The 1153433-nt window shown below is 35.3% G+C and overlaps 1 protein-coding gene across 2 annotated transcripts; it reads left to right on the forward strand.

The window, feature by feature from the left end:
• The first annotated feature begins 733320 nt into the window (after positions 1-733320).
• On the forward strand, positions 733321-735979 carry IZUMO3 (IZUMO family member 3). Of its 2 annotated transcripts, XM_019033209.4 has the most exons (7): positions 733321-733788; positions 733926-734000; positions 734151-734240; positions 734452-734469; positions 734931-735011; positions 735449-735539; positions 735820-735979. In XM_019033209.4, exons 1-7 carry the CDS (start codon positions 733563-733565, stop codon positions 735956-735958), a joined length of 720 nt encoding a protein of 239 aa, XP_018888754.1. In that variant the 5' UTR covers positions 733321-733562; the 3' UTR covers positions 735959-735979. The 2 variants fall into 2 exon arrangements, with proteins under 2 accessions (XP_018888754.1, XP_004047936.1); XM_004047888.4 differs by lacking the exon at positions 734452-734469 and having other exon boundaries at positions 733324-733788.
• The last annotated feature ends 417454 nt before the right edge of the window (positions 735980-1153433 follow it).

Here is a 1153433-nt window from a genome sequence, read left to right on the forward strand (position 1 = left end):
GTGGGGCCGTTTTATAGGATTTGGGTAGGTAAAGGAAAATTACAGTCAAAGGGGGGTTGTTTTCTGGCAGGCAGGAGTCGGTGGGGGAGGGTCACGAGGTGCTCAGTAGGGGAGCGTTTGAGCCAGGATGAGCCAGGAGAAGGAATTTCACAAGATAATGTCATCAGTTAAGGGAGGAACAGGCCATTTTCATTTCTTTTGTGGTGGAATGTCATCAGTTAAGGCAGGAACCGGCCATCTGGATGTGTACATGCAGGTCACAGGGGATATGATGGCTTAGCTTGGGCTCAGACGCCTGAAACCATCCACAAGAGAATAAATAGTGATGTGCCACAATACACTAGTACACAAGCGTGCAAACAACTGAACTACAGTTACAGACAAGACAAACATGGAAAATATAACAGTGAGGGCAAAATGCAAGTGCCAACAACTGTATAAAATTTGATACCATGTTTATAAAGCCCTCAAACAGGAACTATTCCACAATAGATTGTTTATACTTACATGTATGAGTGCTAAAACTAAAGCAAAAGCAAGAACAGAAACACAGAAAGCAAAATATAAAATACAATATAGTTGTTCCCTCTAAAGGGCAAACATGGAGGTAGTACAAGCAAAGAGAACAGGAGTAGGCCCAAGTTATAGGTAATTTTCTCATTCTTAAACTGAGTTAATATGCATTCATTCAATTATTAATTATTATATCTATATCCTGACACAAGGGAGCTAAACTAAGACATGTGATTCTTAGGGATCTACTTCAAACTCCCTCCCTTAATGTACAGCAGGTACATTTTAGAATGATGTTTATATCTAGTAAATAGATTAGTATTCATAAATACTATTTCATAATGAGCTAGGATGTAGCAAGAGCAACTAAAAGTTTGAATGATCACAGTTGGCAATATAAGTTGAAATTATTTTCTGTTCTTGTCTTAAAACTGAGATTGGATCCAGGCCTGCGATGCTATCTAATTATTTCTGTCTTGAACTCCAGCTGGGTCTGAGAAACCTTCCAGAAATGAACACATTTGCTATGTTGAATATACAGACACTCCCTTTTAATATTCTGAGGATAAAGGGAACAGGAATGAATTAGCAACAAGATTTATAATTTATCCATTGATATAATTAAAGTCAAATACTCTTGGTTCTGTAAAAAGTCTCTAAGTTTTATTTTTCTGTGGTAACTCCTTTCTGTGTGTCCTTTACATTTTCTCTGTGTTAGAAGGTGAATACAGATAAATGCAGAACATGATGTATCTCTATAATTGAGTGTAGGTCAATTCACTAATAGCTTAGGTGACACTTGAAGCTTGGTAGAGAAGGGATAAAACTTCCATAAGTCCTTATATGTATAAGTGTGGGCATAAAGCTACTCTAGTGACAACAGATCTGGGGTGTGAGAAATGTCAACAGTGGGTCAAAAATGGGGTGTAAAGAACACAGGGAGACTACATGAAGTATTTGGAACCTATTCATTCAATGACAAAACAGCATACCAATTCACTTTGAGTTTTAAAATGGTTTTTATGGTTGTTGTATTGTAGATACAGGTATCTGAATCTACACAGAATAAAAGGAAAACAATAGCTAACCCATCTTCTCAGTGAGAAGTAGCATTCCTGTCTTGGCCCTTTTACCAAATATACATTTATTAAAATCCACATAATGATAAGAGTTCCCAGCCCTAACTTTACCTTAATTAGACAACATTGGAGCATCAGAACAATTTTTTTTCTCATTTATAAAATGGTAATAAAATATCTTCCCTGTCAATGTAATTGGAATGTGATGAGGTTTTAAGTGAGCGCCTCAATAAAATATAAAGCTTTGTATGGCATAATTTATGACCAGTAGTGAGTCTTTATCAGTTTGGGCTGGAAGGACTCACATTTTTGACAACCTGATAGCATATATATTTTTATGTGCTTCTTCATATCTGAACTCAGAACATGCTAAACATGCTCATTATTTGAGATCATTATTTGAGAATTGGGATGGAAATATAACAAGGTCAAAATTATAAGACTACTTCAGGAAACTAGGTTCAAATTTATAAATAAATAGTCTTCCAGATCTCTTTGATTTCTTTAAGTAAAAAAGAAACTTTGTGGCTGCGGTCTCAACCAGGTATCTATCATTGATTCTCTTAGATGAAAAATGATTTTATGGTTGAGAAAGCTTTAGCCAATGACTATTGGACTGACTTATGCCAAACTATAGAATATCTGTCTATCTATTCTGTCTAAATAGATTAAATAGATTAAATAGATAAAATTAGATAGATAGATAGGGTATCTATCATCTATCTATCTAGATAGATAGATAGGGTATCTATCTATCTATCTAGATAGATAGATAGGGTATCTATCTATCTATCTAGATAGATAGATAGGGTATCTATCTATCTATCTAGATAGATAGATAGGGTATCTATCATCTATCTAGATAGATAGATAGGGTATCTATCAATCTATCTAGATAGATAGATAGGGTATCTATCAATCTATCTAGATAGATAGATAGGGTATCTATCAATCTATCTAGATAGATAGATAGGGTATCTATCAATCTATCTAGATAGATAGATAGGGTATCTATCAATCTATCTAGATAGATAGATAGGGTATCTATCAATCTATCTAGATAGATAGATAGGGTATCTATCAATCTATCTAGATAGATAGATAGGGTATCTATCAATCTATCTAGATAGATAGATAGGGTATCTATCAATCTATCTAGATAGATAGATAGGGTATCTATCAATCTATCTAGATAGATAGATAGGGTATCTATCAATCTATCTAGATAGATAGATAGGGTATCTATCAATCTATCTAGATAGATAGATAGGGTATCTATCAATCTATCTAGATAGATAGATAGGGTATCTATCAATCTATCTAGATAGATAGATAGGGTATCTATCAATCTATCTAGATAGATAGATAGGGTATCTATCATCTATCTAGATAGATAGATAGGGTATCTATCATCTATCTAGATAGATAGATAGGGTATCTATCAATCTATCTAGATAGATAGATAGGGTATCTATCAATCTATCTAGATAGATAGATAGGGTATCTATCAATCTATCTAGATAGATAGATAGGGTATCTATCAATCTATCTAGATAGATAGATAGGGTATCTATCAATCTATCTAGATAGATAGATAGGGTGTCTATCATCTATCTAGATAGATAGATAGGGTGTCTATCAATCTATCTAGATAGATAGATAGGGTGTCTATCAATCTATCTAGATAGATAGATAGGGTGTCTATCATCTATCTAGATAGATAGGGTGTCTATCATCTATCTAGATAGATAGATAGGGTGTCTATCATCTGTCTAGATAGATAGATAGGGTGTCTATCATCTGTCTAGATAGATAGATAGGGTGTCTATCATCTGTCTAGATAGATAGATAGGGTGTCTATCATCTATCTAGATAGATAGGGTGTCTATCATCTGTCTAGATAGATAGATAGGGTGTCTATCATCTGTCTAGATAGATAGATAGGGTGTCTATCATCTGTCTAGATAGATAGGGTGTCTATTATCTAGATAGATAGGGTGTCTATTATCTAGATAGATAGGGTGTCTATTATCTAGATAGATAGGGTGTCTATTATCTATCTAGATAGATAGGGTGTCTATTATCTAGATAGATAGGGTGTCTATTATCTATCTAGATAGATAGGGTGTCTATTATCTAGATAGATAGGATATCTATTATCTATCTAGATAGATAGGATATCTATTATCTATCTAGATAGATAGGATATCTATTATCTATCTAGATAGATAGGATATCTATTATCTATCTAGATAGATAGGATATCTATTATCTATCTAGATAGATAGGATATCTATTATCTATCTAGATAGATAGGATATCTATTATCTATCTAGATAGATAGGATATCTATTATCTAGATAGATATCTAGAATATATATCTAATCTAATCTATTTACATAGAATAGATAGATAGATAGATAGATAGATAGATAGACAGATAGACAGATAAAATAATAAACTATCGAAAAAGGCCAGGGCAGGGATTATTCTCAAATGTTAGATATTCCCATGAAACTCAAGAAAGCAATAGGTGTACAGTATAAGGGTTTCAGAAGAAGAAATTACCTGGGTTCAAATTTGAGGTTCATTTTTTACAATTTTGAGAATTTGGGCCAGGTGTTAAAACTCTGCTTTTTTATGGTCTTCATCTGTTAAAGCATGGATAAGAACCATGCCACCTTTTAGGGTTGCTGTGAGGGTAAATAAGAAACTGTAAGTAATATTATTAATTCAGTGCTTGCAATGTCATAGTTTAATGGAACAGACACAGAGTTTGAAGCCAGATGGTCTTTGTTGGAATCCTGGCATTGGCACTTACCAGATGTGTGGCCCTTGGCAGTTTGCTTAACATCTCTTTGGTCCAATTACTTAAACTGTAAAAATGGCAAGGGTAATAATTGTACCTACTTCATGAGGATTAAACTAGTTAATATTTTAAACTGCTTAAAACAGGACCTAGTACTATAGCACATAGTAAGTACTAGAATAAGCTATTTTTAAATAAAATAAAAATTTCTCACTATTAGCAAAACTATGCAAATGCGTTTTGTATATTTTCACTGGTTCTTGGGACCAGTAGTTGAGAATGATTTGCTGATGGAATAGTTGTTACCAAGAAAATCAAATTGTTCAGTTAATATTCTGTGAGAAATCAAGGGAAGAAGTACAAAGCTGAAACCAAAGGCTATGGTCTATCTCTGAATAATCCCAGCTGGCTCGCCTTAAAAGGTTAGAGGATTAAAATGTTAATAATTTTGTATTTCTTAAGCAAATATGTTCAAACATGTAATGAGCAGCTGTTTCCATGGACAAATGAGCCAGTGACAAGTTTTATCTTCTAAAAGAAAAGCTATTTTTGGTCAAATGATGGTGCAAAAAAGTATTTTTAAAATGCTTTTTAATGACAGGAAACATAAATATCTTTTGCAGCTCTTTAATTCAGAAAACAGCTTGCATAATTTTTTTGAACTTGAGAAGAATAGATAGAAAGCTGTTCTCAAATCCTGATTATCAATTCTTAGGGACTTTTTTTTGTAAAGAAAAAACAGTTTGTAGCATGATGGAAGCCGAAGTCAATACATGTAGGAGTAATCTTGGTTTGTTTACAGCAGAATTTTTCAATTTTTTTTTTTCCTTTTCTTTATCACCATCCCCTCATAGCCTTTTAAGACTTTTTTTCTAGTTGATACTCTCATGAAATTTTGATACCATAGATAAACTGTACATATATTTATGTACTGTGTGGATATTCATGTTTTATATAGACAAAGGTAGGACTTTTTTCATCCCCAGGAACCAATTGTCTTCTCAGTGGCAGCAGTATCACCCACCTTCTTTGAGAATGCTTGGTTTAAAGTGGGAATTTGCAAAGGACGTGTCTTGGTTTCTGGATTTGTTATAGGCCAAAGTGCCATTAGCTTCAGATAATTATATTCACTAGGTTTCTTCATTAAGAATGGTTCTATTTCCTTTGCTTGTTTTATTTTTTAGTTTCAAGAAACCGACTTCAGGCTTTCTAGCCATAAGTATAGAAAGTCTGTGTTTAATTGAGCATGGAGAAAAGTTTTTAATGTTTTCAAACACTTTATTATACTTGAGATAATTTTTGTTCATTTGCCATATATGAAAGAGGCATAAGGTATTAGTAAGTTATATAACCTCTTTAGGCCTCAGTCTTCTCATCTATGAAATGGGGATAATAATAAATAATACTTCATAGGGGTTGCAAAGTTTAAATGAGTTAATACATATGAAGCTCTTCGAAAAATACCTGGTAACTAGTAAGCAGTACATCTTTTATTCATTTTTATTTTTTATTAAAACTAGCTTTGGAGCATATAATATCTTATAAAGCTACATGTTTAGCTCATAATAACAATTAGGAGCAGAGTCAAGACACACAGGAGTGGAGCCAAAAAAAAAAAAATTAGAAACTAAGGCAGGTCCTCTTTTGGGTGCCCACAGGGTCTCTCTCACATCTGATTCTTTTTTTAATGGACAGATTATCTTAGTTTCTCTATTCACAAAACTGGCTTCTTAACCTTAACATGTACGAGTCTTTATATCTACTGTTTCCAATTTAATTTCAAATTTCTTTCAGAGTGTCTGATTGACCCAGCTCATTGGACTATCCTTTCTTCATCTAAACTTCTGTTGGTTAATGGAGTTGAGAAATGTAGAGAAAACTTGGTAGAGATCCAGATTTTGAGGACAAGTGACAATGAGATAGAGTTTCCTGGCATGAACAAATACCCAAAGTTATCTGCTACAGTTGAGTAAGAGATAACAGCCATCAAATTAACATTGATGAGGTGTTAATGTCAAAAATTTTTCTCAATAAATATTCTCAAGTGTAGGGTAAATTAATAATGACAAAGGAAATTGAAATATACTAGCAAACAGTTGGAATATTTGTTAGGAAACCTTTCACACAGGTCAACACTGATAGTTTAACTACACAATGATCCTGATATCACAAAAGAATATTGCCTCTTTTGTACAAAGCAACTGAACAATAAAAATATCAAATCCATAATAAACTGATACTTTAAACACATTTAAAAAACTTTTTCCATGCTTAGTTAAACATAAAGTGAGCCCCTAGAAATATCATGGCTCTCTTTAAATATCAGGATCTTATTTTATTTTAGTGGCTGGCAAGTTGTGAGCTAGCTGTATGTGTCTTCTTTAATTTTTAAAATATCCTGCATAAAATATCTACTGTGGAAATAATTTTAGGAAAAATGTGACTGAATGCTACTTGATATTTTGCATCAATTAAACATGTTTACTCTTGTTGTGGTGAAAGGATTTTACACTTGTGTTAGAATAACAACATACTGTGAAAGTTCAAAATGGTAATATCTCAGAAACATATTGCCAGATAATGTTTTAAAATAGTCTCAAGAAATAGAAGAGCTTGAAAATAAAATCTTGTTTGGGAAGACAGTGCTTCTCTTATTCACATATACTGGGCATTAAGCATCATGATATAGAAAATGTAGTTAACATCTGAACAAAATCAAGGATTGTATTGCTATTTTGTGAACTTGAGTGCTCAAACACTGTTGGTATCAGGGTAGATTGTATGACTTCATGGGAAAAGTACTTAACTTTTAACCACCCCAGTTTACTATCACAATAGCTTAATGAAAAACAAATAGGTTTTTATCATCCTGTACACCCAGTCAAGTTTATTTTTTTCCAGTTGGGATTATGTCTAGTGTAGAATTCCGTTAAAGACAGAAGGTCTTTCTGTTTATAAGTAAGATTGCCAGGCTAGTGGGTTTCAAGGTTACTCGATTGCCAATATAAAATATTTATGCAAAATTTTACTGATATTCTTAGACAAATGGATTGCAATAAATACAAATAATATAAACTCCATCAATTGTCAAAACATATGCCTAAAATGTTCATGAAAATATTCATCATGAAAATCGGATCACTACAGTCGGTATAATTACAGAGATAATTCATATAACAGAACTAATCAGTTTGACGATTATTTTATTCATTTAAGAAACAGCATTTTGTCAAAGTGGTGATATTGATATGTGATCTTTTTTTGCAATTAACCTGTTAAAATTCTTTCAGACTAACACTTCATGTTCTTACACGTTTTGTTTAAAAAAAAAAAAAGGTGGTTTGCTGACAATTTATATCCTGATGTTCATTGATCCAAAACTAGCCCTTAAATGTGTAATGCACTGCTTGTACAAACTCTGGTAAAATAATTTAATAATTGAAAAATCTCTGATCATCTAAAAAAGGTTTATTCACACAGATGATAGGGCTACAATATTCATATTCCACATACTTTCAAGAAACAGTATTTTAGAAGTAGATGATATTTTTAGTCATTATCTTATAAAATTCATTTTTGTGGAAAAAGAAGCAACTTGGAGATGTTAAGGGTTCTTTCCCAAGAATAGACAGTTATTAGCAGAGCTCCAAGGATACCACTGACTTCTAATTACTAGAACAATGTTGACCACCACACATTTTATCTTTCTTTCATTCCATATCAAGTTTCAAACTACATGAAAATCACCTTCTTAAACTTTCTCAATTCAAATAAACATATTTCCACATTATCTCCTCATCTCTCATTTAATAGCAGGTCTTCTTTCAACTTTCATTTTCCAAAATGTGAAAAATTGGCAAGAAAGTAAAGCCAATTTTGCTTCTACTTACTGCTGTGAAAACTTTTTTATATTTTCTAGAAAAGTTGAAGTAGGCTTTGAAGTAAGATATTTCTCAATTTTATCTGAGAAAGTTAATCTTAATGAGCATGTCTGTGCCTAAGTAAAAGAAACCCCTTAAGCATAAGTGTTCAGCAGCTAAAAAATGATTCATGACTAAAATCCACATCGTATCTTACTTTTTTGAAGTTGTTCCTCGTACTGTGTGAAACTCTAGATGGACATTTTAGCAGTTTTACTGAGGGCATAATTGACATATGGTAAACTGCACATATTTAAGTTGTACTAATTAAGTTTTGACGTATATCTATGACTATGATGCTATCACAACAATTGAGATAATAAATATATCATCTCCCAAAGTTTCTCTGTGGCCCCTGTAATCCCTCCTCCTTTCCCCATCCCCAGCTCTCCCCTCTGGTCCTCATGCAACCAGTGAGTTGCATGTTTTTTGTCAATATAAATTGGTTTGAATTTTCTAGAATTTTATACAGATGGAGACATACCGTATGCTCTCTTTTGTTGACGGGCTTTTTTCACTCAGCATAATTATTTTGAAATGCATCCATATTCTTACCTGTATCAGTAATTCCTTTTTGTGACTAGTAGTATTACATTGTATGGATACACCATGATTTATTTGTACATTCACATACTGATGCAAACCCGGATTGTTTGCAATTCTAGGCTATGAAGAAGAAAGCTCCTATCCACGAGTTTACATGGTTCACATGTTAACAAATATAAAGCTGTACACTTTTGTATGAACATAGGCTTATATTGTCTTGGGTAAATAGCTAGCAGTGAAATGGCTGTATTCATATGATATGCACATATTTCAATTTTTTTTTTTTTTTTTGAGTCGGAGTCTCGCTCTGTAGCCCAGGCTACAGTGCAGTGGCGCAGTCTCGGCTCACTGCAAGCTCCGCTTCCCGGGTTCACGCTATTCTCCTGCCTCAGCCTTCCGAGTAGCTGGGACTACAGGCACCCGCCACCACGCCTGGCTAATTTTTTTTTTTTTTTTTTTTTTTGTATTTTTAGTAGAGAAGGGGTTTCACCGTGTTAGCCAGGATGGTCTCTATCTCCTGACCTCGTGATCCGCCCGCCTCGGCCTCCCAAGCACATGTTTAAGTTTTTGAGAAAGTGCCAAACTATTTTCCAAAGTAGTTGTAGCTTTTTATATTCCCACTAGCAATGCATGAAGTTTTCAATTTCTCCATGTTCTTTATTTAGTACTATCTGTCTTTTGAGTATAGCCCTTCTAGCAAATATTAAGTAATCTTATTGGGGTTTTAATTTGCATTTTCTTAATGACTAATAATATTCAGTATCATTGTATGTGCTTATTACTCGTTTTTATACGTTCTTTGGTGCAATAACGGTTCAAATTATTTCCCCATATTTCAGTTGGGTTGTTTCCTTATTATTGTATTGTGAAAGTTCTTTATATGTTCTGCCTACAAATTATTTATCAAAAGAATGATTTGCAGTTACTTTGTCACAGATTATGTCATTTTTCTTTATGGCTTTGTGAAGCACAGAAGTGTGTGTGTGTGCATTTATATATTATATATGTTGATATCCAATTGCCTCAGAAAGATTTGTTAAAAAGACTTTTTTTTGCATTAAATGGTTTTGCACTTTTACAAAAATCAATTGATCAAAAATGTAAATACGCTTCTATACTCTCAATTTTGTTCCATTGATCTATATGCCTATTTTTCACCAATACCACACTGTATTGATTACTGTGGCTTCACTGTAAGTTTTGAAATAATATAGTATAAATTCTCCAACTTTATTTTTCTTTCTCAAATTTGTTTTAATGATTCTTGGTCTGTTGCATTTCCATATGCATTTCAAAATCAGCTCGTCAAATTCTGCAAAAGTCCTGCTGGAGTTTGGCAGAGATTGTAATGCATTTGTAATGAATTGCCTTTTAACAATATTGTTTCTTCCGATTCATGAAAATGAAAAGTTTCTTCATTCATTTAGATATTCTTTAATTTCTCTTGGGAATGCTTTGCATTTTTTAATGTTCAAATCTTACTGGCACTTTTTTGTCAAACTTATTCTTAAGTACTTTATTGTTTTTAGTGTTCTTATGAATAGAATTGTTTTTCTAATTTGTTTTTTAGATTCTTTATTGCTAGCACGCAGAAAATCAAAGGATTTTTGTGTCTTGATGTTGTAGCCTGTGAACTTGCTAAAGCTGTATGTTAACTCTAGTGGTTTGGTTTTGTTAAGGTTTCTTAGAATTTTCTGTATATAAGAGTATGTCATCTTAAAATAAAAAGAATTTTATTTTTCCCTTACTAATCTGGTTGTCTTTAATTTTCTCTAAACTTTTAATTAAATTATCTAGAATTTTCAGCACAATTTTGAATAAAAATAGTAGAAGCAGACATCGTTGCCTTGCTCTTGATATTAGAGAGAAGGAATTCAGTCCTTTACTCTTAAGTGTGATTTCAGATTTGGATTTTTCCTAGACTATATTTATGAGATATATAAAATTTCCTTTTTACTTTTGTTGATAGGTTTTATTACAATGGGTGTCGGGCTTGTTAGATAAATTTGCTGCATCCGTTGAAATTATCATGTGGTTTTTGCTCTTCATTCTACTCATGGTGTGTATTACCTTGGTTATAATGTTATAATGTTAATCTTACCTCAGCTTCTGGCAAAAATCTCCCTTGGATATGTCATATGACCCTTTTTATGCATTGCTAGATTTGGGTTGCTTATATTTGGTTGAGTATTTTTGTATTTATCTTCACATATGGGTCTGTAATGTTCTTTTTGTGAAGTCTTTGGCTTTTATATCAGTCTAATACTGCTCTCCGTAACCTGAGCTTGCTAAGGATTAGTATTAGTATTATTTCTTTATCATCATTAGTATAATTTATTTTTTTAAACATTTGACAGAATTCATCAGTAAATGATGGACTCCTATATATGAGAAGAGTTTTAATTAGTAATTTATTATTTTTACTTATTTTAGGTCTACTCATTTTTATCACCTGGAACAAGTTTTGGTAATTGGTATCAATCAATGGATTTGCTTGTTTTATCAAATTGTCCAATATGATCTCCAAAATTATGCATCATAATTCCATATATCTTTTCCATTTGTAGGGTTTGTAGTAATGCAGACTCTTTCATTCTTGATTTTGATAATTCATGTCTTTCTGTTTTATTGTTGCTTAGTTTAGCTAAATACTTGTCAATTTTGTTGCTCTGTTCAAATAATCAGCTTTTGGTTTAATTGATTTTCTCTAGTGTTTGGTTTTATATTTCACTGATGTCTGCTATAATTTTTGTTATTTTTTTCTGCTTGCTTTGGGTTTAATTTAATCTTATTTTTCTACTTTTTAAAGTGAAAGTATAGGTTATATATTAGAAATCTTCTTTTATCTTTTCTGGTATAGACAGTCAATGTTGCACATATTTTTTTCTAATCACTGCTTTAGCTGCATCTCATGAGTTTTGGTCTGTTATTTTTTTTTATTTCAAAAAGTTAAAATTTTTTTTATTGTTTCTTATTTGACCTATAGATTATTTAGAAGTGTGTTTAATTTCTAAATATGTAAAGATTTTCAAAAAGTTTTCTATTATTTCTTCCTAATTGAATTCCATTATAGGCTGAGGACATACTTTGCATGATTTATGTCTTCTAAATTTATTTAAACTTGTTTTATGGCCTAGTATGTGTTTCATGCAAGCTTGAAAATATTTTTGTTTTGTGGTTGAGTGGAGTGTGCTACATATCATTCACATGGAATTGGTTAATAATGTCTTTCGAGTTTTCTATATATCTTCCAATTTTCTTCCAACTACAGTTGTTGAATTGTCTTTTTCTCCTTTCATTATTTTCAGTTTTTCATCATATATTTTGGGGCTCTGATTTTAGGTATATATGAATTTATAATTGATTTAACTTTCCAATAAGTTGACTCTTATCATTACAAAATACTTATTTTGGTCTCTAATAAAATTATCATCTTAAAGTTAATTTGTGGAATACTAATTAAATTAACTTGTTGATTTTATTTTTAGTACATTTTTGAGTTATTTTCTTAGGCATGATATATTAAGGTGCATCTGATCACAAACTAATGTTGACAACAATTATTTATATTTGGTAAAATGTAGAAAATTTGCCTAAGTGTACCTCAATTTCTTGTCACATTCTTTGTGCTATCATCATCATACATATTAAATTTATATATGTTAGAATTTCAAAAACACAGTATTCAAATTATTGTTTGGTATAATCTTGTGTCTATTAAATAAAGAGAATACATTTTTTAAATTTATATAACTATTGAATCTATTGTGTCTTCTATATTAAATCATATTTTATACATATGATTTAATTAATTAAAGATTTACAATGCCCTTTATTTTTTGATTGAATAATCACCTGTTCTCATTTCTTTGAGTCTGAGAGATTTAGATTTCCTTTATTAATTATTGTAGGTAGGCCTGGCAACAATGAATTATCTCATTCTTTAATGTTTTGGGAATCTTTTTTATTTCACTTTCACTTGAGAAGGATAATTGAATATAGAACTATTGGTTGACTTTTCTTTTCCCGTACAATATTTTGAATATGTCATCTCTCTCTTGTTTCTGGCCTCCTTGATTATGATGAGAGCCAGATGTTAATCTTATTGTGACTTCTTTGAACATAACTTGTCTTTTTTCTTTTGAGAATTTCAAATGTTTTATTTGTCTTTCAACTCTTTGCTTCAGATATATGTATCAGTAGATATCATTTTATTGATTATACCTTTTTTACACCTTCTTGGATGTGTACATGAATATTTTGTATCAGATTTAAGAAGAGTTCATCCCTTATTTCTTCAATTTTTTTTTTCTGCTCCTTTTCCTCTCTCCTCTATATCTTGGCTCCAGTTGCATACATGTTGGTATACATAATGGTATCAAACAAATTTCTGAGTCTCTGCTCATTTTAAATAATTTTCCAAATCTATTATACATATCAGATTACATAATTTCTAATGATCCATTGACAATGCCACCATTTGTATCACCCACTGCCTGAAATCTAGTGAATATGCTTCAGACTTGACAGAGAATGTGCTATTCTTTATGGCCTATCCCAGCATAGTAAACTTCCTTCCCTACCTTACTGGGGAAAACATGGGTGCAGCTTCAGAAAATGATACAGAGTCTCACTGTTCTTACCTCAAGTTCAGAAACCTTACAAATAATTCTTCTTATATTGTTGTCCACCTCGCCTGATGTTCAGAATGTCGAATGGTAATTTTTGTCAATTTTGTAGAGTTTTAATATTTGTATTGAGGGAGAGGATTTGTTCTCTAAAAGTCCTGCCTCTAGTTAACTTTTTGAACATAACTATGGTCATTTATAATAGTTTTAATGTTCTCATCTGCTCATTTTAATGGCTATGCCAGTTTCAATTGATTAAAATTTCTCATTATTTTACTGCTTCTTTTGATTTCTGCTAATTTTTGTTTATATATCAGACTTAATGTATTTTACCTATTTGAGAGATGGGTATCTTTTCATTTTATTAATATAGTTGAGCCTTGTATTTGAAGTACATATAGTACTTATTTGAAGTACTTATTTGAAAAGAGTTTGATCCTTCCGGGTCTTCGTTTCAGTATTTGTTATAATATGCTTCTGAGTAATATACCTGATCCATATGAATCCAGTTAGTTTCCAGTCTGACAGGTGAGAATATGTAGGCATTATTTCTAGCCCAATGCAAGTGTCTGGCACTATTACTTCATCATTTCAAATTTTGGGTTTTGTTTTTTGTTTTGTTTTTTCCAGGTCTCAGGTAGTTTCCTCATATAGGTTTGCTGATGATCACCACTCTGCTGAATACTTGAGGCTATCCTCTGCAGATATCTAGATGTATTTCTGTGTACTCTCGCTTTTCCAGGACTCCTTCCTGTGATCTCTACCCTCTTTGTTTTCTCAGGCTCTCAGGTTTGTCTCCTTAACTTAGAAAGTCTGCTGAACTCCCTCTAAGCTTCTCCTCCTTGTACCTTGGCCTGGAAACTCTATCTAGGCAGTAAGTTGGGGGCAACTGTAGATTTCATATCATTTACTTTTCATTAGGGAGCTGCCTTTGTTGCCTAATGCCCAGTTTATGGAAAAGTGTTGCTTATGTATTTGGTATAGTATTTTGTTTGTTTCAGACATAAGGATAAATTTGGTTCCTCTTACCCCATCATGAGTGGAAGTGTGGAAATCCCTAACTAGTTTTTTTTTTTCCAAAGGAAAATCAAAATCCCTTATTCGCTTGAACAAGTTTACATTGAAGAAGAAGACAACCCCCACCATTGTGGCCAGGGTGTGAAATTAGAATTTAAAGCGTGATCCCCATTACATTTGATACCAATGAGCAAAAAAGAAATCAGCAGAGTAGCAGATGGTATTGTTTGCAGCTCTGGGAGAGACTTGAGGCTCATAGTTACCATCTGCCTGCACGGCATTTTCTCAAACTTAGTATTTAGCAAAGTTTATTGCTGCTAAGCTTATAAGCATTATGAGACAGATTACCAAAGTCCTTCATTCTACCATGTTTTAATTAAAAGAAATGTATATCATGTGTTAGATAGTTATATAAGCTATGTGAAATATAACTACCATTGCCTATTACTCTTCTTAACAGTCTCTGGGTTTTTTTTTTTAAGTTGAATACTCTCTTTCTTTTTCAAAAAGAGACATAAGTTATACAACACACTTTTAAGAGGTCTCTGGGATCCATTGTCAGGCTTCGTGCAAATTCTTACATAAATTCTGCCCTGAACACCTTTATTGAACCTAACTCTTCATGGTTAGTGAAGTTCTCATGAATGCAGTTGATGTTTTCTTTTACAGGTCGTAAAATGCTGATGGTTATATATTTTATATTCCCAGAAACACGTTTAGTTAATTTCAGAGCGTTCATTGGCTAAAAGCATCGTAACTACACATACTGAAGTTGAATCAATTGTTAGACAAGTGTCGTGAAATATAGTAAGGGATAATTAATCTCTGCTTTAGATAGAGTTGCAAATAGCACATCTAAATCTATCGATCTGTTTCACAACTTGCATAATTCCTATTCAGCGTATCAGGTTGAAACATAAGAAGGTGCCATTCTGTGGGTTAAAACTTGTCAAATTGCAACGTTATACAGTTCAAACTTAGACTCAAGATGACTCTGATTACCACCTTGGCCAACACTGAGATGATGCTCTGCTGCTGATCTCCAGAAAAAGAAGACATAGGTATTTCTTTACCATTATTGCTTTTAATATAAAAATGCACAGTGACTACCTTAGTAACTAATACTTTGTTTCCATAATATTTCTGATTATAAAAATCTTAATGTGAACTGAATAAAATATCTCATGAATTCCAACTAAATTTGTAGGCTCAAAAATGTATTTCAAGTGATTTGTAAATTCATACATAGGAATAAAAATATTAGAATAACTAAGATAATTTGGAAAATATTAAGGACAGGGTCTTTGCCCTAGTTCAAAGCTATAATTAAAGTTGTTCATGTAACGTAATGAGGAGGAGATTGCCAATGTTTTTTAATAGGTTTGCTATGAAATATTGATGTGTTGTGCTAGGCATAATTCTTCACATTTTTGTGTTTTGGAAATTTTTTAAATCAATAAATTGAAGATAACATTAGTGTTTATTTCTAAAAGATGTCGTAAGGATTAAATGAGTCTCAATGCATGTAAAATATTTCAAAATCTGTTAGACATATTGAAAGCTTAATAAATGTTGGTTGTTGTTGTCACTATTGTTATTTTAGGTGAATATTTAGTATTTAGGAGTCCTACTGCATGGATGTATATCCTGGCTTGGTAATCTTTTCTCTGTGTCTCAGTTGTCTCATTAGAAAAATGCAGATAAAAGTATTACTTATTTCACAGAGCTGCTGTATCAGTCTGTTTGCAATGCTATAAAGGAATACCTTAAGGCAGGTAATTTACAAAGAAAAAAGGTTTCACTGGTTCACGGTTCTGCAGGCTGTATAAGGATGGCTGTAGCATCTGCTCTTGGTGAGGGCCTCAGGAAGCTTCCAATCATGGCAGAGGTAAAGGGGGGGGGGCAAGCATGTCACATGGCAATGCAGAAGCAAGATAGATAGAAGGGTGTGGGGGTATCCCAGAATTTTAAACAACCAGATCACACAATAACTAACTGAGCAATAACTCACTTATCACCAAGGGCATGGTGGTAAACAACCCATGAGGGATCCACCCCCATAATCCAATCACCTCCCACCAGACCCAGCTTCCAACATTGAGAATCACATTTCAACATGAGATTTGGAGGGGACAAACATCCAAACCATATCAGTTGCTATGGGGATTAAAAGAGTTACTAATATAAATTACTGAAAGAAGTGACTTAGTAAAAACCTCACTAATTCTTAGCTCTAATTGTTACTATTTTCTTTATCATTGTTGTCTCTTAACATGGTGTAGGTAAATATTAATGAAACAATAGAAAGAGATGAAGCAAACACATTTATATATGATATTATTATAGGATGACATAATTTGAAGTCAATGGAAAAAAGATAATGGCCAGAAAAGTGAACAACAATCACAGGAAAATAATCAGCATCATTATTAATCAAAGAAATGTTTAAAAGCCAGTGCCATATGTTTTATAATAAAATTGGCAAAAAAGAAAATATATATTATACCCAGTGTATTAGTTTGCTTGGGCTTTCATAACAATCTGCCACAGACTGTATGAGCTAAACAACAGAAACATTTTTCTCACTATTCTGGAGGCTAAAAGTTTGAGATTGAGATGTTGGAAGGGCTGGTTCCTTCTGTGGGCCATGAGGGAAGGCTGTGTTCCAGGTGTTTCTCCTTGGCTTATACATTGGTATCTTCTTCCTGTGTCTTTGTATTATTTTCCCTCTATACATGTGTGTATCCAAATTTTCTGATCTTATAAAGACATCTATCATATTGAATTAGAGTCCATCCTAATGGCCTCATTTTAACTTAAATACCTCTTTAAAGATTCTATCTCCAAATATGGTCACATTGGGAGTACTGGGAGGTTAATGCTTTAACATATTAATTTTGTGGGTGGACATGATCCAACTAATAACACCCAGCTTTTGACATGGTGAGAAGTGGATATTTTCATATCCTGGAAGTCTAAATTATTACAACCTTTAAAAATAATAATTTGGAAATTTGCATCAAGAATATTATAATGTACTCACTTTGGCCATACAATTTTATTGCTAATAATTTGTACTAGAAAAATTTAGTAACAAGATGTCATTGCTGTATGACTCACATTGGCAAAAATGGAAATAAGATCAGTGTCTAAAATATGGATTTTTTTTTCAAAATTATGACCTGTCCACACAATAGGATAATTTATGAGCATTAAATTGAAAATGAGTATTCAGTGATACAGACTGATGTGGGCAGTATCTAGGTAAAGGGGAAATATGTTAAGAGTGGTATTTACTTTTGATAGTATAAATATAATTCGAGTGAGGTGTACATAAATGCAAACTCATGAAATGTCATAGAAAGATTTACAGAAAATATAACATGAGAAGACATACTTTTAAGGAATTGTCTTGATTATATAGGATAAGTGGAAGTTATGAATGCCTTTGAATTTGAAGACTGCAACAATAAGAATCTCTGACAACTGGGTGGGGGGCATCATACTTGTTCTGCAAATGAGACTAGCCACATAGGTATCTCTGAGAATTTGGAAGTAAGGACTGTAGCCGTTGAGACTTCTTCACAAAGATGTGCAAAAAAGATATCCTATTGTTGCTTTATTTGTGACTTTTCTGATAACCAGTGAGAGAAGTACCTCTTCATATAACTACTGGCATTTTGTTGCCCATCTGTCTTAATTGCTTCTTTATATCCACATCCAAATTCTTTTTGATTCCCCGTTGTTTCTTATAACCTAAATAGTAATCTCTTGTATTTATTAATTCTTTGAGGTTCTCAACAGTTAGTTATTACTATTTTTCATCTGGGGTCTTTGAGCAGAATTTCCTAATTCTTAATTAATCAAATCTTCATTTGATATATTTCTAAATCTTTACTTATGTAGCAATACAGAAAAAACTTTTTTTTGAGGAGCTCAACATTGTATTGTTTATTTGAAAACTGTATTTGAAATGTAGTTTTTGTCATTGCATGCAACAACCTGAGCCAGAAAGAAGGCATGGTAGCCATACCATTCTACTCTACGTAAAATGGACCCTTATAAAATGAATAAAATGACTTGAACATGCTGTGAGAGTGTGGAAAAACTCAGACTTGGGCAACGCAGCCTGTTACATCTAATGTCATAGAAGACTTCTCAATCATTCTAATATCCTGATTTGTTCTTCCTTATTTTCATCTTTTGAGTTCTTTGCTCTTTTGGACATGTTATAGAACTCCTCAGGGAAGGATATAACAAGATTATAAGCTTTGTTTTAATTGATAACTACAGAGATAATAATATATATAATTCATGTTCTTTCATATTACTGTAGGTGTTCCTTACTCTAAAGAGACAGACTTGCTATCCTCAGATTACCTCTTCCTTTGTCAGATCCATTTGTCCTAGAGTCTCACCCAAGTCTATTAATAGAAAAATTCAAAATTATACTTTTTCTGTGTATCTCCTAATCAACTCTTGAATTCCCAGAACTCTTTATTGAAAAAGTAATGTAATAAAATAATTTTATGATGTTATTTTAGATTAACAGAAGATTAATATTTTAGTACTCTTAAGGTAATTTATATTTATGTTGAACTTATAATTTACAGATTAATTTGAGTAAACATCTTTTAAAAGAAAAAAAGCATTTTGTGAAATCATGAAACCTAAACTGTTTTTATTTAAATACCACCTAAATATGTACAGACATGACCTGGACATAAAGTTTTACTGCTGAGCTTCAAATTTCACTTATACATTAAATATAAGCCAAACTGCAAACCAATGGAAATTTAAATTTAAAATATTATTAAATTACTTAATAAATAATTTAGTTTTCTAGAAATTAAGTTAATACCCAAAATATGGGCAACTGTGCTTCTGCATCATAGGCTCTTGGGTTTGGTTATAACAATAGTGTTCAATAGTATTATTTGTGATTGTGGACTCATATCTCCCATCACTTTTCTGAATGTGAACTTCTATAATATCTGTTTGTACTATTTGCTATGTGCTCATTAATTCATTCTCTCTTCTTTTGATTAGCCCATGGCAAGTATAATTGTATAACTTGGCATCAATGTAATTGTAGATAAAGACACAGAGTTATTAAAATTTCTTACCAGTACTTGATGATTATTGAGATAATCTAGGTGGCATGTATATTACTTTTTAAATTGTTAATATAAAAACATAAAAAATTCTCTCAAAGAGCTGGAAGACCTCCATAAATACATTTGCTGGTTTGTAGAATCAGCGACTGACTAAATCACAAAGCATATTTTCCTTACTCTGGAGGTATAGATTAATGGTGGGTCAGACTTTAGACAAAGGTCCCCCCTTCTCCAATTTGCTTGGGATTCATAGAAGATGAATAAAAATATTGAGATACTGATATAAAATGTCAATTTCTTATTCAGCTGAGAAACAAACACTCAAATTGGCCTTTTTTGCCAAATACAATTTATGAACAAGAGACATTTCTACATTAGAAGATTTGCATTTTTAAAAATTGCATAATCTTTCTAGAAAAGACATCTGGCATTCTCACACTCTGTCTCTGTCTCTGTGTGTGTGTGTGTGTGTCTTTCTCTGTTTTCATATGTCTATATGGATTTATATATTTTTCACTGTTTATATTTTCTTATTTCACCAAAGCACAGTGAAAAATTTGTCACAGATTAGCATTAGTCTTTGAGACCTATTAACAGACATATTATTCTTCTACCTGTATTTAACTTACACATATTTTAAGGAAACTATTGTAATTCAGGACCATGGAAGACTGTATAACTTAATCACCCCATCGTCAGTCTAAGAAGGTTTGGACACAAGTATCCCAGAAATCAATACATTCTTCATTTCTCAAATCTCTAGGACAAATATGAACCAAAACTACCATATTTACTCATTGAACATAGCAGTTGTTTTGGAGGTTGTGGGGCTAAATGTGTAGAAACACACAGTAGCAAAAAAAAGATTGTTTAAGAAAAATTTAAGTATTTCTTATTCCCATATTGTATCTGCTGCTTTTCAGAGACCATCCAGGTCTAATGACTAGTGAGTCTGGCCCCTCTTTGGACTCAGACGCAAATCCTTGACAATCTCATTCTTTATGTTCTCTGTATAATCTTCCTGATTCCACTAGAAATATTCGGCAGGCTGTACCCTGTTTTTATATCATGGTAACATTCCCCAAGGGAAGAATGGGGCAACAATTGGAGTAAAAAAGAGAGATAGTAAATGTCAGTGAGGCCAGAAAGGGGCAGCATCACCATTTTTTGGATGATCAAAAGTACAATTCACCTCAATTTTTAGTACAAGTCATGATTTTTATGAAAACAAGTGATGATCATTTTTAATATTTTATTGGTCGCATTTTCTACACCGAAGATAGTTAGATAACCAAGCTGATGTTTTATTTTCAGTAAATAAATATTATACACATTTTCCCCTTTGTTTATTTAATTTTTGAATAAATATTAATCTGAACTTTTATATAATACCTGTAAGTATATGAGCTAAGGCAGCCTGGTTAAGAAAAAATTACTTGTTTTAGACAGTAGGCAATTTTATTATCTATTTTACAGAATATATAACTGCATCTATTTTCTAGATAAAGCAATCAGGGTCTTAGCTGCTACACTAAATATATAATACAATACCTTATTTTAAAATGAAGTTAAGAAATTTTATTTGCTTCCTGTGCAAAATCAGCACCATTCTTGCCTTAAAGATGTACTTAAAATATTTTAGAACTAACGCTATAAATCTGAGAACAAATACTTTAAAGGAAACATAAGGCCATTTCAGTTAAATCAAGCTAAAAATATTCATTCTTTGTAAAGTAATATTTATGATTTATTTTGTTTCCTCTTCCACATAATAACCTTTAGGAAGCCATGATAATCCATTTCTCTGGTAATTTTAATTCCTACAGTAGATCTGCTCCCATTATTTTAGACATAATGTAAGTATTTGCATATTGCTATTACTCTTCTCACGTACACAAAGAAATAAATGTGAAATAACAATATACACTCCAGATTTCTATGCCACTAAAGTTCTATATGTTTGAATAAATACTTTTTAGGCCCAGTACAGATATGCAAAGATTTTCAAGCATATTTTGGTATGAACTCTGATCTATGGATTTCTGAGTTAGGAATGAGAGTGAGAAGTTTGCCCAGTCTTTCTGGTGTCCTAAATATTGCTCTTTTGACATGTTTTCAATATTCAAAGGTTATATTCAAAGAGAAAAAAGAAGAGTGGTGGTGATTACAGAAGCTGCAAGTAAGAAAATAAATAAATATACCTTAACCTAGTATTTTTACTCTAGGAATTTATCCTACCAAGGCAGTCAGAGATATAAACAAAGGAGTCTTTGGGAGATATTCCAGCTTTACTTAGACTTGCAAATAATTAGAACAATGTATAATGTGTGTAAATAGCCATGAGGAATTTAAAAAATTATAACATCTATGTTAGAATACTAAGAATAATCGTGTGTAAGTGTATAGTTAGGCATTTATAACTGAAAAAAAAAGCAGAGACAAAGTGGTTTGGGTAATGGATGCTAAGAGAGATGGAGAGAAACCCAGAGACACAGAGAATATCAAACTTGTTCAGAAAGAAATGTTAACAATAGTCATTCGTCTGTGTGGTGGAATTATGTATGACTTTTCTTTTTCCTTTTTGCACTCTGTATTATGTTTAGGAATGTATATAATCCTTTAAAAATTCTCTTATAGAAAAAGATAGGTAACTGCTATCAATTAGCCACATAGATCAACTACAATAAACTTGATGTATTGCCACCATCAAACATTTGCTGAGAGCTCTTAATATATAAGACATTTAACTAGATGGTCACAATTGCTCAATCTTTGTGTTTCTGTACTTGAATACCTAATGAAAGAGAAATCAGGACATAACGTGGAATGGCATATTACTTTTATTTTTGTCTCTGCCTCCCTCCCTCTCTCTCTCTACCCCTCCCTCTCTCTCTCACACACACACATGCACACACACACACACACACACACACACACACACGGCTGAAAGATCATTCCCCTCAATAAAAATATCTTACAGTAAACTACCATTTTAAATGTAAACTTATGACAAATGTGAAAACTCTACCAAGAAGCTACTGTTAGTGTCCAGTTAATTGATCTCTGACAAACATATGGCTAAGGTAACTTATAGAGAAGATACAGCAATTCAACCCAGTTTGATCATGCTGACTGAAATCATTAGGTTACCACCCTATGGTTTTAGCAGCCTGAATGCTGAAATCCTTTAAATTGAATAAAGCAAGTTTATTCTGAATAATCCAAATAGAAATCATCTATTTTTACAAACACTAAAAGTAGAGTTGATCTCAGAAGTTTTGTTAAAAGACGCTGAATTCATCTTGAGTGTATAGCATTTATATTCCAAATCATACCCTCATTTAAAATTGTCTTCTTCTATAAAGTAAAGCCATTCTTAATTATAGTATGGCTTTGTTTTCCCAAATTGTGTAAATTCCTGAATTGCAGTGGCTCATCAAGCATTTTCTGTAAAAGGATAGATAGTAAATGTTTTAGGCTTTGTAGGCCATATGGTCTCTACTGCAGTTATTCAACTTGCCACAGCAGCACAGAAGCACCATAGATAATATATGCGTATCTGTCTATACAGTCATGCTCAGTATTACATACATGAGTGTGGACTGTATTCCAATAAAATTTTATTGATAAAGTGGACAGCAAGCTAAATTTGACCTGTGGGCTAAAGATTGCAAACCCAAGCCAGATACTTGATTTAATTATCTACCTTATGACATTTACTTTTATTTAGTTTTGTAATAATAGTACAGGTGCCTAAATAAACAACTGGTGGGAGGTTATGAACATTAAAGAGAAAATCAAGAGTTACACAGTTTTATATAAATATAGATGTTCATTCAAAATCCTTCTTAATTTGACAGAGATTAGAATAATGAATTAGCCATAATTTGCTGAAGACTTTGATCCGTCCTCAAGCCAATCTTAACACAGTTACTGTGTAGACTGAAAGAAGGTTGTTTAATTTTTATCATGTGTCAGAGGTATTATCTCATTTGTAATCTTTACACCAGTGCTGGCATACATATTTTTATTGTTCTCATCTAAATTGAGATTCATCAAAGTTAAGTAATTCATAAAATGGAAAAGAAAATACTGGATCTACTCTATAAATAAATGCTTTTTATTGTGGTTGTATGGGAGAGTCAGTTCTTGAATTAAATCTGTGGGCCCTCTGACTTTGATACATGTAATTTACAGTTTTATACAGTTGGACAAATAATAGTAAGTTTGAATACATCACACATTAATTAATGGAGTGTTAAAAACCTTTTGCTCTTCAGACCATTGTATTAGGGTTCTCTTAGAGGGACAGAACTAATAGGATATATATACATATATATATATGTGTGTATATATATACACACATATGTGTGTATATATATACATATATATGTGTATATATACACACATATATGTGTATGTATATCTTATTATGATATATATATCCTATATATATATATCCTATTATCCTATATCCTCTCTCTATATATCCTATTAGTTCTATATCCTATATGTATATATATCCTATTAGTTCTGTCCTTCTAAGAGAACCCTGACTAATACAACGGTCTAAAGAGCAAAAGGTTTTTAACACTTCATTAATTAATATAATATATACATACATATATATCCACACACATATATATAATATATATATCAAACGAGTTTATTAAGTATTAACTTACATGATCGCAAGGTCTCACAATAGGCTGTCTACAAGCCAAGGGGCAAGGAGAGCCAGTCCAAGTCCCAAAACTGAAGAAGCTGGAGTCTGATGTTCGAGGGCAGGAAGCATCCAGCATGCGTGAAAGATGTAGACTGAGAGGCTGGGCCTGTCTCTCTCTCCTTTTCACCTTTTTCTGCCTGCTTTATATTCACTGGAAGCTGATTAAATCGTGCCCACCAAATTAAGGTTGGATCTGCCTTTCCCAGCCCACTGACTCAAATGTTAATCTCTTTTGGCAACACCCACACACAAACACCCGGGATTAATACTTTGTATCCCTCAATCCAATCAAGTTGACACTCAGTATTAAGCATCAAAACCCTGTCTATTATTAAATAATAAAAACTGGAACTTGTCTGGCTAACTCATTCATTAGCTGATGTCTGCAAATTACTTTGTGAACAACTTGCACTGCAAGTTTATTCTTCTAAAATATGCATATATTTCACATATATGTAAGAATGTTATTTGAGCTAAGAATAACAGGTTTCTCTCACTTCTTAGAAAAACTATTAAGCTGAATTTCATAAAATAAATTAGTAATATCTATGTTGTGTTTCTAAACTTTTTGGATTGGGGATGTTTGCCATTCTAAAGCCTTTACTCAACTCTCTTCCCAAGTAAACTAGCTAGAAAATGCAAATGGCATGAAACCTAAATGTTACAATGAGTGTGCGCTTATTCTGCTTCATTAACAGCATAGCAGAACTGTATTTCTGTGAAATTCTGTTTTAATTAAGTTTTAGTAAACATCTCCTGGAAAAGCTAAATGCCATTGATAACATTTCTGTTTTTAGTAAATGCAATATACTGAGCTCCTATATCAGCCTTGACTCTTATTTATTTATTCAACATGATTACCAAGTCCCTTATCTCAGCTAGGCACTATGTATTAATCTATTTTCACATAATAACATGGTAAGTTCAATAACAGAAATTTTGAAAGGATGAAACAGAAGGCAGAAAGAAGACTTTAATTTAGACTGGGGTATCAGGGACAGATTTCTAGATGAAGTGCTGCCAGAGTTCTCTGAATCAATGAGTATATTGGCTGGGTGTGATAAGAAGTGATAAATTAAGAAAGGCAATAGCAAAGGGAGCAGAATGAGCCAGAGTTTAGCAAGAGTTTCCACTCATTCCCTGAGAAAAGAAATGTGGCCCCTGAGGAAGGGTCTCTGGGAAATGGTACATTTAGGGATAGAACTGTTGGGTGGGATAGCAAGGTGGGGTGACGATTCTGTAATAGCCACAAAGATAGACTGAGGTTCTGGTGGCAAAATGGACAGGATGTTGAAAGGAACGTCTTTTCTTTTGTCAGGAGTGTAGGAAATTCTAGAAAAATATGAACTCCATGGTTGAGGCCATTGCTTTCTATGTAGATTACGAATGCCAGAGTTCAAGTCAGCTTCCATTGAAGAGACAGGTAATTTTGTCCTGAAAGCAGGAAAAGCTGCGTAATGTAGCCTTCTCAATTTTTCTTTGTTATAAATATTTATAATTTACCTATTTTATTTAAAGATACACTTTATCACTAAGACTATCTTCATGAAGAATTTCTGTTTAGTTTTCAGAGGTAATACAAATTTACTGACACTAAATCTTCCTGTAATGACTAAATTGGCAGGGGAGGTAAAGCAGCAAAAGATATTTAAGGTATGAATGTAATCCCATCTACAATATTTGGGTATGAATTTTGTATATGGCATTCTACATTACATTACATTACATCTACATCACACTACATCTACATTACATTACATTAATTAATGTAATCCTAATAGGAACCAAATGAGGCAGAAAAAATTATACCCACTTTACATATAAGGAAACTGAGACTTAGGTTAACTCAATTCTCTAGCCTTATATAGCTAATAGATGATTAAGCAACATTTAAACTCTTTTACCTTTTGTTGTACTTTAATATCTTAGTAGAGATAAATTCCAGAGCAATAATATGAGTCACAAAAGATTACAGGTACCTCTCTTAAAGCCACGATATAATTTATCTATGTTAATATTTGAAGGTAGAATCCCTAGAAACACTGTTTCAAGAGTCCCTAAGCTGTTCCATATATATTAATTAGAAAAATCCTACCACGTGACAGATTGGATAATTCAGAAATGAAAAAAAATCAGTGTGCCCATTGACTATTTTAGAGTAAGTTTAAAAATTCCAAACAAAGTAGCAGGAAAAAAGACACAACGATGCAAACAAATCAAAACGGAAAAGGGGGATATGGTTATATTTCAGTAAAGTAGTCATTATGGAAAAGGGGGATATGGTTATATTTCAGTAAAGTAGTCATTATGCAAATTGTTCATGAAATGACTTGGTTAATGTGAATTTAGTTTGTTTTGGCTAAACTGGAATCCAGCCAGGACGCAGGATAGGACTCCAGTCGATGAGCAGCTAGAGAAGAAAACAAGATTAGAAAAGGGAAGGAAGGGAATGTAGAGGACAAACAAGGATTAAGGGACTCCTACCGACCGTATGTAGTTTGTGTTCAATGGGACTGTGTTAATTTTCTGTGGCTGCTGTAGCAAGTAACCACCAATGTGGTGGCTTAAACAATGGAAATGTATTCTCTCACAGTTCTGGAGACCAGAACTTCAAAATCAGTATCACTGGGCTGAAATCAAAGTGTCAGCAGGGCCTCACTCCTTCCAGACACTCTAGGGGATTATTTGTTCTTGTATCTTCCTGTTTCTTCTCACTGCTGAAATTCCTCAGCTTGTGACCACATCACTTCAGCAACTGTGATTGTGGTCTTCTCCTTTTCTATGTGGTCCAGTCACCTTACACCTTCCTCTTAAAAGGATAAGTTTGATTTTGTTTAGGATCCATCCAAATAATAGAGGATATATTTTGTCATGTGGGCAACAGATTCCAGGTATTAGGTTGTGGATATCTTTTGCGGGCTGTTATTCAGCATATCACAAGGACATAGTTTAGAATACTACTTATATCTACATTTGGGTTCTCTGAGATCTAAATATCAAACACTAATTTCTCAATTAGGAAAAAGAATAGGTAGTGAAAGAATACTAATATGATTTATTGACTGGGAAAAAAGAAAAAACTGACTATGTTTGGAAATAACCAAGGATTCTTGGGCAAGTCAGGTACCACTAAGCTTCTCAGCTTTCAATGCTACTGCTACTTCCTTTGAGTGATGGTTTTATTCTCCAAAACATTTTCTAGATATCATAGACTGGGTTCCCTTAGAAGCCGACCTACTTACATAGTAGTTTATTTGTACTGCATGTGGATTTTTGGGAATACTTTTCCAGGAGGCTCTTGTAGGAGACCGAAGGGGGGAAATAACAAAACAAAACACTTAAAAAAAAAACAGGGAAGAAAGTAAATTTTAAAAAGGGTATGTAACTAAGTTTCACTAGAGATCTAGGAGGCGATATAGAATCGATATCATTATGTTATCTCAAACAAAGAATGAAGAAGTTAGGGCCAGCTCCCGTTAGTTCCTAGTGAGGACTGCTTTCATAGAGGGTTCACTATTCATCATTTTTAACCTGCTATGCATGGGCACAGAGAGGGCTCTAGTGGACAAAAAAATATACAGGCGAAGAAGCCCAGTGTTATCAAATGGAGGATGGGCCAGTGTGCAGGGAAATAGTAATTGCTAAGCAGAGGTTGGTGCAACATTGACATTATCTACAATACTATATCTACAGCTATTGCCAGCTTTGGGTGTCACATTACTTGTACTTTCACCATCTAAGTGAAAATGGCTTTTACTCCAATTCAAATTTTAAAAATCTAAGAAAAGAGTCTATTAGAGCTGACATTTGTCAATACTTGAATAAATTCCCATGAGTTAGGGAAATGGGTTCTTGAAGAGACAACTCCATCAGGCTACATGTTCTGGACTTGGGAGAAGCAGTTTATAACTAAAGGTATATGATGTTATCAGAAGAGAACCATTTTGCTTTTGTCTGTTTTGTTTACAGGCAATAAAAAGGTCAATGTAGTGAATGGGGCCCAAAATTCAGGTAAGTTAGTCTTCATGGGTAAACCTCACAACTCACTGTGATTTATCTAGCTTAATACTAGTTTGCAGGTAGCACTTGAGCACATATAAAATGGGCTATAAGAGAAGAGTAAGATGAGAACTAGTCATGGTGTGAGGATTCTAGGAAAATAGCTGGTGTCAACTGAGTTTCAGTGAAACTGAAGTACAATCATAATTTTAGCCACATGTCTAGTTACAATGAGTAGGCAAACATGGCACTCCTGTAAACCCTTACTCCAACTGAGTGAATGTGATACTGACTTAGACTCACCACATACATACCATATAGTGGAGTAAGAACAGATTTGATAGTTTCAAGTACTACCACTTCTGATGAGAAAGCTTATGTTGTTCTAGTTAGGTGAAAATTATTTTAAGTCCTTGCCCATAATTTGGAGGCCTCAGTTTCTCCATCTGTAAAAACTTAGAAGAAACAAGAATTAATATTCCCTATAACAATGAGGCTAAAATATCATCTTTCTACTATATTTTTATTTGAGAATTATTTATAATAAGTTCAATTTCAAAACTATTGTGACCTTAACATTCATTTTAAATAGGCTGCTATGCATTCCAAAATCTGAGAAGATAGTTGTAGGTACTACAACACTCCTAATCTAGTTTTAATTATTTTGGACAGAAGGAAAAAATGAGGACCGAATGAGTTTTCATTTATCCTTTTGTAACTGCACATATGCAGTCTGTATAAGGGCAATTTTATAAAGTTTTGCTTTTCTGTAGAAATATTAAGATCTGCTACTTTTATATTTTATTTTCATGCTTCTAGGGTTTGCTATAGAACTTTAATGTTCATGCCTTGGTTTCACAGGATTAAATATTAAACAATATCACTAACTAGATATGGTACATTTACTTTCCAAGTAATTGGATTGTGGATGAACCTGCTGCTCCTGTTCATTAGTCTGTAACTTCATAAGACTTTAACTGTATTCTCCTTTTACAACACTGCAATTTGGAAAGTTTCCATAGAGCTGAGAGCAGCTGAAAATAGTTGGATATGGCATTACCTTGCTTTTGGAATGCTGGTATCAAGTTCATCAACAAAGGTGTCGTACTATCAGTGTGGAACTGTTACATATAGCATGCAAAATCATTCAAAATTTCCCACCAAAACATTCATGTTACCATTAGTAATTTATACTAGTTTTACTTTATTTTAAAAATTAGTTTCCACCTTATTGTTAAAGTGATATGTTTATTGCAGAAGATGTGAAAAAATGAAGAAAATAAAATTATCTTTATTTAGAGATTATCATTGCTAATAGTCTCTTGTTTATATGTATATTTTAATGAAGTTCTTATAATTTTATAAATATAAAATACATTCTGTATCCCTTTTAACAGTATATTATGATCATTTTCTATACTTTAAAATTCTTCATAAGTGTATTTTATAATAGTGCTTACTCTTTATGTTTATAGATGCACCATGATGTAATCATTCATTGCAGGACATTTGGCTTGCTTCCAGCTGTTTGCTGCCACAAATAATGGCATGATAAAATCTCTGTACATTAATCTTTGTCCTCATTTCTGATCATTTCTTTAGGAGAGATTCCCAGAAATGGAATTGCTGGGTCAAAGAGAATGAATATGTTTAAGATCTTTGATATATTTCCAAATTTGCTTCCATAAGCCTTTGTGAATTTGTATACCCACCATGAGTTTATAACCAGGCCTGTCTTACTCACTAAGTTCTGTCACATTTGTATGTTAAAAAGTGTTTTAATTAACTTCCCAATACTACTGTAATATTTGATTAAGTTACGATACCATCACTAGATGGAATAATATGCATTTCATTACAATTAAAATTATTGCAACATTAAACTTACTGATGATAAACTATTAAGTAAAACACATGAGATGAAATGGACTATACTCTAGCATTGCAAATATTCAAGTAGGTAGGCATATAGAAATTATTGGACAAAGATGATGACCAATAAAAATAAAACTTAGTAATAATAGATTACCTTAATAACTGATAGCTTACTGTGTAGTTAATGTACAACAGTATAATGTTAAATGCTTAAAATTCATGATTATATTCTATTTTATAATAGCTATATGAAGGGAGTCCTGATGCTCGAAGGTCTCATAATCATACAGGATTTCAGTATGGTTCTGGAATTTATACCCAGGTTGCTGGCTTCAACCTCAATTAGGGTAGTAAACTTTCATTTAAATCTCTTAAACATTTTTCTGTTTTCTAAACCTTGTAAAATGCTGCTGAATTTTCTTTATAGCAGAGTAATGTAAAATGGTACATTTAAGAGAAACCACAATGAATAAGCTTCTTATAATATCTTAGAAAAGAAAGAAGTCACTAAAAACCAAATAAAGGAAATACACATACATTAAACTACATAGAAAATATAATATTTGGAAAAATGTGAAATAATAATATTTGACCTAACCATTACTCAGCGAAATTCAAGCGAAGCAATAAAATAGCATTCGTTTAAGCTAATCTGAGGATGAAGAATCATTAAACTTTGCCCAGGATTCACTCTACATATTTTATTATTAAGACTGTAGCATAAATAATTATTTTAATATAACAAATTCTCTATCCTTATTGCTATAAGTAAAGATGCATTATAGTAAAGAACTAGGACAACTCTTAATATAATTTAGGAATTTGTTTTCTTAGATATTCAGTACATTTAACATTTTCTATTGAAATGATAAAAATTATTCTTTAATTCATTCAAAAGTTGTTTATTGGCTGTTTACCAGGTGCTAGGCATTATTGCTGAAGCTATGGATATATGACCACTTTTAACGAACAAAATTACCTGCCCTCAGCTATCTTATATTCTAATATGAAATACAGAAAATAAGCACAATAAATTATGCAAATGTGAAATATATGTACATATGTGTATATATAGCATGCGAAGTTTCAATTGAGGGCAATAGAGGGCATAGCTTATGTTCTCTTCTTTACTTGGAAATTCAAAGAGCTGATCTTCCTGCAACTCACCAATCCAAATCACAAAAGCCAATCTTGCCACCCAGGTCTGCTAAAAGCCAATCCAGCACTATCCTGCTCCCCTTTGTTTTTCCAGCCTATTGTATTCTATTTTGCTATATGCTAACAATAAGGCATAGAAGAGCAATATAATAAATACGGGAGGAAATATTGAACTTTGAGATAAAATAGCTAAAGAAAGCATAATTGAGAAAGTGATCTGAAAGTATATAGCTCAAAGAAGTAAGTAAGTGCTCTATAAGAAAATATGTGGGTAGAGCATTTAGGACAGGGGCGAGTAATCCCTGAAAAGACCCTATGATGGAGGATTATTGGATTGCTCAAAGAAGGGCACAAAGACTGGTGTAAGTGCAACAGCATAATTAGGGGAGGGGAACAGGAAATCAGAGAAGTAATGAGGTCCACAAGTGATTTTGTAATCAATGACCATATACCCCATGCTTAAGCCTAATTTTTTGGTGTGATTGTCAATAACACCATTTTCACTCTCAAGTATTCCAGTTTGGATGATATGTCTGCATGACTGTATTAATGGAGTTTGACATTTATCTTTTATTTATTTATTTATTTATTTTTTATTATTATACTTTAAGTTTTAGGGTACATGTGCACAGTGTGCAGGTTAGTTACATGTGTATACATGTGCCATGCTGGTGCGCTGCACCCACTAACTCGTCATCTAGCATTAGTTATATCTCCCAATGTTATCCCTCCCCCCTCCTCCTACCCCACAACAGTCCCCAGAGTGTGATGTTCCCCTTCCTGTGTTCATGTGTTCTCATTGTTCAATTCCCACCTATGAGTGAGAATATGTGGTGTTTAGTTTTTTGTTCTTGCGATAGTTTACTGAGAATGATGATTTCCAATTTCATCCATGTCCCTACAAAGGACATGAGCTCATCAGTTTTTATGGCTGCATAGTATTCCACATTTTCTTAATCCAGTCTATCATTGTTGGACATTTGGGTTGGTTCCAAGTCTTTGCTATTGTGAATAATGCCACAATTAACATACGTGTGCATGTGTCTTTATAGCAGCATGATTTATAGTCCTTTGGGTATATATCCAGTAATGGGATGGCTGGGTCAAATGGTATTTCTAGTTCTAGATCCCTGAGGAATGGCCACACTGACTTCCACAATGGTTGAACTAGTTTACAGTCCCACCAACAGTGTAAAAGTGTTCCTATTTCTCCACATCCTCTCCAGCACCTGTTGTTTCCTGACTTTTTAATGATCACCATTCTAACTGGTGTGAGATGGTATCTCATTGTGGTTTTGATTTGCATTTCTCTGATGGCCAGTGATGATGAGCATTTTTTCATGTGTTTTTTGGCTGCATAAATGTCTTCTTTTGAGAAGTGTCTGTTCATGTCTTTCGCTCACTTTTTGATAGGGTTGTTTGTTTTTTTCTTGTAAATTTGTTTGAGTTCATTGTAGATTCTGGATATTAGCTCTTTGTCAGATGAGTGGGTTGTGAAAATTTTCTCCCATTTATCTTAATAGGGTTTGCCATTGGATGATTTGAGCAGATGGATAACATGGTCTGTCATATGCTTTACCTGAGTAAGTCTGGTGTCTTTGTTCAGAGTAGACTGAAGAAGGGCAAGAGATGAAATAGAAAGACTGTTTAGGAAGCTACTGAAATAATCCAAGGAAGATGGCCTGAACCAAAGGGATAGAGGTGGGGGTGGTGGCAAGAGGTTAAATTCTAGATTTACTTAGAAAGAGGAGTAGAACATGTATGCTGGCAAATTAGTCGTGAAAGGAGAATCCAGGATTATACTAAGGTATGTTTTAGTAAACTTTTTTTGAAATAATTTTAGATTTACTGAAAGCTTTACAGATTTACAGAAAGCTTTCAAAAATAATAAAAAGAATTCCAATATACTCTTTATTTGGACTCACCAAATACTAAACTTTTATCATATTTGTTTTATCAATCTCTTTATATTTAGGGGTGTGTGTGTGTGTGTAATTAATATCACTATTTGTATTAATAACTATCTGAGAGGAAGCTGCAGTTATTCCTATACATATTGAATTTGAACAATATGTATTTTCTGAAAGAAAAAAGAAATCATGTTACCAAACCACAACATAATTATATAATCAAAACAGGACATTCAACTTGATATGATGGTATTATCTTACCTACAGAAATTATCATTTAAATTTATCCAAAGGTGACACTATGTTTTGAAGCATTTTCTAAGAGGCTGCCCAGATTATATCACATTTAGCTGTCATGCATTTTTCATCATTTAAAATTTGGAATAATTCCTGTCTCATCCTTTGTCTTTCATGAACTTGCTGTTTTAAGAGTACAGGTTAGTTATTTTGTGGAATGTACCCCAAGTTGGATTTTTATAATATTTTATCTTGTTTACATTGTAAGTGATATTACTAGCAGTAACAAATCTGTACGGGCCTTCTGCAACCTCAGTTCTTCCTCCTCAGAGAAACAATTCGACTGAGGGGCATAAGGCCCAAGGAGAGACCAAGGCACCATTTAGAGCAGGAGTGAAAGCTTATTCAGAAAGTTTTAGAGCAGGATTCTGAAGTACACTTGGAAGAGGGCCAAGTGGGTGACTTGAGAGGTTCAAGTAAACATTTTGACCTTTGACTTAGGGTTTTATATTTTGGCTTACTTCTGGGGCTTTGTGTTCCTTCTGCTGACTCTTCCCTTGGGGTGGGCTGTCCGCATGCACAGTGGCCTGCTAGCCTTTGGCACGGGCGCATGCGCAGTGTGTTTACTGGCATTGTACACATGTCCACTTGAGGTATTTTTCCCTTATCAGTGCAGTGTTCCTAGAGGAAGGTCATCAGCCATTCTGCCTCTTAGTGCACATGCCTGAGTCCACTTGCTCAACTCCTGAGATCTTACCGGGAAGCTGCTGATCACCAGTTTCAGGTGCTTTTGTCTCTTGAAAGACTTCCTTTCCCTGGTGCTGGCTGTGGCCAATTACTATTATTCCTTTAGAGAGACAGTGTAACAACTGCCTAACCATCACCTGATGGTTGCCTGACATTCCTGGTGGTGGTGGTGGGGGGGGGGGGCGTTGGGGGGGGCACTTCCTGCCCTGCTCATGTCTGCCTAGCAACCTACTGTAACAACATTGTGTTATTCTCAGTACTTCCTGTCAGGATGTCATGATGTCAAGTTGTCCCATTGCTGATTATGTTAACCTTGGTCACTGGGTTAAGATGGTATCTGCCAAATTTTCAATTGTAAAGTTAAAACTTAAATTTTGTCCTTAAGTATCTTCTTTCCCAATTATTTTGGCATCCATTGATTAGCTTTGTCTTAATTGATTATTACTAATATGGCTTTCAAATGATTTTATAATTCTGTCAATCTTTTTACATCCATTAGGGTGCATTGCATTGTAAGGAAAAGCTTTTTAGTCTTTTCCACGTTTTTATTCATCTACAGCACTATGAATGCATAGACTTACATTCTAATAAAAAAGGTATAAAGATCTACGTTCTTTTTTTTGTTCAAATAATTTCTGATTTGGCCAGTGAAAACTCCTTCAAAATGTGTCCTTTTGACTAATCCCCAACATTCTTTAACACTTCTTTACACTTTGAGAATACAAGATGTTACAAGTTTCACAATGTAATTTCCCAGGCAGTGACCATGGGTAGACGCACACACATACACACACGCACACACACACAGTCACACTGTCAACAAATATTGGAAGCCATTGAATTTTAGAATCAAAATAGAGAGGGGTATGGTTACCTTGGAGATTGAACATGATGCACATGAATAGGCTGCTTTATATACATAGAGACTGAAATGGCATCCCTCAGTATATGTGAAAAGAGAAAAAATGCAGTCATTGATTTGGATGTTTGGGGTCTCATTCTGCCAAACGTCTGGCTCTTTGGAGGCACACTTTGAGGCTTGTGCCAAACAAAAAGTGCTGCTTGCTTCATTCATCTCTGGTTCCAGGCCAAGAAAGACAGATTTGAGTCTCAAAATCATAATCAGGAGCTGTGTTTTATGTGTTTTTTTCTTTCTTTGGCATGAAGATTTTCTCATCACTCTCTGCTCTTCTTTAAGTCCTTTCTCTGTTCCCCCAAACGCTTCCCTTTAAAAGATTCTCAGAACTCTTGAGGCCCAACTCTGATACGTGGCTTCCTATTTTACATAAGCGACTTTTGAACAGATGCTATTTCTAAGTGGGGAAGGAAACATACTGGCATATTATTTTTGAGGGAAAAGTTAAAGATTATTAATATTGCTAACTATATTTAGCAAAAAGTATTACTTTCTTCTATAGGTTTGCTAACTTGTTTTTGCTATTCTAGGACCAGCAACTATGAACACATTATCTTACTTTCTATGAACAACAGAAAAAAAAGCAAACACAGTTTGACTTGTAAATCATTGCAAAGAAACAGACCATATGTTTCACATTGTGCCAAAGCTTCACGATGAAAAATTTTAAGACAGAATGAAAATGTAGATGAAAAAGAAAGGAAGGAAGAAGTGGAAGGAGAGAGGGAGGGAGGGAGGTAAGAGGAAAGGAGGAAAGGGAGAGTTCATTCATTTTCTCTTCCTGAATGATAACTAATAACAAATAGTCTTTTCAAGTCATGTCTCCATCTTTACTTTTCTTCCTTTTAATATGATATATTTCTACCCCCTTCTTATTTCTTGCAGTAAATCCATGAATAAAAAAGCCATGTTGATCTGTATTAGCTCTCAATATGACATTATAATGTGACAGAAATTGGGATGATGATAGTAAAATGATATCAATGCAGATGACCCAAACTAAAGTTATTTTTTCTATCTCCAGTTTGATAAATGAATAAAAAGCACTGCATGTTTATCTCCAAATTTTCCTTAAAATTAAAATACATAATTCTTGCCTGTGTTTAAGCAATAAACTTATGATTTATTTACACTACTTTATGTTAAAATGATTTTTACTCTCCTTAACAAATTTAAGAAGTATTTTGTCTCAACAAGTCACTTTAAGATTTTGTCAGAAGGTTACAATCCAAGTTATAACTTAAAACCTGTAATTTTCAGGCATTCAGTTAGGTTCAAACCATTTAGAAAGTTGTTATTTTTTTTCCCTACATCACACAGGTGATTACAACATTTGCCATGAGGGGTAATTACCAGTGGTTTCAAACAGGTTGAAATAACAAAAAAATTAAAAAATTAAGATCAAAATAAATTGGAGCAGAAAATAATTTATACTTTTGTAACCAAAATGTTTCTTTCTTAGCAATAGTAAAAATTGCTTTTTCCCTTGTTGGTTTCCTCAAAATTTTAAACTGTGATTTTTCTGTCCATCAAATCTAAATTTCAATAACTAATCACATTGTTTTTAGATTTGTGGAAGCATACTTAATTTGTAAATTCCCAAGGCATAAGAAGTTAGCTTATAGGTCACATTACTTCTGATTTTTTTAAAAGTATGTTTGCCCGGAAAATAAATATTTACATTTGGACAGAAAACACTTCATATTGAAACCAAGAATGAAGGATTGGAAAGGTGCATTTAGGAGCACAGACTAAAAAATAACTAGGAGTTGAATAAAGCTCCTTGTAACTTTAATGAAAAATTAATTTAAAAGGGAGCCATGTTCAAGAAATATCAAGAGTGATTCCTTCAATGTTCATACACCAAAACCATCACCAGAGCAATAAATTATGCATTATAAATGATAATGCAAGTTTTTGTTGATACTTAAAAGAGATTTTTGTATTGTGATGAAACCCTGGCTAGATACAAAGTGTATATATCTAAATATATACAGATGTGTGTGTGTATATACAGATGTATATGTATATGTATTTTTGTATGTTTGTATATTAATATATTCATGTGCATTTTAATATATGTACTTATTTGATTATAAATACCCATATGTATACATAAGTGTGCTTATATGTGTATATGTATTTATATATACATGGAAGCATGTGAATATATGCCTACATATACACATAGATATGAATTTATATGAAATATTATTAATGCATATGAAAATAACCTAACAATCCTCCTGTTTCTAAAAAATGAAATCATGTCTGCTTTACACCTTAAAGTCATGTCAGCATCCTCATATCACATTGTGTAATGCACAGTGATTACAATGAATAACTGTATTAATTTTTCAATCTAAAAAATATGTTTTGGCACAACCGGGAAATTAAGCAAGAATGTGCAGGACAGGTGAAAAATAAAAATGATCTATTTTCTCCACTATTTGCTGATCTATTAATCAATCTGTCATGACACTGCCTATGATATTTATGTCTGCCTGGAAACAATAAAAGCTCACTTTTTGTTTTTCCAAAAAGTTGTTATGTTATGTTGACATTTTCACTCTGGAGGAAAGCCACACTGCACTGAACGTATGTTGCAAATTGCTTCATCCACGTTAAATCTGCTTAAATAAGCTACCTGCAGTGTTCAAAAATAGAATCACAGGAATATATTTTGAGCATATATGTGACCGCCCAAAAGAGTTCAAATACAAATTTAATTTAAATAAAATCCATTTAATTTGTCGATATAATTAAAAACATGTATCTAAATTTCATTCTCGACATTTTAAGTTTAGAAAAAGTTATAGGAAGAAACTGAGCTAAGTTTTCTTTTTAGCCTTGTATATTTGTAAACCTGTGAGCCTGTACCATGTTGGACCTTCAACAAATATCTGTTGCACTGAAATGTTGAAATTTTTAAAGCCTCAAATATAAAACCATCTTAAATACTATTTAAGGTATGTACTCTTTTAAGCAACATATAGATAATTTTCTTTCTGTATAATTGAGTCTGATTATTGTTGCTTAATTGGGGTAATTACTAATAAATATCAATTTAAATGTGCCATTTACTGTAAGTTTTCTCTTTATACAACCTGTTCTATATTTCTTTCCTTGTTCTTTTCTTCTTTTTATTGCTTTTAAATTAATTGATTTAATTATCCACTTACCCCTCTTGTAGCTTATTATGCACTCATTCTTTTCCATCCATGTAAGGTTTACCCTGTATATTACAATGTGGAATTTTAACCTATTACAATTTAATATAAATAAGTAATTGTAATCACTCAATAGTTAACGGGAAGATCTTACAAATACTGAACACGTTTAACCTCCTCTAAACTGATGTAATAATATTGGCTTATTTTTAGTTGTGTTTTTCTGTCTGTAGTGTAATATGATAAAATGTAAAGATCTAAAATTACAAATGTATCATAGCTTCTGTTTGAGACAGATAATCTTCTTTAAATTTCATCACATAATTGCCATTTTCACAGCTCTTTATTTCTCCTTCATTTTTGACCTGGAATCTAGAGTCAGTTTTCCCCTACCTGAGGCACTCCTTTTGATAATTCTGTAAGTACGAGTTTGCCAGTAAAAATTTTTGCTCAGATTTTGACTTTTTGAAAATGTTTTCATTTGCCTCCGTTTTTTGAATAACACATTTTTATTGTGGTAAAACGCACATCACATAAAATTTACCCTAGTAACTATTTTTAAGTATACACTTCAGTTGTATTAATACATTCATGTTGTTGTGTGACCATCACCATCAACCATCTCCAGAACTCTTTTCATTTTACAAAAAGATTGGAAAGTTTAATCCATTTACATTTAAGCAATTACTGATAAAAGGGGTCTTGTGTCATTTTTCTGTTTATTTTGTATATGCCTTACAGTATTTTCGTACCTAATTTTCTACATTATTCTTTTGTGTCTAGATATTTTTTGGCAGTGAACTATTTTAATTCCCTTTTGTCTAAATTTAATATTATTTTCTTGTGTAGGTACAATGATAATTACATATAATGTCTCAATGTTTGACTCCAACGTGAATTTACTCTAGTTTAACTTCAAGAATATACAAAAACTCTGCTTCTATACAGCTCTGTCCCCACCAACTTTCAGTTATCGATGTTACAAAATTACATCTTTATACATTGTGTATCTAAATACATACAGTAATGATTGTCCTTCAATACGCTAATCTCTTAAATTACATAGAAAAAAAGTGCAGCTACCAACTGAAGTTACAATAATTCTAATTTTTAAACTAAAAGTAGTTTTTTAAAAAGCTATTGGCCTGTTACATCATGTAGAAAACAAAGGTGCAATTATAAACCAATATTAAATTAATACTTGATATTATAACTGTCAATGTATTTATCTTTACTCACATCTATTTTTATTCATATGGCTTTAAGTTACTGTCTAAAGTCAGGGATTTAGTCTAGGTTCTGTTGGTCACTGAACAGAAAGCCAATCACTGAGAGAATGAGTGTTGCCAGGGAAGAAGGCTTTAATCAACTACTTCAATCAAGGAGATGGAAAATCAATCTAAAATCAATCTCCCTGACCAACTAAAATTGAGGATTTATACAGCAGGAAATAAATTTAACCACGTGTGGGGAAAGCAGGAATCAGGGAGGGGTAAGAAAGAGAAATTGGTCAACCAGAGCAGGTAGTTGGTTAGGTAGTCATGATGAGGTGTCTAGTGCCTCATTGTTCAGATGTGGTGATCTGCTAAGTTTCTGTTCCTTCACACTGGCTGGGAGGTCTGATGGTTGGTTTCCTGAGAAAGGAACTCAGATAAGACAAATGTAACTTTATAAAGTTTTTAAGATGAGGGGAGTCCATTTCTATGTTTATTTAAAAAAACCCATAAAAATAAGTTTTATAGGACAATTGAGCTAGGTTCTCTAAGTTCCTTTCATGACAGTCTTTTAGATTTCTTGCAGGGGAGGTATAATGCTAAAAAAAATCCCTCAGCTTTTGTTTATCTGGAAATATTTTCATTTCTCCCTCACCTTTGAAAAACAGTTTTGCCAGATGTAGGATTCTTGGCGGATCCTTTTATTTTTTTTTTCTTTCAGCATTTTGAATTATCAGCCCACTGACTTCTGGCCTGCAAAAATTCTGATGAGAAATCTGCTGACAATCTTGTTGATGGTCCCTTGTTATGTGATGAGCCACTACTGACTTGCTGCTTCAAATATTCTCTCTTTGTCTTTGGCTTTTGATAATTTGATTACAATGCCTTGGTATTGGTTTCTTTGAATTCATCATCTTAGAGTTCACTGAGTCTCTTGGATGATTATATTCATCTTTCATCAACTTTGGGAAGTTTTTGTCTGTTATTTCTTTATCTAGTTCTTCTGTTCCTTTTTCTGTATTTTTTTCTTCTGGGAATCCCAGAATGTGTATGTTGGTCTGCTTGATGGTGTCCTACAGGCACCTTAGATTCTGTTCACTTTTCCTCAATCATTTTTGTTTTTTATACTCCTTAATTTCAATTGTCTTATATTCAGGTTCACTAATTCTTCTGTCTGCCTAAATATGCCTTTGAATTCCTTTAGGGAGTATTTCATTTCAGTTACTGCACTTTTCAGCTCCAGAAATTTTTGGTTGCTTTTTAAGTTTCTTATTTCTTTATTTATATTTACATTTTGTAAATGTACATTTACAAATGTATGAACAAATTCATATTTGTTCATACATTGTTTTCTTGACTTTCTCCACAGGGTCTTTCAGTTCTTAAGGATGTCTTAAATTACATCTTTAAGACAGTAGTTCTGTATAATAGTATTTGTCTAGAAGACCACCACATGGCCTTTCTTAGAGAAAGTTTTGTGTCCGGAATTGATGGGTACTTGGTCTTGCTGACTTCGAGAATAAACCCACGGACTCTCCCAGTGAGTGTTACAGTTCTTAAAGATGCTACGTCCGGAGTTTGTTCCTTCTGATGTTCAGGCATGTCCAGAGTTTCTTCCTTCTGGTGGGATCGTGGTCTCATTGACTTTAGGAGTGAAGCTGTAGACCTTCTCAGTGAATGTTACAGTTCATAAAGGTTAGCACGTCTGGAGTTGTACATTTCTCCCAGTGGGTTCATGGTCTCGCTGACTTCAGGAGTGAAGCTGCAGACCTTCACAGTGCATGTTACAGCTCTTAAAGGCAGTGCATCTGGAGTTGTTCATTCCTCCAAGTGGATTTGTGGTCTTGCTGACTTCAGGAGTGAAGCTGCAGACCTTTGTGGTGAGTGTTACAGCTCATAAAGGTGGCTCAGACCCAAACAGTGAGCAGCAACAACATTTATTGCAAAGGGCAAAAGAACAAAGCTTCCACAGCATGGAATTGGACCCAAGCAGATTGCTGCTGCTGGCTTGGGTGGCTTGCTTTTATTCCCTTATTTGGCCCCACCCATATCCTGCTGATTGGTCCATTTTACAGAGTGCTGATTGGTCCATTCTACAGAGTGCTGATTGGTCCGTTTTACAGAGTACTGATTGGTCTGTTTTACAGAGTGCTGATTGGTGCATTTACAGTCCTTTAGCTAGACAGAAAAGTTCTCCAGGTCCCCACCAGATTAGCTAGACACAGAGCGCTGATTGGTGTGTTTACAAACCTTTAGCTAGACACAGAGTGCTGATTGGTGCTTTTACAATCCTTTAGCTAGACAGAAAATTTCTCCAATTCCCCACCTGATTAGCTAGACACAGAGCACTGATTGGTGCATTGACAGTCCTTTAGCTAGACAGAAAAGTCCTCCAAGTCCCCACCCAATTAGCTAGACACACAGTGCTGATTGGTGCGTTTACAACCCTTTGTCTTAGCTAGACAGAAAAGTTCTCCAAGTCCCCACGTGACCCAGAAGCCCAGCCAGCTTCACCTCTCAATTCCCCCTCTAAACAGGACACCCCAACTGCTGTTGGGAATTTGGCCAATGACTGCTTTAGCTACTTCCTGCTGGATAGGGGCAAAGAAGGGGCCCTGCAATTGTAATGTCCTCCAGAGGGGAACTCTTTAGACCAGTGGAAGGGCCAGTGGGTCAGTCCAGGGGCTGTCAGTAGAAGTTGTTAGTTGAACTCATTTGGGGTTCCATTTGTAAGACCACCTGTAGCTTGATGGCCTCGATTCTAGAGGAAACAAATTTGACAAGAAGGTTAAAAATACAGGGCCCAAATGTGAGTAACAGCAAGATGGCTGCCATGGTACCTAGAAAGGGGAAAAGCCATGTTGCCCAACTCTAGAGGTTGGTATAAGAGTTTGAAAGGCGTTGTCTGATTTCAGAAGCCTTTTCCTGTAAATGCTGGGCGGCTTCTCCTACTATCCCTGACTGGTTAGTGTAAAAACAACACTCTTCCCCTAAGAAGGTCCAAAGTCCTCCTTTCTCAGCAGTGAGGAGGTCTAGGCCTCGGCAGTTTTGGAGAGTCACTGCTGCCAGAGTCTATTTGGGATTGTAAAGTAAGGATAGATTTCGTCATTTCTTACAAATTGTCTGAGAAATCCTTTGAGAGTGTGTGGTAGTAGGATAATGAAGTAGATAAACCGGCAATCTTATTACCAGATGTATACCCAAAGGAATATAAACGGTTCTACCATAAAGATACATGAGTGCATATGTTCATCAAAGCACTATTCACAATAGCAAAGCCATAGAATCAAGCTACTTGCTCATCAGTGGTGGAGTGGGTAAAGAAAATGTGGTACATATATACTATGGAATACTGTGCAGCCATAAAAAAACAAAATCATATTCTTTGCAGCAACATGGATGTAGCTGGAGGCCATTATCTTAAATGAATTAACACAGAAACAGAAAATCAAATACAGCATGTTTTCACTTATAAGTGGGAGCTTATCATTGGGCAATGTGGACGTAAAGCTGGCAATGATAGAAGCTGGGGACTTCTAGGCGGGGGAGAGAGAAAGGAGGGCAAGGGTTGAAAAACTAACTCTTGGGTACTATGCTCACTAACTGGGTGATGAAACCATTTGTACACCAAACTCCAGTGACACACAATTTACCCAAGTAACAAACTTTTTTTTTTTTCTTTCTAGCCCTGGGAGACTGGTGAAAGCTGTAATTAATCTCTTAGCCTTCACCTACAAATTGAGGAGAAATGTGGTATTGAATATGGGGCTCTTAGCTTGGATCATCCAAGAATCAGACAAAAAGACAAGATTAGGCACTGAACAAATACATTGGCTAGAATGTTTGTGAAGCAAGGGAGTGGGTACTGAAGAAGGTGGAGGGATCCTTTGGATCTAACTCCTGTGAAAAAGAAAGGGAAGGGTGGAGAGCTGTGTAGGAAAGAGCTCAGGCTATATATACCACAGTTATAAAAATATTTCGTGTAGGCTGATGTGGAGTCCTCAAGACTTACACTAATTGGCCTGAATTAATATCTCTGCCATGCTCAGTAATTGGCTGAAATTGGCCTATTATAAGAGTGTCTTCAGCATAAATGCCATGATAAATTGATAAAAGCAGAAGTTAGAATGATCAGTGATCCTCCCTTTAGCAAAAAAATCTCAGAGGGGCATTTTTATAATCACCAACAGGCTCCTATGCTAGCTATGTTTCTTTTCTCTCTACATGGTCATCTTGTCCTTTAAATCCTCTTTGCTTTTATATAGATTTGTGTGTATATACGTATATGTGTGTATATATGTGAACACACATCTGTATACACAATCACACACAAAGAGAGAGATGGAGAGATACATTCTGAATTTTTACTTTTTCTTAGAATAAGATTGATTTAATAAAACTGGTTCATAATAGCTGAAGAGTATAATACCATTTTGAATTTGTTTTTATAATTTCATCTTCAGTTTATACAAATGACGCATGTAATTTAAAATGTGATGTTCTTTGTGTATGGCAATTCAATATGTTATCTGAGCTGAATTCACAAATAATCCACTGAAAAACTATAGAAAATAATGAAAGATATTAAGTTTGGAAAGGACACATTTCCAAATATTTCAAGGATGTCATCTGAGGGTAATTAGATTTTTTAGCTCAAAATAAAACAAGGATGAAAAGTCACATTAAGATATAGTTTTAGTCAAAATAAGGCTTAACTCGCTAAAATGTCAGTAACTAAAATTTTCCAGTCTTGTCATATATAGCTGAATGACTAGTTTAAACAGAAACTAAACGGTAATTTATAAAGATCATGGCAAGGATTCCTGCTTTGCTGAGAAGCTGAATGTGAAATCAGAGGTCATTTAGGAACCAAGAGACCTTCCAATTGTGTTTCTTAGATCTACTCCCTTCTAAGAATTTATTATAAGATATTTTGTGGGCTGGGCATGGTGTTTCAAGCCTGTAATCCCAGTGCTTTGAGTGCATGAGACAGGAAGATTGTTTAAGGTCAGGAGTTCCGGACAGCCTGGGCAACTTTTGTGAAGACCCGGTTGCTACAAAAAATTAAAAGAAAAAAAAAAAAAAGCCAGATGTGGTGGCACATTTGTAACACTATCTACATTGGAGGCCAAGGCAAGGAGAATCACTTAAACCCAGGAATTCAAGACTGCAGTGAGTGATAATCATGCTACTGTACTCCAGCCTGGGTGACAGAGCAAGACCCTATCTCAAAAAACAAAACAAAAACCAAACAAACAATAGATATTTTGTGGTCCTCCTTCAATAAGCAACCGAACAGCCCCTGACATTGTGATGGTTACTCTATAGTTTACTAAAAATATGTAGTTATAGTTTACTTAAAATCTCAGCAAATGTTCCTGGCTATGGAGAGTTTAAAATCCCCAATCTTGGTTAAATTTCTCCTGTGTTTCCTTTGTCTTATTTTTTGTACTCCTTCATTTGCTCCATTTTCTACCTGTGATGTATAATATGAATGTAACTACAGTTGTGTTCATATTATAGTAGGTTCTGTTTGTGGAAACAGCATTTTGTATTCTGTCTGTACCATTAAGAAGTCCTTGAGAAAACGCATATATGAAAAAACAAACCAAGGGCAAAACTTCTGAACTGTTCTGATACTATAGAATAATCTATCAGAATCATCAAAGTGTATGTATTCTAAGCCCCCTCTCTGATATATGGTTTTCAAATGAATATATTCAATGTTTTGTTAATGATAGAGGTCTAGAAAGATTTCAGTCTCCTTGCCATCCTCCACATTTAAATAATTGACATGTTGTGATTTGTGCTTGAATTCTTAACTTTTTTGTTTTATATTCTTTCTTAATTATAATAAAATTTAGCTGGCAGTTTCTATAGTTTTTATTGCCTGCTTGAAGTAATTTTCAGACTTTTAATTTTTAAATGAGTGGCTTTTTGTTGATAATCTTTTTGTGTTGAAGCAAACTAATTTAGCTCTTCTCTTAGTATAGCTTTCAATTTTACAATAAAATACTTCCTGGTACATTGTTTTATCACTTTTTTGAGAATCCTCAATTTCAATTTTAATAATATTTCCCTTGGCAGTAATAAATTATTTATTGGTAGAATCTTTATCAGTTTTATTTTTAGTACTTAACTGCAGACTAATAATTCAGTTAGTAAAAAACTACAATTTCTATTTTTCAATTATCTTCTTAGAGCAAAATATTTCTAATCTTAATAATTTAATATTTAATGCATTTCGGTATTAAAAAAATAATTCTCATAGAAGTAACTCTTCCTACACCTGGCATGTAGTTGACACACAGCAGTCACTTGATATTACCAAATAATGGTTACCTGGTCTGTTGAATGCTCGAATATTCCTCAAATATTAATATTAACTTTTGATTAAGAGCTCTGACCATTTACTTTTTAAACAATGACTTGTGGGCCGGATATGGTGGCTCACACCTGTAATGCCAGCACTTTGGGAGCCCAAGGCAGGAGGATCGCTTGAGGTAGGTGTTTGAGAACAGCCTAGGCAACATAGCAAGAACTAGTCTCCACTACTACTACTACTAATAATAATTAGCTGGAAATGGTGGGGCATACCTGTGGTCCTAACTACTCAGGAGGCTGAAGTGAAAGGATCACTTGAGCTGGAAGGCCAATGTTGCAGTGAGCTGTGTTGGCGCCACTGTATGCCAGCATGAGCAACAGAGAGAGAACCTGTCTCAAAAAAAAAAAAAAGAAAAAAAATGAAAGAAAAGAAAAAAAAGGCTTGTTAAGCATTTATTTTTAGCCATGATACATCTTTTTGTTTTAACTTTTTATGAGTTCCTCGAGAGTACTAAAAATATCTTTATGTGTTTTTAACTAACAACCTTAACTTCTGTGGAAACATTTCTATTCAAAAGAAAGAAGAACCTTACTAATCTACGTGTTGGTGAAATGAAAATCATATATATCTGTTCACAATCCTCCAATTATATGCTAGGGAAGACACTTCAAAAGCTTTCAGAGAGGAATTTCTATTAGATTTACCAAGACTAAGGAATTACATTCATGCAAGATTAATTAGGTGAGAGGTTAATTTTGAGGTTACACCTCCCTTCTTTACCCTTGCTACACCTCCCAGCTTTTGTGTGGTACAATATGTGTCATTAGTTTTCATGTCTGCATTTATTAGGTTGGTGCAAAAATAATTGCAGTTTTTGCCATGAAAAGTAATGCCAGGCTGGGCGTGGTGGCTCACGCCTGTAATCCCAGCACTTTGGGAGGCTGAGGCAGGTGGATCATGAGGTCAGGAGATCAAGACCATCCTGGCCAACATGGTGAAACCCTGTCTCTACTAAAAATACAAAAATTAGTTGGGCATGGTGCCGTGCACCTGTATTCCCAGCTACTCAGGAGGCTGAGGCAGGAGAATTGCTTGAACCTGGGAGGCAGAGGTTGCAGTGAGCCAAGATTGTGCCACTGCACTCCAGGCTGGTGACAGAGTGAGACTGCCAAAAAAAGAAAAAGAAGAAAGAAAAGAAAAGTAATGGCAATACTTTCTATTCTTCAACTAGTCAAGGTGCCATCTACAGTATGCAACTGTTCTTGTGTATTTGCAGGCTGTGTTGTAGAGGAATAAGATTTCTTCTCTGTAGTGACCCAAGGGCTTTCTGATGACTTATCTTTCTTCTTTGAGCCTTTTCTTGCATAGCGTTGTGCCAGCCTTCACCGAAGCTATGTCCAACTTTCCTAGTAATGCCATCACAAGGATATCAGAATTCTCCTTCTGTTTCACTGTTTTTATCATATAACAGTTCTCTGGATCACAAAAATGCACTTTCACAGTTTGCTTGGGAGAGTTAATAAATCCAGCTCTAGAATTATGAACAATTGTTTCTCCATGTATATTTGCATCTTTTTTTTCTTTGTCACTTTTACTGTGGAAGAATAGACTCTTAGGGAAAAGGCAAAAACCACAACTTTCAACCGTGTGACTGATTTTCAGTGTCCATTCAGTACTACGCTATAACTTATAGAAACATTCTGGACTAGTCTGTTTTTTCTTAGTATTACATTTATGATGTTTTGATATCAACAGTAGAGACCTGGTGTCATCACAAAGAATGATTACGTGGCCTTTCACACGCAGTCACTTTAAATCTTCATGACGAATAGAATACAAAAAAGACAACCTTTGTGAATGTGGAAGAAAGGCCACTTACAATGTGACAGGTAGGTAGCTCGTGGAAACAGACTGACAGAGTCAGATGCACTCACCAAGTGTAAACTGCCAACAAACTGTCAACTGCCAAAATGAATCAGGCTCTCACACTAAGGAGGCCACAATCTTAAATGTTTAAACATTCAGAAACTTCACTAAGACATCTAGTTGCGCTATGTTTCCATGAATGTCCTTGCCACAAATTTAGTGCTGTCTAAGAGTAAGAAAAATAAAGACATATTCTTTATGTTACATGAATATTTTGTCAATATGCTTCTGATATCAAGAGAGATTCATTGGAAGATTGTCATGTGCTATATAACTATATCCACATTCATTTTATTCATAATTTTCTGTATTTTCCAACATTTTTATTTTTTAAGTTGTATGCATCTTTTGTTTCCAATACTATTAGCATAATACATGTACTACATACACCTAAATGCAGTTATCAGTTTGGGTTATTTATGAACCTGATAATTAAAGATATGGATTTGACTCTTAGAATATTTTTCCTTCTTTTCCTCCCTCTTGGCCACAGTCATACCTCTGTTACTTAGTAGTAATAATAATGCCTTAGGTTCTCCAAATACTTGAAATTTCTTTCCTACTATATCTTCCTATTCATCTTCTTATATTTTCTTTCTCTCTTTTATTCCTGTACATGTATTGAGGGCATCTATGTGTCAGTTGTGGAATGAGAAAGTTTAGGAAACACTTATTTGTGGCCTGACCAAATGGTCTACATCTTCTTCCTCTATTGAAAATCAGCTAATTTGACTAATTAGTAAAAATAGCCTCATAGTTTTATTTTTAAAAATAAGAAACATCAGTTGTGGTCTCTTGTCAAACGTCTGGTGAAAAAAAATGATGCTCATAAGCTTAACACGGTTCTTTTGTGATGGCGGAAATTAATATAAATAATATATACTCTTGTACCTGTCACTTAAATGTTGTGGCACTCACTGATTCCCATTTCCACTGGTGCTACAGGGATATTCTATTACGTAAAGCACTGGAAAAGGTTAGGTCTTTTTCTCTGCCACACATTTGGGCCGCACATTTGGGTTATTCATGGAGCAATTTTATTTCTCGTTAGTGCTTTCTTTTGTCATAAAGAATATGTTGCACTATTGTTTAGTACTTGAACTTGCTATAATACTTTGAATTCCACCAGCCTTATAACTACTTAGAGGAATTATATTAAAGAAGTTATGAAATAACAAAATGTTAAAATTCTAAGTACAGACTTATTTTAACCAAGCACATCCCAAAATTTTAACATATTGTTGTGCTTCTTTTCATTATTTTTGGTGGTGGACTTCTTAATTTATAGATAATTTTCATAATTGAATCCTTCCCTTTGGTTCTCACCAGAGGTCTGTGAATCTTGTCTTTATTCCCTTTAATCAGCATGACTATAGTGATGTACCTCCAACTAGAATAATGTCTTTCTTTCAGTATTATTCAAAACAACTAGACACTCACACTTTATTTCTCCAGAGTTATGTAACTTGTAATTATAACCTTGTAAGCTTATGTTTCATTGTCCCTCCCTAGACTATAGGCTTTTTGAAGATAGAAACAATATCTATTTATTCTCTAATATAGGTAAATTCTGTGAGTGCTACTTAGAGGTGCTCAATAAATATTCGATTATTGCATGAATAGATGGTTGGATGAATATTTTTTAGCTTATACTTGGCTTAACTGCATTGTCTATTGGCATCTACAGAACTTTAGGCTATTGAGAAAGGCTTGGGTCAATCAATCCTGCATCTTCAATCAGCCTGCTAACAAACTGTAAAATGAGGCCAGTTGCTGTGGCTCACATGTGTAATTCTAGCACTTTGGGAGGCCGAGGCAGGCAGATCACTTGAAGTCGGTAGCTCAAGAACAGCCAGGTCAACATGGTGAAACCCCGTCTATATTAAAATTACAAAAAATTAACTGGGTATGGTGGCACACACCTATAATTCCAGTTAATTGTGAAGATGATTCAGGAGAATTGCTTGAACCCAGGAGGCAGAGGTTGCAGTGTGCCGAGACTGTGCCACTGCACTCTAGCCTGAGTGACAGAGCAAGACTCCGTCACTCCAAAAAAAAAAAAAAAAAAGAAGAAAATTGAAAATTGTAAAATAAGTGCAAAATGAGTGATTGGTGTTATTCCTGGCACAAAATAAGGGCTCAATAAGTATTTTTCCTATTAAATACACAGCTGAGAAGTGCTCTGTAATGTAAAGAAAAAAATCAGAAAAAATTAAGAGATAGCTAGTGATATAAGCAAAAGAGTAAAAATGCCATTACCCTTTAAGAAAAATAGTAAAAAAATTTTTACCACTTAAGATTTGCATTAGATGAGTTTTGTTGTTTTTAGGAAAGAAAATATCATATTACTCTAGAGAGAACCGGCCATCTCTGTGAGGTCTGTAGATTCTAGGACAGAGGGAAATGGTGATGAACACACAGTCCCACTTAATTAAATTAGATAATCACTATCAGTGATCCTATATAGTATCAGGTTTACTAAATAATTTCCAGGATATACAGAAGTCCAGTTGACAAGCACCTCAGTAGATTAAGTTAGGTCATCTACCTTCTTTTCTTACCCCAGCGGTGGCACATTCATCTTCTTGATTCCTTTTGTGTTTGTTTTCCGGAGCAACCAGCTGTCCAAATCAGTGCTTGTCAAAGCAGATAGGAGAGAGGTACAAATACACATTTAACTCAATTTTTCAGAGATAACTAGCAGAGTTAGATACACAACAACCAACCAAACAAAAGATCTCTCTGCAATATGTGTTCACTTCTACCCTCAACATTAGGTTTCCAACTAAGAAGAAACTATCAGATGCTGAGAGGAGACATGGGCAAAGGATTTGTCATATTTTACAGCAAAGTGTCCCAAGAGATGACATACATCAATGACATTGGGTGCTCCAGCTTATTTCCTCACACTCCTTGCCGTCCAAGCAAAAGACATATTGAACAGATGCTAAACAGTCAAAACCCAGCTTTTCAACTAATTTTGATAGAAACATCCATAGCTAGACAGAGAACAGAGCAAAAATGAATATACACAGAATTCTAAAGTAAAGAGAAAAAAAATTGCCTTCTGAAAAAATGAGAATGAGAGCTCTAAATGCAAACTACTGATGATTACTACACTGTAGTATTTCTCAAAAACTTGAGAGAATACTTTAGATATGAACCTCTCTGCACATGCAAAATAAGAGATCATCACTACAGAAGTAAGAAATGAAAGAATAGATGTGTCAATATGTAGCAATGAAAGGAAAAGCAGGTGTCACTTCAAAGACTGTAAAACAATGTCAATATTGGAGAATCTATTAATGGAGTATATCAAACTTAAAGGCCAAAGAGAATAACACATGATTGTAGGTTTGATGTTGACATGGCATTTGATTAATTCAAACATCTATGCCTTACTACTCACTTAATAGCATGCAATTAAATATATTTTACTATCTAACAAAGGAATAAATAGAAGGTAGAATATAATATTATAACAAGTAGACTAATTGTATATTTCGAAACTTTAAGAATTTTAGTGAGAAAACTGTAAGAAAATGTAAAAAATATTTTGGGGACTCATTGAAAATAATATAAAATTCAATATTTTTTCTAGAGACAGATGATAGTAAGTTTATTGCTATGATTTTAAAAGACCAGATAAATTTTACAGAAAACAAAATAGTAAAATACCTAGGAGAAATGTAGAAGAAATATTTATGACATATATAAAGAGAATATTAAATACTGCTGAGTTACATACATGAAAAATTCATAAAAAGTGAAAGACATAAGTTTTTCTCAGATCAGACAACTCAATAGTATAAATATATTTGTTCTTCTAAATCCATCAGCTTAATGCAACTTAAAGGAAAAAATTCAAATTTTTTTGGACCTTAAGAAAATAATTTTAAACTTTATTTAGAAAAACCCACAAGTGGACATAGCCAATAAAATTATAAAATAAACGATAAATGGGGAAGTAGTTGCATAAATACTAGTGTATGTTATACATTCAGAGTAATTATATATATAATTATATAATATATGTAATTACATATATATGTTAATGTATATATATAAATTACATATTAATTGCATATAAATATATATAATTATATATAATATATGTAATTACATATATATGTATATATACATATATAAATAACATATATATAACATATATATGTTATTTACTGGTATAAGAAAAGCAAACCATATATATAAGTTAAAAGTAATGAAAATCCAGACTTTGAGCAACTAGTTGAACTGAAGTAAAAAAATTAGTCAGATAGTTAACTTTGTCCTTACACACATACATGTAATGTAAAAAGTGAGATACATGTATATCAACTAGTTAAATGTAAAACATGAATGATGAATTAGAATAAAATATGGCTAAATATATTTTTGAGTTTAGAATTGAAATCTTTCAAAATAATAGCATAAAATCAGTAATCCTTAAGGAAATATGAATAAAGTTGTATATAAACAAATTAAAACTTATTTAAGGCTTACAAGTGGAGGAATAAAAAGCCAAAAAAGAAAATTTTTGCTGTATATGTTAACAACAAATCGTTAACATTCATAGCATACCAAGAGTCTATCTTAAAAAGTTTAAGAATGGGTAACATTTGCTAAGTGTTTGCTATCTAATTTAGTTATAATATTAATGTGTTAAAAATCATTTTTTCATTTTATACATGAAGATACTTAAGTTTTGGTTAATTAAAAAACATTACTAAAGTTATACAGTAAGTAATAAATTGAGAATATACTAACAGAGAAAATACAATAACTCAGCAGAAAAATATTATAAAACACACTAACAAAGAAATCCATGTAGATATTAAACATTTAAAAACTTAGTCAAAACTAGAAATAAAGCAATATGAAATAAAATGATAGTCTTTTTTTCCTTCTTTAAAAGAGTGGACAGATGAGAAACATAAAATGCCAATTTGCTTTTAGCCCATAGAAGCAGTCAGTCTAATTTATTGCTAGATAATTGAATTGAACACTCTAATTTATTATTAGATAATAATATCTTATTTTTGAGATAACTATAATAGTGAAAATATGGATGCAGTCTTAATATCCATCAAAAAGGAATTAGATAAAATTTTATTGTGTATTTATACAACAGAGTTTTATGAAGCTTTTCAAAGGAACATTATGAATCCACATAAACTGACATATAAAGGTTCTAACACCTGTTAACTGAGGAAGGGGCCAAACTGAAGAATTCATAGTACAATCCCTTTCTGGGAAACATAATTATTACATCATTCTGTATTCCACAAAGCATTTATTCTATATCCCCCTGCTCCAATTTAATGAATTGGGATATATTTAAAACTTATTTTTGAAGGGATTTGCTATGGTTCAGCAGATCAGTGGTGAATTATTTCTAATTACTTTAACACACACAGATTTAGCTATCTTATATTTTATAGCATATATGGTTATATTTTAACTTAGATTTGAAAACTTTTTTCCACTTAAAAGTGCTTGAAAAAGTTCCACTATGTTCATTGCGAACATTGCCATGAAACTGTTTCCCTAAAATACACCAGACAATGAAATTTAAGTCAATATACATTACCATACATGTATCTTTATAAAGGTTATAGAATTTCCAACAATGAGAAACGTTGGGATGAGTGTCATTGATACTATTTGTCAAAAGTTTCTGTCTGACTTCTAGCTATGATGAAATGATGGATAATGGACTAGCCTTCTACTTATAAGTGACCATAATCCTGGGCAAAATATATGAGGCAAAAAAGTTTCCTGACATTGGGCAAGAGACATTAGAATACTACTGTTTCTCAGAGGAAGGAAACTTTGAGTGATCTCCATAATTGCCCTTATTATCTGGTTGGGCACAATTTTTCAATGATGGCACCGAAAGTTGAAATCTGAGGAGAGCAGAGCATTTGTGCTGAGCTGAGGAGGAAGAATTCAGAATTTGAAGCACCAGAAGGGGTTGGACACAGCAGCAAAGATGTGAGGTGCATGGAGAGGTGCCAGAGGTGGAGAGGTGCCAGAGGTGTGAAGGTGCCGGAGGTGTGAAGGTGCTAGAGGTGTCAGAGGTGCCAGAGGTGTGACGCTCCCCTAAAATTCCCTGGATTATGGATGGGCTGCAAGCATGCAGAATGAGTTTACACAAAGCGTTCCAAAAACCAACTGCTACAGAGTTGAAAATGGAACACAGACATAAGATGCCAAGCAGTAGTGGGGGCATTGGAGGATTAGCACAGTTAACATGAAGAGACTTACTTGGCTTCTCATTAATGCCTCAGGCATTTATCTGAGACAGAAAAACTGAGCTTTAGGAATGAAGATTATATTGTAGAATAAAGTTTATTCTGGGCCAGGCGCGGTGGCTCACGCCTGTAATCCCAGCACTTTGGGACGCCGAGGCAGGCGGATCGCGAGGTCAGGAGACGGAGACCATCCTGGCTAACGTGGTAAAACCCCGTCTCTACTAAAAATACAAAAAATTAGCCGAGTGTGGTGGCGGGCGCCTGTAGTCCCAGCTACTCAGGAGGCTGAGGCAGGAGAATGGCGTGAACCCGGGAGGCGGAGCTTGCAGTGAGCCAAGATCGTGCGGCTGCACTCCAGCCTGGGGGACAGAGTGCCAGACTCTGTCAAAAAAAACAAAACAAACAAACAAAAAAACTAAGTTTATTCTGGACTAGCCTTCAGAAGCCTAAAAATCAAACCCTGTTAAGTACCAAAGAGGAACCAGGGATTGGATATTTTGTACTTACAGGTTAGAAGGTCTTGAAAATTCTTTGAGTTTTCCAGAGATCCTTAACAAAGCAAAAGTGGAAAGTAAACAATCAGTAAAACAGTAACTGGTTAAAACAAAAGTCTTCACAGGAAGGTAAGAAAACCAATGGTCTCTATAATACATTAATTATAGAGTTAGGGCACAATCAACAAACAGAAAAATAAATGTGACCTATAATATTTTCAAAAGTCAATTGTCATTTATTCAAAATGGCAAATTATTGCATTTAAAGGGTAAATATGTTAAAGTAATTATTATAAATATTTTCTAGTAACTAAAAAAATAGGTTCAAGAAATTCAAGGGAATATAGTAGTAAATTTTTCGTGAATTTGAGTTAGGCAATGGTTTCTTAGATACCACACAAATAGCACAAGTAACAAAAAGAAAGCAGATAAATTGGATTTCCTAAAAATTAATGATACTTGTGCTGGAAACAACACCATTAAGTAAGTGAAAATAACCACATAATGGGATAAATATTTGCAAATCATGTATCTGACAAGGTACTTATATTCACAAAATATAAATCATTCTTACAATTCAATAAAAAGATAGGCCGGGCGCGGTGGCTCACGACTGTAATCCCAGCACTTTGGAAGGCCGAAGTGGGCGGATCACGAGGTCAGGAGATCGAGACCATCCTGGCTAACACGGTGAAACCCCGTCTCTAATAAAAATACAAAAAATTAGCCAGGCATGGTGGCTGTAGTCCCAGCTACTCGGGAGGCTGAGGCAGGAGAATGGCGTGAATCTGGGACGCGGAGCTTGTAGTGAGCCGAGATCGCGCCACTGCACTCCAGCCTGAGCGACACAGGGAGACTCCGTCTCAAAATAAATAAATAAACAAACAAACTGATTAAAACATAAACAAAAGATATGAATATATATTCCTTTATAGAAGATATACAGAAGACCAATAAGCTCATTAATGGGCGTCAACAACCTTAGCCATTAGAAAAATGCAAATCAGGCCTGGCTGGGTGGCTCACGCCTGTAATCCCAGCACTTTGGAAGGCTGAGGCGGGTGGAATATGAGGTCAGGAGATGGAGACAATCCTGACTAACATGGTGAAACACGTCTCTACTAAAAATACAAAAAATTAGCTGGGCTTGGTGGCACGCACCAGTGGTTCCAGCTACTCAGGAGGCTGAGGTAGGAGAATTACTTGAACCCAGGTGGCGGAGGTTGCAGTGAGCCAAGATCATGCCACTGTACTCCAGCCTGGGCAACAGAGCGAGACTCCGTCTCAAAATAAAGAAATAAATAAATAAATTAATTAATTAAAAAAAGTAAAAATGCCAATCAAATTTACAAATTTACAATACTATACCACTTCACACCGACTAGACTTGATCTTGGCCAAAAGGTCGAGAAGTGATACAAACCCACTAGGATGAGTATTATCAGAGACAGACAATAAATGAGTGTTTGCAAGAATGTGGAGAAATTAGAAACCTCATAATTTACAGGTGGGAGTGTGAAATGAAGCAGCCACTTTAAAAAACAGGCAGTTCCTAAAAAGTTAAATACAGAGTTACCATATGACCCAGTGAGGTAGGGAGAATAATGTGTCCTCCTCCAAACATACACATGTTCTAATCTCCATAATCTGTAAGTGTTATCTTGCATGGCAAACGGGACTCTGCAGTTATGATTTAGTTAAGGAATTTAAGATGAGGTGATTATCTGAGTGGGCACAATGTAGTCATAAGGGTTCTTACAAATGAATTAAGGAAGCAAAAGTGTCAGAGAGGGATTTAAGCATGTTACTCAACTGGTTTTGAAGATGGAAAAAGAGAAAGAACACAAGCTTAGAAATACAGGTGGTCTCCAAAACCTAGAAAAAGCAAGGATAATGGATTCTTTGCTAGAACATCCAGAGCACCCAGTACAGCTCTGCTAACATCTTACATTTGTTCTAGTGATACCCATTTTGAATTTATGACCAAACTGTAATAAAGTAAATTTGCATTGATTTAAGCAAGTAAATTTGTCATGGTTACAGCAGCAATAGGGAAACATTACACCCAGCAATTCCACTCCTAAGTGTATATGCAAGAGAAAAGAACAAAAATATATCTATGCAAAAACTTGTACAAAAATGTTTATAGTAGTATTATTTGCAAACAGTGGAAACAATCCAAATGTCCCTTAACTGATGAATAGCTAAATAAAATATGAAATGTGAGTATAATAGAATAGTATTTGTCAATAAAAAAAGTGTTAATATTAGCTATAGTGAATGAGGGTTGAAAATGTTATGCAAAGTGAAAGAAGGCAGTCATGTAAGACCAAATATTACATAATCACATTTATGTTAAATGTACAGAATAGGCAAATTCATAGACAAGAAAATAGATTAGTGGTTGCCTGTGAAGTAGTGTTAAAAAATGGAGAGTAATTGACAATAAATACTGGGTTTCTTTTATGGAGATGTAAATGCTCTAAACTTAGATTGTGACAATGATTTCTCAATGCTGTGAATGTAAAATGGTTAAACTTAAAAATATTAAAAAATTAAAGTAAGTACAGTCTTAATGAAGTAATCACTTGGTGAAGTTTAGCAGATAAAATAACAAAATAAAAATTCTAAAAGAAAATGAAATTAAAAATTCACTGTATGGCTTTAACGGTATATTTGAGTAGGCGGAAGATTCGGTGAACTTGAAAATGTATTACAAAAGTATTTCCTGGAATACTATTCAGCAATAAAAAAAGAGTGAAATCATGTATTTTATATATGTATACTTTTTTTATTATATTTTAAGTTCTAGGGTACATGTGCACAACGTGCAGGTTTGTTACATATGTATACATGTGCCATGTTGGTGTGCTGCACCTAATAACTCGTCATTTATGTTAGGTATGTCTCCTAATGCTATCCCTCCCCACTCCCCCCACCCCACGACAGGCCCCAGTGTGTGATGTTCCCCTTCCTGCGTCCAAATGTTCTCATTGTTCAATTCCCACCTATGAGTCAGAACATGCGGTGTTTGGTTTTCTGTCCTTGTGATAGTTTGCTGAGAATGATGGTTTCCAGCTTCATCCATGTCCCTACAAAGGACATGAACTCATCCTTTTTTATGGCTGCATAGTATTCCATGGTGTATATGTGCCACATTTTCTTAATACAGTCTATCATTGTCGGAAAGGATGTGGAGAAATAGGAACAATTTTACACTGTTGGTGGGACTGTAAACTAGTTCAACCATTGTGGAAGACAGTGTGGTGATTCCTCACAGATCTAGAACTAGAAATACCATTTGACCCAGCCACCCCATTACTGGGTATATACCCAAAGGAATATAAATCATGCTGCCATAAAGACACATGCACACGTATGTTTATTGTGGCACTACTCAGAATAGAAATCATGTATTTTGGAGTGACATAAATGAAGCTCGAGGCCAATATCTTTAGTGAGACAAGTCTGTTACAGAAAGACAAATGCTGCAAGTTCTCACCTATAAGTGGGAGCTAAATAATGTCTACACATGGACACAGAGTGTGGAATGATAGACATTGAAGACTCAGAAGGTTGAGAAGGTAGAAGTAGGGTAGATGATAAGAAATTACTTAACATGTACAATGCACATTATTTAGGTGATGGATATACTAACAGCCCTGACTTCACTACTAAGCAATCTATGCATATAAAAATTACTCTCTTACCCTATACATTTATACATTTATACACATAAAAAAGATTTTAAAAATCAATGAAAATCAACAAGCATTCCTGTGACTGACCTCAAAAAAGTATTCATTTTTAAAAACCGATGAAAGAGAAAAAGGTATGAAGACACTCAGATACATATAAGAGAATTTTAAGTAATTTGACATATATCTAACAGGAATCCCAGAAGGAGATGAGATTAAGGATGCAGCAGGAAAGTATTTGTTAAAATAGAGATTGAAATGTGCTTAAATTTTCTGAAATCCATCGAGTTTCATATGCATAATGCTCAGCAAACATCAAGAAGGATCAACAAAAAAAAACTAGAAATATGATGGCAAAATTATTGAATACCAAACATACAGAAAAATACTTGAAAGCAGCTAGATAAAAGACAAGATATATACCTGAAACATAGAAAGAATAACTATTATTCTTTTTTACCAAAAAAATTGGAAGAGCAGCTTTTAAGAACTGTTTATTTAAATAAAACAAAACAAAAAACCCTTGTCATTCCTAGCATTCTACATCATTATTCCATCATTAAATACATCCTTACATACAAACATAAAATAAAAATATGCATATTAGTTTTCTAGGGCTGCCATAACAAATTGCCACAAACTCGGTGGCTTAAACATTAGAAATTTATTGTTTTACAGTTCTGGACAAAAGAAGTCTGAGATTAACATGCCTGAAGGATGGCTTCTTACTGAAAGTTATGGCAGAAAATTTGCTCCATACCTCTTGCTTATGTCTGGTGGTTTGCTGGAAATCTCTAGCATTACTTTGTTTGTAGAAGAATCACTCCAATTTCTGCTTTCATCTTTACATGGTGTTTTCCTTGTGTGAGTATCTATATGTCTTCTCATGGTTTATTGTGACAACACCAGTCATATATTGAATTAGAAGCCCACCCTATACCAGTATGACCTCATCTTAACTAATTACATCGGAAAATATCCTCTTTCCAAATAAGTTCACATTCTGAGGTACCGGGAATTACGACTTCAACATATGAATTTTTGGGGACACCATTCCATAACAACACATGAAGAGAAACAAAAGCTGAGTGAATTTGCCACCAGCAGAACTGAACTACAATTCCCTTTGAAAACCGGCACAAGACAATGATGCCCTCTCTGATCACTCTTATTCAACATAGTATTGGAAGTTCTGGCCAGGGAAATCAGGCAAGAGAAAGACATAAAGTGTATTCAAAGAGGAAAAGAGGAAGTCATTTTGTCTGTGTTTGCAGATGACATAACTGTGTGTTTAGAAAACCCTATCATCTCAGCCCCAAATATCCTTAAGCTGATAAGCAACTTCAGCAAAGTCTCAGGACACAAAATCAATGTGCATAAATCACAAGCATTCCTATACACCAATAACAGACAAACAGAGAGCCAAATCATGAGTGATCTGCCATTCACAGTTGCTACTAAGAGAATAAAATAACTAGGAATACAACTTACAAGGGATGTGAAGGAACTCTTCAAGGAGAACTACAAACCACTGCTCAAGGAAATAAAAGAGGACACAAACAAATGAAAAAACATTCCATACTCATGGATAAGAAGAATCAATATCATGAAAATGGCCATACTGCCCAAAGTAATTTATAGATTCAATGCTATCCCCACCAAGCTACCATTGACTTTTTTCACAGAATTAGAAAAAACTACTTTAAATTTCATATGGAGCCAAAAAAGAGTCCACATAGCCAAAACAACCCTAAGCAAAAAGATCAAAGCTGGAGGCATCAAGCTACCTGACTTTAAACTATACTTCAAGGCTACAGTAACCAAAACAGCATGGTGCTGGTAACAAAACAGATATATAGATCAATGGAACAGAACAGAGGCCTCAGAAATAACACCACACATCTACAACTATCTGATCTTTAACAAACTTGACACAAACAAGCAATGGGGAAACGATTCTCTATTTAATAAACAGTATTGAAAAACTGGCTATCCATATGCAGAAAACTGAAACTGGACCCCTTCCTTATACCTTATACAAAAGTTAACTCAGGATGGATTAAAGACTTAAGCATAAGACCTGAAACCATAAAAACCCTAGAAGAAAACCTAGGCAATACCATTCAGGACATAGGCATAGGGAAAGACTTCATGACTAAAACACCAAAAGCAATGGCAACAAAAGCCAAAATTGACAAATGGGATCTAATTACACTAAAGAGCTTCTACACAGCAAAAGAAACTACCATCAGAGTGAACAGGCATCCTACAGAATGGGAAAAAATTTTTGGAATCTATCCATCTGACAAAGGGCTAATATCCAGAATCTACAAAAAAAAATTCAACAAATGTACAAGAAGAAAACAAAAAACTGCATGAAAAAGTGGGCGAAAGATATGAACAGACACTTCTCAACAGAAGACATTTAGTGGCCAACAAACACGTGAAAAAGGCTCATTATCATCGTTCATTAGAGAAATGCAAATCAAAACCACAATGAGATACCATCTCACGCCAGTTAGATTGGCGATCATTAAAAAGTCAGGAAACAGCAGATGCTGGAGAGGATGCGGAGAAATAGGAACACTTTTACACTGTGGTGGGAGTGTAAATTAGTTCAACCATTGTGGAAGACAGTGTGGCGATTCCTCAAAGATCTTGAACCAGAAATACTATTTGACCCACCAATCCCATTACTGGGTATATACCAAAGGATTATAAATCATTCTACTATAAAGACACGTGCTCACGTATGTTTATTGCAGCACTATTCACAATAGCAAAGACTTGGAACCAACCCAAATGCCCATCAATGATAGACTGGATAAAGAAAATGTGGCACATATACAACATGGAAGAATATGTGGCCATAAAAAAGGATGAGTTCATGTCCTTTGCAGGGACATGGAAGAAGCTGGAAATCGTCATTCTCAGCAAATTAACACAGGAACAGAAAACCAAACACCACATGTTCTCATAAGTGGGAGTTGAACAATGATAACAGTTGGACACACGGAGGGGAATATCACATACTGGGGCCTGTCAGAGGGTGGGGAGCTAGGGGAGGGATAGCATTAGGAGAAATATTTAATGTAGATGACTGGTTGATGGGTGCAGCAAACCACCATGGCACTTTTATACCTATGTAACAAGCCTGCACGTTCTGCACATGTGTCCCAGAACATAAATATTATTTAAAAAAAATAATTTAAAACTAAAAAAAAGAAATGTTAAAGGGTGTTCTTTTGACTAAAGTAAAACAGTAGCATATGGAAATGAAAGGAAAGAAAGAAAAACATCAGAAAAGTTTTTTAAAAATGTAGATACATCTATAATAATATTTTTCTTATAATTTTTAGAAACACAAATGACTGTTTAAAGAAAAATAAAGTGACATAAAAATGCACATGTGAAATATGTGACAATAAAGGAATGGTGTGGTAAATGGAAGTTTATGATTGTCAAGTTATTCTATTTGTGAAATGTGAAGTGGACTATATGAAGGGGTAACTTTTAAATGTGAGATGTTGTATCCATCTCAGTTCTTTTAACTGTTAGGCTCTTAAAACCTTTCTCTTTTTTTTTTTTTTTTTTTTTTAGAACTTTATTATTATACCTCTAAATGATCTGTATAGGCTTTAGGATTAGATTGTTACAATCAAATCCTTTGTCTACCACTGATAAATTGTCTGGTTTCAGACAAGTTTATTAAGTCTTTTTCATTATTCTTTTCTGTGAAGTGGGGAAAAAAGTAGCTCGTTCATATAAGGTGATGATGAGGTTGAAATGAGAAATTTCCATTATATAATTTTCTCTTTGTAATAAATGTTTCATAAATAATTGTCCAGTCTTGTTACCTAATATTAGCACAGGCATTCATGTTTATGTTTGAGATTATGTAAGTATTGTCTTCCTATTTGTGAGGAAAATAAAAACAGACATTTTTGATCAGTTACTATATTTTAGAGAATTTAAGTGCTTTAAATAGATTATTTTATTTACCATCAAAAACTTTAGAATCAGAATTGTATTTAAATATAGTATGTATTAGATATAGTGTTTTGTTTAGATCAGGATATTGAAATATTAAAATGTTTCCTTACCCATTTAGTAAATAGAATAGGATTAAAATCTGAATCTCCTTGACTATAAAAAATCATTATACATTTTACTCACAAGAACAAATCATTGTATTTTCTATTCAAAAACAAACTGTAGAAATATACAATTATTATATATTGAACCACAGAAAAATGAGTCAACTTGAACCCAACATCTGCCTAAATAATTTTGCATCTCCTGAGCAATACCTGTTTAATATTTTTTCTAAACATCTCAGATTCTGAAATTTTTATGACAGTTTGATATAAAAATTTTCTTTCTATTGGCCTCACAAATCATAACCCTGAAAAACCCAATATTTAAACTTATAAACATGATCTAATATAAACTCTCTTTTACTAAAATATAGCCAAAATCCAAATCATAACAACAGTCATATCAAGTTTGATATTCATGTTTTGAGTTACAACATCTATCTACTGTGTTCATGGCTCCTCTTCAGAAGAAAGATACATAACTTGGAGCCAAATACTGAAGTCAAATATTTTTGGAATGTTCAGAAGATACAAAGCAAAAAGACTACATGAATTCCAAGTGCGGTATCATATCCCTTAAGCCAAAACTCCTGTGGAACAGACCTGGCAGGACAGTGGAGGGAAGGCAGCTCAGGCCTTTGTTGTATGCGCATAAACTCTCCTTTCTTTCTTCAAGGAACAATGCCATCAAACTCCATAGTGTTCGCATTTCCTGAGGACTTGTAGGAAGCAATAAACTTTCAATAAAATTTGAGTTTAATAAAGTCATATGAGATTTGCCCATAACCTGGTCATTCCAGAAATCCACTTTCCCCAAACATTGGACACATCAAGTTGGTTTTAGTCAATAATCCTCTGAAAGCGAATGAAAACATCTAAGACCAGATTTAAGGATTTATTCAGCATAAAAATGACACTAATTGATAGCTGCAGGAGGCAGACAAATTCCTAAGCAGATAGGGGTGTCCCCAGTGATATGCGACCTTCAAGCCAAAGACAGCTTGAAGCCTGAAAACCCGGCTGCCAGTTCCAGGTAGAATCCACCACCCAGAGTGAGAACTTCCTTGATGTCTTTCAGCCGATCAAATGGTGCTTTTTCCAGGCCTGCCCATGAACCAACCAGCAGACAATTCTCCCACCCATGGACCAATCAACACACACTTTCCACATTCTTAGCCCATGAAAGCCCCATCTCAGCCACATGTCGGGACTACCCAGTTGCAGGTAGGAAATACTGACTTTTGGTCTCCTCTCTGCTGAGAGCTGTTCTGTCACTAAATGAAACTCTTCCCTTCCAGTTGTCCACCGTAAGCTCATTCTTCCTGGATGTGGGACAAGAACTTGGGACTTGATGAACAGTGGATGTGAAAAGGGCTGTAACACATTACTGGCTAGCTGGCCGAATTACGGGTGGTGACAAACTCCCCTTTGTCCGACTGCAGAAGTGAAGAGCTGCTACCCATCTGGGGGCCCAGACTTTAGATTCTCCTAGCAAGAACAGTAACACTGTAGCCTTCCTGCCCTCTGCCAGTGTCGAGCGACCATCCTATATGACAGAAAGCGGTGCTGGCGCCAGCCCGGCCCAGGACCTGCAGGCTGGAGAGAGGTGGCAGGACTGATCAAGCTGAAACACATCCCCTACCCTGTTCCCCGAGCTGCAGGCAGCAGTAGTGAGAGAGCTGTAGCATACTCCCTCCACCCTTTGGGACTCTACATTTACTGGCCTTTCCGAGTTTTTGGGCGCCACTGCATTCCCCTCATCCAGATGCCAGAGCCTGCAGCAGAAGCCACCTGTGGTACAACTGGTCCAGCCGCAGCCTTGCATGAAGTAGGCGCCTATGCCAATGCCAGGAGCTGCCCACCCCTCCACAGCAGTCAGTGCACCTGGCTGTGTGCAGTGGCCAGACCCTGCGCTTGCTCGCTCACAGACCCCTCGCCACTCTGCACCTGGCTCACCCTCAGTGGGCATGGGATCTGGGCCAGTAGCATGAGATGAGCACAGCTGGTGGGCCTAGTTGTTGTAATGAGCCCAGAGGGTGCAAGCGAAACTCAAGCAGAGGAGCCACTAGCCACAGAGGTTTCCAGCTGGCGAAGCAACACCTGAAGGATACTGTGACATAATGAAATCCTAAAACCTGTTATTTTAATAACTTAAAAGTTTGTATTTCTTGTCAGATAAATGAAGGATGAAGTTCACTTTCAGTACAGTAGCATTACTCCTTCCAGCCTACCTCTTTACCTAGTAATCTAAATGCAATTTCAGGTTTCCTCACAGTTTTGAAAAAATAGAAATTAGGAAGCATCACGTAAAGATAACTTTAAACAAGATATAGAATGTATTTTTAAAGGTAACTTATTTTTAATAAGGTGGCCATTATTTGTAATAAAATCATTATCACTCTTCTTAGGAATGATAATGATGCATCAATGTGTTTTGGATCTTGCAGTTTACAAAGAAGGCTTATACCGTTTCGTCATCTTATCTTCCTAAGCCTTAAACATATCTATATTTTTCCCTTTCAATATGCAACAAAAACAAAAAGGCTGATTAGAACGGGGTCAGAGAAAATGATTTATGGCCATATAAGAGTATATACCTATTGAACCTTGTTGTCACTGGCTTTCCATATCTATCACCTTTAAATTCTAAGAAACAATGTGGTTAAAGTGAAAGATTGTAGATGGAATAGAAATCAAGTAAATATCAATGGTTTATCAGTTTTAATCAATTACTTTCCAATCACTTTTGGAAATTAAAATTGAGACTGTGTGTCTTGCACCATTTTTGGCACCCTGTGCTCATGGTCAGTCCAGCACAGCCAATTGTGTGCCATTTACATGGTATTACTTATTTCAGAGCTTTTATCATCACATTTTCATATTTTATGGACATATCTTTCTAACTGTGGATCAGAGATAAACATGCAGCTGCTGTGCACAGCTAGTTGGCTGCATTGCCTCAGCAAATCATAAGCCTTCAAATTAGGCATTCTGGAACATAAGCAGAAATAACAGAGGGAATTTGTTTTTCAAATATAAATTTTCAAACAGCCTTTTTTTTTTTTACAGAGTCTCATTCTGTCACCCAGGCTGGAGTTCAGTGGCATGATCTTGGTTCACTGCAACCTCTGCCTCCCAGATTCAAGCAATCCTCCTGCCTCAGCCTCCTGAGTATCTGGGATTACAGGCATGTGCCACCATACCTGGCAAATTTTTGTGTTTTTAGTAGAGACAAGGTTTTGCTCTGTTACTTAGGCTGGTCTCAAACTCCTGGCCTCAAGTGATCTGCCCGTCTTGGCCTCTCAAAGCACTGTAATTACAGGCCTGAGCCAGTGTGCCTAGCTCCAGACAGCCTCTTTTAATGGCCACATTTTGTTCTTTGATTCCAGGAAGGTGAAAAGGAAGTTGGTCACTCTTTGGATAGCAAAGGAACTTTTAAAATTTATTTCTAAATTGACATTTTTGAAATTATGGGAATAAACCGGTTCTTGGGAGAAGAAAAACATCAAATGTCTCCACCTCATTCTTGTTAAGGGTTTACCTCAATTCATCACCCTATTCCCAAGACCTTGTCCTATATTCTTTCCCTGTAATACCCATTGTCACCATCAGGACTTATAAAGAACTCTCATGCTGTCCAGAGTCTGTCAGACAGACTCTCTGCATGTCAGGATCATTCATTTACCAAGTCAACATTTATTGGAGACTTTCTTTATGTCAGTTAGTACTAAATGCTGGGGTTAAAAGATCCAGTGGAATAGTTCCTTGCTTTCAAGAAGCCCGCCATCTGATAAACAAAATTTTATTCTGTGGTTAATGTGAGAAAGGCAAGAAATTATGGTGCTACTTTTTTTAAATTCAGAAGAAAAACTTAAACAAAATATAAATTTTTAAAATATATTTGTATATATAGATCAAATTTCCAAACATATGATTGAAACATATATTTTATGTATATATATGTATATACATAAAATATATATATATATAGAGAGAGAGAGAGAGTAAAGATATGGGGTTTGCTTGGTTTTGCAAGTAACATAGGCATGGAGAAGCTGCGTTAAATGTCAGTGATGAATCTATTGGTAATAAAAGTGTAGTGTGGCCTCACATGGACCTATGAGAAAAAGTAAGTTACAAAGGAAGGTACTTTTTTGTAGCTCTCAAGGTAACATGGTCTTTTATCTTTGTTTCTGTCTGTGATATTCTTAATTATGTATGCTTACTACTAGTTTTTCTGCTTCACTATATACTTGGTAGAAATTATTTGTCTTAGATCAGGAAATATATTATTTTCCATTTTCAGCAAAAACAAACAAACATTTCTATTCTTAAACCCCATTCAGAAGTTTCTAACACAGATAAGATGGTTAGCTTTAGGGGCCACATTTTCCCTATTCTTGATGATGATAGAAATGGGGTATGGTTTGAAGGCAGAGTTGTGGGGTACAGACTTGCCTACAGGTGTGGACTGAGTACAAACTACTCAGTACCATGAGGATAGATCTTGGTAGAGAAAATCTAGCATGAATCACAGGAAAGATTGGCCTTGTTTCTATGCTAATCCTTTCTAAGAGCACAGCAGAGAACTCTAACAATATTATATATCTGTAATACTTTCTTCCTTTCGTGAGAGAAATTCTTAGGCTAAGAAGTGGTGACAAAGATACGAACAGATCAGTACAGTGCCATGGAATAAGTGCTATAAAAGAGGTAGATAACAAGGACAACCATTAGAGTGAGAAACCACATCACACAGCAAGGGTGCACACACTTCTGAGGCTGTGTTCTTTTTGTTTTATTTTTGCTTTATTAATATCTTATTGTGAGTGATTTAACATAGAAAGTATCCTTATTTTCCAGTGTTTTTAGAACCCTTACTGGATTACAGAAAAAAATCACAAAGAATATCTGTACAGCTTGATGAGGTTTGGGAATGAGTAAGTATAAACTAAACAAACCAGCACCTTGGAATCCTTTCTCATGTCTCCTCCTTGTCATTACTCCCCAGTCACTGCCTAAAGGGAACCACTTTCTGTCTTTTATCTTCAGCGATTAGTGATGCCTCTTTTTAAACTTCATATAAATGAATTCATGCAGTACACCCTTTTTTATGTTTGACTTTGTTTTGCTTAACATTATAATTGTGAGAATCACCCATGTTGTTTTGTGTAGCAGTAGTTTGTGAATTTTTATTACCATATGGAATTTTATTGAACGAATATGCCACAATACATTTATCCATTACACTGTTGAGGGCTATTTGGATTGTTTTTAGTTTGGAGCTAGTATGATAAGTGCAGCTATTAGTATTCTTGTACAAGTTTCTTTTAATAAATGCATGCAGGATTTTTAGCTAATTTTTGTCATTCTGATGGGCATTTAGTTGTAAGCGGTGGTTGTTTTAATTTGTGTTTCCTGATGACTAAGGATGTTGAGCACATGTTGACAGGTTTATGGATTATTTGGTTGTCCGTTTTGATGAGGTAAAAACTTAGGTTTTCTTTTTTTCCTAACTGAATTGTTTTTTTCTCCTTCTGCCTTTAAATGGACTTCATTAAATTGATAAAAATTCTGTTTGCCAAACAACACAATTGAGACATTGTAAAGAAAAACACTTTACTTATAAAAATACAGAATTTATTTTGCCAAAATTTGATTCTTACTGAAATCTTTAGAAATGTGTCTGTTACATGAATTAAAAATGGCTGTATTAATAAACATGAAACTTCACAATGTGCTAATAATGTTCTATAAAGGAAGATTTGACTCAAAGACTTTTGACTTCCTTTTAATTTGCATAAAAGACCCATATTAGCAAAAGCAACCCACACATTAGTAGTTATATATTTTACGTTGGATCTCAGTGGTCAAAATCTATAAAAAAAATTCTCTGTCTTCCCCTTATCGCTTATCTTCTTGGTAACTCACAGGAGAAGCTTTTCTCTTATCTCAGAATCAGAAGAATCTATGCTGGGCAACCGACTTGGTTTTCTCCTATGGCCACTGTGGCTTTGTGGGAGACTGTTGACATTTCCCTACCTTTCTCTCCCAACAAGTGGTTATTCCATATTCATAAATTAGAAAGGACTCTATGTGTACATTTCTCCACTCTAATCTTATCGGTGCTTTTGTTTTGCCATTTCTCTGAGATACTTATTTTTATATAAAATATATAATCAATATATAAGTACAAAATAAATATAACAAATAACATATTTGTGTCTAAATATATATGGTATACATATCCTAAATAAAATATATATAATAAACTTAATATATAAATAGGTGTGTGTGTGTGCATGTATAATATACACATACACATACAGGACAAATAAGTTTATGTTTCTGCTCTGCCTTAAATGCATTTATATTGTAAGGATAAAATACATATTAATCTTATAGTTAATGGCCTTATGTAATGTTTTTACTCGTATGTCTTGTGGCATAATATTATTTTTCTCCCATCTTTGGTCATATGCTTTCTTAACTTTAGTTTCATGCTACACAGTACAGATTAGCACTGGGATTGAAGCTGCCTAAAGTATTCTGTGCAGCATCTTATTTGTTTGCAAAGTTCTTGAACTATGAATAAGGATAAAATTTCAAAGCCAAAGTATGGAAAAAAAGACTGGAGAAAAGCATTTTTATGCTAATGGCCATAGCAATGATTATAAAGCAGAGTGCATACAGAATGCACCATGGAGATGCTAAATAATATTTATGGAGCATATGGGCCTTGCAAAGCAGAAGTAAAAATGTTCTTTTCTTCAAATTCTGTTTTCCAAATTACTTTGGACATTAAGGAAAGTGTTGAAGTTTCATTTTAACTGTGGACCAAAAACCCTGACCAAAAAGAGTGCTGGGATTTGTGTGCTGTCATTTTATTCACCACAATGTTAAATAGAACTGTGACATGCTAGACTGATTCTGGATAAATTGTCTTTTACTGCCTTGATATAAGGATGCTCTGAAGGAAAAATTGTGAGACAAGGAATAACTTTCAGAAAAGTCTGAATAAAGAAGTTTCTCTAATTCTTAATAGAGTCAGTATAATTCCAAGGGCTAAACAAATGCTGCTTTTATGCAAATTTATTGCTTCAAATGTTATTGTAATAATGTGGAACATCAATTGATATTTTGAGGATCTGGAAACTTTTTTTAATTTGAAAAATGTATGCTATATCCTTGGTCATCCCTTATGCCTCAAAATTGTAAACATTCATGGGTTCCCTGGTAAGTCTCTAGTAGTCTGCATTTTATTTTCTCCAATAATCATAACCAAGGACTTGGTAAGTGTCAGGTGCTATGCAAAGCTTTTTACCTCTATTATTGAAAGACACTTTTTATTTTCTTAGTTGTATGTTGAGAAATTTGAGATTCAGGAAGACTGAGGAGCTTGTCAAAAGTCACAATTAGCAGTAAAGCTGGGATTCAGTTATGCCTGACCAAAAGTGTTCTGTCCTTTTTAATATACTACTACCTTATAAAAAAAAAAAAACACAGATCAGTCTCACCAAAACTACCAAATGCTATAGCAGAGATGTTCTCAAATTCGAATTCTGTTCATAGGAGAAACTTATCAAGGTAATTTTAAAATGATTAAAATCATTACATAAATATTTTGAGGATTTCTGAAGACGCCCTTCATGTTTCAAACTGAATATATTGTGGAACTGGAAGGTTACTTCCCTTGGTTGAAAGTTTAAAATCCTGATGAGTTTGAATGACTTTTGTGGAGAAAGATAGATCCTCTGGCCTAAACAAATCAGCCTATCTATAAACTGGCTTTTATATTAATATGGGAGTTTGAATACTTGGAAAATAAAACATTGACACTAGGCAGAATTTATATGTTTCCACAATGTAACTTCCAAACTTGCAGGAGAAAACTCCCATCCTCTCATTCCACCTGAAGCTGAGGCAGAATTATATTTCCCGCAGGAAAAAATAATAATAATAACATGTAGCGGTAAATGAAATATATCCTGGGTCTATAAGCTGCACCCTCTGGCTGATTGAGTAAATAAAAGTGTGAAAATGTCATGTAGAAAAGAACATTTTTGCCAAGCTATTCTTTTTATCCATGACGATGTTTTATTTAGTTTCATTGAATTAATTATTTTAGAATTCACTCCTACTCTCTGCAAAATTTAAGTCCATTATTTCTGCCAGCATAAAATATTGGGGTAAAATCTGTTTGAAGTCAATATTTTCTTGATAATATATGTAAAAATAACTAAGGAGTCAATATTTCTTTTACTAACAATTTAATATGCTCATATGAAACATATTTTCTCACAGCTTATTTTTTGCCCTACATATTGAAAATTTCATAAGATAAATATGTTTTCCCTAACATAGTTCCTCTCTGTGTTGATATCAGGTGAATGCAAACATAATTTACTTGGGAAAAGATATCTGGATTGGTTTTTTCCAAAGATGTTCTCATTTTTTAATTTGTTTTTTTAAAATGGATGTGGGGGTACAAGTGTTATTGTGTCATATGGATATATTGCATAGTAGAGAAGTGCGAGCTTTTAGTGTACCCATCACCCAAATAGTGTACACTGTACCCGATAAGTAGTATTTTATGCCTTACCCCCTCCACTCTCCTACCTCTGGAGCTTCCAGTGTTTGTTATGTATACCCATTGTTTAGCTTTCAGGTATAAATATTATACCTAGTAACATTTTATACCAAACTCGTATCCTTTCTATAAATGTGTTTCTAGTAAAGTAAAATACAAACCCAAGAAGTTCATCATTGTAGTAAAAGTTTCATATTGAACCAAAATAATGCATACATGTAGTTGAAGCAGATATTTTTGTAGAAATAAAACAAAAGAACACATCTTTACCAAGTTTAAATAAGAAGATAAATGAGTCATTTTTTTTTTGATACTGAAATATTCACCCTTTGTACGCAATGGCAACAGAGAACTTAATCCCAGGTAGGACAAACGAGGGGAGAAGAAAGACTTCATTTAGCCCCAGGAGCTACCTCTTTTACTTTTTAAGACTGGAACTATGCAGGAGGACAAGAACAAATCTAAACAGGATGCAGGCAGCAATTACTATAGCAATATTTTTCAACATTTTCTATTTTTTCATCTCCCTTACACCTATGTGCATATCTAACTTTATGAACTTTTCTTCTTTTGGTACTATTTCTATAGTGCATTCAACAGAGTAGACTCATGTTTTAAAATTTATTTCTGGAAACTTAAAATACAAGAGCAACTCAACAGTGATAGAGTAAACAACTAAACTAAAATGGTGATATCTAATAGTGATAACTGTTTATAGGAAATTACAGTTATAGCATCTGAACATTTATATGTTCATTTTATATTCACAATTACACCATAGATGAAGTCAAGGGTGTAATAGAGTTAAGGGAAAAGAAGGGCAATTAAGACCTACTTAATATTTGTTGTAAACGAGGACTTGTACCTGGTAATTTAGACACATTTTAAATTTAATCCTGATTAAATCCATTGAATTTGATATAATTTTCTTCACTTTGGAGAGGAGTAAACCAAGGTTCTAAGAATAAGCTACTAAACTCCACAAAGTCATTCAGGAAGATACCATTTTTTCCCATCCTAAAAGGCAAGACATTTTAATTTCTTATAATTTATATTTGGAGGACATCATTTCTGGGAATTGCCATTAGATTACACAATTCCCAGACTATCTACCTTACAAAAACATATAAAGAGATAAATCTTAAGCATGTTTAAGCACTGTGCCAAACTAATTAGTGGGGGAGGGTTTAGTACAGATCTAATAGTGGAAACACAGAAAGATCCAGACAAAAAAAGTATTCTGTTGTCATATTTTGGCAATATCATTTAGAAGAATATAAAATATTTTTAATTGCAACTTCTGAAATAAAGTTTTGGGAGTCCTCAACTAGTCTTTCAATTATTCAATAGATAGAGATCAAGTACATGTCTTTAACACCTTAAACCAACAAGACAAATGTTTATCCTTTGCTGCCATAATTATATGGTCTCAAACCTCAATTTTTTTTAACATAAATCAATAACATATTGGTTACGATCATTATCAAATAAACTATTATGTACTACTCATAATTGTAAGTGCTATATTTTTATGTGTCTGGCAGCATAGTAGGTTTTGCTTACATCAGTCTCACCACAAAAGTGAGTAAAATATTGTGCTAAGATGTTTACAATGGGTAGGAGTCAATTTGTTTTTAAGAAAATAATTTATTTAATATTTTCTTCTCAACTGGTTTCATTCCTGTATCTGAAAGTAGGCAGATTAAACCTATATGTGTCTATAAAAGTAACAGTAATATCCAATTGTATGGTAAACACCAACACTGTGTGTGGATAATTGTAATCAAATGACGTAGAATTCAGGCTTTAACATCAGCCTACTTGAGTTTGAATTCCTGTTTCAATAATTTCTGATTAGGTTTACTAACCTCTCTCTGTCCACGTGTCCTCCTCTTTAAACTTGAGCTATTAATTACACCAGCCTCACCAAATGTTATGAAACGTTATCAGAAGTAATACTGTGATATAAATTAAATTAGAATGTTTATTGGCTTACAATAAACATTCAATAAATATTGACTACTATTAATTTTAGTATTATTATTACTTAATCACTTTTTTTTTTTTTTTTGAGACACAGTCTCGCTCTGTGGCCCAGGCTGGAGTGCAGTGGCGCAATCTCAGCTCACTGCAAATTCTGCCTGCTGGGTTCAAGTGATTCTCCTGTCTCAGCCTCCTGAGTAGCTGGGACTACAGGCGGGCACCACTACCCCAGCTAATTTCATAATTTTAGTAGAGACAGGGGTTTCACAATGTTGGCCAGGCTGGTCTTGAACTCTTGACCTCAGGTGATCCACCTGCCTGGGCCTCCCAAAGTGCTTGGATTACAGGCATGAGCCACTGCTCCTGGCCCATATTTTTAAATAAAATGTACTGATATTCTGAGACACACAGAAGCCCAGAAACCCATGTAGCTGTATTCTAACATCCTAATTCAACATTTGGACCTTACCAGCCCACCCCTGAGCTTTCCTTAAATACTTCCACTAACATGATCCTCAGCATCTCCAAAATTGGTCCAATATATTTTCAGTGTTTAAGTTTTGTATTTTTTTTTTTTTTTCCTAGACAGAGTCTTGCTCTGTCACCTAGGCTGGAGTGTAGTGGCACCATCTCGGCTCACTGCAAACTTTATCTCCCGGGTTTAAGGGATTCTCCTGCTTCAGCCTCCTGAGTAACTGGGATTGCAGGCACATGCCACCATGCCTGGCTAATTTTTGTGTTTTTAGTAGAGACAGGGTTTTGCCATGTTGGCCAGGTGGCCTTTAACTCCTGACCTCAGGTGATCCACCCACCTCAGCCTTCCAAAGTGCTGGGATTACAGGTGTGAGCCACCACACCCAGTGAACGTTTAGGTTCTAAGAGGCTTGTCACTCATCTTCAGCCCCAAACTGCTTCTTGTAATATGGCTGAGTTTTGCCCCTTGAGAGTACATGGAATATATGTAATTCCACTTATGAAAGAAAATATTTCAGCTAGTTGAAAGCAGACGGCAAGTTAATCGCTAGATTTCATTACTTTAAGCTGAACATCTTTTGTTCTTTTGTTTTCCTACCAATTGACAAGTTTATTTTGACTCCCTTAATTGCTCTTCTTCATTATACTGGAAGATTTTGTATCATTATATTAAAAGAGTGAGCAAAGTATAGAGTGGCTCTCAACCCTCTCTGCACATTAGAATATTTGAAGAGCTTTAACAATACCAATGGAAGGGTTCCATATCCAGAGATTCCGATTTAATTAATTGGTTTGGGATGCAGCCAGGTTGAAAAAACACCTTGATGTAGAAGAAAAAACATGGAATTTATAGTTAGAAACATCTCTTGCTTATGTGATTTTGAGCAATTACTCTAAGTTTCATATTCCTTTGTTCATTTAATCAGGAAGTATTATTAAATGTTTACCAGGGGTCAGACCTTTTGCTTAGCAGAGGCAATACACAGAAATAAGACATACTTGCTTCTTTCTAGTGTCAAGATAGTAATGATCAAATAATGACAAGAATGGAAGTGTATTATACATTTAGATGAGTGCTAGAAAAAGGATCATGGTTCTTTGAAATTCAACAAAAACAAATCTGGCATAGTTTATATTATAGAGGGGAAAGCATTTGTCTTAAGCCCAGAAACCAAATGGAATTTTGACAACAACAACAAAAAAGCTTTTACGATTGATTGAATCACAGATTTTTACAAGAGGTAAAAGACCCTTTCTTATCCTCTTCATAGAAAATAACTACTTTTTACTACTTTAAAGATTTGAAATGTGTGGCAGTGAAAGGTCTTAGGGACAAAGATTTGAAATAAAAGCACTTGAGGTGAAGAGTGATGGAGTTGGCAGCTTTCTTCCTCTCCCCAAGGAAACTTCCAAATGCAGACCCCAGAGCAGGAAACATGCCAGGCATGGAGGTAGAGCAGCACCTGGGACATCACCTTATTTGCTGGCCCAGGGGACAATGAGATGGAGGAAATACTTCTTGTGGGAAAAAAAAAGTTCTCCAGGCTAAGGATATTTTTCATGAAATCCAATAGTATGGGACGTTGATTAGTGGCTACTTTGGCCTAACTTTGGGAGAATAAGATTTTTAAAGTCATAAAGAGTCCAAACAAATGTCTCACCAACTTCAAAGTGTATAAATATCTGTATCCATCTTGTTAAGAAGATTGTAATTTAGTAGTTCAAGGGTGGGGCTGGAGATTGTGCACTTCTAACACATTATCAGGTGATGCCAGTGTTGCTCCTCAGCGGACCATAGTTGGAATAGCAAGGATCTAGTCACTGAATACTCAATCTCATTTTGGCCATCACAAAGTATGTGTTTGATACAATTATTCTAAGTGTCAACTACAAGAATAAGCTAGTTTCTGCCTGAATTTAATTTGAATGCCTTTCTTGCAAATCTTTGAAGTATTAACATGTGAATCTGAATTCCCTCAGCTAGAAATGCCTGCACATTCCTCCTATATGCTCTTTTCACCTTAATCATTTCATTTATTGGTTCAACGGCAATACAATATTCTAGGGATACCAACTGCTTTCAGATTTCTTGACACTTTTTCTGCCCACCATCTTGCTGCATGTCTTGATCATTGACTGAATATACTTACCATACCAGTGATCACCAGTTATTCAATGCACTCTGAAAACTGCATTGATTAAAGTGTCTAAACAATCAAATTACTTAGCCAAAAATCAATATGACATTTTTAATATTCCACAGAAGGCTGCTTACTCCTCACCTCTGGAGGGAAAGGCAATTAAAGGAACTATATTTCTGTCTCTGAAATTTGTGCCATATGCAGAGCAATGCATACATTAGAATAATATTTTTAATCTGAGTGCTCATATAGTCGCTATTCTTTCTTAGAAGTACAGTAGCTTACTCTAATTGCAGAAGTAGTCCTTTTCGGCTAGAAGTGCTCTTTACTTTAATTGGCGTGGATGCAATTACATAATATTAGGACCAGAACTACTACAGAAAGTTTGTAGCTGGATCCATAGTTTGTAATTCTGATATGAAGGCAATAGAAAAAAAGAATTTCTATGACCCCACCAGTGTATTAATAACAGAACACGTGTAACCATCAATTCCTAGACATATTCTTCTGGTGACTAGAAATCCTGGTACCAGGGTTCTGGTTATAGGTTTGTACAAAACCGTAGGACTTTGGGGGTCTTGTTTTCTTCTCACCTGCGATTTAAACTACAATTTCTCTAGCACATAATTTAGGTTAATATACCCTGAATCCAAGAAAAATCAATATTAAAATACGCATATAGCATTTTTTGCTAACTCAATTTTACTTTTGAACACAAATCATACATCCCAAATAAATAATATTCATGAGTAACAAAATGCTAACATGGGTTACTAGGATGAATAAATTGTTATTTGCATGTCACTGAATTAGTTTTCAATTTCATAATCAGTGGTTCAATTGAAAATGACACTCAATTTTAATATTAACATAAATAATATCAGTGCTTACCAGAGACAATGAGTAGTAAATTTCACATGATAAGCTAAAAATAGAATGAAGTATTTCAATTCAGATTAATAAGGTGCAGAAGCTCTATTTCTATATACCTTAAATAATTAAAACATATTCTATAAAAATTGTGAGCTATACGATAGCTATAATAATCCTTATGATACAACAGCTCTAGGTTTCTCTTGCCTTTATAGTGCACTGTTGTTAGCTCTACATTTATACAGAATTGTATATGTGTGTGTGTTTGTGTGTGTGTGTGTGTATGTGTTTGAAGCATAGTTTAAGAAGGCACCTACTTTTGTTGGTTGCAAATTCTATTTTGTATTAAATAAAAACAATGAAAAATTTTCCAAGATATCAATAATGTATTTTACCCCAAATAAAACATTTAGGCAACACAGACACAGAGAATATATTTTTCCCTGGATTTTTGTGTGTGTGTGTGTGTGTGTGTGTGAGGTGTAGAAGCTTAAGAAAATGAGTACCATCGAGTATAAGTCCCCAGGCCTGTAAACTGCACAAACGAGAAGAATAGATATTTCTTTTCTTCCCTTGGATTGCTTCTTCAGCCTACACTAGGGAAGAATTGGTCTTCTTGGAGCCATAAAACAGTATGGTGCCTAGTTATCATCCCAGAAGGGAGTCAGGGACTGTTAACCAAGGAGCATGTCTGAACAATTTTTAACATCCCCAAGTTTGTAATTCCTTATATATCTGTCTGTTTCCCCATAAAAAAAATCCTGAGTGTTTGGTTCCATGGCCATCAAGGGAGGGACGAGAAACACTGTCTCTATATACAGCTAAACATGAAGAATAACTCACAAGGGATATGAGGGCGGTGAGAACAGCGAAGTGAAGAGGAAAGGCAGCTGGAATTTTAGGGCTTGCAGGAAAAGAGCTGACTGTGTGGCTTCATAAAATTTACACACCATATTTTATTCAAAACTGAGTAACTGAAATTAATTCAGAGTTGTTTCAGGAAGAAGAGGCTTTGAGTCTGGGATTACTGCTTACCTGTCCAGATTCACTAGAGAATTTCCACACACCACTTAACCTTGCATCAACAGAGCATTCTTAAAAAGCAGCTATGTCCTATCTAATCAATCTGGCATTAACAGTTCAACTTGATCAGTTGTAGAATGGTGATAAAAGTGTTCTACTAGGAAAGGGGTGAAGGAAATCCCACCACTGTCTGATGGCATCATCTGTTAGATAAAAGCCCCAGTTTGAAAACAAACCTAGTAGTCTGCCTTTGCACATCTACAAAGTAGAGACAATTTACAAAACCTTACAACTTGCAGAGATGAAAGGTATGTCAATGCTCAGAATACTTTGTTGTTATCATTGCTTTATTGTTGTTTCTGTGTTGTTGTGACACTAAGAATTATGATCATCAAGGGAGCTGACCTAATCAGGAGGAGAGACCTCAGCTTGCTAGAGTGAAGTAGATACCAGCTGTCAAAGCCTGAGTGGTGGAGAAACGCACATCGTTTATATGGAGGCTGCCTGCTGTTTGATAATTGTACCGTTCTTTCCAGTTTAGTCACCATTCTGCTCTCATTCCCTAGTTAGCCCCCATTTTCAAAACACAATCAAAGGACGTTATTTATCAAAACACTTGAAGATTCTGGATGAAGGCTGTGTGGTGTGTTTTGCATACTGATTCAAAAGAGATTGCCATGTTAATCAACAAAGGATTTTCAATAAGTATGATCCCCATGGGATTCCAAGTGAAAAAGAAGTCATACTCCATAGACTGTATTTTCTTCCCAGTTTTTTCCGTTTTGACAATTAGATTGCTGTCTTTAGTCTTTTTGTGTGTGCAGGTCTGTTTGTGCCTGTAAATTGGCTCAGTTTCTTACCTTCTTATTCTTACTTATACCACAGTTGGCAAAGTGGTTATAAAATAATAGAATTATTATTAAGAGCAAGTAACAAAGGATGAAAAAATTGCCTAAAACACTGTCACACAGTAGAAACCACAGCTAATCTTTATAACTTTGTACTTTTTGTTTAGATTTTTTACTATAATTTTTCATGCATATTTTGAAGGTAAGTAACATGACATATGCATGATTTTGTTTTTGTATTATTTCAGTTTAGCATAAGCTAAACATTTATTAGACAAAATAACATAAATCTAAGTTATAAAGAAACTGATAATTATGATTATATTAAAATATAAATGCTATATATATCACACCAATAAAAATGAACACACATTATTGTCTAAGATATTTAAAACACATGTAAACAACAAATGATTACTATATAGAAGAGTCTACAAAATCGAGAGCAAGACAACACAATGGAAAAACAAGCAAATGACATTCAGATAAGAGTAAATTTGAATAGTCAGTAAAGATAATTCAAAATGCTAAAATTAGACTAGAATAAAAATATTTAAAAGCACACAATGAAAATCATTCCACACAATAATATTTACAAAAATATTAAACTCTGAAAATGCCATGTATTGGGTTTTGGTGAAGATGTGGTCTGAAGTCTTAAATATAGCTGTTAGAAGTGCAAATTATACTACCACATTAAAAAATAATTTGTTAATATATAGGAAAGTAAAATAAGTATATATTCTAAGACTCAGCATTTCATTCCTATTGTATATACACTATAGGAAATTTGAGGCATGAGAAGAGACAAAATATCACATGTACCCCATAAATATTTATTATGTATCAACAAATACAAATTTAAAAAATTATATAGAATATTTATAATAGCAGTGTCTTCATAGCAACAAATTAAAATTAACGTAAATGTTTGTTAACATGAAAAACAATAATTAAATTATAACATTGAGAGAAAAAGTGAATTACCAAAGAATACATGCAGTATGGTGAGATTTAAAGATTTAAAATATGCCCATTGATATATGAACTGCTTAAATCTATCTTTCTACCTATAGCTATACATCTGTATATATAGATACATATCTACACACATATATGTCATTAATATGTGTTTATATATAGACATACATATCAACTATCATTCTTATGAATATATATGTTAATATCTATAGTATATATAGATACATAAATCTATATCTGTAGTATATATAGATATATAATTATATATGGTATATATAGATATATGGATGTATAAATATATAGTATATATACATATATAAATCTATATATAGATATATAAACCTATATATATAGATTTATAAATCTATATATAGATATATAAATATAGAATTCTATAGAATGCCTGAAGCTCCTCCACACCAGCCCCTCCCATTCATTGCTCACTGAAATCTATAGATATCTGAGACGTGTTCTGTGAGGAGGTGTCAGAAGCAGAAGCATTGAGAGAGATGGAAATTTTATTCTCTTCCTTTGGGCATACATTGAAAAAGAGCAGATGAGGGAAACATTCCTTTCTATTTTGTGAAGACTAGGGGACAGTGAGAAAAATAAACTCAGGGTCAGAGGTTGCAAGAATATTTCTCCTTGTCTTTTGTTTCAACTGCATATACTAAAAATCATCCAATTATACCACCACTGTTGTGACACACAATTTACTTAAATGTTTACTAAGTTGCTTATTATAATTTCTTTATTTGGCTTTCATGTGTGTATTGCCAGTCAGATATCTTTACTTTCATATAAATGTGATGCTGTATGAGTCTTTTGCTGCAATGTATAATGTCAATTGAGTGTTCAGGAAAATTAAAGCATTTTTGAGATTTGCATAAGAAGGGAATGCATGTGCTTGCATACAAATGCTCTTTTTTTTTCTTTTAGGAAACATTTTCTAAATAGCAAAAATGTGTTTTGCTGATTTATTCTAGAAATTAGAATTAATTCTTTACAACCACTGGCATGATCTTTCATTTATACCATTATTAAAGATTTTTAATGCTGAAAATGATTTCATTTTTTTCCAATTAAAGAAGGGAGTTAAATAAAAAAGCTACATCTCATATTTAACATTTATGACTATTCAAGCAAATGAATTATTAGCAATATTTTAATTGCATGCATAGTATATACAAAAAAAGTTTCTAGACATTACTTAAATGCTTTCCATCTTTTTTGTGGTTCTGCCAAAATGACCATTGTCTGGTTGAAGATCTTAATGTTGAATATGGAACTACAGTATTTAAGCGAGCATATATGCTAGATTTAGGGACAGGCTTGAAATTTGTATCATCAGACTCTGATAGTACCAAAAATCACTGAAAGAAGCTAGTAGTTTTCAAGGAGGTCCTTTCCTAAGAGATTGTTTGGCTGCTTTCCTAATAAGACCAAAGTGATTTCTAGAACTCACGACATAGGGCAGGACCAAAACTTTTTTACGCTTGCATGCATCCTGTTAGTTTGCTATTGGCCCCTGATACACTCCAATGAAGGATTTTGCATGCCTGGGTCACAATGCTGTGATGGATATGAAACATTTGTCATGACCACTGCAATAAGAGTTGAGACATTTATGATACATATTTGTTATGTCTCAATAAAGCATCCACTGACTCATCAAAGAGATTTTTTTAGGTGATAATCCTTTTCACAACATGAAGGCACAGGCTTACCCACTAGAATCTAGTCAGAGGATAAAAAGTCCGAATCTATCAGTGCCTGGAGGAATTAGCAGCTTACTCAAATATTCATTCTGCTTATCAGCTGTAACCCTAAGTAGTGAATATGGATAATAAGCACTGTCATAATTGTGATACTTCTGTTAGGGTTTTTCTTTGCTATTTTTTAAAGAATCTATCAAGCAAAGTATGACTTCCCTTTGGGAAGTGCAGGTCCTTAAATGCCAGTTCAACTATTCTGCTTTGTAAGAGTAGGCATACATCCTGATTAATGATTGACATTGATTTAGGAATTTGTGATTTTGGTTAGTAAGTGTCAGCTTACCAACGTGGACCACCTCAGAAGTTTCAATGGATACTGGGCATAAATCTATTTCTGTGATACTTTCATTAGGGTCATATATTAAATCTTAGTGTTCTTTTTCCTCCTTTTACCTTCTCCTAACTACAGCAGATTAATTATTTTTTCAAGACAACAGATTACTTCATCAAGGTAATCAACATAATCACACACAAAATAAGCAGGGCTGAATGCTTCCTATTGATCAAATTCAGTTAATAAGCTGTAAGTGATTATACAAATTTAAATGGATCAGAAAACTTTCGATGTGTTATGATACCAAATAAACAAAATGAATAGACTGTGATATATCAAAATAAATTATTTCTGTAAAAGTATCTGTCACCATTTTATATAACAGAGGACTCCTACCTGTCTTTAACTCATTATATATTTCTCATGAGTGTTTGGTCATGCATGTGTTTATCTGAACTTTTGTTCTTTTGTTTGGAATATTGATATTCACAAGTATCAATTTTTACCCTTAGAGACTTATAATAATTCTGTTAAGGACTCTTCTTTGTCTGCCCTAACCCCCTGGAGGCATTTGAGAAGCAAAATTCTGTGACTAGAAGCTGCTATGCTTTAATTTGCACCAACACATTGTATCAAAGATCATGAAAGCAATGTTTTCATTCAATTAAACTTGCTAGAAGCTAATGAAAACTGCCCGGAGAATTTCTCTCTGTAAATTAAAGATACACAACAAAGATTGTCACCCGACATGTTTTCAATTGACTTTGTATGGCATTAATAATTTTGGTTAGCAATAGCTGTGAGGAGTTTGCGTCTGTGAAGGTCAAACCACAGAGGACATAGAGATTAGGCAGAATTTGGCTAAGTTGCTACCAAAGTTTTAGTGTTTAATCCAATAATCTTCAAACTCATTAGGTCTGCAATTGAGTTGCAGATCTCTGGAGCTCATGCTTTATTAAGAGATGGCTGAAACTTCCCTTTTCCAGTTGGGTGGAAGCCCTGAGAAGACTCCATATTCTTCCCCAGGAGGATGTTAGCACATCTGCCAGTAGCATAAGCCAAGAAGTACATCTGAGTGTGAAAGAATGTATTATTAAAAATATTAGTTTTGGACTGATGATCTTGGACATTTTAATCTGCCTGTATGCTAACTTCAACCGTCTCTCATTTACAAGAACTATTTAGGAAAAATATTGAATCCACCTGGCTGAGGCTCCTTTTGTACACAAATGCCAAAGGTTTTCCAGTATCTGACATTTTCCATTTATCCCATTGTTCCCCATCAATGAGCACATCTTTCAGCACTGGTACATATATTGGGACAGACAGCCACTAGAAAGAGGTGGGTTTTTTTTTTTTGTTTTTTTTTTTTTTTTTTTTTTTTGCTTCACATATTTTGGCCTTCAGAGGATTAAGACTAACAAAGAGGTTCAAAGAAATACATGCTTCTTATATCTTGGCTTCAGAGGGTTAAGACAGGCAGAGAGGTCCAGCAAATACTAAATTGGGAGGACAGAGTCCCTGAAGCAGCCAGGCTTAGAGCCATGGAGCCCAAGCCCGAGGCAGGTCAGATGCCAGGATTTCAAAGGTCATGTAAAGATCAGCCAAGAACAAATTCCAATTGAAGCCAGTTCAGGTGTCAGCAGATTTTTCACGGAGAGAACTGGGAATGCTTTGTTCCAGTACTTGTCTGTGTCAGACTTATTCACACGAAAGGCCAAAAAATACACTATCGCTCATGTACTAGAAGAAATATAAAAGCATTTTTTAAAGCCTTATTTTATAATAGTGGGGAAAAAGATAAGACTCTATATAATTTCCCAAAAAGAAAAAAACTGAAAGATTTACCTTGAAGATAAAAATAACCTATAATAAAATAGTTATACACTGTTCCATCTACATAGTATCTTATCTATGAACATGTGTTCTGGCTGATGATGTTAATATAATTTCAGAATTTTTTCTAATTTGGGAATTTGGATTATTTAAATCAATATTCATTTTAAAGAAATTCTACTTCAATGAAGAAAACTTTATAGCCTATAGAATTTTCTGTAATTGTTTTAATCTACATTTCCCAAACCTCCATATCCTAGATACATGGATATCTTAAACTGTAAAAGCTACCAGTGGGCCTAAATAATGGCATACACAAAGTGTAGAGAGAAAAATACACTAAAATAAGAAAGAATAAAAAGACAAACAACAAAACAAAACAGTGAAGTAAACTGGGATGAGAATAGTATAGAGAAAACCCAATTAGTGTGTGACCTTGTGCAAAGATAGCATAAACTATCTCAGTTTCTCCAGTTATTTCAAGGAAAACTTCCATAGTTTTAAATGGTTTAGATTTGTTTGTCAATATTGCTGTTTTCATAGGAAGGAACTGGGGGGGAAAAAAAAGGTCTGCTTGTTTACCCCTAATTTTATTTTCCTAAAATTTCCTATTTCAAACATTGGCCACTGGCATAATGTCATTACAATGAATAGTACAGGGCTAATATTGTCTGTGTTTCAATGGATGTTAACATACATGGGAATTTCTTAGACGTGATTAAGCTTGCCCTTTAGTGAAACAGGTTACATATCATGTATCTTGGAATCTTTAAATTTTCTTTATATTCAGTGATCTCAGACCTTATTTAGTACAGCTCTGTTGCAACACTTCGATAATATTTTTTATTAGTGAAGACCAATAGCAACTTAATTATATAATTAAAAATATGACAAGTACAAATAATAAATAATGGCAAAAAAATGAACTCATTTGCCAAAGGCGTAAACAGACAGAGACGTGTGCCTTAGGACAAGAAAACAAAAGGCATTAATGAATATTCCATACAAAACAAATTATAATTTGCACAAGGTATGCAGAGAACTCTCATTCTTTATCTCCTGACAGCAGAATGGAGCAGAAAGAGTTCTGCTAGGCTGGAGTTCTGCCACTGCCTGGCTTAACCCTGGTCTTGTTGCATCCGTTCCCAATAAACAGTTTCTTTATCACGATCATGGGGATTGTGAATCTAATTCATATTTTTGGGCTGTCCTCTGTGGAAAGAGGTAAATGCCAGGAGGCTCTTATCAAACGTTGAAAATATATATATATTTTTAAAAATTTAGTCTCTACAAGACATTCATGATTAACCTGATATTTTATGTAAAATCTTGAATTTAACGTATATGAGCCTTTTTTTAATAGGCAGATTGCTTTCATTTGATTTCAAAGTAGTTAATACCCTCAAAATATCAAGAGCCATCACCCTACAGAAGATAAAAAGAAGTGTGTGAGAGGAAAGTGGAATTTGCATTTAGAATAATTCTGTTGTAGGCATTTTATGTGTATCACTCCTACTAACCACGACAATAATTATATAAAGTAGATATTTATTATCGTGCTACAAGTGATAAAATGGAAGCTTCTGGGACAGTTTAATACATAGCAAAATGTCCCACGCCTAGGAAGCTGCGGATACAGTTTCAGTCCAAGTCAAAGCCAAATTACATTGTTTTTCTAGGAGCATGATATACTGAAAAGCCAAAAACAATTCCCAAACATTTGTAGTAATGACAACAGGGAACATCCTTTTCGGCAACCTTAGTTAAAGATCTTTAAACAAACGTTAAATTTCCAACAGCAGGTCTTTGGGATCTGGCCTTTATTATTCAAACACAATTAACTCTTAAGTCCTAATTACCAGAACAAAGCCAGCTGGAGGAGAGAAGAGATTTAACTTATTCAAAATCAATAAATATGTAGGAGTAAGCAATTCACTCCTGGTTCATCTCTTTCTCTTTCTCCCTCTCTCTCTCTCTCTCTCTGTCTCTCTCTCTCTTTCTCTTTCTTCTTTCTCCTTCTCTCTCATGTTTTTTTGCAAAGTTACATAAATGAATATGTAAGAGGTTTACCATAGAAGCATTTGTGCAAACAGCAACAATAGTAAGATAAGTGGTCATATTTTCAATATTGAAAGCAGTTAAACAAACTAGATAGAAACACAACAACACGGAGAGATTTTAAAAGCATAACACTGAGTAACTTATGTAAAACAAAAGTGTGTATGTAAATTAAGCTATACATCCTCAAAGCCTCACTATATACTTACAAGAATGCATCCTAATTCAAGGACTCATATCCACATACCTCAGCCATTGTCTGTAAGGATATAGAAAGGAGTGAAAGATGTGGATAAAGGAAAATAAATGAATAAAACATGAAAGAGGCCTCACACAGACCCATACTGTTGGGATCCTATATGTTAAAAGAAAAAACATCAGCCAAATTAAATTTAAAGGAGTTTAGTTAAACAATGAATGATTCACAAATTGGGCAGCCCCCAGAATCACAGTCTCTGTGAATCTGCTGAATCAGACAACCACGTGGTAGAAGAAAATTTATGGACAGTAAAAGGAAAATGATGTACAGAAAAAGGAAGTGAGGTACAAAAACAACTGGATTGGTGCCGACTCAGCATTTGCGGTATATGAACAGGCTTCAAACAGTTGGCTACATTTGATTGTCCAAAACTCAGTGATTGACACAGGTGTGGGCTATGGTCGGTTTACCCCTCCACTTGTTATAGTTCACGATGTACAGAAAAATCCTTTAGGCCAAACTTAAATATGAAGGAGGCAGCTTTAGGCTAAACTTGATTTAATAATTCCCAGCTTTTGGTCATTTTCTCAATTTTGAGAGATTGACCAAAACTTTAGTTATTGATGTCAGTATCACTATTGGTCTTGAAGCCCACTGGGAAACAGTCGACCAGTGGGTTTTGCAAAGGTAGGAATGAGGACTGAGTAGGGGGTACCTCCTTATGCGGGAACGTCCTACTTGCAGGAGAAAAACGAAACCTGGTTTGTTCTAGGATTTATGTGTTTCCTGAAAATCTTAGTCTGATGACATCATATTTAGCAAAAGTGACTCCATTTTTGTTTGGTTTGGTCTGTTGGGGCCTAATGCATGAGCTCAGTCCAAAATGATGGCCTCCATAATTTTGTTTAAAAATTCTGCCTTTTAAATTTAAGTGAAAGTGTGTGAACAAAACTTTGGGCCTTAGCTCCACTCTCAGTTACCATCATTTTGGGTTTCCATCTTAGCATATCATTCATAGTTTATGGAGTCCCCATGGTTGCACATTTTTCTCAGCTCTCGTCATTCCAGTAGAAGAGAGACCATTTGACATTCTTGAGAAGGCTGCATTCAAACATTTAAAACATTTGAGAGAAGACAGCACACCAGGGAAATGATTATTATGTCTATTGGGAGCATAATACCAAGAGTTTGGAGTATGCTCCTTACCCAGGGTCCCTGATATGGTTTGGCTGTGTCCCGAAGAAATCTCATCTTGAATTGTACCTCCATAATTCCCATGTGTTGTGGGAGGGACCTGGTGGGAGATAATTGTATCATGGGGGCAGTTTCCTCTATACTATTCTCATAGTGGTGAATAAATCTCACTGGATCTGATGGTTTTATAAGGGGTTTCCCTTTTCTCTTGGCTCTCATTCTGTCTTTCCTGTTGTCATGTAAGATGTGCCTTTCACCTTCCACCATGATTGTGAGACCTCCTTAGCTATGAAGAACTGTGAGTCGTTAAACCTCTTTTTCTTTATAAATGGCCCAGTCTTGGGCATGTCATTATCAGCAGTGTGAAAATGGACTAATGCAGTAAATTGGTACAGAGAATAGGGTGCTGCTGAAAAGATACCAAAAATGTAGAAGGGACTTTGGTACTGGGTAACAGACAGAGGTTGAAACAGTTTGGGCGCCTAAGAAGAAGACAGAAAAATATGGGAACATTTGGAACTTTCTAGAGATTTGGACCAAAATGCTGATAATGATATGGACAATGAAATCCAGGTTGGGATGGTCTCAGATGGAGATGAGGAACTTGTTTGGGAACTGGAATAAAGGTGACTCTTGCTATGTTTTAGCAAAGAGACTGGCAGCACTTTGCCCCTGCCCTAGGGATTTGTGGAACTTTGAACTTGAGGGAGATGATTTAGGGTATCTGGTGGAAAAAATTTCTAAGCAGCAAAGCATTCAAGCAGCGACTTGGGTGCTGTTAAAGACATTCAGTTTTAAAAGGAAAACAGAGCATTAGAAGTTTACAAAATTTGCAACCTGACAATGCAATAGAAAAGAAAAACCCATTTTCTGAAGAAAAATTGAAGCTGGCTACAGAAATTTACATAAGTAATGAGGAGCTAAATGTTAATCACCAAGACAATGGGGAAAATGTCTTCAGGACATGTCAGAGACCTCCGCAGCAGCCCCTCCAGTCACAGGCCTGGAGGCCTAAGAGGAAAATATAGTTTTGTGTGCCAGGCCCAGGCTCCATCTGCTGTATGCAGCCTGGGGACTTGGTGCCCTGTGTCCCAGCTGCTCTAGCCATGGCTAAGAGGGGCCAAGGTACAGTTCAGGCCATGGCTTCAGAGGATGCAAGCCCAAAGCCTTGACAGCTTCCATGTGATACTGAGCACACAGGTGCACAGAAGTCAAGAATTGAGGTTTGGGGACCTTTGCCTAGATTTCAGAGGATATATGGAAATGCCTAGATGTCCAGAAAGAAGTTTGTTGCAGGAGTAGGTCTCTGAGGCAGATACTCTTTTAGCGCAGTGCAGAAGGGAAATATGGGGTTGAAGCCCCCACATGGAGTCCCCACTTGGGCACTGCCTAGCAGAGCTATGAGAAGTGGGCCACCATCTTCCAGGCCCCAGAAAGGCAGATCGACTGAAAGCTTGTACCAGGTGCCTGGAAAAGCCACAGACACTCAATACCAGCCTGTGAAAGCAGTGGTGGGAGAGGCTGTGCCCTGCAAAGCCATAGAGGCAGAGCTGCCCAAGGCAATGGGAACCTACCCCTTGCATTAGTGAGACCTGGATGTGACACATGGAGTCAAAGGAGATAATTTTGGAGCTTTAAGATTTGACTGCCCTGCTGGATTTTAAACTTGTATGGGGCCTTTAGCCTCTTTGTTGTGGCCAGTTTCTCCCATTTGGAATGAGTGTATTTACCCAGTGCCTGTACCCCATTGTATCTAGGAAGTAACTAACTTGCTTTTGATTTTACAGGCTTATAGGCAAAAGGGACTTGCCTTGTCTTAGATGGGACTTTGGACTGTGGACTTCCAAGTTAATGCTGAAATGAGTTAAGACTTTGGGGGATTGTTGGAAGGCATAACTGGATTTAAATGTGAGGACATGAGATTTTAGAGGGGTCAGGGGTGGTGTGATATGGTTTGGCTGTGTCCCCACCCAAATCTCAATTTTAATTGTAGCTCCCATAATTCCCACATGTTGTGGGAGGAACCCAGTGGGAGATAACTGAATCATGGGGGCAGTTCCCCCCCCCCATACAGTAATCGTAGTAGTCAATAAGTTTCATGAGATATGATGGTTTGATAAGGGGTTTTCCCTTTTGCTTGGCTCTCATTCTGTCTTGTCTGCTACCATGTAAGATGTGTCTTTCGCTGTATGCCACCTTAACTTGAGATCCTAAAACTATTCTCCAATGTTTCCTATAAGTTGTAAAATCACCATTTCTGTATTTAAGTTCTTGATTCATCTGGCCATGATTTCTGTTCATGGTGGGTTATAGAGATCTATTGTATTATTTTTTTCTCTAAGTGAAAAAATTATTCTTCCTATTGTTTTTCTTTGATTCCTTTTTAATTCATGTTTCTTTGTTTCTTTTCATATTTAGTGTTTCTATTTTTCTGTCTTGTGTTGTGCTAATTGAATGTTTCTTTCATTTTTTTCCTCCTTTGGAATTTATGATTTGTTTTTCTACTCTTTCCTGTTGTGACTCTAAAATATGTAAAATATTCATTTACCCAACAGTCTAAAATTGATCATTAGCTTTATTCTCCTATATTTTGAATGCCTTAGTGCCAGGTATCCATTTCAGTGATTCACAATCTTATTTTATCATCAATGATTTTAGTTATATTTAGTTTATACCAAAAATTATACATTATTTCCACTACCTTTCAGATGGTCTTTTGTCTTCATAACTCTTGCATTTCTGATCATTCTTCTGTAAATATTTTTCTTCTTGATGAAGTAAATCCCTGTAATCTTCATCTATCGATTGATGTCTTCGCACTAGATTCTTTCTTCTTTAATGTTTCTTATTTTGTCTCACTCTTGAATATGATGTTGCTAAATATAGAATTCTGGTTGACCATTCTTTGCTGTTAGGTCTTTCAAGATGAAATTTAACTGTCTTGTGGCTTGTTATAATTACAAATAAGTTTTTAGTTTAATTGACATTTCTTTGTACACAATGGGCACTTGGCTGGCTGCTTTTAATGTATTATTTTTAACATTTTCTAGTTTCAATCTCATGAATACATATTCTACAAATATTTATGGGATTTCTGACCTTGTAGAATGATTTCCTAATACATATTGGAATTTTTCAGCCATTATCTTCTCAATATTTTCTTTATTCTTCCTCTCATCACCTCTGGAATTCCTGGCTTCTTCATTTTACCCTCATGTTTTTGGATGTTGCAGTATCTCCAACTTTTTATCTCTCTAAAGCATCTTCTACGTATTTTTTTCAGATATATCTTCCATATTAGTTTGCTCTTGAATTACATATGCTTTGTTATCTAATACATGTTGTGTTTCAAAGTTTAATGTATATATATATTATTTTTCAGAATTTCTGTCTTATATTTTTAAATATTTCTGCTTTTTAAATAAATTGTTCATGCTCTATTATGTTTTAAAATGCTGCTTTAATTTGTTTAAATATCTTAAATATAACTTTTCATAAACTGTTTCTGTTCCTTATATTCCAACACTTGTGAATTCAGAAGTTCTAATTTTTAAGTTTTATTTTCCTTTTGACTCATGGTGGCTCATTTTTCTTATGATTTTAGTAAGTTTTGAATGTCAACAATATTTTTTAAACTTCCTCTGTGGAGATCATTTGAGAACTGAGTTTAAAGTAAACTCCTTCTTAGTGGGTTTGTGGTTCCTTTGCCGTACTCCTGGAAATACTAGCAATCTGAGACCAGCTTTTTACTCACCTTTACTCTCCTTTGTGCAACATTCTAATTAGAATTCTCATGACAAGCCTTGACTAAGAGGACTATGTATCTACACAGTCTCCCTTCATAGATTTCACAAGGTCTAGGTGTATGTGAGTGTGCTAAATTTAAAAAAATTGAAAATAAAATTTAAAAACTGATTTCATAAGGGTGTGTGTGTGTGTGTCTGTGTATTCTTTGACAGATAGTGCTGTCTCTTGGGGGTCCTCGGTCCTGGCCTCATGAGTCTAGTGTTTTCACATAGATCATTATGATGCAGTTAAAGATTCTGTTTTGTCCCTGTTTTCTAGAAGCAGCTTTAATTACACCCAAGTTCTAATCTACTAAAGCTACCAAAAACCTTTAGGGCAAACACAAGATACAATACTTATTTTCTTTCTTGCCACCTAAAACTTCCTTAGTAGTCAACATATCAGCCATATATTACAAGAATGTTTTTACTATTTTTTATCCAGCATTTTAGGTAGTCCTCTCAAATGGATGAAAATGGAATTATAGCTTCAGTGAATATCATTCTATAACTATTTATTGTAAAAATGGCTACCTAGCACTACTTATTAATATGGTTTATACTTTAAGATTCATTAAGGAAGCATCTTTTTTTCAGATTGAATTGATATGGGAAACTGTATTTTTTCTAAATAGATTCAATATTTATAACATATTTTACCAAGGGATTGTAAAATAGTCAGTACTCTGGGGTTATCTGCTAAATGAAGGGTTTGCCTCTGATAAAGGCAATTTATGTTTAATGTGAGCATTTACATTGCATCAGCATTTTAGAATATAACATTAAATGACCAACTGCCTATTACTAATGAACACAAATTGGGTCATTTATTTTAGTCCTGAAAATAAATTATGACATTTTATATTCTTAAATATTTTTTGAGGTGGGAAAAATCTTTTGTAAACTCTTGTTAAAAGATTACTGCTTTTAATTTTTCTTGTATTATTGATGTACTTTATATATAAAACAGTCACAAAATATAATTATTTTGATTGGCATATTAGGCAAAATATGTGATCAAACCCACTCAAATCTTAATACTAGAATCTGAGCACATTCAAGATGACATTGTCATTAACCAACAATTAATAGTAGTAACTACCATGTATTAAGTGTTAAAATATGCGATTGTGCTAGACTCTTTATAGACACTTAATAATCACAACATCTTTTGCAATAGAAACATTTCTATTTTACATATGGGAAAACTTATGGTCAGCAAATTAAGCAGCTTAGCCCGTCATGCAATACTTACAAATTATATAATTACAAGGCAAAAACAATTTGCTGAAAGAATTGATTGATAAGTACACTAAAATATATTAAAAGATAAATCTTTGTTTATATGTTAATTTGTTCCTTTCATAATTGGTAGTTAAATATTTCTTATTTATTTCATCTCAATTTTTAGGCTAAAATTATTTCTTTTTTATTGACAGAAATGTAGTGTAACGTCATGGTTTCACATATTAGTTTTATACTAAGATTGCCTGAGATTAAACCGTGGCAACATCACTTACCGCTTTGTGACTTGAGGTAAATTATAACACCTTTCTGTGCCTCAGGTTTATAATATATAAAATGGAAATAAATAATTATGTCGTGCTGAAGATGTAAAAAGTTAATGCATGTAAAACACTGCTGACAATACACACCAAATAGTGCTCACTAAGTGTTTATATATGGGTGTTATAATATCATCTGTCTCCAGCAGTAATTTCTATACTATAACTTTTAATGTTGTCTAAACTGGAAATCCTTATTTTGTCTGTTAGCCTGGATATTAATGTATAGCTTTTATGACACTGCTTTATGTGACTAGAGGGATATTTTCCTATTTCTGTTATTTTTGTTCTTTTTCTCATAGTGTCTGAATAACTGAAAATGACAGATGTGTGGGTTCTAGGTGAGTAAAGTAATTGTATATTGTAATTTTTGTCTTTAAAAAATACCATTTTATGGCCAGGCGCGGTGGCTCACACCTGTAATCCCAGCACTTTGGGAGGCCGAGGCAGGTGGATCACGAGGTCAGGAGATTGAGACCATCCTGGCTTACATGGTGAAACCCCGTCTCTACTAAAAATACAAAAAATTAGCCAGGAGTGGTGGCGGGCACCTGTAGTCCCAGCTACTCAGGAGGCTGAGGCAGGAGAATGGCGTGAACCCGGGAGGCGGAGCTTGCAGTGAGAGGAGATCGCGCTACTGTACTCCAGCCTGGGCGACAGAGCGAGACTCAAAAAAAAAATAAAAAACAAAAAAAAAAAACATTTTATTTCCGTAAAGTGAAGAATTTACAAAACTGTAATGAAGGCTGGTTTGCCAACATTTTTTTGCTGCATAACTCCATGCCTTTAGGAGCCGTAGAAAGTAGAACTTTCCCACTTAGACCGTGAAAAGAGAGGACGACAACTCGATCAGTCTGTTTTCACACTCTGATAATTGAAGTCAGTGACTCAACGTATTGGTTGTGTAATTCAAAAGATGTCAACATTCACAGATTTAGTGACTTTATTTGTTTCATACAGAAGGACAAACTTTCTCACTCTTGCAAAAAACTCCAGTGAGCTTCCTTTCTAGAGCTATTACAGTAACACACTTGAATGACAGCAACTGAGAATCCATATATAGTCATATACGTTATAACATTTCAGTCAATGACAGACTGAATATATAATGACTGTGTTTCTATAAGATTGAAATACCATATTTTTTACCGTATCTTTTCTATGTTTAGACAAATACCATTATTTACAATTGCCTATAGTATTCAGTATAGTAACATGCTGTACAGTTTTGTAGCCTAGAAGCAATGGGTTATATCACACAGCCTACATGTGTAGTAGCTTATACCATCTAGGTTTGTGTAAGTATGCTCTATGATGTTTGCACAATGATGAAATCACCTAAGGACACATTGCTTAGGACATATTCTCATCATTAAGTGACACATGACTGTAAGTCTATGTACCTTTAAATAACTTGCTCTTTCAATATATATAAATTTGTATTTTCAAAGAACTCTTAAGACAAAGTGTACTAACCTCTCTTTGATTATAGTGTAAAATATCAGTGTTATTCTGGGAAAAAATACCCAAAAAATAAATTGCATTTCCCTATTTCAAAAATATTCATGAGAAATTAACACTGACTTGTTCAATTTTGATTAAGACTTAGGAAAAATGAGTTTATTTTTCTTTTTCTTGTCTGATGCCATGCACTACTTTAAATTAAATGGATATTAGAAGAAATGGAATCCAATCCCCTTTATTTTACAGATGGAGAAGTTGAAGCTCAGAGATACCCACATTTATGCGGCTCAATACAACAGCTACATGAACGGTTCCACTCACTTCATTGCACTCCCAATATGTCCTTTATGAAGTCATTTTCAATTGTTTTATCCTTTTTCCTCTTATGCTTTTTTAAATCTTATTACATGAAGGGCTAATGATTTAGTTAATCCTGTGGACAATATAACTAAAGATTGTCTAGTATGGATTTGGTGATATTGAATAAATTAGAAAAAGCAAAAACCACTTTTATGTAATAATTCTACTTACTTTTCAAGTCCTTATGGTGGAATATTATGAGTTCAAGTCCTCATGGTGGAATATTATCAGGTAGGCACACTGAGTAAAACATAATGTGAAATTTATGGTGAGATTTTTTTTTTGTCCTCAGTTTTACAATTACAAAATGATTTGTAGAGAAGGATAGAGATTAGGGAATCACAGGAGGCAAAGTGAGTGGTCCTATGTATGTCTCTCTTCTTTGTTTTCAAGAACTAAATGTAGGGGTACATAGCTTATTTCCCATGGCTGTGTCTATGATCTTCAGTGAGATAATGCATAACAAGTGCTTAGAATGATGCCTGAGACATAGTAAGCACTTGATAAATGTTATTAATTCACAGATTTATTTTGGTTATTGATGGTGTTAGAAAACTTAATTGAATAATTTGAACATTCCTAAAACTTGTTTCCTTTTGGATTCCATTGGCCTTGGATTTTTGCTTATTCATAAGAAGGGGTGAAATTGTATATCTCAAAGCACATAAAGTATAACCCCTTTAGGATAAACCTATTTAGAGAGGGAAGTCCTACTAGCAGGCTCTTCCCCTCTAAATTAGGAGACTGCGAATCCTCAGTGTGTAGAAAAAAATTAAACCAAGTACTACTAGTAATAGAAAAGCAACCAGTGCATACTGAATTATAGAATATTTGTATACAGCAAACTTAATTCCAGCAAATACTTACTGAAAAGTGGTGGTATTTTGTATTCTAATCCTTGCAATGTCTGTGCTTATTTTTAGGAAATTAAATTACTTCATAATATTTCTGAATTACATTTAAAATCATCCATGGAGCTGTGAACAATTCTTATGTGAGATTCTAGCATGTTAATCTTGCAAACTCATCCAGAGCACCTAAAGATCCATGCTGGGAGAAGAGATAAGAATGTTAATTTCATTTATTTTTCTATCTGTTACCACTTAGAGGGAAAGTGAATTGTTGTCTAAAAAAGTTAATGTTTGTACCTTATTTTTATGGCTGATACTATTTTCAGGACTGAATTGTTCTAACAAGCAAAAGCTAAACATTAATTCTATCCAAAGGGGTAACTACTCTCAGAGGCACCCGCAATATAAATTTTTTCAGGTAAGGAGCTGAGGAAATACAGTGCCTTAGAGAAATTTGTCTATTTTAAAATCAGTCTTCTAATACCATTTATTCAACAAATACTTATCAGACACCTACCATGTACCAGGAATGGTGGATATAACAATGCATGAAAATCTTCCCCTCTTCAAGGATTTCACTGTACATATGATGCAATATTTGACCTGAAATAATGTTAACTCTGAAAGAGTGAAATTTAAAGCAAAATATAAGAATTGGCATAAGAAAAGTACAGAAAGAGATGTTCTCAAACATCAGGGAAAGGAAAAGCAGTTTTATTGGGCGAGGTAAGGAAATTCTTATTATAGAGAGGACATTTGATATGAACACTGAACAAAAGTAATATTTTCACAGGTAGAGGTGACAGGTCTGAGGTAGAGAATTTCAGATGTTTGAGGAAGGCATGAGCAAAGCATAAGGCATACACTTAGAAATAATCCTGGAAACAAAGTAGTAGTCGGAGAACTTGAAAGAGGTAAAATATTGAGAGTTAGGGGGGTTGAGGTAAACAGAGCCCTACTGAAGTACAAAATGGCAAATGTAACTAGTTTTCTCCCTTAATATTGAATTAAGCTGAAATTGATAGACTCATATTGTCATACTACTTTCAATTTTTTATGAATTAAGAAATACAAATATGAGGACAGTAATATGTTAGCCCTAGGTTCACCTTTAAGAATTAGTATACTTTAGATTTTAAATAGCTTTAAGTTACTGAATTTAAAGTGGATTATGGAATATAGACACAGTATCTTACTTAGCATGCCCAGTGATCACTTTTTCCAAGGCAAGTTACTTCAGTAACTCAATTGAACTTTCAAGAGTGTTAGTTTTTTTTGTTATTGTTCAAATTACCATTCCGGCATCTCTACCATGTTGGTTTTTCTCCACCTATGGGACTCCTGACTATAAGTTGTACTGTTATCTCCAGAAATCTAACTTTATAACAAAATTACTCAAAGTAAACAAGATGGTAAGAATAGCATCTTGTCTTCATATACCTTTTAAAAAGAGAGAAACTTACCTTAAAGCCACAAAGAAGGTTTTCCACTACATCTCCTTTGAATTTTTCTGTGATGCCATGAATTTTGAGGCATGAAAGATAGAGGGGAAAGCTAGTCCATTATCTTACACACAATTATTGACTAGAAGTGATTTTTTTTTTACTTTCTAGTGAAAATGGATATTATACAGTCTTCTACTTCAACAAAAACTTTCCCACATATTCTTGTAAAAATATTTTTAAAATATCTATACACAGAAGAAAGTAGACTGTAAAGATGAACAGATTAAGAATGAGGGGAAGTACCTGGATCCAGAAATTGTACCAGGGGCCAACTGGACTGATGAGATAAAACAGTTTCAGGAGTATAGTAAAAGGGGATATTACAGTAAGTTATAAATGCTGAGCCCAGGCTAAAAAGTGGGAAGGCAGGTATAGCCTTTCATGAAGTCTTAAATTTGACATTGAACAAAATATGAGAATTCTTTTTGGTTGAGGGAGAAGTCTTAGGAATATTTCATATTGCCACATAAGTTTCCCATACCTAAAACTATTATTGAAAGCACAAAAAATCCCTACATCAAATTTTAATCAAAATCTATTTTCCATTTTAAATACCAATGAAATGAGATAATACTGTTGATGGGTCATCTGGGAAAGAAACCTTCATTGTACAGCTTGATTGAAACTGAGGTGTGTCAGCTCTAAAGCTGCTATGAATGGCTTGAAAAGAAGAAAGAGAAGAAAAATAAATTGGGAAAAAGGTGAGGCGGAGCTATAGAGTGATGAAAATAAATACTGTGGCCATAAACATTCAATTTAACTGCTTCTTAAACTAACTTTGCACTTAATATTACAGTCACATCAACCAATAATTGCCTCTTTAAGCTACTTTTGGTCTGAATTTTATGCCATTTTCCAGTTAGGACCAAATTCCTAACTGATATATCAACCAATCTTATTGATGCCAAAAGTTCAACATTAACATTTAATTCTTATGGAGAATTACTGAACTCTTTCTGCTCTTCTTTTTCTGAAGTAGTAACTTTTATGTAAAGTCACCAACATAGCAACTTCAATGGGATTATAGATCACTATTCATGAGAACTGGAGGATCTGCTGCATCATAAAAACAGTGGGGGCCTGAGGTGAATGATACTGCTGTATCATTTGTTGTACTGTTATAGGAAGAAAAGTTAGAGAAATAAAATTACTTTTATTTTTTTGGTGGGTTAGGGATAAGGAAGACTTTTAGTTTTCTGAAGAAATATTTTAGGTTTTATTTATTTCCCTTCAAAGTGTGCTCAAACTTATTTAAACAAATGATATTTAAGTTATATAAGTTGATGGAAACATTCGAATTAACAAATATGATTTGTTCTCTGAAAAATTATTATCTAAATATTCACTTTAGAAAATATCGTCACCATCTGAACACCTTATCTTGACATTTAATTCACTCATTGCAGCAGTAAATGCAGAAATCTGCTAATTCATCTTCTTTATGATTTTCCTTCTAATGTACTCTACTTCAGCCAGACTTACAGCCCATGGTTTCCTGGACAGACAATAGATATTTCCACCATTATAACTTTAATCTAATGGAGTATGCCTAGTTCTTCATTTTACAATCCCCATATTTTCCAAATATTGCCAATTTTTTAAGAACAAGGTAAAATTTTATTTCTATTGCAAACTTTTCCTTCATTATTTAGAAATAATTTCCTAGTTTTCTGAACATCTAAATATTTTCACTTATACATTTTTTTGCATTAGTCCCAATATATTTGTACTTTTTAATGGTTTTATTTGCATATACTTTACCCTTTGGATTGACAAGTTAAGTTTCTATGCACTTTTAATCTTTAAATATGATTCAGCATCCAGAAGAGTGGCATTTATATAATGAAAGAAAAAATATGTGTATAATGTGACTAACATATTTATTGAGATAATCAATAAATTTTCTTACTTTGTTAGATAGTTGACATTACTATGGCTGAGGTAAGGTATTTAGTGTCCAAATCTTCATTATTTATACAAGCACAGACAATACTAGGAGAGCCTCCTGGGTTAATTTTACATTAAAAACTCTTGGAAGATTATTATTACTATGCAATTTACCCTTGGACAACATGGAAGTTAGGGGAGTGATACTTGTGCAGTCAAAAATCCATATATAACTTTTGACTCCCCCAAAACTTAAGAACTAAAAGCAACTGTTGACAGGAAGCCTTACTAATAAAATAAAGTCAACTTAAATATCTTTTTTTGTGTATATATATATATATTACATTCTGCATTCTTCTAACAAAATAAGCTTAAAAAGTTATTAAAAATAAGAAACAGAAAATGTATTTACTGTTCATCAAGTAGAAGTGGATCATCACAAAGGTCTTCATCTTTCTTGTCTTCATGTTGAGTTGGCTGAGGATGACGAGGAGGAAGAGTTGGTTTTGCTGTCTCAGGTGTGGCAGAGGCAGAAGAGGTGAAGGACATATTAATAGAAGGGAAAGCAGGAGTTACATACTCAGTGTAACTTTGGTTGAAAAAAACCTGTGTTTAAGTGTACCCGCACAGTTAAAACCAGTATTGTTCAAGGGTCGACCATATAATAATATTTTATAAAACCTGTGATAAAGACTATAAAATTTTATACTCTATGAAAATTGATTTTATGTAAATATAATTTAGTGTTTCTAATTCAGGTTTAGCCATTTTTATTAAGAATTTACTATGCATAACCTCTATACATTCTGTTAATTCAATTAGTCCATGTTCAACCGTGAAGTACAGAAATGAACAAATGGTTTCTACCTTGAGGATCTTCTATTATAGTTTTAACAAAATTTAAATTTCACTCTTTGAAAAAAGAATAACGTAAGAGTTATATAGATGTATCTAAAATATACAATTAAAGTAGACATCTGGCCTAGCTAATTTAGACTTTAAAATTTACTTTTGGCTAAAATTATTCAGATAACATTTTGATTCTTTAATTCATTTAATCTGTATGGTCATAGCCTAAATGATTTGCCCTAAGCATACTTAACTAGGCATTAAATTGAAGTTTAATAGGATCATTATGGAGGTTAGATACTTTAATGATTTATTAAAAGACATTTATGAGTGTATACAGCAATATATCCATTATATACTTGCAAATACTCAAAAATACTTTATATTAATAATATACTATTTAATCAATATAATTAAATTTCATAAATATCTAGTTATAGTGACACGGTCTAACATTAAATGATCATTGCTAAAACACATGTTGGGGGACTGAGCTGGGTAGCAGCTAAATACCAACATACTTATTGATTACTTGCTCATCATGAATGTTATTGGAACTTCAATTAAAAATTATATGAACTTTAATTCTATTAAAAATATTATGTAAATTTGATTAAACTATTTTTTGTGTTATCTTCTTACATTTATATCATCTATTATATATGGTTTACACGGATTTCTTACTGGATTTTGAATTATTCTGCTATATCATCGTATATAAGTTAGGACATATCTTCAGGGATAAACTGTTTTGAAAATGATACCACAAATAAATGAAGAACACTGATAAATGTGTGAATAGATATATGAGATATAAGATACCAATACCAGAAAGATCTCTGGAAAATTTCCAAATATTCAGAAACTAAATTAAACACATGAAATAATGAGTGTCTCAAGGAAGGAATCAAAAAGGAAATTGGGGAGCATATTGAACTAAATGAAAATACAAATGCAACATATAATTTATGAGATGTAGCTTCAGTTTTAAATAAGAAGTTTATTAATATTTGAGAAACATTTTTAAAATATATCAGTAAGTGGATATTTTAAAAAAGAAAATCTCATATTTCATCTTACAACACTATAGAAAGAACAAATTAAATTTAAACAGATAAATTATAATAATAAAAATGAGATCAGGAATCAATGAAACAGAAAACACAAAATAGAGAAAACAGATTAAATTGAAACCTAGTTGGGGGGCTGTTCCAAGATGGCTGAATAGGAACAGCTCCAGTCTACAGCTCCCAGCATGAGCAACACAGAAGATGGATGATTTCTGCATTTCCAACTGAGGTACTGGGTTCATCTCACTGGGGCTTGTTGGACAGTGGGTGCAGGACAGTGGGTGCAGTGCAACAAGCGTGAGCTGAAGCAGGGCGAGGCATTGCCTCACCTGCTCACCTGGGAAGCACAACGGGTTAGAGAATTCCCTTTCCTAGCCAAGGGAAGCCGTGACAGACGGCACCTGGAAAATCGGGTCACTCCCACCCTAATACTGCGCTTTTCCAACAGTCTTAGCAAATGACACACCAGGAGATTATATCCTGCGCATGGCTTGGAGGGTCCTATGCCCACAGAGCCTTGCACATTGCTAGCACAGCAGTCTGAGATCAAACTGTAAGGCGGTAGCGAGGCTGGGGGAGGGGTGCCAGCCATTGAGAAGATCAATAAAATTGATAAATCTGTAGTCAAACTGATCAAAAAATAGAAAGTTCATAAATTACCAAAATTAGAAATAAGAGAGATGATTTAATTACACAATCTAGAAGTACTAAAGAGGTAATAAGGGGATCTTATGGTGACTGAAAGCTGATCTGTGGTTCCCTGAAAATCAGTGTATGGAGTGGGAAGGTTAATCAGAGAGCCCAATGAAGCCTGTGAAACTTTGGAGTTGATGATTGTGTTTATTATCTTGTGTGTCATGATTTTTCAGTTTTATTCATATGTTAAAATGTATTTGATGGTATATTTTAAATATGCATGGTTATCTTGTGTCAATTCTACTTTAATAAATCTGTTTAAAACATTAAGAGATGACAATGTGAGATCATAAAGAAATTTGAATGGTATTTGGGATGAAGTTGCATTCAGAAAGGAAAAGTTGTATAAAATAAGGATATAGAGACAAAAAATAAGGAGTGAAAGAACAATGTGGGGCTATAGGTAACAAATGTAGTGATCATGGTAGATTTTTTTGTGTTGGTGAAAATAAATGGGTAATTTTTCTAAAAAAATAACTTTTAAAGGGTCATAATTATGTCTGGAAAATCCAGGAATAGTTTATATTTCTTTATTGATCATAGCTTGTGAAAATAGAACTATTATAGCACACACTTGAATACTCTTCATTTGACTTATGTAACCTGCAGGATAAAGGACTTGAAACAGTATGCCAGTTATCAATTCAAATTTTTCCTTCAATTAATGCCCTGCCATAATGGACAGAATCCCTTTAAAGCGTCCTCGTTTATGGTGAGCACCATGTGATACTTCTCAGTAGAGAGGGCTAGAGGGAACTTGGGGGAGAAAGAGGCTCTCTTGCTGTTTCCTGCTGCTGCCCAGTGGGTTACCAGTGGTGCGGAACTGAGAACATCAATGTTGCAGACAAGGTCCTGCCTGGCAATAAGCTTCCAGCGGCCCGGTTCATGGAAGTAAGGCTAAAAGACTTCCCACCTTCACCTGCATCGCGATTCCTTCTGCAGGCCCTGTGCAGCAGTTTTATAGAGTTCTCAGCAAGCTGCCTCTCCCTCTGCACACTGACACTGCTTATTTGCCCACTGACTGCAGACCAGTTCTGAATTAGGCAGACCAGTTCTGGATTAGGCAAACCAGTAAACTCCTCTGCTATCAGTCGGCTGAACTAAATCTCCAACAAAATGTGGACTCTTTCCAAGTTTGTCCTTCCTTCAGTACTCTCTCTCATTCTTCGAGCACCATACAGAGTTTCCTTATACTTATAGTCACTCCTTTAGCAGAGTTGCATAATCTTCATATCTCACTTTCCCTGTTTAATCTGCTGCGTGATATTTACATATTGATTGGATTCAGATGGATTTAAATGTATACATACTAAAACCCCTGCAAAGAGTACCACGAAAGATACTTAACTAAATTCCAATAAATAAATGTTTTGCTTTTTTTTCTATCGAGAGATTAAATAACCCTCCTCTTTCTATCAGGTACTCCAGAAAAATCTTAGCCAATAGAAAAATACAGAGGTTATGCCAGAGAGAATTCAGACAATGTGATAATTCCATTGATTAAGGGACCTATTATGAATATTTTTAAAAACTGCTTATTTCCAATTGTTCATTCCTAGTACACATAAATATTCTTTTGTGTGTATGTGTGTATTTACTTTGTATTCGGTGCTCTTGATAAACTCACTAGTTCTATAATTTTTTTTGTAGATTTCCTGGGATTGTGTAATATGCTACATAATCATTTCATCTGATTTCAGGGAGTATTGTTTTTTTTTCTTTCCAGTCTGCATGACTTTCTTTTTTCTCCCCTTGTTGCACTAGCTAAAATTTCTAGTACAATGATGAATAGAGTAGTGAAAGCAGATATTTTTACTTTGATACCAAACTTAGAAAACATTCATTCTTTTACCATTAAGTATGGCACAAGCTGCAGGTTTTTGTGTATGTCCTGTATCAAGTTGAAGACTTCTTTTCTATTCTTTCATGAGAGATTTTCATCATGATAAATGTTGAGTTTTGCCAAATGCTTCCTCTATGCCTTAGTCACATGTCACAGTTTTACTTAAAAGAAAAAAAAATTGTGGCCAGGAGCAGTGGCTCACGCCTGTGATCCCAGCACTTTGGGAGGCTGAGACGGGCAGATCACCTGAGGTCAGGAGTTAGAGACTAGCCTGGCCAACATGGTGAAACACCGTCTCTACTAAAAATATAACAAATTAGCTGGGCCTAGTGGTGCACGCCTGTAGTCCCAGCTACTCGGGAGGCTGAGGCAGGAGAACCGCTTGAACCGGGGAGGTGGAGGTTGCAGTGAGCCGAGATAGCGCCACTGCACTCCAGCCTGGGTGACAGAGTAAGACTCAGTCTCAAAAAAAAAAAAGTGGTAAATTTCGTGAATTACCTGGATTAATACTTGGATGTAAAGGCAAATTTTATTCCCACGATAAATTTCACATTCAAAGTGTATTATATAGTTTTAGTATAGTGTTAGATTTCTTTGCTAGATTTTTATTCAGTTTTTTTTTTTTTAATCTATGTTAGTGAAAAATGTTGGTCCATAGTTGTCTTCTTCCTTTATAGTATTTTTCTGGTTGTAATATCAGGATAATACTGCCTTCACAGAATAAATTAGGATTTTCCTTCTCTTCAAGTTTCTAGTCAAATTTTGTAGAATTGCCATTTTGTGTTTTTTAAATGTTTAGTAGAATTAACCAGTGAAGTCATTAGCATCTGGAGGTTTGCTTTTGTTGAAAGAGTTTGACTTACAAATTCAATTTCATATATATATATATATGTATATATATGTTATCTTTTTTTATTGTGCTATGAGTTTGTCTCTCAAAAACTTGTACATTTTAACTAAGTCTTCAGAAATATTGGCATAAAGTTGTATATAACATTTATTACATTACACTTTTATTTCCAGTAGAATATGTAGTGATGTAATCTCTTTTATTCATGATTTTGGAAATTTGTTTTTTTCCCATCTCCTATTTCACTGATTTCATGTTTTCATTCAGAACTTTTTAAATTTATTTGCATTTAATTCTCACTTTTCTTTACAGTGTGTTAAGATGAAAATTGTGGCCATTGACTTTAGATCTTTTTTTCCCTCTGGTATAGCCTTTTTGTCATAAATTTCCTTTGTAAATGTTACAAATGTGCTATTTTAACAGCTCCACACGAATTCCAATATGTTGCAGTTTCATTTTGCTTCAGCTCAAAATTACAACTAATTTTCACTTTTATTCCTTCATATGTCTTGGGATTTTCCAGAGGTTTTTTTTTTATTGATTTCTCTTTTAGTTTAATTGATTGAAAAGTCCAGAGAATGTATCTTGTATGCCTTGAATCCTTTAAAACAATTTAGATTTGTCTTCTGTTCCAGAATATCATCTATCTTGGCAAATGTCTCATGTTTCCTTAAAAAGAATGGTGTTCTGCTGTTGATGGTGTGTAATCTATAAATATCAAATTGGTAAATTTTGTTTGTAAAATTGGTCAGATCATCTGTATTACTAATGATCTTCTATCTACCTGTTCTTTCTATTATTGAGAAAAGGGTGTTAAGATCTTTGCTTGTAATTGTAGATTTGCTTTTTCTCCTTTCAGTTCAATCAGTTTTCACTTTGGGTATTTCGAAGCTCTGTGATTATTTGTATAAATCTTTAGGACTATTGAAATTTGAAGAGTGATTGATCTCTTACTCTTCAAAATAACCTGTTTATCTCTGGTAATATTTTTTTCTTTGTAATCTATTTTGTCTGATGTTAATATGTTACACCAGCCCTTTTATGCTTGGTGTTAGCATGTCATATCTTTTTTCAAACATATTATTTTATTTCTGTGTTCATAATTAAAGTGCATCTTTATAGGCAGCATATAAGTAGACCTTGGTGTTTTAATCAATATCATGGTCTCTCACATTTAAATGAAGCATTTAGAGTACTTACATTTAATGTGATTATTGGCATCTTTATCTTCAAAATTATTACTCTAATTATCCCTTATACATAATGCAATTTTATGAAATTAAATCATGTATTGTGGACTTTTCTCAAACATGTAGTCTACCATAATTAATCCATGTGCCCATCACCCAGTTTAAATAGTGATCAATATTCAGCCTGTTTCACTTACACTCCCACATACTTGTTGCAGGGTAACTTAATGCAAATCCTGGACATAATTTCACCTATAAATGCCTCAGACATTCTTATTTATTCTTGTGACTTACGGTTGCTGCCATGTCATTATTTCCCAAATCTGTTTCAATAAATCTGGTTTTCGTGATCATCCGATAACTTATAAAAATTATTTTATAAATTGTCTCAACCACTCAGAATTGGACATAGTTAATTCTTAATTTTTCTTTTATTTTTGTAGCACCAAATATGACTTTTGATATTTAAAAAGCTTACACAAATTGACTAAAAAACATTAGAATGTTAGGCAAGAAATGAATAAAGCACAAGAATACACAGTTAATACAAGAAATAAAAAAGACTATCAAGCACACATATAAAACCGTATGATTCAAATTTAGTAACATATTACATGTTATAAACTCAAATTTGCACTTAATGAACAAAAATATTACACTTTACTGCTGTTCATACTCTTTCACTGCTTTACCTTTTTTATTGTGGTAAAAAACATATAACATAAAATGTACCATCTTATTTCTAAATGTACAATTGAGTAGTGTTAAGCACGTTCACATGGTTGTGCAACCAATCTTCAGAACTTCTCATCTTGCAAAACTGAAACTCTACATATTAAGTGATAGCTCCCTTTTTCTCCTTCCTCCCAGCCCCTGGCAACTACCATTATGCTTTCTATTTCTATGAGTTTGATTACACAAGATACCTCATATCAATTGAATCCTACAGTAAATGTCCTTTAGTTGTGACTTATTTCATTTAGCATAATGTCCACAAAGTTTATTCATATTGTAGTATGAGTCCAAATTTTCTCCCTTTATAAAGTCAATTAATACTTTATTTTATGTATATACCACGTTTTGTTTATCCATTCATCCATTGACAGATAAATAAATAAACAAAAACTTGGGTTGCTTCTATCAAATCTTTAAATTGTAAACACAAATAAAAAATTCAAATAGTCACATAAAATAACAATATTGAACCATTTTATAGATTCTCTTTTCATTTGTTTTCTTTGTTGGGCAGAAGCTTTTTGGTTTGATGTAGTCACACTTTTTTTTTTTTTTTTTCCTGGCTCTTGCTGTCACATTCATGAAATCATTGCCAGGACCAATATCTTGAGGCTTTCCCCTATGTTTTATTTTATTTACCATTTCATGTGTTATATTTAAGTATTTAATCCATTTTATGTTGATTTCTGTATGGTGTAAGATAAGGTTTTAGTTTCATTCTTTTGCATGTGGATAGCCAGTTTTCCAAATACACTTATTGGAAAGACTACTCAATCCCCATTCTTGGCACTTTTGTCAAAGATCAGATGACAGTATGTGCATAGATTTATTTCTGTGATTTACATTCTGTTCAATTAGTCTATATGTCTATCTTTACGCTAATACTTCACTATTTTAACTAATATAATTTTATAATATATTTAAGGTCAAAAAGTGTGATGCTATAGTTCTTTGTTCTTTTTTCAAGATTATTTTGGCTATTTGGTAAGCTTTGTTGTCCATAACAATTTTAGAGATTCTCTCTGTTTCTGTAAAAAATAATGCTATTGGAATTTAAGGATTGCATTGAATCTGTAGTTCACTTCAGGTAGTGTGGACACTTTAAGAATATTGTCTTTTTTTTTCTTTTTTTTTTTCAAGACATAGTTTTGATCTGTCATGCAGGCAAGAGTGCAGTGCACAATCTTGGCTTGGCTCACTGCAACATCCCCTTCCCAGGCTCCAGTGATTCTCTGGCCTCAGCCTCCCCAGCAGCTGGCACTATAGGCACACGCCACCATACCAGACTAATTTTTGCATTTCTTGTAGAGACGGGTTTTCACCATGTTGCCCAGGCTAGTCTCAAACTCCAGGGCTCAAGTGATCTGCCTGCCTTACCCTTCGCAAAATACTCACATCACAGGCATAAGCCACTGCACCAGTCCAAAAATATTGCCTTTTAATCCAAGATCATGGACTGTCTTTCCATTTGTTTGTATCTTCTCTATTTTCATTAATTTTTTTAGTTTTCAATGTATAAGATTTTCCCTTCCTTACTTAAGTTTATGCCTAAGTATTTAATTTTTTATGCTGTTATAAATGGAATAATTTTTCTAATTTCCTTTTCAAATGGTTTGTTATTATTGTGTAGTAAACCAACTGATTTTTGTTAATTTTATGCAAATTTACTTAATTTCTTTATTAGTTCTAGCAAGGTTTTTTTTTTTTGTTGCTTGTTTGTGGCATCATTACGGTTTTCTTTATATAAAATCATGTCATCTGCAAACAGAAACAACTTAATTTCTTCTTCTTTCAAACTTGGATAACTTTTATTATTTTTTTTCTGGTGTGATTTCTCTGGCTAGGACTTCCAATACTATGTTGAATAGAAGTTTCAAGAATAGACATCTTTTCTTTGTTCTTGACCTCACTGGAAAAGCTTTCAGTTTTTCACTGTTGAGTATAATATCAGCTGTAGGCTTTTCATATATGGCCTTTATTATATTATGGTAATTTTTCAATATTCCTATTTTGTTGAAATTTTTCATTATGAAAGGCATAAAAGGGTGTTAGAGTTTATTAAGTGCTTTTCTTATTTTCTTTTCCTTGTGGAAGGATTTTTATTTATTTAACAGTTACAGGACTGTTCACACTTTCTATTTCTTCTTTGTTATACAAGCAAACTGAATATATTTTATTTGCTTTTTTTCAACTTTTATTACTGGTTCATGGGGTACATGTTCAGGTTTGTTACAAAGGTATATTGCATGATGCTGAGGTTTGAAGTGTGAATGAATCCATCTTCCAGGAATGTTCAGTATTTGGTTTTCTGTTTCTGTGTCTGTTCACATAGGGTAAGCACCTCCAGCTGCATCCATGTTGCTGCAAATGACGTTATTTCATTCATTTTTATGGCGGTGTTGTATTCCACACATTCTTTATCCAATCCAGTGTTGATGGGCACTAGTGACTATTGTGACTAGTGCTGTGTTGAGCATGTAGATATACGTGTCTTTTTGATGGAATGACATATTTTCCTTTGGGTATATATCCAGTAATGGAATTGCTGGATCAAGTGGTAGTTCAACTCTTAGTTCCTTGAGAAATCTTCAAACTGCTCTCCACAGTGGCTGGACTCATATATATTCTCACCAGTAATATATAAGCATCCCCTTTTCTCCACAGCCTCACCAGCATCTGTTGTTTTTAGACTTTTTAACAAAGGCCATTCTGACTGGTGTGAAATTGTATCTCATTATAGTTTTGGCTTGCATTTTTCTGATAATGAATTATATTGAACATTTTTTCATATGTTTGTTGGCTGTTTTTATACCTTCTTTTGAGAAGTATCTATGCTCTTCACTCACTTTTTAATGGAATTATTTGTGTTTGGCTTGTTGATTTAAGTTCCTTATGGATTTTAGAGATTAGGACTATTTACATGCTTTCTCTGCATCTACTTGAGATGATTATGTGATTTTTTATCCTTTATTATGTTAACATAGTAAATTATATGAATTGATTTTTGTATATTGAACTAGTGCTGAGGCCCCCAGATAAATCTTACTTGCTCATGGTATATGATCCTTTTAAGGGCTGTTGAATTCAGTTTGCTAGTACTTTGTTGAGGAGTTTTGCATCTGTATTTATCAGGGATGTTCACCTGTATTTTTATTTTCTTGTGGTATCTTTCTCTTGCTCTGGTATCAGGGTAATGCTGGCTTCATAAAATGAGTTTGGTCGTGTTTCCTCCCCTTCAGTGATGTCGTAAGAGTTTGAGAAGAACTGGTTTCTACCATTGTTAAATGGTAGAATTCACCTGTAAAGCCATCTAGTCCTGAACTTTTCTTTGTCAGAAGTTTTTTGATTATTGATCCAATCTTCTTACTCAATATTAATTTGTTTATACTTTGTACTTTTTAGTGATTCAGTCACCATAGGTGTATACTTTTGGCTATGTCTTGTGAGTTATCCAATTTGTTGGCATATAATTATTTATACCAGTATCTTTTGATCCTTTTTATATCTGTGGCATTCAGTTGTAATGTCTCCTTCTTCATTTTTAATTTTTAAAGTTTTATGTTGTCTCTTTTCCTTCTTAGTCTAGCTAAGGGTTGATCTATTTTGTCTTTTCAATAAGCCAACTCTTATTCTGTTGTTTTTCTAGTTTCTCTTTCATTTATTACTTTATCCTTTTGAAACTTTTACTTAGTTTTTCTTTTTCTTGAGTTCTTTGAGGTCTAAAGTTAGGTTGTTTATTTGAGATCTTTCTTCTTTTTTAATTTAGGTGTTTATCACTATACACATCTGTGTACTTCTTTTGGTGTAATCCATGAGTTTTTCTGTGTTGTGTTTTAATTTTTAGTTTTCATAAGATATTTTCTTATTTCTTTTTTGACCCATTAGTTGTTCAGAAGTGTTTTATTAAATATCTACATTTTTTTTTGGTTTTCTAATTTTCCTTATGTTATTAATTTCTAGTTTCTTACATTTGTAGTCAGGAAAGATACTTGATATGCTTTTATTCTTCTTAATTTTGTTAGAACTCATTTTAAGCCCAAAATATGCTCTATCATGGAGAATGTTCCATGTGCACTTGAGAAGAATGTTAATCCTGAAGCCATAAGATGGGATGTTCTGGATATGTCTGTTAGGTTTATTTTATCTACAGTGTTTTTCAAAACTGTTGTTGCCTTATTAATGTTCTGTTTGGGGGTCCTATTTGTTGTTGAAAGTGGGTCATTGAAGTTTCCTACTATTATTGAATTGCTGTCCCTTTGTCCCTTTATTTATATGTTAATATTTGCTGTATTAGTTACATCTTCCTGAAAATTTCTCCTTTTATCTTAATATAGTATCCTTTTTTGTCTCTGGGAATCAATTGTAACTGAAATACCATTCTAAGTATAGTTACCTCTGCTCTCTTTGTTATACTATTTTCAATAAATATCTTTTTCCATCCCTACAATTCCACTCTATGTGTCCTTAAACCTTAAATATAAAGTGAGTCTCTTTTGGTAGTATCTAGTTGGGTGTTTTTTATTTTTTTCTTAATCAACTTAGTGACTATGTATTTTAAGTGAGGATTTTAATCCACTTAATTATTGGGAGATAAGGACTTCTTATTGACATTTTGTTGATTGTTTACTGTCTTTCTTATAGTTCTTTCTTTTCTTTTTTCTCCTCTTATTGTCTTTTGTGTTTTCTTGATTTTTTTAGTGATTTTTTTCACTCCTTTCTCTTTTGTGTTTCTTCCATATATATTAATTTTTATGGTTGCCATGAGGCTTACATAAAATATCTTATACATATAATAGGCCAATTTAAATTGGTAATATATTTCCTTCATTCACATCTATACTTTTACTCCCCAACCTGTGCTTTATGTTATAGATAACACAGTTTATATTGTTTAAGATTATGGATTCAATAACATATTTATACTTATATTTATTCTTAATACTTTTGACTTTTAATTTTATATGAAAATTATGAATGACTTCCATATTATCATTATAGCAAAACAGTATACTATATTGTCTTTATACTTAGCTTTATAAAGTGAGTCATATTTTCATATGCTTTTGTGTTGTTGTCTATATTTCTTTTATTTCATCTTCAAGAACTTCCTTTGCATTTTTGTGAGGAGTGTGTGCTGGTAACAAGTTCCTTCAGCTTTTGTCTGGAAATGACTTTATTTCTCCTTCCTTTTTAATAGACATTTCTGTTGGGTATACAATCACTGGTTAGCCATTATTTTTTATTTCCCTCTCCCTTCTGCTGTGAAAGATTTCTACTGAGAAATCTGCTGACAGTTTGAGAGGGGATTTATTTTACACGATGGTTTAGCTTTTCTTTGCTGCTTTCAAAATTATTTGTTTGTCTCCAAATTTTGCCAATTTGATAATAATATGTCTTGGTGTAGACTTCTTTGAGTTTTTCCCATTTGGAGTCTTCTGGGCTTCAAAAATCTGGATGTCCAAATTTTCTTTCCAGATATAGGAAATACATGATTTTTACCTATTTTAAAATATGCTTTCTTTCTCTCTCTGTTTTCTCTTCAGAGTCCCCCATAATATTTGTGTTGGTTAACTTTATGATATCCCTTATGTTCCTTATTTTTCCTTCATTTTTTATTATTCTTTTTCATTTCTCTGACTGGATAATCCCTGTGACCTGTCTTTAAATTCACTGATTCATTTTACTAGTTGGTTAAGTCTCCTGCTGAAGCTTTCTATTGCATTGTTCTATTCAATTATTATATTCTTCAGCTTCAGAATTCTTTTTGGTTCCTTTCTGTGGTTGCTATTTTTTGGTTAATATTCTGATTTTGCTCATGTATCATTTTTCTCATTTTGTTTATACATCTATCCTCTTGTATATCATTAAACTTCTTTGAGATTATTATTTTGAATTCTGTGAAGGCAATTCACTGTTCTCCAGTTATTTGTAGTCTGTTACTGAAGGTTTGTTTTGTTCCTTTTACAGTGTCATGTTTTCCTGATTCTTCATGTTCCTTGTAGCTTTGCATTGTTTTGTAAATCTGTGTATTTACAGGAACAATGACCTCTTCTGGTCTTTATGACTGGCTTCAGCAGTTATGCACATCCATAAAACAGATTTCAGACTTCAAGAATTTCTAGCTGAGTTTTTCCCTTCACTCAACACAGCTAGAGATTCTTGAAGTCTCTCAAATCTGTTTTATGAATGTGCATGTTTCTGTACTCTCCCTCTCTTTTGGGAGAAATCTCAGAATCATGAGCCTTCTTCCAGGTCTGCAAAACTGAGCTGGGTGCTAAAAGTTGTCCGCTCCTTTTCCCTAGGATAGTATACTAAAATGCTGAGATGCTGGCACAAGTTTCACTTTTTTCCCTCCTTCCTGAAAACTAAAAAATCAGAATAGTGCATCTTTTCCCAATCCCGTTGATCCACACCAGGTACTGAGAGTCACTCTCTCTTTTCTCCTAGGATTGTGAACTGAGAGGCCAGAACATCAGGTGAAACTCTTCTTCTCTCCTTCCTTTTCTCCTGAGGGAGAAGTGCCAGAATTGTGTGCCTTCTCTGAATTCCACAGAGCCTAGCCAGTTACTGAGAGTCACAACCACTGTTGAGATCCTGGATGACTGCTGAGATCCATAGTCTGCTAAATATCATGCCATCTGCAGTGATCCTCATTATCTACTGAGATTCTCACCGGCTGCCATAATCCAGGTGAGTGGCAGCTATCTGCACCAACTCTTGAGCTCTGACAGCTGTTAGGTCTGTACCAGCTACTGAGAGCTATGGTGCTAACTGGGAGCTGCACAATGTGCTGGAGGCCTCACAGCTGCAGCACTCTGCACTGGCTGCTATGATCTATGCTGACAGCTTCAATCTGAGCTGTGTGCTTGGAATCCATGGCTACTTGGGGCTACATTGACTGCTGAGAGCTATCTGCTCCTCCTCTCTGTTCTTAGTTGTCTCTAAGTGTTCCAACTATGCTGTATCCCTCAGTACTTTGGGTGAGGTGAGACAGGAGCAGGTATCTCAGGAAGTGCTCTGAAAGGTGGTGGACGTTGGGAACATCCATCTCCTTTTTTTTCCCTTGTGGTAGAAATAATAGGCTAAGAGGATCTCTCTCTTGGTTCTGAGGTGTGCCAACTTCAGGGAGGGGAAGATGAAAAAAAATATCATAGTGAAGCCATTCTTCATACCCAATTAAATGAGGCCATTATTAGTCCTGTGCTCTTCTAGGGTGCTGCAGGTTCTTTGCTAGATTCTGGGGTCCTTGCAAAGACCATATATGATGCTTAAATTGGTGTTTTTCTAGGGGGATGAAATATAGAACCTCCTATTCCACCACCCTGCTAATATAACTCCTACACTTACCTATCATTGTCTGTGTGTGTGTGTGTGTGTGTGATTTTACTTCATCTCCTTTGTTGGTTTATTATTTATAACTCTTTATTTTGTTATTTAGTGGTTTCTGTAGGATTTATATCATTGAATTCATCATAATCTACCAATAAGTGATTTTATTCTGCTCCGTGTATATTATAAGAAATTTGCAATACTATGCCTTTATTTCTGCCCCTTCAACCTTTGTGCTATAGTTGTCATACATTTTACCCTAACATATATTATAGCACTCATGCTGAATTTTTATTGTTTTATTTTTCCCTTGTTCCTATAATAAATTGCCACAAATTGGTGACATAAAATAACATAAATTTATTATTTTTTTTTAAGTCAGCCGTCTGACACAGGTCTCAGTGGGCTAAGCAATTTACATCATGTTTGAATTACAGAATAAACAGATTACTCTGGACAAGAAAATAGGTGATTTAGTTGTGCTTAAGCCTCTTACATCTATTTATCGATTAAAATTTGTTTTCATTTAGTTGTATATTAGTTTTAAATGTAAAAAAATTTATATGCTACAAATGAATGTATGCATGTACATTTAATATATAGAAGTAAGAATTATTTAAGGTAGATATTTCATTATTTGTCATCTGAAATCTGCTTTGGATTAAGTCAAGATATTAATATATTTCAAAATTGATTAGAAATATTTTCTGTTAAAAGAGTTATTCAAAATGAAAATGCATTGTTTTGTGGTAACATATAGGTTTAAATGTAATAACATACTAATCTAAAAATGGAAACTAAATTTTGATTTTTCTTAGGATAATCTTTTGTCTTTCTATGTACCTGTAGGTAAGAAATTTTGAATTTGTTGCAATTGAATTAAATTGCAAAAAATGTATTAGTTATTTTATCTTAATTGAATATATAGTAAATATTATCTATCAATTCATATGTGGAAGCACTCTATGTAATATGGTTCACTTGAAAGTTTCTATTACTTATCTCAATGTTGATAGCTGCTTTTAAACTAAAGAAGTTCTCATTCACTCTAGTCCCTGAAATGGTGTGATATAGCAATTAAACTTTGCAAAGAACATATATTTTTAGTAATATATAATTCAGCTATGCACTCTCCATTACATAGTATTCAAAAGTGGCACTGAAATATATTAAATATAAACCATGAACTATATATTCTGGACTAGGAATTTGTATGTCCAATATTTGCTGCCTCTACACCATCCTCTATTTGTTAGAACTCACTGAAAATAATGAGAACCTTTAGAATAATAAGAAGAGGAGGTAAAGGAGGCAGAGAATGAGGAAGAGAAGGAAAAAGACATAAGGCTTGTGAATCATGCCATTTCTCGTCTTTGAACATATCACTAGCCATTGCTGTTGGACACTGGCTGATCACTTTAGACATGAATGCATTTACTTCCTCCCCATAAGTATAGTCTATGTGGTGTCATTTGTATTCACCTCGGGCAGACAAAGAGCCTCTGGTCATTTCATCAAAGGACTATTTATGAGGCTGTAAAAAAGATGAGTTTCTCCGAATAGTCTCCAAATTAAACTTTTTAAAGTTTAATGTTGGCACACAAGAATAATTACAGTTATAAACCATTAAACATTTAGAAGAAATTTATAGAATTGGAGGGAGAAAATTTACAGCTGTGGCCTAATACAATAAATTTCCTCTGTAAAAGCAGAACCACAGAAACATTTCTATTCAGGACTCCAGAAAAAGAAAATGCTTTATTAACATTACCCAAACATGCAGGGACTATATTCGGACATTATTTATATAGAAAGATGAATATGTTTGTAAGACACAGTTAATTAACCTTAGAAGCACAAGTCAATATTTTTTTGTTTTTAACATGAGTAAATAGAGTGCACTAAATGTATTTTTTAAATTAGGCAAAATATACTCTCTTATCCTAGAGCACAGTCCAGTGCCTTGGAATACTTTTATTTCTTCTAGGATTATGATACATCACTTATTATACTCCTGTGTGGATTGACGGTAGTAGGGCGATATCTCTATGAATTTCTATTATGATGTTTAAGACAAACAAACAAATACCCAGCCCTCCAATTACAGTTCAGTTTCTGAGTAAACTTCTTCATCTGAAATGTAAATACTCCTTCATAGTACAGCATATACGCTAGGTTTTGATTGTTTACTATAAAAGGAACTGTATTTTCATCACCCATTATTGTGATGAAATATCTGTTTGGTGACAGATTGCTCTCAGGCAACTGCTCAGTCTTTGCAAGAGAGTATCTGGTCACCAAACAGATTGACTATACAGTTAACTAATCACCTACTGCTTAGAACCTAGTTCTACCTCATGCAACTTTAGCCAACAACAACCATGGCTTTATGCTTTATGTTTGTTCAAGTCTTCCTTTGTCACCTTAAGTAGCATACGAAATTGTTTTTCCTATAGATCTTGCACATTTCCTCTGGATTCTTAAGTCTTTCAATTTTTTGCTTATATAAATAGATCTGTTTCATTAATTTTATTTATTCACTGGTTGTTGTTGCCCAGCTCCTTATTGAATTATCATACTACTTGTAATTTTAATTATCTTGGATTCTCAAGGTAAATACTAAAATCATCTACAAATAAGGATAATTTTACTTCCTCCATTTAAGTTTTACTCTCATTTATTTTCATAGCCTTAGAATATTTGTAAATGTTTTTGGTGATAAAGGAGGTCTTTATCTTGTTCTTTGCCTTTTCTAGAGAAAGTTTCATTGTTTTCTCATGAAATATGATGCTAACTTTTATGTGAGTTAAAAAAATAGGTAAATAAATCAATGAAGTAAATTATTTTTATAAAATAATTTTTGAGGTAGTGTTTTAATGAGACTTTTAGAATGTGTCTTACCACTGAGTTTTTACAATCCAAGGAGATAATCATATACCTTTTTTGCTCTATTTCTGTGACAAATTATATTTACTGAGAGAGTAATAATAAGGAATCTTTATATCTTTAGAATAAACCCCACTTGATTATGTTATATTATTGGTCATCAAGCAAAAAGATAAAGGCAAGAAAAAATCTTAACAGGGACATCAGAGACATCAAACTACAGTGAAAATGAATTTCACAGAAATAGTTCAATTGAGTCACTAAACAAACAAATGACCAACCAAAGAACTACAACATTAATTCTCTGTATGTGTATGTGTGGATGTTATTCAGTCTTTATAGTTTCATCATTATATTATCTTTTCTTTTAAATGGTAAAATGGCTTTTCTTTTATCTTTGCTTTTTCAGCTTTTTTGAAGTATAATTAAAAAATAAAATTTGTATCTATTTAAAGTGTACATCTTGATGCTTTGATATATACGTACAGTGTGAAATGATTAGCACAATGAAGCTTATTAACATGTCCATCACCTCACAGCAACATATTATTTTAAAATACAGTTTTGAAGATAGACTTTAGAGTTTATCAATCTAAAAAAGATAGAAAAAAGTAAATTAAACGATATGAACAGAGCCTTAGAAAAATGTGAGGCATCATTAAGAACCCCAACATATGCATAATAGGAGTACAAAAAGTAAAGAATATAGAAAAGGAGGCAGAACAAATATTTGAAAATGTAATAGCTAAACACATTTCAAAGATGATGAACAATATGAATCTATCTTTCCAAGACACACATTAAACTCCAAGTAGGACAAACACAAAGAAATCCACACTCAGACAAGTCTTCATCACATATTGAAAGCCAAAGACAAGAAGAAGATCATGAAGGCAGTTAAACAAAATAAAACAAAAAAATTCATCACATATGAGGGAAACCTAATACTATTAATTGACTTTTCAACAGAAACAATGGAGGAAGAAAGCAGTGGGTGACATAATCAAAGTTCTAAATTTTTAAAAAATTAATATTTCAAATCCTTCGCCCACTTTTTGATAGGGTTGTTTGTTTTTTTCTTGTAAATTTGTTTGAGTTCTTTATAGATTCTGGATATTAGCCCTTTGTCAGATGAGTAGCTTGCAATAATTTTCTCCCATTCTGTAGGTTGCCTGTTCACTCTGATGGTAGTTTCTTTTGCTGTGCAGAAGCTCTTTAGTTTAATTAGATCCCATTTGTCAATTTTGGCTTTTGTTGCCATTGCTTTTTTAGGCGAAGGATATAAACAGACACTTCTCAAAAGAAGACATTTATGCAGCCAACAGACACACGAAAAAATGCTCATCATCACTGGCCATCAGAGAAATACAAATCAAAACCACAATGCGATACCATCTCACACCAGTTAGATTGGTGATCACTAAAAAGTCAGGAAACAACAGGTGCTGGAGAGGATGTGGAGAAATAGGAACACTTTTACACTGTTGGTGGGACTGTAAACTAGTTCAACGATTGTGGAAGACAGTGTGGCGATTCCTCGAGGATCTAGAACTAGAAATACCATTTGACCCAGCAATCCCATTACTGGGTATATACCCAAAGGATTATAAATCATGCTGCTATAAAGACCCATGCACACGTATGTTTGTTGCGGCACTATTCACAATGGCAAAGACTTGGAACCAACCCAAATGTCCAAGAGTGATAGACTGGATTAAGAAAATGTGGCACATATACACCATGGAACACTATGCAGCCATAAAACATAATGAGTTCATGTCCTTTTTAGGGATATGGATGAAGCTGGAAACCATCATTTTCAGCAAACTATCGCAAGAACGAAAAACCAAACACCGCATGTTCTCACTTACTGGTGAGAATTGAACAATGAGAACACTTGGACACAGGAAGGGGAACACCACACACCGGGGCCTGTTGTAGGGTGGGGAGAGGGGGGAGGGAAAGCATTAGGAGATATGCCCAATGTAAATGACAAGTTAATGGGTGCAGCACACCAACATGGCACATGTATACATATGTAACAAACCTGCATATTGTGCACATGTAACCTAGAACTTAAAGTATAATAAAAAAATAAAAAAGAAATATCACTTTGTATACTACAAATATATACAATTATGTGTCACTAAAAATAAAAGGAAAAATGGCAAAAAAATTAATATTTCAAAAATAAAGATGAAATAAAATTTGTTGCTATCAGATCTGTTACACACAAAAAATAAGTTCTTCAAATTTCAAAGCAACTGAAAGCAGACATTAATTTAAAGCCAAATTTAAAAAACCAGAGTGGTGCTAAAGGGAATTATGTAGAAAATTGTAAACAACAATATATTTATATATTTTGTCTTTCTTTTACTAAATTAATTTAAAAATTTGAATAAAGTAGTATGTATGCAACTATACAACTGGGCTTGTAGCATGTATGTGTGTGTATCAGAGAGAGAGAGACAGAGGAGAGACAGAGAGAGGAGAAACAGAGATTATATAATGGCAACCTAAAGGAGTCAGGTGGGAATAAAACTATGTTCATGTAAAAGAGTGGAAGCCAATGGCAGCACCAATGTACAGGAAGAATTTAAAAGAATAAAAACTAGTGTGATGAAAATATTGTTGATGAGATTTTGGTCATGGTTAGTTGCCCAGATCTGTAAATCTGCTAAAAAATAGTTGAAATATACACTTTTAATGGGTTCCTTGAGGAAATGTTATTTGAAATATCTTATTAGGAGATAAAATTCTGGTGGAGAGAACACCATGCATAAGATATGAAATATTACACTTAAAATCTAGGGATATTCAGACATAATATGTGGAGTTCGTGATCAGAAAAATAGATAAGCAAGAATAATCCAATAGAAGATTCTGTATTGCATGCTAAACACTGGGATTTTTTGTCTAATTAAATCTTGACTTGAAAAACAGTATCATATAATAGTTGATTGGGCATAAATATGCATTCACTAGTGTATTCTACAAATATTTTCAATATTGGCTAAAAGCACTTGCTTAATGTTGGACTTTGTAAGTTTGCTTAGCTTGTCCGAAAGGATAAAAAGAATACTAACACTAAGGTTAAACCTGTGACATAATAAAATGTTTGAGGCTGAATTGTCTACTGCAAATGTCTAGAAATTAATTATCAGAGTAGCCCTCAATATAAAATTGGTGAGCCATAATATATAGCTTAAGAGATAAGACATGAAACAGTAGCATTGAAAAAGAAATCGTATCTATTTACCCTATACTCTGAAAATACTTAGTCTTCCAGTAAGGGGAAAATATAGCTTGGTCAAAGTAAAATAGAAAACAAAGGGGAGGATGAAAACAGAAAGTATGTTTCTATTTGAAATCATATTCAGAATAATATTTAGTAACAACATCACTTTACATGGAACTAGGATTTTTAGGAAGATCCTTGTTGATTTAGTTCTTAAGAAGTAGCGTATTAGTGGACACTTTAAAAAATCATTTATTTTTATGATTCTGTTTGTATATTAGACAGTTTTCAAAAATAGAAGAAAGATGGTAAAGTATTAGGATGGTGAGAAGCAAAGAAAAAAAACCCAAACGTCTTTAGCATACGAGGTTGGTGTTGTTCCTTATTTCACTGTCTTCCTGCCCAGGATTTGTTGACTGGTGTAATCAAGTGAAGGAGCTGTGGTGATGGATGTCAGATGATTATAATTTCTGTGTTGTTGTTCCAGCCATCACAAGTCTGAAATATTTTCAGAATTGCTGCAGCTGCAACTGATGCCATTTCTGAGCAATGATCATAACAATTTGCAAATATACATGGATTAACGTGGTGCTGATGTGAGCCTTGGAAACCAGTATACCGTGCAGCTGTTCATTTATGTTGTATAAATGTCCAGTCTTATGGGAACAGTGCCTTTATATCAGAATGAAGCTATCCAGTGGCTTTCAGAATTGCACAGGTATAAATTACAAATTAACCTCATACCTGGAAAGTATATCCTTATTTAATTTTTCCCTCAATTATATTTTATATAAATTTCTTCCTCTCTTAATATAAAAATTGATGCTTAGGAGAACAAAATGATACACACTGAATTTAAGTATATCAAAAAATGATATACATTTTTTGAAAACAGGTCTATTTTTAATTATTTAAAATTAATTTGTTCTTTAACAATTAAAGTATTTCACCATAAAAAGGAGACTTCAAAGCACAGCACTATGAGGTAATTAGGAGGGTTGTTATTAGTGTTTCCTATTTTATGTGTGTGTGATATTTTAAATGTTATCAATTGAGAAAACGTGAAAATCGAAGTACATATACTTTTGCTAATAATGTCTTGTTATTTAGTCTGAAGACTCTAAAAATGTTTAATAAATATTGCAAAATGCTTTTCTCTTTGAAGCTCATCAACATCAAAATAACATGAGAAGTAAGCTTTGCGTGTTAGCAATCTAGAAACTCAGTTGCCCCATCTGTGGTGTGCATAAAAATCAGTGAGGCTCTTATTGAAGACCTTTTCTGCATCTGATAATCATGTGTTTTTTTTCATTGGTTCTGTTTATGTGATGGATTATGTTTATTGATTTGCGTATGTTGAACCAGTCTTGTATCCCAGGGATGAAGCCAACTTGATCGTGGTGGATAAGCTTTTTGATGTGCTGCTGGATTCAGTTTGCGAGTATTTTATTGAGGATTTTCACATCGATGTTCATCAGGGATATTGGCCTGAAATTCTCTTTTTTTGTTGTGTCTCTGCCAGGTTTTGGTATCAGGATGATGTTAGCCTCATAAAATAAGTTAGGGAGGAGCCCCTCTTTTTCTATTGTTTGGAATAGTTTCAGAAGGAATGAACCTCTTTGTACCTCTGGTAGAATTTGGCTGTGAATCCATCTGGTCCTGGGCTTTTTTATTGGTTGGTAGGCTATTAATTACTGCCTCAATCTCAGAACATGTTATTGGTCTATTCAGGGATTTGACTTCTTCCTGGTTTAGACTTATGAGGGTGTATGTGTCCAGGAATGTATCCATTTTTTCTAGATTTTCTAGTTTATTTGCATAAAGGTGTTTATAGTATTCTCTGATGGTAGTTTGTATTTCTGTGGGATCAGTGATGATATCCCCTTTATCATTTTTATTGCACCTATTTGATTTTTCCCTCTTTTCTTCTTTATTAGTCTGGCTAGTGGTCTATCTATTTTGTTAATCTTTTCAAAAACCAGCTCCTGGATTTGTTGATTTCTTGAAGGGTTTTTTTGTGTCTCTGTCTCCTTCAGTTCTGTTCTGATCTTAGTTATTTCTTGTCTTCTGCTAGCTTTTGAATTTGTTTGCTCTTGCTTCTCTAGTACTTTTAATTGTGATGTTAGGGTGTCGATTTTATATCTTTCCTGCTTTCTCCCATGTGCATTTAATGCTATAAATTTCCCTCTAAACACTGCTTTAGCTGTGTACCAGAGATTCTGGTACATTGTGTCTTTTTCTCATTGGTTTCAAAAAAGTTATTTATTTCTGCCTTAATTTCGTTATTTACGCAGTAGTTATTCAGGAACAGATTGTTCAGTTTCCATGTAGTTGTGTGGTTTTGAGTGAGTTTATTAATCCTGAGTTCTAGTTTGATTATAATGTGGTCTGAGAGACTGTTTGCTATGATTTCCATTCTTTTACATTTGCCGAGGAGTCTTTTACTTCCAATTATGTGGTCATTTTTAGAATAAGTGCAATGTGTTACTGAGAAGAATGTATATTCTATTGATTTGGGGTGGAGAGTTCTGTAGAGGCCTGTTAGGTCTGCTTGGTCTAGAGCTGAGTTCAAGTTCTGAAGATCCTTGTTAATTTTCTGTCTCACTGATCTAATATTGACAGTGGGTTGTTAAAGTCTCCCACTATTATTGTGTGGGAGTCTAAGTCCTTTTCTAGGTCTCTAAGAACTTGCTTTATTAATCTGGGTGCGCCTGTATTTGGTGCATGTATATTTAGGATAGTTCACTCTTCTTGTTGCATTGATCCCTTTACCATTATGTGATGTCCTTCTTTGTCTTTTTTGATCTTTGTTGGTTTAAAGTCTATTTTGTCTGAAATTAAGACATAGAGACACAAAAAACCCTTAAAATCAGTGAATCCAGGAGCTTTTAAAAAAAATTAACAAAATAGAAAGACTACTAGCTAGACTAATAAGAAAAGAGAGAAGACTCAAATAGACACGAAAGAAAAATGATAAAGGGGATATCACCACTGATCCCACAGAACTACAAACTACCATCAGAGAATACTGTAAACACCTCTGTGAAATAACTAGAAAATCTAGAAAAATGGATGAACTCCTGGACACATATACCCTCCCAAGAATAAACCATGAAGAAGTCGAATCCCTGAATAGATCAATAATAAGTACTGAAATTGAGGCAGTAATTAAGCCTAACAACCAAAAAAAGCCCAGGACTAGAAAAATTCACAGCCAAATTCTACCAGAGGTACAAAGAGGAGCTGGTACCATTCCTTCTGAAACAATTCCAAACAGTTGAAAAGGAGGGACTCTTCCCTAAGTCATTTATGAGGCCAGAATCATCCTGATACCAAAACCTGGCAGAGACACGAAAACAACAAAAAAACCTGAGGCCAAAATCCCTGATGAACATTGATGTGAAAATCCTAATTAAATACTGGCAAACCGAATCCAGCAGCACATCAAAAAGCTTATCCACCACATCAAGTTGGCTTCATCCCTGGGAGGCAAGGCTGGTTCAACATATGCAAGTCAAAAAACATAATTCATCACATAAGCAGAACTAATGACAAAAAGCACATGATTATATCAATAGATGACGAATAGACCTTCGATAAAATTCAACGCCCCTCATGCTAAAAACTCCCAATTAAAGAGGTATTGACGGAATGTAATTCAAACTAGTACAAGATATTTATGACAAACCCACAGCCAATATAATACTGAATGGGCAAAAGCCAGAAGCATTTCCTTTGAAAACTGCCATAAGACAAGGATGCCCTCTCTCACCACTCCTATTCAACATAGTATTGGAAGTTGTGACCAGGGCAATCAGGCAAGAGAAAGAAATACAGCATATTCAAAAGGGAAGAGAGGAAGTCAAGTTGTCTCTGTTTGCATTTGAAATGATTGTATATTTAGAAAACCCAATCGTCTCAGCCCAAAAATTCCATAAGCTGATAAGCAACTTTAGAAAAGTCTCAGGATACAAAATCAATGTGCAAAAATCACAAGTATTCTTATAAACCAATAACAGACAGACAGCCAAATCATGAGTGAACTCCTATTCACAAATGCTAAAAAGAGAATAAAATACCTAGGAATACAACTTACAAGGGATGTGAACGAACTTTTCAAGGAGAACTACAAACCACTGCTCAAGGAAATAAGAGAGGACACAAACAAATGGAAAAACATTCCATGCTCATGGATAGGAAGAATCAACATTGTGAAATAGGCCATACTGCCTAAACTAATTTATAGATTCAATGCTATTCCATCAAGCTACCATTGACTTTCTTCACATAATTAGAAAAAGCTACTTTAAATTTCATATGGAACCAAAAAAGGGCCTGCATAGCCAAGACAATCCTAAGCAAAAAGAACAAAGTTGGAGGCATCATGCTACTTGACTTCAAGCTATACTACAAGTGTACAATAACCAAAACATCATGGTACTGGTACCAAAACGGATACACAGACCAATGGAACAGAACAGAGGCCTCAGAAACAACACCACACATCTACAACCATCTGATCTTTGACAAACCTGAGAAAAACAAGAAATGGGAAAAGGATTCCCTTTTTAATAAAATGTGTTAGGAAAACTGACTAGCTATATGCAGAAAACTGAAACTGGACCTCTTCCTTACACCTTATACAAAAATTAACTTAAGATGGATTAAAGACTTTTAAACATAAGACATAAAACCATAAAAACCCTAGAAGAAAAGCTAGGCATTACTATTCAGGACATAGGTATGGGCAAGGACTTCATGACTAAAACACCAAAAACAATGGCGACAAAAGCCAAAATTGACAGATGGGATCTAATTAAACTAAAGAGCTTCTGCACAGCGAAATCTCATCAGAGTGAACAGGGATCCTACAGAATGGGAGGAAATTTTTGCAATCTATCCATCTGACAAAAGGTTAATACCCAGAATCTATAAGGAACTTAAACAAATTTACAAGAAAAAAACAAACAACCCCATCAAAAAGTGGGTGAAGGATATAACAAGCACTTCTTAAAAGAAGACATTTATGTGGCAAACAAATATATGAAAAAAAAGCTAATCATCACTGGTCATTAGAGAAATGCAAATCAAAACCTCAATAAGATATCATCTCACCAGCCAGTTAGAATGGCGATCATTAAAAAGGAAACAACAGATGGTGGAGAGGATGTGGGGAAATAGGAACACTTTTATACTGTTGGTGGGAGTGTACATTAGTTCAACCATTATGGAAGACAGTGTGGTGATTCCTCAAGGATCTAGAACCAGAAATACCATTTGACCCAGCAATCCCATTACTGGGTATATACCCAAGGGATTATAAGTCATTCTACTATAAAGAAACATGCACACTTATGTTTATTGCAGCACTATTCACAATTGCAAAGACTTGGAACCAACCCAAATGCCCCTCAATTATAGAATGAATAAAGAAAATGTGGCACATATACACCAGGGAATACTATGCAGCCATAAAAAAGGATGAGTTCATATCTTTACTGGGACGTGGGTGAAGCTGGAAACCATCATTCTCAGCAAACTAACACAGGAACAGAAAACCAAACACCATGTGTTCTCATTCATAAGTGGCAGTTGAACAATGAGAACACACGGACACAGGGAGGGGAACATCACACACAGGGGCCAATCGGGGAATGGGGGCTAGTGAAGGGATAGCGTCAGGAGAAATACCTAATGTAGGTGACAGGTTGATTGGTGCAGCAAACCACCATGGCACATGTATACCTATGTAACAAACCTGCACATTCTGCACATGTAGCCCAGAATTTAAAGTATATTAAAAAAAAATAAGTGAGGCTCTTTTTAAAAAGTCCTGGGGCTCATTTCATTGTTCACAGATCTGGGGTAGGCAAGAGAAATCTATTTCAACAAGTTTCTTGGGAATTATCTGTCTTTCACCAATAAGTCACAGAACAAAAGCCACTGCACTAGTAGAGGATTCAAATATTAATTAAATTAAATGATATTTAGCACTTACTGTATGTACAATGTAATTCTTGGAGCTGTTAAAGATAAAGTGGGCCAGAAGCTACGGGGTTAATATGAAGAGGGTATTGATGTACTCTGGAAAAACTTAAAAATATACAAACAAGTAAATAATGCAACAGAGGTAATCAACTAAATAATATTTACTGAAGTACGTTAATATTGAGGGAAATCAGTGAGAGCCACAGTTGCCTGATAATGTGTCATAAAGAAGATAAAATGTAAGACTATTTTTTTTTAAATGAGAACAATTTGAATACTCAGAATAAGTAGGGAAAGTCATCTTTTTCAATGCTGTGGATTTGTAATTTATGAAGGTATTATGAAATTAGAATACTACATGTATATTGACAAGAATTGAGAAAGTGAATCAAATAAGTAGTGTGGCATCAAATTATGAAGGAATTTGAAACCCATGCCGAGTAGCAGATTCTACTATGTTATGCTGAAATGTTGTTTCTTAAATGGTCATAATAGTCAGATTATTTCTGTGACCCAACAGTTTCTCTGATAAAATTTGAGTTAATATATAAATAAAACATTTTCTTATAAAATCAAGAATGGAAATATGGAAGAAGTGATTGCTACTGATTTAACAATATGTTCTAATCTTAATACACTATGTAGAAGAGAATAATCAATATTTTAATTTATTAAAATAACCTAGTATTAGAAAAGGCACAAAAGCTTTTTAATCCAGTTACCTTAATTTCCAGCATACAAGTTTGAGGACAGTTATCATAATCCCCATTCCTAGTCTCTTTTTTCTTACATTATGATGCAATATGTTGAAAAGACTAATATTATGTATTATTATCTCTAGGGTGTTGAGTTATGATTACTGTATTTACTTCTGGGCTCTTTATTCTGTTTCATTGAAATATTTGTTTAATCTTCCATTATTATACCACTGTCTTTATTATTGTAGTTTTATATTAGTCTTGTAGTATTAGTCATATTAGTCTTCTGACTTTGTTCTTCTCCTTAAATATTATCTTGGCTGTCTGTGTTTTTTGCCTTTCTCTATAATCTTGAGAATAAGTTTGTTGATATGCACAAAATAACAACTTGTAGAAATCTTGATTGGGGCTATGTTGATTCTATAGGTCAAGTTGAGACAAATTTTCACCTTTACAATATTGAGATTTCAAATTCATTTACGTGAAATATCTCTTCATCTGTTTATGTATTTTTTAATGTGTTCTTGATCTTAGCAGGAAAGCATGCATTCCTCACTATTAAACATTATATTAGCTGTAAATATTTTCATAGCTATTCTTTATTAATCTGAGGAAGTTAAATTCTAATCCTAGTTTGCTGAAAGTGTTTATGATTAATGGATGATGAATTTTGCCAACTTTTTTTTGTGTCTGTTAATATGATCATATGACTTTTTTTCCTTAGCCTGTTAACATAATGGATTTCATGGTTTTCAAATGCTAGACCAGCCTTGCATAAGTGTAATAAACTCCACATGATATAGATTTCTTCTAATACATTATTGGCAATTTGCTAATGTTTGGTTGAGGATTTTTGAATCTATATTCATAAGAGTTATTGGTCTGTAGTAGTGTTTTCTTTTATTTTTCTGATTTGATATTAAGGTAATGCTGGCCTTACAGAAAGATTTAGCAAGTATTTGCTCTGATTCTATTTTCTAGGACAGATTGTAGAAAAGTAATTGGTTAATTTAATCTTTAAATGTTTGCTAGAACTCACCAGTGAACTAATCTGGGTTCTTTTTTCCTTTTTTTTGTCTAATTGTATTAGCTATGCTTTCCAGTATGATGTTGAATAGGAGTAGTGAGAGTGGACATCCTTGCTGTGTTCCTAATCTTAGATATTCTTTATTAACCTGAGGAAGTTAAATTCTACACTTATAAATACTAAATGTAATTATATATGTGTTTTTATAAACCTAAGTAAATTTTCTTGAATTGAAAAATGTTCAAATATTTAAAAACTCTGTTATACATCTGGTCTATACACTTAATGAAATTATGAAATCCTATAAAATTTGTACATTTGTGTAAATTCACAACCTCATTCTAAAGTGTACATGCCAATCAAAAGTCCGGAATGGTCAAGGAAAACTTGTGGAAGAAACACAAAGCTGGAGAAATTACAGAATTAAGTATCAAAGTCCATGTCATGATTTAGAGGTAGTGTTATTTGTTGTGAGAACAGACAATAACCAATGGAACATATATAAGCAGTCTTTTGATTAATGTCTTCAGCCCAACAAGATGAAAATTACATTTTCAATAAATGGTTTTAGTTAAATTGGATACCCTCACTTTTATAAGGGAATAATGTCCCTTGATTAGTATCACATACAAAAATCAATTATAGATGTATCATGGATTTAAAAAAGAACAGAAAAACAATGACGCTTTTACATGAAAACTTACCTATTCACAATCAGTGAACTTTTCTTAAACAGAATACTATGTGGATTGGTGTTTGATATGTTAACCTCTATTTAGACCTGGTATTAATTAAAATGTACCATTAAGTTGGTGAAATTCAACCCAAACAGTGTGAGAAGACGTCTGCAATGCCTGTATCAAGCAATACTTGTATCCAGATCACATAAAATGAATCCCCACAAATAAAAAGACAGAAAGGCCAATGAAAAAGGGATAAAGGCTTGTACAGGATCTTCTCAAATGAGGATTTTTTAATATCTATATGCATGTTAATAGACATTCAAATGCTTATTTATCAGATTAAAAAATTAAATATAAATTAAATGCCACTACACAGCCAAAAGAATGGGGTTAGTAAAAATGACACAATAGCAAGATTTATTGAGAATGTAGATCAATGAAAATCCTCATGCACATCTGTTGGGAGTTGAAATTGGTAAAAAAAGAACTTTAGGAAATGGTGCTGCAATATCTGCTAACATGAAACACACATCCATTGACCCAGTCCTACCTCTTTACTCCAGAAATGCTTGCATATGAACATGGATAAGAATATTTTTAGATGCCTTATTTATTATAACAAAACACTGGAAACAATAAAAACATCTTCAAACCATAGAAAGAATAAACTAATATATTTATCAAGCCTTGAAAAACTACATAACATACAAAAATGATAAAACTTCAAGTATAATTTGAATGAAGCTAGAGATGAGTACATATGAATCTACATAAAGATTTTTAAAAAAGGGAATACAAAATTTTAATGTTGCAAAATGCATAACTGGTAAAACTATACTAAAAAAAAACAAAACTAGAAAGCACTTATTTACTATGGCTACTAAAACAGTGGTTGTATCCAGTGAGGAGGAAAGTAATTTTAATTGCAAAAAGTGATGCAAGACCTCCCAAAATGCTAGCAGTGTTATTTCTTGACCTAGAGGGTATTATGCAGGCATTCTTTCAGAAAAATTTGTAGAATGGTGTACACCTTTTGAGTTATATATATATATATATATTAAACTATTTTATGAGATGTTATATATATTTTTATGAGATGTTATATATTATATATATAACACATAATGTATAATATATAATATATATTATATATAAAATATATATAATGTATAATATATAATATAATATATAATATATATTATATATAACATCTCATAAAAAAGTTTAAAATTAAAAATATACGTGTGATTCATTAAGATATGTTTTGGATTAAAAGAGCATTCTTATTATTACAGGAAGATTCACAGATGATGAGAGAATAACACATTGTGTCATAATATGTAAATTATGTCAATTTTAGTTCAGAAAATTTTATTTCTAAGTTAAATCATTTAAAGAGATATTAGCTAGGAAAACAGTTGAGTTTATAAGAACCACAAAATCTAAATGTCAGTTATAATAAATAAAATATTTATATAGTAGTTAAAATTGAATTCAAAGACAGATTTCCAAAAGTGGATACCTCAGATACAGGGATAGTACTCTCTGTTTTATTATTATTTGCTTATTATTTTGTCATTGATTTAGAATTTAAAATATATTTCTATACATTGGCTATATCACAGTTTCTCTGAATATTATTTATTTAAACATAGCTTAACTTTAAAAACTATTTTCTTGTTGAAAAGAAGTTTGTATTTTAATGTGATATCAGCCTGTTCAAATGTTTATAATATCTGAGAGCCTTCTGACAGCCAAATATTGAAGAATCCTTTTTTTTTTTTTTTTGGCGAGGATGTGTTATTATTTAAGTAAACAAGAATGAGGACTTTTTTTAATAACACTTGATGTTTAATTTCTTATAATCTCACAGATTTACCTAAAAGGAACACACTCAACTTAGTTTCATAAATTAATCAGAAAAACAATGACATTTTTAGTACTAATTTTCATACATTTAGTATCTTATAACTAAAACTCTCAGAACTAAGGTGGTCCAAGGAACACTGCCTCAAGTACTTTTTTTAGTTTCAAAGTAATTCTAACAGAGCATTTCTGTGTTCTAGTTTGTTGATAACTTAGTATGATATGATTTGAAAGTTCCAGGCTTAAATTCTGTTTGACAAACTTGTATAGATTTCTTTTCTGCAGGTTTTCTCAGAGTCTTTCATAAATGAATGCATACCTATGCATTCAAAGAAAAGATTTTCAAATATATATAACTAGTATCCTTTCAAGTAAGTTCTTATGGACCAAGATGTGCACACTATGCATTGGTAAAATCGAACTTATTTCAGGAGAAATCAATCATTTCTCTTATTATAAGACAATGTCATAAATTAAGGGTATTTTACCTATCACTTTTGGTGGTTTTCCTGATCTACTTTCTTTAATTTTTTTCTAATGTAATTTATTTTTTACAAAGGTTTTGGCTTTTTTGTTAGTATACTTCTTAAACATTTTATATCATTTTGGTAACTGGGAATTATGAATGAAAAAACTGAATGGTGAGTATTTAGAATTAATATGGATGGACTGTGTATTTTACACTAGTTAAGACATCTATCACCTTCAATGTACTTGCTAGGACCAGATGATTAAGACTAAAACAGATAAGCTAGAATTTACATAGATATATCTTAGACAGTCAGCTATATGTTTCAAAGCAGGTATTCTAAGTCATAGATCCACGTCAGAGACATAGAACAACTATAGAAGAGCCATATTTCGTGTTTTGCTGTAGACATAAATTGTCTCATAGGTTTAATTATTTTTTTTAATTTTAAGATTATAACATTGGGTACTACAAAGAGAGAGAGGGTTTGTAAGATTGTTTAGCTCTTGAGAACATGTTTATTTGGCTTTATAAACTAGTGTATGTCCATTATGCATCAATTTACAGGATAATATTGAAATTTATTGTGAGATATTCTGTGTAATCAATTTAAAATTATAGGACACTAATATAATTAGATTTTTAACACATAAAAATCATAGAGATTTTTACACACTTAATCAGAATTTTAAAAGCCAGTGATAACAAGTTAATAATTGTGACAACTAATAGAGTATCTAAATAAATGTCACTATTTTTATTAATTGATATTTAATTTGCTGTAGTCTGCCTCAGTAAATGTTAATTAAATGCCAGAAAATTCCTTATAATCTTAACATATTAATAATCTTATAATTATGCCTTTATTGCTTACATAATTATAAGTTAATTACAGAGCTACTAGATTTACTGTACCTTTTATAGAGAGCTCAAGAATATCCATTTTTCTCCACAGTTCAATAAATTTGATTGCCTGGTAATCATTGTCGGTCATAGAACAGCAAAAGCTGTTTTAACAAATATACATTTCCACACAAAAGAGTAAACATTACATATCAAAATAGAAAAATAAAATAATTGAAATATGCCATTATTCTTTTATTAATTTATTATCACTTACCTTAGAAAATATGTGACAATTTAGGAGAACATAGACAAATTGTTTCTCTTTCACAGACATTTGTAAAATGATGTGTATTAAGAGTGTTTTGCTTTTTTCAAAGTGCTTTTATATGTAAAGTCTAATTTTATATTTACGATGACCTTAGAAAATGCAATTATCCTCATTTTACTAATGAGGAAATTGGTTTAGAGATGATGTAACTTTCCCAGTAGGATCCAATTTTGCTTTTCCTTACACACATACTGATCTTTTGTCTTAATGTCTTGTATTTTCACCCCACATCCTCCCAATTTACCTACCAAGGCTATGTAAATTGTCACTAACCTTTGTCTATATTTCTGGTAGATAATATTATACAATGAAAAAATGTAGATATGTTAATTTATTCTTCAACAAACACATTTTTTATTCAATTTTTCACCCATTGTGGTCCAGCATGTTGATGAATAAGCTGTGCCTTATTCACCTTTGTATTCACCTTTGTATGCCTTATTCATCATGTAATTTGTCACAAAACATGTAGTATTATACAAAAAAAAATAGAATTCAGTAAGTTTTCTGGTTAAAAAATGTACATACATTTTTAATAGATATCCAAAATTCTATCTATTGATCAATGATCAATAGATAGCCTATATATCTATTAAAAAATAAAATAAGAAAAATTACCAGTCTCACTTATCAAATTATAAACTACATATGCTAGAGTGGTATTTAACATTAAAAGCTTATTTAATAAAATAAAAAATATTACAAAGGAAGATAAAATATAATTAATGGAGGAGAAACACCATGTGTCTGTTTAGGTACTTAAATATCAAATTTTATGCAATTTCAAGGAAAGCTCGTTGGATGTTAATTGTGAAAATTATAAGGATGCTAAATTGTATTTGGAAGAATAAATTTGAGACTAGGTAATAAAAATTATGATTCGATTCATGCCGGTATGGCATGTAAAATAGCCAAATAATACCATTTCTTTGGATTGATTCATAAATCCTTAGTGTTTGATAAATGTTAAAAGGAGTTATGTGAATGAAAATTTATGTTTTCTGAGAAATGTAGATCTTAAATGCAGTCTTTTTTTAAATTCAAAGCACTGTGGATGGGGATGGGTATGGAGGTGGAGGGCAAGACCTATTTACTATGTTCTATCTAGAATTTTCCACAGCTAATAAGGGTTGTGTTACTGTTTTTATGAAAAACGTTATACTATCCTGAAGAATCTTGCCTAATAGTTTGGACAGGATGAAAAAAATACGTAACAAAATAGTGTTAAAAAGTGGTCTGAGTAGATGGATAGTCAATGAAGTTAATATTTCTTTAAAAATACAATGACCTTAAGAATGCCATAATTCTAATGACCTTCTTTCATTTCATATATTTATTTTCATTTAGATTCTATTTCAGTTTTGTTAATGAACTTCCAAAATTATTCACTGACACTTTTTATTATTTTATTGTTTATTTAAATGACTGGTTTCTGGAACTCTTTTTCTATATTATCTCCCTACTCTCTGGAATTATTCTGCCCCCAAACTCCGAGGCATCTCAACCTCCCCACATTACTATCTACATCTCAGTTCACCATGCCAGCTCTGCTGTATAAGTTCCCTCCCTGGGTCTACTGCCCAGAAGTAATCGGCTCCAGCCTGAAAGCCTGGGCTTCTGAAGTATTCATTTTGTTTGTTTCCCTTCCACAAATATCATAGTCTTGTTTTGCTTGTCTAATGTCCGAAAACAGTTGTTTTACGTATTTTATCTGATTTTTCAAATGTTCACAATAGGTAATTAAGTTAAGGTCTTGTTACACCATTGTAGCCTGAGGAGCACTTTCTTTATAATTATTTATATTAAATCTTGCCAGAAAGATGGCACTTTAAAATTTTATATAGCTGGTGTATGTAGACTTACTTAATCCACATGACTTGCAGCAATGTCAGCAGTTCCTAAGAATAAATATATTTTGAAGACAGCAATGCAAAACATTTAATTTATTAAAGCATATGTGTATTTTACATTTATTATGACTTTAAGTAATTTGATGTATTTTGATTCATAAAACATAGTATGGAGTATGGAGGTTTGAATAAGTAAAAACAAAAATAAAAACAAATGTTAAAATTAACATAATAAATTATAGGAAAAAGGCATCAAACTAAAGCTTTCTGAGAATAAGAATGTATTGTATAAAATAAAATATAATACTTTCAAGATGAAATTTATTAACCCAAACAAATGATCATGTCCAAGAATTCACCCCAAATGGAAATATCCTATGAGCTTTAACTTCTATATGATTTGGTATTTATTTACTATTAAGTGGTTTTAAAAATAAGAATATTTGTTGGTAGCCTAATATTGAGTTGCATTTTTTTCTTACCCATGCATCTGCCATAGATATTACAGTTTAGTTTTTCTTGACTGGTATTTTCAATGAGACGTTTTTTTCTTGAAGGGCCAAGATATTTAAGTCATTTAAGATAAGAAGTTCAATTTCTTCTTTTTATAAGAATTGTCTCATATTTAAAATATAAGTACTTATTTATTTTTAGAAGTCAATTAGAACAATAATGCCTTCAAATTTAAGAGTTTTTGTAATCTGAGTTATCAGTTTTTCCTGGATGTAAACAAAGACATAGCAATCTTTTCAGAAACATTTCACTCTCATGACAAAATAATTGTAGCAAATTCACAGGAAAGTAATGAGCTTTGGACTTGCCTTTTTCTGAAGAGCATAGCCAATATTTCTGAACTTGACTATCAAAGAGTGTTCTTAGTCTTGGAAATTCTTCCTATTTGATTTGTGCCATTTTCTGTAGTGCCTGAATTTGTCATATCTGAGTAAAGCTAGAAGCTCAGGTTCAATATTTAACTGAGTGTAATTGGTCCACTAAGCTTTTTCTCATTTCTGGACATGACATCTTTTTGCATTTCTGTAGGGAGTCTCAACTTCTTGAGATAGAAATATTCAAATTGATGCACTCATCCTTTCAGATTTCTTTTGTAGTCATTCAGAAGTTATGGAGTACAAACTCAAGTCACCTAATATTTCCATACAAGTATTATTACACAAGCCAAACAACCTTTGTACTCTATAATTTAATCAATACTTGATTAACTTTTTACCTCTGTCTATACATTTCCTTTCCCTTGATGGTAGATCTGTCTGTTTTAATTAAACACAAGCATGATGTATATTGGCAAATACCTACAATCCATGCATATCCAAAGGGCCTATGTGAAGGGCTACACTTAAAAACACATCATTACAAAATCTAATTATGTTTTGTCTGGTACAATAATGAGACTTCCTTCACTTACAGATATAGAGAAAACTAACGTCAGGTAACGTCAGGTAACATCAACCACAAGTTAAAAGGAAATACCGACACAGGTACATATGAGAAAAACTACTGCAATAACAGACACAGATAAGACAATTGGATTATTCCTTTTACAGCCAAATGAAAATAGTATTAGTCATTAGAACTGTTGGCTTGATGACCTGGTTATGAGGAGGAAGTACTCAGTTGCTGAAAATTTTGCAGAATATGGTAAACATGCCAAGTTTTTTTTGTTGTTTTCATTTTTTTTTTTTAGTCAAAGACAGTTACCATCACTCAACTCTTTTTTTTTTTTTTTTTTTTTGAGATGGAATTTTGCTCTTGTCACCCAGGCTGGAGTGCAATGAATGACGCAATCTCGGATCACCGCAACTTCCGCCTCCCGGGTTCAAGCAATTCTCCTGCCTCAGCCTCCCGAGTAGCTAGGATTACAGGCGCCCACCACCACTCCTGGCTAATTTTTGTATTTTTAGTAGAGATGGGATTTCACCATATTGGTCAGGCTGGTCTTAAACTCCCGACCTCAGGTGATATGCCCACCTTGGCCTCCCAAAGTGCTGGGATTACAGGCATGAGCCACCACGCCCGGCCTCAGCTCTTTTACTACTTAAGATGACCAGGAGGCTGTTAAAACACAATTAATACAGATTGGTCATGAAATACAGATAAATGAGAAACACAATCTGCAAAAGCAGTGATCCTTAATACTGAAGCCAAAGAAAATAGGCCTAAGTGTAGGGAGTCTTTGTGGCACAGTTCTCAGGCAACTAAGCATATTCAACCGAAATGTGTGATCCCTGTAGACCACATGGAGTTACCTCCATAATAATAATAATAATTAAAAAGAAATTTGTGATTGCTGATTTTTTTTTTCTTTTTCTTTGAATGAAGCATATTGATTGAATAGTAGTCAAGCTTTTAGAATAACCAATTGGCTGAAATTTTATGGTAAAGTTTTATTATGACAGTCAATCATTTTCATTGAATTATGTTTTGTGCATTTTGATTAAAATTTTAATTATGATAAAACAATTAACCAAAGCAAATAATAACCCAAAACACACATACATACATAAATACACAAAAATAAAGAAAAACAGAAAAACCCAAGCTCCTGGCTTGTCGTCTGATGTCAACACAAAACTTAAATCTTCTGGTCATGTGTATAATCTGCTCCACGGAAGACTAGCAACTAGGTTAAAGTCAATTAAAGACTAAGTGTTAGTTTTACCTTTGTATTTCATAATGGCTTTGGGTAACCCATTTTGTTTTTGGATGTCTGAGTAAAACAGGCCTTTGATTAAGTTTTATTATAGTTTTCTATTTGTTGGTTTTAACACTGCAGATCTTATATATTTGACATACATGGCCATGGAAGCTCAGGCTTAAAATATGATTTTTTTTCAGGAGAAATACCACTCACATCCTTGGTCCATGTACAGACAAGTATTAGTGTGTTCTAATTGTATTAGTAGGATGCCTTTTTAACTCTGTTTCAAATTACTGCTGGGAGTGTATTACTCTAGGAACTCTAGTTTTATAAATCTGTCATGTTCCATCTTCTTAAGTCCAAGTCTGGTCTACATTCCCCAGATGGACATGAGTGTGAACAAATTTAGCTTACTAGGATTGAAACAACATCTGGTACAAGGGATTTCCTTTTATTTATCTTATGTCAATGCAGAAAATGGAGGATTTATATTAGGTTAATGACATTTCATTTGTCAAATTTAAGTATATGATTCAGAAGATGCTAGATTTAGGTAGGAATGGTTTGGGATCGTGTGTTATAAATCTTTGTATTTACATTTGAATAGACATGAGAAATTTCTAGGCTTCAACATAAGTAATAAAGTACTTCTTAGATGCTTTAAAATAGATAATGAACTGTTAATTGGAAGCTATCAGCAAGTTGACCACTTTTCTAACTGCGAACTTTTATAGTAATTTCACAGGTTCTGCTCTAGCAACGTTTAATCCCTTTAGTATTGTAAAATAGGAGAATGATTAAATGTTCAGGTTTCAAGGGACTTCTGTGTATACAAAGTAAACCATGCAAGTTTAGTTATAAATAAGTAAGTGTTGATCTAGCTATCAATAAGGATGTTAAAGGAGGCATCAAATCCATAAAGCAGTGAAATTGCCAATAGATAGGAAAGTGATTTTTCTAGATTAAGCAGGGATTGATCATTAGATCAATAATGAACTAGGCTTCTGTTACTTTCCAGCTATTTCTAATATTTAGAAATTAATATTTATACCTTAGTCAACTGAGGTATTCACAATTTCTGAACTCCTTTTGATTAAAATCTCAACCTACTAATGCTACAAAGATGTTCTTTTTTTTATTTTTTTGTTTTTCCAAGGGCCTGTTAGTGTGATTCTCGTTCTAGGTAAACACATAATTATTTTAAAAAACATTGTGACTATTTGCAAAACTAGAATCATAAAAATATCCATGTTTCCTGCAATTGGATTGAGCTGGTGGGTGGGCCTTAGAAGTGGTAGTTATTCATTCACTGTGACCATTTAAAATTACACATTGTATTAAATACTTGTCATAACAATAGGTTTATTCATGTCTAATAATTTATTATGAATATATAACAGATGAATGTTTTCTACTATGATAAAAATCCTTTATATTATCTATATCAATTATTCATTCAGATTTGGATATGATAGGTAATCACTAGGGAGAGCATTATTTGTTTAGCTTAATCTCATAAACCACAAACAACTTTCTGTTATTCTAGACGTGCCTCATTAGAGAAATTTTTAAAAAAATCTCTCTTACAATATATCCAAATCCTGTGACCTGTACCAGATAAACAACTGCTTTGATGCATAATGCAAATTGAAAACTAACACAAAAACTGACCTTTTCAAAATGGTTTGATAACCAACTAACTTGAAGTTGGTCTAAAAATCAATTGGTGTTCATTGTGTGCAAGCAATGACTTCATCTCCTAAATATTTAAGCATTCTTTTTAGGAGTTCGTCCAGGACACACAACTTTTTTCATATTTTGAGAATTTAGCCTGCATTTTGTCACAGAAGTGTATTCTTAAAAATGTGTCACATATACACCATGGGATACTATGAAGCCATAAAAAAGAATGAGTTCATGTCCTTTGCAGGGACATGAATGAAGCTGGAAGCTGTCATTCTCAGCAAACTAACAGAGGAAAGGAAAACCAAACACTGTATGTTCTCACTCATAAGCAGGAGTTGAACAATGGTAAAGTATGGACACAGGGAGGGGAACATCACACACCGGGGTTGGTCAGGGGTTTGGGAGGAAGGGGAGGGAAAGTATTAGGACAAATACCTAATGCAGGTGGGGATTAAAACCTAGATGACAGGTTGATAGGTACAGCAAACCACCATGACACATATATACCTATTTAACAAGCCTGCACGTTCTACACATGTATCCCAGAATTTGAAGTACAATTAAAAAAAATAAATTACTAACAAGGACATATTAATTATTGTCAATATCTTGTCTGAAATTAAATTCTTACTTTAGGTACTATGTGTTTTAACCTAATGCAAGAATACACCTAATGCAAGAATAAGTTTATCCTAATGCAAGAATAAGTTGCTGTTATTTTCATTCAGTAATGGTTTTATATTGGGGAGAGGTCCAGAGTCCTTTTATATCTTGGAGATCTTTCTTAAATAACTGTATGTCAAGATGTCTCAGGATTATTGTATATTTTCTGCCCCACAATGAGAATCAATTGTTGTTCCATGAAGCTCTGTTTTCTTCTAATAGGAAATGACATATCAGGTCCATTATTGGTGTTATGGAAGCCAAATGCTTCTGCACTGGTCATTGTTTCTAGGACATTTTTAATGAATGAAACTAGGCATATATACTAGCTAGGAAATCTCTCTCTCTCTCTCTGTATATATATATATTTAATGGTAAAATACCTCATGTTTTCATGCTGCTATTTCTATTCCATATGTGGCAGCATCACGAGGATTTTACTTAATCTCTCCCATATTACAACTGAATCGTCTTAATTCCACACTGAGAATTCTGGTTTTCATTAAAAATAGGTGATGATAGGATTAATATAACTGATAATTACATATTTTCAGTACCTTCTTTACATAAAACAGTTATAGATTAACAATATTAATACTTCTATTTATCACCAATTATTATTATTGAACATGCTTTAAAATGCTGATATATGCTAACCTTGTTATCTTCTCATTTGGTAATAGTTGCAATATATCTGAATTATCAGATCAGATAGCCATTACATACTATTTTCTCCCCTTTTTAATTCTCACTGAATTTTGGTCCTATAGAAACAATTAGTGCTCACACCACCTCTTATGCCTAAATCTCTCTGGTTGTCTTGCTTTCCTGAAGCCTGCTCTGATTAAAATCTTTAGGAAGAACTCCTGGGAACTACATTCCCTGAGTTTTTGCCACTTGATAACAGTTTGACTCTATCCTTCACATTTGAAGCGCAAATTTCCTAAATCTAAAATCCATGGTTCACATGTTCTTTCCTTGAATATCTTAGTTATATTACTCTATCTTCACATGAAAATTGCTGTTGAAAGTCTGATAAGATTCTAGTTTCATTTTCCTTCCAAGTCATATGTTTAATTTTTTATCTTCCTTGAAGTGCAATAGTGTCACTAGGATAGATTTTTACCATTATAGTCAATATTCTCAGATGCACAGCGCATCCATTAATGTGAAATTTAAACTTTTGAAAAGAAAATTTACCTTGAAAGGAACATATTAATAATTATTTTCTCTGATACTTTCCTTAGGTTCTTCAGGAACTGTAGTGTGTATATGTTCAATCCTCTTTATCAATCCTCAATACTGATTACTTTCTCTCTAATATGTTTCATCCCATCCTTTGTTATTGTATATTTTTAAAATGTTCTTTTGTTCATCTGTTTCTCTTAAGAAATTTTTGTTGTGCGTATTAAACCATGTGTTTCTCCTAGTTTAGTCTTCATTAAAATAAATATTCCTTTCATATTAATTCCTCTATTTGAATTGTCGTCTATTTCTGAGTTTTTATAATTCTGTTTATGTTGTTCTTTCAAATTTTTGTGTATAATAATGTCTTCCAATTTGTTTTGAAATAATATATTATGAATTGCTTCCTTTAGTATTATTATTATTTTCTTTTTAGTATGCTTAAAATGTTCATCAGGATGTTATAAGGCTCCTTATTCTTAATTGTTTTTAAAATAATTATCTATGGAATTTAACTTCAATACTTGCCCCTTGTTTATTCTTATTTTAATTTGTTTTTACAAACATAAAGAAAAAACTTTGACTCATAGCATTTATAGCTTTCCAGAACTTCAACTTCTGTCATTTTAGGGTAGCGTTAAAAACTACGGTAGGTTGCTCTGTCAGATTTCCTGCTTCTGTTTCCCTCCTCCAATTTTAGACTTTTTTATGTTTTTTTTTTCTACTTTAAGTTCTGGTGTACCTGTGCAGAAAGCGCAGGTTTGTTACATAGGTATACACGTGCCGTGGTGGTTTGCTGCACCCATCAACCCGTCACCTACATTAGGTATTTCTCCTAATGCTATCCCTCTCCTAGCCGCCCACCCCACGACAGGCCCCAGTGTGTGATGTTCCTCTCCCTGTGTCCATGTGTTCTTATTGTTCAGCTCCCACTTACGAGGGAGAACATGTGGTGTTTGGTTTTCTGTTCTTGTGATAGTTTGCTGAGAATGACTTTTATGTGGAACTTGACTTGCCTGCCTCTCTAAGGTCTCTCTCTTGCTTAAATTTGGCACCAACCCCTAAAGTTGATCTTCAGTGAGAAGGGAGTCCTCAGAAGTTCAGTGGGGCTAGATTGCTTCAGATCTTTTAGGCCTTATTGCTGGCCAAGATAGTTAAATTCTTTGCAGCATAAAATAATTGTGTTGTTTGGGTAAGACTGAATCAGAACGATGTTGGCCATGCTGGTAGTTTATTATTATTCTTTGACCAATTTTGTAGGTTAAGAATAAAACATTTCTATATAAAAATGTACTTACAGGAAAAAGTTTGAGGTGTTTTGTTTTTTTGTTTTTTTTCCTCTTGAATTAAAAGTAGAATGTGAAAGCCCAGATTTGTTTTATTTCACTATACATTGTTCTTTACTTCAGCTTTCACTTTTTTAGGGAAATTTTCTCGAAAGTAAACAAGAAATAAAACAAATGTTACAGAAGATTACAAGCAAAGATCACAATGTTGATTTAGACATTTGATCCTATTCAAGGAGGTCAGAAGTAGATGAATTGGTACTGTTGCCTAATACTGGAATAGAAAGAAAAAAACAATATTCAGAGATCATCAGATCATCTTTCATAATTATACACTAAGAAGTCTAAATTCCTAGAGAGCATGAAGTTAATTTCTTATCAGTGGTTAGAATGTTTTTGAAATATATTCTTGTAGTTGTGACATTTGGAGTAAAAATAAACAATTCAGCAGTGGTGAATGAAAGGACAGTACATCCATATAGCATTTCTGCTGGAAAAAAACATAATTTATATAAATATTATTATTGTAAATAAGCTTGTCAATTATAAAACTGATACTGTATTTCTCATATAGACATATAGCATATACATGTTATATTTCTCATATATATACACAAGATTCCTAATGTATATATTATCCCCTAATGAACACTTTTTTGTAACTTTATTTTTCAAGTTACAAATAAAGACACTATTTTTGAAACCACTGTATTGATGTGTTATGTTTTATCTGAATATTTCATGCCATTTGATTATGCAGCATGTACATATTGCAAAATGTCAAAATGTGTATCAAAATGCAAATGCTTGGAGCAAAGTCTGAATAACATGGAAGTGAGATTATAACTGCAATGCTTTAGGACAAATTTTCAATTAAGTAACCATTTGTTTACAAACCAGGGGAGCAAATTTTCATGTTTTATTCAAAATTGTTATCTCCTTAAGGAAATTCTTAAAGATTATGGAATTTTGCTCTTACTTCATACTGTCCTTTCCTATGGATTTGTCAGTCTTAGTGATAAAAATTCAGTGGTTGAAGTTTTTATTAGTAACCATAACCATCAGAAATATTCTGGAAGATTGTTCACTTAGCGGGCACTAATTCTACAATAAATTAGAAAGAATAAATGTTATTCAGGAAATAGAATGTTCACTTATATAAAGATAAACAATTATTTCAGGATTCCAAATGTCATTCAAAGACATACATGCTGTACTTTTTACTTTCTCTCACAAATAAATATATGCATTTAAGTACTTTTACTCACACACATGAATATATAAATGTATTACTAATTATACATAAAATGTAAGTAATATGAAATAGATACTAATTTAATAACTGTGTTATATAATTCAAATACATACAATTCACCTATTTGAAGTGTATAACTCTATGGGTTTTAGTATATTCACAGGGCTCTGCATTATCACCATCATCAATTTTAGAATATTTTCATCACTCCAGAAGGAAACCCCAAACACAATAGCAGTAACCCTCCATTTCTCCTTAACTCCTCCCTCTCTCACCTCCCCACTTCCCCCCAAGTGCTAGGCAACCAGTAATATTCTTTCTATTTGCCTGTTCTGTAGATTTAATATAAATAAAATAATGTGATGGGGATATTTGTGACTGGATTATCACACATAGAAAATGTTTTCAAATATTATTATTATTATTATTTTTTCTGAGACAGAGTCTCACTCTGTCGCCCAGGCTGGAGTGCAGTGGTGCGATTTCAGCTCACTGCAAGCTACGCCTCCCGGGTTCACGCCATTCTCCTGCCTCAGCCTCCCGAGTAGCTGGGACTACAGGCGCCCGCCACCATGCACGGCTAATTTTTTTTTTTTTTTTTTTTTGTATTTTTAGTGGAGACGGGGTTTCACCATGTTAGCCGCGATGGTCTCGATCTCCTGACCTCGTGATCCGCCTGTCTCCGCCTCCCAAAGTGCTAGGATTTACAGGCGTGAGCCACCGCGCCCGGCCTATTATTCATTTTATAGCATCTATCAGTATTTCATGTGATTCCATTATTTTATTTTAAATAGTAGTCTATTTAATGAATATACCTTGCTTTGTTTATCCATTTAACAATTTACGGACATTTTGGTTGTTTCTACTTTCTAGTTGTAAAGAATATTCGTGTATATATTGTTGTGTGGACATATATTTTCACTTATTTTGGATATATATCTATGAGTAGAATTGCTGGGTCTTATGACAACCCTATGTTTTACCTTTTGAGGGTCTTCCAGAATATTTCCCAAAGGGAGAAACCACTTAACAGTGTCAACAGCCATGCTTGAGGGTTCTGATTTCTCCACATTCTTATCAACAGTCATGTCTTTTTTATTATATTCATCTGCATAAGTGTAAATCAATGTCTTGTGTCTGCCAAAAATGTTGAAGATAAAAATTTGTTTATCTTTTTTGAATACTGCTTGTACATTTTTTTGTTGGGTTATTTGCCTTTTTATTACTACGTTGTAAGAGTTCTTTACATATTCCAGATACAAGCCTTTTATCACATATGTAACATGGATACTTTCTCCCTCTTCCTGGGTTGTCTTTGTTCTTTATGGTATTATTGGAAGTAAAAAAGTTTTTACTTTGATCAAGTTTAATTTATACAGTTTTTCTTTCTGGTGCTTGTGGTTTTGGTGTCAAGAAACCATTTTCTTTCACAAGTTTAGAAACTTTAACTCATATTTAGAGACATTACATTTTGAGTTAATTTTTGATATGGTATAGAGATTATATTTAATTTTTTTGCAAACAGCTATCCACTTGCTCCAGCATCATTTGTTAAAAAACAACAACTATCTTTTATCATTGAATTATTTTAACATCCTTGTTGAAAATCTATTGGCCATAATTATCAGGATTTATTTCTGGACTCTCAATTACATTCCATAGATTTTTATGTCTCTCCTTATGATAGTACCACACTTTCTTAATTGCAGTATCAAGACAAAGATATTGCAATAAATTTTGAAATTGGGAAGCCTGAGTCTTCCAACTTTGTTATTTTTCAAGATTGCTTTGTCTATTCTGAGCACTTGAATTTCCCTATGACTTTTAGTATCAGCTTGGAAATTCTTCAAATAAACCATATAGAATTTAGATAAGAATTGGATATGGCATTTAATTTGTATATCAATTTACAGAATAGTGCCATCTGAGTGATACTAAGTCTTCCAATTCATGAATATGGGATATATTTCCATTTCCTTAGCTCTTCTTTTACTGTTTACAATGTTTTGTAATTTTGCAATGTAAGTTTTATGCTTCTTTAAGTTTCTATTTTAAAATTTATTATTTTACTTTTACAACTGGTATTGTTTTTCTTACTGTTTTTCTGGGTTATTGATTGCTAGCATACAGAGAAAATCATTTGGTTTAAAAATATATTTATTTGTATCCTGCAACTTATTGGAACTTGCTCATTAGTCCTCATAGTATAATTTAGTGGATTCTTAAAGGTTTTCTTATATAGATAATGCATCTACAAATACGATAGTTTTATTTCTTTTTTTATCATCTAAATGCCTTTTAATTTATTGCTAAATTGCCCTGACTAGAACTTCCAGTAAAATGTTAAAAAGAAATTGTGAAAAGCAACATATTTGTCATGTTCCTGATCTAAGGGACAAACAATTCACACTTCCCCCATGTATTTTGATGTTAGCTGAATTTTTTTGTAGATGCCTTTTTTCAAATTGAGGAAGTTCTTTTCTAAGTTTGTTGAATATTTTTGTAATGAAGGATCAGTATATTTTGTTAAATGGCACTTCTATATCTATTGAGATGATCAGATGGCTTTTATTCTTTATTGTATAATATATAGTGTATTATGTTAATTGATCTTCAGATGTAAAACAAACTTGCATTCCTATGCACCATGAAGAAATCTCAATTGTTCAAATCTCAATTCTTCATGGTGCATAATTCTTTTTTATATGTTGCTTAATTTAGTTTTTTTATACTTCATTGAGGATTTTTGTATCTATACTCATTTGAATAATTGGGCAGTAGTTTCCTTCTTATGACTTTGTTGGCTTTAAAATTGAATTATACGAGCCTCATAAAATGAATTGAGTAATATTTCCTCGTCTTCTACGTTTTGAATAATTTGTGAAAAAATGGTATTAAATATCCTTTAAATATTTGGTAGAGCTCACCAGTGAAGTCATTTATTCCTGAACTTTTCTTTTGAGAAATTTTTGACTACTAAATCCACCTTTTTACTTGTTATAATTTTATTCTAATTTTCTAATTCTTCTTGAGTCAGTTTTATTACTCTGTGATTTTCTAGGGTTTGTCAGTTTCATCAAAGTTAACTAATTTATTTTGCAACTTTAATTGCATTCCATAAGTTTAATGTGAATTTTCTGTTTAATTACAAAAACATATTTTCTAATTTATTTTGGAATCTCTTGTTTAACCTATTGGCTATTTAGGAATATGTTGTTTCTTTTTTGCATATTAATTACTCAAATTTCCTATTGGTGTATATTTTTAATTTAATTCCATTGTTGTCAGAGAACATTGTTTATATAATTTTAATACTTTTAAATGTATTGATTCTTGGCTTATGGGCTAGCATATTATCTTTCACAGGGAATATTCTATGTGCACTTGCGAAAAATGTTTATTCTACTGTTGCTGAGTGGAGTGTGCTATAGATGTCTGTTAGTTCTATTTATTTTATAATGTTGTCCAAACCATCTATTTCTTTTTTCATCTTCTGCTTAGTAATTTTATACATTATTAAAAGTAGCATATTGAAGTGTGCAACTATTATTGTTGAGTTATTTATTTCTCTTCAATTTTTAAAGTTTGTGTTGTATGTAATTTAAGGCTCTGTTGTTAGGTGCACATGTGTTTAAAATTGTAATATCTTCCAGATGGGTTAACTCTTTTATCCTTACAAAATATTCAATTTTAACTGTAGTGATTATTTTGTTGTTTTAAAATCTGTGTGTCTGATGTTAAATTTGAGATATGGACCCTCTCCCAAGAAATTTCTGTTGCCTTATTTTTTCCTATACTGTCCTGTGTGTTTATGTCTCTTGCAATTCTCTGTGGAAAAGTAGACATTTAGACAATATAGTGTAATAACTCTAAATACTGATTCCCACCCCACCTCAGGGCTTTTCTTATTTTCCCACTTATTTACATAGTGATTTGGCAGGTTTATTTTTGTAAAATCTATTTGTTCCCTCAGTGTGAAGCTTGATATTTTGCTTTATAGAGGCACAGCCCTAGGCATACGCCATTACCTTTGGATGACAATGGTTTTATCAAAGTTCTCTTCGTCTTTTCCCTTAATCTCTCTATTAAGCTGTCTTCCTATGCTGATGTCATATACAGCTGTTAGACTCGCTAATGACAGCTGACTAATCTCTAATTTTCAATGATGCTTTGGAGCACACATTACTTCACCATTTGATCTAGTAAAATTTAGACCTACTATAATTTAAACGTTTGCCCTCTCCAAAACTCAAGTTGAAATTTGATTGCCATTGTAACAGTATTAAGGGGTGGAGCCTTTAAGAGGTTATAAGGCCATGAGAATTATCTCATATATGAGACGAATACTGTTATAAAAGGGTGAGTTTGGCTTCCTTTTGCCTTTTGGCCTTTTTGCTTTCTGCCATGTGAGAATCCAAATTTTCCTGTCTAAAGTACACAGAATGCAAGATGCCATCTTGCACTATTTTGAGTAGTTTTAGATTAATCAGTCTTTTACTTGTTATAGTTTTATTCTGATTTTCTATTTCTTCTTTAGTCAGTTTTGTCAGAGAAAGAAGAAAATCACCCATTGGCACCTTGACTTTAAACTTAAAGCCTTTAGAACTGTGAGCCAAAAAATTTCTGTTTATAAACTACCTAGTCTCAGGTATTGTATTATGGCATTGCTAAATAGATTCAGACAGGCCCCTTTGCAGGGATAGTTTTTGAGGCAATTCTGTAAGATTTGTTTTGACATCAGGAGGGCCTTTCTTATCTATGGATTTTGCTGAATAAATGTGACTTTTTTTTTTTACTTAAACCCTTAAGACAATTTCAACAGGTATTATGTGATTTTTTAAAGTAATTTTCACCAGTTTCATTTGTTTTGCTGGGAAGTTACTCTATGAAGTTTGTCACACTGAAAATTTGAAAGTGGAGATTGGATATTAATTTTTATGAGTGCCTTCTCAATTTTTGGCTCTTTGGAAGGTATAAACAAGTTCAGCATCAAGTCTATTTGCTTTGTGGGTTCTTTTTGTACGTTGTTATGAACTCATATAGAAATATTCACACACATTAATGCCTAAAGTTTCCAGATATCTAAGTATCTAACAAAGTTTTCGACTCCATGGTGTTAACTTTCCCCAGAATGCCCCATTGTCAAACTCTATTTACTTCATCTCTCTTGTCTTCACTTATGATCTTCCCCCAACCAACAACACATACTATTTTAAGTCCATACACGGGATAAAAATTGTAAGGATTGAGGTAGAAAAACATTAACAAAGAGGTAATGAGGCACTATGCCCTCTGATTTTTTTCCCAGGCCATTGATTTGCTCTTCAAAAGTATGATATTGTAATGAAAATACTACATATAAACACCCAGCAACAGATTATACGACTGTTAGAACAATGTCAAATAGAGATAACCAATGAGAAATTTCAACAAGTTTGACACTGTGAGAATCAACTTAAGGAGTGTTAAGTATAGGTACAAAAGGAGAAAGCCACAGTTTAAGTTAGATACAGGTAATGAGATATTCAAAATGCCTTGGAGGATACCAGAAAGTCTACATAATATATATATGAAACAGCAGAAAGAGATATATTGGTCCCAAGATCAGAGAATATTGGTCCAAAAAATGGGGTTGATTAAAATCCTGGATATGCAAAAATTACTTGCCAACCTCGCCTCTTATTTTTCTAGGCTACTAAATGTTCTAGGTCTCCCAAACAATTCATTCCATCTTTAGAGAAAAACAATTGGATTGTTTTCTGGGATAGAAACACCTAGTTTTACAATAAAAAACTATAATATCTTTATTTTTCACTTACTCAATATTGTTTTATATTATTTTAAGTAGAAATGTTCCTTTCACCCTAGTAGGTAAACTTAGGCATTTGAGTCAAATTCTAGCCACAACCTGCCGATGATCCTCTCAAATTGTTTAGAGCTTGTCTGTCTTGGTATCTGTGTGCTTTAAGTGGAGATAACAGTAGCATATGATTATGGATAAATCTTATAATAAACATAAAGCATAACCATTATTAATTTTATTATTCTCACTATAATTAATTTTTAAAATTGGGTTGCTATTTATTTACATATTTTGATGTGTTTTCATAATAGAGTGTTACAAATCAGGAGACCCTTTTTTATACATGTGTCTTTAAATTTATTATATACATTTTAGTTGTATAACATGATGTTTTTATATAGATATACATATTAAAATAATTACTTCGGTCTAATATCTCCTCACATATTTACCTTTTCTCTGTCTCTCTTTCTCTCTCTCTCTATCTCCCCTCCACTCTGTGTGTATGTGTGTTTGTGTGTGTGTGTGTGTGTGTGTGTTTGGTAATAGCACCTGAAATATATTTCTCTTGACAAATTTTCAGTATACAATACAATATTATAAACTATAGTCATCACACTTTACATTAGGTTTTTAGACTTACTCATCCGACATAACTCCAAACTTGTACCCTTTGACCATCATCCCTTATCTGCTCCTCTGAACCTCTCATCCACAGTAACCACCTTTTGACTTTTTCTGAGTTAGACTTTTAAAAATTCCACACATAAGTGAGATCATGCAATACGTTTCTTTCTGTGTCTGGCATGTTCACTTAGCATAACATCCTGCAGGCTCATCTATGTTGTCACAGGTGGCTGAATAGTGTGAGTATATATCTCACAATTTATTTAGCCATTCATCCATTGATGGATACTTAGGTTGTTTTCGTATCTTGGCCTTTGTAAATAATGCTGCACCAAAGAAGACAGAAATAACATGTCTAAGTGTTACTGATTTTGTTCCCATTTGGTATATACCCAGAAGTGAGATTGCTGGATTGTATGATAGTGCTATGTATTTTTATTTTTTTGTGAAACCTCCATACTGTTTTCCATAATGGGTACATCAATTTAAATTCCCACTGAAAGTGTATCAGGGTTCCCTTTTCACCACACCTTTGCCAACACTTATCTTTTGTCTCTTTGAGAATAGCAATGCTGATAGGCATGAGAAGATAGCTCATTGCATTATGATTTGTATTCCCCTGATGACTAATAATGTTGAATAGCTTTTCATATACGTGTTGGCCATTTGTCTGTCTTCTTTGGAAAATGTCTATTCGGTTCATTTGCTCACTTCATAATCTAATCATTTATTTTTAATTTTTATTTTTTTGGCATTGAGTTGTGTAAGATCCTTGTAAGTTTTGGAGATTAACTCGTTATCAGATGTGTGGTTTGCAAATATTTTATCCCAATCCATACATAACTTTTTCACTTTGTGGATTGTCTCTTCTGTTGTATAGAAGCTTTTACAAAATGTTTATTTTCGCTTTTGTTGCCTGAGCTTTTGGTGTTGTAATCAAAACAACGACAATAACAAAAACTGCTGTTGTCAATGTCAAGGGGCTTTTTCCCTGTGCTTTCTTTTAGAAATGTTACGGTTTTAGGACTTAGTTTAAGTCTTTAATAAATTTTTAGTTGACTCTTATGAATGGTGTACAATGATGTTCTAATTTCATTTTTATGTATGAGAATATTCAGTTTTCCAACATCAGTCATTGAAGAGATATCCTTTCTTAATTATGTATTCTTGATGTCCTTGTCAGAAATTAGTTGACCCTATTTGCTTGAGTTTTGTTTTCTGGTCTCTCTAGTCTGTTCCATTGTCCTACTTGTCTATTTTTATGCCAGTACTATAGTATTTTGATTACTATATTTTGTAATATAATTTGAAGCCAGGAAGTATGGTCCTTCCAACTTCATTCTTCTTTCTCAAGGTTGCTTTGGCTATTCAGGGTCTTTTGTGGTTCCATGTGAATTTGAGAATTGTTTTTTGAAAAATGCTATTGGAATTTTGTTAGACATTTTGTTGAATTTGTATATCTGCATATCAGTTTGGATAGTACAGATATTTTTCTTCCTTTTATTTTTAGTTGACATTTAATAATTGTACATATTTATCAGATACAAAGTGATATTTTGGCACATGTATAGAATATGTAACGATCAAATCAGGGTAACAGGCATACACATCATCTCAAACATTTATTTTTTGTGTGTATTGGGAACATTCAAAATCCTCTCTTCTGTTGAAAAATATGTAGTTTATTATTATTAACTGTAGTCACTCTGTAGTGTGATAGAACACTGGAACTTATTCATCCTATCTTGCTGTAAATTTGTATTTATTAACCACCATTTCTATCCTTCCCTCTTCCCTCCCCTTCTCAGTCTCTAATAACTACAATTCTATTTTTAACTTCTATGAGCTCATCTTTTTTTTACCTTTCATACATTAGCGAAAACATGCAGTATTTATCTTTCTGTGCCTGGCTTACTTCACTTAATATAATGTCCTCCAGGCTCATCCATATTACCACAGATGACAGGATTTCATAGTTTTTATGGCTGAATAGTATTCCGTTGTGTCTATATACCACATTTTCTTTATCCATTCATAGGTTGGTGAACATTTAGGTTGGTTCTACATCTTGGGTATTTTGAAAGGTGCTCTAATAAATATGAAGGTGGCTGGGTGTGTTGGCTCATGCCTGTAATCCCAGCATTTTGGGAGGCTGAGATGGGTGGATCACCTGAGGTCAGGAGTTCGAGACCAGCCTGGTCAATATGGTGAAACCCCATCTGCACTAAAAATTAAAAAAATTAGCCAGGGGTGGTGGCACGCACCTGTAATCCCAGCTGCTCAGAAGGCTGAGGCAGGAGAATTGTTTGAACCTGGGAGGCAGAGGTTGAAGTGAGCCGAGATCGCATCATTGCACTCCAGCCTGGGCAACAAGAGTGACTCTCTATCTCAAAAATAAGTAAATAAATAAATAAACATGAAGGTGTAGCTATTTCTTTGATATAGTACTTCCTTTCCTCTGGATAAATACCAAGTAGTGGGATAGCTACTTGCTGGGATCATATGAAAGTTTTATTTTTAGTTTTTTTGAGAAATGTCCATACTGTTTGCAGTAATGCCTTTAATAATTTGCATTTCCACCAACAGTGTATAAGAGTTCTTTTTGTCTGCATCCTCACCAAATTTTGTTATTTCCTGTCTTTTTGATAACAGCCATTTTAAGTGGGGTGATAAAATATCTCATTGTAGTTTTGATTGCATTTCCTTGATGATTAGCAATGTTTAGCATTTTTTCATATACTTGTTGACCATTTGTATGCCTTCAGTAGAGAAATGTTTGTTTAATTTTTTGCCTCGTTTTAAATGGATTATTATTATTACTGTTTAGTTGTTTGAGTTGCTTGTAAATACTGGGTAATAGTTCCTGTTAGATGAATAGATTGTGAATATTTTCTTTCATTCTACCAGGTAATCTGTTTACCCTGTGGATTGTTTCCTTTGTTTTACAGAAGCTTTTTAGTTTGATATAGTTTGTTTTCCTATTTTTGCTTTTGTTGCTATTGTTCAAAGTCTTATCCATAAAATCTTTTCCTAGACCAATATCCTGAAGCATTTTACCTATGTTTTCTTCTGAAGCATTTTACCTTGTTTTCTTCTAATAGTTTTATAGTTTTGGGCCTGACTTCCAAGTCTTTAATCCATTTTAAGTTGATTTTTGTATATGGTGAGAGTTGGGGATCTAGATATTTTTTTCTGCATGTAAGTATCCAGTTTTCCTTGCTTCATTTATGGAAGGAGGGTGTCTTTTCCAGATGTATGATTTTAGTGCTCTTGTCAGAAATCAGTTGGCTGTAAATATATGGATTTATTTATTACATTCCATTGACATAACTTTCGTTTTTATACGAATACCATGCTGTTTGGGTTACATAGCTTTGCCATATATTTTGAAGCCAGGTAGTGTGATGCATCCAACTTTGTTCTTTTGGTCATTATTGCTCTGGCTATTCAAGATATTTTGTGGTTTCACATGAAATTTAGGATTAGTTTTTTTTTAAATTTCTGTGAAGAATATCATTGGTATTTTGTTAGGGATTGTGTTAAATCTACAGATTTCTCTAGATACCTTGGTCATTTTAAAAATATTAATTTTTCCAATGCATGAGCATAAAATGCCTTTCCATTTTTTTGTCCTCTTTTATTTATTTGATCAATGTTTTATAGTTTGCATTGTAAACTGTAAAATATATTTTTTACCTTTTTGGTTAAATTTATTACTAGACTTTTAAATTTTTTGTAGCTATTTTAAATAGGATGACTTTCTTAATTTATTTTTCATTAGTTTTCTATTGATGTACAGAAATGTTACCTATTTGTGTATATTCATTTTGTATTCTATAACTTTACTGAATTTTTAAAACAGACCTAAGAGTGTTTTGGTGGTAACTTTAAGTTTTCTTATATAAAAATTATGTCACCTAGAGAGAAGTACAATTAAACTTCCTCTTTTCCAACTTTGATGCCCTTTATTTCTTTCTCTTGCTTAATTGTTGTGCTATATTTACAGTACTATGTTGAATAAAAGTGAAAGTTGGAATCTTTTCTGTGTTCAATGTGATGTTAGTTGTGGGTTTGTCTTACTGCCTTTATTTTGTTGAGGTATGTTTCTTCCACATAAATTTGTTGAGATTTTTCATCATGAAGGTATGTTCAATTTTATCAAGTGCTTTATCTGTGTCAACACAATGATTATGGTTTTGTATTCTTCAATCTGTCGACATGATTCATTACATTTATTAATTTGCATATGCCAAGCCATTCTTACATCCCTGGGATAAATCTCATTTGATCATAGGGTACGATTTTATTTTTTTGATGTGCATTTGGATTTGGTTTGGTACTATTTTCTTAAAAATGTATCTGTCTTTGTACATCAGTTATATTTACCTGTAGTTTCTTTTTTGTTCTCATGTTCTTGATTGGTTTTGGTATTAGAATTATGCTGGATTTATAGAATGAGTTAGAAAAAATTTCTTCCTCTCCAAATTTTTGGAATAATTTGGGAAAATGATGTTAGTACTTAAGTGTTTTGTAGAATTTAGCAGTGAAGACATTGATCCTGGAATTTACTTTGTTGGAAGACTTTTTATTACTGATTTAATTTTGTTAAATGTTATTGTTCTGTTTACATTTTCTGTTTCCTCCTGGTTCAAACTTGGTAGGTTATATGTGTCTAGGACTTAACCATTTTCTAAGTTTTCCAATTTGTTAGTGTATATTTGTTGATGATAATCTCAAATGATCCTTTGTATTTCTATGGTATTGTTTGTAAATATCTTCTTTTTTGTTTGTGATTTTATTTACTTGAGTTTTCTCTCTTTTTTTGGTTAGTGTAGCTAATGGTTTGTCAATTTTTTTATCTTTTCAGAAAAGTCAACTTTTCATTTTATTGATCTTTTGTATTTCTTGGTGGAGGGAGTCTTACCTGTGTTTTCTTGTACCTCACTGAATTTCTTTAAGGCCATTATTTTAATTTTCTTTTTAGGTATTCCATAGATTTTCTTTTCTTTGGAGTCAGTTGCTGGAAAATTGTGTTTCTTTGCAAGTGTTATATTTCTTTGCTTTTTCATGTTTTTTTGTGTCCTTACATTGATATATGTGCATCTGGTATAACAGTCACTCCTTCCAATTTTACGGAGTAGTTTTCATGGAAAAAGATTTTTCCTTAGACGCGTCTATCATGTTGGTAGGGTGACAGTCTTTGCCTTTGGTTGTGGGTGTGTACAGTAGTTTATTTACAGAAAGGGAAGTAATGAGATAGCACTAAAATGAATAAGTAGGCATAAATAGAAACTTTTAGACGTATAGACAAGTCCTCCTCAATATATGATGGGGTGATATCCCAACAAACCCAATGTAAATGGAAAATATTTTAAGTTGATAATGCCCTTAATACATCTACTTCCAAACATTATAGCTTAGCCCAGTCTACCTTAAACAGTCTCAGAACACATTCATTAGCCTATAGTTGAGCAAAATCAACTAACATAAAACTTATTTTATATTAAATTGTTGAATATGTCATTACTGACTACTGTACTGAAAGTGGAAAATATAATAGTTGTATGAGTAATTTAAGTACAGTTTCTACTGAATGTATATTGTTCTCACAACATCATAAAGTCAAAAAATCATAAGTCATGCCATCTTAAGTTTGCGACTGTCTATTAAATTTGCAAACAGTAATCAGAAAAAAATTTATATTATTTATTAATAATTTGTGTTTCTGTTTACACAAATAGAATGTTTTTAAGCCAAAAAATTATGTGTTTCTATATTAAATGACAGTAACAGGCATATTTTCCCATGTTATAAAACACTGAGGAAAATCAAAAATAACTGAACGAATTGCTGTAGAAAATACTTGTTCCTGGAAGGCAGGATCATGAGCCAATTAAAATAGTGTACATATCAAGGCTAGCAGCTTGTTTATTGAGAATTCTTCATAATTGTTGACTCTCTACACACACCTATCCTAAGCCATTATGTCAAATATTCTAACCACACTCAACCAGTACTCTATCTTGCAATATCCATCTTAAAACAATTAAGACCAGTCTTAAAGCTCTGTAAATATTTCCCTCTAATGCTCCCATTGTAAAAAACTGCTGAGACTCTTTTATGGTGGGCTGTCCTTGAGTGACTAGGTCTAATAAATTTAACTTTTGGTCAATGGATTTTTTGGGTGGTCTCATGAAGAGTAAAAACTTCATATCTTTTCCAAATACAACTGTGCACATTTGTGAAACTCAAGCTGATTAAAAAATACAGAAGAAAACTAATTCATTTGATAATTTGGCTTTAAAAATGTTATTTAATTTTCAAACACTTTTAAGATTTTTAAAACTATCCATTTTCAAAATTGTTATTCACTTATGTAATTTAAAGTTAGGTATTATAACTCTTTAATAATGAAAAAGAAAATTTTACTTTAGCAAAAGTAGAGTTTTATTAGCCATACAACCATATAAATTTATAACTGCAACATGGAATTTGCAATAAAATTTTAGCTACCTTTTAAAGATTTTTCTCATGACTACATGGGGAATCTGCTGAAGTTTAACACCCTACCTTCAACGTATCTATGCCTACATATTTCTACCTGATAATTAGGGTTGTAAAAATATTTTTAATATACATTTCAAAGTGACAGTTGATAAATGTTTTCAAATATCACATAGACATTTAAATTACCATCTTCTGCTTTCATAAAATTCTTAATTTTCTATTTCAACATTCATAAATGTTATGCTACGATTTTTTCTCCTTCCAAGTTCTGTAGTTCTCCTCCCAAATAGTGTAACAATATTATATGATCTGAAATTTTGGTGCAGATTAATAATATATAACTGAAGAATTTAGTTTTTAAAAAACAGAACATTCAAGAATGCATTGTTAATGACTGATTAGAAGCAGACATCACAATAAAGATACGGAAGAGAGACATTTTTACGTGTGGTTTCAATAATACTAAGTTTATAAAAACATTGAAATTAAACTAATTATTGGCAGATAGAGATTCTTCATTAATTTTCTATTCTCTATAAAGCATGATTTGATCATTATATGTCATTGTGTGTATTATAATATAAATCTTATACAAATTTCTTAGCAGAATCTTTATTTAGTACTATGTATTTTATTAAAAATTCTAAACTATATGAGGTCCACACTAAAGAGATTTCTCTAAGTTTTACATAAATTGGAGCAAACAAGTTACTAGAACACAAAAAATAAACACTGTGATTTTCAAAGGTATTTTTCAAAATCAAAAGGTCTGCAACTTTGTTGTTATTTTCCTGCTATTAAAAAAATCATTAAACCAACAAGTGAATAAGAGTTATTCTTTATTCTCTTTCTGGGATAACAATAAACTCCAACCTATACAAAGGGGTAATTTTTTAATTGTTACTTTATTCTTATTCTTCTTGGAAAGTGAGGTTAGTTTCTTTACATATCAGTGTTGTCCCTGGTTTCATAAGCTTCTACCAAAAAGAGCATATCATAAGTTCTGAGGTGTCATATTAAGTGATTATTATAGCCGCATATATGTGGAAATGCTATTTCAAGGTTATTTTATTTCCTATTTGCCACACTTCATACCACAGAGTAGTACCTAAAAGTTAAATGCATTTTCTTGAAATGAGCCACATGATAAAACAGTGCATAAGAAAATGGCAATAGGGTGCAGTGCAAGTTTGCTGTGAAAATGAGCAAACCAGATGTCAGCAATGCTTGAGCTCAGTTGTGGATGTGTTAATTTTCCCCCAGATCTGCTCAGGAAGCTGGCAGGCAGAATCCCTTGCCTCACAGATTAGGGAAATAGCTCAGAGAAGGCTCAGAGGCAGAAAATGCAATTGACAGGGGAAATTCACTGAAGCTTATTTTTTAAAAGAAAGTGAGATTGGGATTGTTTTTAGTAGGTTTTTTGTTTGTTTGTTAAAAAGCAGACTTTACTAATAATAACTTTGAGATATAAAATGTAGTGAAACAGAATAGAATAGGGTTTATTGAACTCCAGGATATCTGAGTGAGCTGATCAATCTTTACTCTCTATTAGATAGATCAAAAAGAAGAATGAGACGTTAAGTGACTGTGAGTCTATGGCAAAACAAATATTTTACTGTATATGTTCAGTTTTTATATACAGTGTATTTTCTTCTAAATTAAAAGTGAAGTATTTCAATGAATATTCAACATTCATTATTAAAATAGTTTGTTAAGAATGAAAAACAGCTATGGCTAGACCATCATCATTATATCTCCATATAATGAATATTTTGCTCTTGCATGAATTTGCTTTGCAATTCATGGAATGAAAACTGAAGTAAAAATTAGTTTTTTTTTTAAATGTAGTTTTACTGCAAATATTTATTGAGAAATATACCAAGTCTACTAATTGTTCACCAATATTTATTTTTCTTATTTTCTGTAATAATATAACTGTAAAATTTTAGCCATATCTGCTCAGAATACTCTATTTTGCAAACTCCTTGACAGTTCAGTTTGGTTGTATGACTAATTAATATTCAATATGATATACTGGAAGTAATGTGTGCAAATTTTGCAAAGTGTCCTTACATGGGGATGTGGGGGTGGCCTTCTTTTCTTTTCGTCTTTATGCGGGCTAGAATACAGATAGGGTGTCTGGAGGTCTGGAATTGAAGCTGACACATGAAAGTTAAGGCTTGAAATGAAGAAACCCACAATCCTGATAGTGGGAGCACGATGCCAGTCCTGGAAAACCTATAGGGAACTTTTACAAGAGAATGTAACAAACTTCTGTTTTGTTTAAGCCATTGTCACTTTGGATTTTATAATTGTTAGCCAAACCTCATTCTAACTCATTCAAGTCCCTGCCACGTGACTGTGACTGTTGTAGGCAGTTAAAAAAAAATCCTTCCTCTCATGGAATTTATATTCTGGTTTAGGCTAACTAAAAAGGGTTAAAGGATGGAAGACGAAGGATGGAGGATTTCTTTTTCTTTTATATAATGGGGCCATCAATGTTCTCTAATAAGGAGATATTTGACTAGAAACCTGAAGGACATGTAGAAATAAATCATTCAGAAACCTGGGGAACAAAAATTAAAAATCCTGAGCAGGAGCTTACTTCCTTTGGAAGGTTGGAGGGTCAGAGAGCAGACCAGTGTGCCAGGAGCAGAATGAGTGTTGGAGAGAATGGTGGAGAATGCAAGGCCTAGGAGGGCATTAAAAGATGGGCTTTGTCTTTGACTGTAATGAAAAAGCTATTGGAAAGGATCTTGTAAAGAGAAGTAACATGATGAGGTGCATTTACAAGGGTGGGTCTGATAACTCTGTTAACCTGATCAAAAGGAAGTTACAGGCTTGCCAAATGTTGAAAGGCATTTTAAAAATACATGATCTTGTAAAACTTGCTCAAGACCAGAAAATGTGATGAAATTTTCTGAATATAATCCATGATTTATAGATATGAATTGTTACAATCCATATGCAGAGATTTTACACTCAACAATATGTGTGCCATTTACATCTAATCTTCACAGCAACCCTAAGAGATATTTTGAATCCTCATTTTACATATGAGAACCAAATGAATCAAAGTTTTTCCAATCACATATGTAGTAATTAGTAGAGCTAGTTTTAAGACAGAAAATCTGTGTCCAGTCCCACCTGTCTTTTTGGGTACTCTCCTAACAATTATGCAATAATGCCTTCCAATTAGATTATACTGAAGCAAATTTATATTATACTGCAGCAAGATTGCAACAATCACCCGTGGAGTGACTTTTCAATCAAGGAAAGAAATTGTATCATGCAATAAATAGAACATATAAGAAAATCCCATGTTAATCACAAGTCTACACTAATATATTTTGTGTGACCAGAATAGATACAGGTATAAATTGCTATTTAATTTTATTTAAACTGGTGATAAGTAAATGGGGTAGTCCAAAAAGGGTTAAATTTTCTAAATAAAAGGTAATTAATAAAAGCTCTTTTGAGTTTTATTTATTTCTAACTGGTAGAGAATTAATTTGTCATGCTCCAGAGGATGCCAAGCTCCAATTAACACCCTATGGGTGGTTAACACATTTGTAATGGATTGGCTGTACAGTATGCTAGAACCAAGAGGCTCAGGCCCCTGTACAAGCAAATAATGGGTCCACAGTTTCTGGGCCTTAAGTTAAGCTAGGAGTAGATATAGAGAACCTAGCTAGCTCATTAGTTATTTACTGAAAGCTGAAACACCACTTTGACCATTCTTTTATTTGTTAGATGCTCCAAAAAGTACATTGGTTTTTAGATGACCTCTAGGATGCTGCCCTGGTGATAGGTGGTAGGTAATACTTTTTTTTTTTTTCTGAAAACTTAAGGGACCTCAATTTCATAAGGAGCAGAGTTAATGATATCAATGCTTACACAAAATAGTATTGCTAATTTCATCCAACTACTCATCAATTTACTAAATAAACAACCCAATTACAACCAGCTATTTTTCATGAGGCAGTCATAGTTTTTTTTTTTTTTATTATACTCTAAGTTTTAGGGTACATGTGCACAACATGCAGGTTTGTTACGTATGTATACATGTGCCATGCTGGTGTGCTGCACCCATTAACTCGTCATTTACATTAGGTATATCTCCTAATGCTATCCCTCCCCACTCTCCTCACCCCACAACAGGCCCCGGTGTGTGGTGTTCCCCTTCCTGTGTCCATGTGTTCTCATTGTTCGATTCCCACCTATGAGTGAGAACATGTGGTGTTTGGTTTTTTGTCCTTGTGATAGTTTGCTGAGAATGATGGTTTCCAGTTTCATCCATGTCCCTACAAAGGACATGAACTCATCCTTTTTTATGGCTGCATAGTATTCCATGGTGCATATGTGCCACATTTTCTTAATCCAGCCTATCATGTTGGACATTTGGGTTGGTTCCAAGTCTTTGCTATTGTGAATAGTGCCGCAGTAAACATACGTGTGCATGTGTCTTTATAGCAGCATGATTTATAATCCTTTGGGTATATACCCAGTAATGGGATGGCTGGGTCAAATGGTATTTCTAGTTCTAGATCCCTGAGGAATCGCCACACCAACTTCCACAATGGTTGAACTAGTTTACAGTCCCACCAACAGTGTAAAGAGGCAGTCGTAGTTTTTAAATCATGTTTTGATTTAGCCTCTTTTTTAACCAGTATATATTCATATACTGATCAAAGAAACATTTTAACTGTTTCTCAAAAATAATTTAAAAATACATTCCAGTGTTGATTATTTTAATAATAATTTTGACTTATTCTGTGGAAAGATAGTTTTTCAGCTGTCAACCAGTGCCTTATTCATGCAGTAGAAATCTTTTATTATTGCACAGGTATTTCAGTAAATTTTAAGGTCCCGTATCCTCCACATTTAATATCACAATGCTTGTAACCTAGAGTAAATTTTCTTAAAATGATGGAGAAATAACTGTAAGTGTAGTAAAGTGAGGAATTAATAAGATAAAGTAAAATGGTGAAAAAGAAAGGGGAAATGCAGTGATGTAATTGAAACATTAATAAAATGAAGTAGAACTCTGCCAAGTCTAAGAGTTACCAGTCATTTCATGACACAGTTCCCCTTTAATGTTAATTTCATTCCAGTTGATTTTCTTCAGGAATATGGGGATAGGAGTGGCAAACTAGTACAGCGCATTCATTTATAGAGGTCGTATTTCATTTAATATATGAACATAAATGCGAACATATTTTAGAGAATTTGGAATTTTAGTGAATGTGCCAAAAGGTACCATTAAAAATTGAGAATAAATTCATATCTTAAAATATTGAGTTTTATTTTATTCATTACCTGATTCCACCAGTGTCTTAGATAGTCATACCTACTGACCAGCAGTTTTTTATTTTCTGTATCTCATGCTTCTTCCCATAAGTGCCTATTCTGGCCCTATATTTACAATATAGCCTTTGAGTTATTGCCTTTCTCCTTGGATCCATTTTTTGAAAGGAATACCTGAAGGGAAACAATAAGAATAGAATCCCCTCTTCCTTGTCTGCTGAAGTACACAGTTCTATTTTAGGAGCTTAGAAAAGACATTTATTGTTCCAGCTACCATGGTTCATTGTTTATGAAGAATATTGGTAAGTGGCACGGCAGAAAGAGAAAAGACTAAGAAAGAAAGCAGATGGAGAAACTAAAAGTAGGCAAGGGTTTTTCTCCATTCAGACCATTAAATGATGCTGCCTTACTTGTGATGTCAATGAAGCAAGTGGTCACCTTTGTTGTTCTTTTATCTTTGTGTCTTTTAAAAAGGTAAGGATACATATGGAAGTTTTTCTTCTTAAAAGCACATATTACAGAAAGCAGTATCATGCTAACAGCAAGGCCTTAAACCTTTTATTGAATAATGAAAGAAGGATAATATCAATATGTTTTTTATTTGGCCAAGAAATTTCTCCATAACAGTCTTTGGGTGCCCAGAGTTATAATGGGTTTATGACTACTAATGGCTTTTTAATCTCATCGTCTGTAATGCTAGAGTTTTAAATCTATTTACTTCAATTTCCTGACATGCATCAGAGACAAAGAGGTTATTTACTGGCTTTGTGGGCTTTGTCTTACATTTTTTATTACATTAGATGCTGACTTTTGCATCAGCAACTTGACTAGATCATGTTGGAGAAAGGGAAAAGAAAAAGAATAAAGTCATCAATTATACAGTTTCAGAACCACCACCTCAAATGATATAAAGGTTTATGTTAGACTCACAGTGTATACGTGGTTTTGTATTCCAAGCAAATCAAATTTTGCTGAAAGTTTTTTTTTGTTTTTTGTTTTTTTTTTTTTTTTGAGACAGAGTCTCACTCTGTGACCCAGGCCGGAGTGCAGTAGTGCAATCTTGGCTCACTACAAACTCCACCTCCCAGGTTCAAGAGATTCTCCTGCCTCAGCCTCCCGAGTAGCTGGGACTACAGGTGCCCAAAAACACGGCTGCTAATTTTTTTATTTTTAGTAGAGATTGGGTTTCACCATGTTGGCCAAGCTGACCTCAGACAATCCGCCCACCTCTGCCTCCCAAAGTGCTGGGATTACAGGCGTCAGCCACCACGCCTGGCCAGCCTGTTAATTTTGAATAGGCCAGACAGAAACATGGTTCTTGTCTATGATACTTACATTAGACTATATTTACATTATCATCTGCTTTTCATAGTCCTTCATGGGGGATCTGGTTTTTTGTTTGTTTGTTTGTTGGATTAGTTGATGTCCTATATCTATAGCTAATATATTTTTATTTTCTCCTAGTAGAGTAATGATAAGGCGAATCACTTGGGTCAACTTGAACAATTCACCTAGTTTCTCTTGTTCTGACTTTCCTCGGATGTTGAAAGGTAAAAATAAGTGTTTTTCTGGCCAGGCAGTGGCTCACACCTGTAATCCCAGCACTTTGGGAGGCAGAGGCAGGCGGATCACGAGGTCAGGAGATTGAGACTATCTTGGCTAACGCAGTGGAACACCATCTCTACTAAAAAATACAAAAAATTAGCCGGGCATGGTGGCACGCGCTTGTAGTCCCAGCTACTCAGGAGGCTGAGGCAGGAGAATCGCTTAAACCCTGGAGGCGGAGGTTGCAGTGAGCTGAGATCGCCACTGCACTCCAGCCTGGGCGACAGAGCGAGACTCCACTTAAAAAAAAAAAAAAAGTGTTTTTCTTCTCTGAAAACTTTTTACAAGTAAAATATGTACCTCTTTATTAATTTCCACATTTTAGGTAGAACCAAAGCGTGGTCTACACTGGGGAAAAGACAAAGAAGGGAAATTAAAGCAAATAAAATAATTATAAATGCCAAATAATAGAATATTAATTTTCTATTCACTTAACTTTATTCACCACTATCTTCTCTTTCAAAATACCATAAAAAAAATTCTTGAACATGTATAATTTATCTATAAAACATATTTTAAAAAGTCTACTTTTCATAGAGATGAACAAAACTAATGTAAACTCAACTGAGAGTTTTTTAAAAATTTTTAAATATTCAAATATTACTAAATTATTGTGACACAGCTAACAAATTTATCCTTCTCTTTCACTACACTGTGTTTATGCTTCTCTTATGGTGCTTAATATGTTGTTGCCTTTTTTTTTTTTTTTTTTTTAAGATGGAGTTTCACTGTTGTTGCTCAGGCAGGAGTGCAATGGTGTGATCTCAGCTCACTGCAAACTTCTGGGTTCAAGAGATTCTCCTGCCCCAGCCTCCCAATTAGCTGGGATTACAGGCATGTGCCACTACGCCCGGCTAATTTCTTGTATTTATTAGAGATGGGGTTTCACCATGTTAGTTAGGCCAGTCTCGAACTCCTGACCTCAGGTGATCCACCGGCCTTGGTCTCCCAATGTGCTGGAATTACAGGCGTGTGTCACCATGCCAGGCCGTTATTGCTTTTTTAAAAAAATTATTATATAATATAATCAAATCCTGTGACTTATTTTTTCAAGTCCAGCACTAAACAATAGTGCTTGGTATAAATTCGTGTCTCAGTTATTTTAATTAAACTGAGTCACTAAGCCATGAACTCAGTGCTATTTCAGATCATAAATGATCAAATATAAAATGATATATTTTGTATTTAAATGAGACAGTAAATGTATTTGCACAAGCTTTCTTACATCAAGTACTGAAAACAAGTGACATTTCTTATTATTCTTTCATTAAACAAAAATGTATTTTTTTAACTTTTATTTTAAGTTCAGGGGTACAGTTGCAGGTTTGTTACATAGGTAGACTTGTGTCATGTGGGTTTGTTGTTTTATCACTCAGGTATTAAGCCTAGTATCCATTACTTATTTTTCCAGATCCTCTCCCTCCTCCCATCCTCCCCGCTCTGAAAGACCCCAGTGTATGTTCTTTCCTTCTATGTGTCCCGGTGTTCTCATCATTTAGCTCCCACTTATAAGTGAGAATATGCAGTATTTGGTTTTCTAAACAGAAATTTAATTATAATATCTAGCTCTATCAGTACCTTTGATAACTGAGATTCTTACTCCATTTTATTTAGAAGAAAAAAATATTGTGATGGTTAATACTGAGTTTCAACTTTATTGGATTGTAGGATACAAAATATTGATCTTGTGAGTTGTGTCTGTGAGGGTGTTGCCAAAGGAGATTAACATTTGAGTCAGTGGGCATGGAAAGGCAAATCCACCCTTAATCTGGATGGGCGCAATCTAATCAGCTGACAGCATGCCTAAAATATAAGCAGGCAGAAAAATGTGAAAAGAGAGACGGGCCTAGACTCCCAGCCTATATCGTTTTCCTGTGCTGGATACTTCTTGCCCTTGAACGTTGGACTCCAAGTTCTTCAGTTTTGGAACTCAGACTTGCTCTCCTTGCTCCTCAGCCTGCAGATGGTCTATTGTGGGACCTTGTGATTGTGTGAATTTATGGTTAATAAACTATTAGTTCTGTCCCTCTAGAGAACCCTGACTAATACATATTTTGGTACCAGGAGTGGTTCTAGAGGAACAGAATATTAAGGATGGAGTTCTTTCATTGGTTTTGGGGTTTCTGCGGTTGGCTGCTTAATATGATTAGACCCCAAAATGCTAAGACTCTACTTCTAATAGTATGGAGGACACTGATAGTCTTTGGTGTGAACTGTGTAGAGAGTTATGCAAAATAAATGCATTTGACACTCCTGATTCATTGCTCATGAGAGACAAGGAGTTTAGTAACTCTATACGTAATACCTTTGACCATATGTAGAGAACCAAGGAACATAATGAAGCTGGTTGGTTGCTCCTAAGTTCAGTAGATGTAGTGATGAAAGAAAATGATTAACTCAGGGAGTCTGTCTCCCAGCTTCAGAAGCAGATACTGAGCCTCAAATCTGCTAAGTATGCCTGAGTGAGAGTCTTATCTCCTGTTGAGAAAGAGCTGAAATTGTGGAAAAACAGACACAAGCTCTTATCACGCAAATGGCTGATGTGCAGTGGAAAGGTGCCTGCCTCACAAGATGTCTGTTGTTAAAGTGAGGGCATTGATTGGAAAAGAGTGGGACCCTGAACCTTGGAATGGGGACGTGTGGGAGTACCCTGATGAAGATGGGGACATCGAGTTTGTAAACTCTGATGAACCTTTTTTGCCAGAAGAAATAGATTCCCCATTCCCAGTAGTGGCAACAACCCCTACCTGACCCATGCTGCCATCAGCCTTTTCACATTTGTCTGAGGAGATAAACCCTACACTACCTGAGGCAACACTGATGGCCTCCCCTGAGGCAGTTGCCAGGCAAGATAATGTTGATTCTTCTCAGGAGCCACTCCCAACACCCCTGTTTGCTTCTAGACCCGTGACTAGACTAAAGTCCCAGCAGGCCCCTAGAGGTGAGGTTGAGAGTGTGACCTATGAGGAGGTCCACTACACTCAAAAATAATTGCTTGAGTTTTCTAATTTATATAAACAGAAATCTGGAGAACGGGCATGGGAATGGATATTAAGGGTGTGGGATAATGGTGGAAGTAATGTAGAGTTGGAGCAGGCCGAATTTAGGAAAATGGCTTGAGCCCAGGAAGTCGAGGCTGCAGTTAGCCACGATCATACCATTGCACTCTAGCCTGGTCAACAAAGTGAGACTCTGTCAAAAAAGAAAAAAAAAAAAAAAGAAAAAGAAATGAAAAACAAAAACAAAAATTGAAATTTGAAATTTATAGATTTATAGTTATTAGTGCCTGACATACAAAAAAAGTGTTTACAAAACAACTAAATTTTTTAAATGTTATTTGTATTAATTCTTGGCATATTCTAAATGGTTTTGATGAGAAATTTAAAAAATTAAGGGAATACGGGGCTATTATAAAAACAAACCAACAGATAAAATAACAAAGTATCAAAAAAAATTTTAATTGAAGGGCTGGCTGTCCTATCTGTTGAAGATCACGACAGTTTCAGTGGTGTTGGCTCAGGGTGTCCAAGACTCTCTTTTACCAGCTCACCCTCACCGAATCCTGTTTTTAGAGGCCTTACATTTTTGTGCAAGTTGTAGACTCAGATTCAACTGAACGTATTCAAAGTTGAGTCATAAGTCGAAAGGAACTATGTGTAGATACCAAAAATTTTTAAAAGAAAAAAGAAAAGAAAAAATACTAAACTAGCAAGCGGATAATAAATATGCAACAGATTAAGAATTTCAAAGCAATCATAACAGACTTAAGACAGATGTCTTGCTATTTCCTCAAAGAAAGTAAAGCAAAAAAAAAAAAAAAATGCCTGGAAAAAAACAAAAAGGGAGATACAGTGATTTAAAAAAAGAAAGGATAAGACCACAGAACAAGTTGTAAAATTGGAAGAATTCGTGAAATAAATAGGAGTTACACAGTAAGTGTATTATAGAAGTGCAATAAAAGCAATAGAAAAAATGCAGAAAATAGAGTTGGTAATAGGAAGGAAAATCTTTAGAAAAATCACCCTAAACAGAAAAAGGTAAAAGTGGTGGAAGAGAATATGATAGTTAGATAATACACAGGATATTGGATGCATAGTTAATACTCCTTAAAAAGAGAAAAAAACTCAAAGATGTTAATAGAAGACACCTAAATTGAAGGAAAGGCCTGAATCTTTTAAAATATGTATTGTTATGACACACTGTCTAAATATTTTATTGTATTTGAAGACTTATCCATTTTTAATCTTTCTTTATATCTTTTGTTTTGGCATAAATTGGATGACTGTGTGCAAGTATATTTATCTCAATTTTTAAGGTCCTTTCTGGGTTTAGTTGTTCAAATGCTTATTTGGATAAGCATAAATTATAAATAAGAATCTATTTCTAGCTTTTCCAAATTTTAGACGCTATGTAAGCAACTAATTGGGAATGAGAAAGAAATTAGGACAAAATATACACTAAAACTGCCTCTGTAATGCAGAGATTCATAAAGATTAAAAATAAAATGATGAACAAAAGAACAAAAGTACATAAGCAAAGTGAACAAAAATGGGATTGAGGAGTTAGTTTGTTATGAACCAGTCCCCCTGCAAATGATAGTTAGGAACTCTGGAAAAAAAAATCAAAAATATTTTAAAATTAAAAAAAAGCAGGACATTTGAAGAAAAGAATCAAAATTTATGGAAAGTTGGAAGTTATCTATCCTAGTGGCTTCTCCATTATTCAAACTTTCACCCTGAAGAGCACAATAGTTTCAATAGTGGTGGCTCAGTGTGTTTAAAACTCCTATAATACACCATGCTGTCTTTCTAAAACAAGTGCAAAAAGCTCTGGATCACCAGAGATGCCAAAAGGTAAGTGGAGAACTCCAGAAAATACTGTGAAAATGGCCATACTGACCAAAGTAATTTATAGATTCAATGCTATATCCATCAAGCTACCATGGACTTTCTTCACAGAATTAGAAAAAACTACTTCAAATTTCATATGGAACCAAAAAGAGCTGGTATAGCCAAGACAACCCTAAGAAAAAAGAGCAAAGTGGGAGGCATCAAGCTACCTGACTTCAAACAATACTACAAGGCAACAGTAACCAAAACAACATGGTACTGGTACCAAGACAGACACATAGACCAAAGGAATAGATCAGAGGCCTCATAAATAACGCCAAACATCTACAACCATCTGATCTTTGAAAAACCTGACAAAAACAAGAAATGAGGAAAGGATTCCATAGTTAATACCTAGTGTTTGGAAAACTGGCTAGCCATATGCAGAAAACAGAAACTGGACCCCTTCTTTACACCTCGTACAAAAATTTACTCAAGATGAATTAAAGATTTAAACATAAGGCATAAAAACCATAAAAACCCTAGAAGAAAACCTAGGCAATACCATTCAGGCATAATCATGGGCAAAGACTTCATGACTGAAACACCAAAAGCAAGGGCAACAAAAGCCATAATTGACAAACAGGATCTAATTAAACTAAAGAGCTTCTGCACAGCAAAAGAAGCTATCAGCAAAGTGAACAGGCAACCGACAAAACTGAATCGATTAAACTGAATCGACCAGAGACGATTAAAGAGTGAATGAACTTGAAGATAATTTAACAGAACTTACCCAATAGAAAGGTGACGCATAAAAATTCACAAAATGAATGGAGCCTAGGGAAGCTATGGCATGCTATTAAAATGTCTGACATATGGATTATTAAAGTTCTATCAGATAAGAGAACAACAATTAAAAAACAAATAAGCAAACAATTGCCCCAAACTTTTCAAATTTGATGAAATATGTAAATGTACAGTTTTCAGAAGCAAAAGAACTACAAACATGATACATTGAAATAGAACAATGCCTAGGAACATCATATTAAAATTAGTTAAAATTAAAGACAAATAATAAATTTGAAGTAGCCAATGAAACATGTCATACTGCATACAGGGCAACATAATGTGAATAGCAATGGGCTTCTCTTCTGAAACCATAAAGGCTAGAAGAAAGGGGAGCAATACTATTTAAATGCAGACAGAAACAATATTTCAGAATTTAAAATAACTCTTACAATTCAATTAACAGAAAAAACCCCACTGATTTAAAATTGTTCAGAAATTTTGGATAACCAAAGTGGTATGCTTATGGCAATAAACAGAAAAATCGGCTCAACATTATTACTTTTTGGGAAAATACGTGGAAAACACAATGGGATACCAGTGCTCACCCATTAAAGTAGCTCAAATTAAAGAGTGACCTTTAACAAGTTCCAGCCTGAAAGTGGAGAAACTGATACTTTGATTTACTACTTCTTAACCCCTTTATTAAAAGACTGTAAGATTTGATAAGTAGGTCAGAAATCCGTCTGTGGAAAATAACCTAAAATGGCATCAAAATACATAGACAAACCAGTAGAAAACATGATGGAAAAATTAATATGAATATGATAATATTGGGAAATTTTAACTTATCTCTTAGTGGATGAAAGAAGGAAGAAAATAGAATATTTGAGCATTTTATTTATAAAAGTGATCATATGTATCTATATCTATATCTATATATCTATATATCTATATCTCTCTATATATATATCCTGGACAGTATACTCTGGAGCAGAAAATACTTTTCTCTTTTCAATTAGCCATGAACCTCTTTTAAAAATATATTAAGCTATAAAATAAACTAACATTAATTTCAAACAAGCAGAACACGTTTTCAGGAAACAATGCAAAATTACTGTAAATGTGTGTGTGTGGGTGTATTCATTTATTTATCTTTAAAAATGTACATTTTAAAGTGTTATTTTGTGTAGGCCCTAGCCCAATGAAGTGTGGACTACTTATTAAAATTGCTTTAAATTACAAGGCTTAGTTCTAAATAATACTGTCTAAAATAAGAGAAAAATAAGTATATTCTACAAGCACTCATTCTGTTAATCCAGCCCTTCCATTTTCATATATTTCCCACATGTGATTCTTCACTGTGATTAACATAAATTCTCATGCCTCTCTTCCTCATTGCATTCCACTTCTGCCTAGGCCCTGGAGATTCAGTAAATAGCTCCTCTGGTCTTTGTAAGGCAGCAACTTATTAGAAGAGGGATAGTTAGTAATTAACATAGAAACATGATTATTAAGAAATTATAAGTAAGTACTACATTTGCTGGTTGTGTATTAATAATAAGTTACTTACATCCTCATTGCTATAACTTTGGAATATTCTTATAGATCTCATTTACATTAGAGAGAAATGGAATTTGGGGGAAGGTGACAATAATTTGTGTTTTATTCATTTTTTTCAACTTTTATTTTGGATTCTGAGGGTACATGTGCAGATTTGTTAAATGGGTATAATGTGTCATGCTAACATTTGGGGTAATAATGATCCCATCACCCAGGTAGTGAGCATAGCAGCCAATAGATAAATTTTCAGCCCATGCCGCCCTTTCTTCCTCCTCCCTCTAGTAGTCCCCAGTTGATAATTTTTCTTTCATAATTTTTGACTTATTTTTTCATGATGACTGATTTTCCAGTGGAGATAAAAATAGTTTTCATTTTTAGCACTCTTATGTTAGTCTTCCATACTTATTTTGAGCACACTGTCAGAAATACTCAGTTTAGATTTGAGAGAGTTCAGCTTAGATTTGAGATTCATTCACATTGTAGCTTTGGGAGCTTGATAAAATAGCAGTTACCTTGAGTTTTATGTTTCTCATCTGTGGAATTAAAATCTTAGTACATACATTGGGGTACATAGTAGAAGCTAAGTAAATAGTAGTCATTACTATGATTAACCACCATATGTCTAATATTCATAGGCAAAAATAATCACTTCCAGTCCCAGTCCATTTGACCAATTTAAAATCAATAATTTTAATGCATGCAATAGCAATGGAAATGGTCTGTATTCTATCATTTGCATGCCTGCTGTTTTCCACCCTGCTAATAATAACCCTCATGGCTCAAAATGTTTGAACTTTAATGACTATTAAAATATAAGTTATTTAGTCTTCTTGATTTTTGTCACAGTGTGTATGATTTTATTTCCAACATCTTAGTACAATAATATATTGGGGCAAATTACCTAAACAAAAGAGATAGCAATTTTAAAGTGTCACAATAGAACTAATCCGAAAACTTTATATGAACCCTGGAACCTTGGTTTAGAGGCAAAGCCTTGGATTAGAGCCAGCCCTTAACGAAGCTGTCCCTAAAGAACAGTTGACATTGTTTTAAATGAATTTCATCAGTTTCTTCTTAAAATTCAGTTAAAATTATAACAACAAAAGAAGTGTGCTCTTTTCACGAAGATAAGAAGCAGAAAAGTTTCTGATGAAAACGATCACCTGTTCATTTGTACATTGTTTTTACTGATTCTCATTTAACATGAAATATTTTTGTCTCTATTAAATATTCAGTAATAACAATCTGTTAATAATCAGCAGGATAGGGAAACTTAGAAACTCTGGGTGAATTGTTACAAAGGTGCATTGCTGTGGCTCTCTGCTTTGAAATACCTCGGAGGTAGTATATTTTTAAGCATTGCTATTTTTTTAACCAACCCTATAGTTAGATATTAAGTACAATTCTCTAGATGGATATTACACATTTTCAGGGATTCCTGCACAATGCTTTTGATATAAATTCTTTAACTTCACACAACCATTTTTTGGAGGCCGATTCGGCATATCACTAGATAGAAATGCCAAGGCTTAACTGATATGGCCTTGTAGTTCTCTGGCTGAGTGACAAGCTAACTTTCAGGCACTTTTGTGAGTTGTTCAATAAATTCTCCATCGAATGTTGAGGACAAATATGTTAAAATCCTCTCGAAAATGATTTACCATATCCAGTTCACTTTGCCATAATTTGGAGTATCTGAATCAAAGACACTTGTATGGTTTGTAAAATAACACAGGGCTTAAAAATAAAATTTAAAACAGTAAAATAAAGCATTTTCTTAGAAAAGAGTGAACAGAATAGTGACAAAATTAACAACGGAGTAGTGCAGTGAAGTATCTATATTCTTGAAATCTATTTGGATATTTTTGAGCATTTACCATGCATTAGACACTCTTCTATGTTCTTGCAGATACAATGGAAAACAAGAAATGAAAACTCTGCTGTCAAGAAATTTTCACTCAAATTAATTAGTATGGGACTGGAATTAACATTTCATTTTGTACATAATTTTACAACAGTCCATTTTTAGTTCAGTGTTGTATTTAAAGAAATGGGAGTCAAATATTTACACTAATGGAGCTATCAACTGAAACAGTTATTTCTAAGGCTTTTCTACCATTAAGTCTTGAAAAATCCATATAATCCTTTTATCTCCTTACAGAAAAAAAAATGCATATTGTTGGTTCTGCCTTTATACACTGTATTGAAGTATTGTGGGGAACTTAAGAGTGGGATTATTTTTCAGCTTATTGAGGACAAATAACAAGCCACCATTTAGCATTTGGAAGCCAAAAAAAGAAAGATGATTGAGGTCAGAACAGATTAACACAAACACTGAACAGTTTCCAGCTGAAGGGGCGTATAGTGAAACACAGGCTAGTTTTATCAATAACATTTTTCTACTTCATTAGCTTTATTTAGCCAGGAGGCTGCAAAGAGGGACCACAGACCTCTTCACCATTACTTTGCTTCTGTCAAGCTGTGAGGAAAATGGCAGTAAAACCTCATTGAGCCCTAAAGGGCAACCATGAATAGATCTACTTCCTTTCCCTGCCTTTACTTCCAGAACTCTCTGATGATGTTTAATGCACATTAATTAAAGCATGCACTTTAATTAATAGAAATATTCACTTGCTCTCCTATTACATCTCTGGGAATCACGCAAATTGCCTCTCGGAATCAAGTAGAAGAAAATTAGGGTTTGTGTCTAATCAGAGGCAACTAGATCAGGTTATTTTTAATATAAAGAATATCTAGTTTATATCACCTGGACCCTCAATGAATCCATAGATTCAGAGAATTTTTGATGCCTTAGACACAAAAATACTAACACAAACTTTACTTCATCTTCTTAGAACGATGTAGTAGAGGGAGGAATCATACGTGTCCAGCATAATTCTTTAACACTTTTTCACTACATAGGAATAGCCTGAGTTTCCCATGGTAACTTCAAAAACAAAAAGAGTAGACACTTAATCCTTAGTTGCATCAACTTCTTTTTTATACTTCCTGGTTGAGTCTGTCTTAATAGGTAGACTTATTTCTCGGTCTCTGGTGTACTTGCTTTACTTTTGTTAATTTCTGCCAAATCTGCATTGTTAAAAAAAAAAGTCATCATCATTGTCATCACTTTCATATTTAATTTTTCTTCTATCCTTACTACCCATTTCAAATAAGACATTACTTCCAAGGTTAACTCTAAAAATTAAAGAAATCTTCATGGGGTTGTCTGAGATTAGATCTTTACATAGAATCTGAAATGGGTTCCTTAAGATATCATAGCATTGACCCACCTGCTCTAAAAACACTTCAGTGAAGGTAAGTGAGAATAAGAAATCCCAATTGTCCAACTGCAATGCTGAGCACTGATATTAATAATTCATTGATAGTTGCCTAGTACTTCATCAGCCATTACACTTTTAAAAGAGTAATCACATCATTTTTCTTTTGCAGCCCTTCAGAAATGCTAAAATTCTCTGCTCAGTTCTTTTCCTAGAATGGTAATAGGCTAGAAAGTTCCCATGGTTGAAAGCTTCCTTTTATTTTATGTAGTAGTGACAGCACTTTGGGAGAAGAAGGACATGTTTATGGTTTCAGTATCTTTTCAAACAATCTTGCCTGGCTTCCCCTGCTCCATAACTACGTAAAATCCTGAAAGGGCACTCAGTGAAATCAACTTGCAGTTTCAAATATTTGGGCTGTTTTCAAGTCGATTTTGTTTTACAAAGAACTTAAATATGGAATTTGTCATTTGAAAAATTTAAGTTCTTCCATGACAAATAGCCCAAGAGTAGTCCCAGAATTTCTTGAGTGCTGAGAGAATGAGGCAGCCAGGTGTGCAGAGAACCTCAATGCAATGCAACTTTATTTTTTTAATTTGTATTCAACAAACTTTTATTAAGCATCTATTAAACACCAGGCATAATGAAACAATAAGTTAAATGAAATACTGAAGCCCATAATCCAGTGAAAATTATTACAAATATGCAAATAGCTGTAATACATTATAATTGCCACTGTACGGTTGGATTAAATGGGTATTAGTAAAAAAAACTTTAATTTGCATGAAGGTTGGGGAAGCCTCCACAATGTGAGTTTTTTTGTGTATGTGTTTTAGTTTTTTAATGAATTATTAATTTTTTAAACTTCTATTTTAGTTTCAGGGGTATGTGTGCATTTTTTGTTTGTTGGTTTTTTTTTTTCTTTTTCTTTTTCTTTTTTTTTTTTGGAGCCGGAGTCTTGCTCTGTCGCGCAGGCTGGAGTGCAGTGGCGTGATCTTGGCTCACTGCAAGCTCAGCTCTGCCTCCCAGGTTCACGCCATTCTCCTGCCTCAGCCTCCTGAGTAGGTGGGACTACAGGTGCCCGCCACCACGCCCAGCTAATTTTTTTGTATTTTTAGTAGAGACGGGGTTTCACCATGTTGGCCAGGATGGTCTCAATCTCTTGACCTCGTGATCCACCCGCCGTGGCCTCCCAAAGTGCTGGGATTACAGGCGTGAGCCACCACACCTGGCGCATGTGCACTTTTTTATATAGGTAAATTGTGTGTCACAGGGGTTTAGCACACGGATTATTTTGTCACTCAGTAATAAGCATAGTACCTAATAGATAGTTTTTCTATCCTCTTCCTCCTCCCATCCTTCACCCTCAAGTAGGCTCCAGTGTCCTTTGTGTCCATGTGTAGTCAACATTTAGCTCCCACTTATAAGTGAGAACATGTGGTATTTGGTTTTCTGCATTAGTTCACCTAGAATTACAGCATCCAGTTTCACTCATGTTGCTGAAAAGGACATGATCTTGTTTTTTTCTATGGCAATGTATTCTTGAGGGTTAGGACACTGTTATTCTAAAGCATTCTGTAAGTAACCAAGCATCAAAAGCTACTAGACCAGCTATCTGCTTAATACAAAACAATGTGCATTACAGCATTTCACAAACAGCAGATCAGGCTTCAAATTTACCTTCCCACTTAAACAAGTTATTTTAAGAACCTTGTCAAAGGATCTAGTTTAATAATGTTCAGACAACATCAAGGTATTAGCAATGGCTGGCAGACTGAGAAAAAATTAGGAGGAGGTGGAAGATAGAGGTTAGGAGGCCAAGAGGGCAAGAGTAAAGTGGCAAGGTGGGAGGACCAACCCAATGTGGAAATATTTCAAAGAAAGTGCATCCAAATAAAGTGAGTATATAAAAACTATAAGTAAACATTTCAGGTGATTCTTGAAATGTTTATTTTTGCCCACCCATTCAGTTATGATTTTAAGAAGCATTTACATATCACTTGCATCTGTAGATGTTGTACTGAATACTTACGGAAAAGCACAACAAAGAAATGTAATCACCCTCCCTCCAAGGCTCCTATAATAATGTGGAAGAGACAAATTCTCTCTCTCTCTTTATCTCTCTCTCTCTGTCATCAGTCTATTTAGAAAAGGCTCGAAACTGAAATTTGCACAGACTGAGGAAGAATTGGTAGATTGCGAGGGAGGGTGCACTTAATTGAGGAGATGAGGTATTTATAGAGATTTTGAAGTAGTGTCTTAATACAGAGGATGTGTGGTGAGAAGGACAATCCAATCAGAGAAAATAACCATAGTCACAAAATATAGCCATGTGGCAGGCAAAATGTATTCTGCAAATGGTATAAGGTAATAGTAATACAGTATGCATAGGAACTTGGTAGAAAAGAAAGGTTAAAAGGCAACATGAGATCAGATTGTGGCTATGTTTGTTACATTAAATACTTTTTTTTACTATCTTAGTAATAACATGATATCAAAGATTTTTGATATAATGAGTGTATACAAAAAATTGACTATGTTGTGTATAATATCTTAGAAGAGGAGAGATTACAGTAAAAATTTAAAAAGTTAATTGGCAACTACAATAACAGAAGAGAGAACCAATACAAAAGAAATGGAAAGGAAGTAACAGATCAGAGCACTGTCCCCTCAGATTTGCCAAATGTAAAACACTTGCTTGAAATGCTTTATTATATATACATTATTTTGTGAACCTATCATGAGATCTAGAGATTTTATGTAGTGGAACTGACATGGAGCTTGGGAATTTGTTTTCAGAAATACCTCAGGTAATTTTTATCCCCAGGAACACTTGGAAAAAAAGCTAAGGTAGAGTATGTGTAATCAGGGTTGCTTATGAGGAAACTCATAGATAAAGGGACTGTGCTAAGGAGTTGCCAGGGCATGCTAAGTAGGCTTAATTATTTGGATGCAGATAAAAAGAGATGCTTGTATTAATAGCATATTGCACAATCAAAGTATAAAGAAGTCAAATCCAATAGTTGGATGCTGAGTGGATTGATTTCGTTGCCTGTAAACTTGGACAAATAAAGTAGTAAAGAGAGCAAAGGAGCAAGTAGACAATGGGTCTGGAGATAGAACTTAAAAATTGTAAAATCGCATAATATGGTTTTTCTAATGGCATTATTTCTTCTAATACAAAGATTATGTACAGTACTACCTTAATTTTTTAACCATGTATAGCCTAGACAAAGGAGTATGTTTCTGTCAAACAAAGACATTGAAGAATAATCACTTTTAATAATAATTTTAAACAAATCACTGTCAGATATGCTAATAGCTTCCGCTTCTGCATATACAATGCCTTTCTCATGTTAGGGTTCCAAATACAGAAGACAAGGTAAATATTTCAAAAATTTCCTATGAAAAAAGTTAATGAAAGCCCCAGATTGAATATTTATATGTCAAGATACCTCTCTTTTCTTGACAGAAAACTTTAACATTAAAAATAAATAAATTTTAGTTTGATGCAGATATTTGCTTTCCTTCCTTGTCTAAATGGCCCCTTTCCTCTGAATTAGCAAGATGCACAGGAAATAGGATCTTATCCAATTTTTTAACTATCTTCTGGTGGTAGGAGGGAGGCAGTTATTTTATCTCATGCTATTCCTTTACCCTTGTATTTGAAGATTCAGTCTGGCCACTTACTTGATAAAATACCAACATTTTTTGATTAAAGCTAAAAATTACTTTAAAATTTAACATTACTACGTATTGTAGCTATCCTTGACCAGGGAAGAGATGATTGCACATGCATATGAAGTCTTCTTTTTAAACCATATCCACTTTAAAATTTTTATTCTTCTTTATCCTTGGGTTTAAACCATAATTTTGACTTGCTATGTGGGGGTTTTTTTTGTTTGTTTGTTTGTTTGTTTTTTTTTTGAGACAGAGTCTGTCTCTGTTGCCCAGGCTGGAGTGCAGTGGCGTGATCTCGGCTCACTGCAAGCTCCGCCTCCTGGGTTCACGCCATTCTCCTGCCTCAGCATCCCAAGTAGCTGGGACTACAGGCACCCGCCACCATGCCCTGCTAATTTTTTTTTTTTTTTGTATTTTTAGTAGAGACGGGGTTTCACCGTGTTAACCAGGATGGCATCGATCTCCTGACCTTGTGATCTGCCCGCCTCGCCTCCCAAAGTGCTGGGATTACAGGCGTGAGCCACCGCGCCTGGACTTTTTTTGTATTTTTACATTTATTTATAAATGTATTAATTGGAAATAAATAGAAGTGGGTTTATTAATTTTTTACTGAGGTGGTGGTAGCTTTGTAACAAAAAGCTCAATGTCCAAATGTTTTGTCATCTTTAGAGGAGTCCCGTGGACCTATACGTCACAGCAATGTACCGGTGAAGGAAAGGCAAGTGATTCAGCCACTGGATACTTTCACCCTCCCAACACTCAATGGCCAAATGCCCTGCACTTCCAAAATATGTCACATGGGTACCTCAGGCAGCTGCTGAGGCAGGCACAGTCTTTCTTTGCAAGTCAAGTTCATCCAGTGTTCAGGCATCCAAATAAGGGCTTATAGACATTGTCTCCACAAATGAAGTAACACCCTTGTTCTTTAATAATCTGGTATTTAGTAATGCGTGATTAAATGATATAAAATTCATTCTCAAATATGACACAAGTTCGACCTTTGTCTCACCATCAGTTGGTCTAATCCTATCACTATGCTTATGGAACTTACATAAATAAACCATATTATGAAAATATTGTTACCTCAGCAAAAGTATTTGTTTCTGATTTTTGAGGAGTTAGTAAGAATTGAGTATCATTAACATGTTTTATTTAATTTTGGAAGAGTATAATTTATTAAATCAGGAGTTAGAGATAAATAAAAGTAATGGTTTACTCATATGTCTATCAGAAAAGAGAACATTAAACAATGCCAACAATTTCAACAAAGAAAACACACTAGAATTTCCTTCATGAGTTTATTCAGTCCTGAATGACCAATGTTGTTCCTCTAGATCTCAGGTTGGCAGTTTACTTTCATTAATTATGTTTGTTTCTGATCTAAAAAGAGTTCTGATAATCCTCAGTCTCCTGGTATTGTCTGAAAGTTTTCTAAGCAGTGCAATGCCAGTACAGATCCCAATACTCTAGTCTTTGAAGCATCACCTTTTAGGAGTACCATGTACAGAACTTGCCCTGAGAATCTGTGACGGATTTTTACTGGAGGTCAGTTTTCACTTCATAACTTATAAAGAACTTTCAGACAAACATGAGAGGAAAGCATAAACTATTTTAATGGTAAAATTGAAAGGCTGTGATTATTATGGTAACTGATAACATCAGAATGGAAGACAGTAAAATTATTTACTGGGATACAATAAAAAGGCTTTTATAAAGACTTGATCAATTTTTCCCTTGAGGATATAAAATGTGTTAAAGAGTAAAACATTGATAAATCTCTAGTGCTGTTCTCTAAAGTGTACAACCTTTAAAATATATCTACATTAATAACAGTTTGCCTGAAATATAAATAGATGTCACTTACTGTATCTATTGTTTTATTTCCAGATTGCCTGTAAGTTTGAATGTGAGAAATACTGGAAGAAAATCTTTCCCAATGACTGAAAGTAATCACATCTTCACTGCTTCTCATAATGCTCTATAGGCTATGATAGGATTCATTACAAGGAATCACATCCATCCTTAGCCTTTACTATAGAATGTAATTCTTCTAGTTCTTCAGGAGTGCATACAAACAATATCTAAATAAGCTCAAATGAATTTAGTTTATTGTGTATTAATTGGAACTCTTTTTTCTCACAATATTTCATTAGGATGAGCAAGAGAGGTTAAATCATGCTTATATTTCTCTACTATACCTTGTATTCTTTATAGTAGACATATCTTTGGATTGTCTACCTGGGACCTCAATCCCTTAGGACCTCCCTCTTTCCATCCCATTCACATAACCATCACGAAGAATGACATATTTTTGCATGTACCTACCCTTGGTTGTGTTTTATTAGGCTAGACATTGGCACTTGGCTTCAGCCAGGCCAGTAATTCTCTTCCCTAGAATTTTTGAACGTGTATCAGTGTTGGGAACAGACTTTTCTAGTGGCAGATTATGTAGTGTGTAAAATTTGCTATTATGATCATCTATCCTGCCATGTGAATAAAGCCTATAAGCAATAAGATAAAACGCAATCTAGGTGGACAGAGAGACTAAAATGAAGCACTTACAGAAGCATAGGGTTCAAAATTTTTATATCAGTGTTTGCTGAGGTAATGCAGGTGTTCTAGACCTGGGCACACAGCTAGTAAGTAGAAGAAGCAGTTCTAAAACACAGACGTTCTCAGTCCTTTTTCCACTATTCCACTCACAAAAATTCCAGGAGAGCAGAGATGTTCATCTTGTCTGATTATTACTCTATCTTCAGTGAGTGGAATATTATAAGCATCCAATAAATATTTTTAAAATAAATATCTATGGAACACCCTACTTGGATTATTAACCACACTTAAGTTTTCTCATCCAGACAAAGGGTTGGGAGTAGCAATAAAAGCTGGCATAGCCACATGTGGGTTTTCTTTGCATAAAAATACAAAATCTTCATGCTTAATATACTGTACTTTTTATTAGTGAGTATATGGTGGCATTACTGGAAGCAAAATACATGTATAATTATTCCTTATGTAAAACGATTCATATATACTTTTTAAAACGCATTTTCATGTAATGGCAATATCTAAGAATAATGACACTTAAACACTTGCTCTGACATTTAATGGGCAATGGAGAGATACGGTCTTCTTACTACAGGTACACATGCACATTCGAAGATGTACTTTGCAAGAACTTACATTTTTATTCATTTATTGGTCTTTCTTATTATTACCACTTTCTATTTTAATATGTATTAATTGTATGAAAGGTGGTGACTCAATTGATGGTCTTTTCAGGAAATATAATAAAAGGGGTAACTTAAAAACCTGCATCATTTGTGCATTCTATTGATATAAAAACATAATTGCTATATCTTAATACAATTTCTGCAAAATGTATAATATGCATCATGCCCTAACAACATATTTTGAAAATGTAGATTTAAAAATGTCACAAAAAATAGCCAACACATTTAAAATTTTTTTTTTAAAAAGATAGCCAACACATTTTAGAACCTGAAAAAAAGGCAGCTTTTCCTGTTTTGTTGCACTTATTGAAAGAAAAACTGATGTGAATGGCCTTATTAATTCCAGGAGAAGAAAACAGAGGAAGATGAGTCAAGTAAGAAACTGGATCTGTCCACTGAAGGAAGAGGATGTGAATAACATGAAAAACTTATGGGAGCTGAAAGGAACCTTGCCCAGCCAGTAGATGACAATCTAAAATGTGTGGCAGCATTATGGGAAGGTCCCCCAAAGGAATGGATAGTCCAAGAGAAAGTAAAATAAAACAGAAAGAAAGGCATTCACCAAGTTCATTAGCAAGAAAACTTGGTTCTATCCTAGTGATCACAACTCAGAGCAGGACTTAAGTTCCTCAGTTCCAACAAACAAGAAAGAGGTCACTCCTCAGAACCGGGGATGCGATACCAAAATTACAATCCAATAAGCAAAACTGGGGCATACAGTGATTATTAGAAATAAGGCAGAATCCCACTTAGGAGATCTAGGATACAAGGTTGGAGCAAGAACACAAGAAAGGGAATTTGATGCTGACATGCAAAGAGGTAGTCTAGAGCTCTTCAAACATTTCTACTTCTGGCCTGGATGGTCCTACACAGGTATCAAATGGTGACAGATATGAGGGATAGGAAGAATGCAGGCCAGGGATTCAGAATCGGTATATTATAAATTTTTCTTAAATAGAACAAGCAGGGACAGGTTGGGAGGACAATCGAGGCAAAAATGAGGCAATTTAATGTACTTTTTTATCATTGAGCAGATTAATTTTAATTTCGACCTTGCTTCTCATTAACTGTATTTGGCCTTCCCTAAAATAGGAATACTTCTGGAGTGTAGGAAGAATAGTAATCAAGGCAGTGTTTGTGGATCGGATTGAGTGAACCGTTAAGCGGCAAGCTCATAGAAGTAGAAGATGGAAGAAACATCACGCCACTCTAAACAGCCTGGTTTGTATTTTCCTGAAATATTGGAATCTTTGGAAAATTTGAAACAGAGCAATTATACCCAACTGACTTGCACTTCTAGAGGATAATGTGGGCTACTGTGTTGAAAATAAGATAGGAGATAATGATAGGAGATGGGTGAGCAGTTAGTGGTCATTGTACTTTATGGTGACTGGAATTGAGATGCTTACAGTAGAACTGGGAGAAGAAATTGTATTCTAGATTCTAGACTCAGATATACAAATACTTTGGCCTTTGAAAATAAGGAAACTAAAGCTCATTTCAAGGACATAGCTATGAAAAGAATTCTTGATTCCACATCAATTATTATTCTTACTGATTCTTCTGATAAAAAGTGGTATAGTTGCATACTACAGCAGATTAAATTGGCTATTAACATATGATTTATTAGAAGTATGAAATTCTAAATTTTTTAGTAGAGAAGTTTCACTGTATGATTTGTTAATTTTGCAAAATGTGTGCAATAGTTTGACTAATATGTACATTATCCTGCCAGTACACTGTCATAGTTAAGTATTAAAGCAATCAACAATGTAAAAATAAATCTAATTTATTTGGGGTCATATTATTTGTTCATTTATATAATATAATACACTGCACTGAATAGAAAGTCACTGTGATACAGCAGATGAAAACTATGTCGAGAACTTTTTTTTTATTATTATACTCTAAGTTCTAGGGTACATGTGCACAACGTGCAGGTTACATATATATATATACATGTGCCATTTTGGTGTGCTGCACCCATTAACTCGTCATTTACATTGTGTATATCTCCTAATGCTATCCCTCCCCCCCTCCCCCCACCCCACAACAGGTGTGGTGTGTGATGTTCCCCTTCCTGTGTCCAAGTGTTCTCATTGTTCAATTCCCACCTATGAGTGAGAAAATGCGGTGTTTGGTTTTTTGTCCTTGTGATAGTTTGCTGAGAATGATGGTTTCCAGCTTCATCCATGTCCCTACAAAGGACATGAACTCGTAATGTTTTATGGCTGCATAGTATTCAATGGTGTATATGTGCCACATTTTCTTAATCCAGTCTATCGTTGTTGGACAGACATTTTGCTTGGTTCCAAGTCTTTGCTATTGTGAATAGTGCTGCAATGAACATACATGTGCATGTGTCTTTATAGCAGGATGATTTATAGTCCTTTGGGTATATACCCAGTAATGGGATGGCTAGGTCAAATGGTATTTCTAGTTCTAGATCCTTGAGAAATCGCCACACTGTCTTCCACAATGGTTGAACTAGTTTATAGTCCCACCAACAGTGTAAAAGTTTTCCTATTTCTCCACATCCTCTCCAGCACCTGTTGTTTCCTGACTTTTTAATGATCGCCATTCTAACTGGTGTGAGATGGTATCTCACTGTGGTTATGATTTGCATTTCTCTGACGGCCAGTGATGATGAGCATTTTTTCATGTGTCTGTTGGCCGCATAAATGTCTTCTTTTGAGAAGTGTCTATTCATATCCTTCGCCCACTTGTTGATGGGGTTGTTTGTTTTTTTCTTGTATATTTGTTTGAGTTCTTTGCAGATTCTGGATATTAGCCCTTTGTCAGATGAGTAGATTGCAAAAATTTTCTCCCATTCTGTAGGTTGCCTGTTCACTCTGATGGTAGTTTCTTTTGCTGTGCAGAAGCTCTTTAGTTTAATTAGATCCCATTTGTCAATTTTGGCTTTTGTTGCCATTGTTTTTGGTGTTTCAGACTTGAAGTCCTTGCCCATGCCTATGTCCTGAATGGTAATGCCTAGGTTTTCTTCTAGGGTTTTTATGGTTTTAGGTCTAACATTTAAGTCTTTAATCCATCTTGAATTAATTTTTGTATAAGGTAAACGGAAGGGATCCAGTTTCAACCTTCTACATATGGCTAGCCAGTTTTCCCAGCACCATTTGTTAAATAGGGAATCCTTTCCCCATTTCTTGTTTTTGTCAGGTTTGTCAAAGATCAGATAGTTGTAGATGTGTGGCATTATTTCTGAGGGCTCTGTTCTGTTCCATTGGTCTATATCTCTGTTTTGGTACCAGTACCATGCTGTTTTGGTTACTGTAGCCTTGTAGTATAGTTTGAAGTCAGGTAGCGTGATGCCTCCAGCTTTGTTCTTTTGGATTAGGATTGACTTGGCAATGCAGGCTCTTTTTTGCTTCCATATGAACTTTAAAGTAGTTTTTTCCAATTCTGTGAAGAAAGTCATTGGTAGTTTGATGGGGATGGCATTGAATCTATAAATTACCTTGGGCAGTATGGCCATTTTCATGATATTCATTCTTCCTATCCATGAGCATGGAATGTTCTTCCATTTGTTTGTATCCTCTTTTATTTTGTTGAGCAGTGGTTTGTAGTTCTACTTGAAGAGGTCCTTCAAATCCCTGGCAAGTTGGATTCCTAGGTATTTTATTCTCTTTGAAGCAATTGTGAATGGGAGTTCACTCATGATATGGCCCTCTGTTTGTCTGTTATTGGTGTATAAGAATGCTTGTGATTTTTGCACATTAATTTTGTATGCTGAGACTTTGCTGAAGTTGCTTATCAGCTTGAGGAGATTTTGGGCTGAGACAATGGGGTTCTCTAGATATACAATCATGTCATCTGCAAACAGGGACAATTTGACTTCCTCTTTTCCTATTTGAATACCCTTTATTTCCTTCTCCTGCCTGATTGCCCTGGCCAGAACTTCCAACACTATGTTGAATAGGAGTGGTGAATAAAACTGTCTTGTGCCAGTTTTCAAAGGGAATGCTTCCAGTTTTTGCCCATTCAATATGATATTGGCTGTGGGTTTGTAATAAATGGCTCTTATTATTTTGAGATATGTCCCATCAATACCTAATTTATTGAGGGTTTTTAGCATGAAGTGTTATTGAATTTTGTCAAAGGCCTTTTCTGCATCTATTGAGATAATCATGAGGTTTTTGTCGTTGGTTCTGTTTATATGCTGGATTATGTTTATTGATTTGTATATGTTGACCCAGCCTTGCATCCCAGGGATGAAGCCCAGTTGATCATGATGTATAAGCTTTTTGATGTGTTGCTGGATTTGGTTTGCCATTATTTTTTTTGAGGATTTTTGCATTGATGTTCATCAGGGATATTGGTCTAAAATTCTCTTTTTGTGTGTGTGTCTCTGCCAGGCTTTGGTATCAGGATGATGCTGGCCTCATAAAATGAGTTAGAGAGGATTCCCTCTTGTTCTATTGATTGGAATAGTTTCAGAAGGAATGGTACCAGCTCCTCCTTGTACCTCTGGTAGAATTCGGCTGAGAATCCATCTGGTCCTGGACTTTTTTTTTGTTGGTAAGCTATTAATTATTGCCTAAATTTCAGAGCCTGTTATTGGTCTGTTCGGAGATTCAACTTCTTCCTGGTTTACTCTTGGGAGGGTGTATGTGTCGAGGAATTTATCAGTTTCTTCTAGATTTTCTAGTTTATTTGTGTAGAGGTATTTATCATATTCTCTGATGGTAGTTTGTATTTCTGTGGGATTGGTGGTGATATCCCCTTTATCATTTTTTATTGCGTCTATTTGATTCTTCTCTCTTTTCTTCTTTATCAGTCTTGCTAGCAGTCTATCAATTTTGTTGATCTTTTCAAAAAACCAGCTCCTGGATTCATTGATTTTTTGAAGGGTTTTTTGTGTCTCCATCTCCTTCAGTTCTGCTCTGATCTTAGTTATTTCTTGCCTTCTGCTAGCTTTTGAATGTGTTTACTCTTGCTTCTCTAGTTCTTTTAATTGTGATGTTAGGGTGTCAGTAAATTTTAGATCTTTCCTGCTTTCTCTTGTGGGCATTTAGTGCTATAAATTTCCCTCTACACGCTGCTTTGAATGTGTCCCAGAGATTCTGGTATGTTGTGTCTTTGTTCTCGTTGGTTTCAAAGAACATCTTTATTTCTGCCTTCATTTCATTATGTACCCAGTAGTCATTCAGGAGCAGGTTGTTCAGTTTCTATGTAGTTGTGTGGTTTTGAGTGAGTTTCTTAATCCTGAGTTCTAGTTTGATTGCACTGTGGTCTGAGAGAGTTCGTTATAATTTCTGTTCTTTTACATTTGCTGAGGAGTGCTTTACTTCCAACTATGTGGTCAGTTTTGGAATAAGTGTGGTGTGGTGCTGAGAAGAATGTCTATTCTGTTGATTTGGGGTGGAAAGTTCTGTAGATGTCTATTAGGTCCACTTGGTGCAGAGCTGAGTTCAAGTCCTGGATTTCCTTGTTAACTTCCTGTCTCATTGATCTAATGTTGACAGTGGGGTGTTAAAGTCTCCCATTATTATTGTGTGGGAGTCTAATTCTCTTCGTAGGTCTCTAAGGACTTGCTTTATGAATCTGGGTGCTCCTGTATTGGGTGCATATATATTTAGGATAGTTAGCTCTTCTTGTTGAATTGATCCTTTTACCATTATGTAATGGTCTTCTTTGTCTCTTTTGATCTTTGTTGGTTTAAAGTCTGTTTTATCTGAGACTAGGATTGCAACCCCTGCCTTTTTTTGTTTTCCATTTGCTTGGTAGATCTTCCTCCATCCCTTTATTTTGAGCTTGTGTGTGTCTCTGCACGTGAAATGGGTTTCCTGAATATAGTCCGCTGATGGGTCTTGACTCTTTATCCAATTTGCCAGTCTGTGTCTTTTAATTGGAGCATTTAGCCCATTTACATTTAAGGTTAATATTGTTATGTGTGAATTTGATCCTGTCATTATGATGTTAGCTCGTTATTTTGCCCGTTAGTTGATGTAGTTTCTTCCTAGCCTTGATGGTCTTTACAATTTGTCATGTTTTTGCAGTGGCTGGTACTGGTTGTTCCTTTCCATGTTTAGTGCTTCCTTCAGGAGCTCTTGTAGGGCAGGTCTGGTGGTGACAAAATCTCTCAGCATTTGCTTGTCTGTAAAGAAGTTTATTTCTCCTTCACTTATGAAGGTTAGTTTGGCTGGATATGAAATTCTGGGTTGAAAATTCTTTTCTTTAAGAATGTTGAATATTGGCCCCCACTCTCTTCTGGCTTGTAGAGTTTCTGCTGAGAGATCCGCTGTTAGTCTGATGGGCTTCCCTTTGTGGGTAACCCGACCTTTCTCTCTGGCTGCCCTTAACATTTTTTCCTTCATTTCAACTTTGGTGAATCTGACAATTATGTGTCTTGGAGTTGCTCTTCTCGAGGAGTATCTTTGTGGCATTCTCTGTATTTCCTGAATTTGAATGTTGGCCTGCCTTGCTAGATTGGGGAAGTTCTCCTGGATAATAACCTGCAGAGTGTTTTCCAACTTGGTTCCATTCTCCCCGTCACTTTCAGGTACACCGATCAGATGTAGATTTGTTCTTTTCACAGAGTCCCATATTTCTTGGAAGCTTTGTTTGTTTCTTTCTATTCTTTTTTCTCTGAACTTCTCTTCTTGCTTCATTTCATTCATTTGACCTTCCATCACTGATACCCTTTCTTCCAGTTGATCGAATCAGCTACTGAGGCTTGTGCATTTGTCACGTAGTTCTTGTGCCATGGTTTTCAGCTCCATCAGGTCCTTTAAGGACTTCTCTGCATGGGTTATTCTAGTTAGCCATTCATCTAATCTTTTTTCAAGGTTTTTAACTTCTTTGCCATGGGTTTGAACTTCCTCCTTTAGCTCGGAGTAGTTTGATCATCTGAAGCCTTCTTCTCTCAACTAGTCAAATTCATTCTCCGTCACGCTTTGTTCCATTGCTGGTGAGAAGCTGTGTTCCTTTGGAGGAGGTGAGGCACTCTGATTTTTAGAATTTTCAGTTTTTCTGCTCTGTTTATTCCCCATCTTTGTGGTTTTATCTACCTTTGGTCTTTGATGATGGTGACGTTCAGATGGGGCTTTGGTTTCAATGTCCTTTCTGTTTGTTAGTTTTCCTTCTAACAGTCAGGACCCTCAGCTGCAGGTCTGTTGGAGTTTGCTGGAGGTCCACTCCAGGCCCTGTTTGCCTGGGTATCAGCAGCAGAGGCTGCAGAACAGCGAATATTGGTGAACAGCAAATGTTGCTGCCTGATCGTTCCTCTGGAAGTTTTGTCTCAGAGGGGTACCTGGCCGTGTGAGGTGTCAGTCTGCCCCTACTGGGGTGGTGCCTCCCAGTTAGGCCACTCGGGGGTCAGGGACCCACTTGAGGAAGCAGTCTCCCACTTGAGGAAGCAGTCTGTCTGTTCTCAGATCTCCAGTTCTGCGCTGGGAGAACCACTACTGTCTTCGAAGCTGTCAGACAGGGACATTTAAGTCTGCAGCGGTTTCTGCAGTCTTTTGTTTGGCTATGCCCTGCCCCCAGAGGTGGAGTGTACAGAGACAGGCAGGCCTCCTTGAGCTGTCGTGGCCACCACCCAGTTCGAGCTTCCTGGCTAGCCACTTTGTTTACCAACTCAAGCCTTAGCAATGGCAGGCACCCCTCCCCCAGCCTCGCCGCCTCCTTGAAGTTCAATCTCAGACTGCTGTGCTAGCAATGAGTGAGGCTCTGTGGGCATAGGACCCTCCAAGCCATGTGCGGGATATAATCTCCTGGTGTGCCTTTTGCTAAGACAGTTGGAAAAGCACAGTATTAGGGTGGGAGTGACCCGATTTTCCAGATGCCATCTGTCACCACTTTCCTTGGCTAGGAAAAGGGAATTCCCTGATCCCTTGCACTTCCCAGGTGAGGCGATGCCTCGCCCTGCTTTGGCTCATGCTTGGTGCGCTGCACCCACTGTCGTGCACCCACTGTTCGACAATCCCCAGTGAGATGAATCTGGTACCTCAGATGGAAATGCAGAAATCATCCGTCTTCTGCGTTGCTCACGCTGGGAGCTGTAGACTGGAACTGTTCGTATTTGGCCATCTTTTATGTCCAGAATTTTTAACATTAAAAAACGCTAATTCTTCAGACAGAATAGTTACAAGTTAGTCATGTACAATTTTGCAAGAAAATTATTTTTAGTTGTTTTCATTATAAATACTGTGTTATGCATAATAATGTCCCCACCCCCCCGTATGTTCATGTCCTAATCCCCAAACCTGTGAATATGTAAGGTCACTTGATTAAAAAGAATAAAGTGGGTAGATGGAATAAAGCTTACCTTAAAGGAATTAGCTGAACTTGGTACAAGATAGTATTCTGTAATATCCAGATGGGTCCAATCTAATCACAATAGTCCTTATAGGAAGAAGGCAGGTGAGTCAACATCAGAGAGGTTGTGATGGCAGAGCAAGACAGTGGTGATGTGAAGACTCAGCTTGCCATTCCTGGCTTTCAAGAGGGGAGAGCCAAAAGTTTGAAGGGCCCTAGGAGCTAGAAAGTATAGAAACAATTATCCCCTAGAGCCTCCATACATGAATGCTTTCTTCCAGCACCTTGCTTTGAGACAAATGAAACCAGTTTCAGACTTCTGAATTCTAGAACTGTATGATAATAAATTCATGTTGTCTTAAGCCACTAGGTTTATGGTAATTTGTTATAGCAGCCATAAAAACTACTTAAAATATAAATTTAGTGTTTATCAGATTGATCTATACTTACTTACAGTTCTAACTATTTTAGCTAATACTTCTGCAAGATTTTATTCTTGGAAACTGGCTTGAGTAAAAGAAACCTGACATACCTTCTAGCAATGGGAGATTACAAAATATCCTATTAGACATTGTCTCAGCTCTGATTATTAAAAATACCCCCTCCTCCTAACACAAAAATATACCAATCTGAAAATGTGTAGTTATATTCTGTCTTTATATAATAAATTTCAGGTTTAAATTTTATAATCTATGTGGTCACTGAAACCACCATGTAAAAATTTAATCTAAAATTGTCTTTATTTGAAAATGTCATGAGGCACCTCACAGAAACAAATGCAAATTCTTTCCCTAAAAGTATTTTTACCTGATACCCCTCAGAATGTCCATGGATTTAGACAAGATTACTAATGTAAGCACAAAAATTAATAAATAGATGTGGAAAGACACCATCATGAAAAGTTAGCGGAAATAGCAAATAGAATTAAATTCCAACAACTTCAAATATGGAATTTACAACTACAGAATATAAAATGAGTATATATAAATGTAGATATAATTTAAGGACTAAAAATTCAAAGATCAAAAGATTATAAAAGTGCTCTACGACATTTTTAAAAAACAAAATAGAAGTTCAGAAAATGAACTCACAGTTATATAAAAATTCAATACACAGGTCTAATAGCATATTGAACAAAACTGAAGAGATGAAAAACAGCAAAATCAAGAAAAAAAACTTTAGAAAGATCAAAGAGAAAAAGCAGATTATCTGTCATTGAACCACAGTTATTTTGACAGTAAATTGCTCATGAACATTAAGAGAAACCTGAATATGGTAAGGTTCTTTCTTTAAAGTTCTGAGAAATAATAACTATAAGTTTTGGACTATGTATTAAAGTAAATGATCATTTGGGAATGAAGTAAAATTAAAGATATTTTCACCAACAGATGTGTAATTTATAAGAAAACAAAATGATCAATGATAAATAAATTTAATATATTAGATAATCTAGGATTGAGAAGTAAATAGAGTATATGCAAAATACCTTAAATTTGTATTTGTAATATTTTCCTAAACTAGTTATTGTATATCAGTCATTACTTTGTAATACTCTACAGCTTTTTTAACTGACTTTATTATAATTAAAACATTATATAGAAATACTGTAATAGCAAATGCACAGTGTTATAAAGGACAATTTGGGAATACTCTCTTAGAATTCAAAGAAAAAATGAAGAAAATGTAACAAGTTCAATTAAATGGTACAGTTTCAGTTGATAATCAGCATTTGGAATTTTGAAAATAAATAAATAGAAAACAAGCAAAGGCACAAGAGAATAATAAACTGAGCTGAAAACCATAGTCCCATTAAGAAATTCACATGCAGAGTTAATCTTCCATTGCTCAAGATCAAATGAATGCAAAGAAGACAGCAGATGGACGTAATGTGTGTATATATGTATATGTATGTGTATATATACACACATATATACACATATATAGTATATATACACATATATACACACATGTATATGTGTGTATATACGTATATACACACACAAATATACACACATATACACACATATATACACACACATATATATACATGTATATATATACATATATATATGTATATATGTTCCGGTTACTATCCAACAAGAAAAGTCTGTTGCCTATTTAACAACAGTAACAACAACAACAAAATCAAAGAATCCTTTTTTCTTTTATTATTAATTTTTAATATAATGAACACTTGTGATACAATAGTACCATACATATCCGAATACCTGTATTAAAAAATTATAGGTTGTTTTGGGAGATATTTAAATACTCATCTCTTAAACATTAATAAAACTAGTAAACAGAAATATAAAAAAAGATTGGTGAATATAATTGGTGTGGTTGAAGTAACTGACATATTAGTATCAATTACATCAAGAGTATAAACTACACCTTATATTCAAGGTTTTGTAAAACATGAACGTAACTCTTTATTAGCCATCCATCTCTCTCTTCCTATCATCATTTTATATTCACAATTACATAAAGTATAGATAAATCAGTATATCTTTATATATTATACAAATACATATAATATATATTTACTTATTTATTTATGACCATTGTATTGCCCACAAACTAAGGGAAATACTCAAGGACAAAAATCAAGCTAAAACAAAAATTCAAGGAGGTGGAGTTGAAGTTTATGACTAGCTGAAAATATATTTTATTCTCTGGTCTTTAGCTTTTTTTTCTTGGTCTTGCAGGACCCATTGAAACAGACACAAAATTAGGACCCACTCTGATAGAGTTACCCTACACAAAGCTAACTCCCTAATTTTGTTCAGCATGAACTAGGAATAAAACAATCCTCTATAATATAATAAGCAGCATGGAAACTTGTAGGTTTTAACATTGGGTAGAAGAAAGGAAAAAAACACTATCAAGACAAAATTTTCACTACAAGTAGGCTCTCATGCAGAACTGTGTTCCACAGTAAATCTAAAGCTGAAAATTACTCCTCAGTGCCCAGTAGAAGTAAATGCTCGTCTATTGTAGAACATACTCAACAAAGCTCTAAAAATTTTTAACAGAAAAAAATCCCAAGAAAAAATGAACTAACCATCAAAAATTACAAGACAGCTCAGAAGACAAAGTACCACGTGTATGAGCCAGTAGAAATAATAATAGTCTTCCAAAGACTTCAGGGAAAGACGCCAGGATAATAAAAGTAGGAGCACTTTTTAATCTATGGTAGAGTTTGCTTTCAGTATGGGAATAGTGGAAAATTAGTGAGGGTCCCATTTATAAGTCTAAATGCTGTCTATATTTTAACTTTTGATTACATAAGAATACATTAAATTAAATGTTTTGATCCTTCTTAAATGTGTTTTATGCAGTGCATTGAAAGGTCCTAAAGATGACACAGCAGAATTTGAGAATGATCTCCCATGTGTAGTTCTCATTCCTTTGGCAGTTCAGTAGGTCTAGCCCCTGAACGACTTAATGTTGCCACTTTAGGACTTTCTATCTCCATTTCAAGGTTAAGGATTTGAGCTGTTACTGTCTTGTTAGAAAAGGAGATTTAAGGAATCCAGGAATATAACTCCGGAGTTATTACATTTAATTACAAGATAAAGTATTACATGGGTTTATCCTAGTTCCCATTTCCTTGTTAGTGAACTTGCTATTAATAGATTATTTTACAACATGACAAACAATAAAAGGATACAATTTTGATTAGTATGGCACCTTCCTAGGTAGCATTTGCATTTCCCCTTCCAAGGGCTGCTACCTGTACACACACACTGAAAAGGAAGAATGCGTGGGTGTAGTAGACACTGCTGGTGCTCTACACAGATACCCTCTAATGGAGCAGTGTACCCTCAAGTTCTGAGAGTGTTAGCTGCTAATGGCTCACAGTTTTCCCCTTCTGAGAACGACCCAGGACCCAGAGGAGCTTCTTTGCCAAGAAATGCCTAGGAATTTATGTTCTCTCACAAGAAGCAGCAACAGCTAATGGCTGATTGAGTTGGAAGTACAAACGGCTGACCTTTGTCTTAAGGGGTGACAACTTTGTGGTGGTATTTATTTCCCAGAGTTCTCTACAGCCTTCAGTTGAACTCAAACTTCTGCTTGGCTTCATTCCTTTTCCCACTTCCTTCACCCTCTTACAGGTTTCATCTGGCATCACTCAACCACTAAATCCTTTGCATAAGAACCAATATCTATGGTTCTTTATGTAGGAAAGTCATGCTAAGAAAAAAATATGTGGAATGTTATAGATTTTTTGTTATGGTAAGTCATACACAGTCAAACATTTGGGAACTCCTCCTGTAGAACCCAGAAAATAAGGTATTGTTTGCTCCTCCTTCTTATGACAGTCCATTGTGATAAGTGAATGTAGTTTATGGCACGAATGTATGTATGTGCATTTATAAAATCTGCATGTACATATTTTTACATGTATGTATTAATGTACCAAATGTATTCATTTTGTGTGAAACTTGAAATATTTTGAGATCTCTAGGTAATGTTACTTACTTTCAGCCAAAATACAATTTGAAATGTTTATAGGGCAAAATGTAGTAAAAGTTGTGTGTGTGCATGTGCACATGTGTGCATGTGTGTGTGTTGTCTTCAGGTAAAGGTGAGTTATTTAGAGAAAAGGGTATCCAGGGTTGTTTCAGGATGTTGGTATTGGTTAGCCCATTATGTGATGAACTCACCTATTAGAAAAGACATTATTGTGATAAAAACAAAAAACACAGATTTATTTTATAAGGTTGCAGTTATACCAGAGTGAACATTTTTTAAAAGGAAAGATTTTTAAGTAGAAAAATCCCTCAGTTATAATTAACCACAGCATAAAAGACTTTAAAAAGACTTTTTTAAAAAAAAAACAAACCCTATTTTGTTCCCTCGTTCTTCTTTCTGAAGTGCTTGCACATTGTTTATACTGCTTTTATAACTTTGCAAATGATACCACTAGTTTCTTTTAACCATTACATCTGATTTTAATGCTCAAGAAGAAACTTTCTTGAATGAATTCCCCCAGAGCTTCTATCAAAGAGTCACATGGTTTCAGGCCTCATCCTTAGCACTGGCTTGGGCTCTAGGAAGAGAGACAGTAGAGTGGAGAAATAAAGATGTCTTGGGCCAAATAATTGCATTTACTAAGCTAATGGGACTTATATTCTAGCTAGTTAGCCTTTTATGCATACATTCATATACCTCCAATAAGCATTCCTTGAACATTTAATATGTGTAGAGAATGATATGAGAATCTCAGTATATTAGAACAGGTGAGGCACTTTTTATGTGCTAAAACAATTTCAAGTATAGAATTGGAAGCCATGAATGCAATAATATATCACTAAGCGTCATTTGCTAAGAGTCACAGAAGCAGTGTAAGCAAGGCCCAAGCACGCAAGAAGGAGGAACAAGGCAAAAAAAAAAAAAAAAAAAAAGATTTTTTTTTTAAAAGGGAGATTCTTAATTGTCCATGCCCCAGTTCATCATAAATGAGAAAATCTCTTAAAAAATAGAGATGACACCATAAAATCATACACCGAGATAGACACACACACACACATCAAAATATTAATTCACATATTTTCATAACCACAAATGTGGAAAGGTAAATCCCGAGGGGAGGAAAAGCCAACTTCGTTCAGTTAAAAAGAAATAAAAAGAAAGATGTAGCTTAGCGATTTTTACAGGCCATCAAATTTCTATATCTTGTAATACTTTGAAGCAGCCATGTCAAATGTAGAACAAATGCTATCAGAATTCTCTTCAATTCCATTTCAAAGCTTTCAAAATGAATTTTTGACTAGATTTGAAAGCATTTAATAATGTTCATCTAACGTGCTACTCTTCTGCCCTGGGACTAAGGGTCTAGGATTCAGAAACAAAAGATTCTCAGTTGGCAAAAGCCTAATTTTTCCCTTCTAGCACATGCCCAATATATTCTTTGGATACCTGGTTTAGTATTTTTTTCCTTGAAAGTCTTAGGAATTTTTTCAATTGTAGGAAACACAGACTATATATATAGAAAGAGTATTTGCAAATGAGATGTTAATCTCAAAATATTTATATAAATAAAATAGAGCATAGAATTCTCCAAGTGACTATTATTGGGGTTTCTATATTTCATAAGTGATTTTTGCCTACCTGATCTATCAGTTATTAAAATATGTATGTAACATCTCTAAATAGGACGTTAGATTAGTCTCTTTTTTCTCTGCAGCCCTATCAAGTTTTAATTTATTTTGTGGCAATATTGTTAGATTTCTACAAATTTAAAACTTATATCTTCCTAGTGGATTGAAATGTTTATAATCACAAATTGACCCTCTTTTCCTCAACAAAGTTTTATGTCTTCAAATATATTTTATGTTAAAATTAGCATAGCAATGCCAGCTCCCCTTTGCCTAATATCTCTCTGGTCTGTACTTTTAATTTTTTATTAATTTTATTTATTCTAATAATTTCAATTTTTTTTTTTTTTTACTTTAAACCTTTCTGCAGCCTCATGTTTACATGTTGTGTCTCTTGTGTACAGCCCCTTTTAATTGTTTTATTCAACCCTTTGCCTTTTCCTTCTGGAAGGGTTCTGTTTGCTTCTGCCATGAAACTGGGGGCTTTACTCATGGCTTGTTTAAATTCTGAGTTTGAGGTGTTTGTTTGGAACTACACAGGTAATATGAATTTTCTCTGCTAATCATTCTGAAGGCCAGATTAGGGTAACAGATTCTTAGGGATAACTTAACCTTTATATTGAGCATCAAGATTTCGGACTGAACATTTTTCTTGCATTTCCTGGAAAATTTAGGTATCTTTTAACTTTACTCTCTCTCTGAGATCTCATTTTTATGTGGAGTCTCATTTTTATGTAGATGTTTGGGAGACGTTAAAAATAAAGAGATATATATCTCATTGGTTTTTTTCAAAATCACGAGTCCATATTGTGCTGTTAGAATTAAAATTTTTTGTTTTCAAACACTTATTAAGTACTTAATAGATTACTATGCAATGCAAGATAAATGTGCCAAACCCTCAACAGGCTTTCTATCTAGCTTATTGACTCAGTCATTTCACTACAAATGCAAGTGATGTAAGTGATTCACAGCCTTGTCATTCATTCATGGCGTCCTCCTGCTACTTGCCTGTTTGTTTATAGAGCACAGTGAAGGGAATGAAATAATGGAAAGGACAATGCTGTCTTCTTGATGACCGATAAAATCAAGACCTTCCATCAATTCTTGGCACATGTATTCTAATCATATATCTGAAGGATCCAGCTATTCTGCTCACTTCCCTCATGTTCTGCACTCTTCTTACTGAGTTCAGTATTGGTTTTCTGCTTTTACCGACTCCATAGCATCTCTCATCAAAATTTATTTCCATAATAGCATATCTCAGGTTTCAAATTGTGTTCAGATTAGTCATCCTTGAATATACAAACATCCTTGAATATACAAAATTTAAAGTGAGTTCACTTTAAATTCAACATTTCTGAATCTTTATTTGTGATTTTCCCTCTAAATTCATCTGACTCATGATCACATGGTGCTCTGAAGATAGAAAGATTTCCTGCTGGAGTATGTTAAGTGTACGTTTTTACAAGGCACTGTATGCAGTAGACATTCACAAAATGGGGGAGACGAGGAAAACTGTCAATACTAAACCTCTTCAATGCTCTCAATTCTGTTTTCTTTATAATTTTCCACTATCCTTTTAATCTTGGAGTATAAAATGATATTAATTTAATCTTGAATTTTAACAGAGTTAATGTTATAAAATCCCCCTGCCCCCTCCTCACCAAATGTCAGAAAATACTCTGACATAATCCAATTACCTGGTTATTCATGTAGTCTATTCCTAAAACTTCCCTTAATAAGGAAGTCATCTAATTAGGAGACAATCACTCTCATTGCTACCTACCTCTGTTACCATTTTAAAATTAAACAAAATTTAGGCTATATCTTCTTTCTCTCTCTCAATCTTAATTCTAGCCTGATACCCTGAAATTTCACTATGACTAGTGACATTTTATTCAAATTCTTCACAACTACCAATTAAGGTTAGAATATAATTTTCATGAAACCACCCACTTACTCTACAAACAAGATGATGGGGTCTTCATGCATATTTGGTTACATTTCAGCTCTCATCCATTCAGGATTATTATGTCAATTCATCCCAATTTATGATGATAGAATGTTCTCATCAGCCATTCTCAAACCAGTCTGCATTCTTTTGATTACTTAGGAGTCATTTCGCAATATCCAACCTTGGACACAACCACATAGAAGTTAAATTAGGATCTCAGCAAGGAGACTGGGATGGGCACTTTAGAAATTCCTTAGGTGATTCTGCAATGCAGTCATGTTTGAAAACTCACAATTAAGTTCTTATAAAGCCTTTAAGTTCTATCGTAATTTCTCAAGTTTTTACTACTTTATAAGGCTACTTCTTATATTCCAGTCGACACAAATTTCCCCCTAAGGATAAAACTTAATATGTAATAATTTTATCAGAAAGAATCTTCCTTATTGGAAAATAATAAAGTAAAGTACTTCAACAGCCTGCTGTGCCTTTACAAGACACAATTTTCTTTGTGCTCCCATTTTCCTCTCTCATCTTTTATCAAGTAGTGAAAGCTCTATTTTCTGATCTCTAGTTCCAATATAATAAAAATTATTAATTATCAATTGTTTCCCTCTTAATTAGCATTTTATTAAATCAATGTGTTTATGCCCTGAAATCTTTCATTATCCATTATGGATTGACTCTCTCTCTCTCCCTTCTCTCGTTGTCTCTCTTTCAATACATATTATTTTTTGGTTCAACCCATGAGTAGCTATACATAAGGTGGATAATACTAGGAGGTAGAAAGAATTTTTTTAAACCATTGGGATTCTTTTCATATGGAAATAGCTTTTAGTTGTCCTGTTAATGTTTTTCACTGTCTCTACTTTTATAGAGTTAATATCACACTTCATGTATTTTGCAACCTGCTTTGTTCACCTAGCAATGTTATATGAACAGTTTTCCATGCAAAGTATTGTAAATATACATTTTATTCTTCTATGGCATTCCATTTTATATTTTATTCATTCCCTCAGAGTTGTTTTTAAACTGTTTATTATGAATAACCTCATAATAAACATTTATATATAAAGATTTTACTATAATTCTGAATATTTTTTCATTAGGTTTTTTTTTCTTTTCTGCCTTCCAAATGAATTTCAAGCAGGAGCATATTATCAGACTTGCAATATCAGTGCCTAATGCTACCTAGGTAGAAATAATTCTGGGAATTTCTGCCTATATACTATTTAAATTGACTCTAGTGTATGCTGCCTTGTATTTATCTTTTTGGATGCCTACTCCCATTTAAATTTAATTTTTTGTATATATACAAATTTATTTCTGAAAAAAATTATGCAGCTTCTTTGAGAACAGCATATTTTCTTACTTTATTTTACAGACCTGAAAGTATAAAACAGATGTTTAATGAATTAAAATAAAGGGAAAACAAATATTTTCTTGATTTATCACTTTTCTTATGTTTTTAAAATTGTGACCATGTTTAACAGACAAAAAATTAGTACACATAGCATGTCCCTTGTGAATATGCTTGTGGGCATATGGGATATGATTATTGAAACTAGAGATTTAGACTGTCACACAAAATTAGGGATGCTTATTTTATGTCAGCAACATCTCTCTCATCATTATATCTTCACTTACAAACGAGCATAGTAAAATAGCTAAATATAATATATTCACTCTTATCTTCACATTTGAACATCCCACATAAAAAGAAGAGCTTCTGCTTTACTGACCAAAATACTATTTCTCATAGTAATATAACTCAAGCCTATACCCGAGTCAAAGATGCAATGCAGGATATTAAAGCCATGTTTTTCCAAAGTTTGTATAAAATTAATTTACCTGGAAATGTGAAACCTCAGAGAAAATAGCATAAACTGAAACTTAAATCATAAACAAACAAAAAATGTGCAAAAGGAGAATATATTTTCATTTCTGATTTGTAAATAACTCACATGTTAATAATGCCTGTATTGCTGCCTTCCCCTGGATTATTTCCAGTGAAGATTGTCTGGTTTAAATTACATAGCCTAATGATAGTATAACTACACTTTTTTTATTTGTTTGGAAAGTATAAGAGAATGTAACTACTTTGGAAATGTATGCTGGCAATTCTAACAGTAATAGATTCCTATAGCTCAGATGAGTTTTTTCCTCATAATTTGAGATTTTTTACATTTTTTATGTGTCGACATAACCTCAATCCTAGTAAATATTTCATTTTAATATTTATCTCAAATATTGATCCTAAGCACCAACGGAACTGCCCCTAATTATCTCACCAATTATTAAGATAATCCAATCAGTTGATTTATGTGAATCTGTTTTCAGTTGTTACATCAGGCCAGATATATGTTCAGTATAATATTTTTTTCTTAAAAACAGGCTATAACTTAGAATAAGCAATCCAAAACAAGTGTTTAAAAATATTTACAATATACCCTATTTACTAGTCTATTTATTAGATAATCTGGTCCTAAATTCTAGCCTGTCCATAAATATGATAATTTTAACATTTGCCATCTATTTCCTTCCCAGAAGTAATACTCTCAGCAGGCTCACCACTTCTGACATTTTCTTTCGTTTTACAGAGATAAGTGGCATCCTGGAAGCACCTTGTCTACTCCCCATTGCATTAGCATTCATAATATTAATTGCCAAAAATTACCAGCTGCAAGAAGTTTTATCTAACAAAGCTGCTCTATGGCTTTCTCAAGACAATTTAGTAGCATTTATGTCCCAAGCAAACACTTAGGTATGTAAATAGGAAGAAGCCCACCGTATAATTAATATTTAAAAGGTAAAATGTCAGACTCAGCTAAGCAATTTTAAACATTCCTCATCCCCTCCCCCTTTGCTTTAACCACATGTTCTTCCTAGAGATGAGCTCTGGGATTTTACTGAGAAAGCTACAATTGATCTCAGCTAAGTGTTTTGCTATAAAGTGCCAACAATTACCCAGGCATGCAGTGCTGAATTCAGGTTTGGGAGTGAATATATTTAACTCTGAAACTTCTCTTGCTCATTTGAATACTGAAATAATGTATTTAACCAAAGAAAGTAAATTACTTGAATTAAGTTAGTACAACATGATATAAATCAGGGTCATGCAACTCAGAAGCTTTTGACAGGAAGAAACTCTTCACAATGTTATATATATTGATTAATCACCTGCCAATAAAAAGCCATATATTGCATTCATCTCAAAAGTACAACGAATTCAAATTACTTCTATTAACCAAGAGGTCTTCTTTATTCAGTTGCGTTCGTGATTTGTGAGAGACATATCAATTTCTGTCACTCTTAAGGGAACTCACTGGAGTTAAAGAATCTCTTCCTTTAAATTAAGAAGATAATTTATAACAAGAAATAAAACATGTAGATATCTGAAATATTTGCTAATTATAAAAGTGGGGGCATTGTGATTTATTTGGAATTCTAATTCTAAATCAAAGTCCCAAGTTCCTTTTTGAAATACTATCTAGCTCTCTTACCAAGTTAGGAAATTAAACAAAAGGGGACAGTGTTATTATGTAAATGGAAACAGCAACTTGGAACCAGAAAAAAATACAGAAAGAATAATTTGCTAAAATCAACTCCTTCAAAAAAAAATACAACAAAAGTGTCTGTATTTTGGCAAATGGCAAAGAACTACACAGTGTGAGCAGGACTGAGCTATGACTAACAATAAAGCATTAATCCCATATCCTAGGACTAGAATGTGAGATAACAGAGCATTCGAATGGGAGCACATCATAATTCCAAGACATACAAATAAATAATTGCAAATGATTTGCAAAAGTGAAGATGTGTGAGATATCTTGGCCATTTCCAAAATATATTTCTTTAAATCTCTGCTTACACATAAACCTGTGCTATTTTATTCCATAATAAGATATTTTTGCTGTGTTGTTGTTTTAACACATTTCTTTACTTCAAAGTTAGTTTCTCAGTTTTCTTAAACATCATTCTCTTATTGTAGCAGGAAAATTATTCCAATGCAGCAGAAAGGCTTTCTCGTATGTTACAATATAGTCACAGGCTTATCTGACATTGTCAGAAAAGTAGCTGTAGCATATAAGGAATTTTTCCAGAAATGTGAACTATGACTTAGTTTCTTCTCACCACCACATATTAACTATAAAACAATGTCTTGATTATGTGTAAATGTCTCCAAGATAATTTATACACACTATTAAACAGAATATTAAACCTAACGGCACTTTCAATTTTTAACTTTGATAATTTGCAAAATGTATTATTGGTCCACAGTATATTACTACTGAATATATTACATATTGATTTCTAAATGGACTCGATGCTTGCTTTAAAAAAAAAAAACAACAGAATTCTTGTATCTTCTACCTTATTTTCCTCTGAAGAATTATCAGTAATTTTTTCTTGTAACAAGCATTGAATGTCTTTAGCAGTCTCTAACTCAATTCAAATTTCTTGATTGTAAATTAAGAGTTAAAAACACAAATTGTTAGACGTATTTGTCAATTAAAGAGGATGTGAGGGCGATCTGGCTGTGACATCTGTCACCCCATTGATCGCCAGGGTTGATTCGGCTTATCTGGCTGGCTAGGCAGCTGTCTGCTTCCTCCTTCACCATTCCAGGTGTGTCCCTCCGGAAGCTGTGTTCTGGGTAAGGGGATGACCATCCCCCATAGAGAAGGACCAGTATTTCGTCAAGGGTATATCAATAGCTGTACTCCCCTGCTAGAACCTCCAAACAAGTTCTCAAGAGTAAATAACCCCTAACTGCTGGTCTGAGGGGATTATGGATTTAAATGTGCACATGTGTGTATGTATAATATATATACATAAAATGTGTGTGTGTGTACTTGTGTTGCCTTCTCAAGCACCTTTAAAATTAGTTAGTTGAAGCAAATTTCTGAAGTTCTAGTTAGCTGAGTTTGCTTCTTTATTAAATAAGGTGTGATTGGATTTACTATTTCTTTTAGATGTAGCCTTTTAAGAATTCTTAGATAGGCCGGGAGCAGTGGCTCACGCCTGTAATCCCAGCACTTTGGGAGGCTGAGGTGGGCAGATCACAATGTCAAGAGATCGAGACCATCCTGGCCAACATGGTGAAACCCCGTCTCTACTAAAAATACAAAAATTAGCTGGGCCTGGTGGCGCGTGTCTGTAGTCCCAGCTACTCAGGAGGCTAAGGCAGGAGAATCGCTTGAACCCGGGAGGCGGAGGTTGCAGTGAGCCAAGATGGTGCCACTGCCCTCCAGCCTGGGCGACAGAGCAAGACTCCATTTCAAAAAAAAAAAAAAAAAAAAAAAAGGATTCTTAGATAATCAATAATAAATGAATGAAATGAATGGTGGTGGTTTCATTACAATCTTCAGTCATGGCTAAGTCATCTATTTGGTCACCAATAGCCCAAATGAGGCATAAATAACCATATAGAACCACCTTAAGTATAGTAAATCCAGAGAAATTAAGATTATGCTTAAAAAAGTAAATGATCAAGAATAAGAAAACAAGCAACCTAATTAAGAATTTGGGGGAAAAGACTTGAACAGACAATTAACTAAAGAAAGTAATGGATGACAAAAAGTCATCAACATGATTAGATACAATGAAAGGCTATTTAAAACCACACAGAATATTATTTGACCAAAGTATGTCATCGTCATCAAGTGATGCATCGAGATACAAATCAAGGTCATGCAAATTAGCTGCAGTTGGCAGGAAGGAAACTCTTCCTAATTTGATAATTATTCATTCATTACCTGCCACCCCCAGATAATATATGTTTTACTCATTTCAAATTTAAATTTTTACTATTGCTATTAACTAAAATATTTTATTCATAAAAATTAAAATGACAATATCAAGTGCTGTGGACCATGTGGAGCAATTGTAACACACACATATTACACTGGGAATGAAAAAAGCTATAGCCTCTTTGGAAAATAGTATAGCAGTTTCTTATAAAGTTAATTCTTCACTTATCATATTACCAAACGACCCTACTCCTTTGTCCAAGAGAAATAAAAACCTTTATGCCACTGTTTATAGTATTACTCATAATTGCCAAAAATTGGAAACAATCCAAATGTCCTTCAGCTAGTGAATAGATAAACTGTGAAACATGCATATAATGGAATACTACTCAACACTCAAAACGTAAGAAATAAAGATCTATAGATATATATCACCCAGATGACAAACAAAAGTTATCAACATGATTAGATATTAGGAAAGGCTATTTAAAACCACATAGCATATCATATATATATATTATATATATAAGATATATATATATTACATATATATATCAACACAGATAAATTGCTAATGCATTCTTCTGAATGAAAAAAGTCAGAGCCATAAGCTATACATTTCTATAATTCATTTTTATAATCTATAAAATGCAAACCCTAGGAATGGGGCTAAATCAGTAGTTCTCGGGATTTAGAGAGGTGAGAGGAGTTGACCATGAACAGACAACAGAAAGGAATTTGATGAGGGTGATGATGGAACTGTTCTGAATCTTGATTTTCATAGTGAATGTATGACTGTATGTATTTTTCAACATGAAGAAAACTGTATACAACAAAGCGTAAATTTTATAGCTTGTAAATTTTTAAAAATTAAAAATGAGGAGATGAGAAACACCTATGTATCCAAAATAACAGCTATATAAAATGGTATCAGAATATTTTAATAGATATTAGGCCTATTAAAATAAAATTTGTTCTTCGAGTTTTATTAAAAAAATAGAAAAGAAGTGATACAAGGAGGGAGGCAAGGTTGTGAGGGAAGTTAAGAAAACAATAATTTTTCAAGGTCAAATATGTAATATTGAAACACACACATATTTTTGTGTATACACATGTTTTCACGTGTAAACAGGAAAACAGAGAACCAAGTGTAGATACAGATAACATACAGGTTTTCTTCCATTTGCCAACCTCAATAGTATGCCAGTGTCCAGGCTAAGGCAGCATGTTGAGTAGAATTACTACAATGATTGATTGCTGGTGCAAAGGAGAAGAACAGCATACATATTTGCTATTTCTGTCTAAGGAGATTAGAGGGGTAGGTGAAATAAATTAATCTGTCAGGGCAGCACAAGATAATAGAATTAGAAGATTTGATCCAATAGCAGAATCTTCCTTCTCCTAATATAAATTTGGAGACATAACTTCTCTCTAGTGAACCTGAATTCCACTCTAGTGGAATTAACAATTAAAAGAGAGGAATGTTTGTAAAAATCTATTAAATACTACAGAAATAATATTCCAGAGAACGCAATTTGGAAACTCTGCTGTCAAGTCATAAGTGTTCAAGATGATACTCTCACCGACACTACTAGAGCAGAAACCAACAAAGAATAAATATCAAGAAAACTGCTCTACATAGGTAACAGGAAGGAACAACATTTGTTGAAATATTAACTTTTAACATTTCATGTGTTTCCAAATATATCTATAAATAAAAAGCATCACTATTTACAATGACAGTGAATTATTTTTATAATACTAGTAAATGATTTTAAATTTTGCTCATAAGAATAAGAAGTTAGAATAGATGAGACCTTTTTGAAAAAAGCAATGTTCAGTAGGCAAACTGGAAAAGTTAAGGAATCGAGAAAACATAATGAAAATACAGGGAAAAGACTTGTGTATGTAAGTCTATAAATAGCTGTCTATAAAACTGTCTATTCCCTGTCTATAAATAACTGCTGTCCCCCAATCATGCCATTTCTGCCTATTTCCTAACAGTGCATTTTGCACATACCATTTCCTGTGCACCATGCTCTCTTCTCATTTATAGCATTTTAGGCATCACGTATAAATAGTACATCACCACATTTGTCAGAGTTTTAATGGTGTTTGCTCATCATTCCACCCACAAAGCTACTGCAGAAACTATTATGTAATAGGTCTCTATTAAATATTTAATAAACTAATCAGTAAGCAAATTATATTTAAATCATTGATTCTATCATATTCCTACCAGAAAGTATTGCAAGAGATGAGGTTTCATCGTTTATAAATGTTCTGGAGATCATGATAGTTTTGGAGCAGATCAGAAGGATTAGAAAGCAGATTTGGCAATAGGCCAAACATACTAAAGCAAGTACACGCCTTTTAGGATAGCCTCATCTTGAGCTTAAACATTTTCTTCTTCATAGGAATCATACATAATCCTCTGTTACACAAGGTATTGAAATGTATTTACTCTCTACTTGTGAAACATGACTTTGCATTATGCATCACATTCGGATAGTTTCTCATTTAAATAATAAATAGCAGGCTTTGGATCGTCCCTATGAATGGCTGCTGTATCTAAAAGGAAAGCACTTGTCAAGGGTTTGGTGTTATCCTCTTTGTGTTTTTCAGGATTTGACATTCCATGCACCAAATCTATGTGCACTCTGCATTAGTCTACTCACCAACATTTTCACAAACTCCTGTGGGCGGACCTTTTTCTTTATCTCTGCATGCCATTTCCAAAATAATTAGTTTATCAATGGATTCAATGTTGGTATCAAACCTTTACTTCCCTAAAATTTTATTTATTGTATATGTGTCCCTCAGGATGAATTCAAATCAACTAATAATCAGGATCTACCCCACCAATCCTTTATAAAAAGCTTTCCTAAAAATCTTCCTGGAAGAGATCCTCTTACCCTCTCCCAAAGAGAGAGTTCAGTAGTTCTCTATGTGCTGTCCTAGAGCTTTTAGAAAAAAACTAAAGGCTGCACATGTGTCCCAGAACTTAAAGTATAATAATAGTTATAATAATAGAAAAAAACTAAAGGCAAATCTATTATTCCTTCTACTTTTTAATGTTTCCTATATTTTTACATTTAGTGTAACTGTATCACAATATAAAAATTAAATAAAAATTAGTGAAAACAAACCTACCACTTCATCACTCTTACAAATCAGCTATTTCAGTCGACTTATAATACTTGTTCGCATTTGAACATATTTTATGGTATTCAGTGAAAAATTAAAGTGTTGTATTTCTTGATTTATTAAATCCTAAGAATATTTCTGTGTTAAGATTTGTCTCATAGTGTTATATTTTACCCCATATTTATCAGTTTTCCTTAGAGAGAATCCCATTTCAACAAAGGCAGTTTTGATGTGATGTTTGTGCTTTAATTACTTTAGAACCTGTTTCCAGAGGTGATGATCTTAGGAAACTAATAGAATGTATTCTTAATCAATATTGACTTTTAAAACTTTGCATTTGTGTATTGAAATGAAGATTTTTAAGCACTAATATCGTAGGTCATTGATTATAATATGAAAATTTTATCACGTTATTATTTCTGGAATTGTCGTGCACCTTCGAATTGGTGACATCTATAATTGCTGTTTTCTGCTGTTTATTATGATGTAGTTGCCATTGTCTGTACAAGAACAAATGAAACAGCAATACCATTGGCATTACAGAGTTCATTTCTGTGGCTAGGAAGAACATCTTGGATACAATAATGAAGTATATGTTTAACCTTTAGAAACTAAAGAGGTAAATGTTGGAGCAAATGGGAGTTTTGAATTACATGTGGTTACCTTTTCTCTTCAAGAAAAATAAAAGATTATACCAATAGATGCAGAAGAAAATTAACACAATCCATCACTAATTTATAATAAAAACTATCAGAAAACTAAATAGAGATGGGAAATTTTTCAATCTAATAAGAGACAAATATGAAAATCCTACTGCTAAAACCACGCCTAATGGTGAGAAATGAGATGCTTTCCATCTAGTAAGATTAGGAACAAGGCAATGATAGTCTCTCTCATTACTCCCATTTAACATTGTAGGGGAATTCGTTTTTTAGTCAACAAGACGAGAAAAGGAAATAAACAGGTGTACAGACTGGATACAAAGAAATAAAATTGTCTTTGTTCACAAATTATGTGATTTTTCTATGTAAAAAACCCCAAAGAATAAATGACCAAAAATACCTCTTAGAAGTCTTAAGTAATTCTGCCAAGGTTGCAGGGTAGAGTTAATATACAAAATTCCCTTGATTTTTTCAAATATAAAAGCAACAAACAATTGGAATTTGAAGTTAGAAATCTAAAACTATTTACATTAGCACAACAAATGAAATACTTAGTATAAATTGAACAAAATATGTACAAGGTCATATAAGAAGATCTCTGATGAGAGATACATTTTCATGGATAGAAAACTCAATATTGTCAAGATATCAATTCAGTTTTCTTTCATCTTGATCTATAGATTCAATCGTAACAAAAATCCCAGCAAGTTATTTTGTGGATATCAACAAACTAATACTAAAATGCATATGAAAAGGTAAAAGACCAAGAATAACCAACACAATATTGAAGGAAAATAATAAAGTTTGAAGACTGACATCACCTAAGTTTAAGACTTACTGTAAAATTGCAATTAAAACAGTGTGGCATTGCCAAAAGAACAAACAGATCAATGGAATAGGATAGAGAGCCCAGAAATAGTCCCAGAAATGACATAAATATAGCCAACTAATCTTTGACAAAGGAGCAAAGACAATAAATGAGGCAAAGTGGACTTTTTGACAAATGGCATTGTAACAACTGCACATCCACATGTAAAAAATGAACCTAGACACAGACATTACATCCTTCCTCAAGTTAACTCAAAATAAGTTATAGTCCTAAATGTAAAACATAAAACTATTAAACCATTAAAAGCTAATATAGGAGAAAACCTAGATGACCTAGAGTATAGCAATGGCATTTTACATGCAACACCAGAAGCATAATCCATAAAATTATTGATAAACTGACTTCATTATATTAAATAATTCTGCTCTGTGAAAGATATAATCAGGGTAATAAGACAAGTCACAGACTGGTAGAAAATATTTCCAGAAGATACATCTGATAAAGAACAGTTACTCAACATACAAAGAGCTCTTTAAACTCAACAATAAGAAAACAACCCAAGTTAAAAATAAGCAAAAGGACTGAACAGACATGTTGCCAAATGGCAATTTAGCACATGGCAAATAAAAAATTTAAAATATTCAACACCATATGTTACCAGGGGAGTGCAATTAATATCTTTCATTAATTAAAACAAGATACTACTACACACCTATTGGAATGGCTAAAATATAAAACACTGACAACACCAAATGCTGGCAAGAATATGGAGCAATAAAAACTCTCATTCATTTCTGATGGAAATGCAAAGCAGTATAGCCACTTTGAAAGGCAGTTTGACAGTTTCTTAGAAAGTTAAACATATACTTATCATAGGATTCTGCAATCATTTTCCTTGGTATTTACCCACTTTAGTTGAAAGTTTTGTATACAACAATACCTGCACCTGGATGTTGAGAGCAGATTTATTCATTATTGCCAAGAGTTGCATGTAACCAAGATGTGCTTCAATAAGTTAATGGATAAACACACTGTGATATATTCATAACATGGAATCTCATATATTGACTAAAAAGAAATGTGATATTAATGTATGAAAAGACACAGAGAAACCTTAAATGCATATTGCTATGTGAAAAAAAGCCTATCTGAAAATGCTACATTCTTTATAATTCCAAATATTTGACATTCTGGAAAAGTCACAACTATAGTGACTGTAACAAAGATCACTGGTTGACAAGGGTTTGGGTGAGGAGAGGAAGGGATGAGTTGGTACAGCATAGGGAATTTTTAAGGCAGTGGAACTATTCTGTATGGCACTGTAAGGTTGAATTCTTGTCAATATATATATGTCAAAACCCATAGAAAGTACATTATGAAGAGTGAACTCTGATGTAAATTTGGACTTTAGATAATAATAATTGAGTAATATCAATAATATCAATGTTGATCTATCAAATGTACATATTTGTATTAATAAAAGGAGAAAATATGAGTAGAGGAGTGAGAGTTTATGGCAACTTTCTATACTTTCTGCTTAATTTAGCTGTAAATCTAAACTGCTTTAAAACTGTAGTCTAATTTTTTTTAAAGACAGTGTTGCAAAATGGACAGAAAAACAGAGAAACAAACAAACAAACAAAAAACAAGTATAGTTGTGGTGTAGCAAGCCCAGGGGAGGTATGGTGCAAGACGATGTTTAGTAGTTGGGATTACAGTCGTGTATGTTTAACAACGGGGCTACATTCTAAGAAACGCATCCTTGGGCAATTTTCTTGTTGTGTGATCATCATACAGTGTACATACAGAAACCTAGATGTTACAGCCTACTATACATCTAGGCTATATGGTATACCTTATTGCTCCTAGGCAACAAACTTGTACAACACGCTGCCCCACTGAATATTGTAGACAATTGTAACACAATGGTATTTGTGTATTTAAACATAGAAAAGTACAGTAAAATATGGTATAATTTTTTAAAGGTACACCTGTATAGGTCCCTTAAAAATTAAAGGATCTTGCAGGATTAGATGCTTTTCTGGGTGAGTCAATGACTGAGTGATGAGGGAATGTAAAGGCATAGGACATTACCGTACATGGCTAGTATAATTTACAAACACTGTGTGCAATTAGGCTGCACTTAATTTATTTAAAAAGCTCTTCTTAGATAACAAATTAACTTTAGCTTACCGTAACTTCTTTTAACTTTATAAACTTTTTGTTTTATAAACATTTTTAAAGTTTTAGAAGTTTTTGAATTTTTATATATTTTTTTTTACTTTTTAAACTTTTTTATTAAAAACTAAGACACAAACACAAACATTAGCCTAGACCTACACAGGATCAGCATAATCAATATCACTTTCTTTCACCTCCACATCTTATTCCACTGGAAGGTCTTCAGTGGCAATAACATGCATGGAGCTGTAACCTCCTATAATAATGGAAGGAATACTTTCTCAAGGATGTGGCTGAAACTGTTTTACATTTAACTTATATGTAACATTAAGCTGTTTTACATTAACTTAAATGTAAACATGAGGTGTTTTACACAAAAACTTCCTTTTATATAAGTAGAAGAAGTACACTCTGCAATAATAATAAAAAGTATAGTGTAGTAAATACATTAAGCAGTAACATAGTTTAATATCATTTCAAGTATTCTGTATTGTACATAATTGTATGTGCTATACTTTCATATGACTGGTAGCAGAATAAGATTGTTTACACCAGCATCATCGCAAACACGTGAGTAATGCATTGCACTATGACATTGTGCCATCTAGGTCATCATTATGCAATATAAATTTTTCAGCTTCATTATTATAATCTTATAGGACTACCATCATATATGTGGCCACCATTGACCAAAACATTGTTATGCAGCCCATAAGTATATATCTAATAAGCCTATGTACATGTCCAAAGAGTTTGTATTTTATCAAAATGTCAAGGGAAGTCATTAAAATACAAGTGATGACATGATGGAATCACCCTAAGACAGACAGTGCTTTGGAGGATAAATTAGGTGGGAAGAGATTGATGGCAAGGGTGACGATGGGCAAATACAGCATTAATGTAGCATAAAAAAGTTAAAACTAAGGCAAGGTAGAAAAGGTAGAGGAATTTTTATAGAAATTCAATGAAATGTAAGCTCTCTAAGCCATCTCATCTCTATCAATAAAATGAGAGTTCTATGTATTTCTTAAGGAGTAAGGAAGAACACCATGAACTGCTTTTAAGAACAAACGTATAATCTCTGAAAAAAAAAAAAGAAATTGCAAGTTTGATCCCAGCCTACAGGGACAAAGACTTGACAATGCACCCTGGATTCTAGATAGAGATGCCTTAGTCTTTGGGCCTGTTCAGGGGCATAGAGAATAATAATAACGCAGAACATCAAAAAGAGAAAAAATAAAATCCTGTTACAATTACAGCAATAAATCAATAAAGCTACCACAAATGTGCAAGTGGGTAGTATTTAAGGGAGTACTTTTGCATAACTATCATTTGAAGGTTGACTTCAGCAGAAAAAGTTTTTGAAAAACCAAATCATGGCAAACTGAGAAGACATGAGTTCTTGGCCTAAGGACTTCATGTTTTAGAGCCCTCAAATTGAGCCTTTATGTTAAAATCTGTTAACAGAGGGAGAAATCACTGTCAATTTTCATTTAAGATAAGTGGTCAAATTTATGTTATTTTTATCCATAGCAATAATTTTTATTTTTAAGCCATCTTGCACTCAATGTTTATATTAGGTTGACTGTCCTTGACAATTTAAATAATACTGTAGAGAAGTTTCCAGTTTTAGATTGATCATTTTTGAATTCTTTACACATTTTGCAGGAGACTGCAGCAACCCTAATAGTCAGTGTTTTTCAATAAACTAGGAAGGCATCCAGGGAATTGGATTTTAGAATAATTGGAGCCCAAAGACCTCCAGTAAGGAACAGAAGGGTGCATCTCAATGAACCTCATTTCCAGACAGAGACCTTGTAAGTCATATGAAGACATGTCATCTCAAACAATAAAGAAACTGGGAGAAATGGAGAGAAGCTGGTGGGTGTAAGGGGAGATGAAGGCGGACATCGTATATGTCAAGGGTGAAAGAGTTAAAGTTTGGCAGAGGGCAGTCACTCACACCTGTAATCCCAGTGCTTTGGGAGGCTGAGGTGGGAGGATTGGGAGCCCAGGAGTTAAAAAGCAACCTGGGCAATACAGCAAGACCTTGTCTTTACCAAATATATATATATTATATATTTATAAAATATATATATATATGGGTGTTGTGTTTTATGCCTGTAATTTTAGCTACTTGGGAGGGTGAGGCAGGAGGATTGCTTGAGCCTAGGAGTTTAAGGCTTCAGTGAGCTATGATCTTGCCAATGCACTCCAGCCCCAACAACAAAGGGAGACACTGTCTCTTAACGAACAAACAAACAACAAAACAAAAATAGTTAAGGTTTACTTAGATAATCCTCATAAGAACTTGATGAAGGCATTATTTTGTTATTCCTGTTATATTTTGCTGAAGGGATAATTAAGGCATAGAGTTAAGGATTCTATCCAAAGACAAACAGATAGTAAAAGATAAAGCTGAGATAAAAACAATTTAAAAAACCAGTTAATTTATTAATTCCTCAGATATTAGCCCAAACTGAATAAACAGTACACCTTTTTACTTTCAGAATATCAAAGGAAATGCCCATCGTTGCTGCATGTATGATGACAGCTATCGAAAGTTATTTCTCTGGTTGTGTCACTGAACAGTCGCTGCCTAGAGGAAATGGAGTAACCTCTACTGGAGGTCATTCTGATGAAGGGTTTTGGAAATCAGAACTTTAGCCAAACTACTGAAGTGAGGATTGCAGATAGAAATGAACGTGTTCTGGTAGTTTGGTTTCACTCTTTGAAGTAAGTTGATAACACATTTCTTTGACAGGAAACCTACATGTTCATAAAGTATGAAAGCAGGATTTCTTTTCAATTCAACTGCTTTCAGAGGCAATGGAGATTTTGCAATTGAACTAAAATATGCTGTGAAAGTCAGTCTAATGATTCAATTTGTACAGCTTTTGATAATAGATTTTCAGGTCAAATGAAGACAGAATGAAGGAAGCAGTACACAGAAAAACTGTCTCAATTTAAGTTTAATATGACAGTGAACAGATGGAAAAACTGAATTATCATTAAAAACATAGAAAATATGGGGAACAAAATATATGGATGCAATACATCTGTATATGTGCGTGTATAATATAGGCAGAAAGAACTTATGGCCTTTGTTCAGACTATGATTTTCAAATTACAACCACATTGGTTTAGGAAAAATTAAAATTAACTCTTGAGTATCCATGAATTCAAATAAAATTATATAATAAAAGCTATAACACCAATTAATACAAATATGTATTTAAAATTAAAAATTGTCTGACATTAATCTACATATTTTACATACGTTATCACACTGAAGCAACAGCAAAATCCTATGAGGTCAATGCTTACCAAGTTACTTTTCTTACTAGAGAAAATGTGTGACATAATGAATAAGAGTGAACTCCTGAAATTCAAATCCCCATTCCTCTGCTAATTAGTTATATAAACTTGGGCAAGTCACCATTTCTTTATTTACAAATGGACTCCCATTGTAGTCATACTTAGCACATCAGCTTGCTGAAATGTTTAAATGAAAAGTCATAGGAGCTCTTTAGGCTCTAGGGTCTGGTCCAAGTAAATGCCTGATGAAAATGAGCTTTTTACTCAATGTCATCATTAATAGAGGCAGAAGTGACAAAAAAGAAACTTGTGTAATATCACAGCATTGGAAAGTAACAAAGCTGAGATACTGATGTCTAGAGAAACACCATATGATCTCTGAAGTGTCACATACAAACATTAAAATGTGTTTTTATCCCGTTCTGATTATCATTCAAAAATCTTCTCAACATCAGTAACTACTTTAATAAATGAACAGTCAATCTAGTAGATTAATATTAAGCAGTTTTTAAAATAAACATTAAGGATCAAATCAAGCCAATTTACCCCTTCCTCAAAATACTTTTCTCTTTTACGTAGTCTGTAAAACACACATAAAAAAACAAACCTGTTTTGACGTCTGAAAACAATGATGAAATCATGTGGTTTATACAAAATTGATCTCCAAATTACTGTCCAAACTCCTTCCTTTTCTTTAAAACTGAACTTCAGGGAGGAGCCAAGATGGCCAAATAGGAACAGCTCTGGTCTACAGCTCCCAGCATGAGCGACGCAGAAGAGGGGTGATTTCTGCATTTCCATCTGAGGTACCAGGTTCATCTCACTAGGGAGTGCCAGACAGTGGGCGCAGGTCAGTGGGTGTGTGCACTGTGCAAGAGCCAAAGCAGGGCAAGGCATTGCCTCACTTGGGAAGCGCAAGGGGTCAGGGAGTTCCCTTTCCTAGTCAAAGAAAGGGGTGACGGATGGCACCTGGAAACTCAGGTCACTCCCACCTGAATACTGCACTTTTCAGACGGGCTTAAAAAACGGCGCACCAGGAGATTATATCCCGCACATGGCTCAGGGGGTCCTACGCCCACGGAGTCTCGCTGACTGCTAGCACAGCAGTCTGAGATCAAACTGCAAGGCAGCAGCGAGGCTGGGGGAGGGGTGCCCGCCATTGCCGAGGCTTGATTAGGTAAACAAAGCAGTAATGGAACAAAGCATAATGGAATGCATAGGGAAAGGCACAAGCCCAAGAATAACTGACAATCCCTTTTTTTTTTAAAAAAAAGGAGAGAGAACAAAGTGAGAAGAATCACTATACTTAACAATAAAGCTTTTTATCTAACTATAGTAATCAAAACTATCTGCCATTGGCAAGGAAAAGACACAAAAATAAACAGAACTGAATAGAGAACCCAAAAATAACTGCACACAAGTACAGTTAACTGATTCTTGACAGAGTGCAAAGCAATTTAATGAAAGAAGGATAGTCTTTTCAGAAAATGGTGCTGGAACAACTGGATAGCCATAGGCAAAAAAAAAAAAAAAAAAAAAAATTGAACCTCAGTGTAAACCTCATACCTTCTATATTAATTAACTCAAAATGGATCATAAATTTCTATATAAATCATAAGACACTAAGATATAGAAGTAAGCTTAAGGACCTAGGGCTCAGTCAAGAGTTCTTACACATTGCACCAAATCATGGACTATAAAATAATTTTTAAAAATAATGAATTCAGCTTTATCAAAATTAATAACTTTGCTCTGTTAAATGACCTGTAAATAAAGGGTTAAAAAACAACCTACAGAATAGGAAGAAATACTTGCAAATCACATATCTGACAAAGGACTTGCATTTAGAGAATATAAAGAACTCTCAAAACTCAACAGTAAATATATAATATATATTTTTTATATAATATACACATTTTATTTATCTATCTATATGGCAAAATACATATAGAGACATTTTATTGAGTAGATATAAAGACGAGAAGCATATAAAAAATGTTCAAATCGCTAGCCACCAGAAAAATGCAAATTAAGATTATGATGTAATATCTCCACATAACTAGCAGAACATCTAAAAAGGAAATAGAAAAAAATATTAAAGTCTGTCAAAGATGTGGAGAAATGGAGTCTGGTACACTGCCAGTAGGAATGTAAAGTGGTGCAGTCACTCTGGAAATACAAAGAATGTAGGCATTCTTTGTAGGCATTCTACCTAACAAAGTAGATGAAATACCTAGGAATACAAGTAACTATGGAGGTGAAAGATCTCTACAATGAGAACTACAAAACACTACTCAAGAAAATCAGAGATGACACAAACAAATGGAAAACATTCCATAATCATGGATAGGAAAAATCAGCATTGTTAAAATGGCCATACTGCCCAAAGCAATTTACAGATTCAATGCTATGCCTATAAAACTACCATTGACATTCTTAACAGAACTACAAAAAACTATTTTAAAATTCATATAGAACAGAAAGGGAGCCCAAATAGCCAAGGCAATCTTAAGCAAAAAGAACAAAGCTAGAGTTATCAAGCTACCCAACTTCAAACTATGCTACAGGGCTACAGTAACCAAACAGCATGGTTCTGGTAATAAATAAATAAATAAATAAATAAATAAATAAATAAATAAAAAAAATTAAAAATAATAATCAGGGACATGGACCAATGAAACACAATAGAGAACCCGGAAATAAGATCACACAACTACAACTATCTGAACTTTGACAAACCTGAAAAAAAAAAAAAAACAAGCAATGGGGAAAGGATCTTCTATTCAATAAATGGTGCTGGGGTAGCTGGCTAGCCATATGCAGGAGATTAAAAATGGACCCGTTCCTTACACCATGTAGAAAAATTAACTCAAGATAGAGTGAGACTTAAATGTAAAACCAAAAACTATTAAAACCCTGAAAGACAACATAGGCTAGGCAATACCATTCTGGACATAGGTGTGGGCAAAGATTTCATGATGAAGATGCCAAAAGCAACTGCAACAAAAGCAAAAATTGACAAATGGGATCTGATCAAACTAAAGAGATTCTGCACAGCAAAATAAATGATCAACAGAGTACACAGACAACTTACACAATGGGAGAAAATTTCTGCATTATACAAGTTCTAATATCCAGAATCTATAAGGAACTTAAACAAATTTGCAAGAAAAATTAACCCCATTAAAAAAAAGTGGGCCAAGGACATGAACAGACACTTTTCAAAAGAAGACATACATGCAGCCAACAATCACATATATAAAAAACAAACCTCAACATCACTGATTATTAGAGAAATTCAAATCTTAACCACAATGAGATACCATCTCACACTGGTCAGAATGGCTATTATTAAAAGTCAAAAAATTACAGATGCCCGTTAAGTTGCAGAGGAAAAGGGATGCTAATACACTGTTGGTGGGAGTATAAATTAGTTCAATATCCGTTGTGGAAGACAGTGTAGCAATTCCTCAAAGAACTAAAGACAGAAATATCATTCAACAGCAATCCCATTACTGGGTATATACCCAAAGGAATATAAAGCAATCATTCTATTATAAAGATACATGCACATGTATGTTCATTGTAGCACTAGTCACAATAGCAAAGACATCGAATCAACCTAAATGCCCATCAATGACAGACTGGATAAAGAAAATATGGTCTATATACACCACGGAGTACTATGCAGCTATACAAAAGAATGATACTATGTCCTTTGCGGGGACATGGATGGAGCTGGAGGTCATTATCCTTAGCAAACTAATGCAGGAGCATGAAACCAAATATCGCAGGTTCTCACTTATAAGTGGGAGCTAACCGATGAGATCCCATGGACACGTAGAAGAGATGGACACATAGAGGAGAACAACACAAACTGGGGCCTATCAGAGGGTGAGAGGAGGGAGAAGATCAGGAAAAATAATTAATTGGTGCTAGGCTTAATACCTGGGTGATGAAAGAACCTGGACAACAAACCCACATGACACAAATTTACCTATGTAACAAATCTGCTTATGCACCCCTGAAGTTAAAATGAAAGGTTTTGTAAAAGAAAAATTACTAGACATATACCTGCTATAGGACCCAGTAATCAGTCACACTCCCTAGCACTTACAGAAATAAAAACATATTTTCAAAATAAACTTCTACATGATGGTTCACAGTTTTATTTCTAATGATCAAAAATACTGGAAACAGTCAAATTGCCCTAGAATTGGTGATGGTTAAACAAATTGCGACATTCATAGCCAGATACATATCTCAGCAATAAAAAGGAACAAATTATTGATAGATGCAACAAAGTCGATGGATTTATGTTGAGTGAGGAAAAACACAATCGGAGTCATCTCACATACCATAAGATTCTGTCTATATGGCATTCTCAATATGGCACAACTATACACATAGAGAACAAATTAGTGGTTTCCTGGAGTTAAGATGGTAGGGGAAAGGAAGTGTGTGTGACTATGAAGGTGCAGCATGAGGGAGATTTGGTGTAAAAAAAGTTCTTGTATCTTGATTTTATTGGTGGTTCCATGAATTTACACATGTGATAAAATAACAGAATATTCACACGCAGTGTACCATTGCCGATTTCCAGCTGTTGTTTTGTATTATTGTTGTGTAATAAGTGACCCATGGAGGAAACTGGGTGAAGTAGGGGAAAGGTACTGGGGACTTCTCTGTACTGTCTTTGCAACTTTCTATGAATTTATAATTATTTCAAAATAAATAGTTTAAAAATTAAATGAAAATCAGGAAGAATGTGATTTCAGGGCAGAAAAGCCTTTTTAAAGAGAAACAAATAGCACAAACTATAAAGGGAAAGATTGTGCAATAATTCTAAACTAAAACAATTTCGGTTAATGAAAATATAAGAAAGTAAAAAGCCAATCTATAGATTGAGAAGATACGGTTTTAAAAATAATCCTATATATGGCTCCCAGGCAAAATGGCTGAATAGTAACAGCTCCATTCTGTGGCTCCCAGTGAGACCAACACAGAAGGCTTGTTATTTCTGCATTTCCAACTGAGGTACCTGGTTGATCTCACTGGGACTGGTTAGACAGTGGGTGCAGCCCAGGAGGGCGAGCTGAAGCAGGGTGGGCTGTCGCCTCCCCTGGGAAGCACAAGGGGTGGGGGAACTTCCTCTCCTAGCCAAGGGAACCTTGAGGGACTCTGCCGCGAGAGACGGTGCTATCCGGCCCAGCTACTGTGCTTTTCCCATGGTCTTCGCAACCCACAGACCAGGAGATTTCCCCTCGTCCCTACACCACAAGGGCCCTAGGTTTCAAGCACAAAATTGGGCAGGTGTTTGGGCAGACAACAAGCAAGCTGCAGGAGTTTTTTGCTTGTTTGTTTGTTTTTTTGGCACCCCAGTGATGCCTGGAATGTCAGTGAGATGGAACCGTTCACTCCCCTGGAAAGGGGGCTGAAGCCAGGGAGCCAAGTGGTCTTATTCAGCGGATCCCACCCCCAAGGAGCCCAGCAAGCTAAGATCCACTGGCTTGAAATTCTTGCTGCCAGCACAGCAGTCTGAAGTTGACCTGGGACACTCAAGCTTGGTGGAGGGAGGGGTGTCCACCATTACGAGGCTTGAGTAGGCGGTTTTCCCCTCACAGCGTATGCAAAGCCACCTGGAAGTTCTGACTGGGTAGAGCCCACCTCAGTGCCACAGAGCCACTGTAGCCAGACTGCCTCTCTAGATTCCTCCTCTCTGGGCAAGCAATCTCTGAAAGAAAGGCAGCAGCCCCAGTCAGAGGCTTATAGATAAAACTCTCATCTCCCTGTGACAGAGCACCTGGGGGAAAGGGTGGCTGTGGGTGCAGCTTCAACAGATTTAAAGGTTTCTGCCTGCTGGCTCTGAACAGAGCAGCAGATCTCTGAGCACAGCGCTCAAGCTCTGATAAGGGACAGACTGCTTTCTTAAGTGGGTCGCTGACCCCCATGCCTCCTGATGGGAAGACACCTCCCAACAGGGGTTGACAGACACCTCATACTGGAGATCTCCGGCTGGCTTCTGGCAGGTGCCCCTCTGTGATGAGTTTCCAAAGCAAGGAGCAGGCAGCAATCTTTGCTGTTCTGCAGCCTCTGCTGGTGATACCCAGGCCAACAGGGTCTAGAGTAAAGAAAATTTCAGGCCAATATCCCTGATGAACATCAATGCAAAAATCCTCAATGAAATACTGGCAAACTGAATCCAGCAGCACATTAAAAAGCTTACCCACCACAATCAAGTCGGCTTCATCCCTGGGATGCAAGGCTGTTTCAACATACATAAATCAATAAACATAATCCATCACATAAACAGAACCAATGACAAAAACCACATGATTTTCTCAACAGATGCAGAAAAGGCCTTCGATAAAATTCAACACCCCTTCATGCTAAAAACACTCAATAAACTAGGTATTGATGGAACATATAATAAAAGTTATTTATGACAAACCCACAGCTAATATCATACTGAATGGGCAAAAGCTGGAAGCATTCCCTTTGAAAACCGGCATAAGAAAAGGATGCCAACTCTCACCACTCCTATTTAACATAGTATTGGAAGTCCTGGCCAAGGCAATCAGGCAAGAGAAAAAAATACAGTGTATTTAGGAAGCGAGGAAGTCAAATTATCTCTGTTTGCAGATGACATGATTGTATATATAGAAAACCCCATTGTTTCAGCCCCAAAACTCTTTAAGGTGATAAGCAACTTCAGCAAAGTCTCAGGATACAAAATTAATGTGCAAAAATCACAAGCATTCCTATACACCAATAATAGACAAACAGAGAGCCAAATCATGAGTGAACTTCCATTCACAATTGCTACAAAGGGAATAAAATACCCAGGAATACAACTTAAAGGGATGTGAAGAACTTCTTCAAGGAGAAATACAAACCACTGCTCAAGGAAATAAGAGAGGACACAAACAAATGGAAAAACATCCCATGCTCATGAATGGGAAGAATAATTATCATGAAAATGGCAATACTGTCCAAAGTAATTTATAAGTTCAATGCAATCCCCGTCAAGCTACCATTGGCTTTTTTCACAGAATTAGAAAAAAAACTACTGTAAATTTCATATGGAACCAAAAAAGAGCCCATATAGCCAAGACAATCCTAAGCAAAAGGAACAAAGCTGGAGGCATCATGCTACATGACTTCAAACTATACTACAAGGCTACAGTAACCAAAACAGCATGATAGTGGTACCAAAACAGGTATATAGGCCAATGGATCAGAACAGAGGCCTCAGAAATAACACCACACGTCTACAACCATCTGATCTTTGACAAACCTGACAAAAACAATTAATGGGGAAAGGATTCCCTAGTTAATAAATGGTGCTGGGAAAACTGGCTAGACATACGCAGAAAACTGAAACTGGACCCATTCCTTATACCTTATACAAAAATTAACTCTAGGTGGATTAAAAATTTAAGCATAAGACCTAAAACCATAAAAACTCTAGAAGAAAACCTAGGCAATACCATTCAGGACATAGGCATGGGCAAAGACTTCATGACTAAAACACCAAAAGCAATGGCAACAAAAGCCAGAAGTGACAAATGGGATCTAATTAAACTAAAGAGCTTCTGCATGGCAGAAGAAATCATCATCAGAGTGAACAGGCAACCTACAGAATGGGAGAAAATTTCTGCAGTCTATCCATCTGACAAAGGGCTAATATCCAGAATCTATAAGGTACTTCAACAAATTTACAAGAAAAAAACCAAACAACCCCATCAAAAAGTGGGTGAAGGATATGAACAGACACTTTTTAAAAGAAGACATTTATGTGGCTAAGAAACATATGAAAAAAAGTTCGTCATCACTGGTCATTAGAGAACTGCAAATTAAAGCCACAATGAGATACCATCTCATGCTAGATAGAATGGTAATCATTAAAAAGTGAGGAAACAACAGATGGTGGAGAGGATGTGGAGAAATAGGAATGCTTTTACACTGTTGTTGTTGGGAGTTTAAATTAGTTCAGCCATTGTGCAAGACAGTGTGGTGATTCCTCAAGGATATAGAACTAGAGGTACCATTTGACCCATCAATCCCATTACTGGGTATATACCCAAAAGATTATAAGTCATTCTACTATAAAGACACATGCACATGTATGTTTATTGCAGCACTATTTACAATAGCAAAGACTTGGAACCAACCCAAATGCCCATCAATGATAGACCAGGTAAAGAAAATGTGGCACATATACACCATGGAATACCATGCAGCCATAAAAAAGAATGAGTGCATGTCCTTTGCAGGGACATGGATGAAGCTGGAAACATCATTCTCAGCAAACAAACACAGGAAGAGAAAACCAAACCCTGCATGTTCTCACTCATAAGTGGGAGTTGAACAATGAGAACATATGGGCACGGCGAGGTGAACATCACACACCGGGTCCTGTCGGGGGATGGGGGGCAAGCGGAGGGATAGATAGCATTGGGAGAAATACTTAATGTAGATGACAGATTGATGGATGCAGCAAACCAACATGTCACGTGTATACCTATGTAACAAACCTGCACGTTCTGCACATGTATCCCAGAACTTAAAGTATAATAACAAAAACTTAGGCATATATATATATACATACATACATATATATATATATATATACATACATACATACATATATATATATGGCTAAAAGAAAAAATGGGTAAACAAAAGGAAAAATAGATCTAATGTATTAAGAACTTAACAAAAAGGGGAAACAGAATGGTTGATAAATAAATAAAAAGTTTTTTCATCTTATTAGTAATCAAAGAAATGACAATGAAAATATCAGATAAAATTCTATTTTTTTTTTGTCTCTGATCAGCAGTTTCTTTCTAGCAGTGAGGCTAGTTTGGTTTTCTCTTTTCTCTTCATGGGTGCTTTAATTACATTTGCTTGAATGCTCATGGAATTCTCTGCCTTCAACATCTAGCCTCTTGTCAGTCTCTGTCTCAATGTTTCTCTTTGACTTTTATGAAATATGGTAGCCCCTTCCATGATATAAATTCTTGTAATTTATAAGATATGTTTTGCAAGACTTCCTTTGTGATAATATTTTATATTTTTACATTTTTATCTGATACTTTTATTTAGTTCTCATTTGGGGGGATATAAATACAAATATTTTTTATAAACTTTACATATGTTATGTTGTGATAATTTTCTTTCTCTCTTCTGCTTTTGTTTATCTTCTTTCACTTATTCCTATCTTTCATGTAGCTTATTGTCTATTCAACTGTGTCTGTTCTCCTCTGTACTGTTTCCAACGTTTTCTAAAATTCTTAGACAGTATTACCTTCAACTCCTTTCTATGGGCCCTTCCAGAGATGTTTTATCTCTTTCTGTATTTTCCCAGAGTTGTGGCATTTCAACTTGGAGTCAATTTATTTTGGCTGATTTTTTAAATTCTTTGAGTTTTTGTAATGTTTGGAAATGAATTTTATTTGCTCAATAGTGTCTCTTTTTTCTATCACATGTCCATTTATAGCTTTTAAAAACTAATTCATTTCTTTTTTGTATATGTGTATCTTTTTATAGATTTCATACTCCTTTCTACTTTGAAAATGCTTATGTTGGGAAAGGTCATGCTAATGTTCTTTTCAGAAGACATTCTTTCTGACTCAGAAAATGTATGAAAATATGTTTTTGTTTGGGTTTTTTTCTATGAATGTCCTTGTACTAGGGTATGTGCTTGTTTTCATTTTTGTGTCAGAGTTATTTTAGCTTTTATCTTTCCACAGCCAATAGAGATTCCCAGCTTTAGGGATGCTAGCTGTGTAGAGTGAATCTCCACCCCACTGTTTGATTTCTCGTTCAGTTGAAGCACAACCACTACTCTATGGTATCACAGTGCATCCCAGAATCTCTTATTATAAGACTAATGCAACTTTCTCTGCATGCTCAAACAAGAAAATTACAGTTTCCTTTACAGAATGAGTGTCTCTTTTATAGAATAAAATCTCCTATATTTGCTACAAATCAAGTTCAAGCATCTTTAAGTATCTCAATTTAACATTTTGGGCATTTACTAAATGCAGGCATTTAGGGTATTCCTTCATATACTGTTGTTCCAATATTTTACCTCAAAATAGCATGTGCTTTCCTTTTAATATAATTATTCATGATTTCTGAAATAAGAATAAAAACACTGTCTTTTTCTGCTATTTTAAAGCTTTGTGTATCATCTATCATTATAATAATAGGAATATTTTTTCCTGTGTATTCAGATGATTTTCAATAGGCAAAAGGTTTTAAAATTTTAAATCAAAAATTGCTCATTTGTTTTACTGTAGTTTATACAAAGTTTCCGTAGAACAGTATAATTTGTAGTATCACATTTCCTGTGTATTTTAAACAACGACAAAATATGTTTTTATTTTTTAAAAATTAACAAAATGGTGCTTGCTGTTGTTTCTCTGTGTCCCTACCCAAATCTCATCTTGAATTGTAACTCCCACAATTCCCATGTGTCATGGGAGAAACCTGGTGGAGGGTGATTGAATTATGGGGGTGGGTCTTTCTTGTGCTTTTCTTGTGATAGTGGATGAGTCCCACAAGATCTGATGGTTTTAAACATGAAAGTATCCCTGCATGAAAGTACCTGTGTTCTTTATTAAACCTCTCTCTTTGCATGCTGCCATCCATGTAAGACATGACTTGCTCCTCTTTGCCTTCCACCATGATTGTGAGGCATCCCCAGACATGTGAAACTGTAAGTTCCTTAATCCTCTTTCTTTTGTAAATTGTCCAGTTTCAGGTATGTCTTTGTTAGCAGCATGAAAACGAACTAATACAATGCTCTACAGGACAAACGGCAAAGGTGGTAAAATGGCTGTGATAGGACCTGTTAATCTCTGTCTTATAAAACTACCATACAACAAAGATTGAAAACAAAATATAACTTAATGTCTTCTTACATTATCTGGGAAGGGTAATAAATTATATAAAAGTAGAAATCTCAGCAGTTTTGCAATTTTTCCTGATCAGGGAGAGTGTGTCAATAGAGTTTTGTCACCAGCAGGGACTACACTGTTTGGGAAGATGGATGTAATCAGTATCATGCACTGTAATCAATCCAACAGTCAATACAGATTAAATATTGACAGAAAGTCCTCTACTACTGCTAAACTGAACAATCCCTAGGAGGTCCAGGAAAAATTATCATTATACAGTAAAATTTGTGTCATAATTCTGATACACTGGTGTTACTTATTATACCTTATGAGGCTCTGAAGATAGGTTTTCAAGTGGAACATTTTGGTTTTAAAAAAGCCTAAGGTGAATGGGTGAAAACTTATATTGGATTTAGTAGCAGCATTAAACAGAGCTCCTTAATAAGCTGATTCATAGACTATTAACATATCTTACATCAAGAAACATTACAGTAGATTGTGTATATCTAGAAAACAGAATCTTTCTTGGCTTTTGACTTAGGATTCTTGTGAATAGTTTGGATCATCCACATTTTAATTTATTTTTAAAAAGAGAGGGAAAGGAAGAATGAGAGAGAGAGAGATCTAGCTCTTGAGGACTTAGGACAGTGTTTGAGATTTTGTAATAGTCATTGGATTTTCATGATTATAAAAACGTTTAGATTGAGTTTTACTTCATCAGAACAAATGGACATGTGATTGTGGCTCTTTCAGTAAATATATATATATACATATATATTCAGTAAATATATGTAACTTTTCAGAATACACATACACACACATATATATACATATATATATGGTTATATATATGTATATATATATATAAAACCATAGCCAAAAAATATATTTGGGGAATAGATAAATACCCTAATTCAATCCCCTTCACACTATCTTTAATCAGAATTTCACTTTACCTCTGTAGACATACAAATTAAATTAAATTTTAAAACCCTGTACAAATTAAAACCAGATTTAATATTAAGTCCCTTGTTCTCTGAAATTTAGACAAAATGGAGAAACTAATAGTAGCATTTAATCAGTTAGTAAATATGCATTATCCATTACTGCAAGCTAATTAATTCCATGACAGAGTCAGATCCTTGATGATTTTGTTCATTACTATTTTCTTGGAATTTCAGAATCATACCTGAGACTTAAAAGATGATAAATATTATTGGCTCAATGAATAATAGTAACAGACTTTAAAAATAATATGAAAGCATTAATTTAATTAATAAATATAGAAATCATTTAAAAAACAAAAAAGCGAGTCATTATTCTTAGTGTTATGGTAAATCTAGAACTTCTTTGTTCTGAGTATATGTTGGAAATTATAATATGAGTAAATATATAAGACCTGTAACACACAGTTTTAGCGTCTACAGGAATGTGTACCCATAATGGACATGCTTGATAATTTTTACATGTTAAACCAGCAAATGCTTATCCCACACAATCATATGTCTTTTGTATGTTGCCTTATTCTAAAGAGCTTAAAATTCAGGATGTGTGGTTTCCAGGTTGGTGCTCTATAAGCGTACCACTTATATTCTCTGTGGAAGTTTCTGGCACCTGAAGAAGAATGTCAGTGGCTTCCCACATGGAATTGGAGCCACAGAAATTTCTCAGGCAGATTTATGGTGAAGGTGTGCCCTCTAGGTTCTTCCTTTTTTCTTCATATGGAGGAAAACAAATGCTTCTCTTCTTTGGATAAGTTCAAGCTGAGGGTGCAGAGGCTGCTACATCAGCAGTTCATATACAGCTAGGGAATGCCATTTTGTGTAAATCTAGTCTGCTTTCCTGTGCTCCTTATCAGGAAAGGCTGTGCCTACCTATATACAGTGGAGAGAGGACTTCAACTGCATGTACAGTTTTGTTAAACAATACAGAAAAAAAAATGCAAATACAATGAGTCTATAGCACAAAACATCCAACAAATTTACATATCCATAAAGTGTACCGGTGCCTATATTACTGAGCTGATTAATTGCTTACTAAAACTGAGGAAAGAAGGGTTACACATTTATATGAGTTTTATTATTATTTTTTTTTTCTGAAGGGAGAAAGGGGAGAAAGCCCATCTCTCTCCTCACCTAATTTGTCTACAGTTATTCCTAATTTCTCTAGAGGAATTTTCAGAGAATCTTTAAATTCCCAGACCCCTTTATCAAGCTCAATCTATTATTTGTTATTGAAGGAAATATGCATTTTATTTCCTGCTCAAAAAAGACATTTTCATACTTTTTTTTTCTCCAAAAGGAGATATCACTAGTCTGTTCCCTAGAGAATAAGATGTTTTACCCTCATAGTATGCAGTGAATGGATTTTATCTAATAATAACATCAGCTGGGTTTTATTGCTCGCAAAAACGACAGGTCCCCCTGGAATTAAGTTGACCTGAGAATTCAGAAATGGCAGAGCTTTAGGGTCCTTTATTTCACTGGATTGAGTTTTAGATGTCACCCTTTCTACCAGGCATAATATATTTGAATTTTTATTTGTGACTCCTTTCCAAACAGACAATATATTCAGTGTCTCATCAGTTATCACATACATCTGCTGCTCATGTTCCATTTCTCCCTGTGGTGACTAGTAAACATGATTTCAGCATAGAGAGATTTCTGTAAATAGAGTTATTCCTATTTTGTGTCTCAACTTATTCTTACCAATCTCTCCCACTCCAGACTTCCTTATTATTTTTTCATTGTTAATACTAGATGCCATAAAATATTAAGTTAGAACTTTTTAAATGATACTTATTGGAAAATGTTCTCATATATAAAAGCTCTATGAATCTAAAATTTGAATATTTAAATAGGATATTTTATCAAATTCAACATCAAACCGACAACATGCTCTGTAACAACAATTTGCCAAATGGAGAAATGTCAAACTCTGAATGAGCATTATCCTTCATGCTGAGAGGTGAAATTAATGAATTAATTAAAAACCCATAAAAAGAAAATGAAGAGTGTCAGAAGGCACCAACAAGATGGAAAACAAAATATTTTTGGCACGGTAATGTGATTGCCCCCCCAAAAAAATACCTTTCGCCATTCTCAAGAAGGAGAATGAAGCTTCATTCACAGAGCTGAAAAATTTTACATGTAGTTAGCTTATTTTCTTTAATATTCAACAGCCAATCATGTCACAATGGAATATTGTCCCCATGCTTTGTCAAGATAAAAAAGCTAACCAGGCACCACATATAATACATTTCTTAAAAAATGGATAATTTGGGCATATTTTCTACGATGCATCCAATGACTTTGTTACATAACAGTTTAGTGACACCAGCAGATGAGGAAGCACAAGATACCTAGGATAGCAAATGTCATTGTAAGAAGTATTTCATTTTTTTGAACTAGAAAATTCTCATAAAAAGCACATTTGTTGGTTTATAGGATTTCCCCATTTGTTATGCTTAGATATTGTTTTCTCATCTTTTTCAATGTTAGTGCCTATTAGAAAAATAAGAAATGGGGCCGGGCGCCATGGCTTATGCCTGTAATCCCAGCGCTTTGGGAGGCCGAGGTGGGCGGATCACAAGGTCAGGAGATCGAGACCATCCTGACTAACACGGTGAAACCCCGTCTCTACTAAAAATACAAAAAAATTAGCCAGGCGTGGTGGTGGGTGCCTGTAGGCCCAGCTACTCAGGAGGCTGAGGCAGGAGAATGGCATGAAACCGGGAGGCAGAGCTTACAGTGAGCAGAGATCGCACCACTGCACTCCAGCCTGGGCAACAGAGTGAGACTCTATCTCAACAAAAAAAAAAAAAAAAAAAAAAAAAAAAAAAAAAAAAGGAGAGAAAAATAAGAAATGAATATAAGGAATAACTAAATTTATGTGTTGCGATTCTTTAGAGACAGAAGATAGCACTATTAAGAAAACTTTCAACTGAACAATCCCCCCCAAAATGTAATACTTTTGAATATTTGATTTGTTCAAAATTCAGACTTACTCTGTCATGAACATGATATATAATGAGAAGAAACCTCTTTTATAATAAAGGACTCTTGTTTGTCTATGGCGTCTGATACGGTTTGGCTGTATCCCCATCCAGACCTCATCTTGAATTGCAGCTCCCATAATTCCCACATGTTGTGGGAGGGACTCGGTGGGAGATAATTAAATCATGGGGGCGGTTTCCCCAATACTATTCTCATGGTAGTGAATAAGCCTCACGACATCTGATGGTTTTATAAGGGGAAACCCCTTTCACTTGGCTCTCATTTTCTTCTGTCTGCTGCCATGTAAGATGTGCCTTTTGCCTTCCACCTTGATTGTGAGGCCTCCCCAGCCACGTGGAACTGTGAGTCCATTAAACCTCTTTTTCTTTATAAATTACCCAGTCTTGGGTATGTCTTTATCAGCAGCATAAAAATGGACAAATACTGTGTCCTCATGTAAATCTGAAAGAAGAATAGTAGTTCCCTGGCCTTTCAAACTGAAAACAAAGGAGAAAAAGTAATAGAAATCCTTTTATCGCAATTACACTCTTACATGCATTTGCCTTTTGCCAATCTTCTCTAGTTTACACCCTATTGAGACCAGTTACTGCTTTCCACTGATAGGTCACACAAACCACATCTATACCATGGAACACTTTTGTTTCCCTTATTTTAGGTTTAAATATTATTTTTGAGTCCATACTTGCAGCTTAATAAGTACAAAAAAAGAGGGAATTATTAGATGCTGCAGGTGGCCAACATTTTAGGAGGGAATGTTGAAACACTAATGCCCACTAATTGCAATTATGACTATTAGACAAAGAAGTAGCAGTTGTTACCAAGGATATAAATCTCCATTCTATTCCACTGTGGAATAGGAAATTATTGTTCTTTTCTATAGCAGTGATGTGACTCAATCTGGGAAATAATACACAGTATACTAGATTTGAACTTTCTGTTATGATAAATGAAACAACCTCTTCTGCATCTACTGCCTTGGCAGATTTACTCATCTTTAAAAAAAACCTAATGAAAAATTATTCTTATTTATTTTTACACATAAATGCACACATACAGACACACACACATGCTTAGTTGACAGGTATGAGGATAGAGCACCAAAATGTTCTTTGTTGTTTTGTTGAAGCATGGGTGTACTGAGGTATTTGAGCAAGGCCTAACTCAGCATCTGTTGCAAAATGAAGAACTCCAGCCATGTCTTGAGAAACAAGGCATATTGAAGCTCTGAGCAGACAGTAAATAAGAATGCTGAGGACTCCAGTACTTCTGAACTAATGAACCAGCAAAAAATCAGCAGAATAAATGTGTGAAAGTCACTGTATACATATCTTGAGGGACTGAGAATGTTTAAAGCATCATACAGGGAAAAACATTCCAGAAAATCGACATGGTTGGTGATTGATGTACCCATACAGATCCCCTTTCAGTAATGAAGGACTTATTCTTCCCTGGTAGCTGACAAGACTGTTCTCCTTGTCAAGGATTCTGCATCCAATGACTGACCATTGCAGGCATGTAAATAACTAATCATGTGACCCCCAACATAAGACAGGTAGATCTTTTTTTATAGGGTCAACTGATGCTTCCCATGAAAGAAGTTGCTGCTCAACCCACTGCCTGGTCTAGTCTCCTTCTCATCCTATTTATTCACCCACCTCTTCCCCTCCCCTTCATTCTCCTCTCTTTCCTTCATCTGCAATTGATTTTAAGAGACCTCATAATAAATTTCCTGCATGCTGATCTGCTTATTGGGAAGCCCAGCCTCATACTTCCAGGTAACTGGGGCCTCTATTGATTGATAGTCAAAAAGATGATGCTTCCAGGGCAAGGATTGCTTGCCCTTTTCATATTTTCCTACTACTTGGGGTGACCCTAATTCTGTGACTGTATGTTAAAGACCAAAGGAAGGTGAAGAAAAGGACAGACATAAATTCTCATAATTGATCCAGGACAGAGATGCTTGGACTCCCCAAATTTTCTCACATATTTTCAGCTGAGAATTATAACGGTTCTTTTTTTTCATAGTTAAAAGGATAAGAATTATTCCAGCAATATGTGTCAGTAACTCCTGCTTTCTCAGCCAACTGACAAAAAAATGTACTCTGTAATAAGTTACAACACTTACACAGCAGTCTTACGTGAACAGATCTGTAAACCTGGGTAATATATGAGGTAAAGGGAGTAAATGTCATTTATTGGGTACCTACTGTAAGCATGAAACAGTCCTAGGCACCTTACAAATGCCAGCACTGTTCTAACGAGAATACTGTGCAGTTGACATTCTATAATCTTTCTCCAAGTAAAGAAACTATTTACATGTTTGCTCAAGGTCAGGAAATTGGAAAATGCATTTAAATAACCATCCAATACCTACATCCATGTTCTTCACCTATGTTATACTTCCAAAGACTAAAAGAAAATGGGAAGGTTTTTAAATCATATTACATTTTGAGAATGTATATTTTATAAATTAAAGAGTTTTGTTGAAACAAATCATAGTGTCTATCCCGGGCTAGACTGTGGAAAAAATAAATTACTCTTACCCATGTAATACATTCATGGATTTGCTAAGGAATATTCTGACTTTATTCACTTGCACTCTCCCCACTGATATTAAGGCTTATTTAGTAAAAGATTTATTGTAGTCAAATCAACCCTGAAAATACATAAAATTTTATGTGCAAAAGTTATTTCTTGCAAAAAGTACTTATGCATAACAAAGGTCATGTCTTGAAATGCAGTCTGGACATCTGTATTATTATGAGCCAGAAAGTCCTTTGCCCTGATATTCCAAAATGTGAATTGCTTGCTCTTCAAATTACATTTTTACTCATCTCATAGTGCAGTGTTGTAATCTACTGACATTACCAAGTTTCTTGATTACAATTTTTCACTGAAGTTGTGTTTTGTGTAATCAACTTATTTTAATAACTGCCATACATGGAAAAGCATTAAACATTTGATAACTATATTTTTTATTTCAATTTTGTTTAAGATTATATCAAAAAACTAACATTATAATGAAAAGGAACTAAGAGCAGCTTTTCAGTTCACCTTATAATTTATCTAAAATCTCTAAATAACAAGTGTAATAATTAAGCCAAATTAAAGGAATGGAGTAATATTGTTTGCATACTTTTAACTAATCACATCAGCTGATTAGGTCAGCTTGTAATTCCTTGGACAGTGAATCAAGGTGCCAACTTGACCGCTGCCATGTGTCAAAGAGATCGTCTATAGAACCTAACTGGTCACTCAGACACAGCGAAAGCAAGACATCATGCTTATTATTAGTAATGTGTAATTGATTATGGAGTGGGAAGAAGGGGACAATCTTAGAACTATGATGAGCTTTTGCTTTTCTTAGGGTCTGGAGCTCAGCCAAAGAAGAAACAAATAGGATGACTCATGAGCATTAGATTTTGTCCTTTGCTCCCACCATCCTTCTAGAGTCAAAAGTTATGAGTGATTAAAGTGGAAACTTACTTCTTTCTGGCTAATGGACAATGGACAATAATTGTCTCAGGAAGATGTATTAGAATTATCTCTATGAACCTCTACTTGTATCATTATAATAAGACAATTAAACTTACACTGGACTGTATAATAGACCTAGAAGTCTATGAATAACTGTAATTGAATACAGTTCATTTTAATCTCAAGTAATTTAAAGCAGGGTTTGTTATTCTGCAGTAAAATTTAGGAGCTTGTTGTTTTCATCTAGCCTATTTATTATTTGAAACAAATCATAGATCAGTATTCTAAAAAGTATGATTTATTACACAGACATATAAATTTGAATCAACCAACCTATGCACATCTATCAAGCAAGTATTAAGTACAAGACAATACCTAGCTGGGAATATATAAATATATATATATATATATACATACATATGTGTATATGCATACACATATGTATGTATATTTTATGACACTGTTTTTATAGATCTTAGAGTTGAGAAAAATATAACATAAAAAGTTAATGTTACAGAATTTTATGAGTGCAAAAACAATACCAACTCTACTAACAACAACAAAAAGAAAAACCCACACTTAGCAATGAAAAAGTTTCCAATATACATTTATTTTTGTTTATTCACAATAGCATTCCTTTTTTGATAAAAGCCTAAGCAAAACAAAGTCTATGTTGCTCTATAATGTGCTGACAAGAACAAAAATGTTTTAATCATATATATCATTTATTGGTATATTCTACCAATGAACTCTTTGAACATGGAAACTTTGAGCCAGTTTATATTTTATTAATCTTATTATTAAATTTTCTAATTAGGTGTCCAGTTATGATATGTTTTCAATGAGAGATAAGTAACACAATATCTAAAATGGTACACTTGGCATGTATGAATTACAGAATATGCTTCGAAGTTCATATAAAGTAAATAATTTTTCCGAATTTGAAGCTAAATTTAGAACATCTCACTTTACAATAAAAGTCCAGAGAGACTGTAAGTCTTGTCCATGGTAGTTTAGCTGGTTGACAACAAAAGTTGTGCTACTGGTCAAGGTCTCTTTACTCAGAAGCCAGCATCCTTTTTGTCTTGCCATCTTTAAATAGAGCTTTACACAGCAAGAGAGTATTTATACACTTCACATTATTACATTTTTACTCAATCTATTATTACATTTGACCATCATAACACTCCCCTGAAGTACTCTGTGGTGTTGTGTTAGGGAAAGAGTTTGATATTAATGAGAGAATGCTGCAGGTATTTTTCTAGGCACTTAATTGTTCAGAAAATTTGCTTGACAAATATACAGCATACAGGTATTTGAGTGTGGTTTCTTTCCCTTAGCATTATGCATTTGTATTGATCCATGTTTTTGTATGTATCAGTAGTTTGTTCTGTTTTATTGTCAAGTGATTTTTCCAGTGTTTGTTAAGAATCTAATAAATACATGCATTACACTTATGTAAAAATGATTAATAACAAGAATGGCTCAATGCGGCTTTATCAAAAGCACAAAGTAATTAATTAAAATCTCTTTTAAATCAAAAAAAAGAAAAAGAATCTACCACACTTTGTTTATTCATTCACCAGTTTGCAGTTTGGGCCAATTATACATATAACAACTACACATATCCACATATTTGTGTTTGTGAACATAAATTTTTATTTCTTCTAGTTAAAGATCTAGTTGTGCAAATGCTGGATTATGTAGTAAATGCATGTTTGTTTTAGAAGAAATTTACAAACTATTTTTTTCCACTATTTTATATCCTGGTGAGCAGTGTTTAAGAATTCTGATTGTTTTACATACTCGTTAGCACATAGTATTCTCATTTTTTTCTTCACTTGTACCATTCTAATTTTTGTTGTAATATCTCATTGTGCTTTTTGTGTTGTTATAAGGAATAATAATATTGAGGATTTTTTATGTGTTTTCTTGCCATCCGTATTTTTTTTTAGTGAACTGCCCCTTCACATCTTTTGCCCATTTTAAATTATTTTTATTCTTATTTTTGAGGATTCTTTATATTTCCTGGATACAAATCTGTTATCATATCCATGTTCAGCAATTACGTTCTCTGAGTGGATGAGTTTTTCATTTTCTTAATAATGTCTTTAAAAGAACAGAAATTATATCTTTTAAAATATGTCTGTCTTGATAAGGAATTGGATTTGTTGTTCTTCCATTGAATTAAGGAGGGAGGGAATGTAACAGGCCTGGTTTGTCTCTTAAGAACCAACAATAGGAAGAGGTGGAGCCAAGATGGCCGAATAGGAACAGCTCCAGTCTACAGCTCCCAGCATAAGTGATGCAGAAGATGAATGATTTCTGCATTTCCAACTGAGGTACCAGGTGCATCTCACTGGGGACTGTCAGACAGTGGGTGCAGAACAGTGGGTGCAGTGCACCCAGCCTGAGCTGAAGCACGGTGAGGCATTGCCTCACCCGGGAAGCACAAGGGGTCGGAGAATTCCCTTTCCTAGCCAAGGAAAGGGGTGATGGACGGCACCTGGATAATTGGGTCACTCCAACCCTAATATTGCGCTTTTCCAACAGTCTTAGCAAACGGCTAAGACACCAGGAGATTATATCCCGTGTCTGGCTCGGAGGATCCTACGCCCACAGAGCCTCACTCATTGCTAGCACAGCAGTCTGAGATCAAACTGCAAGGCAGCAGCCAGGCTGGGAGACAGGCGCCCGCCATTGCCGGGATGTGAGTAGGTAAACAAAGTGGCTGGGAAGCTTGAACTGGGTGGAGCCCACCACAGCTGAAGGAGGCCTGCCTGCCTCTGCAGACTCCACCTCTAGGGGAAGGGCATAGCCAAACAAAAGGCAGCAGAAACCTCTGCAGACTTAAATGTCCCTGTCTGACAGCTTTGAAGAGAGTAGTGGTTCTCCCAGCATGCAGCTTGAGATACGAGAATGGACAGACTGCCTCCTCAAGTAGCCTAACTGGGAGGCACCCCTCAGTAGGTGCAGACTGACACCTCACATGGCCGGGTACTCCTCTGAGACAAAGCTTCCAGAGGAAGGATCAGGCAGCAACATTTGCTGTTCACCAATATCTGCTGTTCTGCAGCCTCCACTGCTGATATCCAGGCAAACAGGGTAGGAGAGGACCTCCGGAAAACTCCAACAGACCTGCAGCTGAGGGTCCTGACTGTTAGAAGGAAAACTAACAAACAGAAGGGACATTGACACCAAAACCCCGTCTGTACGTCACCATCATCAAAGACCAAATGTAGATAAAAACCACAAAGATGGGGAAAAAACAGAGCAGAAACACTGAAAAATCTCAAAATCAGAGTGCCTCTCCTCCTCCAAAGGAACACAGCTCCTCACCAGCAACTGAACAAAGCTGGAGGGAGACTGACTTCGACGAGGTGAGAGAAGAAGGCTTCAGATGATCGAAATACTCTGAGCTAAAGGAGGAAGTTCCAACCCATGGCAAAGAAGTTAAAAACCTTGAAAAAAGATTAGACAAATGGCTAGCTAGAATAACCAATGCAGAGAAGTCCTTAAAGGCCTGATGGAGCTAAAAGCCATGGCATGAGAACTACGTGATGAATGCACAAACCTCAGTAGCTGATTCGATCAACGGGAAGAAAGGGTATCAGTGATGGAAGATCAAATAAATGAAATGAAGCGAGAAGAGAAGATTAGAGAAGGAAGAATAACAAGAAACAAACAAAGCCTCCAAGAAATGGGGGACTATGTGAAAGGACCAAATCTACATCTGATTGGTGTACCTGAAAGTGACGGGGAGAATGGGACCAAGTTGAAAAACACTCTGCAGGATATTATCAAGGAGAACTTCCCCAATCTAGCAAGGCAGGCCAACATTCAAATTCAGGAAATACAGAGAACGCAACAAGGATACTCCTCAAGAAGAGCAACTCCTTGTTGCTCAGACTCACCAAAATTGAAATGATGGAAAAAATGTTAAGGACAGCCAGAGAGAAAGGTCGGGTTACCCACAAAGGGAAGCCCATCAGACTAACAGCTGATCTCTCGGCAGAAACCACACAAGCCAGAAGAGAGTGGGGGCCAATATTCAACATTCTTAAAGAAAAGAATTTTCAACCCAGAATTTCATATCCAGCCAAACTAAGCTTCATAAGTGAAGGAGAAATAAAATCCTTTACAGACAAGCAAATGCTGAGAGATTTTGTCACCACCAGGCCTGCCCTAAAAGAGCTCCTGAAGGAAGCACTAAACATGGAAAGGAACCAGTACCAGCCACTGCAAAAACATGCCGGATTGTAAAGACCATCAAGGCTAGGAAGAAACTGCATCAACTAACAAGCAAAATAACTAGGTAACATCATAATGACAGGATCAAATTCACACATAACAATATTATCCTTCAATGTAGATGGGCTAAATGCTCCAATTAAAAGACACAGACTGGCAAATTGGATAAAGAGTCAAGACCCATCAGTGTGCTGTATTCAGGAAACCCATCTCATGCACACAGACACACATAGGCTCAAAATAAAGGGATGGAGGAAGATCTACCAAGCAAATGGAAAACAAAAAAAGGCAGGGGTTGCAATCCTAGTCTCTGATAAAACAGACTTTAAACCAACAAAGTTCAAAAGAGACAAGGCCATTACATAATGGTAAAGGGGTCAATTCAACAAGAAGAGCTGACTATCATAAATATATATGCACCCAATGCAGGAGCACCCAGATTCATAAAGCAAGTCCTTAGAGACCTACAAAGAGAATTAGACTCCCACAAAATAATAATGGGAGACTTTAACACCCCACTGTCAACATTAGACAGATCAATGAGACAGAAAGTTAATAAGGATATCCAGGAATTGAACTCAGCTCTGCACCAAGCGGACCTAACAGACATCTACAGAACTCTCCACCCCAAATCAACAGAATATACATTCTTTTCAGAACCACACCACACCTATTCCAAAATTGACCACATAGTTGGAAGTAAAGCCCTCCTCAGCAAATGTAAAAGAACAGATATTATAACAAACTATCTCTCAGACCACTGTGCAATCAAACTAGAACTCAGGATTAAGAAACTCATTCAAAACTGATCAACTACATGGAAACTGAACAACCTGCTCCTGAATGACTACTGGGTACATAATGAAATGAAGGCAGAAATAAAGATGTTCTTTGAAACCAACGAGACCAAAGACACAACATACCAGAATCTCTGGGTCACATTCAAAGCAGTGTGTAGAGGGAAATTTATAGCACGAAATGCCCACAAGAGAAAGCAGAAAAGATCTAAAACTGACACCCTAACATCACAGTGAAAAGAACTAGAGAAGCAAGAGCAAACACATTCAAAAGCTAGCAGAAGGCAAGAAATAACTAAGATTAGAGCAGAACTGAAGGACGTAGAGACACAAAAAACCCTTCAAAAATCAATGAATCCAGGAGCTGGTTTTTTGAAAAGATCAACAAAATTGATAGACTGCTAGCAAGACTAATAAAGAAGAAAAGAGAGAAGAATCAAGTAGATGCAATAAAAAATGATAAAGGGTATATCACCACCGATCCCACAGAAATACAAACTACCATCAGAGAATACTATAAACCCCTCTATGCGAATAAACTAGAAAATCTGGAAGAAATGGATAAATTCCTTGACACATACACTCTCCCAAGACTAAACCAGGAAGAAGTTGAATCTCTGAATAGACCAATAACAGGCTCTGAAATTAAGGCAATAATTAATAGCTTACCAACCAAAAAAAGTCCAGGACCCGACGGATTCACAGCCGAATTCTACCAGAGGTACAAGGAGGAGCTGGTACCATTCCATCTGAAACTATTTCAATCAATGGAAAAAGAAGGAATCCTCCCTAACTCATTTTATGAGGCCAGCATCATCCTGATACCAAAGTCTGGCAGAGACACAATAAAAAAAAGAGTATTTTAGACCAATAACCCTGATGAACATTGATGCAAAAATCCTCAATAAAATACTGGCAAAGCAAATCCAGTGGCACATCTAAAAGCTTATCCTCCATGATCAAGTGGGTTTCATCCCTCGGATGCAAGGCTGCTTCAACATATGCAAATCAATAAATGTAATCCAGCATATAAACAGAACAAATGACAAAAACCACACGATTATCTCAATTGATGCAGAAAAGGCCTTTGATAAAATTCAACAGCGCTTCATGCTAAAAACTCTCATTAAATTAGGTATTGATGGGATGTATCTCAAAATAATAAGAGCTATTTATGACAAACCCACAGCCAATATCATACTGAATAGGCAAAAAACTGGAAGCATTCCCTTTGAAAACTGGCACAAGACAGTGATGCCCTCTCTCACCACTCCTATTCAACATAGTGTTGGAAGTTCTGGCCAGGGCAATCAGGCAGCAGAAAGAAATAAAGGGTATTCAATAGGAAAAGAGGAAGTCAAATTGTCCCTGTTTGCAGATGATGTGATTGTATATCTAGAAAACCCCATCGTCTCAGCCCAAAATCTCCTTAAGCTGATAAGCAACTTCAGCAAAGTCTCAGGATACAAAATCAATGTGCAAAAATCACAAGCATTCTTTTACACCAAAAACAGACAAACAGAGAGCCAAATCATGAGTGAACTCCCATTCACAATTGCTTCAAAGAGAATAAAATTCCTAGGAATCCAACTTACAAGGGATGTGAAGGATGTCTTCAAGGAGAAATAAAACCACTGCTCAATGAAATAAAAGAGGATACAAACAAACGGAAGAACATTCCATGCTCATGGGTAGGAAGAATCAATATCCTCAAAATGGCCATACCGCCCAAGGTAATTTATAGATTCAATGCCATCCCCATCAAGCTACCAATGACGTTTTTCACAGAATAAGAAAAAACTACTTTAAAGTTCATGTGGAACCAAAATAGAGCCCACATCGCCAAGTCAATCCTAAGCCAAAAGAACAAAGCTGGAGGCATCACGCTACCTGACTTCAAACTATACTACAAGGCTACAGTAACCAAAACAGCATGGTACTGGTACCAAAACAGAGATATAGACCAATGGAAGAGAACAGAGCCCTCAAAAATAAGGCCACATATCTACAACTATCTGATCTTTGACAAACCTGAGAAAAACAAGCAATGGGGAAAGGATTCCCTATTTAATAAATGGTGCTGGGAAAACTGGCTAGCCATATGTAGAAAGCTGAAACTGGAACCTTTCCTTACACCTTATACAAAAATTAATTCAAGATGGATTAAAGACTTAAACGTTAGACCTAAAACCATAAAAACCCTAGAAGAAAACCTAGGCAATACCATTCAGGACATAGGCATGGGCAAGGACTTCATGTCTAAAACACCAAAAGCAATGGCAACAAAAGCCAAAATTGACAAATGGGATCTAATTAAACTAAAGAGCTTCTGCACAGCCAAAGAAACTACCATCAGAGTGAACAGGCAACCTACAGAATGGGAGAAAATTTCTGCAATCTACTCATCTGACAAAGGGCTAATATCCAGAATCTACAATGAACTCAAACAAATTTACAAGAAAAAAAACAACCCCATCAACAAGTGGGCAAAGGATATGAACAGACACTTCTCAAAAGAAGACATTTATGCAGCCAAAAGACACATGAAAAAATGCTCATCATCACTGGCCATCAGAGAAATGCAAGTCAAAACCACAATGAGATACCCTCTCACACCAGTTAGAATGGTGATCATTAAAAAGTCAGGGAACAACAGGCGCTGGAGAGGATGTGGAGAAATAGGAACACTTTTACACTGTTGGTGGGACTGTAAACTAGTTCAACCATTGTGGAATTCAGTGTGGTGATTCCTCAGGGATCTAGAACTAGAAATACCATTTGACCCAGCCATCCCATTACTGGGTATATACACAAAGGATTATAAATCATACTGCTATAATGACACATGCACATGTATGTTTATTGCGACACTATTCACAATAGCAAAGACTTGGAACCAACCCAAATGTCCAACAACGATAGACTGGATTAAGAAAATGTGGCACATATACACCATGGAATACTATGCAGCCACAAAAAATGATGAGTTCATGTCGTTTGTAGGGACATGGATGAAGCTGGAAACCATCATTCTCAGCAAACTATAGCAAGGACAAAAAACCAAACACTGCATGTTCTCACTCATAGGTGGGAATCGAACAATAAGAACACGTGGACACAGGAAGGGGACCATCCCACACTGGGGCCTTTTGTGGGGTGTGGGGAGCAGAGAGGGATAGCATTAGGAGATATACCTAATGTTAAATGACGAGTTAATGGGTGCAGCACACCAACATGGCACATGTATACATATGTAACAAACCTGCACGTTGTGCACATGTTCCCTTGAACTTAAAGTATAGTAAAAAACAAAAAATAAATAAATAAATAAAATCAGAAATGAAAAAAAAAAAGAACCAGTAATATTTTCCACCCAGAATGGAAAAAAGTTTTAACTTGTGCTATTTATGATACATGTGTTGTGGTTTAGGATATTGGGAAGTTTGAGGCTGGGTCCTGTCTCGGGAGAAAATAATTCTGTTTGATTACCACATTCAGTTAAAAAATTGGAAGGGAACAATACCACCAAGTTGATGGCATTGTCTTAATGCTTAAGTTTATTTCTTCATCACCAAAAGATCTATTGGATTATCATTAATTTATCTGATTTGTACATTCTATTTAGCATAGTGATTCAGTGTTCCAATTATAATTGTTTTGTGCATATAAAATTAAGCCAAATATATAATGATTACATTATATCTTTAAAAGTATTCACTTTTCCTCCAAAGCTACTCTGATTTGACCAATAATGTTCTATTTATAAATGTATTTTATTATATGTGTGTATATAGACATACATATATATACACATAGATATATATACAGATATATGTGTGTATATAGACATAGATATATACACATAGATATATACACAGATATATAAGCAGTTCATTTTTATAACTCTTTGAAGTGCATATTAGTCAGCTGCTTTCACAATAATTCCAGGTAACAAATCATCCCCAAATGTAATGAGTTATTACAATAAGCCTGGCTTTTCATGCATGTGAGTTTTCAGGTCATTAAGCGAGGCCAACTCAGCTGGTCTGGTCTGCTTTAGGTCGGTGAGGCTAGACTCCTGACTGGAGTTTGGGATCAGGTTTGCTGTACGTGCCCCTCATGATTCTAGGATTGATACTTTTCGTAGCATATTCTTCCAGTAATTACAGAGTACAATAGAGCAAACAGAAGCATGCAATGATATTTTAGGTTGTGGCCTGGAACTGGCACCTTATCTTTCATGCCCGAATTACACTGGCCAAAGAAAGTGATGCAGTCTAGTTCAATATTAACTTGAAGGGAATATGCTGCTTTCACTATTATGAAGGAAGATAATAATTCACATAGCTCAGGCACAGAGTTTAATTCTAACATGTGGGGAGACTAAAGAATTGAGAAAAATGGTTGAGGAAATTGAGATATAAAAAGGCTAAATAACTCACATGCAAAGTCTTACTCATGGCTGTGTCTGCCCATACCAACTCCTTCTTAACCAAAGGAAAGGATCATTAAGGTGATAGTTTATGCATTTTTAAAGTTCTGGGTGCATAGTATGTATATAATTAATATATAATACAATGTAATATATATATAAAATTACACACACAAATTTAAATATATATATATAATGTGTGTGTGTGTGTGTGCAGTCAGCTGTTTGGGGAAATAGTGGTGGCAGTGCTAGTAAATGATAGTAATGAAGAAATGAAAGATGTAGCTGGTGAACTGTATGGTCTTGAATAAGATGTCTGGACCTTCTCTTTCTTAACTCAGCAACATCTTACATATTGGAAGGAAATGAAACCAATACTTACAGAAATGTTCTCAAGACTTTGGAGAGTAAATTTTAGAATAAAATCTTAGGGATAAATATGTTCCAGAATTTCAAAACAGGAAAAATTTAGTTAGATTTTTTAAAATAAATATATTTGTTGTCCTGAATAGATGTAGCCTAAATTAAACCTCAGGATAGCACATTTTGTATATAGTGAGCATTTGGCAAATTATTTTCTCCCATTCTATAAACTTTTGGAAAAAATAAATGCTGAGTGTGTAATTAATGAGTTTTATACAGGCTTGTAAAATCTGCTGCACTGCCCTGCTCAGGGACTGGTTTATGGAACAAGGCTCTTTTGAGGCCTACCTATTATTCTGTTTCTCCATTTCACATTTCTCCTTCATCTTTCTACACTTTGGGGTTTTTATCTTACTCTATGCTCTCACTTTTCATTTCTTGTCCCCTGTTTTTTGTTTATGTATACTATTTATGGGTTTCTTTCTCTGACCTACTACATTATTAGCTATTCAAGGACACAACATATATTTTAGTGTCTTATTCATTTCTATTTCCTCAGACCTGGTAAGTTTAAAGGAACTCCTGGAAGTAAGCAAGTTATCTGAAAACCACAGTGTAATAATAGTGCTCCTTTACCTAATTTTTAATAATGTTCAGATGCATATTCCCCTACTTTAAAGATGTTTTCTTATAGTATAGTGAGGGGGAACCCCACAAATTAGTGACACTGTCAGTGGCCCAAAGCATCTTGAAGAAACCAAGAATCTGTCGAAACACCTGGGTTGTTTCACCCAACTCTAAACTGTTTCTAAACAGTTTAGATTCTTAATTTTCAAAAAACTAACTCTTAGCCAAAGTGTTTTTATAATTTATAATTCTTTGCAAATTAAAACTGAGGAAAACATATTCCAGTTAAAAAAAACAAACACAAACTTCCAGCCCAGACAAGACGGCATAAGCTTATCTCTACCTGTTCCTTTCCACTAACGATGATGATATAGTTTGGATCTGTGTTCCCACTCAAATCACATGTTGAAATGTAATCTGCAATGTTGGAGGAGCAGCCTGCGGGTAGGTGATTGGATCATGAGGGCTGTTTCTGATGGTTTAGCACCATCACCCTAGTGCTGTCTTGTGATAGAGTTCTCACGTGATCTGGTTGTTTAAAAGTGTGTGGCACCTCCGTACTCTCTCTCAGTCCTGCTCCTGCTTTGCCTGCCATCATGAGTAAAAGTTCCCTGAGGTCTCCCCAGAAGCAGATGCTGCCATGCTTCCTGTACAGCCTGTGGAAGTGTGAACAAATTAAACCTCTTTTCCTGTAAATTACCCTGTCTCAGGTATTTGTTTATAGCAATGCAAGAATGGACTAACATAGATGACCATAAATTCTGTAAATGTTCAAGTGGCCCACAGAGGCGAGTTCTGAAGATGGAATAAAGGAAGCTGAGGATTGAGGTTAGGGATGAAGAACTGAAGGCACAGCATAATAACAGGGCACCTTACTATCCTCTTCCTTAACAGAAGGTGTTAATCCAGACCGTAAACCTCCTGACCCCCAAATTAACAACAGAAGTGGGAGCAGGTAGACACACTCTTCAATCTAACAGTGGCCCTGCCCATAAAATGCCAGCCTGCAAAACAGGCAAGAGGGCATCATGGGAACTCCTGCTGAAGATAAGCACCCAGGGAAAATCTAAACCTCTGCCATGGAGCCTGAGGCTTCACACCTACCCTAAGACACTACGTGACAGGGAGCACAGGTGACAGGGATCTCCCCACATCAAGCGAGCATCAGGGAAAGAGCTCTCCATTCCCCACAGGAAGGAGAATCTGCCACAAGTTATCAAAACAGGAGGACCTCTTCCTCCCAACGGGACACCCCTTCCCAACAAAACGCAGCTTTCAGCCAGTGACTAGTGGAAGTTGGTGAAGCTCTCTGTATTAATTTGTCCTCACACTGCAATAAAGAACTAGCTGAGACTGGTTTATTTATGGAGAAAATTGGTTTAATTGACTCACAGTTCCACAGGCTCTAAAGAGACAAGGTTGGGGAGGCCTCAGGAAACATACAATCATAGTGGAAAGCTAAAGGGAAACAGGCACAATCTTCACAGGGAAGAGCAGGAGAGAGAGAGAGAGAGAGCAAAAGGGGAAGTGCTAAACACTTAACCAGATCTCGTGAGAACTCACTCACTATCATGAGAACAACAAAAGGAAAATCCACCCCCATGATCCAATCACTTTCCACCAGGTCCTTCCCCCAACATTGGGGATTGTAATACAACATAAAATTTGGGTGGGGACACAGAGCCAAACCATATCACTGTCTCACTCCTTGGAAGAAAAATTTGGAGGCACGTGTTTTCCACTGGCTCACAGAATTCCTCAGAAGGCATAAGCATCAGTTTCCCACAGGTAACATGCTTGATCATACACTCCTTATTAGCTGTCTTCCTTCTCCTTTCTTACCTCCCCACAACCTTACTGATATTTCCTAAAAAAGCTTTCTACCTCTTAATCAGATCATTATTTTAGAAATTTATTGAATAACTTTGTCTACACATTACCAATTTCTTCAAGGGGCCCTTCTTATAGCTTAGATGTTTCCTTTAAAATATTCCCTCTTTTCCCAATGTACATCCTATAGTAGTTTTTGTTGTCGTTGTTGTTGTTGTTGTTGTTGTCTTTAATGAGAGTCTGGTGATGGTAAACAATGCCATTGTTTGGGCAGGATTTTTGGGTTGCATTAAATTTTAAAGTTTGTATTGTTAACATCATTTTTACATGACCAATCATAATTATACACATTTTGAAGGGTACATGTGGTGCTTTGATATATGTATACAATGCAGAATGACTAAATCAAACTAATTAACATATCTGTCACCTCACTTATCACTTTTTACAGTGAGACATTTGAAATTTAGTCTTTATTTTGAAATATAGAATATATTCTTATTGACTACAGTCACCCTTCTGTGCAATAGGTCTCAAAGTTTATTTATTCCTCCTATCTATCTGAAACCTTGTACCCTTTGACTTTCTATTCCATCTCTACATACCTGCCCACCTCACCCCTCAAGCCTCTGGCAACCATCTTTCTAATCTATATTTCTATGAGTTCAACTTTTTTAGAAACCAGTTCCAACAGATGTGAGGTGATATCTAACTGTGGTTTTAATTTGCATTTCCCTAATGATTAGTGATGTTAAGCATTTTTTAACATCACTAACAAGGGATCTGTTAGTCCTTTTTATGCATTCTTTTGAGAAGTGTGTTTAAGTCCTTTGCCCATTTTAAATTGGGTTATTTGTTTTCTTCCTGTTGAGCTCTTTGAGTTCCTTATATATCTTGGATATTAACCACTATCAAATCTACAGTTTGCAAATATATTTCACATTTTATAAGTCACGTCTTCACTTTGTTAAGGATTTCTTTTGCTGTGTAGAAACTTTATAGTTTGATGCAGTTCCATTTGTCTATTTTTGCTTTTGTTGCCCATGCTTTTGGTATCATATCCAAAACATCATTACTCAGAACAATGTTGCGGAGATTTATCCTCTGTTATATTCTAGTAGTTTTACAATTTTAGGTCTTATGCTTAAGTCTTTGTTCCATTTTGAGTGGATTTTTATGTTGTAAGATAATCTAATTTCATCCTTCTGTATGTGGATAGCCAGTACCCTAACACCATCATTGATAAGACCACCCTTTCCCCATTGTGTGTCCTTGACAAAAATACAAATGTCACTTATATCACTGTCAAAAACATAAGTGTATTGGTTTATTTCTGAAATTTCTATTATGTTCAATTGGTTGATGTATCTGCTTTTATGTCAATACCATGCTGTTTTTATTCAAATACTTTATATTTCGAAACCAAAAAGTGTGATACCTCCAGCTTTTTATTTCTCAAATTTGTTCAGGCTAGTTGGGGTTATTTGTGGTTTCATACACATTTAAGAATTCTTTTATTCTGCTCCTGTGAAAAATATCATTGGCATTTCAATAGGTATTGCATTGAATCTACAGATTGCTTTTGGTAGTATGGACATTTTAACAATTTATTTTTTCTGTGTTTTATACATTTTAGTATACAGGTCTTTTACCACCTGGGTGAAATTTACACTTAAATATTTTACTCTTTTTGATATTATTGTAAATAGGATTGTTTTCTTAATTTCCATTGTTGATAATTTGTTATTAGCGTATTGAAACTGCTGATTTTTGCACTTTGATTTTGTGAACCACAACTTTTCTGAATTTGTTTATCAGTTCTAACAGTTTTAAGGTGGATCGTTCAGGGTTTTCTATATATAAGATTATGTTATCAAGAAACAGATAATTTTATTTTTTCCCTGTTAGGATTCCTTTTTTTATTGCCCTTACCTAACAGCACTGGCTTTGTACTGTCCCGGATCTTAGAAGAAAAACTTTTCTATTTTTATGTTTGAGTATGATGTTAGCTCTGGGATTGTGATTTATGCCCTTTATCGTTTTGAAGTACATTCCCTCTATATCTAATCTGTTGAGAGTTTTTATCCTAAAACAGTGTTGAATTTTGTCAAATATTTCTTCTGCTTCTATTGAGATAATTGTGTTTTGTTTATTCTTTATTTCTTTATTTTGTCAATGTGGTATATTACATTTCTTGCATATATTGAATCGTCCTTTCATCTGGGGGTAAATCTTCGTTTATCACGGTGAATGATTCCTTTATGTGTTTTTCAATTTGGTTTGCTGGTATATTGTTGAGGATTTCTGAATCTATGATCATCAGGGATATTGACCAGTAATTTTCTTTTCTTGAAGTGCTCATGTCTGGTTTTGGCATCAGAGTAATACTGGCCTTGGCACAATGAGTTTACAAGTATTTCCTTTTGGAAGAGTTTGAGAAGGATTGTTATTAGTTCTTTAAATGTTGGTAGACTTCAGCTTTGAAGCCACCAGGTCCTGCGCTTTTGATAGGGGACATGTTATTATTGATTCAGTATTCTTATTTATTATTGATCTGTTCACATTTTCTATTTCTTCATCATTGTTTTGGTAGGTTGTATGTGTCTAAAAATCAATCCATTTTTTCTGGAATATCCAAAGTGCATTGCAGTTTCTTCAGATTCTTTGTATTTTTTGCTTTAAAAAAGTTCTTAAATTTTACCTCTTTCTCATTTCCCTGGATGTATATTCCTAGTTTTATAAATACCCTTTGCCCCTTGTTATTATAATTATTTAGAAGTCTGTTTCTTGCCAATTAATATTCCTGTGTTTAACAATCATTCTTTTCTGTCTGAGATCTTTCCTCTAACATCTTTTCATTGCTTTTGAGTCCTGCCTTTCATGATGATGTAACCAAGTTTTACATTTTTATCCTGTTTGGGACTCACTGTATTTCTGTGGTCTGAGGACCACAGAATTCACAAATTCTGGAAAATGCTCAGTTATTATTCTTTGTCTATTGCTGTACTCTTTTCTTCTAGAATTGTTATTAGACAACTTATAGGTCTTCCTAATTTATCCTCAGCATTTCTTAACCTCCTCTTCAGTTCTGTGTAATCTTCAGTTTGGCCCACACACTAAGTTTTTAAATTAAATGTTTTGGTTTGATCTTAAAAAGTTATTTTACCAATAGAGGACTGCTATTAAACAGTTACACTTGAAGAATTAATACATTTACACTATTCTTAAAATATCACAATTTTAAAAAATTATTTACAAAATATGCTTCCATGCCTGCAGAATGTCAGACACAACACAATGGCCAATAGAATCAATAGCTTATCATTTTGCTATACAATTAACTAGATTTTGTTAATTTAGGACATATTGGAAAAGAGAAGAAACAGTCAAATGTAATCCCAAATATGATTTTGTGTTTTTATAATTTCGTTGAGCTATAGTTACAGCACATTGAATTTCATTTTTTGAAAGTACAAGTTGGTACTGCTTTGACATATATGTGCTTTTGTGAAACTGATACCACAGTCAAAATACAAGTATTTCCATCAGCCTCCAAAAGTTTCCTTTATGCCACATCCTAAACCATCCCTTTTCAACTCCTGACTCCAAGAAACAGGAGTTTCTTGGTGTTAGTTTCTTGATTTAAACAGTTATGTTGAGTTGTAGTTCGCAAACCCATAAATTTAATATATCCACTAGTTATAAAGCGTATATTTCAAGGATTATTTGGAAAAATTTTGTTAAGTTTATGGAGCTGTGCAATAATTACCATAACCTGTATTTAAGAACATATCTGCTACTCTAAAAACATATTCTCATACCTAATTGTTGTCACTCTCAGCCTCAGAAAATTGCCGATTTGCATTATTCCTATATAGATCTCCCTTTTCTAAAAAAGGGACATTATTTCATTTCAATATAAATGAAATAATACTCTACATTGTACGTACTCTACATTGTACATATTCTACATTATATATATACATATATAAGCATAGAGAGAGTGTGTGTTCAATATTTTTTCTTTTTATTGCTTATTAGTATTTAACTATATAATTATATCATGTTTAGCTTATACTTTCACCAGCTGATGACTATTTCAACACTTCCCTTTTAGGGGCTATTATAATAACACTGATATGAACATTTTGCACAGTCTTTGTGTATACATATGTTTTCATATATCCTAGGTTGTTACCTATCCCGTTGAATTTCTCAGTTGTACAGTAAATGTATGTTTAACATTTTAATAAAGTACTAAACTATTCTCCCAAGTACTTGATTTATTTTGTATTTTCCTCAACAATATATGAGAGTGCCAGTTTCTCCAAATACTCAATGATACTTACTAAATTTATTTAATGGTTATGATAGCTTTTTTGTAAATTCCTTGGAATCATCTATATGAATGGTCAGGTTATATGCAAATAAAAACAATTTGTTCATTATTTTTCTCTATATTATTTATTTAGTCTTATCAAAATGGCTAGAATGTCCAGAGTATGATTAAGTAGGAATGGTGAAAGCAGCCATCCTTAATTTCCTGATTTCAAGGGTGAAGTATTGAAGTATTCAGTATTTTATCATTAAATACAACATTAGATGTAAGTTTTTTATAAATGACTTTTATTAGGTTTAGGACTTTATTTTTTCTATTTGCTTCACACTGTGAATAATACACTGCTAACTGCCTAGATTTTGTTGTCTTTCTTTTAAAAAAATTAGTTGTTTTGAAGACTGTTAATTGTAGAGCAGCTTGAACTCTTTGAAGTTTGTTTTTAAGCATTGTTAGGGTCTGTCTTGAGTTTATAGGGTTAGTTTAGTTCTACTAAAAGTCATAACCTTCTCAGATCCTATACTGAATGTTCAGCATACAACAAAGTCTACTGTAGCTAATTAGGATTGAATATTTTCTAACATTTTATATTTTTGAGCCATTTTATTTCATAACATTCTCAATTCTTTGCTTTGCCTTGCTGTTTTATATGTGTGCTATTTCGCAACAGACTCAAATGGACACCTATGCAGATTTCTAAAGTTTTTATTTTGCAGGACTTCCTCCTCTACATAATCTTCCCTACAAATTCCAGTGTCTCATACTTGATGAACCGTGAAGTCAGTATTCTCAACTCAGCACAACTACTATGTTCTGCTTGTTTTTTCCCCTCTGTGTGGCAGGCTTCTGAAAGTACTTCCAGGCAAAAAGCTAGGATAATAATAGGAATAATCTCTTTCACTTCCATTCCTCACCTGTTGTCCAATATCTGCATATAGCTGTTTCACATAATTTTTAAAAATATTGTAGTTGTTTTCACTGGGAGGACAAAGCCTTCACTAATTAAGTCATGATGAATGACAGCAAAAGTCCCTTTTGTCTTTTTTATAAAATGTAAAATTTTGCTAAATGATTCCTCTCCCACTTTCTTTAATTAAGTAGTTTTATTTTTCTACTACAATTTTTAAAAGCTCATGACAGAAGTTGGCCATTATCATTGTATAGACTGCCATCTTGAACGAAAAATCTTAATGTAATATTGTGCTAGAGTAATTATAAAAATATCTTTTGAGAAAAAGGCTACTATTTATGTTAATTGCAAAAGAAGTTGGTTAACAAGAAGTATCTGGGAAATTTCTGGATAGTATCTGGAATTATGAAGTGCATTCTCCCCCATAGCTCCTGGTGTAGTCATTTTCAATAGCAGATAACAATATAGACCTAGATACTAACATCCTAGGCATATGATAAACATGACCCCATCCCATATGTGTGTAAAATAAACATTTGTATTTCAAATATTAGTCATATCATTGACCAATATTTTACAAATTCATTAGATTCATAGGATGCAAAGAAAATTCAAAGAAGTGGTTGGCCTTCTTAAGCTCAACTTTTGCCTATAAATCCCAGACAAAAAATAGACCTGACTTGGTTTGCTCTGTTTCTATCATTAAGCCACAGAAAGATTTTATCAATCCATTTGTCAGTTTCTGAATATCACTGCTTATAAGTCACAGGAGAGTTCTATAAATGGAAGTATTCTAACATATTTAAGAGATTAATCCTTCAGAATAGAATGTTTTGACAGGACTCTGATCTCCCGCAGGCAAAGCTCCAGAGACATTTTCTTTCAAAGTGGCAAACCATTATCTTGTCTCAGTATTCTAGTACTAATGCCAATTTTTTTGTCATTTCAAATCATTGAAAAGTAAATATGGCAAAGAAAGGAGCACTCTGGGCTGGCCAACTAGATGACTGTAATCACTAAGGGCAAGGTCAGGGAAAAGGAAGAGATTCTGTGCTTTTGTTTCAAAGACTCTTAATTCCTGCAAAAAATTATGGGATTTCCTAAAAACAGACTACTCTACTCCCTCACAAAAGTGAAATTACTTTTTTTCCAGACAGGAGGTTATCAGGTTCTGGATTCCATCACAATGTGTCTAATGTTATTGAGATATATTATAGATATTTATGAAACATGGGGGCTTATGAGTCTGATCCATGTAACATTATTTCACCCACTGTTTAGGTGAGTATTCACATGGATAGAAATGTGCAAATCGCATTGAAGAAACATATTCAATTTTCTCGTTCAGAGGCATGGTTTGTTTCTGGGTTTTTCTGTACTGGAAATCTTCCAAAATGACAAATTGTATTAAATTCCACTGAGAAAAGTGAATATGTGAATATCTGGGAAACTTTCTTGAGGGTTCCCTTCCTACACTCCCTGCACCAATTCTCTATTGGTTTAGGTATGATGTTCTGATACTTACAGTGCCAAAGATTAGCGATAGTACTTGCATACACAAATACATTCTTGTACTTGATTTTAAGTTCTTTGGATACGGGGCCTACACCTTCACCGTTGTTTTATTCTAAATGCTTAGCAGACTGTTTTGCACATAGCTAAAAATACAAATATTAGTTAGATTATTTCATCCCTAAAAAAGGTCATAACTTCTATCTGGTGAACAAGTTCTCAGTGAATATTTCTAGCGTATATTACACTAGGTACCATATGAAGATTTAAAAGGCAACTAACAAGGTATTTTAAAGAGCCTCTAGAAAAGTGTGATGACACCATTAAGACTTGTTCAACAAAAATTGTCGGAAAGTCTTGGTAGAGACAGAGAAAAAGTTACTATTGCCATGAGCTAATCAAGAATAGCAAATCTCCTCTTTCTTGGATAGTACATTTTTATTAGTATTATTATATATCATTTTGCTATTCATATATTTAGGTAATAAGATTAAATACACAAGACATAATAAAACAATCACTATGCTATAAAATAGAACTTCATCATCCTCATTTTAATATCTGCTAAGATTAGTTTTCTTAACCTTTGTTGATTCTTTTTGCAAAAACCAAACGTCAGACTTTGTTATTACTGAAAGATGATGAATATAATACAAAAGTGAAAAAAATAATTTTTTAAAAGGTGAATAACATCTAATTTACATCTAATTTGCTTGAAATTATTATTTTATTGATTTTGTGAACAATACTGAAGTCCTAGAAGACTTGAAAGTCTCCAATAAATTATTTATATAACAAAAAGTGACAAATCAAACCATCCAAGTGAAATTTGACGTTGGGGGTTGAGAATCAAATGAAAAAACTGAGTCAAGTATTTTCAGGAAAATAGCTTCTTAATATACAATTCTTTTCTATATTAATATTGATAATGATAACCAATAGTCCTCAAGTTCTAATCATGTACCAGGAATTATGATAAGTTCTTCACATGCTTTAATGCATTGGAGAGTGACAGCCTTATGAAATAAATTTCATTATTCTTCCTGTTACATAAATGAACAAACTTATGCTCAGAAAGATTTACGTTTTTGCCTATCTTCACACACTTAATAAATGACAGAGCTTACACATTAACTCAGTCTGTTTGAGTTTAATACCCACGACCTTAACCCTGATACAATCTTGCCTCATCTAAATTTCTTTTTGGAAAAAAAAGAGATCACTTTGAACTTGAAATCAAAACAAAAATACATTAGTAAACTACACATTGTATAATACATGCATTCAACTTTCATGGTGCGTTTATGCACAGATAAAATGATTCTTAAAGTTAGAAATCCCTAGGCTTGCAACAGATCAGTGCTTTCAACTAATATAAGCTTTTCATTTTATAAACTGGGGAAGTAAAAATTAATTATTATAAGTAATTCAAGGAAGTCAACTAGAAACTAGGTGTTTGATTGTCAAGTTAACCAAGTCTAGTTTTCGTAAGTGAGCCCTACCGTTTTCCTGCAAATGTCCAGATAGAGGCTGCCTCACATTGCAAAACTACTTGGGTCTTGCAGAAAAACTAACAATTAATAATTTAATAGGTAAGGCATGGTGGCTCATACCTGTAATCCCAGCACTTTGGGAGGCCAAGGCAGGCAGGTCAAGAGGTCAGGAGTTTGAGACCAGTCTGGCCAACACAGTGAAACCCCGTCTCCACTAAAAATACAAAAATTAACTAGGTGTGGTGGTGTGCACTTGTAATCTCAGCTACTGGGGAGGCTGAGGCAGGAGAATCACATGAGCCAGGGAGGCAGAGGTTGCAGTGAGCCGGGATCGCGCCATTACACTCCAGCACAGGTGGCAGTGTGAGACTCCATCTCAATAATAATAATAATAATAATAAATTTATTGAGCATGGCCAATATCAGTAAATATGAGTGTGCTGAATAAAAGTTTTTCATTCATTCATCCACCTATTCATTGCAACACATCTATTACTAATGGTTCATTATTTGCTAAATCTTCCAGTATGCTTTAGGGAAAAGGATGATGCCTGGCATCATAAAAAATTCTCAGTGAATATTAAATGATTGTAAAATGAATCAAAGAAAGGATTTCTGCCTTTAAGAATATCCAAGCAAATCTGTAAACTTATAACAGGAACACAATAAATTATATGTGAATAAATGAAAATAAAAATGTTATTGAATTAGAGAAAAATAAAACTTGAATGTGAACACGTTAGAATCAACAAAAGAGGGGAGGTTAGTAAAAAGAGTATTAACACCAAAGTAGATATTGCTAGTAAAGGATTGTCATGCATTCAATAAAAATAGTATAGCATGCACATTTTTTTTTTTTTTTGCAAAAGCTACAAGGCATAAAACACTCGAGAAAAATAATCCCAATCTCTTTAGATGGCAGGATAACAATATAGACACAAAATGAAATAATGTGAAGTGATTTGTAATAAATGTTACATTCAAAGGAATGATAAATGTTTGGACTCACATGACTTAGAAAGGCTTCACTAAACAAAATTAAGCAGTAGCTTCATAGAAAGAGTTATCTTATGAATGAGTTTAGGAGATGGCTAAATCATAAGAAAGAGAAATGCATGACAAAGGCAAAGAGGGATGACATATCAAGACTTATTGAATAAAAAGTTGAGGATCTGGCAAGATGGCTGAATAGGAACAGCTCAGGTCAGCAGCTCCCAGCGAGACCAATGTAGAAGGCAAGTGATTTCTGAATTTCCAACTGAGATACCCAGTTCATCTCACTGGGACTGCTTAGGCAGTGGGTGCAGCCCACGGAGGGTGAGCAGAAGCAGGGTGGGGCATCACATCACCCAAGAAGGAGCCTGGGGACCTCCCTTCCCTAGCCAAAGGAAGCCATGAGGGACTGTGCTACCCAGCCTGGATACTACACTTTTCCCACGGGTTTTGCAATCCACAGATCAGAAGATTTCCTCATGTGCCTACACCAGCAGGGTCCTGGATTTCAAAGCACGAAACTGGGAGGCTGTTTTGGGCAGACACCAAGCTAGCTGCGTGAGTTTTTTTCATACCCCAGTGGCGCCAGGAACCCTAGCAAGACAGATCCATTCACTCCCCTGGAAAGTGGACTAAAGTAAGAGAGCCAAGTGGTCTCACTCTGCGGGTCCCATGCCCACGGAGCCCAACAAGCTAAGAACCACTGGCTTGAAATTTTCACTGCCAGCACAGCAGTCTGAAGTCAACACGAGACTATCAGGCTTGATGAGGGGAGGGGCATCCACTATTACTGAGGCTTTAGTAAGTGGTTTTCCCCTGACAGTGCTACGGAGGCCGGGAGGTTTGGACTAGGTGCAATTTACCACAGCGTGGCAAAGTAGCTGTGGCCAGACTGCCTCTCTAGATTCCTCCTCACTGAGCAGGGCATCTCTGAAAGAAAGGCATCAGCCCCAGACAGAGGCTTATAGATAAAATTCCCACCTCCCTGGGACAGAGCACCTGGGGGAAGGGGCATCTGTGGGCACCGTTTCAGTGGGCATAAAGTTTCCTGCCTGCAGGCTCTGAAGAGAGCAGTTGATTCTGACAAGGAGGATTCTCCTGGCACAGCATTCGAGCTCTACTAAGAAACAGACTGTCTCCTCAAGTGAGTCCCCGACGCCCATGCCTTCTGACTGGGAGAGACCTCCCAACAAGGGTCAACAGACACCTCATACAGGAGAGCTCTGGCTGGCATCAGGCAGGTGCCCCTCTGCGACGAAGCTTCCAGAGGAAAGAAGAAGAAGCAATCTTTGCTATTCTGTAGCCTGTGCTACAACCAATGGCTGTGGGGTGGTCATAAATAGCTTTTAATATTTTGAGATATATTCCATCAATACCTAGTTTATTGAGAGCTTTTAGCATGAAGGGGTGTTGAATTTTATCGAAGGCCTTTTCTGCATCTATTGAGATAATCAGGTGTTTTTTTTTTTCATTGGTTCTGTTTATGTGATGGATTACATTTAGTGATTTTTGTATGTTGAACCAGGCTTGCATCCCAGGGATGAAGCCAACTTGATCGTGGCTTCTTGAGGAAAGAGCAGGCGGCAGTCTTTGCTATTCTGCAGTCTCCACTGGTGATACACAGTCAGACAAGTTCTGGAGTGGATTCCCAGTGAACTGCAGCAGACCTGCAGAAGAGAGCCCTGACTGTTTGAAGAAAAACTAGCAAACAGAAAGCAACAACAGCAACATCAACAGAAAGGACCCCCACACAAAAACCCCATCCAAAGGTCATCAGACTCAAAGATCAAAGATAGGTAAATCCACAAAGATGAGGAAACACCAATGAAAAAGACTAAAAATTCCAAAAACCAGAATGCTTCTTCTCCACCAAATGATCACAACTCCTCTCCAGCAAGGGTACAAAACTGGACAGAGAATGAGATTGATGAAATGACAGAAGTAGGCTTCAAAGGTGGGTAATAACAAACTCCTCTGTGCTAAAGGAGCATGTTCTAATGCAATGCATGGAAGCTAAGAACCTTGATAAAAGGTTACAGGAAGTGCTAACTAGAATAACCAGTTTACAGAGGAAAATAAATGACTTGATGGAGCTGAAAAACACAGCACAAGAACTTCTGAAGCATACACAAGTATCAATAGCTGAATTGATCAAGTGGAAGAAGGGATATCAGAGATTGAAGATCAACTTATGGAAATAAGGTGTAAAGACAAGATTAGAAAAAAAAAGAATGAAAATGAATGAATGAGGCCTCCAAGAAATATGGCACTATGTGAAAAGACCAAACCTATGATTGCCTGGTGTATCTGAAATTGATGAGGAGAATGCAACCAAGTTGGAATACACATTTCAGGATATTATCCAGGAGAACTTCCCCAACCTAGCAAGACAGGCCAACATAGAAATTCAGGAAATACAGAGAACACCACTAAGATAATCTTTGAGAAGAGCAACCCTAAGACACATAATCATCTGATTCTCCAAAGTTGAAATGAGGGAAGCAATGTTAAGGGCAGCCAGAGAGAAAGCTCAGGTTACCCACAAGGGGAAGCCCATCAAACTAACAGCGGATCTCTCTGCAGAAACCCTATAAGTCAAAGAGAGTTGGGACCAATATTCAACATTCTTAAAAGAATTTTCAACCCAAATTTCATACCAGTCAAACTAAGCTTCATAAGCGAAGGAGAAATAAAATCCTTTCAAGACAAGCAAATGCTGAGGGATTTTTGTCACCACGAGGCTCCTGAAGGAAGAGCTCCTGAAGGAAGCACTAAATATGGAAAGGAACCACCAGTACCAGCCACTACAAAAACACACCAAAATATATAAGACCAATGACACTATGAAGAAACTGCTTCAGCTAACGTGGAAAATAAGCAGCTAGCATAATGAGGACAAGATCAAATTCAAATTCACACATAACAATATTAACCTTAAATATAAATGGCCTAAATACCCCAATTAATAGACACAGACTGGCAAACTGGATAGAATCAAGACACATCAGTGTGCTGTATTCAGGAGACACATCTCATATGCAAAGACACACATAGGCTAAAAATAAAGGGATGGAGGAATATTTACCAAACAAATTGAAAGCAAAAAAAAAAAAAAATAAGAAAAAGCAGGCATTGCGAAACTAGTCTGATGAAACAAACTTTAAACCAACAAAGATCAAAAAAGATAACGAAGGGCATTACATAATGGTAAAGGGATTAATGCAACCAGAAGACTTAACAATCCTAAATAAATATATATGCACCCAATACAGGAGAACCCAGATTCATAAAACTAGTTCTTAGAGACCTACAAAGAGACTTAGACTCCCACACAATATTAGTGGGAGACTTTAGCACCCCCCTGTCAATATTAGACAGATCAAGACAGAAAATTAACAAGGATATTCAGAACTTGAACTCAGCTCTGAACCAAGCAGACCTAATAGACATCTATAGAACTCTCCACCCCAAATCAACAGAATATACATTCTTCTCAGCACCATATAACACTTATTATAAAATCGACCACAAAATTGGAAGTAAAACACTCCTCAGCAAATGCAAAAGAACAGAAGTCATAAGAAACAGTCTCTGAGACCACAGTGCAATCAAATTAGAACTCAGGATTAAGAAACTAACTTAAAACTGCACAATTACATAGAAACTGAACAACCTGGGGGAGGAGCCAAGATGGCCGAATAGGAACAGCTCCAGTCTACAGCTCCCAGCATGAGTGACGAAGAAGACGGGTGATTTCTGCATTTCCATCTGAGGTACCGGGTTCATCTCACTAGGGAGTGCCAGACAGTGGGTGCAGGTCAGTGGGTGCAGGCACCTTGCGTGAGCCGAAGCAGGGTGAGGCATTGCCTCACCTGGGAAGCACAAGGGGTCAGGGAGTTCCCTTTCTGAGTCAAACAAAGGGGTGACGGACAGCACCTGGAAAATCGGGTCACTCCCACCTGAATACTGCGCTTTTCCAATGGGCTTAAAAAACAGTGCACCAGGAGATTATATCCCGCACCTGGCTCGGAGGGTCCTATGCCCACGGAGTCTGGCTGAATGCTAGCACATAGCACAGCAGTCTGAGATCAAACTGCAAGGCGGCAGTGAGGCTGGGGGAGGGGCGCCCGCCATTGCCCAGGCTTGATTAGGTAAACAAAGCAGCCAGGAAGCTCGAACTGGGTGGAGCCCACCACAGCTCAAGGAGGCCTGCCTGCCTCTGTAGGTTCCACCACTGGGGGCAGGGCACAGACAAACAAAAAGATAGCAGTAACCTCTGCAGACTTAAATGTCCCTGTCTGACAGCTTTGAAGAGAGCAGTGGTTCTCCCAGCACGCAGCTGGAGATCTGAGAATGGGCAGACTGCCTCCTCAAGTGGGTCCCTGACCCCTGACCCCCGCGCAGCCTAACTGGGAGGCACCCCCCAGCAGGGGCACACTGACACCTCACACGGCAGGGTACTCCAACAGACCTGCAGCTGAGGGTCCTCTCTGTTAGAAGGAAAGCTAACAAACAGAAAGGACATCCACACAAAAAACCCATCTGTACATCACCATCATCAAAGAACAAAAGTAGATAAAACCACAAAGATGGGGAAAAAACAGAACAGAAAAACTGGAAACTCTAAAAAGCAGAGCGCCTCTCCTCCTCCAAAGGAACGCAGTTCCTCACCAGCAACGGAACAAAGCTGGATGGAGAATGACTTTGACGAGCTGAGAGAAGAAGGCTTCAGACGATTAAATTACTCTGAGCTACGGGAGGACATTCAAACAAAAGGCAAAGAAGTTGAAAACTTTGAAAAAAATTTAGAAGAATGTATAACTAGAATAACCAATACAGAGAAGTGCTTAAAGGAGCTGATGGAGCTGAAAACCAAGGCTCAAGAACTACGTGAAGAATGCAGAAGCCTCAGGAGCCGATGCAATCAACTGAAAGAAAGGGTATCAGCGATGGAAGATGAAATGAATGAAATGAAGCAAGAAGGGAAGTCTAGAGAAAAAAGAATAAAAAGAAATGAGCAAAGCCTCCAAGAAATATGGGACTATGTGAAAAGACCAAATCTACGTCTGATTGGTGTACCTGAAAGTGATGGGGAGAATGGAACCAAGTTGGAAAACACTCTGCAGGATATTATCCAGGAGAATTTCCCCAATCTAGCAAGGCAGGCCAACGTTCAGATTCAGGAAATACAGAGAACGCCACAAAGATACTCCTCGAGAAGAGCAACTCCAAGACACATAATTGTCAGATTCACCAAAGTTGAAATGAAGGAAAAAATGTTAAGGGCAGCCAGAGAGAAAGGTCGGGTTACCCTCAAAGGGAAGCCCATCAGACTAACAGCGGATCTCTCGGCAGAAACCACACAAGCCAGAAGAGAGTGGGGGCCAATATTCAACATTCTTAAAGAAAAGAATTTTCAACCCAGAATTTCATATCCAGCCAAACTAAGCTTCATAAGTGAAGGAGAAATAAAATACTTTACAGACAAGCAAATGCTGAGAGATTTTGTCACCACCAGGCCTGCCCTAAAAGAGCTCCTGAAGGAAGCACTAAACATGGAAAGGAACAACCGGTACCAGCTGCTGCAAAATCATGCCAAAATGTAAAGACCATCGAGACTAGGAAGAAACTGCATCAACTAACAAGCAAAATAACCAGCTGACATCATAATGACAGGAACAAATTCACACATAACAATATTAACTTTAAATGTAAATGGACTAAATGCTCCAATTAAGAGACACAGACTGGCAAATTGGATAAAGAGTCAAGACCCATCAGTGTGCTGTATTCACGAAACCCATCTCACGTGCAGAGACACACATAGGCTCAAAATAAAAGGATGGAGGAAGATCTGCCAAGCAAATGGAAAACAAAAAAAGGCAGGGGTTGCAATCCTAGTCTCTGATAAAACAGACTTTAAACCAACAAAGATCAAAAGAGACAAAGAAGGCCATTACATAATGGTAAAGGGATCAACTCAACAAGAAGAGCTAACTATCCTAAATATATATGCACCCAATACAGGAGCACCAAGATTCATAAAGCAAGTCCTGAGTGACCTACAAAGAGACTTAGACTCCCACACATTAATAATGGGAGACTTTAACACCCCACTGTCAACATTAGACAGATCAACGAGACAGAAAGTCAACAAGGATACCCAGGAATTGAACTCAGCTCTGCACCAAGCGGACCTAATAGACATCTACAGAACTCTCCACCCCAAATCAACAGAATATACATTTTTTTCAGCACCACACCACACCTATTCCAAAATTGACCACATACTGGGAAGTAAAGCTCTCCTCAGCAAATGTAAAAGAACAGAAATTATAACAAACTATCTCTCAGACCACAGTGCAATCAAACTAGAACTCAGGATTAAGAATCTCACTCAAAACCGCTCAACTACATGGAAAGTGAACAACCTGCTCCTGAATGACTACTGGGTACATAACGAAATGAAGGCAGAAATAAAGATGTTCTTTGAAACCAACGAGAACAAAGACACAACATACCAGAATCTCTGGGACGCATTCAAAGCAGTGTGTAGAGGGAAATTTATAGCACGAAATGCCCACAAGAGAAAGCAGGAAAGATCCAAAATTGACACCCTAACATCACAATTAAAAGAACTAGAAAAGCAAGAGCAAAGACATTCAAAAGCTAGCAGAAGGCAAGAAATAACTAAAATCAGAGCAGAACTGAAGGAAATAGAGACACAAAAAACCCTTCAAAAAATTAATGAATCCAGGAGCTGGTTTTTTGAAAGGATCAACAAAATCGATAGACCACTAGCAAGAGTAATAAAGAAAAAAAGAGAGAAGAATCAGACGCAATAAAAAATGATAAAGGGGATATCACCACCGATCCCACAGAAATACAAACTACCATCAGGGAATACTACAAACACCTCTTCACGAATAAACTAGAAAATCTAGAAGAAATGGATAAATTCCTGGACACATACACTCTCCCAAGACTAAACCAGGAAGAAGCTGAATCTCTCAATAGACCAATAACAGGAGCTGAAATTGTGGCAATAATCAATAGCTTACCAATCAAAAAGAGTCAAGGACCAGATGGATTCACAGCCGAATTCTACCAGAGGTACAAGGAGGAACTGGTACCATTCCTTCTGAAACTATTCCAATCAATAAAAAAAGAGGGAATCCTCCCTAACTCATTTGATGAGGCCAGCATCATTCTGATACCAAAGCCAGGCAGAGACACAACCAAAAAAGAGAATTTTAGACCAATATCCTTGATGAACATTGATGCAAAAATCCTCAATAAAATACTGGCAAAACGAATCCAGCAGCACATCAAAAAGCTTATCCAGCATGATCAAGTGGGCTTCATCCCTGGGGTGCAAGGCTGGTTCAATATATGCAAATCAATAAATGTAATCCAGCATATAAACAGAGCCAAAGACAAAAACCACATGATTATCTCAATAGATGCAGAAAAAGCCTTTGACAAAATTCAACAACCCTTCATACTAAAAACTCTCAATAAATTAGGTATTGATGGGATGCATCTCAAAATAATAAGAGCTATTTATGACAAACCCACAGCCAATATCATACTGAATGGGCAAAAACTGGAAGCATTCCCTTTGAAAACTGGCACAAGACAGGGATGCCCTCTCTCACCACTCCTATTCAACATAGTGTTGGAAGTTCTGGCCAGGGCAATTAGGCAGGAGAAGGAAATAAAGGGTATTCAATTAGGAAAAGAGGAAGTCAAATTATCCCTGTTTGCAGACGACATGATTGTATATCTAGAAAACCCCATTGTCTCAGCCCAAAATCTCCTTAAGCTGATAAGCAACTTCAGCAAAGTCTCAGGATACAAAATCAATGTACAAAAATCACAAGCATTCTTATACACCAACCACAGACAAACAGAGAGCCAAATCATGAGTGAACTCCCATTCACAATTGCTTCAAAGAGAATAAAATACCTAGGAATCCAACTTACAAGGGATGTGAAGGACCTCTTCAAGGAGAACTACAAACCACTGCTCAAGGAACTAAAAGAGGATACAAACAAATGGAAGAACATTCCATGCTCATGGGTAGGAAGAATCAATATTGTGAAAATGGCCATACTGCCCAAGGTAATTTACAGATTCAATGCCATCCCCATCAAGCTACCAATGACTTTCTTCACAGAATTGGAAAAAACTACTTTGAAGTTCATATGGAACCAAAAAAGAGCCTGCATCGCCAAGTCAATCCTAAGCCAAAAGAACAAAGCTGGAGGAATCACACTACCTGACTTCAAACTATACTACAAGGCTACAGTAACCAAAACAGCATGGTACTGGTACCAAAACAGAGAAATAGACCAATGGAACAGAACAGAGCCCTCAGAAATAACGCCGCATATCTACAACTATCTGATCTTTGACAAACCTGAGAAAAACAAGCAATGGGGAAAGGATTCCCTATTTAATAAATGGTGCTGGGAAAACTGGCTAGCCATATGTAGAAAGCTGAAACTGGATCCCTTCCTTACACCTTATACAAAAATCAATTCAAGATGGATTAAAGACTTAAACGTCAGACCTAAAACCATAAAAACCCTAGAAGAAAACCTAGGCATTACCATTCAGGACATAGGCATGGGCAAGGACTTCATGTCTAAAACACCGAAAGCAATGGCAACCAAAGCCAAAATTGACAAATGGGATCTAATTAAACTAAAGAGCTTCTGCACAGCAAAAGAAACTACCATCAGAGTGAACAGGCAACCTACAACATGGGAGAAAATTTTCGCAACCTACTCATCTGACAAAGGGCTAATATCCAGAATCTACAATGAACTCAAACAAATTTACAAGAAAAAAACAAACAACCCCATCAAAAAGTGGGCGAAGGACATGAACAGACACTTCTCAAAAGAAGACATTTATGCAGCCAAAAAACACATGAAAAAATGCTCACCATCACTGGCCATCAGAGAAATGCAAATCAAAACCACAATGAGATACCATCTCACACCAGTTAGAATGGCAATCATTAAAAAGTCAGGAAACAACAGGTGCTGGAGAGGATGTGGAGAAATAGGAACAGTTTTACACTGTTGGTGGGACTGTAAACTAGTTCAACCATTGTGGAAGTCAGTGTGGCGACTCCTCAGGGATCTAGAACTGGAAATACCATTTGACCCAGCCATCCCATTACTGGGTATATACCCAAATGACTATAAATCATGCTGCTATAAAGACACATGCACACGTATGTTTCTTGTGGCATTATTCACAATAGCAAAGACTTGGAACCAACCCAAATGTCCAACAATGATAGACTGGAATAAGAAAATGTGGCACATATACACCATGGAATACTATGCAGCCATAAAAAATGATGAGTTCATGTCCTTTGTAGGGACATGGATGAAATTGGAAATCATCATTCTCAATAAACTATCTCAAGAACAAAAAACCAAACACCGCATATTCTCACTCATAGGTGGGAACTGAACAATGAGATCACATGGACATAGGAAGGGGAATATCACACTCTGAGGACTGTTGTGGGGTGGTGGGAGGGGGGAGGGATAGCATCGGGAGATATATCTAATGCTAGATGACGAGTTAGTGGGTGCAGCGCACCAGCATGGCACATGTATACATATGTAACTAACCTGCACATTGTGCACATGTACCCTAAAACTTAAAGTATAATAAAAAAAAAAAAGAAAGAAACTGAACAACCTGCTGCTGAATGACGACTGGGTAAATAACGAAATTAAGGCAGAAATAAAGAAGCTCTTTGAAACCAACGAGAACGAAGACACAATGTACTAGAATCTCTGGGGCACAGCTAAAACAGTGTTAAGAGGGAAATTTACAGCACTAATTACCCACATCAAAAAGCTGGAAAGATCTACAATCAACACCTGAACATCACAATTAAAAGAACTAGAGAAGCAAGAGCAAACAAATTCAAAATCTAGCAGAAGTAATGACTAAGATGAGAGCAGAAATGAAGGAGAAAGACACGAAAATCCCTTCAAAAAATCAATGAATCCAGGAGCTGGTTTTTCAAAAAGATTAACAAAATAGATAGACCGCTAGCCAGACTAGTAAAGAAGAAAAGAGAGAAGAATCAATTTGACACAATAAAAAATGATAAAGGGGAGAGCACCACTGATGCCACAAAAATACAAACTCCATCAGAGAATACTGTAAACACCTTTACGAAAATAACTAGAAAATCTAGAAGAAATGGATAAATTCCTGGACACATGTACCCTCCCAAGTCTAAACCAGGAAGAAGTCAAATCCCTGAGTCACAGCCAAATTCTACCAGAGGTACAAAGAACTGGTACCATACCTTCTGAAACTATTGCAAACAATACAAAAAGAAAGCCTCCTCCCTAACTCAGTTCATGAGGCCAGTATCAACCTGATATCAAAACCTGGCAGAGACACAACAAAAAAAGAAAACTTCAGGCCAAAATCTCTGATGAACATCGATATGAAAATCCTAATTAAATACTGGCAAACCAAATCCAGCAGCACATCAAGAAGCTTATCCACCACGATCAAGTTGGCTTCATCCCTGGGATGCAAGCCTGGTTCAACATACAAAAAGCACTAAATGTAATCTATCACATAAACAGAACCAATGAAAAAAAAAAACACCTGATTATCTCAATAGATTCAGAATAGGCCTTCGATAAAATTCAACACCGCTTCATGCTAAAAGCACTCAATAAACTAGGTATTGATGGAACATATCTCAAAATATTAAAAGCTATTTATGACCACCCCGCAGCCAATATCATACTGAAAGGGCAAAAGCTGGAAGCATTCCCTTTGAAAACTGGCACAAGATAAGGATGCACTGTCTCACTACTCCTATTCAACATAGTATGGGAAGTTCTGGCCAGGGCAATCAGGCAAGAGAAAGAAATAAAGGGTATTCAAATAGGAAGAAAGGAAGCCAAATTGTCTCTGTTTGCATATGACATGATTGTATATTTAGAAAACCCCATTGTCTCAGACCAAAACTCCTTAAGCTGATGAGCAAAGTCAGCCAAGTCTCAGGATACAAAATCAATGTGCAGAAGTCACAAGCATTCCTATATACCAACAATAGACAAGACTAGAATCATCACGAGTTAACTCACATTCACAATTGCTACAGAGAGAATAAAATACCTAGGAACACAACTTACAAGGGATGTGAAAGACCTCTTCAAGGGGAACTACAAAGCACTGCTCAAGGAAATAGGAGAGGACACAAACAAATGGAAAAACATTCCATGCTCATGGATAGGAAGAAAAAACATTCCATGCTCATGGATAGGAAGGAAAAATATTCCATGCTCATGGATTGTGAAAATGGTCATAATACCCAAAGTAAGGTATTGATTCAATGCTATTCCCATCAACCTACCATTGATTTTCTTCACAGAATTAGAAAAAAAAAACTACTTTAAATTTCATATGGAACCAAAAAAGAGCCCCTACAGCCAAGATAATCCTAAGCAAAAAGATCAAAGCTGGAGGTATCATGCTACCTGATTTCAAAATATACTACAAGTCTACAGTAACCAAAACAGCATGGTACTGGTATCAAAACAGATATATAGACGAATGGAGCAGAGCAAAGGCCTCAGAAAAAATACCATACATCTACAATCATCTGATCTTTGACAGACCTGACAAAAACAATCAATGGGGAAAGGATTCCCTGTTTAATAAATGGTGTTGTGAAAACTGGCTAGACATATGCAGAAAACTGAAACTGGACCCTTCCTTATACCTTATATGAAAATTAAATGAAGACGGATTGAAGACTTAAATGTAAAACCTAAAACCATAAAAACCCTAGAAGAAAACCTAGTCAATACCATTCAGGACATAGGCATGGGCAAAGACTTCATGACTAAAACACCGAAAGCAATGGCAACAAAAGCCAAAATTGACAAATGAGATCTAATTAAATTAAAGAGTTTCTACAGAGCAAAAGAAGTTATCATCAGAATAAATGGGCAACCTACAAAATGGAAGAAAATTTTTGCCATCTATCCGTCTGACAAAGGGCTCATATGCAGAATCTACGAGGAACTTAAAGAAACTTACAAGGAAAAAACAACCCCATCAAAAAGTGGGTAAAGTATATCAACAGAAACTTCTCAAAAGAAGACATTTATGCAGCTAACAAACAAAAGATAAAAAAAACTCATCATCACCGGTCATTAGAGAAATGCAAATCAAAACCACAATGAAATACCATTTCATGCCAGTCAGAATGGTGATCATTAAAAAGTCAGGAAACAACAGACGCTGGAGAGAATGTGGAGAAATAGGAATGTTTTTACACTAGTGGTGAAAATGTAAATTAATTCAACCATTGTGGAAGACAGTGTGGCGATTCCTCAAGGATCTAGAACCAGAAATACCATTTAGCCCAGCAATCCCAGTACTAGGTATATACCCAAAGGATTGTGAATCATTCTACTATAAAGACACATGCACACATATGTTTATTGCAGCACTATTTACAAGAGCAAAGACTTGGAACCAACTCAAATGCCCATCAATGATAGACTGGATACAGAAAATGTGGCACATACACACAATGGAATACTATGCAGCCATAAAAAATAATGAACTCATGTCCTTTTCAGGGACATGGATGCAGCTGGAAACCAACATTCTCAGCAAACACAGGAACGGAAAACCAAACATCGCATGTTCTCGCTCATAAATAGGAGTTGAACAGTGAGATCACATGGACACAGGGAGGGGAACATCACACACTGGGGCCTGTCAGGGAGTGGGGGGCAAGGGGAGGGAGAACATTAGGAGAAATACTAATGCATGTGGGGCGTAAAACCTAGATGATGGGTTGATAGGTTCAGCAAACCACCATGGCACATGTATAACTATGTGACAAACCTGCACGTTCTGCACGTTTCCCAGAACTTAGAGTAAAATTTTAAAAATTTAAAAAATTAAAATTAAATACATAAATACATAAATAAATGAAAAGTCAATATTATATCCATACAATTATATTGTTTAATTGGGATTTGGACCTGTTAATAACCTTGCCACACAATCATGTACCTCTATGTAAATATAGGTTCTTTTAGTAAAAGCAAATGTAAATTGGTACAAATATACTTTTCTCAAAGGGGTAGATCAAAAGATGATCAATCTATGTAACATATAGGAACTATTTGCAATTTGCAAATGAATATATTTGAATTTTCTTAGTTTTCATCTGTCCAAACTGACCATTTTTTATGTAAATGTTCTTCTTTCATTAATACAAATAAAGTTCATTAATAATTAATATGTTTGAGTTTTAACTGCCTTCCATTCCATATAAGACCCTTAGGCTTAGTCAACACTTTCTCTTAATTAGCACGCTTATTCTTTAATAACAGTATAAACAAAATTTAGATTTGAAAATTTGATAAATTAATAGTGATGATGTTTGATGATTTCATCAGTGTATACTTATTTCCAAACACATAAAATTGTGTACATTAAATATCTGTAGTTTTTTGTATGTTAATCACACTTTGATATAGTGGTTAAAAATAATTTGTTAACTTTTCTTCTCTGCTACATATATCAAATTCTATTTAGCTAGTAGCCATAAATACATAATAGAAATTAAAAACATACATAAACAGCATGTTTATAAAAGAGCATGTTAACTCACACATATATATACATGTATATATGTATACATGTATGTATATGAATATATGCATATATATTTTGTATGTATATATGTATACTTACTTATGTATACATATATATTTTATATGTATATATGTATACATATATATTTTATATGTATATATGTATACATATATATTTTATATGTATATATGTATACATATATAAGTATATAAATATATGCATGAATTTATGTATATATATTTTATGTATATATGTGTATACATATATATTTTATATATATATGTGTATACATATATATTTTCCAAAACCCTCCTTAATAGTTATTTAAGCATTAAAATGTCAATCATGGAATCATTTCAAGGGGATCTTCTTGATGCTAATATGATGTTGATATAAGAATAGGTGCTTAATAAAGTCTCACTATTAACTTACAGTTACAATTGAAAACTGGGTAATGTTTATGTCAATTGATAAATTTCTGAAATTGAAAGTCCAAACTCCTGAAGACGAAATGACACTATAAGGTGGAATTGCTGTTCCTAATAAAGCACACATGAAGCAGGTTGCCATAAACCCCACTGGGGAAGGCAAATCTCATTTCTACTCATTGATGAAGTATGAATGTTGTATAAAAGATTGAAACACTACCACTATTAGGGATAAAATAGCAGTTGTTAACAAAAAATACGTTCAGATCAGGGTATTCAACACTGGCTTGCAAGCACAATAGAAATATATATTTATTTTCCGTGGAATTATTTTCCAGAATGTTGAATGGTTTTGTAAATGAGAAGAAAAGATATGGAGTTAATGCCACATATGCTAGAGTAGACAAATTTGAATAAGTTGAATGTGTTCAGCTGTATTCTGTAAAAGTTGGATATGAATTTTCTTAAGTTGAATATATTCTTGTTTCTTATTACATTAATACTTATCACTGCGTCTCTTAAAGCAAAAACAAACAAACAAACAAACATAAATAAATAAATAAATAAATAAATAAATAAAAAGACCTGTCTCTAAGAGGTTGAATTTAATTTTCTCCATAGATGTTTAAGCTCCTTGGCTTCCAGAATAGTTCTTTTAGTTTTATCTGCTAGTTTTATTTTTTATATGTTAGAGTTAACTATACTTTTTATTTGCTGATGTTAATGGGTAAGAATTATTGCTTGGCTTCAGTTAATTGCATATCTTATGCACTTTATCCAGTGGTCTACAACTAAGTAAAAAGCAGAAGTTTTAATTTCTAATAAGTTCCCAGGTGCTGCTGCTGCTATTGGTCTGTGGACCACAGAATAGTAAGTAGTAGTAAGAGCGAGCTTGTTGGATGTTTAAATTGTTATATCTTCCAGTTTCCTGTGTGAAACCAGAAGCAAAAATTCATTCTTTTATTAAGACATCTTAATGGATTTTAAATGTTGACATTCCATAGAAAGAACCAGAGAGAGAAGGAAGGAAGGAAGGGAGGGAGGGAGGGAGGGAAAAGAAAGGAAAGAAAACATTTGGAGGAAAAACAAAAGCTTAACTGATTTGGCCTATAGGCTGTTAAGTTACTGACTTCTGAGTTATGAGCTCCAGACAAATGATTATATGCCATTCAGGTATGAGAAGGGGGAGGTGAAGGGCATTACAGTATTACATGTTATTTTATTATGATTTATTGTTCATAATAAACAATTACTATTAATAGTGATAAAATATTCATTGTTGCTGTGACTAAATAAGTAAAATTGTGTCTTGTCACCCACATATCTTACTAGTCTTGATTTCTTGTTACAATGCCTCAGGTACCAATTTGACTCCAAAATCTTTTACTAAATCATAAAGAAAAATAAGTTTAATCTCATCATATTTCTTCAGATATTATCTTCTACCACCCATCACTGGGCATTCCTCACTCCTTGGCATTCTTCACCTAAACTTAATTGAAAAGAAAAAACAAAATATTCTCTTTCCTTATTAATATGGCTCAAGCCTGAATTATATATAAATATACACAAACACATACACACACACACACATCCCAATTATTTGTGTATTTAATCAGTTACTTATGTTATGAATTTGTGAATATTTATTTTAGACTTTGAGTTAAAATCCAAAACTACTTTATTTTGTCTCAGATTGTTTCAGTTTTGGCCATTGGGAGTGCTTTTGATTGTATCTTGTGTTCCTTTGACACTGGGGAGAGCGGTTTGTTCGAAGTTTTATTGTGCAATTCCTTTTGATTAGGTAACGTTTCTTCGTGTCTCTCTCTCTCTCTCTCTCTCTGTGTGTGTGTGGGCGTGTGTGTGTGTGTGTGTGGGTGTGTGTCTTAGCTCATTCGAGATGCTATAACAAATATATTAATCTGGGAAATTTATGGACAGCAGAAATATACTCATTACAGTTCTGGAGGCTGGGAAATCCAAGATCAAGATGCTGACATATTCAGCATCTGGTATGAGCTTGCTCTCTGCCTCAAAGAGACACCTTGTAGCTGTGTCCTTACCCTGTGGAAGGAGAGAACAGCTCATTGCACCTCTTTTACAAGGCCACTAATCCCATGAAGGCTCTGCCTTCATGACTTAATCACCCACTAAAGGCCCACCTCTTAATAGCAGCCCATCAGCAATTAACTTTCAACATGAATTTGGAGAGGATACATACAGGTCATAACAGTGTGTGTTTTATTAGCACTTTATTACTTTCTATTGTACAAGATGATTCAAGATTATCTTTTATATTTTCTCCCTCATTCCTAGAATAGTCTAGACAAGGAGCTCTAGTTCCTATTACTGGAGAATTACATTAGAAACTAAGATCTAGGTGCTAGGTTTGCTCATTGCTGTGAGATGTCATTGAATCTAGAACTTCTGAGCTGACAGTACAAGGAAATGCATGTGCATATCCTAACCTATATACTTACACCAATCTATAATACACGCCTATAACACATATATAAATATCTGTAAGACTATATTTACATCAAGCTAAACATGAATTCTTACTGATGTCGCTGTATCGAAAATATCACTACTTCCCTTGATTAGATATATGACCTTAACACTTCAACAGTGAGAAACTTGGTTCCTATCATCAAACATATATTTATTTAATTATTCAATTCTAGTACATGAATAAAAAGTATTGGAATTGTTGAAGTCTAACCATGTGCAAAACAACATTATAAATTAGAGTGCAGCGTCTATGTTTGTTTTGCTTTGCCTTTAGTCTTATAGACTCCTCTCATTTTCAAATTTAGTTGTTAGAAACTTGCTCCCCCAACCCCCTTAAGAGAGTTTGGTCATACATTTATAACGCAGTTAGATTCTCTTGTCATAGTCTGCATTCCATCATCACATCCCACACCCTCCCGTTTCCTTTTTATGAATAAATAATATACCGTTATATGGATATACCACAATACATTTATCAGTTCTTCTACCGAAGGAAATTTTGTGTGCTTCCAGTTTTGGATGATTATGAATAAAGTTGCTGTAAACCTTCACACGCAGATTTGTATGTGGAAATAACTTTACAAATTAGTTGAGTAAATACCCAGAAGTGCAGTTGCTAGGTCATATGGTAAAACTATGTATACCATTGTAAAAATCTGCCAAATAGTCTTCCAAGTGGCAGTATTATTTTGCATCCCTACCAGCAATGAATGAGTGTTATTACTGCTTGATGTATCTCCCAGAAAATGACATTAACATTTCTTGCCATTCTCAAAGTAATGTTATCTCATTTTTTGCGTCAACTAATTTATAATAACAAATGACTGAACATCTTTTTTATATGCTTATTTTCCCTCTTTCTGTCTTTTTTGGTGAGGTGTCTGTTTTAAAATATGTCCATATTTAATTGGTTGGGTGGTTTGTTTTCTTAAGAAGTGTTTAAAAGTTGTGGGTTTTTTTTTCACTTTTTCAAAAATTTTAGATACAAGTCTTTTACTAAATATGTGTTTCACATATATTGTCTTCCAGTGTGTGGCTTATTATATCATTCTCTTTGTATTCTTTATTAACAGAGAAGTTTTAAATTTAATAAGCTCCTACGTATCCATTTTTTTATGGATTGTGTTTTGATGTTGTATATAAAACTCATTATCAAAGGCAAATATGTTTTTCCTATGTTATCCTTAGAGAAGTTTTATGTCTTTGTTTTTTACTTTTAGATCTGTGATCCATCTTGAGGATCTAAGGTTTGTGTGCAGGTTTATTTTTTTACATGTGGTCAGTCTGATTGTTCCAACAGCATATGTGGAAAACTTTATTCCTTCTTCACTGAATTGCTCTTGCTCCTTTGTTAGATTACCTGATGATATTTGTGCAAATCTATTTCTGGGCTCTCCTTTCTATTCCATTAATGTATATAAAATAATAACATATTTATTACTGTGATTTTATATTAAGTTTTGAAATTGGGTAGTGTGAGTTCTCCAGCTTTATTCTTCAGTGTCATGTTGGGTATTCTAGGGCTTTTGATTTTTCCTATAAACATTAGAATCAAGTTGTCAGTATCTACAAAACAGCTTGCTAGAAGTTAATTGGGATTGTATTAAAACTATAAATCACATTGAGAGAATTTAACAGCTTAAAATATTGAGTTCTAAATTCTATGAACATGGAATATCTTTCTATTTATTTGAATTTCATTGATTTTCTTAATCAGCTTTGTAGTTTTACACGCTTAGATTCTTTATGTATTTTGTTAAATTTATACCTATTTATTTTTTAGGTGCTGTTGTAAATGGCATTTTTTAAATTCCAAGTTTCAGTACTTCATAGGAAAGCAAATGACTTTTGTCAAGTTTATTGATTGTCTTTATTGTTTACTTATTTTCAATTTAATTGATTTTTGCTTTATTGTTTTATTTTTTTCCCCTCCTTGTTTGGGAGTAAGCTACTCTTTTTCTCAAGTGTCCTATGGTGGAAATTTAGGTTATTGATATTAGATCATTCTTATTATCATGTTTTTTATTTTGCATGGCAGAGGAAGGGAGATATACAGTGAGAAAAGGGGAGAAAGATGGAGGGCTGTAGAGAGATAGAGAGAGCTCCTTTTATAATATACCCATCTAATGCTATAAGTTTCCCTTTAAATTTAGCGTTGCTTTTGGTGCATCCCACAAATATTAATTTTCATTTTGTCTTAGTTTTTGTTTTTTCTTGAGATGTTTTCCTTCACCCACATATTATTTAGAAGTATGTTGTTCATTTTCAATGTTTGGGAGATTTCTAGCTTTCTTTCCTGTATGTGTTTCTAATTTATGCCAATTTTGGTCTTAGAGCATACTTTCTATCATTTTTTGTTTGAATTTGTTCATGTGTGCTTTTTGGTACATAACGTGCTCTGTCTTGGTGAATATTTCATGTGAGCTGGAGAATAATATGTGTTCTGCTGTTTTATGATGTTTATTCAATAAATGTAAATTAAATTGATTAGATTGATTTCACTATTCAGCTCATTCACATCCTTCTTGAGTTTCTGGCTGCTTGATCTTTCAATTACTAAAAAAGGGTTATTGCATTCTGCAATTGTAATAATGAATTTATGTATTGCTCCTTAAAGTTTTCTCAAGTTCTGTATCATTTTTAAGGTGATGTTGTTAGGCACATGCATGTTAAGGACTGTTATGCCTTCTTGAAGAATTAACCCCTTCTTCATTATAAAAGTCTCTGTTTATTCCTGATAATTTTCTTTGTCCTGAAGTTAGTTTTGTCTGAAATTAACACAGTTATTCTAGCTTTCTTTTCACTGAAGTTATCAGTCTATATTTCTCCATCTCTTTATTTTAACCTATCCAAGTCTTCATATTTAGAGTGGGCTTTTGTGTACACAGCATATTTCTAGGTGGTGTTATTTATCCACTCAATCTTTGTCTTTAATTCATGTATTTAACACATTTATACTCATTATAAATACAGTTGGATTCATATGTACTGTGTTTTAACATTTTTATGTTTGTTGAATTTATTCTTTTATATCCCTGCTTTTCTGACTTCTCTTTTTTTTAAATGAGTACTTTATGATTTTGTTTTATAAATCTCTCTTAGAATATCAATAGCATTTTTTAAAACAGTGTTTTCCCTAGGGTTTACATAACACAATTTAACTTCACTTACAAATTGCACAATATTTTATAATGCACATTATGCACACATTATTAAAGAGTATTTCCAGTTCTACCTATTTAATTTATTCCTAACCCAATACTCTGCCTTTTTTTTATGTAGATACAAGTTTCTGACCTATATAATTCTACTTTGCCTGCATAACATCTAACATTTCTTTTGAAGCAGTTCTGCTGGTGATGAACTCTCTCAGTTTTTGTTTGTATAAGAATATTTTTCATTTCTCCTTTACTTTTGAAGGATAACTTCTCTGCATATGGAATTTTGTGTTTTTTAAAAAGGTTTTTCTTTCAACATTTCACGTATTTTATTTCACTCTTATTTTTGCTTGGTTTTGATAAAAAGTCCACAGTAATTCTTATTATTTTTGTTCTATAATATGGTGTTTTTTTTCCTCTGGCTTCTTTTAAAATTTTATCTTTGCTTTTGGTTTTCTTCAGTTTGGATATGATATACATAGGTTTAGATATTTTGTTATTTATCCTGCTTTGTGTTCTGTGAGCTTCCTGAATTTGTAGTTAGATGTCTATCATTAATTTTGGAAAATTCTTGTCCATTATTATTTTTACCTCAAGTATTTTTTCTTTTTGCTGTTTCTTCTCTTGCTATTTTTCTAGTTATACATGTATTGTGCCTTTTGAAATTACTGCAAAGTTCTTAAACATTTTCTTTATAAAATTCTTTTTTCTAAATTTGCACTTAAGTTTATAAGTTTCTGTTCATCTCTTTCAAGCTGATTTTTTGTTTGCCATGGCTAGTCTGCTGATGAGCCAATCAGAAGGATTTTTTAATTTTCTTTACATTATTTTTAGCATTTCCTTTTGAGTATTTATTAGGGGTTTCTCTCTCTGCTTATATTACTCATCTCTTCTACCATATTATCTACTTTTTTTTTTCTTTGGAGCCTTTAACATACTAATCATAATTGCTTTAAATCTCTCCTGGTAATTCCAACATATTTGATTTGGTTTATGATTCTTTCTTTGCCTCTTCAGATTTTATCTTTCTATTTTTATGTTTATAAAAAAAGTTTTTGTCTTTTAACATGCCTCATAAATTTTTGTTGAAAGCCTGGTATTTTGTACTAAGTAAATAGGTGTTGGTGTGAAGGTTTATGTTAACCTGGCTAAGAGGTCAGTTTATTTTTTTCTGTTACTGTAGGTATAAAAGGTTTCAAATTTCTTAATTTCATTTTGGTCTCCACTCTTGACTTTGTGTTTCCGAAAGTACTACACTTCAGAGAGAATCTCTGTCTGACAGCTCTTTCTTTTATAATCTTTTGTTACTATACTGAATCCCCATTGATATCATGGTAAATTGTGACTGAGAAACAGTTTTCTATAATCTTATGATTAAATGTCACTCTTTTAGTGGGTCTGAAGTTGTGCCCTAAACCAACATTCTCCAGTGGTTTAATTTTTGTTTGCCTTAGGTGAGACAAAATATTTTAATTAGTCTAATGTGAGAGGAATCCATCCTTCCCACATTCTATGACATAACTCTCTGTTCAAATATTTTACCATAGGGAATGGGAGCTATCTGTTCTCAGCTTCTCTCTATTTCTACCTCTGGGGAAAATCTCTGAACTACTGGTCGGGTTCTAGGAGCAAAACCTTGGTGCACTTCTTTGGAAGTGGCATTCCCACTTTATAAACTGAGCTCTTGGTGAATTTAAAGTATAACCAACTCAGATCTCCCTGGTTTGCCTTTCTGTTATAGAAACCCCATTCTTTGAGCCCAAGCAAAGCAATCAGACTCCAATATATTTGGCATGCTATGCTCTAGGTAGAGCCTCTATCTCACAAATGAGAATAGGGTAGAAGAAGAGAGCTCTCACCTCTTGGCTTTATGAACCTAGAACTTAGCCTCAGCAGCAGAAAGTTGGGGGAAAGATGAAAAACGCTGACATGTTGCCTATATCACGAAAATGTTCCTCTTACTTGGACTGGGGGAAAAATAGTCTTGTGCCTTGGCTCTACTACCCTTGAATGAACTTTCTGTGTTGCTGAAGTGAGAAGGCAAAGGGAGAGCATGGATGTTGGTTCAGACACCACTGGGTCTCTCTCATCTTAAAAATGTTTAGATTTTTTTCCATAAACTTCAATAAACCTTAAATGACTTATATTTTTAGTAATTTTTAGCAGTTTCACTGGGGAGGGGTTCCACAGAGGTCCTCATACACTCATACCAGAAGTAGGACTTCCTACAGAAGCTTTTCTAATTTAGTAATTCAACTTCTGAATTATCAGAAATAAAACAAGTCAGTACTCCACAGCACAATGCATCAGTTTTGCTTTCAAACAATGTGTAGCATACCAGGATTCATAATCTAGAATCAATGATGTCATTGTTGAGACATTTACTATATGTGCTTAGTTTTGAGGAATTTCACAAACATTATTAACTTCATTGTATCTAATAAATTCAATGGTAGTTGTAAATGCTAGTAAAAAATAGACATAGAATGATTATAAAAATGAAACAATATAATTAAAAAAGTAAAAGAAGTGAGAGGGCAGTGCATAAGGCATATTGGCATGTATAATGTATTCACTATTAGCAACCTCTTTGAAGAACAACCTATTAATCATACAATATGTAAAATGCTGTGGTGTTGCATGTCTACATAACTGTAATTCATCAAAGAAAAAGTAAAGTCAATGTTGCACTTTCAGTAACATGTAATGATGTCAGCCCATTTCAATTTTATTACTTGAAAGGCTTAAGATTATTACTAGAAAATCAACATCAATGTTGTTTTTTCTGAAGTTAATTCATGAGAAGGCCATCAATTTGTTGAAAAATATTAAAGTCCAAATATGGTAAGGGGGCCTCTGATAAAATGTTAGTAGCCAGGCACAGACAGGAAAGAATTATATTTTCATAATTTGAAAGTGTGTTTAATTGTACACAGCAGTTTGCTCACAGAATGTGAATGTTGATAGAAAAGTTTTATGGGATTATCAAGAAAAAATATAAACTGATTTACCAAGGGATTTTTAATTAAAGTCATGTTTTATGTAGAAGATTAAAAACATTCCATATAAACTATAGTTGCTAGGAGGAAGAGGATGCCTAGTTTTAAAGGTCTAAGAAATGACACAAAATCTTATTTGTTGCATATGAATCCATAGCCTGGAATGGCTGAAACCATGCTCTACCAATTATATATAGGAATAACTCTTTGGAAATTAGTGTTTTAGAAGAGCCTTACCTCAGATTTATTAAGAGTAATGGGGAAAATGAAGTGGGTAAATCACTTATCACAATAAGTCTAGATAAACAATAGACCTCTTTCTCATTCTGTCAGCTGTCTAAGATCATTGGATGCTTTGGTTTTAAAGGAAGCTATCTAGGATTAGGCTCCTCAGAAAACAGACTCTGAAACTATGAGCTTTTCATGCAGAAACTTTATTGGGGAGTGCTTTACTAATTAATTCTTATACTGGAATGAGTGGAGCAGGACTGGTCAGAGAGAGATTTTTTAATTATAATGCAGGTGCAACTGAGACTTCATCTGATTCCAGGGGAAATTCTTGTGGGCACCTGAGGAATGAATGCTTCCATTCTCAAGGAAAAAAAACCGAGGAACGACCACACATGGTAAGGACAGTTTACATGATACCCACCCTCTTAACAAATCTTAAGGTGTACAATACATTATTGTAGACTATATGTACAACATTGTATAGCAGATTTGTAGGGCATATTTATCTTGCTTAGCAGAACTTTACACCCATTGATTGGTGACTATTTACTTTCTCCCAAATCTCAGTCTCCCCATCACTGACCCTATAGCCAACAATCCACTCTTGATACCACAAATTTGACTATTTTAGATACCTTATATAAGCAGAATCATGCAATATTTGTCTTTCTGATAAATGGCCCATTTCACTTAGTATAATGTCCTCAAGATTCATGTATTCTGTCACATATTGCAAAAATCCCTTCTTTTTTAAAAACTGAACAGTATTTGCTTGTATGTGTATCCCACATTTTATTCATTCATCTTTTGATGGACATTTAGGTTGTTTCCACATCATGGCTAGTGTGCATAATCCTGCAGTGACATCGGAGTAATGTATCTCTTCAAGATCTGATTTCAATTCTTTTAAATTTTATTTTATTTATTTATTTATTTTTGAGATAGAGTTTCACTCTTGTTGCCCAGGCTGGAGTGCAATGGTGCGATCTTGGCTCACCACAACCTGTGCCTCCTGGGTTCAAGTGATTCTTCTGCTTCAGCCTCACGAGTAGCTGGGACAACAGCCATGGGCCACCATGCCCAGCTAATTTTGTATTTTGAGTAGAGATGAGGTTTCTCTATGTTGGTCAGGCTGGTCTCGAACTACTGACCTCAGGTGATTCGCTCGCTTCGGCCTCACAAAGTGCTGGGATTACAGGCGTAAGCCACCACGCCCGACCCAATTCTTTTGGATATATACCTAACAGCAGGATTGCCACATCATAGAGTAGTTCTATTTTTAACTTTTTGAGGAAGCACATTCTGTTTTCCATAGCAGCTACAGCATTTTGCATTCTCACCCAATACTATGCAAGAGTTTCAGTTTTTTCACATTCTCACTCATGCTTGTCTTTTATTTTTAAAAATAGGTATCCTGACAGGTGTGAAGTGATACCTCATTTAGATTTTGACTTGCATTTCCCTGATGATTACTGTTAAGCAGTTTGTCACATACAGGTTGGTCATTTGTATATATCTTCTTTGGAGGAATATCAATTGAAGTCTGTAGCCCATTTTTAATTATATTAGTGTTCTTTTAAAAATACTGAGTTGTAGAAGTTATATACTTTGGAAATTAACCTCTTATTTATCAGATGTTTGGTTATCAAGTAATTTTGCAATTATTCACATTATCTATTCACTTTGTTATATTCTTCGCTGTACAGATACTTTTAGTATGATATAGTCCCTTGTTTGTTTTTATTGTCTGTGCTTTTGTTATCATGTGCATAAAATCACGACCAAGACCTATGTCATGAAGCATTTCCCCTATATTCTCTTGTAAATATTTTACAGTTTGGGGTTTTAACATCTAAGTGTTTTCAGTCCATTTTGAGTGGATTTGTATATGAAGTAAGATGAGGCTCCAAGTTCATCCTTTTGCATATTGATATCTAATTTGCCTACATCATTTGTTGAACTCTTTCCCTATTGTATAATATTGATAACCTTATTGAAAATAACTTTACCATATGTATGTGGGTTTCCTTCTAGGCTTACTAATTTGTTTCACTGGTCCATATATCTGTCCGTATGTATTTGGATTATTGTAGGTTTGTAAGATATTTTAAAATAAAAATGTAATAGAGTCAGCTTTGTTATTCTTTATCAAGATTGATTTGGCTATTTGTGGTTTTTTGCAGTTCAATGTGAATTTTAGAATTGTTTTTTCTATTTCTGTAAAATTTTCCAGGAATGAGGTAAAAATGCTCACTCTCATCACTTCTAGTCCATATAGTACTGGAACACCTAGTCAGAGCAATAGGGCAAGAGAAAGAAATAAATAGCATCTAAATCAGAAAGTAAGAAATAAAATTATCCATTTTTGCGGATGACATGCTCATATATATAGAAACCACCCAAATACTGTTAGAACTAATAGATGAATTCAGTGAAGTTGCAGGATACAAAATTATCATAGAGAAATCAGTTGCATTTCTTAATCAACAATGAACTATCTGAAAAGGAAATTTGAAAAACAACATCATTTCCAATAATACCAAAAAGAGTAAAATACCTAGGAATAAAATTAACTAAGGAGGTAAAAACTTGTGTACTGAAAGCTACAAAGTATTGATGGATTAAAGTGGAAACAAATAAATTGAAATGCATCCTGTGTTCATGGATTAAAAATTTTAATATTGTTGAAAAGACCATACTACTCAATGCAATCTATAGATTTAATGAAATCCCTATCAAAATCCCAAGGATTGTACACACCATTAATGGAAGATATTTGCAGACGAATCATAATGAAACCACAATGAAATGGTTATTAACTTTAACAGGCCTATTGTGTAAGGGAAGGTTTATGAAGAGGTGAATCTTCAGTTAGTTTTGAAGATAGGTGGTGTTAGTATAACAAAAACAGAAGTAGAAGGGCATTTAAGAAATCAGAGTATCTTTTCAAAGCTCTCCAAAGATATGCCATCACCAATTCCATTCCAAAGACTTAAAAATTCTAAACAAAGAGAATTCTGTCTCACTGTAATGGGCTTATACATGGACAATGGATTGGAGAAAATTTATAGCTGTATCTTGATAAATTAACCAAAAAAGGTTATTTCTACCTTACCTGAAAATCCCACATGATATTTTTGTTTAATATTCAATTTGTAATTGTTCAATACTCTAATTTTATATGGGTAAATTCATATAATAACGTGTCTGAAAATTTAGAATGTCAATGTATCTCTTCTTGAAAGAGAATGATGCTTTTGAATTTCACTTGGAACTTTATGTTAAGAATGCCATAAATTAATTCAGATTAAAATAGATATGCTAACATCACTTTTTAATATCCATGATTAGAATAATAGACATATAATATTGTAAAAAGAAAACATTTTAAAAATATATGTTCTAACATTTGAATCCTATGACAAACCATTTAAATTTACGTAGGCACTGTGCAAGTGTCATTTCATCTAATATTTCTTCAAACACTTCAATATTTTTCTCTGCTAGTCTTAAATTTATGCATTTTTGATGGTCTTCACTTTATGATAATGGCCTTACATTTCTTAACAAGTATATTATAGAAAACTTTACTTTGAGAAGTTCATTTATTTTTCCCACTCTAGGGAGCAGAAAGTTAGATCTTGGGCTCAGTGAATAGAGGCATAAGCAATAGTGCCTCACTAAAACAGTGAAGAACTTGTCCATTTACCCATCTATTGTCATTTATTTATTTTCTCACTTAAACGATGTGAACACTCACTATATGCATGTCACCAAGAAACTGAATAACTTAAGGACCTGCACAGGAGGGTGAAAACTTTGAAGCTGATTTTGTCCAGGTGACACTGTCTTTCTCCTTGAGAGTATGGAGTCCTTCTAGCCCATCTTACACTCTTACTTTTCTTTCATTTCTGTTGACTTTATGCATAATCTTTAAACAATAAATCCCTGCATACAAAACAACCAGTCTTCATTTTTTTTGTTTTCTTCCCAATTTATCTTCCCACCTATTCATTATTCTATTTTTACCCTTCTGTTTGCTCTGCTGAGATTGTTGTAATGGTGGAGCAACTACTGTGTACCGTGAACATTCAATACAAAGAGTCCCTAGAGATCTTCATCTTAGATAATATATTTTCTTCATTGACAGTCCAAGGCTCTGGAAGCCCTTATATAAAATATTTGTATTGTTTTCTTTTATTTGTTCACCGACTCCCTGTGAAACTTTGAGACACTCCCTTTACGATCACCCTCTAAGGTTCTGTATGAGTGTGTGTGTTTGTGTATCTGTGTGTGTATTTATTTATGGCTGATAATATTCACTTATTTTCTAGTTAATATAGACAAACAACTTATTAGACAATTTTACTTTTGAATCAGTTACCTTAACCCCCTCCCCAATCCCTTTTCCTTACTCCCTTATTTGCCATTTTAATCCACATCAAACTCACATTCATTGAACACCTTCTTGTCTTTAAATAATTTTGATCTTTATACATCACATGATCTTCTATTTCATTATAGGCAGACCTTAAATTTTAAGGACACTAATCTAAAATTGATGTACTAGAAATGGGTAAACAGCAAGACCAGCTAGTTAAGAAGCAATTACACTTGAAGTAAGTAAGAGGTAATGTAATGCTGGACTATTGCATTCGTATAGCTTTTAGTGAAGGGATTTTGTAGCGGATAGATTTGAGAGAGAAAGGCACTGAGAATGAACAGAGGGAAGATACAGAAGCTGGGCTGAAGGGGGAAGAAGCTGAAAATTCTGCACAGGGTTACCATGCCCAGGGATTCCTTTCTGGCTCCCAACAGCTTCAGGGAAATGGGTTAGTTGAACTAGCAAGGAGCAACCTGCTCCAGCCACAGGTCTCTGGAACCCTGGCAGGAGGAGACCCCTCAACCACCACAGACAGAAAGAGCTGAGTAAAGAAGTGGTAGGGGCAGTACTCCTGTAAGTGTGGAGCCCAGAGGGTTCATTTAAGGACCGTCTGTAGTGAAGCATGGCCAAGGACACCCATCCCCCTAGGCTCAACTTGCTCCCATAGGAGACTTTAGTTTTAGGGGAACAGTGTGACCTGAACTCTGCAGGTGGTCTTGTCCATTGCACTGGGCCATTCGACCTAAACTCCCCTTGGCCTAATGAACTCTCCTGGGACTCCCTTGCAGTGCAGCCTCGGGTGCTCTGGGGGTCCACATCATAGTTCCTACACTCTAGCTCACCATGCCTGACTGGCAGAGAGCTCCAGCTTAACAGACCCCAGGGACAGGCACCAGTCTGCTTGCTTCGTTCCCCCACTGCAGCTTCCTTCCAGACCCACAGCCACTGCTCACGTCACTTTTGGGGTGGGTGTACCTGCAGATGGATATTGTTTTCCCTGCCTCACCAACGCCATGTAGGTGTGTACCCTGTCCTGCCACTGCTGCTGGAGTGAGTGCATTCCATCCCACTCCCAGCACACATCATAAAGCCATTGTAGTAGGAGCCTTGGCTGGCAAAGAGCCCACCAACCCCATCCCACCAGCGTCCAGCCCCTGAGCCAGCACTGCTTATGGATTGAAACTAGACATGGAAAACAGTGGACCTTCCCCTACACAGAGCAGAGGGCACACACAGACCTGTGCCCGCCAGCGCCCCACCCCCGTGCTAACACAACCACCAGAGTGACCACACACATAGTCACCAGCAGGAGGCTCTAGTCGCCTCCCCCGCCACCCTCTGCCCCCGCTGTAGCTGAGGCGCGTGCATATCCCTGTGCTGCTGCTGCCTTTGGTCTGGGAACCTCGGCACAGTGGATTCCTAACCCCAAAGAGCCAGAGAACAAGATCCCTCCGGTTACTGGTTACTAGTTCCACAGTGTTAGAGCACATAGTCCAGGAGTTGGGAGCTGAGCCTTGGCCCTCTAAAATCTTCCAGAAATAAAGCCAGTTAACTGAACCAACCTTATACCACAATCACAATCAAACCCTCGAGTTCATCAAGCAGAAAAGAAAAAAAAGAATCCTAAGGACACCAACTTCAACGATTGAAGAAACATCAGCCCACAAAGATGAAAAAGAACCAATGCAGGAACACTGACAACTCTAATAGCCAGCATGGCTTATTTCCTCCAAATTACTGTACTAGCTCTCCAGCAAGGGCTCTGAACCAGGCTGAGATGGCTGAAATGACAGAAATGGAATTCAAATATGGATAGAAATGAAGATCATTAAAATGCAAGAGTATGTTGAAACTGAATCCAAGGAAGCTAAGAATCACAGTAAAATCATACAGGAGCTCACAGAAAAATTAGCCAGTATAGAAAATAACGTAACAGACCTGATTCGAGCTGAAAGGCACACAAGAATTTCATAATGCAATCACAAGTATTACAGACCAAGCTGAGTAAAGAATCTCAGAGCTTGAAGGCTGGTTTTTTAATATGAGACAGTCAGAAAAGAATCAAGAAAAAAAGAATAAAATGGAAGAAACAAAACCTCTCAGGCATATTGTATTACATAAAGAAACGAAATTTACAACTCAGTGGTGTCCCTGAAGAAGATGGGAAGAATGGAAGTAACTTGGAATATATATTTCACGATATCATCCATGAAAACTTCCCCAACCTAGCTAGAGAGGCCATCATTCAAATTTAGGAAATGCAGAGAACCACAGTAATATACTTCACAAGATCATCTCAAAGACATATAATTATCAGATTCTCCAAGGACAAAATGAAAGAAAGAAATGTTAAAGGCAGCTAGAGAGAAAGGTTAGGTCACTTACAAAGGGAAGCCTATCAGACTAACAACAGACCTCTCAGCAGAAACCTTACAAGCCAGAATAAATTGGGGGCCAATATTCAACATTCGACATTATTAAAGAAAAAAATTCCAACCAAGAATTTCATATCTGGTTAGACTAAGCTTCATAAGTGAAGGATAAATAAGATCCTTTTCAGACAAGTAAATGCTGAGGGAATTCATTACAAACAGACCCACCATAAAAGAGCTCCTGAAGAAAACCCTAAACATGGAAAGAAAGACCATTACCAGCCACTACAAAAACACACCTAAGGACACAGATCAGTGACACTATAAAGAAACCATACAAAAAAGCTAACATCATGGTGACAGGATCAAATCCACACATATCATACTAACCTTGAATGGAAATGGGCTAAATGCCCCAATTAAAAAGTATAGAGTGGCAATCTGGATAAAGAACCAAGACGCATTGGTATGCTGTCTTCAAAGACACATCTAGCATACAATGACACACATAGGTTCAAAATATAGGGATGGAGAACACTCTACCAAGCAAGTGGAGAGCAGAAAAAAGCAGCAGATGTAATCCTACTTTCAGACAAAATAGACTTTAACCCAAAAAAAAGATCAGAAAAGAGAAAGAAGGGCATGACATATTGGAAAAAGCTTCAATTCAACAAGAAGATGTAACTATCCTAAATACATATGCACCCCACACAGGAGCACCCAGATTCATAAATCAAATTATTAGAGACCTTCAAAGAGACCTAGACTCCCATGCATTAATAGTGGGAGACCTCCACATTTCACTCATAGTATTGGGCAGATCACTGAGGCAGAAAATTAACAAAGGTATTCAGGAAGTTCATTTCATGTCATTCCCTTGAATCTGAAAACAAACTCATTATTAGTTGTGAATCTTGAAAAGTAGCATGTATATCCTTATGCATTAGTGTAGAAGTTCTTCTACTTAACAAGAATTTATCAAAATAATGTTGAAACTTTTTTCTGAAATAAATGTAAATATTGTTAAATAAAATATAAATAATGAGAACACTTTTCATAAGATATTTCCTACATATGTGCAGATACAAGCAGAAATCGTTCATTATAATCAAAAGAAGTATAAATTGCTGTAATCTGAGTAATATTGGTTACTTGTAGACCATCACTATCTGAAATATTTAATATTGTGTACCTGGTCAAAACAGAGTATATTCTACTATAATAATAGAAATCAGTGTTTTCCATAAATCCAGTCAAGGAAACATGCTTTCTGTACAAGTCTAATCAAGGCATATTATTAGAAAACATAACTTAAATTCATTCACATTCAATTTCCTAAATTAAGTGCAGATTAGTATCTTTAAGATTTTGGTTTCATACATGTGCGTTCAAGCAAACCTAGATGAACAAAACCAAACAAAACACAGAATTAAACCTTAAAACTGTTCCTGGATCTTGCCTCCTGGAAAGGAACTATAAATCCTATTTTCCAATATATTTTCTTCCTTTCTGGACTCTAGAATTCTTAATTGATTTAGTGTCTCCTACTAATCTTGCTCTACCCTGTTCCTGGGGTCTGTTACCATGGGCTAAATTGTTATTAATCACCATGTTTAATCTCTACCCAGCTTCACACTGTAAAGGCTACTTGAGAGCATTGTCCTTTTTTTCTAAAGAAATGGTTTGCCACATAAAAGATGAGTGATAGAAACTATGATAAAGGAAAAATGTTAAATGTGTTAATGTTCTGCCGGAACAGTTGACCCTCAAGCAACATGGATTTGAACTGTGCAGGTCCACTAATATGGGTATTTTCTTCTGCCTCTGACACTGCTGAGACCACAAGGCTACCCCTCCTGTTCCTCCTCATTCTCAGCCTAGTCAAGGTGAATATAACAAGGATGAAGACCTTTATGATGATCCACTCTGCTTAATGAATAGTAAATATATGATTTTTTTCTCACAATTTTTTAAAGAACATTTTCTTTTTGCTATTTCTTTTCTCTCTTACTTTATTGTAAGAATACATTATATAATACATGCAAGATATAAAATATGTGTTATTTATGTTATCAGTAAGCCTTCCGATCAAGTAGGCTATTAGCAGTTAAATTTTTGGGGAGTCAAAAGATGTACACAGATTTTCTACTGTGCAAGGGTCAGTGTCCCTAACCCCAGTATTGTACAAGGATTGACTGTATTATTCCAAAGAGATCTATTTAATTTCTAGCTGAATCAATTTGTAGTCAGTACAAAACATTTTACTACACCCCAGGTGACCCCTCCCTTGAGATCATTCACCCTCTTTTCTATTTGCAAAGTTACTATGTATTTACTCAACACACGTTTTCTACCTGTGTCTGATTTATACTCAGCACTAGAACAAAATTGGAAGAACAGAAATAAAAAATAAGAAGCAATTCGAGCCCTCATAATGAATATAATGTATATTCATTATATATATCTTATACACACAATAATGAATGTTTGCAAAAGTCACAAAATTAACTACCACAACAAATAGAAATTACAGCCTTCATGGTCCATCTTTAATTTTTCAACATTTAGTAATGCATGGGTACAAAATATACTTTATTTTCTTCTAAGTTCTCCAATGGAGCACAACAGTGCAAATATGATAAGTAGGAACTGACCAAAGTGCTTTGATATCGAGAGCACAGTAAGAAATCAGAAAGATTTGGATATAATACCATGTAGCAATAAAAGCTAAGTCTTGATAATCTGTCTAATGTTTTAAGGGAAGTCAGATATCACTATTTTTTTAAATAAATGCCACTGACTTTTAGATGTTGGTAACTAATTATTTTTAGTTCTTTTTTAAATTCTATGTTTTTAAAGCACAGATTGTGCCATCCTTTGCCAAATCTACAAATAAGGTCTCCTTGGTGGACAGGAGGCCTCTTTGTTAATAACAAAAGTAAATTTTGACAGCCAGATGAAATTTTCTATCCTTCTGGTGTCTATGTGACATGTGAGTCCCATTTCTCATACCAAAATTGAAAAACATTGCCAAACCTTCTTTGATTTATGCAGAGAATATTTTCTTATATGGAGAATGAGGGCTGATGGGTAAAATCATCTCAATCTCTTTCATAAACTTCAAAAAAACATATCCAGAGTTTTGGAGCTAAGTCTACCCTAATTGAAACGGCAAATTTTCTTTAAGAACCAGAACACTTACAATATTTATTCTCATCCATGTCCCCTCAACTATTTCTTTAATTGCTATTTGCAGACACATTCTGCTACTCTTTCACAACTTCTAGATTGTCTGTCTTTCCTGCCCAGAAGGCCTTCTAATCTATCTGAAATACCTAAGATGACAACTTTTGATACGTTAGTACCTGCTCTTGTCCACCCAAATACAGCAGGCATCAATGGGGTTAAAAAGTAAAGCTCTTTCACTATAATTTGTATACAATTAAAAGTATTTAAAATTAACATTGGGAATAACAGTTTTACTACATTTAGAAATACTTCCTAAAAATATTCAGGCAAAAAAATGTCCCTCACTTCCCTAAAGGCCTGAAACGAAGCAAAAGGCATTTTCACAAGGTGTTCACATGCAGAAGGCACATGGTTTTCGGCATCAGCTGGAGTGTGCACATTCCTCAAGAGTCACACTTCCAACAGCACCTGCTATGCTCAGATTTCTACAACAGCAGTTAATGGCAGAAATGGTAGAATGGTAAGGACAAGCTTATTGTTACCCTAAAATTATTATATATTGTCATATGTTATTTGTATTTGTTAGCTATTTAATCAACATCTTATAGTTGGCCCTTTTAAAGTATAGGTTAAGTTGTTTGTTGAAGTAAAGCACTGATTTTCAGTCTATACTGTGTTAATGATCAATTTTTATATTAATGCATGCTAATAAATGTGCAATGTTGTGAAACTTAAAAAAATACATACGTAAGTGCCAGCACCTAGCACAGCATTGTGTACATAATATGTGCTCAGTTAAGTTTTCTAAATTCAATTTTAAGTCTCGGTGATAATCCCTATAAATTTTTCTTTTTCTTGGAAAGATTTGAGAAGGTTTGCCACCTGCTTCCTGTCTTTCCAAGCTGTGATTTTCTGTAGTAGCTATTCAATAAATAATTAGTCTTAGAAAGTTGAGAATTTTTTTTTATGGCTGTTTGTAGTGAAGTAGCATTTAACTCAAATTTGATTTTAAGCTAGCTATTTCGAAAACCACTCCATGAGCTATCATTGTATTACACAGGTAGCAGTCATGTCTTAACTCACCTATTATCTTTTTCTTACATTGTCTAGATAAACATCAGTAACTTGTAGTAAAGTAAATCTTGGAATGAAGGTTTTTTTTTAAACCTAATTTTCTCTGAGGGACACACTATATGTCTTCTCAGAAGTTAAATAGAGAACTGTCTCATGGGGTATTATTTTGTTTATCACAGAGTTTAATATTTCTAAGCCCTTCACAGAGAAGCATGTTCATGTTGAGAGACTGATATTCCTTTGGGATTTGCTTAAGTCACTCAATCCCCATATTTTAATATCCCCTTAAGAAAATCACTGTAAGATTCCATCTGTGTTGTGACATTTTTCTCAGTTGCCATCTCACTGGTTCCTGACAGTTCTTCAATACCACTGGGTCACAGAGTTCATTTCATCAAAGAGTCAAGAGTTTTTGCATATCTGTATGTTACCAGTGTTTCACAAATAGTGTTTCATGTTTTAAAAAGTGTTGCTGTTATAGTACGTAGCACCTTTTACTCATAGTTTTTCAGTTCTGAGAAAGTATTTTCTACCTTTCCACCATTAAAATCCTTGATTACTATATAATTTCTTGTGAAAAAATCGATAAATTCACTATGAGGATAGATTAGATTCTTCCTGGATGGTGAAAACTTTATTTCCTCTGTCTTCACAATAGGGTAGATTCATGGATAACAAATATAAGAATATCTTTACCCCATTTCTCCTCAGTTTTAGTAAGATATTTATCATAGACACCAAGTGTTTTTGTATGAGATATTATTAATATTCATTAAAGTTTAAGCAATCAGTTCATCAATATTATGCAAGGAGAAACTAAAAATAATTTTCACTTAGACCTTCATTTTACTTTACTGAAAATAGGCCAGAGCAATTGTTTAAAATTTGATTAGGAATTACTTGTGCATGCTTGAATTAAGGATAGTTGATTTTGGCGTGCAAAATTGCAGTTCACTTTATCTCCTTTCTACTGACTAAATAAAACCAATCACCAACATTAGAATGATGCAATATTATTAGGAAAAAGCAAAATAATTTTCTAATTAAGTACAGAGTAATAACTTCCTAATACAAATAAACACATACTTCTGAGCTTAGCTGTGAAAGAAGAATCATCTTGGTGGAAGATGAAGATGACACAGAAGCCTGACACTCGCCAGTGAATAATTCGACAAGAGTTCAGGTGCTGAAAAATCAACCTTTGGTTCAAAAACTGGCTATTTCACTTACACCTGCTTGGTTTTAGGTATATTATTTATATCTAATTATAAATTTTATCACCTATAAAACAAAGATAGCAGTACCTTCTTTATAGGGTTGACTAAGGATTAAGTGAGATTAATTCATATAATTCATTTAACATAGTACTTCACAAATAGTAGCAATTCAATAAATATTAATTGTTACAGTTAGTCACTCTGGCATCTGTTAATTTTAATTCTCATTGCTCCCACTACAAAGGCTGGCAGGAGTAAACCTTAATAGATAGCATGTGTATAAATTACTTTCCTTGGGTCTTCTTTAGAACAAATGTAGTAGAATAAAACCTTTTAAAACATCTACTGAAGACTAATGTTAGCACCACAGGCATGGACCTAGAGAATTCTGAAATATCTACTTGCTAGTCACAATTACCTGGCACAAGTTTGCAGGATTTGTCTGGAACATTTCCTCCTATATTTGGCATAGCTGTATGTGGAGGGTATGAATTTAATAGAAACTATCCAAGATCCTCTTAGTCTTTCTTGGCTGTTATTTTCAAACAACAAAGCTATTCTTCTGCTAACAATTCAAGACATTGATTGAAAATTTTGGGAGGCTTGCCACATTTCAAGAACAGTTCTTTAATAAAACTTGGGACATAGGCAGGAATTTAAGGAAAACTAAGTAGTCACATCTGTAGTAACCTCAACTTCTGCTGAAGAACATTAAATGCCATTGTTTTCACAGTCATAGATGCTGCAAAACTAGGTGCTACTGCCACTGCTGCTGCCACCTGCTATGAGAACGGATTTTGCACAGCATTCACCACACTTAATCTGAAGTTTGGGATAGTGTGTTTGATGGTCAGAGTCTAGGAAAGACTAGAAATCTGATTTTTTTCTTTTAAATTATCATTATAAGATTTGGGGGACTTGTCTCCAAGATTACTCCAGATGATTGGCAAGCTTGCATAGGTTACTTACTAAGGTCCATCAGGATAATATGTCTTAGTTCAATTTAATAACATGTAACTTAAGGAATTATACATAAGCTCTACTGTAGAGCTGATAACCTATTTGTTGGCATGAGTGATCATAGGTAATGAGAGAGCATAGGTAATGAGAAAGAAACAACTGGATTTGGCAATACTGAAAAAATTTAAAACAGATCATTCTAAGACAGAGTAGTTTCCTTTCCCCCAGACTAAATCCTTTTTACTCTTAAGATACAGGATCTCCAAACAATCATCTCTACAAATTTCCCCCTTCCCATCCTACACAGACATGTAAGCTGAGATAGATGCTGTTATTCTTTGCTATTCAAACATATTGTATATATTTCTTATAGTTGCTATCATATTTAAAATTTCTCTTTAAGCTTCTAATCTCATCTTCCCTGTCTAATATACCAGTTTCCACTGGTGGGATCTTAGAAGACAGAGTCACGCCTTAATCATGCTGCCTTCCCAGTAACCAACATGGCGACTGACTCAAAATAGGTCATTGTTAAATATCTTTTGATTGTTATAGTTTGCAGATGCATGCAAATATTCAAAATACAAGTGGGTACACAGAAAATAAACACATTGAATTAAAAATGAAAGCATCTTGCAAAGTTCTTGATTTAGCTAATTTTGAAGTATAAACAGCTTCTAGTTGCTTAAGCTCCACGGTAGGAAAAAATATAGAATCCATAGACCACAAAATATTCTAGACAGGTGGAATCAGTACTGATAATATAAATGGGCAATTTTTTTGTTCTTTCCTAGGGAATATCAAAGAGAGAAAGGAGTCAGAATAACCTCTTTTTAATAATGGCTTCTGTTTATTGTGTATTTACTTTGTAAGCATACTATGCTTGGTATTTACTTACTTCATTTATTTCTTGCAAAAGGCTTCGGAAGAAGGCTTTTATTCTAGAGTTAACAAAACTAAAGGAAATTAATAATAATATCAATGTTGAATTATTAATGATAAACAAGATATAACAGATCAGTCCTCTCTGCAAGTCCCAGCTGACCATGGAATTTTTTATCTGAAGAATTGCTATTACATCATTTTTAAAAAGAATAATTTAAAATAAAATATCAGATGTCCTGTGAACTACTGATCTGATTGTAAGATTTAGAATCTGTCACTTTTCCACAGAAGAAGTTCATCTACTCCCAGGAGTCTCCATCTTTCAGAAATTATTTTAAAGTTTCCAAGTATTTCATCAACATATTGAATGTAAAATATATATAATGGAAAAAAATTAACTACCCAAATAATAAAGAAAAATATAACTTTTAGAACTACAATGTAAGTCTATACAATGTCCATTCCCATCTGAGTAGCTCTGTGTAAGTACTTATACACAAAATTATATGGACTTTGAGCATCTTCCCACTTTTTTTATTTTTAGTAAATTTTGGTAATATTTAAGAAAAACAAGTCTTAGTAGACAATTACTTTTGATGCTTTACTCATTGGTATTATTTGAGTAATTGTCAGTTCCATTTAACATTATTCAATCATCATTTTTCAATCAGTAGTCATTAATTATTAATTTACAAGTCCTATATAATTTTTTGTTAGATTCATCCAAGCAATGCACAGGTACTAGGCAACCATACTCTGCATTGTCACGCCAATTTATCCAGAAGTCCCCCAGTGTTCCTTCTTTCTAAAAGCTATTTATGTTTTGAGCAACTTCATGCTGAAGGTTGTCAGTGATACTCCTGTTTTTAAGTATTTGGGTTCTGTACTGAAAAGAAAGCCTATTCCCCTTGGAAAAGTGATTTGGGGGACTGAGCTTATTGTCTTTTTGAAAGTTCCCCTGATTCATCATAGAGGGCCTCCAAATCTCAGAGAGATAGTCCAATCTCAACTCTTTTTATAACCCATTTATCAACCCTTCTTTGGTGAACATAGCAATTCTAGCATAATGGAAGACAGTGGAGGATTGGGTTGACTAATACTAAAGTGGCTCGTTGGCACTCACTGTTCCATTCTGCTAGTCTTGGATGCAGACTTATTTTTCACAATGAATCTCTTGATTAGAAGGCCATCAGCTAATTCCAGCGTTCTTAAAATTTTCTGCCAAATGTCCTTCTACAACAGAGAATAAACACACGACCTATAGTCTAAAACGTCTAAGAATATAACTTTAAGCAGCTTGTCATAATAATTAAATGTCTTCACAGTCACCACCTTTATGTTTAAAACTCATATGAATTTTGTAATGTAATTGGTAACAATGTTTGCTTTTAACATAAAAGTTTATAAAATAGCTGTCTAGTAAAATGCTCCAAGAAGTTGTGTCAGATGTGCTCCCTATTCTCATAGTGTCCAATGCCAGCAACATAACCTCTAATATTCCTGAGGATACCCTTGTTTAAGATAAGCACAGTGCTACAAAAAGAAATCTTCTATGATCTTAGTGTTCCATTTGAGGTCCCTCAAAAACTCATGTTTTTTGTTCCTCATCTTTGTCACACATCACTTACATTGACTCACTGAATAGTTCAGGTCGTAAGGTGGTCAGATGGGCAATGGTAAGTAAGGGTAAACCTTCTGAACATATTAATTTAAGTATTTCTAGCTGTCGTGTCCTCTATAATCTCAGTAGATTTTAAACTTTTATAGAATAAGAAGTTAAACTTTTATAGAATAAGAAGTTACAACCTTTGTGCATCTCCCCACATCCTTCTCTACCTCCAAAGTTCAAATACAATAAATTTCACAGTATAGATGTTCAATAAACGTTGATTTCCATTTTAAGATCCTGTGAAATTCTTTGAATTGGAATACTTTTAAAATTTTAGCAGGGTGAAATTCTTCATTTTACAAGACAGTTACCTGTAGTACAGGAAATGTATTATCCCCAGATCCTGGAATTGAAATACTAGTAATATTCCCAGATAGTCTGACAATTAGAAATTCTTCTGCACATTCTTAAACATTATTTTAAGGTATTAGTACCACTCCTTGTAGAGGAACAATAAAAGTTCACTTGTACATAAATTTATACATAAACTCAAAAAATTCAACACTGAGAGGAAAGGAGAAAAAAGAAAGAAAAAAAGCAATTGAGTCAATTCCAATTAAAAAAGGACAACAGAGAAAAATAAATAAATACAATTCCAAGTAATAGAAACTATCATTATTCCAAGTCCCTGAAAAGTTGAAGATCCACTTGGGTAATTGGGTAAATTAAAGAAAATTCAGCTAAAATTAAAATGTTGGCATCTTCCTACCTGTGATACATAGATGTCAGAATTACTAGTAAATTTTTTAATATTCTCAAGAAAAATATGTAAATGACAAAATAAAAACTTAACTTAGTCAAAATTGTTTGACTCTCATCTTATGATGGTATTTTTGCCCTCCTATTTTATTCTTTTAAGTAAAGATTATTGAACGGCTACTCTTTGTCATACATTGAAATAGGTGATGAGGATGAACTAGGCAAGGACATATTTGTATTCAGATAAACATTATGATAGTGGTTTGTCCAGGTGAAGTTGACACACAAATAAAGGAGAGGTCCTTTCTATGTGAAGTGTGGAGTGAGTAGCAGGTGTAAAAAAGTAAAGAAAAACAAATAGCCTTACCTGTCATTAAAAAATTCTTCACTAAAGTTGACCATCACTAACTTCATAAATATAGTTCAAAAATCTTTAAGTAATGTTTTTCTCAAAAATTTTGCACCATTTTCTCTTAATGAGGATGTGGCTATAATATAAGAACCATTAGGCTCAATAAGTATTGGCTCCATTTACTGTTGGATGGTGAGCCATGTTTGAGCAAGTCCAATATTCCAAACTAGATGATAAGAGCTTTACAAACAGGAGTGGAGACAACATTTGGTATAGATAGGATCTAAATGATAATTGCATTAATGACTGGAGAGTTACCCAAATGAGACTCCTTGAATAGCCAGGGAAAGAAACATTTGGAGACAGCTGCCTATATTAGGGCAGAGGTGGAAGGTATCCAAAAGGAGCTTGAGAACCCAATTGTACTTCTTTTCATTACAGTCTTTCAGAATAGCTGTTCCTGCTAAAATACTAATACAAACTCTGCAATGCTTTCTAGGTTTGCTGACCTCCATTTATTTTAACCCTTGCTGAGAAATAAAGGTGAAAGAGAAACAGGGCATTTGGGTCCAAATAAATTTAGAAAGAAAACCAAACTGAAAGGCTCTGAGGGCATGCAATGTAACCACAGACCAAGGAGTAAAAAATGTACAGAGAAAGCCTGTGTAACTCTGGAATTCAATATAACTGGGCTTCCCATTCAATTCAGTTTCTTTTTTAAAAAAGATTTTATATTCATAGGTTTTTAAGGAACAGGTGGTATTTGGTTACATGAGTAAGTTCTTTGGTGGTGATTTGTGAGATTTTGGTCCACCCATCTCCTGAAGAGTAGGCTCTGAACCCAACGTGTGTGTTTTTTAGTTTGTTGCATTTTTGTTTTTTGTTTTATTTGTTGTTGTTTTTTTGAGTCAGAGTCTCGCTCTGTCACCCAGGCTGGAGTACAGTGGCGCAATCTTGGTTCACTGCAACCTCTGCCTCCTGGGTTCGATCGATTCTCCTGCCTCAGCCTCCCGAGTAGCTGGGACTACAGGTGTGTGCCACTACCCCTGGCTAATTTTTGTATTTTTAGTAGAAATGGGGTTTCACCATGTTAGCCAAGATGGTCTCGATCTCAAGGCCTCGTGATCCGCCTGCCTCAGCCTCCCAAAGTGCTGGGATTACAGGCCAATGTGTGGTCTTTTATCCCTCACCCCCTTCCCACCATTTCCCCCTAATTTCCCAAAGTCTGTTGTGTCATTCTTATGCCTTTGCATCCTCAGATTTTAGCTCCCACCTATGAGTGAGAACATACGATGTTTGGTTTTCCATTCCTGAGTTACTTCACTTAGAATAATAGTCTCCAATCCCAGCAAGGTTGCTGTGAATGGCATTAGTTCATTCCTTTTTATGGCTGAGTAGTATTCCATCATATATATATACATATACATATATATACACACACATATACATATATATACACATATACATATATATGTGTGTGTATATGTATGTGTGTGTGTATATATATGTGTGTGTGTATATATATATGCTTTAAAAACAGTAGAGACAACATTTAGTATAGATAGGATCAAAATGATAATTGCAATAATGATTGGATATATATATATATATATATATATATATATATATATATATATATCTCACAGTTTATAGACTCACTGATTGATGGGCATTTGGGTTGGTTCCACATCTTTGCAATTGTGAATTGTGCTGCCATAAACATGTGTGAGCCAGTATTTTACTTTTCGTATAAAAACTTTTCCTCTGGGTAGGTACCCAGTAGTGGGATTGCTGGATCAAATGGTAGGTCTACTTTTAGTTCTTTAAGAAATCTCCACACTGTTTTCCATAGTGGTTGCACTAGTTTACATTCCCACCAGCAGTGTAGAAGTGTTCCGTTTTCACTGCTTCCATGCCAACATCTATTATTATTATTATTTTTATTATAGCCATTCTTGCAGGAATAAGGTGGTATCACATTGTGGTTTTGATTTGCATTTCCCTGATCCTTAGTGATGTTGAGCATTGTTTCATATATTTTTTGGCCATTTGTATGTCTTCTTTTGATAATTGTCTATGCATATCCGTAGCCCACTTTTTGATGGGATTGTTTTTTTCTTGCTAATTTGTTTGAGTTCCTTGTAGATTCTGGATATTAGTCCTGTGTCAGATGCATAGATTGTGAAGATTTTTCTCCCACTCTGTGGGTTTTCTGTTTAATCTGCTGACTGTTCCTTTTGCCATACAAAAGCTCTTTAGTTTAATTAAGTCTCAGGTATTTATTTTATTTTTATTGCATTTGCTTTTGGGTTCTTGGTCATGAAATCTTATCCTAAGGCACTGTCTAGAAGGGTTTTTCCGATGTTATCTTCTAGAAATTTTACCTTTATTTCTTTCTCTTGTCTGATTGCTCTGACTAGGACTTCCAGTACTATGCTGAATAGAAGTGGTGAGAGTGGGTATCCTTACCTTGTTCTGCTTCTCAGAAGGAAGGCTTTTAACTTTCCCCCATTTAGTATTATGTTGGCCATGGGTTCGTCATAGATGGCTTTTGTTACATTGAGATATGTCCCTTGTATGCCAATTTTGTTGAGAGTTTTAATTATAAAGAGATGTTGGGTTTTATCAAATGATTTTTCTGAATCTATTGAGATGATCATGTGATTTTTGTTTTTAATTCTGTTTATGTGGTATATCACACTTATTGACTTGCATATGTTAAACCATTTCTGCATCCCTGGCATGAAACCCACTTGATCATGGTGGATTATCTTTTTGATATGTTGTTGGATTTGGTTAGCTAGTATTTTGTTGAAAATTTTTGCATATATGTTCATCAGCGATATTGGTCTGTAGTTTTCTTTTATTGTTATATCCTTTTCTGGTTTTGGTGTTAGGGTTATACACATACTGGCTTCATAGAATGATTTAGGGAGGTTTCCCTCTTTATCTTGTGGAATAGTGTCAATAGGACTGGTACCAAGTCTTCTTTGAATATCTGGTAGAATTCAGCTGTGAATCTGTCTGGTCTAAAATTTTTTTTTGTTAGTTATTTTTTTATTAGCATTTCAATCTTACTACTTGTTATTGGTCTGTTCAGGGTATCTAATTCTTCCTCATTTAAGCTGGCAGGTTTGTATCTTTCCAGAAATTTATCCATCTCCTCCAGGTTTTTTAGTTTATGCATGTAAAGTTGTTCAGAACCTCTTTAAAGCATAAATTTCACATGACCTATAAAACAAAATACAATAAAAAACAAGGTATACAGGCAACAAATAGCATAGGAAATGGTCTAAATGTTCCACTTAAAAGACACAGAAATTCAGAATAAATAAGAATTTACCAACCATCTGCTGCCTTCAAGGGACCCACATAACACATAAGAACTCACATAAATTTAAGATAAAGGGATGGAAAAAGGCATTCCATGCAAATGGACAGACAAAACAACTTATAAAGCAACAGCAGTTAAAAAAGACAAAGAGGGACATTATATAATAAAATGCCTTGTCCAAAAAGAAAATACCACAATCCTAAGTATATATGAACCTAACACTGAAGCTCCCAAATTTATAAAACAATTACTAGTAGACCTAAAAAATGAGATAGACAGCAACACAGTAATAGTGGGGGACTTCAATACTCCACTGACAGCACAAGACAGGTCATCAAGACAGAAAGTCAACAAAGAAACAATGGATTTAAATTATGCCCTGGAACAAGTGGACTTAACAGATACTTACAGAACATTCTACCCAACAATCATAGAATATACATTCTATTCATCAGCACATGGACCCATGGACCTTTCTCCAAGATAGACCATATGATAGGCCACAAAACAAAACTCAATAAATTTATGAAAATTGAAATTATATCAAGTACTGTCTCAGACCACAGTGGAATAAAACTCAAAATCAACTCTCAAAGGAATCCTCAAAACCTTCCAAACCATACAAATACATAGAAATTAAATAAGCTGCTATTGAATGATCATTGGGTCAACAATGAAATCAAGATGGAAATTAGAAAAATTATTCAAACTGAACACTAATAGTGACACAATCTATCAAAACCTGTGGGTTACAGCAAAGGTAGTGCTAAGAGGAAAGTTCATAGCCCTAAATGCTTACATCAAAGTCTGAAAGATCACAAATAGACAATTTCAGGTCACATTTCAAGGAACTAGTGAAATAACAGAAATCAACCCCAAACCCAATACTTTCTATTATTTATTATATTCTAATAACTGGATAAGGAGAAAGCTTAGTGTCATCTCATTTATTATTCTAAGGCTACTTCTTTGAAATTGTTTCAACTATTAAAGGTTTCAGGGAGAGATTTCAGATGGCATTAAAATACTTCAGGAAACCTAATTTCAGATTCATTCTTAGCTTAGTGATTTATCTGATAACCCGATTCTTAAATAACACTGAAGGAAACAACAATCAACAACAACGAAACTCAGACACAGATCGTTCTGAGGATTGGATAAAAGATTATCATCTCCCAAACTCTTGCTTTTGAAATTGTACATGTTTCTGAAGGAAATAATATTGTTCTAGGTGGTGGAACTGCTTCTCCAAACATCATGCTTCAACGCTGTTATTTAAGAATAACACTATACATTTGGCATGTCTTCTAACAACTGCACTCTTCTTGAAAGATAACAAGTAATTTTATCTTATTTTCTCACAGTGCAAGTCTACGGTGCAGGAATGACCATGATTCCCTCTTACAAAATTTATTTTGAGAAAATACTGTTATGCACAGAACTGCCAAGCTTAGGCATTGTTTTTGAAAACTCACTGAAATCCAGACACAAGATTGTGTTTAAGAGAACCTTTTAATTTAGATTATGGTGATTTAATATTAATATTTTCATCTCTAAAGACTCACTTGAAAACATTTCAAAAATTAAACAAGCTTAATGTCATAGTTAAAAATAAGTTTATCATTTGTATACAACCTTGGAGAAGGCTTCTTATATTAGGAGCTACCTAAAATAAAGAGTTATCACCTCATATTTGTTATAAACAATAGTTGTTTTATTATTATTATTATTATACTTTAAGTTTTAGGGTACATGGGCGCAACGTATATCTCCTAATGCTATCTCTCCCCCTCCCCCCACCCCACAACAGTCCCCAGTGTGTGGTGTTCCCCTTCATGTGTCCATGTGTTCTCATTGTTCAATTCCCACCTGTGAGTGAGAACATGCGGTGTTTGGTTTTTTGTCCTTGTGATAGTTTGCTGAGAATGATGGTTTCCAGCTTCATCCATGCCCCTACAAAGGACATGAACTCATCATTTTTTATGGCTGCATCTTTGTTTAAAAAATGGCATTTTTGTATTTGAAAGTTTTTATGAAAATAAATCCATTAAAATCTAATATAAGAGTATTTTGTAATCACAAAGGATGTTTTATAGTCTATAATATTGTGAAGTCTTATCATTGATTACCTACCAAGTATATTACATTTAGACAATCCAGAAAGATACTAAGGTAGTAATGAAAAACCAATAGTGTTATAAGGATTATTTCAGCAACAACATTGAAATGCTGAGCTAATTTAGAAGAATAGTGTGCTGTCCTTTACACTAGAATTTCAGCATGTATTTGTTAGTAGTTTGTTGTTATTGGACTTTATCTGTAGATTAACGTAATTTAATATAACAAGTGCTTTTTAATGTGTACCAAAAATTGTGCTAGTCATAAAGAATACAAATAGAAAGCAGAAAATATTACGTGTTTTGTGCCTTTGAAAATCTAAGCATGAGTGTCATGATTTATTTTTTGTAGAAGACACTTTCTGTCCCATGTTCCATAACCACTAAGCCTGCCTGTGATTTCAGCACGGCAGCCGTGGACAGTTCCACGTTTACTGACAGCCTCTCCCAGAGGCTGCTCTATGTATTTCTGCCCATGACTTTCTTCAAATCCATAGGAATTTTATTGTTCTATAAATTCAAGTAAGTTAAATTCCACGGAGAAGGGAACATGTGCAATTACTTCCCTTTCTCCAGCTCTGCTTTTGGGGAAACCCAAACTAAGACATTCAATGAATAAAATTTATTTCAAAAAGGATAAATAGAGTGCCTACTAGGAGCCCAGCACTGTGAATATCTAATGTATGTACCAGATATTAAACACAATATCAAACATATGTACAAGATATTATTACAAATGGAGAAATGTACTACTCATTTTACTTACATCACCTCTAAAACCCACAATAATCTTGCAAGATAAATTTTACAAATGAAGAATAGAATGTTCAGGACATCAACCAACTTGCCTATGCTTATACAACTAACACATTACATTTCTGAAATTTGAAACCCATTTTTTAACTGAAATGTTTTTATTTATTTTAATAAACTATCTCAACTCACTTATAAATGAATAAGATGCCTAATGGACATTATCGTCACGGAGTTTATAGACTAATAATAGAGATCAACAAGTAGCATATAACTGAAATTCAACATAAAACTGTATACTTATGTAAAGATAAGAAGAGACTGACTCTAGTCAATTTACCAATATTTTCTCCAATATGTGTGTGTGATTATTTTTGCTCTTTGGTCATAACCTTTCATATTAGCCTCTGTCCCTGAAAAATTTGACTAGAAATCCCTGCTCTGAGATCATAGAAACTTATAAAAACTATTAACATCCACAATATAAGCAATTACTCTCATGTTGTATGCTCTTAAGATTGTCTTCCAGACCTCAACTTCAGGATCTCTTCTCCAGTTTGATACCTTTGTCACTTTAAATTTGCTTACTTCTGGACTTCACTTTTGATGTCTAGGCTTCAAGATTCTGCTTAATTTTTGACTTTGCTAAACCAGTAAGTTTTCTCTTACATACAGAAGGACACAAACAAACACACTTTTGATTCCTTCATCATGAAACGTCTCTGCGATATTCTAACAAACACGTTTTTCCCATATGCCAAAAATCTCTAACATGTGTGTGTAAAACTTATGACAATAAATTACAAGTAATTTATATCACTGATTGCCAGCAGTTAATTTCTATCACTGTATTCTACGTAGATGTGCCTTCTGTTAAAGAAAAACTTCTATTGAGCAAGAGAAGTAAAGGGGGTATCATTATTTTCACTACATATTCTCACCCATGCATTCTCAATAAAATAGAACAATTTCATCAGTAGCGTAGAGGAAATTCTCTCTTTCGTCTTCTCTATTAGTTGTGTAAGGGAAGTATTAATATATTCCACAGTCAAATGAACCTTGAAGATAGTTAATTTACAAAGCAAAATACGCCATCATCAATGTGGTTTAAGGTTATAAATTCATCCTTATTTCATTCATTAACCATGAAATTACTTTGCTTACATATGGCTAATCATAAAAATGCAAAGTGAATATCGTCAAATTTACTTTTGTTCTATTTTCCTTTCTTCCTTTCTCCTTTCCCTTCTCCATGTCTCTCTCTTGTTTTCTCTCTCAGAGATAATGCAATAGATTTGCAGCCTGTTATCAGGAAAGAAGAAAGCAGTGTCTATTTATGTCACAAAGTTATTTTGTCTGCTGTCTCCAATGCAGTCATTACTCGTTATTCTGGAACACTTTATTTAAAGCACAAGGAGAAAATGACTGCCAAATAATCTTGTATTAAAATGTCATTGTCTGACACACCCTAAAACACAAGTCTTAGTCTATATCAAATTTTATTAATGTTATAACAATTACATGAACTTTTAGCAGGACTCCTCATGAATACTTTTTCATATTATGCAGGACAAAAATTTGCAAGGTGACAAAAGGGATTATAATATTAAACATAAGGGTGAACGTGAATACAAAGTAACTCAGAAGCAAGTTAAATTAGAGTGTATCATCCCTCTCTCTGAAACATCTGCTTGGGATCTCACAGTTGAAAGCTTCTCTGAAATAGTAATTCATCATGGAAAAAGTAGACTCCTGTCACAAAAGCTTAGCACTGTTTAGAATGTACCGGAGATTAGATATTTCTAATAGAAATCCCAAGGTTTACTTTCTTCTCTGAAGAACAACATTCAAGTGGATAGCCAAGATAATATTAACTCTATCTTTGTTGACCTGATAAAGTTAACAAGGCCATTATTGGGCATGTTGGACTTATGATGTGAACAATGAAAAAACATGAAATATGGTTAATGATCTTCTAAACAGGTCTTGATTAAACTCTAAATAAGGCATGTTTGGACAATGAATCAAAATCCTCTGTAGAATCTTAAATTACCTGCCATGTTTACTGTAATATAGTAGCACACCATTTAATAAGATTCACTTGCAGTTACATGGGAGTGGTAATTTTGTCCTTAATTGATAAATTTATTTAATAGTTCTTGATGACTACATTTAGAAGAAAATTACCCAATAGATTAGAAGGTCCATATCTCATGAACACATCACTCCAGCAAAGCAGAGGACCTCTCTTTCTCTAAGCTGTGTAACAGCTCACTTACTCAAATCATTTAATTTACATTAAAAAAGGGAATTGCTATGGCATGTATCTAAAAGAAATCATGGCAGAAATTCTTTTAGAGTGAGTCTTTTCTCTGGAGAAATTCAATGAGTTGCCACAATATAACTGTGTGATTTCTTGATTAAAAAAATAATCTGTCATTATGAAACAAAAAAATATAGATTTTATTTCAAAATGATTGAAGCCTCTGAAAACACTTTATTTACAGAAATTTTGATGCCAAAATCTACACAAACTGAATAAATTAGGAATTGGGGAATAAATAAGGTTGGTTACATTTAAAACAAAAACCTGAATCAAGTATGAACAATGGTTAACCAGCCTTTCAACAAAATGGAGAAGGATGAGAGAAAAATTTGGATACAAACTTAAAACATCTTCATGTCCAAGTCAAACGTGTGAGAATCTCTCTAGAAAACATTAGAAAGGATAGCTATCTTGGGACTAACAAGAGGCACTTTAACTATAACCAGTTCAGTATCAGTAGATAAAATTTTCAGTCAAACGTTCATGAAGTGGCAGACCACCTAACTTAAATGGAACTTCTGAAAACACAAAACTTGTGCTGTCTTTGTCAGCTGAAGCAAGTAGTGTGCATTTTTTTTATTGTTCTATTCGAAGCCTATTCAACTATAACCATGAAATTTACTGTGGATTTCAATATGCTATTTTAAATCATCTTGTTTATGTCGTTTCAAACTTGTCCTTCTTTTAAAATTGTCCCAGGTGGGAAACGATTTGTACCACTGAAGCCAAGATATACTCTTGATATCTGTGCTGAGAGATTTTTGTCATCGTTTCCTGAAAATCACGCAATGGGCAAAAGTTGTTCTTAAGGGAAGGTCATGCAAAACTTCTTCAAGGATTGAGTTTCTTCTTGTGAATATGAAATAAGTGCCTCTTTCCCCATTTTATTTAGGTATGCAGAGGCTATTTCTCCCTGATGACCTGACACAGACCCAGCCAACACCATCTATAATGAAAATCAATGGCACCAAGTCACTAAACAATTATTCCGTCTTCTTTAAAAATGCACAAGTCTTCAAAAAACAAGGATTTAGAGACTGATTAATTTGCCATTTGTCTAGAAGATTGCTCTAGCTGCATTATTTAAGAAGTGCCTTGTCTCTGCGCCCTCAAAAGCTGAACCAAGATCAGAGACATGAGAATCACCAGTTTCCATGAAGGAAATTTGGAGAAAGTATGAAAGGCAGCTAGAAGTTGTGCTATGGGTTTGCAGCACTTAGAATCTTTCAAACATGTAAGACCATGAATGTTTGCAGCCTTTCCACATATGTAAAACAGAAAAGAAATCATGGCTCAAAAATGACTGTACATTTGTTTACTCATAGAAATATTCATGGGAATATATATTTTTCATGCATATTTTCTAAGAGAAGGAAAACCAATCCAACACATCCAACTGAACCTACCATACTCTAATCTTCATTCTATTTTCTTCTTCTTCCCTTCCTTTGCAATTTATCTGTAAGTGTTGATTCTATCATAAGAAAATGATTATCTATTTCCTCTTTATTTTATCCTCTTTATAACATTTCTCAACATAAGCTCCCACTCTCAGCATTTCTACTCCAGAACACACAGTAGAAAAATTCACCAAGACATTATATTGTATGTATATTCTTTCCCCTCCTCCCACTGACCCCATTCAGAGAGTGTAGCCAAGTATTTTTCAACTGTAAACTCATTAATTTAAATGTTTAACTCTTATGTGTTTTGTGATTAAGTTATTTTTTCAAAGCACAGAGAAGAAACTGCTAGAAGCTATGTTTTCTTTTCTTTATAAAATCTTCCAATTACTAAAATTAGTTTATTAGAAGTGCCTTTATTGACAACAGAAAACTGTAGAAAGAAATTTCTCTGAGACTAAAGAAATGATATAGGAATTGAGAGACAGCAGAGCCCACATATTTCCCTGGGCAGTTCCCCAGGAAGTGGGAAAAGGTGGCCTCAAGCAGAAAATGAACGTACCCCAGTAAGTGTCAGTGTGGCTGCATCTATGAAAGGCAGACCTCAGGGAGATGACTGTGCACATCACTTCATAGATGACTTCAGTGGAGAGGTCAATCACTTCAATATGCTTTCTTTGGTTTTCTGAATATTACCCTGCGTTATATAGCATTATATAGTTTGTTTATATTTGTTAATATGCCATTTAACTGTTCTTGCATGCTGCTTCTCACTCAGCAGGTGAAACTAATTTCTCAATATATATCTGCTCAGTGAATGATAAAGTTAGGAATAAGTAATGGTTGATGCCTAGCCTGAGATGAAGTAGTATCCTCAATTTTATTTAGGATAAGCTTATGTGAAGAGAGAATAAAGATGATATCCCAACAGCCTTCTTCTTCCACACCCATGACTCAGATAAGTAGTTTTGAAGATAATCAACAGATAGTCTTTAAGAGGATGGGCAGTGAAAACTTTTGAATGCTAGAAACTGTTTGGGGCAAATTGATTGTTGATGGCCTGAGAGTTTTCTAAATGTGTGCATTGTTGTACCATACAATGTTGAAAAGGGAATCGTTCACTTCTCTGACACTTGTGTACACAGTATACTTTAAACACACATTACTTGTGTTATTCTTAAGTCAACACATTGTAACAGATGATGCCAAACAGATCTGATTGTCTTTAATTAGCAGACGAGCACACCAAAGTTCAGAGAAGTGAGGTGACTAACTTAAGCTACATGGCCCCTAAGTGGCAGAGCCTGACTTAAACTCATCTTTCGTATCTTCAATGCCACTTGTATTACCTTATGCCACCTCTTAATTCTAAAAAATACATAATGAAAAAAGACAATCCACATGTCTGGTTTATTTTTTGTCACTTATTTATTCAATAAGCTATCAGAAGGAGTGTAAGTTCAATACGATAAACGGAAGGGGAGGGGAAAACAAGTCTCCTCTACCTAAGGTCTGTGAGTGTGTATTGTAAACTCAACATTACTATCACTACCTCCTAGAAGAAAAAACAAGAATTGCATATTCAGACTGTACTTCCACATATGGTCCCAGGTTAGAATTTGCCAATAAAGTACCCTCATGTGAGATTTAGAAGGCCATAAAATAGGGGAGTCCATTATTCCCTGATGGAGTAAGGCAGAGGTATGGGCATATGGCCGACTTTAAGTTCACAGCAGCTTCCTGGAACATTACCATCAATCACTCACTTCAGCTGCCCAGGCAATAGCTCCTGGAGAATCACATGTTTAGTCATTGCATACTAAAATAGTCTTTGGTGGTTTATAATATTCAAAGTAGCTTCTGTGTGAGTTGCCTGAATATTTCCTATGACGTTCTTGAATTTCCAGCTACATAGGAGCACATTCTGGAGAGACACACATTGCTTCTGGAGGTTGAGATTTTTGGCACAGACTTGCCTGTTCTATGTTCCCACAGAACTTCCTGTAGTTGTTTAACTTTAATTTCTTGTGTTAGAATCTTTCATTAGTGAGAAATATACAAGGGCTTATCTATTTCGCAAGTCATTCTTAGGAACTAACTCTGCCTGTTACAGAGGACATCATTAGAAATGCTAACATAATACGGATTGTGTCTGTGTGCCCTTGTAATGATGATTTTACGTGGTTTAATAAATGTACTCATGCAATCAAAAGAATCATCTGGCCAAAAAAAAGTGCTTTCAGAAGTCACAATTGCTGCTAGGACTATCAAATTTTTTTCCCCAAAGGACAAGGTAGACATGCTATTTAATATAAAGTAAAATGGTAATAGGTAAATCTTTCTCTGAATCAAATGACTCAAAGTTATCATACCTTAAATTACCATCAAAATAATTCATGAAATTCTAGTATATTTATGATTATGTGTTGGATTCTATACACATACTTCTAAAAGACAGTCCTTGACTTTATTAAATCTTGTGTTCTATAAACTAGTTTTTGGCTCTATCATTAGTATTTTATATACTTCTAGAGCTAAAAAAAAGCTTATTTTCTCTTAAATGAGTATAAAGTAATCTTTTGGGCATGCAGTATGAATCAGTGTGATTGTAGTATAGAGGCCAACATTACTTTGAATGCCATTTGTTTATTTTAAACTAGAAAAAAAACACAAGAACTGTTAATAGTTAGTTCTGATAATATCTTTTGACTATGTAAGAGAATACTCATTTTAAAGATGCAAACTGAAGTAGTTACAGGCATGGCACAGGATATTCTCTTTTCAATGCTTCATCAAAGAAAAAATAATAAATGGAAAAAAGTTACTATTAATTAAATATGGCAAATTCTTAATTTTAAAATCTGGCTTGTAGGTTATAGGAGCGAGGATTCTTTGTCTTACTCTTTACTTTTTGGTATGTTTCAAATCTTCATAATAAAATGCAAATAAACACAGAAATATAAAGCCATAAATATGTTTTTTTTACTTTTATACCAACACAAAATTAGTTTATTATAAGATATGAAAAAATAACAGATCAGCAAAAATACTTATGAGAATAAAATAATTGGGCTTTAATTGAGTAAAAACCAATAGTAAAATAAACAAAAAAATTAAATGAAATGTCAATTCCCTTCCTCTCTTGCTACATATATAAAATAATGTATTTGTGTATATATAATATACATGTATATATGTATATATTTGTACATATATAATAATATATGTGTGTATATACAACACACACACATATATAGGTAGAGAGTGTGTGTAAATATATGTATATATACACACATATGCACACAAATACATACATACATTTATACATATATGTATGTATTGAGTGAAAGAAATACCAGTGAACTATGTTTACATGGTCTGACCATTGCATACTGAATTTCTGAATGAATGAATACAGTGCATTTCTTTTTTGTTTGTGTTTTTTTTGTTTGTTTGTTTTGAGACAGAGTTTCGCTCTTGTTGCCCAAGCCGGAGTGCAATGGCGCGATCTCGGCGCACTCAAACTCCGCCTCCCAGATACAAGTGATTCTCCTGTCTCAGCCTCCCTCCCAAGTAGCTTGGATTACCGGCATGCGCTGCCATGCCTGGCTAATTTTTTTTTTTTTTTTTTTTTTTTTTTTAATTTAGTAGAGACGGAGTTTCACCATGTTAGGCCGGATGCAAACTCCAGACCTCAGGTGACCCACTCGCCTCGGCCTCCCAAAGTGCTGGGATTACAGGAGTGCGCCACTGCACCTGGCCAAAACATTGCGTTTCTGAATCAATTTTCAATATATGTAAAATAAACCTTTCAATATATGTACAATATATGTAAATAAAGCTTTTGATACATGCAAAATATATGTTCAATATATGTAAAATAAACCTTTCAATACATATAAAATACACTTTTTTCACTATAGTAGTATTTCCAAAACTATGTTTCTTAGATATGTAGAATTCTGAATTGCTTCAGGATTCTCTGTACATTTAATGAGGGGAAGCTAACCGAGTGGGCATACTGGCCCCTTGGTTCTCTTCAACCAAAGGACTACTCTGATGGTTCTTTTATATATTGTAAATTCTGTTGCCTAAAGTTTTAACACTACTGAACAACATAATCTCAAATGTTTTTCTCAAATATCAAGTTCTGTGGAGTGTTTAATATTCCTAAGGTCAAGAAGAGAAAGAAAGCTATTCATATCTTTAATGAAAATGTACTTGCAATCATAATATTAATAATGATAGATGCACTGCCAACAACTCCTGTTACCATTCACTGATAATCTGCTGTATGCCATGCATTTTAAACCTGTTTAATCCTGCGCATAGTCTCAAAAGCAAGGATCCTTATCTCCGTTTCCACGATGAGAAAGTGGAGGCTCACAGAAGTTAAACCGTTTGCCCAAGGCCAAGAAGTTATAAAATGGTACAGGTATAGCAGGGCTAGCTACAAAGCTCACACATTTGCTAACACACTACACTGTCTTCCGAATTTTATGTATAATAAGGAGAACTAATGAACTAAAGAATTTCTGAAGCCTTTGAAAGAAGTAAAAGGACTTGCCTAAAATGCAACATAGTATCAAGTGAAGTCAGAGATTCAAGCCCACATGCTCTGACTAAACCGATCCCACTTGTAACTTGCACCATTTTGCCACAGTTGAGAGTGAGGGGTCCTTCAAGACCACGATGATAGATATGGGGTGCCTTGGAGTTTGTAGGGGCCATCAATAAACCTGGCTCATTTCCATATTTAATGAGCCATTAAATATGTTATTTAAAGTTAATTATGCCATTTTTAATAGAACGTATTTCTTGAACAAACAAAATCCATGGAAGAATATATTTCCAAAGGCCTTATCTTTTACTAATTATCTAATAATTTTAAAAAAGTTTTGTTGATAATTCAATAATCTTTGACAGAGCATGTTTAAGAGATGTTTAACAAGAGAATTACGATCAATTAAAAATAATGAAATAATCGTGTTTGTAGATCCTCTAAAAATCCAGGTTTCTACTTTGTAATTGTATTATACATTATTACCCTGGCACCGAAAAGAATACATGTTTTTACTTGCCACTTTCCAACATTTCTCAGTTAATGGTGCTGTACCTTTCATAACTCACCCAGCTTCTCTCTAGCTTTGACTGTGAAAAAATACACTATCCTAGTTTGTGGCCCAATATAGGCTAGAATTTGAATTTTCACCTCCCAACTTTGCCATCAGCTACAATATGTTTTCCATTTTTAAAAAATCTTCTATCATTTAATTGCCCTATTCTTTATATTTTTATCCTGTTATACTTTTCTTCTGAAAGCAGATACAGTTCTTTGACCTTAAATAAGATCAGGTCTAAATAAGGAACAATGATGAACCAAATAAGCTACAGAAATGGTAAATTTCTGTTGATGTACTTATACTTCTTTTTCAATTCCTTTTTAAAATGAAGCCAGAGTATGCAAGGCATATACCACCAAACATTTAATGAAAGAAACCAAACAAACTTAACTGGAATGTAGAAACTTTAACGGAGAAACCTGACCCTAGTGACCATGAGCTAACCTTGATTTTCTAGAGAAATGGTTACCCAGAACAGAAGATATACAAGATTTTCATGTAAACAGTAGCATTTAGATACCAGAAAAGTGGTTTCTTACAATTTGTCATGTCTATATTAACATCCTAGGTGTCAAAAATAAACTTATAACTATTTTTGGAAGCTAATAGGATTAATGTAAGTTTATTTTAATTCCACTGATATGTTGGTAAAGCCAAAAATAATCTACTTATCCAACAGGATGAGAGTCAGACTGCTGCTTTCAGCACTTGGTATCTGTGTCCTCTGCTTGATCATATGCACTAGCAGATGCTCCATTGCCACCCAGATGGAAGTCACCTAATGTCTTGTAAATCTTACATCACTGCAACTGACATCTCATAAATGCAGAACTGTCATTCTGTGCCAATAACAGGATTGCTACTAAAATTAATAAATATATTGGTAGTGATAAGTGTAACAACAAATATTTTTCACTTTTAGAGAAAATGCTACCTCTATATCATAACAATTTTACCGACTATACAGAATGCTCACATGGCACAAAAACTACACATAAAGTCTCCACAAATATTAGTATTTTAAAATGAAAATATTGGAACATCTAGAACACTTCTGCTAATCTCTAGCCCAAAAATTAAACAATAGTAAAATTTCTGATGGTTTTAGGTAAATAATCGGTTTCCTTAAAAATAAAATTATGGTCATATTACTGATAAGATTTTTCTGACATATTTCCATATAAATGTATTGTATGCTTCTGTGTCAATGAAAAATACAATTCAATCCCTAAAATAGATAAATCATATAAAATGAAGTGAAATATAGCATTTATTGATTGATACATGATTTATAAGTCTATTAGTTATACTTACATGTTATCACTACATAATTTCATACTATTAAATTTCTTTATGGACAAATTTAACTCATTCACACTTAGTTGCTTAGTTTTTAGATAATATTCCTTCCTGATTGTGTTAATCATGTTTTTATTTTCTATACTTTATGATGCTTTGATATCTTGGGGCCTTGTGGGCCCAGGAAGGGACTGCTCCTCTCAAGGTTAGCTAATTCTCAGAGACAGCAAAACCCTTGCCTGTGAGCCTACTTTTAATAGGCAGACCAACAAATCCCTATTCCATACTGCCATCCACCTGCTTTTATCAGGCTCTTGCAGTCTGAATTACCCTGCAGTGCCAGGTTCCAGAAAAATAGGGACCACCTTTATGGCCCAGTCCCTACTGAAATTATTTACACGAATTGTAAACTGTTCATCTTGCCTACCCATTCCTTCCCACCAAACTGCTCATCTGGCCTGACCCATTCCTTCCCACCAAAACCTCAATAAAGGAACTGGCCTTGCTTTCCCCTCATTCCTTGTGCCTGTGGACTGTTCCTGGTGCTTCCACATATGTCCCTGAGTGGTGTAGTGTGCCCCTTCTTCTTGGGAACTGTGCTTAAAAAGCTATCTTTTAACTGGCAATAATCCCTTTATTAGTGACCTCACCGTGCATACCTGAATAAAAAGCAGAATCTCAGTACATTTTAAAATCATAATCAAATCCACTTTCTTTCAATAGACCCTAAGTCCATTTCAGTTCCATGAATTAAAAAGTTTGATATAACTGGTATGAAGTTTATGTCTTTGCAGAACAGAGTTGATAGAAACAATGCAGAAGACAAAAATTTCTTGAACGGAAAATAGTTATGTTGTGATCTTGGTTCTGAAGCACATTTGGTAATTAAATATTCAGCAATAGGTTTAACCATATAAATCTTCTCTTCTGAAAAATGATGACTTATACTAGAAAGAATAGTTTTTACTTTATAAATTGTCCAGCAGACATTAAGTGCTCAAAAATGTGCATTTTTGTTCACAAAGTAATTGAGTAAAAATTTCAAATTGGGAAGAAAGAGTTAATTTAAATGTTCCTCCATTTTTAATTACAATATTTATGTATGTTTAATTTATCATAAAACAATACAGACTTTTATAAAGAAAAAGTAAATGAACACCCAGTCCACATACACAAACCTCAGTTCATCTTGCACTAATGTTTCTACCTGTTAACAAATTTTTCAACACCTTTTTTAAAGGAAGAGTTTAAAAGCTTAAATTTAAAAACCACAAAGTGTTGATCAGGGAAGGCTTCTCTTGATGGAGGAATTTCAGTTGATTAATATTAAAAATGATAGAATTATTTTATCAATTTGCAATTCCCATCATTACTTCAGGCTCAGTTGGTGAGTATATTAAAAACCACTAGATTAAAATGTATTTTTTTCAGGGGGAAATTACTCCCGCAATGCCAAGGTATCACCCAAGAGATGATTTGTACTATTTGTAAGAAACAATCAGATATCTGCAATGAGGAGTTCTACAGATTATCACTTTAAACAAGTGGTCCAAATTAACATTACTAATATTATGACAAGCTCATATATGCTCCCGTCGTATGATCCAATTAAGAAGTACCTCTTATGAAGTACTTTAAAAAAATTAATTTAAATATAAGGAAGCCTTTAGAGTTAACTTTCTCTTCATAGAAAATAAGGCTGATAGGGTTACTTATTACATAACTAGCAATCAGACAATTCAGAACATGGAACATTCTATGACACTTTGGTTTCTTCAACAAGTCGTATCCTGAAGAAGATTTTTTTATAAAAAGGAATGGTATATTTCTGATGAAAGGAGATTAAGAGAAACTTTTTAAAAAATGTAACATGTCGGGAACTGCTATGGTCCAAATTCATCCCCCCAGATTCATGTATTGGAAGCTTAATCTCCAGTGCATCCTTATTGGGAGGTGGAACCTTTTGGGAAGTGTTTAGAGCATGAGTGGCCCACCCTCATGAATAGATCAATGCCATTATAAAAAGGGCTTGCAGGAGTGAATTCTCTCCCTTCTACTATTCTACCATGGGAGGAAACAGCATTAGTCTTCACTGCCTCTCCCCGCTTTTTTCACTTCTGAGTATTACCTGATTGGACACCAGATGTCTGTACCTTGATCTTTGACTTCCCACCCTTCAGAATATGAGAAATTAATTTTCGCCTTTATAAGTTACCCAGTCTCAGGTATTTTGTTATAGCAGCACAACAGACTAAGACAGAAACTTTGCGTACTTTCTGCTCAATTTCACTGTGAACTTGAAACTGCTCTAAAAAGTTGGTGAAATATGTATATATTATATACATATTTCATATATATGAGATTTTACTGAAATCCGGTTTGGAAAGCAAATCTAAAGCAATTGAAAAAAGTTTAATATTGAATAAATATTCAGTTATATAATTGTTAATTTTCTTGGTTGTGATAAGTATATAATTGTTAATGTTCTTAGTTGTGATAAGTATATATCCTATATAGGATTAATTATATAGGAAGAAGTCTTTTTCCTTAGAAGATGCATGCTAAAGTACATAGGAGTGAAGTGTAGTAATTCCTATGATTTCTTTTTAAATAGTTTAACACCAAAAACACCTATAGCCCTGTGTGTGTGTGTGTGTTTGTGTGTGTGTGTTGATACACACATAAGGATAGAAAAAATATGTAAACATTCTAACTACTTTGGGATGTATAGGGATGTCTATTACTATTCCTTAGACTTTTTTAAATGTTTGAAAACTTTTTTAATGAAAAGAAAAAACACTGCCCTGTAGGTTTTCCTACATCAGTCTTTGATTGTGAGGACCATGTCCCTACACATTCAGATTTTCATCATGGATGTGTACTGCAAAATATAAGGAAATAGCTATTCTGACTTTTCTATATTTGGGGTCTGAATGCTACAAATTTTTTATTTATATTTTATTGGCCTACTAATTCTCTTTTTTTGTATTTATTGTTCTAAAGAAAATGGAGTTACACAACTGTGAGGATGATTGGATATTCTTACTAGTATCTGGATGTGGAACAGAAGCCGCTCTCTTGCTTTGTGATGCATTGATATGTAGTTAAACTATAATAAAAGAAATGTCACCAAGATGAAACTGTAAGTACCTAAATCTGGAGACCACGCGTGTTTCCATTTTAATACGCTCAAGCACTGCTCCACTAAGTTTCTCACCTGCTTTAATTGCATGCCCAGTCTCCTATAAGGGCCTGAAACATTACTTTCTTTGAGTAGCATTTTATAAGATGAAAGTCTGTATGTTTACAGCCCTCAATTGTTGAAAAAATCTTTTTTTAATTTTTTATTTCTTCTATAGAGTAGAACACTAATTGGTAGCTCTAACAATTACTAAAATTTTCCCACTCTTATCAGAACATAGCTCAGTTGTAGGACAAGTTTGCATTCTTTGCTTCCTTTTATTTTGTTCCCCTTGGCTCTGGATTCTTCAGGCTTTAGGCCATTTGTCATTTTTGCCAATTAAAACAATGAACTTGGCCAAATTAAAAGGGCTGCTACCCCTTTAAGTACATATTTAATAATTCATGCACGAAATAGGACTTTTTGTTCTCTGCTGGAATGAACAAAATTTCCTAAGAGATTGCTTTAGTATTATATCTAGATAATGCTTTCAGATTAGAATCTAAATCATACTAGAATAACTGCATTAGAATTACTATGATACATCATTCTAATGTACAGACTTACAGTGTAATGTTACAGTTGGAGTAATCCAATAAAATCAGTGGGTCCCAGAACTAGAAGTGTGTGAGAAAAGCCTTGACGACTGCTGAAATATATATCTTTACAGAAAGGAAAAGAACCTGTACATTTGCGTTCATACAGCTACATAGCCTTTCCAAAGGATATATGGAAATAATGTTAGAACTAAAGCAAAAAGTAGACTGTAATTTTAAGTCCATGTCCAGAAAACGGCAAATGGTTCAAAAATCCTTGCATGCTAAAAGTCATTTTGGCATAATGCAACTGACACACATTCACTTGAATTTTATATGATTAATGTGAAAGAGAAGTTTAGATATTATGTGATAAGTTTTGAGTATCTAACTTTTTTTGAAAATTTATGAGTTTTTTTTCACAGCTGATTTTGGTATATGATATCCACTATATTGTCTTATTTAAAACATAAAATTTGATATCCCATTTTACTAGTTTCTGTCGAAAAGACTGAATGGCTTTGAGAAAATGAAGTTCAAACTTCTTATTTGATATACTTTTGGGGGGAATTTGTACATTGTTATGTGGGCAGAATATGTAAGGTATCTTGCAACCCCAGGAAATGGCTTAGGTCATGGGAATGATTGAATTGAGAGACAGAGAAAAGTATGGCAAGAAAAATGTCTGTAGAGTGTAGGAATTAGTCAAGATGTCTCCTAACATTGACTTGTTATTTCAAAGTCCTTATATTGAAAAAAACAAACATCCATACAAAACCTAGGAAACTGAAGATTAAACTACCAATTCAATTTCTTTGTAGAATACTTGTAGAGATCTTCATTTATTTTAGATGAACTTAATATATTAAATTTATAATTATAGAATTTACAGGTAAGCAAATTGTTTCAGTACATAGTTTATTACCTACACTTTCTAATGTATTTTCATGGGCAAAACCTTAGCAAATAATCCATTTCCCCTTGTCCCTCATAATAGGCATCATAAGTGCTGCTTTTGTTTTGTGTGTGTGTGTGTTTAAACAATTTATCCATGTTGCAAGGAGTGTAGACTAATCTGCTCATTTCCAAACATGAGAGACATCTATCAGCCTTCAAGACTTAACTTCTTTATAAACTGGGTTTCACTCATTTTAATTAATATGCTATATCCTTATAATTGTATAATAAAAATAAACATTTTGGTGTTTAAAATTTCTAGTAATTAAAAATTTAATACTATTTTATATGTTGGTATTTGTTTTAGGGTGGAGAATTTTTTCCAGGAGCACCAAAGACCTTGTACTGAAAGCTTTTGAGAAATAAAGTTCCATATAATTTTCATCAGAATTTTTAACGATATTCTTTGTAGTAGAAACCTACTGTTTTGGCTATCAGTACAGCTGCCATTGGGAGCAACTGTCTCCCATTTTCTGGAAACAGCCTCTGCCTTTGCTTCCATGGTCATAGGCACACTCAGAATACTTGGCTTCACTTTTTTGGCCATAATTAGTCGGTCCAAAGTTGGGCGTGTGAAGTAGTTTATACCATCCAAAGTCTGGTTTGTGGATTTAAAATTATTAGATATAATAATTCTTTCCATCTGACTAATCAATTAGAGGAAACAGATTTTTTAAACTAAAATATTAATAGTACCCATCTGATTTCTATGAAGAAATAAGTATCTAGTCTGTATGAAGAGGATTGAAGGGTTTATATTAAGGAAAAATGCAGATGAGAGAGAGAAAGAGATTGATTCCTGAGTCCCAGGCTAAAATTTGTCTCTATGCCTAAGTTGTATTCTGTTCCTTGAATACTAAGAAATGTTCCTTCTATCATTATTTTAATAGTTATTATTGTCATTATTATTTTTGCTTAAACTCACTACACAATGTTCACTTTGTACCCAAAAGAACAAACAAAAACATTTCTAAGTGATATATACCCATGTTGGAAGGGAGGTTCAAAGGTCCTTAATAGGCTTGGCGTTAACATGTGTTTGTTCTAAGTCTCAAACTTTTATTCCTGTTGCTTTGCATCAAGTATATCATATTGCCGAAAATGACAAATTCTAACTTGTTGATTCTGGAAAAATAGTAGAAAATGTGTATAACTTCCATGACAATGTATAGATTTTTATGTAGGTCTCTCTTTATTTAAAAATTTGAGGCCAGGCGTGGTGGTTCACACCTGTAATCCCGGCACTTTGGAAGGCCGAGGTGGGCGGATCACCCGAGGTTAGAAGTTCGAGACCAGCCTGGCCAACATGATGAAACCCCATCTCTACTAAAAATACAAAAATTAGCTGGGAATGGTGGCGGGTGCCTGTAATCCCATTACTTGGGAGGCTGAGACAGGGAGAGTTGCTTGAACCTGGGAGGCGAAGGTTGCAGTGAGCCGAGATCGCGTCATTGCACTACCATCTGGGCAACAGAGCGAGACTGTGTCTCAAAAAAAAAAAAAAATGAGTTGACAAAATTAGGTGAGACGACACATATATTTCCTAATAATTTCCAGGCACAGCCTCTGTGAATTGTGCCCCAAGACAAACATTTTATAATTCAAGGTACTCTTCATTACTTGAAAAAAATAATAGTTAATCATTAATATGGTTTCCCAATCTTCAAACATCTACAATTCAAGCTGTTTTATTAATACCTTTCATCTCCCTACTCAACATATTCTTTTCATTCTCAGGAAACACTCAGTTTTACATTCACAGCTTGTTCAATACCTTTCTTCTCATCATTTTTAAGTGTGGTTTTATTGTTGAAGGTATCTGTTGAGTATTTGATCCTCATCACTCAAACATGAACACTACTGCATGTATAATAAGTACACACAGACTGCTAACATGTTTGATTTACAAACATCTTCAGTAGGCCTCCAGCTAATCACAGAAAGCACCCCCTGCCCCATGCTTCTGCCCTTTCATTCCTCATTACTTAACGGAGAAAACAGATTGATCTGTTGTCTGACAATTTGTCATCCTCCACAGCCTGCTGGTGTCAATCAGGGCTAGGGGACAGACATTCATCAAAATAACCTGGACCCTGTCATTAAACGTGGACGTGCATTTCCTGTAAAGTTGATCTGAAATCTGAGCACCCACAAAAAGGGCAACAAATAGGATACCCTGAAGGCGACTTGAAGGTAACTATTAGCTACTCAAAGATGGCAACAGCATTTTCTTCAAATTCATGGTCATGTTTCTTTTAGGGGACAGAAGAGGAGAGAAAGAAAACAGAGGCAAAGAAAAACAAGTGATGTGTGAGAATGCTAAGGGTTTCATGAGGGTTTAAATATGATTGTTAGAGTGAGATGCAGGGATATTTCTAAATTTAAAAAATCATTCTGGAGGCCGGGCGTGGTGGCTCACGCCTGTAATCCCAGCACTTTGGGAGGCTGAGGCAGGCACATCACAAGGTCAGGAGTTCAAGACCAGCCTGGCTAACATGATGAAACCCTGTCTCTACTAAAAATACAAACATTAGCTGGGTGTAGTGGTGCATGCCTGTAAATCCCAGCTACTCAGGAGGCTGAGGCAGAAGAATTGCTTGAACCGAGGAGGTGGAGGTTGCAGTGTACTGAGATCACACCATTGCACTCCAGCCTGGGTGACAGAGCAAGACTCTGTCCTGAGGGGGAAAAAAAAGTCATTCTGAATACTCTAATAAATGCTGTCTTTTATACGTTGCTATTGCTAAATTATACCATTTCATAACATTATTTAATAATGTTAAAGCCCCAGCAAAACTTCAGAGAAAATTTATTTCATGGTAAAAATAAATTACAACATTTAAAATTAAATTTGTTTAAGAGTTGATAGCAGTTATCATTAAAGACTTCTGACTAAAATATATAAAATATATATAATTGTGCATTACTTAGATTTCAGAACAGCATTCATTAGCAATCATTTTTTATTGCAGTTACAATTACTTAGAAATTCTAATATTCCTGTAAAAATAATCGTTTCTCTTACACTGTGTTTGAAAATGGTTATTAAATTGATTAAACATTTTTATTTTGTGGTAGGTTTTCTAATACTGAAACATTATCCTGATTTAGTTATCTGGCTTATGATGATAAGTCAATGATCAGAAAAATTTAAAAAGAATACTACCTTATCATTGAGTTGGAGGTTACTTGCTTAAATTGTGTTTCATCTGGGGGCTTATTAATTACATAATTTATTGACTATTCTAAACACAAATCCACACCTCTAACTACAATGGATCTTGAAGTATCATATAATTAGTCAAATGAATTTAAAGTTTCATTTAGTAATTTATTTAAAAAGTAATACAATACTCTACTTCCTCTAGTTATTGATTTGCCCATTGATTTAGTAAATATTCACCTAGCTCTACTAATTTTTATGCACTGTACTTGGATATAAATGAACAGTGATGAATGAAAATGAAAAGATCTCTCTTCCTTAATAGAGTAGCAAACCTAGGTGTCAAAACAGAGTATAAAAAAGTCATCACAGATATATTATCAAGTTATATGAAGTGTGATGAATGAAGTGGAAATTCTCCATGAGAAAGAAAAGTAATTTGGAGAAAGGAACTACTTTAGATAACAAATGAAGTTCACCCTCTTTGAGATTTAGTTTAAGTACAGAAATAAAGAATAAAAAAGGTCCATGATACGAGGAACAAGGGAGGGTATTCCAGGCAGAGAAAACGCCAGGTATGAAGGTCCTGCAGCATGCTCAGCATTTAGTAAATGAGGAAAAGAGTTGTGCAGGATGTTGTTGTTTTGAAAATTAGCAGGGTGAATAATTTGAATTATCATTTATCCGTAACAGAAATCAATGATGGTTGTTAAAGAGACAAAACCAAAATCTCTTTCATACATACATATACATATGTTCATATATATACACACACATACATACATACACACACATGCATACATTTCTAGTGGGTATATTAATTAGCACAATACTTAATCTGTTTTAAAATCTAATAAAAATGTACATTCATGCTAAGACAAAAATCCCGTATCTGTTGGAAAACAATAACCATGAAACAAATACGTAAAAATGATGTCTAAAATGTCTGTTGCAGCATTATGAAACCAACAATTGAAGAAAATCAAAATTGCCAACTATCATTAGAGTAAAAGGATGCACTTGAACAAACAATAAAATCCAAACTATGTTGTTTATATAATTTATTTTTTGTATTTATAATCATATACATTATAAAGTCTATATGAATACCTCATATTAATGCTTATAAGACAGGGCTAATGTACATGCTTAGTCAAATATATAGACTTAAATTGTTGCATTCTTTATAACTAGAAAAAAATGGGAAAGCCTAAATGTTATTCAGTAAGAGATTGACAAAATACTCTATATATCCACTCGAAAAATATTGTGTGTGTATATATGCACAATCCTTTATCTGTTTTAAAATTCAATAAAAATTACCCATATATACACAAACACAAAGGGGGAGTTAATATGATTTTCTGATAATTGCTGCTGCTTTAATCCTGTTGAATCTAAATACAATATGAACCTCAATGAATGAGGAAGAATGACATCTGAATAGCATGAAAACAGGGACTCAGTAGCCTACATGCAAACTAAAAATACAGTTGACTGGCCGGGCGCGGCGGCTCACGCCTGTAATCCCAACACTTTGGGAAGCCAAGGCGGGTGGATCACTTGAAGTCAGGAGTTAGAGACCAACCTTTCCAACATGGTGAAACCCCATCTCTACTAAAAATACAAAAATTCCCCGGGCACGGTAGCACATGTCTGTAATCCCAGCTACTCAGGAGGTTGAGGCAAGAGAATGGCTTGAACCCAGGAGTCGGAGGTTGCAGTGAGCCGAGATCGTTCCACTGCACTCCAGCCTGGGTGACAGAGCAAGACCCTGCCTCAAAATAAATAAATAAATAAACAATAAATAAAAATACACACACACACACACACACACACACACACACACACACACACAGACACACAGTTGTCCCTTGAACAGTGCAAAGATTAGAGATGCTAACCTCATGCAGTCAAAAATCCATGTATAACTTTTGATTCCCCCAAAAATTAACTACTAATAGCCTACTGTTGACCTGAAGTCTAACCAATAAATAGTAGATTAACACACATTTTCTTTATTATATGTTTTATATATTGCATTCTTAAAGTAAGCTAGAAAAAAATAAAATGTCATTTAAAAAATCAAAAGGAAAAGAAAATATATTTACTATTCATTAAGTGGATTGGATCATCATAAAAGTCATCATCCTTGTCATTTTCCGGTTGTGTAGGCTGAAGAAGAGGGGGAAGAGAAGAGGCTGTTGGTCTTGCTCTCTCAAGGCTGGCAGAGGCAGAAGAAAATCGTATATAAGTGGACCCATGTAGTTAAAATTCATATTGTTCAAAGATCAACTATATCACCTCAAAGTGGCTGTCCCTTTTCCTCCCACAACTCTTGCTTTTGTTGCAGATCCTGGGTACTGTGATTCTATGGGTGTAATAGGGACCAAAAATGTTTCCTAAATGACAACGTGTCTTGCCATTGTGTGTGGAGTTCCAATTCATGTAAAGTGTCTAATTAAAAGTTTCTGAATTATAATTGGCAATCCGTCCATTGTGTGTAAAGCAGGAAACCTAGTCCTATATTACGTGTTCAGAAATGTGTAAGAATCAAAAAAAAAAAAAAGAAGAAAAAATACATGCCAAGACACTCAGTTTAATTCAATTAAATCTCCTTAAATTTAACCAATAATACATATGCAGAGATTAGGTAAATAGTATGTCATATTATTTGAATATGGCAAATAGACCTAACTTCAAGTAACCTCAAATAATCAGAATTGTTTATGTGGCCTACTGTATGTTAATAGCAATGCCAGGAAACTACAATCCATCATCTTTTGTCACAGTCTTGATGAGCGCATCGTAGAGAATACTGAGTTGCTTACTCTGTTTAAAAATATTTTTAAAGTATGACTATGTTGTAGTTATCTTAATTTATAAGAAATGACCCCAAGCAAAATCACAAATTCGTACATGTAATATGAAATGATTGTGAAACAATAACTTTGGGAGACACAGAGACAGTCATTTTATATGCAATGTATACGCAGGTTATTCTTAAATCTACATCTCCGTCATTGAGCTTTTCCCTGGGTTAGTGCAAAAATATCTGGGTTTTTAGCATTATTCGGTTTTTCCCATCTGATATTGGAATACTTAAATAAATGTAAATTATTCTTTAATAAATGTGGTTTTGTTATACATCATTTTAATGGGCATTTCTTGCTTTTTTTTTTTGCTAATGACTTATTACTTACGGTTTATGCTTATTTTAGACTATGGAAATTATGTCAGACAAAAAGCAAATTCGAGCGATTTTCTTATTCAAGTTCAAAATGGGTCGTAAAGCAGCGGATACATCAACGCATTTGGCACAGGAACTGCTAACCAAGGGACAGCGCAGTGATGGTTCAAGAAGTTTTACAAAGAAGAGGAGAGCCTTGAAGATGAGGAGCTTAGTGGCCGGCCATCGAAAGTTGGAAACAACCCATTAAGAGCAATCATCGAAGCTGATTGTCTTACGACTACACAAGAAGTTGCGGAAGAACTCAAAGTTGACCCTCCTATGTTAGACATTTGAAGGAAATTGGAAAGATGAGAAAGCTCGATACGTGGGTGCCTCACCAGCTGACTGAAAAGCTAAAAAATCGTCCTTTTGAAGTGTTGTCTTTTCTTATTCTACCTAACAATGAACCATTTCTTGATCAGATTGTAGCGTGCTATGAAAAGTGGTTTTTATACGACAACTGGCAATGACTAGCCCAGTGGTTGGACCGAGAAAAAACTCCAAAGCCCTTCCCAAAGCCAAACTTACACCAAAAAAAGTCATGGTCACTGTTTGGTGGCCTGCTACCAGTGTGATCCACGACAGCTTTCTGAATCTGGGCGAACCATTACATCTGAGAAGCATGCTCAGCAAATCGATGAGATGCACCCAAAACTGCAATGCCTGCAGCCCGCCATTGGTCAACAGAAAGGGCCCAATTCTTCTCCATAGCAATGCCCGATCACACATCGCACAACTAGCACTTCAAAAGTTGAACAAATTGGGCTACAAAGTTTTGCCTCATCCACCATATTCATCTGACCTCTCGCCAACAGACTACCACTTCTTCAAGCATCTCAGCAACTTTTTACAGGGAAAACACTTTCACAACCAGCAGGATGCAGAAAACGCTTTCCAAAAGTTCTTCAAATCCCGAAACACGAATTTTTATACTACAGGAATAAACAAACTTATTTCTCATTGGGAACAATGTGTTGATTATAATCGTTCCTATTTTTATTAATAACAACGTGTTAAAATTCACAGTCCAAAGCAGCAATTAATTTTACACCAACTTAATATTCAATATTTCCAATTTCGGTCATAGATTCCTAATACTTGCCTTCAATTCATCCTGAACTGCCTCATACTATATATTCTAATTGTAAATTGTAAATTTTATTTCTGTAATTGTCTTTCACACTAGACTCTCACATTAGACTAGGAACTTCTTGAAGGTTTGTATCCTGGACATCAAGATCTGTCTTCTGAGTTTCTCTCTGTGACCACCCACTGCCATAATGTCTTAGGGTTTATTTTCTTTAATCTCACCTTACATAATTTCACTGCAGTATTTTTATCTCTACCGAGGAAAGCAAATTGGGTATGTGTAATTTGGTGGATAATGCCAAGCTGTAGCATAGTACCTGGACTGATTGCTTGTTCTACACACACCTTTACCCCAATACACTTACCATGTTTATATGCAGATTTATTGTGCAAATATTTCAACTAAGATTTTACAGTTCTCTAAAAATAGGTACAAACTAAAGTAACAGTAATATGTTTTAAGATATGTAATATAATTATAATAACCTATTCATTTGCTTCACTTGTTTGATTAGTGTCCCAAGAAAAATGCATCCATTTGTCATTCATCAGTATGCCTAGACATTTTAACATACAAAATATCTCAGCATATTGATGCTTCAAAATAAAATATTATTTTTTAAAATTTTTATAGTTTTGGGGGTACAGGTGGTTTTCGGTTACATGGATAAGCTCTTTAGTGGTGACTTCTGAGATTTAATGCACCTGTCACCTGAGCAGTGTACACTCTATCCAGTATCTTGTACTTTATCCCTCATCTCCTCCCACCCTTCCCACTCCAAGTCCTCAAAGTCCATTATATGTCTTTCTGTCCTCACAGCTTAGTTCCCACTTATAAGTAAGAACATACATAATTTTTTTTCCATTTCTGAGTTACTTCACTTACAATAATGGCCTCCAGTTCCATTCAAATTGCTTCAAAAGACATTATTTTGATACTTTTTATGGGTGAGTAGTATTACATGGTGTATATATACTATATTTTCCTTATCCATTGATTGGTTTATGGGCACTTAAGTTGGTTCCATTTCTTTGCAATTGCAAATTGTACTGCTATAAACATGCGTGTACCTGTGTCTTCTTCATGTAATGATGTCTTTTTCTTTGGGTAGATACCCAGTAGTTAGATTGCTGAATCAAATGGTAGTTCTACCTTTATTAAGTTCTTTAAGGAAACTCCATACTGTTTTCCATGTGGTTGTATTAATTTGAATTCCCACCAGCAATACAAAAATGTTCCCTTTTCTTTACATTGACACCAATATTTATTGGTTTTACTCTTTGTAATTACGGTCATTCTTAAAGAATTAAGGTACTATCTCATTGTGGTTTTAATTTGAATTTCCATGATGGTTAGTGATATGAGCATTTTTTTCATGTTTGTTGGCTGTTTGAATATCTTTTTTTGAGAAATTTCTATTTATGTATTTTGGCCACTTTTTGATGGGATTATTTGTTTTTGTTTTTGTTTTTGTTTTTTTCTTGCTGACTTGTTTGAGTTCCTTGTAGATTCTGGATGCTAGTCCTTTGTCAGATGCATAGTTTGTGAATATTTTCTCGAACCCTGTGTGTTGCCTGTTTACTCTACTGATGATTTATTTTGCTGTGCAGAACCTTTTAAGTTAAATTAGGTCCCATTTATTTGTTTTTATTGCATTTGCTTTTGGGGTCTTAGTCATGAATTATTTGCCTAGGCCAATACCCAGAAAAGTTTTTCTGATGTTATCCTCCAGAATTTTTATGGTTTCAGGTCTTAGATTTAAGTCTTTAATCCATCTTGAGTTGATTTTTGTATAAGGTGAGAGCTGGGGATCCAGTTTTATTTTCTACATGTGGCTTGCCCATTTTTCCTAGCACTTTTTATTGAATAGGGTGTCCTTTCCCCAATTTATATTTTTGTATACTTTGTTGAAGATCAGTTGATTGTAAGTATTTGGCTTTAGTTTTGAGTTCTCTATCCTAATCCATTGGTCTAGCGTCTACAAAAGAAAATTTTAAAAATTCAGGACTTAAATGGTGGGAAATAAGTCATCTACCTGTATAATGTTACTGGTGTCAGGTAGGTTCTTAAAACAAACAGTTTTCAGGACAGTTGATTATTGCTTGTCTTCCTTTAACCAACCATGCATTGTTTAGGATTAAGTCATTGTTATTTCACTTAATCATTTATTTCACCATTTAATAAACACTCATCAGCATCCCGCATAGAAGAGTTCACTTGATGATGAATTTACACAGATTTATTTATGCTTAGATTTATTCACTGTCATTAGGTATGTTGCTCCTTCTTCCTGACTTCTTACACTGACCTGCATGGCATATTCTGACACAGTCTCCAGCCCTCAATTTCAGAATTGCCTAGCTCCTTAACTCATGCAGACAGAATTGAGAATTTCTTTTCTGTGCCTTCATTGCACTCTATACAATTCCATTAATATTTAACACACTATATTGTAATTTTCATAGACATGTTTGTTTCAAAACTATTAACTCAGGAAATGTATTTTAACCACTTTTTTGTACCCAGGGTCTAACAATGCTTAAAAATGTGTTCTGAGTAAATGAATAAATCCATGTTTTGAAATGACAAATGATTATCTAATCTACTAGCATACCTTTCCCATTAGATCATAGGCCGCAAGGAATGAATGAACATGCATAATCTATCACTTTCATTAATCTGCTGATAAGTCAAAATGAATCCAAGCATTCAAGACTTGAAAAAAATCTTCAAATCAAATAAAATGTACACTGTGTAAGATAGTGCTTAAGTGAATAAAAAACAACCAAACTGTTGAGCAGCATCAAATGTAAATCATGCCAATTGATGAAGAATTGTTAACTATAAAACAAACATACTTTAGTAAAATAATAGGGAAAATTCATAATTCAAAAGATAGGATCTCAACTTGTTAAAAAATGCATGGCTGCCATTGTATTAGGCATATACGATGAAAAAATATATTAGATCAAATTTTAGATAAATGTAAAGATGATATGCCTAAATATTTATAATTTTAAAGTGCATATAAAAGCTAAGATAACATTATAATCAAAGTGGTTTATAGCAGCAATAGTATACTCATGATTTATTCTTTCAAGCACCTGTGCCCATAAATGAAAATTATCAAGGGGAAATGAAAAAACTAGGTAGTATTAAAAACATATTTCTATTTGCTTAACAAGAACTTCTTTAAAATGTTTTATTTCCAATTTGTCCTAGGTACATTTTAGCTTAGAAAACAAAATGCATATATGCATGTGTAGATATAAACAATTGACTTTAGCTGCTAAATAGGACTGCTATTTTTTTCAACAGTCTAACTCCTTTTTACCACATAAAGGGACAGTTTTAAAACATATTTATATCTCATGGTTTAAACTATAGCATAATTTATTAGAAAATAGTTAATTCAATACCCTTGATTGAACTTGCAATTTGACAATAAATCAGGAAACTTTTGTGTTTCCTTAAAAAAAAGAAAATAGTTTAACACAGCACATTGGAATGTTAAAATGCTTCAAGGAAGATTAATAACATCCAGATAATAGTTATTTTCTTGCTTTGCAAGAAAACACATTATCTATTCCATAACAATTGATTGCTTTCCTGTGCAATGTCCTTGATTTCAATAGTATTGTTCAGGCTTTTGATACTAATCTGTAAGATGTTGTTAGGAAAGAATCTCACCTCATCAGCTATTCTGAAGGAAATAAAAAATTCTGCACCTGATAAATCATCTATATTCTTAAAGTGACAATTTTCACTTGAAGAAATGGTCTCCTCTGAATGCTTTCAAAATCAAAAATCAGAGGTATGTTGTAGAATAAAAAAATAAATAAAATGAGTCTTCTTAAAAGAAGGGCTATAAAAATAGAAAATCAACCTGCCCTTTTCAAACTTACTTTGCTACTTTGACTATGACTTTTTGAAATGTACTTTCTGTTTTTTACCGGCTTCAGAAACATCTGCTGATTTTTGTAAATGGACAATTCATTGCCCATCACAAAATCATTCAATTTTCTTAGCAAGCAATTTTGAAACTTTTGGGTAAGTTTCTCCACTTAAAAATAGTTATTCAAAATTTGGCAGATACCTTTTGTTTTTCACATTTGTACAGTATCTTCCTGCTAGGCCATGCATCCTTAAAGAACCATAATGTAGACAGAAAGAAGTATAAACCTGTACTCAGAGATGGCTGGGGGCAATGGTGTCTGCCATTCCCTTAGTGGAGTGACCCATCACAGTCAGTTACTTTTCTGCCTTTGTTAACTTTTCTGCCTCTCATTTTACTGATAAATAGGAACAGAGTCAATAAATCTTATTACAATATTTATTATTGTGGTGTATAAATGCGATGTATGTAAACATTGGGATATATAATTTATTGATAAATATTGGTTTCTTCTATGGCTTGAATGTGCCTCTCAAATTTTATGAATTGGAAATATCCTCAAATTCATATGTTGATGGTTTATGGAGGTGGGGCTTTCAGGAGGTAATTAGAATTAGATACATTCATCAAAATGGAACCCCCATGATAAGACTTGTAACTTTATAAGAAGAGGAAGGGAGACTGAGTTGGCATGGTCTTGCCTCTTGCCATGTGATGCCCTTTGCCATGTTATGAAACAGTAAGAAGGCCCTCACAAGATGCCAGCACCATGCTCCTGGACTTTCTAGCCTCTGAAAATGTGAGCTAAACGAACTTCTCTTCTCTATACATTACCCAGTCTGTGGTATTCTTTTATAGCAAGAGAAAACAAACTAAGACAGTTTCCATATTTTATGGCAGTTATTTTGGCTGTTTGAAAATTATATTTTACACAGTGATTAGCAAACTTTCCCTATAGAATTATCAATAAACTAATGAAAAAGGAAATTACTAACGTGGTTGATTAAAATAGAGGGGGAATATAATTTGAAGGCACTCCAGGCCCTCTGGACAATTACAGAGAAGTCTGAAATATTAATTTTCAGGAGTGTCAGACTAGCAACACAGCTCAGAAAATTGCAGTGAGGCAACTGCCATTTGTATTAACTACCTATTTATCCTGCAGTTTTAGGGTTACATATAAAACCAGAAGCTCTTTATCATCTCTGCAATAGCACAAAAATGCTATCGTCTCCTAAATTATTCTGTCCTAAATAATTGTTTCCTATGTAAGCTATTTTGTCCTAAGTAATTAAGCATTCAATATTTTAAAGATTTTAAAGTGTGCATAACATGCAATTATATATATATATATTTAAGTGATATGTATGCATGCATATATGCATACAAAATGCAATATAAAATATTCTTTTTATCTATAAATCTATGGAAAACTGGGACAGAATAGAACTACAGAGTACCGATAAAACATCTGATGGAAAATTGGTTGCATTTCAAATCTCTCAACAATTAGTCCCTTCCTTCGACTTCAGGTCTTCTTTTAATCTATATTTCTATCCTTCTTTCTTTAATATTTTATGCGGGTATGGACAGGAACCAAGTTGGAAAGAAGCTTCCCACAAGAGTAGAGCACTGAAGAGATCACAGACATTGATCATATTTGTAGTATTTCCAGAAAAGCATGTACAAAATTACTAAGCTTAAAATGGTTAGGGTCCATTTTTTAAGGGAGACAAATGAGGAACTTGAAAAAAAAAGGAGTGAGATTCAAGAACTTGAAGTATAGAAATTCTGAATAAAAACTGGACCTTTGAGAATTTTACAAGTTCATGTGTTTGTGTATGTGTCTGTGTGTGCTAAACATTACAGTCTTTCATAAGTCAGAATGAATATCCTTAAGAGCTACTATCTTCTCATCTTTATTTTTTTTTACTTTCCTCAACAACTTTTTCTCTAGTCCTACATTTGCTTTCCTTCTCTTTGCCCAACTATTATATCTTTTTTCCCATCCCATTCTTCTAACAAGACTGATCTGAAATACCATTTTTCTGATAATGAGTTTTAGATTTGAGACATTAAAGAATATAAACAGAATTGCTGCTATTCACTTCTGCAAAACCCAAGTTTGCTGACCTTAATTTTATAGCATGAATCACAGCCATTCTGCTGATATTGGCAGTGATTGATAATAAGGGGGATGGGAGTAATTAAAGAGCATATGATGTGTTTGTTTGCATTTTGAGTGACTGCTATGGAGTATATGCAATCAAAGGCATGGTACATTAAATAAATCGAATAGCCCCATAAATCAGCACAACCTGCCAAAAATGAGCAGAGGGAGCTTGCAAGGCAGCAGGCCTGCATGTCAGGCCTTAGGCAAGCTGTTACCTCCAGTGTGAAGTCATCAAAAACAGAGCTCAAAGAACCAGAGAAGACTTGCTATTTGCAGGATTCAGAATCTCAGCAAGAGAGCCTAAATGTAGTGACTTTTTTTTTTTTAACATTTGTGCAGGAATGTGAAGTTTATGAGCTTTATTAAAATCTACTGTGTGCTCTATAAACATCTTCACTAGTTTGTACCAACACAGCTATGGGATAATTTCAGAATTGTTACCCAGTTTACATTCAATAGTTTCACCTTTTATTTACTAAAAGAAAATTCCTGAAATTTCTGCCAAAAGATAACATCAGTAAGAAAATATTTTACACATTGATTCAGTCACCAGTGACATTGTTACCAAGGTTCTGGAATTAAGAGAATAAAATAATTTTAATAGACATTATTTTTAGAGCAGTTTCAGGTTCACAGTAACATTGAGAGACAGCTAGCAAGATTTTTGAGATACCCATCCCCACATATGCATAACCTCCCCCGTTATCAACATCCTCCGCTAGAACAGTACCTTTGATTCCACTGAGGAAACTACATTGACACATTATTATCACCCAAAGTCCATCGTTTACATTACAGTTCACTCTTGGTTTTGGACATTCTACAGGTTTGGAAAAATGTATAATGATATGTATCTACCATTATATAGATTCTCTTTGACTTATGATAAACTCATCATAATGTTGAAAAAGTGTAATTGAAATATGGTAAGATGAGGACTATCTTTGCTGTTATTCAGCTACTTCTCTTCTCCTACTCATCCCTCCTTGCCTACGAACTCCTGGCAACCACTGATCCTTTTCCCATCACCTTAGTTTTATCTTTTTCAAAACGTTATATAGCTGTAATCATACAGCATGCAGCCTTTTTACACTTATTTCACTTAGTAATATGTATTTCTGCTTTCTTCATGTCTTTTCATGGCTTGGTAGCTCATCTCTTTTTAATACCGAATAATATTCCATTATCTGTATTTATCACGGTTTATTTATCCTTTCTCCCACTAAAGGACATGATGGTTGCTTTGAAGTTTTGGCAATTATGAAACAAGCCTCTATAAACATCCATGTGCAGGTATTTTTGCGTGGACAGAAATTTTCAACCCCTTAGGGTAAAATAATTTTTAAAACATGCAACTTTTGCTGTGGTTCATATTGATTTTGGGGTAATAAATACATGAAAATATGGAGAAATGTTTCTCTATCAGAGAAAACACACATACTCATTCACAATTTCACTTTTTGCAGTTTCAGTAACCCTCAGTTAACTGCAGTTTGAAAATATCTGAGCACTGTAGTGCCATAAGCTAATTCTGAAAGAGAAAGACTTCAGTCCCATCATTTTTATTATAGCATACTGTTACTGTTGTTCTAGTTTATCAGTTATTGTTGTTAATCTCTTACTGTGCCTAGGTTTTAAATTACAGTTTATCATAGGTATGTATGTATAAGAAAAAAACACATACATGGTTTAGTACAATCCAAGTTCAGGCAACCAATGGGAGTCTTGGAATATATGCCCCAAGAATAAGTGATGACTAAAGTATTGCATAAAACTTTAGAACCTTGCTTGTTGACTCCTTAAGTTTGCAAGGACACCTGTTTTAAAACCTTGAACCTTGAAACAATAGTTTTGTTCCTTCTTACATATGTGAGTTTACTTTTGTCCCTACATCAACGTTAGGTTTCAACCTTATTAATCATACATTATATATTTTAGCAAGGAAATTAGGTTTAAAATAGTAGCATATTGTGAAAATGAAGCATATTTCTTTTTTTTTCTTTTTCTTTCTTTTTTTTTTTTTTTGAGACGGAGTCTCACTGTGTCACCCAGACTGGAGTGCAGTGGTGTGATCTCATCTCACTGCAACCTCTGCCTCCTGAATCCAAGCGATTCTCCTGCTTCAGCCTCCGAAGTAGCTGGGATTACAGGTGTGAGCCACCACGCCTGGCTAATTTTTTTGTATTTTTAGTACAGATGAAGTTTCACCATGTTGGCCAGGCTGGTCTCAAACTCCTGACCTCGGGTGATCTGCCCACCTTGGCCTCCCAAAGTGCTGGGATTACAGGCATCAGCCACTATTCCCAGGCTGAAGCATATTTCTTACTACTAACACTTTGAAAATTTTAATGAGACATATACTTGGAACAAACAAAAAATTAGTAAGATCTTTGTTTAATGCCAAGGAACACTGACTTTGTGCAAATATACCCATATATAGATATATACCTATATATACGTATATATACACAGCTATATATAACACATGTGGGTTAGGACACTATATTACAATAAATTATAGTATGCATCTCAGGAACTTACATATTTATTTAAAATGTATTCCAATCAAAGCACTCACTTATCATTTAGATTAAATAGTTGAAGCAGTTGGTTCCCAGTTTGACTAATCATCTGTCAGCAGACTTCCCCAAAACATTTGAAAAGCTAGTAAGGAGTGTGAGAATAGAAATTGTATTTTGTTCTAATATATTGCTCTGAAGCTGGCAAACTGTTGTTGTTAAAAGTCAACAATGGTTTGAAAAAGTCACAAAGCTTCTTTTTTTATTTTTAGCTGACACTGAATTTATAGTGTAAACAAAATCACTTTTTGGAAATACAAAGAATTCACAGTGAATTCAAAGTAAAGTATTTGCAATGCTAATTACAATTGTGTGCTCAGTTGGAAACGTGTGTTTAGAAACCTGGATATTGGACATCTTTAATATATATGCTTACACATGAGAAAACATGTCCATCCTGTGTTTGGGTCATTTCTGTGAGGACAGCTTGCAGGATTCTGTATTGGTGAGTCTTGTGACTCCACTAGAGTCACTAGTAGCAGATATTACAACTGAGAGAAAACAAGCAACAATGGAGAAGTAGATAGTGTCTCACTAAGCTAAACTTGGAATAAACAACCTCCTAAAACCTGAAATCACAGAATATTATTCTTTGCATCTAAGAGGAAGGTTGGAGGAGGAAGTGAACGAAAGGGGAAGGGGAAGGCCAACATTTACTTGCATGTAAATATAAAATGGTATATATTTTTTTTCCTTCTGTCCAACTAAAACTTTATATTCTTTTCCCACAACATCAAATAGTATATTTTAATTGCATGTTAGTGAAATTTCATGGGGAAAAGCAACCTTCTACCTGCATCAAAGCATTACGGTCACTGAGTTTAATCATTTATTTACTCATTCGAAAAATATTCATTGGGTGTTTCCAGTCCACCAGTTACAATATTGGCCCTAAGAATAAAATGAAGACTAAGATTTATTGCCTGCTCTACAATATCTCAAAGTTTATTAGGAGGCCAAAACATGTAATATGTGTTGATGTGTGTGTATGTGCATATGTGTGTATGTGTGTATACATACATACATACATAAAGGGCATGAAGAGCATTGCATACAATAGTAGCAAAAGAAGAAAGTAATTACCTGAACCTAGGGGACCATCTCAAGGACATCCTTCTTACCCAGATGACCATTGAAACAAGTCATAATAAATAAACAGGAGATTGGCAGACATGAATAGAAAGTCTGAATACCCAGAAGAAAAAGTAAGAGCTTTAAGGGAGAGAGAGGAAGAAAATGACCTGATTTTGAAAACATTATACATTTCATTAGCTTGGAGAAATATGTATTAGGTATGCAGTATATCCACTGTAAATCTTCCTAGTGACATTACTGCTGTATCCAAAGAAGCATTGAACATTCTGAAGGGGAAGTGAGTTTTGTTCTACATTTCAGCACAATGCCATTAAAAGTAAAAAGCAACCCTAATATTTGTTCATTTGAAGAAGGAATCAGGATATTTAAAAAGCTGCTCAATCTTTCTATGCCTTAGTTTCCCCAAATTCATAATAGATGAAAATTAATAATACCACCTAACACTATTGTTGAGAATTAAATGAAATAATATTTAAAAAGAGGATAAGGGACATAGAAATTAGCAAAAAATCTAGTTTTTACTATAGCCAATACAGTTACTATATTTTTGAATAATATGTTTCACTTTAAACAAGGTGATACTAAACACCCAGAGTATTATATGAACTAGAGCTAATTTTATTATTGAGGCCTTCAATGAAATATGAGACATATGCGTTTCTAAGATCTACCTAATTAGAGTAGTTATATGCTTGATTTTCTAAATTAGTCATACTCACACTTGTTTTCATTTTTCTGAAAATAACTGTTTCTGTGTCAGGGCATTTTAAGCATTAAATTCCTTCATCACTTGACATGAGTGAAACCAAACTTTGTATCAACTTCTTTTTCTTAATTGTCTTGTAATTTCAAGGGGGTGTGGAGAAAAATAAGAGATCCTCAATCACTGGATATTTTTCATATCAGATGAAAAAATAATTTTGCAGTAATACAATGATATCATGCCACATTTTATCAAAGCTCTGTATAATGTGTAAGTGTGAAACACATTCTAGAAACAAGCAACACTGCAGTTACTATTTTTAATAATATGAAATTCATAATTCTTTATAGCCTTATTCAGGAAATAGATCTGTTAATATCATTTAATATATTGGATTTCATTCTGGTGAGATGTATTGGTGATGGGAATGCAGAAAAAACAAAAGCAAATTCCATTAAGTCTACAACTTTCAAGCTGAGTAATTACAAGGGTCTACTAATTGAATATTTTCTGTTCCCTGAAGAGTTTTGAAATGTCATTATACGTAGAGGTTAAATGTGCTACAAATATTAAGAAACATATTTTCCATATATCAATTAGGCTGTATCCTCCAGCATTATAACAAGTAAATGTGTTTGCACATGTGTGTGCATGTGCAGGCACACATGTTATGCATTTAGGGAAGAGAAGGAAGGAAGTATTACTGGTACTATTTTCCAAACATAAAACATTTGGTCACATGGGCGTTGCATATGCCAAAATCAAATCTCATAGTTTTTCCTATTTTCACCATTAGTATCTGATAAACTTGCAAGTGCCAGTAAGCTAGTTGATAAGCATCAGGAAAAGAGACCATTTTTATCAGCATGGTAAAACCACACAAAAAAATCATGCTTAAACATTAGGTATCTCAAAACTGTTATAATGTTTTTCTGCATTTTCTCCATATATTTCTATTTTTCAAAATTATGTAACAGCTTGAAATTACAAACACACTCTTGAAAATAAATGCCATTCAATTCCAGTGGATAGCTATAGTTATAATTTCATATATTAGCTTTGACCTAAAGTGAGAGATATTGCTATTTTCTCTGACAGCAGCTCACCCAGAATGAAGCTTGGCAGGTCTAATTGTTGGTTACTTCAAGGCATAACACTGTATAACAGCAGTAATAATATAATATTCTGATCCACCTATGTTTCGTTTTACGCACTAGGATTAAACTATGTACAGGGCTTGATGCTGCCTGTTAATAAAACATGATGTTATCTGTAAATTATATTTGAACTTCAAAGTCCAGAAATATTGAGGGTGGGGTAGGGAATAGAAATTCAGACCTCAGCAGTTCTCTACCTGGACAACAATAAAGAAAATAGAAGACAGGAAAAGGCAAATGACAGCTCATGTATTGATATTGGGAAAACCATGTTCTAGATTAAGCATAACACATTCTAAATTCAATTAGATGCAATCTTAGGGTTTCACTAACATTTTAATCATTTGATCCCATAAGTGAAATGTGTTGATGTTTCCTTTCTGGAGCTATGATTCATACAGAGCATGAGGAGGTAAGTAAAGTGATATTTCGGGAATACTCTGGTGATTAATTGTCAACAGGGAAAATGCGGCTTCAAAGTCTGGGTTGACTTACCATTTGAACCACACAAAGTAAAAGCTGTAGAGAAAACTCACAGCAACTCATACCCTGTGAAAGCTATACAAATTCTGAATTACTCTATTTTATGAAATTTAAAAATCATTCTTCTTTCAAGGTTTGTTATTTTAAGAAAAACATGGTAATATTTTAGTCATGGGGCATTGCTATTGGTGAGGAGTCAAAATGAAAAGAAAAAAATTTATAAGTTAATTTTATACATGAGTCTATTATGGTAATATGCCTAAGGACCAATGAATTCTACATTATAAAATATAGAAAAATGAATTATATAAGCTTACAGAAAAAAATAAAATTATAAAACATAAATCTTTAGAAAAAAATTTCTACAAGAGAGATTTTCCATAGACAATATTTTCCATAAATTTTGGTAGAAACTTCATAAATTTTACAATTAAAAAACTCACAATATTTTTCATTGTTATTTATTTATTGAGACAGGGTCTCACTCTGTTGCTCAGGCTGGAGTGCAGTGGTGCGATCTTGGCTCACTGCAGCCTCCGCCCCCTGAGCTCAAGTGATTCTCTCACCTCAGCCCTCCAAGTAGCTGGGACTACTTGTGCATGCCACCATACCCAGCTAATTTTTGTTTTTGTGGGTTATTTATTTATTTTTGTAGAAATGGGTTTTGTCATATTGCCCAGGCTAGTCTCGAACTCCTGGGCACAAGTGATCCTCCCACCTCAGCCTCCCAAAGCGCTAAGATTGGCAGGTGAGCCACTGCTCACAGTCACGAATCCTTTCTCAGTAGAAAACTTTTGTACAGTGAAGAGTACCCAATAAGCTAACGATCAGCAGTATAATTAGCTTAGTTAGTTGGCTGAGGAGTTCAGATCCAGCTCAACTTACTTATGTTCTATGAAAATAACATAAACTCCCACCCTTACCCATCATTTTAAATAAATTTGAAAATTGTGTTTAACTGTTCAGCCTACGCCAACTATATTTGTGCAAGTCATCCTTCTCCTACCTACTGAAACAGTGGTTTTAATATTTAAAACTCGGCCGGGCGTGGTGGCTCACGCCTGTAATCCCAGCACTTTGGGAGGCTGAGGTGGGCAGATCACTAGGTCAGGAGATCGAGACCATCCTGGCTAACGCGGTGAAACCCCGTCTCTACTAAAAATACAAAAATTAGCCTGGCGTGGTGGCGGGTGTCTGTAGTCCCAGCTACTCGGGAGGCTGAGGCAGGACAATGGTGTTAACCCAAGAGGCGGAGCTTGCAGTGAGCCGAGATTGCGCCACTGCACTCCAGCCTGAGGGCAGACTGGAGCAAGACTCCGTCAAAAAAAAAAAAAAAATTTAAAACTAATAGTAATCTTATCATTACCTTGCTTAGAAGAGCCCAAAGATTCCTCATTGTCCTAGACATCAAGCCAAACTCCTTCACAAGTTAACAATACTTTAGTATACTCCTTGAAAAAAACTATCCAAAACATAGAAATAAAAAAAAGTTATTTCCTGCCCTTTCAATGATATAATAAACCATTGTCTAACAAACCCACCCAAAGAGTTATCTATGAAACAGAATATGGAATTTGTTTGAATTACCATTCCCTGTTAATACTATGAATAAAGATCCAGATTCTGGAAAGAGATGGAAACTATTAGAAAATTTCTAACTTGTCAGTGTTTTTTATCCATAAAGACACAAATTATGTCTGGAAAAATATTATGCCTCTATTACCAACATATGGCATTAAACAGTTTTATATTTAACTTTCCAATCTTATACTATTCTGCTACTTAGACAATAAATAGATTAAATAGATGATGGATAGATAGATAGATAGAGATATGTATTTAATTATTTGAAGATTTGATTTGGCACCCTCTGTCTTCTTAAACATTTTACACATAGAAATACTCATAGTTTCCTATATGCGAACTTTTCTTCAAGGGTTTCCCATGAGTCTCTGTGCATCTTGTACCAGTTGCTTAGAATATTTATCTCCCATTCAGTTCATTTTCATTCTTAAATATATAACTCACTTCTACAAAACAGAGGTAAATGTATTAAGAAGCTTATTAAGATAAGTATTTATGCCTTGTCACATTCACAAAGCCTCTTCCAAGACCTTGGGAGACACCCTAGAAACACATTCTCATAGTCATATATATATATACATATATATATATGCATACACACACACACGTGTGTGTGTGCATGTGTGTATACATAAATTTATATTTCAGATTTATAAATCTGAAAAGGTAAGATATTTTATCCAGCACAGATTAATACTATTTTAATTTAATCAGATATGCCTTCACTTTTATTTTTTCTTTTCTTGAGACAGCCTCTCACTCTGTTGCCCAGGCTGGGAGCGCATTGGTGTAATCACAGCTCACTGCAGCCTCAAATTCCTGGGCTTAAGCAACCCTCCCATCTCAGCCTCCTGAGTAGCTGGGACTGCAGGTGCACATCACCACATCTGGCTAATTTCTTCAAAAAATGTTTGTAGAGACGGGATCTCCCTATGTTGCCAGGCTGGTCTCCTGGACTCCAGTTATTCTCTCACCTTGGCCTCCCAAAGTGCTTGGATTACAGGTGTGAGCCACTAGACCCAGCCTACATTTCCTTGTTTGTTTGGTGATTCTGAAAATGGCACTTTTAGGACTTAAATAAGAAAAATATAAATTTTATAAATATTTAATTTGATTTATAGGGATATTTTTATCTGATGTGCAGTTCCATCCATGAATAGTAATGTTATTGCTAGCCACCCTGATGATAGATTGATGTCCAAGAATATTTCTACCCACCCACTGGTCTGACTCATCCAACAATACAAAAAATGTAGCAGGGCCAGTGCTGATAAGAACGTATTTCAGTGTCCAGCAACTGGGTGGGTTGTTGAGGAAAGATAGGGTTTGAAAATGTGAAGCTAGGTAGTATCCTTGGAAAAATTTTCAAGGATCCAATGTGTAAAACTGTGAAAGAAACATTTGGATTTCATTTGCTAGTTCAAAAATAGAGGTTCTCAATCTGTTGATAATGCAGATTATATAATCATAAGTATACCATATTTCCATTGCTTCAGAAATAGGAATTGTACAAAATAAAATTATCCAGATTTATATGATTTAAGTATGTCAACTTGTAACAGTACAAGAAATAACAAGCGTATCTATGTTTAAAATTGTACGTTTATGTCTGTCTACAACATGTGCCTCCTCATTAAGCATCAACACTGATAAAAATAAAGAAAACTCATAATACTTCAGTACAATTAAGATATAAAAACCCCATATTGGTTAAAAATTAAGAATTGTAAGAGTATGTAAGTTAGTTACTAACCAAAAAAAAATGAGACTCCCCGAAATGTTACTACTGTTAAACAAAAGAAACCTGATATAGTTTTCTCCAGTTGACAGCAATACCAAAAATTTAGGTGGCATTAACAATGAGTTTTGAAATTAAAAGATAATTTTCTACACTGTCAGTAAAAATAATGATATTGAGAAAACTCGTAAGAAGACAGACAAAAATTTCTTTCTTTTTTCTGTATCGAAAATAATGCAATAATATTGTCAAAAAGATTTGTGCTCAAAACATGTGGTCAGACATGTAGATCTAGATAAAGAATAAAGCAATGGAGAAGCAATAAATCAAGTTAAATAAAATATTTTATTTTTTTATTTTAATAAATCTAAAAAATAACTCTTTAATATAATTTTAGTACCAATGTATTTGATGATTGTATATGGATTAGTGGAAAGAATGGCAACAATTTCGTGAGGGATGAGATGAAGAATTGGGTGTACTGTATTATAAGGTAACTTCACTACATGTGAAGTGGTAGTGATAGTACTTTTTGAAGGATGTATTTACATTAATAAATGTATATTGTAAACTCCAAAGCAACAATTAAAAATAATTTTTAAGGAAATATTAATGATACACTAAGAAAGGAGATAAAGTAAGAGCAAATAAAATGTTTGATTAAAATCAGAGAAGGATAAAAATGACACGAAATAACCCAGTAATTGAAATGAATAAAGAAAAGTAACAAAGATAGTATATATTAATTCAACTGTGTGGATAATCATTTTATATAAATGCCTTTAACACATCATTTAAAAGAAAAAAATTCAGAGTGATTTCAAAAGAAAAAAGACGCAACAACATGTTGTCTACAAGAAATTCACTTTAAATATGAGGATTTGGTTATGTCAGAAGATAATTGATAGAGAAATATATACCACACTAACATGAAATGAAAGATTAAGTAGCTACCTAAATTTCAGATGAAGTAGACTTTATAACAACGAATATTATCATGCATAAAGAGTGAAATAACATAAAGATGAAACGGTCAATTCTCCAAGCAAAGTGATAATTCTTTCTATTCCAAGAAAAAATAACATAAAAATTTCAAACATATATTTATGTAATAACAGAAGACCAAAATAATGAGGCAAAAACTTACAGAACTGCAAGGAGAAATAGAAAAAAATCATTATTATATCTGGATACTTCAACACTCTCTATCAGTAATTGATAGATCAAAGGGAAGCACCTGAACAATGTCAGTCAACATGATCTAATTGCCACTTATAAAATACTCAATTCAGTAACAAAGGAATACTTATTCTTCTCAAGTTTGCATGGAACTTTCTCAAAAATAGACCATGTTATGACCATAAACCATAACTTCAAAAAAATTAAAAAAATCATACAATGCATATTCTCAGTCCACAGTAAAATTAAACAGAAATCAGTAAAAAGAACATAATTAGAAAATCTCCAAATATTTAGAAACCATATGTCTAAATAACACAAAGAAGAAATATTAAGAGTAATTATAGCCATATTCTGAATTAAGTGAAAATGTATACACACAGTATGGAAATTTGCATACAGCAAATGTAGTGCTCAGAAGAAAATTGATGACCTTACATTTTATCAAATAAAAAATTTAAGCTTCTCCCTTAACAAACTAGAAAAAGAAGAGAAAATTAAACCTGACAAATGAAAAAGAACAGTAATAACAAATATTGGACTAGAAATCAATGAAATTAGAAACAGGAAAATAATAGAGAATAACCAATGAACTTAAAAGCTGTCTCTAGCATAATCAATAAAATTGATTAACATCTAGCCAGACTAAGCAAAAATCAGAAATGAAAGATGGTCTATAACTACTGATCTCATGAACATTAAAATTATAGTAAGACAAGAATATAAATAGTTCTTTGCCCATAATCATAACTTAGGTGAAATGGACCAATTTGTTAAAAACACAAAATATCAAAATCCATACGTGTATTGTAAGCTGATTTTACTAATGGTGCAGAGACAAGTTAATGGAAAAGGATAGTCCTTGCTACAAATGACACCAAATAACTGGAAATCAACATACAAAAACTTGAACTAGATGCTGACCTTATGTGTTACAGAAAAATTGACTCAAAATAGATCACAAGCCTAAATATGAAATACCAACCACTAAAAACTTCTTGATAATGTAGGAATCTACAAGACTGTACATTTGGTAAGAGTTTGTATATGTAATACCAAAACATAACTCTTGAAAGAAAAAAAATTGATAAAATTGACTTCTTTAAAATTAAAAACCTGCTCTACAAAGAACACTGTTATGAGAATGAATAGGCAAGCCATAGACTGGGAGGAAATATTTGCAAAATGCGTATCTGGTAAAGAACTTGCATCCAAAAATATACAAATAATTCATAAAATTAACAATGAGAAAAACAACCCGATTAAAAATAGGCAAAATGCCTGAACAGAACTTTACCAAAGAAGATATAGATGGAAAATAAGTACATAAAAGAAACCCCAAATCATTTGTCATAAGAGAAATGCAAATCAAAACAAGGAGACACCACCACACATCTATTAGAATGCATGAAATCCAAAAAACTAACAATACCAATTGATGGTGAGTATATGGAGCGAAAAGAATGCTCGTTCATTGTCAGTGGATATACATTATGGTACAGCCACTTTGGAAGAGAGTTGTGCAATCTTTTACAGGCTAAACATACTCTTCCCTTAGAAACCTGTAATAGTGCTACTCATCTTCTGTGGTTAGTCTTCTTTGCAGGTCTGAAATTAAAGTGGCAGCTACTGCCACTGAACTGGAATTTCTAAATGCAATGGGGGTAATTAGATGCCAGGATGGCAACAGCTAAAGACAAGGTAGTTGTGGTTACTATGATAAATAGGAGAGTTAACGCAGTAATCAGAGTAGTCTGACTGACAGAGACATATAGCATTGCCTAGTTGATATAGAATTTCAAGGAGGGGGAAAAGAAACAGATGAGCAGTCTACTAAATTCTTACTGTATCTGTATAAGTGAGAGAATTCCAGGTCTCATGAAAATAAATCTAATTTGAATCACCAAAACAGAGAGTCATGGCCTGGTTTGTACTGAATTATGTTATAATTCTAATTCCCAAATGTGACTATATTTGCCAATAAGGCCTATAAAGAGGTATAAAGGTTAGATGAGGTTATGAAGGCGGGCCTTAATCCAATAGGACTGGTTTCCTTATAAGAAAAGGAAGAGACACAAGATCTCTCTCTCTGCACCTCCCACTTTCTGCATGTACTGTGTTTGTGCATGCACACACATAGAGGAAAGACCATGTGAGGACACAGCAAGAAGGCAGCCATCTACAAGCCAGGAAGAGAGGTCTTACAGCAAACCAACCTGGGCATCACCTTGATCTTGGGCATCTAGCCTCCAAAGCTGTGAGAAAACAAATTTCTGCTATTTAAGCCACCTGTCTGTGGAACTTCACTGTGGCAGCCTTATCAAATTAATACATGTATATTTATAGGTTAATATCCATGCCTATATTTCCTTGATTTGTCAGCCAAGAGGACCTAGAAACTGTGATGCCCCATATCACTAAGCACATCTAGCACACAGGGATTAATTTCTAATACATTCTGCAACAACAGCAAAAAAAAAAAAAAAATCAGAACTTTCTAAATGACGGATCCTAGAGCTATGGCAGGAAATAATTGAGATGAGCCTGAAACATTGTGTAGTTCCATAAAGTAAGGATTATGCAAAAATATCACAGTGATGCTGCTATGTCAAAGAGATACTGGAGCCAATGGAAATTATACCTTATGGACAAATTTGGTCCACAAAAAAGTAACGAAGCATTGAACTATAAGATGGAGTAGAAAATAAATATTCACAAATTCATGTTGATGTAAATAAAAAAGTAAATTTTAAAAATTAATTTTTTAAATAAAAGAGACAAATATTCCATGCAGAAAAATTCGGATAATCTATGTAGATATGCAGCCATCCACAGGTGAAGTACAAGTCTCACTCCTTACATGTGGGGTGTGCCTAGTGACTTTCTTCTAAAGAGTGCAATATGAGAAAAGGAGATAAAAAGAGTAAATATTCAGTAGAGCAATCAAGGTCAGCATAAACAGTGCTAAGTCATCTTAATAAAATGTACCCTTGGTAGGATGTGATTAAGAAAGGATTTTATCTCTGTGGTCTTCCTAAAACCCATAGTCCCAATCTAATAATGAGAAAAACATAAGATAAAACCCAACTGAAGAACCTTTTAAAAAATACGTGACCATGGATCTTCAAAAGTATCAGGGCCATTAGAAATGGAAAAATGGGTGAGGAATAGAAGATTCAAAGACTTTAAAGAGACTTAATGACTAAATTGTATTGTGGCATCTTGGATGAGATCCTGAAACAGAAACAGTGATCATTAGGTTAAAAACTAAGGAAATATGAATAAAGAGTGGATATTAGTTAATAATGATGAATCGATATTGGTTTGTTAATTGTGACAAAAGTACTATACTAATGTAAGATGTTAACAATAAAGGAAACTGGGTGTATGGTGTATGAAAATTCTCTGTGATATCTTTGAAACTTTTCTATAATTCTAAACGTATTCTAAAATTAACATTTTATCAAAAATTATTTCTCAAATAATCTACAGCCAAAATGCATTGAAAAAATATATGGTCATGTCAGCCATGAATTAATAAATATAAATTTTTATTTACACAAGTAGACCAAATTTTACCTGGAAAATTCCATCTTTATTCCTAATTTCTACTGATATGGTTGAGTGGATCAATAAGTTACATGCTTATTCCCTTAAAAAATTTTTTTCTCTCTGTGAGACAATACTTTAAACATTTTATACTTTAGAAGCCTTAGACAATGGTAGTCCAGCCACAATACTGACTTTATTGGCAGAACAGGCTTTCCTAACAGTGGATCTCCTGATTTTAGGATCTTTTACAAACTGGAAAGGCTGAGAATTTTCCAAATCATCAAGTCTTGGTGTCATTTGTTTAAAAGTCTTCCCTCAATTTATCTCTTTCTTCTCATATTTTACTATACGCATCAAGGTAAAACCAATATGCACCTTCTAAACTTTGCCTAGAAATTTCCTTAGCTAAAGATATATAAATTCATTGCTCACAAATTCTGACTTCTGCACAACTGTGGGATACAATTTTGCTAAGTTTTCTGCCACTACACCACAAGGACTACCTTTCTTCCAGTTTTCAATAACACGCTTCTCATTTCCTTCTGGGCCCCCACCAAATAACCAAATATTCATATTTCTACTAATATGGTAGAAATATATGTACATATACACAGTCTTAGACAAAACAGGCTTTCTCTACCATATTCCACCCTTCATTATGAGCCCTCACTAGTGCAGTCTTTAGCATCCATATTTCTACCAACAGTCTGTTAAAGTCAACAGACTTTTTCTGTCATGTAATTCAAAATTCCTTCAACCTCTACTCACTACTGTTATTAAAGGCACTTCCACCTTTTTAGGTATTTTTTACAGCAGTATCTCACTTCTTGGTATCAAAATTAGTTTAATTTTGCCACTGTAACAAATTACTACAAACTTAGTAGCTTAAAGCAACATAAATATATATTTCACAGTTTCAATGAGACAAAATCAATGCGTGAACAAGGTCATACATCCTCTGGAATTTATAGGAGAATCTGTTTCTTGCCACTTCCAAATTTTGGTGGCTACCACCAGCCCTTTGCTTGTAGATGTATCACTTTAATCTTTGCTTCCGTTTTCACATCTTCGTTTACTCCCAAATTAACAATTTAATTGCCCCTTTTTAGTGTAGTGGACATTTATACACTTTCTAACTCTTATATGAGTGGCTGTAAACTTTCTTGTTAGTTACATAGTCTCTCAGGTGTAATCTTTTTTCCCATACCCCTAAAACACAAGTAGTGTAAAGGGGTATCTTGGAGTTATGTAAAGAACACTTAGCCAGAATCCACAGGCTTAAGCTATGTCTATTATCTGTTATTTACTGAGTGTATATGTGTGTTCTTAGGGAAGTGGCAGTGTCCTTTAGAAAAAAATTTACCATCTGTAAAATGAAGATTATAATAGCTCTCTATATACCTCACAGGACATTTTGAGAAAAAAAAAATAAGACTCATGTTTACAAAAATGATTTCTTAATGTAAAAGTGATAGGCAGAGTTAGCATTAAAAATATTAGTAATGTAAATTAAGCATTCATATATTAAAAGCTTCTGAGAATGTAGTAAAATTTGGATATTTTTAATCTCAGAAAGCAAAAAATATGGGTCATGCAGCCTGCGAAAAGTTCCACGATGAAGCAATCTGGCAAACCACCTTAAATTCTTCTTGAGCTTCAGGGAAGTTTCTTTTAATGTGTGTTATTAGAAAGCTGGATAATTGAGTTCATAACATCCAAGAGCATGACGATCAAGGAGAACAAATAATCCAACACATAAGAGTATACAAGATGACAGTCCATATAGGGAAATTCATCTCCCATTCAAACTTCTGCATCTCTTAAGTCTTATATGGGACAACATCTATATTTGTGGTCAGACTAGGTCATACTACGTCATATCTCAGATTCAAAAATTATTTATCATGTTGTTAACATTCTCTGTGTTGTTTGCAAGACTTTCAAGTAAGCCCAAGTACTAAGTCCCACCTGTAACAATGTGAAGGGTGTTTTGAAAAATTTATCTATACCAAGATAGTCTTACAATACCCCCAAATCTACATTTTTCCCACTTTGGGCATGGCTTTCAATTCTTTACTCTTCCAAGGATGTGTGAAAAGTTTAAATGTATGTTTATAAAATTTGTATTTGTGCAATACATATTCAGAGATTGGCCTGAACAAATTTATCTATTCTGAATGATATGTATATTTCAAATCTCATGACGGATTGTTGCTGAGATATTCAGATTAACACTCTAAATTGGAGGTGGTTTAAAAAAATTACAAGTCTTCACTATATAAATAAAATGCAAGAAAGAGCAAATATTTTGGACTAAAATGATACCCCCCTCATACCCAGATTTTGTCACGTTATGCTCTGTAAATTATATGTCTAGCTATATCTTTTCTGAGGAAGTATTTCATTCAATGGATGACATTCATTGCTTCAATGAAAATGAGCCTTGATGAACACATATATAGATATCTTGGAAGAAGCCAAAGAAATATAATGAAAATAAGTTGACGTTGATAGATTTGTGCAAAGGCATGGCTAATTGTGAGAACAAAGTTGATATTTTTCAAAAGAAACACTTTCTCAGGATACTATAAACCTTTCTAGTTTCTAAAGATATGGCAAGATACATGCAAGATACTTTCATGAGCTGAGAATGATAATATATTTCATCCTTAGTTTTTACTTATTGTTTACAACTGATCTTAAGTTTCCTGTAGAGCTCATCTCCTTTAGAAAGACTATTTACAAAGAAGGTTGTAACAACCCTGGTTTAAATATGTGCTTCTAGGTGAGTGTGAGATGCGAGTAGGAGCTTCTCAAAGACCTTGTTGGGATTGGGTTCCTTGAATCCTAGTTAAAAATGGGAGGGGGTGGGATTGCCTGGTCAGTGGCTGAGAGCAGCTAGGGTAAAAAGTGAAATAAGCCTAAAAAGTTGGTATTTGGTTTCTTCATTGACTGACATTATTCAGACTTGATCTTTGCCTCCCTAAATTAGGACATTCAAGATATTTGGCTCAGAAGGCAGAACCTGGGAACAGAGTCTCTGAGGCAGAAATATACTAAAAAGGACTCATAGATTAATGGAAAAAGTAGGAAGGATACGCAAAATGAAAGGGACTCCCTGTTGTTTTTGCTGTCTACCAGTCTTTTGAACATACCACAGCATGGAATCTGAAACATCTGCAAACAAATTAGAAAACTGTATCAATCATATGAATATTCATTCAAAAAATTTTAGTACTTTTCTCTGTAATTGGATGAATTCATTGAGCCTGCCTTCAGACATTTGACCTTGTTTGTGTTCAAATAATATTTAATGAATCAAGTTTAGTCAGAAAGAAATGGGAAATCCCCTTAATAATCTGACATCAGGTATCATTTGAATGAGGCCATCTATTCCAATTCACACTGAAAATTATGAATGCTCAGTCCTATTGTACTTTCATTAGCTGATCATTATTTTATGTAGTCTCACTGACAAATAAAAATCTTTACCTGTTTTATTTCACAGCCTCCAAATTTTCACTCTGCCCGATGGGTGCTTACCTAATTGCAAAGCAGATTGTGTCTGTGTGTACAAAAGCAAACTGAATTGGAGACTTGCACATTCATCTAGAGGCCATATGTGTGTGTTGTCCTAAGTAAATATGACCATAGCACCTAACCATCATTAAGTTCTACTCAACTAACTATAGTGCTCTACTTGCACTGATTCATCTATACATCAGTATTTTTCTAAGTGTAAAGTTAGAGTAGCTATATCGTAGTCATCTGTTGTCTATATTAAGCACATTTTCCTGGGCTTTACTCAAGACCTACACTACTAGAATCTCTGAAATCCAACCATAGAAAATGTGTATTTCAACAAATACCCCCAGAGATCATCTTGAATGAGAAACCTGAAAATGAAGTAGTCTCTAAAACAGCGGTTCAAAGAAAGGCTAAACATTGATGATTGTTGAAGCTGAGCAATGGATACATGAGGATTTGCTATACTATCCTCCCTATTTTTGTATGTGTGAAATATTCCATTATATAGAAAAAGGAAATTTTAAAATACAGGGATTCAGTGATTTCTCCACCAACAGGATATTTGGCAATGTCTCTAGACATGTTTGGTTGTCAAGACTTTGGCAGATGAGAAGGGTTGGGTGCTGCTTGATTGAGGACAGATACAATGCTAAATATCCTACCATGAACAGTACAGCCTTCCACAACAATGAATTATCCAGTCCAAATGCCAATACTGGTTGAGAAATCCTGTTTGCCAGTGACCAGTATATGTAATTGAAAAACGCACTGACATTTCTGACTCATGGCTATGGAACACAGACCATTTATCTGAACACAACAGGGAAACAAATTTTGGTTTCCATTTTACATGATTTTTCAAAATAACCACCTTCATATAAAGTCTTTTAACTTCTCCATTTTAATCATTATTCTATAGGTGATTGCATTGCCAGCTTCATGCTATGCAAACTGTGGAGCTTAGAAGGGCCCATGCTTTGCTTAATGGTGCACTACACTTCTATCTGCTGTCTTGATAGTTATTTAACAGGGGATCTTGCATGTCCATTTTGCAATGGGCCCTGTAGATTCTGTAGCTCGTTCTGTGTGATGGTATACTTTTGCACAATTTTTTAAATTTGATTTTAAATCAACTGTTCCAAATAAAATTCCAAGGAAGTTCTACTAGGGAATTATTTTGCTAAGGTAAACTTAAAAAATCTCTGAAATGAAATACAGGCTAAAATTCAGGGGATACCCCCCAAAATAAGATTTATCAGTTGTTAAGGAATTTTAATTCATTTTATAGAAAACACAACAAAGACAGCTCAAAAATAAAACTAAATCAAAGCTAGATGGGAAGAGATGAGAATAGTTAAGGAGGGAAGAGTCTTTCTCACTCTTGCTGAAAAAGTAATATAAAGTAGAAAGGAAATTTTGGACTAAAATGTTTAAAAGACTGTCATCTTTAGCTGTGTGTATATCTATTATCTAGCTATCTATCTGACTTTCCATGCATAAAGAAACGGCAAAAAAATGAGAATTTTGGCAGAAATTGTATCCAAGGAAAAAACGTATTGGCTTTTGTTTGGATGTGTCGCAGGCCCTTCTCTATCAGGTGATTGAGGGAGGCTATGAGTTACAATTTATAGCCCTCTCTTTGTAGGAAAATGTGAGCACTTGGACCAACAACTTGGTACTTTAAGATTCAAAGAGTTTTGATGCAGATTACAGTGTATGACTCAAACATCATGGAATAAGCAGGAAGAAGAGATGAAGATTAGAGACAAATTTATCAAAATATAACTTAGCTTGCATATATTAAATTAAAATTTACTCCATTATTTCATTACTTTTACACATATTTTATGGTAGCAATATTCAAGTGATGTCAGACATTTTGTTTAAAAATATTTAAAATAAGTGACAATAATTTTACAACTCAGAAATTTACTGGTTTTGTAGTTCCACGTGCAATCACTATTTCCGATTCTATATTCACCTTCCTCAAGGCTCAACGTGTGTATCCCTCATTACTGAATTCCAATCTAATTAATATTACTCTTTGTTCTTTTTGTTATTTTTTTTCTTGGAGGAATTCTGGCATATTTGTGAAACTGTCTTTGAGATACATTTAAAGGGCCTCTTCTATTCCCATCTTGGCTTACAGCTGCTCTCCATTCTATTTTAACTTTAAACCTTTTGACTCACCACAACAGGCATAGACTATTTTCAGGGCATTGATACGTTACAAACCCCCAGGCAATGAACCACAGCCACAGGAAAAAATCTTGATGGTTTTCTTTTTTTTTTAGGGTCCCAGATTATTGCTCAAGGTCTTACACTCCTACTCAAAGGGATAACAGGTTGAACATTTTACTTAACATCCATAGGTAGCACTTACACCAGGTTTATATGTTATCACCTAAAGGGAGATTGCATGCCATTAAAGCCTTCTTGGCTACAGCTGCATCTGGTGCTCCACACTGTATTCTCCTTGTAAGGCCCCCCAGAACCAGTCTGCTCTTCTTGAAACTCTTGCCAAATGCCTTGATAATTAGAATCATTAGTAATACGCTAGTGAAATGCAATATTCAACGGGAAATTCCAACTCTTTAACTGAGGAAAATATTTTTGTTGGCTTTTTGAAACTCCTGGGTGCAAACTGAACGTTATATCGGTTTTAAAATACATTCTTTCCTCAGCAAACGCTCTGCCGAGATTCTTAGTATTTTGTCATCAGATACCTATGAAACATCTACTTTGTGCAAAACACAAGGGTTGGCTGGCTATGTTTGTCGAACTACATATCAGTATAGATGGTCTGAAAAGTTCCACGTTACTTCATATTAATGGTGCAATAGAATAATAAAAGCAGTCAAACACTGCTAATTAAAATTTAATCTATATGGTCTCTCTGAGCAAAAAAAAAAAAATGATAGACATCAAATGCCTTAAAGCATGATTCTAATTTGACACAGTAAATTTATTTATAACTATATATTAATAAAATAATCACAAGTGTACACAAAATTTGTTAGATTTTGTGAATTTCAGCATTTTTAATAGAATTCAAAATAGAATATTCTTAAGTGCCCAATATGGAGAATGGTTAAACACCCCCAAATTATTAAATACAATTGTATATAATCATTAAAACATTTAATGATAGTATATAATTTAATATTAATAAATAAAACCAGAGTATTAAAAATACACACACACACACACACACATAAATATACACACACACACAAACACACACCAAATAACAGAAAAATGTATGCTCAGAATTTAATCAAGGAAACAGAAGGCACTCTATGAACTACAGATGTGAGAGATTTCACTTTAGGGTTTACATTCTCCACAAGGAGCTGTTGCATTTCTCAGTCTTGGAGAAACTCTAACCAATTATCTCAGTCAACAGCAGCCAAGTGGGTAGTTCTTCAGTGCCCACTGGGAAAGCCATTTTCAACCTTCCTTGTGCTCCAGAGTCTCTTTGCCACTTTCTCCAAGGAATAATGGCCTCTCATTTTCTTCTGCTGTTAAAAGCTCCTGTCAGTCCCTCTCACTTGTAAAACTCTAACCTGAATTCACAAAGAGGAAGGAATCTGGGGAAATGGATTCTTGGCTTCTCTGAGAAGAGTTAAGAAGGGGACAGAGGAACTTCTGAATTCATAGCCAACAATCATGCACAGAAATAGAACATGAGGTTTACAGAGTTTTTTCTAGATGGTGAAATTGCCGCGGAGGTAGCTGGCTTGGTGGCTCATTGCCCGAGCTCAAGAGGTTGAGACCAGTCTGGGCAACATGGCAAAACCCCATCTCTATCAAAAATACAAAAAATTAGCCGGGCATAGTGGTGTCTGTAGTCCCAGCTACTTGGAAGGCCGAAGTAGGAGGATTGCTTGAGCCCGAAAGGTCGAGGTTGCAGTGAGCTGAAATTGTGCCACTGTACTCCAGCCTGGGTAACAGAAGGACACCGTTTCAAAACAAAAACAAAAACAAAAACAAACAAACAAAAAACAGTAGTAGAAAAGGCTGAAGCTGTTATAGTTTTCTTAATATTACATTTCTCTTTCTACAGCTTCCACAGGTAGAGATTGTTAATTTAGAATCAGAAAAAAAAAAGGGTTAAGTTTTAAACTAAATATGGACAATGGAAATGAATATTTGAAATTAGGGCTTTTGAAGAAAACCCTGAATTTTTTTTCTGGTTAGAGTAAAGCATGTCAGCATCTTAAAAGTTTACTGAGTACTTCTTGAGAAATCTCATCTATTCCTGCCTCAAAACTCAAGCCATACTATTTCTTCAGTTATGAATGTCCTGCTTCTGTTCAAATATTAGTAGAAAATATTTTCTTTTGACCTGCAGAAATAAAGTCTCACCTACAAAATACAGCTCTGAGAGGTAAGCTTAGGCATCAGGTTTTCATTTCATGTCTCCACGTTGAAAATTTACAGTCACAACTGCCACAGTCAGAATCCGAGAGGAAGTTAATTTTCCAGACAGAACACAAGACTATGTCTCCATGTCAGGACTTGGGTTTGGGATTATGATCCCTGGGGAAATTTTTCTAAAGGCTTTAACACCCAGTCATCTGGGCAGGGTTGCCTAGGAGCTTAGCATCTCTGAATTCTTAACTAAACTTTACTTCTGCTGTGAGATTGACTTTGGGCAGCAGTGGCTGGAGCAGGGACGATTGCCACTCTAGCTGCTTCCATGGAAAGAAACAAGAAAATTTAAGGAATTTCAATGTAGTGGTTGAGAGTAAAATTCAGTAAGTATATACATGAAATTACATATGAGTAATTATGCAGCTTTACACATTGTGAAGTGCTAAGGCATTAGGTAAGTGCTGGTCCTCTGGGCTTCAAGAACTAATGATAAGAATCTAGCTGGGGGCACTTAGCGGAGCCATTTAGCTATTTGCAGGCTCAGGTTATTCATCTGTAAGGTAAAGGTGTTTGATTACATGTTTTCAAAATTCTCTTCCAGCTCTGGCAGTCTGTGTTTCTGTGAATCCATCACAGCCAGGGCCTGGATGAGATGCCAAACTTGGAAATGCAGTTCCCTCACCATGCATCTTACTCTCCTCTTTCTGCTCTATTGCCCTTAGGCAATATCCCAAAGCACCCTCTCTACTTGGGATTTTTCCAACCATCTTCTCTTAGTCAGAGTTCATCAGCTCAGTGTCTCTTCCATATCTAATATGATACATAATATGTCCTGCTGTGATGGTGAGAGCTAATGAGGTAAAAGCCTGCCAGATGGCATATTTGCATTTTAACAGGGGCCTTCTGGAAACAATGCCTTCGTACAAAGGAGTGCTATAATTGGTGAAAATGTTATCAGACAAGGTAGCCCTTTTATGGAGAAAGACCATGTACAATGAAAGATAAGTCAATCAGAGCTTACCAAACTGAAACTATTCCTATTTTGAGCACACAATACAATGACAGAGGTAAGATTTTTTAAATTGTTAAGGCATTTCAATTATACCTGAAATGAAAATGTTTTCTTTCTTTTGGTGGCAAATTTTCAGTTTTTAATGACACCAGTAGACACAGAGAACTAAGCGAATGTCACACTCTAATTAAATGGTAGGTAACCAGGATGCTAAACCACTGCTAACATAAAGGACAGCCAGTGGACATTTCACCTTGTATAAAAAGGCTTTCAATACACATGATGTTTCATTTTGATTCACAGGTTGGGGTTTGAATATAATCTGAAATGTCACTTAAAGCTTCATGTAAAATTAACACAAGCACAACGGAAATTTGTTTGGAATTCTGAGAGCATACAGTTAATCATATACTAAAATTAATTTTGCATGTACATAAAGACAATTTATTTAGTGGCGGATATCCTAAAGTTTATCCTAAAGCTTACTTCTCAGTTATTTTAAGCAAAAATCCTTAAGATATGATTCTTAAGGGTACAGGAGTATTATGAGTCATTGTAAAAAAGATAAGCAGAATAAATTTGAGACAGAACATGAAGGTTCTAAATAGCATCCTAAGCCTCCATCACTGTTGTAATTTGCTTTCTGCAGGTCTTTATTTTCTCCCAGAAAGAATTCTTCTTACCCAAGTCAGGGAACTTTTTATTTATTACATATATGAACTAGTTATCCCTCATGATACAGAATAACACTATTTTTATGGATTATTACAGTACTGGAAAGTCCATTCTTCTTACAGAGACCATCTCAATGAAATATAAGGACTGAGACGGTCATGAGAGAGCATGTCTGACTCAGTCTCAACTGCCCGAGCAGAAAATAGTACTGACTAAAGGATAATGATACTTCACTTCTAAGCCCTAATAAAGATGGTAGAGAATAGGTCATATCGACCTCCCCTGGCTTAAAATGTATATCTTCAACCTTGCAAATTGCTTATTCCTTGTTGCAATTTTTATGTCAGTTATTGACTATGCTTCTAAAAACACTGAATAGTTTTTAGCAAGACTTAAAAAAATGGGTATGAGGCTCCCATCAAACTCATAGACAGGGAATCTTTTCAGATAATATTTGTACACCTTTCTTAATATGTAAATTCTGTTTATTCATATATTTATTCACTGAATCAAATCATATTAATTTTCTAATTCATTTTATAATGTGTTGCAAATGTCCTAACCAGAGCCAGACAAGTGAGTCTTAACCTTTCTAGCAATTTGTTTCAAAATTTTTCATTTCTTTTTAAAAAATCATTTAAGAAAATTATAAAAGGATAAAAATTATATTTAATTTAAAAATAATAGTAACAACAATAATAGGATATAAAAAGTGTGTGTCTTAAACATTTTTAAAGTTAACTGGCTCAGTGGCTTTTCTACTTTTGCATTGCTAAATATCATTAAAGAAGTGAAGGACTAGTTTCAGAATTGCCATATGTATTTTATCACTTTTCTTTAGGTAGTTGCTAGTCTTTGTTTTGACATATAATGGTGATGATTCTCCTATTTCAAAGACAAACACTATATTGTCCAATAAGGCAGAATATATTATTTTCCCTTCCTTCCCTCCTTCCTTCCTTCCTCCCTCCCTCCCTTTCTTTCCATCTTTCTTTTCTTTCCTTTTTTTTTTTTTTTTTTTTTTAATGAGACAATGTCTTACTCTGTATCCCCAGGTTGCAATGCAGTGGTGCCATCATAGTTCATTGAAGCCTCGACCTCCCGGGCTCAAGCGATCCTCTCACCTTAGCCTCTCAAGTAGTTGGGACTACAGGCACACAACACCAAGCCCAGCTAATTTTTGTATCTTTTGTAAAGACAGGGTTTTGCTATGTTTCCCAGGCTGGTATCAAACCCCTAAGCTCAAGCAATCCTCCCACCTCGGCCTCACAAGGCTCTGGAATTACAGGCATGAGTGACCATTCCAAGCCATATTATTTTGTTTCTTAAGAAAATTATCAACTAGCAGATTTTAAATTTCCCTGAAAAGGGGAGGGTTGGCATGACTAAGGAGCCCAGAGATCTTTTGATATGAAGGAATGTTCATCCCAATTGCTCATCCCAAATATTCTAAATTATTAATATCCATCATAATGAACCAGGTGATCGAAACAAAGGGACAAACAAAAAGGAAGCATGAAAAATGATCATAGAGTTAAAAAAGGACATAACAATTAGTTGATCCTGCATCCAGACTGGTAATGAAGAGAGGACATTTTTGTGTTCATGAAATTGCAAACTATGAATCATGCCCATTCCTAGCCTACCTGAGAACATGCTTGCTCTCTCTCTCTCTCTCTCTCTCTCCCCTTCTTTCTTTCTCTCACACTCTAATAAATCTAATGTACTGTTAGGCAGGGAATCCAGGACAATTTTGTGGTATAAGGCAGTTGACAAATAATGGGTTTAGAACAAATGTTCCTTCCCAGAACCTGAAGGGTCCACAGAAGCCTGAGAAGGAAATCGTTAATCCTTAACGTATGTACAATTGAAGCAAGTGGCTCAGCCCTACTAGCAATCCTGGGACATGAGCCTATGTCAGTGTGGTGAGATGAGCTCTTGGAAATTTTGGTATTTGGGCTGCTTCTCAATCAGGTAGATCTGTGTTACAACTCATATAGCAAACGTTTCACAATCAGTACTACTCTTTGACAAAATCAACAGTGCTGTGTTTCAGTAATAGCAAGATGAAAGTGGTGGCAGACACAACAAAGGCTTGGGTGAGCTGAAGGTTTGTATGCACAGTGTGGGTTTCAGTAACAAATGGTACTTGCCCTTTGAATGTAAGAAGAGGGCTCCTGGGCTTGACATCTTAGGAAACAGAAATACTGAACTGCTTGGACAGATGGGTGAAGAATGCTTTATTTTGAGGACAGTAATTTGTACGTACATGCGCTAAAATAGAGCATGCCGGCTTCCCATGTACATAGTTATTTTGCTAGTTATGAAAATAGAGCTAATAAACCAAACACTGAGCTTTATTAATTCAAAATTTATTCAGATTCCAGGATAGACTGGTATATCAATCACCGTCACTGAGCAATTAAAATGAAATGGATCCAACAAATACTGTCACATCAAATACAATGAACGGTGCTTCCTTTCCTAGAAGAAATGCTTTTTCAAGAAAAATAAAATGGAGCTAAAATATACTTTTGAAGTGTTTTATCAAAACAGATAGTTCTTTTTAAAATATAGTTTCCAATTTCTTTTTGTTTCCTAGTCTGTTCTTCCCACTAATTTGTATATATTTGTTAACCTCACTTATGAAAAAAATTCATTTACCATATTTTCTAGCAGAATAATCAGCTTTCTTTTTTGATAGGTCATAAACTAAAATATAATTTTTACTTGTTTCAAAAAAAATGTTAGTGATAATCTCACCACAGGAGAGCCACTTCACATTTGTTTTTCAAAGGATCATTTGTTTGGGTAACTGTTTCTTTGATAAAACCTGCAGTGAGACAGTAGTTCACAGTATACTTTAATATATATTGTTCCATGCACTATACAGTAGAAAATTCGTATTTTGAATTCCTTAGCAAGTCAAAATAGCATGTGCATGATGGTACAACACACATTTGTATGATCATGATACTTTCTTTCCCTAGACACAAAATATCCCAATTGCTTTTTGTAGTCAATTAAAAAGCAGCCTTGATTATCTAGGCTTCCTAGAGACATCCCTGACATAATTGAACACATTGACTCCTTTCAAATTAATCACATTTTTTCAAAGCAAAATAACTGCTCTGTGATCACTTTCTTCTTTACCTACTTCACACATATTAGTAACTAGAGTCATCAACATCAGTTGACTCATCAAGCACATTTTATGAGGATAAACTTTGATAACATAGCATCTTGTTTCACCTTATATAAGGAACAGGGAAACAAAAGAACAAATAATCCCACTAATAAAAACAAGGAATTTCATTGAAGTGTCAGTTGTGCAACTGATGTCATTGAAATTTCTAATTGCATCAAGTTTCACTGATTTTGTTGTATAAGATTCTGTCATGTTAGCAAAATATATTCATTTTGTCATCTCTATGTTAAGAATTATTCAAGCAACACAAACACAAATGTCCATAAGATTCTACTACTACAAAAACGCTTCCCTTATACTGCAGTAGCAAAGCCATGCCCAGGTGCACTAAGGAGTTGTTTCTGGCCATTTTCTGGCATGTTTGATGGCTGGAGATGTATAATAACAGTCTGGTCATAGAGTGGTATCAATATTTGATAAAGAAGTTCACAAGTAATGAACACAGCTATAATTTAATTTTAATTCTTTGATATGGTTTACAAAATATTCTGATGCTTTCCAGAAAGATTTCTGAATTTTGATGTGGAAGTACAATATAAGCAATGCTCTCATAGAAGTTAACTCATTAACTATGTATAATTCAGAAAATATCCCAAAACATGCTGGTACCGATAGGTACTGTGACAGAACAACTCAACTCCAGCAATTCCCCACTGTGTACAATTTGATGATGTGTTTAACTCATTGACTTACATTTTTAATCAGAAGGTTATACATGAGGGAAATGAGGCATGGGAAGATTAAGCTGTTTAAAAAGAGTATGATTGGGATTCAGATACAGAAAGTTTAACCTCAGAACCACGACATTACACTGCCTCATAATGCACTGGCAACTTACGTACTGTCAGGCTGAGAATTAGGAATTTATTTTCTTTGAGTCATTTTAACATGGTTTTACCTTTATGTTTGAAGACTTGCCTTTTTGTACAAGTCTAGAATAACTCACATCCCAGGTGAAAATTTTGAGAATTGCTTTCAGTACACTAAGACTGATTCAAGGATGAGCAGATAAAGTCACTGTCTTTGCTGGATTAACATTTTAGCACAGATATAGACATATAAAGAAATAATAAACATACAATAAGAATCAGGAGGCACATGTTTCTGAGGGCTTTTTGATAACAAACAATAAATCTAGGCTGGAATACATTCCTGACATCTTTCAAACACTCCCTCCCAATAACTATTACTTTATTGTCCATATTGGCTTGTTTTTGTTTTTAATGAGCATAGAACCCTCCATATTGAGCACAGTTGTCCAATGTTCATCTGGAAAATCTCCCAATTTCTCCAGTCTACATTGTATTACCAGGGCTGTCCCAGGATTTGGTAAAGTAGAGCAATTCCTCCATCTTTAATGCTTTGAAGTGTCTAAAATTACCACTAACAACAGAAGAAGCTACGAAGAGTTTCAGTCATTGGAAGATGTTTAGTCAAGTCAGGAATACATTGGGATAGAAGTATAATTTGTCATTTTTCATTATAATAAAGGTTCTTGAAATTCTTCACACTATATTATATGAGGATTAGCCTTGATTAATAGTTGTATCTTTTCTTTTGCTCCTTAGGATTCAGTTTTTTTATACATATTTGCTTCATATTCTTATGACTCTAAGGAGATAATAAATTAATTAAAATTCATAAAATTTAACCCATAAAATAAAATTATAACAGAATATTTGAAAAATTATTCTTGAATTGAAATAGCATGTGTACACTCTCACATTCCACATAAAATAGATGCTTTATTCAGTTTTTGCTGATTTAGTAAAGAATTGCTATCTTTCCACCTCCTCCCTTTTTCGTATCCTCACAAAGTAAACAATTTTGACTGAATCGACAACCAAGAAGTGATGATTTAATGTATATTTTCTGAATTTAGTATGAATTTTATAGCCACATATCTACCTTCCAAATTAAATAAATAAAAACACATTTTCTCTTTCTCATCAACTTTGCATATGTTGAATTTATTGAGCCATACATTGTATCATAAACACTACAGAATAATCAAATGCCTTTGGTTTTACACTCCCTGACTCATATAAATAAAATATGCTTAAAAGGTAAAAATAAATTATAAAAATAAAACTTTTCATAGCAGTTGTTCAGTAACAGATTATAAATATAACCACAAATAGTCCGTAGATAGTCCACTTATTAATTTTTCTTCAAAGTTCAACTGAGTACAGAACCCTGGTTGCACCCAAGTGAAACCACTATAATCAAATGTGACCTCAAGAAGGAACTTTGAAACTATTTTAGTTCCAGGTAAAAATAGCATACCACCTGCACTAAATTTTTATTGATTACCTCCATGTTGTTTTTAAGGCAAAACAATTGTTATTTCAATAGAATAGTTGTCTTTGTGCAAGAGCATTTGAGGTATCAGGATAAAAATATGTTTGGAAAAATTTTAAGAAGGTTTTTTCTTTTCTTCTTTTCCTTCCTTCTTTTTTTTTTCCTTTCTTGCATCATTCCTTCAATTTCCTTTCACGAGGTTAAATTACAATTAGAAATCAGTATGAATTCAAAGACACCAGAAATTGATGTCAACAAACTTATATTCATACTTGAAATCTTAATACTGGAAGTCATTCTTCTTTAAAATGGAGACAAATATACTTTCTAATCTTAAATATACTTTATAATATTAATGTAACTTTTAATCTATAACATAAATGATATAAATACTCAAATTTCTTTTACATGCATACATTTTTGTGTGACATTTCTATCTCATCATTTCAACCTGTAATTTGATTGTCCTCCAGTTCTTTGAGGAGAACAGTACTGTTTAGATTAACTACTGTTTATAGACAGATCATTGATTAGACAGGAATTAAATTTGTTATTTAACTAACATATGCTGCCTCTATCTCCCTTTGATTTATCTGTAAGTCTTAGATCAAGTTATTGCTGTTTTCTTCTGAAAGTCTTTTTCAGAACTTCCTTCATTATGGCAGAGGGTAATGAAGGTTATTAGCCTGCTGTTGTGAAGAGTCAAGTCCTTGATGTACAGCAGGTTGGCGTACACGTGCAGAATTGTTGGATGTATATTGCATGAGCTCTTGAAGCTTCTCTGAATCCATCCTATTTGACATTTTCAGTGCAGTTAACTCTGAAATGCTTGACACATCATAAGGGATGAAATAAGTTGTATGAGAACTAGCAGTGGAATGAGCAACAATAATGGAAAAGAAATGTAAGCATGTGACTAGCACATATTCTATTAATATACATTTTAGAGGCAAACATTTCTTGATGTTACCTTTATCCATTAAATTCTCTGTTTATTTATGTAAGAGATTTTGCAAAGCATCTTGAGACGTTCTATGTTTTGGCTCTTGGTATGTGTATTCATTTTGCACTGCTGCTTAGAACATTATTAGAAACTTTATGGCTTAAATCATATCCCACTTATTATCTCACAGTTTTCAGGGGTCAGGGATGTGAGCACTGTTTATCTATGTTGTCTCGTCAGGGTCTCTGAGACTAAAATAATAATGATAATGATAATAATGAGGGCTGCAGACTCATCTGAGGCTCAAGATTCACTTTGAAGCTCACATTGTTGTTGCAAAAATAAATGTCCTTGCAACTGTAGAACTCATAGTAGCTTGCTTCTTCCAAGTCAGCAGGAGAGGGAGTTTCTGACCTCTAGGTCCTCTTTAAAAGGTTTGCCTGATTAGGCCAGGCCTACCAGTGATAACATCACTTTTGATTAACACAAAGCCACCTGACTTAGAACCATAATTGAATCCGTAAGATCCCTTAACATTTGTTATATAACATACCAATCACATAGTCATACGTCATAGTCATACATCCTACCACATTTAAAGGGAGAGGGCTATACAAGATAGGGTGTCTTTTAGGGGTTATCATAGAATTCTGCCTACCACACTGTTATTTTCAAATTCTACATTTTTTTATTCCAAGAAAAAGAAGTATATATATATATATATAATTTCTAATATATGGACTAGTTATCCTCAAGATCACTACATTTTATGCTTTCATTGAAGTTTTCTGGAAATTTTAAATTTCTTAAAACTTATTATGTAGCTCAGCATTTTAAAATAATAAAAAATAGTAGCCTTCTGTGTGCCATCACTGCTTCAAGAACTTTATATACATTAATTTTATTCTTTCAAGAACCACATGACATATATATTATTATCCCATGTCAGACATGAAGAGACTGACATACAAAGAGTCTAATTAATTTGTAAAAGAAAATACTTTAAAATTAGAATACCAGAAATGTCAAAAAAATTTAATATATTTAACTTCATGAAAGTCCAAATATTTCACTTTGAAAGATGCCTTATCAGAAAAATAAGAAGTTACCTCTCAAATTGATATATATAAATGTGTATATCCATATATATCCAACTCATAAAACATGCTAATATTATTGATATGAGTCCTTAAATAAAAAGCAAAAATTTCAACAGAAAAAGGGAAAATATATAAACAAATAGTTCTTAGAAAATAAATATAAATGCCTATGTGAAAATGTGTTCAACCTTACTCATACCAAGAGAAATGCAAATTAAAGTTATATATTGTATTTTACACTTTAGATAATTATAACAAATTAAACAATATTTGTTATTATTGAAAATGTAGAAAAACAGGCACCTTGATATATTGCTGGTGACATTTTAAATAAGTCTAATGGAGGACAGTTTCATAAAATTTTAAAATAAAAATTATGAACCAATGTTAAGGCTTAGAATAACCAAGCATGTCTTGTCTTGGCAGGACAGACCACAAATAAGTGGAAGAAAATGTATAATCCAGAAAATAGTCACAAGCAAATATAAAACTGAAACTAATTTTTGACAAACAGGTCAAGCAATCCAGTAGAAGAAAGATGGACTTTTGCACAAATGGTGCTGGAGCAACTGGATATCCATAGGCAAAATAATGAACCTTAATTTCAAAAACAAATGCTGGCAGGATGTGGAATCTGTAAAATGGTACAACCACTATGGAAAGCAGTGTGGCTGTTTCTTAGAAAACTAACATGCAATTAGTATTCAAGCCAGTAATTGCACTCATGGGCATTTATTCTTGAAAAAAAAAAAAAAAGGAAATGTATGTTGACACGAAATCCTGTACATGAATTTTCTTAAAGCATTTATTGTAGTAACCAAAAACTAAAAATAACCCAGAAGCCTGTGTATAGTTGAATCGTTGAACAAACTTGTACATGTATACCATCCAATACTACTCAGCAATAAAAAAGAAACAACTATTCATGTGTGCAACAACTCACATGAATCTCAAGATAATTTTGCTGATGAAAAATGTCAATTCCAATAGGTTATGTACTCCATGATTCCATTTATATACTATTCTTGAAATGACAAAAGTATATAGATGGAGAACAAGTGTAGTAGTTGCAATGTGTTAAGATGGAGTAAGGCAGAGAAGTGAGTATAGATACGAAAGGACAACTCAAGAGATCTTTGGGGTGAAGGAGCTATTTAGTATCTTGAGACTAATGTGTTGAATACATGAATCTATAATCATAATAAAATTGCATAGAACTATGTGTAACACCCCCACCACATACATACATACCCATATGCCTACATAGACACAAACACGTAAATAGTACAAGCAAAACTAGAGGAATATGAATAAGGTAGATGGACTTTATCAATGTCAATATCCCAATTGCTTTATTTTACCTCAGTTTGGCAAATTGTTACTATTAGTGGAAATGGGGAAAATTTCTCTGTATTATTTCTTATAACCACATGGGAATCTACTATTATATACAAATAAAATGTTTGATTTTAAAATAAATGACCTGTGACCAGGTGATTCCACATCTAGGGACTTATCTTACAGATATATTCAAATAGGTACAAAAACCGTGAACAGATTAAAATTTATTTAACATTGTTCATAATAACAAAAGTTTGAAAAATAACTCAAAATTCATCAAAAGAAAAATGCCTTTTACACTTTATACAATGAAGTTATTCACAGCAAGTAAAAATAATGAAGCATATGTAATAAATTGATACAAAAATATCTGTAAGATATGTTAAGGAACAAAAATCTTGGAACACAAGCACAAGAAAAAATTATGAATACACCATCAGATACAGCAAGCTTTTTGTTTTTGCTTTTGGGGAAAAGATGACAAGTAAGATAATTAAGTGAATGTGGAACTGGGGAGAATTACATTCTTAGTTTTTCTTACTGTATAATGGGGGCAATCATGGAAATGTTTTGCTCAGATCTGCTCATACAGGGAGCAAAGTCAAATAACAGCCACCAGTACTGCCCTGCAGATCCACAACTACACTCATATAAAAACCATTTCTGAATTGCTCAGAGTCCATGTTGGAGCACCACAGTGGTGCTGGTGCCATCCTCTCTAGCAGGTAATTATTTAGTAACTCTTTAATAATTTTGGCTGGAAGATTCCCCATCAGCCTAGCTAAAACTTTCTTGAAATTCCTCTGCAGCCAGAATCTTTCAATTATCCTTCTACTTTCATAGGTATGAGACCTGCATGGTGAACCAAAGGCTCTCAGTGTTCACTCCTGCTCTTATCTCCTCTATCCTTCAGGGATATTTCCCCTCATTCACCTTTTCAATTATAGTCATCTTCTTTTTGAAGGAGTCCAACTAACAGATTTGTTTTGTACCATGGTCATGTATTAGATATAATGCAACATGAAATATGGCGAGCTTTTTTATTTTACTTTTTGGGAAGAGATGATATTAGATATAAGAATATTAAAGTTGCATATTTTAATTTAAAGTAAATGTATAGTTATTACAGTAACTTGGCTCATGTACTTTTTCTAACATACATGTAAAAATACCTGGAAAATTCTCTAATATTCTTTGAGTAACTGCATGTTCTGTACCTCATATAAACTTAGTGGGATTGTTAGTTAAAGTGCCCAAATCATATCTGGAACTGAATGATTCAAAGATGGTACTTCAAAGAGGTTGACTTTTAGTTGCTGCTACTCAGATCTCTAAAGCTCTCCTGGTTCCTGAGCTTCTGAGGGCTCAGCTTTAAAATTACTTTTTAAGTTTATTAAGCTGCACTCAGAACATTCCAAGGACTTTATTTTTTACTATTAAAAAAAAACCAGTTTGGAGAGTAAAGATTCCTGAATACTAAAATAACACTTTTCTAAAAGAGTAAGATATTTGCTATAGTTTGAATGTATCCCCTCCACATTTCAGGTGTTTCCAGTATAATAGTATCAAGCAGTGGGACCTGTAATAGGCGATTAGACAGTGAGATTTCCTTCTGCCTGAATTAGATTAACGCCCTTACAAAAGAAGCCTTCACACGTTAGTCTAGCTTGACTTCTGCCTGACTTGGGAGCAGAGAGCAGCCCTGACCAGACAACCAAAGCTGCAGGCACCTTGATATTGAACTTCCCTGCCTCCAGGACTGTGAGAAAATAAATTTCTCTTTTTTATAAATTACCCAGTTTGTGGTATTCTGTTACAGCAGCACAAATAAACTTAGACATTACTGATAATTTTCTAACCTACTTATCTCACCCTTTATGCCTGTGTGCATATTTATGGCCACTAGGAATGTTCTCATAACAAAGAATATAGAGCATAATTTGTAGGGAATCCTGCTTTAAAACTAAATATACCCTTCCTCCTGTTTATCCTCTAATGGGGGAATATTTTGCTGAACTTTATTTCTTCTGCTTTAAGAAGTCAAAAACACATAAAATGAGTTTTATTAAAATAAAATGCTTTATACCTCAAGATTCTCGTATACTCCACCTCGATCCCACACCATTCGCATAGTCAGTGGGGCGAATGTCAGTGCTGTTCTTCCCATATTGAGAAACACCTGGCTTAATCAATATTTCTCATAAGTTTTGTAACTGAATAAAATGTTTCTGTTAGAGATTTATTCCTTTAACCATTTTTTCTAACAAGTGCCTACTATATGCAATGCTTAAGGCTATTTGCCTACATTATTGTAATGCTAACACTATATTACTTGTAACATTGGAAGTGAGATAGTCTTAGTCCCATTTCAAATATTCAAACACTTTGGCCGATAGAAGTTAAAGAACTTAACAAAGGTCACTAGAAGGTAAGTAGAAATACTGAGATTCAAATTAATCTTTGATTCCAAATACCATTCTATTTCCACCCTGGCAGACTACCTTTCACAAAATGTAGATGTTCATGGGAAGGTTAACATTTTAATCCATTGAACTGACATTTATTGAGCACCAACACTATGGTCAGTTCTATACTGAGCACAGTGTAGGGACTCTATGAATCACTCCTCTTTTGATAGCACAGTCTCCAAAACCTACTAGGCACTCCAGAAAAGTGAACTGTAATGAACTGTAATTTAGTTAAGTAGATTGGAAGTCATAAATATTTTAAAAATAAATCAATTTTTATCTCATACTTTCTCCCCAATAATAGCTGTGAGAATTGGAGTATAACTGGGGAGGGGAAATGGAACACTGCAGTTACCAGGCAGGACTGTGGTGGATAACACAAAGTCTCTAGGAGCTCCAGTGGGTAAGGCACAGGGGAGAAGTTGCCTACAAAGTTCCTGATGGATGAGGAGAGAAATAGTAACATGAGGAAGGAGGTGCATGAAAATGGTATTTTGTTAAAATTCTAAAAACTAAAATCCCTTAAGCTAACATATGTAAGACATCAAGCACTCTCAGTTGGCTTTCTAGCTATAAATATAGGAATTTGGTTGCAGGTAAATCTCTCAAATCCTTTATCTAGTTCTAAAACCTCAAAATTTGCAGACCAGATAACAAACTCCATGAGGCCAGAAACCATGCTGCTTCACAGTTGTATCCCTAGCATTTACCACAATGTTTAGCACACAGAAGTCACTCAATGAATACTTACAATAAATAATGAATTTGACTCTCCTTCACAATTTGATAACATATTTCAAAAGCATTCTAATAACTTACTCTGGACATCTTAATCATATCTATGTAAATATTTATGAATTGTTGCCACTTTAAATTTTAAATATTTCTATGTTTTTGATTGCTATTGCTAAATAATGTTAAGCATGAACATTATTGTATATATATGTATGCATATATATGCACCTGTATTTATACTCATGTGTATACATATATGTATGTGTATTATATGTATATATGTATTATATGTATATGTATTTTAACTTACATGAATTATGTTTGTCTATTAAGTATTAGTAATGTACAACTTTCTTATTTTTAGTTAATAGTTTTAAATTTGTCTTCCTGATCACCTATATACCCTACGATTAGCACAAAACTCCTGTTTTGGAACCACTTATATAAATTCTGGACACTAAGGTATCCAGAACAGTTAATTTACATTTAGGATTAAACAAGTACACAACATGACTATAATGGTCCACTCAACAGGACTATTTTGGTGCACTGTTTCGAGGGCACTGCTGCCAACATAAAAAAAAAAAACTCCTGTGTTCCAACTCTGCAATGTTATTCCATTTAGTGATTGCTCCATTCCTGACAAACTGCACAGGGCAATTGAAAATATACTAGCCTGAGAATCAGGGGACTTGGACTTTAGTTATGACTGACTAGTTGAGAAAACTTCGGCAAGGTCCTTATAATCCTGAGCTCTGGTCTGTAATTATATAAGTGAAAGGAGCAACTCTCAATCCTTATGCACCTTAAGGAAATAAAAAGTATAGCACCCCGCGACATGCCTGCTGACAAAAGAACATAACAACTATTTCAAGAGAGAACTTGGTGCTGGAATATGTAATTCAGTCATTGTTAAGATAGCCAAATAAATATAACTCGTCTCCTGGTACAACCACTTGGGTCATCTCTGTCTAAAAGACAATGATAAATAAATGACTGATAATTATCGATCCACATACAGTAGTCCTCTAGAAAGAAAACTGATGGTTTGGACATATAATAATTAACCTTAAACATTGAAGCTTTTCTCCCATAATTCAAGACTTGATAAAATTATAAGAATCTAGTCAATAGATTTCATACTTTCAATATATAGATTCATTCCAAATGAAGTTTTTGTATATTAAAATCTATTAGGCAAAAAGATTTATAGTACAATATATTCTAGAAACTTAATTGAACTACCTTTACTACTCTTCACGTCTTACTATGACCTTAACTAAAATATACTTGCATTTATCATCATACAAAATTAATGCCTACTGTAACAACTGCTTATATTTTTTCAAAGTAATTTCACACATTATGTTAGAGTTCTCCAGAGAGACAAACTAATATGATAGATGATAGATAGATAGATAGATTAGATAGATAGATAGATACATACATACATACACAGATACACAGATAAATATAGTTACATAGATGTATGAGAAGGGATTTATTCATGGATTTGGCTCACACAATTATGGAGGCTGAAAAGTACCATGATAGACCACCTGCAAGCTAGAGAAACATGAGGCCAACAGCATGACTTCCAAGACCAAAGGCCTCATAACCAGGGAAGTTGAACTCTCACTCTGAAGCCCAAAAGTCTGAGAACCTAAGGGCATATTGGTGCAAGTTTGAGAGTCCAAAAGCCAGAGAATCTGAAGTTCTAATGTGCAAAGGCAGAAGATGGAGTGTGGCTCAGCTACAGAACAGGTAAAAAACTTGTTTTCCTTCTTTTTGTTCTCTCCAGGCACTCAGCCAACTGGCTAGTGCACACCCCCACTGAGTGAGGGCAAATCTTCTTTACTCAACGTATTGATTCAAATGCCAGTCTCTTCCAGAAACATCCTCACAGATATACCTGGAAAGAATGCTTTACCAGCTATCTGGGTATCTCTTAATCCAGTTAAGTTGACACCTAAGGTTTAATCATCACACATATATTATACCAGTTTTAGTAATTTAAATAGAATCAAATAGCTAGTGTATGGTAGAATAGCAACCAGAAACTGGGTTTTTACCCTCTGTAAAAACTCAGCTTTCTCCTTTGAGCCAATTTTCATCTTGAAATGGTATACCATATTTCATAAAACTGCTGGGGGTTGAGAAACATTTCCTTCATCTCATTGTTTAATTTGAACTAATGAATGGCCAAAACATAACTAAAAACACAATTTTGGAGATTTTCTTTTTATGAATTCATATTTCCTATTTTGATTGCAGTGTTTTTCATACTAAAATCTTGTTGTTGAATCAATACCTTCTGCTTTATAAATTTTTTCACCTAAAAATTTCTTATCTCTAATTCTTTCCTTTCCATATGTACTTTATTTTTTCAAATCTTGGGTGACATATACACTGTTATTCTTCTTCGCTTTGTACCTTAATATCTGTTTCTGTTATTAGTTTTTGTAACCAGCCATTTTCACTTTTTTCAGCCACACCTCAATACTGGTGGTAATAACTTAAACAGTAGTCCAGGCTGCATTATTTTATCATGGGGAGGCCTTTTATATGGGTGTAATAAAGTAGAATACAATCATATTATATCTGCCACAAAAAGGTGATAATTTTAACTCTATAGAGAAAATGTTAAAAGTATAAATGAAATAAGACTCTCTAATTCAGAATTTTCACACTACATACTCAATTATATATTTAGTGAGTTCGTACTGATTTTTCTCTGAGCTTCCTTTTTTATTACAATATTAGAATTTGTTTTCAAAAATTTAACTTCCTGATTGGTGGAGGTAAGGTTTGTACAGCTTTCAACCTACTAGATCTGGACCAAGATCAATGAGAGAGAGGCTAGGACAATAAAACAATTACTAGCAAACTGAGAAAACTTCAGATCATCTGAATTCTTTTCCTACACAGTAAATTTTAACTTATTGCAGTCCATAGATTTTAAACAGGTTCATAAAATCAGGAAATTCTCACTGTCAGTTTTTATATAACTAGTATGAATTTTGTGTGTTATAAAATACTACATATTGTTGAAATATACAGAAAACATGGTAAAGCTCAAACAAGAGAAGTCTCTAGTACAATCACCACTCAAAGAAAATATAAGCTGTCATATAACTCTACTTCCTAATTCCACTGAATATAGGCCATTAATAGGTGTATTCTCTGCTTTCTCAGATACTTCCTCCATATTCAGCTCTTACCCTTCTAGAATTTTTCTGAAATTTAAGATTTCTTTTTAAACCTGTTTTCCTTGAGCACCTATTGCTTTCTTAGAGCCCCTGGCATGTATTAACATCCTCCACTCGTTCCTTATCCTGCTGATGTAGGTTTGCCTTACTTTTTACCTCCTTTTAATCATTTCAATGAATTTAGAAAGAAAGAGCCAGAAATATGCTCATGTGACCACCATCCTCAGGAATATCTAAGGATTCTATGTTTAATAAAATAATAATTAAATCAATAACTTCAGCATTAAAAAAACTGTGAACAAAATATGGACAAAAATATTCTAGTGAAAATAAGGACTGACATACTCAATAATTTTATCAAAGAAATAAACATATTTAGTCAAAAAATTTAAAAGGTGGTATCGTATTGTGGTTTGGATTTGCATTTCCCTGATTATTAGTGATATTGAGCGTTTTCTTCATATGTTTGTTGGCCATTTGTATATCTTCTTTTGAGAATTGTCTATTTATGTCCTTAGCCCACTTTTTGATGGGATCGTTTGTTTTTTGTTTACTGATTTGAGGTCGTTTAGACTCTGAATATGAATCCTTTGTTAGATGAATAGATTGTGAAGATTTTCTCACACTCTGTGGGTTGTCTGTTTACTCTGCTGACTGTTCCTTTTGCCATGCAAAAGCTCTTCAGTTTAATTAGGTCCCAGCTATTTATCTTTGTTTTTATTGCATTTGCTTTTGGGTTCTTGATCATGAAATCCTTGCCTAAGCCAGTGTCTAGAAGAGTTTTTCCAATGTTATTTTTGAGAATTTTTTATAGTTTCAGGTCTTAGGTTTAAGTCCTTAATCCATCTTCAGGTGATTTTTGTACGAGTGAGAGATGAGGATCCAGTTTCATTCTCCTACATGTGGCTAGCCAATTATCCCAGCACCATTTGTTGAAAAGGGTGTCCTTTCCCCACCTTATGTTTTTGTTTGCTTTCTCAAAGATCAGTTGGCTGTAAATATTTGTAAATATTTGGGTTTATTTCTGGGTTCTCCATTCTGTTCCGTTGGTCTATGCACCCATTTTTATAGTATTACCATGCTGTTTTGGTGACTATGGCCTTATAGTATAGTTTGAAATCAGGTAGTGTGATGTCTGCAAATTTGTTCTTTTTTGTTAGCTTTGCCTTGGCTATGCAGGATCATTTTTGCTTCCATATAATTTTTAGAATTGTTTTCTACAATTTTGTGAAGAATGATGATGGTATTTTGATGGGGATTGTGTTGAATTTGTAGATTGCTTTTGGCAGTATGGCCATTTTTACAATATTGTTTCTACCCATTGATGAGCATGGGATGCGTTTCCATTTGTTTGTATCATCTATGATTTCTTTCAGCAGTGTTTTGTAGTTGTAGTTTTAGTTGTAGAGGTCTTTCTGGAGCTATACACCTATTACTAATATTTTAAAATATAAAATATAACTAAAATTAATATCTGGAGCAATTTAAAATAATTTGAATTTTCCCTTCATCATTCCTACCTCTCCTTAGACTGTTACACAACTAGGTACTACATTATGCCTTAGCAAGTACATATTTGTTATTTGCTTATGTAAAATCATATTTCTGCTTTCCTAGTAAATAAAAAGATTTACACATGAGGAAGGGAAAGGTACTGCCATTTATGTAAATAGTTGTTCAGAGGGACTGAAAGGGAGCTTAGAGAAAGTGGGGGGAAGAGGGGAGGAGGAAAATGGAAGAGAGAGGTAATAACAAAAGAGAGGAGAGAAGAATACTTAGGGCAGAAAAGAGAAAGAATAAAAGGTAGGGGAGAAAAAAATCAGGAGAAAATGGAGAAAGGAGAGCAAAGAAAGAAGGATGAGTGGGAAAAAAAGAGGAATGATATAACCACTCAAATAGACAATATTTGTCACTATAAAAATTTTCAAAGAGGCGGATGGAGGAATGATTAAGCCCAAGATCAGCAAGTTAGGATCTTCATTATATATAATTTGGAGCAGACACCAGAAGCCAAGGAAATTGTAGTGCAGAGCTAAAGCTCTATAACCAATGAATATTAGATTCATTATTCAACATTGAGTTCACTTTTTTTTTTTTTGGACACACCTCTACTCACAGTAAAAGAATGAACCTGAAAAACATTAAAACCAACTGTTTTTCTTTATTTTATTTTATTTTATTTTATTATTATTATACTTTAAGTTTTAGGGTACATGTGCACAATGTGCAGGTTAGTTACATATGTATACATGTGCCATGCTGGTGTGCTGCACCCATTAACTCGTCGTTTAGCATTAGGTATATCTCCCAATGCTATCCCTCCCGCCTCCCCCCACCCCATAACAGTCCCCAGAGTGTGATGTTCCCCTTCCTGTGTCCATGTGTTCTCATTGTTCAATTCCCACCTATGAGTGAGAATATGCGGGGTTTGGTTTTTTGTTCTTGCGATAATTTACTGAGAATGATGATTTCCAATTTCATCCATGTCCCTACAAAGGACATGAACTCATCATTTTTTATGGCAGCATAGTATTCCATGGTGTACATGTGCCACATTTTCTTAATCCAGTCTATCATTGATGGACATTTGGGTTGGTTCCAAGTCTTTGCTACTGTGAATAGTGCCGCAATAAACATACATGTGCATGTGTCTTTATAGCAGCATGATTTATAGTCCTTTGGGTATATAGCCAGTAATGGGATGGCTGGGTCAAATGGTATTTCTAGTTCTAGATCCCTGAGGAATCGCCACACTGACCTCCACAAGGCTTGTACTAGTTTACAGTCCCACCAGCAGTGTAAAAGTGTTCCTATTTCTCCACATCCTCTCCAGCACCTGTTGTTTCCTGACTTTTTAATGACTGCCATTCTAACTGGTGTGAGATGGTATCTCATTGTGGTTTTGATTTGCATTTCTCTGATGGCCAGTGATGGTGAGCATTTTTTCATGTGTTTTTTGGCCGCATAAATGTCTTCTTTTTAGAAGTGTCCATTCATGTCGTTCGCCCACTTTTTGATTATAAATGTAATCCAGCATACAAAGAGAACCAAAGACAAAAACCATATGATTATCTCAATAGATGCAGAAAAGGCCTTTGACAAAATTCAACAATGCTCCACGCTAAAAACTCTCAATAAATTAGGTATCGATGGGACGTATCTCAAAATAATAAGAGCTATCTATGACAAACCCACAGCCAATATCATACTGAATGGGCAAAAACTGGAAGCATTCCCTTTGAAAATGGGCACAAGACAGGGATGCCCTCTCTCACCACTCCTATTCAACATAGTGTTGGAAGTTCTGGCCAGGGCAATTAGGCAGGAGAAGGAAATAAAGGGTATTCAATTAGGAAAAGAGGAAGTCAAATTGTCCCTGTTTGTAGATGACATGATTGTATATCTAGAAAACCCCATTGTCTCAGCCCAAAATCTCCTTAAGCTGATAAGCAACTTCAGCAAAGTCTCAGGATACAAAATCAATGTGCAAAAATCACAAGCATTCTTACACACCAATGACAGAGAGAGAGCCAAATCATGAGTGAACTCCCATTCACAATTGCTTCAAAGAGAATAAAATACCTAGGAATCCAACTTACAAGGGATGTGAAGGACCTCTTCAAGGAGAACTACAAACCACTGCTCAATGAAATAAAAGAGGATACAAACAAATGGAAGAACATTCCATGCTCATGGGTAGGAAGAATCAATATCATGAAAATGGCCACACTGCCCAAGGTAATTTATAGATTCAATGCCATCCCCATCAAGCTACCAATGACTTTCTTCACAGAATTGGGAAAAACTACTTTAAAGTTCATATGGAACCAAAAAAGAGCCCGCATCGCCAAGTCAATCCTAAGCCAAAAGAACAAAGCTGCAGGCATCACACTACCTGACTTCAAACTATACTACAAGGCTACAGTAATCAAAACAGCATGGTACTGGTACCAAAACAGAGATATAGATCAATGGAACAGAACAGAGCCCTGAGAAATAATGCCACATATCTACAACTATCTGATCTTTGACAAACCTGAGAAAAACAAACAATGGGGAAAGGATTCCCTATTTAATAAATGGTGCTGGGAAAACTGGCTAGCCATATGGAGAAAGCTGAAACTGGATCCCTTCCTTGCACCTTATACAAAAATTAATTCAAGATGGATTAAAGACTTAAACGTTAGACCTAAAACCATAAAAACCCTAGAAGAAAACCTAGGCATTACCATTCAGGACGCAGGCATGGGCAAGGACTTCATGTCGAAGACACCAAAAGCAATGGCAACAAAAGCCAAAATTGACAAATGGGATCTAATTAAACTAAAGAGCTTCTGCACAGCAAAAGAAACTACCATCAGAGTGAACAGGCAACCTACAAAATGGGAGAAAATTTTCGCAACCTACTTATCTGACAAAGGGCTAATATCCAGAATCTACAATGAACTCAAACAAATTTACAAGAAAAAAAACGAACTGTTTTTCAAAGTGTGGTTCCTAGCATCTGAAGTATCAGCATCACCAGAGAACTCATAAAAATTTCAAATGCTAAGTCTCACAGGATACTCTGGGAGTTAAGTCAAGGAATGTATATTTTGCCAAGTCCTCTAGGTGATTTTGACATGTGCTACAGTTTAGGAACCTCTGATTTAAACCTAGATAGAGTCAACTTGGGTTTCCTCAACATGAGATTTAAAAGGAGCTTTTGAGCTACTATTGAAACACTGTGCTGATGTCTCTTTTGATCACAAATAAATACTAGTAGTTTGCTAAAACAGGGCCAACATTTTCCTGCAGAGCTGATTGGGAAATATTAAATTTCATAAGCCAGTTGTTAAACACACAACCACTTATTAAAAATTAAATTTATAAACACATTATTAAAAACAAAAGTAACAAATACTGAAATATCTTTACTTCTTAAGTATTTTACCTTATGTTCCTATTATCTAAGATTTAATGTTATATTATCTACAATTGTATATATATATTGTAACACTATGTAATGGTGTGTTACTGCATATTTCTAATCAACTCTATTCAGTGATGTCACATTTCTAGCCTTAAATCAGTCATGTAGGAGTATTTATACAATGATAATTGACAAACATGAAAGTCAGTTGTTAAATATATTCCTGCTCATCACTGGATATGACTGAAGATTTCTAGAAGTCCTGTTAAAAATTACAGTTAACTAACTGAAGAAATCACAATGAAGAATAATAAACTCTATTCAGAAAGTCCTATGAAGCTGAGGAAATGTCTTGCGGTTTATAAAAGTCAGTTATTCAATTAACAAATGTCTTATTTTACTGATTGTAAAACATAAAAAATTAGTATTGTTTCACTTAATAAAAAACATTGTTATAAAGAAAGGGTGAATGCCTAGAAGGCAACTTTTAAAAAACTCTAGCATTTTTTCATATGTTTAATAAATCTCTACACAGAATTATATTTGCTTCTCTTCACAGATTTTCACCTACTAGTTTTCCCCTTGCTATGATGACACTTTCATTCACTTTAATGTCTACCTTTGCTCCCTTTTTCTGAAAATATGAAATGTCCTTTTGAAAATCAACCTTTATTAGTGAGTATGAAGTAACTGGTTTCTTTTGTCAACCTTTTAAATAGGAAAAATAAGAGGATAGAGCATAGTGAATTTATTGAGGCAATTGAACCTGCATGTTTCATACTTCAAATTAGTATTGTTAGGTGACTCTGTGAAGATAAAATCTCTAGTTTTGAGAAATTTGTATTGTGAAATGGTTTCCTTATCAGTGAGGTTAATGAAGATGTCAGCAAATGGGATGAGGCTTTGCTAAATGGAATTACTTTCACCTCCAATCCAACTTAGAAAAGGTGTTAATCAGTATATTAATCTTATCAGCAGCTGAGAAGGAGGATTTAGATGTGGCCATTTTCTGCTCTTCATTAGAAAACCCTGAAAAGATAATTATTCTCAAAATCCATATTATCCATACTATAAAAAACTCTCTTTTGCTAAAGTAAAGACTTTTGTAAAGCAAAGACAAAGATGGATAGATGGGCCAAAAAAGAGTTTTGAAAGAAGAAATGAGAGTGGAAGATATTTATAAAAGATTTAAAATTTTTTGGAGTATTCAAGATGTAACAAAGGAAAGTATATCAACCAAACATAATCACAGAAGCAGATCTACCGCAACAAAAAAGTCATTAATTAAATACAACTAACACCACAACTGAAAATGATATGCATGTTTGAAAATGTCAAGATGTAAAATAGAAGCAAAGTTTGTTGCTACAAAGTTTATTACCCTGGTCATACAGTGTGAACACAAAAAGTAGATGAGAACCCCTACCTCACACTATTTACAAAAACAAATTTCATTAAGACTGCAGACCTCAGTGTTAAAGGTGAAATGATGAAGTTTATAGAAAATAAAGAAATAGAACATTTTTCTCATATAAGGTAGTAAAAGATTTTAAATAACACACAGAATCATCCAAGAATAATGAAAACAATTGATAATAGGAATTTTATCAAATTAAGAATCTTTGTTAAGAAACTTGACATGAAGAGACTAAAAAAGCAAGTCACAGAGTGGAGAAGATTAGGAAATGCATGTAATAAATTAAGAACTAATACCAGAATATACAGTTTCTATAAATCAATAATAAATGACAAAAAAACTCAATTTTAAAAAATTGATCAAAGTCTTCAACAAAGTCTTTAGAATAAAAATTATTCTGGCGGGGGACAGTGGCTCACATCTGTAATTCCAGCACTTTGGGAAGCTGAGGCCAGGAGTTTGAAACCAGCTTGGGCAACATTGTGAGATCCCGTCTCTTAAAAAAATTAAAAAAATAGATATTATGGCATGCACCTGCAGTCCTATCCACCTGGGAGGCTGAGGTGGAACAATCTTTTGAACTCAGGTATTTGAGGTTACAGAGAACTATGAATGTGTCACTGCACTTCAGCCTGGGTGACAGAGTGAGACCCTGTCCTTACTATTAAAAACATATATGTACTTGATCTGCAATAAGTATGTGAAAAGACAGTCAACATGATTAGTTATTAAGGAAATGTAAATTAACACCATAATCAGATACTATCACATATCAGAATAAATATTAAATGACTGGCAGTACCAACTGTAGATGAGGATGTGCAGTAACTGGAATTCACACACTTTCATATACTGTTTGTAATAATGATGAGAGTTTGAATTGGTACAACTATTTAGAAAAATGACAGTATTTATTGAAGCTGGACATACAAATACCCCATAATGCTGCAATTCTACTCATAAATATATACTAATAGAAATGTGTACAAATATCCTGAAAAGGCATATACAAGGATGCCATTGGCATCATTAATTACATCAGCCCTCAAATGGAAACAATTCAAATGCCGATAAACATTAGAATGATTTTTCTTGTCGGTGGTATATCCACACAATTGAATATATAAAACAGAATAAAAGAATATACTGATAAATACAATACGTATATTTCATAAAAGCCAGACAATAAAGAGAGTTTTAAAGTCTTTTTAAATTTTACATATATCCAGTCAAGGAGAGGAAAAACTAATCTATGCTAAGTAGAGTCAAAATAGTGCTTATGTCTAGGGTGGAAGTTTGAAGCAGTAACTGGAAGGTAGATTAGAGGATTGCTGGTAATGTTCTATATTTTTACCTGGGAGCTGATTAAATAGGTATAGTCACAGAAAATTTCATTGAGTTATATAGTTAAGATTTTTGCACTATATGTATGCTGTAACTCAACATGAAATTGTCAGTTAAATAGAAAAAGAGTAGCTAAATTGCAGATAAGTTGCAGGATAGGTATAATGGACAAATCTGAAGACAAAGTTAAGAAAAATTATAAGAACATTGATATTTTCCATCTGAAATATTAAAAACAGGAATGAAATGTCAAAAAAATCATAGAACTAAGTTAGAGTGTTTTAGTTTTCTTTAATATATATTGAAGTATAAAAACTTCAATATTTCTTTCTTTCAGAGGCTAAATCTAGAATGAATGTAAATAATATAAGCAACCAAGAGGAATTATTATCATCTCAGATAACAGGAAATCTTGAGGTAGGGATTTTTTAGTTACTTAATCTATTGATCCAATAACATTATCAAGAGCTCAGTTTTATTTCTTCTTTTCACATTCATATGTTGCATTATAACTGGAATAATTAAAACACCCTGATGAGCTAAAAACAATCAACATTCACATTTGGATTCTGGAGACATCCTTTCTCCTTTGGGGTTCATATTTCTAAGGGAAAGAGTGAACAAAATCAGAGTTCTCTTAACAGAAGAAACATTTCCAGAAACACATTGGACCCACTTCTACACATAGAATGACCTGCAATATACTACAAATCTCCCCTGTTGACAGGGCAGGAGCCTTCTGAGCATCATTTTAGGCCTTGATAAGCCTCTGGGGATTTTTGTTTCTTTTAGTAAGGTGGTTTTCCTCTTTAGGGAGTTTGTCACTTTGCTAGAGCTTAATTTATCCTTATAAGATAAATTAGACAATATTAGAAGCTGCTAGATGCATTTACACATTTATTTTCACAAAACCTTATGAGGTAAGGTAGGTAAAAGTGAAAACTTGCTCAGAAGGGTTAAATGCCTTACCGAATGTCACTTAGCTGATTATGGATAATCCAAAGCTTATTGTGTCAAAGATGAAATCCTCAAACCAGAGACCAGAAAACTTATCTATAAAGTCACAAATAGTAAATGTTTTATGTTTTGTGGGCCATACAATCTCTGTTGTACCATGATAGAATCTCACTTAATTATATCATGGTAGCATGAAAATAGCAACAGACAATATATAAATGAATAAGTGTAGCTGTGCCCAGTATAACTCTATTTATAAAACAAGTGGCGGGTTTTATCCAAATGTATTAATGAGAAAACAATAAGACAAATGTAGTCTGCAGAACGTTCTACAATAACACTGGCCTGGACTCTGAAAAAAAAAGGTGTGTTGGGCAGAAAGACTGTTCTAAACTAAAGGACACTAAAGAGACATGATAACTAAAGGCAATGTGTAATCTCTGAATAATTTTTTTAACTTTTAAAATTTTGATTGAAGATGTAATATTTTAACGTGTTTAAAAATGTCAAAGAATACAAAATAAAACATAGCTAAAAATAAGTCTCCCTTCCACTATCAGACTCAAATTTCTCAGCTCTCCTGCTTCAGAGGTAGCCATCATGAACTAGTTTATTATGTTTGACCAAACTCTTCATGTAAGAATCTTTCTAAAAAATGCACCCACAAGGAACAGTACGTATAACTGGGGGATACCTAAATAGAAGCTGTATAAGAAATTATATGATCTTCCTGATGTTAAAATTCTTAGGTGGGCTCACAGTATTATGACTATGTAGAATAATGCCCTTTTTCTTTTGAGATAGTATTTAGGACATAAAAGAAAAAAAAAGGTAGCAGGTCATGTTTGTCTTGTACCTGTAATTTGCTGATCCTCACTTTAAATTTCAATAATATTCTTGGTTCCCACCACATATCTTAAAGGCAATACTGCTTACAAAAGTTTTATGTATTTATTATCTAGCACTCATATGTGATGATCAGAAAGAGTCTAATCATGACCAACATTGCCTTAAAATTCCCCTCAGCTTCAATAAACTTCGGACAGATTTCTGACAGTAAGCCCCTGATCTCTCTTAGAGGATATGCTTTAGAAAACTTGCAACTATAAATTCTTCCTCTGCCCCTTTGCAATGTACATCTTCTACAATCCAGGAATGTTTTTCTCAAGGATCTGTGAGTCATCCACTTGAAATGTAATTAACAGGAAAAATAGGGCTCCTATCTCCCAGTGGCTATGGGAGGGCAGCAGTCTAATTTCAGTAAACGCTAATTCACAAAAGGGAATGGCCTAATAACATTAAACAGCCTTCTCACTTTTAGACCTTTCCACTAGCTCATCTTAGCCCTTAAAAACTCTGTGGCCTTTTGTTTCTCTGAATTGTGTTCAACCTTGCTCCCCTATTGCAACAGTTTTGAATGAAATATTTCTTGTCATTTTTAACAAGTTCTGAGTACAATTTATCATTTACTTTATATCCCAACTATCTATGCAGTTCTTAGTACAATTTATCATTTACTTTATATCCCAAACTATCTATGCCTACTGGGTCTCAAACTACAAACTAATCAAACTAGATTGATTAGTAACTGTAATTCAAAATCAATCTAATCCAATTTACAGCATGCATATATCTATAGTTGATTTTTTTTCCATAAAACTAAGGTCTTAACACTGACATCAACAAAAGAAAAATAGATTCCAGTGAAGTCTATATATGCCCTGGATTTATGTCTATGCACCACAAAAGCTGAATTTTCTGAATAATTGTTTATTTATCAGAAATCATGTCGGTCACCTGCTTCCCAGATAAGGCATCTTCATTTTAAATAAGACCAACTTGAAAGTGACATCGCAGAAAATTCTGGTAAAACATGTTGAGATAGTCAGGTTTTCCTTTGTCCGCCATGTCACATGACATGTAGTCTTTCCTGTTAGTGAGTCCAACCTTTCAAAATAAACCAGAAACAAGCCCTACTCTACTAGTAGGCCTTATGATCACCAAACATGATCTAAATTCAGAAAAAAATAGATTCTTTAAATCATTAACTTACCGAAATGCTTCAGTTTCAGCAAAAGTCAGACAACTGACTTTTCTGTCTTCACTTAACTCTTACACTAGCCCTGGAGTTGTTTTCCTTTCTCTGACATCTGAGAGATTTTTTTTTTTTTTTTTTAAAAATAAGATGTCAAGGACAGGAAATGCATGGTAGAAGAGAACAAGCCCATCTGCTGACTGTACATTGCAAAAAATGTCAGCAAAAGGGTCATCGGCAGCTGAAACCCACTACCCAAGCTTTGATCTTGGCCTATAGACCACATCTACCTGGTGGAAAATATGACTTCTTCTTCACACAAAGGCATCCTTCATTTTCCTAGCCATGTTCCCTGGAACTACAATTATCTAAAAGTTTGTTTCTACTTTGTCCTTTTTCTAGAGAAATCTCTCTTCTTCTCACTCTCCATTTTAAACAACAACACATGTTCAGTATAGCCCTGGATTTGGATGAATAGCTGCCATCTCTAGACCCAGCTATAGCCCAATTTATGCTACGGAGTGCTTACGTACTATAAATGGGGGGAAAAATCTGAGCTCAGAAACCTGCATCCTTGTGCTTAGTTTTCCAGTAACCCTCCAAAGAACTTTTTACTTGACTCTTAAACTTCTTCATGATAATGATGATGCCAGAGGTCTAACACAGTTTAAATTAGATAGAATGACAGATTTAAAAAAGTACTTTGAAAATGTTGCAAAAAAAATCATTATTGCTAGGTGAAGGAGATTTTGGTTTTGGTTTGGTTTGGTTGGTTGGTTTTTTTTGACATATTTTTTGATTCTCAACTATTTCTATGTGATTTATATCCTATCACCCCCCTCTCAACTCAGCATCAAAGTCAGTAACTGCAGTCACTTTTCCCATTAATAGTCACAGTATATTTAAGTTTGTTGTTGATTTTAATTTCATTAGAATTTTAACAAAATAATTACAACTTTATATAGTTTGCATGGTGATTGAGAGGATTATGTTTACTTTGAGGATATGTTTTAGTCTGGGGATAACAGACAATAAACAAGAATAAATAAAACTATCACAGCAACTTATTGAGAACAGTGAGAAGAAAAATGATTGGGAAATTTCAGTGAACCCCAATGTGTTGAGTTTCCTAAATATCCATATCAACGCTATGCAGCCATTTATTCTCACAGTATAAGACAGGTAGGAAATCTCATGGTCCTGGCCATTTTGCTTTATCCACTCCATATTCCTCAAAACCACTGAGAAACGTTGAGTGCAATCTCTCAGATACTGTTTTTCTTCCCTTCGTGTCCTCTAATTCCCTTCTTTGGTTAGGGATTAATTAATTTTATGGTTGGTACATTTATTTGAATATTCTTTTGGGCTAGGAAGCATAAGTTAATTTAATATATATAATGATGATGAAGGTCAACACAGGTTTTTTTTTATTTTTGTGGATTTTTAAAAAATAATAGATGCATGTACTGATCTCTCAATATCTGCCATGCACTGGGATGAGCCCTCTACCTACATGGTATCATTTAATTCTCACAACTATCCTCTAGGAAAAGAAGCATATTCTTTACTATTTTGTGTCAAAATGAGGCCAAGTGATGATAAGGAAGAGATCACTGGATGAAAATGTCTGTACTCTTTTGTACCACTCCATAGGGCAATTTGCACTGTCGCCTACCACAGAATACAGTACTGGAGGATAATCATTAGTCCCTAAGGTAGAAATGCATGGGAGCACTGAGTTTTAGCCCAAATCTCTTACTTTAATCCTAGTTCCTCAAGCTTACTTTGCCTTGCAGGGCCCCAGTCCTCACATGTCAACTAAAGAAAAGGATTTTCATCTTTAATGTTTCATTCAGCTAGAACAGTCCATGAATCAATGGGAAGTATGACTTTAACTTTATTAACAATCATTTTAAAACGTTTTATTTTCCTTTTTTAAGTATTCTACAAACTATACACAGAAGGTTAATAAAAAAAAAAAAAACCTGTGTATACATTTTGAGAAATCTCCACAGACTTTATTTCCAAAACAACAACAACAAAAATCTGTATATGCATTTTGAGAAATCTCCACAGACTTTTCTTAGTTTTCATGGAAATTACAGTAGAAAGCAACTCTTATTTGCAAGCTAGACTTCCAGTTACAGATTTTGTCATGGAAATTTAAAGTTCAGTTCTGGAAAAGAAAAGTAAAAAAAGGAAAACCAAGTCCTTTAAATAAAGGATTCCATTTGAATTCATGAATGTAATGGATTCTAGAAAGTAAAATGAGTAACAGCATCTTGATTTATCTTCACCTCCACTTATCTGAACCCCCTTTTTCTTTTTCTAACACGTTAAAGTTGGATGTAGAAAATTCATTTCTTTTGCATGTTTGGTTTCTAAGTAACACCAGAAAAAAAAAAAAGAGTAATGAAACTTTAGCTACTTGTTTTAAAAAGTTTATCTATGGCCGGGCACGGTGTCTCAAGCCTGTAATCCCAGCACTTTGGGAGGCCAAGGCTGGCGGATCACCTAAGGTCAGGAGTTTGAGACCAGCCTGGCCAACATGGTGAAACCCCGTCTCTACTTAAAAAAAAAAAAAAAAAAATAGGCATGGTGGCACACGCCTGTAATCCCAGCTACTCAAGAAGCTGAAGCAGGAGAATTGCTTGAGGCCAGGAGACGGAGGTTGCAGTGAGCCGAGATTATGCCACTGCACTCCAGCCTGGCCAACAGAGGGAGACTCCATCTGAAAAAATAAAATAATAAAATAAAATAAAAACTTTATCTATATTGTTTTTATGGAGTAGCTATCTAAAGTGATTAACAGAGGATTAATAAAAATTGTTATGTATTAACCACTATGCTTTCCAAAGACAAACTTACAGCAAATTTAGTTTACAGATCCTAAATGGCTTTTGTTTGCAATTCTAGAATCAGGCAACACTTCATTTTATAAAATACAATGAGTGTTCTGATGAGCTGTGCAGGGCAGACTGGCTTTATAGACAGAAAGGGCTGAGGAAAGCAGAAACAGAAAAAAAAAGTAGGTTAATCATTTCAAAGTTATTTTTCTTATAAAGGTTAGAGCAGAAGGGACTTTCTCATCATATTGGCTAAAACTGGCTGCAAGGGGTTTCAGCTGTTCTCTGTCTCATCCTCTCTCTCTCTCTCTCTCTTTCCTCATTTCTCAGAAGGTCAGACAGACAACATAGTTTTGGCTTGGTGGCATGGAACTTAAGCATGAGTAATTTCATTTTGGTTTGGCCCGTTGGGCATAATGGAGGAGCTCAGTCCAAACGAATGGCCTCATATAAAATTTATTTAACAAAGTATAACAGTATTTAGAATGAGTGAAATCAATGCCCCTGGCTGTAAGACAGCAGGACACATTTCGGCCCTCTGCCTGTTTATTATTATTTCAGGTAGGACTTATGATTGACAGTTGGGAGGCAGTCTGTTCAGGCAAAAACACCTAACCCTTTCAACCCCATTGCCCTCCATATCCAAGGGTACTTTCCAAAGGATCAGCTCTGGGAAAATTCTGAAATTAGGAAAAATAAGGCTCTGACATGTGGGCCTCCTTTCACTTCTTCCTTGCTGTTCTTAACTCCTTTTTGTCTGGTGTCAAGAATGCAGGTGAGGTGTCAGAGCCCCGGCATCACAAAGTGGTCAGGTAGTATGGTAATAATAATTTACCGATAACAGTATAGGTTTGAAAAGGAAAGTTTTAGTAGATAGAACACTGCAGAAGAGTGCAGTGTGGTGCCTCAGCAAGAGAGGACGGAGTGTGGTACAGTGGATTTGTTCTTAGGAATACTCATGGACCTTAAAGCGGGAACTTAAAGTAAATTTAAACATATTAGTCACATAGGTTATAATAAATGGCTATATTTCTAGATATTTTGGTGCTTTAACAAGGGTTGCACAATAAGTTGTCACATGCATGCATTCCAGAGATGTATAGCAATTCTGGATATATATATATATATATATATATATATTTATTTATTTATACAAACACACACATATATTTTTAAAGCCTGATACCAGATGCCAGCATTAGATAATAGGGAGTCTAATTCATTCTAAATTCCTCAGATAAAAATTTTTGCCTCTGGGAGGCCGAGGCGGGTGGATCACGAGGTCAGGAGATCGAGACCATCCTGGCTAACATGGTGAAACCCCGTCTCTACTAAAAATACTAAAAAAAAAAAAATTAGCCGGGCGTGGTGGCGGGCGCCTGTAGTCCCAGCTACTCGGGAGGCTGAGGCAGGAGAATGGCGTGAACATGGGAGGCGGAGCTTGCAGTGAGCCGAGACTGCGCCACTGCACTGTAGCCTGGGCTACAGAGCGAGACTCCGACTCAAAAAAAAAAAAAAAAAAAAAATTTTTGCCTCTGGATGGTCTGCTTGATGGCAACCAGGTGATTTGTGCTGTCCTCAAAGAGCCTTCTCTAATTCCTAATATCAGAAAGAAAAGGTGAATTCTTCCTGTTCACACTTCTTTACTTTGACAACTCCCATTTATCATCCAAAATGTTGCTTATTTATCACCTTTTCTTGGAAAAATTCCTGGAACCACCAACACAAAGCATTTTCTCTGCCTCCATGGCTTGCTTGTTCATGTTTCTATTATAGCAATAATGATCCTGTATTGTCATTTATCTGGTAAATATTTATTAAATGTACTAGGCACTGGGAATATAACTGAAGAAAAGAGAGAGTTCTTATCCTTGTGCTGCTTGAAACAAGCTCACAAAATATATATACGTACACATACACACACACACACACAAACACAAACACACATATACATACACATAACACAATGACTTAAGAGACCAAAATAGACACCACTTAATCAACTAAGGTGAAACCAAAGGTTAAGGAAACAAAATTACCTACCAGACTGGTGGAGGTTTCAGGCCTGGCTGGCATGGCAACTTTCTAAATTCCTACAACTAAACTCTAGGAGCTATCAGCTCCAGTCTATAACCCAGACAACTACAACTCTGTTTGGACAGAGAAGCTGCCTTATAAACCTTCTTTTCTGATAAACTGTTGCAAACCTTGTCAGTTTTAGTCAGCTTATGGAGTCTACACACAAATTGTCTCTGTGTCCTATAGTTCACCTTTTGACCTAAAAAGTCAAATTGCATCCATTTAATACTGAGAATACCCCTAAGTGAACATGGTATGTATGTTACATACATGTTTACCATTGAACATGTGCTGTGCTCCCCTCACAAGTATGTACACCTTTTTTTTCCACCAAATCTGCAGACTATGTATGATATTGGCCCTGTGAGGCATAAAACCCAACCTGTCTTTCCCGTCTTTGAAGATAAAACACCTTTAATTCCCACTGGAAACTTTCTTTTCTTGGCTGCCTTACAATCTGGGCTAGCCTTTCTGCCAACTACCAAGCCTGGTAGCTATTATTTAACATCATGTTTCTGGAAACTGTGATACAAAGAACAATCTATAGCCGATCAACAGCTTATGTTATTTAAGTGTAAATTCCTGGTAGACAACTTAGGAATTGCTTTTCCTTTTCCTTTAGAAGTTCACTTGTAATGGCTGCTAATCAAAGTGTATATTCAAGGAAATTTGAATCTGTGCTCTCAGGTTTCAGTCTTCAACTTGGCCCAAATAAATCCTCTACTTAAGTGTGTCTCAGCATCTTCCTTTTAAGTAGACTATATATATGAAAAATAACACAAAGTGGGTGAATGATCTGACACCAAGAAACAAGGCTCATGGGCAATGAATCTTCTTTTGAAAGGAGAGTTCCTCTGAAGAGGTCAAGTGAGGAGGCAGGACTAGACTCTGAAGACGGGGCTCATACACCTGGACAAAATTGAGGACTTGCTAAAACAGGGACAGGGCAGAAGCAACTTTCCATAAGACAGGCCCACTAATGTGCCAGCTCAGTTTACCATTGCCACGGCAACACCTAGAAGTTACCACTGCTTTCTATGGCGATGACCTGAAGCTACCACTGTTTTCTAGAAATTTCTGCATAATCCACCCCTTAATTTGCATGTAATTAAGAGTAGGTATAAATATGACTGCAGAAGTGACTCTGAGCTGCAACTATGGGCACACTGACCATGTGGTAGTCCTTCTCTGGAAGTAGCAATACCTCTGCTGCTGTTGTACACTGCCACTTCAGTAAAAGTTGCTGTCTAACACTACTAGCTTGTCCTTGAATTCTTTTCCGGGTGAAGCCAAGAAACCTCTTGGTCTAAGCCCCAATTTGGGAGTTCACCTGCCCTTCATCAAAAATAATTCAGATATTTTTTCATTCTCTCATTAGTCTCAGAAGATGGAGAAATATTTGTATTGCTCTATTTCTACTTTTCATATTGCCCTAAATAAATATTGAATGATGAAATGACAGAATGATCTATTCAAACTTAATTATAAAACCTATGATGAATTATCTCTCCAACTAAATTATTTTTATTGGTATATGTGGAAGCTCAATTCAGTTATGTACCAGACAAAGAAACTTGCGGTAAGTTCTTTTCCCATCTGAGGCTCTTTCCCTTATTGTTCAAAAAGGAATTATAATACATATATTGAAAAAATTATTTTGGAAATGGCACAGCATGTTGATAGTACTTGACAGCTATTATATAATTTATTTTATTATGATGATGATGATTAATTTTAAGCAGCCACACTGAGAACAAGCCCTGTGTGGTTGGTGCATGTGGGAAGGTGCACTGCCTGTGTAACTAGAAGAGCTGAAGGGGACGCCCCTTCACCATGCTGCTCCTGCTATGCCTATTAGCTTCCTGTAGACTTTATATGGAAAATGGGAATGTCAATTTGTGTAGCCCTATGATACTCTCTGACGTAGGTCTGGGGACTTTCCCCTAGACAGAAGAGTAAGGAACAAGTCACCAGTGTGTAGCTTAGAAAACAGGCCCTCAGCACAAGCTTCTTATGTATTTCAAAAGTTATTGTTTCTCTGTACTGGAGTTTCTAGCACACAGTTCCTAGCAGCACAGACACTTTGTGAGGTGGCAGCGCTGGTGTGGTGTCTTGCCTTTCCCCTGACTACATTGCTCCTGGTGTCATTGTTCCTTTCTGTATAGCATCCAAGACTGATTCTTTAGCATTTCTGCAGATTCCATGAGATATGTAATATTTGCATGCAATTAAAAACCCTATTCATTTCTCTTTAATCATTTCAACACTCTATGAATAAGTACTTTAATAGGTCTTCATTTTACAAATGAGGAAACAGGCTTAAAGATGTGAAGTAATATGCCCAGGGCCCACAATTATAATATTGCAAAAACTGTATATTAATATCAGTCTCTTGACCTCAGACCTTAGAGCCAGAACTTCCCACCACATAAACATACCATTCTTTTCCTCTAGCTATGAATTATCATGAAAAGTGGAAGCATAACATATTAACCTATCACTAATAAAATTTTTGGTAGGTATGAATCCACTCTTGCTGAAGCATTTCCAGTGACATGTTGCTCTTTTGCTCTTGGAGTGCCTTATCTATTTATAGATAGACAGATAGATAGATATTTACACACACAAACATAATATAAATTATATATACATACATATGCTCATAGTTGTTAAATTCTATCTATTGAGTATTATATAGTAATCCATTTAATATTATACTATACAATGTTAAAGTTAATATTTATTATATAATAGTTTCTTATTTTAAAGCTAATAAAATTTATATTAAATATGAAGTTGACATTTTGAAAGTACCAAAGTTGATTCTCCCAACTGCATTCTGGGACAAAATGATGAAGAAATTCAGGTTAGAAGAACTCAGAAAACTTGAGAAATGCCTTTTAGCTAAGTATAAATAAATAAATAACATTTTTAGACCCAAAGTCCAGTGTTATTTTCATGTTGCATTAAACATTTCTTTTTTATATTGAGTGAAGGTATTTCTCTTCATAATTCCTAACCTTTAATCCTAGTCCTCAACTTAAAAGCAATCTTCCATGTTTTTCTGCAATACAATAGGCCCTAGAAATATAAATATTGAATGAATATTGGCTACAAAGAAGCTGTTGGACAGACTAAAAATTATCTGCTTCTTTATTTTTATATTCAGTTGAGCATGGTATTTAGAACGTCATCATTCAATGGTGTCTGAGCTGCTTCATAAGAGTGAAACTTGCAAAATATATAGGAGACAGAATTGACTTCAGGATATGAATGGAACTTATTTTTTAACGTATCTAATATCAATATATTTTCTAGCATATCCTCATCTTACAAAATTGGTGAAGGTGGCAAGGAAAAAAATCCTAGTTACAAAATACAATCTGCTTATATACCTAAGGGAAAAAAAAACTGCTTCTAAAAGAGTTCTCATTTGTGTCATCCTGGTTAAATCAAGTCTTCTTATGAATACAGAATAGAAGGGCAGGCAACCCAAAGGAAAGGAACGGAGAGTCTTGTTCCGTTTCAGAAAACTCTATGTTAAAGGCTATGTGTCTGCTCAAAAAATTAAAATAAAGTTCCCCAGTCCTGTGCAGCACATAAACAGCTCTGGCCATTTGTTTCATGGATGGGAATTCTAGTGGGTAAGGACAACAAAATATCTGTGAATCTAGAAATTTCTCCTTGAATTTTCTGGGCTCAAGGAGTAAGTACTACGTGAAGGTATATAAATGTACTCAGGTCTTGCCAATAGATAAAAGCCTTCCTTTCAAATTGCAGTTGCTTGTACAGCACTTTCCCTTACAATATAGTAAATCAACCAGTCAATGAAAGAAATGGTGGTACCCCAAACAGCACAGCCCTCATGTTCAAATAAGTCTATTTCTCAGTTTTGTATCCTGGAGTTCCAATAGAGATTGTGACAACAGGATGATTTTGCTGACCTCACAGAAAACAAAATAACAAAAGGAAAATGATCAGACTCCTTGTGCAAGATGCTAGCAGATGCTGTGAATAGAGGCAGAATAGCAGCAGCCAGCCATGTTCTGCTACTGGCAAAATTTAGCTAATCAATATGGGTTTGTATCAGGGAGTTCCTGAGTACAGGTGCGAATTTAGAAACCACATTAGGAAATGTTTTTCTTCATTATATTTGCCCTATTGCTGAAGCCAAAAAATAAAATATGGTCAAGAAGTAATACAATTAGGGTATTTTAAACATTTTCAACTTTATTTACTGCCTCATATAAAGTAAAACAGAAATAACCCTGATTTTCTCCCAAGTTTTTATTACAGAATGAGTAGTAAAATTTTATATTCAACACTTACATTATAAAACATGCAAAGAATATGTTTCAGCAAACAGTCTACATACTTCACTCCTCTAGTAAGAATGGAAATAATTTGATTTTCTCTAAATGTAATGTTAAATGCTTCTTAAAATACTTGAAAAACACTTAGAAGTTTAAACCTATATATATGTTGTTTTTTACCCATTGGCAGGAAGAAGAAGGCATTATAATTTAAGGCTAAGAATTGTGATTTTAGAATTTATCTACATAAATTGGCAATCGGTATTCCTTGGAAGCTTTTAAAAGTTATTTATATTACCCGCTTTTTGGAGACTCCAGTTGAGTGCATCCAATATGCTCCCCTGCCAAATGATGTCAAGTTCCCCAACTCTACTATTAGCGAGTACATGAAGCAATAAGAATTCTCAAGCATTCCTGCAGTGAGTGTAAATTGGTAAAGCACCTTGAAAAACAGTTTGGCACTAGCTAGTTAATTTGAAGATGCTCATTTTCTATGACCCAACAATTCAACTCCAGATATGTACCCTCAAGACATTCGTGATTATTGCACAAGGAGATGTGAGCAAAAATGCTCAGAGCAGCATTCTTCATATAGCTTCAACTTGGAAGCTATTCAAATGGTCATCATTAAAATGAATAAATAAATTGGGATATAGTCATTAATGGAATACTACACAACAATGAACAGGAACAAACTACAACTACTATGTAACAAATGAATCCCAAAAACATGTTAAGCAAAAGATATAGGCACAAAACAATACACACAGTGTAATTCCATTCACATAAGTTTCAACCTTAGAAAAAATCCATTATCTATCTATCTATGTATCTATGTTTTACACATTTATATATGTATAAATGGCCATTTGTTTTTTAGATGGGAATTCTAGGGGCTAGACAATAAAATCTTTGTGAATCTGGAAATGTCTACTTATATCATCTTTACATATATATTTATATATGTAAAACATGTATATATTTAAAATGCATATGTTTATAAAGAAAATAAGTAAATTATTATCACAAACATAGAATATGGTTAAACCAAAGAAAGACAATCTATTGTTCACTGTTTGGTTTTACCTTCTTTTATTTTAAGGACTTTGTTTTCCTTCATTTAGCTACTTGCAGCCCCCTCTTTGGTTCCTATTTCCCACCATAAACTATATTCAACTGGTCAAAATACTATGTGGTACCTACATACTGTTCAATAGTAATGCCTTCTTTTATCTGTATTATTACACACAGTCCAGTGCTTATTCACCTGCCGGGGAATGAAAAGTAATGTTGAATCCCACTATGTGAAATCACACCAAATAGCACTTTCAGATCAAATAAACAAAACACCCACAACTTCAGCTGGAATTTGTGCCAGCCTCCAAATAGCCTCTCTGAGTTTAGGTAGCTTCTGTCTGAGAAATGTTGCATCAATATAAAACATATCACATGTTTTGTCACCTTTCTGTTTTTAAGATCTCTAAAAGGCAGTAGGAAGAAGCCAGAGTAGTTTCCTTTATAAAGTGAGCAGGCATGGGGTATTTGATGTTATCTTCTTGCTGTGGCTGATTAACACACTAGGGAAGAAATGTGCAAAATGAGCAGTCAGGACTGTTTCCATGGTTGCCAAGCTCTTTGCATAGAACAAAAGTAAGGCAGCCTCAGAAGGTCCCTCAGTCCTGGAGTTCAGCATGATTGAGTGCTGGAAATGTACAAGGGGGCATTCCTTGCAAAAGACAGTTCACATATAATCTTATAACCTCATTAAAGCAAATTGGTTACAAAAATATTTTAAATGAAATATAACAATGTTAATGCAATGCTTTTGTGTAGCAAAATTTTATAGAGGACTTTATAGGGGGAGGAAACTAACCTTTACCATATGCATTCTACTTCCTTGGAACAAGCTAGACCATCTTTATACCAGGAGACATAATTATCCTTCCCCTTGTTTTAACAGATATGAAACCGAGACTCAAAAAGATCAAAGCACCTTTCCCAAACAAACACCTGAGGCTTTTTCTCTCCAAACTCAAAGCCAGGGCTGCATCTGCCACAGACTCAGATATGCAATTGGCCTCTGTGAGATAGGCCACGTGATATTCTGACAAAATGTGTTTCTGTACAGTATTATGATAAAGATGCTGTCCATAACATTTCTTATGTCCCCTCAATATTGATTCAACCTTGAAAGAAATTTTTGCACCAGTATCAGAAATAGTTGTGTATATTTAGAAAAATTAGTTGGTTTTCATGTTATAAATTCTGTAGATTTTATAAATGTCCTACACTTGTTTTTCAATGGTCCCAAGAAAGCTTAGAGCAAAATTTAGGACCTAGTTCAAGCTCTGAAGTTTATGGTTTACTCCCCAGCTCCCAACTAAAAACAACCCACCCTTACTTTCCTTTTATCTGGTTTTTCTCATCCACATACTTTACATTTCTTTTTGCTGAATTGTATATATTTATGTCAGCAGAGACAAGACAGTATGAATAATATTTTCTTTAAAGACAAACTTCATGTTTCCTCTCTTTATAAATTTTACAATCAGGTGGTTATTCTTAGAGAATAACTTTTCTCCTCACATGTCTTATTTTTTCTTCCACACTTCTTTAAAAAGGGTCTAATATGTTGCACTATAGAGATATCTGCTAGGGACAACTAAAAATCCATTCTGTCTTGTTATATCTTTGTCAGAAGAGTGAATTCTGTTCTGTCTCAATCTGACCTCTCAAATGTTATGCTTTGACAGACTCTCTCCTTCACCTGTCAGACAGTCCTGGAAATAAGAGGAGAAAAACACTCAGTAAATCACTCAGGATTCATCTATATTACAGAAGAAAAATCAAATGCAAGATTGAAATATAATGATTCTGTTTCCTTCCCTGGGAAATCTACAGAGCAGGGATTCACAAAATCTTGTTCTTTATGTTTTGGGGGACACATGAAGCTATCACATTGGTTATGTTTAAATTCTAATCCTCAGCAAAAGAAGCTCTGTCATCCTCTGGTTGCTCTCTTCTGTCACCCTCCTCATCATACACAATGGGTCATGCCGACAACAGGTCATATATATTACTGTGCCAACACATTTTTTTATGTGAGCAACCATAACCCTATGGGATCCAGAACATTTAGGACCAGTTTCACTATAAAATGTTAGGAAATTGTATTTATATCTTTCATATCAGTTTGCCTGAACCATCATATGGGTCAGACATAGATGTCTTCTATGAAAAACAACGAAATACAGTCTATATAAGATTTATGTGTCATCAAAATTCCTCCTTTTTAACATTTCAGTTTTTTTTCCACTTGTAGCACCCGCTACTCCTGTTCCCTTTTTTGGAGCAGCATATAACCAAGGACAAAATCAGAGAGCTGTACCGAGAGAGACAAGAGGAGTCATATTTAGGCTCTGCTTCGGTCTTTGAGAGCTTATACTTTTTTCCACTTCTAAGTTCTCAGCACCCACTCAGTGCACTAAAAATATTTCTACAGACTGGGTGCAGTGGCTCACGTCTGTAATCTCAGCACTTCGGGAGACTGAAGCAGGCAGATCACTTAAGGTCAGAAGTTCAAGAGCAGCCTACTATTTTTAGTAGAAACCCAGTCTCTACTAAAAATATAAAACTTAGCAGGGCATGGTGGCACATGCCTGTAATCCCAGCTACTTGGGAGGCTGAGGCAGGAGAATTAGTTGAACCCAGGAGGTGGAGGCTGCAGTGAGCGGAGACCACACCACTGTACTCCAGACTGGGCAACAAAGCAAGACTCCATCTCGAAAAAAATAAAAAAGTTTCTGCATAGAACTGAGTTTTGCTCAATACCTTAACATCAGTGATAGCACTTGGAGTAATCCCTGTTTCAGCCCCAATATATGAGCTGATTTCCCAAATCATGTAATTAGCGCATGTCAGCTCAGAGAGGACAAAACGAAGCATTTGAGGTCAAAGACAGAATGCAGGATGGTAGAAGCCTGCAAACATCTTGAATGCAGAAGATCAAGAAAGAACAAGTTTGCACATGTAACTTCTCCCATGTACTGCTCTTGGGAATGCAAAACTCTTCAGACCCATATGGAGAATACTCCTAGCTTATACCATTAGGATTTCTCAGGCTGTATCTAGAAAATGTCAGATTCAAAACATTGGGAATTCTGGAATTAGAAAAAAAATGTATTAGTGCAAAAGCACATGAGGACAGATTTTTCAATTTAATTGAGCACCAACTATTTATTTCTCTCTCTCTGTCTTTCTCAATCTTTCTCCCTCCTTCCTCCCGCCCCTACCACATAGAAAGACACAGATTCTTAATTTGTAGATGAGGGAAAACTGAGGGATTAAGGTTTTAATTAACTTATTCAAGGTCCCGTGACCTGAAAATTGTGGAACTGAGATTCAAATCACTCCAAAATAAGCTGTGTTTTTATAAATTTAACTATTGGGATTTTGGTCAAATCAAATTTAAGTGATCAGACCATTAAAACTCATTCACTGAATTGGATGCTTGAATCACCAGTGAAACCATCTTTACCCTAGATTACAATGAACCCACTCTTTTCTCCCTTCCTCTATTATTTTCAGAACACTTCCTCTCTTTCTTTCCTGGTGAAACCATATTTTTCTTATACTCCTAAAGTGTTCCCCCTACACTTTTGAAGCAGGAAAGTTTCCCTTGTTCCCCTCACAGGGCATGGGATAGGGGTATGGCTCACTTCTTCAGTGCCCCGCTGCTCAAACATCTAGGAGAGCATACAGGCAGGCAGGCTGTGGGGTTTGGCAATGTCTAGAGGTGAATGTTGACAGCTCGTGAAGCCCCAGTGGGCATGTGTTACAGGGTGCTCTTTTAGTTTGCCTATAGGCAGCTTGTGTTATCCAGCTCAATTAGACCCTCTACCTTGTCGCAAGGACAGAGGGCTTTCTGTATCCCTCTGTTCTTGCCTTGGTGTACCGGAAGAATCGGATCACACGTTGGCTTGGAGAATGAGGGCAAATTTTCATTGAGTGGAAGTATCTCTCAGCCAATGGGGGAGCCAGAAGGGAGATGATTTTCCCCTGGAGTTGGGCTGCCTGGTGGCACGGCTCTCCTATGACTACCGGGTCAAACTCCGCCTCGTCCTGCCAGTCGATGGCCTGCCGCTGTGCCTGTGCCTGTTGGTGTGCTCTTCTGCAGGTGTGCTCCCTCAGTGTCCTCTCGATGTCCGACGGCTTGTGTCTTTCTTCTTCCGCTGATGTGCTTCTCTTGACATCTGGCCGCCTGTGTACCTGCCTGCTAGGGTCTCAGTGTTTTGTTGTTGTTGTTGTTGTCTGTTTGTTTGTTTTTTTCAGTTGGAGTCTCGCTCTGTCACCAGGCTGGAGTGCAGTGGCACAATCTTGGCTCACTGCAACCTCTGCCTCCCGGGTTCAAGCAATTCTCCTGCCTCAGCCTCCCAAGTAGCTGGGATTACAGGCACACGCTACCATGCCCGGCTAATTTTTGTATTTTTAGTAGAGACGGGGTTTCACTATATTGGCCAGGATGGTCTGATCTCTTGACCTCATGATCCGCCCACCTTGGCCTCCCAAAGTGCTGGGATTACAGGCGTGTGCCACTGCGCCCGGCCGGGTCTCAGGTTTTTATAGGCCCAGGATGGAGGCGTGGTGGGCCAAGGTGGTCTTGGAAAATGCAACATTTGGGCTTAAAAGCTCGAGTGCTTGTCCTCATCTAGGTCTGTGGGGGTGGAGCCCTAGTCATGGAGCACGCCTTTCTCTACTCAGCACTTCCATGTCTCCACTTCTGTATCATTTAAAGGGACCACGTTCTTCCCTTCCCAGCATTCCCATATCACTTTTATGGTGTTTCTTTTTTTTTTTCCTTTTGATTTTCCTGAGCTTTCTCACTGCTAAGCATCCCTCCAAAATGTTAATAAAACCCAGATCTTCATCATTTAGCCTAACCCCCTCCAAGCTCTAGAGTGATATTCTTCTCTGCATGTTCAACCTGGATATCTCAGAGGCATTTGCTATGTGTTAATATTATTAGAGTGAAACATCAGTGTTACATGTTGCAATATTTGTCCTACCCTCTGGATGGTTAATTTTCTGAACTGAGGAAATGAACCTTACAGATCCAGTGCTTATTCATAATTGGTAGCCAGTATATGTCTGTTGAATGTGTTAGTTAGGTAATGCATTAATAACGAACCTGATGCTGCCTGATACTGAAAACGTATGCCGTCTCCTCTTTTCAATACTAGTCCCCCAAATCCTATTATCTGCTAAACAGAAGAGGTATTAATAAAGTATCTAATAGTTATTTTTATTGCTAATTACCCATTCTCTATATAGTAAATATATATAAAATATGTAGCTATAGCTACTATATGTATATATTATACCTTAATACAAAATAAGTATATATACTTTTTTTTTTTTTAGATGGAGTATCACTCTGTCATCCAGGCTGGAGTGTAGTGGTGCAGTCTCGGCTCACTGCAACCTCCACCTCCCAGGTTCAAGCAATTCTCCTGCCTCAGCCACCTGAGTAGCTGGAACTACAGGTGCATGCCACCACATCCAGCTAATTTTTGTATTTTTAGTAGAGATGGGGTGTCACCATGTTGGCCATGCTGGGCTGGAACTCCTGACATCAAGTGATCCGCCCGCCTTGGCTACCCAAAGTGCAGGGATTACAGGCATGAGCCACTGAACCCAGCCTAAATAAGTGTATATGCTGTATGTAATATATACAACCGTTATGTTTAATATAAAATATTATATTTAATGTATATGTTCTTATGTATATCTAAATATAAATGCATATTAAATATAAACATAAAAATATTTTAATATATAATCATATAATATAGATACCATAGTGCAAATAGATATAGTATAGAATGACAGATATATATTAAAACTATAATCATCTCTTGTTATCCATGAGGATTGGTTCCAGGACTCCCTGTGAATATACTTAATTCCCTTATATAAAATGGCATAGTATCTGCATATAACCTATGTACATCTTCTCATATACTTTAAATCCTCTATAGGTTACTTTAATACCTAATGCAATGTAAATTCTATACAAATAATTGTTATACAGTGTGCTTTTTTAAAAAATGTGTTTTTTGTTGTTGTATTGATATATATTTTTTCTAAATATTTTCGTTGTAGGCTAAATCTCAGGGATATGGAGAGTCACCTGTGTTTATAAAGGGTTAGAGAAGTATAATATTTTGCCTGAGTCATTTAACTAGTTACACACAAAGTTAGACATAAACACCCAAATTTATATTTTTGAGTTCAATGTTCTTATGTAAATTTATGCTAATCAGGTATGTGAGCAGGATTTACATTTTAAACATGTTTTGTAATTTTCTAAATAATTACTGCAGTATTATCACGCATAAAATAAGTGCTCAATAAGTATGTGATGAATGAATTATAAAGCTAACCTTTATCCTGATACTTTAACATACCTGAATGAATGAGATGTCTCATACTTGGGACATTTCAAGTAAATGACATCTTGAGTCAGCTTTAGCAACCCTATATGCTAAACCAATGGAAACAAGAAGAGAAGGAAGTATTTTTTAAAACAGGAGAAAATGGAGATAGATATTCCAGCAGAGTAAACATTTCATGTTTGAATTTCTCACTGATTGCTCTTGTGTAGAGCATTTATCTTTTTGAGTTTCAATATAGTCACCTGCATAACAGGTACAATACAGAGTTATTTTGAGAATTAAGTGAGAATCTCTATATAATAAATATCAAGTGTATTGCTAACTGAAAGTCACTATATAAATGTAAAATTTACTTTTGTAATATATTTATTTATGTAAGTACTAGTATGAAGATTTATATATTGAAATAACTATGCAGTTAGGATAATTTTCAAAGTATGTTACCAACAACAGAATCTTATGGCTAGTTGAATTTACATGCTTTGCTCTTAGGCCTCAGGTTATTTAGGCCACTATCATTGTTATTATTATTATGATTATAGATTATACTTTAAGTTCTGGGGTACATAGGCAAAACGTGCAATTTGTTACATAGGTATTACACATGTCACTGTGGTTTGCTGCATCCATCAACCCATCACATATATTAGGTATTTCTCCTAATGCTCTCCAACCCCTAGCCCCCCACCCCATGACAGGCCCTGACATGTGATGTTCCCCTACTTGTGTCCAAGTATTTTCATTGTTCAACTCCCACTTATGAGTGAGAACATGCGTTGCTTGGTTTTCTGTTCTTGTGGTAGTTTGCTGAGAATGATGGTTTCTAGCTCCATCCATGTCCCTGCAAAGAACATGAACTCATTCTTTTTATGGCTGCATAGTATTCCATGGTGTATATGTGCCACATTTTCTTTATCCAGTCTATCACTGATGGACATTTGGGTTGGCTCCAAGTCTTTGCTATTGTGAATAGTGCCACAATAAACATACATGTGCATGTGTCTTTATAGTAGAATGATTTATAATCCTTTGGGTATATACCCAGTAATGAGATTGCTGGGTCAAATGGTATTTCTGGTTCTAGATCCCTGAGGAATCGCCACACTGTCTTCCACAATGGTTGAACTAATATATGCTCCCACCAACAGTGTAAAAGCATTCCTATTTCTCCACATCCTCTCCAGCATCTGTTGCTTCCTGACCTTTTTTTTTTGTGAGATGGAGTCTAGCTCTGTTGCCCAGGCTGGAGTGCAGTGGCACGATCTCGGCACACTGCAAGCTCTGCCTCCCAGGTTCACGCCATTCTCCTGCTTCATTCTCCTGAGTAGCTGGGACTACAGATGCCCACCACCATGCCTGGCTATTTTTTTTTTTTTGTATTTTTAGTAGAGACAGGGTTTCACTGTGTTAGCCAGGATGGTCTCGATTTCCTGACCTCCTGATCTGCCCGCCTCGGCCTCCCAAAGTGCTGGGATTACAGGCATGAGCCACTGTGCCCGGCCTGTTTCCTGACTTTTAATGATCACCATTCTAACTGGCGTGAGAAGGTATCTCACTGTGATTTTGATTTGCATTTTTCTAATGACCAGTAATGATGAGCTTTTTTTCATATGTTTGTTGACTGCATAAATGTCATTTTGAGAAGTGTCTGTTCATATCTTTTGCCCACTTTTTGATGGGGTTGTTTTTTCCTTGTACATTTAAGTCCGTTGTAGATTATGGATAGTAGCCCTTTGTCAGATAGAATGCAAAAATTTTCTCCCATTCTGTACGTTGCCTGTTCACTCTGATGCTAGTTTCTTTCGCTGTGCAGAAGCTCTTTAGTTTAGTTAGATCCCATTTGTCAATTTTGGCTTTTGTTGCCATTGCTTTTGGTGTCTTAGACATGAGGTCCTTGCCCATGCCTATGTCCTGAATGGTATTGCCTAGGTTTTCTTCTAGGGTTCTTATGGTTTTAGGTCTTACATTTAAGTCTTTAATCCATCTTGAGTTAATTGTTGTATAAGGTGTAAGGAAGATGTCCAGTTTCAATTTTCTGCATAAGTCTAGCCAGTTTTCCCAACACCATTTATTAAATAGGAAATCCTTTCCCCATTGCTTGTTTGTGTCAGGTTTGTCAAAGATCAGATGGTTGTAGATGTGTGTTGTTATTTCTCAGGCCTCTGTTCTGTTCCATTGGTCTATACAGCTGTTTTGGTACCAGACCATGCTGTTTTGGTTACTGTTGCCTTGTAGTATAGTTTGAAGTCAGGTAGCATGATGCCTCCAACTTTGTTCTTTTTGCTTAGGATTGACCTGGCTATGCAGGCTCTTTTCTGGTTCCATATAAAGTTTAAAGTATTTTATTCTAATTCTGTGAAGAAAGTCATTGGTAGTATGATGGGCATAGCATTGAATCTATAAATTACCTTGGGCAGTATGGTCATTTTCATGATATTCATTCTTCCTATCCATGAGCATGGAATGATTTTCCATTTGTTTTTGTCCTCTCTTATTTCCTTGAGTACTGGTTTGTAGTTCTCCTTGAAGAGGTCTTTAAATTCCCTTGTAAGTTCTATTCTAGGTATTTTGATCTCTTAGTAGCAATTGTGAATGGGAGTTCGTTCATGATTTGGCTCTCTGTGTATTATTGGTGTATAGGAAAGCTTGTAATTTTTGCACATTGATTTTGTATCCTGAAACTTTGCTGAAGTTGATTATGAGCTTAAGGAGATTTGGGGCTGAGACAGTGGGGTTTTCTAAATGTACAATCATGTCATCTGCAGAGACAATTTGACTACTTCTTTTCCTATTTGAATACGCTTTATTTCTTTCTCTTGCCCTGGCCTGAACTTCCAATACTATGTTGAATAAGAGTGGTGAGAGGGGGCATCCATGACTTGTGCCAGTTTTCAAAGGGAATGCTTCCAGTTTTGTCCATTTAGTATGATATTGGCTGTGGGCTTGTCAAAAATAGCTGTTATTATTTTGAGATACCTTCCATCAATACCTAGTTTGAGAGTTTACAGCATGAAGCGCTGTTGAATTTGGTCAAAGTCCTTTTCTGCATCTATTGAGATAATCATGTGTTTTTTTGTCATTGGTTCTGCTTATGTGATGGATTACGTTTATTGATTTGTGTATGTTGAACCAGCCTTCCATCCCCGGGATGAAGCCAACTTGATCATGGTGGATGAGCTTTTTGATGTGCTGCTGGATTCTATTTGCCAGTATTTTATTGAGGATTTTTGCACCAATCTTCATTAGAGATATTGGACTGAAATTTTCTTTTTTGTTGTGTCTCTGCCAGGTTTTGGTATCAGGATGATGCTGGCCTCAGGAAATGAGTTATGGAGGATTCCCTCTTTCTCTATTGTTTGGAATAGTTTCAGAAGGAATAGTACCAGCTCCTCTTTGTACCTCTGGTAAAATTCAGCTGTTTATCCGTCTGGTTCTGGACTTTTTTTTTTGGTTGGTAGGCTATTAATTACTGCCTCAATTTCAGAACTTGTTATTAGTCTATTCAGTGATTCAACTTCTTCCTGGAATGTGTCCAGGAATTTATCCATTTCTTCTAGACATTCTGGTTTATTTGCATAGAGGTGTTTATAGTATTATCTGATGGTAGTTTGTATTCCTGTGTGATCAGTGGTGATACCCTCTTTATCATTTTGGATTGTGTCTATTTCATTCTTCTTTTCTTATTAGTCTCACCTGCGGTCTATTTAGTTGTTCTTTTCATAAACCCAGCTCCTGGATTCATTGATTTTTTTAAGTGGTTTTCCTGTCTCTATCTCCTTCAGTTCTGCTCCAATCTTAGTTATTTCTTGTCTTCTGCTAGTTTTTCAAGTTATTTGTTATTGCTTCTCTGGTTCCTTTAATTTTGATGTTAGGGTGTGTATTTTAAATCTTTCCTGCTTTCTCTTGTGGGCATTTAGTGCTATAAATTTCCCTCTACACACTGCTTTAAATGTGTCCCAGAGATTCTGGTACATTGTGTCTTTGCTCTCATTGGTTTCCAAGAATATCTTTATTTCTGCCTTCATTTTGATATTTACCCAGTAGTCATTCAGGAGCAGGTCGTTCAGTTTCCATGCAGTTGTGCAGTTTTGAGTGAGTTTCTTAACCCTGAGTTATAATCTGATCGCACTGTGGTCTGATAGACTGTTTGTTATGATTTCCATTTTTTTGCATTTGCTGAGAAGCGTTTTACTTCCAATTATGCGGTCAATTTTACAACAAGTGTGATGTGGTGTTGAGAAGAACGTATACTCTGTTGACTTGGGGTGGAGAGTTCTGTAGATGTCTGTTAGGTCCACTTGGTCCAGAGCTGAGTTCAAGTTCTGAATATCCTTGTTAATTTTCTGTCTTGTTGATCTAATATTGACAGTGGGGTGTTAAAGTCTCCCACGATTATTGTGTGGGAGTGTAAGTCTCTTTGTAGCTCTCTAAGAACTCGCTTTATGAACCTGGGTGCTCCTGTATTTGGTGCATATATATTTAGGATAGTTGGCTCTTTTTGTTGCATTGATCCCTTTACCATTATGTAATGGCCTTCTTTGTCTCTTTTGATCTTAGTTGGTTTAAAGTCTGTTTTATCGAGACTAGGATTGCAACTGTTACCTTTTTTTGCTTTCCATTTGCTTGATAAATATTCCTCCATCCCTTTGTTTTGAACTTTCGTGTCTTTGCATGTGAGATGGGTCTTCTGAATATGGCACACAATGGGTCTTGATGCTTTATCCATTTTGCCAGTCTGTGTCTTTTCATTGGGGCATTTAGCCCGTTTACATTTAAAGTTAATATTGTTAAGTGTGAATTTGATCCTGGCATTATGATGCTAGCTGGTTATTTTGTCTGTTGGCTAATGCGGTTTCTTCATAGTGTCAAGGGTCTTTACAATTTGGTACGCTTTTGCAGTGGCTGGTACTGGTTGTTCCTTTCCATATTTAGTCCTTCCTTCAGGAGCTCTTGTAAGGCAGGCCTGGTGGTGACAAAATCAGCATTTGCTTGTCTGTGAAGGATTTTATTTCTCCTTCGCTCATGAAGCTTAGTTTGGCTGGATATGAGATTATGGATTGAAAATTCTTTTCTTTGAGAATGTGGAATATTGGCCCCCACTCTCTTCTGGCTTGTATGGTTTCTGCAGAGATCCACTGTTAGTCTGATGGGCTTCCCTTTGTGGGTAACCGAACCTTTCTCTCTGACTGCCCTTAACATTTTTTCCTTCATTTCAACCTTGGTGAATCTGATGATTATGTGTCTTGGGGTTGCTCTTCTCAAAGAGTATCTTCATGGTGTTCTCTGTATATCCTGAATTTGAATGTTGGCCTGTCTTGCTAGGTTGCTGAAGTGCTCCTGGATAATATCCTGCAGAGTGTTTTCCACCTTGGTTCCATTCTTCCTGTCACTTTCAGGTACACCAATCAAATGTAGATTTGGTCTTTCACATAGTCCCATATTTCCTGGAGGCTTTGTTCACTCCTTTTCATTCTTTTTTCTCTAATCTTGTCTTCTTACTTTATTTCATTGAGTTGTTCTTCAATTTCTGATATCCTTTCCTCTGCTTGATCGATTTGCCTATTGATACTTGTGCATGCTTTACGAAATTATTGTGCTGTGTTTTTCAGCTCCATCAGGTCATTCATGTTCTTCTCTGAACTGGTTATTTTAGTTAGCAATTCCTCTAACCTTTTTTCGAGGTTCTTAGCTTCCTTGCATTGAGTTAGAAAATCCTCCTTTAGCTCGGAGGAGTTTGTTATTACCCACCTTCTGAAGCCTACTTCTGTCAATTCGTCAAACTAATTGTCCATCCAGTTTTGTTCCCTTGCTGGCGAGGAGTTGTGATCCTTTGGAGAAGAAAAGTCATTCTGGTTTTTGAAATTTTCAGCCTTTTTGTGCTGGTTTCTCCCCATCTTCGTGGATTTATCTACCTTTGGTCTTTGATGTTGGTGACGTCTGTACGGGGTCTCTGAGTGAACGTGCTACTCCTTTCTGTTTGTTAGTTTTCCTTCTAACAGTCAGGCCCATCTGCTGCAGGTCTGCTGGAGTTTGCTTGAGGTTCACTTGAGACCCTGTTTGCCTGGATATCTCCAGCAGAGGCTACAGAACAGCAAAGATTGCTTCCTCTTCTTTCCTCTGGAATCTTCATCCCAGAGGGGCACCTGCCAGATGCCAGCCAGAGCTCTCCTGTATGAGGTGTCTGTTGGCCCCTACGTGAAGGTGTCTCCCAGTCAGGATACATGGGGGTCAGGGACCCACTTGAGGAGGCAGTCTGATCCTTAGCAGAGCTCGAATGCTGTTCTGTGTGGTCCGTTGCTCTCTTCAGAGCCATCAGGCAGGGACATTAAAGTTTGCTGAAGCTGCACCCACAGCTGCCCCTTCCCCCAGGTGCTCTGTCCCAGGTTGATGGGTGTTTTATCTATAAGTCCCTGAGTGGGGCTTCTGCCTTTCTTTCAGAGATGCCCTGCCAGAGAGGAGGAATCTAGAAAGGTAGTCTGGCCACAGCAGCCTTGCTGAGCTGTGGTCTGCTTGGCCCAGTTCAAACTTCCAGGTGGCTTTGTTTACACTGTGAGGGTAAAGCCACCTAATCAAGCCTCAGCAATGGTGGACACCCCTCCCTCAACTAAACTCAAGCATTCCAGGTGGATCTGAGACTGCTGCTGTGCTGGCAGTGAGAATTTCAAGCCAATGGATCTCAGTTTGCTGGCCTCATAGGGGTGGGACCCACCAAGCTAGACCACTTGGCTCCCTGGCTTCAGCCCCCTTTCCAGGGGTGTGAATGGTTCTGTCTCACTTTTGTTCCAGGTGCCACTGGGGTGTGGGGAAAAATTAAAAATAAATAAATAAGTAAATAAAAACACTCCTGCAGCTAGTTCAGTGTCTGCCCAAACACCCGCTCAGTTTTGTGCTTGAATCCCAGGATCCTGGTGGCTTAGGCACTGGAGGGAATTTCCTGGTCTGCGGGTTGCAAAAACCATGGGAAAAGCGCAGTTTCTGGGCTGGAGTGCGCTGTTCCTCAGGCTCAGTCCTTAATGGCTTCCCTTGGGTAGGGGAGAGATTTCCCCAACCCCTGGAACTTCCCGGGTGAGGCGACACCCCACTCTGCTTCAGCTTGCCTTCTTTGGTCTGCACCTACTGTCCAACCAGTCCCAATGAGATGAACCAAGTACCTCAGTTGGAAATGCAGAAATCACCCGCCTGCTGCGTCCATCTCTCTGGGAGCCGCAGACTGGAGCTGTTACTATTTAGCTATCTTGCCAGCAATCTCGACCACTATTGCTATTATTATCATTAGTGATTGATTGATTGATTGTGAGATGGAGTCTCCCTCTGTTGCCCAGGCTGGAGTGGCACAATCTTGGCTCACTGCAACCTCCACCTCCTGGTTTCAAGTGATTCTCCTGCTTCAGCCACCCCAAGTATCTGGGACTACAGGCGCATGCCACCACACCCAGCTACTTTTTGTATTTTTAGCAGAGATCGGATTTCACCATGTTGGTCAAGCTGGTCTCAAACTCTCTACCTCAGGTGATCCGCCCACCTTGGCCTCCCAAAGGCCACTATTATTTGTTTGTTTTCTGCCATGAATACAAAATCTTTCTTTCTTCCAATTATATCCATCATTCCAACACTGTATGCATATTTAAACTTTTCTGTTAATTTTAAGCAATCTACATTACAGCAGTTTTTCCATCCTTCATCATTTCCATTTTGTTCTAAGATGTTAACCCATGTAAGCTTTTTTTACTATAAACAGTCTAGATACAATTTACAAATATATTGGCTTATAAACATTGGTTCATGAATCAAATGAGAATTCAGAGCATCCTTTATTTAGTTACAATGGCCTGGAAATGCATAGGCCTAAATTTCAATTTTGTTTTGTCTCTGTCTAGTTTTGTAACAGGTGGTAATCTATATAACCTCTTTGAATTTCTTGTTTTGTATCTGCTAAAATTAGTGCAGTGAACGTGGCTATCACTGCTATTTTTCTAATTTTATAAAATTTATAAATCACAGGGTAATTTTTAAGGAAAATTATGATTTGGAATATTAAGTAATTGTTACTTTTTAATACAAGTAAAAGATCAGTGTGGCTAGTTGTCAGTGGCAAAGTTCCTCTCACCTACTCTTAATGTGATACTAAATTGTTATATTATTTGTGGAGCAATTTATCAATATATAAATCAAGAGCCCTAAAAATATTTATAGCCGTGATCTGCTAATTATTAATCTCAGAGACTATTAAAAAATTATAATTTTCACAATGGATAAATGTTTGTATAAATAATATATTTCTAGTGAGATTATAGTAACAAAAATAAATAATTTGTTTATACAGCAATAGAAGCAATGGATTCATACAATGAACAATTATGTTGTCATTAAAATAATATAATTTTTTCACAAGATAAAATCTTTAATATCATTAATATTAATAAAAACAATGATTTTAAGGTTATATGATATCTAAATGACAACAATGTGCATAGAAAAAATAATGGATAGAAACATGCCAAAATGTTAACAATGATATTCTTTAGAAGATGGGATTATAAATAAATGTTTCAAAAGTGGGTGTTATTTTGATATTCAGAAAAAGATTTTTAAAATAAAAATAAACATAGGATGCCGCCTGCTAATAATTAGGACTCATGCTATTTCTGTTTTAATATATGGAAGTGTGTTTTAATAGTATTCAAATCTGTCAAGAGTTTTAGGTATAAAGATATTATAGATAGCAGTTTTCTTTATTTTGGAAGCCTTCATACACAGGATAGTTTTACTACTTTTTTGGAATATTTGAGGGGCTACTACAATTGCAAATGGCAGTTGTACTAGAACATTTTAGGGTACCTTCTAATTCTTAGAATCCAGGAAACTAGATAATTCTAAGAGCTCTTTTCATCTCAAAATTCCCTGTTTCCCACTGAAGTTAAGTTACCTGCCCAGTCCATTAAATTTTATTTTAAAAAGTCACCTCATTTATCTTGTCTACAATTGTAATAATACAGAACTAAAACATTTATAAATTTTGTCCAATAATAATGGTTCAAATTTATTTGTCTGTGTGTAACATTTAATTCACTTTGCCAAGTACTTAGCATATCCTGACAACAACCTTGTCAGATAGGTTATATTATTCCATTATATAGGTGGAAAACTGAGGCTTAGGGTGGCTACATGATTTTTGCCCCCACTCACAGAAGGAGTACACAGAACGGCTCAGCTTTCAATCTCATTCTTAGACATAATCCAATGTAGCCTTCTGCCTGGAACTACTAGGAACACATCTGCTCATGCCAGGGATGGGGTAAAGGACTATTTTCAATATACTTTTTCAAGTGAAAAAAAAAATGAGTTCAGGAACTTGTGAAATAGCTTCAGCAATTTTCTAACAGTGAGAGGTAGTGCAATGTTTCTAGTGGGTAACTCTAGTAGGAGGGGTGACTACAACTCCTGCAGTTGTTTTCTTTGATGGAGCAGGGATTGTAACTCTCTGTATGAGGAAAAGGAAGGTATTTATGTTGGTGTCATCAGGTGTGTGTGTTACTCAGTTTTCTATTTTTAAACAACAAAATCTTTAAAAAATATAATGTACAATCTAATTCAATTTCTTTTTGTACAACTAAAAAAAATTCATCAGGTCTGAAAGCAACATTTTGGGTACGGTTACCCTAGAAACAATGTCCATATGACACCAATCTATCAAAGGAGGAGGATTTCTGGAGTAATAAACAAGAAGATAAAACTAACAAGTTGATTTCTTGATTCTGCCACTAACTAGTTATGTGAAATCAGAGACAGCACTGAATTTTTTTTAATTTCACAGTTTGAGAGATTCGTGACTTATAGTTCATACATAATTTCAGAGATCATATATATTTTTTCAGCTCTATTATAAGGCATAGAAATTTGAATGATTGTCTTGATACTTTAGAATAATCCAAATGTTTTATACTGCCTTGACAATATTTCTGAGTAGTATGCTCACTATCGTTCTAATATTTGCAATTCAATATGGATGAGCACAGAATTAAAATGTCTTTGCTTATGTTGTTACATTTATAAACATCATACATCCTACAATCAGCAAACACATTCAGGACAAAGATACTTTACAAATCTATAAAAAGTATTTTATAAATATTTAAATGTGTAAGTGTCTTACATTACAACCATCTCCCAGTGACAATTATTAACCTGTTTTCTGAAAATCTACGTTTTACATGCTTATCAAGTAATTTGACACTCAAAATAAACATTACAGAATTGTTCATTTTCTTTATTTTGCTAGTATTCAGTTCTTCTGAGATATCATTTTAGCACATTAGTAATTTAGATGTATATTGTATAACTGATTGTTTTATAGATGAAGGTCATTATTGTCTCTGTTCTATGATAGCATGGACCACGGAGCAAAAATGTATTTTATTCACACTAAAATATTACAGTGGGCTCTATTTTAATTTTTTGCTATATGACAATGTGTAGAAACTAATACATAGGAGAGTTTCAGAAGAATTATAAGTGTTGCATGGATTCTTTTCTTTACTGGGGGATATTTTCAGTTATACCCTAAGCCAGGTGATCTCTCATTTGACTCTCTTCTCATACAAGAATGGAGAAAGATGCTTAAGTCATCCATAAAAATGTAATAATGATCAGCCTGTTACCCTTTAAAGTCATGCCCTTGGATTTTATTGAGGACTGATGCAAAGAACAGCCATATGCAGATGGCTTCTGCATCAGCTATAAAATCATTTTTGAAGGCATTACCCATTTACATTATTCAATGTTCCCTGTAAAGAAGACCGTGAGTTATATCCTTTGGAATATTACATCAAGGGAAAAATGTTTTCTGTGTAAAAATATTTTCATCCTCTTCCAATTAATAAAATCAAGTTTGTTTATTAATTTTTGCCCTGGGTGCCAGGGAGCTCAAAGTTGTATGTAATACTAAGTCACATAATTTAATACATTTTTATAACTAGCATATTTGCCTCATAAATTTTATTTTAATTTATTCTTGTCTACTTTATTGTAGGTAGATTTATATCATAAAATGTCTTAAAACATTCTTGGAAATGAAAAGAATTTGCTAGAGTAGAAGATAACACTGACATATTTTAGTCACCCACTCTGTGAAGCATTGTGCTAAATGAGTTGCAAATATTACTGAATCAGTATAATATTATTAGTGAGCTCATAACCCATATTTTATGGACTTTTAAAGAATATAAGATATCTAAATATTAAGCTAATTACTCATAGTGACTTAAACTTGTAAACCAAGTTTGTCTCTAGCTTTAAAACTGAACAATGAGAACACATGGACACAGGAAGGGGAACATCACACACTGGGGCCTGTTGTAGGGTCAGGGGTGTGGGGAGGGATAGCATTTGGAGATATACCTAATGTTAAATGACGAGTTAGTGGGTGCAGCACACCAACATGGCACATGTATACATACGTAACTAACCTGCGCGTTGTGCCCATGTACCCTAAAACTTCAAGTATAATAAAAAAATATATATATATAATTTTAAAACAAATATTTATGCTTTTTCCTCTAAAATGTATATACCAATAATTCTAAAGATGAAGAAAAGATACAAACTACTCCCACACAGGACCATGATGGAGATTATGTGGGCAAATCACTCAGGACATATCCATATAGGCATATGATCATTTTGGTTTGAGATTGCTTTAGTTTTTTCATTAACTGTATATGAAAACATAGACTTTATCACTCATCAGAACAACTTAACTGTTTCCTTCCATAATCTTTATGGCCCACCTATGCTCTACCAAGTGGAAAGGAAAGATGTGTGATATGTCAAGTAAAAAAAAATCAGTTTATAGAAATATTTATTTATAATAGCAGCATGTAGTTTCCTTTATTCATGATTCATCTGGATACGCACAGCAACCCTTCCCTTCCCTAGGCTCATGGCAATATATAACTAAAGGCAAGAAAATAAGGAGGCAGGATGTTCATTTTAAGTCCTGTGCAATTTAGGGTCTACCCCAGTACTGGTTCTTTCTCCAAACATCTCTAATTGCATATCACCATCACTCATAACGCATGATTTCTCTATTTTTGCCTCAAATTAAAAATACCTGCTTTTTCAAAAATACCTCTACCTGCACTCCTGCTCAGAGATATTGATAAATTTGGTCTCGCATTAACAATTTTATAACTTCCCCAAGTGATTATCATATGCAACCAAGTTAGGAAAACAGTACTATAAAACTGGTTTTAAGGTGATTAATGAGGAATTACCTCTATGACCACTCAAGACTCAGCTCCCGCACACTTACAGAAACACATATACACTCACTTCTCCTTAACATTACTTGGTAGCATTTTTCAAACTCTTGATTCTTGTCTCTCAGACCACTCTGATCCTGACTTTGGTCTCTAAATGTAGTATTCATTTAAAATCCCTTCCTGGGATTAGATCTCAGTTCTCATTAGTGGATTCTGTTATAGCTTACTTCTCTGGCAACTATTTTCTCCTGTTGACCCAGATAGAAATATCAGGTGAAGGCTACATTATAATTTAGTCATCTCCATTGGTCACCTTCAGAACCCATTGTGGAGATGACGTAAGAAGGATGTTTAAGGCACTCAGTGTCTCAATAAATATGACCATTTTTTTACAAAATATATCTAACATATTGAGGAAGACAACAGACATCCAACTCCCTAGAAGTATTTTCTTATTTTAATGTTATGCAAATTCTGTCATAAAAATGGATTGAAGGATTGACTCAACCATATACAAAAGATCTCTAGCAGGAAATACAAAGAATTTTACCTCATGCATTTATGCCACCATGTTATCATTAAAATTTAGTGCAAATAAATGTTTGGTTACTTTATTACAAACTATACCTAATGTATAAAAGGATTTTTGAAATCTAGTTTAATGTTTTTGGCAAATTATTGTAAAGCAAATAATTCCAAAAGCATAATATTGTATTTTGGAACAGTTCACTGATCAAAAATCATACAATGATTCCACATAACATCTCTGACTGTTTATGACAATTGCACTCAAAATAAATAGCTTCATATGAAAACTTGAACCACAGCTGGGAGCCAAATTAGTCTGAGAGACAGCTTGCAAGAATCTTTAAGGTATGTATTTTTCCCAATTTCCAACTAAAACTGCCTTTATCTTTTAATCCACGTAATAGTTTCCACCATTATAAATTTACCAACCAGATTATTATTCATATGCATAGCATGCATAATTATAATTAATTAGCTGAAGGCTCATTTTGCTGCTTCTATTAATTACAATCTTATGGCTTTAAATATATCAGTGAGAAAGGGGGAGAACCTAATCTACTGATATATAGTAAACTAGTCCAATAAAGTGCATCACTCAAATGACACTCCCTGATAGTATCAGGGAGATAACTTACTGTTTGAACATCAGCGCTGAATTTTAAATTGTAACTAGTGAATCTAATGCTGCATAATTTTGCCCTCCTCTCTCTTTCTTCCAAATCTATTTTCAGCAATAAATCACTAGATCACAAAAAGGAATACAGGGCTAAAATATGGCAATAAAAGCCGCAATCTGCAGTGTAAATTATGATTCCTAGGAAACTTAATTAGGTTTTTTAATTAAAACAAAATGCATTTTTATTTCCAATTAAACAATCCCGTCTCTTCTCTTCCCCCAAAACCCTGCCTTACAAAACAACAACAACAAAACATATCCCACATTATTAAAATCCCATTCTGCTCATATGAAATGCAAAGATGTACAAGAAGAAAACTGAATAACTCACACATTTTTGCTATTGCTTCTGCATGCTCTCTTTGAAACGTAAAGCTCTCAACTAAAATAATCATGGTGGGAAAAACCCAATATATCCTACAGAAACTGCAGGAGAGATCTTTGATAATTTATTAAAGACAGTTTTAAGAGGGGGTAGTCTTTGATCATAAAAACCAATTTTCAAAAAATTTCTACCATTTTTCAAGGGAAAAGAAAGTGAGGGCTGTTTGGGGATATTAAACAACACAGTGTTTTTGAACAACAATAGACACTTTTGTTTCTCGGCAGGAACCTCAGGAGAGAACATTGCATTATAGCCCTGAGCCATGCCTAAGTAGTATTTTTAGTGGTTGTTTGAATTGAAGAGTCACCTATAAAAAATGTTTCCGGCATTGAAAATCAAATATAAATGGTGCACGCTCCAAGTTCCTTGGAAAGGTCTAGGAATCCTCAGATAAGCATTTTTTTTGGTATGTATATTGTCAAAACTGGTTCAGAATCTTGAACACTCTTCTTTGCAATACTATGAACAAATATTCTTTATAGTGGAGATACTATCAATCCCTGTGTTTTCCCATTGCCTCAGAGTAAATAATAATATTCCCTTTCACTATCAGAAGTGGCCTGGTTTAGAGAATAAATTGTATGGTGACCCTATTTACAGGGATGTCTAATTTTTAAAACAAACAAAAATAAACAAAACCACTTTTATCATTCATCTCTATGAGGCCAACATTTTCTTATTGCACAAAGTGGATTTTCACTTTTGCATCAGAAATTTCACTTTTGTTATGACACAAAACACATCAGTATTTCATTACTGATCAAAGTAGATTTTCACTTTGGGGCCAGGATATTCTGACAAATTTTCAAGTAATTATAAGCCACTCCGTGATATCCCATGCACATTAGGGAAAGCTGACCTTAAAGTAATAGGTAAAATAAAAAGCGAAAATTTGACCAGCATTTTGAAGAGACATGTTTGTATACATTTTACATTTCATAAAATAGATCCAACAATAGGTATAAAATATTTCCAACAAAATTAATACAGTACAAATAAATTGCACATTAGCACATATTTATATCATAAAAATTGGCCAATTTTGCACATTTCCAGGTTCCTAAAAGTTGTTGCATGGTGAATTTCAACTCACTACTCCAATAAGTTCCAAGTAGAACTTTTCTGCATGATAGAGTAACAACAGGAACTGAGAGTTAATACAATCTCTACAGGCTATCTACCATAAAGATCATATATATGTAAATCCTTGGGAAAACATTACTATGAGTTCTGGAGAAAGACTTAGCTCTTGTCTACAAATTAATGTTTTAAAAATTCAATATAGTATATATCAGGTGAATTAAAATAAAAATTGAAGCTGGCATATAGAAAAACAATTTTTAAAAATATTATTCTATGTAATATGAAAAAGCTGTGCTCAGCCATGTCCATCAGTATGACACACCAGATACACTGCTGACCCTCCTCCTATTGGATTATATATGTAAAACATGTATATGTTTACACACATACAAGCACACACAGACATGCACATACTGAAATATAGCAGAAACAAACACATACGTATTTTCTTAAACGAAATTCTGAGTCGGCAAGAATAAAAAGATGACTAACACACACACACACACACACACACACATACACACGCATACACACACACATACACACACACACACACACCACTAAGCCAAGACAGGAATCCAGAAAGAAAAACTCTGTCATAAAGTTGGCCCATTTCTTAAGATTATAGTTAAGCTTATCTTCAATTTTCAGCTTCTTATAGGACTTGGGAGATAAACAACAAGGTCTAGTTTCATTCAAGTGAGGCAGTTTAACAGAAGGACTTTTATTAAATAAGGGATATCTGCAGTCTAACCCCTTATTGTTTAGGTGCAGTAAGTTCCCTTTCTAATAACCATGGGGAAAAAGGTCATAGGGTAGGTTCTCAATTCTGATGGCTAATTTTATGTTTCAACTTGCCTGAGCCACAGTGTCAAATATTTGTTTAAACATCATTTTTGGTGTGTCTGTAAGGTTGTTCCTAAATGACATTAACATTTGAATCAGTAGACTGAGTAAAATAGGTGTATCAACCAATGTGGATGGTGTAGGGCTCACCCAATCTGTTGGAGGCCTAAATAGAACAAAAGGCTTAGTAAGAAGGAATTTGTTCTCTCTGCCTATTTCCCAGCTAGGACATCACTATTTTTCTGCACTCAGACTGGAATTTCTCATATCTCATGGTTCTCAGAGCCTAGTACTCAGGTTAGAACTGCATCATTGGCTCTCCTGGGTCACTATATATAGATATGACATATATATATATATAGCAACTGTTCTGTGTTTTAGGAGAACACTGATTAATATACCAATAAATACAGAAATTAAGACTAAGAATTAAAAAAGTAGGTGCAAGTAGTTTAATTGGGAGATAATCTTGGAAGGACAAGTGATGAAATGAGTAAAATGAAGCAGGGAAGAGAGAAAGCCAAAAAAAAATAAGGGGTCATTAACAAGCAATTGTGTGCAACTGCTGCTCAATTACAGTAGTAACCCAAGAAACTCTTTGGAACATGCTTCATTATTATCTTTTTTTTTTTTTTTTTTGAGACGAAGTCTCGCTCTGTGGCCCAGGCGGGAGTGCAGTGGCGCGATCTCGGCTCACTGCAAGCTCTGCCTCCTGGGTTCACGCCATTCTCCTGCCTCAGCCTCCCGAGTAGCTGGGACTACAGGCTCCCGCCATCACGCCCGGCTAATTTTTTTGTGTTTTTAGTAGAGACGGGGTTTCACCGTGTTAGCCAGGATGGTCTCGATCTTCTGACCTCGTGATCCGCCCGCCTCGGCCTCCCAAAGTGCTGGGATTACAAGCGTGAGCCACCGCGCCCGGCCTCATTATTATCTCAACTGAAGAAAAGAATGGTGTGTAAACTCATGCATTGACTCCCACCCCCACTGAGGATTGCTCTGGAATATTAACTTTCTCGCATTACTGGGTTTGCCTGCCTGAGGGCCAGCCAGCTCCTGTGGTGTTGAAGAAAGGCTTCAACCAGAGAAGAAGAGGTACTCAGGTACATTAGTTGGGAAACATCCAGCTTCTAGAAACTGTGTTTATGTGTAACTGTAGATGAACTTGGTTGGGACAAGGGGATATGTGGTGAATGAGGAATACAAAATTTGTAAAGCACTTCCTACAAAATGAAACGGTTGCTATAAAAATTCTTTCTAGAGAAACTGAAACTCTTCCCAAATATCAAATATCCAAATATGCAGATTAAGTTAAAAGAAATTTGGTTTCCAATAAAAATGTCACAACAGAAGAACAGAGATAGAATAAACAAGTGTCAGGAAAATAAAATATTTTTATAGCCAGAATATAAAAGCAATTGTGTTTGATGTATTTTAAAAATACTGGAGGATGTCAAGCAGAACAAAATAATAATAGAGGCAATAAATTTCCAGGAAAATTTGAAAATTGACCAAATATTTCCAAGTATGAAAATAATAAAAATCACAATTTGAAGAACCTCACTTAGCTTCTGACCAGAATGGAGTAACAGAAACTAACTTTACCCTCTCACTCAAATCAACCAAAAAACAAAATATGTATGAAACAGTTCTTAACAAGGGATTGGACATGAGACAATAAAGTACACTGATCCCTGAGTTAAGAGAAACAAACAAGGTATGCCTTGTAATTGCCCTAGATTGCTGCCTTAGGCTTCCAGTCATGGTGCATAGAGCAGTACATCAGGATAATTTTGGCATACTCGGAGGCAAAAATTACAGTTTGAAGAGACAGAGTAAATATCAGAACCAGACGCAGATAGGAAAGAAATGTTGGGATTATCAGTCTGGAACTTTAAAATTACTATAATTAATATGCTGATAACTCTTATGAATAAAGTTTACAGCATGGGAGAACATATGGGCAATACATACAGAGAGATGGAAATTCTAAAGAAAGAACCAAAAAGTAATGCTAGAAACCCAAAAGACTGTAACAGAAATGAAGAATGCATTTGATGGGTTTATTGGGATACTTGTTATGGCTAAGAAAAAAAAAAATCTTTCTTTGAGATAAAAAATATTTCAATAGAAATTTCCAAATCCAGAAGGTAAGAGAAAAAAGACTGGAAAAAAAAACCCAGAACAGATTATTCAAGATGTGTGAACATCTACAAAGGTTTAACTTAATGCCAATGGGAATACCAGAAGAAAAAGAAAAGCAAAAGGAACAGAAGAAATATTTGAAACAATAACGACTAAAAATGTCCCCAAATTAATGTTAGATATCAAACCACAGATCCAGAAAACTGAGAAAACTCCAAGCAGGGTAAATGTCAAGAAGCAAACCAAGACAAAACTATTCCTAGGCACATTATTTTCAAACTCTAGAAAAGTATAGATAAAAAATTCTGAAAGAAGCCAGGTAAGAAATATACCTTACCCAGCACTAAAGCAACAGTAAGAACTAAATCTGACTTCTGCTCAGAAGCCATGCAAACAAGAAGATAATGGAGTAAAAATAAATGTATTAAGAGTAACAACTACCAACTTGGAATTCTGTACCCTGTGAAATTGTCCTTCAAAAGTGAAACAGAAATGAAGACTTGCAGACAAACAAAGTGAGGAAGTTTATTGCCAGTTGAACCGCCTTGCAAGAAAGTTTAAATGAGTTCTTTAAAGAGAAGGAAATGATATTGATTAGAAACTCAGATCTACAGAAAGAAATGAAGAGCATCAGAGATAAGAGAAGGTAAAATAAAAAATATTAATTTTTAATTTTTAATGATCTAAGACATAAAAGTTTGTTGATAACAATAATAGTGACAATGTATTTTATTATATATACTTATCATACACACATATATGCTTATTTATAAGTAAAATGAATAACAGCAATAATGCAAAGAGGAAGAAATTAATATTATTTGGTTATTATAAAGATCCTGCAGTACCCATAATGTGAGGTACAGTGTTACTTGAAAGTAGACTTAGATTAATTTTAATGGTATACTGCAAACTGTACGGAAAATGCTAAAATTTTTTTAAAAAACTGTATATGCTAATATACAAAATAACTGATATGCTAATATACAAAATAACTGATATGCTAAGAAAGCAGAGAAAACTGAATCATATAAAATGTTCAATTAAAATAACAAAAGCCAGAACACAGAATGGAAAAAAAAAATGGGAATAAAGAACAGAAGAGCAAGCAGAAAACAGAAACAAATATGTAAATATTAATCCAACTGTATCAATAATTATTTTGAATATCAAGGGTCTAAATGCACCAGTTAAAAGTCAGACATTGTCAGAGTGGATCCAGAACAAGATTCAACTGTATGTTGTCTATAAGAAAAACACTTTAAATATACAGAAACATATAGATTAAAAGTAAAGTGATGGAGAAAGATACACTATGCTGACACTAATCTAAAGATATTAAATTAAAATAGACTTCAGAACAAGAAAGTTATTATAGATAAAGGGTTCCATCCTTCAAAAATATTTAACAATCCTTAACAGGTATGCACCTAATAACAGAGCATCAAAATACATGAGATAAAAAGTGGTAGGATTGCAAGCAGAAATACATGAATCTACTATTATAGGTGAGGACTTCAACACTTCTCTACTGGAAATGGACAGATTCAACAACAGAAGCTAAGCAAGGATGCAGTGTAGCTCAAAAATATTATTGAATCAACTGGATATAAAGGACATCTATATATTACCTTATCTAAGGATAGCAGAATACACATTCTTCTCAAGCTTGAATGGAACATTCTCCATGAGAAAACACATTCTGGACAATAAAACACAATTTAAATTTAAAAGATATCCAGAATATTCAACACAATATTGAAGGAGAAAAACAGAGTGAGAGGACTGACACTAGTGGCCTCAGGATTTATGACAAAGCAACAGTAATCAAAACAGTGTAGTAACGGTGATAAAAGTAGTCAAACAGATCAATGGAACAGAATGGAGATCTCAGAATTAGTCACACAAAAATATAGTTAACTGAACTTTAACAGATACTCTAATTCATTGCTGGTGGGAATACAAAATGGTACAGTCACTTTGGAAGACCATTTGGCAATGGCAATAGAGAAAAAAAAATACAATGGAGAAAACAGTCTTTTCAACAAATGGTGTTTGGACAACTCAACATCCACCTACAAAAAAAAAAAAAAAGGAATCTAGACTTTACACATTTCACGAAAATTAACTTGAAATGGATCACAGGCCTAAATGTAAAATGCAAAACTATAAAACTTCTGGAGGATAACATAGAAGAAAATCTAGATAACCTTAGGTTTGGTGATTACCTTTTAGATATAACAGTAAAGCCACAAGCCATGAAGGAAAAGATTGAAAAATTGAACTTCGTTAAAATTAAAAATTTCTGTTTTGTAAAAGACTTGATTGAGAAAATGAAAAGACAAGGTACAGATGGGAGAAGATATTCACAAAATACATGTCTGACAAAGAAATGTTATCCAAAATATAAAAATAACTCCGAAAAGTCAGTAATAAGAAAAAGAACAACCCAATTAAAAAATATATAAAAGTCATGAACAGACACTTCACCAAACGAGTTATACAGATGGCAAATAAGCATAGGCAAATATGTTCTACATCAAATATCATCAGGAAAAACAAATTAAAACAGTAAGGTACTACCACTGTGTGCCATTAGTCAGGCTAAAGTCCAGAACACTTACAACACTAAATGCTGGCAAGGTTGTGAAGCAACAGGAGCTCTCATTCATTGCTGGTGGGAATGCAAAATAGAACAGCCACTTTGGAAGACAGTTTAGCAGTTTCTTACCTATATATATATATATATATATATATATATATATATACACACATACAAACACACATATATACATATATACAAATATATACATATATATCTTATATGATATAGTAATCACATTCCTTAATATTTATCAAAATGAACTAAAAATGAATGTCCATATAAAAACTCGCACAAGTATGTTTATAGCAGCTTTATGCATAATTATAAAACTTGGAAGCAATAAAAGTGTCCTTCAGTAGGTGAATAGGTAATAAAACTGTGGTATATCCACACAACAGAATATTATTGACCACTAATTAAATAGAAATGAGCTGTCAAGCCATGAAAAGATATGGAAGAAATGCAAATGCATATTATAAGTGAAATAAGCCAATCCAAAAAGGCTACATATTGTATGATTCCACCTATAGGACGTTATAGAAAAGGCAAACCTATAGACACAATAAGAAAAAAATGAATTATTTTCCAGGCATTAGAGAGGAGGGATGGGGTGGATGAATATGAGGAGCACAGAGAATATTTTAGGGCAGTGAGATTATTCTGTATGATACTATAATGGTGTATATATATATATCCCTGTAAGATTTTCCAAACCCATAGAATGTGCATAAACAAGAGTGAACCCTAAGGAAAATTATGGACTTTGGGTGGTAATGATGTGTAAATGCAGATGTATCAATTATAACAAATGTATCATTCTGGTGGGGGATTTTAAAAATGTAGATGGCTATTCAAGTGAGGAGGCAGAATACACACATAGGAAAACTCTGTACCTTCTGCTTAATTTTGCTGTGGACTGAAACTTCTCTAAAAATATAATCTATTTTTGAAAACTGAAAAGACCACAGCTAACATTCCACTCAATAAAGAAAATCTGAAATGGTTTCCCTTAAGATCAGAAACAACGTAAGAATGCTGACTCTCACCACTTCTACTCAACGTAGTACTGGAAGCCCTAACTAGAGCAATTAAGCAAGAAAAAGAAATAAAAGTCATCTAAGTTAGAAAAAAGAAACAAAAATGTCCCTATTCACAGATGACATGATCTTATACATAGAAAAATATAACAATTCCATAAAATAACTGTTAGAACTAATAAATTAATTCAGTAAAATTAGAAGATAAAAATCAACATACCAAATCTTTGTTTTCTTATATGGTATCTGAAAAGAAAATTTGGAAACAATCCAAAAAACAATAGCAAAGAATAAAGTACTTGGAAATAAAATTAACCAAAGAGGGTAAAGATGTATGTGGAAAGCTATAAAACATCGATGAAAGAAATCAAGACACAAACAAATAAAAAGACATCTTATGTTCATGAACTTGAGGACTTAATATTGTTAACATGTCCGTAATACCCAATGTGATCTATAGATTCAATGGAATACCTAATCAAGTGCAATGGCATTTCTTACAAAATTAGAAAAACAATTTTACAAGTAATAAAGAGCCACAAAAGACCACGAATAGTGAAATAAATCTTGAGAAAGATGAACAATGCTCCAGACATTACACTTCTAGGTTTCAAAATATATTTTAAAATAACAATAATAAATATAGTGGTACTAGCATAATGACAGACAGTCCTATAGAGTAATGGAACAGATAACAGAGCCCAGAAATAAACCCACATACATAGGTCAACTAATCTTTAACAAGCATGCCAAGAATACACAATGGGTATAGAACAGTCTCTTCAACAAATGGTTGGGAAAACTGAATATCCACACGCAAAGGAATGAAATTGGACCCTTACCTTATATCATACAAAAAACTCAACTCAATGAATTAAAGGCTTAAATGTAAGATCTGAAACTGTAAAACTCCTTAAGAAAACACAGGGGAAAATCTTCAGGACATTGGTTTGGCAATGATTTCATGGATATGACAACAAAAGACCAAGTAAAGAAAACAAAAATAAACAAATCAGACTGCATTAAAGTAAAAAGCTTCTATACAGCAAAGGAAACAATTAACAAAGTGATAAGGTAACCCAAAGAATGGGAGAAAATATTTGCAAACCATATACCTGGTAAGGTGTTAATATCCAAAATATATAATGAACTTTTCTACAACTCAATAACAACAAAGTAAATCACCTGATTAGAAAATTAGCCAATAACTTGAATAGACATTTCTGTCAAGAAGATACAGAAACGGCCAACAGGTATATAAAAATTGTTTAAAGTAACTAGTTATGAGGGAAGTGAAAATAAAAAAATAAAATATTATCTCACACCTATCAGGATGGCTACTATAAAAAAAAAAGTATTGGTGAGACTACTGAAAATTGGAACCCTTGTACATTCTGGGTGAAAATGCCAAATACAGCTGCTATGTAAAACAATGTGGAAGTGCCTCAGAAAAATTAAAAAGAGAACTATCATGTTATCCAGCAATCCCACTTCTGAGTATTTATCCTAAAGAACAAAAATCAGGATATTTATGAGATATTAGGAATCCCATGTTCATTGAAGCATGATCATGATTGAGAATAGCGAAAGTATGGAAGCAACCTAAATGTACAACAGATAAGTGAATAAAGAAAAAGTGGTGTGTGTATGTGTGTGTGTATGTTTGTGTATATATATACACACACTCACAATGGAATACTAGGTAGCCTTTAAAAAGAAGGAAATTCTGCAATATGAGACAACATGGATGAACCTTGAGGACATTATGCTAAGTGAAATAAGACAGTCACATAAAGACAAAACTGTATGATCCCACATATATGAGGTATTTAACATACTCAAATGCATAGAATGAAAGAGTAGAATGATGGTTTCCAGGAGTTAGAGGTAGGGAAAAATAGAGATTTACTCATCAAAAAGCATAACATTTAAGAAAGATAAATAAGCTCTAGAGATCTGCTGGACAACATTGTACCTATAGTCTACAAAAATGTATTGTACACTTAAAATTTTGCGCACAGTAGACCTTGTGTTAAGTGTTTTACTGTAACAAAATACAAAACTTAAAAAAAGATATACAATTTTAGAATATTGAAGAAAAAACATTTACCTAAGCAATGATTTTTTAAAGAGAGTAAAGATAATTCTTAATTTCCTCTTGCTGAGATAATACAGCAAGAAAGACTTCAGGTAGACATTTCAATGTAAGAATTATATAAATTATGGAAAGTTTGATCAGATATACCTAGGAGGCAACAGGTAAAGAATAAACTTACTGAGCAGAAATACATGCCAGCATTTCTGGCTCCAGGGCACTGCTCAGAGCTCACCATCATCAGTGTTCATTCATTCACCAAACCTCAGGAGAATAAAAGAGTCTATCAGCTTTATGATGGTCTGATTGGTGTTTGTGTGAATCACTGACTAAGCCTCCTGTAGAGAGAAAAGAAGCAGGACTTTTTGGCTATATGTCATCATTCATTTGTCTTCACCTCTGGGTTTTCCTCCATCCAAGCCTTGGAAATGACTTAGCACAAAACATATCCAAATGTCATGGCTGGGCCACAAGTCTTGGCATCATTATCTCAGTACTTGTGTCTCTCATTGATTTTTCTGTCTCCCTTGCTTCGACCTGACTCAAAGTTAGTGTGAATATAAAGAAGTTTCATCTTTCTGTAAGTTTTTTTTTAACATTAAGCAAAGGAAAAGGCAAAATGTTAATGTAATCAAAGTTTTTCTTAACAATCCCATAGTCTGCCCCTTTTAACATAGTATACCTGCTCTCAAAAAATGTAGCAAAATATTATTGCTCCAATGCTGGAATATACCATTTTTGTTTTTGAGTACCAGATATAATTGTTGACTTGTGTTTTGCTGCAATGTTGTACCAAAACAAACAGAAAACAAACTTCTCTGTCACCTGTAGACTCACTAAACCCTCATAGACTCACTAAACTCTCAACCAAAAACGTATTTTTTAATACAAGTTTCATAGGGGAAAAAGGCTGATCCTGAAAACAGTAGATTTATGCACCATCTCTCAAATACTCCGAAACACAGACTCATTGTATGAACATGAATAGTTACAGAATGGTCTTGATTGTCAAGCTGTTATTTTTTTTTTCTTTATTTTTGTTTCCAATAGAGCTGGTAAGGTTTAATTTTCAAAAGTTAATATGCACGAGACACTGTTCCATTGTACCTGGTTCATATGAGCCTGCTTGGACTTTTGCTACATAGCTTCTGTCTGCAACCTGCCCCCTACTTCTGTTTTCCTTTTTTTACTATGCCATTCACAGCTCATCACCAGGCCCTGACATACCATATTCATTTTGGCGTTACTTCATATTTGCTGGTCTCACTTCTCAGCCTCTATTTCACTCTGACATTCCATATGTCAAATGTGGCAGATTCCTAATAGCCAATATCAAACACACAGCTGATCTAAATCAGTAGTTTCTGACCCCACTCATCACATAATTATCCTCCATCAAGTGAATCACACCTAACATTGTGGACTATGTTTTGGGTTTGTGTGTGTGTGTGTGCGTGTGTGTGTTGGCTATTGTATTTTGTTGTTGTTGTTGTTGTTGTTGTTGTTCTAATTGTGCTTCTGGTCCTATGCCTGAATTCCACTGTGGGGATAAAATAGTGTCCTTACATTGTCAGTAACCACACTGAGATTTATAATTACAGGATGGGGTGGGATCAGCAGAAGGCGGCATGACTAAGCTGAAAATGCACCTGATTTACCAGTGAAGGTGTGAATAGTAGTGATTAGACAAAAGGATGAAGATCACCAGTTAAATGTGCAATCCCAAAGCCAAAGTCATCTTTATGAATATGACTCCAGAAAATACATCTGACTATAAAAAGGAACAGTCAAAATTAAAAAAAACAACAACATGCAATTCAGGCCTCTGGTTCCTCTAGTCCAATGTTCCCCTTGCCTCCCCTGGCCTCTTTGTTTTCCGATAGACTTTCTCTCATCCTTTAAAACTCCACTTAGTTGTCCGCCTAATAATACCTTTCAGAGTCTCAAAGAGTAATCTTTACTTTCTGTTTTCTACTGCCTTATGGAAATTTCTTCACTGTTCAGTTGAGGCACTTATTGCATGAGGTAACATGGACTTTTCCTTTTCTCCATATTGAGAACTTTATATGCTTAGAAAAATACTCTCGATTGTAATGGGTTATTTCTTTCATATATTTTAAAAATCACTATTCTTGTTTGCCCATTAGGATTTTCGCACACATACACATAACAATCCAATTTATAATCATACATGCAAAAATCTGAAAGAAACTCTAGTAAACAGAATGGTGAACACAAGTTTATGTTTTAACTTTAAAAAATTTAATTTCCTCATTAATAAATTTAAAACGAAAAATAATGTATTTCAAATTATATACAAAACTGAAAAAAATAATAGCCATCCATTAAATAAGCTCTTAGCAAACAAAGAATTTTTAAAAAATACTCATAACTGAAAAAAGCAAACATCATACTTCTTTGTGAAATAATGATCACAGCCATCAAAGTTAGCTTGGATTGAAAAAACAAAAGCCACATTATAATTTTGACAGGTAATATGTTTTTCTATTAATAAAATAAAAAATAAACTACGTATTATTTTCATTAACAGTTCATTTTTACAGATTTTCTCAATAGTAATTTTGCTTGCAAAATAATTTGAATGTCTATATACTAGCAGGATAAAACTAAAATATGTTTTTAAATTATAATATTTAAATAACATCAAATGTTAAATACTTTGGAATGCATCTAATAAATATGTAAATTATGCACAATATTAATGTTTAATTAAAAAAATTAAAGAAGATGTAAATAAGGAGATATACCACTTTAAGAAATTACAAGATTCAGGATTATGATGTCAAGTATTGCCAAATTAATCAATAGAGTCAATGTAATATTAATAAAACTCTAATTTTGGTTTGTTAGTTTTGCTTTTTAGAACTAGACAAGATTGAAGTACAAACTATTCCAAGATACTCTTGAAGAAGATCAAGGTGGATGAACTTGCCCTACAGTTTGGAAATTAAGATCTAAAGGTGTTAAAATAGAGATGAACAAAGAGACTAATAATGGAATAAAACAGAGAACACAGAAATAGATTTATGGAAACATGATTCACAACACAATTGGAATTACCCCAAATGGAGAAGAGATGGTCATTTCTATTATATGGTGTTGAGAGAATTGCATATCCTTATGAAAGAAAAGATAAAATTGTATCCTTACCTCACATTAAGCATGTAATGCCATTCCAGGTGAATTAAAGACTTAAATAGTGATATAGTTTGAATATATGTATCTGCCAAATCTCATATTGAACTGTAATCCCCAATGCTGGAGGTAGGGTCTAGTAGGAGGTGTCTGGGTCTTGGGGGCAGATCCCTCATGGCTTGGTGCTGATCTTGTGATAGTGACTGAGTTCTCCTTAGATCTTGTCTTTTAAAAGTGTGTGGCGCTCCCCAAAACACCCTTGCTTCTACATTTACCATGTGAGATACCTGCTCCTCCTCATTTTTCCATCATTATTATAGACTTCTTGAGGCCTCACTGGAAGGCGATGCCAGCACTGTGCTTCCTGCACATCCTGCAGAACCATGAGGAAGTTAAACCTCCATTTAAATAAAGTATCCAGTCTCAGGTATTTCTTTATAGCAATGCAAGAATGGCTCAACACAAATATGGAAAAAATAAAATTAAAGATGAAATCCAATCTTCTTTTCTGCCTGTCAAGAACTCCAGAAATTGTCCATATCCTCTGGAAACAAACATATTGCCCACTTTTTTCCTAATATGAAAACTTTGTCTCATGTTTTGATGAGCCTATCAATCTCATCATGCTTTCTGAATCATTTCCTATAATGCTCTATTCTCTCCTGTTTTAAATCCAATCCAGAATTTAACTACTAATTCTTCAAAAAAATGTTGCTCACTTCCTTACCAAGATTCACTTATCCCTTCTCTAAATTTAATTTATATTTAATGCCTACATCAACATTTACCAATACATGTTTCATAAAAATTTTTGAGAGAAAACAGGGTTCTGTAGTCAAACAAGTTTGGGAACCACTGCAAACTTACGCTTCCTATTAGACATTCTATGTGTAAAGTTCTGAAAAGCTCTACAATATTAAAATTTTTTTAAAGACTGATTAACTTTGCTGAAGCAAATACTTGCCTAACTTATTCAGCCACAGAACCCTTTATTTGAAGACCACCTAGACATCCTTCCTGGAATAAATTTAACAACATATATCTGTACATCTAGGGGACAAGTTCTGACAAAATTGCCCAGTATTTTTAATTTTATCAGGTAATTATCACGCTTTGTGTATATTTTGAAATTATATATAAATGTTTTATGATATCCTCATCTTCGTTACAAATTTTCTTCACAGGGGCAAATATCACATAAAAAATTAAAATTTGAGAGTTAAATTACATTTTCTAATTGAATCTTCACATCATGATTTATGCTATATTAAAAATCCATTTTACTGAAAAGGACATGAGGTTTATAAATTTTTAGGAGTATGATCACCATGGCAATGCTGGGTTCTAAAAATTATTATTGAATTGAATAGCCTATTTGGTCGTTACTCATCAGGCCTGTGTAAGTTAATTTCTGTAGTTACCTTATAATGAATAACATATATATAAACATGGAATCATAAATTGGTAGAATTCTATTGCACTAATCATTACATAACTTTCTATATTATTTGGCTGCTCTGGAATCTTCTGTCAAATATTTCTTAAGATAGGCAATTGGTGTGCTGAATACAGTAACCACATATCAAAAAATCTTTGCCTTTGTGTTTACATGCAGAACTTTTTGAGAAGCAATATTTCCAGAAATGGAACTCAATATAGAAAGATATTGAGATACATACAAATATCAAAGATAAACATGATAACATTAATATAATGTAGAAGTTAAAATTAAATCATAATAGCACAAATAAGTTTTGAATTGCATCTCTGAAGGTTGAGGTAATATCTATAATTGTCAGAAAACAAAGTTCTCTTTCATATTTCTCATTTCTATTCTAGGCAATACCTAAATATTGTAAATGTGGTTATATTCAGTGTGAATACCTGATGTCATTTTTCAGAGTTTGCAACTAGCAGATATTATATGGTATACTACCGAAACAAAAAGACTATCTCAATAGAAATAAAAAAAGATAAAAGTACTCTGAGTATCTGGCCTTTTCTTCTGATTACTATATAATTCATAAACGCATAGGGTTGTAGTTAAGCAAAGCTTTCATTGCGGTGTAGAAATATTAAACTCATATCTATATATATATCTATGTAGCAATATATAGAGATACATAAATGTGTAGTTACATACATTTATGTAGAATTAAGAAATATTCACTTGCATATAATTTATTGGGAGGACACAAGCAAATGCGTGATGACACTGTATATAGTACCATGTAAACAGTACATTCATTCATTCATTCATTCATTCATTCATTCGTTTATTTGAGACAGAGTCTTGCTGTGTCTCCCGGGCTGGAGGGAAGTGGCACGATCTCGGCTCATGGCGACTTCTGCCTCCCAGGTTCAAGCGATTCTCCTGCTTCAGCCTCCTGAGTAGCTGGGATTACAGGCCTACACTACCACGCTGGGCTAATTTTTGTATTTTTAGTAGAGACGGTGTTTCACCATGTTGGCCAGACTGGTCTCAAACTCCTGATCTCAAGTCATCCACCCGCCTTGGCCTCCCAAAGTTCTGGGATTACAGGTGTGAGCCACTGTGCCCAGCCAAAACAGTGTTTTTAATTATCAGAGTTGCAAATTACAAAGGTCTGAGTATCCCTTACTTTTATACAAGTCTTAACAATCTTAAGAATTTTATATACATTAACTAATTTGTTAGTTACAAATTTTTTGTAAGAATGTCAAATGCATTAACTAATTAACTAGAAGAATTTAGTCAACCAGGTAGAAAAGAGTTTCTCCTTTTAGTTTTAGTTTTGTGAAGGAGAGGCACAGGAAGGTGAAATGGCTTGCACAAATGCACAGAGATACTTTGTAGTACAGTTCACCCAAGAGTAGATTTAGTTCATAACAACTGAACTGCAATTCCTCTACATTCTGAAAGACACATCTTAAAGAATGGAAATAAATTAATAGTAGCTAATATTCTAAAGCACAATGATAAGTATCTTAGCTCTCTGACTCACAGATCAAACATATTTAGTAAATTTTAAAAATTCCATTCACAGGTAAGAAAATTAAAGCCCAGATATAGAAACAATTGGTTATCAACAGAAAATAAAATGGATCTTCCAAGAAGCAAACAAAAAGATTTGTTATGCAAGATATTTTCTGGGGGGAAATATTTGTGAGTGGGGAAAAGAGGGAACAAAGCTGAGGAAGTGGGGACACATATAAGACTGTGAGGCAGATCTGAACCTGGGAAGAAAGTAGAAAGAAGACAGAGGTTGGTAGAAAGAGTCTTAAACTGCAGTTCACGTTTTTGTTTGTTTGTTTAATTTTAGCTAAATCAATGGTGTGTCCTTGAGCCATAATCTCAAGTAATTAAACTTTTTATGCCAGGATATTTGAGTAGGACATATTCATGGTCACCATATACCTCGGCCTCACACCATGCACTGAAACCACTTTGCAGAAGAGTGAAAAATTAGGAAAAACTACAAAAATTTTAAAAGGTGATATAGAAATATATCTTTTTTGGAGTAGGTAAGATTTTTTTAACAAGACACATTAAATACTAACACGGTAGGAAACACTTTAAATCTCACTACATTAAAATTAAGAGTTTCTGACAGTAATAGATACTATAAATAAGTGAAATAACATGCCACAGGCTAAGCATGTTATTGGCGCTACATAACCAATAAAGATCTGGGATCCAGAACTAATTACATTGACAACAGCTAGGAGTATTGAATAGGAATTTCACAAAGGGGAGGCTTATATGGCCAATAGGCGCATATGATCAATAACCACTTTAATAATAAGGAAAACCCAACTCAAAAGATGATATGATGAATTAGAAACCCTACAGTTTGGCAAAAAAATAATAACTGACAACAAAAAAATGTGACATGGGAGAAATGAGAAGTCCTGCTGTGAGAGGGTATATTGGTACAATGGAAAAAGGTAGGCATTAATTCACTAATGAAATTATAGATGCACACACTACATTGTCCAACATATTTACACCTAGTTATATATCTTCATGCCAAGAGACACATGTAGGAATGTTCAGAGTAGTTTGTTTTTGTTTTTTTTTTTTTTTTTTTTTTTTTTTTTTTGTGAGACAGAGTCTCACTCTGTCTCCCAGGCTGGAGTGCAGTGGTGTGATCTCAGCTCACTGCAACTTCTGCCTCCTGGGTTCAAGCAATACTCATGCCTCAGCCTCCTGAATAGCTGGGATTACAAACATGCGCCACCAGGCCCGGCTAATTTTTGATTTTTAGTAGAGACCATGTTGGTCAGGCTGGTCTCGAATGCCTGACCTCAAGGAATCCGCCCGCCTCGGCCTCCCAAAGTTCTGGGATTACAAGCATGAGCCACTGCACCTGGCCAGAGTAGATATTTCTTGAGAGAGGCTCATAATGGGGGATAAGGTAAAGGGAATTGCTCATGGACAGTAGATTAAATAATAAATAGTATAATCATGCCATTGAATGCTGCACAACATTAAAAGTAAAAGATCTAAAGCTGTAAATTCAGCACCGACCAATCCACGAACTAATATTGAGCAAAAGAAACAAGTTGCAGAACAAGAAATCAACCTGATTTTTATAGAAGCAAGCAAATCTACACTGTATTATTAAGGGAATTCATACATATTGGGTAAAATTATAAGGTAAGGCAAGGAAATTATCACAGAAACAGCATTACCTCTGGGGAAAGGGGCTGGAAAGAGGGAGATGCGAAGTGGAAGGAAGACATGCGGTTTTGTTTTAAAAGGTTAATGGACATATTTCAGTGCTTGGTTAATTTTTTTCTTCTACATGTGTATGTTTTATATTCCTATTTGTTTGTATATTTGACACAATTAACAGACCATAAAAGAAAGTAAAACTCAAAGAAGATGAGTAACTTATTCAAGGTCACAGTTGATAAGGAGTAATAAAATTAAAATTCTATGTGATCTGATTCTAAAACTTACACTCTTTCTTCACAAATTGTCAATGAATTAATTTTCTCATATATCTACATAACTGTTGTCCTCTTCAAAAGTACAGCCTCCATTTGGAATGTATATTTTAGTCATGTTTAGAGGAACAAACTTGTTTTAAAATCATATTTATTTTTTCCCCATAGTCAGGAGGTATTCTGAACAGTCCTTCAGAGGACAGCCATTACTTTTAATATCTCCATCTCTACTTTCTTGTCTTCAATTTATAAACACAGGTCCCTTCATCTCAAATTATCAACTATTAATTTTTGGCTTAAGCCTCCTTTTTATAGACAAGCTTATGAAAAATTAAGGTACAGAGAAAGAGAGCATGCCAGACCTTCTGCCTGTAACATTCTCTCCCTACAAACTCCTCTCTTTCCACCTTTCAAGTAGCCAACTCATAATTAACCTTCAATCATTTTTCTAACATTTATTGAACCTGGAATTCTGTTCCAAATACTTTAGGTTAACTTTTTCATTATACTCTCATGGAAACAGTATGAGGCAGGTACCTTTGTACCTACTGTATTGATAGGACATTGAGAATTGAAGGCACTGAGAAGCAGAAACATGCAGATGATGGTATGGTCAGTAAATGGTGAAGTGTAGGCAGAAGAGAGAAGACATACAGCCTGCCTCTGAAATCTTAAAAACTTTTCCCAATCACTTGATCCAGGCTCCATCTCTCTAGGTTAGAATTTCTACTCATGGGGTACCATATAACCCAGTGAATATATCTGTCATAATGTCAAAGCATAAATGCTGACAGTGTGGATGTAGGATGTAGGAGTCAAACTACTGTAATAAAATACTTTCTTTACTATCTTCTTGATATAGTTACAAAGTTTTCAACTAAATTTATGAAATATCTGGAAAATGGTGGCAAAACTCTCTACCTCAGGGTTGTGTTGAGTTTTAAATGAAATATGAGAGAAGTACTTATGCTAGTGTTTAAAACATAGTGAATGTTCAATAAAAGTTATTTCTCCATTACATTTGCAAATAGGAAAGACAAACATCTTTCTGCTTGTCATTTGTTACCTTTACAAGGTATGAACAAACAAATATGGGTTACTTTAATAAGCGGGGGTATGTTTCTTTCATCAATAATCTATTTATTATTTATTATTTCATCAGGTACTGAACTAGAGGGGAAATGGGGGCACTCAAGCTATCTCTGTTTTCTGGAGAATACAGGAGCTTGCAGGTCTACCATCTGCTTAAATTTCCAGAAGGATCGAGAGAGTAAAGTATGCAAAAGGCAAGATAATCAAGATTGCCATTTATGTGCCTAACCAACACCCATTTATTTATTTTTATTTATTTATTTATTATTACTTTTTATTATACTTTAATAACTCATCATTTACATTAGGTATTTCTCCTAATGCTATCCCTCCCACCTCCCCCCACCCCATGACAGGCCCCGAGCAACACCCATTTATAAATATCTCTTTAACCTTGCAAATCCCACTGTTGAGACAGATGAAATTCTGACCAGTGGAGAAGTAATTCCCAGAAGTTTATTTAATGATCTGCTGTTCTTCAAGATTCTAGAAAGTATATTTAAACTCTTCTTAGACTGAGTTAAAAATACAGTGGTTTATGCATGGTACAGCAGAGATTAATAATATAGAGAAACCCTAAAAGGACTGTGAAACGATAAAATTATAAATACAGTTAAATATAAACCATCTTAACACAGCTCTGCAACTTAAGACAGAAGCAGTTAAGGTATTTCAGAATATTAATTCTGGATTACAATAGAAAAATATCTTTCTGGAAAGCCTTTGCTAACAGAATTATTTAAATACTATTTGGTAAACTTTCCACTGTCTTAAAAACCAAACATTTTCCAAATTATTATTATGTAATGTTCTCCTACATTCAATCTTTCTTTCGTCAGTATTATCATTTCATGCTTTTAAGCCCTGAACTTTGCTTAGAAGAGGAACAGCTTGTTTCCAACATATTTTACCACTTCTTAAGAATAATCCATGGTACCAGCTCCTCCTTGTACCTCTGGTAGAATTCCGCTGTGAATCTGTCTGGTCCTGGATTTTTTTTGGTTGGTAGGCTATTAACTATTGTCTCAATTTCAGAGCCTGTTATTGGTCTATTCAGGGATTCAAATTCTTCCTGGTTTAGTCTTGGGAGGGTGTATGTGTCCAGGAATTTTTCCGTTTCTTCTAGATTTTCTAGTTTATTTGCGTAGGTGTGTTTATAGTATTCTCTGATGGTAGTTTGTATTTCTGTGGGATCGGTGGTGATATCCCCTTTATCATTTTTTATTGCATCTATTTGATTCTTCTCTCTTTTCCTCTTTATTAGTCTTGCTAGCAGTCTATCAATTTGTTGATCTTTTCAAAAAACCAGCTCCTGGATTCATTGATTTTTTTGAAGGGTTTTTTGTGTCTCTATCTCCTTCAGTACTGCTCTGTTCTTAACTAAGAACAGAGCTAGCTTTTGAATGTGTTTGCTCTTGTTTATCTAGTTCTTTTAATTGTGATGTTAGGATGTCAATTTTAGATCTTTCCTGCTTTCTCTTTTGGGCATTTAGTGCTATAAATTCCACTCTACACACTGCTTTAAATGTGTCCCAGAGATTCTGGTATGTTGTGTCTTTGTTCTCGTTGGTTTCAAAGAACATCTTTATTTTTGCCTTCATTTTGTTATACACCCAATAGTCATTCAGGAGCAGGTTGTTCAGTTTCCATGTAGTTGAGTGGTTTTGAGTGAGTTTCTTAATCCTGACTTCTAGTTTGATTGCACTGTGGTCTGAGAGACAGTTTGTGATAATTTCTGTTCTTTTACATTTGCTGAGGAGTGCTTTACTTCCAACTGTGTGGTCAATTTTGCAATAAGTACGATGTGGTGCTGAGAAGAATGTATACTCTTTTGATTTGGGGTGGAGAGTTCTGCAGATGTCTATTAGGTCTGCTTGGTGCAGAGCTGAGTTCAATTCCTGTATATCCTTATTAACTTTCTGTCTCATTGATCTGTCTAATGTTGACAGTGGGGTGTTAAAGTATCCCATTATTATTGTGTGGGAGTCTAAGTCTCTTTGTAGGTCTCTAAGGACTTGCTTTATGAATCTGGGTGCTCCTGTATTGGTGCATATATATTTAGGATAGTTAGCTCTTCTTGTTGAATTGATCCCTTTACCATTATGTAATGGCCTTCTTTGTCTCTTTTGATCTTTGTTGGTTTAAAGTCTGTTTTATCAGAGACTAGGATTGCAACCCCTGCCTTTTTTTGTTTTCTATTTACTTGGCAGATCTTCCTCCATCCCTTTATTTTCAGCCTATGTGTGTCTCTGCACATGAGATGGGTTTCCTGAATACAGCACACTGATGGGTCTTGACTCTTTATCCAATTTGCCAGTCTGTGTCTTTTAATTGGATCACTTAGCCCATTTACATTTAAGGTTAACATTGTTATGTGTGAATTTGTTCTTGTCATGATGATGTTAGCTGGTTATTTTGCTCATTAGTTGATGCAGTTTCTTCCTAGCATTGATGGTCTTTACAATTTGTCATGTTTTTGCAGCAGCTGGTACCGGTGGTTCCTTTCCCGGTTTAGTGCTTCCTTCAGGAGCTCTTTTAGGGCAGGCCTGGTGTTGACAAAATCTCTCAGCGTTTGCTTGTCTGTAAAGGATTTTATTTCTCCTTCACTTATGAAGCTTGGTTTGGCTGGATATGAAATTCTGGATTGAAAATTCTTTTCTTTAAGAATATGAATATTGGCCCCCACTCTCTTCTGGCTTGTAGGGTTTCTGCCGAGAGATCAGCTGTTAGTCCGACGGGCTTCCCTTTGTGGATACCCCGACCTTTCTCTCTGGCTGCCCTTAACATTTTTTCCTTCATTTCAACTTTGGTGAATCTGACAATTATGTGTCTTGGAGCTGTTCTTCTCGAGGAGTATCTTTGTGGCATTCTCTGTATTTCCTGAATTTGAATGTTGTCCTGCCTTGCTAGGTTGGGGAAGTTCTCCTGGATAATATCCTGCAGAGTGTTTTCCAACTTGGTTCCATTCTTCCCGTCACTTTCAGGTACACCAATCAGATGTAGATTTGGTCTTTTCACATAGTCCCATATTTCTTGGAGGCTTTGTTTGTTTCTTTTTACTCTTTTTTCTCTAAACTTCTCTTCTCGCTTCATTTCATTCATTTGATCTTCAATCATTGATACTGTTTCTTTCAGTTGATCGAATCAGCTACTGAAGCTTGTGCATTCGTCACGTAGTTCTAGTGCCATGGTTTTCAGCTCCATCAGGTCATTTAAGGACTTCTCTACACTGGTTATTCACTTAGCCATTCGTCTAATCTTCTTTCAAGGTTTTTAGTTTCTTTGCCATGGGTTCGAACTTCCTCGTTTAGCTCGGAGAAGTTTGATCATTTGAAGCCTTCTCTCAACTCGTCAAAGTCATTCCCCATCCAGCTTTGTTCTGTTGCTGGCGAGGAGCTGAATTCCTTTGGAGGGGGAGAGGTGCTCTGATTTTTAGAATTTTCAGCTTTTCTGCTCTGTTTTTTCCCCATCTTTGTAGTTTTATCTACTTTTGGTCTTTGATGATGGTGACGTACAGATGGGGTTTTGGTGTGGATGTCCTTTCTGTTTGTTAGTTTTCCTTCTAACAGTCAGGACCCTCAGCTGCAGGTCTGTTGGAGTTTGCTGGAGGTCCACTCCAGACCCTGTTTTCCTGGGTATTAGTAGGGGAGGCTGCAGAACAGCGAATATTGCTGAACAGCAAATATTGCTGCCTGATTATTCCTCTGAAAGCTTTGTCTCAGAGGGTTACCTGGCCCTCTGAGGTGTCAGTCCGCCCCTACTTGGGGTGCCTCCCAGTTAGGCTACTCAGGGGTCAGGTACCGACTTGATTTCAAAGAGAATAAAATACCTAGGAATCCAACTTACAAGGGATGTGAAGGACCTCTTCAAGTAGAACTACAAACCAGTGCTCAACAAAATAAAAGAGGGCACAAACAAATGGAAGAACAGTCCATGCTCATGGACAGGAAGAATCAATATCATGAAAATGGCCATACTTCCCAAGGTAATTTATAGACTCAATGCCATCCCCATCAAGCTACCAATGACTTTCTTCACAGAATTGGAAAAAACTACTTTAAATTTCGTATGGAACTAAAAAAGAGCCCGCATTGCCAAGTCAATCCTAAGCCAAAAGAACAAAGCTGGAGGTATCATGCTACCTGACTTCAAACTATACTACAAGGCTACAGTAACCAAAACAGCATGGTACTGGTACCAAAACAGAGATATAGACCAATGGAACAGAACAGAGCCCTCAGAAATACTGCATATCTACAACAATCTGACCTTTGACAAACCTGACAAAAACAAGTAATGGGGAAAGGATTCCCTATTTAATAAATGGTGCTGGGAAAACTGGCTAGCCATATGTAGAAAGCTGAAAGTTGATCCCTTCCTTACACCTTCATGTCAAGGACTTCATGTCTAAAACACCAAAAGCAATGGCAACAAAAGCCAAAATTGACAAATGGGATCTAATTAAACTAAAGAGCTTCTGCACAACAAGAGAAACTACCATCAGCTTGAGCAGGCAACCTACAGAATGGGAGAAAATTTTTGCAACCTACTCATCTGACAAAGGGCTAATATCCAGAATCTACAAAGAACTCAAACAAATTTACAAGGAAAAAAACAAACAACCCCATCAAAAAGTGGGTGAAGGATATGAACAGACACTTCTCAAAAGAAGACATTTATGCAGCCAAAAGACACATGAAAAAATGCTCATCATCACTGGCCATCAGCGAAATGCAAATCAAAACCACAATGTGATACCATCTCACACCAGTTAGGATGGCAATCATTAAAAAGTCAGGAAACAACAGGTGCTGGAGAGGATCTGGAGAAATAGGAACACTTTTACACTGTTGGAGGGGCTGTAAACTAGTTCAACCATTGTAGAAGACAGTGTGGCGATTCTTTGAGGATCTAGAACTAGAAATACCATTTGACCCAGCCATCCCATTACTGGGTATATACCCAAAGGATTATAAATCATGCTGCTATTAAGGTACATGCACACGTATGTTTATCGTGGCACTAGTCACAATAGCAAAGACTTGGAACCAACCCAAATGTCCACCAATGATAGACTGGATTAAGAAAATGTGGCACATATACACCATGGAATACTATGCAGCCATAAAAAAGGATGAGTTCATGTCCTTTGTAGGGACATGGATGAAGCTGGAAACCATCATTCTCAGCAAACTATCACAAGGACACAAAACCAAACACTGCATGTTCTCACTTATAGGTGGGAATTGAACAATGAGAACACTTGGACACAGGAAGGGGAACATCACACACCGGGGCATGTCGTGGTGTGGGGGGAGGTGGGAGGGAAAGCATTAGGAGATATACCTAATGTAAATGACGAGTTAATGGGTGCAGCACACCAACATGGCACATGTACACATATGTAACAAACCTGCACACTGTGCACATGTACCCTAGAACTTAAAGTATAATTTAAAAATAAAAAATAAAATAATAAAATAAAATAAGAATAATCCCTTTATATTAATTTTGAAAGAAGATATTTAAAATTTATTAAATGCTAAATATTTAAATAAAATAAACTCAAATTCACTTATGTAAGAAGACATTTCAAAGGAAATTTGGATATAAATTACTACAGGATATAGCCATGTATTTAAAACAGCTTAATGTGTAGGATCATTGTATTTATTGGTGGTGTAGCTTAATTAGTATAAAATTAGCTTCCTCAGCCTAAGATTTATCATTTATAAAACAGAATTTATACTATATACCTTATGGATAGAGAGTGGTGAATGAAACAACTGAGTGCATAAATCCACTAGCATATTTCTTAGGTTACAAAGGCACTCGATTCATATGGCATAAGAGCACGTTTTAACATTCTTCACATCCCCCTGCATCCACACCCTTTAACATTTAACTCTGTAGATCTGCCCCTTGACTTTGAGCTTGTCCATATAAAGACTTACTTCAGGCTATGGGATGTTACAACATATGAAACAATCAGAGGCTTAAAATGTGTCTGTGCCATTGGGCTTGATATCGCCATGGGAAAAGCTACCATGTCCTGTCAGTCTGGGATCAACACATGAAGCACATGTGAGCCTAATTCTAAGTGAGGAGCCACAGCTTGGAGCAGGCCCATTTAGCCAAATGACACAGGTATATGATGGAGAATAAGTAAATAACTGTTGTTGGCCGCTGTGTTAATCTACCATATGCTGGAATTCTGTGTTATGCAGCATCAATATGGCAATAGCTAATTGATTCAATAGCTCCAAAATGTTTCCTATGTAGTTTTAAAAATAAACTTTTATTCTTTGAGAAATTTGTAGTACTTTTATATAGAGTTTTTATGAGAATTAATGAGTTGATATTTGTGAAGCACTTAGGATGGCTTACATATACGTGCGCATAGGAGCGTCGTAAGTGCTACCTGTTGTTCTTTCATTGTTGTTAATAAGCCTTAACTCCTATATTTTAAGGTGTTAGTGATGCAGGGGAGGTTCCTGGCTTTGTTCAGGAAATAACTGAAGAGTGAGCCAGAGGTTGAATAAAGCAGCTTTATTGGAGCCAGAGTGTTTCAGCTTCATGACTGCTCCTTGCAGAGCAGGGCTAGCCTAGCTCATAGGCAATGCACTCAGAGTACCAGCATATGGGCTATTGGTTAGCTTTATTAATACCCACTTTAAATTATGTGCAAATTAAGGGGTGCGTTAATCATAAATCACAAGAAAATGAGTGGTAACTTCCAGGTGTTGCCATGCCATTTGTAAGCTATCATGGTGGCTGGTGGAAGCGTCTTATGCCAATGGGTAGTGCAAGCAACTAGGGTTGCTTTTGCTGCCAGGCGCTGGTTTTAACTTGTTTCCTATCTGGTCTGGGAAAACAGGACCTGCTGGTTTCCTACCTTATTAGGTGCTTCCATCATTTAGTCCCTGTGCCTCCCATCTCTGAAAAATCATTTAGATTAGGAAGTGTCCCTATCTAATTGGATATTTTCCAGTTACAAAATACGCCTCTGACTGGATCCAGCTGGGCACGGCCCCTAACTTAACAAATACATTATTAACATTGTTTTAGGTATAACTACAGTCACATTGACTTTTAAATATGTAACCATCATCAGGAATAATGATTGAAAGGAAGGCACAGAGAATAGCTTAGGATCAGAGACCTCTGTGCAAGAGAGAGTTCTTTCTCTGTTGTATGCAGTATGACAGCTATTCCTGTCCCTTGAATTTCAAAGGCTGACCATTAAATGTCTTTATTGCATGAATCAGTAAAAATCATACAGCTGGAAGAATAGAGCAACTTGTGATGATTAATTATATGTGTCAACTTTGCTAGACTATGGTGCCTAATTGTTTGGCCAGAATCAGTCTAGATGCTGCTGTGAAGATACACATTTAGATGTAACTCATATTTACATCAGTAGACATTAAATATATTGCCTCCCATAATGTCGGTGGGCCTCATCCAATCATTTGAAGACCTTAAGAGTAGAGACAGAAGTTTCCCGAAGAATTAATTCTGCTTTAATTCTGTACCATTAAAATTCTGCCTGAGTTTCCAGACTGCAGATTTTGGACTCTAGACTGCAATATTAATTCTTCCCTGAATTTGCAGCTTGCCAGCCTGCTGTACAGATTTCAGCCTACCCAGCCCCCACAATAATGTAAGTCAATTCCTTAAAATAAATATTTATGGTTTAGATATAGATATAGGTATAGATATATAAATACAGAAATATGTATAGATAGATGGAGATTTACTATTGCTTCTGTTTTGCTGGAGAACTCTAATACAGAAGCATATGTAGAAATAATAGGGTAAATAGGCAATGGATGCTGTGCAGCAAATGGAAATGAATCTAAATTTTCAGGGGTGTATCTCCATTTATTAATTCAGTAGTTCAGTGAACACTACAGTGATCCCTACCAAATAATAGAGATTAATGAGATTAATGAGATTTAATCACACCCTCCTGGAATTTATAATTTAGGGGCAGAGTCAAACTGCTAATTACACAAAGGAGGGAAATCAGATGACAGGAATCACTGTAGCATAGAGAAGTCATGATCTAGAACCAGACAAATGTGTTTCAAAAAGAAGTCAAATTGGAAATATACCAAAAGTAATAACGATCAGACACAGTAATGGAAATAGGACAATTGACAGGGAAGAAACTAATATAACAAAACCTTGGAGATGAGAAGCTACATGTTATAGTCTGAAACTTCAGGTACTGCAGATTTGCTTTTGTAACAATAGCTGTGTTGTAGCAATCAATAGCTATAGAAAAAGAAGGCAGATGAAGTCTGTTAAGCAGAACACCATGTACAGGTACCGATCTCCAGAAAGCAGAGCACCAAGCACCAACCCCAGGGGAGGACACTAACCAACCCCCGGGGAGGACACTAACCAACCCCAGGGAAGGACTCTAGCCAGCCACAGGAGAGGACTCTAAACACTCTGCCTATTGAATCTTGGTATTAGAATCACCAAAGAAAATACAAAAAAAAAAAAATTGTCAAGCACAGGACGGACAAAATAATGCTTTATTTACACAGAGAAGAGACAGAGCAAGATCAGCTAGAGTTTGAAATATTGAGACTTGTGGCAAGACCTGGGGGCAGGCCTCCATTGACATACAGTTTTAAGCACAGCAAAAGAACACTCACCGCATCTCAAACACAGAAAGGTAATTCAACACAAGATGGTAAGCCTGGTACAGGCTGTGTGGTTCCCTGTCTCTTGGTAAGGAAATGTTCCAGGCTCAAGGCCCATCCTTTTGTGGCCAAGCAGCAGAGTCAAAAGACTGCACATGAAACTGTTTTTCCCAATAAAGTCTGTAGTTAAAGAGTTATTGTTGATCAATTACAGAACCAAAAGATTCTGCAGTTAAGACAAAGTCCATTCTACTTGATTTTATTTGTCTTTCATCTTTGTTTCCTTGAAACCTAGCATAGGTCCTAATGTAAATTCTCAATAAACCTTTATTTCAATGTGAATAAGTGAAATATGCAAAGGAACAAAACAGATTTTAGTGGAAGGATATCATAAAAATTGCCAAAATGTCACACCAAGAAAAATACATGTATTGATTCAACAAGTATTTGCTAAGCCCTCGAAATGGTCCAGATACCTGGTAAAGCACTCTGTAAGAGGCTGGTAAGAAGGGCAACATTACCTCTGTTCTAAATGAGTTTAATTTATAATAACAAAGAGAAGGAGAAATGAAAACTCTTAGGAAAGCATACACTTAATACAGTTTTCTACAGCCTCATCTGGGTAAGCATTTCCCAGTTCTTTTTCCTTAGAGAAAAGAGATTAGAGACATACATTATTTGTACAATGTGTTTAGCTACAGTTTGTTGTGCTTTTTACCTGCATGTTAAATTTTATACAGTTCATTCTCTATTGTGGTATAGCCAGGGCCAGATTGTCATTGTGTATAGTTAGAGCTATCTGAAATGGATCACTTTCATATATTATCTGGATAAATCAGGCCAGGTTAACCTTAGTTGGCAATTTCAGTCAAAAATCTGGTGCTCAAGTAGAGAGGCTTGACCAAACATACTCCTTGTGTAATAAAGACTGGATAAAACAGCGTTCTATGTGAGCATGGCCCATATTTCGCGCTATAGATTTGTCTTCTATCATGTCTTATGTCATTATTAGCTGAACACCTAGTGTAGACTCATGTTTCCATACCCACACTTGAAATTGTATACTCTCTATGGTCAGCCTAGCTCAAAAGATATGTAAAAAACATAGCTATATTTGTATTCTCACAGTAGTTACTTAACACTTTTTTAAAAATATTAAATGTATTTCTGAACAAGCCAAAAAATGTTTCTGTATTGTTTTACCCCACAAACCTATTTTCATATTGCAACTTGTATACAGAGAATGCTATAAGATATGATAAATAAACAAAATTATCCTCTTTCCCCACTAATTTAGTGAACAGATTCTCATTTTTATTTTTTTTCTATCATGGTTAAACAAACACCTCCCATTTGATCATCTCATTTTATCCCATAAACAGATGAAGAAACCGAGGTATACAGTAGCCAAATTACTTCTCAAGGTCAAACAAAGTAGTGTACCCAACGAGAAGGAAGGGAATATCAGTCAAGAAAAGGATACAAAAACAAACACAGTTTTGCCTCACACAGGGCTAGCAACTAGAATCAATGATACTACTAATCTAACTGGTGAATTGCATCCTGAGCCTTAAAAAAATGAAATGTAAGATTGGACAAGTTCTATGAACGATTAACGATTGCTTCAGAGCGCAAATGGGAAATTCTAGAAACAAGATTTCAGACATTATGCGTTAGTGTAAGAAGCCCCATGAAAGGCGATTTAAATAATCCATACACACATTTTCAATAATTAGAAAAAATTGAGGAACCCACAAGAAGAAAAGAGAATAACCAACACTTATTTAACCATCTCCTATTAAAAATAGAACACAAATTTATATATAAAATTCAATTGCTCACAGCTTGTGAGAATTAAAAAAAACCAAAATTTAATAAGCGCATAGATATCCTGATTAAAAAATGAAAAATAAAATGTAAAAGTGCTTTATATAATATATATGAAATTTTAGAATAAATTTAATTAAAAATTTACATTTATACACTGAAAACTATAAAACAGTTTTAAGAAAAATGAAAGATGACCTAAATAAAGAGATGTACCATGTACTTGATTTGGAAGATTCAATATTTTTAAGATGCTTTTTCATCCAAAATTTCTGGTAGATTTAGGAAAATTCCAATCAAATCTACAAATCCAATTCATGTAATTTGACAAGGTGATGGTAAAATTAATGTGGAAATGCCAGGAACCTAAAAGAGCCAAATGATTTTGGGCGGGTGGGGGTGGAACAGAAGAAGATTAAGGGACCTTAACTACCAGATTTCAGGTTTAACACAGAACCACTGTGATTGAGACATTGTGGAATTTAAGTAAGGTTTGATACATAAATAAATGGGCTAGAAAAGACAGCATAGAAATAAATTCATTCATATATTGTCGATTGATTTTTGACAACGTTTCAGAATATTTCAGGGGAGAAACAGGGCTGAAAAACTTGATATGTATTTGGAAAAAAAAAACTCACCACTGTTGCATGCAAAAATTTAACTCAAATTGCATCATAGACAAAAAAGTTGTTCATGACCTTGAAGTGGCCAAGATTTTCTAAATAAGACCAAAAAAAAAACAAAACACAAGTCATGAAGAAAAATTACATACTGGATTTCATCAAAATGAAAAGTTTCTGTTTCTCAAAATATTTCCTGAAGAAACTGAATGAAGCCACAGACTACAAGAAAATTACGTATCTATAGTATGTATACTACATATAACTTATCCAGAATATTTACATAAATAGAATATATTTCAAAACTTCTGCAACCCCAAAATAAGACAATTTTAAAATGAATAAATAATTTGAACAAAAATATAAAATATACAAATTGCTGGGAAACACATGAAAAGTACTCATCATCATTAGTTACATGTGAATGTAAATTAAAACCAAAGTAACATATTATATACCCATTAGAATGACTAAAATTAAAAATAATGTCAGTCCCAAGTGTCAGTGAAGAGCAGCTGGAATTTCATATATCACGACGAGGATATAAAATGTGTCTAACAACTTCGGAAAACATATTGGCAGCTTGTTACAGAGTTAAACATGAACTTATTGTAAGATGAGTCATTTTTATTCCTAGGTATTTACACAAGAGGAATTAAAATATGTGTCCACAAAAAGACTTGTACATAAGTGTTTATAAAATCTTTATTTATAATAGCTCTAAACTAGAAACAATCCAAATCTCCTTAAAATTTAAAAATAAACCAATTGTGGCATATACAGATAATGGAATACTATGTGGGAATAAAAAGGAATGTACTGCAGAATTTCACAGCAACATTGATGAATCTCAAAATAATTATGCTTGTGGAAATGTGCCAGACACATGAGCATATCCTGAATATCTCTTTACGTGCAATTCCAGAACAGGCAACATTAAAGTGACGTGAAGAGGATTTGTTGTTGCTAAGGTCCTGGTAAGGATGGAAGAATTCATCAGAAAAACTTTACAGGTGATTAAAATTAGTATGCCTAGTGCATTTTATGATATATAAATTATTCTTTGATAAAGATTATTTACAAAAGAAATACCAGTTGGTTAATTTTTACTCTCTTTGCTTTGTGCAAAATGGTTTCCTCTCCACAGGAAAGACAGCATGAGGGAAGATAAAGTAATGGAATACATTGATGTAGATAATTTCTAAAGAGATGGTGCTTAAAATTTTCCTCAGTGGTATTAGAGACTAAAATGACAGCATTCTACAGTATTTAAAAATGGAAATATATGACCAGCGGTTAATCACAGTTATGAGTTTTAGGAGAATGGTGATGATGCATTGATATCTCTGGCCATGGTTGTATTCTCAGCACAAGAAAGAAGTAGTTTTCCTTCTGTTGGAATATCGCAAAGTGACTATGTTTAATGAAGCCAGAGCAAGTTTATTACATCTCCTTGCATTAATATAAATGGGCTATTTAAGAATTATAATGGTATTTCCCATCATTATGAATCACCAAATATTTGACTTTTTCAAGGGAAAATTTCCACTTTGCAATGCTATGGGTAAGCTTTGCAAAACTGAAAACATGAATGCCTTGATAAAAACTCATGAATGGACATTTTTCATTATTCCTAGGAAAACATCCAGAGAGGAGATTGTTGGGTATACAAAGAGTTACCACTAAGAATAGGGAACAATCTTTCTTGATATCATGAGCAATTAATAAAGAGAAATCATTTAAACTTCAACAGAAGAGTCACCCAAATTTAAAAAGAAAATCTACAATAGAGGTTTTTTTTTAATTAGGAAATACCTTACATACATGCCATTCTCATATCTTCAAGATTAAGTAAATTCTCAAGAAATTAAAATATTATGAATAATGTACTTAAACAGATCAACCTAGTAAATCCATCGTTAAAAGAGCTTGTTAAAAAATTACAAAAAATGGAATTTGTGTAAAGTATTTCTGATCGCTTCAAAAAGACATATATCTACAAGAAAAAGAATAGTTTGAGCCTTCACTTCAACTTTGAGAGTCAGCTCTGACTAAAATCCTTTAATATGTTTGAAGAAAACTCAGTGTCCTGGACTGCTTCTCTAAATAGAACCCTGAAAGAAAATATGGTCATGAAAAAGATGTTGAATTCAACAGCATCATGGAAATAGCCTTCTCAATTCCCCTATTTTGGAGAGGAATAAGATGAATAAAATAAGATGAATTTCCGTGGTATAGAACCATAAATGAATCTAATGCCATAGAATTTGATAAGTTACTGCATCACAGCATTGCCCAAAGTTGCAGTCATGCCAGGGTGTACACAGTATGTAAGGGACATAGATTTTTCAAGTTTTCAGTAGAGAGGGGACAGTCATTTATATTTTTTAAGGGGACTGGGCATCACAGATTTCATTTCTTTGCAGGTAAAAATCATAGGTGTAGTTGCTAATTAATCTGTCAGTAGGTGTAACTAATGCTCATCATGGCTGTTAGATGCTGATTACCTTCTGAGCCTCCCCTCAATGTCATGTCTAGTAAAATTACAGTGGCAATGTAGCAAAACTAATTAGACCACACTGACCTTAGCAGTGGGCAGTTCTCATCGATCTCAGCCCAAGCTTGTTAGAATTTTGAAAAATGAAAACAAAGTAGAAAAATATTTTTATTTACTACTAGACCTTTCTAACCACCTATTTACTCCAAGTGACAAGAAATTAATGAATCATCTATCAGAGGGGGCAACAATCAGAAAAGAAAGGGAAATCCTTTGAGACGCACTTCCAATTACATGTCGATCCTCCATTTAAATGTGCATGCTGCATTATTTTTGTTAATGTTTTATTCATTTAAGTGAAATAATTTTAATGTAAATACTCATTTTAAAGGAGCAACAGGAAATATATCACAATAAAATGACTTAGAACCTCAATTTAAAATAGTGTGAAATTACATGCTTTTTTCAAGATTCATTATTTCCTGAGGTCCGCCTGTTAAGAGAGTAAGAAATTCAAGATTTTGCTTCAGAACAAGCATTGTCCTATGGATATACTGATGACAAAGAGTGTCATTCACCACCTTATGATTTCTGAGAGACATTCAAGTGACAGTTCTCTCAGTAACATTTGGGCAAGTAAATTAGCACTGTCATTTCTTTGCTTTTTGAAATATGCTTTTCTTTACTTATGTCATCACTAAAGCCAGATTCTGGAGCTCCTATGGTATTTGTTGACTTTCTTAAGTAAAGTGAACTCTCTAATTAATTCACATTTCACCCAATAGTGATTGTACATATATGGGAATTCTAATAGAAATATAAGAAATAAGATACTAAAAATGTCAATCAACCTATTATTTATAATATGAATGTGTATATGCAAGTATATGTGTGTGAATATATATATAAATCTATATATAGATATATAGATACATATATCTATATATAGATATATAGATACATATATCTATATATAGATATATAGATACATATATCTATATATATCTACAGAAAGATAGATAGATAGATAGATAGATAGATAGATATAATGACTGCTTCAAATGTAATCACCCAAATAATATCCTACAGTAGTGGAGCTTATCAGATTATATACTACGAGTTTTTTGAACTATATAATATCAAAATAAAAACAAGATGCCATCAATAATACCGTAAGACAGATCATTAAAATTCTATTATACTGAGGGCAGAAACAGTATTTGTTTTTGGTTGTTGATTAACAGTATTAGATTCTGAGAGAAACTCACTGAGTTATGTACTGCTGAAGTCTAATCTCATATACTAAGAGAGTAAATTCCCTCCCTGGAATGCCTAATGGTGCTTAACCAAAGAATGTATTCCTACCAAATGAATGTAATTCATTAGGAGCGGCCACACACTGCATATCAACAATTTTAAGAAGCAATCAACATGGGAGCAGTTAGGGAGAAAACCTGTTGCATGAACGTGTATTTCATAAGTATCCCACATATAAAGAGTCACAACTTTTGCTACATAACGTTGATCATAAAAGAACAGAAGAATGATAAGGCTATTAGGGAGTATTTGAAGCTTCATGCAGCCATTAAGAGAGTTAATTATGGGCCAGGCACGGTGGCTCACGTCTGTAATCCCAGCACTTTGGGAGGCTGAGGCGGGCGGATCTCGAGGTCAAGAGATTGAGAACATCCTGGCCAACAAAGTGAAAACCCGCCTCTACTAAAAATACAAAAATTAGCTGGGTGTGGTGGCACGTGCCTGTAGTCCCACCTACTCGGGAGGCTGAGGCAGGAGAATAGCTTGAACCCGGGAAGTGGAGGTTGCAGTGAGCTGAGATTGTGCCACTGCACTCCAGCCTGGAGACAGAGCACAGGTTCATCTAAAACCTGAACAAAATTATGTCAAGTGAAATGTAGAATTCAAAATTATAGCTCTACTACTACAAATTATTAAACCTTATGTAGCTTTGTGTTTCCCACAGCTCTAATCATTGGTCACAAAGCCCTGAAGGTTGAGTTCTTAAATTATCTTTTCCCTCTGAATCCTGTTCTCATTTTTACTAACAGTATCACTTCCTTAATTTGTGAGCTCTTTTTCTTTTTTCTTAGTTACCAAAAGATCTTTCTAAACTTTCCACTGGACAACACCCCACATCTCACTGCACTGTCATTTTGCAGCAACTCCCACCAAAAGGTGGAGTCTGTTTCCCCAACATTTATTTTGGCCTTACCTTACGATTTATTTCATCATAAAGAATAAAACTGATGTTTTCTAGCAGTTTCTAGCCTCAGGTACCCTTGCAGTTTTCTGCCCACTTGGAGCCCTGCCCAGCCACCATAAGAAGACGTACATGCAAGCCTGATTGATGAAGAGAGCCATGGAGACCAATTGCCACCCTCAACCTGTTATCCCTAGCAAAATTCCACCAGCTCCCAAAAACAGATTCCATGCTGAACCTGCAACTGATCACACAGACAGATATGATGTCCCACAAATCCAGAACATGGGCCAACCCACAGATATGTAAACTAAGTAACTAGATTTAAAACTAGGTGTTTGTTTATTTTGAGACAGTCTCACTCTGTTGTCCAGACTAGAGTGCAGTGACGCGATCTTGACTTACTGCAGCCTCGGCCTCTGGGGTTCAAGCGATTCTCCTTCCTCAGCCTCCTGAGTAACTGGGATTACGGGCGCATGCCACCACGCCCGATTAACTTTTGTACTTTCAGTAGAGACGGGTTTCACCATGTTGGTCAGGCTGGTCTCGAACTCCTGACCTCGTGATCCACCCGTCTTGGCCTCCTACAGTGCTGGGATTACAGGTGTGAGCCACCACGCCCAGCCTTAATACTACTTTTATGCTATTCAGTTGCGTTATCAACAGCTAACTGGTACAGTTACATTTTTCAACTTCAAAATTCTGTAATAAATGCCAATCACTTAATACAATTAAATGCAAACTTCTGTTCACTGGACAAAATTATTCCTTCCCTCTTGAGCCTATTCAGCCTCACAGCCCTCTCTTTTACCCCATATTTAAGTGACAAAGAGAATAATACTTTAACACGCAGAAGCCCAAAACTGAAAGACTTACCCTTAAAACATCCCAAAACGCTTATGCAACTTATGAGATTCCAACATTTATTACACAATAGGAATAATAGAGACTGAAGTCAAAAATGTTTTCCTCCAGAAAAAGAACACTATATTCAAGTTGCTGAGTCAATACATAGTGGAGCTGGGTCTGGGGTTGGTGGAAAGATTTCTTTGGATACAGATTACTACCAGGTTTGGGGCATTTGAGGGGAGCATGAAACTTTTTCTTGAGCAGAAATTGGAGTCCGCAGCTTAAGACTGTTGAGTTTCAAGTAATCTCTTTTGCTTTATGAGCAACTCTCTAGCTTTTCAAACTGCTTTGATGCCTAACTGTCAGCTTTTTGGGGGTTCCTGGGGATTACTCTTTTCTCTCCAGACCTACCCCAGGTTTCTAAGCTTTTGGGAGATAGCTACCCTACTTGCTGCAAAGTCCTGGAATACCTCAGAGAACTTCTTTCAGCTCTCCTGCCCTGCCTCTGCAATTGGAGGGTCCTGCTTTCCTCTTGAAGAAAGACTTGAATATGCAGAAAAAAACATCACAAATTTTCCTGTATCCTCCAAGTCTTCAGCATAACAAATACTACATTACACTAGATGGAAGCCTATGAGAAAGAATAAGCTAGTGGATATTGACCCATGCTATGACTGGTCTCTTCAGATACAATATTTTATAAAGGTTCTGCTAGTTCCTTATTTCTACAGACCATGATAAATTTCTCCTCTTCCTACTTCTTCGTCAGGTATGAGAAGTTGTCGTGGGTCTCTGCACTCCAGTTAAGGGTTCACGACTTTGTGTAATTCAGTTCATTACTGGTTTTTTTTTTCTTTCATTCTCATCTCTCGTATAGATTACAAGCAACTGTAATTTCTGTAGTCATCCAGATTTTTATTTTAAGGCAAATGTGATACATCTTGCAACTTTCCAAATCCAGAGATAAACTGGAGTCAGCCTTTACAGATCTTTGCATCACCATTGATGTTCACTTAGCAGCTATATACTTGAAAATATACATATGAATATCACCCTCTGACAATTTTTTCCTTAGCCTGGTATGTAAACACATCACGCAAGCTCCTAAATTCAGTGTTTTATACAGGTCAAGTTAAAAGCTATCCATCTATACATTCAGGCACATAGGAGCTAGAAGTACTAGGCTCAAATATTTAGTCAACACATTTTATCCCAATTATTTAATACCCTGACAAACATGTTAATATGTTAATGCACTCATAGTCAAACTGCATAAGCTGAGGTTTCAGTATAAGCAAGCAGAGTCAAGCTGAGCCTAGCAATGTGAGAAGATTTCTCACAGTTATATTAAGAGAATCAGTGTGTGGTTTTAAAATACTTAGTGGGAGAACAGAAACACTATGGAATATTGCTGAAATTGGGACTAAGTCTCATAAGAAGCTTTGAAAATTCCCAGTAGATGAAGATGATCCATTAAAAATCGTCTCATGAATCCAGGCCTAAAAAATGTTGTACAACGTCTATATCCTTATTATTCCTGTGATTGATTTCATTCCTACTATTCTCATCTTCATTCATTCTGTTGCAGTCATACAAGCATTTTTTTTCTGTGTCTTAATCCAATTGTCCTACTACCTTAGGGAATTCTCATTGCTCTTTGTTTTACCTAGAGTGCTTTCCCTTCAGTTATAAGAACGACTCAACTACTTGCCTTTTTAGGTGTTCGCTGAAATGACATCTAGTTTGTGGAGGCATTCTCTAATGACCATATTTAAAACTGGAATTGCCATAGCTGTATTTTTTATTATCTTGCTTTGTTTTTCTCCAGAGGACTTATCTAATATATTAGATAGATACTATATTAGATATTAGATAGATGTTATATTAGAGGACACTATCTATTATTTAATTTTCTGATTTATTTCCTTTGTGTATTATCCTCCCCCACCCCGACCCTCCCACACAAACCACAGTTGCCTACACGCTGCAAAAGGGCTGTCTAAAAAATTATTATTTTTTTTCACTGCTGCCCCCTAGGGCTTAAAGCAACGTCTGACCAATAGGTAATTGAAAAGGATGTCAGGCACAGTGGCTCACGCCTGTAATCCCAGCACTTTGGGAGGCCAAGGTGGGCAGATCACCGAAGGTCAGGAGTTAGAGACCAGCCTGGCCAACATGGAGAAACCCCATCTCTACTACAAATACAAAATTTACCAGGGCATGGTGGCAGGCACCTGTAATCTCAGCTACTCGGGAGTCTGAGGCAGGAGAATAGCTTGAACCTGGGATGCAGAGGTTGCAGTGACCTGAGATCGTGCCACTGCAGTCCAACCTGGGTGACAAGAGTGAGACTCCATTTCAAAAAAAATTAAAAAAAAAGGAAAGAAAGAGGGAAGACATAAAGGAATGAAGAAGAGAATGAAGGAAGGGAGAAAAGGTAAAATAAAAGAAGAGAGAAATGTAAGAGTATGGGTTCAGATTAAATCAGATGAAAATCTCAGCTCTTCTGCTTCCTCTAAATTTCCTTGACCCCTATGAATTATGAGTATTAATTCCAGAGTCTTTAATTTAAAAGGTTTTAACATCTACCTCATATTTTAAAATAATATTCAAGTGAGATAAAGCATATATTAGAGTTGCTGGAAAATGTTTTTATTACATACATAATATTAATTGTGGTTTTTGCCATTACTTTTATTGCAAAAACTGCAATTACTTTTGCACCAACCTAAAAAGTTAGGCCAACATAATATTGAAGGACACGAACAAAGTTGAAGGACTGATACTACCCAACTTCAAGACTTACTTTAAAGCTACAGTAATCTAGACAGTGGTATTGGTGGAAGAATAGATGAATAGATCAATGGAAAAGAATAGAAAGCTCAGAAATAGTTCAGTGCAAAATAGTTAACTGATCTTTGACAAAAGAGTAAACGCAATACAATGAAGAAAAGAAAAGACTTTTCAACAAATGGCGCTAGAACTAAAGGCCATCCACATGCAAAAAAAAGAAGAAAAAGAAAAATGAATCTAGACACGGAACTTATACCATCACAGTAATAAACTTAAAATGGATCATATACCTAAATGTAAAATGCCAAACTATATAACTCCTAGACAATAACATAGAACACCCAGAAGACATTGGATATAAAGATGACATTTTAAATACAACAACAAAGCCCTTATCCCTGAAATAAATGACTTATAACCTAGACTTCATTAAATTAAAAACTTCTGCTCTGCGAAAGACACAATCAAGAGAATGAGAAGACAAGCCACAGATTTGGAGGAAATATTTTCAAACAACATATATCATAAGGAACTGTTGTCTAATATACACAATCAACAAACAACCTTATTAAAAACCAAGCAAAAGATATGAACAAACAACTCAACAAAGCAGATATACACATGGCAAGTAAGCATCTAAAAAGAGGTTCAACATCACATGTCACTAAGGAATTGAAAATTAAAACCACAAAAGGATACCACTTCACACCTGTTAGAATGGCCAAAATTCAGAACACTGACAACACTAAATGCTGACTAAATGCCGACAAACTTGTAGAACAACAAGAGCTCTCATTCATTGCTAGAGGGAATGCATAATGGTACAGCCACTTTGGAAAACAGTTTGGGTTTCTTACAGAATTATACATATTCTTATCATATGATACAGCAATCACACTCCTTGGTATTTATCCAAATGATCTAAAAACTTGTGTTCACACAAAACCCTGCTCATTCATGTTTACAGCAGCTTTATGCGTAATTACCAAAACTTGGAAGCAACCGAGATACCCTTCAGTAGGTAAATGAATAAATAAACAGTTAAACATTCAGACAATGGAATATTATTCCGCACTAAAAATAAATTATTAAAACATGAAAAAACATGGAAGAAACTTAAATACATATTGCTAACTGAAAGACGCCAACCTGAAAAGGTTACCTACTTGCACGATTCTAACTGTACCATGTTCTGGGAGAAGCAGAATTATCAGCTATAGAGATAACCAAAAGATCAGTGGTTGCCAGAAGTTAAGGGGAGAAAAGGATGAATAGGCAGAACACATAATATTTTTATAACAGTGAAAGTATTCTTTATGATACTAAATTGGTAGACACATATCATTATACTTTGTTCATATCCATAGAATGTACAGCAACAAGAGTGAATTCAAATGTAAACTACTATGGAATTTGGGTGAAAATGATGTGTCAAGTAGGTTCTCTGTTTGTAACAAATGTGTCACTTTGGCCTAGGACGTGGATAATGGGAGAGGCTGTGTAATATGGGGGCAGGAGATATATGGGAAATCTCTGTACCTTCTGATTAATTTCTCTGTAATCTTCAAACTGCCCTAAAATATAACATCTGTTAAAAATGGACATTATTTTTTTTAAAGAAACGGAAGACTTCTGCTACTGATAATGACAGACAAGATAATTTGAATTAACCTACACACCGAGGACAACTGAAAAAGCTAAAAAATATATATATTTTTCTGTGTGAAGGAAGTGGAGATCAAATCCTAGAGTCAGGAATTATGGGGCCAAGTGTCTAGGGTAAAAGGGCACCCAATGTGAAAAGCAACACAGATAGGGTCATTTTCTTCCCAAGGGCAATTTTAGAAGAGAAACTGAGAAGGTGTGCATCATTATTGACAGCCCAATGTCTTGGAGCAACACATTTTAGGTTAAGTGTGAAAAATTACAAGTAGACCTTATAGGGATGAAAAAGCCCAATTTTGAAACTTAATCCTTGAAACTGAACTAAGTGAGCTTATATTGCTAATGCCCCTAGAATCCTACCAGAACCAGATTGTCTTTATTGAAAAATAATATGATCCTAGCTCACAAGTTCATGTTTAATATTTTCCCATTAATTATATTTGTCCAATGCCCCCCAAATTTTCAAGCATATAAATGAACCAGACCACATAATTAAAAACTAGGAACAAATATAGATAGCAGAAATAGACTCATGGAGGCTCCTGATAATAGAGTTACAGCCACTACTTTTCCAGTAACTATGCTTGCTTAATATTCACTAGGAGATTAAAACTGAATATTATTTTTGGAAAAAGAGACAAAAATTCTAGAAATTAAAACATATAGAAGTTTTAAAATGTGAAAATTAATAGATGGCATCCGTGAAGATTTGCCATAGCTGAAAATAAACAGAGTGGAAGCAATATGTAAATAAAATATATACAATGAAATAGACAGAATGGAAATTAGCCATTTAGAATAATGAACAACAGCATAGAGCAGGGGTCAGTAGGCAAACAGCCCACATGCCAAAACTGACCCATGGTCTGTTTTTGACAGACACCTATGTGACCCACAAACCTAAAATTCTCTGGTCATTTATAGAAAATATTTTCCAACCCATAGAATAAAAAAAGTTAAGCCCGCCAAATTTGTAATTGGAATCCAAGAGAAGAACAATTAAGATAATAGGGAAGACATGATTTTTAGGAGATAATGGGTGAGAATTTTTGGAATATTGGTCAAATCACTACCAAGATACTGAAAAAGCAAGTCACCCTGTTGGAAAAGAGACTTGTAATACCTGTGTTCATATTCAGAGAAATATAAATAACTTTTGCATTAATAAGAAAAATACTGAAAATTGGATAAAAAATGTGCAATAGATTTAATTTTTTAAAACAAGATGTCCAAATTAACTCATAAAAATTTGAAAAAGTAATCAAACTATTTAGTAACCAGGATATGTACAATCCCCTTACTGATCTGTCTAAAATGAAAATGACTAAAAATACTCTGTGGTCGAGAGGGTGTAGAGAAATTGGATTTCACAAACACTGCTGTTGGAGTGTAGGTTGGTTAAAATCTTTTGCAAAACTCTTTGTTATTATCTAGTAAGTAGAAAATATGCCGATCCAACAAGTATGTTAATAGGTATACACACATTCAAATACATACTTTCAACAGACAGGTCTAAGAAGGTTCACTGAAGTTTTAATCATAACAGTAGCAACTTGAGTGTTCATCAGCAGAACAGATAAAGGCAAAATTAAATCAATTAAAATCAGTGAATTACAGGTACACATAATCATTGGTTTTGATTCTGTTATGTTTATCTCAATGCTTTTGTTGAATAAGATAAGTTAAATACATTGCAATCAAAGATTAGTCAAAGCTAAATCATAGGGTTAGAAGTTGGGATAGTATTTACTCTTAGGGAAGAAGAAAGGGCACGATGGTACAGGTGAAGCAAGAGGGAGCTTCTATACTACCGTTTACATGAGTTTCACATATGACAATCGAGTTGTACAATTATGGTTTTGCACTGTGGTGTGTTATACTACAGTTTTTGTTGCTGTTGTTGTTGTTGTTGTTGAGACAGAGTCTCACTCTGTCACCCAGGCTGGAGTGCAGTGGCGCAATCTTGGCTCACTGGAAGCTCCAACCTCCCGGGTTCCCACCATTCTCCTGCCTCAACCTCCCAAGTAGCTGGGACTACAGGTGCCCACCACCACGCCCGGCTAATTTTGTTCTGTATTTTTAGTAGAGACAGGGTTTCACCATGTTAGCCAGGATGGTCTCGATCCCCTGACTTTATGATCCACCTGCCTTGGCCTCCCAAAGTGCTGGGATTACAGGCATGAGCCACCACACCCAGCCTTCAGTTTTTTTAATGTTAAAAGGAATGAGAAACTTAAAAAGATTAATGAGTAAAAATAACAGAGACCTCCTTTCCCTATTTTGTTTGGTAAAATGTATTGAACTTGATCAAGAAGGGAAAAAATTTTGCTAGCATCCATAACAGATACCAGAAATAACACAGTTTAAAGTATTGATAAGAAGGTAGGACAATTGAAACTCATATATTAAAGCAAGAAATGTAAAATCATACAACCACTTAGGCAAAATTAAACATATACCTACCTTTTGATCTAGTCATTTCACTTTAATATATAAAAATATATGCCTGCCCAAAAAAATTGTTTTAAAATGTCCATAGCAGCTTTATTCAAAATAATCCCAAATGAGAAACAACCCTAGTACATCAAAAGAAACAATGGATAAACAATGGAATGCAACTAAGCAATAAATATAAAGCAAACCATCGATATATACAACATGGATAAATCTCACAGCATTGAACAAAAAAAGGCCAGCACAGAGGAATACACACAGTGTGAATCTAATAATATAAAGTTCTGGAATAGGCGAATTTAGCCATATTGATAGGAATGAGAACAGTGTTTAGCTTCTTCAGGGTGGCAAGAAAATGGAAAGTGAAAGAAGGAACATTTGATAGAAAGTGGGAAAGTTCTATATCTTTGTTAAGGTGCTAGTTACACATAGATATTGTCAGAACTCACTGAACTTTGTGTTTTCACTATATAAGTTGTACATAAATTTAGAATGAGATATTAAAAAATATAATGGCTGACCACTCTCCTAGTTCCATATTTAAAACCTGACAACTGAGATGTTAAATAAGAGAATGCAGGGTCCAAAGAGAACTATAACCAAAGTCTACATCATAATCCTAACTTTTTATTTTGTAAAAGATAGCAGAAATAGAATATAGAGTAAGGAATTTCAAACCATAAATAATTCAGTACCAAAAAGTATGACCAAAGTCCACAGCATGATCCTAACTTTTTTATTTTGTAAAAGATAGCAGAAATAGAAAATAGAGTAAGAGATTTCAAGCCATAAATAATTCAGTACCAAAAACATGAAGAAATATAAGTGGGGTATATCATGGTTCAATAAATGATTCTTGGTGATAGCAGAATGAAAAAATGTGTTAAATAGTATATTAATCACAAATAATGTTAAAATAATGGTCTCACTAAAAATCTTATAAAAGTTGAAAGACATAACATACAATTTGCATTATTCAAAAGCATATTTGAAAAGGGAAACTCATTAATTTTATTTGACAACAAATAAGATGACAGTCCAACAGTAGTTTGTATAATAATTATGGCCTAAATTTACTAAAGAACAAGAACATTAGCAAATACAACAATTGAAAACTGACAAAAAATGTTAAAAAAATCTTAATAACATGTAATTAATAATGCAGCCACCAAATATCATAAAAATACAAAAAGACTAAATGAGAAATGATGAGCAGACTAATGTACAAAATTAACCTAAAATTAAATAGATTTAGCACTAATTTATGCTAAACGAAGTAAAATACCTATAATATTACTTATGAAAAGCAGGTTTTTTTTAAAAAAAGCTTAGATAATAAGCCTAAATGTGCCAGTTAACTCCATAAAAATCATGAAGCCAAAACTAACAGCCACAGAAGAGGAAATTTTCAGAAAAAAAAAACTTAAAGGAAGATTTTATCCAAGTATTAATTTGTAAAACTCATAATGAATAGAAATTGAACAAGGATATAGATGAAAATACAACTTACGATGAAATTAGATGTTTACTAAACTCTTCCCCCTAAACAATGTACCACTGCTTAAAGGGTGTATGGCCTTCTCCTGAACATACCTTGTAATAGATCTCAATTTAAAAAAATGATAAGAAACAACCAATTTATCAGCTTTGGTTCTTTACCTTTTACCTGATGAAGATACCTCCAAATACTCAATTTCCAAGATAAGTTTTGGTTAACACATAATGAGAATTCCAAAACCAGAAGTTCAAAAGCATTACTTACATAGCTATTATCTGAGACGATTTCTCAATAATAAGAGAGAAATTGTCAAGGTAAATTCTATGCCATAACACCATGCACCATGATGAACTACGTATAAAACCAAACATTTGTTAGATATGCTTAAAAATACTCTTAAAATATAAGAAATATTAGCTATGTGGAGAAATAATAAATATTTTAGCTTTGAAATAACAGAATAAATCACAAAACACATACCTTACAAATTGAAACATGGAAACTTTTCAACTTTTGTTTTATGAAATTAAAATTGAATGACGCTAAGTATTATAATTAATGCAATAGTTCAAACATTTATCCAAAAAATGCAGATTCCAATAGAAGTATATCCAAGATTATGAAGGAATTTATATGAAAAGAAATAAAATTGAGAGTAAATTGTATGACAATATTCTTTCTTGCATTTTATCAAATAATCATTAATAAAAGCACCCTGAAATAAATAGCACAAAAAGTTTTAACAAAATATAAATGGTCATAATGAATAAAAATGGTTCTTACGAAATGGTCATCTTTTTTCAGAGCTAGTGACATTATAATTTTGTACAGACCTTTGGAAATTATTATGAAAACTTATAGAAAATGTCTTATAATCAAACATTCTTATTCTAAGTCATTCTGATTCTACGCTTTTACCTCAAGAAAATAATTCAATAGAATTTCAAACTGTATGCATAAAAATATGGTTTCATTATTATAAGCAATAGTAAAAAAAGTCTAATCTTTGAAGACACATTGTAGCCTGATGTATCAAATTAGTAACATTACCCGTAGCCATTAAAATAGTAATTATGACCACTGTTCATAATTATTAAGGGTGAAATTTTAATAGCAAAAAGAAATATATAACATGGTATCTATACTATGATTGTGATTATAATAAAAATACTATACATGTGTAAGAGAATATACAAAAATAAAAATAGTGATAGAATTACGGCTGATGTTTTAAAGTTGTTACCCTTTAAGAATTTGTCTTTAATACAATGTCTTTACATAAGAAAAAACCTAATGAGCCACTTTTTATTATTCTATATTACTGCAAGCTTACAAAGTGCATAATAATGAATAGGAAGGAAATCATTAGAATAGAGAACATCATTGACCTCCTGCTTATAGAAGAAACTGACCTTCAAGATAAAGAGGAATACAAAGAAAACTATCAGGTATTAACCAAGTAACTTTGCTCACATCTGCTAGAGAAATGAAATAGGAAACAGACACAGTCCTCACTGACCTTCCAGGCGCCTATGACATAGTATAACTTTGAGACCTCAAATAAAAAATGCAGCCTATTGTACCTGACAGGAAGCTTTGCACTTTCATTATGCATATAGTAACTAATAGATCTTTTGAAATCATTACCTGTCAAGAGGGAAAAAAAAAAGACAGAGGAAAATCCTTGAAGAATAGAGTTTGTCAAGGGTCAAAGTAAACGGTAATATACTTTAATAAGCAGTAAGCTCTACGTTATCTCTGGGTGGCCTATACACTCAGTGGACTGTGGTACCACATATTAAATTGCAGAATAACTTCTTAGTGGCCCAGAATACCCTTCCAGGATGTCTCTGTATTCATCAGTTTATATGTAGCTTAAATAATATGAAGTTAATGTTATTAGTACATAACGCATAACAGGGAAGGTACATTTTTTGAGCTATCCAAACCTTAAAATGTATTACATGTTTATTATTGTTGTTGTTTTATGTTATCTACCTGTTCCCCCATATTAGTAACATTGAAAAAACTTAGTGTTTTTCAGTTTTACAGCATTTAATATCTAAATAATGCATGCATGTCAATAATATATGTAGACATGATAATATATAAATTTTATTTGTTGACAATGGGAGGAAAACCCTTATTTTTCAGGTAAATTGCTCTTTTCCACTGCATGCCAGTGAAACAACAGAAACCACCTTTTCACAAATAATCTTGGATCTAAGAACATGAAAGAGAGGCATTCCATACACTACCCAAATATCCCATGCATCACAACCTACTGCCAGAGTGATTGACACAGAAACAAATGAGTGGGAGTTAAATTATTCAGTTGCTAGTTTGTGCTCTATTGTAAAATAGCTTGTCATCCTCTCTGAATCTTTGGTTCTCAATTTTCTCATTTTACAATAAGTAGCTAATTCTCAATGCATACATGAGATGTTCTCTACAGTTTCTGCCAGCTGTAGGTCCCTATTTCTATTGGGAATATAGAGTAATTTTTCTCCTTGTTTTCAACGAGGCATTTAAAAAAGAAGCAAAATCAAGCCCTTGGTATCTATTCCAATATGCTTAAACAGTTTGGCAGATTGCTGAAGTCATATATTTACCAAAGTCTCAATGTTATTTACTACAGGAAAACAGTGTCCTTCTTCCCCTCACTATACCTCGCAAAGTCTAATGTGCAAAGTGCCCTTGCTGTGAGCTTGCAATAGGCTTAAGGAAAAAAAGTATGGAGTTCACTACTACAAATATTCTTTAGCCTTAAAGAAGGTTAAAGTGACTTCCAGGATTTCACTGGGATTGCATAGTTTTGCAAAACACTTCAAATTTCAGAGCATAGGGTGTGGCTATAGCAAGTTAGTTGTTTTCCTTTTGCTGAACTTTGTATAACTAAAGGTACTAATTTTGCTGGATGAATTCAGCTGTATTTCTCAAGATCCTGAGCAAAACATACTAGCCTCAGAAACAAAGAATCCTAATGTTCATTAGAATTCAAAAGAATTTTACAGGAAAAAGGAGTTTCTGAGATACTTTAAAGATCTAAGCTTCATATATAACATTTTTATTTTCAGGTTTCAAAGATAAACTTTAAAAACACAGGTTTTACGTAAGAAGGGAAAACATTATAGTCTATTGAATTCAGGTGACAATTTTAGGTGGTGATACAAATGTCCTGTAATTCACCTTGGCATGATATGCACCAACTCAAATGCATATCAACACTCTAAGTACTCCTACAATTGTGTGTCTGTATCTTTAACTTTATTTTATCATAAAAATGAATAAATATGCAACTGCCAATTCTAAATTTAAGTACTCTTAGACCTACATTTTAGATAAGGGTACCTGTTCAATACGGTATGAAGCTGATAGTTCTTTGACATTCAGTTACAAAGATATTCAATGGGATTTGGTAAATATTTTCTTATCTTTGTGTTTCTTTCTATCACAGACGTTCTAGCTTTCTACCGTCTCTTCCAGGGAGACTCTGAAACATTGCCATTTTCACTTATTAGTTTACTTATTATTTCAATATTAATGTAATTCATTTAACTGTATTAAATCAATATAATCAAACTAATATTTACTCTCAAACTAACTTAATAGCTAAGTAGCGCTTAAAGGATATAGAAAGAATTCTACTCATTAGGAATATATAGGCTGACAGATTCCGTCTGTTATCTTTGTGTAAATGAAACACAGAATGGCAAGATAAATAAAAAACATATTTTCATCATTCTGCATTATGCAATTTTGGAAACACTACAGAAATTGCCTATAATTATTTGGAACTGCCATCTTACCAACATCCCTTACATTCAAATGTCTCCAGTTGTTTTCCAAAGATACTACACTTTGTTCTAGATTGTATGTTAGAGTACCACTGTCTATCATTAGGCAGTGACTCATATGTAATGTTATGTTCCGAGCTGACTCCCTATCTATTCATCTCAGCAAATTCCAAATAATAGCAAATAATTTAATCAGGAAAATCAACATTAATTGTAAACACAATACACTAAGAACTGGAACATTCCTGGAAATGGATTTATCTTAATGGTTATCTAAACCTAGAAAAAAATATGTTATCTGCATATTATAGAAAGATATAGATGATAGATAGGTGATTGATAGATAGATGTGTGTAGGTATAGATGTGTGTGTGTAAGTTTATGTGTGTAAGGTTTTGCAAAAAAGAATATTATTGCCTTTTTTAAAATTTACACATGGAAAAAATTAATTCATTTGTGATGATGATTAAGCACTAACTTGTTTAAAGGTTAATTTTATGTGTCACAAAATGTTACGTGGTGTGGGTATTTTCCTCATTGATTTCACATAGTTCAAATAAAACATTTTATGGGAATACTTTTCTAAGAAAAAAATCCAGTGTTAATTTGCACCTGAGAACTACTTACAATTGGTCTTTATTCCTAAAACAAATAAGCAGACAATTCTCTCAAAGTAGTACCTTTCAAAATCATAAATATCTAAAATATTCAATACAATCTTTATAAAATATTATTTAGATGATAGATGTGTTGCTGAATATTAATGTTGTGACATTCAGCTTCTGTTGGCTTTACCTTGGGAATATTTTATTTTGTTTTAGTAAGCACAGCTTCTTCTTATGGTCTACCATTCAAAGATCAGGGTGCACCCCCAGTTGCAGAAACATGTGGAAAGCACAAAGCCATGATCAGCCACCAGGTGGAGTTTTGAATATTGACAAAACTTTTTTATTTTACTGGCCACCAGCTGACAAACTCCATCTTCATTCATATATTATTAGAGCAGAGCAGAAAATATAAGACAGTCCTGAAAACTAAGGCAGTGGACTATCTACCAGGAAATTATAAATTCTAAGGAGGTGATAGTTTATTCAATGGGTGTTCATTTTTTTCCCCTTAATTAACCATATCTTAGAGTTGTTGCAGTTGCTGTGTTTCCTGTTATTTGGCACAAGGTTGAGAACAGTTAAACTCGGGTTGGGTAAACTAGGGTTTTTCCATCTTAAAAGATTTGATTATTAATCTTCTGAGGAAATTACTAAAATGACTTTGGCGCAGTTATTTATTACTATAACCTTTTATTCACTCATATGTAAAACTATGATTTAAAATATTTTACTTGCACAAGCGTTGTAAGGACTTGAAATCATATATAAAAAGTACCACAGTGCTTAAGCACATAGTGGGTTTACAATTTAATGGAAGCTACTCATATTATTGCCATATTAATAAATTGTAGATCATTCCTTAACACGAAAAACTAAGAGAGAAATTGAAAAACTTTTTGTAAAATGCAACATAGTAAGGAATTTAAGCTTCGTGAGTTAAGAGGCAAAAATAAAAATAAATAAATAAATAAATAAATAAAATTATATAGGTACTTGTATAACCACTGCAAATATAATCTTTTTAAAAAGTAAAAATCATTCTTAGCTCATTGACTATAAGTAAAGAAATAAGTAAGGCAGAACAAATCAGGGTCACAGACTATGAGTAATTCACCCCTGAGTTAGAAGATTAAAGGTAAGGAATGAAGTGAAACAACTAGCACATTCCCTACTATTTTGGTAGAAGAGTAGTTAGACTTAACTAAAATGAGAAATGATCTGAGAATTAACCTTTACTATTATTATTCCTGTGAAAATAATTTTGTTTTATGGAGCTAACATCAATTGTCTAAACCTTCTGTCATTCAACAAACCCAAAGAGATAAAGTGTGCAGACATCCATGGTAAAACTTCATAACAAGGACATGAATGAAAACATTTTATAGAGAAAAACATGCCAAGAAAATTTTCCTCAGCATTCAAAATCAAACTATGACCTGGTAAATGGCAAAATCCCTAAGACTAAAATATTCATTTCTAGATATACAAAAGCTAATATTGACTTGGTTATTTGTTTATTAAAGTGCCATCTAATGTGAATGTTCTACACGCCATACACTGTTCTAGGGCCAGTGGATATACAAACAAAACAAATATTCTCATCATTTTGAAAAAGACATTTGGGGCCAGGCACGGTGGCTCACGCCCGTAATCTCAACACTTTGGGAGGTCGAGACGGGCGGATCATCTGAGGTCGGGAGTTCGAGACTAGTCTGACCAAGATGGAGAAACCCCGTCTGTACTAAAAATACAAAAATTAGCTGGGAGTGGTGGTGCCTGCCTGTAATCCCAGGCACTTGGGAGGCTGAGGCAGGAGAATCGCTTGAACCCGGGAGGCGGAGGCTGTGGTGAGCCGAGATTGCGCCACTGCACTCCAGCCTGGGCAACAAGAGTGAAACTCTGCCAAAAAAAAAAAAAAAAGAAAGAAAAAAAAGAAAAATACATTTGGATAGAAGAATACAGAGAATAAATAATAAATATGGTACTTTAGAGGGTAATGAGCATTATGAAGTATTATGTTTCAGGTACTATGAAAAATACGCATGTTTGTGGTATATAGGATAGGGCACTTGCAATTTTACATAGGTTAGTTAAGGAAGATCTCACTGATAAGGAAAGAAGCTGCAAGGAGTAAAGAAGCTAGCCCTGCAATTTTCTGGGGAAAGAATATTTTAGGAAGAGGTAAAAGAAAAGGCCCTGAGGCTAGAAGATGCCTGACATCAAGGAGAAAGTATAGTGAAAACTGTGACTGAAGCAGACTAAGAGATATGGAGGAAAGGGAGAATGTTGTATAAGGTGATGCTTTGGTAGCCATTGTAAAGAAAGGAAACACTTTTATCCCTGTGAGGGAATTGGGAAACTATTGGAGAGGTTATAAAAGTAGATCAACGTAATCTAATTTTCATTTTAACAAAATTCCTTAATAATGATTTGTTTCTGTGATTATTTTTCATATTTAATTTGGCAACGATTGTAAGTAAAACATCACTACGGTGGGAGATTTTCTTCAGCCTATTATCATTTATTTATATCAATTTATTTTGTTTTATGGTCTTTTTTTCTTTCAAAACAAGAGTTCTCAACAGCCAAATTAAACATTTATTCATTTATTACAAAGATCAGCAAAGAAATATTTAATATATGTTAGGTGTCAGATTCTGTATGAGACACCTACAATATAAAGATGGTCCACATGTACTGCAAAAGCTTGTAGTCTATCGAGGAAGTATAATACAATATTGGAGAATATAGTAATACAACAGTAGCAATGCAGAGTAATCCAATACATTTTCAATCTATAGTACCTGTTGTATTTTATTATCACTAATTCTACTACTAAGAATGCTAATCATAAACATAATAAACTCTCAACCAAAGAGAAAATGGGTGGTTTCTTGGAACAGTTATTGCTACCAACTATACATGTAATGCAATAGATTTCATCTTTCTATTTCTGTAAAATCAGAAAGCTATCTTCTACCTGCACTTTGCACATGGCTTTAGGTATTTGTAACTGTTACTGTTGGTTCCATTTCACAAGTGTCTACCTTCCTACAGGTTTGACAGTCTTTATCCTGAAACTATAAAAAATTCAAGGTCTTTATGTAATTTAATTATTTTTCTATGTTTACCTTTTTTTTCAACTTGTATTTTAGATTCAGGGTTTACATGTTCAGGATTGTTACCTGGATATATTCCGTGATGCTGAGGTTTTGGGGATGTATGATCCCATCCTCCAGGTACTAAGTATTAGTTAACAATTGTTAACATGGTTAATATAGTTAACATATAACATAGTTATATACATATATAATTATATATAATATAGATAGTTAACAATTGTTATTCAATCCTTGAGCCTGCTCCCATTCTCCCTGCTTTAATAGTCCTCAGTTTCTACTGAAGCTATATTTATGATCCTGAGTGCCCAATGTTTAGCTCCCACTTATAAATGAGAACATGTAGTATTTGGTTTTCTGTTTCTGCATTAATTCAGTTAGGATAACAACCTCCAGCTGCCTCCAAAGTGCTGCAAATGACACTGTATCATTCTTTTTATGTCTACATACTATTCCATGGTGTGTATGTACCATGTTTTCTTTATCTAGTAAACTGTTGATAAGCAACTAGGTTGACTCCATGTCTTTGCTACTGTGAATAATGGGGATGCTGTGATGAACACGTGACTACAAGTGTCTCTCTGGTAGAACAATGTGTTTTCTTTTGGATATATACCCAGTAATGGGATTGCTGGGTTAAAAGGCAGTTCTGTTTTAAGTTATTTGTTAAATCTCCAATCTGCCTTCCACAGTGGCTGAACCAATTTACATTCCCACCAACAGTGTATAAACATTCCTTCTTCTCTGCAGCCTTTCCAGCATCTGCTGTTTTTTGACTTTTTGATAATAGCCATTCTCACTGGTGTGAGATGGTATCTCAATGTGTTTTTAATTTGTATTTATCTGATGATTAGTGATGTGGAACATTTTTTCATGTTTCTTGGCCACATGTATGTGTTATTTTAAAGAAATGTCTATTCATGTATTCTGTCCACTTTTAAATAGGGCTATTTGGTTTTTTGCTTCTTCAACTGTTTAAGTTCCTCCTAGAGTTTAGATATTAGATCTTTTTTGGATGTGTAGCTTGTGAATATTTTCCACCACTCTGTAAGTTGTCTGTTTATTCTGTTGATAGTTTCTTTTGCTGTGAAGAAGGTCTTTAATTGAGTTACATTTCACTTGTCAATTTTTTTTTTTTGGTTGCAATTGCTTTTGAGGGCTTAGTCATGAATTATTTCCCAAGGTGTCCTGAATTGTGTTTCCTAGGTTGTCTTATCATTTGAGGTCTTACATTTAAATCTTTAATCCAGCCAGGTGAGGTGTGTCACGCCTGTAATGTCAGCACTTTGAGCCAGTGAGGCGGGCAGATCATCTGAGGTCGGGAGGTCGAGACCAGCCTAACCAATATGGTGAAAAACCCGTCTCTACTAAAAATACAAAAATTAGCCGGGCTGTGATGGTGCACATCTGTAATACCAGATAGTCAGGAGGCTGAGGTGGGAGAATCACTGGAAACTGGGAGGTGGAGGTTGCAGTAAGCTGAGATCGCGCCACTGCACTCCAACCTGGGCGACAGAAGACTGTGCCGAAAGAAAAGAAAAGAAGAAAGAGCAGAGTGGAGCAGAGCGGAGTGGAGGGGAGGGGAAGGGAAAGGAGAGAAACCTTTGATTCTAAGCAAATCTTAGTCCTAATCGATCTTGAGTTAATTTTGTATATCAGGAAAGGTAGGAGTTCAGTTTCATTCTGCATACAGGAAGCCCCGATCCCAGCATCTACTGAAGAGGAAGTCTTTTCCCCTTTGCTTGTTTTAGTTGGCTTTGTCGAAGATCAGATGGCTGTAGATCAGTGGCTTTATTTCTGGGTTTGCTATTCTGTTCTATTGGTCTATGTGTCTGTTTTTATCCCCCTGCCATGTTTTGGTTACTGTGGCCTTATATGATAGTTTGAAGTCAAATAATGTGATGCCTCCAGCTTTATTCTTTTTGCTTAAGATTGCTTTGGCTCTTTGGGCTTTTTTTTGGTTCCACATGAATTTTAGAATAGTTTTTTTTTTTCTAGTTCTGTGAAAAACGACATTGGTAATTTGATACCAATAGTATTGAATCTGTAGACTACTTTGGGCAGTGTAACCAGTTTAAAGACATTGATTCTTCCTATTCATGTGCATGGAATGTTTTTCCATTTGTTTGTGTTATTTATTATTTATTTCAGTAATGTTTTGCAAGTCTCCTCGTAGAGATCTTCCACCTCCTTTTTTCCAGACAACAAAATCTTTATCTGTTGTGATAAAAACTTTAGGGTAATATATATGAAAGCATGAAGTAAAAAATTGAAGAGCAAACTATCTAAGAATATAAATATAGTCTCTCTTTATATGAATATTCAATACATTATTTGACACATTGGTTTGAGTGAAGCTCCACAAGTACAATTTTAAGCATCTTGACTTGGGCTGAGGTCCAGTAAATTATACATTCCCAGCAATTATAAGAGCTCTCTCACTAAAAATACATGTTCATGATGTACTTAGATGTATTCCTAGGTATTTTATATTTTGTGTTCCTATTGTAAATGGATTGCACTTTGATTTGGCTCTTAGCTTTAATGTTATCAGTGTAGAAATGCTACTGCTGTTTGCACAATGATTTTGTATCCTGAAGCTTTAATGAAGCGTATCAGTTCCAAGAGCCTTTTGGTGGAGTCTTCAAAGTTTTCCAGATATAGAATCAGATCATCTACAAGCAGATAGTTTGTCTCTTCCTTTTCTATTTGGATGCCTTTTTAGTTTTTCTGTTACCTGATTGCTCTGGCTAGCACTGCCAGTCCTGTGTTGAGTAACAGTGGTGAGAATAAGCATTCTTGTCGTGTTCCAGTTCTCAAGGAGAATGCTTCTGGTTTTTCCCCATTCAGTATGATGTTGGCTGTGGATTTGTCATAGATGGCTCTCATTACATTGAGGTATATTCCTTAACTGTCTAGTTTCTTGAAGGTTTTTATCATGAAGGGATGTTGCATTTTAACAAAAGCTTATTCTGCATCTATTGAGATGACCACATGGTTTTTGTTTTTAATTCTGTTTATGTTGTTAATCACATTTATTAATTTGTGCGTTGAACCAACCTTGCATCCTACACATGAAGCCTACTTGATCACTGTGAATTAATTTTTTGATGTGCTGTTGGATTCAGTTTGCTAGTATTTTGTTGAAGATATTTTTGTGTATGTTCATCAAGGAGATTTGGCTATAGTTTTCTTTTTTTTCATTGTCTCTCTCCCAGACTTGGTATCAAGGTGATGATAGCTCAGTAGAATCTACTGGGGAGGAGTTCCCCCACTTGATTTTTTTGGAATAGTTTCAGTAGAATTGTTACTAGGTCTTCTTTGAATGTCTCAGAGAATTTGGCTTTAAATCCATCTGGTCTGGGGCTTTTTTACTTGGCAGTTTTTTATTACTGACAATTTTGTAACTTCATATTTTTCTGTTCAGCATTTCCCTTTCTTCCTGATTTAATCTTGGGATATTATGTGTTTCCAGGAATTCACCCATTTCCTCTGGATTTTCTAGTGTGGATAGTGTTGTTCATAATAGCCTCTGAAGATCTTCGGTATTTCTGTGGAATAAGTTGTAATGTCACCTTTGTCATTACTGATTGTACTTATTAGGCTTTCCTCTCTTTTCTTCTTTCTTAATCTAGCTAGTGGTCTACTGATCTTATTTTGATCTGAGTTATCTTTTCAAAGAGCAACTTTTCTTTGTGTTTATTCTTTGTATGGATTTTTACATCTCAACTTTCTTTAGTTCTGCTCTGATTTTAATTATTTCTATTCTTCTAGTTTGGGGATTAGCTTGTTTATGTTTTTCTACTTTGTCTAGGTGTGATGTTAGATCCTTAATTTGAGATATTTCCAACTTTTTGAGGTAGGTATTTGGCACTATAAACATTCCTCTTCAAACTGCTTTTGTTGCATTCCAGCAACTCTATGTTTTCATTTATTTCAAATAATTTTGTGATTTCTGCCTTAATTTCATTGTTTACACAAAAGGCATACAAGAATAAGTTGTTTAATTTTCATGTAATTGTGTGCTTTTGAGAGATCTTCTTGGTATTTATTTCAATTTTTATTCCACTGTGGTCTGAAAGTATGTTTGGTAAGATTTTAATTTTTCTGAATTTAGTGAGGCCTGTTTTATGGCCTTATTGGTTGGTCTTGGAGGATGTCCCATGTGCCATTCTAGAAATTTTTTTTTTTCCTGTCTACAGTTGCAGCCCACCTTCTCCACCTCTCATTCTGCTATTGGCACTGCTTTCCTTCCCTGGATGCTGTATTCTTCACCATTGCAATTACCACCATATAATATATAATTTCTTTTTTAATTTATTTTTTATTATACTTTAAGTTCTAGAGTACATGTGCACAATGTGCAGGTTTGTGACATAGATATACATGTGCTATGTTTTTTTTTAATTATGATGGCCACAAATGACTGCTAGAAACTAGAAATAATCGGGGTGCCACGAAATTAGAACTGATAATCAATAACATACCTCTCGTGAGGTATATAGGAAAGGACACAGGATAATAGAAGTAAGGAAGGGCTTATTTCTAATTGAACTGACCATAAAGGAAGTCAGACCAACTGGGGCTTTGAATAATCATGGAAATACTTGTAGCATTGGGTGATGTTTAACAATTTCAGCTCAGAAACACATACCATGAGTATTGGTAGATAAAAAATCAGAAAAGTGGTATAAGTAAGTGGTGAAGACAACCTGGGAACTGACAGGACCTAGAAATCATAATTAGACAGAGTGACAAGTTCAAACTTCATACAGGAGTTTGCACATGCACATAAAAATTATTTGAAGGAAAGATGTGGTTTCAAGTAACAGCAAGAGAAAGGACATTCCAAACCAAAGGAATGCAATGACTAGTGATCCTCATTGATAAGGCATGGGCATGCATGCACACAGCAGGCCAAGGTGTTTGCTTCTAGCTACAGTAGAGGATTTTTTGTGTATAAAATAAAATAGGCATAGAGAATGTATATATTCTATGTATATATTCTATTTTTATTTTGAAGCACTGTCCTTGAATATTTACTAACTTTGTGATTTACATTTTTTGGCAGAACCCAAAGATGAGGCTGGTAGACAATATTTTTCTGTTGTAGTTGGCTTAACTTCAACTATTTGGATTGATTGTGAGGATTTTCTTTAAATTTATCATATCAGTGAATTACATGTCACAGAAATACAGTATTTTTGATCTGTAAAATCAATCTATTCCTCTCATTTGACACATTAGGAAACAGTCATAAAAATTAAATGACTTAGGATTAAATAGTTGGAACATTTCTAAGTGAATCTACCTTGGGAGAGTATATAGAGTCCGTGTATATAGTCATTGCGTTGTAACTCAAAAATTTTGCTCAAATCAGTCTTAATGGTTGATTGCAAGTTAATAATAAGAAAAAAATACAACATATTTAGAAATTTGAACTCTCTTCCAAATGGATTCGTCGAGCTCAAAGGTCATAGGTATTGTATTATATAAAATACTGGTGATTTAGTAGAAAGTTTGTAAACATAAAAAATTAAGCATGTCAGGAGAATCTCTTGAGCCTGGGAGGCAGAGGTTGCAGAGGGCCAAGATTGCACCACTGCACTCCAGTCTGAGCGACAGACTTCATCTCAAAAAATAAAAATAGACTATATAGTATATAGTCTATGTCTATCACACAATCCAGACTTACTGCAAGATGAAAGTTTCAGCTTCATTCTCACAAGATAGTCAAACTTGCCTGACCATCTCTAAACATAGTTAGCACCTATTAGAAAGCAAGATCATTTTTCTCTGCACATTCCCTAGACTCAGTGAGCAACAAAATAAAAAGTCCTTTAGCCAACTTCATATCAAAAAGGGAAACGGTGAAATCAATGGAACAATAAAAACTGCAATCTCTTTTTGTCACATTTTATGACCTCATCACCAACAGGCTCCACAAGGTCATCATTCCTTGTATTAGTCTGTTAACGGTCTGGGCACAATCACTGCTACCTTTTGAACTTTTTTTTTTTTTTTTTAACAATATTGCTTTTTGTTTGTTTGTTTTTTATTGTACGTTTCTATTGGTCCCCCCACTCCCCAGCTTTTGGTTAAAATGCTCCTCCAAGAAGAATGCTACCTTAGAATTCAATAAACCCATGCAAGAAATATTCATGTGGTCCTATGATATGATCATTTCCCATAGCTTCTGTTTCTGTCACATTGATTCTTTAGTTAGCAGTTTATTTAGATATCAAACCAAACCCTAGAAAAATAAATGTGCTCTCTATATAGCTGACTGCAATTTCTACTATGACTTCTTGAGATACAAATAAAAAAAGAATGCTTCTCTATGTATAGAAAATACATGGTATAAAATATGAATAACATAGCATGGAAATAGACAACCTTACTTTCAATAAGTAATATAATTTTGAATGAATACTCGAAATATTCAGCATTTTGGCTAGCATTGTTGGTTGATCACAATCCCTGGTTCCTTTTTAATGTATCACAGGCAAGAAGATTTTATATTAATCCAGGATTAACAAATTGCCTGTAATTTTTTTTTAATACTTAGAAGATTTTATTTACTGTGGGACTGAGTTTGACAGAGTCTTTAGGAATTTGTTTTCACGAAATATTTGAAAGTTAGGCAAGGACTCTTAGCTATTCAGAACTATGAAGCTTTTTTACCCATAATTGCCTCTTTAGATTTGGGGTCAAGATATCTTCAGTACTTTCAATATTTTCCATGGGACTTTGCACTCCTTGTCCCTTAGTCTCTCTTCTACTTCTGATCAGAATAATGACTCCTACCATCATGTTTCCCCCCCCCTTAGCTATTAGCTTTCAAGTCCAAAATGGATTCCATCAAAATTTGTAAACTGTACCCTTTGTGCAAAGTTTACCTCCTCCCTTCTGCGATACTGCCTTTGAGAAACAATCAGAAATTTTAAAAAACAATGCAATCTTAATACTGCAGTGAGAGGAATGAAGGAGAACACCACAGTATCACACAGGACTAGTTAAGGGGTGGGTTTTGTTAGAGAAGCCTGAAAGTCAAAGCCCAGCAAGAGAATACCCATGATTCACTATTTTACCATTATCACAGGAAGACATTTGCAGTGGGATAATGTCCTCAAGGAGAAACACAGTCCCCGCACACTTTACCATTTTATGGTATAAATAAGGGAACATACTTTGGCAAGGATAGGCAGGGAGGAATTAGGCAGCAGGAAATCACCATGTCCATTTTGGGGGCAAAAAGAGTTCTCTGAATATTCTGAAGTTAACACTCTAGTTCCTTATGAAAATTCAGATTCAAGATTTTAGGGAGGAGCCACACTCTGGCTCTGTAGGAAACTGGGTTTCAGGCATTCCTATTGTGGAAGAGGAAGCCTTCTCTCCTATCGCCCACTGCAGCATGGCAACTTGATATTCTGGAGCACGTCAGACTACAATACTTCTTACCACTTTACAAAAGGATGTTTGTTGTATATTGTTTATAAGCAAAAGAAATTGGAATTAGTCTTCATTTGAGTAATAGTTTAAATTACATTTGCTTAATAGAAAATTACAGAGCCACTAAAAAAAACAAGTTTTCTACAGAAAATCTAAATTTTAAAAAATAAATTTAACAATTCAGATTACTATCTTCACAAATAGTTTATAAAATATGACAAAGATGAGAATCTGGTAGACAATGAAAATTTTGTAGAAATCAATGATTTTGCTTCTAAAGAAAGAGGAATAAAATACATAATTTTAAATTGATAGAAAAATAATAAACTGTAAGAATCATATAATGTTATGTAATTAATTTCATTTTATATTTATGTTGGTTAATATTATATAATCAATTAAGCGTATACAAAGTCTTCCTAAAGAGAATGTAAGTATCCGTGATTAGTATCAGTTCTAATTCAAAAAAGTTTTAGTAAGTTTATGCCTATTAAAATTTAGAGAAAAACTAGAAATATAATAATAAGGAGTCAAATTCCACTGTTAATCTTATAGACAATATAAGTCTTTGTGGCATTTTATTGAGTCATATGTGCATTATTCTATAATATTTCAATTCTTAAAGCCAATCTCAAAAACCAGCACTACTAAGAGAGCCACACATACCAAAACCAAGCATCAGTAGGCGTGGTAGCAGCAACAACAATAAAAGTAGGGAAGAAAAAGCCATAAACATTAATTTAGTTCACTAGAAGCCCCATTATCATCACTGTAATATTCAAAGTTGGATCACTCTGTGGTAACTTCAGATTTATTGCCAGAATATTTTGCAACTAAGTTGAAAAAATCAGTTGTTGTCATCTTCTGAGCAGGTAAATTTATTCTGTGTAATTTAATGTAAAAGAGCTTTTTATACTTGTGACCATTATGCCCTCCCACATTAGAGCAATAACAAGACACGTTGAAAAATGAAGGCAAGTTTTACTAGATTGCCTTACTGATGCTACAAAGAAATAGAGAAACTTGCGACCCAGAACACTATATGCTGATAATATTTGCAAAGACTTTCTTTCCCTGGTTTGTATATTGCTTTAAAGTTAGATTTTTATACATTGAACTCAAACTAATGATTATGCTGATAAGGGTCAACTTTAATGATAGATTAAAGTGTCTCCTTACTGTTTGTACTTTGAGTCTGACCTTGAGTGATTTTGACTGAAATCATCTACCATTCTTAAAGAAGTTTCAGAATACTTGTAATCCCTGCATTGAAGTTTAAAGGGTAGAATCCAGTATCCCTTTAAGCCTTATCTGCCATTCATCATGTTGAATGAGTCCTAATGTCTCCACATATGTTCAGTTTTATTCGTATTAGGATAAAATCAACATATGTAAAACACGGCCTATAAAATCTTGTAAAATCAGGTCCCTGTTCACATTAACCTGGGAGAAAAAGATGAATATTATCTACCTGCTATTATCCTGTCATTTTGTATGTGTTCTCTCAATCCAAACACTTTTACAGAAGAGGCTCTCCTTAATAATCCCTGCCTCTTAAACAAACAGTGTTCATACTCCACCATGGTTCTTCCCAGGGCAATATAAACTAAAAGTCTTTCATCTTCCTAAAAGTACTCAAATTTAGGCATACACAGACCCACCAACAGTTGATATGCTTTATTTTATGACCACTCTGGGGCCCTGTATTAGTTTGCACAGTTCTCACACTGCTATAAAGATACTACATGAGACTGGGTAATTTATAAAGAAAGGAGGCTTAATTGACTCACAGTTCTGCATGGCTGGGGAGGCCTCAGGAAACTTACAATCATGTCAGAAGGCAAAGACGAAGCAAAGCACGTCTTACATGGCAGCAAAAGAGACAGAGAGAGACAGCAAGCAAAGGAAGACATGCCACTTTTAAACCATCAGATCACAGGAGAACTCACTTACTACCACAAGAACAGCATGGGGGAAACCGTTCCCATGATCCAATCACCTCCTACCAGGTCCTTCCCTTGATATATGGGAATTGGACTTCAAGATGAGATTTGGGTGAGGTCACAGAGCCAAACCATATCAGGCTCCATGTCACTTATATATTAATAAATCAAGACTGCCCAAGGAACAGCTCTGCATCTTAGGTTCCTAAAGAGTCAAAACCAACTATTTCTACTAATATGCTTGGTATCTTCAGAATGGGATGAAGCAGTGGCCTTATCAATATTCTTTCATTTTAGGCTTGAAAAAAAAAACTATTTTTCTCTACTCATATTCAAGAGACATAAGCAACTAAACTACATTATAGGTATACTACAATAAAAAATAAATTGCAACAGTTTTTATAATATGCTGTGTTCTATAGTGACTCAATAGTACATTAATGACATTTAAAATGATCCATTATTTCAGACAAACATTTAGCTAATATACTTGCTACACTAGGCACTTATGCCTTTCAATTAAAAAGGGCATATATTTTATAATTTAAAAGACAAAATAGCTGAATTCAAGGCTGATAATATAAGGAGAGCTCAAGAATTTTAAATTTCAAAAGTACAATTTGGTCATTTCATGTACCATAAATCAATGTCCTGTGCAATCAAAAAAGGAAAAATGAAAGTCTGTCTAAATTAATAATAGTGGAGGAGCCCATGTATATTAATCTAATCTAACAAGTTTTATTACTCTGCAGAAATTTTCTCAAGGCTTAATATTTCTCATATAAAAAAGAAAGGATGATTGGGAGTGATTAAAAATACAATTGATGAAAATATTCATTTCAAATCTAAATGAAAACTTGTAATTAATGAGCAATGAATGTCCATGGGTTATGTCATTGCTCAGTAATCGTATTTAACAGATAAATATAGTTTAGATTAAAATATGCTGAAATAGAGCTGGAGAAAAGATATTTTAAAAAAAAAGCACCTACGTATTTTAATTTCTAATTAGGTACCCTGAAGCAGTGAGCAATTTCACTAAGACTAAATTGCCCTGGCAACATAAAGCCTTATACCCAGTTGACGTGTTCTGAAATCCCTAATACTTTCACAATTGAAATGCATACATTTTCATATGCTTTAAAAGATTAGAAAAAAACCTTAAGTACATAATAATCGGTCATTATAAAAAGAGATGATGTATGTTAAGAAAGATATCAAAATATTGTCATATTTATATAAATGTAGACATGTATTTGGTATATATGTAAAGTATAAAAATAATACAACAAAACAAGAAAAACGTTGAATAAGAAAAATTAGGCAAAGAGAAAAATGTCTGTAATAAAGGAACAGGAATTTTAAGTTTAAACCATATATTATACCAATTGTTAAAAAAAGGATCTCAAAATAAATTGAATTTCTGTCTCTTAGTCAATAAGAAAAAGAAAAACATATTGTGTGATTAAAAGTGTGTCAAAATTAGTACTACATGTTTGGAAGAATAGGAAAGATTTGTATTACTCATTCGAGAAAATTTCCTCCAATTAGTTTTCATAGATAAGCACTGTCAAACAATGAACGATAACTATAATGAATATGACACAGTTGAATTGATCAGATATGTATTAAATACTCTGGGCTTGGCAACCTACTGGATGATAGGTATTTTAAAAGGTGAGCAAAATAAAAAAATCCTGCACTCACTAGATTTTTCATTCCAACTGTGAATGGCATAAAACAAATTTTAACTCATTTTAGGAAAGTGTTACATTGGGGAAGTCCCTGTTTGCTATTGAAATATGGTTAATGTAATGCATTTCATGGAGTCTTCGCTCATAAAGGTATAAATGTACTTGGTCTAAGTCAATGGCGTCATAACAGAATACATTTCAGTAGAAGCAAGTCTTGCCTGATTTAAAATAAAAGCATACTGTATCTGTGCATAGTTTTCTAACACGCTAATATAACCAAGGCATGCCAATCACGAAAATGACAGTTGGCATAACCTTCAGCCTATCATTCATGTTTTAGTCAGGATAGGTCAGCCTATAATGTGGCAATAAGATGTCTCCACGTTTTAATATCTTAAACAGAAATCATTGTTTTATCCACAATATACTGAGACCTTGGTGTTGTGGTGTACTCTACTATCTGGATGATTGCCATGGAAGGTAGAAGGGAACGTGGTAGTTCATGTGTTAGCTCCTAAGTGCTGCTGACTTGAAATAACATATGCTGCACATTTCTTTGACCAAAACAAGTAACAATCACCACTGACTTCAAGGAAATGGAAGACATCAATCCTATCCTGGAAGGAAAACCAAAAATATTGATGAATGATGCTAGCGATGACCATACCCCATAAATGATGTCTCCAAGGTCTGGACCATGCTGAGAGAAGCTGTGAATGAGATTGTGATTCCCAATAAAGACTTGGAATATAACTAGGAACAGAACTGACATCTTTATTTATAATTTAAGGAGAAAACAAGGTCATCTGAAAGAAGAAAGTATCTGTCAAGTCAGACATTTTCTTTATAAATTTTGGAATGATGATGATGATAGTAATAATGATAGGCCCCAAAAATCTGAGCCATATTATGTAGCTGCACTCCTTTCAGCCAATAATTTTTGTATAGTAGGTGATAAAAAAAACACTTGATCAATAGAAAACTCTCAATAAAGCATATCTATGGAACTTTTGGGATGCTTGTGAAGATGAACTAGTTACAAAATCTATGCTGATAAAACTAAATGAAGAATCTCATTATATGGGTTTATTAGACACAGTTCATTTAAAAGTTTGGGAATATGTACTCCAAGTAATTTTAATTTGAGAATAGATTAAAAGTATTCTATAAAGTGCTTCTTTCTGGCAATAGATAGCATGGCCAGAATCACCTCAAAAATCAACACAGACAAATGACGTTTAGCCGATAAGTTAATAAGTAGCATTTCTTTGACATGTTTTTCACAAATCCAAGTGTACATGTATTACGCATACACATTGAAAACATGAACACACCAATTAAAATTAAAGAGATATACCTGCCATGCATAAATAAGTTGGTTAAAATATTTGTAGCAAAAATGACTGATTAATTAAAAACTAGGGAGATTTTAGGGAGTAATCTCAATTTTCCAGACTTACCTCTCAAGAAGAGGCATATTTTCATGGAGCACAAGCTAGCTATCAGATACTAGTCAACCACATGCTATGTGGGGCTATGATTCTCACTTTACAGTATGTTACCTGATGATTTACTCAAGGGCATGAAGATCATGAAGTTCACACTGTGGTTTCAACCTGAGCCTAACTTTAAATCCTCCATTTATTCTATTGTACCTAGGTTAGAACTTGGCATATTATCCCATTCTGGGAACAACCATTAGCAAATTCATTAATTAAGGTCATGTTGACACTTCTATTTTCAACTAAAACATCTGTTAATTTATACAGAGGTCTCCTTCGTTTAAACCAACTTGTCATTACTGCCTCTCCATGAGGGATAATGTGCTTGGGTTTTACAAGTAGTCTAAGTGTGAATTGAAAAGATTAACAGTTCTTGCCAATGGGCTGTCTCTGTCCATATTTTTACATAATAATAGTTCTTAAGAAGACACTGGGTCTTAGGATAATAAATGATCATTCCTCACAACAGATCTATAAACAGGATCAGGATTAATGAATTTGCTGGCAGCTATTGGTGTTAATTAGCTCAAATTCAACTGCAACAGAATCATATCTGTCCATAAGATTTGGATTGTGCTAATACAGCTTCAAAACAACTATTTCTATAATTTTTAAGTAAATCAGTTGGTCAGATTCTTATTTGAAAACCAGCTGCACAAGTAATTTGACAAAAAAAAATTCTTTAAATTCTTCACCTTTTCTTCCTTACTTTACCCAGCTGCTGTTTACATCTTTAATTAAATCTCTTACATACCTGCCTAACTCTTTAACTACTTTCCATACTATCTCATTTATCTTGTACCTTTAATTTTATACATGGTTTTATCTTGTGTGTTTACTTCTAGATGTGACTAGAACTTATTTACCCTCTTTCTGATCCTGGTCAATTATAATCAATTCTGAGTTTTCTTTTTCATCATGAATGTCACCTCCAAGAAGCCCTCTCTCAACGCCACACCAGATTCTAACCTCGAATTATGTTTCTGGAATAGTGTTTTAGAAACCTCCTCACACTGCGCTGGAGTTGTCTAACTGCTCACAATGTTTTTTCTAAATGGACTGTGACCCTCATGAGAGATTAATGGAACTTGCAGGAAAAGTACATTTCATAGCCTACTCGATGAAGCAGTCATAGCTTGGCTATCAAGTTAAAAATCCTTTTATCTTTTGGCAATTACATGCTCCTCAATTGAGGCACAGAATATCTGAATGAATGAAAAAGTGTCCTCTGCTACTTGTGTACTGTTTTAAAATAGCTAGTGTGTGCTAACTTGATTTACTTACAATAACTTTACCCAATCTCAAATTCTCCTCCTTAATCTGAATAATAAAATATATAGAAAAATATTTGACAGACATTTCAGAAAATGATCCTGAAGAAACACATTGCACCCTTGGAGGTGGAGACCCAAAAATTTTTTAAATGAGGTGAGGGAATAAAAATGCATTCTGAGGACTAGAGTTTTCATATGCTAGATCAGATATGAGTACCAGATAATCCAAAGTGCTGGGTCAGGGTTGAGTACAATACAGACTAGCAGAACTGCACCAGATGGAAAACCTCTCGACAGTAGGCAATTAGAAGTATGCCAAAATAATCTTTCGTTTAGTTGTAGACTTGAGAAAAGGTTATAAATGGAAACTTTTTGGGGATTAGAATGGGAAGTTTCAGAGGGTAACAGAATAAGGGTGGGGAAAGTGTTGGTTTATATTTGGGCAATAATTGAGACCAGTTACTTGGAAAAGATGATTGGAAGTAGACAATGAGGCCTATCACACCACTTCAGAGATACTGAGATCTAACTCTTTACTGGCTCCTCAAACCCCATCCCCAGCCACTGCAATAAAAGGCCAGCACTACCTAAAATGGGATTCCAATACATTCTTTCCTGGATTGCTGGGCCTTATTAATATTATGCTCATCATACCGATGAGCTTTAATCCTCTAAGCAATTTATCACATTACTAACGTTCTTATCCATGTTGCCAAAGACTTGATGCTTATTCCTGTCATTCCAGCTATAACATTAACTCCCCTTGACCACTATTTGTATGTCCCATCTCACTATATTGCCTAAACAATATTGCTCAGAGGAATCCCTGTGGGAAGTAGCTTTGCTTGAGAGACCTTGGTAATGAAAGTCTAGCTATGTTCCTTTGTTGTCATTTTCTGGATTTTTTTTTTTTGTCTTTAAGAGATTAAGACTTCTAGCAAATGTTAAGCAAATTGGCATACATCCTCATTAGAATCTATTGACTCCAGGCCGAATTTGGAATTCATAATAGGCATAAAAATAGAGAACAGGTAAATTAATTTGTGAAAGATCTTAACCTGATTTGTATATTTCTGATACCAACTCTTCTATCCTTTCACCAGGCTGTTTTCTCCCCCTCCTTACCATGCAAGGTCATTAGAATTCAAATTTCCTTGACCCTTCACTTAAAATGTAATTGTCAACCCATGTGTTAGTCCCAGTTAATTGTTACACCCCTCAAATTAATTTTTATTATGGTTATTTGATTAATTTAATCAAATATTGTCTGCGTTATCAATGAGTCCATCAATTATTTTGTGCATACCCCTATTTTCTTCTCGGTTTTTCTCCTTCCTTTAAAGGTGAGTCCATGGAAAGTAATATTTTGATTATAGATTTCTAAAATGACAATTATTTTTCATCATCACTTTGATGCTATCATTTCAAATTCTTCCAGCCTCCATTACTGCCAATGAGAAATAAGTTGTCTTTGTGGGTAATCACTCATTGCATATGGTTTCTTGTTTTCCTGAGACCTTCTCTGTTCAGTTGGACTCACTCGTGTGTAGGTGTGACTCTACTGTTATCAAGCCAATGCACATCTCCTTTTGCTTTATCAATGTGCATATGTATGCATTTCTTTTATTCTGAAAAATTCTCAGTCACAAACTCTTAAACATTTCTTCTTTCCATCTCTAAATATTCTCCGGTGACAATCCTATTCAACATATGTTGGAGGGTCTCATTTAATTGTCTTAAATAAGAGAATTCTCAAATTTTAAAGTTTTAAAAATGTTTTTATATATTAATAAACATATATAGTTACACATCTATAAATACGTATACACATTTTAATATTTATTCTATTGCTTTCTGGGGACTTTTTCTCAAATTAATTTTTTTAGTTAGTGGTCCTTGCTTCAGAGTTATAATGTACAGTTTAGCACACGTATTGAGTTTTTAACTATTCTCATTTTATATTCTTTTTCCTTAAACTGGATTTTTCTTTTATCATATCTTTTTCTTCCACAAATGTTTTATATGTAATTATGCAGATACAATTTCATACCATAAAACTTATCTTTTTAAGTGTACAATTCAGTGATTCTTAGTGTATTCAGAGTTGTGCAACATAACCATTATCTAAGTTTAGTATATTTCATTACTTAAAACGAAACAAAACAACTCTGTACCCACTAGCAGTATCTTTCTATTTTTTCTGACCCTTGACCCCTGGCAGCCACTGATCTACTTTCCATCCCTGTGGTTTTTCCTATTCTATACATTTTATATCACTGGAATCATGCAAAATATAGTATTTTGTGACTGACTTCTTTCACTTAGCATGTTTGCAAGGATCATCCATATTGTAGCACATGTCATTACTGTAACCTTTATTGTCAAATAATATACCATCAAATTAATATACCACATTTTGTTTATTCTTTCATGTCGATGGACATTTGGGTTGTTTCTACTTTTTGGCTACTATGAATAATGCTGTTAGGAATATTCATAGATTCATTTTATGTGGACAGATGTTCCCACTTCTTATGGATATAGATTTAAGAGTAGATTGCTGCTTCATATGGTATCTCTATGTTTAACAGTTAGAGGAACTACCAAACTGTGTGCCAAAGCACTTGCACAGTTTCTCATATGTATCAGCAATGAATGAGGGTTACAAGTCTTCCACATGCTTGTCAACATTTGTTATTTTCTGTCATTTTTATCAATATCCATTCTAGTTGTGCCTCATGGTTTAATTGTATTTCTCTAATGACTAATTAATTGCATTTCCCTAATAACTAATGATGTGGATCACCTTTCATATGCTTATTGGTTATTTGTATAGCTTCTTCAGGGAAATATCTATTCAAATCCTTTGCTCAGTTTTTAATTGTTTGTCTTTTCATTGTCAAGCTGCAGTTCTCTATATATCTGGATGCTAGTTCCTTATCAGATATATGATTTGTGGGTACCTTCCATCACTTTTTTCAGAGTGTTCTTTGATATACAATGGTTTTAACTTGGAACAAGTCCAATCTATCTATATGTTTTATTCTGTTTATCCGTTTTGGTGTCATAGCTGATAATCCATTGCCAAATCTAGGTCAAGGAGAACGCATCTCATGTTTTTTTCCAAATTTTTTATAGTTTTAGCTTAAATTTAATTTGTTAATCCATTTGACTTAATTTATATATATATGGTATGAGGTAAAAGTCTAAATTTATTCTATTGCATGTGAATATCCATTTGTTGAAGAGTTTGTATTTCCTCCATTGAATTGTCTTGAAACTGTCATCAAATACCAATGTATCTTAAATGTAAGTATTTATTCAAGAGCACTATATTTCATTACATTGATCTATACCTAGGCCAGTACCACACTGTCTTGATTACTGGTTATTTCTGGTAAGCTTTGAAGTTGGGAAGTGTAAGTCTTCCAACATTTTTGTTTAAGATTGTTTTAGCTATACTTGGCCCATTGTGTTTTTATATAATTTTTAAAAACACCTTGCAAAATGCTTGTACTGAATCTCTACATAAATTTTGAGAGTACTGACCTCTAAATAATATTACATCTTTGAATCCATGAATATGAAAGGTGGCTCCATTTATTTAGGTCTTGTTAAATTGTATTCAAGAAAGTTTATAGTTTTCAGTATACAAGTGTTTAACTTCTTTGTTAAATTATTCCTAAATATTTTATTCTTTTTGATGCTATTATAAATGGAATTGTTTTTCTAATTTCATTATTGAATTTTCTCTTGCTAGTGCATAGAAATACATTTGATATTTAATAGTGATCTTCTATCCTGCCACTTTGCTTATTCATTAGTTCTAATAATTTTATGCATCCCTTAGGCTTTTCTAAATACCATATTATGTCATATGTAAATGTAAAATACTTTGACATCTTATTAAATCTGAATGCCTTTTATTTCATCTTCTTGCTCAATCATTCTGATTAGAACTTCCTATATAATGTAGAATAGACATGGCAAGAGTAGACAGCCAAGTCTTGTTCCTGATGTTAGAAGAAAGTCATTATAGTTTTACTTTCTTCTTTTATGTAATTATCCAATTTAATCTTACTTATACAACAGTATTTGTAAAATTATTCTATCATCTGGACATCTTGGTGTGATAACATTTCTGTGTATTGCCTGCTGACTCACTAATGTTTGATGATTTGCTGTATGTTTTTTAGGTTCAAAATGTGAGTTCACATTCAGTAGGCTTTTCTCTGTGATAGTTTTATGTGTTTTAGGCTAAGGTTTTGCATTTCCAGATTCTTTTTTCCTTTGTGTCCACTAAGTTCCTCTAGAATGTCATCAACTTGCCATCAGTTTACACTTTATTTCTCTGTTTGAAGTTCACAAACTATGAAAATAATGTAAATTCAAACATGCAAAACATTCATGATGAAGAACCATGGTTATAAATTCTCAGAGGAGACATTTTCCCTAGAACCCAGTCAGGAAAAGACAAATCAGCATATTGTTTTCTAATAGGTGTAACTTCTAAAATCTATTCTCTATTAAGATTTAGCCCTTTTAATGTCCTAGCTGTAATTAAACGTTTTGATTCCAACACTCATTTTTATGAGGGAGTAAAACTTTGTTAGACCTGCATTTGATCTAAAAAACATCTAGACCAGGTAGAAGGAGTTGTCCTTGGGGTTAAAATCAAACCAGAAATTACTCAGGTTAGGAATCTCCACACCCATTGTGTCTTCAAATAACTCATTTATGTATTTATCATTCTCAATATTTTAAAGATATTCTTTGAGCTCAGTGGCTCTGACACTTATCCTGTATTTCTAGGTGCATACAGTGACAGTGTTTTCATATTATTTAGTCCATTTCTGTCTGATAGAAACTCTGTGATAGTAGAAATTTCCTTCGGTACTCTCAATGGGGTTAGCCAGTACTTGCATGGAACTTTGGAGCACCTGAAATACGGATAGTGTGAATAAATAACTGATTTAAAATATTAAGTGTAATGAATTTAAACGTAAACAGCAAAATGGCTGATGGTGACTGTGTTGGATAGCTCAGAATCCAATTCATCCTACTGAAGGAAATGAGAGCTTTACATTCAAAAGTTTTGAACCAAAACAATTAAAAATAAGTTATTAAGATATATAATATAATTAGATTAAGAATCCAAAATCGGTATGTTTGACTTTCGGAGAATTTAATTGAACATTGCAGTATTTACCTGCTTAACTAAATCCTCACACTTAATCTCACTGAAAATAAAAAACATTTCTGTGTATTGGCCAAATCTGAACCTATGTAAATGGGTTATAATTCCAGGGGCTGAGACTTCCATATTGCCCATACAATAAAAGGAAGTAGGTCTTTTATATGTAGGGGTCTCTGTCTCTCTCTCTCTCTCTCTTCCTCTGCCCCATCTCTGTCCTCTTATTTCTATATTACTGTTGATATAAAACCAGTTGGAGGCTGTTCCCACTGCCCTACTGTCCTAGTTTTAGAATACATGCAATTATTTGCCTCCAATAATGGAGAAAATTATTCTGGTTTTGTGATCTCTTACTTCTTCTGGGCTGGCATGCGCTGGGGTCTAGACACATCTTTTCACACCTCTGAGTGCAAGTTGAGTGAGTAAAAATCAGAGTGGGGTATGTTAGGTGAGAAATATTCAGCCCTACTAGGAGTTCTCCTTGGGTTGAAGTTCTGTTCACTTAATTTAATATCATTATTTGGTGCCAAAGTTCAGTTGTCATCATGAAAGTTCATTTATCATTCTTTGTTTTCTTTTGAAAAAATATTCCTTCTGAGAAAAAGTGGTTATGATAGGTGTGGATTCCTAATTTCTGTCATGTGTTTATATATTTAGCTCTATCTCTAAATCTATTTCTACCTATTTTTTAATGGCAATACTCAATATTTGTCCTTTGATATAAATATTAATCTGTCCACCCTTGACTGTCTTTTGAACACAGTCCTTCCCCTACTTTTAGTTCATGTTATTCCAGTAGAGCTGTTCAACCTGCTCCAGGAGAGGGCATAGCACACAGACCAGAGGCAAACTCAATCATATCAAGACTCAATTTTGAAATTTTAGTTAGAAACCCATTTTCTCTTAGATTTCTGGTTGTAAATACTATGTAAGTTGGGATTTTTGAGGGACATAGGCAAAAGAGAATAAAGCTGAGCCAAGAGATAAGAGAAATATTGAATTTCTGATGTCCCTGGATCCAGTCATTCCTAAAACCACTATAGCCATAGACTTTACACTTATATAAAGTGACAAATTTCCTTTTACACTTTAAGAAAGTTAGGTTTTTGACACCTAGGGAAAAATTTGAAACTAACAGAACTGCAGATACTTTAAAGCCAAGAAATAAGCACCATAGTAGGAAATTTGTCCGATATTACTACTCTTTCTTCAGAGTCACATTTCATTCTCAACAAACTTATTCATTTTGACTAGTTCCTCCCAAAGTTACTGGATTGTTTTCCTTTTTAAATTAATATTTGTCAATTATGAAACTGAACTAGAGCATAAATATGAATCTCATAATTTCTTTTTTACTTCATTCTATAGAAAGATCAATTTTCACATATTATTTATGGAAAAGTCATTCTTTTAGTCTGGAGCCTAAACATAGAAGAAAACATTTATTCTACAGAGTATTTCAACAATCCTCTTGATATTCCTTTCTTGTTGGTCTAATATACTCTTTAAGGTTTCCCTATGGATGCATCTTACAAATTCTCATGACACAGAGACTCTTTAAAGTGCCTATTCACCAAGCATCTTTTAAGAAAATTACAGGAAGCATCATTTCATTTCATTTTACTACTCAAACTCTTTCCTTCCACTTCTGTTTTTAGTATGAGCTGTTAGGAATTGAACAAAATAATTAATACTCTCAAAGAGACAACTCATTCCTTTAGTAGACACATGGTGTTATCTGTATTAATAGGCCTTTAATATATAACAAACCATTTCAAAATATTAAACCAAAAAATTAGAATTTCTGATAATTCTTTAGATTTTCTGGTTTGGGACAGCTTTGAGGGCACTAGATGGTCTAGGATGGCCTCACTCATTTTATGGAAGTTGTCACGCTGGTTGGTCTAGGCTCACCTAGGTTGGCTTGTCTCTGCTCTTCATGGCTTCTCACCCTTCAGAAGGCTACTCTAGGCTTCTTTGCCAAGCAGTCTCAGCATTTAATCAGTGCGTAAGAAAGCAAACACCTATGTGCTAATATCCATTATCAAAACAAGTAACAAGACCAAACCCATATTTAAGACTTAGAGAAATACATTCCGTTATCTTTTTAAAAAATCGTGCAAATGTATGGCACATGAAAAAATAATTGTATGTGTATAATATCTAGTGACCAATCCAGCTTTTGAGCGGGTCCATAACTTGAATATGCTACATTTTTTAAATGTAGTCATCCTACTCTATCAAACTTTGACCCACCCCCCACCCCTTGTTTTATTTTTTTTATTTGTTTTTATTTTTTAAGATGGAGTCTTGCTCTGTCACCCAGGCTGGAATGCTGTGGTACAATCTCGGCTCGCTGCAACCTCCGGCTCCCAGGTTCAAGCAATCCTCCTTGCCTCAACCTACTGAGTAGCTGGGATTACAGGCACTCACCACATGTCTAGCTTATTTTTGTATTTTCAGTAGAGATGGGGTTTCATTATGTTGACCAGGCTGTCCTTGAACTCCTGACCTCACGTGATCCACCTGCCTCTTCCTCCCAAAACACTGGCATTACAGGTGTTAGCTACCACGCCTGACCTGAACTTATTCCTTCCATCTTACCATATGTTTGTTACCCTTTTACCCATTTCTTTTTGTCCTCTCCCCATCCCAGTCTCTGTTATCTATTTTCACTACTTCCAAGTGTTTAATTTTTTTAGCTCCCTCATTTAAGTAGGAACATATGATACTTGCCTTTTTGTGCCTTGCTTATTTTACCTAAAATAATTACTTCCAGTTTCATCTATATTGCTACAAATGACATGATTTTCTTTTTTATGGTGGAATAGTATTCTTTTATATATACATACCACCTTTTCTTTATTCATCTGTCGATGGATACTTAGCTTGATTCCATATCTTTGCTATGATGAATAGCGCTCCAATAAACATGCAAGTGCAAGTACCTCTTTGATATATTGATTTATTTTCTTTTGGGTAGATACCCAGTAGGTAGTGTAGCAAAATCTCAGTTAAATGGGATGTGATTGCAGGGATTGCAGAAATTTGTGACCTTTAAAAATTTTTAATCATACCATTTCAACATGCCATAGCCTGACATATAATAACCCATAATAACTTACTAACTTTTCTTCCTTTTTTTTCCTGAGCTTTTCATTTTGGGTCCCCTGGTAGCAATAGAAAGCATTATGGAAGGCAAAAGAAAAGTTTTTAATAGGCATAATGGAATAAATATAATTTGGAAAACTGAATTGGTGAGTAGTGAAATCCCAGTCTACCAAATTGCTATGATATATTTAAAATCAAATATACACATAAAAATTCACTACTTGCATTTTAGTAGAAAACAAGAGGAACTCTTTGAATTTGTATAAAGTCTTTTATAGTTTGCAGCATGTTTTCAACAGCCATCATTTCATGTTAGATAGAAACATCTTATAAAAATATGGGAAAATCAATAGAAAAATCAATGACTGATTAGAAAAGCCTATGCATATACCATTTTATGGCAATATTTTGATTCACTATAAGTCATTTAAATATAAGAATATTTTGAAAATAATAAGCAAATCAATCATTGAGTATGAAATATACACCCATTATCCTGTTAGAAGGGAGGTACTCTCAGATGTTATCAATAATTAATGCAAGGCTCAGATTAACCAGTTGATAACTAATTAACCTTGTGATCAGAAACAATGTAAGCTACATTTTTCACTATTATTTCAAACTGAGAATACATTTATATCACGTGGTTCTAATGGCTCTGTCTACGTTTTAAAATCAGAATCACAGCATTACCAAAATAAAAGCTGAAAATTACATGTTATGTTCTTCAATATGCAATACTGTCCCAAATTATAAAGGCTGAACTGTAAAATTTTTCTTAAGTTATAGGTTATGTAAATAGTTAGTAGTTTCACCATTGGTCATAGGTTGAAACACAAAACTAACATGCATACAGAAATATGAGATATCAGAGACACCTACCTATGCTGTGTTCTAGGCAATGGTACAACAGACTCCTCTCCAAAACCCTTTTAACTTCTAGGGAGAAAAATTAGGGAAGATCTATGTTTCTAGACACCAATGGGACTGTTGTAGCCTGAATTAAGTAGTCTACAAAGCAGACAGTAGAATTTCCATGTTGTCTTGCTCTTGTCCAGGTTTTAAAAGCTATGAGGACTGCAGATATGGACAAGTCCCTCTTAATCACTTTGTTTTTTTTTTCAAAGTGTTCTTTTAGATTCCACTTGCACTCATAATAACATAAAGAACAGTCACTTTATCTTTTAAAAGCAGTCCTGCCTGTAATGAGACTCTTTATCATACTTGCATCAGAATGCACCCATTTCCATCACTTCCTGTTATCTTGCTACTAACCTCTCTCTTGGCTTCATTTACAAAATTTACAAATTATCTTGTATTCTTCACTTTGTTCCTTCTATAAACTATCCTAACACCTGATATTTGATTGTGCCTTTATTCTTTCTTATGTTAACTGACAGTTTTCCAAGATTAATGGTTGCCACTTCAGCTATCAGAGCCCATCTAACCTTGTCTTACTTGGGGTTTACAACACCTGGTCTATGTGAAATTCTGTTTCTCCTGCTCACTGACTTTTCCGTAGTCACCCTTTTTGTATCCAACAAAGATTTCTATTTTTCCTTGATACATTGTTGAACAGTTTCAAACATATTTGGCTCCAAAATAACACCTTTGGAAAATATCCTAAAGGGTTTTTTGTTGTTGTTTTGTTTATTACAAGCTACAAAGCACAAAAACCAAAACAAAACCAAACAGAAAACCACAGAGGCAAACACCTGTGCCTTGTTTCATGTAGTCTTTGTGGGAAGAACAAGAAAACTTTTGGAAAAAAGAAGGAACTGAACTTCATAGACTGCTTGGGCAAGGTACTATATTTAGCCCTTTGCTTACATTATTTTAGTTGATGCCACAATAGACCAGTGAGTTAGATATTATTATTATTCCTATCTTAAAGATAAGAAAACAGATTTTAAAAGGTTAAATCTTTTTACTACGACTGTATAATTTGTGAGCCTATATCTCATCCCAGATTTTTCTGACTTCAAGACAATACTTCTTGCATTGCACTATGTTTCACCATGCATTAACTTCACCCAGACATTTTACAGCTTCTTAGACAATACATTATAGGAAACAAAACAAAAAAAGGATTGTATCAACAGAAATGTGGAAAAAGCAAGTAAGATTTTTTTTAAAAAAATAGATAGGCTTCAAAGTGTATTAGACCATCTAACATAGAAATCATGACGGTGAAATGTCAAAATGTATTATGTAATATAACATCTTTTCCAAGGATGATTGACTTGAGTTTCTGAAAAGCCCTAGAGGTTCATATTATAATAACAACCTATTATTTTAAAAAACAATAACTTTCTCAAATCACATGTATAAATCAGAGAAATCTGAATGAAATAGGATTTTTGGCAAATTACAAGTATACTACAAATATTATGGGTAGGCACTCTCACTGATTTTAATTTATCTAAAATTGTATGGTGGAATACTCCAGACCTTTAAAAATCAAAGTCAACAATTTAAAGTTTTCTCAAAATAAGAGAGTTTGTACTACAGACAAATGAAGTTTAGTGATAGATATTCTCTGTTTTTCTCTCTCTCTCTTTATGTATATATATATTCAAATATATACATATATTTGAATGTTTTATATATACATTCAAATATATACATATATTTGAATGTATATATAAAACATTCAAAAAACTGAGACTTACTTAACTAGTATATTTGTCCCTGAGGAAAAAAAAAGACTTGAATTTACACCTATAATGGGGACATAGATATCAAATATTAATTATGATCTGTTTTATTGTCAAATACAAACATTTGTTTAAATAAGTTATTCATTATTACAGCCTGTTATTATTTCTCTCAGTAAGAGGGCTTGTGCTTATATTTTTAAAGTATGAAATGTTAGATATTAGATAATAACATTTTATGAATAAGGATCCAAAGCAGGCAATATTTTCATAAAAGTGAATTTTGACAGAGGTCTTACCTAAGTTTACACATGATTATTATTTGCTATAAACTTATAAATTTGATTCAAATGAATAATTGTACAAATACATATTAGCAAAGGGTTGGTACTTGAAAGACTGACATGGAGTTGATAATGCCTCAGTAGGCTTTATGTACACCACCACAGATATGAGAGAGAAAACATACTGAAAAATTAATAAAGAAGTACAAAGGCAAAGACATAAGACATATCCATATTTCAATAAATTACCCTTTTTAAAGTTACCTTGGAATACATTCACTGCCTTAATCAGAACCCAATTTAACATAAATGGTGTTTGTAATAGACAGAGACTGGAAGAAATCAGCTACCATGTCTGGTAAGTTTATATCGGTGTCCTTTGTATGACCTAACGAGAATTTGTCATTATCAGATATCATTTTAAATCAAGATATTTGGAAAGGACTTATGTCTCCTTGGATGAAGCATATGTCCAAATCTACAAGTTAAATATAAAATACATTTTGCAAGTGAGTACGAAATGTTTGTGACCTTTCTCTTGATGTCCTTAATGCATGTGAATGCAGTGAGATCCCAAGGTGAAAAAAGACCCTGCCTAATTTGAATAAGAACCTTTCTGCAGTGAAGGCAGAAATGTATTCTCTAATCCTGTTTAGGGTAGAAAATTACATTCATCTCTGACTTTAATAGATTGTGGACCTCTCAGAGGGAAATCTACCCAACACAGTATCATTTTAGGGAAGGTATGCATTAATTTAAGAAAGTGCAAAATGAATTACAGTGTTTTCAGAAGGAAAAAAAAATAGAACTTGGTTTAACAACTGCCCTTGAATAACTAAAAATACATTCACAACAAAATCCCTTTGATAATGCCCATGAAAATAGCAGTGTAAACTCTGATTTTCATCAAATTCATGCAGATAAATTCTAGATTGGACAAACTCTTGGTCCACTGACAATTCAAGTAGAAAAATATTCTTAACTTGATGTCGAGTTGGAGAATTACAAATGTTATTGCAAAAGCATACATTCCTTATTTATTACAAATGTTGTCAAATTCTGATTCTCTTCTCAAACATATCAAAGTAAATGCATAGATAACTCAAGCCAATGGATAATTCCACCAATAAATTATATTTGGCTGTGAAATGCATTCTATGTTTTTATCTGTACCATATATTTTTTAGTATACTTCACTTAGACAACTGCCTGTAGAATTCAGGTTCCACTCATAACTGTGTCACTAAGAAGCTTTATTATATTTAATTCATATAGCTTTGGTTACAAATAATAAGACTTCCTCACACTAGATCAAGTACGGTATTATTATAAAAATTGAGTCAGGTATCTTGTGGGATTTTAATAAGGTCTACTGTATAAAATCACCCCAAGGACACTAAGACTGGTTCCAAGGACCCTACAGAGTTCTCAGAATTTTCTTTCATTTTATTAGCATGACTCACAAAACTCTGAGATTTTATTTATTCACATTTTTCTTTCACAATATTTTACTAAGTTCCTATCATGCCACATATACTGGGTAGAGGTACAGTAGTGTGCATGTATGCATGTGTGTGTGCATACATGTAGTAATAAGTACTATAAAGAAAATAAATATAAGTAAGGGGGATAGAAAGTGGGGCATTGGTGGTAAGGGTGGTAGTGGTGGGCTCTTATTTAACTTAAAGTATTCAAATATGGGCTATAGAAAAAATATGGCATTTGAGCAGATAGTGCTGAAGGAAATAAGGGGAGAGACTATGATGATATCTGGAGAAAGAGCATTCTTAGCAGAGGGAATAGCAAGAGTAAATTCTTTCATGTGTGAACATGCTTGTTGTCTCCTTCTATACCTACTGACAACCAGATTTCTCACTTTCTGTGTGTTCCCCCTTCTACGTGATCTACTCATTTTAGTTGTTTTTCTCTCATTACTTTTGCCTGTTCGTAATGGGATACGACCTCTTCTTTACTCCATAATCTCATTTCTTATTTCATCCTTTTAGCTTCAACTTCATTGCTTCAACTAAGTGATCTTTTTTTTGTCTATACTTCCTGATTCAAATTATAAGAAGTAAATATATCTCATTAGCATAGCTTATTTTGCATTTTTTTATACTTCACCAGTGTTCAGAGTAGATGGGAGAGTTGATGGTTGAGTCATTGTATTAGTCCATTTTCACACTGTGATAAAGAACTACCTGAGACTGGGTAATTTATAAAGAAAAGAGGTTTAATTGACTCACAGTTCTGCATGGCTAGGGAGGCCTCAGGAAACTTACAGTCGTGGCAGAAGGTGAAGGGGAAGCAAGGCACATCTTACATGGCTGTAAAGAGAGAGACAGTGAGGGGGAAAATGTCAAACACGTTTAAGCCATCAAATGTCATGAGAACTCTCTATCACAAGAACAGCAAGGGGAACCACACTCATGTTTCAATCACCTCTAACAGGTTCCTCCCTCAATACGTGAGGATTACAATTCGAGATGAGATTTGGGTGGAAGCCAAACAATATGAGTCACGTAATACCAAATATGATTGTCAAGGATATAATTCACCAGCAAGAAGTTTGGGTGAGCACTTATCCTTAAAAGAGGTTAAGTACATAGCCGAACTCAATCAGTAAAGTTGTCTGTCTTTTTTCTTTTCTTGCCTCATATTCAACACCAATCAAATCACTGAACTGAGATTTCAGGTTTTAAAATATGTAATTATTTCATGTTCCCTACATATCTACATGTTATTAAAAGACAGATGCATTTAGATTTTTGTCCAGTTGTCTCACATGATGGAAATTCTAATGTAATGTGTTGAAGAGTACTCCTCAAAAGATATGCCCACCCAGATCCTCAGAAAGTGACCTATTTTGGAAAAACGGTCTTTGCAGATATAATTTAAAGATACTGATCATGCTGTATTCAGAGCGGACCCTGAATCCAAAGACTGGTGCTGTTATAAGAGAAAGCAGGGAGAGAACTGAAACAGAGAGACACAGAGAGAAAATAAGAAAAAGACAGAAGCAGGGATTGAAGCGATGCATTTATAAATCAAGAAATGTCAACGACTGCCAAGCATCACCAGAGCCACCAGAAGCTAGGAGACAGGCATGGAACAGCTTCTCCCTCAGAGCCTCAAGAAGGAATCAAACTTGACAACATCTTGATTTTGGACTTGTAGCCTTCTGAGCTATGAGAAAATAAATTTGTGTTGTATTAAGCATCTAGCTGTGTGGTAATTTGTTAAAGCAGGCCTAGGAAACTAATACATGTATCCATATCCTTGGATACCTGAATCAATGTAGATACAAAAAACTAACATCTTCAGAAAATAATAGAAGAAATCTACACACAGCAAGAATATGTTTTTAAACTTTCACTGCATACCTTGATTACTGCTTACAAGTAACAATTCTTCATCTTTTTGTTCGCTTGCTTTTTTATTTTTTGTTAAGCATACGAGGCTCTATGCTTTCATAGTTGTATATATAAGCACGCATGCCTTATTTTAAAACTTTCTTTTTTCTAAATAATTTAAGCTAGCTGAGATAACTATATAACTATACTATAAAATTAAAAGTGGAGTTAAATTATAAGAAAAAAGGCAAGGGAGTAGGAAAAGTGAAGACAAAAATGTAGCTAATGATGAATATAATAAGGATTTACATATTTTTATACCTGTAATTATGATCTATCTACTCTAATGCTCATTTTGTCCACTTGCATAAATAAATTATTTGTATCAGAAAAGAATTTTTCTGTGGATACACATAAAGACAATAGTACATAAAATGGGCTAAATGATTTTCAATATTGTTTCAGTGGATATAGTGTTTCATATTTTTAAATAAAACCTCAAAAAAAAGGAAAGCAGAGTAAAGACAACTGTCTGAAGGGATATGTCAGAGAAATAGAAGGTGGTCTAAGAATTCAGTTCTCCAGTGATCTGAATTAATATGATAAATCTAGATTAAAAAAATGGACTACATGCCTTTCTAGCAAACATCCTTAAGTGACATTATCTCAACTAAGCTTTTCATAAATATTGGGTAACAGTGCATTCAAAATTATGTCCCTGAATTATAACTGTATTTCTGATTTTTAATCCCAGTTGGAACAAAGGCCACACATCCTAGTAAATAAGTGTGCTGTGGGTTAATACTTTTTTGTGAAAAGTATGTTAATCAAACATAATGCCATTCTACCTCTGCTCTGAGTTGTACTTGATGGAAACAGGGTTCTTTCCTGACAACTCGTTTGGATCTGCTTTAAACACAAATGAGTACACAATCAACATACTAAAATTGAATGCTATATTTAATGGTTGATATAAAGTTTGGTGAAAGAAAAAAAGAGGCAAATACAATCAAATATGTACTTTGAACCAATTTAATAACATACTATTAAAATTGCATAGCTTTGAAGTGTGATATTTCCAGCGTCGTATAGGATATACATTCTTTCTTTTTTTTTTTTTTTGAGACAGGGTCTCACTCTGTTGCCCAGGTTGTAGTATAGAGGTGTAATCACTACAGCCTGGATATGCTGGGTGCAGGTAATCCTCTTACCTCACCTCCCTGAATAGCTGGACCAGAGTTGCACACCACCACACGTGGCTAATTTTGTATTTTTGGTAGAGATAGGATTTTGCCATGTTTCCCAGGCTGATCTCAAACTCCTGGGCTAAAGCTATCCTCCTGCCCCAGCCTCCCAAAGTGTTGGGATTACAGGGGCGACCCACTGTGCCAGGCCTAAGATATATATTCTTTATTAAGAGAAAAACAATGTAATTGAGATATCTTGTTTTACGAAATTATTACTTTAATAGTAATTTTAAAATGGATGGTGGTGATAAGTCTACTAAAATTAATAACATCAGTTTTAGAAAAGTTTATTTTTAGTGCTTCGTGACATTAGTTACCTTGTATGGTCAGTTGACTACTCAAATTATAAAAACATGCTATTCATATAAATAATATTTATTTTTCTGAACTTTAATGAGGAGAAGGTACACATCTACTTTAAAAAAATGTAAAATCATGTTATACAGAAAAAATAGAATTTAAAAGAAGGATTCCTGTAGCAGTCATTGCCCATGGTTCACCTACATCTCTCTTGCATTCACTTCTACCCACCAAAGGCCACTTCTTGTAAACACTTGTAACACTGCTTGAGAAATTTTTTTCCAAGATCATAATAAGCCTGTGAGCAAGGAAAGCCATAAATGCCACTGATTTCAATGCCTCTAGAAATGATTCTCAATAATAAAATTATTGAGTAAGAGATACACACACAAGAAAGTGCAAAAAAAAGGCAAAGTAACAATTAGTTATCGGCCCATGTACTGTGTTGAACAGTGTCCCCCCAAAATTCATGACCAGTTGGAACTTCAGACTGTGACTTTATATGAAAATAAGGTCTTTGCAGATGTTATTAGTTAAGATGAGGTCATACTTGATTAGATTGAACAATAAATCCAAAGACTGATGTCTTTATAAAAAGGCTATGTGAAGACATACAAGGAATAAAGTCATGTAACAACACAGACAGAAATTGGAGAAACAAAGCTATAATCAATGAATGCCCTAGAGTCACCAGAAGTTAGGAAGAGGCAAGGAAGAATTCTTCCCTAGAGCCTTTGGAGGGAGCATAGGTCTGCTGATATCTTAATTTCAGACTTCTAGCATCCACAATGAATCAAAGAAAAAATTTCTGTTGTTTTAAATAATCCAGTTTATGATATACTTTGTTACAGCAGCCCTAGGAAACTAAGACACTGGGCTAATCCAGAGAAATGTGACTGTAGCCTGCAGCTTCAGATGTAACCTAAAAAGTCTCCTCACCTGTCAGCCCCATGAAATACCCCTACCCTTAATCCCTTCCTTGCTCAAATTTGAATCTAAGCACCTTCATCTGCATGGAAGGAGGTATTAAGGACAAGGGCAGGCTCTGGAAAAAGATGTCCTAAACTGGCCTGAGTAGCAGATCCTGGGTCTGCTTATTTTAATTAAAAAAAAAGGAGAGAAACTACATCCTCTTTAGACTTTGAATGCACATTGTTATTTATTAGTGCATTCTTCTACTCAGTGTTTTTGGAATTTAACTGGTTAAATTAATAACTTCTTCAAAGAAAGGGGGAAGAAGAAAAGAGAAAAGTAAAAGATAGGTATTTCCTGGGAAAGTCCTGTTCTCTGAGAGGACTATTGTTCCCTATTTTCCTCTCTTTAATGGAAACTTTCCTATTCAAGACTTTGTTTAATCCGAGCATAACCAGACTATACAACCCAAGGGGAAAAATTAGAGATACCAAAGCCCTACCAATCCTACTTTCATTTGACCATGTTCACTATTTTCTACAATGCGTACTTCCCAATAAGGGACTATTGGAGGAGAGTCAGTATAATATTGTTCCCAAACTCTTTAAAAATGGGTTATGATAACGCATTCTTTACACTAACTAAGAAATCCCACCTATTTAGTTTCTGGAACAAATTATACCAAACTGCTGTTAATGGGTTACAAACTCATTGCAGGTTCTTAATCGATCTGTGAAAAATAAATTGGCCCAGTCACTAAGGAGATAATTTTATTCAGACGACAGGAATAGAGAGAATGTTTGCTAAAGAAGAATCTGTCAAAGAAATGGGAGAAAACCTGAGATTTTATAGATGCAAGTATACAAGACAGTCATGAGGACAGGGAGACAACTAGTCCCAAATAAAATATATCCCGTGGAAAAAAAATATTCAAATTTTCAAATTTAAAATAATAGTAACTATGATCCCCTGTTATTATCAAAACAATTTCCTTTCCTTCTGTTCTCAAGTAATATGGAAAAATAGAGCCAATTTAAAAGTCTTAAAACATAAAAATTAAGACTAAATATTCTCCTCTCTAGACTAAATTCCTTCTTTTCTGGCCTAATTTGAGAGCAAGTGACAATGTTGCACTTTATCTAAGCTGTGTGTTCCCCAAAAGCAGCAAAGATTGTTGTGAAATCTACCATCATTCTGTAAATACTTTTTTTTATTCCAAGTAATAGCTAACCAAAAAATACTTCTTTGATCTTGTACATCCCAAAATAATCCCTTCACCCTTCTGAGTGGAGACTTGCTGTCCACCCTTTCAAGCGACCTCCTTATTTATCTGTCTCTATAAAGCCCCACATCTTCTCCCTCTTCTTTGACATGTTCCCTATGAATGTCATCCCTATTTCAGTGACCTGAATAAAAGTATCTCCTTATTGAGGGCATTTTGTCCTTTACAAAATTAATTAAGAGTCTACACTGAATTTGGATCCCACTAACAGCAGCTGTAGCTTGAGTCATCTCCACAGTCTGCTGTGCCTGATTCAACACTTTGAAAGCTGGATTCATCATGAGGTTATTAATGGGTTCTTTCATGGGTTTCTCTTTCCTCTTTCTAAATTTCCAATTGGTCACTGGGATACATAAAAAGAGAATCAATTTCATAGACACAAAGTACAAGAAACAGAGGCAAGTCTAGAAGCAATGAAATAGTTTATACCCTAAGCACCAACTCCCTTAAGAAATTCACAAAAAGTATGTTTTCTGAACATAATATGTGTCTCAATCTGTACCCATATAGTTCCAAAGCAACTCGGAAAATGACTAGAAAATTTCATGGAGTCAAAAAAATTCTGTAAACTGTGTACTTTTTTTCTTTTTAAATAAAATTAACACCTCTGGGTAAAACTGATAAACAAATAAAATACTGATATTTAACATACACAGTTTGATGAGTTTGAACATATGCATGTGCCTGTGAAATCATCACCACAATCAAGGTAAGCGTATCCATCACCTCCAAAAGTTTCCTTATATCTCTTTGGAGTTTTTAGTGTGTGAGTGTGGTTTTGTGGTTAAAAAAATAATAATAAAATTAAAAATTAAAAAAAAACCTTAATATCCAGTATACCCTATCAACAAGTGTTTTAAGTACACAAACAGTATTGTTAGTCTTAGGTATGTTGTGCATCAGATCTCTAGAACTTATTTATCTTTCACACTGAAACTTTATACCCATTGAACACAACTCCCCACTTCCCCCTTCACCCAGCCCCTGGCAACCAGCATTCTATTTTCTGCTTGCATGAATTTGACTATTTTAGATACTTCATGTAAGTGGAATCATGCAGTATTTGTCCTTTTATGACTGGTTTATTTCACTTAGCATAATATCCTCCAAGTTCATCCATTTCCTTGCATATGCCAGGATTCTCTTATTTTCTAAGGCTGAGTAGTATTTTGTGGTATGTGTATGTCATTTTCCTTTATCGATTTATCATCTGATGGGCATTTGTGTTGTTTTCATGTCTTAGCTATTATGAATAATGTTTCAATGAACATGGGCATGCAGGTATCTCAAGATTCGGATTCTTTTGGATATAAACTCAGATGTAAGACTTCTGGATAAGATGGTAGTTCTATTTTAAATTTTTCAGGGACCTCCACAATGACTACATCAATTTATATTCTCAGAAACAGTGTAAAAAGTTTCCAATTTCTTTACATCCTTGCCAATACTTGTGCTGTTTTGATAATAGCTATCCTGTCAGGTAAGAAGTAATATCTCATTGTGGTTTTGATTTGCATTTCCCTGATCATTGGTGGTGTTGAACAACTTTTCAAATGTCTTCTGGTCATTTGTATGTCTGCTTTGGGAAAAAGTCGATGTAAGTCCTTTGTCATTTTTTAATCTGATTATTTGGGGGATTTTTTTTGCTACAAAGTTGTAGGAATTCCTTATATATTTTTTATGTTAACCTCTTATTCAATATATGGTGTGTAAATATATTTTCTCCCATTTCACAGGTTGTCTTTGTATTATTGATTGCTTCCTTTGCAGTGCAAAAGCTTTTTAGTTTGATGTGGTTCCACTAGTCTATTTTTGCTTTTGTTCCTGTGCTTTTGGTGTCATAAACAAGATCAATGCCAAGACCAATATCATGAAACTTTTCCCCCATGTTTTCTTATAGGAGTTTTACAGTTCGAGGTCTCACATTAAAGTCTATAATTCGTTTTTAGTTAATGTTGTGTATGGTGTAAGATAACGGCCCAATATTATTATTTTGCATGTGCTCTTCAAGATTTTAGGAGCTGAAATGTGTCAACTGCTATCCAAGTCTTCAAAATCTTTCTTAGCAGGTTCAAGCCTCCAATGACTCTTTCTTAGAATCTATTGTCATTGCTATTTTTAATGATCAGGAGGAGTTTGTCTTATAAGACTTTTATTTTGATCAACTCTTTTTCAAGGCAATAAAAGTTATGATTACCTTTGTATTTTATTTGATCTTGAGAAGCCACTTCCTCTTTTTATATGGAAAAACTATAACTTTAGTAAAGTTTTATTATTTACCTGTTCATTTATTGGCTATGTGGTCATACTCATCAAATTTAACATTAAAGATGGATTTAGTATGTTTTGTGCTTCTGCAGCAGAATAACTGAGACTGGGTAATTGATAAACAATAGATTTTTTTTCCTGCAGTTCTAGAAGCTGAGAAGTCCAAGGTCTTTGAACTTGCATCAGGTGAGGGCATTCTTGCTGTGTCATCCCAAGGCAGAAGGGCAAGAGAGGGTAAGAGCAAGAGCAAGATAGAAAGATTCAAACTCATTCTTTTATCAGGAACCCACTCCTGTGATAACTAGCCCACCTCCATGATAACACCATTAGTCCCCCTTTTAAAGGTACCACCTATCAACACTGTTGCATTCGGTATTGAATTACTAACACATAAACTTTAGGGGACACAGTGAACCCAAAACAGGAATACAGTACCATATTTCTTTGGACATTTAAAGTTAAAGCTGATTTTAAGTTAAGCAAACTGTGTGTATGAAAAGATAAAAAAGGTTGAGTCACTACTCAAATAATAAAAAGCAGATGAAATCAATCCAATTCATCTTATTTTCTTTGCCCTTTGACTTACTACATAAATAATGTATATAAAAAGTCCCTTGAGTAATTTGGTACTTGGCTAAAACAAGAGGGAAATGATACTTTCTAATACAAGTATTCCTAGAAAGAGGGTTGACAAGTATAAATACATTTTTTAAAAATGCAGTGTATAGTACTGACTCCAAAGAACAATGAGTCAAATTTCCCCAAGGATTACTCCACATTACGAGTAAATACCGACTAGTTTAGTTCATAAATGAATGTTTACAAGACTTAATATGGCTACCTCTAAAATATGTTCTCTAGAAAAGACATCATAATATTTTTCCATTGATTGTGTCACCAAGCCTGGCATTCAAGTTGAGAAATTTGCCAAAGTATACTATAAATTATATCTCAAGGTAAATTGAAGGTTTATTTCACTTTACAGATTAATACATTTAAGTTAAGAAGCAAATAATGAAGAGTAAAATAAGTATTTATGTGCATATTAATTTCCTCTGATATATTTTGAATTGAACATTAATCAGTTCCAGCCAGAAAAATGTATCTTTAGTACTTACTACTCCCTAGAAATTTGATTACTTAATTTTTCAATATTAATATTGATATTTAATTTTCAATATTATTATTAATATCACTGACATATTAATTACGGGAACATACAGAGAAATATGGTGGATTCCTTGTTCCAATATTATGTCTTGTCCTCGTGATTACAGGATTGTGAAATAAGTCATTCATCAATATTCTTGTGTCTTTGTGAAAATTATCTAACATGTTCTCAAAAATAAACTGCAATAAAGTGAAAAAAACATCACTAAGAGATGGAACAGAGATACAGAATGTAAACATTAGTTATTCCATAAGCAATTTAATTTTTTTATTATAACGTAAGTTCTGGGGTACATGTGTATAGCGTGGAAGTTTGTTACATAGGTATATACATGACCCATCAACCCGTCATCTACATTAGGTATTTCTCCTAATGCTATCCCTCCCTTAGCCCCCCAACCCCTGAAAGGCCAGGGTGTGTGATGTTCCCCTCCCTGTGTCCATGTGTTCTCATTGTTCAGCTCCCACTTATGGGTCAGAACATGTCGTGTTTGGTTTTCTGTTCTTGTGTTAGTTTGCTGAGAATGATGGTTTCTAGCTTCATCTACGTCCCTGCGAAGGACATGGTATCATTCCTTTTTATGGTTGCATAGTATTCCATGGTGTATATGTGCCACATCTTCTTTATCCAGTCTATCATTGATGGGCATTTGGGTTGGTTGCAAGTCTTTGCTATTGTGAACAGTGCCACAATAAGCATACGTGTGCATGTGTCTTTGTAGTAGAATGATTTATAATCCTTTGGGTACATACCCAGTAATGAGATTGCTGGGTCAAATGGTATTTCTGGTTCTAGATCCTTGAGAAAGAGCCACACTCTCTTCCACAATGGTTGAACTAATTTACACTCCCACCAACAGTGTACAAGAATTCCTATTTCTCCACATCCTCTCCAGTATCTGTTGTTTCCTGACTTTTTAATGATCAACTTTCTAACTAGTGTGAGATGGTATCTCATTGTGGTTTTGATTTGCATTTCTCTAAAGACCAGTGATGATAAGCTTTTATTCATATGTTTTTTGGCCACATAAATGTCTTCTTTTGAAAAGTGTCTGTTCATATTATTCACCCACTTTTTGATGGGGTTGTTTTCTCATAAATTTGTTGAAGATCTTTGTAGATTCTGGATATTAGCCTTTGTCAGATAGATAGATTGCAAAAATTTTCTCCCATTCTGTAGGTTGCCTGTTCACTCTGATGATAGTTTCTTTTGCTGTGCAGAAGCTCTTTAGTTTAATTAGATCCCACTTGTCAATTTTGGCTTTTGTTGCCTTTGCTTTTGGTGTTTTAGTCATGAAGACTTTGACCATGCCTATGTCCTGAATGGTATTACCTAGGTTTCCTTCTAGGGTTTTTATGGTTTTAGGTCTTACACTGAAGTCTTTAATCCATCTTGAGTTAATTTTTGTATAAGGTGTAAGGAAGGGGTCCAATTTCAGTTTTCTGCATATGGCTAGCCAGTTTTCCCAACACCATTTATTAAATAGGGAATCCTTTCCCCATTGCTTGTTTTTGTCAGGTTTGTCAAAGATCAGATGGTTGTAGATGTGTGGTGTTATTTCAGAGGCCTCTGCTCTGTTCCATTGGTCTATATATCTGTTTTGGTACCAGTATCATGCTGTTTTGGTTACTGTAGTCCTGTAGTATAGTTTGAAACCAGGTAGCGTAATACCTCCAGCTTTGTTCTTTTTGCTTAAGATTGTCTTGCCTATATGGGTTCATCTTTTTTTCCACATGAAATTTAAAGTAGTTTTTTTTTTTTTAGTTCTGTGAAGAAAGGCAATGATAACTTGTTGGGGATAGCATTGAATCTCTAAATTACTTTGGGCAGCATGGCCATTTTCACAATATTGATTCCTCCTATACATGAGCATGGAATATTTTTTTCATTTGTGTCCTCTTTTAGTTCCTTGAGCAGTGGTTTGTAGTTCCCCTTAAAGAGGTCTTTCACATCCCTTGTTAGCTGTATTCTTAGATATTTTATTCTCTTTGTAGCCATTGTGAATTGGAGTTCATTCATGATTTGGCTCTGTGTTTGTCTATTATTGGTATAGGAATGCTTGTGATTTTTGCACCTTGATTTTGTATCCTGAGACTTTGCTGAAGTTGCTTACCAGCTTAAGGAGATTTTGGACTGAGACAATGGGGTTGTCTAAATATACAGTCATGTCATCTGCATGAAGACAATTTGACTTCATTTCTTCCTGTTTGAATACCCTTTATTTCTTTCTCTTCCCTGATTGCCCTGGCCAGAACTTCCAATACTATGTTGAATAGGAATGGTGAGAGGGCATCCTTGTGTTGTGGCGGATTTCAAAGGGAAGGCTTCTAGTTTTTGCCCAGTCAGTATGATATTGGCTGAGGGTTTGTCATAAATATCTCTTATTGTATTGAGATATGTTCCATCAATACATAGTTTATTGAGAGTTTTTAGTATGAAGGGCTGTTGGACTGTGTCAAAGGCCTTTTTCTGCATCTATTGAGATAATCAGTAGGTTTTTGTCATTGGTTCTGTTTATGTGATGGATTACATTTATTGATTTGTGTATGTTGAACCAGACTTGCATCTCAGGGATGAAGCCAACTTGATCGTGGTGGTTAAGCTTTTTGATATGCTGCTGGATTCGGTTTGCCAGCATTTTATTGAGGATTTTTGCATCAATGTTCATCAGGGATATTGGACTGATTTTTTTGGTTGTTGTTGTGTCTCTGCCAGATTTTGATATCAGGATGACGCTGGCATCATAAAATGAATTAGAGAGGATTACCTCTTTCTCTATTGTTTGGAATAGTTTCAGAAGGAATGATACCAGCTCTGTTTCGTACTTCTGGTAGAATTTGGCTGTGAATCTGTCTGCTTCTGGGCTTTTTTTAGTTGGTAGGCTATTAATTACCGCCTCAATTTCAGAACTTATTATTGGTCTATTCAGGGATTCGATTTCTTCCTGGTTTAGACTTGGAAGGGTATATGTGTCCAGGAATTTATCCATTTCTTCTAGATTTTCTAGTTTTTTTGCATAGAGGTGTTTATAGCATTCTCTGATGGTAGTTTGTATTTCTGTGGGATCAGTGGTGATATCCCCTTTATCATTTTTTATTGCATCTATTTGATTCGTCTCTCTTCTTTATTAGTCTGGCTAGTGGTCTATTTTGTTGATCTTTTCATAAAACCAGTTCCTGGATTCATTGAATTTTGAGGAGTTTTTTGTGTCTCTACCTCTTTCAGTTCTGCTCTGATCTTAGGCATTACTTGTCTTCTTCTAGCTTTTCAATTTATTTGCTCTTGCTTCTTTAGTTATTTTAATTGTGATGTTAGGGTGTCGATTTTTAGATCTTTCCTGATTTCTCTTGTGGGCATTTAGTGCTATAAATTTTGCTCTAAACACTGCTTTAGCTGTGTCCCAGAGATTCTGGTACATTGTAACTTTGTTCTCATTGGTTTCAAAGAACATCTTTATTTCTGCCTTCATTTCATTATTTACCCAGTAGTCATTCAGGAGCAGGTTGTTCAGTTTCCATGTAGTTGTGCGGTTTTGAGTGAATTTCTTAACTGCGAGTCCTAATTTGATTGCACTGTGGTCTGAGAGAGTGTTTGTTATGATTCCTGTTCTTTTGCATTTGCTGCGGATTGCTTTACTTCCAATTAATTATGTGGTCAATTTTAAAATGAGTGTGATGTGTTGCTGAGAAGACTGTATATTCTGTTGATTTGCAGTGAAGAGTTCTGTAGATATGTATTAGGTCTCCTTGGTCCAGAGCTGAGTTCAAGTTCTGAATATCCTTGCTAATTTTCTGTCTCATTGATCTGTCTAATATTGACAGTGGGGTGTTAAAGTCTCCCGCTGTTATTGTGTGGGAGTCTAACTCTCTTTGTAGGTCTCTGAGAACTTGCTCTGTGATTCTGGGTGCTCCTGTATTGGGTGCATATCTATTTAGGATAGTTAGCTCTTCTTGTTGCATTGATCCCTTTACCATTATGCAATGCCCTTTTTTGTCTCTTTTGGTCTTTGTTGGTTTAAAGTCTTTTTTATCAGAGACTCAGATTGCAACCCCTGCTTTTTTTTTTTTTTTTTTTTTTTGCTTTCCATTTGCTTGGTTAATATTCCTCCATCCCTTTATTTTGAGCCTATATGTGTCTTTAACGAAGATTAAAATAAGTAATTATGCCTGTATTAATTTCCTCTGATATATTTTGAATTGAATATCAGTCAATTCCAGCCAGAAAATGTATCTTTAGTACTTACTACTCCCTAGGAATTTGATTATTTAACATCATCACTGATATATTAATTATGGGAACATACAGAAAAATATGGTGGCTTCCTTGTTCCAATATTATGTCTTATCCTCGTGGTTATAGGTTTGTGAAATAAGTCATTCTTTTCACAAATATTCTATTCAAATATCAATATTCTTGTGTCTTTCTGAAAATTGTTTAATGTGTTTTCAAGAATAAACTGCAATAAAGTGGAAAAAAAAACCCTAAGAGATGGAACAAAGATACAGACTGCAAACATTAGTTATTCCATAAAGGATTTATTTTTTTAGGATGACTCTGTGATCATATGTAATTGCTTCCATTTTTAAAAAATTTCTATTTTTTCTGATCTGTGTGCAACACAAATTAGAGAATGAGTAAAAAACACAAGTGGACAAAAATAATTCCCTTTCAAACATCAGAAATGAGAATATTGGAATCTTTGCTTTCTTATTGATTTTCTTTCAATTACAGATTTAAGCAGGGATGGATATGGGAGCATAGATCAAAATTAGAAGTCTAGCGAAGTCAAATGATATTACTGCACAATAGACAAGAGATTAAGGGTCAGCATTTAGTGAATACAGGGAGAATCAAATAGAGCTCGGGGGAAGCAAAGCATGCATTAAATGATCAGTCAATTAAATGATCAGTCAAGTCTGGAAGGTGCATGTTACCAGTAGAAACGCAGTAGCACAACATGCGAGAATGCATTTCTTTTTCCGAGTGTAGATACACTCTTTACACTCTTTATATTCTACTTTTTTTTTTTATGTCCCCTGATGGTGGTAGAGAGATCGTTTAGGTCCACAGCTATTGATTATAGCAGAAAAAATAGCATAAAGACATAAGAAGTCAACATGGAAATCCTGATGATATCATAACCTCAGCATCATTACCATCATCATCATGGTTATCATATCATCATCACTATCATTATTTATAAATTTTTACCATGGATATTGTGCTGAATACTTCGTATCCAATTCTTTTAATTTTTTACTTATGATAATTATTCAATCATTCCATAGTATTATCTTCATTTGATAGCTAAGAAAACTTCAATAACACCATAGTTTTTATATACCTAAAAAATGGCAGAACCAGGATGAGTTAAGTTTGAATTCAAGAGCTCAGCTCTTAAACTTTGCTGTCCTATCCTCTCTTACTTGACTTTCACACAAGTATAGTCAAGCAACATCTGTAGGCACATGATAAAGCTGACTGCTCCACCAGGTCAAAATATTAAGGTAAAGACGCTATACTCAGGACCCATGAAAGAGAGGTTCACCCTAAGGTCTTATACCTGTAAAGGCCCACCAAATTGCACTGCAGTTTGGAAGTGATTTTCTACATTTTGCAAAGCCTCAAAGTACACCTTCATTCAAATTAACATGGCACAGATTAAAATGCCAAATTTGGCTTTCATTTGAAGTTTGATCAACTACATATAATAATACTATTTTGCTCATAGTGATCAGAAATAATAATGGACATTTCTAAGACTTTACTATCTCCTTACTTTTATATGTTTTGATTAATAAAATTTGGAAGCAATCTTGCCTCAACCATTTTTATATTTTTTAGATGTTAAGTATCTATCCTCCAACCTAAGCTTATAGAAAAAGTATAAAATTTGAAATATTATTATTCAAATAATATTATTTCCAGGGAAATAATCAAAAGACACCCTGCTTTTTACTGACTCATTCATTCATTTATTCATTCAACAAAAATATACTGAGCGTTATCTATGTGTCATGCACTGGTGTATTCTCTGACAGCAAAGCAGTGAATGCAACAAAGTCTTCATGAAGCTTGTAAAAAACTAAATACAGTTATATACATTATATAATGTCAGGTTTGTGTGTTACTGAAAAAATCAGGGAAAGTGATAGGGAGAGGCAGAACTTATTATTTCATTAGATGGCCAGTGAAGGATTCTTTGAAGAGGAGACATGTGAACAGGGACCCAAAGAAAGTGCTGAGAAAGCCCTATAGGTATCTGAATGAGAGTATTTTAGGCAGAGAGAAAGCAAATACTAAGCCACTGAAGCAAGAGTGTCCTTGGAAGTCTGGAAGAAAATTAAGGACACCATGTGAGTTTGAGCTCAGTAAAGGAGGGGACTAATAAAAGAGATGAAAGAAGAGAAATAGCAGAAACATTCACACCAGGCTTTATGTCATGAAAGAAACTCAGTGGATAATCTTGAGCAGAAAAATATGACATGATTAGGCTTACATTTTAAAGAATCACTGTCTTCTGTGTTGAGCACCAGGTGTGGAAGTGGGAAGGCCACTACAAATCTATTGCAGTAGTTCAATAAACATATTAACATACGTGTATAAGTTTTGAAGATGATAACTGTCACAGTGGTAATAAGAGTATAGATTTGTCATGTATTTTAAAGATACAATCTGCAGGACTTGCTGTTACTTGGGGTATGGTGTATGAGAGAAGGACAAGTAAAGAATAATGCCAAGCTTTCTGCCAGGAGCAACTGAAGGAATAGAGGTAATTTTTCCTGGAATACTAGAGACAGAGGAAGAACTAGTATTGAAAAGTTTGGAGAAGACAACAAAGCTACTATGCTGATTTTTTTTGACATGTCTCAAGGATAGTGACCTCCTCAGAAAGATGATGGTTTTTAAAAATGTTATCAAACCATAACACAAGAAAAGAGCAAAAAAAAGATGATAATAATAATAGCATTATTGGCTGACTACTTAAAATGAGCAAGTTATGCTAACTTATTTATATGCATTGTATCATAATTAATTGTATGTGCGCAAGTCTTCACTTTTGATTTGGAGCTTGCATATATATTAGTATACTATTTGACCTTCATCACAGTTTGCTGAAATAGACACATATTGTTGTTATCCCTATTTTTCAAATGAGTAAACCAAGACAATGATATTTGTTCACTTTGTAAATATAGCAAAAAGTGCATCCTCTAATTTCTGAACCAAGCTTCTTTCACCATATCACATTGGCTCATATATTTGGGCAGGTGAATCTCCTTGTACTCAGGGCATTCCTTATTTTTTTTAATACAGTGGGGGCAGGTTCCCTTTATTCCCATAAGCTTCCATTGCTTGGGTGACCGAAGACTCTTCACTATGGGCTAGTGAAGTTGTTAGCTGTTGAAAGTTAAGGGGCTAAACTTCTACATTTCAAACATTCCTCCAAGTAGCCTATGTTATACTGGTATCATAAAGATGTAGAGGAAGCACTTAAAGAAAAGATTAAAGGCGGAAGAAAGGAGGAAAAATAGAATTATGGGGAATATTATAATAATGTATAATGACCACATAAAGTAATAAGAGGATGATGCATTGATCTATTTGTATCCTTCAAGTTTCATATCTGTACATGAATCAATAAAATTAAATTCACATTTTTCATAGATCTTTTACATCCTCAGTTATGCTGAATGTACTACTCTCATTTGTTTTCATCACAACAAAATGTTTATGGCATAGGATACTCATTTGAGGACAAGCTATGGTATGTGAAACTGTTGCTTCTTTTCGAATCAATATAAAAATGACCTGATAGTGATGATGACAACAATGGAGTACCAAAGAGGAGTAAATCAAACTCTTCCTAGTAGATTAAAAAAAGTCACCGAACAGGGAAATGTACAGCTATTTTCAGAGAAACGTTAAAGAGCCATTAATATGCTTAATTGCAAATAAAAGGAAAAGAAATCTGGTTACCAAAGCAGAAAGATTATTTTGTAAGGATATTGGGGAGTTCAGTAAATCAAAGGTAAGCTGGAAGACTAAGCTCAGCATTCAGGCAGGAACCAATATAGTCTAGGAAGCTATGAACATAATTATGAGTAGAGTTTGGTTGTGAGAAAGACATTTCAGGTCCTGCCACCATGAGACATTATTGCCTAATGGATGCTGCTGTAGTTATAAGTCCAATACCAATTCCACCATTCCCAGTAGGCACTGGACTCTGGATACTAAGATTAAAGTATATTTTAAAGGCCCCCATAAGTTGCATCCAATTGACCAGGCCTTAATTATCTGGTTTCATTTAACCAAGGCAACCTTAATATTCTCAAGTTGACTAAACTTCACACATGTTTCTTCCTGACGTGGCTTCTGAAGTTCCTTTTCTTCAAATATTTACTTTAGAAAATGTGATTGTAAATTATTTCTTTGCCCCTTTGAGATATTCTCCTAGCCACCTGTCAGTTTTACAATGCAGAAATATTTTTTTTCAGTGACTTGGGAATTGTTCTTTTGAAATATAATCATCAAAAAAAGATTATACCAGCCTCTGTGGGAAGGTAGGATTTTAACTTAACTTTGATAAAGTAAGTGACAATTAGTAAACACATATTGTGTAATTTCATTTGTTAGTTGGTTCACCTCTCTCCAAACGTTCTCTAGTACTTTCTCACAAGTTCACCCTAGCACTTAACAATTTTTCCATTTTTCATTTCAAGGAAGTTGAGTTAAATCTCTCTCTCCTATTGCGAGAGGCCTGAATGAAGTCTTTCTTGCCTGTTTAACTTGTCAACTGGAATTTTTCTTTGACACACTCCAATTTCTATGGGTCGCAAAGTACAAATACTTGAACCTTTTACAATTTTCCTAAGTGGAGGCAGAATCACCTCTCACCAAGACTCAGGCTGCAAAAAAAAAAAAAAAAAAATCCCAAACACTGGGAGAAAGTTTTCAGGCTGAATGGCTAAAACCAGACTAATGCCCACTATTTACCTGCAATATAATGTCTAAGAGACTATTATTCTTTCTTGCTCACGCTGAAGACCAATACTCTTATAATAATGGTACTTTTCTGTTACAATGAATTTCATTGAAGATCCTTAGGCTAGGTTATTGGACAGTAAGCAGCTTCAAAACTATCATGACTAGCTTCATCAGATCTGTATGGTTGGAAATGGTGACTCCCATCATGATGATAGCTAGTATATGCTGAATAGCTTGCCAGGAACTTTTTTTTGCCAATTCATTTAAAAAAATGAACCATTTTAAAGGTTAGAAACTTTTTAAATGTTATTTATTGGAGCTCCAAAAATAACCATGAAAGAAAAGATCCATCACTTACCACTACTTCTCAAGTTGCAAATTGACTCTAGGTCTACACACATAGCCAGCAATCTATAGAAATAATTTAAAAATCTAATCTTGAATTAGAATATACATCAAAGTAAAGTAAACATTTGAACCTTCGTACTCCCAACTCCAAAACTTTTACTTTTGCTGCAATAATTATAACCCTATTGAAAATATTAACAGTAAAACAGTGAACTATAATAATTACAATGTGTTCATTTCTTAGGAAAAGGGTCTTGTGGCCATGCTTTTGTATTCAAAAGAAAATAGCACCAGTGTACTCCTGTATGAGCACTTTCACTAGTTTTAATACAGTTTAATATATAGAACTTATTAAAAAATGCTTTGGATGACAAACATACTGAAAGCTATCTTTTTTCCAAAAAATAAATATAGTTTTCCCTTAGTCCTACAACTTGACTCCATTTCTCTCTTGCTTTTTATTTGTATTTTATTTTTACAGCTAAACTTTTCATAATAGTTGCATATACTTCATGTATCTTCCATTCTTCCAGTACACTTTTGAACTCACACCAGCTGTTAGGATTTGTTTTCACCACTTCAACCAAAATTGCTCTTTAACCTGATGACTCTTAGCCCTCATTTATTTGGTCTTTTGGCAACATTTGGTAAACCTTTATTTTCATTAGCGTTTGTGACAACTTTTCTCTTGGTTCTTATTTGAATTCATTGGTTCCTCCTCGGGTTTCTTTGCTGGTTACTCTTCACCTTTCTTTATTATAAATTAATTTTACTGTCTCAGGGTTTAGTCCTTTGATGTCTTTTAACCTCTGCTTATGTTAAATTGACTTCATAGGAGTTCTCATCTCACCCTTGTCTTTAAATATTTTCTAAATACTGATAATCCTTAAATGTTTATTTATAGCTCAGATTTCTCCTCTGAACTCTAAATATGTGTATCCTCTTCCTTATTCAACATGTCCACTTCAAAAGGGAGTTACGGTTGGATATAATTTATTATAGACACTATTTTCAAAAAGACATAAAATTGTATACCATGTTGGCTTCGAAATGTATGAATGAATTATCTCTTGCCTGCTGTACCAATAATCATGGCTACTCACAATTAGGGTCGGTCTTCAGTCCATCCTGTCACACTGTGCTAAACACAGTTATGTTCACTGGCTGAGAAGAGGTTACAAGTTGAAACAGGATGCTTTCACAGTGATCCACTTCTTTTGAGCCTCCAAGTGACAAATTTATAATTTTTTTCATTATTTTCTAAAGAAGGACATCTGAGCAGTATTTTTTAGGGTTAAAATAATGACCTGTGAAACACACTAGCGGTATATAATTGTAGTCAATATGTTTCACTACAAAAATTAACTTATCAATTTAAGGAGTTGATGTTAAAACAACTTGCGACTAGACCTAAAGTAAATTTGATTTATCTACTTCATTTATTTTTCCTTCAGACTGCACAGGCCAGGAATTATTTTAAGTACTCCTAATACCATGGTTGTCTTCCATTTCTGGTCCCTTAAGAAATATCAATAGTCAATTCACATGTAGGTTTAACTAGAGTTTTATCTTTATTGAAAATCACATATGAGGAGACCTGAATTAGTATCCTGTTTTAACAATTTTAGTGCACCCTATTTTCACTCTTGTAATAATTTTTAAAATGTCATTAATATTTGGAGCGCTAACTCTGCTTTTGAAGGTCACAAAAAAGCTGAAATGTGGATTATTATATGCATAAATATTAAAAGACAAGAATATCCAAACATAAGTATTTTATGTTAATTATTCAGTTTTGGCATAAGTTAGTGGAGTTTACTAGGTATCAAAACACTATGGAAAAGAATTATATAACCTTTACTTTATGACTTAAAGGATTCTTACTCAGTGGGGCATTTGGCTCTCAGCTCTCAAAATCTGACATATTCATGTTCCCAGTTTCTGTTTTCCAGAGCTGAGACCCTGGACTCAGAGCTTTGGACTAAGCATTCCCCAAGAATGTAGAACCCACTTGTTGTTAGTCAGGAGGGTTACAAGAACCTTCAACATCTACAGATGTTGATTCCCAAACTCCTGTGTACTGAGTTGAAATGAGGAATGCTGGGGAATGATTAGTCTAAAGCTCAGAGTCCTGGGTCTCAGCTCTGGGAAATATATATATATTTATTTTTATATTTATATATAATTATATATTTATATATTATATATTATCATATATGTTTGATTATATAATTATATATAATTATATATAATGTAGTTTATATATATGTGTGTGTGTGTGTGTGTATATAAATATATAAAACACCACAGGAAATAGGCATTCCAGATCTGAGGGCAGAAGAATTTTCTTCCAAGCTTCTGTGACCAAGTCTAAGTCTCCACATATTACTTCATTTCTGGTAACTAAATTTCTGCTTTGTTCCCTTATGTTTGAGATCAGTTTTAATAACCTGTTTGCTAGTTTGGGCTTTCTCTTATTGGAGCTCTTTAATGTTCTTTCCATTCCCTCTATTCTCACCAAGAAATTAAGCCCTAATCCCTTATACAGGCAAAAACCTACTTACCTGTGGTAGATTTCCCATATCCCAACTGCCTTTTTGCCTTCCTGACCTAGTCTTGATCAATTAATCTGATTAAAAATAGTGGCTTTATTTTTACAATGACTGTGTCTGGGGTTTTTGTGACTGAGCTGGGCTGATCCTGTGCTCCAAGAATCTTTATGAAAGTGATTCAATATTGGATCAGAATTCTTAAAGAGGTTAACTACACTCACCTTGTACAATAATAAGCGATTATCAGAAAGCTTCATAGAATAATGAATATGCCAGGAATATAGCATAGGAATTCAAATCTAGCTGTCATATTAGAATTTGTCTTGGTATTTGATTGCTCTTGTGAGAGATGCTTTTAAAAGAGATTTTTTAAATTTAAAATTAAAATTTATTTGACATGCTTCCTTATTAAAGAGTGTTAAGCCACTATATAGCTGAATATTTTTAAATGTCTTCATAGGGATTCCCAACTAAGGTTTTTAGACAACCATCCTATGTCCATAACATTTTTTTTTTGTTTTTGAGATGGAGTCTCACTCTGTTGCCCAGCCTGGTGCGCAATGGCACTATCTTGGCTCACCTCAACCTCCGCCTCCTCTGTTCAGGCGATTCTCCTGCTTCAGCCTCCCGAGTAGCTGTGATTACAGGTATGTACCACCATGCCTGGCTAATTTTGTATTTTTAGTAGGGACAGGGTTTCTCCATATTGGTCAGGCTGGTCTCGAGCTCCCAACGTCAGGTGATCTGCCCACCTCTGCCTGCCAAAGTGCTGGGATTAGAGGCGTGAGCCACCATGCCCGGCCAGTCCATAATATTTTTACACACACACACACACACGCACACACACAATCATTTTAAAACAATTTTTGTTAGGTCCACAGCAGAAAGTATTAATTGAATTTCAGTAGAAGCCATATATCTTAATAACATATCTCAAGAATTCATGGTAAAAAGTCACTGTTAAAACCAAACTTTGGAGAAGTGTATGGCAATAAGTGTTATACTCTCAAAAATTGGCAGGAAGTGAGTACTTCCTCCTTCGAACATTTTTCTCATAACTTTTACCTACAAATGAAAAAGGTAGGAACTTTTTTATGAGAGGCTCTTTGTCATCGAGGCTGCCTTCATGGCATGGTTCTATTACCTAAGAGATGTCAACTAGCTGTAATTGGTACTCACCAACCAGCCGATTTTAAAATAATCATGTGTGTGTGTGTGTATATATATATATATATATATATATATAATTTCTTGCCCACAATATCTCTCTCCTTCAGTCTTTCTTCATTTTCAAATTTTCCCATAATTTATTAAGTCATTCTGTCCACTCTCATCTTTCACTCCTCCCTTTCCCTCATTTCCACACCTTTAATCAAGTTTTTTCCCCATTATATCATTAAATGGATTGCATAGAGAATTTAACTCTGAAGAAAGAGTAAAATCCTCTCCAAATAGTTCCAGAAATTCACCAACATCTAACTTTTCAAGGTGCCAAGAAGTTTCCAGGGATATCTAACCACACCCAGTGGATATCATTCATGAGAAACAATCTAAGGGTCAAATAAGAAAATCTGAATCAATGGGTTGTTGTTACAGAGTTAAACATATAGAAGAGGGAGCAACATTCTGGAGATGAATCGAATTATAGAGTCTGAAGAAACAAGTAGAGAAGGCACACTGGAGAGCAAGTATGTGGGAAGCCAGTAAGCTTATACTGGGGTTGAAATCAATCACAAAGAAGAGATGGAAAGAGCCACAGATGCAAAGCTGAGTTTTGGTCATCTCTCATCTCTACGTGTCACTTTATATGTTTCTTTTATACCTGGAGTAAAGTCATGAGTAAAAACTCAAAACAGAATTTGCTAACATCAAAAGCCATAATAACCTTGCGATCAAATAACTTACTTGCTAATCCAAATTAATAACAATATTTCTTATCCATCATTTTGCCTGTCATTCTATATCCTCTACCTTATACTCCTCTAAATATTCCTAGTTCTATTTTAAGTAGTTAAAATAGTATGAAGAGGCAAAACTATATATTAGCTGTGCCTGTGTTAGGCAGGAGTAGGGGAAAATAAACAGCTATTAAACCTTCACAGAAATTATCCTCTAAGGTAATGACTATTTATTAGTGAATTTGACCTCAGTATATCTTTCTCTGATCACGCTGTTGTTGACTTCCAAATGTTAGCATGAGATTTTTATCTTACCTGACCCAAACTAAGAGGTTTTGGTCTTCTTGATCTCCCCCATTTAAGCCTGATATTAGTCTAGTAATTGAACTCAGGAACTCTTATATTTTGCATATTAGTGTTGATTTTTTTCTCAAACTATGATTAATCCTATGATAGTTCAATATTGAATTATAGAGATGCCTAGTGAGAACACTGAGCAGAATGTTTTTAGTGACCTCAGACCAAGGTAATAGTTGTACATATCTTAATAGAAAAAACTGTTTTACTTCTGACCAATGTGCCAGAGCTAATACAGAAAGTCTAGGACATGGACATTACTTTAACAGATATGGATATAGATTAGATAAAATGACATATGTTTTCTATATTTTAACTTCCTTCTAGCCAATTATTTTTTCATCCATGTGAAGTGAAACAGAGATTATAACTCAGACTTTATTTTTCATATGTGAGATTTCTATTGAGTAAATATTGGAAGAGGCAGTTCATGACTTAAGGAAAAAAGCTGTATTTTGCTCAAAAACTTTATTCTCTCATTAAACAAAATTTTCATGGAAAGAGAGCTATGATGTTGAGAATTGGCCAGTTAATTTACATTCAGAATTTCAGGGTTTGAATCTCTGCTATGTCCCTTCATCTCCCTGAACTTGAATTTGCCTAAAATAAAAAAAAAAAAAGCTACTTCAAAGAGTTCATGTCAGGGTAAAATGAGGTAATATTTCCAAAACTTGAGCAAATATTAGGTTCATATAAATATTTTGACTGTAGACAGAATGGTTTAGGTAGTGATGCTAATATTACATGTTCTTTAAAATTATTTTACCCCATTTATTTCATTTATTTACACACAGACATTTTATATATCCAAGTAGGATACAGGCTTTACCTATATCATGAGTAAATATCCTACACTCTCATTTTTTTCGAAGTTAAAAATATAATTACATCTCAGTCTTTATCATAGTGTATTTTTAATTAGAGAGTGGCATTTACTAACATTGAGATAGTTCATTTTCCCACAATATTATATGCACTTATAGAAGTATGAGAATCACTGTTAAACTGCATCAACTTATTTGGGATATTTTGAAGCTGAAGCTAATGGACACATGTTGTTTTAGTGTCATTGCCTTGATAAAATTTATTGCTAAATGTTTCTGTACTGCTTCTTTATTTGATCAAATTATTGGGACTTTTCCTTTTAGCCACCTGGAAGAATTTCCCATTGTAGGATTTTTCTATCAATATCCATTGAAAGTGCCACATCTATCTGGCTTTATATTTGCTATTCCACAGGGGTGTCAAAAGCAATCTGAGGGCCGGCTAGCAATGAAGTCCACTGTGTGTAGTTATGAGTTCTTCATTTTCCATCCTGCCAAGTCTCTGTTTAGTTGTTTTTGCATTCTCTTATTGTTCTCCTGATATTTCCAGCTTTGTTTCAGTTTATCCCTCCATGAATCGTTTTAAAAGAGTTAGACATCAAATTAAGTGTTTTATATTTCATTGCATATAAAGTTTATCTCATTCTTTTAGCTATCTTTTCATATTTTAATTTTTATTGATATATATATTCCCGGAACTAGTTCAGCAATTTAAAACATTATTTTTGATTTTTTAAAATTTTATTACCTTTGTATTGTTAAGAAAAAATTTTTTCAAACACTCTTTCTATAACATATAAAGAATGAGTTTGTAATGTGTATGTCTTTTGTATTATGTAACCTGTATTTTCCATATCTCACCACTATGGAGACAAAATTAAATTTATATTAACACTAGCAAAGATTTTTATTCAGTTCATTCTCATTCCTACTTACTCTTTAAATCATCCTCTTTTTAATAAATCTTCCATAATGTTTCCGTCTTCTTGGGTTGATTTGAGAAGAGGTCCTTTTGGCTGTCACCTGACAGCCAACATTTTTTTTTCTCTCCTACTTCTCCTTCTACATTTAAGAGAATTATGCCTGGGGTGGTTACAAATGCTTATCTGGTCCAAGATAGAGAAGGCTCATATTGTTTCTGACCCTTTATTCCGTGAGTAGTTAAGAATACTACTGAACCACAGTGATATTCCAGAAATAATATGATACCAATTGAAGACTTTACTGAAGTTTTCAACTTGAGGCCACTTGGGAATAACAAAGAAATGGAAAAATCTGTGCACTTTCCCAAAGAGACCCATTCCCAGCATTATGTTTAACACTGCCTCCATTAGAATGGTGGTAAACTATCTTCCCAAAGAAGCAATACACTTATGACCCTGTCTCTAAAAGATAAATATTTTATAAAATAACTTCTACTAATTTAACTGGGAATATTTCTATTAGTGCAAACATCAAGTGAGGTTGCAAATGATAGTTTGAACCTTCATTTAATGGAGATAAGTACATATATATATTATATCCACTAACCACTGAGCCAAAGTGCAGGCCAGTCAAATCACCAAGGCGTTCAAAATAAGATCATACAAGAAGATTCATCCTAAATTGTCCATAAAATTATTCAATTTTAGGAATATTAGATACTGCTAAAGTCTCCTTTGGGAGTGAAAGTAGGCACCAAGAACCAAAACACATATGTTGGTGGTTATTTTGCTTTTATTTTTAGAATCCTGATGTTCAGCTCAATTTATTTCTTCACATTATGTAAGACCTGATTTCCCAAGGGAACAGATAGTTACTAGCATGCCAAAAAATAATATTCCATAATGAGTACTTGGTATTGTGTTTCTAAATATGAAATATATAAACAAATGTTCAGCATTTAAAGAAAAACCTGTAATTCTTTTAAAAAGTTCAGACTCTCATTTTTAAATGTAGAACAGTCTTTGTTTCCTATGTACAATAAAAGGAGGACCTTAACCTAATTGTGTAGTGGACTTCACGTCCTTGAAATCATCTGATATTGTAACTGACAGTGCAGAAATGGGTATTCTCTCTTCTTCAAATCTTCCTAAAAAAGATGATCATAAAATTTTCCTCTATACTGGGGCTATAGTTGAAACTAAATGGCCTATATATATTGTTGTCCTAGTTTTATGGAAGTTTAGGCTACACAGAAAGAATGGCCAAATTACAGATTCTTAAATTGGAAGGGACAACTTAAATTTCCTTTGACACAAGAGGAACCTGAGATTCTAAACTGCCAATGTACCTCTGTTGGGACTTTGCCAGGGCAACTTAAAGAAGTGAGTTTAAGTCTTGTCTTCATTAAATTTTATTAGATTTTGGAAGACTATATATTAATATTTGTTAGCCTCAGGTTTTATTCACATATGAAATTATGATGGTTATTAGAAATGCTTCCCAGTTATTTCTGGCCCATCTCCTCCTAGTCACATGGTAGGAATATGCTCCTCAGCCCAATTTGAAGTTACCTGAGGCCACATGACTTCCTTTAGTCAATACAGTGGGAACATAAGTGGCAAGAGCTACTTCCAAGAATAAAGTTTGAAATCTAGTGAGTGCCTTGTCAGCTTTCTTTTACCCTTACTCAACAACTGTCAACATTTGGATGATGGCTATTCCATAGGCCTACCATGACTAAAAGTTTGAGAGTGAAACATTTATTGTTTTAAGATATGGAGACTAGAAGGTTCTTTCTGCAAAATAAGCTAGCTAATACTGAGTAATCCACTGCCTAACAGGATCAACATAAAGAAAAACTATATTACATCTGGTAAATTCTGGATCATCTTCTGTGCTGAAGAAATGTTAGATTAAATCTTATCATCAAAAATTAATTTTGTCAGCTGGACTCGGTGGCTCATGCCTATAATCCTAGCACTTTGAGAGGCCGAGGAAGGTGGATAACCTGAGGTCAGGAGTTCTAGACCAGCCTGGCCAACATGGTGAAACCCCATCTCTACTAAAAATACAAAATTAGCTGGGCATGGTGACACGCTCCTGTAATCCCAGCTACTCCGGAGGGTGAGGTATGAGAATCGCTCGAACCTGGGAGGCAGAGGTTGTAATGAGCCGAGATCACACCACTGCACTCCAGCCTTGGTGACAAAAGCAAAACTCCTTCTCCAATAAAAAAAGAAAAAAGAAATTTGAAATTTGTATTTCCAGATGACCAACATGCCTATATAGCAATATTTGCCAATATTTCCCTGTTGTGGGAAGTCAGGGACCCCGAACAGAGGGATTGGCTGAAGCCATGGCAGAAGAACATAAATTGTGAAGATTTCATGGACATTTATCAGTTCCCCAAATTAATACTTTTATAATTTCTTATGCCTGTCTTTAGTCTCTTAATTCCGTAATCTCCGTAAGCTGAGGATGTATGTTGCCTCAGAACCCTGTGATGATTGCGTTATATGCACAAATTGTTTGTAAAGCATGTGTGTTTGAACAATTTGAAATCTGGGCACCTTGAAAAGAACAGGATAACAGTGATTTTCAGGGAACAAGGGAGATAACCATAAGGTCTGACTGCCTGTGGGGCCAGGCAGAACAGAATCATATATCTCTTACAGAAACCGAATAGGAGAAATAACGCTGAATTATTTTCTCAGCAAGGAATAGCACTGGGAAAGGAATGCATTCCCAGTGGGGAGGTCTCTAAAATGGCCGCTCTGGGAGTGTCTGTCTCATGCAGTCAAAGATAAGGGATGAAACACGCCCTGGTCTCCTGCAGCACCCTCAGGCTTGCTAGGACTAGGAAATTCCAGCCTGGCGAATTGTAGTCAGACCGGTTTTCTGCTCTCGAACCCTGTTTCCTGTTAAGATGTTTATCAAGACAATATGTGCCCAGTGGGACATAGAAACTCATCAGTAATTCTAATTTTGCCCTGGCCTTGTGATCTCGCTCTGCCCTTCTGCCCTTGTAATCTTTTATTGCCCCTTGAAACGTGATCTCTGTGATTTACTCCCTGTTCGTACCCCCCTCCCCTTTTGAAATCCCTAATACAAACTTGCTGGTTTTGTGGTTCGGGGGCATCATAGAACCTGCCAACATGTGATGTCACCCCCGGAGGACCAGCTGTAAAATTTCTCTCAATTTACTCTTTCTTTTTTTTTCTCAGATGGGCCAACACTTAGGGAAAATAGAAAAGAACCTATGTTGAAATATTGGGGGCTGGTTCCCCCAATAATTCCCAGTATAAGTATACTGCCTCTTCTTTAGGGACATTTTGATGTAATTTAAGTTAGGGCTCAAATAAGCAATTCAATATGCAACAAATTTTAAAACCCTATTGCTTGTTTCTGTGTTTCAAGCATAGGCACTATGAAAATTGAGTGACAAAATTATTTTCTCTCTAGATTTTCAGATCTAAATATGCAACTACACACTCATCATCTAAATGCAGATGCCCTGTAAGAACTTCAACCACAATGTCAAGAAAAACACATAGATTTTCCTTTAGTGGGACAACATAGCTCCCACTCATGTAACATAAATTTTAATTAAAAAACAACTCTCAATTTCTTCAGCTAGAAACTATAGCAAAGTGATGTTGAGTTGACCTCCCTAATATCTCCAAAATTGGTACAATTTTTCTCTCTTCATAACCATTATCCAATATACATACCCTGCATTTCTCAATTTAATTATCTCAAAATTAAAAGGTCTATCTCTAATCACGCCCATTATTAACCATATCTATAAAATATAACCTGTGTGAGGTTTTAAAAATGCAAATATAATTATCTCACTGTATTTTCCTTGGGTAGCATCTGAACTCCCTAATAGAATTTACATACTGTTATAAACTGAATGTTTGTGTCCATCCCCCAATTCATATGTTGAATCCTGAGTCCCCATTTTTATGGTATTAGGTGGTAGAGCTTTTAGGAGGCAATTAGGTTTAGATAAGGTGGTAAGATTGGAGTCCTCATAATAAAATTAGAGGAAAAGACAGCAGAACTGTGTCTCTCTTTTATGTGAGGACACAGCAACAAATTAGCTATGTGAAAGCCAAGAGGAGTTCCCTTACCAGGAATCAAATCTGTCAAAACCTTCATCTTGACTTCCCAGCCTCCAAAACTTGGAGAAATAAATGTCTCTTAAGTGGCACAGTCTATGGTATGATGTTATAGCAGACTGAGCTAAGATAGGTATTTTATCATTTATGATTTGAGTCCAAGTTATCTTTCCAGTCTACTATCTCATCACTATCCATGGTACTATATCAACTTGGCTAAGATGGAACTACATTCCCAGTATCCACTTCCCACCCAAATACAGGTCAATAACTTTCATAGACTTCTCCGCTAGCTCTACTTTGTGGACACACTGGCAGCTTGACACACCCTGCTTCATAAAGGTTGGTTAGTAACATTTTTTTCTAATTTTCCAACTCATCTTTTCTTACTCCTTCAATTTTTTCACAATTGTATAATGTCTCGTTTAATAAATCCCTCATTCCTTTATATTCATAATGGTTCTTTCCCTAATTGCACAGGGACTTATATGGTCATTGGAAGTCATTCCAAGGCAATAAAACTCTGAGTATAGAAATGGGAGATTTATTCCTTGTTCTGATTAGATTTAAAGACATTAATGACTCCACTGCCTGTAGAAATAGGAACATTGGTAGCCCATGGCATGCGATGGCAAAACAATTACTTAAGATGGCAAAACAATTACTTAAGTGTTACCTGTAGTCAATTTCAATCAAATATATATCAAGGGCAACATTGTAGTGACCATGTAGTTGCCACTATCAAACTTTATATCGGAAACAATGAGTATTAAGGGGTTGGTTGTTTCTGATAGCACTGAAGGACTTGGAGAAAGAAAATGATGACTTCGGCTACTGGAATTCTGAGCTCAAGTTTTTAGTAGGAAAACAATTAGCTTTATGACTTATCTAAAAAATTGTCTATTTTCTGTATTATCAGGGAAGATATATCTAGAAACCAAGGTCAAAGACAAATCGTGACAAGGTTGAATTATAATACAAATTGAATTTGCAACTCCACAGTGTCTATTATATTAAAGTATCCAGTGAAAACAAATGAGAAACTGAAATTCAGGAAGGATATATATGGGCAGATTTCAAGTGAACAACGTATTGAACCCCTAAATTCGGCCAAATTTCTTTGCCAGTAGGAACAGTCCATTCTCCTTTCATGAAAGAATCTGGGCTCCTTTTGACTAATGAAATTGTAATGGCCTTCACAAGATAATACTTTTCACGAAAATGATGATACATCTTAGGACCTAACCCCAACACTACTCATGACTTAAACACCTACAGATAGACTCAAGTCCTGGCAGATTACACAGGTTGAGTTCCAAAGAGGAAGTAATCTAGGAGGAAGTATCAAGTACATGAAAAGTCTAATGAAATTTTTCCAATTTGTATTAGAAAACTGGCTCCTAACAATATTGGATCAAGGTGAAAGAAACAGTTTTTAGATCATATTGAATTTACTTATTTCAATGCTGTAAACAAAGTTTTCTAAATTCAGTATTCCAACAAATTTAAGTTAGCCTGTGTGTCTGGAAATGGTTCTGATCATTTTGTCAGTTGCTGGCAGAAAGCTGGGCCCAAAGGTGGCCTACAATAAATAAGACTGAGGTATATGACTTTGGGATATGGATATTTAAAGAGGTAATGAGGTCTGAATGCTAGATTTGATATGTAAGACTTGCTCACTTACTTTCTAACTCATATCACTCAAAGCTTGAGAGACATATTGATGAGAGGAGTGTGGCATCTTTGCCAAGGTTGCAGTGGCTTTCTCTGTAGGCAGGATTAACAGTAAGAGTGCTATATTCAGAATGGGCTCCCTGAGTTCAATGGGGATGATGGGATCCCAGAGTGGCATGGCCAAATGGTGGCACTTATCTTACAGAGAAATTTCTAGGGATAAAGTGGTTGGGTATGTTGAAATATTCTTTTCAGCATGAAGGGCAAGTTGATGCATTTGTACCTTCCTACTATTGTGAAAAAGTGCAGAATATATATTGGCTTCATTAAATCATGGAGACACATAGTATCTCATTTGGTTATGCTCTTTTGACACACCCAGTAACTTGAAAGGCTTCCAGCTTTGAATGGAGCCCAAAACAAGAGACAGCTCTGAAGCAAGTCCATGCTGCCATACAACTTGTTCTACCACATGGCCAGAAGATTTCATAGTTCTTCAAATGTTTATGGTAGGTTGAAATACTATGTGGAGTCTTTTGCAATCCTCTGTAGGTAAGCCACATAAATTTAGGAATTGAAGAAAAACTGTGTCATTCTCTGTAGAAAATACTGTTCTTTTGAGAAACTGCTTCTGGCTTACTACTGCACACTAGTAGAACTGGAATGTTTGACTGCAAGCCACAAACTATAATGTGACCTGAACTCTTCACTAAGGCTTGGGTGTTATCTGAACATCCCCCCAACTCCCAACCAGCCAACAACAAGGCAGAAATTTGGGCATGCAGATGAGTATTCTAATATGTTAGAATATTAGACATCAGGCTCAAACTAGCCCTGAAGGCACAAATAAATTACAGGAGTCAATGGATCAGATTTCCATGGCACCTACCCCCTCTATATGGCCTCTTTTCTCTCAACTTCTACCTATGGCCTCATGGAGAGCTTCTTACATCTAGTTGATTAAAAAAGATGTATTTTTGGCTCAGGTTTATAGATAAAACTGCTTAATATGTCAGAACCCTGGGCAGGTGCAGCACAACAGCCTCAGTCTGGGGTAGCCCAGGAGTATAATAGAGAAAGAAAATGCTCCCAAAAGGCAGAACTTTGAAGAGAGTACCTAGCTGTTCAGTTTTATCTAAAAGAAGAAATTACCAAAGGCACAGATCTACAATGATTAATGGCTGGTGGTTAAGGTTAGGCTGGATATTCAGGAATTTGGAATGAACATTATTGGAAAATTGGTGACAAAAAGGTCTTGCATTGCCCACACAGATTACTAACACAGCCTTCTAAGTGGTCTTCCTATTTCTAGTTTTGCTCTTTTCTAATCCATTCCCTAAAATGTAGCCTGAGGGAGCTTTTTAAATGTCTATCTGATTATTTCACTTCCCTGCTTGGGATCCTAAAAAGGCTATTTCTCTTTGATAAAATGCAAACTCTTAACATAGCTTACATATTGTAGACATTTATTACCTGACTCTAGTTTCTCTCTCTAGTCTATGTCCCATTATTCCCGAAGAAGAAAACTATATTTTAATCTCTATGTATTCATGTTATCCTTCTTCCTTGAATTCTCTTCACATACACCATCTGTAAATCACTTAAACAAAAGTTTAGACATTATTGTCTCTGGAAATATTTTTTGACCCATCCTCTCCCCATCTTCAGATAGAAGATCCTATTACATATAGTTGTACTTGGCCATATTTCTAGGTAAAACTTTCAGGAACGGCTCATTCCTAAACCCAGAACCATTTAAAGTTTATTCATTTTACAGATTCCAGGCTTAATTCTTCAGGCAATAGAGAAGAAGGAAAATATGTGTTCCTACAGTTACTTCTTTTTGTTTTTTCCTGCCTGGGATTAACTTCTTTCAAGGATAATTCAGAATAGTATTGATAATTTCTTTCAGTGGAAACTTCATTTTAAAGTAAGACTCCATCATTTATTTCTAACAAGGAAATAAGTAGGGTCCATCACTGAACATGTCACAAAATTAGATAAACCTTGGTTATCCATAGTCACCTCATTACACATGTATACTACCTTTATAAGTATATCGTGCATGTAAATTTGTATTATAGATGTCATAAAATTTCAAAGCTGAAATGAATATCAAAAGGCACCCAGGTCTACTCTAGTCTCATTGAAATGCTTTCCAAGTGGTTATGCATTTATTCTTTAACATCTGCAACCACTTAAAATGCACAATCTCACTAAGAGAATTTAATCCAACATAAGATATTTTTAACATACAGGTATCAGCGATTTATGAATTCAGAATTTTTCTCCCTGTAGTTTTAACCTAGTACTGTTCATTAAAGGCCATATGACAAAGTTTAATTCCTCTTAAAATTAATAGTCCTTTCAGTATTTAAAGTCTGTGATTCAGATTCCCAAAAAATGATTGAGATAATTTGGATGTTCATTCTCTTCAAATCTCATGTTGACATGTGAACCTGAGTGTTGGAGGTGGGCATAGTGGGAGGTGTTTGGGTCCTGACATTGGATCTTTCATGAACGATTTCGTTCTGTACTGGCAGTAATCAGGGAGTTCTCATTCTAATAGTTCCCAGGAAACCTGATTGTTAAAAAGAGCCCAGCACCTTTGTTTTCCCTCTTGCTTCTCTCTCACCATGTGATCTGCACACACCAGCTCCTTTCTCCTTCTGTCATGAGTGGAAGCTTCCTGAGGCTTTCACCTGAAGTGGATCCCAGCATCATGCTTTGTATACAGTCTACAAGACTGTGAGCCAAAGAAATTACCCAACTGAAGGTATTCTTTTACAGCAACATAGACTAAGACAATCATCACTTAAATTCTATATGTCTTCATATTACATACAAAAAAAAAATTCTAGGTGTGTGTGAGAGACAGAAAAAGAGAGAATACAGGAGAGTTGGGATATTTATTTGAAAGAGAAGATTAAAATGTTTATTTCTGAAAAGAACAGTTTAAGGACTATTTGTTTTAATCATCACAAAGACACTATGGCCTATATAAAGATGCAAAAAATTTCCTTAAGAAGTTAAATAAATAGCTACATGTAAACCTTGTATCAGAAACCACTGCCTTATGTAGAAACAGGAAAAAAAATCATTATCAACTGAACAAATTTATTTACATAATTAATTTTTTGTCACTGTTTTTGGTTTTCTTTTATAATTTCCCTCACAAGCAATTACTATTAAACATCCTTAACATGCAACACTAGTAAATTTTAGAAAAGCAAAATCCAGCAGCCTTCGGATTATTTCACCTATCATTTTTGGATTTTGTTTGGGCAACTAAGGCAAACAGATGCTTCTCTGCATCATGTGAAGACTCAAGCAGATTCATAGCTCAGTGCAAATGGACCTGCATATTCATCATACTCTCCAGTTATAAATGGCAAAGGCAACAGTGGCCATGTTGATCAGCACTAGGCATCTGGTACTCATGATTATTGTGAGGTTCTGAAAATGTTCTGGTTGTCCTTGAGTCTAGAAAAATAAAAGATGGTGAAAACAGACACAAATAGCCCACAAACAAAAAAAAATGGTAAATTTTAATACCAGCATCCATATTTATAGTAATTTTATTCCACATACATCCATTACAGGTGACATAAAATAATACATTTACTAAGCTAATGTGTAACTGTTAATGTATTTTGGCACTATTATTATAAAACAATGTTCTTCTATTACAGGATCAACCAACAGAGCCTCGTTATGATATATAAGAATTGCTGTGCTATTGATTGCAATATCAAATGGTGATGTCTACAGAACAATCAATGAAGTTAACCATTACCAAAACATACTTTTGTCATCAGAATCAGACAGTGAGACTGTAAAGATTGTACAACTTTTGTACATTATAACTAGGCAAGGAAGAAAGAATTGATACCATTGTTGTTTTTAGTAGGAGACCCATACAACACCAAGAAGTCTCTGTTTTTCCACTGATTGGTGTATATAGCAAAGATATCAGATCGATTATGTATCTGAACAAGAAACTGAATATTCCTCACACCCCCACTATTCTAGACACTGAAATGACAATAAGCATTTGCAATTCAGTCTTTCAGAGAGAAGAAAATATAAGCCCTCATTGTATTAGAATGTTATACATTATCAATTTCTCTGCGTTTGATAGTGAAATAGAAAGAAGTAAGATCCTTTCTTTGTGATTAATTCAACTAAAGACAGCGTAGAAACATAGAATGGGTGAGCAGCCCTCTAAGCTGAGGTCAGCCCTTTACAGAGATACTGAGGCCTGATCATGATGCCAATAGGCCAGCCGCTCTGTTTTGTCTCCATCCACACTCATTTTTGGTAACTAACTTAACCACCTAATTCTGAGCTCATCCCCAAGCTCTATTCATCCTCATGTTATCAGTACCCTAAAGATATTCATTGTCATTAAATTGCATAATACTGTAGAAAACTATAAGTTATTGCATATGCTAAACACTGTGTTGACATGATTTATATAATCCTCACAAAATCTTTGTGACGTAAGTTTCATTAGCCCATTTTCCACAGGAGGAAATAGAAGATCATAGATGTCAAATAACTTAATAACGATCTCACAAATTGTAAACAGCAGGTCCTGGATCTAAATATGGAACTATATGACTCCCAGTTTCCATGATTTATCCACTAGAGATCAAAGCCAGAAATGCAACTTAAGAGTTTTACTGGGCCCAAAATATACGTTTTATATCATGAGTTAGCAAGTTTTTCTATGAAAGGAAAGATACTAAATATTTTTAAGTTTTGGGGGCCAGATGGTCTTTGTTACAACCACTGAAACTTCCATTATAGAATGAAAGCAGCTATAAGAAAATGAGCATAGATGTGTTCCAATAAAACTTTATCTTTAAAAAAAACAAGGCTAGATTTCACCCTTGGGATGTAGTTTGCTACATCTCATCTCACACCATTTCATGTAATGATCAGCTTTATAAACAACCAATGGACTAAAAATTATTTCGTTCATTAGGATATTAATTCAGAATATTGTATAACATGGTTCAGCATCATGGCTCTACATGAAGTTCACAATGAATTCAATGCCATTTGAAAAACTAGTTCTAAAACTGAGGTCAGAAACCCACACTCTCAGCTTGGATAGGAGCGTAGGGCAGAGGGCATTCTCAGTATATCTGAGGGTAGCCTGGGAACCACAGTCAGGCTTTCTATTAGTATAGTCATGGTTTCTTATACATTTTGCATGGTATATTGAAATCAAACTTCTTTGTTTTCAAATTTCAATATTTTAGTAACATGCCAGAATTGACTTTGTGCTAAGAAAAAAATAGAGAGATACATATATAATACATATATGGATTGATAGCAGACATATCACATGTGACTACTGAACTATAAACTGGATAAAAAATTGATTTGAAAATTTTTAACAATGGTTATTTTTGTCAAACAAAAGAGACATTTTCATTTGATGACATTGTTCAGAAGGTTTGCCTTCAGAGCTGAAGTATTTTGTGGAAGAAACAAGTTAACAGGCAAAGCAAGTGTTCAATTGAAAGGGAACTGACAGAATAGAGGGCTGGCAAGATGGCTGAATAGGAACATCTCTGGTCTGCATCTCACAGAGAGACTGACACAGAAGGCAGGTGATTTCTGGATTTCCAACTGAGGTACCTGGTTCATCTCATTGGGACTAGTTGGACAGTGGGTGCAGCCAACAGAGGGTGAGCCAAAGCAGGGTGGGGTGTCACCTCACCCAGGAAGCACAGGGGGTTGGGGGATCTCCCTCCCCCAGCCAAGGGAAGCCATGAGAGACTGTACCGGGAGGAATGGTGCACTCTGGCTCAGATACTGTGCATCTCCCACAGGCTTCACAACCGGCAGACCAGGACATTCCCTCCGGTGCCTATGCCACCAGGGCCCTGGGTTTCAAGCACAAAACAGGGCAGCCATTTGGGCAGACACAAAGCTAGCTGCCGGAGTTTTGTTTTGTTTTCATACCCCAATGGCACCTGGAACACCAGCGAGAAAGGACTGTTCACTCCCCTGGACAGGGGGCTGAAGCCAGGAAGTCAAGTGGTCTGGCTCAGCAGTTTCCTTCCTCACAGAGCCCAGCAAGCTAAGATCCACTGGCTTGAAATTCTCACTGCTAGCACAGCAGTCTGAGGTCGACCTGGGATGCTAGAGCTTGGTGGGGGGAGAGGCATCTGCCACTGCTGAGGATTGAGTAGGCAGTTTTACCCTCACAGTGTAAACAAAGCCACCAGGAAGTTCAGACTGGGCAGGGCCCACCGCAACTCAGCAAGGCCTCTGTGGCCAGTCTGCCTCTCCAGATTACTCCTCTTTGGGAAGAGCATCTCTGAAAAAAAAGGTAGCAGCTCCAGCCAGAGGCTTATATATAAAAGCCTCATCTCCCTGGGACAGAGCACCTGGGGGAAGGGGTGGTTGTAGGCACGTCTTCAGCAGACTTAAATGTCCCTGCCTGGCATCTCTGAAGAGAGCAGCAGTTCTCCTAGCACAGTGTTTGAGCTTGATAAGGGACACACTGCCTCCTCAAGTGTGTACCTGACCCCTGTGTATCTTGACTTGGAGACACCACCCAGTAGGGGTCGACAGACACCTCACAGGGGAGTGCTCTGGATGGCATCTGGTGAGTGACCCTCTGGGACAAAGATTCCAGAAGAAGGAATAGGCAGCAATCTTTGCTGTTCTGCAGCCTCTGCTGGTGATACCCAGGCAAACAGAGTGTGGAGTGGACCTCCAGCAAACTCCAGCAGACCTGCAGCAGAGGGGCCTGACTGTTGGAAGGAAAACTAACAAACAGAAAGGAATAGTATCAACATCAACCAAAAGGACGTCCACTCAGCGACCCCATTTGAAGGTCACCAACATCAAAGACCAAAGGTAGATAAATCCACGAAGATGGGGTGAAACCAGCATAAAAAGGCTGAAAATTACAAAAACCAGAATGCTTCTTTTCCTCCAAAGGATCACCACTCCTTGCCATCAAGGGAACAAAACTGGACAGATAATGAGTTTGATGAATTGACAGAAATAGGCTTCAGAAAGCGGGTAATAACAAACTTCTCCGAGCTAAAAGAGCATGTTCTAACACAATGCAAGGAAGCTAAGAACGTTGAAAAAAGGTTAGAGGAATTGCTAACTAGAATAACCAGTTTAGAGAACAATACAAATGACCTGATGGAGCTGAAAAACACAGCATGAGAATTTTGTGAAGCATACACAAGTGTCAATAGCCAAATAGATCAAGTGAAAGAAAGGATACCAAAGATTGAAGATCAACTCAATTAAATAAAGCAAGAAGACAAGATAAGAGAAAAAAGAGTGAAAATACATGAACAAAGCCTCCAAGAAACATGCAACTATGTGAAAAGACCAAATCTACGTCTGATTGGTGAACCTGAAAGTGATGGGGAGAATGGAACCAAGTTGGAAAACACTCTTCAGGATATTATCCAGGAAAACTTCACCAACCTAGCAAAACAGGCCAACATTCAAATTCAAGAAATTCAGAGAACACCACAAAGATACTCCTCGAGAACAGCAACCCCAAGACACATAATTGTCAGATTCACCAAGGTTGAAATGAAGAAAAAAAATGTTAAGGGCAGCCAGAGAGAAAGATCGTGTTACCCACAAAGGGAAGCCCATCAGACTAACAGTGGATATCTCAGCAGAAACCCTAGAAGCCAGAAGAGAGTGGGGGCCAATAGTCAACATTCTGAAGAAAAGAATATGTGGGCCAGGGTTGTGGCTCATGCCTGTAATCCCAGCACTCTGGGAGGCCAAGGCGGTGGATCACCTGAGGTCAGGAGTTCGAAACAAGCCTGGCCAGCATGGTGAAACCACATCTCTATTAAAAATACAAAAATTAGTCAGGTTTGGCAGTGAGCACTTGTAATCCCAGCTACTTGGGAGGCTGAGGCGAGAAAACTGTTTGAACCCAGGGGGTGGAAGTTGCAGTGAGCCAAGATCATGCCACTGTGCTTCAGCCTGGGTGACAAGAGTGAAACTCCATCTCAAAAGAAAAAAAAAAGAAAAAAATTTCAACCCAGAATTTCATATCTAGCCAAACTAAGCTTCATAAGGGAAGGAGAAATAAAATCCTTTACAGACAAGCAAACGCTGAGAGATTTTGTAACCACCAGGCCTGCATTATAAGAGCTCCTGAAGGAAGCACTAAACATGGAAAGAACAGCTGGTACCAGCCAGTGCAAAAACATAACAAATTGTAAAGACCATCTACACTATGAAAAAACTATATCAACTAACAGGGAAAATAACCAGCTAGCATCATAATAACAGGATTGAATTCACACATAACAACACTAACATTAAATGTAAATGGGCTAAATGCCCCAAATAAAAGACACAGACTGGCAAATTGGATAGTCAAGACCCATTGGTGTGCAGCATTCAAGAGACCCATCTCATGTGCAAAGACACACACAGACTCAAAATAAAGGAATGGGGAATATTTATCAAGTAAATGGACAACAAAAAAAGCAGGGGTTGCAAACCTAGTCTCTAATAAAGAGACATTAAACCAACAAAGAACAAAGGAGACAAAGAAGGGCATTATATAATGGTAAACTGATGAATGCAACAAGAACAGCTAACTATCTTAAATATATATGCACCCAAGACAGAAGCACCCAGATTCATATAGCAAGTTCTTAGGGACCTACAAGGAGACATAGACTCTCACACAATAATAGTGGGAGACTTTGACACCCCAATGTCAATATTAGACAGATCAACGAGATAGAAAATTAACATGGATATCCGGACTTGAACTCAACTCTGGACCAAGTGGACCTAAGAGAAATCTACAGAACTCTCCACCCCAAATCAACAGAATATACATTCTTCTCAGCACCACAATGTACTTATTTTAAAACTGACCACATAATTGGAAGTAAAACACCCCTCAGCAAATGCAAAAAAAACAAAAACAAAAACAAAAAAAACTCAGAAATAATAACAGTCTCTCAGACCACAGTGCAATAAAATTAGAACTCAGGATTAAGAAACTCACTCAAAACCACACAACTATATGGAAAATGAACAACCTGCTCCTCAATGACTACTGGGTAAATAACGAAATGAAGGCAGAAATAAAGATGTTCTTTGAAATCAATGAGAACAAAGGCACAATATACCAGAATCTCTGGGATACATTTATAACAGTGTGTAGACACAAATTTGTAGCACTAAATGCCCACAAGAGAAAGCAGGGAAGATATAAAATTGACACCCTAACATCACAATTAAAAGAACTAGAGAAGCAAGAGCAAACAAATTCAAAAGGTAGCAGAATACAATTAATACCTAAGATCAGAGCAGAACGGAAGGAGACAGAGACACAAAAAATGCTACAAAAAAAACGATGAATCCAGAAACTGGTTTTTTTAAAAAGATAAACAAAATAGACAGCTAGCAGACTAAGAATGAAGAAAAGAGAGAAAAATCAAATAGATGCAATAAAAAATGTTAAAGGCGATATCGCCATTGATCCCACAGGAATACAAACTACCATCAGAGAATACCATAAACAACTCAATGCAAATAAACTAGGAAATCTAGAAGAAATGGATAAACTCCTGGGCAAATACACCCTCCCAAGGCTAAATGAGGAAGAAGGCAAATCCCAGAATAGACCAATAACAAGTTCTGAAATTAAGGAAGCAATTAATAGCCTACCAACCAAAAAAAGTCCAGGACAAGACAGATTCACAGCCAAATGCTACCAGAGGTAGAAAAAGGAGCTGATACCATTCCTTCTGAAACTCTTCCAAACAAAAGAAAAAGAGGGACTCCTCCCTAATTCATTTTAGGAGGACGGCATTATCCTGATACCAAAAACTGGCACTGGCAAACAAAACAAATAAAATTTCAGGCCAATATCCATGATGAACGTTGATGTGAAAATCTTCAATAACATAATGGCAAAGCAAATAGAGCAGCACATCAAAAACCTTATGCATCACGATCCAATCAGCTTCATCCCTGGGACGCAAGGCTGGTTTAACATATGCAAATCAATAAACGTAATCCATCACATAAATAGAATCAATGACAAAAACCACATGATTTTCTCAATAGATGCAGAAAAGGCCTTCGACAAAATTCAACACCCCTTCATGTTAAAAACTCTGAATAAATTAGATATTGATGTAACATATCTCAATACAGTAAGAGCTATTTATGACAAACCCATAGCCAATATCATACTGAATGGGCAGAAACTGGAAACGTTCCTTTTGAAAACCGCCACAAGACAAGGATGCCCTCTCTCACCACTCCTATTCAACATAGTATTGGAAGTTCTGGCCAGGGCAATCAGGGAAGAGAAAGAAATAAAGGGTATTCAAATAGGAAAAGAGGAAGTTAAATTTCTCTGTTTGCAGATGGCATGATTGTGTATTTAGAAAACCCCATCGTCTCAGCCCAAAATCTCCTTAAGCTGATAAGCAAATTCAGCAAAATCTCAGGATACAAAATCAATTCACAAAAATCACAAGCATTCTCATACACCAATAACAGACAAAGAGCCAAACCATGAATGAAATTCACAAGTGTTACTAAGAGAAGAAAATACCTAGGAATACAACTTACAAGGGATGTGAAGGACCTCTTCAAGGAGAACTACAAACCACTGCTCAAGGAAATAAGAGAGGACACAAACAAATGGAAAAACATTCTATGCTCATGGATAGGAAGAATCAATATCATGAAAATGGTCATAATGTCCAAAGTAAATTATAGATTCAATGCTATCCCCATGAAGCTACTTATTGACTTTCTTCACAGAATTGGAAAAAAACTACTTTAAATTTCATATGGAACCAAAAATGAGCATGCAGAGCCAAGACAATCCTAAGCAAAAAGAACAAAGCTGGAGGCATCACTCCACTTTACTTCAAACTATACTACAAGGCTGCAGTAACCAAAACAGCAAGGCACTGGTACCAAAACAGATATATAGACCAATGCAACAGAATAGACATCTCAAAAATCACACCATACATCTACAACCATCTGATCTTTGACAAATAAGACAAAAACAAGCAATAGGGAAAGGATTCCCTACTTAATAAATGCTGATGGGAAAACTGGCTAGCCATATGCAGAAAGCTGAAACTGGATCCCTTCCTTATATCTTATATAAAAATTAACTCAAGATGGATTAAAGACTTGAAGGTAAGACCTAAAACCATAACAACACTAGAAGAAAACCTAGGCAATACCATCCTAGGACACAGGAATGGGCAAAGTCTTCATGACTAAAACACAAAAAGCAATAGCAACAAAAGCCAAAATTGACAAATGGGATCTAACTAAACAGCTCCTGCACAGAAAAAGAAACTATCATCAGAGTGTACCGGCAACTTAGAGAACAGGAGAAAATTTTTGCAATCTATCCACCTGACAAAGGGCTAATATGCAGAATCTAGAAAGAACTCAAATTTCCAAGAAAAAAAAAACAACCCCATCAAAAAGTGGACAAAGGATATGAACAGGCACTTATCAAAAGAAGACATTTATGTGGCCAACAAACATATGAAAAAAAGCTCATCATCACTGTTCATTACAGAAATCCAAATCAAAACCATAATGAGACATCATCTCACAATAGTCAGAATGGCAATCATTAAAAAGTCAGGAAACAGATGCTGGAGAGGATGTGGAGAAATAGAAACGCTTTTACACTGTTGGGAGTGTAAATTAGTTCAACTATTGTGGAAGACACTGTGGCAATTCCTCAAGGAGCTAGAACTAGAAATACCATTTGACCCAGCAATCCCATTACTGGGTATATACCTAAAGGATTATAACTCATTCTACTATAGAGACACACGTACACGTATGTTTATTGTGGCGCTGTTCACAATAGCAAAGACTTTGAGCCAACCCAATTGCTCATCAATGACAGACTGGATAAGGAAAACGTGGCACATATACACCATGGAATATCATGCAGCCATAAAAATGGATGAGTTCATGTCTTTTGCAAGGACAGGCATGAAGCTGGAAACCAACAGAAGAACAGAAAACCAAACACCGCCATGTTCTCACTCATAGGTGGAAGTCGAACAATGAGAAAACATGGACAAGGGGGTAGGGGGGCAACACACACCGGGGCCTGTCGGCGGATGGTGGTCTGGGAGAGGGATAGCTTTAGGAGAAATACCTAATGTAGGTGGGGGGTTGATGGGTGCAGCAAACCGCCATGGCACATGTATACCTATGTAACAAACCTACATATTCTGCATATGTACCCCAGAACTTAAAGTAAAATTTTTTTTAAAAAAATGAAACTGGCCACAAGAAGGCAAGAAGACCCCTTTTTCTCTCTAATGCTGTGACTTTATTTTCAACTCTGTCCATATATCACCTGAGATTGAGATATATATAGATGATGCAAAAGTAATTGCAGTTTTTGCCATTACTTTTAATGGCAAAAACTGCAATTACTTTTGCACCAACTATATATATATATATATATATGATATATATACAAATATACTACATATATATTTGTATATATATGTGTGAATTATATATATGAGATATATATATGAGCAATATATATGAAATATATATATACACACACATACACACACACAGATGCCCCTCAGCTTCCCATGTAGTCATATATGATAAACCCATCTAAATTAAAAATATTCTAAGGCAAACATGCACTTTCGATGAGTTTATTAGGATGTAACCCCATGTGAATTTGAAGAGCCTACTGAATGTGTATTGTGTTCCCACCAATGTAAAGTTAATAAATTGTATGTGGAACCATATGTGTAACTTAGGGACCAGGCCCCTTGCAAGTTGCCAACTATCCATGTACTCATTCCTCCTCATGTCTTTAGATGTGCAGATTCTACTAAAGTCATGGTTTATATTAACAAGTAAAGATATACATAACATAGAAATTATCGTATTTTATTTCAATAGCTTTTTTTTTAATTTATACAGTATTGTTTTTACAAAATCATTAAAGTTCCAAAGTGGTAGGTTAAAATTTTTCTCCCATACTTTTCTGAATTTGGGGTAAAATTACATATATTTAAGTTGATTTCATGGATTTATAAACAATAATTTTAGACCATATTGCTCATGATTGTGAAAAGTCATGTGCTTGTGTATGCACTGCTTATAGAAAGTTTCCATTGTGCTTCTATTTATCCTGCCTCCTTACAACATTTTTTACTGATTTGTGACATACTCAGTTACCTAATGAAACATGATGTGTTTAATTAACTTTTTAATTTTTTTCGATGATAGACCAGAAAATCCATGAAGGTAAGAAACATATTTCTTGTTCCTTGGTGCATTCCCAGACACTGCCACAATGTGTAAGACATAGGAACCACTAAATAGATAAGTAATTGTTAACCTAATAAATGATCTTTTTTTTTTCTTTTTGGTGAAAGGTGAAGAAAAAAAAAATGCCAGAAACAGTATTTACACAAATAATCATCAATTAGTAAGGTCTGTGGACAGTTATTACCTCATATCATGTTTTAGACTGATTTTACATTTATTTCTGAAAAGTGCTGATAACCCATCCTCACGGGCATGCACCAGAGAGGACAGAATGTATTCATCTAGATTCTGCATTTTGTCAAAGAGGAGAATCAGTCTTCAGCTGCTGTCAGCTTAGATGCTTGCACTGAAACTGCTCAATTAAGCGTCTGATAGAGTATCAAGCAGACTGCCACACTGGGCTACAAGATCAATAATAATAATTCCTCATATTTGTATAGCAGGCACTTGTACTTCCAAATAATATTTTCCCATCTTTCCTTACAAAACAGGGTCAGATAGAAGGGTCAGACTACCTTTTCTGCTTCACCAGTTATGACAGTTCAGGACCAGAGAAGCTAACTGGCAGAGATGGATAAAGTTTAAGATCCCAGGTTTCCTACATTTGAGCTTATTGCTCTTGGCTCAAATAACCATGTCCCATGAAATAATCACCTTTGATAGTTACACAAAGCTATATTTAACTTCAGCAGCAGAACTACAGGGAAACATTTATCTACCATTTCTAAGAAGATAGAAATGATAAGGATTAACTGCAGCTATTTAATGATCTACTATCAGATCTGAGACAGCATTTCAAGGAAGACAATGTACGGCAGTGGAAAGGTCATAGGCCTTGGAGCAGACAAATGTTTACTCTACTTTCAGTGATGGGAATGTACAAAATATCATGCCCACATCAAAAATAGCCTTATAATTTATGACTTCTAGAGGTTTGTTTTATTTTGAGGATTAAACATGATAATATGTGTGCAGTAGGCAGTTTAATACCAAACTTGTTTTTCTTTGTCCGATAATACTAAATATCTGTATGAATTCATTCTCACACTGCTAATAAAGACATACCCAAGACTGGGTAATTTATAAGGAAAGGAATTTTAATTGACTCACAGTTCCGCATGGCTGGGGAGGCCTCAGGAAACTTACAATCATGGTGGAAGGGGAAACAAGTTCTTCACATGATGGCAGCAAGGAGAAGTGCAGATCAAAGGGGAAGGAAATCTCATAAAACCATCAGATCTTCTGAGAACTCACTCACTATCATGAGAACAGCATGTCCATGATTCAATTCCTCCTACTGGGTCCCTCTCATGACTTGTGGAGATTATGGGAACTACAGTTCAAGATGAGATTTGGGAAGGAACACAGTCAAACCATATCATTCTGCCCCTGGCCTGATCCAAATCTCATGTCCATACAACTCAAAACACAATCATGCCCTTCCAAGAGTCCCCCGAAGTCTTAACTCATTCACCATGAACTCAAAAGTCTAAGTCTAAAGTCTTATCTGGGACAAGGCAAGTCCCTTCCACCTATGAGCCTATAAAATCAAAAGCAAGTTAGTCACTCCCTAGATACAATGGGAGTACAGGCATTGGGTAAATACACTTATTAAAAATGGGAGAAATTGGCCAAAACATAGGGGCTACAGACCCCATGCAAGTCTGAAATCCAATAGGGAAATCATTAAACTTTAAGGTTCTAAAATGATCACCTTTGACTTTGTGTCTCACATTGAGGTCACACTGATGCAAGAGATTGGCTCCCACAGCCTGAGGCTGCTTTGCCCCTGTGGCTTTGCAGGGTATAGCCCCACTCCTGGCTGCTTCCATGGCTGGCATTGAGTGTCTGTGGCTTTTTCAGGTGCACAGTGCAAGCTGGCAGTGGATCTACCATTCTGGGGTCTGGAGAACAGTGGCCCCCTTCTCACAGCTCGACTATGCAGTTCCCCAGAGAGGAGGGGACTCTGTTTGGAGGCTCCAACCCCCACAATTTCCTTCTGCACTGCAGTAGCAGAGATTCTCCATGAGGACCCTTCATTTGCAGCACACCTCAGTCGGGATATCCAGGTGTTTCCATATATCCTCTGAAATCTAGGTGGAGGTGCCCAAAACCCAGTTCTTGACTTCTGCACACCTACAGGACCAACAACACATGAAAGCTGCCAAGGCTTGGGACTTGTACCCTCTGAAGCCATGGTCTGAGCTCTACCTTGGCCCCTTTTAGCCATGGACGGAGTGGCTGGGACACAGAACACCAAGTTCCTAGGCTACACAAAGCAGGGGGACATGGGTCGTGGCCCACAAAACTATTTTTTCCTCCTAGGCCTCTCGGCCTGTGATGGGAGGAGCTGCCATGAAGGTCTCTGACATGCTCTGGAGTCGTTTTCTGCATTGTCTTGGCTATTAATATTTGGCTCCTAGTTACTTATGCCAATTTCTACAGCCAGTTTTAATTTCTCCCCAGGAAATTGGTTTTTCTTTTCTACCACATTGTCAGGCTGCAAATTTTCCAAACTTCTGTGCCTGTCACCTCCTGAATTCCTTGCTGCTTAGAAATTTCTTCCACCAGATACCCTAAAGAATCTCTCTTAAGTTGGAAGTTCCACAGGTCTCTAGGGCAGGGAAAAAATACCACCAGTCTCTTTGCATAGCACGTGTGACCTTTACTCCACTTCCCAACAAGTTCTCCATCTCCATCTGAGACCACCTCAGCCTGGACTTTATTGTCCATATCACTATCAGCATTTTGGTGAAAGCCATTCCTTAAGTCTCTAGGGAATTTCAAACTCCCACATATTCCTGTCTTCTTCTGAGCTCTCTAAATGGTTCCAACCTCTGCCTATTGCCCAGTTCCAAAATTGCTTCCACATTTTCAGCTATCTTTACATCAGCACCCCAATCCAGTACCCACTACCAGTATATGGTATTAGTCCGTTCTCATGCTGCTAATAAAGATATACCTGAGACTGGGTAATTTATAAAGGAAAGAGGTTTAACTGAATCACAATTCAGCATCCTGGGAAGGCCTCAGAAAACTTATAATCAAGGCAAAAGGAGAAGCAAACATGTCCTTCTTGACATGGCAACAGGAAGGATAAACACAGAGCTAAGGGGGAGAAATGTTCCTTATAATTAGATCTCATGAGAACTCACTCTCAGGAGACCAGCATGGAGGTAACAACTTCCATGATTCAATAATCTCCCACCAGGTCCCTCCCGTGACATGTGGAGATTATGGGAACTACATACAGTTCAGGATGAGATTTGGGTGGGGACACAGCCAAACCATATCAATATCTAATATGCATTTATTTCTTCTTTCATATCATTCATATCAACAACAATATCTGAATTTGTTGGGGTAGCATTGTATATTAAACACTAAATTTTTTTCCCCACCTCCTGTTAGATAGCAGGTGACTGATTTGATTCTGGCCAATGAGAGGTGAAGGAAAACTGTTGTTTAGGATTTAAATGCATGCCAGATGCAGCATGTGCCATTTTCCTTTGTCATTCCATTTCGTCCTGCCTGGCATCTGATCATAATGTGGAACAGACAGCTGTGACCATTGTTGGGGCGGGGGGCATAACTTCATTCTAAGAATGGCTAAAAGATGTCACAACGATCCTAGTCTCCTGATTGCATCATGCAGCCACTGTCCTACCCTCAAGTACATACATTAAAGTCTTCACTTTGTGACAAAATGTAAAAATCTTAATAAGTAGCTGGGGAAATTTCCCTTATAGCCAAGCTTGAAATTCTCGTCTCATAATTTATTTTATTCACATTTCTGTAAAGGATTTCCTAACCTATCCTGAATAGCACTGCTAGATTAACATTTCTTTACTAAAAATAAATAAATAACATATTGAAGTGTTCTGGGTCAGTGACAATGCTAAGGAAATGCCTTAGTCACAGAGCTAGTTACTGATGGAGCTAGGGTTCCAAGTAAGGCGTTTGTGTCATTCCCAGAGAATGAGCCACTCTCTGTCATTTAGAGTCCATACTGTGTGAATTTTAATTTTGGGATTTTTCGGTTATGTGACCTAGACAGACTTGGATAAGAGAGCTTGATTTAAGAAGATATAATTAAATCCTTACAACACCTGTATCAGGTAGGCTCTAGTATGATCACATTTTACAGATCAGGAAAGCAAGGTTTAGAGGGATTAAGATAATGCCCACAAGAGAAAGCAGGAAAGATCTAAAATTGACACTCTAACATCACAATTAAAAGAACTAGAAAAGCAAGAGCAAACACATTCAAAAGCTGGCAGAAGGCAAGAAATAACTAAGATCACAGAAGAACTGAAGGAAATAGAGACACAAAAAACCCTTCAAAAAATTAATGAATCCAGGAGCTGGTTTTTTGAAAAGATCAACAAAACTGATAGACTGCTAGCAAGACTAATAAAGAAGAAAAGAGAGAAGAATCAAATAGATGCAATAAAAAATGATAAAGGGGATATCACCACCGATCCCACAGAAATACAAACTACCATCAGAGAATACTATAAACACCTCTATGCAAATAGACTAGAAAATCTAAAAGAAATGAATAAATTCCTGGACACATACATCCTCCCAAGACTAAACCAGGAAGAAGTTGAATCTCTGAGTAGACCAACAACAGGCTCCGAAATTCAGGCAATAATCAATAGCTTGCCAACCAAAAAAAGTTCAGGACCAGATGGATTCACAGCGGAATTCTACCAGAGGTACAAAGAGGAGCTGGTACCATTCCTTCTGAAACCATTCCAATCAATAAAAAAAGAGGGAATCCTCCCTAACTCATTTGATGAGGCCAGCATCAACCTGATACCAAAGCCTGGCAGAGACACAACCAAAAAGGAGAATTTTAGACCAATATCCTTGATGAACATTGATGCAAAAATCCTCAAAAAAATACTGGCAAACCGAATCTAGCAGCACATCAAAAAGCTTATCCACCATGATCAAGTGGGCTTCATCCCTGGGATGCAAGGCTGGTTCAACATATGCAAATCAATAAATGTAATCCAGCATATAAAGAGAACCAAAGACAAAAACCACATGATTATCTCAATAGATGCAGAAAAGGCCTTTGACAAAATTCAACAACCCTTCATGCAAAAACTCTCAATAAATTAGGTATCGATGGGACGTATCTCAAAATAATAAGAGCTATCTATGACAAACCCACAGCCAATATCATACTGAATGCGCAAAAACTGGAAGCATGCCCTCTGAAAATGGGCACAAGACAGGGATGACCTCTCTCACCACTCCTATTCAACATAGTGTTGGAAGTTCTGGCCAGGGCAATTAGGCAGGAGAAGAAAATAAAGGGTATTCAATTAGGAAAAGAGGAAGTCAAATTGTCCCTGTTTGTAGATGACATGATTGTATATCTAGAAAACCCAATCGTCTCAGCCCAAAATCTCCTTAAGCTGATAAGCAACTTCAGCAAACTCTCAGGATACAAAATCAATGTGCAAAAATCACAAGTATTCTTATACACCAATAAAAGACAAACAGAGAGCCAAATCATGAGTGAAATCCCATTCACAATTGCTTCAAAGAGAATAAAATACCTAGGAATCTAACTTACACAGGATGTGAAGGACCTCTTCATGGAGAACTACAAACCACTGCTCAATGAAATAAAAGAAGTCAGAAACAAATGGAAGAACATTCCATGCTCATGGGTAGGAAGAATCAATATCATGAAAATGGCCATACTGCCCAAGGTAATTTATAGATTCAATGCCATCCCCATCAAGCTACCAATGACTTTCTTCACAGAATTGGAAAAAACTACTTTAAAGTTCATATGGAACCAAAAAAGAGCCCGCATCGCCAAGTCAATCCTAAGCCAAAAGAACAAAGCTGGAGGCATCACACTACCTGACTTCAAACTATACTACAAGGCCACAGTAACCAAAACAGCATGGCACTGGTACCAAAACAGAGATATAGACCAATGGAACAGAACAGAGCCCTCAGAAATAATGCCACATATCTACAACTATCTGATCTTTGACAAACCTGAGAAAAACAAGAAATGGGGGAAGGATTCCCTATTTAATAAATGGTGCTGGGAAAACTGGCTAGCCATATGTAGAAAGCTGAAACTGGATCCCTTCCTTACACCTTATACAAAAATTAATTCAAGATGGATTAAAGACTTACATGTTAGACCTAAAACCATAAAAACCCTAGAAGAAAACCTAGGCAATACCATTCAGGACACAGGCATGGCCAAGGGCTTCATGTCTAAAACACCAAAAGCAATGGCAACAAAAGCCAAAATTGACAAATGGGATCTAATTAAACTAAAGAGCTTCTGCACAGCAAAAGAAACTACTATCAGAGTGAACAGGCAACCTACAGAATGGGAGAAAATTTTTGCAACCTACTCATCTGACAAAGGGCTAATATCCAGAATCTACAATGAACTCAAACAAATTTATAAGAAAAAAACAAACAACCCCATCAAAAAGTGGGCGAAGGATATGAACAGACACTTCTCAAAAGAAAACATGTATGCAGCCAAAAAAAAATTAAAAAATGTTCATCATCACTGGCCATCAGAGAAATGCAAATCAATACCACAATGAGATACCATCTCACACCAGTTAGAATGGCGATCATTAAAAAGTCAGGAAACAACAGGTGCTGGAGAGGATGTGGAGAAATAGGAACACTTTTACACTGTTGGTGGGACTGTAAACTACTTCAACCATTGTGGAAGTCAGTGTGGCGATTCCTCAGGGATCTAGAACTAGAAATACCATTTGACCCAGCCATCCCATTACTGGGTATATACCCAAAGGATTACAAATCATGCTGCTATAATGACACATGCACATGTATGTTTATGTGGCACTATTCACAATAGCAAAGACTTGGAACCAACCCAAATGTCCAACAACGATAGACTGGATTAAGAAAATGTGGCACATATACACCATGGAATACTATGCAGCCATAAAAAATAAAGAGTTCATGTCCTTTGTAGGGACATGGATGAAGCTGGAAACCATCATTCTCAGCAAACTATAACAAGGACAAAAAACCAAACACCGCATGTTCTCACTCATAGGTGGGAATTGAACAATGAGAACACATGGACACAGGAAGGGGAACATCACACACTGGGGACTATTGTCGGGTGGGGGGAGGGTGGAGGGATAGCATTAGGAGATATACCTAATGCTAAATGACGAGTTAATGGGTGCAGCACACCAACATGGCACATATATACATATGTAACAAACCTGCACGTTGTGCACATGTACCCTAAAACTTAAAGTATAATAATAATAAAATTAAATTAAAAAAAGATACTTCCCAGGAATACACATCAAGCGAGGATCACAGCTACGTGTTTTCAAATGCAGCTCCGTATTTCTAACGACCATATTATGCTGCCTGATTGCACATATAGAATGTCAACGTCCAATTTCTGCTAAAGAAAATTTGAGTACCAAGAGCAGAACTAATCTTCAAGAAAGTCTAGACATTTATTTACATGTACAATGGAACCTTTTCTGGTTCAGCCTAAGGACACAATACACTAGGTTTGCACTCCACTGAGCTATATGGCAGAGGACTCACAATTACTAATTCCATGAGATATTCTGCTGTTATGTCGCTAACAATGTGACAGGTTTCACACAGCTTAAAGCCTCAAATATATTCCTCAGCATATTCTGAGCAGTATTTTCAGTGGCAGATATCTATGTTTGTAGGAACGTCGTCGTATTAACCATTTAACTTTTAGTGATAGGGATGAATCAATCCCTACTATCCAGTCCAAAATGATCAGACTTCTCATTTCATTAAAAAAAATTCTCTCATATTAAGCCAGACAGTAGCATTTCTATTTTCTTCCCCCTAGCATCTGGAATATCCATGATCTAGGATAGATTTCTGTGGATTTAGAGTCTAAAATGTCACCACATGCTGCTGCTAATAATAACACATAATAATAACTGCTGTGAAAGTGCTTTAGCTGTCAACTCCATTTTTATTTCATTTAAAAATAATAATTTTGGTACCCATTGCTGTGCCTCTGAATGCATTTACAAATCAAAACCATATTTTGCATTAAAAAAGCAAAAGAGTAATGTCTAGTTTATTCAGATCTTAAGCCGCAGGCAAGATAATTGCCCTGAATGCTATAAAAAAAAAAGACTGATTTTTTAGTGGTCAAAAATTGAAGTAGGATGTCAACAGAGGATAGATCCATAGATTCAAAGAAGTCAATAACCTTTGAACTTATGTGGCTCAACTTTCATCTGTTGTATTAACATTTCCTCTTTCACAATTACAAAAAACATAAAATACCTTCCATGAAAAGATTGTATACCCTGGTATTTTTGTCTGTCGATGAAATTAGATGATTACTCTAAGTCAGATTCACTTTAAGAGTCTTTAAGTCAATGGCAAGGTATTTTTATTTGCTTATTTTCTGCATTATTGTCATTTGTTTTTATGTTAGAAGTAAATCCTACTCCTGGAAGCTTTAATTCAGCAGCACTGTTTCTGAGCTCTGTAACCAATAGACTCTATGACAGATAATCTTTTGCTTATTTAAAAATGACAAGGATCTCTTTAAGTCCATGTTCATAAATAGGTAGAATTCTACATGACGTTTGAGGACAGACATCACTGAAATGAAAGGGGCAGTTGTAGGTCCCTGACTTTTCAATGAAGCCCTTCCATGCAGAAGGATTTGATGATAGTCTGAGTACCTTCATTACCACTCATCATATAAACGCTGTATCCTCTCTAAATTGTGTTCCACTTTTGACCCTACCTTTCCTCCTCCCTTTGCACCGCCTTTGTGGGGCTGCCAGCAGTAGATTACTGCTTCAAATAACAAATCATTCACTACTTCTTTGACCCCTTAAGTCAAATTTTAATTTATATAATCTTAAAATACCATTGATTGCCTCATCCACGACTTGTAAAACACATCAGCCATTTTAATTTTGCCCTTATGCAGTAACATTTGTCTACTTATTTATGATAAATTCAATAAGAAAAATAGATTGGTTTTATTTTGCTTATGTATCCATAAAAATGAGCTCAAATCTTGATTAATAGTGAATGATCAGTAAATGTTTGTTGAATTTAAGATTGAGTGGACGGTATGGTTTTGCTCTGTCCCCACCCAAATCTCATCATGAATTCCCATGTGTTGTGGGAGGGACCTGGTGGGAGGTAATTGAATCACAGGGGCAGGTCTTTCTCCTGCTGTTCTCTTGATAATGAATAAGTCTCAAGAGATCTGATGGTTTTATAAGGAGGAGTTTCCCTACACAAGCTCCCTTATCTGCTGCCATGTGAGACATGTCTTTCACCTTCCACCATAATTGTGAGGCCTCCATAGCCATGTGGAACTTTAAGTCCATTAAAACCTCTTTCTTTTGTAAATAGCCCGGTCTCGGGTATGTCTTCATTAGCAGTGTGAAAATGTACTAATACAGTAAATTAATACAGTGAATGACTAAAAACATAAATGAAATAAATATAATTTTCAGGGAGAGAAAGTGGGTGAATTGGTGGCAATAGATTTAGTAGAATGAATACAGCCAATAGAATGAGCTGAAACCTAACCTCCTCTGTGTATGTGTCCATGTCCATTTGCACATGCACACATGTGCACACATATTTAGGTATGTTTATAAATTAAGAGGAGGTGGTTGAATGGGGATAGAGAAGAGCATTAGATATAAGCTGAATCTGAGTACATAAGGCAGTGTATGGGACAGATAAATTGATACAATCTCTAAATTACATACTTTTAGATTCTTGGTCCTCTCTTGGCTCACATGGTGAAGCTACTTTCTTTTTTTCATTATTGTAGACAACTGGAAATTTCACTTTTTGAATAGCTGAACCAGGGAGATACACACTTAAGAGACACAAGACAGTGCGAGTGTGAAGGCAAGGGTGGCTGAAAGATGAAATGAGGCACCTTTCCTAGAGTATAGGCTGTCAGACTTTTGCTATTCGGGTTGGGAACTAGAAGATGTCCAAGTTCAAGTTCTCAGAGATGCAGATGTCAAGACAGGATTAGATTGGTATGATGAGATTCAAATTTGATTTTTTGTTTCTGTTTTTTTTTTTTTTTTGAGCTAAAGAGAAAATGGATCTTGAGCTACATAATTATTGTACCACTAAAATGTAAGACTAAAAGTCTTGCCACTACACAGGAAGAAGCAACCAGAAAATGAAGTTACCACAAAGGAGAGTTAAGCCTAGAAAAAAAGAAAATCTGGTGCCTGATGGTACTGCCTACATCTATTATACATCTAGGAGTGCCTGGACTTAAAGACTTGAAGCTATAAGCCAGGAAAAGTCGACCTCTCTCTTTCTGAAATTAAACTAGCTTCAGAAAATAATTTACCAATGTTTTCAGTTACTAACTAGAAAGGAAATATTTTGAATCCTGTGTTGAAAAGACAGGATTAATTAATGTTAGTAGGAGAAGAAAAGTGTATTTATATTAATTTACTTATATTTTAATACAAAGGATGGAGTTAAAATGTAAAATAGGTTAATCAAGTAATAGAAGTATATTTAAAGACATAAACATGAATGTAAGACAATATAATATAATATGGTAGAAGTGGAAGAAGAAGGAAGTAGAAATAGAACAAGTTAATATTATTTTAAAAATACAGATGCAAAAGTAAATATAGTAGATTCATTTATTATAGATGGGACTGGTTATAGCATTTATGGGGGCAATTTAGAATTTTTTTATCTATTGAAATTAAAAATGTGTATATTCTTAGGTTCAGAAATTCTATTTCTTAAAGTTCACTCTGAATACAATGGAAGAAGTACATATTGAACTTTAAAAAATATATCTAATGAAGCACTCATGTAGGTAAAAAGAAAAGCAATCTAAATATAAATCTATATGAAATTTAATAAATAAATTATACTGCGAGGTAATTACAAAGGATGAACTAGTTATAATGGAACTGGTAGGCAATAATATCCCAAATATATATTCTAAGTAAAAAAAAATCAAGGAACAAAATGGGACACACAATATACTACAATTAGTAGAAAAAATTAAATATAGATAATTTTAAATTTATAAAGCCTCTCTGCAATGAATAGCAAAAAAGTGTTAATCATGGTTGCTCTGTCAACACAGATTAGATTACTACAAGACAGAGAATGAAGGGATATTTATTTTACCAATTTATTCTTTCACCCTTTAAATTTTGTTTTATATATGTGTGTGTATATATATGTATGTATATGTGTATATATGTATATATATGTATGTGTATATATATGTATGTGTATATATATGCGTGTGTATATATACGTATGTATTACCTATTCCAAAAATAAATAATTTTACAAAACGAGTAAAGTAGAAGTAGAGTCAAAGGACTCCATAAGTGTGACTGAAAAGCAGCAATCAACTGGATGAGGTAGAATCAGTAGAAAACGCTGCTGCAGAAGCCAGGAGAATTTTGAGGAAGAAGGCATGATAAACAATTGCAAAGAGGTCAAGTAAGACTTGAAATGGTTTTTTTAGTATTTCTTTTTTTACATTTGCCATTGTAAACAATGTCTAATAACACAAAATGGTTTTAGAATAAATTACAGTACACGAACAGGTAACAGAAAAGAGGCTGCATTACCAAAGCTTACACTGTGGATCTATGTCCATAAGGCAGGACTATAACATATAACCAGATTCTCAGGCGTACGATGAGAAGGGAGGATTTTCGAATGTTTGCACTGAGTAGAGTTCAGCTTAGATCTAAGCCTGGCAAGCAATTAAATTTGATCTATACCAAAAAAAAATAATAATTTGGCCTTAGAACTAAATTGAATACTGTTTACATAATTTTACTGATATAAATACTGCCATGTAAAAGGCTTACAGTGAACTCAGAAAATGTCGTTTGTTTCATCTCTTCATTCTGAAATTTGGGAAATCCATAGATTTTCATATTAAATCTATTATTTTTCATTTCCATCCTCTGAAATCACGTTCTGTTTCACGTCTCACTCACTCGTTACTAGGTTTTCTACACAAGCATTTATCAAATCCCTGACACCCAGATAACTCAGTAACAGTTTGTTCAAAAAAAAAAAAAGGTCTAGAAAAGACCTATTTTAGATCATGGCTAAAAGAGCTGTGCCGCAAATGTACAAGTGCCTGTGGAGTACAGAAAGGTGAGTAAGCTCTCTGTCAGTCCGTTCCTAAGCACGAGAGGAATCTTCCAGTTATGTAGAGGATGTAAATTTTTTTAATCTAAATTTATTCCTAATGCATTCTCTCAGGGTAACAGTAGTTATTAAATCTCTAGTTACATTTTGCAATTGAGCAAGATTTGAAGTGAATGAGCACAAGAATTGGGAATTAAAATTCCTTTCATTCTGAAAATGTAATTGCCTCCAGTGTGCTATGCTCTTCACACTTGAGCCGTGAGTGAAGAATTACGGGATGTGCGTCAAACTTTCAGCTTAATATTGTTTTATTGGTTTTTACTATTAATGCAAGTTCCTGGTTCTTAGTCACTTGCCAAAGTTTAAATTATAGATATAATAAATCTTTCACATCAAACATTCCATGAAAGTTTATTTTTCAAGACATCATGAAAGACACAAAGTGGCAGAGGGTGGGAGGACCAGGGGTTTATGTGTATGTGAGAAAATTATTTCTTCTTTGCTTTCTGTTCATAAACTTCTATTACAAGTACTTTTCTTCTTTTTTAAGTTCTGAGATACATGTGCAGAATGTGCAGGTTTTTACATAGGTATACCTGCGCCATGGTGGTTTGCTGCACCTATTCACCCATCATCGAGGTTTTAAGCCCCACATGCATTAGGTATTTGTCCTAATGCTCTCCTTCTCCTTGCTCCCCAGCCCCCAAAGCAGGCTCCAGTGTGTGATGTTTCCCTCCCTGTGTCTACGTGTTCTCACTGATCAACTCCCACTTATGAGTGAGAACATGCAGTGTTTGGTTGTCTTTTCCCATCTTAGTTTGCTGAGAATGATGGCTTCCAGCTTCATCCATGTCCCTGCAAAAGACATGAACTCATTCTTTTTTTAGGGCTACATATTACTAGTATTTTAAAGGTATCAAAATATTTAAAAGACAGCTTTTATATTCTTCCCTATTATCTTTTTGTTTGACTAACTCTAGAACACAAGACACATACATCAAAATCCATGTCCCACATGTAAGGAAAGAAATGCTGCTGAGAAAATATGATAGATTATTTCAAAAAAGAATATCTCTTCAAATATTTATGGATTATAGGCAATGATTTTTAGGCAATGATTTTTACAAAGATGTTGAGCTTATTAAATTGGAATAACTGATAGCGAAATGTACTGCTACCCAAACCAAACATGCGGTGTTTGGTTTTCTGTTCCTGTGTTAGTTTACTGAGAATGATGGCTTCCAGCTTCTTCCATGTCCCTGCAAAGGATATGAACTCATTCTTTTTTAGGGCTGCATATTACAAGTATTTTAAAGGTATCCAAATATTTAAAAGACTGGTTTTAAATTCTTCCCTATTCCCTTTTTGTTTGACTAACTCCAGAACGCAAGGCACATACATCAAAATCCATGTCCCACATGTAAGGAAAAAAAAATGCTGTTGAGAAAATATGATAAATTATTTCAAAAAAGAATATATCTTAAAATATTTACGGAGTATAGGCAATGATTTTTAGGCAATGATTTTTACAAAGATTTTGAGCTTATTGAATGGGAATATCTGACAGCGAAAGACACTGGCCCATAATCTGTCCTCTTGTTTTCTCCTCCATGGTCCAGTCCAGAGCTGCATTACCTATTTGAATTCTTCATCATTTTTCCACCTGCCAGTTCCTGTTATCCACTCAGCTATTGAGTGAAAAGGAAGAGCTGTTGTATCTTATTCTCTTTCTCAGCCACCTGGAAATACCAAAATCCTGTCATACACACCCTTTCTTTGTTGATAAAAATGTACAGCAGACTCTTTTAGGGTGGCAGGATCCTTCAGGAGATTTGAGAGAAAAAAAAATTATGTGTCATTGCCTAAATAGAATGACCCCACAGTGTGTATGCTACTGGAGAGAAAATAAATTGGATGGGTTACTTAAAATGCATAATAGCTAAGTTTCCCGTTCCTCCCTCCATGACTCAAAAGACGATTTGAAGAAAAGATACTTAATACATATATCAGACTAAAACCATGATAGTTTGTTTGAGTAGAGACTCATCCAAACACTGGTATCTAGATAGCAGACATCAATAAAGGAGACTGAAAAAATTTTAACTTTGTAATATTCACACGTGTTAAATATTCTGAATTTCTACATATTTATGTGAGTCCATAATGCTTAAGGTTATTTGTTTTTATTATTGTTAAGAGCTTAGAATTTTTGACAAAATTAAATAAAATCCCAAAGTTATTATATTATAATGTGGTGCCAACCAATGAAAAAGGAAGGCAATTAAGAACAGAAAAGCCAATGTAATTCTAGGCAATGAATTGACATGATATTTAAACATACTTCTGCCCAAAACAAGATGTAGTTGAGACAATTTTCATTTAAAATAAGAAATGGTTTTCCCTCACAATTCTTTGGTTCTAAGTAACATTTAATCCATTCAACAAGTATTTTCAAGCCCCTATATGTTACCAAGAAACAAGAGTCAAATATTTCTACTGATAAAAATGTGCATGCACGTCCTGGCTAGCCAGTTTGAATTAAATTTAAAAAATGACCTGTTCTTTGGTTCAGCATATACTCTAGTCAAAAGAGTTATTTACCTTCAAGATCTCAATGTGCTGTACTTTATTCTGAATGTTTTTCTTCACTTGTTGTGATGTGGAGGGTCATTAAAAGTTTCACTTTCCCCAAAACTGGCTTCTTTTAGCTCTTGAGAGACTGTTTAAAAATAAAAATAAAAAGTATACCAACAAAGGACTCAAAATTTAATCTTGATATTTCCCATCTTAGTCATCTGCTTACAAAGCTTGATCAGAGAGAGAAAGGTACCCTGCTACCCTGAATAGTGGGAAAATATTATCTAAGTTAACTCTTGGTTTACACAATAATGGATCCATTTTCAGCCATATTCCACTCGAGCAATTAAATTTGTTAGGAAAATTTATCTAAAACTTGGAAATATGCAAAGAGATAACTGGGAGTATTTTTAAGATAGTGTTGGGAATGGCCCATTCTTTGAAGGCATTATCTGATTTTCTAGGGTATGTTCTTTTGACTGCAAATTTACTATTTATTAGGATATTTTATAATTAATATTAGAAATTAATACATAGAAAACTGACAGAAATACATACAATTCTAAGCACATTACAAATAATCTGTCTATGAACATTGCAAATGATTCTTTATAGTAATGCAAATGATTTCTGGTCAGGAGGAAAAGTAAACCAAAGATTACCATTTCCTATCTAGATTAATCACTAATCAGTTACACATCTGTTAGCAAATTTATTTTTGCACTTTTATGGCTGGGAAACTATAAAAATCCAAATTCCTCAAATTCTTTTTTGAACCAGGTTTAACATCTTATTCCTACATTACAGTTAAATTAAAACATTGGCCTGTTAATTTTATAGTTATGAGTGTCATGTTTTTAACTTTTTGAAAATTATATTTTATTATAGTATTCCTTCTAACAAAAGTCTTCAATTAGTAAAACAGCCCTCCAGTGATGAGAGCAGAAACAAAAGGCAGATCACAGAAACACAGTATATGTTGGCAGGCGATACTCAAATTATCACAGAAAGCAAGAAGAAAGTTACAGAATTAAACAAAGACGGGAGAGTTTAGTTGTAAGTTATAAATGGTAAGAACTTTGCAGCTTTAAAAGAGACAGTAACACCTCTGGGAGATAATTGTTGATAAGCACCTAAAGTCAAAGTTGAGTTTGAGCAAGTAAATAAGCAGAAAGGAAGAACTTTCTTCTGTTCGGTTCACTTAAATAAACATCAGCTGAATACTCAATATATTTCAAGTATGGTACTCTGTCCAGGGAATTTTATAATGTAAGATCTCTAATTTCAAGAGGTTAAAAATGGACTAAATCGGTAGAAGTGTAATTTCAATACAATTAATGTAGCAAGCGTTCCCGCTGAATCTAAACTGAATTTTAGAGTTATCTGAACATGTGAGTTTGACAAAAATAAGCATTTATTTACAAAGCTATAAGGCAACAAAGTTTATAAGAGGGAATTCTAATTCACTAACACCTGAAGCCAGAAATAGAAATAATGGTGAGTAGTTTGCGGTATCTTTTGCACAAATTGCACCCATAAGTGTAGTAAAACTATTTCTGTGAGAATCAAGGCATTATTTTTTTAAAGTGAGGTTTCCAAAATATAATGATTAGTTTTTTTAAACGCTAATCATTAAACACATGCCAAAATTTTATTTAACTTGTTACTGAGGAGAAAAACAGATGAGAAAGCTAGTTGAGAGATGATGGTAGAAACCGATATATACGTCCTCAAGAAAAGAGAAAAAAATGTCAAACAATAAACTGACTGAATGTCTGAAGATACATGTTTTAATTTCTTTTCTTAACAGAAGAACAAAGGGGATCTAGTATCTTTGGGCAACACAAGAGTCTTGGAGCTCTGGCAACAAGATGGTGAGCAAGGCAGGCTTCTCAGTAAGGGCCCCGATACAATGTAGCAAGGTGGCTTACCATCTAACCTCAAGTGATTCTTCAAAAACAGACATAACAAAGAAGAACACCAAAGAGAAACAAGAAAGGGCTATTTGTAAGTAAATATTAAACATTTCCCAGAAATACTATATTAAGAATTTAAGAGCATAAGCTTTAGTTTATAAAGAACTAGATTCAAATTCTAACATCTCATATATTAGAATTTTTATAAACAATGTATTGCTTAAATTTTCTTTGCTCTTGCTTTATTTCTAAACAGAGGATAATTACACTGCCTACTTTTTAAACTTGTGAAAAACATTAAATTTGAAAATGTACATAACATGACAGGCATATGTTAATAAATGCTAGTCATTATTCTTAATGACACGAAAAAAATTCTCTCAAGATTTTGAAAAATGACAGAGAATCTACAGTGAATTGTGAAGGCAAGAAACTATCAAAGTATGAATATTAATATTCTGATATTATTTGCAGGTAAAGGCTGTTAGATCCTGGGATTTCTGAGTTGTACTGATGCTAAAATGGATATGGACACTGGATGCCAAGTCTTCCCTGAATAACGGCATTTAACAAAGGGTAATTATGGTCCAGATATAAAGATGCAGCACTCCAATGTACTCCAGATTGGATAAAAATAGTGTGAGACATATTGGAACAGATCCAGAAAAAAAATCTAAGAAGTAAAATTGAGCAAGACGAGAGTGAGACATTCAAGTTGACTAAGGATATTACTTCTACCCCTAATGGAAGTTTATATCTATTTTTTTCTAAATGTTATTTAACATTTTTACTATAATTGTGCTTATGTTCTCTGCATAGAAAGAATATGTCATAATGAAGTGGGAAAAGTTCCCTTGTCCCACTTCAATGGGGAAGTGGCTTGCTTCTTCAGTGCCCACTGCTCAAATCTCTAGGGGAGCAGACAGATGGACAGGTTATGGGGCTCAGACCCCATGGCAGTGTCTAGTGGTGAATGTTTATAGCTCCGGAAGCCCCAGTAAGCGTGTATGACAGGTTGCTCTTTTAGTTTATCTGTATGTAGACGGCTTGTGTTAACCAGCTCAATTAGACCCTTTGCCTCGTCACAAGCGTGTCCGGAATTGGTGGGTTCTTGGTCTCACCGACTTCAAGAATAAAGCTGCCGACCCTCACTGTGAGTGTTACAGTTCTTAAAGATGATGTGTCCGGAATTTGCTCCTTCCGATGTTTGGATGTGTCTGGAGTTTCTTCCTTCTGGTGGGTTTGTGGTCTCGCTGGCTTCAGGAGTGAAGCTGCAGACCTTCGCAGTGAGTGTTATACCTCACAAAGGTGGCAAGTCTGGAGTTGTTCGTTCCTTTCATCCACAGTTATTCATACCTCCCAGTGGGTTCGTGGTCTCGCTGGCTTCAGGAGTGAAGCTTCAGACCTTCACGGTGAGTGTTACTGCTCTTAAATGTGGTGTGGACCCAAACAGTGAGCAGCAGCAAGATTTATTGCAAAGAGCGAAAGAACAAAACTTCCACAGCATGGAAGGGGACCCTAGCAGGTTGCCTCCGCTAGCTCGGGCAGCCCGCTTTTATTCCCTTATCTCACCCCACCCACATACTGCTGATTGACCCATTTTACAGAGAGCTGATTGGTCCATTTTACAGAGAGCTGATTGGTCCATTTTGACAGGGTGCTGATTGGTGCATTTAGAATCCCTGAGCTAGACACAGAGTGCTGATTGGTGTATTTACAATCCTCTAGATAGACGTAAAAGTTCTCCAAGTCCCCACTAGATTAGCTAGACACAGAGCACTGATTGGTGCATTTACAAACCTTGAGCTAGACACAGAGTGCTGATTGGTGCATTTACAATCCTTTAGCTAGACATAAAAGTTCTCCAAGTCCCCACCAGATTAGCTAGATACAGAGTGCTGATTGGTGCATCCACAAACCATGAGCTAGACACAGAATGCTGATTGGTGCATATACAATCCTCCGGCTAGACATAAAAGTTCTCCAAGTCCCCACCCGACTCAGGAGCCCAGCTGGCTTCACCGAGTGGATCCCGTGCCAGGACCACAGGTGGAGCTGCCCACCAGTCCCACGCCACGCGCCTGCATTCCTCAGCCCTTGGGCGGTTGATGGGACTGGGCACCGCGAAGCAGGGGGCAGCACCCGTTGGGCAGGCTCAGGCCATGTGGGAGCCCATGGTGGGTGGGGGGAGCTCGGGCATGGTGGGCTGCTGGTCCGGACCCCTGCCTTGTGGGGAGGTGGCTGAGGCCTGGTGAGAATTCAAGCCTGGTGCAGGCGGGTCGGCAGCACTGGGGGACCTGGAGCACCGTCCGCAGCTGCTGGCCCGGGTGCTAAGCCCCTCACTACCTGGGGCCGGCAGGGCTGGCGGCACCGGCCAGCAGCTCCAACTGTGGTACCCACGGAGCCTGCGCCCACCCAGAACTCGCGCTGGCCTGCGAGCACCACGTGGAGCCCTGGTTCCTGCCCCCATCTCTCTCTCCACACCTCCCTGCAAGCAGAGGGAGCTGGCTCTGGCCTTGACCAGCCCAGAGAGGGGCTCCCACAGTTCAGTGGCAGGCTGAAGGGCTCCTCAAGCATGGCCAGAGCAGACGCTGAGGTCGAGGAGGCACTGAGAGTGAGCGAGGGCTGCTAACACATTGTCACCTCTCACAGGGACAGAGGATTTTCTGTATCCTGAGGATCTTGCCTTAGTGTACTGGAAGAATCAGATCACACATGGGCTTGGAAAATTAGTGCAAGGTTTTATTGAGTGATTTAGCACTCTCAGCAGATGGGAGAGCCAGAAGGAAATGGTTTTCCCCTGGAGACAGGCCTTTCAGTGGCCTGGGCTCTCCTCCAACTGCACCAGCCAGACTCCATGTCATTCTGTTGGTCGTTGGCCTGCTGACATGCGGGTACCTGTTGGTGCGTTCCTCTCCACATCCAGCCGCCTATGTGTTCCTCCACTGATATGCTCAATGTCCAGCCACCTGTGTGTCTGCCTGCTGGGGTCTCGGGTTTTTACAGGCACAGGATGAGGGTGTGGCAGGCCAGGGTGGTGTTGGGTAATGCAACATTTGGGCAGGAAAAGCCTTTCCTTGCCAAGGTCTGTGAGGGTGGAGCCCTAACCAGGGGACCACGCCCTCCTCTTCCTTTCCATATAATTTAAAGGGACCACACTCTTCCCTTCCCAGCACTCCTGCATCAATATCAAGTCGCTATAAATTCAGTCACTTATTTCTAATACTTGTTATTGTGTTCAAAAATACCCATTCTGAACATTATCTGCTATCTCAGTAGTCAGACCAGTAGAACAAACTCATTACAGAAAAGCAAGAGAATATTTGGGCATTATGGAACTTGGGAACTAGCAAGATTACAGAATATAAATTCCTATTTTCACCATGCATTCCATCTTTTTATAAATCACCAAATGAGAATTTTGGAAGCACCCCAATTTATTCTGTATTCTCAGTTGAAATCTGATCTCAAGAAAAAGAGATGAAGATCAGCTGTTTATTTCACGTGAATGAGAGTTAGGATGAAGGAAATAGTAAAATCCTCTGAAGATTCGCCCTGTTGGCCTGGCATAACCAGGATTTTCACAGACTCTATTGTGCCAAAAATATCCACACAATATGCATATTTGAGCACAATGCTCCAAAGAGGTAAAACATATAACTTCCAGTCATTCTTAAGTATTCTGTTGATAACCAGTGGAAGCACCAAAAATATTAGATCAGATTCTCCTCCCAATCTCTTATCTTGCTTCAGATAAAGAAGAACACTTGTTAATACTGGAGATACTTAGTACATTAAAAAACAAAAAGATGTGTTACACATTATGGACAATGGGCTGAAGCTATAATAATCTATTTTCCTGCAAGCTAAGTGGCATAATTGTATTGCCATGGAATATGAGGAGATTCCTAGGAAACATTTTAAGAGATTTCTTTCTAAAGCCTTTCAGCATAAAACAGAAAGAAAATAGTGTCCCTAATTTTTTATTTATTATCTTTAAATATTTGGGTGTTTGACATTTTTATATTTTCTTTAATATATAGTTTTACAGTGTTCTATTCTTCTGATATTTTAAATATTTTAATGATAAAATAAGAATTAAAAATGGTCTCTAAGGTAGAGTTAATGAAAAGATATGGTAAGATAGTAAAACAGACATTTCTTTCTTAATATTAGAAACGCTCATAAGAAATAATAAAAGTCATATTATATAATCCAAGCTAGGTAGCACATTTACAAAATCAACAATTCTGATCTCAGTAAAATTGAAAGAAAACATGTAAAAATAAAGACATTTAAAGGGAAGCAAATTAATAACCATAAAATTACACTGGTATGATACATTATATTAAATTTGCTATTTTAAAAATATTTCTTCACTTTATTGAAATATGAGCTTTCCCTTTCACCATGACAATTCTTGTAGAAGAAGGACTAAAACAACTCAATTAATAATGTTTTTATTCTGCAAGAGTTGACTTTGGAGTAGCTTTGAGAGTAAATTTTTAAAAAGACAAATAGAAAAACACACTATTTACAACAGGCCAGGAAAAGAAACACATGATACGCTTTCTTGCCATTTTACTACATTTTAAACTATCAGGTCATTTTAAACTATCTGCTGATAGTTTCTGCAGATTTTAAACTATCTGGTGAAACTATCAGCAGTAACACAGTTGAGTAAAAATATTTAAGTATATTGTTCATGCACAGCCACTTTTACCCATTATTTATGCATCAGCACCCTGTGATGTTAGTAGATGAGGTTTCCTTTTGCTCTCTTAATGTATCTATTGAGCTCTTTACAGGATAAAAAGAAAAAAAAATCAAGTATTTAAGAGGGAGAAAAAAACAAATACTAATATCCAGACAGCAGCTGCAGAAGATAATGGATGGACTAACTTTGTTCATTTTTAATCACATGGACTAGATAAATAATTTAAAAAGTTTAAATATATAATGCTTTCAAAGAAGGGAAATGGACCAGGTTTCCAAAGACATTGACTTCCAAAGTGCTATATGGAGTGGCAAAGTATTAAATTTTTAAATATTCTGATTCTAATCTTTACATTATGGACTATCTGTGTATTGATTGGAGCAGTGTGTTTTCTTTCTTCTACTGAAGGCCATTTAGAGATATCACTAGCTGTCATTCTGGGAAATGCATTATTGCACTATCATTATCACCCCACATAATCAGAATCTTCCAGAGTTTGTTTTATAAGCTATTTTTAATACATAAAGTTTGAAATGTGGTTCTAATTTCATAAAGGAAAGTTCTTTGTGTATTTATTTTTCACTGGGTTAAGTATTATGATGACTATTCAATTCTAAATTAGAATATTAAAATTGGAAATCTGCTATTGCCAAAACTTCCTTAAAAGTACAATGTAATATGTGTTAACTTTTATAAGCACAGAACAGTGACACTAAATCATTAGGTTAGCCTCCAAATGAAAAAGAGATTAGCAAATTCATAACAAGCTCTCTTTCTCTATGGTGTTATCAGAAAATGATGATATACTAAGAAAGGTTTTATTCATAAAATAAACATTACATACACATATACCTTCAATTACTCAGCAACTTCATTCTTTAGGAAGGGTTCCAATTAATGTATCTCCCAACTATTTATAGTGTTGATGACCATATCAGGTGTAAGCCTGCTTGACCAGAAAGTATGCCTACAAGAACAGTCAATGGTTCAATTTTTTCCTTTGACTGAAACACAAGCAACACAGAAAGTATCACTATAAGGCTGACATATTGCACAATAATCAATTAAAAATAGTACCACTACTTTGTCCTGGACTAGTACTGAGAAAAGTGGTGTTTCAATGAGCATCAACCCTTCAACATGCTAAAAAAAAGTATCTATAATAAATAGATAAAACACAAAGGAGAAGGGCAATTTTTTGACTTATAGGAACATTGAAATATTTTCATAAACCTTATTTGGGACAAGTAATATCACAAGGAGTCTATAGTTGAGATTATACATGTGTTAATTTAGTCTTTTTAGAAATTGTATCATTGTTAACCCATATTTTGCTTTTCCCTATTCCAGTCCTGACTCTGGCCTTCTCAAGTTATTAACTCTGCCTCTGTTCTCAGGTCTTAAATCACAGTTCTGTCATGAGAACCTTCAGGGGAGCTTTCCTTGTTCTTAACCAGATCAGATGCACTCATCTAATCCTTCATTTTTATATTTCTCACAGTTGCAAGATCATATTAAATTGTCATTCTTTTATAATTGTCTGCCAAAAGCAAACAAGACTCTAAGCTAAATTAGAGCCTGAAAATATCTCCTCCATCTTTTCCTGCCCTATCTCCCTTGACATTGAATCTTCAGAGCTAAGGAACAGTGCTTGACATCAATCAAGCAAACTTTACGGGATAAATGAACAAATGAATACACAAAGCAATGAAATTAGGAGTCTCAAAGACAGATAATGAAAAATTAAGTCTTTCTACGGGCTTTATAAAAGTAGATTAACATAACAGGTAAGATGAAAGCGGTACCTCTTGGCCAACCTTTGATATTACTGATAGGGAAATTGAAACCTAGAAAGTTTAACAAAATGGCTAGTGCCAAAGATTTTTGCACACTGACCTATGCACTGATTACACTTTTTTCTTCAAAGATTTGAGATATCATACAAGGATTTATTAATTCCAGTGACAAACACTACATAAATGTATGCCCTCAATTATTCAAAAAGACTTCATGCGTTCAGAAGTACTCCAATGAACCTATCTCCCAAATGTTTATTTAATGTTGATGACAGCACATGTAAGCACATTCTGCCATTAAGTGTGCAGACAAAGTAGTGGCAAAGATACTTTTAATACTGCCCTACCTATTGATGCTAATTTGTATAAAATGCAAATGAGAATGTATATACATCAAAGCCCTAAATGTTTGAAAGTTGTATTATCTTTGCAACCTTCTTTCCTTTATGCTGCTGTGACACTTCAGAAGAGCAGAGTACTAGCCTGAACAGGTCTACAATTCCATGTAGTTAAATATGTGCTGCTACCTGACGCTGTGCCATCTAATACATTTTAAATAAATGTTTCATCTGCTCTCTGTGCTAGGAGGTGATTTTACTCTGAAGGGCATTATTTTATGAATTCAATAGCAAATACTACAGTAGGCCTAGAAGGGGCCTCTTGGGCTTTTCTTGATCTATTCTTGAATCTTCAAACAGTTAGAATATTTTAACCGTTACGTAAACAAGTATTGTCCCACGTGCTGACACCTTAATGAATTCAGGACAGGATGATGAGAATTAAGCACTAAGACGTTAAAGTTTAATCATCTCTAACTCTTTACTTTGGTTTTTTCCCACCTAAGTTTTCTGTGGATGCTGAGTGTGGCAGAATGCTAAAGCAATCTTTGGAGACACTAGAGAATATAAAGAAACAGGAAAAGTTGTCATAGGAGCTTGGCAGTTCAGCAACCTCCCTTTGCCTTGGGAAGAGGAGAAAGTTTGCAGGCCTACAGAAGCCATTGCCACCTAGAGTGTTCTAGTTTCCAAACTTAAAAAAAATAAAAAGGGAGGAAATATTAAATCCTTTCCAAAATACCAATGATGCACAGACATAAGCCGCATGCCTAATTAAGAATCTTATATTGCACTTTAAGATTATTTTCCTCTGTCTGGTCTTTATCTGCATTTCCTGACTAACTTCTGCATTGATTTTTCTAATTTATATGATTTTGTGTCAAACTATGACAATGCATTTTAGATTGTATCTTCACTTTGCTTAGCTTTTAAATATATTACAATTCTTATTTATAAGTATACAAATTCTATCTCGGTTAAAGTACTCTTAATTACAGTTCAGTATTATATATATATATGTTATATATATGTTTTATATATATATAAATTATTTAAAGAAATAGTTTTCTTTTTAAAAAAAGTCTTTTGTGACTGAATCTTTGTCCAAAGGTCAATCCAGTTGACTCTCTACACATTTAAATATAAACACTGGAATATGAAAGAATGACCTTATCATCCACACAAACAGAAAAATCTTCACACCCCTGTACCTGGGGTAAGTTAGCTGCATGAGCTAGTGCATGCTATTATAGCTACTTGGAAGATAAATTAGAGTGGAAATAAAATCATACATGCATCATAAAATATAACCAGGACTGGCTAAATAATCTATGAGGTCCAGTGCAAAATGAAAACATAAGGCCCCTTTTCAAAAATTTAGTATTTCAATATGGGAACAGCCAAATATTAAATCATGTGTGGGGCTTATTTAAGCTTGGGTCGTGTGACTGAACAGGTCCCATACTCATGTAACTGGCCCTGATTTCCATTATTTTATCTTAATTTCTATAGATAATTTTCTTAATACTTTTTTTGAAGTGGTACAGTAATAACTCTAAATGATGTTTTCTTCCTTGGTTAAACTTGGCCTTTGACATTTAAACTGTTTGAATGATACTAATTTAAGATAAAATCACTAGACTGGTTGATTGAAATATAAACTAGTGATATAAAAAAAAACCTTCATAAATAACAAGTTGAAGACTGTTCTCAGAGAAAGTAATAGAAATGCCAGAGAAGTTTTGTGCTTTACTGTGTTTAGAAATGTTTTACACTGAGAGATTAAAAACACCTGAAGAATGAATGAACAAAAATGGTGTAAATAAAATTTTTATCTGAACCTAAGTAATTAATTTGGTGAGAGCTGAGATGTTGATTTGAAAAAGATTTGTGGTTAGCTGACAGTGGAAATAAGGGGGTGAGGCAAGGTGAGCTTAAGAAAGTTTTTTAAGTACAAATAAAAGTTAAAAGCATTGTGTCAATTTGTACTTGCAAGTGGCTTTTCTGTTGTTCTTGCTGGAGTATTTTGTGCTTTCCACTTAAATATGAAGCTTTATAGCTAATAGACTTGCTGCTTAAACAAACATAATAGTGATGTGAGGATATTGAATGATACAGCCCAGCTTAATCTCCTGTTTGATGGTGATGCTAATGGATCTACGTTAATATGCTCCTCCAGTGAGTCACCACAAATCATACTGTGGCTGACTTCAGAAGAGAACACATATTATTTCCAAAGTTAAAACTGTGCCAGGGTCCTTTCCTGAAAGCAGTATTTTAGGCAGAGTCACAGCAATATCTCAAAGATAAAGCTTATTGTGGGATTTAGAATAACAATTCATTTAGGAATGAAGCCTCTTAGAACTCTAGAAAGTCTGGCCTTAAAGCCTGTTGCCATTCATTTAGGATTTAAAAAATAATTTTACGTAATAGATTTGGCTTTTAATCAGCAGCATTTCAGAATTTATTAAAAAGGAAGTTACCTAATTTGCTTTAACATAGTCTCTATAGGTGGAACAAGTACAGAACATGTTCAGAAGGAGTTGATAGAGGCAGGAGGCAGAGAAATTCTAGGCAGATGGGGGTGGGTCCCCAGTGAAACCCCATCTTCCAGCAAAAAGCCAGAAATCTGCAGCCCAAAGTGAGAACTTTTTTTTTTTTTTTCTTTCAGACAGAGTCTCGCTCTGTGGCCCAGGCTGGACTACAGAGGCACCATCTCGGCTCACTGCAACCTCTGCCTCCCGGTTTCAAGCAATTCTCTGCCTCAGCCTCCCAAGTAGCTGGGATTACAGGTGCCTGTCACCACGCCTGGCTGATTTTTTGTATTTGTAGTAGAGATGGGGTCTCACCATCTTGGCCAGTCTGGTCTTGAACTCCTGACCTCGTGATCCACCCGCTTCAGCTTCCCAAAGTGCTGGGATTAAAGGCATGAACCATCATGCCTGGCCCAAAATGAGAACTTCTATCCCTGTGTGCGTGCTGCCTTCTGATTTGTTCTTTCTGAATAATGTATTTTTACCAATCAAATGTTGCCTTTTGCAAAACTACCCATGGTCTGCCCTGCCCCCCATCCTGTGCCTAAAAAGACCACAGACTCAGTTAATAGAGAGAGAAGTGGCTTGATTTGAAAGGTGACTTGACTTCAGATGGATGGCAGGACTTCAGAGAAGAGACGGCTTAACTTGGGAGAGACGGCTTGACTTCAGAGAAGAGCTGGCCAGAGGCGGCCAGACTTCAGGGGAAGATTACCTGCCCTCCCGTCCCCTCAGCAGCCACCCCTGCTCCACTGAGAGCCATTTCCATCGCTTAATAAAATTCTCTGCCTTCACCATCATTCAAGTGTTGTGTGACCTCATTTTTCTTGGATGCCTGACAAGAGCTCAGGACCCACTGAGTGCAAGTAATCAAAAAAGGGTGTCACATTGGCCCTTTGCTCTCGCTGGTGGAAGGCAGCCGCCTCTTGTGAGGAGGCAAGGAGCCCACTGAGCTGACAACACACCGCTATCCATGGATGGCAGAGGTAAGAGAGCATTGTAACACACCCAGTGGGGCTTCAGGGGTCACAGGCACCCCAACCTGGGTGCTGACATGGGGCCCACCAGAGGCTTGCTCCTGCTGAGGCCCAAAACGACTGTCTAGTTCCTGCCCTCTCTCACTCACTGGCTCCCTCCCACAAGGGATAAATCACAACAGGCCAAGTAAATGGGACAACTCCATCACAAGTCCAACGAAGGGGTGGAGAAAAATCCTGCATCAGAATGAATCAATATATTTCATCAATTTCTGGGAAGACTATCCTTGAAGGTATGGGAGGAAGAAAGAAAGAAGTCTTACAAATTGTAACTGACTCCTTGAAATCATTGAAAGTAACCAGTAATAACTATATAATGGAGGTAAGGAAAAAATATGTCAGGACTCCAGATGACCATCCTCATCAACTTAGTTATCTGACCTTAAAATTTATCAATAATATGTACCTAATAAATCCAAACTTACTGTACTTGGAAAGAAACATTTTAATTTAGAGAACTAGTCAATATAAAAAATAATTTGACTTAAATTATAATAAACATCAGATATTCAAGATGAAAATTGTTGATTATCTTTCATCAAATAATTACTAGATTCTTCAATGAAGGTTCTCTTTGAATACAGCTTTGAATAAAAGTTTCCTGAAACACTGAGTTTTGTTTGTTTTTTACAAGAGCAACTACGTGTTAAGAGTAATTCTCCAATGGATTCTCACATTTTTATACACTTGCAAGTAGAGACCTTGATTGTCCCTGTTCCAGACTCTCTTTTGAAGAACGTGTGTATAGTGGTAAATGGCCTTGGAAGATATAGTCTTTCCCTCTAAAAAAACAGAACTGGTTTAATTACAGCATCCAGGGCAAAGGTAAGGCATCCTTATTCCATTATAAGATTCTGTTTCTCTCAGCTCAAGGTTCCCCTGCTATAATGCAACTCATGTATGTAACAGATATTTCTTGGCCCTCTTTGTCTCATTCTTTGGAAAATGGGTTCAGAGAACCAGGGTAAAAAAATATATACTAATAGTCTTTCTACTGTTATTTTTGTTAATGATAAAGGCCTTTCTCTGATCCAAGGATCTTTTGGCTTCTACCATTATCCATAGAACAATGTGTATTTGGTAACTTGTGCTGGCAAAAAGAGCCAAACTCCGTACAAATATTTTTAGAGATTTATTCTGAGCCATATATGAGTGATCATGGCCCGTGACACAGCCCTCAGGAGATCCTGAGAACGTGTGCCCAAGGTGGTCGGGGTACAGCTTGGTTTTACATATTTTAGGGAGGCATGAGATATCAATCAAATACATTTAAAAAATACATTAGTTTGGTTCAGAAAGGCAGGACAACTCAAAGCAGGGGCTTCCAGCCTATGGGTAAATTTAAACATTTTTCTGGTTGACAATTGGTTGAGTTTATCTGAAGACCTGGGATCAACAGAAATGAAATGTTCAGGTTAAGATAAAGGATTGCGGAGACCAGGTTTTATTGTGCAGAGGAAGCTCTCAGATAGCCAACCTAAAAGGGTGCCTGGCTCTTAGTTGATTATCTCCTTCAACTGGAAAGGAAGGAAGAAAAACAAAGGGAAAAAGTGATTATGGAATGTGGATTTTTCCCACAAGAGACTTAGCAGGGCAATTTCAAGGTATGGCAAAGAAATATATTTTGGGATTAAATGTTTTGATTTTTTTCCTTGTCTCATAATGTTATGCCAGAGTCAGATTGAAAAGTAAGTCATGATACATAGGGTCAAATAAAACCCATCTGATGAAAATTTATAGTTTGTAGGGCATGATTCCCTAGACCCCTTAGATACGAATTTGGGCAAGATACAAAAATCAGAGCTTAGTCCTCACTTGTTAGCCTGAAAATAGGGTGTATTATTCCACTAGGGTTGCCAAAATAAAATAGCAACAACAGAATGTTCAATAATGGAAATGTGTCTTCTTACAGTTCTGGAGGATAGAGGTACAAGATTAAGGTGTTGGCAGGGTTGGTTTCTGGTGAGGCCTTTCTCCTTGGCTTAGAGATAGCTGTCTTTTCCATGTGTCCTCATTTGGCCTTTTATCTGTATGTGGGCAATTCTGAGGTCTCATCTTATTTTTATAAGAACAACACTTCTAACAGATTGGGGCTGTACCCTGATGACCTCATTTAACCTTAATTACTGCCTTAAAGACCTTATATCAATACCCAGGCACATTGGGAGTTAGGGATTTGACATACAAATTGGGAGAACACAATTCAGTCTGTAGCACAGGGTTAAATCTCAGATCCTTCAATAGTCCTTGACACTATGTGAATATCTCAAAGCATTCTAATAATTGTGTGATACCTCTCTGTTTTCATTAGGAGTTTTTTTGTGTTATTATAGATACTTTACATGTTAATATTGACTCTACCACACCAGGAATTGTAGCACTTTGGAAAGTGGCAAATATAAATTACAAATTAAACAAATAAACTGTTACGGTATTCTTAACTTTCAGAACAAATGAAATTAACTACAAACTAGCAAATATTTACACTGATGGTTCACAACTCACAACATATCCTTATTATCTGATATGATATGCATTGCATCTATCTATACAGGGTTAATTAGTTATAAAGTCTCCAACATAATCAGAATAGCCTTACGAAAATCGTCAGGTGTAAATGTAAGGAATCACCGATATTGAGGCTGAGATTATATAATTTTCACAAGTTCATATAGGAAGTCAGCTGTAAGTTTGTGAATTAAAACTCAATATACTGCAGCTAGTCAAGCAATTTATTCATTAAACTACTACTAAATTCAATAATATCCTGCCAAGATTAGATCAATTCTCCAATACAATTGTAATAGAAGTAGTTTTAGAGCTTCAACGAATAGCCTAACATTTCAATAGGTACTGCTATTGTATGCTGATCAAAAGCTTCATCTGAGACCACATTCTACCTTTCACAAAATGCTCTAGCCATTTTTATTCTCCACACTCAGCTTACTTGCATTCTAGTGCCTTTGCATTTGCTGTTAATTTTGCCTAAAATACTTTTCTCCAGGCTTTTCAATAGCTGGCTTCTCACTAGCCACGTTTAAACCAAAATGTCAACTGAGAAAAGGCTCATTTGGAATTCACCTAAGACACATTCCTTCTCTAAAGCAGCGCGCCTTTATCATATCACCTTGGATCTATCACTCATCATATTTTTATCAATACAATCTGTAATTATGTTATGTGTTTGTTAACTTATTATCTGTCTTCTTCTTAAGTGTAGGGAACTTCTATTTTGTACACTGCTATGCAACTAGGACATACAACAATTTTAGATAGGTAGTAGTTGAATAAATAAATACATATTTTCATTAAATCCTAACAACAGCAATCTTTATTTTTACATGAGGAAATTGAGGTTCAAAGAAGTTGAGTAAGCTGCTCAAGTTCACACAAACAGTAAACGCTAGAGCTACAGTTAAAGGCCGTATATGGTTAAACCCCTACGCTTTCAAAATCTTTCCTCCTTCTGTAAATCAGATATCAGCTTCCCATATGCAGTTGCTTTACTTCCTTGTTTACTCTGAGACTCAGAATCAGAACTCAGCTCCTTTACTCATTCATTCTCCAGCTTGGATCCATTCTCATTTCATACTAGTATTGAGAAATGTATGGGAATGGAAACAGAAGAGACTTTCTCTTACACATCCTGCAGCAAACTGGTGAAAAATCCTCACAAGCTATGGTCCTCATCTTCTGCACTTGATGCAATTTTATACCTTATTATTATTAGTGATATTCACATTAACTCAAGTCTTTCCAGCTTCTCCCTCCAAATCAATATAAATACCCACTGTGGCAATCAGCTAAGATCCCTCATGGAATCAGTATTTATTCCACCAATGCAAGTCCATGTGAGGATTATCAGGTCTGTCTTGCTTTGGCACCTGAATAAGTAAATCAACTAAACCTTTTCAGATTACCATTTCCATTCCAGAAAATGTCACTAAAAGAAGAAAAGAGAAAATTATAAAGGAGCCCTATCTATAAAAATAGTCCCATAATATAGAAGTTTGGTGGGATAATATTTATCCAATATACAAATTCTAGATATATTGAGAGGTTTTATGCTGAATATGTCCTAAAGTATGCATCTTTTGGCTTTTAATTACTTTTCATGAAATATTTCAGTATAAGCCCCTGGAGAAGTCATGGTAGTTGGTAAGTACAATATAGGTGACTTCAAAAAGTTTTCTCTTGAATTGTATCATATTTCACATGTTTTTTCCTTGTTCTCCAAAAGCCCAAAAAGAGAGTTCCAATTACGTGGCTGAAGGTATTAGAATTAATAGTCATAGTTCTGAATCTTGCCTCCACATATAAACACTACAGAATAAGATCCCTTTTAGAGAAAATGAAACTCAATAAGAAAAAAAAAAGATCAACAAAATGGTACATATATTTATAACTGCACAACCAGTCCTATGGTATAATGCGTTGCAGTTTCACAAACAATCAATACAAATTATTGGATATAAAATTACTTTTTGATGACCACTGTGAAAATACAAGCTGTTGAAGTCATTCTTTACACTATTATTGATTTTACTCTATTTTGTTCTATTGCATTTTTAAAGCACTTGATGTCAATTCCTAAGTCTCTAGTCTATAGTAAAATACTAAGCAAATTCATGTAGACTGGAATCATCTAAGGGAAATCAAGGAAGAAGGGGTTGTTCAGAAAACTCTTCCTTTAAATTTTTTATTCCAATGAACATTTCTTTATTAAAGATACAAAAATGTCTTTAAAGGAACATTTCAACAACCATTTGATGTCATATCAGCATTTTAAGTCTTATAGTGATTTTATTTCTGGAGTTCTTTTGTTTTACCATAGTATAACATTACTGGACAGTTGGTTCTCAAAATAACGGTCACACATGAAATCATACACAATTGTCATGTTAAATGCAGAAATTTCATTAAACTATTTTTGATTACTTATTTAAGATTCATTTGGTCTCATTAGAATTAGATGTAGTGACTCACCCTGATAATAATAGTTTTTTTCCCCAACATGTTTTAGGTAGGGTTTCCCAGGAAACACTAGAGAATGGAGATTTGCATGCACAAATTTTATCAGGGAGGGCCGTTGTCTAAAACATCTGGAAAGGATCAAAAGAAACAGGATTGGACAAATTCAAAATTTGGACTGTTATGAAGTTGAAACCAAGGCCTCAATTGATCTCAGTGGGGGTTCTGACCCTTCAGACATGGCTCAAAGGAAGGAAAGAGCTTGCATTAATCTGTTTTCATGCTGCTGATAAAGACATGCCTGAAAGTGGGTAATTTATGCAGGAAAAGGGTTTAATGGACTTACGGGTCCATGTGGCTGGGAAGGCCTCTCAATCATGGTGGAAGTCAAGGAGGAGCAAGCCACATCTTACATGGATGATAGAAGGCAAAGAGAAGAGAGAACTCATGCAGGAAAACTCCTCTTTATAAAATGATCCGATCTGGTGAGACTTACTGTCACAAGAACAGCAGGGGAAAGACTTGCCCCCATGATTCAATTATCTCCCACCAGGTCCCTCTCACATCACATGGGAATCAAGATGAGATTTGGGTGGGGACGCAGCCAAACCATATCAGAAAGGGGCATGCCTTTGTATCATTTCATCAATCAATCTTTCCCTACCCAGGGAACAAGGGGGTATGACCTAGGCAATGCAGTTTCCCTTCAGTCAAAGGCAATTTCCTAGAATGAGAGATGGTGGAATGGGTGCCTCTATCCTGAAAGGGTGACCTGCATGCTGTACCACAGCCTCCTGAGCTTCTGTTTCGGTATGAACTTCTGTCTGCTTTTCTACATATTTCACACCTATCTCAGCATTATAATTTGATTCTCACAGACTCAGTAAAACTAAAGAAAATGGTAGGCAAAAGAGTGGTCTTCATACTTTTTGTGTGGTTAAACGCAAAGAGAATTTTCAAAATAACCATGTGCCCTTCACACATTTTTAAGGTGGCTTTTATAATTTTTATCACCAATTTAAATTGTGTGAAGAATATAATGTCTGATGAGTTTTAAATATTTACAATTTAAAAAATTCCTTTCCTAAAAGAATTAAAGGTATTACATAGCAAATAATACAGACCTGGATACCTACCTCTTAATAATCGAAATTATACATTGTTCTTTTTGAACAATGGGCTCTGTGAATTCACTTATTTAACTTACTCTATAGAATATTATCTTGATGTAAGATACTGTTATGTTTTAAATTTTTCTTACACTATAATGCTTACCTGCCCCTAAAATATGTATATCAATTTAAGATAAATTTTTCTTTGTTTCCTGTTCTAAAATTTTTTGTTAAAAAAATCCTCTGATGTGAATTATTATTGCTATTAGTAGTGCACAGTTGATCAAAATGACATGAAATTGTATTTAGTTTTTTTTTTTTTTTCTGAGACAGAGTCTCACTCTGTTGCCCAGGCTGGAGTGCAGTGGCGCGATCTCGGCTCACTACAAGCTCCGCCTCCCGGGTTCACGGCATTCTCCTGCCTCAGCCTCCCAAGTAGCTGGGACTACAGGCGCCCACCACCTCGCCCGGCTAATTTTTTGCATTTTTAGTAGAGACGGGGTTTCACCGTGTTAGCCAGGATGGTCTCCATCTCCTGACCTCGTGATCCGCCCGCCTCAGCCTCCCAAAGTGCTGGGATTACAGGCATGAGCCACCGCGCCCGGCCTATATTTAGTTTTATACTTGTGAAACAAATGTAAAATTCTATTGAAAATGCATTGTAATGGAATGGTGTTGGGTATTTTTTCAATTTTTTTCAACTACAAATGGAAATGGATTAAAATTACTAATTGCTACAAGAAAACATGGTTCATTACCAACTATATCAATAATAGAGATATGTCCTAAGAAATAGTGCTCACAAAATTACGTGTTCAAAATGGAAATGGAATGTGCTCTGTTATAAGAGCAAAGAAATATTTAGAATATCAGACCACATAATTTTTAACCAATTCAAGGAAAACAGTGCTGTGAAGAAATGTGAATATGCAGTATCAAAGATATAAAACATATGATTTATGTATTCAACTTTTCTTCCAGTAACTTATACAATATTTATACTCATCTGATATGGTTACATTAAACTTACAAAATTTTGTGGTTCAGATCATGCCATTTCATCACTTGATCACCTGACTAGAGATTGGAAAATAAAAAATCGGCGGTTCTCCCCAAAGGACCAAGTCTATAGCGTGAGAGTGTGTGTGTGTCTGTGTGTGTGTATCTGCAAGTGACAGTGTAATAGTTATTTTACATTTATGCCTTCTGTATAGCTGCTGATACAGGTAAGCATCTTGTATACTAATTTTTAATATGGTTCTGGCATGTAGTAAATGCTCTAAAATATTTTTAAAAGTTTTCTCTTTTTACATATTATTTTCATACTTCTTGATGCTTTTTAACAATCAAAAAACATTCCAGGAATGAAAAAAAATAGGTTTTTTTTTCACATTTGGCATTAAGTTTTTATGAATAATAAAACGACTCCCTATTCTTATATTTTCTTTAATACACAGGAATAATTATTCTCCCTGTATCATTTTCACTTTGGCCCTTTTCCATGTTGAAAGCTAAATTTTCTATAATCTGGTAAGTCTTGTTAAGGTTTCTCCATTCGTTAGTCATTTTTGGAAAATAATCTCCATAACTATATGGTTTCACTGATAAGTCACTTCAGATATAAAGTGACTTCGCATTTAAGGTCGGCAGATATAAAACTTTTATATCTACAGTGGCTATAAGACTACCAGAATTGTTTTTTATTTTTGTCTATTCAAGGTGTTTTGGAGTGAAAAGAAATACGAGGCATAGTTTTCATCTATGGAACTCTAAATATTCTCGGATAATTGACATAAATACTTGAAAAATAACTTACAATGTAAGAAAGAATATGATGCTGAAAAAATGGATTAGTGTGATTGTTCCCTCTACTGTAGGATGAGAAAGCCATTCTACTGCCTAAAGCCTGTCAGCTGCTTTCCCAGTGTCCTTAAGACAATTTTGTAACTTTTCAGCCACACCTACTGTACTGACTCACTAACTTTTGCTCTTTTCTCCAGTATATTTCCTTACTATTCTAATAATAATATCTTTAGCTTCATTTGGCTTCTCAACATTAAGTTTGGGTTTTCAAAGTCATTTTCAGCCCCCGCTGCCATTTTTTTTTTCTTGAGTCTTTTTTTGACATGACTTTATCCAAGACACTCGAAGCTGTTAGATGCTTCTCCTCTCATTCATCAGTACCCCATATGTGTTCCTCTTTTGTGGTTCTTATCACACACTGTGAAATTATCTCTCTGTATTACATGTCTAATGCTAAGATTTATGAAGCCAAAGCCATCTAACCTACTTACTGTTTTACATCCAACAACCAGCACACTGCCTTATAAGAAGTTCAAGTATAATACATAACTACTTAGTGAATTGAAGAATAAAGTTAAGAAAGGTGGCCTATTAGAGGGGCCATTGTTACCCTTTAAAGAGTGGATGGGAATTGAAACAGAAAAGGAAAAAAGGATTCCTCACTTCATTGTTTAAAAGGTGACTGTATGGCTATTTCTCTAGAAACACATCCTAAAGTCAACCACAATATTATCAGAAAAATAACAAGTTATGCCTCTGACAAATTTAAATAATTTACTGACAAAATATAAATATTACATCTTTATTCCCCATTTTCTTTTATTCCTCCCAGCCAAGAACTTCAAAATGAGAAAGATATGTTTGGCATCTGAAAGTACAAATTCAAAACAAATGTATAATAGGTTCAAAGTAGCACTAAGCAAATACCATATTAACTGAATACCCTCTACATCGAAACACAGCTTGTTTCAGACATTTATAGCATTAATTCTGTGAGGTTAAAAGTATATATATAAGGTTATAAATTTGCTACACTGTTTGGACTTTCTCCATAAAAAGTTAATATATCTGGTTGATTGAAGTATCCAGATGTTTTGGTGGGACATAATAACATCCTTAGACTACCAAGTACTTCACAGTAATAACTGTACTTTAAATAGCTGATAGAATCATTTTATTATTGACAGCTCTTAAGCCTAATTTGGGTGGAATATCGTTCTCCTGAAATAAAACTACCTACAGATTTTTTTTTGGCAGAATATAATAAAAATGCACTCATGCCTCCAGCTGCTTCTTGTTGAAACTCTGTAATGTCTGCAGATATAAACGTTTTATATCTACACTGGCCATAAGACTACCTGAATTCTTTTTTATCTTTGCCACAGACCAGTTGAGTGACCCTAAGCAAACCATACCATGACTCTTGCCTCAGTTATTTCATCTGTGAAATTCCGACATTTTCTAGGTGATTATCAAGGATCTTTATAATTCCCCTATTTCATGACCTTATAATTTGAAACCGCACCTAAAAACAATATCATTGCCATAAACACTGCAGTATATAATGGTGTTCTTAGCTGAGCAAAACACTGATTTGTACATGGATTTTGATTCTCTTGACATGAAAGGAGGAATGACTGGCCTAATTGAAATCTTTTCCGGGCCTTTGAAGTACAAAATAATCTGTACTAGTGCACCCAGACATTGCCTATCATCTTCAGTAGCTTCTTAAATTTCATTAAGTTAAAAGTAAAGAGAGAGTGGGTCACTCACATTGTTTACTTCTTTTCTGTACACCTTTCCTTACCCATTTTCATTCCAGGATATACCGTTTTCTTACAAACATGTTTGGTAAGCAAGAATGTAGTCACTAGACGCATCTCTAGGCCATAATGTTGTAATAATAATAATAATACGGTAATTGCTAGCATTGGTGAAGCAATGGTTATGTGTCACACACTTTGTCATATAGAAATAATCCTGGAATATGAATATGAGTTGTTCATTTCTGCTGATAAACAATCTACATTCCAGAGGGATTTGTAAACACTGGAAAATAACAAGGTCATTAGTAGCAATTATTTGGAGCTCTATAATGTCTCTGGAATACTGCTCCTCAAGGGAGCAAAGAACCTAAGATTGACGAGCAAGGACATTTCTGTGCAAACTTCTTTAATCCAGCTCCACAGAAGTCAGGAGAGCAGAATTTAACAAGAGACAAAATCCTCCTTCAAGTGAACAATTTCTTTGTTATTGTCTGCAGAACCTTTTACAACCTTTTACCATAGCTCTGCCTCTGGTACTGAAAACACATCTGGTATTTATGTTATAACACTTTTTTTTTTCCAGTTGGAATGGTAAGAAAAAAAAATAGAGAGTAGGGTCAGAGAATTGGGAATTCCATCAACAAAATCATTACAATAGCAATAAAATTTCACCTCAAATCTCTACCAATCTACCTAATGTATTTTAATTTTCTAAAGCAAAATGTACAAAGATATCAAAAAAAGTGCTACCAGTTCTACTTCCTCACAGTAGTTTTACTTTAGAATGATGCTCAACTATAAGAAATGATTGTATAGGATCATTTGATAGGAATCACAAAGGAGGAATCTGCATTTGATAGGAATCACAAAGAAGAAAGAACGGGAGTAGACAGGTTCTAGACTAGGGCAGACTTTTAAAACTACCACTAAACCAAATAATAGCAAAACACCAGACATAAGTTAAACCAAGCAACCACCTTATACTCGAGTAATATTTGTCAGAAACCCAGAAAACAAGGTGAAACATATCAATGGGTGGAAGAACAGCTGTCTTCGTGAGACTATGCTATTCAAAAAGAATCATAGCAGGACACAGGTTGACATATTGATAGCCCATTACATGAGTGGATATAGTGAAAAAGATTTGTCATAACATTAGAGGGAGGCTTGAGGGATATTATTTTTTTCCAGACTCTTTCATCAGATGTTACTTTCCTTCAAAGTATCCTTTTCCCTTGGCATAGTTCTCAAGATTTCCTATATTTTAAAAATCTGGCTTGAAAGTAAGTTCTGAATAGAATCTTTGATATCTTCATTGATGGTTGTTTTGACTAAAAAACACAGCTTAGTGAAGACAGTCAAAAGTCGCACAAATTACTTGACCACGGATTGAGTCTGTTGATAAAACAACTTGTCCTTAATATACAAGATTCTGGTGGCATAGTATACAAAACATAATTTTCTAAGATAATCTTGAAGTCATGGATAAAACAGTTGGGAAAAGCAGGTATTACATAGTAGTTGATGTATACAGTACACTTTGGCCTGAATGCTTTTATACCACATTTTAAGACCAACATTGGTTTTATTACCACAAATAAGCTGATGTGACATAGACACCAAGACAGCATGGTACATTTATAAAATAGGAATATAGGCCAAATGGAACAAAATACAGAGCCCAGAAATAAAGCCAAATACTTACAGCCAACTGATCTTCAAAAAAGCAAACAAAAACATAAAGTGGGGATAGGACACCTTATTCAACAAATGGTGCTGGGATAATTGGCAAGCCACAAGTAGGGGAATGAAACTAGATCTTCATCTCTCAACTTACACAAAAATCAGCTTAAGATGGATCAAGACTTAAATCTAAGACCTGAAACCATAAAAAAACTAGAAGATAAAGTTGAAAAAAAACCCTTCTACACATTGCTTTAGGCAAAGATTTCATGACCAAGAACCCCAAAGGAAATGCAATAAAAACAAACATAAGTAGGTGAGACTTAATTAAACTAAAGAGCTTTTGCATGGTGAAAGGAACAGTTAGCAGAGTAAACAGATAACACACAGAGTGGGAGAAAAATGTCATAATCTATATATCTGACAAAGGACTAATATCCAGAATCTACAAGGAACTCAAATCAGAAAGCAAAAAACAAACAATCCCATCAAATAGTGGGCAAAGGAGAGGAATAGACAATTCTCAAAAGAAGATATACAAATGGCCAGCAAACACATGAAAAAAATGCTTGACATTACTCATTATCAGGGAAATGCAAATCAAAACCACAATGCAACACCTTACTAATGCATGAATAGTCATAATCAAAAAATAAAAAAAATCGATGTTGGCATGGATGTGTTGAAAAGGGAAACTTTTACACTGTTGCTGGAAATGTAAACTAGTAAAACCGCTATGGAAAACAGTGTGCAGATTCCTTAAAGAACTGAAGGGAGATCTACCATTTGATCCAGCAATCTCTCTGGGTATCTATCCAGAGGAAAAGAAGTCATTATACAAAAAAGATACTTGTACATGCATGTTTACAGCAGTACAATTTGCAGTTGCAAAAATATGGAACCATGCCAAATACCCATCAACCAACAAGTAGATAACGAAAATATGGTGTATGTGTGTGTGTGTATACATATATATGTATATATTATATATACATATATACATGTATATATTCATACACACATATTTACATATATATGTACACACACACACATATATATACACACACACACACACACACACCATGGAATACTACTCAGCCACAAAAAGGAAAGAAGTAATGGCATTTGCAGCAACCTGGATGAAATTAGAGATATTATTCTAAGTGAAGTAACTCAGGAATGGAAAACCAAACATCATATATTCTCACTCACAGGTGGCAGCGAAGCTATGAGGATGCAAAGGCGTAAGAATTATATAATGAACTTTGGGGACTTGGGGAAAAGGGTGGGAGGGGGTGAGGGATAAAAGAGTACACACTGGGTACAGTGTACACTGCTTGGGTGACAGATGCACCAAAATATCAGAAATCACCACTAAAGATCTTATTCCTGTAACCAAACACCACCTGTTTCTCAAAATCTATTGAAACAGATTGTTCTATTCAATCTACTTCTGAACAATCTATAATAGATAGTTCCCCAATCTACTGAAACAGATTGTTCCCCACCACTAAAGATCTTATTCCTGTAAGCAAACACCACCTGTTCCCCAAAATCTATTGAAATAGATTGTTCTATTCAATCTATTTCTGAACAATCTATTGAAATAGATTGTTCCCCAATCTATTGAAATAGATTGTTCCCCAATCTATTGAAATAGATTGTTCCCCAATCTATTGAAATAGATTGTTCCCCAATCTATTGAAATAGATTGTTCCCCAATCTATTGAAATAGATTGTTCCCCAATCTATTGAAATAGATTGTTGCCCAATCTATTGAAGTAGATTTCTCCCCAAAATCTATTGAAATTATTCCTGTAACCAAACATCACCTGTTCCCAAAAAATCTATCGAAATAAAATTTTAAAAATTAAAAAAGTTGAAATCCAAAAAACCATTGAATTTTTATCTTGTTTTATTACTCAATAATGTGCAAAATAGACAAAAGGTAAGGAATAGTGTAGGTGTCAGAAGTTTGTCAAGTTAAGGGATGCGAGAAGGTTAATAATTGAGAGTGAAAGTTCAGCCGAGGGCTAAATGAGATGGCCTTGGATGGACAACAGGTGTCTGTTAAGCACATTACTTGGTCATGAAAAATAATAACATGAGGGATTAAGCACTTAATTATTTATAATTAACCACATGAACTGTGTCAAACAAGTTCCAACAAAATACACTAATTCAGGATAAAGAATGATCACTGGAATCAGAAAAAAAATATTTAAATCCTAGCTTTACTGGTTTCAATGTGTGTGACTTTTCACAAACCACTTAATCATTCTGAGCCTCAGGTTCCTGTCTGCAAAATAGAGATAATCATATCTGAAATGGAAGGGAAGCTTATTCTAAGGATTAAACATGATATTTGTAAATAACATAGTGTAATGTCTGACACCAAGTAAATCCCAAATTTGTGGTATATACTTAGTGGATGATGTTTAATAGCTTCTGTGATGTGATTATCTTGAATAACTGGGCAAAGAAATGTGAAGCTAAGAAGAAGTTTCCTTCTAAGATTACTGTACAACTGATGAGAATCAAGACAGACAAACATTCGGTCAGCTTGACTGTTACAAAATGATATCACATTAATTAATATGTCTGCTTAGCTTACACTGAAAATTTTTGTCCTCATGGAATCTGGAAAATTCATTTGGGGCCAAGCAAAATCTACAATTTAAGCCATAGAATAATTTATACAATGACGGTGGTGCTGGTGGTGGTAGTGGGGGTGGTGAAGGTAAAGATTATGTGCAAGATAAAATTATCCAGTTTATTAATTTCTCATTATTTCCCAATTTCTAAGTGTTATATATACTATATCATTAATTTTCATAAGAACCATAAGTGTTAGGTATTAAAATTGTTCCTTATCTACATATGAATAAAGCAAAGCATCAGGTAGTAACTTGTACAGTCTCATAGCTAGTATGTCTCATAGCTAGTACGGTCTCATAGCTAGTATGTGTTAAAAGTTGTGATTAAAACCCATTAGTTTAGCACCAGAATCTTCATTCTTAACAATTATATAGGGACTCCTAGAATTCTACCAAAGTTACCTGTTATTTGTCCTTTTCCCTCATCTACGTATTTAACCATAAGCAAGTCCTGATAATTTTAAATGTCGTTTTTTATCTAAATCCAAATTTATTGTCTCCTACAGACTCCTGAAACTGCCTTCTATTGATATTCTTACCTCTTCTCTTGCTACCTATAAGAAGGACTATAACAAGGATAATAAATAGAAATGAAATTCAGCTAGGGGAAGAGGAATCTCGTTTCCAGGAAACCTGGTAAGAGAAATTTCACTATAAATTTAGACATGAAGTCCATTAAAATTATATTGGGACATGATGGGGTTGCTAAAGTTGAATTACATGAAGTGAATTATTTTTTTGAAAGCATTGTTTGTTCAAGCATCATCACCATCATTTTCACTCTGCTACTTTATTTACTTCTTCTTCACTGACTCTTCCAGGGTTAAACCCAGGGAAGAAAGGCATTAGGAATTAAGAAGTAAAGTGCCTCATGGTTGGTACGGTTCTAATCTGTTATTGGATTCTTCTGGATATCACTAGTACTATTGTCAGCACTTACTTTAGTCAAGTGTTTTTTTTTTTTTTTGCCTTCACTAAAAACTTACTACTGAATTCCCCTCAATGTACACCAGTGTCTCCTCTGAATGGCCACAAATGACTATTTCTTAGGCTCTGGATCTTATGTCCCACCAGTCTTTGGAGGATTCTTTATCCTTTCAGGCAGTCATCTTTAGCAAAATTCATTTTAGGATAACCTAAAGCCAGATCCCTTTTGTGTGGTATAAATTCACTGTAAGTGGAACTTTCCCTTGATAAAGTCACTACAGTATGTCTTTAGCCCACCAGACAGGAGTAGCCCTTTCTATTTAAATCATGAAGTCCTAAAAACCAATGACTATGTCTTTCAAGGTTAGAGACATTTGAAAAGTTCTCTAAATTATCACCTTGAATCCCCACTAGCATAGCTTGGCATTAAAGGGGAAGAAACCTCTTTTACCTACATTACTGTGAGAGGTGGGAGGAGAAGAAGTATACAAAAAAAAAAAAAATCTCCTAAAGACTATCCTCAATTGTCTTCTTCAGCTTCCTCCTTATATAAACTTTAGTTATCCACACGTGTAATGAACTAATGGTAAACAGCTAAAGAGCAGAAATTATGTATTTGTACATTGTGGACAAGGTGTAGAAGAAACCAGCTCTAAATACAAAGAAGATGTATTATTTCAGAGGGTGCACGCCTCAAGCCTTGGCATCTTCCATGTGATGTTGAACTTGTGGGCACACAGAAGTCAAGAATTGAGGTTTGGCAACCTCTTCTGCCTAGATTTCAAAGGATGCATAGGAATGTCTGGATGTCCAGGCAGACGTTTGCTGCAGGGGTGGAAGCCTCACAGAGAACCTCTGCTAGGGCAGTGCAGAAGGGAAATGTGGGGTTGAATTCCCCACACAGAGTCCCCACTGGGGCACTGCCTAGTGGAGCTTGGAAAAGTGGGCCATTGTTCTCCAGACCCCAGAATGGTAGATCCACTGACAGCTTGCACCATGCTCCTGGAAAAGCCACAGACACTTAATGCCTGCCCATGAAAGCATGTGGGAGGGGGGCTGTACCCTGCAAAGCCACAGGGGCAGAGCTGCCCCAAACCATGGGAGTCTACCTCTTCCATCAGCAAGACCTGGATGTGAGATGTGGAGTCAAAGGAGATCTTTTGGAACTTAAAATTTTAATTACGGCACTATTGGATTCCGGACTTGCATGGGGCCTGTAGCCGCTTTGTTTTGGCCCATTTCTCCCATTTGTAACAGGTGTATTTACCCATGTCTGTACCCCCCGTGTATCTAGGAAGTAGCTAACTTGCTTTTGATTTTTACAGGCTCATAGGTAGAAGGGACTTGCTTTGTCTCAGATGGGACTTTGGACTTGGACTTTTGGGTTAATGCTGGGATGAGTTAAGACTTTAGGGGACTCTTGGAAAGGGATGATTGTATTTTGAAATGTGAAGATATTAGGTTTGGGAGGGTCAGTAGTGGAATGATATGGTTTGCCCGTGTCCCAATCCAAAATCTCATCTTGAATTATTATCTCCATAATCCTTACATGTCAAAGGTGGGACCAGGTGGAGGTAATTGGAATGCAGGGGTGGTTTGCCCCATGCTGTTCTCCTGATAGGGAGTGAATTCTTATGAGATCTGATGGTTGTATGAGCATCTGACATTTGCCCTGCTTGCACTCACTCCATCCTGCTGCTCTGTGAAGAAATTGCCTGCTAGTTCTTTGCTTTCTGCCATGCTTGTAAGAAAGGTGTAAAGGTGCAACTGTGATCATATTGCTATTTTACATAGATCTAGCTCTGCCTATAAACTTTTATCTCAACAACTACCCCAAATGCATCCTTTTTCAAGTCCTTATCACATGGTTTATGTTTTTGACCTCTTTTATTCCTTACTAAATTTTCACTAAGATAACTTCTGTTTTTCCTCCTGCTTTTATGATTCAGAAAAAAAAATTATGAAAATAAAATGGATTCCAATTAAAAAATTTTCTTATATTATACTTTCTTTGAAAAAGTCATTTTAGTTCTCTTACTTCAGGTTCTCCACGAATCAACACCTACGATGTTAATGGCCTCTTTCCAGAGTCCAGTTGTCCTGTATCTTACTCCATTTCAGTCATTTTTCCAAGTCAAAATCAATAGAATATTACGGGCTACTAACACAATATTTTTAAATGCCTAAATCTGTGGCAGGAATTGCAATGTTAACAAACTGAGAAAGGGGCAGACAGTGAAAGCTTTTTGAGATGATAGGATATATGTCATTTCTCCAAAAATATGAAAAAATTGCTCATGGCCAGAAACAATAACAGAGAGTAGACTTGGGGAACAAGCAAAACGATGAAAAACAAAATGATTTTAGCTAACTACATCATATTTATTTAACTTCTTGACTGAAACTCTCTTTTCGAAATGTCAACAGATAATTTCTATGTGACTGTTTTATTAGCATTACATTGAAATGTACAATACCATTTTATTCCAAGTTGAATTTTTTAATGGTTTAGATAAATGGTTTGCATAGAAGCATTGGGGACGTTAAATTTTACTTCAAAGTATATACTCCAAAAATTTTAAATTTGACTTTTTGTAAATAAAGCAATATGTAATAGGAGTTGGGACTCCATTCTGTATTACCAACAATCATATATCTCTCTGAAATTTAATTAGTGTTACTTACCTTATAGTCACAGATTACTGAAGCAAGCAAATAACTAGAAAGCACATTTTTTATTTAGCTCGCTAAAGTATTTACTTTAAAATAAGCCCACCTCTCCTATTTGTGTAAAGTGCACAGAGGTATCTTTCTTGTTTTTGCTACCTATTCCATTTCATAAAGAGGTCTGATGTTTGCATCCTAATTTTCTAACCTTGAATGCTGGTGTCTTCCATATATTTAATGAAGTCTGGTAACAAATCTTCAGTTCTCCTCGAGTAAGCAATCCTACTGCAGACTTAGCTCTCTCTCCCTTGACATTCCTGAAGCCCAAATAAGATTTGTGCTCTGACAGGGTGAGCATTTACTTTATCAGAAAACACATTAGGGTGGGCATGTCTCAGGATAATGTGCACCAGAATCAGAGGGGATGACTAATTTGTTCTGCTATTAAGCGAATAATGAAATGATTTAGGCATGTAGATATGAAACAGCCAGCACTTTACAAATTATATGTAGCATATTTCATTTTAAATCTGGCCAAGTCCAAGAACCTTTTATGTATTAAGTGACATTTACAAGAAAGACAAGACTTTATCCAGAACTGAGAAATATTTACCTAAGATGAGGAAAGATGATAGCAACTAAGAATTATTTGAAGGTACTGTAAGTTATGTACATTTTGTAAATTGTGTTTTATAATAGTCAAGCTTTGCCAATTTCTTTCATACTTACAGGTTTTTTTAAATAGTAAAATGTCATGGAACACACATAAGACAAAGCAATATAGGAATGTTTATTAGAATTTTATTCTAAATAACTTGATCACCAAGATTATTTTTCATGTGTATGCATGCATGTGGGTGTATGTCTATTCCAGAAAACACTAATTATCTTTAAAACTGGCTAATGCTTATGAGACAGATGCTCTTTGCTAGGATTGTACATTGGTGCACTATTTCTTGAAATAATTAGAAAATATATATCAAGCATCTTAAAAAATGCCAACATTCTTTGAAGGGACAAATCCACTTTGGATGTCCAAGCAAATATCTTGAAAAGTCATCAATGATCTATAAACTAAAATGTTTATCACAATATGGCATTAATATTTAGAATAATTCTGGAAATATCCAAAATTTTAAACAAAGAAGTGAGTAAATCTTAATACTATCATGCAATAAAACATTACGCTATCATTAAAAATCATATTTTCAAAGTTTTAGTTGCATGGAGAGAAATACATATACTAAAATTTTAAATGAAAAAGCCAGATAAAAAGTTTTATATGTCTTATAGGAGTAGCATAGAAGTCAATCACTTTAAATAATTACTTCATTTTCCCTGCTTGAGAAATTATTTTCTTCTTAAAGACTTTAGATTTTTTACATTTTACAATGCAAATGTCTCTCTCTTGCAATCAGAATAGCATACTAAAGATAATCATGACATAAGTTGATTTAAGCGGACAATAACACTTTACTCATCATATATCCTTAAATCAAAATATATATTAAAATGTCTAAAGGTCTTTTGAAAACTGATAAATCACGCAGACTATGGGAGCCATAACTCTAAAATTTTTTTGAAAATTGCAGGTAATTTTGCAGACCTACTTAAAATCTCCTTCACTTTAGATCTTTCTCTACCTATGCTGTTTATAAAAATGTTTTATAAGGAATTACCATTTAATGTTTCAAGGATGAAATATTTATACTCTTAAATTTTTCCAGCAAATTTTTTTATCTTTAGTTTTCATATGGTTATTCATCACTGCAAAGGTAATAGTTGTATTTTTTTTTTTTTTTTTTTTTTAGATGGAGTCTCGCTCTGTTGCCCAGGCTGGAGTTGCAGTGGCGCGATCTCAGCTCACTGCAACCTCCACCTTCCGGCTTCAGGTGATTCTCCTGCTTCAGCCTCCTGAGTAGCTGGGACTACAGGCACCCGCCACCATGCCTGGCTAATTTTTTTGTATTTTTTTTAGTAGAGACGGGGTTTCACCGTGCTAGTTGCCTTTTTGTATGATAAACAAAGTACTTTCAAGGCAGTCTAAAGGGCTAAAATGCATAAGAATCAAACTTCATTGTAGGCCTTCTGAATTATGATTTTGGAAAAGGTAAAATCATGACTCTCATACAAACATAAAATGAACTATGTTAAACACTTCCGTCAATTTATTAATTAATGAGATGAATAAGCTGGCAACACTGGTTAAAATGAGAATTTGACTTGCAGAGGTTAATATTCTTCACTAGACAAAATTTATTTTTATTGCTAGAGGCAAGAAACATTTGCGTTGCCCTCGGTTTTCCACAGCTTACCTTGTACTCCAAAATCGTTTCAAAAAACTAGGCAATAAAAAGTCATTCAAAGAGGCACACCACTGGAATCAGACAACCCCATGTACTATCCTTTGCCTATTTCCAAGATCCAATTTTTTTGACAGCTTCGCGTATCATTTCTCATGGATTGAGGTGGGACATTAAAAATTATCAGACAAGAAAAAATGTTCTTTATACCAGAACAAAAACTTTTCTCTCTTACAAAAGTATTTGAGTTTCATCTTTCACAGATCATATACCTATTGGTTACCCAGCCTTTGTCTCTTGGTTGCTGTCTTCAACTTTCTTTCCCTTCTTTCTATAATTAAAGAGTACATAGGGCCTGATTTAAATAAGTGCCTACCTAATATGGAGAAATCTTGCATAGGAAAGTAGAATAAGAGTTCAGGTTGTTGTTTTGAGGGTGTATGCTTTGTTTCCTGATGTTACTGTCTGCTCCAATAAGTGGCATGTAGTACACACCAAATAAACATTTGTGGAATGAAAATGGAAGACCCAAAAATCCTCCTTTTGTTAGGATACTTTGATCCTTAAGGAGATATAACGGCGATTATACTACACTTCCTGGAAACTGAGAATAAATCTTTTAATCTAAATTGATGATTAAAATATTTTTTCTGAAAGATTATTCAATTAGAGGGAAAGGCGCCACTAAGAAAACAGAAATTCTACTCCAAGGTAAAGAAAAATGAAAGAATGACTGGGATTTTTGTTAAAGAATAATTCCTGTTACAGGGAACATTTACACCAAATTCTCCTTCCTTCCTACCCACATTTTAGGCTGTGAGAAATTCGGAGCAATTTTCTCAAACTGGGGACCCTTAAATAACATTATTCGGAAGACTGAGGAGAGAAGTGCTTAAAAGTATATAATCACTTGAAGGCAACAATAGAATGACAGAAAGTGACAGAGGGAATAGCTTCCTTTCCACTGGGAGCAAAAGGAGCTGTGGTACTCAGGGAATAAATGGTGCACAATGCATGATCTTGTGGCCACTGTGGAACAAAAACAGGATTCATTAATGTAACATCAAACATGTGGCACTAGTCTAACAACAATAGTAAGTAGCAGGAACATTAGTAGTATTAGCATGGGATAAGAGATAGTAACAGCAAACCCAGCAATATTGGTATCCAGAAACCATGGGTGAGTAACATCTTTCTCCCTTTAAACGTTCTAAACAGAAAGGTAAGTACAAAACTAGACATAGGGTGGATACTGGTTCAAAGAAAAGTGGATACTCCAATTTTAAAAATAATGGTTGGATTAAACACATATGTCTCTATGATGAGGCCAAAATTTTTTATTTTCCCTATGCATAGAGATATAAGAGCTACATGCATCTTCTTAGATGCTCTCCTTGGCCTCCTCAGTTGAAATGACTGAGCTTGAGGATTTATACTGACAAGAGCAAAAATGCACAGCACATCAGTGTAGCTGGGTCACAGATGTTACATGAAGGCTCTAAGTGCTTGTGGTTATTTCTATTACAAAACCTAAAACTAGAGAGCCATGACCGCAGGGTCACTAAGCCTCCTATGCAGTGATAGAAAACAATCAGAAACTGAGAATCTGAGAAACTGCTAATAACAGTCATGTGGAAAGTGCATTAAAAACTGCATATGTTGATTGTTAAGTGCATTATATGTCAATTCACATTCTTTGTGTTCTGTCAGTTTCATGAATTATTTTGAATTTCCATTGAATTTGGGTTACATACTTTCTCCACATTAAGTCCTTCATATTGGCTTGTTTTTTCTTACATTTAAAAAACATGCTCTGGTAAAGAACTGTAAACCAGGATCATTTGTATTATCCACAAGCACACTAATATCTGGCTAAAACACTTGCTAATATGACAAGCTTTGTTCTCCATCAAGCGTACATAAGCTGCTTCTCTATAGAATAAAATTGCTGCTAAAGCAAAGACTTCTTAACGTTTAAGATTTTCACAAATTCCTAATAAATTAAGAATTACAAAGTTGTCTTTCACTGGAATTGTGAAGCAATTTCGCAAACATGTATGCACAAAGTCTATCAAATAAATCCTGGAGTGTTTGGGCCAATATTTAAAAAATCTTCTCAACTGGCCTTTTGTTTTTCATTATTAATCTGCAGTTGAGCAGTTTTATTCTAATAATGCTACCTGCCTTGGGATCTCCCCAGAAAACTCCTGACAAAGTATCCATTTCTCCACTTGCCTCATGCTTCTAACCCTATTTATTATTTTATCTCAGTGTGGCTTTATATTACTTCTTTCATATCTTTAAAAAGTTGGATTTGTATATCACATAGGAAACCTGCAATGACTAACCCCATTCCATTCTGATACATGATCTGTTTACTCATTATTGCTCCATAAAGGTAAATTATATAATACCATACTTTTGCTTGTAGATTGCCTTACAATTATTCCCTAGACACTTCACTTAATCATAATTCTAGGTTTTTAATAACTATATATTTGGGGTTTTGAATAAGTTCTAAGGATAAAAGAGTGGAAGCAACAGAGGGAGAAATGGAAAAGAGAAAATAATGAAAACCTCATTTGCTCTTTTCATGTCTGCAAAAGTCAAAGCACTGGTGATAATTTTTTTCCCCCAAAATTCACAAAAGATAGCACAGAATGCGATGACAAGGGCACACCCTCACATCAGTGTTATTTCTGTCAATAAAAGGCATAATCTAAGCCTAACTGTGAAGAATCATCAGAAAAAAACAAATTGAGAGGCATTCTCCAACATATTTGGCTTGTCTTTTTCATAAACTTCAAGGTTGAGAAATACAAAGTAAGGATGAGGAACTGATTTTGATTTAAAGAAACTAAAGGAATACAACAAGTAAATGTAATGTGTTACAACCATTACACAGTGTTACGATGTAATGTAATGTTACAATACATTCATCTGGACTAGGTCCTGGACTAGGAAAAATAAATCATAAAAATATTAGAATAACAAAATTTGAGTATTAACTATGAGTAAGATAATATTATTATATACATTCTAATTGTTCTGATTTTGTTAACTGTACTGTGATTACATAGGCTAATATCTGTGTTTCTATGAAATAGCAATATTCAGGGATAAAAATGCATGGTATCTTGAGCATAACCTCAAATGGTTCAAAAAAAAATAATAGAAAATGATAAGCAGGACCACATATAAATTCTAAATCTGGATATTGGGAGTTGCTTTCACCATGTTTCATGTTCTGTGAATTTAAAATTATGAAAAAATTGAAAGTTTTAAAAAGTTGTCCTTCACAAATATGGTAAGAATTTTGGTTTAGTATAAACTGGAGGGAAAAACTTTTCTAATCTGCAAGTGCATCATCATGAAGAAATAATTTTGACAAGGCAAAGAAAAAAAAGTAAAACCTTTCTTATTGGAAAGAACTGGTAATTTACCAAAATGAATACAGTAAGAATAAATGAATATGAAGCTAATTTAAATATATATAAATTGGATAATTCAAAATAAGTAGGCCTTTAAAAAAATAGAAAAGGGCCAAACCCACAGTAGAGTTTTCAGTTAATTTAATGTCAAAGGAGGTTAGCATAATCCTCATTGAATCTCATTCTTTGTTCTTTGTTTTATTCCATGTGAACATTTTCATAATATCAAGAACATTTTCATATCAAGAAAATTTTCATAATTTCTTTCAAATACAATAAAATTATACTTTCTGCTAAGAAAAAGTGTCAAAAAATTCTTACTGCATCAAAAAATAATTACATCCATATAATGAAATGCAGTAATTTAAAATGATGCTTTCAAAAAGATATTATTTCTTAAGAATATGCTCATGAAATAGTATTTTTTCTAAAGCAGTTATACAACTGTATAAAAGTACATATAAACTATGACTAGTCAGTACCTTACATGTGAGTAAACGCATGGGATTTGTGATGTGATGACTAAACATGAGTTTAAGCACTGGTTTTGTCACACGTATATCCTTTTAACTTCGAATAAGCAGCATAATTTCTTAGGACTTTAGGTTTCTCATCTATAAAATGGAAATATTAATAGTATCTAGCCCAAAGAGCATTGTAATGATCAAATAAAACAATTCATTTGAATCCCTTAGCATGGATCCTGGCAAATAGGTAGACTAAATGAAAGAAAGAAAGCAATAATTATCTGAGTTGTATGTACATGTGAGACGTGAGATTATAGGATTTGTATCAGTTCACGTTTGTCATGTAAGAAGCCACTTAAAGAGTGACAAAAATATTTATCTCAGGATTTTGTAGATAAGTATTTTGGACTGGAATCTGCTGGAAGGTTCATCTGGTCTTTTTTTTTGAAACAGAGTTCACTCTGTCGACCAGGCTGGAGTGCAGTGGCGAGACCTCGGCTCACTGGAACCTCCACCTCCCATGTTCAAGGGTTCAAGGGATTCTCCTGCGTCAGCCTCTGGATTAGCTGGGACTACAGGCGCCTGCCGCCACACCCGGCTGATTTTTTGTATTTTAAGTAGAGATGGGGTTTCACCATGTTAGCCAGATGGGCTCCATCTCCTGACCTCATGACCCACCCGCCTTGGCCTCCCTAAGTGTTGGGATTACAGATGTGAGCCACTGTGCCTGGCCTCATCTGGTCTTTGATAGCCTCACTCAAGAACCTGTGGTCAGCTACGTGGTCTCTGATATAATGAAAAATATAATACAAGCTTATGTTCATTTTATGTGAATTTTTATAACACCTTTATTGAAATACAATTCATATAACATTCGCTTTATCCATTTAAAGTAACATTTAATGGACTGTAGCATAATTGATTGTAGTGCAATCATCACCATAATTTTTAAAAATTTTTGTAATTTCAAAAAGAAGCCTAATATAAATTTAGTAGTATCTTCCCATTTCCCCCCAGTTCTCCAGCCAAAGCAACTATTTATCTATTCTTTATTTCAATAGATTTTTCTCTTTTGGATAATCTTTGTAAATGGGAATTATACAAGAAAATGCTGAGAGATTTTGTCACCACCAGGCCTGCCCTAAAAGAGCTCCTAAAGGAAGCACTAAACATGGAAAGGAACAACCAGTACCAGCCACTACAAAAACATGCCAAATTGTAAAGACCATCAAGGCTAGGAAGAAACTGCATCAACTAATGAGCAAAATAACCAGATAACATAATAATAACAGGATCAAATTCACACATAACAATATTAACCTTAAATGTAAATGGGCTAAATGCTCCAATTAAAAGACACAGACTGGCAAATCCGATAAAGAGTCAAGACCTATCAATGTGCTGTATTCAGGAAACCCATCTCACGTGCAGAGACACACATAGGCTCAAAATAAAGGGATGGAGGAAGATCCACCAAGCAAATGGAAAACAAAAGAATGCAGGGGTTGCAATCCTAGTCTCTGATAAAACAAACTTTAAACCAACAAACATCAAAAGAGACAAAGAAGGCCATTACATAATGGTAAAGGGATCAATTCAACAAGAAGAGCTAACTATCCTAAATATATATGCACCCAATATGGGAATTATACAATATATGTTTTATGTGTGATCAGCTTATTTCATTTAGCATAATGTTTTCAAGGTTCATCCACGTTGAAGAATGAATTACTACTTTATATTTTTATTGCTGAATAAAATTTTACTATAATTATGTACCATATTTTATTCACCCATTCATCTGTTGATAGATATTTGGGTTTAATGTTACAATTAACATTCATGTACATGTTTTTGTATAAATATATGTTTGCATTTCTTTGGGGTATATATCTAGAAATGAATTTACTGGGTGATATAACAAGTTTAAGTTTAAATTTTTGATGAACAGCTGGACTAATTTTAAAAATGGCTGCATAATTTTACATGCTGATCAGAAAAGTCTGAGGCTTACAATTTCTTCAAATTCTTGCCAACACTTTTTTTATTATTATTATAGCTACTTTAGTGGGTGTGAAGTTGTATCTTATGGTGGTTTTGATTTGCATTTTCCTGATGGATAAGGTTATTGATCCTCTTTTCATGGGGCTTATTGGACACTTGTATGTCTTATTTGGAGAAACAGCTATTAAAACATTTTTCCATTATATAAACGAGTAATGTGTCTTTTTATTATTTAGAAATATTATCGATGTGTTCCAGATACAATTTTTGTATTAGATATGTGACTTGCAAATATTTTTTTTTCTATTCTGTGGATTTTTTTACTTTCTTGTGCTCTTTGAAGCACAGTTTTCTAAATTTTGTGAGGTTCAATTTATGTTTTTTTTTTCTTTGCTTGTGCTTTAGGAGTCATAGCCAAGAAGTCTTTGCCTAAACCCAGATTAAGATTTATCCTTTCTCTTCTATGAGTTTTATAATTTTAGCTATTGAGCTATATGATCCATTTTGAATTAATTTTTGTATACAGTGTAAGGAAATGATCCAACTTCATTTTTTGCATGTGAATATGCAGTTATCTCAGCATTATTTGTTGAAGATACTATTTTTCCTCATTGAATCACCTTGGCACCCATGTCAATAATTGATTGACTTTGACAGAAAAATAGTAGAGTGGAAAATTCCAAAATTCATTTATCTGCAAAAGCAATAAGCTCACAAAAACTATAAGAATCGTTGTTTTTTGTTGTTGTTGTTTTTGTTGTTGGAAGTCTGAAACTATGTCCAAATCCTTGGACATGTATACAGTGACCTTGTGATGACAGTGATTTTAGCAGGTCAGGTCTCAATTTGACTATCTCTTTCCCTGATTTCTCTGTTAAATTGTTTGCTTCTTGGTATTACAGGAAGCTGTTCGCCTTCACTAACTGCTTGCTAATCACTGTATTGTTTTTTGACAATTCCCCAATAAATTGCTCCACAGTCTGATCCAATTAAATTTTAGTCCCTTTACAGACATAGTATTTGAAGCCAGTCTTAGAGATATGTTCTGCTGTCAGGAGGACTCTTCTTAGCCTCTTTTATCCCTGGTTCTCTGTGGTAAGCTTCTAGCTCAGCCTGGGTTTAGTTTGCTGTACTCATTGAGAAACTTTCCTCTAACTGTTCACATATTTCCTCTCAGTTGCTTATCTTGAAATCTCCAGTTTTTTCTTTCCAGGAAGCCCTTAAGCTTGCACTTTCTCATACTCTGTTCCAAATAAAGTGAGTTGCCTTGGGAGAGGCTTCATAAATCTCTGTTGTTAATCTCTGTTAATCTCTGCCTCTCCCCCTGGGCAAAATCTCTGCCACTGCCCGAGGTTGGGGTAGGAAGAGTGGGCTACTTCTTTTGGAGTGGCATATATGCTTTACAAGCATAGCACTGGTTGGAGCAGAAGCCTTGAGTCTTCTCAGCTTGATTCTCCAGATGTGAAACATCCTCCCTACAAATAAGCTGGAGATCGGGTGATTGGGCCACTGGTCATTGTGGCCTATTGCACCTGTGGTAGAACTTTCACCCTACAAAACGGAGCTGAGTGGATCAAGGAAGAGAACCCCAGACCTCTCGGTAGCTCTTGTCTAGAATAGAGATTCTGCTACATGGAGCTGGGATGAAATGAGAAATGCTAGTTACCTACTCTTCACGAGGAGATACCATAGCCCTCAACTTGAAATTTGGAAGAGAGGAGCACTATGTTCTTGGCTGCACCCACCCAGGATGGTGCTTCAGTCATGCTGAGCTGGGCAGGAGTGGGGTGAAGGTTGATGAGGAGAGTAGGTCCTGGCTCAAAAGCTCAGACTGTCACTGCTATTATCAATATCTATTACATTTTCTTGAATAAATGTTTCTTATTTACTGTATGCCCTTTAGAAAATTTCCAGAAACCTGAATTTTTTTAAAAAAAATAATGTTCACCTGTATGGTAGTTTCACTGAGGAGAGCGTCCATGAAGCTACTCAGGCTTCCACTCAAGAAGTTATGTCTATACAAACATAAAATAATTGGCTTATAATAAGTTGGGTAGTGATTAATGAATCATGTTAATTAAGCCATAATGTGAGGAATCAAAGTCAATGTGAAAAACTATGCTTTCCCCACCGAATAGTGAGACCTTTTTGGAGTTAGATCTATGATCCCTGTTTTTAACAAACCCATTCATCTTACCGTTTATTTAGAAATATCATGTATACCAAAGAGAAATGGAATTTGCACTCTAAAAGAGCTAAAGATGAATAAAATCTTGCTGAAAAAGCAGCTTTGGCAGTCTGATCTTCTTTTCTTCCTGTAATTGTGTCATTTATGTTTGAAATTTACTGTTTTTCTTCATCCATTTATTTTCTATTATCTTACATTATAGCCATTGCTTCTTTTACCTTTACATATGCATTATTTCACATTAATAATAATTTTGTCCCAAAGACTCCACTGAACTTCCTCCATTCTCCAAATCTTCCTATTTCATATATTTTTTACAAACCCATTTTGGTGGCAATGGTCAATTGTATTTCTAGGTTATTTATTATTTAAGAAAACAATACAAAATAAAAATATTTTTCCAAAATATACTTTCTCTTCAGAAATAAGCTTCATTTCTCACAATAGTCAAATTAATTTCATATGTGACCAGCTTTTTAAGGCTAATGAAAAATAGATATTACAATAATAATACCAAACCATAAACAAAGTCAACAACAAATTGCATTATTCCAAAAAGTTTCCTTCCAGGAAGTTGAGCTCTCTGTGAAGTTAATAGTTCTACATTTGTAAATATACACAATTATATAGAATGAGCTATCATATTTTCACTAGCATCAATAGTCAACTGAATGAGTTTGTTTTGGATCTACCTTGTTAACTTCCAAGATTGCTGATAAGTCACAGAAACTGGCAAAAGATGCAGGTATTTAGGCTCTATCATTTATGCATTTAGGCTCTAGGAAATAGCTCAGCCATGTGACTTTTCACGTTTGCAAATCTAGCCATTATTACCATCAAACAATTAAAAAAATTAGTAGACATTCACATCCCCCAAGCAAATAAATTATGTATACATATAAAAACATGCATGCACACATATATCCTCTAACAAGAAACAGTCATTCTTCCAAAGAGCAAGTACCACTCTGACTAAAGTAAATAAAATCGTTTTAAACTGAGCATCTAAATATCTAATGAACCAATGCTTGTGGCCAGCGGCTAGATTTTTATGTATGTAGGCATATTATCAGCTAAAAACTTAATTTGCTTCTAAACTGCTCAAAGAAAATAAGCTAAAATTTAAACTATTTTCTGTACAATAGTAGACAAATAATTTTTAATTTTTGTATTATGCTTTGCTTTGTTTTTCAAGTTGTCTATAATCATATAATACATTTTTACCATAAAACTATTAATGTAATAATTTAAATAAAAAAATTTTATTTTTCTATCATATAAATTATATTAATGGGAACACAGGCAATAAAAAAGATCTTGTACCTAATCACAAACAAGCTATCATATATGTTAATATATGTTATACATAATTTTCATTTAGAATTTCTTTTTCATTTAGAACTTCTTTTCCTTGGTTTATCTTTTTAGGAATACAAACACAAATGTGCCCCCATATAAAGCTGAAATATTTAAATTAATTCTAGGTTAAATTTTAGTAATATTCACAAGGTCACTTCATTTATTTCAAATATAATTTTAGTCAACAGTCAATGATTAATGAGAATCAGTTATGAAGATGAGTCTGAAGAATAGATTAGTGAAATAATTCTTAGTCATTTTTATAACTACAAAATCTTTTTAAAAATTCCATTTTGTAACTTATTTACAAATGAGAAGCAAAATCCTTAGCTAACCAAGAGAGCTGAGCCAAAACAAAAATATATTAAATTTTTTTAAATCCTAGAATATGTGATTTTATCATCTGTTTTTAAGTAATCAAAATTTTCATAATATTATGCTAACTCTTTAGGGTATATATATTATTTTTTCCTGCATAATATCTGACTTCTGAGTGATTATAGTTTACTCTGTGAAGACATTGAGGAAAGCATGCAGTTTGTAATGACAAATAACTGTGGGGACAAATTACTTACACAAATTTAATTTCATACATATTACAACAATCTGATCGTGTAATTTCATTTCAGCTTCAAAGAAATATATGGTTCTGGACACTATGGTCTCTAGTCTTGATTTCATAATCGTGATACTCTTCCGACCAGTGGCTATTTGTTAGTGATTAGACTATTGATCAGAATGCTTTGGTGAATAATATAATGGTATTTCAGTGAGTAAAGATACTCAGTCTAATAATTTACATTTGCTTTCTATTTTCTGTCTGCTTTATATTGTATTGCTCTAATTTATTTCAAATATAGATAAAACTAAAATTACTATTGATGTGTTCAAAAGTGTAGTTTTTCTGTCCAATAATGAATACAGTGATCTAATTTATAATACATATATCAACTTATCTTAAGCAATTATTTGGTTATAAAAATACAATTGTATTTTCACATATAGTTTTTAAATTACTAAGTGTTTTATTGTGCATTCTCATACTTATTTATATTGATTCTTAGGCATAAGATCATAAAGAAAAAATTTAAATGAGAAAAAATTTAGACATGATATAAATTGTTTAAAGATTCACATTAGACCTCCCATATGGTGGAATATCAAAAGCCTTAATGATTTATTTTCTTATGACATACAATATACATAGTCATAAATCATCTGGAAATTGAATCCATGTATATGTAGATCAACATTTGCATGAATATTTTCAGCAAGGGCTAGCCAATTTTCAAAATATCATAAATGTAAAAAATGATCTTACATGGGTTTACAGCATATGCTTGCTACACTGAATAAAGAAAGCAGAAATAATTGTGTGTATTAATGGAATATAAAGAATATTCACTTTAGTTAGAATATATAACCATCTTTCCTTGAGCAATTATGATACTATGGATACTAAAAATTATGATTATTTTGTGATTGATTTCTTTTTAATTGTAAGGAATAGAGAAAATAAAAATAATATGAAAATTAAATCGTTTGATCCTTCAAAATGCATTGTATTCCACATAAAAGAAAATCTATTCTGGACTTTTAAACACAAGAAAAAATAGTTTGGCTCAAGGAACTGAAGAGTCAAGGAGCAGCTTTGCTTCAGTAGTTTTTAAATTCTGTGGGAAACACTGTCAATAGGATCTTTTCATGACTTGTTTATTCTAGGTGTCACCTTGAGCCACAAGCTGATTAACTCTATGATAGCTAGATGGCAGTAGAAATGTTGAGGCTCACATTATCACAGCACTAAACACATTTAGAGTAACAAGTATCGAGTTTATTTGGTTTTGAGTAGTTTAACAAGCTTGAATAAGTAATCACTTCTAACGACTATTTTTGGTTAGGGTTAGGTCCTCTTTCCAGGATCAATCACAGAGTCAAGAAACACACAGGCTATGCCTCTAAACAATACAGTTAGCCATGAGGACCAATGAAAATGATGAGATATGTTTTCTTGCCACATAGCAAAAACTGAAAGTGAAAGGTAAAATCACGGGTTTATTTTTATTCATATAAGGCTGTCTACCCCTCACCCCAGCCAAGTGCTGTAGAATTTATTATCCTTGAAATTCTAAAATGCCACCAGTATAAGTCTAGATGTGTATCTTTTTTTCATTATTTTTCCTTGTCATTTTGATCTGAGAAGTCTAATCTTGTCAGTTTAGGAAATTGCAGTTTATTATTTCACCTTCTCCATCTGCTCTGTTGTCAGGATTCATACAGCTATCGCTGTCCATTTATCTTTTTTATTATACTTATCTCTTTATCATTTCTTATGAGTTCTGAGTAATATTTGGGGCCACTTTTCTGTTTTAATCAATTACTATATTTGGTAATCCATGGGTACTAGAACAACTATTTGGTAACTACTTCATTTAACAAATTTAGCAAATTAATTTTGTAACTGAAGGTAATCTTTAAAGGTTTCATTATGTCTCCTTTATTTGTACTCAACATCCTTATACATCTTATGCAGACTATAAAATAATTACGCATGCACATGTATGTGTAATTTTTAAAAAATATATAACCAAATTCACTTTTTAAAATTTTGTGTATAGAATTATATAATTTTGAACTTTTAAGTTCAGGGGTACATATGCAGGTTCATTACATAGGTTTACTTGTGTCATGGGGGTTTGTTGTAGAGATTATTTCATCACCCAGGTATTAAGCCTAGTATCTATTAGTTATTTTTCCTATCCCCTCCCTCTTCCCACCCTTCACTCTCTGATAGGCTGCAGTGTGTATTGTTCCCTTCGATGTGTCCGTGTGTTCTCATCATTTAGCTCCTGCTTATGAGTGAGAACATGTGGTACTTTTAGTTCCTGCATTAGTTTGCTAAGACCAATGGTCTCCAGCAACAACCATGTTGCTGCAAAGGACATGATCTCTTTTTTATGGCTGCATAATATTCCATTATGTATATGTACCATGTTTTTGTTATCCAGTCTATCACTGATGAGCATTTAGGTTGATTCCAAGTCTTTGCTATTGTGAATAGTGCTGCGATGAACATATGCGTTCACGTTTCTTTATTATCTAACAATTTATATTTCTTTGGGTATATCTCAGTAATGAAATTGCAAGGTCAAATTGTATTTGTCTTTAGGTCTTTGAGGAATCGCCACACTGCCTTCTACAATGGTTGAACTAATTTACACTCCCACCTACAGTGTATAAGCATTCCTTTTCCTCCACAAACTAGCCAGCATCTGTTATTTTTTGACTTTTTCATAATAGCCATTCTGACTGCTGTGAGAGATGGTATCTCATTGTGGTTTTGATTTACATTTCTCTAATGATCAGTGATACTGAGCTTCTTTTCATATGATTGTTGGCCGCATGTATGTCTTCCTTTGAAAAGTGTCCTCTGCCCATTTTTAAATGGGGTCCTTTGTTTCTTGTAAATTTGCTTAAGTTCCTTATAGATTCTGGATATTAGACCTTTGTCAGATGCATAGTTTCCAAAAGTTTTCTCCTACTCTGTAGGTTGTCTGTTTACTCTGCTGGTGGTTTCTTTTGCTGTGCAAAAGCTCTTTCATTTAATTACATCCCATTTGTCCATTATTTGCTTTTGTTGCAATTGCTTTTGGTATCTTTGTCATGAAATCTTTGCCCATTCCTATGTCCTAAGTGATATTGCCTAGGTTGTCTTCAAGGGTTTTTATAGTTTTGGGTTTTACATTTCAATCTTTAACCCATCTTGACTTAATTTTTGTACATGGTATAAGGGTCCAGTTTTAATCTTCTGCGTGTCACTAGTCAGTTATCCCAGCACCATTTATTGAATAGGGAATCCTTTCCCCATTGCTTGTGTTTGTCAGGTTTGTTAATGACCAGATAGTTAGTTGGAGTTAGAGAGATTCATGCTGCCACCATAAGTCAAGATACAAAACTATTTCATTAACCGAAAACACTCCCTTCTGCAATCCTTTAATAGTCACATCCTCCCCAGAATCCCTATGTTGGGTGCCATTCATCTGTTCGTCATCACTACAATTTTTTATTTTCTAGAATGAATGTATTAAACATGTAAACATTTGGTGTTTTTCACTCTGAAGAAAGATCTTAATGTCATAAAAATTGTTGTGTGTATCATTGGTTTCTTCCTTTGTGTTGTACGGATGTACCACAGTTTATCCATTCACCTGTTGAAGAACATCTGGGTGAGTTCTATTTGGCATAATTTTGCATACAGTTGCTAGTAATATAAACATTCATGTGTAGCTTTTGTGTGATCAAAAGTTTCATTTCTCTTGGAAGAATACCAAGGTTTTAATTTGCATTTTTCTAATGGCTAGTTATATTTTACCTTTTTTATGTAATTCTTTTCCATTCTTATATCTACTTTTTTGTGAAGTGTAGGTTCAAGTCCTTTAACCCATTTTTAAGTGTTATGTATGTTTTTATTGTTGAGATTGGATCATTTCTTATTTAGTCTGGACTTAAGTCCTTTGTTGAATCTGTAAAATGCAAATATTGTATCCAAGTTCATAGATTGTCTCTTAATTCCCTCAATAGTGTTTTTCAGAGAGCAAAAGTTTTAATTCTGATGCTATTCAGTTATGACTTTTTTTCCTTTCTTATGAATTGCACTTTCAATGTCACACCTAAAAGCTCTACCTAACACAAGATTTCTTGTATATTCTCTTTGAAAAGTTTTACAGTTCTGTATTTTTAATTTATATTTGTGATCCATTTTAAGTAAATTTTTGTATGAGAAGAAATGTTTGAGTTTTTTTCTTTTCCTTTTTATTTTAAATATAATCATCTTGACCCCATCTTCCAATTTTCCATTAAATCTATTCAGCAACTTTGTCAAAGATCAAAGGCCATGTTTGTGTGGGTCTATTTCTAGATTCCATTTTGTTCTGTTATCTATGCATCTAACCCTTTGTTAAAACCCACTTTTAATTATTGTAGCTTTATAGTAATACTTAAGTAGTTATTCCTCCAAATTTATTCTTTTTAAAAGTTTTTTGTATTTATTTTCATTCCTTTGACCTTCTATATGCATTTTAGAATCAGTTCGTCTATATCTACCAAAGTTCCCTTGGGGTTTTTATGGGCTTTACATTAAATCTGTAGATCAATTTCAGGAGAATTAACATCTTTTTCATGTTGAGTCTCCAATTCATGAGAATGATAGGACGTTCCTTTTAATTAGATCTCTTTTGATGTCCATGATCTGAACTGTGTACCTTTTACCACGTTTTATTAGACACATTTTATTAGATATATAAGTATTTCATTTTGGTTGCAGTAAATAGTATTCTACTTTTTTTTTCAGTTGTACATTGCTAACATATAGAAATATGACTGTGTGTTGACCTGTATCCTATAACTTTGCTAAACTCACTTATCAGTTCATACAGGATTTTTTTTAATTTCTTAAGATTTTCTTCATAGACATTTTGTTGTCTGTAAATGGGTACAGTTTTATTTCTTCCTTTTCAATATGTCTGACTCTAAAAATATTTTCTTCCTTCCTTCATTGCACTGACTAAAACTTTCAGTGTAGGAGTAGTGAGAGTTGATATTCTTGCCTTTTTTCTAATCTTAGGAGGAAATATCATCTATATTTTTAACAATTTTAGTATCCTGTTTTTGTTATAGGTCCACTTACCTTGAAGGTGTTTTTGGATAGTGATTGCTATGACTTTTCATGTGTGCTTTCTTCCTTTAAACAATCCAATGAACGTATCTATTTGTTATAATTAGAGAACCAGTTCACTAGCAGAATTCTAATGGACGTACGTTAAAAGGTTTTAGCGTCACACAAATGGTAGAAGGGAAAATGTGTGATTTCCTGTGGAATTTGTACTGCTGCTTAATGCTATGGCAGGCAAAAATTACCAAAAGTCAGCCCCAATTATCTAAGTCCATTGACGTACATAAACAATAACTACTTGATCCCAGTAAGAGAAAACAAGACAGCCACTTGGAAGATAGAAGGAACTATGCCAAACTTGACTTATATCTATTTATCACAAGACTATTTTAGAATATGTATGAAAGCTATTATCTGAAAGTTTTTTTGATATTTGATTAGATATAGAGATTGAAGGAAAGTGAGAATAATGCCATTTTTGTATGAACATAGATTGGATATACACCATTTATCTGCCTGTAGAAATAACACAGATTTTCCCCACCAAAGGCTCTTCATATTGAAAAAGAAAAAAGTAAGTATATCTTCCAGACACAGATGGAGAGACTTATTTTTCCTCCTCATTTGGTTGCACATGAACTTTTTTTTACCAGCTCAAGGAAGTAAGTGGGTTGAAAATTAGACACTAACTAGAGACACCTACAAATCATATGTTCAATACGTGTAGAAGATTAACTACATAATTCATAGGTACTCAAGGCCATAGAGCAGTTATTAGTTTGTGTTACTTTTCATCAGTGGTCAGCTCATCACTGTTAAATTAATTTTTACAGAGCTCCTAAAAGAAATAAAAAAGATACACTAATTAATTTTAAATACTTCTGGGCCATAGAGACTCTTTCTCTCTCTTTCTCTATCTCTCTCTCTCTCTGTCACTTTCACTTTTTCCCCCTTTTGATAGATCGATAGATGAATGGATGGATCGATGGACAGACAGAAAATATACTTTTTATTACACATATTTATTAAAATATTCATGTCTTGGAAGAATGGCCAAGTGCCAATTAATTGTCATGCCTGTGTGTTATGTACAGAAAGCTTAATATTCTGTTCTCTTTACTTTTATGCATATTTGATAATTTTCAGAATGAATTTAAAATATACTAATCTCCATGAAATCCCACTGTTCTTATAAAATTTTTCTAGAGTTGCATATGAGTAGATTTTTTGAGAATTCTAATATGTTTGTATTAGTGAACTAATAAAATTTTACCTAAGAAATAACTAAGATTTGATAGAAACCAGAATTGAAATTAAGAAACGGACCCACAGCCTGAGAGACTTGGCTCAAAAATGGGGCAGATGGAAAATTAACCACCAGCAGAATAGGATAAATTAAAAATAAGATTGATGTAAAAGACAAAAAGGCAGTATTAAAATGGTGAAGGAAAAATGTTTTAATAATATAAGGAATATTTGAGTTATTGCAATATTTTCAAGTCAGGTGTTTTATTGTTCTATTGCATTCACTTCCCTTATAAAATTGCTTTGTATATGAGTAGTAGGGCCTAAATGAATTCACTCAAAATGGTTAGATTTTATTTTTAAGTCATAAAAGAACTAATTACTGAGTAATCTATCAATGATTTATTTGTTAAATTTCAATTTTAACCAACTGCTTTATTGGCATAATTCAATGTAATGACCAAATCAATTTGTTTATAAGGGGATCTGACATGCCAATTGATGATCAACCTTCAAATAGCCAATCTAATAGACCTTACATATTATTGTCTATTATTACAGTCACTGTCTAGCAGTAATAGTAATAAAAACAAAAATGCATTGAATACTTGCCCTGAACCAGGAATTCTATGTGACAGGGACTAGAATTTCATTTAATCCTCACCACAAAAGTATAATTTTAGTACTATAATTATGTTTATTACATAAATGAGGAAACCAAGGTATACATATTTTGCCTTGCATATTAGTTTCAAAAGCTTACCTGTGTTTAAATATGGAAATCAAAGTACAGAAGACTGACAAAAGAATGTAATAACAGTTTTACACTCACTGGCAAAAATTTTAACATTTTCTCCTTCCTAAATTATACTGTAATCTTTGAAACCATCATAGTAAAAATGAAAACCCTAAGGAAGTTATTAAAAAATTTAGCACTCTCTGCTCATGTGGGAGTATAGATTCCACTTTCTGAAGAGATTATTATAGATACACCCAGAATAAAATGCAAATATCACACAGAGTGGGTTGGATATCTCAGTTGGGTTTCCCTAAAACTTATTACCTCAACATTTTAAATATAAGAGTAGGTGTATATTCAGTCAAATGCACCAGTCTAAAGGAATATCTTAACGCAAGTTAGCAGAATTATGAAACAAAATAGCTGTATATGGAAAACCAAACTAAGATGAGTGTGAGGTAGTGTGAAAGATAAATATGAAAGAATGGAAGAAGACTAACTCATAAAGTTGGGAAAAGTCAATGTTGAGTACAAGATTAATCTGAAAAATGCTAACGTCTTTCATTCTGCAGGAAACATATTCATTCCGTTTAAATTTATATTTTAAATGCAAGAGTAGATCATTTCTAATTTCTTTCAACCCCAAACCCTACCTTCATTCAAGACCTACATTAATCTCTTAAATTCCATTGAGTGTCATACCTGGTATTTTTTTAAACATTTTTAAATTAATTTCTAATTCAGAAAATAATTTCAAAGATAAAAGTTAATGACACACATAAATGACCTAAGAACAGCAATAACAACAATAATTTATACTTATAATACTATCATTTTTATTAAAATGTTTTCATTTTCATGATTGTACTTCCAATAGTTAACCTATAGTTCAGAAAATATTAAATCATGTAAACCTTCCAGTATTAATCACACTAAAATGTAAGTTCCTCTGACATCTTGAAATGTGCATTTTAGCTCTGTATCTCCTTTTCTAGTACAGTTCCTGGCAGCAGAACTGCCCTGAGACCTAGCAAAAGGGAACCTGGCCCTGGGTCTGGAGCTTCTGAGGAATGAACTTAGCTTCCTCCTTCCTCACCTCCCCAGCTGCGCTTCTTTCTCTCCACAGGATGAAGATTACTGAGAACCAAGGAAACTTGCTCACTCAGAGCCCACATCCTCCAGCTGTTGGTTGGGGTTTCATGAATCCTAGATTTCTTTGGCGAAAGGGCCTAAAATCCCCAGACAATGCTCAACCTTTCCTGGAGTTTTTTGTTGTTGTTGTTTTTCCAGAGAGAACTACACAGGTGATGCCAGCCACTCTATGTCTCAGGGGTGTACAAAATGCCCCACCATGTGTGTAAGAACCAGGGTGGAGCAGAAAAAGCCTAATGAGCTGCAGATAGGGGCTGGCAGCTGCCAAATACTAGTGTGGAATTTAAAGATATCCCAAAGTTCTAAATTTGTACTGGGCTTTCTGGGAAGTTCAGAGAATATACAGTGTGGTCATTCATAAAGATATCAATACATCAATTAAAATAGCAACCATGGTCATCATTTTAATCAGAATGGGCTATATAAAGAGTCCCCATACCCCAGAGGCTTCATACAATAAATGTTTCTTTTGCTGCTACTATTGTTGTTGATGATTTCTTATGCATGGTACAAGTCCAACATGGGTCATCAGGGGCACCCCATGCCTATCATTTGCAGGACCCTAGACAAGAGTATAAATGGAGACTTACATACCCTGTGTAGCTAGGGGATGAGGGGAGGAGACAATAGGGAGATGTTGGCCAAAGTGCAAATTTAGTTATATGAGATGAAGAGGCTTTGGAGACGTGAGGTACAGCAAGGTGAATATAGTTAACAATACTGTATTGTATACTCGAAATTTGCAAACAGAATAGATCTTAAGTGTTTTCACCACAAAAATAAGGAAAATAATAACTATTTGAGGTGATGGGCTTCTTCATTAGCATGAATTGTGGTGATTATTTCACAATATATGTGTATATCAAAAGCTGTGCACCTTATATACAATTTTATCAAACATACTTCAATAAACATAAACAATACATAACAATAAAATTGAAAACCATGCTCACAATGTACTACAACTAAAATATTATTAATTTAAAAAGAAAAGTACAGGTAGAGATATGGTTTTATTTGATATGATTGATAAATATCTAAGAATAAATTTATTTACTATGACTCCCATCTGGAGGATCTGCTGATAAGTCTGTGATGTTTACATGAATACAATTAAAATGTAAATAATATTTTGGGTTTTTTAAAAATAAAAGTACTTGCATTATAGCAAAATCGTTAAATTAACATATAACCAAGATTTTCACAAAATTTGACACATTTTTACCTAGACAATACTTTTGAATATTATGTGATATTACAAATAAACTTATTTTCATAAACTATTTTAAAATATTTTAATGTTATCTATAATAATCACTATAACCTATTTCAATATATTTACTGTCTCCTGGAGAAACATCTAGTATATGCTGACAATATTAATTAATATCTCTCTCTAAGTTTTCTAAGTGAAAATTATAAAGAAAATTAAAGATAGTGCTATACTGCAAGAATTATTTAGATGTCTTCTCAATTGAAAGTATACCTATGATCTTCAATGGACAAAAAATATGTTATCATAGATTTATTTTTAACATTTATACCTGAATATCCTTCTTAATTATACAAACATTTTTGCTTTTGTTATAATTTCCTATATAAATCGAAATTTATATTTTATATTTCATATAAAATTTGTTTCGATTCAACAGGTCTTGCTAAAATTTGTGCATGTAATCCTTTTTAGAAAGTGAAATTTAAAAAAAACTATTTTTGTTACCGTTATTGTAAGGGTTTTTTCTAACAGCATTAATTGTAACAACAGCTCATACCAAAGACTAGGGATATTGCAAATTCAAAATAATTCAATTTTTCTGTCAAAGAACATAATTTGCTTCATTTTTGAGGATTTTCTTTTAATTCTTTTGGTACAGTATTTTATAAAGTGATTAATATAAAACTAAATTATTTGATAGTATTCATTTGAATTTCCATAGTGTGCCCAAGAGTAGTTGTAAGGTCAAATTTGATGTTTCATCAATATGTTTCATCTTAGGGAAGATACAGCAGTTACTGAATATTATCTTTAAGTTGTTCCAAAGGATATAAATGCTATTGGCACAGTTGAGACCAGGATATCTCTTAGTAAAACTTCAATTTATTTTCTATGGAGGGCATAAAATTCTTATGGATTTTTTTGACAAAATTGTGTCTTGTACACTTTTTCTTTCTCGGCCTTCCACTATATTTAAAAGTTTGAAAAATTTTGCTGTTACTGCCATCAATGCAAAAATATGTTTGGTGAAATATTGAGCACATAATATGATTTTTTAAAGAATGTATTACCGAAGTCCCATATCAGTACTTAAGTCTTCATCGTATTGTATATTGCTTGCCATTTATTCAACCTTTTTTCCAGACCCTATAATTAATGGTATGAATCCTATTTCCTGTGCAAGTAAAAACTAGTATTACACTTTGCACGTTGCCTTTATGCCAATAAGTGTACAAATTCGTAATGTAAAGTTTTTCAGATTGCAAAAGGTTCTTTCGTTCTCAATAAACACTATTACAAATATTATGCTAATTCGCAAGTAGCTTTAGAACCAAGAGCAAATAGAAATATGGAAAGAAGCAGGAATATGGCAATACTGGAAAATGATACTTCATATTATAATCTTAGAAGAAAGTGCACTTTGAAATGTTCTTCCACAACGTAAACTACAGCAGCACAAGCTGATATTTTAGTGAAGTTGTCTTCGTGATACTTTAGTGAAGTTGTCTTTTGTTTTGAGGGCATTGAGCAAATGAGGTTGTGGAACCGTTTTACTAGTACCTGGACAACTGCTATCTTTAACAGAAAATTTGAGGTCATGAGAGGAGTTCTGACAGTGCTGACTGCAAGATGTTGAGTGATGGAGGTGCCTAGGTATAATTTACTAAACAAATAAAAAATTAAATTTGTTTTGTATTTTCGATATACAGGGCACTCTAGTGCTTCTTCAGTGATGCATGTATTGTTAAGAATTGTGCTATTTTGTTTACAAATATTTGGAAGATTTTCTTTCAAATAATGACTTCTATTTTGAGTCCACTGTGGTCAAAGAACATACTTGGGAACTGAATCACTTCTAATTCATTGATACTTGTTGTATAACCCAAAATGTACCTTCTCTTGGCAAATGTGCTCTTCAAAATAATGTATATTCTGCTATATTTGGTTCCAGTGTTCTATAAATGTCAATTAGTTGATAGCATTCTTCAAATATTCTATATTCTCATTTTCTTTCTAATTGTTTTCTCAATTATTGAGAGCAAAGAATTAAAATTTTGAACTAAAATTGTAGCTTTGTCTACTTCTTCCTGAAATTTTATTAGATTTTGTTTCATGCACTTGAAGTTCATAAATGTTTATGATAATGTCTTATTGATAAACTTTCTGTCATACTAAAATAGACTTCTCTATCCTTAGTAATATATTTGTTCCAAACTTTACTTTGTATGGTGTGTCAACTTTTTTATTAGTATTAGCATTGTGTTTGGCCTTTATTATCATTTTAGTTTTAACTCAGTTCTCATTTACAGACTGTTTCTTGTGGGAAGCATATAATTCAGTCTTGCTTTTTATCTATTTACAACATTTGACTTTTTATTTACTTCTATATTTAATATGAAAATTGACATATTTTGGTTTATCTCACTACGTTTTATATTTTCCATTTGTTTTTTGTTTCCCTTTTTTGTTTTATTCTTTTTTCGTTATTTTTACAATTCCATTATATCCTCTTGTTAGCAAATTGGCTATAATTTTTTATTGCTTGCTGTTTTATTGTTTGTTTTTGATGTACACTTTTTATTTATCACTATGTTTAAGTGATATTATACCGCTACGCATAACGTATGAGAAACTTACAATAGTACACTTAAACATCTCTCCTCACCCAATCTTTATGCTTATTATTGTTCAGCATACTATTGCATGTTATAAAATAATATATTGTTACTAAGTTTAAGTAGTTACCTCTTAAGGAAATTTAAATTAGAAAAAGTCACATATTAACCAGTGTAACTACTACGTATTTCTTTCCTTTGTGTAGATCCTTATTTCTATTGGGTATTTCCATTTTTATCTTCCCTGAAAGATTTAACACTTCTTTCAGTGTATATAGGCAGAAGAAAAATGTTTTAGACTGAAAATTAAATCCAGTTCAATTACTTCATCTTGGCTGAAAATGAAAGTAACTGATTTTAATTTTAATAACTATATAATTTTCCACACTATTACCTGTTTTTAAAAATTATTTTACCATCATAAGGCATATAGATTATATAAAAGCTACTATAAATGCTACAAAAGCAATTACCTCCCTTTATATATAGTACAAAAATACATTTGGATATATATTAAGAATCTATTAAAATCTGTTACTAGCATACCTTTTTTTTTTTTTTTTTTTTTTTGAGACGGAGTCTCGCTCTGTCGCCCAGGCTGAAGTGCAGTGGCGCGCTCTTGGCTCATTGCAAGCTCCGCCTTCCGGGTTCCCGCCATTCTCCTGCCTCAGCCTCCGGAGTAGCTGGGATTACAGGCGCCCGCCACCACGCCCAGCTAATTTTTGTATTTTTAGTAGAGACGGGGTTTCACCATCTCGGCCAGGCCGGTGTTGAACTCCTGACCTCATGATCTACCCACCTTGGCCTCCCAAAGTGCTGGAATTACAGGCGTGAACCACCGCGCTGGGCCACTAGAATACATTTTTATTATCAGAACGAGTAGATATAAGCTGTTTACTACATTGCATGATTAAAACTTAATATTGCCATATTGCTTTCTGGTGGTTTTTTACCAATTTTTAATACCACCAACTCTGAGTGAGACACATTTATTATTGAATCTATTTTATTTTTCACTTGATCATTCAGTTCCTTTTTACTTTTCACTTTGACTGAGGTTTTATATATTTTCCATAACATTTAGGTGCAAATATGTTTCTTGCTTACTCTTCTTTTGATTGTTTTCTTACCTTTCATTTTAAAAATCATTTTAAGTATATATTCACAATAATATTCTTTTTCATTATAGAACATATGAGGATATTGTCATGGCTCCACGGATCTGATAAGTCTTCAATATTTTTCGTTAGAAAACAAATATGTATAATTACAAACTGTACATAAATTATTTAAAAGTCTATTTGTATTTCTTTGTCTATTTTTCTAATTGTTATCCAGTTATTCCAACAAAATATTGATTAAATATATTTTCTCTGTACGTGTTTTTTGTTTTTGGCTTGGTGAAATTTTTGTCCCTCCAATCTATCAACCACCTAGCATTCTACCTAGGTTTTTTAAACCTTTCTTCCTATTTGTTCATGGCCTTCTGACATACTTTTTGCAAATTTTAATAAAGTTCACTACCACACTTATTAGTTACCGCACATAAAACGTGGAATGATTGATATAGTTTGGAGAGTAATTCAAACCTTAAAACCGATTCGTAGATAATTCAAAATTTGGCTTTGTTGTGGTTTTGCAACACAAAAAGTGGAAAAGTGAACCTAGCCATCTATAGGTATGGCAGCTTTGACTGCTCACAGAGTAAGTCTATTAAGGAAACCCAGGAAAATTTTAATTATTAAAATGTGGCTCTTAGTCTTGCTTCTTGAAATTGGAATCCCTGCATAATAGTATGTTAATAACAATTTGTATTTTTATTTCTGATTTTCAATAGCTTATCCCAAATTTTATGCTTTTATTTTCAAGTTGTCAAATGGTTCACACTTCCAAATTTAATATGCAATTTTATTCAATAGCTTTTCTAAAGTTGACAAGTATGCAAACCGAAAAAGAGGAATACATCCATATGCTCTAATTACAATTGCCATAACAGATTCCTTTTCATTCATTTATTTTGTTGGTCCTTGCCAAACTCTCAATAATTCTGAATAAATCGTTAACCCATCCAATCAAGAATATAATACAGGATAATCCACTCATTTTCAAAAATCTATGACAAAAATTTGTTGTCAGCTTACCAGGTATTAATTTCATTTTTTAAAAGGCTACAATACTGTAAGAATTTTAACTTGAGAAAAGTGTCAATTATAGTTATAACTTTGAAAAGATCATAAAAGCTTCAGATTTCAAGAGAAAACGCCTCTTAGGCAAGATAAAAATTTATCTGGTTTACTAAATAGATTATGGTCAAATTATTCTATATAGTTTGAAGCCAAGCCTCTATAAGAAAATGCAAAAATTTTAAACTACATAAATGGTATATTAATATGACATTTCATAAAATAAAAATGAAATAACAACAAAAATATATAAAGTATGAAAGCAAAGGCCAGATGTGGTGGCTTACACCTGTACTCCCAGCACTTTGGGATGCCAAGGCGGGCGGATCACTTGAGGTCAGGAGTTCAAGACCAGCCTGGCCAACATGGCGAAAACGTGTCTCCACTAAAAATACAAGAATTAGGCAGGAGTGGTGGCAGGCGCCTGTAGTTCCAGCTACTCAGGAGGCTGAGGCACGAGAATCACTAGAACCCAGGAGGTGGAGGCTGCAGTGAGCCGAGATTGCGCCACTGCACTCCAGCCTGGGTGACAGAGTGAGACTCCATCTTAAAAAAAAAAAAAAAAAAAGAGAGAGAGAAAGCAAATGTGGCAAAATATTAATATCTATTAAATGTTGGTGATATATACCTCTCTCCATTATACTGTTTCTAATATTTTGTGTAGATAAGTATTTAAAATATAAAAACAAAGAAACCTGTATTATGAAAATAAAACTACTATTCAGAATCCCGAAAACACAAATTACTATAAAGCTCTTTGCCTTTTTAAAGACTTTTCACAGTGAGACTGGAGATGTTTGTTTTGGAAATTAACTTTACACCCATGAAACTATTTTGTTGTGGTAGATGTGATATTAATTTTTCTGGTATTATAATAAAACTACAATTAAAAATGATCAAATGATCAACAGCAGCAAAATAATTGACAAATTAGGAGCTACCTGATAGGGGAAGGTATATAATAATAATTGGGGCAAAAGAAGAGAAGTGATGATTCTTCCATTAGGCCTCTGGGTCCTAGAATGTAAAATTACACTCTGCCCTAGACACATGTGTGGAATGTGCTCATCTCTCAATGTGTTTCCATAGACAGTGAACATGGTCATCTGTCAGTTCTCAGAAATGCTCTTTCAGTCAAATTATTCTTTACACTGAAATTCTGGGGTCCTGTCTTGTTCCTTCATTCCATGTCATATTTTAAGTATCTTGATCTACAGTGTTTTAAGTATTATATTCTATAACGGCTAGAAGGAAAATCATTTTTGTTCTGGATGCAAATTTGTAACAGTGAATTCTTGCAAACAGGCAGTTATGGTAAAGGAAAATGTGATTTTTCCAACATTTTAAGACAGGATATTTTGAGGTACTAGCAGTATAATGTGAAGATTGAATGGTTTTGTAAAAAGGAATAAAAAGACAATGCTATATTTGTTTAAAACTGCAATATTATGAAATACATCACACATTTTAATTCATTCATTTTGTCCTGGAATCAAGATTATGAGATTGAAAGAAAACATTTTACTTTTATTTTACCAAAGAGAAGCCTATAGCATAGAAAGGTTAAAGGACTTAATCTTAGGTTAGCAACATTCGTACATGAGAAAAAAACTTGAATATGAAAATTCTGGCTCACTGATAGGGATGGAAATGATAGAATTGAGAAAATACAGAGGCGAGGTGGTGTTGCTTAGCTCTGATAAGCAAAGTGGACCCAAATGTAATGAGCAGCAAGTTTTGAATGATATTCAGGAAAGCCTAACCCGCAAACACCTATGGAGATGTTAAGAGAACGTAGTGTTCTTAGGGGCAAGATTGATGGTCAGGCAATAGGGTGCTGCTCAAACTGTACAGTTAAAAGAAATCAAGGACAGACAATCAGAAGAATACAGTAGTAATCCCAAAAGAAATACAATCCTTGCCAAGTTTCTATAATGGAGCCAGAACTCATTGACTGAAGGAAAAAATAATCTCACAGGAGCAACACCGCAATTCAGCAGGTGTTGTTGATAATGACTCCCCATTTCTTTTCCAAAAGAACCTGTGGCCATTTACTTGGCTAAATATGAACTGAGTAAAGGGGAATATACAAACACTTTGAGTATCTGCATGCCTTAATTCAAGAAAACTCAGAAAGACCACGCTAGCTCCTAAGTACTCTGCAGAACTATCTTATAACTGCATTTGTCAACCGCATCGAGTTTCTACAATCTCTACCCAGACCAACCCAATCTCCTACAGTTGTTGCTGCAGGCACTTCCCAATTAACTTCCTACTCTCAAATCTGCATTTCAGGGTCTGTTTCGCAAGGAACCCAACCCAAGATAGATGTTAATTTTGGGTATTATTTGAATAATTTCAGTAAAATACAAAGTGGCTAACATTTGTATTTACCCTATTTGCGAGGTTACAAGAATAAGTTCTAGTATTGTTAAGGATGAGAAAACACAGCCATTCAGAAACTGTTCAGTGTAATTTTAACTGGTAAGAATATTTTAGGTGAGGCATTTAGAAAAAATATATCTAAATATATTGGATATATAATAGATATATATCCACTGATTCCAGCAATTCTTCTTTTAGGAATATGTATAGAAAATTATGAATAATAGTGCAGATATATGCATAAGTTTTTATTTCAGCATTGTTCATAATCATAACCGATTATAACTCTATAGGAAAAGGAAGTTTGTTATATCTATATAGTTAATTATGCAGCAAGCATTGCACAGCTACATGATGTGTGTGCATACACAATATTTAAATAGCATAAACATCTTAAGTGACTGATTATATATGTTTGGATAAATTATATACCCAATGTAATACATAAAACAATCATTTTATGCATATCATTTGTAGTATGATTTCAGGAGATTTACATGTTTTTTACAGTTTATGCATTTCCTGTTTCCTTAGTAAAAATTAAGATTAAAATTATTTTATTTAAAAAAGCAAATGACAAATTTTGTTTTAAAAAGTGAATGACAGCATTTGATTTTAGGCTTCTTGATATAAGGGGCCAATTTAGAAGTTCATTCCCCAAAGTTTTTACGTGATATCTCTTAGCCTTGATGGAGCATATGAGAAAACTGAGGCACATAAAAGTGGATTACGCTGACAGAGAACAAGAAACTAAAAGTTTTTTATTATGTTCTTATTCAGAATTTTATCTCCCGATTAAGTTTTATAAACTACAAGTAACACATCAGTACCCAAAGGGAATTATTTCTCTCTTTCATAATTTTTCTCTGGTCCAATCCTCTCTTCTCCTCCTAATTTCTTTTCTTCAATTGGGCCTTTTGCCTATTACTATCAGATCAAAGTTTTTACATTGTTAAAATGAAAAATCAGCATAGCACAGTAGTTGCTGCATCGTAAAGTTGTAATGTGTAGTATTTATGTGAATTATCAGTAATCATTGGCATTGTTTAACTTGCCTGTTAGAAAATAGGGTGGGTTTTTTTTCTGTAACATTTCCATGCACTGTCCAATAATTGCCCCTGAAATAGAAGTGCAATACAGGGCTTGGTGTTCTCAGGATAATGCTGTCTCAAATCTTCCTGGCACTAACAGCATAAATACTTACTATAAAAGTCCCAGTCACTGCCCACAGCAGTCCAGCAAGAAAATTGCTTATTGCAAAGATCCTTTGTGTATGTTGCTTGCCATGACAGACGGGAACAAGAAAGAAAGGGAATTTCAAGTACATCAAATTATGGCAGATATCGATACAGTAGAATACACACACATAGTTGGGGTGATGGAGGAAAAAAAATGCCTCAGCAGTTTCGAAGGAAATCTACCCTAAGTCAGAGAAGTAATCAGAGAACGGGAGCTCCCAGAGGTTACAAGGCATGAGAAGAGATGGATAGCCTGAAGAGAAAAGTAAAATGACATAAGAAATCAAAGAATATTTTACTCACAGAAAGGAAATCAATGAAAATGATGAACAGCTATTCAAAGGAAATAAATGGATTATTCCAGTTTCCGCAAGAAGAGAGGTGCTGCGTATAACTCATCGGATGAATAGGATGTTCAAAGGTGAGGGAGGAAGCCCAGATGTGATCATCTAAGTATCATTCTTATTCTAGTCCAAAAAATTTTTAAAGTATTATTTTGATGTTTGTAACATAATTTAAAATTAATTTATTTCCTGCAGTAAAACTCACTGGCATATTTATATATTCCAGTGCATTCATTTGTACTGTACAAATGATATATTCCAAAAATATTAAGAACACAATAATGTATTTGCATATTTTAAAGAATAACAAAACATACAACCTATAAACCTACCAAACATCTTCAGAATTAGAATTCTATCCATATCTTCAAAGCCCCTGGGTTCCCTGTCCTGATGTTAGTCCCCTTTTATCCCAATAGGAACTTACAAATCTTCTGATTTCTGATTTAATAATGTAATTTATTTAAATCTCTGTCAGCTTAGAATATGTAAATAACCTGCAGGTCATTCCATTTGTTTTATTTTTAATGTTTTTATACATGTATCACACTGGGATCATGGATACACGCCAATTCACCTGTTGTGCATAGATTTGGGATGTGGTAGGAAACCAAACTTTCACCTCAGACACGTCTTACTCCAAAGACTGTGCTGTTTCCATTTTCCACACTGATATTTTGGAAAGATCTGTAAAAGTAAGACAGTAATTGGCATTTTTGAAAGTACTATTGAATATTCACAACCACTCTTGCAAGAAGCTTCTGTTAGTTAAAGCGATGAGAAAACAGATTCTGTAAGTTTTCCAAGTGTATGTCAACGCCAAGCTTTTAATCACTCATTGTCTGGCTTTATATTCTGTACATGCACTCCCCATATACCTGCAAAAAATTGGGCAAGGTAATGTATTGACATATGCACCTTCTTTTTTTCCTTTTCATAGAACATTTACCTCACCACACACCCTATAAAGAGTTCTCAAAGTATAGCTTCTCGAAGTAAGGACATCAGACCAGTTGCATTAGCTACACATGACCACTTGTTAGAAAGGTAAATTCTCCATCCCTGCCAATACCCTACATTTACAGAATCAGAAACTCTAGTGGTTGAGCCCAGCAATGTGTGCTTTATACAGCTCTCAGGTGATTCTGATACACACTAAAGATTATGAGCCACTAATTTAGAAAGGGGCTCATTATGTACTGGAGCAAAGAGAAGTAGCCTACGGACAAATTGCATTCCTGGTTTTTCAGTTCCAGAAGTCTGGACTCTGTTAGAATAGAAATATAATAGTTTAACTTTGCTTCCAAGGCTGTACAAAGATTACCAAATGTGGAAGAAAATTAGAAGAGCTACTAGGCTTTATAGACATACAGGCTTGGCCAATGATAGCTGTTATCCTGAAGTATCTCTCCAAATGTAGAGATCACAATATTGCAAGTAGGGGAATGGGGAAGATTTTTAAAGACTGAAATTCAATGAAATTGAATGTGAAGGTGGGATTCAATTGGAATTAAATAAAGTATTATTATGTGGGAAAAGTTTGCATCTATTGTAAAATGAATTCTAAAAAGTACCCTGAAAGAAATAAAAGCTCAACTCATAATAATGAGAGCATTTTGAAATACCCTCTGCATCTTTCCTCTCACACTCAAATGCACTTTTGCAGTAATAAGAAGGAACACAATGCTTCCTCCTTTCTTTGCTAAAAATACAAAAATTAGCAAGTTACTTCTATTTGAGTTATGAATATAGACAATAACATCTACAGAGAGCAAAGCAGAGTTTTAATCTTTTAGCTGCAAACGTAATTAAGGAGGCATACAAATTTTTAAAAGATATTTCCAATTAAAAAGCTATATATTAGTTGCTGCTTTTTTAAAGAAGGCACAAAGATTTAGATTATGTCTAACATATATTTTAGATTGGAAGGTACCTTGCATTTGCAGAATTAAAGAACCTAATTCATCCATAGTATTTACCACCTATAAGATACACTTTGGACACATATTTTCAAGGGCAGGTATCTTGGGTAAAGTGTGTCTCTGAGGTTTGCCAACTATAACTCTGGTAAAAATAAGGCTTGCTGTTCATTCCATTTAATCCCTCAAGTAATAATGATGACAGTAACAGCAGCAATAATTATAATAGCTAACAATCTTTGAGTAATTTCTATGTTTTTATATGTGTTGCTTTAAGTGCTTTACATTTATTAATTTGCTTAATCTTTACAACTAAAGGCTATTATATAGCAGAGTATGTTCTTATTGAAATCAAACACGAATGTTTCTGAGTTAAAAAATACCTAAATGATACTTAAGAATAATTGTTTCCATGTTACTGAGTCAATTATTTACTTATTTCCCCAGCCTATAACCCATATAAATGGAAACTAAAAATTCAAAAATAGGAAAATAAATCTCTATCTCTGTGTATGCATATATATGTAAGTTGTGTGTGTAAATGTATATATATATACAACTCTAGAAATTAGTATTAACCTACTTTCAGCAAAGTCTAAAATATCTATAAAAATATTCACATTTTAAGCCAAGATTAGAGTCAGGAGAGAGCTGGCCAACAGTTAAACATTTCAGGGCTGGGCGTGGTGGCTCACACCTGTAATACCAGCACTTTGGGAGGCCGAGGCCGACAGATGACGACGTCAGGAGATGGAGACCATCCTGGCCAACATAGTGAAACCCCGTCTCTACTAAAAATACAAAAATTAGCTGGGAGTGGTGGCATGTGCTTGTAATCCCAGCTACTTGGGAGGCTGAGGCAGGAACATCACTTGAAACCGGGAGGCTGAGGTTGAAGTGAGCCAAGATCACGCCACTGCACACCAGCCTGGTGACAAAGTGAGACTCAGTCTCAAAAAAAAAGAAAAATTCAGCCCCACAAGTTTGTTATCAAACATGACCTATCCGTAGCAAAGATCCTAATCCACACATTCTATCTATTTATAGACATAGTAACTGTTTTCTAAAAGCAAGTTTGAGGAAACCAGTAAAATAATTTCCATATTCTTTTAAAGAATGAACTTTACTTGAAAAGAGTAGATTTATCTTTTAAAATAGAATTTTTTTTGGAAAATGAGTTGTATAGTAAATGTGATTATACCTCATGTTAATGAAGCACAATGATTTGGAATAAATCTTTAATATTTACTAAGTTTGCTGTGATCATAAAAATATTTATAAAACAACAACTCTGTGGGAGAAAGGGTGCCTAGTGAGTTGCTATTTTATGGCCATAGAATCATAGTTTGCTGGATGAAAAGCATTCTGGTGATTGGTGGAAAACACTGTGGATGAATTTGACTCTACTCAACTGTACACTGAAAAATGCTTAACATGGTAAGCTATATGTTATGTGTATTTATCACAATTTAAAAAACATTAGTAAAAGTCTGCCTTTTCCCTGCATACCTCCTAGTAGTTACTTTTCCTAATCTGCAATATAAGAAAAGTGAAAAAGAAGACTAGAGGCTGGGCGCCGTGGATCATGCCTGTAATCCCAGCACTTTGGGAGGCCAAGGCAGACGGATCACAAGGTCAGGCGATCGAGACCATCCTGGCTAACACGGTGAAACCCCGTCTCTACTAAAAATACAAAAAGTTAGCCGGGTGTGGCGGCACATGCCTGTAATGCCAGCTACTCACAGGCTGAGGCAGGAGAATCGCTTGAACCGGGGAGGCGGAGGTTGCAGTGAGCCGAGATCATGCCACTGCACTCCAGCCTGGGCAACAAGAGCAAAACTCCATCTCAAAAAAAAAAAAAAAAAAAAAGAGTGTAAGTGGGAAAATTTACAATATATTTGTTGATTAGCTATTCACAACCAGCTGTGGCAGGTATTATTAGCCTCTCATGTTCGATACAAATTTTAAATCAATACAATACAGTATTAAATTTGGCCAACCTAATGTAACTAATAAGTATGAGAATCTATATGCAAACGTAAGTTTAGGGGAATCCAAGCACTTTTTCTTATGCTAGAGTACTTACCGAAATATCACACTGAATGCAATTTTTGTCAGACCAACAAAGGCTTATATTGAGTGGGTGCTCCAAAAGAAAATAATGAGCATCACCTAGTTGAAAATTCAATGAACTTCAAATATCATTGATCTTACTGACACTAATTATAAATCTCATAAAGTTAAAATCTATCAAGAGCTGAAATAATAAGCATCTTCCCTTCATTCTTAAGGTTAGCAATTTAATTCAGGTAATCCTAGTAAGAATATATTCCACACCAAGAGATAGGAGATACATTATCACAAATTCAAACCATCACTTTAGTGTTTGACGGTAACTGAGATGATAGGTTCAAAAGCAAAAATGAGTCTTCTCAGGGAAGACTGGTTTCATCTCAATATAAGTATATACAATGTCGTAAATAGCGCAGAAAACTGTGATAAATTTTACAATGAAATATAAATAGATGAAAAATATCTGGCAGAAATTATATACATATCCTAATACCAAGTTCCCTTTATAGCTGAGTCAAAGCCCAGAAAGAGCAATGATTAGAACTGCCATTGTTTAATGTTTTCTTAAAAGTAAAAAAAATAGAAACAAAACAAACAAACAAAAAAACCAAACCTCAAACCACAAGGAACAGAATGGCAACTTTGGGTTGAGGTAAATTGCATTCAACAAGAAGCCAGTTTTTATCCTGTCTCAGAATGGAACTAAAGAGGTAGACATGTGAATAATGAATGGAGAGTTAACTTACTCCTGGAACACTAGGGAGCTGTGAAGAATGTTCCTAAAACAGAGACTCCCACTTGTGCTGTGCTTGAAGGACTATGGGCTGAGCTTTGAGAGCAGTAGTATTCAGCTGGGTAACATCGTTTCTGGAATGAATGCCGCTAGTCACTGGTTACAAATAACATTGTTTGCAAATTGCCTTATTATTAAAAAGTGTTTAGAGCAGATGGAAAGTTATTTGAATAATAATACATAAGCATCTTAAAGAGTAAAGGTGGATTTTCAGCTGGTGAGCTGAGTGTGGGATGTAGGCATGGTACATCCATGAGAGAGGAGAATGCATATGAACCTCAAAGATGAATATCCTCAAACTCTTATAGCCAAGGTTTTCTAGGAGAATAATCTAGAAATTGCCACACCCCAGATTTTCTCACATTTGAGTGCAAAAATAACTTGATAACAATAAAGTATCACTCTGTCAAAAAGCTTTTTGGATTAGGAATAAAGCTACTCTAGCCATGGAGTTATGAGTGATTTCTATTTGAGATGCAGTGTGTGTGTGTGTGTGTGTGTGTGTGTGTAAACACACGTTTTTTTCTACTGGTTTAGAGTATTAATTTTAAGTACTATTATAGTAGCTTCAACCTTATCGATTAATACGTAAGTATCTGCATCAACAGTTTTTTTTTTAATACTTTAAATTCTGGGATACATGTGGAGAGTGTGCAGGTTTGTTACACAGGTATATACGTCCCATAGTGGTTTGCTGCACCCATCAACCCCTCATCTACATTAGGTATTTCTCCTAATGCTATCCCTCCCCTAGCTCCCCACCCCTGACAGGCCCCAGTGTGTGATGCTCCCCTCCCTGTGTCCATGTGTTCTCATTGTTCAACTCCCCCTTATAAGTGATAACATGCAGTGTTTGGTTTTCTGCTCCTGTGTTAGTTTGCAGAGAATGATGGTTTCCAGCTTCATCCATGTCCCTGCAAAGGACATTAACTCATCCTTTTTCATGGCTGCATACAGGGTCTGTCTTTGTCAACCAGGCTGGAGTGCAGTGGTACGATCATAGCTCATTGCTCACTGCAACCTTGACCTCCTGGGCTCAAGCAATCCTCCCACTTAAGTCCCCAAGTAGCTAGGACTACAAGTGTGAGCCACCATACCTGGCTAATTTATTTGTTTGTTGAGGTGGAGTCTTGCTATGCTGTCCAGGCCAGTCTCAAACTACTGGCTTCAAGCAATCCTTCTGCCTTGGCCTCCAAAAGCTCTGAAATTACAGATATGATCCACCATGACCAGCCTGCATCAATAGTATTTTGATGTACAGTTTTAAGAATTAGTTTTGATATATCTATATAGATGTAGATAATTAATCTATTAATGAGAAACTTTATATCAATATATGGAGATTTATATTTTTCTAAATTTTCTACATACACACATACATGCAGACACACTATCCCATTCCTAAATGTATGGTTTTCTTTAGAACAGATAAATACATATATGTATATATCTCAAAAATAATTCTTAAAACTGTGTATCAAAATAATGTTGGTGCAGGCTGGGCATGGTGGATCACACCTGTAATCTCAGAGCTTTGGGAGGCCAAGTCTTGGACCTGAAGGAGCTAGGAAGGAGCAGTTACCAGGAACCATCTGGAACTGTAGGTATGGGACAGTGAACACCCAAAAACAGTTGTAGATATTGGTAGAGAAAAATATTAATAGCAGAGACCGTCAATGGCAAACTGCAACCTAGCAAAGAGGAAGCCAGTAGAAAACATGCCTTGAGTTCTCCATCCTCCCTCCTTCCCGCTTTCCATTAGTGCTTCTCCCTGTCCAACTGAGAGCTAGAGGACAGGGAAGTCTTCTTTAAGCATACGCTCAGTTCCTGGGGCACAGAGTAGGTTGGAGAAAGGCAGATTTTGAATCTAGAGCAGCAAAAGAATGTCCAGCACATTTGTATGGTGCTTTTAGATCCTCAGCCAATACACAAATCCATTTAACTCAAATAGGCTTGAAAGAAAAGTAGCAATAAAGAAATTTGAAGTTCAAGATTTTTAGAGTTTCTCAACATGGCCCATTTAATATTGTGATGGTTAATACTGAGTGTCAACTTGATTGGATTGAAGGATACAAAGTATTAATCTCCGGTATATCTGTGAGGGTGTTGCCAAAGGGATTAACATTTGAGTCAGTGGGTTGGGGAAGGCAGACCCACCCTTAATCTGGTGGGCACCATCTAATCATCTTCCAGTGAACTTAAAGCAGGCAGAAAAATGTGAAAAGGCGAGACTGGCCTAGTCTCCCAGCCTACATCTTTCTCCTGTGCTGGATGCTTCCAGCCCTTGAATATTGGACTCCAAGTTCTTCAGTTTTGAAACTTGGACCAGCTCTCCTTGCTCCTCAGCTTGCAGTCAGCTTATTGTGGGACCTTGTGATTGTATATGTTAATACTTAATAAACTCCCCATCTTATATATATTCTATTAGTTGTGTCCCTCTAGAGAACCCTAATACAAACATGTAAGAGAGTGAGGAATTAAATTGTTCTCTAATTCCAAACACAGTACTTTTTAGGCTATTTGAAGAAATCTGGGTACAATAAAGTCTACGTAAATGGTATAGTAAGATGCTACTTCAGTACTCTCTTTTCTTCCAAGCTGAGTCTTGAAACTATTAACGTAGAACTGGAGTGTGTAAATGAGACATGGAGTTCAAATAAAACTCATCTGGTTGTGGGTCCATCTTTCAAAGGCCTTGCAGAATCAAACAGATTCTAGGACTTTCTGTGTCAACCTTTTAAGGGATAATTTAGTATAGAGCATGTTGGAGCACATGATAAAGAATATAGCAAGAAATCTAATACAAGATGCTCCGACAAGGAAATAAGCAAAGCTGCACTGGAAAAGTAAAACTCACATGTTGTGTTAATGACAGGCAATTGAAGAAACCTATAAAAGATTTCAAAACCAGAAGGCCTCTTTTTATGTACAGTGAGAATTCTGGTTAGCCCCTTGTACAACCATGTGCCCTTACATGGTTTGAAAAGCTCTTTGATTCAAAAGAAGTCCCACTGGCTAAGAAAGAAGAGAAAATTTTCCAGATAAATGTGAATCAAAATCATAGGTACCATCAAATTAGGCTACATTGTGTATGTTTTTAGCATAGCATTAAGAGGAAGAAAGGATAATCCCAGAAAGACAACAGAGTTAAAATTTCAAAAGCTCTTCAAAAAGTTGTGATTTGTTGTGATAGAGCATGTTGTGTGTGACGAACAATGTTTCGAGGTATGCATTTGAAGCACAAAGTGTGAGGAATTTGAGGCACGCTGAGTTAGAGAGCTTGAATGATAAGTCAAGGATAGTTCACAAATAATAGGAAATGAGAATTACCCCTTCCTCATTTATTCTAGAACTGAATCCTAATAGTAAATCTCTTTGGGGACAGCTCTGCAGGCATTTTGCAACCCTAGAAACACTGAGTAGCATATACATTGCATTAGCTGAGGTAGAGACTTGCTGTTTTTTAACTGTACAAACTATATGCCATAAAGGTGCTGTATCATTCACACGATTTGTAACAAATCTTTTGTATTTTTTTCTCACAATAATTTATCTGAAATAGAAGCCAACACCTTCCAGGTTACTATGCCTAGCTATTGAATTAATTCATGAGCTGGACTAAAATAATGGGCCATTTTTCACCACCAGGATTGAGAATATTTCAGTGTCTGAATAAAGATAAGAATAAAGTTAAAGCAACTCAACTTTGTGGAGATGTCACCAGGAGGAAAACAGAATTAGATGCTCATATTAGCACTTTAATTCATTTTATTATAACATAATTGAAATTATGGCTAAAAAAATAGAGATTGTTACAGGTAAAAACAAATACTAATATTAACACCCACTATGGTTATTTCATGGAAAAATTGGAGAATTACCATCCTTTCATGATATTGGCCATCCTAAAGAGAAATGAAGTTTATGTAGTAAGATCTGCATGACTACACTATTGAAGCATGCCATCTGTACTGATAAACCAAGAATTCTGTCAATGCAAGAACAAAAATACATTCAGAGCAATTCCCCAGAATGGAGTTGACTTCCTTAGTGTACAAAACCAGGACTGGATACTTGAAGGAAAATGTAAATAATCCCAGATAAAACAGTGACTTTTTGTAGGTTCTGAGCATCTGCCAACCACAACAATTTGACAACTCAAAAAGGAAATTGGATAGTAGTTGACATAAATTTTCTCTATTCTCCAATAACTTTTTCAATTTATTTTTACCAAAATCAGAAAACGTATTTTTCCCCTTGAAAAAAAAAAACACAGAAGACCGATGAGAAAGATGTATGTGTGAAAATGTGTGCCAGATTTTAAGAAATTAATGCTTACCTCATTATTTTCCTCTATCAATGAAATTAACGGGAAATGGTATCCAACTCAGTTTAAACACATTAGTAGACACTCCTCATTTCTGACAAACAGTATCAACAAATCTCTACGATCACTACCACTGGAAACTCAGTGATTAAGCTAATCTTGGAATTCTGTGGTTCGCAATGGTAGTTGCATATTAGAATTACCTGGGGGACATTAAATCAGTATTTCTGTGGGTGAGAACTAGTCTTCAGCATTTTTTAAAGCTTCCAAATAATTCTAATATCTAGTTAAGATTCAGGACCGGTATTATCCTTGGAAAAGTTGTAGAAATGTGAATGTGAAATGTTTATTTGGTATACTTTCATGAGTTGAAAATCATTGCAGGTAATCAAATTTCTCCTACCTCCTTTTATCATTAGAACAAATAATACTGTTCTTACACTTAAAGGTCTATAGGGAGAATTATTTAGCTAAAACCAAACATTAAATGAAAACTTTACCATGTTCAGATATCTTAGTTTTATTCCTGTGGGTTCTTAAGCAAACTAATTCTTAGAGCTTATTCATTTGCAAAATGGGATGACTGTATCTACTTTACAGGGCTATCATGAAACAAAATGAGTCAGCCCATGAGAAAGTACCTAGTAAAATGCTTGCATGTAATAGACATTCATATGGTAGCCAAATACTTATAAACTGTAATTACAAATATGCTATTGTGGTCATAATTGCAATAAGTTAAGAGGCTTGTTAATAATTTTTTACTTAAGATGTATGCAAACAAATATTTATTAAACACTTATCACGGTGAGGAACTGTTCTATATGCTGAAAATACAGCAGCACAAAGCAAATGAAAATTCCTGCTCTTCATTAAATTTTAATTTTCCGGGAGACCCTGACAACATATGTGAGATGATCATAAGGAACAAGGAGAAAAAAAAACCATGCAGGTGGGGAGGCACTCACTATTTTTCAGTGTCCATAAAGTTTTATTGGGATACAGTCATGTTAATTTGTTTACACATCTACAGAGACATTCATTTTAGATAAAACAACAAGAGGAGTTCCCCTTGAAACAGTCACTTTTGAGTAAAGACCAGAGAGCAGGGAGGGAGTTAACCATGGAGATACCTAAAATAAGACATTTTAGGCAACAGTAAGAACATGCATGGGGTGTTCACGTAGCAGCAATGAAGCTATTGTGGCAGAACTGAAATCAAGTAAGGGCGAGAGTAATAGGAGATGAGATCTCAGAGGTAACATGGGCGGAGGCTGATGTGATCACATAAGGCCCCATGGGTACCTTTTCAAGTACCATTTCAAGTATATTTCTATTTCCTGCCCCCATGTTTCAGTGCAGTTATGTAAAAGGGCTCTGGACAAAGATTTGTGAGCAAAACATGACATGTAATTCTTGTAGGCCAGAGTCCAGAGTATATACTTGCCTCAGCATGGTGTCAAGCATACTTGAGATATTGCCTGCTCTATCAGTCTTTATCCCTGGATGCCTATAAAGGAAAGAACTCACAACCTCCGCAATGAAAACATAGCAGAAGGCAGAAGTAAACTTGGGTTGTATTTGAAACCACTAAGACTCTGGGGGCTGCTTGTTACTGCTTATAAAGTATCCTGACTCATACATGGTTCATAATAAGTAATTTTGTTTTCATTCTGAGCCAAAAGGGAAACCAGTGGAGATTTTTAAGACAGGTTTGAGATAATTTGACTTAACTTTAGACAATGTCACTCTGTCTATGTTGTTGAGAATAGGCTGCACGGATTGAGGCGAGGCTCTTGATAAAAAGAGATACTATTAAGAATGTGCATGCTTGGGCAGGGTCAGTTAGCTCAGACATCTCTTTAATCAAAATGGTGGTGAAGGGAACAAACGTGTCCAGCCTCTGTACCTGCGTTGTTTCCACCAGCATACTGTCTATTTTCTCTTTTGTCCATCATCCTTAATTAAGACATTTTCTCTTTTTTTTTTTTTGTTCAGCTGCTTATGGTTTAATTCTTATGCAAAAACATTAATTATAATAACCATATATAAGTAACAGATTTAAAATGAAATCACACATATTCAGGTTCTACTATGTAACAGGTAATAGATACTGAACAAATTCAAATACTTTTCTTTTACACTTGAAGTCTTTCAGTCTAGCTGGAGTCTCAGGACAAATACAAGAGTGCATACAATAGCAACAGTGCCCACGGTAAGTTTGTTAGAGCAGCTTAGGAAAGAGGTAAGTCAGATAATTAGTATCAAATTCATGGAGCAGGTGACATGTGAGCTTTGGGGGTAATATGGAACTTTTATGGGTGAAGATGTGGCAAGGCATTTCAATAAAAATAAATGTATAGGCTGGGCATGGCGGCTCACGCCTGTAATCCCAGCACTTTGGGAGGCCGAGGCGGGCAGATCACCTGAGGTCAGGAGTTCAAGACCAGCCTGGTCAACATGGTGAAACTCTGTCTCTACTAAACCTACAAAAATTAGCTGGGCATGGTGGTGCATGCCTCTAATCCCAGCTACTTGGGAGGCTGAGGCAGAAGAATCACTTAACCCGGGAGGCAGAGGTTGCAGTGAGCTGAGATTGTACCACTGCACTCTAGCCTGGGTGACAGAGTGAGACTCCTTCTCAAAAAAATAAAAATTAAATTAATAAATAAACAAATGCATAATATCAGTGAGGAAGTAATATTACGTGGTAATCATCTTCAGACAAAGTAGTAAGACTTATTATGAAAGAACATAATATTTACTAAAAAGGAAGTAAAGAAAAAAGAAAGTAATTTGGAAAAGTATTGAAGCAAAAAATTATAAAGGTCCTTGAATAACAGACTGGAAAATAAAGAACAGCCAAAGAGAACATTGTAGTATTATTGTAATTTCAACATAATCTAAGGTTGTTTACAATTTCTTATGCAAAGATGAAACAGGCGATTTAAAACATGGTTTTGAAAACATACCTGATGTAACCATATACACAATTTTGTCCCGACTTCAATAAACAACACTAGTTTGACTTTTTTTATTATACACTATTTTATCCCAAATCTAAATTCAGGAATTATAGTGAATGCCTAAGGTAATAAAAGAAGATAAAAATAAGTTATTATATATTTGCTAGCTGGTGAGATAAAATTAAAGTAAAAACAAACAATTGCATCAAGGGTTAATAAAAATACTTTTTAAAAATCTCAGAAACAATGCTTAATAATATTGCATTATTCATTTTGTTAAAAATATTTCTGTGTAAGAAAACAGCTTTTGAATATTTACTAACACTACTATCTTCAAGCAAATTTCTGAAGCATTAGAACAAATCTTATCATTTCTATTGGCATAATGTTCAGTTATAAGTCCAGTCTTCTGTAAAGGTCAAAGGGATTTCTAGAGAAAAAAATACATTTTATCCTTTAAACAATTATTCAAAGGAAAACTAAATAAGGGGATATTCTAGAAAGGAACTTATATGACCTAGCAATGCACAAAAGGATGTTGATAAAAAGGTTTCATGTGTCCTTTGGAATAAGTTACATTGCCATTCTGAAATACAAAATATTATAATTGTGTTAACATAATCAGCAATGATAAACTGTATGGAACACTGTGATTCTTAGGCATATTTCAGCCTAATGAAAGATATTGTCTGAATTTTTAAATTGTTTATGTTTGAGGGTACTTCATTCTGATGAAAAAAGAATGGATTTAATTTCTTTTAAGCATAAAAAATCAAGTTACTAATGATAAAATTGCTAGCTGAAATACAAATAGTTTAGCACTAACTAAAGCCTTTTTTAAAGATAGGTGGTGACTGGCCAGGTGCAGTGGCTCACGCCTATAATCCTACCACTTTGGGAGACTGAGGTGGGCAGCTTGCCTGAGCTCAGGAGTTCAAAACCAGCCTGGGCAACACAGTGAAACCCCGTCTCTACTAAAATACAAAAATATTAGCAGGGTGTGGCGGCATGCACCTTTTGTCCCAGCTACTCAGGAAGCTAAGACTGGAGAATCGCTTGAACCCAGGAGGCAGAGGTTGCAGTGAGCTGAGATCGTGCCACTGCACTCCTGCCTGGGTGACAGAGCAAGACTCTTTCCAAAAAAAAAAAAAAAAAAAGTGGAGGGTGGAGCAAAGATGGCCGAACAGGAACAGCTCCAGTCTACAGCTCCCAGTGTGAGCGGCGCAGAAGACCGATGATTTCTGCATTTCCAACAGAGGTACCAGGTGCATCTCACTGGGGAGTGTTGGACAGGGGACAGGACAGTGGATGCAGTACACCGAGCCTGAGCCAATGCAGGGCGAGGCATCGCCTCACTCAGGAAGCACAAGGGGTCAGAGAATTCCCTTTCCTAGCCAAGGAAAGGGGTGACAGATGGCACCTGGAAAATCGGGTCCCTCCCACCCTAATACTGCGCTTTTCCAATGGTCTTAGCAAATGGCACGCCAGAAGATTATATCCTGTGCCTGGCTCGGAGGGTCCTACGCCCACGGAGCCTCGCTCATTACTAGCACAGGAGTCTGAGATCAAACTGCAAGGTGGCAGCGAGGCTGGGGGATGGGTGCCCGCCATTGGCAAGGCTTGAGTAGGTAAACAAAGTGGCCAGGAAGCTCAAACTGGGTGGAGCCCACCACAGCTCAAGGACACCTGCCTGCCTCTGTAGACTCCACCTCTGGGGGCAGGGCATAGCCAAACAAAAGGCAGCAGAAACCTCCGTAAAGTTAAATGTCCCTGTCTGACAGCTTGGAAGAGAGCAGTGGTTCTCCCAGCATGCAGCTTGAGATCTGAGAAAGGACAGACTGCCACCTCAAGTTGGACCCTGACCCCTGAGTAGCCTTACTGGGAGGCACCCCCCAGTAGGGGCAGACTGACACCTCACATGGCTGGGTACTCCTCTGACACAAAACTTCCAGAGGAATGATCAGGCAGCAACATTTGCTGTTCACCAATATCTGCTGTTCTGCAGACTCCACTGCTGATACCCAGGCAAACAGGGTCTGGGGTGGACCTCTGACAAACTCCAACAGACCTGCAGCTGAGGGCCTGACTGTTAGAAGGAAAACTAACAAACAGAAAGGACATCCACAACAAAACCCCATCTGTACGTCACCATCATCAGAGACCAAAGGTAGATAAAACCACAAACATGAGTAAAAAACAGAGCAGAAAATGTGTTATTCTAAACACATGTAAAAAACAGAGCAGAAAATGTGAAAATTCTAAAAATCAGAGCGCTTCTTCTCCTACAAAGGAACGCAGCTCCTCACCAGCAACAGAACAAAGCTGGAAGGAGAATGACCTTGACGAGTTGAGAGAAGAAGGCTTCAGACAATCAAAATACTCCAAGCTAAAGGAGGAAGTTCGAACCCATGGCAAACAAGTTAAAAACCTTGAAAAAAGACTGGATGAATGGCTAACTAGAATAACCAATGCAGAAAAGTCCTTAAAGGACCTGATGGAGCTGAAAACCATGGCACGGGAACTACGTGATGAATGTACAAGCCTCAGTAGTCGATTCAATCAACTGGAAGAGAGGGTATCAGGGATGGAAGATCAAATGAATGAAATGAAGTGAGAACAGAAGTTTAGAGAAAAAAGAATAAAAAGAAAACAAACAAAGTCTCCAAGAAATGTGGGACTATGTGAAAAGACCAAATCTACGACTCACTGGTGTACCTGAAAGTGATGGGGAGAATGGAACCAAGTTGGAAAACACTCTGCAGGAAATCATCCAGGAGAACTTCCCCAATCTAGCAAGGCAGGCCAACATTCAAATTCAGGAAATACAGAGAACGCCACGAAGATACTCCTCGAGAAGAGCAACTCCAAGAAACATAATTGTCAGATGCACCAAAGTTGAAATGAAGGAAAAAATGTTAAGGGCAGCCAGAGAGAAAGGTCAGGTTACCCACAAAGGGAAGCCCATCAGACTAACAGCTGATCTCTCAGCAGAAACTCTACAAGCCAGAAGAGAGTGGGGCAATATTCAACATTCCTAAAGAAAAGAATTTTCAACCCAGAATTTCATATCCAGCCAAACTAAGCTTCATAAGTGAAGAAGAAATAAAATCCTTTACAGACAAGCAAATGCTGAGAGATTTTGTCACCACCAGGCCTGCCCTAAAAGAGCTCCTGAAGGAAGCGCTAAACATGGAAAGGAACAACTGGTACCAGCCACTGCAAAAACATGCCAAATTGTAAAGATCATTGATGCTAGGAAGAAACTGCATCAACTAATGAGCAAAATAACCAGCTAACATCATAATGACAGGATCAAATTCACACATAACAATATTAACCTTAAATGTAAATGGGCTAAATGCTCCAATTAAAAGACACAGACTGGCCAACTGGATAAAGAGTCAAGACCCATCAGTGTGCTGTATTCAGGAAACCCATCTCACATGCAAAGACACATATAGGCTCAAAATAAAGGGATGGGGGAACATCTACCAAGCAAATGGAAAACAAAAAAAGGCAGGGGTTGCAATCCTAGTCTCTGATAAAACAGACTTTAAACCAACAAAGATCAAAAGAGACAAAGAAGGCCATTACGTAATGGTAAAGGGATCAATGCAACAAGAGCAGCTAACTATCCTAAATATATGCGCCCCCAATACAGGAGCACCCAGATTCATAAAGCAAGTCCTTAGAGACCTACAAAGAGACTTAAACTCCCACACAATAATAATGGGACACTTTAACACCCCACTATCAACATTAGACAGATCAACGAGACAGAAAGTTAACAAGGGTATCCAGGAATTGAACCCAGCCCTGCACCAAGTGGACCTAATAGACATGTACAGAACTCTCCACCGCAAATCAACAGAATATACATTCTTTTCAGCACCACACCAAACCTACTGCAAAACTGACCACACAGGTGGAAGTAAAGCACTCTGCAGCAAATGTAAAATAACAGAAATTACGACAACCTGTCTCTCAGACAACAGTGCAATCAAACTAGAAGTCAGGATTAAGAAACTCATTCAAAACCGCTCAACTACATGAAAACTGAACAACCTGCTCCTGAATGACTACTGGGTACATAACGAAATGAAGGCAGAAATAAAGATGTTCTTTGAAACCAACAAGAACAAAGACACAACATACCAGAATCTCTGGGACACATTCAAAGCAGTGTGTAGAGGGAAGTTTATAGCACTAAATGCCCACAAGAGAAAGCAGGAAGATCTAAAATTGATACTCTAACATCACAATTAAAAGAACTAGAAAAGCAAGAGCAAACACATTCAAAAGCTGGCAGAAGGCAAGAAATAACTAAGATCAGAGCAGAACTGAAGGAGATAGAGACACAAAAAACCCTTCAAAAAAATCAATGAATCCAGGAGCTGGTTTTTTGAAAAGATCAACAAAATTGATAGACCGCTAGCAAGACTAATAAAGAAGAGAGAAGAATCAAATAGATGCAATAAAAAATGATAAAGGGGATATCATCACAGATCCCACAGAAATACAAACTACCATCAGAGAATACTATAAACACCTCTACACAAATAAACTAGAAAATCTGGAAAAAATGGATAAATTCCTCAACACATACACACTCCCAAGACTAAACCAGGAAGAAGTTGAATCTCTGAATAGACCAATAACAGGCTCTGAACTTTAGGCAATAATTAATAGCTTACCAACCAAAAACAGTCCAGGACCAGACTGATTCACAGCCGAATTCTACCAGAGGTACAAGGAGGAGCTGGTACCATTCCTTCTGAAACTATTTCAATCAATAGAAAAAGAGGGAATCTTCCCTAACTAAATTTATAAGGCCAACATCATCCTGCTATGAAAGCCTGGTAGAGGCACAACAAAAAAAGAGAATTTTAGACCAATATCCCTGATAAACACTGATGCATAAATCCTCAATAAAATACTGGCAAACCGAATCCAGCAGCACATCAAAAACCTTATGCACCATGACCAAGTGGGCTTCATTCCTGGGATGCAAGGCAGGTTCAATATATGCAAATCAATAAATGTAATCCAGCATATAAAAAGAACCAATGACAAAAACCACAGGATTATCTCAATAGATGCAGAAAAGGCCTTTGACAAAATTCAACAACCCCTCATGCTAAAAATTCTCAATAAATTAGGTATTGATGGGATGTATCTCAAAATAATAAGAGCTCTTTATGATAAACCCACAGCCAACATCATACTGAATGGGCAAAAACTGGAAGCATTCCCTTTGAAAACGGGCACAAGACAGGGATGACCTCTCTCATCACTCCTATTCAACATAGTGTTGGAAGTTCTGGCCAGGGCAATCAGGCAGGAGAAAGAAATAAAGGGTATTCAATTAGGAAAAGAGGAAGTCAAATTGTCCCTGTTTGCAGATGACATGATTGTATATCTAGAAAACCCCATCATCTCAGCCCAAAATCTCCTTAAGCTGATAGGCACCTTCAGCAAAGTCTCAGGATACGAAATCAATGTGCAAAAATCACAAGCATTCTTATACAGCAATAACAGACAAACAGAGAGCCAAATCATGAGTAAACTCTTATTCACAATTGCTTCAAAGAGAATAAAATACCTAGGAATCCAACTTACAAGGGATGTGAAGGACCTCTTCAAGGAGAACTACAAACCACTGCTCAGTGAAATAAAAGAGGATACAAACAAATGGAAGAACAATCCATGCTCATGGGTAGGAAGAATCAATATCATGAAAATGGCCATACTGCCCAAGGTAATTTATAGATTTAATCATCCCCATCAAGCTACCAATGACTTTCTTCACAGAATTGGAAAAAACTACTTTAAAGTTCATATGGAAGCAAAAAAGAGCCTGCATGGCCAAGACAATCCTAAGACAAAAGAACAAAGCTGGAGGCATCACGCTACCTGACTTTAAACTATACTACAAGGCTACAGTAACCCAAACAGCATGGTATGGGTACCAAAACAGAGATATAGACGAATGGAACAGAACAGATCCCTCGAAGTAACTCCACATATCTACAACTATCTAATCTTTGACAAATCTGACAAAAACAAGAAATGGGGAAAGGATTCCTTATTTAATAAATGGTGCTGGGAAAACTGACTAGCCATATGTAGAAAGCTGAAACTGGATCCCTTCCTTACACCTTATACTAAAATTAATTCAAGATGGATTAAAGATTTAAATGTTAGACCTAAAACTATAAAAACCCTAGAAGAAAACCTAGGCAATACCATTCAGGACATAGGCATGGCTAAGGACTTCATGTCTAAAACAACAGAAGCAACGGCAACAAAAGCCAAAATTGAAAAATGGGATCTAATTAAACTAAAGAGCTTCTGCACAGCAAAAGAAGCTCCCATCAGAGTGAACAAGCAACCTACAGAATGGGAGAAAATTTTTGCAATTTACTCATCTGACAAAGGACTAATATCCAGAATCTACAATGAACTCAAACAAATTTACAAGAAAAAAATCAAACAACCCATCAACAAGTGGGCAAAGGATATGAACAGATACTTCTCAAAAGAAGACATCTATGCAGCCAAAAGACACATGAAAAACTGCTCATCATCACTGGCCATCAGAGAAATGCAAATCAAAACCACAATGAGATACCATCTCACACCAGTTAGAATGGCAATCATTAAAAAGTCAGGAAACAACAGGTGCTGGAGAGGATGTGGAGAAATAGGAACACTTTTACACTGTTGGTGGGACTGTAAACTAGTTCAACCATTGTGGAAGTCAGTGTGGCGATTCCTCAGGGATCTAGAACTAGAATTACCATTTGACCCAGCCATCCCATTACTGGGTATATACCCAAAGGATTATAAATCATGCTACTATAAGGACACATGCATACGTATGTTTATTGCAGCACTATTCACAATAGCAAAGACTTGGAACCAACACAAATGTCCATCAATGATAGACCGGATTAAGAAAATGTGGCACATATACACCACGGAATACTATGCAGCCATAAAAAAGGATGAGTTCATGTCCCTTGTAGGGACATGGATGAAGCTGGAAACCATCATTCTCAGCAAACTATCACAAGGAGAAAAAATCACGCACCACGTGTTCTCATTCATAGGTGGGAATTGAACAATGAGAACACATAGACACAGGAAGGGGAACATCACTGTGGGCCTGTTGTGGGGTGGGGGGAGGGGGGAGGGATAGCATTAGAAGATATACCAAATGGTAAATGATGAGTTAATGGGTGCAGCACACCAACATGGCACATGTATACATATGTAACAAACCTGCACGTTGTGTACATGTACCCTAAAACTTAAAGTATAATAATAAAAAAGTGGTGATTTTAGTTTCACATGCAAATTATTTATAATAAGATTGTTTTACAATATAAAGTAAATAATGTCGCTCTGAGAATGCAAAATTTATAGTTTTGAATGTGAGTTTTAATTGGCAGTTATTTAGAAAAATGCTGACATTTAATAACAGGAGAGAGAAATTGTAAAAATACCATATGTACAAGCCCATGTTTATTACTGAGTGATTGATAAGGGAACTGTGTAGGTGGTTTTTGGTTTCTTTAACGATGGATGTTGGAGATAGGCAGGAAGGGTAGGTAAGGTGGAGAGTATAAAACATGACCAATGTCAGAAGTTTAGGACTCCATGACAATTCATTTGGATCTCCGGATGGTATACAAGTGACATGAAATAGGCCAAACCAAAGCTAATTGAGTACCTAGATTTGTGAATGTTACTGTGTCAATACTGAGAATTAGCATTTGGTCTACAATGTCAGAGTGTGTGTTACCATTGTATAGTTCATCCAACTCTCATATTCCACTCATATAATTTATTCCTCCAGATTGGTGAGTTTACTTTCTAATATAAATTCTTAAACTAAATTAGCCTGTCTTCCAACATCATGTGCAATCAAGAGACTTTGTTATCCTTCTGAGTTAGTGTATCCAATCCACAACAATTAAGCCCCCTTAGATACTATGAAAGAGTAAGGGCATGCACAAATCCCCAACTTTCCATGGCACTCATTTTATTTAGGTTTTGTCCAGCTATAGTCAATTTTCTCTTTACTCATGTATGTTGAAGGGATAATTGCTCAAATTTCTTCCAATCTCCCATGGCAAACCACAGGTTTTATATTATGCACAGAATACTCAACATGTTTTGTCTTTTTTAAAATATATATATGTGCTTGTTTTACTTTGTTTTCTCCTGCTGTTTTACTAGGTCAGATAAACTGAAGGACATATATGTCTACTACAATATTGTCAGTTGTAAAACTCACATTCCCAAATTGGATGAAGCTGGTTTTTAACCACATGTGCAACGTAAGTTGGAGGTCAGCAAAGATTTTCTATAAAGGGCCATATGTAGCCCTTTAAATAAAGCTTAAATATTTTAAGCTTTCCAGGCTACACAGGTCTCTTTAACACATTGGTTTTTTTAGTAACACTGTAATATGTAAAAAATATTCTTAGCATGCAGGCATTGTGAACATAGAACACGAGATGGATTTCACCTCTGGGTAGTAGTTTGACAACTCCTATTACAAGTTACTGAAACTCATTTACCATAATTTTCTTCATCTATGAGAGTATGTGAGGATTGAATACAGTACGTAAAAAGACTAGATCTCATCAAGTGCTTAAAAAGTTAGCTGTTATTGATGACAATTTATTTATTAGGTTTCCCAGAAGTAATAAGAGCAGTCAGCAAACAATAATTGATTTACTGCTATTTGATGCATTTAAATGCTGATAGACACGTAAAAACAGATATTACGAGAAGGGATTACTGACACTATAAAAGCATCATTTTCCATAAGTGAAATGCAAATTAAAACCACAATGAGATACCACTTTACACCCACTAGGGTTGCTTTAATCAAAAAGAGTAATGATTACAAGTGTTGACAAAGATGTGGATCAACTGCAATCCTCATAACTGCTTATGTGATGCAAAATTGAAAAAACTCTGTGCACTTCCTCAAAAGGTTAAACATTTAGTTACCATTTTATCCAGCACTTTCAATTCTAGCTATATACTCAAGAAAACTGAAAACATATTTTCACACAGTAACATGTACACAGATGTTAATAGGAGCATTATTCATAATAACCAAAATGTAGAAACAACCCAAATGTCCATTAAATAATTGAAAGGTAAATAAAATGGGGGCATAACTAAAGAGTTGAATATTATTGAGGAATAAAGTGCTGATACATACTGCAACACAGAAGAACCTTGAATACAAGATTGGCAAAGTGCAATAAGCCAATCACAAAAACCACATATTTTAGGACGCTATTTATACTAAAGGTCCAGAAAAGGCATATCTATAGAGACACAAAGTAGGCTAATCATTACTTAGGGCTAAAGAGATTGGGAAAGAAATAGCACAGTGACGGCTAAAAAGGCATAGGGTTTGTTTTTTGGTTGATGAAAAATTTCTAAAATTGGTCATGGTGATTGTCGCGTAACTTCGTAAATGTATTCAAACCATTGATTTCTATACTTTAAATGGATACATTGCACGGTATGTGAATTGTATTTCTCAATATAATTGTTACAAAAATAATGAAACAATAAAATTTATTATTAACAAATCTATCTTCTTAATTCACTAATTTTTTTATAATCTCAACCGAATGTCATTGAAATATTTTCCAAATGGACTTTTTAGTATTCAACTAACACTTATATTTAGAAAAGAAATTTAAATAGCTTAGGAAACTTCTGCATCTGACCAAGATAAAGTAACAAAGACCCAAAATACTATTTTACAACTAAACTAACTAAACAACTAAAAACTGAACAAAATATGAGTCAATACTTTTCAACCCACTGAGCATTAGGAAACACAACACAATGATCTAGTAATTCCTATGAGATGAGATACAAACCAGGGACCCCTAAGATTACCTCGGCTTACTGCCTGGTGAGAGTTTCCAGGCTATGGCACTGGGAAAGTGTAGGAGATGGGTCAGGATGATGAGAAAAGTTATAAGAAAAGTTACAGGGAAAGACACAAAACTTCTTGGAAGGCCGGGAGGTTTTTCAAAGCTTCAGGAGAGAATAAAAACTGAAGGCAGCTAATTCTCTTACCCTGAGGCAGAGGGTGAGAAGTAGGTGCAAAAGAACGTGCAGAAGTTTATCTAGATAAGTTTATTTACTTATCTTGCCCAGAAACTGACCTTTGATCATCGGCGCACAAGACTGCTCCTTGCAAGGGGCGGAGGGGGCGGGGGCGGGAGGCGACAATGTTAATTATCCACAGGTTGTGTTGGCTCCAGGCATTTGTCATTAAATCTCTACTGAATAAATACACGTGGCTCTGGCTTATCAGACTGCTAACTCTATTTGGCCCCTAGTGCCATCAGTCCCCAAGCCCACTTTTTCACTGCATGCCTGTGTATGAGTACTCCTTTCATCTGTCGCTTGGCCAGGGTCTGTGGGACAGACCTGCCAGGAAAGAAGCCAATTGCCCCCACACAGCCTCCCTGAGTTGAATTTTTAGAGTTGGAAGCTTGGAAAGACCAAAGTAAGAGTTCATAGGACAGACTGTCAGAGAGGAGAAAGTTGTACAATGAGAGAGCTCCAAATACATGTAGAGGATACTCTTGTGTCCTAAACTGGAATACTGTCCAGAATACGTATGTGAGAAAACCACTGAAAGACAGAGGGTGAAAAGAAACCACCCAAATGAATTAGAGGGAATACCGTCTGGAGTGCACAAGCCAAAGTATGAAGTTTTAAAATATACTCATCATTTTATAGAGTACTTATATGCTTTTCTTTCAGTGGTGGGGGACTAAAAAAAAGCCTTAGAGAAACAATGTTCTGTTCAAGCCAAAGAAACATAAAAAGATCACACTGTTTCCAAGGAAGTGAACCACATTCCACAAGGAAGCTCAGGAATATATGCAGCAACATAAAAATAACGACCTAAATAAACTAAAATCACAGTATCTGGCAACCAGTCAAAAATTATGAGACATGCACAGGAGGAGGATAAGGTGCAGAATGAAGATGAAAAGAAATCAATTTAACCCAATATAGAATCAATACAGATGATAACGTTAATAAACAGAATACTAAAAGCATTTTTACAACAATTTAACATGTTAAAGAAACTAGAGAAAAAGATGAGGAACAACAGGAAACAAATAAACTATGGAAGTTAAAAATATCCAATTTGCCAAGATGAAAAAAATACAATGCCTGAAATGAAAATTATACTAAATGGAATTAAAAGCGGATTAGATATTGCTAAAAAAAAAAGTAATGGACTTCAAGACTTAACAATAGAAACCATTCAAAATGAAATCGAGAGAGAGAGAAAAAAATGCAGAAACTGTGGGGCAAATTCAAGTGGTCTAGGACGTATGCAAGTGCCATCTAAAAGGAGAAGAGAGAGAGTAGAAAACAGAAAACAAGTTGAAGAAATAATGGCTGAATATTTTCAAAATCTGATAAAAACAGTAACCCACAGATACAAAAAGCTCAATGAAGACCAACATAAAATGAATTTAAAAAATGAAAAAAGCACATTATGAGTAATACTGAGCGTTAAAAAGAAAATAATCCTAAAAACAGCCAGATTAAGAAGACACATTACATATATAGAAACAAAGATAACATATTTCTCATTGGAGACAATGTAAGCTAGAAGAGAGTGGAGGAAGTTTTTAAAGTACTCAAATAAAAACTCTCTGAACTAGAGTTCTATATCTCAAAAAAAGTATTTCAAATATAAAGCTGACATAAAGACATTTGGGAGCACACAAAGCTGAAAGAATTTTTCACTAGGTGAACTAATACAGGAAATACTAACATTATTTCAGGTAGAAGTTAATGCTGTCAGAAGAAAATCCAGTTCTAAACGAAATACTGAAGAGCTCTGAAAATGGTAACTACGTGGTTAAATACAGAGTATTTCTTTTATTGTTAAATATCTTTGTTAAGACAATTGACATTGAAAACAAAACAAATAAGAATATTAATAAAAATGTATTATGAGATTCATAACAAATATAAATTATTTTTTTTTTTGGAGGGGGGACAGAGTCACATTCTGTCACCAGGCGGGAGTGCAGTGGCACAATCTCAGCTCACTGCAACCTCCGCCTCCTGGATTCAAGTGATTCTCCTGCCTCAGCCTCCTGAGTAGCTGGGATTACAGGTGCACACCACCACGCCTGGCTAATTTTTGTATTTTTAGTAGAGACGGGGTTTCACCATGTTAGTCAGCTGGTCTCGAACTCCTGACCTCATGATCTGCCTGCCTCGGCCTCCCAAAGTTCTGGGAATACAGGTATGAGCCACCACGCCCAGCCATAAAAGTAAAATTTTAAAAAGCAGAACAGAGCCTCACAGGGAATAAGTGCAGCATATTATTATAAAGTTATTTTAACATATAAAAAGTGGCATAATATCATTTCAAGATAGATTGATAAGTTAAATGTGTATACTATAAATCCAAACCAACAACTAAATTAACAAAAAAAAGAAATATAAATGTTAAGCCGAAAGGAAAATAAAATGCAACGAGGGGAAAAAAAGAAAATACCCGACTCATCAAAATAGGGCAGAAAAAGAGAAAAAAGAAGAAATAGAAAAAGCATAAAATAAAAAAGAAGTACTAGATATAACCCAATCATATTAACAAATAAATAACAAGTGTAGATTGTTGGACTGGATAAATAAAACAAGACTCAACTATATACTTTCTATTATAAACTCACTTTAAAAATAAAGGTATAAACAGTTAAGGGAAAAAGAATGGGAACAATAAACTATGTTAACAGTGATTTCTTTTTAAAAATTTGGAGAAGCTCCATTAATATCAAAGAAGATTTTAAAGCAAAAATACTTATTGTACATATGAAGGTCATTTAATCATTGCTATGGTTTGAATGTTTGTCTCTTCTAAAACTCATGTTGAAATTTAGTTGCCATTGTAACAGTGTTGGGAGGTGGGACCTTTAGGAGATGACTTGGCCGTGCGGGGTCTACCCTCATAGGCAGGATTACTGTCATTATAAAAAAGGTGAATTCAGCTCCCTTTTGTTTCTTGGTCCTTCTCTCTTTTACCATAGGATGACAGAGCAATAAGGCCTTCACCAGTTGTCAGCATCTTAATATTGGGCTTTCTAATATCTATAATTCTGAGATCAAATAAATTTCTGATCATTATAAATTACTTACTTTTAGGTATTAAGTTATAGCAGCACAAACGAACTAGGACAATCATGAAAGACAATTCCTCTGAAGAGCATAACCATCATAATGTTTATGCACATGGTAACAGTTTAAAGATACATGAAACGAATGTTATAGAGCAACAAGAAAAAACAGATAAAGTCTTACTTATGTTTGGAAATTTCTTCACCTGCCATGATCTGAATGTGTAGTGTCCTCCAAATTCATATATGGAAATCTTGCCCAACAAAATGATAGGAGGTGGGGAATTCGGGAGCTGATTAGGTCACAGGGATAGAGCCCTCACAAATTACTGTCCTTGCTTTGATAAAAGAGACCTGAGAGAAACCCTTTATCCCTTCCACTGTGTGAGGACACAGCAAAAAATGTCATCTGTGAATTAGAAAATGCTCCCTTACCAGAGATGAAATATTCCATGATCTTGGACTTTCTAGCCACCAGAATTGTAAAAAATAAATTTCTGCTATATATAAACTACTCAGGTAAGGGTTTTTTGGTATAGCAGCCCAAACAGACTAAGACAGCATCCCTCTCTTTGTAACCAAGAGAATAAATAAACAAAATATTTGTAAGTAGAAAGAAATCTCAAACATTATTATCAACTAAATTTGCCTAGTTCTTATTCATGTGACACTCTACTCAGCGAAGTTGAGAACAATGTTTTTTTTTTTTTAAATTATACTTTAAGTTTTAGGGTACATGTGCGCAACGTGCAGGTTAGTTACATATGTATACATGTGCCATGTTGGTATGCTGCACCCATTAACTTGTCATTCAACATTAGGTATATCTCCTAATGCTATCCCTCCCCCTTCCCCCCACCCCACAATAGACCCCGGTGTGTGATGTTCCCCTTCCTGTGTCCATGTGTTCTCATTGTTCAGTTCCCACCTATGAGTGAGAACATGTGGTGTTTGGTTTTTTGTCCTTGTGATAGTTCGCTGAGAATGACAGTTTCCAGCTTCATCCATGTCCCTACAAAGGACATGAACTCATCGTTTTTTACGGCTGCATAGTATTCCATGGTGTATATGTGCCACATTTTCTTAATCCAGTCTATCATTGTTGGACATTTGGGTTGGTTCGAAGTCTTTGCTATTGTGAATAGTGTCGCAATAAACATACATGTGCGTGTGTCTTTATAGCAGCATGATTTATAATCCTTTGGGTATATACCCAGTAATGGGATGGCTGGGTCAAATGGTAATTCTAGTTCTAGATCCCTGAGGAATCAACGCACTGAATTCCACAATGGTTGAACTGGTTTACAGTCCCACCAACAGTGTAAAAGTGTTCCTATTTCTCCACATCCTCTCCAGCACCTGTTGTTTCCTGACTTTTTAATGATCCAAACTCATTCTATGAAACAAAACTTATCCTAATACCAAAAGCAGAAAAAAGCCATTACAAGTTAAGAAAATTACACACTAATATTCTTCATGAACAAAGATGTAAATATTCTAAATAAAATTTTAGCAAATAGAAACCAAGAATATATAACTTACAAATTGTCATATTAAAATTAAAAAATTTGTATTACATTCTCAGTAGATGGAGCAAAATAAAATGACATTCAACATCCATTTCTGAATAAATTTAAAAGCACTCAGAAAATAATAACTAAAAAAGAACTGCATCAATCTAACTTTTAAAAAACAAGTATGAAAAACACTGATCTAATGTTGTACTGAACATAGAAAACTGAATTCTCTTTAATGTCAAGAATAATACAAAAATGCCCGCTCTCATCAATACTATGCAACATCATACTGAACATCATAACCAGTGCAATAAGGCAAGAAAGAGAAATTTTAAAACATTCAGTTTGTAAAGGAATAATTAAAATTATATTTATTCACAAAAAACAAGATTGTCTATGTAGACAATCCTGTAGAATCTATTTAAAAAGCCCCAGAACTAATCGGCAAATTTTATAAAGTCAATTGTATTCCTGTACAATGATAACGAACAAATAAAATTGATATTTTAAGGAATGCAAATATTGAGAATACACAAATATGTAATATTTATAAATAAATCTACCAGATCTGAAAATTACAGAATACTTGTTAGAGAAATTCTAAAAGATCTAAATAAAAATAGAATATTAAGCATTCATGGGTTGGAAGATTTAATGTTATGTAGATGTCAATTCTTCCCACACTGACCTATATATCTTTCATATAATTTCAACTCATATACTGACAGTTTTGGTAGAAATAAACTAGTTTATTATTAAGTTTATATGAAAATGCAATGGATCTAAAATAGCCAATAAAACTTTTAAAACAGAATTAAAGTACAGAGCTAAACAACCTGATTTCAAGATTTATTTTAAAGCTATAGGGGTCAAGATAATGTGGTCAGCATTAATACAGACAAATAGATCAATGGAACATAATAGACTCTAGAAATAAACCTATATGTATATGGCCAATTTATTTTTGCCAAAGCTGGATATCAATATACAAAATAATAACTTTGATCTATTATTCATAAAATATGGAAAAATTACCTCAAAATGAGTAAGTCTAAAATGCAAAATCTCAATTTTAAACAATTCTAGAAGAAAACAGAAGAAAATCTTTGTGATCTTGAGTCAGTCAAAGATTTCTTAAATATAACAATACCTAAAGAATAATCCATAAAAATGACAAACTGTACCTCAGAAAATGCAGTAAGTTTGGCTCTTGCAAATACACAATTCAAAGAATAAAAAGACAAAACACAAACAGGGTGAGATATTTGTAAATTATGTACCTGATAAATGGCTTATATCCAGAATATATAACTCTGTACCAGGATATAAAAACACATTTCAAAAAATTAATAAGAAAACAAACTACTCAGTCTTTAAAATTATCCACAGATATTTTAGTCTGGGAATCTCAGATTAATTTTGGAGCTAAATTTGGATATAAAACTCTTGTGAGTGGTAAAGTTATTTTTTACACTTGCCTTAAAACATGTTACTAGTTGTTCTTTCTCCCTGCCCACTCCACTACAAACCTTGTGCCAGAATAAAATGCAAATTAAAGCCAAATAGTAAAATATTATGACATATTTCTTAATTTTATTATATATGTACATGCACTTACTCATATTTTCCATTCTTACTGTATTACACTTGGATTTGCCACAATGAAAGAAAATAAAACATTTTTGTGCCTGGTATTTGGCATATGAAAATGAGAGGTTTCTAATTCTTAAAGAATTTAAGAGAGAAGTAAATTTCGAGTGGAAAATTGATAGATTTTTAAACAACATACAAGGAATAATAACAGATAGAAGATTATTACCTTGGATAAGGTTTAATTTTTTTCCAGATTTTACTGCGTATATACTGAAGAGCATAGGCTATTCATTGAAAAAATTATGTGCGTGTATGGGTATGTATATATTCACTTAATGCGTTACTTCTTTCTGATTTCTTGGATTTTTTTTCGTAGCAAAGGAAGTAGCAGAAAGAACATATTTAGAACAATCATATCTAGGGTTGTAACTGAGATTTAAACGTTTTTAATCATGGGTAAGTTTGGTTTTTGTTTTTTGTTTTTTTTTTTTTGAGACAGACTGTCTCAAAAAGTCTCGGCTTACTTCAACCTCTCCCAGGTGCAAGAGATTCTCCTGCCCCAGCCTCCCAAGTAGCTGGAATTTCAGGTGCCCAGCACCATGCCCAGCTAACTTTTATATTTTTAGTAGAGGCAGGGTTTCACCATGTTGGCCAGGCTGGTCTTGAACTCCTGACCTCAGGTGATCTGCCCACCTTGGCCTCCCAAAGTGCTGGGATTATAGACGTGAACCACTGTACCCAGCCAGTTTCTTCATCTGTAAAAGTCTTCTCCGATTGTAGCATGGGAATATTAATTCCTAAGGTGTTTATAAAAATTAAATTAGGACATAGAAAGCATCTAACACATGCTTGATGCTCAGTAAATGTCAATCATAACCCTTTTTTGACTCCTTACTTTAAGTGGTTGAGTTCAATGTTACATGTGTTAGAAACAACATAAAAGTGAATGCACAGTAATATTTATGAAATAAAGTACTTTATGAAAATGTTCTTTTTGTGCCTTGACAATTAATCTAAAATTATTAGTTGATATAACGACACGTAATATTCTTTCCACAGTATTTATCTCTTAAGATCATATATTAAAAAATAGACAAAGGACCATTCTAAAAGTTTTTCTGGTAGAGGTGAAAAAGAGAACAGTTGCTTTTACATCAAATATTTGGAAAAAATAGAAAATCAAATGTTCAAGGTAATTAATAAAGATCCAATTTGTTTTTAAGACAATGAATGGGAGCACTATTAATTAAAACTTACTTTCTAGTCTGCCAAGTGACTTTTATCCATGCCATTTTACTCATCCCACTGATCTCTTACCTCTATGCCGATTCAAGCAAAGTTAAATAAATATAAAATAAAGTAACCAGGTTTTAGAGCAAGAAGATAGAATAGGAGATTCTCTGTTCATATCCTCTCACAGAAACAATAGTTTGGCAGCCATCCATGGGAAAAAAAGTGCCTTTGTGGGAGCTTTGAAATTTAGGTCAGAGGTTGTGAAACCTTAGTACGGCCCAAGACTAAGGAGGACTGTTTTGAAAGAACACGTCCACACCCAGTTGGCAGGTTCACCACCTGTGGTCATGATTACAAACCTGGAAACAGCCTCATCTCCCTGCAGATTAGCTCCAGTTCCAATTGTCCTTGGTTCTGCCACCAGAACCATCAGCCAAGGGATGAGGGAAGAGTCATGCCCACCCATGCCTTCAGTGACAGGTCCACCAACCTCAGTCCCAGATATGAGCCTGCAAAGGCTCCAGCCCCTCTCAGCTACAGACTGATGGCAGTCCTACATGCTCAAGAACCCACAGGAAAACACTCAGATTCATGTCCCTGAGACAAGGCTGCTGAGCTTTGGTCCCACAGCAGATTCTGAAACAGCTTGGTAACTAAGTTCCAGCCCCTTTTAGCTCTAGTCATAGATTAGTGCTGCTCTCACATGGACCTTCCAGAAGACACACCATTCCATGCTTCTCTTAGAGGAAGGCCCACCAGCCTGAATCTCACAGCAGATCCTGAAGCATCCTGTGGCCTGACTCTATTCAGCCACAGTCTAGGGGCAATTCTGTCCCCCAGGACCTATATAAGCACATATGCCTGTGCCCCTAGAGAGAGGCTTGCAGACCTCAGTCTAAACTGTGAAGCCTGAAACACCCCTATGACTAGTTTTAGCCCCTCTCAGCTATGTTTCAAGGCCAGTCCTTCCTGTCCAGGAACTCATTCAGTGACCCAGTAGGAGCTCACTCAGGGACCCAGAAGGAAGGATGTCTGCCTATGCACCTATTGTAGACACAACTGCGGATCCTGAAAAGTACCCATTTCCTAGTGCCAGCCTATTGACCAAAGACTTACAGTCAGTCCAGTTTTCTGAGGAAACAGACAAGATTCATGTCCGTTTGAGACTCTGGTAATAGGTTCATCATCCACAGCCCCCACTGTAGATTCTGCAGCACCCATGTGACCTAGCACCAATCCTACTCAACTATGATTCTTGGGGCAATCTCATTAGGCCAGAGACCCAAAGGAAGAGGTCTTTACTTGCCTAAATCAGTCTGTAAAAACAGGAAGAAGTATTTGCTTCTTCAAATGCACAAAGACCAAAGCAGAGCTGCACTGATAATTAACAAGTAGGCAAATATAACATCAAAAGAGACTAATAACGTTCCAATAACCAACCCCAGAGAAATGGAGATCTATGAATTGTATGACAAATAATTCACAATTATCTTAAAGAAGCTCAGCGAGATGCAAGAGAACCCAAATAAACAACAGTATCTGAGGGATGAAAGTGTATAAACAATATAAAAAGTTTAATAAAGAAATAGAAACCATAAAAATAGAACCAAACACTAATATTGGAGATGAAGAATACAATGATAGAATGGAAAATCTAATAGAGTGTTTCAACAGTAGACTCAAAAATGCAGAAAAAAGAATCAAGGAACTTGAAGAAAGGTTAGTCGAAATTAGGCTATTAGAAGAGCCAAACAAAAGGAACGTAAAATGCTGAAGAACGCAAAAGGACTTATGGGCCATGATCAAGAAAATGAATATAAAAATTAAGAGAGTCTAAAAAGTAAAGAGAAAGGAGCAGAAAAATGTATTTAAATAATTGATGACTGAAAATTTGCCTAATCTTGGGGGAAAAATGGCATTCAAATTAAAATATAAGAGAGGATGTGGAAAGTAGCAAAAGAGACTAATCGCATACAAGCAAAAACTCCTAAGGCTATCAGTGGATTTCTCTACAGAAACTGTGAAGGTCATAAGTGAGTTGGATGTTATGTTCAAAGTGTTGTTAAGAAAAAAATGTCAACTAATAATATTATACATGGCAAAGCTGTCCTTCAGAAATAAAAGAGAGATGCAAACATTCTCAGAAAAGTAAAAGTTGAAGGACTATTATAAATATAGGATGTCCTAAAAAACATGCTAAAAAGAGTTTTCAAATTTAAATAAAGGGTATTATATAATACTATGAAAACATATGAAAGTATAAAACTCACTGGTAAGGTTAAATACATAGCAAATTTCAGAATTCTGTAATAAAGTAATTGTGGTGTGTACAGTAATCCCTTCTTATCTTCAGTTTTGCTATCCATAGTTTCAATTACCCATGGTATAGTACAATAATATATTTTAAGAGAAATAGAGGGAAGCCATATTTATAGAGTTTCTTAGAGTAAACTGTTATAAATGTTCTCTTTTATTATTATTTTTGTTAATCTTTTATTGTGCCTTATTTATAAATTAAACTTTATCATAGGTATGTATGCTTAATTTTAAAAGGTATTGTCACAGTGTCCTTAGGGCTTCACTTGGCCAGCCAGAAGCCTCTGTCTCCGGTGGCATCTTTGCTTGGGTTTTGCTCACATCTACTGGGCTTCTTCTACTGACAAGGCTTGGCAGGCTGCACTCACCTCTTGCTACTGGCCTGAATCCCACATTTGCCAAGGGTGAACTAGGCACAGAGCAGTGACTGCTGTGTGAGCAATCAAGCATGGGGTTCTACCACTGCACACAGCCAGGCACACAGCTGTGGCAGGGCAGGCAGCTCCAGGCACCAACACTGGTGCTGGCTTCATGTGAGGCTGTGGCTGGACCAGGTGTACTGCAAGTGGCTTCTGCTGTGGGCACTAGGGAATGTGGTGGTGCCCAAAAGCTTGGAGATACCAGGATCCACAGAGCCCCAAAGAGGGTGTCACAGTCCTGACTCAGGGATCACATAGGTCTGAACTCCTTGAAGGGCCACAGCTCTTTTCTCCTTCTTGTCACCCACAACGTGGTGAGCAGGGGAGCATGTTTCAGCACTGTTTGTATTATAGCTCTTTTAGTCCTAACATTTGGCAAGTCCCAAGTTCTTGTCCCATGTCCAGGAAGAATGAGGTACGTGGACAACTGAAGGATGAGCAAGGTAGACAGGAGCTTCATTGAGCAGCAGAACAGTTCTCAGGAGACCCAAAGTGAGTAGCTCCTTTCCTCAGGCAGGTCATCCGTCTTAGTGTCCACCTCTCAGGAAAGGGGAGACCAATAGTGGGTAGCACGTTTCTACACACAGGTCATCTCAATGAGTTGAGGAGATACAAAATGGGTAGCTCCTTCCTGTAGCTGGTAGTCCTGATGTCTGTGTGAGTCTGGCTGAGACAAGGGTTTTTATGGGCTCAAAAGAGAGGAGGTGTGTGCTGATTTGTCAATGGGCAGCCATGGGCAGGCCTGGGAGAAGACCATAAGTTCTCACTCCTGGTCAGCAACTCTACTCGAAATTGGCAGCCTGGCCTCCAGGCTTCAGGCCATCCCTGGCTTGAAGGTGGGGTTTTACTGGAGACCTGCCTCTTTCCATGCAGGAACCTGTCGGCCTCGCACCATCAACATGCTATCAATGATGCCCAGGTCATTTGTGCTGAGAGGAACCTACAGGCCTCCCTCCGGTGCTCCCAGGCACCCAAAGTCCAGAGGAAGCTGAGGTGGCAGGGAGTTGGCATGTCAGTGCCATCTCGAGCACTCACACACCCAGTTGGGTCACAAGAGTGCCAAGGCTCAACCACAACTTTGCTCCACACCGGCGTAGGTGTCAAGAGTTGGGAGAGGTGAGACAGTGGAAGCAGGCACTTCCAAGCCTTCAGGGGCAGGGGCTTCCTGCACCCCTGAGAGCAGAGGGATACCCAGATCCAGAGTCATGGCTAGGTCACTGCAGCTGCACCTGGAGAGGGCATGGGGCTCCTGCCCCTCCAACTCCATAGTGGGTGGGGCTTTCCCCATTCCTGGTTCTTGCTGGCCCTTTCGAGCACGCAACCCCAGCCACACCTACACTGCTGCAGTCAGTGTCTTCACAGCAGCTGCTACAGATGAGCCGCATACTAAACGTGTCAAATAATCCTGTTTACCTCTCGTTTGGATGCTCCAGGGGCTCTCTGTAGCATCCCAAAGTTAGGGGTCATAAAAGACATTTTTGAAGCTGAAGTTTGATTTTGGGAAGCCTATCAAATATGTTAATGGTTTAAAACAACTGATACTATCAAATACAATTCCAGGTTACCATAAGTCATTTATTTAGGCAAAATGACTTAAAAAATTTTTAAAAAGCAAAAGCCTTTACTTATTAAGAGGGAAGACTTAGCCTTCCAAACAATCTTTCTCTGTATATATAGAGTTTGGCACTCTCTACTGCTTTAGACATCCACTGGAGATATTGAAATACGTCTCCCACAGGTAGGAAAAACTACTGGATGTTACTTTTTAACTGTGGTACAAAAACTAAAAGCAGAAATTTGAAATTAACTATAATAACATGAATTTTTAATGGACACACAATATAAAAAGATGTAAAGAGGGACGTTAATAGTATATAATTTGTAAGGGGGAGAAGTAAAATTATAGAGTTTAAATGGATAACTTGTTATCAGTTTAAAATAGAATGTTATAACTATAACATGTTTCACTTAAGCCTCATGGTAACTACACACACACACACAAAACCTTCAGTGGATAGAAAAAACTGTAGAGAAAAAGGAGTCAAAGCATAACACTAGAAAAAAAACAACAAATTTCAAAGGAATACAACAAAAGATAAAGAATCAAAGGAAATACAAAACAATGAGAAAAAAATTAACAAAATGATAAAAAGTCTCTACCTGCCAACAATTACTTTAAATGCAAATAAATTAAATTCTATAATCAAAAGACACAGAGTAGCTGAATAGATTAAAAAACAAGATCCAAAATGGTGCTGCTATGAGCAACTCAGATTCACCTTTAAGGGCACACATATACTGAAAGTGAAGGGATGAGAAATACCTGCCATGTAAATGGTAACCAAAAGAGAGAGAGTGGTGATATTTATATCAGCCAAAACAGATTTTCAGGAAAAATCTGTTAAAAAAAGAAAAATAAGGCCAATCTACACTAAAAATGTGTTAAGAGATTATAATAATTATGTGTGTGTGTATGTATATATATATGTATATATGCACACAATATCAGAGAACATAAATATATAAGGCAAATATTAACTAAGCTGAAGGGAGACATGGCAATAAAATATAGTACAGGACCTTAATAGTCTACTTTCAACCATGGGTAGATCATGCAGATAGAAAATAAATGCAAAAAAAAAGCAGACTTAAATACCACTATGAACCTAACAGGCATATAGAGAACATTTCATTCAATAGCAGCAGAGGACATATTCTTCTCAAGCACACACTACCTTTCTCCAGGAGAAGTCATGTGTTGGGCCAGGAAAATTTTTACAAATTTAAGAAAATTAAAATCATATCAAGTATCTTTTCTGAGCACACTGGTATGAAACTAGAAATCAATAACAAGGAGTGGGGTGGGGCCAAGATGGACAACTAGAAGCAGTGGTAATCAGAGGCTCCCATTGAAAAGATCCAAAACAGCATGCAAATCCTGCACTGGAAGCCAAGGTATCCAGGTTCTGTCATTAGGACAGACTAGGCAGCTGGCATGACTTACGGAAAGGAAGGAAGGGCACTGTGGTGTGGCAGCCCACCTGAGAGCCACACAGGGCACCCAAGTGAGGAGGTGAGTGAGTGTGCTACTCAGCCTGGGAAACTGTGCTTTTACTAAGGGACTGTGCAACCCATGGATTGGAAGATCCCACTCATGATCCTATGCCACCAGAGCCTTGGGTTGTAACCATGGAGCTGCACAGATTCTCAACAGCCACTCAGCTAGAATCAGCCTAAGCCTGCAAATTACTTGTGGGGAGGGGCAGCCATCACCACTGCTGCAGCTGCCTGCTGTCTAAGCCATCTGAGCTCCTTGAAGGCAGGCAGTAGCCAACAGTGTGGATGCAGGGCCTCTCTGCAGGAACTCCATCTCTAGCCAGGGGCTCAGGGAATGAACTCTGATCTCCATGGGCCTGAGTCCCTAGGAGGAGGGGTGTGCATAGTCTCCACAGACCAGCAGATTTAGTCTTTCCTCCTGCTAGCTCTGAGGAATCCCAGCAGCCCAGACAAGTGGGTTTCCCACGTCTTCCACCAAGGAACAGCCAAAGTGCCTCATTAAACGGGTCTTGCTTCCCATGCCACCCAACTGGGCAAGGCACCCCATACAGGGGTTGTCACACACCCTATACTGGAGTGTTCCTACTGAAACAGGTTGGTGCTTCTCAAGGTCAGAGATCCAAGAGGAAGGAGCAGGAACCCATCTTTCCTGTTATCCAGCCTCCCCAAGTGATATCTCCAGGAGCAGCGGTGAACCAGATGAATAGTGCCTGAAGTGAACCCCAGCAAACCACAGCAGCCCTACAGAAGAGGGAACTGACTATTGAAAGAATGACAAACAAACAGAAAGCAACAACAGCAGCATCAAACAAACAAAAATAAAGCTCCCACAAAAACCTCATCCAAGGATCAGCAGCCTCAAAGATACAAACTAGACAAACTCATGAAGATGAGAAGGAATCAAGAAAAAAAACACTGAAAGCCGGAAAGGCCAGAGTGCCTCTTCTCCTTCAAATGATTGCAATATCTCTCCAGCAAGGGCACAGAACAGGACGGAGGATGAGATGGATGAATTGACAGAAGTAGGCTTCAGAAGGTGGGTAATATCGAACTTCACAGAGGTAATGGACCATGCTCTAATGCAATGCAAAGAAGCTAAGAACCTTGATAAAAGGTTAGAGGAGCTGCTAACTAGAACAACCAGTTTAGAGAGGAACATAAATGACCTGATGGAGCTGAAAAATGCAGCATGAGAACTTTGTGAAGCATATACAAGTATCAATAGCTGAATTAATCAAGCAGAAAAAAGAGTATCAGAGGTGGAAGACTATCTTGATGAAATAAGGCAGGCAGTCAACATGACAGAAAAAAGAATGAAAAGGAATGTACAAAAACTCTGAGAAACATGGGACTATGTAAAAAGGCTAAACTAAAACTGACTGGAGTACCTGAAAAAGACAGGGAGAATGGAACCAAGGTGGAAAACACACTTCAGGGTAATATCCAGGAGAACGTCCCCAACCAAGCAAGACAGCCCAACATGAAAATTCAGGAAACACAGAGAATCCAGCAAAGATACTCCATGATAAGATCAACACCAAGACACATAATCATCAAATTCTACAAGGTTGACATGAAGGAAAAAATGTTAAGGGAACCCAGAAAGAAAGGCCAGGTCTCCTACAAAGGGAAGCCCATCAGACTAACAGTGGATCTATCTGCAAAACCCTACAGTCCAGAAGAGAATGGGGGCCAGTTTTTAACAATCTTAAAGAAAAGCATTTTCAACCAACAATTCATATCTGGCCAAACCAAGCTTCGTAATTGAAGGAGAAATTAAATCAATTTCAGACATGCAAATGCTAAGGGAATCTGTCAACACCAGGCATGTCTTGCAAGAGCTCCTGAAGGAAGCACTAAGTATAGACAGGAAAAACTGGTACCAGCTATTGCAAAACACATGACACTATAAAGACCAATGACACTATGAAGAAACAGCATCGGGGGTGGAGCCAAGATGGCCGAATAGGAATAGCTCCAGTCAACAGCTTCCAGCATGAGCGACGCAGAAGACGGGTGATTTCTGCATTTCCAACTGAGGTACCAGGTTCATCTCAGTGAGGAGTATTGGACAATGGGTGCAGGACAGTGGGTGCAGCGCACAGAGAGTGAGCCGAAGCAGGGTGAGGCATTGCCTCACCCAGGAAGTGCAAGGGGTCAGGGAATTCCCTTTCCTAGTCAAAGAAAGGGGTGACAGACGGCACCTGGGAAATCTGGTCACTCCCACCCTAATACTGCGCTTCTCCAATGGTCTTAGCAAACGGCACACGAGGAGATTATATCCCGCGCCTGGCTCGGAGGGTCCTACACCCACAGATCCTCACTCATTGCTAGCATAGGAGTCTGAGATCAAACTGCAAGGTGGCAGAGAGGCTGGGGGAGGGGCGCCCACCATTAATGAGGCTTGAGTAGGTAAACAAAGCGGCCAGGAAGCTCAAACTGGGTGGAGCCCACCGCAGCTCAAGGAGGCCTGCTTGCCTCTGTAGACTCCACCTCTGGGAGCAGGGCATAGCCAAACAAAAGGCAGCAGAAACCTCTGTAGACTTAAATGTCCCTGTCTGACAGCTTTGAAGAGAGTAGTGGTTCTCCCAGCATGCAGCTTGAGATCTGAGAATGGACAGACTGCCTCCTCAAGTGGGTCCCTGACCCCCAAGTAGACTAACTGGGAGGCACACCCCAGTAGGGGCAGACTGACACCTCACACTGCTGGGTACTCCTCTGAGACAAAACTTCCAGAGGAATGATCAGGCAGCAACATTTGGTGTTCACCAATATCCGCTGTTCTACAGCCTCTGCTGCTGATACCCGGGCAAACAGGGTTTGCAGTGGACCTCCAGCAAACTCCAACAGACCTGCAGCTGAGGGTTCTGACTGTTAGAAGGAAAACTAACAAACAGAAAGGACATCCACAACAAAACCCCATCTGTACATCACCATCATCAAAGACCAAAGCTAGATAAAACCACAAAGATGGGGAAAAAACAGAGCAGAAAAACTGGAAACTCTAAAAATCAGAGTGCCTCTCCTCCTCCAAAGGAACGCAGCTCCCCAACAGCAACAGAACAAAGCTGGATAGAGAATGACTTTGACGAGTTGAGAGAGGAAGGCTTCAGATGATCAAACTACTCTGAGCTAAAGGAGGAAGTTCGAACCCATGGCAAAGACGTTAAAAACCTTGAAAAAAGATTAGATGAATGGCTAACTAGAATAACCAATGCAGAGAAGTCCTTAAAGGACCTGATGGAGCTCAAAACCACAGCATAAGAAATACATGACAAATGCACAAGCTTCAGGAGCCGATTAGATCAACTGGAAGAAAGGGTATCAGGGATGGAAGATCAAATGAAAGAAATGAAGTGAGAACAGAAGTTCAGAGAAAAAGAATAAAAAGAAATGAACAAAGCCTCCAAGAAATATGGGACTAGGTGAAAAAACCAAATCTACGTATGACTGGTGTACCTGAAAGTGACGGGGAGAATGGAACCAAGTTGGAAAACACTCTGCAGGATATTATCCAGGAGAACTTACCCAATCTAGAAAGGCAGGCCAACATTCAAATTAAGGAAATACAGAGAATACCACAAAAATACTCCTCGAGAAGAGCAACTCCAAGAAACATAATTGTCAGATGCACCAAAGTTGAAATGAAGGAAAAAATGTGAAGGGCAGCCAGAAAGGTCGGGTTACCCACAAAGGGAAGCCCATCAGACTAACAACTGATCTCACCGCAGAAACTCTACAAGCCAGAAGAGAGTGGGGGCCAATATTCAACATTCTTAAAGAAAAGAATTTTTAACCCAGAATTTCATATCCAGCCAAACTAAGCTTCATAAGTGAAGGAGAAATAAAATCCTTTACAGACAAGCAAATCCTGAGAGATTTTGTCACCACCAGGCCTGCCCTAAAAGAGCTCCTGAAGGAAGCACTAAACATGGAAAGGAACAACTGGTACCAGCCACTGCAAAAACATGCCAAATTGTAAAGACCCTCAAGGCTAGGAAGAAACTGCATCAACTAACGAGCAAAATTACCAGCTGACATCATAATGACAGGATCAAATTCACACATAACAATATTAACCTTAAATGTAAATGGGCTAAATGCTCCAAGTAAAAGACAGAGACTGGCAAATTGGATAAAGAGTCAAGACCCATCAGCGTGCTATATTAAGGAAACCCATCTCACATGCAGAGACACATATAGGCTCAAAATAAAGGGATGGAGGAAAATCTGTCAAGCAAATCAACAAATAAAGCAAATAAATAAAGCAAATAAATAAAACAAAAAAAGGCAAGGGATGCAATCCTAGCCACTGATAAAACAGACTTTAAACCAACAAAGATCAAAAGAGACAAAGAAGGCCATTACATAATGGTAAAGGGATCAATTCAACAAGAAGAGCTAACTATCCTAAATATATGTGCACCCAATACAGGAGCACCCAGATTCATAAAGCAAGTCCTTAGAGACCTACAAAGAGACTTAGACTCCCACACAATAATAATGGGAGACTTTAACACCCCACTGTCCACATTAGACAGATCAACGAGATAGAAAGTTAACAAGGATATCCAGGAATTGAACTCAGCTCTGCACCAAGTGGACCTAACAGACATCTGCAGAACTCTCCACCCCAAATCAACAGAATATACATTCTTCTCAGCAGAAGTGACCACATAGTTGGAAGTAAAGCACTCCTCAGCAAATGTAAGAGAAGAGAAATTATAACAAACTGTCTCTCAGAACACAGTGCAATCAAACTAGAACTCAGGATTAAGAAACTCACTCAAAACCACTCAGCTACATGGAAACTGAACAACCTGCTCCTGAATGACTATTGGGTACCTAACGAAATGAGGGCAGAAATAAAGACGTTCTTTGAAACCGATGAGAAAAAAGACACAACATACCAGAATCTCTGGGACACATTCAAAGCATTGTGTAGAGGGAAATTTATAGCACTAAATGCCCACAAGAGAAAGCAGGAAAGATCTAAAATTGACACCCTAACATCACAATTAAAAGAACTAGAGAAGCAAGAGCAAACACATTAAAAAGCTAGCAGAAGGCAAGAAATAACTAAGATCAGAGCAGAACTGAAGGAAATAGAGACACAAAAAACCCTTCAAAAAAATCAATGAATCCAGGAGCTGGTGTTTTGAAAAGATCAACAAAACTGATAGACTGCTAGCAAGATTAATAAAGAAGAAAAGAGAGAAGAATCAAATAGATGCAATAAAAAATGATAAAGGGGATATCACCACCAATCCCACAGAAATACAAACTACCATAAGAGAATACTATAAGCACCTCTATGCAAATAAGCTAGAAAATCTAGAAGTAATGGATAAATTCCTCGACACATATACCCTCCCAAGACTAAACCAGGAAGAAGTAGAATCTCTGAATAGACCAATAACAGGAGCTGAAATTTAGACAATAATTAACAGCTTACCAACCAAAAAAAGTCCAGGAGCAGATGGATTCAGAGCCAAATTCTACCAGAGGTACAAGGAGGAGCTGGTACCATTCCTTCTGAAAGTATTCCAATCAATAGAAAAAGAGGGAATCCTCCTTAACTCATTTTATGAGGCCAGCATCATCCTGATACCAAAGCCTGGCAGAGACACAACAAAAAAAGAGAATTTTAGACCAGTATCTCTGATGAACATCGATGCAAAAATCCTCAATAAAATACTGGCAAACCGAATCCAGCAGCACTTCAAAAAGCTTATCCACCATGATCAAGTGGGCTTCATCCCTGGGATGCAAGGCTGGTTCAACATATGCAAATCAATAAATATAATCCAACATATAAACGGAACCAAAGACAAAAACCACATGATTATCTCAATAGATGCAGAAAAGGCCTTTGACAAAATTCAACAACCCTTCATACTAAAATCTCTCAATAAATTAGGTATTGATGGGACGTATCTCAAAATAATAAGAGCTATCTATGACAAACCCACAGCCAATATCATACTGAATGGGCAAAAACTGGAAGCATTCCCTTTGAAAACTGACACAAGACAAGGATACCCTCTCTCATCACTCCTATTCAACATAGTGTTGGAAGTTGTGGCCAGGGCAATCAGGCAGAAGAAAGAAATAAAGGGTACTCAATTAGGAAAAGAGGAAGTCAAATTGTCCCTGTTTGCAGATGACACGATTGTATATCTAGAAAACCCCATCATCTCAGCCCACAATCTCCTTAAGCTGATAGGCACCTTCAGCAAAGTCTCAGGATACAAAATCTATTCGCAAAAATCACAGGCGTTCTTATACACCAATAACAGATAAACAGAGAGCTGAATCGTGAGTGAACTCTCATTCACAATTGCTTCAAAGAGAATAAAATACCTAGGAATCCAACTTACAAGGGATGTGAAGGACCTCTTCAAGCAGAACTACAAACCACTGCTCAATGAAATAAAAAAGGATACAAACAAATGGAAGAATATTTCCTGCTCATGGGTAGGAATAATCAATATCATGAAAATGGCCATACTGCCCAAGGTAATTTATAGATTCAATGCCATCCCCATCAAGCTACCAATGACTTTCTTCACAGAATTGGAAAAAACTACTTTAAAGTTCATATGGAACCAAAAAAGAGCCCGCATTGCCAAGACAATCATATGACAAAAGAACAAAGCTGGAGGCATCACGCTACCTGATTTCAAACTATACTACAAGGCCACAGTAACCAAAACAGCATGGTACTGGTACCAAAACAGAGATATAGACCAATGAAACAGAACAGAGCCCTCAGAAATAATGCCACATATCTGCAACTATCTGATCTCTGACAAATCTGACAAAAACAAGAAATGGAGAAAGGATTCCCTATTTAATAAATGGTGCTGGGAAAACTGGCTAGCCATATGTAGAAAGCTGAAACTGGATCCCTTCCTTACACCGTATACAAAAATTAATTCAAGATGGATTAAAGACTTAAATATTAGACCAAAAACCATAAAAACCCTAGACAAAAACCTAGGCAATACCATTCAGGACATAGGCATGGGCAAGGTCTTCATGTCGAAAACACCAAAAGCAATGGCAACAAAAGCCAAAATTGACAAATGGGATCTAATTAAACTAAAAAGCTTCTACACAGCAAAAGAAACTACCATCATGGTGAACAGGCAACCTACAGAAATGGAGAAAATTTTTGCAATCTACTCATCTGACAAAGGGCTAATATCCAGAATCTACAAAGAACTTAAACAAATTTACAAGAAAAAAATCAAACAACCCCATCAAAAAGTGAGCGAAGGATATGAACAGACACTTCTCAAAAGAAGACATTTATGCAGCCAAAAGACACATGAAAAAATGCTCATCATCACTGGCCATCAGAGAAATGCAAATCAAAACCACAATGAGATACCATCTCACACCAGTTAGAATGGCGATCATTACAAAGTCAGGAAACAACAGGTGCTGGAGAGGATGTGGAGAAATAGGAACACTTTTACACTGTTGGTGGGACTATAAACTAATTCAACCATTGTGGAAGTCAGTGTGGCGATTCCTCCTGGATCTAGAACTAGAAATACCATTTGACCCAGCAATCCCATTACTGGGTATATACCCAAAGGATTATAAGTCATGCTGCTATAATGACACATGCATATGTATGTTTATTGCAGCACTATTCACAATAGCAAAGACTTGGAACCAACACAAATGTCCATCAATGATAGACTGGATTAAGAAAATGTGGCACGTATACACCGTGGAATACTATGCAGCCATAAAAGAGGATGAGTTCATGTCCTTTGTAGGAACATGGATGAGGCTGAAAACCATCATTCTCAGCAAACTATCACAAGGACAAAAAACCAAACACCACATGTTCTCACTCATAGGTGGGAACTGAGCAATGAGAACACATGGACACAGGAAGGGGAACATCACACACCGGGGCCTGTTGTTGGGTAGGCAGAGTGGGGAGGGATAGCATTAGGAGATATACCTAATGTTAAATGACGAGTTAATGGGTACGGCACACCAACATGGCACATGTATACATATGTAACAAACCTGCACGTTGTGCACATGTACCCTAAAACTTAAAAAGTATAATTAAAAAAAAGAAGAAACAGCATCAACTATTGTGCAAAATAACCAGCCAGCATCATGATGAGAGATCATATTCACCCACTAAAAATACTAACCTTAAATATAAATGGTCTAAATGCCTCAATTAAAAGACACAGACTGGCAAGTTCAATGAAGAGTCAGGTTTCAAGATGTGCTCTATTCAAGAGACCTATCGCATGTGCAAAGACAAACACAGGCTCAAAATAACGTGATGGAGGAAAATTTACTAAGCAAGTGGAAAGCAGAAGACTCCCACAGAATAGTAGGGAGAGACTTTAACGCCCCACTGTCAGCATTGGACACATCAACAAGACAGAAAATTAACAATGTTATTCAGGATGTGGACTCACCTCTGGATCATGTGGACCTAACAGATATCTACAGAACGCTTTACACCAAAATAACAGAATATACTTTCTTCTGAGTGCTACATGGCATTTACTCTACAATTGACCACATAATTGGAAGTAAAACACTCCTCAGCAAATGCAAAATTACTGAAATTATAAGTCTTTCAGACCACACTGCAATCAAATTAGAACTCAAGATTAAGAAACTCAAAACTACCCAACCACATGGAAATTGAACAACCTGCTCCTGAATGAACTCCTGAGTAAATAATAAAATTATGGCAGAAATCTGGAAGTTCTCTGAAACCAGTGAGAACAAAGAGACAATGTACCAGAATCTCTGGGACGTAGCTAAAGCAGTGTTAAGAGGGAAATGTCCACATTAAATGTCCACATCAGAAATCTAGAAAGACCTTAAATCACAATGAAAAGAACTACAGAAGCAAAAGCAAATAAATCCAAAAGCTGGCAGAAGACAAGAAATAACTAAGATCAGCATGCAAATGAAGGAGACAGAGATGTGAAAATCCCTTCAAAAAATTAATGAATCCAGGAGCTGTCTTTTTGAAAGTAAAATAAATAAAATAGATCACTAACTAGACTAATAAAGAAGAAAAGAGAGAAGAATTGACTGGGTGCGGTGGCTCACACCTGTCATACCAGCACTTTGGGAGGCAGAGGTGGGTGGATCATGAGGTCAGGAGTTTAAGATGGTGAAACTCCGTCTCTACTAAAAATACAAAACCTAGCTGGGCATGGTGGTAGGTGCCAGTAATCCTAACTACTCGGGAGGCTGAGGCAAAGAGAATTGCTTGAACTCGGTGGGTGGAGGTCCCAGTGAGCTGAGATCACACCACTGCACTCCAGCCTGTGTGACAGAGTGAGACTCCAACTCAAAAAAAATACCTAAAAATAAAAAAGAAGAATTAAATAGACACTATAAAAAATGATAAAGGGGATATTAACACTGACCCCACGGAAATACAAACTAGCATCAGAGGATACTATGAACACCTCTATGCAAATAAACTAGAAAATCTAGAAAAATGAATAAATTCCTGGGCACATTCACCATCCCAAGACTAAACCAGAAAGAAATGGAATCCCTGAATAGACCAATAACAAGTTCTGAAAGTAAGGCAGCACTAAATAGCCTACCAATCAAAACAAACAAACAAAAAAGGCCAAGACCAGATGGATTCATAGCGAAATTTTACTAGAGGTACAAAGAGGAGCTGGTACCATTCCTGCTGAAACTATTCCAAACAGTTGAAAAGTAGGGACTTCTCTCAAACTCATTTTATGAGGCTAGCATCATCGTGATACCAAAACCTGGCAGACACAACAAAAAATAAAGCTTAAGGCCAATAGCCCTGATGAACTTCGATGCAAAAACCCTTAATAAAATACTGGCGTATCAAATCCAGCAGCATATCAAAAAGCTTATCCATTATAATCAAGTCAGCTCCATCCCTGGGATGCAAGGCTGGTTCCACATGGGCAAATCAATAAATGTAATCTATTACATAGTCAGAACAGTGACAAAAACCACATGATTATCTCAACAGATGCAGAAAAAAGTCTTCAGTAAAATTCAACATCCTTTCATGTTAAAAAGTCTCAAACTAGGTATTGATGGAACATAGCTCAAAAAAATAAGATTTATTTATGACAAACCCACAGCCAATATTATACTGAATGATCAAAAGCTGGAATCATTCCACTTGAAAAGTGGCACAAGACAAAGATGTCCTCTCTCACCACTCCTATTCAATATTGTATTGGAAGTTCTGGCCATGGCAATCAGGCAAGAGAGAGAAATAAAAGATATTCAAATAAGTAGAGAGGAAGTCAAATTTTCTCTGTTTGCAGACAACATGATCCTACATGTAGAAAACCCCATCGTCTTAGCCCCAAAACTCCTTAATCTGATAAGCAACTTCAGCAGTCTCAAGATACAAAATCAATGTGCAAAAATCTCAAGCATTCCTTTACAACCACAATAGACAAGCAGAGAGCTAAATCATGAATGAACTCCCATTCACAATTTCTACAGAGAATAAAATACGTAGGAATACAGCTAACAAGAGATGAAGAGATGTGAAGCACCCCTTCAAAAAGAACTACAAACCACTGCTTGAGGAAATAAGAGAGGACACAAACAAATGGAAAAACATTCCATGCTCATGGAGAGGAAGAATCAATATTATGAAAATGGCCATACTGTCCAAAGTAATTTACAGATTCAATGCTATTCCCATCAAACTACCATTTACATTCTTCACAGAATTAGAAAAAACTACTTTAAAATTCATATGGTACCAAAAAAGAGCCCACATAGCCAAGACAATCATAAGAAAAAAGAACAAAGCTGGAGGCATCACACTACCAGACTTCAAACTATACTACAAGGCTACAGTAACCAAAACAGCATGGTACTGGTACCAAAACAGACATATAAACCAATGGAACATAATAGAGACCTCAAAAATAAGACCACACATCTACAACCATCTGATCTTCAATGAATCTGACAAAAACAAGCAATGGGGAAAGAATTCCCTATTTAATAAATGGTGCTGGGAAAACTGGCTAGTGATATGCAGAAAACTGAAACTGGACCCCTTCCTTACACCTTATATAAAAATTATCTCCTGATGGATTAAAGACTTAAAAGTAAAACCCAAAACCATAAAAACCCTAGAAGAAAACCTAGGCAGTGCCATTCAGAACATAGGTATGGACAAAGATTTTATGATGAAATCACCAAAAGCAACTGCAACAAAAGTTGAAATTGACAAATGGTATCTAATTAAACTAAAGAGCTTCTGCACAGCAAAATAAACTATCATCAGAGTGAACTGGCAATCTACAGAATTGGAGAAAATTTTTGTAATCTATCCATCTGACAAAGGGCTAATATCCAGAATTTGCATCAGAAAGTGGGCAAAGGATATAAACAGGAACTTCTCAAAAGAAGACATTTATGCAGCCAAAAACATGAAAAAAACTCAACATCGCTGGTCATTAGAGAAATGCCAATCAAAACCACAGTGAGATACCATCTCACACCAGTCAGAATGGCATTTATTAAAAAGTCAAGAAACAACAGATGCTGGCGAGGCTGTGGAGAAATAGGAACACTTTTATATTGTTGGTGGAAATGTAAATTAGTTCAACCATTGTGGAAGACAGTGTGGCAATTCCTCAAGGATCTAGAACCAGAAATACCAATTGACCCAGCAATCCCATTTTGGGTATATACCTAAAGGAATATAAATAATTCTATTACAAAGATACATGCACACATACGTTTATGTAGCACTACTCACAATAGCAAAGACATGGAACTAACCCAAATGCCCATCAGTGATAGACTGGATAAAGAAAATATGGTTCATATACACCATGGAATATTATGCAGCCACAAAAAGGAATGAGAACATGTCCTTTGCAGGCACATGGATGAAGCTGGAAGCCATCATCCTCAGCAAACTAACACAGGAACAGAAAACCAAACACCATATATTCTCACTCATAGGTGGGAGTCGAACAATGAGAACACATAGACACAGGGAGGGTAACAACACACACCAGGGCCTGTTGGGGTGTGGAGCCGGGGAGGGAGAGCACGAGGACAAATAGCTAAAGCATTCAGGGCTTAAAACCTAGGTGATGGGTTGATAGGTGCAGCAAACCACTCTGCGCTTGTGTCCCGGAACTTAAAGCTAAAAAAAAAAAAAAAAGAAAGAAAAGAAATAACAAGAAGAAAATTAAAGAATTCAAAAAGAAAACATTAATGCTCCTGAACAACCAATGGGTTAAAGAAAAAATCAATAGAGAAATAAAAAAGCATCTTAAGAGAAACGAAAATGGAAAAGGAACATATCAAAATGTATGGGATGCATTAAAAGCCATGTAAAGAGGGAAGCTTATAATAATAAACGCATACGTTAAAAAAAGAAAGATCTCAAGCCAAATTGACACCTCAAGGAACTAGAAAAAGAAGAACTAAGACTGAAGTCAGCACAAGGAAGAAAATAACAATCAGAGCAGAAACAAGTGAAATAGAGATGAGAAGTACAATAGAAAAGAGCAAGAAAACTAAGAATTGGTTTTTAGACAAGATGAACAAAATTGGCAAACATTAGCTAGACTAATGGAATGAAATAAAATAATAAGTAAAAGGGGAAACATTACAACTGATACTATAGAAATACAAAGAATCATAAGAGACTACCATTAACAATTATAAGCTAATAGGATAACTTAGAAAAAATGTATAACTTCATAGAAATTTACAATTTACCAAGATTGAATCATGAAAAAATAGAAAATCTAAACAGACTAAAAACAAATAAGGAGATTGACTCAGTAATTTACAACTTTCCAACAACGAAAAGTTCAGGATCTGATGGCTTCACAGGTAAACTCTACCAAGCATTTAAAAAAGAATTAACACCAATCCTTCCAAAGCTCTTCCAAAAAAAATTTAAGATGAGGGAAAACTTCCAAACTACAAGGCCAGCATTACCCTGATATCTAAGCCATATAAAAATGATATAGAAAAGAAAATTAGAGGCTATATTCCTGATGAACATATTTACAAACATTTTTAACAAAACACTGTCAAACAAAATTCAACAGCATGTTAAAAGGATCATACACCATGACCAGGTGAGATTATTTTTTTTACTGGAAGGCAGGAATTGTTCCTCTAAGATCAGGAACAAGACAACGGTAACTACCCTTGCCACTTCTACTAAACATGGAGCTAGAAGTCCTATTCAGAAATTGGGTAAGAAAAGGAATAAAGGACACGCAAATCAGAATATTTGTTAAATTGTGTCTGTTGACAGATGACATGATCTCATATACAGAAAATCCTAGTCTCTCCCAGAAAACTGTTAGAATATATTCAGTAAATTTGCAGGATGCAAAATTTATATACAAAAATCAGTAGCATTTCTAACACTAATAACTATTTGAAAAAATAAGAGAAAAATCTCATTTGCAATAGCATGAAAAAATATTTAGGAATACATTTAACCAATGAGGTGAAAAATCTATATACTGAAAAATAGGAAACATTGATAAAAAAATTAAAGAAGATACAAGTAAATGGAAAGATACTCCATGCTTATGGACAGGGAGAACTGATATTATAAAATGACCACACTCTCTAAAGTAATCTGTAAGTCCAACAAAATTCCTATCACACTTCCAATGGCAATTTTCACAGAAATAGGAAGATCCTAAAATGTACATGGAACCATAAAAGATACTGAATAGCCAAAGCAATTTTGGAAAACATAAGAAGAAAGCTGAAGGCATCACTCTTCCTGATTTCAAACTATAGTATAAAGTTATTGTAATCATAACAGTATGGTACTGACATAATAACTGACAAATAGACCAGTGACACAAAGTAGAGAGCCAAGAAGTAAACCCAACTATATTCAGTCAACTAATCTTTGATGACAGCACCAAGAATAAACAAAGGGCAGAGGACAATCTCTTCCATAAATGGTATTGGGACAAGTGAATATTCACAGGCAAAACAATAAAATTTGACCTTTATTTTACACCACGTATTTTAAAAATAAGCTCAAAATGGATTAAAGGCTTAAATGTAAGATCTGAAACTATAAAACTCCTAGAAGAAAACTTAGGGAAAAAAATCTAATTGACATGGGTCTTGGCCGTATTTATTTGGATATGACATAAAAAACACAGGCAGCAAATGCAAAAATAGACAAGTGGCATTACCTCAAACTGAAAATCTTCTACACGGCTAATGGAACAATCAACAGAGTGAAGAGACAAGCTATGTAATGCGATAATATATTTGTACATCATATCGAATAAACCAATTTTTCAAAAATGAGCAAGACTTGAATAGACATTTTTCCAGAGAAGACATAAAAATGCCCAACAACTTTATGAAAATGTGCTCAACATCACTAATCATTAGAGAAAAACACATCAAACCCATAATGAGATATCAACTCACACTTGTTGGCATGGCTATTATCAAAAAGATGAGATATGTGTTGGTGGGTATGTGGAGAAGAGGGAATCCTTGCACACTCTTGGTGGGTATGAAGGGTATGAAGTATGAAGGGCATGAAGTGTGAAGGTTCCTCAAAAAATTAAAAATAGAACTACCATATGATCCAGCATTTCCACTTCTATATGCATATACAAAAGAAATAAAATCAGTATTTTGAAGAGATGTAAGCATTCCCATATTCACTGCAGGATTATGTATAATAATAAAGATATAGAAATAATCTAAGTCCATCAATAGCTGAATAAAGAAAATGTGATGTGTGTATACATGTGTATACACAATAGAATATTATTAAGCCATTAAAAAGAAGAAAGTCCATTTAAGACAACATGGATGAACCTAGAGGACATTATTTTTAGTGAAGTAAGCCAGATACAGAAAGATGAACACTGTAAAATCTCACTTATACGTGGACTCTAAAAAAGTAAAACTCATAGAAGCAGAAAGTAGAACAGTGGCTGCCAGTGGCCTGGAGTAGGGGAAATGAAGAGATATTGGTTAAAGGGTACATAAAAACTTTCACTTATAAGATGAATACTTCTGAGGATCTAATATACAGCATGGTGACTATAATAATACTGTCATATTTCTAGGAAGATCATTCCTTATTACACTTGCATGCACACACAAAAAAAATGGCATCTATGTGAGGTGATGAATATACCAATTAATCTGTGATAATTTACAATGTATACATATACCAAATCATCACATTGCACATGTTGAATATATCTATTTTGTCAATTAAACCTCGATAAAGCTGGGGATTAAAAAAATTAACAGGTTTTGATTAGAAAAGTTTTGAGAGCAAAGGTCAAGGTTAATAAAGAAGTCTAATGAGAATAAATCAGTGTTTCTAAATTCTCAGTGCCATATCTGAGATGTATAACAAATCCCTAAATATTATTTATATAAGATAACCCTATACCTCATATTGTGAGACTTAAGCATTTGTATTTTTAGTAGTTACAAAAATTATTCAAAACTGGGTAAAACCAGATAACACTTCAGATGTGCATCCAGGGTAAAGATGCTTTTTAAAAACACCTCTGGAAGGTGGTAATAGCCCCCTTTCTCCTCTGTTTAGTAATAAGTATGGATTAGTAGGCTACAGAGTACAACCTAATTCCAGCTAACACTGAAGCATTGTAAGCAAGTAACACTTACCGACAGGATAGCAATTACAGCCCACACAATTCATTACTACTGTTAACAGAGTTCTTTTGTTTTGTTGCATATAAGGAAAAAGAAACCATGAATTGATATCCAGTCTTGTATCACTGAAGCTGTAAATTCAGTAGAGTTTTATACCCAACTACCATTTGGTGCTACTACTGTTTATTTGTTTGCTGCTCTGTTTTGACTAAGGGAATAAGGAGTCTTCCAGAGAAACAGCTTGCCTGCTTCATTCTAAAGCGTACATTATTCTTTGAAACTACAAACTTATTTTTGTTTGGTCATGTTTTTAAAACTATGTCAATTCCGACTTTAAATTTGGAACTAACCATGAATTTCAGGCTTTTTTTCTTTTTTATTCTTGGTGAAATAAAATGTTCCCTAAGAAAAATATAAATACAAGAGGCTTTCCCAATATCTATTTTTTGAAACATTTAAATAAATCAATACCATACGGATTTTCTTTCCCTTACAATATATGTTTTAAGAAATCTCTAAAAGAAAATGCCTCACATTTTTACCTAAAACAAAATCTGTCAAGAAATGTTCTCAGCTGCTCAATACATTGCACTTAACTTCAGCCTCCAGGTGTCCAACAGTACTTTTTGCCTTGCTATAAATCACCTGTGAAGGATGGTTGACTATCTACTCCAGATTAGAGAAATTTGGCAGCTGTGAGAATAAAGAGGCTGGAACTACCAATTACTTTTTTTGAATAAAGTTTCTGAAATACTAAAGAGAGGATACTTGGATAAAAATCAATGGTACAAACACTGTGTTTTGATGTTTTAAAGAATGGAGAAAGTGCTTTAATATATCATACTTCTCTTAGGTGTTCATCATAAAATCAAGCACGATGCAAAGTCAGGGAGATAGCGCTATAACTGACGTTTTAGACAGTGTTTTTAGATAGACTAGCAACAGGGGATCTTGATAAAGTTAATCTACCTTCTATTTCTTTATTTGATGTATAGAAAAAGATAAAGTGGATTGTGTTGATGGCATCTTTCTGGTTGTGCAAGAAGAAAAGCCATCTTACCTTACTGCTTCAATTTATGAATATGCATTTAAAAATCACAGACTGTAATCATGTATTGCAATTACATTTCTTCCTTATTTCTGTTTTATTCATTGCATTTTCCATTATAAGACAGGTAGGAAAGCATCTCTCTATGGCAGAAAAAGGCAGTGTTTGCAATCAGGCAGGGGAATGATAAAAATTTCAAAAGGATTCGGGAGCTCTGAGTTCTAATTCTAACCCTCCCAGCCATGATCTTTAAGACCATGTTCTCTACAATTTATTAAGAGAACTGAATGAACCCTAACAATATTTAAGATTTAAATCAAACAATTCATAAACTTTTTTTAACTTTTATTTTAGGTTTGGGGGTAAATGTGAAGGTTTATTTCATAGGTAAATATGTGGCACAGGTGTTTGTTGTACAGATTATTATCCAGGTATTAAGCCCAGTACCCAATAGTTATCTTTTCTGTTCCACTCCCTCCGCCATCCCTCCTGCTTCAAGTAGACCCCAGTGTCTGTTGTTTCCTTTTTTGTTTTCATAAGTTCTTATCATTTAGCTCCCACTTGTAAGTGAGAACATGTGGTATTTGGTTTTCTATTCCTGCATTAGTTTGCAAAGGATAGTGGCCTCTAGCTCCATCCATGTTCCCACAAAATACAGGATCTCATTCTTTTTTATGGCTGCCTAGTTTTCCATGGTGTATATGTACCACATTTTCTTTATCTAATCTGTCATTGATGGGCATTTAGGTTAATTCCATGTCTTCACTTTTGTGAATAATACTGCAATGAACATTCACATTAATGTGTCTTTATAGTAAAATGATTTCTATTCCTCTGGATATATATCCAGTAATGGGATTCCTGGGTTGAAAGCAGTTCTGTTTTTAGCTCTTTGAGGAATCACCATACTGCTTTCCACAATGGTTGAACTAATTTATGCTCCCATCAACAGTGAATAAGAATTCTGTTTTTTCTACAACCTCGCCAACATGTTATTTTTGGACTTCTTAAAAATAGCCATTCTGACTGGTGTGAGATGGCATCTCATTGTGGTTTTGATTTGCATTTCTCTAATGATGAGTGACATCGAGCTTTTTTTATTTGCTTGTTGGCCGCATACATGTCTTCTTTTGAGAAGTGTGTCTGTTCATGTCCTTTGCCCACTTTTTAGTGGAGTTGTTTTTCTCTTGTAAATTTAAGTTTCATATAGATGCGGGATATAAAACCTTTGTCAGATGCATAGTTTGCAAAAGTTTTCTACCATTCTTTATGTTGCCTGTGTACTCTGTTGATAGTTTCTTTTGCTGTGCAGAAGCTCTTAAGTTTAATTTGATCTCACTTGTCAATTTTTGCTTTTGCTGTGATTGCTTTTGGTGTCTTTGCCATGAAATTTTTGCTCATTTCCATTAATATGTCCAGGATGGTATTGCCTTGGTTGTCTTCCAGGGTTTTTGTAGTTTGGAGTTTTACATTTAACTCTTTAATCCATCTTGAATTGCTTTTTGTGTAGGGTATAAGGAAAGGGTTCAGCTTCAATATTCTGCATATGACTAGTTGTCCCAGCACCATTTATTGAATAGGGAGTCTTTTCTTCATTTCCTTTTTTTGTCAGCTTTGTTGAAGATCAGATGATCATAGATGCGTAGCCTTATTTCTGGGCCATGTGCCTGTTTGTGTACCATTACTATGCTGGTTTGGTTATTGTAGTCTTGTAGTATAGTTTGAAGTCAGGTAATGTGGTGCCTCCAGCTTTGTTCTTTATGCTTAGGACTGCTTTGGCTTTTCAGGCTCTTTTTTTGGTTCCATGTGAATTTTAAAATAGTTTTTTCTAGTTTTGTGAAGAATATCATTGGTAGTTTGATAAGAACAGCATTGAATCTGTAAATTGCTTTGGACACTGTAGCCATTTTAATGATACTGATTCTTTCTATTCATGACCATGGGATGTTTTTCCATTTGTTTGTGTCTTCTCTGATTTCTTTAAACACTGCTCAAAGAAATCTCAGAAGATACATGATAATCCTTAGCATGACTACTGGCACATAGTAACCACTCATTATTAAATAGTCACTATTTGTTATTGTTATTAGTAATTTGTAGCTGAAGTTTTTATGATTTCACTTATAAAACTACTCTCTGCTGAATCAAAATATGTAGAGGACATATAATATTCCAGTAGAGGACATGTAATATTCCACTAAAAGTATCAGTATATAGTGCAAAGAATATTATGGTTGGAAAAAAACACAATTCACAGCATCTGGTGCAATTCTGCCATTTTACAGGTTAGGTAGCTGAGAATCAGAGTGATATATTGTGTTGCCTGATGTCCCTCACATGTGGTACAAAACAGGGACACTCTAAATGGAATGCTGGTGTGCACATTTGCATGCATTTCTCCTGTGCATCATTCCATCTAAGGCTGCAGAATGCTAGGAGTCAGAAAGCTTTACTGGTTCACCTGATAGAGAACACAAGGTTCTATAAGCACGCTAGTCAAAAAGAGCTCCAACAGTGTATTTTCCTAAATGCTCCCATATATGTACACAATAACATCAACACTAACAATATTATGTTTCCACCTTAATTCTGAACTTTCTACAGTTCAGAATTAAGCAGTATTTTGCTTGAGAATATTACCTGCTGCCATAGATACATTTTACAGGAGACCAGGCAGGAGAAGCAGGGCAATTACAGTTTTAAACCAAATCACAGAATTTCTGAAGTCCTTCAGGCCCTATATCTGCCTTGCTTTTGTTCCTATGTATAACTATATTTTCAACCTTATAACAGCCTGGGGCAAAATATAAACATGAAAATAAGAATTATAAATAGTATTATAAATAGACCCCAAATATCATCAATACTAAAACTTACCCGAAATACTTAAGGAATCCTTAAACACTTAATACTTAAATGCTTTAAGCAATCCTTAAGTCTTTTAATCTATAAGTTAGTCTTCTAAGACACTTTTTTTTCTTTTTATTTTAAGAGATAGTGTCTCACTTTGTCACCCAGGCTGGAGTACAGTGGCAACATCATAACTCACTGCAGTCTTGAAATCCCGGGCTCAAGTGATCCTCCTGCCTCAGTCTCCCCAGTAGCTATGATTACAGGAATGAGCCACTACACACAACCTTAGGGCACTTCTTGAAATTTATTTTCCTTCTGTCTTCTTCCAGCTGCTAACTCTTACTAGAAGTTTCCATGCTTAGCAGAAATGAGCAATGCATTTGCTGCTCACCAGCAGTTCCTGATGTCTGAACGGAAGCTGGGAGGGTCTCTTGTGAGTAGAAATGAGTACCTGGAGAAGCAGGATAGCTATTACCTTGCAACTTCAAAGTTCTTATACCAAACAGCACATTAGTTCAGCCACAAGAAATTACCAATATCTGACCATTTATGGCCGATTATGTAAGATTTGACCTAACAGATTTAATGAACACTGTGAAAAATTTACACTGGGATTCAGAAATAAATCCATGGAGGCTGGGGCAGAATATAACTTGAAAGCTGTCTTGAGGTCAGAACCAACTCTCCTTCTAACTTTGACCCATTGTGTGAATGCTGCCCTCAAAATCCCTTCCCATAGGAAGAATTTACTTCACTTGCTTCCTCATGTGAACCATCGCTATCTAATACCACTGGACATATGTAAATGTAGATTTAATTATAGTTTGGAAATCAGATTTGTCCCTTACTACACATAGTGTCCAACATGATGGTTTCTTGCATAAAATGACAGCAGTTGAGCCACTCTTGACACAGATTAGTCAGAAATCAAAGTAAAATATCTTCATCAACATTATCAATGCTAACATCATCATCAAATGAATATTAACAGCATAAAGAACTGTTTAAATATGTCTTAAATACTTCAATCTGAATTCTTTTTTTAATAGATGGAACCCTAATTAATTTATCTCCACTTTGACACCTCTATGTCCTTCTGTATTTTTTTTCTTCCTTGGTATCATTGATACTTCTTAATTTAGTAAACCAGTGAATTTAATTAATGAGATTCTCCCCGTTTCTTCCAGATCATTAGCAAAGGCATTAAATAAAAACAGTCCCAACACTTATCCCAGTGTTTTTCCACTGGCTACCCCTTTCCAACTGTATACACTGTTGGACCTTATCACCATTAATTTAAAATTCTTTAGCCAAAAACAGTCACAGCTGAGATCATTTGTGGTTATTTATTTTAAGGAGATAATACATTAGCAAATTTTCATCATTTTGGTCTATCATCCTAGGATAGAATATAAAACTGCAGGAAATATATCTTATACATAACATCTACATTTCTTCTCCTCAATACTTTCATACTGGCATACCCTTATGTCTTCCCATTAAAAATCCAACCTTGAGAAAAGATTTTCAAAACTCATTCGTATTTATAAATTCAACAAATATTTGACTACTATTACATGCTAGCAATGTTCTAGGCATTGGACACACAAAAGTGAACAAAAGAGTCAAACAAAAGGGAAAAAAATGTTGAAATAACTCTGCCAAAAGAAATTGTCTTCTAGAAACAAAATAAGCTAGTAAACAAATATGTAGTATTTCAGAGGATAATATATTACACACTGAAAATTAAAGCAGGTTAAGAAGTACACGGAGTGTCAGGTTGGGAAGGGGGACTGTTATCAAATATTTTAGGGAAAAAAGCTCTTCATTGCTGAGATGACTCCTGAACAGAGCCAAAGGAAGTGAGAGCATAAACCCTATGGCTTTTGGGGAAAGAGCATTTTAGACTGAGGAAAAAAGGAAGTGACAAAGCCCTGAGTCAGAACATGGTTGAGTTCAAGGAAGAGCAAGTTGACCAACGGGGTAGGACAACAGAATCAGCAGATGAATGGTAGGAGGGGAAATCAGAGGGTTTTGCAGGAAGTCTAGGCCATGCAAGACATTCTAAGCCATGGTAAGGATTTAGGGTTTTACCCAGATTGAGAAGGAAATCTATTTTGAGTAAAGGAAGAACATAATGTGACTTGAAATGTAAAAGAAGAATATTTCTCTTCACTATAAAGAAGAATACACTTTTTTAAATCTGTGTTTCTGAGACTGTCATGTTTAGAAGGATCACCTGGAAATCATGTTAATATTCAGATTCTGATTCAGTGGGTCTGAAGTGGAGCCTAAAATTCTATGTTTCCGAAAAGCTCAAGTCATGCTGATATGTTTGGTCAGTGGGCCATACCATGAGTAGTGAAGCCCTACATGACTGATTCTCAATGGGCGGTCTCCAGAGCACTGACATTCAAATCACTCAGTAACTTTTTTGAAGTGCCAATTCTGTAGCCCAATTACTGAACCACAGACTCTGAGGATAGAGCCCAACAATCTGTTTTAACAAACTTCTGGGTAATTCTGATTGATGCTGACGTTTGAGAACCACAGATCTATATCATATATTGAGAATAATCTCTGTAATAGCAAGGGTGGAAGTAAGAATAACAGTCTGGAACTGCTGGGATGGGATGAACACATAGTAGTTTTAGCCAGGATGTGCTTGGTTGATGTGATGAGAGGTGGCTGAATTGTGGATATATTTTGAAAACAGAGCCAATAGGAGATGTGGAGCATATGTGACTGAGAGAAATCAAGAGGAATTCTGGGGCCTTTGTTTCAGTAACTGGAAGAGTAGAGTTGCCATTTACTGACTGCAAAGAGGAAAATTGTAGGAGGAATGGAGTGAACACAGGAGAGAGTCAGGAATATTACTTAAACCTCTTAAGTTTGAGATGCATATGAGATGTACCCAAGCTGAAATGATGAATAGTATTAGAAACATGATTCTGGAGATCATGGGAGAAGTGTATGCAAGAGATATAAAATTGATTATTGTATTTGATTGTTTACAGCATTGCAGTCACAGCAATGACTACGAGCACCAAGGTAGTCAATGTAGACAGAAAAAGGGCCTGAGTACTATGAGTTCTGGAGCTTCTCAATTTTAGATGTCTAACAGATAAGGAATAACCAATATAGGCACCTCAGAAGGAGTAATTCACAAGGGAAGAGGAAAAACCAAAAGATAAATGAAGATGGAAATGCCTAAGCTAGAAGCCATTCTACTCTAAAGAGGACAAAATATTTTTAACTAAGGCAACACCTCTCAAAATGTACATTTCAAGTGAAAATGGAAGGGGCTCATGCCAGTGGACACAGGTACTGAAGTGATACTACATATATCACTGCACAACACTATACTCTGAAATCTTTATTTTGATGAATTTTAACTTGTTACAGTTAAACATGATGAAAATGATGAGACCCATATATTTCTCCCCATTAATAAATAAGATCATCCATTCAGAGGGAGTATCAGTCCCATGCTTTCTTCTCTGAATGAAAAAATTAAGAAAAATTCTGGGATATGCCAGCCACAACGGACTCATAATGAATATCTACATCTTATCAAGCTTCACCATATACAACTCATTCACTCCATGCATGCTCTTCATATGTCAACTGTGTGTGCTCTCTGTAATACTAGACACTCAATAAATACATTTGTAAAATGCTGAATCAATAAACTAAAATGCAATCTCCTACAATCTTTATTTCTGCCCATAGGAATATATTTCATGTTAGTTGTCTTTCAATTTATAAAAATATATCAATTATATTGAAAAATGCTTTAAGGTAATAAAATGTTTTCACATACATTGTTGCATGAACCATCAAACATCCCCATGATAAATGCCATGCAGGTAACATTATCGCTACCTTGTAGCTGAGAAAAATAAGTTTCAAGGTCAGACAGGTAGTTAATAAAAAAACTAAGGCTAGAATCTAGGGTCCCTCAGGTCCTGGACCCATCATGCTCCACAACTTCAAATATGCTCCCCTCCACAAAAGGGAAAATCCAAAGCTAAAGTCTGTATGGAATTTCTCCTAAAGGATTACCAAACATGATTTGGAATCTGTTTTCATTTTACAACATTATTTTTTTAACTAAATGAATGTGAGATGATTTATATTATTTGAAGCTACAAACAAATTTACTTTAAGAAGTAAAATACTGTGATTTTAATATACATGCACATAATAATATCAGTATGGGAAAAACAGATCTAGCCAATTTGCCACCTCTCAGGGGCGTTGTAAAGATTAGAATTAATTAATTGAATTATTTGAAGACAAAAAGCGTTATAAAAGTGCTAAGCATTGTTATTTTTTCCCTTCAAAATGAGCTTTGAGTTAAAATAGCAATCATTGATCAGTAATATATTCCTGAAAATAATTTACTCTATAGATGCTTACATTTCTGATTTTTACTCAAAGAAGATTGTAAACAGTTATCTCTTTGGTTATAACCATCTACAGTGAATGGAAACAAACTTGGTAAGACATTAATAAAAGTATTAAAGATGACAATTTTATTTAATTGAAGGATGTATTTGCATACTATGTGTTTCATTATTCTCCTCCACCTCTAAAATGCATACATTTAATTCATACTATAATTCTTAATATTAATTTTTTCATAACATACTAAAAATGTCATTTGATAAAAATCTCTATCTGTAAGAGAAACAATATATTCACCACATTAGGCATCATTTAAAAGGTTTAAGCAGCTTTCTTGAATGTGGTTTTTGTTAAAATAACTTTCATTTCAAAATGTCAAAACTTATCAAAAAACATTTAGAATGACTGCGGATATTCCATCTAGAGATAAGGAAAGTTTCTTTTATATAACACATTTTTTAATGCGTGTCGGTACCATTTCAGGCAACTTCATGTAAATATTTTCACATATTTTCTTTCCTTTGGCTAAATTTGCTTTCAATTCTACTTACCTTACTTATCTGTGAGAATTCATTTTAAACATGTATTTGAAGAAAAGTAGATCAATGTTAGTGACTGTAAGATACTGACAACAACAAATTTTTAGGTAAATGTTTACGAATATCGGGGGTCTAAGATAATATTCAATTACTTTAAATATAAATTTAAAAAGTTAACCCCATACCATACTGACATGGAAGGCATAATAAATTTCATGGGGTAAAGCAAATTAAAAGAACTAGAATAAAGAACTTTTCATGGGCAAAGAGCTGTGCATTTCTCTGATATCCAGATCCTCTCTTTAGTTCAACAACTCATCATATATGAGAAAGTAATCGATGCTCACTTAATTTGTTTAAAATATTTTGAATAAATGATCTAATAACTGATGCTTTCCTCCTCTGATTATTTCTAAAATCAAAGCAGTGCAGTTTTATGGAATATTAAATGTATTCTCAACTTTCCTTATTTAAAAAAAATACTATAATCAGATTTTTCTGGAAAAGGCAGCACCAGTGTTTCCCTATTGAGATCAACATCACTTCCTAAGTTGGAACAATTGTCTGGCATTCCTTATACATTTTTTGTTATCAATTCCTTCCTTAACTTCCATAGTATAAGCCCACCATTACTGAAGTGTTTTTTCTGGAAGAACATGAAGCTCAAAAACAACAATCTTACTCAAGTGTATTAGTTTCTGTTAATTGCTATTACAAAAATAGAGGAAAAATAGACTATGAAGGTTTACATGTAAACCCCTCTATGTGACTTAATTAGTTGATGTGTAAAGGGATAATTCCTCTTTCAATGTTTGGTTTTCTAATCTTCCATATGTAGGAAGGATGAGGCAATGGAAAAATTACAGCCTGTAGAATCGTTCAACCCCATAATCAAAACTGAGCTCCGACTCTTACTGATTTTGTAACTTTAAACATTAACTCCCACAGTTTCAGTTTCTAGGTATTTAAAGGACAGTAAAAAAAAAACTTATGTTACAAGGATGATTTGACAGATTCTACATGCTAAGTTTCTACTAAAGTATGGCACAGAGTAGGTGCTTAGCCCACATTACCCCAGTACTGTTATTATCCTCTTGAAATGAGAAAGGATACCAACTCAAGGTTCAGTTAGCTTGACAGCACACAAACCTTTTCAAGCATGCCATTAATCAGTGGGCATCACTGAGTATTAAATTCCATATAAACACACAAGTGTGAGACAAAAGTGAATTGTTAAGAAGGAATACAGAATTACTGTAAATGAACTGAGCAAATGTTTAACAGGAAACACATTTACCACTTCCTATAATGGTGTCAGCCTGCTTCAAATAGATCACAGGATTATTTAAGTTCTGAGTGAATCATTAGTCAACACCTCTTTTCTTGATTAATGTATTCATAAGCTTAATGTAGTATTTGTTGGCATGAACTCACAGAGAAGATTAAAAACATCTTCGTCAGCTAACTTTCTTAAATTCTGCCTATTTCTCTTTGGGAGACTGTAGTTTCAGCATCATGGGCCCCTTGCCACAGGTAATATGGAAAACATTTAATATGTTGGTAATTTTATTTTTATTTACGTATCTTTTAGCTTTTTCTAAAACAGGATCTATACTAGCAAAATATAGCGTACATTTTCAACATCTTGCTCTGCTTAGTACACTTAACAAAGTAGTTGGATCCCTACCAGTTGAAGAGTAAGTCATCTGCAGTCTCATCCATATCCTGGGAGCTTTTTATCACACAGTGACTTTGACATTTATATCTTTGCTGAGCCTTTTATTCTTTATTTCTTATGCTCTAAATCTCTATTTCTAGCTCCTATTGGAAAAAATGACCTAGAAGAACCCCAAATATTTCGAAGTCAACAGTTCAAAAGTGAACTCACATTCTTACTCTAACAATTTTTCTTCCAGACCTCCATTTGGCAAGTTATAATACCACCGTTTAACCAATCACTCAAGCCAGACCTGATATATGTGACTCCTTCTTTTTCATTGAATAGTCACTAAATCAGATCAATTCTAAGCCCTATCATGGGCATTTCTTGAATCTATCCCATTTTGTGGCCTTAATTCCAACCCTCATCATTGCTTGCCTACACTATTTCAAGTTCCTCTAACCTAATCGTCGTTATTCTCATTGTCCTTCCAAATTGGGTACAGTAAATCTTTCTTTTGGCTTTGAATATATATTTAGAATAGTTTCCCAATGTGAATTTTGAGTTCTATTTCTAGATATTATTAGTAGGTATAAAATGAAAGATGGGATTTTTTGGGCAAATAAATTTGGGGAGACCCTTGGTAATAAAAAAGATTATTTACTCTTAGGCTTGACACGGCATTTAACAGGTTAATGTGAAATTTTAGAATTCAGATACAGCAGGAGTTTACAAGATAATTTTTAAGCAAAAAGGTTTGTGTGTGTGTGTGTGTGTGTGTGTGTGTGTGTGTGTAATTTGAAGATTTCAGGACAGCTCAAAGAATATTCCATAAAACATAGCTTTAAAGTTTAGAAAAATATAGCCTTAGACCACACTAATTACATATTATAATAGCACTAGCATGATGTTTTTATTTTTTACTTTCATCACTTCACCATCACATTATTCCTAAATTGGCTTCTCTATCCTTAGGTTAAAAGTAAGTAAATACATAAGAGTTTTTCTTTATAGGTTCAAAGAAAGGTATCTTCCATAGAAGAATATAACTGTGTCCACAGAAATCTTAGAAACACATAAATGGCTGGGGAAAGAGAAGTCAAGTAAGAATATCGGCATTAAAAAAGAATTTACGATATTTTTTACAAAAAGTTATTTGTAACATAAAAAAAAATTGTTTACACTGATACAGACAGGAGGCAGGAAAAAATACTGGGCAGAAGAGAGCAGTTCTCCAGCAAAGGCCCTACCCTAAAGCCTGGAAACCCATGGCCCTAAATGGGAACAGGCATTCCTGTTTTCAAGCCCAAATGTTCCCTTTTGGCCCACCAAACCCCCATCCTGTACCCATATAAACCCCAAACCCCAGGCTCCATGAGCAGAAGAGCAGAGGAGCAGAAGAGCAGCATGGCAGAGGAGGAGAGAAGAGGAGCATCTGAACATCAAGAGGAGTTTGGCTGTGATTGGATGGAAAGAAGATTGGCTGCAGGATGGGTGAACTCCAGGCGAAGGTCATCTTCCCACTCCATCCCCTTTGCAGCTCCCCGTCCATTCCGCTGAGAATCACCTCCATCTGGCAATAAAATCCCTCGCATTTACCATCCTTCACTTTGTCCAGGTGACCTGATTCTTCCTAGATGCCAGACAAGAATCCAGGTACCAAGAGGGCACTGATCTGGTTAAGTCTTAAGCTGTCTGCAGTTGGGAGAGCTAAAGGAGCACTGTAACATGCCCACTGGGGCTGCAGGAGTCAACAGACATCCACCCCTAGACGCTACTGCGGGGCCAGAGCCCAAAAGCTCTAGTCCTGGCTCCTGCACCTGTCCATCTGCATGCTCCCTCTTCCATAAGGGGTTTGTAGTTCTCAAAATGAGCCACACTCTTGTTGCATGTCCTGCGACCGGGGTCAGGGAACTCTCCCGTTTCAACACTACTGTTATCAAAATTGACTCAAGGTAAAAAAGAGAATTAAATTAAACTTACAAATATGCAATCTTTTTAGAGCATGTTAGCTATTGAATTTGCATATTAACTAATAAAGTCTAAAGTGTACATAATTACTATTTCTCCAACTTTTAAATTTCTCTTTTGTATGATTGAAACATATGCTTTGTGAGCCCCAGAAAAGGAAAACTGATGAAGTCCGGGATCCATTTTGCATCTCCACAAACACCCTGGATTAATGAGAAAATGAAACTTCTAAAGCCAGGGTTCTAGGTTTAAATATCTGTTCTACCATTTCCCAAATGTATGTTTTAGGTATGTCAGTGGATCTCTTTAGGCTCAGTTTCCTTAGTGCTAGGGAGAAAATAATGCTGATTTTGTCTGAGCTTAAATAAAGCAATAGATGAAAAACACCTGGCACATTCACTAGCACATAGTAAGTACTCAACAATGTTACTTCCCTTGTAAATGTTCTCATATTTTCACTTTTTAGAAAAAGAAAAATAAATGAAGAAAAGCAGAGAGCACAGGATAGCAGGAATCTTAACACGTCTCTCAGAACCCTTCCTAAATTCCATTCCACCAAGAATCAAGTTAGCCTCTTTCTTGGTGTTGGACGTTTAAAAAAAAAAATGCTCATTTTTAAATAAATGTAATAACCAAAAACTCTTCTTTAATTATTAGGCTGTTTACAGGCGATGTGTTTATACTTATATCTTATAAATATTATTATTCCAGCAAGTCTAATCTTGAAGAAAAATCTTATATTTGCACTTATTAGCCTCATGACATAATATTTATTCCAACAGAAACATTACATTTGTCTGATTTTGCAAAAAATAATTTTTTTTCATTCTTGAAACCAATTGATCAGAGAGTGAATTGGATTGAAGTCTCTTGGTTGTTTTGCTGATCAAAGAAAAAAAATCTAATTTTACACAATTAACTTTCAACCTATTAACATTAGTGAAAAATTAAAGATTCAAACATATTAAACAAGTGCAAAACAAAACAGAGCAGTGGCTTAAAATATGTAAAATGATGAAGCTCATATTAGTTTGGTAGAAAAAGTGTGGACTTCAGTAGCAGAGAGAACTGTTTTAATTTCTGGCTATACCATATACTAGCTATGACAGCTAAAAATTTCATCAGCCTTTGTGAGCCTCAGCTTTCTCCATTATAAATTGTAGATGAGATTTACCTCATTTTTTTTGTGAGAATTAAGTGTGACGAGGTACCTGAAGTTCCAATCACATTGCCACTTAATCACAAAGCCATTTAGTTACTATTCCACAAAAAATAAGGGAGGATCAAATATGAAATATACTTCTCAGTATTTTAGGTAAAATAAATTAAAGTGATATTCTTTATCATGCATTGAAATTGTTTTACACTTACTTTCCAAGTCCACCTTACTGTTAAATACTTTAGTTTTGAAACATAGTATTTCAGTTCTGCTCTTCCAATGTCCCAAATCCAAGATATGGCTGCCATTGACATACAAGACTCTGGCTTCATGTCCCTAGGACAGATTTGACAAGTGGCTTGTTTTAACTCAGCTGTTTAAGTTCCACACTTGACCTTTCTGGCCAGAAATATAATTGATTCATGTTTTGACATTCCTTGTGCATGTGGACTCTAACTGTGTCTCCAGGCCTGTGGGAGGCACCGCCATATCACTTTACAGATTGAATACGGGTAGGAGAGTACCCCTTTCCAGTGAGCACAATGGCTGATAGTTCAGTTACATATTAGTGCCCTTTGCAAGCACAGCTGATGCATCCTATACCAATTAACATGACTGAATACAGCATTTTGTTTTGTATATATATGGTGAAAAGTTTTCCTTTTTTCTCCTGGCTTTTATCTTTCTCCTCTTACATATTTCTCTTTCAAAGAGAGAAACAACCTTTTAATATATGATTTAATATTTGTTTTGTAACATAGTATATGGCAGCTGCCTTATATAAACGATTTTTGAATTTTTATTATATTGTTTTTTGTTTTAAATTTAAAAGGTTGGTAAGTGTTTTGGTATGCAAGTTACATTTGTATTGTATGTGTGTTAACTAACTTTTGTAGGCAAATATTTACCCCAGAAATCCTGAGAACATGTGAACTTCAGAATAAGTGGTTCCTCCCTGAAAACACTGCATACTCTGAGTACTTGAATTTGTGATAAATCTTCTGTGGGTGAAGTAATACAAGTCTTAACCTCCTGACATGGGACCAAAAAAAAAAAAAAAGACAATTACATTTCTTTCTGAAAAAGTCAGAGCCTTGGTCAATTGAGGCAACAACCTCTCTTAAAATACAAAGTTATGGATTTTTTTGGCTAAAATCTTGCTTTTCTATATTATTAGGAAGTGTTTAAAATTATGTTTCTTGTTTTCTTGTTTGTTTTGTTTTCTGTGTTTTGTTGCCAAATGCCAGATAGAAAGTATTTGATTGGAAAAATCAGGGTGAACTTCATAGCATTTGTTTTGAAACAATGAGAAGGAACATTTATGTAAAAAATTATGTATGTGTAATGTTTGGTTCTGTGGAACTTAATACAAAATATCTAATCTACTGAAATGTTTTCATCAACCAACTTTCCAAATCAACTTTTTTTCTGTTTTTTATTTAGCTTGACCATCTGTCTCCCTTGCCTCGGAAGGCATCGGAGGCCATTTCTCATCCTGGTTTACCCAAGTTAGCCCATTCTCAGGGAGGCATAAATCTTCTAGGAATCCCAATGCTTTTCATTCCCTCTGCCAAGGCCCTAATATGCCTCTTTTTCTCATGAAGGAAGGAGGGAAACTGGATGCCAAAAGGAGCAGTAAATAGCCCCACAAACTGATTTTCATTGTAAGTCAATGCGGCTTGCATCATTTACTAAAAGCACCAGGTCTCCCTCAGGGTTTCCTCAAGTTTTCATTATAAACTGTAGGATGACATTTACACAAGAGAAAGTGGGTCCTTTTAAATGAAGATAGACAACTTGGATTTTCCACTTCCTTAGGCAACGACTCTCCTGTTCTGCATCATGGCAAGTTTTGTTCATTCATTCCAAGAAGTCAGCTTTGTTTTGTAGAACCATCGGGTCTAAGTTAGCCATGCTTAGAAAAGTATTCAATATGCTTCCAACTGTATTAACACTTTTTTGTCATGTCAACTTGGTTCATATAACTTGAAGGCTCTTAAATTTATATTGTCTATTGTATACAATATGAGTGAATAGTTTACCCATATATTTCAAATGGGAGATAAAATGTTCAGAAAATAGGAAAAATATTAAATAGCTGTTTAAATGTTTTCTTTCATATATAATGATCTCTGTTAATAATAGATTTTGAAACTCTAATATGTCTCTTCTAAATACGGAATTTCCATTGTTTAATAATCCCCTTTCTAATTATTTTTCCTTTTACATGTTATCATAAAACCTCATTTCCCCTGAAGCATTCCTTAAGAGTAATACAATTTCTTTGGTAAGTTCTTTATATCCCCTAAATTTCAATAAAATATTCTTTATTTTCACATATTTTACATTGAAATTAATGCATTTATAATAGGTTTACTTCTACAAGTCAATTCAGGGTCTACAATATGTTTAGATTTTAGATTTATAATGCATTCGATTTATTTAACCCATTAGAAGTTGTTCAAAACTTGGTTCCTAGCTCTGATCACAAACACAACACTTTACAGCCATCCCTTATTAAATAGAAACACAGAGAAGAGCAGATATGGGTTTTCAGTTCCTGGTATTTTAAGAAAGAGGTCTTTTGTTGATTTCCACAGTGCAGTTTTAAACAAACAGATGAATTAGGTATCTAGCAGGTGATAGTTCATCTCTCCTCCTCGTTGCTAGTTCAGTAGACTGATGACAGATAAATAACCAAGTGCTACAATTTCCACTGGGATGTCATCTTGCTATCCACTTGAATTCATATTTGTTATAATAAGACATATGGTTACCAGAACATGACAGTACTTGGCTCAAAGACACTGCCAACACATCGAGTCCCCAGCTCTAAATCTCATCAGATGAAGAGGGAGACATCCAACTGACTGACTGCAGAAATGAAAGGTCAAGAAATTGTCTAGCTTGTTTTTTTTTTTTTTGCAAAATTATTACCCTATTGAAGCTACATAATATTTTCCTTGTGTATTTGTTCTCACAAAAATAAATTTTGTTTTTCCTTTTTAAAAAAATAAAAAAGGTTTCTTCATGCAAACCAATGAATTATCTTCAGGAAGAGATATGAAAATATTTTTTACTGACTTTGTGGAGTCATTTTCTTCCTAAATAAATTCTGGATATCTGAAAGCAACTTTTAAATAGATTCTACTAACTTCCCAAGGGTGATTGTTCAAGTTTACCTTCTCTGTTTTCTGTTGAACTGTAGCTGAAGCTAGAATTCTTCTCTCTCTTGCCCTCTAGTGCAGCTTGTCAATATGACATTGCTAATCCCTCTTGCCTCCTTCAGAGAATTTGCCTGTTTGATCCAACTATTTTGTCTTTTGTTGAGGCTTGTTATTTATACTCCACCCGTAGCAGACAAGGGCCCTAAGGTAGTAAAGTGAAGTAGGGAAAGAAAGGAGATTGTACAGATTGTACTGAGGGCTCAGGGGGAAAGTGCTGATTGAAATGTGTGTGCCATCCCCTTTGTTTCTAAAAATACTGCTAGGTATTTTGGAAAAAAAAAAAAGTTGTAAATCAAGAACATTCTGTTTGGGTCCACATGTAGGTCTGTAGGCAACCAGAACCTTGTCTATCCTTGTTGGTATATATCCCATCATATCTACAACACACAAGTTTCAATTATAAAACGTTATGTTTTTTCTCTATGGGAAAAAATAGTTTTGTTTATATAATACATGAATATTTTGAAGAGTGTTGAGTTTTGAATAAAGTTGAATAAGTAAATTATTTTCACAGATTCTTCTGTTTTTTTTCATGTCTGCTATCTCTGCTTTCTTGTATTTAAAGTCTGCAATCTTTGTGGCATTGACAAGGTATAGAAACTCAATGGCAACATAAAGACAGTTTTTATCGGTCTATTAAAGAACAAAACCATCTTGCCAATTAAGATGATATTCGATCTTTGTATCATCTGTATACCAACCTAAATTAATCATTTATATTACCCTTGACTGCATTCCAAGTTGCACTGGTATGAATAAAATCTTTGAGTTTATATAGTAAATAGCATAAACTTAAAACTAATGTTAGTAAAGAAAGTTGTGCTAAGCTAAAGTAATTATGCTTTTAGTCATCCACTACAGCGTTGATTCTCCATAATCCCTCTCATTTCCTGAAAATAGCAAAGTCAAAAGGTAGCACAAAACACAGATCACAGAATAACTAATTCAGGTCAATGAGAGCTTCAGTTCTTAACTACTTAGCCAATTTGATCAGGAGGTAATTAAAATTCAGATACAATATGTCTTAAATAACTGAAAAATTTCAGATATTTCTAAGTTATATGAAGGGCAGAACCCATTTCCTGTAGCCTAAGACCAAGTTAAACATAATGGATAGGATATTGCAGCCATTCAGTATAGATGCTTCCTAGCTTCAATTCTTGGAATCTGAAGCAGATAATTTGAATTACAACTTAAAATACATTTTTTTTTTGTTTCAAGAGAGTGGTTTGATTCAAAATAATTTATATCAGTGTTTCTCAATCTGAGCACTATTGAAACTTTAAGCCAGATGTTTCCTTGTTGTGGGACACTGTGCTGTGTGTTACAGGTTGTTTAGCAGCATCCCTGGACTCTACATACTATATTCCTTTAGTAACCTCCCCCCAGTTCATGACAACCAAAAATATCTCTAAACATCAACAAATGTCTCTGGGAACTAGGGACCAGCAAAATCCCTCTCCTCTGCTAGAGAACGCTGATCTAAACCAATATTTTCACTTTGTTAATAAGAAGTGGTAATAATAATAGTAACAAAAGGAAGTTTTGAATGAATACAGTCAGGTACTGTACTACGCACTCTGTTTTTATTATGTCTAATGTTCTAAATGATCCAATGAATTCATTGTGGTATTTTACAGATAAGCAAACTAGAGTATGAGAAACAGTTTCAAAATCATGTAGTAACTGGAAAATCCAAGAATTGAATCCAGTTCAGATAAATTTCAAAGCTAGTGTATTTCCACTTACCAATTCCCTGCTGCCAAACATTATGATGATTTCCCACTCTAAATGATAGGTCAGTACTATTGTCACTGTTATTTTAAAAGAGAACAAGGATCTAAGGAATTTCAGATAAGTTACCTGAAATCATATGTAAATACAAAAGGTAATACTCAATCCTGAATATATTCTAATATATCAGCAATTCCCGAAGGTTTGAAGCATAACATTAAACAGGAAAGATGGAATGCTTGCTATATAATGATCCCATTCATTGCACTAATATCCAAATTCAGAAGCTAATATAAGACATACACTGAGAATAAAATGATCACTATAGGAGGCATAAAATAAAACATGATCCCAATATCCCAATTTTTTTTTAAAAATATTCCATCACCTCTGCTTCATGACCTAGAATTTGTGGTGTAAATAACTTACAATAATATAAGTGAGATATCACCTGGTGTGTGTGGACTTGAGATAAATTTGGGTTCAAAATGAGTGGCAAAACTCACAATGAGTTGCAGAGAAGAAAAGTTAATATAACCATAGTAGAGCACATTTGATTTCTGAATCCTTTTCTCTCACTTTGTTTTCTGCCCATCCCTTTAAATGATGGTATCTGATTAATATTCGTACACAGGAAAGCAATCAGCCATGTTTGTAAGCATCAGCTTTTTTTTTTCAGTTGTTACAATCACATAAGGTAATATATAGATAAGCACTATATGCTGGTTTATTGATTTTTATTATGTTATAAACAATTCAGAGAATATAAACTCATCATTACATAGCATTTACCTTATCTTATGAACTGGCCCAAATATAGAATTATGTATATTATTGTTTGTTCATCAATTTACTTATGTATTCATCAAATATTGACAAAGCATAGACTATAAATTAGAAAACATGTTAAGTGATGACGCTTCAAAGATGAATAAGAGATGGTTCCCACCCATGAGGATACTACTGCATTTATTCAACGCTTTATATTTTTCAAGTGCATTCACTTGTTCTAATCCTCACAGCAACCAAAAGTGAGAAAGTCAGAAACTGGATAAATTATTGGGCAGCAATATATAAGAATGAGTATATTTTCTATCACATTAGCCTTTTTTTCTCTGTATACAGGATAAACATCTTTATTTGACTACTGAACCAGAAAGAAGAATCTACTCCTAGAAAATATCTGATTCTGGTAGGAACACAAATGAGATAAACATCAAATATCACTCTAATTGATACTTTTATTTTATTTGTTGTTCTAAAAGTGGTAAACCTATCTTCATGTTTCTACCAAGCAACCTTCTATCTGCACTGACCTCAAGATAGTAAACTGTAAATATATGGGGATGAAGGGACAGCCATGGAATAAAACAAACATAAGATCCATATTTACTTGAGCTTTAGAGATTCTGCCTGTTGTAAAAATAACTGTTATTCTTTAAAATCTAGAAACATAAAGTAATGTATATTTTAAATATTTAATCACAAATATACATTTAATGCAAAGGAGTTTACTTATGTTTATCCATGTATCATACAGTATTTAAATCAACGGCAAAACAAGTAGAAAGAGCAGAGTAATTGGTTCTAAATGCCAGGTTTCACTCATTAAGAACATTAGAATTAGATCATATTAATTAGGAGGCATGCTGGTACATATATCACAGAATTTCTAGCTGAAAGGAACCCTAGCAATTATGCAATCTAATTATTTTTGAATGATTTTACCCAAGAAGACATACATTCACAAGATTGCTCCAAGTAAATCATATATGAAACATATAAACACAACAAATGATACCAAAATTCCTCTGAGAATAGTGGCTGGTAGCACTATACTCTCATCCTTCGATCTCTCCCCAGTCTACAGTGGGAGTCTGCAGAAATCCTACTCTTCAAGGCAGTACTATTAGAATATTACTCATTCTAGTTCTGATTCCTCACTTTGTAAAGGAAGATAATGATGCTCAGAAAAGTAGTAGGACTTACTAAGGTCATTCATCAGCTAAATGAAGATTGTGAGTTAAGCACTTTTGAAATTCATAATACTACTACTAATGTTAACTTCCTTTCATCTGTCACAAACCTACTATTGGGGTCTATATAGTTAACACGTAACTCCTAACAATGCTTCTTGTGTCACCGGAGCCCAAATAAGCATGTTCAGAATCATGAGAATTTTCCACTTTCCATTATACCCAATTACAGGTATGTCCCAGGTCCTGAACTGCCCTAGGAGTTTTTGCCCAAATTATTAATCAGTAGGAGATTTAGGAATATAATACCATGAAGATCTGAAAATATGGCTGCTTTCTTTTAAATTATATCATTTCTTGAATGAGCTATTCTTTGTCTTATTTTAGCATTGGTTCATCCAACTGACATAAACACTGAGGTTACTCTCACCAATGGAGATAGATCACTGGAAAGAAACAGACATCTATATAGCTAAGGAAAGAATGTGTCAGTGTGCACACGTGCACACACACAAACATCCACGTGTGCACATGTACACACACACACACACAGAGCTAGCCAGCCAAGGCACAATTTCTACACATACTTCATGATTTTGATGTATTTGTTATTAACTCCAAATGTAATTTAAATTACTTTTTGTTTGCTCATTTATAGGCAAACCACCAAAAATGAAAATAGATGTGCAGGAACTTACTGTGAAATTCATGCTACTCACTATAGCATTTTCTTAAAGGAAAGAAAAAGATAATTGCTGGGTGGTTACATTTCTGGCATATCATAATACTTTTACTTTAGAAATTGTTAATAATACCAAGTTATGAAATGGAAGAAAATGTAACCCTTTTCAATGCTACAGAATATGGTGAATTATTGCCATTGCGCAAAAAAAGAAAAAAGTCCTGTGCATGTGCGTGAATGGATATGTCTGTTTACATACGTACGTGTGTTATTGTGTATGTCCATCAGAAGCTCACATGAGTTTACACTTAATGAGAGTCCTTTTTTTTTTTTACAGATTTATTAAATTACATCAGAATCAGATAGACATTTTCTTTCTCAACACAAATGTTAAGAAAAGTGTTTTAAAGCCCTTTAAAAGAGGCCAGGCACGGTGACTCACGCCTGTAATCCCAGCAATTTAGGAGGCCGAGGCGGGTGGATTAGGAGGTCAAGAGATCGAGACCATCCTGGCCAACATGGTGAAATCCCGTCTCTACTAAATATACAAAAATTAGCTGGGCGTGTATATTTTGTAAATATACAAAAATTAGCACGTGCCTGTCACCCCAGCTACTTGGGAGGCTGAGGCAGGAGAATCACTTGAACCCGGGAGGCGGAAGTTGCAGTGAGCTGAGATCACGCCACTTCACTCCAGCCTGACGACAGAGTGAGATTCCGTCAAAAAAAAAAAAAAAATACTATACAAGCTAGGAAATACAGCTGTATTAGACGCAGCACTAAACTAGGTAGAAAAACAAATGTCAAATTGTTTCCTCATACCTAGAGGGAAAAAATATGAGACAACAAGAAAGAGACAGTGAGAGGGTGAGAAAAAGGAGAGAAGGAGAGAAGGAGAGAAGGAGAGAAAGAGAAAGGGAGGGTAGAAGGGGGAGGGAGATGGAAAAAAGGCAATTAAGCTAATGCAAGTTGAGTGTCACAAGGTTATAGATATTTCAAGAGCTGAGCAATTTACCGTCTGGAAAAGGAGAAGAGCTCTTGCATAAAATGTCCCCCAGTTCAGATTTATTATGCTTTTAGTTGTGTTATATGTGATACAATTAGCAGGAGGTGCCAATAAGGCGTTCTCTCAAGGACGTGGTCATCCCGTGCCATCTGTTATTAATTGCACTGTCCTTTCCACATCCAGCTAGAGGGGAAAAAGTCCTCTGAGAAACACCTGCAAATTCTCACTACACAATGACTAGAATTTAAAAATACACACGCAAAGACAGAAGAATGGGTCAGCTCTCTAAACCGTCCACCATAAGCTCAAAAAGAAAAACATATATAAATAATAGATCCTGATGCAATAGAATTCTGTTACTGGGATTGTCTTTTCTAACATATTCTGCTAGATTAGAAAGGAGCTTTTCAAGCCACAAGAAATACTCTATAAATGAAAAATATATAATTAGAACACTTGCCTAGAAATACAGCCATTCTCTATAGGGTTTAGTGAAGATTCAGATGTTTCAATAGTTTTTTAAATATATAAAATCAGACAACAAAGAATAAATATTGGGAAACTTGTTTTTTTCTTTTAGATTTTTGCATTTATGATGATTTTTATCAGTCTTAAAGATTGAGTTCTGAAAATTAATATTCCTATATATATACACACAAATGCTTTCTCACTTTGGGACTTATTTTCATAGACATAATCTCAAAATATAAATTGTTAAATTATGCTGTTAAAATACAAACAGCTATTAAAACAATTTGAACTAATTTCAGAAATTACTTTTAACCATCTGTTCTGCCTGTTCTTTTCTCTGATTTCCTCTGCACTTGAATCCTTGAAGCTGGCAACTGCTATAGCCAGTCCTGTTTTCCGTTCTCTTGTTCAAGTAAGAATGAATACTCCTGACACTACTGGGTGAAGCTCTAAAGCACTTCACAGGAATGTTTTAGAACTCCTTTATGACCAGTAATTCAAAATATTTTCAAAAATAGCATTGAAATTCTTTTGAGGGGCTGAGGTGAGGGAGTATTTTGAAGGAAATGATTGCTATTTAACTGACACTTGCTTGGAAGAAGAAGAAAAACAAAAACCATTGCGTACCTTAACTAACTATAGTTCATCTGACAGTTAAATTACCTACCTCATCTTATGCATCTGGTTGTATTAAATTCAACTAAATTATATTTACTGAAACTTCGCAAGGGAAAATAAAATCTTCCTCAAAAGAATGTTTTCATGGCCAATATAAAAAAAAAACAAAAACAGAGAAACATTTTTTACACAAGCTTTCAATTACTAAATTAGGAAAAGTGCTCTGTGACTGTAACATATTGTTATATTAAAATCTGCAGTAAAAATAATTTCATGTATCAAAAAATCAAACAGTAAGAGATTACTTCATAATTTGGTTATAATTGATTCATTTTATTGAAAGAGGTAATTCCCTTGCACCAGAAACCTCAGAAACTGCTCACTGCTGTGTACTAAGCATACTTTTCCGTCTGAGTATGTTGATTATCTTTATCTTCTCTCATTCGTTGGTTCTTTTGATATACGCTTCATTTTGCCCTCAGTTTTAAATATATCCATTTCCTGCCATAATTCCAGTAATTTCTTTTTTTAAATTTAAAATATTACTAAATTACTATCTTTGCTAGATAATTATATTACTAGATTAAATAAAATATCTAGAATAACCTTTTGACAATGAACATAGCAGATGTGAAAGCTCCCATTCTCATTACATATTTTAGATATATTTACTCAAACTGCATGTCGAAACTCCTTTATCTTGTTATTTTCTTTCAGAGAAAGAGTATGTCCATTGTTTATCATTATTTTTAAAATGGTAAAGAATACCAAAATAAAATATTGCATGCATGAACATATTGCTTGAGTCAATAACTACATTAATGCTATCTAAATAATAATTTTTATTGGCATAGACCCTGCAACTATCAATCAAAATATCAAACTGCTAAATTTCCTTCTTTCCCTTTATTTTGCTTTCTTGCTTGTATCATATTATTATTTGATACTACTTTTATCTCACAGCAGAGCCAAGCAACTAACTTTAGGGTCCCAGAAGTGAATTACTATAGACTGAGTATGAATCTCTCTTAAGGGAAGATTTACACAAGAGCAATGATCTAATAAATTATTCTCTTAAGAATCTAGCCTTTAGGTCCTTAATCACATAGGTACCAGACGTTAGACTGTTCACTGAATAGCGCATCTGGAACCGATGTGTTTTTATCAGCAACAGCTGAATTAGAGGTAATACTATGCCGTGACTACCAAAAATCCTAACCCAATCTTAAATAGCATTCATAGAGTTGGAGTAGAATTTTTGACATATGCAAATTCAATTTCTATGAATTAACAAGTCAATTCATGTGTGACTAGGAAGGTATATGATATGTATTAATTTAAATGGCAATAATAACTCCTACCTCGTAATTGAGGATTAAATAAAATGTTATATTTAATGCCCCTAATCTGAATTGGAATTCTATTTAGTATACAGGAGCCTAATTAACCACAATAATTTTACTTCTTGAGGAGTGTTTTTTTAAACTTTTGGTGAATTTCTAAGGTCTCATACATAGCTTTAAAGAATACAAGTGTTTACACTATGGTGTCCAGAATAAGGCAGAAGATAATAGCAACTAAATGGAAATGTGAAAGGTCATTTTTTCAGAAATATCAGAAAAAACAAAGGTTTGAGAGCTGACTGTCTTTGTGACTAGATCTAAATAAAGTGATATAACCAAGGTAGATCTCAGTTTCTTTGATGAAGAAATGACAATAATGAAATCTGCCCTATAAGGGTTCTCAACAAAAGGAGAACTAAACAATCTACAACTTACATAGTGCCTGTAGTGGTTATTAATGTTCCCATCAAGAGTAAGTCAGACCTTCCTGGAGTCTCTATTATGTCTTGGCCATGAGATATACAAGAAAACATTTACAAATCAGAATGACTGAATCATTACTTCCCAAGAAAACCAAGTAAATTGAGAACAAATGTTTTACTCAGACAGTAGTCTATGTAAGAGGGTGATAATTCTTACAATCCAATGTTTAGTGTTATTATATGAGGAAAGCATTGACAACTCTGTGGGAAAATGTGAACCCACTCTTGACATTCCTGGGGTTGAAGTGAGCACCAATGAGTAAATGCTAAATTCATTCAATTTCATTTTAATTAAGAAAAATATTGTGCAAGACAAAAACGTTAATCTCTTCTAAGAAATCCAGAAAAAAGGTGTGAATCCATCTAATCCCTTGTCATAAATTATGGTACTCTCATATTTGGTAAAAGTGTGAACTAAATAACTTCTAAGTTTAAGTTTCTATAATGTCCCTGAATCTTTTTATTGTGAAGAAAATATATATTTTTTTCTTTATTCATTCATTAATTTGAGCACAAAAAAGGTCCAGAGCTAGCTGGCTATCATGCTAGATAATATTAGTACCCCTACTAATATTAAATAATATGTATTGTGTACTTACTATGTATCAGGTATGTCTAAACGTGTCACATACAATATTTCATTGATTATCCCTATTTTGCTAAACCCATTTTAAAGATATGGAGTCTTAGGCACAAAAAATTTAAGCAGCACTTTTCTCAATCTACAAGTTGGCAAACTGGGATATCATTTTGAAATGAAAAAAACTCTGTCTAAAAATTAATAGTAATAAAAGAATATACCATCCTAGCCCCCACTTACATTTAATAAGGAATATACATAGATAATTTCAATTTTCTTCTCATTTAGTTTTGCTTCCCCCCAACAGACAGGAAATGTGTACTAAATAAAAGATTTTTGGTGTTGACAGAAACTTTTACATAAAAAACTATTTTTTTAAAGTGTTTAATGAAAATCTTACAAGAGTTTGTAAAGGTTTCATTTTTCATTTACTGAACAAAATGTCTTGAAGCCATTGACGTAATGGCTTAAAGAACTTCATTAAAAATATCAAGCTATGTACATCAATATAGTAAGGTCCTCGAATGTTCTTTAAAAGTTTTCTTGAATTTTCAAGGTTTTCATGATTTTCCACTTGATGTTTCAGTTAAAGGGAAATGGAAATAAAAGGAAAACAGACTTTAATTGTGCATTCATTCAATATACTGAGAGGTCCTAGTGTTCTTTCCTTTTTAGGTTGATTGATTTTCTGAGTCTCTGTGGTTACCTCACTTCAGTAGTCTTTTGTTATAATAAATGTTCATTTCTTCCCTTTGCATAAGTTATAGGAAAACTATTTTTACCTCCCCGATACACTGATTAATACTAAAGCCCACTAGAGAAAAAATAAAACAAATAGCTGTGTTAGAAAAAAATTCAAGGACTACGACTTTTTTGGCTTACAATTTTTCATTTATTAAAATTTTAATTTTGGGAGACAAATTCATATATCAATAGCTTTCCCTCCCAAAACCAAAACACAGTTCCCTTTGATATGGTTTCAGTATTAAGATTAAGGTTAAGGTGGCACTGGAAAAGGATGAGGTAAAAATTAATTTCCCACTTTAAATCAGTTAAAGTGTCCACCTGTGACTCAAATAAACAATTGGAACAAAAAGAATGTTTCTATCCCAAAAGAAGAGATTCTTTAAGGACAAAGTAAGGACTAACACAGATAAGAAAATGAGATCAATCAGTCCATTAACACAGAATGGAGCACGTGAAATTATGTGCCACAGTGAATGTGCCACAAGGGAACAGAGGGGAAGACCTCTCTGTTAACACAGAATAGAGCAAGCAACTTGACACCAGAAATACATTGAGATGAACAGAAATGAGATAGAACATGTCCCTATTCCTAACCTTAGCCATACACAAAACCCTAATCATAATTCCTTACACACTAACCCCTCATTCTAACCTCTACAGAAATGCCAGCTTCCTGAATGGGAACAATGATTTCCCAAACAGATGTCAGACATTAGCCACTGGCCTTAGCTGCCATCAATATTAATCAGCTAATCTTAACATTAGCAAAACATATGCATCTTAAGGATGAACTCTTACTACAATTGTGTAGAGGACAATTATTATCAAATTCAAATATTTAGGATGATGTCAGCACATCTATTGTCAACTACAATCTTTTTTTTTTTAAATAACAGATATCTCTCACTGGTTTAACGGGGATATTATTGTCACTTAGAGTTTATATGCTTGAATTTCCTAAATACATGGTAATGACACATGAAGCATGAACAAAGACTTTCTTAAGCTATTAACTATCTTTTATTATCAAGAGGATCTCAGTTAGAAATTTACTAATGGTTATTACTTAGGTATAGGCATTTCTAAAAACTGTATGTATGTATGCATGAATAAGAGTATGTTTTTATGCATGAAATGTGTTGATCACCTGTATGTTATTTGGATTTTTCTATTGTTTTGTTAATGAAAAATTAACTACACATAAAAACTTCTGATTTTTTTTCATAAAATTAGCTTACTTAAAAAAATCATTTGAGACACAAAAATAGGAAATCTTATTTTTCTTAATTTTACATAAAATGGCCTGAATTCTGCCTTTCTTATGTTCTATCATGTATGAGTCTACAACTGAGGTGCCTGTCAAACTCTGAAAATTTGGGGCTTTTCCTTTTATCATACATTACCACATATATCTCCATGGACAATTAGGCATTTATAAGCACTTTTGTGGTTATTGCTGTTAAGGGCAACAATAATCATAGTAAATTATTTCCTCTCATGATGGAACATGACTCAGATCCTGATGCAATTCTCAGACAAATGCCTTAGTATCTGGACTAAAGGAATAGACCTTGGCATGTGGAAGTTCAAAATGTAATAGAATCACAAACAATTGCATTTATTCACACAACAAATACGTAATGAATGCCTACTATGTACTACACACTACATTAGGTTCTGAGGATACATCATTTAGAGGATACACAAAGCTCCTGCAATTATAGGACTTAGAGTCTACAGACAGAGTACAAGGAAAACAAAGTGTGCCCCTGATATTTATCATATTGAATGGCAGGTCTACATACTTGAGCATCTATATCCATTAGGAATAATATCTTGAAAAGGCTGCTGCAGGAGGAGTGTGAATAAAGGTCGTATCACGGAAAACTAGAAAGGAGAAAGGAGCTAACAGTCCAGAATGGAAGGATAGATACACAGAAGATGATGTTAAATTAATGTACATTAATGGCAACTTTTCCAGGAACAGAGAAATTTGCTCAAATCAGAACAAGTTTTTGGAATCAAATGAAGGTCAAGTTATAAGAGAAAGGGCAGAGTGAGAAGGCTTGGGGGTTCTGTGCCACAGTGAAGTTCTGGGCCTCCCATGGTGTTCGCTTATGCTAAAAATGCAGCCCCAATTACCAGAGTGATAATTGAGAACCAGTTTTATCCATAAGCATTACAAGAGTCATTAAGAATGGCCATAGTCACAGGGTGTTAGCCATACTAATTTCAGTTCTATGCATACAGCAAAAGCTAATGCGCAAACTATAGTGTGTCTTCTATGTCCTTGCATCTAAGTAGAATTTTTAGAAGTGAAATAGACACATCATGGCTTCGGCATTGCTTTCTCATAAAAATAGGACTTCTGTTCTCTTTCTTTTATACATGCGATTTGATTTCAAGCTGAATTGTATAGATGGAAATAGAAAGGGAATATTTGGATTTCCCAGGTAATAAGAAAGCATGGGTGTTTGTAATACTGTAGCAATTTATTATATACATGTAAATATATTTTCTATAGCCAAGGAATTTTCATTTTAAACCTATATGTTATACACACACACACACACACGTATATATGTACTTTTACTCTCAAACTAGTGACCTTCTCTGGAGGAAAATACTTAGGAAGGGTATGATTTATCTGAAGAATATTTGCCTGCTCATATAAATGTTTTGATATACAAACACATACTAATAAACACATGCCTATAATCACAGATTTTATAAGTCATGCTGGGTTATATGGACATTAGTTTAAAGGTCTAAACCAAATTAGGATTTAGAATTTCCTTAAAAACAATAGAGAGTTAAGTAATGTAACTTACCTTTTCTGATACATGTGCATTCATCATAGCAATATTCTCATATAAGTGCCAGATTAAAAATGCTGAGAAATTCTAATCTTACTAAAAGAATATTTAGATCTGGCTCTGCTTTATGTATTCTTTACCAAAGTATTTCACAATCACACGTGTGTTTTTCAAGAACACAAGGTACAAGGCTACTGGACAGTATATTTGTTCAAATAGAAGCTAACTATCTTCTAAGAATTAAGCGGATCATATTTTACATACCAGGTGATATGGAGCATAACCTCTCAGTTTACCATGACAAAACACCACAAATATTCGAAAAAGAAAAATTATTTGTTTGACCTTCTATTTTTTTCAAAATAAAGAGAAGAATCACTTCATAATACTTCACAATGGCCCAGGAATGTGATCCATATATCTTTGAACTAGAGAAGGATGTTTTCCCTGGAAAAAAATTAAGTGTAAAGAGTGCCTGCAAAATATGTTAACTAAGAGCAAGGCTAATTGGACTGAATTTTTAAATAGTAATTATCTGTCTGTCCATGTCACTGTGCTGGGTAAAAATAATGGTCTTGCCTGCTTTCCACAACATCTCTGCATTTTCTCCTTTGAATTGGAAATCCATGGACTCTGTCAAACAGATATCTAAATATTAGGTATTTCTTTTTGAAGCATTCATTCGACATGTATTAAATGAGTGCTAACTATGTGCCTGGCACTGTGCTAGATCATGGGTATAGAACTGTGAATAAGGTAGCTACACATCCACTCTTCATGAAGATTACAGTTCAGCTAACACAGTTAACAAATTATACCTCTACTTGAACATGGGTGCTCATTTACCCCTTCCTATTCCTCTCAACTCCCACCCTTGAATTCACTAAAGTGATGATAAATTATTATAAACCCAAGGATAGAAAACAAGAGAACACAAAATAGCGAGCAAGTTATTTCTGGTTGTTAGAAGGCAGAAAGCATGTGGGGAGACATGATTACAGGCTTAACAATCAAGGAAATAATAATATAAATGCTTTGGAGGGCAAAGGACAGCTAAGGCACTCTCCTCCTCCCCTTTGAGAAAATTGAGCTGGGGACACCCCAGACTCATACTCAGTTGATGGCAGAATTGAGGAATAGAGCTGAAAATAGAGAAAAACTGAACAACTACATGTTGAACTGAAACATGTTAATGGATCTTTCTCTAACCTATTCCCAGAATCCTGGCAGCCAGGCATAAATTCCCATCAATAATACCTGATCTGACCAACACATACCCAGGAGTTGGCCTGGAAGATTCCTTGACAAGAAACTAAGTGACACTAGGGAATTAAAAAAAAAAAAAGAAGAAGAAGAAAAAAATAGACTCCTATTAATTTTGAGTGTTCTCAAACAAAACCCTAAGTTAACAACCTGCTCTCCTCTAGCAAAGCTTCACTGCTACCAAGATGATATCGTCCAAGTAAGCCCTCCAGTAAGAAAAATAACCAACTTATGAAAAAGGGGATCCCACAATAAATAAGCAAAAAGTGGTGTAAAGAAACCCTCAAAACAAAAAGTAGAAAAAAAGTAGATATATAGATACTGTAGATAGATCCTCATTATTCTCAGAAAGAAGAGATAAAATGCCAGTTGTGAGATGAAAATGCAGTTGTAAAATGAAAATATGACTTTATAAGAAACGTTCAAAGAAGAACCAGGAATGCTGAGAAGTTAGGGATAAAACTGTCTTATTATTTTTAATTAATTGGCAATTTTAGAAGATAAAGTCAAGGGAATATTCCAGAAATAAATACAAAAATATGAAAGAAAAGATAACTCAATCCAGAATGCTTAACATCTAGATTATAGGAGTTCTAGGAAGAGCAAATAAAACATAATTGGGTGATTATGAAGAAAATATAATAGCAATATATGAAAATTCTGGGAGATTAAGAATTTGTATCTCTAGAATAAAAGGGCCAATCATGAAGTCAGCACAATAAATGAGAAAAGGTCCTTCACAGTGTTCATCACTGCAAAATTCAGAGAAATCATTTGAAGGGAATTCTCTAAAATGTTCCATAAGGGGAAAAAATGTAAGCTCTTAAACAAATGAACATTCTGAGAGAAAATTATTCTTTCCCAGGCTTTCTATTATTTAGCTACTTTCACACTGTTACACTACATGATAATTCAGTGGCTTATATAAACAAGCATATATTTTTCACCCATGCTTCTGCAGATTATCTGTGGTTAAGCTTCTACATGCTAGGCTCAGCTAGGTTTGCCTCAGATGTCTCTCATTTTTGAGATGACAACACTACCTAAGGCTTTTTTCTTTCTTACTTTCGTCGTCGTCGTCGTCGTCGTCGTCGTCGTTGTTGTTGAAGGGGAAAACATAAGAGAAACTCATCCTGCAAGCACGTACAAATCATTTGCTTGAGTTCCATCTATTAAAACAGCATTGGCCCAAGCAAAGAACATTACCAAACCCCTCACCAGTAAAACAGGGAAGTGAACTCCACTTCTAGTAGAAAGAATTGCAGTTACACGACAAGCAAACAAACAAACAAAAACCCCAAAAGGCTTGGATACAAGTAGGCATGGGGGGTTTTAGGCAATAGCGCAATTTATCATACTAGCTAAACTAGAAAGACATGGAAGCTCTCAAAATTTTATGTCCCTTGTGCCCTGGAATAGTTTTTAAAGTGTATTTCCCAAATCAGCAGCAGCACCTGAGAATTTGTTGAAAAGGCAAATTCACTCTCCTCACCCCAGATACACTGAATCAGACACTGGGGTTAAAACCTAGTAAACTGTGTTTTAAAAAGATATCCATGTGATTCTGATGCACGCTAAAGTTTCAGAAACACTATATTAGAAGATGTGTATGCAGAAAACCTTAAAAGGAAGACATGAGATCCAGAAAGTGGGATTACAAATATAAGACAGGTGAGAGAAATACACAAATAACATCTTTGTTTCAAGCCTAGACTTCAACGATATAGACTGGGAAATAGGAAGGAAGAGGAATCCTTCCTATTGACAGATCAATGCATTTGGAGAAAAATGTTCATACACGTATAGGAAACTAATGTAAATTAAGCAATTATTAAGTCCAGTGTGTAGTGATGAAGGGAGGCAATGGGAAAAGAAAGGTAATCATAGCACAATACGTCCTTTAGAAGTGAATTGTATTTACATAGTCATCACCATGAAAATATCTTCTATTAATCTATTAATGAGTTTAAAGAAATCTTAGTCAAAAGGCTGAGAAAAGGGAAAGCAGGAATGTGAGGATGGGTGGAAAGCTAAATCTTCAACTACCATAACAGGAAATCAAGAGTTACTAAAATGAATAAATGAAATATAATTTCATTATTTTAAAGAAAGTAATGTCTTAACATTTTTAAATGTAATTTTAAAAATATCCTAGAAAAAATACCTTAAAAATAGTAGAAAAACTGTTACCGTCTGGGGAGTAATCTTGTGGGATGAAGAGACAGAATGCTGGTGATTGACCTTTCTGACAAAGTCATGTAATATCATTTTAATTTAAAAATAATATGTGCCTTTAATAAAACAACAACTTACTTTAAAAGACTGATAAGCAATACAAAACACTGTGATATGTGCAAAGAAATAAAGTTTGACACATAATAACAAAGAAATTCCAACCTAGCATGTGTCCAAAACCTCAGTCATTCTAGACTTTCTCTTATAGTCGTATATTCCTTACTGTATCCATCAGCAAATTCTACTGACTCGAAGTTTAAAATATATCCAAAATCTGACCATTTTTTAATAACTTCACTGCGGCCAGCAATCAATTCTCATCTGGAACTTTTTTGAATAGCCTTGGAACAATCCTAACTCTGTCTCTGCTCTGCAGGTTCTCTCCTCTATGTACATGCTCTTCTCTCTCGTAATCCCCCTGTTTATTCCCCTCTGAGGATAGCAAAAAGCACTGGGCATATGTAGTTTTACTCCCTCCCTTTGGGGTTTACTCTTTGGGCTGCTCTTCTTGCCATTCTTCATTTTCCATTAACCTGGTTCTTCCTCAGGACTCAGGGTCTGGTTTGTAAAGTTAAATCTATGTCTTATTTCTCTGCCACTGCTCTTCAAGCTTAAAAATATGAGTTAGAAGTCCCACTGACACCTGAAGGGATGTTTCTGCTCCAAGTCCTATGTTTTCTCTTAGCTGGATTTTTCCAATGTACATACTCAGTGAGGGTGGGGAAGGAAGACTATCTGGCCACAGTGGAAACTGACTTAGCAGTGTGCGTAACGTCATCCACATTTTAATTTTCATTTTTTTCTAACTCCATCAATCTCTGTTTTAAACCTGTGTGTGATTATTACCTTTAAACTCCAATAGATATGGTGATATTTGACATTAAAATATAGTTTTTAAAATATTCTAAATAAGGTAGAAGCAACACAATTAACAAAGACAATGTTAACAAAGACAATTAACAAAGACCTCACAAACATGCAACTTCATGCAAGAGTTTATTTTATGTGGTAATTTCTTCTATTCAATAACCATACGTTTTGAAATAGGATATATATAATACATTTTATGCTCTGCCAAAAATGAGGTAAAGGTATATAAGCATAAAAACTAGTTATTTTATGAATAAATAACATTAGCTGAATAATCATAAATACTCCTAAAACACAAGAACAGTAGAAAATGTAGTGCAGGAAGGAACCTGATACTTATCTCTTCGTAGTGCTTTACATTTGCTAATGGAAATTTCTTAAACTTTAACCACGTATTACACTCCACTGTTATCTTTTGAAATTCTTATAACTCAATGAAGGATACATGTTACTACCTTCAACTGATGAAAAACCTCTATTCAAAGAGAATGAATGGTCTGTTTAAAGTCTTAAAGTAGCTAATAAGTCTTAGTCACTGTAATATTCAGGAAAGAATAGGAGAATGCATAGAGGCATTGGGTCCTCAAGTGGAAGGGATATTTGAGAAGACCTGGTGGGGGAAAAATATCTAGAAAAGAAAACCAAGTGCTGGAGAAAGATTTTACCCTCATTACATTTTCTATTTGGCCAGCCCTAGCTGCTATTTCCTGTGTAAGTAATTATTGGAGGTCAGGGACAAAGGGACAGTGGGAAGAAAATATTTGTATAGAGGAGATTGCCAATTAATTAACGTGGAAGAAAAGGCAGAATTTTAAAATCACCACTTTGTAACCACTAATGTACTGATGGCTTAAATACATAATCAGCAAGGGCTTTTTTTTTTTTTTGCATGGTGGTTTTATTTATTTATTTATTATACTTTAAGTTTTAGGGCTTTAAAACCATTTTATGAAATATTATGGGTGTGAAGAGGATCAGGACAGGATATTCACATTTCTTAACGTGAGACAGTTGAAGAGATTTGGTAATTATTACACTAACCAAGTGACTTAACATCATGTCTAATAAACATGACATTATTAATGACTAATAAGAAGCAATCAGAACTATACAACATGGTTCATGTAGTATTCTTATAGAGAAAACAATTTAATTAGAAATCAAAAGACCTAAACAAAATTTGGAACATTTTATGTCAAGTAATCCGTATCCCTCAAAAAGTAAAGATCAGGAAAAACAAAGAGGTGGAGGGGGGAACTCTCTTGGTTAGAAGAAACTACAAAGAATTTGAAGCAACATGTGAACCTTGACTAGACTCTGGAATAAAAAAAGGTGGGGAGGGCATTTAGAAAGAGATGCATGCTGAATTAGGGAGGAAAGATTCTCAGTATCTGTAACTCAAAGTATACGAAGATGGAGATAGAGAAATCAAAAGTGCCAAAATGTTAATAATTTGTAGTTCTGTATATTCAGGTTTTATATGAATTATTTTTTAAAGTTTAGGTTTTAAAAGGTATTAAAAGTTAGGAAAATAATTTAGAAATCAGGTGATTAATCAACACAAATTTATTGACAACTTACTATTATAAAATCACCATTCTAAAAACATAGTTGAAGAAATTTCATGAAAATGCAGGTGATTCCACACTAAACATTTCACTCAATTTCCAGGGTCATAGGAACTTTCCAGAGTAAGAATTAGAAGAAGAAAAAAAAAAAGTATTTAAGAAGTTATTCGGCCACGTGCGGTGGCTCACGCCTGTAATCCCAGCACTTTGGGGGACCAAGGCTCGTGAATCATGAGGTCAGGAGTTCGAGAGCAGCCTGGCCAATATGGTGAAACCACTTCTGTACTAAAAATACAAAATTTAGCCAGGCATGGTGGCACGCGCCTGTAGTCCCAGCTACTCAGGAGGCTGAGGCAGAAGAATTGCTTCAACCAGGGAGGCAAAGGTTGCAGTGAGCCGAGATCAGGCCATTGCACTCCAGCCTGGGTGACAGAGTGAGAGCGAGACTGTCTCAAAAAACAAACAAACAAACAAACAAACAAACATAAAACCTTATTCAAAAATTGAAAGTAATTTAGGGCATGTATTTGTTTTTTTGACTTTGAAATTCACGACATTACAAAGAAACATATTCACTACACTATGCTAGCCAAACTCAGGATTTCCGGAGACATTTTTTACTATCTTATCACTCCTCAAAAAAAAAAAAAAAAAAAAAAAAGAAAAGAAAACTCAGTTTAGGTCAGTCTATCTTCCGGATTTTCAAAATTATTCAACTCAAAACTTCCTAAGGGTGATGAGGTAACTGAGTCTTGGTTAAAAAGCCTATTCGTGGAGCAAGAGAAGATTTTGGCTGAATTCTATTTTGGATTCTGATACACTTAAGAGACTTTGCTAGTGATTTTAACTCTGAATGTTGCATAGAACTAGAACTAGACAAATCAATTATTTTAATATTGAAGACTTAAGATCATAGAACAAATACAAATACTTTAAGAAGCATCAGGGTCAGTTGTGTCTCTATTTTAACCCTACGCTGGTCCCCAAGTCTCAACAACCTTACTCTTCTCAATGCCGCCCATGGCCGGGCTCTGCTTGGCTTTCCATTTTGTGATCCAGAGCTGTTATGCAGATTTTTCCTTTAATATAGTATTTCTGATGACATTTCCAGCCACATAAGTCAGTGGTTCAACACAAGTCCAGGCTAACTTCCTCAGCATTTATACCCTGTCTACAATCGACTATACCCTGTACCCTATTACTCCTCACTTTATGGCAATTTGGCTTTTACTGTCTGAGTTCATAAAATATTGCTTTCCATAAATTCAAAAATACCTTTCAAGTTCCCAAAACTAATAGAAGTTTTTAACTCATAGTTTACTGTACTTTTCAAGTTCCCTAGTTCACTGGATCATACCCTTCTCATTGAGACTATCTAGTCTTTTAACTCCTATGGCACCACACTCTTCTGTCTTTGATGAAAATAGTTCAAAGCACTGCTGAAAATTTCCTGGCAATGAAGTGACAGTCAAGGGGCCCAAGCTGCAATACTAGATATAATCTTAAAGGACATGATACACAAATAAGAGGCTGGATGTTTTTCTCCTATCCTTATATTTTATAAGTGCATATCATAATTATATTTACAACTTATCTGCACCATTACATTTGAGATGGTGAGAATTTCTACTTGTGGTGGATCATGGAAGAACTGAATGTGACAGATTTGTAACAAACTGTTTTAATCAAACTATAAGAAACCTCGTAAATAAATAAAAACCTGGAATTGAAGCTAACAATATTTTCCTAAATAGACTAAAATGCATCATTTATATATATGTAATGACATCAAATCAGAAAAAGTCTCCTTAGTTAGGACTGACATGCCTCTAACAATATAAACTTTCAGGTTGATTATTACCTAGGCTATGTATAGGCAAACATTCGTATAAAATATAAATAATTGGTGTTTGAATTACTATTTTTGTAGGTCTTGGTAGAGCTCATCAAGGAACGTGTTCCTTGTCAGCATAGGATTTGGTTAGAACTTACATCTTAGTATCGTAAAACATAATGCACAAGTGTTTTACTTTGAGCCACTAAATACGATTATTAAGCAATTAACCAATGGGTATTTATGAATGGTAATTATCTCTGTTCAAATAAAACACCTGTGTACATATATATGTGTATATATACACACATGCACAAACATGTATACATGCAGAATGCTTACTGCATTGTGTGATATATTACAAACCACCGCATTAAATTGTAAGCTAGAGAAGAGAAGAAGTTTGCCTGATTCAGGTTAATATCCCTAACCAGAAGTAATTCAATAAAAATTAACTTTTTATTATTAATTTAGGAAAAAAACTCTACCAAAGTGATGAATATTTTCTTGACTAGAATTATTATTCTTAGTAATGAGCAGTGTTCTATGAAAACGAGGATTTAATATGTAACCAATTAGTAAAAAAATTAAGTCAATTACCAAACACGATTTTCCATGTTAAACATTAATTAAATACTGGAGTATTTTTAATAAATTTAATATAGAAAAAGTTAATTAAAGGAAAAGGTCAATTTAACCAATTAATCAAAATAGTGTTTATCATTTTATAGAGATATATTTTTATCAGAAAAGTTTTATACATGATAAATTATTTATGCATTATTTTAAGGGCTCATTTACTATTTGGATTTCTAATCACATTTTATATACCAGAAACATAATTTTTTAAAACTTAGCATTTAGTTGACACATGACAATATTATATGGAGTACTATGGTGGAATGAAGATTACCGAAAGCTGGAGGAACAGGAACACTAAATCAAAATTGTTTATTCAGGCTAGTGAAAGATATTGTAGAATTGTTGAAATTGAGGTAAGGGCCAAAGATTATGCTTTTGGAGTAATATACATGAATGTGGCCACAGTCTATAAGTACATAATAGGAATATACATACAAATTCACATATACGCAACCAGAATATAGATGGCCTATGGAAACAGGTATAAAATAACTATAATCTGCATCAATGGCGCTGAATCCTGACCATGAGAAACAAGTGGGGAGTTACAGTGTAGTCCTCACCCTGTGATTCCTGCTTTAACTGATCTCTAGAAGGGCCTGATGAGTTGGTATGTTTTAAAAGTCCCCATCTCACATTTTCTAATTCACACCATAGAGATTGTGACTGATTAATTTTGACTCAGCTGCTCAACTCTAGTCCAATAAACTGGAGCCTAGGGCAGCCTCACACTTTCTACTGCCCACTCAGTTATGTTGTTGGAGAAAGTATGGATGAGGCAGACATAAGGAGATCTGCTACATTACCCAAAAAAGCAGTTATTTGACCTAGATGTGAGAAAAGCAAATATACAAGAGAAAACAAGGAAAAACAAAGAGCTGACTGGAAATGGCACAGATTAGCTAGAATAAACATTTGTATCATTCTGCTTTTAAAGTAACTAGGCAGTGGACCTCAAGTCAATTCTTATATGAATCTCAATGCCTTTATGCACAAAACAATGTCACTCATTGCTAAGGTAATCTCCGTCTTGATAATCCCATTGATTCTAAGATCCTAGGGCAGAAAAAGATGCATCTGTTACTACACTGATGACTTTTGCCTGGAAGGAAACTGAAGCTCTGTGGTATGAAAATGAAACAAAAAGATAAAGTGATTCCTATCAACTTGCTTTTCTACCACTTAAGAACTGTGACATAATGGGAAAACAACGACAACAACAAAAACAACAATATATTTTGAAGGAGAGGCTGTGGTTTGGGTAGCATACAATTTTTATTTTATGTCCCACTGATTTAAATCTTCTCAGCAAACTTAATGTTGTATGTCTGTGGGTCAATTTTAATTCAATTCCTAGTGGTGAGTTGGCTTTCAGTACATTTGAACTACTTTGGAAATATATAACTTCTATAGGGAGATGAATGTTGTTCTCACTGAGACCAAATTAGTATGGAAAAATGACTGGTTTCTGTAAAATAAGAAAAGAATCATCTATCAAAATTTGGATTGATTTAATACACACTGGGAATGTTATTGGGTATAGTCTCTTAGATGCTAATCAGCAGCACTGAAATACCAAGCAATACTCTGCTAATTAGAAATTTTAGGGCCAAGAATTAAAATGTGATAAGATCTACCCATAGTTGGCAAAAAGGCACCTTAGAAATGGGTGGGGGGTGGCTAGAAGACCTTTTGAATCAATTAAGATAGAATATTTAAATCTTTCTGAAGTGCTAATATTTTCACTTTGTTGATTGAATAACAAAGATTTGTTTACTGAATAACAAATAATGAATGCATTTACAAAAGAATGACCTGGTTACTTAATTTTCAGGATTTAAGAAGTGAAACAAAGGTAAAAGAGAAAATAGTACATGGCAAAGATCACGTTGGTAATTTCCTGAAGATTATTAAATGTAAGATAAATATGGAATTACTAGAATTTATTGAATATTTCAATATGAAGACAAAATAGGTATATGATTCATTCTGACTAACGGCTTCATATTTTAATGCTTCTGTAACTGGAAACTTCAGACCATGTTATCATTTTTCATTTTTCAAATGTGTATGGTATATTACCTAAGGCATTTGTATTAAACACCCCCAGTTTATTGTGAGGTCAATAATTCAATTGTTTTATCTTTCATTTCTTTGTGTTGAATTTTCTGGTTTAACTATTTTTAGACATCTGAACTTGTAATATATATATTTTTTAAAATAAGAAAGCAATTAAAATTTCTATTTGAATTCCATACATATTTTTAATGATCAGACATATTTTAACTTAGGTAAACCTTTCTGCTACAATTAGAAACAAAATACAGATTTTGGTATTCAAATGTAATTAAGACTGAGTCCAAAGAAAATTGATATAAACCCTACCAAAAGAATTACAGCATTATGCCAATTTACACTTTAGAAATTTTGAGGCATCTATATATGGAACGTGAGTAGAAAAACAACTTTTAAATTGAACCAGATTAAATTTTCTTTCCAGAAGTTAATTAATGGAGTATAATTAGGAGCAAACCACTTGCTAACTGACATATTCTTAGAATTAAATTTCAAAACGCTAAGAGAAAAAAATAACCAAATATTGAAGAGCAGACTCTAAAAACCTGTGGCCAGCCTATAGCTTATGAAGTAGCTATTGTTTATATAAATAGTTTGCCTCATCAAGAAGATATGGCCAAGACAGGTTAAGACAGGTTAAACCAGGGGAAAATTAAGTATTACAAGGAAACGAGTTACATGTCTTAGGTGTCGGATTTCATTGTTTTTGTATAGAAATGCCAATGTACTGACATAATTTCTATAGAAGACTCATGTTTTTATATTGTTTTGCAGTGCCAACTCTAGAAGCAATATTGGCCACAAAAATATGGGTCTTACCTGGATTTTTAATTCGTTGCTTCTGATCTATTTTTCAATATTGATGACAATCTCGGTGTCTTAATTAGAGTAATAATATAATAAATCAATAGCTGGTAGAACAAGTCCTTCCTACCTGGTTCTTCAAGTGTCTTTGCTATTTTTGAACCTTTCGTTTCTACATAAATTTTATGAATAATTTCTACAAGGGAAAAACAAAAACTGTTAGAATTGGACTGGGATAATTTAGACCTCTAAATATCTAATCTTCCAATTCATGAACATGACATTTATTACACTTACTAAGGCATATTTTACTTTCTCTAAACATTTTTTTTATAATTTTCTTTGTAGAGGTCTTGCATATATTCCATTGAATTTATTCCAATACATTTAATATGATTTATACTATCAAAACATATCCTTTTTATTTCCTTTTCCAATTTCTTGTTGTTGCTATGTGAAAATATATGTGTATGTAAAAATATGTGTAAAAATATATGTCTAAAGTGTATGTGGAAAGGTTAATTATATATTCAATTTCATTGTTATAGAATTATTTCGATTTTCTGTTTTTATGTAAGTTTCCGCAGTTTTAGTCTATTAAGAATTTTTTTCATTTCTGTAACACTTTCAAGAAATGGTCATAAAGTCGTCCATAATATCTTTTGGCTATCTTTTTTGAGTCTTCAGTTGTCTAGTAGTGTTATCTTTTAATGCTCAGGCTTTTTGTATTTTCTTTCCTTTTTCTTAATTTAGCTTGCCAGCAATTTACCAATTATATCAATATTTTAAAATATATTTTTCTCTGCTGATCTTCTCCATTGTTTATGATTCTACTTTTTGTTCTATGTCTTGTATTCAACTTTCTTTAGATATATTATACTTTACTATTATTTTTCTAATTTCTTGAAGATGTTTAGTTACTAAAATTTTCAGCCTTTTTGTTCTTTAATATGTATACTTAAGCCTATAAGAAACTTTCTAAGCATGATTTTTCCTTTACCATGCAAATTTTTATTTGTGGAATTTTTATCATTCTTTAGTAAAAAATATCTTCTCCTATCCATTATGATTTGGTTTTTAACCTATAGGCTGCAAAGCATGGGGTTTATAGGACCATTTGAATGTATGGCTGAATGATTTCAAAAGTATGAGAAAATTTCCAAACATTACTTCTGTATATAGAATTTTCCCCCAACCTTTTCTTCTTTATGGTCGAGGTTTCAATTACTTATATATATATATATAATTGAGAACTTTATACTCAATTATATTCATTTATATTCGGATGATATTTACTCATTTATATTCTAAAAATGTCATATCTATTTTTATATTTTTAATCTATTTTTGACTTGGCATCATTGTGGATAACTCATTTATTTTTTAGCAAACATCTACTTGTTCAATTCAACTACGTTTAATATTATAAACTATATTTTACATTTTCATGTTCTTTTTGTAGCTTTTAATTATCAAAATTATTTATCTTGTTCTTTTTAATCTCCTTGAATATAATCTCCATGTACAGTCATGAATTGCTTAATGACAGGAATGCATTCTGAGAAATACATCACCATGCAATTCTGTTTTTGAGCAAACATCATGGAGTGTACTTACACAAACCTAAATGGAATATACTATACCCCCAGCTTTATTGTATGGACTATATTTTATAGACTATATTGCAAATTACTGTACTGAATAGTGTAAGCAATTATAACACAATGGTATGATTTTGTGACTCTAAACATAGAAAACCTACACTAAAAATATGGCATAACAGATTTAAAAAGTAGTACCCCTGTACAGTGCACTTAACATGAATGGAGCTTGCAGGACTAGAAGTTGCTCTGGGTAAGTCAGTGAGTGAGAGGTGAGTGAATATGAAGGCCTAGGGCACGACTGTACACTTCTGTAAACTCTATAAACACCAAACACTTAGGCTACACTAAATTGAAAAAGTACTTTGCTTTCTTCAATAATAAATGAACCTTAGTAACTGTAATTTTTTACTTTATAAACTTTTAATTTTTTTAAACGTTTGACTCTTACAGTAACACAAAACACAAACATGTTGTACAGCTGTACAAAATATTTTCTTTCTATATATCTTATTCTGTAAACCTTTTTTCTATTTTTAATTTTTTAAAAATTTTATTCTCTTAAAAATGTTTTCTAAAAACTAAGACACAAACACACACATTAGCCTATGCCTACACAGGGATAGAACCATCAATATCACTGAATTCTACCTCCACATCTTGTCTCACTGGAAGGTCTACATCACCAAACAATAGAAATATTTTAGCTCTGTTATAATCTTATAGGACCACCATTGTATATGTGATCCACTATTGACCAAAATGTCTTTATGTAGTACATGACTATATAGAATTTTTATGCTTGTGTCAGCATATCCACTGTCTGAAGCCCTATTTTCTCTCTTCCTTCCTCATTAGTCAAGTTGTTTTACCTATTTATATTTCTTGTCATATCTTATTGGATCTCAGAAATTATGCTTAAAAAATTATTTGCTGAAATAGTTTGAGGATCATGAGGGTATCTTCTTCCTCTACACATGACTTACATTTGCAGTTGACAGGCTTCTGAGGACAACAAGAGTCTGAGCTCACTTTAGTTGAATTTCAATCACAGAATCACTGGACTCTGTGAGGACTTGCCTTCTTGTCACTGAGACTTATTTCTGTGGAAAAACTCTTTGGAATTCCTCCTCAAAGCACAGATGTGTTAGGAGAACTACATTAGGCCCTGAATTCCAACTCTGTGCTTATCTACTCATGGGTCTGTCAAAAGTACTGTTCAGACTCTCAAACAGCATAAGTTTTTGCGACAATATGAATGCATTTCCAAGACACGTTCCAGGCTCATCTCCCTGGATTTTTGTCTTCTCCCAAGGAAGGCTCAGTAATTCTTTAATATGTTGTTATCTCTCTGTGGTTCTCAAACATATATACCTTATATGTTGTCCAGGCACCCTAGATATGCTCTATGGGAAGGATATCCTAAATTTTTAGAAGCATAAATTACCAGACAATTTTTGAACTGTCTTATGTAATGGACTGCAGAAATTAAAGCTAATCCTCCAAGTAATGAAAAGCCACAGTAAGTCTTATAGTTTGGGGAAATGTTTCTATGGATAAGTTATATGGAAAGGATGTCTTTAGTGAAAGTCCAGAGGTAGCAAGTATATGTTATAATCATCAACAACCATGTAGGCATTGAGTATAAAACAGAGGCCTGCAGTCAACATTCCAGAAAGAGATACTGTGGATTTTGGAAATAGAGTGAAATGAAACAAATTTTAGAAGAAATTTGTAACCAACAGAATAGGAAATGAGTATACAGAACAACAATGAGATGGGGGGGAGGTTACATTGACAGAATGTTTAATACGTAGGTTAACCTTGTTCATTGAGCTTCACTATATTGCACTTTACTGATATTGAGGGCTTGTAACAACACTGCATGGAACAAGTCTATTGGGGGCATTTTTTCCAACATCATATGCCCACTTTATGTCTTTATGTCATATTTTGTTGATACTCACAATATTCCTAACTTTTTTATTACTACTAAATCTGTTATGGTGATCTGTAACCAGCAATTTTTTTATTTAACTATTTTAATTGCTTTTAGGGCACCAGTAACCGTGCCCATGTAAGACAAAAAACTTAATTGATAAATATGTGTGTTCTTACTGCTCCACCAACCGAACAGTCCCCCCTCTATTCTTCTCCTTGAGCCTCCCTATTCTGTGTGAAAAAACAATGTTGAAATTATGCCAATTTATAACCCTACAATGGTCTCTAATTTTTCAAGTGAAAAGAAGACTGTTACTTACATATCTCTCACTTTAAATCAAAATCTAGAAATGATTAGCTTAGTGAGGAAAGCCTGTCAAAGCTGAGATAGGCTGAAATCTAAGCTTCCAACATGAAAAATTAGCAATGCTCTGGATGCAATAAAGTTCTTGAATAAAATTAAAAGTGATTCTCCAGTGAATACACAGATCATAAAAAATATGAAACAGCCCTATTGCTCATGTTGAGAAAGTTTTTATTGTCTGGCTTGAAGATCAAACCAGCCACAACATCCCCTTAAGCCAAGGCCTAATTCAGAGAAGGCCTTCACTTTTTAATTCTATGAAGGCTGATAGAGATGACAAAGCTGCATAAGACAATTTGAAGCTAGCAGAGTTTAGTTCATGAAGTTTAAGGAAAGATGCTCTCTTCATAACATAAAAGTTCAAGGCGAAGCAGCAAGTGCTGATGCAAAAGCTGCAGCAAGTTATCTGGAAGATCTAGATCATTGACAAAGGTGGCTACACTAAGTAACAGATTTTTAATGTAGACAAAACAACCTTCTATTGGAAGATAATGCCATATAAAGCTTTCATAGCTAGAGAGAGGGAATCAATGCTTGGCTTCAAATGTCTCTCTTGTCAGGAGCTAATGTATCTGCTGACTTAAAGTTGAAGCCAGTGCTCACTTACCATTCTGAAAATCATAGAGCCCTAAATAATTACACTAAATCTACTCTGCCTGTGCTCTATAGGTGAAACAACAAAGCCGGATTAGCACATCTATTTACTTCATGGTTTACTAAATATTTTAAGCCTACTTTTGAGACCTACTGCTCAGAAAATAATATATATTCCTTTCAAAATATCACTGCTCATTGACAAGGCACCTGGTTACTCAAGAGCTCTGATGAAAATGTACATGGAGTGTGATGTTTTTATGTGCTAACACAATATCCATTCTGTAGTTCATGGATCCAGGAGTAATTTTGAATTTCAAGTCTTATTATTTATGAGGTAAGTTTCACAAGGCTAGAGCTGCCACAGGTAACTCTGCACAGATCCTCTGACAGATCTGGGCAAACTAATTTGAAAACCTCCTGGAAAGGATTCACCATTCTAGACTCCATTAAGAGCATTAGTGATTTATGGGAGGAAGTCAAAATATAAACATTAAGACTAGTTATCTCATGACAAAACTTTAACAAAGGAGGAGCTGCTTCTTACAGATGAGAAAATAAGTGGTTTCTTGAAATCGAATCAAGTCCTGATAAAGATGCTACGAACATTGTTGAAATGCCAACAAAGGATTTAGAATATTACAGGAACTTAGTTGACAAAGCAGTGGCAGGATTTGAGAGGACTGATTCCAATTTTGAAAGAATTTCTGTGAGTAAAATGTTCTCAAAAAGCATCACGTGCTACAGAGAAATATTTTGTGAAAGAGTCATAAATGCAGAAAACTTCATTGCTGTCTTATTTTAAGAAATTGTCACAGCCACACCAGCTTTCAACAACCACTCTATTCAGTCAGCAGCTATTAACGTTGTGGTAAGACCCTCCACTGGCAAAAAGATTACAACTCGGTGAAGGCTCAAATGATTGATAACATTTTCATAGTAATTAAGTATGTTCAAGTTAAGGTATGTACATTGTTTTTTATACATAATACTATGGCACATTTAATAGAGCAGAGGGTAAACATAACTTTTATATGCACTGAGAAACCCAAAAATTTGTGTGACTTGCCTTATTGTGATAATTGTTTTAGCACAATTGTCTGGAAGTGAACCTGCAACATCTCCAAGATATGCCTGTATTGTGTTTAGCAGAAAAATCTCTGTAAAGGTATCAGCAAGCAATTGGAAAATAGACCCTAAAATTTGCAAGAGAATTTGAAACTGGATTCTTAAATCTGAAAAGTATTACCTTAAAGGAAATAGTTTAAGACATGGAAATGGACAGGAACCTAGTTTCCACTTCAGCTCTGCCATTGAACAACCATGAAACAAGATATTCATAATAATGAGAATTTTCTAATTCCTATTGAGACACACAAAACAGAATTTGAAACTCTAATTCATACATAATATGCTTTCTTTGGCATACCTAACATAAGAAAACTTAATGTCCTTTTTATACAGATCTTCAGCAATAAGAAACATCTTCCACTTCAAGCCACATCATTATTAATTCTGTGCTGTGTTGTGAGATTATGCAGATTTGGCATCATGGATTCTGTCATGACTTATAACATCTTTTCCATCTATATTTGGCTGTATAATTTTAACAGGATTTATCAAACAAGAAATTTCCCTCTCCTCCAAAGAGCTTTTATTTCTCTTTAATAGAGTGGCACCTACTATTTCAACAAAACTACTCTCACTTTTAAATGAGGTAACTGAGTTTAACAGTGGTTAAGAGGCTTGCTCAATGCCATTAATTGACGGAAATTTCAGCCCCTTGACCTATAAATTAGTGTGCTTGCCAGAGTGTTAATTAAAGGTGATGAGAAGATAGTAAACATTTAATCAGATAATTAAAATTTGCTAGAGATTTTGAGGATCTATTTTACCTTTTGAAATTAAAAAAAAATGAGGTAGGCATTATTAACTTTTAATCTCTAGACAAAGAAAATAAAACTTTAAAAAGTTTACCAAAAGTAATATATGTAAGTTTTTATATTATAAAAGAGAAAAATCAGCATTTAAACTATGGTTTCAGTGAATAAAAAGTTTAATTTCTTCTAATGATTTATGTCAATGAAAATGTAAACTAATTTTAAAAAGGAAGAGTCTATACATTTCAAAACTATATAAATGGCGATGAATTTTTGAGAATATACTGTTTACATGCATTAACATTTTAAACTTATACACACATCACATAAACTATATAAATAGTGCCACAATGCACACTCTGTGGTAGACTTGCATATCCCTGCACCAGTTAACTGCTACATTTAAAAGAGCAAATACACAAGATTTCACCCTAAAACAATACTATTCACTGGCTACAAAAATATGAATTTTCATTAAAATTTTAATCTAATTTGACTAGCAACTACCAAAATTTTTTCCTTGCACTAGACATTCTACCAAGCCATGGGGAAATAAAGATGAATAGGAATTACAGGTAAGCAGAGGTATATAAGCAGTGGGATAAGTACAACTTAAAGTACTCTGGGAGTACAATGGTAACGGGCTCCCGAGAGGAGGGGAGATCCAAGACACACTTTAAAGCTGGTAACAGATTTTCCATATCGAGTGGATGGAGTGGTCCTCTCAACAGAGGAGACCACATGAGCAAAGATGTGGATGCCTGCATGGGGACAGTATGCTCTGGGTGATGCTCAAGTGGCCAGGCTCATCAAACACGCAAGAAGGGAGCCTATAAGACTTCCCCTCACTGCCTGCCTTAAACTGTGGTCTGAAATATATGCTAATTAAAGTCAAGAAAATAAGTTTATGAAAGCAGAATATGGGCTTTAACGATATGCTTCATTCTCCTCAATTATCTTAAACTTATATTTCAAATTCAACCTTTACCTATATGCCCAATCAAAAGCAAGAATGGGAGAAATTACTTATCTTCTTTAATTAACAGTTTTCATCCCATAGCAGACTGTTTTTCATAATTCCTAAATTCTCCTCTCTTCCTGACATTTGATAGTCACTTATTGTTCTTAGAAGTTGATCAGTTACAGTGGTCGTCTATTTACTTCCGACCTCCATCTCTTACTTTAAATTGCACAATGACGCTGAGTAAATAAACTTTTCCTCAGCTTCTATTCTCATAGTTTCAGCTCTCCTCTCTTCTGTTTTTGATAGATCTGAAGTTATTTTGAGTCCTATGCAGTTCTCTTTCCTTCATCCTCTTTTGAGTTTACTTTGGAGAATAAATCACAGTTTCTCATGCCTTACGGCACTGTGTCATTATAAAATATTTCATACCTGATGACCTTTGAGCATTTCTTATTCAAAGATTCATGAAAGCTTAGCATGAGGTACATCTAATGATCCCTGTGTAAACATACTGAAAGCTCCCTCCTACAAAGGCACAGGCAGGTGGAAGACATATTTTCGACACTCTGTCTTCAATCTAAGCGTCACTGGCAGTGCCTGACAGGTCTCATTTGCTAAATAAAGTACAATGTGTCAATCTGAAATAAATGTAAATTATCACCTTTCTTCCATGTTAATTAAGGTCTGATTAATGCAATACAAGCAGTTGTTGAGAGTACAGTAAAAGAATGGCTTTTGTTGCAAAAACAAAGCAAAATTCCTCAAATATAAATCATTGTCTGCCTCATCCATTGAACTTTGGGTTAGAAAGGTTATTTGGAATGATTTGTTCTGTTGGAACATGGACAGATGTTCACATCTCAGCCTCTTAATAAATGAATCCCAAGGAGCAGATAGCAAAAGGCACTGATGCTTTAAAGGTAAGAATTAGTAGTGGAATGACCTAGACTTATTATAAATCATAAAAGGCTAAATTCTAGGCTTAGTTTTATTTAAAAAAATCCAAGAGGTGTAACTCAAAAATTATGCATGTTATTTATGCATAGGATAAAGTTGAGGAATATTTTATTAAGCTAAATCATGAATTTTTACCTGGGCTCCCTTTTTCTAGAACTTTAAGAAATGATCTATGGGTGAATATGAAAGGGCTACTGAGTAGAAATTAATAGAAGCAAATTTTAGAATGAATATCACTAACTGAGAAAACCTAATTCATTATACTTTCAAACTCCATTTGGTTAGTTGTATAATCCAAAGTAGCTCACAATGCATAGAGAAAGTGTTCTCTGAGTCATGGAAATTTTAGAAAATAAACAGGAATGCAAAAAATTATCTAACTCAATTTTCTGACACTACAAAAGATAACAATTATGTTAATAAAAAGTACAGATAGTTAATGGCATAGTCAGGTATGTGATATGTGCTTCCAGGCTCACAAGCATAGTTTTCTAATTTATTTGTAATTTTGCCGTCCTTTTTTTCATACATTTTCTTATATATGATGATTGTCTAAAATAACACTGTTGGAAAACTATGGGACCCTTCTCACATTTCAGCAAAATATGTTAATATATTAATAGATCATTTCTTTAAACATGAAGTTTTAAATGCAGTAGTTAATAGGTTTCTTCATTTGTTAATATTGTTTTCTGGGCTAGAAATCTAAATTTTTACACCAAAATACTATTATTTATAATTTCACATAGATATAATTCCTGGGAACTATGATAATATAATTATGATTATGTAAATAGCAGAATCAGATCTATATTAACTCAAAACTGGTAGAACAAGTGGTCTCTCCTCAATTACAATTTATCATGCTTTTGCAGAATGAGAAGCTATGCAATTTATTCACTCATTCCTTCGTTCAACAAATAGGGCTGTAATATTAGAATAATGAAAAAGGTTCTAAAGTTGTAGAAAAAATCAGTTTCAATGTTAGACATTCTTTAAGGTACAAATGTTATCACACTCCATAGCAATATTGAACTGACCTTTAACACGTTCCTTGTGTGCTTTCGCTTAAAACAGTCGGAGGTAGTGAACACAAGAAATAGTTATCACAGGTTACACGGAAATACAAGTATACAATGACAGGGACCTTATAATAAATCCTCCATTTAATTTGGTTGCCTTGTGTTAGGAGCATACATATAAGATGCAAATAGTGCTCACAGATTCAAAATTTGTTAAACTTTGAAACTGACTCTTGTTTTATAATGGTACAAGGCTCGATGTGTTAAAAAGTTGATAAGTGTCTTTAAAAGTTTCTATTAATAATGGTGTTTGGAATTATAGTGATTTTACCCAATGAAACTGAAAAGCCTTTAACCCAACTGGAGTGACTACCAAACTATGTTTTGAATGACTCAGAGAATGACGGCCAAGAAAATTAATCCTATGCTTACACTTAAGAATTACCTGAAAAATACCAGCCATCCCATTACTGGGTATATACCCAAAGGATTATAAATCATGCTGCTATAAAGACACATGCACATGTATGTTTATTGAGGCACTATTCACAATAGCAAAGACTTGGAACCAACCTAAATGTCCATCAATGATAGACTGGATTAAGAAAATGTGACACATATACACCATGGAATATTATGCAGCCATAAAAATGGATGAGTTCATGTCCTTTGTAGGGACATGGATGAAGCTGGAAACCATCATTCTCAGCAAATTATCACAACGACAAAAAACCAAACACCGCATGTTCTCACTGATAGGTGGGAATTGAACAATGAGAATACTTGGACACAGGAAGGGGAACATCACACACCGGGGCCTGTTGTGGGGTGGGGGAAGTGGGGAGGGATAGCATTAGGAGATATACCTAATGTAAATGACGAGTTAATGGGTGCAGCACACCAACATGACACATGTATACATGTGTGACAAACCAGCACGTTGTGCACATGTACCCTAGAACTTAAAATATAATAATAATAATAAAAAAGAATTACCCAAAAAAAAATTTTTTTAAGTGGTACCTTGCAAAGAGTGCAGGCCATAAAGTAAGAGGCACTGATGAAATACTGATTCAAATCTCACTCTAACTATGCATATACTGGGCACTCAAGACAACTTTCTAGAGAGGAGGAAACTAATCAAATTTGTGACTGAAACTTTGCACTTATAATGTTTAATGTTCTAAATCACCCTGTGAGGCTGGTAGTATTATTTATATTTTAAAAATAACATTACTAAGGTTCAGATGAAATTAAATAAATTCAGTTGAGGGGGTTGGGGAAGATAGGTTCTAACAGTTCAATATCTATATCCCAGGAAAATTATTTATTGTGATTGTCTTTGCAAAAGAGGAACAATACAACCTAACTGTCTATATTGTTATAGGACTAACAAAAAACACAGGGGATAAATGTTAATATTCTTATTCTCTCTGGTAATCCCCACTAAAATGTAGTTACCCTGAAAAAATGTACATTTCAGTAATCACTTGATATGCCAAGTGAAGAGTGCGTCTGTCCCTGTGGTGAGACGTGTGGAATAAAGAGGTAAGAAAGAATATTATCCCAGAAATTGTCAAGATATTGAGGCACGACGGAAAAAAACGAAGTAGTGTTTTATAGTAGCCAAGACTCCTAAGTGTGGTTTAAAAATCTGTATTGAGAAGCTAAAGCTCATGGGTCTGGGACAGTCTCTTGGACAAAGAACAGCAAAAGTTGTTTGACTTTTGTTTAATATGCTGGGCTTCTATTTATTAAGCACCTACTGTTTGGAAAATATTTTTTACATGTATCTAAAATACGTGCCCATTTGGTAAAAAGTTTATATTAACTATGAAGCCAAAAGTAAATCACAATAAAACTGTAAGAAACCACGAATGAACAATTCTAGCTATGATGAAATAACTTATATTGGATGTACACATCCACTAACTGAAAACATGAACACAGTGTATAAGACAACTCTTTTTTAGGTATTTCACATCAGACAGTACTGACTGTCTGACTATTGAGAGACACAAAAGCGAACAGTCATTCTAGTTTTCTGACATCCTGCTTTTCTACAAAGAACAGGAATAGAGCCCCCCCCCCCCAAATAATCACAATCTTCTTGAGCAAAGGAAGAAAATATTGAACTTACTGGAATTTGTACGCAAGATATTAGAGAAGGGAAAGCTGCTAGGAGTAAACAGCATGGAAGACTTCACGGGAGTTAGTGACATGTCTTTTGCCAATGTCTGGGTTTCAAATATGTAAGTCAATACTATGAAAACTTGCAGAGTAATACTCAGAGATGAAGACTGAAAAAGACACCAGAGGTCTCACAATGTTGGAAAATACTGGAGTTTCAGCTCTGCAAGAGTAAAGAGACCCTAATGAGCACCTTGTGCATTTAGTTGGGACATGAAAAGGTTAGAATTTAGAAGTAAGGGTCATTTCCTAGGTCACAGGACACATTAGTAACAAAGACAAAAGAAAAATATACTTGCTCTTATAAAAAGTAAAACCAAGTTTGCCAGAATGAAAAAAAATAAAAAGCTCCTGGGATGTTAATTTCTTTTTCAGAACAAAGTTCAAAAACTTTTAAAAGAAGATGACATAATTCAGACTACTTACAACATAGCTTTGGCAATGGCCGTTATATAATAGTTACCACATGTGAGAAAAAGCAGAGAAAAGCAATGCCGAATCAAGAAGGAAAAAAATAAATAAAAACAGAATATAGAAAAGAACTTTGAAACAGTTAATGTGAATATTTTCAAGGACTTAATAAAGAATACTAATTATGTGTAACATTATAGAATTGGTTCATTTTATGCATTTTTAGGCTTATATGTTTATAAATAAGTGAAAGTTGAGAAAGTCATTGCCAGCTGGCCTGCATTAAAAAATACAATAGTTCCTCAGTTCCTTTTAAAATAAAACTCAGAAAAAAATTTGAATTTATAGAGAAAAAGAAATGATAAATATGTGAGCATATATTCTCTTAATTGGAAGATTTGTTTAAAGCACAAAATAACTGCTGTGGTCTGCATGTCTGTTCCCCCAACCCCCCAAAAAATTATATGTTGAAACCTAATCCCGAGTGTAATAGCATTAAGAGGTGGGGCTTTTAGTAGGTGATTAGGTCATGAGGGTGGGGCCACCATTAACAGCATTAGTGTTTTACAAAAGAGGCCAGAGAGCTTGTTTGCCCCTTCCACCATGTGAGACACAATGGGAAGAGTGTCATATAGGAGAAGCAGGCCCTCACCAGACAGGAAATCTGCCAGTGCCTTGATCTTTGACTTCCCATCCTCCAGAAAAGGGAGAAATAAATTTCTGTTATTTATTAGCTACCTAGTTTAAGGTATTTTGTTATAGAAGTCCAAACAGACTAAGACAATAACATGATATGGAAATTTCTAACACACATGGTAATATGACAATAGTATAAACGATAGTTGAATAATGGTATTACACTGTAGTAACACACACTGGGGTCTGTCTGGGTTGGGGTAGGGGGAGAGAGAGCATCAGGAAGAATAGCTAATGGATGCTGGGCTTAATACTAAGGTGATGGGATTATGTGCAGCAAACCACCATGGCACTTGTTTACTTATGTAACAAACCTGCATATCCTGCACATGTACCCCTGAACTAAGTTGAAAAAAAAAATACATAAAAAACAAATATTGGCCGGGCGCAGTGGCTCACGCCTGTAATCCCAGCACTTTGGGAGGCCGAGGCGGGTGGATCACGAGGTCAAGAGATCGAGACCATCCTGGCCAACACGGTGAAACCACTTCTCTACTAAAAATACAAAAAATTAGCCGGGCATGGTAGCGGGCGCCTGTAGTCCCAGCTACTCGGGAGGTTGAGGCAGGAGAATGGCGTGAACCCGGGAGGCGGAGCTTGCAGTGAGCTGAGATCGTGCCACTGCACTCCAGCGTGGGCAACAGAGCCAGACTCCGTCTCAAAAAAAAAAAAAAAAAAAAAAAAATTAACCAACTAAGTAATAAATAAGGTCTACTAATACATGAAATGAGCTCTTTCTCAGATATGTAAAGTTGGAGCAACATTCAAAAATCAGCCAATTTATTTTACAAGTTTAATAAAAATTTTAAAGCAATTAAATACATTTAAAAAGGGAATTTGACAACATTTTTGCACCTTTATTTTTAAATTTTTAACAAACTAGGAATAAAGGAAACCCTCAACCTGAAAAAGCACAGCAATAAATACAGGGCTAACATCAGACTTAATACTGAGAAATTAAGAATGAAACAATTCAACAATTTCTGCTCTTGCCACTTCTAAGAAACACTGTCTTGGAAATCCTAATCAGGAAAGTAAAGCAAGATAAATAAATAAAAGACAAGTAAATATGAAAGAAAATTAAAATAGTCTCCATAGCAGATTACATAATTAGCTACTTAGAACATCCTAAGAAATCTACAGAACAACTACGAAAACTTAAAAGTAAACTTAACAAGACTGTAATCTATAAATTCACAATTTTAAAATATATTTTTACATATAATTAGCAAACAACTGGATAATAAATTTTTAAATATTATTTCCAATAATATCAGAAAACATGAGCCATTTATCAATAACTTATCAGGATTTCTGTCCAAAACCTACAAACTAACTCATAATTTTTTAAAAACTAAATAAATGGAAAGGCATGCTCTATTCATTGATTGGAAGACTCAACATTGTTAAAATGTCAATTCTCTCTCAATTTATTCATATATTCAATATATTCCAAATAAAACTTATAAGAGATGTTTTGTAGAAATAGACAAGCATGGTCTACAAATTAATATGAAGATGCAAAATGAATCCAAGATTCTTCAAAATGCACGAAGTTGGAGAACTCACTCTATCATATTTAAAGACTTCATGTAAAACCACACCTACCAAACAAGTATTTTATTTATTTTAAAATAGACAAATAGATCAATAAAGCATAATAGAAAATTCAGAAATGCACTCACATATATATTGTCAAATGATGTCCCTCAGTTGCCAAGACAATACTCTGAGAAAATCTTTTCAATAAATGATGCTGATGCACCAAAATAAATATGTGGAAAGAAATACATTTGACTACCTCACACCACACCCAAAAATTTATTTAAGAAGAAGAAAGCCAAACATAAAGCTAAATGCATAGCTTCTAGAAAAAGACCTAGCTAGGTTTTCCTTGCCACCTTGAAATAGACAAATATTTCCTAAATGGGTAACAAAACACGTGGAGAATGCTGGATTGGATTCTATTGATACTAAAACTTCTGCTAAGAAATTATGAGCATTAGTAAAACTAAAAATGTGGTGCATGGAATTGGGAAAAATATTTTCAATATGTACATCTGACAAGGGAGTTTTATCCAGATAATATAAGGAACTCTTACAATTCACTAAGAAAAAGACAAACAACTCAATAAGAAAACAGATGGAGATAAAGAATAGAAGAAAACAGATGGCTTGTACAGACACTTCACAAAAGAAAATATGTGAAAGTCCAATGAGTACTAGAAAAGGTGCTCAACATCATTAATTCCAGTGAAATGAAAAATTAAAACCACAATGAGACACTACTTTACTAGAATGGTTAATATTTAAAAGATCATTAATGCCAATATCAGAGCTGTTAAGAAACTGATACAAATAGGATATTTTCCTGATAGATGTGCACAATTATATAAAAACTCTAGAATAAAGTTTGCAGCTGGTGTCATGAATGTATCCAATGACCCAGAAATTTGCTTATTTAGATATTGACCCAACATAAGTAAAAATATATGTCCAGAAAAATACATATACAAAAATATTTATATCAGCTTTATTCATAATAGCTACAAACTATCAATCATCCAAATGCCCATCAATAGTATGAATATTCAACTTGTGGTACATTCATGCCATTAAATACTACTCAGAATTTTAAAAAAATAAACAGGCCGAAAAATAAACAACTGACATACACAATAACATGTATGAATCTCAAAAATATTTTGATCCACAAAAGAAACTAGGCATAGAAGAGCATGTAATCCATGATTGAATTTAAATAAAGTTCAGTTAACAGGCAAAACCAACCTCTGGTGATGGAAGTCAGACCAGTGCTGCCTTGGTGTGGGAATGAAGATTTGAAGGGGTGCAAAGAAAATTTCCAAGTAGGTAAATGCATATGTTCTATGTCTTCATTGAGGCATAGTTACAAATCTATACACATTTGTCAAAAATCATAGAATTGCACACTTAAGATCTGTGCATTTCTATGTAAATTTTACCTCAATATTTCAAAAAGACACTGAAATACCAAAATATGTGGATATGTACTACAAGAGAAATAGGAATTCAATAGTAAGTGCTAATATAATTAGGAAAGATTCAATGAGCGAAAGGAACTATGTTTTTCAAGCATGCTTATAAGACCTAGAAGTTTTAAAAAGCCACACTAGAGTACGGTATGGACACAAATCTATTTTTACTGCACAAACAATAAAAATAGATGTCCAACACTCACTTTAACTATGGTAGATTACTTTATCAGTTTGTTTGTTGAAAAATACATTATTTATATGAAGAAGATTCAATATAAAATCTAGTGGAATAAAAATGAGTTGAAAATTGCTAGGTGAACATCTGTCTTTTGCAGAGGCGGTTGTGGCATCAGGGGTGCACACCAACAGCCGTATCTTCACCTAACTGTTGACCTGCTCCTTTAATAAAATGTTTTGCATCTGAACCCTGAACCAGACCATCTAGAATAGAGTCAGCAATAAGCTTAATCTAAATATTCCTGAGATTTAGGCAATGTAAACAGCTACAAGACAGCTTATGTCCACATGGCTGAGCTTTTATCTAAATGCCCGTACCGAGCCATCTTGTCAGTTTTTGGAATTTAATCTGCTAAACTAGATCTCTGTTAGACATTGCAATTCTTCTGTGGTAGATCAAATTAGTAGCCCTGATTCTTAACCCCCATCATCATATGCACCCTTTCCATGGCACATTATTGGGCTTGGCCATGTAACTTGTCAATGGAGTAGAGTAGAAGGGACAGCATGACACCTTTGAGATATGGCCTTAAGAAACCTTGCAGGTTTCTGCTTAACTTTATGCACCTTTCTCATCACCCTAAAAATATGCCCGAACAATGCAGCAAACTCCATGTGAGGAGTAAGAAATACATGGAGCAAAGTTGCCAAGCAGAGACCAGCCAGGTGAGCTATCCTCCAGCCTCCACAGCCTAAAGCAGACCCATGATAATAAATTACTGTCATTTAAAATCACTTAGTTTTAGAGTGGTCTGTTATGCAGAAATATTGCTGCAATAGTTAACTGAAATATTCTTCCTCAGAATAATGCATACAGCACTTATGCCCATCTGCTGAAAAAATGGAAATATACATCATCTTTCCCCTATTCTATAAGCTAAATTCAAATACAGAGGGATGATACATGATCCAGGAAACTGAGCACCTAAAACTCTGAGCTTTGTTGGTTTAAACTGACCAGAGTATGGATATACATGGGTCCCATTTTTGATGTGCTATCCGTCAAGTTTTTGTGAAGTGACCTCCATTTCCATCACACAATTATCTATTTTTATTCTAAAATCACCTACTTCCTGGATTCTCACTTGAAAGATCTTATCTTCCCCAATAAATACTTTTGCAAGAGACCCTGTCCCAAATGAATTTTTCAAACTCTTTAGGAATGTTGTATTTGATTTTTCATAACTTCCTGGGAGGCATCACTATGGGTTTTTTGTCCTAACCTCAGCAGTACAATCTTGTATTTTCTCACCAGCTTTATGAGTGGAGTGCCAGGAACTTTATTCATGAACACATCTCCATTATGGCAAACTGAGCCTGGAAAAATTGAGTCTTCCAGTTATCTTCTGCTTTGGAATGAACCATGTCAAATGTAGTGAAATAAAACAACAACCATTTTATTAAGTTCATGAATTCTATGGTTCAGGAATCCAAAATAGGGCATAGGAGAGATTTTCCATTTCTGCTCTACAAGGTCTGTGGCCTTAGCTAGGAAAATTCATGTCTGCAAGTGATTCATAAAGAGCTCTGTGTTATATCCATCTGGTGTCTTCTTCACTCATGTGCCTGAAACTTTCTCTGTGGTTGGGGGTTGAGAGTGAGGGACTCATCTAGGATTACCAACCAGAGTTTCTATATCTGGCCATTCCGTGTGAGGAGGACTTCTTCACAACATGACAATCTCAGGGTAGTCAGACTTCTCATATGATTCTCAGGTTTGCAAGAATGCAGCAGAGGGCAGGACTTCAGTCCAGGTCTTTTATGACCTGGACTTAGAAGTCACATATTGTCACTTCCACTGAACTCTACTGGTCATTGTCAAAGTAGTCACAAGCACGTCCTGATTCCAACACATAATGTACCACTTTGTGAGAGCAGTTCAGAGCATTTGTGGCCGTGTTTTAAAAACCCCATAGACACTAGGAAAATTGATAGGAGAAAGACGAAAGAAATTCCATGCAATAAGTCCATAATGGACAAATCACATGACCTGGAGAGGTAGTCCTATGGTTTTACACGTTCACAGGAAGTCCCTTCCTATCCTCAACCATCACTGCCCAGATCTGAGAACAGCACATTAGATTTCCTAGGAAGCTATTTTATATAAAATGATTATACTGCCCTAGTACATTTATTTTGTTAAGATAGGAAACCTTGATTAAAACTTGGTCAATTTATCTTTTGCCCAAGATCCAGTGGTGTGCTAGCTCAGAGTGTAGATACAGGCTTGTGAGAGTGTATGGCATAAAATTTTCCCAGCTCCATGTTCTGTGCTGTCATTCTGGTAGCCTGAAGATTGGCCATGATACAAGTATTTACACATGGAAATTTAGAAATGCCAAAAATCAGGCTTTGTTTTTTTCATCAACACACCACTGACAAGATCCATCTCACTTGAGGTGACTGTTGTTATAATGAGTCTGAGGCTACTGGAAGGCAGCTACCACATAGGCTAAGCAGAAGAAAAATTCTATCTGCAGTATGTGAGAGAAGATAAAAGAAACAGAGGCTGAAAGAGAATTAAGAATAAGAGACTGAACAAAATACTTAACAACACTGAGAGAAGGACAGTATCACTGATAGAAAGGGAACAATTAATGAATTCCAGTTTGATGACCTTAACTAGTTTCTGTCTTTCAGCTCACTAAAATATCTCTGAAGACTCACTAAAGATTAATTTCAGAAGACTATACTGGAAGAAGAAACAAGTTACAAAATGTCACTGACTATAAGACCAAAGGAGTTTATTTTATTTTAGTCATTTTATTTATAGCGTCTATTATTACCTGACATAATATTATTTGCATATTTGTTCATTTTATTGCTGTCCCTCATTAGAATAAGGGAAAAAATGTTGTCAGACATATTCTCTAAAATAGCATCAGCACCTAGACCATGTCTAGCACACTGTAGTTGAACAATAAATATTACTGGAATTAATGCATAAATGAGAAAAAATTGATTTTTTAGATGGAAGTTAGCGTAAATGTTCTGCTATCCAATAGGTCAGATCCTAGAAGAGGAGGAAGTTTGGTCATTATCAATGACCAATTGACCAGGCTTCAATTTTGATCCTGCTGACTTTGAGACATAGAGAGGATAAGCGCTGGTGGAGATGTCACACAGAAGACAGTCAACTCTGTGGCTTAGATTTTCTGGGGAATACCCAGAAACAGACACACAGATTTGTAGCATAAGTGATGATAGTTGTTGACTGAAAATGAATTTGCCCAACTATTTTGTTCTTTGTTATTTTATTTATTCTCTTATCCTTAAAGAGAACCTTTGGAGAGCCATATCCTATCAAGCCTAGGTTTTTTATCTTGTTTAATTAATACAGAAAAAATATTTTGAGTGTACATTAATTTTAAAAAGTAGTTACCAAGTGATTCACTGAAGGAAGTTTTTAAAAACAAGAGAAGAAAGCACACAGATTCATGGAATTACCTGTTTTCAGTGAATTCTGGAGGAAAAAGACTACAACAGAATGCCGCTTATGCCAAAAGTGATTGATAAAATCCTGTTTTGAAACAGGCTGGTAATAATAGATGATTTCTTTAGCCTCAACTGATATTGTTAACATTCATTCCAGACATAACTTCACTTCTTGACAAAGAGATAATCAAAATCTGAGAAAAAGGTAAAGTCCCCAAATTTCCCAACATTGTAGAATAAGCAATAGCTATTGCCTGTTGAACTTACTGAACTCAGCCTCTCCTGTTCCTTGCTTCCAACATAATCACCTCCATTGTGTATCCCTCAAGAAAAAAAATATTCTACCAAAAACAATTAACCTTATTGACCCCAAGATGTTTTTGTTGTTGTTTGCTTTCAGTAAAGAGATGTTTATTTCTCCCTGAATAAATCTTAAAAAAAAAAAGACCTTAGAATGGGACCTTTTCATCTTGAAAAAATAAATTGTTATCTTAGACCTAAAATACCAAAATTTTTAGTTGGGAATGTGTGTTTTATTATTCATTGATGGGCTTGTATTTTTCATATAAATCCAATGAAGATGGTGTAAAAAAGTATATCTGGGCATTCATTTTTCCTCTGTATTCACAATGGTTAAAAGAGAAGGAAACCCTCAATCTCTGTTTATTCTTTCCCTTTATCTCTCTCAATGGGCTAGGTCAGAATGAATGCACATTACCAACCATATCCAAGACAATTTCGTAGGCCATTTCATATATGGTAACTCATCCACATCTCACAATAAGCACTGAGGTAATCATTTAGAGATCAAGTCAAAACGGTGGTGCCCACTGTTACATTAGGTTGGTGCAGCAATTACTTCTTCTGCACCAACCTAATATCTGATAAGGAGACAGATGGTACAGACACAGTAACCCTGAAGCAGGGGCCCTGAAACAGAGCCCCAGGCAGCTTCCCCTGCTGTTGCCACTGGAAAAACATGGCATACAGTTAAATGGACAATAAAACAACATGGTATTTCTATCTACACTTTAGCTCCACACTCCAGAGTATTCCAGGGGTGAGCTAAACTAGATCCATGGAGGAAGCCCTTTTGCTTAGAGTAGGTGCAGGAGAAGAGCAAGCCAGAAGGAAAGCTCTATACACATGGGTCATAACTGGATTTCCCTCCACTCCTACATTTTTAGAGCAGCACCAGTTGCCTTACCTACATATTTAGAAAGGATGAGGCATGAAAAGATAAAAAGACAGATAAAGATGGCTGGGCTAAAGAAGTGAACAAGAATTTATTGCCCACTTCTCAAGCAAGATCTTGCTCACTTCTCTACCTTCACAGAATTAAGTAGAGCATCAATGAAGAGGGTAATGATTGTGTCATTTCTAAGAGAGAGAGAGACATCTCTTACCTCCAGCTTCATTAAAAAAAAAAAGCATTATATAGCAAAGACATGGAATCAACCTAAATGTCCATTGATGGAAGACTATATAAAGAATATGTGGCACATATACACTATGGGATAATCAGCCATAATAAAGTATGAGATCATATCCTTTGCAGGAACACAGAGTGAGCTAGAGGCCATTATCCTCAGCAAACTAACGCAGCAACTAAATACTGCATGCTCTCACTTATATGTGGGAGCTAAATGATGACAACCCATAGACACAAAGAGAGGAACAACAGGCACTGGAGCCTAACAGAGGATGGAGAGTGGGAGGAGGAAGAGGAGCAGAAAAAATAACCATTGAATACAAGGCTTCATACCTGGGTGACAAAAGAATTCATACATCAAACCCCTGTGACATGAGTTTACCTATGTAACAAACCTGCACATGTAGCCCCGAACCTAAAATACAGGTCTTAAAACAAAAGCATTAGAAAAGCTAGACTTATATATGAGCTGAATTATAACTCTTTTCATTAGCACAATGATATATATATAATGATTTCAAATTTATTTCACTTAAATATTTTGGGTTGTTTTTATTTTTACTACAAAGCAGCATAATCACTGGATTGTTGACATTAGGAACGGAACATATTAATTCATTGGAAGGACACTGGGGTTTCACACAAAACTAAGATCCATGAAAAGAAGAAATTTGAATTGCTTTTTAGTACTCTAAGACATGCAAGGCCCTTCACAGTCTTACTTTTCCACAGTCACACTTTTTCTCCAGATACCTGGAATTTCTTGAAGCCTGCAAATGCTCATTATGTACTTCCAGCCTTTGCACTAACCTTTGTCCTTTCCTCCTCTGCCTTTTCTGCCTTTCCTAATCCATATTCATCTTTCAAGTGTCAAGACATGTCCTGTTAATATTTCAGAAAGTCTTCAGGGATGTTTCACCTCCAGTGCTCTTTCCCTTGTCCAGTATCACTACGTGTATGCAATTCTTATACAAAAATAAACACCAATGTCAACAAAAATGCAGGCTGACCTATTATATGCCAGGTACTGTGATAAACAGCTGAATCATTTCATCTACTATTTACAGCATCTTTGGGTCTCACTTACTATTGGTATCCCACAGATGTTAAATGACTACCCAAGGCTATATAGTCAAAAGTGATGGAATTTAGACTCCCAGCCTAGCAGTGTTGGACTCCAGAGCTTAGACTGCCAACTATTATGCTACATTCTCATTTATCACTATGTATTAAAACCTTTTATTTTCCTGTATGTAATAAATTGTAATAAACTTGAATACATGAAATGTGCCTTCGATATTTGAATTCCGAATAGCATGAAAATTACACCTTGCCCAATAGGTGACCGTTAAAATGTGTGAAATGAAAGAGTAGATGAATAAATCATACTCTATTTCTGGAGATACCTATGGCTTCAACTATCCCATTACTAAGTGCTAGAGGGAGGTGGTGAGAACAAATGAGAAGAACTTAGGTAAAAGGCAGCAAGATCCAGCATCAAGACTCATATGTAGAAAATCAATATTTAGTGTTTCCTTTGTGCTCATCATTCTGTAATTATATGCTGACATACTGGTACACTCAAGCAGCTCACGCATTGGATTTATGCTTACACAGTTATCACCCCCAATCTCTTCCCATTGTCCACTCACAATCGTTTAAGTTTGCTGAAGATCTAAAAATACATTATCAGTCCTAGTAGCATGAGATGGACTCCACTATACACTGGCTTCAGGATAACACATGACTTAAAACAGAAACTTAACAATTACTATTTACAGAGTAGCAGCAGACAAACAAAAACTATTAAAAACATTTTTTCAGGATTTATCATTGTCTTATGCCCATCTCAAAGCTGATTAACCCAAGACTGGTAAGAGGTCAGACTACCTGAATGGCACTTGGGGAATGGCATATAGTCCTGGGGAAAGACACATAGTCCTGGAAAGGGAACGGCATATAGTCCTGGGGAAAGACACGTAGTCCTGGAAGTATAACAAATGATACAAATCAATCATAAGTATATTCCAAACACCATGCAAGATGCTCCAATGTCACCTGTAAAATTAGGTATCACTCAACCGTAAACATTTGATAATGTGCTATGTAATTTGAGGAATTTAACACATTCATATTCAAAATATAGCATAATTGCTACTGGGCAAATTCTGGGGAAAATTTTTCTAAAGTTCCTATATAGAGTGACATAGAATCACTCATAAAAGTGTACAAATTTGACCTACTGTGTGATCTTTAATTATTTATTCAAGCACTTAGATATACAGACATACATTTATCTTTCTGTCTCACCAAGGAGTAAGTTTCTTGAGGGCTTGGATTTTACTTTGCTGTTGTTGTTGTTGTTGTTCACTGCTGTACCGTAGTGCCGAGAAGACATTGAGTACACAGTAGGCACTCTGTACATATATAACAATAGATTGCCCATCTTTCAGGAAATGCCAAAGTATGAAACTAACTTACTAAATAATTTAGTTTAGTAATTTAGAAATAAATTACTAAAGGACAGGAGGTCCTGAAGGCCAAAAGAAATGAAGACTGAGTCATTGTTAACAATGGGGTATGAGGTCAAGATTAACCAATAAAGGAAGGGGTAGAAGAAAGTGGAAATGTATGAAGAAAGCAAGGAATCAGGGTTGTCATGTATACTTTTGTGTAAGGAATAAGGGTAGTCTAATGTATTTCTGGTGACTGGGATCTTGACCTATGAAGATGTTGGAACGTGACAGATGTGTGTATCTTGTCCTACTGTATAATATCCAAAGGGATCACCATCTGACCAAGTTAATAACGTAAGATCACTATTTAGATTCTGTCTTTTTGATATGGACACTCTGATGACCTATTTTACTCCTTCGTGACTGTCAATCCTTAATTTGTCTAATTGGAACTATATGTGGCCCATTAACCAAATAGAATCAACTTGAGGTTTTTCCCATTGTCTTAAAAGAAACTCAGTTTTTTTCATTAGTAAAGTTTTTCCTCAATCCCACCTAAATAACCATTCTACTTCCCTCCTCTCCCTTCAATTAAACTTAAAAGAGCGATATCTTTTTGTTTTCATTGATTTACCTCTATATTATTTTTCAGTTTCCTATGTTCTGGCATCTGATCCTATAACTCCATATAAACAACCAATGCTAAGGTCATTATTGACCTTAAATGATGATCATCAAGTAACTGAAATCAATAGTCATATTTCAATGTTTGTCTTACATGATCTTACACTGGACAGTAGTAACCATTTCTCTTTTATTCACAATCTTCTTTCTCTTAGTGCGCATGATACAAGCTTCTTTGGTTTTCTTACTATCCATCTGGCCACTTTTTCTCAATCTTCTTAAAAGGCTCACCTTCTCCTACCCAGCTATTAAACAATAGTGTTCTTCAAAGCGGTTTTATTTCCTTTTCTGTTTTCACTATGTTTTCTCAGGGAGTCAATCTCATTTAGTCCCATTTCAATTACCATCTAAACACTATTGACTCCTCAATTTATCTGCAGTCCAGACCTTTCCTCTGAACTCAGATGTATATATCTAAAAATTTACTCACCATGCCTTTCTGGATAATTAAAATGACCTAAAATTCAGCATATCCAGAAATGGCTTATAATAGCAACTTACTAATTTCTTGCCATGGGCTATATAATGTTTCAGGTAAGTAGTTACCATCACAATCTTCTCCATTTTTATAGATGAGAGAAATGGGGAACAATAGGTATAAATAAATTGCCCACGTTCATACAGCTAATACATCTCAGACCCAGTAGTTAAACCCAGGCCTGCTGGGTCCAAAGACTCGTTTATCAACCACTATATTACAGTGCTGCTGAGTCTGCCTTCCTAAACCTGGTCCTCTTTCAGTGTTATTTATCTCTGTGCGTGGCCCTTTACTGGTCACCTGTCATAGAGTACAATGAGAAGCAGCTTCCTTCTTTCTCCATCCCATTTGACTGCCAGTCAAATATACACAGTAGAGGCATTTTTTTCCTTGCTTTCCTGGAAAAATCTTCAGTGTAATCCATACTTCTTCAACTCACTTCAGACACAGAAGAGCCTAATTTCACTAGTTAAAGTACAAAGGCCCATGTAATAGTTCAAAATCCAAATTTTATTCATCTAGTCTCATGGCCACCACTTCCATACCCTGGGTCCCATATACCATTCTCTGGCCTTGACTACTGATCAAAAGCCTACTGATTTTTCTATATACACTCTGGTACCCTTAAATGTCTTGTAGCCTGAAACTTGAGAAAATTTTTCAAACCTACATCTGATAATATCAGCTGCTGCAAAAACTCTTTCAATCAACTCTCTCTATTTTTAGGCCAAAGATCAAAATCTTTAACCTCTCCTGTGTAGTCTAGGGTTACTTTTTGTTCTCTGCCTCCACTCAATCAAGTTTCTTTCAGTTTCTTCAATTAACTGTATTCCCTCTGGGCCTTTGCACATACTTCCTCCTTTATCTGGAATGTTCTGTCACAATTCTTTACCTTAATTATGCCTAATTTTTCAGATCTCAGCTGAAATTTATTTCTATTATGAGAAACTTCCTTCTGTTTCCAGTATAAGCGAAGTTCTTGTGCTGTTCTAAAACCAGCTTCTTGTAACTTATGGCCTTTCTCTCAGTTATAATAATTCATTTCCTTGTGTAATTAGACTCTGAGCTCTGCCAGAACAGGGGCTTTGTTTCATTAACTGATATACCCCACCTAACTCAATGCTTACCATATTACAGAAACTAAATGAATATGTTCGTCCAGTGTTTGAATTAACTATGTTAATATGCTTTTTATGCTATAAAGCCTATTAGTATGCTAATATTCTACATATGAAAACCCTATCTTTAAAATGATCCTAGTATTATCTCAGCATGCTAATTATAAAGATAAAAAATTATACATTTTCATAAATGCATTTAAGAAAAATATCTGAGTATACAAGTTATATTTTATTATGCTCATAAAATTTGTTAAACATACACTGATTTTTCTTTTAGGTAATAACATCTTGATAATCCCCACATGAATCAATCAGTATTATTCTTCAATGACCTCAGTTCACACCATCTGTCCCACTAACACGTGGTGTGGGCCATGGGGAAGTTGGAGTGAGTCACTTTAAATGGATTAGCACAAAATTAACTTCCATAAGTTGAAAATCACTGGTTAGTGTTAAATCACATTGCATTATATAGAACCTTATAATAATGTTGCTTCACTCTGTAGAGAGGGAATAGGATGAGCATAGCAAAGTGGAAAGAACACAGGCTTGGGGCTCAGACAGATCTGGGTTTATATCTAACTTCTGCTGCTGACCAACACTGTGACATGAGCAAACACTGTAACATTCATAAACCTGGCTTTTTATCTTCATATATGAGAATTAGAAATACTATCTTCACAGAATTATGAAGATTAAATTAAGACCAAATGTTATAACTAAGGTTTTCAGAAACCAAAAAATTACACATGGAAATTTTATTGATTCCAAATCAACTAATAATTAGCTATGACCTTGGCTTTATCTCTTATCCTCAATTTTTCCCCATACTAATAATTTCCCAGTCTCCCATGCTTATTCCTTAAGCAATAAAGCTTATTTTCTATCTTTAATTTCCCTAGGTTTTTTGTTCATATTTTTTTTCAGTGGTTTCTTTTTAAAAAATAACCTATTTCTCTTTCTTTGCAGTATATTACCCATTGCTAACAGAAATTACAAGCAGTCTCAATGTCATATTCATATCGAAAATATAGAAATTCCATGTTTGTATTTTCTCAAGAATTAGTGAGCATTCTCGCTCATTTGGAATTCATAATTTGAATAAATCAGGTTGTTTGGTTTCTGTGAAGTGATTTCTATTGTCTTTTCTGTCTGGGGAGTTTTACAGCCTAAAATGAGGCACGTTTTTCTTATTTGTAAACCACCTTTTAATTCCTTAAATACATAAAATACTTATCTAGTGTATCAGAAAACAAAGACTGGCCAGTTATTTGTATATCAGTCTAATTTTTCTGCATTTCTTATCTTACATAAAACTACCAGTTTCTAAGTAGAAAGGAATTAACTTCCAAAGAAGAATTATTTTCCAATTTGAAAGAAAATCTGTTCTTCAGTTCAGGTTTATATAGAATTTCCACCTGATGGAGTTAATTTTTTCTTTTTTCTTTCAGATTGATTTAAAATTAGAAGCAAGATTATCAAATGGAGTACTTACAAAGGGACTCAGTTTTCTAGCATAATTCTCACTATAGTAAACCCCAAATTTAAAGCTAGTTCAAGGAACAGTTTCAATAATCTTCTTCATGCCCTATTATCATTTCTCCTCCTTCCTTATAAAAAATCTTAGTATTCTGGACATAATTAGTGCTAAAAAAATATTTTTTGAAGAAGCAAATGAATGAGGAAGAGAAAGATGCTATAAATTCCAGAATGATCTCTATCATAACTTAACTGGGCTGGATTTGCTTAGTTTGTCCTTAGAGGCTACTTATTTCTTACCAGAAACCTTCAGGCAAGAATGGTGATAAACACTCATTTTAATGTCATCTGATATTGCAGCTCAATTACTTCTATATCAATATCTAGTGGAATAATAGTGTTTCACATAGCTTTATAAAGTTTATCCAATATACTTTGAAGATCACTAATCATTTTGTCATTGTCAAGCCCCATTTGGGAAAACTCATTTTAAGATTAGAATAGTTGTAGGTCTAGGGCTAGATGATAGATAGGGATTTAGACGTTAAAGTCATAGGAGTAGTTAAGATTCAGTAGAATGAGAATAGAAGGGGATTAAGAGGAGCCCTGTGGAACATTTAACAATTATGAGGTAAAAAGAGAAATTGCATTCTGTAAAGAAAATGAAAAAGAGCTGGTCAGACAGGAACAGAGAGAAGTGCAGAAATGTCATTGAGAAAAAAGTGAATGATACTATTTTGCAAAAGGTAGTCTTCCTCTCTAATGCTACAGAGGCTAACGAGATGTGGAGTGAGATGACCCAGTGGATTTTTCTAGTGAGGATGTTAATATACCACTTCTTTTAATTTATTATATTTTCTAAAATACAGTAAGTCCTCACTTAACTTTGTTGATAGGTCCTTAGAAACTGACTTTAAGCAAAAGAAGCATAATAAAACCAGTATTTTTTCTGCTCAAGTTTAGAATGAAACAATCTTGAAACAAATAATATTATTCAAAGATTTTAAAGTCATTTTCTAAGAACTTGTTGACAATATCAAGTGAGGACTTATTGTACTTTTATACGCATTTTACAGTTTAACCCTCAAAGCAACGTTAAAAGATTAACATGATACTATACAAGAGCCATCTTTATAAATAAACTAAGGCTTAAAGAGATCCAGTGAATTGTGCAATGTTTTATGATTACTAAATGAGAAAGGAAGAACACTTTTTTTTTTTTTTTTTGAGACGGAGTCTTGCTGCCGCCCAGGCTGGAGTGCAGTGGCGCGATCTCGGCTCACTGCAGGCTCTGCCCCCGGGGTTCACGCCATTCTCCCGCCTCAGCCTCCTGAGTAGCTGGGACTACAGGCGCCCACCACAACGCCCGGCTAATTTTTTGTATTTTTAGTAGAGACGGGGTTTCACTGTGTTAGCCAGGATGGTCTCGATCTCCTGACCTCGTGATCCGCCCGCCTCGGCCTCCCAAAGTGCTGGGATTACAGGCGTGAGCCACCGCGCCCGGCTAAGAACACTTTTATTTGTAACAAAAATAACATCAATAACAACTAACATTTAATGAATGCTTACATTTAATAAATATAAGGTACTTTTTGGTAACATATTATCATCTCATTTAACCCTCACAAGAACCTTATAATGTGCATGTGTATATATTTTTTCCCATGTCTCAGTTGCAAAACCTTAGGTTTCTAAAGGGTAACTAACTTCCCCAAGGTTACACAGTTATTACTTTAAAAGACTAGCTATTTTGATGGGACAGACAAAGCTGTTTTTCCAAATTCCTTTCTCTCTCTGAGTCATTTGTTTGACGCTGTGAGACAGACATTGGTTATTTCACCTTAATAAAAAACTCAATTTTCCCACACCTGAAAGATTGGATGAGTCTGGACACATATTTAGGCCTTTGCTCTAGCTTGCTAATATTCTCTAAGCACCTATTCAGGTCAGAGGAACAGCTTCCAGATTTATGCTAACCATTATCATCGAATGCTGTTTTAGAACTCAACTTCGATATGTGTGAGAGTTAGTTCAACTGTCCCATGGCTTGCCCACTGATTCATGTTTTCTTTTATCTAAACAAAACTTAAAATATGTTTTTTCTTTAATTTTTATCTCACTTTGATTTGATTGGGCTAAGATGAAATATGCATCAAAATGTCTAATTGATGTGATCTAATTCAGCAAAGTATGGGCATTAGAGTTGGACCCAAACTCTTGCCCTCATAGGACACATAAGCTTGAAAAAGTTAACATTTCCTTTTGGAAGTTCAGTTTCTTACTTAATAAATGGAGTAGATCAGACCCTTGTCCACGGAGATTTCATGAAAATTAGAAAGCATAGTACTTACACAAAGGTGCTCAAAACATGTCAGGAGTTTATTAAATTATTAAGATCAAGCTTTCTTAATATTGTCAGTAAATTTGTATAAAAATTAGCTTTAAAATGTGGACCAATGTTTCTCCATTAATAATTTATGGTTGTATCATAATTTAATTCCTTTCCTTTTGACATTGAATACATTAGATAAAATATTGTAGAATTTGTTTCTTTGGTGTTAAGACCCACTACATTTTTATTTCTGCCTCAATAGAATTATATGCCTCCACTACTTCCCTGTTATATTAAAACAGAAATTCTAATTTGACCACACTGTTATTTTGGAATTTTCTTCTGTTTTGTCTCCGTTCATAAGCTCAGTGGCTAGTTAGCTAGTTATTCCTGTAGAATGGCATATGTGGATTTACAAATTTTACTGGGGCAACACTTAATTTTACTGGAATGTACACTGCAAATTTGACTGGAGTAAATTTTATAATTGGAATCAGTGCACAGGTCAATACCACATTTTAACAACTTAACCTTTACCACTGTAGGCAACACATGCCTTCAACAACTAAACTGCTTTTTCCAAATTATCAACCCCCTAAGTGCCTGTCCACCAGATGTATCTTGAGAGGCAGATTTACATTTTCAAAACTGTCAACTGTTCTCTTAAGGTTCCCAGTACACATACTGTCTTTTTCTGTAACCTCAATTTGCTTTTAAGAATTCTCTTGAAGTAATGCTAATTTTAGTATTCTACCTTCAAAAAATAATGTACATTGTTCATGAAACTGTTTATTTTGTGAAGAAGTTATATGCTCACATTAAATGAAAACTCCAGACCTAGGGCAGGTTTCTACTAAAGCTTGATCTGGTAGTTCAACTTACGGTATCAAGACCTAATTTCTCATGACTCTCTGCTGGTCTCACACTAAGTTTCTATATGACTCCACACTATGGACTCAGAGTAAGCTGGCTATCTGCACCTCCCTTAAAAAAAGGAAAGAAAAAACTTAAAGACCCTTTATTTGTATCATCTGCAATTTCTGAGATGTAAATTCTTCCACCATGGTCAGTTTCAAGCTACCACGTGCAGAATTGATTGTCAAATTAGCTCTCATAAACCACAGATAAGGGGAGCCCCAACACGCCTCTGGCAGTGGCGGCTTTAGTGTTCACATTTTCACATTAGGAGGTTTGGGAAAACAGTCAGAGTTTTCTCTGGTAACTCCTACAAAGGAGACAGTGTGGATTTTTGTTTGTTTTCCCGAAAGCTTCCATTAATATTTGCCAGTATCTCATGGGCTGTGATTGGCTTACATACCCATTCTTGATGCAGTTTCTGGAGAAATAGAATGTATTAACTGACTTAAGTCACCCTTTGATCTGTGGACCAACTCAGCCAAAACTTTCCCGATTTGTTTGGAATGGAGCAAAATTCCCATTCAGAAACATAAAGACTGTTAATTTTTTAAAATAAATATATACATATATATGCATATACATAATCTGTGTGTGTGTGTGTGTGTGTGTGTGTGTGTGTGTGTGTAACAAAAATGAATGCTTGGGGAAAAAAGCCACCTCAACACATTAAAAAAAGTTTAGATTAAAATATCAGCCTTCCACTTGATTGCATGCTGTAGCACAGGTATTTCTCTCCCATCTTCTTTCTATTGTTGCTACTTAGCGTGGTTTCTGACAAATAATAAATGCTCAATAAATACTTGTTGGATGTAAGTTAAATGTAGGCACTTACATACTTTTGACTGGATAAAGTCATACATTTTTAACAATAAGATATTGACTTCTCATTATTAAAATAATCCTTGGATTTCAATACATGGGCTAGTATCAGTGTCAACAGTTTTGTAAACAGCTCTGCTACTTAGGGTAATTCACTCCCCTAAAAATAATTCAGTGCCATCGTATTAAATTCTAACCTATAGCAGGTTATACTGAAGTAGTGGTATATTTTTCTGGTTTTTACTATGAGAATTGTTCCATTATCATTGCACTCAACAATGCTGTTGTTGTATAAGAATTTATTTTAGCATTTTAATAGGCATTTTTGCTCACTTTCACATCCAACCAATGTCTCATGCAGTTGGATTGTGCAGTTGTCAGCCATACATGTTGGAGAAAACAAATATCAACCAGATAAAGACTCATTTCTGTGTCTATCACAGAGATGCTTCAACATCAGCAGGTCATTATTAAGGGTTTTTCTATCTTTGGGAGATTTGAAATAATAAAGGAGTGTTGCAATTAGACAAGCATCTTCTTTTTATTTCCTCTCCACATAGCATTTTGCAAATGTTAAAACAGCAACGTGATTGTTTTCTCCCTAGTGTCCTGTGTATTTTGTGAACTATGTGGAGATTAATAGCAGCCTACAATAATCTGTTGTCCCTTGCAGAAAAAACTACATTGCTGTTTCTGGAAAGAAATAATTGGTACGTAGCTTATAGAGTCAACGTCTGAACTTAATGGAGCATAAAGGGGTGGTATTTCTCATGAAGGAGGCATATTATCCGTTTAAACAGCTTTCAGTCTTGCACATAAATTAGACCTTCAACAAGCTTTGGAAAAAGAGAAACCACACAGTAATGAATTAACGTGCTTGCATATTCCTAACAAAGAAACCTTCCCTTTTCAAAAGAAGAGAAAGCTCCCTTGTCTCTGTTACATTTGGAAATCTGAAATTAATTATTGACTTTTCCATATTGTTTGCAGCCGCTTTGTTTGCTCATTTATTGTAAAATGTGTATATGGTAATTGTTTTATGGGAGCTCATAAAACTCAGACTGCAAATGAGATAATGTATGAACAATTTATCGCATCTGTCCTTCAGACATAGAGCTAAACTTGGCAAAAATAAAAAGTGGTCAATGTATACTTTGTCAAGGTCTTAAGGCATCACAGAGCAAAATAATTTGATGAAGTATTTATGGTGAAATTCTTAAATAGCTACAATTGGAAACCATTTTATATTTTTCTAGAAAATATGCCTCTTACCACTTAAAAAAACTGATTTGTAGTGTTTTTTAGAATCCATCTTGGTGAATGTGTTTAGGCAAAAAATGACTTGATAATGTGTAGAACTAGACAAATTCCTTTTTCATCTAGTATATGTAGTACCAGAATTTTCATTTTTCAAAAAAATTATACATATATATAATATCTGCTGTTATACTTTCATTAAATTTAAAAAATAATATAAATCAGAAACTTCTCATGGTATCATTCTCTAAATACTCTAAATATTGTAACAGCTATGCCAGCTAGGAGGACTTCCAATTCAGTAAAGCCCAAACCTTGAGGGAGGACTGCCCAACACTGACTGTGGATTGAAAGAATGGAGATTCCACACCTTTTATAGCTTATTCCAAATATGGAAGTTAATGACATTTCATCAAGATTTTCTTTTCTCCACTGAACTGAAACCTTCCTGCCTCACCGTTGACCTTTTTGGTTTCCTCATTTATGTTAGTAAATAGGTAGATAGCAAATTTTGTTGAGGTCATTTTTCAGAAGACACTGCAAGATATAATGAAATTTGATTAAATTTCCAATGATCTTATAGATAAGCCAACACCTACAAGTGTAGTTTGAAGACAGGTTGTATTACACAGAAAATACTTACTTAGCATATTAGAAATAATCAGGAGAAAACTATCCTAATTAATACTGCAAAACAAGATGACAAATACAAGTCTGCAAATAAAGAAATGTCCAAATGTAAAATTTTATACTAAAGAAAAGTTGTATAATATAAAAAAAAGTTAACAATAAAATTAGTTTTTGAAGGGTAGTAACCATTAAGTTCAAATTCCACTAAGAGTTCAACCCCTTGACTCTACACATTGCAAAGAGATCTTTTCCTACAAGGATCAGAATTAAAATTGAATCTAGTGCCATATATTAGTCCACAATGTCTCACCTACTAAGTATAAGTTTATCAGAAATAAGCCAGTTCATTACGTACAGGGAAAGGGTACATTTTTTCCTCTTGGCTACCAAAAACTGAGAATTTGGTGGTTTAAAGAAAATAAATAGGGAATCATTCAAAACCATACAAATCCATGCTCTACTGCCAGAGAGCTCTATGGTCTGGTTGAAAATACTTAACCACTCAGTCTCAGTTCTCTCATCTCTAAATGGGTATAATAGGACCAGCCTTTTAGAATAGGGATTTTATAAGATCATGCATGTAAGAAATACAAAACACTATTTGACATAGACTTTTTGTTCAATGAAATTACTTCTTATTGGCTACTGGGTTCTCATTATTGCTTTTATTATTGTATTTGTATTCCTTTTGAAGGTAGGAAAGGAGAAATTCTGCATCTACCTGGTATTTATTTATGGTAAACTAGGTTAACATCTGTATCTTTTATATGTGTTATTAAAGAAATTATGTACTTTAATCAACAGGCAATTCCTCTATAGAAATAATTGGGAGGAATGGAAAAAAGAATTGGCTATGGGGAGAAAACTAAAAGATGGTTGAATTACAGACTCCATAATTTTTAAATAATTGAATGAAAAGAACACAACATCTTTCTATTTTTTCCGAATATAATTTCATAAGAGTACCTATTCTTGCTACTCTGAGGCAATGATGATGTGACCTTGGATTAACTCTCTTCAGAAAAAAATTTTGGTGTTTTAGAAAGAACATGGATTTGAAGGCAGACAAATTTGTGTTATAACCCCCAAATCTTTATCCTACTAAGTGTGTGACCTTGGACATGTCCTTTAATGGCTCCAAACATCACGCTTGTATTTTATAAAATGGAAATAGTCATGCAAGCTTGTCTTGAGAATAAAATATTATGACATTTATGTTGCAAGGTCACACATTTTTTCACACTGCTCTCAGATACACGAAAGAGACATAGCTTCCTCATAGTCTATTGGTCTTAGCTTTCTCTGAACACCTTTTCACCTCCTTGGGTAAAAAATAAAAAGCAATATTAGCATAATATAATAAGCCTAATCTCACAAAATGATTTAAACACTTTTTTTAGATAACTACATTTCTTTTGGAAGAATCATTCTTTCACATTTTTCCTCTTGTTTCTTTCCAAACAGGATGTAAGAATGGGGAGGTAGGAGCTGATGTTACCTCATGGCACTGTGTGGTTGAGGGCTCATTGCCTTGGATGTGTCTCATGTAGAAGAAAGTTTTTCATTTACAGTAGAGTTTGCCTACAACATATCAAAACTGTTATGTTTCATGCCAGCTAGCTTTAACCTCCTGAAATTGGTAAGAAACTATGAAGTCTGAGTAACTCTGGGATCCTAGACCTTCTTGAGCCAGGTTAAAACAAATTCATAATCACCAAAATCCAGGCTTGTTTTAACCAACTACAAGTCCAGTCATGGACTCAATCCTTCCTATCTAGCGTGTTAAAATGTAGTAAATATAACCACCATGGACTCCCTCTCCTTCTAGAGAGGGGTTTAAAAACTCCTGATTTTTTTTCCTCTCAGTAAACTGTAGAGTAAATTTCTCCACTAATGTGTGTTTTAGTTTTTGACAGTGTGTTGGTATCTTCCAAGGTGAAGATATAACTTTACCTAATACCATTCCTAAATCTATTTATAGTGTTTGTTAAGAAACTCTGCACATGGGGCACTTTGGACCTGTTTTCTCTCAGTTGCATCAGTAACTGGTGATCTTTCCTAATGATTTGGCCCATCAAGGCCCTGAAGCTTGCTGCAGACTCCACTTCCTTTCCTGACCCTGGTACCAGGTCCGCTCTCCGGCTGTTACACAGGGTCCCTTTACCTGAAGCCTTGGTGATATGCCAGCAAAGGTGCCAGTCAGATCCTGAGTTGAGTTGTACATCCTTCCCCAGCAGCCAGTGAAAGCATCTTAGACATTCCATGCCACATAGGAACCGACATCGTCTCAGGAGCACTTTCTATTAACCTATTCTGTAAAAGCCCTTAAAGGGAACAGGGCAAAAGCTCATGGAATATGAGGATTTAACTCAACATTTCTAGTATAGAGAGAAAATAAGCTGTGATACATATCTTCTGCTTCCGCTACCCTTCTCCCCTCATTCTTCCCACAATCACCTTGATGTGTTTAGCTTTTTAGTTCATTTCCTGTTAAAGATTCATTGTAAATCTTCTAGTCTACCCTATAATTTACCCACCCTTATGACTATTCCTAAAGGATAAGTGAAATATGAGGAGATAAATTAGCTTAATGACAATGGAATATAAATGGGGAGGTATATAGAAAATTAAACTTATTCTACATGTGGAATGTCTGGTATATAGTAATTATTTCAAATACGATTATTACGCTACCTAGAAATATAGCTTATAACATGGCCAAATGTCAAGTAATGGCTTCTTGATCTCAGATTACAGTCAGGAATGTAGTTAACTGCATGTGACTATAAAAGGTATCTAGATTATTTGCAAACTTTTAAGGAATCCTGTGAAGTGATAGGTAGGGATGGGAAATAGAGCAGAGCTCAATGGCATAAATAATCCATCAGAAAAATGGCTGTAAGAAGCTTGAGGATAAGGATTCATTATTTTTGTTAATAAATCTGAGAAATCAGATCTACCATGGGATGAGGGAGAATTTCTGTAAAAATCTTGCTCTTTATGAAACTTGTTCTTCAAATTTCAAACCTCAGTACCTTATGTGATTTGTAACAAAGGCCAAATGGTACCAAACAACTGATTCTAGCCCTTAAAGGAGGGACTCTCTAATTGCTAGTGTTTTAGTATAAAAACAACTACCCATGAATATCTATGTTACAACTACAAATGAGTCATTATGTAGCTGGTAAAAATATTATGAATGTATGTGCCATTATTTGTCTCATACTATTTTAAACAGAGTTTAGCTAGCTAGTCTGCAGATTTGTGCTGACTATAAATCATAGCTCTTCCTGCCAAGCCAAATCATATACTAACTTAATTATTCTAGGGTTTGGGTGTTAGCCTTTTGCCTTCCAGACACAGGTATTATTATTTTAATTAAGTAATGTGATCATTATATTATTAATCAATTTCCAGACAGCTCTTCTTTCCCAAAGCTCAAATATTTTACATTTATGAAATTCAAAGTGCTATCCCATGATAATTGTGGTTATTTTCTTATGTTATACATTTCACCATCAGTACTTTTAGAGTGTTCCCCCTAAAGGTTCCTGAACACTATTGGATTCTCACTCATCATGATATATTAATTACTGTCTCTAGTCTCCTGGATCCAGCCTTTCTATAAAAATTTCTCTAAACTTAGCTAGTACTGCTCTGTTTTCTCATAAACCTCGATGTGTATCTCTGCGTTTACCATTAGCACATTGTGTTATCTTTCTACTGTTTACTCCATGAGACTGAGATTTCCTTCCTTGTTATTCCTTTTACATGGGATATATGTATTCTTTCAATTACAAGTTCTATCTGTCTTAATAAGTGACTTGCCTTTTTCCAGTCTTTCTAAGACTATCCAAAAGCCAATTTTTTTCTCTCATTCTAAAAACCTGATTGAAATTTAAGCTGGAAGGGTGAGACAATGATAAAAATGACAGATGGACCTCTAAGTCTGGGTTAAAGTAATGTGCCATTGAATTATTCAGTAATGTGTCAGAGGATACTCTTTGAACTGTCTAAGTGAAGGTATGGATCATTGACTGGAAAATATCTGTAATGCATATCTTTTCTTGAAGCACAGTTTGTTCTCATACCTTGCCACTTCTCTGCCAAATTTTTTAGCCTCTTTAGTTTTCAACTTTACTATCTAGAGTTAATTTAATCCCATTAGCTCACTTGCCTTCAGACCTCAGCATGTGAAAATCTTTTGGGAAATCCTCTAAAAATGAGATCATCTAGCCAAGGGAATAAAAAAAAATCTGAGCAGAGATATGCTAATTTAAACCATAAATCAAGAAATCTGTATTGGCCTTCATATTTTGACTTACCAAATTCCAAGAGATAATTTTCTGTGTTATCCCAGCAAGTTGTTGTTGAGAGGCAGTAAAGTGTATAGGGTTTGGAATCAGACAGACATGAGCTTGAACCCTGAACTCATACTCTTAAATTATTCTTCCAGCGAGGATTCTTTTACATCTCTGAGCCTCAATTTCTTACCAGTAACAGAGAAATGACAATCTCCAAAGGATTGCTGCGCCATGAGAATTTGTGACTACCTGAAATGTTTAGCACAATGTCTGTCACATGGACTTGGTAGACATATAAGTAATGGTAATTCTTTTAACTTCCCGCACAACATTCCACTGTGATCACCCCATATCTTAAATATAAATTCTACCACTAACCCTGTAGATTGCCAGTGTTTCCTGGTTTCCAGGAGGTCACAGCCATACAGGCAATGTATTAGAAAAGAGGTAACCAGTGCTCTTAAGAGTCTGAAAAGCAACCTCAATTTATTCAAATAACACAGAATATTTTTATTCAAAGGGCCATTGAAAGGAGAACATGTTTATTTGGACATCTTCCTTGTAGGTGGTCTGAGAGGGAAGCCCATGATAACCACTATGTTTTTGTATGTTACATACTTTGCCAGTATTTTAGAGTGCACTTGTTAAAGGATCTGAACTTTATTGGATTCATCACTCAGTATTCCTCAACTATTGTTTCTAGTATGTGACTCCACACTCTCTATAAGAAGAATGCTATAAAAAGATTAGAAATCACCAGGCACAGTGGCTCATGCCTGTAATCCCAGCACTTTGGGAGGCCGAGGCGGGTGAATCACCTGAGGTCGGGAGTTCGAGACCAGCCTGACCAACATGGAGAAACCTCATCTCTACTAAAATACAAAATTAGCCAGGCATGATGGCACATGCCTGTAATCCCAGCTACTCAGGAGGCTGATGCAGGAGAAACACTGGAACCCAGGAGCGGAGGTTGAAGTGAGCCGAGATCATGCCATTGCACTCCAGCCCGGGCAACAAGAGTGAAATCCCATCTCGAAAGAAGAAAGAAGAAGAAAAGAAAAGAAAAGAAAAGAAAAAAAAGAAAAGAAAAGAAAAGAAAGAGAAAGAAAAAGAAAAAGAAAGAAAGAAAGAAAGAAAGAAAGAAAGAAAGAAAGAAAGAAAGGAAGGAAGGAAGGAAGGAAGGAAGGAAGGAAGGAAGGAAGGAAAGAAGGAAGGAAGGAAGGAAAGAAGAGAAAGAAGAGAAAGAGAAAAAAGAGAGAAAGAGAAGAAAAGGAAAAGATTACAAATCATGTCTAGAAAATCATCCTAGTGATAAATGTAGCCTGAAATATGTTACTGTCTATTAAAATTGCCAAATATTATTCTAGATAAATGCTCACTCCTTTATTCTCAACAATACTGCCACCAGTATTTGTCAACAATACTGCCCCAGTAGGGACTGAGACCCGCAAGAAACTCAATATTCTTGGCTTTTCTTAACTCTAACGTAGAAGCAGAGTTTGAGTTAAGCAATCTCTCAGGTTCTATAGGATCACTTCCATAACCCATCTCTGGTGATAAACATCTCTGAAGGTCAGGAGGGGGTTTAAGAGTCTCATGAGGATGCAAGTCAGGGAGAGGGCTAAAGGAACACTTTTTCTGAGACATCTCCCTGCACAGAACTCTGCTTGTGTGAGCTCAAGTCTTCTCTATCTCTTGGTGTTCTACACTCAGAACTCAGGTGTCCGCTCCCCAGCTGGCAGTTCCCTCTCCTAGAATGAAGGATAACAGTCAGTAAACAACTAAAGATCCTTAAGGAAATGAGATTGCCTGATAGTGGGATGGAAACAGGGGGAAAAGTGGAGTCAGACTATCCAGGACCAGCCTCTCATTCCTGGATTTTTGAAGGAAAAGGAACTAAGTGAACCAGTTGCCAGGACAACCTGCTGTTGGGGAGCGGGGGTGAAGAAAGAAATGGCTGACCTGTGGTTATTCCTGCTCCTGCCCCTCTCAGCCTTCCATGGAGTCAAAGGCTGTTTAGAATGTGACCCCAAATTTATAGAGGATGTTGGCTCCTTGCTGGAAAATCTGATACCTTCAGAAGTCCCTGGCCGAACTCAGCTGCTTGAACGGCAGATTAAGGAGATGATTCATTTAAGCTTCAAGGTCTCCCACAGTGACAAGAGGCTTCGGGTGTTGGGTGAGGGAAGCTTGAGTTCCTGAGAGTCCAGGGGCTTAAACGGAGAAGGGAGGCAAGGAAGAGAACACCTGGGTCTACATAACTTCCTGCATAGATATAATTATTCCCCTACATGTACCTTTACTCTCCCTCTCTAGCTGTTCAGCAGGTTGTTAAGTTGAGAACATGGTTGAAGAACGAATTTTATAAACTGGGCAATGAAACATGGAAAGGTGAGGTACTGTTTCAATGTTAAAAGTTTGTATTGCTCAAGCAAGCCTCAGAAAATTTGGCTGGGGAAAACAAAGATAAAAACAGACATAATTAACTTCTGAAGGGAAGAGCTACTTCTATTTTTTGACACCCCTTCCACTCCCTCTTAGGTGTCTTTATCTATCAAGGCAAGCTTCTCGAGGTCTGCCAAAACCTGGAATCCAAACTGAAAGAATTACTAAAGAACTTCTCTGAAGTTGGTAATTAAAACTTTCTATGTAACAGCACTGAAGTTATATGAAGGGAATAGAAAATGCGGGATGAGGGAAGAAATGCAAGTTCATAATAGAGTTATTTAGAATGGGTGGAGAGGTAACTGGAACTTAAAGGGTAAACAAAGACTACGTGGGTATAAATATGGCAAACTGTAGCTGGTTTTAAACTCATTAGAACTTTCTGATTCTCTTCCAGCTTGTTCTGAAGATTGCAGTGAGTACAGTACATGTGACGCCTTGAGGTTTCAGCCCATATTTTCCCATCTCCTTTGCTCTATATGGCCCTATCTCTCCCACCTGTTACACTGGGAAACCAATTCCTAGAGCTGTGGTTACAAGGGGTAACGTCAACAATACCTGATAACGAAACCTAGCTCATGAAATCTCAGACACCCCACATATTTTTGAGGTACTAGGAGGCCTTCTAACATATGGTTTACAACCCATTGACCCAGTATAAGCCGAGGCATCCTTTTCCCGCTTTTTCCTGGAGATCAGACTTACAGATTTTGATCCATCAAGAAACTTGATTTCTAGGAGAAGAAGAAATTCACAGCAATGCAAACTTGAGAGTCCTGGGAATGCTTGAGATCAAATCCTCCACACTTGATGTATGACTAAGGAACCCTCGTGCCATGCCCTCTTTCTGATTATCTTTCTTCTCCTCTTTATCAGTTGTGGTTGAAGGTCCCATTCTTGATTGTTGGACGTGTCTTCGCATGACTAACAGGTGCTTCAAAGGAGAATATTGTGGAGGTAACAAAGATCGTGGTATGGAATTTTGAAGGGACAGGGATCAAGGAGCAGGATTGCTCACTGATTTATTCTACAAGTATTTGTTGAGCATCTTTAATGGAGGTCATGGTAGTGTTACAAAATGGAGCTAGGCTGTTGGGTGAAATTTTGACCAGTATAAATAATTTGGCACTGAATCAACTGAAAGGCTGAGAAATGAAGAGGCTAGGCTTGGAATGAAGAAATTAGGCTGGGAAGAATTTTGCTGACAGCTATCAGCAACAGTTTTGTAGAACCTAGGAGACTAAAAGTAATAAAGGTCAATATAAGCATGGAACAGCGATGAAGTACTAAACAGGGCAAACTGAGGTTAAAAGAGTTTTCTATTCTGAATAAATGTCACAAGCTATTTCTCTTCTCCAAAACTCACTCTCATATTTTCCTGTTTCTCCTTCCAGACGAGGATCCAAGAAAGGCTGAGAATCGAGAGATTGCTCTATTTCTCATATTGCTGGCAACAGCTGTCATACTGGGAAGTGCTGTGTTACTGTGAGTTTCTTCTCTCCAAATAAACACTGGGTCAAATATTCCTTTTGCCAAGAGACTGCCCAAATTCCCTCTTCCTCCAAATGGAAATAAGGCAAAAGAAGTCATTTTAAATTCTGGGATACTGAAAGGAATAAAATGCAAAGTTTGACGGGATAATAGTTGGAACAAAAGGAAATGGAGAAGTATCCGGCAAAGGAAAAAAAAAAAAGCAATGTATAACTGGCTTAAAGAATGGGGCTACTGATATTGAAGTTGGAATTATTTTCTTTTCCTACTCTAGATTCCATTTTTGCATCTTTCATCGGAGGAAAATGAAGGCAATACGAAGGTCACTAAAGGAATATGTGGAGAAGAAACTTGAAGAATTAATGGGGAAGATAGATGAGAAGGAGGAGAAAGACTTTAGACTCAGAAAATAAACACATCAACATGGACAAGAAGTCTTTCATGATTCTCTTAAGTGTTGACTCTAAGTACAAAACTGGGAGGTAAACCCTTTCTTGGTCATAAAGTCATAGTATTTTAAAACTGAGATAGAACTTAGAGTTTCTCTAATGAAAATGCTTATTGATATCCTGAGACAACGGAAGTAATGAGAGAGCAAATAATTTGGCCAGAGTTGTACAGAAAGTAATGCTGGTATGTTGCAATGCACAGGAAAGATAATATGCTGGATAGTAATAAACAATGCATCGTTAGTAACTCTGATTAATGGCTGTAACTAGGATAAGTTTCACATTTCTAAGGCTGCTTTTTACTTTATTGTTTTGTTACTGTTTTCATATTTATCATTAGGTTCAAGGTGGACAATTTTCCTTGATAATACACAACACTTAATCTTCATTATTACACACACACACAGGCAGGAAAAAAAAAAGGCCCAAAGTATTAGTCCTGGGTAGCTGAGGTTTGCCCCAATTATTTCCCCCTGGATCTATGTTCCAAGGCCACGTTGGATACGATTTTTTTTTATTATTTTTGGTTGTTTCCACTGAATACTTTTTTAGTATGTGTAGCACTCTAAATAGTGCTTTACATGTGTTATCCATCTGAATTCTCACAACAGCCCTATGGATAACATTGCTATTATATCTGCTTTGGGGATGAATAAACAGAAGAATCTCTAACTCAAGGTCACACGGGTAAGTAATCTAAGCTCTGACAAACTCCTCTCCTCCAGTGTCTGACCTCTGATCATCCAAACCATTTGATTGGTATTGACAGCTATCAGCATATAGTTATGACACATTAATGGAGAGATAATTGTGGCTTTATTGTCTTTATATACCCTTCATTACACAGTTGGTATATGGCAAAGCCTGAAATAAAGCTGATGCCTAGTTAACTGTAAAATTCACGACCTTTTCACCCTATGTTGTTTCCTTTTATTCCGGAACTTATTTTAGAAGATAAAAACCATCATTTAGCAGCAGGAAATAGTTTCGAGAGTCCTGCTTTAGGGGAGGGTACAGGTATTTGTAAATCTTTCACACATAGATCTCTGAGTGCTTGCTTACAGTTGCCGTTATAATAATGAGATAAATGAGAACGCATTTGATGAGGACCTGAACCCAAATATCTCTCAAGTGCTAAATTTAAAATTCATGTAAAATTCCCAGATAAGAGTGTTTGTCAGGCATCTACCATTTCCCAGTGATTTAACTTTAATCTCCTCAAATATCTTGTTGAGATATATTAACTTCATTCACAGTCTTAATTATTGCCTTTATATTGTGTTTTTCATTATAACTATATGTAAATGGAGTAACATACATTTTAGATTTTTAAGATATTTTTGTTCCGTGGATTTTTATTTATATACTTTATTTTATATCTAATTTTATTACTTTGTTATACATATATTTTATTTTATATACTTAAGGTATTAACATATTGGCTTGTTGTTCCTTTTCCCCCCTGCTGCTACTCCACACTCCTCACTCCTTTCTAGCAAATATTGGATAACAATTTAGGATAGATCTTTCATGGTTTTTGTTAAAGCCTAAATAATTAAAAGTAAATAGACATACATACATATGAAAACATTTATGGATGATTTTTTTTGCAATTAAAACAATTATAAACACTTTTTCATATGTTGATTTTCATACTTAAGTACTTTGTGGAAATTATTTAAGTGATATAAGTCTAATTCACTGTTTTGGTAGTTATGTACAACACCATAGTGTGGGGGCACCATAATTATTCCAATATTCCTCTACTGATAGGAAATCTCTTAATGTTCCTTTTTATTACTATGAATAATGCTGCAGTAAATATCTGTGTACATATATCTTTACTTACTAATAATTTTATTTATAAGAAATAATGTTACAGAATTGGGATATCAAAATGAAAGTTATATGTACTTTGAAATGTGATGACTGTGACAGAAATGATGTAATAATGTGCATGTATATCAGTAACAACCAATTGTTCATGTTTGCCACATCCCCACCAGCAACAGGTAATACAGCTCTTTTAAATTTTGCAGTCTGATAAATATGATAATCAATTTACTTATATTCTCTAGTGTGTCAGCGTCTTTACATAGGATTCAGTGCCATTAGAATTAGTCCCACAGTGAGTTACCTATTCATACACTCTGCTAATTTTAATCTGAAAAATTTTTGTCAATTTAAAAGAGGTTCTTCCATAACATAAATATTAACTCTAGCATCTCTTTTGCAGATGTATTTTTCCCCAAAGCTATCACTGGACAGTTGAATATTTAAAGTGTTATTTTATCTATCTATACATCTAACCACTCCAGGTCTTTTTACCCATATTACATAAAATAAAAACCCATTTATTTTCACATATTCACTCTATAACCAACTACTTAAATTTGTTTTTAAATTTTATTTTAAAGTCTCTTGAATTTTTTAGATATTCAGTCATATTTCTGTCCAAAACAAATGTTTTCTATTTTCTTTTCTATGAGTACCAATCATTTTGCTTTTTTAATTATAGTGTATTTGTAAGAATCTTAAGTCAGTCCTGAATAATAACATAGTTATTATTTTAAAAAGAATGAGAACTCAATCATTATATAACTGTAAGTCTGTAAACAGCAAATGCCGAGAAAGTTAAAACATTAACTCTTAAGCAAACTGTAAATTGTTATATTGGGATTATTTCATAAAACCTGAAATTATATTAGAACACCCATTACGGTTACTTTGAGGTTAAAAAATTCTAGTCCTATGGAGAAGAATTTTAATGTTCAAGTTTCTTTATATAATATCACTGCCTTGAGATGGTTAAATCTTAAAACCCTTCATGAACTGGTTATATTTTATAATAAATTAGTTCAGTCCTTATCAATAATATCATTTCTTTGTCTTCTTCATCTCCGAATATACAAAAGATTTTCCAGGAACCAGAAAAATAAATACCTTAGAAAATAAGAAAGTACCTAGGAAACTGTCACCGGGAAGAAAAATGTTCTCTCCCTCAATCTTGCTTAGCTCTGTTAATAATCTCGTTATCTCTTTTTGTGACATGCGATTTTATGTAAAAGAAGAGAAAGAGAAGCAAAATTGCCAAAATAAAACAAACCATATTAATATTATGATTAAATATTGACTATAAAATCAAACAAGGTTTGTGTCCAAAAATTAGGGGGAAATAATTACACGCCTTAAGAAAAAGGAAACTAAAAGTGGATGAAGGATAAGTAAGGGAGTTTAGACAAAAGCAGTAGATGCCAAGGTCCTCGTCATACATACATGTACATGCACACATATGATACCTTTATTCTTTGTTATGAAATATTGGAGTGTGACTCTTTAGGGATGAAAATACAATATATGACATCCACAATTTCAAGAAGAAAAAGAGGGGATAAATTCTATTGATTCAATAAAAACAAGAAAGAAGAAACAAATCAACAGGGCAAAATGTAACACAATAAGCATAATAAATATGTAAACGAAGTAAATATATTAATCAGAAGATCAACTATTAGATTGGATATTTTAAAATCTAATTATAGGCTACTTGTAAGATAGCAACCTAAAACAACATGAGAAGGTAAATGTGAAATGAAAGAATACCTAGCAAAACTTACCCAAAATAAAGCAGGTGTTTATTGATATTAGCCAGAAGAGAATGTAAGCCAAAGAACACTAGCAAGAATAATGTGATAATATAATATGAAATCATATGAGCCTAACAATATAGTCTTCTGATTTTAAAAAAGGAAAAAGATTTTCACAATCATGATGGGAAAGTGTAGTCCTCTCATTTAGAATCTGATAAATCAAAAGAAAAAATGTTAATAATACTATAATTCGTAGAACACAATGAACAACTTTAAATGACATGATGCGTTAAACCCATACTCAACTAGTAAATAGATTTTTCTTCTTTCTAGTGAAGAAGGAACATATATAAAAATTAATAACATGTATGGCTTGAAAGACACCAGCTGGTTTTCTCCTAACTACATCCCTTTCCTCTTGGACACATGGTTAAACTACATTTCTCAGTCATCCCTACTGTATGATGGGCTATGAAGCTGAATTCTGGCCAATGGACTGTGGGTAAAAGTGTATTAAACATTTTCAGGAGCATCTAAATTTAAAGGACAATCGTCCAGCCTCTTTCTTCCCTGATAAGTGGTAGGATGTCAATATACAGGAATATCTTAGAATCCTGAAGATGCCTCTTAGTTGGAGTATTTGTTTTAGATTTCATGAGTGAAAAATATTTATTTGATTAAGCTTCTGATATTTTTAGAACTACCATTAACTGATCTAATACGTAGGCCAAAAAGGAAATTTTAACAAATTCCAAAGAACTCATAAAGAACAATCATTCAGACCATGAGCAACAAAATTAAAACCACAAAGGATATTCCCTTATTATATATATTGGAAACTGAAAAATTCTATCTCTAAATAATTCCTGAATTAAAAATGAATCTATAAAGCAAATTATAAAATACTTACAGCTAAATAACAATAAAAATATTACCTATCAAATCTTGTGAAATGTACTAACTATGCATTTAACAATATAACATTCTAATATATATCAGAAAGATTTTAAAATACATACATATTTATGTATTTATATATATATATGTATATGTATTGAACAGGGTATTTAAATTAAGCAAACAGAACGGCTGGGTGCAATGGCTCATGTCTGTAATCCCAGCACTTTGGGAGGCCGAGTCACTTGTGGTCAGGAGTTCAAGACCAGCCTGACCAACATGGTGAAAACCTGTCTCTACTAAAAATACATTAGTTGGGGGTGGTGGCGCGCACCTGTAACCCCAGCTACTTGGGACACTGAGGCAGGAGAATCATTTGAACCCAGGCGGAGGAGGTTGCAGTGAGCCGAGGTTGCACCATTGCACTCCAGCCTGGGCAACAAGAGGAAAACTCCGACAAAAAAAAAATAATAATAATTAAGCAGGTAGAAAAAGAACAAACTAAACTCAAAGCATGTACAAAAAGGGAACATTAGACTGTATCATAAATGAAATATTAAGCATAAAAAGGTGACTAACACTGAATGCTAATAAAAAAGTTTTCATCCACACTGAACAAAATTTTTAAAATAAAAGATATTTTTCATAAAACAAATTTGAAAGTAGCAAAACTTAAGATAGATTTGTTTTTATATCTTAACAGACTCTTAAGCTAAATTGCAAAAATATTTAAAACTTGGGTGAAAGGGCTATTTAAAATAAAAGTACAAATTACCAATATCGACACTGGAAGATAAAAGAAGCCCCCCACCAAAAAAAAGTCAATATTCTTTAAATAAATTTTAAAATGAGTCAGGCACAGTGGCTTACACCTGCAGTCCTAGCACTTTGGGAGACTGAGATGGGAGGATCGCTTGAGCTCAGGAATTCAAGACAAGCCCAGGCAACATAGTGAGACCCCATATCTACAAAAATAATAATAAAAATAAAAATTTAAAAATTGTATTAACACAATTGAAAACAAATGCCATGCTTAGAGAAAAGCCCAGAGTAAAATAAAACATGTTGACTGATTTTACCTTCATGGTGGAACTATGGTTTTCTTCCAGTTTAAGTCTTTTTATTTGGTCGTGTCCTTCAATAGGAAATACAGGAGGACAAGTAAGTTTCACAGAAAAGGTTCAAGTTCAGTTTTGAAATATTAAGTATGAATACTGCTGGGATATTTAAAAAGATATGCCTTCAGCGTTTGGACTTACATACATGAACATAGCTAGTGAAACACATTTCAAAGGCACTAGAACACAATAAATAGCAAAGCTGAAAATACTACTGAGGTCACCTAGCTAGAGGCTGGTGAAGAAGAGATACAGACCAAGGACAGAATACTAAAGATCACTACATTATGGTAAAATCAAAATAAAACTCTAAGTGAACTGTAAGGCAAAGCCAGCAAGATAATAACTATTAAAATACTTATACTATTAAGATAACCCAAAATCCAAGCTGTTCTATGCAAACTTATTCCTTTCAATGACTTTGAGATGATGCTGACTTTGAGTTAGAATAATGAAGAATTCCAATCAGCTTTGGACTACGTGGTTTTTAAAAATTTTCATTTCCATAAGTTTGGGGGAAACAGGTGTCATTTGGTTACATTAGTAAGTTCTTCAGTGGTGATTTGTCAGGTTTTGGTGTACCCATCCCCCAAGCAGAATACACTAAACCCAATTTGTAGTCTTTTATCCCTCACCCCCCTCCCACTCTTTACCCCAAGGTCCCCAAAGTCCATTGTATCATTAGTATGCCTTTGCATCTTCATAGTTTAGCTCCCACTTATAAGTGGGAACACACAATGTTTGGTTTTTCCATTCCCGAGTTACTTCACTTAGAATAATAATCTCAAGTTCCATCCAAGTTGTTATGAATGCCATTAATTTATTCCTTTTAATGGCTGAGCAGTGTTCCTTCATATATATATATCACATTTTCTTTATCCACTCTGATGGAGATTTGTGCTGGTTTCACATTTTTGCAATTGTGAATTCTGCTGCTATAAATATGCATGTACAAAGTATCTTTTTCATATAATGACTTCTTTTCCTCTGGGTAGACACCCAGTAGTGGGATTCCTGGATCAAATTGTAGTTCTACTTTTAGTTATTTAAGGAATCTTCACACTGTTTTCCATAGCGGTTGTATTAGTTTACATTCCCACCAGCAATGTAGAAGTGTTCCCTTTACACCACATCCATGCCAACAGGATATGATGCTATAGTTAGAAAACCCAAAAGACTCCTCCAAAAAGCTTTAGAACTGATAAATGAATTCAGCCAAGTTTCAGTATAGAAAATTAATGTACACAAGTCAGTATCTCTGCTATACACCTACAGCGACCAACCTGAGAATCAAATCAAGAACTCAACCCCTTTTACAATAGCTGCCAAAATTTAAAAATAAAATACTTTTGGAATATACCAAACCAGGGAGGTGAAAGACCTCTACTAGGAAAACTGCAAAACACTGCTGAAGGAAATCATAGACAACAAAAACACATGGTAATATATCCCATGCTCATGGATGGGTAGAATATTGTGAAAATGACCATATTGCCAAAAGCAATCACAAATTCAAGGCAATTCTCATCCAAATACCACCATCATTCTTTAAAGAACTAGACAAAACAATTCTACAATTAATATGGAACCCCCAAAGAAGAGACTGCATAGTCAAAGCAAGACTAAGCAAAAACAACAAATCTGGAGGCATCACATTACCTGACTTCAAACTATACTATAAGACCACAGTCACCAAAACAGCATGGGACTGATATAAAAGTAGGCACATAGACCAATGGGACAGAAGAGAGAACCCAGAACTGATCTTTGACAAAGCAAACAAAAACGAAGTGGAGAAAGTACACCCTATTCAACAAATGGTGCTAGGATAATTGGCAGGCCACAGGTAGGAGAATGAAACTGGATCCTCTTCTCTCTGCTTATACAAAAGTCAATTCAAAATGGATCAAGAACTTAAATCTAAGACCTGAAACTATAAAAATTCCAGAGGTTAACATCGGAAAAACCCTTCCAGACATTGGCTTAGGCAATGACTTCATGACCAAGAATCCAAAATCAAATACAACAAAAGCAAAGATAAATAGGTGGGACTTAATTAAACTAAAGAGCTTCTGCAGAGCTAAAGTAACAGTCAGCAGAATAAACCAACGATCCACAGAGTGGGAGAAATTATTCACAATCTATACGTCCAACAAAGGACTAATATCCACAATCTAGAAGGAACTCAAACAAATTAGAAAGAAAAAAACCAAATAATCCCATCAAAAAGTGGGCTAGGGACATGGATAGACAATTATTACAAGAAGACACACAAATGGTCAACAAACATGAAAAAATGTCCAACATCACCAATGATCAGTGAAATGCAAATCAAAACTACAATGCAATACCAACTTACTCCTGCTAGAACGGCCATAATCAAAAACTCAAAAAATAATGGACTCTTTTTTTCAAATGGGTGCTCTTCTATCTGCACAATCTACTGCAATTGCTTCATCATATAAATCCAGAATCTGGACTTTATTATTTCAAAAATCACCAGAATTAGAAGAAGCCTTTTATGTTTATGTGTTTATCATACAATAAAGTCAAGATGATCTAATTAAACTATGTGTTCATTCACTAGGAAAGGTCTTGTGGTACTTCTGTTTTTTAAATGTAAACATGATACAAAATTAATTGCTTACAATTCTAATAAGCTTGAGCTAACAGTTAACATAACAAAGCATGGCTATGTAAAAACATCCTTCCAACAAGCAAATGCTCAAGCAAAACCTCATTTATATCAATAAATAATACAAATCATTTTATTCTGAAACAACTATATTTAACACATACTCCAATGTCCTGATGTCAGTCCTTCATGAAGCTTAGTTCTAAGGTTTCTTGAAGAGCTACAAATCATTAGGGAAAAATATTTATCTGATAACATTCAACCCTAGCACTGATGGTATAGTTTCTGAGATCCTATTTTTCTTGGAGCTACTTTATTAACAATCAGTATTTTCCATGTATATGTGTGTGTGTGTGTGTGTGTGTGTGTGTCTGTAGGAGGCAGCAGACAGAGATGAGGTTTCACTTAGCTTTTATTGGGTGATAACATAATAATTTATTTTATCTAAAGATAACATTAAAACATGATAGCAATTAAAGTACTCATATGTTATTAGATAAAATCTCAACACATAAAGTATCCGATAAAATATAAAAATAAAAGTGAATAGTATCAAATAACAGTTGAATTAATACTGGAAGCTTCTTAATTTCCATTTACTAATATTCTTTCTAACCTTGCTCCCTTACATTTTGACTCAAAAGAAGGTTTCACCTTCTTCCATCTTAGATTAATGCTTCCTGTTTTGTTTGTTTGTTTGTTTTTAGACGGAGTCTCGCTCTGTCGCCCAGGCTGGAGTGCAGTGGCGAGGTCTCAGCTCACTGCAACCTCCGCCCCCCGGGTTCAAGTGATTCTCCTGCTTCATCCTCCTGAATAGGTGGGAACACAAGCGCCTGCCACCACGCCCAGCTAATTTTTTGTGTTTTTAGTAGAGACCGGGTTTTACCATGATGGCCAGGCTGGTCTCAAACTCCTAACCTCGTGATCCGCCTCTTCCTCCCAAAGTGCTGGGATTACAAGCGTGAGCCACCGCGCCCTGCCTCCTTACGTGTTTTTTACATCCTGAACTGCAGTCACTTCTAGAGCATTCCTTCATCATTTATCTCCAATCATTACCCCCTTTTCTCGATCCTAGGTCCTTATTATTATTATCTGTTACTAGGAATTCAAGCCTCTTTATCCTGTACCCAGCCCTCTATGACTAACTTCGTACAGGAGCACTCTATTTCTCATGACTGTTTCTATATTTCCGTTCTCCCCTCAAATCACCCCAATCTGCATTCTCCTAACCATCATATGGAGATTTCTCCCTCCAAGGCTGACAGTGATCTCTTTGTTGTTATCTTCAGAGTTCTCTTCATTCCTCAAGCTACTTGTCAGCTATAAGATTTGCCAGAGTGCTAATGGTTCCTTCTTAAAATACCCCTTGTGGTACACTAGGCACATGTTCTTACTTTTGTTCTTGTTTTTTAGATTTTTTTATGTTTAAACCATGTTTTAGTTGATTTTTTGAGCTCTTCCTCTTCTTCTCCATACTCATTAGATACTGCAATAAGAGAACTCATTTCAAACCTTTTCCTGCGTTTTACCTGGAGCAATCTCACCCACTGGTGTGATTTCCAAGACCACATAATAATAATATCTCCAAATTCTTAGGCTTCTGTTTGCACCCCCTTCTCAAGTCCTCAGTCCTTATTTCTGAATACCTACTGGATATATCCATCCAGAAAGACAATGCTAATTTAAAAATGGGCATGCCTAACACTGAACTTAACTTAAACCATTTCTGATTCTATATAATTTATCTTAATTGAGGGTTCTTGAAGGATTTTTAGTTATCTTCCCAAGAATCTCTCAAAATTATTTTAAGCCAGTTTTGTACAGATAAGAAAACTGAGGCTTGTCACATTTAAGTAACTCCTTCCAAGCCCCATAATTCACAAGTTGTGGAGGCAGGATTCAAACCCCAAATCTTAACCTTTTCACTAGCTAGCAGAGGTCCCATGGATAATATAAATAATCCAGAAAGTAGAAATCTCAGTATTTTCTAGAGTCCTCTCTCTCCTTCATCTGTCCTAGCCAGTCACTCTTCAATTAGCACTGATTTTTCACTCCTAAAAATCTCTTGAATCTCCCCAGCTACTGTCAAATTTGAGGTCCTTCATTCTTCTCTCATGGCTACTACAGTGGTCTCCTACTCAGTTTCCCTGAGCCCAGCCTATCTAGGAGCCAAATTCATCGTTCCTTTTGCACTCAGAAATATCAATCTTAAATCACAAACCAATGTCAAATCCTTGATTAAAATACTCCATTGCCTCTTCTACTTCAAAAAGAGAAGTGTAAACTCTTTCATACAACATTTCACATGTTTTATATTTTACCAACATGCTTTACGTATAATTTCACCTTTGGTCAATTGCCTTCCCAAACCTTAATCTCTACTTAGAGTTTGCCAAACATATTAGGCATTTTTTTTTTTTTTAGCTTATAGACAATACTTGCTATATTCTTGTCTTGATTGCCTGGTAATCTTTCTCAGCCTTCAACATTATTGTCTTTCAAAACCCACATTTAAAGTAATCTCTTTTCATAAGGGCTTTTCTGAGATGGTTAGAATTGATCACCCAAAACCTTTGGAATCCACTACAATTCACATGCTTTTGTAGAGCCTTTTTAATAAATGACTGTGATTGGTTTTCAAGTCTCTTTCCTAGACATGAAATTCTCAGGGATAGGGACTATGCTATGCTTATCTTTATAGTCACAGCATCTAGCAATGTATCAGGGAACATTTCATCAGCTTAAATGTCACCTACTCAAGGAAGAATTTTTCCTGAATCTTCATATTATGCTAGCACTTCCAATTACACTGTGTCATTGCTTACTTTTCTCGCTCTGTAGGAATTAAGGAATATTATATAACTGTAAATTAATGTCTTACTTCAAGAGGTCAGAAATCACATCTTCTGTTTGTTCATAGATGTACCTATCCCCAGAGCTCGTTAAAATGCCTGGCACAAAAAAGATGAATATTGGATGAATAAAATTATGAATATACAAATAAAATATTGATGAATTCTATCACTTGAAATTGAGTATAACCCAAGTATTCTTAATAGCATCATATATATTTTGTCTGCCACATTGTCCACTGTAGCACTCGCACAGTAGACAATGTGGCGGTATTTCATTTTATGTCCTTTATTTAAAGGATGTTAAAAATCCTTTGCAGCTTGATGGCCAACATTGCCATGAAATAAAGGCTATATGTACCAAATTCGCAAATCAAGCACACAGATTTCTAGTGTTTAACCTAGTTCAGGTGCACGCAAATGAAGTTTTCAGCACCTCCACTTGCTTCTCAAGGAAGCTAGGTTGACTCTTCCCCTTCAGCCTGCCTTCCTGCCAAATGGACCAGAAACTCAAAGAAGCTGAGAACTTCCTAGGAGTTCTAAGAACTTTTGGCATTGATCTACACCTGGAGATTAACTCGGAGATAAAGAATCTGCAGCATATTCCCCAAAGTTACCCTTATTATAGGGATAGGGTGGGAGTTGGGTAAGGGACAGTAGAGACGTTGGTATTTATGTAACAAATTATCTCAAGATCAATAAACACAGAAGATTCTGGAACAGGACACCAAGCCATTGTTTTTCCTAACTTCAGGATGCATGTTTTTATTGTTCAACTGTCCTAAAAATAGTTGAATATCAAGACTGACTGAAAGGACAATAGAGAGAATGAAAATCAGAGAGAATGGAGGAAACTATCTGAAGAATTGACAAAGGACACTTTGCACTCCACTTCATCTCAAGTGGTCTGCCAAACTTTAGGTCCTCAGGTTTGCATTCCCAGATACAGCACTGCTAAATTTTCTGTGTAGTTTCACACTTGGGTGTGCATCTTCCTCTTAAAGAGGAAACAAAAACTCTCGCCAATCAAAGGTCAACATGGGCAGGTAGGCATGTTTGTCTAGCATTTGCTTAGGATGGTTATAAGGCTTTCTATGAGGGATTACTCTTGAAACATTTAAAGCCTTTACCTAATGAGGCTTCATGAATCTGCTGATGAGGTGACCCTTCATGATTTCTGCTGAAAATACTAATAAGCACAGGCTCTTCAAGATTCAGAATTCTTCATTCTTCTTTCATCTTCACTCTCTCCATTGTACTAATAATGTCAGAAAATGTTCAACAAGATTTTCTAGTGAATAAAGCACTTCCTGGCTTTATGTTTGGTGCTTTGGAAATCTATATGAAGAATACTTTCAAGCCAACAAGACATCATTTATTAAGTTGTTGTTCTACAACAGATAACCTCAGTCTGGGCTATGAAAACAGCCCAAAGAGAGTTCAAAGAAAAGGGTGAAAAGTATTAAATACAGAGTTTGTGATGCAGTCCTTATTAAGGCATACCAAACCCTGGCTAAAAACCAACAATGTTTCCTTGAAGAAAATGCAAGGAAAAATTACAATCATTATCTCTGGGTGGTATGGGTTACAAGTGATTATTGTTTTCCTCTTTTTGCTTGTTAGTATTCTGATTTCTCTGCAGTGAGCTTGTATTTCACTTATGTAGAGAGAAAGGCTATTTTAATTTAACATGAGGGCAATAAGACTTCCATGGCAAACACAATGTAATACAATTTGTTCCAAACTGTCCGAAGGATTAATCTAATCCAGTTCTTAGCTATGGACTAGATTTGATATAACAAAGTGCCCCAAGTTAATGTTCCATTAGATTTCTACCCTGGGAAATGAAATTTGTTTTAACATTCTTTTTTCTGTCCTATAATTCTAGGAAATCGCTTTTGTTTTAAAGGTTATTATGGTAAAATCCTTTATATGTCTCCGTGTAAGGCATTTAATACCATATTGTAGGCTGAAAGAAGACTGAAATACAGTAATACTTTTAAAAAATAATTAAATTTGTTATTATTGGCCAGACTGAGTGGCTGAGGCCTATAATCCCAGAACTTTGGGGAGGCTGAGGTAGGAAGATTACTTAAGCCCAGCACTTAAGGGCAGCACAGCAAGACTCCATCTCTATATATTAAAAAATGAATAAAAAATTAATTAAATTATAAAAATAATTGTGTTATTATTAAAGCAACATAATAATGTATTTGTCTGTCATTGATCATAAGACACTAAATGCTAAAAAGTCACGTTCTTGATCCTGAGCCCTATGACAGTTCAGGAATCACAAGCTACTGACCTGCCAACAGAGCAAGGAGCTGCTTCTCTTTTGGTCCATTTGCTACCCACTCTCACTCTGCTGGCACTAGTTCCTCATTCTGGTCACTATATCCCATCTATAACCTTGTTACCTCAAATATATTTCCATGTATTTTCCTCTTCTGTTCCCATAGAAGTTTAACTTAAACCACATATATAATTTTAAACTTTCTAGTAGCTGTATTAAGAAAATAAAAAGAAACAGGTAAAACTAATTTTAATATATTTTAACCCAAATATCCAAACCATTTCAACATCCAATCTATGTAAAATGACTAAGGAGTTATTTTGTTTATTTATTTTAGCACTAAGTCTTCAAAATCTGCTTTGGGCTTTATACTTTCAGCACATCTCAATTTGAAATTTTTGGCTGCAAATACTCAATCTGTATTTACATAACATAAAATGTATTCCTGAAAAAGTAAATCCAAAGTTGTTCCAAATATACTTAAAAGGTTTTCAAACACTGAATCCAGTGATGGTTTTTAAATTTACCTTAATTAATGTTAAATAAAATTTAAAATTTAGTTTGTCACATTAACTACAGTCCAAGTGATCTACATCCACATGTGGCTAGTGGCTACTGTATTGGACAGCAGAGGTTTAGAATTCACAGGCTAGTTTCTGCTTCAGACCTTCATATGCAGGATACTTATTTTTAACAGGAATTAACCTTCAGATCTGGCCCCCACATACAAGCCCAGCAGTGGCTCTTACAGACTTACAGACGACTTCTACAAAGGACATATATGTGAGAATAACCACATCCAACACATATGCATGTGAAAAAAGTTTCAGAATACATTCCCTTCTGACAGTGATTCCTGGTATATAATGGCTCCTTTCTGGGGGAACAACAATTGTACTTTGAATTTATATGGAATAATTCCTGGAAGAACACAGTATTTTAAAAATATAAATGAAGAATCTTAGAAAATGTAAATGAAAACATAAATGACCTACTTGGAGATATGTATGCATTCTATCAGGTATTAAAGATTCATTTATTATGAACCCAAAGATAGTCTATTGTAGTACTCCAAAGCAATAAATCCTGAGAGTCACTTATTGTACTTTTCTTGCTTGCGACTGCACTGGGGGCTTTTTCTGTCTTTAACTCATCCCCTCTTTGAAAAACACATCTAAGAAAAGAAAATGGAAGGAGAGAAAAGGAGATGTTCCATATAGTCTTTGTTGGAACAGAGAGAGTACTGTTTTGTTTTGAATTTGCAGGGATAGATGGAAGGGACTTGGGCAAAGATTCTTGCATAAATGATTTGTATTGATTTCTGCATTTAAAATTCATCAGTGAGAAGATAAATTTCCACAAACTTTCAAACCATATAGGGGGAAGAGTTTCCTTTATAATCACAATGTCTCTATCAATATAATAGAAGAATAATGCAGCAATTATAGGTGGAACATATGCTTTATATAAGAACATGAGCATACATGTTTCACCTAACAAATGGCTATTCTGCGTTTCAGATTTTGCACTGTTATCTATCCACACATTTATGATTTTATATCTTTTTTCTTATCGTTTTTAAAATGCATAATATATTTTGAATTATATGGTTTCTTTACAATGATTTACACATAAACTAAAACAAACATGCTTTATGGCCACAATGTGAGTAATTTTAACGTGTTTCTGAGGAGGTCAAGATTATTTGTTCAGAATATTGCTTCCATCATCAGTGACTTTATTCATGTACCACAAAAAAACAGCACTGTTTGATAGAAACATAACAAATCACAAATGGAAGCCACATGAGTATAAATATTTTCCTCTCGCTGTTAAAAAGTTAAAAAGAAACCAGTGAAATTGACACATCTCATTAAAACTTATATATCCAAGTACAATATTTTACCTTTTTTTCAAAGAAGATAAAGCATAAAAATAATACAGAAATATGGCCTGTATTTTACACTTACAGCCTAAATCAATTCAGATTAACCACATTTCAAGTACTTAGTAGCCACACATGACTAGTGGCTGCCATATTGGACAGCAGAAGCAGAAACAATATTTATAGTGAAACTGGTCCAGTTTTCTGAATATGTTACTTTGTCAAGCAAATCGAACACAAGGCCAGGTCAAAATTAATTTTCAACAATCTCTTCATGTTAAAATTGCACATTTACGAAAACAAAATTTAAAGAAATCTTTATTCTTTCTTAAAAAAAAAAAGTGTAGCCTGGTCTACAGAACGTAACACTTTTCCATTCTTTTCTACTTCTGTTATCAGCAAATTTTCAGGTCCGGCTCACTAGATCCATATAGAACAGACAGTTAAATATCCTTGATCACAGTTTAAATCAGTCCGTGCAATTAGTTCACATAATTACCTGTCAGTGGACTATGTCATTAGTTTCTTTTTTTTTCCAAAACATTTTTTAAAATCTAACATCTTCAAAGCTCCCTTAGAAAATTGAACGAAATATCAGAATGACATACTCTGAGTGAAAAATGTTAATTTCTATCTCACCCTTTCTTCTATTCAAATGCATGATTTTTTCCAGTGTTGAAAAATCTTCAGCATTAATCTCTGTGACTTAAAGAATAACCATATCTTACAGCACAGTTCAGTAAGACATAAGATATGTAGCAGACATATTTACAAAAAGAATATATCCACAAGCTATTACACTGTCATACACTAGAGCACTTGTCTGCCTATGTGATATTTTTTCTCCATGTTCAATGGTGCATATCAAGTTAACAACCACAATTTATTATCTAATGTATTCTGTGATTAATGAGATAGCTCATATTTTAATCAGCAATAGATTTCTTCTCAATGAGATCTACTTGCCTTAAGCACAATATAGTCATAGAAACTAAACTTTTTACAATAGCTTTTTGTCTACTTTCCTATTTGTTTTTAACAAAAGAGATTTCATGTGAATGCTATTAATAGATTTAATAAATCATTTCATGATATCCCTGTATTTTAAGAGACCTATTGGTTTAGCTCTACTAGGGTGCTTTGTATTTGGAATTAGCAACAACAATGGTAAAAATAATAACTACAGTTTATTGATTATCTTCCACTAAGTCGAAAAGTATCTCTCTTTTCTTCTTACCACTAGAGAATTTTTTACTGCTTGATTTTACCTATCACAATTATAACTTATATTGCATTCACTTATGTATTATCAGTGTACCTCATGCTTGATTATAAGCTACTTAATAAAAAGAATGACATTATACCTATTTTTAATATTTTATAAAAACTAGCAGAGTAACTTACATAGTAGATGCTTCATAAAATATGTGGGCTTTGTATATGAATCACTGTAAGTAATCCAAACCAAAACACAGAGTTATAATAGCTATGTCAGCTATTATATGTTATACTGCAATAGGAATATTCAGTGGTTACTCTGTTCTAGATATTTTACACATTAGCTGCAGGGTTTCACTTAATTCTCCTGTATAGAGTATTAAACGCCATTAGCTAAGCACTGTGAATAGCCCTGCTGCATAAATGAAGAAACTGAGTTTCCAACAGAAAAAGATACTTGTTTCAGAGAAAAGAGTGATAAGTCAGAGTTCAGAAATGAGTCAATCTGATAGCAAAACTGGAGTTTTGAACTACTGTACAGCACTGTATCCTCAGGCCTGCAGTTCTGGAAACCTTAGAAGAGAATGCCTTTGACAATGGAGCTCCTAATTTGGGGGATGCTTCCACTAAATGATATGCATTAGACATGCTAAGGAAATAAAACAATAACATATATCATTCATAAGTGTAAGAACATTAATGCCAAATGTCTGAAATCTTATCTTCAGCAGTAACTTTGTTACTCATTTTTAGTAACACTATCATTTTTTCTGAGTAGATATTATGTGTCTACTGTGAAACATTCTATTTCTCTTTGAGGTTTTAACTCATTTATTATTTTCCAGATTCTCACACATTTGCTTTTGATTGAAATAACTTTGAAATTTTTTTTATTATACTTTAAGTTCAAGGGTACATGTGCACAATGTACAGGTTTGTTACATATGTATACATGTGCCATGTTGGTGTGCTGCACCCATTAACTCGTCATTTACATTAGGTATATCTCCTAATGCTAACCCTCCCCCGTCTCCCCACCCCACAACAGTCCCCGGTGTGTGATGTTCCCCTTCCTGTGTCCAAATGTTCTCATTGTACAATTCCCAACTATGAGTGCGAACATGTGGTGTTTGGTTTTTTGTCCTTGCGATAGTTTGCAGAGAAAGATGGCTTCCAGCTTCATCTATGTCCCTACAAAACACATGAACTCAACCTTTTTTATAGCTGCATAGTGTTCCATGGTGTATATGTGCCGTATTTTCTTAGCCCAGTCTATCATTGATGCACATCTGGGTTGGTTCCAAGTCTTTGCTATTGTGAATAGTGCCACAAATAAACATATGTGTGCATGTGTCCTTATAGCAGCATGACTTATAATCCTTTGGGTATATACCCAGTAATGGGATGGCTGGGTCAAATGATATTTCTAGTTCCAGATCCTTGAGGAATCACCACACTGTCTTCCACAGTGGTTGAACTAGTTTAGAGTCCCACCAAAAGCATAAAAGTGTTCCTACTTCTCCACATCCTCTCCAGCACCTGTTGTTTCCTGACTTTTTAATGATCACCATTCTAACTGGTGTGAGATGGTATCTCATTGTGGTTTTGATTTGCATTTCTCTGATGGCCAGTGATGATGAGCATTTTTTCATGTGTCTTTTGGCTGCATAAATGTCTTCTTTTGAGAAGTACCTGTTCATATCTTTCACCCACTTGTTGATGGGGTTTTTTTTCTTGTAAATTTATTTGAGTTCTTAGTAGATTCTGGATATTAGCCCTTTGTCAGATGAATAGATTGCAAAAATTTTCTCCCATTCTGTAGGTTGCCTGTTCACTCTGATGGTAGTTTCTTTTGCTGTGCAGAAGCTCTTTAGTTTAATTAGATCCCATTTGTCAATTTTGGCTTTTGTTGCCATTGCTTTTGGTGTTTCAGACATGAAGTCCTTGCCCATGCCTATGTCCTGAATGGTATTGCCTAGGATTTCTTCTGGGGTTTTTATGGTTTTAGGTCTAACATTTAAGTCTTTAATCCATCTTGAATTAATTTTTGTATAAGGTGTAAGGAAGGGATCCAGTTTCAGCTTTCTACATATGGCTAGCCAGTTTTCCCAGCAACATTTGTTAAACAGGGAATCCTTTCCCCATTTCTTGGTTTTGTCAGGTTTGTCAAAGATCAGATGGTTGTAGATGTGTGGTATTCTTTCTGAGGGCTCTGTTCCATTCCAAGGGTCTACATCTCTGTTTTGGTACCAGTATCATGTTGTTTTGGTTAATATAACCTTGTAGTATAGTTTGAAGTCAGGTAGCATGATGCCTCCAGCTTTGTTCTTTTGGCTTAGGATTGACTTGGCAATGCAGGCTCTTTTTCGGTTTCTTATGAACTTTAAAGTAGTTTTTTTCAATTATGTGAAGAAAGTCATTGGTAGCTTGATGGGGATGCCATTGAATCTATAAATTACCTTGGGCAGTATGGCCATTTTCATGATATTCATTCTTCCTATCCATGAGCATGGAATGTTCTTCCATTTGTTTGTAGCCTCTTTTATTTCGTTGAGCAGTGGTTTGTAGCTCTCCTTGAAGAGGTCCTTCACATCCCTTGTACGTTGGATTCCTAGGTATTTTATTCTCTTTGAAGCAATTGTGAGTGGGAGTTCACTCATGATTTGGCTCTCTGATTGTCTGTTACTGGTATATAAGAATGCTTGTGATTTTGGCACATTGATTTTGTATCCTGAGACTTTGCTGAAGTTGCTTATCAGCTTAAGGAGATTTTGGGCTGAGACAATGGGGTTTTCTAGATATACAATAATATCATCTGCAAACAGGGACAATTCAGATTCACCAAAGTTGAAATGAAGAAAAAAATGTTAAGGGCAGCCAGAGAGAAGAGTCGGGTTACCCACAAAGGGAAGCCCATCAGACTAACAGCTGATATCTTGGCAGAAACTCTACAAGCCAGCAGAGGGTGGGGGCCAATATTCAACATTCTTAAAGAAAAGAATTTTCAACCCAGAATTTCATATCCAGCCAAGCTAAGCTTCATAAGTGAAGGAGAAATAAAATCCTTTACAGACAAGCAAATCCTGAGAGATTTTGTCACCACCAGGTACCCTAAAAGAGCTCCCGAAGGAAGCACTAAACATGGAAAGGAACAACTGGTACCAGCCACTACAAAAACATGCCAAATTGTAAAGACCATCAAGGCTAGGAAGAAACTTCATCAACTAATGAGCAAAATAACCAGCTAACATCATAATGACAGGATCAAATTCACACATAACAATATTAACCTTAAATGTAAATGGGCTAAATGCTCCAATTAAAAGACACAGACTGGCAAACTGGATAAAAAGTCAAGACCCTTCAGTGTGCTGTATTCAGGGAACACATCTCATGTGCAGAGATACACATAGGTTCAAAATAAAGGGATGGAGGAAGATCTACCAAGCCAATGGAAAATAAAAAAAGGCAGGGGTTGCAATCCTAGTCTCTGATAAAACAGACTTTAAACCAACAAAGATCAAAAGAGACAAACAAGGCCATTACATAATGGTAAAGGGATCAATTCAACAAGAAGAGCTAACTATCCTAAATATATGTGCACCCAATACAGGAGCACCCAGATTCATAAAGCAAGTCCTTAGAGACCTACAAAGAGACTTAGACTCCCACACAGTAACAATGGGAGATTTTAACTCCCCATTATCAACATTAGACAGATCAATGAGACAGAAAGTTAACAAGGATATCCAGGAATTGAACTCAGCTCTGCACCAAGCAGACCTAACAGACATCTACAGAACTGTCCACCCCAAATAAACAGAATATGCATTCTTCTCAGCACTTCGTACTTATTCCAAAATTGACCACGTTGTCGGAAGTAAAGCACTCCTCAGCAAATGTAAAAGAAGAGAAATTATAATAAACTGTCTCTCAGACCACAGTGCAATCAAACTAGAACTTAGGATTAAGAAACTCACTCAAAACCGCTCAACTACATGGAAACTGAACAACCTGCTCCTGAATGACTACTGGGTAAATAACGAAATGAAGGCAGAAATAAATATGTTCTTTGAAACCAGCAAGAACAAAGACACAACATACCAGAATCTCTGGGACACATTTAAATCAATGTGTAGAGGGAAATTTATAGTACTAAATGCCCACAAAAGAAAGCAGGAAATATCTAAAATTGACACCCTAACATCACAATTGAAAGAACTAGAGAAGCAACAACAAACACATTCAAAAGCTAGCAGAAGGCAAGACATAACTAAGATCAGAGCAGAACTGAAGGAGACAGAGACATAAAAAACCCTTCAAAAAAAATCAAGGAATCCAGGAAGCTCCTGGATAGACTGCTAGCAAGACTAATAAAGAAGAAAAGAGAAGAATCAAATAGATGCAATAAAAAATGATAAAGGGGATATCACCACCGATCCCACAGAAATACAAACTACCATCAGAGAATACTATAAACACCTCTACGCAAATAAACTAGAAAATCTAGAAGAAATGGATAAATTCCTCGACACATACACCTTCCCAAGACTAAACTAGGAACAAGTCGAATCTCTGAATAGACCAATAACAGGCTCTGAAACTGAGGCAATAATTAATAGCTTACCAACTAAAAAAAGTCCAGGACCAGACAGATTCACAGCCGAATTCTACCAGAGGTAGAAGGAGGAGCTGGTACCATTCCTTCTGAAAATATTCCAATCAATAGAAAAAGAGGGAATCCTCCCTAACTCATTTTATGAGGCCAGCATCATCCTGATACCAAAGCCTGGTAGAGACACAATAAAAAAAGAGAATTTTAGACCAATATCACTGATGAACATTGATGCAAAAATCCTCAATAAAATACTGGCAAACCAAATCCAGAAGCACATCAAAAAGCTTATCCACCACGATCAAGTGGGCTTCATCCCTGGGATGCAAGGCTGGTTCAACATATGCAAATCAATAAACGTAATCCAGCGTATAAACAGAACCAAAGACAAAAACCACATGATTATCTCAATAGATGCAGAAAAGGCCTTTGACAAAATTCAACAGCACTTCATGCTAAAAACTCTCAACAAATTAGGTACTGATGGGACGTATCTCAAAATAATAAGAGCTATTTATGACAAACCCACAGCCAATATCATACTGAATGGGCAAAAACTGGAAGCATTCCCTTTGAAAACTGGCACAAGACAGGGATGCCCTCTCTCCCTACTCCTATTCAACATAGTGTTGGAAGTTCTGGCCAGGGCAATCAGGCAGGAGAAAGAAATAAAAGGTATTCAATTAGGAAAGAGGAAGTCAGATTGAAATAACTTCTGATCTTTCGGAATGTGGTCAAGTTTGTTGGTTTCTAACTATAGTTGAATTTTGAGTGGCCACTATTGATTTTTTAAACTTGACTAGACAATTCATGTCTCACTGACCAGAGGCTGTTAAGAGTTTATTTGATTAGAGTTACTTGCATTCGCTTTTGCTCTGGGTTGAAAGATCACTTACTATCAACCTGGCACAACATCTGTTGAAACATATTCCTAAGGAAAATAACAAACTAAATTAAACAATAATAAAAACACCCATATAGAAAGTAATTCTCCTATACTTTCCTTTTCACATATTTCTCAAACTTGTTTCCTTGGGAAATTGCAAAATGTGCTTCTTTTTCTACAGTCATGTGTGTTTGTGTATGTAATTTGAATTGTTGAACACCAGGCGAGTAATATTATAAAACTATCAGAACATAGGTTAAAAGTTAAAGATCACAGCAAAAGCATTCCCTACATATTTTATAGTAATGCCTGGTCTTCATATTGCAAGCTCCGCTGGTTTGTTCCAGAGATCCTAAAAGCATGATTCTTTTAAATGCCTCCATCTGGACTAAAAGGAAAACTACAATATCCATTTTCTGCTTTGCCTCTTGCAAGTTCCCAATTGAACAATGCTCTTGAATTCTGTATTCAGAGAGGTTTTTTGTTCCCAAGTACTTTGGTTTCCTTTCCATAATATAGAGATAGAACTGAATATGGAAACATATTGGCAGCTCTTTGGTATTATCTCCTTAACAAGTGATTGTAAGCAAATAAGTACTTTCAAATGAGTTTATAAAGTGGTTTTCTTGCCAAAGTTCACATTTGTGTCAAATTGGGCTATTATATCAATTATTACCCATACTCTTGAATTGGTTGTCAAAAAATAAAGGAACAAGGGAAGGAAAAAAGGAGAGAAGGAATTAAGGAAGGAGGGAGAAAGGGAGGGAGGAAGGGAAAGAGGGAGGGAGGGAGGGGAGGGAGGGGAGGGTGGAAGGGAGGCAGGAAGAAAAGGAAGGGAGGAAGGGAGGCAGGAAGTAAAGGAAGGAAGGAAGGAAGGAAAGGCAGACAGGCAATTTGCATTTCTGATTAGAAAACTCCTATCTCTCCTTAAATAATGGCATCTTTAGAATGAAAGTGAAATGAGAAATGAAGGATGGAAGAACCAGTGTTTCCTTAGAACAATTATTTTACCAGAAATGTCATCCTTTCATTCTCAGAAGTCTTTCAGCCAGGTCCATGAATTAGTCCAGTTGCATGTCCCCCTTATTTCCTATTTAATGCTAAGTGATCTCAGTTTGACTACATTGCCCAGCACAAGGAAGCAAGTTCAAGAAATATGTGAAAAGGAAAATATAGGAGAAATACTTTCTATTTTTGTGTGTGTGTATGTATTTTTACTGATTTAATTTAGTTTGCTGTTTTCCTCGGGAACATGTTTCAACAAATGTTCTGGCAAGTTGATAGTAAGTGATCTTTCAACCCAGAACAAAAATGAATGCAACTCTAATCAAATAATCTAATTGTTTCCTGTACATTCATTTTCCTTTCCCACTGTTAATCCTTTCATAAGACATCATCAGCAACTCCTTAGCATGTAGACGTATAATGAATTCTTTAGAGAAACATGTTCCATATGTATTTACTTCAGCCTTCTTCTGGGAAGAATTTCTTCTCTGCCACTCCTCTTTTATTACACTGCCACTTGGAAGTGCACCACGACAATGCTCTTGGCTAGATATCTTATATGTATTGTCTTGAATATCCACCAAAAATCTGTACCATCGAGTTTATTACTCCAATTCTACATGTGAGAACTACGTCTCGTCCAATTTAAATAGCTAAATATCATGAAGCTCATAAATGAGCATTATACCCTAGTCAGATGTGCCACTAAAATTTAGTAGAAGTACATCTTTTACCCCCTTTTGTAATCAGGAGAGAAAATAAATGGAATGTACTAGTCTCTAGATGCTCTTCATTGTTTCAGACTGAGCCCCCTGCACAGGAGGGTTGGAATTTAACGCAATTTGAGACACACTCCACAATCACTGCAGTTGCTGACTTCAAAAGCTATCTCAGAAACACAAAACCCACCCTAAGTTTCAGTTTATACTACCCCATTTCCCATGCCAACCGATACAACAAACCACCCATGATGTGTCCCATTTCCTAAAGGTGAGTTTAATTTGAATAGAGTAAAAACGAATCCTGAAGGGGAAAAATAATAACCACCACAAAAAACCATGCCACTTAATCTGAATTCAGAGGTGCAGGCTAGTTCAAACAACTAATAAAGAAAATGGGAAGAATACAATTTGCAGCAATTTTGCAAAGGGGGAAAAACCTTACTTTACAAATAGCTTTGGCTTCATATCTAGCCAAGCAAGCAGCAAGGCAGAGGCAGATAATAATGTGATTACTCTGGTAATGATATGCATTAGATACATTATGGGAAACAATAATGCTCCCTACTGAATGCAGTCAATCCAGTTATTGATTTTTCTTAATGTTAAAAGCGCTACTCTAAAACTGAAAAGAGATATCCTTTATTTATTCTCTTTCCCTTTCATTCTCCAAGTCCATAGATCCTTTGATGCAGAGTAGTCTACCAAGATAATGGAGTAATGTATATCTAATCTGACACCTACTGGGCCAGGCTAATGTTTCAGATAAAAACGTCTAGGTTACTGCTGCTCATGGAAAAAAGCAATGTATGATAAGAAAAAATATCTGAACTTTCATTTTTGTTTGGCTTTGTTTTCTAAAGAATCCTTGCAGACCAAGCGTATTTTCCTTTTATATGAGAATAACATATTGATTAGTCCACAGATGAAGCTCAGAGGTACATTAAAATGGTCTTCTTCTGAGAATATATGTTTCCTTTATTTAAGCTTTTAATACATTATTATTAGAAACAAAACAGATGCATTACACATGCACCTGGATATAGTTCATTTCTTCTATCTTCTACACCAACTGTTCAAATCACATTTTTCTACACACACCCACCTCTGCCCACACACACACACACCTATCCTATCTTGCCCTGTTCTACACTTTATACTTCCTCTTAATTACAGCTCGGCAGTAGCTGGAACCATGTATTTCTAATGAGCATCAGAAAAAAAAGATTTCAATAAATACGAGGCAATTTGGTAAATGCTGACTTTTTTTTTCACTTCACACAATAGAGAAGTTTTTCAGAAATCTTTACTAAATATCATTTCATGCTGTCTTTGTCAAGTAAATAAGCAACATACATAGACTGATGTCAAAAATCTTTCATATGACTCATCAGTTCCATCAGAAAAAAATCAAACAATGTATTTGTACCAACCTTTTGGCTGATGTCTCATACCAATTTCCCTCATTCACCTTAGGTCCCCACTAAATTTCTTTTTCTTTTTTTTATTCACTCTATAGGAGAATAAAAAGCATTTCTTCTTGTCATATTTACTTGGCCAATTTAATTTAAACTGCCCCCAGTGGATTTGAAACAGCATGTGCAAGGTAACAGACCTATAAACAGCTATGCAGAATCAGTAACACAGAAACTAAAAAGCATTTCAGTATCTTCCTCTATTTAATCAGATGAAATTATTTGTGCATTTCTAATGAAGCATTTGATATATTTTTAAAGTTGCATGAGCCAACTAAATCTTATTTTAAAAAAGAGAGAAAAGCTAAAAAGTAATTCAATTTTATCAATGTGATTAAGATGAGATCTCTGTGTATCCTAAAATTAATTATTAAGAATAAGAAAATTGCTTAATTTTTGGAGATCTTTCCACATAACAAACTTTTCATTTGGCATATTGCCTGCTTGGCCTAACGTCTTGAGGTGAATAAAATAAAATATGTTCACCTGGTGAAGGAAAATAAACAGCAACAGGAATTAATTATGAGTTTTTCTAAATGGCCCTAGGCCCACTTAAGGTAATTTCTCCCAAATTTTAATAAGGAGATGCAAAGTATAAAACACTTAGGATAAAAAATAGTTTCTTTTTTCCCCAGTCCACTAACATCACTATTTTTCCCTTTCCAACTCTGAAAGTTGACAATACGAATTGGGTTATCCTTATCATACCCAACTAAAACAGAGTCAATAAATCAGGGACAAAAAGCACTTAGGACATATAATATTGCTCCGCAAAGGTAGCTCTCTGAAGTCTAGCTGGTAAAAGTGCCTACTGTAACATAAAACCAGTTGTATCCAATGACTTCTGAAATAACCTGCCGATTCTTTAAGATTGTTTTTACCCACTGTCTTCACTCACCAATCAAAGATTGCCAGCTCCGCAAACTTTACTAGTGCCAATAAACTTTTTTCAAACAGCAATATACACAACCTCCAACGCTTCTGTGTTCTTCATATAAACCAAAGACCACCAGGTCTGTGTGTATGCTCCAAATTGTAATTCTGCCTTTCCAAGTAAAAGATTAAATTTAGATATCCATCTCTATATATTTTATTTGACTTTGACACATCTATAAGCCTTTGTGAATCAAAGACTACTTCAGCTATCTAGACATTCATTTAAATGGTTTTCTATGAAGACTTCATGTTTTGTCTCTTATTTTCATATGAAAATTCTCTACATAACAGATTTTGGGATCTCTTCTTTGAAAAAACAATGTTGAGACCTCTTATTTATGTACTTAAATTGGCCAAAAAGTCTTGGGTGTGAGAATCATTCTCCATCTCGTTTCTTGAACACTTGTCAAACCTTGTGCTACAAACATTGGAAGACCTTTGAGTTATTATAATAGGTCCATCAGTCAATATGCTTAGCAAGTGTACAAAGTAGAAATTAATTTGAAAGCACAGTCAAAATAGTGCTAACTGGTCCTAATAACTCTTTTGCTAAAAAAAAAAAAAAAATAAGTGGATCTACAAAAAGTTGTATTACAAAAAGCTTTAAATATTCAGGGAATTGTTGCTTTCAAGTTATAACAGATCTCTATAGAAAGTGGACACTATAAACTTTTCAGCAATCAGACAGTACCATTGGTAATGTACCCAAATGAATTGTTTTACTTAACTCTTATCCATGTCTAAAGTTATCATAAAAATAAACAAAGTGACCTAACTATACATTATTTCCACCTACCAAATTATAGACTGGCTTATAGCTATTTATTTATTGCTAGTTTATTATAAAAATATAACTTATATTTTAAAGAGTTTATAGTTTAAAGAGTTTTATATTTCTAATGTTTCTTACAATTTCATAGCACTGGATTTTATGAGTCACAATTTTAAAATTTTGACTTTTACATATTTATGGAGTACAAAGGTTAATTTTATTACATGCATAAATTGGGGAGTGGTAAAGTCAGGGCTTTTAGGCTATACATCACCTAAATGTCATACACTTCACTCATTAAATAATTTATCATTATCCACCTGCCTCTCCTCCTTCTGAGTCTCCATGATTTATCATTCTACACTTTATACTCATGTGTACACATTATTTAGCTCCCACTTACAACTGAGAAGATATAGTATTTGACTTTGTTTCTGAGTTGTTTCACTTAAGAAAATAATCTCCAGCTCTATTCATGTCACTGCAAAAAATCCACATTATTTCACTCTTTTTTATGGCTGGATAGTATTTTATTTTGTATATATACGACATTCTCTTTATCCAGTCATCTGTTGATGGATACTTAGGTTGATTCCATAACTTTGCTATGGTGAATATTGCTGCAGTAAACGTTTAGGTGTTCACATCTTTTTGATATAATGACTTCTTTTCCTTTGGGTAGATACCAAACAGTGAGATTGCTGAATCAAATGGTAGTTGTATTTTTAGCTTTTTGAGGTAACTCCATTATGTTTTTAATAGAGGTTGTGCTAACTTACATTCCCACCAACAATGTATAAGAGTTTCCTTTTTTCCTTGCCTATGCCAAAATCTATTGTTTTTTGTCTTTATAAAAAGAGCCATTCTGGCAAACTCTTTAAACCATGGTTTCTTAATCTGTAAAAATGGGAGGACCAATAGCCATCTCATCTTTTACTTACATGTAACAAACATGAAATGCAAAAATGATTGACTGACTTGTCCATTTTAATATAGTGAGGAAAAACTGTAACCCAAGTATTCTGCTCCTAGCACAATTTGCTCACTCATTTAATCCATAGACCATAACTCTTGAGGAAGTAGCAATAAACAAAGAGACAAAGTTCCTGTTCTCATGAAGCTTGTGTTTTGGTGGGAAGACCATAAACAATTCAATGCATCATACGGTAGTAATGCAAAATAAAGCAGGGTAAAGGGATAAAAATTAATGTGACTGAGAATAGCAGGGCATTTTATATACAATTACGGGGGCGAGCCTCTGTGATGAAGTCATATTTACTCAGAGATATGAAGGAAATAGGGGAATGAGGCATTCTGGTATCCGGTAGATCATTCCAAGTATGACCAGTGTGTTCTAGAGACAGCAAGGAGGCCAGTGGTCATACCTTCATAGGGTAAGGTATGAAGATGAGATCATAATAGTGGAGTTGGGAGTCAGAGTTTTTAACATCCCCCAGTCCCTTGCTTTTAACACATTGCTATCCTGCTCCTCAGACAATCAGTGTAGTTTGCCTTTTTCATCATATGAACTCTTCTAGTACTCTCCTTTTCACCCATTCATCAGTAGGTTTTATCAGTGTTCCAATTCTAATTATATAAATTACAAAGTTTATCATATTCTTCCAAATACATTACTTGTCCACCAACACAGTGAAGGTGTTGTCAGTAACATTTGACAGATGAGGAAATAGAGATGCTGAAGCACACGATGCTTTATCCAGAGCCATGATACCAGGAAACAACAGTTATTTTTGAAAAGCCAGTACTGTTGCACCATGCAGCCTTTGCTACACCTCTTACCTCTCAGCATGTTCTTTGAATGAAAGCTCCAATTAGAGTCTTCTGTTTAAGTGAGAAGCCTTGGTTTATAAAGATGTCACACCACAATGTCACTAAGTGCAATTAAATATAAGGCATATGAAGTACTATGTATCAGGATGCTAAGAATAGGATTTTCTCAGAGGAGAAAACAAACTTTACTAGAGACAGATTTTTAGAAATCATTCCAGTGTTACTATCTTAACAAAAATCCACCTCGTTATATTGACTGAATGTGGTTCTTTTTCACATTTTCTTTAGAGAATATGATATCTAATTTTGGACACATAAATGTGCACAAACAGAAAAACAGACAGAGAAATACATTTAAAAAAATAAAACCCCATATAATTTTTATATATCAAGCCTGCTTAAAAATCAAGTATCTGTAAAAGTACATTTTATAATACATCTCCAGTAACCCTGACCATGCTGTACTACCACATCTGATTATTGTTAATAGACATGCAACATAACAGCAAGACAACACACATAATTTGCTCCTCAACTCTCATACCTAAAAGTTAGAAAAGTTACCTGAGTGACATAAATTGGCATGGACTTCCAAAAACATTTCGCCCACAGTGAGAAAAAAACATTTAAATTTTGTCCATAGCAGGAATTATCTACATGCTGGCCAGCCATCACACTTAATTAAATTCGTAAGGGTCACATCAGAGGTAAAAAAAAATATTATCCACACAGGTAATGCTATAGGAATACTAATTCACTCAAAGGGGTCTCAGTTGCCCTTTCAGCTTCACCCTTATAGAAATTCTTATTATTTGTCAGAATAAAAATACCAAGCTAAGCAGATCTACTAAGTCATAACTCTTGTCTAAGCCTAATTTGAAAGTCTCATAAAAGCATCCTTTGCTATGGGCAGTAAGTATATTGAGGCTTCATCCATCTGTTCTCATAGAGAGAACAGAGAGAATAGAGGAGGATGCTGTTTGTATGTAAGGAAAAAATTGTATCCCAAAGAAACGTGTTTTTCAATTTGCTCACCACAATTAACACTCAAAGTACAATAGTTTTGGTGTGCTTTGTAGTTACCAGGCAGGAGCTACATATTTATATATTAAAGTTAGCAACTGTCAAAACTCTTATCAAAATTCACCACCATACTCTGGTAATTCCTTAAGGCAGGTTGTCCTTTAAGGATACCTTTATTCTTGTCAAGCTGCTACTACAGACAAGCTAGTTATCCATGTACACAGCTCAGGTTCTACCATGGACTAAGGCTGATCATAATTTTCAAACGAATAGATTAAGATCATTTATATTTTGAAACTGTCAACATTTGCCAATAGATAATGAATGTACTAGAACTCCTCTTCACTGCTCGATTTCTTCAGCAGAGAGTCAATGAGAAAGAGTATGGAGCTTTGGAAATGTGCAGATTTCAGTTAAAATTTTGGGTTCTAATATTTGTGTGAAATACATCCAACTTTCTTAATCTCATTGAGCCTCAATTTCTCTAATGTTAACATGTTAATATTCCCTCCCTAATGGAGCTGTGGTCTGAAATGAGACAATGTCTATAACATGATTGATACTTATAAATATTATATATATATTTATAGATGTATATATTAACTTCTATTTCCCTAAGGTACATACAACCTGTAAAATTACAAAAAAATAATAAGTCCATAAATACCAAATGAATTAATATAATCCAAAAATCACTAACCGTAAGTCAAACAGTGAGTAGAAAAAGTTATTGCATCCATCAGCTATGCTGACATTAAGTAACACATGCATTAGAAAATGTAGTTTTAAGTTTGGCTCTTTGTTTTTAACCTATATCACTTTAATCTATATCATAATATAAGTGATTTTCATCCATACTTTGCCATCCAAAAAATATTTTCTAAATCTGATTTAATTTTACTCAGTAAATATAAAATGGGAATCAGTTTTACACAACATAGTACTAACTGCTGAAGAATGAAGAAAAATTAGGAAAACATTTTCTGCTTAACTGCAAGTAACTGTCCTTTAGAATTGTACAGTCACCCTACTATTTCACACACAAATATGAAAGGATTATGCATATAGACAAATACTTATCTAAATTCATCACCCAAACCCCTTCACACTGATTTTAAAGCACTGCTTCAAGAATGAAACAATAAATATTATCATCAGTCTGATGAACTACATGTTGACACAAAAGAATTTAGGCTCCGTCAGTTTACTGCTCTGGATCTCAATTCAACCATTTGGAAAATGATGAGCTTGGAACATCCAAGTTAGCTTCTTAGATTTTTAACTAGAATTATAACTGTTTTTCTCAAGGTGTTAAATATTTTGCCAATGAAAATGTAAATTTATTACTTTTGTCTAGTTAAATGGGAGAGTATTTCAATCAAATACTTTGACTAATTGTGATGTTTTGGGACTGAAAATATTTTTTCTGATAGCAATCACATAAAAATTTTATTATAAAATTAGTGAATACTCATTAAAAATACAAGAAGAGCAATTAAAATTGGAAACTACAGCACTATAAGATTTTTTTTCCAGACAATTATTCAATTTACCTATGTTGAAGTATTTTCTAACCAAATGTAATAGGAAACCTTTTTCTAAATGATTATAATCATAGATGCTTTATATAAAAGATTTCTTAAAATTTGCTTTGTGATTATCTAACATTGAAAGTAAGAATGGAAAATGTATGCTGAAAATTTTTCTACTTAAAATATGTGCAGGACTACAAAATGAACACATTTTAAGTGTAAGTAAATAAGTTTACTAGAGTTTGATTTGCATTGCTATTCAGATCAAAGATGTTCTAGAATTTCTCTCTCAGCACTCACAGTTCATTTTTAGAAAAGACAATACAAAATCCTAGTACAAAGTTAAAAGTGAAACTGCCAAGATTGACTTCTATTTAAAGTTACATTCTTCCCCAACTGCTAAATGTACCATACACAATAAAAAACTGTGAGTGGGATTGTGTGTGTGTTGTGGGAGTGGGGTGTGTGTGTGTGTGTGTGTGTCTGACTGGTGGCTGATGTTTAAAAAAAAGATAAACCTGCCAGGAAAAAAAGTCTTTACTCATAAGCTTTGAGTAAAGAGAGTGACTATTTCATTATACTTGCAACTGTCATTTCAAAGCCCTGTCTCTAGTTTCTTAAGGCTCTGCTAGCTCTGTGATATAACTAGATGGAGATCATTCTGCTGTGACCAAGTTACATCTCAATATAGAACTCTCATTTTTCATGTCTCCTGCTTAAAAACAAATAGTGTGCTTCAGAGAAAAACATGCAGTTAGCTGATATGAATCTAGACTAGAACAATGGAATGCTGAGAAATGAAATAAACAATTCTGAAAGGATTCACATCTTAAATATTTTTTCTGCAAAGAGCTTTCTAAAATCTAGCTCTTTGAGGTACAAACAGTTATTATCTTCCAGAACAGGTCAACACTAAGCTGTTTGTGATCCTGGTTTAAATGGCAATCTGAAGGGCAACAATTATTTTCTTCTGAATTCCTCGTCTATTAGCTTTTTTTTTTTTTTTGCTTTTCACGTGAACATCTGTGAACATCGAAACCAACGCATTATGTGAGCTAATAATTCACATGTACTCAGAACTTGCACAAGAATGACACCTGGGATGCAATCAAATTGAAACTTAAATTTTAAATGGACATTGGGAAGCAAAAACTATCTAGTGGGAAAAGCAATTCCCTTTATATTTTGATAATAAATAGTTATACAATAACTTTATGTTACAAAGCTCTGTCTTGATTCAGTAATTTGCTACATCCCATCAAAGTAATTAATTCATCACTTTAATCCCTTTGCTCTTATTTTCTTCCTCTGGAGCAAATCCTGTACTTGGTAACCTGCTGGTCTTCAGGGAGCGGATGTAGTAAACTCCTACTCTCTTTCTCTGCTCAGCTTTTTCACCTTTTCCTCAAATTATCTGCCACTGTTTAAATCTCACCAAGGTCAAAGAGTACAAGAAAGAGATGTCAGGACAGGAAAGTACTTGCTTGTTCTCTGGGTGAGGAAGATGTTTATGCGCCTTCTGGGAGCTCCACAGTAGTCTCTTGCTCAGCCTCTAGCACTGCAGCCTCCTGGCCACTCCTCCATCCTCAGCCCTAGTCCTCTAGTTGTCTACAACTCACACTGGCTATTGGAGTCCTCTGACCCTCCATAGGGTCCCCATTGACTAGATTAAACTCCTGTTTAAATGACTATGTATTGCATTCAGTGTAAGTGTGTTTACTTCTTGAGTGCAGCTTCCTACTTTCACATCTTTCTTCACCAAATTCAGCTTTAGTTTTCAGTGGTACATTCAGGAATCACAGCAAGGTTCCTCAACTGCAAGGAATGCATAGCAAGCCTTCTAGTAAGTCCAGTTGAAGCTCTCTACGTTTCAAGATGAAACAATGGTGTGCTATCAATGCTTCATTCACAGAAAACTCTACGCAAGAGCCATGAAAGCCATTCTTATATAACCCACTTCATGATATCCCATTCCAAGATATGCACACACTCTTAAGGATCTGACAATTTTGTTGTCTCAGTGACTGAGCTGAACTTTAAATTTATCTTGTTACAATTACACATATAAAATACATTTAACACATAGAATGTGATACAGTCTGATACAGCAAAAGCTCACTTAATGACAGTTACCATTATTATCCTCATCATCAACATAATGCTTACTGTATTAGTCCATTCTCACACTGCTATAAAGGACTGCCCAAGACTGGGCAATTTACAAACAAAAGACGTTTATTGACTGACACTTCTGCATGGCTAGGGAGACCTCAGGACACTTACAATCATTGCAGAAGGGGAAACAAACATGTCCTTCTTCACATAACGGCAGGAAGAAGTGTCAAGCAAAAGTGGAAAAGCCCCTTATGAAACCATCAGATCTCATAACTCACTCACTATCATGAGAAAAGTAGCACAGGGGTATTCTGCCCTCATGATTCAATTACCTCCCACTAGGTCCCTTTCATGACATATGGGGATTATGGGCACTAAAACTCATGATTAGCCAAAGCCAAACCATATCATCACACACCTGGCCCCTCCAAAATCTCATGTCCTCACATTTCATAGCACAATCATGCCTTTCCAATAATCCATCAAAATCTTAAGTCATTCCAGCATTAACTCAAAAGTCCAAGTCTAAAGGTTCATCTGAGACAAGGCAAGTCCCTTCTGCCTGTAAGCCTGTAAAACTGAAAACAAGTTAGTTACTTCCTAGATAAAACGAGGGTACAGGTGTTAGGTAAACACACTCATTCTAAATTGGAGAAATTGGCCAAAACAAGGGACTACAGGCCCCGTGCAAGTCTGTAATACAATAGGGCAGTCATTAAACTTTAAAGTTCCAAAATGATTTTCTTTAACTCCATGTCTCACATCCAGGGCACAATGATGCAAGAAGTGAGTTCTCATGGCTGTAGGCAGCTCCACCCCTGTGGCTTTGCAGCATACAGTCCTCCTCCCAGCTGCTTTCATGGCCTGGTGTTTAGTGTCTACAACTTCTCCAAGCGCACAGTACAAGCTGTTAGTGAATCTACCATTTTGGAGCCTGGACGACAGTGGCCCTCTTCTCACAGCTCCACTAGGCAGTGCCCCAGTGAAGACTCTGTGTGGGGGCTCCAACCCCACATTTCCCTTCTACACTGCCCTAGCAGAGGTTTGCCATGAGGGCTCCACCCCCACAGCAAACTTCTGCCTGGACATGCAGGCATTTCCATACGCTCTCCGAAATCTAGGTGGAAGTTCCCAAACCTCAGTTCTTGACTTCTGTGCACCCACAGGGCCAACACTACATGTATGCTGACAAGGTTTGGGGCCTGCACCCTGCCAAGCAATAGCCCAAGCTGTACCTTGGCCCCTCTTAGCCATGGCTGGAGCTGAAGCTGCTGGGATGCAGGGCACCAAGTCTGAGGACACACACAGCAGAAAGGCCCTGACCAAGCCAAGGAAACCAATTTTCCCCCCTAAGTCTCTGAGCCTGTGACGGGAGGAGCTGCCTATAAGGTCTCTGACATGCACTGGAGACATTTTCCCCATTGTCTTGGTGATTAGCATTTGACTCCTGGTTACTTATGTAAATTTCTGTAGCCAGCTTGCATTTCTCCCTTGAAAATGAGTTTTTTCTTTTCTACCACATCTTAAGGCTGCAAATTTTTCAAATTTTTATGCTCTGCTTCCTTTTGAATACTGTGCTGCTTAGAAATTTCTCCTGCCAGATACCCTAAATCGTCTCTCTCAAGTTTAAAGTTCCACAGAACTCTAGGGCAGGGACAAAATGCCACCAGTCTCTTTGCATAGCAAGAGTGACCTTTACTTTAGTTCCCAACAATTTCTTCATCTCCATCTGAGACCACCTCAGCCTGGACTTCACTATCCATATCACTGTCAGCATTTTGGTCACAGTCATTCAACAAGTCTCTAGGAAGTTCCAAACTTTCCCACATTTTCCTGTCTTCTTTTGAGCCCTCCAAACTGTTCCAACCTCTTCCTGTTATCTTGTTCCAAAGTCAGTTCCATATTTTTGGAAATCTTTACAGCAGCTCCCTACTCTCTGCAGTACCAATTTACTGTATTAGTCTATTCTTATGCTGCCCAAAGCTGGGTAATTTATAAAGGAAAGAGGTTTAATTGACTCACAGTTTCACATGGCTCAGGAGGCCTCAGGAAACTTACACTCATGGCAGAAGTGGAAGCAAACTTGTCGTTCTTTACATAATGGCAGGAAGAAGTGTTGAGCAAAAGGGAAAAAAGCCCTTTATAAAACCATCAGATCTCATGAGAATTCACTCACTATCATGAGAAGAGCAGCATGGGGATGACCACCCCCATGATTAAATTACCTTTCACCAGGTCCCTCCCATGATATGTGTGGATTATGGGAACCTCAATTCAAGATGAGATTTGGGTGGGAACACAGCCAAACCATATCACTTACCACCTAGGGAGGAGTATATCCGATTCATGCCTTAACTTCTTATACACGAATGTTCATTCATGTTTATTTGTGATAGCCAAGAACTGGAAACAATCCAGTGGCCATTAGGTAACTGGATAAACAAATTGTGGCATATTTCCACAATGGAATACAAATCAACAATTTTAAAAATGACTGTTTATACACACAATATAGATTAATCTCAAAATAATTATGAATAGTGATAAGAGCTATATTCTTCTTTTTCTTGAGATGGAGTCTCACTGTGACACCCAGGTTGGAGTGCAATGGCATGATCCTGGCTCACTACAACCTCTGCTTCCTAGGTTCAAGTGATTCTCCTGCCTTAGCCTCCCGAGTAGCTGGGACTACTGGAGAACACCTTCATGCCCAGCTAATTTTTGTATTTTTAGTACAAATGGGGTTTCACCATATTGGCCAGGCTGGTCTCAAACTCCTGACTTCAAGTTATCCACTCACCTTGGCCTCCAAAACTGCTGGGATTATAGGTGTGAGCCACCAAGCTTGGCAAAAGCCATATCAAAAAAGAGTTCATAGTGTATGATTCCATTTAAATAAAATTCTAGAAAAGGAAAACTAATCTGTAGTGGCAGAAAACAAATGAGAAGGTGCTTAAGAAAGCAGAAGCAGTTAAGAAGGGAATGGCTGGCAGTATTACAAAAGGCATGGGGAAACTTTTAGGGATAAAGGTGTTTATCTTGACTCTAGTGATAGCATTATTGGTATATATTGGAAAACAAAATTGTACATATTAAACATGCCAATTTATTCTTATCAATTATACACTAAGAAAGCTGTTTTTTAAAAAGTTAAGCTACAACAACATACAAGAGTAGGGAACCCAGTGAAAAATACCAAAATACTATGATGATTTCATTAGTCTTCTCAAACTGGCTTATGATCATTGTATTTATAATACTTAATATCAGTGACTTGTCTGTTTCTCCACTGATCCAGAAAGTCAAGTTTCATATCACATGCAAAGTTTTACTTCTTTTTTATTTAGTATATTTCTGAGCATTTTTATATATTTTATTGCTAATTTGAATACAATAAGTTTCTTAAGACAGTTTCCATCTGATTATATAAACCGACAATGTTTAAATTTGCCATTTTGCTGGAATTTTACATAAATTCTGATATTTTTTCAGTGGACTGTCTTGGTTTTCAGGGACAGCTATTTAAAATGTTTACGTTCTAATAGTTTAATAGGTATTTTTTATTAAAATATGAATAGAGGTGTTTCAGTCATTGCTGTTCTTCCAAAGTTTGGCTAAAATTTCTTTGCTGTTTTTCACATCATATTAACCTATTGAAAGCTCTAAGAAAGAAAATATATTTGCCCCATATGATAAATATTTATGATATTCTACGTTATTTTTTAAGATCAAGTCTCTTGCATTCCTACATATACCTGTGTTAGATGAAAATTTTAACATAAAGATCCTTGCATTAAAGCTGTGAAATTTTCAATGCTACTTTTAAAAAGCAATGCATTGATTTTTAAAAATTTTTAAATAACTTTATCTGTTTCTCATTTACTTTTTAAATTATAGTCTACTGTGTCCAACAAAAAAGCTTGGCTAGAAATTGTTTTTTAAGGAAATAATAAATGAAACTATATCTATCTAGCTAGTATGAACATTTTCAAGGCACTTTTGCACATATTTGTCTATTTTTTCTTAAACAATATTCCTGTTTTGTGAGTCAAATTACAATATCTAAAATTATAATGCTGTTAAAATGAGGAACTTCCAATTCTGAATTTCATGTTTTCTCCACTAATCTCTAGAAATGGCATAAGTTTAGTGTCTGTTCTCAAGTCACCTGCCTAATCTTAAGCCCACCTCTGGTTATGTAACTTTGGGCAAGTTTTCCAACCTGATCAACCATGTTTTTATTTTCTCTCTAATAGGCATTATCATAGGATCTTCCTCATAGGAGTGCAATGAGGAGGAAATGAGATAAGGAACACAAAGCTTTTAGCCTACGGCCTAGGATATGGTGTTAGTAATTATTACATATTTTACTATCATATTTTAAACGTATGGACAGTAATAATCATTGTGTAAGTTCTGAGTAAAATATGAGAAGAATGCAATGATAAATGCGTTCCTCATCTGCCCAGCTACAATTTGTTATTTTTTTTCTGGTAATCTTAGCAAGCATGTGAAGAATTTAAATGTACGATAAATCTACTACAAGATTAAGATTAATAGATAGTATGAAATAAATTTTGTTTGTTGTTGCACAAAGCTTTTTAAAAAAACTATTCAGCATTTTATCGATTTTAGTAAACATCATTAAAATAGCAAAATCCTATCAGTTCAATGAGAACTTAAAATAGAATTGAAGGATATTATAATATATTAAGAGAGATATTACTGCAAAAGCCAGTGAAATCTGTTACATAATTATGACACACACACCTACAGCTACACTACCCTACCCCCTACACATACACACTAAAAACACAAAAGGGTAAAATTATGTGTTTGATGTTTGAATTTTAGTAACTCAGATAATCTTTCAGAACCCTGCATTGAGAGGCAGACTGGCCAACTGAGCCTCAATTGCTTCATCAGGGAACTAAGGGAAGTATTACCTCTCGTAAGAGTTTTAAATCTGGCTTAAAAAATAATTGCTGATGCACATATACATGTCCTTAGACTTCTTCCTTACCTTTTTGAAGGCTTTAGCTCCACGCCTGCCTATTCACCAAGTACAAGCAACTGGTGCAAGACTACCTAGCATATTCCAACTGAAGATTAAATTACCACAAAACTTTTAACTATTTGTATGGAAGATTGTGTATTTCTTTATAGGTAGATACAGCAAGCAACCCTAGGGTTTGGTGGTAGGGAAACTAGAGAAAACCCTTGGAAAAAATGTGCAGAATGCTAATTTGGTAGTTCCACAATTAGGCATAGAATTCAAAACAATAATCAACGCTGTGACTTGACAGATTTCAGGTTTTAACTCGAAGAGAAGCATGCCATGATGAATTCTGCAGACTGATGACTGCATCCACCTTGGAGAGTAAGGGGTTGGGGGGGTGGAGAGGAGGAGAAGAAAGCATAGGGAACAGGCAAAGAAGTAGAGATTGAAGTATCTCAAGGACTCTGAAGTCAATATTGTTCCTGAGCTCAATAAAGTGATGGCAAAATTCTTCCAGGCTTTCTTTAATGCTGTGAAATATTTTGAATCTCAGTCTTCCCAATTGTTGCCTGTAACTGATGTGACAAGGAACTGGTGACAGATTTCTTTGCTCAAGGCTCTGTCGCTCAAAATTATGCCACATTAGAGAGAGAAAAATGTCAGATTATGCCACTTTGTAAAATGTCGTTCTCTAAAACGAATAGAGGTTACCCATTTTGATATTCCTCTAGGTCTGGCTTTCCAAATAAGCCAATAGTAAACATTTAGCATCAAGCTCCTTACCTCTAACACCATCTAAGCTCTCATCACCACATATAAAATAGCAGCCCTCTTACCCACAAGTCTATCTCCATTGTGCTGCTTGGTATTCCTTCCTGGCACTTATCACTAGACATGTTATGCAATAATTTGGTTCAATTTATGTCTTCCCACAATAAAAGGCGAGTCCCAGGCCTCAGATGTACATCTGATGGACAATAAAAGTAGGCATTCAATAGACATCTAGACATTAATGAACACTTTCATGAAATAGGAGAAAACGAACCCAATCTTTGTCTCTATAAGAAAGCAATTCCTTTATCAACTCAATGTTTCCTCTAAAGTGAGAAAATTCTACTAAGGAATCATTGTAGTATAAAGTAGAATAAAGCCAAGAGCAATGATAATACTTAGGAGAAGTTGTTAAATAATCCAAACCTCACCGTTAAAATGTATAACTCCCTATCAGTATCCACATTCAAATCATGAAAAGAATTTATAATTTCAGAAGAAAAGATTGAAAAAAATCTAGTCATCCTGTTTCCCTTTTTATAGGATCTGGAATACCCAAATATTTATTAATAGAAATATCTGGAGAACTTATTGGCTCCATCATTTTTACCTGAATAAATGAGATTATGCAGAGACAATGACTAGAACTATTCTAAGAATATTTTTGTATTTTAAAAACTGCATTTTCTAAAATTAGTCACACTGGTAAAGCACCACCAAGAAGAACAGTTATATTTTTCCTCCATTTTTCCTTTCCCAGCAAATACCAGAGAGAAAAAAAGGTCAATTTGTCTCGTAAAAAGCTATAGATTTGCAAGAAGGAAGAGTTATTTTAGTGAGATCAGTCCCATCTTGCTTTTCACAGAAGTCTCACATTCAACATCAGAATCTGTCCTTTGTCAGGGCAGTGGGATTTAACATGTGTAGCTCCATTAGCATTAGTGGCTGTTCTGCACGCATTGATCCCCCAGCTGTCAATGACAGAGCCGACCAACAGTAGACACTTGTTGAAAAGCCAACAGGATTGTGCCGAAGTTGTCTGCTATAGAATAACTGATACCCTTTCCTTTTTCTCCTTTGTACTCAGGAAGTCAAGGGCTGGAATTGAGTCTTATTGCAAAATACACGGAGTAGTAGAATCTGAACCCACCTGATCTCTCCCAAGACACATTATCCAGAACATTTGGCACAGTTCTGTCAGTACTTCTATAAACATTAAGTTCCCAAATCATGTAAGTTTCTGGCTACATGGAGCTTATTAATGAGCTTTTGCCAAAGAGTTTTTAAGGCTTGTCCTTGATGCCTTCTTTGAGTATATAAATATTAAATATTTCTGTTTCAGATTTTTCTTGAGCTCTTTTGTTCAAACAAACATACAAAAAAATGCCACCTGTCATTACAGAGAGCTACATCATATGAAGGTACTATATGGAAAAGAGAAATTCTATCTTCAGAAGCTACTAACAATAATAAGAAAACAAAAACCTGGCATTAAAATTATGTTTCTGATATTAATCTTTTGAGGCTAAGCTTACAAAAAAAAAAAAAAAACCGTAAATGCGATCCATATATAGAAGAACAACTTTAGGCGACGTAAGTCACTAAAGGAAACAAAGATATACATGATCTCTACCTTGTTTACAAAAACTGGATTGTAATTAACTATTCCTACATTAGCTATCTGCCAGAAAAAACGTATTCATTCAGAAATGTTAAACATGCAAATTTTTTAGCACATGTATATGTAATATTCACTTTACTACATATTGCAATGTATTTTAAGCTTTTATATTAACATATATGTTAACAAGAAAAGGTACATGTCAGATTAAAAGATTTAAGACCTAAGTTAAAATTCCTGACCCTGTAATGTATGAGCTGTGTGACCTTGGGAAATTACCAAACCTTACTGAGTCAGCTTTTTCACTTATAAAATGGGAATAATAGTACCATCAAAATTTCATATTTCAATGTCTATCATGAAAAATCCTTCATATAGGAAAGGTATTAGCATTCATTATTAAGTCTTCATTTAACACATTAGAAATAAATTGTTGAATGTTTCGGAGGGAATAGTACATAGTGTGTTTTGCATATGTGTATATATATGTGTGTATGTCTATATATATATGTATATATAGATACATACATACACAGCAAAAAGATATATGTGTATGCATCTATACTCATACATACATAAGCATGTACATAAGCAAGTAGCATGACAACTTCTTTTTTAAATATTTTAGGATTCCATTATATAATAGGACCAGGAGTATCAAATATATTAAAAAATTACTGATACGTAAGTAAAAATCACAATTACTCTTTCAACAGCTAAATTACACAGCCAAAATATTGAAAGTAGAAAAAGACTTGTTTTTTTACAATAATTTTAAATAGAGTTTTTCATTCCACAATTAAGAAACATCACTTAGAATCATTAAAGATATATCTTATCCTCGCTTATTTTCTTCTATTCATTCTAGAAGACTTCAACATCGCTTTCTAGCAGCAACTTTCAAGGAGAAAAATTTCTATTAAAACACCACTCCAAGTAATTTCTCACATTGTAAATCAGCCATTGAGCTCTCCATAATTCTTCACCCTAAAAGTATTTGCTGTTTTCAACCCCCATTCTGGTAGTCATTTCATTCAAAGCCAATAGGCTCCGAGCACTGATGTCCTAGGAAGCAAAATCATGAAAACCATGACTTCCCAAGATGGCTTGAACTATGAGTACCAAAGTGCAAAATGTGCTTGTGCACTTAAACCTCAAGACTGAAATCTGCAATCCTGATTATAGAACTGGCCATTCTGTAATTAACTCAGTGTTGGTTGATTTCCTGTATTTGTCTTTCAACAGAAGGGGATATAATGCAATAGCTTGAAAAATGAAAAGACCTTCTCATTTACACATGAAAAACCATCTTATGTGGTAGCTCCATGGGGCTGTCTGCAGAGTTCTGTGTATACATTACATTCAAGGGCTTAGATCTCTCTGCACCTGCTGCATCACTACAGACCCCTACTAGCTTGAAGCCTGTTAGAGCAGGAGACTTTTCAGGCTATGTCTACAGGACGCCAATACAGCTGGTCAATTCAATTCATTTGATGAAGGAAAAAAAAAAAGATTCACACTAGTAAGGAGAATACTCATCAAGCCATTTCTTTAGTGTTGTGTAGACAAATAAACAGGTTACCTTCACTTTCCATTTTGCCACCTGTTCTGTGGGGTGTATAGACCCAGCTCCAGGCTCACCATTTGTTTTAATCACACTAAATGCAGCATTGAATCAAGTTTCCAATCAGGGAGCTGCCATCTGTTCAACTCTGGAGAAGAAATTAGAAGATGCTACCCAGTTGCAGCCCCACAGGAGCCTGAGGCAGCTTTTCCCAATGAAAAATACAGTGCTAGTTACTGTTTGTGAGACTGCCCTTAAGAGACAAAGCGTTTTGTGTATTACTATATAAAGAGATTTATGTTACTGACCAGTTGTTTATAATGGGGATGTAGTGTTACTGAGCTGATAAAAGGACAGTAACCATTATCCAGTTGATAGAGTTATTAACTAGAGCTAAATTGGTTCAATGACCTGAAAGCAAGAGGGAGTAGCTTAGAAATTCTTTGACCACCCACACACTGCCAAAGACTTTAAAGGTAGTCACCTAAATGGTCCAAAGAAAAGCAGAAATCACCAATGATACAACACGCAGCCTATTTACATTTTATGCATTGATTTGTCTGTGATCTACTTAGAGTATAAATCTCTCTTGAAGATTTCTTCTCAGTAGCATCATTATCAGCTACTGCTAGCAGGAAAGTTATCCTTGAAGGCTAACACATTAACAAAAATGTTTCATGATTTAATATAAAGGGTAAATACACATTATCTACGCTTCATAAATTGCTTGTATTATAGAAAGTTATTTAATATTTGTGTAATATAAGTATGTATTTTACTATATATTTAAATTTTATGTTAATAATATTTTCTACAAGAATCTGTGTTCAAAAGTTAACCAATTTTTTTCAGGAAATCGGGTCTTTTAAGTCTTTCTATATATGCTTTTGTTTCTACTTACATAGGAGAGAAAATAAATCAACAGTGAATATTAAAATCATTTAACATTAAACTTACAGTTTGACTGAGTGAGTGGTTAACAATATAGTCCCATAGACATGGCAATGAAAACAGAATAGGAAGTTCCAGGAAGGTAGTTCATTCCAAGGGATAGAAAGCTAAATTAAATTAGTAAGACTTCCACAGGTCAGTAAATAGCCAAATTCTCTTCATATTTACAATATTCAGAGAAACATTATGCTACAGAATTATGCATCAGAGGACTACAATTGGTGAAAGCCATGAGTTGCCCTAAATTAGCTTTCAGAGTATAGTCTCCTTCATTTTGTTTTAAAGATACCATGTCAAAATAGCAGCACACCAGCATGGCACATGTATATATATGTAACTAACCTGCACATTGTGCACATGTACCCTAAAACTTAAAGTATAATAATAATAAAATTAAATTAAAAACAGAAAAAAACAAAAAATGTTCACTTTGAATTTGAAGCAAGCTTGATTAGAAAGGGAGAGAGAAACAGAGACAGGCAGAGAGACAGAGAAAGAGCACACACATGCAGGCATTTGTTAGTTGGTATCCATAACAAAGCACCAAAATGGAAAAAATAATAAATGCACTTAAGTAGCAATTTAAGAGATTTAACTGAGACATCACTAAGAAATTCTTAGCAGTGGGAAATTGTTAAGTGTTAGAATGGGTCATACAGGGAAGAAGGAATTTTCTTGTAAAAAGCAGATTTTAATTTGTCCAGAACATTTAAGTGCAATTCTGACAGAGGTAAGAGGCTGAATTCTCAGGGTCTTGCTGGCTGGGGAATTAACAATTTGAACTGACAAGTAACTCAGCACTATTAACACCCAGTATTTATTAAATATGAGGTATCCTGGACTTTTAAAATAGGTAATCTGTAAACCAACCCTCTGATTTCAATAAGCAGTTATTGAAGTACAGATGGTAGAAGATGATGTTATGCCACTAATATTTTGTGATAGTAGCTTTCTAAGAAGGGGTGCTTGGAAAGTAACTGTTTATCATCACGTATGTCTGCAAATGTCTTTATTTTGTCCTCAAATTAGTTGAAAGTTTGGCTGCATATAGAACTGTTCACGGAAAATGTTTTATTCCAAATTTTGAAAAACAATCTTCTAGCTCCCAGTATTGCTGTAGGGAAGTTCTGTGCTTACATCATGGTCCATATCATGATCTATATGATCTGTAGCATGATCCATCATGTGTAACCCATTTTTAACTCTGAAAACATCTAAAACTCATTAGTTTTGACATTTGACCATGTTATGTTGCCTTGAAGTGGGTTTTTATCACCCATTTTTCTGAGAGCTTGGCGGGCTCTTTCATTATAGGAACTTCTAACTCCCACTTCCTGAAAAATTCTTCTCATTTCTTTGATGTTGGCATCACCTGATTTTTTTTCCTTCTTTTTCTCTTTCTGAAACTCTTATTAGTTGAGTACTGAACTTCATCTCTTTGTCTCTTTGTTCTACAGTCGAGAAGATTACATTAACTTTTTAACACTTTGATTTTTTAACTATTATATTTTCAATTTCAAATGAATCCTCCTTATTCCCTGAGAATTTCTTTGATTAATAGCATACTGTTTCTGTTTGATGAGCGCGACATTTTCCCTTATCTCCCTGAGAATATTAATCACGGCTTTATGATGCTTTCTACCTTTCATAGTGTGGACTGTTTTCACTGAGCTTCTTTTTGTTTTTGTCTCTATTTCCCACATTGTAATTTTTACCCAGATTTCTAGTGGTCTTTATTCACTCAGAGTGAGTAATTTAAAAATTGATCTTGAATTTTGTACATGGGCTGGGTTCATGAATTCATGTGCTACCCTGTAAGTTAATGGTGTCCCTAGCTAGATTTTTATAGGGAGACTCACAGATGTCTGATTCTGACAATAATAATTTACCATTATAGGAGACAAAGTTAAAAGCTGGGTATTCTTACCATTAGCTATGAAGACACTTGGGGAAGCGCCTGGCTTTTACGAAAAAAGCTAATCTCACCTCTGCTTTGCCTGGAATCCCAGTTCAAAGTCTCTTCCAGGTCAGTTTATCTGAAAAATGAATTTAATTTCTCTTTCAGGTTTGAGAAGGAAGTAGTTGTCCTGCTGTGAGAAGTGGGAAAAGGCATCTGACATTTCTAATCGCTTCTTTTACAAAAATAAACCAATTCTAATTTTTTTTATCCTCCAAATTTTGCCTTTCACGGAATCTGGTTCCTGTAGTTCCTTAGAGCCTGAGGGACTTTCCAAGGCCCAGGGGGGACAAAGTGACCTTCTCCTCTCTGGTGTCCTTCTCTATAGGCACCCAGGGTTCCACTCTGCTCTGCCAATTCACTCATTACTCACCCATCTGCTTTCATCTGAAGTTTTGTGTCATTTCTCAGCTGCTGTTGTCTTCACTACTGATTGTTCCTGTAGACTTTTAGCTCTTTTATTTTTTTGTATTATTTTAGTCAGGTTTCTGGCAGAATGGCATGCTTTCAATGCACCAAATTTAACCAGAAACTTCAACTCTTTCTTCATCTGTGAAATGAAGAGAGATAATGTCTATAGACTTTCAGATGCCAAAGTCTAAATCTCAGAGGTAAGAGAATGCTGTACCTAAGAGAAGCTCGAGTAGTGTTTATAGATGGAGACAGAGGAAGGAAATCTATAGAAATGATCACTGTTCTCCGACCCCAAATAAAGGAGCAGCCAAAGTCAAAGAAGTTTGACCTCCAGGAATGTAAACTACTCAGACAGAGGCAGAGTGCCAGCAGGGAGAAAGCAAGGGGAAAGATTCAAGGAAAGACAGAGGGACAACTCTGAATTCATTAGCATTTACAGTGTTCTCTTTAGCCCAGGTTCAAGGACAAGAGAAGATCCAGGTGCAGAGGAAGTGTATGATATGACTAAAGAAAATTATAAAAAATAATAGAAATAGAAAGGGTCAAGAGCAGAAAGGGCCTGCAGAAATAATTGCAGCAGGGCACTGGGATTCTAGAAAAACTGTAAAAACAAAACTGAAGGAGATATCCATAAAGATTAGGAACAATCAATTCTAACCATGTTAAAGGTTAGAGAGGTGGCCATTCATTTTTGAGAAAAGTCATAGGATTTTTTTTATTTTAGAATGTAAACATACAGTAAGAAGGAGATTTGAAAATACTCCAAGGGTCTGCATTTGGGAAGAGTTCCATGTGCCTATTTTAAGGATACTATCTACTCTTTTATATTACATGGCATGGTCACTTTTTGAAACTCTAGTTGAAAGCATAAAATATTCTATCTGGTCCATTTCTTTGTCAAAACACATGTAATAATTAACAAAGCTTTGGAGATGCAGAAGTGTGTTATAAAAGAATTTTTGCTGCAGATTGGGGAATTTTTTTTGCTAATTTATTCATCCTACCACACAACTAATATTTTTGAGTGCCTACTACATGCTAGGCACTAGAGACTAAAACATTAACAAAAAAATTTCAAATTTCAAAAGAAGTCACCATTATTTTATTTTGACAGTAGTAAGAAAAACATCTCAAAAGTAAACCGTTCTATAAAATGAGTAGTTATCTACAAGGAAACATACCAGTTGGGATATAATACTTCTTATACCTAAAAATCAGGAATTGCTATAAAATTCCTTATAACACCACTACAGTAGTTCCTTTGTAAAGACGTATCCTGAAGAAAATTCTTTGCAAACATTCTCCAAATGCAAATACAGGGCACCTTTGCATTTGAAAACAGCCAAGATTTTAGCCGCTCCAGTATGAAAACAACTATATACACTAGCAAATTGAAAGAGAAACAGCCAGGGAAAAACAAACTCAGAAGATGAAACCGTGTGTGGCAAATGACAAACCTGTGGGCTTCAAAAATTAAATATTTGACAATTGCACACGGCAGAATGACTCTCTTTAATAGCACTTTATGTCTGATACAAAATAATGACCAACACTTAGCTGAGTGAAGAACTAGATTAAATATTTGTTGGATGAATAAATGAATTAAACAACAATTCAGTAGGAATTTGTGAAGACCAATAGGGGTTTAAGGAGTGCATAGGCCAGGCATGGTGGCTCACACCTGTAATCCCAGCACTTTGGGAGGCTGAGGCAGGTGGACTGCCTGAGGTCAGGAGTTTGAGACCAGTCTGGCCAACATGGTGAAACCCCATGTCTACTAAAAATACAAAAAAAATTAGCTAGGTATGGTGGCGGTGCCTGTAATCCCAGCTACTCAGGAGGCTGAGGCAGGGTAATTGCTTGAACCAGGAAATTGGAGATTGCAGTGAGCTGAGATCATGCCACTGCACTCCAGCCTGGGTGATAGAGCAAGACTCCATCTCAAATTTAAAAAAAAAAAAAAAAAAAAAGTGCATCAAGGAATCATGCAAAGCTGCACACAGTGATTCACACCTGTAATCCTACCACTTTGGGAGGCTGAGGTGGGAAGATGGCTTGAGCCTAGGAGTTCGAATCAAGCCTGGGAAACACAGTACGACTCCATCTCTACAAAAGAAATACAAAACAACTAGCTGGACGCAATGGTGCATGCCTATAGTTCCGTCTGAGGCAGGAGGATTGATTAAGAATAGGAGGTGGAGGCTGAAGATGAAGAGAGCCATAGTTTTGCCACTGCATTCCAGCCTGGTTAACAGAGCAAGACGCTGTCTCAAAAAAAAAAAAAAAAAAAAAAAAAGATAACGAAAAATTAATAATGAAAATTCAAAAAAATATATTACAGAGCTACCACTGCCACTTTTCTCTAAATTACTGTCACCATGACCTGGTGGCTAACATTAAACACACATTCTTTCTCGTTCCTGCATACATACTTATGCTTAACCAATTATCTAAATAATATATATTTAATAATATATTTGTTCCATAGTGTGGGATCTCTTTTTAATAAATTCTCACATCACCTTTATAAATGTACAAGACAAAATTATTCTTTAGGTTATTATTAAAGTACTTGTGAATGGGTAAGCTTGTAGACATTTGCCGTAAAAATTGGGTGAACCAGAAATTTTGATCTAGTCTGATTGCAAAGGGAAGGGGGAATTTGCCCTACACCAGCAAAACGGTCTGAGGACTAACTTTGAAAAACCTGCTTAATAGCAAGGGTAATCCATTTAGATGTCTCCCCTTTTAAACTTACAGACTCCTCAAATATTATTATTTAGCCAAAATACAAGTAAAATGGTTTAAAGATGAATTTAATTTCAAGTTTTTGTCATGCTAACATGAAGGTACAATTGGTCAATAAAGCAAATACTAGAATGTAAAATCACATTGCTTTGGTGAGGAATTGTGAGTATTCCACCTTTATGGAAAAGAAATTTACATTCTTCTTTCATCTCTCATTGTGATATCATTCCTACCCGTTTGTATGATGAGATACGAGGCACTCCTGGTGAGAAGGCATAGAAAGGAAGTACTGGGTAGTTAGAACATAATATTTAAGATCATTTTATTCTGGTAGGCTTGAGTTGCAGTTTGGCCATTCCAAGCTTTGTAATTTAATATTTCTTCTTTGTAAAAGAGGTATAGCATTAATTAAAAGAGGAAGAATGTAAAATATTTAGCAAAGTACTAATAAAGGTTAGCTAAAAATACATTCACCATCCACCCTGTACCACAATTAGTAGTAATAATAAGGCTTCTTATTCTATATAAATCATTGTGGCAGTTAATTTGTAACGAAGAGAGAGATGAATGCAACCTATAAACTTCTATTCATAAAAAGGCAATGATGATCATGGAATGTAAAGTAGGCTTTTCTGAACTCAAAATTTAAGAAGAGATTAACATTAAATGCAGAAAAGAGGATTTGGCTGGACAATAAAGATTTAGTATGTTTTTACTAAAAAAAAAAAAGAAAAAAAAGTTGAAATAGCCAGTGTCAAGAATCTTCTAAGTCTCACTTCAGGAATTCCACAGGGTACAGTCAATTTTTTTAAAAAGTAGGAGTTTATCAAACTAACCTGAAGTGCCTCATTCCCATGTAATGATACCTCACCACCCACCTCATCCTTGCAACCATTATATTAGGCTTTATTTATTGAGTTTTTTTAAAACACAATAAATATTGAATAATTACAATTTCCAAATACTCTGCTGTTAACTGGGGATACAACAGAGAAACACATCTCTGCCTTTGTGTGAGCCTGTCTAGCAAGCAAGTATACAAAAGATTATCAAAATACTACAAATAATGACAAGTAGAAATATAAGTATTTAGGTTGGTGAGACAAGAACGGATGAGATTGGAAGAGAGCAAGGGACTACATAAGATGACTAAAGAAGTCCTGAAAAAATTCTGTCTACTTTCACGTTGAGAACTCAGAGAGAAGAATCCAGCAAAAAAAAAAAATAAGATCAAGGATAATACAGCATTCCAGGGTAAGGTCTGCAGTTAGGAAAGGGCAAGGGCAAAAGAAAAGATAATCATATAAGTATCAATACAAATAGGCAGATTCAAGATATATGCTAGAGATAGAATCCATAGAATTTATGTTTTACTGGGAGAGTTAGGAAAAAAGAATGAGCAACGATACTTCATATAATTTTGATTTGATTAATGAGTAATTGTAGTGACACTACCGATATGAGAAACAGCGAGAGGGATAGTTTCAGGGAGGTAAAAGTTTAGCACTCATTTTGGACCCATACAATTTTATATGCTTGTTAGTGGAGATATCAGGTTGAATGCTGACTATGAGTCTGGAACTCATGGGAAAGCTCTGGGCTACTGATATACAATTCAGGTTTATCATCATATAAATAGTATTTAAAACCATGTGATGGATGAAAGCTCCTAATGAACAAGACTGAACAGAAATGAAGATCTGGGACTGAAGCCTAGAACAAGCCAACCATTAAAGAATGTGCAGAGGAGGAATAGCCAACAAAGAAGAGGAAGAAATGTTTGGTGTAAGCAAAAATCCAGGAGAAGAGAATTCACTGGTGACTAAGAGTCCTCTCTAGGACTTTTGCTTTCTTTCTATGGTTTAGATTTTCAGGTTCATTTTCCCATTCCGCAGAATTCCAAAATAGACTTAGTCTCTTTTGTTATTGCTATCCTTTGGCAGTCTATTTAAGTTCTCTGCATTCTAAGTTCTTCATCTATAAAGTGGGAGGCAAATTTGGGTGGCTGTGAAGATTAAAATATATTAATATATGAAAAGTACTTAACACTGGAGTGTATAGAATATAAGCACTCAGTAAATTATAGACGTGGTTATTTAAATTTGTGTTATTTCTCAAAACTTCTACCAACTAGTCCAAACTTGAGCACTGTCACAGAAAAAAAAATGCTAATCTTATGAAAATATAAAATAATCTACTCAAAGGATCAAGAAGTTATATATAAAAGAGTTATATATAAAAGAATATTGATTATATAAAGAGTTATATATAAAAGAATATTGGTTATATAAAGAATATTGTGGGGCAGTTACTTATGGCTCATGCATAAACCTATTAAAATATTTCCTAAACAAAGGACAGACAAAAAAAGGAGGAGGTGGAACAGCAGAAGCACAAGAACAAATAATTTTACATCAATTTTGCTAGGAAACTAGGACTTTGTCTCAAAATTATAAGTGAAAATCTTTCTCTAATTTTTTGTGCAAAAAAAAGTACTAATTCGGAAAAGATATAAAAGTTTTACCTTTGAAACTCTATATAAAATAATTTTTAAAAGGTATGGCATAAGTGGCAATATAATAGAGACTGTAGAAAGACAGTACTCAAAGATTATGACTATTACTGGCACAAATGAATTTATCACAGAATTTCAGGTTTTAAAGGAAGACTTTGGCAAGAGTTATCAATGTAATTCTATTAAAACATGTGACTTTGTGACACAGGGCTTATTGATTATTATGTTTAAGAAGGAGCAGGGCAAGACTTCAGAAATTGAAAGCTCTTAACACTATTGAATTCAGACCATAAAATATTTGTGGGGATTTTATTGCAAAGACAAACGGTTGTATCCACCAGAATATGTGGAATCTAAATTCTGGGCAATAAGAGAAAAATAGCTGACTGCCTAATCTCCTGTATAGAATTAGTAGGACACACTAGAAGGGTAAGATGGATTGGTTTCCTCGTAAGTCTACATTAGGAAAATGCTTTTGACTATACACAACATTCTATATGTTCAGTGATGATGTACACAAACGAGCATCCATTCTAATGTGTTAGATATATGAGAATAATATGGTTAGCAAATAAAAATAGGTGAAGTTGACAGGACAAGAAATAAATAGCATGCCTGTGACAGATGCAAGTGCATAGCTGTGAGTTTCCACTGTTTACATTGGCAATAGATGGAGACAGATAAATTTTAACTATGGATAATCCTTAAATGATTATGGAATACCACTAGTAAAGACATTAAATTCTTGAAATTCTTGATGGGCATTTGGTGGCCATTATTCTCATCGCATTGTAGAAACTTTTTTTTGTTGTTGTTGTTGTTGTTTTTTGAGACGGAATTTCACTCTTGTTGCCCAAACTGGAGTGAAATGGCGCAATATCGGCTCACTGCAACCTCTGCCTCCCGTGTTCCAGCAATTCTCCTGCCTCAGCCTCCGAAGTAGCTGGGATGACAGGGGCTCGCCACCATGCCTGGCTAATTTTTTGTATTTTTAGTAGAGATGGTTTGTTTCTTTGTTTGTTTGTTTATTTATTTATTTATTTATTTTATTTTTGAGGCGGAATCTCACTCTGTGCCCAGGCTGGAGTGCAGTGGTGCGATCTCGGCTCACTGCAAGCTTCGCCTCCTGGGTTCACGCCATTCTCCTGCCTCAGCCTCCTGAGTAGCTGAGACTATACGCACCTGCCACCACACCCGACTTATTTTTGTATTTTTAGTAGAGACAGGGTTTCACCATGTTGGCCAGGCTGGTCTTGAACTCCTGACCTCAAGTGATCCACCCACCTCGGCCTTCCAAAGTGCTGGGATTACAGGCGTGAGCCACCACACCCAGCCTTAGAAGTTCTTTATAACCTCAATTGCCTACCCAGAGGTAGGATATCAATCATTAATAGTATTTTTCTAAATGCTGGATGACTGACAGTCTAGAGGACAACGGTGAACACTGGCCTATAGTGGAAATTCCAATGATTTTCTATATTTACAAGGGTCTTGGAAATTACAGTGTCCTCGCTCCATCTTCGGATTTTGGTCAGAGGTCCTAAAAGAGGACATACCTCACAGATTGCTTTTAAGTGAGAACTTTAATAGCTGCATTAAGGAATCCCAGATCTAGATCCTGGCATGGAACACAGCAAAGTATTACCAGGGTCCAGGATTCAGAGACACACCTGAACCCAGAGAAGAAAACTTGGGCAAGAATAGTCTCTTAGCCCAACTCACTCCAACTCTAAATCACGAATCCACTTAATGAATGTTTACTAAACATCTAATATATGTCATATGCTTTGCTAAAAACTCAAGACAAAATGGTGAACAATACAGTTGTTATCTATAGTTTAATTCTAGTATTGTGAACGACACTGACACACAATGACAAATGCTCAGTACAATGTAACATGTTCAATGGTAGAGGTGATCGGAGTGTTTTGGATGCACATGGGTAAAGGTATTAGCCTACTTTTGTTGGTCAGAGAAGACTTTTCTCATGTACAAAATATCTAGGCTGAAAGCAAAAGGTTAAGGAGTGAATCAGACAAGATAAGTGAAGCAGAGAGAAGAATATTCCAGGCAGAGAGGGCAGCACGTGCAAAAACCTGAAAGTGAGAAAGAGCAGGCATAGAAAGAGAATTTGAGCTAGTTAAGTATGGCTTAAGCATAGTCCCTGAAAAGCCAAGAAACTCCTCCGAATTCAAGTGAGAGATAATTGATTTATATATATTTATATACATATATATGTATATGACAATTTGAGAGCCTAAGGTTCTTATATGCATTTACAATACTTAAAAATAGGTGCTGTCAATATTTTCCTATATGCCACCACAGGGTTTACGTCCTAACAATATACTCCAAAGTCAACTAAAACACAGGTCAGCCAGCATAGCTGTATATTTCTGGAAAAATGCAAAGCCATCACTCTCATTCACTCACAATGCACTAAAATGGTCATTTTTTAAAAGAAATTCTTACCATCAATTATCCTACTTTCTTGCATCATATTTGCACAGTTCAGAGTATATACAGAGGAGAAGAATTGAGAAGGGGCCAGAGATGGTATGACAACCGATAACAGGAACAGCTTACATCAACGTAGGTATAAAATGTAAATGTTGAACAATAAACCTCTGTGAACCAATTCTGATCACTAGAATCAGCAGGTTTACGTTCTTTGACAGATTCTTGGAATTAAGAAAATTACACTCAAGATGGTCTTTTCTGTATAGTATTTTCTATTTTGAGGTTTATTGAAAATGTACATTTTAATCAGGTGAGTGAACAGACATCAATTTATAAATGACACTGCCAAATTATTTTCACTAGATACTTTCTAAATATACATTTTCTGAGCAACATCATGTACTGGGCCTATCAACTAGCAGACTGTGGCTAATCAATTCTAAGTTACTAAGCTTAGAGCATTAGCTTTCTTGCTTGGGCTTTTCAATCCGATATCATATACAGCTGAATTTATCTTTCCTTTGTTTTTTGAATGTAGAAACATCACTCTCTAGTTGATATTTGTACCCTAATTTTACTACACAAACTGTAACTTGAGTAGGAATCATAAGAGCTAACATTACTTAAGAGCATATTATATATAGCAGGAGCTCTTAGCAGAGATCTGCATGTAATAACTTATTGAAATCTTAATTTTGCAGATAACAATTATTATCTGAAAGAGTCTGAAAGATCATCAAATCCCTGACTTTGATTTTTTTTCTATACTACTTTGGATCTGTTCAGTAGATTCAGCCAAGCAGTTTGAGATCAGAGGTATGGCATTTGCTCAACAGTTTCTGGCTAGCAATACAAATGTGCTGTTTCTATGTTAGTCAGTTGAAACCCATGGAGCATACATGTGGCCAGATCAGCCACATCAAGTCATCAAATTCACTTTTCCAGTCTTGCTTGATTCAGGAGAAACATTTGTACCTTTTAAGGAAATGGAAAAATACCTCAAAATAGGCAAGTGAATGAAGAAAATGCATAGAATTTAGTTTTGTTCTAACCTCTTTTCAGTTAATTGTGTTATTGAGTGTTGTTAGGTTTTACAAATCTCTGCAAGGCAAAGGAACTCGGAGAGATAGAGTATGAGATTTATTAATAAATATACCTAACGCTGATGCAGGTGGAGTTTTCAAACTATTAGCTAAGCACCCATCACAACTTTCAAACACTTCTAAAAATTTATTCTGTTTGCATTTTTTCATTGTAACTAATCTCTACCACAACCCTTCTTTATGTTCCTTTTTCTTGCTCAGATCAGAGTGAGCTTTATTGCCTCTGTTCTCCAATCAGAAAGTGCATATACAACAGACGCGTTTCCTTTGCTTCTGTATGCACATACATCAAAACCTGTAGTTGACAGAAACAAACTTTTGAAAAATATCACTGATCCTAAAATAAAATGCCGTTGATTTCTGCCCCTATCTGATCCCTTAAAACTGTGATCTATCATTTCCCAGGTGCCAGTAACAGACTAAAGAAATAAAAACAAGTAATCGCATTTAAATGATGCCTTTTCAGATTTAATTAATTCACAGTGGCATGTAAAAACAAATGCATAGTTAAAAGATCAGTTTCCATAGATATAACACTTTGCTTTTCAACCATAGTAAAGATACAAAAACAAAAACAAATGGCATATGTATAATAAATGCAGTTCTGATTTTTCTAGATACTAAGCTGTCAGGGAAATTCAATTCACTCCATAAATTATAACACAGCATATAATACCTATAACTTTTGGTTTCCTTTAAAGAGTAAAACAAGAGAAACCAACATTAAAATATTGGGTGCTACACTAGAGGTGTTTACATACATTAGCTCACTTAATGCTCATATAAACCTTAGAAGGTTGACATTATAATCTCCATTTTATAAATGAGGAGAGTGAGATTCAAAGAAGTGAAGTGACTTGTTCAACACCATAAAGTTGGTAAGTGTTATAAACAGAATTTGTACCAAAATCTTCTGACTACATCTTTCCCCTTAGCCATTCTGTTAAAAAATAACTCTATGCGCCGCGCTTGCATATGTAAAGAGAGGATAGAAGAGGGAAGTGTTAGCAGAGAGTTAGACTGACATGCAGAGAACAGTAAAAAAAAGGGGGAATTGTACCCCTGAACAAACAATATATTCATTTTCCATTTTCTGCACTATTTAAGTACAAACTAGTCTCACTGGTGTCATGGGTAAAATTTAGTTTGGATGATTACAAAAATGTTTCTGTGGAGACTTACTGGGACAGCTGCTTTAATTCTAAACTGTTTTCTACTGTTTTCACTGGGTGGCAGATATTAGAAAAGCTAAGTATATAGCAGTCACTGACTTCAAATTAAGCAGTAATGAATGCAGATTTCCATGAAGATTCCACGAGTTAGTAATTACAGTTTTATTGCTATTCGAAATGGTGAAATAAACTCAGTCTCCACTGTCCCATACATGTAATTGATGAGTTAATTTGTCTTCAGCACTCTCGCTGTTCTAATATTTCTCCATCTATGCCATGAAAATTAATAGGATGCAAAATGTATAAAATTATATCCACTAAAAAAAAATCACTGTACAGTACCAGGGAGGCATATTTATTTCATCTGTAGATAGTATGGGGTCACCATCTTTTTTCCCCTTTCCCAGTGACATTTTCAGATTTGACATTTTGTGACATTTTCAGTTTAATATTGCTAATACCCTGGCTGCAGAATTAAAAGTACACCCCAAGGAAGGGTTGAATGCAGACATATCAGGAGAATATAACTGTTTCTTACCCTTCTAACAACTGTTTTTATGTAAACAATGCACACATTAAGAAGAAAGAAACAACTCTTTTTGTCCTTTATTTTTTTCTTGTGGGTGGGGGAATTTATTCCAGGCTCCCAGAAGGGTAACTCTTCATTAGAACCTTGATGTACAAACAACCAATGTGAGATCTTACCAGTGTGTTACTAAGGGACCACATGACAAATGTCTAAAGTAGAGATTTGGTGAAAGGTACTTGAAATGCAGCAGGTGAAGCATCCTCACTTAGCTAAAAACAGCTGAAGAGAGGTCTCTGCAATTATGATTCAGGAGCAACAGGAGTCTCTAAACTATATATCCCTAACTGATGAATAAGCCACAATGTTAATTGAATGCTGATGCTCACTGACATTTATATAGGGTTCTGTTTGATGAATGAAAGGTTAGGTTCATTTTTCTTTAAGTGTAGTTGATAAGTTTTATCTGACTGTCCCTTGTGATACCTGTGGACTCCCATTGCATTCCAACGATGCCACGCATCACCTCCCTAGCCCCCACTCACTGCTTACTTCAATTTGTCTGTGAGCAGTGCAATTTCTCACTAGGAAGGAGAATATCCTTACTAGATTCCATCATTACTATTGCATAAGAGATATATGGGTAATATCAAAGCTATGATTCTTGGCATTTTTTCAAGGCCAAATTAAATATCCACCCACAATTATTCCATTCTTCCTGTTCCCACTGTCACTACCCTACAATCTATTTGAAGAATTAAGCCCCTCTCCAACTTCCAAATATAGGCATTTATAGGAGTGATATTTGGACTTGAGATAGAGACAAAGGACCTGAGGTGAACTCACACAGAGGACAACTAGAATATACCAAATCAAGTGAAAAACTGAGACAGGTTTTAGGAAAAAAAAAAAAAAAAAAAAGCTTGTACCTAATCCATTTTGATGTTAGTTCTAGGAGCCGCTGGCTCATGTGAGTGTTCTCCTTTAGGCTCCTCAGTTTATACCTTGGTGCAGACACAAAGTCCTCTCAAGCAAAGTTAACATTTGCCAAATGCTAATCACTCTCTCACAGAACTTCTAGAGGCAAACAATACCACAGAAAAACTGCGGCCGTGGAGGGACCTGAGCCTGCTGTGGGATTCATTCTGTTGAAATTTCAGATTATAAAAGTCATATAAACAAAGCAATGACCTTTCAGTCTGCTAGATGCTGTGCCCTACTGGCTATAATGTTGCAACCAAAGATTTATAGAGAACAGCTGTAATAGTGCAGATGAGAATGTGCAGCTACTTGCCACTGTCGGTAAGCTTGAGTTTAGCATTACTAATGTTTCTTTATAAATAATATCAGGCATAAGCTCACTATTATTTTCCTTTGCTGCATAGTTTTCGTTTGTTTGTTGTTGTCATTGGTGGTGGCATTTCTAATGGTTAAGCTATGTGCTTTGCAGAGATTAGGTTTGAAAAGCTCCCGTTTTGTTGTGATTTTACTAAACATCCGAATGTAAATGATAGCAGGATTTTTTTTTCCCTTCAGCATCAGTCTTTTGTTTACCTTACTTTTTATGTGTGGTTAGTATAATCAAACAATGCATATGCTTCCATCTATTTTCATTATTTGGCAATAGTTTCTCTATTACACTTATTTAAGATGTACTCGATGTTAAGTTATATTGAAAATACATTTCTTAAAGATAGACATTTTATAGAAAAATAATTTTGAGGCTTCTGTTTTTTCAAGTACGCTGATATGAAAGATAATTGGAGGATTCATATGTAACAGTGAGGAGTGACCATGTTAGGCCATAATAGCCTTCTTTTTTTTTCCTACACTGTGACAAAGAGATGATTGCTATGATTATTTATTCCAATCACACCGTAGTCATATATCACTACATTGTAGCCACAGATTTCTAAGAAGGAAATACATATTTATTAAAACATAAGCACAATATAATCATTGATATAGCGGATATTGGAACTAACAGTTATATAATCCAGGGAAGGATGTCCTATCAAATTAGTAAATCAGTAATATTTTTATAACCTATTCAAAAAAGAAGGTTCTTTTTGTTTACAGTACAGAGAAAAGTTACGAAGACAAGAATAATACTTGTTTGAAAGGGATTAACTAGCCATGGCATCCATAGACAGATATTGGATACAGAGATATTGGAGAAGGTAAATGAAGGAAACAGTTAATTTCACCAGTGCCTTGCCTGTAGCAAAGTGCTGTATTTGGCTCTGAAATATAAGTTATGTGAACAATTGAAATGTTTATTCTCTTTTCCTTAAGCAGGTTAATATGCTGAAGACAATGATGTATTTGCACAAAGCAAATAGGTAGGAATGAATAACTTTGTACCTAGATAGGAAAAATAAATTTATAACTTTTAATAATACATATGTGACTACACACACAAATAGGTGTTTTATAAGCATGCTATATACATGAGAGAAACATGGCTCAAATATTAGAAATAATTAAGTTGACATGGACATCTGGATTTCTATAAACTCCACTTTCAATATTTTTTCCTTTTTCTTCCTTTGTGTTCCTGGGTCCTAGTTAGGCATTTTGTATGTTTTTGAATGGGGTTGCTATTATGAGACACTGGGGAATAAAAGATACATAAAATATAATTCTTCACCTCAAGAAATTTCTAGAATGAACAGCTAAAATAAAACAATGTACAGTGTGCAGAAAGTAAACATAGAGGCACAAATGCAGGGCTAGGAAATTATGATACAGAATACAGATGGTATACAATCTGTGTGATAAGTAAGATTTATATAGGTAAAAAGGAAGTCAAGAGAAAATAAAAGCCATGAGGGCAAAAAATTTCCAATGTTTATAGCTTGGTAAGATAGATAACTGTTTTGTAAGCTGCCTGTAAATCTTTTTTGTATAGTTATCATATAAATTGAAAAAAGAAAGAAAATGTAAATAAAGACTACAAACAGAATTTGGCCATTGTCTTAGTAAACAAGAGAGTGATATCAAAGTTATCTTGAGACAAGAACAAAAACTTATGAAGTAGGTGACAAGAAAGCACAAACAGAAAGAAATCCATAAAGGTAGAAGTTGAAAGGTAGATAATAAAAGATAAAAGACAATATAGAATATGGTAGGTGTTAGGAAAATTTACATTGTTAATTCTTTCTTTTTATGCTTTAGAAATAATTGAGTTTAAAAATGTATTCTGTCAGCAAAACCTATTACTAAATTTTTTTGAAAAAAGAAAGAGATACAGAAGTAATGAAATTGAGTGGATATCTAAATCATAGGGAGAAAATGAATTTCCAAAAGATAAAAATTATCATTAGGGTACACTGGTTCAAGAAGGCATAATAAAAATTTAAAAATAGTTATTAAACTACATTTTAACATTCTACATATCAAAACTTGTGACGTGTATATGCTGATTTTATAGAGAATTTTTGTAATTTAAATGCACATCTTTAGAGAGAAGGTTAAAAATTAATTATCTAAACATTCATCTTAAGAAAAGCAACAAAATTAATCTCAAAGATAGTAAAAAGGAGAAAATGATAAAGAAATGCACAGAAATTAACTAAATAGAAAAATACATACAATAGAAAGGATAGTCAAACACTTGTTTAATTGCTTGTTTAAAAAAACGAATCAACTTGATAAACCATGGTGACACTGATGAAGAAAAATGAAAAAAAAAAAAACACACAAATACCAAGAATACAAAAAGGGAGACCATTATACATCCCAAAATATTAAAATAACCCTAATGGGACATTACATACTAAAAATTGGAAACTAGAAGAAATGCACAAAGACTGAAAAAAGGACAACGTAATAAAACAAACACAAAACAAAACAGACAAGATGAACAGTTCAGTATTTTAACAATATATTTAATCTAAAATTAAGAATCAGCTTATACAACAACAACAAAAAATCTCTGCCTAATGGCTTCCGCAGCACATTCTGCCAAACATTTAAGGAAGAAGTCACATCAATCTTTCATACAATCTCCCACTAAATAATAAAAAAGATTACCCAAATTATTTTATGAGTACAGCATGACTCTGATACCAAAAATAATTAGAAAGAAAAATTGATAAACAAATCTTTCATAAACATAAATGCAAAAATTTTAAACAAGTATTGGAAATTCAAGCCAATAATATATAAACAGGCCGAAATATCAGCAACAATTTGTGTTAATTCCAGGAATGCAAAGTGGATTCTTTTTTAAAATCAATCAGTGTAATTCACCACATAAATAGAACAAAGAAAAGAAATAACATATTATCACCATAATAAAGGCTGTAAGCCATTTGATAAAATTCAACCTCAATTCTCAACTTTTAAAAAGCATCCTTGCTTAGAAGTAAGGTTGTGAAGAAATTTAAACCCTTGTGCACCATTTTGTTGAGAATGTAAAATGTTGCTACCTCTCTGGAAAACAGTGTGGCAGTTCCTCAAAACAATATAAAGAGAATTCCCATTACCAGAAGCAGATCCACTTCCGGATATAGACCTGAAATAATTCAAAGCATGAAAACAGATATTTTTCCACTCATTTTCAAGGAAATATTATTTACAATGAATGGCCAAAAGTTAGAAGCAACTCAAAGGTCTATCAACGATGAGTGCGTAAACAAAGTACCATGCACACCTACAACGGAATATTTTTCAGGCTTGAAGGAAATTCTGATACATGCTACAACATGGATGGACATTGAGGGCATGTGAAGTGAAATAAAATAGACACAAAAGGGCAAATAATGTGTGATTCAACTTATATGAGGTATATAGATTAGTAGTTAAATTCACAGAGGCAGAAAGAAGGGGGGTGGTTGACGGGTTGTAAAAAGGGGTGAATGAAAAGTTATTGTTTGATCAGTACAGAATGTCAGTTTTGTTAAGAAGAAAAGAGTTCTTGAGATGGATGGTAGCAATGGTTGTACAACAATGAATATACTTAATGCCACTAAACTGTACACTTAAAATTCCTTAAGATAATACATTTCATGCTATGTGTATTTTACCACAATCAAAAATAATTAATGAATGAAAAACAATTTTGCAAACTGTGAATGAAAATTTCTCCTTAATTAAAGGTTATTTTAAAAAAAAACCCATGTAAGCATTTTATTTAATTTTAAAGTATTGGAACCATCGTGAACAAAAACAAACAAATCAAAAGTATAAGAATTAGAAAAAAAATAACTCTCCATATGCAAATATGTTATCTGTGTTTTCAAAAAAAAAAAAAACCTGAAAATTTTACAACTAAATTACTGCCTAAATCATGGGTTTAATAAAGTTGCTTATACAACGTCAATATATAAAAATTGCATTTCTATGTATCAGCAAAAGTATTCAGAAGTAAAATATAAAAGGTGCCATTTATAGTATCCTAAAAATACCAAATAATTAGGAATTAATCTATTAAAAAGATATGTATACCTCTTCTAGATAATTATAAAACATTATGGAGGAATAAGATCTAATCAATGAAATAATGAATCATGTTTATTGATAGAAGATTTAATATTGTAATGACATAAATTCTACTACTCATTTATAGATTCAATCTCAATCAAAATCTCAATAACTGTGAATGTTTATATACTGACAAGTGAATTCCTAAATATATTTGGGAATACCAAGGCACAAGATAGCCACAACACTCCTTAAGATGTCTAATGGACTTACTATACCAGATGTTGCCATTTATTTTATAGCTACTGCAAATTTAAAAGTTTCTTTTCTTTTTGCATTAGTTCTTATAACAGATTTACATAAACACATTTAAAAGATAGATCTAAGCATGCTTTAAGAATTGATTATATGCTATTTTCTTTCAGTGAATGGAACTGTTTAACAAAGAAAGAAATTTAAAAGCAAGCATTAAAAAAAAAGAAAAACCATAGTAATTGGGAAGAGATAGACAAATAGAAAAACAGACTGGAACAGAAAATCCAGAAACAAATCCATAAAAGCATAGAAATCCATTGTTGATGGGTGTGAAATTCCAGAAATAGCACTTTGGATAACTGTTTGATTCTATCGAATAAAGTTCAAGATATGCACACTCTTTCACTCAGCAGTTACACTCCTGGTTATATACATAACGAATAGAAATGTGGGCAATCGTGCACTACGAGACATAAACAAGAATTTTAATCATTGCATTGCTTGCAAGAACCCAAAACAGGCCACAACCCAAACATTAATCAACATTATAAATAATTTTTAATGTGCTATAATCATATGAAGGGATATTATATATCAATGACAATAAACAGTTACATGCAACATTATGGACAATTTCACAAAGATAACATGTAGCAAACTAAGCTAGACTTAAAAGAATACATGCTGTGTGGTTCCATTTAAATTAAGCCCTAAAAATAATAAAGCTGAACTCTAGTGTTTAGCAGTACATGATTAGGTGATGAAATTATAAACAAAAGGAAGCAATTATTAGTGAGGTGGGACATGTACTAATGATTGATTAGAGGTGTGAGGGGTATTCTGCTATCTTACCAGTGTCTGATTACACGATACCGTTGGTGATAAAAGGTGACAGATTTGTAACAAACAAGGAGCTATTCATTTTGTTTAATTAATTTGTAGTATTTCATAATAAAATGGCTAAAAATTAATTGTAAAAAATATGGGCTACTCAAATAACAGACGTTAAAAGAATGCCTAAAACGTATCTTAATGATATGAGGAAATGTTACTTCTTTTACTAAAACCTTTTATTGTACTTTATTACTGGTCCTCCTGGCTATTAGAAAAACTGAGAGACACTAGCAGGGATTTATTGATACCTGGAAAACACTAAAGTCCTAAATGCCATCAATTTTCGCTCCAGGAATGGAGTTAGATTTCATAGTAAATGACTGGGAAAGAAGATGTAAACGTCTTCAGCTGCTGCTGCTGCTTCTTTTAAATCGCTTAATTATGAACAAGCATTTCTATTTCAAGGTCCAAACAGTGATTCTGAAACCACCTGACTCCTCTTCAGTATGATATAAATTTCATCTCTAAAAGCCACTTTGAGGTGGGCGACTCTTGTTCTTGGTTAGCAAATGAGTTCACAGGCTTGGAAGTACCCAGTGTAGGGAACTTAGCTTACAGAGTAGTATGTAATGTTTCAGTGTCTATGCACAATTGACAGAGATGGTACAAGCCATGAATAGCGGAGACATAGAGAAATGGGGCATCATGCTGCCACTTCACAAATTCACTTGATCACATCCCTCCCCATAATGTTTAGATTACAAAGCAGATATTCTGCCCCACTGACACTTCTCAGGTCTCATCCCTTCTGAGACTGCTTGTATGAGTTGTACTATCGGTCCGTCCTCACATTGCTATAAGGAAATACCCAAGACTGGGTAATTTATAAAGGAAAGAGGTTTAATTGACTCACATTTCAGCATGGCTGGGGAGGCCTCAGGAAACTTACAATCATGGCAGGAGATAAAAGGGAAGCAAGACACCTTCTTCACAAGATGGCAGGAAGGAGAATTGCTGAGCGCAGGGAAAGAACCACTTATAAAACCTCAGATCTCGTTAGAACTCACTCACTATCACGAGAACAGCATGGGGGAAACCACCCCAATGATTCAATTACCTGCACCTGGTCTCTCCCTTCACACATGGAGATGATGAGGATTATGTAGATTACAATTCAAGGTGAGATTCAGGTGGGGAGAGAAAAACCTAACTATATCAAGTCATGCTCCGTTTAGTACAAGACTTAGCACTACCCCTCTTTTGCATCACAGATCTGTTCAGATGGATATCTGCATATCGTCATGCTCCTGCCCAGATGAAGACAGGCCAAAGACTTTTGTTCACAAACCATTGAAGTGCCTCCAGTGCAGAAAGATTCGCTGATGATACCTTATGCTATGAAGAGAAGTATGAAGAGAAAACCACAGCCTTTTGTTAAAAAGAATAAATTTATAAAAACAAAAGACATCCATTATATGCAAAAGATGCTTGCAAACCTATGTTTAGAGCAGCACAATTTGCAATTGCAAAAATATGGAACCAGCCAAAATGCCCACCAACCACCTAGTGGGTAAAAAAAATTGGCATATATACACCATAGAATGCTATTCAGCCACAAAAAGGGACAAAATAATGGCATTCGCAGCAACCTGGATGGAGTTGGAGATCATTATTCTAAGTGAAGTAACTCAGGAATAGAAAACCAAATATTGTATGTTCTCACTTATAAGTGGGAACTAAGCTATGAGGACACAAAAGTATAAGAATGATATAACGGACTTTGGGATCAGGGGGAAGAGTGGGAGGGAGGTGAGGGATAACTGACTATATATTGGGTACAGTGTACACTGCTCAAGTGACAGGTGCACCAAAATCTCAGAAATTACCAGTGAGGAACTTATCCATGTAACAAAACACCACTGTTCCCCAAAAACTATTGAAATAAAAATTTTTAAAAAGGACATCTCTCGTGTGCATATATGTTTTGATGTGTGGAAGGAAGCACAAAATCTGAAGTTGATCATGGGCAATTGATCATACAGAAGCTGGTGGGATATAAAAAAATAGAAACATTATTAGCCAAAGTGGAATGATATGTGGCTTAAATTTACAAACCCCCAGGTCCACACTGTATTCTGAAACAATAGGATGGTAAACTCAAGTTAAAAGTGCCTTCATTTGTTTAACAACCAGAAATATGTTCCTTTCTTTAGGGCAACCCTATGGAGGGTTAAGCTGATCTGCTGTGCTGAGCAAACAGAGGGCTGCTCACCGACAGCATCTGCTGGGGACTTGGGAAAGCTGTTTTCTCTTAATAGATACCATTTTCCATTTTTATTTCTTCTGGTGTGTAAACTCTTAAAGAAATGATGCATTGCATGGAAATTCATCCACAGCTGAGAGTGCAAATAAGGGAAGAAAAACAAAATCATAAAAGACATTAAAAGGTACATTTCAGAAAGCAAGTTTACTCAGTTTCTTAGGCAATGAAGCATTCATGTTTTCAATTTTAACAGAGAGGCAGAAAATATGAAAACAAAGTGATTCCTAGGGAAAAGACATGGCTGAAAAAAGTTGGTTATTTTTAAACTTTTCCCCTTAAGAGAAAGGAAAATAATGCAGCTGTGGATTTTAGTGGTCTCCTGAGAGTGTCGGCATTCTTGCAGTTTGTGTGTAGGAGGCAAACGTTTGCTAAACTATTTGGGGAAGAATGTGCATATACGATAAAGCAGCAGGAAGCATGTATCGTATTTACCATCCCATAGCTGACAGTTCTTTGTTACACTGCAGTACATCAACTGTGATGTACTGGTCGATAATGGTGAGCTATATTTTGGGAAACCAGTGGCTGGTTCAAAACTAATTCTCTGAAAACCAGAATATATTGTTGAAAATGCACACCTTTTTGATATTTACATATATTTAGATGTCTGATATGTAATTTTATCATGTTGGTCTCAAGAACACTCATTTAAGCAATTCCTTTTGTGACAGAGAAATGAGATTGATGAAATTTCCAGACATTAAAGCATTTTCTCCTCACCTACTAACTGATGCATGATTTGGAATTCATTGATCTTAGCAAAGCTTAGACATAAAATGAAGAATAGTAAAATATCTCCTTCAATCTTTGGTTGCAGTCTTTCAAATACATAGGTGACCTTTTTCCTTTTCAGCTAAAAGCTCTTTAAACACACACACATTTATGGCATGTAGTGCTAATGAGACATCATTGATTTTCAAATTGGTTTTACTTATATTAGATATGAATACCTAGAAACATATACCAAGTCACACATTCACTGTAGGCAGCTTTTTAAAAAGCTGTATTTTCTAGGTAAATAAAGTTCTCTGTTATAAGAAAGTATATAGCTTTATTTATTTGAATAATCAGTAATGTCTTAAGCACTTTGTTGGATCCACTTGGATAAACTGGGTTAATGTGGTCCTTCGTTTCAAACAAGAGAAAGGTGTATTTAATAATAGTGATTAATAAATGAAATCTGATATTTAAAGCTTGCTATATGGCAGCTACTATACTAGGAATTTTACATGCCTTATCTCAACAAATCTGCACATTAACCCAATAAGTATATTATCCCCACTTTAAAATTTAGTTTTCCAAGGTCAGCATATAGGCAGTGGTAGAGCTGAAATTAAAGCTAGAATGCTTTGAATCTAGAGGTTGTGCTCCTATACTGCACTCTCTATGAATAACTAAGTTAAAAGAATAGGGCTCTTAGCAGGGCAAATACTTGGCCTGTCATGAGAAGAAACTGCACTGGGGGCTGAGTGGCACCAAGTGCCAATGTGACTAAAGCCATCGTCATTCAGACAACCCAAGTTCACTGAAGGTACCCTCTGCTCTAGGGAAGAAGAGTCAGTGGCATTTATCATGTGAGTGAATATGTATCTTGAGTGATCAACTATTTATTTGAGAAACATAAAATTTGTATTGTTCTAGCAACTCAGGCCAAGTGCCAAAGATGAGATATTGTACTAAGGGATTTGGCGAGGTGTCTCAAAAATGTCAAGTCTTGGCACAAATTGTGAAACACTTGACACTTCAAAATTATTCCTAATTTCTTATGTGACACATATAAAATCTCAACAAAATCAAATCCAAATTACCAGAGTGATTTGATATCCTCCTACTTTAGAAAGGACAATAGTAGGAAATCAAATGCATAACAAAGATACATGTTTGGCTCAATGTTTCATACATTGTGCATATTTTACTTTTATCATCTTTTTAAAATAAAAATTTCAAATCTTTAAAGTAACACTATATTACTTTTGTGTTTTGTATTTAGAGACAAGAAAGAGAAATCATTCATTTTAGAAAAAAATTACAAAGCCATTACAAAACTGTATGGATTTTATATCTTGCGGCAGCTATTCGTATTAACACTCTCACTATCAAGAGTATTTAGTTAACCAGAACATCTCCTTTCTCACAAATAATAGTTATTATATTTAACTTCTTATTGAAGTAAAAATACAGACAGTGAAGTAGACAATTCATAGGTGCACAACTCATTAAATAATTGCAAGGGAATATATGCCTGTAACTACCACACAGGCCAAGAAGTTGTTCATGTGTAACACTCTGGAGCCACTCTTAGACCACCATTATTTTGACTATTAAGTCATAGATAATTCTGGCTTATTTTTAAAAATTTTTATAAATGAACTCCTACAATATGTATTTATTTGCTATGTCTGGCTTCCTCGGCTTAATACTGTGGAATAATTCAACATGGTATTACATTTTCCTCATTCATTTTGATTGCCATATGTTATTTTACTTTCATGAATATAACAAAATTATCTTATTTCTTCTGACACTGACTGAAATTTGAAAAATTTGAGTGGTTTCCAGTTTGGGGTTATTATGTATAATACTGACATAAATGTTATTGCACACATCTTTGATACGTAAGTACACTCATTTAAGGCATGTATACAAAGAAGCAAAACTACTGTGCTATAGGAAAATTGTTTTTCCAACTTTAGTAGATAATACCACAAAGTTTTCCAAAATGTTTGTACTAATTTACGCTCCTGACGTTTATGAAAATTCCAGTTGTTTCATATTCTCACTTAGCATCATTAGTCTTTACAATGATGTTTACAGTGTATGCTATCTTATTTTTAATGAGTATAAATAAAAAGATAAATTTAGGATTTGCTCTTTAAATATTAATTTACAGAGACAATCACTATAATAAAGGAGCTAATCTTAGATCTTAGAAGTACAGATTTAAGGATCCAATGCCTTTGAGCCTCTTTCTGCTGCTTACTGTCTTCGTGGTCATTAGCACGTTTTTGCCTTTCTAAGTCTCACTTTCCTTATCTTAAAAATGAGACTAATACCTAAAAGGGTTGTTGTGGATTAAAATAGTCAATGCTGTAGGCTGGGCACAGTGGCTCACGCCTATAATCCCAGCACTTTGGGAGTCTGAGGCAGGTGGATCACAAGGTCAAGAATTCGAGACCATCCTGGCCAACATGGTGAAACCCCATCCCACCAAAAATACAAAAATTAGCTGGGCATGGTGGCGTGTGCCTGTAGTCCCAGCTACTCAGGAGGCTGAGGCAGGAAAATTGCTTGAACCTGGGAGGAGGAGGTTGCAGTGAGCCGAGATCACGCCACTGCACTCCAGCCTGGTGGCAGAGTGAGACTCCATCATATATATATATATATACACACACACACACACACACATATATAGTAAAATAAAATGGTCATTGCTCATTAACTACTTGGCATAGTAGCAAGAAAATAGAAATCATTCCAATCTTATTATTACTACTGAAAAGCATTCTGATATTGGCTGAAACCTCCAAGCGACCAACAGGAATCCAAATATTATTCTAATAAGTCCTCTATTATCCTAATTTATAAAAATCAAGATAAGGAAGAATTGTAATCATTTTCTCATGCTAAGAAGTAACATTTATTATCCACAGATTTAATCACATGTTCATAAATACACAATGGTATTCCACAAAGGTTAAGAGCAGACTCTGGAGCCAGAGGGCAATTGTTAGATCCTAACTTCAGCAGCACCTATAAACTGGGTGACCTTAAACTCACATTTGACCTCTCTTTGCTCCTGGTTCTCATCTATAGAATGAGATAAAAGTAGAGTCTCTCTTATAGGGGCTATGTGGGTTATATGCTATAAATATTGGTAAAACACTTGAATTCTAAAACATAGTGAGCACTAGCAATAGATAGAGCTAATGCTATATGTCAGTAGCTTACTCATTTTTAACCACCTAATGCTGATTCTCAAGTACAATCAATGGAATCTGATTCAATAACAGCTGACATCTCAAAACTCTCCTACACCTCTTGGGTGTCAAGATAAAATTTGCTACTCTGCCAATATGATTTTCATAGATTATTGTTTAGGAGATTGTGTACAACTTAAAATGGTACTAGTATGGTGTGGTGTACAATAAGACCCCCTCAAGAACAGCTAAAAATTGGCATAAATAGGTGGTTCCAACTTTTTGGCATAATGAGAAGATAGGTAAGGGAAGTTACCCTTCTTACATTATGGTACCAAAAATGTTTATGTCTTCCTTTTGCATCCTATACATGATGATTTTAAAACAAAATTAGAATTCAAACTTCTTTTGTCTTCCTCTATTTAAAAATTTATAAAGTCAGAGCTCCATAGAATCTAAACAGACCTCAAAATTTCTGGCCCATCTCCTTGCCTTTAAATAGACAAATATCTGTATCACACAAGATAGATAATAGTTTAATTCCCTTATAACATTATCTATAAAGATACCTATTGTCTCTACTAGACCATAATTTTATTGTTGATATTTCTCCCCCTACACAACATAGACACTTTGAAGGATCTTCCACATAACAAGCAATCAGGAAGTTAACTGAATCGCATTCATTTATTCATATCACAAATGCCCAAGACCCCAGAATATAACAACCACAACACATACACATTACTTTGAAGCACAAGGCAAATACAGAATTTTCTATAAATGCCAGTAAGAAGTACAGTAGTAGCAGCAGCAATCAAAATAAAAACTTTTAAGAACCACTAGACTGCTAAGTCTTTTACAAGTCTCTCAGTTTTCCAAACTCCTTTATTTTCCTAAAAGCTGGGAAATTGTGTTTTGCCTAAGATAAGCCAACATATTTGGGTCTGTTTCATAATTCTGAACACATGAATTCTAAGCAGCTCAGAACTGGCAGAACACATCCTTCTGTGTCTGATGCATTGCTCCCGTTCAATGAAAGAAGATCGAAAGAATCAATGGAGGTACTTGTGCTTTGCGTAGAGGTAGAATGGGGAAGAAATAAACCAACATGAAGAAGTTCCTCTTTCTTCAGTTTTATCTCTACCTACCTTTCTACAATGAATACTTTTTAATATAACTATTAAATTATTCATGCACTCAAGTATTTACTTATTGAGTATTTACTCTGTCCAAGGTAGTGATCCAGGTAAGTTCTATGGAGATGGATCAAATGCAATCTATGTAGTCAAAACAACAACAACAACAACAACAACAACAACAAACCCTCACATTGTAGAGGGAAGATAAGACATGCATCTAAATAAATTTAATTCAAGAAATATACATGAGAGAGAACAAAAGATATTATGCTATGAAAAATCAAAAAGATCACCTTTCACTGAGGGACCAGGAAAAATTATCTAGGGAAAGTGTTCAACCTGTGCCAAGAAATATTGAGAAAAGCTTTTATACCCACCTCATACTCTTTCTCTAACAATGTAGATTACTCTAGGCTTTCCCATTCAAGCAAATAAGTCAGCATTTTGCTTTTCCAGCAATTATCATAAGTGATGCTATGATTCATGTGGGAATTTCGTTTGACCCTAATACCCACTTTTCCAGGAAAAGTGTATTTCGCTTGGTAACTAGGCTTGTGTTTGGTGAATCTGGTCATGCACAGTAAATGCACAAATGAATGTATAAAACAAGACTATACTTGTAGAAAAATTACTCACTTAGCAATTAATGAGCCTATTTTCATTGATGCCTGAGGCACTTGAAAAAAATGATGGAAATAAATTGAGGCAATTTATTTAGAAAATGCAAAATTGTTCACATGGATGGTATTTGTTACCCATTGCCTTTTACAATGAGACTTTCTCAATATACTTTAGAATATAGTGAATTGGACAATATTTATAGAATAAAAACATAAGAAAAAATCAGGAAAAATTATGAAAAAAGTTGACCTAATATTCAAGATCCAGAAGCTATAATGTAATAAGTATGAAAAAGAAGAGACCTGCCTGTGGTGATGCAATAGAGAAAAGACTCTGAAGAAATGGGAGAATTTCTAGGGAGAGATTTTCTACACAAATTAAAATGTGCAAGAATATACAGTATGGTGAAAAAGAATAAATAGTATATAACAATGATATGATTAATTGTAGCTTAGAAATCTTCATGGATATTGGTGAGAGGGGTAAAAGAAAGATTGAGAAAATGGAACCAAGCCCATTGCTTTGCAAATTTCTTAATAACTTTTTATATACATTTTAAAAATAAAAATAATTTTAAGAGCATTATTCCTAGTATCTAACCTAAAATAGAATTTATATATTGTTCCTCTTACATAGAGCATATTCTTCCCAAAAGTCATCCTGAGATAGGTAAATTACATAATCCAGTCCCACTCCACAGCAGCCTGAAAAAGATGTTGTAGAATGCTTTTTAGGAGTGAGTCATGGCTTTTCATGTTTGTGTTTCTGTTTTGATGTTTTGGGTAATGGGAAAAATGTCTTGACATATTACTTAATCTGGAGGTTGACATCTCCTTGCCAAATTCAAGGTATTGACAAAACCTACCTGACTGCAACAGCACAAATAGAACCCATTTCCGAATATTAGCCAAATATTTCACAGAATATATGTCAAAGAAGTATTTACCTCCTGAAAATTACATTTCTTAATTATTACCATTGCATTAAATGGGCTCTAAGAAATCTGAGCAAAAATAACTAAAGCTCCAAAGACAGGATAGAAAAAGCCTTTGAAATTTGAGACTACAAAGAGAGCACCTAGGAGTTCTCCTGGTCTTGATTCAAGAAAGTCTGCCCCAACATGGATTACCAACAAACATGGATACATTTGAAACACAGAAGTCGATAAACAAACTCCAAATGATGATGCTAAAAGCAGAAAATTAAGATAAGAATATTGAACCCGCTCGGACAGACGCATTACTGTTTGTTACTTCTCGATAAGAGTTTACCAATTTCTAGGACATACCAGTGAAATAATGTCAGTATCACACTATTACAATATTGATATATGAATTATAGTTTATTTAGTATCCACGTACAAATATAAAGATATATCTGAGAGACAATGGTTTAGAAAGGTAATATTTTTTGTCCATTGACAATGCTCTCAAACACTATGTTGCTGCAAATCTGTCGGGAGGAAAATGCAATCCGTGGGTGCAAGGTTTACATGCAAAAAAATCTTGAGGAAAACTAAAGGGTTTTCCTCCCATATATGCAAATATCTTCTCCACTTCGTCATCCCATTTGGTTAATGTTAAAATATTAAATCTGTATTTTGTGATAACTAAAGTAAATATTACTGTGTATGAACAAGTCAACTGAAAGATCCACAATTCCTAGAAATTTTTCCTTTCTCCAGGCACAATTACAAATCAAACACACTACTCTCATCTATGCAAAAATGAGCTAATTAACTAAAGACAGGGTCTAGGCAAGTAATCGGTGTCTATATTGCAGTGTTGCTTTGTTGCTATTGATTTATCATCACTGGACACAGTAGCAGGCATAGATACAATGTCAAAAATTTAGTTATACTTTATTGTAATGTTGTAGGACTCATATTCCACGGTGATATTTACAGATTTGTGTATTTGCAAATGCTTAAATGAAATATTGTTCAAAAATGTCAAGAATATTTGGAGTGGTATAAAGGTTATAAGCGTATAAAATGCAAAATTATATTTGTAGTCAAGATTCTGGTGCCTAAATCTGTCTGGCTAGGTGAACAGCAACCTTTAGAGGGATTTGGCTAAACCAGGATCACTTTTTAAACGTTGCTCTTTATGTTATACTCAGATTCTAAAACAGCTTGGAATACACATGCCACTCACTCAGGACTCAAAACAAAGAGTATGTGACAATTCTACCCTTACTATGCTTTGTGCCTAAAAATTCTGCCACATATAATTTATCCTGTGCTACTTCTAGAAAATAATCAAATAACATAATAAGTTTAAAAACTGAAAGTGTATTAAAGTACATTTAACATCAGTAGTTTGGGTTCTTAGATCCAGAAACAAATGATATAGTAGAGGCACCAGGGCCAGACGTTTTCACTCTCCAACAGCTGGAGCATTTGAGGGTGCATTTGAGTTTTCCCCACAAGATTTTCATCCATACTTTCATTATTAAGGAGGCTGAGCAAAACTGCATCCGTACTTTGCCACAACTATGGCAAAAAGGAAAAATAATTAGCTAAGTTCTACACAATTTAGAAGGATTAGTTTTAAAATAGGGGTGATCATTACTGTGGGTGCTGATTAGTATTTCCTGCTTTTTCTTCGATAACTCTTCATTTCTTTTACCCACTTGATATGTTATGAAAAAGAGGATACCTGGTGGCGGTGGTGGTGGTTTTGTGTGTGTGTGTGTTCTTTTTCATAAAGCGTTGCTCATGTGCTATTTAATGGTCACAGAAGTGAGTCTTGGCAGGGCTACTTAGAGGCATATCTTTTTATTTTATTTTATTTTTTTTGAGACACAGTCTCCCTCTGTTGCCCAGGCTGGAGTGCAGTGGCACGATCTCAGCTCACTGCAAGCTCTGCCTCCCGGGTTCACGCCATTCTCCTGCCTCAGCCTCCTGAGTAGCTGGGACTAGAGGCGGGTGCCACCATGTCCGGCTACTTTGTTTTTTGTATTTTTAGTGGAGATGGGGCTTCACCATGTTAGCCAGGATGGTCTCGATCTCCTGACCTCGTGATCCGCCCACCTTGGCTTCCGAAAGTGCTGGGATTACAGGCGTGAGCCGCCGTGCCTGGCCGAGACATATCTTATTTGTACCATTTCCTCTCCACTAATGGTGACTGGAACCATAGAAACTGTCTGGTTTATTACTCAGATTATTTCTCATAACAACTAAAATAAATAGAATTCCAACAGATAGTACAAATAAGCAACCACCGAAATAGAAAGTTTTAACTAATAAGAGTCATTTTCATATATCTCCAGTAAGATGAAAAAATAGGAAAAGACATGAAACTTTTATATATTAGCAATTTTATTTCAATATTTATCCAAAAATATTTCAAAATTACAGATCAAAATCATCATAATTTGGCAAGGCTCAGAAAATAATATCTGCATATTTATGAAAAACTCAACTCCATTTTCACATTGTCAATTGATTTTTTTCATATAAAGCATACAATTTTATCATGTTCAATAAAAGGACAACTATTGCAATATTTAAGCAAGATATTAACTAAATCAATATTATATTGTAAAAATTATATTACTCTATTATCTAGGTTACTTAACATTTTACAAGCTGTGATAAAGAATTCTAATTCTTTATGAACATATTCTTGCAAGACAGTTTTTTTATATATATCGCAAAACCTCAATTTGCTAGTATTCCCAATTAAATATCACTGGTATCAAAAAAGATTACAAATAAAAGACTTGCTTCAGGTGCATGTTATTCCATCTTTCCATGTTTAACAGCATATTTATGTAGGGTCAAAATATCTATTTTCTGTCATCTGAAAAGACTTACAAATAATTCTAGCTTGAGTTTTAGTCTATAACTAAAATCCTGTATTAGTTTACTTTGTTAAAATTATTAAGACAGAGCTGAATAATTTGTCAATTCTTAGAGCATTTATATGTAACAGGTAATAAGAAACTTAACTTTTTATGTTCTAATTGACAGAGATATTTCAGAAATGCATACATGAAGATGTCCACATACACTATGGTTGCAGGTAAACTTTCCCTTTAAGCACAATTTTAAAGTGTGGTGAAAAATAAAATCTAGTAATTTTTCTGGCAATGCAGTACACTATACACAAAGAAACCACCTCTCCTAGTATATAACAAATGATTCTGGATAAAATATGGAAAATATTTTTCTGAAGTATGGGCTTAATGTGAATAAAGAAAGGAAAAATTTAAGGCCAGAAATTACATAGAAGTTTGTTTCTATGTAAATAAGCATTTGCTGAAGATAGTATTTGCTCTACAGACATTGGTCAGTTTCTTGTGGCTGGGACATGATTTTTAACTAGCCACAGGCATAAAGGGTTAGGAAACAAGCCTAAGTTTACTGTTAGTCTGTAAGATGGGACACATACATACACACACACACACACACACACACTCACACACACACACCCCAGATACACACATGCACACATACAAATTAAGTGAACTAGAGGGGGAAAGAAGTCCTCTCTTAGCTTTGGCTCTGCCTAGAATAGCAAAAACGAACACAGTCTTCCATAAGATTTTTTTAGAACCACAAGGAACATACTAATAAGAGTTTTTGGATCAGAACTTATACTTCTGATCCATTTTGACTGAAAAACTGTCAGCTGAGGTGTTAAGTTATTCCTAGGTTGGTACTGCACCCATTTGCCTGTCAAAAGTAAACACATTTCCTTGCTCAAATATGACACTTTTAAACACAGACCTCTACACGGACCTCTAGAATCCCTACAGAAATAGTTCCAAACAATGGGACTTCAAATTTTTAAAACTCAAAAAACTAGTCCTCTACAATCATCAATTAACAGAAGCAACATATTACAGAATCAGACCCAGGAAAAATAATAAATAATAAAAATGCCACATAAAAAATATAAAATAATTAATTTAAAAAATAAAGGAAGTTATTCAAATTATTGTAGAATGATAAATGTCTTTAGAAATTGACCAGGAATATTGAGAAGAAATAAATAGCAGTGAAAATATAATAACTGAAAATAAAATCTTAATCTGTGAGTTAAAATCAAAATTAGAAACAATTGAAAAGAGAAGTAGTGACTAGAAAGATAGGTCTGAAAAACTTATCCAAAATGGAGAGTGAATCCATAGGGGGAAAGCAATGAAAAATATGGAAAATGGGTTAGGGCACCTGGAACAGTGTGAGGGGATCCCACATACATTTATCCAGAGTTTTAAAAAAATGAATATTTTATATCTAAGAAACTGGCAGAATTGCTGAAAGATCCCAATCCTCTGATTCAGGACAACCAACAAATTTTAATCAGGAGATAATTTTTAAACAAACTTAGACATATTACAGTTAAACTACTAGAAAGCAAATATAAAAATAAAATTCGTAAGAGCAGCCGGGGTTGGGGGGAAACTGCCTATTGCAAGGGAATGGTAATTTGACTTTTGCTGGCTTCTTAACATCAGAAATGGAATACGGGTGAGAGTAAAATATCTTCAAAATACTGGAGAAAATTTCTGTACTTAGTGTTACTGTTTTCCAATACAAAGGTCTAATTAACAATTTCTAAATTTCTAAAAACAAGCCAAAACTTGTTTCAAGAAACAAGCGAAATTCTAAAAACAAGACCAAACTAAATAATTTTATAATTGTTTTTTAAAAATTTTATAATTAATAATTTCATAAATAAAAGACATATGTAAAGCAACTTGCCCTACCTGTTATCAAAACTTATGAATACACTACATAATTTGGAGTATAATAATAGCACAGGATTAAGCACGCAAATGGAACAAAGCTGACACAATAAAACCCATTTATGAAACAAGGATATTCCATTTTTAAAAATGTAATTCACCACTACTTTGGGAAAAAGTGAAGAGTATCATCATACTGTCTTTTGAAGAGGTTTTGAAGCAAGAGGAATCCCTGTACACTGCTAGTGAAGAAGTCAATTGGTTCAATTGCAGTTGGCATTATTTAGTGAAGTTGCATATAATCAAGACCAAGCAATTCTATTCCTATATTCTTAGAGAAATTTGTGTACCCATTCATTCAGATATGTGCAAAAACATTCAAAGATGCATTGGTCATGATAGTAACACCTCGAAAGAACCTAAATATCCTGTCACATACAGCACAGGATACTCATAAATAAAATATTATCCATCCAGGGAGTGAAAATGAATGCACTATAGCTATAAGCATCAATGTAGAAAAATCTTAAATGTTGAATGAAAAAAGCAAATTGCAGAAAAATACAAGCATTATGAGATTAAGTAAAATTTTTAAAACAGAGAAAATTAAATAACATACTGCTTAAGAATACATGCATATATGGTTAATTACAAAGGAAAACAAATCATTATCATAAAATTAAGGAAGTTATTGTTTCTGCTGGGAAAATGGGGAAGATGATTAGGAAATTCACAAGGGATATCAAATTTTCTCATATCGTTTTGTGTCTTAAGCGAGGTAGGAGATACACAGAGGTTTAGTTTATTGTTACACATTAAATTGTATGTGTAGTGTTTATAATTTATATGTTATTATTCTAAAAGCATTTTTTAAAGAGTTTACTATTTGGTTTGAGTTGCCCATGTATTTTCTATTTCTTCTGTACTTCGAAATTGCAAATCATGATACAGCATATAAAAATAGATTAATTGTGTATTACTTCTCAAATATATGAGTGTTATAATTTCCACTTAAAATCAAGATTGAATATTTGAAGGCATTTAAAATACAAACTTCTTTTTTTTTTTTTTTTTTTTTTTTTTGAGACGGAGTCTTGCTTTGTCGCCCAGGCTGGAGTGCAGTGGCGCGATCTCGGCTCACTGCAAGCTCCACCTCCCGGGTTCACGCCATTCTCCTGCCTCAGCCTCCCGAGTAGCTGGGACTACAGGCGCCCACTACCACGCCCGGCTACTTTTTTGTATTTTTAGTAGAGACGGGGTTTCACCGTGTTAGCCAGGATGGTCTCGATCTCCTGACCTCGTGATCCGCCCGCCTCGGCCTCCCAAAGTGCTGGGATTACAGGCGTGAGCCACCGCGCCCGGAAAATACAAACTTCTTAAAATTTTACTGACCCTTGAGCTGCATTGCATTACTAATGATGAAATATGCAGATACCTGTAATTGTATATTTCTAATTCTGAAACTTTGTCAGTTACATATAGTAATGTACCATGTAGCTTGCTAAGACAAAAGCTCTACACATTACAATATATTTTTGTTCCTGAAATTAAAGATGAGGAGGATTTATTTGTAAAAATGATTATAGAATTAATATACCCTAAGGCAATCTAACAAAACTAGCAATTCTAAACTCTTCCCTCATAGTCCAGACTTTTCTGTTTTCCTTACCCATTACCTTGGAAAAATTGACAACCCTGACTTACTGGGTGGTTGTAGCCCAAAGAACTGTTTGCAAAAAGAGAATTTTAGTAATAATAGAGGATCCACTCACCACCAATCAGGATTTACATATTCATGTTTCAATTCACGAAAATTATTACTGAAGCAACATTCTGTGTGTGTGCATGTGACTATGTGTATGAGTGCACTTTATACTAAACCACAAGGACGTTGATCAGGACTTGACTTTTACTGTGAAAAGGCAGCTGGTAAATATTGTAGGCTTTGGATCCATGGAGTCTCTTTCATTACTACTCAACTCTGCTGTTCTAAAACAAAAGCAACTATCAATAATTCATAAATGAATGAGTATGGCTGTATTCTAATAAAACTTTATTTACAAAACTAGACAATGGGCTAGAATGTAACCTATTACCCTAATCTAGATTATTATCTAAATTTATCACTTTGCTAAAAATGTAAATGGATTATGTGTGAATTATGCATTGATTGGCTGCTAAATAATTTCAACTAAACACTCTTGAGTTAATTGAGCCTTTCACTCACCCTATTCCAAAAATGATGAAACCTTCTAATTCCTCTGACACAGATAGTTCTTTCCTAATTCCTGGCTGTCACTCATGAGACTAAGTGTTCTTTCTAATGAAATGTTCTTTCCTAATTACTTTCTTAAATCTGGATACTCATTATTAAGCTTTTGGTTTGAATATTACCAACGACAGCTTCATAGTATCCTCTCATTCTTTAAAAGACATATGCATGAGTTTTTAATCGTCTAATCTTTTCCCCTACTAGACTATAAGCTCCATGAAAACTGCTTACAAGATCCAGATCTCCAAACATTTTGCAATGCAGAACACTTAATTTATGCTTTTTTAGCCCCTCTAAAAGATAAGGTCTTGGCTCCACGTTCTACTTCCCTACACTTTCCTTCTATCCCCCTGACAAAAACTTACTTATCTGTCAGAATTTAAATCCAAGAAGAGTTCTTTCATTTAGCTGACCTACTACCCAAAACCCTCTATTCAATTTCTTACTCTCTCCTTTGGAATCACTCCTGATGCCAACACAGGCTGTCTTTTACTGCTCTGACATACTTGCTTTTGTGTTAATTCAGACTATTTTCTAACTTATTCCAGGGGCTCAGATCTTGATCCACTCATCTATGCAGCCCTAGCACTTGGCATATTGTCTGTCACGTGAACAAAAGAAAAATGGTCTCAAACCTCTCTCAAGGAAGAAGTAGGCATTCCTGATAACATGCTTAAGCAATTTTATAATAAACTTCAACAGAATTATAAATTATTTAACAGAATTAGCTTTCTGGGAGACTAATTACACAACCCAGCCAATCAGCTCTCAGACAAAAGCCTAATCTTTGACCGAACGTATGCTGGTTTTCGTATTTAGTGTAAATATTACTACGTAGTCATTCTACTTTCTTAGAAAATGTTCCTACCTAGAATGAGTCTTTGAATTGGCCCACTAGGGGCCTTTACCATTACAGTAAAATTGCAATGATGTGATTTTAACATATCTTAACTAAATGTTCTGAAGAATTTCTCAGCAGAAATTCTTGGTAGGATCTCAATAAATATTTGTTGAAAAAATTAGTAACATCCTTCTCATAAATACAACTATTCTGAATGTACATATGTTCTCTCTTAAAAAAAAACTAGGAAACACATACAAAAAAATGAGAAAAATCTGCTAAAGTTGCAGAGCTATGTACTGCATACTCTATGGCCATGACAAGAGATTATTCTTCATTATAGATAGAAGCATTAATTTACAAATGACCCATGCTCAGCAGCATAAAACCTCATGCCAGTGCTTACAGAAAACTCTAAATGTTCAACTTAAATTCAAAAAGGATACCTACTCCAATTCCTCTATTAACTTTACCACCTTGTGAAATTATTCTTATCAATATTTTAATTTCAATGTGTTTGAATGCGAGAGAAATGTGACTGCCTCAGCAGATGGTTGTCACAGACTGCATACCACAATTAAGAACTAGTATACAAGCAGAAGCATTCGGATATACTGTTCGTGAATACCAATACCACCTAAGCTTAGCCTTAGAGAATACACTAGGCCAGTTAGAGAAATAATAGATAAGCCATTTCGATGGTCACCTGAAAACCTTGTATAAGTAAATCAATGTGTAGATTCCAGATAAGGGGGAAAGGTTTGCTCTCTCTGATTTCATGTTTTGCCCGTCTGTGCTGCCTGTGTTGTCACTGGCTGTACAACAGTGTGGGGGGCCCCCAAGGGTTGCCAAATGTTCCAGCATATGCAGCAATTGGTATATCCAAGAAAGGGCATTCCATTGACACAGCATGGGCTCCAATCAATACAGACAAGTTCTCCAGAGGATACCCCTGAGCTAAATTGTAATCTAAGTAAAGTCCATTTTGTATATCACCTGAGTCACTATTCTTCACTCTTAGCCCCCCTTTAAAGGGCAGAACTACTGCTTTGCACACATCCTGTCTCCCTCTTCAATTAACATGCTTACAGGAAAAGTTCTGAGTCAGGGCTTCCCAGAAGTCTCAGGCATTGTGTCATCTCCATCAGAGGACATTGTTTTTAAGCCTTCTCTCTAATTTGGAATGAAAGAAGAGAAAATCCCTTCATGAACATATGGCATGATAATTAAGGAGGAGTAGAAGACATTTTTTCTCATGCCCCTGAAATTATATCATTCCACCTAAACTGTTCAGAATAAATCATAACAATTATTCTGAAATTTATTATATTTAAAATTAAAGTTGAAAAGACTCTCAGAAACTCCATTTTTCCTTAGAATTAGATTCAGAAATAAATCTATTCATAACTTGTATACATAATAAAAATGTGTTTATATTAGAAGGCTTAAACTCTAGCACTTTTTTGGTTACCAAAAAAAACCTGAAAGCTTTGAACATTCAATTGTTTCTTTCTGGGGTCCTATTTTACTCATCTGTAAAATAGGAAGAAAAGTACCCATTTAATTACTTCATTGGGTTGTGTGGTAATCCTCAAACATGCATAATTCACAGGAGTAGATTTTGAAATGAATAATTACTAAGTGTGCACGAGATGCAATTACCATAGTGTCTCCTTTAAGAAAGAAAAAAAATTCACATTTGAAATTAAGCAGTCATGCCTCTGCTCTCACCTCCAACTTTCTGGAAAGTATGATTTTATTAAAAACCAAAGTAAAGAGATTTTTTCTCTTACTTTCTAGTGAGATCTATGCTTTCGAGGGGAAGGTGCATTTTTCTTGCTGTGATCTTATGCCATTATACTCACGTCAGAACATAGCAACATGCCATTAGGAACATCTCAAGAAACCGAGAGGTGGTAACAGTCTCTTGGCCCTTAAGAAAATGCTTGTGTCTGTATTACAGAGGTGGCGATTAGAGATATTTCCTTCTGGCTGTACCATTTTTAACCCTGTTAAGAATCTGAGCAAGTGAGGTGGGTTTAGAAGACAGAAAGATAGAAAAAAAATAAGATTACTAAGGAAGTAACATTCTCTACAAATTGGAAAGAAAGGAGATCTTGACATTACAGGTTTAACAAATTGATAACCTTCAGACATGATCTGGCGCTATAAGCTTGCGTATCTCCACTGAAAATTGCAATAAGGCTCAATGCCTAAATTTGGAATTCTTGAAAGAAAATTATAACTTAAAGAATTAGAGGAGCTGGCAGAAACGACTTTCCCAGGACATGCTGTTCATTTCCTCCTCCTAGACAGAATGATTTTGTATTTAATTCCAAAAAAAAAATTTTAATAGGTGATCTGTGGGGGGAAAGGGGAAGGATTTGAGACGACATAATCTTATTCTGTTATAAAACATGAGTCATATGGACCAGGTAATCATTTGCTAAGGTCTCTCTCTGCAGGAAATGCAATCACAAAACTGCTTAGGCCCTCCTATGCAAATATTCACTCTAATAGACAGCATTATCATCATTAGTTAGCATGTATAATGCTCATCACAATTACATATTGCCTAATCTTAGCAACACATCCCCAGTGAGCATTTCCATCTCTACTTGCAGATGAGAAGAACACACCACAGAAGGGTTAAGTGACTTACCCATCGTGAAGCAACCATTCAGTGCTAAGCAAGAAACAGAGCTTAAGACTGTACTGTAAAACAACAGGCACTCCATCTACTAAATTGTAAACATAAGGCCCACTTCTTAAACACGTGAAGAGGAACTCAAGTTCACTTTTTAAAATGCTTTGTCTCCAGGATTTAAATCATTAAATCTTGACTTATCCTTTCCTCTTTTTCAAGATACCTCTTTGTATCCCGTGGAGAAGTGAAGTAGAATGCTTTCAAATATGCCACACAGTCACCTGCCAGTTAAGATCGGACCTATTTCTAAAAGCAGAGTGTTTGTACATCCCCTGCAAAACCCATCACTCATGTGCCCCTTGCAAGGCACATTCTTCTTTCAGTCCTTGCTCCACTAAATTGTAAATATCAGTCATCTCAAATTGCTTCTTTCAGGTTCCCATGAATATACTTCCATTTGTGTGTGTGTACGTGTGTGTGTTATCTGTTCCTTGCGGACAGAGGATAAGGAGTCCTTTTGCTCTTACTTACCTCTCCCATAAGACTATAGAATAATGACATAGGAATTTTATTTCTAATTCATGTTTAAAACCTGTGTGATTTTTAAAGGCAGACTATGAATATGTAAATGAATAAACTTTTTCCATTTCTATTCAAGCTATTTTAGGGCTTAGTTTAGGCTTCCCTTTAAATAATCATTAATGGTGTCATTGACTAAGAGATATATTTGAATTCTACAATTAAGGCCACCACATATGATGGTTTTGAATTGATCAAATATATTTTCATAAGCTCTAATATTTAGCAGTTTATTTTGTTTAGAAAAGTGATTTCCTCTAATCATAAGGTTAAAAGGAAATTCAGGGTCATCTAGGCTATCTAACAGCATTAAGGCAATACAAATTTGAATTAGACTACCTTTAGTTTATCTGTAAGCTAGCATAAATTTTAATCTGGAAACAGATAGTGTCCAGTCTCCCAAATAATCTGTCTAAAAGGAAATAGTTCCTTGAGTATGTCTAGACAATATATAGGTCAATACATTTTACAATATGTGTTTGTGGTTTGTATTTTTAAAATTCTGCCAACAGTTGCCATGATATTTTACATTATCTTTCTAAGTGGTTTCCCACAAATATATGGCTTTGTGATTTTCCATCAAACAATCCCAATGATAAAGTTGTCCTTTTGACAAAAAGCCTTATTCCAAATCTCAGACTCCATATATATGCTTTTAAATGGACCCATTAGATGGATAAGTATTAATCCCCATGAGAAATGGCCATGTCAATATCTATCTCTGAATTTCAGGTAACAGGAAGATAATGCTACTTTGGAAAAAGATACATTGCTCTTTGTTTTTTCATCAAGTGAAAGGCTCTTGAATTTTCAGTAGCCATACACAGTACTATACCTCTGATGGCATCAAAGAAAAAAGTTTTAGTTTGTAACTATTGATGGATTCAAAAATTAAGAGAAAAGCAACATAAATACTTTAGGACATTATTATTATAACAAGGCCACATTTTGTGCATCTGGGTGATAAAAACCTCTACTGTGAGAAAAACAAACAAACAAAAAACTTGCGTCTTCTTGCCTCAGTCCCTCATGTTTAATAAGAGCTGATTTACCTGATTTCAACATTTCAATTGCATCTTGATGAGCTTTGGAGCTGGTTTTGTGAAAGGCTGTTTTTCCTTTATAAAAAAATAGACATACACAAATGGAGATTGGCCAGCAGACAGAAATGATCTGTTAAGTCTTACTGGCAATGCTCTCCCCGCTCCTTAATTTCATAAAGGTCAGAGACACTACTTTAAACATAGGCCTATTAAAATTCTGCAGGATAGCGCTTGCTCATCTCAAATACCTAGATGTTGGGTAAGGGAGGGGAAAGAAGAAAAAAAAAATCTCACCACTTTGTACAAGGTTAGATTAGGCCCTGTGTACATATAGCTATCTGAGGGGAGGATCAAGCCCTAAAGTTTTTAATTCCAGTGAAGTCATACAGAGCTAATGGAGCCACTGGCGATCAATAGCTCCCACTCTCCTGTGAGAGCGAGAGATTTATTGAGCTCTCCCCACTGATCCTGCATCAAGTACAGCCAGCAATGCTGATCGCTGTGGCCCCAAATTCCTGCAGTGTGCAAATGACGGACTCCATTCATGGTAGCAGCTCAGCTTTCATAGCCAATATAGAGTTCCCTGATAATCTCTTAACATGTCCATTGGAATCATATCTTTATGACTTAGGCTGAGGGATGAGGGAACCAATAAATCACTTACCTTTCTTTCTTCTAGTTCAGACCCAATTCAGGGGAAGATACAGGAGTCGAGATCAAGGCGATCAAGGTAGCAGCTTTATTGCGAGTTCCCTAAACCTGTAATTTCAGGTAGGCTCCCTGCCCCCTCTCCAGTCCTTTGGACTCAGCTGGTGAGAAGATTTGGTCTGTAACACACTTACCCAGCTAGCTGCCTCAAGCTCAAAAACAAAAGGTGGAACAACAGGTCCCAGACCCTCACTTTGCCAATCAGACAAAACAATTTTTGCGAGTAAGAGTGGAAAGAGTAATGGAAATATTTCTTAAGTGCTGCCTTTCCTAATAATGGAAAATTTCTCATAGAACGGTATTCTGCCAAATACTGAAATCAAACCTGTATATTTGGTCTTATTAGGCACTTTTGAGACATTTATATTTGGAATTATGTATTTATTAAATGATAAATATAATAGCTTATAAGCACTAGAGAAAATAGTAAAGTTGGTTCCTAGCCAGTTCATTCAATGGTGATTATTTCTGCTGGCAGCATGCACAACTGCTGTTTTATCCATTGGCTTCCAAAATCAGGAATTCCCAGAGATAAGCATTAAATAATGGCAGATATTCAAGTCGGAGTTAGCAAGTGTTACACACAGTTCATAAGTAACTGGGTAGTTTTCTACTCTTTGCACATGAAGAAGTCAGCTTGGGTGTTTGCCACCCAGATTAAATCAGATAAAATTTTTCAAGATCGAAGCTGAAATTTGACAGCCCCTGGCCTGACTTAAAACACTATTGAAACTAGTGTTCATTGAATCATCAGAGAAGGACAACTAAATGTACATCAACAATCAGACAGCTTCCAGATCCAAATATGTTTGTTTTTATCTGTGTCTTTTCCTTTTATATACTCCTTCCCACTGCTTCTGAATTCATATACTCATGCTGTGTAATCAATTAAATCAAACTTTCTAAGTAACTTCTATTTATTAACAAATTTCATTCCAGCTTTTGTCCACCTAAAATGCTTTCTTAACTTGAACTTAACTAATGAGCTTACTAAAATTGGTGTTTCTAATTTTCTGAGCCACAGATCTCTGAAACAAATGAAATAAGCACATTTTTAACTTGCATTCAAAATAAGTATTTTGATTATTTCTATACTTTTGCATGTATTAAATTTGTAAATTAAAATTAACATTTTGAAAGATCGAAGAAAGATTAGTCACTTGTGCTATTGCCAGGAATTAAAAATATTGGATCAATGTGGTATCTATTCCTGAAATGAAATCTTCAGGTCAAGGACATGTTCACTTGGCAGAGGACTCATCACATCCCAGGTGTGACAATGATGTTGCAATCAGGTACTTGAACAATGTATTTTATTGTTTCATTTACAGACAAATATATGACACACAAACATGAACTTGTTAGTAAAGCAGAAAGATACAAAACAGACTTAATTCTCAATACTCTAAGAAAACAATTTTGTGTCTAATTTTTTCAAGTTTTCAGATTCTAAATCATTGAGAAATGCTTCATGATCCTGAATCTCGTTTGTACATTTCTTAGCACAATGAAGAAAAAAAAAACTCTAAAAAAGATGAGCTTGTTATTTTCTAAAAAACTACATTCCATTTAATGTGCCTCCTAGCTGAAACTCTAGTAAAGTATTTTCTCTCTTGCTTAGAAGAGACTTCCTTCCATTATGTAAAGTACGTTGGGTCATTATTTAAAAAGCAAAAGTAGAGAGTTTCAATGAAAAATTATTATTTAATGCATGTTTGTATTGTGTATTGGGCACTGAGATAGGTATTATTAGTCTTATTTTGTAGATTGGGACATCAAAATCCAAAGAGGTCACATAACCTGTCAATCTAGCAAGGAAGTGGTAGAGCCACAGTTGCTTCTACATTCTTTGATTTCAAAGCCCAGGTTATACTGACCATCACACAAGGTTAGCCATTATGAAGCTGTTGCACAGTTCGTTAATAAGTCCGATTCTCTCTATTTAAATTACTCCAAAGGAGGAATAAATATACACACTCTTAGAAGTGGCACAAACTTTGAGAATTAAGATATATTTTAAATATAGATTGATGCATATTAAAATATAAAGTTATATATATTAAAGTAATTTCTAGAAACAAATTTCATATTTGATAAAGATATATTAATTATTTAATTTTCAATAAAGGAGAGAAAAGTCTACAGATGTAAATTATCATTTATTGAAGACCCACTTTGTGCCAAAAGTGTAAAGTCCATTATCATATTTAATCTTCATATAAATTTATGATAGAATGCATTATAATTCTTATTTAATAAAATATAAATATGAGACTCAGAATCATTAAATGGAATAAACAACACACGGCAAAGGGGTGGGGTAAGGGTACTCAAATCCATCTCTGCTGACTCCAGTGCCTAAGCATTTTTTGTGACTACACTCAATAAGCACCAAATGAAACATACACAAGCATATATGTGCAAAGTACTCTTTATCAGCTCAAAGGTTAAAAAAAATGTAGCAAACAGGTAGCTTTAAACTTGCCAACAATAACAAAAATACAATAGTTAAGACTTTTTACCGAGTGAAATTTTTAGTGATACAAATGAGATAGAAAGAACTATAATGTAATGTCTCTGCCATTTCAAAGAAAAGAAATAAGACAGATAATTGCATCTAATTTCAAAATTGTAAATAGCAGCCAAAGCAATATAACAAGACTAGACAATACATGATTAATTATTAATAACTGGTATAGATCTGAATTTCCCAAAGTATGGAAGATATACATTTTATGGCAGCAAAAATTACTCTAGGTGGCACAATATTAACAAAGTTTTTGTTTAAATTATGTCTTTATTTCATGGTAAATTTTCTCATTATGGTCTGGATACTAGTTTCCCTTTATGAAAGTATTTAAGTTTCCTTTCTAAACAAATTTCTTTTTGATTAACCACCTTGGAATACTATTTAACAGGGTCACTAAACCTGAACATATGCATGAACATTTTATGACCTAGCAGTTCTATTCTATAAATGTATGCACATGTATACCAAAAGACAGGCATAAGAATATATTCACTGCAACATTATTTTTAATAGACTGAACCTGAAAACTAACCAAATGGTTATCAACAGTTGAATGGATAAATAAATCCTGGTATATACATACAATAAAATATAATAAAGCACTGCAAATGACTATACAAAACATGGATGATTTTCATAGATATTGAAACAATGAAGCCAGACATGGAAGAATATATACTGTGTTATGCCAAAAGTACAAAAACAAGTAAACTAATCAATGTTTTCAAAGTCAGGGCAGTAACAAGAGCATAATGCCTGGAAGAACATAAAAAGGAGGCTTCTGGGTGTTGAAAAGTTTGTTTCTTAATTTAGTTGTGCTTGTTTTATGAAAATTCATCAAGCTGTATATTTAAGAGTTTTATGTTATTGGTATGTCAATAAAAATTTAACAACATTGAAATATAATTGAGTTGATGTAATGGACATATTTCAACAAAGAGGCTTTGATGTCCAGAAGAGCTGGACTTCAATTTTAATTCCTCCACTTATGAATTCTGACCTTCACCAAATTATTTAACTGTTTAAAGCCTTCATCATCTGTAAAGTGGGAAAATAATACCTATGAAAATGTAAAGCTCCAGGATAATTGTAAGCATTTAATGCATGTTACTTTGGTTTTTTGAGTAGTACTTGTAATGTTGTTACTGTTATTATTTTATCCCTCGGTGCTTACAGACAATCCCTTCCTTTACTTAGAAGCAGTATACTATTATCCTATTGGGACACTACACTTCACTACAAATAGGGCTGCTGCTGTGTTGATAATTGATAGCTTTATGTCAAACATTCTGTTGGGAGGAATGACTACATTAACTTAGCATATATGCTGCAATGGCCTTTTTCAAAAGAGCCTATCAGACGGCAAAATGGGCAGACAGACCTCTCCCTTTCTCTATTGTATCCTCTTCTACATCCCTTAAATTTGGGAAGTAAAAATCCAAGGTGCACATGGAAATTATGAAATATAAAATAGATAAATCCAAAGTAACTAGAAAAAAATAAATAGCATAAAACTGGCAAGCAAACAGAAAAAATTAACACAGCCAAACATTGTTTCTTGAAAAGATTAAAAAGGTGTAATAACCCATAGAAAGGCAGGTCAAAAAAAGAGAAAACAAAATTTACCAAATTTGTAATGTTATAGAACATATCATTACAAAACCTACAGATACTTAAAAGGATAATATGGCAATATTATAAACAAATGTATGCAAAAATTCAAAAAAATAGACAAAATGGACTAATGCCATGAAAATCACATTTCAAAATTAATAAAATAAATTTAAAAATTGTTTAGCCCTATATTTATTAAAGGAGTTACATTTGTTATTGAAATTGTCTATAAGGAAAACACCAAGCACACATAGTTTCAAGGATGAAAACAAACACTTAAGGAAGAAATAATATAAATTCTGTACAAATCCAGAAAATTAAAGAGAAGGAAGTACTTCCAAATTAATTGTATAAAACCATAGAAACCCTGACACAAAAACCTGACAAGTATATTGGAAAAATAAAATTATAGACCAGTACTCTTCATGCACGTAGATTCAATGATACTTAACAAATAGCAAATTGAATACAGCAATGTATAAATTGGATAGTACATCATAATCAAGAGATTTTTATCCTAAAATGCAAGGTTGGTTTAATATCCAAAAGAAACTAAATCAGTATGATTTACATTATTCTAGCAATAGAATAATGTAAAGGAAAACTTTGTAGTCACCTTAATGAATAAAAGCATTTGATAAAACTTAACTCATATGCACAATAAAAACTCAGAAAATAAAAATAGGAGAATATTTCCACAATCTGATAAAGTATATCTACCAAATATAGCAAAAAATTGGATGTTTTCCACCTACAATTCGGAACAAGGCAAAAAATACACTCTCTACTTTTGTTCAGTACAATATTACAATTCCTATTCAGTGCATTAAACAATTTTTAAAAGGTGGGCGAGCATGGTATTTCATGCCTGTAATCCCAGCACTTTGGGAGGCCAAGGTGGGCGGATCGTGAGGTCTAGAGATTGAGACCATCCTGGCCAATGTGGTGAAACCCCATCTCTATTAAAAATACAAAAAAAAAAATTAGCTGGGCATGGTGGCGTGTGCCTGTAGTCCCAGCTACTTGCGAGACTGAGGCAGGAGAATCACTTGAACCTGGGAGGTGGAGGTTACAGTGAGCTGAGATTGCGTCACTACATTCCAGCCTGGCAACAGAGTGAGACTCCATCTCAACAACAACAACAACAACAACAACAACAACAACAACAAAAGGCATAAATGTTGGAAAGGAAGATGTAAAACTACTATTTTAAAGTAAAAGGTATAATAGTTTGCATAGAAATTCCTAAATAAAATACAAAGCAATTACTAGAGCTAAAAAGATAATGAAGGCTATAGAATACAAGGCTTATATCCCAAAAGCAATTATATTTCAATATAGCAGTAACAATTGAAACAAATACTTTTTAACATTTCATTTATAAGAGTGTTTAAGTCTTCTTAATAGTTTTAAGAATACTTAAAAGTAAGTTTAAAAGCACAGATGAAAGCCTTCAATGGTAAAAAGTGCACATTACTAAAATAAATTCAAGAAAACATAAATAAATAAATAAAGAGATGTATCATGATTATAAATTAGAAGACTTCATATTATAAATATGTTCATGTTCCCCAAATGTGTCTATAGGTGTGTCTACTAGTCTGTTCACATGCTGCTAATAAAGACATACTCGAGACTGGGTAATTTATAAAGGAAAGAGGTTTAATGGACACAGTTCCACAACCCTTGGGAAGCCTCACAATCATGGTGGAAGGTGAAGGAGTAGCAAAGGCATGTCTTACATGGCAGCAGGCAAGAGAGCTTGTGCAGGGGAACTCCTATTTATAAAACCATCTAATCTCATGAGACTTACTCAATATCACAAGAACAATATAGGGGAAACCACCCTCCATGGTTCAGTTATCTCCACCTGGCCTTGCCCTTGACATGTGGTGGTTATTACAATTCAAGGTGACATTTGGGTAGGGAAACAAAGCCAAACCATATTAATGTGTTACAGTGTAAATCAAAATCAATAGGCTTTTTTCAGAAATGGGCAAGTTGCTTCTAAATTGTATATGGAGTAGCAAGAATCTGTATTTGCCCAAATAAATTTACTCAAAAAGAAATAATGTTGGAAAATTCACTGCTTGATTACATTATTCACTATAAAGTTACAGTAATCAAGACAATATGTTAGTGACATAAAAATAGACACATGGATCAATAAAATGCAGAGTCCAGAGAAAAACACTTGCAAGAATACTCAACTAATATTCAACAAATGCACTGAGGCTATACAAAGAGGAAAAAAAGAGAGTCTTTTCATGGTTCTTGAAAAACTTGATAAATACCTAGAAGAAAAATGAATCTTGATGCCTATCTCAGACCACACACAAATATTAATTCAAGATCAATTATAGTGCTAAATTAAAAAGGTAAAATTATAAATCTTCTAAATTAAGATATAGGAGATTATTTTTGCACTGTGTGATAGGCAGAGATTTCTTGAGAGGATACTAAAAAAGCCAATAAGTATGAAAAAGAAAAGGGTTAAACTGGACTCCATCAAAATTGAAAATTTCTAGTCTTCAAAATACACCATTAAGGCAAGCTATAGATTAGAATGAAATACTTAAATCTTTCTAAGAAAAGAACTGAATCCAGAATATACAAATTTCCACAAAATCTATTGTAAAAACACACAACCCAATCAAAAAAAAAAACTTGGACTAAAGTTTAAACAGACATTTTAGCAAATACTTGCTTGGGCAATAAGCTTATTAAAAGACATTCAATGTAATTTTTACCATAAATCTCAAAACCACAAAATGGTATTATTTTATGCCCATAAGAACGATTAAATTACAAAGACAAAGAAAGCCAAATGTTGACAAAGACTTGTAGCAGCGAGAACATTTTTTTTCTTTTGAGACAGAGACTCATTCTGTCACCCAGGCTGGTGTGCAATGGCATGATATCAGCTCACTGCAACCTCTGCCTCCTGGGTTCAAGCAATTCTCATGTCTCAGCCTCCGAATTTGCTGGGATTACAGGCGCCTACCACAATGCCCCACTAACTTTTGCATTTTTAGTAGAGACGGAGTTTCACTATGTTGGCCAGGCTGATCTTGAACTCCTGGCCTCAAGTGATCTGCCTGCCTTGGAATCCCAAAGTGCTAGGATTACAGGTGTGAGCCACTGCACCTGGCCAAGAACTTTCTAATATTGCTAGTGAGGTTGGAAAATTGGTCAACTATGCAGAATTGTTTGGTAGTTTCTTATAAAGTTAAAATGTACCTACCTTATGACCAAGCAATTTTTTCCCTCAATATTAACACCAGAGAAACCAAAATGCATGTCTTCAAAAAGACTTGTATTGTAATTTTTATGGCAACTTTACTCATTATATTATAATCTCAAAGTTGAAACAACCCAAATGTTCATCAACATAGAATGGAAAAACAAATTGCAGTACAATTCATGCAACAGAATTTTACTCTGAAAAAGCAAAGAATGTCTACTGACCCATGCAACAACACAGATGAATCTCAAAAACATTAGGTTGAGAAAAGAAGCCCGACACAGGAATATCATTCCTTTCTTATAAAGATTCAAGAATACTCAGAAATGATCTAGAATGATAGAAATCAACAGTGGTTATCTGGGGTGCAGAATGAGTGGAACAGGCACAAGACAACTCTGAGGTGATGGAAAGTTGGTATATCTTAATTGAAGTTGTGATATGCAAACGTATACACTTGTCATTCTCTTTGAAGTCCATGCCTAATATCTGCATTTTCCTTCAATATTTTTAATTTAATGAGAAAAATATTAACCTGATTCTGATACATTACTCAAGGAATTGAAAACTGGTACTTTGACTCTGAAAAATAATTTGTCTCTATTGAATCTGACTCTACTCCTGTACTAAAATCTGGCAATTCCAATCCCAAATATATAACCTATTAAAATGAGTAAAAATGTTCACCAAATACACATACAAAAATTTTCTCAACATGATTTATAAGGTAGAAGTAATCTACCAAAAGTAGAAGTAATCCCTACGTCCATCAGTAGAATGGATAAACTATGGTGTATTCACATAATGGTATTCTAGACATCAATGACAATAAATAAACTATTGTGGACGGGTCTCACAAACAGCATTGAATGAAAGGAGTCAGACATAAAAGAATACACCTTGTATGATTCCCTTTCAAAAACAGACCAAAACCAATATCCAGTGTTACGAATCAAGATAGCAGTCATCTTTGAAAGAAATTAGTGACTAGAAGGGCCATAGAGAGTTTCTTGATGCCAGTAATATTCTGTTTCCTCATCTGGATCCTGGTTACATAGATACACTTGCTTGTGAAAGTTAATTGAGCTATACACTGGGGCTTCATGCATTGTATGTATGCTATACTTCAATAAAAACTTTATGTTAAAAAATCTGTGGTAAATCAGACAAATGCTTTCTATGCTTTGGTCATGAGATGTCATCCACAGCTGTCATGAAACAAGGTAGCATGAATTCATCGGCCTAATAGTGAGTAAAGGTTATAGCAGAGAGGTGTGATTTTTAAAATCTTGTTTGCTGTGTACTTCAGAAATGTTTATTTTTGTCTGAGCATCTGGCCATTTCAGGTACCCCTGGGGCAAGACCAAAATTTATAGTTCTGCGGTTATATAGGCCACTTGTTTATATAGAGAATTTTATGGCTTAGTTCCCCAGGCTTATGTCGGTAATGCTGTTAGAGTTTTCTCTGTTAATTATCCTCCAGGACTTCAGTATGCACACAGATGTCAATTCAGATGGGCCAGCATGTATCTTTCTGGAAGCGATGGACTCTGAGTTTGAACCAGATGGTTGAGGCAAGTTCCCTTAAGTCGAAGCTCATTCTGAACTTTGTCTATGGATTTAATTTGTAAAGTGGGTTCCATTTTCAATATCTAGTCTGATGTACCCAGTTGCTAGCTCCTTAAAGTTCTTCCTTATAATGTTTCTTTTTAATTTTCTGATAAATGCCTAGATATAAGAGTGGGCCTTTTTTAAGGAATTTACTATGTGTCAAACACTGTTATAAATCTTTCACATGTAATTAATTTTTCTAAACACTACAAATAATCTACATGATAGAAACTATTAGAATTTTCCCCATTTAAAATATGGAAAATAAAGCCTAAAGAAGTAAAAATCTTAGTCAAAGTCACATAGAAAATTAAAGATTTCATTCCAGGTTCTTAACTATGCCCTTAACTATTATTCTATTAATACACTGTTCTCAAGCAAGAATTAGGCATTTGTCAATATGCCAAAAAAAATGCTCACAAACAACATTGCCACAGATCTGTGTTCCATCTTGATCAATTTACTTATTACCTGTAACTCTCAGATTCCTTATAGTGTGTATTATAATAGTACCTAAGTAATAGTGTCAGCTTTAAGATTAAATAATGTAATGCATGTAAAGCACTTCATAGAGACCTGGCATATATTAAAAATTAATAAACATTAACCAGCATTATCATTATTCTCATTTATGGTATTAAATTAATGTCTTAGAACTAATACCTGTGCAAAATTATTTACAAAAGAGACAGCTAAAAAAATTGACTAGAACCCCAGTGAAATTTCCTGATTTATTGAACATAAATATGATGGTAGAGTTTCTCATTTTAATGTTCACCAATTGCCAGATCATGAGCTGCCAATAGGACCCCTGGAGTCTTTAGTTCTGTACATCCAATTCCACAGCCATGAACACCTGACACCATCACTGTGCCTACACATCAGCAAACATAAAAAACCTCAGGGAGGGTTCAAGAGTTCACACATTTTTTTTCCTTTTGTACTTTGGATTATTTTCAACATCAGCAGAAATTAAAACTAATGAACACTTTTTTGTCAAAATGTAAATTCTACCTTCTGCAAATAGATAATTCAACATGTAAATTTATGTACAAACAAGATATCCTGAATCTTCTCTCCTATTAACTTTTACTTCTTGAAAAATAAATATACATGCAATCTTTTTTCTTTGGATTAAAAATAGGTTGACACTGTAGACTCATAACTATAAATTATGTGTTTTGGAAACTTCACAGATAATACAAATAGGACTATTAATAGTGTTTGTGTATTTCTAGACAGACCATGAGACGTACCCTGCTCAAAAGTCTACTGGACTTAAGATACGTGTATCAGCCACCAAAGTACACTGACAATGATATAGGTCATTTCCATGTTTCTCTGGCTGCCTTTCCCTTCTTGCTATCTTAAGTTTGACTGACAAAGATAATAATGCAAATACATTTATTTTCTTTTAAGTATCTTCTTCAAGTAGATTCATGAATGGTGTCAAAATTTGTATCCTTTCTCTTCCTAAAGATTTGGGTATTAATGAAATACCTCACTGTTATTGCTGTTGTAATTATTACTAATGCCAGTTGTTGGGTATATATGATACCCCATAAATCATGTCATAGGTCTATGTTTTACACTTTTGTAATGTGATGTTCATAATAATCTTAATAAGTTCTGCATTAAATGTTTGAAATAACTAATACTCAGAAAAGATGTGTGATTTTCTCAGATTACATAGCAGCAACTGGAAGAGATGGGATATGAACCTAGATCTGCTTGATTTCGAAGAAAATGTTTACTTTTCCAACTAACCATCTTGCCTAAGTTCCTTAAAACTAAATTCTGGATGAGTATCAGTGATTTTTTTCACATTAGAATAAAGGGCTCCTAATTTTCACCAATAAGGTAAGAAATAGATTCCTTTTTTTTCTCTCCTGCTCTATTTGTCATTGTCCTTTGTTCAAAATGCCACTAGTGCAATCCTTTCTTTCCACTATGACCATAAAAGAGGGCTAGCATCCTTAGGATACCAAGGCAGTACTGTATGCAGTCATAATATGGGGAATCTCTTTTCTCTGACAATCTTTTTTCTGGCATTTTTTTTTTTTTTTGGCCGTAGGACTTAATGTGTCGTTATTCTATCCTTATCCCATACCTTGTGTCTTACAGAGCTCTTCATGAGCTCATGTACCCACCCTGCAGGTAATACCTCTAACCACTTATGATTAACTTTATCTCCTGTAGCCGCGGGGCTGAAGTTGCTGAAGATCAAATGCAGAACCTCATCTTATTACTAGCTAAATTAAAACACAAGCTGTATTCCACAGCTCACAGGGTGTCTACTCTTAAAGTGAGGGCATTAATTGGGAATAGAATCCAGTAAATTGGAATGGGGATATGTGGGATCATCATGATTAAGCTGGGGACAATAAACCTGTAAATCTGATGAGTGTTTTTTATTTTTTACCAATGGAAGGGGAGGTCTCCCTACACTCAGAGGAACTGGTCTCCTCCACCCAAGCAAAAGCAGCATCCCCATCCTCAGTGGAAGTGACATACTCACCTCCAGTGGTATCATCCTCTTCATTTACAGTGGCATTGTCCTTTCCATCTCTATTTGAGGGTATTAGCACTACAATGTCTGAGGAAACAGTAATGACCTTCCCTGAGGCAGTTGCCATGCAATGCAATGCTGATTCTCCTCAGGACCCACCCTCATCATGCCTCTTTGCTTCTAGATGTACAACTAGATTCAAATCCCAGCAGGCCCCTCCAAGTGAGGTACAATGTGTGACACATGAAGAGGTGAGCCATACTTCAAAGGAACTACTTCAGTTTCCTGATTTATACAGAAAGAAATCCAGGGAATGAGTGGGGGAATGTATGCTAAGGGTGTGGGATGTTACTGGACGGAACATAAAGTTGGATCAGTCCAAATTCATTGACATGGGCACACTAAGTGGAGATTTTGCATGTAATGTTGCAGCTCAGGGAATTAGAAAGGGCTCTAACTGTTTGGTTGGTTAGTTGGCTGAAACATGGACCAAAAGATGGCTCAGCATGAGCAAATTTGAAATATTTATGTGGATTTGTCACTTAAACCCTACTCACCCACATTGGAAGGATCCAGAAGACATATATTTCAACAATAAGAGCTCTGTGAGTATTCTTCTCTGTATGCCAGTCCTCCTAATATGAACTACTGTCACTGAATTGGGAAACCTAAAACAGTAACTGGATCCCAGGATGGCAGGGGCCAGGTTGCAGAACTCAACCACGAAGTCACAATGGGCATGGTTACCAATGATGAAAAGAAGAATCAAAGCAGCAGTCAGACTAGTTTAACTTATGTAGAATTATGGCATTAGTTAATTGATCATGATGTTTCTAAAAGTGAAACAGACAGAAAGTATACCAAATTATTTGATATGTATGAGCAGGACATTTCCAGGTAAAAGTCTAATGTAAATTTAAAAAAAATACAGTTATGGCCCCTCAATCAATTCCAAATTTTAAACCAGTTTACAGACGTAGAATCCCTTGAATGAACGTGAGGACAGGACTCCTTGAGAAGAACATTGTCAAAGATATCACCAGTCTTTCTCCCAGCTTTCCCCAAAGGCATCTACAGCCTTTTACTAGAGTAAATGTACATTAGGGTAAATGAAATAATTAGATCATTTGGGAACTACTGGATACTGGTTCTGAACTGACACTAATTCAAGGAGACCCAAAACATCACTGTGGCCCACTAGTCAGTGTAAAGGCACATAGAGGTCAGATGATCAACTGAGTTTTAGCTCAGGTTCTTCTCACAATAGGTCTAGTGGGTGCCCAACCCTATTTTGTGGCATCTTTCCAGTTCCAGAATGCATAACTACAATAGACATACTTAGCTTCTGGAAGAATCCCCACACTAGTTCTCTGACCTCTGGAATGAGGTCTGTTATGGTGGGAAAGGCTAATTGGGATCCATTAGAACTATCTCTATCAGGAAAATACTATGCTAAAAGCCATACTACATTCCTGGAGGGGACTGCCGAGATTAGTGCCATCATCAAGGATGTGAAAGATGCAGGGGTGGTGAGTCCCACCACATTCCCATTTAACTCTCCTATTTGTCCTATACAGAAGACAGATGGATTTTGAAGAATGGTAGTGGATTATTATATACTCTACCAGGTGGTGACATCAATTGCAGCTGCTGTGCCAGATGTGGTTTCATTGCTTGAGAAAATTAACACACCCCCTTGTATCAGTTACACAGCTATTGATTTGGCAAATATCTTTTTCTCCATACCTGTCCATAAGGCCCTCCAAAGTAGTTTGCTTCCAGCTGGCAAGGCTAGTAATATGCCTTCACTGTCCTACATCAGGGATATAACCACTCTCCAGCCCCATGTAATAGTTTAGTTTGCAAGGATCTTAATTGCCTTCTCTTTCCATAAGACATCACACTAATCCATCACATTGATGTCATTATACTAATTTGTCCTAGTTAGCAAGGAGTAGCTCCTACTCTAGACTTATTAATAAGACAATTGGATGTCAGAGAGTGGAAAATAAATCTAACTAAAATCAGAAGTCTTCTTCAGTAAAATTTCCAGGATATGGAGAATGTTGAGATATCCTAAGGTGAAGGATAAGTTTGGGCATTTGCCCTATCCTACAAGCAAGAAAGAGGCACAATGTCTAGTGGCCCTCTTTAGATTTTAGACACACGTATGTCTTATGTGAGGGTGTTAACTCTGGTCCATTTACTGAATGACCCCCAAAGCTGCTAGTTTTAAATGGGACTTGGAACAAGAGAAGGCTCTGCAATTGGCCCAGCCTGCTGCACAGACTGCTCTGCCACTTGGGCCATATGATCTAGCAGATCCAATGGTCCCTGAATCATCACTGCCAAATAGGAATGTTGTTTGAAGGATTGGGAAGGCACCTATAAGTAAAATTAAACACAGTCCTTTATTATTTTGGAGTAACACCCTGCCATCACCTGCAGAAGAAGAAGAGAGATAGCTCTTGGCCTGCTACTGGGCCTTAGTAAAGAGTAAACACTTGACCATGGGCTACCATGTTACCATGCAACCTGATCTGCCTCTCATCAGCTGAGTTTTATTTGACCCAAAAAGCCATAAAGTTGGATGTGCACAGCAACACTCCATCATCAAATAGAAGTGGCACATATGTGATCAGGCTGAAGCAGGCCCTGAAGGCCAAGTAAGTTACAATAAGAATTAGCCCAAATACCCAGAGTCCCCACTCCTGCTACACTGCCTTCTCCCTCCCAGACTGTGCCTATGACCTCATGGGAAGTTCCTAACAATTAGATGACAGAAGAAGAGAAGACTCAGACCTAGTTTACAGATGGTTCTCTGTAAGACACAAGCACCACCAAAAGTGGAAAGCTGCAGCATTATAGCCCCTCTCTGAGAAATCCCTGAAGGACAGTGATAAGAGAAAGTCTTCCAAGTGGACAGGATTTTGAGCGGTACACTTGGTTGTTCACTTTGCTTGAAAGGAAAAATGGCCAGACGTGAAATTGCATACCAATTCATGGCCAGTAAAGCATAGTTTGACTGCATGGTCAGGTAATTGGAAGGAACATGATTTAAAAATTGGTGACAAAGAAATTTGGGGAAGAGATATATGGACAGTCTCTCTGAATGGGCAAAAAGAAACCTCTGAACATATTTGTGTTCTATAGGAATGCTCACCACAAGATGGCTTCTCCAGAGGAGGATTGTAATAATCAAGAGGATAGGATGACTCATTCTGTGTATACCAGTCAGCTTCTTTCCCCTGCCACCCCTGTCATTGCCCAATGGGCTCATAAACAAAATAGCCATGGTAGCAGGAATGGAGACAATGCATGGACTCAGAAACGCGGATTTCCACTCACCATGGCCAATCTGGCTATGGCCACCACTGAATGCCCATCTGCCAACAACCAAGACCAACATTGAGTCTTTGGATTATATGAGAAACTTTAACCATGATGCCATTAAACGAGATTGGGAATTCAGGAAAATGATCAAGTGTGTTAAGTTGTAAATCATAGGATAGTGAGTTTAATTTTGAATATGCTGATTTTTGAGATATGTATGGAGTATTTAGGGTAGAAAGTCCAGAAGCCTAGGATATAAGTCAAGTCTAGAGAAATGAATTGGGAATCATTATCCCTTAGATGCTATTGGAAGTCTAGTGAATGGATAATATGGGAAGAAAAATTTTTTAAAAAAAGTCAAAGGCAGCCTGAGTGAAACTAAAATCTAGATTTGTCTTCTGTTACAGTATACTTTCCACCAAGCCCTTCAAAGGGAACGTTTGTTCACGACTGAGGTAAAATAATATATAAGCATAAAATCATTAATGGTAGAATTTTAGACATCAGTAAGTAGCTGCCAGTCTTCAAAACACACTTCTCCTCTGTGTTAGTCCATTTTCATATTGCTATGAATAAATACCTGAGACTGAGGAATTTATAAATAAAAAGAGGTTTAATGAATTCACAGTTCCATCTACCTGGGGAGGCCTTACAATCATGGCAGAAGGTGAAGGAGGAACAAAGGCACATCTTGCACGGCAGCAGTCAAGAAAGCCTGTGTAGGGGAACTGCCCTTTAAAAACTACCCGGTCTCATGAAACTTATTCACTATCATGAGACCAGCACAGGAAAAAATTTCCCCCATGATTCAATTACCTCTCACCGGGTCCCTCGAAGAACACATGGGGATTATGGGAGTAACAATTCAAGATGAGATTTGGGTGGAGACACAGCGGAACCATTTCACCTCCAAGTCAAGTATTCTACTGAATTACAAGCCAGCTAATTATCCTTCCTGCTTCAGTTTCCTTCATAATACGATCACCTTACAATGTACTACATATTTTACTTAATGCTAGTGTACTCTATATCTCCCCATTAGAATAAGATCATGAGAGAATAAAATTTGGTCTACTTTGTTTACTGCTTATAACAATGTCTGAAACATTGTAGGTACTCATCAAATATTTGAATTTTTAAAAAGAGTATCAAAGGAAAACAATAAAAATTGCTCTTTACCATTAGGTAGCAGGTAGTACTAAAATGTTACATAAAATGTAACAAAACTAGTTTGTCCTGTCTCATTTCAACAAAGTGTTAGAAGAGAGATAAACTTGTAGAAGCAGTTAAACCGCATCTTATTAACATTGAAACATACAGTCAAAAGTCATTCTATTGCACAGTTTCTTTATTCTAATAGAGAAGCTATCAGAACATAGATAAAGAGAATTAGCTAGCTTGTAATTAGACTTCTGGGACACTAAAGGATAACTGTTTCAGTCGCAACAGCCTATACTGAATGCATTAAATATGCTGTATTACATTGACAAAATGAAAAAAGTGGCATTAGCATGCACTTAAGCAGTACATGTTTGTTAAGAATTTCCGTGTTCTGTGGTGGTACAAGCTGTTTACATAGCACTTCTACAAAATATTCCATCATAATGCATAGCACGGATGGAAGACATTCCTTGAAGAAACTGGCTAGATTGAAGCAATGTTTCTAATTGGTGATTATCCACAATATTGACCCATGCCCTGAAATGATTAGAAGCTGTTTCAGGTAATTCTAATATACTGATTTGTTGCTGATGATGTTGTCTTTTAGCTCAATATGTTTTTCTTTGAAAGGGGCTGGGTGTGAGGATGATCAAACCATATTCTCTGACATCTTGTCACTCCCCAGAGTTCATTCACTAATCTCAACAGCCAGCCTCAAAGAACGAAGACCATTATTCCAGAAGCTTTAGCTATGTAGCTGACGGCATTTCCAGATACAGAGCCATTTTTCAAACAGTCAAGAAGAGCTCAGGACACTAGATTCTTCTCAGCTAACTAGGAAAATACAGTCATCTCTCATATCCCTAGGAGATTGGATACAGGACCTACCTTGGATAACAAAATCTGTGAAAACCATGTTCAAATAAGGCAAACACTGAGCTGTAACCAACTCAGCTGTTTCTGTACCCCATTTCCATTTCCAGATTCTACACATCACTTTTTCTTTCTGTCCATAAATTTCTTCCCACCATGTGGCAGTGATAGAGTCTCTCTGAATCTATTCTGGTTTGAGTGGTGGGGGGTGCTTTCTGATTCTCAAATCATTATTTTATCAATTAACCTCTGTTAAATTTATTTTTTCTAAAGTTTTGCTATTAAAAACTTCAAAAACTCCTGTTTTCTTATGAAATTTGTTATGAGTCCAGATAAGTCTAACTCAGATACATATCCTTAAGGAGTCTTTTTTGCCCTTACCTCTCTGGGAAACATAGCCCAACTTAGGAAGGACCTACAGATGTAGTTGCTAGGACAAAAGTCACAAAAATGTGCCATTCTTTACTCTCTCATAACTTTGATTCTACAATGCATTTTAGTGCCTTTTTAGGTTTTTATTTATATCAAAGTAATATATATATATATAGTTTTAAAAATCAAATACTACTTCATAGCTTATAATGAAAACCAACAGTCCCATTCTATAGATTGCTTACTCTGTTGATGGTTTCTTTTGCTGTTCAGAAGGTCTTTAGTTTAATTAGGTCCCACTGGTCAATATTTGTTTTTGTTGCAATTGCCTTTGGAGACTTTGTCATAAAATCTTTGCCAAGTCCTGTGTCCAGAATGGTATTTCCTAGATTTTCTTCTAGGGATTTTATAGTTTTGGGTTTTACATTTAAGTCTTTAATCCATCTTGAGTTGATTTTTTTTAATATGGTGAAAGGTAGGGATCCAGTTTCAATCTTTGGCATATAGCTAGTCAGTTATCCCAGCACTATTTATTAAATTGGAAATCCTTTCCCCATTGCTTGTTATTGTCAACTTTGTTGACGATCCGATAGTTGTAGGTGTGCAGCCTTATTTCTGGGTTCCCTGACCTATTCCATTGGTCTATGTGTCTGTTTTAGTACACATAGACTATGTGTATTGTACCATGCTATTTTGGTTATGGTAGCCTTGTAGTATAGTTTGAAGTCAAGTAGTGTGTTGCCTCTGGCCCTGTTCTTTTTACTTGGGATTGCTTTGGCTATTTGGTTGTTTTTCTTTTGTTTTGTTTTTAGTTCCATATGAATTTTAGAATAATTTTTCTAATTCTGTGAAAAATTACATTGGTAGTTTAATAGTAAATTGCCTTGGGCAGTATGGCCTCTTTAACAATATTAAGTCTTCCTATCCTGAGCATAGAATGTTTTTCCATTTGTTTGTGTCATCTTTGATTTTTTTCAGCAGTGTTTTGTAATTTTTGCTGTAGAGATCTTTAACCTTCTTGGTTATCTGTATTCCTAGGTTTTTTATGCTTTTTGTGGTTTTTGTGAATGGGATTGCACTCTTGATTTGACTCTCAGCTTTGAGATTATTGGTGTACACAGATGTTACTGATTTTTGTACATTGATTTTGTAGCCTGAAACTTTACTTATTTGTAAGTTCTAGGAGTGTTTGGGCAGAGACTATGAGGCTTTCTAGTTATGGAATCATATCACCAGCAAAGAAACATAGTTTGACTTCCTCTCTTCCTATTGGATGCCTTTTATTTCTTTCTCTTGCCTCTGGCTAAAGAGTAATTGGCTTCCAATTACTAAGTTGAATAGGAGTGGTGACAGTAGGCATGCTTGTCTTGTTGGAATGAGGAATTTTTTCAGCTTTTGCCCATTTAGCATGATGTTAGGTATGGGATTGTAAACTATGCATCCAACAAAGATCTAACATCCAGAATGCATAAGGAACTTAAATCAACAAGCAAAAAAAACAAACAACCCTATTAAAAATGAGCAAAGGGCCAGGCACAGTGACTCACACCTGTAATCCCAGCACTTTGGGAGGCCGAGGTGGACAGATCACCTGAGGTCAGGAATTCAAGACCAGCTAACAAACATGGAGAAACCCCATCTCTACTAAAAATACAAAATTTGCCAGGCATGGTAGTGCATGCCTGTAATCCCAGCTACTCGGGAGGCTGAGGCAGGAGCATTGCTTGAATTCGGGAGGCGGAGGTTGTGGTGAGCCGAGATTGTGCCATCGCACTCCAGCCTGGGCAAGAAGAGCAAAACTCTGTTTCAAAAAAAAAAAAAAAAAAATGAGAAAAGGACATGAACGTGAACAGACACTTCTCAAAAGAAGACACAGATGTGGCCAACAAGCATATGAAAAAAAAAAAGCACTCAACATCACTAATCATTAGAGAAATTCAAATCAAAACCACAATGAGATACCATCTTACACCAGTCAGAATGGCTATTATGAAAATGTGAAAAAATAATAGATGTTGTCAAAGTTACAGAGAAAAAGGAACACCTATACACTGCTAGTGGGCATGTACATCAGTTTGGTCACTGTGGAAAGCAGTTTGGAAATTTCTCAGAGAATTTAAAAGACAGCTACCATTTGACCCAGCAATCCCATTACGGGGTATATACCCAAAGGAATCGTACCATAAAGACAAATGCACACATATGTTCATCACAGCACTACTCACAATAGCAAAGACATGGAATCAACCTAGATACCTGTCAATGGTGGACTGCATAAAGAAAATGTGGTACATGCACCATGGAACACTACACAGCCACAAAAAAAAAAGAAATTTGTTCTTTGCAACAACATGAATGCAGCTGGAGATCATTATCCACAGAGAATTAATTCAGAAATAGACCACCAAATACTGCATGTTCTCATTTCCTAGTGGGAGCCAAACAGTGAGTACACATGGACACACAAATTGGAACAATAGACAGCAGGGCCTACTTGAGTGTAGAGTGTAGAGGGGAGTGGAGTGGGGAGGACTGAAAAACTACCTATTGGGTACTATGCTCACTACCTGCATGACAAAACCATTTGTATCCCAAACCCCAGTGACAACCAATTTATCCATGTAATATACCTGCACATGTACACCCTAAGCCTAAAATAAAAGTTGAGAAAAGAAAAAAAAACACCCTCATTGATAACTTCCAAGGTGTCTCCTTTTCTTCCAGTCTACCTCCTACCCCCCACCCACATCTCCCTGCCCACTTTGCCCACCAGGCCAATGGACAAGCTGGCTTCACAAGGTGGGAGTGATGTCATGATCCCTTTGCATTTACGCCCAGGTATCCTTGACAGGATAAAATGTATTTCCCACCTACTTAGGCTCTTAACCTTTTCCCTAGGTTATTTACCAAGGAGAGGAGCTGTGTGTTCTGGTAATCTAAAACTTTTAAGTACAGAAAAAGACATATAAAACAATGTATACAAATTATACCATTTTTATGCAAGATAAAAGTATATGAACGTATGATGCGAAAAAAAACCCACAATCCTCACTCCTGTACCCTACTTACCCTTAAATCTCATTCTGCAGGGAGAATAGCCTTCAACAGTTTTAACAGGTTTGTGTATTTGTGTGCGTGTGTGTGTGAAAGAAATCAATATTTTCATATTTTTAAAATTAAAAATAATTATGTATTAACTCATGCATTAAAATGTTAAGATTTAACTCTTGTACCTCCTCTAGCATACACACTTTTCATCCCCTACCTTCTCAATATACTTGTATAGCATTGCTTTTTTTTTTGTTTGTTTCTTTTGGTAAAAATTTTTTAAAGGTTTTATTTTTCATTAACAAATAATTGTATTTATATATGGATACAATGTAATGTTTCAATTAGCATATCTATCACCTCAAATATTATTTTAAATCAGTGTTTGGTATCCATATTTATGTAACCAGGTGACTGAAAACTATTATGAGGCAACATGTACACTAGATTTATATTTATGCTCTTAAAAAATTTCTCTCTATTTTTCTTGGATATAATAATTATCTCATTTTCTGTTTCCTTAGCTTTCTATATATTTAGCTTCAGTTTATCCCCAAACTCTCATACAGAACACTAAGACTTATTTCCATTTGGCCAAACACCTGGAGATTTTTTTCCTTTTGAAACATCCACCCTGGAGTCCTCCAATATCCTGTTGGAATAGCTCTCACTCTAGCCTTCCAAATAATCACTATCCTGGGAGTTCCCTTCAACATCATGCTGTAAATTCCCTTCCCTTCTCTCCTTTCTTGACCTCCCATTTTTTGGATGAGCTTCCAGAGAAAATTCATTAAAATTATAGATTTTCAAAATGTTGCTTCATTGTCTTCCACTCTCCAGTTTTGCCAATGAGAAATTCAATGCCATTGTGACCTTCATCCTTTACATAAAATCCAATTTTGTTTGTCTGATTGCTTGATTGACTTTTCTCCAGAATTCTTTAGGATCTTCTCTTTATTGCTGGTATTCTAAGAATTCACAAGAGTGAACATTTTTCTTCATTTTGCTAGGCATTTGGCTGGCTCTTATAATTCCAGAAATGCAAATCTTTTAGTTCTAGGAAAGGTTAAAATTTTTGCTGTGTATTTATTTTATGATATTTTATTCTAAACCAAATTCTTTTTATACACAATGCTGGAAAATTAATTCCTACTCTTTTCATAATTTGCCCTAATGAGAAGAAACAATGTGCTCCAACCTGAAGAACCTCATGGTTCCTGGCTTCTTTTTCAGTCCTCATAGCTTGAGATGCTTTCCATTTTGTGTCATCAATACAACACACAAGGCTTCATGCTGATGGACAGCAAACGGATATTCAGTTCATTGCTCAGAGTTTTCCCTAATAACCTGCTTTCAGATGTTCTTAACCTCAGCCTTACAAGCCACCAAGCATTGTTGGGAAAGGGGCAGAAACAGCTTCACATATCACCCAACAATATTACATTTGCTGACCTTAGCCTATCCTTCCTGAGTCTCTTATTTTACTTTTTTAAAAAATACTTCTTTTCTTCATCTTAGTTATACTTAGTTTGTATTTTAAGGTATTGATCTAACTGCATATTGATGACACTTACATTCATATACAAAATAGTCTGATTTTAAAAAACTGTACTATGCTGCTTTTAATTGACACACTTTATATTTTTAGTAGAATGTATTATTAAACATTTTCCTGAAATTCTTAGTTCTGCCACACTTTATGGTCGTCCCAGATAAACTAATCTAGAAAGCCTTTATTCAATTTCCAAAATAAATTTTATTTAAATATGTTAACCCCGTAATTCATTTGGGGATTTTTGAAATTTTTCAAGACTCAGGTTTTTTTAATCCAAAGTATGATATAATTTTTCTATGTATTATTAGATGTCACTCAATAATAATTTTTTTGTAAATTTCCTCATATCAGTAATGAATATTTTAAGGTCTCTATGCTATTATGAATGGAATTTTATTTTTTATTTTATTTTTAGAATATTTGCAAATTTTGTTCACTTCGGTTACTTGTGTTCTAATAGCTTCTCAGTTTGCTGTCTTTTGTTTTCTATTATGCAATTTTATTATCTACCTTGAGAAACAGTGCAGTGCAAACCTTCCTAATAGTTTATTTCCATATGAACCAAAAATTTTCAGAGTGACATTTAATGAAAAGTATAATGATGGGAATCCATAGCTTGTTCCTGATTTGTGTCCCCCCAAATTCATATGTTGAAATGCTTGTCCTCAAGGTGAGGGTATTAGGAGATGATTAGGTGACGAGATTAGAGGCATCATAAATAGGGTTAGCGTCCTTATAGAAGAGGCCCAAAGAGCTTCCTCACCCCTTACATTATGTGAGGACACAGCTAGGTGTGATTTATGAACCAGAAAGTAAGCCCTCACAAGACACCAAATCTGCCTCAATTTGGACTTCCCAGACTCCAGAACTATGAAATATAAATTTCTGTAAGTTATAAGTCACCCACTTTATGGTATTTTGTTATAGCAGCCTGAATGGACTAGTATAATTTCTTTTACCATTTAATATTGTTAAAGTTTAATAGATTGAGGGATCTAGGATGTTACTGCATTTCTAACATACTCAAATGTCAATATACCAGTAAGTGTTATCTACAAATATATAACTTGGTAGTTTATGCCTTTTCAATCTGTAAAATTATTCCCTCCCTTCGTGAATGTTTAATTTATTGTTCCTTTTAATGATAGCAATAAGCTATTGAAAGTAGTAATAAGCTATTGAAAGCTATCAGACATGAATCCACATCTGATACAAAACTTTTAGATTTAACTAATATTTATATAAAAAGATCTGTTTTGCCTGAATGCTTTATCATTTATATTAACAAATCCTTATTTTGCCTTGTATTTAATCAAAATTTTGCCCACTCTTATTTTGAAGCTATCTTTGTCAGTTGGTTTTAGTACTGTCTCTTCCAGTCAGTGTGAAATTTGATCCAATCTGAACATCTTCTTTCCAGTTAGAGAATTTAAATCATTGTCAAAATAAATTTAATTTTATCTTATTTTCCTTTTTAAAATGCTTTCTTGGTTTCTATATTCTATTTTCTATGTTTTACTTTAGATTCCCCCAAGGTACCCTTGAGTTGTTTATTTGGGAGGTGATCACAGAAAGTACAAGGAAAGAAGGAACAAAGTGGGGCTGGGAACAGTCAGGTGAAAGCAGGAAGTACCTGTGTGAGCATCTGAGGCTCAATCCTAATTAAAATTCTCTGAGGAAGATAATGACTATATCTCAGAATTGTTTCACTGAGGGACAAGGAAGTTGAGGATTTTATCCACTGATTTCTATTTCTCATTGAATAAGGATTGTTTCTGAGAGTGTTACATTCCTGGCACGCTCAGGATACCTTATGTGTAGACTCAGAAAATTCCCATGGCTCCAGAGAAAACCATGGAGCAAGGGGGGCAAACATGAGAGGCAACGGTGTTGGTGGCAAAAAGTTATCAGCATGTGTGGAGGATGCCCTTTCATTTTACTGTACTAATGTACAATGTAATTATCTTATTTTTAATTCTCCAGGTGTTTACTATTAAATTTTAAAATACTTGACTGTATAAATTTTCCAATTGTCATCAACAACAGTACCACCAATGTTGGATTTAAAGGAATATAACCAGGCTAGGCATGGCAGCTCATGCCTATAATCCTAGCACTTTGGGAGGCCAAGGGAGAAGGATTCCTTCAAGCCAGGTGTTCTAGTCTCTTGTCTGGGGAACATGGTAAGAATCCATCTCTACAAAAAAATTCAAAATAGCCCTATGTAGTGGCATGCACCTGTAGCCCCAGCTACTCGGAACACTGAGATGGGAGGATCTCTTGAGTCCAGGAGTTCCAGGCTGCAGTAAGCTATGATGGTGCCACCGCACTCCAGCCTGGGTAACAAAGCAAGGCCCTGTCTCTAAAGATAGATAGATAGATAGATAGATAGATAGATAGATAGATAGATAGATAGATAGATGGATAGATAGAATAAAATAATAGAACAGAAATACAAAGGGAGTATATCTGAACTTTGTCTACCTTGCTTTCTGCTACTTCTTGTGGTACTGAGAGTAAATGGTTTACAATTCCAGGTTACACTCTCCCCTATCTCCAAAAAGAAAAATGTCTTTATATGCTTGCACATATAAGGACACTTTAATTATATATTGTGTTGTTGTTCACAGCATTATTCTTTCAAGTATTTATATATTACTTGATACCTCTCATATTTCCAAATAGGTATTAGACCAAACTTACAACTCCAGTTTTCCTTCCTTGTTTTTTTTCTGCATAAATATTATACAATTTTTAAAACCCAGAAATAAAAAAATTAGTAAAATAGTTCAAGGCATAGGAGCCTTTTAAAAAAAAATCAATATTTACTACCATATGGTGAACTGCTTTCAAATTCATGATCTGGGTTTTTTTTGTTTGTTTATCATTTTATTTTATTTTTTGTGAGTACATAGTAGGTAAATATATTTATGGGTTAGATGAGATATTTTGATACAGGCATGCAATGCATAATAATCACATCAGGGTAAGTGGGGTAAGCATCACTTTAAACATTTGTGTTTAATAAAAATCTAATTATTCTCTTTATTTCTTTTTAAATGGACAATGAAATTATTTTTGACAGCCAGGCACCGTGGCTCACACCTGTAATCCCAGCACTTTGGGAGGCTGAGGTGGGTGGATCATGAGGTCAGGAGATCAAGACCATCCTGGCTAATATAGTGAAACCCCATCTCTACTAAAAATACAAAAAATTAGCCGGCCATGGTGGCACGTGCCTGTAGTCCCAGCCACTCGGGAGGCTTTGGCAGGAGAATTGCTTGCTCCCGGGAGGCGGAGGTTGCAGTGAGCCAAGACCACGCCACTTCACTCCAGCCTGGGTGACAGGGTAAGACTTCCTCTCAAAAAAAAAAAAAAAAAAAAAACAGAAATTATTTTTGACAATAGTCACCTTGTGCTGGTGAATAGGAGGTCTTATTCATTACTTCTAACTATTTTTTTTTTTACACATTAACTATTCCCACTTCCCCATAACTCCCTCCCCCATTACCCTTCCCAGCCTGTAGAAACCATCCTTCTCCTCTCTAAGTTTGTTTTTTGTTTGTTTTAACCTCTGGAAGTTTTTCTTTTAGTATTTCTTGCTATATTGTTTCTGTTCTTTTTACCTTGACTTTTTCTTCAGAATGAAATAATTATTCATATTTTAGATCTTTATTCTCTGCTTCTTCCTCAGCCTCTCCTTTGTTTATTTCATCTCTTTATTTCTTTCCTTATACATTCTATGAAAGCCTCCTAAGCTTTTTCCATCCACATATAACTTGTCTGATTTTCTTACCATTATTGTTTCTGTTTCAGTCTTTAATTCTGCTATTACAATTTTGTTTTTATTCTTTCCTGTAAAGAGCTATCTACTAGTGTATTTTTTCTTTTTCCTGATCTGAACCTGAGTTATTTCAGAGTCCATATTTTTAAAATTCTTTTAAGAACACAACATGAAATTTCTTTTAAAATATTTAACTCTCGTAATTTTTTTTGCTCAAAACTACTCTTTCCTTACCTCAGGTGTTACATTTATCTTTCATATAAAAGATTCTGTTCAGTGTTGTTTTGTTTACACATAATTGAAGAGAAGGCACATTCTAGACTAGCAGTTACAAAGATGAATTTTACTTTGATCCTCTTAGTGTTTTCTTAGAAGCTATTTAAAGTTCTTTTCAGATTTCTAGCTGAGAACTGGCTTAATGCAAGTTTATTCCTTTTGTGAGATAACTGCCTGCCTCATTTAGAGCCATCATAGTCATATTGTCCTTTCTGATGGGTAAATTTTCTGTGATAGGAGCTAGCTTTTAAAATTATTTTACTCTGCTCTATTCTCCATTTTCCACATGGGGTGTCTGTCCAACTTCCTGGGTCTCTGTCTCCTACTCCTAGTGCTTCCATGTCTGGAAATACCCTGTAATCACTCTGCTTGAAACAGACATGCCTGCTCTTGTTTTCTCTAAGTACCCTATTCTGAATACTGCTATTCTATAGTCATAAAGAATTTATATATTTCTCTCATGTTTAACAACCTGTGTTCAACTACAGTCTTAATATAACTGATTAGGAAAATATTAATTCATTTCTGCCATGACCATCTTTGCTTAGTTCTTATCATCCCATATTACTTTCCTGAGAAAAGGCTTGTAAGGGTCTCCCCATTGCCTTCATTTAATATAGCCCCATCCTTGGGGTTTCTGGCATATAGATGGCATCCTCCCATGTTTTCCATTAAAAATGCTGAATTTTACAAGCACAGCACACCAGCATGGCACATGTATACATATGTAACTAACCTGCACATTGTGCACATGTACCCTAAAACTTAAAGTATAATAGTAATAAAATAAAATTTAAAAATGCTGAATTTTCCTTCTATTTTTATATTCTTTTGTTCATTCAATGGTGAATTTAAAATGAGAGGGAAGATTTATTCTCTGATGCTCAAGTTAATTCTTCTCCATGATTTATGTCTACTCCATGTTTTAGATCTTCCCCCATGCAGATGCCTCCTCAAGTCTCCATCTACTTCTCATAAAAAGTCATTTTTCAGATATTTGGGGTTATTTTTTGTCTTCAGGGAAATGTTGTTTTTCTCTCTTGTTAGCCTATCCCCCTCCTTTTAAAGGTCTTATTTCCATCTCTTTGAGTGGGCAAAATCTGTATCAGCTTAGGGTCTGAGGACAAAAGTGTGAGTGAAGTGTCGTTTGTTCACTTACTCTTCACATAGGAGACATTCTGACAGTTTCTGGATCTTATAATCTAATCTGAATGTCAAGTTGCTCTGTATAGCATCTAGTGCAGTTTATGAAACCTAACAAACATTCAACAACTCTTGGTCCACAAAACTATAAGTGGATTTTTTTTTTTGGCTCAGAATGGCAGTTTGTCTAATGAAGCTACAGAATAAAATGCAGTTGCTCTATCTCCTAGCCAGGTAAAACATTCAAGACATATCCTGGCATATGTAATCCCAACACCTTGTGTTCTATCCCTGTTTCTGAAGCTTTTTTCTTCTAATGCTTTTAAAAAAGCATCCAAGTATACAGGCTCTCACTCATTCCTTTCTTTATCTTTTTTGTACTGGGAGGTTAGTCTTTAAATGAATACAGACAGAAATAAGCTGCTGCTGATAATGGACCAGAAATCTTGGTTCAAACCAAAGATAGTTTCCAGTGAATTGAAAGCTTGCTTAGTTTATCAGGTTATGGTTTCTTTGCATCTTGGGGTTTTTTATTTAGACCTCAGACCAGAGTGAAGAATCAACACAGTTTCCCCATTTTCTTTCTAGATAGTTATTTGAATTTACTTTAAAATGCTGTGACCATTTTTGCATCTTTGTATACTTTAATGGAAAGTCAGTGCTAATTGTATCAATCACATCCAGTCTGCTCTATGCAACCCCGAATTGTTAAACTTATTCTTTATTTTCTTTATTATTTCAATGTTTTCTCATTCAGCCATTGTATCAGTCACCTGAAGATTTAACTAAATAACTATACCATATCTTGCATGTGCTATGTTCTGGACATATTATAACAACAAAGATATTGCAACTTCCTTCAAGATATTTCGTCTAGTTGGGAAAAAGAAATAAGCTGTATGCACTCACTATTATATAGTTAATTATGTGCAGTTTCCAAAGGAAAGAATTATCACTTTTCCCAGGTAGAAGTCAGGAAAAAAAAGGCAACACTTAAATTTAAAAGATAAATAAGTGCTAACAAACAGACACAATGGGGGCAATTGTAGGTAAAGTCAGAAAGGTTATTTGGAATAGTAAGAACAACGTCTGGCATGAAACCACCAGGTCTACTGGAGCAAGTGAGAGCAACTGGGCCTGGCTGAACTATGCAATGTAAGAGGCAGCAGCCATTGCTAAGGTTGGAAAAGAAATGGCTCATTAAAAACGTGAACTATGGATGGGGGCAGTGGCTCACTCTTGTAATTCCAGCAGTTTGGGAGGCCGAGGCAGGTGGATTATCTGAGGTCAGGCGTTCAAGACCAGACTAGCCAACATGGTGAAACCCCATCTCTACTAAAAATACAAAAACATTAGCTGGGTGAGGTGGCAGGCACCTGTAATCCCAGCTACTCAGGAGGCTGAGGCAGGAGAATCACTTGAAACCGGGAGGCGGAGGTTGCAGTGAGCAGAGATTGCACCACTGCACTCCAGCCTGGTGACAGAGCGAGACTGTCTAAAAAAAAAAAAAAAAGAACTATAAGAATCGTCCAACATAGAATGGTTAGAGTCTGTGTATGGTGCTATCAGAGTTTTTTTCTACTTCCCCTCCAGAGATTAATCAATTCTAATGTTCACCTTCATTTTAATAATCATTACCACTTAGAAAATATTTGCCATATAATTCATATTTATGAAATAATTAAAATATTCCCAATTTGTCATTTTAGTTTTAATTACTAAAATTTCCTGTTTTACAATGTTCTTCTCTTACTCTCCAAAAGTTTAGAAATATTAAAATACACTAAGTGGTTTTGCTCTAGGTAAAATAGGTCATAGATATTTAACTCAAATATATAGCTATATATTTTCTAGATTTAAAATAATGCAGAATTATAATTTTTTCTCTGCATTGAGAGACAAATGTTATTCATTTGCTGAGGTGGCAAAGCATAAATGTATGGCATATGGCATGCGATTGAGAACATTACAAGTGCTTACATGGAGAGGAGGTCATAACCTAGCGGTCATAACCAGAACCTCGAGGGTTCACTCCATTATTGGAGTGTTAACAAAGAGAATGGCAGGAGAGTGTATTATATATCAAAAGTATTTACAATATCAGAGAGATACAATTTGACAATGAATAGTGGTATGGTAAAGCACTTCAGCTAATAATGTAAGGAATAAAAAAATACAGAAAAAACTATGATGGCTATTGGCCAGCCGTATGAAAGGAACATCAGTATGAAAGGTGAGTAACAATGAAAACCTGTAAGTCAACATTTTCTACATTCTAAATTGTTCTGTCTCATATTCAAAGGAGATTTCCAACTCTCCTGTATTTTGTCAGGGTGAGGATAATAGTGACAAACAAGCAATGTCAAAGCATTCCTAAATTACATAGAAGACAACTTCACAAATCAAGAAGCAAAAGATACAGAAAATAGAGATTGCATTATATCTCTTACATACCAAGAAAAAATAGTATTAGAGCTAATATCCAAAGGCTGCTGTATTTAAGAGTGGCTTTAACAAAAATCTGGTGGCATACCTTTGTTGAGTACCTCTTTGGAGCCAGACACCATCGTAGGCACTTGGTATATATCAATGACCAAGATAGACGAAGAATCTATCCAAATAGAATTTAATATTTAGCTGAGATAGGCAGAAAATTAGAAAGTATAATGAGTAAGTAAATTAAATCTTTTACTAGCAGTGATAAATGCTATATAAAAAGAAAAAAATTGACTAGTTGAAAGGGACATTCAAGTGCCAGCATTGGGACAGGGTAGGTAGCATTAGGTTTGCCAGAAAAGGTGTTATTAAGAAAATCAGATTTCTGTAAATGTGTAAAAGAGGTGGGGAAGTTAAACAAATAGATATTTTAAGAGAAATGAATACAATTGACTCAAAATCCACAAGGTAGCATGATTGAGGAACGGTGAAGAAGGAAATGACGTTGTAGCACAGAAGCAGGAGATGAGCGCAAAGAGATAAGTGAGGAGGCCTCACTATATGTAGGATCTTGTGGGCCATTGTAAGACTTTTAGCTTTATTTTAACAAAAAATGGAGATCAGTTGAGTTTTTAGTAAGGGAATGAGTGATGTATCTTATGTTTTTAAGGGTGAATATGGCTGTTGTGCTTATAATAAACTGCAGATAGACAAATTTGTAAGAATTGTCAGAATTCTGACAAGAGCCTACTAAAGTAACCTCAGGTGAAAAGATGGTGACTCCACCAAGAGCAGTGGTAGGGTGTGTATTTGAATTCTAGACATATTTTTAAAGTTGAGTCAACACAATTTTCTAGCCATTTCAGATGTGAGAGAAAGGGAATAGTTATGATGACTAATCTAGACTTTTTGAATGTAATGAAAGAGAAGATAGAGCTTCCATCAAACAAAATGGAGAAGGCTGCAGATAGATCTGAGTTTGGAAAAATAGTCCAAATAGGGGTTTGGGATATGCTGATTTTGAGTTGATTGTTAGATATCCAAGTGGAGATGTTGAGTATGTAGTCTATATTTTGAGATATTCTGGGTTGGATATAAAATTTGGGGCATCATCTGTAAGTAGACAGGAAGGAAACACAATTAGATCACTAAAGGAGTGAACCTTCACAGAGAAGATAAGAGGACCAAGGATTGATCCCTGAGGCACTCAACTATTAAGACAGTGTGGAGAACAAAAGAAACTGGGAAAAAAGACTGAGGAATAGTCAAGGTAAGAGAAAAACCAAAAAAGTACAGTATTCTAGAAGACAAGTGAATAAAGTATGCCAAGGAGGATGGAGTAATCAACTTTGTCAAATGTTGCTGATAGTTCAAGTAACAGAAGGCATAAAATTGGCCATTTGATTTAGAAATGTGGATATCATAATTGACCTTGATGCAACTATTTATGTGATACGATAGAAATGAAACATGAATCAGAATGGGTTAGGAGAGAATAAGAGATTTGGAGAAGGCAAGTATAAAAACAATTTTAAGGAATTTTGACCCAAGGAAAACTAATGAAAGCTGGTGGTAACTGGCAGAGGAATTCAGCATTTCTCCCCGTTAATACTAGAGCAACATAATTATATACTTCATCAATTGCGATTCACTCAGGGAAAGAAAACTACTAAGAATATTATATAATAAATGATTCTAGGAATAAAACTTTACATATTTATGAAGAATCTGAGGAAGGAGGCATCCAAAAGGAGAGTTGGAGGGTAAAATGAAAGTAACTAAATAACTAACCAGCCTTCCAAAATACTGGAGTGGTTGGACACTGAGAATTTGAGAGGAAATCTGGAAAGCCAGGCACATCCAGCTGTTTGAGTGGGACCACAAGAGAGAGCTAATGGAGAAGATTATGAAATCTACACTTTTGCACATGGTTTTGGGCCTGAGGCTACTGGTGGTCAACAGGGCTGGTAGCCAGAAAGAAGTGCTTAGAAGAGAAGATGTAGTCAAGCTGAAACCTACCAGAACCTCTGCATCTGTTTCACATAACAAGGAAGAGAAGAGGAAATCTGAAACCTACTGGTATCTATGCACATGTCTTTCACCACATTTATTCCCACTGACCTTCAGGTAATAACATCTTATGCACTGCTTCAACCTTCCAAATCTCAAGCAAATTTCTCTTGATCAACACTAACCTGCAAACTTATTTACAGCTTAGCCAAATCAATCCAGTGCAAAACCACATATATGCTGATCTAGTAGAGAGGAAAAAAAATGATAATGTAGGCAAAAAAAAGAGAATAGATCCGTAATGATGTCCTTGAGTAGGCAAGAGGGCATCACAGATAGTACACACATAGAGAAATTAGATTTAAAACAGAGCAAAGGTGTTTGAGTGTATGAAAATTTATTTCCAGGAACTGGCAATCATCTCTGCTGAATGCACTGATAACAAGTATTAAAATCAAACATTAAAATCACCAGGTTAGAAACATTTTGGTGTATTTTAGGAGATAATTACCACTTAGCTGAACACAAATCTTCATAGGAGAAGGTTAGTTACTAACAGCAAGAAATTTCGTGTTTGTTAGTGTAGCTCAATAATCTCATTGCATGTGAAAAGAAAATGAAGTTAAAAAATAAATACAATTATTTATGTGTTTATTTTTAAATATTAAATAATCTCACACATGGTACTGACTTAAATTGCCATTTGTATTCTAATGAATTCACTTGTTTTCATTTTTTTCTCTATTGAGAAAAAAAAATGGTCAATATATCTGATTGCCTATTTAATAACTTCACCCTTGAATTTTTAAAGTCAGCTCTGATTCAACTTGGTCAAAAATCAAAGCACGATTTTCTGCATGCCATACCCCCTCCAATCCCAGTACTTCTCTAATTCAAATCAACGCTTTTTCAAGCTAGAAATATAGTAGCACCCCACCTTTATCTTTCTTACTATCACTGTATATTTAATTCCTTCACCCTGTTTCTTTTACCTCCTATACATCTCTAAAATCTATTCACTTATTTCAATTTATATCACCTACACCTTATTCCACACAACCTGAAACTTCCTCCTGGATTATTAAAATAGCCTCAGTTTTGACCTTCTTCATTTTTTTCCCTTAATTTTCACACCAGACCATTCACCTTACTGCATCTAATAACTTCTGCTTGGCATTTTGTTTGTTTTATTTTAATAATTGAATTATGCTCTTGTTAAAAATGGCAATTTTTAATGAATATATATTGCTCTCAAAATAGTTACCTAATTCTTAATAAGAACTACCAGTTTACCATATGCAGTGTTGGTATGAATGTCAATTAGTACAACCATTATGGAGACCAGTTTGGAGGTTCCTCAAAAAACTAAAAATAGATTTGCCACATGATCTAGCAATCCCACTGCTGGGTATATACCCTAAAGAAAGGAAATCAGTACATCGAAGAGATATCAGCACTCTTATGTTTATTGCAGCAATGTTCATAACAGCTAAGATTTGGAAGCAACCAAAATGTCCAAAAGAGATGAATGGATAAAGAAATTGTGGTACATTTATGCAATGGAGTATTATTCAGCCATAAAAATAATGAAATCCTTCATTTGCTATAACATGGATAGAACTGGAGGTCATTATGTTAAGTGAAAATAAGTCAGTCACGGAAAGACAAACATTGCACATTCTCATTTATTTGTAGGATCTAAAAATCAAAACAATTGGATTCATGGAGACAGAGAGTAGAAGCATGGTTACCTGAGGCTGAGAAGGGTAACGAGGGCTGGAGATAAGGTGGGTATGGTTAATAGTTTTTTTTTTTTAAGTTAGAAAAAATAAATAAGACTTACTACTTGATAGCACAACAGAGTGAGTTTCATCAATAATAACTGAACATTTTAAAATAACCAAAAGCACAATTGAATTGTTTGTAACTCAAAAGATAAATACTTGAAGAGATGGATACCCCATTATCCATGAAGTTGTTATTTCACATACCGTGCCTGTATCAAAATATCTCATATACCTCATAAATATATACACCTACTATGTACCAACAGAAATTAAAAATTTAAAATTTAATTAAAAAGAACTACCAGTTTAGGTGTGATCTGCCAGAGGAGTTGACAACTCTACCTATTCATTGGGAGAAAAGTGGAATTGCTATGTTTATAACTATTTGGTAAAAGAGTTTGGTAAAAATCAAGTTGTAAGAAGAAAAGTATTTTTTATATTAAAATAATGTGAAAGACACTAACTTTTAACATAGATATGTGAAATAATCAATCTGATAATTAAGAAAATTTTCTTTATCACACTCAAAATTAGCATATACCAAAGTCTACATAAGACATTATCAGATGCTTTAGAAAAAAAAAGGTTAAAAAAAACATAAAATGAAGATTGTTACAAAGTTAAGCTAGATTGATTTGTTGAAGGATGTTTCAGATCCTATGCTGATATTTGTTATAAATGTCAAAGAAACGTATAAAGTATATAGCACTTGTCAAATTTAGCCTTGAAACTGTTTGCTACGAGACTGTATTATAGAACAACTATTCTACAGAACACTTTAAGGAATGCTGTCCTAAACATTTAAGGGGGAAATATAAGACCAAATACGTTAAGGTTGAGGTGATACAAACAGCATATCAAGCGAAAGTGAAATTGCTCTGTGGATGTAAAGAGGAAGAATTCCATATGAACTGGGTGGTGAAGAAAAATGTGTTGAACAGGGATAGAACATGAAAAAGGAGAGAGGAAAACCTAAGATGTGCAATATCACTGTTCCAGTCATGTAAAGGAAAAAGAGTTAGAGGAGATCACTGATTACCAGCTAAGTCCTCATGAAAAGAAAATGAAGAGCTTTGTTTCCTAGCTATTTAAGTTTGACACTTGGTTTTATGACTTGCTCATCTGTATAAGTTCTAGTGCTTATGTTCATTACTTTACAACTAATAGGCTTGAGATAAACCCAGATTATCTCAAACTACCTTAAATACATAAATGTGTGTGTATAAATATATATAGTGTGTGTGTAAATATATAGTGTTTATAAATATATATATATAATAGCAATGCATACATTTTTAAAGCAGACAAGCTCTGCAAAGAGCAAATTATAACAGATAAAATAGAAAAATAAAAAGAGAACTTAAATATTTGAGGAGCTTGTTTTAATATATTAGAAAGGAAAAGATAAGAGGAGCAAAGCTACTGTTTAAGCAGAACATATCAAAATATTGTTAAAAAATAATTTGAGACCATCCACTTACATTTCCATGTAACTGGGAAAACAGAAATATAAGTAGCATTTCCAAAGAGAAGTATAAACCTTGTAAAATCCTAGTGACTCTTCTCAAGAAGTGAGTTGCATGGATTTTTGGAATATTTTCTGTTCATTTTCCTAACATTTTCAATAAGGATGTGGTGCAACATTTTAGAATATTCAATTATAAAAAATGAACTTTAAAGGACAATGATGATTAAGAGAAAAATCTATGTTACAACACAGCAGTGATTTCATAATTCAGAATCCAAACATGAAGAAAATAAATTTGCCCCATGTTTTTGTTCCCATGATTTGCAGAGAAAAAGGTAGTCACTGCTTTATTCACTATTTCTTCTTAAATTATCTCATGAATCATAAACTACACCTACCATTCATGTTCAACTCCCATTTTTGCTAAATATAAAGGTCACCTCAATGATCATTTACATCAGACTATAAGAAAGAGACACAGGAATTCCCTCCCTCCAGTCAGAAGACAAAATGAATGAAGGCACATGGATTTAATTATTATTTAAGCACATTCTTTATTTGTGTCCAAAATCAAAATTCACAACGTATTTTATCCATGCTAATTGCAGGAAGACATGAAAACTAAGTTATAATTGGGACTTTCAGAAGATGAAACATAGTTCCTTGGAGCAAAAGATAGCTTCTTTGGATAAAAACGTCAAGAATGGCAGCTCTGTTCAGTTCACCATGCTCTAACCAAATATTCCAAAGTGCAATAGAAAGTATGGGTTCTAGGATGGTCCTACCTATCACAAATATGGTATTTTTAAATGTATTAAATAGCACAAACTTAGTGTCACACATATTAAAGAACACACATCTGTAGCGTGTCATTAAATTATTTTATGAAAAAAATAGGAGACAGATTTTGTGTCTTTAAACAACTTTTACTATAAGCAAATTCTAAATATTCTAAGCTAATTTATGATATAAGATTGAAATATGACCCACATATAGAGAGCACAGTCCAGACTGTATCCCACTACTTTTCACTAATCACATTTCCCACAAAACCCTTTTATCAGGGCTACTAACAAGTACAAAATGACCAACCTGTATTTCACCTTCCTTGCCTTCTCAAGTGTTTTTTTTTTTTTTCTCCAGACACTAATGAGCAGTGAAATGGTGCAAAGGTAGACATCAAGAAGAGGGGAAGAGGTAATGGCCTGTATAACCTGAAAACTACAGAATCAGTTCCAGGGTAATTGAGTGTTGGTGGCACTTGGGAAAAAAAGAGCCACTGGTGATAATTCGTTCCGACTTTAAAGAAACTCTTTTTCCACTATCAAAGCATAATGAACAACTGAGTGCAAAATGCATTACCTATTTATGATTAGAGCATTCAGTGATCCATCCAAGGACTAATGTTGTCCAATAATGAATGTTAGAGAAGGACATATAATGGGTACAAAGAACTATTCTAAAGGCAGGTCTACAAGAGACAATCAATTACAGTCATATTTTATGGACTGGCACCAAACCCACTTTGGCTTCTTTTTTTTAATGATGAATCAATTCAGTAGAATCTGTCCTATTAAAGAGGGGTTGTGCTTTGGGGGTTCAAAGACACATTACTACCCTTGAGATTTTAAAATTTATGGGATATATGGACATACACTTAAATAACTTTGGTAAAGAGAACATTGCAAAATTTCATAAGAGTGAGTGATTAATTTGGAAAGCCCTGTACTAGTAGTGATGACTTAGTATATATTTTTCAGATGAGCTTGAAGGCCCAAATGGCATAATATAGGTAAAGAGCCTTGTATGAAGCAGGATAAGAACATGAATAGAAAAATTATTAATCCTTTTATTTAAAAGTCATTTTGGTTGGGTATCTACTGTGTGCCATGAATTCTGCTATATATTTGGATACAAAAAGAACAAGATAGTACACCTCGTATTAAAGTAGTTTGTATATACTAGAAAAAATAAGACAGGTAGATATATATATATACTGCCACACCAATAAAAAGATCGCAAATCCTATAGAACATCCCTTATAAAGTTTGTGATATTTAGTTGAATTGAAGTTTGTGATATTTAGTTGAATTTTCTATATAGATTTTTAGATATAGAATTCTCTTTTCTATAGATTGAGAGTTATATAAACTTATAATTCCAAAACTGTACAGACTAAGTGACCTGTGCAAAAAATTTCAGACATTTCTCAACTGGGGCTCAGAAATTTAGTCTGCAGTATGCAGAGAAGAGACTGTATGGTCAATGGTGCCCAAAAGTGGCTACAAATCAGGACTCTTTAGGAAACTCTTAAAAATTACGCATACCTGCCACGGTCACTCTGTGAACCACTTTGCATGCCCTAGGCCATGTGGGAAGTCTAAATTTCAGCATGAACAGAGTCACTACTGGTATGGGGATGGGTTTATGGATTAGAGAGGGTCAAGAAACACAGGAGAAGGAAGAATGTCATAGCACATCATCATCTAAATTGTGTCGCTAAACTCTCTTACTACTGCTTCTAGTCCATTTCCTTCATCTCTCATATTTTATTTCTCTTCTCTTTCTGTGGGAAATTTGAGAGCCACACTTCATCTGGAATTAAAAGAACAAAATGGCCGTCCAGGTTAACATAATTTCTATACACTAGGAAATCTCCCTTAGGGATCCCTGAGTAAAAAACTTTGCTAGGGGTAAAAACAGACATAAGAGATTATTTTATACCTTCCAACTAACATACTTGGAAAAATCACAGACTTAATAAACATGAGAGAAAGAGATAGGTTAAAGAAAAAAAACACAAATGTGATTCAAGAGTTTTAGATTTTAAAATTCAACAATTGAGTTTGACATTTTTTAGTGACTCTCTATGCCAAAAGAAATGTTATTCAACATTACAAAAACGGAAAGACATCTCAATGTTAGCATGATTCTGTTAATCATTCTGTATTTGAATTAATAATTAATTTCATTTAATTTTGTTTCATTAAACAAATAACGGGTAAGTATTGATCATGTGCCAGTATTGTGCTGGGGGTAAAATATTCAACGATTCAGGCCTATTCCTTGCTCTCTTAGATAGTACTGTTTGGTATAGTACAAAGACAAATACAGAAACTATAATATAGTGTGCTAAGAGTAGAGACTGCTATGGAGAATCATTGCAAGGACACACAAACCCAACTTCATGAAGGTGAGGGTGGAGGGATGATCCATGAAGAATTTCTGAAACTTTAACATAGAAACAGATTTGGAGCACATACAGCATCTACCTAGGTAAAAAGAAAACAAGTGTTCAAGAAAACACACACACACATTTTGGGATGCAAGGTACTGTAATATAATACATTCAGACAATTGCTAAGTATTTCACAGCAAAGTACATTGCAGATGGCAGAGAAAGATGCAAACGCAAACTAGAAGGGCCAGATTTTAAGTCATGTTAAGAAGATGAATTTTAACTTATGAGAGAAGGTTTTAATCATGAAGAGAGTAAATTAGGTTTGTCTTTCAGTAAGTTCACTCAGCTTTCCAGGTTGAGAATAAATTGCAGAGAATCATGAGCAGCATTAGGGAAGCTAGCCAGTTAGGAGACTAGTCTGGTCATTCAGGTGAGTGATGACATTCAGGGTATGACTTGGCATACTGAAGACGGAGATGGAGGAAAGTGATTGAAACTGAGTAATGTTAGAGATAGTACTAAAGGGAGTTGGTGACATTTTGGATGCCAGTTTCAAAGAAGGAAAGGTGATGGTTTTTGATAAAAGCATAAGAGGAAGAAGAGATTAGAGAAAATATTCTAAACATGTTGACTTTTCAGTGACCAGACAAATATCCAGGTTAAGATATCAAATAATCAGTGGAAATCGTGGGTCTAGGCTAATGTTCAGGAGAGACAACACACTCTAAGTAAAAGCTTGGGGAACATTAACTTTTAGATAGCAATTGAAGCCATGGGAAGGGACAACATTGCCCAATTTTTGTTTGTAAAGGGTGTAAAATAGAAACAAATAAAAAATCCATCAAAGGGAGAAGATCTTCAAAATAACTAAGAAATAATAGCAATAGAGATTGGATAAAATTCAAGAATTTTGTGTAGGGGAAGCCAAGGAAAGTTACAAAGAAAGAGGAAGTATTCAACTGTGCCATATACTGCTGAAAGGTCAAATGGAAAGATAAACGCATATTCATCTGCTTAGCTTAACACTCTCCTTTTTTCCTGATACCTTAAAATGCATATTTATGCCTCCTCTGGACAGAAAATATTTTCTTGTTGTTGTTTTCTTTTGTTGTAAACTGTAAAAGTGAGTTATTTGTATGTGATATGGGTTGGCTCTGTCCCCACCCAAATCTCATCTTGATTTATACCTCTCATAATTTCCATGTGTTGTATGAGGGACCCAGTGGGAGATAATTGAATCATGGAGGTGGTTTCCCCCATACTGTTAACATGGTAGTGAACAAGTTTCATGAGATCTGATGGTTTCATAAGGGGAAACCCCTTTCACTTGGTTCTCATTCTTCTCTTTGCCTGCTGCCATGTGAGATGTCCCTTTGCTCTTCCTTCGTCTTCTGCCATGATTGTGAGGCCTCTCCAACCATTAAACTTCTTTTTCTTTATAAATTACCCAGTCTCAGGTATTTATTAGCAGCATGAAAACAGATGAATATGGCATGCTTTCTTCTCCATAATGGAGGCATTCCTTTATACCAATTTGAAATTGAGCTTTACTCACGCCTATTCTACAAATGACTTAAGAGGAGAGACTATGGCCATAGGGACTAGGCAATTATTCCTAAAAAAAAAAAGTACATTTGTCATCAGTTATATAAAATCATGCTAAAACCCTGATATAAACTAAATGACACTAGACTATATGTTCTGTAAGGACAGGAAATAAATTTCATTTTTCCACCATTGTATGTCCCGGTACTAATATGATTAGCCCAAATTAGATGCTTGAAATATATTTCTGATTGAATGAATGAATAAAGTATCTGTGGCAAAAACTAGAATTATCAGATATTTTTATTATAGTTCATCAAATGGAGATTTGAAATGCTGGAGAGAAAGTCATCTGAGATGCAAAAATAAATATTAACTGATCTGAGAAAAAAATGAAGTTTTACACTAATTAGCAAAAATTAAAATTCTTCTGTCCAACTCTCAGATGTGTTCATGCATATATTATCCAACAAAAGTATTTATTTAGCTGACTAAACTCTATTAGGGATTATTAGAAAATTTAAGAGAACCAAAAATAACTGAACAAGTGACCAATGTGACAACAAACAAAATCAGCACCGACAAGGGCAAAGTAGTGCAATGTGGAAACAACAACTTAAATGACTCATTCATGATAATATGCTGTGAATTAATGGTAGGTCTTCAGTAAATCATTTTAGTCACTTTCTTTAAAGCACTAGTTACTAATCACAGAGAATGTCATCTCTACTTTTCTCCGCTACAAAATATTACAGATAATAACACTATTGCTACAATTGTAATCATTGAGCTTTAGTTTTTGTTTATTTTATAGTATATCCAATTAAATGTTCTGAGTACAGGTATATGAACTTTCAGAGTGGCCAAAACCACTATTTCAGGCTACAACAGGGAGTAAAACTTGGAACTAAAAGGCCACCTCCACCTCCAACAAGTCACCCAGTTCTCCCAACCTAAAACAATCTTAGAGGAGTAAATATTGGATGTGCTCCATGGGAAAAAGTCAAACGATACCCAGAGTGAGCAAGTAGCTAGAGATAGAAGAATTAAAGCCCTTTTAGCTGCAAGCAGCACAATAGTCAACTAGAATAGCTTAAATAATAACTAAAATTATCTCCCACAACACGAAGCCAAAGGCAGGTCATTCAGGGATTACTTCAACGGTCCAGGGATCCAGGCTTCTTATATTCCTGCTCTGCCATTCCATTGGATTACCGTCTTAGTTCTTTGTTTTGTCTACTTACGCTGCAAGATGATTGCCACAATTTCAGAAATCTCATGTAGATAAAACATAGCTTAAGAGAATTTTGTATCTGTTTCTCTCCCCCTCTCCCCTTCATTCTCTTCTTTCTCCTCCTTTCCTTCTATCTTTTGAGGAGATAAATATTTCCCAAAAGCCCCCAGAAGACTTTCTCAAGTTTTGTTATCAAAGGGTTGAGCTATTCACTAGCTGCATACTGCAGTCAAGCTCCACCAACAAGGAGAGAGGGCAGTGAGAAGAGGTAGCCTGCAACAGTGCCAGTCTCATCCATTGAATAGACTGCTCACAGCTAACACACTTGGGGTTTTCTTTCCTTAACCTCATTTCTCCCTTTCAGTCTTTCTCATCTGGCTTCATTGTATTTTACATAAGCCTAAAGGTAGTGTTTTTGTCTTACATTTATGTTTGACAAGTATTGAAATTTCCCTTAGTAAAGTATTCCTTCCCTTGGATTTTAGGCTTTCTATTGATTACATTCACAAATAATGTATGAAAGTAAGAAGGTTCAATTTCACAAGCAAGATAGTCAGAGAAAAGCTATTCTTGTACATACAAAACTGATTTCTTTTGTTGGCTAAATGAACTGTGAAAATTTTCAGTATATTTAATAATATTTTATTTATAAAGTATGAAATATTTTTGGTAACAGGAAGTAAAAGCTTAACGTGTTTGAAGTTTATAAAATACAAAATCTTATCTAGAGTCTTGCTATTTAAAACTAATGACAAGAAAATTTACTCCACACTTTTTGGCACACTAGCATTGCTCTAGCTGCTAAAAACTGAGGCCTCCCTCATTCCTGTTCTTAAAAGAATACAGTCTCTATAAAGCAGTGACATTCAGTAACATAAGAAAAAAGATGATAAAAGTAGAGCACTCTTATCCAGAGTCTTATAATTTTAGAATTTGGAAGTAACTTCTAATCCTTCATTTCATAGACAAGAAAATAGAGACCTGAAGATAGGATATTACTTGCCCAGAATCACTTGATAACTAAGACACAGAACTGAAATTTTAAGAAGTTGTTTTACAGAAATTTCTACTATTGTTCTACTTCAGCACTGTCTTTTACACTAACATTTAAGCAAATGTTAAACCAACTAACATTTAAGTAAATTCTTAAATTGCAATATAAAAACAAAAATGCTTATAAACCAAGGAATCTAGTTAACTAGCAGTTAATCGGAATATCCTTTTTGTTTTAACCCTGGCTACCAAATCTTAGTAAAATATATTCACTTCCTTACTCTTCTTGTTAAAGTTGGACCGAACATTATTTAACATTTTTGTGGATGATTTCTGATGTGGCAGCACCTTGATACATTCATAATGAGCATTATAATGGTTTTAGAACCATAAGAAATGGTTCTGGGCTGGGTGCAGTGGCTCACGCCTGTAATTGCAGCATTTTGGGAGGCCAAGGTGGGCAGATCACCTGAGGTCAGGAGTTCGAGACCAGTGTGACCAACATGGTGAAACCCCATCTCTACTAAAAATACAAAAATTAGCTGAGCCTGGTGGCATGTGCCTGTAATCCCAGCTACTCAGGAGGCTGAGGCAGAAGAATCGCTTGAACCTGGGAGGTGGAAGTTGCAGTGAGTGGAGATCATGCCACTGCACTCCAGCCTGGGGGACAGAGCAAGACTCTGCCTCAAAAAAAAAAAAAAAAAGTTCTAAAACAAATTTTGAGTTTATAAATTAAAGCTGAATTTTCTTATTATTGGCCCTAGATCATTTCTTAGACAATGTTGACTTGATGAGTTTCATGTTTACATGGTTATTTCATTTCCAAAACCAAGATTTAAGCTCTTTTTGTCCATATGTGCAACTTTGTGTTAAATAAGATGTCAAGTACAGGAAAAGAACTTCTGACTAAAATCTTTGTATCTTTATATTTTTACCTTTTTGTAATGTATAATATTTTGTAATTTATAATATCTGTTTACAAGAAATGGCAGGTCAGTGATTAATAATTTGACGATATGAAAGATTTAGTCACCGTTATAGCTCTCTCATCTGATGATCCAAGACCTGCATTAAGAAAGGCATCAGGGAGCATTCCAAGGGTTTGCTGAGGGTAAAAAGAGAGCCAAGATTACAAGCAGACATTTAATTCTTCTGCCTTCAAAATTAAGCCACTTAGATGAACCTTTTGGTCATTCTTCTAAAAATGGAACAATTGTTCTTTTACATGCACACCATCATTTTCTATGGTTCTTAGTGAGTCATTTGTGGAAAAATCTAGCTGATAGCTTCCAGTGCAGTGTGCAGATTCAGAAATAATTTTCCTTTCTAATTCAACTCAGGGTTGTGTAGAGTCAGGTTAAGTGGGACAGGACACACCAGAATATAAGAATATCTACATAGAGAAGCATTCCAAAAGCTATGTTCACCAAAAGCTTTGAAAAAAGTATTTTCTCAAAATACAAATTTTTTTCAACAAATATTCAAAATTAGCATGAATATACTTATTTTGAAATATTAATTCCTTGTTAAAATTTTGTCCTCCATAATTTTGCTATAGAACTAACCTATAAAAAAAGACTGCCTTAAAATTAATGATGTCCTCTTCTTATTTTGGTTTCAATACATAAATAAAGTATAAGATGTACTGGTTTTGCACTAACTCCAGCATAAGATGAATAATGTTTCATTAACTATTCAGCATATCCCATCCTTTAGCCAAAAGGAAAGGTGATCATACCTTCATTTTCAAGCTAGAGGTAATGGGACTAAACACCATTGTTACTAAAACATCAACATCAACTTAGGTGATTGAATATCTAGTGAGCCCTTGATATTATTCAAGTTATAAGTTCTGCAAACTATGACGTTCCTTCTAAGATGGTGCCTCAAATAAACTCAACAGGATTCATTGATGTAGAACTTCCATTCGTTCTATTTTTTGGAAGTTTTGTTCTACTTCATAGTTTTAATTTTTGATTTCCAAAAACGTACTAACCTAGTAGTTTGCTCTGTGTATAGCCGTGCATTACATATATTGTCTAGCTGTATAGTTATATATTTATCTATCTATGCATATATTTGTGTCCTGTATTTCCTGGGTGCTAAGACATCACTGATTACTAGATGTACTATTAATAGCAACCTTGGTCAAAAAATAAATACTATCCTTAATTTTAAGATACTTCCCTTTTAAGAACCTATAAAATTCATTTTTAAAGTGAATCTTAGTAAAAGGCCATATGCATGACTGCATCTCCCCATTTCATCTCCCTCCCTGAAATAACTTACTTCTGAAACAACGCTGGAAGTGCCTGCCAAAGTAAATAAAAATGAGTCTCATTTGAAAATTCAAGTAACAACTCATTCCCTAGAAAAGAAATAGTTCTTCTCTCATAAAAAAAAAAAAGATAGCTCTGAAGACCAAGATTGATAACCAGCTAGGTTAATAATACTTTTATGAACAATTTGATGAGATTAGAAGGTTTTGAAGCCAGTACTATGGGCATCTTAGTGTTGGTTTTCCATCTTTGTGCTTGCTCTGAACTGACAACTAATTGGTAGTTGTCTTAACTACTCTTTTACAGTGTAGGTAGGAGAATAAAAGAGAAAATAAAATCTCAGAAGCAGGAAAGTTTTATTTGCTACTGTCAATAATGTTCCCTCAGGCTTTTTTCCCCTCAAAAGGGAAAAGTCAGCCATATTGTTCCTGTAACCTGATGTAACTGTGTTCTTACTGTTTCAAGCCATTGCTTCAAATGCATTTCCTCTGTGCTCTGTTGATCTAACAACATAGCACAAGAAAGTGTTGTAATTGTTGATATGGACCTAGTAAGGTGCTCATGTATATAAATACTTTTAGTTTATGCAGATAATATTTAATATTATATTTTATACCATAAACATTTTCAGTAGTATTAGAGCTAGAATGAACTTCCAAAACCAAGAAGCCCAATCACTTCAAACTTCAGTGGAAGCCAAGTTCTGACAAGCTCAGTGACTTTTACAAGGCTAAATTCAATCAATTCCTGGAACCACAACTTTCTCACCAAAATACTATCTTTGGACACTATTCCAGTTAGGGATTTTAACTGAAAGCAACAGAAACCAACTTTGCGTAAATGACCCACCCCCAACCACCAAAACAAAAACAAAAACAAAAACAAAAACAAAACAAAACAAAAAAACAGGAGTTTTTTGGAATAATACGGTATAGCAAACATAGCAAACAGAAACAATGGAAGTCACTGAACTAGACACAAAAAGGAAAGGAACAAGTGCAGTTCTGGTGATCTGGATCAGATGCCCCCCTGCAGATATAAAAACATCTATCGGTTTTTTGTCTTGGTGCCTCAGTCCAAGTTTATAATTCCAGGCATACATTTCTTGAAACTTATTAAAAATTAAAAGTGTACTTTTTTTGACAATTGGCGTTACAACAGTATCTCCAAGTATAGGTGTTAACCACCACCACCCCTCTCCACCAAAAAAACCAAAAAAAACCAAAAAAAAAAAACAACACCCGATGCTGACAGCAGAAGGAGGAAGGTAGGCTGGTTAAGCCAAAACTTTTGTCTAAAAGTTAATCAGAAGCACAACAGTTAATCGTACATTATCCTCATAAAATATTTCAGATAGTTATTATTACCAAACTTAAGGATAAGGGCTCTGAGGAAAAAGGGATTAAGAAGCTAGAAAAATTATCAGGAACAAAACAGTTATTCCAAATTTTTCTACAGATATTTACGGGGTACAAGTGCAGATTTCTTCCATGCATGTATTGAGTATGGTGAAGTTTTGGCCTTCAGTGTACCCATCACCCCAATAATGAACATTATACCTAATAGGTAATTTTCCAGTTTTCATTTTGATGCTCTTTCCAGCATACAATTGGGGTTATAAAACACAAAAATTGTGGGACAATTAGTAAGTGCAATTCAGATTTTTCCCATAAGAACAGTAACAGAGGGACAAATTTTTCATTAATCCAAGAAAATCTATATTAGTGAAATGCCTATTTTAGAATATTTATTTATATCACTGTAAATTGTATAAATTTGATTCACACCATTATAATTAATAGTGGTATAACTATAATTTTTCTCTGATGGTTGAACAAGGCCCAGAAAAAATGTCTTACATTACTAACAAAGAGTAATGAGCACCTTGCTAATAATAACTTTTTAAAACAGCTAAACTTTTGGAAGAATTGTATATTCTAGGTACTAAAGCACTTTATGTATATTAACCCATTATCACACATAATAATTATATGATGCAGGCTCCATCAGTACCACAATTTCATGAATGAAGGTGTTGAAATACCAAGAAATTGGTATAATCATTATCACTGTTTTACAGAAAATGAAATTAAGATCACCCAGCCAATAATTTAAAATGTACAGGTAATGATATTGATAATAATAATTTTCAACCAGATGTTTTAAGTGCCAGTATATTTTCTTTGTCAATCAAAATCTTTCCAAAACTCTTACTAAGACTGTTATTTTGTTCAGCAATCCATTTCTTTGAGTGATAAGAATAAGTAAACTTCAGTTAATTTATTTTGGAAATTGTCCCAAATCAAGAATTAGTAAGGCCTGAGCTTATAAATTATCACTGCATTTGTAAGCACCACCTAAAGGACCAGCAGCACCAGAGCATACAAAGGAATTGGTCACAGATAATATATTGTTGGCCAATGTTATAAAACAGTTCAAAGAAGAAGTACTCTTGCCAACAAAATTGTTTCTGGTTAACATAACGAAATTTCTTTAAATACCACTGAGTCATCTCTTAAAAGATTGTTTCATATGAGTCATCCTGAATAATAAATCACAACATCCTTAACAAAATTTTGAATCTAGTCTAAGGGCAATGTTGTGCTCTCCCGAAAACTTGCGTCTAAGTAGGACAGAGAAAAAACAGCTCTGAACTGTCATTCTCTGGGGCTGACAAGGGTTGAATTAGAAGAATATCATATTTTTTTGAAAACATTCAGGAAATAAACTGCCTTTGCATAATGTCTGTTTTCTTGTTTGTTTCTTGTTGTTTGTTTGTTTTTTGTTTGTTTTGTTTTCGTTTTTCGGTAATGGGGAAAGTTGTAGAATTTAATGACCCCCAAGCTATGCTCTTGGAATAGTACCCTTTTAGTAGGATCTTCATGGTCAATAGTCTTGATTTGCAAATCATTAGCCAGCAAATAAAGGATTGAATACAAATTATTTATTTATCATGGGGCTGGTGCTACTAGTGATGCAAAGAACATGATTGCTTGCCACAAATAGTTCTTCTCACTCATCAAAAGTTGCCAAGTATGTAACTGAGAAGGCTGAGTTTCACTTAGTATCACTACGGAACGAATATCATTATTTCCATGATATTATAACAACGCACTTTTTTCTTTTTTTAATAAGATTTCTTTATTATTATTATTATTATACTTTAAGTTTTAGGGTACATGTGCACAACATGCAGCTTTGTTACATATGTATACATGTGACATGTTGGTGTGCTGCACCCATTAACTCGTCATTTACATTAGGTATATCTCCTAATGCTATCCCTCCCCCCTCCCCCCTCCCCCCACCCCACAACAGGCCCCGGTGTGTGATGTTCCCCACCCTGTGTCCAAGTGTTCTCAGTATTCAATTCCCACATATGAGTGAGAACATGCAGTGTTTGGTTTTCTGTCCTTGCAACAGTTTGCTCAGAATGATGGTTTCCAGCTTCATCCATGTCCCTACAAAGGACATGAACTCATCCTTTTTCATCGCTGCATAGTATTCCATGGTGTATATGAGCCACATTTTCTTAATCCAGTCTACCATTGATGGACATTTGGGCTGGTTCCAAGTCTTTGCTATTGTGAATAGTGCCACAATAAACATACATGTGCTTGTGTTTTACAGCAGCATGATTTATAATCCTTTGGGTATATACCCAGTAAGGGGATGACTGGGTCATGTCATCTGCAAACAGGGACAATTTGACTTCCTCTTTTCCTAATTGAATACCCTTTATTTCTTTCTCCTGCCTGATTACCCTGGCCAGAACTTCCAACACTATGTTGAATAGGAGTGGTGAGAGAGTTCATCCATTTCTTGTGCCAGTTTTCAAAGGGAATGCTTGCAGTTTCTGCCCATTCAATATGATATTGGCTGTGGATTTGTCATAAATAGCTCTTATTATTTTGAGACATGTCCCATCAATACCTAGTTTATTGATAGTTTTAACATGAAGGGCTGTTGAATTGTGTTGAAGGCCTTTTCTGCATCTATTGCGATAATCATGTGGTTTTTGTCTTTGGTTCTGTTTATACGATGGATTACATTTATTGATTTGCATATGTTGAGCCAGACTTGCATTCCAGGGATGAAGCCCACTTGATCATGGTGGATAAGTTTTTTTGATGTGCTGCTGGATTCGGTTTGCCAGTATTTTACTGAGGATTTTTGCATTGATGTTCATCAGGGATATTGGTCTAAAATTCTCTTTTTCTGTTTTGTCTCAGCCAGGCTTGGGTATCAGGATGATGCTGGCCTCATAAAATGAGTTAGGGAGGATTCCCTCTTTTTCTATTGATTGGAATCTTTTCAGAAGGAATGGTACCAGCTCCTATTTGAACCTCTGATAGAATTAGGCCGTGAATTCGTCTGGTCCTGGACTTTTTTGGTTGGTAAGCTATTAATTAATGCCTCAATTTCAGAGCCTGTTATTGTTCTATTCAGGGATTCACAACTTCTACCTGGTTTAGTCTTGGGAGGGTGTATGTGTCCAGGAATTTACCTATTTCTTCTAGATTTTCTAGTTTATTTGTTTATAGTATTCTCTGATGGTAGTTTGTATTTCTATGGGATTGGGATTGATGGTCATATCCCCTTTATCGTTTTTTATTGCATCTATTTGATTCTTCTCTCTTTTCTTATTTATTAGGCTGGCTAGTGGGCTATCAATTTTGTTGATCTTTTCAAAAAACCAGCTCCTGGATTCATTGATTTCTTGAAGGGTTTTCTGTGTCTCTATCTCCTTCAGTTCTGCTCTCATCTTAGTTATTTCTTGCCTTCTGCCAGCTTTTGAGTGTGTTTGCTCTTGCTTCTCTAGTTGTTTTAATTGTGATGTTAGGGTGTCAATTTTAGGTCTTTCCTGCTTTCTCTTCTGGGCCTTTAGTGCTATAAATTTCCGTCTACACACTGCTTTAAATGTGTCCCAGAGATTCTGGTATGTTGTGTCTTTGTTCTCATTGGTTTCAAAGAACATCTTTATTTCTGCCTTCATTTTGTCACACAACCAGTAGTCATTCAGGACCAGGTTGTTCAGTTTCCATATAGTTGAGCTGTTTTGAATGAGTTTCTCAATCCTGAGTTCTAGTTTGATTGCACTGTGGTCTGAGAGACAGTTTGTTATAATTTCTGTCCTAAGCACTTTTGCTTAGGAGTGCTTTACTTTCAACTATGTGGACAATTTTGGAATAAGTGCAATGTGGTGCTGAGAAGAATGTATATTCTGTTGATTTGGAGTGGAGAGTTCTGTAAACGTCTATTAGGTCCTCTTGGTGCAGAGCTGAGTTCAATACCTGGATATCCTTGTTAACTTTCTGTCTCATTGATCTAATGTTGACAGTGGGCTGTTAAAGTCTCCCAGCAGTACTGTGTGGGAATCTAAGTCTTGTTTTAGGTCTCTAAGGACTTGCTTTATGAATCTGTGTGCTTCTGTATTGGGTGCATATAGATTTAGGATAGTTAGTTCTTCTTGTTGAATTGATCCCTTTACCATTATGTAATGGCCTTCTTTGTCTCTTTTGATCTTTGTTGGTTTAAAGTCTGTTTTATCAGAGACTAGTATTGCAACTCCTGCTTTTTTTTGTTTTCCATTTGCTTGGTAGATCTTCCTCCATCCCTTTATTTTGAGCCCATGTGTGTATCTGCATGTGAGATGGGTCTCCTGAATACGGCACACTGAAGGGTCTTGACTGTTTATCCAATTTCCCAGATTGTGTCTTTTAATTGGAGCATTTAGTCCATTTACATTTAAGGTTAATATTGTGTGTGAATTTGATCCTGTCATTATGATGTTAGCTGGTTATTTTACTCGTTAGTTGATGCAGTTTCTTCCTAGTATCCATGGTCTTTACAATTTGGCATGTTTTTGCAGTGGCTGGTACCGGTTGTTCCTTTCCATGTTTAGTGCTTCCTTCAGGAGCTCTTGTAAGGCAGGCCTGGTGGTGACAAAATCTCTCAGCATTTGCTTGTCTGTAAAGGATTTTATTTCACCTTCATTTATGAAGCTTAGTTTGGCTGGATATGAAATTTGGGGCTGAAAATTCTTTTCTTTAAGATTGTTTATTATAGGCCCCCACTCTCTTCTGGCTTGTAGAGTTTCTGCCAAGAGATCCGCTGTTAGTCTGATGGTCTTCCCTTTGTGGATAACCTAACCTTTCTCTCTGGCTGCCCTTACCATTTTTTCCTTCATTTCAACTTTGGTGAATCTGACAATTATGTGTCTTGGAGTTGCTCTTCTCAAGGAGTATCTCTGTGGCATTCTCTGTATTTCCTGAATTTGAATGTTGGCCTACCTTGCTAGGTAGGGGAAGTTCTCCTGGATAATATCCTGAAGTGTGTTTTCCAACTAGGTTCCATTCTCCCCGTCACTTTCAGGTACACCAATCAGACATAGATTTGGTCTTTTCACATAGTCCCATATTTCTTGGAGGCTTTGTTAGTTTCTTTTTACTCTTTTTTCTCTAAACTTCTCTTCTTGCTGCATTTCATTCATTTGATCTTCAATCATGGAAACCCTTTCTTCTACTTGATCAAATCGACTACTAAAGCTTGTGCATGCATCATGTAGTTCTTGGGCCATGGTTTTCAGCTCCATCAGGTCATTTAAGCTCTTCTCTATGCTGTTTATTCTAGTTAGCCATTCGTCTAATCTTTTTTCAAGGTTTTTAGCTTCTTTGTGATGGGTTCAAACATCCTCCTTTAGCTCAGAGAAGTTTCTTATTACCGATTATCTGAAGCCTTCTTCTCTCACCTTGTCAAAGTCATTCTCCGTCCAGCTTTGTTCCATTGCTGTCAAGGAGCTGCGTTCCTTTACAGGAGAAGAGGCGCTCTGATTTTTAGAATTTTCAGGTTTTCTGCTCTAGTTTCTCCTCGACCTTGTGGTTTTATCTACCTTTAGTCTTTGATGATGGTGAAATAAAGATGGGGTTTTGGTGTGGATGTCCTTTCTGTTTGTTAGTTTTCCTTCTAACAGTCAGGACCCTCAGCTGCAGGTCTGTTGGAGTTTACTGGAGGTCCACTCCAGACCCTGTTTGCCTGGGTATCACCAGTGCAGGCTGCAGAATGTGTTGCTGCCTGATCCTTCCTCTGGAAGCTTCATCTCAGAGGGGCGCCTGGCTGTATGCAATGTCAGTCAGCCCCTACTGGGAGGTGCCTCCCAGTTACGCTACTCAGGAGTCAGGGATCCACTTGAGGAGGCAGTCTGTCTGCTCTCAGATCTTAAACTCCATGCTGGGAGAATCACTACTTTCTTGAATGCTGTCAGACAGGGACCTTTAAGTCTGCAGAAGTTTCTGCTGCCCTTTGTTCAGCTATGCCCTGCCCCCAGAGGTGGAGTCTACAGAGGCAGGCAAGCCTCCTTGAGATGCAGTGGGCTCCACTGAGTTCAAGCTTCCCAGCCACTTTGTTTACCTACTCAAGACTCAGCAATGGTGGAGGTCCCTCCCCCAGCCTCGCTGCTGCCTTGCAGTTTGATCTCAGACTGCTGTGCTAGCAGTGAGCAAGGCTCCAAGGACATGGGACCCTCTGAGCCAGGCACGGGATATAATCTCCTGGTATTCCGTTTGCTAAGACCATAGGAAAAGCACAGTATTAGGGTGGGAGTGTCCCAATTTTCCAGGTACCATCTGTCATGGCTTCCCTTGGCTAGTAAAGGGGAATTCCCTGACCCCTTGTGCTTCCCAGGTGAGGCGATGCCCCACCCTGCTTCGGCTGACACTCCATGGGCTGCACCCACTGTCCGACAAACCCCAGTGAGATGAACCCAGTACCTCAGTTGGAAATGCAAAAATCACCCATCTTCTGCATTGCTCATGCTGGGAGCTGTAGACTGGAGCTGTTCCTATTCGGCCATCATGGAACCTCCTCCCCCAAAGCACTTTTTTCTAATAATTCTATCCAGCTTGAAAATAATGACTTCCTCTGCCAAAAGATACTTTTCCTTCATAATTATAAATATTTTAATGTAAAATATCTTGTGTAATTTCTCTAAGTGCCAAAAGCCTAGAAACTTATCTCTTTCTCTTTTTTTATTTAATCTTTAAGCCCTCATACTGGTCTCAATATACGGTATGTTTTTATAAATATATGTATGCTGAATCAACGAATAAAGATAGGACATGTGGACAAAACTAATTATGCATAAGGAAAATATTTCAGCATTGCAAAATTGTTATGCCTAGGCAAGTATCTAGTGCAGGGAGGGAATGATTATTTTTTAACTCTCGCCTACTCCATCTCAAGTAAATCTACTCTCTAACAGAGATTGTTGAATGGCCAGGAAGCTGCACATGTTACTGAAATCCTTCATTATACCACTTAAATATCCCTGTCTTTTTCCTCAACAACCAAAATTTATAGTAGGTAATAACACATTCATCTAGGATAGTAAACTCATGCTATAGAGAAAGAATCAGTGGAGATCACAACCATCTTTTCTTCTTTACCTGCAAGTTAGAGTTACAGAAATCAGGTATTTAAATTCATAGTTTTCAAATGACATTCCATGGACCCCTGGGGGCTGCCCTTAGCAAGTGAGGGAAAACCTGAGTAGATGGCAGTGAGTGTTTCACCATTAGCATCCCTCTCCACCAAATTAAAAAGAAATAAAATAAAATCTGTTTTTAATCTTTTATATATAACAGTCTAGGTAAAATTGCCTTTGGGGAAAAAAGTAAAAATTTGGATCACCTATCTAAATGAGTACTGTTTCCTTTAAGGTAGCAAAGTTCAATAATTATACATTTATTGCACTATTGAAGCTTCTCCAAACATTTTGGACACTTCTCTGGAAAGTGATGTTAGACAGGTTGGTCCAAACTTTTGAGTTTCTTCTTTGGTGGAAAACCTTCAACTCTTAAAGTTGACAGACTTACAAATCAGCCAATTTATTCAGACTCATTCTGAAGTTCATGATAGGAGATTAAGACACATAATTAATATCCTGTTTGGTCAAATGTGACTACAAAGCAATGAGATGTGCAATGTCCATGTGGACAAGGGCAAAGGAAGTGTTGGAAAATGGAATGGGTGTCTTTCAGCTCCCTCATATATTTATGCAAATCAAAATCCTGAAAGCACTGGAGAGTTTGGTTATAATGTTTATATGTCCAAACTGTTTGAAGTCTTCTGCTAATTTAACATGTTAGAGAGAAAAACAAAGACAGAGAGAAAGTTCTCTATTTTTTTTCTAGAATCAGAAAGTACTTAGCTAGCCTTTGTTAGTCATCCTCTCACTATAAAGTTCATAAATTCATACACTTTCTTAAATGGCCCTTAAGATCCACCACTTCCTGCCAATTGAATTTTTTAACTTTACTGTCCATACTTAAGACTGTGACTAATGACCTTCCAGTATAAAAACAAAATGAATAAGAAGGTTTATTACTTGTTTACTGCCAATCTTTCTGGAATTTCTGACAAATTAGAAATAATTTTTAATAACAGGAAAGTTAGTTGATATGTACAAAAAGCATTTCATTACTAGTTTTGATTTATTAATAATGTGTATTATTAGTAGCTCTGACTTCTTGACTTCTTACTCAGTGTCATGCAATGTGTCTTTACAAACAATGTCGCATGCACTCCACATGCAAACATTGCCCACAGTCTCGTGGCTTATAAATGGTAGAGACTGAGTGAACCCACTCACATACTCTCCTCATTCAGGTCTCTGCTCAAATCTTGCCTTCCTAGCCTCTGAGATTCTCTATTATATACTTCCTTTGTTTTCCTTAATACCACTTATCTCTCCTAATAAATTATACATAGATTCCTCTACCCACACCTCGAAACTATAAAAGCAGTTTTAAAAAAAAATGCTTCCTACCAAATTTATAGTGCAATGTAACAGTGCCTGGCCCACAATAGGTCCTCAGTAAGTATCCATTAAATAAATGAACAGATGCATGAATTGATGTTTGATAAATAAATGACTAAAAGAAGAAACAGGCATAGATTCCTCTCTTCTTTAATCGCAGGTGTTTTTACTACACCATACGACTTCACAATATCAGACATCTTATTGCTAAAGGCAACAAATTCCTTCCATCTACTATCCTGAAATCTCTATTCCCAAGTAATTGCCCATTTTATTAGTAACACAGGGCAGGAAACCTGGATCTCTAACTGGAGGCTGCAGGATAGGATTGAGGGCAGTAGTGAGGCTCAGTTGGTGTAGAAAGACAAAACAAGGATTGGGGAGCCAGCTGTCCCCTGAGGGGACATATATCCTAGAAATGGAGAAATACCAAGGAAGGTTGCCACCCCAGATCAAGAGCAGTAGTCTGGGTAGAGAGACTGGAAAGTACTCCATGATAGGGAAGAAAGGCAGTGTTAAACGCAATTCTCAACTCACCATTAATATTTAAATCCACCAAATAGATGGCAGGCCAGGTTATCCATTGTCTACTTTATTTCCAAGAAACAGAGATAGGCATATAAGGAAAAACTACGAAACATTTAAATAGCACAAGAACTATTCTAGAAGACAACAAAGGGAAATACTTTTAATTGAGGAAAAATAACTAAAAGGTAGAAACAGTAAATAAATTTAAAACATTTTTAAAAAGTAAAATATACTTACACAGTAAAAGGAACATATTTATAGCATGCAGCAAGATGATCAGATAATATTTCTAAAATGGAAGTAAGATTTCAAAACAAATAACTCAGTGCAGCAAGACAATCAGATATTTCTAAAATTGAGGTAAGATTTTTGAAACAAATAATTCAATGGAGTAGCAGAATAAATATATCCAAAATTACATTACTTAACTGGAATACTGGGTTATGGAACTCTCCCAGAAGGCACGAGAAAAAGATAAAGTAGAAGAAAAACATAAAGAAAAAAAGAAGACAAGAATTTTTGAAAACAGAATTGTTGAAATCTATTCAACTGGAAAACGAAAAGAGAAAGTAAAGAGTAAAGAAAGAGGATTAAAAAGTTGGGGAAATTATAACCAAGAATCATTCCAAAACTAAAGGAGGATTTACCCTCACTTTGAAAGGGCTCTGTGGCAGAGGAAATTTTCTGCTTGTACCAAACTCTTTCACTGACTACTTAGGCATACAGGAAGATTACATTTTTCATTGTTTCTTTGCATCAAGGTGGAGTTAAATGACTAATTCTAGACCTGAGGTGCCTAATTACCTGAATTATCATGTGAACAACTATAACACATCACTCTCAAATTGCTGGAATTAGCAGAAATTTTTTCAAAAACAGAAAATATTTAAATATCACAACCAATGAGCATATTCTTGTGAGCTTGTGTATGTGGAGATAGTATAAAGGGAGAGGGATAAAGAAATGTAAAGCAAAAGAAAAAACGGGCCCACTCTCACCCTGTGAGACAGCTGTTCCTCCCTTGCCTTATGTCATAATTTTAAGTTTTCTGAGGTCCTAACTGGAAGCAGTTGTCAATGCTATGCTTCCTGTAGAGTGTGCAGAACTGTCAGCCTTAAACCTCTTTTCTTAATTTTTTTTAAAAAAGAAAAATATGGACCAATATTTCCTGAATAAACTTTATTCTTATGTAAACAAGAAGCATTCTTAAAAATCCATATATAAGATGCACAAATAATGTGGCCAAAGAATCCACATCTTAAAGGTTATATATACTCAAACCACAGTGCAAAAACATTGGAGATAAGTTAAAAAAGAATAGCTTTAAAGCAACCGAATGCATAGAAATTTCTAAAATATATATACCACTAATGTACTGAGAAAAGAATCTAATTGTTTCTTGACAATGAAGTATTACATTTCAAAATATGTGAGATACAACTAAAAAAAAAGTTTTGCTGTAAATACATTTATCACAAAACAACAAAGATTGAAAATAAATAAGCAAAACAACAAACCCAAGATGCAAGAGAAATTAAATCAAACTCATGAAGTTGGAAAAAGGTAAAATAGTAAATGTAAGAAATTCAAGAAAAAGAACACAGTAAACTCAAAGAAACCAAAAAGAAGGAAATAATAATAACAAAATATCATGAATCAATAAAACAAAGAAAAAATAGAAATAATAAGCAGAAGCTTGGTCTTTGAAAATGTCTGACAGGTCAGATCAAAAAGAGATAGTAAAACTAGAAAAAAGTACAAAAAGCTAATGTAAAGGATATTTTTAAATTGAAGAATATTGTGAAAAACTATGCAACAAATTTGAAAATCAGTAAAAGGAAAAGTTTGTGGAAAAAAATGAAACATCAATATAGTACTCAATTATTAATAGAAAACTTTAAAAAAGTAACATAATTTAAGAAAATGAATTAGTGCTTTCCATTCAAGCCACCACCACCCCTAGCAAAAAGCCTGTACTCAGTAATTGAAAAGTAAATTCCACAAACATTTGAAGAACAGTATCTCCTAATGTATATAAATTCTTTTATAAAATAATAAAAAAAACTTTTGAAACTAATATTATCTTCATTTTTCAACTTTTATTTTAGATTCAGGGGGTACATTTACAGATTTGTTATATGAGTATATTGTGTGACTCTGAGGTTTGCAATGTGAATGATCCCATCACTCAGATAATAAGCATAGTACATTGTCCCTGACATGGTTTGGCTCTGTTTTCCCACCCAAATCTCATCTCAAGTTGTAGTTTTCATAATCCCCATGTGTCGGATCAGGTGGGAGGTGATTGGATCACTGGGGCAGTTTTCCCCATGCTGCTGTTCTCGTGATAGTGAGTTCTCATGAGATCTGATGGTTTTACAAGGCAGTTTTCCCTGTTCTTGCTAGCTCTCTCTCTGACCTGCCACCAAGTAAGATGTGCCTGCTTCCCCTTCCACCATGACTGTAAGTTTCCTGAGGCCTCCCCAGCCATGAGAGTCAATTAACTCTCTTTCTTTATAAATTACCTAGTTAACTGTGAGTAAATTAATCCTCCGTCTTTATAAATTACCCAGTCTCAGGGAAGTTTGAAATAGACTAATACAGTACCCAATAAGTGGTTTTTCAGCCCTGCTCCCCTACCTTCTGCCCCCTCACTGTCCCCAGTGTCTATAGTTCCCATCTTCATAATGAGTACCCAATGCTTAGCTCTCACATACAAGTCAGAACACGTGGTATTTAATGTTCTGTTCCTGCATTAATTTGCTTATGATAATGGTCTCCAGCTGCATACATATTGCTGCAAAGAACATAATTTGACTTTTTAATGGCTACATAGTATTTCGTAGTGTATATGTACCATGTTTTCTTTATCCAATCCACCATTGATGGGCATCTAGGTTGATTCTAGGTCTTTGCAATTGTGAATAGTGCTACAATAAACATACAAGTGCATGGGTCTTCTTGGTGTAACAATGCATATTTGTTTGGATGTAAATACAGTAATGGGATTGCTGGATCAAATGGTAATTCTGTTTTAAGTTCTTGGAGAAATCTCTGAACTGCTTTTCACAGGGGCTGAAGTAATTTACATTCCCATAAACAGCATATAAGTGTTCCCTTTTCTCCACAGCCTCATCTGTTGTGCTTTGGCTTTTTAATAATGTAATTCTGACATGTGAGATGATATCTTACTGTGGTTTTGATTTGCATTTAGCCGATTATTAGTGACATTGGGCATTTTTTCGTGTTTGTGGATTGCTTGTATGACTTCTTTTGCAAAGTGTCTGTTCATGTCTTTTGCCTGTTTTTTAAATAAAATTTGGTATTTCTGTTTGTGGAATTAAATTTCTTATAGATTCTGGATATTAGATCTTTAATAGATATATAGTTTTCAAATATTTTCACCCATTCCATTGGTTATCTGTTTATTCTGTTGATAGTTTATTTTCTATGTAGAAGCTCTTTAGTTTAATTAGATTCCACTTCTCATTTTTTCTTTTTTTTTTTTTTTTTTGTTTCTAATCACTTTTGAGGACTTAGTCATAAATTCTTTGACAAAGCTAATGTCCAGAATGATATTTTCTAGATTTTCTTCTAGGGTTCTTATAGTTTGAGGTCTTACATTTAAATCTTTAATTCATCTTGAGTTGATTTTTGTATATCATGAAAGGTAGAGGGTCCAGTTTTCTTCTTCTGCATGTGGCTAGCCAGCTATACCAGCACCATTTATTGAACAGGGAGTCCTTTCCCCATTGCTTATTTTTGTAAACTTCATCAAAGATCGCATAACTGTAGGTGTGCAACCTTAGTGCTGGGTTCTCTAACCTATTCCATTGGTCTATATGTCTGTTTTTGTACCAGTACCATGCTGTGAAACTAATATAATCTTGATACAAAAAATCAAAGAATATTAAAAGAATATTACATATCATTTCCACTTATGAAATAAGACCAAAAATAATACTAACTAAAATACTAGTTAACTGAATTCACAGTATATTAGAAAAACAAGGAATAATGTCAAGGAATACCTGGCCCAAAATAGATTTCTCAAATATCTAAAAATGTTATTCATAATATTAATAGAGTATAGGAGAGGAAAAAGTTCATGGTAATCTTAGTAGATAGAGGAATCATATATTAATTTTATATATTCATAACCAAAGCTCTCAGAAAATTTGGAGAAAAATGAAATTTGCAAAACCTGAATAAGGTAATCTACAAAGAAATCTCTAATAATTATCATATTTAATGGAAAAATTTATAATAATTTCCATTAAAATCGAGAAAAAAATCATTGCACCACTGAAAGTCCTGTCCAATGCATAAGAATAATACTCAAGACAGAAAGTGAAGAAACAATTTTGGCATTATTTGTATACAATATGATTATTCACATAGAACACCTATCATGACCAAAAGAAAAATTATAAAAGCGGGACATGGATCACGCCTGTAATCCCAGCATTTCGGGAGGCTGAGGTGTGCAGATCACTTGAGCTCGGGAGTTCAAGACGAACCTGGGCAACATAGTGAAACCCTGTCTCTACAAAAAATACAAAAATTAATCAGGTGTGGTGGTGCATGCCTGCAGTCCCAGCTATGCATGAGGCTGAGGTGAAATGTTCCCTTAAGTCTGGGAGGGAAAGGTTGCAGTGAGCCAAGATTGCACCACTGCCCTCCATCCTGGGTGACAGAGAGAAATCCTGTTTCAAAAAAAAAAAAAAAGTCATAAAAGTTTATAATGAGTTAGCAAGGATGCAAGATCCAAAATTTAAAAATCAGTAGCATTATTCTATAGCAGAAATTACCAATTATAAAATGTAATTTTTAATGTTTTTAATAATAAAAAACTATAATAATAATAAAATAAAATAGTTTTAATAATAAAAACTATAATAATAAAATAATAATATAATTAACACTATCTTTTATAGGAAATATTTAAGGTATAGAATGACCTTCACTAAAGAATCTTTTTAAAAATACCTAAAGAGACCTAAGCAAATATACCATATTCATTGATAAGAGAGCATTACATCATAAAGAGGTTAATTCTCCCCAAATTATACAATTTGTATAAGTGTAATAAAATTTAAATAAGTATAATATAATTTTAAGAATATCTCAGCAATAATTCTCCCTAGAATTTAGGGAAATATGAGGTCTGATAATACATAGGATAACATTTTTCAAGGACAAAGAGAGGTGAATCTCCCTGTTTAGAACATTTCAAAAGACAGTAACTGAAACAAATATACTGAGACAAGAACAGATAAGGAGAACAATGTTAAAACTTAATAAATGGTACAGGTGGCACAACAAATAAACTGGGAAAGAGTATTAAATGATGTTGGGGATATTTTAACACTTTATGAAGAGGAAAAAGAAAGATCCCCAGCTCCTACCATATAAAAAGTAAATTCTTATAAATAATGGTCTAAGTGTGAAAGGTAAAACTGTATAAGAAAACATAAGGGCCGGGCGCGGTGGCTCACGCCTGTAATCCCAGCACTTTGGGAGGCCAAGGCGGGTGGATCACGAGGTCAGGAGATCGAGACCATCCTGGCTAACACGGTGAAACCCCGTCTCCACTAAAAATACTAAAAATTAGCCGGGCGTGGTGGCGGGTGCCTGTAGTCCCAGCTACTCGGGAGGCTGAGGCAGGAGAATGGCGTGAACCCAGGAGGCGGAGCTTGCAGTGAGCCGAGATCGCACCACTGCACTCCAGCCTGGGCGACAGAGCGAGACTCCATCTCAAAAAAAAAAAAAAAAAAAAAAAAAAAAAAAGAAAACATAAGAACATTTGTATGACTTTGATAATGGGAATTTTCTTCTTTTTTTCTTTTTTTTTTTTTTTTTAGTGCAGTTTTGCTCTTTCGCCCATGCTAGAGTGCAGTGGTGCCATCTCGGTTCACTGTAACCTCCACCTCCTGGGTTCAAGTGGTTATCCCGCCTCAGCTTCCTGAGTAGCTGGGATTACAGGCCCACGTCACCATGCCCAGCTAATTTTTGTATTTTTAGTAGAGGGGGGTTTCACCATGTTGGCCAGGCTGGTCTTGACTCCTGACCTCAAGTGATCTGCCCACCTCGGCCTCCCGAAGTGCTAGGATTACAGGCGTGAGCCACCGCGCCAGGCTGCGAAATATTTTTTGAAAAGACTAGAAGCATGTATCAAAAGGAAATTAAAAAGTTGATGGGTTTACTGAATCACATTCAAAATTCCCTCGAGTAATGTACACTGTAGATAATGTAAACAGACGAGTAAAAATCTTAACGAAGCTACCCACCATATGAATTACCCAAGTAAAGAACATAATACACATCATGTCTATAAATTAGCAGGAGCAAATCAGGAAATCCAATTGAAAATTGCTAACAAAACAATAAATATGTAAGACAGAGAAGGAGAAAGCAACAAATGGCTACTAATTGTAACAAGAAATATTCAATTTTGCTAATAAGAGAAATGTAAAATAGAATAACAATGTCTCCTTTTATATCTCTAAATAGATAGAAATTGCATATTAAATAGCATATAGAGAATATTTATGAAATCTTGCCTCTGCCCTGCTGATAGTACTGCAAATGTGTGTACATATTTTGAGTATAATCTGGTAGGGCTTAGTAAAATAATACATGTATTTAATTTCTTACATAGCAATCCAGTCTCTAGGTATGTATACCAGAGGAACACTTACATAAGTGCACAGGGAACAGGAAACCATGAGAGGAAGTTAATAAATAATATGTGTTATATTCATAAAGTAAAAACCAAAGAATCCATCAAAGGGAATATAATTGATCTACATACAGTAACTAATATTTCAGGAATGACTTTCTGAGAGAAAAAATGGAATAAAGGTTACAGTACACTACTATTAATGTTTATTAATAGTAATATTATATAACTTTGAATAAATAAATAAAGCTTCCAATAGTCAGACATTTACTGTGGCTGAAATATAAATTTTTCTATCAAAAGAATATTTAAAAATAGAAAGATTACTTCCAAGAGTCACATTTGTTTAAGAAATAAATGTCTAAGTGCTAGCTCATTGGAAATACAGGATGTCTTGAAGCATCATATCAAAGATTTCCTGATGCTTTCTATGCCAAGAACCTTGAATAATCATGACACCTAAACATCAGAATCACTAAAGAAAGTGCTATTTGCTGTGGTACAAATTTGCAGGTATCTGAAGGATAACTTTCTGTGTGACAAAGCTTTCTAATATATAATGAAAACAGGCATCAGACTCTGTCTAATAAAAACTGCCTTATTCTCTGCTTTCTTAAATAAAGGAAGGTCAATGTATGGAATTAAAAATCCACTATTAATTTGTACTCTATCAGCCAGTAATACAGTAATAGATCCATTTACCAGTGCTCAGTATAACCCTACCTCTTTCCCATAAATTTGGCTATCATTTTTTTAAAATCTCTATTGCCATGGACATTCTGTTACCATTTATACTATTTAATAGAAACTTGTCTCCTTTTCTTTCTCACTTCTATTTTCTTTCCACTTTTCTTCTCTCTATGTTTCTTTCTCGTTGACCCCTGGATCTTATGACTCTTTTTCATTCTCTGAGTGTTCTCTTACGGTCCTTAGCTTTTGTTTCAGATGAGTCAGCTTTCACAGCCACCAACAGTCAATCTGATCAGCAAACCACACAATCGGATTGTCCTGGGGAGAGTGGTGTCACGTTTGGGCCTTCTCTAGGGAAGCAGCCGTTCAGAGTATCAGAACTGGAGTCAGAAAATAAATGGCCATTTCAATTCTGCAACTTAAGAGCTCAATAATAAACTCAAGCAAATTGATTAACTTTCTTAAAGTTTCAATATTGTTTCATCTTTAAAGAGGGACTAACAGGAAGGCAGAGCAAGATGGCAAAATAGAACTCTGCAGCTATCATCCCCCCACAGAAACATCAATTTGAACATCCATCCATGCACAAAAATGCCTTCATAAGAGCTAACGAATTCAGATGGAAATCATAGTACCTGGTTATAGCAAAATAATAAAAGATAAATTGAAGAGTGTAAGAAGGACAATGTTACATTCCCACATCTAAAAGGCTGAAAATAGAACTACCACATGATCCAGCAATCCCACTACTGGATTTATACACTAAGGAAATGAAATCGATATGTCAAAGAGATAACTGCAACCCCATCTTTATTGCAGCACTATTCACAATAGCCAAGATATGGAACCAAACTAAGTGTCCATGAACAGATGAATGGATAAAGAAAATGTGGTATAAATATACAATGGAATACTATTTGACCATAAAATGAAGGAAATCCTGTCTTTTGCAACAACATGGATGAGCCTCGAGGACATTATGTTAAGTGAAATAAATCAGACAAATAAGGACAAATACCATATAATCTAACTCATATATAAAATCATAAAAAATTGATCTCATAGGAATATAGAGTAGAATGATAATTATCAGAGGCTGAAAAGGTAGGGGGTGGGAGGGAGGCATTTGCAAATATGTGAAAGGATACAAAATTACGGTTAGATAGGAAGAATAAATTCACCAGTGCTATTGTATGGCATGATGACTATAGTTTATGATGACATGTTGTATTATTGAAAACTGCTTCCCAGGCATGGTGGCTCACTCCTGTGATTCCAGCACCACTTTTGAAGGCCAACATGGGAAAATTCCTTGAGGCCAGGAGATAGAGATCAGCCTGGCTACATACCAAGACCCTATCTCTACAAAAAAATTAAACAATTAGCTGAGCGTGATGGTATGTGCCTGTAGTCCCAGCTGCTCAGGAGGCTGAAGCAAGAGAATAGCTTGAGCCCAGGAGCTCAAGGCTGCAGTGAGCTATGATCACACCACTGCACTCCAGCCTGGGTGACAGAATGAGGCCCCACCTCCCCCCGCAAAAAAAGTATTAAAAAAAAAAAGAAAGAAAAACGCTAAGAGAGGCATACCTTAAGTGTTCATACCAGGAAAATAACTACATGAGGTGATGCGTATGTTAATGATCTAGATGTAACCGGTCCACAATATAGATACTTCAAAACATCATGTTGTACAAAATAAATACACACGATTTCATCTAGCAGTTTCAAAAATAAATCTAAAATGTATCAAAAGAAAAAATAAAAGGAACTAATAATAACACCTCCCTATAAAGTGCTTATCTCAGTGCCTAGTTTATAAAATACTTAATATTAATTTTTAGTATTATTCTTCCCAATAGTTTTTATACTTATTTTCAAATGTTCTTTATAATCTACCAACTATGCTGTCATTTTCTGAGTTCTATAATGTTTCAAGTTTTACAAATAGCCAGAAATCTGACCATATTAGTTGGGGTTCTCTGGAGGGACAGAACTAATAGGATATATGTATATATGAAAGGAAGTTTATTAAGGAGGATTGACTCACACAGTAACAAGGTAAAGTCCCACGATAGACTTTCCTGCAAGTTGAGGAGCAAGGAAGCCAGTGGTAAATAAGTCCAAGTCCCAAAACCTCACAAGGAGGGAAGCCTACAGTGCAGCCTTCAGTCTGTGGCCAAAGGCCTGGGAGCACCTGGCAAACCACTGGTATAAGTCCAAGAGTCCAAAACCTGAAAAACTTGGAGTCTGATGTTCAAGGAAAGGAAGCATCCAGCATGAGAGAAAGATGAAGGCCAAAGAATCAGCAAGTTGGCTCTTCCATCTTATCCTGCCTGCTTTATTCTAGCTGCCCTGGCAACTGTTTAGATGGTTTCCACCCAGACGGAGGGTGTGTCTGCCTTGCCCAGTCCACTGACTCAAATGTTAATCTCCTTTGGCAACATCCTCATAGACATACCCAGGAACAATACTTTGCATCCTTCAATCCAATCAAGCAAACACTTACTTTTTTTGTTTTTGTTTTGTGACAGAGTCTTGCTCTGTCACTCAGGCTGGAGTGCAGTGGTGCGATCTTGGCTCACTGTAACCTCCGCCTCCTGGGTTCAAGAGATTCTGTGCTTCAGCCTACCAAGTAGCTGGGATTACAGGCATGGGCCACTGTGCAGGGCTAACTTTTGTATTTTTAGTAGAGACAGGGTTTCACCATGTTGGCCAGGCTGGTCTTGAACTCCTGGGCTCAAGTGATCTGCCTGCCTCGGCCTCTTAAAGTGCTGGGATTACAGGCATGAGCCACCACACCTAGCCAAGTTGACACTCAACCATCACACTGATCAACCAATAAATTCAAATGTTCTAGGTGACTGAGATGTTGGTTTTCAGCCCTAACCTTCAAAATCCTCTTGTATCTCTCAATAAAATAAGAAACTATATAATTATCTTAAACTTCAAGTTGTCTGTTCTCTAAAATATATTTAATAACATGAATAAGAAATTGTAAAACTATATAAATAAAGTGCTATACTACCCATATATCACTAGGGTGACCATTTTATAATTTGGAGGATTATATAAATACTTTAGCCTATGGCCTTTTAAAGCTTTACTGCAGTGAGTTATATATGTATTTATTCCAGATGTACATTCACGACTATTTTTATTCTTAGAATGATATCTTCTACATAACACTCGGAAAAAACTGAAATTACAGGATGCAGAATTGGGTTTGAGAAAGAAATTTGGGTGATTTGCAAAATTGGCAAGTCGAGCCATCTTCAACTTAAACCCTGGCTCAAACTAAAGTTTATTTCTTCTATGTATAATATTTAGGATTGCACAGAGAAGAAAATATGGTGTGATTTTCATCAGACAATGCCAATCTATTGTTTGGGGAGAAATTAAAATTAACTAAAATTTTAATTAAAAATTTCCAGACATCCAAAGTTTGAAATACCTTTCTCCAACATTTAACTTCATAAGCAAGCACTATTTCTCCAAAAGTTCTTGTTTGTGTGCCAATAGAACAAAGGTCATAGATAAACCAGCTGAAAGAAGACTAAAACCAGATAAAGATAGATGGCACTCTGTGTGAACACCAATTTCATTTATTGTGATACTCCTGGTGCAATTTTGAGGAAACATGCCCTAATTAAATTCCAACACATTCCTGGTAATATAAGTGGCAGAAACAAGTTTTACAGGGCTTGTTTTAGAGCTGGTCCTCTCAAAAGCAGATCTAAGACAAGGGTTTATGTGTGAGTACTTTATTCATGAATGTAATCCCAGAAAGCAGGACTGAGGAACAAGAATAAAACAGTGAAGTAAAAAAATCAAGCCAAATAAATGTATGTAGTTGTTCTCTGCTACGGGAAACTGGTTGCTCCATCCCTCAGTGATCACCGGAGAGGGTTAAGAAACATATCTAGCCACCATCCGTCCACTGGAAAAAAAAAAAAAAAAACAGGGGGCTTTGACCAATCAGCTCCCATCCCCAAATTTTTCGTTTACACACACACACAAATAGAACATAGTCCCCATAGGTCACCCATGATGTCGTATCAGATAATTCGTAGACCAGGAATGGAAGCACTCAGCTCAAATCCAAACAATGTGCCAAGATGCAGTGGGGTAGGATGCTGTCAGGTTCATGTGCATGAAAGTAATGGAAGCCTATGCAGAACTGGTTGGTGCAGCAGTAGTTGGAATAGAGAGTATAATTTTACTTTCAGATTTTAGATGAAGCACAAAAGGTGTCCTTTACTCATAATCCATAGAGAAAATAGATGACTTTTCCATAAGAGATAATTACTTTCCTGATCTGTTCAGTTTGCCAGTAGAATAGCTGCCAGGAAAACAGTGTTATAGATAGATTGGAGATTCTGTACCCGAGGCAGAGGAGACCTGGTTAGGATGTAACCTGTTGCTCTTACAACTTTAGTATTATTACTGCATTGAGAGATTATCAACAAAATGAACTTAGTTTCCCAGTCATTAATTCAACAAAACAAACTTCAAGAAACTTTATTAAATTAGATTTTAGTCCGAGGTTTTTATTTCCACATGTTAATTTATTAAATGACATTACATTTTCATTTAAACACCCTTCTGTGTTGTTAATTCAAATCAACATATCTGATACTAAGGAGTCTGTGTCAATTTCATTTCTGAGTAACTCAGCAGCTTGGAGCAAAGTAATAATCAAATCTTACCAAGAATAAAAATTCAATATATAAAAAGTAAAACAAAACCGAATAGCAATCCCCAATGCTAGAGTTTCATAATTAATATAAACAAAAACATATTTAATCTGCTCTCAAATGTAAATAACACCAACAGCATATTCATATCTCACACATGCAATTTGTGAAATAATTTTAAAACAAAGAAAGAAGAAAGCAAGTTTACCACTTTATATATTTCAGAAAGAATAACTTGCTCTATCTTTAAGAAAGGAAATCTAGAAGACTTAAGTTACAATGGGAAAAATGCAATCAATTCAGCTTCCAAGAAAAATTGTAACAGTAACACTACTATGTTTCATGATATCATTTAAAATAGTTTCTTTTTTTATTATACTTTAAGTTCTGGGTTACATGATCAAAATGTGCAAGTTTGTTACATGCGTATACAAATGCCATGGTGGTTTACTGTACCCATTAACCCATCATCTACATTAGGTATTTCTCCTAATGCTATCCCTCCCATAGCTCCCCAGCCCTCAACAGGCCTCGGTGTATGATGTTCCCTTCCCTGTGTCCCTGTGTTCTCATTGTTCAACTCCTACTTATGAGTGAGAACATGTAGTGTTTGGTTTTCTGTTCCTGTGTTAGTTTGCTGAGAATGATGGTTTCCAGCTTCATCCGTGTCCCTGCAAAGGACATGAACTCATCCTTTTTTAAGGCTGCATAGCATTCCATGGTGTATATGTGCCACATTTTCTTTATCCAGTCTATCATTGATGGGCATTTGGGTTGGTTCCAAGTCTTTGCTATTGTGAATAGTGCTGCAATAAATATATGTGTGCATGTGTCTTTATAGCAGCATGATTTATAATCCTTTGGGTATATACCCAGTAATGGGATTGCTGGGTCAAATGGTATTTCTGATTCTAGATCCTTCAGGAATCACCACAATGTCTTCCACTATGGTTGAACTAATTTACTCTCCCACCAACAGTGTAAAAACCTTTCCTATTTGTCCACATCCTTTCCAGCATCTATTCTTTTCTGACTTTTAGTGATCACCATTCTAACTGGTGTGTGATGGTATCTCATTGTGGTTTTGATTTGCACTTCTGTAATGACCAGTGATGATGAGGTTTTTTTCATATGTTTGTTGGCTGTATAAATGTCTTTTGTTTTTTTGTTTTATTTTACTTTATTATATTTAATTTTTAAGATAGGATCTCACTCTTTTGCTCAGGCTGGAGTGCAGTGGCACGATCTCGGCTCACCGCAACCTTCACCTCCCAGGTTCAAGCAATTCTCCTGTCTCAGCCTCTCAAGTAGCTGGGACTACAGGCACCTGCCACCATGCCCTGCTAATTTTTTCTTTCTCTCTCTCTTTTTTTTTTTTTTTTTGTATTTTTAGTAGAGACAGGGTTTCACTGTGTTAGCCAGGATGGTCTCAATCTCCTGACCTTGTGATCTGCCCCCCTTGGCCTCCCAAAGTGCTAGGATTACAGGTGTGAGCCACCATGCCAGGCTCAAATGTCTTCTTCTGAGAAGTGTCTGTTCATATCCTTCACCCACTTTCTGATGGGTTGATTATTTCTTGTAAATTTGTTGAGGATCCTTGCAGATTCTGCATACCAGCCCTTTGTCAGATGGATAGATTGCAAAAATTTTCAACCATACTGTAGGTTGCCTGTTCACTCTGATGATAGTTTCTTTTGCTGTGCAGAAGCTCTTTAGTTTAATTACATCCCATTTGTCAATTTTGGCTTTTGTTGCCATTGCTTTTGGTGTTTTAGTCATGAAGTCTTTGCTCATACCTAGGTATTGCCTAGGTTTTCTCCTAGGGTTTTTATGGTTTTAGGTCTTACATTTAAGTCTTTAATCCATCTTCAGTTAATTTTTTATAAGGTGTAAGGAAGGGTCCAGTTTGAGTTTTCTGCATATGGTTGGCCAGTTTTCCCAACACCATTTATTAAATAGGGAATCCTTTCCCCATTGCTTATTTTTGTCAGGTTTGTCAAAGATCAGATGGTTGTAGATGTGTGGTATTTCTGAGGCGTCTGTTCTATTCCATTCGTCTATATATCTGTTTTGCTACCAGTACTATACTGTTTTGGTTATGGTAGTCTTGTGGTATAGTTTGAAGTCAGGTGGCATGATGCCTCCAGCTTTGTTCTTTTTGCTTACGACTGTCTTGGCTATACAGGGTCTTTTTTGGCTCCATATAAAATTTAAAGTAGTTTTTTCTAATTCTGTGAAGAAAGTCAATGGTAGCTTGATGGGGATAGCATGGAATATATAAATTACTTTAGGCAGTATGGCCATTTTCATGAATGGCAAGATGGCCAAATAAGAACAGCTCTGGTCTGTAGTTCCCAGCGAGATCAATGCAGAAGGCAGGTGATTTCTGCATTTCCAACTGAGGTAGGCAGTTCTTCTCATTGGGACTGGTTAGGCAATAGATGCAGCCCACAGAGGGCGAGCCGAAGTAGGGTGGGCTATTCCCTCACCCGGGAAGTGCAAGGGGTCAGGGAACTCCCTCCCCTAGTTAAGGGAAGCTGTGAGGGACTGTGCTGTGAGGGACAATGCATTCTGGCCCAGATACTATGCTTTTCCCATGGTCTTCACAACCCTCAGACCAGGAGATTCTCTCAGGCACCTACACCACTAGGGCCCTGGGTTTCAAGCAGGAAGCTGGGCAGCAGTTTGGGCAGACGTCAGGCTAGCTGCAGGTTTTTTTTTTCATACCCCAGTGGTGCCTGGAACGTCAGCGAGACAGAACTGTTCGCTCCCCTGGAAAGGGGGCTGAAGCCAGGGAGCCAAGTGGTCTAGCTTAGCGGATCCCACCCCCATGGAGTCCCGCAAGCTAAGTTCCACCGGCTTGAAATTCTCACTGCCAGTACAGCAGTCGGAAGCCAACCTAGGATGCTTGAGCTTGGTGCGGGGGAAGCGCATCTGCCATTACTGAGGCATGAATAGGTGGTTTTCCCCTCAGGGTGTAAACAAAGCCACCGGGAAGTTTGAACTGGGTGGAGCACACCTCAAAGCCCCTGTAGCCAGACTACGTCTGTAAATTCCTCCTGTCTGGGCAGGGCATCACTGAAAGAAAGGCAGTAGCTCAAGTCATGGGCTTATAGATAAAACCCCCATCTCCCTGGAACAGAGCACTTGGGGGAAGGGTCAGTTGTGGGAGCAGCTTCAGTAGACTTAAACGTTCCTGCCTGCTGGCTCTAAAGAGAGCAGCGGGTCTACCGACACATGGCTCATGCTCTGCTAAGGGACAGACTGCCTCCTCAAGTGGGTCCTTGACGCCCATGCCTCCTGACTGGGAGACCACTCCCAGCAGGGTTCAACAGACACCTCACACAGGAGAGCTCCAGCTGGCATCTGGTGGGTACCCCTCTGGGATGAAGCTTCCAGCGGAAGGAACAGGCAGCAAACTTTGCTGTTCTGCAGCCTCCGCTGGTGATACCCAGGCAAATGGGGTCTGGAGGGGACCTCCAGCAAACTCCAGAAGACCTACAGCAGAGGGGCCTGACTGTTAGAAGGAAAACTAACAAACAGAAAGGAATAACATCAACATCAACAAAAAGGATGTCCACACACACAAAAAAACCCATCCAAAGGTCATTAACATCAAAGACCAAAGGTAGATAAATCCGCAAAGATGAGGAAAAACCAGAGCAAAAAGACTGAAAACTCCAAAAATGAGAACGCCTCTTCTCTTCCAAAGAATCACAACTCCTCGCCAGCAAGAGAACAAAACTGGATGGAGAATGAGTTTGACAAATTAACAGAAGTAGGCTTCAGAAGGTGGGCAATAACATACTCCTCTGAGCTAAAGGAGCATGTTGTAACTCATGCAAGGAAGCTGAGAACCTTGAAATAAGGTTAGAGGAATTGCTAACTAGAATAACCAGTTTAGAGAAGAACATAAATAACCTGATGGAGCTGAAAAACACAGCATGAGAACTTTGTGAAGCATGCACGAATATCAACAGCCGAACTGATCAAGCATAAGAAAGGATATCAGAGATTGAAGATCAACTTAATGAAATAAGGCATGAAGATAAGATTAGACGAAAACAGAATGAAAAGGAAGGAACGAAGCCTCCAAGAAAAATGGGACCTTGTGAAAAGACCAAATCTATGTTTGATTGGCGTACCTGAAAGTGATGGGCAAAATGGAACCAAGTGGGAAAACATTCTCAGGATATTATCCAGGAGAACTTCCCCAGCCTAGCAAGACAGGCCAACATTCAAATTCAGAAAATACAGAGAACACCACAGCGATATTCCTTGAGAAGAGCAACCGCAAGACACAAGATTGTCAGATTCACCAAGGTTGAAATGAAGGGAAAAATGTTAAGAGCAGCCAGAGAGAAAAGCCTGGTTACCCACAAAGGCAAGCCCCTCAGACTAATAGCAGATCCCTCTGCAGAAACCCTACAAGCCAAAAGAGAGTGGGGGCCAATATTCAACAATCTTCAAGAAAATAATTTTCAACCAGAATTTCATAACCAGCCAAACTAAGCTTCATAAGTGAAGGAGAGCTAAAATCCTTACAGACAAGCAAATGCTAAAAGATGTTGTCAACACCAGGCCTGCCTTACAAAAACTCCTGAAGGAAGCACTAAATATGAAAACGAAAAACTGGTTCCAGTCACTGCAAAAACATATCAAATTGTAAAGACTATCAACACTATGAAGAAACTGCATCAACTAATGGGCAAAATAATGAGCTAGCATCATAATAACAGGATCAAATTCACACATAACAATATTAACTTTAAATGTTCATGGGCAAAATGCCCCAACTAAACAGACTGGCAAATTGGATAAAGAGTCAAGTCCCATTGGTGTGCTGTATTCAGGACACCCATCTCATGTGCAAAGACACACATAGGCTCAAAATAAGGGGATGGAGGAATATTCACCAAGCAAGTGGAAAGCAAAAAATAAAAAGTAGAGGTTGCCAACCTAGTCGCTGATAAAACAGACATTAAACCAACAAAGATCAAAAAAGACAAAGAAGGGCATTACATAATGGTAAAGGGATCAATGCAGCAAGAAGAGCTAACTATCCTAAATATATATGCACCCAATACAGGAGCACACAGATTCATAAAGCAAGTTCTTAGAGACCTACAAAGAAACTTAGACTCCCACACAATTATAGTGGGAGACTTTAACACCCCACTTTCAATATTAGACAGATCAACGAGACAGAAAATTAACAAGGGTATTCAGGACTTGAACTCATCTCTGGACCAAGTGGACCTAACAGACATCTACAGAACTCTCCACTCCAACTCAACAGAATACATTCTTCTCAGCACCTCATCAGACTTACTCTAAAATCTACCACATAATTGAAAGTAAAACACTCCTCAGTAAATGCAAAAGAATGGAAATCATAACAGTCTTTTAGACCACAGTGCAATCAAATTAAAATTCAGGATTAAGAAACTCATTCAAAACTGCACAACTACATGGAAACTGAACACCCTGCTCCTGAATGACTACTGGGTCAATAACAAAATTAAGGCAGAAATAAATAAGTTCTTTGAAACCAATGAGAACAAAGACACAACGTGCCAGCTAAAGCTGTGTCTGGGACACAGCTAAAGCAGTTTTTAGAGGGAAATTTATAACACTAAATGCCCATAGGAGAAAGTGGGAAAGATCTAAAATTGACACCCTAACATCACAGTTAAAAGAACTAGAGAAGTAAGAGAAAAGAAATTCAAAAGCTAGCAAAAGACAAGAAATAACTAAAATCAGAGCAGAACCAAAGGAGATAGAGACATGAAAAACCCTTTAAAAAGTCAATGAATCCAGGAGGTGGTTTTTTGAAAAGATCAACAAATAGATACTGCTAACCAGATAAATAAAGAAGAAAAGACAGAACAATCAAATAGGCACAATAAAAAATGATAAAGGGGATATCACCACTGATCCCACAGAAATACAAACTACCATCAGAGAATACTATAAACACCTCTACACAAATAAACTAGAAAATCTAGAAGAAATTGATAAATTCCTGGACACTTACAGCCTTCCAAGTCTAAACCAGGAAGAAGGTGAATCCCTGAATAGACCAATAACAAGTTATAAAATTGAGGCAGTGATTAATGGCCTACCAACCAAGAAATCCTAGAACCAGATGGATTCACAGCCGAATTCTACCAGAGGTACAAAGAGGAGCTGGTACCATTCCTTCTCAAACTATTCCAAACAATACACAAAGAGGGAATCCTCCCTAACTCATTTTATGAGGCCAGCATCATCCTGATACCAAAACCTGGCAGAGACACAACAAAAAAAGAACATTTCAGGCCAATATCCTGATGAACATTGATGTGAAAATCCTCAATAAAATACTGGCAAACCAAAGCAGCAGCACATCAAAAAGTTTATCCACCCTGACCAAGTTGGCTTCAGCCCTGGGATGCAAGGCTGTTCAACATATGCAAATCAATAAATGTAATCCATCACATAAACAGAACCAATGACAAAAACCACGATTATCTCAGTAGATGCAGAAAAGTCCTTCGATAAAAATTCAACACGCTTTCATGCTAAAAACTCTCAATAAACTAGGTACTGATGGAACGTATCTCAAAATAATAAGAGCCATTTATGACAAACCCACAGCCAATATCACACTGAATGGACAAAAGCTGGAAGCATTCCCTGTGAAAACTGGCACAAGACAACGATGCCCTCTCTCACCACTCCTATTCAACATAGTATTAGAAGTTCTGGCCAGGGCAGTTAGGCAAGAGAAAGAAATAAAGTGTATTCAGATAGGAAGAGAGGAAGTCAAATTGTCTCTGTTTGCAGTTGACATGATTGTATATTTAGAAAACCCCATCATCTCAGTCCGAAATCCCCTGATAAGCAACTCCGGCAAAATCTCAGGATACAAAATCAATGTGCAAAAATCACAAGCATTTCTACACACCAATAATAGACAAACAGAGAGCCAAATCATGACTGAACTCCCATTCACAAATGCTACAAAGAGAATAAAATACCTAGGAATACAAATTACAAGGGATGTGAAGGATGTCTTCAAGGAGAACTACAAACCACTGCTAAAGGAAGTAAGAGAGTACACAAACAAATTCAAACACTTTCCATGCTCCTGGATAGGAAGAATCAATATCGTGATAACTTTTAAAAATCTACAGGAATTTTTTTTTTTTTTTGAGATAGGATCTCACTCTGTCATCCAGGCCAGGGTGCTGTAGCACAATTATAGCTCACTGCATCACTCTAGCCTTAAACTGCTTGGCCCTAGAGATCCTCCTCCCTCATCCTCCTGAGTAGCTAGGACTACAAGCGCATATTACCACACTCAGCTAGTTTCTTATTTTTTGAAGAAATATGGTTTCACCATGTTGCACAGGCTGGTCTGGAACATCTAGCCTCAAGTAATCCTCCAACTTAACCTCCCCAAAGTGCTGGGATTCCAGACATGAGCCACCATACCTGGCCTAAAAGACTGTTAATTAAAAATTTCTCCTTTCTTTCCTTCTCAGTTAAAGATGTAGATTATTTCAATGGAAAGAATGCATATATTCATATTAACTTGAAAAAATGTCAGTTGAATTTATTAGTATAATTGTTGCTATCATGATTACTCGTGGTTGATAGCATTTACTTTCATACCTTTGGTGACAATTTAGCAAAGAATACCCACTTCCAATTCACAAATAACCTACAGACTCAAATTCTTTGCCATAGTATCCCAGTGGGCTATTATGATGAGAAAAGTCATAAATAATACTCTGCCTACGGTAAAATTATCCCCGGTGCACTTCCTTCTGTTTGTGTTTCCTTCGTCATCCTATGCATCTTTTTCTAACAGAAAACACACCAGACATCACTTTGCCTAGCAGTGCCCTGTCTCGCTAGCTGTCTTCTCATGACTTCCAGATCTTGTAATTGTCCTTCTTATATGCCATTCTCTCAGGATTTAAAGATATAATTTACAATACTTTAAGATGTCATAGTAATGGATTAAAGATGGCCACAAATTCTTTAACTGTTCTCTCATTGAAAGATGAGGCCTATTTTCCCTCCCATCAAATCTGGGCTGCACTTTAACAGCGTTAACCAGTAGAGAACACTCAAAGTGTTACATACCAGATTCAAGCCTACACTTTAAGAGGATTGTCAACATGTGAGTGTCCTTAGCCACCACAGAACGCCAAGCAACCACATAAGATGTTCAACTCCCCTGCTGGCAAAACTACAAGCAGATGTTCAGAAACTATATAGAGAGGAAGAGCAGCTCAGCTGTCCCCACCCAGACACCAGGCATATGAGTGAAGCTATCTTGTATGCTCCAGATGAAACTAGCGTCTAGTTAAATTCACCCTACTCCATGCCAGATGGCACTGAAGAATCAATCAGCAGAAACCTGCTTGAATTCATGACACAGAAAGTCATGAGATACAATAAAAATGGTGAGACACTGAGTGTTAGGATAGTTTGTCACTCAGCAATTGATAGCCAGAATAGCCATATAGTCCTTTTCCTTCCACGTCTTGTTGATCAACTTCAGCATTACCTAGAGGAGAGAGTTGTTCTTATTGTTATTACTGCTATTTTTAATGTATATGACTTGAACCCATTCTTAGGATATCCTTATTCAGTGGGTCTAGAGCAAAGCCCAGAAATACATACACATCTTATATTCTATCCTGAAAGCTTTCATTGAAGAAATCCCCTCCAAAACAAAGTTGACAGCTATCAATTATCTGCTTGAACATTCAAATGACAAGGATATATCTATCTTGCAAAATAAACCAAGTCTTAATTATGAAAATGCTTTTGCTGAGGGTAAAAGGGAGTGATTCATAGGTCAAGTGTCTCTGAAAAACTCCATGGCAATAATTCATGAGCTACTAATGCTCTGCCATTAATCTGATTCAGCAGCATTGTATGCTTCTTTTGGTCCAGCTTTGAACTGGGACTCTTGGTTCAAAAATCACCGAAAAAGAATCCTTTTGGCTCAGTGGCTCAGCTCATCTATCTTTGGGCAGAGCACTTTATGTCAAACATTGTCAAAGACAATTGATCAGCCTGGAAACTCTTGTCCCTAAGTAATATGCCCACTGTGGTCCAGTCAGCTGTGGCCATGATCACATGTTCCAGAATATGACTATTAATGGTAGTAAAATATAAGGGCAGAGACTCTTCAAGAAGGAAATATAAAGAAGACAGCACAGTGAAATATATTGAATTTATTTTCCTTCACATTCAAGTGTTAGTATCTGAAAAGACCTATCAACTACCCATACACTATAGTCTACTCCTCTATGATTGTAATCATCAGGGTCTAATCAGAAGACAGAAAATATTCAAGTGATTTTAATAGAGTGAATTTAACAAAAAGAACTATTACCCGGGTATTTAAAAACTGAAAAGAAAAAAGAGAACACAAAGATATCACAGAAGCAGTAACTGAAGCTACCACCCTAAGATTGGGGAAACAAAGGAGAAGAATGGAATTAACAATATTTAGAAGCTTCTGAGGGGAACTTTACAAAGCTAGGACTTAGACCAAAGGGACACAGCTTCTCTGGTACTGATGCCTCAGATACTCAGAGGAGAGAACTTATGGTTCTTCTGAGAAGGAGACGCTCTGGGTATTGCCAGATTAGTGCAGCAAACAGAACTAAATAGAACTGAAACAAACACAACTAAATAAATAAATAAATAAATAAATCTAAATAGAAGTTAAACAATTGAACCATTACTTCGTTTGTTCAGACAGCTGTAGTCCTATCATAGACATGGCAATAGTCCTATGATAGACATGATAATAACCATGCCACACCATAAGTATACAGTGACCATTCAGTGAATAAATTTTGTGATGACCTTACCATATTTTCCATGCCTCACTTCCATCCTGTAAATGCGGTTTACTGGATTGTACTCTCCTTTAGCCTTTACCCTTGACTAGACATCCTTACACTGATGTATCCTCTATTTATTATTGAAAACTGATTGTTTGTCTTAATATCACTCCAGAAAGGGTACAAGGACACTTATAACCAGGAAGGTAAGGGCTGTTTAATTTCAGCAAAGCTCTAAAGGTGGTGTGGTCAAGGGTTGGGAATTCAAAAAAGAGATATTTAACCAAAGGAATTAGATGAATGATCTGAGGTGTTTTTATTTTGTAGATTTGTCTACCAAATGTGTTCAGGAACACCACTGAAGACCCTTGTATAATTGATAAGGCTCTGGGTTATGTATTTTGGGAAATTTTAGAGTGTCTCAAATCAATCTTTATAGAAAATTATTATCTCCATATCTAATCTTGGAATCCCTTTACCTTAATAATCTATTTAAAAAATTGATCTGGGCAAATACTTCTAAATAAACCTTTCTACCTAAATATTTAATAAGGCTTGTCACTAAGAATAATTTCCTATTACATAAAGTATTAAAATAGAAACATCTTTTTTAAATCAAAGTGACTACGTATTCTTGCTTATTTCTTTGGTTTAATAGTTGAAAAAATTAGTGAGTGCTCATTGGTCATCTATCCTAGGAACTTTGTGTTTGGTGATTTGAGTATTAGTTTTGTTCATCTGTAATAAAGAGAATAAAAAGTATTTCTTGGCCAGATGCAGTGTTTCACACCTGTAATCCCAACACTTCAGGGGGCCAAGGTGGGATGATTGCTTGAGGCCAGGAGTTATAGACCAGCCTGGTTAACATAGTGAGACCCTGTCTCTACAAAAAAAAAAAAAAAAAAAAAAAAATCCTAGCTGAGCGTGGCAGCATGTACATGTAGTCCTAGCTGCTAGTCTGGAGGCTAAGGAGGGAGGGCTTTAGCCCAGGAGTTTGAGGCCGCAGTGAGCTATGATCACATCATTGCACTCCATTGTGGATGACGGGGTAAAACCCTGTCTCTAAAACTTAAAATGAAAATTAAAAAATAAAAAAGTACTTTGAATAGTTTGGATATTAGATGAGAAATATTTAAGACAAAGATAAATGTTTAGTAAAAAGTAATTTCCTGTGTTCTAAATATGTATAGATAAACTCAAATGAAATATATTTCTAATAGGTATAGAATTTCCTATTTTGATTATGTAATACTATGTCTGTATTACTATGTGCATATGTACTTCTATACAGTAACAGGCTAAGATGTGATTCTTGTCCCTAAGAATGCAGTCTCATATGAAATACACACAGTGAAGGACAAGCTCCTTCTCTGAGTCATGTGCTCATGAACTTCTCAGTAGTACTCAGTTCTGTCATTGTAATTAGTATTGTCCTACCTGTAAATTAGCACAAATCACCCTCCATCTCCGGGACAAACAGAATAAATTTTCTTCCCAGTCATTTCTTTAGTCAGACTGACCACAACTGCTGTCTGATCCACATGTGTGAAATCATTGGCATGTTCCTGAGAGATGACTGGCCAAGGTTAGGATTGTTACAATGCAAGTAGGTAACTGGAGAGCTAATTTGAACATACCAGACTCACATCTGTTCTTTGCCTCACCAGAGCCTTAATAACAAAACATGAGCTCATAAGCCACAAACATTAAGTCTAGGAATTACCTAAAGAAACCCTCAAGATGACTGGGAGATTTGTTAAAATGCGCACGCGTGCACAAACACACACACACACACGTATACGCACACACACACACATGCTGCTTGCTTTCTGGGAGAAGTTAGACAAAACAAGATAATAAGAATAACTATGGATAGTGCTTAAGCATTTATTTTTTCCTCTGACTATTAACTCAGTCTTTTAGTTCTCATAAAATGCTCATTGGTGGGAATTTAAAATGGTAAAGTCACTTTGGAAAACAGTTTGGCAGTTTCCCAAAATGTTAAACAGAGTTACTGTACGAATGCAAAATTATCATGTGAAGCAATTTCACTCCTACGATTCCACTCCAGAGAAATGAAAACATATGTTCACATAAAAACCTATACACAACTGTTTAGAGTTGCATTATTCATTAGAGTTGAAAAATGGAAACAATCCAAATGTCCATCAACTGATGAACAAATTGTATCATATCCATTCAATGTATATTAGTTGGCTATAAAATGAATTACTGATGCATGCTATAACATGGAGTAACTTTGAAAACATTAGGCTATGTAAAAGAAACCAGTTAGAAAAGAACAACAATTATATGATTTTATCTATTCTGAAATGCACACAACAGACAAATATATTTCAAAAGATGGCAGATTGGTACTTACCTAGCACTGAGGATAAGGTGGGGTGGGGAAGGAAGCTGGGGGTGGTGAGTAGCGACTGCTAATGGCTACAGTGTTTCTTGTAGGGGGAATGAAAATGTTCTAAAATTAGATTATGGTGTTCTTTGCACAACACTGTAAATGATCCATGGTTGGTTGAATCTGTGGATACAGAGAACCTGGGAACATGGAGAGCCAACTGTGTACTAAAGAACATTGAACTGTATACTTTGAAATGTTGCACTTTAGAATACACCAATAAATCTGTTTAAAAAGAAAAACCTTGTTCTGGCTTAGGTGCCATTTTCATCTACAAATGAATAAAAGACATGCAGAGACTAAGTGTCCTGTTCAGGTTTCAAATCCTGGAATTTGTCAAAACAAAACTCAATCTCAGCTAAAATTTGATGCTATTTTTATTTTATGAGAGCTTCCCTAAGACTCAGAACTAAAGCTTATTCACAGAGGCTGCCAGGATATTGAAAGACTTTGCAAACCATGATCTTCAAGGAAAACTCAAGGTAGTTAAAGATGATATGCATCAGAAAGACAAATATGGTATTACAGTACGTGCCTGGCTGACAGACAAAATGGACTCCCCATGGCTAACTGAGGTGCTCAAATTTAACATAGAATCAGACAGCCCTACCTGGGTGAGGGGTGGTCATGTACTCTATGTCCTCAGTAAGATGTTATAAAAGTGTCACAGGACTTTTCTTTCTACCATCAAGCCAAACCAGTTCCTCTTGTGAGTGCTGAGATAGACTACAGCTGGAAATTTCCCCCAACATATCACCAACAGACCACTTGGAGCCAACCAACCAACTACTTGGAACCAGCTGATTAAGGAAGACATGATTTGGGGTTTAAAGGTCATCCAATCAAGGCTGTGTCCCTCACTCCTCTGACTCCTCTTCTCTTCCCTGCAGTTTTTGCCTTTATAATCTCTAACTTTCCAAAACTTTTATGAAAGCCCACTTTTATTTTGCACTGAAGGCTGCATCTCCCCAATCTGCAGATTGCTTTTTGAAAATAAAGTTCTCCTTTTGCCTCTGCAGGTCTCATTGATCTTTTGTTAACGTTTGTTGATGAGGAGGATGGGATCTGCAGTGGCCCCAAACCTCTTTCCCAATGCCAATGCATAGGTGCCTACATGAGCCCCTTATGTTCAGTACTTCCCGGCTCCATCGTGGAGGAATTGGGCAAGGCTTTTCGAATCTAAGGTCTCCCATTTTTTGGCTGAAGTTTTGGAGACTTTATTTTCTTTAGGAAGTCTGCCCATCCAGCTCTATGGGGTAGCCATTAATAGAGTATGCCCACACTTTGGGGATATGCTTGCACTTTGTAGGGTACACTCACAATTCAGTTTTGTGAGGACACTTACACTTCGGCTGCACTCAAAGGGGCACTTTCATAAGGTGAGTGTTATGGGTGACCCAGATTCTAAAGGAACAGTCTCTGACTGGCCACCATCAGGCACTCTGGTGGTTTTTCAAACTTAAAACAAAGGTTGGACAATAATTGACCTGAGAAATGCATCTAAATTGTAGTATCTACAGACAAAACTAAAACAAAGAGAAGTCTGACTTCTCAAAAATGAGTCTTTTCTTTAATTTGAATATTTGAAAGCTCCAAACACAGTTGGAACCTCTGTAAATTGTAAAAGGAGACAAATCTGAAGACTTAACCAACATCTGTGAAAACATGAAAGGCTCTCAGACCTTAAAACAAAGCACCCTGTGTCTCCCTGCTCCCCTACTTGCATCTCACCCCGCCTCCCGCCCATCACTTTTCCCTTCTCACCACCACCTTCTTTTTCTGGAACATTATGAGGACTCACAGTGGCTCCTCCACACTTAGAGGTGGCTGGGTGAGTCTTTCCTGAGTCTTGGTCCTCCGAGTTGGTTGACAGTCCTGAGTTATATCCAGCTAGTTGTTCTACTTGACAGAAGGATTTTTCCTTGAGACTTTTCATTTATCAAGAAGTAGATAATAAATCTGGGGTTATTCCGTGTGATCAAGTTAATAAATTTGTATGCCACTTCTCCTATGGATTCCCTTTGTGAGTTGATTATTACTTGAACCTTCAGTGGGCAAAGGGGAAGCTTTCCCTCTACTCCTACAGTTTTGACACTATGAGCAGCATGACCAAAGCCTCTCTGCTCTTCTGGGAGCTGCAGTGAAGGTAACCTGAGACCTGATAAGCCAGCAGAAAGGTAAGAATTGCTTACCAGTAGGACTTCTGGCTTCTCTTTCTGTGAAATTCAGTCAAGCAGACAGACAGTAAAAATCACTGTCTCCTCCACAAAATCTTTTTTGATTAGAGAAAATGATTTGTATGACTAGTCTTGGATGTAGTGACTCTGGTGTGCTTTATGCTACTTTTTGATATGAATATTCATATTATTTAAAATCTTTTGTCTCCCAGATGGTCTTTTCTTTTGTCTTTGTGTTTTTGTGTTGTTCTGTAATAAAGCAGAGAACCATAGGGTACAACATGAGCCTAAAACTCCTAAAAGACCATTTGTTCAAGCCAGTCCTGCAGACTCTTCAGTTTGCAGTTCTCATTAACACACTTTTTAAAAAAATTTTCTGAATGTGTCAAGCTCTCAGGAAAGCCCATCCCTATTGGGCTTTAGTCATCTAAACCCTTGTTGCCTGATTGGTACTGGGAAAGTCCAATTCCAGGAGGGCCTACCAAGTGTCATAGATTAATGGGTCTGTGACTGGTGGACCCAAAAAAAATTGTGGGTTACCAGAGGCAACATACACACAACTATCTTTGAGATTGTCTCTTCTATGCCTGCTCCAGTAAACACCTCTTTCTTAACTCAGAAAGGTGTATCCTAAACCTGGAAAACTACATCCTGAAATTTCCATGAAAAGCCTATTGGGTTGAGTTGATATTGGAGTAAGCACACCGTTAGGAATTCTAACTGTGAATGGCCAGCAGATGGATCTTTTAAACTAGACTCCTAAATTTAAAAATAGAAAAAAAGTAGAAATATCTCATTTTAAACAATTGCCTTATTTGCATTTATCAAAATATTCTTTTTTGAAGACACACATAATAGTGTCAGAGTTGACTTAGAAATTCTCTTGACAAACCTAAAGAGCAAAAATATTACCTAAAGCAAAGTTAAAATTTTTTGTACACTCATACTGCCTGCTTTGGATCCCCAGCAGGATTTACAAAAAGCATTTCACACTATAGTCTAATGGCTAAGATTCTGTGATTTATGGCTATGGTCCAGGTTTGAGGCCCAGTCAGGAAACCAGTTCCATTTGTTTTAAATTACATACATGACTCTTGGCCTTTCAGGGTGCCCATTTTTATTGATCCTTTTCTCTCTCATGGACAGAATTTTATTTTGTCTTTTTCTGTCTGTGGGGCACACAGGGTTTATGGGCCTTTTTGCACAGGCACTCAGCTAAGAAGCTGTGAACCTACAAAATATGGCCAGACAGAAATGTGAGTTGTATTTTATTTGTGGCTAATGAGACTTACCTTTGAGCTACCTTTGGGATGGTTTTGGATCTTGTGAGAACTGCTTTTCATCTCTTTGGAGATCCCTAGTTCATCTTCATTTCAGTCATAACCTTGGTTAAAACTTACTGGTTTTGTTGAGTTACCAGAAAAGGTACCTTTGGTTTAAAAGAAAGAAAGAAATACTAGATAAGGTATTTATAAACAGTAGGTCATCAGATAGAACTGCTTCTTTTTTAGAGCTATCCATGCTAAGACCAGGCATGGAAAATGTTTTGTTGCTGTTATTGTTGTTGTTGTTTTGTATTTTGCCTTATTAAAGGGCTCTACCCTGAAGTCAGGTATCCAATCAATAAATAAACTAAGGTTAAAAACAAACAAACAAACAAACAAACAAAAAAACCACACACCTATTTAACTAGATGGTCTCAAAAATACTTTCAGACATTTAGCTGGCTAGTTTGTGAAAGTCTTTGTAAAAGAAATCTGTTCTATAAAAAATTAACATTTATAAGGGCATCTTCCTTCTTGCATGTAAACAACTAGAAACTTTTACAATGGCGAAGACATTGTCTTAAATTTGTATAACAACCCTTACTTTTGTTTAAGATACTTTTCCTGGCAATCTTGTCTTGACTAGGCCTTACCTATTTCTTTGTCTCAGCAAATAATGGTGTTTAGATCTAAGGCTTTGCGATTTAAATTTTCATATAAGAAGTTACATCTTTGGAAGTACAAATTTTAAGTTGCCTTGCTAACAATCATTTAGGATATAATATTCCATAAGGAGGAGAAAAACTATTTGAATACTAGAAAATGAAGACTCTTATAAATCTATAAGGTCTGCTTCTATCTGTATGTCTGTGTGTCTATATGTTTATATGTGTTATGCATATGTGGTATTTTGCTACCAAAATATATGAAAGAGCTCTAATTAATATTTTAAAGTATCTAAAAATATTTTATCAGAAAAATAGAAACTAACTCAAATACATGTAGCTCATATGACTTTAGTAATATTTGGTAAACAAAACTAGTTTAAAATTATTTTCAAAATAAAATTAGAATATCTTCACAATTATCAGTATTAAATATAATTCAGACATTTTCCTGGGTGTACTGGTCAGACAGGTTTTGGCTGCTGCTGCTAGATGTTTAAAGGTCATAAAACTCTCACTTCTCTAGTATTTTTGATACTTTCTTGCTTTGTCTGTGAGCTAAAGCTATAAGGGTTGGCTTCTGGCCTCACCCAAAGCATTGCACCCATTTTGCTGTGAGCTTGTGAAGACAGTCTCTGGATTCTGGAGAATCCAGAGGACAGGTGGCCATGATGAGGGCTGAAGACATGTCCTCAGTGCCTGGACCACCAGCTGCAAGGCAGAGCCAAGCCAAATATGGCCGCATTCTCCCTGGCCCAACTTCCCCTCCTAGACCATGCTGAAAAAGTTGAATTTTCCAGGCAATATCTCCACAGTTCTGTACTCTGTCCTGAGCTCTACTCCTGGTTTGTAAATTCAGGACTTAGATGGGCCCTGCACTTCATATCTATCTTTCAGTGCCACATGGGTAGTTGGGACCCAGTCCAACTGGGGAAGACATTAGAAAGAGTACCTGTGTCACAGTTTCAAAATTATTTTTAATAACTTAAAATGTTAAGGTCATGTTATATTAAAATAAGTAATATAAAATGTATGAGTCATATCTAAGTTAAAATTCAGAGACATTAATTATTAAACATATTTGAGTTTATATACTTTGACAAGCTAAATATTTGTAGATGTGTTAATAAACAAAAAATTTTGAGAAAATATTTCATTCTAAAAGTTATGCAATTCTTTTCATCCACAAATTCTAACATAAAACAGTTCAAAATTACTCACTCCTTAGGTTTTTCTCCGAAAACTAGGTTTACTAAGAGTTAAAATTGTAGTTAATATATGTAATTAAAACTACTAGATAGAAGAGATATTTAAAAATATACAGAGTATATTTTCAAAAATATGTTTTTGGTAAAAAATAAAGTTCAAAAGAAAAAGTAATTTTCTTTTCTTTTTTTGACATGAGAAAGAACTGTGTCATCAAAATAATGAGGAGGAAGGAAGGTAAATTTTTATCCTAAGATAGAATGCCAAAAATAAAAACAAAAACAAAAAATATAGGACAAACTGAAAGGATTAAACAAATTGTAAAAAGTTTGTTAATGATTAATCCCATGGAAGGAATTTTGTGTGATAAAATTGGTTAAAACTAGAAGACAATTAGGAATATAAAAGCACACTGATGTAAGGCCAGAGTTGGGCTATAATGTCAGAAAAACAGGGTATTCCTAGGGGATTCATCTGTTCTTTAGTAGAAAATTATAAAACAGGTTTTTCTTCACTTTTTACATAAATGACCTAGGAAAGAGATTCCAGTTAATGTTTTATCCAAATAATTTCTTGTGCTTTGTGCCTTTAAACTCTTTTGCTATATTTCCTAGTGATCTGTAATTCTACTTTGATCAACAATTTTAAACCTTTGATATTTAACAAACTTTCCAAAATTAAATGGAAAATTCTAAAATCAAGTTTTTTGTCCCGAACTAACTTGGACATAACCGGAACCCCAGGAAGTCCAAGAGAAACATATTAGGCTTCTTTGATATGTTAAAATCATATAAGACACAATGACAGCTTTTTAAAATTGGTATTTAACTTTGATTTATATTTGTATAAATGTGTTACTGGTATGTGTTCCAAAATTGTATAATATTCCTAAATTCTTACATTTATTGGTATATGTTATTAGTCATAATTATGGTTTTTATGTTAAATTGTTGTATGTCACAGAAGTAACCATATTTTCTTATCAATTGCATCTTTAACTATGGCACTCTAAGTTCTTGTCATCCACAGTTCTGTCTTAAATCCTTCTTCTATGAAGCCTAGGCAGCTAGTTTCTTTTAAAAATTGTTCTTGTCTGTTTTACAAATGTTTTGCCAATTCTCTGACATGGATTTTGATCACATGACACTTCTAGGTTTTATTCATAGACTTAACTGATACCACCAAACATCCGTGAGAGACACTGATAAAGAGCTAACAGATGCCTATCTGCCTTCTTGCCTTACTTGGCCCAACTTCTTTGAATTGGCCGTAAGTTCCTCAGCCACATGGGTCCCAGGGAGGGACTACATGGACTCCAATCAGCTAGCTACACCACTCTGGCAATAATATGTAACAAGAACATAAGTTGGTCATCAGTGCTGCCTATGGCAAGTTTCAACCAAAAAGGGGAAATCATAAAATATGTCCCCAGCTGAAAGACAAAATGGATTCCTCATGACTGAGGTGCTCAAAGTTAAAATAGAAGCAAGCAATCGTAGCTGACTGAGAAGCAGTCACGTACTGTGTAAAAGTGTCACAGGCCCTTCCTTTCTACAATCAAGTCAAACCAGTTCCTCTTGTGAGTTCTGAGATAGACTACTGCTGGAAATTTCCCCAACGTACATCCAAATGACCACCTGGAGCCAACCAACCAATCACCTGGAACCAGCCAATTAAGAGAGATTGGTGATTTGGGCTTAATGGTCATCCGATCAAGACTCTGTTCCTCATTCTTCTGATTCTCCTCTCCTGCCCTGAAGTTTGCACCTTTATAATCTCCAACTTTCCAACCCCCTCCTCAGAGCCCACTTTCATTTTGCACCAAAGGCTGCATCTCCCCGATCTGCAGATTGCTGTTAGAAAATTAAGTTCTCTTTCTGCCTCTGCAGATCTCATTAATCTTTGCCAACAATAAGATTTAATTGTTTGTGGTGGTGCTCTGTGGAAGGACAAATAGAATTATTTTGTTTTACTGCAAAAGACAGAACTATAGTTAAATAGCATAAAGCCTGGGACTAGACAAGGGTGTTAGGTCAATTCCATGAGAATAAAAACTTGAACTTTGGAGACTCAAAGAACGTTTGAGGCATAGCCTCACTTAAAATTGGGAAATGGTGGGAAATGTACTTAACCTCTCTAATTCTCCATGCATTCATCTGATACAATCCAATGTTTAAATATAGTTCTTGCATAAATAGAAATGTTCCTTCAGTGATACTTTAGCAACCACCTACGTAGGTGAGACAAGTGTGCAGTACAGGACAGCAAACATGCCCTTCCAGGACTCTTAATAAAGAATACAGATTGGAGATACTGCTGATCCCAAATATTGATTTTTTTTCTTCAGGTAATATGCTCAGAGAGCACACAGGTGACTTTGACCAAAATAACAGCATGACTGTTAGCACTTACAGGAATCTATAGAGCCCCCTCAATAAAAAGAAAAGAGGCAGAGGGTCGAAATAGAAGAAACTAACGATAACACTTCAGTTGGTAAAGCTTCATTGGAAGACAGACACAAACGTTGTTTAGAAATACCTCAAGAAATTCACAGAACCTAGAGATTCTTCAAAATACTTATTATTTATTTTACTACTATGAAAGAAAATAAATCTTGGGATCCCCAAATCACTAAGCCAAAGGGAAAAGTGAAGCTGGGAACTGTCGTTGGGCAACCTGCCTCCCACTCTATTCGTAAATAAGATAGCTAGAAAATAAAACAGCTACAGATCTCCCACAAAATTTGCCCACAAGGAAATTCCTTGTGGACCAAGGACAGACAGAACTCAAAGTCATCCCTCTGCTCACATGAGACAAATGTATATCTGATTGGTTCCTTTGACCTATTGTTTCCCTAAGCCAGACTAAAGCATATATGACTATTCCTGTAAATTGTATATTCATTGGAAGGCTAACTGGAAACTCAAAGGACTGCAACCATTGCAACCATTTGTCTCTCTCTCTTTTTTTTTTTTTTTTTTTTTTTGAGGCGGAGTCTCGCTCTGTCTCCCAGGCTGGAGTGCAGTGGCGCAATCTCTGCTCACTGCAAGCTCTGCCTCCTGGGTTCATGCCATTCTCCTACGTCAGCCTCCTGAGTAGCTTGGTCTACAGGCGCCCACCACCACTCCTGGCTAATTTTTTGTATTTTTAGTAGAGACAGGGTTTCACCGTGTTAGCCAGGATGGTCTCGATCTTCTGCCCTCATGATCCGCCTGCCTCGGGCTCCCAAAGTGCTGGGATTACAGGTGTGAGCCACCGCGCCCAGCCACAATCTTATCTTATCTACCTATGACCTGGAAGCCCCCTTCTCATGTTTAGTTGTCCTGATTTTCTGGACCGAACCAACGTACATCTTACACATATTGATTGATGTCGCATGTCTACCTAAAATGTATAAAACCACGCTGTGCCTGTCACTGGCGTGTACTTAACCTTGGCAAAATAAAGTTTCTAAATTGATTGGGACTTGTCTTAAATCCTTTTTGTTTACACAACATAATTTCTAGAAGGAGTTAGATAAAACATAATAGTGATGGAAAAAGAATAAATCTTTAATACTCATGAAGATAACCTCACCTTCTACTTTACGAATAGAAACCATCAGATATGAACACAGTAAAATTTGTATTCCAGACACACACAATGTATCTCCATGTACCCCATTCTTTTCTCCCATGTACATAAATAGGACACTGTCCTCTTATTAAAAATTTATCCTTTTGTTCTGGTTCTATACAATTTTCACCTGAAAGGAATTATTTATTATATCATCTTTTTTAAATATCTGTCTTCCTCCGGTGATTCATTTCTCTTAGCATATAAAAGTACTAAAGTCTATCCTAAAGAGGAGGGAAAAAACCTCATTTGTATGCCCCTTCATAGTCAAGCTACTTGACAATAGTTTTCACTAATCTTCATTTTGTTCCCCTTACTTAATTCTTCTTAACTTTAGAATATATGCACTGAGATCACCAATTACCTTCTAATTTTAACAAATCTTTTATTTTTTATATATTTTTAATTATTGTGGCTACAGAGTAGGTATACATGTTTATGGGGTACATGAGGTATTTTGATACAAGTATACATTTTATAATAACCACATCCAGTTAAAAAGGGTGTGCATCCTCTCAAACATTTGTACTTTGTGCTAGAAACAATATAATTATACTCTTTTTTTACACATTTTTAAATATACAATAAGCTATTGTTGACTGCAGTCATCCTGTTGGCTGTCAAATACTAGATCTTATTCTTCCTAACTATATTTTTGTACCTATTAACCAACTCCACTCCCTGCTCTCACATTCACTACCATTTCCAGCCTCTGGTAACCATCCTTCTACTCTCTACCTTCCTGAGTCCAGGTGTTTTAATTTTTAGCTCCCACAAATAAGTGAGAATGTGCAAAGTTTACCTTTCTTTGTCTGGGTTATTTCACTTAACATAATGTCCTCCAGTTGTTGCAGGTGACAGTATCTCATTTTTTTAATACCTGAATAGTACTCCATTGTGTATATGTACCACAATTTTCTTCATTTATTCATCTGTTTGTAGAAATTTAAGTTGCTTTCAAATCTTGACTATTGTGCATAGTGCTGCAATAAACATGAGAGTGCAGTTATCATCTCATTGATGTACTGATTTCCTTTGTTTTCTGTATATATCCAGCAGTGAGATTGTTCGATCATATGGTAGCTCTATTTGTAGATTTTTGAGGAACCTCCAAACTGTTCTCCATAGTGGTTGTACTAATTTACATTCCCATCAACAGGGTTTGAGAGTTTCCTTTTCTTCACATCCTCACAAGCATTTGTCATTGACTGTTTTTTTGCGGAAAAAAGCCATTTTAACTGGGATGAGATGATATCTCATTGCAGTTTTGATTTGTATTTGTCTGATGATGAATGATATTAAGCACTTTTTCATATACTTGTTTGCCATTTGCATGTCTTCTTCTGAGGAAAGCCTATTTAGAACTTTTAACCAGTTTTTAATTAGATAATTAGGTGTTTTCTAATACTATTAGAAAACATCTAATTGTTTGGAAACTATCCATTAGAAAACATCTAATAATCTAATCTAGCTGTTTGAGCTCCTTAAATATTCTGGTTAATAATCCCTTGTCAGATAAATTGTTTGCAAATATTTTCTCCCATTCTATGGGTTGTTTCTTTGGTTTATTAATTATTTTTTTGCCATACAGAAGTTTTTTAACTTGATGTGATATTGTCTATTCATTTTTGCTTTGGTTGCCTGTGCTTGTGGTGTATTAGTCAAGAAATCTTTGCCTAGTCCAATGTCCTGGAGCATTTCCTCAATGTTTTCTTTTAAGTAGTTTCATAGTTTAAGGTCTTAGGTTTAAGTCATTAAAACATTTTGATTTGATGTTTGTAAATGGTGAGAGATAGGAGTTTTTTTTTGTTTGCTTTTTGTTTTTTTACCTCTGATATAATTCCTTTGGGTCTTCTTTCTTTTTTAATTAGTCTAAAGATTTGTCAATTTTATCTTTTAAAAAAACCAACTTTTTGTTTAATTGATCATTTTAATTGTTTTTTCATTTCAATTTTATTTACTTATGCCTGATCTTTATTACTTCTTTCTTTGACTAGTTTGAGGCTTAGTTTGCTCTTGCTTTTCTAGTTCCTTAAGATGTATAATTAGGTTGTTTATTTGAAGTTTTTCTACTCTTTTGAGGTATGGGCTTATTGCTATAAACTTTCGTCTTAGGACTGCTTTCACTATATCCCATAGGTTTTGGTATGTTGTGTTTCCATTATCATTTCTTTCAAGAATTTTTTCAATTTTATTCACAATTTCTTCATTGAAACCTTGGGCCAAGATGGCTGACTAGAGGCTGCTAGTGTGCATAGCCCTCATGGAGAGGAACAGAAGGGACAAGTAAATACACATCTTAAAATGAAACATGCAGGTACACATGTTGCGACTAATCAGGGCAGCAACTTGAACCACAGAAAATGGAGAAAAGCAAGGCAGAATGACAGCCCACCACGGAGTGACATGAAGCCAGGAGAACCTCCTCAACACAAGGAAGTGGTGAGTAAATGTGTGGCCCCAGGAGTGCATGCTTCTCCCATGGATCTTTGCAACCCTTGGGTCAGAATATCCCCAGCTAAACCCACTCCACCAGGGCTTTCACATAGCTGACACACATAGCTATCCAGAGTCTCAGCAGAACAGCCACTCATGCACATGCGGACACCCCGGGGCCTTAGATATCCAGGCTTTCTGGGCCTTCCAGAAAAAGTAGCTGCAACTAAAGTAAAGTGGGATGTTAGACCCCCACATATACTCCTAGGAAAAGGGTGGAATCCAGGAGACTGAAAAGCAATAGTATGCAGGCCCCACTTTCATGGCACCTCACAAGATAAGACTCAATGGCTTGGAATTCTGGCCAGCCACTGGTAGCAGCATTGCACTTCCCTGAGACAGAGCTTCCAAGGGGAGGGACAGGCCACTATCTTTGCTGTTTTAGCAACTTAGCTGTCCAGTCTTTGGGCTATGGAGAGTACAAACCAACCAGGAACAGAAGTGGTCCCCTAGCAGAGTACAGTTGCTCTATGAAAATGCTGCCAGATTGCTTTTTTAAATGGGTACCCAATTCCATTCCTCCTCACTTGTCAGGACCTCCCAGCTGGGGTCTCTAGCCTTCCCCCTGGTGTTTTCTGGCCAACAGAGATTTGAAACCTCCCTGGATCAGAGCTCCCAGAGGGAGGGATGGGCTGATATCTTTGATGTTCTGGCAACTTAGGCATCCAGCCTTTGGGCTTTGAACAGTCCAAACCAGCCAGGGGTGGAAGCAGTATTCCATACAACACAGCTTCTCTACAAAAACGTGGCCAGACTGCTTTTTAAAGGTGCCCTATCTCATTCCTCCTCACTGGGTAGGGCCTCCCAACTGGAATTTCCAGCCACCTCCTACAGTATTTGGACCAGCAACAGGTCCGTAACTGTCTAGGACAGAGCTCCCAGAGATGTTAGTGGGCCAACACCTTCGCTGTTTCTCAGCTTTCACTCTTAATACCTTCAGGTACTGAAATATTTGCAATGACTAGGAACTGGAGTGGGCCCCCAGCATACGACAGCAGTCTTATGGAAAAATGGCCAGAATGTTATGTAGGTGCCCATTCCTATATCTCCTCACTGGGCAGTTTCTCTAGGCCTGGGGCCCTAGCCACCCCCTGCCAGAGCTATCAAGTCAATAACAGTTCTGCAACCCCCTGGAAAGAACCCCCAGAGCAAATGAAAGCTTCTCTGCCACTACCTTAGCAGTGGAACTCTCCTTGCTACCTTTGGACTAACAAAGAAACAAAGACCCTAAGTGCCTTATTCATACCTCCAAGCTACAGTCAACCAGAGGAGAGGAGTCCATCCCCCATCAGTCCAACCTAGCCCCCCACCAACTGTTCATCACCAGACAGGAAACCCCTGGCTTGGGCCCATAGCACAGAACCTCCATCCTGGTCTGATTGCACTGGGCAATTGCTGACCTGCATCTCTCTGGGGTGGATCCCCCCAGAAGATAAGCAAAGAGCCTTGGCTACAAACACTACTAAGATCTCATCCTCTGCTACCTCCAAGATGGGGAAGGAACATAAACAGTGAGATCACCCCAGAGCTGCAGTGGGCAGCTGAGGAGTGCCAAGTTGCAATCTGCAGCCAGCACTCAAGGGGAGGAGAAACTCACACTTTCAGAGCCCTGAGAGGGAACATGGCTTCAACTGTGAGGAAACATAGAGGAGCCACACAACCAAGCAAGAGTCAACCAACTGACCAATACACCTAAGTGCCATCTACTAGATCACATCCCAAAGCTTCAACACCAAAAATGCCTACTAACATATCCCACTCTGAAACCAAAGATAAGAAGTCAGCTTCAAATAAAGATCCTACACAAAGCCTTGGCCCGTGAAAACATCCAGAAAAGAAGTCGTGGCCGGGCGCGGTGGCTCACGCCTGTAATCCCAGCACTTTGGGAGGCCGAGGCGGGCGGATCACGAGGTCAGCAGATCAAGACCATCCTGGCTAACATGGTGAAACCCCGTCTCTACTAAAAATACAAAAAAAAATTAGCCAGGCGTGGTGGCGGGCGCCTGTAGTCCCAGCTACTCGGGAGGCTGAGGCAGGAGAATGGCGTGAACCCGGGAGGCGGAGCTTGTAGTGAGCTGAGATTGCGCCACTGCACTCCAGCCTGGGCGACAGAGCCAGACTCCGTCTCAAAAAAAAAAAAAAAAAAAAAAAAAAGAAGTCGTTGACTGTACTCAATCTACATTGCAGTTAAAGGATTATGCACATGCAGAGATGAGAAAGAACCAAAGCAAGAACTCCAGTAACTCAAATGGCCAGAGTGTTTTCTGTCATCCAAATACTGCACCAGTTCTCCAACAAGAGTTTTTAACCAGGCTGAGCTGGCTGGAATGACAGAGAGAGAGTTCAGAATATGGATAGGAACAAAGATCATTGAGATTCTGGAGAACAGCAAACCCAATCCAAGGAAACCAAGAACCACAAGAAAATAATACAATAGCTGAAGGATGAAATAGCTGGTACAAAAAAGAACCTAATGGATCTAATGGAGTTGAATAATGCAACATAAAAATTTCACAATGCAATCACAAATATTAAAAGTAGAATAAACCAAGCTGAGGAAAGAATCTCAGAACTTGAAGACTAGCTTTTTGAAATAAGGCAGTCACATAAAAATAAAGAAAAAAGAATAAAAAGGAATAAACAAAACCTCTGATAAGTGTGGCATTGTGTAAAGAGGCCAAAACCACAAATCACTGGCATCCCTGAAAGGGATGGGGAGAAAGCAGGATATTATTCCTGCAAACTTCCCCAACCTTGCTAGAGAGGCCAAGAGTAAAATACAGAAAATACCGAGAACTCCTGCAAGAATCTACACAAGAAAATTTTCCCCAATACATATAATTGTCAGATTTTCCAAAGTTGAAATATAAGAAAGAATGTTAATGACAGTTAGAGAAAAAGGGCAGGTCACCTACAAAAGGAACTCTATCAGGATAACAGCAGACCTCTCAGTTGAAACCCCACAAGCCAAAAGAGACTGGAGGCCTATATTCAACATTCTTTAAGAAAAAAAAATCTTCAATCAAAAATTTTATATCCAGCCAAACTAAGCTTCCTATGAGAAGGAGAAATAAGATTATTTTCAGATAAGCAAATATTGAGGGAGTTTGTTACCACCAGATCTGCCTTACAAGAGATCTTGAAAGGAGCATTAAATATAGAAAGGAAAGACTGCTTCCAGCTCATACGAAAACATAATTAAATACACAAACCAATGATACTATAAAGCAACCACACAGACAAGCCAACATAATAACCAACTAACAAACCAATGACAGGATCCAATCCAAACATATCAATACTAACCTTAAATGTAAATGGGCTAACTGCCCCACTTAAAATTGTAGAGTGGCAAGCTGGATAAAAAAGCAAGACCTAATAATATGTTGTCTTCAGGAGATGCATCTCACAGGTAATGACACTCATGGGTTCAAAATAAAGGAATGGAGGAAAATATACCAAGCAGATGGAAAACAGAAAAAAAGCAGGGTTGCAATCCCAGTTTCAGACAAAACAGACTTTAAACCAACAATGATCAAAAAAGACAAATGGCATTACATAATGGTAAAGGGTACAACACAACAAGAACACCTAATTATCCTAAATATAGATGCACCCAAAACAGGAGTATCCAGATTTATAAAGCAAGTTCTTAGAGACCAAAAAAGAGACATAGACTCCCACACAACAGTAGGAGACTTCAACATTCCGCTGACAGTATTAGACAGATCATTGTAACAGAAAATTGACAAAGATATTCAAGACCTGAACTTAACATTTGACCAAATGAATCCAATAGACCTCTACAGAATGCTCCACCCCAAAACAACAGAATGTACATTCTTCTCATTGCCACATGGCACGTATTCTAAAATCAGCCACATAATGGGACAAAAAGCAATCTTCAGCAAATGCAAAAGAAATGAAATCATACCAACCGCTCTCTTAGACCACAGCACCATAAAAATAGAAGTCAAGACTAAGAAAAATCACTCAAAATCATGCAATTACATGAAAATTAAACATGTTTTGGAATGACTTTTGGATAAGTAATGAAATTAAGGCAGAAATCAGGAAGTTCTTTGAAACTAATGAAAATGAAGATACAACATAATAGAACCTATGGGAAACAGATAAGGCAGTGTTAAGAGGAAAATTCATACCACTAAATGTCCACATCAAAATGTTAGAAAGATCTCAAATTAAGAACCTAACATCACAACTAAAAGAATGAAAGACTCAAGAACAAATCAACCCCAAAGCTAGCAGAAGACAAGAAATAACCAAAGTCAGAGCTGAACTAAAGGAAATTAAGTCACCAACGATTATAAAGATCAGTGAATACTGTGGTTGGTTTTTTGAAAAAAATTAATAAGATAGATGGGCTGCAAGCTAGATTAAAAAAGAAGAAAAGAGAAAAAATCCAAATTAACATAATTAGATATGACAAAGGGGATGTTATCACTGACCCCACAGAAATAAAAATAGCCACCAGAAACCACTATGAACACCTGTAGGCACACAAACTAGAACACCTAGAAGAGATGGACAAATTCCTGGACACATACACCCTCTCAAGACTGAACTAGGAAGAACATAATTTCCTAAACAGACCAATAATGAATTCTGAAATTGAATCAGTAATAAATAGCCTACCAACCAAAGCAAAGCCAAGACCTGAGGGAGTCACAGCCCAATTCTACTATACGTACAAAGAAGATCTGGTACCATGTCTTCTGAAACTATTTCAAAAAATTGGGGACAAGGCATTCCTCCCCAACTTGTTCTACAAGGCCAGCATCATCCTGATACCAAAACCTGGCAGAGACACAAGAACAAAAACACTTCAGACCAGTAACCCTGATGAACATTGATGCAAAAATCCTCAACAATATACTTACAATTCAAATCCAGCAGCACATCAAAAAGCTAATCCACCACAATCAACTATGCTTCATCCATGGTATGCAAGGTTGGTTCTACATATGCAAGTCAATAAACGTGATTCATAACATAAACAGAACTAAAGACAAAAATACATGATTGAGACATGATTATCTCAATAGATGCAGAAAAGGCTTGACAAAATTCAACATCCATTCATGTTTGAAACTCTCCATAAACTAGGTATTGAAGGGATATATCTCAACATAATAGGAGCCATCCATGACAAACCCACCAGAATTATACTGAATGGGCAAAAGATAGAAGCATTCCCCATGAAAATTGGCACAAGACAAGGATGCCCTCTCTCACCGTTCCTATTCAACATAGTATTAGAAGTCTTAGCCAGAGCAATCAGGCAAGATTTAAAAAAAAAATTAAGGGCATCCAAATAGGAAGAGAGAAAGTCAAAGTATTCCTGCTTGCAGATGACATGATTCTAGATCTTGAAAAACCCATAGTCTTGGCGGAAAAGTTCCTTCAGCTGGCAAACAACTTCAGCAAAGTTTCAGGGTACAAAATCAATGTATAAAAATTAGTACCATTCCTATACACCAACAACAGCCAAGCCAAGAGCCAGATCAGGAAGACAATCCCATTCACAATTGCCACCAAAAGGAATAAATACCTAGAAATACAGTGAAATCAGGGAGGTGAACTCTACAATAAGATTAAAAAACACAGCTCATATAAATAAGACACAAACAAATGAAAAAACACTTCACAGTCATGGATAGGAAGAATTAGTATTACTAAAATGGCCATACTGCCCAAAGTAATCTACCGATTCAAAGCTATTTCTATCAAACTACCAATGACATTATTCACAGGACTAGAAGAAAAACTCTTAAAATTTATATGGAACAAAAAAATGAGTACAAATAGCCAAGGCAATCCTAAGCAAAAGGAATGAAGAGGAAGGCATTATGTTATCTGACTTCAAACTGTACTTCAGGGCTACAGTAACCAAAACACCGTGGTACTAGTACAAAAACAGGCGCATAGATTAATGGGACATAATCATAATAGAGTCCAGAAATAAGACCATGCACCTACAACTCTCTGATCTTTGACAAAGCTGGCAAAAATAAGCAATGGGGGAAAGCTCTGTATTCAATACATTGTGCTGGGATAACTGGCTAGTCACATGCAGAAGATTGAAGCTGGACCCCTTTCTTACACCATATATTTACAAACATCAACCTTAATTGAATTAAAGACTTAAACATAAAATCCGAAACTATAAAAGCCCTGGAAGACAACCTAGGCAATACCATCGTGAACATAGAAATAGGCAAAGATTTCATGACAAAGATGCCGAAAGTGATAGCAACAAAAGTAAAATTTGACAAATGTGATTTAACTAAAATTAAGAGCCTCTGCACAGCAAAGGAAACTACCAACAGAGTAAACAGACAACCCGCAGAATGGGAGAAAATATTTGCAAACTATGTATCTGAGAAAGTTCTAATATCCAGCATCTATAAGGAACTCAAACAAATTCATAACAGAAAAACAATCACATTATAAAAGGGAAAAAAGGACATGAACAGACACTTTTAAAGAAGACATACATATGGCCAACAATTATATTTCAAAAATCTCAATATCACTGATTACTAGAGAATTACAAATCAAAACCACAATGAGATACCATCTCACACCAGTCAGAATAGCTATTCTGTTTTCATTGTGTATTCAGAATGGCTATTCTGTTTGTCTGGGATAGTGTTTATTTCTCATTCATGTTTGAAGTATATTTTTGCTGAATATACTACTCCAAGGATAAAAGTTTTTGTTTGTTTTTTCCTTCAGCACCTTAACTATGTCATGCCACTCTCTCCAGGCCTGTAAGGTATCCACTGAGAAGGCTACTGCCAGAAGTATTGGATCTCCATTTTATGTTATTTATTTATTTTCTCTTGCTGCTTTTATGATCTTTTCTTTGTCCTTGATCTTTGGGGTTTGATTATTAAATGTCTTGACATAATGTACTTTGGGTTAACTCTGCTTGGTCTTCTGTAACCTTCTTTACTTAAATATTGCTATCTGTCTCTGGAGTTGGGAAGTTTTCCATTATGATCCCTTTACATAGACTTTCTAGCCATATTGCTTTCTCTACCTATTCAAGGCCAAATAACTCCTAGATTTGCTCTTTTGAGGCTATTTCTTAGATCTCATATGTATGCTTCATTCTTTATTATTTTTTTCTTTTGTCTCCTCTGACTGTATTTTCTAATAGCCTGTCTTCAAGTTCAATAGTTCTTCCTTCTGTCTGATCAATTCTGCTGTCACAAAACTCTGATGTATTCTTCAGTATGTCAATTGCATTTTTCAGCTCCAAATCTTCTGCCTGATTCTTTTCAATTATTTCAATCTCTTGGTTGAGTTTATCTGATAGAATCCTAACTTCCTTCTCTGTGTAATCTTGTATTTCATTGGGCTTCCTCAAAATAGTTATTTCGAATTATCTGAAAGGTCACATATCTATATCTCTTCAGGATTGGTTACTGGTACATTATTTAGTTATTTTGGTGAGGCCATGTTTTCCTGGATTGTCTTTATGCTTCCAGATGTTTGTCAGTGTCTGGTCATTGAAGAGTTAGGTATTTATTGTAGTCATTGCAGTCTGGGTTTGTTTGCACCCACTCTTTTTGGGAAGGCTTTGCAGGCATTCAAAGGGACTTGGGTGTTACAATCTACGTCTTTTGTCAATACAGCTGTATCAGCATTAGGGCACACCCCAATTCCAGTAATATTTTGGCTGTTACAGACTCGAAGAGGTACTGCCTTGGTGGTCTTGGGTAAGATCTAAGAGAATTTTCTAGATTACCAGGCCGATATTGTTTTTCTCTTTTTTACTTTCCCTAAACAAAGTCTCTGTACTGGGCCGCCTGGAGTTGGGAGACTGGTGACACAAGCATCCCTGTGGCCCCCACCACTCAGACCACACTGGATCAGACCTGAAGCCAGAGCAGCACTGGGTGTCTCCTAAGGCTCACAGTGACCCTTGCATGGTTACTGCTTATGTTCACTCAAGGCCCAAGGGCTCTACATTGAGCAGGTAACAAATCTAGACAGGCTTGTTTCTTTCCTTTCAGGGTGCTGAGTTCCCCCTGTCCCTATGCAGGTCCAGAGATGCCATCCAGGAGGCAGGGCCTGGAGTTGGAAACATTAGGAATCCATTTGGTGCTTTATTCTACTGCAACTGAGTTGATACTCAAGCAGCAACACAAAGTCCTTCTCACTCTTCCTTTCTCTTTCCTCAAGCAGAGGAGTCTCTCCTCATACCCACCATCACCCCAGGTTCATAACAAGTACTGCCTGGCTACTACCAAAGTTCAATCAGATCCCAGGGCTCTTCTGTCATCTTGCGGTGAATGCTGCCAGGCCTTGGTCTCCTCCTTCAGTGAAATGGGCTCCCATCTGGCCCAGGGAAGGTCCAGAAATGCCATCTAGGAGCCAAGTCCTGGAATCAGGGACTGCAGGAACTCATTTTGTGTTCTACCCCACTGTGGCTAAGCTAGTACCAAAGCTGCAAGACAAACTCCTTTTTTCTCTTCCCTCTTCTTTCCTCAAGCAGGAGTCTCTCCCCTTAGCTATCATAGTTGAAAATGTGCTGGGTCACACCTGAATCCAGCATGGCTCTGAATGTTGCTTAAGGCCTACAGCAAGTACCGCCTGGCTATCACTGCTGATTATTCAGTATCTGAGGGTTCGCTAGTCAGCAGGTGATGAATGTTGCCAGGACTAGATTCCTAGATCCCTCTCTTCCAGGCAGTGGGTTCCTTTCTGGCCCAGTGTGTGTCTAGAGATGTTGTGTAGGGGCTAGGGCCTATGCATCACTGCCTGGGTTTGGGGGAGGGGGTGATGATGATGTAAGCACTCATTTGGCCATCCCAGCTGGTGCCTCACTGGGTTGCATGCACTCCAAGTCTACCAGTTCTGAGGCCAGCACAGCACCAGGACTTGCCTAGGAATTCCAGTTCTTGTGGCCTAGACTGCCTTTCAAGTTTATTTACAACCCTAGAGCACTGTAGCCCACAGTGGCAGGCTTGTTGGAACTCACCTCTGGCTAGAGTTGGTCTTAGTGGTCCCTTCATGGGTAACAGTTGAATTCTGCCCCCATGTTGCTTTCTCTGTGATAGGACAGCACTAATTTCCAATACAAAGCCCCACAATCACTGTGCTCTCCCTCTCCCAAGAGCACAAATTCTCTCTCTGTACTACATGGCCACTGCTGGAGAATGGGGGAGGGGTGTTGTAGGTGATTCAGGACTGTTTCTCCTACCCTCCTCATTGCTTCTTTCTTTAATGTGATGTTAAATTCGGGTACTATGATCACTCACCTGATTTTTGGTTGTTTTAAATGTGCTTTTTTGTGTGTGGATAGTTGCTCAATTTGGTGTTCCTGTTGTGGGGGACAATTGCTGTAGGCTTCTACTTAGCCACCTTGCTCCATCTTTGTAACAAACAATTTTTAACATTTATTTCTCCCTTAGATTATGTAACACTTGGTTCTTCTCTTACTTGTACATTTATTACATGTCTTCTTTTCTGTTCCTTCTTTCTCCACCAACCGTTGAATTGATGATTGTCCAGAATTTCATCCCCAGCCAACCTCCCTTCTGTCTCTGGCCTGCCTTTCAAATCTGTGCTTTATTCCTGTCAAAAGTACTGTCATCCACCCAATTGTTCAAAACATCAACTTGAGCATCATTTTAGATGCCCCTCTTCTTCTATGTTCCATTTTCATCCAAATGATCCTCCAGTACTGCCTATTCAGCTTCTCAAATGTGTCTTAAATGCATCCCAACTTTTCCATTTCTGTTGACAGAGTCTTGTTTGACAACCTGATCAGCTCTCACATGACCAATCATAACAGCCTTCTATCCTCAAGTCTTACCTTCCTCCAGCTAGTGTTCTTTCTGATCCATCCTCTGTAATGGAGATAGGATCATCTGCCTGTAATGTAAATCTGATTATATTAGTTCCATTTTAAAAAAAAAATCCTTTCGTGGCTTCCAATGTCAATATGATGAAGTCCTAAATTCTTAGTATATCACCCAGACCTTTTTGTGACCTTACCCTTTGCCCTATACTCTACTCCCCAATTATACACATGACCTCAGTAATATTTTACTTAGTGGGACATGCTTTCTCAGCCTTCCTGACTCTTCAAATGCTATTCCTGCTGCCTAGAGTGTTATAACTTTTCTCATATGACTAGTGAAAATACGATCTTCTTCAACAACTTATTTGTTTCATCTCTCCAAGGACAGCTTACAAAGGAGTTTTGTATTTTACCCTCTTGAAAAAATTTCTGTCTTACACTCATTCATTATATAGTATTATAATCTTTAACTGCTTGTTTCTTACATCACAGTAATAGTACTAATGTCAATAATAATCATAATATCCAGGATTTGTTGGGATGTATGTGCCTGGTGTCATTGTAAATGCCATATATTTATTAACTCATTTAATCCTCGCATAAGCCTTAAGATGATATTTATTATTACCTCAATTTTACAGATGATATCATTGAGAAATTGAATGTCCAGCACCTAACAAGTGGTAAAAAAGAAGATTCAAACTGAGGCCTAAAGGTAACAAAATCTATGCAGTATTTCATGTTGTTTCTACAGATTTATGAAGACTGTGAGCTCTGGAAAGGTAGGGTCCATGTCCTACTCATTTTTGAAACCAGTGCCTAGAATATTGTCTGCCACATAGACAGTGCTCTATTAATATATGTTTACCCAAAGGCCATGCCCAAAGGGAATTACACTAAATTCCAAATATTTTTTCCAGTGAAATTTATATATATACATATATATATGTATATCTACAATGAAATCAAGGCAAATATGTTTTATATAAATAGATGTGAGCACCTGTAGAAATATTTTTTAAATAATTTACAGTTGCAGGAGACAAAAAATATATACATGTAGATATTAGTCACTATACATCAATACAGTAAAAGTGTACCACAAGATGGATGGCAACTAGGAAACGTCATGGAGATTATTGATCAGATAGGCACTGAAACAGAAATTCTGTTACGCCATTGGCCTTCAAGGACATGAAATAGGAGTTTGTGCCATGAAGCATTTCTGCAAATACACCATGAAATATGGTGTTCCTCTAAGTAGCAAGATGCTTCAATTCAGAATCATAGTCTTAAATCACTACTGGGTCTTTCCTCTCCTCTTTTTTTTCATCCCATAAGGCATTAAAATTTCAAAAATGAGAAACTGCCTCAATGGACACAACATGAGCATAGTGTTGCTCCTTATAGGAAGGAACAAATAATGTTAAAGAAAATAATGTTATGCCTTCAAAGACCAGCCAGTAAGAATTAAAGCAACTGTCACCCCTGGAAATCATTTATTTGAAAAATAAAATGGTATAAATTCTGTTATGTCTGTAAAAATGATACAAGAGAAGAATGCATCAATTGTGTAAATTGCAACTTATAAAATTTCAAGTCATTCTAGGGAGGCCACATGCGGAGTGAACAACCTGGCAACACTGGTTTTCGGGCACTGCAACAAAAACTATGCATTCAGCCTTGGTTAAAAAAAAATGTATATATACATAGAAAGATTGATAAGCTTGCACGCATGCACTTTCTCTCTCTCATACGCACACATTTATAAACACGTATAGTGTACAAATAAAGGCAGCATATGATGGTGGAAAAGGACATATGGATTCTCATCTGTTTCTACCATTTGCTAAATTACATGGTAAGTTATTTTCTCCTTCTGTTTCAGATTTTTTCACTTTTAACATGAAAAAATTTTTCCCTACAGAATTATTGTGAGAATTAGAGATGTTTTTAAAATGTTTACCTCTTAATTGCATCTTACACTTCAATCATCAGTGTGTCATTATTAATAAAGAATATTAGGCTGGGTATGGTGGCTCACACCTGTAACCAGCACTTTGGAAGGCTGAGGTAGGCAGATCACTTGAGCTCAGGAGTTCAAGACCAGCTGGGGCAATATGACAAAACTCCATCTCTACAAAAGAATACAAATTAGCTGGGTGTGGTGATGTGCACCTGTGGTCCCAGCTACTCGATATGCTGAGGTAGGAGGATTGTTTGAGCCTAGAAGATTGAGGATGTAGTGAGTCATGACTGTGCCACTGCACTTCAGCCTAGGTGACAAAGCAAGGCCCTATCTCGATTTAAAAAATTAAAAATCAATATTAGAAAGAATACTCCATAGGACAGAGAATAAAAGAAAGAAAGAAGGACAGCCAGAAAAATGAGGGCAGAGGTAGAGTGAGAATGTCTGATGCTTTTAGGCCCCTTGGCAAAGGGGTAAAGTAGGATAGCTCGGCTTATACCCCAACCCAGGCCTTTTCAGGGAGGACAGCTTTTTCCTACTTTCCAATATCCTTTATTTAGCACACTTCATGCACACAGAGATGTAATAACTGATAAAGAGAACTTGTCTGCTCTTTGGTCTTCACATTTTATTGTGCATTAGAGCCTTGGAGCCTTGAGCTACCAGACTAAAGATCCTTTGAGTTGGCAGCAAAAAAATAGGTAATATGGTTCATTCTGTGTCCCCACCCAAATCTCATCTTGAATTGTACTCCCATAATTCCCATGTGTTGTGGGAGGGACCCGGTTGGAGATAACTGAATCACTGCATCATGGGGGCAGTTTCCCCCATACTGTTCTTGTGGCAGTGAATAAATCTCACGAGATTTGATGGTTTGAAACAAGGAAACTTCTTTCATTTGGCTTTCATTCTCTCCTGCCACCGACATGGGAGATGTGCCTTTCACCTTCTGCCATGATTGTGAGGCTTCCCCATCCATGTGGAACTGTAAGTCCAATAAACCTCTTCCTTTTGTAAATTACTCATTCTCGGTTATGTCTTTATCAGCAGCATAAAAATGGACTAATACAGTAAACTGGTACCAGGAGAGTGGGGCACTGCTGAGAAGATACCTAAAAATGTGGAAGTGACTTTGGAACTGGGTAACAGGCAGGTCTTAAAACAGTTTGGAGGGCTCAGAAGAAGATAGGAAAATATGGAAAGTTTGGCACTCTTTAGAGACTTGTTGAATGGCTTTGACTGAAATGCTGATAATGATATGGACACTGAAATCCAGCCTGAGGTGGTCTCAGATGGAGATGAGGAACTTTTTGGGAACTGGAGCAAAGGTGACCTTTGTTATGTTTTAGCAGAGACTGACGCCATTTTGCCCTTGCCCTAGAGATTTGTGGAACTTTGAACTTGAGAGAGATGATTTAGGGTATCTGGAAGAAGAAATTTCTAAGCAGCAAAGCATTCAGGAGGTGACTTGGGTGCTGTTAAAGGCATTCAATTTTAAAAGGGAAACAGAGCATAAAAGTTTGGAAAATGCACAGCCTGACAATGCAATAGAAAAGAAAATTCAATTTTCTGAGGAGAAATTCAAGCCTTCTGCAGAAATTTGCATAATTATTAAGGAGCTGAATGTTAATAACCAAGACAATGTATAAAATGTCTCCAGGGCATATCTGAGGTCTCCATAACAGACCCTCCCATCATAGGCCTGGTAGACTAGGAGGAAAAGATGGTTTCATGGCCCGGGTTCAGGGTCCCCCTGCTCTGTGCAGCCTAGGGACTTGGTACCCTGTCTTTCAGTGGCTTCAGGGGCCAAGGTACAGCTCAGGCTGTTGTTTCAGAGGGTGCAGGCCCCAAGCCTTGGGAGCTTCCATGTGGTGTTGAGTCTGAGAGTGCACAGAAGTCAAGAATTGAGGTTTGGGAACTTACACCTAGATTTCAGAGGATGTATGGAAACTCCTGGATGTCCAGGAAGAAGTTTCTTGTAGGTGTGTGGCCCTCATGGAGAACCTCTGCTAGTGTAGTAGAGAAGGGAATTGTGGGGTCAGAGCACCTACACAGAGTCCCTACTGGGGCACCACCTACTGGAGCTGTGAGAAGAGGGCTCCATCCTCTAAACTCCAGAATGGTAGATCCACCAACAGCTTGCACTGTGTACCTGGAAAAGCCACAGACACTCAACGCCAGTTTGCAAAAGCAGCCAGGAGGGGGGCCATACTTTGCAAAGCCACAGGGGTGGAGCTGCCCAAGACCATGGCAACCTACCTCTTGCATCAGTGTGACCTGGATGTGAGACATGGAGTCAAAAGAGGTAATTTTGGAGCTTTAAGATTAGACTGCCCTGCTGGTTTTCAGACTTGCATGGGGCCTGTAGCCCCTTTGTTTTGGCCAATTCCTCCCATTTGGAATGGCTGTATTTACCCAATGCCTATACCCCCATTGTAGCTAGGAAGCAACTAACTTGCTTTTGATTTTACAGGCTCATGGGTGGAAGGAACTTGCCTTGTCTCAGATGAGACTTTGGACTGGACTTTTGAGTTAATGCTGAAATGAGTTAAGACTTTAGGAGACTGTTGGGAAGGCATGAGTGGTTTTGAAATGTGAGGACATGAGATTTGGGAGGGGTCATGGGTGGAATGATATGGTTTGGCTCTGTGTCCCCACCCAAATCTCATCGCGAATTGTACTCTTCTAATTCCCATGCGTTGTGGGAGGGAACCGATGGGAGATAATTGAATCATGGGAGTGGTTTCCCCCATACTGTTCTCATGCTAGGGAATAAACCTCACAAGATCTGATGGTTTGATAAGTGGAAACCCATTTCACTTGGCTCTCGTTCTCTCTTTTGCTGCCACCATGTGAGACATGACTTTCATCATCCACCCTGATTGAGAGGCCTCCCCAACCATGTGGAACTGCAAGTTCAATTAACCTCTTTCTCTTGTAAATTGCCTAGTCTCAGGTACGGCTTTATCAGCACCATGAAAATGGACTAATACAACAGGCAAGGAGCGCATTACTATTATGACATTAAAAACACTGCTGAGCTTACTCCAACTACAAAACTTATATGTGCAACTGTAAGGACACGAAATCTTGATCAGGTATTTCTAAGGAAACAATGTCTTAACCTCCAAAACATACTGGAAACATTATACAGAATGACCTGAGTTCTAGACACAGCCCTATGACATGTTTTGGAAAAATAAAATAACAAAATAGTCATCAAGTAACCGAAGAAACCTTGGAACTACCTGTTTCAAGAAACAGGTAGAGTCACATACAGAGCTTATGTGAAAAAAAAAAGATAGAGAAAGTAAATCTTGATATTCAAGATAAGTAAAAGATGAAATGAATTACAATGTGTAAAAGCAAAAAAGTGTAGTCAAGGTAAGTGTTATACTGCAAATAAGTCAATAATCATGTATTATCAAAACTGCCCTTGAGAATCCCTTAGAAAGGTGTCATATTGGAGAGAAACACACCATCTCTCGGTAAGTCTAACAAAGCCAGTTTTTCCTCCAGTGCTGGAACAGATCAGTGTTTATTTGAGTGATTTTGAGTTTGGGGCCATGTAGTATAAAAAACATATGTCTTTAAAAACAATAGGAGCAAACTCAGCATGGATAATCAGTTTTGCCAATTAAATTCTTTAAACTACTCATTTATTCTCTCTCTCCCTTTCTCCATACCATTGTGTATTTGTGGTTGTATGGTACAGACTCCCATGATAGGAACTTGTTACATCTAAGACAAAACCTGGAAAGAGAAAAAGAATCAGGCAATCCACAATTCATCAAACCCTCCAAGAAATCAAAACATTTTGTTTGTCCCTGCATTAATGAGACTTATTTTAGCCAACATTTCAGTATTACTAAAGTTTTTGCTCATTTACAAATGCATTAGATTGTAGGATCCTAGAAGAGGTGCTAAGAACAATCATTTATTGAGGGAGTCCTATAAGGTGTTGCCACTCTCTGGAAACTCATTTAACCACTGTGAGGCAGGTATTCTCCTTTTACATATGAGGAAACTCTCTCAGAATCACAGGTAGCTTGCCCCAGTTAGAGCTTTCAAGGAGCAGAGTCAAAATCAGAATCCACATCTGCCTGGCCCCCTGGTGGACACTCTTCCCACTCCCTGAGTTGGCACGGCAATGGGCCTTGAAACCCTGCTCATAGCGGACACACATAATTGAGATCATTCTTTCTTTTCATCATAGATGTTTCCTAAAGAAATCTCCAAGCATCCTCTAACAGTGCACTCAAAAAGGCATTCAAGATAAAACCTGTGGGCCATGCTGATTACCACGCGGGGATGGTATCATTCTTTTTGGTGCCTCATCATGCTAGGGATGCCACAAATATTTGTTGAAAGAATGAATAAAGTGCTAATACTGAAAAAGAGAAAAACAAGTTTGGGAATAAAAATGGAATAGAAAACTAACAATGCATATGAATAGAAATGAAGTCTTTTGTTCATTTCATGCACATTGAGATTTGCATAAAATGAATAAGCTGGATAAACTAGCAAACTGAATTTTAGTAGAGTTTTGGCTATTCAAAACAGAAGCATGATGAATATTTCAAACTAAAGGTTCACCACATTTACTTGGAAGATGGCTCCTCTTAGATCACCTCGCTTTCATGGTAAAAAATGAAAAGGTCAGAATATTTCTAGAAATATTTTCCACTAGGGATACAACATTTTTTAAAATGACAGCCCAGCAAAACTACATAGCATCCCAAAAGTTTGGTGGCACCTGTAAGTCCCTGTTGGGCAATACATCATTATAATTTGCTTCTAAACTATCTATAAATTTGCTTACTGAGTCAGGATAAATCTCCTTGAAAACTACTTAGTTCTTACACTCTCTCTAACCATTGCCATTCGTGCCAGAGATTCTCGGGAAGGCAGTAGTCAGGTAGAGGTTGAGATAAAGGGTTAAGAATAGGTTAAATAGATATTGTGCATAACAAAATTTATATAATAATAAATTGTCAGGGCCACCATGGAAGGGTAATTACTTATCATGTAGCTGGTATGGTAAATGTTAATATTCATAATTTCTAGGCTCAAGGTACATAATGCATATCACAGCACAGGGAGTATACAGTAAAATTTCTTCTTTCTTTTGTTAAGCATTCTCTATTAAATAATTCCAGGAAAAATATGCATAGCTCAACCTTTTCTTTAGACCAGTTGTCTAATTATATCAATTAGGTGTTGATATATATAATGATCAATTATATCTAGCAGTTGTTATAATAATCATGAACGATTAATACATACTCTAAAGAGCTTACTTTCTCCAAGTCATGATCAGATATGGAGGAAACACAAAATGCATGCCATTTTGTGACCACATGGTGGGATTTTAATGTGTTTGAAGCTGTAGTAAACATATCATTGAATGCAATGAAATAAGAAAATATTATTCTCTGTGGTTACGTTCCCAAGATATGGAGGGGAAGAACAGGACACAGTAAGGTATAATCTGCTGGCCCCCTCTCTCTGTTTGTAACCCACTTCTTCTCCACTTACCCTGCACAATTAGCCACAATAACACCTGTAACACACCATTGTGCTTGCTTGCTTATAGAGCTTTCTTCCTCTGCTGTAAGCATTGCAAAGTCAAAAGCTTGTCTTAGACATCATTTTATTCCTGGCAGAGTCACTGGTTCATAATATATTCTCAAAAAGCATCCCTAAGTCACTTGTGAATGAAAAGACAATAAAAAAGACTTTTAGTCTCTGGATATTAGGTATTAATATTGTACCAAGACCCCTAGGTTCTACTATTTTATCCCAGCATAATCCCCTCAAAGCTCATTTCTGCTCTAGAACCTCATGAAGGAGGAAGAAGAGCCCAGAAACAGTGAAGTGTAGGGTTCCTTTGGTGTCTGACTTGAGACAGAAAAGTCAGGGAAAAGAGAAGGAGCAAGCTGAAGGCTGCTTCAGGGATTGCCACTCAACCACACTATCAGGTCTTAACATTGACACCCTCCAATAATAGACAACTGTAACAGAAATAGTAAACATATTACTAAAGTCCTCTGTCCCCTGTCTCTACCTAAGAACTGAACAATGCCTTCTACTGTGTTATTTATCTCTTTCTAGTGCCCATCTTATGCACACAGAGAGCAAAAAATTCAAAGGTCTCACAAATTATCATCCTATTTCCTTACTGCAGAATATTTTAACTGTGAAAGAGACAACATAGCCTGACTCTTGTCCTATTTACTGAAAAAAAAAATATTCTGTCATTAAATTTTCTTAAAACCCAAAGCATGCTATTTCCAGGGATCCATTCTGACTCGTAAATATCCCACATTCATTATATTACAAATATCATATCTATATTCCTGTATGCAATGGTATTTTTTTGAATGTGAGGAAATGCTTCAGCCTTTATGGTTTTGTTGTTTTTCTACAAGATGATTAGAAAACCAAAGTATGAGCTTTATAGATGTCTGAGGCAATCCTGTTCTGTCATTTTTTTATGCACATACTGACTCAATGTCATAGAATAACTGTGTTGCTTTCTGCTTTCCCTGACAGTCCAAAGCAAGAGTAATGCATACAAATCATTTTACTGTTTAAAAGTTTTGAATAAAACATGCTAACCTTGTCATGCTAAGTGACAGACAGAAATGTCACCATTGTTTGCCAGGGACAAATAATCCATATACTTCATGTATAATTCATCTGATCTTTAAGAATGTTTAACAATATTGAATTTAGATAAATTTCAATGTTATGATGCATCAAACTTCCTTTATCAATTTACACATGTGCCTCATCAATTTAAGTCTTCATTTGTATTACTCTATTTTTTTATTAACTATGACATATCTAAAAGAGATTCTTATTTTCAGAAAAAAATTTATAGGTGCATTGTCCCTCTTAGAGCTGCCTCTCTATGTTCCTCTCTCCATCAGATCTTAACTTGGAAACCCTGAAATAACCCAATGGTTATAAATCTGCCATAGAAACCCCAGTTGCAAGTACAGGTATCTATAATCCTTTTGACATAGAGCCTTTGGTCTCCAAACAGAGACTAAAGAATTCATTGAGATAAGATTTCAGTCCTTTCTAAATAAGATTTCAATGGTTTCCAAAGCCTATCTGTCAATCAAAGGTAACCAAGGGCAGGTCTGAAAATGAGTCGGTTTGGAGGTAAAATAGAAAGACAGGAATATTTTGAACAGATTTCAGAAAGAGCTGGAATTCCCCATGCTGTGAAAGAGGAGAAATGATGTTCACAGTCTACTGCAAAGTCTGCTCTCCAGAGCAGCTGCCAGTACAGCCCATCTTGTGGTTTCTCTGAGCATAAAGTTTGAAAAGACTTCTTGTCATCATCATGTGAAACCAGTCCCTCAAAGAGGAGAGAAAACCTTTCGATTGATAGTTTCTTCAATACAGTTAGAAAACAAGGCACTACAGAAACTTTTAGGAAATATTCACTGAGCTTACGATCAAATTGAGCATTTACAGGTTCAAACAAATTGAAATTCCCCAAAGCATCTTCAGAAAGCCAATTTGCTGTTTTAGGGAATAGTAACTAATTGTTTCCATACATTTTAATTTTATCAATGGCCAGCTCCTTGTCCTTTTCTTATCTAGCTCAGAATTTTTCCTCCTCTGTGAACCTTCATGAGTTCTTTCTACCCTTGGGGATCATTTTACTTCAATTAAGAACATCTGACAAAATAAGTGTTTTTTTTTATGATTCAGAGGATAAGAGTTTTGGGGTTTTCTCTTCCTGACAAGGAGCTAGGAGGCAAGAGCTAACATACACATACATATTTACATTTTATAAATTTAAAATTCATATATTAAAACTATCTTTTCTTCTCTCAAGCTTATAATCATATCTACATTATGCACATGCCAACTCATTTCCCTGAATTATAGGTACGTATGCACATGGGTGCATACAAATTATATATATATATATATATACACACACACACACACACATATATACACGTATAATATATATATATATAATTTTGATTTTTTTTCTCGGTACATGGGAAAAGGCAAACCATTTTTACTAGTTGAGCTATCTCCTTTGTGGCCCATTCACCAGGTAGTAAAAAATTATATGAGAAATTTGTTTAAATCTTCAAAGGGGGAAATGCCAGTAATATAGAGTTGAGTAAATGATCAACCTATGGGAAATTATTTAAATTTATATGTTGAGCTTAAAAAAGAGTTTCCTTTTGAGAAATGTTAAATATATTTTTAAGGGACTCTATAAAATCCCTCTTTCAAAAACCTTTTTGGAATAGTGTTTTTTTAAATCTAACTGCTGAAGTTGCTTCTATTTTTTTATATAGCATCTTTTTTCTGGGTTGAAAATCAATACTTTTCATTTGTTCTTCCAAGGGATTAATGACACTCATCACACATATTTAAGAATCACTATTTGATTACATGGGGCATCCTATTTTCTGGAATGGTTGGAATAACTTCTACCTGGAGTTAGGAAATTGCATGAACTCTAATATAGAACTCAGGCTTTACTGACCTACAAGAGTTAACAGTGGCACTTAAATAAGTAATTTATATCAGATATCACTAACAAATTTTCACGTCTCAGTAACAGTATACACATGTCCATAGATTTCCATTATTTTCCAACAGTTCTAATTTCATTGTGGAACGTTTACCAGATGGAAAAGGGCCATTTTATGGGCTTTTGGCAGATAGAGTAAAGTTGGCTCTGCTAAATGAAAATCTCATGTTTGAAGAGCCTGTAAAATTGGCAATAATTGACTTTTGAACACAGAGAGAATTTTAAACCTGCTTTTATTTGCAACAAAAAAGAGATTCCTTTGAAGAGATTTTTGTTAACCCTTTAATCATTTATTTCTGTTAAGTCTGAGCCTTGTACTGGTATCAATTAGAATAGATTTACCAAATGAGTTCCACTATTAATTCTCATCATTAATATTAATACTGTATTCATTGTTTTATTTATACTATTATATAACTACTTAAAGATGGAAACTAATTCATTGAAAGATACTTTAGAATAGTTGCATGCTCCTCTAGTCCCCTACTTTACAGAAAAAACTTTAAAGGAATACTTGCTAAAGTTATTTATCCCTAATTAATAGGTAGAGCTATTATTTCTCCTAACCACAGTTGCTTTCCTTCCTTCGGGTTTTGGGGTCTCTTAAAAATTCTTTATTTTCAACTTACCTTTTTAACTATCATTATTTCATTTTGGTGATTCAAAAACATATCTGGCATTTCTTTAGGACAGATTGGATTTAATATTAAGACTGGTGTATTGCTCTTATGAAATTCACAAATTTTTTTATGAAAATTTCACAATTTTCTACCTAACACACTTCTGCTTTATTTGTCTGTTTCACTTAGAATTAACTATCTGGTCACCGAAAAGTAAGTCAAAAAAGAAATGTTTAACCCTAAATGGAAAAAAAAAAAAAAATTTACCAGGCCAAAGTCAACAGTTCAGCCAGATGTTGGGTAATTTTGATTAAGTCTCTTTAGCCAGTACTGTGTGTAACCATCAAGGTAGTTTACACAAAAATGTATTGCAGTTATGATTCTGATAACTATAAACAAACAATAATTGTTAGGACATCAAACATGATAAAAAGTGATATCAGATGCTTCATAACATCCCATTTGTCATTTTAATGGTAAAATAAAGAAAATAGGGAAGACCCTCCTTTCATCTGAAGGAATATTTCTTTTTAACCAAATTCTAAGAGAAATGTTCACAAAAGTGGTTATATCAAGAGCATGATTTTGTCTACTATGATTAAAATATTTTTCAAAGCCATAAGCTTCATACACCTCAATAATTTTTTCCATATTAATGTTTCATTATTTAAACCCTATCATTGTTTATTCTTTGCCAACGGTGGTATGAAATCATTTCACTTAGTGTATTTCACAAAATAATGTAGGTTGGTCAAGAAATTGAGTATGCAGCAGGCACCTTGGGTGTTTTCCTCAATTCAATTTTGGAAGCCCAAATGTTCAAGCTACATTGTCTCTACTCACATTTTTTGGGAGGTGGGGAAATGGGGGAATAGGTTCAGCCAATGCATCTCAAAATACTCTGAAGACTTCTAATCTTTCAGATGAAAATACTTAAATAGGGTAGGAAAGTGCTTTTAAAAAATGGCTACCAAAAGAAGAATGAGGAGGAAAAGGAAGATATGTTATAACGAATGTAACAAAAAGTAGGCTCAGAAGGGAGACTGCAATTTCAAATGTAAAGGTGCAGTGCAGTGTATCGTGACTCTGTAACATGGAGGGGTAAAATAGTTATTTATATTATAGAAAGTAGACATAGAATGAATCAAATGGTGAGAGGTGTTTTTTGTTTCACCAAACCTCTTGATGAATGATTATGAAGTTAAAAGAATAGCACAGAGAAAGGACTGGGAAGTAAGGAAGAAATAAGGGAGCTCTGAATTACTTTGCAAATGAAAGTTGGACTTGGACTTTGGGGCTTGGGGCAAGTTTTAGAAAGCTTTAGACAAATATCAGCGAAGATTTCTTGCCAAAGCCATAGATAATTAGTTGATTCTTTTCTTGAGGCATTGAGTAAAAGATTTACAACTCCAACACATAGACACCAGTCAGAAAGGTTTTTCAACAGTCTCATTTCTTTTTTAAAAAATTATTATTATACTTTAAGCTCTGAGATACATGTGCAGAACATGCAGGTTTGTTACATAGGTATACACGTGCCGTGGTGGTTTGCTGCACCCATCAACCTGTCATCCACATTAGGTATTTCTCCTAATGCTATCCCTCCCCTAGCCCCTCAGCTCCCAAGAGGCCCTGGTGTGTGATGTTGCCCTCGCTGTGTCCATGTGTTCTCATTGTTCAACTCCCACTTACGAGTGAGAATACGCAGTGTTTGGTTTTCTCTTCCTGTGTTAGTTTGCTGAGAATGATGATTTCCAGCTTCATCGACGTCCCTGCAAAGGACATGAACTCATCCTTTTTTATGGCTGCATAGTATCCCATTGTGTATATGTGCCACATTTTCTTTATCCAGTCTATCATTGATGGGCATTTGGGTTGGTTTCAAGTCTTTGCTATTGTGAATAGTGCTGCAATAAACATATGTGTGCATGTGTCTTTATGATAGAATGATTTATAATCCTTCGAGTGTATACCCAGTAATGGGATTGCTGGGTCAAATGGTATTTCTGATTCTAGATCCTTGAGGAATCACCACACTGTCTTCCATAATGTTTGAACTAATTTACACTTCCACCAACAGTGTAAAAGCGTTCCTATTTCTCCACATCCTTTCCAGCATCTGTTGTTTCCTGACTTTTTAATGATTGCCATTCTGATTGGCATGAGATGATATTTCATTGTGGTTTTCATTTGCATTTCTGTAATGACCATGGATGAGCTTTTTTTCATATGTTTGTTGACCGCATAAATGTCTTCTTCTGAGAAGTATCTGTTCATATCCTTCACCCAATTTTTGATGGGGTTGTTTTCTTTCTTGTGAATTTGTTTAAGTTCCTTGTAGATTCTGGATTAAAGAATAATCAGATATTACCTGTAAAGCTGTCCCAGCAATCTGCTGGTAAGATTTCTTTTTTGCTTACAAAACTCAGAACAGCAAAGACCCTTGCCCTCTGGATTGAGTTGACTAGGCAAAGGGAGGTTACTTTATAGTCAAAACTCCGCAAACATAACCTTCCCCAGTAGGGAGGTGACTCAGTACTTTCTTTTATAACCAGGATAATTGTGCAGAGTAACTTCCAATTATAACTTCTTATTTCTCATGTGGGCCACTGAGAGACTTGCCTCCTCTATTCTCTAAAAGAAATAATTCAAAATACCAAGCCTGCATATTTCCCATATCCTAGAGGAAGACGTGAACATTTTCCAGGACACCTCATGTTATCATTTTCTCATCTGTTGGAACTTATGTACATGATCTTTTGGAAATGGAATAGTCCAGGCCACGAGATCTCTGTTCTAAGAGTACTGACAGTACTTCAAGTCCACCTCTTTGCAGATGAAGGAAAGGTTGTCTTGTGGCAAATCCCCACAGCCTACTTTTCCAAGAACTCACAAATAAGACATGAAAAAATGACAGGAAAAATGAGAATTTGGGTAGCTGTGACACACTCTAAGAAGAAGACAAGCTGCCTGTCAAGAAAGCAGGAGGATGAAGCCCCTGAGTAAAAGATGGTTATTGTGAAATACCTTAGCGGTCACGCCTAAGGGCTTTAAAAACAGGGACATCTAAAATGTAAACATTGTCCATTTGCAGTACTAGGAGGCAACATAACCTACTTCTGATGCTCCTAAGCCCTCGGTAAAATCATGAGGTACAGAATTGCCTTTGCTAATATTGCTTTGCGGAAAATGCAAGAATAGGTTCAACGCACATAAAACGAAAGGTTAGGAAATGAGGTACACAGGAGAGATTTTAAAAATTCGGAAGAAAACAGGAAATCAGTATAAGGGTGACTAAAAGAAACTTAAGCCATCTAAAAATTCCCAGGTCATGGGTGAAAGGTGGGATCTCCACCCAAGTGTGCACATTGGTTAGTTGCTGATGAAGATGGCAGGATTTTTGTTTGTTGGCTTGAATTGCTTACTTGTGTGTTCATACCATAAAAGATATAGGGTATCTAGCCAGCTGATGCATGTAAAACATGTCTACCTCTTACTCTTTGATGATCACAGCAAGCCCACAATGATATAGACAGATGACCAAATTGGAGATAGTGAAAATGAATGTATTTATGTGCCATAAAAGAATAAATAAAGATGGATATCTTCTGTTACATTGTTTTGACTTTACTGGATATCACACAGGGTGTTTATTTTTTGGTTTGACCTTTTGTATCTGTGCCTGAGGTGATAGGTAGAAAAATAGCACATGGAAAGGAAAAATTAAACTAAACAAGAGTCAAATGTCTAGAAAGGAGATTTGTGTGTGTGCTAAGAATGAAGGATATAGGAAAATAAATCATGTCACTGATAAATTTAAGAGACTGGCCTCACAATTAAATAATGCTCTTACAATCTATCCATAATGACTGCTTTCTTTGCCTATGTCTTCGGTTTGTTTTAAGAAAAGAGCTTAGTTCAGAGGCACACTAATGAGTCATGTGATCACCATCAGTGTCCAGCCCTTCCATGAGCCAGAATTCTGTGTATTCCTCAGAAAGCGGTTCAATCTTTCTTTTATCCACCTATACACGAATTCTAGACTCATCAACTAAGTCCACTTATTGAAAGTGGTTAAAAGCAGAGAATCAGGATCTGGTCTGCCATTACTTGAATCTAAACTCTGCTACTATCTAGCTCTGTGATGTTAGAGCAAGTTACATACCTATTTGTGCTTTAGTTGCTTCATCTTTAAATAGGGAAACGTAATGGTTTCTACTTTGTAAAGTTTTTGTAAGTATTCAATTAGTACAGATAAAGTACTTAAGAACAGTATCTGGCACATAAGCACCATAAAAGTGTTAGTTATTACTATGATTTTCATCAGTAGTAGTATTTTATTAAGTAGCAAAATACTTGGAACATAGCAGCTACTCAGTAAAAGGGAGTTTCATCCGTTATCCCCCACCACCTCCACCCTCCCTGGTTTTGGACAAATATGGGAATCCCTTTGCCTTCTCTTTCATCTCCAAAATGTCTGGCATATTCCCCATCTCTGACAACCATGCCTATATAGATATATAGCTTGATGGACATCAGTGATAAATGAAATGTTTTGTAGGATTATTGATCTTAATGCTACTTAAAGCCTTAGAGATTTAAAGAGGAAGGAGCTTTATACATTGCTGACTCCAAATCTATTAGCTTCTCTCTCTGGTCTTTAGATATCTCTATTTAGTTTAGTCCAATACTCACGTTATACCACACTTTATCCCTACATTTAACTTTCCAACTCCTAAAACAGAAGCTCTCATTCCTAGCTGCATAGTAGAATCATGTGACAATTTAAAGATACTAAGCTCATAACTGCGATGGTTTTAAATGTGCTTGATCATTAAAACCACTAGAAGAGCTTTCAAACTGTATATTGCACCCATGACCAACAGAATTAATGTATTTGGGGTGAGGCCCTAGTATTTTTTTTCAGAAGCACCTAACGTAATTCTGATATTCATCTTAGCGCAGACACCACTGCTCTATTGAACCACACGACGCTCAATGTGTCTTACCTCATCAAGTCATACCTCACACTTCAACTTGGATTTAGGAAAATGAGGAGCAAAAATCATAAAGCGCATGATTTTTTTTGATGTGGTATTTTTCTGATGTCTTAAATATAAAGAAGATATACTTTTCTTCTTTTTGAGACAGAGCCTTGCTCTGTCACGCAGGCTAAAGTGCAGTGGTGCAATCATAGGTCACCACAGCCTCAAACTCCTGGCCTCAAGTGATCCTCCCACCTCAGCCTCCTTAGTATCTACGACTACAGGTGTACACCACATGCCTGACTAATTTTTTATTTTTTGTTAAGATGAAGTCTTTCTATGTTACCCAGGCTGGTCTTGAATTCTCGGTCTCAAGTGATCTTCCTGCCTCTGCCTCTCAAAGTGCTTGAATTATAGATGTGAGCCACCACTCCTGGCAAGAAGACATACTTAAATAGAGATATTACACTCTTGTAAAGGGTTTCCACTCCTCCTGGGGTAGATTTTGGAGTAATTCTCACTTGTTGAGACCTCTACTCCTGGAATATCACAAATGCTCAATCTATCACTGATTATGAGAAACCCATTAAACAGCAAGTAGAACTCCCCTCACTGTGACAGGGTGTCTACCTATATACTGAGAGAAATGTAAGAGGCTGAGTGTGAAAACTGCAAATCAATATGTAGAAACCATGATAAATATGCAAACTGGTGATATAAAAACAAAGCACATATGGCAAGCATCAAGAGATGGACAGGTTCCTACACTAAACAAGACCTTTTTTCGTCATTCTCTTCCCCATCTCACATTTTTCTTCAAGGTTTATTTCTGCACATATCACATTCTGAAAGAAAATGAGCTACCCTGACAAAACTGGTACTCTGTGGTTGGTTGGTTGCCAGATAATATTCTCTCTATATATAAAAGATTTTACTTTTAATTAGCCTGGATAATTACTATTGAAATATATATCTATTTGTGTGTATTTGCTTCCTAGTATCTTTCAGATATTTGATGAGGATAGAGTGGTGAAAAAATAATCATAATACGAACCATTTTTGACATTAAATCCTGTTGCACAGAGCCTCATAGCTACATGGCTATTTCTCTTACCTCGTTTGATATTCTATTTATAACACAAGCTCAAAGAGCCAGATGTGTTCACCCACTATCTTGTTTCATATATACAGCACTTTCCTTACTAGAGCCTGAATAGAAAAATATCAAAACTGTCTCCCCTCCAGTTTCATTTGACCTACAGATGACGATTCATTAAGTAGCCCATCTGATTTGAAAAAGTCGAAGAGCTAAATAACACAGACAAGGATAAAAATATGAAGCTTTGGAAATCGTAGACTATTTAGCACCTGGAGTCCTAAACCTCATGTCAAGACTGCTCTAAATCACTTCATTTTTGTGGCCTCAGAAACAGAGAGAAGAAAGTCTTCTAGAAAAGTAAAAACACTCTGAAAAGAAAAACCTTGGTGACTAGGAGATATGTTTGTTTTCTCATAGCACGTTGTGCATACTGCTGCCACAGGATTTGTCACACTGCTTACCTGCCCACTTCCCCCATGATTCTGAGAGCTTGTTAGGGGCAGAGACCATATTCTACCTAGATCACTGACATTCATTACAAGCACTTGATAAATGAGCCCCTTTCAATTTATTTTTAGATAAAAACTATTCTTAACTTATAAAGAAGGAAAGTAGACTACCAAGATGGAATGCTGAAACACATGCTTTCTATAGCCTGACTTCTTGAATTCAAATCTTAGTTATTTCACTTACTATCAGTCCATTTTGTGCTCCTACACCAAAATACGTGAAAGTGTATAATTTATGAATAACAGAAATATATTTCTCACAATTCTAAAGGCTGGGAAATCCAAGATCAAGGTGCCAGCATTTGGTCTGCTGAGGGCCTTTTTGCTGTGTCCTCCGATGGCAGAAAGCAGAACAGCAAGCTGGCTGAATTTTGCAGGAAGCCTTTTTAGAAAAGGGCATAATCCCATTAACAAGGAAACCAGCCTTCTTGGCCTAATCATCTTATAAAGGCCCAACTGCTTAACACTATCACAGTTCAACACCTGAATTTTGGAAGGGACACACTCAAACTACAGCAGTTACTTTGGGCAAGATACTTAATATCTCTCCACCTCAGTTTGTTCATTCTAAAGATAAGCTTATAATAGTATTTACTTCATAAGGCTATAACAAGGATTAAATGAATCAACAGGCAAAGTGCTTAGAACAGGGCCTACCATACATCACATGCTATAGTGTTCACTACTATTATATGCTGTTGTATATACGACCTCAATCTTACCACTTATCATCTGAGATAGACACTACTGTCCTCATTTACACATATAAAAGCAAAGGCCTAACTAAGCTGTTAAGTGGCAGATATATTATTATTTTTGAGAGAGAGAGAGAGAAAGAGAGAGAGAGAGAGAGAGAATGAGAAACAAGGTCTCACTCCATTGCCCAGGCTGGAGTGCAGTGGTATGATCACGGCTCACTGCAGCCTTGACCTGCCCAGGCTCAGGTGATCCTCCCACATCAGTCTCTCAAGTAGCTGGACTACATGTGTGTGCCACCATACTCAGATAATTTTTGTATTTTTTTGTAGAGACAGCGTTTTGCCATGTTGCCCAGCCTGGTCTCAAACTCCTGGGTTCAAGCAATCTGCCCACCTCAGCCTTCCAAAGTGCTAGGATTATAGTCATGAGCCAGGGCACCTGGCAGATGTATTACTGAAACCATTTCTGACTATTTCCAAAGCTTTTGCTCTTTTCCCTTTTCCAGAAAGTCTCTTCTTTGAGCATCCATTTACTTAAATTCCATTTATTAAGATTATGGTAGATGTATGGTATTGTTCATAGTCCTGCAAAAAAATTAAAAAGATAAACAAGACATGATGTCTATCTTCAAGGGAGATAAACTTAACACTAGAGGAATATGTAGACATAACCAATTTTAGTATGAGAAAAACATTGTAAGTAATATAATAGAATTTCAAAGTTCTATGAATGGAAGTTAGAAGAAAGATTATGGCTAAGGACAGGAGAGGCTTCATGAAATAACTAGTTTTCAACTGGTTTTTTAAAACTTATGGGTAGAAATGGCAGGCAACATCAGGACTGGGGAGTGAAAGGGAAGACACATCAGATGAAAATAATAGTGTGAGAAATATTAGAGAAGCACACTCAGACATATGCACACACCTCCACTCTTTGTTCAAGGAGAGTGACAGTAGTTAGTTTGCTCTTATGAATATAACTAAGCTTGGAACAGTCGTGCATGGTCACTTTTGGGAGGGCTCTAAAAGTGATGCTAAGACATTAAAACTTTCTTTGTAAGTAATAGGGAGTTAGTCTAGGTTTCTGAAAAGCCTTCAGAGAAGGAGGATGTGGAAGTAGTCATATGGCCAGAGCTATATATTAGAATATGGAGGATAACTTAGTAGAGGGAAAATGAGGGAAAGCTAGGAAGTAGGGCCACAAAAAATAATTCAAGGAAAAAGCAATATCCAGAATAAGGAAAACAATGAGAAATATAAGAGAAAACAATGCTAAAAGAGACATAAAAAGCAGAAAGTAGCAAATGACTAGAAGCAGAATGAAGAAGGTTAAACAGGATACCAATATTTGCAGGTATTTGCTAAGTGCCTGAAAATATACTAGATTATCTTACTAAATTCTCACAACATGCTTCCAAGATAAGAGGAATCTGATATTGACAGAAAGGAATATAAAAGGCTGAGTTTGAATATTGACTCTGGCATTTACTGCATGAAAATAAAAGAATTATATAGTTTCCTGAGACTCAGTTTCCTTAGATAAAATACACAGATGACAATATCTGCCTCATAGTGGTGTTATGAAAATTAATTGAGATGTTTACAATTTTCTAGAAAAGACCTACCGTGTATTTTTTCCTCACTAAATGATAGCAATAATGATGAGAGAAAAATTTTACTGAACAAAAATTGGTAAATTAACCAATATTACATCTCTGGTAAGAATCAAAGGCAAAATTGAACCTTATTTTCTTATAATTCCAAAGTCTATCTTTATTCTAACATTCCATGTTTTACCTTTCAATGTGGGGAAACAACTGTAATGTCTTTGGAATAAAGAACTAGAATCAAAATAACGGATAGGAAAATGGGATTATAGGAGTCCTCCACTGAGTCCAAAATTAGTGTTGAATTAGAGGATAGTTTGATCTTTTGATTCTATCATGGCAGACAGGAGGAAAGACTAGATTGCAGCTCTGACTCAGATGAACAGAGCAGCATGTGGAGACTCACATCACGAATTTTAGCTCCAGAATTACTGACTGCAGGAATAAATCAGGAAACCTGAGAGGACCCACAGACCCTCTGAAGGAAGTAGATTTCTCCTGCAGGACCCGAGAGACACCCCAAATACTGTGCTGGCATCCACGGCTGAGAGACCCATAAACGGTTCACATCACAGGACTCTGTGCAGAAAACCCTCAGTACCAGCAAGCCTACTTGCTGGGTGGCTAGACCCAAAAGAGAGATAGCAACAACGACAGCTCAGTTCTCAGGAAGTCACATCCATAGGAAAAGGGGGAGAGTACCACATCAAGGAAACACCCCAGCAAAGTAAACAGACAACCCACAGAGTGGGAGAAAATCTTCATAATCTCTGCATCTGACAAAGGATTAATATCCAGCATCTACAATAAACTCAAACAAATCAGCAAGAAAAAAAAATCCCATAAAAAAGTGGGCTAAGGACATGAATAGACAATTCTCAAAGGAAGATATACAAATGTCCAGAAACTTATGAAAAAATGCTCATCACTAATGATCAGGGAAATGCATATAAAAACCACAATGCAATACTACCTTACTCCTGCAAGAATGGCCATAGGAAAAAAATAGTAGATGTTGGCACGGACGCAGTGAAAAGGGAACACTTCTACACTGCTGGTGGGAATGTAAACTAGTACAACCACTATGGAAAACAGTGTGGAGATTCCTTAAAGAACTAAAAGTAGAACTACCATTTGATCCAGCAATCCCACTACTTGGTTTCTACCCAGAGGAAAAGGAATCTTTATACAAAAAATAAAGTACTTGCTCACACATGTTTATAGCAGCACAATTCGCAATTGCAAAAATGTGCAACCAACCCAAATGCCCATCAAGCCCATCAATCAACGAGTCTATAAAGAAACTGTGTTGTTTGGCTGCATAAATGTCTTCTTTTGAGAAGTGTCTGTTCGTGTCCTTCACCCACTTTTTGATGGGGTTTTTTTTTCTTGTAAATTTGTTTGAGTTCTTTGTAGATTCTGGATATTAGCCCTTGTCAGATGAGTAGGTGCGAAAATTTTCTCCCATTTTGTAGGTTGCCTGTTCACTCTGATGGGAGTTTCTTTTGCCGTGCAGAAGCTCTTTAGTTTAATTAGATCCCGTTTGTCAATTTTGGCTTTTGTTGCCATTGCTTTTGGTGTTTTAGACATGAAGTCCTGGTGCATGCCTATGTCCTGAATGGTAATGCCTAGGTTTTCTTCTAGGGTTTTTGTGGTTTTAAGTCTAACGTTTAAGTCTTTAATCCATCTTGAATTAATTTTTGTATAAGGTGTAAGGAAGGGATCCAGTTTCAGCTTTCTACATATGGCTAGCCAGTTTTCCCAGCACCATTTATTAAATAGGGAATCCTTTCCCCATTTCTTGTTTTTCTCAGGTTTGTCAAAGATCAGATAGTTGTAGATACGTGGTGTTATTTCTGAGGGCTCTGTTCTGTTCCATTGATCTATATCTCTGTTTTGGTACCAGTACCATTCTGTTTTGGTTACTGTAGCCTTGTAGTATAGTTTGAAGTCAGGTAGTGTGATGCCTCCAGCTTTGTTCCTTTGGCTTAGGATTGACTTGGTGATGTGGGCTCTTTTTTGGTTCCATATGAACGTTAAAGTAGTTTTTTCCAATTCTGTGAAGAAAGTCGTTGGTAGCTTGATGGGGAAGGCATTGAATCTATAAATTACCTTGGGCAGTGTGGCCGTTTTCGTGATATCGATTCTTCCTACCCATGAGCATGGAATGTTCCTCCATTTGTTTGTATCCTCTTTTATTTCAATGAGCAGTGGTTTGTAGCTCTCCTTGAAGAGGTCCTTCACATCCCTAGTAAGTTGGATTCCTAGGTATTTTATTCTCTTTGAAGCAATTGTGAATGGGAGTTCACTCATGATTTAGCTCTCTGTTTGTCTGTTATTTGTGTATAAGAATGCTTGTGATTTTTGTACATTGATTTTGTATCCTGAGACTTTGCTGAAGTTGCTTATCAGCTGAAGGAGATTTTGGGCTGAGACAATGGGGTTTTCTAGATATACAATCATGTCATCTGCAAACAGGGACAATTTGACTTCCTCTTTTCCTAATTGAATACCCTTTACTGGCCATCAGAGAAATGCAAATCAAAACCACAATGAGATACCATCTCACACCAGTTAGAATGGCAATCATTAAAAAGTCAGGAAACAACAGGTGCTGGAAAGCATGTGGAGAAATAGGAACACTTTTACACTGTTGGTGGGACTGTAAACTAGTTCAACCATTGTGGAAGTCAGTGTGGTGATTCCTCAGGGATCTAGAACTAGAAATACCATTTGACCCAGCCATCCCATTACTGGGTATATACCCAAAGGACTTTAAATCATGCTCCTATAAAGACACATGCACATGTATGTTTATTGTGGCACTATTCACAATAGCAAAGACTTGGAACCAATCCAAATGTCCAACAATGATAGACTGGATTAAGAAAATGTGGCACATATACACCATGGAATACTATGCAGCCATAAAAAATGATGAGTTCATGTCCTTTGTAGGGACATGGATGAAATTGGAAATCATCGTTCTCAGTAAACTATCGCAAGAAAAAATCAAACACCGCATATTCTCACTCATAGGTGGGAATTGAACAATGATAACACATGGACACAGGAAGGGGAACATCACACTCTGGGGACTGTTGTGGGGTCGGGGGAGGGGGGAGGGATAGCACTGGGAGATATACCTAATGCTAAATGACGAGTTAATGGGTGCAGCACACCAGCATGGCACATGTATACATATGTAACTAACCTGCACATTGTGCACATGTACCCTAAAACTTAAAGTATAATAATAATAAAAAAAAGAAACTGTGGTATATATATATACACACAATCATTATTGCAATTATCATTTTGATCGTGTCTATACTAAATGTTGTCTCTACTTTTGTTTTTAAAGCATATATATATATATATATATATATAGACACACACACATATATATATGATGGAATACTACTCAGCCATAAAAAGGAATGGATTAATGACATTCACAGGGGTCTGGATGAGATTGAAGACTGTTATCCTAAGTGAAGTAACTCATGAATGGAAAAACAAACATCTTACGTTCTCACTGATATGTGGGAACTAAGCTGTGAGGACTCAAAGGAGTAAGAATGATACAATAGACTTTGGGGACTTGGGGGGATGGGTAGGAGGGGCGAGAGACAAAAAAGACTACAAATATGGTGCAGTGTATACTGCTTTGATGATGGGTGCACCAAAGTCTCACAAATCACCACTAAAGAACTTACTCATGCAACCAAATACCACCTGTACCCCAATAACCTATGGAAAAAAAAGAATTAGAGGGTAGTTTGTTCTAAATCTCAGCCTAAACACTATCTACTAAATAGACTCTTTATAAATTATAAAATATTCCATATGTAAAAATTATAATTCAAATACTATATTTGAAAATTAGGATTCACTGCTTAATATATAACTTGCCAATGAAAGTTTCATGAAACCTAGAGCCCTTTGGGGAAATCTTTTTAATTGGCAATATCCATTTATTAGAGGTGGACTGGTTTTTCAACCCCATTAGCTGAATGAGGTTATGTGGAAATACTTGACAACATTTTTAACTTTTTATCCCAAGACATTATCAAAGTGTTATCACAATATTAAATCTGGTACTCACTGTGTGTGGCAAGACTTGGGAAAGGAACAACTGTCCCTTACTGGATAAAATGGCATCTAAAATTTTCTTTATTGTAGATATGCAATATTCAATCAGATTAATTTTTAATTTTGTAATTTATTAAACAGCAAATCTTAAAAATTGATTTTCTTGCTCACAATAGTGAACATGTAAAAATGTCAGAATCATTGATCAAACAGCCATAATTACAGACGAGTATAACTTCTCCTTTAAGTCTAAATAATTTCAGGTTGAGTAATTAATGTTTGGATAATAGAAAACCCCCTAACCACTCAGACACCAGAAAGTAAGGGCAACCATAGTTTTAGAAAATTTTGATTAAAAGGCATAATTTTTCTGCTTCACCTTATTTGGCCTCATTTCCATCGCAATGCTCAAAAATACAAAATGAAGCAAAAGTATAGCTGCTTGGAGTCGCAAATTAGGCTTTTTCTCAACAGCGTACCAAAGATTGCTATGTAGCAGAAAGGGTTCTACAAGCAACTTACCATATGTTCTGCATTGTCACAGCTGAGCTTTCTTCCTCCATATACGCACTAGGAATGAGGAAGACGTGTTTATATCTTCAAGTGGAAAATTGTTACTTCTTATCAGATAAAGCAAAACACCAAATAAGAATAAGAACAAAAAATATTCCTCTCCCACAAACATATCATCCAATTCATAAATCTGCCATCAGTGGATGAGAAAGTACAACAAACAAAGAAGAACCAACCCAGAGGGGTGGTTTAATTAAGAATAATTAAAGCATATGCATATCAAAACATCATGTTGTACATCATAAATACATACAATTTTAATCTGTCAATTTCAAAATAAAATTTTTTAAAAAGGAATTAAGACCTTTTCTTCATACAGAGATGGTGTTAATGATGTTTTATCAGAAGTGCTAGCCACACAAGGATTCTATGTCAATGCAGTCCTACTCTCTAGTCTCTGGTTCCCACTGAGATCCACAGTACATATTTATAGGACGACAGGCCTGAGTCACAACCAGAGTATCCAATTTCAGAAAAATAAAAGAAAAAAAAAATGCCACAGCCAACATCAGTAACTAGCTAGTTGGATATGGAGCATGGGAGGAAGCATCTTCTATTAGGAGAGAGAGAAACCAATGCTGAGATCAAGAGTAGCCATAGAAAGGAAAACCAACCATTGAAGGAGATTTCTTAAAGTTCAAGCCAAAATAGAAAATGTTTTTGAAAGAAATATGTGCCCATTTTTAAATCTGTAAAATTATCGCCCATTTGTAAGTTAGATATTTTGGTAATGAAGCACCATACCTATTCCCAAAAAAGATACATAATTTATTTTCATTCTGACTACATTTTCCTGAAACCAAAGATTTCTGTACAGAATATAAATGAAAAAATTGGGTGGGGTAGTCTTTATGTAAAATATTGCTTAATTATTATTTACCCATAGCCTTCTGCTTCTCACATATTTCAACTATATAGTAGTACTCTTTGTTTCAGAACCAGGATTTTGTCAACAACACAAATGACCAGTCTCAAGAAGACCTGACACAGATGGTAGGATGCCCCCACCAGAGCAGACAGGACAGAGGAGAGGCTGTTAGGAAAGGCTAGTAACAAACTAAAGGAAGAATAGTGTGGGAGTGGGGGGAAGCTAAGGCAGACAGGTGTCAAGTATTCCAGATGTCCAGAAGTAGGTGACAGGGAGATAGCCCTGCAGTTGAATAGAGTTCATTATCTGGTGACTCTGATGGCAGACAATAAGCAGAGATCAAATCAATCAGACAGACAGCTGGAGAATCAGGAACAAGCCCACAAGCAGAGCTGACTCAAGGCTGTCTATGAACTCTGGACCCAGATAGGCTAACATTTCCACCAATACAGCAAACTTTTCCAAAAGCTAAGGATGGGAAACAACATGATATCAGAATAAGGAGTTTCTAAATATCCAGATTGAAAAAATGTGTCATCAAGGAATCAGAAGTATATTGTATTTGAGAGAATGACACAATGAACTCTAGCTAGTCTGTCTTCACTTGTAAAATTCCTATCAATCTGAAACTTCATCAAACCAGAAAAAGCAGTACCAAATATTAATTGGAAGCAAAAGCATCAAAATATCAGTGGTATTATTAAATAGCCAACATATTTCTTTTTCTATCAAGATTAATAATATATTAATTCAGGAGGTAGATTTAACATTTCTATAGTTTGAGAGTTAAGTTTGGTTGAGAAATAAGTGACTATTCTGTAATTTTCTCAGACAGTAGGAAAATTGTTTTAACAAGCTGAACAGTTGTGGGGAAGTGGAATATCAACAAAGATGCATGACCCAAATGACTTTTCCAGTCACCTTAAACTTAACTCATCAAATGTTTCTTGGAAAAGTCTTAATAGTTACCATAGTACAGACATGACTGTCTTATCCTGAGTTTTGCTAAAAGCAAAGTCTGAAACAAATGCTAATATGTGAGAAGTTATTTTGGGAATGTGATTTGAAAGAGCAGAAATGAGTGGCAGATAAATGGAAGGGAGGAAAGCCAATACAAAGATGACTTACTGAGTTGGGTCGTTTGGTCCTAAAGGGCCTTTTGAGGATCTTTATGAAATATGTGTTCAAACCATCTGTACAGGGTAAGAAACGAGAAGCATTTGTCTACAAGCTCCTCTTCCTGATTGGCCCAGACCCCCCAACATGCGGTTTGTACATGTTTCAGTACCAGGAAATTTCCAGCAGGTGTCCTATATAGCATCAACGAAGCCCCAAACAGAAAGCAAGAGAGGTGCTTCTGGGTGAACTGTGTGAAGCCGGAGAAGTCTGCCTGACATTGGTTGCTACAATAACTGAAGTAAGAGGTAAGAGTGAGATTATGAGAAATGGTGCACATGAGGTGTCTAATACAATGTCTAAAGGATAATCTCTAAGCAGAAAATAGTTTCAGGAAACTTAGATGCAGGTACATATTTGCTCAAATAAGAGAAAAAAAGGAAAAGTCTATACTAGGTTATAAGTAGGATTTAACTGGAAGTGTAGGCCTGTATTTTTCCTTTAGGCTCACCAACCACTAATCTTCAACCAGCAGCAGCAAGACAGACTTACTAGAATCAGGCCTTCAGCAGCCGGAGGAATGAGTGTAGGACTAATGAGTTTTTATTCAAACCAAGTGGCAGTGATATGTAGTGTATGACTTTGGCAGTCCTGGGAACTCTTAATATTGAAGGCATCACCCCACGTCATTTGAAACAACAACAACAACAAAATACACCTACTTACCACAATAAAATGTATCTATAATATTTTAAGAGTTGAGTGGAATTGCATTTGACTATACAGCGCTGTTATACTTTATATATTAATTTACATTTTCATTTTCATTCTACAGGATTTTAAATTTTTAAGCTTTTTTTTTCTATTTCCAAGTACATGTATAGGCTCTAGGACTGGTAACTTTTTTGTTTTACTATTAGCTTTGTTTTGTTTTTCTAAGTGACATATTTTACAATCTGCAATAAGGTATTTTAATTTAATATGATGAAAGAGATTTAACAGATAAACAAGGACTCTGAGAAACTTACAAGTACTGTAATGGATTTATTGGATAAAAAAAGGACTCTGAGAAATTTACTTGATCAAGGCACAGTAAATAGATCAGATGCTATGAGTGAATAAATTGCTTGGAAAGAATTGGTTAGCATTTAGAGCTGAGTATTTACTCATTCAACACACAGTAAATATCCAGTCTGTGTTAATACTGTGCTTGAAATTAGTAATGTAGCAATGAACGCAAAAGACATGGTCTTTTTATGACAAATTTTTCAATGTAGCCACGCAGATACCGAGAAAAATATAATCTATTACTTAATTGCATCCAATATTCCTTGTTAAGATTATTGTATCTCCAGAGTTCTTACTCACCTGATGAAATAGCACTTACTAACTTCAACAAACAGAGGGATTAGCACTTGAAATGTAAAGAGCATGAAGCTTTCATACTTCTTATCAATATTGTGAAAAAGTATGTCCATTACATGCGTAATCAGTGAAGTGTATTCCAGACTAGGGTTTGATCCTAGTTTAGGAGCATTTACCTGGTATGACGTTAGAAAGTTACCTAGCCATCTTGAATTTTCCTTTCTTCATCTGTAAAGTAGGTGTAATAGTAATACCTATTCAGGTAATTTTTTGTAAGAACACCTAACATAATGTAAATGAAGGGCTTTGTGTATTAGCATAGGTACTCAGTGTGTAGTTGCTGCTGCTGTTGTTTCTATTTCTACAGATGAAGATAATTCAGCAGGTTCCAAGAAAGGTGAAATACAAAAGATTGCTTAAAGGGCATTTGAAACTATCCAAGTGAATGAAGCTTCTGTAGAATTATCACAGAAACTCACAATTCTCTCCTTCTGGGATGCCATGACACTTGACGTAGAAGAGGAATGTTATTAATCTCAACCATTCAAAAGCCAAGCAGCGATAATACCACTTTGTCAATCTCTTTTAGGAAAATAAAGCAAAATATTTGCACAAAATTAGTTATTACAATGTTATTTAGAATATTGAAGGGGTTGCAAGCAGCCAAGATATCCAACAACAGGACATATTTAGGCAAATTATGCCATATCTATTTGTTAGATAATCTAATTTGGTACTTTAAAAATTCTAAGTTGTAATGTGGAAGAATTTCTGAAATATCAAGGGAAAATAAATATGTAATATTGTGATTACCACTGTGTAAAAATACACAGGAAGAAAAACTTAAGAAGGGTCCACATCAAAATGATACCGGATGTGTTACAGCGATGTTATAATATAACTTTTTTCCTTGTTTTCTGCCATTCTCTAATGTCTCTGTTATTTCTGTACTTAAGACAATAAAATCAAAATTTACAAAAAATATAGCACCTGCACATCTTCATCCTAACATTAAAGTTCAGCAGCCTGCAAGAGGGCTGAAGAACCTTCTGAATATTTGAGAAACTAAAGAGGATGGTAATTATCTCTAACATCACTTTATCATGGTTATTGTGACTTCACTGTGTGGATTATACTAATGCCAATAAGTAAACTGGGCTGGAAAAAATCAGGTTAACTATACAATGTAGAGATGTACTCAGTCTCCAGTAAGATTTCCATGCACACTGAGTCCTTATTACCAGAAGTGCAACTGATTTTCCAGTACTCTGAAGATTAATTTGACTTCAGTTCACATTTTATTAATTATTAATTGACTGATAATATTCCTGCCAAATTTGTCTAATGAAATTCACCCTCAAAGAGAAAAGCAGAGATCTCTGAACTGGTCTCTTTCTACTCTGCTGGAAATTCATTTTTTCTCTGAGTTAAGTAGGGTGGCAAGAAGAGGATGAGGGAAGCAAACTCAGAGCAATTTGGAGCTGAAGGTGCCCAGCTGAGCAGATTTGAAAACCAAATGCATTTGTTAATTTCCAAAGTGATTTTAAGAGCAGGATCTTGGAAGGACTGCCAAATAAAATTAGTCATTTAAAATGATAAAGCAAATTTTAAAATCACAATGGAGAGCTGTAAGTTCAAAGAGAATATTTTAATATCACACGTATCTTAACTTGAAGCTCAACAGTTCACCTATGGATGGCTTCTCCCATCATTTCTTATGGTTACAGGTTCAGATCAAGGGGTATATGTTTGCGTGCCAAGGAGTGGGGAGGAACATGGAAAGGGAGAGACAGGGAGAGAGAAAGGGTAGAGAGAGAAGAAAAAGAAGAGAAGAAAGATTGAGATAATCCATAGTTAATATCATCCTAAAAAAGGAAGTTTTCATCTTTGTGTGTGTGTGCATATGAATCAATATGTAAACTTATAATGCTTTATCAAAGGATTAATTATAAATACCAGTAATTTGCAATAAACAATGCAGAAAACAGAAAGTAGTAATAATTAATTTCTAATTTTGATCAATGAAGGCAACTGGAAAATGCAAATATGAAATTGTTCTGTAGCTATAACATAATTAAGAATAGATTACTGCATATTTGCTGTCCTTTGCAGATATAAAATCCTTAAAAGTAAAAATAACTTCTAAAGGGCAGTAGGGTACTACAGACAATATGAATTCTTAGTGCTCATGAAAAATTACCTATTCAGTTAGCCAAAAAATATGTATTAAGTTACTTTATGCCAAGCATGCTGTGGATGTCAAGAATTTCTGTCCTTACAGATATGGTTCCTACCCTCCTAGAGCTTTCAGTCTGGTGGGAGACAGATATTATATATACATTTAAAAGATCATTTCAAACTACAATGGGTGGGTGGAGAAACACACAGAAATATAAAATATATAACAGGTGGATTTTTCATCACCTGGTGCATCAGAGAAGGATTATCTGAGTCAGTTTGATTTGAGATATGAAGGACTAGCAGAAGTCAATGAGGCAAAGGAAGAGAAAAGAACATGGAGATGGTAGACGCAGAGATTCTGTGCCTAGATGGAACTCAGCTGTAAAAGATGCCTAATAAAAGTATGTGACGTGAGAGTTGAGTTTGTGTTAAAATGAGCTGTTTTTAAAGAAAAAATAAAACATAGCTTATTTCTTCCCATCCTGATACAAGGAAAGGACGGCCAAGGTTGTTCGTCCAAAGGGGTAAGTAGTCATTTTATCTCCACCTTCTTTCCCCTTCCCAATTCCCCACTATTCCACCCCTCTTCTGATCCCCTACCCTCCAACATTCACCCAAGCAGGTCATTTATGTGGTATTAGACTGGCTTGTTCCAGAAAAGGAGAGGAGGAGGGAAATTCTTGCCATGAAGAGGGAGATGCAGTCTGATCCAATGCAGGAAGGCAGGCATACCCGAGACTAAGAGAAGGGATGAGGTTAGAGGTAGAGCTGAGGGGTGGGAAGGGGTGCACTGTGTAGGAGAATCCCAGGTCTCAATCGTTCAGAGTAGGATGCCTATGGAAGGTGGACTATATGAACCTTGAGCTGGAGAACCAATGTCAGAGTTCCTGTAGGTGTGACCAAGCATGAATGCTATAGGGTTGGGAGCAGACAGTGAGGGCTGCCCATGCAGCCCTGAGAATGGTCTTCACTACATCATACCTAGCACTGCAGTAAAAGCTTTATTGGAATCATCTTAACTGATACTTACAAGTACCAGTAAATTAAGACTATTTTAAGAAATAAGTAATTTGCTTCATAACCCATAGCTTGTAAAGTCAGTATTTGAGCTCTGACAGTCTGACTGTGGCTTTCCTAACCTAACTCCACTGAGACTGAATTTCCCATACCCAAAGTTGCTGGGTCTTGTGGCAGTCAATTTGTTCATAGAAATAAAGGTGTTCTTATACTCAAATGTTGTGGCAAAGAATCCACACCAGCTTCATTTGCAAAGCTTATTCTGTAGAATGAATAGGAAAGGGGCAACGATACTTGTTAGAAAATCAGAACAAAACTAAAAGTCCAGGAGAGATCAGTAGCTTGGTCTAAACTTAGTAAACCTAAGGAAATTAACTCTGCAGCCCACGTGATATGGTCAGATTTTAGAAACATTAAGGAAGGAAAATCATAAAATGTGGGTGATGGTTGATTATAGGGTGTCAAGGAGAAGCAAGTGTCAGAGATGATATCCATCTTTCTGGCTTTCTCTACTCCAAATTTCCTTCTGTATTAAGATATATGCTCTGGGACTTAAAGGAAGTGTCTGGGCAGGAGATACAAATTTGGAAGCCAACTATACGTGATGGATTCTACTTCATACTTTAAAGGTTCTTCCCAACTATAAAAATGTAATAGAGCAATTTTTATAAAAATATAATTGCAAAAAACCTTCTGATGAAAGTAACAAAATAACAGATCATATAGCTCTAAACCTAATTTTCAGGCAAGAGTATGGAAATATCTTCTTTTATACTAGAAATATCTATGTATTTTTCAATGCCAAGATTGGAAGTGGAACTGAATGACTCATCACCAAAGTGGGCCAATTGTCTGCAAACTGATGGGAAAATATCAGTATGGTCATGCACCCAGATATAGTCAGCATCAGAAATCATTTTAACTGTATGAGTCATATTATTTTCCTAAAAGCAAAAAAGACCTATCTTCTCATATGTCTCTTAAGATAGGATACTTCCTGTGGTTGATAGAATTAAATTATTTATCATAATATTAATGCTCTTCCAAAATAATTTATCCAGCAATCAATGCTGTCTACCAATATTAAGAACAGACTGTCACCTCCCTGATAGACTATCTGGAAACTCAGAAGATTCTCTGCCACATTACTTCTATTTCACGTTATCTCTCTTTCTTTCTCCTTCATTTTACCAATAAGTTTTTAGAAAGAGGTTTGTTACACACTGCCTCTATATTTTGATTTTATACTCACATCAACTATTTTAAATGGAGCTCACCTAACCCAGACACCCAGCATGAAAACCAGCATGAGTTTTTAAAGGAGTTTTAAATGAAAGTTTTTAAAGTTTTTAAAGGAGTTTTAAATGAAAAATTCAGCATGAGCTTTTAAAGGTGGAAGAGTTTTTGTGATAAGTAAATAAATAAATACAAGAGACTGAGAAAAGGATCAAAGACATGTATAGTCATATGATAATCATCTGCCAACTTTCCAAATCAGAAATCAAGATAAAGGAGTAGTTCCATGAAATTCTTCCAGAACAAGTGACTATGTTTTGCATATTATAGCTAATTAGCAGATCCACTACTCACTCCTGGTACAAATTGTTCAGAGATACCTATTTTACTTGAATACTACAGAGGCAAACACATTAAAGGCAAAACACTTTAAAAACACACATTATGGTGTACATTTGGGAATTGGAAGATATGTATTACTCATGACCCCATCTCTGCCCAAATACAGAGTGGCTATCACTAATCAGTTCCTGCACCTTTTCCCTCAGATACTGGATATAGATTAAACATCCTGAGCACAGCACTGTAGACAGCTGCCACTCGCTGATCAGATATGGAATGTGTGAGTAAACTCACTTGCCATCTCTGGAAATGTGGAAAACCACTGAAGATGTTTGCTCTAAACTACATACTGCCACTTAACAGTAGGATATTTTTTGACAAGTTACACAACCTCTCCGAGGTTTTTCCTGCTTCATAAGATTGTTGTGAGAAACAAATTAAATAATCTTTGTGAAAATGTTTTGTAAACAGTTTAAAGTGTGGTATAAAATTATTTCTTATCACTTTCAGCTAAAGCTATACAACAAAGAGGTATATAAGGCAGTCAAATTTAAATAACAAAAACCCTGAAGTGCTATTGTCACTCATTTCTGGGTGGTACTTATCTGTCTCTTTTTTTATATAAACGTACCAACAAACACACACAATGAAAACAGCTCATATTCTGTATTTTATTTAAGGTACCTGGGATACATTCTTTTTATTTGAAAATACATATTCTAAAATGTGGTTCCACCTGAGATGTCAGAGTTTCTGAGAGCCATCTGGGGGCTTGATGTGTTATGAACGTTCCTTTCACACTGTTTTGGTTTTTTTTCATATTTCCATTTATGTGATTGACCATGTGTGCACTTAAGTAAACAAATCTTTTTGCAAGTGTGTTTCTTGATTGGTGTATGTGAGCTCAAAAGGAAAAGGTACTGAGTAAATAGGCACCTTAGCTCAAGAAGGAATCAAGAAGAAAAATCTCTGCTTTGAAGAGATAAAGCCTATAATCAGAGTTATCCAGGCAAAGGCATTACCTATGGGAGGCTGCTCTACTTTGTACTCACGTAGTACCTTTCATCCAGAAAGCTCAAATCACATACTATTTATTAAGCCCCTTCATGTACACGAACCTCATTGATCCTCTAGGTAGGGTTATAAAAGCACATTATGGACCTCACTATGTGGATATGAAAACTAAGGCACTTGGAAGTGAAGTTCCTCATCAAAATGCAAAAATGTAAACAAATGAAAAAAGTTAAGAATATAAGGATAATTATGGGTGTCATTGACTTTCTTGAGTGTGAGCCCTGATTTTTAGCTATTTATTTCCATTAAACTGCAAATACTTGCTGCAGCAGCGAAACATGCAACAGAGAATCTCCATGGGTAGGGGATACCTTTTATTAAAACAATCTGTCACCTAAAATACTCCTTCCCCTTGTTTTCATCCAAATGAGAGCACATAAAATGCCTAAAACTCTCACTCACGGAGTAAAGTCTTCCAGACCCTTCACAAAAACCCCAAGTTTACATTTATTTGTTTATATGAGCATGGAGGTAAAACAAGGACAAATGTCCACAAAACACACTCTAGTCAAATCGCAATTCATTCTTCTGGCATAATAAGCTTAAAAACCCAGTAGGTGCATTAAATCAAAACACAAACCAAGCAAGCACTGTGGTGGCTATATGTCAAACCTTTCCCACCTCAGAACTCTGCTTCTTTTGTTTCCCAAAACATTTCTGACACCTTCAATCAAATTGATATAGCTATTCTTCTTTCATAGCAAACAAGATCTATAACACTACATACTCCTATTCCTAAGCAAGAAGGAGACAAAAACATGTCTTCCTTCCTCTGGAAACTGTTAACAGAAGATAAATATAACCCCCCTCAATAATTCTTATCTCTCTTGGTCAAAGCCTAAAGGTCTCAGTGCTGCAAGCTGGATGATAATAAACTTTTGAGAAGAAAAGGGAATTCAAAATTAAGATTATTTCATCTCAACACTGTTGTCTTGAAGAGAAATTCATGTTTTCCCCCCATTTAGACTCCTATTGTGATCAATAACCTGAATGACAAATCCCTGAGCTAATTGTCTGTTCCTTGCACTTTAAAATCAGGGTGTATTAGAGTTTCTCATAAACATTTTATAAATCATTCTTTTTTTTTTCTCTTTCTACATACATGATTTATAAAATAAACAACAAAAAAGCACATTTATAAAACAGACCACAAAGCCTGTTGATCCACACCAGGCAATTTTTCTTGTGATACCATTTCCAATTCTGCTGAAATGCTTTTTGACAAGATTTATAAAGTTTTCATAAATAATATATATGCAAAATAAAATTAAATATCAACAACAACAACAAAAACCCTGAAGTGCTATTGTCACTCATTTCTGGGTGGTACTTGTCTGTCTCTTTTTTTATATAAACATACCAACACACACACAATGAAAACAGCTCATATCCCAGAGAGCAGCCTCCACCAAATGAAAAATAACACTACAATCACACACACACACACACACACGCACACACATACACACACACACACATACACACGCACCCCTGGAAAAAAAATACAAGTCAAAAAAATATATAAAGTACATCTTTGGAACAAAATCTACTTATGTGAAAATGCTTTTCAAATTAAGTTAATGTATTTTAACAATAAGATGGGATGTTTGGCTTTAAGAATGTTGCTTCCAGAAATTAATAAAAGCCAGAAAGTTGATTTTGGATTAGAAGATTCACCTGAATGAGCAAATGAAACTGTAGCAAACAGCTTTTTCCGCTCAAATTTCAGATCTTAATTTTATAGACATAGCTGAAAGAAAGGCAAAAATGGAAGGGAAAAAACTAAACTCAATCTATTTCTAGCAATTCCTATGAGTTGGTTTATTTCTTTACCTGGATTTATCCACTCTTACTTGTTTCTACCTAGTTATGACTCAGCACCCTGTACTCTCCATACCTTAGCACCAAGGAAGTTAAAAGTTTAGTTCTTTAAATATCAAAACTAGAAATTATGTGCTTTAGCATGAATATGTTTTTGTACACTTGCACAGCCTTCTGTTTGGGAGACAGGTACATAGGTCAAGATTGGAGATCACAGGTTACTATCCATCTGGAAGTAGCAGGACTACTTAGAAATACACAAGTAAAGCCACCCATGGTCAAATGAAAGTTATGTGATGGGTAAACCAAGGTCTCCTTAACCCTCTAGGATTATAAGGATAAAGCTTGCACATATATAAATGTTAAACCATGTCCCCACTTCAGAAAAAAAAAATGGAAATCACATGGCTTGAGTTTCTTTAAAAAGAGAAAAAAAGTGAAGATATGTCAAGTCCTGTAGTCCAATTTCAGTGTATCAAGTCAATCTGTCTGAAAAGGAAGTATTCAGGAGACAGTGATCTCTTTGTGAATTACTAAAAACTTTTATTCTTTACACTGTGTCCATTTACCTTTTAATGCTTAATGCTTATTACCCAGCCTATACAAAGGGTAAAATCCTATTTTCTCTATTGTTACAAGTTTTTAAATAAAATATTACATTAGTGAAGATAATGGAATGAAGACACAAAAATTAAACTTTAGAGTTGTACAGCAATTTATTTACTTGGTGTATGTTTTATTTGCTGGTACATGTTTTCTTTAAAATTGTTTCGTTTTCTACTAAATACCTACGCATCCATTATCAGACTTTCAACACCTGAATTCACTCTCCTCTCAGCTGTGGAACTTGCTTTCTATTTTGTTGAAGGAATTAAGGCAATTTAAAAAGACCTTCCACAAGGTTTCACCACTGGATTTCAAACACACACATACTTGGACCTTTACCTGTTTTTCTTTACTTCCTGTTTTTACATGAACTTTCTACACATAACTTCTCTTTTGATGCACTAGATACCACTCCCTCTCTGTTATTCAAAAATATTGTACCAGCAGTGGTTTCTCCCCCGATCATGTATTAACCCTCTCCAGTAGAGAATTCCAATTAACACACACACCAAAAAAAACCAAAAAAACCCTCTGTTCTATCTCTGTTAGTCAGGATTCTCCAGAGAAACAGAACCAAAGCTGGGGAGGGGAGAGAGAGAGAGAGAGACATAGACAGACAGAAGAATTAGCTCACACAATTATGGAGGCTGAGAAGTCCCATCTTCAGTCAGCAAGCTGGAGACCTAGGAGAACTGATGACTGGTGATATAGCTCAGTCTGAGACTGAAGGCCTGAGAAGCAGAACAAATGGGTATGCTCTGGCTCAAGTCCTAAGGCAGAAAAAGACCATGTTCCAGCTCAAAGATAGTCAGTCAGGCAGAGAGAAAACAAATTTTCTATTACTTAGCCTTTTTGTTCTATTTAGGCCTTCAACAGATTGAGTGAGGCCCACACACATCAGGGAGGGCAATCTGCTTTTCTTAGTCCACCAATTCCAGTGTTAATTTCATCCAGAAAAACCCTCACAGACACACCCAGAATAATGTTGAAACAAGTATCTGGGCACCCCATGGCTCAGTCAGGTGGACACATAAAATTAACTATCATGGTGTCCCATCTGAAATAAAATAAAATAAAGTCACCTGTGACCTCTGCATCCCCTGCAGCTACTTTTACATTTCACTCTATCTTTTTTAGCAAAATTTCTGTAAAGATTTGTGGATCTCTTTTATGTCCAATCTTTCTCCTCCTGTTCTTCTCTAAAGCCCATCCATTCAGCAGGCCAATATAAAATGCCAAACTCCCTCAAACCCCTTACTCTGTTTAATTTACCTTCATAGAAATTATCCCTATCTGACATATTTACCAGTTTTTTGCCACCATGCTAGAATTTAATACACATGATGAATGCTCAATGTTTTCAATGAATAAATGAATAAATATTAAAAGCGTATAGAGGTGCTCATGCATATATTACAGCACATAGTTAATTTATAGCACATGGTAGGTGCTCAATGTTTTAAATGAATGAAAATAGAAACTCTTGAACAAGCACTCATTTTTTACTTGTATGTTTACTCCTAAAATAAGCCAAAGAAGACTAGAGCGCTGCTACAGGTTCAAAAATGACAGGTGTGAGACATCTCTGATTGATAGTGCTTGAAGCAGTAAAAGGTTTAAAGCTATTCCAATTCACCAAGAAATTCAAGGGATCATTAGAATCCAGAGAAAGCAACATTTTTTTCCTCTCTGAAACTCAGGCACGGGAAAAAAAAACATACTAAAGTTGAAACAGAAGATGTGTGGAAATTGTTTTAAACTTTATCTCCCTCTAAATTCTCCAACAATCTAACTGTTCACAATGTAATCAACCGATGATGTCTCACATCAAACATTGTAGAGAATATAGATGCAAACAGAGAATCTACCTCACCTTCCCATTGCTACATTCACAATTTGCAAAGGTATCTGTCCACCTGTTTCCCGTCTGTCTGTTCCTAAGAACAACATGCACGCGTGAGCTTTGGATTTCATTTTCTCTTGCCTTCTTAAGAACTTTACTCCTTGTCTTCTCTGCATCATCAATTCAGTACTCTCTTTTCATTTATTTGCATCAACATACCAGCATTTTCCTAAAACTCATCTTAAACAACATATCAAAGAAAACAAAACAATGACAATGCAACAACAGTGACAATGAAAAATTTTTCATTGTGTCAATATATCATAATTTATTTCTTCATTTTGGTGTCAGTGAACATTTTGGGCCATTTCTAGATGTTGTTTCTTTTTAATTTTTTTTTATTTTTTTAAATCTGCCTGGTAAAATTTGGATTTCCCCTCCAAATCTCATGTTGAGATGTGGTCCCCAGTGTTGGACATGGGGCTTTGTGGGAGATATTTGGATTATGGGGGCAGATCCCTCATGGCTTGGTAATGTTGTGACAATTGTGAGTTATCATAAGATCTGGTTGTTTAAGGGTACATGGCACCTTCCCCACCCACTTTCTCTCTCTCTCTCTCTGGCTCCCACCGTCACTATGTAATATATGAGGACCACTTTGTCTTCTGCCATGATTGTAAGCTTTCTGAGGCCTCACCAGAAGCCAAGCAGATGCTGGTGCCATGCTTCGGTGAGCCAATGAAACCTCTCTTCTTATAATTTATCCAGCCTTATGTGTTTCTTTATAGCATGCAAGAATGGCTTCATACAGAAAATTGGTATGGAAGAGTAGGGCATTGCTATAAAAATACCTGAAAATGTGGAAGCAACTTTGGAACAGAGTAACAGGGAGATGGTTTGAACTATTCAGAGGGCTTAGTGGAAGATAGAAAAATGAGGAAAACTTTGAAATTTTTTAGAGACTAGTTAAGTGGTTGTTACCAAAGTGCTCATAGTGATATGGACAGTGAAGTCCAGGATGATGAAGTCTCAGATGGAAATGAGGAACTTACTGAGAACTGAAGCAAACGTTATGCATGTTATGCCTTAGCAAAGAGCTTGGCTGCATTCTATCTGTGCCCTAGGTATCTTTGGAAAATTGAACTTAAGAGTAATGACTTGGGGTACCTGGTGGAACAAATTTCTAAGCAGCAAAGCATCCAAGAGGTGGCCAATTGCTTCTAACAACATAAGCTCAAATGTGGGAGCAATGAGATGACTTGAATTTGGAAGTTACATTTAAAGAAGAAGCAGAGCATAAAAGTTTAATAAATCTGCTGCCTAGCCATGTGGCAGAGAAAGAAACATCATTTTCAGGAAAGGAATACAAGCAGGCTGTGGAGAAACAACTTGCTAGAGAGATGTGCATGACTAAAAAAAGAGCTAGGTGTTGATCACCAAGATAATGGGAAAAAGATCTCAAAGACATTTCAAAGATTTCTGAGGCAGCCCCTTCCATCACAAGCCCAGAGGCCTAGGGAGAAAAATGGTTTCATGGGCCAGGCCTGAGTACCAAAGCCCTGTGCCACCTTGGGCGGTTACCCCCGATATCCCCACTGCTCCAGCTCCGGCTGTGGCTCAAAGGGCCCTGTTCAGACCACTGCTCCAGAGGGTGCAAGTCATAAGCCTGGGCAGTTTATATGTGGTGTTAAGACTATGGATGCACAAAATGTAAGAGTGAAGGAGGCTTGGCAACCTCCACCTAGATTTCAGAGAATGTATGAGAAAGCCTGGGTACTCAGACAAAAGCCTGCTGCAGTGGTGGAGCCATCACAGAGAACCTCTACTAGGGCATTACTAATGGGAAATATGGGGTTGGATACCCCACTCTCCTCCAGACTCCCAAAATGGTAGATCTAATGGCAGCTTGCACCATGCACCTGGAAAACCCACAGGCACTCAATTCCAACCCATGATAAGAGTAGCCATAGGAGATAAATCCTGCAAAGCAACAGGGACAGAACTGCTCGAGGCTTTGGGAGCCCACCCCTTGCACTGGATTCAGGACAGGTGAATGGGTGTCCTGAATTCATTGTGCCCTGGATTTAGAACAGAAAGTCAAAGGATATCATTTTGGAGTTTTAAGATTTGATGACTTCCCTGCAGGGTTTCAGACTTGCATGGGGCCTATAGCCCCTTTCTTTTGTCCAATTTATCCCTTTTGGAATGGGAATGTTTATCCAATGCCTGTACCCACATTGTATCTTGGGAGTAAATAACTTGTTTTGATTTTACAGGCTCATAGGTGGAAATGACTCATCTCCAGATGAGACTTTGTACTTGGACTTGGTCTTTGGGACTCTTGAGTTCACGCTGGAATGAGTTAAGACTTTGGAGGACTATTGGGAAGGCATGGTTGTACTTTGCAATGTGAGAAGGACATGAGATGTGGTGGGCTGGAGTGAAATGATGTAGTTTGGTTGTCCCCTCCAAATCCCATGTTGAGATGGGGTCTCCAGTGTCAGAGGTGAGGCCTAGTGGAAAGTGTTCAGATCATGGGGGTAGATCCCTCATGTCTTGGTGCTGTCCTTGTGATGGTGAGCTCTGGTGAGATCTGGTTGTTTTAGGGTGTGTGGCACACCCTCACTCCCTCTTTCTCTTGCTCCTGCTCTAGCCATGTGATATGTCGGCTGCCCCTTTGTCTTCTGCCATGATTGTAAGCTTCCTGAGGCCTCACCACAAGCCAAGCAGATGCTGGTGCCATGCTTTCTGTAGAGCCTGCAAAACCATTAGCCAATTAAACCTCTTTTCTTAAAAATTGCCCAGTCTCAGGTATTTTTTCACAGCCATGCAAGAATGACCTAACACACTGCTATAAACATGTTATACATGTCTTCTGGTAAATGTGCACAAGAGTTTTTCTAGATCAATTACTTAGCAGTGATATTCCTGAGGCCTTGGTTGTAAACATCTTCCATTTTACAAGATAATACTAAAATATTTTCCTAAGTAATTATGCCAACTTGCCTTCCATAAGCAATGTGAATTGTTTCGTATTCTCACCAAAGTTTATGATTGTGTGATTTTCTAACCTTTGCCAATCTGCTGAGTATCAAAGGATTACTTATTATTTTAACTGACATTTTTATAATCATTGAGTATCTTTTGATAAGTTGATAAACAACTTACATTTATTTGTGAAATACACCTGATCATGTCTTTGGCTCTATTTTTCTGGATAATTCTTTGTCTTTTACTATTTATTTATTTTTTTTTTTTTTGAGATGGAGTTTCACTCTTGTTGCCCAGGCTGGAGTCTAATGGTGCAATCTCAGCTCACCGCAACCTCCGCCTCCTGGGTTCAAGCGATTCTCCTGCCTCAGCTTCCTGAGTAGCTGGGATTACAGGCATGTGCTACCACACCCAGCTAAATTTGTATTTTTAGTAAAGATGGGCTTTATCCATGTTGGTCAGACTGATCTCAAACTCCCAACCTCAGGTGATCTGCCTGCCTTGGCCTCCCAAGGTACTGGGATTACAGGCATGAGCCACCATGCCTGGCTGTCTTTTACTTATTCATCCTTTTAAGAGTTCTATATTTATTCTAGATACTAGTCATTTGTTGTTTATATGTGTTATTATACTTCCAGTTTGTGATTTGTCTCTTTTTTCCTATAACTCTTGATGAAGAAATTTTAATTAAATGTACTCAAGGTAATTAATATTTTGCTTTATGGACTGTACATTTGTATCATGTTTAAGAGACTTGGCAAATTGTGCCAGCTAAAAGCATAGTTTCTACTGTCAGACTGCTGGGGTTGGGTCCCAGCTCTGCCTCTCAGCAACTGTACAACCTTGGGGACTTAGCACTGTATGCTTCGGTTGCCTCATCTGTACAGTAGGAATAACTTGATGTATCAGGGTTTTGTAAAAATTAAATGTACTCAGATATTTAGCCTATCTAAATATCTAAATATATTTAGTACTGTACTGAATATTTTAAATACATAATAATTATTGGCTGTATTTACTTAATAAATCGCATTATTTTAAATTGAATGTATATGCAGCCAAAGCAGGTGCTTTTACAACATTTGATACATTAATCTCTTATTTATTAACTTTAATGGAGGTGGAGCCTAGTGGGAGGTCATTAACTGGAATGACTTTTCTAGGCATGTACAACTCATCCTCACTTAGACTCTCTCACACCTCATTGACTGTCCCTTCTTAGTTATCTCACAGACTCTAGCTCCTGTGACGTGACTTCAAAATGTTAAATTGCATTAGAGCTGAATTCTAGTCCCTCTTTTTCCTTTATACTCCAGGGACTGTAAATTGGGGTCAGATTACCTAGGCTCAAATTTTGACTTTTTTTATTGACTAAGTATGTAACTGAGCAAGTTATTTAACGTCTCTGTACCTCTATTCCCCATCAGTAAAATCAAAATAACATTTTCTATCTTCTATGGTGGTTATAAGCCATACAAGATAAAGTTAAAATGCAGTATTAAATTTAAAAATGTTTAGTAATTCATGTATTAAAAATTTTAAAACCATATATATCACTTGGAACACCTGACCTTCTGTAGGTGCTAAAAATAATATTTTTCCTAAAGGATTTCCACTAACCTATGACTTTGAAAGTAATCTAACTGAAGAATATACAGTCAGCCTTTCATATATATGGGTTCCACAGCCACAGATTTAGCCACCTACAGATAGAAAATATTTAGGAAAAAACATTATACAACAATAAAAAATACAGGTTTTAAAAAACAATACAGTAATAACTATTTACATCACCTTTACATTGCATTAGGTATTATAACTATATGTAATCTAAAGTATATGGAAGAATGTGCATAGATTATATGCAAATACTATGCCATTTTATAAAGTACCTTGAGCATTGGCAGATTGTGGTTTTTGCAGGAGGTCCTGGAACCAATTCCCTGTGGATACTGAGACATGGCTATACATTCAGTCCTGAAATCTCCCTAAGTGAATTAGTCAACTGTTTAGTTGGCTGCTTCATGTTTTGATGTGTAACAAGTATCTTATCCTTAGCATGACCAAAGCATAACTGTTGGCCCAATCCAAGTTTTTTTCTCCTCAGAAAAAATGGCACCACCACATATTCATTTTTCTCAAGCCAAAACTCATGTCACCCTTGACATATTTTCCTCCCACATCCAGCCTAACAAATTCTACCACAAAAAGTACATCAGGTTTAACCATTACTCCCTACTTTACTCCAATAAGAAACATCTTCTCTTATCTTGACCACCATTGCAAATGCTCAGCTGTTCTCTCTGATTCCATTCTTAACTCTGTTATGGGCTGTCCTTGATATGGATTGGTTCTGTGTCCCCACCCAAATCTCATCTCAAATTGTAATCTCCACATATCCTGGGAAGGTCCGGGTGGGAGGTGATTGGATCATGGGGGCAGTTTCCCTCATGCTGTTCTCAGGATAGTAAGTTCTCACGATATCTGATGGTTTAAAAGTGTTTGGCAGTTCCCTCTTCACTCCTTTTCTCTACTGCCGCCATGAGAAGATGTGCTTTGCTTCCCCTTTGCCTTCCACCATGATTGTAAGTTTCCTGAGGCCTCCCCAGCCATGCAGAACTGTGTGAGTCAATTAAATCTCTTTCCTTAATAAATTACCCAGTCTCAGGTAGTTATTTATGCCAGTGTGAAAATGGACTAATACAGTCCCCCATTCAGAAATTAGGACTATGCAATCCAATCCAATATAAATCCAATTACTAACTCCCAACTTGCTTAAAAGCATTATGTGGCTCTGCACAGCAGTCACAATAAAATTCAAACTCCCTCCCATTGAGTACAAGGCCTTAGGTGATCTAGTCCCACTTGTTTCCCTATGCTCTTTTTCTAACCTCAGTCTACCGTCATTCCACACCTTCAGTCCACGTGCCTTCTTTCTGGGTCTTAAACAGGTCAGCTTATCCTTTCCTCAGGGCATTTGCACTGCTGGCTTGGAATGACTTAACCCCAGGTTTTTGCATGGCTTCCTCCTGGTCTTCAGGTCCCAACTTGAGAAGTCACCTCATCCTTGACCACTCCAGTTACAATTGCCCCACCTCTAATCAACTATATTTTCTTCTCTTTTCTTTTTTATCAGTATTTCAAATTTTTATTTCTGTTTCTGTATGACATCTGACTCCTACTAGAAGTAAGCTTTTTGAGGTCAGTAACATAGTATAATTTTAATTATCCCTGGGACAGTGCCTGATAATCACATAGTCAGTTCCTAACAGTAATAATTGACTGACTGTAAAATACTGTTCTAAGGGCCTTGTATGCAGGGTTTTCCTGAAGTAGAAGAAACACAATGTCCACATATTACCCTTGAGATGGGGATATATAATTTATACTTTATAGATAAAAAACCTAGACAAAAAGAGTGGCAAAAGTAGAATTCAAAACTATTTCCTGTTTGGCATTTTATCCCCTATTGCTTAGTATATCATTAGACAAATAAATACTTGTTTTCATTTGGAGAGATGTGTAGAAACATCAAAGGAAAACATTCAAAAAATGCAAAAAAGAAAAAAGTCTAAAGATAACCATTTTTGGAGCCTCCCACACCATTAAATGAACTTCAGAAGGTCAGAATTGGGTATCAAAATTCACATCCTAATAGAATCTATAGAGAAAGTTGTTGCTACTTCCTGTGAAGTACGTCAGGATTCAATGGTTGTGGAAAATGCTGTAAAAATGTAAAGTTGTTCTTCACACCTTTGCTTAGCACTATTGTCTCTGTTTGTCAAGTTGCAGCCTACACAAGACCACAAATCTTTACACAATTCAAGCTTAGAGGAAAATAAATCTGATTCATCAGAGAAAAATAAGGGAGACTTTCAGGTAGAAAACCAAAATTCCAAGATCTCATCTGTTGTGTCCTGTGCATTCACATGGCAGAATTCCACAGGGTACTTGGTACTTATCGGCTGTAGGTCACTTACCTTTCCCGGACCCGCTTCTATCAGGAACACAAGTAACACAGGTAGCAGCTGCTATGCAGTAAAGTCCTGGAAAAGTAGGCCTCCAAAGTGCACACAGGGGCATTACTGCCCTGAAGGACAGAGATCTGGGTAGTTTCTTAAGGAATTAGTTTCATTTTTATACTGTGTTAAATGTTTTTAATAAAGTTTTATAAAAGTTTTAAAATCTTATAAATTATAATATGTAAAAACCACTTTCTTTTTTTTCCTTTTTTTTTTTTTTTTTTTTTTTGAGACAGAGTCTCTCTCTGTTGCCCAGGCTGGAGTGCAGTGGTGCAATCTCAGCTCACCACTACCTGTGCCTCCCCGGTTCAAGCAATTCTCCCGCCTCAGCCTCCCGAGTAGCTGGGACTACAGGTGTGCACCACCATGCCCAGCTAATTTTGTTGTATTTTTAGTGGATACGGAGTTTCACCATGTCAGCCTGGCTGGTCTCGAACTCCTGACCTTGTGATCCTCCCGCCTCGGCCTCCCAAAGTGCTGGGATTACAGGCGTGAGCCACTGCGCCTGGCCCAAAACCACTTTCTTAAACCCCTAGCTCTGATTATAAATCTAGAAGGCTACTAGACCTTCTAGGAAATGGAGCTGGGTGTATTGATTCTCTCACTGCTTTAAGTGACATTGGTTCCCAAGCTGTAGGGTAACTTAGCCCTTAGGTCTGTGGGTGCTAATGCCAGGAGTAGTGGGAGGCAGACTAGTGCAAGGGAAACAGGAGGCAAAATAGGGTAATGGAAAAAGTACATAGGTGTTGGCATCAGAGGGGTCTCTATCCGAAGCGTACCCTTCATAGCACCATGGCTCTGCCCCATTCCCTCAGATCCATTTGCTGTTTTGGTACACCTCTCCCCAGTGCTGATGTTTGCCTCCAACTTGCCCATACATATGACTCTTCTTCAGGCTGCCCTCAGGTAATTGGAGACCCTTGCCTCCAAGCACATAGCTTCCTGAGTATTTGGGAATTTACATTCTCCCTTCCCAATCCCTGAGACAACCTTTTGTTATCGAACAGATAGCTGTAATTTCTCATGCTTACTTTACCTTATGTAAAATGTAGATTTACCGAGTACCAAATGAATTCATAATTGACTGTTCCTCTGTCCCCTCCTTTCACATGTCAGATGTGGATTTAGAGGGCACCAATCAAAGCTTCACAAGACTGTAACCACTTGCCTCATTGCCTATCCTTACCACCTCCACCCTTTCCCCCTCTTTCCTATCCTGCTCACTTTTTCCCCTTTAGAGCAGTCCTCAAAACCCTGCTCAGAACAAAGCACAGGTCACAGAACCCACTGTAACTTGTGTTTTTCTTCTTCCTGGGTGCATCCTCAACCTTGGCGAAATAAACCTCAAAACCAATGCTTACCCTTTCTAAGTCTTAGGTTCTTCTTCTATAAAATGGAGAGAAAAAAATCCCACTGACTTTGCCAAGTAGTGATAATTATGTGATGTTTGTCAAATCAGAGACAGCTTAGTGTATTAGTTAAGAGCAAGAATGCTAGAGTCAGATTGCCTGGACTCCAAGCTCTACCTCTTACTAGTTGTATTAGTTGGGGCTCTCCAGAGAAACATAAGAGAGAAAGGAAGAGAACATGATTATAAGAAATTTGGCTGATAAAATTATGCAGGCTAAGTCCAAACCCAGGAGAGCCAATGGCATAAGTTGCAGTCCAAGTCTAAGTCCAAGAATCAGGAGAGCCAGTGATACAAGTTCCAGTCTAAGGCCAACTCTGAAACCAGCAGAACATCTATGTTCCAGCTCATTCAGGTAGAGAGAACAAATATATCCTTACTCAGCCTTTTATTCTATTCAGGCCTTTGCTGGATTAGATGAGGTCCATCTATGTTAGGGAGGGCAATTTTCTTTACTCAGTCCACCTATTAAAATATCGATCTCATCTACCAACATCCTTATAAACACTCAGAAATAATATCTCACCAAATATCTGGGCATCCCATGGCCCAGTCAAGTTGACACAAAACTGTGTAAACGTGGGGAATTAACCCAACCTCTGTGATTTTTATTAAAAAACTGCAGACAGAAGGTAGTTCTGGAAACCAAACAAATTCAAACATATAAAATGCCCATAATAGCCCTTGGCACTGACAAAAAAAAATGTTAGTAAAGTTGTATATCTGGCAGAGAATAGGAATTCAGAAAATATTAGGTCCCTTCCCCTTGGAAGTGGAAATGAACATGGTAAATACAAATTTTGAAACTACTCTCTTATAGACACTTTGAAGAGAATATAACCAGAAATTTTGTTTTCTTTGAGTACAAAATGAGAACAGAGTTTTTAATCTTAAGGTTGTACATAGTATTGAACTTAAGAGACACAGAATTTCAGGCAGTAAGCATAACTAGATATTGAAATGGAATATTGGGCAAGTTCTGAAATCTCCTATTTCTAGAAGTCTTTAAACTAGGAATTAACATTATGTGTCTGGAATAGCTTGAGTCTGATTTTGCCTAAAGGTAGGAAAGAGAAGCAAATTACAACCCTGCCTTCCTGCATGTTTCCTTCTGTTAATTTCATCTCTTCAGCTTCCTGAGAATCTGAGTAAAAATATTAGAGTTCTATTTTTCTAACCATGCTATTTCTTCTTCCTGGAATTAATATTTGTTAAAACAAGTAAGGAAATGTATTTTACCATTTTTTTTTTAATCAGAGGTTTACCCCTGCCTACCGCTTATGAATACAGCAAATAACACTTTAGGTTGCTTCTCCACCACTCACTATCACAGACACCTCCTGCAGGTGCTGTATCCTCTGCAACAATGTCCTTCAGGAGTTATAGAATAGTTTGGGTTCTTGCCAACCACTCTCAGGGTATCTATCCTGAGATATCTGAAAATGTCCTTAACTAAACCATACTTTTCCTTGATGTGCATATACTGATAACAATTTAAATACTTTTAAATTTTGAAACTGTAGTATTGCAAGGATATTAAGAAACTGGGCTTTCAATTTAAAGGGGTTTCTACTAGCAAATATGGGACAATTTGAAAATCAAAGTGGTGTATAATGAGAAAAACAAGTTACAGCCCATGAAATAAAATAGAAAATCATGAGTTTATAATTGACTTATAATTGATCCTTTAAAATAACCTTAAGTATTAATATCGCCAGTTTACACATGGGACACTGGAATGGTTCTTCTCTATCTCCCCACCCAAATTTTATGTTGAATTGTAATCCTCAGTGTTGGGGGAGGGGCCTGGTGAGAGGTGATTGAATCATGGGGGTGGACTTCCCCCTTGCTGTTTTTGTGATAGAGTTCTAGTGAGATCTTGTTGTTTGAATATGTGTAGCATTTCACCTTTGCTCTCTTCCTCCTGCTTCTGCCATGGAGACGTGCTTGCTTCCCCTCCATCTTCCACCATGATTGTACCCTTCCTGGGCTTCCCTAGAAGCAGAAGCCTGTACAGCCACAGAACTATGAGCCAATGAAATCTCTTTTCTTTATAAATCACCCAGTCTCATCCATGCCTTTATAGCAGTGCAAGAAAGAACTAATGCAGACACCAAGCTCAGAAAGTTGAAGTGATTTGTCCAACTCAGCTACCAACTAAGTCTTTTTTCTCTTCTATTTTTTATTTTTATTTTTATTTATTTATTTATTTTGAAACAGAGTCTTGTTCTGTCGCCAGGCTAGAGTGCAATGGCACGATCTTGGCTCCCTGCAACCTCTGACTCCCAGGTTCATGCGATTATTCTGTCTCAGCCTCCCAAGTAGCTGGGACTACAGGTGCGTGCCACCACATCCGGCTAACTTTTTGTATTTTTAGTAGAGACAGAGTTTCACCACGTTGGCCAGGATGTTCTCGGTCTCCTGATCTCGTGATCTGCCCACCTCAGCCTCCCAGAGTGCTGGGATTACAGGCGTGAGCCACCATGCCCAGTCTCTTCTTCTATTTTTTAACCATTTCAAATTCACAGAAAAAAATATAAATGTAGTACAAAAAACTAATTTCTTTCTGAACTTTCTGAAGGTAAGTAGATATGCTATCACATTCAAAAATTTTACAAGGGCCCTTTCTAACATAACGACAATAAAACACCAAAATCTGTGGTTCTATTAAGTAAGAAAAAGAAGCACCTTGCATATAACAAAAACTCAGCTAATATTTTCAAATTTCACCTAAACAAAAAATAGATTAAATGTAAATATATTTATCCCAAAGCTTAGGTATTATGAGTAATTATCCTAGGAAAAATGATGAAACAGTATCCTACAAAGACTTGTTCATTAATAAAGAAACATATATAAATGTAAGTATTTGTAGTAAATTTACATATATTTTATTTGTGAACCCTCAACATTAATTTCTAATTTGACAAATATAAAAAAAGTAAAGATTATAATCATGAGATAATGTTTCCATTTATTTTATAAACTATTATTAGCATATATGTACATATATTGATAGTTTAAACATAAATACTTATAAATTGGGATTATAATTATGTATAAAATACATAAGTAGAGGGTAAGAATCTTAACTTTCCTGGACATTTAACAGACACTTCCATGTTTACAAATCAACTAATAGCTTACATTTTTGGGGTTAGCAATATGATTTGCATTTTATATGTTTTTAAAAAATAAATGCATGAAAATTATTTTGTAATAATGGGAAGATTTTAATCCATAGAAAAAGTAAATAAAACATCAAAAAATTATCACCCAATCACACAACTGTCAATTAAGCTTTTATAGCGTTTCAAAGAAATGGTTGCAAAATTTCACGCTGATGAAAAATTCATACTGTGCATGAGGAAAAGCAATTTTTCAGACACTTACAACTTCATTATACTTTAATATTTAAATTTGCAGTCAGTTTTTGTATCAAAGTGTCAGCTTCATTCATGCCAATAGTGTTAGATGCTGCTCTATTTCAAACATAACAGGATTCTTGGCTGATATTTAACACAATCCCTACAGTATCTATCTGATAACTTATTCCTTAGTAAAGCTAATGGATTTTGGAGTTTTGTTTGGAGTTATTTTTTGATAACTGAGGTTGTTTTCATTCTTAAATATCATACATTCTGAAACTCCACAAAATCCAAAGTACACATACCCATAAAGTACAACAACACAGAGGGAGAGGACGTAGGCAGAGAAAGAATTGTGCTGCCCAAGGGATGACAATAAATGGAAAATAACTTAGCACTAGGAAACAGAGATCCACCTATAGAATTATATTTTCTCAATAGATCCTCAGGATCTATCATATGTAGTGTTATATATGAGGTCATTGTCAAACCCTTGAAACATGCCAGAGAGGTAGGTAATAAAATAAAAGTAAGGAAGAATGCTCTATTTTTTTCAAATTTATAAGCCCAATTTAGTAGAAAAGATGAGCAAAAAGAAAAACACAATAAATGTGAGAAAATTTGTAAGAAATAAGATTCTACAGAGAACTCAGAAATAAGACTGCACACTACAGCCATCTTATTTTTGACAAATCTGACAAAAACAAGCAATTGAGAAAGGATTGCTATTTAATAACTAGTCCTGAGAAAACTGGCTAGCCATATGCAGAAAACTGAAACTGGAACACTTCATTACGCCTTACACAAAAATTAACTCAAAATGGATTAAAGACTTAAATGTAAAACCCACAACTATAAAAACCCTAGAAGAAAATCTAGGCAATACCATTCAGGACATAGGTGTGGGCAAAGATTTCATGACCAGAACATCAAAATCAATTGCAACAAAAGCAAAAATTGACAAATGGGATCTAATTAAACTAAAGAGCTTTGCACAGCAAAAGAAACTATCATCAGAATGAACAGACAACCTACAGAACAGGAGAAAAATTTTTGCAGTCTATCCATTTGACAGAGATCTAATATCCAGAATCTACAAGGAACTTAAACAAATTTACAAGAAAAAAAAATGGGCAAAGGACATGAACAGACACTTTTATGTGGCCAACAAACATATGAAAGAAAGCTCAACATCACTAATCACTAGAGAAATGCAAATCAAAACCACAATGAGATAGCATCTCATGCCAGTCAGAATGGCTATTTTAAAAAATAGCTAAGTCAGGAAACAACAGATGCTAGCAAGGCTGTGGAGAAATAGGAACATTTTTACACTGTTGGTGGGAATATAAATTAGTTCAAACCATTGTAGAAGACACTATGGCAATTCCACAAAGACCTAGAACCAAAAACACCATTTAACCCAGCAATCCCATTACAGGGTATATACTCAAAGGAGTATAAATCATTCTATTATAAAGATACATGCACGCATATGTTCACTGAATCACTATTCAGGATAGCAAAGACATGGAATCAACTCATATGCTGATCAATGATAAACTGGATAAAGAAAATGTGTACATGTACACCATGGAGTACTAAGCAGCCATAAAAAGATGACATCATACCCTTTGCAGGGACATGAATGCAGCTGGAAGCTATTAACCTCAGCAAACTAATGCAGAAACAGAAAACCCAACACTGCATGTTCTCACATATAAGCGGAAGCTGAACAATGAGAACACATGGACACAGGGAGGGGAATAACACACACTGGGACCTGTTGGGGAAAGCGGGGAGGGAGAACATCAGGATGAATAGCTAATACACGTGGGGCTTAACACTTAGGTGATGGGTTGATAGGTGCAGCAAACCACCATGGCACACATTTACCTATGTAACAAATCTGCACATCCTGCACATGTATCCCGGGACTTTAAATTAAATTTTTTAAAAAAGAAGATTCTACGTCAGAATTTTATATTACATTTATAATATATTATAAACTGTAGATTATAAATATAATGTAAAATTGCTAGTTAGCCACATTAAAATAGTGATTTTAAATATAATATAAAATCATGTATTATAAATATAAATTATAATATTAAAGATAATTCTGTATTATCTATTTATGTGTATTTTAATTTCTTATATTAATTCTGACAATTATTATTTTGGGGGCAGAAGAGTGTAAAGCACTTCTGTCCAATGGCAATATAATCTGAGCTGCATTTGTAACTTTTTTCTAGTAGAAAGATGAATGTTTTGATTAGCTTCAATTTTTTAGATAGACCAAAAGCTGATATAATTAATGTATACAACTTGGTAAGTTTGAAAATGAGTATACACCCATGAAATCATCACTGTAATTTATGTCATAAATCCATGTATCACCTCCAAAACTTTCTCCTGCCTTCTTATTTATGATGATGACGATGATGATGATATTGATGATGATGATGATGATGACACTGAATATGAGATCTACTCTCTTAGGAAAGGTTTAACTGTACAATACAGTATAATTAACCGTAGGCACTATGTTGTACAGTAGATCTCTAGGATTTAACTCGTATGACAGAAACTTTGTATCCTTTAACTAATACCTACCTACTTCTTTCAGTCCCCAGCTCTTGGCAACCACTAGTTCACTCTCCGCTTCTATGAGTTTGGCTGTTTTACATTCATCATATAAGTGTATAACACAATATTTGTCATTCTGTGTCAGGCTTATTTCACTTAACATAATATGATTTCATGATCATTATATAATAACATAATATGAACCTCCAGGTTCATCAATATTGTCACAAATGCAGGATATCATTCTTTTTAAGGCTGAATAATAGTCCATTGAGTGTATGCACATTTACTTTTTCCACCCATTGACTAATGGACATTTAGATTACTTCCATATCTTGTCTATTGTGAATAATGTTGCCATGAACACGGGAGTGCACATATCTCATCAAGGTCCTGATTTTAATTTCTTTAGATATATATCCAGAAGTAGGATTGCTGGATCATATGATAGTTCTATTGTTAGTTTTCAGGGTCACCCCCACGCTGTGTTCATAGTAGCTACACAAATTTAATTTCCCACCGACAGGTTATAGGGTTCGCTTTTCTCTGTATCCTTGCCAACATTTGTTATATTTTGGGTTTTAACAAAAGCCATGCTAACAGGTGTGAGGTTATATCTCATTATGATTTGATTTGCATTTCCCTGATAAATAGTGAAGTTCAGCATCTTTTCATATACCTCTTGGCTATTTGTATGTTTTCTTGGAAGAAATGCTTCTACAGGTTCTTTGCCCAATTTTTTAAGTGTTTTTTTTAATTGAGTTGTGGGAGTTCCTTATAGGTTTTGAATATTAACCCCTTATGAAATATTTGGTTGCAAATATTTTCTCCCACTAGGTAGGTATTTTCTTGTTGTTGTTGTTGTTGTTTGTTTTCTGTTGCTTTGTTTGTTTTTGTTTTTTTTTTTTTAGAAAGGGTCTCTATCACCCAGGCTGGAGTACAATGGTACAGTAGTGTGTTTACAGCTCACTGCAGCCTTGACATCCGGGGCACAAGTGATCCAAGCTGAAGTGGGGAGGATCCTAAGTAACTAGGACTACAGGCATGCACTGCCATGGCTAATTTTTTTTTTTAATTTTTAGTAGAGATGAGGTCTCACTATGTAGCCTAGGCTGGTCTCAAACTTCTGGCCTCAGGTCTCAAGCAATCCTCCCACCTCAGCCTCCCAAAATGCTGGGATTGTATGCATAAGCCACAATGCCTAGCCTAGTTTGCCTTTTCATTTTGTTGTTTCCTTGGCTGTGCAGTAGCTTTTTATTTTGATATAATCCCACTTGTCTATTTATGCTTTTTTTGCCTGTGCTTTTAGTAACATATTCAAAAAATCATTCCCAAGGTCAATTTCTGGAATCTTCTTCCTGTGTTTTCTTCTAGGATTTTTACAGTTTCAGGTATTATATTTAAGTTTTTAATCCATTTTGAGTCGATTTATATGTATGGTGTGAGATAATCATCCAACATTATTCTTTTGCATGAAGATATCCAATTTTCCCAATATTATTTAATAAAGAGACCATTATTTTCCCATTGTGTATTCTTGGCACCCTTGTTGTAGATCAGTTGACCATATATGCACAGGTTTGTTTCTGGGCTGTCTTACTCTATTCCATTGGTTATGTGTGTTATTGCATTTGAAAGTTTAAACTGCTAGTAACCACAGTAAAAGAAAGCAGGAGAAACCAGTAAAATTAGTTTTAATAATACATTTTATTTAATGCTATATACCCAGAATACCATTTCAACATGTAATCAACATAAATGTTAATGATATTTTACATTTTTATTATTATGAAGACTTCTAAATCCTGTGTGTGTTTTACGCTTAGCACATCTCAATTCACACTAGCCATATATCAAGTAGAAGAGAGGTAATATAGATTTTTGTTGTGAAGGACAAAAATCTTTTTTTTTGAAGTGGCAGAATTAATTGTAATTACTATTCACATACGGAGCCGACTCTAAAAGGAAAGACATAAAACCAGATAGTTATTTCACCACCTTTTTTTCAAAATTTGGACAATTTTTCCTCAGTGCTCTCATCTAAACATGATTTAAAAATTGATGGATAAATGAGTAAATGAATGACTAAATCAATGCATGAATATCAAAAAGATTGATGTTTCTTAAAGCAGGCCAACACTTTCCATTTCATGGCTACTATTCTGTATTAGGCAGCCCTGAGCTTTGGTGCATTATTTGCAATTTCATCTTGTTTCTAATCATTAAGAGAGCTTCCTTTTTTTTTCCTGATCACAGTTACCAACCCACATGACAATATCGTATGCTTTATTTTCCCACTGCCATTCATTGTAAATACATTTTTCTCCCTTTCTCTCTTATTCTCTTTCCTTACTCCTACTGTAACTTTACCCACACCAGTGTAAACATTTAACTAAATGTTTATGTTTGAATTATAATTGTGGCAAACCACAATTACATTATTATTATAACCACAATTAAGTCTTATTTTTAATAAAGTGGTGTCATAAAAATTCACTATTACAATTTATTAATTTAAATAAATGCTGAAGTTCAAATTAAACCAATTGTACAAATAAATCTATTGGGAAATTTTCAAGATGAATTCTTCTTGTACCAAATGGCAATTTTTAATACATTGAGGCAATACGCTTCAGAAAATAAGCCAATAGAGAGGCAGAAATGCAGTCCATAATGCAAATTTAGGCCTTTGTACTACCTAATAGTAATATATATTATAATAATTTATTTTTATATTTTGAAAATAATATAGGTGGAAAGTACACATGTTGCCTAGGTATCTACCTATGATCTAGGTATAATAACACTATAAGATCACTTATAACAAAAGTCTATGTCTTCTTGGGATATAATTTAAAATATACTAAACTGGGACTTTATTTTATTTTAGTCATGTTCCAGACAAATTATATATGTGGAATTTAAAATTATTCTGCAAGTTCCTTCCTTAGATTGCAACTCAACTTGAAGATTTTTTTGGAGACCTATGAGAACTGCCATTTAAAGTTACAGTGATTATCTATCATTGGAAGGAGAGAGCTCAATTCCCTTTTGTTGTTTGTAGGGGTGGGTTGCCCCTACACACCTGTGGGTCTTTCTCGTAAGGTGGAACGAGAGACTTAGGAAAGAAAAAGACACAGAGACAAAGTATAGAGAAAGAAATAAGGGGACCCGGGGAACCAGCGTTCAGCATATGGAGGATCCCGCCAGCCTCTGAGTTCCCTTAGTATTTATTGATCATTCGTGGGTGCTTCTCGAAAAGGGGGTTGTGTCAGGGTCACAAGACAATAGTGGGGAGAGGGTCAGCAGACAAACACGTGAACAAAGGTCTTTGCATCATAGACAATGTAAAGGATTAAGTGCTGTGCTTTTAGATATGCATACACATAAACATCTCAATGCTTTACAAAGCAGTATTGCTGCCCGCAGGTCCCACCTCCAGCCCTAAGGCAGTTTTTCCCTATCTCAGTAGATGGAGCATACAATCGGGTTTTATACCGAGACATTCCATTGCCCAGGGACAGGCATGAGACAGACGCCTTCCTCTTGTCTCAACTGCAAAAGGCATGCCTTCCTCTTATACTAATCCTCCTCAGCACAGACCCTTTACGGGTGTCGGGCTGGGGGACGGTCAGGTCTTTCCCTTCCCACGAGGCCATATTTCAGACTATCACATGGGGAGAAACCTTGGACAATACCTGGCTTTCCTAGGCAGAGGTCCCTGCGGCCTTCCGCAGTTTTTGTGTCCCTGGGTACTTGAGATTAGGGAGTGGTGATGACTCTTAAGGAGTGTGCTGCCTTCAAGCATCTGTTTAACAAAGCACATCTTGCACCACCCTTAATCCATTTAACTCTGAGTTGACACAGCACATGTTTCAGAGAGCACGGGGTTGGGGGTAAGGTTATAGATTAACAGAATCTCAAGGCAGAAGAATTTTTCTTAGTACAGAACAAAATGGAGTCTCCTATGTCTACTTCTTTCTACACAGACACAGTAACAATCTGATCTCTCTTGCTTTTCCCCACAGTTGTTGTTGTCATTGGGGAAACATCTTGAATAAGCCATAATTCTACAAATAGAAAGCTATGACACATATTTGTGTGAAAAAAATGTAAAATATTCACTGCCATGATTTCAATTTGTCAATGTAAATTGCCCTGCATAAAAACTGTATTTCAGCAAACTGTATTCCTGGACTGGGAGTGGATTAAGAAAATACTGTTGCTCATTGAAATTATTTGTGTTCTTAAGCAGCTGAGATGGTGTGTAAAGAGCTGTGATGGAGAGATCTATAGAAAGAATATACAGATTTTTTTTACCTCAAGGTACTGTAGTGACATAAAAAGTATATAATCAGACTGTGACATTGATAATAATCCAAAATTTACTGATTATTATTATCTCAGGCAGACATTGAGCAAGACTACATTCATTTTGCTTAAGATAGACTTTCTTCAAAGGTGAATTGGTGAGAGGATTTTGGGAAGATGGGAGAGTGGGGAGCACCAGGAACCTATCTCTTCACCAAGGCAATAAAGGCACTGTCAGAAGTTGCCTGATGTAACTATTTTGAAACTCTGGAATCAATTGAAGGCTTGAAACATCCATGAGAAAGCTAGAACGATAAACTGCAGTTAAATTCAGTTCATTTAGCTCTTAGCATATTAGCTATTACCAATCCCCCATCCCTCAGCCCTGTGGCAGGCAGCTGTGCACGTGTTCCTAGAGCAGCAAGCACATGACCTAGGGGAGCCAGGCCAGACACAAAGCACCCTTTCCTCCAAATGTCAGAAATCTATGATCACTGATTGCCACTTTTTATCACAGAGGTGGAGACAGACAAGTGGGTGGCCATTGCTGCTGCTACTCTTTCCATTGTTGCAAGTGCTTCCCCACTCCCCCCTGAACTTCTGGTTGAAGTAAATTCCAGGAGATTTAAAATACTGGTCCCTTTTCTATTCCCCTTCCATCTTTCTCCTTTTTTACCGTTTGGGATCCATATGCTAAACACGGGGACATTTCAAAACCAATGGCACATTTAAAGAAAATTAGAAAGTGACCATGCATGCCAGGGAAAAATTCAGGCTCAGAAAAGACCTCAGAAAACCTTAAATTTTCACCTTAAGGTGATTATTCGCACAGAGGCAACCTACAACAATCCGGAAAACAAACAAACAAAAAATGAAACTCAGCAAACCTTGGGAAGAAAGGGAATCTGATTTCCAGAGTTACCAGATTACCACTCATATGTCCAGTTTTTAACAAAAAATTACAGGGCATAAAAATACACAGGAAAATATGACCTATTCAAAGAAAAAAATAAATCAACAGAAACTATCCCTGATGTTCTAGTAGGTCTGATAGCAGATCTACCAGACAAAGACTTTAAAACAACAGTCTTACATATACTCAAAAACTACAGAAAGATGTGGATAAAGTCAAGAAGACAATGGGTCAACAAAACAGAGATATCAACAAAGATATATAAAAAAACTCTAAAATTAAATCTATAAGAAATCCTGGAGCTAAAAATACAATAACTGAAATAAAAATTTCACTTGAGGGGTTCAAAGGCAGCTTTGAGTAGGCACAAGAAAGAATCGACAAACTTGAAGATAGAACAATAGAATTTTTTGAGTATGAGAAACAGAAAAAAAAAGAATTTTAAAGACTGAAGAGTCTAAGAGACTTGTAGGATTTGATCAAGCCTACCAACATATACATTGTTAAAGACCTAGAAGAAGAAAAATGAAAAAGGGTGGAGAAAAATGAGAAAAGGTAGAGAAAAACAAGAAAGGGTAAAGTCAAGAAAACAATGTATCAACAAAATAGAGATATCTATAAAGATATATTAAAAAACTCTAAAATCTATAAGAAATTCTGGAGCCTAAAAATACAATAACTGAAATAAAAATTTCACATGAGGTGTTCAAAGACAGATTTTGGGCAGTCACAAGAAAGAATTGACAATCTTGAAAATAGAACAATAGAAATTACTGAGTATGAGAAACAGAAGAAAAAAATTTTAAAGAGTGAAGAGTATAAGACACTTGTGGGATTCGATCAAGCCTACCAACATATACATTGTGGAAGTCACAGAAGGAGAAAAATGAGAAAGGGTAGAGAGAATATGAGAAATAGTGCCTGAAACTTGAAAACACCAAATTTGATGAAAGACATGAATATAAACGTACAAGAAACACAATAAACTTAAGATGAATGCAAAGAGCCCCACACTGACACACATTATAATCAAACTTGAGATAGCTGGAGACAAAGAAGGAATATTGAAAGCAGCAAGTGAAATTATTTATCACATACAAGAGATTCTCAATGAAATTATCAGCAGATTTGTCATCAGAAACTTTGGAAGCCAGAAGGCAATGAGCCAATATAGACACATTGCTAAAAATAAATAAATAAATAAATAAAATATCTGTCAACTAAGAATTCTACATCTAGCAAAAATTGTCCTTCAAAAAGCAAAGCATTCCCAGATCAACAAAAGCTGAGGCAGTCTGTTACCACTAGACCTGTCCTTCAAGAAACGCTTAAGGAGGCCTTGCTTTGTGAAATGAAAGAATACTAGACTGTAAGTCAAAGTAATATGAATAAATAAAAATCTAAATAAAAGTAAGTACATGGAAAATAATAAAAGTATTATTTTAATCATGGTTTATAACTTAATTTTTGTTTTCTACATTATTTAGGAGAGTGATACATTTTTTAAAACCAATTATTACTCTTAAAATTAGTATCATTATAACAATGGTTTGTTATTCCACATTTTGTTTTCTATATAATTTAAGAGATTAATGCATTTAAAAGAATTACTACATTATATTTTAGGGTACACAATGTATAGGGATATATTTTTTGACATGAACAACAATAGGAATGGGGAAAAGCCATGAAAGAGCAGAGTTTTATGTTATTGAAGTTAATCTGATATTAATTCAAATTAGAGTATAACTTTTGAATATTACATGTACTCATGATAACCACAGAGAAACTACATATAGAAGATACACCAAAGGAAATGAGAAAGGAATTTAAACATTTCACCACTAAAAATCAACTAAACACTAAAAAAAAATGCAGAAAATGAAGGATAAAAAAGCAATAATATAAAAAATAATAGCAAAATGATAGAAATAAATCCCTTCTTGTCAGTGATTACTCTAAATACAAACGAGTTTAACTCTGTCAAAAGACAGAGATTAGAATGGGTGAAATAACGTGATCCAACTGTACACTGTCTACAAGAGGCTCATTTTTAGATCCAAATACCCAAATAGATTGAAAGTGCTGACGTAAACTACAACATTGATGAATCTTGAGGACATTATGCTAAGCAAAATAAGCTGGTCACAAAAAGAAAATACAGTATGATTGACACTTACAGCAGTCAAAATGATAGAAACAGAAAATAGAATGATAGTTGCCAGGGAATGGAGGAATAGAAAATGAGCTGTTATTGTTTAATGAATATAGGCTTGGCTTTACAACATGGAAAGAATCATGGATACGAATGGAGGTGATGTTTGTACAACATTATGAATGTATTTAATTCCACTGGACAGTATGCTAAAAATGGTAAAGATGGTAAATTTTAAGTTATGTGTATTTTACCACAATAGAAGTATATTAGAAATAAAAACACACCCATGAAAAGCAAATTACTACTATGAGTCAACTTTCGAGGAGGAAGATCCTGGAGACAGAAAATTGGGAGTTAGAAGACAAATCGTAGACATGGATGAGAATGGAGTAACTTCATCTTCATAGATCCTTGGCATAGTTGGTGCTTGGACATAGAGCAGTCACTTTCAAGGGCATTCTCTGGGGAAGTAAATTGGCCCTTGCTACCATATGGCATCCAGTTGATTTATAGGCATGAAAAAATGCTCCATTGAATTCCAAGAGTAGTTACATAAAATAATTTATTTATATCACCATTATTTTCTTCTACCATATCTAAAGCATCGGTAAATTTTGTTTAAAGTTGCAGCCTGTTCTTGCTCCATGGGTGGCTTAATAAAGTGCTTGTTTTATTCTTGGAAAGAAGCAGCAAAGGGTATATATAGTCTTCTCATGGCTGGAGCAGGAGCAGCAGCAGCAGCAACTATCAGCAAAGCCTTTGTTAATGAGCAGTGTTTTTAGGAGGTCTTGCAGCAATAGGGGTAGACGCCTCCCACCTCACCAGCAGGTCTCACTTTAAATTCATTTTATTTGCAAAATATACTAGCTTGGAAAGACTGGTGTTGTTTCCTTGTAAGCTCAAATTCCCTCTCCCCTCAGTGACTTTCACATTTTCTCTTCTCTCCATAATCCCCCAAAACCTCTTTTTCTCTGTTTCCTCTTACATAATAACCTTACCTTGTACTCCACTGAGACAGTGGAAATAATCAGGTGAAATTGTCTTTAATTTCCCAAAAGATGCCCTGCTTTCTTTTCTACTACAATAGGATATTAGTCCCTTTTTCCTCAAATGCCAGGCAAATCACCTGTGTTCTAGAGACATTGTCTCATACCCTCTTAAAGATTTCACTCTGGCAATGATTCCCTCCTTCTCTTGAATCATAAACGTATATTTCTGCAAGGGTTATTAATATTGACAAATACACAGTCTCTAGTATCTGCCATTAAAAAACAAATTTTACTGGACCTATCATATTCTTTCAGAAAGTCTTTTCTTTATTTTCCTCAACAGCCAAATATATTTTAAAAAGTTGTCTATATCCTCTTCTGCAACACCTATCCTATCTTCAACTCATTTCAACTGAGTTTTCACCCTCTAGACTCAAATGAAAAGCTCTTATCAAGACCTTGTCAATAATCTCCATGTTGCCAAATTTACAGTCTCTTCTGTCTCTCTTTTTGCTTCACTTCACAGTCATGTGTTACATAGTCAAACACTCTTGACTTACTGAAACACTTTTTTTCTGAATTTCAGAAAATCATATATTCATAAATCATTTTCAAAAAGTACGTGGATTACCTGTTTAAAACATGTCAACATCTTCCAGTCTGATTGTCCTTTGAAGCTCTACAAGGCCAAACATAAGGTTCTTGCACAACTCTCAGACTACACTTGTACACCTTATCCCTTTCTCACTATATTTCAGCTATACTCTCCTTTCCTCGGTTGCGCTAAGTTAGTAAATCTTTCTCAGAATTTTGCACTTGTTGCTCCTTCAATCTGAAATGTTCTTCATCCACCTCTGATCTTCACTTAGTGAGTTCCATCTCCACCACCTAGGTATTAACTCAAACGTTACCTCCTCAGAGAACACTTTCCAGACTACTATCTCTAATGTTGCCAGTCAATTTCTACAGGATTGCTGTTTTATTTTCTTCAGAGTATTTGTCCTTCTACATAATTATTTATCTATCTTACTCAACTATCACACTCCCACCTGCCACCATCTATAAGCTTGACGAAAACAGGGGCCTCATCTATCCTATTTATTACACAACCCACATGCTAGAAAAGATATTGGCACAAATTAGGCACTCTATAAAAATAGTTGCAACTAAAATATTTTGGGAGATTGTCAAAAGAGAACAGAATGAAGAAACTAAATGAGTCTGTTCTTAATGCATGTAACAGAGAATGTAGTGTCATTTCCAGAAATAATTGGGGCACAATTTAGGGGAATCTATCATGGCAGTATTAATTCACACCATCATAACATGGGTATTAAAGGATATGGGTCTTATTTTATATTCACTGATAGTCAAAACCTAGCCATACTAGTTATATTGTAACAAGTCAGGCAGTTGAACGCCATTATCTGCACTTTCAGATAGTAATATCAGGCCCAGAGAGATATAATAATTTGCCCAAATCCATGTAGCAAATAAATGGTGAAGCTGGGATTCTAACCGCTGTGTGTTTGATTTCAAGTTCCATGCTCCTCACTGTACTCCAGAAATAATAGACTGCTGAGCATAATAGTGAAGCATCTTTTCTCCTGAAAGCATGTATTTTTATTCATGAGTCCAAATGGGAGTTAAAGATGTGAATATGGGAGTTGGCCCCCAGGGTTAAAGGGAGGAGGAAAAGAAGAAAACTGTGTATATAAAAAATGCAGCTGATGGGTATCTTTTTCAAATACTACGGTGTTTCAGTAGGGCCTGTTGAATCACATACACATAATCAGTGTAATTCCAGGAGCAAGCCCGCTTGGCTCAGCAGTTTTAATATACAGATCAATTTTGCATTACCTCCTTCTGGCTGTGAGTGCTCATAGAGGGAGGTCATAAAACATTTATTGGGCCAAGGATGCAAATTGAGCAAAGAGTGAATCTTCAATGTGCGGACAGGACCTTGAAAGAGACTTGTCAGATGAGTCTGTGATGATGAGCATTTGCTCTGCCCTACACCCTATGAAATTTTTATTTTCATTTCCTTTAAAGAATTCACCTCTTTGTGGGGTATAAAATGTATATATATACACACACATATATCTGTATATATATGTATATATATATACACACACACATATACATATATATGAATGAATGTGTGTATGTGTGTGTATGACTATAGCATAATTCATGTGCCATCCATATTTTAAAAATAAAAATGCATGTGACAAAGGCTATTAGAAAATTAAACTTGAAATATTATTATAGAATTATGACATAAATTGTCCCAATTATATCTTTCAGGTAAAACAACATTTGGGGACACCAAGAAAAAGTGGAGCATGAGTGTAAATTTCCACCATGAACTAGGCATCAGACTGAAAGTACATCTTGTGGCACAATATCCAGATGATTAGTTAGTTAATCATTGGTACAGGGCAAGTTCAAGGCCTGAATCAAAGCTCAGAGACTTGAAGCAACCAGGATAATTTTTATACTTGCTGTGTTACATTTAATTACTCTCAGGGTGGCATGGCTGCTGGTGCCCATCTTAATCCATCTTAACCCTTATCCTAATGCAACTAATGAGAAATGAACAATGGTTCATTATAACGCAGTCATCATGACATAAAGAAGGCAAGAAATGAAAGAAAATGAGCAACACTGAAGAAAAGGGTAAAAGGGTATTTTATAAACTTGGCTGGTCTAGTTCAATCCTTAAAAATTTTGTACACATGTAGGGCTTTATTTCTCAGCATAGTCTGAGGCTTACCTCCATAAAACCTTGCCTGCCAGTTCCAGTATAAATGATTGTCTGCTCTCTTAATCTGCTGAAGAATTTAAATCTGTAACATTCTTTGGAACTAAGGCCACCTTGCATCACTGTTTTCTTATTTAGGACAATACCCTTGGTGACAAGCTAGAAAAGGGATACGGTATGCCTTAAAGTATTTCTATTTGCCTAATGGCTGGCAAATGTGCAACAGAGAGCAAAAACATAAGCAATATTTGTTAGTGAAGATAAAAATATATGCTTGTATTTTCTTTTTAGCAGATAATGACAAGCTAATGACAATGGTCATATTACCCATAACTAGATGCATTTTTTCATGTCAGATAACATAGAATAAAAATTGAAGGAAGAGAAAGCTAAGAAAAACTACTAGGTTATGTGTAAGATCACCACCACCCATGCCATAACCTTCTTGAAGGCAAGAGCAGAGTCTTATTTATTCAGTATCCCCAGTAACTAACATAGTGGTACACAAGTAGGTACTCGATATTTATTTGCTTAATGAATGTCATCCTGCCAGCTCAAACACACTCAGACACACACACACACACACACACACACACACACACACACACACAGCATCTTCAGAACATCTATACAGATTTTTTTATTTGAAGAAGGTACAGAATATATATAAGAATGTTTGTTTAATGACCCACCCAAATTTCCTTGGGGATTTTAATAGCTTTGTATATTTTCAAGTAGATCGTTGTTGTTTCACTTTATTCTCCAGCTTCCAAAATGATTTTTGACTTCTCTCTTATTTATAAGTCTCACCTAAATTCCTACTGCTTTCCTAGTCACTATAGTTTTGCCTGAAGTCAGAAACCTTGCTCTACAGCCCCAGGGGAGGCAGAGTACCAGGAGTAGTTGCCCAAGCCCACTTTTTCTCAGCAAAGGTTTCAGCAAAAGATGTAAGACTTGGGTTAACTTAATCTTTCCTCTTATTTTGGTGTTCCAAAAATGCAAAGAGCTTCAATATGAAAACACAATTTTTGCTCTTGATGGTCACTCTTTCAAGTCATTTTATCATGGTACACCTAAAAAATAATGTAATTGTCAACCAACAAGTAATTGTCATAGGTTGTTTTGAAAGGAGCAGAGCTGAGTCTAACATATAACGGATAACACTCTCCCATACATCCTTTATGCTCTTGGCAAAAATATCTCCCAGATCACCTGTAATCACAAAGTCTGGGTCCGGTGGCTCATGCCTGTAATCTCAGCACTTTGGAAAGCCAAGGCAGGAGGATTGCTTGAGCCCAGGAGTTCAAGGCCAAACTGGGAAAAATAGGGAGACCCCATCTTTATAAAAAATTAGCCAAGTATAGTGGTACACATCTGTAGTCCCAGCTATTTGGGCAGCTGAGGTGGGAGGATCACTGGAGCCCAGGAGGCAGAGGTTGCAGTGAACCAACCTCACCCGTCAGAACAAGACCCTGTCTCAAAAAAGTAAATAAATAAAAGAATCATAGAAATAGCAAAATCTGAATAAAGCATTGAGTTTAGTTAATAGTAGTGTACCAAACTGGTTCCTTAGTTGTGAAAAATGTGCTATAGCAATATGAGATTTTAACAATAGGGAAACTGGGTGAGAAGTGTAAGAGAATTATGTACTATATTTTGCAACTTTTAGTAAATCTAAAACTGTTCTAAAATAAAACACTTTTAAAGATTTTTTTTAAAAAAATCTATCACAGAATCCTGAAATAAATTTAATCAGACAACTAGATATCTCCTAAAGTTTTCCAAAGAAACAAAGTTCTTAGGGAAAGTCCCAAGTCCTACTCACAATTATAGATCAAATGGAGACAGGACTGAGAGCCCAACTGAGAAAGGATGCCAGTGGCAGTCAGTCAAGTTCAGGGAGGCAACACAGCACCTGAAGGGGCAGCAACTGAGAGGTAAAGAATGAGACTTACCAGGTCTTAGCAGGGCTTTGAGCCAGAAGCCAGGTAAAATTATACTTGAAGTTAAAACAAACTTCTTTCCCTATCCTCTCTTCAGCTGCTTATATATCTTTGACAGGTGAGAGCCACACCATAGAAACAATCGTATTTGAAAAAAACTGAGTAACAAAATTAAATCAGCTGCATTATTAAGAGCTCATAGATCCTGTGAAATGAGCTAAAGGGAAATATTTTCCAAGCAGCTTAAAAGAAAAAATAAATAATGGTGATCCTAAGATCAGTGGAGAGAGTGCCAGGCAGGGCAGTGGTACAAATGCACGATCCACTCTGAAGGAAAGTAGAGTGTGGGAGCAAGTAAGAATCTCAGGTGTGAGAGGAAGCTGAAGAGGGCATGATACTAGAAGTGTGGAGTCATGGGAAATGGTAGGCAGGGGCAGTGTAGGGTGCCAGGAACAAACATCATTATGGTTACAGAGCACAAGGGTTGCTATTAGTCTTGATGAGAAGCTGCTAAAGAGGCCTTACCTAGAATTCTATTGCCAATGGGCCCTAGAGGATGTTGTGATTATTTTTTGGTATTTCATGAGGGGGTTCTGAAACTCTCAGAACCTCAGCAGTGGAGGCAGCATTTGTCAGAAGTCATGGAATTTTATAAATAATGCTAATGGACATGTTGCCTCCACATACATTGACATTGGGCTATTCAAGTTCCAATATCTATCCAGACGAAGGTTTACCACAGCAGAACCACATCCAGTAGCCATTCCCATCAGCCTCAGGGAGTACTGAATTTTTACAGGCCTATTGTAGCCCCAGTTCACCTGTAATAGAAGGATAAAATGGCTAATAATTTCTTATGAATTACATAATTAATTTCTATCACACTAACATTCTACAATAACAGAAGTGTTGGGTCCACTGAGATTAAGCTGAGCTATTCATGAATTTGACTTCAGGGACAAAAGAGATTCCAGAAGGAAACATAAGTGGATGAATTTTCCCCAAGTGAGATGTGGAGAAAATGGCATCCTATTGTGAGGATACCCTATCCTCTCACATAGTTAGAGGCTGAAACCTGAAATGAAGTATTGAGGCCAATTTCCCTTTCAGAAATTGCCATAAATTGTCAAACTATAAAGTACATTTTTAAAAGACTATCTTTGTATTCTCCTAAAAAATATAAGCTCTTTTATTCCAGGTTTACAATTAAGGCTTTTCCACAATGCTATTCTAGTCTACATATTAGAATTTTCAGCTTGGGATTCAGACAAAAACAGGTTCCAAACAGTAGAGAGTTGGTTAGCTGTTAAGCCCTGATGTAGCTCCAATTGCACAATTTAATAATATCGACTTTTAAAATGCCTACATTTTCTCACTTGCCAATGAATGCATCTTTCCTTTTGGATAGACATCTACATTCTTGAAATACAAACCAAGCTTTGGGAAGTTTGGGATCACTGACTCCATCCATGTTCATGCCACTCACCATGACATCACCCATCAGGCAGTAAGTTACAAGGCTTCCCCCAACACATTCAGGTCAAACTGAAGTGGAGTTTTGGTTTGCCTGAAGCTAACACTTTGGGAAAAAAAAGAGACAAAAGTATAAATCTCCCATGTAGAAGTAACAATAGAATCCCACTTCAAATTGTTTTGTGTTTTGCTTTTTTCATGTTAGTTGCCAAGAATTTGCTATCACCAGATCTGATCTTTTATTCTGAGACATTAATCAGCAGGCCATTGGAAGATTGGTTGCCATTTACTATTACAATAAGGGCTTATGGCTTCATGTTTTTGAGTCATACCTCCTTCATGCCTCATCCTCCTTCCCTTCTCAGAAGAAGAAAAATAATTTGGTATGACATTTATCTCTATGAGGAAGCAGCAGGGTGAATTAGAAAAAATAGAAAAATAGAAAATAGAAAAAATAGAAAAACATAGAATCTTTGAAGACAGGCGTAAATATAAATATCAGTGCCTTTACTTATAGGTAGTTGATATTGGACAAGTTATTAAATTCTCCAGGTCTCAGTTACTTTATTGGCAAATTGCAAGATTGTTAAAGAAAAAGAATTGTAGACCTATTGATACTTAATGTTTATGATCCAATATATGATTTTTTATTATTATGAGGCAATAATTACAACCAAAATAAATATGGTGAAATCATCCTAGAAGAGCAATCCTTAGCTGGCCCATGAAACATAAAATTCAGTGTAGTTTTTATATCACAAACACCGAGCTCTATAATTTCTTTTAAAATTCTATGGATACTCCCAGAAAGCAGAGGGAGACTTTAGAGAATTTGTCAGAACATTTTTTTACAATCTAGTGTTAAGATACAAACTTTTCTCACCTAAAAACAACTGGAAATACAGGTTATCTTATTAGAAATCTGTTCTATTTGTAAATTCACACAATTAAAAAAGTAATACAACTTCTTTTAACTACATCTAACACATTTTTCCTCCGTCAACCTGAGCAAGAACAAACAATGCTAACACAGTATCTGTTCTCTGTTTAATGATGGATTCAGCAAAGGAAGAATACATCCTAAAAGATTAATAAGAAGCAAATATTCAGGACAGTGAAAAGACAAACAGCAGAGTGGCTGTTTTGCTTAACCGCCTGTCAGTAAATATTCATGCCTGGCTTTGGTCTTTCACTGGGCCCACGCTGCTATGCTTGGCCTCAGTCTCAAATTTCAATAGCCTAAAAGCTGTATTCAAACAAACATTCAAATTCACATTACTCTAGCTCCTTCAGACATACTGACACAATGGGTCTCCATTTTAATTAGGGCGGTTTCTAAAATAGTGTACATCAGAACTGTGCAGGGCTCTGTAGCAATTGACAAAGACGGGGATTTCTTAACATATTTACATTAATTCTTAAGTTGTGAAGCAGCATGGTTTGAGGGAGTCAAAAAGAAAAGTCAGAACATATAATTCTCAAAGTATTATGAAATCACCTAAAAACCCCAAATTATTAAATACAGACCAATCATCCAAAAGGTGAGATTTTTTTAATCTGTATCTTTCAAATCTATCAGATTCATTAAATTCTTCAATTGTTGAACTTCTTCCAAGAGTGAAAAAAGCAAAGAGATGGTCTTTAATCAAAGGTGATATTTTTAGAATTCTTGAGTATCACCCCTTCTCAGATTGCTATGATCTATTTCAACAAGTTTTGCAGTCCATAACTGTCCTATTTTCAATCCATTTTCTCACGGTTTACAGAGTAATCTTGCCAAATAACAGATATTTTCTTTGACATGCACATTCACATATACATTTCAGTGGCTCCCTTAGTCCCTACCAATTCGATTCTTAGCCAGTGTTAGGGCTCAGAGAACAATACCTCAAAGTATAGTGCTTTGGCATGCTGAGCACTTTTGACTTTTAAAAAGTTGGAAGACCTTAGAGGCTGCCTCAGAACCAAGGACTTTCTAACTTTCTCTTGCTTCTCCCCACCACCCACAAGCACTGGGAAGTGCTTCTTCAGGAAGTTACCATATCTGACTGAGGATAACTTCTTCCAAAAGTAATACAATTGTCTTAAAGTTCCCCAACTAGGAATCTGATTAAGTAGCCAGGAATGGTTAACCACCAAAGAAGAGAAGGGACGAGGCTAAAAGTCATCATCATGCCCAGACAGACATAATCTATTCTGAAGACAACTCTGAGAGTTTTCCTAAGAGTCCTTATGTACATAAAGAGACAGCTTTTGTCCGCAGTGCAGTTCTCCCCATAAGATTTCTGTAACTTTTCAGTCCCATTCAGTTTCCAAAGAAAATTATTTGCAAACAATTGTTTGTTCTTTGAGCCTGTTCAATTCCCCCCAAAATATTTACTACTCCTCAAAATTGGCTATATTCCCCTATGTGTCTTTCCCTTAATAAAGAGTGTGCTATTTAAGCTTCAGCCCTCTGGCTTTTCTTTGAGTCTCACTGATATGGTTTGGCTGTGTTCCTACCCAAATCTCATCTTGAATTGTAGCTCCCATAATTCCCATGTGTCATGAGAGGGATCTGGTGGGAGGTAATTGAATCATGGGCATGGGTCTATCCCATGCTATTCTCGTGATAGTGAATGAGTCTCATGAGATCTGATGATTTTATAAAGAGGAGTCCCCCTACACAACCTCTCTTGCCTGTTGCCATGTAAGAGGTGCCTTTGCTCCTCCCTTGCCTTCCACCATGATTATGAGGCCTCCTCAGTCATGTGGAACTGTAAGTCAATTAAACCTCTTTCCTTTATAAATTACCCAGTCTCAGGTATGTCTTTATTAGCAGTGTAAGAGCAGACTAACCCAGTAAATTGGTACTGGTAGAGTGGGGTGCTTCTGTAAAGATACCCGAAAATGTGGAAGCAACTTTGGAAATGGATAACAGGCAGAGGTTGGAACAGTTTGGAGGGCTCAGAACAAGACAGGAAGAAGTGGGAAAATTTGGAACTGCCTAGATATTTGTCAAATGGCTTTGACCAAATGCTGCTCGTCTCAGATGGAGATGAGGAACTTGTTTGGAACTGGAATAAAGGTGACTCTTGCTAAGTTTTAGCAAAGGGACTGATGGCTTTTTGCCCTTGCCCTAGAGACTTGTGGATCTTTGAACTTGAGCAGGATGATTTAGGGCACCTGGTGGAAAAAATTTATAAGCAGCAAAGCATTCAAGAAGTGACTTGGGTACTGTTAAAAGCATTCAGTTTTATGTATTCACAAAGATATGGTTTGGAATTGGAACTTATATTTAGAAGAGAAGCAGAACATAAAAGTTCAGAAAACTTGCAGGCTGACAATGTGATAGAAAAGAAAAACCCATTTTCTTAGGAGGAATTCAAGCCAGCTGCAGAAATAGGCATAAGTAATGAGGATCCAAATGTTAATCACCAAGACAATGGGGAAAATGTCTCTAAGGCATGTCAGAGGTATTCACAGCAGCCCCTCCCATCACAAGCCTAGAAGCCTGGGAGAAAAGTAATGGTTTCGTGCTCCTGGCCCAAAGCCTTGATGCTTTGTGCAGTCTTGGGACTTGGTAGCCTGCATCCTAGCCATGGCTAAAAGGGTCCAATGTAGAGCTCAGATCATTGCTTCAGAGGGCACAAGCCCCAACCCTTGATGGTTTACACGTGGTGCTGGGCCTGCAGCTGCACAGAAGTCAAGAATTGAGGTTTAGGAACCTCTGCCTAGATTTCAGAGGATGGATGGAAACACCTGGATGTCCAGGCAGAGGTGTGCTGCAGGGTGGAGCCCTCATGGAGAACCTCTGCTAAGGCAATATGAAAGCCCCCACACAGAGTCCCCACTGGAGCACTGCCTAGTGGAGCTGTGAGAAGAGGGCCACCATCCTTCAGACCCCAGAATGGTAGATCTACTGACAGCTTGCACCATGCACCTGGAAAAGCCACAGACACTCAATGCCAGCCCATGAAATGAGCCAGGAGAGGGGCTATACCCTGCAAAGCCACATGGGGAAGCTGCCCAAGGTGATGGGAGCCCACCTCTTGCATCAGCATGACCTGAATGTAAGACATGGAGTCAAGGAGATCATTTTGGAGCTTTAAGATTTCAAGGCCCTGCTGGATTTCAGACTTGCATGGGGTCTTTAGCCCCTTTATTTTGGCCAATTTCTCCGATTTGAAACAGGTGTCTCTACCCAATACCCATACCCCCATTGTACCTAGGAAGTAACTAACTTGCTTTTGATTTTACAGACTCACAGGCAGAAGGGAATTGCCTTGTCTTCTGTGATACTTTGGGCTGTGGGCCTGTGAGTTAATGCTGAAATGAGTTAAGACTTTGAGGGTTGTTGGGAAGGCATGATTGGTTTTGAAATGTGAGTACATGAGATTTGAGAGGGGCCAGAGATGGGATGATATGGTTTAGCTGTGTCCCCATCCAAATCTCATCTTGAATTTTAGCTCCTATAAATCCCACATGTTGTAGGAGGGACCCAGTGGGAGGTTATTGAATCATGGGGGCAGGTCTTTCTCATGCTGTTCTCATGATAGTGAATAAGTCTTATGAGAGCTGATGGTTTTATAAAGAGGAGTTCCCATACACAAGCTCTCTTGCCTCCTGCCATGTAAGACATGCCTTTGCTCCTCTATTGCCCTCCACCATGATTGTGAAGCCTCCACAGCCATGTGGAACTCTGAGTCCATTAAACATATTTTTCTTTATAAATTACCCAGCCACAGGTATGTCTTTATTAGCAGCGTCAGAACAGACTAATGCACTCATATTTTGTGTGGCTCCTGTTCTTATGCACAATAAACTTGTACCTTTTCTCTTGCTAATCTCTCTGTTGTTTGTTCATTTTAGCAAACCTTCAGAGGGCAGAAGGGGGGGCTTTCCCTTTGCTTCAACATCAGACATCCTTCAATGTATGATGTGGGTATATCAATTTTTTCCAACCCATTCTACATTTCTCTGTATTTTGTGTGTTTGTCATTCGCCAAGAATACTATACACATTTATGCCTCCATTCCCTTGTTTATATTGTTCCTTTTGCAAGGCCACAAGAACAAAATTAGAAACACTTTGTGTGACAAATGTGTTTGGCTGCTACTCTCTTCTGAGGTATTCAATCTTCATCAGTTTTGCACATATATTGAACTTTATGCCCAAGTACTAGAAGTAAGTGTGATCTGTCCTATAAATCCTAGCACATCCATCCTTCCACCTATCAGCACCAACTTGGAGCATTAATGAAATTTTACAATAGTACACTGAACATCTAAATTTACTTAGTATTATATAACAAATAACTCTCTTTTTCTTTATCCCTACACTACCCACATGTGCCATTAAATAGAATAATACTTAAAATAAAGGGCACCCTATCCATACCATACGTAGGTGTGTGGGATGACTGCTATGCACTGGAATTTTATTAATGTCATGGTCTTGTGTTGATTAGAAATTCTGTACCACATTTGAAACAAATCTTTAATTCAGCTGTGACTGAAAATCATTTACCTTGCTGATTATTCAGGGAAATGACAGACAATATGTGTAATCTTTGATAAAATTTTAATAACACAACATGAAGGTTTCATTTAGCCATGCCTGGCCAATATTGGTTCCCTGAATACATGCTTTTATAGAGGTTGCCCATTTACTTTTAAATAGTTTGTATTTTTATGTCATTTTATTAATATCTAGTCTTCCCACAGAACTGTAGGTTTCATAAGGACAGGGACCCGCTGTATTTTGCTCACCACAGTATGCTTAGCACCTCGCACAATGTCTGGCACTGACTTATCACTCAATAAATATTTCCTGAATGAGTGAACAGCATATATACATTAAAATTCAGCTTAAATGATAAGTTCTTAAAGTGAATCCAGAGCACTGGGCTAAAAAGAAATAAAATGGAAGAATGTTTAGGCTTATGAGGGCAATATTCTTAGTATCAATGCTTCATTTGCAATTTAATTTTGAAATTAAAAAACATTTATATACTTATATGAATGTATGTATATATATACGTGTGTGTATATATATGTGTATATATATGTGTGTGTATATATATGTGTATATATATATATATATATATATAGTAACACTTAAAGGGCATCCTATCCACACATGTAGACATAGTTAGATAGACAGACAGATAGATAGATAGATAGATAGATAGATAGATAGATAGATAGAAAGACAGATAGATAATAGGTCTGTAGATGGTCCTCACATTCAATGATTCCACTTACAATTTTTCAACTTTTTGATGGGGTAACAGTGACATACATTCAGTAGGAACTGTACTTCAAATAGCCGTACAATCATTCTGTTTTTCACTTACAGTACAGTATTAAATGAACTCCATGAAATATTCAACACTTTATTATAAAAATAGGCTTTATGTTAGATGATTTTGTTCAACTGTAAGCTAATAAGTGTTCTGAGCACATTTAAGGTAGACTAGACTGAAATATCATGTATGGTAGGTGAGATATATTAAATGCATTTTATTTACAATATTTTCAACTTATAATGAGTTTATCAGAGCATAACCCCATCATAAGTCAATGAGTATATCCTTAGATTTTAAGAAGCTTCAAGGAAACTTTAAAGTTTTAAACATTTTTTAAGATCTTAAAACATACTGGAATATATAAAATATTACTCTTCAAATTGACAGCAAGATAAATACAAAAATACACTTTGGTTAAAAACTTCGACTTCCTTCTGTGAAGCTACTTCAATTTCTCTTTGGAATTACGCATTATGTATATAAAAACTGATATATACACTTATAGAAATTGGATGCAAGTAGTGGGAGAAATTTTTCTTAGCAACTAGATTAGAATTTCTCTTAAAAAGGGAACTGTCTGCACTTGGAAAATTAAGAGCTTGGAGTGTTAAGCAGATCCTGCCAGTTAGGATGACAACAGAGTTCAAAGCTTCAAAAAAAAGAGCAACAGTACTCCTCATAAGGCAAGCAGAGAAATTTGTTATTGCCAAAGGATGAGAAAAATGACAAAATACAAAAAATAGAAAAGAGAAGGAAAGGCGGAGGCAAAAGATGGAAACAAGTTGAGACTAGATACCGACTAAGACCAATAAACTTCCAGACATGGAATAGTCAAAATATTAGTTTAAGAATAATTATGACTTCATTGCACCTGTAGTATGATTCACAATCATGCATCAGATTAACCTTCCCTCTAAGATCAACAATAAAAGCTGATTTTATTTTGAATAGATACAAAAAAATCTGCTTGAAGATATCAAATCAAACAGAGTATAGAACTTAAAAGATCAATACCACAGACAGAAAGTAAGCTCACTGTGGTTAAACTTTAATTTACCTCTGCTTTTTCCCTGGAGCATTTGCCAATTTGCAGCACAAGGAACAGAGGCAGAAAGCAGTACTGGGATCTGGAGGCAGTTTAACTAGGTTGGGGAGGTGGAAGTTACAGTTTGGAGATGCCAAGGCTTGCAGGGCCAAGATCTCAGAGAGAAAGGAACTACATAGAAGTAAGTTAGAAATTGCATGTAAAATGTTCCCATGAGACATTAGCTGACACTTAAGCTGCATATGCAAGACACCAAGAACACAAGGAGAAAGGAAGACTAGAAATCTGAAAAGCTGACCAGATATGTCAAGTCTTGTGGTGCTAGGAAGACGAGATGAGGTCAGGGTCTGCCAAGGTGAAGGTTTCTAGTAAACAATGCAGGATTTTAAACCAGTTCTTAAAGGGCTACCCCATAAAAATAAGGACAGGCTGGGCACAGTTATCCACACCTCTAATCCCAACATTTTTGGAGGCCACAACAAGCAGATAGCTTGAGCTCAGGAGTTAAGACCAGCCTGGGCAACAAAGTGAGACCCACCTTTACAAAAAATGCAAAAAATAGCTGAGTGTGGTGGTGTGCACCTGTAGTCCCAGCTACTCAGGAGGCTGAGGTGGGAGGATGGCTTGAGCCTGGGAGGCAGAGGTTGCAGTCAGCCAAGGTCACATCACTGCACTCCAGCCTGGGTGACAGAGCCAGAGCCTGTCTCAAAAAAATAAAAGAAAGAAAAAGAAAGAAAGGAAAGAAAAAAGGGAAGGGAAGGGAGGGGAAGGGAAGGGAGGGGAAGGGAAGGGAGGGGAAGGGAGGGGAGGGGAGGGGAAGAGAGGGGAGGGGAAGAGAGGGGAAGGGAAGGAAAGACTGCCCTAACAAAGGCTGTTACCAAGATTTGACTCTTGTAAGATAATTGGCCCTTGCTCTGTCTGTGAGATAAAATGTAATCCTTTTTTGGATAAAGATAACATCATCTAAGTATTCAGATACAATGTCCAGTATGCAATCAAAAGACATACTGAGACTGAAGATCATATGATCAAAAACAAACAAACAAAAAATAGAAACAGAGCAATGGGTAACACAGACTGAAGATATGAGACAGAGACTTAAAAGTAACGATCATTAAAATATCAAGAAAATGCATGTAAGGTGGTAAATTCACCTGAGAATGAGAACCAATAAAACGAATCAAATACATGTTCTAGAACTGAACAATAATAACTAAGATTAAGATTCAATAGATGGATTTAATAAGCAAATCTACATAAAATGTGGATTTCAGTTAATAGTAATGTATCAATATAGGTTCACAAATTGTAAGCTATGTGCCATACTAATATAAAATGTTCATAGTAAGTGAAACTTGGTGCAGGATATATAGAAATTATCTGTATACGTTTTCAATATTTTTGTAAATCTAAAAACCCTCTAAAATAAAAATTTTGTTTAGAAAAGCATCTAGAAGTGAAAATAAAATGGAAAAAAATAAGATTACCTTCAAATGACAAATAATAAAACCAAGAGCAAACTTTTCTTCAGAAATGATGACAGCAAAAAACAAAACAGAACCAAATTTTTGAAAAAAAAATTTGAAATTATTTTTTAAAATGTTGCCAATCTAGAATTCAATATCTAACAAAAATATCCTTCATAAATGATGGCAACATAAAGATATTTTTAGAGAGATAAATCTGAGAATAGCCTGAATAAAACAGCCAGAGTACATGCAGTAAACAAAAACTAACAGAAGCTATTTAGACAGAAGGAATTTTATCCTAGATGAAATCCTGGTGATGTACACAGTTATAAAGGACATCAGAAAGGCCAAGAGTAGTGAAGAAATATTTAAGAAAAAAATAAATTTGGAGTGCATACACTCCTAAGAATTAAGACTTCTTATGTAGCTATAGTAAGTAAAACATTATGGTACTGGTATAAGGTTTCGTTTTTTGTTTTTTTTAAAAAAAGGTCTATCGTAACAAAAAACAGATTCTAGAATCATACTTACACTTATACAATCACTTGTGTTTCTATACATATGCCAAAATAATGCTGCCAGGGAAAGAATATTTTTTTTCAGTAAAGGATGCTGAAACAACAAAAATAATTAAAATAATAAAACATCTAGAACAAAAAAAAACAGAATATATGCATACCCTTGGGTTAAACAAAGATTATTCAAGTAGTAAAAAGTACTAACAGTAAAGAAAAATGTTGATAAATTAGATTTCATTGAAATTGAAAAGTTTTGTGACTCAAAGACATCATTCAGAGAATGAAAAAGGAAGCCGTGCACAAGTTACAGATATGTGCAGTACAAACAAAAGTCTAGACAAAGAATATATCCTGAGAATCTCTACAAACCAATAAGGAAGAGATTTCTACAAATCAGTTAGAAAAAGACTTACTTTTTCTATTGGAAAAAAGTGTATTGAGTAGGCTCAGAAATTGAAAAATGACTTGAACATGTGCTTCATCAACGAGGGTATCAAGATGACAAGCAAATGAAAATGTATTCTACATTGTTATTCACCAGGAAAAAGTGAATGAAACCCACAATTAAGTACCACTAAATCTATCAGAAGAGCTATTTTTTTAAATAATGATCATGACCTCACCAAATGTTGACAAAGATGTGGAGAATTAGTACTCTCATGTTACTGAGAATGACTTGATACAAACCCCCAGATAACTGCCAGCATCCACTACATGTGAACATGTACATTTATGTCTAATCAAGTAACTCTAACCTAGGTATAAGGCCAACAGGAATCAGATCACATGTGCACCAAAAGAATGTTAATAGTAGCATTACTCATAACAGACAAAACTAAAGACAACTCAACAGTACTGGCCTTAGACCCTAGCAAATAGGGCTTTACCTAGCAATGCCTCAAAAACCCCATGCTATAAAGCATCTCCCTTGTAATTTTCTATCACCTTTCCATAAGTGGGATCAACTGGCAGTGGCCGTGTCACCAGTGTGGGGCACCTGAGCCAAGACTAGGACTTACATGGGTTCGGCTTCCTGTTTCCCTCTTTCTGGGTGCTTTCCAACCCTCTACAACACTTGTGAGGATCAACCAGATACCCCAAGAAGGTCTATGTCACCTTGCCTGGCAAAATGTTTTTTTGCACAGTATTATATAAGATTAAGTCACCAGAATGGTGCTAATACACTGATTTTAGGTGACACAAGATAGACACAGGGAGCTAGGTTACTAAAAAATTACTGCCAACCCTTGAAGTTGAGCTACCGTTGTAGGCCTTTACACCCACTCTCATACATCCATGCTCTTACCTTAGTGCCACCTCCAGTCTATAGTACCTAAGAACGGTGGAGTTGGCAGCAAATATTCTGCATGAGCACCCAGTGCAATCCCTCACCCTCTCCACAGACTGTACCTCCCATGTTAGCCAGTTCTCTGGGGCTGGCCATTCCTATCTCCTCCACATTGATGTTCTGCAATGCCATTGGGTCCTCTTGAGCTATGCTTTTTCCTGCTTCTGAGAGATGGAGCAACATAATGCTCCCTGGGGATGGCTTTAAGCTTTGCTGACCAAGGCAGGGACTTTCCTTGTGGGAGTGGAACCACCTCTTGTTCTCCTGATGGATACTGGCTTATCATTTCTACTGGTGAGAGATGGAAGGCAAGGGTATTATCAACACTGAAACGTATCACGTTTTACTATTGCAGTGATTATAGTCAAAAGAGTTCAAGAACAGACATCGTTAGAAGATGCATTTTTTTAATTATTTTTATTATATTTTAAGTTCTAGGGTACATGAGCACAACGTGCAGGTTTGTTACATATGTATACATGAGCCATGTTGGTGTGCTGCACCCATTAACTTGTCATTTACATTAGATGTATCTCCTAATGCTATCCTTACCCCCTCCCCCACACCACAACAGGCCCCGGTGTGTGATGTTCCCCAACCTGTGTAAAAGTGTTCTCATTGTTCAGTTCCCACCTGTAAGTGAGAATATGCGGTGTTTGGTTTTTTGTCCTTGAGATAGTTTGCTCAGAATGATGGTTTCTAGCTTCATCCATGTCCCTGCAAAGGACATGAACTCATCGTTTTTTATGGCTGCATAGTATTCCATGCTGTATATGTGCCACATTTTCTTAATCCAGTCTATCATTGACGGACATTTGGGTTGGTTCCAAGTCTTTGCTATTGTGAATAGTGCCACAATAAACATACATGTGCATGTGTCTTTATAGCAGCATGTTTTATAATCCTTTGGGTATATACCCAGTAATGGGATGGCTGGGTCAAATGGTATTTCTAGTTCTAGATCCGTGAGGAATCGCCACAGTCTTCCACAATGGTTGAACTAGTTTACAGTCCCACCAACAGTGTAAAAGCATTCCTATTTCTCCACATCCTCTCCAGCACCTGTTGTTTTCTGACTTTTTAATGATCGCCATTCTAACTGGCAATCAAGGAGATGGTATCTCATTGTGGTTTTGATTTGCATTTCTCTGACGGCCAGTGATGATGAGCATTTTTTCATGTGTCTGTTGGCTGCATAAATGTCTTCTTTTGAGAAGTGTCTGTTCATATCCTTCACCTACTTTTTGATGGGGTTGTTTTTTTCTTGTAAATTTATTTGAGTTCTTTGCAGATTCTGGATATTAGCCCTTTGTCAGATGAGTAGACTGCAAAAATTTTCTCCCGTTCTGTAGGTGGCCTGTTCACTCTGATGGGAGTTTCTTTTGCTGTGCAGAAGCCCCTTAGTTTAATTAGATCCCATTTGTCAATTTTGGCTTTTGTTGCCATTTCTTTTGGTGTTTTAGACAAGAAGTCCTTGCCCATGCCTATGTCCCGAATGGTATTGCCTAGGTTTTCTTCTAGGGTTTTTATGGTTTTAGGTCTAACATTTAAGTCTTTAATCCATCTTAAATTAATTTTTGTATAAGGTGTAAGGAAGGGATCCAGTTTCAGCTTTCTACATATGGCTAGCCAGTTTTCCCAGCACCATTTATTAAATAGGGATCCTTTCCCCGTTTCTTGTTTTTGTCAAGTTTATCAAAGATCAGATGGTTGTAGATGTGTAGTATTATTTCTGAGGGCTCTGTTCTGTTCCATTGGTCTCTGTCTCTGTTTTGGTACCAGTACCATGCTGTTTTGGTTACTGTAGCCTTGTAGTATAGTTTGAAGTCAGGTAGCGTGATGCATCCAGCTTTTTTCTTTTGGCTTAGGATTGACTTGGCAATGCAGGCTCTTTTTTGCTTCCATATGAACTTTAAAGTAGTTTTTTCCAACTCTGTGAAGAAAGTCATTGGTAGCTTGATGGGGATGACATTAATCTATAAATTACCTTGGGCAGTATGGCCATTTTCACGATATTGATTCTTCCTATCCATGAACATGGAATGTTCTTCCATTTGTTTGTTTCCTCTTTTATTTCGTTGAGCAGTGGTTTGTAGGTCTCCTTGAAGAGGTCCTTCACATCCCTTGTAAGTTGGATTCCTAGGTATTATATTCCCTTTGAAGCAATTGTGAATGGGAGTTCACTCATGATTTGGCTCTCTGTTTGTCTATTATTGGTGTATAACAATACTTGTGATTTTTGCACATTGATTTTGTATCCTGAGAGTTTGCTGAAGTTGCTTATCAGCTTAAGGAGATTTTGGGCTGAGATGATGGGGTTTTCTAAATATACAATCATGTCATCTGCAAACAGTGACATTTTGACTTCCTCTTTTCCTAGTTGAATACCCTTTATTTCCTTCTCCTGCCTGATTGCCCTGGCCAGAACTTATTACACTACGTTGAATAGGAGTAGTGAGAGAGGGCATCCCTGTCTTGTGTCAGTTTTCAAGGGGAATGCTTCCAGTTTTTGCCCATTCAGTATGATATTGGCTGTGGGTTTGTCATAAATAGCTCTTATTATTTTGAGATACATCTCATCATTACCTAATTTATTGAGAGTTTTTAGCATGAAGGGCTATTGAATTTTGTTAAAGGCCTTTTCTGCATCTATTGAGATAATCATGTGGTTTTTGTCTTTGGTTCCGTTTATGTGCTGGATTAGGTTTATTGACATGCATATGTTGAACCAGCATCCCAGGGATGAAGCCCACTTGACCGTGGTGGACAAGCTTTTTGATGTGCTACTGGATTCGTTTTGCCAGTATTTTATTGAGGATTTTTGTGTCGATGTTCATCAGGGGTATTGGTCTAAAATTCTCTTTTTCTGCTGTGTCTCTGCCAGGCTTTGGTATCAGGATGATACTGGCCTCATAAAATGAGTTAGGGAGGATTCCCTCTTTTTCTATTGATTGGAATAGTTTCAGAAGGAATGGTACCAGCTCCTCCTTGTACCTCTAGTAGAATTCGGCTGTGAATCTGTCTGGTCCTGGACTTTTTTTGCTTGGTAGGCTATTATTGCCTCAATTTCAGAGCCTGTTATTGGTCTATTCAGGGATTCAACTTCTTCCTGGTTTAGTCTTGGAAAGGTTGTATGTGTCGAGGAATTTATCCATTTCTTCTAGATTTTCTAGTTTATTTGCGTAGATGTGTTCATGGTATTCTCTGATGGTAGTTTCTATTTCCGTGGGAATGGTGGTGATATCCCCTTTATCATTTTTTATTGCGTCTATTTGATTTTTCTCTCTTTTCTTCTTCATTAGTCTTGCTAGCGGTCTATCAATTTTGTTGATATTTTCAAAACACCAGCTCCTGGATTCATTGATTTTTTGAAGGGTTTTTTATGTCTCTATCTCCTTCAGTTCTGCTCTGATCTTAGTTATTTCTTGCCTTCTGCCAGCTTTTGAATGTGTTTGCTCTTGCTTCTCTAGTTCTTTTAATTGTGATGTTAGAGTGTCAATTTTAGACCTTTACTGCTTTTTCTTGTGGGCATTTAGTGCTATAAATTTCCCTCTACACACTGCTTTAAATGTGTCCCAGAGATTCTGGTATGTTGTGTCTTTGTTCTCGTTGGTTTCGGAGAACATCTTTATTTCTGCCTTCATTTTGTTATGTACCCAGTAGTCATTCAGGAGCAGGTTGTTCAGTTTCCATGTAGTTGAGCGGTTTTGAGTGAGTTTCTTAATCCTGAGTTCTAGCAAATGGAAACAAAAAAAGCAGGGGTTGCAATCCTAATCTCTGATAAAACAGACTTTAAACCAACAAAGATCAGAAGAAACAAAGAAGACCACTACATAATAGCAAAGGGATCAATTCAACAAGAAGAGCTAACTATCCTAAATATATATGCACCCAATACAGGAGCACCCAGATTCATAAAGCAAGTCCTTAGAGACCGACAAAGAGACTTAGACTCCCACACAATAATAATGGGAGACTTTAACACCCCACTGTCAACATTAGAGAGATCAACAAGACAGAAAGTTAACAAGGATATCCAGGAACTGAACTCAGCTCTGCACCAAGTGGACCTAATAGACATCTACAGAACTCTCCACCCCATATCAACAGAATATACATTCTTCTCAGCACCACATCACACTTATTCCAAAATTGACCACATAGTTGGAAGTAAAGCACTCCTCAGCAAATGTAAAAGAATGGAAGTTATAACAAACTGTCTCTCAGACCACAGTGCAATCAAACTAGAACTAAGGACTAAGAAACTCACTCAGAAGATGCATTGTTACATGTTTATTCAACAAAATTCTGAATAGTAAATTTAGCATGAATAGAAAATAAATTATTGTTGGCATTTTCCTGCATACTATGGCCAAGACTGGCCTATGTGGCCATACTCGATGAAGTAAAGTCACAATCTTTGAGAGAGTCATTAGAAGCCATTATTCACAGATGTACAACAGATGATGCTATATCATGCATAATGAGCATGCAATAAAAAGTATTAAGGAAATGCAAAGGTAAGATGATCTATATTGTTTCAATACCAATAGCCTGTGCAGAATGATGGCATGGTGAATAATAACAGTGTTGTTACCTTGTCCTAGGAGTAGAAACAAGGAAATTAGCCAGGAGCAGGGCTTTTGACAATAAAGAGTTGTTTCCTGGACCTGAACAGAAAGACACCTGGACATTATGAAGAATCTCTATGACTACTGATTGGATAGTAAACAAATAGATAAGCACTTCTTTTCTACTTACTACTCTAAATGGTTATTGATATATTTCTATATTGGTATGGGTCTATATATTTTAATAATATATTTCAATCAAATTGTTTGTACAAACAGGGACCCTGCCAAAATACAAATAACAAAAAAAAAAGTTTTCTCAGGATTCCACATATCCTAGGGATGGCCCTAGAAACCAAATATCCTTCAATAGTAAAATTAATACTGTATAGTATAGGCACACAATAAATACTACAAGTTCATGAGAATGTACTAAAAATATGATGACATGGATGAATCTCATGGAAGCAGACACAAAAGAGTTGATACATGCTGTGTCATTCCATGTGTATACATTTCCAAAGTAAGCGAAACTAATACATGATGATGGAATTGTCGGGATAGTAGCTACCCTTGGTTAGTGGTATCTGTGTGTGCTAGGGTAGTTATTAACTGGAAGAGGGTTTGAAACTGAAAAGATTATTGTAAACAAAGTTAAGTGTCCTAATGTTCTTTGTTCCAATTTTTTTCTCCACCCTTAAGAACATGTAAGACAATTTCATTGTCATATCAAAAATACTCTAGAAGTCTCATTTTATATTTGTCCTGCAGAAGAGATGTGAAAACAACCCACTCAAAATATTTTTCTATTTTTAAGCTTGTTAGACAATACTTTTATGTACATTAGTCCTTCCAGAGACAGTACATTTAATGTATGTTTGTTAAAAGATACATTATTAAAACCAGAGGTCAACCTCTCCTGCTACATGATGTTGAGATTACATCTTTGAATCTCCAAATGAATTGATTACCCAGTGATGATTTGATAGTTTCTCTTGTTAAAAAAGTAGACTTTTGCTTTGTTTGAGAGATATTTCTGCCTTTTCTATACTCTCCTTCCCTATATTTCTATATTTTCATGACTAATATATTGAGAAGTAGAAACCTGGGATGGTGGAGCAGAAAGTGAGGAAAGAAAGATGAAATACCGTAACATTGGAAGTATTCTAGTGGTTTGGTAACCCACTCGGCTTATTTTTCACTTCAGACAAATTACAATGTATACACATACCTACTGATACAACATTACTTAGAATTATTTATGTATCTTTTACTTAATTACTTTTAAAAGCAAAAATATTTTAAATCTATTGCAATACTTACAGCTGCTAAAGTTAAGCCTGTAAGACTTCTGCAACAACCCCATTTTCTATCACTTACCATTCAGTCAAAATGAAGTCCTCCTTCTGGGGCTAAATTAGTTCCCACTTGGTCTCAGACTCTGAGCAAATCTTTGTCAAAGTTAGATAAGTCCTAAGTACAAATATCTTGCTTGGAAAGCAACTGAGGACGTTAGAAAGGAATACAAACCTAAAAATCAATTGAATTTTAAGAGACAGAAAACTTCCCAGTTGTTAAGTTCAGGGTAAGGAATAAATAGCCTCCTAGAAATTTAGAAAAAAAAAGTTTTATAAAGAATACACATAAAATACCACTTTTAAAAATGCAATTAGATGGTCCCAGAGCTTATCTGTAGTTTGTTTGAAGCCTCCAGACTTGTCCTCCACTCATTTGATATTCATGAACATAATAAATACATAACAGAGTCATAATATACCTTAAAGACTTGCATTGATTCTGAAGCATAGCAAAGGATTCATGCAGCAGGTGCAAGCTGACTGCAGCGCTCTAGGCCAAGCTTAAACACTTCAGTCAGAAAGGCAATTTCAGCTGGCTACTGTTGAGTTGTCAGGATCCCTTAGTCCAAATCAATCAGATTCCTCCTACTGTTTCTTAGAAGGAAATATTTCTGCCTATGCCATTTGATTTTTTTTTCCTAGTATACAACTGAAACAAAAACTCAGTGATGGAATTGTTACTGTGTTTAACATGAACAAAATCTATCAGTGCTACACAGCCAAGTTGTCGAAGGAAGTACATTAATTGGCCTCTTCCTGTCCTTCTGATGCTGTTAATCTAAAGTCTATCCAAATCCCAAGATGGCTACCTGCAAGCTCAAGATCACACTCAAGTTGCTTAAACTTTCTGGAAGTCAGTCTACCCATCTGTAAAATGAGAAGGATTATAGCAAACTCAACGAAGACTGGAATTTGATTAGGATGATGCACTTAAAAATTCCTATCACAATATCAGCCACATCGTAGGTGCTAGATGTTATCAAAATAGTATTGAAATGGTTATGAGCCCATACTTATTTGTGTGCACATTTAATTAAGTCACTTAATCAGATTTTTAATCACTTTAAAGTTATAGTTTTACATTTATCTCTATCAGTGGCAGTTTGATTAGTTTTTTTTCCAGTAACCTAGACTACTTCTTTCTACTTACTTTCCTTCCAATTAACTTCAGTTTGAACACTGAACATCTCATTAATATCACCATGATTAGATAGATCTGTAATAATAAGGAAAAGAAATTCAACCCAGTCAAGTTTACCACTAAAATTTAATTAGCTATTACAGATGAAGATGCTTCACATGAGTAAATTATACATATCTTAAATTGTCTTGTAGGAGGGACAGCTGGCTTCTAATAATGGTGGGCATGTATACCAGCATTCAGCAAACTTTTTCCACAAAGGGCTAGATAATAAATATTAAGACTTTGTGGACAAGACCATCTCTGTCACAATGACTCAACCTTGTGGTTGTTCATGAATGAAGCCATAGACAGTATGTTAATAAATAGGTGTGGTTTTTTTTCAATAACACTTTATTTATAAAAACATTGGGCTAGATTTGGTCCATGGGCTATCATTTGCCAATCCCTGTTCAATCCTCCTGCTGCAGACAAAATCATTAGATCCCTCTGCAAAATCCTAGTAAAAGCAAAGAGAATGAGTAATCACCAAGTGGAGATCAGAGAACATTAGAGCTGAGCACTGCTTCTGCCCTGGAAATTTTACAGATTGACTGGAGGCAGCTGAAAGGTCATGCTTTGCTTTCAGTGGACTCAGTGAGCAGCAGGTGAAGTACAGTGCCCACCAAGATGGCACACTCTGGTGAGTCACCACCTCTCTGGGTCCTGAGCTAGAGGGCTCCACCTAGACAATGAGTTGTTGGAGTATATCCCAATGGGTTACTTAGGCGTCCCAGAGAAACTCAAGCCTTGGCCTTAGCAAGGACCTTAGAAGAAAAACATATCCACTGTACTTAATCTATATATTTCTGCCCTTCTCTTCTCTGTTCTTTGCTTTAGGTTCACTGACTCCTAATTGACTACATCATCCAGACTCCCATGTATTCTGGCTTCTGGTTGGTTTTGGACACAGGGAAGCATGATGAGGAGATCTGAGGGTGGCAGGATAAAGAAATTGGGGTATTTGTGCCACACCCCATTCCTGCTTTCATGCTACAGTTCTGGCAGTAGGTTGTATCTGTCTATAACTAAAGCTTCACAGGTGGGTAGCCTCTCCACTTGAGTGGGTGATTCAACTGCCCTTGTTTATTTCTTACCCAACAAGAGTTTGTAAATGGTCCCTTAACCCAATTAATCCCTTTCGAGTGAATTCTGTTGCTGCTTTGGCTCCTATTATATCTTCCAATCAAAAAACAACACAATTTTAGGCCTTAAATTATTTCTAGAAGTAATTTTTTAATACAACATCCAACAAAGAAAGAAGACGAGATGCAAAACAAGCCAAGCCAAACCAGGAGGAACAATAGACAACAGAAAGAGTCACAATGGGAATCCAGTTATTGGAATTATCAGTTATCGACAATAAAATAACCATTCTTACTACTTTCGTGGAGATTTAAGCTCAGAAATGCAGGAAGGCATGATGAGCAAAGAAAATAGTACACATTTTGTAAATATAAATAAACTTTGAGTATGAAAACAAAAGCAAAAATGTCCTGTGAGGCTTCACATTAAGAGAGAATTAAAACACAGAATAATAGCATATATATTGAAATGGGTAATTGAATCACAAGTGTTCTAAGATTCTGGCATTTTTGGAAAGAAGAACTCAGATAAACATAATTATTAATTTTTTGTAAATCAAGGGTGCCTATATTATCTCTAGAGTAACACTCATGAATAGGGAAAAAGTTTGTAACTTCCAAACTCTTAAATATATGTCTCTGTGTGATTTATGTGTGTATGTTTGTATGTGTGCGTGTTTGTATGTAGCAACAAGAAAAACATACTATAGCACAGGTAAAATAATTACTAATCACATAAGTGATTATAATCATATAATCAATTTATATCATCATATAATCAATTTAAACCCAAATATTTCAGTAATAGTATTAAATGTAAATCAACCAAATGTTCCAGTTAAAAAGCAATGATTCATATACTGATTTTAAAAAATAATAACTAGCTACAAATCTTTTACACAACTGTCACTCTGTATACAGGGGATTTGTTCCAGGACCACCTACTTATACATAAATATGTGCGTAATCAAGTTTTATAGTCAGCCCTGCATAACCCACATATGTGAAAAGTTAGCCCTCCAGGTACATGGGTTTCATATTGGGTGAATACTGTATTTTTATCTATATTTGGTCGAAAAAAATCTACATATAAGTGGAGTTTTGTAATTCAAACCTGTGTTGTTCATAGGTCAACTGTACACATTTGAAACTGGAATTTACATATATCTTGGATGTAAAATGATACAAAATAAAAGATAACGTAAACACCAGAAAAAGCTAACATAAGTACAGTAATATTAAACAAAATATATATTAAGGCAAAGAGAATTATTACAGAAATAGTCACTGCATGAGGAAAAACTGTTAAGTTCACCAGAAATATAAATATACTACTATATTAACTACTGTGAGTGGTAAAATGAAGCTGAACTAACTAAGATCAAGGGATAGAATGGCAGAGAAAGAGAGCAGACAAATCATCAGACTAAAGAACCAAGAAAGGACCTCACATATAAATGACACCTGACTATGATAGAGAAAATACTTTTTGATAAATGATGTTGGGGCAATGAAGTAGGTATATAAACAAAAAGAAATTGATTCTCAATTTTATAACACATGCAGAAATCAATTTTAGGTGGATCATGGTTCATAATGTGAAAGAAAAAGTTTGGATATACTAAAATTGAGGATTACTCTTTTTGAAAATATGCCACTAAGTGTGAAAAAGCAAGCCATAAAATGGATACTCAGTCTTTTTATAATCACAGAGATATGAATTTAAATCACTGTGATATCAATACAATTTTACTAGATTTAAAATTTAGGAATTTGAAAATTAGTGCTGGCCACGACATGGAGCAACAGGAATTTTTGTATGTTGCTGTAGGTATACACAATGTGGTATAACTCTGGCAAATTGTAGGTATTAACTACTAAGCAGAACATATGCAGACTCTTGAGCTAACAGTTTCACAACTAGGAATATACTCTACCGTAGTGTTTCTCCCAGGTGAGGACCCCAGACCAGCAGCATCAGTATCACCTACGAAGATGTTAGAATTCAAATCCCATAACAGACATTCTGGGACAGAAACCCCAGAATTGTGTCTCAGAAATCTAGGTTTTAACAAGCCCATCAAGTGATTCTTATGCTTGCTAAACTTTAAGAAGCACTGCCTCATACAAAAGTGAGGTTATGTGCATCAGGATAAAAACATAATTATCTTCATAATAGTATAGTTTTCAATCACAAAACAAATGGAAACAATCAAAACCAACAAGATGTCCAAAAATAGAATGAAAAAATAACTTATTGGTTTTTATTACACAGAAATAAAAATGAATAAATTGCAACCACCTGCAGCAATGCAGACAAATCTTAAAAATACAATAGTGATATTTAGAAAATCGGGTATGCACATGAAAAAGAATGAGAGGAGAAAAAACAGACAAAATAAGCACATAGTGTATGATCTCAAATATATAAAATTCAATATGTATTCAATAGGCAAAACTAGTCTGAATTGGCTAAGGATGTGTGATGGACAGATTTTTAAGGTAGCTCCCCAAATCCCTATCTCCTTTGTTGACAATCTTGTGTGATCTTAGAATCAGAGCCTGAGATGGGTTCTTGCTCAATTGATTCATTTCTTGGAGGAGCAGTATCAAGAGAGGAGCAATAAAGCCTGCAAGAGTAAGGTCTCATTTAAAAAACAGCTTTGTTTCAATTCCAAGGGGAAATGTTGGAGCACCACACAGTTCATCCGACCTTGAGTTAAGGGACAGTCAATGTGCTGCAGTCAATACTGAGGCTGCAGAGAGAGAGGAGGCATGACATGCCTGGTAGTGATTCCCGTTTGGCCAAGGGTAATTCTCCAGATAAGTGGGCAACTGTGAGTTTTTGCCATGCAAACCCCACAGCATTTAGTAAAGCAGATGTGAAGAGGCAAAATAGAAGACTGACAGCATTTACTACAGACTACACAAGTGAGGTAAAGTTTAAAAGAATGCTAGGATGTGGATAACATAAAAATCAGCAGAGTTGGGATAGGTAATGCAGAGATTTTCTGGGATTCCTGCAATGTTCTATTTCTTCACCTAGGTAGTGGTCACATAAATGTACTTTATATACCAATATTATTTATTTTGTGCAATTCTTCATATGTCCATTATATTCACAATAAAATTGATTTAAAAAATTCTGCCTAGGGAGAAATGAAATCTCTAAGCTAGAGAAATGTAGAGTATCTGAGGATTTCGTCTACTTCCTTGATACTGTATTATATTTCACTGCACTATGGTATGTCTAATAAATTTTAATTTTACCATCCTCACTAGTATACTCTGATTCTTTGCAGACCAAGAATTCAGAAAATTCTGTCACACTGACTATTAAGGAAACAAAATCAAGGAAATCATCATTCTCAGTAAACTATCGCAACAACAAGAAACCAAACACCGTATATTCTCACTCATAGGTGGGAATTGAACAATGAGATCACATGGACACAGGAAGGGGAATATCACACTCTGGGGACAGTTGTGGGGTGTGGGTAGGGAGGAGGGATAACATCGGGAGATATACCTAATGCTAGATGGTGAGTTAGTGGGTGCAGCGCACCAGCATGGCACATGTATACATATGTAACTAACCTGCACAATGTGCACATGTACCCTAAAACTTAAAGTATAATTAAAAAAAAAAAGTGTTACAAGCCATATATGAAAAAAAAAAAAAAAGGCCACATCCATGAGGATCTAAATGGAGAGTTGGTTTTGGGGCGGACAGGTGGAAAAAATGCACAAAGTATAAATATGTTAGCTAGAAAACAAAAGATAATTTGTGATCATGGAAACTATGAACAAGGACAGAAGAATGAAATTGCTGGTATTCATCAAAAAGGTCTTCCGGAGAAAGAGATTCTTTGCATTCTAATTATTATAACTCTCTAATAAAAAAGGGGAAGCATAACAATAAAGAATAGGGAAAATAAAGCTTACATTTTCTGCAGACAGATTTTTACTATATAAAATTTAAATCACAAATCCCAGTCTTCATATTAAAAATGAAAAATATCAGACAGGATCTATAGTAAGCCACTTGGGTCATTTTACATTGAAATTCTTAATAGTTTCTTACTATTTCTCACAGGTTTTTCAAATAGCACGATGGAACCCCATGAGACAGATTTTAATGTGATGACCAGCCATAATCCACATACTCCCTGGAAAATTCCAAGCAGTTACCATCAATTACAAGCAGATAATTATCTCTCAGTGACTTTCATACACTGCAATTTTTCTCTAAACACAGAAAAGAAATTTAAAAGGTGAAATATAATCAATCTACGGAAATGAACCTATAAGAAAGTTTCAACATATGTAGAAAACGATTAAGAAAGTTTGCCTTCCTTATAATTATTTTCACTTTGATTATCAAGTCAAGATGGGTAGGTAAAATACATAGAGGCAGAAAAATATTTTAGATGAAAGAAGTAATATAAGTGTCAGAGGCAACCAATTCTCACAGAAAGGGTCTAAAACGTGGACTCAGAGAGCTCAGCTTGGTACACTGAAGAGCCGAGCCAATGAAGACAAGTCACTTCTTAAGGTCTCAGTTTTCTCATCTGTAATTTAGAAGCCATGCCATTGGCTGGTTCTCTTTCATGGGACCTCCATCCTATCAAATAAGATAGCATACATGAAAGCATTTTGCAAAATATTCTATTCTGTAAAAGTCAAAGGCATTTATTATTATTATTATTATTATTATTATTATTATTATTATTATTTTGTAGAGACGGAGTCCCGCTGTCACCCAGGCTGGAGTGCTGGAGGGCAGTGGTGTGATCTCGGCTCACTGCAACCTCCGCCTCCCGAGTTCAAGCAATTCTCCTGCCTCAGCCTCCTGAGTAGGTGGGACTACAGGCGCACGCCGCCACGCCCGGCTAATTTCTTCTGTATTTTAACAGAGACCGGGGTTTCACCATGTTGCCCAGGCTGGTCTCAAACTCCCAACTTCAGGCAGTCCGCCTGCCTCGGTCTCTCCAAGTGCTAGGATTACAGGTGTAGGCCACCGTGCTGGGCCATCAAAGGCATTTTTGTAGACTTCTTAAATTCACTTTTAGGTCAATAACTTGGAGAAAAGGGAGAGATTTTTCCAGACTTACAAGCCATAATTCAGAGCATTTTAAATAAGGGTTAACAGAAAACAAAGAATGAAGTTGTTACGATAAACTAAAACTTAACAGTTTATCTGTGGCACTAGCTTTTCACACAAAGACGTCACCCACTATCCTGGAAACATGAGAAAAATGTTTCCACTTGGGAATGTTTTGTGAAATTATTTCAAGCCACACCCCAGGACACAATGTTAGAGGAAATGATAACTCCCCCAGGTAAAAACTTTTTCCTTCTCCACTAAGTGGATCATGAATCAGTTTTAGCCTATGATGTTCTACTCCACTGAGCCCAGAACATCCAGCAGCTTCTGGAATCAGCCAAACCATCAAGCACAGCAGACAATTCCCTTTAAGCCGATTCAAGTGCCGAAAAGCAGTGGGCTAGAACTTTTCCCCAAAATCTGGAACTCAATGATGTGTGGGCTTCATTCTTCTTAAGAAAAATAACTCAAACTCCATAATACTTCTGCAGGATTATATTCAGTACTCATTATACTTCTGCAGCGTTTCTAATTCGGATACTTTTTTCTTTGCTTTTGTTTTCTTTCTGGGTGAACATAAAATATACTGTTGGAATTCTGATGGTGACATTTGTTTCTGAGCTTTCTAAATACCTTTCAACTATATATTGGCAAACTAATTTCTGTGTTTTACTTGAACAGAGTAGCAGAAAATAGAAGAGAATTAAAAAGGTAATAGTGGAAAGGGATCAATTGGGAAACTATGTCAAACTAGATGTCGTGTTGCTCTGTAATCAAACACCCAGTCATTACACTAGTGGCATGCTACTTACATTCTGTCTCCCTCTCTTTATATATATAAAATGTGTGTGTTTGTGTGTGTGTGTGTGTGTGTGTGTGTGTCTGTGTAGACATGGTCTACATATATGGTGTCTACATATGGTCTTTCTATATAAGGTCTATATTTATATATATACATATTATATAATATGTGGTCTCTATATATGGGGTCTATATAGAGAGAGAATGCACACTCAATATATATTTATTGAAAGAGAGAATTTAATAAAATTCAAATAATACAGGAATATAAATGTAGCATAGCTATAATAGAAAATTATACCATAGAAAGAGATGGTCATTAGAGAGCGGAATGAAAAGAGTAATCCTAAGGGGGATTAGAACTTATTCTCTAGCTAGCTAAGTAAACAAAATGTTAGTGGACACACATGGGGTAACCAACTTTTTATTTTGCTGGTACACGATAATTACTATTATCCACAATCACCACTATTTATTTTTATAATGGATATTTACACATCAGAAATGAGATAAGACATCTCAAATTTTTATAAAAATTAACTATGGAAAATATACCACATTATTTTTATTTTTCCAGTTTCTTAGCCAACAAGAGAAGTTTGTCAGATTCTTCTACTTGGATTATAATGTTATTTTTGAAACCATCATAGACAATATGATATATAAGTTCTTGAAAGATAAGAGATAAGCATCCTAGCTGAGATTCAAGTGCTGACTAATGACACAGTCCTGACCTTCCAAATACATGGTTGAGTTGAAGGGACTCAACAAATTGACAATTTGAAGGCAGAGAATTTGGAGTTGCCTATGAAAAGATTGATTTCATGTTTGTCATGTGCAATATAGACTCAATTATAATAAGTTTAGAATCTCGTGTAGACTGCTCATTTTATTTGATATATTCCCAGTTGTTTAGAAAGGTGAGGTAGGTTAAAGTCCATGAAAGAAATCATTTAGGAAATTTAAGGATGCATCACCATGGGTAATATATACATGAGTTTCAAGGCAGTTTTAAATGAAATCCATCCAACAATGTAGTTTCTTCACATAGTAATGATATGGCTACAAAGTAGTAGCTGTTTTTTAAACTTTAAAATTAATTTTTAAATTTTTGTGGGTGCATAGTACATGTATATATTTTAGGAGCACATGAGCTGTTTTGATACATGCATGCAATGTGAAATAAGCACGTCATGGAGAATTCAGCATCCATCCCCTCAAGCATTTATCCTTTGAGTTACAAATAATCCAATTACATTCTTAATATATTAACACTCAAAGTTGCCATTTTGGCAACCAATATTAACTAAAATCCCAGAGAAATCTGTAAAAGCAAATGAAATTTTTCTGGTCTTATATCTAAAGAAAATCTTTGCTAACAAGCACTGAACTGTTCAATAAAATATTATTTCCCCATTATACTATGAGTCAAAGCACTAATGAAATTTATAAAATTATTGCCTTCATTATAAGGAAAATCATCATAACAATTAATGTTTATTGAGCATTTACTATGTCCTTGGCACGGTACAAAGTTATACAAAGGATACTATGTACTTGGCCCGGTACAAAGTTGTATTGCCTGCATTGTCCAATATAATCCTCACAATAATCTTCTAAGATAAGTCCTATAGCTGTTCCTTGACTTACAATAGAGTTATGATTCAATAAACCCATCATAAACCGAAAACATCATGATTCAAAAATTCATTTAATACACCCAACCTGCTGAACATCAGTTCAGCCTAACCTAGCTTAAACGTTCTCAGAGTACTTACCTTAGCCTACAGTTGGACAAAATCATCTAACACAAGGCTTATTTTATAATAAAGTGTTGTATATCTCATGTAATTTATTAAATACTATATAATATTCCCCCCTTATCTATGATTTCCCCTTCCATGATTTCAGGTACCCATTGTTAACCACAGTCCAAACATATTAAATGGAAAATTCCAGAAATAAACAATTTATAAGTTTAAATTGCACACTGTTCTGAGCATGATCAAATTTCAAACTGTGCTGCTCAGTTCCCCTCAAGATGTGAATAATCCCTTAGTTCAGTACATCCATGCTGTGTACACCACCTGCCCGTTAGTTACTTAGTAGACATCCCAGTTGTCAGATTAAAAAAAAAAAAAAAAGAAAAAAACATAGTGGCCGGGCATGGTGGCTCATGCCTGTAATCCCAGCACTTTGGGAGGCTGAGGCAGGTGGATCATCTGAGGTCAGGAGTTTGAAACCAGCCTGGCCAACATGGCGAAACCCTGTCTCTACTAAAAATAAAAAAATTAGCCAGGTGTGGTGTCATGTGCCTGTAGTCCCAACTACTTGGGAGGCTAAGGCAGGAGAATTGCTTGAACCCTGGAGTTGGAGGTTGCAGTGAGCAGAGATTGCACCACTGCACGCCAGCCTGGATGACAGAGCAAGACTCTGTCTCCGAAAAAAAAAAAAAAAAAAAAGTATGTATAGGGTGTGGTACTATCCACAGTTTCAGGCATCCACTGAGAGTCTTAGAACATAAGACTATTGCACTAAAAGTGAAAAACAAAGTGGTTGTATGGATACTTCAAGTACTGTTTCTACTGAAGGCATATCACTTTGACACCATCATAAAGTCAACAAATCTAAGTGGAACCATCTTAAGTCAGAGACCGTATTATTATCTCCCTTTTATGCATGATAACACTGAGAACCAGAGCAGTTAAGCAGCTTGTCCAAAGCACTCCATGTCTTTATTTTGTTTTGCTTTATTTAGTTATTTCATATATAACAAATATGTATTGACCACCTCATATGTATAAAGTTTTACAGTGCTATAGACACCTGTAATAATTTTTTTTTTTTTTTTTGAGACGGAGTCTTGCTCTGTGGCCCCAGGCTGGAGTGCAGTGGCGCAATCTCGGCTCACTGCAAGCTCCGCCTCCTGGGTTCACGCCATTCTCCTGCCTCAGCATCCAGAGTAGCTGGGACTACAGGCGTCGGCCACCACGCCCGGCTAATTTTTTGTATTTTTTAGTAGAGACGGGGTTTCACTGTGTTAGCCAGGATGTTCTCGATCTCCTCACCTCATGACCCACTCACCTCGGCCTCCCAAAGTGCTGGGATTACAGGCGTGAGCCACTGCGCCTGGCCTGTAATAATTTTTAAGGAAGAATCTGCCTGACCTAAAAAACTTTATCTTCTGTAGACCACCCGCCCCCTCATCCTGTTAACATTAATTGAAGCATAAGTACACTTCTAAATTTTCAAAGAAATGGCCTTCTCTTTCTGAAGTTTTGCTCCCAAATCAAAGCCATATTGCAGAAGGGAATTTTGAGGGATTCTAGAAATCTCTTCGTAACAGAAACAAATCCTCCTGACCTTGACATTGAGAAGCCATAAATGCCACAAGGCAATGAAAGAAATTTTGTGCAGCATTTCTGCTGAATGTAGTTTTTTAAACATACGGTTACTGCCATGTTGGTGTGCTGCACCCGGTAACTCATCATTTAACATTAGGTATATCTCCAAATGCTATCCCTCCCCCTCCCCTCACCCCCAAACAGGCCCCGGTGTGTGATGTTCCCCTTCCTGTGTCCATGTGTTCTCATTGTTCAATTCCCACCTATGAGTGAGAACATGCAGTGTTTGGTTTTTTGTCCTTGAGATAGTTTGCTGAGAATGATGATTTCCAGCTTCATCCATGTCCCTACAAAGGACATGAACTCATCATTTTTTATGGCTGCATAGTATTCCATGGTGTATATGTGCCACATTTTCTCAATCCAGTCTAACCTGCACATTGTGCACATGTACCCTAAAACTTAAAGTAATAATAAAAAATAAATAAATAAATATATGGTCACTATCTTTTTAAATACAATCTTCAATTTTTAAAACATTTAAAATATTTTTAGATATTTGAATTAGAAAGACGTATATTTCCACCTAAATCTATCCAATATTTACTTATGCCAACAGGAATCATCAACGTATGTTCATTTTGCTAACCCAAAAATGTATCTTTCGTGTGTGTGTGTGTATGTGTGTGTGTGTGATGTGAAATAAGGCATTCTGAATATTCTTGATGATATACATGATAAAGACTGAGAATAATTTGGCATTTGCAAATATGCCCAGAAAAGAATAAAGAAACACTTGTGTCTGGGAGTAACAACTGTATAAATTTACTTCTTTGTTGATTACTAGCAACTTTTGCAGTAACCTCTTTGTAAATGCAAATAGTCAGGCTTCATTTCAAGAGCACAGTTTTGACACTTCAAATCTATGTTAGGTTGCTATTTATTTGAAATAGTCCTTAAGGTTGTTTTACTATAAAAATAGTAATGAGTAGTAACAAAAATACTAGCTTAATCTGAGAATGGGTATGGAAAGATTGGGTTAAAATTTGTATTGTTATTGATGAGGTTGTAGAGAAACTCAAAAGAGCTTGAAATTATACCAAAAATCATTGCAAGAAAAAGTAGAGAGGGTAAATATAGATAATATAGATTAAGAATTTCAAATTTCTAGAAAGTACTCTATTTTTATGGATAGTATTTAATAACAAATATTACTAATATGACATATTTTAATAAATTTTGCTCTTTATAATGCAAAATGAGGAAAATAGATCTGGGATTCTATGAGTTAATGAGAATACGCAGTTTTAAAAATCAAAAATACTAGTAATAGAACAGTAGGTATATTAGCACATTACCAAGGACAATTTAGAACTTCTTATTCTTGCATCACTTTAACACTAACAGACATATGAGCTGATAAAGCGCTGCATTAGAGCTTAATTTGAACTTAACTTAGCGTGGATTTGTTTCCCTTAGCATTGATCATTTTCTTTTGCCTTGAATGAAAAACTCTTCTTTGTAGATTGGAAATCAGAAATAAGGTACTTTACTCTCATAACCCATTCTCCACTTGGTTCAATGAACAACAGAAAACTTTTCTTGCTCTTGGTAGAAGTCTGGACCTGAAGCTAAACGTAGTCACAGTATACAATCATTCTATCAGAGAATCAATTCTACTGTTACAAAAGTAGTAGGTACATAATTATGTGAGATAAATGGGTTCTTTTTTGCCATCTGGGGATTAGAAAGGCTGTCTATTTAAAGACTAGGTGATACATATTAATAGAAAAGAGGTTAACTGGGGCAAAGATCAAGACAGGGTACGGTTTACTGCCACACAAAACTACAAAACCACTATTTGCTATATTCTTCTGTTACACAATTCAGAGCATTAATTGTGAAAAATAAAAGATGAACTTAAATGCCTATATTTGCCAAAAAATGAAAACACAACTTTATTACAAAAAAAAAAAATTCAAATTTAGAGGTGATAGCATTGATCACATGACTGACTTTTTTAAAGGCCCTGCAAAAAACTGTAGAATTTAGTTAGGAGGGCTGCCCATTTTCCCAGTAAATCCAAGGATCATGAACTAGAGTAAGACCACTTTAGAAAGGCACCCAAGTTAGGACCTATGACCAATATCAAGTCTTGGGGAAAAAAGCAAAAGAAAAGAAAACCCAATGCTTGCAAAACAGCAATTAGCTTAAAGCCTCTAATAATGGAAAGATATTTGGACTCATTTATTCACTAAGCACCTTCTATGCAGTGGGGGCCTGAAAAAACTAGGGCAAAGGGATGGAAAAAATAATCACAAATTCAGGCAAAGTAAGAGTTAGGCTGGGAGGGAATTGATAATGGCATGGAATATTTGGAAGAAGGATGCTTTCTCTTCATGACTGGATAGGCAAGTAGCTGGCTGCTGGCCCCATTTACTGATAGAAGAAAGAAACCCAACAGAGAGAGCTCACTGAAAGACAATCATGGGAAGATGGTGAGTACAGTTTCGGACACATTAAGATTGGGTTCCGGTAGTATAGCTAGGTGGAAATATCAAGAAAATAGACATTAAAAGTCTGATGCTAGAGAGACACCTAGGTGCCAGTGTTATCTGGGAGTCATCTTCATTGGGTGGTAATTAAAATTATCAAAACAGATAAGATTACTCGAAAAGTATGCTTACAGAGAGGAAAAGGCCTAAGGCATAGTCATTATCTTCTCTTGCCAACATGTGTGGTCTTTAGTATGCACTACTGGGCTAAGGGTCATTTAATCAGGGTTTGAGTCAATTAGAGGAATCCTTTGTACAAAATCATATACCTCTGTGAAGCAGCAACAAACAGCTATATTGTTTTCAACCAGAGAGGTAACCGGTTACAGAAGGGAAACTTAAATTGCTCTCAGCGCTCAAGGTTAAATTACGGGAGGGCTTTTTCCAGTGTACCTTCTCTAGGAGGTGAAATTGAAAGATTTAACCTGAATAATTCACATGAAAATAAAACCATTTGGGGCTTGTCATTGCTTAATGTAGAAATCCATCATTATTTTAAACAATTGGATACACTCACTTCTTCAGTTTTACCACAGAAACTCAGGAGGCGTGTAACTACGTATTCATTCTCAGTAAAACTCTTTGTTGCCAAGATGAAATATAAAAGCTGAGAGGTCAGAAAAGGAGTCTGCATTCTCTCAGAGTGCTTCAGTTTTGAGATGATTCAACTAGATTGCAGAATATTTAACCCTGCTCAAACCTGGCCTTCTTCACAACAGTGAAGTGCAAGACTTTCGATACATTAAAATGATTTCCCACAAGTATTCCCTAGTCCTCTGGGATTTGAAAGAAACCCAACTCTTGAATCAAATGAAACATCCTTGACCAGAAAATTAGCATTGTCATCAGGGGTGGCACTACAAGAAAATGCAGTTTAAGAACTAGACTAAAGGGTACATTCAGTCCAGCTGGAAATGAAGATATGCCATTTTATTGGTAGCTGTTTCTGGGAAAATTCCCCTTCAAGATCAAAAAAGGTTACTTTAAGGGGATTTTTCCTTTGTTCACCAGATGGTCCCCTAATCCATAATAATTGAAGCCTACTGAGTATACACATTAATGAAATAAAAATTATTGAATTAGAGTAAAATAATTTGAATTTAGGCACAAATGATATGCTTCATTCATAAGAAGTTTAGACAGATGATTGATAGATAGATGATAGATAGATAGATGATAGATTATAGATATAGATATATAGAGAAAGATATAGATATATATTAACAGAATCCCTGGTTTACCTACATGCACATGTGGCCCATCTCTGAAATCCTTCTGTGATTCCAATAAGAGTCACAGTTATACTCAGTCCCAGAGAGGAAAGAGCCCTCTCCCTACAGCAACTTAACATAGTGTGACACACAGTTATATCATTGCTATTGCTGTTGTACCTGCAATAATATGCTAATAGAAGAGCTGTCCCTGTCTTGCCTGAATAGCACTCTGTTCAATATCAGCAATGTACCCTTCCTTTCCTCTGCATGTAGAGAGATAGGAGGTGAAAGTAGCTTGCTGTTTTGCTCTCATGGTTTGAGTCTCTGTTCTTTCTCTCTTTAATTAAAGGAAAAGACCTGCTCCTAGTTGCATCCTCAGACTTATGAAATTCTTCTTCAACCCGACCAAAGTAATAGTGCTATCACAGAAGCATGTATGAGGTTTTTTGTAGTAGAGAAGAGACTGATAACCTCTCTGCCTGGGAGTAGCACAGTAGAGTTCATCACAGATTAGGTATACTTCATAGAGTAGGTGTACTTCACAGAATACTCCTTCATAGACTAGGTGACTCTTGAACTTTCCCTTAAAATAAAACAAGTATTTTCCATGAGGGCAAAGCAGCAAGAGTGCATCCAGCAAAGAAAAGAACATGTGCTAAGGCATAAATGAAATGGCAACACTTTCTTAGAGAACTATAAAAAATGATTAATGATGCCTAAGATGTAAAAAGCAGGAGGTAAGCCTAGTAGGTGAAGATTCTAATTGTGAGCAGCATGCAATGTAAATAATGCGATTTTTTTCTCTAAAGGTGATGATTTCTAATGAAAGGTTTTAAGCAGGAAAAGACACAATCAGTTAGCATTGTAGATTGGCCATGAAAATTGTCTCAATCAAAAGACTTAGGAAGCAGCTTTCTCAGATCCTGGGGCCAAGAGTGTTAAACTACTTCCTGCTTTGTCACCTACTTTATACAGAAAAGTACAATGATTATATAACACTAAAAATATCAAAAATAGTCTAAACTTATATATATATATATATATGTCCTTTGGTCTCACTTCAGCAGCTAGAATAAGAAGCAATTTACAAGAAATGCCAGCAAGCATATTTTTTGGATGGAGAGGGGTGACATTTGTGCACAAGAAAATGCCAAGGTAAATAAATTAGCACTCTCTCCCCTTCTCAGCAAAAAGGCACAGAATATGTATGCATTCTACAGGGATTGAGAGCCGCAAGGCTTTAATTTTACACTGAGCACTATTCTCTCCTTGGTTAATAACAATATTGTCACATATTTCTTAGTCTTTATACATAATAAATTATTCTCAAATTTAATATCTCATAGAATCAACATGACACCTCAGTAAGGACCTAGAAAGGTAGGCAGAAACTACCTTTTCATCTCCCCATTTTATATATTATCTATCAGAGCTAAAGCCACACAACTCGGAAGTAGCAGGATCTGAGTAGCAGTTCTAGAATCCACATCTTTCATCTTTGGGTTTATTGCTTTTTCTACTGTTCAATACTACATGTGTAGAAAAATAACAGACTCATGCACATCCTTTACTATAGCAACTAAGGATTTCAAAAAGCCAGGCTAACTAGTTTTCAATTGATTGGGCAAACCCATCTTAAGGTCTTCATTCTATTCCTGCTATCATCAACTGAGGAAAGTCAACAAAAATAGTGTATATTAAAATAAATCTACTGGACACTCCCTATTATTCCAGTAATATTTTTCCCAACCTTCCTATTTCCATCCCATCATCTTCCATGGAATCACTACCCTTTCAACAGGCTAACTACGCTACAGTATACCTCCACGGTAATAACAAGAACAATGGATTTATATAGTACTTTTTTCTAGGCACCCAAAGTACTTTTGTAATAGCTTCAGGGGGATTGGTAGGGAGTTTTTGAAGTCATCCTGTGTTTCCCTTCATGCAAAGTTGTTTGACTACATGATATTTTCCATTTCTGACTCCCTCACTTTACCAAAAGATGGAAGACGAAATGCAAGAAAAAGAAAACGGCATACAATTAACACATAATTAAAATCCCCATGGCTTTCTTCTATCATACATGGTTTACAAGGGAGGAATGCCTAAAGAGATGTATATTAATTCAAAAATTTAGCAAAAGCAAAACACTGGGCAGTTCAGCTTTCTGAGTTTGCCTACGGGGTGGTAACCGTCGTTCTTCTGTCTGCCACTAAGACCATTGTGTAGTATAAAAGAGCTGCAATAGCTAGGGTTTGAATTACACAGTAGTCAAGCTAGATAATTAAATTTCCCTTTCAGAAAGAATATGTCCCTGCTGAGGAAACCTTATTGCATACTGCTGTTCATGGTGACCATTATTAAATTTGTAGGACATGTCCCTGTATTATAACGATTCATTTAAAAGTTATCATTACACAATCCAATATAGTTAGAAAAGGAAGCAAAAATTCCAGCATAGTTTGAAAAAGGATCTGAAATCCTCCCAAGATTTACTCAACAAAGCATGTCTTAGCTTGCATCAACAGCAAAGAGAGCAGTTACCCAAAGAGTTCTTGCCTTTTCTTGCTGGATGGTAAATGTGGAACCTTCTGTTTCAGAAAAATTGCATCCAATCCCCTAGAAGGTTCTTTCCAACTGTTCCTTTGGGATATTTCAATGAATTGAGTTGACTTGGTAGAGGAAGAAGGTATAATGGCAACATACCAACATAAAAAAATCCATCCCATTTATTTTGAAGATAATCAAATTCTTACAGAATTTCCAATTTGGGGCATATATTATTACAAATTCTTTCCTCAAATATTAAGTGGGCACACTGATGTGCTGTATTTTTAAATGAAATGTAAGCATGCAATGCATATGGCATAAATAAAATTTCACTAGGTTCACAACGTTCTCTCAAAAATATTTGCTATTGTGAATATTTCTCATATTTTCTTTATAGAGAAAAGAGAGACAGATATTACTACTATGCTATGTGACCTTAAAGTACATATGCCTCTCTGAGTTCTACTCCATTTGGGAGAAGTTTAACACCTAAGAGGCAGTGGTTATATTGTATATCATTTTCAGTCCTCCATAGCATCTAGTTCACCGTCAGTGCTTAAAAAAAAATCACAAATGAAGAACTTGTCAATCACCAAGTAATTACAGAATATCTTCTGTGTATCATGCACAATGCTACACACAGTGAGGGATAAACGTATACAAAAACATGGCCTTGCCTCTAAGAATCCTACAATCTTGTTGGAGGGGCAAGATAAATATGGAAAAATATTAAGATTTTCAAATGTTCAGGTACTTTAATTGTCTCAGAACTCTTTATTGTAAGCCATAAACATATATGTAATATGGATCTATTAGAGTCTTTACTTCTTCCTTTATCATATCAAATTTTTTGTTTCTCACTCAACCTTTCTATATTCCTTAACACCCTTCTAAAAAGCAGATTTTTTCCATCAGTGAGAGTGAACTAAATAGATGTAGAATAAAGTGAAAGATGAAAAGTTAGTTTGTTTACTTAATACAAGACCTCGATAAGATTTGTCATCCCATGTATTTTTCTGCTCTGTATTCAAATATTATTTATTGATGGAAGAAAGTGTATAATATGGTTTAAGTGGTAATATATTCATTCTGCTGACAAATTGGGGGATGGGATTCCAGATACAATGTATTTTCAATCACTGAGGAATCCTTAATTGACTACTTCAAATAGCTGTTTTCTGGTTTTATCAGTGTAATTTTTTACTCTAACAAGAAATGAATTATATCACTCCCCTCTTAAAACCTTCTGGCTCCCTGTCACGTAGACAAGGATCCAAGCATTGTATCTTGGCAAAACAAGGCCTTTCATAAATGAGCTCTTATCTACCCTTCCAGTCTCATTTTGGGTGCCAGGTAGATGGCAATTTTCTAGGTTGACTTTGGGAAAGCAGCCAAAGAAGGTCACTCCTATTTTGGCTGTGAATGAAATCTCAACATTTTGGAAAATTTCACTTTAAGAAGATCTTATATCCTTCTTGATTCAATAGAGAGTAGTTTAACAGCATAATGATAAGCAAGAAAACTTAGGTGTTATCAAGGAATCCAGAGCACAGAATTGAGCAAATTCTGCAGCTGATTGCTTTTTATTACAATACAACATATATCAAAGAAGTGGAAGTTCCAGACAGCTCATTATTAAACAGGAAGATGAATAAAAGCAGACTGCACTTTATCTAAGTTATCCAGCTGATCAATCAATTCAAATGAGACTTTCTATTATACGGATATCAGCCAAACTGGCACTCTGATCGCTGATTGATCAAGGAGAGTAGGATTAATTTGTGGTCATAAGAAAAGAATGAAACAATCATTCCCTTTTTTATTTATAAATGTCTTAAAGATATGATAGGTTCTTAGACAGATAAATAAGCAAGCATATCTAGGACACTGTTTTTGAAAATTGAATACAAAGCAATCACATAATTCCCTTTAGTCACTCATATGAGTTTACATTCCCAATGACCAACTCCAATCTCAGGATTTATAACCCATGACTAGAAAAAAGTTTGAATGTCTCAAGTATTTGCCTTCACCTATCATACTTAATACTCACAAACCACTTAATGGTCTTTGGATTACTCATAGTTTTGGCTAGCTTTATGCTTCCTTTTAAGTTCTTCTGCCCCTTTGACTAGCTTGAAGGTCCCAAGGATGTTATGTTGCTCTTAAATGGGCAGTCTGAAATGTGCTGCAAGTGACAGATTATGGTCAGGAGCCAGCTGTTCACATATTTGGTCAGCCAGCAGGAAATCTTTCAGCAGTTCTTAAATAAAAAATACAGGATGATGTCAGTGTTTGGTGACACTGTTTTTAATCTTCACATTTCTCATTGACAGGAGGTAATGGTTATCCATGGGAGACCTGTCACATGACAGCAGCTTCTTTACCACCAGGAGAGTCGCAATATGGCCTACCAAACTACTTTAAGAGTCATAGCATTTGGGGCTATTTTTTTCTGAAAATGCTATCTCAGGCCAGGGAGAAAAAAAAAGAGAGATCTGTATTGGCTCTAAAATTTATTTTTTATTTCTAAATAATTACAAGATGACTTCCCTAACATTGCTGTTACTATCATCACATAACTTGAAGCAGAACATAAGGTTGCATTTCTATTCTAATACATTTAAAATTAGACCATAAAAATGAATAAACTTATTGATAGGTAAAACTGATCAAATAATTAATAGCACTAGACTAACTTCTACAATTCTAGTAACCATTCATGTAAAGAAAAACCTTACTTCTGCTGATGATCAAGATGGAAGAATGAGTTTCATTAGGTCTTATTCTAGAGAATGTTTTTTTCTCTAATTCCAAAACTGTTTCAAGAATATTTATTGCCAATTTATAGAAGATCCCGAGATGGCATCATTGTATTCTGCAGTCAATCACTAAAATTCAACACGTATAATAATAACACAAACCACCCAGGCTTAATGCACTACAAAGATATAACTTGATAAGTAATTTTTTAAAAGTAAGCTTCAAAACAAAGCAAATCATTAACTTCAGACAACACCATAAAGCAATGATACCTCTTTTCTTTGTGACCACAACCTTAACTTGAGCTTTGCTGGGTGTTTTGCACATAACAATGAGGGACTATTAGACATAACGTAATTTTCATAGGTCATTGCCCTGTCAATGACAGAGAAGATAATTGCAAGAGAGTTTATTTCTGGTGTGTGTATATGTGCACAAATGTGCAGGGCCTCTACTTTGCAACTGGAATTTACAGACTAATGATAAAATATATCCCTTTAAATATACAAATGACAATTGACTTCAAACTTTCCCAAGCCCACACAGGAATTCCCTGAAAACATATAAAATATTGAGTTCTTCAACCTCAGCACTATTGACATTTTGGACCAGATAGTTCTGTATTGTGAAAGGCTGTCTTTGCACTGTAGAATGTTTAGCAATATTCCAGGCCTCTATCCACCTGATACCGGGCCTGTATCCCCCTGATACTGGTAGTCCTTTTTTCCCCCATCACAAATTGTGACAACCAGAAATATCTCTTATACCTTTCCAGATGTTTCCTGGGGGACAAAAAGCACTCCCATTGAGAATCACTGGTCCAAATGGTTAAAAATTGGTTCCTTCCATTCTTTTACCAGGTATGGGCCAAGCCCCTTCCTTAATTTTCCTCAGAATGACTGAAACCAAACTGTAACTCTTAATGAAATATTGAAGGTTTGAAGCTTTAAAAAAAAAAAAAAGTACAGCTTGGCTGGGTGCAGTGGCTCATGCCTGTAATGCTAGCACTTTGGGAGGTCAAGGTGGGTGGATTGCCTGAGCTCAGGAGTTCGACACCAGCGTGGGCAACATGGTGAAACTCTGTCTCTACTAAAATACAAAAAGTTAACCTGGCATGGTGGCAGGTGCCTGTAGTCCCAGCTACTCGGGAGGCTGAGGCAGGAGAATTGCTTGAACCCAGGAGGCAGAGGTTGCAGTGAGCCAAGATTGCCACTGCACTCCAGCCTGGGCAACAGAGCAAGACTCTGTCAAAAAAAAAAAGTATAGCTCAAGAATAACTTAGAGATCTGTATGTTATATGTAGCAGTTCACAGTCCTCTGATTCCTTTAGTGAGAGTCATCCTGCCTACCTCTTGTGTTTCTCATATTGAATCCAACTAATCCACCACCACTAACAGTGTTTTGGTTACATTTAATCTCAGAAACCAAGCCTTCAAAATACACAAAGAGAGGAGGAATTTGTTAACACACCGTTTGACCTCAACACCATTCAAGAGCTACCCTTTCTCATTGGGCCAGCCAATGGTCACTAGTGAGCATCAGGAATGACTGCTAAAGACAGGAATCCTGGCTGGCAATACTCAAATTCTTTTATTAGCCTTTAATGGAATCCTGAGTTTGGAGCATAGGATATGAGGAATCTGACTTCTCATAAATTCATGATTAAAGATAAATATACTATTCACCTTCTACCAACCCATTACTTAGTTATAGCTGTAGTTTATGTCTTCAAAATCATAATATCCAAGCCATAGTCCATCATTACTCTGCTCTAAAATATTTATTATTCACTATTATAATCTGTATGTAGCCCATTGATAGTCCAATTCCTTTACTATAGTTTTCACTGCAGCATGAGTGAGTTGAACCTTCAGTTCTCATCATCTTCCACTAAAAATGACATACTCATTATCTGTACTCATCTTCCACTAATTTGGGACAAATGAAAATCATCCACAACTCTATTTGGACAAGCATGGTTTGCATATGGAAGAGTGCACTCTAAATACATATAAAGCCAACAAGCCTTTTTTTTTCCTGTCCACCAAAAAGAAAGAAAGAAAGAAAGAATCCTGAGAATTAAACTCATAAGTACTACATTTGCACTCTCAACCTCATAGCTCAACCTCTGAAATGGAGGTATTGGCTTATGGTACTTTCCACTCAGGATCAATTGCAGGCTTCAGTGCTGAAAGCTCCAAACTGCTTGTAGCTTTGAAAAGGCAGCTTTTAGATCCCTAACGTCTTAAGATTTCAAAAATCATAGAGGTCATTCTTTGCCAGGGATTCCATGTGTGTTTCAGTAGGACACCAGTCAGGCTTCACTCAAAGTATTTATCAACTATTCATCCACACTGTGAAGCAGCAAAAAAACTTTCAGAGTTTCAGTAATTGCATAAATACCTTGGTTTTGGAGCAATAAAAAAAAAACATAAAAATGGCATGCAATGAAGAGAACAAAAGCAATGAGCTTTTTAGAATATTGCTATAAATAGATGCGATGAAAATGACAGTTTACCTTTCTGATCTTCCTCCTCAAAACACATAACCCTAGTCTAACTATTAGAAAAACCCCAGTTGAAAGACATTCTATAAAATATTTTGCCAGTACTCTTCAAAACTGTCAAGGTCATCAGAAATAAGGAAGTTCTGAGAAACTGTCACAATCAAGAGGAGTATAAGGAAACATGATGACTAAATATAATGGGTTCTCCCAGAAGGAATCCTGGAACAGAGAAAGGACATGCAATAAAAACTAAGAATATCTGAATAATAGACTTTATTTAATAATAGTATATTAACATTGGTTCATCAATTTTAGCAAATGTACCATAGGAATATGAGATGTCAATAACAGGGGTACCTAAGTACTATCTGTACTATTCTTGCAATTTTTCTGTAAGTCTAAAACTGCTCTGAAATAAAATGTCTGGGTGAATGACATCAGCAAGATGGCAGAGTAGAAAGCCCTAACTCTTCTTCCTCTACAGAAATACCAATATAACAATGATATTGGTAACAAACACCTTGAAGTCCAATTCAGGATCCAGGTAAGTAGAAGTACCTCAGATGAACATAAATGGAAAACAGTCACATTTATAGATAAGAAGAACAATTTCATTTTACCTGCATCAACCCTCCCCTAAACTGGCTTATCTCAGTGCCAAGAATATTGCCTCAGCTCATGATTTTTCCCACATGGGGAAAGTGGAATTAGAATGTGCACCTGGACAACTGTCCTCCTGGTATCTCAAAGCACACTCCATGGGGCTAGTTTCTAGCTCGCTTCATATCAAGTATTGAACAACTGGCAAAGCTTGGTAATCTGGGACAGCTTGGAACAAATAAAGAGGAAAGAATTTCCTTATAGCTGGAGCTGCACTGTAAGAATTAGAATAGGTCCAAAACTGAGGTTTTTCCTCCAGGAGGAAAGGAACAAAGTGAAGGGGGCTTAGCCCCAACATTTCAAAGCACCCTCTATAGAGCCAGTTACTATCTTGCCTCATATTGATCACAAAATAGCCAACAGAGCTTGATTCCCTGGGATAGCTAGGAACAAAGAAAAGGGATGGACCTCCTTTTATAGTAAGCACTTCTCTGTGAGATTGGCACTAAGGCTTTTCCTCTAGGAGTGGGGAAAGATTGTGGAAGGGACTCTGTCCCCAGCCTTACAGTGTACTCCTCAAGGAGTTAGTCTCCATCATGACTCATATAAAGTACTCCTGAAAAGTGAAGGTATCTCACAGTCAAGGCCAGTTCATAAAGACTGGGAGAGGTAGCTGCTTTGTCAAATGTGCAAACAACAAAGCAAACATGCAAAGAACATGAAGAATCTATAAAATACAACATAATCAAAAATTAAGACAAATTTCCAATAAACAACCCAAAAGAGATGGATATCCGTGAATTTCCTAAGAATTCCAATTAATCATCTTTAAAAAGCTTAGTGAGTTACAAGAGAACAGAGATGTTAAACTATGTGAAACCAGGAAAACAGTATGTGAACAAAATGGGTGCAAAAACATATAGAAATGATTTTAAAAAAAACTAACCAGATATACCATAACCAAAGAATACAAAACTTGCACTGAAAAATTTACTAGAGGAATTCAATAGCAGTCTTGATTACCCATACGAGAAAATCAGTGATTGTGAAGACAGGTCATTTGGAATTACCCAGTCAGAGAAGAAAAAAGAATGAAAAATAGTGAAGAAGGTCTAAGGGACTCATGTGACTCCATCAAGCAACCCATATACACATCTTTGGAGTCTCAGAAGGGGAAGAGAAAGGGAAATAAGGAGGAAGATTATTTAAGAGAATAATGGCTAAAAATTTCCAAATGTGGGGAGCAAAATAGACATCCACATTCATGAAGCCAAGTGCACCTCAAATAGGTTGAATTTAAAGAGATCTACAGTGAGACATATTATACTCAAATTGCCAAAAGTCAAAAAAAAATTTTAAGAAATTTTGAAAGCAGCAACAGAAAAGTGACTCATTACATACAAATGAGACCTTCCTGAGATCTCAGTGAATTTCCCAGTAGAAACTCTGTAGGCAGAGAGCAATGATACATTCAAAGTCCTACAGGAGAAAAACTACCAACTAAGAGTACTATACAAGGCAGAGCTGTCCTTCAGAAATAAAGAAAAGATAAATGCTTCCCGACAAACAATGAAGTACTTCATTGACGTTCATCACCACTTGCTATGGTCTAATGTTCATATGGCTTGAAAATTTGCATGTTGAAAACTAATCTCCAATGGGGTGTTATTAAAAATTAGGGACTTTGGGAAGCAATTAGGTCATGAGATCAGAACCCTGAAGGATGACATTAGTTCTTTTATACTAATAAAAAAGGCCCAAGGGAGCTTGTTTGACCCTTCCACCAAGTAAGAACATAGCAAGAAGATGCCTTCGGTGAAGTGGAAAGCAAGACCTCACTGAATGACAAATGTGCTGTCACCTTGATCTTTGGCTTCCTCACTTCTAAATCTATAAGAAATAAAATTCTGTGGTTTATAAGCCACTTGGTTTATGGTAGTCTTGTTATTAACAGCCTGAATGAACTGACACCACTAAACCTGCCCTACAAAACATGCTAAAAGAAGTTCTTTAACCTGAAATAAAAAGACACGAATAGGCAGCATGAACAGATATGAAATATAAAACTCGCAAAAATGTAAGTATATAATCAAATACAGAATACTCTACTACTGTAATAATGGTGCATAAATTAATTTTAACTATATTATAAAAGTTGAAAGACAAAAGTAGTAAACGTAACTATAACTACAATAATTTGTTAATAGATCCAGAATATAAAAAGTTGTAAGTTGTGATATCAATGACATAAATTGGGCAGGGGGAAAAAGTAAAAATGAAGAGTTTTTATATGCAAGCAAAATTAAGATATCAGCTTAAAATTGATTGTTCTAATTTTTTAAATGTTCCATGTAAACCCCATGGTAACCAAAAGTTAAAAACCTATAAAAATATGCACAATATAAAGAGAAATGATCAAAGCACACCACTACAAAAAAATGGTCAAATCACAAAATTAAACAGCAAGAGAGGAAGAAAGCAAAAAAAAGTACTACAAAACAGTCATGAAACAATTTTAAAAACAGCAAGAGTAACTTCTAACGTACCAATAATTATTTTAAAAGTAAGTGGATTAAATTCTACAATCAGCAAATATGGAGTTGTCGAATACATTAAAAAATATGATCCAAAAATATGCTTCCTAGAAGAGATTCACTTTAGCTTTAAGGACACACATAGAATATAAATGAAGGGTTGGAAAAAGACATGCAATTCAAATGATAACTGAAGAAGAGCAGGAATGGCTATTCTGATATCAGACAATACACACTTTAAGTAAAAAAATTGCCGCAAGAGACAAAAAAAGATTATATGATAATAAAGGGGTTAATATATCGAGAGGACATAGCAAGTATAAATGTATATGCATCTAATATCAAAACCCTAAAATACATAAAGAAAATATTAAATCACATGAAGGGATAAATTTGACTTGATTATGATGCACAATACTTTTAATGTGCCACTGAATTCCATTTGCTAGTATTTCCTTCAGAATTTTTTCATCCATGTTTATCATGCAAGGATGGTTTAATATATGTAAATCAATAAATGTGAAACACCACATTAACACAATGAAAGATAAAAACGTATGACCATCTCAACAGAGGATGAAAAAGAATTTGACATAATACAACATCCTTTCAAAGTAAAAACTCCCAATAAGTTAACAGTAGAAAGAATGTACCTTAACATCATTAGTACTCTGTATGTCAGGTACATAGCTAAAAACTGTACTCAGTGGTGAAGGATTGAATTTTTTTTCTCTAAAATCAGAAATAAGACAAAGAGGTCAACTCTCACCACTTGTATTCAACACAGTACTAGAAATCCTAGCCAGAGAAATTGGTCAACAACAACAACAAAATGGGCATCCAAATTGGAAAATAATATTTAAAAATAGGAAAAGAACCTTGATACATTTTTCTAAAGAAGACACACAAATGGCAAAGGTATATAAAAAGCTGCTCAACATCATTAATCATCAGGGAAATGCAAATTAAAACCACAATGAGATATCACCTCACAGCTGTTAGATTGGCTATTATTAAAAAGACAAAAGATAACATGTGAGGTAATAGATATGTTAATTAGCTTGATTGAGGTAATCACTTCACAATGTTTACATATATCAAAACATGATGTTGTGCACCTTAAACAAATACAATATTTAGCTGTCAATACCTCAGTAAAGCTGGGAAAATATAAATAAAATAAAACAAAAATTTATTTTTTATAAAAAAATACACATAATTTCAACTCCTTGTTATTTTCCTAGTACTCTATAGCAGAATGCTAAGCAAAACTACAATACTAGTTTTGAATACACCTCAAAAATCATCTTGCCATATTTTGTTTGTCAAAGTAATTAGTGGGACTGGTAGAAGGTAACTGCCCATTGAATTAACACACTTATATGATTAGGCTTTGTTTCCCCACCCAAATCTCATCTGAATTCTAATCCCCATAATTCTCCTGGGTCAAGGGAGAGACCAGGCGGAGATAATTGAATCATAGGGATGGTTTCCCAAATGCTGTTCTTGTGATAGTGATTGAGTTCTCACAAGATCTGATGGTTTTATAAGGGGCTCTTCCCTTTTGCTCAGCACTTCTCCTTCCTGCCACCTTGTGAAGAAGGTACCTTGCTTCCCCTTCACCTTCCACCATGAGTATAAGTTTCCTGAGGCCTCCCCAGCCATGCTGAACTGAGTCAATTAAACCTCTTTCCCTTACAGATTACCCTGTCTCGGGCAGTTTTCTATAGCAGTATGAAAACGGATTAATAAACACACCACCTCACTGAGATCACATTAAGGGGAGACTAGTTCTTCTCAAAATATGTTTCCATATTTTTGGTTAATGCTTTACTACCAAGGCCAAACAAAAGCTAATGGTAAGCAATAGTGTCTGGAAAAGTCTCTTGGCAGTTGACTTATTAAAATTCAAAGAGATAGACTAGATTGGAAACCTATACATTACAGGTGGAATTTTTTCAAAATCCAGTTTTACACTTGGACAACTCAGCTGCTTTTGCCCACCAAATTTACAAAATAATCTGTTTGTTTCATTACTGTGTATATTACACACACACACACACACACACACACACACATAAATAAAACCAGTCATTCATGTAGATCGTCTCTCTAACTGCTCCAGTAAGCAATTTCTGAGAAAATATCATTCTCTCCTCTTTTCTCATACTTTGAAAGCCTCATAAATTGTATTTTTCTCAAGCTATTCTATATATGGCTGCCAAAGTAATCCTTAAAGTGAAATTCTAATCTTTGTTTCAGTCCACTCTTTTCCCTCTTTCATATCACACAATTGAATGCACATTCACAAATACATACAAACATACATACATACAAGTGCCACACGGACTTCTGGCTTCTCATTGCCCACAATTTCAGTCCAAATTCTTCACATAGTATTCCAAGTCCTCCACATTTTAGTTCAAGATTCAGTTCCCAACAGATTCTGTCTGCTACAGCTGGGGCCTCCTCAAAGACAGTCAATTCTCTCCTCTGTAACTTTACTTGAACATTGTCCCCTCTGCTCAGAATGTTCTACCTTGTCCTCTCCATGCTTAAAAATTCTGCCCTTTCTTTTCAGTTTCTGCCATCTCTGCTGTGCTACTTAGTCTTTTGACCTCTGAATTTCCTCACAAATAACAGAAAATATAATACTTGCTTCCAGGGTTGTTTTAAAAAGTAAAATAAATTAAATGAGATTCATGTTTACTGGTTATCAAAACTTACCTAGAAGAGTCTCGTAACGCAAAAGAGAGTGAATCAAGTCTAAGGGCATATGCATCCACTGGGGACCCAGGAGAGCTGGAAATTGCATATGATCTACACTCAGGAGTGGACAGACCAACACCAAGCTTCTGCCAATTGTTGCAGAATTTCTGGCCCAATAGTATTGTGTATTATTTCAAGAGTAGCTGCATTTATGAACCATATCCAGCCCTCTGTCTTTCAGTTTATAAATACTGATACATCTGGCAGTACATCAGACAGGAAATACTCTCAGCTAATGTCAATCTAAACATTTTAATGTACTGAGGCTTCATTTTCTACCTTAAAGGTTGTTGATTTTTAGCCCATGGAGTACAATCATGAATTCCATTTTCTCTCATGCTTAAGGATTTTATATCCCATTTTTTCAGTTCATAGTTCTCTGTACCTCTCAGATAAACATCCATATTGTGGGTTTAAAACCCCTTTGGTCTTTGTAATAGTTTCCTAGGGATGTCATGGCAAAGTACCACAAATTGAGTATCTTGAAACAACAGAAATTTATTCTCTCATATTATAGAGGCTAGAAGTTTGGAATCAAACTGTCAGCAGGGTTGATTCCTCTCAGAGGCTCTAAGGGAAAATCCGTTCCATGCCTCTCTCCTAGCTTCTGATAGTCACCAGCAATCCTGGGTGGTCCTTGGCTTGTAGATGCATCACTAAAATCTTTCTCCATCTTCACTTGGTGTTCTCCTCTGGGTGTCTTTGTGTCTCTGTGTATTTATATGGCCTTCTTATAAAACATCAGTTATTGGATTCAGGGCCCACCCTAATCCAGTATGACCTTATCTTTATTACATGTGCAAAGATCCCATTTGCAAGTAAGGTCAGATTCACGTGTTCCGGGGGCTAAGACCTCAACATACTTATTTTGGGGTTGTGGGGTGGTGCACAAGCCAACCCACAACAGTCCTATCTCTGCTCGAGTATCTATAAGAGGACTGAAGAGAATAGTTAGTCCTCCTGGGCCCCATTGTTTGGCAGTTTCTCCCAAATAAAACACACAAGACCACCGTGGATGGATATGAGTTTCTTGGCTGAGTGCTCAGAATTGTAGTCCATCCTGGGAGGAAGCTTAGTATTTAACATAACCCCCTGAATCACACAAGTGAGGGCGCTTCTACACTTAGATCTTGAAAAGAAAGGTGTCCTCTATAGGCACTCTGTTTCCTTTTCTCTTTATTTATTTATTTTTTTTTTGAGACAGAGTCTTGCTCTGTCACCCAGGATGGAGTGCAGTAGCACAATCTCAGCTCACTGCTGCCTCAGCCTCCCGAGTAGCTGGGACTACAGGTGTGTACCACCACACTTGGCTAACTGTTGTATTTTTAACAGAGACAGAGTTTCATCATATTTGCCACGCTGGTCTCAAACTCCTGACCTCAAGTGAACCACCCACCTCAGCCTCCCAAAGTGCTGGGATTACATGCATGAGCCACAATGCCCAGCCCTTTTCATTTTCTTCTCTACACGCAGCCTTATCTTCTGAGTCTCTTAGTCCAACATCCTATCCCTCTTTAAGGGTAAACTCCAATGAGGCTCACAATTCAACCCCTTATGGGCTGTGTCTGGCTATAGAGATGGAAGAGATGAAATGCGGTGGTGCCAGTGGGCAAGAAGGTGAACACTCCAACTTCCAATTTTCCACCAGCAAGAAGATAGAGTAGGTCTCTTGTGGGTAATCTGAGAAGTAAGCCCATCTCTCTAAAACAGATGTGAAATTCTCTTCAAGGAACAAAATCTGATTTTCATATCAAGAAAAGGGTAAATTTCTGCTGAGCAGGATCTCATTTCATTTTGCAAAAAAATCAAAGCCCTTAAAGTGAACTCCAAGACCAAATATGAACTCTCCTCCTGGTATCCTCAACTTCCTCTCCTTTCAGTCAGCCCCTCCCTAACTCTACCACAGCCACATAGGCCTCTTTTACTTAAATAATCTAGGCACATTCCAACCTCGGGGCCTTTGCACTTGCTGTCTCTTCTTTGTGGACACTCTACCTCAAAATGCCCAGAGGGTCTGTTTCTTTATCACCTTGAAGTTTTTGTTACACGGAATCTAATATCCACTCAAAATATCAACATTCCTATACCTCTACTATCTGTAATTATCCCCTTTATGTGCTTTTTTTCCCTCAGCACTTAAGTCTATGTGGCATATTATACATTTTATTTGTCATTTTCTGTCTCCCCTCACTGGGAAACTTCATAATGATAGGAGTTTTCATACATTTTTTTTTACTGTTGAATCTTCAGTAGAACAGAGCCTCACCATAATAGGTGCTCAATCTATAATTGTTGAATAGATAAATGGATGTATTGTGCAAAAAAAGTTGACTTTTTTCTAAACCTGGCTTACATTAAAAAGAGCTAACTCAAGAGCTATCAATGACTCTTTTTTCTTTAGGAGGGAAGAGACCAAATTCAATAGCAGAATTAATGCCAAATTTTCTCCTGAAAAAATAGTTGATGTGAATGTGCATGTACCTATGTCAGTGGGGGACAGAAGCAGAGAGAGGGGAGGTGCAGTTCATCATCCCATTGTCATCTCAATACTTTTTTCATTTAAATTATTCATGTACCATTCAATTATATACTTTCTTTAAATATAATAGTATTACCTTATATCACCCTTTAAATTTCAGTATGTTATAATCTGTTATTAAATATGATGCTACATATAAATGTATAGCACAGGTTCCAGGCATTAATAATTTCTCAATAAATGTTAGTTATAAGTATGTACCCAGGGAGCATGTGTCTGCTATTTCTGTAAATAGTCACCAGATGGCGATCTGACTCACTTTGAGTGCCTTCACGATCCATGAATTTCTTCCCAAGAAGATCTAGAAAATTAAGAAATCCTTACCACCATCTTTTTCTAGGCAAGTTCTCTGTTACCAAACTTTAAACATCGAAAATAACATAAGTAATCCTTTACATATGCTAGAAACAAAATCCATGACCATCACAACTGCCTCAAATGGGCACATAAAATCCTACATTGTTCAACACCAATCAATTCACTCTGAGTCTTAGTCATCTAACTTGGTGAACTTATGTATCCCTACCTTTTCAAGTCAAATATCTGGAAATCATACTTGATCTCATACTTGACACCTCTCTCTCTCTCTCTTTCTGGTGATAAATCTTATCATCAAATTCTATTACATTTATTTTTTAAATATTTCTCAAACCCATTCACTTCTTTTCCCACTCTGTTGCTCTTGCCATAGCAAACTAGCATCAACTTTCCCATGGACTAAATCTGATCACAAATCTGATCATATAAGGCCCCTGATGAAAACCTTTCTCTTGAATGTCATTATTCTTATAATACGAACAATAATTTTCAACCAGGCAATCAAGACTCTCCATACTAACTTTCTGCTCTTTCCCAGCTCTCAGTATTTAGGCACACTGGAATACTGCACCACGCTGCCCTCTTGCATTCTAGGGCTTCTGACGTGCTGTTTCCTCTCCCTGAAATGTCTTCTCTCAACCACGTGTATCACTTCCACTTACGTAATGTGCTTTCTAAACAATAAATGTAGAAAAAAGTAAATTTTACTACTTCCCAATCTTTGCCTGTTTTAGATTCTATTATTATTTATTATCATAGAACTACATGCCATTTTTTTATTTATATCAGTTTATAGTTTTAGTTTTATGAGTGTTTTATTACCGTTTTCCCCTCTAGTAACCTATAAATTCCTTCAGAACATAGATTATGTCTACTTTTACTGTCATTTAATTCCCAGGCCCTGCTTGGTGCCTGGAACACACAAGGCATTTAATACATATTGTTGAGTGAATGAATACAGGTGACCTTCCCATTGACTGTCATTAATATGACTCAGCTCCAAAAATTCCCAGTCTCTCTGTCTCTTTCCCAAATTTCCACATCTTGGAAGATTAAATCTGATTAATCTCTGCTTGGATCATATCCAAACCATGGATCCACAAGCTATGGCCAGAAATTTAAAGTTCAACTTAGAAATGTAGTCATCAAGATCTCGCAAGTTTTTTTCCCAGAAAAGGGGAAACTACTTTGAGCCAGCAGCTCACCAAAAAAGTACTACAAATACCTACTGCACTAGATTTTTATGATGAGTAAATTAGATGTCATATGTATCATATAGTGTTTTATACAGTGTGGAGCATATGTTTAGTATTTTGTAGATACCTGCTTTTTTATCACAGTTACCCACATTTTCAAGTATTTTACATACACACACAGTGATTGTATACCTACCTGAAAATGTTTCAACATGGACCTTTTTTACACTGCCCTATTCTAAGGCTATAAATTCTTTAAGTTGGAAAATGATGTACAGCATGTAACCTTACTGCTTAATTATCTGGCATAGATTATAGAATGACATCCATTTATTAAAAATTACATATTAAAAAACAAGAATCCACAAAGCACTGGCTTAATAAATAGTGAATCGACCCAAGGAGCTCATAACAAGGGTGACAGAAGATATTCAAACAATCATGATGCCATGAAAAGCCTTAGAGCTATATACCAAATACCACAGAGGTACAAAGTGGGAAGATGCTATAAGGTATATGCAAGCAGATTTTTGCGTGGACATTAACATGTATATATGAAATATTCTCCAGCCTAAACAGCTACTGATCTTGTGTTTTATTCATTCACAGGATAAATATGGAAGTGCTTTTCTTTTCATTTGAAGAGCCTTACAGACGTCTTTCAAATTTGCATTGCTGGCTGTCATTAGGCACAAAAAACCCAAACTCCAATGAACATCTCTCTTTCCCCTAAAAAGTCTATTTTCCCACACTTTAATGGTGAAAAGAGCTTCACTGGCAGTTTAAATCCTGTAAAAATTAGAAATAGGCATATACTGACCAGTGTGAGTGACACAGTGTTTCAAGAGTCTACTGTCTCTTGGATTCCTTGATTCCTGGGACTCCATAATTAAAATTAAGTCTTTTCTTCCAAGCGACTAATATTCTGATTTCCTCAGTTTAGAAGAATCAAACTAACAAAACAGTTCAAATATTTAAAACTCAACAACTTAAAAGCAATTGTTAAAATCACAGGGTAGAGGGAGAATATGAATCTTAGAATGATACGGTTCCAAATCAGTTGATTGGACATAAAATATTTTATGCAATTACAGGATTCCTAGGGTTAGACATTTTTATACATTCTCTTTTCTTCCACCAATTATGAGTTGGATCAAAACCTTAGAAAAGCTATAGCTAGTTCCTCTGAGAGAGTATCTCCAATTCCCAAGCAAAAGAATTTCTTCTATTTTTTAGTAAGTTGAAGCTCCCTCGTGTACTCTGTGATTTTAAGTTATGCGAGAATCAGTTGTAAATGTTAAATGGTTACTTCTGAGGCTAATATTGTGTATACCATTACCAAGCCAAGTCCTATTTGTTTTTTATTATCCTACCCTTCCGTGTTTTTCCTCATTTTTTATTTATTTTTTCGTTAAACTACTGCTTAATTAGCTTTTTCTTCAAGCAATCAGTTTGTTTTAGAATAAACTTCTTTTGCTTTCTTTGTTAATCCATCACCCAAGTGTAGGAAAGATAAAGTGCATTCTTCTTCGAAATGTTGTTGACAATAGAAATACACTAAACTGAGAAAAATAAATAAACCTCTCATCCAGTAGACTATATTAAAACAAATATGAAGAGCACATAGTAAAAATCAAGCCTATAAGTGAACATACTATCCTCACATAATCAAAAGCACACACTCTTGCTCTGTTCTCTGACTGAGTGCACACATGTTGAGACCAAACACTCATAAATTTGCATTCACTTCTGTTGCACCATTGATCTGGCCTTCCGAAAATGCTTGCATCAGAGACAAAGCAACTCGACCATATTCAGAATCGGCAAGAAGAAATAAATGAACCACAATTATGCATTCCTGGGAGAAAAAAAAAAGATCTGATACGATTAAAACAATGAAGTGGACAAAGAAGTGTACATAGAAAGACCCAGAATAGCACACAAGACAAAGTCTAACACTGAATGCACAAGTGACACCAATAACAGGAGCAAAGGAGATGTTCTGACAACTACGTCTGTTACTAAAATAGATACCGTGACAAATAAAAATAGCAAGAACAAACCCTGTAATGGGATTAAGACAGAGCATAAGAAACTAATGACTGAGGATAAAGACAAACGTGTTGACAATGGCAGGTAGTGTGACAAACGAAATGCTTAGATAAGCAAAATCCCAGAAACCAGACAGCTGAAAGACCTAAGACCAAGACTGAGACACATCTGTCAGCAATACAGATCGCATCACACTGTGCCAGAAGACAATGCTAAATTATAAATGTTAATTATAGATGGATTCAGCAAAGCCACAAGCAGAACAAAAGAAATGAAATGGAAAAGTACCCCTGCTGCAGTGTTTGATGTAGGTTTTCATTTTAAGGAAGATGTAACAGTCATGCTCTCTTATGAAGGGGATCTTTGATTTCAGATAGAACGGCAGCATGCTATTAAATGCCACCAACTCCTTTCTATCATCATCCTTTAGTCATTAGGAAATGTTCACTTCCATATGGAATCTCAAATTCAGCGGTAAGAGTCTTCAGAAAGTAAGATAAAAGAAGAAAGAAGTGAGGAAGAAAGAAACAGAGAGAAAAAAAGAAAAGAGAAATAAAAGGTGAAAGTAAAGCAAGAAAAAAAGTGAGGTCATTTTTTGTAATCAACTATTGAAATATGTACTGAGCAACTACTGTGAACTACTGTGTGACAGATACCATACAAGGTGTTAGAGATAAGGTGGTGGAAAAAATACTCATGGTTTCTAGCCTTGTGCCTCTTATAATTTGGCAGCAGGAAAAGACATTAATTAAATAACCACATAAAGAAAAGCAACATTGAATGTTGATAAGTTTCATGAAGAAAGGGTGCATGATACCATGAGTGCACCTAACAGAGATTATAGGAAGGCCATGGAAGTCTTCTCTAAGGAACCGGCAATGAAGCTGAGATGCAAACGAGCAAAGGTTGGGACTGTAGGTGAAGAGTTCTCCAGGCAGTGGGACTGGCACATACAAAGGCCCTGCGGTGACAAGAATAGTAAAAGAGAAGAACCAAAAGAAGCCACAGGAGAGTGTGGGGGCTGGAACAGAGAACTTGGGAGAGTACAGCATGCCTGATGAGGCTTGAGAAGTAAGTAGAGGTCAGGCCATGCAAGCTTTTGCATCTTCATCCTAAGAGCAATAAAAGCCTCTGAAATTGTAAAACAGAAGAGTATCATGATTTTTACTGAGCAGCCACTTATAGGTACAGGCTAGCCTCCTGTCTGAACTCATCTCTTCACTCACCTCACTTACTCCATCTGCCACATAAGCCTCCTGCTTTTCATCCAGCATTCCAGAATCATTCTCAACCCAGGGGTTTTGCACTTGCTGCTCCCCATGTCTGGAACCTTTTCTTCCAGTGCCCATATGTCTCACCCCTTACCTCACCTCAGGTGTCTGCTTGAATGTCTTCTTAAACAAACCTTTCCTAAAAGCCAAAATTTAAGGCCCATACTATTCCTTCTCCCATTTATCCTCCTAACCTGCTTCCTATAGTTTCACTATTTTTATCACTAATAGGAACTATGTTCTAAATTTAATTGTTAACTTTATAAAACACACATGTGCATATACACATGCACACACACATGCGCAAATAGAATTTGACTCCAGGAAGGAAGGGATGCTACTGCTAACTATGCCTGGCACATACTGGTGCTCAATAAGTATTGAGCAGGAATAAAAGATTTATAAAGAATGAATGCTGTCTTTCACATAGATTAGAAGCACACAAAAGATCTCTATTCTGGCCTGGCAATTTTATTATCCACATCCTCCCCACGACTTCAAAGAAGAGGCTCAAATTTAGAAGGAATTATCAGAACCACCTACTCATTTTTCCTAGTTGCATCCAAACACAATGCCCAAAGAGAAAAAGCAGGTGCATAAGATTATTCTACATTAGGCATGCCAAGGAGATGATATTTGCAACTTCACATGTAGGAATTGTAGGATTAAGGGGGTATTATTTGCATGGGAATAAAAGTGTTGCTGTCCTAATTGAAAAGTACTTAAATATATAAATAACAGAGAATACCTGCATCAGTAGCATCTAGGAGGGGCAAACAAATAACCCACAGGCATTTTCCATATGTCATTGAAAACCAGCATGGGGGAGAGTTGCCCTAAAGAACCAAGTCAATTAAATACCATGAACATTTATTGTGTATTCATTTATTGAGACTTATTTGTGCATATTAATATACAAAGCACCATAATAGATGTTGGGGCAAAATTAAGCCATACTGGTAGGCACATTCTAAAACATTGGAGGAAGGAGAAAAGTGCTGAATCTGGTTTTGAAAACACAATTACAGAGAAAAAAGAAAAATAAAGTACAAGATATGTGTTAGAAGAGTAGATGGCCATGGGGGCTAGAGGGATAAAGAGAAAGAAAACTAATCTCCTCCCAAATTAAAATTAGAACCCACTGTTCCTACCAACTAAGAAATAATGAACTTTCAATAAATATTTCTAAAGTTTTTCATTTGGAAGGCAGATAAAACAAAACCAGAATCTTGTACACGGGAAGCTCTAAAAATTTATTTGTAAAGGAAGGAGGAAGACAGGAAAGTACTAGAAGAGTGAGAATAAATCATCTGCTTATGGTTGAAATTTGTCATCAGTAAAGAAAAATTTGTCCAATCTACTGTACTCTTCCATATAATGAGCTCAAAAGGGCTTTCCCAAATGGATCTGATACAGAGATATAATAACCACCTGACTACATGTAGTGATACAAAGATTGTCAAAAACACTTCTGCTTGAAATTCTCATGTTGTCATTTTTAGTTCAAAATATTGATGCCCTCTTTTGAAATGCAAGTATTTTAACTATTATAGCAATTGCCTTATTGTTCGGAGTATGGTCATTGTACCAAGAGCATCAGCATCACCTGAGAAACAACTTAGAAATGCAGAATCCCAGAGCCCACCCAGACTTGCTGAATCAGAATCTGCATTTTAATAAGTGTTGCGGGAAGTCAGGAACCCCGAACGGAGAGACCGGCTGAAGCCATGGCAGAAGAACATAAATTGTGAAGATTTCATAGACATTTATTAGTTCCCCAAATTAATACTTTTATTATTTCTTACACATGTCTTTACAGCAATCTCTGAACATAAATTGTGAAGATTTCATGGACACTTATCACTTCCCCAATCAATACCCTTGTGATTTCCTATGTCTGTCTTTACTTTAATCTCTTAATCCCGTCATCTTCATAAACTGAGGAGGATGTATGTTGCCTCAGGACCCTGTGATGATTGTGTTAACTGCACAAATTGTTTGTAGAGCATGTGTGTTTGAACAATATGAAATCTGGGCACCTTGAAAAAAAAACAGGATAACAGCAATGTTCAGGGAACAAGAGAGATAACCTTAACTCTGACCGCTGGTGTGCCGGGAGGAACAAAGCCATATTTCTCTTCTTTCAAAAGCAAATGGGAGAAATATCACTGAATTCTTTTTCTCAGCAAGGAACATCCCTGAGAAAGAGAATGCATCCCTGAGGGTAGGCCTCTAAAATGGCCACTTCGGGGGGTGGCCATCTTTTATGGTCAAAGCTATAGGGATGAAATAAGCCCCAGTCTCCCATAGCGCTCCCAGGCTTATTAGGACGAGGAAATTCCCACCTAATAAATTTTGGTCAGACCAGTTGTCTGCTCTCAAACCCTGTCTCCTGATAAGATGTTATCAATGACAATGCGTGCCCGAAACTTCATTAGCAATTTTAATTTTGCCCCAGTCCTGTGGTCCTGTGATTTCGCCCTGCCTCCATTTGCCTTGTGATATTCTATTACCTTGTGAAGCACGTGATCTCTGTGACCCACACCCTATTCATACACTCCCTCCCCTTTTGAAAATCACTAATAAAAACTTGCTGGTTTTACGGCTTAGGGGGCATCACGGAACCTGACGACATGTGATGTCTCCCCCAGCCACCCAGCTTTAAAATTTCTCTCTTTTGTACTCTTTCCTTTTATTTCTCAGACCAGCTGACACTTAGGGAAAATAGAAAAGAACCTATGTGACTATCAGGGGCAGGTTCCCCCAATAAATAAGGTCTTTGAGTGACTTACATGCAGATTAAGGTTTAAGACACACTGGTATATTATAACAATGTGCCCCTGGAAGGTAATTCATTACATATTTGCTTGTCTTTAATGACTTAGACATTTTCACACTATCTTGAGAAGAGTACAGAATGCCACAATAAATTTACAAAAAACAAATACAGTATTTTTGGATCAAGAGCAACGGGAAAGTTACGATCTTAAGATAAAGCCAAAACAGTAAGCTTGAGTCTAAGACACTAGTCAGAGTATGTATAGAACGGGGGCCTAAAAGTGAGCATAGTCTCCTGTACCACAATGGTTGAGATAAAATGTGAAAGAAGGGAAGGAAGAGGAATGAAAGAGAAATCAAAGAACATTATTTTATTATTTTCTTTATGGATGTCCCTGGGTTTTATGCTATTTACCAACAGGTTGTGCTTTGGCATACCATTTTACAATAAATCAACAATGCCCAAATTTGCTCACACATTTTAAAGAGGGTGACTAAGTCACCCTCTTAAGAGGTGACTAAGTCAATAACCCTGACTTAGTGGTTCTCAGTCTTCTAGGCCTCTTTGGGCTACTAACTATCTCAGTTGTCTAAAATAAGGCATGTAGCTTTCTATGCCTCTGTTTTCTCATCCATATAGAGAAAGTTTGCACTGCAAGCCCTCTACAATGGTTTCCAGCCACAGTATTCCACAATTCTACTGGCATCTTACCAATATATGCCAAATCATGTTAAAAACACAATTTCTATCCAAACAATGTCTTCAACTGCCACTGAGTAAACTGTTCTCTTTCAAAAAGCAATGTGACTATGTACCTTAAAGAAATGCTAGTCTGTGGGAGGGGCTGCTTTTAAATAGTGCAATTCTTTTTGTTTTGTAGCCATCTGTCCCTCTCTCTTCTCCCCTTCAGAATGTTATCCTTATTACCAAAATGGATTCCCTCAGAGCAGGTATCTGGGTGAAAGAATGGCATAAAGGAGCTGGAACTCAAATACTAGAGGAGAAATGAAGTATGTATGTACACATCCACAAACTCAACATACACACACACACATACATAGACATATATTATATAGAAGCTGTAACACTTTTCTTATGTTATCCCTAATATTTCATTAACCTTTTACTTAAATTTCAGCTTCATATCAGCTATCACTGAAAGAAATTAATGGAAAGTATGTTTCTACATACAAATAATATACTAGCCTAAGGGAAATCTCTTACCAGAAATTGTACAAGAAGACTTGTAGAAGAGATTTGGTTCATGAGTAGAATTGAACATTATACCAAGAACAGATTTGTATAACGCATAAGCATCCTCTAAGAAGTCCCCAAATTTTGGGGAGACAATCCTGTCAAAAACTAGATCCTCCTGTACCCTGACATGATGGAGGCTTCAAACAATTGAATTTGTAGGGTTAATTATAGAAGGCTTCATTTTATTATTTTAATTTTTTTCATCGACTTTTAAGTTCTAGGATACATGTGCAGGATGTGCAGTCTGTTACATAGGTAAACACGTGCCACAGTGGTTTGCTACACAGGTTAACCCATCACCTAGGTATTAAGCCCAGCTTCCATTAGCTATTATTCCTGATGCTCTTCCTTGCCCCACCCCCACAACAGTCCCTACTGTGTGTTGTTCCCCACCACATGTCTATGTGTTCTCATCGTTCAATCGTTCAGCTCCCACTTATAAGTGAAAACACGCGGTGTTTGGTTTTTGCTTCTTGTGTTAGCTTCCTAAGGATAACGGTAATGCTGGCAAGGTTGGGGAGAAAAGAGAACGGCTTTACACTGTTGGTGGGTATGTAAAGTAGTTCAACCATTGTAAAAGACAGTGTGGTGATTCCTCAAAGATCTAGAAACAGAAATACTATTTGACCCATCAATCCCATTACTGGGTATATACCCAAAGGAATATAAGTCATTCTATTATAAAGATACATGCATGTGTATGTTCATTGCAGTATTATTCACAATAGCAAAGACATGGAATCAGCCCACGTGCCTATCAATGACAGACTGGATAAAGAAAATGTGGTACCTATACACCGTGGAATACTACACAGCCATTAAAAGGAACAAGATCATGTCCTTTGCAGCAACATGGATAGAGCAGAAAGCTTATTTTTTAAAGTGCAGTTGTTGTTTTTTTAATACTCGAAAGAAGTAGTTTTTGTTTAATTAATTTCATGTTTTATGGGTGTAAGATTACCAACAATTGTATAAATGATATGCAACACTGATAAAATGGGAGAGGATAATGATGCCCATATTATAAGTGAATCTGTTGAATTGGAACCCATTTTTAACTAATGATATCTGGTTATACTTGCAGTAGATACAGAGATTAATAAGACCCAGATAAAGTCAGTCTCAGTCCTTTCTGCAAGGACCTGCCCATGCTAGAAGGAGCAAATGAAACAAAGGTACAGCCTACAAAATTCTCCTTTGGGAAATAGTTTTCATTTCTCTCCAAGCAGTATTCTTACAGTTCTAAAGTTATTTAGTATTCAGTATTCTAAAGTTCTCAGCTGTGACTTCTGAAAATCTCTTGTCCTACCATTTGACCATCTGGAAAAAACCTGCTTGAATAAGTATTCCACTATATTCTTTCCACATTTCCATTCTTTCATTAATGTATTTATTAAAATGGCCACTGATGAGTCTTCTCTTATTCATTTATTATTGGCAGAAGCATCAAGCTCCTGATCCACATATTTGCACTCGGTGAAACAATCATGTTATTTCATAAGCTATGCTCTCTTTTTCTTTGCTGCTCAGCCCAATTCTACAAGAACAAACAGCTGGGTAGTTGCAGAACCTGCTGATCTGAGCACAAGTCTGGCAGTCAGTAATTTTGAGTTCAAATCCCAACTCCACCACACGTTTGTTCTAAAGATGTGAGGCTGCCTTATAAAAGCGTTCACCATGGCATTCAAATAAGCCCAGAAGCTACTGTGCTGATGTGCAAACACAAAGAAATCTTTCTTGCAGCTGTGCTTATGGCACTTTTCAATAGTCTTCTAATGGAGGTTTGGTCTGCCACAAAAAGTGTAATAAAAGGCAAAGAGCAAACGGCCCAGCTTGCCCTTCAGTCAGAATGACTCTGACTGCTCAGAGTCCAGTAGACGGCAAAGGGAAGATTTCAAGGTCAATTTCCTCACCTTTCAAACCTGTGATTTCATATTAGAAGATCAGGCTGTCAGCTTTCCTGTGTCGACAATTCTCTCTGGGAAGGTTAATGTCACTTCTAAGCTTAATAATGGCCCCAAAGTTAGGAAAGTACTGTAAACATCATGAATGTGATGAATGAGTCAAAATAAACAAGGATGATAAATGCAAACTGTGCCTGAAATGTTTTAAAGCTAATACTGGTTACAAAAAAGAGGAAAACATAAGCTATGGTTGTATCCATTGAGGGTCAAGTTTGTGTATAAAAAGGAAAGCATCCTAATGCTATGAAATTGAATGTATCATCTTCATGTTATGAAATGCAAATCTCCCAGTCCAGTGTTTGGCAACATATATGTTACTGATAAATAATAAATAAATCTTCATAAAATTACTTAAGTACCTAATTAAATTTACAAAATTGATATAAATTCTTAGCCTTCTTTTCTGGAAAATGAATACACTATCATCTCCCTTGCTCATGTCACAAGATCAGGGTGGGTTTAAATATTTTTATATTTAAAAGATGAAGTGAATTGTAACTCACTAGAGGATAATCAGATTTGGCTGCTGGATTTAAAAACTTGTCAAAATGTGTTTGTTCAGTTATTCCAAGTTATCGTGAATTTTGTTTTTCTCTCGTGCAGTCATCCTCAAGCTGGTTGCACATTAAAACCACCTAGAAAGCTTTTTAAGTTTAATATCTAGTCCATTACTGTGGTCTGAATGTTTGTGTCCCTCCAAATTCATAATCACCAATGTGATAGTATTACAAGTTGGAGCCATTGGTAGGGAATTAGGTCATGAGTGCAAGCCCCACATGAACGTGACTAGCGCCCTTATAAAAGAGGTCCCAGAGAGCTACCTTGTCCCTTTCACCATGTGAGAATACAGCAAGAAGGTGTGATCTATGAATCAGGAAGTGGGCCTTCATTAGGTAGAGAATCTCACGGCACCTCAATCTTGGACTTCCCAGCTATTAGAACTGTGAGGAATTTCTGCTATTTATAAGCTATTCAGTCTCTGGTATTTTGTCACTTTGACAGCAGCACAAACGGACTACGACACACATCCTAGACAAATATCTAGAGGTGGGAGTGAGAAATTACTATTTTCAAAGGATGCTTTTAATGTGCAGTTAAGATACGGAACCACTGATGGAGTTTAAATCTACTTACATGATCGACTGGAAAGACAAGAGCTAAAAAATGAAAGGTAGACATGCTCCAAGCTGTGATGCAAACATCTTAACCTTTACACTTTTCTTGTGTGAACATTTTTTCACTAAACTTCTAATTATTATCTCAACTAACAGAGCCTGGAGGACTGAAGGATTAGTGAAGAAAGAAAAGCTTCCACAATTTGGATTAATTGAAAAAATCAGTATAAATCAGTGAAAATTTATAATGTTAAAATACTTTTAAAAGAAATGTAAAAAGTAAATGAAATGTAAAACGTGCCTTTATCAAAACAAAAGCTTACAAGTTCAAGCAATTCATCTTTCATTCATGGAGTAAGATACTTGTAGAGTCCCTAGAGTGATTTTTTAAATGAATAAATTTTTAAAATATGTGTAATTAGCAAGTGACCTGTATTACTATATCATTAGTACATCAAATGCACAGAAGATTTTAATACATTTTTGCTAGTTATCAGATGACTATGACCTTATAAGAAACAAATATAATATTGCAGCAACCCCTACTTTTTCTAATTCTTCCCAGTTAGTTTCTGATACTTTCTTCTACCTATAGATTCAGCTGTACACTTCTACTTCTTTTTCTAGCTTACTCTCTCTCTGTTCCCCCTAACAATTCTTACACACATACACGCACAGTCTCTCTCTCAGAAAATGTAGGTGTTACTGGGTTCCATCCTAGAATTTTTGATTTAGTATGTCTTTGGCAAGTCTTGAGAATATGCACATCCAACAAGATCTCAAGAGACATTGATGTTGCAGGTCTGAGTATCTCACTTTGAGAACCACTTATCTAATTTTTGAAAGAAAATCTATTCATCAGCTCAATTTCCTAACCAACAGAGCATAAAATCAGTCTTGTTTTCTATGCCTGCAATATCCTTTGGGCTGGGGATGAGAACTGGCGTCTTTGTTACCACTGGAACTCTGTATTTTCCAATTTATTCTACATCATATGACTAAACTCAGTATTGGATTGAGGAACTAGCTAATCAAGGACAATAAAATATCACTAGGATCATAATTGTTCTGAAAATTTAATTGAATACTGATGAATGAGAATTCTTTTCAAGAAGAGTACTGCATGCCACCAGTAGGAATAAGCCACCCAAGGAACAAGGAATAATACCATCAAGGAAACCAAACTGCCTTCCAAAGAGTAAGGGTCTGGCTAACTGCAGAACCTTTGAGACAGTACATTTGGGGCTATAGCTGACTTGCTCACAACCATATTAGGGAAGTTGGGCACAGCTATCATTAGCAAGGGGCATCAAAAACAAGGGGCAGTCTCCACCATCCCTGCCTGCTCCTTGCTTTTTCCGTAAATAAGTGGTTCTCAAACTGAGACATTCAGATCTGCAGCACCAACATCTTTGGAGATTTTCTTAGACATATATTATTCTCAAGCCTTGACACAGACATACCGAATCAAAAACTCTGGGATGGAACCCAGTAATGTCTTTTAACAAGCCCAGGTGATGCTGATGCATAAACCTCAGAACCACTGTTTTCAGGGTTGGACAAAAATTAAAGTGTGAAACTATTGAAATAAAAATATTAAAGTGTGATAAACAATATTAATGGGTATTAAGTTATTAATCATGCCAAGACACCATTCTCCAGATAATATTACATCCCTGACTAATATTCTTCACAATGTCCCTGTCTAGATTTCCAATTCCTCATTAGGAATGGAACCCTGTCCTTATCTCTAACCTATGTGGCTAAAGTCTTGTGATTATCTAGCCATTACCTTGCCTCCATTTTCAGGAATGTGAACCCTAGACCTTTGTTCATTCAACTACCAACTGGAAAAGATTCAAGAATGTACTGGCTGCCTCTAATAATGGCTACCAATCCTTCTTTTCCTCCTTCCTGTCTCATGACTATTTGAATTTCCTTTTACAATGCAGATTCTCCTGGTTGGTTCACCTCCCATAATTTCCTTTACCATGACTGGCTAAATAACTGACCTTCATGCAGGAAAGTACATGGCTATAGCCTGCAGCTGAATGGGTTAGTTATCCACAATATCATCTTTCTACACATCTTTCTACACATTACCCAACAGCCAAAGGTGTTTTAAATGTGTTAAAACCCAGTCTCTCAGAAAATAATCCCCAATGTGTAGTGTTTGCCAGTTTCTGAGGTGTAAATACTCTCATGATGGCTGATTTCAAGCTACCAACATAATGTCCCTCAATGAAGAGTTGGTAGCAATGGACCTTAAGAGAAATGGTCAGATTCTGAACATATTTTGAAAATAGGGGCAACAGATTTGCTAATGAATTGGACATGGGTATAAAAGAAACAATGATGACTCCAATGTCTTTGGTTTGAGCAATTGGAGAAATTGAGGTGGCATTAAGCAAGGTGGGGAAACTGTTAGGAGCAAACTAAAGAATTTCATTTGGATGTATTATGTTTGAAGTAACTATTAAATACCAACAAAAGATGTCATTTAAGTAGTGCATATAGGAGTTTGGAGTCCAAGGGAGAGTTACAGGCTAGAACTGTACAGTTGTAAATAGTCATCATATAGATGATATTTAAAGCCATGAGACTGGATGAGACTACCAATAGTTAGTTCAGGTATAGAATGGAAGTCCAAAGACAGAGCCCTAGGGGGAAAAAAAAGGAAAGTTGATCAAGGCAGGAACCAGAAAAGTAGAAGCTCTTGGTTCAAAGATTACTGTGACTAGAACTTGATATACAGTCAGTCGAATAATAAACATTAACCCCTTACAACATGCCATGCACTATTCCGTATAAAGTGTGAAAGTCTTATAACACTAAATTGGGTTAATAATGAAGACGGCATTTGATAAAGAAATCCTACCTTTGCTAAGGAAGGATAATTTTATTTGAATTAACCCAGTTTTCAAATAAAAGAATCAAAATTAAAGAAGAGTCAGTGTTCTCATTGCAATTTGTAGAAAGGATAGAAAAAAAAGAAATCTGATGTTATTTTAAACTGTTGTTATACTTACCTCAAGTGCCAACTCCTCCATGAAATATGTCTCGATTGTAATCCTTCAAAATGCATCTTACATTTGATCTGCTATTCTCATAATTTCTCCTGTTGTTCCTCCCAACTATGCGTTAGCTCTCTTTCTTCTTATCCGTCCACAAGTGTAGGGTTGGCCTACTCTTAAGTGTTCCATTTAGTTGAACTTGTAATAGTAATTTACAATTATTTTCTATCTGTAATTCATTCATTTATTCATTCATTCATATAATTACCATTCATTCCATCAGCAAATAAGTACATGCAAGGTATTGTCCTCCGGATATGGTAAGCTTCACACTTCATTTATATCTCTAACCTGACTGGGAACGTTGAAAATTTCAGATATCAATAAACACCAGATAACTTAAACAATAAATTTCCCAACAATTATTATTTAATGTGTTTTCCTTGTCTTCTCTCTCAAGTTAAATATCTGTAACCAATCCATAAGCAGAACCTAAGTAATAGAACAATAAGAGAGAGTTTGGTAGCGTGGAAAGAACACTTGGACCACGGCTTAGTAGCTGCTGGGCTTCTCATTTCAATACTGATCTGTCAAAGAGAAAGATAAAGAGTTGATGTGGGTCTCAAAGCAGCATGCACAAATGCAGTCCTAGAAATACAACCAGAATTCAATCTGTATATAAATTTTATCCCCTTGCTTCTGTCATCAAAAATCAGAGTTTAACCTGTTTCTCCATGCTGCATTTTCAAAAGAAGTTCATTCCCAATGGGCTGATTTACTTCTAAGACTAATTCATTAGAACTATATCTGCCTTTTGGTTTCTTTTTTCCTTTTTATCTTTTCTCTTTTTAAAATAAACTAAACCGCTGAATGTGGAGCCAAGATGGCCGAATAGGAACAGCTCCGGTCAACAGCTCCCAGCGTGAGTGATGCAGAAGACGGGTGATTTCTGCATTTCCATCTCAGGTACCAGGTTCATCTCACTAGGGAGTGCCAGACAGTGGGCGCAGGTCAGTGGGTGCACGCACCTTGCAAGAGCCAAAGCCGGGTGAGGCATTGCCTCACTCGGGAAGCACAAGGGGTCAGGGAGTTCCCTTTCCTAGTCAAAGAAAGGGGTGACAGACGGCACCTGGAAAATCGGGTCACTCCCACCCAAATACTGCGCTTTTCCGACGGGCTTAAAAAACGCCGCACCACATCACATCCCACACCTGGCTCGGAGTGTCCTACGCCCACGGAGTCTCGCTGATTGCTAGCACAGCAGTCTGAGATCAAACTGCAAGGCGGCAGCCAGGCTGGGGGAGGGGCGCCCGCCATTGCCCAGACTTGATTAGGTAAACAAAGCAGCTGGGAAGCTCCAACCGGGTGGAGCCCACCACTGCTCAAGGAGGCCTGCCTGCCTCTGTAGGTTCCACCTCTGGGTGCAGGGCACAGATAAACAAAAAGACAGCAGTAACCTCTGCAGATTTAAATGTTCCTGTCTGACAGCTTTGAAGAGAGCAGTGGTTCTCCCAGCACGCAGCTGGAGATCTGAGAACGGGCAGACTGCCTCCTCAAGTGGGTCCCTGACCCCTGACCCCAAAGCAGCCTAACTGGGAGGCACCCCCCAGCAGGGGCACACTGACACCTCACAAGACGGGGTACTCCAACAGACCTGCAGCTGAGGGTCCTGTCTGTTAGAAGGAAAAATAACAAACAGAAAGGACATCCACACCAAAAACCCATCTGTACATCACCATCATCAAAGAACAAAAGTAGATAAAACCACAAAGATGGGGAAAAAACAGAGCAGAAAGACTGGAAACTCTAAAAAGCAGAGCGCCTCTCCTCCTCCAAAGAAACGCAGTTCCTCACCAGCAACGGAACAAAGCTGGATGGAGAATGACTTTGACGAGCTGAGAGAAGAAGGCTTCAGACGATCAAATTACTCCAAGCTATGGGAGGACATTCAAACCAAAGGCAAAGAAGTTGAAAACTTTGAAAAAAGTTTAGAAGAATGTATAACTAGAATAACCAATACAGAGAAGTGCTTAAAGGAGCTGATGGAGCTGAAAACCAAGACTCGAGAACTACGCGAAGAATGCAGAAGCCTCAGTAGCCAATGTGATCAAGTGGAAGAAAGGGTATCAGCAATGGAAGATGAAGTGAATGAAATGAAGCGAGAAGGGAAGTTTAGAGAAAAAAGAATAAAAAGAAATGAACAAAGCCTCCAAGAAATATGGGACTATGTGAAAAGACCAAATCTACGTCTGATTGGTGTACCTGAAAGTGACGGGGAGAATGGAACCAAGTTGGAAAACACTCTGCAGGATATCATCCAGGAGAAATTCCCCAATCTAGCAAGGCAGGCCAACATTCAGATTCAGGAAATACAGAGAACGCCACAAAGATACTCCTCGAGAAGAGCAACTCCAAGACACATAATTGTCAGATTCACCAAAGTTGAAATGAAGGAAAAAATGTTCAGGGCAGCCAGAAAGAAAGGTCGGGTTACCCTCAAAGGGAAGCCCATCAGACTAACAGCTGATCTCTCCGCAGAAACTCTACAAGCCAGAAGAGAGTGGGGGCCAATATTCAACATTCTTAAAGAAAAGAATTTTCAACCCAGAATTTCATATCCAGCCAAACTAAGCTTCATAAGTGAAGGAGAAATAAAATACTTACAGACAAGCAAATGCTGAGAGATTTTGTCACCACCAGGCCTGCCTTAAAAGAGCTCCTGAAGGAAGCGCTAAACATGGAAAGGAACAACTGGTACCAGCCGCTGCAAAATCATGCCAAAATGTAAAGACCATCGAGACTAGGTAGAAACTGCATCAACTAATGAGCAAAATAACCAGCTAACATCATAATGACACGATCAAATTCACATATAACAATATTAACTTTAAATGTAAATGGACTAAATGTTCCAATTAAAAGACACAGACTGGCAAACTGGATAAAGAGTCAAGACCCATCAGTGTGCTGTATTCAGGAAACCCATCTCACATGCAGAGACACACATAGGCTCAAAATAAAAGGATGGAGGAAGATCTACTAAGCAAATGGAAAACAAAAAAAGGTAGGGGTTGCAATCCTAGTCTCTGATAAAACAGACTTTAAACCAACAAAGATCAAAAGACACAAAGAAGGCCATTACATAATGGTAAAGGGATCAATTCAACAAGAAGAGCTAACTGTCCTAAATATATATGCACCCAATACAGGAGCACCCAGATTCATAAAGCAAGTCCTGCATGACCTACAAAGAGACTTAGACTCCCACACAATAATAATGGGAGACTTGAACACCCCACTGTCAACATTAGACAGATCAATGAGACAGAAAGTCAACAAGGATACCCAGGAATTGAACTCAGCTCTGCACCAAGCAGACCTAATAGACATCTACAGAATTCTCCACCCGAAATCAACAGAATATACATTTTTTTCAGCACTACACCACACCTATTCCAAAATTGACCACATAGTTGGAAGTAAAGCTCTCCTCAGCAAATGTAAAAGAACAGAAATTATAGCAAACTATCTCTCAGACCACAGTGCAATCAAACTAGAACTCAGGATTAAGAATCTCACTCAAAACCACTCAACTACATGGAAACTGAACAACCTGCTCCTGAATGACTACTGGGTCCATAACGAAATGAAGGCAGAAATAAAGATGTTCTTTGAAACCAACGAGAACAAAGACACAACATACCAGAATCTCTGGCATGCATTTGAAGCAGTGTGTAGAGGGAAATTTATAGCACTAAATGCCCACAAGAGAAAGCAGGAAAGATCCAAAATTGACACCCTAACATCACAATTAAAAGAACTAGAAAAGCAAGAGCAAACACATTCAAAAGCTAGCAGAAGGCAAGAAATAACTAAAATCAGAGCAGAACTGAAGGAAATAGAGATACAAAAAACCCTCCAAAAAATTAATGAATCCAGGAGCTGGTTTTTTGAAAGGATCAACAAAATTGATAGACCGCTAGCAAGACTAATAAAGAAAAAAAGAAGAATCAAATAGACGCAATAAAAAATGATAAAAGGGATATCACCACCGATCCCACAGAAATACAAACTACCATCAGAGAATACTACAAGCACCTCTACGCAAATAAACTAGAAAATCTAGAAGAAATGGATAAATTCCTCAACACATACACTCTCCCAAGACTAAATCAGGAAGAAGTTGAATCTCTGAATAGACCAATAACAGGAGCTGCAATCGTGGCAATAATCAATAGCTTACCAACCAAAAAGAGTCCAGGACCAGATGGATTCACAGCCAAATTCTACCGGAGGTACAAGGAGGAATTGGTACCATTCCTTCTGAAACTATTCCAATCAATAGAAAAAGAGGGAATCCTCCCTAACTCATTTTATGAGGCCAGCATCATCCTGATACCAAAGCCAGGCAGAGACACAACCAAAAAAGAGAATTTTAGACCAATATCCTTGACGAACATCGATGCAAAAATCCTCAGTAAGATACTGGCAAACCGAATCCAGCAGCACATCAAAAAGCTTATCCACCATGATCAAGTGGGCTTCATCCCTGAGATGCAAGGCTGGTTCAATATATGCAAATCAATAAATGTAATCCAGCATATAAACAAAACCAAAGACAAAAACCACATGATTATCTCAATAGATGCAGAAAAGGCCTTTGACAAAATTCAACAACGCTTCATGCTAAAAACTCTCAATAAATTAGGTATTGATGGGACGTATCTCAAAATAATAAGAGCTATCTATGACAAACCCACAGTCAATATCATACTGAATGGGCAAAAACTGGAAGCATTCCCTTTGAAAACTGACACAAGACAGGGATGCCCTCTCTCACCACTCCTATTCAACATAGTGTTGGAAGTTCTGGCCAGGGCAATTAGGAAGGACAAGGAAATAAAGGGTATTCAATTAGGAAAAGAGGAAGTCAAATTGTCCCTGTTTGCAGATGACGTGATTGTATATCTAGAACACCCCATCGTCTCAGCCCAAAATCTCCTTCAGCTGATAAGCAACTTCAGCAAAGTCTCAGGATACAAAATCAGTGTGCAAAAATCACAAGCATTCTTATACACCAACAACAGACAAACAGTGAGCCAAATCATGAGTGAACTCCCATTCACAATTGCTTCAAAGAGAATAAAATACCTAGGAATCCAACTTACAAGGGATGTGAAGGACCTCTTCAAGGAGACCTACAAACCACTGCTCAATGAAATAAAAGAGGATACAAACAAATGGAAGAACATTCCATGCTCATGGGTAGGAAGAATCAATATCATGAAAATGGCCATACTGCCCAAGGTAATTTACAGATTCAATGCCATCCCCATCAAGCTACCAATGCCTTTCTTCACAGAATTGGAAAAAACTACTTTAAAATTCATATGGAACCAAAAAAGAGACTGCATCACCAAGTGACTCCTAAGCCAAAAGAACAAAGCTAGAGGCATCACACTACCTGACTTCAAACTGTACTACAAGGCTACAGTAACCAAAACAGCATGGTACTGGTACCAAAACAGAGATATGGATCAATGGAACAGAACAGAGCCCTCAGAAATAACGCCGCATATCTACAACTATCTGATCTTTGACAAACCTGACAAAAACAAGCAATGGGGAAAGGATTCCCTATTTAATAAATGGTGCTGGGAAAACTGGCTAGCCATATGTAGAAAGCTGAAACTGGATCCCTTCCTTTCACCTTATACAAAAATCATTTCAAGATGGATTAAAGACTTAAATGTTAGACCTAAAGCCATAAAAACCCTAGGAGAAAACCTAGGCATTACCATTCAGGACATAGGCATGGGCAAGGACTTCATATCTAAAACACCAAAAGCAATGGCAACAAAAGACAAAATTGACAAATAAGATCTAATTAAACTAAAGAGCCTCTGCACAGCAAAAGAAACTACCCTCAGAGTGAACATGCAACCTGCAAAATGGGAGAAAGTTTTCGCAACCTACTCATCTGACAAAGGGCTAATATCCAGAATCTACAATGAACTCAAACAAATTTACAAGAAAAAAACAAACAACCCCATCACAAAGTGGGCGAAGGACATGAACAGACACTTCTTAAAAGAAGACATTTATGCAGCCAAAAAACACATGAAAAAATGCTCACCATCACTGGCCATCAGAGAAATGCAAATCAAAACCACAATGAGATACCATCTCACACCAGTTAGAATGGCAATCATTAAAAAGTCAGGAAACAACAGGTGCTGGAGAGGATGTGGAGAAATAGGAACACTTTTACACTGTTGGTGGGACTGTAAATTAGTTCAGCCATTGTGGAAGTCAGTGTGGTGATTCCTCAGGGATCTAGAACTAGAAATACTATTTGACCCAGCCATCCCATTACTGGGTATATACCCAAAGGACTATAAATCATGCTGCTATAAGAACACATGCACACATATGTTTATTGCAGCATTATTCACAATAGCAAAGACTTGGAACCAACCCAAATGTCCAACAATGATAGACTGGATTAAGAAAATGTGGCACATATACACCATGGAATACTATGCAGCCATAAAAAATGATGAGTTCACGTCCTTTGTAGGGACATCGATGAAATTGGAAATCATCATTCTCAGTAAACTATCACAAGAACAAAAAACCAAACACCACATATTCTCACTCATAGGTGGGAATTGAACAATGAGAACACATGGACACAGGAAGGGGAACGTCACACTCTGGGGACTGTGGTGGGGTGGGGGGAGGGGGAGGGATAGCATTGGGAGATATACCTAATGCTAGATGACGAGTTAGTGGGTGCGGCACACCAGCACGGCACATGTATACATATGTAACTAACTTGCACATTGTGCACATGTACCCTAAAACTTAAAGTATAATAATAATAAATTAAGTAAATAAATAAATAAATAAATAATAAAATAAAATAAACCTTAATTATTCTACAACAAAAGAAACAAACATCTATTGTTGTATTATGATCAAAAGATTACATTCTGAGTCAAACCTTTTTTAACTTATTTATGGGCTTTACTTTCCCTTTTAACAAGGAGAATTAATTTAAAAAGATTGGGGGAAAACCTTCTATAGTCTCACATTCCAATGACTATAAATCAGTATTTTATTTACAGGTAGAATTACATTTGTGCAAAAATACCCTATCAGATGGGAAATAAAATAACTATATACAGTATATTGTCTTCGCACTGGATATTACAAATAATGTAATGATGCTATTATGGGTTTTTAAATTTCACCATTTAAAATATTAGTTTTTCTACAAAATATACTCTGCTGATATTTGAATTTGAAATCCATGAATATCAATATCCATAAAGCAGTAAATCCATAATTAAATTAGGGAGTGGTGGGGAGACGCATGTTTTTTCTTTTCTGTTGGCGGAATGACCTAAACAAAATTATATTCTGTTGAGAAATATGTGATAAACATATCTGTTCTAAAGGATAAAAGAGCAAAAGTTTATCTAAGATATGTTTCATCTACTAGAGGCTATATTAAGTTTTTAATTACACACCTCTATGTGTAATCTACAGACAACAGAAGAAAAGTACTTGAAAGTATTTGAAATTACCTTGTCCTTTAGAAATTTTACTAAAATTGACTTGATTACTTATGCCAGAAGAGTCAAAAAATAAAACAGGCAATTCTCATCCTTAATGTTCTTTATATAATTCAATGCATGTCTAATAAAAAATAAACTTTAAGTGGAATAAATCACTTATATGCATTGTCTATTAGAGGCTTATTCATAAATAAATTGGAACACAAATAGAAAGTTCCATACTCTGAAACTTTTATAAATTTCTGAGAATCAGAAATAATGATACATACAAATATTTCATTAAATTTAAATCCATTCTAGAAGGAAACATATGGACTATATAACTTTGCTTTTAATTGTTTTAATTTTTATTAAATATGTATGCAGATCAGTACATGAAACACACAGTTATATGGTTTATAATTACTATAACTGCCAGTAATTATAAAGCTAATTCCTGTGTAACCACCACACAGGTGAAGAACAGGGCATTGCCAGACACTCCACCAAGTAGAGAATTGCTGAGTTATGGAAGAAGGACAGGAAAACAGAAGAAAAGAAGGGGCCGGGCGCGGTGGCTCACGCCTGTAATCCCAGCACTTTGGGAGGCCGAGGCGGGCGGATCACGAGGTCAGGAGATCGAGACCATCCTGGCGAACACGGTGAAACCCCGTCTCTACTAACAATACAAAAAAATTAGCCGGGTGTGGTGGCGGGCGCCTGTAGACCCAGCTACTCTGGAGGCTGAGGCAGGAGAATGGCTTGAACCCGGGAGGCGGAGCTTGCAGTTAGCCGATATTGTGCCACTGCACTCCAGCCTGGGGCACAGAGCAAGACACCCACTCAAAAAAAAAAAAAAAAAAAAAAGAAAAAGAAAAAGAAAGGAGAGAGTGAGAAAAATTTAAACACAATTCAGTCTACCAAAAACAATTACTTTTTACTACTAAAGTATAAGAGAATGTAAAATTAATCCCTTTAAAATAAAAATATGACTATCTCAGCAAAATATTAGTACACAAATAAAATTTATAAAGATTTACAACCAAAAATAATTCATAAGAATACTATGAAGTGATTTCTTGAATTACTATTGCAATTATTTTATTCATCTAATAAAAGAATGTTACCAAATTTCTATGTAATAGATTTTAAAAAGTAAGTTTCATGTTTATAAGATTTATTCAATGTACTAAAATGTGAGAAAAAATCTCAGACAATTCAAAAACTATAATGTCAACAGATTACAAATAATATTAAAACAAGGATTCACCATCAGACAGAACTTATCTTAGTCCTGGCATATAATTAGTCTAAAATTCCAAATGCCTTTTTAGTAAACATGTGCAATTACATCACATAACACTCTGGGGACTGTTGTGGGGTGGGGGGAGGGGGGAGGGATAGCATTGGGAGATATACCTAATGCTAGATGACGAGTTAGTGGGTGCAGCGCACCAGCATGGCACATGTATACATATGTAACTAACCTGCACAATGTGCACATGTACCCTAAAACTTAAAGTATAATTAAAAAAAAAAAAAGAAAAAAAAAAAGACACAGAGGTATATTTTGCTGGTTTCAGAATTAGGATACAGAATTCTATTTCTAGTCTATCTATGAGTTCGTTATAACACTTTTTGGTAAACCACTTAACCTCACCTGACTCAATTTCTTTCCCTTAAAATGAAGATGTGTTTATTTATTAATACCCTGAGACATTCATATAGCAAACATTTATTGAAAATCTACTATGTGCCCTGCACTATTTTAGCCCAGCAATGCAACAATAAACATGTATCTTACCTTCCTGTGAATAGGCAGAGAGGATGGGAATAGATATAAGCAAGTAGCAAATAAGAAAAATGTGAGAGGTGCCATAAAGAGAACCGGCCTAATAATCCAATTTCTAAGTAAGTAGAATGTTTCACTTTAAGATTTCAAAGTTTTACACTAGGGTGAGATTTGTTTCTGACTATGATGTTCATTGAAGTTGATGCTCACCCATTACCAGAGAAACTTGGTATCTCATACATGATGTGTCATTCACTTACCAATGATCTACATAATCCTCAGGACAAGAAGTGATGAGTTGAACTGTATTTGTTTAAAAAACTGTACAGTGCCCGAGTTTTCCAGGGTGAAAATCTCACTCTGCTAGAACATGAACAGTAAAATTCAGTAACCACATTCAAGAGGGGTTGCTTTTAAGAGCTCTTGCATCTTTCCTTGCAAAGGCTGAGTTAGAAAATCCAACCTTCTCTTCCCCTACGTGATCTCCTTCAAACTTTGTATCAGGATATTTATCAATAATTCTCAAAGTATAATTTCCACAAATTAGGTATAGTAAACATTTCTTGTGGAAACTAGCCAGTTTTCAGACAACCAATCTACTTTCAATAGCTAAATCATCATAGACCACATGGAAAAATCCTTTTAGGAAATTGAAAACGGTAAATGGGGAAAGGCAAGTGAATAAGGCAATGCCACTTGATCTTGGAAAAACAAGCAAACATATAAAGAGACTTCCACTACCACAACCACAAAGTAACTGGTCCTTGGGCAAAGAAAGGCCCTGCCAGAGAACTACTAGCACTCTACAAATAGATCACAGAATTCAATAATCCCACTGGTGTTCCACAATTAGCTATCTGATTCATAAAGATGACTTTATAAAAGACAAAGAGAAAGCAGTCAAAGTATGAAAAAGTATATAGAAGCATGAGAATGAGGGAAAAAAGAGAAGGGAAGGGAAGGGAAGGGAAGGGAAGGGAAGGGAAGAGAAGAGAAGAGAAGAGAAGAGAAGAGAAGAGAAGAGAAGAGAAGAGAAGAGAAGAGAAGAGAAGAGAAGAGAAGAGAAAGAGAAAGAGAAAGAGAAAGAGAAGAGAACTAATTTGAGAACCATTAATATAACTCCAACTGCTCCTTCATTTTCAAATTTCTTATTCATGAAGATGACCAGTGTTTCCCTATAGCCAGTCCTCCCTTCCAAGGTTCACGTTCACATGTGTAACCATCTTTTGAATATTTCTGTGTCTGAAACAAAATATTTATATATTTCTTTAAAATGTACTCATTTTAAAGAAATTCAACTTTTCATGACTGCTCTGTTTGGAAAGTCCACCCTTATTTCTTAAAAGCCTTCTCTCTTTTCATCGAAACTGGGAATAGGTTTTTCTTCCTTTCTCTATTGTTTCTTAATGATATAAGCCTTAGTATTTAATAAGCGGGCCCTATTTTTGATAAATGTAGCCTTTCATTAAAAGCTTCAGAACTTCTCTAAATTTTAGTTAAACCAGAGTCCCATTCAAAGAAGAGGGGCTCAATCCAAGCCACAGCTCACTCTTTAACTAAAAACAGATACTACATATTTTTTTAACCTGGAAGGCAATACTCAGCAGAATGGGAGAAAGAAGTTTAAAGTTCAAATTCTGACATGGTAGTGTTCATGTTGTGTGACTGTGAGAGGCTTATCACCTTTCTTCATCTCATTTTACCCTCTGCAAAAGATAATCCCTATCTTATAGATGGAAAAATTAATTTGTGGATTTAAGCCAGGGAAGGGCACAAGTTCCACCTAAATTCAGTTATTACAGCCATGAGTACTAACGGCAGGAGCCATGAGGTGCCTACAGGCCACCTGTCAGCTAGTCTCATAGCAAGGTCAATAATAGCTTTATCAAACAAAAGGGCTAGATCAGTGTTTCCCAAAGTTTGCTCCTTGGACCTGAGTCCCAAAAGAGGATAAGTCTCAACAAACAAACAAAAATTTCCATAGCCAAGTAAATTTGGGAAACACTATAGAATGATTTGAAAAACACATTAGTGTAATAAAGACTCAGTAAAAAGACTTGTTATTGTTTGACCCAAATTTATTTGACCTAGAACCCTTTTTGTCAGAAATTATCTAGTTTTCTGAAATCAATAGTTTCTGTCAGAAATTAATAGGTTCTGGCTTAATTTAAGTATTAACAATGTATTTTTTTTAATTTCCCCAAGCCAGTGACACATTATCTTGCTCATCTTTGCTTTTATCCTATGGCAGCTTGAAATTAACTTCAGTTGTTTTTTTCCTCCACTAATAAGTACAGTTTCACTTTTACATTTTTATCATTTCCTATTTAAATAGTTTAAGAAGTGCTTTCATTTACCTTCTTGCTTTTTCAATTTCTTACCTTTTTACCCAGATTACATATTAGAAACTTCTAAGGACTTTTGAAGTGTTTTATTTTATAACACTCAGGCATTTGGAAGAAATATTTCCTTCTTCCTATGAGTTTATTTTGCTTTGCTAACACTATCTGACAGAACTTTACCTTTGCATTTGATGAGGCTTCTTTCAAGGTGTGTTGACATGTCAGTTGATGGTCTAGCAACTCTATTAAAGATTTGTAGCTGTTAAAGTGCTGCTTTTCTAAAAATGTATACAGCACTTGAAAAATCAATCTAGAGAGTTCTATAGTTCAACCCTCACATCTGTGCTCTAATATCAGTTTTGCTGTCAAAATGAAGTAATTGGAGACTTGGTTGACCGGAATACACCATTCCCCAACGAGACTGGGATACAAAGGTGTTACCTCACCCTCCAAAGCTGTGAATTTTCTGTTCTACTCAGACCTCAAGCTCTCAATTATTTTATACTCATGATTACACCCTCCTCTACTCTTATTTAAAAATGCAAGAGAGTTAAACAATACAACTAAAGGCAAATTTAAATAATCATAAAATTAAATATGTGTATTTCCAACACTTTGTTATGCTTCTCCTGGAAACTCTGATAAACACCCTGGAACCATATAGGAGGGATAGAACTATTCATAATAATTGACCTATATTATCTATAATAGTCCTTAATTGCTGCTAATCCCTTTTTCTCTGATCTTATCTCCTACAATTCTTCTTCACATTTATCAATCATTCATTCCTTAGAGTTTTTAAGGCCATCATTTATGTTCCTGTATACTTAATAATTTCAAAGAGTGTATATAAATGAAAGAAAAAATAAAGTAAGCTCTTTGAATTTTGCTAATTACTAATAGTTACTTATTACTACTTGGCTAATTATGAACATTTTCTAATTACTACTCTCTCTAGATCAATAAGCATTTTCTAAACCGGTAGTACAAGACATTAGATATTAAAAAGCGTATTCTCTAGAGTGTTGCATGGTCACATGATCTGGGTATGGTCAAAAGAGTTCAGAAACACTGAATGAAACAGAGTCAAACAGATTTCCTTATACTAGGACTTCTCAGATTATTAAATATGCTAACATTATGACTCTCTAAGAAGAACATTTAAAATATGTTTCCCAATTTTTTGACCATGGAATTCTTTTATTTTATCATGTATATTAACATATTCCAGAAGAGAGTCCAGTGGAAAAGTGACTCAAGCCAACAACAATGCCTTCAAGAAACCTGGGCTACATCCAGCCTCCATGGCGATTGCCTCAGGCACAATCAAAGTAAAAAGCAGAACACTATAGGAATTTATATTTACTGGAAACGGAAAAGGAACTAAAAGTAACATTGAGATACTTTTCAAATGGGCTCACAATATGCTAAAATGAGTCACTGAATTTATCATTTAGTGATTTCAAACTTTGAAAGGGTAGAGAAAGTAAAGTAAATTAGGAGTTTCTTAGATTAAATTAAATATAGCATTATATATTACTCATAAATGGTAAATACAAAACTTATTGTATTATAGTTTTTAAAATAAAATATACTCTTCAGGATACAAAATTTATTCCATTTACTCTTTTTCTGTAAAAAATTACACCAAAACTTAGAGGCATAAAACAAACATTTTTATTATGCTCACAGAGACTGTGGGTCAGGAATTCAGACAAAGCATAGCTTATTTCTTCTCCTTGATGTTTAGGGGGTGACTCAAATAGCTGGGAGCTAGAAGAGCTGGGGCTTAGGACCCACTTACCAAGATGGTTCTTCACAGCTGGACTTTGATGGAATGATCAAAGGCCCAAGGAAAGTCAGACTTACCAGGTCACCATTCAGTGTTTCAGCAAACAAATCAGAAAACCCATGGCCTTTCATGACCTGGTCTCAGAAGTCACCAAGTATAACTTCTGTCATATTTTCCTGGTGTTAGAAACAGACCCTACATCTCGATGGGAGAATTTCAAAGAATTTCTTTAAACTAGCACAGAAATACTTTAAAAGAGATTCCTAACATTTTCTTCACCAAAAGAACTTCTGGATTTCATTGCTCAGATCCTTCTAAGATAAAGTATAGTGGCCTGTTGGGATGTTTTTGGGCAACTCATAATAAACTCTCAAAAAAAACTAACAGTGCTTAGGCGTTGGAGCTTGACAAAAATTGAGTATGTTGGGCTGGGTGATTATGTTCATTTTTGCATAAGAGAGAAAATAAATATGAAATATAAGATTTGGTTGAAAAATTAAGGATAGATTTCATAATTTGTATGAGATTTTTATCTAAATATCCTCTATTGTTGACATTAATCAGACTGGTTACCACAATATATTAGTAAAAAGCACATATTGTACTGGATTAAAAATTCATATCTGGATCTAACAAATGAATCTTTCACGAGATATGAATGAATCAACTCTGCATGTGGATATATGCATTTGGGTCTTAATTCCATACTAGTCTACTCATCTATTCATGCAGTACTTGTTGACAATCAAGTATTGAGCACTTCCTAGTTGCCTGAACTGTGCTGTGCTGAAAACACATGGATAAAATTGTATTGTTAGTTTCTGCCCCTAGACAACTCACTCTAGAGGAATATTCATATATTCCCTTACTCAACTTTTTTTTAGGCAATTCCTACCATGGTAGAAGTTTAAAATTTAGATCTGTTAATAAAGTATATGAGTTTTATGATAGGAGACAACCAAAGAAATGTCTCATAGAAGTATATTAATGAGCCACAAAATAAGTGGTGTAGATAGTAAGTAATTTGACAATAGAGATCCCTATGTAAATGGTAAACTAAGAAGACTTCACAGAAGCATTTTAGATATTTTTCACTAAAAAGAAATAACTCACTAATGACCAAGTATTGGGCGTTATTTGTACCAATTTTATATTTTTAAAAGTGTGTGACAACTAAGAATTGTGCCACAACACAGGAAGTACAGAAAAATGTTAAATGCCTTTAATTTATCTAAACCAAATTATATTTAGTTCCCAGTCTCTACTGGCCAAATTTGGTGAAAATGCCACATCAATCATTTTCTGTTTCACTACTACATTCTATTCCCCTATTCCCCCTACCTCCCATATCGCGTGTGCTCGCTCTTGCTCTCTCTGTCTCTCCCCCTACCCGCCTTTTCTTACACACTCTATTTCCCTCTCCTCACCTGCCCCATTCTCCTTACTCACTTTATATTGTACCAGGACATCAGAATCTACAGTCTGGAAAAAAAGAAGGAAGTTGGGATGTTCTCAACAAGCAGTCACTCATGATCATTGGTAAAAGAACTCATTGTCATTGTTACCATGGTTCATTGAGAAGTGGTCAATGCCGCTGCTGGCTCCATTCCACATTGTCAAAATTGTCTCTATAGACTTTCACCTAGCCTGTCAATGTTGGGGCATATTATCTAACCCCTCAGGACACTTCCACATGAAAAGGCTAGTGTGAATTTTTCTCTAGGGTAAGGAGACCAGAAAACAAAAACACAAAAGACTGACTGACCTTTCTGTCCAGAAAATGTGTAAATTTTTTTTTGTTCCGTTTTTGGTAAATCTATTCCAGAAAAAAAAAGCCTAAAGAATAGGTAGCAAAATTGTTAATATATTGTCTTGCCTCAAGTGATAACAGCACTTTTTCTTTTATTTAAAGGTTACCAACTTTCAGAAAAGAACTACCCTGTTAAAAAGTGGAGATTAAAGCACATGAATCTTGAATGCTTATTAGCTGCACAAATATGAGAAAAAATATGTAAGTGGCCTTGGTAATAAAATGAAAAGTCATTTCTGTTTAGTTATGCATCTGAAATACCTAATATCAATCATTTTATTTTAACTGTGTTATCATTTTTAAACTATTTAGTATTCACTGTAATTTATCCAATCATAATAAATTCATTTGACATTTGCAGATTGTTGCACGAATATTGTCATCCAATTTTTAAATGTTCCAAGATCAATTGCTTACCAATGCTGTAAATTTGTGTTTCCTAATTTGAAAACTGTGAAACAATAGTTTTTAATAATGGACAATATGCACACTGCAGTAATTCTGGGTTTTGTTTGTTTTTAACCTTTTTGATGCAGGGACTTTTAACTTACACTATATAAGTATCAGAGATTTTCATTGTTATCAACATGTTACTTCAATATGCCTAAAATCTATACCATCACCTAAGGAATATTAACCATATCTTATATTTCCGTAGTCAACCTGCCTTTTCTATTTGTTTTATGAATAAAATATTTAGGCATAATTCTTGGCTAATTATATTAACAAATGATATTATTGGTATAAAAATAACATTGCATTTAAATATAATTTCCCATTTGAGAACTTCATTTTACAGGAAGTTAAAATCATTCCCATCAGGGATATAACAAAGTGTTTGCTCAAAACGCAGAGCTACTAGGATTTTTAAAAAAAAACTATTTTCCAGATTCCATCTTTATGTCTACCTTCATCCCTCATCTTCACTTTATACTGGACTCTGTGCACATGTTAACAACATCTAGCAAAACATGCTGCACAGACTCATGGACTTGGGGAACATTATTGCTCACAAATTCTTTAGTGGTTTTAAAACCTGGTTGCACATTAGAATCACCTAGAGGGGTTTTAAAAAATACTGCTGCCTGGGTCATGCCCCAGAGATTCTAATTTAATTGGTATAGAGTGAGGCCTAAGCATCAGGATTTTTTAAAAACTCCCCAGGTGATGCTAATACGCAGCCCAAATTGAGAACCACTGTTCTAAACCGCTTGTTTTACAGATGAAACAATTAACCCTATCAGTGACACATACAAATTTGATGGTAGAACTAATGCTAAAAATCAAGTCTCAAGAATTCCAGTTCTTTTCTCACTAACATGGAGGTTTTAAAATGTATTTCCTGAAACCTGTAGTTCCTGGGAGGTACTGCAGAAGCTGTGGAGATGATAGGGATGAAAAATCAGAGCTCTGGACCTACCTCTTCCTCAAAAATAGCAGCAAAGACTTATATATTCTTTTTAATTACACTTTAAGTTTTAGGGTACATGTGCACAACGTGCAGGTTTGTTACATATGTATACATGTGCCATGTTCGTGTGCTGCACCCATTAACTCGTCATTTAACATTAGGTATATCTCCTAATGCTATCCCTCCCCCCTTCCCCCACCCCACAAAAGGCCCTGGTGTGTGATGCCCCCCTTCCTGTGTCCATGTGTTCTCATTCTTCAATTCCCACCTATGAGTGAGAACATGCAGTGTTTGGTTTTTTTGTCCTAGTGACAGTTTGCTTAGAATGATGGTTTCCAGCTTCATCCATGTCCCTACAAAGGACATGCACTCATCATTTTTTATGGCTGCATAGTATTCCATGGTATATATGTGCCACATTTTCTTAATCTAGTCTATCATTGTTGGACATATGGGTTGGTTCCAAGTCTTTGCTATTATGAATAGTGCCGCAATAAACATACAAGTGCCTGTGTCTTTATAGCAGCATGTTTTATAATCCTTTGGGTATATACCCAGTAATGGGATGGCTGGGTCAAATAGTATTTCTAGTTCTAGATCCCTGAGGAATCGCATCATGCTACCTGACTTCAAACTATACTACAAGGCTACAGTAACCAAAACAGCATGGTACTGGTACCAAAACAGAGATATAGACCAATGGAACAGAACAGAGCCCTCAGAAATAATGCCGCATATCTACAACTATCTGATCTTTGACAAACCTGACAAAAACAAGAAATAGGGAAAGGATTCCCTATTTAATAAATGGTGCTGGGAAAACTGGCTAGCCATATGTAGAAAGCTGAAACTGGATCCCTTCCTTACAGCTTATACTAGAATTCATTCAAGATGGATTAAAGACTTAAATATTAGATCTAAAACCATGAAATCTCTAGAAGAAAACCTAGGCAATACCATTCAGGACATAGGCATGGGCAAGGACTTCATGACTAAAACACCAAAAGCAACAGCAACAAAAGCCAAAATTGACAAATGGGATCTAATTAAACTCAATAGCTTCTGCACAGCAAAAGAAACCACCATCAGAGTGAACAGGCCACCTACAGAATGGGAGAAAATTTTTGCAGTCTACTCATCTGACAAATGGCTAATATCCAGAATCTATAATGAACTCAAACAAGTTTACAAGAAAAAAAATCAAACAACCCCATCAAAAAGTGGGCGAAGGATATGAACAGACAATTCTCAAAAGAAGACATTTATGCAGCCAAAAGACACATGAAAAAATGCTCATCATCACTGGCCATCAGAGAAATGCAAATCTAAACCACAATGAGATACCATCTCACACCAGTTAGAATGGCGATCATTAAAAAGTCAGGAAACAACAGGTGCTGGAGAGGATGTGGAGAAATAGGAACACTTTTACACTGTTGGTGGGACTGTAAACTAGATTTATATTTTTTTTAATGCCAGACTGCTTTGAAAAGTTTCTTATGAGGAAAAAAAGTAAAAAAAAAAAAAAAAAAAAAAAAAAAGAAAGAAAGAAAAAAACAGAAAAGAAGGAATATCCGACTAAAGTTAAAAAAAAGTTTCAAACTCTTGTAAATAAACCATTTATATAGTAATCTTTTTCTCAAAAAGGAAGGAAAAGAGACAAAGAAAATAAAACGTTGTGACCTTCTAAGGATAATCTTGGACCAATGGATAAACTCATATATGCTAAAATCTAAATCTGGGGATTTGATCAGTTTAAATCTCAACGAATAAAAAGTCCTTAAAACCAGTAAGTAACTACTTTTAACATCCCAATATGTATTTTGCAGCTCTTAAGGAAGGCTGCATCCTTCCATGGTGTGAAGTAGATTGAGAATGCCCCTGAGGAACCTAGTTTTGTGAAGGTAAAGAAGCTTTTCAGTGAACTAAGAAGAAAGGAAAACTGGGCAGAGTCAGGAGAGGAAGCCAGAAAATATTGTAGAAACAAGGACAAGAAAGTTGAATACAGAATGCTAAGACTGAGAATGCTGGTTCCTGGTAGAAGCTAGACTAACGTTTCCTTTACATGCTAAATAAAAAGGGCATATAGCCTGAGAAGAAGAGAAAGCATGGAACACTGGCTTCATTGTCATAATCCCTGTCTGGTCAACATTGATCCATGTATCACTGGACTGGGAGGGGGCAATGAAATTATTAAGCCACAGTGCTGAACACAACTATTCATTAGTGATGACATCAGCTAAGACTCTATCAGTATTTATCAAAATCTTGCAAGTTGCTACTTAACATTTTGTGTCAACAGTTTTATTTATTCATACTTATCTATCTTAGATCTCCTACCATATGCCAAAAAATTTATCACTCTGTAAATATTATCTTTAATCCTCACAAGACACTATAATTGTTATCTTCTTTCTACTCACAGGGAACCTTGGGCTCAAAAAGGTTAATTTGTTCAAGGTCACATAGCTTTAATCTGCTTGTATGTTCTTTCCTCTACTATACTATGCTGTTTTATTTTCTCCATAAGACCCCTGAATCAAGTGGAAGTGCCCCCATGCTTCTGAAATGTGTAGACCAGCAGTGTTAAACATATATGAAGCTACTTTATGTCTATTAATGGGATTTCATTTTCCTTTGTATCCAGAGACCCAAAGGTAACTACCATTTTACCATGAGGTAAGAATTAAAGTTAGGAAAAAATGTAATTACAAAAAGCATTTTATGACATAGAAAGGCATTTATTCCTGAATGAGTCTATAAAATTCTATCAAATTTTATGATCTTTAAGTATTGTAAAGACTCAAGAAGTCCTTTTCCATCTAGCTATGTAATAATCTTCTGCATATCTACCTCCTAGCAGACAATTAAATGTACGTTTTTAATCCACTTTTTTCCTCATGCAGAATATCTAATAAAATCCAACACTATAATTATCACTCAAAGTTTTTAAATGCTAAGTCCTTTCTTGTTAAAAATTTTTTAAGTATAACGTAGAGGTCTTTTTTTTCCCCTCCTGTCTACCAAAGATTCAAGTCTTAACTAATCTCTAAAATAAACCTATCATTGTATAAATCTAACCTGTGCAACACTAAAATTTTGCTGGATTATATTGTATGTTAAACTACGTTTGTGGGCATCTTTTTGATAGTTGGTGTTGATTTGCAATAAAATAAATATTCAGATACTCAGGGTGACTTTACTTTCAATTCTCTTTTCCTTAATATTTAAATCATGTTCTGCCCATCTTTGCTTCCTGAAATAAAAATAGCCAATAGTTATTGAGCACTTAACATATCCTAGGCACTTAACTCATTTTAAATAGAATATCTTGACTTATCCTCACAGAAAATCTATCAAGAACGTAACAATATTATTCCTTTGTTACAGATAAGGAAACTGGGTTTAAGTAATGTATCCAGGATCAAACAGTTCACAAGAATAGAGCACTGATTCAAACTCAGGTAGTCTAACTCTAGTGCCCTTTCATGGCTTAGCTATTTTTCAATGTACAATTTTCACTTCCTTTAGCCCCTTCTCTTAATCTACCTTACATTTTTGTTATACCTCAAAGCTTGCATAACATCATCAACTAGAGGACAAAGTCTCTTATTCTTTTTATTATGTTACTCTCTCCTAAGATAGGACTTCACACAAAACAGGGGCCCAATAAATTGGACTAGTTAGATTATTTGTTCATTCATGAATATTTATTAAACATGTTGTAGTAATTTCTAATATTATATCCTGTCTTGGCATTCATTCTGGATCTAGGTTTCATTTGCTCATACCAGAAACAGGGTTTATTCGCCCTTGACACAGTTTCTAGTTCTCTGTCTCCTCCCATCTTCTCAATATGGTTTATCTGGATATCTGCTTTATCCAACCATCTCCTGGTGACCATCATCCTATACTATATACAAATACAAAACACTTAGCTTCCCCTACTGAGCCCCACAACCTGCATAAACTGTGCAGATATGCTTCAGTGACCACTGTCAGTCACAGCATAGTTCCATGAAACTTGTACCTGCTTACCCTAACCTCACCAACTCATTAGCACTCCCCACAGGAAACGTAGTTAGGTAATGTCCTAGACCCTAGTAAATGCCTCAGCCCGTAGATTCATCTCTCTCTGGCTCCCAACCTGCTGGTTGAGCTTATTTCCTCAGGAACATTCCCATTACCTTCATAAGTACACCTTTTCTCTCACGGATCTGCGAGTAATAAACCACTTGTGTTATTAATATTTCATGTGTTTTTATTGCGTTGCCTCCTCTGTGTCTCCTCAGACCGACACACTCTGACCTAACTTGCCTCCTAGTCAAGGCTCTCCTAGATAGTGGCTGTTTTGGCAGGAATAAACTGGACACAGCTCAGAAAAGAGCCACAAGGACATTTGCCAGTTTACCCCCATAAATTGTTATATTTGCCCTCATAAACAAGTTTACTATGAGAGGGACATGGGGCCATGGGTTGGACACTTAGGCATTAGGCTGTTTGCTAAGATAAAGGAGAATCCTATGAAAGACACATTGTAAAAACCCACAACCACATCCCCTGGAGCCTTGTAAGGGTAGGGCTACAGCTTACAGGCACTCTGTAGAGAGAGACCTCAAGATCAAATTGGGGAGTAATATGATATATGTCTATGTGCAGTCACCATGATATATGATAGAGATAGAATGGTGAGTAATATAGAAATGACCCTTTCTTACCCTTCTAAATGAATATTTTTATTTTACGACATTATATATAGATGTAGACATAGATGTAGATATCTATATAGACATAGATATAGATAGATGACTATATCTATAGATACATATTTATATATATATATAATCTAGGTAGTCTACTGGTTCAGTTGGGGCACTTTTAGTAGTATGTGAAAGAAACTGAAGCAAAACTAGCTGAAATTATGATGTAACTTAATGAATTACTTTTCTGAGAAATCCGATAGGTGACTAACTTCAGACACAACTAGATACAGGGCTTCAAAAATGCCATCAAGAAATTTTCTTTCTATCTCTCCCTTTTGGAGCTGTTTTCCTCATTCTGTTTGCTTGTTTGTTTTGTTTTGTTTCAATAGGTTTTGGGGAACAGGTGGTTTTTGGTTACATGGATACGTTCTTTAGTGGTGATTTCTGAGATTTTGGTAGACCCATCACCTGAGCAGTGTACACTGTACCCGTTATGTAGTCTTTTATCCCTCACCTGCCTCCCACACTTCCCTGTTTTGTCCTTAGAAAGGGGATCACCGGGTGATGGTAGCAAGAACTTCCAGCAGCTCCCCAACTTACATGGTCCCTACTGCAACTCTAGAGGGGGTTAGGGGTATGAAAGGGAAAGTAATTTTCTCTGAAAATTTCAGGCATCATGGTAACTCTAATAGGCCATGCCTGGATTATACATTTCTCTATAAAACAATCAAAATGGCCAAACTAATTGGCCATACCTTGGTAATGTGCTCATCACCCACCCCTGTGGTGGCGGGGATGGACAATTCCTAGAACACTGGAGACAGGAAAGCTTACATACCTATTACTGTCAAGAATACAAAAGTGTTAACTACTCCACAAATTTAGTAAGCAAGAAACAGTTCTCCATCCATATCCTTCAAAGAGAGTATTCATTATACAATGATAATTGCCAACAAAAACGTTTGTTTTTAAATATATTCCCTCCTACCTCAAAAAGTAAAAGTTTGGATTTTATTGCATTGGTAACTCTAATAAGCTCACCCATATTAACCCATTAGCTAAAAAAGAGACTATCCCATCAGAAATAGCAACAGACTAGTAGCTAGCCTCTAAACTAATCTATTTATTAAAATTGCAGCATTTGAAAAATATTTTATATCAATCCAAATTTGAATAAAACATTTTATTGTTTTTCCTAGACTATTTGAATTATACTCTCCTCAAACCATACTATAGTTACAGAAAACCCTTCCTGAACTCAGTTTATGCAACGTTAATTTATTATATAAATTAAGGAGTAGCATTGCTGATTCCAAAACTTCTTTATAAAGACTGTCACATGACAAAAAAACAAAAGACGAATTGAAAGACTGATTCACATATTAAAATGCTGAAAAGTAAAGTAGTACAAAATACAACTAGAATGTGTACAACACACTGGGAGACTAAAATTAACAGGAAGGTCAGGGAATGGGCAGCAAACGGAAGGAAATGAGGTACTCATTAACTTTTTTCACTTTAAGGGACTAAATGTATAAGCAGTAAAAAACAACCATCCAGCTGATTATAGAAACATGAGGAGCAATCAAAGTTTAAAAAAAAACAGTGATAAGTCAAGGTAGCTAAAGGGAATAACTTGAAAACCGATATGAAATAAAAATAAAGAAAGTAGCTGACAAGCTGGAAACAATGAGTAGGGAATCCTAAGGGAACAATGAAGAAAAGTGGGGTTTCACAAAATGTAGGGACAGATTTTCTGCTGCAGTCAACAAGCTCCAGAGACATTGACCTAACATTGATCCTAGTGGTTAAAATCAGAATTAAAAGCATCTAGTGTCACGTTAGAGTACAGTAGATAAGATCAACCCATGAGAAGAAAATTCCTCAAGTATTATTAGTAAAAATTTTTAAATACTAAATTATATATGCACATTGTACGAACTTGGCTAAGTATAGATGCAATAAACAGGGCAGTACATGTCACTAAAATAAACAGAAAATGAAACAAAAAACCATAATTAATAGGAGCCTCTTCTCCTTTAAGGGTTGGGATTATCATCTCAGACAGGAAGGCCTACGTAAGATGAAAAACTCATGTACAAGAAAAAAAGTTTACTAAAATTCCAGTAAAATAAAGCATAATTCAGATCAGGCTTTCATTTTACAAATCAACCTAGTATTTTTTTAAGTGTGGCAGAAAGAATTCTATACGTTCATCAAAGAGTATTTCGTTTCACCTCTCTTGAAGTTAAGTGGGGACATATGAATGAGTTCTGGACAGTGAAATGTAAGAGGATATGATAAATGATACTTTCAGGCTCGGTCCAGTAATTTCCGGGGCTACCCTTCAAGTATTTTTGTGCCTTTGTTCAGGCACCCTGAATGACTACACGAAACAAAGCCTCTCTGTGAACCCACAGCAAACTATAAATATTAAATGCTTATTTTATTAAACCAATGATATCAGCCTACTCTGGCTAATACACAAACATGGGCCCAGAATTTATTGAAGAAAATTGAATTGTTCTACATAAGAGACCCAGATAATTTTTGAAGAACTAAAGAGAAACAGAAGGAAGAGTCCTGCAGTAAAATTGAAGTCCAAGGACTGATGAGGTGAACCAATCAGTGGGAAGTTAACATTGTTTGAAATGGCAAAGGGGCATTTAACAAAAAGGATATCTAACATAAATTTGAGTTGTATGCTCTGCTGTGTTGCATTGCATGTTAATCCCTCTCTTGGGTATCAGATAATCTTCAGTAAAGTATATCCAGTGGAAAGACTTTAAAAAATATTAACTTGGGAATGAAGGAATCTAATCAGGGTGGTGTCTAACAGGCAATATAAGGAAATAAAGGAGCAGTGTGCACAGGAGGTGAAATGTATAACGAAGATTAAGAATTTAGTAACAGCAGGAATCTACCACCTGGGGAAATGAAGAAAAATCTTACTTTTCACTTAGTTCATTATATTATAATTGTACATTTAGAAGTCTTTAATATATTTTAGATGTGATATACTCTTTATTTCTATCCCCTAATCCTTAAACAATACTTGGCTTATAGTAGGAAATCAATACATGTTTGATGAATGAATGAAAGATTTATTTCAATAGACAATGTTTAAGGAGATATCTGAATGATGATACATTTGTCCTGATAATGGCAACATTAAATTAACAAAAACATCTCTGCTGGGCAATACAAATGTAGATAATCTTTAAAACAAGGTATATCATGTCCATATAAAATTATATTCATTACTCTTCTTAATCATCTTAGCTTCTACCAGTTCTTAATATATAATTATTCCTGGAATATTCGTACATGACATTTAAAGTATTGATTATAATGGTTAAATTATTTTGACATCATTTGAAATTACCTTCCAAGTAAAGACAAATGATTAAAAATGAACATCAACTTTCACTACTTTCCTAAACCCCATTAAAATTACAATAAAGGGACTTTTAAGATATAAACCCAGAGGACTTGGGGAGAATAGGAAAGGAGACAATAGAAACAAAGCGTTAGAAGCTAAAAAGCAGACGGCTGAGAAAGAACTGAGAAAACTGAGTGCTAAGCAAGTGTTGGAGGGCAAAATCAATAATCAACCTGATTCACACTGAAAAATTAGCAATCAAGTCTTGGGGGCATCAAGAATCTATAGAAACGGAAGTAAAGAGATAGTGACTAAAGTAAGAAAACCTGGTTTAATATCTGTTTAAAAGAGAGAACAGTTTTGCTGAATTCAGAAAGTTAACTATCTCTACCCATATATCATGGCAAACACTGATACATTATCTGGAAATGGCAATTCAAAGGGCTCTCTGGAAAGGAAGATGCAACTCCACTTGATGAGAAAGCAGGGCAGTTAAGTGAAAAGTGAGTACAGTATTCCAGGATCCTTCAGTCCATTTTTGTCAGTCAGCTCCCAAAATATTGGGATACAGGCTTTTAGTCTCTATACTGGAGGTTGGAAGAGTCTTCTCTGGAAAATATGAATAGATTAAAAAATACCAGTAAGGCCTCTAGTTTCTTATCTGGCATGTCAGGAACATAGAAGTCAGCAATCTATCCTAACAAGAAAAAAAATTCAGAACAAATTGAAAAATCAACAATTCTTCTTAGGTGTGTTAGAAAAGTGAAGTCACAGGTCACACTATTGTCCCCAAAATTGGAGAGACAAGTTGATGACTACAGAGAATCACAACTTACCAGAGCAGAAACCCACCTTCATAGGAACCAGTACCAATGCAGGAAAAGCTGAACTGTAGTTCACAAATTGCTGGAGGCTCAGAATAGACAAGTATGAGAGATGAAAACTCCAGGTGGACCCATTTATAGGACAACCCTAACACTTTTGTGAGTTCTACCTCCAAGACCTCTACCAGGTTCTCACAATGAAGATGAGAGAAAAATCTACTTTGGCTTCCTGCAAGAGGAGGAGGAAAGAAATCATTTTGAAATGCACCATAGCAACCTGTTCTTGTTAACAAAGCCTGCCTTCAAAAAAATTATTTTACCAGAGCCCAACCTATTGGGTTTTTATCAGAGCCTGATTCATCTGAAAGAAGAAAAATATTCAACTGCAGCTATTCTAGCTTTTCCTGTGGAGGCAGAGATTTACCCCACTCCAGTCCCCTATAGCCATCCTGTACCATCTAATGGGGTGAAAAAAGAACAAACTGAGAAGCATTTGTGAAGTTCACAGCCTATTAGCACAGACTCTATAAAAATCTGAAACCTAATCATAGGACTGCAGAGCAATTCCCCTACCTCACACTTTACTACCACATCACTAAAGGCCTACTGACTGCAGTTCCTTTTATCCAGTACATCATGTCCACCTTTCAAGGAAAAGTTACAAGACATACTAAAATGCAAAATCACAGTTTGAAGAGACAGAACAACATGAGAACCAGACACAAATACAGCAGTGATGTTGGAATTATCACATCATGAATTTAAAAGAAGTATGATTACCATGCAATGAAATCTAGTAGAAGAAGTAGACAACATACAAAATCTAATAGATAATGTAAGTAGAGAGATGAGAATTATAAAAAAGAATATTAAAAATGCTAGAGTGTACAAAAAACCATTGTAACAAAAATGAAAAATACCTTTGATGGGCTTATCAGTAGAAGATATAACTGAAGAAAGAGTATCTGAGTTTCGCTTGGAAATACATAGATAGAAACTTCCAAAACTATGAAACAAAGAGAAAAGTCTTAAAAGAAATGGAACAGACTATCCAAGAACTGTGCAACAACTACAAAAGATATAACTTACATGTTATGGGAATGCCAGAATGATAAGAAACAGTGAAGGTAATAGAAGCAATATTTGAAGCACTAATAAATGAGCATTTCCCCCAATATGGCATCAAACTATAAACCACAGATCCAAGAACTTGAGAGAAAAAAAAACTAAGCAAGATAAATAACAACAAAAAACTACATCCACTCATATCATATTCAAACTTTGGAAACTCAAACATAAATAAAAATATTAAAAGAATCCTGAAGAAATAAATAACTTACCCGTAGAGTAACAAAGATAAGAATTACACCCAACTTCTTCTTTGAAAACATGCAAGCTAGAGGAGAGTGGAGTGAAATGTTTAAATTGCTGAGAGAAAAAAGCAACAAACTTAGAATTCTGTATTCTCAAAAAAAATTCTTCAAATGTAAAGAAGAAATAAGGACTTTCTCAGAGAAGTAAAAATTGAGGAATCCAGAGTGACATCAACAGAATAGCAGAGTAGGAGTCTCTATCTTCTTCCCCCTTTAAAAACATCAATACTGATAACAATCCACAGACGGTAGTATCTTTGTGGGAGCCTAAACATCTAGAGAGATATCCCAGCACCCTGTTAAAGCAAATTTTCAAGAATGAATACATTTAATGGAGTAAGAAGAATAGTTTCAGTTTGCTTGCATTACTCCTTCTCCCAGGCATCACAGCTCAGTGCCAAGAGAGAATTTGTATTAATCCATTTTCACACTGCTGATTAAGACATACCTGAGACTGGGCAATTTATAAAAGTAAGAGGTTTAATTGGACTTATAGTTCTAGCTGGCTGGGAAAGCCTCACAATCATGGCAGAATGCAAGGAGAAGCAAATCACATCTTACATGGATGGCAGCAGGCAGAGAGAAAACTTGTTTTTCTTATTTTTAAAGCCATCAGATCTCATGAGACTCTTTCACTATCACAAGACCAGCACAGAAAATACTTGCCCCAATAATTCAATCACCTCCCACCAGGTTTCTCCCATGACATGTGGGAATTGTGGGAGTTATAATTCAAGAAGAAATTTGGATGGGACACAACCAAACCATATCATTGTGCCCCTGGCCCCTCCAGAACATCATGTCCTCACATTTCAAAACCAATCATGCCTTCCCAACAGTCCCCCAAAGTCTTAACTCATTTCACTGTTAACTCAAAAGTCCACAGTCCAAAGTCCAAAGTCTCATCTGAGACAAGTCAAGTCCCTTCTGCCTATGAGGCTATAAAATCAAAAGGAAGTTAGTTACTTCCTAGATACAATGGGGATACAGGCATTGGGTCAATACAGCCATTCCAAATGGGAGAAATTGGCCAAAATGAAGAGGCTGCAGGCCCCATGCAAGTCCAAAATCCAATGGGCAATCAAATATTAAAGCTTCAAAGCGATCTCCTTTTACTCCATGTCTCACATCCAGGTCACACTGATGCAAGAGGTAGGTTCCCATGGTCTTGGACAGCTCTGTCCCTGTGGCTTTGCAGGGTATAGTTCCCCTCCTGGCTGCTTTCATGGGCTGGCATTGAGTATCTGCACCTTTTCCAGTGCAAGCTGCCAGTGGATCTACCATTCTGAGGTCCTGAGGATGGTGGCCCTCTTCACATCTCCACTAGGTAGTGCCCCAGGGGGCACTCTGGGTGGGGGCTCCCACCCCACATTTCTGTTCTGCACTGCCCCAGCGGAGGTTTTCCATGAGAGCCCCACTCCTGTAGCAAACTTCTGCCTGGACATCCAGGTGTTTCCATACATCCTCTGAAATCTAGGTGGAGGTTCCCAAACCTCAATTCTTACTTCTCTGCACCTGCAGGCTCAACACCATGTGAAAGCTGCCAAGGCCTGGGGTTGCACCCTCTGAAGCCACAGCTTGAGCTGTATCTTGGCCCCTTTTAGTCACAGCTGGAGTGGCTCGGACAAAGGGAACAAAGTCCCTAGACTGCACACAGCATGAGGACACTGAGTCTGGCCCATGAAACTATTTTTTCCTCTTAGGCCTCTGGGACTGTGATGGGTGGGACTGCTGTGAAGATTTCTAACAGGCTCTGGAGACATTTTCCCCACTGTCTTGTGGATTAACATTACTCGTTATTTATGCAAATTTCTGCAGCTGGCTTGAATTTCTCCTCAGAAAATGGGATTTTCTTTTCTACTGGATTGTCAGGCTGCAAATTTTCTGAATATTTATGCTCTGCTTCCCTTATAAAACTGAATGCTTTAAACAGCACCCAAATCACCTCTTGAATGCTTTGCTGCTTAGAAATTTCTTTCGTCAGATACCCTAAATCATCTCTCAAGTTCAAAGTTCCACAAATCTTTAGGGCAGGGGCAAAGTGCCACCAGTCTCTTTGCTAAAACGTGATAAGAATCACCTTGCTCCAGATCCCAACAAGTTTCTCATCTCCATCTGAGACCACCTCAGCCTGGATTTCATTGTCCATATCATTATCAGTGTTTCATTCAAAGCCATTCAACAAGTCTCTAGGGAGTTCCAAACTTCCCCACATTTTCCTGCCTTCCTCTTATCCCTCCAAACTGTTCCAATCTCTCCCTGTTACCCAGTTCCAAAGTCACTTCCACATTTTCATGTATCTTTTCAGTGGCACCCCACTCTGACAGTACCAAATTACTGTATTAATCTGTTTTCATGCTGCTGATAAAGACATATCTGAGACTGAGCAATTTACAAAAGAAAGAGGTTTAACTGGACTTATAGTTATACATGGCTCAGGAAGCCTCACAATCATGGTAGAAGGCAAGGAGGAGCTAGTCACATCTTACATGGATGGCAGCAGGCAAAGAGAGCTTGTGAAGGCAAACTCTTGTTTTTAAAGCCATCAGATCTCATGAGACTCATTCACTCACAAGAACAGTGCAGGAAAGACCTGCCCTCATAACTCAATCACCCCCCACCGGGTTCCTCCCACAACACGTGGGAATTGTGGGAGTTACAATTCAAGATGAGATTTGGGTGGGGACACAGGCAAATCATATCAGAATTCGTTGGCCCATTTTTCCTACAGAAGAAAGTGAGAGCATGGTGAGGACTCACTTGCCTTCCTCAACCATGAGCAACAGTACCCAAAAGGTTCATTTCTTGCTTGACCCACTCTGAAGAGTGAGGAGATCATAATGACTGAATACTCTGGGACAGTTAGTAGCAGGAAAAGTGACAAAGACTCAAAACAATCAGGGTGTGGATCTTAACAAAGGCCTGAGTTTTTTATTAGCTAATTGTGGACTCTACCAAGACACTTGCCCACAGTCCTTATAGAACACGTCACCTAAGGTCTCCCCCAACAAGCCTAAGTATATCTCCAGTTCTAGTCACATCCTCCCCTTCTCTCCTATAGTCAACACATTGTGTATGTCTTCATGGACAACATGTGAAACAGTGCATGTCATGCTTGAGCACACACAGACAGCTGACTCAACTCTGCTGGATTGGTATAAGTGCTTAACCTTCAACACTTGGGATTGCACTATGGAAAATAAATGAGAGCCTCTCAGCACCTGGCCTGGCTTTGTGGGATCAAGAAAAGGCACAGAATCATAAGACTTCCTCCAAAAGAGGGAACAGAAAGAGTGAAATGGGTTCATCTATGGCAAATGTCCGAGAGACAGAAAAGAAAATAGGAGATATAAGAGATAAAAAAGAAAACTGTTTTTAAAAACTATTGCTGCAATAATTTCTTTATGAATGCAAACTATAAAATGATGTAAATTATGGTATCAATAACATAAAACATGAAAGGCAGGAGAAGTAAAAGGGTAGAGCTTTTGTATTTTATTACAGTTAAATTGTGACTAGCTTATAATAAACTGTTATAATTACAAAATGTCTTACGTAAACCTTATAATAAAAAAAAACTCTAGTGGATACGTAAAACAGGAATAAAACCATACTAATAAAAAATTATCAAATCACCAGAGAAGATAGCAAGAAACAAAGAAAGAAACAGAGAAATTATAAAATGGTAAGAAAACAGTTGTAGTGGCAATAGTAGATTCTAATCAATTAATAATCATTTTAAATATAAATAGATTAAATTATCCAATCAAAAGACATAGAGTAGCTAAATGAATTTTTAAAAGAAGGCACAACTATCTGTTGCCAACAAGAGACTCACTTTACCTGTAAAAAGACACATAGGCTAAAAATAAAGGGATGGAAAGAGATATCTCATACAAATGAAAGAGAGCAGGGGAGGCTAAACTTATATAACACAAAAATAAACTGGGTCAAAAGGTTTCACAAGACAAAAGGTCACAAAAGGTCACGATAAAGAGTGTAAATTCATCAAGAGGATCTAACAGTTGTAAATATTTAGGGACTCAACATTGGAACATATATATATAAAGCAAAAATAAACAGAACTGAAATGAGCAATAGGCAGCAATACGATAACTGTCAAATTCCACCAAATATTTAAAGAAGAGTTAATACCATTCCTTCTCAGTCTCTTTGAAGAGGATGAAATACTTCAAGGCTCATTTTATGAAACCAGCTGTGAGGGTTAATACTGAGTGTCAACTTGATTGGACTGAAGGATGCAAAGTATTGATCCTGGCTGTCTCTCTGAGGGTGTTGCCAAAGTAATCAACATTTGAGTTAGTGGGCTGGGAAAGGCAGACCCACCCTTAATCTGGGTGCGTACCATCTAATCAGCTGCCAGTGTGGCCAGGATATAAAGGAGGCAGAAAAACATGAAAAGGCTAGACTGGCTTAGCCTCCCAGCCTGCATTTTTCTCCCATGCTGGATGTTTCCTGCCCTCAAACATCAAACTCCGAGTTCTTCAGTTTTGAAACTCAAACTGGCTTCCTTCTCCCCAGCTTGCAAATGGCCTATTGTGAGACCTTGTGATCATGTGAGTTCCTTAATAAACTTATATATATCCTATTAGTTCTGTGCCTCTAGAGAACCCTGACTAATATACCAGCATTACCGTGATACCAAAGCCAGACAAGGACACTACAAGAAAAAAGTATAGGCCAATCCCTGATGAACACAGATTTAAAAGTCTTCAACAAAATACTACCAAACTGAATTCAGCAGCCCATTAATGTTTATATGACACGATGAAGTGGGATTTATCCCTGAGGTAAGAGAATGGTTTATAAATATGCAAATCTATAAACATGATACACCATGTTAACAGAATAAAGGGTAAAATGCATAAGACATTATATAAATGCAGAAAAAGCATGTTTAAAAATTCAACATCATTTCATGATAAAAAAATTTTCAACAAATCAGTATACATGTATTTTATCTCAATATAAAAAGACCAAATATGACATGCCAACAGTTAACATAATACTCAATGATGAAGGGCTGAAAGCTTTTTCCCTAAAATCACGAACAAGACAAGGATACCCACTTTCACCACTTCTATTTAACATAGTACTGGAATGGCCAGCCAGAGCAATTAGTCAAGAAATAATGAAAAGACATCCAAATAAAAAAGGAAGAAGTAAAATTTTCTCTGTTTGCAGATTACATGATCTTATATATTAAGAAAAGCTAAAGACTCGACCAAAAAAACTGTTAGAACTAAAAAATAATTCAGTAAAATTGCAGGATACAGAATCAATGTATAAAAATCAGTGTATTTGTATACACTAACGATGAAGTTTCTGAAAAAGAAATTAAGAAAACTTGTCAATCTAAAATAGCATTAAAGTATACAGTTTTTATTAGTTTTCTTTTCCCTTACTAGTCTGTTTATGATATCTGTATTAAGTTGTCATCACTTTAAAATAATGGATTACAAGATACTTGCAAGCTTTGTGGTAAACTCAAATCAAAAAACAAACAACAAATATATATATTTTTTTCTTGCCTATGTATAGGCAAGGAAAAAATGATATCCATATGCAGAAGAATAAAACTAGGCTCCTATCTCTCTCTCTCTCTTGCTATATACAAACATCAAATCAAAACAGATTAAAGACTTAAATCTAAGACCTCAAACATGAAACTACTAAAAGAAGACATTGGGGAAACTCTCCAGGACATTGGTCTGTGGCATGATTTCTTGATTAATATCCCACAAACACAGGCAACCAAAGGAAAAATGGAGAAATGGGATCACATCAACCTAAAAAGCTTCCGTACAGCAAAGGAAACAATCAACAAAGTGAAGAGACAGCCGACAGAATAAGAAAAAATATTGGCCAGGTGCAATGGCTCACACCTGTAATCCTAGCACTTGGGAGGCTGAAGTGGGCAGATCACGAGGTCAGAAGATCGAGACCATCCTGGCTAACATGGTGAAACCCCATCTCTACTAAAACAAATACAAAAAATTAGCCAGGGTTGGTGGTAGGTGCCTGTAGCCCCAGCTACTGGGGAGGCTGAGGCAGGAGAATGGTGTGAACCCAGGAGGCAGAGCTTGTAGTGAGCTGAGATCATGCCACTGCACTCCAGCCTGGGTGACAGAGCGAGACTCCGTCTCAAAAAAAAAAAAAAAAAAAGAAAAAAGAAAATATTTGCAAACTATCCATCTGACAAGAGATTAATAGACAGACTACTTCAGGAGCTCAAACAACTCAATAGCAAAAAAAAAAAACTAATAAAATGATGAGCAAAAGATCTGCCATTTCTTAAAAAAAGACAAATGGCAAACACGTATTTGAAAAGGTGCTCAAGATTATTGACCATCAGACAAATGTAGATCAAAACTACAATAGATATCATCTCACCCCAGTTAAAATGGCTTTTATACAAAAGACAGACAATAACAAATGCTAACAAGGATGTGGAGGAAAAGGAACTCTGGTCCTCTGTTGGTGGGAATGTAAATTAATATAACTGCTATGGAGAACAGTTTGGAGGTTCCTCAAAAAAACTGAAAATAGAAGTACCATATGATCCAGCAATCCCACTGCTAAGTATATACCTACAAGAAAGGAAATCGCTATATTGAAGTAATGTCTGCACTCACATGTTTACTCTAGCATTATTCACAATAGCCAATAGTATTAGTCTGTTCTCACACTGCTAATAAAGATATACTCAAAACTGGGTAATTTATTAAAGAAAGAGAGATTTATTGGAATCACAGTTCCACATGGCTGGGGAGGCCTCACAATCATAGTGGAAGGCATATGAGGAGAAAAGGCACATCTTACATGGCAGCAGGCAAGAGAGCTTGTGTAGGGGAACTCCCTTTACAAAATCATCAGATCTCGTGAGACTTATTCACTGTCATGAGAACAGCAGAGGAAAGCCCCACCCCATGATTAAATTACCTCCCATGACATATGGAAATTATGGGAGCTACAATTAAAGATGAAATTTGGGTGGAGACGCAGCCAAACCGTATAACCAAGATTTGAAAACAACCTAAGTGTCTATCAATAGATGAATGGATAAAGAAAATATGGTACATATTTAATGGAGTACTATTCACTTATAAAAAAAGAATGAGATTCTGTCATTTGCAACATAATAGATGCAGGACACTATGTTAAGTGAAATAAGCCAGGCACAGAAAGACAAACTTCACATATTCTCCTTTTTGTGGGAGCTAAAAAATAAAACAATTGAACCCATGGAGAGAGAAAGTAGAATGATGGTTACCAGAGGTAGGGAAGGGTAGTTGGGCTGGAGGGATGGACATGGGGATGGCTAATGGATACAAAAACATAGTTACATTGAATGAATAAAATCTAGTATTTGATAACACAACAGGGTGACTACAGTGAACAGTAATTTATTGTGCACATTAAAATAACTAAAAGAGTTTTATTAGAGTATTTGTAACACATAGAAAGGATACATGCTTCAGATGATGGATACCTCATTCACCTTTATGTGATTATTATGAATTGTATGCCTGTATCAAAATATCTCATGTACATCATGAATTTATATACCTACTACATACCTACCAAAATTAAAAATAAAAAGTTAAGAAATAAAAAATAAAATGATACAGCATCAAAAATATTTTGAAATGAATTTAAACAAGGAGGTAAAAGCTTTGTACACTGAAAGCTATAAAATATTGATGAAGAAAACTTTAAGAGACCCAAACACATGAAAAAAAATCCTGTGTTCATAGATTGGAAAATTAATATTGTTAAAATATCTATATGACCTTCTGCAGATTCAATGTAATTTCTATAAAATTCGAATGACATTTTTACGGAAATAGAAATATCCTAAAATCCATATGAAACCATAAAAGACTTTGAATACCCAAAACAATTTTGAGAAAAATAACTGAAAGCATTAATCTACCTGATTTCAAAATATAATATAATGTTATTATAATCCAAACAGTATGGCACTGGCATAAAAACAGACACATCAACTTATGAAACAAAACAGAAAGCCCAGAAATAAATCCACACTTTTAAGGCCAATTGAACTTTGATAAAAATGGCAAGAACACACAAAGGGGAAAGAGGACGGTCTCTTCAATACATTATGTGGAGAGAACTGGATATCCACAAACAAAAGAATAAAATTAGATGCTTATCTCACAGCATATACAAAAATAAATTCAAAATGGACTAAACGCTTAAATGTAAGATGTGAAACTGTAAAACTACTAGAAGAAAACATACGGTAAAAGCTTCCTGACATTGGTCTGAGCAACGAGTTTTTGAATATGATCCCAAAAGCACAGGCAACAAAAACAAAATAGACCAAGGGAGTGCATCAAACTAAAAAGATTCTGTACAACAAAGGAAACAATCCACAGAGTAAAGAGAACCTATGGAATGGGAGAATATATTTGCAAACCATATATCTGATAAGGGGTTAATATTTATATTTAAAATATATAAAGAACCCAAACAACTTAATAGCAAGAAAACAAATGACCTGATGTTAAAATGAGCAGAAGAAATTGTAGAGACATTCCTCAAAAGAAGATATACAAATGGCCAACAGGTAGATGAGAAGGTACTCAACATCACTAACCACCAGGGAAATGCAAATCAAAAACACAATAAAATATCACTGCATATCTGTTAGAATGGCTATTACCAGAAATAGAAAAGAGAACAAGTACTGGCAAGGATGTGCAGAAGAGTGAATTCTTGTACATTGTTGGTAGGAATGTAAATCAGTATAGCCAGTTTGGAAAACAGTATTGAAGTTTCTCAGAAAATTAAAGATAGAACTACCATATGATCCAGTGATTTCACTTCTGGTTATACAGCTAAAGGAAATGAAATCAGGACCTCAAAGAGATACATGCATTTCTATGCTCATTGTCATGTTATTCACAGTAACCAAGACATAGAAACAACCTAAGTTTTTATTGCCTGATGAATTGATAAAGAAAATATAATAAATACATTTACATATATACATACACACACGCATACATACATAAATATACACACACAAACACAGAGGCTAGAACATTATTCAATCTTTAAAAAGAAGGAAATCCTGCCATTTAACACAATATTCATAATTTTGTTTGGAAGGTATTATGCTAAGTAAATTAGCCACACACAGAAACAGGAATATTGTATGTTCTTTTACATGAAATCTCAAAAACTCAAATCTGTAAAAGCAGAGACTATAATGGTGATTGCCAGGGTCTTGGAGGTGTGGGAAACACATATGTTGTTTGTTCAAAGAATTCAAAGTTTCAATTACAAAGGATGAGTAAATTCTGGGGATATAATGTACATCATGGTGACTCTAGTTAATAATGATATATTGTATACTCAAAATTTGCTGAGAGTAAATTTTAAGTATTCTCACTGAACACATACACACATACACAGTAACTATGTGAGATGATGAATATACGTGAATTAGTGTGATAGTGGTAGTCATTTCACAATGTGTATGTATATCCAAACATCATGTTGTACACTTTAAATATGTATAATTTATATTTGCCAAAAAAGGAAAACATTTGTTAAATAAACAGATGAGAAATACTTAGCAGATAATGACATATTCCCAACCACCTTCTTTAAGATGCAGAAACCTTGCCACTATGCTTTACAAAGTGTGACATTCTGAAGTATCCATATATGATCTTTCTAGGGATATCTGAAACATTAAAGGTAGACTAAACTACTTTCAGTAGTGTTTCAGTGTTAGTTTCATCAGATGACAAAGTTCCTGGATTTTGAGTCAGAAGTCTCAGGTTCAGGACTAGATTTTAATGTTTTTGATCATCTGATCTTAAACAAGTTATGGATTTTTTTCTGAGACTCAGTTTTTCTAATCTATGAATGAAGATAATACTAGCCTGTTGGGCTGATGGAATATAATGTAATATGTAGAATGTTTCCAAAACTTATTTTAATTAATTGGAAATAATGTTGTTAATCATTGCTCTCACTATAGGGTAAATATCTCTTAGAAACAAATGTGATTCCTAAATTCTCATTCCACATATATGGGAAAATTCCTAGTTTATTTTGGTTTTAGTTTTGATGAAAACATTTTATTAAACTAGAAATATAAAAATGCATATTTTTTCTGTTGATGGAGAATAACAAATGGACTTTTTCATTTTTGTCAAATCTTTCAATCTTTCCCTAATCAAAAAACTCCTGAAGAATATCTTCATATTTTAGCTTCAGACACTTTGCACTTGCAGGTTCTCTGCCTGAAATGCTCTTGTACACATCATGACTTGAGCCTTCCCCATCATATTTTAGCTCTCACAGGCAACTTACTACTTACTTCCCTGACCACCTAAAAACTACCCCTGCATGTATTTATCTATCTCATTAGCCTTTCTTACCTTTACTTTATAATTCTTATCACTACCAAACTTTTCATCACAAATATCATTTGTGAGGTGAAAGGAAGATCACATTGTAGGGATATTAGTAAGTTAGTGCAATACTTTATAATTCTGAATTTTAACAAAATTTCTTTTCAACAAATTTTTATTTGCTCATATAGTTCTCTACATCCATGATTTTAGCACTTCAAAACTAATAAATTTGCTAAAGATATATTAATAGTCATACCCTTGTAAAATTCTCCTACAGAATTTGTGTCAAAATACATGTGTTCTTGCTACCCTTTCTATAGGGCTATCTCTTCACCCACATCAGGGAAACTATGGTTAAAATGTTGTAAATTTTCACTAGCCAGTAATATTAATCAAATAAACGATGAGAAAATATTTCTCTTAAAAGGTTGAGTAGGTAGCAATAGGAAATAATAAAACTCCTTATTTGAAAATTATATCAATAACTTCATTAAAATATTTGGTGGTAGAAATCAGACTCTTTATGTATTAGCATCCACTAAAATTATAATAACTAATCATGTAAAGCTAGTAATATTTGAAGATGTAGAAAATTTGGTTTTGCACTGTATCTATTAAAATGCTTGGGAATTTTTCATTTTCTGTTTTATTTGTGGGGGGGGGTCAGTGATACTTGTATACCATGCATATTATCATTTTCTTTATCAGTAATTTTTTAATATTTTAGGTAAAACAAAGAAAGTCTTCCTTTAAAGATTAAGATCCATTAAGATTTTATAAGATAAATCATGATTTAATTTTATGTAGCTTTATGACATAGACTTCTGCAATAATTTCAAAACATATTCATATTTTTTCAGTTAAAAGAGCTGTCTGGAAAGAGTTTTAGAGTTTTCTTAGGTTTTTCATGATATTCAAATTTTCTTTTCTGTTGAGATATTTTTATCTTCCTCTGGAAGTTCTCTTTGAGCTGCTGTAAACAATTCCCTTCTAAAACTACACATACTTCATCTGCTCACCATTTTGCCCACACCTTCCAGTTTAGTTCCAGGAATGTGATTGGATCAGGTGGTTTATAGACAATTCCAAGGGCATAATTTCTTGGTGGATTTTTGCTGATTACAGCTGCTAGTTACCAAGTTTATCTTTTGGAGAAATGGGTGCTGATATCACTTTAACACATTAATCTAAGAATAGATAGCACATGCTCTAATGGAGACAATGTTGTCATGTATAAAGGGTCTTTACTGAATACCGCAGAGTAATAAAGGGAGGAAAATGCAAAGTGTAATTGTGAGTCATTGCTTTAGGTTATTTTCACTTTAAAGCTATGAAATCTTCATTTTAATAGTTGGAACTACTGTTGCTTGCTTATGAGTGGCTCTTTGCATTGAAAAAGAGGTTTCCCCATGTGAGCATACATAGCCTCCGGGCTAACAAATTACAAAGAGGTGCCCCTTCTAGGCACATCAATTTCCAAAAGTTGCTATGCTTCTTTCTCCAGAATGAATCACACCCAAGCCAGAGTGCATGGTTCTAGGGTACAATTTCATCTCCAATTCATGTTCACAAGCTGGGCACTTTTGTGCAGGGTACGCATGTTCTGTGGCCCTGCATTGAGGTTATCTGTCCAAGTTTCTCTCTAGCTCTCTTCTTATCTTCACAAGGCATAGACCACCTTTAAACCCCCAACTGAGATTCCTCTTAGGAGATTCCTCATCTCCTCAAAGAGAAGAGATAGGTTGATGGTCTCCTCTCCACTTTTATTTCAGGGGCTCAACTTTGTGGTATATGTTATGGTTTAAATGTTTATCATGTCCAAAATTCATGTTGAAATTTAATTGCCATTGGTTGTGGTATTGGGAGATGGGATCTTTAAGATGTGTTTAAGTCATGAGGACTCTGTCCTTGTGAATGGACTAACACAAGAGTGGATTCATTATCAAGATAATGGGTTTGCCCCCTCTTGCCCTCTTTTTGCCCTTCCACTATGTTATGACACAGCAAGAAGGACCTCACAAAATGGTGGCCCCTCAATCTTGGACTTCACAGTCTCCCGAGCCACAAGCCAATAAATTTATATTTAGAATAAACTACCTAGCCTCAGGAATTCACATCTGAATTCCTCTCTTTGAGAAACAGCACCAGGAATGAGATCATTCTTCTGCTAAGACTGTTTTCCATCCATATTAGAATTTAACAACCTCCAACATCATGCAAGAGCCTGCTAAAACTGTTTTCTATCCATATTAGAAGACCGTTTAACAACCTCCAAAATCATCCAAGAGCTGCATAAGCCAGTCTCAGTGGAGGTTGTATCCTACACCAGGTCTCAATGTTTTGAAGATAAATGTTGGTCCCCATTTCACATTTGTGTTTGCAAAAATATTTTGTTTAAAAGAATTCTGGATGTAAGTGGTGGTGACGGTTGCCCAACAATGTGAACTAATTACCGTCAGTATCATTTTAAGTACACTTAAAAATTTAAGACAGTCAATTTTATGTCATATGGATTTTACAACAAGAAAGAAATGGAAAACTCTTTTTAAAAATCAGGAAATTTGTTGACCTATCTTGCAAGAAATGTTAAAAAGAATTGTGTCAGAGAGAAAGAAAATGATATAGGTCATAAAGTCAGATCTATGTGAAGTTCATATCAGAAGGATGAATATTAGAGAAGAAATAAGCAAAGGTAAAATAAAATATTTTTTCCTGTTTTTAATTGATCTAATAAATAATAGTTGGTTCAAAATAATAATAGCAACAGGTGTAGGTATAATCAAAGAAGATATACAGACATCAAGTCATGATATGAAAAGATATTCAACATCATATGGCATTAGGGGATTGCAAACTAAAACAACAATGAGATACCACTATATATCTATGAATATTAGAATGGTCAAGATCCAGAACTTTGACAACACTAAGTACTGGTGAGGATGTGAAGCAACAGGAATTCTTATTCATTGTTGATGGGAAAGCAAAAATGGTACAATCACTTACAAAGATAGTCTGGCAGTTTATTACAAAATTAAACATATTTGTAGCAAATAAGTAATTATACTTATTGGTATTTATTTAAATAAGTTGAAAAGTATAACTCCAAAACAATCACTCATGGATGTTTATATGGCTTTACTCATATTTGCCACAACTTGGAAGCAACCAAGATGTCTTTCAGTAAGTTAATGCATAATAAAATGTGTACATCCAGAAAATGGGATCTTATTTATCATTTTTTTTAAAAAGTATGCTATCAAGCCATGAAATACATGGAGGAAATAAATGCATACATCTAAGTTAAAAATGCCAACGTATAAAGGTTTCATACTGTATGATTCTAACTATATGGCATATTGGAAAAGTTTAAACCATGGAGACAGTAAAAAATTCAGTGGTTTCCAGGAGTTAGAGGACAGGGAGAGATGAATAGGTTGAGCGCAGAGGATTTTTAAGTCAATGAAACTTTCCATATACTTTAATAGTGGATACCTGTGATTACATGTTTATCAAAACTCAGAATGAACAATGCTAAGAGTGAATCCTAAATGTAAACGATCAACTTTGGGTGATAATGATGTGTCAATGTGTTTATTCACTGTGACAAAAGTAGCACACTTGTACAAGATGCTGAGAGCAGGTGAGCTGTATAGGTGGGTATATGGGAATTCTCCATATTTTCTCTCTGTTTTGCTGGGAGCCTAAAACTGCTCTTAAAAATAAAGTCTATTTTTAAATGTACTAAGTGACAAAAGGCTTATGGTGGTGGTTCTACACACTGTACCAGCAGCTGTAGCACCAGAAATACCTGAGTGAAGATATTAGCATTCAAGTGTCTCTCTTCTTTGCCAATCAAGAAAAACTACAAATCTGAAATTCCGTTTTTGGTAGCTTCATAAAAATTGGAGATAAAAGTCAAAGCCCACTGAAGTCAGACAGTCTGAAAATCACCTTTACACACAAATAATACGCCCAGATTTCAAAAGGTAAAAATAAATCAAAGGTAAATCAGATATAAATAGTCCATATTTCTAAATCTGATGATCCATGGAACCTCAAATATTGAACTTGGTCTCAGAACGACAATACCCCCAGGTTCCTAGCAGAAGAATGTGAAATTCCCTTTGCAGAAAAATACTATCATCCTAGTCTTCAAATACTACATACAAACAATTTTTTAAATTCAAGGATCAGCACATAGTCAAAAACATCAACCCTTCTATTTTAGTCGTAAAACTTTTGCTCTCCCTACATAAAAACAAACAAGATATTTTGGGATCTCACATACCTAGCATAGTTAACATACCCACCAGCCAGAATGAAGAGTCTCACAATATTTGAGGCATTTGATGGAGTCATTCAAAAGCGAGTCATTACTTAGTGAGAAAGAGGGGACTAAATTAGTCCTACAATAAAGCTTGCTCAACACTCATGTTAATAAAGCTTAAGAGGAAACCTCAAAAGTATCAAACTAGGCAGAAATACATGACCAATAACCTGGAGAAAAATCAATGATAGACTCGAAAACAAGAGATGCTGGAATTAGCAGACAAAAAACTTAAAAAAGGTTTTGCAAATTCTATAAACACAAATGTGCCTTAACTTACGATGGGGTTACATCCAAAACAAACCCTTTGTAATTTGAATTTATGATAAGTCAAAATGCATTTAATACATCTCAGCTACCAAACATTGTTTGGCCTAGCCTACCAGGAACATGCTTAGAACACTCACATTAGCCCACAATGGGCAAAATAACCTACCACGAAGCCAATATTATAATAAAGTGTTGAGTCATGTAATTCATGTAATTTAATGAGATACTACTGAATTCATATCACTTTCATGTGATTGTGAAGTTGAAAAACCATAAGTTGAACCATCATAGTCAGGGACTGCCTGTGCCTTCAAGGCTATAAAGAAAAACAAGTAAACATAAAGAAGAAACAAATTTAAGAGATAAAACAACCCAAATGAAATTTCTAAAAATGAGAAAAAAAATTGTCTAAATTGAAAAAATGCTCCGGAAAGGATTACATCAAATTAGACACTGCGGAAGTAAAGATCATTGAAATCGAAGACATGACAATTGAAACTATTCAAAATGAAATACAAAAAGAAAACAGGAATTTTAAAAATAAGGAGTGTAATCAACTTCTAGGACAATATCAAATGACCCAACAGAAGTATTATTGGATAACAGAATGAGGGAGGAGAAAAATATTGAGGAAGTAATGAGATGAAATTTTTCATATTTGATAGAATTATAATTCCACTAAACATCAAAAAAAGCAGAATAAATATCAAGGCACACCAAGACATAATCTAAATACTGAAAAATGCTGTTTTATACAGCTGCCAATAAAAAGACATTATTATTTATTATTTATTTTTTTGAGACACAGTCTCACTCTGTCACCGTGGCTGGAGTGCATTGGCACCGTGTCGGCTCACTGCAACCTCCGCCTCCTGGGTTAAAGCAATTCTCCTGCCTCAGCCTCCCAAGTAGCTGGAATTACAGGCACCCACCACCACGCCTGGCTAATTTTTATATTTTTAGTAGAGACAGGATTTCACCATATTGGCCAGGCTGGTCTCGAACTCCTGATCTCAGGTGATGACCTGCCTCGGCCTCCCAAAGTGCTGGGATTACAGGCATGAGCCACTGCATCTGGCCGAAAAAAGACATTATTTTAAGCAACTATGAAGGGTCTGAGATTTTATCCTTTTTATAACCTAAGAAGTTATCCTTCCACAGTTTCCTAGATGTTGAAAGAAGACACATACTTCTATGTCATAAAACACTTTCTTACCACACTGCAGGCAGCATGACCTTCCTGTTTACATAACTTCTTTTTGACCCCAAGTTCCAAAAGATGATTCAAAGGTGAGCTCTGGTAGATGTTGCACATATAGTAGGTTTTATGTCACAGCTAACGAACCATGATTTCAGGAAATCCCATCTCATAAGGAGATTGCTCACAAAACTACCCCACTTTTGCATCAAAGGGGAACATTACATTTATTATTTTGCATAGCAAAAAAATCTGCCTTCCACCCAGATAGGTACTATTTTTCAAATCTGTATTTCAAGATAGTTTGAAACAAAAACTGTTATATATGTGCAGAAATAGAAACATGAGAGACCCAAGAAAAATTATCTCCCAACTATATCCCCGCACAACCCCACATTTCTCACTGTTTTGATTTTAGAGAATTTCCTCATAAATATGCCACTCATGAAAAGCAGCAGTCTACAGATTCAAGGACCCCAAAGGATCTGAAACACGCAAATGAATGAATAAACAATTAATACATATATACATACATACATACACTAAAAATCCATATCCAGGAACATCAAAGCAAGACTGCCAAAAACCAAAGTCAAAAGCATAGTCTTTTTTTTAAATAAATATTTTTTATTATACTTTAAGTTCTAGGGTACATGTGCACAATGTGCAGCCTTGTTACATATGTATACATGTGCCATGTTGGTGTGCGGCACCCATTAACTCGACATTTACATTAGGTGTATCTCCTAATGCTATCCCTTCCCCATCCCCCTCCCATCCCATGACAAGCCCCAGTGTGTGATGTTCCCAGCCCTGTGTCCAAGTGTTCTCATTGTTCAATTCCCACCTATGAGTGAGAACATACAGTGTTTGGTTTTCTGTCTTTGAGATAGTTTGCTGAGAATAATGGTTTCCAGCTTCATCCATGTCCCTAAAAAGGACAGGAACTCATCCTTTTTTATGGCTGCATAGTATTCCATGGTGTATATGTGCCACATTTTCTTAATCCAGTCTATCATTGTTGGACATTTGGGTTGGTTCCAAGTCTTTGCTATTGTGAAGAGTGCCGCAATAAACATACCTGTGTATATTTCTTCATAGCAGCATGATTTATACTCCTTTGGGTATATACCCAGTAATGGGATGGCTGGGTCAAATGGTATTTCTAGTTCTAGATCCTTGAGGAATCTCCACACTGACTTCCACAATGGTTGAACTAGTTTACAGTCCCACCAACAGTGTAAAAGTGTTCCTATTTCTCCACATCCTCTCCATCACCTGTTGTTTCCTGACTTCTTAATGATCGCCATTCTAACTGGTGTGAGATGGTATCTCATTGTGGTTTTGATTTGCATTTCTCTGATGGCCAGTGATGATGAGCATTTTTTCATGTGTCTTTTGGTTGCATAAATGTCTTCTTTTGAGAAGTGTCTGTTCATATCCTTGGCCCACTTTTTGATGGGGTTTTTTGATTTTTTTCTTGTAAATTTGTTTCAGTTCTGTGTAGATTCTGGATATTAGCCCTTTGTCAGATGGGTAGATTGTAAAAATTTTCTCCCATTCTGTAGGTGGCCTGTTCACTCTGATGGTGGTTTCTTTTGCTGTGCAGAAGCTCTTTAGTTTAATTAGATCCCATTTGTCAATTTTGGCTTTTGTTGCCGTTGCTTTTGGTGTTTTAGTCATGAAGTCCTTGCCCATGCCTATGGCCTGAATGGTATTGCCTAGGTTTTCTTCTAGGGTTTTTATGGTTTTAGGTCTGACATTGAAGTCTTTAATCCATCTTGAATTAATTTTTGTATAAGGTGTAAGGAAGATCAGGCAGGAGAAAGAAATAAAAGCACAGTCTTAAAAGAAGCCAGAAAAAATAAAATCGTCCAAAGAGTTTCCAATTAACAGTTAATTTCTCAATCAGAACAATGGAGACCAGGAGGTAGTTGAACGATATCATCAATATTCTAAAAGACATATCTGACAAGCTTGCATTCTATACATAGAAAAAATAGTATTCAAGAATATAAATCAAATACAAACAATTTTGGACAAAAATGAGAGTTTTCAACCAGCACATCCATATTTAAGGGTGTACTCCAATCAGAAGAAAATGATCCCAGGTAGAAGTCAGGAGATGTAAGAAAAAATAAAAATCAACATAAATATTAAACATATAGGTAAATCTAAATAAACATTAATTCATTGTTATGTTGAATTGTGTTCCCTCAAAACATATGTTGGAGAACTAACCCCACAGTACCTCAAAATGTTACCTTATTTGGAAATAAGGTCATGACCAATGTAATTAATTGAGATTAGGTAATGCTGGAGAATAGTGGGCCCCTAATCCAATATGACTGAAATCCTTACAGGAAAAGAGGAGACACAAAGAGACAGATTCACACAAACAGAAGAAAGACAGCTATGTGAAGGTGGAGGCAAATATTGGAGCTCTGCCACCACAAGCCAAGAAATGCCTGGGGATACCAGAAGCTACAAGAGGCAAGAAAAAATCCTCCCATAGAGGCTTCAGAGAGAACATGGTCCTAACAACATCTTAATTTCAGATTTCTAGCCTCTAGAACTATGAAATAATAAATTTCTTTCATCTTAAGCTCACCAGTTTGTGGTACTTTCTTACAGCAGCCCTAAGAACTAATATATTTATTAAAGCAAATCCAAAGAAAAGTACCTTGTGGTGTTAGGAAAACAATGGCATAAAAACTGAAAGAGGAAGGGGTGAATGGACTTACATACGTATGTATTTTTATTATCCAGTAGAAGAAAAATATGTTATTATTTTTATAAGGGTTATTAACCACTAAATGAATAAAAATAGAATGATAAATGCCATACTTGAAAAGATATAAATAGTATACACACTCAATACAAAAAAAGGCATGAAAGAACTAAAACAAAAAAAGAACACCATACAGGCAGGACAATTAGAAAAGATAAAATAAGACAATTTCAACCCAAATGGATCTGCACATACATTAATTGTAATGGATTAAATGTTCAGGTTAATGAACAAAAGATGTCAGACTAGATTTTTAAAACTCGATTCCATGCAGTTTAAAGGAAGCACTTCTAAAATATAGTGGTAAAGAAAGGTTGAAAGGTAAAGCATGAGAATATATATAACATGAAAATACTAATCCAATAAAACAAGCCCTTTATACACGATTAGAGAGAGCAGAGAACTTTCATATCTAGAGGTTTGTGCCTGAGCTGTGTAGAGGTATACGATGGAGCAGAACTTCAAACAGTCTTTGGAGAGACAATGAGAAATCAGGCAAGCTTTAGAAAAAAACAGTGGGTTCATGAAATAAACCACTGTTAGGAATTAGGAAGAGGCTCAAACACAAAAACACATTATTCAGGTTGAAAGTTCTGTCTCCAGCTGCAATGTTGATCTTATCTAGACATAATACAAGAATGTGACATTAGAAATGGATTAAAATTGAGAGAGAATTTACTTTATAATGCAAAAATTTTGTGGTGCTTGACTTTTAAGATGTTACTAGAATTGACTACAAATATGAACCCAAACACTTGAAACTACATCCCAACATATTTGAGCTAAATATTGACAAGAGTAAAAAGACAGTGACAGGAATTTGGGATTTGGGCCAATCTTAACTGAAGTAAATCTAATTGAAATTACATCTCAGCTCCAAATCAATTTAACTCTAAAAGAAATATGAGTGATCAGCCTCTCATCCTAACCACCCAACAGAAAAGAGGTTTTGTACTCTCTGAGAAATAAACAGAACAAAATTCATACTTTAATCTCTGCATTCATTTGTACATAGTATCAAGACTAGCATATTAAGAAAATGAAGAATAGCCCAGATATGACCTATAATCAAGAGAAAAGAGTCAATAAAAGCAAACACAGAGATGACACAGTTATGAAAATTAGTAATCAAAGGCTTTAAAAAAACTATTATAAGTATGTTTATAGGAAAAGACATATATAATGAATGAGGCCATGGCATATTTCAGGAGAGTAATAAATATTCTTAAAGAGCAAATGGAAATTATAGAACTGAAAATTGCAATGCATGATGTAAAAAATTCATTGGAGGATCTTAACAAAACATAATCTGTAAAAGTAATAACCAATGAGAAGAAGAAATTAATAGGAGTTACTCAAATTGAAGAAGATATAGTAAAAAATTAGCATCAGTGATCTAAGAGAAAATATTAAATAGATGAGATTCCTTGGATACAACTTCTCAACTGCTGTTTCTCCCAATCCATTGTATCTCTCACATAGAATGGCTAAACTTAAAACAGCCAACAATGCCAAAGATGTGATAAAAGTGGACCAACTAGAACTCTTATACCTTGCTGATGAAAATAGAAATTGGTACAGCCACTTTGAGAAAGCATTTTGATCTACTGAAAATATGTGTTTATTAATATAGAGCATGCACAACAATTAAAATGAAAAAGCTGTTATTACATGCAACAATGAAGATGGCTCTTTAAAACATAATGTTTAATGAAAAACCAAGATACAAAAGAATACATATTACATTTTTCAATTTATATGAAGTTCAAATATGCATATATGATCAATCATGAATTGTAGAGAAATTAAGTTAAAATAGTGATTGGTTACATATAGGAGTATTGATTGGAATGAGGCATGAGAGAGCATTATGGGGCAGTGGAAATGTTCTATTATACTAATCTGAATAGTAGTTACATAGATGTTTATCTATATAAAATATCTTAATAATTTTCACTTATTTATATTTTTTATATTTAACTTGTACCTCAGTAAAAAGAAATATTAAAGAAAACTAATGGATGCTATTAGAAATGCTAGATTAAAGTCAAGATAAAGTGTTGTAAACATATTTTAAAAGCAATTGCATTTTTGCATACTTTGTAAAAAATTTACAAAAGCCACAAAGATTAGAGAAGCCCAATAAGCAACTACCCATAATCCCAGCTCTCAGAGAACCCCTTCTAACATTTTTACAATACAATGTAATGTTAATAGCTGAGACTACCCTCGATAGCCTTAGTTTTTAATACCTAACTTTTTATCAACAGCATAATCCCACACCATAAAACCTCCTTGTAAGCATTATTTTAAGACAAATGTTCCATACTTGTAAATACTATGTTATATAACAATTCCCCTAAATGGGAGCATTTCAGTTATTTTCAATTTAGTTAATTCTTAAGTAGTATGACAATAAAAATTGCATATATACATTTTTTTCGATAGTTTGCATTATTTCCTTGGAATAAATTCCCAAAGATAAATTAAGTCGGGGTGAATCATATGAACTAAAGGCAGAAAGCATATACATACTCCAGATGCTTACTTTTCAGAGATATTTTTTCTAGCCGTAGTTACAGCACTCTTTGAAAAGCTATATAAATACTGCTAAAAATTAGCAATGGAGCAAAAATATTGTCATATCACAAATTAGATTGGAGTTATTTCTTGAATTCAGTAAAAGGAATCAGAAATGTTAATTATTTATCTTGTCGAATAGATTTTTCGAGCCCCTCGAGTATTTGAAATAATCTATTTTGAGTACCTGGCACAATACACCTATACACACAAAGTTGGCATGTCATTCCAAATGTCTAAGATGGCACAATCACTAGGTTTTTCTATTTGAGAAAACAGCATATTTCTCAGTCCAAAGAGATACTGGGAAGATGTCTCAGCAAAACATAAAGAACAAAGATATATGTTTCTCCTAAATGCCTTGTGCTACCCTGCTTGCCTATGATAACCAGTTTTTTATAGTGAAATTGCCAGTCCCAGATTATTCCTTCTTGAAATACAACTGCATCCTAGATTGCTAATAGTTGAGACACCAATTGAATCATAGGCTTGCCTAAATGCCATTTCAAGAGGCACCCTTCCAAAATAGCAAAAGCTGTGATATTGATTTAAAGAAACTGAAGTTATTGTAATAAAAAATGATAAATATGTGTAATCTCTCCAACAGAGCACCACCTCCTGAGTTCACTTTTATGCTGTATTATGGGAACAAAGAGATGGTATTTTACTAACCATATTTTAAAATACATAACATAGCAACCTAACTTTAAAATATGGTGCTCTCTGAAAAAATAAATAGAATCTTGACACAAATTAGAAGCCAAGAAATAAATGCAAATGCATGTAGAAACTTAGAATATGATAAAGATGAGGCAATCACGGATTATTCCATAAATGGTATTATAAGACTGGAGAGTCATCTGGGGGAAAATAATTTCTCACACCTCATCCTTTACACCAGTAAACATTCTAAAATATAAATATTTGAATGTAAAAATAAAACCATAATAGCTCAGAAGAAAACATGCAGAAAAACTTTTATAACCTGGAAGTGGAGGCCTTTCTCAGTATAAAAAACAAAGAAGTTCAAAGAAAAGATAAATAAATTGAACCTAATTTTAAAAATAAAGTCTCTATTTCCAAAATGTTCTATCAAGACTATCAACAAAAACAAGAAGTGAGAAGATATTTGTAATTCACATTACAGAAAATAAAGTCATTTTTCTAATATACAAAAAGCTTTTACATGTTAACAATAATGTCAAAAAATAGAAAACACAGGCAAAGACAATGAACATATATTTGACAGAATCATAACTACAGATGGCTTTTAAACATGTGAAAAGACATTGATGAAGGAAAAGATATTAGAACTTTTCACCTTACCTCCAGGGCTTATCATTATTCACAAATAATGGAAAAGATGGGGTTTTAGGGTCACATATAATATTTGTAATTTGCCCTTCCATTAATGTTCAAGGCATGAAGTGAGTCTCTTGGATCACTCATACTGAATGTAACTGAGAAGAAGACATTAGAAAACTTTGTCAGAATTAGAGAAGAAGAAACTTTTGGCTAGGTTAGGTTAGGCTTTTGTTTGTGCCCATTTTTAGTATTTGGGTTTTGTTTTTTGGCAGGGGGAGAGGGGGTTGAGTTTTTTAAAAACACATTATTAATAAATTCTAAAATGTACAAAAAACATGATAATAATAATCACCTGAAATTATACCCAAAAGTCATTAGAGCGAAAATTTTAATATAATTTTTCCTTTCCAAATCCTGAATAACTTTTGGGTAAATAATGAAATTAAGACAGAAAACAATAAGTTCTTTCAAACTAATGAGAACAAAGATACAACATACCAGAATCTCTGGAACACAGATAAAGCAGTGATAGCATTTGGCTGTGTCCCCATCCAAATCTCATTTTGAATTATAGAATGTGGGAATGTTTGGAATTTGAGGCTTGTTGAATGGTTTTGACCAAAATGCTCATATGGACAATGAAGTCCAGGTTGAGGTAGTCTCAGATGGAGATTCATAACTTGTTGGGAACTAGAGTAAAGGTGACTCTTGCTATGTTTCAGCAAAGGGACTCGCAGCATTTTTCCCCTGCCCTAGATATTTATACAACTTTGAACTTGAGAGAGATGATTTAGGCCACCTGGTGGAAGAAATTTCTAAGTGGCAAAACGTTCAAGAGGTAACTTGCATATTATTAAAAGCATCCAGTTTTATTCATTCACAAAGATATGGTTTGGAATTGGAACTTAAGTTTAAAGGGGAAGCAGAACATAAAGGTTCAAAAAAATTGCAGCCTGACAATGCAACAAAAAGGAAAAAACTATTTTCTGAGGAGAAATTCAAGCCAGTTCCTTATTACTCATATAAGTATCGAGGAGCCAAATGTTAATCACCAAGACAATGGGGAAAATATCTCCAGGGCATGTCAGAAACCTTCACTGCAGTTCCTCCCATCACAGGCCTGGAGGCCTAGGAGGAAAAAATGGTTTCTTGGGCCAGGCCCAGGCCCCCCTGATGTGTAAAGCCTAGGGGCTTGATGCCCTGCATCTGAGATGTCCTAACCATGACTAAAATGGACCAAAGTACAGCTCAGGCCATGGCTTCAGAGGGTGCAAGCCCCAAGCCTTGGCAGCTTCCATGTGGTGTTGAATATGCACGTGCACAGAAGTTAACAACTGAGGTTTGGGAACCTTTGCCTTGATTTCAGAGGATGTATGGAAATGCCTAGATGTCCAGGCAGGAGTTTGCTGTAGGGGCAGGGCCTCATGGAGAACCTCTCCTAGGGCAGTGCAGAATGGAAGTGTGCAGTTGAAGCCCCTACACAGAGTTCCCACTGGGGCACTGCCTAATGAAGTTGTGAGAAGAGGGCCATCATCCTCCAGACCCCAGAATGGTAAATCCACTGACAGCTTGTGACGCACACCTGGAAAAGCCATGGACACTCAACACCAGCCTGTGAAAGTAGGTGAAAGTAGCCAGGAGAGGGGCTGTACCCTGCAAAGCCACAGGGGCAGAGCATCCCAAGACCGTGGGAACCCACCTCTTGCATCTGCATAACCTGAATGTGAGACATGGGGTAAAAGAAAATTATTTTGGAGCTTTAAGATTTGATTGCCCTGCTGGATTTTGGAATTGCATAGGGCCTGTGGCCCCTTAGTTTTGGCCAGTTTCTCCCATTTGGAATGGCTGTATTTACCCAATGCCTGTACTCCAATTATATCTAGGAAGTAACTAACTCGCTTTTGATTTTAAAGGCTCATAGGCCGAAGGGACTTGCCTTGTCTCAGATGAGACTTTGGACAGTTAACTTTTGAGTTAATGCTGAAATGAGCTAAGACTTTGGGGGACTGTTGAGAAGGCATGATTGGTTTTGAAATGTGAAGACATGAGATTTGGGAGGAGTCAGGGAAAGAATGATATGGTTTGACTGTGTCCCCACCCAAATCTCATCTTGAATTGTAGCTCCTATAATTCCCAAGTGTTGTGGGAGGTAACTGGTAGGAGACAATTGAATCACAGGGGCAGTTCCCCCATACTATTCTCATGGTAGTGAATAAGTCTCACAAGATCTGAAGGTTTTATAAGGGGAAACCCCTTTCACTTGGTTCTCATTCTCTCTTGTCCGCCACCATGTAAGACATGCCTTTCACCTTCCACCATGATTGTGAAGCCTCCCCAGCCACACAGAACTGTGAGTCCCTTAAACCTCTTTTTCTTTATAAATTACCCAGTCTTAGGTATGTCTTTCTCAGCAACATGAAAATGGACTAATACAGGCAGTGTTAAGAGGGAAATTTATGGCACTAAATGCCCACATCAAAAAGTGAGAAAGATCTCAAATTAGCAACCTAACATTATAACCAAAAGAACTAGAGAACCAAGAACAAACAAATCCCAAAGTTAGCAGAAGACAAGAAATAACCAAAATCAGAGCTAAACTAAAGTAAATTGAGACACACACAGAAAAAACACTTAAAAGATCAATGAATCCAGGAGCTAGTTTTTTGAAAAAATTAATAAGATAGATAGACTGCTACCTATACTAATAAAGAAGAAAAAAGAGAAGATTCAGAAAAACACAATCAGAAACAAGAGGGATATTGCTACTGACGCCACAGAAATACAAACAACCATCAGAGAATATTATAAATATCAGTATGCATATAAACTAGAAAACCTAAAGGAAATGGATAAATTACTGGACACATACACCCGCCTAAGACTAAACTAGGAAGAAATTGAATCCCTGAATAGACCAGTAACAAGCTCTGAAATTGCCGTAATAATAAATAGCCTACTGACCAAAAAAAGCTCAGGACCAGACAGATTCACAGCTGAATTTTATCAGATGTACAAAGAAAAGCTGATACCATTCTGACTGAAACTATTCCAAAAAATTGAGGAGGAGGGACTTCTCCCTAACTTATTCTATGAGGCCAGCATAATCCTGATACAAAAATCTGGCAATAGATACAACCAAAGAAAAGAAAACTTTAGGCCAATATCCAAGATGAACATAGATGCAAAAATCCTCAACAAAATACTGGCAAACCAAATCCAGCAGCACATCAAAAAGTTTATCCACCATGATTGAGTAGGCTTCATCCCGGGGATGCAAGTTTGGTTCAACATATGCAAATCAATTAATGTGAATCATCTCATAAACAGAACTAAAGGGAAAAACCACATGATTATCTTAATAGATGCAGAAAAGGCTTTCAATAAAATTCAACATCCATTTGTGTTAAAAACATGCTACCCAACTTCAAACCATACTACAGGACTACAGTAACCAAAACGGCATGGTATTTATAGAAAAAAACAGACACATAGGTCAATGGAACAGAATAGAGAACCAAAAAATAAGATTGAACACCCATAACTATCTGAGCTTTGACAAACCTGACAAAAAACAGCAATGGGGAAAGGATTACTTATTCAATAAATGGTGCTGGGATAACTGGCTAGCCAAATGCAGAAGATTAAAACTGGACCCCTTTCTTATACCATATATACAAGTTAACTCAAGGTGAATTAAAGACTTAAATGTAAAACCCATAACTATAAAAACCCTGGAAGACAACCTAGGCACAAGCACAAGCGAAGACTTCATGACAAAGATACTGAAAGCAATTGCAACAAAAGCAAAAACTGACAAATGGGGGCCAGGCATGGTGGCTCACACCTGTAATCCCAGCACTTTGGCAGGCCAAAGTGGGTGGATCACAAGGTCAAGAGATGAAGACCATCCTAGCCAACACGGTGAAACCCCATCTCTACTAAAAATACAAAAATTAGCTGGGTATGGTGGCGTGTGCCTGTAGTTCTACCTACTCAGGAGACTGAGGCAGGAGAATTGCTTGAACATGGGAGGTGGAGGTTGCAGTGAGCCAAGATCATGACACTGCACTCCAGCCTGATGATAGAGTGAGACTCTGTCTCAAAAAAAAAAAAAAATTGACAAATGGGATCTAATTAAAGAGCTTCTGCACAGCAAAAGAAATTATCAACAGAGTAAACAGACAACCTACAGAATTTTTGCAAACTATGCATCCAATGGTCTCATATCCAGCATCTATAAGGAACTTAAAAAAAAGTTATAAGGAAAAAAAACACCATTAAAAAGTGGGCAAAGGACATAAAAAGACACTTTTCAAAAGAAGACATGCATGCAGCCAACAATCATATGAAAAAAAGCTCAACATCACTGAGAGAAATGCAAATGAAAACCACAATGAGATATACCATTTCACACCAGTCACAGTGCGTACTATCAAAAAGTCAAAAAATAACATGCTGGCAAGGTTGTGGAGAAAAAAAAGAACACTTACACATTGTTGGTGGGAATGTAAACTAGTTCAACCATTGTGGAAGACAGTGTGGTGATTCTTCAAAGACCTAAAGACAGAACTACCATTCAACCCAGCAATCCCATTACTGGGTGTATACCCAAAGGAATATAATTGTTCTCTTATGAAGATTCATGCACAGGTATGTTAATTGCAGCAGTATTCACAATAGCAAAGACATGGAATCAACCTAAATATCCATCAATGATAGACTCAATAAAGAAAATGTGGTAAATGCACACAGGGGAATACTATGCAGCCATTAAAAAGAATGAGATCATGTCCTTTGCAGGGACATTAATGGAGCTGGAGTCTCCTTAGCAAACTAATACAAGAACGGAAAAACAAAAATCACATGTTCTCACTTACAATTGACAGCTAAATGATGAGAACACATGAACACATAGAGGGGAACAATATACACTGAGGATTATCAGAGGGTGGAGGATGGGAGGAGGGAGAGGATCAGGAAAAATAACTAATCGGTGCTAGGCCTTATACATGGGGGATGAAATTATCTGTACAACTAATCTCCATAACACAAGTTTCCCTGTGTAACAAACCTGCACATGTAACCCTGAATTTAAAATAAAAGTTAAAAAAAAAACGAATGAGAAGTTGGAGGAAGGAGGCTGATTTGAGGTTTTTTTACAGGAATATGTATGTATCTGTTGGAGAAACATGTATTTTTTGGCCTTCTATTTCCTTTCCATGCAGAGAAGTTTTCAAAAATTAGCATTTGCAGTTTCTCTTCCATATGAGGTCAAGCAATTTACTTGATAGTTGAGTTTGAAAACAGAACTGGCCATGGGTAGCTCTACCCCTTCACAGCTTCTCCACTTCCCTGCAGTAAACATTTATTCTCTTTGCTCTCTGCCTTGAAATAAATTACCTGTTCCAGTGGCTAAAACTTGTAGCTATTCCAGTATGCCTGTGCCTGAGCAGGGAAGTTGCACTCTAAAGTAAAGGATTGGGAAGCACATCAAAATCAACTTCTAAACCAGCTTTTATCAGTAATTAAATAGCTACTTTAATCCTGAGGTGTCTTCCTCTTCTCATTAGAATTGAACTTGAAAGGTGAGGAAAGTTGTAGACCCTCTAAAACTCCAACTTCATCTGTAACTATAACATATGCTTCCAATTCACAACACAGTTTTATATCCATTATCGTACTTGATTTTCACAATAATCCTTAGAAGTTAGAGGGAAGATATTAACGTTTATTGAGCGAATGCCTGCTGTTTATCAGAAATGTGCGAGACGATTTACATTTTTATACCTTAATTAATTCTTAGGACTTTAAAAAATTGAATTTACCCTTATTTTAAAGATCACAGAATGGGGTATCAGAGAGGCAAAATGATTTGTCTGAGATATACAAGTGATAAGTTGCAAGATTCAAGTCCAAATAGACTGTAAAATCCAGGATAACGTCCCTCACTCACTTTTGTATTCCCAGGTCCTGGTCACATTCTTGGCATAGAGAAGGCATTCAATAAATATAGTTGAGTGAATTACTCCAATGCCATGCTCTTTCCACTGCATCATGGAGGGAGAAGAGAGATTGTTTCAGACTACCAAACTCAGGAAACCTTCATGCTGCAATATCATGTGGGGGCTGACAGGGAGAGGATGACACAAGGTTCATTTCTGAAGATGGTTATTGAAATGTTATGAGGCTGTGTGTGGTACAGCAGAAAAATGGAATAGGCCATGAAATTCTACACCTAGTATTTCAAAGGGGTCTTGTCACTACTAAAGCAGTGGGATCTTTCTCTTTTTTTTTCTTTTTTCTTTCTTTTCTTTTATTTATTATTATTATACTTTAAGTTTTAGGGTACATGTGCACATTGTGCAGGTTAGTTACATATGTATACATGTGCCATGCTGGTTCGCTGCACCCACTTACTCGTCATCTAGCATTAGGTATATCTCCCAATGGTATCCCTCCCCTCTCCCCCCATCCCACAACAGTCCCCAGAGTGTGATGTTCCCCTTCCTGTTTCCATGTGTTCTCATTCTTCAATTCCCACCTACAAGTGAGAATATGCGGTGTTTGGTTTTTTATTCTTGCGATAGTTTACTGAGAATGATGATTCCAATTTCATCCATGTCCCTACAAAGGGCATGAACTCATCATTTTTTATGGCTGCATAGTATTCCATGGTGTATATGTGCCACATTTTCTTAATCCAGTCTATCATTGTTGGACATTTGGGTTGGTTCCAAGTCTTTGCTATTGTGAATAATGCCGCAATAAACATACGTGTGCATGTGTCTTTATAGCAGCATGATTTATAGTCCTTTGGGTATATACTCAGTAACGGGATGGCTGCATCAAACCAGGAAGAAGTTGAATCTCTGAATAGACCAATAACAGGAGCCAAAATTGTGGCAATAATCAATAGCTTACTAACCAAAAAGAGTCCAGGACCAGATGGATTCACAGCCTAATTGTACCAGAGGTATAAGGAGAAACTGGTACCATTCCTTCTGAAACTATTCCAATCAATAGAAAAAGAGGGAATCCTCCCTAACTCATTTTATGAGGCCAGCATCATCCTGATACCAAAGCCAGGCACAGATACAACAAAAAAAAGAGAATTTTAGACCAATATCCTTGATGATCATTGATGCAAAAATCCTCAATAAAATACTGGCAAACTGAATTCAGCAGCACATCAAAAAGCTTATCCACCATGATCAAATGGACTTCATCCCTGGGATGCAAGGCTGGTTCAGTATACACAAATCAATAAATGTAATCCAGCATATAAACAGAACCAAAGACAAAAACCACATGATTATCTCAATAGATGCAGAAAAGGCCTTTGACAAAATTCAACAACCTTCATGCTAAAAACTCTCAATAAATTAGGTATTGATGGGACGTATCTCAAAATAATAAGAGCTACCTATGACAAACCCACAGCCAATATCATACTGAATGGGCAAAAACTGGAAGCATTCCCTTTGAAAACGGGCACAAGACAGGGATGCCCTCTCTCACCACTCCTATTCAACATAGTGTTGGAAGTTCTGGCCAGGGCAATTAGGAAGGACAAGGAAATAAAGGGTATTCAATTAGGAAAAGAGGAAGTCAAATTGTCCCTGTTTGCAGATGACGTGATTGTATATCTAGAAAACCCCATTGTCTCAGCCCAAAATCTCCTTAAGCTGATAAGCAACTTCAGCAAAATCTCAGGATACAAAATCAATGTACAAAAATCACAAGCATTCTTATACACCAACCACAGACAAACAGAGAGCCAAATCATGAGTGAACTCCCATTCACAATTGCTTCAAAGAGAATAAAATACCTAGGAATCCAACTTACAAGGGATGTGAAGGACCTCTTCAAGGAGAACTACAAACCACTGCTCAGCGAGATAAAAGAGGATACAAAGAAATGGAAGAACATTCCATGCTCATGGGTAGGAAGAATCAATATCGTGAAAATGGCCATACTGCCCAAGGTAATTTATAGATTCAATGCCATCCCCATCAAGCTACCAATGACTTTCTTCACAGAATTGGAAAAAACTACTTTAAAGTTCATAGGGAACCAAAAAAGAGCCTGCATCGCCAAGTCAATCCTAAGCCAAAAGAACAAAGCTGGAGGCATCACGCTACCTGACTTCAAACTATACTACAAGGCTACAGTAACCAAAACAGCATGGTACTGGTACCAAAACAGAGATATAGATCAATGGAACAGAACAGAGCCCTCAGAAATAACACCACATATCTACAACTATCTGATCTTTGACAAACTTGAGAAAAACAAGCAATGGGGAAAGGATTCCCTATTTAATAAATGGTGCTGGGAAAACTGGCTAGCCATATGTAGAAAGCTGAAACTGGATCCCTTCCTTACACCTTATACAAAAATCAATTCAAGATGGATTGAAGACTTAAACGTTAGACCTAAAACCATAAAAACCCTAGAAGAAAACATAGGCATTACCATTCAGGACATAGGCATGGGCAAGGACTTCATGTCTAAAATACCAAAAGCAATGGCAACCAAAGCCAAAACTGACAAATGGGATCTAATTAAACTAAAGAGCTTCTGCACAGCAAAAGAAACTACCATCAGAGTGAACAGGCAACCTACAGAATGGGAGAAAATTTTCGCAACCTACTCATCTGACAAAGAGCAGTGGGATCTTTAACAATCATTCACTTGCTATCATCCCAAATTCTCTGATCTGTAAAAGCAAAGTGCTACAGAAATTATCTTGGAAGTCATTACCACTCTAATATTCTATCAAAATGTGAGGCTCAAAGTTCAAACTGCAAAAGAACAATTGTTGTTTTCTAAAGAACAAAGATTATATTTATTGTACAGTTGTATGCAGGAATAAAAACTGAACACATAGATAGAAGCACCTGTGGTTTTGCATATAACAGTTTCCATGTGTCCAAAAGTCTACAAGCCCAGAAACTCCTGAAGACAGAAAGACAGAAGACATTAGTCCATAAAATCAGAACAGTCTAACAGGATGTTCTAGCGTACATTCTGATTGAAAATGTGTTCCAAAGGAAGGCATGACTTAGAGCTGGCAGTTGACACTAAGCCGAACTAAGACCAAATAGAAAAACAATTTTTGCCTGAGGAAAGTAAAAGACATATTATGTACTTTTTGATTTTATCTCTTCTTTGTGCCTCTTATACACGCCTCCCCACTCCCCTCCCCGTGCCACACACACACAAACACACACACACCCCACAAAAAACATTTTGTCCTGGACACACACCAGTCAGTCAAAACATTTAAAAAGATAGGAAAAAAAGAAAAGAGAAAAGAAGCAATCATTTTCTCTTTCACATGTGACGATGCCCAAGCAACAGGTGACAATGAAGGAAATCTGCAATGACATCCATTTTGCTAGATCTTTGCTGACCTGAATCTTTCACAGTCAAAAAGAAAATAGGTAATGTCCCCCATTAACAGAAAACAAGCTTTAAAAATTGCTTCAGGTTACCACTATCATTATTATGCTATATCATTTTTTAAGATGTAGATTTAAGATCCAAAATGACAGCAGAACTTACATGTCAAAAAATATTCTATTTACTGGTCTGACTTTTTAGAAAATAAGGAAGCCTGAGAATTAACTTGGTCTATCTGCAATAGGTTTAAAACCACGATGTTCTAGAAAAAATGACCCACATAAATGCATTATTTAAGCTCATTATTACCCACACTCAGTGGTATATAAATAAGTGTTTGTTTACTGGATACCAATTTTGGCCACACCATTTCAAAAATGTAGCAGCAAGGGAGTATTTCTTACTAGGTAGGAGCCAACTATATAGCCTTACTAATATTCACAAGGAAATTGGGAGGAAAGGCTCAATGTATTATAATTGTTAGATACAGATGCTAAGTATATCTTAAAAGTATTATGCAAGCACTTATAGCATAAACTGAAAACTCAGGGGATGCCGGTGGCCCATCTAATATTGATATGTAATAATTGTCATTTAGTCCAGCAGAACTTTATAGTCCATACTCTGTCTACTCCCTATTGAAGAATCTAAGCCTGCCACCAGTTATCTGGCAATAATATCAAAAATGTCTTACTTCTGCTTTAGCAGCTTTACAATTATGTAACCAGGATTTTCAAAATAATTTCTTACATTTGTACTGTTCAATCTTCAAAGCACTTTTACATATATTACCTAGAATTACAGAATATATAACTAAAAGAGACATTAGGTATAATCTTCTAAAATCCCCTTATTAGGCAAAGCATTTAATTCAATAATTACCATTTGCATACTTACTATATAGGTGCTATTCTGTGGATAGAGAGAAAAACAAAATACATGCAGATGCTGTCTTCATGATATTTATCAACTTGTCCAAGCTCTAGTTTATAAGGGTGAGATCCAGGACTTATAACTGGGATCCTTTACTCATAACTCTTTTCATTATTTAGCATGCCCTTCTACTCTTATTTGGTTCTTGCTATGGTCTGAAAGTTCGTGTCCCCACAAAATTCATACATTGAAACCTAATCACCACTGCAATTAATTAACAGGTGGGTCATTTAGGAGGTGATTAGGTTATGATGGCAGAATCCTCACGAATGTGATTTGTGCCCTTATAAAGGAACCTTAAGAGAGCTTGTTTGCCCCTTCCATCGTGAGAGGAAACAACAAAAAGGCACCATCGATAAAGTAGGGAATAAAACCTCAGCAGACACCAATTCTGATAGCACCTTGACTTCTCAGCCTCCGGAAATGTGAGAAGTAAATTTCTGTTGTTTATAAGCCACCCAATCTAAAGTATTTGCTATAGCAGCCCCAAGAGATCAAGACAGTTTTCTAAACCACATAGCCACGATTATTTTCATTCTACAGGTAAGGAAACAAAGGTCTACAAAATTTACATAATAAGTTCAAAATTATGATCTGTCAAAGCCTTATTTTATCCCATGTTTTTAGATACCTAGTTCAGTGGGCTTTTTTTTTTTAACTACACTGGAGTGGCAAGTAATACTCTATGACAAGGCAGACTCAAATAGCTTGGCAGTAGCTGCATGAACTGTATAAAGAAGCAATTGGCAGCTATATCCAATGTTATCAAATTAGGATAAAAAGGGAACATTATGAAAAAATTGTTAATAAATAAGAAAATATAATAAAAAACATCACACAAATAAATGTGAAAATTGGATGAAATGGAAGAACTCCTTGAAACTTATAAAATAGCAGCTGACATAAGGAAAACATCTCTGAATAGTCATTTGTCAATTAAATTTAATGTGCTACATGAAAATTAAACAACATAATCCAGACCAACCAATGGGTCAAAGAAAAAAATAAAGAATATCTTGATATAAGTGAAAATGAATACACAATATAATGAAACTTATAGAATGCAGAAAAAGTAGTTCTGAGAGGAAAGTTTATAGCAATAAACATCTACATCAAAAAAGAAGAAAGACTGAATAAATCACCCAAGATTACAACTTCAAACAACTAGAAAAAGAACAAACTAAAAGAAAAAATTAGTAGAAAGAAAGAAATAATAAAGATCAGAGAGAAATATATGAGGTAGAGACTAGAAAAACAATACAAAAGATTAACAAAACTATGAGTTGGGTTTTTGAAAAGATAAAACTGGCAAGCCTTTAACTAGACTAAGAAAGAGAGAAGACTCAAATAAATGTAATCAGAAATGAAAGAAGAGACATTTCAACCAATACCACAGAGATACATAGGATTATAAAAGAATATTATGAATAATTATACACCAAGAATTGAATAACATAGAAGAAATACGTAAATTTCTAGACATATACCACCTATAAAGACTGAATTATGAATAAATAAAAATCTGAACAGACCAATAATGGGTAAGAAGACTGAACCAACAAGAAAAGTCACTCATAAAGAAAAGCTCAGGGACTGAAAGCTTCTTTACAAAAATCCACCAACATTGAAAGAACTAATACCAATCTTTCTCACTCTTTCAAAATATTCAAGAAGACTGGGCGGGATGGCTCACGCCTGTAATCCCAGCACTTTGGGAGGCCAAGAATGGCGGATCACCTGAGGACATGAGTTCAAAACCAGCCTGGCCAACATGGTGAAATCCCATCTCTACTAAAAATACAAAAATTAGCTGGGCATGGTGGTGCACACCTGTAATCCTAGCTACTCAGGAGGCTGAGGAAGGAGAATCACTTGAACCCAGAAGGTGGAGGTTGTAGTGAGTCAAGATCACACCACTGCACTCCAGCCTCGGTGGCAGAGTGAAACTCTGTCTCAAATAGCAACAACAACAACAAAAAAAATTCAAGAAAAGGGAACATTTCCAAACTCATTTTAAAAGGCCAGCATTATCCTGATATTAAAGCCAGGCAAAAATACAAGAAAAGAAAATTACAGACCAATACCCTTAATTAACATATTTGTAAAACTTCTCAACAAAATGCTAGCAAACCAAGTTCAACAGCATATTAAAAGTATCATTCACCATGATCAATGGAGATGTATCCCCTGGGATATGAGGATGGATGAAAATACCCAGTCCTATAAATGTAACACACCATGTTGACAGAATGAAAGATAAAAATCATATGATCATCTCAACAGATGCAGAAAAGGCATTTGATGAAATTCAACATGCTTTTGTGATAAAAACTCTCAACAAAGTAGGTATAGAAAAAAAGTACCTAAACACAATAAAAGCCATATATGACAAACCCATGGCAAACATAATATTCAATACAGTTGAAAAATTGTCGTCTAAGATCAGGAACAATACAACAATGACCACTCTTGTCACTTTCATTCAATATAATACTGAAAGTTCTAGCCAGAGCAATTAGGCAAAAGAAAATAAAAGGCATTCAAATTGGAAAGAAAGAAGTTAAATTAGCTGTGTTTACAAACAGCATGATCTTATATATGGAAAACTCAAAAAGTCCACCAAAAAACTGTTAGAACTATTAAACAAATTCAGTGAAGTTTCAGCATACAAAATCCACATACAAAAATTAGTAGCATTTCTATATGCTAACAGAGAACCTCCTGAAAAAGAAATTAAGAAAACAATGCCATTTATACTAGCTATAAAAAAATACTTAGAAAAAAGTTTAATCAAGGAAATGAAAGATTTGTGCACTGGAAACTCTAAAATACTGATGAAATAAATTGAAAACAAACACAAATAAATTGAAATCTAGGGTTAATAAATTGAAATCTAGGGCTTATAAATTGAAATAATTAATATTGCTAAAATTTTTATTCTGGCCCAAAGTGACCTACAGATTTAATACAATCTTTATCAAAATTTCAGTGACAGTTTCCACAGAAATAGAAAAAACTATCTAAAATTCATATGGAACTACAAAAGATCCCAAATAGGCAAAGCAATGTTGAGCAGAAAGAAAAAAGCTGTAGACATCACACTACCTGACCTTATAATATACCACAAAGCTATTACAATCAAAAGAGCATAAAGAGTGCTGGAATCAGAACAGACACATAGACAAATGGAATGGAATAGAAAGCCCAGACACATTTACAGTCAACTGATTTTCAAAAAAAAGGTGCCAAGAACGCACAATGGAGAAAAGACAATCTCTTCAATAAATGGTGTCGGGACAACTGGATATTCACACGCAGAAAAATGAAACTGCACCCGTACCCCCACACCATATACAAAAATCAACTCAAAATAGATTAAAGATTTTAAGACCTGAAACTAGAACTACTAGAAGAAAATGTAAGGGAAAACCTCCATGACATTGGTCTAAGCAATTATTTTTTGGATATGACCCTAAAAGCACAGGCAACAAAAGCAAAATAGACAAATAGGATTGCATCAAACTTAAAAGCACAGCAAAGGAAACAAACAGAGTAAGGAGATGACCTAGAATGGGAGAAAAAAAATTTCAAACCATACATCTGATAAGGGGGTAATAACTAAGATGCATAAGGAACGTAATTCAATAGCAAGAAAACAAATAACCTGATTTAATAATGGGTGAATAAATTTTACAGACATTTCTCAAAAGGAAACATATGACCAACCAGTATACACTCAACATCACTAATCGTCAGGGAAATGCAAAGCAAAACCACAATGAGATATCATCTCACACCTGTTAGAATGGCTGTTATCAAAAAGACAAATAATAAGAGTTGGCAAGGGTGTGGATAAAAGAGAACTCTTGCACACTGTTGGTAGGAATATAAGAGACATTATGGGAAGTAGTATGGTGGTTCCTCAAAAAGTTAAAAATAAAACTATCATGTGATCCAACAATCAGCTTCTGGGTATACATCTAAAGAAAATGAAATCAATATTTAAAACAGATATCTGCATTCCCATGTTCATTGCAGCGTTATTCACAATAGCGAAGACACAGAAGCAACCTAAATGTTCATTGACTGATGAATAGATAAATAAAATGTGGTATGTATACACAATGGAATATTTTTCAGCCATTAAAAAGAGGGAAATCCTGTCAGTTGTGACAACATGGATAACCTGGAAGGCATTATGTTAAGCCAAATAAGCCAGGCACAGAAAGACAAATACCACATGATCTCACTTACATGTGGAATTTTTAAAAGTTGAATTCAAAAAAGCGAGAGTAGAATGATGGTTAACAGGGACAGAGAGTGGGGGTAGGGGGTTGGATAGATGATGGTCAAAGGGCAAAAAATTTCAGCTAAATCAAAGGAATAATTTCAAGTGATCTACTGTACCATATGGTGACTACCATTAATAACAATGTATTGTATTCTTGAAAATCATTAAGGTAAATATGAAGTGTTTTCACCACAAAAAGTATAGAAAGTAATGCATGTTAATTACCTCAATTTAGCCATTTTACAACGTATACACATATTTCAAAACATCATATGGTATACAATATATATAATTTTTGTCAATTAAAATTAATTTTCAAAAATAAAAATAAATATTTTTAAAACTAAGACAAACTAAATTTAGCTTGCAATTAAAATCTTTTTCACAGATGACCATTACCTACTCTATTAGTCTGTTTTCACACTGCTATAAAGAACTGCCCAAGACTGGGCAATTTATAAAGGAAAGAGATGTAATTGACTCACAGTTCAGCATGGCTGGGTAGCGGGTGGCTCAGGAAACTTACAATCATGATGGAAGGCAAAGGGGAAGCAAGGCACCTTCTTCACTAGGCTACAGGAAGGAGAATGAACACAGGAAGAACTACCAAACACTTATAAAATCATCAGATCTTGTGAGATCCCACTCACAATCACGAGAACAGCGTGGGGGGAACCACTCCATGATTCAATTACCTCCACCTGATCTCTCTCGACTCGCGGAGATTATAAAGGTTACAACTCAAGATGAGATTTTGAGGGGGGGACACAGCCAAACCATATCACTTACCTTCCACTTTAATCAACCAATAAAATAACATAATATTTGGAACAAGAATTTTATTCAAAAATGAAACTTGACATGAGGCCTGACATCAAAACATTTGTTTTGCACTGGGAGATACAAAACAAATGGGATGAGCCCCACTTTTGCCCCAGCTTACTACCTTTAGAGAGTTTCCAGGCAGCAGTGCAGAGAGGGGAAATCCTGGCAGAGCCCAGGGGACTCCTTGAGTTGAGGAGACAGTGCTGAAAGTCTGGGGACACCAAAGCAACTAGAGTTTTCTAGAAAGAGAACCAGAGTGTAGAAAGCAACAGAGAAAGAAATTCGGAGAACTTCAGAGTACTCAGCTGAGTCTGATCAGGAAATTGATTGAAGAAATTGCCTGAGGCCAAGGAGAAAAGCTAAAAGGGTTAGAGATAACAATGTCTGATGCTTACATAGGACCCGGAATAGTGTCTCTTTTCTCCAGCAAAACTGGAAAAAATCATGATTCGTGGACAATGAGTAGAGCACACTCAAGTGTTTTATCTCAGTAGTGAGAAATAATTAACCCTAAATGAGTATGGTTCTGGTCCAAACTAACAAATCTTGAAAGTAATAGCCAAAAGAATCAAACTGTTTCCAGGTAATTTAACTGCATCTGGGACAAAAGCTCAAGAATATTTATAATAGAAAAATAGTACCAATAAAGGTAAAATTTGCAATATCTGACATCCAATGAAAGATAACCAGTTATGCAAAAAAGCAGGGTAATATAATCCATAACAAAGACCAAAGCAATAAATGGAAACCAAAAAACAATCAATTGAAACCAAACTAAAACTGACAGATGTTAAAATTAACAGATGAAATTAAAACATTAAGGATAACTGTATTCTATATATTCAAAAAGTTAATCAGCGATATAGAACATATAAAAAAGAATCAAATTGAAACTTCCAGAGATGAAAACCATAATTTTATAGAATTTAAAAATGCAATAGATGAAATTATGGGAAGGTTTTAAAGTATAGCAATAGAAAATATCAGAAACAAAACAGAAAGAACAGAGGATTTTTAAGAAAATGAACAGAGAGAATCACCAAACTCCTTTACAACTTCCAGCAGCACAATATATGTACAATGAGCAGAAAAGTCACAGACTAGTAGGAAAAAAATAGCAAATTAAATAGATATATACATACATACATACATAAGTATGACAAAGGCTACAGAGCACATGACAAGATTCTTAACATCATTAGATATCGGGGAAACACAAAATCAGGATGAGATACTATAATATCACTATTAGAAGGGCTAAAATTTAAAAGACTGATCATACCAGGTGTTGAAAAGGATGTGGAAGAACTGAAACTCTTATATACAGCTGGTAAGAATATAAAATGGCACAACATTTTCAGAAAACAGTTTACACTTTCTTAAAGTTTATATATACACCAACCATTTGATCTAGTCATGCTCACCCAAGAAAAAATGAAAGCAAATGACCATACAAATACTTGTACATGAATATTCATAGCAGATTTATTTGTAATAGGCAAAAACTGGAGTCAACCCAAAAAGAGGTAAATAGGTAACAGTGTTTAAAGAAACAATGCAAAGGAGGTAAATAGATAAACTGTGTTATACCTGTACAATGGAATACTACTCATTGACAAAAAGGAAAAAACTACTGATACTGATACACACAACCTGAATGAATATTTAAATGGTTATGTTGGATGAAAGAAACCAGGAATAAAGAGCATGTACTGTGTAATTTCATTTACAAAAAAATTATAAAAATGCATATTAATATATAGTGACAGAATAAATGTCTTTACTGGGATTAGAGAAGTGGAGGAAGGAATTTTAAAGATGATGGGTATGTTCATTATCTGGATTGTAGTGATAGCTCCACGAGTATGTATGTATCTCAAAACTTAAAAAATTGTTTTGCAATTTCTGTAATGTATTAAATGTCAATTATAGCTCAATAAAGCTTTTTAAAAATTCTCACAAAGAATACTCCAGGCCCAGATGGCTTCCATAGTAAATTCTATCAAACATTTAAAGAAAAAAATACAAATTTCACACACACTCTTCCAAAGAATGTAAAAAGAGAAAACACTTCCCACTGCCCATAATATCAATATATCTCTGATATCAAAATCTGGAAACAACATTACATAAAAGGAAAATCACAAGCCATTACCTCTTAAAACCATAGATGTAAAACCCTAAGTGGATATTTATGAGCTGAATTCAACAATATATAAAGTGTATATCATTACCAAGAAGGAGTGCAAGGTTGAATTAACATGTGAAAATCAATCAGTGTAACTCATTATTTTAACAGATTTTTTAAGTTTATCATCTCGATATATGCACAAAATCACTTCAGAAAATCTAAAATCTGCTCATGATAAAAGCTCCTAGCATACTAGTAAAGGAAAGGAACTATCTAAATCCGATAAATTTAGCCACAAAAATTTCACAATTAGCACCTTACTGGTAAGAAGAAAATATTCTATTTTATCAGTAATTTATGTTTATAAATTACATCTATGTTTTTAAGATGTATTGGCTTGTGATCTTCCTTTTAGGTTTGAAAACAGAAAAGAAAGAAAAATGATGGTATATGTAAAAAATCTTTAAAAACCTACAATAAGGATTAAAAGTAAATTAATAGACACAGTGAATTGATGGTTTATGGATACTAACTAAACATACAAAAATATTTTTATACACTAGCAAGAAAAAAATGGAAACTATAATTTTAAAAAGAATGGTAATTACCTCGCATCAAAAATATCAAATATAACAGTAAATCTAATAAAATCTATATGAAGCCTCTACAAAGGAAAGCAATATAATATTATTGAAAGAAATTTTAAGAGACTTAAGTAAATGCAGATATATGCAATATTTGTGGACAAAAATATTGGATGTTGTTAAAATGTCAATTCTCTTCAAACTGATCTGCAGTGTCAGTGCAATCCTAATCAAAATATCAGCATGTTTATTGTGTGACAGTAAAATGACCAGTTGATTCTAAAATTGATATAAAAATTTAAAGGACTTAAAATAGCCAAGGTAATCCTGAAAGAATAGAAACTGAGATCTTACATTAGCAGAATTCAAGACTTATATTAAGTGACTGTTATTAAGATAATATGGTATTTTCAAAAAGATAGACAAATATACCAATTAAACAGATTAAAGTCTAGAAACAGATTCACATATAATTGGTTACCTGATTTACTTTAAAGATACCTGTATGTTTTAATAAAGAAAGGACAGTCTTTTCAATAAATGGTTTCAGAACAATTGGATATATAAATTGAGAAGCATGAACCATTGCTACTTCACACCATACACAGAAATTAATTTTATATGGATCATAGACCTAAATGTTAAATAATAAATTTTCTAAGAAAACAGGAAACTATCTTCATGACTATGGGAATGATTAAGAGGCTGGTGCGGTGGCTCACACCTATAATCCCAGGACTTTGTGAGGCCAAGGCAGGTGAGTCACCTGAGCTCAAGAGTTTGAGACCAGCCTGGCTAACATGGCAAAACCCTATCTGTACTAAAAATACAATAATTAGCCAGGCATTGTCGCGGTGCCTGTAATCCCAGCTACTCTGAAGGCTGAGGCAGGAGAATCGCTTGAGCCGGGGAGGCAGAGGCTGCAGTGAGACAAGATCGCACCATTGCACTCCAGCCTGGGTGGCAGAGTGAGACCTTGTCTCAAAATATATATATATAAATTTAAATTTTAAAAAAATGGGAAATTCAGTTTCATTAAAGTTAAGACATTCTGACCATCCAAAACATAATTCAGAATAAAAATGAAAGTCACACAAAGAAAGAAAACTGATAAAAGGGCTCACATCAGGAGAACGTAAAAAACTACTACGAATCATGAAAAGATGGGCACCCCAATTTTTTAATGAGCAAAAGTGATAAAGTGATACTGTGTATGTGTGTATTTTGTGTGTGATATGGTTTGGCTCTGTGTCCCAACCCAAATCTCATCTCAAATTATAATCCCTGCATGTCGAGGGAGGAACCTGTAATCTCCACGTGTGAAGGGAGGAAGGTAATTGGATCATGGGGGCAGTTTCTCCCATGCTGTTCTCCTAAGAGTGAGTGAATTCTCACTAGGTCTGATGGTTTTAAAAGTGGCAGGTTTTTGTTTTTTTTTTTTCCTGTGCTCTCACTTCTCCCTCCTGCCAACTTGTGAGGAAGGTGCCTGCTTCCCCTTCGCCTTCTGCCATGAGTATAAGTTTCCTAAGGTCTTTCCGCCACGTGGGACTGTGAGGCAAACCTCTTTCCATTATAAATTACCCACTCTTGGGTATTTCTTTACAGCAGTGTGAAAATGGACTAATACAGTGTGATAAAAACATCAATGTAATCATTAAAGAAATGAAGTTGAAACAAGATCCTTCCTGCACATCAATCACAATGACTAACATGAAAAATTATTTAACATAATAAATATATTTATTTATAGAGCAACTATAATAGCATATGTTTAGAGCAACTGAAATGGATGCTCACTCTGCATGACAGAGTGAGAACCTTTCTTTCTACGTGTGTGTGTGTGTGTGTGTATGATAAGCATAGGAAGTTCCAAAATTATTTATACAAAAATAGTATTAATTGGGTTTTTATTGGGTTACAAAGGATAGTTGGACTAGAGAAATAATAGATTATAGGGAAGAGTGCAAATACTTGGAGATCTTTGAAAGCAAAATTTTGAAAACTATGTAAGGTTATGAGTGAAGACAGGACATGATCAGAAAATATTAAAGTTAATTCAGTCATCAACCATTATTATCCCTCTAGTTTAAGTAACACTGGAGATGATTCCAGGTCCTGGAGACTGCCTACGACTTCCAGGACAGGGACAATTATTCCAGGAATCTGCCACTTTGTTGCTGCCCTTTTGTCAGCTTTACCAGGAAGATTGAGACGAAAGAATTCTAGATCTGGTGGGGACTCATCCCCTGTTCTCCCACTACCCTAAATATGTTGCCTGAAGCTCGCCCTCTTGACCTACAAACACCACCCCCACCTCTACCCCATCTGGAAAGATATGACTTTGCCCCATACTCATAGATACAGGAGGTGGAGGGCTGGGGGGAAGATGGTAGGCAATCAACAACTCTGTTATATCTGGATTTGCATTATAAAGGATGACATAAACCACTTCACTATGCCTCTGTAGTGCTTTAGGTCTGAACCAGTGTTGTTTCCGTAGAAATAGCCTGGAAATAAATCATATGAAGGTTATAAGGAAAAGTATGTGAGTACAGAAACAAGATAGCAAAAAGAATGGGAGAGATAGCTAAATAGAAGAAAAATAAAGGTGGACTTAAGAGATTTAAGAAACAAAGGGCATGTGTGAAAAAGGGAAATGGTCTGAAAGAGATGAGAAAGAAAATTAAAAGGGAAAGTGAGGAAAGAAGGCAGGAAGGCAGGAAGGAAAGAAGGAAGAAAATATAAAGAGGGAGAGGAAAAGAAATAAGGAGGGAGAGAGAAAGGAGGAAGGAAGAAGAAGGAAAGGAGAGCAGGAGGGGAGGAGGGAAAGGGGAAGGGAGGAAGAAGAAAAGGAGAAAGGAAGGAAGAGAGAAAGGGAAGGAGGGGGAAATTTACAGCACTATTCTACGCTCTACAGGAATTTTCACTGAATAAAAGAAGCAGTCGTCTTAATTTCATGTTAGAGCACTTACCAAATAATGTTTCTCAACTATCTTCTTTACAAATATTGTCCCCATTCTCTAACTTACTATGAGTAAAATTAGGAAAACACTAGGAGTGGTCTTTTCAAGTTTCCTTCTTTTCATTGTCTGGTAATACAGAACAAAATATTCTCTCCTTCAGTAAAAAGAAAGTCATGAGATTTCATTGTGCCCTTTTTCCTCATTGGAAAAAATTGCCTGTGTCCTCAACAGGATCAGATAAAGAACCTGCTGAGTGTTATAATATGAAGGCTCAGGCATATATATTCATAGCAAAAGGCAAAGATTAAGAGGTAAATACTTAGAGACTTAAAAAAATGCCAGATGTCAAGCAAATGTTTAAGGTTAACAGGGTCCACAAGAGTATATTAAGATGAAAACATAAATAAACTTATCCTAAAAGCAATTTAAAATACATTTGGTTACGTGAAAGATAATTATGGAAGAAACTACCAATTGTTTACAACCCAAAATTTCTTGAAAATTATTCAAGTAGAAGACTTGGATGGCAGAGAGTTGAAGGAAGAAAAACAAAGCGGTATTGGAAATATAAAGTATTATGGGAAATAAAGCATAACCAGAAATTAGATGTTAGTGCCTAAGCAATATGTGGTGGACCATTAGCTATATTTGGCGTTCACAAAGACAGGAGTTGCAGCAGAATGGAAGGAACCAATTTGTGAACATCTTTATCGTTCTTTTTTCTTTCCTAAGAAAACTATCCATGTTTCTTAACAGCAGTTAATAGCTTTATCATATCTGCCCCAATGATGAATATTTTGTAGCCAAACGTAATTGTAGAAATATGCTAAATAAAATAATAATAATTTGCCACATAAGAAAATTGTTGATCCCTTCGGAGACCAAAGCAAGCTGTGGCACTGAACATTTAACAGTGTAAGGAGGTAATCATAACTGCTATTTTTCTGGACACTATCCAAAGTATCCACAAGATTTCAAACACCCCAGGCACTGGATGTTCCACAGGGCCAGCTGGTCATCTTACTCCAACTTCTAGCTGTCACTATGAAGCCCCTATAAATTGGAGATTAATAAGAAAATGACATTGTGCAAGCTGATGTAATAGGAAAGAAAACATAAAATTTATATGATGAAGCTGTATTTTTTTAAGTAATAAAGTGTTACAGAAACAAATGAACTCCTATTAGTTTTCTATTGTTGCTGTAACGAATCATCTAAAACTTCATGGCCCAAAATAACACAGAAATCAGACAAGCATCTAACTTGCCTAAAATCAAGGTCTCAGTGCGGCTGTGTTCCTTCTGAAGACTCCAGGGGATAATCTGTTTTCTTACCTTACCCAACTTCCAGAGACTGCCTGCATTCCTTGGCTCAAGGCCCCTTTCCTTTTCAAAGCCAGCAATGGCCAGTCAAGTCTTTTTCACATTGTGTCACTCTGATTGATGCTGACTCTTCTGCCTTCCCCTTTCACTTTTAAGGACCTTTGTTAATTATGTTATGCCTACTGAAATACTCCAGGATAATCTCTTCATCTTAAGGTCAGTTAATTAGCAACCTTAATTTCATTTGTCAACTTTATTTCCCTTTGCTATGTAACGTGACAGCCACAGGTTCTGGCGGTTAGAATGGGCACAGAGTTGATATTTGGGAGCCCATTATTCTCCCTACCACAACTGGTATTCATCCATGATTCAAATTCCCTCACCTCTTTCATCTCAGGATGCAAATAGTACCTTGAACTTAGTATTTGCAAAAGTATGCATATTTTGACCTATTCTACATACTTGTAGAAATAACAATAGAGAAAGTAACATATTTTTAATTTTTTTTTAATACAGTCTCACTCTTGTCACCCAGACTAGAGTGCAGTGGTGTGATCATGGCTCACTGCAGCCTCAACCTCCCAGGCTCAAGCTATCCTCCAACCTCAGCCTCCCAGGTAGCCAAGACTACAGGTGTGCACCATCATGCCTGGCTAAATTTTTTTTTTTAATTTTTACCGTAGGTGAAGTCTTGCTATATTGCCCAGGCTGGTCTCGAACTCCTGGGCTCAAACAATCCTCGTGCTTTGGCCTCCCAAAGTGCTAGCGTTACAGGCATGAACCACTGTGCCTGGTCATGTTTTAAAATTTGTTATATGGATATTATAATATGTTTATAACATTGCAACTTACCTTTTCAGCTAGCATTATGTTTTTGTATAACAGCTTTGTTTTTTGTTGAGTGATGTAGTATATCCCTCCATCTTAATGAACATTTTTAAACTTATTAACTTGTGCCCATGTGCAAAACTTTTTATAAATATCTAAAAGTAGAATTACTGGATGAAAGATAAATACATCATTAAATTTACATATTATTTTCAAATTGCTCTCCAACATGGCTTTGCCAGTTAGCATTTCTAATGACCACTGTACTAAAAATTCTCATTTCTGTGTATCCTTACAGCATTTTAAATATTTTCCATGCTGTTATAGGCTGAATTGTGTCTCCCAAAAATTCATGTTAAAATCCACATCCCTCGTACCTGAGAACTGTATTTGGAGATAGCGAGGGTTTTTACAGTAGTAATGAAGTTAAAGCAAGGTCATTAGGGTGACCCTAATCCAATATGACAGGTGTTTGTACAGCATTTTTCCAAACTTTCCACTACTTGTTTTTCTCCTGAATTCTGAATGTTTTCCTCAGTACCACTTTCAATTCACTAAAAAATATATATATATAGACATTTTTGAATTTATCCCATCTATTACATTCTTTAATTAATATTTTACTGATTTTTTAATACCCAAGATTTGTAATTGGTTCTTTTTAATATTCACCTATTTTTGTTTTTATTTCTACATTTTGCTGTATAATTTAGTACCCTTTTAAAATGGAAGGTGTTTTGAGCTCATTGTTGTTTTACGTCTATTTTAAAATTTTCCTCAGACTGTTCCATAAAATTAATTTCATGTAGAACAAATTCAACATTTAATTCTGATTGTGTGTTAGCATTAGCCATCTTCATGTGATTTGGATTATTGTGGGAGACTTGTGAATGCATTCTCAATAATCTATCCATCTATCTCTTCCTTTGCCCCGTGTGTTCACACCTTCCTCTCCAGTAACTTTGTAATTGCTTCTTCCCAGCCCCAACCTCAGGTCAGAAACCAGGTCTTATAATGACATTTAACAACATCCTTCTGTCCCTGGTGAGCTGAGAATATCACAGATTCAGTCATCCACCACTGGAATTGTTTTTAGTTTCTCATCTTGAAGTGGTATGCACATAAATCCTCCCTACCGGAAAAACAGCTTGCTAAATGCTGTAGCTGCAAGCAATGATCTGACATGAGCTTTGCTTTCTTTTAGTTTCCTTTACCTGAAAGAAATTCCCATCCCAGGCCTTAATTTCAAGCAGTAAACTTATTTCTCATGTGCCTCTTTTCTTCCTTCCTTCCTGTGTAGAGAACTTTTAGTCCCCTTTACCCTAAATGTATCACACTCCCTACTGCCACTGTCTATATGGGATCAAGAGACCAGAATCTCTATGGCTTTGGCCCCATTCATGTTGTAACTCCTCTATTTTTTTTTCTTGTTCTCAGCAATATTTATCTTAAGTTTGAAATCTTCTAGGTCCACTTGCTTTTCCATTGTTATTCATTATTTTCATGGCTACAGTTTTGAGCAGGTAGGAATGTATGATAACTTGAATTTATGCATCTATTTGATGTTCACACACAAAAATTCTAGTAAAATTTCTCCGTGTTCTCATTATATAAAAGCATTCAAGAATTAAATATAAAACATAAAAGATCTCATTATCCTGTGTAAAATAAAACCAATAAGATTTTTTCCTTAAGAAAAAATAATCCATTTAAATCAATGGTTTTTAAAATTTCTGAGTTTTTTCATATACTGAGGATCATGTTAAAAATCCTGGGACCTAATTTTCAAGGATTCTGATTTTGTAAGTCTAGCATTAAACCATTGAGGGGGGAAACAATTGAAGTGCACTTTAGCTGATATAGCCTGTAAAGATGATTTTAAAATGGCTATAAGTTGAACTTCATCTGTAACAACTGCTTTTTAAAAACCAACCTGTTCCAAACCTAAATGTCTTATGGCAACATGAGAGCAAAAGATCATTTCTATTGGAAGAATCTTTTTTTTTCTTTCCTCTCAGAGTTTTCGTTTTTTCTTTTAGTTTATTTGACCATCCCCCAAAAACTTTGGTTAAATAATAAATTATATCTAACTAAATGTATAATAAATGAGTTTTTTACTCTCACCTTGATCATAAATGTCACATTTGATTTCTTAAGTTAAATGAGGCACACATTTTATCATAATGACTACTTCTTGATGTTTCAGTAAAGTTAAAAACAGCCCCTCTTCCATGGATGGGTGTCTTCTATACTTTGAGTAACTTAATTTAAAAAAAAGTTATGTATAATAATCATAGAAAGGGTAGGGGTTATACCAGACTCAATGAAATATCTTTCATTTTAAAGGTCATTGATTTAGGTCAGAGCAATGAGAGAAACAGTAATAAATGCTAAGCTATGTGAAAAAAAGTCAAAGTGACTAATTACTGCATACCCTTCTTATTCCAGCCTCACATTTAGTGAAGCTATGTAGTTTAGTATCTTAGTACCACAAAAGCCAATTACCAAAGCTAATTTCATGCATGGACAGCACTGAGTTTTACCCTCTTTTCTTCTTCCTCCCTGTTTAAGCCAGAGAAAATATATTCCTAATTTAAATTTATAAAGGATAAATTTATAGGCTCCATTTTTATATATATAGGCTCCAATTTATACAGCCTATAAATTTATAGGCTCCATTTTTAGCGAGTTTTGCTATAACCGTGACTCATGTTTCACGAAGCCAACATGGATATAAGGTTTGTTTGCTTACTGTGGGCATCTCACATTGAGGACAGAGAGATTTTATAAAGGAAATTTAAAATTTCCCCCTCCCTAATAAAAAAGGCTGTATTAGGAAAAAAGATGCTATAATAATGCAAATGTCAAAAAGCATTTGTAACTAAGATAACTTTATAAAAAAGAAACTGGGAGAACCTCCTTTAATGTATTTATTACATCACGATTACATACAACTATGCAGGATTAATAAGGCAGAAAATAATTATTTCTCTAATCCCCAGTAAAATATATGATCATCTTGTAATAATACAGGAGACATTAAAAAATAGAGAGGCTCTCATTACAAAAATTTGATAGCTTTATTAATTTTTTAATTACCTTTATTCCTTTCCAAGATTAAGGCAACTACTTGGCAATGTTTAACCACATAAGATATATCATTGTCATCTATAAAGAAGGTAGTGATGTTTCTAGCTTTTCTAAACAGAAAGCAAGATGATTACTAAATCAAACTTAGAAATAAAGGTGTTTACAGTTTTTTAAAACACCACATTATACTCAGAGTTTATAGGTTCTTCCTTCTAAAGATTCTCATTGATTTTAGATGTAAAGAAATAATGTGGAACGATAGAATTAAGTGATGGTGATTTAAGACGTGTTCTTAAAATCTGAGTCAAATAATGACTGCCAGCTGGTTAATGACACCAAGACTTTGGCAAGGCATCTTTCTGATTCTGAAGCATATCCTTTATTATTCCACCATGTTGTCTAGAATGTCCTGCCTTCCATCCCTCATATCCAATTTTTAAATTTTTCAACACAAGGTAAAATGCTGCTTTTCTGATAAAAGTCATCTCTGATTCATATAGCTGGAAGTAATCTCTCCTTCATGTAAAAGGCAACAGCAGCTTTTCTATATCTTTATGTCTTTTCATAAACTCAAAACTTATTAATCTGCTATTATATGTATTTTGAGTGAGGTATAGTGGCTCCTGCTAGAAAGTAATTTTGTTTAGGATAGGCTGTATGTCATATCTTTAAAGCATTCAAGGACTTAAAGACTTTATTTTGTCCCTACCAGGTGCCTAATTAATATTTTTGAAAAACTGAAGAAATTAATGAGATTCAAATTATCTATAAAATAATGGAATTAATAATGCACTGATCTAAACACTATAAAGTTGACTACATATATTGAGAAATGGGCTCACAATTCTGGCCCTTACATTAAACAATTTTGTAGGCCGATAAAATTTTCATAATTTTTTAGGTAAAATGTTGCCATGCTAATTCTTCTGAAAAATCAGGATTATGTTTATTGCCATTACATTTGAGGCTGCTATTTTCATCCAATCATCACAAACCATTCTTATATTTCTTTATCTTGATTCAATGATTCAGTGCATTAATTAACTTCCTTGTTTGAGCAATCTATATCTGGTAAGATTTTATATATAAGTGACCTTAAACACCCCTCCCTGAGAAATGGATGGATCCAGCAGGAAGGATATCAGTAAGAACATAGCTGAAATTAACAACATTATAAATCAACTGCGTATAATTGACGCCTATAGACTACTTCATACAACAATAGAATATATATTTTTCTGAAGCTTACATGGAACGTTCACCAAAATAAACCATGTTCTGGGCCTTAAAACACACTTTAAGAAATTAAGAAGAATAAATGAAATCATACAATGCCTGCTCTCAGATCACAATGGAATTAACTAGAAATCAATAACAGAAAGATAGCTGAAAAATCCCAAAATACTCAGAGATTAAACAACATGCTTCTAAGTAACATATGGACCAAAGAAGAAATAACAAGGGAGAATTTTAAATGCACCTAACTGAAAACAAACAAACAAACAAAAAAAACAAATGCAGCTTATCAAAATTTCTAGCATACAAGAAAAGCAGTGATTAGATGAAACCTTTTTTTTTTTCTTGAGATGGTCTCACCCTGTCAGCCAAGGTAGGTTTCAGTGGCCTGATCATAACTCACTGCAACATTCATCTCCTGGGCTTAAGGGATCTTCCCATCTCACCCTCCTGAGTAGCAGGAACACTACAGATGTGCACCACCATGCCATGAATGGCTAATTTTTATTATTATTATTTTTTCTTTGTAGAGATAGTGTGTTGCTTTGTTACCAAGGCTGCTCTTGAATTCCTGTCTTCAAGTAATCCTCCTGCCTCACCCTCTCAAAATGGTAGGCTTACACGCATGAGCCACCAGTGCTTCATTAGAGAGAAATGTATAGCACCAAATGCATATAGTAGGAAGAATATAAAACCAGTCATCTGAGCTCCCACTTTAGAAACTAGAAAAAGAAGAGCAAATTAAATCCAAAGCAAACGGAATAAGAGAAATAATGAAAATTAGAACAGAAATAAATATAATTAAAAACAGAAAATCAAAAAAATCAACAAAACTCAAAAAGTTTGGTCTTTTTAAAAAATCAGTAAAATGGATAAGACTCTACCTAGGCTAACTAACAAAAGAAAAAGAGAGGACAAAAATTACTATTATAATAATGTAAGAAATGAAAGAAGAGACATCATTACACATCCCATGGACACCAAAAGGATAATAATGGAATACTATGAAAAATTCTACACCCACAAATTTGATAACCTAGATGAAATGAATCAATTTCTTGAAAGAGACAATCTGCCAAAACTCCCACAAGAAGAGATAGGCAATCTGAATAGGTCTATCTTTATAAAGAAAACTCAGCCAGGCTCAGCGGCTCACACTTGTAATCCCAGCACTTTGAGAGACCGAGGCAGGCAGATCACTTGAGGCCAGGAGTTCTAGACCAGCCTGCTCAACGTGGTGAAACCCCATCTCTACCAAAAAAAATTACAAAAATTAGCCAGGCATGGTGGTGGGCACCTGTAGTCCCAGCTACTCTGAAGGCTAAGGCAGGAGAATCGCTTAAACCCGGGAGGTGGAAGTTGAGGTGAGCAGAGATTGCACCATTGCACTCCAGCCTGGGCTACAAGAGTGAAACTCCAGCTCAAAAAAAATAAAAAAAATAAAATAAATAAAACAAAAGAAAGAAAAAGAAAGAAAGAAAGAAAGAAAGAAATTAAATCAATAATTAATATCCTTCCAATAGATAGCCCCCGACCCAGATGGGTTCATGGTGAATTCAGCCAAGCATTTAAGGAAAAAATTATGTCAGTTCTCTACAATCTCTTTCAGAAGCTATAACCAGAGAAAATACTTTCTAACTCATTCCATAAAGCCAATATTACCCTAATAGCAGATGAGGACAGTACAAGAAAACTACAGACCAAGATCTTTCATGAAAAAAGATGCAAAAATTCTCAACAAAATATTACCAAATATAATCCAACAACATACAAAAATAATTACACACTACCACCACTTTGCAGGTATTCAAGACTGCTTACATTTGGAAATCAATTAATATAATCTTTCATATCAACAGGTTAAAAAAGAAAAATCACCTGATCAAATTAATAGATACAGAAAAAGCATCTGACACCTATTTCTACATTACACACTAACATCACATTTAACAGTGAGAAACTCCTTTCTCACTAATATCAGAGATAAGGCAAGGATTTCCCCTCTCATCACCACTTTTCAGCAAGGTACTAGAAGTCCTATCTAATGCAATAAGACAGGAAAAGGAAAAAAAGGTACACAGATTGAAAAAAAAGAAATAAAACTGTCTTTGTTCGTAGATAACATAACCATCTATGTAGAAAAATTGAAAGAATCCAGAAAAAAAATACTGGAACTGATAAAGTGACTATAACAAGATTGCAGGATAAACAGGTTAATACCTAAAGGCCAAGCATTTTTCTATATACTAGCAATGAGCAAGTGGAATTTGAAATAAAAAACTGAATACTACTTACACTATCATCCCAGAAAATAAAATACTTAGGAATAAATCAACAAAATATTTATAAGATCTATATGAGGAAAACCACAAATTCTTATTAAAGAAATCAAAGAATTAAATAAATGAAGAGATATTCCATGTCCATTGACAGAAAGACTCAATATTGTGAAGATATCAACTCAATCTTATCTACAGATTCAATACAATTCAAATAAAAATCACAGAAAGTCATTTTTGTATATTGACAAACTGGTTCTATAGTTTCTATGGAAAGACAAAATGCCCAGAATAGCCAATACAATGTTGAAGGAAAATAACCAAGTTGAAAGACTAACACTACCTGACTTTGAGATGTACTAGAAAGTTTCAATAATCAAAAAAGTATGGCAATGGCAAAAGAATAGATAAATAGATCCACAGAACATTATAGAGAGTCCAGAAATAAATCCACATAAACATAGTCAAATGATCTTTGACAAAGGAGGAAAGGCAATACAATGGATTATCTTTTCAACAAATGGTGCTGGACAGGACATCCACATGTAAAAACAATAAAACTAGACAGAAACGTTACACCTTTCACAGAAATTAAGTCAAAATAGATCCTCTACCTACATGTAAACTGAAAAACTATAAAACTTCCAGAACACAGGAGAAAATGTAGATGACCTTGGGTTTGGCATTGATTGTTTAGTTGCAACACTAAAGGCATGATCTATGAAAAAAAAACTGATAAGCTGAACTTCATTAAAGTATAAATTTGTGAAAGACACTGTCAAGGGAATGGAAAGATAAGCCATTGACTGGGAGAAATATTTGCAAAACACTTAGCAAACAAAGGATTGTTATCCAAAATATACAAATAACACTCAACAATAAGGACACAAACAATCTGATTTTAAAATGTGCCAAAAACCTTAGGAGACACCTCACTAAAATAAGATATACAGATAACAAATAAGCATATAAAAGGATGCTCCACATCATATGTCATCAGGAAAATGAAAATTAAAACAACAATGAATGCTCAGATACTTTTAATTTCTCTATAGATTGGTGAACATTGCCATATTTCTGGATTATGACAGCTGAAGAAACACTTTTACTGGAAGCAGAGAGACAATCAGAATTTTAAAAGTTTGAATTAAATATAAAGATAATCTGAATTTTTGTATACTTTGAATCAAATTACAGAATATACGTTCTGAGGAATTTCTATACACATAAATTTTTGGAAAGATTTGGTTTCATTTAAAACAGAAAAAGTGGACTTTTGACAATAATAAAGATCTATGACATGGAAAATAATTACGACTTTAGTGATAAACCACGGCAAATGCTTTGTTGTAATCTGAAGAAAAAGGTGAGGCAATTACATAAAGTAATGTGACTACACGGGATGCCCTCTCAGATAGCTCATATTATTGAAGGACATGAAGGAAAGTATGACAAGTAAGTGAGAATGAACTTGAGAGAATAGCACCATGGCCAAGTAGTATTTCATCATAGATAAAAAATGGTTTAATACCAAAATGTCTGACAATACAATAAGCATTCCAGTATACCGAGAGTTCCACTTAGTTTGGTACATCTATTTGATTACATTAATGTAGAAATTGCATCAGCATCATAATCAGATATTTCAGTCATAACAATTAGAGAATACCCTACTTATAATTATTATATCAGGAAAAATGTAAAGAAACATGTATCTGATAACATATTGAATTCACTCATGGATTCAAATTAAATTATTTTTATAATTTCTAAAGTATAAATGTTAATTTTTATAATTATATAAAAAATTTATTTATAGAATCTAGCCTAATCTTCTACTATCATGAACTTCTGGAGAGGACTAGTCTTAAATTAATCTTTCAAAGCACTACCCATAACTAGAATAAAGAATCATCCAACATTTATACTGCACTAAAACTCATGTAATAATTCTTACCTTTTCTCTGTGAATCCTTTCTTTTTTGTCCACCTGATGCACTATGAAGAATAATTCTACAAGACTCAAATATCCACTGGCAGTAGCTTTTCAGTCAATTTGAGCAGAGAGTAAGCTTTCTCATATTTTATAGAAAATAGACTCCATGGTTACACACTCTGGTACTAAATGACCTAATGTGTTCTGCTGAAAAGCAATACTACTGAAAAAATGATCCACATGGCATTGAACGCAAAGTAGATACTCAAATATTTACTGTTTTATATTTATTGTTAGCACCTGTTATTTTTAGTAATGAAATTTCAAAAACATCTTTCTCAGACATTGCTAAGATAATTGCTTTTTTTATCTGAACCACTCAGATCCAAAGATACCAGCCATCAAGTACTGTCAGGCATTTCTACTGCACTAGGATAGTTTATGGGAAAATACAAGCCACTCCTGATAGTCCCAACATTACTTGCAAATGACTGGGCAATGTTCACTCTAACCAGTACTTTACCATGAATAAAGTAAAAGAAGCAAAACCTTATTAGCCCATCTTAGCATCTTGTTATCTGTGAGATTTGGTCGTAATTATAGATCTTGAATTGAGTAATAAAATCATCAGAGAGAAATTCTTAGGTGATAAAAATTTTAGAATGTAATATTGTAAAAAATAAAACACATAAAATAAGTTCAGTAGTTGGGAGTAACCAGTAAAGTGACCCCAGCAAGAAAGAAATGAGCTGAGTCAATTTTAGATGTGTGTTTATACCCAAGAGGCAGAATTTTAAGTAAGCCAAAGCTAGCATAGGATATTGTCAGCTGAGGTTAATATAATAAAATCATAACTCAGGGCAAATGCATGGGTTTGCATAATTTTTCTCATCACTTGGATAAAAAAATAGTGATCTGGATAGAAATTCATATTTTTTCTTTTTATTATTTTTAATCACAGTCTCTTCTGAGACCTCAATGTTAACAGAATTTTCTAAAGCTTTTTCACATATTTCCATGGGGAAAGCCAAATATTGTTTTCTTCTAAATGAAATCTAATTTTCTTCTCTGCTTTAGCAGCTTATTAACTAGCCATATGCAATTTATTGGACCATCTCTATGAATATAAATTATTTTAATGCACATTACAGAGCAAAAAAAAATGTGAGAGTAAGCAGTCCAACTTCTGACACCTTGGAGGCTCACAGGAGTAAGCATTAATGAAGCACCTCACCCTAGGTCACTAATTTGCATCACAAGCAAGTTAGGTTCATAACTTCAGAAGTTCTTTGCCATCTGGAGATGGTTTGATGACCTGGAAGAGCTAAATTTCTCTGTCTTGTTTCCAGGCACAGGTGCCCAATCAGCCCTGATTGACACTTGGCTGGCTCTTTAGGGCAGGCCAAAGGTTAAATGGACGCAGAAAGCGGAGTAGCCTTTCACACTTCAACAGTGGCTTCTTCCAACAGGGTAGAAATCTTTGATCCCTGAAGAGTTGAATGAAAGGGAGAAGAATGACTGTAAATTCGCAAATTCAACAGATGGAAATTAGAGTTCATGTTAAATGGGCGTATAGGTCTCATCACTTTCACCACTTTTAAAGTAACCTCTTTCAATTAGTCAATTTAGATCTTCATGTGAAATTGTAAAATGCTTATCTACTATAATTATGAGCTTACAGGAATTCCTCAAACAGTGCAATTTGCTCCAGAGAAAGTAGAACGATAGCCTATGGTCACATACCAAACTCCTCTAATCCTTATATTTAGTCAAAGGCTATTACTATAAACTCATCACTCCTTCCAGACAATGCTTTACATAGGCTATTCTTTCATTGTGTGACTAAACACACACAGGACACATAAATATATAGAAATTGAGATACACGGTCCAGGATATATATTTTTTCCCAGAAAGTTCTAATGCTATTCCATAAACAAATGATGAAAACTTAATATGAGTATATAGTTCCTGTATAAACTGAGAGAGAACTATATGGCATCACTTTAAAAATGTACTTAATTTTTTAAAATTTTGTTCCAAAATAATCAGAATAGGCTTTTAAGAGCTTTCACTAAGTAAACAGAAAGATCCAAATCAAATGAAATTAATGTAATATTTTTTGCTGTCCAGAAAGAATATTTTTATTGGGTTTTCAAACTTAATTTTCAAATAACAAAGGACTTTAGGCTCTAGTCCAGATATCCCTGAATTTCAGAAGAGCAGCAGGAGGAATCTTGGTGCTTACCTAAAGTGTACACACAGACTAGGACCTTTATTCTAATACTGATGTTACGAGACAAGGTAACAACTGTATTATAGAGGTTCTAGCTTAGAAACATGTATTAAAAATCACAGTACAAGGTGGATGTAACTGGTCCTCAAAACAGCCCATTCATTCATACAATAAGGTGTATTACCAGACGATTTTATTTTGTAGATATAGATCCACAATAGGAATCCAAAATCACTGATTTTTTTTTCTGTTTTACAAAATTTCCACTGTCTAATCAAAAGGTGATTTTATAAAATTTTACTAAGAGTACCCTTGTCCAATCTGGATTCATACGGATTGAATCTTCTATTTAGTTTTACATTTTTCTCCTTAAAATATATAAACCCGATTACAAATCACTGCTGAGTGACATTCAGAAGATATTGCAAGGGCGTCTACTCTACCTCTCTTGTCAAGTGTGTTTCAGCGGAAGGATTATTGATGGAAGCCTGAGACACAGATGAAGAAAAATTAGAGCTGTGAGGTATAGAATTGCAGAAATTGCATCTATACAAACAGCTGAAAGCAAGATGATATTCTGTTCAACTGTTTCCTATTTCAAAGAACTCTCTAGAGTCCCATTTACTCCTGACAAGTACTAACAGTGCTTACAAGTTTTCTTCAACCTGGTGAATTGCTCAAATTAAGAAAATAGTTTTACTTAAGAAGAAAGCTGCATCAGGACTTGGAAACTGTAGAACAAAACTTGAAAAGGATTTCGTCAGACAGTAAGATTTATCTCCTGTGCCTTAATGTGCAAAATAAAACTATGAAATAACTGGTTCTTGCTTAATGTGATAGTACAAAAATTTTTTTTCAGCTAGTCGTAAGCTAGAACCAAAAGATTCCACTACATCCTTCACAGCATAAGGTGTACATTTTAGGAGATATAAAATTATAAATGTTCATCTCCCCAAAACAGCTCACTGTATATTACCATATGTATAATTCTACATTTTTTCCTGGTTGCCAAATTCAGGATTTTTCAAAGTGTGCTTTCTAGGTCACTAGCTCAAAAGGATGTTTGTAAAACTTTCTTGATAAAGGGATACAGTGTTACAATTAGGAAATCATCAAACTATTTGTTAAAGGCCAGGCCCAGTGGCTCACACTTGTAATACCAGCATTTTGGGAGGCTAAGGTGGAAGGATTGCTCGAGGCCAGGAATTCAAGACCAGCCAACCTGGGCAATATGGTAAGATCCCCATCTCTACAAATAAAAAATTATCCATGTATGGTGGTGTGCACCTGTAATCTTGACTACTCAGAAGGCTGAGGTGGGAGGATTACTTTAGACTGGGAGGTCAAGGCTGCAGTGAGCCACGATCATGCCATTATACACCAGCCAGGGCAACAGAGCTAGACCCTGTCTCAGAAGAAAAAAAATGAAAAACTATTCGCTAATTAGTTCCTTTCTATGGCAGGACTTCTCAGAGTGTTTAATACGCCAACATGTAGTGTGTTGAGACATAATATTCAGCATTTCCAAACTTATTGGCAATGGGAGCCTCTTTTATTCATGGAATGACTTTGACGGCTGTTCCAAGGACTACATACAATTTTGTAAGCCTGAAGTTGGGATTGTTGGCTTAGAAAGTCACTGGTTCTTTTTCCGGAGTCCAATATCACCCGTTATTTGACTTTGTGGAAATGTACAGCAGGATAAAAACATATTGTCTCGGAGGCTGCAATTTCATCCCCCACCTCTCCACACCAGCACTCTCCACTTCCGTCAACTGCATTAGCAGGCTTACTATCAGTCAGGTAATCACAGCATACTCATATAATCACAGATATTCATGCTGAACACTCATACCAACATGTTTCCCTAAAAACATGCCCCAGACATGAAAAGTAACATCCTTTTCCATTTTTGTAATGGCTTCTCTTATTTGTGTTTGTAACATACTATTACTGTTCTGAAAAATTGTTACTTATGTCTTATAAATCTTCCTGCCTTCCCTTAGTAGTTACCTTTCATATAACAACCAAAAACTTTTGCCACATCCTGTTTTACTGAAAAAAAAATCCTTTCACGGATATTTTTTCTAAAAAAGTCAAGTTTTGCTCTACTTTTACTGTCAATTTAACACACAGGATTGAGAGTTGAAATGCCACCCATTTGGAAACGAGAATTTGACTCCCCAGAAAGTATGCTACATTCATTTGCTTGGGAAACAGAACATTCACTGATGTGACTGGAACTTTGTGTGTGACATTTTGCTCCCACTTTTTTATTTTTATGATAGCCTCCATTTAATGAGCACCTATTTTGTGCAACAGATATTGTTCAGCTGTTTACACACACATATTATTTCAATGTATCTTCACAACATCCTGCCCTGAGGTTATTATTAGTCTCATCTTATAGATGGGAAAACCAAGTATCAGAGAAAGTAATCTTTTTTTTCTTTTTTTTCTTTTTTTTTTTTTTTGAGACAGAGTCTCCCTCTGTCGCCCAGGCTGGAGTGCAGTGGCATGATCTCAGCTCACTGCAAGCTCCACCTCCCAGGTTCACACCATTCTCCTGCCTCAGCCTCCCTAGTAGCTGGGACTACAGGTACCCACCACCAGGCCTGGCTAATTTTTGTATTTTTAGTAGAGACGGGGTTTCACCATGTTCGCCAGGATGGTCTCAATCTCCTGACCTTGTGATCCGCCCGCCTCAGCCTCCCAAAGTGCTGGGATTACAGGCGTGAGCCACTGTGCCAGGCCCAGAAAAAGTAACCTTATCACCCAAAGTCACAGCTATTGAGTGACGAGCTGAGCTTTAAATCTATGTGTCCAATTTTTAATTTCCCAATCTTCCTAGGATATCAATCAGACATCTGTATCATCATTTCTAACAATCCCTTAATAAAGTAATAATCATATGCCATCAAATAAAATGGAAAGGTCCTTCCCCATGCCAGCCAGAGGTGCCTTTTCTTGTATCTTTTACTGAAAAGTGAAGGATTTTAAGCTTTTGTGAAACTGACCCTGAATTGATGGATAAAGAGAATGAAACAAAGGCAGAAAACCCCTAGGATGTACTGAGTGTGGTGGAGCAACATATATCTTAGATCATACAGACTCTGCACTCGGCTTATTTTAGAGCCACCTGAGCTGTACTGCCTCTTGTAATATTATTTATAGTGCTTTTTTTTATAAATGTAGTACAGTATGTCCTTATAAAAGCATTGAAGTCTTCATATGAGACTCCTCCCTAAAGACGCTGGTTAATAAATCTTGGGCTGTGAAGTGAAATGCAAAAAAAAAAAAAAATGTGTAAGAAATGCACCTTTATCAGCAAGTGTGCTGACTAGTCAGGTAGCACTGTGTCAGTGCTAATAATTAGGCAGAATTGAAAGGTCATGAAAGAGAGAAAAGCAGCTGAGGCTAAAACATGAGATTTTTAAATGACTTCTCTTTGAAAAAAATACACCGCTATATCAAATATCAAGTATCTTGGCTATGTGATACCTTAATCCATTTCTCTACTTTGCTTGATCTAGTACGTGTTTGCCATGGTATGGATGAAACAGTGTGTGCACCTGAAAATAATCAGTGAATAAGTAACTGTATTAAAATAGCCAAGATTAGTATCATGTGCATACGAGTCTATCCATCACCATGGAGGAATGTATTCAGTGTTCTTCCCTTTGTCTAAACTTGACCACACCCTAAAACTCAGCACATTTTTGGTCATCTTTCAAAATCGTATTTGTGTATAATTTCTAATTTCTTTCAGGAAACATTTGTTGAGATGCCCTTCACCATAGTGCCCTGTACGGTAGACACACCTGATAGCAATAACTAAATTTAAGCACACCCTGAGAATGACCCTGTATGGGAGATATACCTGAATGTGTGTTCAGAGTTCCTAGCTAAGGAGTTCAGGAGTGGCCAACCCAAAACCCATTCCTTATCTATGAGCAACACCTGAACCCCTGAACCATCCCATGGAACACAGGCTGTACAGGAGAGTGACGCCTTTTGTTTTGGGTTAAATGAAGGTTGCTAAATGGAGGTTGTTAGGAGGAGGATGCTAAGTGAAAACGCTGTATAAACCGCATGCCTTTTGCAAGCAGCTGTGGTTCTCCTGCCCAGCCCCTGCCACTGGACCATTTCTGGATGCAATGCAGTTCTTCTGTCTAGCCTGCCATCACTGGTTACCACGCTGTATGTAATTTCACTTCAACTCTATGTCCCATTTGCTGGCTCTAGGTCTCTTCTTCAGCCTCTTGAACCTGGTGTCATCCCTACTGAAGTTAATAGAGGTCCACCGTGGCATTTTTCCCCCTTAAAAAAATTAATTACTTCATACACTGGCTACTTCAGCATTGTGTAGATAATTCTATTATTCTACTTATTAAACCACATTCAGTTTATTTTGTTTGCTTACGCTGCTTGTTAGATTGCAGACATCAAATGTATTTTATTTGTCTCCATATACTGAGAACATAACACAGTATTTGGCCATGTAGGTGCTCAATAGGTGTGTATTGAATTGAGTTTAATTGAACCAAATTGGCCTGACTTGAACTGAACTGCATTTATTTAAATTTAACTGGCAGCTGGTACCCTCTGATCAACCAAGTTACATGGCCAGCATTCCAGGCACTTCAAGTCTTGCTAAGTTAATACAACACTTAGAATTAAGTTTTCAGAATTACTTTACTGAAAAACATTTATCGACTTCTGTTTACAATGTCAGGAATGCATGGGTGAATGGTAGGATGACGGTGACTGGCACAGAGGGTCCTCATACAGCTGCAAGTTGGCTTACTCAGGACAGAATGTTTTCTCCACACTTGGGCCTGACACTTTAGCTGGATTATGATAAGCACTAGAAGAACAGTGAGGCATGGAAGCAGAAAATTAGACATGCCACACATCTAAATATAGCACAGGAGAGAAAACCTCAGGTTCCCAAGAAACTAATGTAGAGGAATTCTTTACTTCGGTCTCTCCCAAAGTATACTGTCAAACATTCTTGTCAAATATCTTCATGGAACTCTTCTAAAATCTCTTTTAATAGATTTTAATGATTCCTATTTCAATATATAGTACTTTTAAAAGATATCTGTTATGATAAAAATATATACGTTGTTCAGCTAAACCATAGGCAAGTGTTGTCAGTTTCTGGTGAAACTCCATGGCAAAAGGGACTCATTTTATGTAGATGAAAAGCAAATACCTCATGGAGAGATGCCAGTGTGACATACTACATAAGGAAATAGAATACATAATCAACCACACTGAGGTAGAGAGGAACCATGTAATTAGGCCAAAATAAGTCCAGAGTCTTGAATGCTTACAGTATAGAAATGGCAATGGAGATGATCTCCTTTCTATAGCTGTAGAAGAAGAAATGCACATCTAGATAATCTAAGGCTAAAAAGACAAACTCAGCTCCTCCCTTTGCCACCATTACTACCATGGTAAGAAAGGATTGATAGCCGTGGTGGAGAAATCACCTTGTAAGTGAGAAAGGCCCTCCAGAAGGACATGATTCCCTGCAGAAGTAAAGTTTCAACACCATGGATCATATAGCTTTCAAATATTTTTATAACATAGATGGGTGTAAATTAAATATATATATTTCAAACTCATTTCAAATCTAGAATTTGGGCAGGTAAAGGAAATATCTCAGCAAGACTTGATATAAGACCAGAATGACTAAGTTGCAGTTTATAAAAGTTAAGAATTTCTGAGACATATATACATAAATATTTAAGAATTTCTGAAACATATAAATAATGCCTAGATATACTTGATCAAAAACATGCTTCTTGGATATAAACTTCAAGTGTATTATGGAAAAGTCTTAGTAAACAACTAGTCTTTCACATTTTAAAATAATTTTTTCAGTTGCAATAAACTCTCTGTCTTAAATCTGACTGTAGGAACCATATGATTACGAAGATGAGGATGCAAAGTTCCTGATGTCAGTACAAGCTATTTTCAGAGTCGAATTCAAGGAGAGAATAAATCTCTCCAATATGACTCTGCAGTCTCAACATTAAAGTGATGTACATGCCACACTTAACTCAGTGCTTTTATTTAGGAAATAAAAAAAGAAAGCCAGCAAGTTGCTCTGACATTCCCTACTTCTAAAAAAACAAAAAAAGTTTGATCTTTTGCAACACATCTGCTAAGAAGAAAAAAATAAAAGTCCAGTTCATAAAGTTTAATAATTTACTTTTTGAGAAAAAAATGAAATATTGTATATAATTTTGACTCTTTTAAAGTCTGCACCTATACGTCAAAATAGGCAATATATAAAAATAAAAATTGTTTAGTTGGAATGCAGGATAGTGATGACAAGGGCTGAGGAAGATGTGACTTGACACACAGATTTGGGAAGATACCTGCATAGAGGTAATAATAGTTCAAGGCATGAGTAAGGACAAGAGCTCCAAGGGTGAGACCTAACAGAAATGTCCTTTGATTCCCAAACCAAGGTAGGGTGAGAAACGAAGCACACAGATTCATAATGAAATACTGTAGCCTCTACTTTTCACAAGGGCAGGGGGTAAAGAAAGAGCCTCATTAGGCAGCTGATTTCCTTTTTATCCCTCTTGAGTCAGAATGCCCGGCTGGTTCCCATTCTGATTATTGTACTTGCATAGCTTTTCAGCTATCTCAGGCTCCTAAGTTACACAAAGCGTGCACCAAACTCAGACATGCACAGAAATGTTGTGATAATTACCTGAGGGGAAGGCCATTGCTAAGCTACCCTCTAGAAGAACCATGTCTGAGGCAACTCATACTGAGGATAATTCTGTTGTCTTCAATTCTTATTTTCCATATGGCTAAAATTTACAATATACCCTTTTGAAATCAAGCTTTTTAAAAGAATGGCTAGAAATTTGAGCATTTTAAATGCTGGCCTTTTTTTCTCATAAACATTCTCACTATAACTTGACCAAGAAAATAATGAGACACAAAGAGTTCTTGTTTTTTGAAAAAAAAAATGGAAATTACAGTATATCTCTCTTGATGTATTATAAATGTACATACATACATCACTCCCTTCCTTCCAGGCTACCCTTCCCCATTACTAGTAAAAAGTGAGCCAGACATTATTTTATCTTTCTGTGGTTATAAATGTTACCATTCATTCATTAAACAAATATCTTTTAGTATCATTATTGCTAGGCAATGTCCTAGGTGTATTCAAAAGACAGCCAGTGCCTCTGCCTTCATAGAGTTTACATTCAGAGAATACATACTTGCCCTAGCGACAGTAGAGTTGGGTAAAAATAAGAGAAGAAAATAGAAGATATGAAGGAAGAAATTGAAAGACAAGACAAAGTTTTCCGGTTTTCTATATGAGAGGAACACCACAAAAGATTCTTTAAAATGTTGCTGATGTTTCAGATCATTTAGTTTACTTTACCAGAAACAAGTGATCATGTTTCTCTAATTCTCTAGCTCTCTAGCGAAATATAATTGACTAGACATATGTAAACATGACCCTTAAAAATATGGTACATTACACCACAATAGATCATAACAATCCAAAAAGCACTGGAAATATTAATCTGTTCCTTTATCCAACAAATGTATTGGATGTCTTCCATGTTGCAAGTACTCTTCTAGTCCTGAAGATTCAGCAGGAAATAGAACTCCCACCATTTGAAGGATGGGTTTGGTGTTCAAACTCATAAGTTAGTCACTGCCCCTTCTGCAGAGATTGTCATTAAGGGGCTAGCAGAATCTGTATGACAAGTAGCCTCCCTAAGGGACATTGCATCTGCTGTCCTCTTTTATTCATAACCCTGGATACAATAAAACTATAAAATACTAGAGTTAGAAGGTATGTTGAAGATTATTTAATATCTTTTATTTACAGATGTGTGAATGAGATTCTGAGGTTTTAATTAACAATCAAAGGTTATTCAGCAAGTTAAGATAATGAGACATTAGAAAAATATTCCTTGTATATATGCATATATATGTACCTGCATTGTTGAAAGGATATACAAACAACATTTCTGCTCAGAAAGAAGTAGACTTCTCACTTATTTAAGCACTATTTTCTGCATTTTTCTCATTAATAAACTTGATAACCTACTGTTCAGAGCATTTCTCATTTATGCTAACTTTGCCTTTGAGCTTTAGGCTTGGCAAATGTTGAAAACCTTGCAAAATTTTTTCATCTCTTGATGTCCCTTCCATAAATTCATTAAGATAACTCAGTTTTTCCCACATTGCCCACAATTCAAAAAATGAGAATCAAATGCAATTTTTAAAGCTCAGTAAAAAAATCTTTTGACTTTGTCTTTTTATGATTGCCTATTTTTGATCCTCTGAAAAATACAAGACAAACTTCCAACATAGACAAGTTAATCTTGTATCCTGACTACATTTAAAATAACTCAATCATAGTCATTAATACAAAGATATTGAGAAGCCCTAACCTTTAGTCTCAGACAACATGAGGTCATCAGCATATGAGGGAATCATACATTCCTGGTCATTAATCTTAATTTTAGAAATTACATTTACAGATTTAATTATCTCTACCTATGTCTGTACAGGCAATAAGTAATAATCTTTTCAGCTCTAAATGAATTTACTCCTATGACTTCATAAAAAGCACAACTCTGCTCACTTTTTGCAAAAGGAAAAAAAAAGATAATCCTCATTATCACATTATAGTTGCCAATAACCTCAATAGCTAGGTCTCCATGGGAGAACTCAAAGAAATATAAAACAAAGTTTCCACACTTAATAAAAATCACAGTTTTTTCAGGAAATTATTGATCATTTGCTATCATTACAAATCAGTATAAAGCAGTATTTTCCTTTAAGCAGTCTAACTTTTATTTAAAGATGAAGGGTGTATTAGTTTGCCTGGGCTGCCATTACAAAAATACCATGAACTAGGTGGCTTAAACACCAAAACTTTATTTTTCAGCTCTGAAGGCTGGAAGTCCAAGATAAGGGTGTCAGTAGGTCTAGTGATAAGGGTGTCAGTAGGTCTAGATTCTCCTGAGAAATCTTTTTGGACCCCTTCTCACTGTGTTCTCCTATAGTCTCTGCTCTGTGCATACTACCTGGTATCTCTCCCTGTGACCAAATTTTCTCTTTTTATAAGGGCACCAGTCAGAATGTATTAGTGTCCACCCTAACGCCTTCATTTTAACCTAATCACCTTTTATTTTATTTTTTAATATTTTACTTTATTTTTGAGATGGAGTCTCACTCTGGAGCGCAGTGGCACAATCTCGGTTCACCGCAACCTCCGCCTCCCCACTTCAAGGGATTCTTGTGCCTCAGCCTCCCGAGTAGCTGGGACTACAGAGGTGCACCACCATGCCTGGCTAATTCCACATTTTTAGTAGAGACAGTGTGTCCGGAATTGGTGGGTTCTTGGTCTCACTGACTTCAAGAAAGAAGCCGCGGACCCTCGCGGTGAGTGTTACAGTTCTTGAAGACGGCATGTCCGGAGTTTGTTCCTCCTAATGTTCAGATGCGTTCAGAGTTTCTTCCTTCTGGTGGGTTCATGGTCTTGCTGGCTCAGGAGTGAAGGTGCAGACCTTCGCGGTGAGTGTTACAGCTCTTAAGGTGGCACGTCTGGAGTTGTTCGTTCCTCCCTGTGGGCTCCTGGTCTCCCTGGCTTCAGGAGTGAAGCTGCAGACTTTCCCAGTGAGTGTTACAGCTCATAAACGCAGTGTGGACCCAAAGAGTGAGCAGCAGCAAGATTTATTGCAAAGAGAGAAAGAACAAAGCTTCCACAGTCCAGAAAGGGACCCAAGCGGGTTCCCACTGCTGGCTCAGGCAGCCTGCTTTTATTCTCTTATCTGACCCCACCCATATCCTGCTGATTGGTAGAGCTGAGAGGTCTGTTTTGACAGGGCGCTGATTGGTGCGTTTACAATCCCTCAGCTAGACACAAAGGTTCTCCACCTCCCCACCAGATTAGCTAGATACAGAGTGTCCACACAAAGGTTCTCCAAGGCCCCACCAGAGTAGCCAGATACAGAGTGTGGATTGGTGCATTCACAAACCCTGAGCTAGACACAGGGTTCTGATTGGTGTGTTTACAAACCTTGAGCTAGATACAGAGTGCCGATTGGTGTATTTACAATCCCTGAGCTAGACATAAAGGTCCTCCAAGTCCCCACCAGACTCAGGAGTCCAGCTGGCTTCACCCAGTGGGTCCTGTACTGGGGCTGCAGGTGGAGCTGCCTGCCAGTCCCATGCCATGCGCCCACACTCCTCAGCCCCTGGGTGGTCCGTGGGACTGGGCGCCATGGAGCAGGGGGCGGTGCTCATCGTGGAGGCTCGGGCCACACACAGCGCATGGAGGGGGTGGGAGGCTCAAGCATGGCGGGCTGCAGGTCCTGAGCCCTACCCGTGGGAAGGCAGCTAAGGCCCGGTGAGAAATCGAGCACGGCACCGGTGGGCCGGCACTGCTAGGGGACCCAGTACACCCTCCGCAGCCGGTGGCCCGGGTGCTAAGCCCCTGGTTGTGGCCCGCTGCTCTGAGTGCGGGCTGCCAAGCCCACACCCACCCGGAACTCCAGCTGGCCCGCAAGCGCTGCGCGCAGCCCCGGTTCCTGCTCACGCCTCTCCCTCCACACCTCCCTGCAAGCTGAGGGAGACAGCTTCGGCCTTGGCCAGCCCAGAAAGGGGCTCCCACAGTGCAGCGGTGGGCTGAAGGGCTCCTCAAGTGCCGCCAAAGTGGGAGCCCAGGCAGAGGAGTTGCCGAGAGCGAGCGAGGGCTGTGAGGACTGCCAGCAGGCTGTCACCTCTCAACAGGACTTCACCACGTTGGCAAGGCTGGTCTTGAACTCTTGCTTCCAGAGATCCGCCCACCTCGGCCTCCCAAAGTGCAGGGATTACAGGCATGAGCCACCATGTCAGGCCCCTCATTACCTTTTAAAGGCCTGACCTCCAATGTCACATTCTGAGGTACTGGGAGTTAGGGCGTGAATATATAAATTTTGGGTGGATACAATTTAGCCCATAACAGAAGACACTGTATATAAGTTTAATAAAGCAGAGTAATTACAGTGACTCAAGAGGGGATTCTTGCTGGTATGCTGGTAAGGCTCTGCACCAGGAATTTATACAACCAGGAGGGAAGGGAAATAGCATGTATCCATTACCCATTATGTGACAGAATTGGTGCTAAACACTTTACACGTGCTATATCATGGGTAAACCGCACAGAAACCACAACCTAACCAGTTAGCCTCATTTCGTAAATGAGAAAACTGAGGTGCGGAAAAGAAAAAAGAGTTCTCTATGTAATAAAGCTAGAAAATGGTGGAGCTGTTTTAAGAATTTAGGTTTTGTCATCAACACTTACCTTGGATACCTCATTTAATTGACCTGGAATTCAACTTCCTTATCAATTAAAAAAAAAAAAGTTTTTTCATTCTCTAAGTTTCCATAATTTCCTATTGCATGTTTTTCTTTGACGTGAAAGTAATATAAAACATAAATACACTTTGGAAATTAGGGAAAAATGGAAAAATGAAATGCAATTTGCTATCTAATAAAAGTACTATAAATATTCTGGTAAGATTCCTTTCTGATCCCACCCCTACTAAATATGGGAAGATGGGGCTTCCTTCTTATCTCGTTAGTTTTCGTAGAAATGCAAGTGTCCATAAAGACCCCAACCACGTTAGCAAAATAGAAGCAAAACAAAGAGAACAATGACATTCTAAGAAGTTGATTATCTTAGTATTTAAAAGTGTGTTTGTATTATGGATGCTTGTCCATAAGGCAGGAGTGAGATGCGTCTTTGAGATAAACACACACACACACACATACACACACACATACCTGCACCAGCTTTTAGAAAAATGGCAAACTAAACAGCACTTCAGTGAGCCAAGAGGAACAAGAAGTTTAACCCTGAATAGCCAAAGAGTGAAGATAATGGGACATTAAGGGAACAGGAAAACAGAGCAGCCCAAGACAGAAAAGACTTCTTGATCTCCATCCAAACGGACTCATAATGGACCTAAAAGTGATTTGAGGTGAAAAGCCAGGAACTGTATTGTGTCATTCTCTAGATTTTGCGTGTGCATTTGATCAATCCAGGACTTTCTAGTAATGGACTTCCAAAAATTAAAAATACATCAAAGTGGTTACACTATGTATCTTGGAATAGATAGTGAAATGTATACAGATTTGTGACTTAACCTCTGCTTCTATCACTTAGTAACTCATAGCATTTTTAATATCATTATAAAGCCTTCATAACTTTAATTTTAATGCCTGCATAATATCAAATTGAATAAGTGTACCAACCACTTTACATGCTTAAGTTCCTGTTTTTGGACCTTTGAATTGTTTCAATTTTGTATACTAGTATAGCAATGTCCCAGGTGAGGCTACCTATAACATTTCAGTGAGGAAAATATTGTGTAAAAGTTGTTAGTAGTTTCCTGGTAAAGCTATCAGTTACCTTGGAAAGAACGTTGGTTTGGAGAGGGTAAAATGAATGATGCTTCAGTTTACAACATAAAGCAGCATGCATCTATCTAAGACTATTGCAGATTTTTTTTAATATATAAGTGTCTAGGACCTAAAATACAGGTAGTTGATGGAATTAAGCAACGCTCCTCTCCCACAAAGCCAGCTGCCCTAAAAAGTTATATACAGTCAAGGAAATTTCTAAAAGAAGAAGAGCCTTTTCCTTAGGATGCTTAACTCTATCAGAATCTATGTGAAGCCAGATCATGGGAAAGAAACAGGCGCCCCTAAGAGAAAACTCATTTGAAAAAATATGTAAACTTTGGACCAACCTCGAGCTCTAGAATTTTGTAAGAAAGAGCTGTTTATGCAACATTTGGCTGAGGCTGAAGCCCCTCAGTATGCAGCCACTATGGTGTGCCTTGGAAAAAAGAGCCAGGTGCATGCAATGAATGAGCTAGTCACTAACAATTGTAACATTTGGGAGCCCATGTATATTTTGGTATGAAGCAAGCATACAATAATGTCACCTGGGAAGGAAAAGTATCTTCTGGCCCTGCACACAAAGAAACAATTGCCAAGTTGGTAACAGCTGGGTTCCCTGTTTACCATGGTGATTCCAGCAATGGTCAAGGCCTTAATTTTGAACTTCCTTTTTTCAGAAGTAACGCCATATCATGGTGACAACACTAACAGCTACAGAGAACAAGTCTTTTGATGAAGTGAATAGATTTTACAGATCTTTTTCCATGAAGTTATAATAACAAATTTTATGGGCTACATAAATATGCCTGGACACCTTGTCCTCAACTTGGAAGAGGAACTCTGGGAAGAGAAAGCAGGATAGCAGCTCAGATGCGTTGGATGTGAAGTTAAAAGATTTTATCTAACTTTGTACTCTTAAGCTATTGAAGCAAGGTATAGCAGCTTCACTCTTAAAAACAACAATGCAATAAACATCTTTCAAAAGAACTTGTCCAGTAGTTTAAAATTTGCCTTAATGATAAATTCCCAGAAGCAGAAAAGGTAAATCACCGTCATTTCTAGATGCCAATAAAAAATATAAAAAAGATAGTCTACACCAAGGTCCAAGTGAAGGAGAACCACTGTGTTAAACAATGAGATGAGGTGAGCCTTCATAGAAAATAAGGGACTTAAATATAAATAATAGGTCAGGATTTAGAGTGTAGGGATTGGAAATGATGAAAGTGTCTACTTTCACCAGAGCATTCATTTGTTTATGCAAGCAATTAGCACTATTATATGCCAACAATTGTTCAAGATACTGAGAGGACAAGGAGTCATACTAATTTCAATTAATTAAAAAGTTGGCAAACAAAGAGAACTTCAATTAGTGATTGTATTCATTGGTCTTTTCTGCTGAAGGGGGTAAAAAAAGCTAATCTTATTTATATATGGAATTTAAAGGGGCTTAGATCAAATCAGGCTTCATTCATTCATTCATTTATTCTTTCTTTCATACTTTTATCATACATTTACTGAGCACTGCTATGGGCCAGGCACTTTGCCAAACACTGGCAATAAAGAGAGATATGACAAAGTTCCCATCCTTCTCATTTTCTTTCCTTTTTTTTTTTTTTTTTTTGAAACAGAGTATCACTCTGGTGCCCAGGCTGGAGTGCAGTGGTGCAATCTTGGCTCACTGCAACCTCCACCTCCCAGATTCAAGCAATTCTCCTGCCTCAGACTCCTGAGAAGCTGGGATTACAGGCACCTGCCACCATGCCCGTCTAATTTTTGTATTTTTAGTAGAGATGAGGTTTCACCATGTTGGCTAGGCTGGTCTCGAACTCCTGACCTTAGGAGACCCACCTGCCTAGGCCTCCCAAAGTGCTGGGATTATAGGCGTTAGCCACCGCTCCCAGCCCCTTCTCATTTTCATACTCAGGTGGTTAGAGATGTTTAACCTTGTTTAACGTAGTTATCAAAAGCATAAGAAGAACAAAATTCAAAAGATTAAGCAAATTGGGTAGTTTCAGTTGATCAGTCAACTTCTTCCTCTAGAAACTGTGAAAGCAAACACCTTTGCATCTGGGTTTCCTACGAAGCATTTCTCTATCTCCACGTTCAGTCACAGTGGCAGGATTTAGTATGCTGTTTCCTGTCGCCAGGCTATGTTGGCCCCAGAGAAAAGCTGACAATGGTTTGAAAAAGATGAAATCATCACATCAAGCTGAAGGACCTCTCTGTGTAACATTGCTAACTATTGGACTGATCAGAATGTGCTCCCCAGTATTTTGGAGGTATATGTTAGCCCACACAAACCCAACTAACCTATCATAGGAACACTGAGCAAAATCTCCATTTACTATCCTCCTCTCTGGCAGCCAGAAAGCCAGTCATACTCCATTTATTTGAAAAAAAAAAAAAAAGCTTTCCTAGAGTCCTCTCCTTGAAGTAAGATTTATCCAGCTTGTTTACTTAAATAATAATGCCTAAGATCAGACACCAAGTTTTGTTTATTTTGATTACCTTCAATATTCCTGGTACACAGCAATGCTCAATTATTGCTCTTTGAACTGATTTATATAGCTAAAAATGTCTGTTATTAGTGATTAAATTTTCCCATTACATGCAGATTTTTTTATCACAGCAAGGTAGAAATGTGATTTAAAGTGATTGGTTTCTGAAGGTCACCTGACCTAATTCAGATTTTAATACAAGTTGCTTCATTTTTTAATGTTTTTTAGCACCTTTTAAATAACCTGTGAGTGACAGCAATGAAAATGTCCTAGTCCTAGAATTGGTTGTGACATATCTTTTACTCTAAATTAATAAGCTGCTCATCTAAGACAAGTTCATCTATGCATTCCACTTTCTTCCAAATGGAGAGGTTGACCAACACTATAATCCTTACTAAACGTGTTAATTGAGGAATAGAAAGGTCATTAGGCCAAGAATTCACTGAGATAAACATAACTTAGATACAAGATCAAAACAATTGGGGTCTCCTTATGCATAAATTATTGCTTTTCAATAATGAACCCAAATTTTTTTCCTACTGCCCACATCATTCTCAAGGAGTATTTTCTTTTTTTATTTTTTATCTTTAAGTTTTATTTTAGTTTCAGGGGTACATGTGCAGGTTTGTTACACAGGTAAGTTGCATGTTGCAGGGGTTTGAGGTAAAGATTATTTCGTCACCCAGGTAATAAACCCAGTAACTGATAAGGCAGTTTTTCCATCCTCATCCTCCTCCCACCCTCCACCACCAGGTAGGCCTTGATGTCTCTTGTTCCCTTCTTTGCATGCATATGTATTCAATGTTTAGCTCCCACATACAGGTGAGGACATGCAGTAGTTGGTTTTCTTTTTCAATGTTAGTTCACTTAGGATAATGACTTCAAGCTCCATCCACAGTCCTGCAAAGAACATGATCTTGTTCATTTTTTATGGCTGCATAGTGTTCCACGGTGTATGTGTACCATATTTTCTTTATCCAGTCTATCAAGTATGGGCATTTAAGCTGATCCATGTCTTTGCTATTGTGGATAGTGCTGCAGTGAACACATGCATGCATGTGTCTTTAAGGTAGAACGTTTTATATTTCTTTGGGTATATACTGAGTCATGGGATAACTGGATCAAATGGTAATTCTGTTTTAAGTTCTTTCAAAAATTGCCAAACTGCTTTCCACAAGGGCTGAACTAACTTATATTCCTACCAGCAGCGTATAAGCATTCCATTTTCTCTGTAACTGCACCAGCAACTGCTATTTTCTGACTTTTCAGTAATAGCCGTTTTGACTGGTGTGAGATGATATCTAACTGTGGTTTTGGTTTGCATTTATCTAATGCTTAGTGATGTTGAGCATTATTGCATATGCTTATTGACCATGTGTATGTCTTCTTCTGAAAAGTGTCTGTTCATGTCATTTGCCCAGTTTTTAATTGGGTTGTTTATGTTTTGCTTGTGAATTTGTTTAAATTCCTTATAGATTCTGGATATTAGACGTTTGTTGTATGCATAATTTGCAAATATTTTCTCCCATTTGGTAGACTGTTTACTCTGTTGATAGTTTCTTTAGCTGTGCAGAAGTCCCTTAGTTTAATTAGGTCCCATTCGTCAAGTTTTGTTTTTGTCTTTGCCATGAAATTTTTGCTCAGTCCTACAGCTAAGGCAGTGTTAAGAAGGAAGTTTATAACACTAAACCCCCACATCAAAAAGTTAGAAAGATCTCAAATTACCACCCTAACATCACAACGACAGGAATTAGAGAAACAAGAGCAAACCAACCCCAAAGCTAGCAGAACAAAAGAAGTAACCAAAATCAAAGCTGAACTGAAAGAAATTGAGAAGTGAAAACCATACAAAAGATCAGCAAATCCTGGAGTTTGTTTTCTGCAAAAAATTATTAAGATAGATAGACCACTAGCTATACTAATAAAGAAAACAGAAGATCCAAAATAAACGCAATCAAAAATGACAAACGGGATGTTACCATTGACCCCACAGGAAAAAAAAAAAACCCCCTCAGAAACTACTATGAACACCACTATGGACACAAGCTAGAAACCTAGAAGAATTGATTAATTCCTGGACACATATAACCTCCCAAGACTGAACCAGGAAGCAATGGAATCCCTGAACTGGCCAATAATGAGTACTGAAATTGAATCAGTAATAAAAAGCCTGCCAAACAAAAAAAAGCCTGGGACCAGATGGATTCAGAACTTAATTTTATCATCTGTATAAAGAAGAGCTAATACCATTCCTACTGAAACCACTGCAAAAAATTCAGGAGAAACTCCTCCCTAACTCATTCTATGAGGCCAGCATCATCTTGATTCCAAAACTTGGTAGAGACACAACAACAACAACAACAGCAACAACAAAAAAAAAAAAAAAAAAAGAAAAGAAAAGAAAAAGAAAAGTTCAGGGAGTATTTTAAAATTTAGGGATTCACCACAAGTATAACATTAAGAGGACTGCTACTGGGTTCTGGAGAACGGAACTCTGTTACTCCCTAAACACATTTTCACTGCCATAATAGAATGAAGTGAGAAGTAAACCCTCTGGAAGAATTACAATTAGTAACAACATTTTTGTTCTACCATTGTTGTAAATTAGTATCACTACTGGAAGCTTTATTGCATGTTAATTTATCTGTATTGCATTAAATAACAGGCACTCTGAAATGCTGCAGAATAGTGAAACAGCCTTGTATATATGCCTTGGAGGCTCCTGTCACTCTGCTTAGGAAGATTACTGACTCAAATCTTCAAATACATTATTTAGCGTGAAAGCAGAACTATAAGTATTAGAGAAAGAATTGTTTATAATCATATTATAAACAGTTCCATGGCTTGCGCTTCCTTTTGTGACAATATCTTTGATTCTAAAAGCACTGATGTTCTCAAAGCTATAACTAGAAGAAAGTGACTTAATGAAGATACACTTTTAGATATCCACAGTGAAAGAACAATAGTCATAATAGGAAGGTCTTATTCTGCTGTCCAGTCATCCCCCATCTCACATGCTGTTTCCACGGTTTCAAAGAAGTTTCCAATATTTTGAGAGTACATAATTTCAACTTCAAGACACCATGTGACTAAAACTGTGTAAAAACTTTGAAAAGGTCACTGCTAGGTTCTACTTTAGGGTACCATCCAATCCTTTTCACCCCAGTACACACAGATGTATGAAAAATGTATTTACTTATGCTCCTGATACTTTAGAATAAGTTAGCTGAGGAATTTACAACCCAAAATTGGTAGATCCTCAGGGATCCAAGCCCAGATGATTGCCTCCTTTTAGAATGCATCTAATTTCAATGTGAGAGTAAATTAATTATCTTCCCCCTCCACGTTCCTCCTCCACTTGACACAGGCCAATTTGTACTGGAAGGTGAAAGTGGCAAAGCAGAAGGGGTGATCAATAGCATGTTATACTGGGCTACGGGAAATCTGATCCCCACGGGACTCAGATAGCCAAAGAGGGCAAGAAGTTAATGGGGGCAAGATAGCAAATCTACACTATAATTCAATTTGCAAGTTAAAAAACTGACTATTTTGCCAAGAAGTCTTTTATTCCATTTTCTTCAATAGCAGAAATCCATGATTATCAGTCTTTCATCCAATTTGAATTAAATACACATAGAGAACAGAGAACTAAAACCCAAGAGGGATTTTATTTTAATTTGACAAATATTTTAGTGGATTTAATAAATTATTGTTCCAGAAATGTTGTGGCTTTGCATAGGAATGAAAGTGTCACTCTATTTTTAAATGATCATATAAAATCTATGTCTAGAAATTAAATCAAAATAGACTAAACCAACATTCATTCAAATATTTGGAGTATAACTACATGTACTGATCACTATTCTTAAGGCCAGGGATATAAAGATACAAGATAAAGGATGTA

Source organism: Gorilla gorilla, chromosome 13, assembly GCF_029281585.2.
Source record: "Gorilla gorilla gorilla isolate KB3781 chromosome 13, NHGRI_mGorGor1-v2.1_pri, whole genome shotgun sequence".
Lineage (NCBI taxonomy): Eukaryota > Metazoa > Chordata > Mammalia > Primates > Hominidae > Gorilla > Gorilla gorilla.

Bases quoted from the DNA above. Each gene is read 5' to 3' on its own strand.
- IZUMO3 (XM_019033209.4), top strand. From the start codon at position 733,563: ATGGCTGACCTGTGGTTATTCCTGCTCCTGCCCCTCTCAGCCTTCCAT. The intron at 733,789-733,925 runs GTGAGGGAAGCT...CTCCCTCTCTAG, and splicing joins CAAGAGGCTTCGGGTGTTGG to CTGTTCAGCAGGTTGTTAAG. The intron at 735,012-735,448 runs GTAACAAAGATC...TTCTCCTTCCAG, and splicing joins CAAAGGAGAATATTGTGGAG to ACGAGGATCCAAGAAAGGCT.